This window comes from Triturus cristatus, chromosome 1_1 (genome assembly GCF_964204655.1).
Source record: "Triturus cristatus chromosome 1_1, aTriCri1.1, whole genome shotgun sequence".
Classification (NCBI taxonomy): domain Eukaryota; kingdom Metazoa; phylum Chordata; class Amphibia; order Caudata; family Salamandridae; genus Triturus; species Triturus cristatus.
In genome coordinates, this window is record NC_140579.1 from 1260274745 (window position 1) to 1261428177 (window position 1153433).

At 44.1% G+C, this 1153433-nt stretch overlaps 2 protein-coding genes and 1 long non-coding RNA gene across 8 annotated transcripts; all 3 read right to left on the minus strand.

The window, feature by feature from the left end:
- Nucleotides 1-48492: 48492 nt before the first annotated feature.
- Nucleotides 48493-76771, minus strand: LOC146871925 (uncharacterized). The gene is made up of 3 exons (XR_014981215.1): nucleotides 76570-76771; nucleotides 53133-53593; nucleotides 48493-49146 (listed from the first exon to the last, which is right to left on the minus strand). It is a non-coding gene; the product is annotated as an uncharacterized LOC146871925 (long non-coding RNA).
- A 198379-nt stretch (nucleotides 76772-275150) lies between these two features.
- Nucleotides 275151-794216, minus strand: LOC146871926 (uncharacterized). 6 transcript variants are annotated; one of them, XR_014981220.1, is made up of 7 exons: nucleotides 793975-794216; nucleotides 628199-628276; nucleotides 625458-625599; nucleotides 292967-293161; nucleotides 278587-278660; nucleotides 277602-277693; nucleotides 275151-275808 (listed from the first exon to the last, which is right to left on the minus strand). XR_014981220.1 is itself a non-coding variant. In XM_085652182.1 (5 exons), the coding sequence occupies exons 3-5, from the start codon at nucleotides 625596-625598 to the stop codon at nucleotides 466122-466124; spliced, it is 306 nt and encodes a 101-aa protein (XP_085508308.1). In that variant the 5' UTR covers nucleotide 625599; nucleotides 628199-628276; nucleotides 793975-794216; the 3' UTR covers nucleotides 465495-466121. The 6 variants fall into 6 exon arrangements, 2 of the variants coding, with proteins under 2 accessions (XP_085508308.1, XP_085508299.1); XR_014981219.1 differs by lacking the exons at nucleotides 275151-275808; nucleotides 277602-277693; nucleotides 278587-278660; nucleotides 292967-293161 and adding exons at nucleotides 477229-477876; nucleotides 618149-618203; nucleotides 620998-621382; XM_085652182.1 differs by lacking the exons at nucleotides 275151-275808; nucleotides 277602-277693; nucleotides 278587-278660; nucleotides 292967-293161 and adding exons at nucleotides 465495-466142; nucleotides 473172-473315.
- LOC146871927 (uncharacterized) lies at nucleotides 668521-671385 on the minus strand. The gene is made up of 2 exons (XM_085599794.1): nucleotides 671273-671385; nucleotides 668521-670462 (listed from the first exon to the last, which is right to left on the minus strand). The coding sequence occupies exon 2, from the start codon at nucleotides 670457-670459 to the stop codon at nucleotides 669047-669049; it is 1413 nt and encodes a 470-aa protein (XP_085455920.1). The 5' UTR covers nucleotides 670460-670462; nucleotides 671273-671385; the 3' UTR covers nucleotides 668521-669046.
- Nucleotides 794217-1153433: the final 359217 nt, after the last annotated feature.

Sequence of the window (1153433 nt, forward strand, 5' to 3'; positions counted from 1 at the left end):
GGGCTTCAATTGGAATTCCATAGAGCATATTATCAAGCCCATTATCGCCGTTTTAGCGGCAGTTTTTTGCCGCTAAAGCGGCGATAATTTTATCGCCTGCCTTGATAATATGCCCCTGTGTGTTAAAAACGAATGCATCCATTTACTTCTATGAACTAAACTTGCTTAATCTTATAAAAGTGATATTTTGACATGTGTATGTTGGATTTTTGTCTTTCTTTATTCGGATAAATATTGGCTATTTTTCGAAACTGGTATAGACTCCTTATGTAGTATTTTCACTGTGTTATTGTGCGTGTGTGTGTGTGTGTACAACTGCTTTACACATAGCTTGACTTCTCGTGCCAAGCTACCAAGGGGGTGAACAGGGGTTATCTTAGCTATGTGACTCCTTTATCTTGACTAGAATCCCTACTTGTACAGGGTGCAAATCGCTGCCAACTAGAGACCCAATTTCTAGTACAAACTAACCACAGAAGGTATGCAGCCCTTTGTGTCAAGACAGGGCACAGCCTATAAGCGTTGAAGTAGGGCCGTGCCCTGCTACGCCCTCCCATCCTGCAACTGATGGCCCATCCAGGCACACCTAAGCTCTCCATTGTGTGGCTGTCTAGGTGGAATACACAAAGCCCAACTGTCAGCTACACCCAATCATGTGACCCAGAGGCAGGCTACAGGCACCAAATGGCTAAGGCAGGAATATGACAACTTTCTAAAAGTAGAATTTTCAAAATTGTTATTTAAAATCAGCTTTTTCCATAATTAAGTATTTTTCATGACAATTCCAAAAACACCAAACATGAAGTGGGTACCTGCACCCATTTGGAAATTATCACGTATTAAATGTAATGAGGTAACTCCAATGTTATCATATAGGAGAGGTAGGCCTTGCATTAATCAATATCAGGGCATGTAAAACTGAAAAGGCACATGTCCTACCTTTTAAATACATTTCTCCCCACCCTCAGGGCTGTACAATGCCTATCTTAGGGGTGACTTATATGTGTAACAAAGGAAGGTTTTGGTGTGGAAAATGGTTCATTTTGCCAGGTTGAAATGGAAGTTTAAAACTGCACACACACAGGCTGCAATGGCAGGCCTGAGACATGCTACCGGGACTTCTTAAGTGGGTGGCATAACTCCGGTGCAGCACCTGCTTCATGGCTGTGAAATTGACGCAGCGCCTGCTTTGCGGCTGTGGAATCAATGCAGCGCCTGCTTCGCCTCGGTCACACGGACGCATTACATCTGGATTTGACTCATCCTCATGCACCGATTCTTCATCAACACCGCACCAAGGAACTGTGGCTGCGTGTCTGGAAACTGACGCATCATCTCCCATGCCACTAAGGAACCAATGATTCATCTCCCCTGCCAGCAAGGAACCAACACATCACATCCACTGCCTAGTAGTAAGAAACCAACACATCACGTTCCCTGCTTTTCCGGTGTCTCACCTCCCCTGCATCTACCACTGTCTTTGATTTTTTGGCACATCTAAGGTACTTTGGGGCATATTATCAAGCCAGGCGATAAAAATGATCACCGCTTTAGCGGCAGAAAACTGCCGCTAAAACGGCGATAATGGGCTTGATAATATGCTCTATGGAATTCCAATGGAAGCCCATGTTAAATGTGAAGGATGTCTAACATGGGCTTCAATTGGAATTCCATAGAGCATATTATCAAGCCCATTATCGCCGTTTTAGCGGCAGTTTTTTGCCGCTAAAGCGCCGATAATTTTATCGCCTGGCTTGATAATATGCCCCTTTGTGTTAAAAACGAATGCATCCATTTACTTCTATGAACTAAACTTGCTTAATCTTATAAAAGTGATATTTTGACATGTGTATGTTGGATTTTTGTCTTTCTTTATTCAGATAAATATTGGCTATTTTTCGAAACTGGTATAGACTCCTTATGTAATATTTTCACTGTGTTATTGTGCGTGTGTGTGTGTGTGTGTACAACTGCTTTACACATAGCTTGACTTCTCGTGCCAAGCTACCAAGGGGGTGAACAGGGGTTATCTTAGCTATGTGACTCCTTTATCTTGACTAGAATCCCTACTTGTACAGGGTGCAAACCGCTGCCAACTAGAGACCCAATTTCTAGTACAAACTAACCACAGAAGGTATGCAGCCCTTTGTGTCAAGACAGGGCACAGCCTATAAGCGTTGAAGTAGGGCCGTGCCCTGCTACGCCCTACCATCCTACCACTGATGGCCCATCCAGGCACACCTAAGCTCTCCATTGTGTGGCTGTCTAGGTGGAATACACAAAGCCCAACTGTCAGCTACACCCAATTATGTGACCCAGAGGCAGGCTACAGGCACCAAATGGCTAAGGCAGGAATATGACAACTTTCTAAAAGTAGAATTTTCAAAATTGTTATTTAAAATCAGCTTTTTCCATAATTAAGTATTTTTCATGACAATTCCAAAAACACCAAACATGAAGTGGGTACCTGCACCCATTTGGAAATTATCACGTATTAAATGTAATGAGGTAACTCCAATGTTATCCTATAGGAGAGGTAGGCCTTGCATTAATCAATATCAGGGCATGTAAAACTGAAAAGGCACATGTCCTACCTTTTAAATACATTTCTCCCCACCCTCAGGGCTGTACAAGGCATATCTTAGGGGTGACTTATATGTGTAACAAAGGAAGGTTTTGGTGTGGAAAAAGGTTCATTTTGCCAGGTTGAAATGGAAGTTTAAAACTGCACACACACAGGCCGCAATGGCAGGCCTGAAACATGCTACCAGGACTTCTTAAGTGGGTGGCATAACTCCGGTGCAGCACCTGCTTCATGGCTGTGAAATTGACGCAGCGCCTGCTTTGCGGCTGTGGAATCAATGCAGCGCCTGCTTCGCCTCGGTCACACGGACGCATTACATCTGGATTTGACTCATCCTCGTGCACCGATTCTTCATCAACACCGCACCAAGGAACTGTGACTGCATGTCTGGAAACTGACGCATCATCTCCCATGCCACTAAGGAACCAATGGTTCATCTCCCCTGCCAGCAAGGAACCAACACATCACATCGACTGCCTAGTAGTAAGAAACCAACACAACACGTTCCCTGCTTTTCCGGTGTCTCACCTCCCCTGCATCTACCAATGTCTTTGATTTTTTGCCACATCTAAGGTACTTTGGGGCATATTATCAAGCCCGGCGATAAAAATAATCACCGCTTTAGCGGCAGAAAACTGCCGCTAAAACGGCGATAATGGGCTTGATAATATGCTCTGTGGAATTCCAATGGAAGCCCATAGTAAATGTGAAGGATGTCTAACATGGGCTTCAATTGGAATTCCATAGAGCATATTATCAAGCCCATTATCGCCGTTTTAGCGGCAGTTTTTTGCCGCTAAAGCGGCGATAATTTTATCGCCTGGCTTGATAATATGCCCTTTTGTGTTAAAAACGAATGCATCCATTTACTTCTATGAACTAAACTTGCTTAATCTTATAAAAGTGATATTTTGACATGTGTATGTTGGATTTTTGTCTTTCTTTATTCGGATAAATATTGGCTATTTTTCGAAACTGGTATAGACTCCTTATGTCGTATTTTCACTGTGTTATTGTGCGTGTGTGTGTGTGTGTGTGTGTTCAACTGCTTTACACATAGCTTGACTTCTCGTGCCAAGCTACCAAGGGGGTGAACAGGGGTTATCTTAGCTATGTGACTCCTTTATCTTGACTAGAATCCCTACTTGTACAGGGTGCAAATCGCTGCCAACTAGAGACCCAATTTCTAGTACAAACTAACCACAGAAGGTATGCAGCCCTTTGTGTCAAGACAGGGCACAGCCTATAAGCGTTGAAGTAGGGCCATGCCCTGCTACACCCTCCCATCCTGCCACTGATGGCCCATCCAGGCACACCTAAGCTCTCCATTGTGTGGCTGTCTAAGTGGAATACACAAAGCCCAACTGTCAGCTACACCCGATCATGTGACCCAGAGGCAGGCTACAGGCACCAAATGGCTAAGGCAGGAATATGACAACTTTCTAAAAGTAGAATTCTCAAAATTGTTATTTAAAATCAGCTTTTTCCATAATTAAGTATTTTTCATGACAATTCCAAAAACACCAAACATGAAGTGGGTACCTGCAGCCATTTGGAAATTATCACGTATTAAATGTAATGAGGTAACTCCAATGTTATCCTATAGGAGAGGTAGGCCTTGCATTAATCAATATCAGGGCATGTAAAACTGAAAAGGCACATGTCCTACCTTTTAAATACATTTCTCCCCACCCTCAGGGCTGTACAAGGCATATCTTAGGGGTGACTTATATGTGTAACAAAGGAAGGTTTTGGTGTGGAAAAAGGTTCATTTTGCCAGGTTGAAATGGAAGTTTAAAACTGCACACACACAGGCTGCAATGGCAGGCCTGAAACATGCTACCAGGACTTCTTAAGTGGGTGGCATAACTCCGGTGCAGCACCTGCTTCATGGCTGTGAAATTGACGCAGCGCCTGCTTTGCGGCTGTGGAATCAATGCAGCGCCTGCTTCGCCTCGGTCACACGGACGCATTACATCTGGATTTGACTCATCCTCGTGCACCGATTCTTCATCAACACCGCACCAAGGAACTGTGGCTGCGTGTCTGGAAACTGACGCATCATCTCCCATGCCACTAAGGAACCAATGATTCATCTCCCCTGCCAGCAAGGAACCGACACATCACATCCACTGCCTAGTAGTAAGAAACCAACACATCACGTTCCCTGATTTTCCAGTGTCTCACCTCCCCTGCATCTACCAATGTCTTTGATTTTTTGCCACATCTAAGGTACTTTGGGGCATATTATCAAGCCAGGCGATAAAAATGATCACTGCTTTAGCGGCAGAAAACTGCCGCTAAAACGGCGATAATGGGCTTGATAATATGCTCTATGGAATTCCAATGGAAGCCCATGTTAAATGTGAAGGATGTCTAACATGGGCTTCAATTGGAATTCCATAGAGCATATTATCAAGCCCATTATCGCCGTTTTAGCGGCAGTTTTCTGCTGCTAAAGCGGCGATAATTTTATCGCCTGGCTTGATAATATGCCCCTTTGTGTTAAAAACGAATGCATCCATTTACTTCTATGAACTAAACTTGCTTAATCTTATAAAAGTGATATTTTGACATGTGTATGTTGGATTTTTGTCTTTCTTTATTCGGATAAATATTGGCTATTTTTCGAAACTGGTATAGACTCCTTATGTAGTATTTTCACTGTGTTATTGTGCGTGTGTGTGTGTGTGTGTGTGTGTACAACTGCTTTACACATAGCTTGACTTCTCGTGCCAAGCTACCAAGGGGGTGAACAGGGGTTATCTTAGCTATGTGACTCCTTTATCTTGACTAGAATCCCTACTTGTACAGGGTGCAAATCGCTGCCAACTAGAGACCCAATTTCTAGTACAAACTAACCACAGAAGGTATGCAGCCCTTTGTGTCAAGACAGGGCACAGCCTATAAGCGTTGAAGTAGGGCCGTGCCCTGCTACGCCCTCCCATCCTGCCACTGATGGCCCATCCAGGCACACCTAAGCTCTCCATTGCGTGGCTGTCTAGGTGGAATACACAAAGCCCAACTGTCAGCTACACCCAATCATGTGACCCAGAGGCAGGCTACAGGCACCAAATGGCTAAGGCAGGAATATGACAACTTTCTAAAAGTAGAATTTTCAAAATTGTTATTTAAAATCAGCTTTTTCCATAATTAAGTATTTTTCATGACAATTCCAAAAACACCAAACATGAAGTGGGTACCTGCACCCATTTGGAAATTATCACGTATTAAATGTAATGAGGTAACTCCAATGTTATCCTATAGGAGAGGTAGGCCTTGCATTAATCAATATCAGGGCATGTAAAACTGAAAAGGCACATGTCCTACCTTTTAAATACATTTCTCCCCACCCTCAGGGCTGTACAAGGCATATTTTAGGGGTGTTTTATATGTGTAACAAAGGAAGGTTTTGGTGTGGAAAAAGGTTCATTTCGCCAGGTTGAAATGGAAGTTTAAAACTGCACACACACAGGCTGCAATGGCAGGCCTGAGACATGCTACCAGGACTTCTTAAGTGGGTGGCATAACTCCGGTGCAGCACTTGCTTCATGGCTGTGAAATTGACGCAGCGCCTGCTTTGCGGCTGTGGAATCAATGCAGCGCCTGCTTCGCCTCGGTCACACGGACGCATTACATCTGGATTTGACTCATCCTTGTGCACCGATTCTTCATCAACACCGCACCAAGGAACTGTGGCTGCGTGTCTGGAAACTGACGCATCATCTCCCATGCCACTAAGGAACCAATGATTCATCTCCCCTGCCAGCAAGGAACCAACACATCACATCCACTGCCTAGTAGTAAGAAACCAACACATCACGTTCCCTGCTTTTCCGGTGTCTCACCTCCCCTGCATCTACCAATGTCTTTGATTTTTTGCCACATCTAAGGTACTTTGGGGCATATTATCAAGCCAGGCGATACAAATGATCACCGCTTTAGCGGCAGAAAACTGCCGCTAAAACGGCGATAATGGGCTTGATAATATGCTCTATGGAATTCCAATGGAAGCCCATGTTAAATGTGAAGGATGTCTAACATGGGCTTCAATTGGAATTCCATAGAGCATATTATCAAGCCCATTATCGCTGTTTTAGCGGCAGTTTTTTGCCGCTAAAGCGGCGATAATTTTATCGCCTGGCTTGATAATATGCCCCTTTGTGTTAAAAACGAATGCATCCATTTACTTCTATGAACTAAACTTGCTTAATCTTATAAAAGTGATATTTTGACATGTGTATGTTGGATTTTTGTCTTTCTTTATTCGGATAAATATTGGCTATTTTTCGAAACTGGTATAGACTCCTTATGTAGTATTTTCACTGTGTTATTGTGCGTGTGTGTGTGTGTGTGTGTACAACTGCTTTACACATAGCTTGACTTCTCGTGCCAAGCTACCAAGGGGGTGAACAGGGGTTATCTTAGCTATGTGACTCCTTTATCTTGACTAGAATCCCTACTTGTACAGGGTGCAAATCGCTGCCAACTAGAGACCCAATTTCTAGTACAAACTAACCACAGAAGGTATGCAGCCCTTTGTGTCAAGACAGGGCACAGCCTATAAGCGTTGAAGTAGGGCCGTGCCCTGCTACGCCCTCCCATCCTGCCACTGATGGCCCATCCAGGCACACCTAAGCTCTCCATTGTGTGGCTGTCTAGGTGGAATACACAAAGCCCAACTGTCAGCTGCACCCAATCATGTGACCCAGAGGCAGGCTACAGGCACCAAATGGCTAAGGCAGGAATATGACAACTTTCTAAAAGTAGAATTTTCAAAATTGTTATTTAAAATCAGCTTTTTCCATAATTAAGTATTTTTCATGACAATTCCAAAAACACCAAACATGAAGTGGGTACCTGCAGCCATTTGGAAATTATCACGTATTAAATGTAATGAGGTAACTCCAATGTTATCCTATAGGAGAGGTAGGCCTTGCATTAATCAATATCAGGGCATGTAAAACTGAAAAGGCACATGTCCTACCTTTTAAATACATTTCTCCCCACCCTCAGGGCTGTACAATGCCTATCTTAGGGGTGACTTATATGTGTAACAAAGGAAGGTTTTGGTGTGGAAAAGGGTTCATTGTGCCAGGTTGAAATGGAAGTTTGAAACTGCACACACACAGGCTGCAATGGCAGGCCTGAGACATGCTACCAGGACTTCTTAAGTGGGTGGCATATTCAGACTGCAGGCCCACTAGTAGCGTTTACTTTATAGGCCCTAGGTACATGTAGTATCACTCTACTAGGGACTTACAAGTAAATTAAATATGCCAATTGGGGACAAGCCAATGTTACCATGTTTTAAAGAGTGAGCACATGCACTATTTACATTTTCAATCCTTAGAACAATAAAAAAAGAATAACAAATCACAGTAGAGGTACATTCTATTTAAATCCAGCTAGCTATACAGAGAGTAGACCTATTGTACAAATTAGGCAAATAAGTAAACCACCCAAGCAGTTCAGGGCCGGAATGATAAATACTTAGTAAAATCCCAGAAAGCAGCAAGTAACAATAAAGTGCATTGTATATATGATGCCACATGCCCCAGCAAAACTTAAGTCAACCATAAGAAATCTCATAACAATGATAACGTGTAAGATAAAAAATTAATCAAGTCTGCCAAGGATCCATATTGAGCTTCTTCTGCAGCCTCAGAAATGAGGCCAGACAGTAAGGAACAAAATAAGTTGTATAAACATCCGGGAGTGACTGAAAGTACATGAGAGCACGCTTAATCTGGACAAAATTTAAAGAGTTTCGCAACGGTAATAAAATTGTTCTTTGAGGGGTATCAGAAAAAACACAGAAAAAAACAAAATGCACAAGATCCTGAACAGAACAGTTATCACTTGTGCAAGGGCTCAGCTTCACACTCCAGACACTAGGCTTAGGAAGGCCCAGCAGCAAATGAAGTTGATTAAACCTAAACCTAGTAAGGCAAAACAGATGATGACCGCTAAGCACATTATGCAAATAAGGTTCGATAGCTGGCCCTGTTTCAATCTGTGAATGTCCTCAGATCAAGGCCTTCTCTAATTCTATAACCTCTCTCTCTGCTTTCCTCCATATTAGAATGTTGTCCTGTGTCCAAAAGATATCTGCCTTCAAGATGTTAGATAGTGACTCAAATAGGGTGGGTCTGCTTAACTCAACAAAAATCTCCTGTATGTATGCCAACCTTTTAACTGACCTCCACCCTTGAAGCTGCTTACAATCCATAAATATCTCCCTATTTAAATCATTCTCAGGTCACACCCAGATAGTGAGGCACCTGACCAGGGGACACTGGGCAATAGGATCGAACAGGTAAGGCATTCCCACCTCCCCATTAACCATAAAAGCAGAAAAGCAGGGGTAGAAGCTGGAACAGCCAACAGACGACTACAAAAGCTGTTCTCCTGCACTTGAAGCTCCCTTGACTCGGCATATCCCCAAATGTAATTACCAAATGTGGCTACTGTGGCTGATTTGGCCTGGTAAATCCTAATTAATGCCCACAATGGCTTACTACCAATTCTAGAGGAGTAGGAAAACAGTGCCCCAATAGACAGGGCCAGGGATAGTCTCTTAGACCTTTTCAACTGGGCCCAGGTGGATCGATCATCAAAAACTACCTCTAGGTATGTATAAATCTGAATCCTAGACAGCCTATGGCCCTGGCCATGAAAAGTTATTGACTTGGTCCTCCTAGGACCCAAACCCATTGCCTGGGATTTGCAGTAGTTGGTAAAGAGGTCAAGAATGTCCATGTACGAAACAATGCCGTCAAGCAGTGTCTAGAGACCCATGGAAATAAAGCAATAAACAATGACCCCAGTTTCAACATCAAATGTTACATTACATTGGTGAGTGGCTAACGAAGAGGGCTCAGAGAAGAAACCACCATTCAGGGAATTATAGATGCCCTCAAAATGTTCAATCCACTTCTCAGGAAGTATTTGGGAAGAAATGGTATGGGCCCTATTATCATTCAATAAAAGCGTGATTGATAACCTCCCAGAATTTGCTACTATCAGCCCTTCAGTGAGGCCTCCATAAGATTATACTAAGCTTCCTCTTAAAGTGCTCTCTTCCTCAGATCAATTTCCTGCATGTAAGTATTGCATCTGATAGCTATTAGACGTCAGTCATTGGGCTGAGCTTTAATTGCAGACATTAACAATTTGGGTGCATTTGAAAATTCTTTATTAAATTCTTGGGGATTACTGTTTACCGCCAGTTTAGGGGAGAGTAATAGCAAAGATTTAACTTCACCCCCAAACTTTGAATAATCATTCAGAAATACATTATCCTAATATAAATCCCCCAGCCACAGATCAAATTCCCTACACTTGGCATCCACAAGACATTTCAGGAAGTCCTCAGGGACAACCTTTGACCACTTAGTATTCTTTCCTGATCGATGACCACACCATCCAAATGAGTTAAAGCACCCTGTAACCGGGCTTGTACAAAACGATCATTAATACGAAAAGAAATACTGTAGTGGTCTCGTAGCCAGAAACTCTGATGTCAAAATGGTCTAAGAAGTCCTACAGTGATACAGAAATGGAAATGAAATCTATTGTGCTGGGCAACCATCGTCCAAGTAAGATGGGGGCGAAGCTACCATCTGCACTTTCAGACGTTTCGGTCATAACCCATTCCAAATTAAATCCTGCAATGATATTATTGAGAAAAGCACCTGATTGGCTTTGTTCTAGGTGCAGAATATCATCATTGTATGCTTGGTCGTATGGGATTAATGAGTGATATGTTGAAATCTCCCACTAATGTAAATCCAGCTGTAGCAATACTCCGGATTTCAATATCCAACAATTGGGCCCTGAGGTTGGAAAGTGTATCACAAAAGGTAGAACCATTGTTTGCACTATAACAATTTAACAAAACAAAACCACTGACAACTGGCGAGGTAAACAAAATTACTTGCACATTAGGTGATATTATAGCCATATGCTCAATCCTGCAATTTAAAGAAAGAGAGACCACGATCAACAGGCCTTCCTTTGGGCATCCCTTTAATGAAGGCACAGCAGAGTTATTTTTTTTAAAATAATTCTGTTTATTAAACTTAACACAGTGGTCATGCGATACAGATATGTGTTTCGTACATTTCCATACAAGATTTTCTTTACAGGCATCGGCATATTACTTTCGTTATAGCGTTTGTATCTACAGTACATGCAGTGAGTTCTACACCGTACAGTGTTCGTCGAGGGATGGGATAGATGGGGGTTCGCACAGCCCCCCCCCCGATATACATTCCATTTAGTCCAAATTACTATCCATTTCTTAGGACATCCCCGCGCTACATAGACTGTTTTCTCTCTCACCATACACCAGTCCATGTCCTCTTTCCATTTCTTCATTGTCGGTGGCGCAGCGGCTCCCCATAACTGCGCTATATTGCGCTAGGCGATCATCTGCCCGAGTGTGGCCCAGATCCTCCCTTTCACATTTAAGTCTGTGGGCTCCCAAATGTTCAACAGGCATCTCTTGGCTTCCGGCCGCAAAGGCACCCCCCAAACCGTACTCATACATTTCAGGATTCTCTGCCAATATTCTTGAATTAGTGGGCACTCCCAGAGAACGTGCAGGAACGCACCCTCCATCCCACATCCCCTCCTGCACAACCCGTCCCCGCTTCTGCCCATGAGCACTAGTTGCTTCCCTGAAAGGTAAACCCTGTGTAGAATCTTCAGTTGTACCAGTTTCAGTTTTGCCGATATAGCAACGTCTTGTGGTGAGGAGAGTGCTTCCTGCCACTCCTCATCGTCAATTTCCAGACCATCCCTTACCCATTTCTCTCTAAGTGCAGTAAGGGGATCAGCGGTATGGTGGATGAGCTTTTTATATGTTAGGGATATGCATTTTTCTGGTAAGTGCCCATCCAGTAACCTGTCCTCAAGTGGGGATGCCTCAGGCAGCTCCGTACCAGTTGGGATGTTGGCCTGTAATGAGTGCTTAATCTGCGCGTATCGAAAGTGCTCTGATTCAGCCATATCATATGTCTGTTGTAGTGCAAGGAACGTCTCCACTCCATTCTGCCCCCAAAGGTCCCTTATGTGTGAGATACCTATGAGGTCCCATTTATCGAACCCTTTAGTTCGCCTCAAAGTTCCTAACTGTTCTGAATCCCATAGGGGGGTGGACATCGTGAGTTTATTGGCCCACCCCAGAGCTCTATTGGCCACGTGCCATACCTGTACCGCGTGTTTAGTGGGGCCTGTGAGCTTGAACCTCGCTTGTCTAGAGTAAAGTGCTCTTGTGAAGTCGCCACCAGGCAGTAGCCACCTATCCATTCCGTATGCTGGGTCATCCCCACTTCCGTATTGGCATTGATTAATTGCAGCCAGCTGCGCTGCCCAATAGTACTTTCTGATGTCTGGTAGGGCAATACCTCCATCATACCATCCGAGCGTGAGCCTACCGAGTGCTATGCGTGGTCTGCCATCCCACAGTAGATCTCTCTGCAAGGACTCAACCTCCTTAAAGAATGCATGAGGCACCATGTCTGGGTAGTTCTGGAGGGCATATAAGAATCTAGGCAATGCCATCATTTTAAACAGCGCTGCTCTCCCAAGAAGGGACAGGGGCAACTTCTTCCAGACATCCACATCCCTTCGAAGCCTCTGCAAGGGAGGAGCGAGATTTCGCTCATATCAAGTCCTGGCATCGGCGGTGATAAATATGGCAAGATATTTAAATCCTTCTGCCGCTACCTGTATCGTGCAGTTTCTAGGAATGGAGGGAGCGTTTCCGTGGAGAACATAGAGCGTCGACTTGCTCCAGTTAATTCGGAAACCCGAGTTTCGTCTGAAACTGGCGAAAATTTCCAGCACCACTCTCAATGAACACGCAGGGGATGAAAGATAAAGGAGGATATCGTCCGCGTACAGCGAAATCCTATCCTCCCAACCCTCGGTCCATCGAAGTCCCCGGATAGAGACATCACTTCGTATCCATGCCGCGAGTGGTTCGAGGGAGAGGGTGAACAATAGCGGCGACAGAGGGCAGCCCTGCCTGGTGCCTCTGCCCAATGTGAACACTTCCGACATTTTATTGTTGACGTCACTTGTGCAAGCAGTTCAGCATACAGAAGGCGTACCCACCCTATAAATTTGGGGCCAAAGCCCATCTTTTTTAGCACCGCAAAGAGGTATGCCCATTCAAGGGTGTCGAAGGCCATGGTCGCATCCAACAAGACCACTATTGCATCCTCCTGGATTCCGGGGCAACGCCCCAGCACTCCATGTAGCCGCCGCAGATTAAGGGCCGTATTTCGATGGGGTATGAATCCCGATTGGTCAGGGTGTACTAGTTTAGTTATGATAAACCGGAGTCTATTTGCTAACAATTTAGCCAGTATCTTAGGTTCTGCGTTGAGGAGGGATATTGGTCTGTACGATGTACATTCATCTCTCGGTTTCCCTGGCTTGGGAATGGTGACCAGTGTCGCTATGCGCTAATCTCTTGGCAGTTTACCTATGCTCTTACTGTCACAATACATGGCCTTCAAATGGGGCACTATCTTATCTGGCTTGAGCTTGTACAGCTCAAAAGGCACAGCAGAGTTGAAATATGACTTATAGCTGTAGGAGAGTAGGATCTGCCTCTTATGTTGCCCCCATTTTTCCTAATGTTTACACTGGTTTCTGGCTATAGTCTAGCTGGGACCCTGCTAATCAGGGCCCCAGCCTCTCTCTTCTCTCTAACAACTTGGAGTGCATATTAGGTGCACTAGTGATTGGATACTGTGGTACCTTATGAGCCCCTAGTATATGGTACCTTAAGTACCAAGGGCATAGGTACTTCACAGGCCTACCAGGGGCTGAAGCATGTATTATGTAACCACTGGGAAGCAGACTAAATCTGACACCACAGGCCTGCTACTGCAGCCTGGGTGAGGTAGTGTTAGCACTCCTCACTGAGATATAGGTTCACTATATCTCTCCCTGCACACACATTTAAACCTATCAGTCACCCCTAAGGCAGGCCCTATCAATCCTGAGTGCAGGGTGCTTGGTTTCCATGTGAGGGGGTGCCTCTGCCTGAGCAGGGCCCCTCTGCAGCTCTCAGAGTCTATTCTCTGGGGCTGTTTGTGAATGCGGTCAAACCATATACTCTTAAGTGCATTATAACCTTGCAGTAAATGCTAACTCTGGGATGGCTGCATCAAAACATGTCGTGTTTGGTGTCAAACGCTTTGGAATCATACCCCCACACCAGTAACTGGTGTGGGAGTATGATCCCACCCTTCTAGAGGGATAGACATGTACCTACTGTGGAAACACGGTAGAATCCTGAAGAGCCCTGGCATCACAAAATGGATGCCACCAGTCACAGACACTGGGCTGCCCTCCTGCTGATGACCGAAACTCGCAGTGGAGGAGGCCCAACAATAGGCATCCTGTCACAGGGAGGTGTGGCCACCTCCCAGACAGGATTTAGTGTATTGGGGCTGGGTGGGTGCACTGGGGGAGTAGTAGGCTCCTCTGTGCATACACCAGTTCAAACCGGCTCAGGGGCTACCTGCCTCTGCTCTGGCATGAAACTGGGCAAAGGTCACCCACTCCCCTGACCCTCCCATAGGTGGGGTCATAGAGCTAGTCCCCCCTTCCTTTCAGTATAAATTAGGGAACCCTTGACATTGCAAACTAGATACCCCTGGATGACGCTCTGAAGAAGAATCCTGGACCTTCGATGTTCCACTACCTCTAGAAGACTGAAGAGTCAAGGAGTGACTCCCCTGCTTGGCACGCACCCAATCTTGCAACCAACGGTCGCAAACTTTCCCTCTCCCGCCAGAGTTTGAAGTCCCTGCATCCCAGGAAGAGGATTTCCTAACTTCTCCAAGGCCATCTTGAGTCCCCAGCGACGCTGAGGCAAGTGGACCCCACGAGTGATGAGGAACCGCAATCCCTGGGTACCGTGCACTATTTTCGAGTGCAACCCCTTCACGTCATTCTACGAACTTGTGCTTTGGACCACATGTGGTCCAAGCCTCCAGTAGGATTTCCACTGAAGATCAGAGGCTTAAACCATCCTGAGTGACCGTGGGCCCCTGTTGAGTGAATCCTCCTGAGGCGTCTTCGCGATCCCTTGACGGTTGGCTTGTGGGTCCCCAGAAGACTTTTCTACTGTTCCAAAGGGCTCCCCTGGTTGCTCCAGGCCTGCCTTGACTTACCCTCACTGGGTGAGTCCCTCAGACCTTGCTGATCTGCACCGCTGACTTTTTACACTTTCCACAAGACTTGCTGTTGCCAAGGCTTGTTGGCTCCAATCTGGTCACCGACATGGCAGTAAGCTGCAGACTTCGTAGGATACACCAAATCCAGCTCCTGGTTGTCGTCAATGCCTCCTGGACCTTGTGGCTGAAGAGTCAAGACACCCGTGGATAACCTGAAATCACCCGACGACTGTGGGCATCCATCTTCCTTGCCCCGGGTCACTGCCAAGTGACTTTGAACACTGTCCCCTCTGCTTTCAGGTCTTCCTTCTTCTGAATCCAGCCTTGGATTCCACCGGACACTTCTCCTGTCTTCACAAGCAGCAAGTCTTCTTTGGCTCCCATTGAAAACGACGCCGCGACCCGACACCAAAAGACACCTATGCACCCGGCTTCCCTGGGTGAGGTAACTCCAGCACTACGGTGCTCCTGTGGGTGTTGGCTCTAGAACTACTTACCCTGTAAGTGACTTGCTTGTAGACTCTCCTGAAGTATCCTTAAACTCTAAATATCCAATCGAAACTTGCTCCCTTGAAGTCAATTGGGATCCACGGCTGTGTTCTCACACTGCATGCGTCTCCCGTGGGTCCTTTACTAACCTGCCTTAGGTGGATTAGTGAGGCCCCAGCACTTCTGAAGCCTGTAGGCTTGTCCCGTCGCAAGTCATTATCTTTAAGTCTCTTTTTTAGTATATGGTCTGGTGCGCTCCTAGGGCCCCAGCCATATTTGTGCTTAACTTATTGTGAAATGTTGATTTATGTATATGTTCCTGACTTCTAATCTCATAAAGAGATTAGCAGAGAGTTGTTAGTAATAAATACATATATATTTGATATATATACACCTGTGTGGTGTCCTTTCATTTAGTGATTCAAGAGATAATAATGTAAAACAAGCTGCTTTACATTCCTCTAAAGACTTAGCCTGAAGGCTGCTCTCCACAGCTACCACTAGGATAGCTTTCTTTAAAAGGTTGTCTTAAACCCACTACCATAAGAGTCGATTTGTACTGGTGCAAGGTGTCCACTTTAACTAGTGAACAGCATATACCAGGCCAACTTCTCACATTGGTGGGCAGCGGGTGGGATTACAGCTTGCCATTGTTTTACCAGAAAATCTCTATTTGAATTACTAACTGAAAACCACTATAGGGACTCAAGGTACATATAAAGTCAAGCTTAGTATCAATAAGTTCTACTGAACTTAGAGCTGTGTGTCAAGGGATAGCACACCCTTTCTACAGCTCAAACTAGGATCAGTAGGCCACAAACTAGTGTAGGTAGTGCAACACTGCACAACACTATAATGTCCTTAAGGGTTGGAACCAGTGGGTCCACCCAGCCTCAGTATAAGGACATGACTTTCTTTGACTTGAAAGCCATGTGTGCTGCAAGGCACCTGAGGATAGGACAGAGTCCCTCCACACTACACCTGATAGATCTGCTGACAGCAGATGATCTTAGATTAGCTCTAGGAACTAATGGGTCTGAATCAGGGGGTGAGTCAATTACAGTGTCTGGGTCAGATGATGAAAATCAGGATGACCAGGACTCTGTGGTTGAAGGGCCAGACCCACAAGGGTCTGAAAAGGACAGAGGAATTCTCCCTAAGTGAACTGACATAGTGGAGGAAAGGCCTAGGTCTCTTTCTAGGGAGTCTGACCACTCCTATCACTCTGGCAGAGAATCTGTCCAGCAGAGGAACTCCTACCTTCCTAGAAGGGAGACCTCCTCTGACAGAATGTACAAACTGCTGCAGTATGAGGAAGCAAGATTTGCCCTCACAACCAAGCAGTTGGAATTAGATAGAGAAGCCTTTGAGCTCCATAGAGCTTCTAGAAGAGAGGGGTTAGAACCCCCTGGTGGCAGCAACAGTGTCCCTAGAGGTAGAGAATATATTCCAGACCATAGGAACCTGAGCAAGGTTGTTCCTCCCTATCAGAGTGGGGATAATATCCATAAGTGGATAACTGCTATGGAAAGGGCCTGTAGAGTACATCAGGTCCCCCAAAAGCAGTGGGCAGCAATCTTGTGGGTCTCATTTTTAGATAAAGGCAGAGAAAAGCTCCTCACTGTTAGAGAAGAGGATGCTGATGACTATGAAGTCCTGAAGAGTGCACTGATAGATGGGTCTGGCTTAACCACTGAGCAGTACAGGTTGAAGTTCAGAGACACCCAGAAAGCACAGACTCAGGACTGGACTGACTTTGTAGATTGTGCAACCTAGGCTCGGGAGGGTTGGCTGGTTGGCAGTAGGGTTACTGATTTCAAGGGATTGTATAATCTAATGATGAGAGAACAGATCCTTAATAATTGCTAGAAACAGTTGTTGCATCAATACCTGGTGGACTCTGACCTGACCTCTCCCCAAGAATTGGGAAAGAAGGCAGGCAAATGGGTCAGAACCAGGGTGAGGCAGTAAACCCAGAACCAAGGGGGTGACACCAAGAAGCAGGATTCTAAGGACTCTGAGAAAGGTGGGGATAAGTCAAAAGACCAGAAGTCTTCACAAGGGCCCCAAAAATCTGCATCTGGGGGGGATTCATAATCCAACAAGGGAAAAGGCCAAAAGAAGCCCTGGTGCAAATTCTGTAAACAGAAAGGGCACTGGACTTCCGACTGTAACAAGTCCAAAGACCAAACCACTACCACTCCTGCCCCTAAGGCAACTGTTCCCCCTAGTACAGCTACTGGTGATGGTGGCACTCAGAATAAGGGTGTAGTAGGGTTGCCCCTGGGTTCTGAAGTGGACTCTGGCCTAGTCAGATTACCCACTCAGGCATTGCTGATTTGTGATGGAGACATTGATATGTCCTTCCTAGTGAGCCCCAGTAATCTGGTCAAATACAAACAGCAGCCTGTAATAAATGGCAAACAAGCTTTGACATTCAGGGACACAGGTGCTAGTGTCACCATGGTGGCAGAGGATTTGTGGACCCTGGGCAGATCATCCTGGGTGAAATGTACCAGGTAACCAATGCAAGCAATGTCAGGACCAACCATAGTCTGGCAGTTGTGAATGTCTCCTGGGGAGGGGTAACTGGCCTCAAGAAAGTAGAAGTCAGTGCAGACCTCCCTGTAGAATGTCTATTGGGCAATGATCTAGAGACATCAGCCTTGTCTGAAGTAGAGTTGTGGACTCATGCTGAGATGTTGGGCATCACTGCAGAGGTATTTGCTGTGACCATGTCACAGGTCAAAATGAATAACACTGAACAAGCTCTGAATCCTGAAACCATAGACCAGGTGCTTCCCAAGAAGAGGAGCAGTAGGGTTAAGACAGTGCCTTCCCCTCTGTCTCAGATCCCAGATTCACCTCTTGAGGGAGGAGAAGCAGATCCTGAAGAAGGAACTGCCCCAGAGGGACTTGAGCCTGATCAGGTTGAGTTCTTGGGGGCAGGGGGCCCTTCTAGGGAAGATCTGAGTAAGGAGCAACAGTGCTGCCCCTCTCTTGAACCCCTCAGACAGCAGGATGCTGCTGAGGCGGCTGGGAGTGCTAGTGAGTCCCATAAAGTTTATTGGGATGAGGGACTCCTATATTCTGAGGATAGAGATCCAACCCCTGGAGCCACCAGGAGGTTGGTAATACCTCAGATGTTTAGGGGGTTTCTCTTGACCCTAGCACATGACATCCCTTTGGCAGGTCACTTGGGCCAAAACAAGACCTGGGACAGGCTTGTTCCACATTTTCATTGGCCACATATGTCAGAAGACACCAAGGAGTTTTGTCGCTCCTGTGTCACTTGCCAAGCCAGTGGCAAGTCAGGTGGAACAACAAAGGCCCCCTGATACCACTACCTGTGGTGGAGGTACCCTTTGAAAGGGTAGGGATTGACATTGTTGGTCCCCTTGACGCTCCAACTGCATATGGGCACAGATTTATCCTGGTGGTAGTGGATCATGCCACCAGGTACCCAGAGGCAATTCCTCTGAGGACCACCACAACCGCTGTGGTGGCAAGAGCACTCATTGGAGTTTTCTCCAGAGTGGGTTGCCCAAAGGAGGTCATCTCTGACAGAGATACCAACTTCATGTCAGGATATCTGAAAGCAATGTGGAAGGAGTGTGGTGTAACTTACAAATTCTTTACTCCCTATCACCCGCAATGGGTTGGTTGAACGTTTCAACAAAACCCAAAAGGGAATGATTAAAGGACTCCCAGAAAAGCTTAGGCGAAAATGGGACCTTCTTCTTCCCTGCCTTTTGTTTGCATACAGAGAGGTTCCACAGAATGGGGTTGGCTACAGCCCATTTGAGCTTCTGTTTGGACACCCTGTAAGAGGTCCATTGTGTTTGGTAAAAGAGGGCTGGGAGTTACCTCTCAAACCCCCCAAACAGGATGTGATCGACTATGTACTTGGTCTCCGCTCCAGGATGGCCGAATACATGAAGAAGGCAACTAAAAACATGGAGGCCAGCCAATAATTACAAAAAACTTGGCATGACCAAAAGGCTGTGCTGACTGTGTATCAGCAAGGACAGAAAGTGTGGGTGTTGGAGCCTGTGGCCCCAGCAGCTCTCCAAGACAAATGGAGTGGCCCCCATACCATTGTTGAGCAAAAGGGAGAAGTCACCTATCTGGTGAATCTTGGAACTCCCAGGAGCCCCTTGAGGGTGCTCCATGTCAACAGATTGAAACCATATGTTGACAGGGCTGACATGGGCTTGCTCATGGCAACTGATGAGGAACAGGAGGAGGAGAGTGACCCTCTCCCTGACCTGCTCTCACAGAACCCAGATGATGGGTCAGTAGATGGTGTTGCTTTCGCAAGCAGCCTCACTGACCATCAGCAAACTGAATGCAGACAAGTTCTGCAACAGTACAGACATATGTTTAGCCTGGCCCTAGTCAGACTACCTGGTGCACCCATGAGGTGGACACTGGGTACAGTCTGCCTGTCAAGAGTAAAATCTACAGGCAACCTGACCATGTCAGGGACTGTATCAGGACTGAAGTTCAGTAAATGTTGGAATTAGGTGTGACTGAGCCTTCAGATAGACCTTGGGCTAGCCCAGTAGTCCTAGTATCCAAACCTCATACCCAGGGTGGTAAGAAAGAAATGAGGTTTTGTGTAGACTACAGAGGCCTCAATGCAGTTACCAGGACTGATGCCTGTCCATACCAAGGGCAGATGAACTGATTGATACTTTGGCCTCAGCCAAGTATCTGAGTACATTTGACTTAACAGCTGGCTACTGGCAGATCAGGTTAGCTGATGATGCAAAAGCCAAAACAGCATTTTCGACCCCTAGTGGGCACTACCACTTTGTGGTGATGCCCTTTGGATTGAAAAATGCACCTGCCACTTTTCAGAGGTTGGTGAGCAAAGTTCTGGCAGGGAAGGAAACATATTGCTCAGCTTATCTAGATGATATTGCTTTCTTTAGTTCCTCCTGGCAGGATCACCTGGTCCACCTCAGATATGTTTTGGAGGCCCTGCAGAAAGCAGACCCCACTATCAAGGCCACCAAGTGCCAGATAGGGCAGAGTCTTGTGTACCTGGGCCACCTTGTAGGTGGGGGCCAGGCTCAGCCTTTGCAGAGCAAAATCCAAACCATCATGGAATGGGTTGCTCCAACCACCCAGACACAGGTGAGAGCCTTTTTAGGCCTGACTGGGTATTATAGGAGGTTTGTAAAGGGATATGGATCTATAGTGACCCCCTTGAATGATCTTACCTCAAAGAAAATGCCCAAAAAATATTCAGTGGCCAGCTAGCTGTCAGACGTCATTTGAAGACCTAAAGCAGGCCATGTGGACTGCCCCCATCTTAGAGTCCAGACTACACCAAAAAGTTCATTGTCCAAACAGATGCTTCTGAGCTGGGTGTGGGAGCTGTACTGTCTCAACTGAATGATGAAGGTCAAGACCAGCCAGCAGCTTTTATTAGCAGAAGGCTGACCCCTAGAGAGAAACGTTGGTCAGCTATAGAGAGGGAGGCCTTTGCTGTGGTGTGGGCCCTGAAGAAGCTGAGGCCATACTTGTTTGGCACTCACTTCATAGTTCAGACTGACCACAAGCCCCTCCTATGGCTTAAACAGATGAAAGGTGAAAACCCAAAACTTTTAAGGTGGTCCATTTCCCTTCAGGGGATGGACTATACAGTGGAACATATACCTGGGACCCAACATGCCAATGCATATGGACTCTCAAGGTATTTCCACTTAGAACACGAAGACTCAACTGGTCAAGGTTAGTTTAGTGTCCCTGCGTTTGGGGGGGGCGTTGTTTAGGAGAGTAGGATCTGCCTCTTATGTTGCCCCCACTTTTTTTCTGATGTTTACTCTGGGTTCTGGCTATAGTCTGGCTGGGACCCTGCTAATTAGGGCCCCAGCCTCTCTGTTCTCTCTAAACAACTTGGAGTGCATAATAGGTGCACTAGTGATTGGATACTGTGGTACCTTAGAAGCCCCTAGTATATGGTACCTTAGGTACCAAGGGCATAGGTACTTCACAGGCCTACCAGGGGCTGAAGCATGTATTATACCACCCCTGGGAAGCAGACTAAATCTGACACCACAGGCCTGCTACTGCAGCCTGGGTAAGGCAGTGTTAGCACTCCTCACTGAGATATAGGTTCACTATATCTTTCCCTGCACACACATTTAAACCTATCAGTCACCCCTTAGGCAGGCCCTATCAATCCTGAGGGCAGAGTGCTTGGTTTCCATGTGAGGGGGTGCCTCTGCCTGAGCAGGGCCCCTCTGCAGCTCTCAGAGTCTTTTCTCTTGGGCTGTTTGTGAATGTGGTCAAACCATATACTTTTAGGTGCATTATAACCTTGTGGTAAATGCTAACTCTGGAATGGCTGCATCAAAACATGTCGTGTTTGTTGTCAAACGCTTTGGAATCATAACCCCACACCAGTAACTGGTGTGGGAGTATGATCCCACCCTTCTAGAGGGATAGACATGTACCTACTGTGGAAACACAGTAGAATCCTGAAGAGCCCTGGCATTACAAAATGGATGCCACCAGTCACAGACACTGGGATGCCCTCCTGCTGATGACCAAAACTCACAGTGGAGGAGGCCCAACAATAGGCATCCTGTCACAGGGAGGTGTGGCCACCTCCCAGACAGGGTTTAGTGTAATGGGGCTGGGTGGGTGCACTCCTAGAGTGCTGTGAAGTCCTGCACTGGGGGAGCAGTAGGCTCCTCTGTGCATACACCAGTTCAAACCGGCTCAGGGGCTACCTGCCCCTGCTCTGGCACGAAACTGGACAAAGGGAAGTGGGTGTAGCCACCCACTCCCCTGACCCTCCCATAGGTGGGGTCATAGAGCTAGTCCCTCCCTTCCTTTCAGTATAAGTTAGGGAACCCTTGCCATTGCAAACTAGATATCCCTGATTGATGCTCTGAAGAAGAATCCTGGACCTTCGACGTTCCACTATCTCTGGAAGACTGAAGAATCTCCCTTGGAGTCAAGGAGTGACTCCCCTGCTTGGCAGGCACCCAATCTTGCAATCAACGGTCGCAAACTTTCCCGCTCCCACCGGAGTTTGAGGCCCCTGCATCCCAGGAAGAGGATTTCCTGACTTCTCCAAGGCCATCGTGAGTCTCCAGCGACGCTGAGGCAAGTGGACCCCACGAGTGATGAGGAACCGCAATCCCTGGGTACCGTGCACTATTTTCAAGTGCAACCCCTTCACGACATGCTACAAACTTGTGCTTTGGACCACTTATGGTCCAAGCCTTCCGCAGGATTTCCACTGAAGATCAAAGGCCTACACCATCCAGAGTGACCGTGGGCCCCTGTTCAGTGAATCCTCCCGAGGCATCTTCGCGATCCCTTGCCAGTTGGCTTGTGGGTCCCCAGAAGACTTTTCTACAGTTCCAAAGGGCTCCCCTGGTTGCTCCAGGCCTGCCCTGACTTACCCTTGCTGGGCGAGTCCCTCAGACCTTGCTGAACTGCACCGCTGACTTTTTATACTTTCCACAAGACTTGCTGTTGCCAAAGCTTGTTGGCTCCAATCTGGTCACTGACACCGCAGTAAGCTGCAAACTTTGTAGGACACGCCAAATCCAGCTCCTGGTTGTCGTTGATGCCTCCTGGACCTTGTGGCTGAAGAGTCAAGACACCCGTGGATCACCTGAAATCACCCGACGACTGCGGGCATCCATCTTCCTTTCCCTGGGTCACTGCCAAGTGACTTTGAACACTGTCCCCTCTGCTTTCAGGTCTTCCTTCTTCTGAATCCAGCCTTGGATTCCACCGGACATTTCTCCTGTCTTCACAAGCAGCAAGTCTACCTATGCACCCGGCTTCCCTGGGTGAGGTAACTCCAGCACTATGGTGCTCCTGTGGGTGTTGGCTCTAGAACTACTTACCCTGTAAGTGACTTGCTTTTAGACTCTACCAAAGTATCCTTAAACTCTAAATTTCCAATCGCAACTTGCTCCATTGAAGTCAATTGTGCTCACACTGCATGCGTCTACCGTGGGTCCTTTACTTACCTGCCTTGGGTGGATTAGTGAGGCCCCAGCGCTTCTGAAGGCCCTAGGCCTTGTCCCCTCGCAAGTCGTTATCTCTAAGTCTCTTTTTGAGTATATGGTCTGGTACGCCCCTAGGGCCCCAGCCATATTTGTGCTTAACTTATTGTGAAATGTTGATTTGTTTATATGTTCCTGACTTCTAATCTCATAAAGAGATTAGCAGAGAGTTGTTAGTAATAAATACATATATATTTGATATATATACCTGTGTGGTGTCCTTTCATTTAGTGATTCAAGAGATTATAAGGTAAAACAAGCTGCTTTACATTCCTCTAAAGACTTAGCCTGAAGGCTGCTCTCCACAGCTACCACTAGGATAGATTTCTTTAAGAGGTTGTCTTAAACCTACTACTATAAGAGTCGAATTGTACTGGTGCAAGGTGTCCACTTTAAGTAGTGAACAGCATATACCAGGCCAACTTCTCACAATAGCCATTCACAAAAAAGAGCATTCTACATTCCATATTTCCTGTAGGTATATTATGGGGAGTGAGCTAAGAAACGCGAGACAGTCAGGATCATATCTTTAACTATTTACCCCAGCCACATTCTAGGAGGCCAACCTGAGGAGACTAATAGTGGTATCTCCATTAGTTATATAACTTCCTGGGATCCCATTAATACTGCAGACATCTTTCACATCTGTGGTGAGAATTCCACCCTTGGGTAACCCCCTATCAATGGTTGCCAACTCTAGGTAGTAGATTTTATTGTGTATAGTTAGTTAAAACCATTACAATTTTGCCTTAAATTCATCAATTTGATAAAACATTCCTGTTTACATTTTCAAAATCTGAAAAAGAGAAGGACATAAAAGATCTAAAATCCAAGAGAGATATAAGCTATTATACTAATTGATGCCAGGTAATAGTCCTCCACCATTTCATGTTTTGCAAATATACGTACTGCTGTAAACATGGGACTGTCTAAAGTCAGCTTCACACTAATGGAATTTTGACACTGAGACAATGCACTGCGAGCTTGTTAATACCAAATGCAAAGCTATACTTCTACGCTGAGCCCTTCATGGCAACCACCAGAATAAAGATTTGTGCAAAATTTACAGGTATTGTGGTGGCAAAATAATAATACACACTAAAATGAGCATTATATGATTGTTTTTTGTAATAGTGTGCTGACTAGTTGCAGACATTTAGCTGCCCTACATGAAAACTGCAAAGCCTGGCTGTTTAATAGTGCCATTACGGCTGGTCGGCATGATCTGACTTAAAGTGAACGGAAAGCATGGAGTAAAAAGTGCCGTCTCAAATTACTCACAGCTGGGCAAATGCAGAAAAGGTGTACGAGTGTCACTTTCGCCTGTTCGCACATGGCTATGGGGTACCTATCTCATATGAGGATAAAACCATCCAGCCGTGTTTTTTCTTTGTTAGTTCAGCTTTATCCATTAATGAGGCTTTTTGTTTTGCTGCCTCGTTAGCTATTTTTTTGAAAGCGGAGAAGCTGTAGTTTTTTTCCCCAGGCTTCATGCAGATTTAGCATGGTTAGGGCGTGTTCCAGTATTGTTGGCCAGTCTTTCTTGCCTTTTGGCTGGTTCTTCAGTTCTGTTCAGCAATGCCTGAGCAAAGACTATTCTTGGGCAGCTCTTAGTTTCCAGCACAGTTTTATTATCGCCGCTTGCCTTACTTGGACTTGGTTAGACAACCCAAATTCCAAGCGCACTTGTGCTTGAGATGTAAATTGCGGAATCCGAAAGACTGATTTAAAAAGGCTTGATTGTAGAAGATTCAGCTGCTTTGCATCTTGGCCTTTAAGTAACTCGGAGCCATAGGTAAGAGATGGAAGGAACTTGGCCGCGATTACTTTTAGTAAGTGGGAATTTGATGGACACTTTAGTTTCTGCTTTAAAGTATTAAGCCCGAAACTTAGTTTATTTGACTACGATCTCCTTTTGATTAGATGTTCTTTAAGTGTGAATCTTGAATCAACCACTACTCCCAGGTATTTGTAGGAGCCGCTTTGCTCTATGCTGTTCCCTTCTGCATACCAATTGTGTTTTTTTCTATTTTGCGCTGTGTTTGCTGAAAAACAGATGGTTTTGTTGTAATTTAGTAGCAGACCGTGCTCCTCTGTATATTCCAATAGCTTTGTGATCAGGCATTGTAGCCATACTGGGGTCTGGCTACATAGAACAATGTCATCTGCGTACTGCGTACGGTGTGCTTGCTTTGGTGGATCGCTTTGAACTTCTGTAAGCCTTTTGTCTAGGTCTACGGTGAATATATTGAAGAGGCTGGGTGCTAGCATGCATCCTTGTTTTAAACCGATGTACGTTGGTATCCTCGTTGTAGTTCTTTTGCCGTTTCATACCTTTATCTGGAGCCAAGTCCCTGAGTACAGGTTAACTATGGCCGTTAGCAGTTGTGGTGGGATGACCCATTTTGCCATCTTTTGCCACAGGAGATCTCTGGGTACGAGGTCAAACGCTGATTTCAAATCAACAAAACACGTGTATAGTTTGGTGGATTTCCGCTGCGCTTTTTCAACTAGGAGATTGAGGGCTAGGAGGTTGCACATAGTGCTTGAACCAGGTCTAAAACCTTTTTGGGAAATTGTCAGAGTCTCGTTAGAGGTGACCCAGTCTTCGAGCTCCATTAGAAGATTTAACACATATATTTTAGCTTCTACGTCAATGAGTGCGACTAGTCTATTGTTCGCCAGTTCTGATCTGGAGCCAGCTTTGAATTTCGGGTGGATAACGCTCCCTCTCCATGATGCAGGTATGATGTTTGACTGGAAAGCTTAGTTGAACAGTGGTGCAAAATATTCTGCCCAGACAGATTTGACTTGTTTAAAGAGCTCGTTTGGCAGGCCGTTTGGACCTGGTGCTCCGGTAGACCAAAGTTTTTTTAGGACAGTCTCAACTTGGTTATTTCGAATCCAGTTGCCCTCAGACGCAATTTCTGCATGGTCGTTTTCTGATTGAGGCAGGGCGTAGTTGGTTTCCTTTTGATGCAAGGCGAGCTGGTGTTTGTTCCTGTCTGCCTGTTTTATGGTGATCAGTTGTCGGGGTGAGCTTTGTAAGCTGGTAGATTTCCATATTTACATGCTTGTTATTTTGGCTTAAATAGGCTTTCCAATCTGCCTCTAAGATGTTTGCATTATGATGGCGCAAGGAGCCGTTTGCTATGTTATTTATTTCTGCCCAGAACTTCTTGTTGTTTTTCGAATTACTTGTCTGCAGCAGTTTTAGCCAAGTTTTAGTTTGTTGTGCTTTCTTTGCGGTCCATACTTCCTGTTTATATTTCTGCCTTAACTGACAGATTTGCTGATTTGCACCTTGTCTCTTGTTTGGGCATTTCCACGCACTTTTCTTATTTCCCGATTTAGTGCCCTTTTTTGCCTGCTAACGAGCTGACAAACTCTGGTATTGCTGTCCTGCATTTATTTTCATAGGGCTTATTCTGTGCTGGAAATTTCGAGATTAGCATCATTATCATATTTTCCCAGTTTGTCCATAACTGATTCGTATTTTGTGCTTGTGTGTTCATCATTAGGCTTTTGATGTAAGTCATTAATTCACAGGGATTTTTGCCTTTCCACACAAGCCTTTTTAGGTTATATGGGCTAGGGACTTCCAACAGGTCATTACTTCTGGCCGCCCTCCCAATGTAGATGCGCAGATCAATTGCCTGGAGGCTTTGATTGTTCTCCAGTCTGTGAATAATTTGGTAACTGGAGATCATTTGTAGTAATTCCATGTCCACTATTGTGTAGTCTAGGACAGAGTTTACATACTTGGATATTCTGGTGGGTGCGGCTGGTTGATCTTGTGGTAGTTGTCCATTTAAATTTAGCATCCCTATTTCGACTAGTGATGAGGCACAAATGTTACCGTAACGGTCTTTTTGGCGGTGATTTGCAATTAGCGAATAGGTATTTTTCCCTTTGAATTTGTTTTGTAATTTGGTTTGGACTGGGTCCTCTAATAGTAAAAACATGTTGAAGTCGTCGGACAGCACAATTCCTGCTTGCGGGAAGGTAGATTGCAGTGATTTAAGCAGGGCTAATAAAGTCTCAATGTTCTCAATTTTTACTTTTGTTCCCGGATGAATGTACACATTGCATATTAGTTGTGGTTTTTTTTCCTGAATATGCAAAAATTCATTGGAAGGGTATTGTAATACTGAGATTTTGATGCATTGGAGCCATGTTTGTCCTATATCAATCGATTCGAATGACCAACTCTATTTCTCCAGAAGTGTATATCACACACTACATGCCTCCCTACTAATGGTCTTTACAAACTGGCCACTACGACTGCTCCCATTAATGAGCCAGTCACCAATAATGTTAAGTACCAAAAAAGGGGGGCATTTCACCTCAGGATCACAATGCACCTTGGCCAACGGAGCCCCTTTTCTACTGTCTGAATTAGCATCCTGCTAACCCCAATCTCTGGCCTCTACGTGATTGTCTGCACCTCATAATTGGGCAATGCAGTTATTCAGCCCCCAAGACCTCAAATCTATTTATTTGAGGTATGTAAAACAAAGTCACTAGCCTCGGGTGGTCTCATGGCCTTATTATGGTTGTTTTTATTACTTTTATCAGACCATTGTAGAGTTTGGGCTGCCAACAAATGATAAAAATATACCAGAGGAGAAGCCTGGATGATAGAAGTATAGGTTGACTGCCTAGAAAGATTCAAAACCATTGAGACAGCACTAGGACAGTCAATCAATCAAATCAATCAAAACGAGCTTTATTCGATTTTAGACATTAAAATCATACAAGCAGGCATATAAAACATATCATCTCACATCTAGAAAATTACTTTAAAACACATTAGATAAGTACAAATTCATAAAAAATTCATTTAACAATAACTATTTCTTTTACATCTGGGAAATGAAATTTGTTATGCTGTGCTTAGTATATTCCATCTCGTATCTATGTTTCTCTCATATATTTTAAGTCAGGCATTCAAATATTTAGGGATTTTCTGGTTCCATGTACACTTTTTATTTTAAAAAACCACCATTGATCCAATACAGTAAAAATTTCCCAACATCTGTAAATGCAAAAAATCAGGGCGGTATTGTCTCCATCCCCCTGTTTTAATAGCGGTATTATCCATCTTCGGCTTTCAGTTTTGTAAAATTTGCAGAATAGAATTACATGAATTGTTGTCTGTGGTGAAATGTTATCACAAGGACATCGGCAAAGTTCCCTTGACCAATTGTTAATCTCTGAATGACTGATCAAACGGTGGAAGGTCCCAAATCTAAAACACGTTAACATGTACCTGTCGTATCCCCCCAATATACATGTCAAATAAGGTTGAATATTCTATGTTATGGTGATTAATTGATGTTCAACCACCGTGGGTTTATTCATTTCCACGGTTAACCTGTTTTCTTCCAGATGAATCATGCAAGTGTTTTTGAATTCCTTCCGACTAATAGAATTCATATTTTCAGGTAGGAAGAAATACTCTGGACGCCCGATATCCTGCATAGACTTTCTTACATACTTCAGCCATGGAATCTTAAAAAGGCATTTTCCACATGTTGGATTGATGTACAGTTATAAAAACCCCAAATACCTGCCCCAAAAACTGCTATTCTCGCACATTTAGCTTAATAGATTTTTAGGAGAATTTCTGGTGGCCTTTTCCCCAATTTTTTAGTAAAATTAATTAAGGCCGCGGTGGACTTCATAAACAGGAGGCTCCTAGTCTTAATCACATGGGCCCAAGACCCAGTGCGGTTAAAAAGAACACCCAAATAACAAAAGGAGTTAATAGATTCCACCCTATTTGCCCCGGCTTGAAAGCTTCTGTTCTTATTTTTCCCTCTCCCACAGGTCATAATGAAGCTTTTCTTTGCGTTCATTTTTAGTCCAAGGTTATCCATAAAACTTGTATAAAAAGTGAGAGCCCTCTGTAGGCCAATCTGGGTACGTGCCATTAGTACCGCATCGTCACCGTAGAGAAGGGAGACTATCGGACGTTTATTTATGTATGGCGGATCCCCAGCTTTTGACACCAACTCCTGTTCCAAGGCATTAGTATACAGAGTGAACAGCAGTGGTGCCAAAACGCAGCCTTGCCTCACTCCCTTCTCTACTTTAAACGCAACAGTACACTTTCCCTTAAGTCCGTAACAAACTTTTGCTGTAGCGCCAGAGTATAGCTGTCTTAAAAACTGGATTAAAATTGGGTCAACCTTTAAATCACTAAGAACGCCCCACAGCTTATCACGAATTACACAATCGAATGTAGCTGTGAGGTCAACAAATGCCGGATAAAATTTCCCCGTTTTTGCCTGCGTGTACTTTCCAATTAAAATACTAAGGTTAAGAATCTGCTCGTTAATGCCTAGACCAGGTCTAAAACAATATTGTACGTCACTTAGAATACTATTTTCTTCCACCCATGATTGCAACCGGTCTAAAACAATCCTGCCCACTACCTTCATAAGGGAGTCTAACAAAGATATTGGGCGGTAGCAGGCAGGATTTTCCAGATCTCCCTTTTTAAAAATGTGGACAATAATTGATTCAGACCAAGTACCTATAAAACCCTTTACGCAGCCCACATTTCCAAGTTCGACTTAAATAGGTCAATTGGTACCCGATCAGGGCCAGGGGCCTTGCCACTCTTGCTTGCCTTTATGGCCGAGGTAACGTCTTGTAGGGTAATATGGAAATCAATGGGCGTGAAATTCTGATGTTTCTCCCCTGTGTCTTGCCTACAGACTGCTTCACTCTCACTGGCCTTCTGTAGGGAATAGACACTTGAAAAGAAATCCACCCAGGTACTTTCCTCTATTGCTACCTCAATTGATGGTGCGTCAGGTCTATTGTTAAGGAATGGGGCATTCACAGCTAACAAAAATTTTGAACTGTCCCTACTTGATGCTGCATCAATTAGGTTCTTCCAAGCCTTCTCTTTTAGTTCATTTGTCCTATTTTTACTAGCTACAGTGTACAACTTTCTACAAATCCTAATCTCCTCTTTGTCTCTTACTGTTCTATGTAGAGCATTCTTTAAATTGGTATAGCTTTTTGTACAATTATTATCGAACCATCCCTTACTGGTATTATGGGTACCTTTACTTTCCATTTGCAACGTGCTTTTAACAATCTCAGAAATACAGGTAAAGGCTTTTAAAATGTTGTCATGCGTCGGACTGTCACTTAAACATGTTGAAATTGGCACATACGCATTTGTGACTATTTGTTTACATAGCTCTGCAGGGTCCCGGCTTGACCAGTGAATTGTGTAGCCATTTTTTCTTCCCAATTCTATATTTTGCACCCATGCTACTTTGTTGCAGTTTCTCCTTACTGTATTCGTTGGGGTTGCTATTTTTACACTTATCGCCAAGTGATCACTCGTTACGTTTTGGTGAATATTGTACCCGTTAACATAACTTGCATAGCGGTTTGGCATGGTAATAAAATCTATTGTTGAATCAGCTCCTCTGCCAATAAATGTATGACCAAACTCCACCTTAGGGGTACATAGGCAATTTGTAATTCCGAAATCATGCTTATACAAAATCTCATTAAACAACTCTCCTTTATCTGTATGGAAGAAGTGAATTGGTGGGTCATCATTCTCCAGTGTTAAACCACATTTTCCTATATTAGCCAAAGGACACAGGCCAACGTTAAAATCCCCACCCCAAATAGAAATGATTTCAATCTCATCATCTGATTTTAAGTTACCAATATCCTCACTAAGCTTCTTCAGTACGGTGCCCAGTTGCCCTTTTTCAACATTGTTGTAGAAGTTAATCACTGCTAAAATACAGTTGACAATCAAATGTATTAAGAAAATTTGATAGTAGATTTCAGAACTAATCATATTAATCTTTTGTGCCCAGAGCAGGTTTGAGACGTATTCACAATCTCCGCCTTTAGATCTTCCGCTCGATGATTGGATAGCTGGTGTGTGGAATGTCTTAAATCCATTAATAGTTATTTCGTCAATGGCCCGGGTCTCTTGCACACATAAGATGTCAAACTTATTAATAAAATCCAACCAAACGGTATCATTTACTTTGTTCTTTAGACCTGCTATGTTCCAGAAAAGGGCTCTACAGACTTTTGTTTTCTGGTCAACTGTTTCAGATGCAGTTACAGGCTGAATTATAAATTCACCCTGATTGCGGAACAGGGTCAGGATCTCCCATACTGCCCATCGATGTACAAGATCTATTCATATGAACTGTCTCAGTTAACTCTTTACATTTAAAATTACTTTCCCCCTCGTCTAATAACTTCATCTCAGTTAAAGTACACGGAACTGGTACACATGGAGTTTCGACACTGTGATTGATTTCATCCCCTAATGAGTTCAACCTAATTGATGGTCAGTCATTTTCATCTAAAGTTGTTAATAGATCAAATCTGTTTGATGTTACTAAATTGAAAAGTGGACGATCTATGGCCTGTCTACATGGAGCGCGATTTTTTGGTTTTGTAAAACACGGAGGTTGGTAAAAAAAGCCCAGTGGGAGAACTTGTATATTTGTGTAGGTAGGGCTAAGCTCTTGCGTTCTTAATAGGATTTCCCTTACCAATGTAGGTGATCCTAATGAGAGGGCGATACAGTCGCCTTCAAAGAGTTTGTTGTTATTTCCCACCCAATCGATTCTCCTCACCATCTTAAATTCCCTAAAACGGGCGCTAGTCAAACCTGTTCTGTTTCCCAACCAATGTATGGTTTTATTTCTTAGGGCAGGCCAAGTTTCCGTATCAGCTAAAGGCAAGGACCGAACATTTGCCAAAATAATAGCATAAGGTGTGGCTGCCGGCGGCAAATTGAATATTTGTGAGCTTTGCATTGCCGCTGGAGCGTAACTATCTATTGGGGTCATTCTTATGCTTTCCCCTCCCAACCGTCTTTCAGATATATTATAATCTGTCCTTCCAATTTTATTTAATCTGTGCGCCACTCCCTTCTGAGGAAAAGTATTTTTCGTATCTACAGGTGTATTAGGATTTAATCCTTGTCCCTTGCCCTGTTCTCTCACCCCGTGCACTTCCTCTATTGTCAGAGAGGTTGCTTTTTGGGCTGCCTTCTCAGAGTATGTACTCATACCCAATAATTACTGGGATTGTACACCTCTTTCTTGAATGGCCTTATTCTGAGCTGTTAAGATTTTCTCTATGCCTACTTCTATTTTTCCAATCTACCAGTAATAATATTAATGGCTTGTGTAACAGACTCAGTTAAATCTTTAATGGCCGAAGACAGACTTACAAATTCACATGAGGTTGCATCACCTTTATTGTTTGCCTGTGATGCATTAGTGGTGCCTTTTTCCCAATGCATTATTTTTGGGGCCCTGAGAATTTCCCTGTGAATTTTTTTTAATGGGTCCTAAGTGATCTAGGAGTAAGTTGTGTTGTATGCGATCCTTTAGATGTAATATCCAGTGTCCTTAAATTAGGCGATTTACAGGATTTTTGGGGGGGAGGTAAGTGATCATTATCTGATTCCCCAAAAGAGATATCCTCAGAAATTACCTGTATACAGCCATTTTTTCGTTGCTCAGGGGGAGTGTCCCCCGAGATGGCATGCTCAGTAGCCTCTACACTCTTTGGAATAATATTTTTATCCTTTAGTTTTATGGGTCGTGGTAATGGATCCACCGTGTCAATATTTAGTGTTTCTTCCACGGAGATTATCTGTCTTTCGATATCTCCGACTGCCCTAGTTAAATAGTTGAGCTGGGTCATATTGACTTTCCTATGCTTACTTGATGTTTTCGGTGTATGACTCACTGTCTGCTTTCTTTTCCCCATGGTACTGGTCAACTAATTGGCTACTACAACCAGGAGGTTACAGCTCAATATCCTCAATGTTCTCAACCCGTCCCCTAACTCTCCCACACAAAATATAAAGTGCAAAGTGCTTTTTCTATTATAGTATCAGACCCCAAAAGAGAAGTACAAGTATAGTTTGTTACCACAAAATTTCGATTGTCATCAGTTTAAGAAATGAAATAAAATAAAAGTTTCATATTGTGGTAAATATTTCATTACCGGTACTATTTTTTATGCGGTAAAGTCTAGTAAGAATAACTCAGTAAATATAAGAGGCAGAATCCGTGGTATTAGAGGTTCTAAAAGGCTTTATTCCTCTATAAAGGAATTACAGTTCGAACTGTAGGCTTCAAATTCCATCACCACGAAGGTTCAGGAAGGGAAGGCAATACATTATTGACAAGTAATGATATTTATATGAAAAGTATTACATTAAGACAGATGTAAGAGGCGTAACAGCTGATAATACAGACAATACTACACATACGTAATGAAAAAGGCGTACATATAGGCGTAACTAGAAACGTCATTAAACATGATGTCACAAGTGGGTGGATCCATAAGAGAATCCTGCAATGTCAGCAGAAATACTTGGCAGAGATGCGTGCGCAGCCGCATGACGTGTGATTGACGTGCAACTAGAGGGTGAAGGGGACTTGACATTTAGCTCTACAAGTGGAGACAGAAGTCTGAGGGGTCATGTCAACCTAATCCCAAATCATATCTGATATCTTATGTTTAAAGAACTGTATTATCCAAAAGGAAAGGTCTCTCGGACGGAATCTATTCTATACTGACTGTTAGTGCGTGTACAAGCGTCTAAGTGTCTACATGAGATGCGAGGGGGCAGGAATCTTCCATGGTAACAAGGGCTATGAATTACTTGCATGAGGACAGTGAGGCCTGGCCCTTTGCACGGTAGCTGGAAGAATGTTTACCTAAACTACTAGACAGGAATGCATCGGATGAGGGGCGGAGCAGATAATCTTGAAGGTGAAATACAGTTTTTGGCAGGCAACGGGCCGGATCAGGCACCGTTAGCCGCGCAGGGAGTAGGACAAAGTTCATGGATACAGATGCATGTTCGGACTGGAGCTTTCAGAGGCAGAAGGCAGGAAAAGGCTTGATGGCAGAATTCAGGGCCTACTCGCCTGAACTGTAAAATGTGGAAAGTGAACCACATAAAGTCGGTGGCCTTTCATACTTAGGAATGGAATATCTGACCCATTCATGGCGGATCTGAAAGAGGACATGTTGACGGTGGACGCACATGTATTTGCGTCTTCATAACTGGAACTGGAGGGAACATACATGTACTTGTAACATGCACATGGAGCCGTTGGGGTCTACGATAGGGGACATAACTGATCACAAAATTCATATTTCCTCATTCCCTCCTTGTCCCCTACGGACCCTCAGGAGATATCGATCTTCATCAATCCATCGATCTGGTCATATAGCATCATTTGTTCTTCTTTCTTCTTCCGGGATTTTGAACGAAAACTTGGATGCGGGATACACGATGTGGCACACAGACCACAAATCGCTGGCCCACATTGTAGACATAAGCAGCAACTGAATAGTATGAGAAAGCCAATACCTAGGAAGGATAGGATCCTCCATCCCCAGGCTGACAACACGCTCCAGAACCAACCGGACCAAGTCCAGGTGCCTGGACTCTGGTGTATCTGGCTTATAATCTTATGAAGGCGAGTTATGGCTTTATATACTGACGGCGAGTTTTCTGGTATGAAAACACAGCAACTTGATCCGATGACCCTACAAGCTCCGCCCCTATCGGCCAGGATGACGTCAAGGACAAGACGATTTTGAAGCACAACAATCCGCATCGCAGACTGCTCCTCTGTTAAGTTGCCTAGGGCGGAAGTAGTCTCATTCACTACTGCTTCAAGGGTTCTAGTTAATCTACGTATCAGTTTACTATTAGTGACTGTACCTATATAGGGAAAGAAACCTTTATTGAAATCTGTGTATTGCTCCCATGCCGTTTCAGTGTAATCGACAATCGGGAGATCTCTCTGCTGTCTATTGTGTACTAAATGGGTATTTCTGTGATAGTCAGGAGGGGCTAGGAAAACAGGTGGCAGAAGGAATGCTATGTAACAGGTACCATCCCAATCTAGAGGTAGACGTATATATGCGGTCTGGCCACATATGAAGTAGGAATGACGGGAAGCTCTAAATGTAGACTTGCCTTGATCACTGAATTTTATTACAGTGGTGCATTTACTATGGCCCATGTGTATGGAACCATTTTTTCTTACACATAATTCCCCTTTAACTGGGAATACTGACATAACGGATAAGATTGGCGTAGCTTCGGATTCAACATTCAGAATCAGGAGGTTAAGTGTAAAATTACCTAATCCATATACTTCATTTTCTAGATCAGTTCCTGTTCTTTTGGGAAGTCCCTCCTTGTTAGGGTAGCAGACTTTAAGCAAAACTAGGTTCAGGTTTCCCCATACCCAGTTGTCTTGATAAACTACGGGATTTGAATCTAGGGAATTAATCAAACTAAACCATGCTCCACAGGAGCCATTGTGTGTGAACGGATACGGAAAGAGGGGCAAAACTCCCTTATAGTTCTGATAGGGAGGGAGTCGGCCACATATCCAACAATTTGTAGCATTGCTGGTCTGATGGGAATGATGCAACATACTAATGAAAGTGTTGTTGCGCAGCGCAAATCTATAAGACAACTCATGCGGAGGTAATTCGCTAAAAGAATGTTCTGCGGTAACATTGTAAGCATGCTTAGAAATAGGGTAATACATATGTAACAATACACTAGAAATGATGATCAAAAGACTTAGAAAAAACAAAATTAATAATGTAACTGTGCAGTGACTACGAAGCGATTTACAGTACGCATGTTTTTTAAGCTTTATCTGTCTATTTCTCTCTCTATTTCGGTCTAGAGGATACATGTCAGAGACAAATTCAACCGATTCACCTTGGAGAGGACTTAAACAATCAAATTGTCTGACTTGCTAGACCTTAATTTCAGTTTATAGAGTTCATTTTTTGTCTGTTCAACCAAGGGGAGCTTTGAGTCTGTCTGTGAGGGAATGCAGGGCTGAGCGTTCACATCGGACGGTAGTCCATAAAATTTCTTGATATGGCTCGAGTGCAACCACCCTTTACGTCCCTCAATCTTCACGGCTGTCCTTGTAGTCAGCAGGACGAGTTTGGGCGATTTCCACCTGGGCTCCAATTGGGTCTTCCGGTCGAAGTTCCTTACAAGAACCAGATCACCTGGAACCACGTCATGGGGCTTCACCTCAGTGTTATCGGGAAAAGCTGCAGCTACCTGTGAACGACAAGATTGTAGTGCAGACATCAAGGAAGCCAGGTAGTCTGTCAGCATATTACAGTCAACATCAGTGATTTTGCGAGGTATAGGCGTCCCCCACATATTTGGTGGTCTACCGAAGATCACCTCGTACGGGGATAGCCCTGTTCGAGAATGTGCTACCATTCTCATATAAAAGAGCGCAACTGGTAAGGCTACTATCCAATCGACACCTTTTTCTCTACATATTTTGGACAATCTAATTTTCAGAGTTTGATTATGACGTTCCACAAGACCTGCTGCCTCGGGATGTCGAACACAGTGGAATTTCCATTGGTAACCTAACAGAAGTGAAACGTGTTTCATTAGTTCAGATGAGAATGGCTGGCTGTTATCTGAGTACACGACACGTGGTAAACCGAATCGTGGGAAGAATTCTCGAACTAGCTGTTTGGCAGTAGTCGGGGCAGTGTAATCTGAAACCGGGTAGGCTTCTGTCCAACGGGAAAGAGCACAGACAACTACGAGAACATATTTGAATCCTCGACATCGTTCCATCTGGATATAATCCATCTGGAGGACTTCAAAAGCATGATCGGGAGGTTGAAATCCACCCTGCTCTACGGGGATGCTTTTACCTGGATTAAACTGACAACATATCATACAGGTACGTACTTTCTGTTTGGCTGCTGCTCGCAAGTGTTTGTTGAACCAAATGTGTTGAATACTGTCTAGCATAGCTTTTTCTCCTAGGTGCGCTGGACTATGTATTGTGTTAATGATGACTTGAACCATGGAGTCGGGAAGAAACCATATAGATTTTTCCTTCGTCATCCATCCTTGATCCGTTTGGATCCCTCCTAATTCAGTCCATTTCTTTATTTCTTCTGGTGTAGCATGTGTCTGTATGTCAATTACATCAAGGGCGGTATCCTTAACTGTCATGCAATGTGTTGGTGTCGGAACTATTGTCTTTGTCGTGTCAGTTGTATGGGTCTGATTCTGAGCAGTCTGTTTAGCTGTTCTGTCAGCTAGGTCATTACCCTGAGAAATGATATCGGTAACTTTTGTATGGGCTTTGCATTTCATAATCGATATTGCAATAGGTAGATGAATCGCGTCTAATAGGGCTTGAATGAGGGGTCCGTGTTGGATGTGGGCACCGTGAGAAGTTAAATAACCTCTCTCTCGCCACAGTACGCCGAAGTCATGGACGACTCCGAATGCATAACGTGAATCTGTGTATATGTTGACTTTCTTATTTTTGGCTTGAATACAAGCTTGTGTCAGAGCGATGAGCTCTGCTGCTTGAGCTGACAAAGTGTTAATACAATTTGTTTCAATGACTTCAGTGTCTGTTGTGACTGCGTAAGCAGCCACTAACTCTCCTATATTTGTTCTCATACATGAACCATCTACATACAATGTCAGGTCTGGATCTGATGAAGGGATGTCTGTCAAGTCTTGTCTGGGTTTCGTCGTGATAGTAATGACTTCAATACAATCATGTGCTAATGGATCTGTTCCATTTACGGGCAAAAGTGTGGCAGGATTTAACGTATTACAACGTCTGATTTCTATATGTGGCTGAAACAATGTTAATTCATAACCGGTGAGTCTTGCTATAGTCAAGTGTTGTGTTTGTGTGCGGTTCAAGAGAACCTCTACTGCGTGTGGTACTTGTACTGTCAATTGATGTCCTAACACTATGGCATCGCTTTGTCTGATTGCTAAAGCTGTTGCTGCCACTGATTTCAGGCACACAGGAAGAGCCTGAGCTACTGGATCTAATGTACTAGAGAAATAAGCACATGGTTTGTGTGATCCTGCTTGTTCCTGAGTGAGTACTGACAAGGCAGTACCTTCGCGTTCTGTAACAAAGAGTGTAAAAGGCTTACTGTAACATGGTGTTGCTAAAACAGGTGCTTGGCATAAAGCTTTCTTTAAGCTTTCAAAAGCATGTGTATGTTCTTGAGTCCAAGGGAGGACAGTCCATGTGGCTGCCTCCTGTGTTGTCAACTGGATGAGTGGTTTTGCTAGAAATGCATATTGAGGGATCCACTGCCTACAGTATGAAGTGAGACCTATAAAAGCCCGCACCTCCTTTTGTGTCTTTGGTGGTGACATGTTAGCAATTAACTGGATGCGGTCGGGTGTAAGCTGTCTTCCCTCCTTGGACAGCGAGTGCCCAAGATAAACAACTTGCTGGACACAGAATTGCAGCTTAGAAGGGGACACCTTGTGCCCCTTGTCGGCCAGAAATCTTAAAACCGTCAGTGACGCTTTTTCACATTCAGGTTCGCTTCGGGCGGTGATCAGCAGATCATCGACATATTGAAGCAGGGCAGTGTTAACTGGCATGTGGATACTGTCAAGTTCTCGTTTCAGTGCTTGGCTATAGATGCTGGGGCTTTCTGTGAATCCTTGAGGTGCGCGTGTGAATTTAAAACTTCGTCCATTTAAACTGAATCCGAACAAATATTGACTTTCCGGATCTATTGGGACGCTAAAGAAGGCATTCTTGACATCAATTACAGTGAAGAACGTTGCTTCTGAGTCAATAGCTGTTAGTAATGAAGAGATATCTGGGACCACAGGGTATTGTGGTATAATACATTTATTTAATTCGCGCAGATCAATAACTAATCGATATACTGGTGGTGCTTTTGGATCCGTTCTTTTAAGAATCGGAATTATCGGTGAATTACATACATTGGAGTCTGTTTCTACAACCACTCCTTGTGCAATGAGCTCGTCAATGATTTGCAGCAAAGCCACAACAGCATCTGGCGGTAATTTGTATTGTCGCATTCGTGGTAGTACCACTCCTGTTTTGAGTGTGACTCGATATGGTGTAATGTGCATACAACCTACATCAGTGGGACCTTGTGCCCATAAATGTGCAGGTAAATTCTGCAGCCGGTGATCCATGTCTCTGGACACGTAGTGACCTTTAAAGTCACGCAAAAATAGTCGTACTCCTTCCGGAGAACAACATATTACAGCTCCTAGAGCCTTCAATGTTTTTATACCTAACAAGTTTTCTGGACATGATTTCGTAAGTAATAGATCTGTAGTCCGTGTTAATGGACCGACTGTAAATGCAAGTGGTTGCGATACTTCGTTAATAGTAGGCTTTCCTGAAAAACCAAGGGAAATATTTTGTGAGCCTGAGAGGGGTGCCCCTGGGACTTCGCTGTGACTGATAGTGGTTCTGCTTGCCCCTGTATCGAGTAGAAACTTTCTGTCTTTCCCTAATACTTGACTCTGTACGTAAGGACCCTCTTGATCTACGGGAACCTCGATAAGGGGTAAGCAAACTTCCCTCTCTAGGCTATTTCATGTGTATCGCTGATAATCGGGATAGTCATTTTGTGCATACTGGTACATCTGTTGCGTTGTTGCTTGTGTGGCAGCAATAGGCTGCGCTTGTGGTGGTGCTACGGTCTGTTGTAGAGCTGCCTGTTGCGGAGCTAGTTGTTGCGGAGCTGACCTAGGTTGTGCATGCTGAGGGATTTGTTGTTGGTTCTGATCCTGTCTAGGTGGACGTGGTCTTTCCTGTGTTCTACCCGTGGCGATATTATGTTTCAGAACTGGACAATCGTGTATATAATGACCTTGTTGCTTACAATAGTTGCACGTCCCTTTCGTCGGACCTGCGGAATCACCTTTTTTATGACCATCAGCTGGAACTGACTGAGCAACAAGCATTTTCATTTTCGTATCTTTCATACGTCTTTGTTCATGTTCTTGTTCTTCTCTAATTCTATTGTGGTGATATTGTAACATCTGTAACATCTGTGACGGGGTGTTACCTTGCCAGGTACTCTCAAATTTCAATACTCTATTCTTAACTTGCGGTAGGGAATTTTCAACTAATTTTGTCACAAACAGATGGGGATATGACTCGCTACTTGCTTTTATGCCACTATTTATACCAAAACATTTTTCAAATCGCGAATAGAAATCACTAGTGTCTTCATCTTGCTTTTGTTTACAGGCTGAGATTGCACCCCAGTCCTCCTTTTTCGTAGTTAATAAACGTGGCAGTACCTGTACTAGTAATCCTGGTATTGCTGTAGTCTTTTCCCCAAGCCCTGATCCTGCAGCTCGGGCCTTTTCTTCGTTTTCTAATGCTGTCCAATCTATCTTTTGGTCTCCCACCTCCCATTCCTTTTCTTTGAGTTTCTCGTAAACACCGGCAGGCATTAATACTTTTAATATTTTCATAATGTCGGGGTGGTAGGTATACTCTCCCATGAGTAACATGTCTTTTATCTCACGGTGGAAACCTGCTGGATCCTTGTCATGGCTGGGTACTACCTTCTTCATTTCTAATAATTCAATTTTAGTTATAGGCGTGTACACAAACACGCGTTTAAAGGTATTATCTTCACCTCTGATTGGGTGCACTTCGCGTAACGGATTCTGTCTATCTATGTGATACATTTTTCTTCCCATAGTGGGATTTGGAACGTGTTCTGGGTATGCGGAAACTATATACTGGTTTCGAAATTCTAGAATTTCTTTAATTAAATCAGTACCTGACCCTCTCCATTTATTCGTGAGTAATTCAGTCAATATGTCAGGTAAGGGTCCTGGATCGGAGTGTTGGCTTTTATATAATATAAGGAGGTGTTGAATCATGTATGTACTAGCTAGACGCTGTTCGTCTGGGGCAAGATTCAGAAACGTGTGTGCTAGTGCATCATCACTGTATTTGCTGGGACTGTCAGCCCATTGTACTGCTGACCTGGCTAATTCTTGTTCATCCATGGAATCGAGCATATGGTACCCCCTTCGATCTCGGAGTAATTTATCAGCGGCTTGGAATAGGTGTTCAGGGGACCTTGTATTTAACATAGGGGCTTGAAAATGTCTGTTACATTCTGGACGTATCGGACGTATCGGATCATTAAAGCATCTGGTATTATTAAAAGATCTTCCTTTACCTACATAAGCCATTGTATCTAATTGTTCTGATTCTTGCTCCTCCTCTCCCTCTGATTCAATTCTGTCTGCTTCTCGTCTTTCTTTATGTATTCGTTCTACTTCCTTGCGGATCTTTCGATACATGGCGATTATACACGCCTGTCTATCATGTTTCTCGTCTGATATGTTCTGACCCCATTTGGCAAGTTTTTCCATGGTATCATGATCTGCCTCAGGCCTGTCTTGGTTCCTGATCACGCAGTTTATAAAAAAACGTAGTAGTTGTCTTTGTACATCCACTTTCTGGTATTCCATAGCTTCGTTAATACTTTCTGGGCCTCGCCCTGTTTGGACAAAGTGATATATATTGTCTAGGTGTTCAACCATTCCTGGTATCGTCATTAAATATAATGTAGCTCGTCGTATACGTAGTGATGATAGTAGCAATCTGTCCTGTTTACCTGGCACTGGATCGTATCTACAATCCACAAGGTGTTCTTTAAACATGTCGGATGTCGCTAGTTGGGGTGTACGTTGGAGTGCTAAATCTCTAAGGGTCTGTTTATTTCGCGGCGGGGTGGCAAACATGTCTGTCGTACCTCTTGTAGCACCATCTGAGGTGCTGGGCAAGAAAGGATTTGTTGGATGTAGGATAGAAATTGTAGATGCGGGAAAAACGGTAGAAACGGACGGACCTGTGGGAATGGGCGTAGGAGTTTGTTGTTGCGGGGATACCGACGGATGATCTTGGCGTTGAGCACCATCAGTGGGCTGTGCGTGTGGCGGAGCATTAGCATATTCAGGAGCTACATCATCTAAATAGGAAGAAAGGAAAACGTCTTTTGCTGTTTTGGGATGTGCTTTTATCGGAAGTAATGGAGGCGTCAAGTTTTTCGGTATTTCCGGGGTGGCCTGAGGTAACCCTTCGGCCAAAAGAGGATACATACCATTCATAAGAGTGTTTCGTTGTCTGTCTATTTGTTCTGTTTTTACTCGGGTACCTTCCTCAATTAATACATTTTCTCGGGTTTTATTCGAGTTCTCCCTACCTTTCTCTTCTTGTCTGAGCGCTTTTTCTGTACGTCTATATGATTCTTTACGCCATAATTCAATGGCATCTTTCTGTGACTGTCTGGCTTTCTTTTTCCATAATTCTTCTTCTACTCTCATGATGCAATCTGCATCCCAGGTTCCCGCTGCGGGCCATCTCTGACTTTCTGGTAAATCTTTGGTGTAGTCCACCCATAAATCAAGAAATAATACGGCATCTAGGCCATGTTTATGATACATAAAGTACCCTGGAGTGTCCCTAGGTGGAATGGGAACAGCCTCTTCGAGTACCCCTTTTCTGGTTTTGATCTGTCTTAATTTTGAAAAGAGCGGCATTTTTTAGACCTTATTACTTAATCTTGAACATACTTAATACAATAAACACAATAATGAACAATCATTCCCACCACAATATGTAGAACGTATTAAAATATTTAACATTTAATGAACGATGATAATTAATAGAAAACTAGTTACTGACATAATACTGACACTAAATAATACTGAATTATATGCAAGACATACTAGATATACTGCTAAACAGTACAGATACACTGCTAAAACAGTGCAGACCGGATTTGTGTACCCAAACCCGTCTTGACCGGCACAACCTAATGTGCACGTCTAACTGCCTCCCCAGCAACGGTACTCACCGGGTAGCACGGAACGGAAGGCCTCGGAACTGAACTGAAACTGGACCGGACTGGACTCGACTCGACTCGGAACTTCGGAACCTGGTGGGCCTCTGTATACCTCGGATCTTGCTCTCTCAGCTAGGCTCTGGTCGGGATACTTCGCACTTCTCACCGCCTCGTCTGGGTGTTGATCGCAGCCTCAGTCACCCCCGCTTGGCCGGAGGGAGATACAGGAAATCCTGCGGGTACGCGTTGTTGTCCGTCCAGCTGTGGCAGGAGACCGGGCCTGCAACGCACCTCCGGCGCGTGAGATGAGAAAGTGTCACTGTTCGGGCGCCAATTTATGTGGTAAATATTTCATTACCGGTACTATTTTTTATGCGGTAAAGTCTAGTAAGACTAACTCAGTAAATATAAGAGGCAGAATCCGTGGTATTAGAGGTTCTAAAAGGCTTTATTCCTCTATAAAGGAATTACAGTTCGAACTGTAGGCTTCAAATTCCATCACCACGAAGGTTCAGGAAGGGAAGGCAATACATTATTGACAAGTAATGATATTTATATGAAAAGTATTACATTAAGACAGATGTAAGAGGCGTAACAGCTGATAATACAGACAATACTACACATACGTAATGAAAAAGGCGTACATATAGGCGTAACTAGAAACGTCATTAAACATGATGTCACAAGTGGGTGGATCCATAAGAGAATCCTGCAATGTCAGCAGAAATACTTGGCAGAGATGCGTGCGCAGCCGCATGACGTGTGATTGACGTGCAACTAGAGGGTGAAGGGGACTTGACATTTAGCTCTACAAGTGGAGACAGAAGTCTGAGGGGTCATGTCAACCTCATCCCAAATCATATCTGATATCTTATGTTTAAAGAACTGTATTATCCAAAAGGAAAGGTCTCTCGGACGGAATCTATTCTATACTGACTGTTAGTGCGTGTACAAGCGTCTAAGTGTCTACATGAGATGCGAGGGGGCAGGAATCTTCCATGGTAACAAGGGCTATGAATTACTTGCATGAGGACAGTGAGGCCTGGCCCTTTGCACGGTAGCTGGAAGAATGTTTACCTAAACTACTAGACAGGAATGCATCGGATGAGGGGCGGAGCAGATAATCTTGAAGGTGAAATACAGTTTTTGGCAGGCAACGGGCCGGATCAGGCACCGTTAGCCGCGCAGGGAGTAGGACAAAGTTCATGGATACAGATGCATGTTCGGACTGGAGCTTTCAGAGGCAGAAGGCAGGAAAAGGCTTGATGGCAGAATTCAGGGCCTACTCGCCTGAACTGTAAAATGTGGAAAGTGAACCACATAAAGTCGGTGGCCTTTCATACTTCGGAATGGAATAAATGACCCATTCATGGCGGATCTGAAAGAGGACATGTTGACGGTGGACGCACATGTATTTGCGTCTTCATAACTGGAACTGGAGGGAACATACATGTACTTGTAACATGCACATGGAGCCGTTGGGGTCTACGATAGGGGACATAACTGATCACAAAATTCATATTTCCTCATGACCGTGTCAATATTTAGTGTTTCTTCCACGGAGATTATCTGTCTTTCGATATCTCCGACTGCCCTAGTTAAATAGTTGAGCTGGGTCATATTGACTTTCCTATGCTTACTTGATGTTTTCGGTGTATGACTCACTGTCTGCTTTCTTTTCCCCATGGTACTGGTCAACTAATTGGCTACTACAACCAGGAGGTTACAGCTCAATATCCTCAATGTTCTCAACCCGTCCCCTAACTCTCCCACACAAAATATAAAGTGCAAAGTGCTTTTTCTATTATAGTATCAGACCCCAAAAGAGAAGTACAAGTATAGTTTGTTACCACAAAATTTCGATTGTCATCAGTTTAAGAAATGAAATAAAATGAAAGTTTCATATGACTATACAAATACTATTTAAAATGCTATTAAGAATACGGACAAAGTGCAATGTGCAAAAATATAAAGTTCGAAAAACAGTTCAAAAGCGAGAACTATAAAGTGCACATTTATTTAAAGTCATGGATAAATGTCAGGTAAGTGACTTTGGACCTTGCCTCATTCAACAACATAATAACTAAGCCAAATAACGACCATATTTAAGGGAAGGTTTAATGTTGCACAACCAGCTGAGCCACAAAGCCGCAAAGGGTGCACTTTCAAGTAATGTAAGTAGAGTGTATAACACGGCCAAGTACAATTAATGGAACACTCAAACTTCAATTGTCACAATACCTCTTGGTCAACTCCCTTTGGGGGTCAGGATCCAAGGCGATAGATCGATGGCCCTGCCCTGCCTCTTCCTGCCACTGACGGGCAAGGACGGGCCCGCCCTTGGTTCGGGCTTCGCCCATGCGCCGCCCGTGCGCATCCCGCTCTGTGGGAGGCGCTCGGTGCTATTGTGGCGTCTCCGGGCGTGAGTGCAGCGTCAGGAAGGTGTCAAAGCTGCTGTTGGCTGCTGGGGGATGTAGTTCTCTTAGCCATTCCCCTCACGGCGCTTGGAAGAGTATCAGCCGTTCCCCTCATGGCGTGTGTGTATATTGCATGGCGTTGAAGTGTCCCGTGCTGCAGGAGGCACTCGGTGCCTTTGCGGCGCCTCCGGGCGCCAGTGCATCATCAGGAAGGCGTCAAAGCTGCTGTTGGCTGCTGGGGGATGTAGTTTTCTTAGCCGTTCCCCTCACGGCACTTGGAAGAGAATATCAGCCGTTCCCCTCATGGCGTCTGTGTATATTGCACGGCGTTCAAGTGTCCCTAGGACAGTCAAAACTGGTAATGATACAGAAGGTCCTACCCTTATTGTCAGTCAAAAGGTCTTTATTTTGATTTACATCATAAAAGACATGTTATACATATAAAACACAATCCATAATAAATTGTCCTAGTTGTCCATAAAATCCATAAATAAATTACATGCTAAAAACAAGATTAAAAGTTATTAAATACAATACAAAGACTTACGACTGGTACAATCAGTAGCCACTAAAAAGATAAGAACAGATTTCATAGTATAATAAACAATATGCTAAACCACTAGCAACATTATGTGTACTACTGGATTAGGGACTCAAATTCCGGGTCCGAATTGACCAAGCCCAACTGACAAATTTAGATACCCCTATGACAATATACTTAGTCGTGTCAGGTTTTAGGATTCTACTGGCAACCTGAGCTGATCTTGTTCCCAGTGAACGGCATACAGGCTTTAGCCATACACATCTAGGTTGAGTGTACATTGGGCAGCAAAAAAGGAAGTGATCAGCAGTTTCTACCTCCTCCACACAAAAGGGACATTTATCATTGCCACATAGAGACCATGAACTCGTTACCCCACGAACAGGGAGAGAGCCAACTCTTAACTGATGATACAATTTACGATCAAACAGCTTTGTTATAATGTCCCAGTATTCATCGTAAGTGTGGACGTCCTTGATAACAAGGAATAGTGCTGTCATGGAGCCACCCAAAACAGCTGCTAATCTCTTTTCCTTAATCCTACTCCAATAGATTGCTTTAAAAAACTTCTTTGAGGGGAAAACAGCAGTAAGAGGATCAGCCCATAAGGACCCCAGCCCCATATCGATCAGGGAAGCTTTTATTGCTGATAACCAAGGAATCCCGGACGAACCCCGTAGCCCTTTTACTTCCAGGAGTGCCTTTGCATACATAGACAGTTCCGGTGTCGTCCAAAGGCGCTGTCAAAACACAAGTGGTCTATACCGTACCATGTCCTCCACCAGTTTACAGCCTAGGTCATACAATAGGGGAATACGAGGAGTTGATTGCGGTAACCCTATTGCTCACCTAAGACATTTGTTCTGTGCAACCTTAAGTTTGGACATATCACTAAAGCTCCACAACTCCGCCCCATAAATAATGGCTGGAAGAATTTTGGAACCATAGATTTTAATCAGTGGAGCCAATGGTTTTGTTAGCGAATTTCTATGTTCCTTCAGCAGAGCTCCGCCAAGTTGGGCATGCTTAAGGGTAAGGATGTCTATCTGGGGTTTCCAACTCAAATTTTCACTAAATGTGACTCCCAAATAAGTAAAAACAGCTGTCTGGTCAAGAATAACCCCACCCATTTTAACCCTTGATTTAACTGATCTTGGACCAGGGGGGACCATAAATTTGGTCTTCCCTACGTTAACTTCCAGCTCATGATCGCGGCAGAAAAGCTCAAAGCGAGACAGTGCAAGCTGTAACCCTTGTCTCGTCTTAGAAATTAAGAGCGTATCGTCCGCGAACATTAGCAGGGGGACTTTCTTGCCAGCAAGGGAAGGTGCATCAGTAGGGAAATTAGTAAAATAGTTCATAACCCCGTTAATGAACAGGGAAAACAAGGTGGGAGCCAAAACACACCCTTGTCTAACCCCTTTAGAAACCTCAAACCTATCCGTCACCTCCCCGGGTTTACCCCATCAAACTTTAGCATATGTATGTTCATGCAATTTAATAAGAAGAGCCACCAGCTCTTTAGGCATGCCCATCCCCCAAAAAACATCCCACAACTTAGTCCTTGGAACAAGATCAAATGCGGACCTTAGGTCCACAAAGGCAGCAAAAAGCATGCCACCCCCAAGGAAAACCTCTTTCCAATACAGGAGCATAACCCTAAATGCTTGGTCTAGGGTTCCAATATGCGACCGAAAACCCGCCTGGAGTGGTGTTAGTATGTCGAAATCATCCATCCAGCCCTGTATACGACCCAGAAGTAGGCGGGCAACAATGTTTTGTACCGCATCTATAAGGCTAATTGGACGATAATTGGCCGGGGCAGAGCGATCGCCCTTCTTATAGATTGGCAATATCTCTGCCCCTAACCAAGAATCGGGAACTGATGCTCCATTAGCAAGGGCATTGGCTAGCATGGTCAGATATGGGACCCATAGGTCTTGCTCATGTTTAAATAGGTCTGCAGGGATACAATCGGGCCCCGGTGCTTTGCCACACGGAATAGCCTTTAAAATGGACTTCACCTCACAAGGAACAAATACCAAGGGTTCCTCACACATAAGAGACAGAGTCACACCTGTGGTCCTACTCTTAAGTTTGAACTGGTTTTCAAAATACGAAACCCACTGCTGTGGCTCCACGTGGGTGGTAGATACCATATCATGTGGGTGGTTACCCTGGTGCAGATTGGGGTGTACAAATTCTCCCTACTTCCACGGATAGAGTAAATTCACAGATACACGCACATACACTCATCATACGCTTGGGCCCATTTCACTAACATACACTCAGATTACTCTATCAGCACTGAACCTGTGGAAAGAAAACCTTCTAAACACCCTGCATCTACACTACGGTCGATAAGACCTAATTGACACTGTCTTGAGTCATGATTTAACCAATAATAATCAACAATAATCAAAATAGAGTACTCAATAATTGACAAGAAATAACCACCAACACAGTATTTCAAATAATGGTAATTTATCTAAAATTAGTTCAAAGAAAATCAATTCAAAAGCAAAATCATTATTCTCATAATTACCTATTCTAGCTAAATGTCATAAACGAGTCAGGACAGGTCTCTCGATAGAAGTCTCTCAAGTCACCGTCCTCACAGCATCGATCCTCACCAACGCAAGTTCGGAAAGAAGTGGCCTCAGAATCCAAAATGCAATGACCACAGACCCTCTCTAGTCTAGTATATTTATAATAAATTTAACAAAAGAAGGCAACATAAAATGTTTTAGATATCCGCTGAACCGCTGAGCAGAGCGAGCAGGAAAGGATGTAGCATCGCTACATTAGGAAAAATCTCCGCTCAGAAAAATCACAAAAATAAAAAGACGGAAGACGGAACTAAAACTTGAAAATGTTTCTTTTTCTTGTTCATATTTCCTCGGAACTAGCATGGTGATCACAAAGTTCATTGTGGCTCCTTTGTCTTCCAAGGACACTTGGATGTCCGCCCAAAGCTGCTGTCCTCACGGAAAACTTTTAGCCAGGCGAAGACTGTGGTCAGATGACTCTCGACCATGTTCAGCAAGGCCTTCTCATCAAAATCTCAGCACTCGAATGTAGGCTTTAAACTGTAGCCATTTTTAAATAGGCCAAAACGTACCATCTTAATTAAAAGAGACAAAAACAACGTTACCACAGCATAGTGATTAAACAGTGTTAACCCCACTAATACCCTTATGTGTATGTAATTATCTAGCCTTTGCAACACAAGAAAAGCATTAGTACACGACATTTCAAAAGCGTTTTTGTGCTTTAAAATAAACAGCACTCAGCAACATTTTTTTAATTAAACATGCACATTATTAGTAAGTAACATGAATGCAACCCCACGTATAGTTTTCTCTTATTAGTTCCTATTGATTAATCAGAACATTTAGACAAAACAAATAATTAGTAGTTATAAATTAATAATTTTAATTTCTTTCGACAATAGACAAACCAGAGCTTAAAAAAAAACCAATAGATTTTCAACAGAAAACTCTGCTCCAGCAACCCCACTTAAGCAGATACCAAAATTCAGTCATGTTCCGCCCGTCGCACGCCTGTAGTAACCTCTTCCAGCGATCCTCGTCCCAATTCTTTTTAGCTGATAATTGGGCAAATTTGTAAATAGCCCTACAGCTACGAATAACATCTGGTAATCTAGATTTAATGGCTACAAGCAAGGCTCTTTGTGCCTGTCTACAACCATTATCGAACCAGGATCGGGATCTCAACTCTTTATTTTTAGAGTTATGGGGTAAACTCTTAACAAAGAAGGATTTAAGCTCTGATAATAACCCAATATGATTAATCACAACCTGGGACTCAAAACTATTGAGTTTGTTTAATGTATTAATAAGCATAATCCTAATCATGGACATAAAACCCTCATTAATAACTATTTTAGGCCAGCGTACCCTTCTTTCATCATTAGTTAAAATTACTTTTGCCTGAACAGTAGGGACGTCAACCATAACAGTATCAACAAAACTCTTATCAAACAAGGACAAAACTAGGGGGTTATGGTCGCTTTCTGGTCAACATACAACCACCATATCGTCAATCGACGACCACAACTCCACATTAACCAGTATATAATCAATACGGGACCCAGATCTACCATTGTCAAAGGTCGCTACCCCGGTTCTATCAGAATTCGATCTGCCATTAACAGCCCGCATACCCTTCTCAAGACACAAGCCCTTAATAAACAAAGCCGCTTGCGTCCATTTTTTAATGGGTATCAGCTCCAACTGAGGTATGTCCTCAACATCTGTAAGCTTCCCATCATCACTCCAAGAGGCTCAAAACAGGTGTTGATGTCCCCAACAACAACCCTATTTACCTTTTTAGATATGGTTCCTAAGAAATCCTCTAATATAAGGGCTGTTGGAGAACATCTCCCGCCTGGGAGCCCCCTTAAGTAGATATTAATAATAGTGATGTTAAGCCCCTTAGTGGAGCGGACCCTAATAGCCATAATGTCTGGGCTATCTATCGGAATCTCCACCACTGACACACCCTCACGTTGGCGTACCCAGATCGACAACCCGCCCACAGGTCTACCCCTGATACCCTTAGCTGCTGGTTTGAAAAAGTTCAAGTAACCTGAGCGAAAAAGTGGAGCTATTGCCCACGTTTCCTGAAAGGACCAAATATCAGTCTCGTCGATAAAAGTAGCCCAGTCTGGTAAATGTAATTTGGATTCCAGCCCCGCAATATTCCATGACGCTACCTTTGCAGAAGGAATAACGGGGCTGGAGGTAGTCACCTGACTATCCACCCTATTGCAAGAAACAGTACTCCCCATCACAACATTTTTGATAATAGGAGGAGAGGACTGGAGCGGGAGGGAATCATGAGGCGGTGGTACGGAACTACAACCATTTACCCCAGAGGTTTGGAACTGGCACCCATATAACGATAACCTATCCAGATCCTTTCCATCCCCATGTCAATCGTTTTCCTCTAAGGTGTTCAAAGGGGCAAATTGGTTATAGGTAGAAATAGGGTGATTGAATAAGGTATCAAAATGGTGGGCCCGAGGGTGGTGACTCTCTACCCTAAAAGCAAGATTAGAATGTCTATAGGGTGTTTCAAACCTATTCCATGTAAACAAAGGGGTACCTGAAGATGATCGAGGATAGAAATGACTTAGAGCAAGCGATTGGATCCCACCCCCTCCTCTAGAGACCCTTCCTTCACAGATAAACCTTACTGCTCTGGGATCTCTAAAATTTACAATAATACAATCCCCTGCCTTGTCCTTACATCTACTACCCAACCAGCTCACCCTCCTTACATGAAGTATTTCACCATTAATGTGGCCAGGGAGTGGTCTATTGTTACTAAGCCAAAAAATGACTTTATTTTTCAGCTCCCTGTGGTTTTCCAGTTTCTCCTCTTCGATCTCTGGTACCCCTGCCAAAATCACAGTGTATGGCACTGAATCAGGGGGGAGATCGATACAGGGATGAATCCTTTTCCTAACATCAGTTCCTACAACCTCCTTCTCCTTAGGGATAACCTCTACTGCCAATTTGGCTTGTTCAGGCTCCTTCCTTCCCTCCCACCCTGACACGTCGACTATCGTCCTATTATGGTGACTATTCCTAATTATCCCTGTAATGACCCTACGATCATGATGTCTTAGATGCATAGGGTTTGCATGGGTTTTTGGGGTGGGATATTATTGGAGCTGACAGCAAGAATACCATCCGACTCCAACGCTGGTCCTCCTTCTGATGCACAATTAGGGACTATAGTGCAACCCAATCCCTTTTCTAATACAATAGTATTCGCCATAACTATTTTTTCCAATTTCCCCAATTTTTCAAGGATTAGTTTAATTCTTTCGAATAGGGGGAGCATTAACGACTTCATCTATCTGTTCAAAGAAGCTATCAGTGTGCTGTGCTTCCAACGGCCAGCGCTTAAGCAGCTCTGTAGTCTGTTTCCCTAAGACTTCAGGATTGGGCAGAGTATTCTCAATTACCAAATGAGGCACTATAACTGAGGCCCCTCCAGATGTAGTGTTTTAATTATTTTGGAACATCTGCCCTTTTGAGCCCCACCCCCTCTCTTTCTTTTCCTGCATTTGGAAGGTAAAACAGTAGCTTTTATGGAGCTGTCCCCGGGTAATAAATTCGAGATCATAGGAGCTACTGTAGAACAAGCGTCAGATACATCAGTAGCCTCCAAACCTCGGCTAATAACCTGCCTGGTATCATCGTGGGGTGAATCGGTGACCAACTGCTCAGGGGTAACAGCGTCCCTAATAGTACCCAATGAGGAACGCTTGGAGAAGATGGGATCTAACGACAGTCTCTTCTCGGTTAACGCTATCTCTCTTTCCAACACGACCGCAGCCCTTGTAAAAAACTGGTCCATGGTCCTTGAAATAGACCCTTCAGTGCTACTAGCCGCGCTTTTTTTCTCTTTCCCTTTCCCCATAGAGTATGACATGCCAGTGAACCAGAAGATACAACAAAAATTTGCAGTAGGTCAGTACAATAACAACCGGAACAAATATAACTACAAATATAACTACAAATATATTTAACAAACCAATAAGTCCCGAAAATGACAGAGCCCACTGTTTTATAGGCCCGGCGCCTCCCGCGCGTGCCCCGTGATGCGGAGGAGGCAGAGTTTTGTGCGTCTCCGGGCGCGGAGGAGGGCATGGGTGGGCGGGGATGTCCGGCAGTGGCTTCTGGAGGCTGTAGCCCCCCTGCACAGTGTCCGCAAAATAGCACAGTAAGCGGCAGCGGGGGGGACCAGCCAACAGGAATCTCCTCGCGCTCCAAGAGCGAAAGGCAACAAAGCAACAGGGCAACAGGGCAGTGTATCCAAAAACTGTGGGCAAATTTTAAAAACGGCAGGAACAATATATAATTCAGCCAAAGATAGTACTTGCCCCGCAACTAATTTCCTCAGTTTATCAATCAGGCAATCAGTCAGCATTGCCGACCTCAGCAATTGCACTTCAGCCCGTTCTCCTCTCAATACCGGTTTGCTATTTTGCTATTTTGCTATTTGCTGCTTGCTCCCGCTCAATGCTCCCGCGGGTGTACTTTCACGCACTGTCTGATGGCGTTGGTCACTCACCGGCACCTCGACTCACAGACCTGGCTCCAACGGTCATACTCCCACAATGTCACCACTATGCTCCCCGCCTCTCCAGCAGCAAGGAGCACCTCCACTCCGGCAAACGCTCCGGCAGCAGCTCTGACTCCCGCCGCTGCAGCCAACCGTCTCCAGCTGCGGCCGCCGCTCCACCCTCTGCTTGCGCCTGTCCGACTCAGGTGAGCTGACTTTCTCCTTCCGGTTAGCAGGCGTTTCACCTTGCCGTTCCCAGGCGCTTTCCCCGGCTCTGCTCCTCCTGTCCGCAGAAAGCAGACCACTGTCAACTGGCCTCGTATCATGAAGAGGACGTTCGTCTGTGCACGTTTGTCAAGCCCATGACTGCAGGTCTTATTCCATTTTCCATTTTCCTTTATTCAAATCTCTTCATCACAGTAAAATACGACCATAGCCAACGTGTTTCGTCCCATCGGACTTCTTCAGGGCTACAAATAATATACATAGATACAAATGATATTTACAATGAGAAAAAATGGGTACTCAAACACAAGAAAAGGGGGTGGATTTAAAATATATCTACAATCTTCTTATCATTTCATTTAACTTTTTTTTTGGTTGTTCAATCAGAGTTTCTTTGTCTATATGTATATCTGCTGTCATACAGTTTGAAAAAGCTTCAGTAATCCATAATACATACAAATTTATAATCTCTTTAACACCTGCTCAAACCAAACAGCTAAAAGAGTAAAATGTTCGTTGTACATTACATCACAACCCTTGTTTGCTTATATTTTTCTAGTGGGATGGAACACTAGTGCTCTATGTGAGCCTCCCAACTTTCATAATTAGATCACTGTAAACTGTAAACATGAGTGCATCTTACCAAAGAACAGTATGTTGGCTTTCTATAAGCAATATTGTCTGTCATGCGTGATCATTTCTCCATAGATTTATTTGTCATATGAGATCCTTTTCATTAATTCAATGTCAATGTAGCCTGATCAGAAATAAAATGCAAACACAACCTTAAGTCATGGAGGGATACACGAAGTAAAAAACGTATTGTGTTGGATAAATGATCCAATAGGACATACCTTGTCTAGGCAGAATCACCTCAAACAAGGAATCTTTTGATATCCAGTTTACATACAAGTCATTTGCCAAATTGCGGCACTGGGTATTGTCCCATCGCAACCTGTAATCAAGTAAAAGACCCCTCAGGCTCAAGATATTTAAAAGAACTATACACACTATTCCCAACAACATAAGGGGGAAAACTCAGTACATTGTAAGTTCCTCCCCTCTTTTTGTGTTCATATTTGTATGGCTGCATTAAATATGTGTATAGGTGTTAAAAATAACTCTTACAATAGATTTAACACATGGTTTCAAAGGCAGACATTACAAATATTCGTTGTATACATTTGCCTATATATTGAACCAGAAAGAAACGGCTGAGACACCGGTAGATAGCACTTTGATTATGTAAAGGCATAGTGCCTAAGTATGGTTTTACCTCCCTCCGCGATAATTCATGCCTCTTTGGCCACATTGCACCTTCAAAAAAGATTTAACACTTAGATATAAAGTAATGAAAAAGGGGACTTCAAAAAGGCGTTCGCTGTGTGCAATCTATCTATTTGCCTATCTGTTAACTTTAAGGTAGGAAAAGCCGAGTCAAGCTGGACACCATTCCATACAACTGTGGATCATTCAGTGAGTTGTCACGTAGATTTTAAAACAAGCATTTGCAATGCAATAGGTCTCGCAGTTACACGAGTTAAAGCTATTGGCTTTGTAAATGACAATGCCTTTTATTTATGTTTTTAAAACGAAAACAAATATAAAAGGCATTGTTATTTGCAATGTCAATAGCTCAAACTCGCGTAAATGCCAGACCTATTGCATTGCAAATGCTTGTTTAACTCTGCAGCAGTACCACCCTTTGCTGCCTTTGATTTAACTTCAAAGAGACTCGTTATAGTTCTTTCAGTCTCATAATTTCAGAACTGACGCATTTTCAATATGTTGTATAATGAAGGGAAAGTTGTTGATTATTTAGCTTGTGAACCTAACAACTATTGGCAAAGCCAATAGTCCTGGCTTGCAGTAGGTGTATTGTTACTTGTTGTATTATTTATCTGGATGCAGTGACAGAAGCAGCAAATTTACCAGTCGGGTGGCACATTATGCTAAGCACAGATTTTTTAGTTAACGTGCTTTTAAGCCACGCCCTTAATTACACCGGCCACACCCCTTTGAGAGACCCCCTAGTTTTCTCATCCCACGTAAAGCCCTGTCTGCAACTGCTAAAAAAAAAAAAAAAAGGTCGCCAGTAGTAAATGTGTTTAGTATCAGTTTCGCAGACCTTTTTGATCAGAGCTGTGCATGCATGGGTTAGCTTACATGCCACACTGTATGGACTAACACATGCTGACAGGATGCCCAAATACCCCGACTGTGCCACAATTCTAGAAAATATTAAAACGAACCATCTTTATAATTTTAAGTTATGTAAAACATAGCGCTGATACGGAGGCATTTATGTGTGTTTTCATTGGAAATGTCTTTCATTGACATCAACACTTCTCACATTTTCCAGGTTAACGTTCCTGGTTTCCCTTCTTCAGTGACAGGAATTCCGTAAAATCAGGCTACACTTTTTTAAAAGCATAGGCTCGGCGCTGATTTCCAATTGCTGGCGAATCCCTTACATAGCACTTGATGTCGGCAGAGCACGCATGTTTCCCCCGCCGCGATGTGCTCTGCTGCCCTGTTTATTATTATTATTGATTAGAAATCTGCAGTTTGTCAAACCGTCTTCCCAATCATCTGAGATAAATGGCCCTTGACTTTAATGGTGCTGTAGATTTAAGCTCCCACTGGCCATCCTGAACTTACTCACACATTAATTTGCCAAATGTAATTTGGTTTCCCCTCTCCCTGTTTCCCAAATTGCTAAATTAATTACCTCCATCTTGCTTTTCGTTTTCTTGCACCAGCCGATACCGCTGCTGAAACAAACAAGCAACGCTTTGGTTCACTGTAAGAGCCTAGGGACAATTGTGAAATTAACAGGGATGAAAGGGGACAGGAGATGTGCATGCATACGGAGTGCACATTTCCTGTCCCCCCTTCAGAGGAGACGCCAGAGGAGAGACGCAATGCGCGTGCACATCGCTTGACCGTGCGCGCACATGGTTTGTCTCCCTTCCGAAACCAAACCGACAACAATAGTCTCACCAAGGCGAATTCAGCGCATGCGCTGCGTTCGCTAGGTGAGACCTAAAAAGACCAAAACCGGGTAATCTAAAAAGCAAAATATCCGGGCGTACTGATTTGGTGGAAACCAACTGCAACAATCCTGCACACCATCCACCTTCAGTCTTATTCCACGCCTTCATGCTTTCATGAGCTATCTTTCTTCCTTAAGTCTGGGAAAAAATAACAACCTATGGCAACATCAGGTGTACAACACAGATCCAAGCCATTTGGTTGACTAAGTGTTTGTCACTGAAACATTCACACTCAACATGAATCAAAGACACTTTGTGGGTCAAAGACGCCTCAAAATATAATAACCAACGAACCAGAGCAATAGAGAACCGTCCATCGGAAAAAATTGAAGCAAAGAGCAATGCCATTTGACACACACATCCATGCTGCTAGTGCTCCAGACGATCGGTAACAGGATCTAGCTTGCCATTATCCAATATAATCCATCTAAAAATACCCAAGAATGTTGTAACCTCGCCAGCATCCATCAAGTATGAGTCATTCTTAAATGATAGGCAACACAAAAGAATAAATTGTCAACAGACTTCTTTTTTCTTTTCAATATTACCCAAGAGCCGCAAAAGGTATCAGGTTCTGAAAGCACTGCGGGAATATACTGGGTATAGCAAAGTACTATACAAATGAACATAAAGTTTCTAGGCTGCTGTGGAGTGCTCCAGAAAAATCTATAAATCCTTCGATAAAGAACTCAGACTTATATAATTTTAAAGAAGGCCTTGGAATAAAGCAAATTCAGTGAACATTGGACCAAAAGCCTCAATCCATATTCTAGAAGTAGCCATAGTAGTCTAGTATGTTCTTCAGGCTTGGCTACGCCTGAACTGTCGTATCAGAGACGATAAGCGCAGAAGTACACCATGCTTACCAATGTGCACTAAGAGAACCCCTTGTTCACCTCTGTGATTTGTCTGTCCAAACATACTGTCCTGATGAAGGTGGTAGTAACTTAAACCCACCAAAACGTGCATCGACAGACAACAAGGGAATCCCACATATGACAACACACCAGTGGACATTTTGTTTTTTTAATTGATTCTCACCACTGTAGTTATGACTCAGTGCTTGTCATTCTAAACATTTGGAGTTCCCCGGATATATTTCTTCTTTTTTGTGTATGAGTGTGTGGTGTGTATGAGACATTTATGGCAGATAGTAAGAATGATGGATGTTTGTTCCTGCGGGGTTCATAATAATGAACGCTATTGTAATTTTGTTATTATTCGTTTGGTATTTTTGTAAATTTGTACTCGCTATAGTAATATGAATTATTTTGTATCATGGCTGTTCTACTGATTGTAAAATGAACTAATGTTTTTATATGTACTTAAAAATGAAAGTCGAATAGACAAACAAACATTCTTTTTTTGTTCTTTCTAAAATATGATATCTTGAATATGGGGGGGGGGGGACTAAAAATCAGATATAACTCTTTTTACATAAGTATCTAGAACGAGTGGTTTTTGTCATACCTGCTCTCCACATGAGCCTAATGGAAGCCGCTTAGCAAATATTGTAGGTCAGACAAGAGTTTTTTCATTGTTAATTTTTTCCCCCTTACTCTTGGACCTCATACGTACTCTAGGGGTTACCTTTCTCTTATATAAACTCCTAATAATGAGCCATATGGGACGCGCTTGCAGGGGGCTTCATTTGTGATACCTTCCCAGCGCCGTGAGGGCAACGGCATTCCCCTACTGCCATCCAGAAGGGCTCTGACATCACGGAACCAACACCGTTTTAAAGACCTTCAGGTCCGCCGTGAGGGCAATGGCTGTAGCGTGAACTTCAACTCCCAGGCTCCCCTGTCCGGCGCTTCCAGGTGACGTCAGTGGCAGGCGTCACCTGCCTACATCTACGCTGCACGCCTCCCGCAGTGCGGGACGTGCGCGGGCAGCGCCCGGGCAAAGCCCGGGCCAAGGGCGGGCCCGTCCCTGCCCGTCACAGCCCAGAATAGGCTGGGCTGGGCCACGTTATTTGGCCCCCTCTTGTTGACCAAGGACTCTGGTGTGGACATAGAAGGGCAAAGGTACTGTTTTGCATGATCACCATATAATACTCTTGATGCCTTTATTACTAGTGCCAACATGGTCTTAAACCAGGAAATACATGAGACAGAACGCAGATTATCCCTGGACTTTCAAAACTCAATTCCCAGGCTATCCCTAACACCTGAATTCCCCACCTTATTGCAACCCAGTGTCATAGAGGATTCCCATGTTAATACATTGGCATCTCAGCCCCCCCAAAGAGAAGGTTATCTCTCCTTCAAAGGAACCATTGATAGAGAACAATGGTATGAGGACCAGGGGGAAACAGGGTAAAGCTAAAACAGCAAAGGCCAACATCACTACATTGAAGGGACGACGGGAAAATAAGCAAGTGGGTGTACAGGGTAGCACGGATGGGACCATATGTAATGAGCAGAATTCAGAGATAATCGATCTTGAAACTATTCCCCGGGGAAGAAAAGCAACTAAGAGTGATAAGTCCATGGGCCAGCTCAAGGAATGTAGCCTGGAAAATCTAGAGATTATGTTAACAAAGTTATTGAACCCTATCGTGGAGAAACTTAATAATCTAGAAGATAGGTTAGCATCACTAGTAGGGAGCTGTGGATGTAAAAATACTGTCAGACAAGTCACTCAGCCTACCAATATAGCTGAAACATTATTAAGCGACACCCCCAGGGTCTTCATGAAGGATCAGACTGGGGTACAACATGTTGATGTAGGTAAACCTAGAGAGGCTTCTGTCTATCCAGTTTCTCTCCCCAAACCACCCACTGACATCACGCCCATTTCAGGGCCCCCGGAAGCTCTAAAATCTAATAGCATTCTGGATAAAGCAGGGAGAACTCAGGAAGGGGATGTGCATGCCCAACATCCCCAGGGAATTCAGAAAATGGATTTACCAATGGAGGCCATCCCATACACCTTAATTCTGGGAAATGTCCCTAAACTAAAGGAAGGGGCTATAGAAGATTACGATCAACTTAAAAACAAATTAAATCAATGGTTTACCAATAACATTTACATGGGTCACGATGTCATTAGATATATAATAATGGCTCGGAGAATAAGCTGGATTGGTAACAGGGAAAAATCGTTTCAAGGTGACTGTATAGTGGTACATTTTGACAACCCATGTTCCGCAGAGAAGATATTGCAGGAGACCCAAAAGTGTTATGTAGGACTTAGTACTAACATTGTTATCTTACCCTTGGGTTACTTTTACTCACCAGAACCTCGTAGGCATAGGTTTGATACTGGCCGTAGAGTGCATACAAATATAAGGGATTCAGTGGAACAGAATTCCCAACATCAAATCCCTCCTCGTTTCCATCCTTCAAGGGATACGGGTAGAGCATACTTTAGTCCAACTTTAGAATTAAGAAATAGATTCTTACCTCTATCTGATATAGAAGAGTGTGACTGACTAAATCCTCAGCCAAGAAGGGAAACAACTGTACACACTCCCCTACAGGACCCTATGAAAGAGGCAGGAATAGTCAGCTGACTAATCCCTAGAAATAACATATTATCATGGAACATCGCAGGACTGGCTAGTAAAAACACTGATCCACTATGGCTTGCCTTTGTCAGACAGTTTAAGATCATAAACCTACAGGAAACATGGGCCCTGGATAGCAACCATCATTTTTTGGAAGGATACAAGGTTTTTTCTGTTCCAGCCACCCCATCGGTGAGTGGCAGGCCTAAGGGAGGATTGGCTACCTACATATCACTTGATATTAAATGTGAGGCCCGTATGATATCACACCCACATACAGGAATTTTGGCAGTGACATTAAGGAGGGGGGGGGGTCTGAATGGGGCTTAATCAATTTTTATAATTCCCCGACTATCTCAGAGGAAGGTGGTAATATCAAGTCATTGGCTAACTTCATAAGTAAATACATGGCCAACAAACTACATAGCCTGATAATAGTGGGGGACTTTAACATCCACCTTTGCGGCAACCCTAATACCATTCATTTAGCAAACTTAGGTTGCCCGCGCTTGACAGGCCTACATTTTGAACATACGCTGAAAGGAGAGGAATTAAATAATCTGCTGAGTGAAAATGACATGGGGGTGGCTATGTCTTATATGAGCCCTACTACAACATTCCAGATTCCAACGTTTATAGGTAAGGGGAGGGGTACCTTTATTGATCATATTCTTATCTCGGCATCCTTAGCACCACTTTTAGGGGGATTTGACATAACAACAAACGAATATAGCGACCATAACCCACTGTCAGTTCACCTAGGGGGTATGTTGATCGATCTTAATAGAAATACCCCTGCAACAGGTTCTTTAAGTACCACAGATGGTAAGAGGAGGCTAAGGTGGTCTCACATATCACCAGATGACTTCAATAATAATGTAAAGGCCTACTGCGCTGGAGAAATAGTCACCTGCACAATGGAGGGAGCAACCACAAGTAGTGTTTTGGACGCATTCTATGACATGACTGGAAAAATAAGCGAGTTATTGACAGGAAAGCCTGGACATAGATCGAACTTGGGCCCCAAATGGTTTGACACCAATTGCACTAAAGCCGCTAAACGGTTAAGAGAAGCATTGGCCAAAAACCCAAGAAATCCGTTCTTAGTGCGTACCCTGAGAAGGGAGTATAAGAATGTTCTTGCAACTCGTAAAGCCCTGCTAAAGGATGAAGCCTGGGAGGAACTTATAGATAGCAGCACCCTGAAAGACAGTGCTAGATTCTGGAAAGTAGTTAATGGCCCCTTGTTCTTGCAGGAGGGAGGAGACGGCCTGGTGGCTCATATAGGAGAAGAGGACTGGGTTCACCATTTTAAATCAATGTTCGATAGTCCAGCCACTGAAAATTATGAAAATTATGTGTCACAAAGTCGCGGGGACATAGCAGCTATAACTTTTACTCAAATTGAGATTTATGACGGCATTGTGGGCTTGACTAGCAAGAAAGCACCTGGTCCTGACGGGATTCCACCAGATTTGTTTAAATCAGACCCTAGCTTCTGGGCATCTACCCTCCACCCTGTTTTTAATGCGGCATCGATAGAAGGCTGTCCGACGTCCTGGGCATTGTCAACAATAGTGCCCGTTTTTAAGAAGGGCAACAGAAATGATACCAGCTGTTACAGACCGATATCACTTATTGATTCGGTGGTCAAGGTAATGGGGCGAGCCATCTTAAACAGATTGAAGGCCTGGGCAGAAAACAACAAGTCATTATCAGACTGCCAGTATGGTTTCCATCAAGGGCGTTCGACTACCACCCAGTGTCTCAATCTGTATTTGCTGCTTAATAAATATACCGTGGTGTACCCCGGTTCAATTCACCTCGCCTTCATGGACCTGTCCTCAGCGTTTGATTGTGTCAACAGATCGAAACGTTGGCAGGTCATGGAGGCGAGAGGGGTAGATAAGGGTTTGATATATTTCTTACGGGATCTGCATTCCTCAACCAGAGCCAATGTTAGGTTTAGTAAGGATCTGGAAGTAACAAAGGATTTTCCAATTAAGAAAGGTGTAAGGCAGGGCTGCATCATGGCTCCTTTTTTGTTTAATTTTTATGTAAATGATTTGGAGAGCACCCTTGTAGAGACAGGCGCAGATTTCCCACGTATGGCTAAACGGGGTATTCCCGTTTTGCTATACGCGGATGATGCGGTACTTATAGCCAGAACAGAATTGGGGCTTCAAACTCTGTTAAACTCATTTCATGAGTTTATGAAAAATTTAGATTTAAAGATTAACAGTAGTAAGTCTTTTACTATGAGACTGGGTAAGTGCTCCAGAAAGGCGTTCCAGTTCAAAACAGGGGGCGATATAATTCCCAGCATCAGGGTTTTCTCATACTTAGGAGTTCTCTTCGATGATAAGTTAAAGTGGGAGGCTGTGATAAATAAAAAAAAGGGGGCGAAGGCCAGGGCAAATGCTGCAATATTTAATTTTGCTTCGAAACTGGGGAAGAAACCGACGGGGGCTATGCTCCAGGTTTATAGTGCCAAGAGTGTTGCCATAGCAACCTATGGTAGTGAGCTATGGGGTCGCGGTGTAACTAAACCTATTCAGGTCGAGGAAAACAAGTTTTTAAAAAGATTATTATGTGTTCCGCAAAGTACTCCGAACCTGGTGGTACATGAGGAGTTGGGAGTACCTTATATAGACGACCAACTATCATTGCGCCCCATGCTCTTTTGGCTACAGTGCTGGCTTAATCCGGACATTCCCTTGACCCGAGCTATACTCAAGGATTGCTTGGCATTAGAGAACATGGCACGAATCCCCTGGCTTAATTTTATTAAAAAGGGATTTAACCAACTGGATAGGAGTTCCCTATCTACTAACCCTGAAGAAATCATTAAGAAGGATATCCCATCATTTAAAATTGCCTTCCTGAACTATAAGAGGCAGGAAAGGGAGGGGATCGAGATCATGAAATCAAGTGTTCGGTCTTATATGCCGCTGGTCACGAATCGTCCGCTGAGCCCTACCTTTTGTCTACACTTACCACACACGAAAAGTTTTTGCTAATTAGGTTTAGATGCAACACATTTCATTTCTTATTGGCGAGACCAAAAGAGGGAACCAGAGGACAGCTGTTGCCAGCATGTGGATGTAATGCGTTATCGCCGCAAAATATTGAACATTTTATGTTTTTCTGTACTTTCTATTCAGTCCCAAGAAAAACTTTCCTGATTCCAATTCTAAAGAAAATGAATTTTACTCAAGTTAAACCCGCCTTAATGTTTTTACAATTATTGAATATGGACTGTATATATTTTATTGTCCGTTTTTTAAAATCTACTCTGAAATCTAGAATGGATATGGACTGTTAAACACTGTGATGGGACTTGATTGATTTTTTTTTTATATCTTTGATGTACAATTTATTCTGTGCCTTCTGTGACTTTTATGAATTTATACTCTAAAATCGAAATAAAGTATATTTTGATTTGATTTGAGCCATATGTTATTGAGTTTGTGAAAGATCATAGCAAAGAAAGCATTCAAAGCTACCATTCAGTGGCAAAATCATTGAAATAGCAACCTATGCTCAACACCACGATCACATCAGTGCTAAACATCTCCTGCAAGATAACCAGTCTGGCTTTACGTCATGCTGCAGCATGGAGACTGCTACCTTACACATCGAAAACAATGCCCTCTTTACCACATATGAAGAGGACCCCTGCCTCCTGATATTGTTGGACCGCTCAGCTGCCTTCGACACAGTCAACCATTTTACCCTCATAGGGGCCCTGGAGTCTTGAATCAGATTCACTGGTTCTTTTCTACCTTTCCATTGAACATCTGTTTGTCCACATTGGCAACTCCAGGTCACAAAAGATCACTTAGACCTGGGGAGTCTTCCAGGGTTCCATAGTGTCTCCTGTCATGTTCAATCTCTACATGGAGCCGCTTGGTGCTTTGTTCATGGGTAACAGCATCAAGATTCACCAATATGCAGATGATACACAACTCTACCTTACACTGCTTGCACATTATCCAGACCTGGGTGTACAGTGCCTACTTGAAGTTGAAATCCAACCAAAACAGAATTCCTGTTATTTGCCAAGAACAACAAACAAGGTGCAGTGCATACTTGGCTTAATGACATGAACGTTGACTGCTTCAACCCCCCATCTTTCACCAAATAACAAGTCACTTGGATTCAGCTGGGCACCAAACTCACCCAAAAAGAACACATTGCCGAACAAACCAAGACGGTCTGCTACCAGCTTTCTCTTCTAAAGAAAGTCAACATGTTTGTTCAAGAAAGTGACTTCAGAACTGCTGCTCGAGCCCTCATACTCTTGCATCTGGATGATGGTAATGCTCTTTTCCATGGCCTCCCAGACTCCACATTGGCAGCTCTTAGGGGCTTCCTACATGTACCAGTCCATCTCATTCAAGTCCTGAAGAAACAGGATCACATTACCCCCATCCTAACGGAACTCCTTTGTCTCCCTTTGCAGGTCTGCACTTTCTTCAAAACCAGCAGGCATCATTTACAAAGTCATAACACTGAGCACCCCACTCATCTTGCAGACATGCTCACCATCTCTGGTGGTTCTTGGCACACACGCAGCCAGGACACAATCCGACTGTAGACTAATAAATAAAAATAATAAAACAAGACATTAGACCTTTTCTAGCTATGCAACCAGGACACCTTTGGGTCCAGCTAGTGCTATAAAAAACTCTCAAATAAATAAACAAATAAATATGGAATAATGTCCCAATATCCCTCAGGACCGCCACCAACGCTACCCCAATTTAGGAAAGAGTTGAAGACTCACTTCTTTAAAGAACACTACATCATTAACCGTCCACACGCCAGCTTCCTTTCTCATTACTCATTGACTTTATGCGTCTTTGACCATGTACAGTGCTCAGCTGCCTTTTAGCTAGCTTAACCCTATAGAAATACCATATACATTCATCAAAGCAAAATAAAAAGAAAGTAGCCTGCTCTACCTCTTTGACTTAAGAAATTGTGTACATTATTCTTATTCTCTAATACATATCCTTGATTTAATCAGTTTACATAAAACATGAACATTAAGATATAATTATTCATTTCTGTACAGCATCCTATTTGCATCACAATAATTTCATTGTTGTGTCCCCAAATCCATTATAAAACAATGTACAAACACTCCACTCTCACACTTAACACAACCTACCACTAAAAACATATAGATAAATAATTCTGCCCAGGTCTATAAATAAATATATGATCCAATACGGTGATTTATAAGACCAGCTAATAAAATATAGCTCCAGCTCTCACTGAGTAATCTATCTGGTCACACACGTTTCGGTGCTAACGTTGTTATAAGGAGCACCCTTAGGTCCTTACCTGCTTATTTCACAGGTATAAGCCTTGTGGGGATGTTTCTTCCAGTTTGTTTCGGTGTTCTCTTTAATCCTTGCGCCACCCTGGTGTAGGATACCCAGTGCTTAATTTGAACCAGTGAGGACCAATGGCACTTATTTTCCCTCATCAGATATTGACAGTGAGCAAGAGAGGGAAAAACACGCAAATGGGGAAAAAAGGGAGAGGAAAAATCATGAAAAACCGACATAAAGAGAGAAAGTAAGGGCAGCAGCGTCTGGTATTGGAATAAAGAGGTTATAGGTGAATTGAAGACTATGCAGCCTTGGTGTGCCGATTTTTAATAGCACTGCCGCAGTAGAGCTTTAGGCACCGGAACTCATTCTTTTACAAATTAAGTACCGATGTATGCCGATAAAACAGATGCTCCTTCTGTACGCGGTCAACGTGGGGCAGAAGCTGGAATCATTTTGACCAAGACCAAGAGGTCCAATATAGTAATCCCATTGCAAGATGTCACCTTCTTAAGCTTCCCAGCTAGGATTTCATGGTATAAAAAGCATCATCAGATAGTAGGCCATGTGTGGAAATGTTTCTGTTTTTTCTTCATCACTGGGTGCATTGCCCAGCTCCTCTTCTCTATTGATCCCATTCGTTTTACACTTTTGTGGCTTCTTTATTGATGCAGTTGTTAAGTTGCCTTCTTGTATTTCCTGGTTTCTTTCATCTTCTCCTGGACTCTTCATTGTCTGTCTTACCCTGCATGTGCTCCTCAGTTCCACCCAATTTACCGCAATGGTTAGTTCTGTTTTAGTGCTTCAGTATTCCCCCATACTACTTCAATCCACAGCAACCAGTCATTTGGACCAAAGGGTTTTTATGCTCACTTGGCTACTTCCTTCTCACTTAGAAATTCCTTTTTGTAGATACTTGAAGGACTCAGGGCTTTGCATCAATGAGCCTGCAATATGGCTACTGAAAAGAGTCTCCCTTTACTTGGAACTTCAAGAAAGAGAAAAAGGACCAGCAGTTGTACCTAGTCCCTGACAAAGGCCTTCACTTTCTATCATTTCTCTCCCGCGCTATACTCTACCAGTCCATTGACACAAACAACATCAAGCTTCTATTTGTTGTATAAGCGAATGTAGTGCTAAAAAAATGCATTTATCGGTCTATAGCCAACCCTGTTAGTAAGAATCACTGAATAGTGCTTGGAAAACTGAGCAATATCATCCATGTGCAAATTCAGACACTTTTTCCATTATTCACTTCAACTCCAAAATCTATGCAAAGGCTTCGTCCACAATGGTAGACAAAGTGCTCTGTTGTCAAATTAATTAATAAATGAACATTAATTGAATTCGGACAGCTGCCCATAAGGGTGTCCTGGCACTGGAGGGAGCAACAGGTGCAATAGTTGACAGTAATCTGATGGAAAAGGTAGGTTTTAAGGTCTTTTCGAAACTTTATGTGGTCGATTCCAGATTGCCTAAAAAGGGTAGAGAATACCATAGCTTAGATTAGGAAAAGACTCTGCCTCTTAATCTTCTATGTGCAATTCGTGGCACATGATGAAGCAGAGCTGTGGAGGAACGGAGACCCCAAGAAGGCGCCTATGACATGATTTTTACTTAGTGTTCCAACATGGCACAGCCGTCATTTACACATAAATGAAGCCACTAGTTCTTATTTAGTAACCTACTCAAGGGTTCTCACAACCTTCTCGTTAGTTTGGACCATTTGACAGCAAGGCGGACCCTTTTATAGACCATTTTAGGTAATTTTAGAGGTTTTTGCTGCTAATGGTTAAACTTCTATATTTAGAAGGGAGATCCTACAAAGTGGGTTGCTCTTCTATTGTACTATTCATTTGATACCTTTTTATGTTGTATTTATTTATTGTACTTTTATGGTCGTTGACCGAAATAAAGTTTACATTGACAGTCACAAACATGATTTTTACTTTAATTAATCCCGGGCCTATTTTGTGGAAACCTCTATGGCAGGTACTAAAGGTCTTGAAATGAACACGCTCTTGCACTGGGAGCAAGTGCAAATTCCTCAAATGGAGGGACAATGGAGGAACAATGGGATAGATCCAACTGGCCTCTAGCGGCAAATTTCTGAATATGCTGAAGAAGAGATATGGCTTTTTTGGGCAGTCCCAGAAAGAGACAGTTGCAGTAATGAATGTGAGAAAGAATCAGAACCTAAATCACAAAATAACGAGAATCAGTAGGAAGTTAAAGAAGCGCATTACACAGCATACAAAAACAGATAAATACAGGTAGAGTTGAGAAATTGAGCTAATGCGTAAAAGAAACTGAGACATCAATGTATATAGATCAACTTATTTTATCAGACCACCTATAAACAACATGGGCTGTATGGAAGACGAGCACAATTCCACCCTGTGGAAGAGTATCTTAAAGCAAAAAGTCATTCGACAGAGATGAGTGTTCTTTCCTACTACATGCTCGGACGGACATGGCAATTGGAGAGCCAACCTTTTATAGACGAATGGTGCCCTTGTAAACTATCATTTAGACCTTTAGCAAACACGTATCACCCACCCCTTTTCATTATGCAGCGTTGCCAAGTTAGAGTTACCCGGGGAGCTCATAATCGTCATTGCTATCTCACCCTTACTATTTGCTTTGACAGTTGCCTAACTTTATGTTCCTCTTGCTCTATACTAGGATCAGGTCATTCAGGAATGTTGGTAGATCAAGAGAGAATAATATTTTCATTATATATGGTGAGGTTCAATCAATGCTATTTACATGCTGCTTTGAATTACACACCTATTCAATTGATCATAGAAGTAGTTAGATGCTTCCCACCCCGCTGTACGCCCCAGGAAGTTCTAACTAAAGCTATCTACGTCTATCAAAAGACCCCACTCCATAGCCAGTAGGGTCTTCTGATGCTTAATGGACAACTGTATCGTAGTGATTAAAGGCTGCAGGATTGGACCAAAAATGTAAGTCATGGGTGCAAAAAAGAAACAGGTTTAGGGGCAGGCTGCTGAAAACTGGAAATGTACAACTTGATAAGCACCCCAAGAAGCACTTAATGATAAGTCACGCACAAACTGGATACACAAAGCAGAACTATTGATCGGTTACAATCACTCTCAGGTACCTATTTGTCGATTACCAAAAACACTGTTTTTTCGGTTTTCTAGTGTGATCTACACACTGCTACTGCTTTTAATGAGTGCATGTTAAAAGATACCATTCCTTTTTAGACTTTTTCTATGGATCTGTTCATGTCTCATCAGTATACATTACCTTTCATCATCCTGTCAGGCTTAAAAAGGCATCTCATTGAGAAAACTGCAATTTATGTTGAAAGGTGGGTCTGGAACTAATTCCTTCTATAATTTTGTTTTCAGACAATGCGTGTTGCTCAGTCTTTTTCAGTATGTTTTGACTACCGCACTTGTTTTCCTATTGGACCCATCAATGAATACGCTTGGAAAATGTATATTTTCATTATAGCTAAGGTGTGTGCGATCTGTATTTTATTACTGAAACAGTGGAAATGTGTTGGAGCATACTATGGTCACATAAACAAAAAAGCCTTTGTATAACAGCAACATAATGTATTCTAAAAAAAGATCTGCTCCATAAAGTAATCGTCTAACTTTTGTTGCCTCAATACAAAGTGTCCTGTGGGATACACTCATTAAAAAAGTGTGTGAACGAAAAGATGAACTGTAGCACATTAACAGTCTCTCGGATTTACTATCACTTGTGTATATCACAAGAAACAACGTACAAATAGAGAAGGGCCTGCTGGTGTGTCCTGTACTTTCCTTCTAGCTTCCCCCTAGCTCTCTCTATGCCTTGACATTGACCAAGAATGGTGCCACCTTATGTCCTCCCTATGTTTTCCCCAAGTTAAGTGAGGCTCAACTCAGGGTCCTACAACACATTCAACTGCTAAAACCGTGCCTATTAATGATTGTAAAGACTTCATTTGATGTTGTTGGAAATTAACTTATTTTGAATAGTATTCCCTCAGATTTTTGCCTTGATTGTTTTTGTTGTCCATGGAACTCTACACACGTTACTGCTGATACGTGCTAACTAGTAGTAAAGTGCTTGTTCTCCCCTTTAAACTTAATGAGATTGTCAACCTTCTGCTTTGCATATTTAATTTACTCCTAAGTCCCTAGTTTATAGTACCAAGTATACCCAGGGCCTGTAAATTAAATGCAGGCAGTGGGCTGCAGCACTCAATTTGCCCCCCGCTGCAGTAGCCCTGTAAAACCTGCCTCAAGGTCTAACATTGTAGCCTGCCTATTCAGTTTTAAATCTGTATTTTCGACCTCTCAAGATAACGCTTTTTGACAGGCCTTAACCTACATTTTAAAAATGTATAAGTCACCCCTAAGTAAGCTTTATTACCCATAAGGCAAGGTGGTTGATATTTAAAATTATGACATGTAAAATGTTAATGTTAAACATGTCCTTTAAGTGAAAAGGCCCTACAGACTATTTTCATTGTAGCAGGGATAGCTGTTTCATAGGAAAGAAATGGAATACAATGCTAAGTTTAATAATTGTTATCTCCAGCTATGAAACAGCTCTAAATTTAACTTTTTTGACTTTTTAAAATATTTATTACAAGCCTAATTCACTAGTGAAGTTGAATTTGTAATACATATTTTGGAAAGGTGGCTTTTAGAAAGTTACCTTTGCTCTTCTTGAAGTCCCCGGGAGCTAAATCAGCAATTTGCTCTCCTACATCTGTAAGCCAGTAATTATCATTTGAATAGGCGTGAATGGGGTGTGAACTGGCTCCCAGGAGCAAAAAACAGGCCCGCCTGAAAGGGCAGAGATGACCCATCTGAGCCTGACAGAATATGCAGATTGGGACTGTGGGGATCATTTTGACATTAAAGTATCAAATCCTGCTTAAATGTGACATATTGCTTGGCAGTTCTGCTGAGGGTTTTCATATTGTATTGAATTGTATTGTAATTGCATTTATATAGCGCTTACTGCCCCTGACGAGGCGTCGAAGAGCTTTTTCGGCGAGTAGCACGCTACTACGGGACCCATAAAGGATTATGACTCTTGGGGTGTACTTCAAAGAGGACTCCCTTGTCACAGGCAAATGTTAGCTGATAATTGGGCAGGGTCCTTCTTTTGTCCCCCCAGCCTGACAGTCCCAATACCAGTGGGCCTCTGTTTGACATTACAGAGTCAAAGCTTGTTTGACAGGTCAGATGGATTTACATATAACACTGAGGGCGCACTTTAAAGGAAGGAGGCAGGATGCCAAAACAATTTGTTTGTATCCACTGTCTGGTTGCTGAAACCTCAGCTTTGTTCTACCAGATTTCTGTCTCTGAAGTTGTTGTTGGTACATGACCTACCTCAACTGGAGTTTAGTTATAGAAGTGGAAGGACACTAGGAATACCATAGTACATTGCCTACACACACACACATAACCCTCAGAGGCCAAGTTTGGTATGGCAGAAGACTTCGGCCATCTTGAAAATGCCTAAAGTGGGTAGGGTTAGCCCCGGGAACCTATACTCCCTTGGATAGAGCACTGGCATGGGTCCTTCCCTCTCGCAAGATCTTACCAAGCATAAATTTGTCATCTACAGGCACCCACTTCTGAACACTTTCGGGACCTTTGGAAGAACAGTAAAGTATACAAAAAGAAAAAACGGAGCAGAAGAAGACTGGACGTGCTCTGTGTGACCTGAGAAGAGCCCTGAAGACTGGGCCTGATCTCCCTCTTATACCAGGACTGGACGTGCCTGCTGGCCTATGCCTGTCACCCTCTAAGCCCCTCTTCTGAGCTCCTGTGGGGCTTTAGAAGTCTACTCCTGAGGTGGATTGGGGACCGAAGAACTAAAGTCAGAAGGTAAAATCTTTTACCAGGACAAGCCTGGTTGGAGTATCTGACCCGTGCCCAATCTTGGTCAGCATCAAAATGCTCCTAGGTCCTGGTCTACTGCAACAATTGACTGCCATTGGCACTTTGTGCTTCTTGGCGCTATTTAACTTAAAACTTTAAAAATTCTTATATCCGTCTCCCCTTGTTGGATTTTTGTCATTTCGGAGTCATTTTGTTCATTGGATTTTATTGGATTTTTGAAATTCATTTCAGAATTTGTATTGTTTTGCATTTCGACTTTATTACATTGCCTCTAAGTTAAGCCTGTCTGCTCTGTGCCGTAGGTACCAGGCGATTGAGCTCAGGTTTATTTAGTGACTCTAGTGGTTCACCATGACAAGGTCTGTGATGACTACTTCAGGTAGGTACTTACCACACAACTAATAAACCAATTTCTTACAGGTGTATTTTGGCACTCAATTAAAACCACAACGTTACTGGTGCTTGTTTTGATTATGCTGATATGTTTCATCAGACAACACCACACCCTCCCCCAACAAACAATGTGGTATTCCAGGTTGTGGGCAATCCATGCAATGAAAAAATTAACCGCAACTATATAAGACAAAATACATAAGTTCAAAAAAATATTGCCCCATTTTGGACATTCATAAAAAGTGTGGTTGTCGCCATGGAGGTTACCAGCGAAATATTAATAATGTTTTTCCATTTCATTTCTGATGTTGTACATATTCAGGAATAACATAACCATGCCCATTACCTTCTAACTTAGAATCTTAAATGTGCTGTCAGTTGCTGAATGTAATTTATGTTTTCACTTTTATTCAGCGCTAATTCGACCTAAATATATTGGAGCATTTTAAATGAGCACCAGTTACATTACTGAAGGACACATTAATTTTGTTCTTAGGCATTGGAGATTAAGGGATTTGGTCAAAATCACAAGATGTTGAGCAGACACTGAGACTGGAACTCGGTTTCCCACTTCCAGAGTCAGCAGCTCTGGCTGTTATGCCATATCCTCTCCTACAAGATCTATGGACCTCTCTCATAGCCATATGCCCCTTACCACCCAAAAATTGTAATGTTTTGAAAAAAAGAGTGAAGCTACGAGTCCCAGAATGCAAAATGCTGTTACCTTAAAAGCAAGTCAATTGATGCAGCAGGTGCAGTCGCACCGGGACCCAAATATATACTACAGTGGTGTAAGGAGATTTTGGCCTCTCTCCCCCTCTCCTCCTTCCTCTTCCCTCCTCATCCTCCTTCTCTCCCCCTCTCCCCTCACTCCTTCCCCTCTCATTTCCCCCCTCTCTCCCCTTCTCCCCACCCTCTCCCCCTATCCCCCCTCTCTTTCCCATCTCCCCTTCCCCCCTATCTTCCCCCTCTCTCCCTCTTCTGGCGTCAGTCAGGAGCTCACAGGCCAGGGTACTGTGCTGATGGGGCCCCCTGGGGCTCGGGGGCCTATGTTATGCCACTGTTTATGTGTAAAAAACAAAGAGTGTGCCTAATCGCTGTGTCGTTGGCGACAGAGTCTCGGGTAACCTTAGTTACAGGGGCGGACCAGGCAGGACTGTGAACACACCTGTATTCTCCTGTTTAATGCTGAGCCTGCGGTCTGCATTGCAATGGTTACAGGTGCGGGCCCGGCAGGACTTTACCTGTGTTCTGTTGTTTTGTCTAGCGATGACACTGTTGCAGCAGTGAAAGGGTTACAGGGCTGGACAGTGGGATCCAGTAAGCACCAGAGTCACAAACGCAGAAGTTGTGTAATCTGGCAAGCAAAGTGAACTTTTCGGAATGCTGAGGATCAGACTTTGGGCCCGTTGTATACATTTACAATGCCTATAATTTTCTCTGCAAGAGAACATATAGGCATACCCACCCTTCACACATTTCTCAGGCCTGTTGTCATTATGCACATGAAGGAAAGTGCCTCTTTTTGCATGATCACCCAATTTCTTAGACTGATACTGCTGTGTTTTTCATTCTGTGCACTGACACTCTGTGAACCAGACCCCAATGAATGTGCTTTGATCCCTAAATAGGTTGACATATTTAACTCACCTATAAGTCGCTAGTATACGGCACAAAATCTAACCAGGGCCTGTGAGTTAAATGTCACTAGTGGACTGTCGCACAGTGTGCTTGCTAGATTTACAGTACAAAATATTTTTTTGACAGGCATGAATCCTCCTTCTAAATATTAATAAATCACCCTAAGTGGGCCTTAAATGCCCATGAGGTAGTGTGCATGGTATTTAAAAAGTAGGACCTGTAAAAGTTTAATGCTAAACATGTACTTGCAGTGAAAAGCCATTAACAGCTATTTTCACAGTAACAGGGTTAGCTGTTTCATAGAAAAGCATTGGGAGATAATATTACAATTAGTGTTATCTCTGCTAAGGTACAAAGTTCCTTTTTAGACTTTTACAAAATATTTTATTACAAGCCCAATCCATTGTTAAAGTCGGTTTGACTCCACCTATGGGGTGGGCACAGGAGCTAAGCATAAGGGAAGAAGGTTTCTGCCATGTTAGATAAAGGTAGAATGGGTCAGTGTAGGATTGTTTGGACTTGGGCACATAGGAACTGCTGCAAAAATGGGTAGTGTTACCCCTGGGAACTTTTTCTCCATCCATTAGGTAAGAGCCAGGAGTCACCTTCATTTACAGGCTAGTGTCAGGCATAAACATGGCGCTTCTGGGAACCCTCTTCAGAATACTATTGGACTGGTGGAAGACAGAAGAAGGACATGACTGCTCTTGAGAGCTGTGAGGAAACCCGAAAGGCTGGACCTGCTCCCACTTGTATCCAGGACAGATAATTAGGCTCCAAGGGTCAGGTTGCTGACCTCCTGTTAAGATACAATGACACAACATGTTGCTAAAAGGCCTTTTCCAAAACAGACCAACTAACCGGTTCCAACTGGACCTACCCTGGACCCGGAAACACAACGAGATGATGGATGGAGCCCTTAAACTTTTCAGACACTCACCCCCAGTCACAGATCTGGGTTGAATCCATCATTGTTCTTTAGCTCACTTTGCCACCCCAGTTCAGACCCAGCCGTATGCAAATCCGTCTTGACCCTGTTCCTTATGGGAACAGTCCAGCCTGAGCTGCCAAGCCAGGTCTTCCCTGGTCCGGAAACAAGCATCCTGGGACCGGTTTCGGGGTAACACCCCTTATCAGCCAGGCTAGCTTGAATCCAGTGGCAAAGTGAGCAAGGAACTCAAGTCATACCCTGCCAACTTAGGGCAAACAAAGCAAACACAAGGAGATGATGGACGGAGTGCTGAAACTTTTCAGACACTCACCCCCAGTCAAAGATCTGGGTTGAATCCATAATCGTTCTTTAGCTCACTTTGCCACCCCTGTTCAGACCCAGCTGTATACAAATCAGTCTTGACTCTGTTCCGTATAGGAACAGTCCAGCCCGAGCCTCAAAGCCAGGTCTTCCCTGGACCAGAAACAAGCATCCTGGAGCTGGTTTCCGGATAACACCCCTCATCCGCAAGGCTAGCTTGATTCCAATGGCAAAGTGAGGGCTTCTGCTGGAGTGAGTCTTGACCGTCAGGTGTTGATTCTTTGGTTCTGGGACCTTTGGCTGTGTCAAAATGTACTCCTCCTAACATCCTGGGAAATATGGTACTTAGAAACATTTTTGGCTCCAAAGAGCACCCAAGGACCAGGATAAACTTGCCAAGTCAATCCAACAAAGGTGAGTGCCACTGAGCCATAGCTTCGGGTTGGAAGCAGCAAATCTGATTCATCAGGACCTTGCGTGAAATATATATGGTCTTGTGGAGCCCTGTTTGGCTACATTTTGCAGTCTTGCCCCGCTAAAGGAATCTGAGCTCCAAAAAAGTGACTAAGTCAAAATGCAGATTTCTTCACAGGTCGAAGGCATCAAAAGTATCTGGTTGCGGAGGAACCTTCGTTGGACACAAAGTTTTAATTTCTACCACTCAAAGCTTCCGTGACAAAAATCAACAGTTTCACTTGGACCTTGTCCGACAGCTATCCAGCCTCATTCAATGGCTATCTGGCCTCAAGGAGCTCTTCTCGGACACAGCTTGCTGCCTTGATCTGCTGAGCATTTTTGACTTCTACTTCAGAGTCTAAGGACCTAATTAAGTTGTCAATATGTTCAGACCCATGCATAAGCAAGTTGGTAGGTATTTAATGCATCCAATAGTTATCAAATGCGTTAAGTACCTAAACTGTCGCTAAATTCCAGCAGGTCAAACCCGTTGAAATTTAACAGGGGTATATCATACAGTAGTTACTGTACCATGTGGATTTTGGTGGGATAAACACCAAAATCTACATGCTATTTTCCACCAACTCCTCATAGGTGTTATTTATTGCACCCAATTAATAACGTACCCCATTGTATCGTTATTATCATCTGCGATAAATAACAGCTAAACTCATAATCAGGGCATAAATCAGAAGGTAAAACTTCAGATTGGGTTGAAACTGGTTTCTGTATCCAACCCATGCTCTATTGTGGTGAGCCTTAAGTTGCCCCTGAGTATCAGTCAAGTGAAACCAGATGACAACTGTTGGCATTTAATGCTTTTTGGCACTATTTTAATATTTTTTACAAATCCAAAAATTCATATCTGCAGTTCCCCTTATTGGATTTTAGTCATATTGTTTGTTAAACTATTCTTTATGTTTGTAAATTGGGGTGGGATTTATAATGTTCTGTGTTTTTTTAATTTTAACAGTTTTGCTACTTCTAACTGCTTTATGCAGTTTCTTATGTTAAGTCTGTCTGTTCTGTGTCATAACTACCAGGTGTAGACATGAGCTCAGGCTTAAATTACTGAAACCTTTACTGGACTTAACTAGACCAGTGACATTACTACTTGTGGTGGTCTGACATTCACCTCAAATAATAATCCACTTTCTCACTTTAGGGTGGGGTTCAGAACTTGTATTTATCAGTACCTCTCAGCTATTATCACATCTTTGCACCTCAAATGCTTGAACAATTACTAGAAGCAGGTCACATTCTATCATGACTTCAAGCTGGTTTCCGCCCGAAGATAAGTACCTCCGACCAGGTTTTTAGATTTGCTCTGCTCTAATTTAAATAAGTACTCTTGTTGAAACAAAAGCTATATGCAGTCTTTGTAGATCTTAGGGCTGCTTTTAATCTTGTTCCAAGAGAGAAATTTTAGCGATTTTTGATTGAATGGAATGCTCAGGGATGGATGGATAGGCGATGCAAGATGGCGGCTGCTTAGGAGGCCGGTAGCAGCATGGACCGAATGGCTGCTGGTTCTACAGGAACGACCTGTGACATATAGAACCTCGGATTATTGAACTTGATGCCCCCCAAGCTCCTCTCCCGATCCTGCAATTGTTGCACCTGGGCAGTTCCATTAAAGCTCGGGTTATTGGCAGTAAAGCTTGTAAGTCAGTACTTACAGCGAGCGGACTGCTGTTGTCGGACCCGAACCTTCACTTCGATGGTTCCCACGAATCCAGGAGCTATCCCCAAAGCAGGAGAAGCCGCGGGAACACGGCAGATACGAGGCTGCACCGTGGCGGAGGCAGAAAAGCTGGACTCCGTGAAGCCAACCTTAGTACATGGGCGTCGGACTCAGACGCTGCTGCAGCTCCAACAAGCAGAGGGGAACTCCGAGAGGCGAGGAAGAGGCGGGGCTGCGGGCAAACAGCGGTCTGCCGGCTCTACCATGATCGACATGCTCCAGAGGTCCCGAGAGATCCTGCCAAGTGGAGGAACCGGCAGTCTGTCATTGGGCAGGCAAGCACTCGAGGTGAACGGGAAGGTGAAAATCGGAACGGATCCCTTCCAGCAGCAGACTCCGGCAGAAGAGACTGTAGAGCAGAGCTTTCCAAAGTATGTGTCGCGACACGTTACTGTGTCGCCTGACCTTCGTGGGTGTGTCGCGCAACAGGAGCCTTGGCCCTCGCAGTGAGGGCTTAAAGGCAGGGGCGCAACGGAATTGAGCTCAAAGAGCTGTTTGTGTGTGCGCGCGCCCAGGCTGAGACAGCTTCCCACACACACAGACAGCTTTGAGATTATCGCAGCCCCACCCGGGTACTTCACAGGTCTTTACAAGACCATTAACGAGGCTTTGTTTTTTTTTTCACCCCTCCATCTCCACATGGCGAAAGGGACAAATCCTTTGTTTGTCACCGGTAACCTTTGCCGACTGTCCTGCTGCGTGGATATTTCCTTTTCTATGCAGTGCAGGAGAAAAGAAGTTTGTTTATTCCTGTCACCTTTCCCGACCCCTGCAGCAGTTTATCACACCAGGCTGTGACACACTTTGACTAATAAAGTAGGTAGGAGAATTTGTCACTATTTGTTTTTCGATTTAAAATGTGCACAGGACCAGCAGGACACATACTTTGTGCGTGCTTCATTTAAACAATTTTTTTATCATTATCATGACCGATGCAGGATAAAATAAGACAACACAACATGCCCAGATAACGCTGGTGATTAATGATCCTGCTGGAGGGCAATCGTTTGTCTGTCCGTAGTTTTTAAATGCAGATCAACTGTATTTTATGTGGAAGCTCAGTGGGTTACTGCCTTTGTCACAGAGATCCTTGTGCTACTTGCAGTTCAGAAGTTACAATCCTAACATAGGACAGTGACCAATGAACTGTCACCAAAGAGCTGCATACAAACATGAATGGTGTAGTTAGAACTTCGCTTATTTTTGTTTTGTGATATAGTTAGAACTTCCTCAGTCTTTCATTATTCTAATGTTGCTGAAATGAGTATGTTTGGGCAGATATACATTTTTATCAGTAAAGCTGACCCCCATGTAATACTCTTTAAATCCTAAAGTTGTTTCCCCACACCAAACCCTCTTAAAATATATTGCCCACCAGTATGTATGACGTGATTCATACACCTTGTCATCCTCATTGGCTTATGTGACATTCCCTGTAGACTGATTTACATACTTGTATGACTCATTGTCTCTGTATAATGTGTGCGTGGTGTAAAGTACTGACACACTTCACTGACATGAGTAGCGCTATACAACAAATGAAATGCATATGAGAGAGGGTCTACGTAAAGATGAGGGGCACTGTTGGAGGGTGGCAGCGAGGGAATCTGAGGAGGAGGTGGTGGTGGGAGGGGCTATGGAGCAATGAGGGGCACTGTTGGAGGGCGGCAGTGAGGGAATCCGAGGAAGAGGTCATGGGGTGGAGGGGGGGAGCTAGGGAGAGACGAGGAGCACTGGTGGAGGGTGGTAGAGAGGGAGTCTGAGGAGGAGGTCATGAGGGGGAGGGGCTACAGAGAGATGAGGGGCACTGGTGGAGGGTGACAGTGAGGGAATCCGAGGAGGAGGTCACGAGGGGGAGGGGCTATGGGGAGATCAGGGGCACTTGTGGAGTGTGGCAGTGAGGGAATCCGAGGAAGAGGTCAATGGGGGGGCCATGGAGGGATGAGGGGCACTGTTGGAAGGTGGTAGTAAAGGTATTTACGGAGAAAGAGGTTATTAGTGTGGCGCCAAAAAAGACTTTCGCATCAGCGCTAAACCCGGCCCTGTCATGGCCTTTCTGTTTTTGTTTAATTAGCAGTCTGGTCATACAGGCTACTGTGGAACATACTTTAAAGTGCGTGCTAATTATATTTACTGCTTTATTCAATGTTTTAAGTTTGAAGGTGATTTTACTATTGTTTTTACCGGGAAAAATGAAAGTGGAGCCCGATGGTGCCTGATATGGGGCTAGGGCCCAAGGTCAGCTGTGAGATAAGGTGCACTGGAGAGGAGTAGTGGATAATCAAGCCTGTAAGGGAGTGCGTTGCAGAGTCCGGGGTCAGGTGGAGGTAGTAATGAAGAGGGATTCTCCCTGAAGGCTCGCTCAGAGGGAGCCCGAGTAGTGTCAGTTGCCTGATACTACCACCTCAGGAACCTCCTTTTCCCATCAAAGGAACATTTCATAGAAAAAACACTTTTTGAGAGTGATAATATTTAGAAAGAGATTTGGAAAAGAGTGCGTTTTACTGGGCCTTGTAAGACTAAGAAGAGATAAAGGAGGGCACTGAAGCAGGCCTGCCTAGACATATATGCGACAAATCGATCCCGCAGTGGCCCCCCCAAATGCACCCTTGGCCCACCCAAATAAAAATTCCTGGAGCCGGGCCTGATCAGGATAATTAAATAAGAGGTCGCAGGCCATGGGGCCATTTTTACCAGCCCTTTTCTACCTTATTCCATGTCCCTCTCTCACTTACACACACCCAACACCCCAACCCTTTTGGTTAAGACATGTCATTAAACAATCCCTAACGCATGGCTAATGCAACATGTTCACTGCTCTTTAGCAGTTACTGCTTCAAGCTGTTTCAGGCAATACTCTCACCCCTGCACACTGCTGTTTACAAAAAGCTGAACTAAACAACAGGCTTTTCCCACTGAACGATGAGTTGAACAACTGTATTACTTTTACCAGGTAATAACCCGACAAAGCAAAATGACAACTATCAATTATTTAACAAATCCTCTCAATTATCTCACAGCTTTAATGACTGCCGCTGAAAACAAAAACTAAAAATCAATATTAGTCACTGCCAGTAGCACAAGAAACCAAACATGAAAGTTATATGTTTGTTTAGCAGGTCTATCGTAAGTACATTTGAGCTCATTACAATATTTAACAAATTAGATTTTGCTTCGGGGTTGTGCAAAAAAATTATGCAACCCGATGCAAAATCAGGGCCTTAACATGTATTTATTTTTTTAAATCCTGCCACAAAGAAACTGGCAACAAGGAGAAATGCGGCAGTAAATCTGTTCTACTCAACTGGTTGCAAAGTCTGTATTTTAAAATATCATGGGGTTAAGGCACCTGTGGCAGAGATCTTTGTGTGCTCAGTAAAGCTCGGGGAATAATAATAATGGTAAAATAACTATTTGCTGGAGAGGTTTGTGTTTTGTCTAGTCCCAGTTTTGGATCAAAGTAGCATTGAGGGTTAATAGGTCTCCTGGAAAGCACATTATGTAACGCGCAGATGACAGATTTTTATTGTATGTAAATGGGCAAGTGAGTTAGCGCTTTGAACACAGAGATCCTTTTGTTACTTGCAGTTCATACATTGTAATTCTTCTAATATAGCACAGTGAGCCAAGAAGGACATGTGGCTCCTACACCTTGTAACTCTCCCCATCTTATGTAACACTCCCTTGATTTACACACATCATTTATTGTCAATGTATAATGTGTATGTATAAAGCACTCTGACACTACAATGGGATTAGTAGCACTATAGCGCTGTAAAAGAAACAAAACAAAATAGTGGCATTTAAATTGTTTGTGTAAATACTGGGACAGACTAACAAATCTGACATTCCTACACACATGCATATCTCTTATATAAAAGGACTGAACAAAGTCAAAAGCATGCCTGCCTCTTGTGTGATGTGATGTGATAAGCTATGTGCCTTTGTTTCTCCTCCATTTCATTTAGATGTGAGGCTCCTGATAGCTCCCAGCCTGGATACTCCAAGAAAAGGAGACCTGATGGCCCCTTAACTTCGACCTTTGTTATAGGCCCAGCTGGAATCTGATAAGCCCCTTCCCCGTCTGTACATTGCTGCTTGGAACAAAAGCAAACAATGTGCAGGCACTGTTGAATGTGTCCCGGTGTCTAAAAATTGCACCAAGACAAGTTTACCATATTTCTGTGGGGCCCAATCTCATAGCAGGGTAGACTGCGATCACCCTGTGAAAAGAGTGGATAGACTCAGTCTACCCTCAACTTGTGCCCGGTCTACTACATAGTGCCAAGAGATGCATGTGCATCTCTTGACGCTATGTAGCAGCTATTGCTCATTTTAGTAATGATGAAGTTCACCTGTGTGCCCTAATACTGAAAAGCGAGGGCAAGAGATCTTTGCAGTGTAAGTTAGTAGATAGGTACATAGTACATTTCCTTTACAACGAACCATGAAGCGGTGTTTAGGAAATTATTAATATGCTAGTTAAAACAGGTGCATTTAGAAAACTGAGGCCCAAGCTCCTAACTAGCAGGAAGGCCATTTATTTTCTTGATCTGTGCGTAAGTGGATGAGCTCAAAGGGGTAAGTACACATCACTTATCATTTTGCTGGCTCGGTGAGTGAGGTGAATAATAAAGCCGATCTACAAAGAAAACGAATCAACAGGGTTGGGGCGGGCGGGAGGAGATGGAGTGAGTGAAAACACCAGCACTCGTGTGGAGTGCTCAAAGACAAAGAAAATAGTAGCTCCTATAACGGGAGTAGTGGAAGGACGCAAGCACTTGGTCCATGTTCAGGGGAAGGGTCAAACACAGGAAGAAGCATGACGCTTTTATGCTATGGACTAACGGGAACGACGGATATGAGAGCACGATGGAGCAAACAAGTGGTAAGGCAATGGGCAGGCTGAAGCCCACAGATTGAAAACATGCTGTTCGAGACAGCACATGCGCAGCCTAGACGGGACCTAAAAAAAAAAAAAGGACAGAATATGACAAACAAGGCCAACATGCTTAAAGTTGATTATTATATAATAGCTCACCAGCAACTTAATATTTGGCCCAATACAGGAAATAGGTTTTCTTTTGATAACGTGGCGAAACAAAACTCCACAACCCAACCGACAGTTGATCTAATGTACTGCCTTGTTTTTTTTAACTGGGAATTATTCTAATTTGATTCACATGTTTCTTTTTAGTATTTAAGAAGGAAGAAACGTTTGCCAAAACCAACACTCCATATGCTGTGGGGGTGCCCTTTTTGTGCTGTAAATCACTGGGGCATGTGTCGATGTGTGCATGATTATATTCTTGTTTCAGGCACAAACCTAACCTTACTCCCTGTTTTGCCAGTCACTGTCTTTGTTAAAAACAGATTCACAATTGCTTTATTAAACCTTCTTGCTTTCTCCAATTTGATTGAAAATGCACCATTTGCCCACTATTTTTTAAACCCCCCCGAACACCTCTGTGGTGATTCCGGCTCACTCGCTACGCTCGCTCGCATTACCGTGTCACTAAAGCAGGAATGTCAAAAAAGTGTGTCACCAGCATGAAAAGTTTGGAAACCTGTGCTGTAGAGGTTTCGGTGAGCGAGATCGCTGAAGGTAGGCTCACTGAGACAGATGCATCTTTTGTACAACTGAACACTCAAGTAGACCTTGTTCAAGTGTGGGAGGATGTGGCAGTGCCCTTAAACAGCGATGATCTATCACACAGTGGGGATCTGAATGTAATAGAAGGCGAGATCAAATGGCAGCTCAATCCATGTCAGTAAATGTAGAACCCACTCAGCCAGATATCATTACAGAAAAACAAGGAAGTAAAAATAAAGGCAAAATCAACCAACCAGCGGGATTACATTTACCCCATCAGAAGCATGGCAAAGAGGAGGGGGAAAGAATGAATAAAGGAGACCCTGATAAGGAGCCTAGCGATGGGTTTTTTTCAGTTTCTGAAGGAGCAGGATGGTCTGAGGATGCTCATGGCTCCTCTTCTGATCTTAGTAGCTTTGAAACAGATTTGGAAGACAGCGAAGGGCTCAAGACCACACAGCCAGGAAACAAAGACGGAAATCTAATACACAAAAGCTGGGAGGCAAAGATCTCAAATGGGACTATACTTTATCAACTCAATCGGCAGGCTCTTCTTTAGCAGAGAAGAACACAGTCAATCTAGTCCCCCCATCATTAGATACCATGTATCAGGCAATACTGATGCACAGAGAAGAGACACGGCAGAACAGCTGGAAAGCGCAGTCCGCTATGCGAAGGATGAAAGGGGTTGTCAGGAAGCTTGCCAAATCATGTAACATCATTGGGGATCGTATGTCTGAACTGGAGGACAGAGTGGTTACAGCAGAGTCAGACTTGACAGGCACTCAAGCAAAGACGGAAGAACATGACGCCCAATTGAAGGACATTCAATGGAAGCTGGAGGACTACGAGAACCAGCAGAGGAGGAATAATCTTCCCGTATTGGGGGTCTCGGAAGATAGTGAGGGGTCGGATGTCAGGGTCTATATAATCGAAATATTTAAATCTGCATTTCCGGAACTATCTGATTAGAACTGGTCCCAGGAGATTCAGCGAGCACATCGTACCCCCTTTAACCCCTTCGGTGCTCATGACGGAACGGTTCCGTCATGAGCCACGGTTGAGCTGTGCTCATGACGGAACCGTTCCGTCATGACCACGCCCGCGCAAGATTCCGTCAGCACAGCGGCGGAATCTGCGCAGCATGGAAGGGGTTAAGCCAAAGTATACACGGAAAGAAGATTTAAAGCCCTGTGCGATCCTTGTATATTTTGGTAACTTTCTGCTGCGCCAGGCGATAGCAGAAAAAGCTAGGCCTGAGTCAAAAAGATAAAGTGGAGGGGTGTCCTTTTTCGTGCGTCCTGACTTTTGTCATGCTACAGTGGAAAGGAGGTGGAGGTTGAGGCAAATGATAAAGCCCTTCCAGGATAAAAACATACAAGCATATTTAATTAATCCAGCACAACTGAAAATCTACTGGGACGGTTAGACGCGCTTTTTTCCTTCGGAAATCAAGGCAAAAGAGTTTCTGGAGTGTCTGGACAGATCAAAATGAACTGGATTATGATAAAGGATTTTTTTTTACCTCTTTAAGCTAGCTTAAACGGATGAAACGTTGAACTGTAACTGATTGAGATGTATGTAAAACAATCAGGGTGGGGGTACAACACTTTCAGATTAAGTTAGGTAACATAAGACACGGTAGAACAATTATCACAATTATCACAGGTTGCATTATACAATATAAGGATATGTTTTGCAGCTTCGGTTGGTCTTGCTGCTCTCATCTCAAGCACAGACTAAGGTCTGAGCGCTTCACCAGGTTGGTGGCGGGGGGGTGAAGGGGGAAAGGGGGGGAGGGGTTGGCCTCAAGCAGGGGGGGAGGAGGGGTCAGAGCGGAGGCTGGGGTGACAGGAAGGGGTGGGGTGAAAAACAAGATAAACACTATATACCCAGATTTGAATATAAGATACACAAAGTAAGAAAATGCTTTGAAAAGAGTAAGTTAAACAAGACTATGCAGGTAGATATGGATGGCGCAAGGGCCCCAGGAAAGTATGGGTAGAGTAAATATCTGTACGATAAACGTTGGGGGATTGAATGACTGGAATAAAAGAATAGTGTTGGCCAAGTTTGTTAGAACAAATAATATAGACATTTTATGCATACAAGAAACCCATGTTGCGTGGGAAAAAAGGAGTATGATGTATATGAGAGGTTATAGTATGGTGGCCTGCACTTCCCAGACCTCAAGGATTCGGGGGGTTGCGATTTTTGAAAAAAATATTATAGGGGGAGCGAAACGACAGGCTTCTGATGAATTGGGGCATTGGGCAGTGGCTGAGCTAGATGCGGGGGTCACTATCTGTGCAATTTATGGCTCAAACCAAGGCAACCCCGAGATTTTAGAGCACCTCGAGATAGAATTAATTATTTGTGGTGACCTTAATATTTCTATTAACCTAGATAGCACTACAAAATATGTGGGGTGGAAGCCCAGAGTGTATAGGGCTTTATCTTCCTTGGTTGACAGTCACGGCCTGTTGGAATAAAAGAGCTAAGGATCCAGGTTTCACCTATTATTCTTTTCCTCATAAAAAATACACGAGATTAGATTATTTCTTTCTACCTAAATCACTTATTAATAAGTCTGGAGTTAGAAAGATACCGAAAGTAATCTCGGTTCACAATCCGCTAATTCTCGACATCGAGGTAGAGACCCTCAACAAGAGATGTAACAAATGGACATTTGATAAGAAACTTCTGGTAAATAATCTCTATATAGAATATATTAGGATTTGATATAGTGCCCGCCGCAACATGGTATGGGACACTTTTAAAGCCGCATTAAGGGGGAAACTATTAGCTATGTTGCATGAAATATTAAGGGGAATCGCCTAGAAAATGATCGATTGCTAGCTGAGCTTGCAAGGATAGAGGAAGATCATACAGTCTTGTTGGCTCAGGGGCAAGAAGCTACAGGCACACAACTGCTGATGGTTTCCCTCAAAGTGGAAATTAACAGTCGGCTTACTCAAAAATAGGCAGAAATATATCCGTCACAACACGGTAAATTTTATGAGGCTGGTGAACAAGTTGGGAAATTGCTGGCGCTGCATACTAGGGAGGAGAATGTTAAAAACCACATAGCGGTTATAAGAAAGAAAGGAGGGCCAGAACAACACGGAGACTGAGGATATTCTCAGGCTATTTCAGAAATATTTTCAGTCGCTGTATAAAGAAGAGGGAGGGATTGCCCAAGAAGATATACCAAGTTTCATAGAATCTGAGTTAGGGCCTCAACTTGATAGTCAGACTAAAGAGGAGCTAGATAGGGACTTCACGTTAGAGGAGGTATTAACAGGGTTACAGGAGTTTCCATCAGGGAAGGCAGCTGGGCCCGACAGCATCCCTTTAGAGTTTTACCAGCAGACTCAGACGGTTATAGCCCCAATACTTTTAGATCCATTTCTAGGGATACAACATAGTGGACAGGTACCCGAATCTTGGAGGGAGACGGATATCATCGTCTTTCATGAAAAAAATAAACCACCTGATAATCCATCACCATACAGGCCCATATCTTTAATCAATTCAGATTACAAACGATATTCTAAGATATTGGCTAATAGGTTGGGGAGGATCATTGGCCGTCTGGTTTCGCCCTGGCAACACAAGATTTATACGACCGACCATATCAGACGAGTGTTAACATTATTTGATATCCAGGCCACTACGGGGGATCGGATGGCCATGATCCTTCTTGACGCAGAAAAGTCAATTGACCGCGTGGCATGGGGAGTTTTATAGAGGCTGCTAGAGCAGAAAGGTTTTGGGTCTAGAATAGTTAGGGCAATAAGGGCAATGTATGTTAATCCCCGGGCTCGCCTTCGTATGATGGGGGAGACATCAGATATTATTACTATTTCAAGGGGGACGAGACAAGGCTGTCCCTGCTCCCCTCTATTGTTTGCCTTATATATAAACCCCCTGATTGAAAAACTTATAAGTAGTCAGATTATTAAACCTGTAGCCTCCAGGGGATTTGAAACCAAGATTTTGGCATATGCAGATGATGTTGTCATACTAACAACGGACCCTGCTAATGCGCTTAAGGAGGCAACTGCCATCGCAAAGGAATTTAGGCAGGTATCAGGATATTCCCTAAATGTACATAAGACTCTTATTGTCTGTACGAACAACATAGATTTTAATGATTCAAGGTGTGTACAGGATGCAATATATCTGTGGGTAAGGATTAGCTCAGCAATTAATACAGTAAATAAAATTAATTTCGAACCATTGATCAAGTCTATCTCTGCGGATTTGAGAAGAATAGATAGACTGCATTTGTCAGTAGTTGGTAGGAGAAATGTTCTTAAAATGACGATGATGCCGAAAATTCTATATCTCTTTTGCTCTATCCCATTTATGATAGATTTAGAAATCCTAAAAACACTGGAAGGGATCTTTTCAAGGTTTATATGACAATATGGGAAAATTAGACGATCTTTAAAATACATGTCACTTCCACAGTCTCAGGGTGGGCTAGCAATTCCTAATATTTGATTATATCACTGTGCATGTCTGCTTCATCGGATGTCAATTCTATTCAGTTCCTCGTCGAGTCTGGTTATGGAGGAGGACAAGATCCCGACTATATTTGAACTTACAATTGGAAAGAGTGCTAAGGGGGTGCTCATGCGCCAGACCAAACCAAGTTATTATAAGAAGTTTTGTTCAAAGGTTATGTATAGTGCCTGGGAAGTATGGAAGAAGGTTCAGAAGGCTCTGACAATTTCAAAAATAAATTACTATACTTCACTGTGGCATGCACAAGATCTTCCACATTCTTTTAATGATGTGATGGGTAGGCATTGGGAACAACTAGGTTTAACAAGGGTAGGTGAACTGTTTGAAGCAGGTCAGCTACGCATGTTTAATGATCTATAGCAGGAGTATGGAATTCAGACCAGGCAGTATTTTAAATATGTTCAAATCCGCGAGTACTTTATTGGTCAAGGATCGATGGTACTCTAGGGGGGGAAACTTCCATTAGTAGAGTTAGTAGCTGGGAGCGGCAATAGGATTAGGAAGATTTATAGCCTCTTGCTTAAAAGTATTCAGGATGATCTTGAGGAAGCTGAATCAGGATGGGTAGGGAAATTACATGACCCGGGTGTAGATGTGTATATGTCCCTGTCAATAGCAGGTAAAATTCTCCGATCATTAAATCTCAAGGCTCAGCACTACAAGACGTTATTTAACCTCTATTTCACCCCAGCCAAACTGTTTAGTTGGGGTATGAGGGATGATGATAGTTTCCCAAGGTGTGGTCAAGGACCTGCAACCTTGGTTCACATGTTTTCCGACTGTGATAGATTGCTTCCTATAAAGAAGCAGATTACCAACTTTTGTGAGGAGCTGTCTGGAAAGAGCATTAATCTATCTTCTACACTAATGCTAACTGGTTATGATAGCTGTGCTGGCTTGAACACCGTGGAGAATTACTTTATATTCATGTGTACAGCAGTCTTAAGATTATTAATTGCCGCAAGATGGAATTATTCAGGGCCTCCTACTTATTCATTGTGGCTAGCCCGGCTCATGGGAGTCTACAATCAAGAGACTGCGCTTTACACCTGCAGGGGGAGGGGCGCAAGGAAACTTGGGCAGGCGATATGGTCACCCTTAGATAGGTGGAAGAAAAGTCTGAGTAGTCAAGATAAAAATAGCAGCAGCGGAACGGAGGTGTAAATTGAGGCGGGGCACGTTTAAAGATATTTATCTGGCATTTTCCTCACCAGAGGTTTGCAATCTAATATATATAAATTATCGTTCATGACCCCGAAATAGTTAAAATTATCACAATGCATGCCCCGATGTATTTCTTTATCCACATAGAATCTTTTTATTTAATAATCTTCAATTCGTTTATCACACAGCTTAACTATGTATGTATTAATTTAAAGTATCCAAGATTTCAAATATTACTATTGAGTGTTTCATCCAGTGGCGTAGATAAGGGGGGACGGTGGGGGCGCTCCGCCCCAGGCGGCACTATTTTGGGGGCGGACAAAGGCATTCAGATAAGGCTCGGCTTGCTTTCGTGGATGTTCGGGGACGGGCAGACAGAGAGGGAATAGGCCTCGGGCAATGTCCTCTTCTTTTTTCTGCTGGCAGCTGTCGCCCCTCTCTTCCTATTATTCCCTCTCTTTCTGTCTTGCTCCACACTTACTGAAAACCGTAACTTGAAGAAACGGTTCACAACCTCTTTCCTTCTTTCATTTAGTTGCTTCCCTGTGAAATGGATCCAAAAAAGAAAAACACTCTTGCGGGAAATGCCCTTTTTCTGACATTTTTCTATTCCAAAGTGCAGCGGGATGGAGAGAAATAGAAGGTTTTAAATATGTAAAATAAATACATAACTAAATAAAGCAAGGCAGAGGGGTTGCAAAGTGGCCAGATTGGTTTATTTCACATCCAAACACATCAGCCTCACTTTACAGACTTTGGAGTGAAGCGCTACTTTTGTTTTCTCGTCTTTCTTTGAACAGCATTGTTGTCCCCAGGTGGGAAAGTGCACCATTCCTGGAGGTACTGCAATACCTGGTTGATGGATGGATTGGAAAACAAAATGTGTACCATGGCCCTGTTTATGGATGTGGTCTTTTTAAACCATACTGCTTACGTTGATTAAGGATATAAGCAATGGACATTGAAACGGTTCCCTTCATGTCCTTAACTCTTCATGTAAAACCACTCGCTGATTTCTGAATAGTGAGTGATCGTTAAGGTAACCATGTTGTTTCTCCTTACATTTCACATGCTTTACTTAATCTTGCAGTCCCTATGAGTGTTTGCTTTTACTTTTTTTTTTTTAGGCAGCATATTACTCTTATCAAGTGCAGAATTTGAATTGAGCCACATCCAAGTGTTTATAGCAGGCACAATTAGGTTGTAGCTGAAGGCAGTGCGAGTTTCTCTCAGTGGGGCAGTATGGTGTTCAGTGGGGGAGAGGATGTGGCACTATGGCCAGAGCTGTCGAATTTGGAACTGGGGAACTGGGTTCAGCCTTCATGACCAGTCCAACAGACCACTTAACTGAGGGAGCATATTCCCATGCTAGACCTTACAAGGACCCACTAGACCTTAGAAGGCTTGATGTCTCAGCACAAGCAGGTGTACCCTAGTGGTGTCAATTGTGAGTTAACCTTGAAGGCCTGTCCACCACAATCCATACTGAAGTTCATCTCCAGTCTTGCGGGTAGGCCTACGAAGCAGCACACCCTAGAGCATGGGTACTCACAAACTTTCTCTCGGGGGCCAAATTTACAGTGTGGTTTGTGGCCGAGGGTCGCACTGGTGGGGGTGGGGTCAGAGGGTGTGGGGCGGGGCTAAAGCCAAAAAAATTGTGACCGTGAGGTTGAACACAGGTGCCTGCAGCAGACGCCTTTGTCCACTGAGCCACCAGACCCAGCATACACACATCTCTCTCTCCCTCTCCCCCTCCCTCCCCCTCTCCCTCCTCCCCCTCCCTCTCCCTCTCTCCCCCTCCCTCCCCCTCCCTCCCTCTCTCTCCCGTCTCTCTCTCCCTCTGTCTCCCTCCCTCTGTCTCCCTCCCTCTGTCTCCCTCCGTCTCCCTCCCTGTCTGTCTCCCTCCCTCCCTGTCTCCCTCCGTCTCCCTCCCTCTGTCTCCCTCTCTCCCTCTCCCTCCCTGTCTCCCTCCCTCCCTCCCTCTGTCTCCCTCTCTCCCTCTCCCTCCCTCTGTCTCCCTCCATCTCCCTCCCTCCGTCTCCCTCCCTCCGTCTCTCTACGTCTCCCTCCCTCCCTCTGTCTCCCTCCCTCTGTCTCCCTCCCTCCCTCTGTCTCCCACCATCTCCCTTCCTGTCTCCTTCCCTCCCTGTCTCCCTCTCCCTCCCTGTCACTCTGTCTCCCTCCCTGTCTCCCTCTGTCTCCCTCCCTCCGTCTCCCTCTCTCTCTCTCCCTCCCTGTCTCCCTCCCTCCCTCTGTCTCCCTCCCTCCGTCTCCCTCTCTCCCTCCCTCTGTCTCCCTCCATCTCCCTCCCTCCGTCTCGCTCCCTCCGTCTCTCTACGTCTCCCTCCCTCCCTCCGTCCCCCTCCCTCCCTCTGTCTCCCTCCCTCTGTCTCCCTCCCTCTGTCTCCCTCCCTCTGTCTCCCTCCCTCTGTCTCCCTCCCTCCGTCTCCCTCCCTCTGTCTCCCTCCCTCCGTCTCCCTACCTTCATCTCCCTCCCTCCGTCTCCCTTCCTCCGTCTCCCTCCCTCCATCTCCCTCCCTCCGTCTTCCTCCCTCCGTCTCCCTCCCTCTATCTCTCCCTGTCTCTCTCCCTCCCCCTCTGTCTCCCTCCCCCTCTGTCTCTCTCCCTCTGTCTCCCTCCCTCGGTCTCCCTCTCCCTCCCTGCCTCCCTCTCTGCCTCTGTCTCCCTTCCTCTCCCTCCTTCTGCCTCCCTCCCTCTCCCTCTGTCTTCCTCCCTCTGTCTCCCCCAGACTGTGCCTCTCTATCTCCCTCTCTCTGTCACCCTCTGTCAACCTCTGTCTCCCTCCCTCTCTCTCTGTCTCCCTCACCCTCCCTCCGTCACCCTCTGTCATCTCGCCCGTGTGTGTGTCAGCCCTCAGCCCGGGCTGAGACAGCTTCCCAGCGCGCACACACAGCCTCACCCGAGTACTTCACAGGTCTTTAAAAGACCATTTACATGTTAATAAAGCTTTGTTGTATTTCACCTCTTAGGCCCCTGCATCTCCACTTTGACAATCACTGGAATCCCCCGGCCCCCACAGAGCAGAGTCTCAGAGTCCGGGCTGCTGCAACCGGCAGTGTTTGCTAACACTATTTAATTTTTTTTTTAAAACACAGGTAGGATGTCTGCAAGGTCCGCGGGCCACCAAGGAAGGCTTGCCGGGCCGCTGGCGACCCGCGGGCTGTACTATGAGTACCCGTGCCATAGAGCAACAGTGATCCAGTCACTGTGACTCTGTCACTGAGGTCACATGAACCTTGAGCAGGTTAGGGCGGTGCAAACGGTTGACTGCACTGGGTACCTATTTCGGGTGGGTGCGTAGTGTTTGCAAGTATATTATGGTTTTAAAAAAACTTGCTGTCACCATCCTGGCCTCCAGCAATTTTCAGAAACAATAAAAATGTCATGATAACTTCGGTGACTAATGTTCTTCCTAGAGAGAGATCCGAGTTTTGTCTAGTGGAAGGGTTGACTCCTGGAAAGGTAGCACAGAGGGTTAATATGCCTGCTGCAAAGAACATATAAGGCTGCCCGGGGGGTGGGGGTTGCGCAGCAGTCCCCCCCCCTAAAAGGGCGGCCGCCTTAGTGCCACAGGAAGGCACAGGGGTGAGAGGTCTAGTCCCTGGGTCCGCCAGTGGAGACCCCAGCAGATGGCTACTTCCGGCGGGGGCGGGGAGGGGACAGGGGTATTTATACGCTCTCCGCCCATTCCTCGCCCTCTTGTCCCTCTCGTTCGCCTTGCGGTGTGTTCGTCGTCGGTCCGGCTTTGTTTGCGGAGAGTGCGGACCAGGAGGGGCCATTGCCGAGTTCTGTCTTCCTCCTTATTCTCCCCCTTTGGCCATGCCCGGCGTGGTTGTCCGGGTAGGGGCAGGTGGTGTTTCGGTGTTGGTCGTGGGGTTCGAGGCCGGGGCCTGACCTGCGTCGATTATTGTTGGGACCCATGATCGGGTCTCGTTGTCGGCTCGTCACGTGTTTCTGGGCATGTCCTGCCTCTGCCTTTGTGGGACGGGGGGGGGGCTGTGTGTTGGCGGCGTGGGTTGTGCCGCATTGCGAGGCGCGGAGCCTCTCCTTTGATTTTGTGGTCGCGCTGTCCCCGGGTTGTGACGGGTGTGGGTCGGCTCCAGGGCTGGATCGCGTTGTGCCGCTGGTCGAGTCCGAGTTCGGGCAGATTGCGTGAGGCGGCTTGTGCTGCGGGTGTGAATTGTTTCCGCGGCAATTACCAGGCCTCACATAAATGCCAAGATAACTCGTGTGATTCATTATCTTCATGGAGAGCGAGCGGGATTTTGTATAGTTGAGGCTTTGACTTCGGTGGAGTTCGTGCAGAGGGTTAATGTGCCTGCTGCAAAGAGCGTGTGCCGAGTAGATTACAGAATGCGTGTGATGTAAGTGGGTCAGCGGATTGCTGTTTTCAAAGAGGCATCCTTTTGTTACTTGCAAATTATAAGTTAAGGTCCTAATATGCAACAGTGAGCTACAAGCATTCACCTGGAAATGCGTACACACCGCAAAGCTTACATTATTAGAATGTTGATAAATGTTGCAGAAAGGGTTAATTTGGCTAGAGATCGACTCGGAGCTTCTGATTCTTCACACCAAGCAACCTTGAACTGTACTGCCTGCCAGTAGGGATGTAGTAGTCGGGGGTTAGCTCTGTTTTTCGCCCGCTCTCCTGTGTCGGGGGGAAGCGCGCCTTTACCGGGCCAAATGGTTTCTTCTGAGTGCTCGCTGAGCCGAGGTTTAACGGCGCCTCCTGTGCCAGAGTGTGCTTGGGACCACGGGACTGTGCAGCGTGTTCGTGGAAGCGCCTGTCTTCCTAGGAGAAGGTTGGGGTTTAGAGTCCCTTGTGTGGTCGGGCTGCTTTTCGACGGATTTCATTACCGGCATGAACGGTGGCACATATATTCTGCCTCCCTAAGTCCTTAGGACAGTATTGTGCACATGTATGTCGGTATTAAGTATTTATCCGGTGCTTAGCGCACTCACAGGTGGACGGAGGCCGGGGCCGATGGCGGAGCGCGTATGTAGTTGCTGGGCAGGGCACGCCAACACCGTGGCTACGGACGGCCGGAGCGGGTTCGGTGTCGCGTCCGTGCGGCCATCTGCAGGCCGCATTTACGCCTTTCAATAATATCGCGCCCCTTCCTGCCCAGCCACAAGCTCGAGCGTGCCCCAGGCGGTACGGCAGCAGGCCGGCTCGACCGCCCCTTCAGGTCCAGAGGTGAGAGGGCGGTTCCTGCCTGCTCCAGTGGGTCTGTGGTTATTTGCTGCCTTGCCAACACTGGTGCAGGCACCCCAGGCTCGGGCAGTGAGGTCCCGCTAGCTAGCGGCGACATTGCGTTTTTTTTTTTTTTTTAGAAGCCCCCTATCTCCCGGTGTATGCCTGTGTAGTGCCGCATCAGGGCCAGGCCAAGCGGGCATTGCTGGGGCCACCTGCACGATGCCCACTTTTCGGATGTATGTTGAATGACGCTGGCAATCCACGTGTTGGCCCCGACCCGACGGTGAGAGGATCGGTTGCCATGAGGCGTTCCTGTGCTTCCGGGTCACGCTCGCACCACATGTTGTGTGCATCCATGTGAGCGTCACATTCACTTTGCCCATGGTATCCTGGGCTGGAGCGCTCGATGGCGGGTGCCCTGCCAGGCGTGCCATTCGCTCGGGTCGCCGGCGCGGCGTGGTGGATCCACACTTTGCAGTGCTGCGGTCCGGGTTTCGAGCGTCGCCTGGTCTCTGGGCATGTCGCTTGTTTCCCAGGCCTCATTGTCATGGATGGCACGGCTCGCCTACCGCTTCGAGTCCTGCTTATGGTTGTGCGGTGCGCGGGAACTGGGCTCCGTCCTCCGGGCCATGGCGCGGCGGTCAGTGGGGACTGCATCTCGGCGACGTGGGCCGGGACGGATTTCCCCCCTTGTGCTGTGTGCAGGGAGGAGGGGCACAGTTGTGGATGGTTTGTGCATTGGAGGTCGACTGTGGGGCCTGCTGGCCTGATCTTCGCCGGTAGAATGAACTCTTGTGGCCCTGGTACAGAGTCACAGAAATATCAGTTAACGCTGTCTTCTCTATTAAAAGCAGGCAAAGTGTCCTGATAAAAAAGGGGGCCCAGAAGCGTGGGGAACATGCGTGAATAGGGGCTAACTTCTTTAAGGCTCGATTTCAGCACCCTGAAAGTATCACTACCTGTAGTATTTGTACTTCGTGTGTGTATAGACCAATGCTAAAATACTGCATCAGTTGGAATTAGGACTTCAGCCCGCCTGAAAGAGATTGTTTATTTGTTGTTACTATGCAGGATATGGTTTAACTTGGTTGAAGACTGTTTAGCTATCACCATCTGATTATGGAGAGGAGCATAGTTGAGGACTGCCATAAGCCTTTAGTTTTGACTAGGCCCTATTTAAGAACTCTGCTTCATGCGTGTGATATGATTTTCATCTGGCAAGGAAAAATATGGAGAGGGCTTTTAGGGGACAAGATAAGCTGAGTGGCACAAATTGGCAACACAAGCAAAGGTATATGCGACTTTTCAGCTCATTTAGGTGCGGGCGGGGTCCGCACGGGGCGCCTGTCCTTTTTCCAAACTGCAACACGGCTTCAATAAGGGCCCTTCAATTTCTGGTGTTTCGCAACAGGGGTACGATCTTTTGGGTTTGTTGCGCGAACTGGTGCATTTTCGGATATGTATGTCTCATTGGCTTTATTATGCTGGCGATAAGTGTCACTCACACTTGGGTAACTATCACTCTCCACACTGTTGGCGAAAACGTCACACATAGCAAAATTAACCTTTGGCAGTATTGTTCAATGTGTTTGACCCCACTCTGGTGCCATCCATATCCGAACTAGTTCATCTATGGGTATGTTAAAAAAAATAAAAATAAAATAATAAAACGTCAGGACATCATGCAGCGAGTCTGGTGATTTGGGTCTCGGCCACGTGCGTGCAGGCAGCCCTTAGGCCCTAATCTTTGCCTCTGGTCAGACAGCTGTGGATTGGTCCCCTGAGCAGCGGTCTGTTGGGAATGTCTGCGAATGTGTTAGACATGGTGATGGAGGCCATGTTCGGGAACTGAACCCTGGATATGGTTGAGCCTTATTGCATCAACGTTTTCTTATTTCCGGGTATATTCTACCTTGGGTACTGTTGCTACACGGGTCTCTGCGTTACAGCTCTTTCATTAAAGCACTATTAGTAGGTGGTGTGCAGTTGATAGGCGGGACACATTAGTGTGATTAGGAAGGTTGGTCGGTTGTTCCCTTCCCTTCATAAGAGCCTGGCTGTGTGTGTGACATATCGTCCAATTTCCGTGATGGTACAGGTAAATTCAATGAAGAGTAGAATTATAGAGCAGGGATGAGCATCCAAATGGAATTTTGCAATGTTATTGGGTTATTGGGTTACCTGCATGCTAGCGTCATTCAAATTACATCGGGCCCGTAGGTATCCCAGGTGCATTTTGATTCAATTAATATTTACACTGAAAGGGCTGGGGAGTGTAAACCTTTAGTAAGTTTGGCTAGTAGTGTTGGTGACCCGGCGTAACACAAGCCTGAACGGAGGCATTTTCAAAAGGCTATGCCTGTTAGCCACAATGATGCCTCATTTAACTTATGCAACAAAGAGGCATAGTCAAGCCAGTACTGATGAGGAGAGATGGGAGGTTGATTGATAGTATTCCTGCCGCAGCGGGGGACTGGGCCTGGTTTTGGGGGGGCTTGGTTGCAATGCTTTATTTCATTGGCAAATGAGACCGAGTGGACTTGGAACACCTAGTAAATGCGCGGTGTGTTGGTGGCCGGTCTGTAGGCCACAGCCAGTGCCTGAGCATGCTGGGTAGCCCTGCAGACCAGTTTTACTCTGGCAAACACTGGCAGCTGCGCAGGGCTTCCTCGTTTCTGTCGGGGTCTTTCATATTAGCCGGACACCCCCGGGACGCTTCACCACTATGGTCGGGAGCAGGGGGAGGTGTCACTCTGCATCCAGCACCTAGGCTAAGCAAAGAGTTACACCTAAGGTTGAGTGAGTGTTAATGTAACCTGGTCGTTTATTTGGGGCTCCTTAGGGTAGGATGACCTTGCGGCAAGGAACAGCCAGGGTGGTTTACGTGTGCTTCAGCGATCATGAAGAAAGTATGAATCGCGGGCCCTTGCTCACACGGAAGTGGGTAAAGATCACTCACACTACAGGTGCCGAGGCCTGCCCTGATGCCTGGCATTGGGGTCCCAGGTTACTTCTGAAATGGCTAGGCCTGCAGATGCTGAAAGGATGTCCGTTGTTATTTACTCGATTGTTAAATGCTTGGTTATTTCCTGGGTCATCCGCGGGTGTGGAGCGTTAGGCTCTTGTTGTCTTTCCATCGGGTCGGTTGATGCGGGATGGTGGTCTTTGGGCACAGCCACGTGGTGGGTCTTTCTGTGTCTGACTGGGGGTTAGCCTTCCATTTATCTCCCTGTCTGCCACACACGGTTGCAAAACGGGGGGGGGCAACTAGCCCTGTGCTGATTGAGTTGTTACTACTGTTATTAGTATTAAACACATCAGGGACTCGTGGTACTGTCATTTGCACCCAAACAATAAGTACTCTAGGACGCATGTCCTCCATTACACACATCTCCAGACAGGACTGCCCCTCCTCCCCCCCTCCAATTCTTGGAGCAATAGGGGTCCAAATACTTGTGGGGTTGGCAGGCTTGGACAGAGGTGGTGTCGAGCTCCCACATCATTCGGTAGGAGGATTTCGTAGAGTCTTGGGGCAGGTCACATGCCGCTTCCTCTCGCTGTGTTGTTCTTCTAGGTGTGGTCGGGTCAAGCGACGGAGGAGAGCAATCATCGCATGATATATCTGGGCATGAAGGAACGCCAGGCTTGATTGTAGCGTAGGCAGATAGTGGTACTTATCGGGGACTGGACGTTGGTCTCAATGGCATGCCGCCATGCAAGGGGACAATGTACCTAGGTCACGTACATCAGGCAGTGACAAGTGAACTGGGACCATGTGTACTAGAATATACAGGAGTGGTTCCCACCACGGTTGGTCAGATGGGAAGCTGTCATCTTTATTCTCACTGTATACCCTCTCCATCACTCCTATTGTAAGCTGAGGATGCCTGTTGACGCTGTTAGACCTGCTATTAGTTATTACACTCACTTGTGTGCCTTGGCATGGTTTGGCTCGCATCAGGGCCAGTTTGGGGTTACTGGCGAATTGTTTGCTCTAGGGCTGAAGCGAGCGCTTCTAGAACAGGGCAAGATTGATTAGGCCAGGCAGCATGACAAAGGTCTTTTCGGCACTGGCAGAATGGTGCAGGCTGAGAAGTAGTGCCATTGCAGAACATAGATTTGTCAACATTCTGCTAGGAAAAGATCAGCAGCAGGAAGGTATTGAACCATGGCGAGCAATTGGTTGTGGGTTCGTGCTCAACAGGAGCAAGGGAATTGCATTCTGTTCCATCAGGCTACGGGTACCGTCTATAGCACCAGAAACTGTGAAACTGCTATTTCCCGGGTCTGGGCTGCCAATGTCATCCAACTTTGCAGCCAGACGCTGAGTTGGCAAAGCCATACTTGCGATGGTGCAACGGGCACTCAGCAGTAGAGTTAGATGTGTGTCATCATACCCCGATATAACTTCAGTAATAAAACGCAGGTTGTGGCTACACACGACCAGGCACTCCAGGGCAGCTGGGGCGTGAGTGTGCCAGTGCCAAGAGGGTGCGGGTTGCCTGGGTAGGGCTGCTGGTTTGGAGGGAGCACTAATACGGATCGCCACAAGAGCGCATTTTGCATTCATAGAAGGCTGAATTGATACTTTTATGGCATGGTGCCAGTTGCTTTAGTTATGCGCATGTTTCTTGGCAGTGTCAGGAACATTCAGAATGCAATGCTGGTGGTTAGCCTGTTGTCAGGCTGTTCAGAGGTGTTTTAGCTCAGGCATGGCCAAGCTTGGGTTATAGGCCGGTGTCTGCCCTGGGATTCGTGTTAACAGGCAGGGGAAGCAGCAGAACTGGGAGGGGCTTGGGTTTGACCTTTGGATAAAAGGGCGGAGCCTGGTTGCTTACTTAGTAGCCCGTCCTTGAGTTCGACGAAACAGGTACCATTGCTGTGAGTACCTGTACCGGGTAACGTCTCCCGCCCTCCAGCACTGGCTGGCAGCTACGCAGGTGTGGAAGTGGCCTTCCAACGGGGGCGATTTCGTCCATATGATTGGGGGGAAACTCCTGGGAAACAGATCTGGGCTACAATGTAGCAGGAGAACTATTGGCTTTCCCAGTATTCAACATAGAGAGGTATTTATGCCTTGGTCTCCCCCCACCTGGGTCACGCTGTCCTGTCTGCTCCCTGGTATGCTGGCAGAGGTTTGGGAGGGCTAGGCTTCACATAGGGTGGTGACTGTCGGAAGGTGATGGTCATACTCCGACTAGTACGAGACTCAGATAACTGAGGAAAGAGGAAGTAGAGCGGGCTTGTCAACTCTTAACTCCACCCGTATTGGCACTTCCTGGCAGGAGTGGCCTGTCATAGGTATTGTTCTTCAGCCAGGCAAAGGCAACACTGGACCATCGCCTAATTTTTAGGTTTCAGGTCAATTCAGCCAAAAATCCACGGGGAATTTAGAAAGGACGGGGGCCCCTGTCCTGACGGGGCATGCTGGCCTCCGGCCCTGTAATGGTTAAGACCTGTTTTGGCTGGACCTGGGAGAAGCCCGGCAATCAGCAGGTTGTAAGTAAAAAGGCCTACCTTGGTGGGGGGCCCTGGTAGTGACGGTGGCCACTCCCTAGGCTGTGGAGGAGTTACAGGGCGATACAGGGTCTGCACATACCAAGGGGTACATCATGCAGCAGCACCGCGGGGTGCTAAGCCAGGATACCCAGGGATGTTTTAGCGTTGTCCCCTGGAAGAACGACGGCGCCCCGTTAGCCGACAGGCGGTTGTGGGTCTGAGCAACCGGGGGCTGCCATGTATGCTCCGCCCACCCCTCACGGGGGGGGGGGCGTGTGAAGCAAGTGGACTGGGGGTCCACGGATGGGAGGGGTGGCCCCTCCCAATATTTGGTATACACCATTTGGCGTTGCCATGGTGACTTTAGGCTTATCAGACGGGCAGGGGGCATAGGGGCTGGCCTGTCCTGGGATCGCCCGTAAGATAACCCACCATGTTTGCATATTGGTTATGCTAATAAAGCTGCAGCAATATTTCTCCACTTACAATACAGTGTCGTGTGGTTTATTTATGTACTTATGTGTTTGTGACAACTGTTGCCGATATTGGCACCATGTACCATGCAGATCACAAAGTGCACTGCTTTAATGGGGGGACCATGATGAATGGTCATTTAATGTCAGCTGTAGATGATGGATCCCTGAACAGTGTCATGTATGTGCATGTTTGCATTGTGCTGAGGGGATTACCAGGCAATTGTTCACGCAGCTCTCTGATGGATGTCACATGCGGTTTTTCTGAGTCCCCAGATAGATCATGCAGTCTGTGTGTTCTCTTTTGTACTGCCAGTCACCAATGTATTCAACTGTGTAGCCTTGGACCGTGTCATGTATGTGCATGTAACTTGCATGATCGAGGTAACTATTAGCGTCGATACTACGTGTCTCTCTGTCCTCTTTCAAGTGCTCGCCATCCTTTTTCCCCAGCAAACCCCCCCCCCCTGCGCGGAAATCTGAGGGATTGCCCCGGGCGCCTCAAGCTCTAGCTACGCCTCTGGTCACAGGGGCTGGGCAGGCAGGCATCACCCGTGCTCACCTGTTGAGCCTGTGCCTGGCAGTGAAGCAGTTACAGGGGAAGGGCGGCCAGGCGGGGACACACCCTCGCTCGGTGCAGGGACCACTGACGCGGTGTCACACGGCGTGTGCCCGTGTCTGCCTGCCACTGGCACGAACACACCCGCCCGGGCTGGACCCGCAGAGAGACCTTCGTGCGGGAGCTTGCTGACCCCGAGGCCGCGCTGGAGCTCCCCCGGGTCACGGAGGGTGAAGAGGCGGCACCAGGTGAGAGCTGGGTTTGTGGCAGTTAGGTGCCAAGCGCCCACGTGCACACCAGGTAAAGCGGGTCAGAAGGGCACTGGCCTGGGAGGGAACACTGGAGATTTCCTGACAAACCCGCGCCCCTAAAAAGCTGGTACGGCTGGGGCGGTCTCTGTTGCAGGTGATTGACTGCTTTTTCCTGCCAGTCTGGTCGCAATTCCTTCAGATTGGTTTCGACGCCGGTTCACGGAATATATTCCATGTTGGGTGACATAATAGCGTGATTTGGAAGCGAAGGTTGTAATGTTGGTAAATGAGCACTCGGAACAAGTGTTATCTTTCCGCTATGTTTATTGGCACAACAGTTGAGCAGTTACACCCAGGAGCGCCGGCCACCTCTATCCGTCCGCTCGCTGCCGCGCACACCTCTTCCCCCGCTGCCGCTTACTCCTTCGCGCGCCTCCTGGCGTCAACCTGCGTACCCGCGTCACGTGACGTGACGCGCTAACAACTAGACCGCTACATATCTCCCCCTTTTACCAACCCAACAATAAGTCACTTACAGTTCGCAGTCTAGTTCAAAGTCTTGGAACCTGGAAGGCCTTACTACTTGTCTTCCGCTCCTGGTCACCTTACCGCTTGACCCTCGAGCCCCTTGGCTCTGTGTTTCCTCACGTTCTGTCCCTTCGGCCATCGCTCCCCCACTGTTCCGATTACCTCCCGGCCTGTCCATCTCTGCCATTGGGGTCTCACCCCCTTGCTCTCCTCCTAGCTCCTCTCCTGCACCTGCTTCTTCCCTTTCGTCACTTCCGCTCGCCTTATTCTCTTCATCCACATCTCCCGTGCTTTCGCCTTCCGTCTCCCAATGTTCCCATCTCAATATCTTGTTGCACCGGGCCATGCGGTCCTGCGACCACACGTTCCCGTCACTGAGCAGAGCCGCTCTGTCATACACTTCCTTGACCTGCATGGGCTTGCTGTACTTGCTGTCTCCTTTCCTTTGTAGGGTAGCCAACTTTACTCTCACCCATTCTCCTCTCACTAACCGAGTGTCCTTCACACTCCTCCTCTTGTTGTAGTTCTTGGTGTAGATGGCTTGGGCCCTCTCCATGTTTGCTCTCACGACTGCCGGAGACCATTCACTGGTCACTACCTTCTCCTTCCAGATTCTGTTGTCGTGCGTGAAAGGTTCACGTCCTCTCAATATTTGGAACGGGCTGTACCCTGTGCTTGTGGGCGTTATCCTGTAGGCCCATACCATATTCTCCACCGCCTTTTTCCAGTCTTTGTTGCAGGTGATGGCTGCTTGAATGGCCCCCATCACCACCCTGTTAAATCGTTCCACCAGACCGTTACCTGCCGGATGGTATATGGCCGTGTGCTTTGCCTCGATGCCGTTCCTCCCCATGAAGTGTTTCCATTTTTCTGATGTGAACTGTGGCCCGTTGTCGCTTAAGATGGACTTGGGGATTCCCTCTCGGGTGAATGTTTCCGATAGGAACTCCAGGATGTTCTCCGTGTCCATCGTCTCGCTCACCTTTATCTCTGGCCACTTGGAATACCGGTCGATGAGGACACACACGTACTTTTGTACGCTCTGGTCATCCAGCACCGGCCCTAAAATGTCTATGGACAACTCTTCCCATGGGTTTGCGGGCGTGTCGAATTTCCCCAGAGCCGGGCGTAATGGCCTCAACGTTTTGTCAGCCCCTTGGCATTGGGGGCACTCCCTGACATGTCTCTCTGCTCTCATGTCCATGCCTGGCCACCAGTAATTCTGTTTTGATCTAGCTTTGAGTTTCCCAATACCCAGGTGGCCTTCATGCAAGAGGTCCAGTAGTTTGTTGATGAGATTCGTGGGGGGGATTACTCTGTCTCCCCGATATATGAATATGCCCTCATCTCCCACGGTCAGTTCTTCTCTCACTTCATAAAAAGGTTTGAGGTTGGGTTTCACCTTTTTCTTGTCCGGCCACCCTTGGGTGATGTGGGCTTTTGCCTCCTTCAGGTCCGCATCTTCGTCATACGCAGCTGTCCACTCCTGTCTGCTGATGATCTTCTCTTGATCCTCAATGAGAGCCACCATCTCTCCTCTGTCCGCCGGGTCTTCTTCTCCCGGCTCCATGGCCGCCGCTCGGCTCAGGTAGTCTGCCACTCGGTTCTTGTTTCCCGGGATGTACTCTACATCATATCTGTAGTCCAACAATTTTAGGGACATTTTCGATATCCTGGGTGTGGCGCTTGCGTGTCCACACGATGTCAGAACCTTCACTAACGGCTTGTGGTCCGTTTTGAGCAGGAATCGGGTACCCCATAGGAATTGCCGGAATCTCGTCATGGCCCACACTACCGCTAACATCTCCTTCTCAATGACGCTGTACTTGCCTTCTGTCTCCGTCAGTGCTCTGGAGGCGAAGCTTATTGTCTCCACTTCTCCACTTCCTCGGTCTTGCATGAGTACAGCGCCCAACCCCTTGTCGCTGGCGTCCGTGATGAGAATGGTGGCGCCTTGCGGGTCGTAACCCTTGAGAGGCATTGCTTCTAGGATCCCTTTTTTGATGACTTCAAATTCCGCTTGGGCCTCCGGTGTCCATTGGAACACCGTGCTTTCTCTGGTCAGCCTCCTCAAGTTATAGGTCTTGGATGCGAATTGTACCACGAATTTACTGTAGTACTCCGCCATCCCCAGGAAGGACCTGACCTCCTCCTTGCTCTTGGGGGCTGGAGCTTCCACAATGGCCTTCACGTTTTCCTTCTTGGGGGTGACCCCTTGTTGCCCTATTTCGTGGCCTAAATAGGTCACCGATTGCATTCCTAACCGGCATTTCGACCATTCCGCCGTGAGACCTTTAGCTTCCAGCGTCCGTAACACCTTTTCCAGTGTCCGGTCATGGTCCCTCCTATCTCTGCCCATCACCAGTATATCGTCCTGGAAGTACTGCACGTCCTTGCAGTCTCTGAACAGCTGGTGCATCATCTTCTGGAAAACGGCCGCCGCCGAGGCCAGCCCGAACGGCATGCGACAGAATCTGTAGCACCCAAACGGGGTAATGAACGACGTGAGACTTTTGCTGTCCGGGTGTAGGGCTACCTGGTGGTAAGCTGATGTAAGGTCGATGGTGGAGTACCACTGGACTCCTCTGGTTCGTGCCAGCATCTCCTCTATCTTGGGAAGGGGAAATTTCTCCACCACTATGTTCTTATTGAGTTCTCTCAAGTCTACGCAGAGCCTGACCTTCCCGTTGGGTTTCATCACGACCACCAAAGGCGCCAACCATTCGGCACAGGTTATGGGTTCTATGATGCCCTTCTTCTCCAGGTCTTGGAGTTCCGTCTGGACAGCTTCCCTTACTGCAATGGGCACATTCCTTACTTTGTGTGCTACTGGTGTGGCTCCTTCCTTCAGTACTATTTTGTGTTGAAATTTCTCCATTTTTCCTACTGCGCCCCCAAACACTCTCGGGTACTTTTCTTTCCATCTGTCTGTATCTAGCCATTCCACCTGGTCTGTGAGCAGGATCGCCCTGGTCCAACCATCCCAGGACGGAGGGTCCTTTCTCGGCCACGTACAGCTTGCACCACGCCGCACGGCCTCTGAATTCGAACAACAGACGTCGGAACCCTAGCATGGGGATGCGATCACCATTGTATGTTACCGGTCGTATGTCTAGTTTCTCCAGCCCAGGGCCCAACCTGGGTTGGAATTGTTCCACCCACACTGCACGCTGTACGATGGTGAATGGGGATCCGGTGTCTGCCACAACCGCGATGGTTATGCCGCCCATGGACATCTCCAGGACCGGTTTGGTTGATCTCTTGGCATCCACGCTCAGTACCTGATCATATATGCACAGTACGGTGACCACCTCCTCCTCCGTGGCGTCTTCCGGGTCTTCCGCGCTTTGGTCCATGTATTTCACCACTCCTTTCTGTTGTTTCTTCCGACACACCTTCTCGTAGTGGCCCATGATACCGCAGTGCATGCATTTGGCCCTGAAGGCCGGGCAACGTCTGTCGTGGGCCTCGTGGGACCAACTTCCACACCTGTAGCACGTTTTCTTGCTCTCACCGTCCGCTTGTTTCCCTTGCCATCTGCTGGTCCCTTTGGTTGTGGGAGGCTTGAGTTTCTGGTCCCTGCGGTGATCTCCCTCCTGTATCCTGTTCACCATGGTTGGGGTGCCTGTGTCTTTTCTGGTAGCATCGGCGCACCTCTTTGAAAGTTCCGCCCTCTTCACTATGACCATTACTTCCTTGAGTGTGGTGTCCCCACTCGCCCACAGCTTGTCTTGCACGTTTGTACTGGTGGTGTGCATGATCACCTGATCTTTTATAAATTCGTCTTCCCACAGTGCGTACCTGCACGGGGCTGCTAGCTTCCTCAGTGCTGCTACATACTCTTCGATGGATTCTCCCACCTTTTGTTTCCGTTGCTGGAAATTGTATCTGTCTACCGAAACGCAGACGGTGGGGCGGTACCGCTCATCCAGGTCCTCCACCGCGTGCGCATACACATCATCATCTGTGTCTTCTCTCTTCGTGGGCACTAGGCTCTTGTATATTCTCAGACCTTCAGGCCCTAGATTTAGTAGCAGGATGCGTTTTTTCCTCTGGGGCGTGAATTTCTCTTCGTTCTCGTCCTCCAAAACCCCTATGAAATTGTCTATGTATTCCTTCCAGTCCTCCCATTTCATCATTGGTTCACCCGGTTTCGTTAGGAATTGCACCGGTGCAATCGCATACCCTGCCGGGGTACTCATCTTTGCTTCCTTGGCGCTCGTTTCGTCGGTGGCTTTACTCGGGGGGCTGCCTGGGGTGTTGTCGTTGTTTCTTGTGTGCTTGATCCTCTGGGGGCTCTTGTCACTGGACCCCACTTCCTCCCCTTTGGTAGCCAGTGCAGCGTTTACTGTGCTTGATTACGTGCGAGGGCCGCTCGTGTGCTTTTGTAGGTTGTGGACGGCGTCGTCTCTGTGGCCTGTTTGTGGTTTGGTTATCGTACCGTGGCACTGCCACGCTCCTCGGGTGCTCTGTGCCTGGGGTCGATCTCTGCAGTCGGCCGGGGCGTGTCCCGTGGCTTCCCCCTTCCAGGCGGCCTGTGCGGTGTGTTGTTCGGGCTTGATGGCCTGGTAGCGTGTCTTCCTTCGACTCGTGGGGCCACGTGGAGTGTTGCCCTCTACTGCGCTTCCCCGTCGGTCCGGTCTCCGTCCCGACCTCGTCGCCACTGTAATGTTGGTAAATGAGCACTCGGAACAAGTGTTATCTTTCCGCTATGTTTATTGGCACAACAGTTGAGCGGTTACACCCAGGAGCGCCGGCCACCTCTATCCGTCCGCTCGCTGCCGCGCACACCTCTTCCCCCGCTGCCGCTTACTCCTTCGCGCGCCTCCTGGCGTCAACCTGCGTACCCGCGTCACGTGACGTGACGCGCTAACAACTAGACCGCTACAAAGGTGCGTTGTCTTTAGCCTTATTATAGAGGTCATAACTGGATTTTGCATATAGCTTGATTTATTTGTTTACATGTGCCTTTTTATGAAGTGCGGACATTACCCAGAGGTGCTGGAGCCTTTACTGTCGACGTGTGCCGTTACACGGATAATTCATTGCAGAGGGTTGAAAATAACCACATACTCCCAAAAATAGTTGCACAAGACAGGAGGCGCTCCTTGTAGGGCACCGAGGGTAGTTTAGCTTCTCGGCTCGCTTGTTGTTATTTGGAGCCCTCCCGCTTCATTTGATACAGCGCTGGGCTGTGGCCCGGCGAGCCAAGCACACCACGAACCCTTCGGAAATGTTACTTGACACGTAGCCGCTGGCCGCCCTCGCTCGTCTCATAGCTTTCATGTTTGCATTGGATACCATTGTTTCATAGTCCTTTCTCTCTGCAGAGGCCCCAAGCTGCAACTTGCAACCTACTGCACGTGTGACTTGTGTTTGGAACCACACTTTATCACTCCAGCCCAAACTGTACCATTTCAACTTTAAAACATACCACACCACAGGACATTCTACCAACGCACATCACACAAGAGCACACCATATAACGCAACACTGCACCACGAAACCGCTCAAACCATTATTCACGCAACAAACCATGCAGGGTCGGCTTTAGGGCAGTGTTACTGGGCGCTGACCTGGGGTGGGGGGGGGGGGGGGGGTAAGGGGGTCGCTGTGCTTGGCAATAACATATTATTGAAGAGATGAGGGACACTTGCCAGGTGACACCCTATATCACCACAACTCCTTGTATCACACATTGCACCATACCACAACACAATACACAATAACTCTCTAGATAACACGATATGACAACACACCACAATGTACAATACATCACCGAATCCATGATCAGACCTCACCATACCCCCTGACAGTGAAATGCCACACCACACTCCATCACACCGCACTCAATCGCACCACCTAAACCCACATTATACTATAATCAGTGCTTTAAATGAGCAGGTATTAATAGGTATCCAGTATTTGCATTTCTTTTAATTGAAAAGGAGAGTACCTGCACTGCTGCAATACTTTTTTCTTAGGTGAACACCTGCACTTCAATAAATCAATCAGAAATTTATATAGCACGGCTACTCACCCGTAAGGGTCTCAAGGTGCTGAGGGGAGGTGGGGGGGAGGGGGGCTGCCGATCCATCTGCGCGTGGAGGTTCAGTCAAAGCAAACAGGTTCTCTGGGATACAGCATACATGCACCTTTATATTTCCATTTCAAGCACTATAGTAGTTAGTACCCGTAGTAGAATGAGCTGGTAGACTGGTCTAATATCTTGTTTTACTACAGGAACCCAAGGATCATACCACAGCCGGAGGAGTGCCAGCACTCACTGTGGCCCTACAAATGGAATTGAGACTTCCCACTTTGATATGAGCACACATAGGCAGTCAGCTACATTAGCAACAACTGTTGTTCTGCTGATCTCTAAATTAGATAAACAGTGCCACCATGTGGCTGACTGTCATAAGAGTGTTGACGATAAAATTGTCAGTGCCAAGCACCAGAAATCACCGGCTCAAATTAAGCACTGGCTCCAAACATGTGGTGGCTGACTTGTGACAGCTTTTAAACCTGGAGGTGATGTGGAAGAGTGTGAGATATAGGATCTCTGCTGCATACACATACATTCCATCTTCTAGAATGTAGAGTTTTGTGTATAGTGAGTTGGGGAACAGTTACTTTCCAGTTTTCAGGAATTCTAGATAATAAGTAAGTAAGTAAAATTTTATTGTGTATGGTTAATTAAAACCTTTACAAAAGACAAATGCACAGGACGTGAATCAAGGTTTCTTCGGAGAGACCACAAAGCCTGCACAGCGCTGTTGGCCATATTTGCTGCCATGTCGGGATCTGATCTTTTGTGGTGTAGGTTCCCAGCCGTAATCGTAGTAGCATTTGTTGCGTTGATGGTGTTATGTAATTAACTAGATGCGGTTGCGGGACGCATCTCTCATACGTGGCCAGTACCATCCAGCCATGTTTTTTCTTTGCCAGTGCTGATTTATCGGCCATCCAGGATTTCTGTTTTGCAGCTCCATTGGCTATTTTTTTGAAGGCTGCAAAGGTATGTTTGGAGTTCCACGTCTCTTGCATGTCTAAACTTTTCAATGCTTCTTCCAGTGTTGTTTTCCAAGCCTTTTTTCCTTTTGTTTGATTGTTAATTTCAGACCAACATTGACCCATCAGTGTGTCTTCTTGAGCTGCTCTTAATTTCCAGCATGTTTTTATTATGGCAGCTTGTCTGGCTTGGTGCTGATTTAATAACCCGAATTCAAGGCGTACTTGCGCCTGAGATGCAAACTGCGGAATTTGGAAAAGGTGTTTAAACAACACTGACTGTTGGAGGTTCAGGAAATTAGCGTCTTTGCCTCTATATAGGTCAGAGCCATACGTGAGGGAAGGTAAAAATTTGGCAGCAATCACTTTCAGCAGATATTCATTGGATGGACATTTTAATTTATTTTGTAGTATGTTTAAGGCAAACCGCAGTTTGTTTGCCTGGGCTTTTCTATACAAGGTCTGTTCTCTTAATGACCATCTTGAGTCAACGAATACTCCCAAATACTTATAGGTGGAACTTTGCTCTATGTTATGTCCAGCAATGTACCATCTGAATGTTTGCTGCCCTGGGTGAGACGCAAAGCAGACCACTTTCGTTTTTTTATAGTTGAATTGCAGCCCATGCGTACAGATGTATTTGTGCAGCCTTGTTATAGCGCGTTGGAGATCCAACTGGGTCTGGCTGAAAAAGGACTATGTCATCAGCGTACTGCATACTCCTTATTTTGTGTTGGGCTAAATTTGGAGGGTCTGTTTGGATCTCTGAGATGCTCTTGTTAAGGTCCGCAGTAAAGATATTGAAAAGGGTAGGGGCCAATACACATCCCTGCTTGAGGCCAATGTAGGTGGGGATTTTTGGTGTTGTTCTGTCCCCATTGCCAAGTTTTATCTTAACCCAGGTGGATGTGTACAAATTTATAATGGCCCGTAGCAACTTCGGAGGTGTGCCCCAGCTGGCCATCTTTTCCCATAGCATTTCCCTTGGTACTGTTTCGAAAGCCGCTTTTAGATCGACAAAACAGGTGTACAGTTTCGTAGATTTGACCTTTGCTTTGACAACAAGAAGATTCAGCGCTGTCAGGTTACATGACTTGTTGGTTCCGGGCCTGAACCCTGTCTGGGTGATTGGGAGTATGTTGTTACTACTAACCCAATCTTCCAATGCTTTCAGGAGATTAGATGCATATGCCTTGGCCTCTACGTCTGTAAGCGCAATCAGCCTGTAATTCCCTGGATCTGAGCGCGCACCAGTTTTGAAAATTGGGTGCAAAATGCTCCCTCTCCATGAAGAGTCAATACTTCCTGATTGAAATGCGTGGTTGTACAATGGGGTAAGATATTCTGCCCAAAATGATTGGTCGTATTTAAAAAGCCCATTCGGCAAGCCGTTCGGACCCGGCGCGCCTTTTGACCTTAGTTTTTTCAAGACCATTTGGACTTGGCATTGTGTAATCCAATTTACAACAAAGATTTAATCTTCTTCATGCTTTTCATTCAGCAGGTGGTTGAAGGGAAATTGATTCCTTTCATACGCATAGGTCATTTGGGTTTGCTCCAGATGGTGGATCCAGTCTTCCTGTAGTGTATTTACGTTAAAATCGAGGCCTGCTCCATTGGCTACCTTGTTAATTTCTGCCCAAAATTTCCTGTTGTTATTGGATTTGCTGGCTTCTAATAATTGTAGCCAGATTTCTGTTTGGTGTTGTTTCTTTGCGGTCCATACTTCTTTTTTGTATGTTTGCCTCAGAGTATGTATCTGCCTCTTAACGTCATCACCCCTCTTTGTGTCTTTCCCTTTAAGTTTTCTAATTTCCTGATTGAAAATCCTTTTTTGCTCCCTATTGCTCCTAGGTGCACTTTGTGTATTTTAGAGGATTTTCTTTTATTGGTCTGATTTTGTTGGCCAAATTTATCCGTCAGAGTTGCAATCATTTTTTTCCAGTTATCCAGGTATGCTAATGGGGTTTTTTTTCGTCGTCTTCTGCCGACGTGATTTTCACGTGATCCATGATTTCACCTATATTCTTTCCGTTCCAAACTAACCGATTAAGATTGTAAAGGGTCAGGGTTACGGTCAGATCTTTAATTGCTGGGGCCCTTGAATGTTGTAATCCGATCTCTATTACTTGCGCACTGTGATCACTCTCCAGTTTATGGATTATTCTATAGCCGAGTACTATTTGTAGTACTTCAAAATCCACCAAGGTATAATCCAGAATGGATTGAGCCTTTTTGTCAATTCTGGTTGAGGATGCCGGCTGGTCCTGCGGAAATCTACCATTCAAAGTAATCAATCCAATTTCGGCTAACATCTGTGCGCACATCTTACTGTATTTGTCTTTTTTTACGATGGTCTGATATTGTTGGAGGGATTAATTTCTCATGCAGATTGTTTCGTTGGCTTCCATTGGCGGGATCTATTTGTAGTAAAAACATATTCAGGTCACCAGCAACCACCAAACCAGCCTGTGGATAAGTGGCTTGCAGGGATTTAAGAAGTGCTTTAAGAGTCAACATTTTCTCTAATTTGCTCTTTGATACCGGATGTATATAGATGTTATATATAATCAGTGACCGACACTCTTGCAAGTCCTGATGTCCTGAACTAGGATCAAGGGGGAGAGAGATTTTAATACATTGGATCCATGTTTGACCTGACTCAATTGACTGAAATGACCATGGGATATTGGTGTTCAAAAAAATCGATAGACCTCCCGCTGCCCTGCCCTTTCGACCTCTTTTGATGGCGTATTGTTGAATTTCTTTGAATCCATTTATGTGTTCCGGGGAGATGGTCCAAGTCTCTTGGAATAGTATAATGTCGAAATGTTTAAGGAAAGCTATTAGTTCAAGATCATTTGTTTTTCCTCCAAGACCATTTATATTCCAAGAGCATACCTTCAGGTTCGGTTTTCATGCTTCATCCCTCTTGTTATCCGCTGGGCTTACTGTTGGAGGTAAAACTTTCCGCGTCTGGCTGGTAACTCCTGACCAGCCTTGATGGATGATCCGTAAGTTGGACCATCCTCCCTTACTACTATCCGAGCCACCAACTGCTCCCCGGAGTATTCCACTGTCGGACTTTGAGTTTTCATTAGCCAGCGCGGATAACGGGTCCGGATATCTTTCGGTTTCAACCGGTCTTATCTCGATTCCCCATTTTGCGAACTCTTCCCTGTGTTGCCAAAAATCTTTAGCCTTCGAGGGATCCTTCCATGTTACCACTGTCATCTCTCTTCCATTTCCGTTTGGAATTATTTTAAATTCAATACTTTCGATATGTATGGTCTTCAGGTGTTTCAATGTTTCGATTGAGTTTGTGAGTTTTAAAATAGCACTCCTATTAGGATGTCATGACTCCCCCTGGAACTATAGTGCGGGATAAGTTCATGAGCAAGTACCTTGGCTAAGAATGGAGCCTCTGCCTCTTCTTTTGACCCCACCTGCCTGATTTGGGTGGTTTTTAAGTTATTCGCTAGGTGACCCTGGTATAGAATATTTATCTGAGTTACAGGCTCCTTCTCGGATGATAATTGTGAGAGACTTGTACACTCAAACTTTTCTTTTGACCCCATCTGCCTGATTTGGGTGGTTTTTGTATTATTCGCTCGATGACCTTGATATGGAATATTTGTCTGCGGTGCGAACTCTTTCTCGGATATTGGTTGAGAAAGACTAGAACACTCTAGTCCTTCTATAGGGAGACTTTGTTGCGACCCTTTGGCCAACGAGTTTACTTTTTGTGACGTTGCCAACTTTGTGAAGTAATGTGTGATGGTTTTTTGATCTATTTGAGACTTTTGTGGAGGAAGACCATCCACCGATATCATTTTTTCTTTTTCTTGCACCAGATGGAAAACTTTATCGGTGGTTTGGAATTCGTTTTGAGTTGCTGACTGTAGAAAGGTTAGTGGGGAAGGAAGCTGACAAAATTCCCCTTCATCTTCCTGTGCATTAATAATTGATTCTTTGACCTTTTTCCCATTCTCTATTAATTCTGTTATTTGATTTTGTTTTGAAAAATTGTCCACTGCAGTCTCTTGTTGCGGATGCATTTTGAACAGTGTTGTTCTTTTTTTTTCTTGTTGTTTGTTTTGTCTGGCTTTCCTCAAACGTTTGCGTTCACGTTTTGTTAACGAATTTGTTTGTTTTGATTGCTCATTATTTTGAATCCCTAAATCTTGGCTACCTTGGTTGTCTGAATCGTTAGTGCAGATTGGTTGAATATGAATGTTTTTGGAGGTTTTTGTCTCGATGTTTATGGTGGTAGATGGAATGCTTTCTCCCGTTGGATCCAGAATTATGTCCTCGCTGAATGAAGAGACCCCGCCATTATTAGTGATGGTATTTTGCGGGCTTCCTGCTGTTTGCTCCTCATTTATGTCCTTACTGGCTGAGTAGTCCCCGCTGGTAATACATGTCGGGGAGATAAGATCATTTCCTGCGCCTGGATCTTCAGCGGTTGTGTAGGACTTATTTGTGTTTTTTCTTACCTCTGACAAAATATCTGTTAGAATGTTTGGCAACTCGGCCAGATGGGTCATTATTTCAAGGCACTGACATTCATGGAACTTTATGAGCGGGTCTTTCTGCACCCGTTCGATGAGGGAGTTCAACTCAGTTATTTTTCTATCTATTCCTACAACATGAGAAGCCAGGATTTGCAAAAGGTCTATCTGCAGTTCTAATTTTACTGAATGTTGGAGTAGCGTTGTCAAGATAGTTTCCATGATGCCTATAAATGGAGCCCATAATGGAGCCTGTTCTGATAGAACAAACTCTTGGTGATTACCACTGGCTTGAGGACTGTGCCAAGCTATTTCCTCTGATATGTTATAAAAGAAATCTTGTGAGGAATTTCCCGGGCCTAATCCCGGAGATGACGGTTGATTGCGCTCTGAGTTCAGGGACTCTAGGACTTTAGTTGAATTTACTATATTTGGTGAAGTAACAGTAAGAAGGGGGTGAGCCTCTCCTGATAGATTGATTAATGCTCTATCTGAGACCTCACTGCTTGTTATTGAATTGATCTCGCCAGAGCAATCAGGTGTTAGTTGTGGTCCCATTCATCAGTGGCTCCTTAACAAGTTTTTGGCTTTCCTGTGCACTACAGCTTTCCGAGATTGTAGGTGCAATTCCAGTTAGCTGTTCTCCCTGTGACCTTTCTTTAAATTCTGTAACTATAGTGCCCCTGTTCCACATATCACTGATTCCGTTCCTGTGAATGTTAATCCTTTGTATGATGGTTGGGAGCCACCTAAATCAGGCCCCGCGGTGGAACCGAGAGAGCCCTGGTTTGTTGAGCCCGGGTTAACTGACCAGTTTGGTGACTTTTCCTCTGGTGGAACCGATGTTTGTATGTTCGTTTCCTTTTGAACATTAGAATTGATTGGCAACTCTCTTGAGTTTATTTGCGCTTTGACCGTTATTTTTTCAGCTATTATTTTATGAATTGGCCATAAGCTTTGATTAATATCGTTTGTAGAGTTGGTCTGTGACTGCGGGGCTATCGTTGTCATGTCAATTGACTGGGGCTTTCTTTTCTTACTGGTGGTGGCCTTAAGTGTCTGAGCTTGCAGCTGCGACGGTGTCTTGATCTTCAAAAGTGGGCTAGCTGTAGACAATGGGGAAGGAATAGAAGGGATTAAATAGTCTGATATCTTGGTGTTCTTGAGGCATGGGGTTATCTTTTGAGTCTTATTTGGGGGGGAACTAACACTCGTGTTAAACCCATCTGTTAGTTCTTCATCAAATGGATCGCTTGATCCTTCACTCATGTTTCTGCGTTGTTGTTGTCGTCTTTTGTGCTTGATTGGCTCTGTTCTAACTCTGCCCGATCTCATTGTGTGTAGTTATTTCAAACTAATATAAAATCGGTACTAATGCTGGTGGGTGGAGGATTGGAGTGCCTGCACCCCCTCTGACTTCACCTTTCCACCTTCCCTACAAGCTGCGAACTGCGTACTACGTGCTACCGGCTGCAGGTTCGGGCGTGTCAAAACTTACTTTTCGCAATGGTGAAGCATATAGAAATCAGTTGCAGTGAAAGGTAGTGAATTTTTCCTCTATAATAGTCACTAACCTGACTGCATACAATTGGCGGTTCAGTCCTTTCCTCTGTAATAGCACCACAACCTCAGGGAAGAACCTCAAGCTCAGGGGAGCTGCCTCGGCTCGCCACTTCCCCCTCTTACTCCACCTCTGCCGCCGCTTCGGTATCTCTCTGCGTCAATGTAGGCGTTGCTGCAAACATGCAACCCAGCCCAAGCCTGCGAGTCCCACTCTTTTCCACCGTGAGATAGACTTCAACTCCCTACACAGGCGCCTTAGTTGTTGTAGCGCCCGGCACCTCGATGCAGCTGGGATGGATCCCCCGCTCTGGGACCGCCACCCAATGCGGGCGCGTCCAAGGCAAAGTGGCAAGATGGCAAAAGAACCTTGAGGCTGAACAGGCTAAGCGAGGTGAGCTTCCCTCCTCTCCTTTCGGGCTCTTCTCGCGTCTTCCGCCTCCGCCTCAGCCTCAAACTCCTCACGATTCTACCACGCTGTGCTACTCCAGGAATGCACTTGGAATGCAAATCCCCCCCGCCTTGGGGCTTTGGGGCTTTACACTTTACTTCTTGCTCCTTTCTTACTTCTTTCTTTCTTTCCACCTATTTTTTTGCAGCTTTCGCTTTTCCGTTTTTTTTCACCTTTCTTCTCTGCCATCGTGCTACTCTCCTCCACGCTTTTTTCCCCTCCAGCCGTTGCTGCTATCGAAAACGCTGAAAACACGCCAGCCTGTGGGACGAAACCCGAGCCGGACATTGGGCATGTGACATATCTCCAGACAGCCAGCTCCGGCTCCAGGCCAGGGCGAGGGCTTGCTTCTCTGAGGTCAGAGAGGTCTGAAAAGACTTACTTATGACGTGCAGTGACTCCATGAGTGACATTAGGCCTGGAGCTGTGCTTAATGGCTTTGTCGACTAATAAAGTCTACTGCATGGACGGTGATTCACAAACTACGGGGGATAGCGAAAAAGGACAGTGACATATTAGCCGAAAAACGATGGATTGGAATGCGTCTCAAGTGTACGTCAGTGGCTGAGATTAATTAAATAATTCATCCATCACGGTGTTTGTATGTTTTTATTTGTATTTTAATTGTAGGTGCGACGGGAATGCCCAGACATGGCCCCTATGTTTCCAGTGCGACAGGACTTGAGCTATACCTCACTGGTGATGCTTAAGTAGGCCGAAACCAGTCAGGTAAAAGCCTATTGTTCCAGAAAATGAGAAATGTGGTACACAAGAGGATACTCTTCCTGTACTCTGCTAGTTCACTGCCCTCAAATTCAAGAGAACAGTTTGTGAGTGGTTGGTTGTTTCCAGTTACCTACTGTCCAGCCTGGCACTAAGTGTGACTAGCTCTACCAGTGCACGTTTTTTCTTTGATTTCTGGGATTTGTAGCCTTGTGTACACCATTAGAAAATCAGGACTACGAGTCCCAGAATGCAAAGACAATGCTTGGGCTGAAGCATCCAGTTATGCATGTGCTGGAGCAGGTAGTACAACATTTTGTATACTCTCCCCATTCTGCATGTTTATATAATTCTAATAATATATTAATTGTAATATTATTAATCCGTTTGAAGTGATAACTCACCAATTAGATTAACAAAAGAATTACACGTGGGAATTGCACCTTGCATGGCTATACTAATTGTAAACTAATTTGAGTACGCATATTAATAGTAGAAAATTAAAAGATTGCATGTTATATGTTGCTTTGGTGATGTATTTGTGATTTGTGCTTTATTTCGTAATTATAAACCGCTCTATGTGTTGCTTCTGCTAGATAAATATACACACATATGGGTATTAGCAAGGGGATAACATTTTATTAGCCATTTCTATGTTTTAATTAAGTTTTTGTGTTTCTTTTGCTTAAGCTGACCATTTCGGCCTAAACAAGATGGCTGAACGAGACGTTAAATGTGACTGCCCTGACAACACGAGGTTCTGGGTGAAGTGCGCAGGCATCACCGCCAGCAGCAGTGGCCTGGACCTGACCCCGGGAGAACATGTACTCTTCAAGGACGTTCCGGGAACCTAGCCAATATCAAAGACAATCTTGATTTAAAAACCGGAACCAGCAAGTACGATGAGCTCATAGTTTGACACCCTGAGAACTGCATCTCACGACCCCAAGTCGACCAATCAGGACTTCCTAAACCCCGATCTTGATACTTTTTGACATTATTTTCATTATAAAAGTAGGTAGGGAATTGGACAAATTGCTATCGTTCACGCTCTTCTTTGACGAACTCGATTTCCTGACGTTATGCTGACGGAGAGGACGGTGACACTGCTGGACAGCTGTTATCCTGAATCTTTGAGAGACTGAATTGCGGCCTAACTTTGCTGAATAAAATTCTTCTTGACTGACTGACTTAGAGGACGACTTTAGCCAGAATAGGTAAATATGATGCTCTGAAATGCTGATGATGATTTCTAACGTTTCTTGCAATATTTCTTAGATAAAGAATATTTGATTAATTGACAAATGTGTTGTGTCGATTATCTTAAGAAGAGAATTTAGTGGGATTTAAAGACTAGATAAATGATTGTGAAACTAAACCTACAAACAACTAAATGATCCATCTCCTTATGAGAGGGATATCTTAGGTTTGAAGTCAATGTGTTTAGGGTAAGGTAAAGGTATTCCTTTCATGTCAGCGTTTGGAAGCTTATTTCCCTAGGAAAACAGATCAACTGAGTGTAAGTACTGGTGTTATGGGCCCCACCACTGAATGTATATGAGTGAATTTGATGTTGGAGTGGTTGGTCTGTGACGAAGGGGGAATTTGATGTTCCACGCTGCAGCAGTTTTTCTGGTAGCAAGATGATGGTTTTTATTGTTTTGGTTTGGTGATTATTGCTTGTAAATAGCTTATTGATTATTGGTTATTGATATTGGTTTATGTTCTAACACTCTATGGTGAGTTGTGTTGAGTTTTATGTTGTTTGCACGGCTTCTGGGATGTAGGAAGTCGGAAGTTTGTAACGGTTCCGTAGTAGAGCAGAGGTATGCCCTGTTCTCGGGAAAGACGGAATTGTTGTTATCCTGTAGGTACACAGGAGAAACGTGTAACGATTGAAGTTGCACGACGCATTGTCTGGGTTCGATTGGGTAACATCGCCGTGTGTTGCCATTAGAGACATTTTCTGTGTGAGAAAAGTGTGTATGATAGTGAAGGTTACCTGTGAAATTCTGGTCTTAGGTACCAGGGATCCAACTGGCATTCCGATAACGCTTATCATTGGAAAGGTAATAGGTACTCTCTGAGCTTGTTAGAAGGACAAAGGAGAGGTAAGCGCTGCTTTGTTAACGTATGTCATAATTCTGTAGTAGAACAGACTGTTCGGTGTTCTCGGGAAAGACAGGATTCTGTGTGAATGTACTACTTTTTCTTCTGTGAAAGTGTGTGAATGAAAAGGCATTCAGGTTAATTGTGAAACTCTAGTTTTATTTCTCAGGAGCATTGGGTCTTCAACTATGTGTCTTAATTCTGGAGAAACGGTTAGCTAATGCTTGTTAGAAGGGTGAAGTAGAGGGATGTGCTACTTTATCAAAGGAAGTAACGATTCTGTAGTAGGGCAGAGGTAAGCGCTGCTCTCGGGAAAGACGGAATTCTCGTGAGAAAGGTCCATTACTATTCCTTGGTTAGCGAAGCGGACAATGGTGACGTTTTTATGTTGTTACTAACAGAATTGTAGAAATTGAAACAAAAACTTACCGAGCAGATTTGTAAAGGAGGGGTAGAAAGGAGCAGGAGCTGCCGCAGCGGCTGCTGACGTCAGAACAACCGCGCTGGGATTGGACAGACGGTCAGAAACTTAAAACGCTCTGGATTGGTGCGTTAGTGTGCGCCGCGTTAGGAGTGGAGAAATACAGGGTGACGTAAACGCTCCCTATTGGTGCGTTAGTGTGAGTCGCGCTGTGATTGGACAGAATAGCGGTACAATTGTAAAGGAGACTAGTGAGACACGAAAGAAAGGAAAATGTATTACGATCCACCAGAAAAAGAGAAAAAGTCTTGGTGTGGTAGAATTAAGAAGTGGTTTAAGGAGGACAAACTGATCATAACTAGGGAAGGACAGTTACTTCCTCCACCGAAAACCCCTGCATCCTTCGTGGCTGCGAAATATGGATATCACACCTGTATTTGGTTAGATAACTGGGTAAAATATACCGAAAAGGACGGAGTGTTGGCTTTTCCAGAGCATGGTTCATTTAATTAGGCGGTTTTGAGAAATTTGAGAGAGAAAATGATGAATTTAGAACCGAGACCTAGACCGACACAATTTGAGGCTTTGACGGAGTGGGAAGACAAAATGCATGACTGAGAAAGACAGAGAAATGGTAGAGGATATAGGTACCTGTTTGGCAGATCATACGGATATGAGACGCATGATGATCGAATGAAAAGGTGGCGGAATGCGAGTATGACTGAGGGTTTGTTTCCCATAAGAACTGCAGGAGAAAATGAAGGACGAAAGTGTGTAGAAAAGAGGCATAATGTAGAATCAAGAGGGTATGGAATGAATGAGTCAGAGGATGATGTTCTTGATGATATGTTTTACAAGAATCCACCACCATACCGACCAGAACCAGAAATATTAACCCCAAGCGCGCCAAGGAAAGAAACAGTACGAATCATAAAATCGGAACCAGAGTTCCAAGATTTGGGAAGAAACAATTCCATTAGAGAGGTAGAAAAGAAGTCTGGAGGAAAATTGGATGGAGAAATTTCAGCAGAATTAGCAAAAACATCCCTAGAATTAACTGAGAAAATAAGAGAATTGACTAAGAATTTGGAAGCGGTAACTGTACCAGTAGCGATATGTCCAGTAATGCCTATTTTTGACATGCAGAAAGACAGTGAACATTGTTTGACAGTCCCTTATAAAAGTAATAAACCGGTTGAACAACCAAGAATGAGTCAGAGTGAGAATCCATGGAGACAGACTATGAGTATGATTGAACCAAATTTTTCAAATAACCCGTTTGTAGGTCAAAACTGTGCAGAAAAACGAATGACCATGATAGAGACAACGTCAGAAACTCAAAAAGATTTTGGACAAGGAAATGTAGAGAAGACAGGAGGACCGTCTACAGAGGAGTTGAGTGAAGGGTTGAGAAGCTTGCAAAAGAAAGACAAGGAATCTCAGTCAATAGATGTGGCAAAATTACGAATGGTATTTGAAGAATTAATAGTAGGAACTATCCCGACAGAGAAGTTAAAAACGTACCAAGATGAGGAGTTGTTATTTTTGTGCAAAAGCGTAACATGGAGAGCGAAGTGTCTTCATGAACGATTAGAAGAAGTGGCAAATGAAATGGGTATTGATATGGAAAAGGTAAAAGCCCTACAGAAACCCTATTGAGTAGATTTCTCTGAAAAAGACATTGAAAACATGAATACCACAGGACGAATAGGTCAGATTGAAGAGATAATTATTTTGTTGAGAAAATGGGGAGATGTGGACAAATGGAAGAGCAGATGGTATCGTAAGCGAGACGGAGTTTCAGACAAAATGTTTTCAGCTTATCCTGTGAGAGAAAAAGAGAAGGTTGTGACAGAATGCCCTATGAGAGAGATTCCAGGAGGAGGCTATGTACATGTTCCATGGACTAGACAGGATATTTTGTCATTTACGAATGACTTCCCTCGACTGCGTGAAAAACCCGTCGAGTGGTATAGACAGGTGGACAGATTTGTGAAACTATCCAAAGTATTGTGGATTGATCTGAATATCTTGTTTGACATAATAGTACCAGCAGATCTATGGACAGAATGCAAAATAGTAATAGATTGGCCGACACAGGAATACCCAAGGGATCTAAAGACAGGAGCTCCAGACCCCGAGGTAATGAAGAAATACGAACAGGTTATGGAATTTTTGAAAAACAAAGTACCCCCTAAAGAGACAGATTGGGTGAAAATTGACAGAACACATCAGGAAAGCAAATAATCAGTACATGCCTATTATGAGAGGTTAATTTTAGCCTTTAAACAATTCAGTGGAGATGAAAATTTGAGTGACAAGGATTTGAGTCATTTCGTATACAGGTTTGTATATGGTCTTCGTCCAGAAATTAGTGAAATGATAAAACAGCATACGGTAGATTGGCAAAATAAGAAAATAGACGAAGTATTGAGGCATGCTAAATATTTCAGTGATGAAATTGAAGCAAAACAGCGAAAACTAAAAGAGAAGGCTATGTGGGCACAAGTAAAAGTAGCAGAGAGACAGGAAGCACAAATAGCAGAACAAGCTGGGTCAAAACAGAGATTTAATCCTGGGAAAAATAAAGGAAATATTGAGGAAGCTAAGAAGAAATTTCCGTGTCATAATTGCGGTAGGATAGGGCATTGGAAATCTGAGTGTAAGAATCCACCAAGTACTAACAATGAAAATTCATCCTTGAATCCACAGGTGCAGAATGAGGTGAGTGGTCAACAGCAACGACAACAGCAGGGTGTAACACAACAGAATCAGGTGCCAAAACCACCTTTTCCACAGAACAAAAATTGCCAGAAGTATAGTAAGGAGAATGGATGCTACAACGAAGAACAGGTAAATAAGCCGCACCGCGCTAGCGCTGCTTCGCAGTATTGGCTACAACGTGATGAAAGCGATCCAGAAGAGGGTTATTGATGGTGCCGAAGGGAGGAAGAAGAGTGCGTATTTGGCGCAACTCTAGAAGTAGACCAGACAGGCCCATTTGTAGATGGAAAAGTTAATAATGAAAATATTACTTTCCTAGTTGATACTGGTGCTACTCGATCAACAGTTAGCTGATGTCAAGAATCTTCCTCTCTCGGATGAAACGATCCAAGTAGTTGGTGTGTCCAACAGACAGATTAAAACTTATTTTACAGAATTTTGCACTCCAGATGGAATAGCCTTTGAAACACCAGATGATGATGTGTTGTATAAAATGACAATGGCAAACAGAGAGAAAGAGGTTACAGGAACCTATGCTGTATTTAACCCTGACGAATTACCAAAAGAATTAAAACAATCAGTAAAAGCAGAAGTTTGGGACTTTACAGGAGAAGACGTAGGATTGATGAGGAATGTAGATCCAGTAAAAATAACTGTAAAAGAAGGAGTATGTTACCCAAATGTCCCACAATATAAATTAACACCTGAAAATAATCAAAGGAGTTACTCCTGTGATTGAGAAAATGATAAAACAAGGAATTTTGAGAGAAATAATGAGTAGCCCATGTAATTCACCAATAATGGGACTGAAAAAGCCTGGTGGGAAGTTCAGGATAGTGGAAGATCTGAGAAAGATAAACAAAATTGTTGTACCATGTTGACCCATTGTACCGAATCCATCTGTGATTTTATATCAGATCCCTCATGACGCAGAATGGTAGACAGTGATTGATTTGTGCCATGCTTTCTTTTCCATCCCATTGCATCATGACAGTCAGCAAATTTTTGCATTTCGTTTCGGCGAGCGTATTTTGGCGTGGCGCCGAATTCCACAGATGTATACGGAAAGCCCCTCAATATTTAATCATCTATTGAAAAAGTCTTTGGAGAGTTTAGAAATGCCTGAAAATTCAGTATTAGTCCAGTATATCGATGAACTACTTGTGGCATCGAAAACTCGTGAAGCTTGTGAAGCAGACACAGTAGCTTTGCTGAATCATTTGGCAGATGGAGGATTAAAAGTGTCACCATCGAAATTACAATTTTGTAAGAAAGAAGTCCAATATTTAGGACACAGCATTGAGAAAGGACACAGGAAAATAACCATAGACAGAATCAGGATCATAAAAAGAATGAGTCCACCAATGACCCAAAGAGAAGTGAGAATGTTTCTGGGAATGGTTGGATATTGTCGTCAGTGGATAGGAAACTTTTCATTGATTGCAAAACCTTTGGTACGATTGACAAGAAGTGATGTGAGAGATCCAATTGATTTGAACAAAGAGGAGTTGGCAGCATTCAAGAAGTTGAGAGAAGGATTGTGTGAAGCGCCTGCATTAGTTATGCCTGACTATGATAAGGAGTTCGAGTTGTATTGCAATGAGAGAAATGGATGTGCGCTCTCTGTTCTAGTACAGAAGCATGGAAAACTGAGGAAACCAATTGCATATTTTTCATTCATGTTGGACTCAGTAGCTGTAGCCCTTCCTGGGTGTCTGAAAGCAGTAGCTGCTACATGTCGAAGTTTGGAACAGAGTGAAGGAATTGTGATGGGATATCCAGTGAAAGTGTTTGTGCCTCATGATGTGGCGATTCTTTTAACAAGGAGTCGTACTCAGTATATGACGCACAGCCGACTGACTAAGTATGAAACGGTCATTTTGGGTGCAACAAACGTGAGTCTTGTAAGATGTGTGAATGTCAATCCTTCAACATTGTTGCCTGATGTGGAACATGTGGAGGTAAGAGATGAAGCAGATCATGATTGTTTGGATGTGCTTGATTTTTGTACAAAACCAAGACATGACATAAAAGATGAACCTTTGCCAGAAAGTGATTATGTCATGTTTGTTGATGGATCTTGTTTGAGAACAGATGATGGAGTGCTGAGTGCAGCATATGCAGTATGTACAGTTGCAGCAGTGATGGAAGCATCCTATTTGAAAGGAGTAAGGTCGGCCCAAGTAGCTGAACTTGTTGCCCTGACCAGAGCATGTAAGATTGGGAAAAGTGTGAGAGTGACTGTGATAACTGATAGCCAGTATGGCTACAGGGTGGTCCATGATTTTGGCCAAATTTGGCTGCAAAGAGGTTTCCTAACCTCAAGTGGAACTCCCATTAAGAATGCTGAAGTGGTTGGAAAGTTGCTTGAGGCAATACAGCTGCCTAGGCAATTGGCTGTGGTAAAATGTGCTGCTCATAGTCGCAGTGGTGATTATATTGCCACTGGAAACAAATTTGCCAATGATATGGCGCAATATTGTGCACAAAATCAGAATTCAATCAATCGGGCAAAGGAAAAAGAGTTGATTTCTTGTTTCCCAATGTTCACTAACACAGTGGGAACATGGGATGAGGTAAGACAATTGCAAGAAGAAGCAGGAGAGGAAGAAGTAAAACAGTGGGTAAAAGCAGGATGTGCACCAAGAGAAAAAGATCATGTGTGGGTCTATCGAGATGGAAGACCAGTTATGCCTGATAGCATGATGTCTGCCATGGCACGGATGTATCATGGACAGGGACATATAGGGAGAGACGCCATGATTAGGTCTTTTAAACAAACTTGGTATAATCCTAAGTTCAGGCTTGTGGCGGAAAGTATTTGTCAAAGATGTCTAATTTGACAGCAATCCAATCCAGGGAGAAAGACAGTGGTGAGTCTAGGAACAATAGGTCGAGAGGGAGGGCCTTTCACCAGAATGCAAGTAGACTTCATTGAAATGCCTCCTTGTAACAGGTTGAGGTATGTTTTGGTGATGGTATGCCTATTCTCCAGGTGGGTAGAGGCGTTCCCAACAAGAAGAAATGATGGAATGACAGTGGAAAAATTATTGTTGAGGGAATTTATACCTAGGTTTGGGTTCCCAGTAACAATTGAATCAGACAGAGGAGGACATTTTCATAATGAAATTATAAAACTGATTTGTGAAGCATTGAATGTACGACAAAAACTGCATTGTGCCTACCGACCAGAGGCTTCTGGTGTAGTCGAACAAATGAATGGTACTATCAAAAACAGAATAGGGAAAATGTGTTTAGCCACAGGTATGAAATGGCCCGATGTCTTGCCTCTAGTACTAATGACTATTAGATCAATACCAGACAACTACTGGTTTGAGTCCACATGAGATCCTCATGGGACGCGCCATGAGACATGTATTTATATCAGTCAACAAGCTGATGACAATAACTGATGACATGGTATTGGAATACTGTAAAAGCCTGGCTGACACAGTTCATTCTGTGTTTCATCAGGTTGGAGCGGATGCCACCACTCTTGAAAAGAAGCCAGCTCATGATCTAAGCCCAGGGGACTGGGTAAGGATGAAAATACACAGAAGAAGAAACTGTTTGGTTCCCAGGTGGGGAAAACCAAGGCAAGTCATCTTGACTACAACAACAGCTGTGAAGTGTGCTGGATTGAAGAACTGGATCCATGCAAGTCATACTTTGAGAATTCCAAATCCAGTTGACTGTAAAGAAAAGGAGTACTTTGATGAATCAGAATGCAGTACTGAGTCAGACGACGGAGAGACAAAAGACAAAGAAAGAAAAAACCCTGAAAGGGGGAGACAGAGCCAAGGTTAACTTTGGTCCCCAGAAATAATTCCCTGAGGAAAAGGTTACAGATTTCTGATACCAGTTCAGACTCAGAGACAGAACAAAGAGCACACTCTTCCAAGAAAGAACAAGGAAAGAACAAAGAAAAGGACGGTGGAGAGACAATAAAGGAAATCCATGAGAAGGAAGTGCCAGATGAAAGATTAAGAGAAATTCCACCTGAAACAACACCTTTAGATGGACAGGTGCCAGATACAGAGAGAGAGGGAAAGATTATTGCGGAAGACCCCAGAGGAGGTGTAGGGAACTCCAACATCCAGTTAGAAGCAGGGACAAGTAGTCAGCAGGAAGATTGCGTGACGGAGATTCGAGGAGGGACAGAAGTAGGGAGAACAAAAGAAGAGGTGGAAAAATAACTTGTTGAAGGAAAAAAGCAAGTTGAAACAGAGTCTGAGGAAAGCGAAGATGAAGTACAAGAAGGCCGAGTTCTGAGAAAGAGAGCTTGGAGAACTGAAAAGAATGATAAAGGGAGTAAATTGAAAAGAGCGGCAAAAGACGAGGTGTGGCCAAACAAAATAAAGAGACTGAGATATCGACTGACTGACAAGAGCTGAACAGGTGAATGAAGTAACGAGTCAGGAAAAATCGAAAGAAGAAGAACAAACAGTAGTCAAAGAAAATAAACGAACAAGAAAATCTAACCAGAAGTATAAATCACCGGAATGGACATATGTGGCCCTGCCTGAAGTGAAAGAAGAGGCGGAGAGCCAAGGAAATCCAGAGGTGGTTGTACCGGAAGTGGTTGAGGAAGACGAAAAATCGGAAATCCTGAGAGTTATCTTGTCCGATATTGGAGAAGAAGCGGATGATCAGGACAACCTGTATGCTGAAAATGAAAGGAAAGTGAAAGATGATGAGATGCCAAACTGAAAGAGACAAGGAAGTTACTGATGGAAAAATAATAAAAATACTGAAAAAGACAAAAACTGGTAGAACCACGTAGGTGCTTAGAAGCCTTGGGTTAGAAACTAGTTGTGAAGTAGAAGAGGCTAAGTCAAAAGACACGGCTCATTTTAGAAAAGAGGGCAAACATAAAAAGTAGCAAAAGTAGATGTACCTTCCTTAGAAGATGGTGCAACATGTGTTGTTGTTGTACAGGATTATTAATGCTTCTTTGGAGTATTCTTGCTCTACTAATTTCATTTAAAGTTACTGTAGATACATTAGAAGGACATATTGATAACATAACTAATATAGGGAAAGTTCAAAAGGTAGTTCCAACTAGAATAGATAAAAACTATTTACATAAAGCTAGGTCAATAACAGATTTTTCTAATTATGTGTTTTCAAAATTGTTGTATGAATATGTAAAAACAATGGACGTAAGGGATTGCTAAGTATGTATGCAATTACCTGCATCTGTATCTGAAGGAGTGACTTATCATCACCTTCCTGTAACATATGGAATAACATGTAGTGAAATAGCTAGTTTATTTTATCAAACAGGTAAATTAGAGTATTATTTTTCAGATGTAGATACTATATTTTCACAAGTACCAGCAATTAACAAACTAAACAAGGTAAAACCTGCAAAGGTGAATTTTTCTTAGAGACTAAAGAACTAACCCTAGATTATATATTTAGAAATAACTTGACTTGCAGTTTAAAGAAAGAAGAGAAGACATTTTTGGATATGGTTGAAGAAAGGAGATTGAAAATGCAAAGAAAGGCTTCAGAAGGGAAAGTGGAGAAAACAGTTTGGGATGTAGAAACGGAGAAGCACTTGAGAGGGGAAACGAGTCCAACTATGGCTTTAGATTGGCCTCAGAAAGGGAAATTGTGTATAAGAAGGAATCAGACGGCGTATGACAATTATTTTCTAGGGAATAGTGAGTGCCATGATACATACCGAATCATGGGAGGATGGGGATTTAAAGGTGGAAGAGATCCAGTCTTTCCAGGACTGTATTTCATTTGTGAGAACAGGGCATATTATCGTTTACCAGACCATTGGTATGGCACATGTTATGGAGGCCTGGTTTTTCCAAAGATTTTCCACATGGCCAGAGGAGAAGATGGTGTACATAGTCTAGGTAGTTATTTAGCACGTAGCGCGAGAGAATCTTGGACTGAAATTGTGGGTGACATTTTTGTTGCACTGATACCCGCAGTGGGAATATCTCTGAATGCAAATAAAATTAGAAAACTTTCAACAGTAGTGGATCGCTTGTCAACAAGCACCGCTGGAGGATTCTTATTGATGAATACTGAAATGGTTGCCATGCGTGCTATGGTAATGCAAAATCGACTTGCCCTTGATATTTTATTGGCAAAAGAAGGTGGAGTCTGTGGAATGCTGAAAGTTCAACATTGTTGTACTTATATTCCTGACGAAAGTAGAGATTTGAAAATTTATATTAAGAATATTACAGAATTGCATGACGAAATTGTACCACTGGAGGTTGAAGGTGTCTGGGAGAAGAATGGTAAGAAAATATCAGCTATTAAGGACTTTGTAGTAAAATTAGGTAGTACATTTATAGGTAAGATATTAGTTCCATTAACATGTGTAATTACTTTAGTATTAATAATTAGACTAGGTTGTATTTGTTGTAGAAAGAATAAAAACCAGACAAGAATAAAAAGAGAATTTGAAGAAATAGAACTAGAAGAGTTAAAGGATAGCATGTATAAAACAGCAAAAAGAGAAGAAACAGGGGAAACTGAAATATGAACGAAACAAGAAATCAATTTAAATTTCAGTAAAAGGGATACAACATTTTTGATTAGTGTGGTGATATAATCACCAAGGGGGGGATTGCTGGAGCGGGTAGTACAAAATTTTGTATACCCCCCCCCCATTCTGCATGTTTATATTCATTTGAATAATCCATTAATTGTAATATTATTAATCTGTTTGAAGTGATAACTCACCAATTAGATTAACAAAAGAATTACACGTGGGAATTGCACCTTGCATGGCTATACTAATTGTAAACTAATTTGAGTACGCATATTAATAGTAGAAAATTAGAAGATTGCATGTCATATGTTGCTTTGGTGATGTATTTGTGATTTGTGCTTTATTTCGTAAGTATAAACCGCTCTAAGTGTTGCTTCTGCTAGATAAATATACACACATATGGGTATTAGCAAGGGAATAACATTTTATTAGCCATTTCTATGTTTTAATTATGTTTTTGTGTTTCTTTTGCTTAAGTTGACCATTTCGGCCTAAAACAAGATGGCTGAACGAGACGTTAAACGTGACTGCCCTGACAACACGAGGTTCTGAGTGAACTGCGCAGGCGTCACCGCCAGCAGCAGTGGCCTGGACCTGACCCCGGGAGAACATGTACCCTTCAAGGCCGTTCCAGGAACCTAGCCAATATCAAAGACAATGCTTGATTTAAAAACCGGAACCAGCAAGTACGATGAGTTCATCGTTTGACACCCTGAGAACTGCATCTCACGACCCCAAGTCGACCAATGAGGACTTCCTAAACCCCGATCTTGATACTTTTTGACCATATTTTCATTATAAAAGTAGGTAGGGAATTGGACAAATTGCTATCGTTCACGCTCTTCTTTGACGAACTCGATTTCCTGACGTTATGCTGACGGAGAGGAAGGTGACACTGCTGGACAGCTGTTATCCTGAATCTTTGAGAGACTGAAATGCGGCCTAACTTTGCTGAATAAAATTCTTCTTGACTGACTGACTTAGAGGACGACTTTAGCCAGAATAGGTAAATATGATGCTCCAAAACGCTGATGATGATTTCTAAAGTTTCTTGCAATATTTCTTAGATAAAGAATATTTGATTAAGTGACAAATGTGTTGTGTCGATTATCTTAAGAAGAGAATTTAGTGGGATTTAAAGACTAGATAAATGATTGTGAAACTAAACCTACAAACAACTAAATGATCCATCTCCTTATGAGAGGGATATCTTAGGTTTGAAGTCAATGTGTTTAGGGTAAGGTAAAGGTATTCCTTTCATGTCAGTGTTTGGAAGCTTATTTCCTTAGGAAAACAGATCAACTGAGTGTAAGTACTGGTGTTATGGGCCCCACCACTGAATGTATATGAGTGAATTTGATGTTGGAGTGGTTGGTCTGTGAAGAGGGGGGATTTGATGTTCCACGCTGCAGCACATGGACCTTGAAAGTTTGACTGCTTTGCACCTTAGAGTGGACTTAAGATAATTAAAACATGTGTGATTTCTGGGATTTGTAGCCTTGTGTATACCATTAGAAAAACAGGACTACAAGTCCCAGAATGCAAAGAAAATGCTTGGGCTGAAGCATCCAGTTATGCATGGACCTTGAAAATTTGACCGCTTTGCACCTTAGAGTGGACTTGAAGATAATTAAACATATGTATTTTGCCTCTTGTACACCTCTTGTTCCCAGCCCGTGTCCTCGGCAGCTCCATGTTGCAGTAAGTGTTTGGAAAACATTCCTGCATTTAAGAGCTTTTAAAATATGGCGCCACTGCAAGGGTGCGATTAGGGTAGCACTGAGCTGTTGTACCATGAAAGGTTCTGGGTTGGGGCTGCTTATCTTGACCCTGGGAAAGGGTCGCTCTGAATGATCTAGCGTTAAAACATAGGCCAGCTCCAACAATGATTAATTTGTACCGGTTGTTGCAAATGGTGGGTTCCAGCGCTTATTTTTTGGGACGGGGATTAATTTCCCTTCTTCGGCTTTGACTGGGAGCAACAAAAAAAAGCAGCAAAGAGAGAACAAAGATGGGAGGGCAAAACTGGAAAGCGGTGACAAAGAGAGAAAGTAGCGGTGAGAAAGAACCTGCAAGAGGGAGAGGAAGAGACAGGAAGTGGAGAGTGAAGAAAGAACACGCATTGGCATAGCCTATAGGTCTCGCCTTTGGGACCTTATAAGTGTTTAGCCATGCAACAGTTGCATAACTAAATACTTATAAGGTCCCAAAAGCGAGACCTATTGGCTATGCCAAGCGGCCGTGCGGCCGCGAAAGTCAAAGTGATCGCGATCAAACATCAAAGCGGCCGCGAAAGTGAAAGTAATCGTGGTCAAGCGTGGCGCGCACCCGCGCACATGCACTGTAGCTCTAGGCTGGCCTGGTAGCACTTTTTGGATTCCTCTCAATAAGTCTTGCCAGACCAGCGCATGCGCTGGGTCAGGCGAGACCGAAAAAGGAAGCAAAGCCTCAAAGCAAGCGCTATATCTATTTATCTATATTTTAACCTTAGAATAGAAGGGACTAAAAACAAAGATAAACATAACTCCGATCAGCTACAAAGCTTAAGGCTCACATCTAGTTTTAGTCTCCCTCCTTGCTAAAGTATCCTGAAACCCAACCGCACTTACTTGAAAGGATGAAGAAAAGCCGTTCGCACAGTATACCCGGATCGTAACATTGTGGCGTCATGGTGATTCCATTTAAATAGCCCACTACTTGCATCACCTGAATAGAGTTACTGCATACGTCCTCTTAACGTGACGTTCGCGTGTCCGCCAACTTGTAATGTGTTTGAGAGTCTTTTCGATAATAGAAATTTCATATAGTAGAGTTATTTCATTCGATACTTGATACGGGAGATTGCTAGCCTGGTCTTAACATATTTATATATATATATATTTGAGAATTCAGAACTACCCATTGTATAGGATAACACAAACTAAAAGCGACTTTCACAGTTTGAGTAGCGATTTTGTGGTCGCCATCTTTGTTTATACACGACTCAAACGTAGCGCATGTTGTGTTTACAGCCCAAATTGAAAAAGTCATCTATCACAATACAACAATTCGATGCTCTAATTATAATATATATATTCCTAATTTCATTTTTGTACAGATTGAGTGCAGAAAACAGAACTGTAGCTTTAGATTTCAAGAGGAAGGTTATGTAGCCGCCATCTTGGACTATCTTGATGTACGTCTAGTTCCTTACTAAAAGGATAATATAATGGAATTGACTCCAAAAGCAGGTCCATCAATTCGACCTAAACAAGGAAAATTAAAGGAAAACCAAGACTCTATTGCAATGGGGGTAAGATCGATGCAGCCGTTATCCATAGGTATCTGCGAAATAAAATTAATTTGCGATGTTTTATAGGATACCTATGTTTGAAATGTAGTGGAGTCTGTGGTTCATACACGCCTAACATGAATATAGACATACATGGATGTCAATAAAGTACTAGCTTCACCATAATCTTGGAATGTTAAGCCCGAAAACTTTCAGAGAATAACAGATTGCGATGGGACCCACAATTTGCATATTCATCACAACACATTTTCCATATTTATGGCTCCGTGATTGAAAAAATAATTGAGAGAATTGGCCCAAATATATAAAATCGACAGCAGAATTTCTTCTCTTTCATTTATTACATGCACACCTTGTCTTTACGCATGATTTACAGGAAGTGATATAGTTCATTGTTAACATTCAAACCCAGGGAAATTGTTCTAAGGCGGCAAGGAAATGGTATGTACATTTGCTTTAGGAATCGCTAATAGGGAATCCCTATTCACGATTCCTAAATCACAGTTGCAATTTGCGATTTCTACTGGGCAGATATCACAAATAGTGAAAGGACCTTTGTACATCTGAAAAGGACATTTAGCATTTCATAATGGGCCGAAATAGCAAATTGGCCCATTAAGAAAAGCTAAATGGCTTTATACATCTGGTCCTTTGTTCTTAAACTATAATATTCTTCTCTGATCTCTTGTTTAAGAGAGGAACCCCATTGAGTACAAAGACATAAGGGGCCGAAGCGGGAGGGAGATTTAGAACAACTTGAAGGAGTATTAGACCACCTTTACTCCTCATGGCACCCAGCTCCCTCTGAGATGCCTTAATAATAGCACGGATAGGCCTAAAATCTAATTGATGGCCAGTGACTTTAAGTGCCCAGGAGCACCAGGTGCAAAAAGAACAATTGATGGACAGAATGCAGAACATTTTCATACATTCACCCCAGTACAGACATCTGGGCCTAAATCCATTGTTTTTGTGCTCACCATGCCATTCCAGTTTCGACCCAGCCATATGCAAATCAGTCTTGATCCTGCATCTGGTCCCAGGATGCTTGTTTACGGTCCAGGGAGGACCTGGCTTGGCAGCTCGGGCTGGACTGTTCTCATGAGGAACAGGGTCAAGACTGATTTGCACATGGCTGGATCCAAACTAGGGTGGTGTGGTGAGCAAAAGAATGATGGATTAAACCCAGATCCTTGTGACTGGTGGTGAATGTTTGCATTGTCCAGCATTCCGTCCATCAATTGTTTCTTTTGCATATGTCGCCCTAAGTGGAAAGGGTATGCCCAGACGTGGGTCCTGTGCTCACAACACCACTGGATTCAAGCTAGCCTGGCTGATGAAGGGTGATGCCCTGAAACCGGTCCCAGGATGCTTGTTTCTGGTCCAGGGAGGACCTGGCTTGGCAGTTCGGGCTGGACTGTTCCCATAAGGAACAGGGTCAAGACTGATTTGCATATGGCTCGGTCCAAACTGGGGTGGTGTGGTGCGCAAAAGAATGATGGCTTAAACCCAGATCCTTGTGACTGGGGGTGAATGTTTGCATTGTCCAGTATTCGGTCCATCAATTGTTTCTTGTGCTAGAACACCAGGTGGCACAGGCTGAATTGACAAAGTTTCCTGACTAGAAGATGGCTGTGGAGGGGGGGGGGGCAACAAGATACTATCTTTAAGTAAACCATGTACACCAGTGGAAACCTGTGCCGGTTACCTCACAATCTTCATTCCTGTCTGCCCGGTTCCCCAAGATATGTGGCTCACAGAACCCAATATTGGTCATGACATTGACATATTAGCTTTACAAAATTATATGACATAATTTAGACTGCCCTCCGTGGATAACTTTTTTGTTTAGACATTTACCAACTGCGGCCTCAGTTACAGACTGAACTATAGGGACAAACTCACTGAGATTAGTATTTACGGTATGATCTCTAGATAGTTTCTAACCATCGTCTTTTGTAGATGACAAGTTAGCTAGCCTGCCCATAACTTTTGTCCCAATCTGCACCACAGCTGCATCAACCTTTCTGCCTTTTTTCCGTTTGGATGCCTGAGGACCAAAGTACACTGAAAGTCCCAAGTCACAGGCCCAGCCTCTAATTGGTGAACATCTGCAATAACAGTTGTATCAATAGCCCCCACTGATTGGAACACATCAGTCTTCACTGTGGTGATGTTCTCCGTGGGATCGGAGCCAGACAGAGGGGTAGCTACAAGGGTAACTACAATCACCATAGGGGCAGATCGAAAACCCGGCTTCTCCTCCACTGGGCTGTTTTCATCATTATTTGCCCAAACTGCTGCTGTTAAAAAAGAAAGAATTGAGAACCTAGAGAGTCCATTAGAGACAGGGTCCTTGGGGGCTACACCGGACTTTAGGCTTGCTATGTCTGTTGAGATGTTTTTACATTTGACCATCCTGATAGAGGAAAATGATAACAAAGGGCGGAGAAAAAGGAGGAAGCTGGCACAGGCCAACCACAGTCAAGCAGTAAAGCCCACGTGGCAGGGAACAGCCTACACTTTTTAAACTGATAACCACCACCTCCCCCAAAACACTGGGGGCCCGATTCACAGAACTAACTTAAGACAACATCCTAAACTTACTACCATTTTGGTATTCACAGAAGGCACTTACTCATTTTGGTATTCACAGAAGGCACTTACTCATTTTGTATTCACAGAAGACACTTACTCATCAATGAGTAAGTGCCTTCTGTGCATACCAAAATGAGTAAGTTACTCAAAATTTCAACCACAAAAGAGTATAAGTAAACAGAATGTCGACTAAAAGTCAACTGTATACCTAAGATGCCTATAATACATTTTAAAAAACAAAACAGTGGACCACCAACCGATCAGGGCACAAGCTAACACCGTACAGGACTCCCAGATCAAGTCCCAGATTTAGTATTAAGAATATATGAAATATATGAAAAGTCTCACATGTAGCTTCTGGTCTTCTGAAGGTTGGAGGGGTGGCCCAGCTTAGCCTTCTCCGGGTGATAGGACCCTGCGTGTCTCACACTGCGGGAGAACACGCCACACTATAAGCAATGTGGGGTGTGTTAGTGCCTCCTCCCTCTCTGGTTGCAGGCACTTCCTGGCACACAGCAGAGTGTCCTGGGACTTGGAGTCCCTACGATGATGTCCCATGCTGCAGTAGAACACGCCATACTATAAGCGCTGTGGTGGGGGTGTTGGTGCCTACTTCCCCTCTGATAGCAGACAGTGGTGGCTGCTTCGGAACAAGGGTGGTGGGTGCATTAAAAAAAAAAAAAAAACTTATATTCTCTGACACTCCGTCGTGCTGCCACACGCCTCTGCCGCTGCCACATGCCTCTCATCCATCTGCTGTGCTGGAAGCACCGGATGCACCTAGGCTTCCAGACTCTCCCAGGCAATCACGAAGCTGCAGGAGCAGTTTTGTGATTGGTCTGAGAGTTGTGTTTGAACGCTCAGGCAATGCCTGGGGAGGCTGGGCATGTACTCCATGGGGATGTGCAACACAGCCTAATGGAGAACATGCCAAGTGTGCATGGTGGTTTGGCCGGCCCTAGATGGCCATCAAACCATCATGTGCACTTACAGCAGTGCAAACCACTCCTCCGGCGTCACAAAGCCCAGCCCATCCCCGACTCCTGCATAGAAAAATAAAATGATAATAACGTCCTGTTACTATCATTTTCTTTTTCGCACTGCTGAAATAGCAGTGGGGTGACGCCCGTCCGCCTTAGCGGAGGAGCTGCCACAGGTTGTATGCGTCTCCTATTGCACAGCAGTGTCCTGGGACTTGGAGTCCCTACAATGATTATTGGGGCAATTCACAAAGGCATGTAAGAGTGCATAAAAGAGTACTACAGGAATATTCCAAAATGCCTCTATGAATAGGTCCCACAATGACATTTTGCAAACACTGGCGTTAGACGAGTGCTTTCTGCCAGCGAGCTTTACAAAATCCTTAGCACTCTAGTGCATTATATATGTTGCATAGGGTCTCAAGACCAATAAAAGCATCTTAAAATATCTGACCGTGAACCAAAATATTAAAAAAAGATGCGTTTGCATGTGTTGGAAGCAAAGTCACGTGCGGGTCTATTAACTGTGTTCCCTAAAGCATATGACAGACAATATTTACAAATGTGGGTGTGGTAAGCACTTTTCTAGATTTCACATTTAAGAATGGGTGCTCAAAACAACAGCTAGTTACCATAATCAAGTGCTTTGGCGTATTCATTTCCAACTAATAACATGGCATCAAACATTATTGAGTGGAAACCCTCGAAAGAAGGACAAAGATTATATATCTTCAAATTAACATTGTTTCAGGTGCTCGTGATATAAGCACTCCTGCTTTTCACTTCTTTCGGCTATCTTCTGTTTCCTTCTACTCAGGATCTTGAGTTTCTGAAAAAAATAAAACTGTTTTCTGTTGTGTTGTAGGCGTCACCTTGCCTTTTAATACCACTAATCAGCTGCCGTATTCAAGAGCTGCTTTGTGTTTTTCACACGCTTTCTAGTATCGCGGCAGAGGCGTAAAAAGAGCTTGAGGTGCCCGAGGCTACCCCTCAGATTGCCGCCCCCGGGGGGGGGGTTGCTGGGAAAAAAGGACGGCAAGCACTTGAAAGAGAACCTCGAGACACGTAGTATCGCCGCTAATTGCTACCTCGATCATGCAATTTACATGCACATACATGACACGGTCCAAGGCTACACAGTTGAATACATTGGTGACTTGCAGTACAAAAGAGAACACACAGACTGCATGATCTATCTGGGGACTCAGAAAAACCGCATGTGACATCCATCAGAGAGCTGCGTGAACAATTACCTGGTAATCCCCTCAGCACAATGCAAACATGCACATACATGACACTGTTCAGGGATCCATCATCTACAGCTGACATTAAATGACCATTCATCATGGTCCCCCCATTAAAGCAGTGCACTTTGTGATCTGCATGGTACATGTTCTTTGCAGCAGGCATATTAACCCTCTGTGCTACCTTTCCAGGAGTCAACCCTTTCACTAGACAAAACTCGGATCTCTCTCTAGGAAGAACATTAATCACCGAAGTTATCATGACATTTTTATTGTTTCTGAAAATTGCTGGATGCCAGGAAGGTGACTGCAAGTTTTTTTAAAACCATAATATACTTGCAAACACTACGCACCCACCCGAAATAGGTATCCAGTGCAGTCACACCGTTTGCACCACCCTAACCTGCTCAAGGTTCATGTGACCTCAGTGACAGAGTCACAGTGACTGGATCACTGTTGCTCTAGGGCACGGGTACTCATAGTACAGCACGCGGGCCGCCAGCGGCCCGGCAAGCCTTCCTTGGCAGCCCGCAGACCTTGCAGATATCCTACCTGTGTTTTAAAAAAAAAATGTTAGCAAACACTGCCGGTTGCAGCAGCCCGGACTCTGAGACTCTGCTCTGTGGGGGCCGGGGGATTCCAGTGATTGTCAAAGTAAGACGGAGGGAGGGAGACGGAGGGAGGGAGATGGAGGTAGGGAGACAGAGGGAGGGAGACGGAGGGAGGGAGATGGAGGGAGGGAGACAGAGGGAGGAAGACAGAGCGAGGGAGACAGAGGGAGGGAGACAGAGGGAGGGAGGGGGATGGAGGGAGGGACACGTAGAGAGACGGAGGAAGGGAGAAGGAGGGAGGGAGATGGAGGGAGACAGAGGGAGGGAGAGAGGGAGATGGAGGGAGGGAGACAGAGGGAGGGAGGGAGACAGGGAGGGAGAGAGGGAGACGGAGGGAGGGAGACGGAGGGAGACAGGGAGGGAGGGAGACAGGGAGGGAGAGGGAGACAGGGAGGGAAGGAGACAGGGAGGGAGACGGAGGGAGACAGAGGGAGGGGGGAGACGGAGGGAGGGAGACAGAGGGAGGGAGAGAGACGTAGAGAGACGGAGGGAAGGAGACGGAGGGAGGGAGATGGTGGGAGACAGAGGGAGGGAGAGGGAGAGAGGGAGACAGAGGGAGGGAGGGAGACAGGGAGGGAGAGGGAGAGAGGGAGACGGAGGGAGGGAGTCGGAGGGAGACAGGGAGGGAGGGAGACAGACAGGGAGGGAGACGGAGGGAGGGAGACGGAGGGAGGGAGACAGAGGGAGGGAGACAGAGGGAGGGAGACAGAGGGAGGGAGACAGAGGGAGGGAGACAGAGGGAGGGAGGGGGATGGAGGGAGGGGGATGGAGGGAGGGAGGGAGGGAGGGAGAGGGAGAGAGGGAGACAGAGGGAGGGAGACGAGGGAGACAGGGAGGGAGACAGGGAGGGAGACAGGGAGGGAGAGGGAGACAGGAAGGGAAGGAGACAGGGAGGGAGACGGAGGGAGACAGGGAGGGAGGGAGACAGAGGGAGGGAGGGAGACGTAGAGAGACGGAGGGAGGGAGACGGAGGGAGGGAGATGGGGAGACAGATGGAGGGAGAGGGAGAGAGGGAGACAGAGGGAGGGAGGGAGACAGGGAGGGAGAGGGAGAGGGAGAGAGGGAGATGGAGGGAGGGAGATGGAGGGAGACAGGGAGGGAGGGAGACAGACAGGGAGGGAGATGGAGGGAGACAGAGGGAGGGAGACAGAGGGAGAGAGAGACGGGGAGAGAGAGGGAGGGAGGGGAGGGAGGGGGAGAGAGGGAGAGGGGGGGAGGAGGGAGAGGAGAAGGGAGGGGGAGAGGGAGAGGGAGAGAGAGATGTGTGTATGCCGGGTCTGGTGGCTCAGTGGACGAAGGCGTCTGCTGCAGGCACCTGTGTTCAACCTCACGGTCACAATTTTTCTGCTTTAGCCCCGCCCCTCCCCCTCTGACCCCTCCCCCACCGGTGCGGCCCTCGGCCACAAACCACACTGTAAATTTGGCCCCTGAGAGAAAGTTTGTGAGTACCCATGCTCTAGGGTGTGCTGCTTCGTAGGCCTGCCCGCAAGACTGGAGATGAACTTCAGTATGGATTGTGGTGCACAGGCCTTCAAGGTTAACCCACAATTGACACCACTAGGGTACACCGGCTTGTGCTAAGACATCAAGCCTTCTAAGGTCTAGTGGGGCCTTGTAAGGTCTAGCATGGGAATATGCTCCCAGTTCCCCAGTTCCAAATTCGACAGCTCTGGCCAAAGTGCCACATCCTCTCCCCCACTGAACACCATACTGCCCCACTGAGAGAAACTCGCACTGCCTTCAGCTACAACCTAATTGTGCCCGCTATAAACACTTGGATGTGGCTCAATTCAAATTATGCACTTGATAAGAGTAATATGCTGCCTAAAAAAAAAAAGTAAAAGCAAACACTCATAGGGAATGCAAGACTAAGTAAAGCATGTGAAATGTAAGGAGAAACAATATGGTTACCTTAACGATCACTCACTATTCAGAAATCAGCGAGTGGTTTTACCTGAAAAGTTAAGGACATGACTACAGGGCCCTGAAGGGAACTGTTTCAATGTCCATTGCTTATATCCTTAATAAACGTAAGCAGTATGGTTTAAAAAGACCACATCCATAAACAGGGCCATGGCACACATTTTGTTTTCCAATCCATCCATCAACCAGGTATTGCAGTACCTCCAGGAATGGTGCACTTCCCCACCAGGGGACAACAATGCTGTTCAAAGAAAGACGAGAAAACAAAAGTAGCGCTTCACTGCAAAGTCTGTAAAGTGAGGCTGATGTGTTTGGATGTGAATAAAACCAATCTGGCCACTTTGCAACCCCTCTGTCTTGCTTTATTTAGTAATGTATTTATTTTACATATTTAAAACCTTCTATTTCTCGCCATCCCGCTGCACTTTGGAATAGAAAAATGTCAGAAAAAGGGCATTTCCCGCAAGAGTGTTTTTCTTTTTTGGATCCATTTCACAGGGAAGCAACTAAATGAAAGAAGGAAAGAGGTTGTGAACTGTTTCTTCAAGTTACGGTTTTCAGTAAGTGAGGAGCAAGACAGAAAGAGAGGGAATAATAGGAAGAAAGAGGGGGACAGCTGCCAGCACAAAAAAGAAGAGGACATTGCCCGAGTCCTATTCCCTCTCTGTCTGCCCATCCCCGAACGTCCACGAAAGCAAGCCGAGCCTTATCTGAATGCCTTTGTCCGCCCCCAAAATAGTACCGCCTGGGGTGGACCGCCCCCACCGCCCCCCCTTAGCTACGCCACTGGATGAAACACTCAATAGTAATATTTGAAATCTTGGATACTTTAAATTAATACATACATAGTTAAGCTGTGTGATGAACGAATTGAAGATTATTAAATAAAAAGATTCTCTGCGGATAAAGAAATACATCGGGGCATGCATTGTGATACTTTTAACTATTTCGAGGTCATGAACGATTATTTATATATATTAGATTGCAAACCTCTGGTGAGGAAAATGCCAGATAAATATGTTTAAACCTGCCCCCGTCTCAATTTACACCTCCGTTCCGCTGCTGCTATTTTTATCTTGACTATTCAGACTTTTCCTCCACCTATCTAAGGGTGACCATATCGCCTGCCCAAGTTTCCTTGCGCCCCTCCCCCTGCAGGTGTAAAGCGCAGTGTCTTGATTGTAGACTCCCATGAGCCGGGCTAGCCACAATGAATAAGTAGGAGGCCCTGAATAATTACATCTTGCGGCAATTAATAATCTTAAGACTGCTGTACACATGAATATAAAGTAATTCTCTGCGGTGTTCAAGCCAGCACAGCTATCATAACCAGTTAGCATTAGTGTAGAAGATAGATTAATGCTCTTTCCAGACAGCTCCTCACAAAAGTTGGTAATCTGCTTCTTTATAGGAAGCAATCTATGACAGTCGGAAAACATGTGAACCAAGGTTGCAGGTCCTTGACCACACCTTGGGCAACTATCATCATCCCTCATACCCCAACTAAACAGTTTGGCTGGGGTGAAATAGAGGTTAAATAACGTCTTGTAGTGCTGAGCCTTGAGATTTAATGATCGGAGAATTTTACCTGCTCTTGACAGGGACATATACACATCTACACCCGGGTCATGTAATTTCCCTACCCATCCTGATTCAGCTTCCTCAAGATCATCCTGAATACTTTTAAGCAAGAGGCTATAAATCTTCCTAATCCTATTGCCGCTCCCAGCTACTAACTCTACTAATGGAATTTTCCCCCCCTAGAGTACCATCGATCCTTGACCAATAAAGTACTCGCGGATTTGAACATATTTAAAATACTGCCTGGTCTGAATTCCATACTCCTGCTATAGAGCATTAAACATGCGTAGCTGACCTGCTTCAAACAGTTCACCTACCCTTGTTAAACCTAGTTGTTCCCAATGCCTACCCATCACATCATTAAAAGAATGTGGAAGATCTTGTGCATGCCACAGTGAAGTATAGTAATTTATTTTTGAAATTGTCAGAGCCTTCTGAACCTTCTTCCATACTTCCCAGGCACTATACATAACCTTTGAACGAAAATTCTTATAATAACTTGGTTTGGTCTGGCGCATGAGCACCCCCTTAGCACTCTTTCCAATTGTAAGTTCAAATATAGTCGGGATCTTGTCCTCCTCCATAACCAGATTCGGGGAGGAACTGAATAGAATTGACATCTGATGAAGCAGACATGCCCAGTGATATAATCGAATATTAGGAATTGCTAGCCCTCCCTGAGACTGTGGAAGTGACATGTATTTTAAAGATCGTCTAATTTTCCCATAGTGTTTTTAGGATTTCTAAATCTATCATAAATGGGATAGAGCGAAAGAGATATAGAATTTTCGGCATCATCGTCATTTTAAGAACATTTCCCCTACCAACTACTGACAAATGCAGTCTATCTATTCTTCTCAAATCTGCAGAGATAGACTTGATCAATGGTTCGAAATTAATTTTATTTACTGTATTAATTGCTGAGCTAATCCTTACCCCCAGATATATTGCATCCTGTACACACCTTGAATCATTAAAATCTATATTCTTCGTACAGACAATAAGAGTCTTATCTACATTTAGGGAATATCCTGATACCTGCCCAAATTCCTTTGCGATGGCAGTTGCCTCCTTAATCGCATTAGCAGGGTCCGTTGTTAGTATGGCAACATCATCTGCATATGCCAAAATCTTGGTTTCAAATCCCCTGGAGGCTACAGGTTTAATAATCTGACTACTTATAAGTTTTTCAATCAGGGGGTTTATATATAAGGCAAACAATAGAGGGGAGCAGGGTCAGCCCTGTCTCGTCCCCCTTGAAATAGTAATATTATCTGATGTCTCCCCCATCATACGAAGGCGAAGCCCGGGGATTAACATACATTGCCCTTATTGCCCTAACTATTCTAGACCCAAAACCTTTCTGCTCTAGCAGCCTCCATAAAAACCCCCATGCCACACGGTAAAACGCCTTTTCTGCGTCAAGAAGGATCATGGCAATCCGATCCCCCGTAGCGGCCTGGATATCAAATAATGTTAACACTCGTCTGATAAATGCCGGGGATAAATCCTGTGTTGCCAGGGCGAAACCAGACGGCCAATGATCCTCCCCAACCTATTAGCCAATATCTTAGAATATAGTTTGTAATCTGAATTGATTAAAGATATGGGCCTGTATGATGATGGATTATCAGGTGGTTCATTTTTTTTATGAAAGACGATGATATCCGTCTCCCTCCAAGATTCGGGTACCTGTCCACTATGTTGTATCCCTAGAAATAGATCTAAAAGTAATGGGGATATAACCGTCTGAGTCTGCTTGTAAAACTCTAAAGGGATGCTGTCGGGCCCAGCTGCCTTCCCTGATGGAAACTCCTGTAACCCTGTTAATACCTCCTCTAACGTGAAGTCCCTATCTAGCTCCTCTTTAGTCTGACTATCAAGTTGAGGCCCTAACTCAGATTCTATGAAACTTGGTATATCTTCTTGGGCAATCCCTCCCTCTTCTTTATACAGCGACTGAATATATTTCTGAAATAGCCTGAGAATATCCTCAGTCTCCGTGTAGTTCTGGCCCTCCTTTCTTATAACCGCTATGTGGTTTTTAACATTCTCCTGCCTAGTATGCAGCGCCAGCAATTTCCCTACTTGTTCACCAGCCTCATAAAAATTACCGTGTTGTGATGGATATATTTCTGCCTATTTGTGAGTAAGCCGACTGTTAATTTCCGCTTTGAGGGAAACCATCAGCAGTTGTGTGCCTGTAGCTTCTTGCCCCAGAGCCAACAAGACTGTATGATCTTCTTCTACCCTTGCAAGCTCAGCTAGCAATCAATCATTTTCTAGGCAATTCCCCTAATTATTTCATGCAACATAGCTAATAGTTTCCCCCCTTAATGCGGCTTTAAAAGTGTCCCATACCATGTTGCAGCGGGCACTATATCTATTGATATTGAAAAATTATTGAGCCCAAATCCTAATATATTCTATATAGAGATTGTTTACCAGAATTTTCTTATCAAATGTCCATTTGTTATATCTCCTGTTGAGGGTCTCTACCTCGATGTCGAGAATTAGCGGATTGTGAACCGAGATTACTTTCGGTATCTTTCTAACTCCAGACTTATTAATAAGTGATTTAGGTACAAAGAAATAATCTAATCTCGTGTATTTTTTATTAGGAAAAGAATAATAGGTGAAACCTGGATCCTTAGCTCTTTTATTCCCCCAGACGTCCAACAGGCCGTGACTGTCAACCAAGGAAGATAAAGCCCTATACACTCTGGGCTTCCGCCCCACATATTTTGTAGTGCTATCTAGGTTAATAGAAATATTAAGGTCACCACAAATAATTAATTCTATCTCGAGGTGCTCTAAAATCTCGGGGTCGCCTTGGTTTGAGCCATAAATTGCACAGATAGTGACCCCCGCATCTAGCTCAGCCACTGCCCAATGCCCCAATGCTTCAGAAGCCTGTCGTTTCGCTCCCCCTATAATATTTTTTGCAAAAATCGCAACCCCCCGAATACTTGAGGCCTGGGAAGTGCAGGCCACCATACTATAACCTCTCATATACATCATACTCTTTTTTTCCCACACATCATGGGTTTCTTGTATACATAAAATGTCTATATTATTTGTTCTAACAAACTCGGCCAACACTATTCTTTTATTCCAGTCATTCAATCCCCCAACGTTTATCGTACAGATATTTACTCTACCTATACTTTCCTGGGTAGTCTTGTTTAACTTACTCTTTTCAAAGCATTTTCTTACTTTGTGTATCTTATATTCAAATCTGGGTATATAGTGTTTATCTTGTTTTTCACCCCACCCCTTCCTGTCACCCCAGCCTCCGCTCTGACCCCTCCTCCGCCCCTACTTGCGGCCAACCCCTCCCCCACCCTTTCCCCCCGCCACCACCCTGGTGAAGCGCTCAGACCTTAGTCTGTGCTTGAGATGAGAGCAGCAAGACCAACCGAAGCTGCAAAACATATCCTTATATTGTATAATGCAACCTGTGATAATTGAGATAATTGTTCTAACGTGTCTTATGTTACCTAGCTTAATCTTAAAGTGTTGTACCCCCGCCCTGATTGTTTTACATACAACTCAATCAGTTACAGTTCAACATTTCATCCGTTTAAGGTAGCTTAAGGAGGGAAAAAAAATCCTTTATCATAATCCAGTTCATTTTGATCTGTCCAGACACTCCAGAAACTCTTTCGCCTTGATTTCCGAAGGAAAAAAGCGCGTCTGACCTTCCCAGTAGATTTTCAGTTGTGCTGGATTAATTAAATATGCTTGTATGTTTTTATCCTGGAAAGGCTTGATCATTTGCCTCAACCTCCACCTCCTTTCCACTGTAGCATGACAAAATTCAGGATACACGAAAAAGGACACCCCTCCACTTGATCTTTTTGACTCAGGCCTAGCTTTTTCTGCTATCGCCTGGCGCAGCAGAAAGTTACCAAAATATACAAGGATCGCACAGGGCTTTAAATCTTCTTTCCGTGTATACTTTGGCTTAAAGGAGGTACGATGTGCTCACTGAATCTCCTGGGACCAGTTCCAATCAGATAGTTCCGGAAATGCAGATTTAAATATTTCGATTATGTAGACCCTGACATCCGACCCCTCACTACCTTCCGGGACCCCCAATACGGGAAGATTATTCCTCCTCTGCCGGTTCTCGTAGTCCTCCAGCTTCCATTGAAAGTCCTTCAATTGGGCGTCATGTTCTTCCGTCTTTGCTTGAGTGCCTATCAAGTCTGACTCTGCTGTAACCACTCTGGCCTCCAGTTCAGACATACGATCCCCAATAATGTTACATGATTTGGCAAGCTTCCTGACAACCCCTTGCATCTTTCGCATGGCGGACTGCGCTTTCCAGCTGTTCTGCCGTGTCTCTTCTCTGTGCATCAGTATTGCCTGATATATGGTATCTAATGATGGGGGGACTTGATTGACTGTGTTCTTCTCTGCTAAAGAAGAGCCTGCCGATTGAGTTGATAAAGTATAGTCCCATTTGAGATCTTTGCCTCCCAGCTTTTGTGTATTAGATTTCGTCTTCGTTTCCTGGCTGTGTGAGCTTGAGCCCCTTCGCTGTCTTCCAAATCTGTTTCAAAGCTACTAAGATCAGAAGAGGAGCCATGAGCATCCTCAGACCATCCTGCTCCTTCAGAAACTGAAAAAATACCATCGCTAGGCTCCTTATCGGGGTCTCCTTTATTCATTCTTTCCCCCTCCTCTTTGCCATGCTTCTGATGGGGTAAATTTAATCCCGCTGGTTGGTTGATTTTGCCTTTATTTTTACTTCCTTGTTTTTCTGTAATGATATCTGGCTGAGTGGGTTCTACATTTACTGACACAGATTGAGCTGCCACTTGATCCCGCCTTCTATTACATTCAGATCCCCACTGTGTGATAGATCATCGCTGTTTAAGGGCACTGCCACATCCTCCCACACTTGAACAAGGTCTACTTGATTGTTCAGCTGTACAAAAGATGCATCTGTCTCAGTGAGCCTACCTTCAGCGATCTCGCTCACCGAAACCTCTACAGTCTCTTCTGCCGGAGTCTGCTGCTGGAAGGGATCCGTTCCGATTTTCACCTTCCCGTTCACCTCGAGTGCTTGCCTGCCCAATGACAGACTGCCGGTTCCTCCACTTGGCAGGATCTCTCGGGACCTCTGGAGCATGTCGATTATGGTAGGGCCAGCAGACCGCTGTTTGCCCGCAGCCCCGCCTCTTCCTCGCCTCTCGGAGTTCCCCTCTGCTTGTTGGAGCTGCAGCAGCGTCTGAGTCCGACGCCCATGTACTAAGGTTGGCTTCACGGAGTCCAGCTTCTCTGCCTCCGCCACGGTGCAGCCTCGTATCTGCCGTGTTCCCGCGGCTCCTCCTGCTTTGGGGATAGCTCCTGGATTCTTGGGACCCATCGAAGTGAAGGTTCGGGTCCGACAACAGCAGTCCGCTCGCTGTAAGTACTGACTTACAAGCTTTACTGCCAATAACCCGAGCTTTAATTGAACTGCGCAGGTGCAACAATTGCAGGATCGGGAGAAGAGCTTGGGGGGCATCAAGTTCAATAATCCGAGGTTCTATATGTCACAGGTCGTTCCTGTAGAACCAGCAGCCATTCGGTCCATGCTGCTACTGGCCTCCTAAGCAGCCGCCATCTTGCTTCGCCTATCCATCCATCCCTGAGCATTCCTTTCAATCAAAACTCGCTAAAATTTCCCTCTTGGAACAAGATTAAAAGCAGCCCTAAGATCTACAAAGACTGCCTATTGCTTTTGTTTCAACAAGAGTACTTATTTCCATTAGAGCAGAGCAAATCTGAAACCTGGTCGGAGGCACTTATCTTTGGGCGGAAACCAGCTTGAAGTCATGATAGAATGTGACCTGCTTCTAGTAATTGTTCAAGCATTTGAGGTGCAAAGATGTGATAATAGCTGAGAGGTACTGATAAATACAAGTTCTGAACCCCACCCTAAAGTGAGAAAGTGGATTATTATTTGAGGTGAATGTCAGACCACCACAAGTAGTAATGTCACTGGTCTAGTTAAGTCCAGTAAAGGTTTCAGTAATTTAAGCCTGAGCTCAAGTCTACACATGGTAGTTATGACACAGAATAGACAGACTTAACATAAGAAACTGCATAAAGCAGTTAGAGGTAGCAAAACTGTTAAAATTAAAAAACACAGAACAATAAAAATCCCACCCCACTTTGCGAACATAAAGAATAATTTAACAAACAATATGACTAAAATCCAATAAGGGGAACTGCAGATATGAATTTTTGGATTTGTAAAAAATATTAAAATAGTGCCAAAAAGCATTAAATGCCAACAGTTGTCATCTGGTTGCACTTGACTGATACTTAGGGGCAACTTAAGGCTCACCACAATAGAGCATAGTTTCAACCCAATCTGAAGTTTTACCTTCTGATTTAGGCCCTGATTATGAGTTTAGCTGGTATTTATCGCATATGATAACAATACAATGGGGTACGTTATTAATTGGGTGCAATAAATAACACCTATGAGGAGTTGGTGGAAAATAGCATGTAGATTTTGGTGTTTATCCCATCAAAATCCACATGGTACAGTAACTACCGTATGATATACCCCTGTTAAATTTCAACGGGTTTGACCTGCTGGAATTTAGCAACAGTTTAGGTACTTCACGCATCCGATAACTATTGGATGCATTAAATACCTACCAACTTGCTTATGCATGGGTCTGAACATATTGACAACTTAATTAGGTCCTTAGACTCTGAGGTAGAAGTCAAAAATGCTCAGCAGGTCAAGGCAGCAAGCTGTGTCCGAGAAGAGCTCTTGAGGCCAGATAGCCATTGAATGAGGCTGGATAGCTGTCGGACAAGGTCCAAGTGAAACTGTTGATTTTTGTCAAGGAAGCTTTGAGTGGTAGAAATTAAAACTTTGTGTCCAACGAAGGTTCCTCCGCAACCAGATACTTTTGATGCCTTCGACCTGTGAAGAAATCTGCATTTTGACTTAGTCACTTTTTTGGAGCTCAGATTCCTTCGGCGGGGCAAGACTGCAAAATGTAGCCAAACAGGGCTCCACAAGACCATATACATTTCACGCAAGGTCCTGCTGAATCAGATTTGCTGCTTCCATCCCGAATCTATGGCTCAGTGGCACTCACCTTTGTTGGATTGACATGGCAAGTTTATCCTGGTCCTTGGGTGCTCTTTGGAGCCAAAAATATTTCTAAGTACCATATTTCCCAGGATGTTAGGAGGAGTACATTTTGACACAGCCAAAGGTCCCAGAACCAACGAATCAACACCTGACGGTCAAGACTCACTCCAGCAGAAGCCCTCACTTTGCCATTGGAATCAAGCTAGCCTTGCGGATGAGGGGTGTTATCCTGAAACCAGCTCCAGGATGCTTGTTTCTGGTCCAGGGAAGACCTGGCTTGGAGGCTCGGGCTGGACTGTTCCTATATGGAACAGAGTCAAGACTGATTTGTATATGGCTGTGTCTGAACTGGGGTGGCAAAGTGAGCTAACGAACGATAATGGATTCAACCTAGATCTTTGACTGGGGGTGAGTGTCTGAAAAGTTTCAGCACTCCATCCATCATCTCCTTGTGTTTGCTTTGTTTGCCCTAAGTTGGCAGGGTATGACTTGAGTCATTTGCTCACTTTGCCACTGGATTCAAGCTAGCCTGGCTGATAAGGGGTGTTACCCCGAAACCGGTCCCAGGATGCTTGTTTCCGGTCCAGGGACGACCTGGCTTGGCAGCTCAGGCTCGACTGTTCCCATAAGGAACAGGGTCAAGACGGATTTGCATACGGCTGCGTCTGAACTGGAGTGGCAAAGTGAGCTAAAGAACAATGATGGATTCAACCCAGATATGTGACTGGGGGTGAGTGTCTGAAAAGTTTCAGTGCTCCATCCATCGTCTCGTTGTGTTTGCGGGTCCGGGGTAGGTCCAGTTGGAACTGGTTAGTTGGTCTGTTTGGGAAAAGGCCTTTTAGCAACATGTTGTGTCATTGTATCGTAACAGGAGGTCAGCAACCTGACCCTTGGAGCCTAATTATCTGTCCTGGATACAAGTGGGAGCAGGTCCAGCCTTTCGGGTTTCCTCACAGCTCTCAAGAGCAGTCATGTCCTTCTTCTGTCTTCCACCAGTCCAATAGTATTCTGAAGAGGGTTCCCAGAAGCGCCATGTTTATGCCTGACACTAGCCTGTAAATGAAGGTGACTCCTGGCTCTTACCTAATGGATGGAGAAAAAGTTCCCAGGGGTAACACTACCCATTTTTGCAGCAGTTCCTATGTGCCCAAGTCCAAACAATCCTACACTGACCCATTCTACCTTTATCTAACATGGCAGAAACCTTCTTCCCTTATGCTTAGCTCCTGTGCCCACCCCATAGGTGGAGTCAAACCGACTTTAACAATGAATTGGGCTTGTAATAAAATATTTTGTAAAAGTCTAAAAAGGAACTTTGTACCTTAGCAGAGATAACACTAATTGTAATATTATCTCCCAATGCTTTTCTATGAAACAGCTAACCCTGTTACTGTGAAAATAGCTGTTAATGGCTTTTCACTGCAAGTACATGTTTAGCATTAAACTTTTACAGGTCCTACTTTTTAAATACCATGCACACTACCTCATGGGCATTTAAGGCCCACTTAGGGTGATTTATTAATATTTAGAAGGAGGATTCATGCCTGTCAAAAAAATATTTTGTACTGTAAATCTAGCAAGCACACTGTGCGACAGTCCACTAGTGACATTTAACTCACAGGCCCTGGTTAGATTTTGTGCCGTATACTAGCGACTTATAGGTGAGTTAAATATGTCAACCTATTTAGGGATCAAAGCACATTCATTGGGGTCTGGTTCACAGAGTGTCAGTGCACAGAATGAAAAACACAGCAGTATCAGTCTAAGAAATTGGGTGATCATGCAAAAAGAGGCACTTTCCTTCATGTGCATAATGACAACAGGCCTGAGAAATGTGTGAAGGGTGGGTATGCCTATATGTTCTCTTGCACAGAAAATTATAGGCATTGTAAATGTATACAACGGGCCCAAAGTCTGAACCTCAGCATTCCAAAAAGATCACTTTGCTTGCCAGATTACACAACTTCTGTGTTTCTGTGACTCTGGTGCTTACTGGATCCCACTGTCCAGCCCTGTAACCCTTTCACTGCTGCAACAGTGTCATCGCTAGACAAAACAACAGAACACAGGTAAAGTCCTGCCGGGCCCGCACCTGTAACCATTGCAATGCAGACCGCAGGCTCAGCATTAAACAGGAGAATACAGGTGTGTTCACAGTCCTGCCTGGTCCGCCCCTGTAACTAAGGTTACCCGAGACTCTGTCGCCAACGACACAGCGATTAGGCACACTCTTTGTTTTTTACACATAAACAGTGGCATAACATAGGCCCCCGAGCCCCAGGGGGCCCCATCAGCACAGTACCCTGGCCTGTGAGCTCCTGACTGACGCCAGAAGAGGGAGAGAGGGGGAAGATAGGGGGGAAGGGGAGATGGGAAAGAGAGGGGGGATAGGGGGAGAGGGTGGGGAGAAGGGGAGAGAGGGGGGAAATGAGAGGGGAAGGAGTGAGGGGAGAGGGGGAGAGAAGGAGGATGAGGAGGGAAGAGGAAGGAGGAGAGGGGGAGAGAGGCCAAAATCTCCTTACACCACTGTAGTATATATTTGGGTCCCGGTGCGACTGCACCTGCTGCATCAATTGACTTGCTTTTAAGGTAACAGCATTTTGCATTCTGGGACTCGTAGCTTCACTCTTTTTTTCAAAACATTACAATTTTTGGGTGGTAAAGGGCATATGGCTATGAGAGAGGTCCATAGATCTTGTAGGAGAGGATATGGCATAACAGCCAGAGCTGCTGACTCTGGAAGTGGGAAACCGAGTTCCAGTCTCAGTGTCTGCTCAACATCTTGTGATTTTGACCAAATCCCTTAATCTCCAATGCCTAAGAACAAAATTAATGTGTCCTTCAGTAATGTAACTGGTGCTCATTTAAAATGCTCCAATATATTTAGGTCGAATTAGGGCTGAATAAAAGTGAAAACATAAATTACATTCAGCAACTGACAGCACATTTAAGATTCTAAGTTAGAAGGTAATGGGCATGGTTATGTTATTCCTAAATATGTACAACATCAGAAATGAAATGGAAAAACATTATTAATATTTCGCTGGTAACCTCCATGGCGACAACCACACTTTTTATGAATGTCCAAAATGGGGCAATATTTTTTTGAACTTATGTATTTTGTCTTATATAGTTGCGGTTAATTTTTTCATTGCATGGATTGCCCACAACCTGGAATACCACATTGTTTGTTGGGGGAGGGTGTGGTGTTGTCTGATGAAACATATCAGCATAATCAAAACAAGCACCAGTAACGTTGTGGTTTTAATTGAGTGCCAAAATACACCTGTAAGAAATTGGTTTATTAGTTGTGTGGTAAGTACCTACCTGAAGTAGTCATCACAGACCTTGTCATGGTGAACCACTAGAGTCACTAAATAAACCTGAGCTCAATCGCCTGGTACCTACGGCACAGAGCAGACAGGCTTAACTTAGAGGCAATGTAATAAAGTCGAAATGCAAAACAATACAAATTCTGAAATGAATTTCAAAAATCCAATAAAATCCAATGAACAAAGTGACTCCGAAATGACAAAAATCCAACAAGGGGAGACGGATATAAGAATTTTTAAAGTTTTAAGTTAAATAGCGCCAAGAAGCACAAAGTGCCAATGGCAGTCAATTGTTGCAGTAGACCAGGACCTAGGAGCATTTTGATGCTGACCAAGATTGAGCACGGGTCAGATACTCCAACCAGGCTTGTCCTGGTAAAAGATTTTACCTTCTGACTTTAGTTCTTCGGTCCCCAATCCACCTCAGGAGTAGACTTCTAAAGCCCCACAGGAGCTCAGAAGAGGGGCTTAGAGGGTGACAGGCATAGGCCAGCAGGCACGTCCAGTCCTGGTATAAGAGGGAGATCAGGCCCAGTCTTCAGGGCTCTTCTCAGGTCACGCAGAGCACGTCCAGTCTTCTTCTGCTCCGTTTTTTCTTTTTGTATACTTTACTGTTCTTCCAAAGGTCCCGAAAGTGTTCAGAAGTGGGTGCCTGTAGATGACAAATTTATGCTTGGTAAGATCTTGCGAGAGGGAAGGACCCATGCCAGTGCTCTATCCAAGGGAGTATAGGTTCCCGGGGCTAACCCTACCCACTTTAGGCATTTTCAAGATGGCCGAAGTCTTTTGCCATACCAAACTTGGCCTCTGAGGGTTATGTGTGTGTGTGTAGGCAATGTACTATGGTATTCCTAGTGTCCTTCCACTTCTATAACTAAACTCCAGTTGAGGTAGGTCATGTACCAACAACAACTTCAGAGACAGAAATCTGGTAGAACAAAGCTGAGGTTTCAGCAACCAGACAGTGGATACAAACAAATTGTTTTGGCATCCTGCCTCCTTCCTTTAAAGTGCGCCCTCAGTGTTATATGTAAATCCATCTGACCTGTCAAACAAGCTTTGACTCTGTAATGTCAAACAGAGGCCCACTGGTATTGGGACTGTCAGGCTGGGGGGACAAAAGAAGGACCCTGCCCAATTATCAGCTAACATTTGCCTGTGACAAGGGAGTCCTCTTTGAAGTACACCCCAAGAGTCATAATCCTTTATGGGTCCCGTAGTAGCGTGCTACTCGCCGAAAAAGCGCTTCGACGCCTCGTCAGGGGCAGTAAGCGCTATATAAATGCAATTACAATACAATTCAATACAATATGAAAACCCTCAGCAGAACTGCCAAGCAATATGTCACATTTAAGCAGGATTTGATACTTTAATGTCAAAATGATCCCCACAGTCCCAATCTGCATATTCTGTCAAGCTCAGATGGGTCATCTCTGCCCTTTCAGGCGGGCCTGTTTTTTGCTCCTGGGAGCCAGTTCACACCCCATTCACGCCTATTCAAATGATAATTACTGGCTTACAGATGTAGGAGAGCAAATTGCTGATTTAGCTCCCAGGGACTTCAAGAAGAGCAAAGGTAACTTTCTAAAAGCCACCTTTCCAAAATATGTATTACAAATTCAACTTCACTAGTGAATTAGGCTTGTAATAAATATTTTAAAAAGTCAAAAAAGTTAAATTTGGAGCTGTTTCATAGCTGGAGATAACAATTATTAAACTTCGCATTGTATTCCATTTCTTTCCTATGAAACAGCTATCCCTGCTACAATGAAAATAGTCTGTAGGGCCTTTTCACTTAAAGGACATGTTTAACATTAACATTTTACATGTCATAATTTTAAATATCAACCACCTTGCCTTATGGGTAATAAAGTTTACTTAGGGGTGACTTATACATTTTTAAAATGTAGGTTAAGGCCTGTCAAAAAGCGTTATCTTGACAGGTCGAAAATACAGATTTAAAACTGAATAGGCAGGCTACAATGTTAGACCTTGAGGCAGGTTTTACAGGGCTACTGCAGCGGGGGGCAAATTGAGTGCTGCAGCCCACTGCCTGCATTTAATTTACAGGCCCTGGGTATACTTGGTACTATAAACTAGGGACTTAGGAGTAAATTAAATATGCAAATCAGAAGGTTGACAATCTCATTAAGTTTAAAGGGGAGAACAAGCACTTTACTACTAGTTAGCACGTATCAGCAGTAACGTGTGTAGAGTTCCATGTACAACAAAAACAATCAAGGCAAAAATCTGAGGGAATACTATTCAAAATAAGTTAATTTCCAACAACATCAAATGAAGTCTTTACAATCATTAATAGGCACGGTTTTAGCAGTTGAATGTGTGGTAGGACCCTGAGTTGAGCCTCACTTAACTTGGGGAAAACATAGGGAGGACATAAGGTGGCACCATTCTTGGTCAATGTCAAGGCATAGAGAGAGCTAGGGGGAAGCTAGAAGGAAAGTACAGGACACACCAGCAGGCCCTTCTCTGTTTGTACGTTGTTTCTTGTGATATGCACAAGTGATAGTAAATCCGAGAGACTGTTATTGTGCTACAGTTCATCTTTTCTTTCACACACTTTTTTAATGAGTGTATCCCACAGGACACTTTGTATTGAGGCAACAAAAGTTAGACTATTACTTTATGGAGCAGATCTTTTTTTAGAATACATTATGTTGCTGTTATACAAAGGTTTTTTTGTTTATGTGACCATAGTATGCTCCAACACATTTCCACTGTTTCAGTAATAAAATACAGATCGCACACACCTTAGCTATAATGAAAATATACATTTTCCAAGCGTATTCATTGATGGGTCCAGTAGGAAAACAAGTGCGGTAGTCAAAACATACGGAAAAAGACTGAGCAACACGCATTGTCTGAAAACAAAATTATAGAAGGAATTAGTTCCAGACCCACCTTTCAACATAAATTGCAGTTTTCTCAATGAGATGCGTTTTTAAGCCTGACAGGATGATGAAAGGTAATGTATACTGATGAGACATGAACAGATCCAAAGAAAAAGTCTAAAAAGGAATGGTATCTTTTAACATGCACTCATTAAAAGCAGTAGCAGTGTGTAGATCACACTAGAAAACCGAAAAAACAGTGTTTTTGGTAATCGACAAATAGGTACCTGAGAGTGATTGTAACCGATCAATAGTTCTGCTTTGTGTATCCAGTTTGTGCGTGACTTATCATTAAGTGCTTCTTGGGGTGCTTATCAAGTTGTACATTTCCAGTTTTCAGCAGCCTGCCCCTAAACCTGTTTCTTTTTTGCACCCATGACTTACATTTTTGGTCCAATCCTGCAGCCTTTAATCACTACGATACAGTTGTCCATTAAGCATCAGAAGACCCTACTGGCTATGGAGTGGGGTCTTTTGATAGACGTAGATAGCTTTAGTTAGAACTTCCTGGGGCGTACAGCGGGGTGGGAAGCATCTAACTACTTCTATGATCAATTGAATAGGTGTGTAATTCAAAGCAGCATGTAAATAGCATTGATTGAACCTCACCATATATAATGAAAATATTATTCTCTCTTGATCTACCAACATTCCTGAATGACCTGATCCTAGTATAGAGCAAGTGGAACATAAAGTTAGGCAACTGTCAAAGCAAATAGTAAGGGTGAGATAGCAATGACGATTACGAGCTCCCCGGGTAACTCTAACTTGGCAACGCTGCATAATGAAAAGGGGTGGGTGATACGTGTTTGCTAAAGGTCTAAATGATAGTTTACAAGGGCACCATTCGTCTAGAAAAGGTTGGCTCTCCAATTGCCATGTCTGTCCGAGCATGTAGTAGGAAAGAACACTCATCTCTGTCGAATGACTTTTTGCTTTAAGATACTCTTCCACAGGGTGGAATTGTGCTCGTCTTCCATACAGCCCATGTTGTTTATAGGTGGTCTGATAAAATAAGTTGATCTATATACATTGATGTCTCAGTTTCTTTTACGTATTAGCTCAATTTCTCAACTCTACCTGTATTTATCTGTTTTTGTATGCTGTGTAATGCGCTTCTTTAACTTCCTACTGATTCTCGTTATTTTGTGATTTAGGTTCTGATTCTTTCTCACATTCATTACTGCAACTGTCTCTTTCTGGGACTGCCCAAAAAAGCCATATCTCTTCTTCAGCATATTCAGAAATTTGCCGCTAGAGGCCAGTTGGATCTATCCCATTGTTCCTCCATTGTCCCTCCATTTGAGGAATTTGCACTTGCTCCCAGTGCAAGAGCGTGTTCATTTCAAGACCTTTAGTACCTGCCATAGAGGTTTCCACAAAATAGGCCCGGGATTAATTAAAGTAAAAATCATGTTTGTGACTGTCAATGTAAACTTTATTTCGGTCAACGACCATAAAAGTACAATAAATAAATACAACATAAAAAGGTATCAAATGAATAGTACAATAGAAGAGCAACCCACTTTGTAGGATCTCCCTTCTAAATATAGAAGTTTAACCATTAGCAGCAAAAACCTCTAAAATTACCTAAGATGGTCTATAAAAGGGTCCGCCTTGCTGTCAAATGGTCCAAACTAACGAGAAGGTTGTGAGAACCCTTGAGTAGGTTACTAAATAAGAACTAGTGGCTTCATTTATGTGTAAATGACGGCTGTGCCATGTTGGAACACTAAGTAAAAATCATGTCATAGGCGCCTTCTTGGGGTCTCCGTTCCTCCACAGCTCTGCTTCATCATGTGCCACGAATTGCACATAGAAGATTAAGAGGCAGAGTCTTTTCCTAATCTAAGCTATGGTATTCTCTACCCTTTTTAGGCAATCTGGAATCGACCACATAAAGTTTCGAAAAGACCTTAAAACCTACCTTTTCCATCAGATTACTGTCAACTATTGCACCTGTTGCTCCCTCCAGTGCCAGGACACCCTTATGGGCAGCTGTCCGAATTTAATTAATGTTTATTTATTAATTAATTTGACAACAGAACACTTTGTCTACCATTGTGGACGAAGCCTTTGCATAGATTTTGGAGTTGAAGTGAATAATGGAAAAAGTGTCTGAATTTGCACATGGATGATATTGCTCAGTTTTCCAAGCACTATTCAGTGATTCTTACTAACAGGGTTGGCTATAGACCGATAAATGCATTTTTTTAGCACTACATTCGCTTATACAACAAATAGAAGCTTGATGTTGTTTGTGTCAATGGACTGGTAGAGTATAGCGCGGGAGAGAAATGATAGAAAGTGAAGGCCTTTGTCAGGGACTAGGTACAACTGCTGGTCCTTTTTCTCTTTCTTGAAGTTCCAAGTAAAGGGAGACTCTTTTCAGTAGCCATATTGCAGGCTCATTGATGCAAAGCCCTGAGTCCTTCAAGTATCTACAAAAAGGAATTTCTAAGTGAGAAGGAAGTAGCCAAGTGAGCATAAAAACCCTTTGGTCCAAATGACTGGTTGCTGTGGATTGAAGTAGTATGGGGGAATACTGAAGCACTAAAACAGAACTAACCATTGCGGTAAATTGGGTGGAACTGAGGAGCACATGCAGGGTAAGACAGACAATGAAGAGTCCAGGAGAAGATGAAAGAAACCAGGAAATACAAGAAGGCAACTTAACAACTGCATCAATAAAGAAGCCACAAAAGTGTAAAACGAATGGGATCAATAGAGAAGAGGAGCTGGGCAATGCACCCAGTGATGAAGAAAAAACAGAAACATTTCCACACATGGCCTACTATCTGATGATGCTTTTTATACCATGAAATCCTAGCTGGGAATCTTAAGAAGGTGACATCTTGCAATGGGATTACTATATTGGACCTCTTGGTCTTGGTCAAAATGATTCCAGCTTCTGCCCCACGTTGACCGCGTACAGAAGGAGCATCTGTTTTATCGGCATACATCGGTACTTAATTTGTAAAAGAATGAGTTCGGGTGCCTAAAGCTCTACTGCGGCAGTGCTATTAAAAATCGGCACACCAAGGCTGCATAGTCTTCAATTCACCTATAACCTCTTTATTCCAATACCAGACGCTGCTGCCCTTACTTTCTCTCTTTATGTCGGTTTTTCATGATTTTTCCTCTCCCTTTTTTTCCCATTTGCGTGTTTTTCCCTCTCTTGCTCACTGTCAATATCTGATGAGGGAAAATAAGTGCCATTGGTCCTCACTGGTTCAAATTAAGCACTGGGTATCCTACACCAGGGTGGCGCAAGGATTAAAGAGAACACCGAAACAAACTAACTGGAAGAAACATCCCCACAAAGCTTATGCCTGTGAAATAAGCAGGTAAAGACCTAAGGGTGCTCCTTATAACAATGTTAGCACCGAAACGTGTGCGACCTGATAGCTTACTCAGTGAGAGCTGTATTGGATCATATATTTATTTATAGACCTGGGCAGAATTATTTATCTATATGTTTTTAGTGGAGGGTTGTGTTAAGTGTGAGAGTGGAGTGTTTGTACATTGTTTTATAATGGATTTGGGGACACAATAATGAAATTATTGTGATGCAAATAGGATGCTGTACAGAAATGAATAATTATATCCTAATGTTCATGTTTTATGTAAACTAATTAAATCAAGGATATGTATTAGAGAATAAGAATAATGTACACAATTTCTTAAGTCAAAGAGGTAGAGCAGGCTACTTTCTTTTTATTTTACTTTGATGAATGTATATGGTATTTCTATATGGTTAAGCTAGCTAAAAGGCAGCTGAGCACTGTACATGGTCAAAGACGCATAAAGTCAATGAGTAATGAGAAAGGAAGCTGGCGTGTGGACGGTTAATGATGTAGTGTTCTTTAAAGAAGTGAGTCTTCAACTCTTTCCTAAATTGGGGTAGCGTTGGTGGCGGTCCTGAGGGATATTGGGACATTATTCCATATTTATTTGTTTATTTATTTGAGAGTTTTTTATAGCACTAGCTGGACCCAAAGGTGTCCTGGTTGCATAGCTAGAAAAGGTCTAATGTCTTGTTTTATTATTTTTATTTATTAGTCTACAGTCGGATTGTGTCCTGGCTGCGTGTGTGCCAAGAACCACCAGAGATGGTGAGCATGTCTGCAAGATGAGTGGGGTGCTCAGTGTTATGACTTTGTAAATGATGCCTGCTGGTTTTGAAGAAAGTGCAGACCTGCAAAGGGAGTCAAAGGAGTTCCGTTAGGATGGGGGTAATGTGATCCTGTTTCTTCAGGACTTGAATGAGATGGACTGGTACATGTAGGAAGCCCCTAAGAGCTGCCAATGTGGAGTCTGGGAGGCCATGGAAAAGAGCATTACCATCATTCAGATGCAAGAGTATGAGGGCTCGAGCAGCAGTTCTGAAGTCACTTTCTGGAACAAACATGTTGACTTTCTTTAGAAGAGAAAGCTGGTAGCAGACCGTCTTGGTTTGTTCGGCAATGTGTTCTTTTTGGGTGAGTTTGGTGCCCAGCTGAATCCAAGTGACTTGTTATTTGGTGAAAGATGGGGGGTTGAAGCAGTCAACGTTCATGTCATTAAGCCAAGTATGCACTGCACCTTGTTTGTTGTTCTTGGCAAATAACAGGAATTCTGTTTTGGTTGGATTTCAACTTCAAGTAGGCACTGCACACCCAGGTCGGGATAATGTGCAAGCAGTGTAAGGTAGAGTTGTGTATCATCTGCATATTGGTGAATCTTGATGCTGTTACCCATGAACAAAGCACCAAGCGGCTCCATGTAGAGATTGAACATGACAGGAGACACTATGGAACCCTGGAAGACTCCCCAGGTCTAAGTGATCTTTTGTGACCTGGAGTTGCCAATGTGGACAAACAGATGTTCAATGGAAAGGTAGAAAAGAACCAGTGAATCTGATTCAAGACTCCAGGGCCCCTATGAGGGTAAGATGGTTGACTGTGTCGAAGGCAGCTGAGCGGTCCAACAATATCAGGAGGCAGGGGTCCTCTTCATATGTGGTAAAGAGGGCATTGTTTTCGATGTGTAAGGTAGCAGTCTCCATGCTGCAGCATGACGTAAAGCCAGACTGGTTATCTTGCAGGAGATGTTTAGCACTGATGTGATCGTGGTGTTGAGCATAGGTTGCCATTTCAATGATTTTGCCACTGAATGGTAGCTTTGAATGCTTTCTTTGCTATGATCTTTCTCAAACTCAATAACATATGGCTCATTATTAGGAGTTTATATAAGAGAAAGGTAACCCCTAGAGTACGTATGAGGTCCAAGAGTAAGAGGGAAAAAAAGTAACAATGAGAAAACTCTTGTCTGACCTACAATAATTTGCTAAGCGGCCTCCAGTAGGCTCATGTGGAGAGCGGGTATGACAAAAAACACTCGTTCTAGATACTTATGCAAAAAGAGTTATATCTGATTTTTAGTCCCCCCCCCCCAATATTCAAGATATCATATTTTAGAAAGAACAAAAAAAAAAATTGTGTTTGTCTATTCGACTTTCATTTTTAATTACATATAAAAACATTAGTTCATTTTACAATCAGTAGAACAACCATGATACAAAATAATTCATATTACTATAGCGAGTACAAATTTACAAAAATACCAAATGAATAATAACAAAATTACAATAACGTTCATTATTATGAACCCCGCAGGAACAAACATCCATCATTCTTACCATCTGCCATAAATGTCTCATACATATCACACACTCATACACAAAAAAGAAGAAATATATCCAGGGAACTCCAAATGTTTAGAATGACAAGCACTGAGTCATAACTACAGTGGTGAGAATCAATTCAAAAAACAAAATGTCCACTGGTGTGTTGTCATATGTGGGATTCCCTTGTTGTCTGTCGATGCACGTTTTGGTGGGTTTAAGTTACTACCACCTTCATCAGGACAGTATGCTTGGACAGACAAATCACAGAGGTGAACAAGGGGTTCTCTTAGTGCACATTGGTAAGCATGGTGTACTTCTGCGCTTATCGTCTCTGATAGGACAGTTCAGGCGTAGCCAAGCCTGAAGAACATACTAGACTACTATGGCTACTTCTAGAATATGGATTGAGGCTTTTGGTCCAATGTTTACTGAATTTGCTTTATTCCAAGGCCTTCTTTAAAATTATATAAGTCTGAGCTCTTTATCGAAGGATTTATAGATTTTTCTGGAGCACTCCACAGCAGCCTAGAAACTTTATGTTCATTTGTATAGTACTTTGCTATACCCAGTATATTCCCGCAGTGCTTTCAGAACCTGATACCTTTTGCGGCTCTTGGGTAATATTGAAAAGAAAAAAGAAGTCTGCTGACAATTTATTCTTTTGTGTTGCCTATCATTTAAGAATGACTCATACTTGATGGATGCTGGCGAGGTTACAACATTCTTGGGTATTTTTAGATGGATTATATTGGATAATGGCAAGCTAGATCCTGTTACCGATCGTCTGGAGCACTAGCAGCATGGATGTGTGTGTCAAATGGCATTGCTCTTTGCTTCAATTTTTTCCGATGGACGGTTCTCTATTGCTCTGGTTCGTTGGTTATTATATTTTGAGGCGTCTTTGACCCACAAAGTGTCTTTGATTCATGTTGAGTGTGAATGTTTCAGTGACAAACACTTAGTCAACCAAATGGCTTGGATCTGTGTTGTACACCTGATGTTGCCATAGGTTGTTATTTTTTCCCAGACTTAAGGAAGAAAGATAGCTCATGAAAGCATGAAGGAGTGGAATAAGACTGAAGGTGGATGGCGTGCAGGATTGTTGCAGTTGGTTTCCACCAAATCAGTACGCCCGGATTTTTTGCTTTTTAGATTACCCGGTTTTGGTCTTTTTAGGTCTCGCCTAGCGAATGCAGCGCATGCGCTGCTTTCGCCTTGGTGAGACTATTGTTGTCGGTTTGGTTTCAGAAGGGAGACAAACCATGTGCGCGCACGGACAAGCAATGTGCACGCGCATTGCGTCTCCCCTCTGGCGTCTCCTCTGAAGGGGGACAGGAAATGTGCACTCCGTACGCATGCACATCTCCTGTCCCCTTTCATCCCTGTTAATTTCACAATTGTCCCTAGGCTCTTACAGTGAACCAAAGTGTTGCTTGTTTGTTTCAGCAACGGTATCGGCTGGTGCAAGAAAACAAAAAGCAAGACGGAGGTAATTAATTTAGCAATTCGGGAAACAGGGAGAGGGGAAACAAAATTACATTTGGCAAATTAATGTGTGAGTAAGTTCAGGACGGCCAGTGGGAGCTTAATTCTACAGCACCATTAAAGTCAAGGGCCATTTATCTCGGATGATTGGGAAAAGACGGTTTGACAAACTGCAGATTTCTAATCAATAATAATAATAAACAGGGCAGCAGAGCACATCGCGGCGGGGGAAACATGCGTGCTCTGCCGAAAGCAAGTGCTATGTAAGGGCTTCGCCAGCAATTGGAAATCAGCGCCGAGCCTATGCTTTTATAAAAGTGCAGCCTGATTTTACGGAATTCCTGTCACTGAAGAAGGGAAACAAGGAACGTTAACCTGGAAAATGTGAGAAGTGTTGATGTCAATAAAAGACATTTCCAATGAAAACACACATAAATGCCTCCTTATCAGCGCTATGTTTTACATAACTTAAAATTATAAAGATGGTTCGTTTTAATATTTTCTAGAATTTTGGAGCAGTCGGGGAATTTGGGCATCCTGTCAGCCTGTGTTAGTCCATACAGTGTGGCATGTAAGCTAACCCATGCATGCACAGCACTGACCAAAAAGGTCTGCGAAACTGATACTAAACACATTTGCTACTGGCTACCTTTTTTTTTTTTTTAGCAGTTGCAGACAGGGCTTTACGTGGGATGAGAAAACTAGGGGGTCTCTCAAAGGGGCGTGGTCGGTGTAATTAAGGGCGTGGCTTAAAAGCACGTTAACTAAAAAATCTGTGCTTAGCATAGTGTGCCACCCGACTGGTAAATTTGCTGCTTCTGTCACTGCATCCAGATAAATAATACAACAAGTAACAATACACCTACTGCAAGCCAGGACTATTGGCTTTGCCAATAGTTGTTAGGTGCACAAGCTAAATAATCAACAACTTTCGCTTCATTATACAACATATTGAAAATGCGTCAGTTCTGAAATTATGAGACTGAAAGAACTATAACGAGTCTCTTTGAAGTTAAATCAAAGGCAGCACAGGGTGGTACTTCTGCAGAGTTAAACAAGCATTTGCAATGCAATAGGTCTGGCATTTACGTGAGTTTGAGCTATTGACATTGCAAATAACAATGCCTTTTATATTTGTTTTCGTTTTAAAAACATAAATAAAAGGCATTGTCATTTACAATGCCAATAGCTTTAACTCGTGTAACTGCGAGACCTATTGCATTGCAAATGCTTGTTTTAAAATCTACGTGACAACTCACTGAATGATCCACAGTTGTATGGAATGGTGTCCAGCTTGACTCGGCTTTTCCTACCTTAAAGTTAACAGATAGGCAAATAGATAGATTGCACATAGCGAACGCCTTTTTGAAGTCTCCTTTTTCATTACTTTATATATAAGTGTTAAATCTTTTTTGAAGGTGCAATGTGGCCAAAGAGGCATGAATTATCGCGGAGGGAGGTAAAACCATACTTAGGCACTATGCCTTTACATAATCAGAATGCTATCTACCGGTGTCTCGGCCGTTTCTTTCTGGTTCAATATATAGGCAAATGTATACAACGAATATTTGTAATGTCTGCCTTTGAAACCATGTGTTAAATCTATTGTAAGAGTTATTTTTAACACCTATACACATATTTAATGCAGCCATACAAATATGAACACAAAAAGAGGGGAGGAACTTACAATGTACTGAGTTTTCCCCCTTATGTTGTTGGGAATAGTGTGTATAGTTCTTTTAAATATCTTGAGCCTGAGGGGTCTTTTACTTGATTACAGGTTGCGATGGGACAATACCCAGTGCCGCAATTTGGCAAATGACTTGTATGTAAACTGGATATCAAAAGATTCCTTGTTTGAGGTGATTCTGCCTAGACAAGGTATGTCCTATTGGATCATTTATCCAACACAATACGTTTTTTACTTCGTGTATCCCTCCATGACTTAAGGATGTGTTTGCATTTTATTTCTGATCAGGCTACATTGACATTGAATTAATGAAAAGGATCTCATATGACAAATAAATCTATGGAGAAATGATCACGCATGACAGACAATATTGCTTATAGAAAGCCAACATACTGTTCTTTGGTAAGATGCACTCATGTTTACAGTTTACAGTGATCTAATTATGAAAGTTGGGAGGCTCACATAGAGCACTAGTGTTCCATCCCACTAGAAAAATATAAGCAAACAAGGGTTGTGATGTAATGTACAAAGAACATTTTACCCTTTTAGCTGTTTGGTTTGAGCAGGTGTTAAAGAGATTATACATTTGTATGTATTATGGATTACTGAAGCTTTTTCAAACTTTATGACAGCATATATACATATAGACAAAGAAACTCTGATTGAACAACCAAAAAAAAAGTTAAATGAAATGATAAGAAGATTGTAGATATATTTTAAATCCACCCCCTTTTCTTGTGTTTGAGTACCCATTTTTTCTCATTGTAAATATCATTTGTATCATAGTATATTATTTGTAACCCTGAAGAAGTCCGATGGGACGAAACACGTTGGCTACGGTCGTATTTTACTGTGATGAAGAGTTTTGAATAAAGGAAAATGGAAAATGGAATATGACCTGCTGAATAAATCAAATTTTTTGTATACTCTATATTGAACTATTTGTCTTGTTATAATTTGGAGTGCTGGACCATATTGTAATGATACTGTTTGTGTGATTTCGTTATGCTAGGAGGCTTAGGGGTATTGGGCCTCAGGTCCTTTGCACCACAGAAATTTAAAATAACTTATGACCCTAACATATTGATAAGTGTGGTTATAATTGCCCCATACCCATTGCATTGTGTTTCTTATAGCATTTCCTCTGGAATTGGTTGTTAGAAAATGCAAAATACCATCTTCGTATATCTGGCCCTAAGTGAGTTACTGGCTGTCCCAACCGGGCAATGAAGGCCGTATTTTGGCTAATAGGCTTATCATGGCACGGAGGGTAGATTGGGTAGGACCTTCTGTGTCATTACCAGTTTTGACTGTCCTAGGGACACTTGAACGCCGTGCAATATACACAGACGCCATGAGGGGAACGGCTGATATTCTCTTCCAAGTGCCGTGAGGGGAACGGCTAAGAAAACTACATCCCCCAGCAGCCAACAGCAGCTTTGACGCCTTCCTGATGCTGCACTGGCGCCCGGAGGTGCCACAAAGGCACCGAGTGCCTCCTGCAGCACGGGACACTTCAACGCCATGCAATATACACAGACGCCATGAGGGGAACGGCTGATACTCTTCCAAGCGCCGTGAGGGGAATGGCTAAGAGAATTACATCCCCCAGCAGCCAACAGCAGCTTTGACACCTTCCTGACGCTGCACTCGCGCCCGGAGACGCCACAAAAGCACCGAGCTCCTCCCACAGCGCGGGATGCGCGCGGGCGGGCCCGTCCTTGCCCGTCAGTGGCAGGAAGAGGCAGGGCAGGGCCATCCCTCTAACGCCTAGGATCCTGACCCCCAAAGGGAGTTGACCAAGAGGTATTGTGACAATTGAAGCTTGAGTGTTCCATTAATTGTACTTGGCCGTGTTATACACTCTACTTACATTACTTGAAAGTGCACCCTTTGTGGCTTTGTGGCTCAGCTGGTTGCGCAAAATTAAACCTTCCCTAAAATATGGTCGTTTTTTGGCTTAGTTATTATGTTGTTAAATGAGGCAAGGTCTAAAGTCACTTACCTGACATTTATCCATGACTTTAAATAAATGTGCACTTTATAGTTTTCGCTTTGAACTGTTTTTCGAACTTTATATTTTTACACATTGCACTTTGTCCGTATTCTTAATAGCATTTTAAATAATACTTGTATAGTCATATGAAACTTTTATTTTATTTCATTTCTTAAACTGATGACAATCGAAATTTTGTGGTAACAAACTATACTTGCACTTCTCTTTTGGGGTCTGATACTATTATAGAAAATGCACTTTGCACTTTATATTTTGTGTGGGAGAGTTAGGGGACGGGTTGAGAACATTGAGGATATTGAGCTGTAACCTCCTGGTTGTAGTAGCCAATTAGTTGACCAGTACCATGGGGAAAAGAAAGCAGACAGTGAGTCATACACCGAAAACATCAAGTAAGCATAGGAAAGTCAATATGACCCAGCTCAACTATTTAACTGGGGCAGTCGGAGATATCGAAAGACAGATAATCTCCGTGGAAGAAACACTAAATATTGACACGGTGGATCCATTACCACCACCCATAAAACTAAAGGATAAAAATATTATTCCAAAGAGTGTAGAGGCTACTGAGCATGCCATCTCGGGTGACACTCCCCCTGAGCAACGAAAAAATGGCTGTATACAGGTAATTTCTGAGGATATCTCTTTTGGGGAATCAGATAATGATCACTTACCTCCCCCTAAAAAATCCTGTAAATCGCCTAATTTAAGGACACTGGATATTACATCTAAAGGATCGCATACAACACAACTTACTTCTAGATCACTTAGGACCCATTAAAAAAAATTCACAGGGAAAATCTCAGGGCCCCAAAAATAATGCATTGGGAAAAAGGCACCACTAATGCATCACAGGCAAACAATAAAGGTGATGCAACCTCATGTGAATTTGTAAGTCTGTCTTCGGCCATTAAAGATTTAACTGAGTCTGTTACACAAGCCATTAATATTATTACTGGTAGATTGGAAAACATAGAAGTAGGCATAGAGAAAATCTTAACAGCTCAGAATAAGGCCATTCAAGAAAGAGGTGTAGAATCCCAGTAATTATTGGGTATGAGTACATACTCTGAGAAGGGAGCCCAAAAAGCAACCTCTCTGACAGTAGAGGAAGTGCACGGGGTGAGAGAACAGGGCAAGGGACAAGGATTAAATCCTAATACACCTGTAGATACGAAAAATACTTTTTCTCAGAAGGGAGTGGCGCACAGATTAAATAAAATGGGAAGGACAGATTATAATATATCTGAAAGACGGTTGGGAGGGGAAAGCATAAGAATGACCCCAATAGATAGTTACGCTCCAGCTGCAATGCAAAGCTCACAAATATTCAATTTGCCGCCGGCAGCCACACCTTATACTATTATTTTGGCAAATGTTCGGTCCTTGCCTTTAGCTGATACGGAAACTTGGCCTGCCCTAAGAAATAAAACCATACATTGGTTGGGAAACAGAACAGGTTTGACTAGCGCCCTTTTTAGGGTATTTAAGATGGTGAGGAGAATCGATTGGGTGGGAAATAACAACAAACTCTTTGAAGGCGACTGTATCGCCCTCTCATTAGGATCACCTACATTGGTAAGGGAAATCCTATTAAGAACGCAAGAGCTTAGCCCTACCTACACAAATATACAAGTTCTCCCACTGGGCTTTTTTTACCAACCTCCGTGTTTTACAAAACCAAAAAATCGCGCTCCATGTAGACAGGACATAGATCGTCCACTTTTCAATTTCGTAACATCAAACAGATTTGATCTATTAACAACTTTAGATGAAAATGACTGACCATCAATTAGGTTGAACTCATTAGGGGATGAAATCAATCACAGTGTCGAAACTCCATGTGTACCAGTTCTGTGTACTTTAACTGAGATGAAGTTATTAGACGAGGCGGAAAGTAATTTTTAAGAGTTGACTGAGACAGTTCATATGAATAGATCGTGTTCATCGATGGGCAGTATGGGAGATCCTGACCCTGTTCCGCAATCAGGGTGAATTTATAATTCAGCCTGTAACTGCATCTGAAACAGTTGACCAGAAAACAAAAGTCTGTAGAGCCCTTTTCTGGAACATAGCAGGTATAAAGAACAAAGTAAATGATACAGTTTGGTTGGATTTTATTAATAAGTTTGACATCTTATATATGCAAGAGACCCGGGCCATTGATGAAATAACTATTAATGGATTTAAGACACTCCACACACCAGCTATCCAATCATCGAGTGGAAGATCTAAAGGCGGAGATTGTGTATACGTCTCAAATCTGCTCGGGGCACAAAAGATTAATATGATTAGTTTTGAAATCTACTATCAAATTGTCTTAATACATTTGGTTGTGAACTGTAATTTAGCAGTGATTAACTTCTACAACAATGTTGAAAAAGGGCAACTGGGCACCGTACTGAAGAAGCTTAGTGAGGATATTAGTAACTTAAAATCAGATGATGAGACTGAAATCATTTCTATTTGGGGTGGGGATTTTAACGTTGGCCTGTGTCCTTTGGCTGAAATAGGAAAATGTGGTTTAACACTGGAGAATGATGACCCACCAATTCACTTCTCCCATACAGATAAAGGAGAGTTGTTTAACGAGATTTTGTATAAGCATGATTTCGGAATTACAAATTGCCTATGTACCCCTAAGGTGGAGTTTGGTCATACATTTATTGGCAGAGGAGCTGATTCAACAATAGATTTTATTACCATGCCAAACCGCTATGCAAGTTATGTTAACGGGTACAATAGTCACCAAAACGTAATGAGTGATCACTTGGTGATAAGTGTAAAAATAGCAACCCCAACGAATACAGTAAAGAGAAACTGCATCAAAGTAGCATGGGTGCAAAATATAGAATTGGGAAGAAAAAATGGCTACACAATTCACTGGTCAAGCCGGGACCCTGCAGAGCTATGTAAACAAATAGTCACAAATGCGTATGTGCCAATTTCAACATGTTTAAGTGACAGTCCGACGCATGACAACATTTTAAAAGCCTTTATCCCTATTACTGAGCTTGTTAAAAGCACGTTGCAAATGGAAAGTAAAGGTACCCATAATACCAGTAAGGGATGGTTTGATAATAATTGTACAAAAAGCTATACCAATTTAAAGAATGCTCTACATAGAACAGTAAGAGACAAAGAGGAGATTAGGATTTGTAGAAAATTGTACACTGTTGCTAGGAAAAATAGGACAAATGAACTAAAAGAGAAGGCTTGGAAGAACCTAAGTGATGCAACATCAAGTAGGGACAGTTCAAAATTTTTGTTAGCCGTGAATGTCCCATTCCTTAACAATAGACCTGACGCACCATCAATTGAGGTAGCAATAGAGGAAAGTACCTGGGTGGATTTCTTTTCAAGTGTCTATTCCCTACAGAAGGCCAGTGAGAGGGAAGCAGTCTATAGGCAAGACACAGGGGAGAAACATCAGAATTTCATGCCCATTGATTTCCATATTACCCTACAAGACGTTACCTCGGCCATAAAGGCAAGCAAGAGTGGCAAGGCCCCTGGCCCTGATGGGGTACCAATTGACCTATTTAAGTCGAACTTGGAAATGTGGGGTCCAATTTTAACACCGGTTTTACAAGCATGCTGCGTAAAGGGTTTTATAGGTACTTGGTCTGAATCAATTATTGTCCCCATTTTTAAAAAGGGAGATCTGGAAAATCCTGCCTGCTACCGCCCGATATCTTTGTTAGACTCCCTTATGAAGGTAGTGGGCAGGATTGTTTTAGACCGGTTGCAATCATGGGTGGAAGAAAATAGTATTCTAAGTGACGTACAATATGATTTTAGACCTAGTCTAGGCATTAACGAGCAGATTCTTAAACTTAGTATTTTAATTGGAAAGTACACGCAGGCAAAAACGGGGAAATTTTATCTGGCATTCGTTGACCTCACAGCTGCATTCGATTGTGTAATTCGTGATAAGCTGTGGGGCGTTCTTAGTGATTTAAAGGTTGACCTAATTTTAATCCAGTTTTTAAGACAGCTATACTCTGGCGCTACAGCAAATGTTTGTTACGGACTTAAGGGAAAGTGTACTGTTGCGTTTAAAGTAGAGAAGGGAGTGAGGCAAGGCTGCGTTTTGGCACCACTGCTGTTCACTCTGTATACTAATGCCTTGGAACAGGAGTTGGTGTTAAACGCTGGGGATCCGCCATACATAAATAAACGTCCGATAGTCTCCCTTCTCTACGCTGACGATGCGGTACTAATGGCAAGTACCCTGATTGGCCTACAGAGGGCTCTCACTTTTTATACAAGTTTTATGGATAACCTTGGACTAAAAATAGACGCAAAGAAAAGCTTCATTATGACCTGTGGGAGAGGGAAACATAAGAACAGAAGCTTTCAAGCCGGGGCAAATAGGGTGGAATCTATTAACTCCTTTTGTTATTTGGGTGTTCTTTTTAACCGCACTGGGTCTTGGGCCCAAGCGATTAAGAGCAGAAGCCTCCTGTTTATGAAGTCCACCGCGGCCTTAATTATTTTACTAAAAAATTGGGGAAAAGGCCACCAGAAATTCTCCTAAAAATCTATCAAGCTAAATGTGCGAGAATAGCAGTTTTTGGGGCAGGTATTTGGGGGTTTTATAACTGTACATCAATCCAACATGTGGAAAATGCCTTTTTAAGATTCCATGGCTGAAGTATGTAAGAAAGTTTATGCAGGATATCGGGCGTCCAGAGTATTTCTTCCTACCTGAAAATATGAATTCTATTAGTCGGAAGGAATTAAAAAAAACTTGCATGATTCATCTGGAAGAAAACAGGTTAACCGTGGAAATGAATAAACCCACGGTGGTTGAACATCAATTAATCACCATAACATAGAATATTCAACCATATTTGACATGTATATTGGGGGGATACGACAGGTACATGTTAACGTGTTTTAGATTTGGGACCTTCCACCGTTTGATCAGTCATTCAGAGATTAACAATTGGTCAAGGGAACTTTGCCGATGTCCTTGTGATAACATTTCACCACAGACAACAATTCATGTAATTCTATTCTGCAAATTTTACAAAACTGAAAGGCGAAGATGGATAATACAGATATTAAAACAGGGGGATGGAGACAATACCGCCCTGCTTTTTTGCATTTACAGATGTTAGGAAATTTTTACTGTATTGGATCAATGGTGGTTTTTTAAAATAAAAAGTGTACATGGAACCAGAAAATCCCTAAATATTTGAATGCCTGACGTGAAATATATGAGAGAAACATAGATACAAGATGGTATATACTAAGCACAGCATAACAAATTTCATTTCCCAGATGTAAAAGAAATAGTTATTGTTAAATGAATTTTTCATGAATTTGTACTTATCTAATGTGTTTTAAAGTAATTTTCTAGATGTGAGATGATATGTTTTATATGCCTGCTTGTATGATTTTAATGTCTAAAATCGAATAAAGCTCGTTTTGATTTATTTGATTGATTGACTGTCCTAGTGCTGTCTCAATGGTTTTGAATCTTTCTAGGCAGTCAACCTATACTTCTATCATCCAGGCTTCTCCTCTGGTATATTTTTATCATTTGTTGGCAGCCCAAACTCTGCAATGGTCTGATAAAAGTAATAAAAACAACCATAATAAGGCCATGAGACCACCCGAGGCTAGTGCCTTTGTTTTACATACCTCAAATAAATAGATTTGAGGTCTTGGGGGGCTGGATAACTGCATTGCCCAATTATGAGGTGCAGACAATCACGTAGAGGCCAGAGATTGGGGTTAGCAGGATGCTAATTCAGGCAGTAGAAAAGGGGCTCCGTTGGCCAAGGTGCATTGTGATCCTGAGGTGAAATGCCCCCCTTTTTTGGTACATAACATTATTGGTGACTGACCCATTAATGGGAGCAGTCGTAGTGGCCAGTCTGTAAAGACCATTAGTAGGGAGGCATGTAGTGTGATATACACTTCTGGAGAAATAGAGTTGGTCATTCGAATCGATTGATATAGGACAAACATGGCTCCAATGCATCAAAATCTCAGTATTACAATACCCTTCCAATCAATTTTTGCATATTCAGGAAAAAAAATCACTACTAATATGCAATGTGTACATTCATCCGGGAACAAAAGCAAAAATTGAGACTTTATTAGCCCTGCTTAAATCACTTCAATCTACCTTCCCGCAAGCAGGAATTGTGCTGTCCGACGACTTCAACATGTTTTTATTATTAGAGGACCCAGTCCAAACCAAATTACAAAACAAATTCAAAGATAAAAATACCTATTCGCTAATTGCAAATCACCGCAAAAAAGACCGTTACGGTAACATTTGTGCCTCATCACTAGTCGAAATAGGGATTCTAAATTTAAATGGACAACTACCACAAGATCAAACAGCCGCACCCACCAGAATATCCAAGTATATAAACTCTGTCCTAGACTACACAATAGTGGACATGGAATTACTACAAATGATCTCCAGTTACCAAATTATTCACAGACTGGAGAACAATCAAAGCCTCCAGGCAATTGATCTGCGCATCTACATTGGGAGGGCGGCCAGAAGTAATGACCTGTTGGAAGTCCCTAGCCCATATAACCTAAAAAGGCTTGTGTGGAAAGGCAAAAATCCCTGTGAATTAATGACTTACATCAAAAGCCTAATGATGAACACACAAGCACAAAATACGAATCAGTTATGGACAAACTGGGAAAATATGATAATGATGCTAATCTCGAAATTTCCAGCACAGAATAAGCCCTATGAAAATAAATGCAGGACAGCAATACCAGAGTTTGTCAGCTCGTTAGCAGGCAAAAAAGGGCACTAAATCGGGAAATAAGAAAAGTGCGTGGAAATGCCCAAATCAGCAAATCTGTCAGTTAAGGCAGAAATATAAACAGGAAGTATGGACCGCAAAGAAAGCACAACAAACTAAAACTTGGCTAAAACTGCTGCCGACAAGAAATTCGAAAAACAACAAGAAGTTCTGGGCAGAAATAAATAACATAGCAAACGGCTCCTTGCGCCATCATAATGCAAACATCTTAGAGGCAGATTGGAAAGCCTATTTAAGCCAAAATAACAAGCATGGAAATATGGAAATCTACCAGTTTACAAATCTCACCCCGACAAATGATCACCATAAAACAGGCAGACAGGAACAAACACCAGCTCGCCTTGCATCAAAAGGAAACCAACTACGCCCTGCCTCAATCAGAAAACGACCATGCAGAAATTGCGTCTGAGGGCAACAGGATTCGAAATAACCAAGTTGAGACTGTCCTAAAAAAACTTTGATCTACCGGAGCACCAGGTCCAAACGGCCTGCCAAACGAGCTCTTTAAACAAGTCAAATCTTTCTGGCCAGAATATTTTGCACCACTGTTCAACTAAGCTTTCCAGTCAAACATCATACCTGCATCATGGAGAGGGATCGTTCTCCACCCGATATTCAAAGCTGGCTCCAGATCAGAACTGGCGAACTATAGACTAGTCGCACTTATTGACGTAGAAGCTAAAATATATGCGTTAAATCTTATAATGGAGCTCGAAGACTGGGTCACCTCTAACGAGACTCTGACAATTTCCCAAACGTGTTTTAGACCTGGTTCAAGCACTATGTGCAACCTCCTAGCCCTCAATCTCCTAGTTGAAAAAGCGCAGCGGAAATCCACCAAACTATACACGTGTTTTGTTGATTTGAAATCAGCGTTTGACATGGTACCTAGAGATCTCCTGTGGCAAAAGATGGCAAAATGGGGCATCCCACCACAACTGCTAACGGCCATAGTTAACCTGTACTCAGGGACTTGGGTCCAGATAAAGCTAGGAAATGGCAAAAGAACTACAACGAGGATACCAACGTACATCGGTTTAAAACAAGGATGCATGCTAGCACCCAGCCTCTTCAATATATTCACTGTAGACCTAGACAAAAGGCTTACAGAAGTTCAAAGCGATCCACCAAAGCTAGCACACCGTACGCAGTACGCAGATTACATTGTTCTATGTAGCCAGACCCCAGTATGGCTACAATGCCTGATCACAAAGCTATTGGAATATACAGAGGAGCACGGTCTGCTACTAAATTACAACAAAACCATCTGTTTTTCAGCAAACACAGCGCAAAATAGAAAAAAACACAATTGGTATGCAGAAGGGAACAGCATAGAGCAAAGCGGCTCCTACAAATACCTGGGAGTAGTGGTTGATTCAAGATTCACACTGTAGTATCTTGCATTCCTGCTTAGCCATTCTAGTTATCCTGTGGAATGTTATCATTCATGTGATGTCTTGGAATGTTGGGATACTGGACTCTATGAGTCAGTTGAGAGCTGGGCTGAGCAAGTAACATACTGCTCCTGGTGGGGTCTCTGCATAAGCTTCCATCTTCTACTTGGAATAAACTTCTAAATATACTACCTCGTCTGATTCCTGATTCATACACCATCACTACAATTTTGGCGACGAGGATGGGAATCCTGTGGAATGTTATCATTCATGTGATGTCTTGGAATGTTGGGATACTGGACTCTAGGAGTCAGTTGAGAGCTGGGCTGAGCAAGTAACATACTGCTCCTGGTGGGGTCTCTGCATAAGCTTCCATCTTCTACTTGGAATAAACTTCTAAATATACTACCTCGTCTGATTCCTGATTCATACACCATCACTACAATTTTGGCGACGATTTGACTGAACTTCCGCCTGCTACTTCAAGGATTTTTAAGATTAATGAAACTTCAAGGTAATGGACTTCCTTTTCTTCTAACCACTAATTCAAAAGCATACTGGCACCCTGCGAGCCCCACCAGTTACCTTTCCACCGGCCGTCCACATCCCTTAAGTGCCAGTCCCTGCTGTAATTTACCTACATGCTTCTCCTAAAATCCATGGAGAATTATTCTGCCTTGCTGTAACCTCCTGCCTGCTTGCCTTATTCCAAAGCTACTAATCGTTCCTGCCTACTTGCTGTTTGACATCCTTTCTGTCAACTACATGACTACAGCACTGCTTACTTCCTTTTGTGCTGCCCTGAAACGAGCGTTTTCTAACAGATGCCTGTTCCTTCAAAAGAATTTCCACAAGGTCTTCGTCGTGATGTTGCTCGGCAGAGTTTCGGCCCTAATGTGCAGAGTTACTTTTTCTTTCATTCATGATTTCAACCATGAGTCGTATGGGAGAAGAATTTTGTTAATGACATGTTATCGTGATGAATTCAACATCGAGGGAGAAATGATTGTCGTGTGCAAAAAGAACTTGAAGTGTTTTCTACTAAATCGGCAATTTATGCCCGGATTTCTTAAAGGTCTTAAAGGAAACCTGCCATTCAAGCGACTTCCATTTCTGCCTTGAATTTTAACCTTGTTTCCCAGACGTTTTGTAAAGGTTAAATCTCCAATGAACAGTCATGCATTATAAAGAGGCCCGTCCCCTGATTCGGGACATTGGTGGTGAGTTTGGACTTTTTGTTATTATTTTTCAATATGGCACAGTGCGCACCTCCCTACGGCAGTTTAACCGCCTCTACTGACATTATAGTTTTAAAAAAAACAAAACATCGCATGAGCCTTCGGCAGCACGCTCACACACAGCGCGAGCACTCTCACCTGTAGCTCTGGTGCAGTTCTGTCTTCATGACGTCTCTCAATTAAAAATTGCTTCTGATGATTATAGACGTTTGGAGTACGATGATGCCGGGAGCCACCCGGCGCAGCGTAAAATACGTGCCGCCATTTTATGCATAAGGCACAGTTTTCACGTTACATTGCCTTCTACTGCTTCTTGCCAACCATCCTGCCAACCACGTTTCCACTTGGCAATGTCAACTCCCTCTTCATGCAGCATGTACTGTATATTATGATTTACGATGCCTTCTCCTCACAATTCATTTTTAAGTTTTTGAGGCAAACTTTAAGAGCAAGGAACTTAACTTCAAGGTCAGGATTTGATGATTTACTTATTTCATGTTTCACTCGGTATTTTCTTCCACAACTTTGACTTACTACATGAGCTGAATTAATTTAACAGCGCCATTTACTGGTTTTTATTTGAATATTAAATTTGATATTAATCTTGGATTCACCATACTAGATCTTTATTTTCGCCAATGGACAACGGTGACTACCTTATTTATTTTATCTTATTATTTTGGGGACATTTACTGTGTGATACATGGTTAATTTAATTTTATTCAAGTTTCCACTCCACCTTAATTTTTATGTTTTGGCATAATTTCCTTCTACATTCCCACTTATCGGTTGAGAATTCGCTCACCTGTAAGTATTATGAAGCTGTTGTAATTTTCTAATGGATATTTAATTATTCTATTGTTGTATTCCAAATTTTGTTCTACAAGCTTTAATTGTTTTTACTCATTTCTGCTTATTTCTTACAATTGTTTATTCGCAATTCCAGCTTTGTAACTTTCAATTTTTTTGCAAATTTGTTATAATTGACATTGGTTGCTATCTGCATTGTCATCTGCATTTTTCGTGTTTCACATTTCATTTTCTCATGATCTGTGCAATTTCTTGTGTGTAGACGTACATCACTTGAAATTGATTTTTCACATTCTTCTGATTAATGATTATTAATGATACTCATTATTTTCTTCGCAGGTTAGACCCTTCAAATTATATTAGAATTTTTTCGCAAATTCTTCTTGATGTTTGTCACCTGCATTTTCATTATTCTGTATTTATTCTGTACTCATGAGTTTTCTTGGTTTTGTGCACGAAACCTCTTCCTGTGATTCTTCTTCAAAAGTTCTGTATGATTTTTCTTCAACAGTTCTGTATGATTCTTCTTCAAATGTTTTGCCAGTTTCTGTTTTACCTTGTGTAAGGGTTTCTTTCTAGAAATTTTACTGGCAATTGTGGTTTTTCCATTTTTTTAGATGGTTTGTACTCCTGTTAGGTGTAATTTTCTCACCTTTCTTCTTTCTTTCTTTCTGGGAGATTCTTGTTGTTTTCTCCTGTTAGGAGTACTTTTCTTGTTTTTTGTGTTTCCCTTCTTTGCCTTCCGTTCGTCGGTTCTCGCCTTCATACCAGTCTGGCCAATTGGTGTGTTTTGCTGTACCTTGAACGTATGGTTTAATTCTCTTTTGTCTTTGAAAGAGAAGATGTTGTGTCTTCTTTCTTTCATCCTTGTTTTATTTTTCTTACCTTTGCTATGTTTTTCGTATTGTGCGTCACATCTTATTCACATTTTGTAATTATTCACCTCATGTAATTAGTGTTCTCTTCCCTTCTTATTCTTGCTGTACTCGTTTATTGCTCTTCCTATTCATTTAATTATATTCTATGTATTTAGTGTTGTCTTCTCATTTTATTCTTCGTGTTCCTGCTTTGTAGTTTTTCTTAATGTTCTTTCCTCATCGTCCACTCTATGTTTCTATTCTTATGGTTATACTTTACATTTTTAATGTTTTTATAAAGGGGAAGATGTGTAGTATCTTGCATTCCTGCTTAGCCATTCTAGTTATCCTGTGGAATGTTATCATTCATGTGATGTCTTGGAATGTTGGGATACTGGACTCTAGGAGTCAGTTGAGAGCTGGGCTGAGCAAGTAACATACTGCTCCTGGTGGGGTCTCTGCATAAGCTTCCATCTTCTACTTGGAATAAACTTCTAAATATACTACCTCGTCTGATTCCTGATTCATACACCATCACTACACACACTTAAAGAACATCTAATCAAAAGGAGATCGTAGTCAAATAAACTAAGTTTCGGGCTAAATACTTTAAAGCAGAAACTAAAGTGTCCATCAAATTCCCACTTACTAAAAGTCCTTCCATCTCTTACCTATGGCTCCGAGTTACTTAAAGGCCAAGACGCAAAGCAGCTGAATCTTCTACAATCAAGCCTTTTTAAATCAGTCTTTCGGATTCCGCAATTTACATCTCAAGCACAAGTGCGCTTGGAATTTGGGTTGTCTAACCAAGCCCAAGTAAGGCAAGCGGCGATAATAAAACTGTGCTGGAAACTAAGAGCTGCCCAAGAATAGTCTTTGCTCAGGGATTGCTGGACAGAACTGAAGAACCAGCCAAAAGGCAAGAAAGACTGGCCAACAGTACTGGAACACGCCCTAACCATGCTAAATCTGGATGTATGACGTTACAACGCATGCTGTTACAACGCATGCTGTTACAACGAAAGTTTTACAACGCGAATGCATTGACAACGCAGGACATTACAACGCAAGTCTTTACATCGACTTGCACTAGATGGCGTGCTAACATTAAAAAAGTGTAATTTACTATTCCAACTCCAGTCCACGTAACAGTAGGGAAGGTGTTGGGATAGTAAACTACACTATTTTTAATGTTAGCACGCCATCTAGTGCAAGTCGATGTAAAGACTTGCGTTGTAATGTCCTGCGTTGTCAATGCACTCGCGTTGTAACAGTTTCGTTGTAATGGTAGTGCGTTGTAAAAGTTGCGTTGTAAAGGTTGTTCCCTGCTAAATCTGCATGAAGCCTGGGGAAAAAAACTACAGCTTCTCCGCTTTCAAAAAAATAGCTAACAAGGCAGCAAAACAAGAAGCCTGATTAATGGATAAAGCTGAACTAACAAAGAAAAAACACGGCTGGATGGTTTTATCCTCATATGAGATAGGTACCCCATAGCCATGTGCGAACAGGCGGAAGAGACACTTGTACACCTTTTCTGCATTTGCCCAGCTGTGAGTAATTTGAGACGGCACTTTTTACTCCATGCTTTCCGTTCACTTTAAGTCAGATCATGCCGACCAGCCGTAATGGCACTATTAAACAGCCAGGCTTTGCAGTTTTCATGTAGGGCAGCTAAATGTCTGCAACTAGTCAGCATACTATTACAAAAAACAATCATATAATGCTCATTTTAGTGTGTATTATTATTTGTCCACCACAATACCTGTAAATTTTGCACAAATCTTTATTCTGGTTGTTGCCATGAAGGGCTCAGCGTAGAAGTATAGCTTTGCTTTTGGTATTAACAAGCTCGCAGTGCATTTTCTCAGTGTCAAAATTCCATTAGTGTGAAGCTGACTTTAGACAGTCCCATGTTTACAGCAGTACGTATATTTGCAAAACATGAAATGGTGGAGGACTAGTACCTGGCATCAATTAGTATAATAGCTTATATCTCTCTTGGATATTAGATCTTTTATGTCCTTCTCTTTTTCAGATTTTGAAAATGTAAACAGGAATGTTTTATCAAATTGATGAATTTAAGGCAAAATTGTAATGGTTTTAACTACCCATACACAATAAAATCTACTACCTAGAGTTGGCAACCATTGATAGGGGGTTACCCAAGGGTGGAATTCTCACCACAGACGTGAAAGATGTCTGCAGTATTAATGGGATCCCAGGAAGTTATATAACTAATGGAGATACCACCATTAGTCTCCTCAGGTTGGCCTCCTGGAATGTGGCTGGGGTAAATAGTTAAAGATATGATCCTGACTGTCTCGCTCATTCCCCATAATATACCTACAGGAAACATGGAATGTAGAGGGCTCTTTTTTGTGAATGGCTATTGTGAGAAGTTGGCCTGGTATATGCTGTTCACTAGTTAAAGTGGACACCTTGCACCAGTACAATTCGACTCTTATGGTAGTAGGTTTAAGACAACCTTTTAAAGAAATCTATCCTAGTGGTAGCTGTGGAGAGCAGCCTTCAGGCTAAGTCTTTGCAGGAATGTAAAGCAGCTTGTTTTACCTTATAATCTCTTGAATCACTAAATGAAAGGACACCAGACTGGTATATATATCAAATATATATGTATATATTACTAACAACTCTCTGCTAATCTCTTTATGAGATTAGAAGTCAGGAACATAAAAACAAATCAACATTTCGCAATAAGTTAAGCACAAATATGGCTGGGGCCCTAGGGGCGTACCAGACCATATACTAAAAAAGAGACTTAGAGATAACGACTTGCAAGGGGACAAGGCCTAGGGCCTTCAGAAGCGCTGGGGCCTCACTAATCCACCCAAGGCAGGTAAGTAAAGGACCCACGGGAGACGCATGCAGTGTGAGCACAATTGACTTCAATGGAGCAAGTCGCGATTGGAAATTTAGAGTTTAAGGATACTTTGGTAGAGTCTAAAAGCAAGTCACTTACAGGGTAAGTAGTTCTAGAGCCAACACCCACAGGAGCACCATAGTGCTGGAGTTACCTCACCCAGGGAAGCCGGGTGCATAGGTGTCTTTTGGTGTCGGGTCGCGGCGTCGTTTTCAATGGGAGCCAAAGAAGACTTGCTGCTTGTGAAGACAGTAGAAATGTCCGGTGGAATCCAAGGCTGGATTCAGAAGAAGGAAGACCTGAAAGCAGAGGGGACAGTGTTCAAAGTCGCTTGGCAGTGACCCGGGGCAAGGAAGATGGATGCCCGCAGTTGTCGAGTGATTTCAGGTGATCCATGGGTGTCTTGACTCTTCAGCCACGAGGTCCAGGAGGCATCAACGACAACCAGGAGCTGGATTTGGCGTGTCCCACAAAGTTTGCAGTTTACTGCGGTGTCAGTGACCAGATTGGAGCCAACAAGCCTTGGGAACAGCAAGTCTTGTGGAAAGTATATAAAATCAGCGGTGCAGATCAGCAAGGTCTGAGGGACTCGCCCAGCAAGGGCAAGTCAGGGCAGGCCTGGAGCAACCAGGGGAGCCCTTTGGAACTGTAGAAAAGTCTTCTGGGGACCCACAAGCCAACCGGCAAGGGATCGCGAAGATGCCTCGGGAGGATTCACTGAACAGGGGCCCACGGTCACTCTGGATGGAGTAGGCCTTTGATCTTCAGTGGAAGTCCTGCTGGAGGCTTGGACCATACGTGGTCCAAAGCACAAGCTCGTTGAACGTCGTGAAGGGGTTGCACTCGAAAATAGTGCGTGGTACCCAGGGATTGCGGTTCCTCGTCACTCGTGGGGTCCACTTGCCTCAGCGTCGCTGGGGACTCACAATGGCCTTGGAGAAGTCAGGAAATCCTCTTCCTGGGATGCAGGGACCTCGAACTCCGGCAGGAGCAGGAACGTTTGCGACCGTTGATTGCAAGATTGGGTGCCTGCCAAGCAGGGGAGTCACTCCTTGACTCCAAGGGAGTTTCTTCAGTCTTCCAGATATAGTGGAACGTCGAAGGTCCAGGATTCTTCTTCAGAGCGTCATCCAGGGATATCTAGTTTGCAATGGCAAGGGTTCCCTAACTTATACTGAAAGGAAGGGAGGGACTAGCTCTATGACCCCACCTATGGGAGGGTCAGGGGAGTGGGTGGCTACACCCACTTCCCTTTATCCAGTTTTGTGCCAGAGCAGGGGCAGGTAGCCCCTGAGCCGGTTTGAACTGGTGTATGCACAGAGGAGCCTACTGCTCCCCCAGTGCAGGACTTCACAGCACTCTAGGAGGGCACCCACCCAGCCCCAATACACTAAACCCTGTCTGGGAGGTGGCCACACCTCCCTGTGACAGAATGCCTATTGTTGGGCCTCCTCCACTGTGAGTTTTGGTCATCAGCAGGAGGGCAGCCCAGTGCCTTTGACTGGTGGCATCCATTTTGTAATGCCAGGGCTCTTCAGGATTGTACTGTGTTTCCACAGTAGGTACATGTCTATCCCTCTAGAAGGGTGGGATCATACGCCCACACCAGTTACTGGTGTGGGGTTATGATTCCAAAGCGTTTGACAACAAACACAACATGTTTTGATGCAGCCATCCCAGAGTTAGCATTTACCGCGAGGTTATAATGCACTTAAAAGTAAATGGTTTGACCACATTCACAAACAGCCCAAGAAAAAAAGTCTCTGAGAGCTGCAGAGGGGCCCTGCTCAGGCAGAGGCACCCCCTCACATGGAAACCAAGCACCCTGCCCTCAGGATTGATAGGGCCTGCCTAAGGGGTGACTGATAGGTTTAAATGTGTGTGCAGGGAAAGATATAGTGAACCTATATCTCAGTGAGGAGTGCCAACACTACCTTACCCAGGCTGCAGTAGCAGGCCTGTGGTGTCAGATTTAGTCTGCTTCCCAGGGGTGGCATAATACATGCTTCAGCCCCTGGTAGGCCTGTGAAGTACCTATGCCCTTGGTACCTAAGGTACCATATACTAGGGGCTCATAAGGTACCACAGTATCCAATCACTAGTGCACCTAATATGCACTCCAAGTTGTTTAGAGAGAACAGAGAGGCTGGGGCCCTAATTAGCAGGGCCCCAGCCAGACTACAGCCAGAACTCAGAGTAAACATCAGAAAAAAAGTGGGGGCAACATAAGAGGCAGATCCTACTCTCCTACAATTCAATTCAATTCAATTATTGCGGTTGAATTTACCATAAAAGCACATACAAAAAAATGAACAAAACGACAAAACAGACAGTCCGTTTCATGAATGCAGTTACACAATATTACATGGTTGTTAGAACATTTGTTCCTTTAAAAATTTAAATAGTTCCATAAATTTAAAAATTGTCATAACAATATTATTCCTAAAAAGAATAAAATATTTCTACTCTCTTAAATTCATTTTGGATAGTCTTAAGTTAAAATAGCATTATTAATCAAATTCCTTCGTGCAATCCACATTGAATGTAAACATTTGGCTACTGTACAGACGATTAATGGGTTGGTGTCTGTTTTTGATATCCTAAAAAAGGCCAAATAATGTTTTATACCCAGGTTCTTGCACAACTGTATTATCCATATCTTCCTAGTATAGGCATAAGCTTGGCAAAATAGGATGACATGAACCGGGGTTTCATCCTCAGTAAGGCAGCCAGGGCAGGGGCGTACAGCTCCCCCCTTCCACCTATCAGAAATGTAAAGAAATGGCAATGTGCCATATCTAAACTGTAGATAAAGTTTCTTAGCTAGTGTAGGTTGTATTAAATCAATCGCAGACTCAAAGCTATAAAAGGATTTTACATCCAGAAAAATATCGGTTAAGCTTGAGGATTTTACTGAGCGAAAGAGATTCCTTAGGTTATTTTCCCTGACCGCACTAGTCACAATCTTCTTTGAAATAGCTGGGCAGGAGACTTCAGGATTAGACCAGAGTTCCTCAAAGCCATTCGATATAAGTGACTGTTTTACGAAGGCTAGCCAAGGAATCCTTCCAGAACCAATAGAAGCCATGACAACTTTGAGCTCCTCCTTATAGCTCACCAACTCCGGTATACTCCAGAGACGCTTCCAATAAAGTAACGGTAGAATGGCAATAGTGTCTGCAATTGGACAAACATTAAGATCAAGTCTTAATGGGAGTAAAGGAGTGCTTTTTGGGAGGTCCAATAGTTGTCTTAGAAAGTTATTTTCAGTTATAGATAGGTTGCTTGTTGATGTATGACCCCAAAGTTCTGCCCCATAGAGAGAAGAGGCCCTAGCTTTCATTTTAAAAATTTCACTTTGCACTGACAATTTTAAGGGTACAACTCTTCTGTACTTTAAGAATTCCCCCTGCTGCTTGCGTTAATCTTAAATTGGACTTGGCCACTTGAGGACCCCAACCCATTTTGTCATTTAAAGTCACACCCAAATATTCAAATGTTGAAACCCTTTCAAGGGGTCTGCCACCCATCATTGGATGGGGGCAGTTAACAGTTTTTGCATTAAAAGCCATGTACTTAGTCTTATTTATGTTGACCACCAGATTTCTTTTGGAACAAAAATTGGAGAATTGATCTAACACGCGCTGCATCCCCATTGGAGATTTTGAAAGCAGCAGCGTGTCATCCGCGAACATTAAGGCGGGGAATTTTCGGGCGCCCAATTTGGGGGAGTCTATATCTTTTTTGGCCATGAGATCTTCGATAAGCCCGTTGAGAAAAAGGGAAAATAGAGTTGGAGCAAGGACACAGCCCTGCCTAACACCTTTCTCAATCGGGAAGGCTCCAGTTAACTGGCCTTGTTTACCGAAGCATACTCTTGCAAAGGTGCCAGCATGTAAAATTTTAAGCTGGTGGCATAAATAGGGTGGAACCCCCATCGATAATAAAATGGACCATAATTGTTTTCTATCCACCATGTCGAAAGCAGATTTTAAATCGACAAAAGTAAGATAAAGACTACCCCCTTCCAGGGTCACATGCTTCCAATATAACACTTGTAACCGGAATAGTTGATCAATTGTTGAGATTTTCGCCCTGAATCCCGCCTGGAGCGGCGTCAAGATATTATTATCAGTAGACCAGCTCTCCAAGCGTTGTAACAAAACCCTGGCATAGATTTTTTGTGTAACATCAATAAGGCTAATCGGCCTATAATTAGAGGGTTGGAGCGGGGAACCCTTCTTATATATTGGGATAATCTCCGCCCCAAGCCAAGTGCTAGGCAAAGGTAGCCCCTGCAGAATTGCATTGAATAAAACCAGGAGATAAGGGGCCCAAACTGATAATTCTTCTCTGAATAAATCACCTGGGATGCGATCAAGCCCCGGAGCTTTATTGGGCTGGATCCTGAGTATTGCCATCTTTACTTCCTCCAGTGAAATTATTTGCGCTGGCCATATGGGGTTCAGAGCCAAAGGACTCTGCGGAGCCTCCCGAGTGCAGGAGGGAGAGAGAGAGTAGAGATCTTTAAAATAAAAGGACCAAGCTTCCTCTGAAATATTGGGGATGATTGCGGATCCTCCTTCTGGATTCCCAGTATGGACAAGGTTCCAAAAGGACCTCGCATCCTTTGCCGCGAGGGCAAGTGAGATGGCGGCCCAACGATCAGCCTCCCATTCTGATTTAGCATTTTTTAACAATTTCTTGTAAGCTTGTCTAGCCTGAATAATGCACTGTCTATTTCCTTGGCTTATAGCCAGTAGTAGTGCTGATTTGGCGTCCCTACATCCTCTATTAAACCAGGGATTATCACCAAGACATGGTTTGATTTTGATAGGACCTGCTTTGTAAAAGGTATCCTTTAATAAAGAAACCATCTCACTGTGGATATCAGTGATTGCAGTCATATCAATGGTAGTAGGGTCGCTAAAGGCGTGGCTGGTCTTTTCAAGAAGGGGGACTACGTTTCTATATAAGTTTGACATTATTTCCACAGAAGATTTCGCGGCTGCCCATCGAATTTTTCTCCCACCTTGTTCTAGCCTTAGATCACATCTGGGGGAACTGGTTGTAGCACTCTCCCCACAAGTTAGTTGGAAATCCAACTCAGTTATCAAAGGATTGTGGTCACTTTCGGGGCGCCGACAAACGGTAAAATCCAGGATTTTTGACCAGGATGTCAGGCTCACCAGAAAGTAGTCTATAACTGATGTATGCCCCAGGCCATTGTAAGTATAGTAAGCAGGGATGTCGCTATTAAAGCGACCATTACAAGCTCTGAGGGAAAATGTGAGGGAGAGGGAGGTCAGTTGTAGAACTAAGGCTGACCAATTTTTAGCAGGGTAGGCAATAGGGGGAGGAACTGACCAAATCTCATCCTCAGCCTTGGTCATTGTAGGAACCCCATGTAATGGTTCAAAATGACAATTGAAGTCGCCTCCAATCAACAACACTACATCACCCCCCAATTTATGCAGTAAGGCAGTTAACATATCCAGGGTGTCAGAGGTTCCACCAAGTTTTACTGGCCGCGAATAAATATTAATCAAGGCCAGCTTGGGTGTTCTCTTAGGAGACATCAGGATGCACTTGAGATCAGGGCTATTTGTCACTATTCTTTTCAGCGTGAATCCAAGGTGGATGCCTATCCAGGTGCACAACCCCCCTGACGGTCTACCTCTTGCACCTTTTACCGCAGGTTCTGCAAAAGTTACATACCCTGCTCTATGGGTGGGACCTGTCGCCCATGTTTCCTGAAATAAACAGATCCCATGGGAATCCACAAAAGTATACCAATCTGGGATATCTAGATTAGACACAAGGCCTGCTATGTTCCATGATAAAATTTTTAGGGACCCTTTTGTATTTGGCAGCTTAGTACCCACATCGCCCTCGTGACGGGGGCCAGCAGAGCCATGGGTCCCAAATCCAAGTAAGTTAAAATCCGCCTGTGCACTAGTATACTGAGATTGAGGCACCAACGAACAATTAGGATTCATAGAGGATGGTCGATCATCCCGAAACTCCCCATCTATTGTGAGTAGATTCTCTTTGGCCACCACACCAACCTCTGTAGGTGACCTAGAGTTGGATAAAACTTTTACCACCTCCGGATGCTTATTTCTAAAAGTTGCAAAAACTTCAACCTTTTTGTAAGCATCAATTTGGTAGGGCAGGGGACGACAAGACGACACAGGAAGTCAATCAACTTGATCGAGCAAGCTGTATCGATTGTATAACGAAATACCCATCATTTCCCCCCTAGGTAGACTACCCCTACTTCTAGGTGCAAGGTGCCAGGAGTCCTCTTGCTGTGGCCTCAAATCAAATCTCCCGTAATCGGGAGGGGAATAAATATGAGCTGTTGGATAAAAATAGTCTAACCTCCATGATTTAATCATTGTACTAGAGCTTGACTGTTGCCAACTGCATATATGATCAACTCCCCTAAAGTCCTCAAAATTAATAATTACACAATCTCCTCCCACATTTTTTAATCTGGAACCTACCCACCTCACTCTTCTAACATACAAAATTTTACTATAAATAGAACTAGGCAAAGATCTATGAGAGTTCAACCAGTGCATAGTCTTGTTCCTAAGTTCCTCATATGATTCTGATTTGTTACTCGGTAATTCCGGGACCTCCGTTAGAACAACAACATATGGAGCACAGTCCGGAGGTAAATTGATGCATGGTAGAGCTTGAGAGTTAGTATTTCCATCAACATGTACCTTCTCTGGAATAACAGAGTTTGGTAGGGATACCGATAACAGCGGTTGGGTGGGATGTACCTTGTCCACAGAATTAAGGCTATTGTTAGAGTCAGTAATAAGAGAGCCCAAAGTTGACCCCTGTGTGTTGGACATTGGAGGTTGATCTTTTGCAATAATGTCGGTTTGAGGGTGTGAGGCATTGGACGAAGGGACTAGGGCTTTAACTTGGGTTTGTATGGTAAGTAGATCTTTTTTAAGCCCCATATTTTCCAAAAGTAGAGCCTCCATTTTCCCAAGTCTGACATCTAAATATTGCAACTTTTACTCCACAGGCTGGATAAGAGAGGATAAAACCAGACTCAGTTTTCCCACTAATGAGTCTAAATCCAGGGAGCATGAATTTACAAATAGTGAACCATTCTCAACAGGGGTGTCTGTTAGGGTCCCAGGGGAGCAGGACTCCAAAGGTACCGTAGTCCGGGGAGGCGATTTGGTCGTGATTTTCGGATTTTTCGGTTTTTTTCCCCGTGACGAAGTAACAGCCTTCCTCTTCTTTGGAATAGCACCCTCCTTAGGTCTTGACTCCTTATCATTATTTAGGCTCAGCTCAGTTGGGGCCGTAGTTATATTAATGATCTGCCCACATGGTGGTTGCGTGAGGTCATCGACCCGGGCGTCTGTACTGGTCCCAATATTCAATGTGGTTGTTGGATAGTCCTCAATAGCTAAATTTAATTGAGTGGAAACAGGTGAACTAGCATGAGCAGTAATACCCAAAGAGGATCTTCTTAAGAAGACCGGATCTTGGGATAAGCGGCGCTGTGTCATTTCAATTTCGTGCTCCAATACCGATGCTCCCCTCGTTATAAATTGGTCAAGTGTCCCCGCTACCATACCAACAGGTGTGGCTTTCGCAGCCCTTCTAGCAGCCATTTATAAGCGGTGCTGACAGATATTGAAGAGAGTACGGCTACTTACTTAGAAGTGCAGTTGATAGAGGGGTGGCCCAGCCCAGCCTCTTCCGGCCTCGGACGGCCGTAGACGGCCCGCCCTCTGCCCGGGCTCCGCCCAGCGCTGCCCGCGCGCGTCCCGTGACGCGGAGGCAGCCGGGGTCTTTTAAGCGCCTCCTGGCGCGAACACGGCGTCAGTGGGTCCGCTGGCGCACAGGATGCTGGGTAGTGTAGTGCGACCCTGTCCCCGCACTGCGGCCGCTGGTGGAGATGGCGGCGGCGGGGGACTGCTGTACAACGAGGTAGGAACGAGGTAGGAAGCACTGATGTAGACAGCAGGTAGGTCCTTGGAGGAGTGAGCAGTTTGACAGAGGAACCCGCTCCGTCGAGGCAGCGGGGGTCTTTTAAGCGCCTCCTGGCGCGAACACGGCGTCAGCGGGTCCGCTGGCGCACAGGATGCTGGGTAGTGTAGTGCGACCCTGTCCCCGCACTGCGGCCGCTGGTGGAGATGGCAGCGGCGGGGGACTGCTGCACAACGAGGTAGGAACGAGGTAGGAAGCACTGATGTAGACAGCAGGTAGGTCCTTGGAGGAGCGAGCAGTTTGGCAGAGGAACCCGCTCCGTCGAGGCAGCGGGGGTCTTTTAAGCGCCTCCTGGCGCGAACACGGCGTCAGCGGGTCCGCTGGCGCACAGGATGCTGGGTAGTGTAGTGCGACCCTGTCCCCGCACTGCGGCCGCTGGTGGAGATGGCGGCGGCGGGGGACTGCTGCACAACAAGGTAGGAACGAGGTAGGAAGCACTGATGTAGACAGCAGGTAGGTCCTTGGAGGAGCGAGCAGTTTGACAGAGGAACCCTCCTACACAAGCCCCCCCCCAAACGCAGGGACACTAAACTAACCTTGACCAGTTGAGTCTTTGTGTTCTAAGTGGAAATACCTTGAGAGTCCATATGCATTGGCATGTTGTGTCCCAGGTCTATGTTCCACTGTAGGGAAATGGACCACCTTAAAAGTTTTGGGTTTTCTCCTTTCATCTGTTTAAGCCATAGGAGGGGCTTGTGGTCAGTCTGAACTATGAAGTGAGTGCCAAACAAGTATGGCCTCAGCTTCTTCAGGCCCCACACCACAGCAAAGGCCTCCCTCTCTATAGCTGACCAATGTTTCTCTCTAGGGGTCAGCCTTCTGCTAATAAAAGCTACTGGCTGGTCTTGACCTTCATCATTCAGTTGAGACAGTACAGCTCCCACACCCAGCTCAGAAGCATCTGTTTGGACAATGAACTTTTTGGTGTAGTCTGGACTCTAAGATGGGGGCAGTGCACATGGCCTGCTTTAGGTCTTGAAATGACTTCTGACAGCTAGTTGTCCACTGAATCTGTTTTTGGCATTTTCTGTGAGGTAAGATCATTCAAGGGGGTCACTATAGATCCATATCCCTTTACAAACCTCCTATAATACCCAGTCAGGCCTAAAAAGGCTCTCACCTGTGTCTGGGTGGTTGGAGCAAACCATTCCATGATGGTTTGGATTTTGCTCTGCAAAGGCTGAACCTGGCCCCCACCTACAAGGTGGCCCAGGTACACAGGACTCTGCCCTATCTGGCACTTAGTGGCCTTGATAGTGGGGTCTGCTTTCTGCAGGGCCTCCAAAACATTTCTGAGGTGGACCAGGTGAGGAGGAACTAAAGAAAGCAATAACATCTAGATAAGCTGAGCAATAAGTTTCCTTCTCTGCCAGAACTTTGCTCACCAACCTCTGAAAAGTGGCAGGTGCATTTTTCAATCCAAAGGGCATCACCACAAAGTGGTAGTGCCCACTAGGGGTCGAAAATGCTATTTTGGCTTTTGCATCATCAGCTAACCTGATCTGCCAGTAGCCAGCTATTAGGTCAAATGTACTCAGATACTTGGCTGAGGCCAAAGTATCAATCAGTTCATCTGCCCTTGGTATGGGATAGGCATCAGTCCTGGTGACTGCATTGAGGCCTCTGTAGTCTACACAAAACCTCATTTCTTTCTTACCACCCTGGGTATGAGGTTTGGGTACTAGGACTACTGGGCTAGCCCAAGGGCTATCTGAAGGCTCAGTCACACCTAATTCCAACATTTACCTGACTTCAGTCCTGATACAGTCCCTGACATGGTCAGGTTGCCTGTAGATTTTACTCTTGACAGGCAGACTGTCCCCAGTGTCCACCTCATGGGTGCACCAGGTAGTCTGACTAGGGTCAGGCTAAACATATGTCTGTACTGTTGCAGAACTTGTCTGCATTCAGTTTGCTGATGGTCAGTGAGGCTGCTTGCCAAAGCAACACCATCTACTGACACATCATCCGGGTTCTGTGAGAGCAGGTCAGGGAGAGGGTCACTCTCCTCCTCCTGTTCCTCATCAGTTGCCATGAGCAAGCCCATGTCAGCCCTGTCAACATATGGTTTCAATCTGTTGACATGGAGCACCCTCAAGGGGCTCCTGGGAGTTCCAAGATTCACCAGATATTTGTCTTGGAGAGCTGCTGGGGCCACAGGCTCCAACACCCACACTTTCTGTCCTGGCTGGTACACAGTCAGCACAGCCTTTTGGTCATGCCAAGTTTTTTGTAATTATTGGCTGGCCTACAGGTTTTTAATTGCCTTCTTCATGTATTCGGCCATCCTGGATCGGAGAGCAAGTACATAGTCCATCACATCCTGTTTGGGGGGTTTGAGAGGTAACTCCCAGCCCTCTTTTACCAAACACAATGGACCTCTTACAGGGTGTCCAAACAGAAGCTCAAATGGGCTGTAGCCAACCCCCTTCTGTGGAACCTCTCTGTATGCAAACAAAAGGCAGGGAAGAAGAAGGTCCCATTTTCGCCTAAGCTTTTCTGGGAGTCCTTTAATCATTCCCTTTAGGGTTTTGTTGAAACGTTCAACCAACCCATTGCGGGTGATATGGAGTAGTGAATTTGTAAGTTACACCATACTCCTTCCACATTGCTTTCAGATATCCTGATATGAAGTTGGTATCTCTCTCAGAGATGACCTCCTTTGGGAAACCCACTCTGGAGAAAACTCCAATGAGTGCTCTTGCCACCACAGGGGCTGTGGTGGTCCTCAGAGGAATTGCCTCTGGGTACCTGGTGGCATGATCCACTACCACCAGGATAAATCTGTGCCCATATGCAGTTGGAGCGTCAAGGGGACCAACAATGTCAATCCCTACCCTTTCAAAGGGTACCCCCACCACAGGTAGTGGTATCAGGGGGGCCTTTGTTGTGCCACCTGACTTGCCACTGGCTTGGCAAGTGACACAGGAGCGGCAAAACTCCTTGGTGTCTTCTGACTTATGTGGCCAATGAAAATGTGGAACAAGCCTGTCCCAGATCTTGTTTTGGCCCAAGTGACCTGCCAAAGGGATGTCATGTGCTAGGGTCAAGAGAAACCCCCTAAACGTCTGAGGTATTACCAACCTCCTGGTGGCTCCAGGGGTTGGATCTCTACCCTCAGAATATAGGAGTCCCTCATCCCAATAAACCTTATGGGACCCACTAGCACTCCCAGCAGCCTCAGCACCATCCTGCTGTCTGAGGGGTTCAAGAGAGGGGCAACACTGTTACTCCTTACTCAGATCTTCCCTAGAAGGGCCCCCTGCCCCCAAGAACTCAACCTGATCAGGCTCAAGTCCCTCTGGGACAGTTCCTTCTTCAGGATCTGCTTCTCCTCCCTCAAGAGGTGAATCTGTGATCTGAGACAGAGGGGAAGGCACTGCCTTAACCCTACTGCTCCTCTTCTTGGGAAACACCTGGTCTATGGTTTCAGGATTCAGAGCTTGTTCAGTGTTATTCATTTTGACCTGTGACATGGTCACAGCAAATACCTCTGCAGGGATGCCTAACATCTCAGCATGAGTCCACAACTCTACTTCAGACCAGGCTGATGTCTCTAGATCATTGCCCAATAGACATTCTACAGGGTGGTCTGCACTGACTACTGCTTTCTTGAGGCCAGTTACCCCTCCCCAGGAGAAATTCACAACTGCCAGACTATGGTTGGTCCTGACATTGCTTGCATTGGTTACCTGGTACATTTCACCCAGGATGATCTGCCCAGGGTCCACAAGATCCTCTGCCACCATGGTGACACTAGCACCTGTGTCCCTGAATGTCAAAGCCTGTTTGCCATTTATTACAGGCTGCTGTTTGTATTTGACCAGATTACTGGGGCTCACTAGGAAGGACATATCAATGTCTCCATCACAAATCAGCAATGCCTGAGTGGGTACTCTGACTAGGCCAGAGTCCACTTCATAACCCAGGGTCAACCCTACTACACCCTTATTCTGAGTGCCACCTCCACCAGTAGCTGTACTAGGGGGGAACAGTTGCCTTAGGGGCAGGAGTGGTAGTGGTTTGGTCTTTGGACTTGTTACAGTCAGAAGTCCAGTGCCTTTTCTGTTTACATAATTTGCACCAGGGCTTCTTTTGGCCTTTTCCCTTGTTGGATTATGAATCCCCCCCCAGATGCAGATTTTTGGGGCCCCTGTGAAGACTTCTGGTCTTTTGACTTATCCCCACCTTTCTCAGAGTCCTTAGAATCCTGCTTCTTGGTGTCACCCCCTTGGTTCTGGGTTTTCTGCCTCACCCTGGTTCTGACCCATTTGTCTGCCTTCTTTCCCAATTCTTGGGGAGAGGTCAGGTCAGAGTCCACCAGGTATTGATGCAACAACTGGTTCTGGCAATTATTAAGGATCTGTTCTCTCATCATTAGATTATACAATCCCTTGAAATCAGTAATCCTACTGCAAACCAGCCAACCCTCCCGAGCCTTGGTTGCACAATCTACAAAGTCAGTCCAGTCCTGAGTCTGTGCTTTCTGGGTGTCTCTGAACTTCAACCTGTACTGCTCAGTGGTTAAGCCAAACCCATCTATCAGTGCACTCTTCAGGACTTCATAGTCATCAGCATCCTCTTCTCTAACAGTGAGGAGCTTTTCTCTGCCTTTATCTGAAAATGAGAGCCACAAGATTGCTGCCCACTGCTTTTGGGGGACCTGATGTACTCTTCAGGCCCTTTCCATAGCAGTTATCCACTTATGGATATTATCCCCACTCTGGTAGGGAGGAACAACCTTGCTCAGGTTCCTATGATCTGGAATATACTCTCTACCTCTAGGGACACTGTTGCTGCCACCAGGGGGTTCTAACCCCTCTCTTCTAGAAGCTCTATGGAGCTCAAAGGCTTCTCTATCTAATGCCACCTGCTTGGTTGTGAGGGCAAATCTTGCTTCCTCATACTGCAGCAGTTTGTACATCCTGTCAGAGGAGGTCTCCCTTCTAGGAAGGTAGGAGTTCCTCTGCTGGACAGATTCTCTGCCAGAGTGATAGGAGTGGTCAGACTCCCTAGAAAGAGACCTAGGCCTCTTCTCCACTCTGTCAGTTCTCTTAGGGAGACTTCCTCTGTCCTTTTCAGACCCTTGTGGGTCTGGCCCTTCAACCACAGAGTCCTGGTCATCCTGATTTTCATCATCTGACCCAGACACTGTAATTGACTCACCCCCCTGATTCAGACCCATTAGCTCCTAGAGCTAATCTAAGATCATCTGCTGTCAGCAGATCTAGCACGTGTAGTGTGGAGGGACCCTGTCCTATCCTCAGGTGCCTTGCAGCACACATGGCTTTCAAGTCAAAGAAAGTCATGTCCTTATACTGAGGCTGGGTGGACCCACTGGTTCCAACCCTTAAGGACATTCTAGTGTTGTGCAGTGTTGCACTACCTACACTAGTTTGTGGCCTACTGATCCTAGCTTGAGCTGTAGAAAGGGTGTGCTATCCCTTGACACACAGCTCTAAGTTCAGTAGAACTTATTGATACTAAGCTTGACTTTATATGTACCTTGAGTACCTATAGTAGTTTTCAGTTAGTAATTCAAATAGAGATTTTCTGGTAAAACAATGGCAAACTGTAATCCCACCCGCTGCCCACCAATGTGAGAACTTGGCCTGGTATATGCTGTTCACTAGTTAAAGTGGACACCTTGCACCAGTACAATTAGACTCTTATGGTAGTGGGTTTAAGACAACCTTTTAAAGAAAGCTATCCTAGTGGTAGCTGTGGAGAGCAGCCTTCAGGCTAAGTCTTTAGAGGAATGTAAAGCAGCTTGCTTTACCTTATTATCTCTTGAATCACTAAATGAAAGGACACCACACAGGTGTATATATATCAAATATACATGTATTTATTACTAACAACTCTCTGCTAATCTCTTTATGAGATTAGAAGTCAGGAACATATACATAAATCAACATTTCACAATAAGTTAAGCACAAATATGGCTGGGGCCCTAGGGGCGTACCAGACCATATACTAAAAAAGAGACTTAGAGATAACGACTTGCGACGGGACAAGCCTACAGGCTTCAGAAGTGCTGGGGCCTCACTATTCCACCTAAGGCAGGTAAGTAAAGGACCCACGGGAGACGCATGCAGTGTGAAAACACAGCCGCGGATCCCAATTGACTTCAAGGGAGCAAGTCGCGATTGGAAATTTAGAGTTTAAGGATACTTCAGGAGAGTCTACAAGCAAGTCACCTACAGGGTAAGTAGTTCTAGAGCCAACACCCAGAGGAGCACCGTAGTGCTGGAGTTACCTCACCCAGGGAAGCCGGGTGCATAGGTGTCTTTTGGTGTCGGGTCGCGGCGTCGTTTTCAATGGGAGCCAAAGAAGACTTGCTGCTTGTGAAGACAGGAGAAGTGTCCAGTGGAATCCAAGGCTGGATTCAGAAGAAGGAAGACCTGAAAGCAGACGGGACAGTGTTCAAAGTCACTTGGCAGTGACCCGGGGCAAGGAAGATGGATGCCCACAGTCGTCGGGTGATTTCAGGTTATCCACAGGTGTCTTGACTCTTCAGCCACAAAGTCCAGGAGGCATTAATGACAACCAGAAGCTGGATTCAGTGTGTCCCACGAAGTCTGCAGCTTACTGCTGTGTCGGTGACCAGATTGGAGCCAACAAGCCTTGGCAACAGCAAGTCTTGTGGAAAGTGTAAAAAGTCAGCGGTGCAGACCAGCAAGGTCTGAGGGACTCACCCAGCGAAGGTAAGTCAAGGCAAGCCTGGAGCAACCAGGGGAGCCCTTTGGAACTGTAGAAAAGTCTTCTGGGAACCCACAAGCCAACCGTCAAGGGATCGCGAAGACGCCTCAGGAGGATTCACTCAACAGGGGCCTACGGTCACTCAGGATGGTTTATGCCTCTGATCGTCAGTGGAAATCCTGCTGGAGGCTTGAACCACATGTGGTCCAAAGCACAAGTTCGTAGATCGTCGTGAAGGGGTTGCACTCGAAAATAGTGCACGGAACCCAGGGATTGCGGTTCCTCATCACTCGTGGGGTCCACTTGCCTCGGCATCGCTGGGGACTCAAGATGGCCTTGGAAAAGTTAGGAAATCCTCTTCTTGGGATGCAGGGACTTCGAACTCTGGCGGGAGAGGGAAAGTTTGCGACCGTTGATTGCTAGATTGGGTGCGTGCCAAGCAGGGGAGTCACTACTTGACTCCAAGGGAGATTCTTCAGTCTTCCAGAGGTAGTGGAACGTCGAAGAACCAGGATTCTTCTTCAGAGCGTCATCCAGGGGTATCTAGTTTGCAATGTCAAGGGTTCCCTAATTTATACTGAAAGGAAGGGGGGGACTAGCTCTATGACCCCACCTATGGGAGGGTCAGGGGAGTGGGTGGCCTTTGTCCAGTTTCACGCCAGAGCAGAGGCAGGTAGCCCCTGAGCCGGTTTGAACTGGTGTATGCACAGAGGAGCCTACTGCTCCCCCAGTGCAGGACTTCAAAGCACTCTAGGAGTGCACCCACCCAGCCCCAATACACTAAATCCTGTCTGGGAGGTGGCCACACATCCCTGTGACAGGATGCCTATTGTTGGGCCTCCTCCACGGCGAGTTTCGGTCATCAGCAGGAGGGCAGCCCAGTGTCTGTGACTGGTGGCATCCATTTTGTGATGCCAGGGCTCTTCAGGATTCTACCGTGTTTCCACAGTAGGTACGTGTCTATCCCTCTAGAAGGGTGGGATCATACTCCCACACCAGTTACTGGTGTGGGGGTATGATTCCAAAGCGTTTGACACCAAACACGACATGTTTTGATGCAGCCATCCCAGAGTTAGCATTTACCGCAAGGTTATAATGCACTTAAGAGTACATTGTTTGACCGCATTCACAAACAGCCCCAGAAAATAGACCCTGAGAGCTGCAGAGGGGCCCTGCTCAGGCAGAGGCACCCCCTCACATGGAAACCAAGCACCCTGCACTCAGGATTGATAGGGCCTGCCTTAGGGGTGACTGATAGGTTTAAATGTGTGTGCAGGGAGAGATATAGTGAACCTATATCTCAGTAAGGAGTGCTAACACTACCTCACCCTGCAGTAGCAGGCCTGTGGTGTCAGATTTAGTCTGCTTCCCAGTGGTGGCATAATACATGCTTCAGCCCCTGGTAGGCCTGTGAAGTACCTATGCCCATGGTACCTAAGGTACCATATACTAGGGGCTCATAAGGTACCACAGTATCCAATCAGTAGTGCACCTAATATGCACCCCAAGTTGTTTATAGAGAACAGAGAGGCTGGGGCCCTGATTAGCAGGGCCCCAGCCAGACTATAGCCAGAAACCAGTGTAAGCATTAGGAAAAATGGGGGCAACATAAGAGGCAGATCCTACTCTCCTACAGCTATAAGTCATATTTCAACTCTGCTGTGCCTTCATTAAAGGGATGCCCAAAGGAAGGCCTGTTGATGGTGGTCTCTCTTTCTTTAAATTGCAGGATTGATCATATGGCTATAATATCACCTAATGTGCAAGTAATTTTGCTTACCTCGCCAGTTGTCAGTGGTTTTGTTTTGTTAAATTGTTATAGTGCAAACAATGGTTCTACCTTTTGTGATACACTTTCCAACCTCAGGGCCCAATTGTTAAATATTGAAATCCGGAGTTTTGCTACAGCTGGATTTACATTAGTGGGAGATTTCAACATCTCACTCATTCATCCCATACGACCAAGCATACAATGATGATATTCTGCACCTAGAACAAAGCCAATCAGGTGCTTTTCTCAATAATGTCATTGCAGGATTAAATTTGGAATGGGTTATGACCGAAACGTCTGAAAGTGCAGATGGTAGCTACGCCCCCATCTTTCTTGGACGATGGTTGCCCAGCACAATAGATTTCATTTCTATTTCTGTATCACTGTAGGACTTCTTAGACCATTTTGACATCGGAGTTTCTGGCTACGAGACCACTACAGTATTTCTTTTCGTATTAATGATCGGTTTGTACAAGCCCGGTTACAGGGTGCTTTAACTCATTTGGATGGTGTGGTCATCGATCAGGAAAGAATACTAAGGTGGTCAAAGGTTGTCCCTGAGGACTTCCTGAAATGACTTGTGGATGCTAAGTGTAGGGAATTTGATCTGTGGCTGGGGGATTTATATTAGGATAATGTATTTCTGAATGATTATTCAAAGTTTGGGGTTGAAGTTAAATCTTTGCTATTACTCTCCCCTAAACTGGCGGTAAACAGTAATCCCCAAGAATTTAATAAAGAATTTTCAAATGCACCCAAATTGTTAATGTCTGCAATTAAAGCTTAGCCCAATGACTGACGTCTAATAGCTATCAGATGCAATACTTACATGCAGGAAATTGATCTGAGGAAGAGAGCACTTTAAGAGGAAGCTTAGTATAATCTTATGGAGGCCTCACTAAAGGGCTGATAGTAGCAAATTCTGGGAGGTTATCAATCACGCTTTTATTGAATGATAATAGGGCCCATACCATTTCTTCCCAAATTCTTCCTGAGAAGTGGATTGAACATTTTGAGGGCATCTATAATTACCTGAATGGTGGTTTCTTCTCTGAGCCCTCTTCATTAGCCACTCACCAATGTAATGTAACATTTGATGTTGAAACTGGGGTCATTGTTAATTGCTTTATTGCCATGGGTCTCTAGACACTGCTTGATGGCATTGTTTCGTACATGGACATTCTTGACCTCTTTACCAACTACTGCAAATCCCAGGCAATGGGTTTGGGTCCTAAGGGGACCAAGTCAATAACTTTTCATGGCCAGGGCCATAGGCTGTCTAGGATTCAGATTTATACATACCTAGAGGTAGTTTTTGATAATCGATCCACCTGGGCCCAGTTGAAAAGGTCTAAGAGACTATCCCTGTCCCTGTCTATTGGGGCACTGTTTTCCTACTCCTCTAGAATTGGTAGTAAGCCATTGTGGGCATTAATTAGGATTTACCAGGCCAAATCAGCCACAGTAGCCACATTTGGTAATTACATTTGGGGATATGCCGAGTCAAGGGAGCTTCAAGTGCAGGAGAACAGCTTTTGTAGTAGTCTGTTGGCTGTTCCAGCTTCTACCCCTGCTTTTCTGCTTTTATGGTTAATGGGGAGGTGGGAATGCCTTACCTGTTCGATCTTATTGCCCAGTGTCCCCTGGTCAGGTGCCTCACTATCTGGGTGTGACCTGAGAATGATTTAAATAGGGAGCTATTTATGGATTGTAAGCAGCTTCAAGGGTGGAGGTCAGTTAAAAGGTTGGCATACATACAGGAGATTTTTGTTGAGCTAAGCAGACCCGCCCTATTTGAGTCACTGTCTAACATCTTGAAGGCAGATATCTTTTGGACACAGGACAACATTCTACTATGGAGGAAAGCAGAGAGAGAGGTTATAGAATTATAGAAGGCCTTGATCTGAGGACATTCACAGATTGAAACAGGGCCAGCTGTCGAACCTTATTTGCATAATGTGCTTAGCGGTCATCATCTGTTTCACCTTACTAGATTTAGGTTTAATCAATTTCATTTGCTGCTGGGCCTTCCTAAGCCTAGTGTCTGGAGTGTGAAGCTGAGCCCTTGCACAAGTGATAACTTTTCTGTTCAGGATCTTGTGCATTTTGTTTTTTTCTGTGTTTTTTCTGATACCCCTCAAAGAAACTCTTTAAATTTTGTCCAGGTTAAGCGTGCTCTCATGTACTTTCAGTCACTACCGGATGTTTATACAACTTATTTTGTTACTTACTGTCTGGCCTTATTACTGAGGCTGGAGAAGAAGCTCAATATGAATCCTTGGCAGACTTGATTAATTTTTTATCTTACACTTTATCGTTGTTATGAGATTTCTTATGGTTGTCTTAAGTTTTGCTGGGCCATGTGGCATCATATATACAATGCACTTTATTGTTACTTGCTGCTTTCTGGGATTTTACTAAGTATTTATTATTCCGGCCCTGAACTGCTTGGGTGGTTTACTTATTTGCCTAATTTTTACAATAGGTCTACTCTCTGTATAGCTAGCTGGATTTAAATAGAATGTACCTCTACTGTGATTTGTTGTTCTTTTCTTATTGTTCTAAGGATTGAAAATGTATGTAGTGCATGTGCTCACTCTTTAAAACATGGTAACATTGGCTTGTCCCCAATTGGCATATTTAATTTACTTGTAAGTCCCTAGTAGAGTGATACTACATGTACCTAGGGCCTATAAAGTAAACGCTACTAGTGGGCCTGCAGCACTGATTATGCCACCCACTTAATAAGTCCTGGTAGCATGTCTCAGGCCTGCCATTGCAGCCTGTGTGTGTGCAGTTTTAAACTTCCATTTCAACCTGGCAAAATGAACCTTTTTCCACACCAAAACCTACCTTTATTACACATATAAGTCACCCCTAAGATAGGCCTTGTACAGCCCTGAGGGTGGGGAGAAATGTATTTAAAAGGTAGGACATGTGCCTTTTCAGTTTTACATGTCCTGATATTGATTAATGCAAGGCCTACCTCTCCTATAGGATAACATTGGAGTTACCTCATTACATTTAATACCTGATAATTTCCAAATGGGTGCAGGTGCCCACTTCATGTTTGGTGTTTTTGGAATTGTCATGAAAAATACTTAATTATGGAAAAAGCTGATTTTAAATACCAATTTTAAAAATTCTACTTTTAGAAAGTTTTCATATTCCTGCCTTAGCCATTTGGTGCCTGTAGCCTGCATCTGGGTCACATGATTGTGTATAGCTGACAGTTGGGCTTTGTGTATTCCACCTAGACAGCCACACAATGGAGAGCTTAGGTGTGCCTGGATGGGCCATCAGTGGCAGGATGGGAGGGCGCAGCAGGGAACGGCCCTATTTCAACGCTTATAGGCTGTGCCCTGTCTTGACACAAAGGGCTGCATACCTTCTGTGGTTAGTTTGTACTAGAAATTGGGTCTCTAGTTGGCAGTGGTTTGAACCCTGTACAAGTAGGGATTCTAGTCAAGATAAAGGTGTCACATAGCTAAGATAACCCCTGATCACCCCCTTGGTAGCTTGGCACGAGAAGTCAAGCTATGTGTAAAGCAGTTGTACACACACACGCACAATAACACAGTGAAAATACTACAAAAGGAGTCTATACCAGTTTCGAAAAATAGCCAATATTTATCTGAATAAAGAAAGACAAAAATCCAACATACACATGTCACAATATCACTTTTATAAGATTAAGCAAGTTTAGTTCATAGAAGTAAATGGATGCATTCGTTTTTAACACAAAGGGGCATATTATCAAGCCAGGCGATAAAATTATCGCCGCTTTAGCGGCAGAAAACTGCCGCTAAAACGGCGATAATGGGCTTGATAATATGCTCTATGGAATTCCAATTGAAGCCCATGTTAGACATCCTTCACATTTAATATGGGCTTCCATTGGAATTCCATAGAGCATATTATCAAGCCCATTATCGCCGTTTTAGCGGCAGTTTTTCTGCCGCTAAAGCAGCGATCATTTTTATTGCCTGGCTTGATAATATGCCCCAAAGTACCTTAGATGTGGCAAAAAAGGGAACGTGATGTGTTGGTTTCTTACTACTAGGCAGTGGATGTGATGTGTTGGTTCCTTGCTGGCAGGGGAGATGAATCATTGGTTCCTTAGTGGCATGGGAGATGATGCATCAGTTTCCAGACACGCAGCCACAGTTCCTTGGTGCGGTGTTGATGAAGAATCGGTGCCCGAGGATGAGTCAAATCCAGATATAATGCGTCCGTGTGACCTAGGCGAAGCAGGTGCTGCATTGATTCCACAGCCGCAAAGCAGGCGCTGCGTCAATTTCACAGCCATGAAGCAGGTGCTGCACCGGAGTTGCAGTGGGTCCTACAGACATTGGTAACACAGTGCTCGAAACTCATGCTGCGGTGCTTTCCTGATGCACCGCAATCAATCAATCACTCAATCAATCAGGGAATTATAAGCGCGTTACACACCCGTGAGGGTCTCAAGGTGCTGAGGGGGGTCGGCAGATCTGTTTAGCCAGAGAGCTAGGTATTGAGGGTCTTCCTGAAAGTGATCAGGGAGGGGCCACGTCTGATGTCTGCCAGTGTCTTGTTCCAGGTCTTGGCTGCAATGTGAGAGAAGGATATTCTGCCTGCTCTGTGGATGTGCGGGGTTTTGGCCAGTGCAAGGTTGGATGATCGGAGGTTTCCTTTGGGTACGTGGAAGTTGATTCTGTTGTTGAGCTATTTGGGTCCATTGTTGTGTAGGCATTTGTAGGTGTGAGTGAGGATTTTGAAAGTGACTCTTTTCTCTACGGGGAGCCAGTGGAGACTTCATAGGTGTTGGCTGATGTGTTCGTGTCGGGAGATGCTGAGGACAAGTCTAGAGGTGGTGTTCTGTATTCTGGAGTTTGCGGAGTCTGGATATGTTGATACCAGCGTAGAGTGTGTTTCTATAGTCCAGTCTGCTTGTGAGGAGTGTGTGGGTGACTGTCTTCCTTGACTCAGGGGGATCCACCTGAAGGTGCGGAGGGTGTTGAAGCAGCTGGAGGTGACGGCGTTGACCTGTCGGTTCATGGTGAGTAATGAGTCGAGTACGATGCCGAGGTTCTTGCCGTGGTCTGAGGGGGTAGGTGGGCTCCCGAGGGCGGTCGGCCACCAGGTGCTGTCCCATGCAGATGGGGTGGTACTGAAGATGAGGACTTCTGTCTTCTCGGCATTGAGCTTCAGGCAGTTGTTGGTCATCCAGACTAGGACGTCTTGCATTCCTTTCTGGAAGCTGAGTTTGGCAGTGGTGGGGTGTTTGGTGAGGGAGAGGATGATCTGGGTGTTGCCAGCATAGGATACGATGTTAAGGCCGTGTTGTCAGACGAATGCTGCGAGGGGGGCCATGTAGATGTTGAAGAGGGTGGGGATCAGGGATGAACCCTGTGAGACTCCGCAGGTGATTTTCGTGGGGTCGGAGAGGAAGCGTGGGAGTCTGATCCTTTGGCTTCTTCCGGTGAGGAATGATCGGATCCAGTCCAGGGCTGTTCCTTGAATCAATCAATCAATCATAGGCATTTGTATAGCGCATTGCTCACCCGGAGGGTCTCAAGGCGCTGGGGGGGGGGGGGGAACGCTACTGCTCGAACAGCCAGGTCTTGAGTTGCTTCCTGAAGGCGAGATGGTCTTGCGTTGTCCGGAGGTGGATGGGGAGGGAGTTCCATGTCTTGGCTGCCAGGTAGGAGAAGGATCTTCCTCCGGCGGTGGCTCTGCGGATGCGGGGGACGGTGGCGAGAGCGAGACTGGCGGAGCGGAGCTGGCGGGTGGGCTTGTGGAAGGTCAGGCGGCTGTTGAGGAACTTGGGGCCCAGGTCGTGGAGGGCCTTGTGTGCGTGGGTGAGGAGTCGGAACGTGATTCTTTTGTTGACGGGGAGCCAGTGCAGGTCTCTCAGGTGTCCGGAGATGTGGCTGTGTCGGGGGATGTCCAGGATGAGTCGTGCTGAGGCGTTCTGGATCCGTTGGAGTTTCTTCTGGAGTTTGGCGGCGGTGCCGGCGTAGAGGGCGTTCCCGTAGTCCAGCCGACTGGTGACGAGGGCCTGGGTGACCGTCTTCCTGGTCTCGGTGGGGATCCACCGGAAGATCTTTCGAAGCATGCGCAGGGTGTTGAAGCATGAAGACAAGACGGCGTTGACTTGTCTGGTCATCGAGAGGGAGGAGTCCAGGATGAAGCCTAGGTTGCGTGCGTGGTCCGTTGGCTTGGGGGTGGCTCCCAGGGCGGGGGGCCACCAGGAGTCATCCCAGGCGGAGGGTGATGATCCCAGGATGAGGACCTCCGTCTTGTCTGAGTTCAGTTTCAGGCGGCTGTTCTTCATCCATTCGGTGACGTCTTTCATCCCTTCGTGTAGGCTGGCTCTGGCGGCGTCCGGGTCGCTGGTGAGGGAGAGGATCAGCTGGGTGTCGTCGGCGTAGGTGATGATCTTGAGGTTGTGTTGACGTGCGATGGTTGCGAGGGGGCTCATGTAGACGTTGAAGAGGGTGGGGCTGAGCGATGACCCTTGTGGAACGCCGCAGATGACTTCGGTGGCCGCTGACCGGAACGGGGGTAGGCGGACTCTCTGGGTTCTTCCGGCGAGGAATGAGGTGATCCACTCCAGGGCCTTCTCCTGGATGCCGGTGTTGTTCAGGCGCTGTACCAGGGCGCGGTGGCAGACAGTGTCGAACGCTGCGGAGAGGTCCAGGAGGATGAGGGCCGCAGTTTCCCCGTTGTCCATTAGGGATCTGATGTCGTCTGTGGCTGCGATGAGGGCGGTCTCCGTGCTGTGGTTGGCTCTGAAGCCGGATTGCGAGTGGTCGAGGGATCCGTTGGTCTCGAGGAAGGCGGCTAGCTGTCTGTTGACGGTCTTCTCGATGACTTTGGCAGGAAACGGGAGGAGCGAGATGGGGCGGTAGTTCTTGAGGTCAGAGGGGTCTGCAGTTGGTTTCTTCAGCAGGGCACTGATCTCGGCGTGTTTCCAGCACTCCGGGAAGGTGGCGGTGTTGAAGGAGGCGTTGATGATGTCGCGGAGATGGGGTGCGATGATGTGGTCGGCCGTGTTGAAGATGTGGTGTGGGCAGGGGTCCGTAGGGGATCCGGAGTGGATGGTGTTCATTGTGCGTGTTGTGTCTTCGGTGATGACTGGGGTCCAGGTGCGGAGGGTGGCGGTGGGGGGCATCGGTTCGGTGGTGGGTTCGTGGTTGGTGGGCCGAAGCTGTTGTGAATGTTGGCGATCTTGTCGTGGAAGAAGGCTGCGAGGGAGTCGCAGAGGTCTTGCGAGGGAGTGATGTCATTGTTTCCGGCGTCAGGGTTGGAGAGCTCTTTGACGATGCTGAAGAGTTCCTTGCTGTTGTGGGTGTTGTTGTCCAGTCGTTCCTTGAAGGCTGTCTTCTTTGTGGCGCGGATCAGTTGGTGGTGTTTGCGGGTGGCGTGTTTGAGGGCCGTCATGTTGTCTGTGGTCTGGTTGGTGCGCCAGGTGTTCTCCAGGGAGCGGCAGTTCTTCTTGGAGGTGATGAGCTCGTCGGTGAACCAGGAGGCTTTCTTGCTGCCGCGTCTGCTGGAGGGTTCTTCTTCAGTGGTGCGAGGGCGTCTGCGCAGTTGGTGATCCACTGTGTGAGGTTGGCGGCTTCGTTGGGGTCCATTGAGCTGGTGGGGGGGTTCTGGCTGAGGAAGGTGGTGAGCTTCGTCGTGTAGTCTGGCGACTAGTGTGCAGTGGGAGACGGTGTTGAAGGCCTCTGATAGGTCGAGTAGGATGAGTGTTGCGGAGTGGCCTTGGTTCAGGAGGGTGCAGATGTCGTCTGTGGTGGCAAGTAGGGCGGTCTCTGTGCTGTGGTTGCTTTGGAATCTGGATTGGGGCAGGTCGAGGATAGCGTTCTCTTCAATGAATCGTGTCAGTTTCCTGTTGACTGTTTTCTCTGCAACTTTAGCTGCGAAGGGGAGGAGCGAGATGGGCCGATAGTTCTTGAGGTCAGTGGGGTCAGCTGTGGGCTTCTTGAGCAGGGGTCTCACTTCTGCGCGCTTCCAGTCACCTGGGAAGGTGCTTGTTTTGAAGGTGGTGTTGATGGTGCGTTGTAGTTCGGGTGCGATGGTGCCTGTGGCGCTGTGGTAGATGTGAGGGGGCAGGGGTCGGTGGGGGCTCCCGAGTGGATGCTTTTCATGGTCGAGGTGGTGTCTTTGGCCGTGATCGGTGTCCAGTTGGAGATGGTGGGCTGGCTGGTGTTTCTGGTGGCGGGGGCCGTCTGTGGCACCTGATGGATGGTCGATGAAGTTGTTGTAGAGGTTTTTGATCTCAAGGTGGATATAGGTTCCAAGCTTGTCCCAGAGGTTTTGGGATGGGGTGATGTCTGTGGCTTCACTGCGCGGGTTGGTAAATTCTCGAATTACACTGAAAAGTTCCTTGGAGTTGGCCAGGATGTTGTTGTGGATGAAGTTCCTCTTGGTGGCTCTGATCTGGTTGTTGTAGTCCGTCATGGCATCCTTGCAGGTGGTGTGGTTTTTGGTTGTCTTGGTGTTTCTCCAGTTCTTCTCCAGGTATCTGCAGGTGCGTCTGGCTTCTTGGAGAGCGGTGGTGCACCAGGTGGCTTTCCTGAGGTATTGTCTGCCGAGGTTGTGTAGCGGGGCAAGCTCGTCTGAGCAGTTGGAGATCCAGGTGTGGAGTTCTCTGGCTGCGTCATTTGCATCGGGTGCCCAGGTGTGGTTGTCTCGGGTGAGGGTGGGGTTAATTTGTTCGTCGGTAACCTTGCTCCAGTTCATTCGTGGTGGGCGTGGGGCTGGTTTGGGTACTTTGGGTTTGTTGATGGCGAAGTGTACGCAGTGGTGGTCGGTCCATGGCGGCTGCAATGCCAAGCTGGAGCCTGAGTTGAATGTTGTGGTCGTCGAGTCGAGAGGGCACCACACTTCGGTGCAGATAGCGGTGATGCATCCATCTTTTGCAGCGATGCGTCGATAAAACAGGCTCAGGGAGTCAATGAGTGGATTTTCTCCTTAAGATCACCAGGTCACACTTCTTAGGGCCTAGGAACTAGATTTGGGACCGTTTGGCAAGTCAGAACTCTAAGCAAAAGAGCACAGACACTGGCGGGTGTAGTCTTTGATGGCCCTGAGACTTATTAACAGAAGGCAAGCTCATCTCAAGCCCTTGGATAACCTTGATAGAAGGATGCAGAAAGCCAAGTCCAGTCCTTTCGCTCTCAGGACAGAAGCAGCAAGCAGCAGGCGAGAGCAACAAAGCAACAGACAGAGTGGCAGTTCCTCCTACAGCATCCAGCTCTTCTTCCTGGCAGAATGTCCTCAGTCCAGAACTGTTCTGATTTTGGGGTGTTCGAGGTCCAATACTTATACCCCTTTCTGCCAAAAAATGCCAAGTCTAACAGTCTGGAGCCAGAGCAGAGAAGGCAGCAAGCTTGTGCACTTCAAAGAGAATTTTTGAAACTCCTCCCACCTTCCAGAGGGAGGCAATCATGTATAAATATTTGACTTCAGACAGCACATCTTCAGTAATCTTCTGGACCAGTGGATACTCTGCCAGGAAGAAGGACTGCTTTGTTGCTGAAAGGACTGCTACCCTGCTGTGCTGTTCTGCTCTGCCTTGTGGGAAGGATTGGACCTGCAACTCTGAACCCAGGACCCCAGAGTGACTGCAAGGGCTAGTTGACTGGCCTCCTGATCAGAAGTAGCGGGGACATAACAGGCTTCCAACAATCTTGAACTCAGCACGTAGACTCTGCCATCGGTGAGTCCTGCACTCGTAAATGGTGTCCCTCCAGTCCTAGACCCTTGGGCATGAAGATGCTCTGCAAGACCAGCTGTGGTCCCCATCGGAACAAACGGAAAGTGACACGAATCCTCGCTAAGCCTTGCCGCACAGCTGCCAGCCTCGTCAGAATCGGCATCAAGAGATGCAAAGCCTCACTGCACAGCTACCAGCTTCATTGTAACTGATTCAAAGTGAAACAAAGCCCCATGAAGCTACACCACACAGCTCAACGGAACCAATGTAAAGTGATGACAAGCCCTGCAAACCCTTGCTGCACAGCTTTCTTGGGGCCAACGCCGGATGCCACAAAGCCTTACATAGCAACTCTGCAGAGACTGCACACCAGAATTTAAGGTACTAACTTGGTCACTGTAGCCGGCCTGCACTCCATTGTGGTCGGCCTGAACTTGTGACCTTGTTGATAACCACAGTTGGCACTTTCTGCTTTTTGGGTCTATTTTCACTGAAATCTTTGAACCTACATTTCTCTGGTTCTACCGATTGGATTTTTATCCTTTTTGTCTTGTTTTATTTTTAAAAAATGCTCTATTATTCCAGTCTGGTGTGGGATCCTCTTGTAGTGTGTTTTCAATTTTACAATTTGATGTGCTACATAAATATTTTACACAGAGCCTCTAAGTTAAGCGTGACTGCTCTGTGCCAAGCTACCAGAGGATTGAGCACAGGTTAATTTGGGGTTTGCTTGTGTCTTACCCTGACAAGGGTTGTGGTTGCTGCTTGAGCAGGGCTTCACTAACTTCAACCAGTAACCCACTTTCTTAAATCCCAACTGAGACTAGAGTTCAACAGTGTGTGGTAAGAGTTACCAAAATACTTAGCACCTGATTTAGATATGGATAATGACAGTCAATCCTGCGATTTACTTAAAATGTGAAAAGTCCTGCTTTGGAAAATTTGCATTTAGTGAAGCGCATTTTCCCCACTGTGTGGCATCGCAGGTGATGTATTTGACTGCTTTCTCCACACACCAGGCGATTTATGTCACTGACATTTTGATGCAAGAAAATACCTTATGATGAAAGGTACTGGCAAACCTTTGTACACTAAATGACAGGAAGAGGTTAACAAAGATTGACAATGAATTGCTTTCACTGTGTTCCATAATTTGGACGTAGCGGTGGAGGATCCCCAACAACAACAAACGCCGCAGGATTAAACATTAGAGACTGGCATATGTCTTCTTCCTCAAAAATTTTAAAGCTTTTTAGGATCCATTTCAACTGATTCAACAGCACCTCCATAATGGCTGCACAGCATAAATATCACACAAGCTGTTAACTCTGAAACCCATGACTCACAAGTTAACAAAGGTGCCAAACATCTGTCCAACATCAGACATGGCATTATGCTGACACCATAGCAACATTTGTACTATAGCAACCAGAGTCCATGAAACTATTTGTTTGGTGTAATAAGTACAATCAGGGGAACTAAAAATAATCTAAAAGCGTACAATCTCATTTATAGTACAAGTTGCACAAGTTTTATAAGCTGGTCCTACATACTCAAAATAAAGAGAATGCTAATTTCAGCCTTTGGTAATATAATCTTATGGTGTGTTAAACCTTCATTCATAAAAGGGCAGAATATGACCCTATGGGGCATATTTACAAGCCCCTCTCGCCACTGGAATGTCCCATTTTGCTACGTTCCTGTGGCGATATTCCCTCGGACTTATTTACAAGGTGGCATTAAACTCTTAATGTGGCTTTAATCCTGCCTTGTAAATAAGGCCCCTTTTACGCTACACTTGGCGTGAAAGGGGTGAGCAATGGTTCCGCCGCAACAACCATTGATTTTGTCGCTGTCCCCTATTTACAAGTATGGCGTAAATAGGAGGCAGCGCCAAAATTAAGACCAGGGAAAACCTGGTCTTAACATGGCAAAATGAGGAGAAATGGTTAATTTCTCCACGTTTTTGCAGCTTCTATGTGTGCTGCAGTCTGCAGCAGACATAGAAACAGCAAATTGCTATGAATGATTGTGTATGTGCAGAAAGGTGTCTCTTCCTGCACATAAACAATCATTACAAAAATGACGATTTGCATCTAAAATGTGTACTGCACAATGCAGCACACATAGGAGTTTCAAATCGGCATTCTGGATTTGTTTATGCGCAGCAAGGGACACCTTCCTCCACATACACAATTATTCCCCCCAGCGCAGACACCCTTGTTAATCATATTGGGCAGCAATTTGAGACCTACTTTATTCATAATCATAGGGAAGATTGAATTGTAACCCGCAATGATTCAGTATTTTGAGAAGTAACCTATTAGTACATAGGTCGGTTAGCAAAATACCAATGTATTCCACAGAAGCTTGGTGCACAAATTATGACCAGCTTTACTGGATCCATTTTAGTACATTCCAATTAAGAAATCACAAATTCCTAATTGTTATTAGTCACAATTTATGATTTCTTATTTTTAATCTTTTTTGCATGAGGCCCAGGGTGCTCTTTTCAATGGTTCTCCAGTAGGTCTTGAAACCCCCTAGTTTTTGAAGGGGTTGCCCAACTATACAATTTGTTGTAATAGTTGTATGTTATTGAGTGATATGCTTGGATACACAGACAGACACACCCCAATCCCCTTAATGGGAGCAGCCTTCGCCCTTGCTGCCATCCTTGCCATGGATACAGCTGTGCCTGCCGGAAGTCACTGTGGTTACCCCCGCTATATTCGCTGCTTTGGTGATGGCTGTCACTACTTTGTGTTGGTACTTTTGAGGCAGCCATTGTGGTTCCTGTAGAATGTAAATGATGTTGCTGCTTTGTTTCTTGCTATAGCTACAGTTGTGTTTTCTGCTGTTAACCCTATAAAGCTTGCAACTGTTTGTGCTGTTGTTGTCCCTGTCATGTTAGCAGTTTCTGCTGGAGTGTCATCTCTAGTGACTGCTGTTGTGGAGGCTGTACTTCCTGCTATGATCTGTTTTGTCGTGTCAGAAGCAGTTACTGTTGTGATTACATCTGTGTTCACTGTTTTCAACTCTGCCTTACTGGAATCTAATCTTGATGTTATTTTCCCTGCAGTGTTGGCAGCTTTGGGTGTAGCTGTGGTCACTTATGTTGTGGCAGCCCTGGCAATCATTTTCATTACAGCTCTTCATGCTCCTGTTGTCCATTTTCTGGTTGCACATATGTTTGTTGTTGTGGCCCATGCTGTGGGTATGGTAGTGGTTTCGTGTTTCTCTGTATCGTTGTTGAGCTATGGTCACTCTTGTGATCTGAGCAGTGCTGTGGCATCTGCTTTTGCTGTACTAGCCCCTGCTTTTGTTGCAGCTGTGATTGTGGCTGTTATCACTGCTTCTGATATATCTTTGCTCACTGTTATAACTCCTGCTGTACTAGTACATGTTGCTACTGATGTCCCTGCTGTGGTTTAGACTTAATTAACTGCTGGTGTCCCTGTTTTATTGCTGGTGTAATAGCTGCTGCAGGCCTTATGTATGTCCCCTCCTTGCCTTCAATGGTGTGGTTGCAGCTATTGTGCCTATGGTATGGCTTCAAATGCTGAGTAAGGTGTTGCTGTAGTACAGATGTATGTCATTAAGGCTGTTGCTGCTGTGCAAGTAGCTCTATTGGATGATGTTGTTCCTGCTAAGCCTATAGCTGTGGCCACTGCTGTGTACCTTATTCTGTGTGTAAACGGGGTAATTTCTGTCAATACACCTGTGATTGCAACTTTTGTGCCTGCTGTAGTGGTAGCTGTTTTTATTACTCTTGTTGCTCTGTTGTAGTCACTCCAGTGCCTAAAGCTGTTTCCATGGCTGTGGTCCTTGCTCTTGCTATAACTCTGGTTGCTGCCTGTAGTCCATCCTATGCTGGCAGCTGTGGTTGCCGCAGTTCTGGCAACTGTTGTGGCATGCTGTGCCTGTTGTGTTGGCAACAGGTATTGCTTCTATGGCTCCTGCAGTAGTGGCAACCAATGTCATTGCTGTGATTCTTGCTTTTTTGGCAGCTGTTATTCTACCTATTGTCCTTACCATCAAGATGCAATAAACTTGAAATTCAGATACAATGAAAGTGTTGTGTGCTTCCACACTTCTCCAAAACCACTGTACTTTAACAACATGAAGCTTAGAAGTGAACACAAGGAAGGGGGAATGGGACAAGAGAGAAGAACAGAGACAATGGATGTCATCGTACTGCCTAGTTGCACATCTGGGCTTGATCTGCACCACAGGAGTGTTACTCTCTGAAGACAAGCACATTATCTTCTTGTTATGGCATGGCATCTAACATCTGAAACTGTACACAACACACCTGCTAACGAATTCCAACTCTCTTTGGTTAAATGAAACTTAAGATTTACTCACAGCTGTAGCATAATTAGAGTTGGTATAATAGTTGTGAAAAAAATCTCTAAGCTACTAGTTGTATTATTTTTTTGCTGAAGAGATCCAATTTCAAGATTATGTGATACCAATCTGAGGTTTTGATTAATTCCAATGTAGCTGGTTGATAGGTGTAATACGGAAGGTGCTATTATTATTATTATTATTATTATTCTAAAGTCTTCCTACCAACAAGCATATATAATTTTAAAGCAGTACCATAATACCATATGTGTTTTAAATATAATATAATATCTGTGCAAGATGATATTTCTATAACTCCCTTCAAATATCATTTAGAGTTTATGAATGGATGACGAATTTAGTAAACAAACAAATGCAAGATAGTGTTCATAATTCTAATGGAGGACTCCCTGTGAAAAAACAAACAGGCACATTAAGAGTTCCCCAATCCTTAAGAAATCCTGAAATAATGTTTAAGTATAAGATCTATTTCCTTTTACACAAGTGTTGTGTTAAAATACTTTTCTTCCTCTAGTTATGTCTTTGGTTCACTCCCAGGAGTAACAGATTGTAAGGATTCCAAACTTCTGAACACCAGGTCCTGGCTCCAACAACAATGTATCACGATTGCCTAAAAAGGATAGTGTGGACCTTGAGAAACATATACTGTAAGTATTCAAGATGGCACCACCATTTACAACTCTTGTGAGTCCTGTGGCTCCATGGGACATTTAGTGGTTATTCTCTTCAATCAGGTGTTTAGCGTCTTTCCAGGTTGCACCTACACTCTGTGCACCGAGTCCTCTTTTGCTGCTTCTACAAAGGCATATATTCAGGAGATTTGGAGTAGCGTGTGTCTGTGCCGGACATGTGAGCAGAGATAATTGTGTCCTGTGCATTTTGGCACTTGTTCTTGTTACAACTGTGGTTCCTACTGTTGTCCATGAGCAAGTGTGGTACCAGCAATTGGTTATAGTAGTTGTAGCGTCTGAGGTCCCTACTCTGCTGGTCGTTGTTGGTGCTGCGGGTGTTTATGCTGTTTTGTCAGCTGTTGCCAATGCTGTCTTGGCAAATGCCAGTCTTGTTTGGGTCACTGTTGTTGCTGCTGTGGTCCCAGCTGTGGTTAACAATATAATTACTGGTGTGGTCCATGCTGCTGTGACACTTGTTGTCACTACTGTTACCTGTTGTTTGGGTCACTTGCAGCATTAGTATCAGCTGTGTTTCCCATTTTGGTCACTGCTGTTTTCCCTGTTATGCTGAAAGCCATTTTTTGCTTCTGTGTTCCCATCTGTGGTGGCAGATGTGGTAACTTCTGTATTTACAGCCTTGATCGTTGCTTTTGGCGGTACTGTTTTTCTTGCTGTTGTCACGGCTGTGCTTGACACTGTGGTTGTTGCTGTGGTCCCTGTTCTGCCACGTGTTAATTCTACTATTATGCCTGCAAGGGTAGCATCAGCAATTGCTGTGTAGTTGGTGCTGTGGTTATATGTGTATTCCATGAAATGGTTGCACCTATTGTTGCTGCTGTAGTCCTTGTTGTAGTGTCAGCAGTCATTGGTGCTCTTGCTATACATACACATAAAATATCTTAGTGGTAAAGGTCAAGTTTGTCCCTAATTTTTCAGCCTTATTTATGTCAAAAGTGGATATCTCCATTCAATAGCATCTCCCTTGTCAAAAGAGATTCCCTTATAGGTTTCATCCAGTGTAGAACAAAATAGCTCTCTTTACCAAGTCCAGCATCTTTAACGATAGCCGTCAATAAGCACTCTATAATGTTGTTTTGTTTGATGATGTAATCTTGGGTTTTGAGATTTAATGTGAGTGGCAACTGTAAATGCTGAGAAATCTCCCCCAGTTTTGAGCCCCTGTTTGATATTTGGGGTACTCAGTGCTTAAGTCTTCATAACGCTTTCCAGTAGAGATATCCAGGCCAAATTTGTTTATATTTTCCCACATGGTGGGGGTCTCCTCAGGGTACGCTAGTTTATCAACTCAGGAAACCAAGAAAGTAGCCAAAATGTAGCAACATGTTGTTTATTTTCAAACATTTTTAAAAAGTGCGGTGCAAGGAAGTGTGTGGCTTTTTTTCTAACTAAAAAAAAGGCATCAACAAAAAGAGGGCTCAGTTAAAATTGGCCCCTTTCTAGCTTTCAGCAAGAGGCAGAGTTGTAAAAAGATTTTTCTATAACAACAGATTTTGCAATTTTCTAAGTGGTTGTCGATATTTCTACTTTTGAAGTACAAAAGCCATGGGCGAACCTTGAAAACTATAGATTTCTGAACATTAGCCAAAATTCTGAATTCAGCAAGGTGTTGGTTGTGTAGATTGCTCTTGAATTTCTCAAAGGAACAGATTGTTGAAATTATGATAGAAAGTAGTAACAAATAGAAGCAAGTGACCATTTTTTCATTTGGATATTTTTTTTTTAACAGAACGCATATCCACAAAAGCAATATACCATTTAATTCAAGTTGCACATACGTATAGTGTTTGATGATTATTTAAAAACAAGAAATCGTCAAGCCAGCAACTGATCTGCAGCTCATATTGATTTTCATTGTGTTTCGATCATCGTTCAACTCATAAGGTAAAATCTAATGTATAAAAAATGAGCATAAAGGAAAGTGATCCAGTACAAAGGACAAAATGTACATATTCTCCTTATGTCACAGATTCTTATTCACAATTTCATTCATACATTCATTGGTGGGGCCCATAACACCAACACACTCTTCATTCAAACAATCTCACTCGAATCTGTACATAGGAGAATGGGGCTGCTGGACATGTGTGTACCTTATTACCTATCAGGATTAATTTTCTTATTACATTATATACACATTTTTATATACAACTTTCAGAATCCTGACTTTAACATCAAGGCACTCCACTGCTTGGTCGATGGACCAACTAGTTGGACTGGTTGATGGTGAATTAGAACCAGCTAAAACACAAATAAAGTCTAGAAATCATTTAATCTCGTCATAAATTTAAAAAAAATCACAACACTCATTCTTATTATTTCAATTGTTGTTTATCTATTACTAATAAAATTTCTTACGTTTGCATTTATTAACTACAGCTCATAATCTCCGTTTTTAGTTTTATTAAAGAGAAATCAAACATTTAGAAATTAGACATGAATTTGAATATCTGCATTCTCAGGCAAAACTCCCTGGACAGGCTGTCTGACCCACACCGAGGGATCAAACCATCAGGCAAAAATATAGGATGCACCGCAAATCTCTTCTCCCAAACGCCAATCAAGCTCAATGCAAACCAACGAACCAACGCCAGTTCAATGCAACCCAACGCCACGAACGAGCGAACCAAAACAATATGTATATTTATATTATGGATGAGGGCCTTTTTTATACCCTTTTCCCCCTTACTTCATACAAAATATGGCAACTTTTGGGGCAGAGAGAATGTTCTGATTGGATAGTTCAGGTTTATCATCAGTTCATTTCATTTTTTCCCAGTGCAAACTGGTTCTTCATGGTGACTTGGCATAGGAAGGCACAAATTGTTAATGTTACTCAGATTCTCAGGCGAGAGCAGCGAATGTATCTTCTCAAGGTAGAAAGGTCGGATTTAACATATTCTCTTGTTGTCCTTTCCGCTGTTCCCACATAGACATCTATTGGCTTGCAGTCAAATTCCCAAAGCTTCTGTCCTTGGCAGAGAACACGATGTCAGGAGTTCATGTCACTTTGTGATCTCTAGAGCCATCAGGGCATGCGCAGAAATCATCGCGCTCATATGGTGGCATCTGCTTCAGGGAACACAATCTTGGGTACTGTGGCCTAGTAGGCCCGAATGCCAACTTAAGCAAAAATAGACATAACAGCAATTAAAATATAGAAATTAAGATTCTAATGTTTAAACCCACACTAATCCCAATGTATATTAGTATTTTCCTAGCTGTAGCAACATTTAAAGCGATAATACTTACCATTTTATAATTTGAAGCCACAATACAGTCACAAAGCAATACGAGCCATGCAATTTTACTATTTTATCACACTCTAAGGTTAGTTTGCGTACTATTGTTAAACAGTTAATTATTCTGCCGTGCAATTAGTAATTTAGTCCCACATGTATTTCGTGTTTATCAAGGTGCAAAGGTTGACTAGTAAAATTTCCACTCCAAACATATTATGCAAATTATTTGTAGAATGATTACGTAATTAATTACTTGCAAATTAGAGGAGGTATACAAAATGTTGTTTTACCTTCTCCATCAAAAGCTATGTATTCTTGAAATGTGCCCTTGCATTTTAGGTTAGAAGTAGGGATTAATAATAACACTGAATTTGGGGTTTCTCAAAATATTAGGTGAATCTCATGGAGTTTTACAAAACGTGATCTTTTGTGCACACTAACTTACACTTGGAAGTCACAAGTGTAGAGAAATTCAAAAGAAAATAATAATTATACTACTATTTTGCATTCCCATACTTCTCCTGATAAAAGGGTGACACACTTATTTGGGTGAACCTATCACTTTTAACAGAAATTAAAAAAAGAAGTAACATTGCTTTTGATGAACAAAACTCTACCCTAGAACCCAGTGACTTATTTATCTAGATACTAATTTAAGGCTGTGTCTTAAACCATGCTTATCACTCGCCATCCCACTGACCTTTTCTTTATTTGCAACGGTTATTGTCAGCATTTGTGTTTCCTGGTTGCTTTGTTTCTTTTTGCCTAACTACTTCTAAAGCGCTCTGATAACCTTCTAGGGGGCAAGTTTGTGCTATATAAAACTCTATAAATAAAAATAAAAAATAAATAAAAAAAAACAAAATGAACCATGGAAACACCAGGATTTTTTCTTTAACATTCAATCATTCTGGAGATGTGAATATCTCCAGTGCTTGGCCTGTGATTGGCTGGAACCTGGTAAAACCTACCAACACAAAATATTTCTGAAAACTTGACCCACCGGGCAAGTCTGGAATGATGTTAGTTACATAGCTCCTACTACTTTATCCTACTCAGAATTCACTTCAAAAATAAAACTTTGGCTAAAATCACACATTTTCCTCATTTTTTTGTGAGGAAAAGTACCAGAATATACACTCATCCAAAAAAGTCCAGTGACCCAGCATTCCCACACACAATAAAACCCACTTCTCTGGGTGGGCTTATTGCCTATGACAGGAATGCCCCCAAAATTCAACCTTGAAACATCAATATTTTGGTGTTCAAATTCAATCATTCTGTGGAATTGGGAAACTGCACAATTTAGGGCTGGAATCTGAAAACTAAACACCTGAGGGAATCCAGGGTGCTGTGGCTTGCATGCATCCTACTTGGTTTTCTTAACAAGAAAGCCTTTCAAACATCATGACTATGCCTAAAACACACAAATTCTTCTCACTGCGAGCTCCAGACCTGGGGCCAGCCAGCACCCAATGAACCCATTCAATCAATGACTTTTCTGAAAGCTAGACACCCAGAGGAATTCACAATGGTGTGGCTTGGGTGGATGTGAGTATACATGGTTGGGGGCTGAGCAGCATCCTTGGGCACTGAAGCAAGGTGAAAGACTCCTTCTACTTTGACTTTCAACAGTGAAGATGTGTGGTGTTGCTGACCTTTTATGGGACGTTTTATCATGTATTTTGCTCATAGCAGTGGACTCGTGTCTACAGCAAGCTCTGTATAAGGGGCCACAGTATGATCACTTGGGAATAGACACATTATTCTGTCAGAGGGGATGGATTACAAAATAGTCTAATGAAGGCATTCTTTATGTGCTTTAGTGCCCCTTATTAGCACAAGACTAAAAAGCAAGTGACATGATGGGAGCATTGGTATAGCCCCGAATTATGACAAACAAGAAGTGCTGACATGTTTCTGCACATCATAAAAATGGACATTTAAGGTCTGGGGCAGTTGTCAGGTCTAAACATGATCCATACTTCATAAAGACTACACCCTTTGTTGTCATAAGATAGGGAAAAAGACAAAAAAAGAGGGTCACATATAACCTGTGTGTTACTTCTGGGGTTGATCTTCCCTCCTTGGTATGTTTCCCAAAGGCTCCAAAGGTATATGCCCATTGAGTTGTGGGGAAAGTGAATATGATACATGTTGCATCAACCTTTTGATGTCATGTTAAGTTCACTAACAAGTTTAAAGACGAAACAGGCTTGATCTTTCTTGAGGCAGGTAGACCTTATCTGGGTCCCGGCTTGAGGTCAAACCGCATCAATCGCAAAATCTTATGAAGGAACGGGAATGCAATACTATTTGAAAGCTGCACTCAGCAAGAGAAGGAGAATCAAAATTCTCCCTGCAAGACTGATGGTCCTAAAAATCAATGAATTTTGCACCATTTGGGGATCGGATTATAGGATTGGCCCTTGTAGATTTTGCACCTACAAGAGAGAGACTATGTATGCTTCATCTACTTTGCTGCGGCCCTGAATATCTTCATGCACGATGCACTCTACAATGTTTTTAAAATCTGGGATTTCCACCTGTGAAGCCGTTTGGAACTTTTGTTTGACAACTGATAATCCAATCAACTTAGCCTGCTATTGCAAGTTTATTGATCTAATTTCCATGTCCATCATTTGGCATGCACAGGCCACAGGCACATCTTGATCAAGGTCTCGCCGCTCTAAGTATTATAGGCTTCTTTATGGTTTTACTTGCTTGTAAACAACTCTTGCTTGCACTATGTGAAATCCTGGGCATTCCATTATATGTTTTATTAAGGTATTAATTACCTCGTGTAACGAGATTGTTGGTGATTTTATAAATTTGTTAAGTATATTTATCCATTTTAACTAATTGACACATAAAAGATTGTCATATAGGATGTTTCATCGTTTATTCTGCTCCTAGTTGTGAACCCGTGTCTGCGGCAAACTCTTTATATGGGGCCACAGTATGATTACTTGGGTGTTCCAATATTGAGCTAGTTGTTAGGAATGGAAATATTATTCAATCAGAGGGGTGAGATTGCAAAATGGTCTAATGAAGGTATTCTTTATGTGTGTTTTTCAGCCTTATTAGCACAAGACCACAAACCAAGTGACCTAATGTGGGGATTGTTATGGCCCCTAATTATGTCAAAAAAGAAATACTGACATGTTTCAGCACATCATAAAAATAGTCTGGGGCATTTATCAGGTCTAAACTGGATCCATACATCATAAAAACTACATCCCCTGTTATCATAAGAAGGCGGAAAAGAGAAAATAGAGGGTCGCATATAACCTGTGTGTTAATACTTACTGGTTGGACTTCTCTCCTTGGTATGTTTTCTAAAGGCTCCTAAGGTATATGCCACTTGAATTACAGGGAAAGTGAATATGCACCATGTTGCATCAACTTGTGAATATCACGTCAAATTCACTAACAAGTTTAAAGACACTAGACTCTCATCCACAGAGTATGGCATGTTTGTTCATCGAGTCCACTTCTAGCTTTACCTAGAGAGCTTTCATATGACGATTTTTTGCGTGCTTTTGTTGTTAACGTTCTGACTCTGTACACTGGGATACTGCTGTCCAGTGCCCAGTAAATGTACTCTAAGCCCTACAAACATGTTTAATTGGTAGACACCTTAACTGGCCTATTCAGCTTACCTATATGTCCCTAATATATGGTACAAAATGTCTCCAGTGACCTGCAGCACTCATTGTGCCACCACTAAAGTGAAAACGTAAAACATGACTGCAGGCCTGCCACCAGTAATTTGACTGAGCAGGGTAAACTGCAAATTCGACCTGTCAAAATAACCACTTTTGACAGGCCTAAACCCACCTTTGAAATATTAATAGGTCACCCCTAAATAGGTCTTAAATGCCCTCAAGGCAGTGTGCATTATAGTTAAATGTAGTACATATAAAATGTTAATGTCAAACATGTCCTTACAGTGACAATGCCCTAAAATCTATTCTCACTGTAGCAGGATTAGCTGTTCTACAGGAAGGCAATGGAATACTTTATTAAAGTTAATGAAGTTATCTCTGCATAGGAACCACATAAAAAGTTAATTCTTGTAATTTTTTAAATAGGCATTACTAATCCAATTAATTGGCAGAGTTGGATTTGTAGCAAATATTTCACATAAGGAGTTTCTCAAAAGGTACATTTAGCCTACCTTATGTCTCAGGAAGCCTATGTGCTTGAGCTTCCAACTGTCACCCAGGAGCTTAATAGCTCTTTGATTAGGTGTGAATTGGCTCCCAGTGCTGAGACAAAGGGCTTGGGTGTGGAGAGATGTCCTATTTCTCTGACAGAATGACCATCTGGGCAGTGTCCAGGAACTTAATCTTCTTCAAAGGAGCCTTCACTGTCACAGGCAAATGTAGTTCACACCTGGGCCTGTCCACTCTATTGTCCTTCTAGACAGCCTGGCGCCAATCTCAGCAAGAGAACTGGTTTTGAGTGACCACAGTAGAGAGTGTGCTCATTTGCCTGGCTACACCTCTAGATTGGGCACAAGGGTTTTGCCTAGGGAAAGAAAAGTTCTGCTATCTTAATTTTAGCTAAAGAGGGGCACTGTGGGGTTGTTTGCAGGAAACCTTTTCCCAATAGGTATGTGACCAAGGGTCACCCCAATCCAAGGGTTAGTGCCAGGCATAACTATGGCACCAGTGGGCACCCTCTCCACAACACTACTGGACCTGTGGAAGTCAGAAGAAGGACTGCACAGACTGTTGTGACCCGTAAAGAGAACTACAAGGCTGGACCTGCTCCAACTGGTACCCAGGACTAAGAAGTGAGCTCAAGGGTCAATTGGTAAGCCTCCTGTTAAGCTACAGGGACAACAAAGCTGCAAGAAACCAGAATCCTGAAGGAGTCCAGCTGACTAGTTTCAACTGGACCTTCCCTGAACCCTGCTGATGGCTTCTGTTTGAGTGTTTCCTGACCCCCAAATGATGTTCCTGAGGTCCAGGAACCATTGGCTGATATTAACCTTTACTCCTCTTTGCCGAACCCTAAAACATTGGGCTTAAAAGCGTTTTCAAGACTTATTGCCTGGATAACCACCAGAAGACCAGTGTTGAGTCAATGCTAGGAATGTGCGTTGCTGCTGGGCCACAGATACAGTTTCTCCTACTTGGAGCTTTTCCACTGCAGCAAATATATTTCAGTTGGATTCCACAGACAAGCCCTGTTTGTCTACAGCTTGCAGCCTTGCCAGAGCTCCAAAAAGCAACCAGGTTGAACCTCCCGACTTAAATCATAAATTAGTGCCATGATTTGTACCTCATATTGATATGATCTTTCCCGCAGAAAAAAGAACTCTATACATTCAATTTAGACTTGGCACCCTGCAAATATTGTCCATCACAAAAAATTGGTTGAAGACAGTGGAGAACATTTCAAACACCTGTAATTGTGCCCTGGGAGGCCCTGAAATAGTTGCTCATTTTCTTCTTTTATGTACCAACACCTTGCTGCATGGAAGGCACTTTCTACATCCCTTGTTTTTAGAATATAACACAAGGCGCAGCAAGGAAGACCTTGAACTCTGCTACAGGATGGATACAAGGGAAATATACCTTGCAGTAGCAGCTTTCTGCATGAAGAGTAACAGGATATCACTTGAGATAAGCCAGGATTACCTGGCTGTTGCAGGGTATAAACTGCATTTTTCCTTTGTGGCTTCCGGGGTAAAACTATTTAACCCACAATGTTTTCATCTGTCATGATGCCCTACCACGAGTTTCGTTCTTCTAAGATTGCCTTACCTAATATTTTATGGATTGCACTTATATAATTGCCTTGAGCGAACCACTGAATGGAGTTTAAGCAACTACATTGTGACAGCTGTCCTTCCTGAAGCCAACAGCTTCGCTGGGACTCTGTCTGACTTCTATCCAGACTTCTAAAACTGATCTTGTCCACATCCTGTTGATTTGCCTCGCTGAGGGTTTTTGACTTTCATTTCTGAAACTAAGGGTCTGATCATGCATTTGGTGGTCCAATTGACTGCCAAACGTACGGCAGCAGTATGGCAACCGCAGCACCAGCAGTCCAACCGCCCTATTACAAGTTTGGCAGTCAGACCACCATTGGACTGTCGCAACCGCCAGAGAGCTGTGATCCCTTGGTGGTGGCACAGTGGTCTGTGGCTCGCAATATGCTGGTGGTGCCCTTGCTGCACCGCCAAGCATATTACGAGTTTCCTCACTGCCACAGTTTTCATGGTGGTGAGCCCACCATGAAAAGTGGGGGGGTGAGTAAACAAAGGGGTGTTGCTGTAAGGCCTGGGAATGCCTGCAGGGGGCACATGATGTGCATGCAGTAAAGATGGGCTTTGGCGCTCCCACGTCACTGCCTTGTTAAGGCTCATATATAAGCCTTGGCACAGATCTGTTGTGGTACCACCCGCCAGAGCAGGAGAAAACTCCTAATCTAGCGGGCGGTTGGCGGTCGAGTTTGGCAGTCTGGGAGCAGGGTGGCGGTGTGGCAGCCCGCTCAAACACCGCCAAACTCATAATCAGGTCCTAAGTCAGAAGGTAAAACCTCTGACCAGGACACACCTAGTCTCTGTATCCAACCCTAGTGCCATTGCTGTCTGCTTTAGCTCTTGCCTAGTACCAGTCAAGCACAACCATATGACTGTGGTTGGTGCTCCGTTATTTTTGAACCTATGATTATTTAAAACTGAAAATTCATATCTCCAGTTCCCTTTATGAGATCTTTGTTGTTTTGGTTTAAATTTGTTCATTACAATATTTTTTATTTTTATACATTGGAGGGTAATATTTATTGTGTTGTGTTTTTGTGCTATGTAACTGTATTTGCACTTTAAATGATTTACATATTTTCTTAAGTTAAGCCTTTGTGCTCTGTGCCATAACTGCCAGGTGTTGAGCTCAGCTGTAAATTACTGAAACCTTTACTGAACCTTACAACAGTAGTGCCATTATTACTTGTGGTGGACTACCATCCACCACAACTAATAATCCACGTTGTCACAGGGACCCAATTTGATTACCTGGGTTTTCCAATACTGAGCTAGTTGCCAGGAATGGGATTTTACTTCATTAGATGGGTCGAATCACAAAATTGTCTAATGGAAAGTGTTCTTTATGTGTTTTATTGGGCCTTCTTAGCAGAACATTAAAAACCAAGTAACATAACGTGGGGAATGTTCAAGGCCCTAAATATTTTAAAAGAAAAGTACCAACATATGTGGCTGCCAGAGTATGGCATGGTTCATTATCGTTTCCGCTCCTCACTGTACACTCATGTCCACAGTGATCTATGTACATAGGAACACAGAATGATTACTTGAGTCCTCCAATACTGATCTAATTGTGTGGAATGGAGAAATTACTCCATTAGATGGATCAGATAAAAAAATTGTGTAATGTAATGTGTTCTGTATGGGTTTTATTGAGTCTTCTTCGCACAAGATTAAAAAAACTAGTGACATGAAGTAGGAATTGTTAATCGCCCTAATAATTTCAATAGAAATGGCCCCACATTTGTGGCAGAGAAAAAATGGGATGTTTCATCATCTAGTCCAATCATAGTTGTGGACTCTTGTCCACAAAGATCTCGCTATGTGGGGGCATTGTTTAATTTCTTGTGTGTTCCAACTGAGAGTTAGTTGTCAGGAATAGTGATAATCTTCCTTTAGAGTGATTGGATTATAAAATGCTGTAATAGGAGATATTCTTATTGTTCTTTATTGGGCCTTTATAGCTCAAGATTAAAAACCAAGTGACATAATGTGGGGATCGTTAAAGACAAGTGCTGACTTGTTTCTGCCTGTCATAAAACTAGACGCTCAAGGTCAATCTTCAGGACTAAACAGGACACTAACGCCACGAAGACAGCATCCTCTTTTGTCAAAAGATGCTTACATGGGAGCAGAAAGGTATGTTTCACCTCTCAACCTTGAAGTTAGGGCAGTGAGAGGGACCTTTAACAAGCTAGATCAAATGGTGAATCATGAAAAGACTTAAGGGAAGGTGGTGTAAGAGTGGGACATCAGGGAGTAGATCTTATTGAAGGGTAGACTTTGTCATTTCTGTGCACCATGTTGATGAATACTGTCACAAAAATGTTTTGAATAATTCATTTATCTTCTCCCAACAGATTTTCCTAGCAAGATCACCTTAGGGTCTGTACAATATAGATTCAAATTTACACACAGGTTAAAACTATGGGGGACTGGAACCTTAGGCCAAGCTTAGACCCTTTGAAAACAGACCACAATAAATACCCACAAGCATTGTAAATGACAACAAACATCAAATCATCCTGACCATCAGTGTTCATGGTCCCTCACCCTCACAGACCTATGGAATGTTTGGGTCAAAATGAAAAGTATGTCTGTGATAATGTCATTAAAGAGGGTTGAGTCACAATCCATTTTTGAATTCATTCTGCTCAGAATGCTAGTGGTCCATTGAAGACTCCTGCTGTGAATTCATGAATTATATGATGATGATGAAGAATGCCACAATTTTTGGGTGACAGTCTAGCGTCCTTAACCTCTTCAGTGAAGGGGACATGAGGTCCACACCCTCCACATTACCTCTGATGTGCTGAAGCTGTGCTGGTCAGTGACGTTTTTTGCCAGGGCTGATGCCCTGGTAGAGTGGTCTATCCTCTATGAGGGCCAAATAGAGTTTTTCTATTTTACCTTCCCTGGGGTGGCACTCAGCCCTCCCCAGTTAGCCCACTAGGGAAGGGAAAATGTCAGTCACCATTTTCTTTATTTGTTGCTTGCACCCTGGGGCCATGATCAGCACCCGAGTGAATTTAAAGCTAAGAGGGACACAATTAAAAAGCTGAGTCCCTCCTGACATATGAGCCTTGACCCAGTTTACCATCTGCCATGTTTCTGCCACATATGGTGCATTTTAATGATAATTTGTAATGGAACCACCCATGATAGATTGTTCGAAATTCAGCTGTTGTAAAACAATTTTTTGTACAGTTTCCTGAAATGTATGCTCCAGGGCAGAATATAGCGGTCAATCAATCTATGCTCCTTTGCAAAGAATGGCTACTGTTCTGGCTGTGTATTCTAAGTAAGAGAAAGCCACTGGTCATGTATACAGTCTGAGAGTGCATACTGGAAAGGACTCCTGCATACATCATACTGGTTGCTCTGCTCTAAGTCATTAGGAATTATTGAAACTATTCAGTGGGCTCCTACTTAATAACTTTTTCATAAAGACTATAACCTTTCTGTGGACAATTTCTAAACACTAATACAGAGGTTCAGTGGGCTGTACCCATTGGCACTGAAGCTATGGGACAATCTGAAGTCACTTTAAATTATATTTTTAGGAGCCTGTTTGTAAAAACCTCCGCAAAGGTCAGTGCAATGAACTGCTAGCTGTGATGTTCTATGATAGATGAGAAAAACGTGCATACTAAAATTAATGATAGAAAAACCTTTCTGGTCACTTAAGTTAGAGACAATGTATAAAGTATTTATGCAGCACTCAAACAGTAATAAAGTGGAAACACAACATAGGAAACATACCAAATCAATTTGGAAACATATAGCAAATTGTAATAAATAAAATGACAACAAATGACAAACATCTAATAAGTAGAACCGGAGTTAAGATCTGCCCAACTCATAATACAGCGGACCACTCACCTTCAACGGACCACCACCGCCGTGACGGCAGTCTACTGATCGGCAAACTCGTAATAAGGCCTTAAATGTGATAAGGTAACCCTGTGTTAGTCTACGCGAGATTTAGACTTGCTACAGTGAAAAACAACTTTGGAGTGTGGGGGAATTCACTGCCTGGACATGTAAAGCTTAAGTGCATATGTCATACATTTTAAATACTATGTACCTTTCCCTATGAGCCATTAGGGTGCACCTTAGGACTGCCTTAATAGTATTAAAATGGCTGTCCTGGCAAAGGGGTTATTTTCCCAGGTCAGAATGGCAGTTTCAAACTGCATTACAGACTGCAGTGGCATGCCTAAGACGTGTTTTACTGTGTTACCTTAGTGGGTGGTACAATGGGTGTTGCAGCCTACCTGTAGCATTTGATTTACAGGCTGTGAGTACATATAGTACCACTTGCTAGGTAATTATAAGTAAATTAAATGTGCTAAATAGATGTATACCAATTTTAATATACTGGAAGGGAGAGCACAAACAATTTACCACTGGTTAGCAGGAGGACAATGCGTACTAAAGCAAAATAAAACAGGCTGCGCAAAAATAGAGTAGCGAATGCAAATATCTGGGGGAATACCATGCTAAAGATGGTTATTTCCAACAGGGCCCTTTACCGTTTGTGAATTTCTTACCACAGTTGACTCAGAGGATGGTAAATTTTCAATGTTTTGTGATGAGATTTAATTTGCAAAACCTTGATACATCACCTATGTAATCATTATTTGAAAGTTATGACTACAGCCATTTCTTATTTAGTCTCAAACCAGTTTTACAAGTGGGTAACAATTTAGAGACTCCCTAAATAGGGTTTTCACATATTAAAATCACTGTTTGCAACAGTAAAAATGTTTTTTACTTCAGGCCCAAGGTCTCCACTGGGTATTTATAGTTAGGTCAGGTTTTCTAATAACTTTGGCGCCGTTTGACAATTCTCCATAAAACCTTTGAAAAAAGGGCTACTTTTGCCCAGTGCTATGAATGTTTCGGGTTGATCCGTCAAGCAGTAGTCGAGAAAAAGTGGGGTCTCCAAATGCAAAATCCCCATGCATTTTCCATATTCTTTTTTTAAGAAGCACTACCACAAAAACTGCGAAATGGAATTACACCAAATTTGCCAGAAAGCTAGATCTTGGCCCAGAAAGCACTATTTTGTGATTTGGTGTAGATTTGTTAAGTAGTTTTTGAAATATTACATTTTGAAAGTATTTGTATGTCTGGATGGTTGGGTTTGAGGTACTCGTTTAGAGCACTCTGATTGACCCAGGGTTTTTTTTTTCCTTGGCCCATGAAGCATTCTGATTGGCTGCCAGCAACATAAAGAAATAATGTTATTGGCAGTCATTACAGGACTCTGGAACTTAGTCCAAACTCCTGCAATATATAAGGGGACAGGATTGGCATACTATGACTCTTAGCCCTTGTCGGGAGGGTCCCAGAGTGCCTCACACAGGCACAAACTACAAAAACGAATTGGGTGTTTTTGCTGCGATCCCACAGGGCTGCCACAGGATCGTGGTAAAAACAAAAAAAGGAAAATGGCAGCACGCCATTTTAAAAAAAAAGTATATGGGAAGGCGGTTTGATTTGGGCCCCCTCCCTGTGCAGATTTTGGCCCCGGGGACCTCATCCTACGGGGCCAACTTTAAAAAAAAGGCAAGAGATGCTCTGCTCCCTTCCCTGGGCTTTTATAGGCCCCTGGGACCCCATTCCTTAGGTTCAATTTGCATATTAGAGGGGAGGGTAGGGAAGCTGTGCAGCCCTGCTCCCTGAGCCTATATAGGCCCGCAGACCCCATCCTCTGGGGTCAAATGGCAAAAGACGGGAGAGGGGGGCACATGGCACCCTCCCTGAGCGTCAATAGCCAGACTGCCTGGCATAGTTAATGTAGTGTTACGTGTGAGCTAGCAATACTGTGCACGGAGGTGCGCAACTTATAGTAATTTGAAGATGGTGAGTGAATTATAAATTTCAGTTATAACTCTAACTGTAAATTTTTTTATGTTTGTGAAGTTTAAGTATGGTTTACATAGAAAGAGGAAATTAAAAATCTAAATTACAACTATAGCTTTAACATTTCTAATATGTGTGTCGTATAAGTTGGGTTTGTATCCATAGAAGAAATAAAGTTTCCTAACTGTATCTTATCCTTAACCTTTGTTCTTTCATTGAATTTCAATGGTTTTTATTTTTTAATAAAAATATGTTTCAGATTGCAGAGTGCAGTGGGGTAAAGTATTGTACAGTGCAGTAGAGTGGCGTAGAGTGGATCGGCGTAGCATAGAGTGGTGTATAGTGTCATCGAGTAGAGTGGACTGGCGTGCCTTATAGTATTCAGTGAAGTAGAGTGGAGTAGCATAAAGTTGAGTAAACTGTCATAAATTGGAGTGGCTTGTTACATAGAAGAGTGGATTGACGGGTCGTACAGTATTACAAAGTGTGGCACAGTAAAGTTCAGTGGAGTGGCATACAATAAAATAGATCGTTGTAGAGTGCAGTGGCATACAGTTCAGTATAGTGTGGTAGAGTGGAGTGGCATAGACTTTCATAGAGTCCAATGGCATAAAGTGACGTAAAGTTGAGTAGTGGAATACAGTGGAGTACAGTGTCATAGAGTAGAGTAGAACAAAGATGGGATGATTGGTATACAGAGAATTGCGTAGAATGTCATTGAATGGAGTGAAGTATCGTAGAATGGCACACAGTGGTGTAGAATGTTGTACAGTGGCATAGAGAGAGTGTTATACCATGTAGTGTAGGAGTATAGAGTAAGTGCAGAGTTGTAGAATAGATTGCAGTAGAGTCTTGTAGTTTGGAACTGTATAGAGTGGAATAGAGTGTCTAACAGAGGAGCGGATTGTCGTACATTGGCGTAGACTGGAGTACAGCTGTTTACAGTGGAGGAGAGTGGAGTGGAGTGGAGGGGTGAACAGTGTCATCGTGTACAGTGTACAGTGTCACAGTGTAAAGTGAAGAGGTATAGAGTGGAGTGGCACTGAGCTTATTGGAGTCCAATGTCATGGCGTACAGTGTAAGCATGCAACAAAGAGGCATAGAGTGGGGTGGCATAGATTAGAGTGGAGTTACGTGCAGTGGCATAGATTGAGTGGCGTAGAATGTCATAAAGGGGAGGGGCATAGGGCCAGATATACGACTTTTTAATTTAGCGCCTCGCAATTTGCGACACATTGCGAGTCGCAAATTGCGAGGCGCTAAATGAAATGTGCAACAGTGTGTTTACACTGTTTTGCGATTCCCAATGAGGAGTAGATGAGGAGTAGATTGGGGTGGCGTAGACTGTAGCAGTATGTCATAGAGTGCATTGTGTCAGAGTGGCATGTTGTTCAGCGTCTTAAAGCAGAGGGGTGTAAAGTGAAGGGCCGCGGAGTGGAGTGGAGTGGAGTGGTGTGTCGTGGAGTGAAGTGGCATAAGAGGGTTGCTTAGAATGTCGCAGAGTGGAGCAGAGTATCCTAGAGAGGCATAGAGTGTAGTTGTGTATCGTACAGTGGAATGGTGTGAAGCGTCATACAGTGGAGTGTACTGTTGTGGAGTGGAGTAGCATGTTGTACAGTGGAGTGGTATAGAGGGTAGTGGTGTGTTGTACAGTAAAGTGAGTGGCATTTCAAAGGGGCCGAAAAAAAGGGGTATAGAAAAATGCCTTTTCCCATAGGACCTTTGAATATATCTATAGCCCGAACCGCTGGATGGAATTACACCAAATTTGGGAGAAAGGTAGATTTGGTAATGCAGATTGTGCATTTTGTTATTTGATGTAAATCTGTTCAGTAGTCGTATGAGAAAAATAACAAGCGTGTGCAGGGAAATGGAGAGCTCTGATTGGCAGCAAACACTTCAGCCAGGCTGTGTTAGCAGCCATCTTAGGACTCGGCTTCGGGTGGGCCACATGCTGGGGGCCTACCAGAAAATAAGAGGAGGGCATATGGGGCCCCCCTCTTAGGGCTTATGAAAGCTCCGGGGACTGCCACTTCCTCGGGGCAAATGATTATAAAGTAATGTGGGTGGCCCAAGCGCACCGTGACCCCGGGGACCGCCACCTCCCGGGGGCACTTAAATATGTATGCAGGCAGGTCGGCTGGGTACACCAATGACCGAGGGACTGCCACCTCCCTGGGGCTAAACATTAATGTGAGGGCCTGTGGGACAACCCTGCAGCCCCGGAGACTGCCACCTCCCAAGGGCAATTCATTCAAATGAAGGGGGGCTGCCCATCCCCAGGACATAGATGTTTGCTGTGACTTGGTGGGAAGTTTAACAGCTCACACCAAGTCACAGCAAACACTCCGCTTTTAGCAAGCAAGAGCTGTGAAATTGCTTTCCCTTTCAAGCGAGCAGGAAAACAGACAAACTGCTTTCACACACATGGGGCTGCATGTTTATCAGCTCCCTGCGTGTGAAACCAATGCCGACTCCAACAGCAGCCGGGAGCTGGCTGGAAGCGCGGTCCCGGGGGAATAGTAGATAGAGGCAAACTAAAGGTCAGCAACAAGCAGAAATGGGCTAGACAAAGGTGAGAAATGAGCAGAAAGAGGAAGAATAAAGGTTAGAAACAAGAAGAAATAGGCAGAATAAAGGTCAGCAATGAGCAGAAAGAGGCAAGATAAAGGTCAGAAATGCGCAGAAAAGGCAGAATAAAGGTCAGAAATTAGCAGAAAGAGGCAACATTGAGGCCAGCAATAAGCAGAAGGAGGCAAAATAGAGGCCAGCAATGAGCAAAATGAGGCAAAATAGAGATCAGCAACGTGCAGAAAGAGGCAAGATAAAGGTCTGAAACAAGTGGCACGAGGAAAAATAGAGGTCAGCTACGAGCAGAAAGAGGCAAGCTAAAGGTCAGAGCAGAAAGAGGTAGACTAAGTGTCAGCAAGGAGCAGAAAGGGGGAAAATAAAGTTCAGCAACAAGCAGAAAGAGGCAAACTAGAAGCAAGCAACGAGCAGAAAGAGGCGAAATAGAAATCATCAGCGATCAGAAAGAGGCAAAATAGAGGGGAGAAACTAGCAGAACGAGGCAAAATAGAGATCAGCAACGAGCAGAAAGAGGCAAAATAAAGGTCAGAAACAAGCAGAAAGAGGCAAAATAAAGGCTAGCAACAAGCAGAAATAGGCAAAATCAAGCTTAGAAATGAGCAGAAAGAGGCAAAATAGAGATCACCAATGAGTAGAAGAAGGCAAAACAAAGGTCAGAAATAAGGAGAAAGAGACCAAATAAAGCTTAGCAACAAACAGAAAGAGGCAAAATACAGGGCAGAAAAGGGCAAAAAAAAAGTCAGCAATGACCAGAAAGATGTAAAATAAAGGCAAGGAATGAGCAGAATCAGGTAAACTTCAGGCCAACAACGAGCAGAAAAAGACAAAATAAACGTCAGAAACAAGCAGAAAGAGGCAAAATAGAGATCAGCAATGAGCAGAAACAGGCAAAGAAAAGGTCAGTAATGAGGAGAAAGAATCAAAATAATGGTCAGCAAAAAACATAAAGAGGCAAGATAAATGTCAGAAACAAGCACAAAGAGGCAAACTACAGGTCAGTAAAGAGCAGATAGAGGCAAAGAAAAGGCCAGCAATGAGCAGAAAGAGGTAAACTAGAGCTCAGCAATTAGCAGAAAGAGGCAAAATAGAGATCAGCAACAAACAGAAAGAGGCAAAATAAAGGTCGGAAATGAGCAGAAAGAGGCAAAATAGAGACCACCAACAAGCAGAAAGAGGCAAAACAAAGGTCAGAAATAAGCAGAAAGAGGCAAAATAAAGAGCAGCAGCAATGAGCAGGAAGAGGCAAAATATTGGTCAGCACCGAACAGAAAGACGCAAAATAAAGCCTAGCAACGAGCAGACAGCGGAAAAACAGAGTTCAGAAACGAGCAGAATGAGGGAAAATAGAGGTCAGAAATGAGGAGAAAGAGACAAAATGAAGGTCTACAATGAATAGAAGGATGCAAGATAAAGGTCAGAAACGAGCAGAAGAGGCAAAACAAAGGCCAGCAAACAGCAGAAAGAGGCTAAATAAATGTCATTAACAAGCAGAAAGAGGCTAAAAAAGGTCAGCAACGAGAGAAAGGGGCTAAATAATGGTCAGAAGTGAGCAGAAAAAAAGGCAGAGAACAAGCAGAACCCACTCAGGTGCTCATGCTCCCACTCACAGAACAACTCAGACACTCTCAAACCCCTTCACAGCCCCAGTCAGACACCCATGCATCCACTTACAGAATCACTCATACTCTATCACCCAATCACAGATCTACTCAGAGACTCATGTCCTGACTCAGAGACCCATTCAGAGACTCATGCACCACTCACAGATCCACTCAGACACGCATGCAGTTACTCACAGACTGACTGACACCCTCATGGAGGCACTTGCAAAACCACTTAGACACTCTCACACCCACTCACAGACCCAATTTTGACATTCATGCACTCTCTCACAGAATGACTCACACACACATAGAGGCATTCACAATCTCACTCAGACACTCTCACACCCACTCATAGATCCACTCAGACACTCATGCACCCACTCAGACACTTACGGACCCACTCACAGACCCACTGAGACACTCATGCACCCACTTACACACCCAGTGAGACAGTTATGAAGTTACTCACAGACTGACTGACACCCTCATGGAGGCACTTGCAAAACCACTCAGACACTCTTACACCCACTCACAGACCCATTTAGACACTCATGCACTCCCTCACAGGCTGACTCTCATACACATAGAGGCACTCTCAATCTTACTCAGACTCATGCACCTACTCGCATACCCACTCAGAGACTCATGCACCCACTCACAGACCCACTCAGACACTCAAGCAGTCACTCACTGACTAACTGACACCCTCATAGAGGCACTTGCAAAACCACTCAGACACTCTCATACCTACTCATAGACCCACTCAGATAAAATTAAAATGTAAATTTGATACTTGTATAGCACACTACTCACCCGCAAGGGTCTCAAGGCGCGTGTACGAATACCGCTGTGGAACCCATCCTGGCTTTCCCTGTGAGGCGTCCACTCCTGGGCACCCCCAAGGTGGAGGCCAGGCATCCTTAGCGTTGTGGGGACCGTTGTGGAGATTAAGCAAGCTATTGCCCTGAGTTGCAGAGTGGGACTCCCTGATTGGAATAGGCACCGAGGCAAGAATTATCAGGTCCGTGGAATTTTTGAGCCCAAGACCCACCGGGGCGGGGAATTGAACCCTGGTCCTGGGCTAGATCTCTGCATCAGGGTATGCCGCTCTAATCATTGAGCCACACTTCTCCACAACTCACACATCTAATCACAGACCCACTCAGATACTAATGCACCCACACACAAACCCAGTGAGACAGTAATGCAGCTACTCTCAGGCCCACTCAGACACTCAGCCACTCAGACACTCACTCTAAAAGGTTACAGGAAAAAGTTATAAAGTAAAATTAAACAAAAAGTAGGCATTCACTTAAAAAACATAGGTTACAGGGATGTTATATTAAGGAAATATAATTTTAAAAACCTTAGAAATTCACGTAAGAAAACCAAAGGTTGCAGGGATTTTAGAGCTAGGAAACAGAATTTCAAAAAACCTAAGAAGTTCACTGAAAAAAACAAAGGTTACAGGGACGTTAAAATTAGGCTCACATTTCACTGATACAAAACCACAGAAATGCAGCAGTTTTAGTTACCTATATTTATATTAGGCCTGGCTTAAAACTCTGCTCCATTCGTGGAGTTTGCGGAAATCAGGCACTCCACGGAGGAGCCCAGAGTTCCTAAATTCCATCCTTTTATTTCCGTTCACGCTTGAGATTTGTTTTGGCACTCACTCGTATGTGCCTCAATACTCTCAAGGTGATTGCGAGCACTCGTGAGACTTTGCGCACCCTGGCACGGCTAGCAAGTTCCCACGAGACTTTGCACTCAATCGCACAGCTTTCAGTCAAAGATGGTGCCAATGTAGTGCCACGCACAATCACACACAGAGAGCTCGAGCAACTTTTGTGCTTGAGATGCTGCTGGGAGGCTTTTCAAGGGGATTTTCTTCTCCAACTGGCCATTTGAGGTTTTTTTTGCGAGAGACTCCAACTTCCTGCTACTGTTGAACAAATTCCTTCCAGTGCTTTGTCCATTTTCATGGAGATTTGGAGTTGGAAGGAACACTCTCCTTGTCTGATGCATATATACCATAGGATATATAAGGGTGTTTGATTGGGGGCATGCACCAGGATTTATTTGTACTTTTATTCTATTTTTAACATTTATAGTGGTGGGTGGCCTGCAGTTTTAGTAGGGGCCTGGTTATTATTTTGCATCTAATTTGTCTTCCTATGAAAAATTAGGCATTGTCCAGGTGCGGCCTTGCTCCCTTGGACTCTCAGAGCATACTGAAGAGGCAGCACCTGGACATTGCCTAATTGTTTTTTATAGAGGCTGCGGGCCCCAAGCGATACTATAAAGTTTTAATTACTGACAAATCTGAATACACAGATGACCCCGAGTGCATGACACCGGAGATTCTTTGCCTTTTGTCCTACTTACCAGTGAAATCATATCGTAAAAAGTATAAACTCCTGCTAAAGGAGGAATCCATCTGTATAATATATATGTAGTTCGCCTTGCACTGTCGGCAAGGTTTACTCTTTTGGTATTTCTTCGGCACCACCACACAAGGCAATACGCAGATATTGTTTTTAGTCCTGAGGAAGACCCCATGACGATGTTTCTTTATCCACAGACAATCTAAAGGGGTTGAAACGTCGACGTGTATTTTATAAATCAAGAGTTGCAGCCCAACCTGACCATTACACACTAAAGGATAAATTCTAGGTCATGTTGAGGGTGTTTTCATCATGAATTTCACGCTGTGCCTAAATGTATTATTTATCATATGTATTATTAGTTATGTTTCAACTGTATTGTGAGGTATGTGTAAACACTCTTGTTTCACTTCCCTTGTGTCTCACCTATGCAAAAAGCAGAGCTTGATAAATTGTGTCTTTGTGTGTATATGTCCTGTGCTTAATTAAAAATATGATTTTTTTCTTATAAACTCTAATCACATTTCAATTGGTGCAAAATGGTTTGTTTAGTAAAAAACAGTGTTTAGACAGATCCTTCCAAAAACTTTGTGGTTTATCATTTATTGAAGTACTACCTTTTGAGGGGACAGAAGGAGAGTTTATTGTAGTTTGTTTTTGTGGCAGAACCTCTGCTCGTTTAATGTATCTATCCCTAGGTTCTACACATAATTGGGTTACCCCATTGTTTAATAATGACATTTTGTGTAGGCAGCCATAGGCCTGCATGTGTTCTTTGTTGTGGCCATGCCTCCTTGCTGGTTGTTTTTGTTGCTGTGAACATGTGGCTGGTGGCCATTTTGTGTGGGCAGCCAGTGTGTTTTTGCCATAGCCCTGCATCTTTTCTTCTTTGTTTCCCATGCTTTCTTGCTCAGTGTTGTTGTTAAACATGTGGCACTGGCTGGCAGCCATTTTGTTCGTCCACCAGTGTGCGATATTAATTTAATAATATGTTTGAGGTAAATTTAGCTTATTAGTATTTTTTTTATTTACATTTTTAAAATTACTTTTTTAATGTAATTTCTTTTTTTCTTTTTTTGCAATTTAAATATTTTTAATTTTTTCTTTTTTCATTCTCATTTTTTATGTGAATATTTTGGTATTTTTTTATTTTATACTTTTTTCATTTTTTTATTGCAAATGATTTCTTCCTGTTTTGCTTTGGTCGATTCATCACCCATCCATCCATCCACTATAGGCGCACAGCCGCACAACAGCATTCAGTTTTTTAGGTATATCATTCAATTTCCTCCTGGTGGACACCCTGGCTGCAGTGCACTTTAGACTCTAGCATCATTCATTTTTTTAAAGATTAGTAATCCATTTAGTTCCCTGAGTGCCACAGGTGTCTCCTTTAGAATATATTGAACATAAAGCAAAGAGCTCTATCATTCTGTATATTGTTTGATATATTTTGTTGGGGAATCATGATATGGTGGTGTGGTTTGACTTCAAACTGCTTAACTAAGTGAACAGAATAACCACACTAATATTGCCTTTGTCTGTGCTAATTCAAACTGCAAACAAGGCTATGTTTCACACTAGGGAGCCAATTAAGATGCGTTCAGAAAAGGCTCCGACCTTTGGTCAGAGCCTTTCCTACTGCATCGTAATATGCCGGTCGAGTAACATTTACCACCGCCTCATTATGATAGAGGCAGTCGGAAAGGAATCTGACCCGTCATTCTGGCTGGCTTCCAACAGGCTCGGATAGGCCATCAGCCAGTCAGAATGCGGGCAGTAATCCCAAGGGCGGCTCTTTCCACCCTAGGGATTACGATGTCAGGTTTCGCAGCTTTTCCATGCTGGCCTTTCCGACACAGAAAGGCTGTTGGAACCCTCATTTTAGGGCCCCTAGCAGGGTCCCCTTTGGTGAACAGTCTGTGTTTGGAGACCGAATGGTGCCCCCCTGTTCAACTGCACCTCCCATTTTACAATGGGAGCATGCATACTGGCCGGTTTATGGTCGAAATGCGAGCTCCCGTAGTAAAAGGTAGGAATGTGACCGAACAGTGTTCGATCGCATACTAATGGGCCGGTCGGGACCGCCAACCCGGTGTCGGTCAGAGGCATCTCCATTTAACATCATAATCAGCCCCTGAATATTTTTATTTGCTTGTTTGCTTTTAGGTGCACAAGAGAAGAGACATCACCCGCAGTACTGCCAAACAGAAGGCCTGTGCAGTCACACGTTAGCCCTCTAATCACGTCTGCTTGAGCAGCTTAGTGCAACTGCCAACTGAGGGCTTTAAGAAGATGGCCCAAAAGAAAGATGCTGCCAAGAAAATGGTGAGTGAGAAGAAGCAACTTTCCACTACTGTGCCGGCCAGAACCCTTTTTGGCAAACTTGTGCCTGCTGCACCGGCCTCTGAGGAACAAGCTGGAAGCAGCACTCCTGCATCAACAGCACCACCCCACCTAACCCAGGACCATGTCTGTCAGTGAGACAGCCACCACAATCATGTTGATACCGCCGAGTAGAGACGTTGAATTGGATTTGTCCCTTTCAAAAAGTAGTTCACAATCGTTTCAGGAAACAAAGTAAGTTGGACAGCAGGCGCAGCCAGAAAAAGTACATTTTCCTGATGTTGGAACAGAACAGGAGGTTGAGCTTCCGTCCGAGCGGGAACCTCCTCTTTTAGAACCATTGTCTTTGGATCCCCAGCAAGAAAAAGGAAGGGTACTACTACACCACCTTCTCCAAGCACAAATTCTGATGATGATGATAGGGACATGGACTGGATCCGACAAAGTCCAGGAGACAACATGAGAGGCAAGGGAAAAGAAAAGTTCCTGAAAGACTTAGACTTATGGAACGTTATGATGAGTCGGATGACAACAATGCACAAACAAGGTTGATATAAAGGAACAACTGAGACATTTATGCCAGTATAACAGCACACTATTCTCGTGCTGTGGACTAAGCACATAGCGATAATATGGAAAACAGGAGGAAGTCTCTGTCCCTCCTTTGATTACAGTGCGCTTTGGAAATTTTTATCTTGCTGACAATTTGGGTATTTCTATTTCCTTGCCATTATTGTCCTGATGAGGCCAAAATGCATATGGCCAAAACGCGTCAACTTCATGATACAGAGGAGTTCCGCCAGATGTTAATTCAATCAATCAATCAAATAATCTTTATTTTCGATCATTTAGATCATCAAAGATATAAATAGTTAACAATTATTAAAATTTAGAAGTGTCCAATATTCTAAGCATTTACATGTAAACAATGACTTTCAAAAATTTCATAAAACAGACGTTAATTAATATAACAAAATTGTGTATATGTTCCAGATAAGAGAGTGAAGGTTGAAAAATCCCCTCGAATGTGTACAGGACTTCCTCCATTATTTCACTTTTTCTAGTGACGGATGCAATTATGTTGCTGGTACATACGCACGCAAAAATAACGGCCAGGAAAGATAGTTTGGATACACGTACATATATGTATTTGTATGTTTGATTTATTTGTTATCTTTGTTTGTGATAAATTTGATAAATACAAATATTTTTACAACCACTCCTGGAGTAAGTATTGGTGGTGCATATAAATGAAAAATGGTAGAGATTGATTACTCATAGATAGGGACCAATTTAGTTGTTCCTTGATTAAATTGATCAGCAGATTTGTTCCTCTGCATCACAGTCTTGTTTTGAGGATGACAACAACGAGGCAGTGATTGTGGAAGGTGACACATAGGAGTCTGACATTGCTATTCAACCTGCTCCGAGGGATGTGGCACAGGTAGCACCACCACCAGATCTCATATTTGCAATGCTCCAGCTGAGATCTACACCAACCCCTACCTCAGGAGAAGCAGAGAGGCAATTGATGACATGCCCACCTACCTCCAGTTCTTCTTCTGGCATTGGCAGTGGCACAGGAAAAAAGTACTCCTCCCCAGTTTGGAACTTTTTTTATGGTTAGCAAAGAGGGGAAGCACATTGCAGTATTCAGCATTTACAACACAAATGTTAATTGAGGTAAGCCTGGTACACATTATTGGTACTGGAGGCCAAATTACCTATATTGAAAAACACCACACAATCACGCGGGAAGAGCACCTTAAAAAATTGCTGAACATGGTCGTAGTGTTGAGGAAAGCCAGGGAACATCAGCTACAAGTCTAATCATGATGGAAGGTGATGATAAGGAAGAAGAGGGTAACATCTTCATGCAAAGCAACCCTTTCCCCAGCAGTACAGCAGCAGATTCACCCACTTCAGCGAATTCAAAATGGAACAAGAATATGAGTTAGATGGAGACACCACGGTATATAGTGACTGCCCTACCACGTCGCACATTGAGTCTGCCACCACCATGTACTTCTTGAAAGACGCCTGTGTCAGTGGTCCCAGAAAAGAAGAAAATCCACACTCCTATTCCTTGCATGTTTAGGCAGGAGGGTCCCTACAAGCGAAACCACCCAACTGCACATTTGTACAATGGATAGCTGCCAAAAATGTTAGCACTGGACCTCCTTCCTTTTTTCTTTTGTGGACAGAGTGGGATTCTTAGAATTTGTATGGCAGCCATCTGCTGAAATAGAAGGTACCAAGTCGGACTAATTTTGCCAGAGTTGCTGTTCCAGCTCTGCAGCAGGTCGGGCAAGCTTTGCATCAAAGTGTTGATCACCCCATCCACCTGACAACAGACATGTGGACCAGTTGTCAGGTGACTGATTACATGTGCATCACTGCATTCTGGATCCCTTTTGCGGGGGTTAAGCAAATGATGTCTGCAAGTTCTGGCCCTGAAAAAAGTTTTAAGAGCGTTTGACGGCATGCAACAGTTGCCATGTTCGCCTTGGAGAAATCACATACAGCTGTAAACATCTTGGAGAAATTTAACAGCAAGATGTATGGCTGCGAGCCAGAGGTATCAGAATTAGATTTGTCAACACAGACAATGGCAGTAAAATAGTCAAGGCCATGTCAGATGGGGGATATTTCAGGGTCATGTGTTTGTCCCATTGCATTAACCTATTAGTGCAAGACTTCCTAACAAAAGAAGCCATAGTCAGCAACATACTGACCACCTGCAGAAGAATCTGCACTCATGTCAGCCATTTTTATTAAAGCCCAGAAACATTTGCGGATTATTCAGCATAATAATAGAGCACCAATTAAAGCCCTGATATGGGAGGTACCAACTAACCCTGAGCGAAGTACTACGCTAAGCTTGCGTAGTTTGCAAAGTTTGCTCTTCTTTGCACTACACGAATTGCACGTAGCACAGTGCAAACACGTGTAGCGGTCATTTTTTGCTTGCTCGTGGTCCTCAACGTCAAGTTGGCGACTGCGAGTGTGCAAAATGACATCCCGGCAAGACTTTTCCCTCGTTCGCGATCAGCAACATCAAGTTGCCGATCGCGAGAGTGGAAAATAAACCTCCTGGCGAGATTCTCAACGCAGGGAGGTCACATTTCTCATTGCCAGTGGTTGCATATGCTCGCGACCACTCGCAATGAGAAACTACCAGTCCGCGTTGAGAAAGCTGCCGCTCGAGTAGAAAACTACTCGAGCGGCAGAACACGACCGCTTGCACTGTGCAAGATGCAGTTTGCACTGATTGCACAGTGCAGAGAAGCAGCTGGCACTGAGCAATCAGTGCAAACAGCATTTTGCACAGTGCACTACGCAGTTTGCGTAGCTATGCGTAGCTATGCGTAGCTATGAGTAGCTCGTGAAGTGCACTTCGTGTAGCTACGCGTAGCACTACTACGCGAACTACGCCCAGGGTTAGTACCAACACGGAACTCAACTTATTACATGTTGCAATGTCTGTTTGAGCAGTGCAAACAGATCAATGACTGAGTCATTCAAAGAGGAGAGGATGCAGTTGGGAAATCTATGGCCATGGGGCCTAGTCAAATGCCTAACGCAGATGCTACTGCCTTTTGAGGTTTTCACACTGGAACTTAACAAGGAGGATGGTACAATGGGCCAAGCTATCCCGTTGTTGCATCTCCTACAGGACCAGGTAAAGAATGTGTCTGAAAGGTTCACCCTGCAGGTGTGAATAAATACACAGAAGCAATGCCTTGGTTTAGAGCTTGATCCTTCACTTGGCTTGTAATATAAGGCAGCAACCTGCTATCATCATGTCCAAAGAGTACATCTGTGCCACACTACTAAATCCATAGTACAAAATAATTCTGCCCACTTTCATTCCTGTTTATGAAGGTGATGTTTCAAGATACAAGAGGTGGATTGTAGAGCAAGCCAGAGGCCTGGAAGAAGAATGGCTGGAACTTAAAGTCCCACCCGCAGTTTCGAGTGCCATCTTCAACTTCCATAGAGGACAGTCTTGTCTCACAGTATCCAACAAACCATACAACCAGAACACTGGCAACAACAACAGAAGGACCGGACCCAACCTCTGCATTGTATTGTTTCAATCGGCAGGGCTTAAGTCTACAGGTTGAGCAAGTGGCAGCACCAATGACCATCCACAGGATGTTCCAGGAGTATCTGGATGATCCAAAAGAGGTCTATGGATCATAATCCATTGATGTATTGGTATGGGAAGATGAGACAATGGCCAGAGCTCAGCAGGCTGGCAACAAAGTATCTGGCTTGTCCTGTGGCCAGTGTGTCTACTAAGTGTGCGTTCAGTGCAGCTGGTGGGTTGTTACAATGAGAAGGGCCAGTTACTCGACTCAAAACATGGAGAGATTGACTATGATCAAAATGAATCAACATTTTACACCACACAACTACAACGTTCCTAGAACAGCACAGAAGGAGGAAGGGGATGATTGGTCAGAAATTTAATCAAGTGTGTTAGCTGATCAACTTCTGGGTTAGCCATCTGAATTTGAAGACAAACTCTAATTCCCGAACTAAGTATTCCAGTGCCCCTATAGAACATTTTAATTATTTCTTGTGGAACTTCTATCTTTGCAAAACAAAATATAGCTAGTGGAACACTATTATTTTTGCATCAGATTTATACTGCTGTGCCATTTTTTTAGTCACATATATTTCTGGATTGCAGTCAGACAAGTGTGCATTGAAGAAGCTTACAGAATTCCTTCATGACATTAGAGACAATGACTGCACCCCTTGCATGCCTATTGCCTATCCCTTTTTGCATCACTTAGCACTAGCAGGTCTGCCCCAGAAAATCATTGATTTGCAAGAGTGCCTGCCAATACCAAATTCCATTGTGTTGCCTGCATCAAAGATGAACACCTAATACCTAAACTACCCGTGCTTGGATTGCAAGAGGTAACTACAACTATTGCAATGGTAAGTGAATGATTGTACGAGTGATGATCATTGATGATGCATGCTGTGATGGCTGACAGTGAAGTAGGGTGTGTGTTGAACTGGAAGTGACTGGCCTTTACACATTTACTTTGCGAATATCAATTAACCTGTATGATCCACTCCTAAGATACCTCTGTCTTTTTCATCATCTAGGATGGCTGCCCCAGACAATCGTTTGATTTAGAAGACTGCCAAATTACAATCTGTTGCTTGCATCAAAGGGGATATTGTGTACCTACCATTGTGCTAGGTACTAACCATTGCACCAATGAGTGATCTGATTATCAAGTGATTGTGAGTGAAGATTGATGATTAATGTGGTGGCTGACAGTGATGGAGGGTGTGTTGAACTGTAATGCGGGAACTTTCATAAGATGATTGATTTGCAAAGTTTGGGCCTCAGTGATGGTTGATCATTTTTTTCCCTGGTGGTGATTGGCCCTTTCACACTTAGCCTGATATAAATGCAGGGTCCTCTCCTTTTTCTGGTTCTTCAGAGACCAGAAAAGTCGCTTTAGTTAACAAAACAAAATCTCTGCAAAATTCTATTTCCCTGCTTGTTTTTTAACACCGCAGCAGTGCACTACATGTCTACCTTGCTTGGGTCATGATGACTAGTCTGAGACAGAGTTACTCGTAGTCAGGAGGAGGAGAGAAGAACTCAGGGTGGGAGCTATGTGGCTACCTCATCAACAACTAGAAGCAAGAAGTTATCAACTTCAGTTCAAAGATAAACCAAGTCTGAGGCATAGTACTATGTGGAATGGAGAGACGTGCCTTTTGTGAAATGCTTCTTTGTGTGTGTGTTGGACTTGAAGGTAAAGCAAAACTCTGAATTCCCCTCCTGTCTTCTTTTGCTCTGCCTCCTATTGTTCTTGATATGCTCCTCATTAAGCTAACTGCCCTTCTCCTTGACTCTAAAATACAGTTTGTTTTACAATCCACAGGCCTTCATTCTAATACCACACTCCTGCACAAATGAAGCAAAAGATGAGCTCAACACTCCTGCTTATCTACAGATCCAGTCCAGACAGGCACCCAAGAGTGATGGACATTCCTGTGGAGAATACAGATGCACCACCTAATTTTGCAATACAGTATCATTTTTATCTTAACAATTATATTTGGAGAACTGGGTGGGCGGGTTCACTTCACTCCCAACCTAGAAGACAGACCATTTAGATATCTCATAAGTTTGGTCTTGGCAGAAGAACTATTTGAATTCATTTTTATTCATTTAAAGTACTCTGTCAAACTCATTCCTTTGTTTCGTTCCACAACAGATTGATGACGAATGATGTGCTGCTCATGGCCCAGATGAATTTGTCCTTGTGTAGTGTTTTTTTCTTTGTCAAACCTTTTCACAAATCTCCTTTCCCATCCATTCATCAAACCCCTAACCCTCTTTCCCTGGGCTGTGTGTATTATTGAGGTGTGGATAAATTTATACCATCAATGGATCACACACTTGGTAGGGCGGATGTGGTAAAAGCAACACCATTTTACTGCAGGATATTCTAAGCAATAGATCACATCTGCCCCATTTACCGACCTGTGCATGAAAAGTGATCCATATTTTAGATTTAGAAATGAAGAACATCAGCAGTCAGCATCATTCAGGCCTTGTGTTGTGTAACCGTAAACATATAAGCTTGTCCATTCCAGACTTTTAATCCATATTTTATGACTCGAGGATTTCTTAACTAAGTTACTTCTAGCTTCCCATTAGCCAAATTATTTTTTTATTATTTTATCAATTTCAGGAATTCATGTTGTGTCATCATGAGTAGTACTCTGGTGTCAATTTTTTGTAAAGATTTGATATAACCCACCAACTCAGTCTATTTATTTCTATTTAGTTGCCTATGATGGATAATCGTTCTGTTCATTAATCTTACAGTTGGAGTTCACCTTGTGTTGTAAATTGGCAGCGATTGGCTTAGCATTAGCGGAAGCCATCTAGTATTTAGAGGCTATCTTGTCCATTTTTTGGAATCCATTTTGTATTTCTGGCAGCCATTTTGTTTGCCATGTGCTGCCACGTGCTCACCATGTGCTCTGTCCTCCCTCAGTGTTGACTGCTCTTGTAATCTGCCTAGAAACAAACTATGTTTAGCATCTTCCACCTTCGCACATTCCCAGTGAGTTTTCAGCTGTCCTTGCAGCTGTTAGTAGTATGTAACTGTCAGGATGTGTTTACTAGCATTGGCAAACTGTTAACTCCTCCTACTTGTCGACTGTGAATTTCTATATGACCTTATATGTACATAAAACCTTCTCCTGTACTTATAACGCCCTCTTTTGAGCCCCTGTGTGGGTATAAAAGGACTATGCTCCTTCTGTTCGGTGTGCTACTTTCATGCATTACCGAAGGCTGCTGTGTGAATGTAGTTCCACCTCATGAGGTTTATTAAACTTTGTATTTTCTATTCCAGTTTCTGTGCCAACTTCTTCCTATTGGTCTGAGGACTCTGTGCAGAGAAGGGCGAACCCCTTGCACTGGTGGACCTAGCTGAGGTCCACTTCTACAAATTGGCGCCCAACGTGGGGCTCATCGGCGACTCGGATGCCCAAAGGATTGGTTGCGACGAAGGATTGGAAATTCGCTCTGGACGTGATCGCTGCCCGATGAGACCCGAGTCTTGGCAACCACGGCGTTTTTCCTTTCTTTCTGATCTGACCATCCAGGTGGTGCCTGTCCTCGACTGAGATCTCTTCTGTTGATTCGCTGTGCAGTGACCATTCGGTCGATTTTAGAACTTGGCAGTTGGAACCTGGACACCAAGTGATTGGTAAGAGTCGTTCTGCGGCGCTTGCTGTTGGTTTTTATGCCTGGGATTGGTAAGGTAGTTTAGTAACACTTACTGCAGCTTTTGTATTTTGGAACTTGTGTTGGCCAACTTGGATTTCTATGTGATTCATATATATATTGCAATTTATATAGGCAGGTAATGAGGAGAATTTTCTCTATCTGAATTGATTTGAACGGCACATCGTACTAAAGGTACCTTAAGTGCTACTTTGATTATAATACTGCATATTCTGCACTATTTTTGGCAGGCCTGTTTCTAGCACACTTCGTAGGATGTGTTGCTATTGTAGTGGTACCAGTTTGAGACTCGATGAAGCACAACCGCCCCCCCGGAGGGGACGCCTAATAGGGACATGTATATTAAGTATGGTCTTTCTTCTATAATGTACAGCACATTATGGAATAAATACACTCGTAAGGATCCTGAGTTGCGTTGGCCTATGCATGGGTCATTTGATTTACGAAAAAATTGAGTTTGTGGAACGATGTATGTTTAAGCGAAAGACTAGGCAAGATTTGTTTGACTGTGTACGAATGTGGGAGAAAGAAGTGCATGAACGAATGAAGCGTGAGCAAGCCTTGATTGAAAAAGAACAGCGAAAGATAATTTATGCGAAAGCATTAGAGTTGAAAAACAAAGAAATAAAAGAGTTAATAGAGAGAGAAGATAGGGAGTGCATTTTACAGGTAACTGGCCAATACGTTGTTCGGCGGCCCCTTTATCCTATACTTAACAAACCACAAGATGATTTCTTATTATTAGATCATCCTCCACCTCCGTATACTGTTCCTTCTGCCCCTCATGAGTCAGATGAGGACTCCAGTTCAGAGCACCAGAAGGCACGAGAAACTCGTTCTAAGTTGCCCGCTGAGCGTGCATCCCAGCTTAGATCTGCTGCTCGTAAAGCAGTTTGTAGCACTGCCCCCGCCTCTGAACTTCTAGATAGTATGAAAGGGTGGCAGGAAAGGGAGCAGCTGTATTTTACTGAGGTGTTTGCCGCAGAGGTCCTTGAGCTGTTTAGGAAATATTCTGAGGAGTTAGAGCCCGACGATGTAGCAGATAATTGTAAGCAAATGCGTGATGGTCTTTTTGTTTTCTCCCAGGTGACTGATACAATCAGGCGTTTGGTTAAACTGCGTGTTGATGCAGTCCGTTTGCGAGAGGAGAAAAAGGCTGCAGACGTAACTGCACAGACATCTCAGACCGGCATGGCACAAGCTTCTATCTTCGGAACAGATAAGACTATGATAGTTCATGCAAAACCTATGCGGGAGGCCGCGCCTTTGTATGTTCCTCCTAAAGGAATGGGTACAAGTGATGCAAAGGGTTATTTTATTTATAATTGGGTTTACACTCCTTGGAATAGGACGGATGTCATGGCACTTAAAATTGTATTGCCTGATCCGTGGAAAAATCCAGCCGCTTTTTATAAGGAAGTTGAGGGTGCTATTAGCTCTTGTGCTATGACTTTGCCTGATATTGATCTATTTTTCGGATTGATATTACCGTCTGATATGTGGAGAACTGTTCGTAAAATTGATGAACGTGCAGCTTTTGGGGCGAAAGACTTAGAACAAATGGATGTAGAAAGGGGACCCTCACAGAAGCCATGTCAGTTAACTTTAAATCTTTCCGCAGCTATATTAGTTAAGCTAAAAACGATTATTCCCCTTAAAAGATAGATTGGACTGTTTTAGCGTCTTGTAAGCAAAAGGCAGATGAATCGGTCTCTGATTTCTTTACACGCTTTGAAGAAGCATTCCACGATTTTAGTGGCCAGTCATTGACAGATGATACGGGCAGACATCTGTTTGTCGATAAATATATCGCAAACCTGTTGCTGAGGTTCTTTAATTTTGACTCCATTTTACATTCACCGCCATTTTGTGTTGCCTTTACACAGGCTGCTCGATTCACAAAGTGTCTCTGCCCCTTGGACTGCAACGTGTCAAAAAAAACCTCCGTCCTTGTCTTGAAACCCATCTCAGACACCAGCCGGCCTAAACTAATCCTTGTCTGGACTACCTAATCTCTATATCAACTATTTGTTAGCCTTTAGTATTCTTCTTGTGCCGTATCTTATCTTTTGGCCTCGCTATTCTCTCCCTGTGTTTTCCTATTCCACAACCTTTCCTTTGAAGCACACAAACATGTTCTGCCATTGCTGATTGACCTATGGGTGCTGTCATTGATTGACTTATGGGATTGGGCAAAACACGACTCAAGGGGGACGTTCTGGTTACATGATGCCTTGTTTTGAATGTTTTCCTTTTGGCTAATATTTGGCAGATTTTGTATATCCATATTGGCATTTTGCATGCTTGCATGAGCCAGGACTGCCCCTTTCTTTTATACTGAGTTTGTAACCCTCACATATATAAGACCCCAGTGTACTGTACTCTTGGACTGCCTCATTCAGTTGCTGCGGCTTCTGGGTGACGTAGTCACACTCATTTTGAGTTTAATAAAGATGTTCTTTTATATTTCAGTTTCTGTGCCAACTTCTTTTTTTGTTAGTTTAATCCTGAGAAGGAGTTTTGAGTTTCTTCAATTGGTGCCGAAACCCGGAATCATCAGGCTAACTGAGGGAGCGATCTTGTCAGGAGACTGAAATCTACTGAGGAGGACAGGACAGGACTCTACTAAGAAGGTACTCTGTGCACGGAGATTCTGGGGATTCTTTGTCTATGCAGCCCAGCATATTTCTGATCTTCCTGATTTTGATCCTCCACATGATATCACTCCTGACTGAGAACTTCTTTTTTGGCGTGAGTATTCTTAAAAAAAGACCGTTAGGTCATTCAGAACTTGGCAGTTAGAATTTGGACAACCTTTTGATTGGTAAGAGTAAGGTAGTTTAGTAACGCTTACTGTAGCTTTGGAATTTTGGACTTTGTGTTGGCCAACTTTGGATTTGTATTGGATTTGATATGCAAATTGCAATTTGTGTAGGCAGGTAATGAGGAGATTTTTCTCTATCTGATTTTGTTTAACGGTGCAACGTACGGAGAGTACCTTGAGCACTACTTTAATTATAAATACTTGCATATTCTGCAGTATTTTTTGGCATGCCTGTTTCAAGCTCACATCGAAGAATGTGTTGCTTTTTCTTTGGAGGTACCATAGTGTAATAAAGTAAATTAGCCGGCTCCCCTAGAGGGAATACCTAAATAGGTTTAGGTTTAAAAACATATTTCTTTCTTGCTGATTCTGTATCCCCAGGGAATTAAAATATGGACATAATACATACAAGGATCCTTTGTTCTGCGCAATCTAATGAATGGAGTGTATTTTGGCTTCTTGGACATATAGCAGTCTGTTGGGCTGTTTTTGTAGTCTTTTGGAACACTATTGAGAAACGTTTCTTGTAAATATGACTTACAACTAGTATTTACAAATGGTTTGGTTTAAGTACAGTCTGAGGGCTGTCCTTTGTTTCTGTCCTAAGTGTTGATTTGTGGGTTAAATGTGTGTTTCTGTGCTCAATGTGTGTTTGTGGTTTTTCTTGATGTTTTCAGTCTGTTAAGCAAAATGTCAGTTAATTAATATTAAGTAGAAATTAAATAAAAATCCAGAAATGAACAATGTGATATGCTAAATAGCTATATGTTGCTATATAATTTATAGAGTAAGCAACTATGCACATGTACAAACTGTTAAATGCTTAAAAAAAAAAAAGAAATTAAAATTCACATTCACTAGGAATACAATGGCCTCAAAAACGAAATTGTGTGTTTTGTAGAAAAATAAACTTATAGTATTTTTTACTTACATACATTGTATTAGATATTAACAGACAAACACTTCAGCTGAAGTAAATTTTAAACGCGACACGCATTGATATGCCCTTAGTTTGAAAAAGACTGACACCGTGCTCATGTTACAACACTGAGAGACAAGCTTTTATTGTCACTAAGCAAGCAGCTCTAATAGACAGGAATGTTTACTCAGCCAGGACTTCGCCCTCAGTTGAACACGGGTGAAACTTTGCATTTCAAAATGTTGTTTTTAAAAGGTTCCAAAACTAAGGTTCATTATTTTGTATTACAGGAAGACATTTCAATTAAGGGTTTTCCTCTCTTTAAGCATTTTTATAAGCATATTCTTGGTTCTGTTGCTAAATAATAATTGTCCTTTTAAAAAAAATATATATAAAAGTGGCGCAAAAATGTGTCATGTTTCAAGTTACGCTTCTGTGCTTAAACTTAGAAATGAATGCATCTAAAATGATAGGCAAGGGATGCAGCTTGCTTTTATATGTGAAATTATCAAAAATGATTGGATTTATCAAAAATAATTATTAATTATGAAAAATATTTATTAAAAATAAGTGCTTCTAAATTCGTTTTTTACTATTTATAAAGCTTAATACTCATACTGTGACCTCCTAGCATTATAATTTAATTTAAGTTGTGTTGTACTGCATAGTGAGGACATTTGTATATGGACTTTCACTTGGCGCAGGCTTAAAAAACTCATTTTTTTCCAAAGGATTTGCAAGAGATATGTCTAATATCCAATATCTGCAATCTGTAAAGAACATTCTGAGGATGATTAATATGTAGCACAATTATAGGATATTTATTTTTAAGTGCCCCAAATATCAAAGTCGAAAATTGGGTAAAATAGACTATTTAACAGCATTCTTGCCCTTTACAATAGCCTTAAAGTGCCTTAGGCTTCAGTAAATGCATACATTTAGGTATAATACAAATTTGCAAGTTGTTCCCATTTGGGGTTGCTTTTAATGGCTCAGTGAGCTAATGTGCCCGGTGCAGAGGTTTGAGTTTAATATCAGGGTTGAAGGTTCTAACTCTAGCTGGATCTACTGAGACGTTCATTCATTTAAGGTTGATGAACTGAGTACCGTTGCATAGGGTAGTAACAAACATTTGTTCTAAAGCTAGTATGTTATGTTATTATGTTCTATGAGTTATTCACCGTAAATGTTTTAATAATTTAAGAATAGAAACAAATTGTAGCCTCTAACAGAAATATTATATATAACATGTGTTTTTAAATAGGGTTAATTATTGCAGGTTAAAAAGAGTTAGGAAGGTTTTTTGTCTTTGACAGCTTCAGGGTGAGGAGAGAGAGACACGCGAGGCAGATTTTGACCTCGAGGTCAGTAAGGTAGGAGTTAGGAGTGAGTGTAAACAGATGGAGAAATCACTGCTTAGAAAGCTTCTCTGACCTGAAAATGTGTAACGCTTGCAGCAGGTGAGCTTTGGAAAGAGGTGGGGGCCAGGAGTGCTCACAGTGGTTGGCTAACAGCCCAGAAAGTTCCGTGCTGAGGTGCCATTTTTAGCTTTTCTGATAAGATAGGATGGCCGAGAATCGAAACTTACGGAGCCCTGTCTGTTCCCATATTGTTAAAAAAAAGTTTAAAAAAGGGTGCTGTGAAGAAAATGATACATTCATATTTCTGCTTTTGAAAAATAATGTCCACGTAGTTGCCTTCATTTAAAAAACAAATTACAAAAAAATGTGGCATTAGCCTTAGACAAAAAGTAAGATGAAGCTCTTTCTTAGAATTTTGTGGGCTACATGCCTAGGTAAAAACGATCAGCAAATTAAGATTCATTTTTCACAGGAGGAATTGTGGCACAAGGGAACACAGAGTATCTGTGAAACTATTTTCCTTTTAGACAGTTAAAGTTAAGGTGGCTTAACATGCTTACATGTTTTAGTCATTGCAAAATTGACAAGATGGTTACAGTTAAGTACCACTAGGTTTGTATTTTCTATTTTGTGTTTTATTAATGTGTGTTATGTTTTGTCTCCTGATTAAAAGTTACAGTTGATATTTTTGTGTGTTATGTGAAGTGTCTCTCTTTTGTGTGTTGTGTATCTTTTTTTTTTTTTCTTCTGCCCACAGATCATTCATGGATTGTTCTGGGTGGTTCTAGGGCTGACAAGACTACAGTTGGACACGTGAGTTGGTTTGACGAAGGTGTCATAGTTGTGAAGGGATAATGGTGAAATGAGCGACCTGAATGGCTATAGGCAGGAAATCAGGATGAGAGAAGACTAGAATGGATTGAGAATGTTACAGTAGGTGTGGAGGAGTAGTGAAAAAGCAGGGGTCAACAGCAAACGCAACAGCGATGGTCCATATCATGAGGTGGTGGAACGAGTGTTCCATTTGTACCTGTGGGACCTAATCAATGTGCAAATTGTAAGAAGGAGGGTGCTGTCAGCTGTGTGTTGAAACAGATGTGTTGTTGCATAACTTCTTTGTTTTTGTGCATTTTGTCTTTCTATGAATTGTTCCTGCTGGTCCTGTGTGTCAGAAGCAACACAGTAAGTTATATTTCACAGCCGGTCACCACTAACTGGTGACCAGGGTTAGGAAAGTAAAAAAAAAGTGTAATTTTCATTTTAAGCCCGACAAATTAAGCAGGCCTGAATATTGGGTTTTGGGCTGCAGGTTCATTGTGCATAAAGTGCATGACATAGTGTTGTGTGTCACCGCTCATTTACACATGATATTGAAATTTGTCTATGCTTTCTGTGCTTGGAATACAGCAAGTATACCTGATGGCTTGGCATGTGTGTTTTTATTTTATGCACGTTTTTTGTTTTTGCGTTGTTTTTACACTTTTGCTTTAGATACTATTACAAGCTCCCCTGTGTTGTGAGGGGATGGTCCTGACGATGCCCATCGCTACGCAACAGTTGGTTGGACTTGTTCTGGTTACTAAATTCCACAGATAATGATATTTCATGCTGTGAACATGAGAGACAACACTTCACCAGTGCATGTCTATTTGGCTATAATGGTATTGAAGGAAAATAAAAAGAGATATACAGGATCAAAGTGTGTCACCTGCAGTTAGTCATGTTACTGCCCCCTTCCCTTAAGGAACAGGCAGCCCTAGATTTATGTATCCTGATTGGACGTAAGGATAAATTATAGATCTCTGACTCTTGTACATGGTGACCTAATTTCTATATTACATTAGTCAGTTTTGTTCTGCTTCCTAAGTAGTGTATGGCTTTGTTCCTTAAAGGAAACCAGGTCTCATTTTTCCCTGAAGAAGGAACTGTACCATTAGCTGAGATTACCGTATATGGTGTAGGGGCCAGCGGTAGAGTTAAAATTTGTGTACTATTTTGACTTTTTCTCCCCTGATTGATGTTGCATTGTGCCTAGTTATTGGGGATTTTAGCTATGTCCTAGTCTCATTTCTCTTTTTCGAATTCCTTTCACCATTCAGCCCTTTTATTATTATTGGTGTATTGTTCAGGTTCACATATCCAGACTGTAGTATTGTACCCCCATATTATGTATAAATTCCCTTTTTGTATGACCAGACTGGTTTTTAAGAATTTTCTTTAGGCCTACTTCGATGTTTTCCAGTCTGACTGTCAGGGTAGTGATGGACTGGTTAACTGACTCAATACTATAGTAAGACAAGTTTTACACCTCAATAGGAGATACCTTACATTTTTTTTTTTTTTTAACATGATAGAATTCCCATGTAACTATCGACCCTTCGATGGCAGAGGATAATGAAGGGTACCCAAATTGAAGAGACTAGAAGTATTGCCTTTGAGAATGATAGTGTATTCTAGACCAGAGTTGTCCCATGGCGTATGGTCACTCCCACGCAGATTGCAGGCCACCTGCTTGCAGTCCCATTGTTAAATACAATGAACTGTTTTTGTTCTAAATGGAAGGAAACTAACAACTGTGTCACATTTCCTACGTCACTAGATTCTGCGGGTATCAAGTCATAATAACCTGTAGAACATTGATTTAAGCTTAATTCCCATCAGTGACAGCTACAGATGAAAGACGGACGTCTTGGCCCTACAGTCTCAGCACCCAGAAAGTAGCAAAGCTGGACAGCGATCGCCAGCGCGCCATCAATGGTATCGTACTTGCTCCATCAGACGGCGTTGGACATGACAAAACCAGAGTTTCAGTGTAAAAGAGCAAAAGAGAAGGATTCCTGTTGTTGATGGCAGAGCTGGTTTTAGGCTTCAGTTTTCTACCTGTCATGTGCTGGTAACCTCTGACAGTGTGCAGTCCCTTGAGCCCCTTGGCCTGAGTTTTGGCCACACACCCCCTTTTCTTTGCTCCAACGGAAGGGCAGTGCACCGGAGGATCTAAGGCACTACATGATGAAAGGAAAATTAAATGAAAGAGCAGCCCAAACATCCTCTGACACTGAATAGCGAGTGTTGGAGCCTGAAAGTGTTGCTGAGTGTGAAAGTCTGTTGCTCTTTCCCGATTAATAGTACTTGGGTCTGCATGAGATGATCTGTGCCTACGACCAATGAAGAGCACAATATCTGTAGTGTCTGCCGCAGAGGAGAGACACTGGTGCACTGCATTGAGACATTGAGGTGCCGATCACGATCCGGTAAAAACCGGGTACGAACCGTCGGACGGAGCATATTCTCCGTCCGACGCGTACCCGGTCGTCAAAATATACAAACATGGAATTACGATTCGCACGGAAACACCATTTCCGTACGAATCGTACAAAACCCCGACCGACGAAAATAAACGTACACATGCGATCCGGGAAAGCGCCGACGTGACGTCGGGACGCACGCAGCCTGCCATTCACGAACCAGGAATTACGATTCGCACCGACGTCATCCCGCACGGTGAATATTTTCCGGCTGCCAAAAACTGCCGGGAAATCAGGATGACGCGAACAAGGAGTACCGGTACGCGACGGACAGACAGGACGACGCGAACAAGGAGTACCCGTACGCGACGGACAGACATGGACCAGAACCTACGTGTCATCCCGGCCCTCATAGCAGTCGACCTCCTCTACAGGTTCCGATGCAGACGCCGCAGGTCAGAACAACAAAGGGAGGGGGGAAAGGGGGGGGCAGGACCAGGGGCAGGCCACAAAACCCCCACCAAAGTCACACAGCACACATGCCCTGGACATACCTGACCCTCAGGCCCTGGTCACTACGAGGGGGTGGGAGCGTGTCCAGCTAAGCCAGCGACCGCCACAACGGAAGTTCTTGACGACGCGAACCGGCAACACAACCAGACAGGTACGTCCCGTACCCATGCCTTAAGAGCGTGGGTACGAGTCGTACCACGCCCACACCTACGTCACCCCAACAATGGCGGGACGGCTCGTACCCACGTGGCAAAGGCCTGGGTACGGCCCGCACAAGCATTCCACAGTGTGGGTACGGATATGTACAGACCGTATCCCCACCCGCGTACGCATGGAGCGTACCCCCCACCCCAACAGTGTAAGTATGACACGTACCCCCACCCGCGTATGCATGGAGCGTACCCCCCACCCCAACAGTGTAAGTACGACACGTACCCCCACCCGCGTATGCAAGGAGTGTACCCCCATGCCAACAGTGTAAGCACGACACGTACCCCCACCGGCGTATGCAAGGAGCGTACCCCCCACCCCAACAGTGTAAGTACGACACGTACCCCCACCCGCGTATGCAAGGAGCGTACCCCCCATGCCAACAGTGTAAGTACGACACGTACCCCCACCTCATATGCATGGAGCGAACCCACACACGTGTATGTTCTAAGCATACATATTGTGAAACAGGAGGGGTGTGTGCAGAGTCCTCCCAGCTGTGGCCAGTCACAAGAGTGGTGGGTGCAGAGTCCTCCCAGCGTGCCCAGGGACAGGAGGGGTGGGTGCCTATCACTCCCAGCAGTGCCCAGACACAGGAGGGGTGTGTGCAGAGTCCTCCCAGCAGTGCCCAGACACAGGAGGGGTGTGTGCAGAGTCCTCCCAGCAGTGCCCAGAGACAGGAGGGGTGGGTGCCTATCACTCCCAGCAGTGCCCAGAGACAGGAGGGGTGGGTGCCTATCACTCCCAGCAGTGCCCAGTCACAAGAGTGGTGGGTGCAGAGTCCTCCCAGCAGTGCCCAGAGACAGGAGGGGTGGGTGCCTATCACTCCCAGCAGTGCCCAGTCACAAGAGTGGTGGGTGCAGAGTCCTCCCAGCAGTGCCCAGAGACAGGAGGGGTGGGTGCCTATCACTCCCAGCAGTGCCCAGACACAGGAGGGGTGTGTGCAGAGTCCTCCCAGCAGTGCCCAGACACAGGAGGGGTGTGTGCAGAGTCCTCCCAGCAGTGCCCAGAGACAGGAGGGGTGGGTGCCTATCACTCCCAGCAGTGCCCAGTCACAAGAGTGGTGGGTGCAGAGTCCTCCCAGCAGTGCCCAGAGACAGGAGGGGTGGGTGCCTATCACTCCCAGCAGTGCCCAGACACAGGAGGGGTGTGTGCAGAGTCCTCCCAGCAGTGCCCAGACACAGGAGGGGTGTGTGCAGAGTCCTCCCAGCAGTGCCCAGAGACAGGAGGGGTGGGTGCCTATCACTCCCAGCAGTGCCCAGACACAGGAGGGGTGTGTTCAGAGTCCTCCCAGCAGTGCCCAGACACAGGAGGGGTGGGTGCCTATCACTCCCAGCAGTGCCCAGTCACAAGAGTGGTGGGTGCAGAGTCCTCCCAGCAGTGCCCAGAGACAGGAGGGGTGGGTGCCTATCACTCCCAGCAGTGCCCAGACACAGGAAGGGTGTGTGGAGAGTCCTCTCAGCAGTGCCCAGACACAGGAGGGGTGTATTCAGAGTCCTCCCAGCAGTGCCCAGAGACAGGAGGGGTGGGTGCCTATCACTCCCAGCAGTGCCCAGACACAGGAGGGGTGTGTGCAGAGTCCTCCCAGCAGTGCCCAGACACAGGAGGGGTGTGTGCAGAGTCCTCCCAGCAGTGCCTAGAGACAGGAGGGGTGGGTGCCTATCACTCCCAGCAGTGCCCAGAGACAGGAGGGGTGGGTGCCTATCACTCCCAGCAGTGCCCAGTCACAAGAGTGGTGGGTGCAGAGTCCTCCCAGCAGTGCCCAGAGACAGGATGGGTGGGTGCCTATCACTCCCAGCAGTGCCCAGTCACAAGAGTGGTGGTTGCAGAGTCCTCCCAGCAGTGCCCAGAGACAGGAGGGGTGGGTGCCTATCACTCCCAGCAGTGCCCAGACACAGGAGGGGTGTGTGCAGAGTCCTCCCAGCAGTGCCCAGACACAGGAGGGGTGTGTGCAGAGTCCTCCCAGCAGTGCCTAGAGACAGGAGGGGTGGGTGCCTATCACTCCCAGCAGTGCCCAGAGACAGGAGGGGTGGGTGCCTATCACTCCCAGCAGTGCCCAGAGACAGGAGGGGTGGGTGCCTGTCACTCCCAGCAGTGCCCAGTCACAAGAGTGGTGGGTGCAGAGTCCTCCCAGCAGTGCCCAGAGACAGGAGGGGTGGGTGGCTATCACTCCCAGCAGTGCCCAGAGACAGGAGGGGTGGGTGCCTATCACTCCCAGCAGTGCCCAGTCACAAGAGTGGTGGGTGCAGAGTCCTCCTAGCAGTGCCCAGAGACAGGAGGGGTGGGTGCCTATCACTCCTAGCAGTGCCCAGTCACAAGAGTGGTGGGTGCAGAGTCCTCCCAGCAGTGCCCAGAGACAGGAGGGGTGGGTGCCTATCACTCCCAGCAGTGCCCAGACACAGGAGGGGTGGGTGCCTATCACTCCCAGCAGTGCCCAGTCACAAGAGTGGTGGGTGCAGAGTCCTCCCAGCAGTGCCCAGAGACAGGAGGGGTGTGTGCCTATCACTCCCAGCAGTGCCCAGACACAGGAGGGGTGTGTGCAGAGTCCTCCCAGAAGTGCCCAGACACAGGAGGGGTGTGTGCAGAGTCCTCCCAGCAGTGCCCAGAGACAGGAGGGGTGGGTGCCTATCACTCCCAGCAGTGCCCAGACACAGGAGGGGTGTGTGCAGAGTCCTCCCAGCAGTGCCCAGACACAGGAGGGGTGTGTGCAGAGTCCTCCCAGCAGTGCCCAGAGACAGGAGGGGTGGGTTCCTATCACTCCCAGCAGTGCCCAGACATAAGAGGGGTGTGTGCAGAGTCCTCCCAGCAGTGCCCATGGAACGCAAAGGGTGGAGTAGCCACAGATACCATGCCCACAAATGTCAGTCAGGTGCACGAAGACCCTGCAGTACATGTACCACATGTGTGCGAGGCTGGGAGTATACGCATGCATAGCGCCAAAAAGAAAACATGTCCACATGAAGTCATGTCAATAGTCCACATACACAAGTACAATGACTACCAAGGATGCCACGAATGATGCAGGTGGAGACATCGCTCAGCATGCATGTGCAAAGTTGAAGAAGTCCGTCACACACCCAGCTAATGTACACACAGCTCAGCGCTAAATATTGGGAACACCCTGCAGGGAAGATGGCAGGGTACACAGAGGCAGGAATACACCTTGGGACAATTTCACCATGCAGCAACTGCATACATGAACAGAGAAACATAGCTAACACCGTGTGATGGCACACAGATACCAGGGTCCCCCCTATGACCAGCACACTACTACATTTCCCACACACCCAACACATGAACACCACCCACAACCATGTAGCAGCCCCACCAACAGCAATACCAGCAAAGCAGTAGTGTTCCAAGGGAACAAAATAAATTGCTTTATTCAGCATGATCCAAAAAATCTTGTTTGTAGGAAGTTCAATATTTACAAAGCCCATAGGGCAGTCCAGAAGTCACAGCTGGATGGGGGACACAGTGGGATGCGTGTCCCCTAGCTTGCCTGCACAGTTACATTCCGTCGTCTTCCACAGGGCTGAGGGCATCATGTGGGGGGGAAGGAACAGGCACCGCAGGGACAGGATGGCGAAGGGTAGGCGTTGTGGGTGCAGGGATGGAGGACTCCACCACAGGGGGTGGGGCAGGGCCAAAGGTGGACTCTAGGAGCTCGCTGCACACCTTAGCAAGGTCCTCCAGGGAATCCCCTGCACCCGAAGGAACCACAGGCCCCAAGGAGGGGGAGGGGTCAGAGGGATGGGTCGCAGCGCCACTGGGGGAGGGTGTGGACGGGGGGGGAATCAACCACCCTGACCGGGGACTTCCTTGACCGCTTGCATGGTGGTGTCACTGTGGGGCTCAGGGACAGAGCGGCCATGAAGGAGTCTTTGGGGGAGATGTGGCCAGGAGAGCTGAGGGGAGGGGATTTGGAGGGAATTGATTTGGTGGAATGTGGACTCCCACTCTGGCTGCGTGTCACACGTTGGCCCCCCGACCCAGTGGGTGTGCCTACTTCACCCTGTGTGTGCGTGTCAGGAGGTGTGCGGTGGACCTTCCCTGCTGGTGTGGTGCCTGGGTGTGTTGTGGTGGGTGCATGCTGACGTCTGGGTGTACGTGGGACAGGCATGGGAGTGGGAAGTGTGAATGGGGCAGGGGTAGGGGGTGGGACGTAGCGCTGCAGGAGACCCACTGCTGCAGTCAGTGTCGAGTCTATCGACCTCAGCAAGCTGCGTTGCTCAGCCTGCGATGAGTGAATGCCCTCCAAGTATGCCTCCATGTTGTTGAGGACCTAGCTGTGGCCATGGAGGACATTAAGGATCGCAGCCTGACCAATCTGCAACTGCCGCTGGATGTCCACAGACTCGGCATTGGCGGCAGCAGTGGAGACAGGGGCAGGGGGTGCGGTGCCTGGCATGAAGGAGACATGCGGTGACTGGGCACGCTGGGAAGGGACACGAGCAAGTGGGAGGCGGCTGATGGCAACGGAGGGGGCGGGGCGAGATGTAGTGCTGCTGTCAGATGGTGGTGCAGCCTCCGCCCACTCGGAGAGATCATCCTCGGACCCGTCAGCTTCATACTCTGTTGTGCCAGTCGACAGGTCCCCGGCTTCACTCTCCTCCGCCTCAGTCCCACTCGATGTGCCAGCCACGATGTCACCGCTGGCACTGGTGCTCGGTCCCTCTGCTCCGTCTGTGCCCATGTCTCCCTCCGTGTCCCCCGACGATGCTGTGGGCAGGGTGAAGAGACAGAAATTAATCATACACCTGTATACATATGTCACATGAGTCCAATCTACATAGGTTACAGTGCATAGCCTGAAACAAAAGAAGTTACATCTACAAAACAAGGTACATATGTAGGGCATGCAAGACACAGTTGTTTGACCCACCATGCCACTGAAAAACTATGGAGAGCATGACACAATAGCAAATGAGATGAAATGGAATTTTGACTGAGGAGCAAGGCCCTGGGGACAATCCAGCACTGCATCTGCACCACACAGCGTGGCAGGAAATAGGGATGAGCAGGGACCATAGCCAGGAACTAGAGGCACATGCAGCATAGGTAATACTGAAAACATGCCCACCCTGACTGGCTCACTGCACCTTGAGTGTATGTCCAGACAAACATCACACACTGGCCAGTCCTAGCAAGGAGATTTCTGGTTTTGACATGTAGGCCATGGCCGCACCACCCACCCCCTACATGAGACAATTCTTTGGAGACACAGGAAGCACTTACATCTCTTAGTCTGGGTGAAATACACATGGGATGCAAAAATTCAATATTGCACACAAAATACCCAAGGTGCGCCTGTCCAAATAATCATGTACAAATGGGCATCATCAGATGATTGTAACAAGACACACAGGCAATGGCCACCGTGAGTATGAACAAGGAAAATCAGGTCAGGCTGTACAGTGGACACTTGTACTACATTTCACGTCAATATACATTGGGCCAGGGGACAATGGCACTGAGCACAACCTATGCTGTAGACACAGAGATTGTCAACATTTTCGGATTACACACATGATACCTAGGAAAATATGCCCCTGGGGACAGTAGTGGCCACACAACTCCATGCTCCTGAATGGGAATGACTGCAACACACGCTACTATCCCTGCACTATGCGTACCGCATACTCATGCACATCATGTCACAGTCCACCACATAGGACATGCGTGCTGTAAGGCCTCACACTTGAGAGACTAACTCCCATGTCTGGACTCAGCATTAGTGCCAACTGACATGGAACCCACAAGTCCAGAACTGGACAGGGCACAGGCAAGGTCCCAAAACCTGTTACACACCACCCCCACACATGATGCTGCAGGCATAGTACACGTGGAGAAGGTGCCAGGCTACATAACCTTGTGACGGAGTGACTACACACAGACCAGGGAACACATTGCAAGGTGGGGAAGGGAGGCAGGAGAGCACTGCAATACTGTGGGTAACAGGATCTGCACAGCACCATTAAACCCTGGCAGTGTATCCATGGAACAGTGCACTTACAAATGCTGGTGAAACACAACAAACACACATGTACCTACCCCCTTCCTGCTGCTACATCTCCTGTAAGCGCCTGTCCAAGTCTGGAAAGACCACCGCCAGCACACGCTTGTGGATGTGGGAGAGACGGTGGCGCCCGCGGTTCTTATGGCTCTCAGGTGAGTCCCCCAGCAGGACCCGTGCGATCCTCCGCGTCCAGCACCGGATATCCTGCCAGCGTTTCCTCACCTGGGACAGGCGCCGCTTCCGACCATCCGCACTCCTCACGGCGCTGACGGCGGTCAGCCATATCTGCTCCTTGGCAGAGGCGCCTACCTGTGAGGATGAACAAGTGACACTACATCAATACACCTGCAACATGTCACAGAGACAGATATGAGAAGAAATTAGCTGGTTACAACAAGGCATGTCATGCAGCCAACGCATTGCACCTTTGCCATAGGGACATTCTCCTCTAGGGAAGGGCAAAAGCAGTACGTGCCAGTGAAAGTACACAGGTGGAATGAGGGCAAAGACACAATCAATGATCAAGGCTCACACTGTGCATCACACCCACCCCTCCTGCATCTGGGCACTGCTGGGAGGACTCTGCACCCACCCCTCCTGTCCCTGGGCACTGCTGGGAGGACTCTGCACCCACCCCTCCTGTCTCTGGGCACTGCTGGGAGTGATAGGCACCCACCCCTCCTGTCTCTGGGCACTGCTGGGAGTGATAGGCACCCACCCCTCCTGTCTCTGGGCACTGCTTGGAGTGTTAGGCACCCACCCCTCCTGTCTCTGGGCACTGCTGGGAGGACTCTGCACCCACCACTCTTGTGACTGGGCACTGCTGGGAGGGATAGGCACCCACCCCTCCTGTCTCTGGGCACTGCTGGGAGGACTCTGCACCCACCACTCTTGTGACTGGGCACTGCTGGGAGTGATAGGCACCCACCCCTCCTGTGTCTGGGCACTGCTGGGAGGACTCTGCACACACCCCTCCTGCGTCTGGGCACTGCTGGGAGGACTCTGCACCCACCCCTCCTGTCTCTGGGCACTGCTGGGAGGACTCTGCACCCACCCCTCCTGTCTCTGGGCACTGCTGGGAGTGATAGGCACCCACCCCTCCTGTCTCTGGGCACTGCTTTGAGTGTTAGGCACCCACCCCTCCTGTCTCTGGGCACTGCTGGGAGGACTCTGCACCCACCCCTCCTGTCTCTGGGCACTGCTGGGAGTGATAGGCACCCAACCCTCCTGTCTCTGGGCACTGCTGGGAGGACTCTGCACCCACCCCTCCTGTCTCTGGGCACTGCTGGGAGTGATAGGCACCCAACCCTCCTGTCTCTGGGCACTGCTTGGAGTGTTAGGCACCCACCCCTCCTGTCTCTGGGCACTGCTGGGAGGACTCTGCACCCACCACTCTTGTGACTGGGCACTGCTGGGAGTGATAGGCACCCACCCCTCCTGTCTCTGGGCACTGCTGGGAGGACTCTGCACCCACCACTCTTGTGACTGGGCACTGCTGGGAGTGATAGGCACCCACCCCTCCTGTGTCTGGGCACTGCTGGGAGGACTCTGCACACACCCCTCCTGTGTCTGGGCACTGCTGGCAGGACTCTGCACACACCCCTCCTGTCTCTGGGCACTGCTGGGAGTGATAGGCACCCACCCCTCCTGTCTCTGGGCACTGCTGGGAGTGATAGGCACCCACCCCTCCTGTCTCTGGGCACTGCTGGGAGTGATAGGCACCCACCCCTCCTGTCTCTGGGCACTGCTGGGAGGACTCTGCACCCACCACTCTTGTGACTGGGCACTGCTGGGAGTGATAGGCACCCACCCCTCCTGTGTCTGGGCACTGCTGGGAGGACTCTGCACACACCCCTCCTGCGTCTGGGCACTGCTGGGAGGACTCTGCACCCACCCCTCCTGTCTCTGGGCACTGCTGGGAGTGATAGGCACCCACCCCTCCTGTCTCTGGGCACTGCTGGGAGTGATAGGCACCCACCCCTCCTGTGTCTGGGCACTGCTGGGAGGACTCTGCACCCACCCCTCCTGTCTCTGGGCACTGCTGGGAGACATCAGGCATTCCCCCCCTGGGACCCTACAGTACATAGCATGTGTGTCACACCTGGACACAATGGCAGAAGTCACAGTCACAAAAAAGGGACACAGTCTGTGCTAGTGGACTCTGCACTCACCTGATAACCTGCTCGCCCATACAGCATGGGGTACTGTGGGAGGATCACATCCAGCAAAGCCAGGTTCTCCTCCAGGGTGAATGGCTGTGACCTCTCCACAGCCCTTGACATGGTTGCAGGGAATCAGTAGCAGCAGCTGGGTCGTGGAATACAAAGATGTGCAGGCAAGTGCTCCCTCATGGGACCTGGCTGCCTTATATCTGCCTTGCTGGCCTGTTTCATGCACAGGAGTACAGAGTGATTGGTCACTCACATTTGCATCCTATGTTTCCTCCAATCCCTTCAAACCTAGCACAGTCAGTGTGTTCTTATTCTGTTTTTTTCTTCAGCATGATGTCAACCCCACAAACACATTGCAACAAAGTAGATTCATTCCAACTGACTTCTGCTGTGCACCTTCCAGAACAAATTCAAACTTTAAACTTGGTCTCCATGACATCCAGCATGCATGTAGGCCTTAATACTTGTCCCTCATGTGTCCCCTATGTAATTTGGAGCTTAACACACAGGTACGGTGCGTTCCGGGGCCCTAGGGCACCCCAAATGCATAGCAACGGCGCGTACACGCGTGCGTACGTTCACTATCACTATGGGTGTCCTCGCGTATGCGTACTCGTAGTGGTACGGCCCGTACACACGCCTGTACGCTCCCTATCACTATGGGTGTCCTCGCGTATGCGTACTCGTAGTGGTACGGCCCGTACACACGCCTGTACGCTCACTATCACTAGTAGTGATAGGGAGCGTACAGGCGTGTGTACGGGCCGTACCACTACGAGTACGCATACGCGAGGACACCCATAGTGATAGGGAGCGTACAGGCGTGTGTACGGGCCGTACCACTACGAGTACGCATACGCGAGGACACCCATAGTGATAGGGAGCGTACAGGCGTGTGTACGGGCCGTACCACTACGAGTACGCATACGCGAGGACACCCATAGTGATAGGGAGCGTACAGGCGTGTGTACGGGCCGTACCACTACGAGTACGCATATGCGAGGACACCCATAGTGATAGGGAGCGTACATGACATCCAGCATGCATGTAGGCCTTAATACTTGTCCCTCATGTGTCCCCTATGTAACTTGGAGCTTAACACACAGGTACGGTGCGTTCCGGGGCCCTAGGGCACCCCAAATGCAGAGCAACGGCGCGTACACGCGTGCGTACGTTCACTATCACTATGGGTGTCCTCGCGTATGCGTACTCGTAGTGGTACGGCCCGTACACACGCCTGTACGCTCCCTATCACTATGGGTGTCCTCGCGTATGCGTACTCGTAGTGGTACGGCCCGTACACACGCCTGTACGCTCACTATCACTACGAGTACGCATACGCGAGGACACGCATAGTGATAGGGAGCGTACAGGCGTGTGTATGGGCCGTACCACTACGAGTACGCATACGCGAGGACACCCATAGTGATAGGGAGCGTACAGGCGTGTGTACGGGCCGTACCACTACGAGTACGCATACACGAGGACACCCATAGTGATAGGGAGCGTACAGGCATGTGTACGGGCCGTACCACTACGAGTACGCATACGCGAGGACACCCATAGTGATAGGGAGCGTACAGGCGTGTGTACGGGCTGTACCACTACGAGTACGCATACGCGAGGACACCCATAGTGATAGGGAGCGTACAGGCGTGTGTATGGGCCGTACCACTACGAGTACGCATACGCGAGGACACCCATAGTGATAGGGAGCGTACAGGCATGTGTACGGGCCGTACCACTACGAGTACACATACGCGAGGACACCCATAGTGATAGGGAGCGTACAGGCGTGTGTACGGGCCGTACCACTACGAGTACGCATACGCAAGGACACCCATAGTGATAGTGAACGTACGCATGCGTGTATGGCCCGTACCACTATGGGTGTTCTTGCGTATGCGTACTCATAGTGGTACGGCCCGTACACACGCCTGTACGCTCCCTATCACTATGGGTGTTCTTGCATATGCGTACTCGTAGTGGTACGGACCGTACACATGCCTGTACGCTCACCATCACTATGGGTACACATACGGCAGCACTCCCATAGTGATACAGGAACGTACACAGGCCCTCTTAGCAGAAGTACGGTGGTTTTCACACATCACAATGGTGACAGGCAGCACACAGGAAGGAATAGGGCTGACATACTTGTCCATGGATGGACATCAAGGCATTGTCTGGGCAGTACTACATGTGTGGGGCACAGGTGTGAAAGACTGTGATGTGGCACATTACTCCTGAGTCGAGAAGGCACCAGATGTATGATGAGATGTGTACATATGTAATGTGTGACAGTGCAATGTGTGCCAGGCATGCCCTTGACTCTTTTGACATGTGTGCATGTCGTACTGCACACTTGGGATGAGCGTCACTGGCATGACACGGACACCAACACACGGAAGTGTCCCCTGAGGCCCGGTACAGGGGTTACCACACCTGACATGTCACTACACACGGTGCACGATGTCACTATGTCATGTATGTGTGGGTGGTTCCCATTAGGTTGATGTTGGAGCTCCCTCAAAAGCTGCAGCTGTTGCAGCAACCAACATGTGTCTGTGTGTAGATTGACATGGCACACTATTCTGCACACCATGCCACATGTGGTATTGGATGTGAGGTGCGTATGTATGCATGGGACACAGAGTAGCGTAACAAGAACATGTCTGCATCCTCTCTATGAATGTGTGGTGAGTCATGACATGTACACCTTCATGGCAAGGTGTGTGGGCTGTCCTAGTGTAATGTCATGTGACCTGTGGCTCTAGTGTTCCGCTACCAGTCTCTGCAATCGACATCCTACTTCTGCTGATGTGTGGATGTATGTCACTCCTGTCTTGCGTCTGGCTGTTCACTTGCACTGGGACACAGCTAATCCCATGCCATGGCATGTGGAGGTTCACAATCTCCGTGTGTAGCTGGGTCTTGGTAGGAGTGTCACCTGGCAGCCATACGTGTCCAGGGCATGTAGCACATACCTGACTCCGTATGTAGCATATGTGTATTGACAGATTAACATGTGCTCTGTACAAATAAATTGTTGTTGTGGTGCACTCACTCTTCCTTGTCACTTCCAAATTACTGCAGAGCGCCGCCTCTTCACCTACCAATTCCGGACTTGGCTGCCATGCGGGAGAATGACTGTATCCGGTGCTACCGCTTCCCCCAACGGTTGATTCTGGAGTTGACGGCGAGACTGGCACCACACCTGCAACCGCAGCACAGGTATCCTACGGCACTGACACCCAAGCTGAAGGTAATGGCAGCCCTACATTTTCTAGCCACGGGTACCTTTCAAAATACCATAGCTCATGTTGGTGGCATGTGTCAGAGCATGTTCTTCCATGTGCTGCATGATTTCTTAGAGGCCATGTTGATTCACCTGGATGACTTCATCCATTTTCCTACCCCAGAAATGTTGACTGGGGTCAAGCGTGGATTCTATGCCCTGGGAGGGATACCCCATGTCATTGGGTCCATAGATGGGACACGTGGCTTTGGTACCACCACACGCACAGGAGGTAGCGTACCGGAATCGCAAGCACTACCACTCCATCAATGCCCTTGTGGTGTGTCTGTCCAACATGGTGATTTCCCATGTCTGTGCTCGTTTTCCAGGATCAGCACACGATGCCTACATCATGAGGCGTAGCAGGATGCCTGAAATGATGACGCAGCTGCGCAACGAACGAGCATGTGTTGTTGGTGGGTACAGTCTGTCTGTCCTGTATTTTGCGTAGACTTCCAGCACGACCGCTTCTCCTGTCCTACTTATGTCCATGTGCTTTCCATGTAGGGGACGCTGGCTATCCCAACATGCCATGGCTGATCACACCTCTCCGCAACCCCATCACGCCGGCCCAGCTCCGCTACAACACCGCCCATGGCCGGACAAGGCGAGTGATAGAGAGGACGTTTGGCCTCCTGAAGAGCCGATTCAGATGCCTCCACAAGACCGGCGGCGCCCTCCCATATGCCCCGTCGAAGGTCTGCAAAATCTTCATGGTCAGCTGCATGCTGCACAACATGGCAGTTGAGAAAGCTGTGCCACTCATCCTGGATCAAGATGACCAGGACCATCCACCCATGGAGGACGAAGGGCTTGGCAATGGGGCTAGTGATGTGGAGGATGTGGAGCCGCAAGAGGACATCCGGACTTGGCTCATACGCGACTTCTTTGCTTAGTGGTGAGTACCAGTGTCTGAGTGTGCACGCATTGGTCCCCGTGTGGCATGTGTTGCGATGTGTGTCTCCACCGGCATGTATGGCACGTGAGTCAGAGGTGTGTGTGGGTGTGTCACTGGAGTGATGGTGCCAGTGATGGTTGTATTTCCCCAGTCATAATTGTGACCTAGCATGTTGTCATCCATACATGTGTCGAGTACATGCACATGCAAGTGGCTGTGCTTTTTGTGGCTGACTTCTTGTGTGTCTCTCTTCCCCAGGTACTTGCGCATGCCGTATGCTGGTTGCATTGTTGTGGCACTGCTATTCCTCATGGACACGTCATCGTGTGCTGACTCAGCGTTACAGGCACGGACACGTTTGGAAGTCACCTTAGGGTAAGGGATGCATCAGGGGTGTATTGGGTGTGGCAGTTGTTCACGATGTATGCACACTGCCCCTGTCGATGTTTGGTTCCTCTGCAGACATGTAGCATCACCATGGTACACATTACATGCAGCTGGGTACACCTGAATAGATGGTCAGACTTGTTGACAGTCATCAGTGATGGGATTGTGGAATGTGATGATGGCATCAATGTGTGTAACACTGCCCTCGGACACATACGGTTTGCATTGGCTTGACATGCTGTGAGACTTCCACATCAGCGGATCAATTGTGTATGGCAGGCTCTCCGTGAGCAGCTGGGGGTGTTTAGCTGTTAGCCGACACTTGTGTGCCAGTTCCATGGCTATCACGCATTTGTGCTGCAGAAGGGGGGTGCCAGTGTTGGACCCACATGTTACTCCACATGAACTGTTCATGTGTACTTCGAGTTGCCTCTGCAATCCCGAATACATGACTAATAAAGGTGTCCCTATGCCTCCAAGGTGCCTCTTCTCAGTCAATGCTGGTGTGTTGCCACGGTGCATCCGGCATGTCTGGCATGGTTTTCCGTGATAGTGGCTATGTGTCTATGTGTCGAGTAGCAAGATGCAAGCTGTTTGTGTGGGATTAGACTGTGTATTGTGCATGATGTCCATGACTGTGTGGGTATTGTGACATGTGCCATCCCCATGCATCCAACGTTGGCCAGGCCACCATTCTCTGCATCCACCGGACTCAAGCTTGCAGGACATGGTTCTGCTACCTGTCTACACATACCTGGGTGCCCCCCAGGACACTCGACATGATCCCTGACCTCTGCGCATGACTGTTGCTGTACTCAATATGTCTGTCGGCACGGTTGTGCGGCCACCCCCTCAGCTGGTTGGGCCCATCACGGGTGTGTATGGTGCTCCATGTCTGTCTTGCCTAATACACTGTGACCCATGTGTGTCCTGTGCCAGACTCAGGCCCCAGGGTGTGGATGGTTGAAGTCAAAAGAGAACTCAGGCATGGTTAGACTTTACAAGACACATGTAAGGTAATAATGCAACCAGCAGGCATCTTCTCTTCATGGTGTGACTTTTTATTTTAGTGGGGGGGGGGGGGGTTGACATGAGGGGCTTTCCGGGTGTGTGGAATCCAAAGTTCACTAGGGGAGTTGGTGTCCTTGCCATTTGAAATCCTCAGAGTCCATGCCACAGTCTTTGTCAACATTGGTCAGACAGTGACCAGCAAGGCCATGTGGCAGAGAATGTCTTTTGATGCTGTGATGCTGTTGCTCCAGTGGGCCAGGTGCCAGGCCAGGTGTCCTGGGAGATGGTGCTGTAGCGCCGACCCTCACGGTCTTTTCCGTGGACGACCCGCCCTCCTGCGGGAACCCTCAGAAGCAGGCCATGACGATGTTTGGGATGCTCCATCGGATGTTTCCTCCTCCTCCTCCTGATCCCTCCCTGTGGGTGGTGATGTTCTACGCCTTCTGGCACAGGGAGGGTTGCCCATGTTGTCGGCCATCCGACGGAGTGTAGTGTGAATTCCCGTGAACACCGTCACAAGCTCAGCCTGTCTGTCCTCCATCCTCCGTTGGTGTTGCAGTAGACAGGCATGTAGCTCCGCATGTTGCTGGGCCTGCTGGGTCTTGATCCCCTCGAGGACGGACACAACCTGGGCCATGCCCGTGGTGTCCTGCCGGTATGTGTCCAGGATGTTTCGGACATGGGCATATACCGGTTCCCCAGCCAACTGGTCAGGCTGGCGCCTCCGCCGTCCTCCACTCCCACCACCCCTGCCCACTTGCGCCTGGCATGCCGTTGTGGGCACATCGGGTCTCCGGGACCCCTGAGGGATGGCATTTGCGGTGTTGCCTGCCTCCTCCTGGGTGCCTGGAGAACCTTGTCCCTCCTGGACAGACTGGCTGCTTTGTGGTGGTGGGGCAGGGATCCTGGGTGTCTCCTGGGATGTGGCAGGAGTGGGGGTGGTGGTTGGCCCCGTTGTACCTGATGCAGGTGCTGCAGGTCGTTGGACACCAGAGGGGCCAGGTTGGTCGGGGTCGTCCACAGAGTGGTGAGAGTCGTCGCTGCCGGTGGGATCGGCCTCCCGCAGAGCCGGGTCCTGTGAGTCTTCCCCCCCAGTGTTGGGGGGTGAACCACGACGTTGACCTGTGTGTGAGAGAGACAATGTTAATTTTGTTCCATGCAACATCCATGTTTCATTAGTTTCAAAGTTGGAACATTTCCTCTGGGAATTTGGATCTGTCTAGCATTCCACTCACAGTGCACTTGTGCATGGGTATGTCCCTTGGGCACAGCTTTGGCGACTTTAACTATGTGTGGCACAGTCTTAGTTGCTGCGTCAAGTGTGACTGCAGTCAGCAGTGGAGTGGGCAGGTGTGGCGAGCCGTGCATTGGCGCCTTCCGTGTTGCACTGTACGTGGGCACATGAAGTTGTTCCACACACTTCAATGATGCAGGTAGCTGTCGTTGTGCTCGTGCACAGGTTGTGACATGGCCCTGTGTTTTGCCATGGAGGAGAGGGGGGGATCCAGGCACTGGCCACCCTTGTCTACATGCACGCACTCCACCTGCTGACGAGCAGACATTCCCATACACCACAAGGCTGATTTGCTCTCCCTGTGTCTCCCTCCCTCTCTGTCCCCCTCTCCCTCCATCTGTGTGTCGGACTCCTCCCTCTGTCCGTCTCCCTGTGTCTCCCTCCCTCTCTGTCCCCCTCTCCCTCCCTCTGTATGTCGGCCTCCTCCCTCTGTCCGTCTCCCTGTGTCTCCCTCCCTCTCTGTCCCCCTCTCCCTCCCTCTGTGTGTCGGCCTCCTCCCTCTGTCTGTCTCCCTGTGTCTCCCTCCCTCTCTGTCCCCCTCTCCCTCCCTCTGTGTGTCGGCCTCCTCACTCTGTCCGTCTCCCTGTGTCTCCCTCCCTCTCTGTCCCTCTCTCCCTCCCTCTGTGTGTCGGCCTCCTCCCTCTGTCCGTCTCCCTGTGTCTCCCTCCCTCTCTGTCCCCCTCTCCCTTCCTCTGTGTGTCGGCCTCCTCCCTCTGTCCGTCTCCCTGTGTCTCCCTCCCTCTCTGTCCCCCTCTCCCTCCCTCTATGTGTCACCCTCTGTCACCTCAGCCCAGCTTCCTGGGCACACACTGTTAGCAGTTCTTTGAATGGCCCTTGGATTGTTGCTGTGAGTTTGTTTCTGATCTCCAGGCACCCATTGGGTGTAGTGTCTGTGTCTGCGCTGCTGCTGTGGTGGTGTGTGCTGCCACTCTTTCACAGTGTTGGCTGTTCATTAGCTGCTGTCATGCGCAAAAACGTGCCTTCACCCCCATGTGTTAATGCAAGGCGTCCGCCATTTGCTGGCAAGTCTTTCCTGTGTGGAGACACACTGTTTGTCTGGCTGTGACCTAGGCCATATGGGCAGAGGGCATTGTTGTCTGCTTCTGAGTTGCACTATGTGATTTTTGGGGCCCACCCTCCCGCCATCCGGGTTACCGTGTCATGTGTTGGTGTCTTCTGTGGCCTGTGACTTGACATTGTCCAGCTGGGTGCATGGGGCATGGTGGCGCCAGTGGCATGTGCGTGTTCATGGAGTGTGGTTGAGTCATGCGATAGCTTGGGGTGGTTGCGTGCCTGTTTGTGAGTTTGGTTGTGGATGACGTTCCCCCATGTGAGGTGCGTTGTTTGTGTACTCACCCAGTTCTCGGAGTCCTCCTAATCCTTCGACTGCCTCCACCGGCAGTATGGCCATCACCCTCTCCTCCCAGGGATGGTAGTGTACGGGTCTGCGGGACGGCCCTCCTCCAGTGACGTTGGCCTGGTTGTGTTCATCCGTCATCTTGGCTCGGACCCTCCTCCGCAGATCGTACCACCTGGCTTGGCATTCCTGCTTGTTCCTTCTGGTGTCCGCAACAGCATTCACAGCATCGACGATGGTCTGCCACATGGCTGTTTTTGCTGATATGCTGGTCTGTCTGACCAATGTTCCAAAGAGCTGTGGCTCGACTCTGAGGATTTCATCGACAAGGACCTCCAACTCTCGGTTAGTGAACTTTGGATTCTTGTTAGTGGGCATGGTGAGGGGTGTGGGTGTGGATGGTGGGGGGGTGTGTGGATGGTTGTGGGTGTGTGGGTGTGGTTGTGCAGGTGTGTGTGTGAATGTGATGAGGGGGTGTTTGTGAAGGTGTGTGTGTGAAGGTGTGCAAGTGTAAGGTGTGGTATAGCTTCTAGTATGGTGCTGTAGGTTGTCTGTGGGGTCTGGCAGCAGTGAGTCTGTTGCAAAGGCTCATGGTTTGTGTGTGTTGGCCCTTTTTATTGGTCCATTCATGGGTGTGGCTGTGTTTGAACTTTGGGTGGGTGTGTTATAAGGAGTGGTGGTGTTTTGGGCCTCTGTTTGTTTTGGCAGTTGCAGGTCAGTGAATGTGTTGTTTTAGTGGTTGTTGGACATGTTTAGTGGCTTTGTGCCATTCGAATGGTGTATTCTTGTGTCGTTTTGGTTTGTCCTGGTTGTGTACGTGCGTTTTTTGCGTGTGTACGGTGTGTACATGGGCCATTTTGTTGTACAGTGCTGTCCTTGTGTGTGGCTTGGTACGACTCGTAGATGCGGTTGTGATGTTGGGGCCTGGGGTGCGCTCCGTACTTAGAATGTTGTGGTGGGGGTACGCTCCATGCATACGCGGGTGGGAGTACAACTACAGTACACGGGTGTAGATACACGGGGGTATGACACGTACGTAGAGGGGGGTAGGACACGTACAGGGGTGTACATACACGGGGGGTACGACACGTACATGGGTGTACATACACGGGGGGTACGACACGTACACGGGTGTACATACACGGGGGTACGACACGTACAGGGGTGTACATACAGGGGGGGTACGACACGTACAAGGGTGTACATACAGGGGGGGTACGACACGTACACGGGTGTACATACACGGGGGGTACGACACGTACACGGGTGTACATACACGGGGGGTATGACACGTACAGGGGTGTACATACAGGGGGGGGTACGACACGTACACGGGTGTACATACACGGGGGTACGACACGTACACGGGTGTACATACAGGGGAGGTACGACACGTACATGGGTGTACATACACAGGGGTACGACACGTACACGGGTGTACATACACGGGGGTACGACACGTACAGGGGTGTACATACAGGGGGGGACAACACGTACAGGGGTGTACATACGGGGGGGTACGACACGTACACGGGTGTACATACACGGGGGGTACGACACGTACAGGGGTGTACATACAGGGGGGGTACGACACGTACACGGGTGTACATACACAGGGGGTACGACACGTACAGGGGTGTACATACAGGGGGGTACGACACGTACACGGGTGTACATACACGGGGGTACGACACGTACAGGGGTGTACATACAGGGGGATACGACACGTACACGGGTGTACATACACGGGGGTACGACACGTACACGGGTGTACATACAGGGGGGGTACGACACGTACACGGGTGTACATACAGGGGGGGTATGACACGTACACGGGTGTACATACACGGGGGTACGACACGTACACGGGTGTACATACACGGGGGGTACGACACGTACAGGGGTGTACATACAGGGGGGGGTACGACACGTACACGGGTGTACATACACGGGGGTACAACACGTACAGGGGTGTACATACAGGGGGGGTACGACACATACACGGGTGTACATACACGGGGGGTACGACACGTACAGGGGTGTACATACAGGGGGGTACGACACGTACACAGGTGTACATACACGGGGGTACGACACGTACACAGGTGTACATACATGGGGGGTACGACACGTACAGGGGTGTACATACAGGGGGGGTACGACACGTACAGGGGTGTACATACAGCGGGGGGGTACGACATGTACACGGGTGTACATACACGGGGGTACGACACGTACAGGGGTGTACATACAGGGGGGGTATGACACGTACACGGGTGTACATACACGGGGGTACGACACGTACAGGGGTGTACATACAGGGGGGGGTACGACACGTACACGGGTGTACATACACGGGGGGTACGACACATTATGTTCATCCAAAATGGTCCTGAAGTAGTGTTCTGTCTGTACTCTGATAAAGGATATTCCCATTTCACCTAGTAATGAATTAGGATTTGCCTGCGTAATGGCAAAAGGAGGGTCTGAGGTTCTTAAATTTTGACTCCATTTCACATTCACCGCCATTTTGTGTTGCCTTTACACAGGCTGCTCGATTCACAAAGTGTCTCTGCCCCTTGGACTGCAACGTGTCAAAAAACCCCTCCGTCCTTGTCTTGAAACCCATCTCAGACACCAGCCGGCCTAAACTAATCCTTGTTTGGACTACCTAATCTCTATATCAACTATCTGTTAGCCTTTAGTATTCTTCTCGTGCCGTATCTTATCTTTTGGCCTTCGCTATTCTCTCCCTGTGTTTTCCTATTCCACAATCTTTCCTTTGAAGCACACAAACATGTTCTGCCATTGCTGATTGACCTATGGGTGCTGTCATTGATTGACTTATGGGATTGGGCAAAAACACGACTCAAGGGGGACGTTCTGGTTACATGATGCCTTGTTTTGAATGTTTTCCTTTTGGCTAATATTTGCTTGCATGAGCCAGGACTGCCCCTTTCTTTTATGCTGAGTTTGTAACCCTCACATATATAAGACCCCAGTGTACTGTACTCTTTGGACTGCCTCATTCAGTTGCTGCGGCTTCTGGGTGACGTAGTCACACTCATTTTAAGTTTAATAAAGATGTTCTTTTATATTTCAGTTTCTGTGCCAACTTCTTTTTCTGTTAGTTTAATCCTGAGAAGGAGTTTTGAGTTTCTTCATTGCCAGGAATAGCTAGTCGCCTAAAAGCTAGTGAGAGTTCATGGACTACCTCTTCTCCGGTTTCTCTCTTGACTATGGCTCAGTATTATGAACGCCAGGAATTAGAAGCAAAGGGTAATGAGGATAAGAAGACTAAAGAATTAAAAATGAAGGTTATGTTGGCTCAGGCTTATGGTCCACCTTTTAGAGGTAGTGATAGAGGTGGACGTGGATCTTATGGTTCGTCTTTCCCTTCTTATACTCGTTCGAATTTGTCTGCTGACCAGTGCGCGTACTGTAAGAAATTTGGGCATTGGGCATCCGATTGTCCAGCACTGCGTGCTCAGCAGTGTCCATGTGGTCGGGGACGAATGAGAAATCGTTCAGGATATTCAGGGCCTAGAGGAAGCACAGGTGATCGTGCTAGGTTTGATGCTAATATACGTGGGAAGGATGGGTTTAACACTTTTGATAGAAGGACCCAATATCAAATGTACGACTATGTGCCGTCTGATTTTTAAGATTCTGCTTATGCTTCGGATTGCCTAGGATGGGGTAAGGAATCAGTTGAAGGTCCAGTAGATCAGAGGGGTCCCTATGTTACAGCACATGTTTTGGGTTCTACTGATCAGTGTCTGGTTGATACAGGAGCTACTCGTAGCGCCTTGTCTAAACAATTGGTTCCAAGGGCTCCCCTGTCTGGCTTAACCATTACATCGATAGGTTTCGATGGAACCCCTTCCCTTAGCCCACTGTCACAACCACTTGCATTCCATGTGGATACATTTACTGCTCTATGTCCTTTTTTGCTTTCCCCAAATACACCAGACAATATTGTGGGTCTTCATATCCTCAAGTATTTCAGGGCTACGATACGATGTTCTCCAGAAGGTGTACGTGTTATCTTGAATGATAACCATCCTGTGACGGAGAGAGCTTGTCTTGTTAAAGAGGATATTGCATTAGCTTCACTCCCTAGTACTTTGTGGGCTCCTTCAGACACTGATGTAGGGCAAATGGTTATTCCACCAATACATATTAGTTTCAAGGAGGGCGCTGTGCTGCCACGTTTGCCTCAGTACAAAATTTCACAGGAAGGCGAAGAAGCACTCATACGTATTGTACATGATCTCATTGAAGTGGGGTTTGTTGAGGAAGTTCCTTACAATGTTTGTAACAGTCCGATTCTTCCTATTCTGAAAAAAGATACTGACACTAGGATTTACCGATTCATTATTGATTTGCGAGAAGTTAACAAGATTGTAGTACCACAATACCCTGTGGTTTCTGACATAACAACACTTCTTGCTTTGGTTCCGCCGACAGCAACTACATTCTCTTTCTCTGTGATAGACTTGAAGAATGCTTTCTTTTCGATCCCTATTCATCCTGATAGCCGATATTTGTTCGGTTTCACTTTGAATAATCGATCTTATAGATTTTGTAGAGTTCCTCAAGGCTATACTGAGAGTCCTAGTATTTAGAGTCAAGCATTAAAAAGACAACTTGATTCTTTCGTTTTACCTGAAGGTGTGGCTCTCATACAATATGTCGATGACATCTTGTTGGCAGCCGATACCCCTGAACAGCGTGAAAAATGTACTTTGTCCTTGCTTTCTTTTCTTGCTTCCCATCATCACAAAGTGTCACGAAAGAAATTGCAATATTGTAGACCGAAGGTAACCTACTTAGGTCACCTTCTGTCTAAGGAGGGACGTGCACCCACACCAGATCGCATTCAAGCCATTTTAGACACACTAGTGCCCCGTACTCAGAAAGATGTCTCTGCATTCATTGGTCTTACTTCTTTTTGTAGGCAATGGATATTAGGGTTTTCACACATTGTTATACCCTTGCTAGCACTTTTGACTAAAGATACTCCAATGCCCCTCCCATGGACAGATGAATGTGAGACTGCTTTCCGACAGTTACGACAAGCTCTTTGTTCAGCACCAGTGTTAGGTACTCCAGATTATACAAAGCCTTTTACACTCTATGTACATGAGAAAGATGGATGCGCATTGTCAGTTTTAGTGCAGACACACAGTGACAAACAGCGTCCCTGTGCATATTTTTCAGCAGTACTTGATCCTGTTGCTCGTGCGTTACCTGGATGCTTCCGTTCAGTTGCAGCAACAGCTGTGTCAATACGTCAGAGTGAAGGGATAGTTTTGTCACATAAGCTGTTGGTGCTAGTACCCCATGCGGTTGATGCCCTTTTAAATCAGACGAAGACGCAGCATTTAACTAGTGCTCATCTGACAGGATACGAATTGACATTGTTGGCCCCTCACGTTACACTGAAGAGATGTGCGACACTAAACCCAGCCACTTTGTTGCCATACCCGGTAACTCAGTCTCAGTCACAGGAGTCTCATGATTGTATATTCCTTACTGAGGAACAGACAAAGGGTTGTGTTGATTTGCAAGACACGCCCCTTTCAAGTGTTGATGGGGAACTATGGGTTGATGGGTCCTGTTTGAAGTTACCAGATGGTACAACGTCAGCTGCATTAGCAATTACAACACTTCAGACATCAGCTCAGGCAGCTGAGCTAATAGCTTTGACACGAGCGTGTGAACTTAGTACTGACTTATCTGTGAACATTTATACAGATAGCTGCTATGCTTTCAGAGTGGCTCATGATTTTGGGCTACTCTGGAAGGAAAGGGGCTTTCTTACATCCCATGGGATGCAAATAATGCATGGAGAATTAGTACATAATCTCTTGACTGCTTTAACATACCCAAAGAGAATAGCAATTGTTAAATGTAGCGCACATAAGAAAGTAGTTGATAAGATAGGACAAGGCAATGCTTTTGCAGACCAAACAGCCTGTGAAACTGCCATGCAGCGAAGCACCACGTCTATGTACATAGTGAAGTCACAGCTGAACGCTGGCATGATACCAGACAGTGCTAGATATGCAGAGATCTGCTTCTGCAGAAGAAATTGAGCAATGGTCTAAGGGGGGAAAAACATTGGACGATGAGGGCTGTTGGAGGACTAAAGAGATGAGCAAGTGGAGATTGCCTACAGCCTATTTACAACCTATGATTCATACGGCACATGGGCAGGCACATGTTGGAGCCTCCTCGATAACGAAATTGCTCATGCAAGTTTGGGAGCATCCAGAAATTGCCGGCACAGCTAAAAAGATGGTGCAGTCTTGTCTGATTTGTCTTCAGCATAATCTTGGTAAAGTGCCTTCAGTAATTGGATAGAGGCATACCCTACGAAGGACAATTGAGCTCTCACTACAGCAGATTTGGTGTTTGTAAACTTTTATGGAGTGATAACGGACCCCATTTTATCCCCTTCCATGCCCATGACGGAACGGTTCCGTCATGAGCATCGGTTGCGCTGTGCTCATGACGGAACCGTTCCGTCATGGCCCCGCCCGCGCTCGAACCCTTCAGCACCGCGGGGGAATTCCCGCCGCGCTGAAGGGGTTATTGGGCAAGTTGTCGAATATGTCCTGAAGGGATTAGGGATAAAGCAGAAATTTCATGCTGCTTTCCATCCACAATCAGCAGGGCTAGTGGAAAGGTATAACGCCACACTTAAATTGAAACTGGCGAAAATACTGGCTTCCACATCCTTGAATTGGCCAGACGCATAACCTTTGGCACTGTTGTCCATTAGATCAGTGCCACATTCACGATCTGGTCTTACACCATATGAGGTGGTGTTTGGAAGGCCTATGAACATTTGGGGAATTCCTAAACCACGTCCCATACATGATGTACCATGTGTGTTGATGAGTGACTTCCTAACACAATTGACTGACAGTTTGATTTCTATTCATCAACAGGTTCAAGAAGCTCTTCCTGATAGGTCTGCAGGTGAAAGCCATGGACTTCGACCTGGAGACCAGGTGATGATCCGATCATTCCAGAGGTCGAGCAGCTTGGAGCGAGGTGGCGCGGCCCGGAGCAGGTGCTCCTTTCAACGAGAACTGCGGTCCAAGTGACGAACAGGAGGAACTGGGTGCACTCCACCCACTGCAAGAAAGTGCCGTCTACCTTGGTGGATCCTGCTGCCTTAATCGACCATCGGGACATCCTGGATACAGAGAGAGGCCAAGCCATTTCACCTGACGAACCTGAGGAAGTCTTCCCGGACCACACGATTCCTGGAGTATCCCGATACCAACTGAGACAACGGAAAGAGCCTGCATCGTCGAAATAGACTGGTTGAGCAACCGCCCTGGGTTAGTGAAACGGAATGCCGATGTGGCAAGTGGGGGGGATCAGTCCTGTATAGTGTAGCGACACCCGTCTTGACCCTCGGTGAAGAAACCAACGGCTGCACAGGGATAAGAGCTCAAACGATTGTTTTCAATGACAAACTGATCATGTCCACAATGAGATCAACTGTTGCTAAGAGAAAGATCGTTTGTGCTATAGGGTTTGTTGTTGCTATAGTGGCTGTAGCAGTAATAACCTGGTTCGTTTAGAAAGTGGCTCCTGCTCGAGAGCTTTTGATCGCCACTACTCCAGTATCAGTTGAACACCACTACTTTACGCTTCCCTACCATGAGCAGAAGCATCGACAATTTTATTTAAATAATACCTTTATCCAGATGTTGCATCATACTCATAATGCCATAAATACTACCAACTGTTGGGTGTGTGGGATGATACGTGCACATCAAAATAAAGGAGGAACACCTTTTATTCCTCTTCCCTTTTCTCATAATGGTTCTTGTCAAGCTTGGTATGCGCTTTTGTTTGCATCTGGAAGACGTACAGTAGGCGGGCTTCTTTTTCACCTTAATAAAGTATGCTACCAAGATAAAGATGGTTATCCTCAAGCCAAAAGGAACCAAATGGGAATGGGAAGAATATCAACCGGACAATATTTCAACATCATATGTCTTCACAAATATGAGAACTTTTACCAGTAATGAAGTATTTGTGATTTCTGTTACTAGAGCTAAAGCAGATCTATGTGTAAGCAGTATTGGAAGGATTCCAGTGGGCGAAAGCGAATGTACTGTAATTCTGAGAATTGAAGGTGTAAATAACAGTAGTTTTATAGCCTCACATAATACCTACGTTATCTGTGGTAGCCACGGATATTATCAACTACCTGCTGGGTGGTCAGGTGTGTGCTATGTGTCATTTCTATTGCCCCCTGTGTTTCTGGCACCTGCATCCTGCCACCGGGACCTTAAATTATTAGACGATATCTCTAGAAATAGATATAAAAGGACAATAAGTGCTGACGAAGTAGACCAAACTGATACCACTCTGCAACAATATGTTGATTTTAATTTAGGTTTGTTGTTCTTTGTGGGTGCTGCATTAAACAGTAGGAAAATAGGACGATTGACTAGAGTTGTGGAAGCTGTTACCAATCAGACAGCTATGGCACTTGGGAACATTACGGAGGAGCTGCAAATTGCAAGGATTGTAGCTCTCCAGAACCGAATGGTTCTAGATGTGGTTCTGGCTGATCGAGGTGGTGCATGTCAAATCATCGGTAGCAGCTGTTGCGTATTCATACCGGATCACTCACCTTTAGTATATGACGCAATATCAAAACTGCATAAGATTGCTGCAGAAATTCATTCAGAGACTGGTACGTGGACTTTTGCTGGATGTTTTTGGACTCTTGTTTCTGCTTGGAGCTGGAAGCTACTGACTATCCTGCGTGTAATGATTACGATACTTTTTACATGCTGTGTATGTATCCAATGTGGTCCAATGATTTGCTCCATTTGCATCTCTGCCTGTATACCTGTCAAAAGGAATGTTGCAGAAACAAAGGCCCAACAAATGTTGAATAAAGATGTGGCCGAAATAATGCTAATAGATGTACGGGATGCATATTTAGATTACCCCAGAGGAACAAATGTCTTCAGCTAATGCTAAAAGGGTCGTTTGTTGTAAATTGGCAGCGATTGGCTTAGCATTAGCGGAAGCCATCTAGTATTTAGAGGCTATCTTGTCCATTTTGTGGAATCCATTTTGTATTTCTGGCAGCCATTTTGTTTGCCATGTGCTGCCACGTGCTCACCATGTGCTCTGTCCTCCCTCAGTGTTGACTGCTCTTGTAATCTGCCTAGAAACAAACTTTATTTAGCATCTTCCACCTTCGCACTTGCCCAGTGAGTTTTCAGCTGTCCTTGCAGCTGTTAGTAGTATGTAACTGTCAGGATGTGTTTACTAGCATTGGCAAACTGTTAACTCCTCCTACTTGTCGACTGTGCATTTCTATATGACCTTATATGTACATAAAACCTTCTCCTGTACTTGTACCACCCTCTTTTGAGCCCCTGTGTGGGTATTAAAGGACCATGCTCCTTCTGTTCGGTGTGCTACTTTCATGCATTACCGAAGGGTACTGTGTGAATGTAGTTCCACCTCATGAGGTTTATTAAACTTTGTATTTTCTATTCCATTTTCTGTGCCAACTTCTTCCTATTGGTCTGAGGACTCTGTGCAGAGAAGGGCGAACCCCTTGCACTGGTGGGCCTAGCTGAGGTCCACTTCTACACTTGGGGGAACTGGAAGTGGGACCTCGCTTGCAAAGTTGTGATCTCTTCGCTGTAATTGCTTCATCTATATTCAGGTAAGACTACTGTGGAGTGAAGTCAGCTAATTCACTTAATAAATAAGTAACTAACTTCTACTATCATTTATCTAGGTTGCTGTAGACAGTATTGGTCTGGTCAAGATAGTTTGAGAGGTATAACTTTATAACTACACAGTATACTCTCCCTTACAAACACATAAACAGGCTGTGTAAAAACTGAGGGCAGCAGTGAAAAGTAAAAGTAAAACAAATTACTTCAAGCATACATTTAGATAAACTATAATTCCCCTTTATTTTCTTTACAAAGATACTCACCCTTTCCACCCACACACCATTCTCAAACAACTCTACCGAAACATACTGAACTGACCCAAGCCCCAATGTCCCAAGTAAGTCAACCTGGTCCCAACGTACTTCCCACCCTCTCTACCCAACCACAATAAGTCCCTCCCACCCAGTTTTTTTTAAAAGGGCTAGAAGAGGCATTATGGATGTCAGACTGGAGCTGGTCCAGGCTCTGCTCCATCGTAGTGAGCCGGCCCTCAGTGGTGTCCAACCGCTGCGGGATGCGACACAGTAATGGCCTGTTGTCAGTGTTAGAGGGGAAGGCAGCAGTTGGCAGGTGATAGCACCAGCAGGCTGAGGAAGACTGATTGCACTGGGGCCCGGCTTAGAGGCATTTATTTCCTGCTCCTCCTCCTCCAGGACCACTAGCCGCCGACATACTTGCTGGATACGCTTCAGCCTCAGCAGACGGGCTGCTATCTCCTACCTGTTGGGTCCTACGGGTGGACCAGCAGGAGTCGCTATATTAAGAAAAACAAAAATAAAAAAGACAAATTGTATATAATGCTCTGTGCAAACAATTGTTTAAATTAGTGGGTGGCGCAGTAGCAGTATATTGCTGCTCCCATAGGGTCATTGGAATGTGATTATGATTAGAAGAGCAACAACGGCAATTTTGTTTTGCACACACATTCTTTTCTTAAAAAGCACTGACTGTGTGGCAGAAAAACATTAGGACAAAGTAACACTGGATTAAAAAAACAGTGATTTGATTTATTTTTTTTCAAAAGACTTTTCTGGTAACTATAAACCGACACTTTAAGTGGAAAAATAAATACCTCTCATTAGTGGATGCTAAAATAATGGTTCCATGCTCATTTCTAGCCAGCGTGTCAGGTACTTTGCTACTGTCTGCAGCTGAGGCAGCTGTGGTTGACCATTACCTATTTTTAATTCCAATGGCCCTGCTTTTCTCCAAATGCATTTCTCTTTCTACCCTAACTCCAAAGAGGCAGATGGATAATAAATAAGACACTACGTCACTACAGGGAAGGGAACAGGCTGAATGGATTGTATTTGGCACGTTCATCACAGTTAATCCCATACACCAAACTTGACATCAAATCATGCACTTACTTCCACTTTACTCACTAGCCTCACCCACCTCCAACAAATTAATTTGCTGGGCATTAAGTAAGGAAAGACAACTTGATTTACTCTACTGCAGGGTAGGGTAGAGCTTTTTATATCGAATAGAGGTGTCATTACATTGATTAGTCATCTTTGGCTTAGTCAGTCACTGTACTTGTCAATGTAATTCAAAAGGGAAAAATGTGAACAGGTGTAAAATGATTCTGTTAGAAGAAACCATGAAATATATTCTGGAATCACTTCACATGGTAAAATCAAATGTGGCACATGACAAGAATGGATTTTTAAATTTTTTGGTAGGCAGGGATGGAAGAACTAAAGGAGTTAAGTACTAAGAGGTGGCTGAGTGGGCAAAGGGAATCACTCCTTGTGTGTTCGGTTTGCAATGCATTGAAAACCTAGTAAATGCCGCATTAACTAAAGCAGATGCACATTGCACAGCCAACACTACTTCAGTCACATGACGTCACAAATTGAACCATACTGCACTTCAGTCATAGCTGGCAAAATGGCATGGGCGGGGATGGGGGTGATGAATGATGGATGAGATGCATCAGGCTCACTTAACAAATACAGCGAGTTAAGGGAGTAGAACAGAAAATTAAAAATGCCCCTCACTTTGAACCATAGCTTTGATAACCCTACATATAGATAGTAAGGAAAATAGTTGATCAGTATGCCCCTCTCCATGAGAAGAGCTGCATTGCTTATTCAACAATACAATCCAAATATTCATTCATCCATTTCTAATTCACTGATAGTCAATATGATTAAGCTTTGCTTTCTCTCATCCAGTCTTTCACCAAAATGTCCAAACCATTATCCATTTAAATCAATAGCCACCCTTTCCTCCAGCCATCCTGTCACCCATCTAACCCCTTTAAAAGATAATGTAAGGACAACAAGATTGAAACAAAAATTGAATCCCTTGTGCTTTGCAGCAGTAGGTTCATATCTAGTCCTCGTCGCCATGGAACAAAGACAGCAGGTAAGGGTATCAGGGACTTTAATTCTCACCAGCAACACCAGTTCCAGGCAGCAAACTCTCATCCTGGAACCCAGTACCAACATTCCAATATACCCCAAGATTCTACCCTAAGCTCATAGCAATCATAACAAACACCCAACATTACGGAAATAATAAATAAATATTAGGATTTACTGGGGTTAGTAGAGCCCTTCGCAGCGGCGCTGGTGCCTCCTGACCAGCTTCTCCCAGACCCTCGACAACGTCCCTCTTCTTTCTCTTGGGTGCTGATGTAAGAAATGAATAGGTAAAAAAAACAGATTAGTGGTTTAGTTAATCTCCACAAAATTATCAATCACATATTTGCACTTATTTAACACAGGTCACTTATAGTATTAGTTTCAAGTCGATCGACTATAATTGAGTTGCCCATACTAATCCTAAATCCCTATTCCAAATTTTCTTAACAAAACCTTTTTGGGGAAGTAATGCATTGCAGTGAATGATCTTTTATTCTATTCTCATTTCTCAATCTTAAATTCAACTCCCTTGATGTACAACGCAGTCTCCCCTTCTTGCCCTGCATAGATGCATGCTACACAGCACTGTTAGCTTGGGACTGTACAAGGTACATAAACAGAGTCACAGAGAGAATGCTAACTTACTGTTATCACTGATTCACTATGGTGATAGGAGGGCAGTCTGCAATGGCGTCTCAATTAATCCACAAAAGCGAGCGCCAATGATGAGTATGATTAGGTCGCACTGCTGAGCGCCTGCCTAACAGAACTGGAAACTGGATCACTGAATATTATTCCAACATAAACTAAACGTAACTTACCTCTGAGTGTGAGCAGCATGCTATTCCAATTTTTTTATTTTAGCATTGTAGAACATAATCACAACAAATAATAATTATTACTCAGGAGCCCCGGGATCACGATGCCAAGCAGGTCGTGCAGGTCCTGTTTGCAGTCCAGGACTTCCACCCAGTGGTGTGTCAGCTTCTGGACAATGCGCAAAACCTGGCTGGTGCAACGCACACACTGGTGCACCTCCTCCCAGCGCAGCCGATGCTCCTGCAGGGAGTATCCACTGCCAGGCGTCCAGCCTGCTACCAGCATGAAGGGGAGGTGGCGCTGTACAAAAAAAAGAAATAGTGCTGCTACCTACTACTCACCAAAGACCGCCTGGGGCTGCACACGTGAGTGGCGGCGCCACCCGCAACGTAGCCATTGTCCCTCTGCCATGGTGCTGGGTGGGTTAGAAAAAGAAAAGAAAAAGGAAGGGAAAGGGAAGAAGAAGGAAGTAAGGTGAAATATACAAAATGCAGAAAGTCATAAAAAACAAAAAACAAAGTTCCCAAAAGCGTAAAATACACAAGCACAAAGACACATACTAATATAAAAATTAAAGATGAGGGGTAGATAAACTTTAAAGGGGGAGGATTAAAGTGATTAAAGAGGAATTAAGATTAAGGACCATAACAGAAAGAAGAAAAACAAGATAGCTGCATCCATGTGGACCGTGTGGTGCCATTCATGTGTGATTTGGAATACGATGACGCACATGAGAACCGCAGGGTGCCGTTCACATGTGATTTGGAACGCAAGAACGCTCACCGCGTTCCCATCGCAATGCGAACGGGCAAGCCGGAAAAATCCGCCCGCAAGCAGAAGTCTGCAAACTCCACCTGGGCTTACTAGATATTCCCATACATACAGGGCATTTAAGTCAGCTCTGTTCTGCCATTGTTCTGTCTGAGTGTTGTTTAAACTCTATTTAGATCCATGATAGCAAACTGCATGAGTTAATGGTGCACTCCACACAGTCAAAGGCACTCTTATCCTGTGAATAACAAGTGTACATCTACCTGCAAATGAGTACACTTTTGGCCAATCCTTTAGTTTTGGATTTTCCCCTTTTATAGTTTTGCTTTCATTTTGTTGCTTCTCCTCATTTTATTTTAAAGTTTCTTAAAAGGTGCAGGTCTCCAGGCGTTGATAACAGGTTGCTTGCTTGCCACTGATTTCATCTGAGGAGAGCTGCATCCCACAAGGCCAATTCCTCTAAACTAGGAGTCAATTACGGAATGCAGTTGTCTATAGTGTATCATTGTTTCACAATTACAAGATGGCCAACACATTGGTTCTAAACGTGGCACCATGCTTGAACTTAAAAAGAATAGAATATTTACAATACATTTGCATGACAAATACTCACAGCTATGTTTAGTTTCATTATTACAAGCATATGCCCTTCAAATTTAGGCAGCATGTTTTCTTTTTTCTTTATTTCTATTTTCTTAATTTGTTACATATGTTGTTGAATTGGTGTGTGATTTATTGTGGCTATGTCACAGGGTAAATGCAAGGATGAGTTAATGGAAGGATGAACGGGTGCATGAGTGCAAAGGTGAGGGACAGACAGAGATGTTTTAAGGCATGGCAAAGTGGGCTCTTTTGCTGGGCCCCGAACGTTAAGGGTACCCTTGATAGAGCCAGCTCTGTTCTGCAGAGAGTCTTGCCCTGATAAACTTGAATATTATTAAACAGATTGTTTTAAACACTGTTTTCCTTTAATTTATTTTTAATATGGGTGATGGATGAGAGTCGATTACAGACATTTTGCTGAGAAATGTTGGATTTATGTTTCACGCATCATCCATAAAAAAGTACATTTTATTTAGTTTATTTTAGATCAAAACAGGATCTCACATATGAGAAATGGGAGGGTGTCAGAGATTATTTGCTGAAATATTAGTTAGCTGCTGCTGTGTTACTATAACGAAAACATGTGTCACTATCCCTGAATATTAGATGCAAACACATTTAGAATTTTGAAAAGTGTACCTGTGCACTGTCAGTGACCTGGCCAAACATGGCATGAAAGAGCTGAAACTGGATAATAAATTCAAAGCTGTTCTGAACAGGGGCCCCAAAATACGTTTGGCACAGGACCCCTAAAATCCTTAAGATGTCCTTGGAGACAGAGTGCATGTACGATGACGTATTGAGTCATGAATCCATCAATGATAAAAAAAAGGCATTTTCATGCATATGCCCAAACAATTGGCTTTGCCAACACTTGTTTATTGTTCGGTATATTACAATAAATCATTTGTTTTGAGGATTAGGTCCTTTGTCTGTCTGTTTGCCTGTCTGTCAATCTATGTATCATGCTAAATGGTTAGGACATGAATATTATATTAAACTCATATGCAGTTTCCTGCAATTTAAGAGTGTCTTCAAAGTAAATAAAAAATATTGAACATCACTTACCTGTCGGCTTCACCTTAATTCCAAGCAAGTTGAGACAGTCTTTTGCACGGTCAATAATTCCCCCTAATGGTGCACAACCTTTTGAGGGTCCACTTAATGTCAGTACAGTTACATATACTGTACCGCACTTGCCCCCCCCCCCCCCCAGCGGAGTATGTACTCCTGCATTGTATAGCACTTCCCAAGCTTGCTACCTGCTGTCAACATGAGGGGAAGGTGGCACAGTGCCAATACCTTCTCATTAAAAAGTTGCTGGTTTCATGCCTGCCAGGTGCTGATGGGTGTGTGACCGCTGCCATGACTGGGGCACCGTGGGCAAAATGAAGAAATTGGACAGACACAAAAAAAAGCACAGGGATAAGGAAACAGGACAGAAAGCGAGACTATGGTGAAAAAATAAATAGAGCAGGTTGGGAGGAAAAGGATCAAACTGTAGTGGGAAGGGCTGAGAAACAGGTAATCAGGAGCAGACTGGAGACACAAGTGTCAAACTGTTCACTCGGATACAGTGCGTCACGCCCGATGTTGCCTATATTCCATGCGAAAAGCATTCTTGAGTTAATTTGTGAATGCATGGTGACAGAAGTTCAGTTTGTGTAATAACTCATAATTTTGTGTACTTCGTAAAAGTTCTGCGAAGGAAATGACCAGAGTTTCATCTGGGTTTAATTAAGTCATAGACTAAAGTAAGTTGACCACTGATTCCAAATGTATATATATTGAATACTAAGTGGAGTGTTAGGTAGTTAGCAAAAACAGTATTAATGACTGGTTATTAAGAAATACTTTACACTGTTATTGTAGCAATTACTACTGACTAAATACAACAGAATGAGCTAGCCATTATTATCGTCCACATTTCTGTTTCTGTTTAGCAGAATAGTTTGTTCAACACAGAACCTCTAACCAATATACTCATACAAACCATGTGTTCTACTGTTTAAGGGGTTTGGCAATTGTGAACTTCTAACATACTCCTTTATGAAAAGGTATGCCCATTTTATTTAAGCTCACCTACTCTCTGGATATTTTCACATTCTTTCCCAATTATGTCTGACCTCTCCTACTATTTTGCAAGGATTGCGGGCACACTTGACAAGATTATTTATGATTGTTGTTTGAGCCAGAGGCTATTAGCCTCAAGATGGTGTTTTAGGAGCAGGACTATCTACAGGAATAGCAAAATATCTAGTGCATTATCAATCACCAAGAGACTGGCTAAGCCTATGTGAAATATCAATCTATGTTACCGTTTAAGTGACAGACATTATGAGCATGATGTGGATGTCTACTTAGCTAATTAAATCTACCCACATGTGCAGGCACGTGAGCACATGTGATTTTCAAGAGATGGAATACGCCAGCACCATGGGAACCTTAGCATCTCAAGATGTTTTGCTGTGAACTTTAAACAGAAAAGGGATCCTATATTAAACATAATAGGCATTTAAGTGTGGATTGTTACTACTTTGAATAAAGACTGCAGAGAGGTATTTTGTTACATTAAATCTCACAGGCTACTGTAGTAGGGTAGGGTTTTGGTGTAGATTACCTTCCTGATAAGCTGCAGGGATAGATTTACATTGTGGTAATCCTCCTTAGTCTTACTTAGGAAAGGAAGCTTTTTGTTTTGCAACTCAATTTTGAATATGTATCTAATTTTATGACAATATTCCTGTTTGTTGCCTTGTGGGAAAGCTTATGCTCAGCAGGGTTGCTGTGAGAAGTTAAAATGACAAGCCAATGAAAAGGCTACAGGCCTGATTGGTTCACTGAGAAAGTTATGTCCAATGTCTGATCTGTTTATTATATCATCGTCATCATCATCAGTCTTTATTCGATTAAAAAATCATGAAAGACACAAACATATAGCCAAACATAACATATAAAATCCAGTAAAATTATTTGAAATTCATCAATAAATACTTAAAAGAATAGTAAAAAACATTAAACAGTTCAAGATGACAACAGAATTAGAATAGCATAGTTAAAACACCCACATCAACTACAAAGTTAGAGAGAATCAATTAATTAGGTACACGCCATGTTGTGTCAGTTAGACAGGTTAGTAAGGATGCTTCAGATGTTTACCAGAGGCTTGAGCCCTTAGGGTCCATGCCCAACCAAAGAATTTGGCTATTGATATAGAGATAATGGGTAAGGTGCTAGTGCGTAAGATTCTTAAAGCAACAGCACATCTCCTAGTACCTAAAGTTCTACACATAGGAGACAGCCACACTCTCCTTGGGATAACTAATGCTAGGCAGACAAACAAGAAATGGGCAATGGATTCTGCTTGTAACCCACAAGCGGGGCACATTTCCTCACGGGAACTAGACCATCTACCTGTAAGAGACTTGAGTGGTAAGGAACCAGCTCTAAGCTGGAAGTAGAGCTTCCTGTCTCCGGGTTTTGTAATCAGGTCCCAGTACTGTTCTAGAGCAGGAGTAATCTTTACCTCTAGATAGCGACCAGTCATCCCAGTGGAATTTGCTCTGCTCCATACTTGATGGTCAACTCGTTCCCAATAAGTCATTTGGATAATTCTCTTTGAAGGAAACTGTGCAGCCGCTGGGTCACTCCACAGCCCCTCCATACCCAAGGCTATCAGGGTCTGACGGAGCTGCCTCAGCCATTCAATCTTATGAAAGACGTCTAGTTCTATAACATCCATAAGCCCTTTAGCATACAGGGAGAGCTCCGGAGTAGTCCAGAGCCTTCGCCAGTATAAAACCGGGCGAAGTCTAGCTATGTCCGCGATGGCCTTCCTACCTAACTCATATCTTAGGGGAACCATAGGGGTACTCTGAGGGAGACCTGTTATGCTACGGAGGAATGTATTTTCGGCTTTAGTTAAAGCAGCCAGCCAATCGAACCCCCATAATTCTACCCCGCACAAAACTGAACTTAGGGCCTTAGCCTCATAGACTTGGAGCACCGGTTTTATGGGCTTAGTAAAAGATTTTTTATGCTCCCTAGTTAATGCTCCTGATATTTGCCTGTGTTTCAGGGCAGCCATCTCTATGTGCATATCCCATTTATTGTTTCTGGTTATGTGTATGCCTAAATAAACGAAATTGGTAACCATTTCTATCGGTTGCCCATCCATAAAAAACTCTCTCCCTCTAAAACTTGGATGTGGGTTAAAAACCATTAGTTTCGTCTTGGCCACGTTTACCTCCAAGCCATGACCAAGACAAAAATCTTCAAAGACTAGTAAAGCTCGTTGCAAGCCACTCGGAGTTTTTGATACGATAAGCGTATCATCCGCAAACATCAATATCGGAGTAATAACTCCGGCGAGCTTTGGGGCATCTGTAGAGACGCTAAGCATGGATTTAACTATCCTGTTGATATATAGCGAAAAAAGCGTAGGGGCCATGGTGCAGCCTTGCCGCACACCACGTTCTACCGGGAACTCAGGGGTAACGTCACCTAAGCCTCCCCACTGGATTTTAGCAAAATTAGCCTCATTATCAAGGTCAAAATTTCTACGGGGAGCCCTAGTTTTTCTAGCACTGCCCACAACCGCAGACGAGGCACGAGATCAAAGGCAGCTCTTAAGTCCACAAAAGCTACATAGAGACTGCCTTTCACCAAAGTAACCACTTTCCAGTGAAGTTGCACGAAACGAAAGACTTGATCCACTGTGCTGGTCAGTTTACGGAAGCCAGCTTGGAAAGGGGACAGGATCATGTTATCTTCAATCCACACTAGTAACTGATTCAAGACCATCCTCCCTATAACCTTCTGGATTGTATCAATCGGGCTGATTGGTCTATAGTTACCAGGCAACGTCCTGTCACCCTTCTTAAACACTGGGATTATAACAGCCCCCCCCCAAGATTTTGGGACTGGGGCACCTTCAGCTACAGCATTTGCCAGTAAGGTGATGTACTTACTCCAGCAATTTTTATTATGAAGGAAAAGATCAGACGGGACCCCGTCTAGTCCCGGAGCTCGTCCACATGCTACGGAACCCAGAGCCATTAGGGTGTCTTCAATATTAAAAGGACCATGGCGATAGAAGACTTGGGTTATCTCACAGGAGGGGTTAGACTGAAGGTCACATGCATATTGGGGTTTAAAGTATTTTACCCATTCCTCTTGTGAGACATAGTTTGAGGGTCTGTCAGGTAACCCTCCTCTGTCCCACTTGATGATGTTCCAAAATAGCCTGGTGTCCCTGGCATGACTAGCACCCTTCAAGTCAGACCAGTAGAGCTCGTCCCATTTCTTTTTGGCCAGGCCTATACATTTTTTGTATAGTTGTCTAGCTTTACGTACGTGATCACTACAACCACTGGAAAGGGCTGCAGCAAGATCAGCTCTAGCTCTCCTGCAATCACTATCATACCATCATAGACGCTTTGGTGGGCCCTCCTATCTTTCCTAGCTGGTTTAAAAAAATGCCGGCGTATTCCCTTGAAGAAAGTTTTGTGGAGTCCAGTGGTTAGTGCATTGCCTGGGACAATAGCCATAAAACTCTCAAACTCCGATATTGTTTTGGTCAGCTGTTTATCAATACTATCAGTGACCTTGTCATTGGTCTTGACCACACTCCACTTGAGCCTGCGCATATCGTTGGAGGGGAATACTTCAGGTAGCATGAGTTTCGGCTCCTCTTCAATTGTGTTACCGTTCTTCCACCAGCAATGCGTTACACATAGAGGATTGGGGTCGCTTTCTGGTCTAGATTCAACCACCATATCTTTTACAAATTGCCATAACCTCAAGCTACAGAGAACGTAATCAATCCTGCTCCTATGGCGGCCATTGTCAAAAGTGTAGGCCCCTTCCTTATGCCCCGGCGTCCTTCCGTTCAATGCCCTCAGACCTCTCTCATAACAGAGGGCATTGACCTGCACTGCAGCCTCTGTCCATCTTTTAATTGGTTCTAATTCGAGTCCAGGAATACCCCATAGCTGTTCTTCCTCGGGGTCAAGTCCCCAACAAAGATCTGGGTTTAAGAGTGGTTCAAATGTTATGTTCAAATCCCCCATGGCAAGCACTTCCCTCTCACTCGAGTGCTGGTCAATGATGGAATCCAATATAACCAAAGCCCGAGTCCTTGTCCCTTTGGTCCCTCTAAGGTACAGATTATAAATATCCAAATCATCCAATGGGCCCAGGGATAATCTAACTAATTGAATGTCAGGAGACCCTGTCGGAAGCTCGCTAGCCGCCAAAAATAAATCTTGGCGTACCCAAGTTGTTAAGCCGCCCATGGGGCGCCCTTTGGATCCCTTGGAGGCGGGAACGTGGAAGTTCAGATAACCCAGCAAAAACTGGGGCTCACAGGACCAAGTCTCCTGGAAAAGGCAAACATCAAAGTTGCCAATGAATTGGACCCACTCTGGAGAGTCCATTTTTGCCTTCAGACCAGCAACATTCCACGAAATCATTGAACCCACCCCTGGTCCCAACTTTTTGACCTGGTAATTGGTTTTGGGGCTTACTTCGTGTTGGATCTGGTACTCTGGGTGCATTTGTAAAGATGGGGCCCTAATTGAGTTAAACTTCCCAGGAGGAGCAAGGTTCACTTCGTCAGCTCCAACCATGGGCACAACTCCGGCTAGAATGGAATCCCTTGAGGCCATAAATTCCGGTCAATCAAAGTAATCTGGGTTACAGGAACCATTGTAGTAATCAGAAGAGGGGATGGCGAACCCATGTGATAATCTCTTCCCTACCCAGTATTGCCTAGATCTTTCGGCTTGATAGGGGGCCGAATTATAAAAATGGCCTAGATCATACACCCCTATCCCAGACTGGTCCCCTAAAGGTGGGCAATCACAGATAAAACGCACTAAGCGCCTATCTTGGAAGTTCACATTAATAGAATCGCCCACAACATCTTTCGGTCTGGATCCAACCCAGCTGACCCTTCTGACAAATAAAATCTTCCCGTTCAAACTGGCGGGGATTGGCCTATTCTTATTTAGCCAGAATGTCACTTTATTTTAGAGTTCCTGGTAGGATTCAGACTTGCCACCTTTTAATTCAGGGACACCAGTTAATACTGCAATGTAGGGAAGGGAAGCTGGAGGAAGATGAATATGAGCATTAGGAGATTTTACAGGTTTGTCATGCGTCTCTCTACTTACACCTTCACTCATACTCTTGTTCTCCCTGTTAATGTTCTCACTATTGTTATTTCCCCCAGATTCATTGCTGGTTCGGCCAAGCCGTAAATTGAATTTATTGGCATTGGCCAGAACCTTGTATGCATCAATCCCTTTGCTATCCTTCGTGGTTGCAGCAGGATCAGCAATGGAAATAGGTGTGGGGGTCAACATGGGTGCGGCCAGAGCTACTGAATTAGAATTAAATTTTGCTCTCTCGTTTGTTACTAGTTTAATGACGTTTTTTAAAGAGCAAAAATTGTCGAGCATCGTCTGTTCAAGACGTTCAATTCTTACATTGACCAATTTAACCCTTTCTAGGAGGGGGAGTATTAGTGAACGAACCACCTGTTCTACTTGGACAATCACTTCTCCTGATTGCGGCTGGTCAGGGGGGCATTTATTACCTCCCCCAGTTACTTGGCAGTCCCCCACTGGTAGAACACCAGGTACATTGATAGGGTTTTCCAGTTTTTTAGAAATTTTCGGCTGCCTCCCTCCTTGGGTATCCCCACCTCTTTTCCTTTTTAGGTTAGAAGGTCTTATTGATTTCTTACTAGCCCGTGTCTGGGGACATACTACTTCAGATCTTATGGAACTTTCATTTACAAAAGCGACCTCCCCAGAGGCCTCGGTAATCTTCATGCTATCCTGTAAAATAATAGGGCTTGGCTCAAGATCCCCAAGCTGGGATGGACTACTCTCTTCAAGCCCTACTGGCCTAATAGGAGATTTTGCTAAGGCTAATATCCCAATAGATGATCGTCTGGCTTGCATTGACTCAGTAGAAAGTCGCCGCTCAGTTATGGCGATTTCATGCTCTAGGACCGAAACGGCCCTCGTTATGAACTGATCTAAAGTACCAGTAACTGTCCCGCCCCCCCCCCAGTGCGCTTTCCCTTCCCTACCATTACCCAGCCGTTTATTAGAATGGGGACCTAGGAACTTACTATGGGGTAACGAACTATGATGGGAAGCAAAAAATACAATTGGTACTCTTAGAAGTGCTATAGAGAACTTGTGTAACTTATGTAACCACAGTGTTAAGCGTCACAATACACCCACATATACAAGTATAAAGTCCGCGAGGTACACAGGGTAAAAGACACTGGGGTGGCGGTTGAGCAAACCACCAACCACCCTCTGCAAACCCAGTGAACAAACAATCACAGACCAAAAGTCTCGGCAATAGAGGAGAAACACCAAACAGACCACAGTACCTTGAAGGCGCAAGCAAAGGGCCGGAATTAAAAGGGGGGGCCCAGCCCTGCCTTTTCCTGGCGTTGACAGCCCGGGCGCGGGCCGCGCGCATCCCGCGCTGCGGGTTTGGTATCGGGCTTTAATCCCTCCCCGGCGCTGCCTGATGATGTAATTGGCAGGCGCCCGGGGCAGGGAGTTCTGGGAGATGGTGTTCCGGTGGCCATTTCCCTCACGGCAGTGCGAGGCAAGTGGCAGCCCTCCAAGCAGGATTTTCCTCATCAAACGCCGTTCCCCTCACGGCAGGACAAACAGCCTCAGGGATGTGGCAATAGGTGAGTTTTACGAGCGTCCCGCGCTGCGGGTTTGGTATCGGGCTTTAATCCCTCCCCGGCGCTGAGTGGGTCTGTGAGTTGGTGCATGAGTCTCTGAGTGGGTCTGTAAGTGGCTGCAGGAGTTTTTTGGTGGGTTTGTGAGTGAATGCAAAAGTGTCTCAGTGGGTCTGTGAGTGGGTACATAAGTGTCTGTTAGGGTCAGTCAGTGGGTGTATGAGTCTCTGAGTGGGTCCGTGAATGGGTGCATGAGTCTGAGTGGGTCTGTGAGTTGGTGCAAGAGTGTGTGATTTGATCTGTGAGTGGGTGTATGAGTCGCTGAGTGTGTCTGTAACTGATTGTATGAGTGTCTCAGTGAGTGCAGGAGTGGGTGCATGCATCTTTGAGTGGGTTTGTGAGTAGATGCGTGAGTCTTTCAGTGGGTCTGTGAGAGGATGCATGACTCTCTGAATGTGTCTGTGAGTGGGTGCACGAGTGCCCAGGTGTGTGTAAGAGTCTCTAAGTGCATATGTGACTGTGCACATCAATCAATGAGTGGGTCTCTAAGTGGGTGTGTGAGTCTCTGAGTGGGTTTGTACATGAGAGTATGACTCTCTGAGTGAGCCTGTAAGTGGGTGCATGAGTACCTGAATGGGTATGTGAGTGGGTGCATGAGTATCTGAGTGGGATATGACTGGATATATAAGTGTCTGGGTGGGTATGTGAATGGGTGTATAAGTGTCTGAGTGAGTTTGTGAGTGCATACATGAATATATATTTTTTAAATATGTACACCAATATTCACAATGTCCCTGTGACAGTACTTGGGGCAGAGTTGGGCTGAGTAGCCTCTCAGATATTTAGCTCTGGTTGTGATGAGTCCCACTGTTAGAACTGGGGGTCTCTAGTTGTCTGAGGCAGTTACCTTAGTCCAAATAGGGACCCTTGCTTCTAGTCAGGGAAAGGAGGGACACCCTCTTTGATAACCCCTGCTCATCCCCTGGTAGCTTGGCACGAGCAGCCAGACTTATCCTAAAGACAATGTGTAAAGTATTTGCAACCACGCTTCCAATGACACAGTGATAACACAACAAATGGACACCACACTGATGTATAAAAATAATGGTATCTTTATCAAGAAGAAAAATATGGTAAGACCAAACGATAAAAATCCAACATATGCGTATTCGTAATATTTCACTTTGCCGGTTATTAGGCCAACAAACACTTGTAGGTTCTGGCGGTATTAATGAGCAGTTCACGATGTTCAAATGCAGTCCTAATGCAATATTATGCAGTTCGTAATGCAGTTGGTATTATCAGACTAATGCAGTCTGTATGCAAGAATAATGCAATCCTCAATGAAAGTAATCAGGGAATTCGTAATGCAAGAATAATGCAATCCTCAATGCAAGTAATCAGGCATTTTGTAATGCAAGAATAATGCAATCCTCAATGCACGTATTCAGGCAGTTCATCATGCAAGTATAACACACTCCTTAATGCAAGTAATAAGGCAGTTCGTAATACGAGAATAATTCAATCCTCAATGCACGTAATCAGGCAGTTCATAATGCAGGAATAATACAATTCCTAATGCAAGTAATAAGGCAGTTTGTAATGCAGGAATAATACCAGGCCAATCGATATGATTAGCGTGGGCACCACTAGGCCCCAACCACAGATACAGTCCGGAACTTCCGAGGGTGGCCCCGGTCCAGCTGGGCAGGTCCGGGCCACTCGAGGACTCAGCGCGTCTAATGCGATGCAGCAGGAGAGAGACGGGAGCACTCCTGTACTCCTCCTGCATGCCTCCCCATGCCACACACGCTTGCGGTTCCCATCCGGAATCCTAGCCTTACCTGGGAGATGCGCTGCCTCTCTCTCTCTCTCTCCCCACTCGCAGACGTCCTGCTGGGCGCTTCGATGACAACGCAGCTCTGATGCAAGGCGACGCTGTAGCCCGACAGGTTACGGCGCTGCCTTCTCCCTTGCTGACGATCTTGGGCAGATTCCTCTTGCAAACAACGATCACGATTACCTCACAACTTCCTTAGCTTTACGAAATCCTTCAGCACGTTGCGGCTTGGGCCGGCGGCAGCGAACTTGATCCACAGCCAGTTACGATGACGGTTCGGGCCACAAACAGCTGCACAGCAGCGTAGACGATGATTTATGCTGCAGGGGCACTGCAGTCACGGGGCACTTTTTAACCAGCACCACGGACACCCACAGCAGTCTCAGGCTGCACACGCACAAAGCGTCGCTGAGACTCGGTTGGGTTTCGGGCCATACAGTCCCGGGGCAATGCTGACGAAGGTCTCAGGCTGCAAAAAGCACACGCACACAGTGCCGCTGAGACACACTTGAAAAGTTTGATGTTCCAGAGTTTCCACAACAGTGAGCCAGCTCTCCTCGGGGCCTTGGGGACAAGTTACTTTGGGACACAGCACACAGCAAAGTCCTTTCAAGCAGGGGGACACAGCACACAGCAAAATCCCTTAGCCTCTCCTTAGTTAAATCAGCAAACTGCAGGCCACCCCCAGAACCCACAGCAAGGGTCAGTCATTCTCTTCAGTCTCTTCAGCTGTTCTTCCTTGGCAGAGGTTCCTCTTGACGATGAAGTAGTTTCAATCCTTTTCAGCCCTCATAGTTATACCCCTCAATGTCTTTGAAGTCTTTGTGTTCAGAGGGTACTGACCCCTGTCTAAATCAGTTCTGGGAGTCTTCCTGCCATTGGCACCTTCTTCCTTTGATAGTGGGGGTCTGGTTCCTCAAACAGTAGGAGGTGGAGTCATTGTTTTATGGCAGCAGCACAGGCCTCTTCACCACCAGGGGGTACTCCAGATGCAGGTCAGCCTGTTGCTGCCTCACCTACCCCTCCCCTGGGTCAAGGCACTTCCCAGATCCTATCACATTCAAATCCAGACAGTCAATCCACAGCCAGGCAGAGACACACAGAATTGTGAGAACAAAAAAAACAGCCACTTCTAAAAGCGTGGTTTCTAAACACATAATTCAAAAACCACCTTCACAAAAAGATGTGTTATTAAATTGTGAGTTCAGGCACACTAAACTTCACCTCACCTCTCCATCTTAAGCCTATGGGAAGATAGGCTGGAACATATTACACAGCCTTCCCCATTCTGTCCTATGGGCAAGATGGCCTTGCAGCAGTGAAAAGTGAAATGGAAAGTATTTCACTGTCAGGACATGGTACACACCTTAGTACATGTCCTACCTTTCACAGACACTGTACCCTGCCTAGGGGGGTACCTTGGGCCTACTATAGGGGTGTCTGATGTGCATGGAAAGGGAAGGGTGAGGCCTGGCAAGTGGGTGCACTTGACAGGACAACATGGCAGTTAGCAAACTGCGCTCAGGCACTGCAGTGGCAGGCCTGAGATCTCTCTTTAGGGCTACTTGTGTGGGTGGCACAATTAGTGCAGCAGGCCCACTAGTAGCATTTGCATTACCAGCCCTGGCACACATAGTGCACTTTACTAGGGACTTTACTAGTAAGGCAAACATACCAATTATGGAAAACCAATTACCATAACACTTTATACATGGAGCACTTGCACTTTGACACTGATCAGCAGTGGCAAAGTACCCAAAGCTTCTAAGCCAGTAAAACCAAAAATCCATCACAGCATAAAAAATAGAGGAGGTAGAGGCAAAAAGTCAGGGGTAACAATGCCAAGAAATGCCAGGTCTAACACCCACCTTTTGCTTGCCAGGCTCATCTCCCTGCCCGTCTCCCATGTCCTCTCAGTCCACACAACACATACTCTCATGCTCATATGTCCTTATTGCCCCTTAAACTCATTCTCCTTCACATTTATACTCCATCATACTAATTCTTTCTTTCACTCACTACTGTCCACTCACTCAGTCACTATCATTCACACTAAGGGGCTGATTACTATGGCGGTCGGACCAGCCATCCTACCCCAGTGTCCGCAGGCCAATTCCCACCAGCGAAACGGCAAACTAATCTCCGCCCTATTATGATGCATTCAGTGTAAACCTCTGACTGCTGCAGTTGGAAAGCTCTCTGCATGGTTCGTGGCAGTGGGAAACTTGCCGATAGGGAATCCGACACCGGCAGACGAGCAGATTATGATGAAACTGCTGTAATTGCGGTTCAGATTCTGCAGTCAAACCACAGCGATCAACTGTTGCGCTACTGATCCCGCAATACACCACAAATGTGTCCATTGGAGTAGAAAAAAGGACACAGCTGAAGGGCATTGCCTAGATGGACAAACCTACATTTCAAAGTGTAAAAAACAACCCAACCCAGACCATAATCATCTAACGCTACACTGCAGTGCAGTGCCACGCAGGACTTTGTTGCAGAAAGAGAGAGAAGGCAGCCATTACTACACAACACCATCACACACACACACACACCTCACCCACGTTTGTTCACCCACTGTTCAGTGTCACTCCTACCTAATAAAAATTAATACCCATTTTGCATCACCTTCAGTAGCACACTTCACGTTTTTCTGACACCGAGTTGTCAGTGTTGGTGGGTGAAATCATTAGAGTAGAGCCACATTTGTTTGGAGCCCTGTGTTGCTACAAAGAATGAAATGTGGGACAGGGTCATCAACAAGGTCAATAATGTCGGTACCAACCTGTGTTAAAAGGAGAGCATCAGGAAGAGTTGGCATGACATGAAGATAAGGGTCAAGCGCCACATCAACAGGGTCCACCTGGCAGCTCAGAAGACTTGCGGTGGGCCTCCCGGGCCATCATTACAACTCACAGCCTGGGAGGAGAAGGTGCTAGTCATCCTGCACACCGAGGGCTTGACTGGAATTCCTGAGGGACTGGAGACTGGTAATTAACACCTCATCAATTGGCACAACATATTAATGTACTGTTTACACATCTCACCATTTGCTATCGTCCATCACTTCCATTTTTCCCATATGCAGTACCTAAAGTCTCAGAGATGTGTCATTGGCAGTTACAATCAGTAGTCCTGCACATGATTCCTAATGTATCAGCCTCCAGCACCTCACCAGTGAGAATGTTATATGCAAGTGTTTTCTCAAATTAACATCACAGCGCCCATATACTGTGCCAACAGTGCATGTCAACACAACATCAACTTGCCAACAGGTATGTTACACAATGCAGTTTTGCTAGTGTTGCCAAATTGTTACTGACAAGACTACAACTTTCATCAGGCCCTGATGCCTCATCACTTGATCAGATGAACATGTGCTATTTCCCCATAGCCACTTGGGAGCCATGCCACTACTCAGGTTAACTTCACAGGTAGACAGCTATTGCTCAAGTGTGAGCTAGGACTGGATGACAGGATGGCAACTCCCATCAAGTCCTGTTGCCTCAACAATCTCCTTTCCCCATAGCCACTTGGCAGCCATGTCAACACTGAACCCCATGTCTAATGGACTGCACACATTGCACACAAAGCTCTGCTCAGGCACATGTCCACCTACTCAGCCAGAAAGCCATCAGGTCTCCATAAATTAAAAGAAAGACAACACTACAGACACCCAATGAAGTGTGTAACAGAAATGTCAGTAATGCATGAAGGTAACACAACCTACACTAAATTGCTGGTGAGCCATTGGCATTGCACATACACACATGATAACCAGTGCACAATTTAAAATACAAATGTGTCTATAGGCCTATGTTGGAAACACCTAGGAGTTAGATGTTACCAATACCCATGTAACATCTACACTGGTCTTGCATCAAGTCACTGGGAGATGGCATGCCTAGCCCTATTATCAACAGGAAGTGGAGCAGTTCACCAAATGGTCATGCCAATGACCCTTCATCTAATGGATGTCTCACAAAATCTTGCTGAACTGTCAAACACAAGGGCTATAGTTCAGAATGTCTACCTCCACCCATTTTGCGCCTTCCATGCCTCTACTCATTGTGTACCAAAGGATGTGGAATGTACATACCATACCTACTACAATGACACTATACACTGTCTCAAGGAGTGGATCACGCACCACATCTGCCAACACACAAGATATTAACCAGTGTAAAGCTCACCTCAGGATCATTCCAACAGTGATGCAGGATCTCCTGCACATTCGGACGCGGAGGACCTAACAACTTTCTAGACAGCCTAGGAGGACAGAACCAGTGAGTCTCACTGTGCCCACGACCACCCATCCAAACCCAGCAGAAACACCTCTGCTGAGCGCTGCCCCAACATTTGAACCTAGCTCCAGCAGCAACATCACCTGCACCCTAGTACCAGCTCTGAAGGAGAGCACTGACACCATTCTCACTGAGGATGGAGGAGCCAGTGAGAGGGTGCAGCCTGGGCCAAGGCCACAGGTCCGTGGGGGCAGGGGCGGTGGGAGGATGTCTGTGGGCCAGTGAAGTGAAGCCACTGGTACAACTGAATCCCAGGTCAACATTTCCAGTGTAATTGGTGCATATGACGACAACCAAGGACAGATGGGTCAGGTACTAGAGGAACTTTTGGAAATGAAGCAGCTGCAACGGTCCATAGACCACAGTTTGGAGACACATAACAATAATATGGGCCAGCTCATTGGGGTGCTAAGGAACATCCACACCACCCTTTGCAGGGCTTTCCCCCTGGCATCTACTCATTTCTGTGGACAACCTACATCTGGCCCATCTACATAAGCGGCTGCCACAGGAATGGAGGCCCGGGCAGAGGAGGACTCCTCAGACACCTCAGAGCCTGCAGCAGCGGATACGTGAGCAGGGACATCCAAAGAAAAATGCAGGCAATTCGGGTGGCAACGCACCCACCCAACCCAAGAATAAGAGCTGCCTCTGATGTCATCCTTTGTGTACAGCACTTTGACTTTGTTGACCATCCCTTCACATATTTTATTTCTTTTTTTTCCATCCGTTTCAGCCCGAATTACAGTAAATGGGACCCCCTTCTTAACAAGGATCATCACCCCCCGTGAATAGGTAGAGAAAGAGGACGCAATTCTCACACCTGCACAGAGTGCACCCACTTTTTGTTCAGAGGCCTTAAAGAGGTGCGTCTCTTGAAAAAAGGCCACTTGCACATCCATCCTGTCCAAGTACGCCAGTACAGATCGAATTTTTTGGGGGGTGTTACGTCCCTGCACGTCCCAGATCAGGAACTTTACTCTACCACTCATTCAGTCCATACACTGGTAAGCTGATACAAATACAATAGAACCCACCATGTGTGTCCGAAATCGCATGTTGTAACTCAGATTCAGATTCACAATAGAAAAGGAATGCCGGCTCGCCTCCCCCAGTTGCACTCCCCCCACGCACCTCAGCATCCCCAACTCGCCAAAGCCATCCCATTGTACTAGAACCCTTCCCCAACAAAGTCTAAACTGAGAAAGTTGCATGTGGGGTGCACCCATTTGGGTGGCGTCAGAGCGCTACTAGCCTCCCAACAAGTAGGAGGTGGCTGAGCAGGTCTATTAACTGTGCCAACTTTTCTGCCCACAACCACTGCAGCGCACATAGTAACTGGGGCCCACTGTCATATGGGAGCGCATTAGGTCTAACCTACATGTGAGCCTATAAATGACTAACCATATTGAGTGCAGTATGCAATCATGAATAATAGGGAGAGGCTGCAATGCAGCAAAGAACCAACCCCACCCCCCCTACTGTTCCTCATGTTCTCGCGCAGTGCTGGACTCACCACGCCTTCATGTAAACTGTTTAGCATGCTCAAGGGCTGCCTTGGGATTAGATAAAATTCTATAGTCGCCGTCCGGAACTATATGCAAACGAGCGGGATACAACATTGCATACGGGTCCCCCTCAGCCTGCAAAAAAATCTCCCTTCTGGCTGACTGCCCAGCAACGGTAAAATACGGAAAGAAGGCCAGTGCGTTACCCTGGTGCTCAATATTACCCTTGTCCCTGGCCATCTGCAAAATAGTGTCTCGGTCCCTGTAGTTCAATAGTCTTTCTATTATTGGGCGGGGAGGGGGCCCTGGGACACGCCGCGCTGCGAGAGAGCGGTGGGCACACTCGACGATAAACATATTGGACAGCTGCTCAGTGCCAAAAATGTCTTTGAGATTTTCCATGAAGGTCTCCATCTTTCCCACATTGGTGGATTCTGGCAGCCCCATGAGTCTGATGTTATTGCACCGGACCGCGCTTCTAAATCCTCATTCTTGGCCTGAATGAGGCCAGAACCTTCTCCATGTTGAGCGCCTTTCCAGTGACTTTGCTCAGGCCATCTTCCGTCGCAGAGACTCGTTGTTCAACTTCCCCCATGCGGGTGTTGTGCTTCTCCAACTGCGCTGACATGTGATCCAGATGGTGGTTCACCGCCGCCATTGTGCCCTCAATGGATTGAAGGCTGCACTGCATTGCCAACAGGGTGGTCTCGAGTGTGGGAGGGGTGTCACTTTGGGCATCCGCCTCTGAGTCCGAGGCCGCTTTCTGTGTTGTGTTCGCAGGTTTTTGCACCTCAAACGTGAGGTGAGGTTGGGATTTATCTGTTCTCCCCATCTCGACCACAGTTGGGTGCACAACTATTGCAGTTGATGAAAAAGTACAAGGGGTGCACACTCTGCAATTCCGTATCAAATCTAAAGCTGATAAAACAAGGAATCCCAGCAAATCACTCTCCAGCTCACGGAATCCGGTGGGGGGGGGGGGGGTGGTCAGCGGACGAGCGCTGCCAGAGCTGGAAAGTTCAGCTCAGGCCAAAAACAGTCAGAGGCTCACAACACAGCAAGGCCCAAGCCCCAGGGGCCCCACAGCGCCCTCCATGCAGTGCACCACCAGGCAAGCAGCTTGCAGCAAGAATTTCATAAAAACTACAAAACATGTCCTATGGAGATTGACCATCGCAGCCACAGGACAACAAAGTTTGGCCCTTACTACAATCCCTAGGGTGAGCAACGAGGAGGTGAAAAAGATCAAACCGGAACCTCGTTAGCAGGAATCTGTCATACGACTTTATGAATCCCAGTAAGTAAGGCTCAGCCGATTTGGAGGTTTTTCACATGACAAAGCGACTTACACTAAGCTTCAGGAGCTCTCTCACTTCCCTTGCCATAGCCCGCTGCACAAAAACATCACCTTTATAAGGTTCAAGTCTCTCTTAGTTGTCCGCTCCAGATTGGTAAAAAGATCACCTATCCCTGTGCTTGTTAAGCTCACTTCAATGTACTTGAGCCACAATACACATGGGGCATAATCACGGGCCAAACAATCTTTTATGATGAGTTTATTTAATGCTGTCCCCTTACTGGCTCAAGTTTTTAAACATATGGATACAGGACGAAACGCTATCAAGTCAGCTATATATGACATACCAAGCTCCTCGTGTATTGTGAAAGTGGGGGTGCCTTGAGGAACGGATAGAAGCCGTCTCAGAAACGTATTTTCCACGATTTGAAGGTCCTCAGTCTTAGTGTACCCCCAAATTTCACTGACATATAATGCCTTGGAAATACACTTAGTAATGCTCTCACAGGTATTTTCCCCAATCTGGTTGTAAAATTAAATATGGCTGCAAACTCTCTGGATAGATCTTTTCTATTACGGGTAAGTTGAGGCCCCCATTTCATTTTATAATCCATCAAAACACCCATGTATGAAAAGACACTTGCCCTTGGGATGGGGATGGGCCCTACCTTGAAGGTATATGACCTGCTGGGGTGGGCCCATATTTGCATGATAAAGGACTTAGAATTGTTAACCTTGAGGTCCTGCTCCCCCATAAACTGGACGAAAGAGTTTAGTAACGTTTGTACCCCCTTTCATTCTAGCCATCAAAAGGGCATAGTCTGCATACAGCAGAACAGGAAGGCCACACGGGACATCTGCCTTGGTCTCTATAAGGGTCCTCTCCAGGTCGTTGATATATACATTAAATTGAAAAGGGGCCAAGATACAACCCTGTCGTACTCCTCTCCTGATAGGGAACAAGCGTGAGAACTTTATGTCACCCGAGTAGTGCACAGCCACCCTTATTTCTTGGTGGGGATCCTGTAGGAAAAGGACTATATCCCTGTCCACCCCCAGGGAGAGCAGGGTCTGCCGCAACCTCCATCTATTCACGCAATAAAATGTGGAAGAAAGGTCCATGAAGGCCAGAAAAATGGTGCCGGTGCGGGGAACAGTATACTTGTTCGCTATCAGGAATAGGTTCAGATGTTGCTCTATTGTTGAGCGGCCGGAAAGGAACCCATATTGGGCATCTGACAAAATGTTATTCACTGCAGCCCAATTGAATAACCTATCTAGCAAGATTCGTCCAACCACTTGAACCACAGAGTCCAGCAGGGAAATGGGCCTGTAACAGTGTGTACTCTCGCTATTCCCCTTTTTAAAAACGGGGACAATAGTGGAGGTGGCCCATGAGACCGGGCAACCAGACCTAACAGCCGCGTTAATTACAAGGGTAAGCACCAATGCCCCATCCTTGATGGACTGGAACCTGCGAACCCCCCCCACACCCCCAGCGCCTTGAGACCCTTACTGGTGAGTAGTCGCGCTTAACAAACACCTGATTTGATTTGATTTGAGTGCCCAAAACTCCATATTGGACAAATAAAGGTCGGGTGGAATTCCATCCGGTCAAGGCACCTTGTTTCGCGTCATGCCTGCTATTCCCCGCCTCACTTCTTCCACCGAAACTGTTAGTGCAGACTTTCCATTAACTCCCATATTGGGTATGCTCTGGTTCGTAATACCCCCGAACATACCCTCAAAGTGACTGACCCAGTCATCCTCCATGATATGCGCATTGAAGACCACTTGCTGCCTCTACTCCCAAGATTTGGCTATTAATAATACCCCAGACATGGTACTGCTCCTGATTGTACTGGGTTCCATAAGCTTCCCCCAAGCATCCTCCTTCAAGGCTTCCTTAAATTTTTTAAGGGCCGCTTTATACTGTGTTCTACAAGTTCTGACTAGACCTCTATCTATGGGGACAGCGTGCAGAGCTTCCTTAAGCGACCTTGCCGCGTGTGAGCATGTTGTGTCAAACCATCTTGGGGCCCTTTCTGTTGGTTATTGGAAGAGGGAATAGTCAGTAGGTCAGCAATGGAGCAGGAATGGATTCAAAGGCGTTAACAATTCACTCATCCGGGTGCCACTGAGCGACCAGACAAACCTGGATCTCTTCCTGGCAATTAGCTAACAAGGTCTCATGAAAAAGACCAGGAATAATCTGCGCTTATTTAAGCCTTCTACCCCCATCTGTGGGCTGTAGGGCACCTCCTCCCCCCTCCCCTTCTTAAAACCCAGTGCGAGCCCTCTGGTTTTAACACATAGTGGGTTATGGTCACTGTGAATACTTGCCTTAATAAAAAAGTCTGAAATTAAAGGGAAAAGACAGGTGGAGATGAGAATGAAATCAATAGTTTCAGAGTCACTGCCTTGCCCTTTAAAAGTGGGAGTTATATCGCTCCGTTCAAGGTCCATTGTGTCCATCGCGGATTGAAGATCACAATCGCATACTAGGGTATTTAGGGATTCCCCCTGCTCATGATGTTCAAAATGCATGCCCGAGTGGAGAGGACAGGAAGAAACCCCTAAACCCTGGATTCTTGGGTCCCAACAGAGATGAACATTAAAGTCAACTATCAAAACAATGTTGGGGGTATAACATGTGGAAGCACTAAAGCTATTCAAGAATTTACCAAAACTCACTATATTGCATACCTCAGGTAGGGATGAAACATCATAATAAAAATTCAGGAGCAGCAATGTACTGGACCCTCTGGAAAGGAGCAAGGCCTGCAAACAGTGATTATCTGTTTTCAATTCTACAATACCACTTTCCAGCCTGAGCAAAACACAGACCACAAGTCCCCCCTTGGCTCAACCAGTTCTCAATAGGCTTGCAGGCACAAAGAAGAATTTATACACTTCCAGCAGAAAGGAATTGTCCACAGCCCAGGTCTCCTGCAACCAAATGATGTCAAACATCAGAACAAAACTACACCATTCTGAAACTGGGAACTTGCTTGCCAAGCTGGCTATATTCCAGGAAATAAGAGAGAGATATGTTGTGCCTTGGTCCACCTGATACGTGCAGTCCAATCGTAGAGAAGAAGCTGTGGGAATCATAGACACAGGTCCTCCCAGTCAATCACAGTTTTCAAGGAGCCCCAGGGGATCAAATGCATTGAAGATTGGGACAGGTGATGAGGCCTGATGCTGCTCCTCAGAAACCATGAATTTTGTGTTAGTGCTGGGGACACGGGTCTATAAAAAAAATCAGTGGGCTGGCCGCAATAGAAGTGGCTGGGCCAATGGTGGTACGAGAGTTGGCCGCACGGAAAATTCTCTCTACTAGATGAGGCCAGTTAAAGTTGATTATCACACAGTCCCTGTTGCTACTCTTTTTAGACCCTCCAATCCAGGCCACCCTCCAGACCATGATGATGTTTCTCTCCACTCTATATCCCAGAGTTGTGTTGTTATTTAGCCAGTGCAGGACTTTATTTTTTTACTGGTAAAAGTCTTCGGTGGAACTCTGGTACATTATCCAGGACTATGATGTAAGGTGTTGCTTCTGGGGGTAAATGGATAGTATTTGGGCCTACACGCTGAATACCCGGCTCCCTGAATGCTAAGGTGGAAGCCTCACGCCCACCAGTTTCCCTCTGTATGGTCATGTTGCCACCTCAGCTTTTCTTTCTCCTTATCAGCTCCACCTGTGATCCTTCCTTTGCAGGAGGAAGCGGACGAGGCCAGGGGTTAGAGGGAAAAGGTTTAGTGACGCTCCTGCGCTAGGAATTACAGACTGCACCAACTGTACCATCCTTTCCCGGTACTGCTTTCAAAGTAGGTTGACCCTGAGTCATGTTACCACAGCTGGCTAGAGAGACCGTTTGGACGGTACTGGCTGTATTATTAGCCCTATTATTCTGTTGGAACCAGAAAGAGAGTTCCCTCTTGATACTAATGAGGCGTTGCTTGATAGGTTCCAGCGTAGAGTTCAGTCCATTCAGAAGGGTACCCACACAAGCTTTCAGCATAGCTGCCAGCTCATCTTTCGAGGGGGATCTTGCAGACTCTACTAAGAGATTCTGTAAAACTTATTCAGAAAGCCCCACTGGTGGTATGATTGCTCCAAAAATATTTCCAACTAGTTCTGTTCCATCATTATGCTATGTGTATGTTTGTCTGATGATGTCATTGTTAGAGCAGCAATTCTATATCCTTGGTACATCTTAAGAAACATTAAAGCTAAATAGCAAATACCCTCCCGGTCAGCTGGTAATTGAAAATAGGCTCTCTCTCCACAATCAAGATGAACTCCTGGAATGACTGTTTCTTCTCCTTGTAATATTTGCGATGTGCCCCCTAAAATATCCAAAAAAGTTCACAACTACTAAATACCCACATACTATTTTGAACTTGGTTTCTTCGTGTGTAAATGCATATTTTTCCCTTTTAGCTCCTGTCAAATCTTAATTTGGGGTAAATCATTTTCTTTTTGTATTCATCTTCTTCCTTCCAAATGTTTTTTTTTAATGTTTTCCCCTCTGTTTTTACTGAGTAAAATCTTTGTATACTTCCCTCTAATGTCATTCATAATGAATACTTTCTGTAGTGGTCTCATTAAGCAAATTAATTGGTATGCCTAAATAGAATCTATAGACATGGATGGTCTAAAATAATAACAAGCTGTGTCCATTTCTTTTTTCTGTGGGTGTAAATTCATGATCTTCTGTAATGGAACTCTTGAAAGAACCATGTCATAATTTGAGTAAATATTTGCAAAGTATTCACACCTATATACTAAGCTAAGCAAAATACTACATGTGATTGCGTATAACAAAGGTATGTGATGGTATGTAACTTCTTCTACAACTGATGAAGGTAAGTGTGTGCAGATGTAGCAATCTTTCGTGTTTGTGCCTGTTTGTATTCTTGAATTAACCTAGATTAAACATTAGTGGAAAATTATTCTTTTGAAAAATCTTGAAATTAAGTTTTTAATTTTGTTTCGTCTATAGTGTGTGCCAAAGTTGCAGTTTCAAGTTTAGACATAGACTTCTTTATTACTGATGTCAAGTAAAACCCTATTAATATTGTTATAATCACTAATACTGCTACTAAAAATGTAATACCCATAATGATCTTCCATCTAGCTCTGTTTAGGAAACACGTTTGTCTGTAGTCAGACTGTTAAGCAAAACATATAGCAACAATAATTCATCTGTTCGTTTTCAGCTTTTCTTCTTTTTTTTTCTTAAAACACTTTTTGTGATTTTCTCTTGCAGTTCTTTTAGCTTTATTTACAGCTATCTTCGTATAGACATCCCTATCCATACTCTGTCTTCTTCTAAACGTGTTTCTTTTCTACTGCAACCTTGGACCTGGGGAAATCTTCTTTCAATAATGTTTTTCTTTATTTCAGTCTTTTGCTCTCTCACTGTTAGACCTGGCATCCTTGGTGAGGTTTTCCCTGACTTTTTGCCTCTGCCTCCCGTGTTTTTGATGCTGTGCTGGATTTCGTTTTTGCTGGCTTAGATGCTTTGGGCACTTTGCCACTGCAGATCAGTGTCAAAGTGCAAGTGCTCCTTGTATAAATTGATATGGTGATTTGTTCTCCCTGATTGGCATATTTGTTTACCAGTAGGCTCCTAGTAAAGTGCACTACCTGTGCCAGGGCTGGTAAATAAAATGCTACTAGTGGGCCTGCAGCACTTGTTATGCCACCCACGAGTAGCCCTAAAAAGGTGTCTCAGCCCTGCCACCGCAGTGCCTGCGTGCAGTTTGCTAACTGCCATGTTGACTTGGCAAGTGCACCCACTTGCCAGGTCTTTCCCTTTCCTTACACATATGACACCCCTATGGAAGGCCCAAGGTACCCCCTGGGCAGGGTGCAGTATATGTGAAAGGTAGGGCATGTACTGGTGTGTGTACCATGTCCTGATAGTGAAATACTGTCAATTTCGTTTTTCACTATTGCAAGGCTATCATGCCCATAGGACAGAATGGGGAATTCTTTGTAAAATTTTACAAGCATATCTTCCCATAGGAGTGAGATAGAAGATTGAAGTCTGGTATCCCTGAACTCAGAATTTGGTAATGCATCTTTTAGTAAGGATGTGTTTTTAATTATGTGTTAACTTTTAGAAAGTGGTTGTTTTCTTGTTCAACCTTCCTGTTGGCCTCTGCCTGTTTGTGGATTGACTGTCTGGCTTTGGAGTGACAGGGGCTGGGGTAGCTCCAGGAGTCTGGGTGAGTCAGACCTGGGCTGAATAGGCCGATCTGCATTTGGAGTGCTGGGAGGAGTAGCACCTGTACCTGACTAGGGCTGTGCCTGCCTTCCATAAAAGACTGGCTCCACCTCCTGCAGTGTGTCTGAACACCCTGGCCCACACTAACAAAGGAAGAAGTTGTGCACTGGCAGAGTGCACCCAGAACTGGTTTGGACTGGGTTCAGGACCCCTTACACATAGAAAACAAAGACATTTGGGGTATAAATGTTAGAGCTGAAACCCCTAACCTTTAGATCATCTGAGAGACAGTCACTGCTGCTGGCCTGAGTCGTCAGCGAGTTCGTAATCATCCGAGGAAGGAGCCAGGCTGGAGCAAGATCAGCTATAAGGCGTCTCCAAGCAACCGGGACACCTTCGACGATCAGCCGCCCAGCAGGACGTCAACTTCACTGCAGGGTGAGCGGGGCGGCGCTCCCACCAGGAAGAAGCTACCCCCGTGCAACGTAGAGAGGATTGGCAAGCTCAGGAGTCCTGAGGAGCCTCGAGCCGGTGTTCATCTCATCTCCCAGGTAGCGCTCAGACCCACGCGCTCGAGCTGCCACATGGGGTGCTGCCGGGGACTGTTTTTTAACTCATTCTTGATTATGACCCATACCGGCACAACAGAGAGTTGTCTGTACCGGGGCCCCTTTCCCTCACACTGTTTTGGAGCTCATTCTTGATTAAGGCCCATACCGGCACAATGGAGAGTTGCGGTACCGGGGGCCCTTTCCCTGATACTGTTATTTGGAGCATCTGGGGGGCATATTCCTTTGATAACTGACCCCAGAGTCGGCACGAGCCATTCAATAAACAGAGTAGGCTCCACAACGTTGCAAGGAAGATCGGTGTCTTTGAGGTTACACATTGCATAAAGAAATACAGAGACCTCCAGTCTATTTTTTGGAACAACCGTTTTTTAAAACATTCTACTGAAAAACCTTTCTATTGTGTATGTTGGATTTTTGTCATTTTGGTCTTGTGAAGCTTAGATAAAAGTACTTTATTTTTCTAAACCTGTGTAGTGTCCATTTGTGGTGTTATCACTGCGTTACTTTGAGTGTTGGTAAACATTGCCGTGAGGATAAGGTACCTACCTCTGCCAACTAGAGACCCCCGTTTCTAACACTCACATTCAATAATGTCTCTAAGCTCTCGCTTCTTTTCAGAAATCTTTATCCAAACAGACTTGCTCCAGTTTGTTTCTAGTGTGATGTCATCAGGACACAAACATTTCTGATCTCAGATTACGCATGTCTTCCACTGACACATTTAACACCTGATTAGTATAGTATGTTTTTTTCAGGTGCAGAATACCTTCAACAAGCCATTCTTGCTCTTTTCAACTTTCCTAATGTCTACTGATATTTTTCTGTGTCACACTGCTTGATTCCGTTTTTTCAGCAGTGGTTGGCGGTATGAGATCAACTGACAGACTTGATCTCAATTTCCTTTGACTATAATTTTGTGGTCATTCAGCATTGTGGGTGATTCTTCTGGATCTAGTGCTCATTCCTACCCCCAGATCATCTGTTTGTTCTGATGTTGTCTTAATAGTTATCTCTGATTGAGATCTTGTTTCTTCCTCTTCTTCTCTTTCAGAGACTTCAATGCCACACAGGAATATGAATTGGTGTGACTGTCTGAAGTTCTTCACCCCTTTCTCCTTCTTGCTGTTGTGTCTCTTAGAGTATTGCTTCTTGCAATTCGTCAGCTTGCTGTGGTTCTCTCTCCAGTGCTCTTGGTTCTGGCTCAAAGAACACTATCTCCTCATCTGGACTTCTTACTCTCTGAGTGTGCAATGCATGCACCCAATTTGATACTCCGGCACATTTAACAGCAGTGTCCGTGATGAGAATTACCTGGAATTGGCCTTTCCATCTTGGTTCCAAGCAAGACTTGTTTACGTGCTCCTTGATCAACACCCAGTCACCGGGACCAAAGTCATGGCACTGTTTCTGATGTGGATTTAGGGTATCAGCCAAACGTTCGGAATAATCAAGTATCATGTCATCTGTGATGTTCAAACAGGCATTCACACGTAGAGGAGATAACCCCGTCTTCCTCTCAGGAATACTTCGGAGATTTGTCAACAACAAAGGCTAAGCATTTAGCCATTTCAGTGATGTGGCAACACACACTTTTGCCAACTGGGACTTTGTTTCCATTTAGCTGTTCAACAACTCTAGAGGCTTCTGGTGAATAACTACAGTGTAATCTCTGCTCGATGTGTGAAGCTGCACAAATCATTTTTAGGACCTCATTGTTGAAAGAAGTCCCACGATCAGGCATCAGAGAAACCGGTAATCCATACCTAGGTATTATGTCTGATGACAACAGCTTTGCTATAGTGAGACTGTCATTTCTCCATGGGTAGGCTTCCATCTAGTGAGAGAAAATGCACAGTATAACCAGAACTTATCTCAGCCCATTACAAACAGGCATCTTGATAAAATCCATCTGCATTCTGTTGAAGGGACTACCTGATCTTCCTGCGTGGCTTATTAAAACTGATATTCTTTTTCTTAAGTTCATCTGCTGACATGTCACACAGCGATGGCATACTTCTTCGGCAAGCATCCTAAACCTACAATTAAACCAATTCTGTCTGAACAATCTCACCATTGCTTCTCTCCCTAGGTGTGTAGTGCCATGGAAACGTCATGCCATGGGAAACAATAAATTGTCTGACAACAATGGTCTTCCATCTGCTGATATCCAAATGTAATTTGCTTTTTTCCCACATATTGCTCTGATCAAACCCTTTTTTTTGCTTCTGAGACATTTTCTTCCAATCTCTAGAGCTCTTCTCGTGTGTCAGCTACTGACAACATTAAGAAAACAGTGTCCTATGCAGATACATTTGTATAAGGCCCACTACATGTGATGCCACAAGTGTACAATACTGAGTAATTTTATCCACAAATCTGTTTCCAACTGTGACATGTCCATTGCCACTTCTGTGAGCTGCAAATTTACCAACTGTGAGTTCTGTAGGCATTTGCAATGCCTCAAGCAATTTTATTACATTTTACCCATTTCTAATTGGTGTGACAGATGAGATCATGAAACCTCTTTGTGACCACAACTGTCCAAAATCATGGGCTGCACCAAAGCCATTTTGACTATCTGTAAATATAGTCACTCTTGATCTGGCTGTTAGACTACAAGCTCTTGTCAGGGCAATACATTCTGGAACTGAGGTGACACTTTAAAGCCATGAAGGTTCTACAACATCTTGAATTGTACAGACAACAGTAACTGCTCTCAGGGTGCCTTCATTATTTCTCAGACATGAGCCATCAACAAAGATTACAAAGTTAGGCTAAAACATAAGGTATGTCTGACCTTGGCTTGGTGCATAAATCTATCACATCCTGACAATATGTTCAATTTAATCTGCACTGGAGATCTTATTTTTGGGTCACAAAGTTGACGGGTTCAAACTCTGCCATCTTTTTAGAATGATATTTTTGGCTGCAAGGATCTGCTGCTCATAGTACACAAGCCTGCTGTATGTTATGTACTTGGGGCCTTATGTAGGTAGCCTAACATTTACCACTTCATAAATACCGAATTCTACCGATTCGGTATTTATGAAGTGGTAAATGCTATGTAGGTAATCAGTCGGTAAAAATTACCGAATCGGAATTGGTCGGTAATTTAGAATCGGTATTTACCGATTCGGTAATGGTAACTGGCTTCCCATTGATTCCTATGGGCCAGGAGGCCCATAGGAATCAATGGGAAGCCAGTTACCATTACCGAATCGGTAAATACCGATTCGGTAATGGGGGGAGCACAATCAAGGGTGGCAGGGTGTCACAGTGACACCCTGTTGCACCCCTGATTCCTGCATGTGTGCACATGTGGCACACATACATGCCCTAAGGGCATGTATGTCTGCCACATTGCACACTTCTAAGTGCCAAAAAACTGCTTTTTCTAAGCCATTCGTCATTTACCACCAACTTTTGGTTGGTGGTAAATAACGAATCCACACAACACCCACACACTCCCCCTACATCTCATTTCAGGATTCGGTATTTACCGAATCGGTAAAATTACCGAATCGGTAATTTTACCGATTCGGTAAATTACCGAATCCTGAAATGTCCCCCCTACATACCAAAAGCCTGAATACCGGTCGGTAACGGGATTTTTACCGAAAATCGGCCGTTACCGACCGGTATTAGGCTACCTACATATGGCCCTTGGTCTTTGTTTGAGTGATTAATATTTCTACAAAGTGTGGGACTATAACAGTTAAAGGATGTCCCATCACTACGTTCGCACACCTCACAATATCCACACTGACCGCAGCTACTGTTTTAAAGCAGCTGGGCAGTCCTGCTGGGGTCAGAGATAGTCAAAAAATAGGCCACAGGTCTTAGGGCATCTCTATGCCTCTGATTAAGCACTGAGAGAGTTCAGCCCTCCCTCTCACTGCAAAACAATCGGAGCATCTTACTGTAATAAGGCATTCCTGGTGCTGGGTGCATGACAGAGACTTTCTCTCAGCTCTAGGAAAGAGTACAAGCACTCATTGTCCCATGGAAGCGGATAAGGTCCATCTTTGTGTTTCAGACTCTGTAATGGCTTAGCCACTTGAGCCTGTCCATTGTAGGGGCTTGTTCTTGATTTCATGGTCACAAGGTCAAATCCTGGCAGGTCTTTTCAGCCTTTCATCTTTCTGAGGTTGCTAAATTAAGTACCATTGAGTTAGGTAACAATAAACATCTGTTTTTCAGCAGCAAGATACCCTTGGGTGAATGTGCGCTTTGAAAATACATGTTATGTTACAAGAAAATATGTTTGGTATCCGCTGTCTACAGTAGCCTACCATTCCCAGGAACATTCTGACTTCTCTTTGTGTTCTGGGTGGGTTCATCTGGAGGATAGTTTCCACTCTCTCTTGTGACAACTTTCTTGTTCCTTTCTCAATTATGAGTCAAGTATTGGACTTCTTTCTGACAGTATTGCGGTTTACCTGGAGTCATTTTATGTCCATTCTCAGCCAGGTGATTTAACAATGTAATTGTATCCTGTCTGCAAGCTTCTCGTGTAGCTGATGCCACAAGCAGGTCATCAATGTATTGCACGAGAACTGATTTGTAAAGCATCTTCAGAGATTCAAGATTCTTTTTCAAAATTAGATGGATGGGCTTTCTGTATACCCCTGTGGAATTTGACACCATGCCAAAACTCTCTTGAGACACAAAAGAGAACATAAACTGGCTGTCATCAAGTAATGGAACAGAGAAAAATGTCTGACACAAGTCCACAACAGTTAACCAGTCTGCTGTGAATGGAATTTGAAAAAGGATTGTGTCTGGATTTGGTACCACAGGATAACATGGAAGAACAATGCTATTAATCTTTTGAAAATCTTGCACACATATTCACAAATCTGATAATTATGCTTATCCTCTCCTAAGCGCACTCCTCAGCCCAAGATGATATCCTCTCCCCCTATGTACTAAAGACAATTTTTTGATTCTGGCCATGTGATCAGAGGGTAACCAAGTTAGTCCAATAAATGCAAGGCTTTACATCCGACCGCTGATCCACCAATGTAGTAAGCTGACTCTGTATATGCTATACCAAAGTAAGGTATAGTGTGCACAGAGTCCAGATAGTACCCAGCGGTAAAGCAGAGGCTAAACTAGGTAAGTACTAACAGTTCTCTTTGATATAGTGTGGGAGAGCAGTTAGGCTTATCCAGAGGGTGTGTTAAGCATTTATTGTATTCACTCAATCAAAACTGAAGGCACACACTCAGAGACAGAAAACAGATCAATTGGGAAAGTATAACAAATATTATACTGGTATTTCATTTCTAGAACCAAGCAGGACTTAGTGCAGATAGGTAAAATGAATATACACTCAATTGTAGACCTTTACACAGAAATGCAATGGAGAATGGATTTGCAGTTTTTACAAGTTTGTATCAAATTTAAATTTACACAGTAATTACTTTCAGAATACTTTTTTGTTACTTTTGGATTACTTTAAGTACTGGGGTGGTATGTCTAGATACCACACCATGGGATCTCACTGTTATGTTTTGTAATGTACTCCAAAATACGCCTGGGTAGTCACCCAACCTTTCACCTACATTTCCCTGCCATTGTACTACATAACGGTTTTTGGTATTGACCTTTTACCTAGTTAGGTGGTGCATACATGTTGTGTGGTTTTCCCGAAAATCTAGCCTCATTTATTATGCATGAAGATTCTCAGAATGACAGCAGGATTACCATCTTCTGCATTATAAATATGTATAAGGGTCATTCCTTCCGTCATCCTTGGCCGACATGACACAACAAGGGAGAACCCCTGAGGGTACCTTTTGGGTATATATGCACCATATATTTGCTGGGGCAGGCAGAGGAGAAAGACTTCCATAGTGACGCGAGACGCTGAGGTTCCTGCACTCAGTGGTCTGCCATCCCTCGTGAGGTGTCCATCTCGAGACCAAGACGGGGTCCTTCATTCTCTCACACCAGGAAATGGGGTTGGCTCTATCCTAGGGGGATTCTTGGCTCTACACCTGCGTACGTGCATTTCAGCACACCTATTTTACATTAGAATGACACTGGTTCAATAAATGCTTGTTGAAAATGTCCCCACCATTTATTCTGTGTATTTCTCTGAGACAAAGTGAGCACAAGTGACTGAGTGAAAAGCACTGTGCTGTTTCCATGATCCCTGATGGGACAGTGTTGTCATGTACGATAGTTGCCAGGAACTATTCTCTCCTTGGTAAGAGGGGTTTACATTGGCACTGTAAGATAGCTAGGTATGCAGGCAAACATACCCGGTTGGGGTGTCTGGAATCAGGCTGGACACCAATCCCACAGTTTATGTTGTTTAAATGCGTAGATCCTATATAGATTTATAGGATCTACACGACATGGTGCCGCCGATGTTGGTTTGGTTCATATTTAACAGTCAAATCTGAGTAGTTCAGTCATGCTTTTCTCAGAGATCCCTACTCACATTTACCCAGAGACTTATATAGTAGGAAGTGATAAATCTGCCGCAGCTGAGTAGGCATATCCTATGCATTGGCTGTAGGTTTATTCAAGCTTGGAGGACAAATAGTTTCTATTGTGCATAAAACCTTATCTCAATTTCCTTGAAACTTTTTCAACAATGACTGAAGAAGAAAACACTGCCGCACTACATGCGAATGCAGTAGGGGAAGGAGAACAGGAAGGTGCTATTAACATTTCAGAACATTTCAGAACTGCCCTTACTTTACAATTTGCAGACTTTGGAGTCACAGCAAGAGGTGGGACAGTAACTTTGTGACAGAGGCACACGAGTCATACAGGACAGAGGTATGCTAGTCATGGGTCAAATGCAATACTGACCTTTTACCTAGTTACGGTACTTCTTAAATGACGTGAGGTTTTCTCTGAAAACTATCCTCATTCAATATGCATGAGGATTCTTGAAATGTATGTATGAGGGTAATTCCTTCCGTCATCCAAGTCCGACATGACACAGCAAGGTAAATCCCCTGAGGGTACCACTTTAGGTATATCAATATATTTTTGCTGAGGCAGGGAGAGGAGGAAAAGGACTTCCATGCTGACACACTGATGCAAGATGCTGAGGTTCCTACACACAGACAATCAAGCTCGGAGTGGTCTGACATTCCTCGCAGGGTGTCCATCTCGAGACCAAGATAGGATCCCACAGTCTATCACTTCAGGTAATGGGGTTGGCTGTACACTAGAGTAATTCTTGGCTCCATACCTACATACATGCTAGGTACACATAGGTACATCTAGTTAGGGTTGCATCGTAGGAGTACGCATTATTACTGTCATGTTTTCATATACCTGCCTGTATTCATTGTTTTAGCACTATGGTAGGGATCTACCATCCTTTTGCTCTATTGGTGCTTACAATAATTTATATCTGTTTCTGTCATATAGTTTTTTCAGCACACCTATTTTACATTAGAATGACGCTGGTTCAATAAATGCTCATTGAAAAACGTCCCCAAAGTTTATTCTGTGTATTCCTCCAAGACAAAGTGAGCACGAGTGACTGAGCGAAAAGCACTGTACTGTTTCCACGATCCCTGATGGGACAGAGTTGTCATGTTCGATAGTTGCCAAGAACTATTCTCTCCTTAGTAAGAGGAGTTTACAGTTGCACTGTGAGCTTGCTGGTATACAGGCAAACATTCCAGGTTGGGGTGTCTGGAATCAGTCTGGACATCAATCCCACAGTCTATGTTGTATAAACCCGCAGGTCCTATATTGGTTTATAGGAACTACACAACACCACCAGCAGATGCACGCACAAACACATTTCATTTTTACACTGAAGATGAAATACCAGATACATATACTGGTTTAAAGGCACCCTCCCACACACAACAGATAAAGTGAGACTTGGTCTGCCTGTCAGAGATGGAGCCACTAAGCAGCTTACACACTGCATCCAGACATTGACACACAGGTTGTAGCAGACTTACATCCACTACACAAAGAAATAATAAATATTTACAGAAATCTGACACAGTTCGTTATGAGAACACTCACAATTCAGCCAACAAGGGCTACACCAGCTGGACAAATTCAGGGGTCTGCAACTAAAATAACTCCACAAACACTTAACACAGTTATGGGTAAAATGGCCACTAAACACGAGTAAATGCCATTCTCAATAGCTCCGAAAAAAACACAGTTAGAGGCAGTGTTTCCACACAAAAGCCCTCAAGAAAAACATAGAATGCTCACAATCTGCTTGCCAATGGGGATAGCTCCCTAGATAGAGGAGTGTACCTCTTGGGGTACAGTTTTCACTGCCATCTATACCAGAACTCATGGTATCCCTTCAATAGCAGTAATATCAGATGTATTAAGATAGATACAGAATGAGTATGGAGCAGAACCTGCTATGAATTTAGGATGAAATTGTTAGGAGATTTTGTCCAGGTATCCACAATTATGTTAGCAAACATAAAAGGGGAGGCAGCAGCAGTGGTAATACACCAACGCCTGAGAGATTTCACTCCTATATAACAGGAGCGTGAATTACCTAAAATTATCAAAGATACATATACCGAATTAGGTAGAGATAATTTGGGAGCTAAAGCACCAAAACCTCAACTCATGGGTGGACCTGAAAAGGATAACACCAAGCAAGCACCTGATTCTTCCAAGAAGCAATGGGACAATAAAAAACAAAAGAATAGAGAGAAAAGATCACAATCAAGGGGTGGATCTCCTCAACAAGAGCCCCTGAAAGGAGGTACAACCTTAGGAATCGTGATTACATTAAAAAACCTGACAGGTATCAGGATACTGATACACCTTCCTCTCGTTCCTTTCAGGGTTCATCAAAAAACTCAGAGAGGGAAGGACGGTCAGAACACAGATAAGAAGAACAAACAAAGTCCAGAGATACACATAGTACTTCGGACTACCAAGAAATAAGATTTAAAAAAATTAAAACCTCAAATTAAAAAGAAGGTAGGTGGTCTTAAAATAAGAAATGCCCAGGATACTGAAAACTCAACTTCTGAAAGGGAAATGGAAATGGGCTCTGACAATGCTAGAAAGCTCAGCAGAAGTAACAATAACTCACCAGAACCTGATGGAATTTCTAGTGAGAGCGGTGTTGAATAAGCATATCACGGTGGAGACATCTGATACTAGGGTAAGTGTCCCGCACCCGTTATATGAAGTAACACTCCAAATGGAGGGGGGCAAACTCAGAAAAATCAAAGGTCTCTTTTGGGAGAACCTGACTTATGGCTATAACATCCTTTTGGCTGAAAAAGATTGGCCGCCTGAGATTGTTAGGGAGTGCCCGAAGGGAGAAAACTGTAATTTGACCAGCTTTTTCTGACCTCGGTCCAGTATCACTAAAACATTCATACGCGTAGGAGTGGGATGTAGCACTTGCTCTAGCATTATGTCACAACCGTGTAGGGTGGGATACTGAGTCACCTCACCATGTAATCCGACTTAAAACAACTCTAACTCCACAGAGGAAGTACCCAATAAAACAATAAGCTAAAAAACAAATCAGGGAGATCTTAGATCAACTTGAATACCATGGTGTAATAAAGAATTGATCCTCTTCAATGAATAATCCTCTGTTTCCCTTAACGAAACCTGATAATTCATATTGTCTAGTTTTAGACTACAGACATTTAAATACATACACTTAGACATTTTCAGTACAGAATGCACACAGTGCCACATTAATGAATAACATTGTGCAGAAAAAATACAAAACAACACTAGATATCTCAAATGGGTTCTTCTACCAAAACATAGCGCCTGAAAGCAGGTACTTGACAGCATTCTCAGCCCTAGGCTCTCAGGGTCCATTCTGTCGACTGCCCCAAGGGTATAACAATAGCCCCGGGTTGTTCTCAACTAGAGTAACAGAGTTACTTCAAACTTTTGATGAGGAGGCATTGGCCTATGTAGATGATATTTATCTGACGGATGATGGTTTATTGGACCATTGGACCACTTGACCAGGGTGAGCAACATAATTTTGGAATTCGCCTCTGAGGGCTACAAATTAAACTTTAAAAAATCGAAAATAGCCCACCTCAATGGCCTAACAGCTAACTTTTTAGAAAAGTGTGCGCTGCTCCACCCTCCAAAAACTCTGAAAAACTTACAATCCATTTTGGGAGTCCTAAACTGTGCCAGAACATACATTTTGTATTACGCAGAAAAAGTAAAAGATTTCTAGGATCTAATCAGACCTAATTTTTTATTTAGACATTGGACACAGGAACACACAGATATCCTTCGTTCCTTACAAGCTGATATGATAGCTTCCAAACACCAACAGACATGTGTAAATACCACAAATCTGGTGATCTGTGTAATCGCGGGGCAATCTGGGTACACTTACATGACCTTCAATGAAGGAGAAACAGTACCCATAGCATACAAATCACACTTATACACAAATGCTTAAATGCGCTTTGCTTCTTCAGAAACAATTCTGACAGCAGTACAGACTGCCGTAGTGAGACAAAGAGCACTGGCACTGGGGAAATGAATAACTGTTGTGACTCCAGTACCGGCCTTAAAGGTTGTTACAAAGTCAGGCATTCCAAATGCAAAAGCTTTAAATCTGCGATGGATACAATGGGCTAATTAACTCACTGCAACAGATGTAGACTACAAAACTGATTCCACATTAAAAACACAAGCATTTCTGCAGTACAAACAAGAATATCCTCTCTCGAATGAAATAATGCCTCTAGATCAGTATGAATACATTATTTACAATGATGGTTCTGCTCAGTCTGCCATAGGTAGTTAACAACATACAGCGCAGCTTTTGCAATTGTAAAAGGACAAATGCAGGAAGGCAAGTTCCATCCTACCAGTACCAAAATGCAGTCTCTGGGAGACTGCACGGCACAGCTGGCAGAATTAAAATCCCTATTACTGGTACTAATACAAGTGGATCGGGAATTCCCCACACTTATAGAATGTGATTCGTTTTACTGTGTCCAGTCTTACAATGAATATCTCCACTACTGGGCTCAGAATGGGTTTAAAGACTCAAAAGGTTGCACAATAAAGCACAAATTACTTTGGGAATAAGTGGCAGAGCTGAAAAAAGACTTGCCACGAGCTCATGTGATACACACGTTGAGTCATCAACGTGATGGCGTTCACGTTGAAGTGAATTCACTGGCTGATGAAGCCGCCAAGGCAACAGTACGAACTGCTGCTGTAGCTGCAATCACTCGTTCAAGCACGAGAATAGACGGAAGCACAATGATAGCTGTCAATACTTCACGCAAAAACAGCAAAGCCTTGCCAAAAGGCTTTCCACTCAAGTACTCCTACAAGTTAGAGGCAAAAAATATTTTGTATTCTCAAATTCCAGGAGTTGGGTGTAGAGTAATACCAAACATGGATCGCAGATTAGGTTAATTTTTACCTGCAGACGAGCGTCTGTGTTCTGCACACGCAGGGATTATCACAACAGTTTCTCTAGTGAAACAATGCTATTGGTGGCCGGGTTTAACAAAACAGACAAAAGCATTTGTCCTTAAGTGCGTCATCTGTTAGCAGATGAAGGGTTTTACTGTAGCACGTCTAGCCCAAACACTATTACTAATATCAGACAGACCTCTCGCTTGTGTCTTTTTGGACCACTGCAGCCCTGTACAATCTGATGGGGCTTACAAATACATCTTGGTGGCAGTGGATTCATGCTCTAGATTCCTGTGGCTTTGGCCTTAGTGCTCGGATGACGCTCGAACTGTTATAAAAGATTTGTGAGTCTTCATAGGGTCATACGCAGTTGTCATATTACAATCTGACCGTGGGCCCGCGTTTAGCTCTAGGGCTTACAAGGAAGCCATGGGAAGTTTGGGTTTTTCTTGCGGTACTCTTCTCCGTACCATTCTGAGGAAAATATGGTAGTGGAGAGGAAAAACCGGGACTTAAAGCAATCTTTAACAGCAAGGGTATTAGGTTTGGGTGGTCGTTGGGTCAATCACCTACATGGGGTCCAGAGGGCACTTAATAACATGCCAAGATGTTCCCTAGGAGGTATCACCCATTATGAACTCATTTTTGGGATGAGAATGTGGGTACCTGACCTCGATTGTGGCAGCACAGTGGCAGATGAAAAACCATTTGACATCAATAAATGTTTGGCTGTTTTACAGGAACTCAATGAATTCCAGGCACTACAAAGCAATGTCTAAGTTAAACACACTGCCACTGGGGAAGTAAAATCAGTCACGGCAACACCTGCCTGTATCCCAAAAGTCAGGGATCTGGTCAGAGAAAGGATTGTGGACAAGAAAGAATTTGGGCCATCATACAGAACGCCTGTACCTGTCCTGGCTGTCGAAGGAACATGAACTGTACTTCTTCCGCCTCTTGCCAACAAGAAAGAAAAGAGATTAGTCTCCATTGATCTGATAAAACCACACTATGTGGTCGACACTGAATAGCAGGCTGCGTGGGCACCTGGGTACCCGCCGATCTCCTCTCACTACCATACAGGAGGTTCCCGAAGAAAGACTGATAATATTTGAATAGTCTTTTATACGTAGTAAGGGAGTTACCAACAGTGAAATGGAACTCGTTCCTATTGAAATTGAACATCAAAACACAAATTAAACACAAATATCAATTTGGCCTCCCACCGACATCTACATCCCCACCCTTTGGACTCTCCTTAGTCTCCGATATGGCAAGCACGCTGTCTTTCTTTGGCCTATATTGCCACAGATGCTAACTGTCTGCACGCTTTAATTCTGCCATTTTATGTATTTCACGTTTTATGAGCTGCAATAACTCAGACAACAAGTGTGATTAAGTTGAAAGTATTGAAAGTCTCTTTTGCCGTCTCTTTTTCTTAACTCTATGCCCTGCCCCATGGTTTTGTTTCCTGTTCTATTGGATGCAGCAGAATTATTCCCATAACCCAATGGGCTATTTATCTTTGCTACCATACGTGGATGACAGTAATTCGCAAGATAATCATAGTATTACAATGCTGGACAAAATAACTCTTGTCAATAATTAACACATTTTATTTCCTATACAGTCGTCGATTGAGTGAGTCTATCTAGCTTAGAGACAATTTATACTGTTATTTAGTTCCAAGTAGTTGTGAGCAGCGAATGTGTGCTAAACTCTGCTTCTCTGGCGATTGGCAGAGTTTTTGCCAAGCTCCGTGCTCCAAGCAGAGCACAGAGTGGCAAAGCTCTGTGAACTTTGCTGGCAGAGTTTACCTCCCACTACTAGTTCCGTCTTGGAAGGGCTTTCCATTGTGCTGCTCCCAGGGGGAGGGCCTGGGTTGGGGTTCCATCACACATGTGCCAATTGGGTCCTCCCATGTGGGGTAGCTCGCCCAAGCGCCCTGGCGGCTGTGGACTGCCCCTACAACCAGGGCATTTGAGGGGAGGGCTGGGTGCTATGCCTATGCATTCCATCTGGAAGGGGGCCAAAAGTTTGGGCACGGCCCGCTGCACTATTGAGGATCCTTCTGCAGGTTCAATTACAGAAACCTTGTTATGACTTTTACTTCCTCTACATACTCAAGTTTGATTGTTTTCCTGGCACTCCGCCAGGGCCACTGCTGACCACATCGGGGCTGATACAAGGACCTTACTAAACAATCAAATCGATAGTAACAATGGAGGTGTGTAAAAAGGGGAAAAATGTAATCAATGCATGTTTATGATCCGCACTTCCTGAGAATTCCTCATTTGTGGTAAATATTTGCAATCCCTATCACAAATGGGGATCAGCAGTTTACCCGCAACTGTCTGTTGGCTGAGAATTTATTGAAAGTAATTTCTGTGGATGCAACTTCCTGGGAATGACACTGGGAGTGGCTAAAATCCCGTAGTAAAGTCATGACTAACATATTGCCATTTTGTTGCAGGAGGCATGTAGTTCACACTTTTTTGCGCAGATGGCAAAACAAGAATATATACTGTCACAAGTCTTTATCAGATAATGAAGGGTTTATATACACCTATGTTCCTCATGTAGAAAATCACTATCACCATATCCTTTCTAGAACAAGACAAATGCAATCCCAAATATATTAAACAGCCAATTGTGGTGCATAATTCCACATGTAGAACTCAGCTATGCCCCTTTTCTTTTATTCATTAATTAAATACAGTGCCAAGTCTATGTAACAACAATGTACCAGCCAACATACCCCACATAAAAATTAGTGATTCACATTTTCCCAACAGAATACTGTGGCAGATGTGTTTATCAGTCCTTTAAAGCCCATAACCCCCATGCTTAAAATAGCTTATACTATTTCCTTAAATTAATCATGCTAGTACAGTGGCAGAAAAAATGTACCAGCCATTTAATACCCATCACTCCCCACCCCATGAATAAAAAAAACATATCCGCATTTTTCTTGGAATATGTCTAATACAGTGCTAAATATATTCAACAGCCACTTCACACACATAACCCCTATATAGAACACAGATAAGCCATTAACCCTTCAGCAATTGCTAAAAATCAGTGGCTGGTATAATTATCATCCATTTAGCACGCAGCCATATCCCATGTAAAAAAAAAACTATTTCTATTTTACAAACAGGAACCATTACAATACAGTGGCCATTGTAATCAACAACCCTTTAATGCCCACAGCCGAGAGCAAATATAGCGATTGCTATTTCCTTAAATGAGCCATCACAATACAGTGGCTGGTATATGTACCAGGCATTTAAAACCCATCATACCCTATGTAGAAAACCACTATCACTTTAACATACCTAGAACAAGCCTAATACAGTACCTGGTATTTGTAACTGTCACTTAGCAGCCATAATCCCAGTGTAGAACAGAGCCATGTCCATTTTCCTTCAGCAATTACCAAATAATAGAACCAGGTATTTGTAACAGCCATTAAAACCCCATCATGCCACATTAAAAAAAAAAGGTATGCTCGTTGTCTCAAAGGAATGACTAAAATACGGTGGCAGGTATATGCAGAGCTATTGGATTACACGGTTACAGCCTTATCAGCAAAAATATAGATTTGCTGCATTTGCCGCATAATCCACCATCTGCTGAATAATCTGTAGTTTTTATAAAAAATAATGTGTTTCTTACTCAAAAGGATCAAAAGTTACTAAAAAGTTGAAGGCCGTTTGTAAAAGTTGGACAACTTTCTTTTGCTTATTGCTGTAGTTCAGTGTCATACTGGCTATGATGAGATGAATCCTTTGCCCAGACAGTGTTAACATCTAAAAATGACAAAATAATGAGGTAATCATATCACAAAATGTGGTTCATTAAGTTGCTTATTTGCCTCTCCTTGCTGCATGATTTAGTCAAAGCTATTACATAATGTAGTCCTCACCTACCACTTAATTCCAGTGGTTCTTGGTATTTGTAACAGCCTTTAAACATGTACCATCCTCCATGTAGAAAATAGCTATGCTGATTATCCCAGTAGAAATAAGTAAAATCCTATGTCCAGGATATGGAACGGCTCTTTGCCAGTAATCACTCGCCATGTGAAAATTAGTGATTCCCATGTTCCTAGCAGGAGCCATTAAAATACAGTGGCAAATGCATTCTTCAGACGTTAAGAATCCATAAATCCTATGTAGAAAATGTTTGTTACAATTTTCTTCCAGAAATAATGAAAACACAGTTGCAGGTATATGTAACAGTCATTCAACACCCATCATACCCCATGTAGAAAATCATTATCCCTATTTCCTACCAGTAATAACCTTAAAACAACCCCAATATATTCACTGGTAATTTAATGCCCATAATCCCCCATGTAAAAAATAGGTATTCCCATTTCCTCAAATACATTACTACACTACAGAGGCAGATATATGTTATAGACATTTAATACCCATCATCCCCCATGTAATAATATTTATGGCCATTCTTCTAATAGGGCTATGTAAAATACCATCCCCAGGGTATGTAGCAGCCTTTAACTCCCCTATAATCCACCATGTAAACATTATGTATTTCCATTTTTCTACAGGGAACATTGTGTTCAACAGCTGTTGAAAGTGCATAATCCCCTGCCAGTTAAGTAGCTGTTGCCATTTCCTAACAGTATTCATGAAAATACAGTGGCAGATATATGTAAAAGCCATTTAACGTCCGTCATCCCTGATGTAGAAAATCCCTATCCCTATTTCTTAACTTCAACAATCCTAATACATTTCAAACTATATTCATTGACCATGTAACACCCATAATCCCCCATGCAGAATTCAGCTATTCTCACTGACCTTTGACATGTCCTAAAGAACAGAACCAGGTATATCTACCAGTCATTTAACCCCCATCAACGTCATGTAAAAAATATGTATGCCCATTTTCTCAACACAGGTCACTACCCTGCAGTGGCAGTTATAGGTTATAGACATCTCACACCCATCAACCCCCATTAAGAAATCATTACGGCACTATCTCAAGAGGTCTATATAAAATACTATGCCCAGGATATGTAGTAGCCTTTTACAGCCCATATTACCACACGCAAACCTTTTCAATTCCCATTTTCCTAGAAGGACCATTATAATATAGGGAACATGTATTCAACAGCTGATTAACGCCCATAATTCCCTGTGAGTAAAATAGCTATTACCATTTCTTTACAGTATTCATGAAAATATAGTGGCAGGTATATGTAAAAGCCATTTAATGTCAATCATCCCTGATGTAGAAAATCTTTATAACTAATTCCCACCATAGCCCACTAAGGCCCACGGCCCTTGGCCCACTTCCCCCAGTAATGGAAACATGCCGATGTGAAGTCGTTGCTGAAGAAACCATACGCTGATCCAGGAGAACTCAAGAACTACTGACGCAACTCCCTGTTCCCCTTCTCAGTCAAGATCATCAGGAAAGCTATCCACATCTAGCTAAACAGACATCTGGAGAACCACAACCTTCTAGACCCCTCCCAAGACATCAGTATGCTGCTAGATCATCCTCCTCGATCTCTGCGAAGCCTTCAACACTGTATCCTACCACACACTGATCAACAGACTCCACCAGATCAGAATAGAAGGAGCAGCCCTCAAGTGGATCGCTTCCTCCCTCACAGGAAGGACGCATAAGATCATCATCCCTTCCTACTCCTCGCTCCCTAAGAACATCATGTGCGGTATACCTCAAGGATCATCCCAACCCTCTTCAACCTATACATGACACCATTGGCCAACATCGTCTGGAGCCATGGACTCAACGTCATCTCCCATGCCGATGGCACCCAACTCATCCTCTCCATGGAAAATTACCCAACAACCATCAAAGACAGGTTCAAAAGATGCATGAAGGATGTGGCAATCTACTTGAACAACTGTCTGAAACTCAACAGAGATAAGACAGAAGTTCTCATCTTCGGGAAAGGCAAGAACACCCTATGAAACAATGAATAGTGGCCACCTGAGCTGGACCCTACCCCCAAACCCACTAAACACATCTGCAACCTTGGCATCATCATCAACAGCCACTTATCCATGAAGAAGGAGGTCAGCGCTGTCTCCTCTTCATGCTTTCTCACCCTACAAATGCTCAGGAATGTCTTCAGATGGTTTCTGCCCAATGCCAGGTGAACTGTCACGCAAATTCTTGTCACTAGCAGACTCGACTACGGCAACTCTCTCTACATAAGAATCACCACCCAACTCTTGAGACAACTCCAGACCATCCAGAACTCAGCAGCTAGACTAATCTTTGACCTTCCCAGACAAATGCACATCACCTCTCATCTCGTGAAGCTCTAGTCACGAAGAGATGCCAGTTCAATTTGCTCACTCTTGCTTACAAGGCACTACACACTGAAGGACCGGTTTACCTCAACAAACAAGTGAATTTCCACCAACCTACCAATGAACTCCATTCCCGAACCCTCTCTTTAGCAGTTGCACAGTGCATCCATTGGGTGAACAGCAGAGGCCGCTCCTTCTCCCACCAGGTGACTAAGACCTGGAACACCCTCCCCCTACACTTCAGAGCAGCTCCATCGCTCCAACGGTTTAGGAAGGGACTCAAGACCTGGTTGTTCAACCAATAGGAACAGGCAGCAGAATTTTGCAGCAGGACCCCACAGCACGTTGACATCCTCACGGGTGAAGCAGCCACGCTATACAAATCTTGATTGATTGATTTGCTAACTTAAATGATCCTAATACATTTCAAAAGTTCTGGATAATAACTTCAACATTCAAGATCACATCAGCGCATCTACCAAAGAAGCGAACTTCCAATTGAACATCCTAAGGAAATTAAAACCCTTCTTTCCCCTGATGACTTTAAGTCCTCTGTGCAAGCGTTAGTCATCTCAAGGTCGGAACATGGCAGTGCAACCTTCTGCAGACTATCTTGGTACAGACTTCCCCCTCTTAGGGCTTCTTTGAATGCTGCTGCCAGGCTCATCACAGGCTCCAAGAAAAGCAACCACATCTCTCTGGATTTGAAATCTCTAAATTGGTTACCTTTCGAGGCAATGATACAACTAAAACTTGTCTGCATGACCCATAAAGCCCTTCATTTCAACACTCCCCTGTACCTTACAAAAAAGCTAGATCTTTCGGGCAGTGCTCTATCCTCAAGGAGCACCAGTACCCTGTTGTTTAAACCAAAAAAAAATGTTTAGATGAAAACTTATAATCGGTCCTTCTCGGGTATTGCCCCGAGAATCTGGAACTCCCTGCCTACGGAAACTAGAGTGAATCCTTCAACAGTGTCCTTCAAAAAGGAAGTGAAAGCTTTACTGATCCGTACTTTTCTGAATTAGAGGTTTAGCCACAGCCTAGTGTCGTGTCAGTCTAGCTCTGGCGGGGGTCCTCCTAGCCCAATGGACTGCTCCACCTCATTTTTTTTCACGATGACTCTTTTTCCCTTATTCGACATCCATGTGCTTCTGCCTATCTTGTCATGTTCTTCTGCGTAGTTATGATATCTTGTATTGTTACTATACTGATCCCCTCCACTAATATGGAGTTACGTGCCTGTATATATTTTTTCTACTTTGCTGGCTTACCTCAATTGTCTCTTCCTACGTGTGTTGCAATTCTATGTAAAGCGCTCTGATACCCTCTAGTGTCATGTTCGCGCTATACAAAACTTTTTAAATAAATAAATACAATATATTCCATGGCCATGTAACACCCATAATCCCCCATGCAGAATTCGGTGATGCCCATTGACCTTCAACGTTTCCTAAAGAACAGAACCAGATATATCTACCAGTTATTGAACCCTCATCATCATCATGTAAAAAATATGTATGCCCATTTTGTCAACACACGTCACTACACTACAGTGACAGGTATATGCTATAATGATTTAATCAATCAATCAATCACATTTGTAGAGCGCGCTACTCACCCGCGAGGGTCTCAAGGCGCTGGGGGGGGGAGGGGTGCCGCTACTGCTCGAAGAGCCAGGTCTTGAGGTGCTTCCTGAAGGAGAGGTGGTCCTGGATGAGTCGTAGGTGGGCCGGGAGGGAGTTCCACGTCTTGGCCGCCAAGTAGGAAAAGGATCTTCCTCCTGTGGTGGTTCTGCGAATCCGTGGGATGGTGGCGAGGGCGAGTGTGGCGGAGCGGAGCTGGCGGGTAGGTGTGTAGAACGTGAGGCGGTTGTTGAGGTATTCGGGGCCCATGTCGTGGAGAGCCTTGTGTGCGTGGGTGAGGAGTCTGAACGTGATCCTCTTGTTGATGGGGAGCCAGTGCAGGTCTCTCAGGTGGGGAGAGATGTGGCTGTGTCGGGGGATGTCCAGGATGAGTCATGCCGATGCGTTCTGTATGCGCTGGAGTCTTTTCTGTAGTTTGGCCGTGGTCCCAGCATAGAAGGCGTTCCCGTAGTCCAGTCCGCTGGTTACGAGGGCCTGGGTGACCGTCTTCCTGGTTCCAGTGGGGATCCATCGGAAGATCTTTCGGAGCATGCGGAGGGTGTTGAAACAGGTAGACGTAACGGCGTTGACTTGCGTGGTCATCATGAGGGAGGAGTCCTGGATGAAACCCAGGTTGCGTGCGTGGTCCGTGGGTATGGGGGCGGGGCCCAGAGCTGTGGGCCACCAGGAGTCGTCCCAGGCAGAGGGGGATGGTCCGATGATGAGGACTTCCATCTTGTCTGAGTTCAGCTTCAGACGGCTGAGCTTCATCCAATCTGCAACGTCTTTCATTCCTTCCTGGAAGCTGGATCTGGTGGTGGTGGGGTCGTTGGTAAGGGAGAGGATGAGTTGGGTGTCGTCTGCATAGGAGATGATGTTGAGGTTGTGTTTGCATGCGATGGCTGCGAGGGGGCTCATGTAGACATTGAAGAGGGTAGGGCTGAGTGAAGATCCTTGGGGTACGCCGCAGATGATCTTGGTGGCTGCTGCGCAGAAGGGCGGGAGACGGACTCTCTGAGTTCTGTCGGCGAGGAAGGAGATGATCCATTCCAGGGCCTTTCCTTGGATCCCAGCGTGGTGGAGGCGGGTTGTCAGGGTGCGGTAGGCAGACCGTGTCGAATGCGGCCGACAGGTTGAGGAGGACGAGGGCGGCAGTTTCACCGTTGTCAAGTAGGGTCCTGATGTCGTCGGTGGCTGCGATGAGGGCGGTCTCAGTGCTGTGGTTCGCTCGGAATCCGGACTGTGATGGGTCGAGGGCGCTGTTTGTCTCGAGGAAGGTGGTCAGCTGTTTGTTGACGGTTTTCTCAATGACTTTTGCGAGGAAGGAGAGGAGCGAGATGGGACGAAAGTTCTTGAGGTCAGTGGGGTCCGCGGTGGGTTTCTTCAGGAGGGCGCTGATTTCCGCATGCTTCCAGCTCTCTGGGAATGTGGCGGATGCAAAGGAGCTGTTGATGATATCTCGGAGTTGGGGTGAGATGATGGAGCCGGCTTTGTTGAAGATGTGGTGTGGGCAGGGGTCGGTTGGGGAGCTGGAGTGGATGGTGTTCATCGTGTGGGTGGTGTCTTCAGTGCTCACGGGGTTCCAGGCGTAAAGGGTGGTGGTGGGCCATACATCATCCCACATCATCGCCCATGTAGAAATAATTATGCCATTATCCCAAGATGGCTGCATGCCAAGGACATGTAGCAGCCTTTTCTCCTTCATAATTCTTCATGTAAACATTATCTATTTCCATTTTCCTGCCAGGACCACAGTAATATAGGGGAAATTGTGTTCAACAGCTGTTTAAAGCCCATGGCCACCTGTGAGTAAAGTAGCTAGTGCCATTTTCTTTGAGTAATCATGAAAACACAGTTGCAGGCAATGTTCCCTCTAATTTCTTTCCTCTGTGTGCGGCAGTGGAGGGTCTCTGTGCGCTGCAACCATGGCTATGTGCGCCAGGAACCAGACCGCGCATGTTCGCGGCGCCAAATGTCACTCAGAACGTTTACTTTAAAAAGTGAAAAGATGGTGCATTTTCACACATACAGTGCCACAATAAGGGTCTTAAGGGCAGTTTCCAAATTGGATAGGCATGCCATGACATGAATTGGTTACACAGGCAAGTACACTTCAAGTTTAGAAAAACGGTGGTACCATCATAAGATTTTAATAAATATTCTTAACTTGAGCACTGTTAACTGGGTGGGGAAATGTTGAGAGCCTATACAATATCACATATAAACAATAAGGGAGACATGTCAAGTGGCATCACTAGAGGGGTGACAGGGTTTCTTCTCACGGCGATCTTTGGCATTTTTCCAGTGGTGATAAACTCTATCTAGGTCATCTTTCCCGTTCAGGAGGTAGGCCTTTGTCCTCATCAGCATATCCAAATGCTTCTGCTCTAGTCTATTCCTCAATTTACTCTTGATAGTATTCATGAGGCTGAATCCTCGTTCACAATCTGCACTAGATGCTTGAAACGTTGCGCAGACATCAACAAGCTGAGACACCACACTATATTGAGCAGCATTGCGTACAGTGAAAGTCACCATGTCTAGAAAGGTGGTAAATAACCCACCCTTTAAATGTTCTGCCACCACATATTTATAGTCTCTGTATTGTCAAACTACATCTTCTGGTGTTTCGCAATCACCCAGGACCAAGACATTTTTATACTTTTCTACAAGTCTATGTATATTCTCAGTCCCAAAATCAAAATGTGATTGTGCTGCCATTGCCTGGATTTCAAAACTTGCCCATTCTTTCAGCTCATCTTCAGGGAACCTTTTTTGCATGTGCTCACAAAGAAGGGAAACAAAAGACAAAATAGGCCCACTGTCAAACTCTTGCCTTTCCTTGTACAACACCATCAGATCTCTTACATTACTGCTCCAAAAGACAGTGTCCCCCAAATACTGTTGCTTAACTTGGCCAATCTTTGCTCTTGCATACTGTACAGCTTCAACAGTAGTCAGAGAACTTTTTTGGAATAGTTTGCACAAAGATGCAAATTCACCCAGAATGTCATTAAGTACTGCAAGTGAAATATGGTAGTTGGAGTTTGATAGCTTTTTGTAACAATATTTAGCAACTGGATCATTCTCCTCAACTTTCTCATGCTCAAAATACTTAAGAACAGCCTCGTAATTACGAATTAGTGCACCAACAGCAAAATGCCTTGAAAGCCACCGGACTTCATTCAGTGGTCGAAAAGAGACCACTTCTCATTCAGTGACCGATGCAATTTCATCCAGCTTGGACTTCCTTGCAGGCGATCTGGAGAACACAGTGTAGACAGTCCTCAATAATGTCTCCATCTCTTTAACCATTGGAACCCTTTTCCAGGCATCATCAACTCCAAAATCTTCTCGATGGGCGACACAATGCTGCTCAACTAGGTGAGGTATGACTTGTTTAAGGCGAGTAGCAACACCATTATTCTTACCCATCATCACGGACGCACCATCAGATGTGAACATGACCATTTTCTTAAGGTCCAGTTCATTGGCAGTGTAGAATTCTTTCACAGCAGTAGTGATAGCCTCAGCATTACAACTAGTCAGCTTCACTATGCCCCCAAACTATGTTTTGTGCTCTGTTGATGTTACAGGTCGGAACTTGAAATACAGGATGAGCATTTTTGAAACAGAAATATCTGTGCTCTCATCAATTATCAATGTGTGATAAGCATGCCGAAGTTCTGCCATAGCTTCACAGTGTATCACGCTATTGATGGCCTCAAGGAACTAAAAGGCATAGTTCTTGCTTCCCCAGCTGTCTGGTATCTTGACATACAAAGCTAGGTGGTCATGGATGTCTTGTACAGATAACATTGTAGTATTCATCTTGACTGCCAGCAACACGTTGTTGATGAGAATCTTTATCTCATCAGGCATAGATCTTTGGCGTTCAACTACTTCCATTCTATTTGCTTTGTCAGTGGCAGTTTCTGTCAGCATTGCCCGCACTCCATAACCCAACCTGGCAGCAGCACTTCTGTTTCTCAATATCACCATGGCAGACTCGTGTACATTGCTAAGTAGATGGCATTTCATGTAATCCAGTTTCCAGCCATCACTCCATTTCTTCCCTGTGGAAAAGTCCCCAATAATCTTGGCTTCGGCACATGCTTTGCAAATCAAGCCCACATCTGGACTGTATTGAAAAAGTTCCCTGAGTTGCACGCAAACCTTGCTTCGTGATTTCTGCGTCTTAGCCTCCACAATTTCTTTCATCCACTCTTCCTTGAATACAAGGCAACATTTCTTCCTTTGTGGTGAAGCACTGCACTCTCCCAAAGTGACAGCTTTGCGCTTGAACATTTCCGTGCCCGCCGGTTTGAACCTGCTGTGCCACAAAGCCTGCAAGAGAAGGGAACATGGCTTACGTTGACGCCTAGCTCATGAATGCAATCCGTTATACTACAATGTACAAGATGCACTACAGTTTAACTCTACCAAACAATTACCTCTTCTGCTTGAACTCGCGTACGCCTGTTTAAATGTATGGGGTTCTGGCTGCGAAACCTGCAACAGAAGAAAACAATGGGTAAGTATATTATACTACAATGTTCAAGACGAACCACAGTTCAACTCTACCAAACAATTACCTCTTCTGCTTGAACTTGCGTACGCCTGTTTAAATGTATGGGGTTCTGGCTGCGAAACCTGCAACAGAAGAAAACATGGGTAAGTATATTATACTACAATGTTCAAGATGCACCACAGTCCAACTCTACCAAACATTTACCTCTTCTGTTTGAACTCGCGTATGCCTTTTTAAATGTATGGGGTTCTGGCTGCGAAACCTGCAACAGAAGAAAACATTGGGTAAGTATATTATACTACAATGTTCAAGACGCACCACAGTTCAACTCTATCAAACAATGACCTCTTCTGCTTGTACTCACGTACGCCCGTTTAAATGTATGGGGTTCTGGCTGCGAAACCTGCAACAGAAGAAAACATGGGTAAGTATATTATACTACAATGTTCAAGATGCACCACAGTTTAACTCTACCAAACAATTACCTCTTCTGCTTGTACTCACGTAAGTCAGTTTAAATATGTGGGGTTCTGGCAGCGAAACCTGCAACAGAAGATGCACTACTTTAACTCTAGCAAACAATTACCTGTTTGTTCTGCCTGTACTCCCGTCTGCCTGTGCAATTGTATTCGTAGTACGTTCTCACGAACCTGCAAAAGAAAAGGGGTGCAGATTGTGAATCTATTTACCCAGCAACCCCCAACCCAATGAGGAACGTAAACAGAATTACCTTGTCTTTGTGGGTACTCGCACCTGACCACTCATATCCAAATACCTTACAGACTGGAACCCTGCAATTGAAGACAAGATAGTCAGCAAACGCTTGAAGAATCACAAACTATGAATGGGACCGATCTAGAGACCCCGATAGGAAAAATGACCAAATAATTACCTGGGATTCCAGTCTAGGACAAACAGGCGTGTGCCCATGTGTTTCATTATTAGCATTCATTATAGTATTTATTTTCCCAATCTTATAGAGGTGAAAGGTTGTGTCGGCCTTCCACACATTGGAACCTTTGATCTGATGGTTCTACTGGGTGGTGGTGGCGGCATCACTCCAAGAAATATTGTGGACTTCCAAGATGATCTTTTATTTGAGAGGAGTTTGAGGGGTCTGTACTAAACTGCAGGTGCTTGGTCTAGATCAGTGGTTCCCAAACTTTTGACTCCTGAGGACCCCCACTGACTCACCACTGGAAGCCGGGGACCCCCAGAAATGTGTATGATTTAAATTTCAAACATTAAAAGAGTAATTCGAAAAAAATAAACACACATGGGCACACAAAAACAAATACTCTAATTACTAATGATTTTAGTATTTTATATTGGAAGAGTTTGCAAAAAATGGGAACATGTAATGGGAAGGTTGGTGCTGCATCTCGGTGATTAACTTTTAAATCGTTAGTTTTATTGCATAGTACAAGGCTCCTGCCAGGGCCAGAGTGGAAACCCAAAGCAGCCCAGGCAAGTGGTTTCAGACCAGTCCCCATACAGTGCACACTAAGTGCAGTGAGTGGCTTCTCCCCCCAAGAAAAGTTAGGAATCAATGGTGCATTCTACAACACATTTATCATTATATATTGAATTGTATTAGCTTTTAAGGAATAGTAAATGATGATCTTACTATGCACCAGCATACAACAATCTTTGTTGGGATTCTTCAATGATTCCCTTAATATCACCCTTCAACGGTGCCTCTCATTCCTGTCACGTGTTTTTCATTTGTTTTATAGCATCTCTCATACCATTGTAGGATGTCAGAGCACTTTACATCACACACACATAGAGACAATGAATCATGTGTGTAAATCAGTGTAGAGAAAATGTTACATACAAAGGGGACTACAAGGTGTAGGAGTCGCATGTCATTCATACTGGTAGGCATTTTTAAAGAGTGCTTGTCTGGAAAAGCACACATTCAGGATTCGGAACATAACACAGTGGTTAGCATTGACTTTAACAATAAAAATGTATTTCCACCCAAATAAACCCCTTTAGCAGCATCAGGATAATGAAAGACAGGGAAAAACCTAAGTTACTAATTTGAACCATGCAGTGTGTAAGCAGATCTTTGATGACAGTTTATAGGTCACTGTGCTAGATTATGATTGTCTCTTATGAGCTGCAGAGTAACAAAAAAATCTATGTGACAAAAGCAGTAACCAACTGACCTATGCACATAAAATACTGTTTTTTAAAATACATGGTATGCGTTCTTTGCAGCAGGCATATTAACCCTCTGTGCTACATTAGATAAGTGAAACCTGCCCTATACCTCCCCATTTGTCCATCTACCCCTCCGCCCCCACTTACTTTCTGTTACTGTCCCACTGTTTTTTTTTGCAACTTTTATGTAGCGCGAACTCGACCCAAAGGTATTGGAGCGCTTTACATGAGCACCGTATTTACATTACATATTCAGGCACAGGGAGATTAAGTGATTTGTCCACAATCACAGGATGTGGACGCGACCGCGAGGCTCGAACTCTGGCACCAAAGTTCATCAGAATGCTACAATAGTCCCGCACCGCGCTTTACTAACAAAAAGAGTAGAGCCAGTTTCAAAATACAGCGTGTTACTTTCTGAAAGTACACGCTGTGTTTTTAAACTGGCTCTACTCTTTTGTTAGTAAAGCGTGGTGTGGGACGATTGTGTCCTTTTGTTTAAGTATTGATGGTAATCAGAGCCCCTTCACGGACTGTGATTATTGTGAAAAAAGGAAATATTAACATGTGGTGTTTGACATACATTTTGTGTAACGAATTAGCACATTTTGTTTTTTTTTCATACATTTCTCACATGTTTTGGTATGTCCTGCAACTGGTGTAAATGACCTTCTCTGCACATATGAAAAGTTTGTGAAATGTTTTTGCATCATCATGTCTCACCCCGCCTCTAACCTTGCCCGCTGTCATGCCCCTAGCTCAATTGAATGAGTACCTGAACTTATCTTTTCCCATTTAAAGCACTTGTAATACCTATTGCTGAGATGTGTAGAAAACATCAAGAATTACAGTGAACCTTCCACACACGTACAATAAGTCAAGACCTACTACATTAAAATGTCCCATGTGTACGTAAAGGACAACTAGTTATTGGTATCCTATTCCTAAATGACACTTTAGTGCTTTCATGAACAAAATCATTTCTAGTTTGAATAATACCATTGTTTTTCTGTAGGTTATTAATCAAATATTAAGAGAGACAACAGATATCAAAAAGTGGAAATATTCTATTGTGTTAATATATCTGGGCGTGTGTGTGTACCAATGAGATTTCTAAAACTTTCCCTCAATTTCCTCTCTGCAGTGAACAGTCCCTGTATGATCATCCACCTATAACACGTCCCTAGTATCTAGAGAACCATAATGTCTCTGAATTCGATTATTCTCAAATACATCAGACATTTCTTACTGCAGCATAAATAGTGCAATACATTTGTAAAAAAAACGAAAAACATTTATAGTGTTTCAGAATCAACTTAACAAAACCATGCCTTTCTTTGTGAATGATCCCTGTTTTAATTAAGTCATTAATTTGTTCTTCAGAATCAAAAATTCTGGGCAAATCACTTAATCTCCCCGTGCCTGGCAAAAATGAATGTGTTCTTGTGTACCGGAACTGGTGCTCATGTAAAGCGCTCCCATACCTTCGGGTTAAGTTTGTCCCATATATAAGTATGGGAAAAAATTGATTATACATGAGCAGGTGTCCAAAATATGCCAGTTTGTGCATTTGACCAAATTTAAAGTAGCAGCCACAATACCACATCTCTGACCGATGATTATGCCCACTATTTCCAGCTCATTTGAAGTGTACTTCTACATAATGTGCACGTGCAGCAAAGACAACACGCTAGGCATCACAGAATATCACTTCTGCTTACTTTTGTGAATTAGGCTTGCTTTATTCATGCATGCATTATGATTTTTCAGAGTCTAGAAGTTTTCGTTGATTGCAGGGAAGCTAACCTTAAGGGATTGTATATCTAGTATTAATTAAGCATTATTTGAACTTCCAGGTAATCTTAAAATAAAATCTTGTGGTCAAACAACTGTACGCCTCCCCGCCAACCAAATTCCAACCATTGTACATATCTTTTGCATTCATTTAATTTTTTGACTTGATTCTGTATTTTTTCAACCATGAAAGTATACGACACATAGGTGGACATACATATAATGAATACATTTAAAAATCCAGTGAAAAAAAGACATCAAAACTTTAACTACCAACCCATCATACATTACAAGTTCAGCTCCATAGAACAAATATATGAAAATGTATACTAAAACAGCGAATCTCAAAGTTGAGCTATAAAAAAGGACATATCTACAGACATAATAGAGTCCGCACAGGGATATTAGGTGATTTGCCCACAATCACAGGATGTGGACGCTACCTTGAGACTCGAACTCCGGCACCAAAGTTCATCAGAATGCCACAATAGTCCCCGCACCGCGCTTTACTAACAAAAAGAGTAGAGCCAGTTTCAAAATACAGCGTGTACTTTCTGAAAGTACACGCTGTGTTTTTAAACTGTCTCTACTCTTTTGTTAGTAAAGCGCGGTGCGGGGACGTTTGTGGCCTTTTGTTTAAGTATTGATGGTAATCAGAGCCCCTTCACGGGCTGTGATTACCATCAATACTTAAACAAAAGGCCACAATCGTCCCCGGACCGCGCTTTACTAACAAAAGAGCAGATCCAGTTTAAAAAGACAGCGTGTACGTTGGTACACGCTGTGTTTTTAAACTGACTCTACTCTTTTGTTAGTAAAGCGCGGGACGATTGTGGCCTTTTGTTTAAGTATTGATGGTAATCAGAGCCCCTTCACGGGCTGTGATTACCATCAATACTTAAACAAAAGGCCACAATTGTCCCCGGACCGCGCTTTACTAAAAAAGAGTAGATCCAGTTTAAAAACACAGCGTGTACTTTGGTACACGCTGTGTTTTTAAACTGACTCTACTCTTTTGTTAGTAAAGCGCGGGACGATTGTGGCCTTTTGTTTAAGTATTGATGGTAATCAGAGCCCCTTCACGGGCTGTGATTACCATCAGTACGTAAACAAACGGCCACAATCTGCCCCGCGCTCTGCAGCCACACGCCCCCAAGCCGCCACAAGCCCCCAAGCCGCCACAAGCCCCCAAGCCCCCACAAGCCCCCAAGCCCCCACAAGCCCCCTTACCTGCACCCGTCACGACCCCTCCGGCACCACATCAAAAGTGCCTGCTTTTCGCACCGCTTGCTTCCTTAAAGCGGCGGCGCAACTCTCTTCTCTTGCGGGACGTCCTGGCTGCGTTGTGCGCGCTCCCCTGACGGCAGTGCGCGCTGACGTCAGGAGAGGTGTGCGTGCACACGCCCGCGCGCCTTAAAGGGAACGGTGGTTGCAGTTCTATATAAAAGGCATATAATACCTATCATCTCAAATGCAGAAAATACCTAACTATTTTCCTACCTTGAACAACCCTAATACATTTCCAAATATATTCAATGGCCATGTTACACCCATAATCCCCAATGCAGAATACAGCTAAGCACATTTACCTTCAAAATTTACCAAGTAACTATACCAGGTATGTGTACCAGCCATTTAACCCCCATCAACCACATGTAAAAAATATGAATGTTCATTTCCTCAACACGGGTCACCACCCTGGAGTGGCAGGCATATGTTATCACCATTTAACACCCATAATCTCCCATGTAGAAATCATGAAGGCAATTGTCCCAAGAAAGTTATGTAAAATACTTTACTGAGGATATGTAAGAGTCTTTTACCCTTCATAATCCACCATGCAAAATGTTGTATTCCCATTTTCCTAGCAGGACCATTATAATATAGGGGGAAATGTATCCAACAGCTGGTAAAATCCATAATCTCCTGTGACTAAAATAGCTATTACCATTTCTTTACAGTATTCATAAAAATACAGTGGCAGGTGTATGTAAAAGCATTTTAATGCCCATCATTCCCGATGTAGAAACTCTCTATAACTATTTCCTACTGATATATTCCCATTTTCCGAGCAAGAGGTGTGGCGCCGCGGCCAGGGCGACTGTCTCCGGAATCTGGGGATCACGGTTTGATCTCCGGCGCCGGTGGCAGATTAGCCCAGCACCATGTGACTCTGGGCAATAGCGTGCTTAATCTTTCCGAAGGCCCCCAGCGCCTAGAGACCCTTACGGGTGATTGTTCGCGCTTTACAAATGTGGATATTATTATATTATTATTATTCTAATATAGGTGGAAATGTATTCAACAGCTGTTTAAAATCCATAATCCCCTGTGAGTAAATTAGCTAATACCATTTCCTTACAATATTCCTGAAAATACAGTGGCAGGTATATGCAAAAGCCATTCAATGCCCATCAACCCCAATGTAAAAAATCTCTATAACTATTTCCTACTTTGAATAATCCTAATACATTTCCAAATATATTCAATGGCCATATAACACCCATCTTCCCCATGCAGAATACAGCCACAAAAAATTGCCTTCACCATTTACTAAAGAACATAAACAGGTGTGGCCTAACGTCTAGGGCGGTCGACCTCGACACTGGGGAACTGGGTTCGAATCTCGGCAGGGACGCCCCACATCCTGTGATTCTGGGCAAATCATGTAATCTCTGCCATCTAACAAACAAACAAAAATGTAAATTGATGTGTCCGTCTGTAACGCAATTGGTGTTCTTGTAAAGTGCTACGATACCTTTGGGTCTAGCTTGCGCTATATAAAACTACCCCCCCAAAATAAAATTTACCAGATATTTAACCCCCATCATCGTAATGTAAAAAATATGTATGCCCATTTCATTAACACATGTCGCTACTGTGCCAGGAATATGTTATAGCCCTTTAACACTCATCATCCCCCATCTAGAAATCATTATCGCCATTATCCAAAGAGGGCTTAGTAAAAATACTGTACCCTGGATATGTATTAGCCTTTTACTCCCTCTATAAACATTATTTATTCCAATTTTCCTAGCAGGACCATTATAATATAGGGGAACATTTATTTAACATCTGTTTAAAATCCCTAATCCCCGTGAGTAAAATAGCTATTACCATTTCCTTACTGTAATCATGAAAAAATTGTGGTAGGTATATGTAAAAGCCATTTAATGCCCATCATCCCCAATGCAAATACTCCCGATCCCTAATTCCTACCTTGAACAATCCTCATACATTTCCAAATATATTTAATGGCCATGTAACACCCATGCAGAACACAGCGATACCCACTTACCTTCAGCATTTACTAAATAACAGTACCAGTAAATATATATGTACTAAATAACAGTTTCAGCCAATTAACCCTCATCATTCCCATTTAAAAAATGTTTAAAGCTCATTTCCTCAACACACGACACTACACTACAGTGGCAGGTATATGTACCTGTACCCATCGTACCCCATGTAGAATTCATTATGGCCATTATCCCAACACGGTTACGTAAAATACCATGCCCAAGGCATGTAGCAGCCATTTACCCCAATAATCCCTTATTTATATATTATCTATTTCCATTTTCCTAAAAGGACCATTATAATATAGGGGACATGATAAGGAAGTTTTAAACTTTTGGCACATTCTCTTTAAAAGCACAGCATGTTGGCGACTGGTTAATCGATTAGACCTATGTAGCGCTTTAAAAAGCACAGCATGTTGGCGACTGGTTAATCGATTAGACCTATGTAGCGCTTTAGATCTCAAAGCGCTATGGTGGGTGCAGCAGTTACAACTCATGAAATATGGGGTGCAACTCACAAGGAGGTGGCAGGTTTGAGTGCACATTGGCTGCAATCGAACTCTTAAGATGATGGGCTGTGTGTATCCATTAACAGCACTCACTCTTCGCTAAGTGATCTTGTTTGTTTTGTTCTCTTTTCACAAACTCAATGTTTTGAGATGCTTTTAGAATTACTGTCACACACACAACCACAATCACACACACAACCACACACAAAACCACAACCACACACACAACCACACGCACAACCAAACACACACACAACCACACACACACAACCACACATACAACCACACACACAACCACACAACACACACAAACACAACCACACACACAACCACACACACACACAACCACACACACACCACCACACACACAACCACACACACAACCACACACAAAACCACACAGCCACACTCACACACACACAACCACAACCAACCACACAACCGCACCCACACACACACAACCACACACAACCACACCCACACAACCACACACACAACCGCACACAAGCACGCACACAACCACACACAACCACAACCACACATACAACCACACACACAACCACAAACAACCACACACAACCACACACACAAATACAACCACACACACAACCACAACCACACACACACAAAACCACACACACACAACCACACACACAAGCACAAACACACACAACCACAACCACACACACAACCACACATTCAACCACACACACAACCACACACACAACCACACACTCAACCACACACAACCACACACCCAACCACACACCCACACACACACAAGCACACACACACAACCACACACACACAACCACACACAACCACAACCACACACACAACCACACACACAACCACGCATACAACCACACACAAACACACATACAACCACACAGACACAACCACACACACACAACCACACACACACACACACAACCACACACAACCACACACACAACCACACACAAACACACATCCACACCCACACCCACACCCGCAACTGCCCCCACACACAACCACACACACACACAACCACACACAAGCACACACACAACCACACACACAACCACACACACACACACACAACCACAAACACACAACCACACACACACAACCACACACAAAACCACACACACACACACACAACCACACACACAACCACACACACAACCACACACACAACCACACACAATCACACCCACAACCACACACACACACAACCACACACAACCACACAACCACACCCACACACACACAACCACACAAAACCACACACAACCACACACAACCACACACACACACAACCACACACACAACCACAACCACATACACAACCACACACACACAACCACACACACACACAACACAACCACACACACAACCACAACCACACACACAACCACACACACAACCACTCACACATACAACCACACACACACACACAACCACAACCACACACACAACCACACATACATACACACTCACAACCACACACACACAGCCACACACTCAACCACACACAACCACACACACAACCACACAAACAACCACACACACAACCACACACACAACCACGCACACACACAATCACACACACACAACCACACACAACCACAACCACACACAACCACAAGCACACACACAACCACACACAACCACACATGCAACCACACATACAACCACACACACAACACACACAACCACACACACACAACCACACACACACAACCACACACAAAACCTCACCCAACCACACATCCACACACACACACCCACAACCATACCCGCAACCGCCCCACACACAACCACACACACAACCACATACACACACAACCACACACACACAACCACACACACAGACACAACCACACACACACACAACCACACACACAACCACACACAAACACACAACCACACACAACCACACACACAACCACACCAAGCATTGGCATAGACAATAGGTCTCGCCTTTGGGACCTTATAAGTGTTTAGCCACGAACAGTTGATGTGGTTGCACCAAGGATTTTGTGTTGCATAACTAAATACTTAGCAGGTCCCAAAAGTGAGACCTATTGGCTATGCCAATGCTTGTATAACTTGGTTGCTAACGAGCAGCTTAGGGAATTCTGGGAGGCTGCGTACGGTGCAGAGTAACATTGGTGTTATATTTGTACCGAACCTAAAACAGATCAGGTAGGCTCTATCACCGATCGGCCCTGCCCTGCGGATTAAGAAAGATAAACTCAATGCAGGTATTATTTCAACAAAACCTCCGATAAGGAATACTTCACTTAAAAGGGTTGCAGAGACAGTTCATGCAAAAGTAATTAATTTGTTTGGTTCTAGGAGGCTTGTTGAAGAGCGGCTTCACTTCATTTTTTCCTTGCAGTTTATTACGATTATTGGCAATTCTTAATTACCAAATAAGGAAGCGGAAGCTTTACAATCTGAAGACAGAGATCAGGAATACGAATCCGAGGGGTATAAAACCGCACTCGCGGTCCCCGTTGCACGGTTTCTGCTTGTCTCCAGGTTTCACACTCACTCAGGTACATCTCTTATGAGCTTTCTTGTCAAATGCCATGCTTTCATTCTATTGTTTTTTTAATTCCTAAATTAGATTTATTATCAACGAGTTGTTACGATTTATTACAACATACCCATCAGTTTAAGCAATTGTTCATGTTTCGACATGTCAGAAATGTACAAAAATATTGATATTCTCATTTGCATAACACTTTATTTTAGAAAGTATATCTTTTTGCAATAATCTTAACAATTGACTATCTCTGCCTGCATCAGTGTCTTTCCTGAGTCCCTACACGAGAAGCACCACTGTGAAAAGAGTCTGCTGCCTGCACAGCTCTAACAGTGTGAAGGAGAGGCAAGGGCCTACGGCACATGAATGACCCACATAAGTTTGCTGTAGGCTAAACATTCCATGTTTAGGGCCACCAGTATCACCATTTTTAGTATGCTTTATCTTTCTAGTTATGGACTAACAGAATGCTATACAGCACTGACCTTGACGTGCAGCCCCTGATCAACACAGCAGCACTAGGCTGAAGCCTACTCGACTAAGAACTGACATCAAAAAGATGTTAAATATACATGCAAGCATTTATTTAAAGGTTAAGTGACATTAAAGAAAGAAAGTAACTAGGGTGTCCTGCAACTCAACTTTACCAACACTTATTTTTAAACAGATCTTGCAGCAAGTGTGTAAATATATAAAGTCTCTTCCCAATTAAAAAAGTGTTGTTTTATTAACATGCAGAACCACTTATCCTTACTACATCAGATTATACCAAAAAAAGTGATAGTTTTCAAACGTGAATTTAAAAACATGAATTCTTCCCTCCACCCTGACAACAATGCCAATATTGAACTTATGTTCATCCTCTTGAGCGGCCTGGGTTCCTATTATACATGATCACTATAATTTATCAATCAAACACAGGGGAGGATTTTGTAAAGTGCATATCCTGAAGTAATATTGCGAGTTTCTCCTATATGTGATAATGAAGTAAAAGGAGGGAAAGTATAAACTGTTGTGTAGGATCACACAATTTGGTAAAGTGGGGAAGCCAGGATTAATCTCAGATTTTCTGATTTCTGGTCAACTGCACAATGTGAAACCAGAAAACCTGGGATTAATCCTGGCTTCCCACCTTTACCAAATTGTGTGATCCTAGGCAAACAAAAATGTTAGTGAGAACCCATGATATTCACTAATCTGCTTGTTAGGTACAAATCTAAACCCCACTTCTGGTGTAAATTGGAGAGTTGTATAAAGAACAACAACCGTAAAAACGGCAAATACTGAAGACCAAAACAGTGTATAGAACTCCAGTGGGCCATCAAAAATGAAAATACAACGTCTGTGATTTTTTTAAAGGCCTGCTAGCCCAGATACCAGTCGCTGCTGCCCAAACATTTTAATTGTACCAACTCCTGGCCTGAATAAACACCATAGAACCAGACCAAATACAAAGTATAATTGGGTTGGGGGGCGGGGGGTCACCCCATACAAACCCCCCTGAAGATTCGCCCTTGGAGAGAGGAGCCGGGCCAGCAGCGAGGACCGGAGTGAAACACAGCAGCAGAGGCAGAAACAGCAGGAAAGGAATTTATTAGATTCCTTTCGTTTTGTTCCTGCCTCTGCTGGAACGCAGGATTGGATGGGCCCCTTGGAAAGATGTAATGCAGGGCAGCGGGGTGAAGTGCAGCAACTGCCCCTGCATTACACAAGCACACTAATTTGTTTGAGGCACGGTAGTCTGAAACAAATTAGTGTGCTTGTGTAATGCAGGGATGGCTGATGCACTTCACCCGGGTGCCGTGCATTCCATCTCTCCAAGGTGCCCATCCAATCCTGTGTTCCAAAAGAGGCAGGAACAATACAAAAAGTGCGAAGATTTGATGAAGAGGGTTCCTCGGTGGGTCTGACTGGCGATGGCAAATTCCTCCACGAAAGTGCTCTTCTTCTGTGCTGGCAAGTGGTGATCCTGTGGCTCTGCTTTCCGTCCTGCGCTGGGAAACCAAAACGGGAAAACCAGCCTAAACTGCCCCTTTTAAAGGGCTTCCTATCCTTCCCACCGAACAACTTCCTGGCGGGTGACGTCAGACGTTGCTTGGCTGGGCCACGTCACTACCAGTGTGAAACCGGTGTGAAATGGCCATCATGTGAGCATGAGTCACAGTATAAAAATGTGACGCATGCTCACTAGTCCTGAAACGCCGACCTGCTTGAATGAGTACCGGTACTCTCCTTAGTAAGGAAAAAGAGCCGGTACTCTTGGAGGGAAAAAAGAGAAGTGCCGATACTCAGTACCAGTGAGTACCGGCCCATTTAAAGCACTGATTGTAATCCCTATTGGTGGTTTACATCTGAAGCAGCAATGCGTAACAGCTGTGTCAGCGGACCTGGCCATAAACCCATTTGGTCGAACGGGATCCCGGGGAAAACATTCAGGGTCCAAGTGACATAAAGTGAGTTTTGAGCTGACTAGTGTCCATAATAGTTAACGGACTGGAGCAGTGTTTTTTACCGCGACAAACAGGTTTTTTTGTACCTGGAAATTTAAAATAATGATATGCTTTTTGCTGGAAATGTAACAGTATTTGCTAACAGAGCACAATAGAACACAGCACAATAACATAACAGCAAAGCGAATACACAACTAAAACAACACAGGGCACAACAAAACATGAAAAACAAATGCCACATAACAAAAACAGCTCAACACAACAATACCACAATGCAATTATGCAAGACAAAAACATAAACGCAACATAACAAATTACCACCACAAAATACAAGAAATGAAATAAGCACAGATATTCCTGTCACATATTACCACCGCCACAAATTTGCTTTAATTTTACCGTGGTAAAAAAGTGTTTGCATCAAACACTGTTTTAGCATCTAGGACCTGCATTAGCAGCAATCCAAGATTTTTTGCAATCGACCCCTCCAGACAACAGAATACGCAAGCCTTTTGAATAGCTATTGAGTACCGTCCTTTGGCTGCCTGAGGACGGTACTCAATACCGATTCAATAAAGGACCATAATACAACCTTGCAACATTAAACTATTTGTGCTCCGATTTCTTACCAGTACTCTTCATTGCTCTGAGTTGCTTCTCCCTCATTACAGTACTTACTCACAAAGTCCCTCTGGATTGGAACTCAAAGACAGGTAGATTCTTATTTCTTTATTTCGTAATTGTTTTTCTGCCTCACGGTCGCCATCTTTAAGCTATCGTTTTACCTTTCTGGCCTACAAGATTAATGACACACAGTCTGCTGGGCTAGATGCCGATCCTGCCGACATTTATCTAGTGAAGCAACCACACATGCTAGATGGAGACTTGTAAGCACTGTAACGAGGGAGAGGAGACTGGGTGTAAAAAACATTACCTGCAAGTAATCTAGACAGTACCACCTCCAGCTAAGTTCTTATTTCCACCCGTAATCACGAGAACCTTTCCAAGTCAAAAAGGTTAATGCTGGCAATGTACATAGGCCCAGAGAAATCTGCAACAGCTGTAATTATCATTTAATTATCAAAACTGTGTGGCATTTCATCTCAGCATCTAGAGGACTTCAGAATGGTCGCACCCACTACCATAGTGTCTGAAACAGGAAGGTTTAGTGATAATGAGACTCAAACATGGAGAGAGAGGCCTAAGGCATTGCTGAAACTTGCTTAAGCATTGGATGACTCTGAACTATGATATTTGAGCACTTCCATTCAGTAAGTATTGGCAATGGATTTCCACAGTGCATCAAAACGAAGCTGCAGCTAGCTCGTAGTGCTTTCCAATCAAAACATTTCAAACAGTTCTCACATTTCTGAAATGGCCCAACTCTTGCTAAATTGATGAGAAAGGAGTTCTTTGCATCCAAAAGCTTCAACATTCTGTTTTGTCCTACCTGGATGGCTGCTGGAGCCACAGTTTGGTGGTCTCAACCTAGTGATGGACGTCTCTGCCACCAGAAACAGAACTGAACATCATCTGAAAGCTAATCTAGGGAAACCTCCAGCAGTAATCTTGGTAAGCTCTTTAAAGCCCTTAGCATTGCAACCAAACCCAAAGGTGGAACGATCACCTATTAGGGATGATTGGAGAACGTGCATCCCCTCAAGACTGAGCCTCAGACTCAGAGAGTCAATGCCAGACACTCCTAGCCCCCCTGCAGACACATCATTCCATGAAGGCATTGATTGCAGCTGAGTGGAGCCTGAGGGTTGTACTATAGGTAGGTCACAAATCAAAGGATAACAACTGCAACTGTTTCATTATTCTCCAAGTATGAACAGCGGTTCACTTATTGTAGGATGATTTTGTTAGCAGTCCTCTGCAACACAGCTAGGCCTGTACCAAAACCACCAATACCACCCGTTTGCAAATCCTTTCATTTAAAATAGCTAGCCTACTGCCGATGTAGAATTTGTGGCAGTGAAGTCAGCAAACACCAAGGTACTGAAAGCTATGGTTCATGGTCCCAAAACTAGAGTCTTTTCTTCTTGTAGATGAAGGTTTAGAAGGTAGGAGCATCCCATTTGACCACTTGAGCTTCCACCCCAACGTCAGGGGACCTGCAAAGCTGCAATGGAACTTTGGAACCATCATGTTCAAGACACATATCTTCTGTATAGACACAACATCAAGTCAGTTTCCCATGCTAGTCATGAGAAACCAGAATTTTAGAGTCCACAAAATCCTGTTGAAAAATGAGTGTAGTGTAGGTAGTAAACTACAGCAGCAGCTGAACTCCTGTTCCCACAGGAATAATTTCTCTGTGAACATAGGAAAAACATTCAGGAATGTCAAGGTGTTGGAATGTACAGAACAAACAAGTAACATCTTTCTTGCAAATGGTCTCATTGTATTAACTCAGGGGAAAGGTCAGCACCAAAGAAAAAAACATTTTGAAAAGAAAACCTTCTGCATAGTCCCTGAAACACTCCAATATGAAACCACACATTATTAGCAGAAGAGTAAAACCTATCTGTTTGCGAAATGGCTGACCTGCCTTCTCAAAGTTTCTGCATTAAAAACATTACACATGTTTCTCTGTTGAGGGTATACTCTGAGCTGTGACTGTAATTCTTATGAAAATTTGAAACTGGAACACTCATGCCAGTGTAGGTAGGCTTCTATCACCACATATTTCATAATGAGATGAGAAGTGCTGTATCTTGCAAGTATGTTGTAGTGGACAAAACATAACAGTTAGGTCGCACAAGGTACAGTGGTGCACACAAACACCCATCTCAATCCATGTATCCAATTACATAAAATATAATGGATGCTAAACAAAGAGAGAAACCTGCCACACTATTGGCCCTGCAGGATAGATCCCTGAAGGTTCCAAAACAAATAGTCACAATTTTTCCACAGCAGTGCACTGTGTAAACATTATGTTGCTATGGATGACATCTGGAAGAGGGTTGGAGATAGAGATGATTGCACCTTGTCAGTGACCTTTTCTTTACTCCAAGTACCACCTAGCAGACGGTGTATCTGAGATGTGACTTGTGAAAGTTGGCAGAACATAATCTGTTTCACAATGGCCTGAGATGAAGACCAGTTTCAGTTCTGGGGCAAATATCTTAAGTTTTGAGCATGGCATATGGAGATGTTCTGCCCTGTCTCTCATCTATATGTTGCACCAACCTGCTCCTGGTGGATACTATAATAAGCTGGCTGCTCTAATTGGATGCCTGCCATGTCAGAAGTCAATTCAACCATCATTTTCATTTCCACCAAGATGTCTGCTTCCTCCAGCAAAGCGATTTGAGGTCCTCGAAAACCTTAAGCAGTAAAATTGCTAGATCTGTAGAATAGATACTAATGAGAGGTTGAAAGAAACATAAGCCTTATACAGTGTGGCGTCTACCAATTTAGCTACCAAATCTCTTGTGGCTATGTATACTCAAGCCACTAACTTTCTGGTTCCAATCGCCGGGTTCAATTCACAAAGATACAGTATCTTTATTTCCGCATTCAGGGCAGAGATCCGGCGTGAATGCAGACGTAAAAATTGTACTCATAGTTGCCATTTGTGAATTCCCAAAGCTGTAAACGTAGACGTTTGGCCTAAGTTTAGACCAAATGTCTAAGTTTACCTTTGTGAATAAAAAACAAATACAATCTCTCATAGTGCCCTATCACACTTTCCTTTCATTCCCTTCTACTTGCATAGAAAAACAAGCATTGGTGAAGTCAATAGGTCTGGTTGGAGCAAGCCTGTGATTTTTTTAAATTCTTTTTTGCACTAGCAGTAAAAACCCTACAATATGTAGGTGGCATGATTTCTTTGCAAAAGAAATAAATACAAAATGCACATCACAAATAAATAAATAAATGATGGCAGAAATTAAAACAAAGCATGGTCTCCCAACCCAGGCAATGAAGTGAACCACTTTATTGTCGTAGAAGCATGAACAAGAGCAAAGTGCTGTTACTCAGGGTTAGGTGATCCAATGGCTGAAGTGGGTAGAAGAAAACGTGAATGAGACTTGAACAGACCAATGTATGAAGTGGAAACACTGAAAGCCTCCCCTGCAGTTTTTGCTCTATTCTTCTCTTCTCTTCTCTTCTCTTCTCTTCTCTTCTCTTCTCTTCTCTTCTCTTCTCTTCTCTTCTCTTCTCTTCTCTTCTCTTCTCTTCTCTTCTCTTCTCTTCTCTTCTCTTCTCTTCTCTTCTCTTCTCTTCCCTTCCCTTCCCTTCTCTTCTCTTCATACATACATATATATATATATATATATATATATATATATATATATATTATCTACTGGCAGTCGCCAGTAGATAGTTATAGTTAGGACCGTGTTTCCATAGGAAATCCGCAACATTCTATTTGGAATAACTTTGGCGCCGGTTGACGAATCCTCGCGAAATTTTCCCTTCCCTTCTCTTCTCTTCATACATACATATATATATATATATATATATATATATATATACATATATTATCTACTGGCAGTCGCCAGTAGATAGTTATAGTTAGGACCGTGTTTCCATAGGAAATCCGCAACATTCTATTTGGAATAACTTTGGCGCCGGTTGACGAATCCTCGCGAAATTTTCAAAATAGGTGGGGCGCTCCGCTCCGCTCCTACCCTGAGTCTCGGGGGGATTCGTCAAGCGGGGGCCGAGAAAAAAGGGGGGTCCCAAAACGCGTTTTCCCCATGCAATTTTCCATAGGGACCTTTAGTCCAAGGTACAGCCCGAACGGCTGAACAGAATTACTTGAAATTTGGCAGAGAGGTAGGCCTCAGCTCAGGGAAGTGCCTTTTGCAGGTTCGGTGTCAATCTGTTCAGTAGTTCCTGAGAAAATCAAAAGTAAAATCATATATATATGTGGGCGGAGCCTAACCACACATCTCATCCTGAGATCTGATTGGCTGTCAGCACTTCATCCAAGAAGTGTTGGCAGCCATCTTGGGACCAATATACATGATAGCACCTCATTAAAAAGCATTGCAGTTAATAGAAGGTTTTAAGACTTTAGTTACATTGTAAATCATTTGTTGATGGTACCATACTCATTTTAGGAATTGTGGTATGTTCTAAGGTGATTTCACCATGTGAAAAAGCCTTCTGCTGGGATATCATGAATCATGTTTGAGAGAAAACTATTTTCACATGCTTTTCCCACAGAGGTTTGGAAGGTGATCTATAAGCTAAACTGAGAGCTTATTTTCTGTAAATTCACATTATCTTTCTCAGTCATGTGAGAATGAAGTCTGACATTCTCAGTAAAACATGTACATCCAACAAGGGCAGAGACTGTCAGTTGATTCCTTTGTGTTCTACTGCAGCTTCCCAGAGTGTTCCAAAGAACAACTAGAGCGCTAACAGTCCTACTTATGATAAACGTATGGCACACCTGAAGCCATCTTGCTTGGATTAAAGTGGTAACTCTTAAAACATTTAATTTAAAAAGGAACAAAATGAGGGGGTTCATTTTTCCATAAAAAGTATGATTAGTGGTGCAGAAAGAAAAATTAGGGCACATTTTGAGTGACTTCTCAAATCCTCTTCTATTTCATTAAAAAATTCTGACATGCAGACTGAAACATGCACTTTCAATACCAGCAGCAGTTTTCCCTGGTGAGCAGTAGCTTTACTACAGTGATCTAATGAGCAAAAAGAGTGCTAACATTCTGAATTTATGGCAAATGTGTGACACATCTGAATGCCTTCTTGATGGAATCAAAGTAAAAAACTGAAAGTATTTCCTACTGAGGAGACTGCAGTAAATGAGGAAATTAGGAAACTTCAGAACAAATAAATCTCCCAAGATGGCCACCAGAGACAAAAGAGCCCAAATGTAGCCCAAATATCACCCAGATGTAGCCCAAGTATAGCCCAATGACAGAATGTCCCAGAGTGTTCTTAAGAACAACTAGAGCGCTTATGTCTTACTTATGACAAAAGTATGGCACACCTGAAGCCATCTTGATTGGAATAAACTGGTAACACTTAAAACATTTAATTTAAAAAGGAACACAATGAGGGGGTTCATTTTGCCATAGAAATTATTAGTGCTGAAAAACGAAAAATTAGGGCACATTTTGAGTGACTTCTCAAATCCTCTTCTATTTCATTAAAAAATTCTGATATGCAGACTGAAACATGCACTTCTAATACTAGCAGCAGACTTCCGTGGTGAGCAGTAGCTTTACTACAGTGATCTAATGAGCAACTAGAGTGCTAACATTCAGAATTTATGGCAAATGTGTGACATATCTGAATACCTTCTTGATGGAATCAAAGTAAAAAACTGAAAGCATTTCCTACTGAGGAGACTGCAGTAAATGAGGAAATTAGGATACTTCATAACAAATAAATCTCCTAAAATGGCCACCAGAGACAAAAGAGCCCAAATGTAGCCCAAATATCACCCAGATGTAGCCCAAATGTAGCCCAATGACAGAAGTGTGCAAAATACTTATTTTTTGTGTATTTGCAGTTTTATATAGTGCAGACTTGTCAGGTATTGGAGTGCTTTACATGAACATTGGTTACAGCACACAAGATCAAATTCATTTTGGTTGTAGACATGGGGAGATTAAGTGATTTGACCAGAATCACAGAATGTTGAGCTGAAGCAGAAACTCCAACCTGGTTCCCCAGTTGCAAAGTCTGCAGCTCTGGAAGTAACACCACACCCTCTCCCCTTGGATGCAACATTTAATCAAGTGGTCAACTGGATAAAAAAACTAAGATTACAAATAATTTAAAAGTTCTTTGTCGCTATTTGAAAACTCAGAAAATATGTCCTCATTTTAGTTTTTTAGAGCACTAACCATAATTTTGATGCAAATAAGACCCTCTCATATATGTAATTTCTAAAGGAAATGCTCTAGGCATTACAGTTTTGATTACATCAAGATGACGTCAGGTATTCCACACTTTTGTAATAAATATAGAATGTTAGCAATCTAGTTGTTCATTGGGATACTGTTGAGAGGCAGAGGCCAGGGGCACGGACTCTGAAAATTGAAGGCAGGTAGGAGAGTGCAGAGGCAACAATTTGACCACACTAGGCAGGCAGGAAGGGCAGTGGCAGCACAACAGACTATGGAGGGCAGTGGAAAGGGGGGCAACAAACCAACAATACACGACTGGCAAGAGAGGCTGTGGCAATATAATAGACCATTGTGGGCAGAAAGAAGAGGCAGTGGTCATACAACCATACATGCCAACAGACCCGTTTCAGCCAGGAAACGTCCAATGTTTTTAAGCTCAAATGGGCTTTACTTGATCTGTTTCCTGTCTACAATCTTCTCTTTTTCAATGTAACTCAAAGGGGAAAATCAATACCCCAGTTTTATTTCAAAATCTCCCTCTTACCAAGTTCAAAATGTTCGCAAGTATGGTACAATAGATCATGGTAGGCAGGAGGAATTGGGGTAGGGACATGGACTCGGTTAACAGAGGACAGGAGGGACATAGAGAGGTGCACCAAACTGACCCTACAGGGCAGGCATCAGGGTTTGCAGCAGCACAATACACCACACAGGGCATGCGGGACGGGAGTGCAGCACAACAATCCATAGAAAGCAATAGGGAGGGGACAGGACCATGCACATGGACAACAGACAACAGAGGGGAAAGAGGCAATGGTAGCTAGCTGACCATAATGGACAGACAGGAGAGAAAGCTGCAGCATAACAGACCATAAAGGGCAGGAGGGACGGATCAGGGGCATTACAATGGAACCGACAAGCCAGGAGGGAGGGAATAGGGGTCTGCACATGGAAACAGAGGGCTGGGGGCAAGGGGGCAGGGCAGGAGCAGCAAGATGACCATGGAGGTCAGTCAGGATGGGCACTAGAAACAAGACACACCATGGAGAGCAACAGTGAGACTATGATGGCGAACACACAGACCATGGAGGAAGGTGGGAGGGGGTCAGGAGCAGCTAGCTGACCACACAGGGAAGGTGGGAGGGGCCATGGCAGCACAGAAGACCATGCATGGCAAGCGGGAGGGTTAGTGGCAGCACAATGGCTATGATGGGCAAGAAGGAGGGTGCAGGGGCATGCACAAAGGACCATGGAGGATAGAAGGGAGGGTCAGGACCTGGGCACAGACAAGAGAGTTCAGGGGAAGGGGCCTCACAACAGACTGCGCGGGGCAGGCAGGAGGAGCAGTTGCAGCACAACAGACCAGGGAGGGCAGAAGGGTGTGGCAGTAAAATGGACCATGGAGGACAGGAGGAAGGGGATAGGGGCATGGCATGTGGACAGGCAGGGTGGAGGTGGCAGGGACAGGTTACAGTCATCTGACAATGCTAGGCAGGTGGTAGGGGAGTGGCAGCTCAACAGAACACTCAGAGTAGATAGGAGTGGCAGGTCCATGGAACATGGTGGTCAAAAAGGAGGGAGCAGGGGCATGCACAAAGACATCGGAGGGCAGGGGGAAGGAGAATAGGGGCAGCAAGCAAAGCACAGAGGCTAAGCAGGAGGTCAATGATGGGCCATAGAATTGAGCAATGGAGGGCAGGATGAGTGGACTGGTACATCATGCTAAATGCAGGGCAGTGGCAGCACATCAGACAATGCATGGCAGGAGGGAGGAGGCTAGTCCATGGATTCAGACAACAGAGGATAGGGAGGAGGTGGATGGGGCAGCAAGCTAACTGTTCATAGAAGGTGGGTATTAGGAACTTTATTGTTTTTAAAATGTGTGTCTGTGCGAACTACTTAAAATATGAACAAGTATGCAGCATAATCTCACTTTTATTCAGGAAGAAGAGGACGTTTGGGACTGTGACTCCGGGCTCACTTGGCAGAAACATCCCCTGACCCTCCACCCCCCATCGCAAAATGTAATGCCCGTGAAAAGGGTAGGTGGACGCAGTGTTATATAGAACATAGTCCTGAGAGCACGATTGAAAATGAAAACTAGATATAGTATATGGTATAAACTATGCACCAAAAAGTGTGATATAAGATGAACCGGGCGTGAAATATAAGATGCAATACATTGTGCGCAATGACAGATTCATTGGAGAGCGCGAGATAGCACAGGCACTAGCGCTTGCTATGTGATATGCGCTTTGGAGTGTAATATGCACAGGGCAGTGTTGTGTAACCTAAGTAGTCTCTAAAGTTGTAATAAAAAATATGTGCTGGGTAGTGTAACATTGCATATGCACTGTGACAAAGATATGGATCCCAGATTGTAATATGTATAACATAGCGCTGTGCTTTATAACATAGGCATCGAGGAAGGCACGTTAGATTGGGCAATATAACCCGTGCCAAGGCAAGTGTGGCATGACATATTCACGGGGTGGTGTTACAGTGCACATGGGCTAGAGAGTGTCATAGCATACGCACTAGCTGGTGGAATACAACACAGAGGTGTGTGGCACTCGGCGGGCACTGGTGGGTGTAACACAGCATTGGGCTCAGCCAGGAGCACGCTGTGACTCTCAAGTGAGGTTTGTCTCCTTCCAGAGAGTAAAATAAAAAGTATTACACATCCGGCGGTGGATGTGTGTTTTATTAACCGTGAGGGGGTTTCTTGCATAGTTTGGTCGAATCCCCTTTGAATGGCTTGGTGTGCATGTGTATTAAATGTGCCCGTCAATAGCTACCCATGCTTGTATAAATAAACGACAAGGGTGTCTACTTGGAGAGTACCCACCAGCGGGGGCGCCGGGATTAGGCACGGTAGGGTGTCAGATATGTCAGAGCTTCACTAGCGGTGTGAATACATTCTATGTGGATTCATTGTATGCATAGTCGCCTTTTAATGAATATCACGCAAATCATCATGGTGATAGGTACATACGGTTTGTCCAGCATGTCCTAGGTGTTTCTACAAATATATATATATTTTTTTAAATAAAAAACAAAGGCCGGCCCCGGGGGATGGGGTCCCCAGGGCCATAAGTGGCCTGAGGAGGGGGGCAACACAGCCCCCCTCCTAAAGAATAAAAAAATAAAAAAAGGCCATGACCTGGGGGTTGGGGTCCCCGGGGCCGATTAAGGCCTTGGGAGGGCCAAATTAATTTTTTTTCAACAAAAAAAATTAGGGTGCAGGCCCTGGGGGATGGGGTCCCCAGGGCTAATAAATTAGAAAAAGAAAGGGGGCCACACAGCCCTCCTTCTTAAAAATAAATAAATAAAAGACCGGCATTGCACCGGAGGCCACGCCCCCTCCTTTCAGCACTCTTCAAACGCGCCCCCTGGCCAGTTGTAAGTTGAGGAATTAATTCCCCTTCAATACTGAGGGTCCCTGAGGGCCAACTAGCCCAACAGGTATCTCCAGTATGCGCCAGGGAGCTGCGTTGCAGACAGGTGTTCTTAGGCTACGACCCTTTTTACACCTCCATGCAACGCAGCTCTGTGGCGCTTACTGGAGGTACCTAGTGGGCTAGTTTGACCCTAGGGACCCTTAGGATTCAAGGGGACTTAATCTCTCAACTCAGAACACCCACAGGCCCTGTGGCGCGTTTTTAAGTTGGGGAAATAATTCCCTTTCAATCCTGAGGGACCCTGGGGTCCAACTAGCCCACCAGGTGCTTCCAGTAAGCACCACTGCTCTGCGTTGCAGAGAGGTGGTGCAGGCCGTGCCACTTTTTACACCTCTCTGCACCTTACTGGCGGTACCTAGTGGTCTAGTTGGACCCTAGGGACCCTCAGGATTCAAGGGGACTTAATCTCCCAATTTAAAATGGCTACAGGGCGTGTTTACACAGTGGGGAAGGGAGGGGACGGGGCATGAGGTGACGTGTTCAAACGCGCCCTGTGGTGCGTTTTAAGAGGTAGTTTTAATCCCCTGCCCTATTATATACTAGGGGCTTACAGAGGAGGTCATGCTAATCACAGGGGGACCCCAACATATAGTGTGCCCTAGTGTATGTAGGTGTTTTCACTGTATTCTGAGTGTCTTTTAACATAGCACTGGCTCTAGGACTGGTTAGTCAGACTCAGTTACCACCAGTATCCGTCTGAAAAAGTTGAGGGTACAGGATGATTTTGCAACACAGCTTGTTTCTGCTCTTTTGTTTGTTCTTTCTGCACGTTATACTTCTTCCTGCACTTTTCTTCGTCTTTGAGGACTTCTGTTGCTTCTTTCTGCATTTCTTTTTTTTCTTTCTGTGCGTTTTTCCTTCTTTCTTCACATGTCCTATCTCTGTAGGCATAGCTAGAAATTAGCATTTAAAAAACCTTTGAAATTCACTGAAAAAAACATAGGTTTCAGGCACGTTATAGCTAGGAATTAGCATTTAAAAAACCTTAGAAAATCACTGAAAAAACCCTAGGTTTCAGGGGCGTTATAGTTAGCTGGACTTTTCACTCGTACTAAAGCATAGAAATTCCCCCGTTATAGTTAGTTCAGCTAACTATAACTCGCGCGCCCGCAATGCACTGCTGATGACATCACATATTACATCACTCATGACATGGTCAGTGACATCACTGATGACATCACTGATGACATCACTGATGACATCATCCTTGTGATAGGGTGGCAGACCTCCTCTCCCCCTAATATAACCTTTGATACACACATTCAAAAATAGAAATTAAAATTTTCAAAACAATGGACATACCAAGACCAGTTACAACAACCTATTCAGTAATTGTAAGATCCACATCCACATCCACTCATTCACCAACAGTCCTATACAGTCACTCATACATGTACTCACTCATCATATGTACTCATACACCTATACATCCTGTTACACAACGCCACTGATGTCATCAGTGATGTCATTTGAGATGTCATCAGTGATGTCATGAGTGATGTCACTGACCATGTCATGAGTGATGTAATATGTGACGTCATCAGCAGTGCATTGCGGGCGCGCGAGTTATAGTTAGCTGAACTAACTATAACGGGGGAATTTCAATGGTTTTGTACAAGTGAAAAGTCCAGCTAACTATAACACCCCTGAAACCTATGGTTTTTTCAGAAAAAAAAAAAATATATATATATATATATATATATATATATATATATATATATATATATATATATATATATATATATATATATATATATTACCTACTGGCGGTCGCCAGTAGGTAGTTATAGTTAGGACCACGTTTCCATAGGAAATCCTCAACATTCTATTTTGAATAACTTTGGCGCCGGTCGACGAATCCTCGCGAAGTTTTCAAAATAGGTGGGGCGCTACGCTCCGCTCCTACCCTAAAAGTCTCGGGGGGATTCGTCAAGCGGGGGCTGAGATAAAAGGAGGGTCCCAAAACGCGTTTTTCCCATGCATTTTTCCATAGGACCTTTAGACAGGGCTACAGCCCGGACGGCTGAACAGAATTACTAGAAATTTGGCAGAGAGGTAGTCCTCAGGTCAAGGAAGTGCCTTTTGTAGGTTTGGTGTAAATCTGTTCAGTAGATTCTGAGAAAATAGCCTTTAAATCAATATATATATCTGAGCCAGCTTACGGTGCGCTTACGGTACGCTTACCGTACGCGTACGGTGGCGTGCGCGAGCGCGATTCTGATTGGCTCTTAGATCTTAGTAAACATTCGAATCGGCCGAAACCAGGAAGCGGCGGCCGCCATTTTCTCTCTCGCACTGAGAGTTAGGTTGTAAAATAAAGCCAAAAAACATGTAAAGGGGCTGTTTAGACAGCTCCCACACACATAGCCGTGTTGAGGGAGTCCCCAAAGACCCCCCAAGGCCAAAAATGCAATTTTTATTTTTTCGCTAATTTCGCCGAATACGCTTACCGTACGCGTACGGTAAAAAATGATTAAAAAAAAAAAAACTATCCACACTCTCCCCACCCCGTGTGCAATTGGTAGCCGCAGGCCACCAATTGTGCATGGCTTATCAGAGGTGTGATAAACTAGAATATTTTAAACAAAAATAATAAAAGAAAAAATTATCCACACATCCCCCCCGTGTGCAAATGGTGCCCGAAGGGCACCATTTGTGCATGGCTTATAAAAATTACGAAAAATTAAAATATTACCTTTCAAAACGAAGTGCATCATATGTCCTCCATGTGCGCACGGTGCGCGAAGCGCATCGTGCGTACACGGCCCATCTAGCGTAACGTGGGCACGCGGTGCGCGTAGCGCACCGCGTGCCCACCGTGCGTGCACGGCACTAACTGCGTAAAGTGGGCGCGCGGTGCGCTTCCTGTGCGCGCACGGTGCGCGAAGCGCACCGTGCACGCACGGAACGAACTGCGTTAAGTGGGCGCGCACGCCACGAATGGCGTAAAGTAACTTAGCATTTAAAAAACCGTACAAATTCACTGAAAAAACCATAGGTTTCACACACGTTATAGTTAGGAATTAGCATTTAAAAAACCTTGCAAATTCACTGAAAAAACCATAGGTTTCACACATGTTATAGTTAGCGGAAATTTTACTGATAAAAAACCAGTGAAATTCCCCCGTTATAGTTAGTGCAGGCAACTATAACTCACGCGACCGCAATCTTCTGCTGATGACATATGTGTCTTTATGAAAAAAAAATATTTGTAATATATGTATAGCTAAAAATGTATGGAAGAAGACATGGGCAAATAAGTGTCTAAATACAGTATTAGCATCAGCAGAGGATTGCGGTCGCGTGAGTTATAGTTGCCTGCACTAACTATAACGGGGGAATTTCACTGGTTTTTTATCAGTAAAATTTCCGCTAACTATAACATGTGTGAAACCTGTGGTTTTTTCAGTGAATTTATATATATATATATATATATTCACTGAAAAAACCATAGGTTTCAGGGAAGTTATAGTTACAAATTAGCATTTAAAAAACCTTTGAAATTCACTGTCACTGACCATCAGCAGTGCATTGCGGGGGCGCGAGTTATAGTTAGTTCAACTAACTATAACGGCGGAATTTCTATGGTTTTGTAGGAGTGAAATGTCCAACTAACGATAACTTCCCTATATATGTAATGAGTGACTCACTGTGTGTATGTGTTGAAGACAGCATGTGTGCAGGACTGTATGGGTGGATGAGTGTGTGCATGGGTGTGTTAGTGAGTGAATGACTGTCTCAATAGTGTCTTTATGAGTAACTACATATGTTTTAAACTAGTATATGTGACTATTGGTGTATATAAGTGAGTATATGTGAGAGTGAGAGATTGAAAGAGTTCCTGTATGAATAAGTATGTGTTTCTATAAGTGATTGTTTAAAAGACTAAGTATGTGTAAGTTTCCGTAGAAGTAAGTGTGGTGGTGTGTGTATAACTGTATATGCAGGTAAATGTATGTTTGATTCTTTATTACCATGAGTGACTATGTGTGTGAGTAACTCTATGGATGAGTGGCATTGTGTAACAGGATGTATAGGTGTATGAGTACATATGATGAGTGAGTACATGTATGAGTGACTGTATAGGACTGTTGGTGAATGAGTGGATGTGTATGTGGATCTTAGAATTACTGAAGAGGTTGTTGTAACGGGTATTGGTATGTCCATTGTTTTGAAAATGTTAGTCTCTATTTTTGAATGTGTGTATCAAAGGTTATATTAGGGTGAGAGGAGGTCTGCCACTCTAGCACAAGGATGATGTCATCAGTGATGTCATCAGTGATGTCGTTTGAGATGTCATCAGTGATGTCATGAGTGATGTCACTGACCATGTCATGAGTGATGTAATATGTGACGTCATCAGCAGTGCATTGCGGGCGCGCGAGTTGTAGTTAGCTGAACCAACTATAACGGGGGAATGTCAATGGTTTTGTACAAGTGAAAAGTCCAGCTAACTATAACACCCCTGAAACCTATGGTTTTTTCAGTGAATTTCTGAGGTTTTTTAAATGCTAATTCCTAACTATAACGTGCCTGAAACCTATGGTTTTTTCTGTGAATTTCAAAGGTTTTTTAAATGCTAATTTCTAACTATGCCTACAGAGATAGGACATGTGAAGAAAGAAGAAAAAATGCACAGAAAGAAAAAAAAGAAGTGCAGAAAGAAGCAACAGAAGTCCTCAAAGACGAAGAAAAGTGCAGGAAGAAGTATAACGTGCAGAAAGAACAAAAAGAAGAGCAGAAAGAAGCCTTGTTGCAAAATCATCCTGTACCCTCAACTTTTTCAGACGGATACTGGTGGTAACTGAGTCTGACTAACCAGTCCTAGAGCCAGTGCTATGTTAAAAGACACTTAGAATACAGTGAAAACACCTACATACACTAGGGAACATTATGTGTTGGGGTCCCCCTGTGATTAGCATGACCTCCTCTGTAAGCCCCTAGTATATAATAGGGCAGGGGGATTAAAACTACCTCTTAAAACAGGCCACAGGGCGTTTTTGCACACGTTAACTCGGGCCCCATCCCCTCCCTTCACCACTGTGTAAACACGCCCTGTGTCCGTTTTTAGTTGGGAGATTACGTTCATTTGAATCCTGAGGGTCCCTAGGGTCCAACTAGCCCACTAGGTACCTCCAGTAAGTGCCACAGAGCTGCGTTGCAGAGAGGTGTAAAAAGTAGCACGGCCTGGACCACCTCTCTGCAATGCAGCTCAGTGGTGCTTACTGGAAGCACTTGGTGGGCTAGTTAGCCCCCAGGGGCCCTCAGTATTGAAGGGTAATTATATCCCCAATTTAAAATGTGCCATAGTGCGTGTTTGCACACGTCACCTCAGGCCCCATCCCCTCCCTTCACCACTGTGTAAACGCGCCCTGTGGCTGTTCTAAGTTGAGAGATTAAGTCCCCTTGAATCCTAAGGGTCCGTAGGGTCAAACTAGACCACTAGGTACCTCCAGTAAGCGCCACAGAGCTGCGTTGCAGAGATGTGTAAAAAGGGGCTTGGCCTCAGAACACCTGTCTGCAGCGCAGCTCCCTGGAGCATACTGGAGATGCCTGTTGGGCTAGTTGGCCCTCAGGGACCCTCAGTATTGAAGAGGAATTAATTCCCCAACTTACAACCTGTCAGGGGGCGCGTTTGCAGAGTGCTGCAAGGAGGGGGCATGGCCTCCGGCGCGATGCCAGTCTTTTATTTATTTTAATTTTTTAAGAAAGGGGGCTGTGTGGTTCCCCTTCTTATTCTAATTTATTGGCCCTGATGACCCCATCCCCCAGGGCCTGTCTCCTAATTATATTTTTTTGACCCCAATCCCCAGGGCCGGCCACTGTTTTTTATTATTTAAAAAAATATATATTTATAGACACACCTAGGACATGCTGGACAATCCGTACGTACCTATCACATGACGATTTGCGTGATATTCATTAAAAGCCGACTATGCATACAATGAATCCACGTGGAATGTATTTACACCACTAGTGAAGCTCTGACATGTCTGATGCCCTACCGTGCCTAATCCCGGTAGACACCCTTGTCGTTTATTTATACAAACATGGGTAGCTATTGACGGGCACATTTAATACACATGCACACCAAGCCATTCAAAGGGGATTCGACAAAAATTCGACCAAAACTATGCAAGAAACCCCCCTCACGGTTAATAAAACACACATCCACTGCCGGATGTGTAATACTTTTTATTTTACTCTCTGGAAAGGGGACGAACATCACTTGAGAGTCACAGCGCGCTCCTGGCAGAGCCCAATGCTGTGTTACACCCACCATTGCCTGCTGAGTGCCACACACCTCTGTGTTGTATTCCTCTAGCTAGTGCATATGCTATGACACTCTCTAGCCCATGTGCACTGTAACACCACCCCGTGAATATGTCATGCCACACTTGTCTTCGCACGGGTTATATTGCCCCATCTAAAGTGCCTTCCTCGATGCCTATGTTATAACGCACAGTGCTATGCCATACATATTACAATCTGGGATCCATATCTTTGTCACAGTGCATATGCAACGTTACACTCCCCAGCACAAATTTTATATTACAACTTTAGAGACTACTTAGGTTACACAACACTGCCCTGTGCATATTACACTCCAAGGCGCATATCGCATAGCACGCGCTAGTGCCTGTGCTATCTCGCGCTCTCCAATGAATCTCTCATTGCGCACAATGAATTGCATATTATATTTCACGCCCGGTTCATCTTATATCACACTTTTTGGTGCATAGTTTATACCATACACTATATCTAGTTTTCATTTTCAATCGTGCTCTCAGGACTATGTTCTATATAACACTGTGTTCACCTACCCTGTTCACGGGCATTACATTTTGCGATAGGGGGTGGAGGGTCAGGGGGTGTTTCTGCCAAGTGAGCCCGGAGTCACAGTCACAAACGTCCTCTTCTTCCTGAATAAAAGTGAGATTATGCTGCATACTTGTTCATATTTTAAGTAGTTCGCACAGACACACGTTTTAAAAACAATAAAGTTCCTAATACCCGCCTTCTCTGAACAGTTAGCTTGCTGCCCCATCCCCCTCCTCCCTATCCTCTGTTGTGTGAATCCATGGACTAGCCTCCTCCCTCCTGCCATGCATGGTCTGATGTGCTGCCACTGCCCTCAATTTAGTATGATGTACCAGTCCACTCCTCCTGCCCTCCATTGCCCAATTCTATGCCCCATCATTGACCTCCTGCTTAAACTCTGTGCTTAGCTTGCTGCTCATATTCTCCTTCCCCCTGCCCTCCGATGTCTTTGTTCATGTCCCTGCTCCATCCTTTTTGCCCACCATGTTCCATGGACCTGCCACTCCTATCTACTCTGAGTGTTCTGTTGAGCTGCCACTCCCCTCCCACCTGCCTAGCATTGTCAGATGACTGTAACCTGTCCCTGTCACCTCCACCCTGCCTGTCCACATGCCATGCCCCTATCCTCTTCCTCCTGTCCTACATGGTCCATTGTACTGCCACACCCTTCTGCCCTCCCTGGTCTGTTGTGCTGCAACTGCTCCTCCTGCCTGCCCCGTGCGGTCTGTTGTGAGGCCCCTTCCCCTGAACTTTCTTGTCTGTGCACAGGTCCTGACCCTCCCTTCTATCCTCCATCGTCCTTTGTGCATGCCCCTGCACCCTCCTTCTTGCCCATCATAGCCATTGTGCTGCCACTAACCCTCCCACTTGCCATGCATGGTCTTCTGTGCTGCCATGGCCCCTCCCACCTTCCCTGTGTGGTCAGTTAGCTGCCCTTGACCCCCTGCCACCTTCCCTCCATGGTCTGTGTGTATGCCATCACAGTCTCACTGTTGCTCTTCATAGTGTGTCTTGCTTCTAGTGCCCATCCTGCCTGACCTCCATGGCTATCTTGCTGGTCCTGCCCTGCCCCCTTGCCCCCAGCCCTCTGTTTACATGTGCAGACCCCTACTCCCTCCCTCCTGGCTTGTCTGTTTCATTGTAATGCCCCTGATCCGTCCCTCCTGCCCTTTATGGTCTGTTATGCTGCAGCTTTCTCTCCTGTCTGTCCATTATGGTCAGCTAGCTACCATTGCCTCTTGCCCCTCTGTTCTCTGTTGTCCATGTGCATGGTCCTGTCCCCTCCCTCTTGCTTTCTATGGATTGTTGTGCTGCACTCCCGTCCCGCATGCCCTGTGTGGTGTATTGTGCTGCTGCAAACCATGATGCCTGCCCTGCAGGGTCAGTTTGGTGCACCTCTCCATGTCCCTCCTGTCCTCTGTTATCCAAGTCCATGTCCCTACCCCATTTCCTTCCATGATCCAATGTACCATACTTGCGAACATTTTGAACTTGGTAAGAGGGAGATTTAAAAAAAAAACTGGGGTATTGATTTTCCCCTTCGAGTTACATTGAAAAACCCACGTTTCTTGAATATATGCGGATAGTTCATTTTATTTCCAATACTGCGGGCATCTTGAATACTCCGCACTTTAACATGGTAGAACTTTATGACCTTAAGCTCTCGGGACTTGGGAAATGGTATTCTGCATTGCGGAAGGATGAACACGCAAAGGGGATAGTTTCCCATATCGAAAAAATAGCAAAGGATACGGGCTCCAGATTTAGTCTCAGGGAATGGGAAAAAATATGCCTTCTAGGGCATAGGTCTCTACGTGCCGCTAATTTTAAAAGAATGTCCTTTCTATCAAGATGGCTCGCATATTGGACTCCATCAATGATTCAGAAACGATATCCCGATCATCCCAATAGGTGTTTTCGCTGTCACCAGGAGGAGGAAGGTGGATGGCTTCACATTTTTTTTTCTTGCCCGCAACTGATACAGTTCTGGGGGGGGATCTTCAATGATATGGGATCAGTTTTAGGTATGAGTGTCCTTCCCCAGGTTGAAACTGCATTATTCGGATACTCAAGGGACGAGGCCAATTTTTCTAGCTCCGATAGGGTTTTTATAGCCATATCTTGTATGGTGGCACGATCCTTGATACTTCAAAATTGGAAATCTAACGAGATTCCGAATCATTTGAATTGGTTTAATAAAATGAAAAGGATCTGGAAATTCGAAGAGGCATATGCCAAAAGAGTAGGGGGTATAAGGAAATTTAAGAAAAATTGGGATAAATTTGAAGAACTACTCCTACTCAAGGATAGGCCCTAGAGATGGCGTGGATTCTCTAATTGGTCAAGAGGAATACAGTTTCAATCACTAATAAACTATTGATCCCCAAATGGACCAGGGCAATGATTTCCTACTTGTATAAGTTTTACACTATTCAAAAAGTACAATTTTTTGGGGTCAATGTTGTTAATGTTGCTCCCCTCCTTAGGTGATTTTTAGTAGCTTTTAAATGGCTGTCATCTGAAATTGCACTTTACCCCGTTCGCTGATATCTTGTATTCCACAACAAAACTTGCTGCTAGCACAATTGCACTTTAAACTGTAATAATGTTAATAATATTGTATTTTAATAGGCAGATTTTTGTTGTTTTTGCATTTTCACTTTAACTTTAACTTAGAACCCAATTAGGTCCTTAGAGCTCTAGGATGTGTGGAGCTATATTCGATTCTGCAGCTTTATTTTGCATTTGCACTTTATGCGTCTATATTTTTATTTGATGCTAAGTGTACTGTATTTGTCAAGGTTAACTTCGGTCGCTATTGCACTGGGCATATCATCCTGGATTTTTAATCTTGTCCTGTGTGATTCAAGGCGAGTTTTTTTGTTGTGTTGTATGTTAACTTGTAGTCATATTCTGCATTTGCACTTTATTTGCCAACTTGTCTATGGACAATGGAACGATATTTGTCTGGCTACTAAATAGGAAAATGCATAGCATTTTGTAAGTAGCCTTTCAACAAACCAACATCAATGGTGGGTTTAATTTTGGTGTTTCAATTATTGCATTTGCACTTTATTCGTGATGCTAAGAGTACTGTATTTACCTAGGTCGACTCCGGCTGTTATTTGCACTGGGCACTTTAATCGGGAACTTAATCTCTGCCTCGAGTTAATATTGTTTCTGTCTTGTGTCTCAGCTGAGTTACAAGTCAACTTGTTGTTATATCTTTGCATCTGCACTTTTTTTTTTTTTTCTCTTTCATGCGACTGCCTAAAAAAATATGAATAACTTATTGCACTTTGCACTTTTGCACCTTGTTTAGTAAGTAGCCCACCAACAAATCAACATCTACGGTTGGTTTAATTATGGTGTTTTTGAATGTTGCTCTTGAAAATTATGTATGTACCTTTTTTGCTCTGCTCAATAAAAAATAATTTAAAAAAAAAAAAAAAAGAGTTACATTGAAAAAGAGGAGATTGTAGACAGGAGCCAGATCAAATAAAGCCCATTTGAGCTTAAAAACATTGGACGTTTCCTGGCTGAATCGAGTCTGTTGGCATGTATGGTTGTACTACCATTGCCTCTTCCTTCTGCCCACAATGGTCTATTACATTGCCACAGCCTCTCTTGCAAGTCCTGTATTATTGGTTTGTTGCCCCTGCCCCCCTTTCCACTGCCCTCCATAGTCTGTTGTGCTGCCACGGCCCTTCCTGCCTGCTCAGTGTGGTTAAATTGTTGCCTTTGCGCCCTCCTACCTGCCTTCAATTTTCAGAGTCCGTGCCCCTGGCCTCTGCCTCTCAACAGTATCCTAATGAACAACTAGATTGCTAACATTCTATATTTATTACAAAAGTGTGGAACGCCTGACGTCATCTTGATGTAATTAAAACTGTAACACCTAGAGCATTTCCTTTAGAAATTACATATATGAGAGGGTCTTATTGGCATCAAAATTATGGTTAGTGCTCTAAAAGACTAAAATAAGGACATATTTTCTGAGTTTATCGACAAAGCACTTTTAAATTATTTGTTATCTTTATGTTTTTTTATCCAGTTGACCACTTGATTAAATGTTGCACTTAGGGGAGAGGATGAGGTGTTACTTCCAGAACTGCAGACTTTGCAACTGGGGAACCAGGTTGGAGTTTCTGCTTCAGCTCGACATTCTGTGATTCTGGTCAAATCACTTAGTCTCCCCATGTCTACAACCAAAATGAATTTGTTCTTGTGTGATGTAACCAATGCTCATGTAAAGCACTCCAATACCTGACAAGTCTGCACACTTCTGTCATTGGGCTATATTTGGGCTACATCTGGGTGATTTTGGGCTAGATTTGGGCTCTTTTGTCTCCGGTGGCCATCTTGGGAGATTTATTTGTTATGAAGTTTCCTAATTTCCTCATGTACTGCAGTCTCCTCAGTAGGAAATGCTTTCAGTTTTTTACTTTGATTCCATCATGAAGGTATTCAGATATGTCACACATTTGCCATAAATTCTGAATGTTAGCACTCTAGTTGCTCATTAGATCACTGTAGTAAAACTTCTGTTCACCATGGAAGTCTGCTCCTGGTATTAAAAGTGCATGTTTCAGTCTACATGTCAGAATTTTTTAATGAAATAGAAGAGGATTTGAGAAGTCACTCAAAATGTGCCCTCATTTTCTTTCTTCAGCATTAATCATAATTTCTATGGCAAAATGAACCCCCTCATTGTGTTCCTTTTTAAATTAAATGTTTTAAGTGTTACCAGTTTATTCCAATCAAGATGGCTTCAGGTGTGCCATACTTTTGTCATAATGAAGACAGTTAGCGCTCTAGTTGTTTTTAAGAAAACTCTGGGACATTCTGTCATTGGGCTATACTTGGGCTACATCTGGGTGATATTTGGGCTACATTTGGGCTCTTTTGTCTCTGGTGGCCATCTTGGGAGACTTATTTGTTATGAAGTTTCCTAATTTCCTTATTTACTGCAGTCTCCTCAGTAGGAAATACTTTCAGTTTTTTACTTTGATTCCATCAAGAAGGCATTCAGATGTGTCACACATTTGCCATAAATTCAGAATGTTAGCACTCTTTTTGCTCATTAGATCACTGTAGTAAAGCTACTGCTCACCAGGGAAAACTGCTGCTGGTATTGAAAGTGCATGTTTCAGTCTGCATGTCAGAATTTTTTAATGAAATAGAAGAGGATTTGAGAAGTCACTCAAAATGTGCCCTAATTTTTCTTTCTGCAGCACTAATCATACTTTTTATGGAAAAATGAACCCCCTCATTTTGTTCCTTTTTAAATTAAATGTTTTAAGAGTTACCACTTTAATCCAAGCAAGATGGCTTCAGGTGTGCCATACGTTTATCATAAGTAGGACTGTTAGCGCTCTAGTTGTTCTTTGGAACACTTTGGGAAGCTGCAGTAGAACACAAAGGAATCAACTGACAGTCTCTGCCCTTGTTGGATGTACATGTTTTACTGAGAATGTCAGACTTCATTCTCACATGACTGAGAAAGATAATGTGAATTTACAGAAAATAAGCTCTCAGTTTAGCTTATAGATCACCTTCCAAACTTCTGTGGGAAAAGCATGAGAAAATATTTTTCTCTCAATCATGATATCCCAGCAGAAGGCTTTTTCACATGGTGAAATCACCTTAGAACATACCACAATTCCTAAAATGAGTATGGTACCATCAACACATGATTTATAATGTAACTAAAGTCTTAAAACCGTCTATTAACTGCAATGCTTTTTAATGAGGTGCTATCATGTATATTGGTCCCAAGATGGCTGCCAACACTTCTTGGATGAAGTGCTGACAGCCAATCAGATGATGAGATGGCGCCGGTTGACGAAAATCTTCGTGAAATTTTCAAAACTAATGGGGCGCTCCGCTCAGCTCCTACCCTGAAAGTCTCGGGGTGATTCGTCAAGCGGGGGCTGAGAAAAAAGGGGGGTCCCAAAACACGTTTTCCCCATGCATTTTCCCATAGGACCTTTAGTCGAAGGTACAGCCCGAACGGCTGAACAGAATTACTTGAAATTTGGCAAAGAGGTAGTCCTCAGGTCAGGGATGTGCCTTTTGCATATATGGTGTCAATCTGTTCAGTAGTTTCTGAGAAAATTGCAGTTAAAAGTACATAAATATCTATATGCGCGCACCGTGCGCGCACCGTGCCGTGCGCGAGCGTAATTCTGATTTGGTGGTTAGATGTCAGTCAACATTCGAATCGGTCGAAATCAGGAAGTGTCGGACGCCATTTTGTGTGTGGCAGTGAAAAACAAAGGTGGAGAACGTGAAAATGGGGCAGGGTAGAGAGTTCCTGACCCCCTAGCCTTTGTCAGGGGGTCCCTGAAGGACCGCGAAGGGTGAAAAAATTTTTTTTTTTTTTTCAAAAAATCGCGGTGCGCGCACAGAGGCAAAAAATTCATTAAAAAAATAGAATTAAAAATCAAGTTTAAGTGTTTAGATGTTGGTTGGCTCTAAAAAGAGCCGTTGTGTTCATTGAGTGTTTTTTGGTACCTATAAGTAAGTACCGATGCAGAGTCTTTAGTTCAAGAGGAAGACTCTGTTCCCTTCATCTGTGAAATGTACACCGTCTCCTCTATAAATGACTTGCCACTCCCCTCACTACTTCTTCTTATTTCCTGGGAAAAGGAGCTGAACAGGTATCAATTTTACTTGAAAATGGCAGAACAGCAGTCTACTTCAGGGAGTGAGGAGGAGATCTGGATGCACTCAGCAGCATTGGGTCATAGTAGTTTGTGTTCCAGAATCTTCAAACACCACACCCACTCCCCTCACTATTTCTTCTTATTTCCTGGGACAAGGAGCTGAACAGCTATTTGCTTGAAAATGGCAGAACAGCAGTCTACTTCAGGGAGTGAGGAAGAGACCTGGATGCACTGATTTCAGCAGAATGGCAATATGAAAAGAAAGATAGTTGTAAAATGGAGGCTTACGTGCTTTTTTTTTTAATAAAAAGAACTCATTGGCTGTCTCACATCATTCTACACTAAAGACTAGGCTGTATGTTTACATTTTTAAAAGCATGTTTTGTATTGGTTCAGAAAAATGGGTTCCCACAGAACATTACTTTGGATTTGCTGTTAGGTTTGAAAAGTCAAGCACTCTTGCTCTTTGGATTTGAAACATTGTGTGCTGAACTTCTGACCTCTCTGCTCACACCAGTGTTCCATGATCTGTTGCTATGGTAGCAGGCAGAAGTCATGTTGGGGGTAGGAATCATTTGGAAAGGGTTGAAATTTGCAGCCAATAGAAATGTGTGTTTCCATTTGCAAAAATGTGGGAAGCAATGTGATTTGAAGTTAACATGTATATGTGTGAAAAATGAGAGGGAAAGTTTGCCATTTACTGGTTCTGGTGAGAGGTGTACAGCCCAGAGATTCTGGCTCTGATAATCTGCTGTGTGAGTGCCACATTTCTTTCTCAACTAACTACTTTTAAAGGTGAGTTATGAATTTGAGAGGGGATGTATGTGGTGCATTTTGATATAAATAATAGAAATGTGTTTCTTCTTTTAAAGTTGTGTTTCACATTTTATGTTTTGGAAGATATTTAACTGCCTTGAACTTGTAAGATATTATGGAGTATGTCTACACCATAAGTTAAGGTGTACTGGTATCATTCAGGAATACTGTTTTGTGCCTAGAATCAAATCATGAGTCTTTGTGCACACAGGAATTGTTGTCAGAGATTTAATTTGTGTTGCTCTTGTTCTGTAAGACTTGCACTCGCAGGAAAGGGGCAGCTTGTTTTCTTGAACTGTGATGGTTAGCATTCAGCACAAATCAATATCTCACAAATGAGAGGCAAATGCTAACACATTTGAAATCAACATGGTAGATTTTCCTTCCACTCCTGCAATGGGTGAGGTAGTTCCTACATGTTCAAAACTCCAATTAACCCTTACCACACATGTACTCTTACATACATCTCTGCAGTCTTCATGCAGTTGTGCAAGCGTCTATGCAGATCTCTCTTGCACTTGACAATACACATTCTCCAGAACCACACTCTTAGCACACAGGTAGCTGATTTTCCTGCACTCCCATGCTTACTATTCAGCACTGTGTGGTATTTCAGATAGCAGTGTGTAATGCTAACACATTCAACGTCACCAAGGCTCATTTCCTTTGCTCTAGTCTAATCACTCACCCAGGTTCCACATGCTCATGGTCTCAAGTAGCTGTTAGGACATGTGCTCTTTTCTGCCTCTCTAAACTATAAGGAAAATGTGTCAGGCTGTTACAGTGATTATCACTTGCTCTACCACAGTAGTAAATGTGCTTTGAAATTGCCAATCAAATATCGTTTTCTGCCTAGAATCACACCATGAGTCTGTCTGTACAAAGGAATTGTTGTCAGAGATTTAATTCGTGTTGCTCTTAGTCTGTAAGACTTGCAATCGCAGGAAAGGGGCAGCTTGTTTTCTTGAACTGTGATGGTTAGCATTCAGCACAAATCACTATCTTACAAATGAGAGGCAAATGCTAACACATTTGAAATCAACATGGTAGATTTTCGTTTCAATCCTGCAATGGGTGAGGTAGATCCTACATGTTCAAATCTCCAATTAACCCTTACCACACATGTACTCTTACATACATCTCTGCAGTCTTCATGCAGTTGTGCAAGCGTCCATGCAGATCTCTCTTCCACCTGACAATACACAGTCTCCAGAAGCACACTCTTAGCACACAGGCAGCTGATTTTCCTGCACTCCCATGCTCACTATTCAGCACTGTGTGGTATTTCAGATAGCAGTGTGTAACGCTAACACATTCAACGTCACCAAGGCTCATTTCCTTTGCTCTAGTCTAATCACTCACCCAGGTTCCACATGCTCATGGTCTCAAGTAGCTGTTGGGACATGTGCTCTTTTCTGCCTCTCTAAACTATAAGGAAAATGTGTCAGGCTGTTACAGTAATTATCACTTGCTCTACCACAGTAGTAAATGTGCTTTGAAATTGCCAATCAAATATTGTTTTCTGCCTAGAATCACACCATGAGTCTGTCTGCACACAGGAATTGTTGTCAGAGATTTAATTTGTGTTGCTCTTAGTCTGTAAGACTTGCCCTCGCAGGAAAGGGGCAGCTTGTTTTCTTGAACTGTGAAGGTTAGCATTCAGCACAAATCACTATCTTACAAATGAGAGGCAAATGCTAACACATTTGAAATCAACATGGTAGATTTTCGTTCCACTCCTGCAATGGGTGAGGTAGATCCGACATGTTCAAAACTCCAATTAACCCTTACCACACATGTACTCTTACATACATCTCTGCAGTCTTCATGCAGTTGTGCAAGCGTCCATGCAGATCTCTCTTGCACCTGACAATACACAGTCTCCAGAAACACACTCTTAGCACACAGCCAACTGCTTGCTTCTTCTGCACTCCCATGCTTACTATTCAGCACTGTGTGGTATTTCAGATAGCAGTGTGTAACGCTAACACATTCAACATCACCAAGGCTCATTTCCTTTGCTCTAGTCTAATCACTCACCCAGGTTCCACATGCTCATGGTCTCAAGTAGCTGTTAGGACATGTGCTCTTTTCTACCTCTCTAAGTTATAAGGAAAATGTGTTAGGCTCTTACAGTAATTATCACTTGCTCTACCACAGTAGTAAATGTGCTTTGAAATTGCCAATCAAATAACGTTTTCTGCCTAGAATCACACCATGAGTCTGTATGCACACAGGAATTGTTGTCAGAGATTTAATTTGTGTTGCTCTTGTTCTGTAAGACTTGCACTCACATGAAAGGGGCAGCTTTTTTTCTTGAACTGTGATGGTTAGCATTCAGCACAAATCAATATCTCACAAATGAGAGGCAAATGCTAACACATTTGAAATCAACATAGTAGATTTTCGTTCCACTCCTGCAATGGGTGAGGTAGATCCTACATGTTTAAAACTCCAATTAACCCTTACCACACATGTACTCTTACATACATCTCTGCAGTCTTCATGCAGTTGTGCAAGCGTCCATGCAGATCTCTCTTCCACCTGACAATACACATTCTCCAGAAGCACACTCTTAGCACACAGGCAGCTGATTTTCCTGCACTCCCATGCTTACTATTCAGCACTGTGAGGTATTTCAGATAGCAGTGTGTAACGCCAACACATTCAACGTCACCAAGGCTCATTTCCTTTGCTCTACTCTAATCACTCACCCAGGTTCCATATGCTCATGGTCTCAAGTAGCTGTTGGGACATGTGCTCTTTTCTGCCTCTCTAAACTATAAGGAAAATGTGTCAGGCTGTTACAGCAATTATCACTTGCTCTACCACAGTAGTAAATGTGCTTTGAAATTGCCAATCAAATAACGTTTTCTGCCTAGAATCACACCATGAGTCTGTATGCACACAGGAATTGTTGTCAGAGATTTAATTTGTGTTGCTCTTGTTCTGTAAGACTTGCACTCGCATGAAAGGGGCAGCTTTTTTTCTTGAACTGTGATGGTTAGCATTCAGCAGAAATCACTATCTCAGAGATGCGAGGCAAATGCTAACACATTTGAAATCAACATGGTAGATTTTCCTTCCACTCCTGCAAAGGGTGAAGTAGTTCCTACATGTTCAAAACTCCAATTAACCCTTACCACACATGTACTCTTACATACATCTCTGCAGTCTTCATGCAGTTGTGCAAGCGTCCATGCAGATCTCTCTTCCACCTGACAATACACAGTCTCCAGAAGCACACTCTTAGCACACAGGCAGCTGATTTTCCTGCACTCCCATGCTTACTATTCAGCACTGTGTGGTATTTCAGATAGCAGTGTGTAACGCTAACACATTCAACGTCACCAAGGCTCATTTCCTTTGCTCTAGTCTAATCACTCACCCAGGTTCCACATACTCATGGTCTCAAGTAGCTGTTAGGACATGTGCTCTTTTCTGCCTCTCTAAACTATAAGGAAAATGTGTCAGGCTGTTACAGTAATTATCACTTGCTCTACCACAGTAGTAAATGTGCTTTGAAATTGCCAATCAAATATCGTTTTCTGCCTAGAATCACACCATGAGTCTGTCTGCACACAGGAATTGTTGTCAGAGATTTAATTTGTGTTGCTCTTGTTCTGTAAGACTTGCACTCGTAGGAAAGGGGCAGCTTGTTTTCTTGAACTGTGATGGTTAGCATTCAGCACAAATCACTATCTCACAAATGAGAGGCAAATGCTAACACATTTGAAATCAACATGGTTGATTTTCGTTCCACTCCTGCAATGGGTGAGGTAGTTCCTACATGTTCAAAACTCCAATTAACCCTTACCACACATGTACTCTTACATACATCTCTGCAGTCTTCATGCAGTTATGCAAGCGTCCATGCAGATCTCTCTTGCACCTGACAATACGCAGTCTCCAGAAACACACTCTTAGCACACAGGCAGCTGCTTGTCCTGCACTCCCATGCTTAATATTCAGCACTGTGTGGTATTTCAGATAGCAGTGTGTAACGCTAACACATTCAACGTCACCAAGGCTCATTTCCTTTGCTCTAGTCTAATCACTCACCCAGGTTCAACATGCTCATGGTCTCAAGTAGCTGTTAGGACATGTGCTCTTTTCTGCCTCTCTAAACTATAAGGAAAATGTGTCAGGCTGTTACAGTAAATATCACTTGCTCTACCACAGTAGTAAATGTGCTTTGAAATTGCCAATCAAATATCGTTTTCTGCCTAGAATCACACCATGAGTCTGTGTGCACACAGGAATTGTTGTCAGAGATTTAATTTGTGTTGCTCTTGTTCTGTAAGACTTGCACTCGTAGGAAAGGGGCAGGTCATATGATAGGATTTGAAAAGCTCAAAAAAAAAATAGTAATATATTTAAATTACATAAAGGTATTTTTTTTTTTAGTTTCTTTTAGGTATTGGTGAACAACACTGAAATAAATTAAACATGCCTATAAAATCAAGAAAGAGAAAAGAACAGCAAAAACATCTATATTTGAAGACAACTGGACAACACAAATTAGTTGAAGAACCTCATGTTGGAAAAAAGAAAAAGTCTTCTGGTAAGCAGACTAAGGATTTTTTTTAAAATATCTTCAAACATAGAAAAAATGTAAAAAATATATCCACTGCAAATAGTGTTTCAAGTAGAAAACAACAAGACAATAGAAATAAAATACTAAATGCTAATGTACAATCAGAAGCAAGAAAGAATGACTTAAAAAGAAAAACAGAATTTCAAAACATTCGTAGAAAAATGTTTCAGAGAAGAGTGATGTTCAATTTGCTAAAGGATGTGAAAAAATATAGGAAGAAAGCAAAATTTTATAAGAAAAAGAAACATATTGAATCAATTGTTGCAAAGGCTTTGGAATTAAAAAGAAAAATATTCATTTTAATTTTGAACAGGATCCGTACATTAGATAAAATAATCAATGTAATGAAGTCAAAAAGCAAAAGGAAAAGAGTAGTGAAAAAATATAACTTTTGTATAGTGTTCTTAGGAGAATGGAAGCATGGTTCAAGTACTGAACCATTTTTTAATGAAGAGAGTTATCTTCAAAGTAATAGTTTGCTGCATGCAGTTGACACCAGTAGTCGAGCTTATGAAGTTAAGGATGGTTGTGTAATGGAAAAGGAGAAAATGGTTCCAAAAAATGAGGAAGAAGTGTTAGCTGATGAGGTTATGGGGAAACGTCCTAAAACCCCAGTGTACACTTGGAATTGTAGTAGTATTTGTACTGTACGACAAGAATCTATTGATAAATTACGTGACTTTCTAAGAGAATATAGTAAAAAAAGTGTTAAACAGAAGATTAAGGTGCTTCAAAGACTAGATCCATGCAGAGTGAGAAAGAATACTGGTTTGCAAGGACATTCTCTGGCTTGTCTTTCTAGGAGAGTTTGTCAAAGTGTTTTTCACCATTTTAGGATGCTGGCAGTACATCATACTGAAATGAGAAAGTTTGTGAGAAGATTGTATTTTGCTAAAAGTCTAGCACTAAAGTTAAATGAGTTGAATAGTGCTCTGTTCCCTGGATCTGTATCAGATGTGAAGAAGGTTTGTGAGGATATTGAGTTTTGTTACTTTGGTCCAGAGCAAGAAAGTTCAGGAAATGACACAGTTATTGAAGAAAATGTGGAAGAGAATGTAGAAACCACTGTTAGTAAAAATGTTGAAGATCAAATGACAAAATGTACTATCATCTCTAATGAAAGACCAAATATTACTTGTATTTGTTGCCGGAGAAGCCATTATAAAACTCAAACAAGGAATGTTGATCTCTATAAAAAAAGTGAAAAAGAAAATAATTGTGAGTGGAAGGATTTTGCTACATATTTGTTTCTGGAAAATTGTTTTGATTTGGGTGAAGATCAGCGTATTTGTAAATACTGTTATAACAAGTTAGAAGAAAATAAAATGCCAGCTAGAGCTGTACATAATAATTTAGAATTAGTTGATATTCCTGCAGAACTTAGTGATTTAACTACTTATGAGTCTATACTCATTCAATGTATCCATCCGTTTCAGACTATAGTTCGTATGGAGCCCAAAACAGGTAAATTACCTCCTTCAGATTTACAAAGAGGTTTAAAAGGAAGAGTTGTCTATTTGCCATTAGATTTGAAAAAAAATATTGAAACAATTGATGCAGATAGTTTGGAAACTGAACCATTAGTTGTTCTGGTTAATGGTGTACCTACAAAGAATAAGAAAATTTGGCAGGAGCTAGAAGATGTACGAAAAGTACAAAGAGCAAATTTATATTTGAAAAGAAATAATAAGTACTATGAATCAATTTATATTGATGAAGATGAAGAAGTTTTACTAGCAGACACAGGAATACCAACTGGGCAAATTGAAAAAGTGGATAAGTTAAAAGAAGAAGAAATTTATGAACATTTCAGCATACATCCTCTTCATTCTAAAGAAGTTATGGGAAACACTATTGATCTGTTTCAGATGAAAAAAGCAAAAGGAACTCCCGTGAGTGTATGGGAGGAGAGCTTGGAAGCTCGTTGTTTTCCCCAGCTGTTTCCTACAGGAAAAGGTGGACGATATGATGAACGTCCAGTACAGATTCCTGCTTCTGAGTATCGGACTACAAGATTATATGCAGAAGATCCAAGATTTCGTCAAAGTATTCCTTATTTGTCCCATCTTTTATTTGAAAGTGACTTGTCTGCACTATCTTATGCAGTAAATCACATTTTAAAAACTGGAGTACATCTACATAATGTGTCTGCAAAGGATTTTATGAACAAAGTGCAACAGTGAGATGATCATTTGGAATCTCAATTGATTAATCTGATGGCTTGTCAGCGTGGAACTAATGAATATTGGTACCGACGCCATGGAGAATTGAAATGCATGTTACGGAATTTAGGAACTCCTACATGGTTCCTTACTCTAAGCTGTGCTGAGTACGCTTGGGATGATTTACTGGATTTTCTTCGAGAGGCAAATTCAGAAGTTGTGAATTTCTTTTGGAGAAAAGAGTACCAAGCAAGAGGTGCTCCTCATATTAATATGCTGTTGTGGATCAAGGAAGCCCCAAAATTTGGAACAGATTCTGATGATGCAGTTTTATCTTTCATTGAAGAATATGCAACATGTGCTATACCTAAAAGCACAGAAAAAAAAAACTTAAAAGAGCAAGTTTTACGTTTCCAAAGTCATCGGTGTGAAAAATACTGTTGACGAAAGTACAAGAGTAAAGATAAATTCTACACAAAATGTCGATTTGGATTTCCACGACCTGTTCTTTCAAAAGGAAGAGTAAACAGTTTTATGTCAGCTGTGCGACATACCATTACAAGAAAATCTCTGAAAAATACCTACAACCTAAGAAGAAAAGAAGAGTCAAAATATATAAATGACTACAACCCAGTCATTTTATCCATGTGGAATGCTAACATGGATATTCAGTATGTAGCTGACAATTCTATTGCTTTTGCTCGGTATGTCACATCTTACATCACTAAATCGGAGAAAATGGAATTGAAAGAAATGTGGGAAGAGATTTCTCACGAGAAGACTGTCAGTAAAAATCTATACAGTTTCAGTTTAAAGATGTTATCGCATCGAGAAATTGGCTCATACGAATGCTCAGATAGGTTATCATCTGCAAGTCTGTACTCCAAATCCAGAAGAATAATTTGGATAAGTTTAGGCCTTGCAGGAATGCGAAATCGGGTACTGAAATCTATTCGAGAAATTGAATGTTTAGCAGAGAACGAACCAGAAAGTACAGACATTTTGAAAACTAATATGTTGGACACATATTACCCAAACAGAAGTCATCATCTTGAGAACATGTGTCTCTATTAAGTGCTGCAGAACTACATTTATAAATGGAATGCCACAGAAGACATCAACAATGGAAAATATAAAGTCATTGGTGAGGAAGGATGTTTGGTGAAACAAACAAAAGGAAGTTTGATTAATCACAGGAAGCTGAGTTGCGACACTAATGACAAAAAGGAATTTTACTACTTAGCACTTTTACAGCTGTTTAAACCATGGTGTTCTGAGGATGAATTACTTGGAGATTTTCAGAGCTATGAAGATTCCTTTAATGCATGCAAAGATAACATAGAATGCAGTACTTTCTCAAATTATGTACAAATGTTAAATGAAGAAATTGAACGAGAAGCTACAATTGCAGCTGAAGTAGCTAGAGACAGTTCTCAAGACAGTCAAAGTTCTGGTACGCTCAGTCAAGATCCTCTAGGACAACCAATCGTAGAAAATGAAGCTGCAATAGCCATGACTGAAGTGGAAACAGCTATGAATCAAGCTCAGGAAGATTTAATAGACTTACCAAATTTGGAACAACAACTGAATGATGAACAACAACAAATTTATGAAGAAGTCACAAAACAAATTGATCATGGATTACTACATGAAAATAAAGAGTGCTCATGCACAGCATTTGAACCAATCAGAATGTATGTTAGTGGACAAGCTGGAACTGGAAAAAGTTTCTTAATTAAAGTAATTAGAAGCTACCTACAGAAAAAAACTGATTCAGCTTTGTCTTGTGTTGTTACTGCTCCAACTGGGTTAGCAGCATATATCATAAAAGGAATTACCTTACATCGTTTGCTAATGTTACCAGTAGAGCATGAGAACAAAATAGAATACCACAAGCTAACAGGAGAAGCATGTTTTGAAGTTTCAAGACTGTTGAAGAAAATGAAAGTTCTCATTATTGATGAGGTAAGCATGGTATCAAACTTAATGCTTGCCTTTGTGCATTTAAGAATGCAGCAAATTCTAAAGACAGACTATGACATGTTATTTGGAGGAAAACATGTTATAGTTTTTGGGGATCTACTGCAGCTCACTCCAGTTAAAGGACAACCAGTATTTAATACTGTTACACATGAAGACACGAAAAAGTAGTTAGGAAGTATAGGTAATGTGAATATTTGGTCATACTTTGAGTACAAAGAACTCATTACCAATATGCGGCAAGCAAATGATGATGATTATGCAAGTATTCTCAAAGATATCAGAATTGGACTACTCACAGAAAATGGCAGAAAAGCTTTACAGAGTCGATTGCTATGTAATTTCCAACTGAACAAATAGTTCCAGAGAAAATATACAAGAAAATTGCAGAAGAAAATACTGTAATCTGCTTAATGCCAATACTACATGAATGCTCTATATTCAATAAAGAACTTTTGAAATTGGAAAATGAAGAGATTATGAAAATGGAAGCCGTGGATAAAATACAGCATGAAAGAATAACTATTACATTGACAGGCAAATTGAAAACTAAATTGGATTCTCTAGAGAAAAACATATCGAAAACAGCTGGTTTAGAAAAGAATCTTTATGTATGTATGAACTGTCGAGTAATTTTAAGACGTAATTTGAATGTAGAAAAAGGTTTAGTGAATGAAGCTATGGGTAAAGCTGTGGGTTTTGTTAACTACCAGAAAAAAGATGGAATTTAATTTTTTAAAATAAAATTTGATCAGATTGAAGAGGTTAAAGACATTAGTCGTTGTTCAGTTCGTTTTTTGCTTGTGAAAGACTTATATGTACGTAGGAAGCAGTTTCCATTTTCTCTAGCTTATGCTGTAACTATTCACAAATCTCAAGGATTAACTGTAGATAGTGTTTTTGTAAACATTGGATCTAGTGTGTTTAAAGAAGATATGGCATATGTTGCTTTGTCACGAGTGAAAAAATTATCTGGTTTATTCATGATAGACTTTGATGACTCAAAAGTTAGTGCTGATGCAAATTGTGTAAAGGAGTATAATAGATTAAGAAGAAGCTATGCTCCTCATTTAGGTCAGTATTCTGTGTTTGAAAAACGTGTTGTTTGTCGGAAAAGGAGAATTGAGAATATCTGTAATGAGGATGTACAGAAGAGAAAACAAAAGGAGAGTGATGTGATTGCAAGCAAAAAGAAAAAGGACAATGTTGAAGAGGTTGTTGGTTGTCATCTTGAAAATAGCTCTGGTGTCAACTGCTACGCTAATGTAGTGCTGAATGTTGTATTTTATCTTGAAAGTTTGCAAGATCAGATAATACTAAATCATGAAAAAAGATTTTGTTCTCTGCTGAGTTTCCTTTATGAGAAGCTGAGTAATGAAAAAAACTAAAATAGAAAGTGCTTCTGATGTTAGAAATCTTTTAGATGTATGTTCTGGATGTACACAGTTTGCTGAAAATGTCCAGCAAGATGCACAGGAATTCTTAATGTATATGCTTATGGTACTGGAAGATGAAGGGGTAGAAATAGAAAATATGTTTGGTCTCTCTTATAAATGGGAACATTGTTGTGAAAACTGTATGAACACATGCATCACTAATGTTGATTCTGAAAGGTTCATACATTTAACATTACCAGAGAGTAAAGCAGTGATTTTTAGTAAATTAGTTAAAGATGCAAATCACAACATGGAATGTTCTCAATGTAAATCAGAAATGTTATCAACGTTATTTTTAAAGAAATATGGACAGTATATAATTTTAATGATGCAACGTGGTAGAGCTGATTTAACAAAATTGGACACTTTAATAAAGAAGTTTACAGGAAATCAATTATCAATATCAGGAAAGACTTTTGTTGCAGTTGCAATAATTTTCCATGATGGACCTTCTATAAATTCTGGTCATTACACAGTTTATCTAAAATGTGAAAAAGGCTGGACACTGTGTAATGATTCTCAATTGATTTTCAAGCAACGTTTGCCTGCAGAATTACCAAATTCCTAATTAATTTTTCTAAAACCTAAATTTTAGATACAAATTGCAGCATCTGAAGAAACCATTATTTCGATTTTATAAGATTACCATTGGATATTTCACCTAAAAAGGGTTTAAAAATTACCATTTGGCCTCATGGAAAGGTAAATATTTCTATTGTGGACTTCTTTGACCGATATTATTTTGGTGTATGTGCTTAAGCAACAAGATTTACAGACGTTATTTATTGCAAATAGTTATTCTTCTTAGAAGAGATTTTTAATATATATGTTACATTTCTATCAAGGTATGTTTTACTGAGGATAGATTCAGGGCTTTTTTAAACAATCTTTCAGATTGTTTATTTTTTTGCCCGGTGTAAAGTGATGAATGTAATTGATATCACTATTTTCAGTGAAATTCAATATATTCTGAAAACAGCAAAAAAAAGGGCAACAAATTACTTTGTTAAATATGAAAATATGTGTACTGTATTGTAAAATGTATTGTTAAATATTACTACTTTTTTTCTTTTTTTTCAGATCGAGAAAGAAAATTTAGGAAATTGAATCCTTTTTTCTTGCAATTAAAAAAACCCATTTATTTCTAATTAAGTTATTTTGTTATATTAGGAATATAGCTCTTCTTGGAGAAGTGAAGTGAGTTCTGAAAAGAACTGTTTTTTTGTCTTTTTTGTTTTGTATTTTATTTTAGTTTTTTAACAAATTTTTTTTTTTTTGTTTTTTTTAGAGCAGCAAAAAAAAACAGGGAATGAAAAAGTGTTCAACGGGAACAAAAAAAAAATGGAAAAAATTATACGGTGGATCATGTGTGCTGCTGGATTTTGTTCTCTATTAAGTTGATGCTGCTCTCACCATAACACAGAACAACATTGCACACATTGCACCATATATGGACCTTCTGGAACAGAGGGTGGATATCCAGAGGTCTTGATGCTGGTGATTCTGCGGCCGCAGATGATGTGCTCGGCTGAGCTACTGGAGGGTTGTCTCTTGTGGCTCTCGTGGATTCACGGGCATAAGCCACAGGATGCACTTTTTGAAAGTGCCTCAGCATAGTATAAATGCTGAAGGAGTATTTTTTGGGGGGATCTCCTCTAGAAAGGACAACTCCACAAACAGTGCAGGTGACTTTTGGAGCATTCACCTTCTTCTGCCCCTCTGGAAAAGTAAAGAACTTCCATATGAGGGAGTCCTTTTGTTTCCTCTGGCTTGGTGTCACAAAGGTCTCCTCTTCACTCTCTGTAGAAGATTGCTGTTCTGCCATTCCCACGTAGTGGAAAAGCTCTCCAGCTCCTTCTCCCAGGAGATAAGAAGAAATAATGAGGGGAGTGGGTGTGGTATTTGAAGATTCTGGAACTGAAACTACTATGAACCAATGAAAAGTGTTGTTTCGTAATCACGTGACTTGCCGTGCGCGCACCGTGCGCGCACCGTACGTGCACGGAGAACGCACGCATGCGCACACGGAGCACGCACGGAGCACGTACGCATGCGCACACGGAGCACGCACGGAGCGCGCATGCGCACATGGTTTTGTACGAGGGAAATGTCCAGCTAACTACAACACCCTTGAAAACCTATGGTTTTTGTCAGTGAATTTCTAAGGTTTCTTAAATGCCAATTCCTAACTATAACGCCCCTGAAACATATATATATATTCACTGAAAAAACCATAGGTTTCAGGGGTGTTATAGTTAGCTGGACATTTCCCTCGTACAAAACCATTGAAATTCCCCTATTATAGTTAGTTCAGCTAACTATAACTCGCGCCCCCGCAATGCACTGCTGATGACGTCACATATTACATCACTCATGACATGGTCAGTGACATCACTGATGACATCACTGATGACATCATCCAGTGACTGTGTGTTTCTGTAAATTTTAAATATGTTTTATATATTTATAGTGAAAGGCCTGTGGAAGAATGAGTGGCTGTACAAGTGCGTGAATGGATGATTTTCTAGGTGTGTAACTGACTCTATAAGTGAGTCATTAAATGTATCTTACTGCAGACTACTGACTAAATTGTGTAAATGTCTGTATGTGTCTGTATGTTGGTGTATAAGTGGCTGCATGATTTTGTGAACAGCTATATGAGTGTCTATATGAGTTATTGATTGCTTGTCTGTGTATCTGTATGGGTTCCTGACTGTTTGTGTGGGTAGGGTGTGTGACTCTATGCATAGATGTGTGAGTTGGTGATTCTATGGGTGCATGGTTTTAAGAGTGCATCTGTGATGGACTGTATGGTTGAGTGAGTGTATGTATGGGTGTATTAGGGATTGAATGTATATCTCAGTGGTACATTTGTGACTAACTACATATGTGAAAGACAGTATATATGCGTGTAAGAGTATATAAGTGGGTAGATGTGAGAGTGTGTGATTGTGAGAGTGACTGTATGGATGAGTGTGTGCTTGTATCAATGATTCTATAAGAGCGTAAGAATGTGGTACTATTTTTATGAGTAAGTGAACTTGAGTGTGTATAACTGCATAGGTGAGTAAATGGGAGTGTGATTATTTGCATGACTGACTAGGTGTGAGAGTACCTCAATGGATGATTGGTGGTGTGTGAGTCTCTATATAGGTGTATAAATGCATATGATAGTCTTGTATGGAGTGACTGTAAGTATGAGTGACTGTACAGGTGAATGAGTGAAGGTGTATGTAGACCTAAGAGTTAATAAGTGGGTATGTAGTTATTGGTATTGGAGTATGTATGGTTTTGAGAATGGAACTCTGAAATTTTGAGTCGGTGTATCCAAGGTAATATTAGGGTGTGAGAACATGTGGTAATTTATCACATGGATGACGTCATCAGTATTGTCATCAGTGATGTCATTTGAGATGTCATCAGTGATGTCATGAGTGATGTCACTGACCATGTCATGAGGGATGTAATATGTGACGTCATCAGCAGTGGATTGCGGGCGCGCGAGTTATAGTTAGCTGAACTAACTATAACGGTGGAATTTCAATGGTTTTGTACGAGTGAAATGTCCAGCTAACTATAACATGTGTGAAACCTATGATTTTTTCAGTGAATTTTCAAGGTTTTTTAAATGCTAATTCCTAACTATAGCGTGTGTGAAACCTATGTTTTTTTCAGTGAATATATATATATATATATATATATATATATATATATATCTATATATATCTATTTATATACATGCACACGCACACACACACACACACTACATATATTTTTAAAACATGAGATTGTTTAAACAGATCAAACTGTCTCTAGGCAAGGCCTACAAAAAACTTGGTATCTCTGCGCTAGCGAGCACTTCTACCCCCATTTTTATGTGATAACTATCCGACCCTCTATCCTGGCCTTGCTGTTGGTGTGGAGGATTTTGCATCTAAGGGGGGGGGGGTAATAAAAGATTATAGAATTGCTCAGAAGGAGGTACCTATAGTGGAGTATGTGATATGGTAAACCGAACAGGTGAGGGGGCCTGGATTTTGTCACTGGTATGATGTAGGTTGGAAAAGGCCAGTATATTTGTTATCTTACACTGCAAGGCTCATGGCACTGTTCGGAAGGCATAATGATGTTGGGGCTAAGGAGGGATGTCTTTTCAGATGAGATGTGGCTGTGATTATTGGAGTATTTACAGTACAGCGATCAGTTGAAATAAGAGTGTTCACAGACATTTCTGAACTATTTCCATGTTTATGGCGATTATGTTGTATTTTTGCTTTAAGGATGGTGCAGATGGTCACAATTATATAGTGATCATAAACAACATATAATTATTAATTATGATATTCTGTTTCATGTTTAAACCTACAATAACTGATAAAACCCCACCAAAAGGGAAACAGCCCTTGTCAGTATAAACATATAAACACTGATAAACACTTCGACAACCACAAACTAAAATGCCATTCAAAGAAATGAAAGTAAGAGTGATTTAGTCCTGTTTATTTCTTCCTGAAGTTGCTAACACAACGTAACTCCGTTATACTAGGTTGCAGCACAAAAGACTAATCTAAGATTCTTCTTCTTCATTTTTGTTGTTTAGGGATGTCACTAAAATATTGTTTCTTGTTCCTTTCGATTTCTTCCATTTTGTGTGCTTGTATAAAGGTGCAGGGGTTAGAAGCATATTTTAAGTCTCAACTAATTTTTTTGTACACTGTAGAGAATCATCTGGGAATATGAAAGTCATATTTGGTTTCTTGACAATATTGTATTCTTTCACTGATTGGTGAAATGGCTGGCTCATAAGAATCTAGGCCAGTATGTTCTATCATATTTACCCACAGACCAGGAATGGGTGTAACTCTTTGGTACATCAGATTTCTTTACTAACAAGTCAGTATTGATAGCAAGTTAACTGCCAAACGCTGCATGCTTTATACACTCATTACAAGATGTAGTGACAGGTAAGTGTGAAGAGTGCTGCCACCATACACATAGGATAGTGATGAAAATATAACACAAGACATTCCACTTACTAAGAAAATTCATAGCTGCAAGGTATCTTATTGTTATGTGTGATACCTGGAGCTAATCCTGGATTTTGACCTAACTACAATTTACTGCTTGTGTTTTTGAGCTTATAGTTACACTGTTAACAGTAAAATTTAAAGTCCCAGGAGAAAATATAATGCCTGTTAAAAGATCAGGACTGACTTAAAGTGAGGCATTTCTCATGTTGGCTCTTAGCAGCTATGAATGTCCACACAACGGCAAAACACCACCTTAATGTCGGCAGGCAAATAGTGCAGGAAAACAGTAGTGAGTATACTTAAAGCATCAGGTTTCAGGTCCCCTTTCTAGAACAGAGCTACAAAATGATCTGGTGTAAATCAAAATGTTAAAGGTTTCACAAGGTTCTATGCTGTTGGCAGGGTTGACCACCCCTATACTTATATAATATTCAGTAAGTAGTAGATGAATGACCCCCAGTTGTTTCCATGAATTTCTTTATTAAAAAATTTCAATGTAGCACTCCTAATTTTTAATCCATTAATAGTCCTGCAAACTAGCTAGAGTCCTGACAAAGTAAGTGTGAGGGGTAATGAGATTTAAGAAAGGGTAATGAGATACAAACATGATTGAGAGTGCAAAACACAGACTTTCTAGACTTTTGTCTAACTTTACCTTTGTGAATCGGGCCCTATGTTTAGATCTGAAATGTAACTTAGACCAACAGTCTAACTTTACTACTTTTCAGTTTTCACAAAGGTAAGTTACTACTAGTAACTTTACTACTAGTAACTTAAGTTTAGTAGTAACTTACCTTTGTGAATACCAAAAATGTGTAATGTTAGACTTTTGGTCTAAGTTAGACTTTAGGCCTAAATTTAGACTTCAGTTGTAAATTTAGACTTCCAATGTAAAGGTAGACCTCAGGTGTAAAGTTAGACTTTATGTCTAAACTTATGCTTCAGGACTGAAGTTAGACTTTTGGTCTAACTTTACCTTTGTGAATTGGTCACCAAATTATTAAACAATTGTTGTTGTGCTTATTTAAAAATTAGACAAACCGTGCCACAATGTAGTGAACTGTTATAAGTGACAGTGTTGACAATTAAGTGCCGGTGCTGAGAACCGGAAACCACCGGCTCAAATTAAGCACTGTGTCAGAGCCTTTTCCTTTTCCTCGCTCCTGCACATAATATATTACTCAGCTGTATCTCTACTCCTATGCTCAACGTTTTAGCCTGGAATTATCAATTTGGAGCCTAAATGTAAACGAATCATGGTCCTCCTGCAGGTTGTATTTGTTAACTTTACGTCTAGTTGGAATCACACCCATCAGTATTTTCTAATACTAAGATTGATAATCTTCTTGGGTGCAGCATTTTATAGTTAAATAATTTATAATTCATTATTGCCACTGTGATGTATATGACAGAGAGAGGTCCAGCATGGACTACATATCAGTGCTAGGTTTCTTGTATGACAATTTGTAAATGCCGCTATACCATTTACGTAAGCGCAGCTGCTCCACTATCATTTTAGCACATGTTTTAAAGAGTGGCAAAAAATGCATTTAGGTGTTTATTTGTATGCCGGATACCCACAGTAGAATCAGGCAATTACAGCAAAATAGTTGTCTTCCAAAGAGAGAGTCAACATATGCAACTTCTGCCAGTTCTGAAAAAGATTTGGGAGTGAACGTGTGCGGTCTACGTTGTCGTCGAAAATATATATTTTTTGGCAACAAAAAAACTGTTAATATTAGGGATATTTCCAGCCTCAAGGTAGACAAAAGAGCAGCAAAAAAGTGCCAGAAAATATGTTTATAACAGAAATAACGCTCACACTAATACGGAGGTTTGAGAAATATAATAAAGAACAGTTCAAGGGCATTTAGGCTGTGTGTGATTGGTATGCAAATACTGAAGAGGGTGCATATTCCCATTTGCACTTGACTTGCCTGCTGTATTTTCTCCAGGGGCTGCATCATGAATCATGATGTGCTTTAACGTCGCAGTGCAGGGCTGAACACTGTTTTATGTGCATACAGTTCATAAAGTGAATTCATTTAACCTGATATTTCTTCGAGTTAGTGTTTATAGTATAGATGGGAAACAGAAATGAAGGTTTGCTTCGTTCTGATGTGACACATGTTGTATTTTATGACATTGGAACCAAGCAGAGACTTTTTGTTTCACTAGCCGATAAGTCAGAGCAATAAATAAAGTTTTAAATTTAAGTTTTGTGTTTAATAGCTTCGCCGCTGCGCACAGTCCCCTGCTGTGTGGGCGAATTCCACACGTGCTTAAATCGGAGGGCCCCTGGCCATCCTACACACACGGCCACTGTCACATCGGACGGCCGGGGTCTGTCCGGCGCATGGAACTGGTTAACTTTTCACACTTGTGGTCATTCAAAAAAAGAGGTCCAATGTCAGGCTGCTTTATTCTTTTAAGAGGGGGACTGTTGTTAGTAGACAATTAGGTTACTGGTTGAGGGGAGTGAAACCCTACACAAGCAGCAACCACAATTCTTGTCAGTTTGAAACACAAGCAAACGCCAAATTAACATGTGCTCAACCCTCTGGTTCCTTGACACACAGCAGTCAGGCTTAACTTAGAGGCAATGTGTGAAGTATTTATGCAGCACTTCAAACAGTAATGAAGTGAAAACACAACACAAGAAAAATTCCACACCAAATTTGAAAAACAGAGTAAAACGTAGTAAATTATTTGTGACGAAAACAACAATCCAATTAGTAGAGCCTGAGTTATGCGATTTAAAGGTTTATTGAAAATCATGCGCTAAGAAGCAAAAAGTGAAAGGTGCGGTTATCTGATTGTGGGTCAAAGTCACAAGTTATGGCCGACCGCGATGGAGCGTGGGCTGGACACAGGACTGAGTTCAGTCTGCTGAGAAATTAACCTTATGGGCCTGGGCATTGAGATGCAAAGTCCTTGCATTGGGAAGTGATGGCAGGGGTCAAACAACGGTCAGCAAGGAGCTGCAGTGGAAGGGTTCTGCATAGTTTTTAAGAAAGCTGAAGGAGCTTGCGGAGACTTGCGCTGTGATGTGTGGTGCAGGGGATGAGATGTATCGCACAGGGCTGGAGTCGATGGCAGGCTGCATAGCGTGGCCTTGAGATGCATGAAGATGCGCCAATGTCAAAGTAGCCTGGTATGTCCCTGCGGCTTGGGACAGGGGGCCAGTCAACTGACCCTAAGAGGTTTCCTGGAGTTCTGGGTCCCCGCTGATAAGCTGGATTCAGCAGGGCAGCTCACAGCAGCAAAAGCGTCCTGGTGGAGCAACAGCACGCCTCGGCAGCAAAGCAGTCTTTGGTCAGTAAGCAGGTCAGCAGGACAAACTTCACAGCTGGGCGGTCTTTCTTGCTGGCATATTCCACAGGTCGAGAAGTGATCTGAAGAGTTGGGTATGATGGCCCACAATGCGAGAGGTGTCTACACCCAGACATGCTTGGAATTTCCTGCCAGCTTGTTTGGAGGCACAAAAGACTACTGTCAAACCCTTTGTGGGTAATCTCAGGCACCTACTGTGTGTTCTGCAAGTGTGGTAGGTGACAGCTTCACCCTCCATTAAGTCAGAGATGGCCCGTCCCCCCAACAACCATTTACACTTTGGTTCACTGTTTAGGAGCAATACACAAAGACCAACTGTCAGCTATACTGTTGTGTTCTGTCAGATCGGAGGTCACAGGCCAGTGTAAAATATTCATCAGGCTGGGCATTTTGTGTGGTTTCATTTGTCATGTGCTTGGTTCCTAAAACAGTTGAGGCACAAGTGTGGGGACTGTCGCGAGCACTGGAATGAGCTGAGCATGAGGCGAGCTCTTGTGCTTACATCCTTGTAGCATTGAGAGCGCTCATGGCAGTACGACTTCACATCACGTATGCGTGACTTTGTCGCGCTCAACATAAGGGGGCCATTTTGGAAAAGCGCCTTTCGCATTCAATCTGTGATGTTCGTGTTTTCACAGAGCGTGAAGTCTAGCGGCATCTGCAGGTGGCAATCAGCTGTTATTGGTACACAGTAACAGGCGCACTTTCATAGTAAGCAGTGTGCACTATGTGAGTGGGTCCACTGTGATACGCTCACCAGAGTCTTATTTTATCAGGAAATTTTTTTTTTTAAAGAAATGTATTCTATTTTAAGTAGTGCCTGCAATTCATAGGAAAGAAGCATTTGTCATTGCCCTTTTGGATTACTTTTCAAAATTGCTTGAGGTTAAAATGACTGAAAAAGTAACTTCAGAAGTTGTCATTGAGTTTTTGGGGGATGTTTTTTGAAGGGAAGGTTTACCAGAAGAGGTGGTTTCTGACAATGGACCCCAATTTGTCAATAAGGCTTTTGAAGATAATTTGTCAAGGTGTGGGGTGAAACATAAATACACTGCTATTATCCCTAGTCCAATGGTCGGACTGAGAGGTTTAACAATGTAGTTAGGGAAACCATTCAGTTAGGTTGTAAGGGGGATTGCCTTGGAGGATGGCCATACAGGCAAGGCAGGAAGCCGGGATTCAAGCTGGCTCCATGGTGGTTGAATGAATGCTGTGGAGAGTTGAAATTTACATTTACTATAAGAAAATCAGGGAGCGTCTTGAAACTTTTTAAGGGAAAATGAAGAAGATTATGAATAAAAACTGAGGAAAACAGTCTTGTGTTAGAATTTGGGTTGGTTACTAGGTTAGCATCAGGACGCCCGTGGCAAGATGGAAACAGTTATCCAAGTAGTCTGACCCTATTAAGGTGGTTCAAGTATGACAAAGCTGTGAAATTTCAAGGAAGGAAAGTTTGGATTATGAGTCAGGTTTCAGTTTTCAGAAGTCCTGTGTGTGCTCGGACAAAGAATATGGAGCAGTTTCCAAGAATGGAGGATGATAGTATCGTTTTCATGAATGTATAAGTCAGTGAAGAAGGTGTGCTGCCAAAGGAAATGGAAATTGGTCCCAAAAATGGATTGCATGCTAAGGGAATTGTGAACGTGTTAAGAAGAAGTTCAAGAACTAAACGTTGTCCTGCAAAGTTCTCAGAATATGTCAAATATTAATCACTTAGTACTACTGTGAGCAATGTTTTTATTAGCTATTTATTTTCATTTGGGTATTTACATTTTGTGTTCATTTATTTGTGTTCTAGGAATATATAGTGTTTATTTTGATGGCTATTTATATAGTGTTTATTTGTGTGTCTATACATTATTTGCTATAGGTCGAAGGTGATTGTGTTCTATATTTTGGCTAGGGTTCTGAGAGGACCTGCATATGAGTGGAATGTTGTGTGTGGAATGTTAGGACTAGAAGGTAGGGAGATTCTAGAGAAGGCAGTTGGGAGATTAAGGTGCTTCCTGTTGGGGTGTGTGTTATGGCTGCTTTTGTTAGTGAATAAATCTTACCTTTGGAAATCACATGAAGACCCGTCATTACATATATCTAGTCATGTGGCATAAGATATAGGCTGTATGCACCAAATGGTTAGGACAAGAAAATGCCAACTTTCTGAAAGTCAGTATGAAAAAAGCAGCTACGATGCACTCAAAGAATCTAATTTAAACATGAATATACACAACTTAGCTAATAGACCAACTAATCATCGTTTGGTGTGCACCAGGTTGAGGGGCTCTGCAGGCCTCTGAATACTGAAAGTGAACAAATATGCCCAGATAAATATCTGGGGATGCCCAGTGCACTACAAGAATACACAATCCAGTGTGAATCAAAACTTCATATAAATATACAATTTTACTCCACTCGTGGAAAAAACAATTAGGCAATGTTCAATGTGACGAGAGTTCACTGAATCAAAAAATCAAAAAAAGAGTCCAATCAATCTTTCTTGATGATCCAAAACGATTCTTCTTTATTACTGAAGAATATCGATGAGTGGAAATCAACAGCATACACAAATAATCATTCAGACAACCGTCTCAATTTTGAATTTCCCAATGCATTTTGGACTATGTAGAGAGAAAGCCCTTCGTCAGGGGATCTGTGGGAAATGAACAATAGTAAACTATATGCACTCCAAATCATCACATTATGAGGATGGACATTATGACTCATAAGCGGACTAGGACAAAACTAAACAGCGTTCTCAATCTGAAGAAAACTGAACAAGATGATCATGTTATAAGAAACAGAATGAAAACGGAATGAAAAGATCCCCAAGTGCAATATTAAATAATGAAAAACCAAACACACACACAGAAGTGCAAAAACTTTTGTGTGTGTGTTTGGTTTCTCACAAACACACGTACACATTCCATCCCCTCTTTAAATCTTCCTTTTGTTTGAAAACATAACATGGTTGTCCTTCTCGCACACTTAACTTTCTTCTCTTATAAATATAATTCACCACCTCTGCTCTTGTTTCTCACAGGCACTTTTGCTTTCTCCCTTGCATAGATGCAGACACTCAAAGATGACTGTGTGTTTATGTTCCTTATCACCAGTTTGAGTGTCGAATCATCAGGTTTGAAAATTACACTACTCAAAAGCTGTATTCCACAATTTGGCAATATTGACTTAGAGGCTCTGCTGATGAGGTTTGAAATGACGATCCATTAAGGATTGTGGACTTAAATTAACACTGGGATGATTTCAAGATAATGTATGATTTTTAATGTCGGTCGCACTCCTTATTAATCTTGGTAGTCAGATTAATATCTTTTGAAATTCTTCGGGTGCTATGGGATCCTATCCCCTGATCAAAGGGATGTGAGGTAAAAATGAAAAAGACGATCCTTCACCACTGGAAGGTATATCCCATTCAGCACTCCACTCCACCTTCGTATTTTTCAATGAAGCGTAATCAAATATGAATGTTCAATCATAGCTGTTTAATCTCACAGTATGTGAATTCGTGATTAATTTCAACGAAGCGAAATCTTCAATTTGCACAATTTGTAATTTTAACTGTTGATAACATTGTACTCGGGTCACAGGGTTAGTTCCCAATGCATTTCGGGGCGTGCCCTTCTTCAGGGGGTTCTCGCTGTAAACAGAAATGCGGCCTCTTAATAATATCAGAGCCAGAGTGTGGGGGCTTAAAAGTAAAGAAAATCCGTGGTGTATTAGTCATGCAGTAAATAAATTAGTCCATATTGTATGCGTGTTGTTATCGCATCTGATTTGCTTGCTATATGCAATTCATAAATGACTGAATGGGCGGCTGTAGACTCATAAAAGTGAACTTTTACGTGGTTATTTACGCTAAAATATGGTGAAATAGTGATTTGTGCCAACCAGTTCTAATGTTCAAGTAAGAACGCGTGAATACCAAGCTTAAAAATGTGCTCCCAAATAATTCAAACCTACAGTGCATATCTCAAGTGCAATTCAACTCAACTTTTGTCAATGCGACAAAAATGCGAAAAAAAATTGGTTTAGAAAGTGAGCCCGAGCGTAGTGAGCGTCGATCGTCACCGTGATCAAATTATGCCAGTGCGTCTGAACCAAACTATAACTTAAAGTAACATGAAGTGAGTAAACGTCGAACGTCACCGTGATCGAATTATGCCAGTGCATCTGAACCAAACTATAACTTAAAATAACTTGGAGTGATCATACCTGATTCAACCCGTCTAACGGCCATCTCTATCCCACGTACCATGTTCAGATAATCGGAAGTGATAGCGAGTTGCCCCGGAAGTGAATAAAATAGCGTGCGTGAGCCCAAGTAATAAACATGGAAAAAAGACTCTGAAAGTGAATGCTTGGTTACTGATTGTCGTGCAGCGAGGTCTACGTGAGACTATCATAAAAGGATGGCATTCTATATTACTGCATATCACTAATATACGTTAAGGATGTAAATAAAACCCATTAGTTACGTAAATTCCATGACTTTGTTATGAGCAAAAATAGTGAAAAATATAATAAACAAAACCAACATGTAAATATATCTTGGTATACATAACAGCACAGAGATACGAGATAATGTGACTTCAAATGACACTATTACAGGTAACAATTATATTCCAAACGGTCATTCAGACCTTTTGGATGTAGCAAATCCAATTTGTAAATCCAAAATAGTTCTCTTTGTAGAAGAAATTTCTTGTTGTCTCGTCCATCTTGAAGTTGAACTTGTTCCAAACTAAAAATTGAAGCTGACTGATGTTGTGTTTAAGTTTGTTGAAGTGTGTAGCAATAACTGATTTGGGATTGTTTGTTCTTATATTGCTTTTGTGTTCTGTCATGCGAGTTTTCATCTTGCGTTCTGTTTTTCCCACATAAGTGAGTCCACACGGGCATTTGAGAAGGTACACCACAAAACTAGAATCGCAAGTCACTGTAACACGTAACTTAATGGGAATACCCTGTGTTGGACGTGTCAATGTGTTGCCTTTTATGATATTGTTACAACTTCCGCAGTTCAAACATGGGATGGTACCCTTATATGTATCTTTCAAAGCTGCCTTTTTCCATTTCAACAATTGTTGCAGGTTCACTGTGCGTTGATATGCAAATATTGGACTTTGGTAAAAAATGCCGTTAAAATCTGTTTCAGCTTGTAACATTGGCCAATATTTTGTAATTATTTATTTGATTTTTTGACTTTTAGTTGAATATTTTGACACAAATACATTTCGTTCCTGTTGTACTCCCGGGTTTTTAACTGTTAGTAATTCATGTCTGCTCTTTGTGGTAGCTCTTTCACTAGCTTGATGTAAAACAGCATCTGGATATGCTCTTTGTCTGAATTTAGTCATCACCTTGTCTTTATTTTCCTGGTACAATTCTTCAGTTGACAATATTCTCTTCATTCTGAGTAGTTGTGAATATGGTAGATGTTGTTTTAAGCTCATTTGGTGGAAGCTTGAGAAGTGTAGAAGTTTATTCCTGTCTGTACTTTTGGTGTAAACTGAAGTGACCAGCTTTTGTTCCATGATCATAACTTCAACATCTAAAAAGGCAATCTTTTGTTTGTCCATTGCGTGTGTAAATTGAATGCGGTCATCAATGTTATTCAACACTTGCATTGCTTCCAGTTGTTCCTTTTCTAGACCTTTCCAGATAAGAAAAATGTCGTTGATGTATCGTAAGAATATGATGGTATTGTCCGTCCAATTTTTTTGAGAAAGGATGTGAGTTAATTCGAAATGGTGCATGAACAAATTTGCATACGCAGGAGCTGCGCAATTGCCCATTGAAGTGCCGTTCAATTGAGTGAATTGGTTATTCCATATAAAGTAGCTGTGATATAGAGTGAAATGCATTAATTCCATTAAAAAGATATTCAGATGGTTGTTTTTGTCACTTCTTAGAAGAAAATATTCCAATGCCTGAAGGCCCAAATTGTGTGTAATTGAAGTATATAATGACTGCACGTCTATTGTGCATAGAATATATTCAATGTTTTCTTCCAATTTGATTTTGTCTAACTTTATTAAAAAGTCGGTCGTGTCCTGTAAATATGTTGTCATTTGTCGCACAATTGGTTATAAGTGGCGATCGATGTATTTTCCTATTGGTTCATGAATAGAATTCCGAGTGCTCACGATTGGTCTAAATGGTGGGTACTGTACATTTTTGTGAATTTTAGGTATCATGTACAGGTAAGGTATACTGGGATTTTGCTTGATAAGAAATTTTTTGTCTCTCTCATTGATTGTTCCAGATTGTAGAGCTTTATCGATTATAGAAATTAGAACTTCTTTAAAAGCTGTAGTAGGATTAGAGAGTAATTACATATATACTTTTTCATCTGAGACATGTGAGTGGACGTTATCCAGATAAAATGACGTATCGAGAATTACAAGTGCTCCTCCTTTGTCAGCTTTACAGCATGTAATGGTCTTGTTATTAGCAAGATTAGAAATTGCTATGCGTTCTTTAGTTGTCAAGTTACTATTTTTCGATGACTTTAGTTTGAATATCTCATGTAGTTCTTTTTGTACGATTGTCTCAAATGTATCTAATATTTTGTGACTCACAGGTGCTTGAAACGTACTGTCTGGTTTAAGATCCATCAATGTTCCTTGATTGACTGGTTCTGTGAATGTGCTGACATTCCTAAAAAAATGTTTAAGGCGTAGATTCCTCATAAACCTGAACAAACAAACTTGTGTCTCTAATTCGTTACTCTGGTAGGTAGTTACGTATGACAAATCCTTTTGAAGTGTCTGAATTTGGAAGTTGGATAGATCTGTTTTAGAAATATTTATTACCAAGTTTTCTGACTCCTGGTTGATTTTGCGATCGGTATTGTGGGGTTGGTTGTATTTTGACCGACTGGATCGCCGGGTGGGCCTTGGCTTCTTCCTAAAAAAGAACCTGTAGTTGAGGATGTTGTGCTCCCATTTTTTTATGTTGTCGGTCGGTTGTCTTGGTCAGTATTCAAGTTTCTAGATGTTGAACCTTTAGATTGTAAATTAGGTTGTGGTCTTTGTTGAGAATCCTCTGACGATGATATTCTTACATTTTTCTTATCTGGAAAGGTCTAGAAAAGGAACTACTGGAAGCAATGCAAGTGTTGAATAACATCGATGACCGCATTCAATTTACACAAGCAATGGACAAACAAAAGATCGCCTTTTTAGATGTTGAAGTTATGATCATGGAACAAAAGCTGGTCACTTCAGTTTACACCAAAAGTACAGACAGGAATAATCTTCTACACTTCTCATGCTTCCACCAAATGAGCTTGAAACAACATCTACCATATTAACAACTACTCAGAATGAAGAGAATATCGTCAACTGAAGAATTGTACCAGGAAAATAAAGACAAGGTGATGACTAAATTCAGACAAAGAGCATATCCAGATGCTGTTTTACATCAAGCTAGTGAAAGAGCTACCACAAAGAGCAGACATGAATTACTAACAGTTAAAAACCCGGGAGTACAACAGGAACGAAATGTATTTGTGCCAAAATATTCAACTAAAAGTCAAAAAATCAAACAAATAATTACAAAATATTGGCCAATGTTACAAGCTGAAACAGATTTTAATGGCATTTTTGACCAAAGTCCAATATTTGCATATCAACGCACAGTGAACCTGCGACAATTGTTGAAACGGAAAAAGGCAGCTTTGAAAGATACATATAAGGGTTCCATCCCATATTTGAACTGCGGATGTTGTAACAATATCATAAAAGGCAACACATTGACACATCCGACACAGGGTATTCCCATTAAGTTACGTGTTACAGCGACTTGCGATTCTAGTTTTGTGGTGTACCTTCTCAAATGCCCGTGTGGACTCACTTATGTGGGAAAAACAGAACGCAAGATGAAAACTCGCATGACAGAACACAAAAGCAATATAAGAACAAACAATCCCAAATCAGTTATTGCTACACACTTCAACAAACTTAAACACAACATCAGTCAGCTTCGATTTTTAAATTTTGGAACAAGTTCAACTTCAAGATGGACGAGACATCAAGAAATTTCTTCTACAAAGAGAACTATTTTGGATTTACAAATTGGATTCGCTACATCCAAAAGGTCTGAATGACCATGTGGAATATAATTGTTACCTGTAATAGTGTCATTTGAAGTCACATTATCTCGTATGTCTGTGCTATTATGTATACCAAGATATATTTACATGTTGGTTTTGTTTATTATATTTTTCACTATTTTTGCTCATAACAAAGTCATGGAATTTACGTAACTAATGGGTTTTATTTACAGCCTTAACGTATATTAGTGATATGCAGTAATATAGAATGCCATCCTTTTATGATAGTCTCACGTAGACCTCGCTGCACGACAATCAGCAACCAAGCATTCACTTTCAGAGTCTTTTTTCCGTGTTTATTACTTGGGCTCATGCACGCTATTTTATTCACTTCTGGGGCAACTCGCTACCACTTCCGATTATCTGAACATGGTACGCGGGATAGAGATGGCCGTTAGGCGGGTTGAATCAGGTATGATCACTCCAAGTTATTTTAAGTTATAGTTTGGTTCAGATGCACTGGCATAATTCGATCACGGTGACGATCGACGTTTACTCATTTCATGTTATTTAAGTTATAGTTTGGTTCAGACGCACTGGCCTAATTTGATCACGGTGACGATCGACGCTCACTACGCTCGGGCTCACTTTCTAAACCAATTATTTTCGCATTTTTGTCGCATTGACGAAAGTTGAGTTGAATTGCACTTGAGATATGCAAGGTAGGTTTGAATTATTTGGGAGCACATTTTTAAGCTTGGTATTCACGCGTTCTTACTTGAACATTAGAACTGGTTGGCACAAATCCATATTTCACCATATTTTAGCTTAAATAACCACGTAAAAGTTCACTTTTATGAGACTACAGCCGCCCATTCAGTCATTTATGAATTGCATATAGCAAGCAAATCAGATGCGATAACAACAAGCATACAATATGGACTAATTTATTTACTGCATGACTAATACACCACGGATTTTCTTTACTTTTAAGCCCCCACACTCTGGCTCTGATATTATTAAGAGGCCGCATTTCTGTTTACAGCGAGAACCCCCTGAAGAAGGGCACGCCCCGAAATGCATTGGGAACTAACCCTGTGACCCGAGTACGATGTTATCAACAGTTAAAATTACAAATTGTGCAAATTGAAGATTTCGCTTCGTTGAAATTATTCACGAATTCACATACTGTGAGATTAAACAGCTATGATTGAACATGCATATTTGATTACGCTTCATTGAAAAATACGAAGGTGGAGTGGAGTGCTGAATGGGATATACCTTCCAGTGGTGAAGGATCGTCTTTTTCATGATTTCAAGATGAAACATGGATATTTAGTTGGTAAATTAGAGATAAATAAAAGTATGGTGCCATATACAAAGTACTGGAGGTTTTTTTTGTGTTGATTTTCCATGTATTGAGATGTTGCTTCTACCTATTAGATCATTGTTATTTGGAAAAGCCCAGCCACAGTCTGTTTAACTACTTAACTATGTTCTAGACAGGCATACAGGTGCCAATCTCATAAAAACTGGTTTTAGTGGACACACACTAGGCACTGTGCAATTCCAACCTCAAGAGTTACAGTGTGCAAAGTATGTGTCCATGTACAGCTTCGTAACCATATTGATTAATTCCAACTACTTGACCAATTTCAATCTGGTTTCCATCAAAGTCACAGGATTGAAACATCCCTTACCTACATTATTGATGATGCGTTAAAAATGCTGGATCTGAATGAGTCCTGCATTCTAATCCTCTTTGATTTCTCATCAGCTTTTGACATGGTAGAACAAGACATCCTCCTTGACTTGCTTGAACGCAGGATGGGTCTATCTGTTTCAGTGTTATACTGGTTTGCCTCATTTCTTCACAATCGAACACAAAGAATTAAAGTCAACTCAGGGTAACACAGGGATCTTTACTTTTTCCCACGCTCTTCAGCTTATTCATGAACCCTCTACCTGAAATTCTCAAAGCATCTAATATCCACTATCACATGCTTGCTGATGACACTCAATTGTACCTGACAATCTCCTCTCCTGATAATATTAGGTCACTCAACAGATCGCTACAGAAAACCAAAAACTGGCTGACCGCCAACCATCTCAAGCCAAACTTCCTCAAAACAGAATTCCCCCTAATCTCCCCTCACAAGCAATCTCCCACCATTCAAGAGTAAATGAAACAACTAACAGCTTCGAACTGTGTACCACACATCATAGATTACTCAGGATCTCTGGGACTTATACTAGATAGGAATTTGAATATTCAGGAGCACATCAGCTCTGCCACCAAAGCAGTGAACTTCCAGATGAGTATTTTACGGAAAATTAAACCCTTCCTCCCTGCTGATGACTTCAAGTCCGCTGTTCGAGCTTTAATCATCTCTAGGTTGGATTATGGTAGTGCAACTCTCTATGGTCTACTAAGCAACAGGCTGGCGCCGCTAAGGGCCTCTCCTAATTTGACTGAAAGACTTATCACAAGATCCAAAATAAAACTACTTAATTTCTCCTGATTTGTAGTCATTGAATTGGCTTCCATATGAGGCTAGGATTCATTTAAAAAATGCCTGCATGACCCACAAAGACCTGCACTTCAACAACCTGCTATACCTGGCGCAAAAACCCGAATTATATGGCAGTTACAGATGTTCCAGGAGTTCCAGCACCCTACTGCTGAAACCTAAAATATTCCATAAAAAGAAACCTATCTCCGCGGCATCTCAAGTATTGCCCCAAGAATCCGGAACTCCCTGCCTCTGGAAACCAGACGATATCCCTCAACCGTGTCCTTCAAAAAAGAATTGAAAGTACTACTAATGAATACCTTTCTGAACTAAATATTCACAAACTCTGCCACTGGTGTATCTTTTGATGCATCCTCTGCACACTTGTCCTCTTACTTCTTTCTGCACAACTATATATTGTATCATAGGCCTTACCTTGTTAGGACTACTTCCCCAGCTTGATGTTAGTACTTCCTGCATTGTTCTTGATTAAAATGTTTTTTCTCCAATCATGTTTGTATTATCTATTTTGTTTTATGTATAGACCTTCTGCTCTTCTCCAGATAGGTCCCCTTCCACCAGCTTTTCATTTTGGTTTCCTGTACCCTTCATGAACATATGTTATTGTGTTATAGTTTTTCCTGATCATTTTTAAAGCGCTCTGCCTCCCGCTTGGGTCATGTTTGTGCTATATAAAACGCTATATACATAAATAAATGTATGTAGCAGAATAATATTTAATTTGTAACTTTGATTTAGTTCTAAATCTGGTAGAACACGTGTCACATGAGCCACAACATAAACACAAATTGACAAAGCCAATAGGTATAGCTATTTTATGTGAAAGTATCTTTGCGCTGATGGTGAAATTGGTGTGGCTGGGTGGATGAGGCAGCTCATGGTTATATGTATGTATGGATGAGTGGGTGGATGAATGGTTGAATACGTGAGTGCTTTATTCAATCAGTGGATAGATGAGTGTAGGTTACACTAATTGTTCCCTAACAACAATAGTGATAATTTTATGACGTTAGTATTCAAATGCAAGAATTATTCCAGAGTTAGGTATCTTTATTCCCAAAACATTTGTAACAATTAAGGTTTGCAACCATTGTATTAGTTTACACAGTACACTGGAGATGGGCTACATGGTGCTAAAGTGCCAACTCTGTACATGTTGTCAAGGTGAGAAGATGTGGAGTTAAGAATATTAAATACCTATGTATACATACCTTGATGATACAGTGGTAGTCAATATTGTGAAGTTGATTTTGCCATGGGTTAATATTAAAACCTCAGTGTTCAAGAATTCACAACCTGTGTAGCTTAGCCTAGCCAAAGTATCTCTGGTAGACCAGACCCACCTTAACTCTAATTACCATTCTTGCTCATTAAAAGTATGAGCATTTTATAAAGGTTAATACCAGTCAAATAAAAGGGTAACCATGGAGTATTATGCATGAATACAATTGTTTTTCAAATCAGTCTTGTGTAATTTCCACACAATTAAATACTATGTAAATTATCCACTGCTGAAATCCTCCCTTGAACTCAAGCACTAATCATCATGCCCTTAAAGAAGTAAGCTGACTAGTAAATAATATCAGTCATAATCTTAACAATAGAGAGGAACATAGCTTACAGTCAATAAAAAATATTTTTACAGCACATCAAAGCACTGAAATGTAGTATCATTCTGCATATCTCTCAGGATTCAAGGCAATTTCCCAACACATTCTCCTCAGTCATATCAACTTTTAAAGAACAAGAACTGAATATGTATTTAATTTTGATTTTTCATAGATCACCTCTGCATTCATGATGGATATTAATGTACTTTACAGAATTACAACTGTATATAGAATCTATATTCCATTTACTATGCACCAAAAAGCATAATTTGAATGGGGAGAGATGGAGCGAATCAGGAAGGACACTCAGAATGTGACTGAATGATAAGGTGGGGAGAGGAGTTGAAGCTGAATAGCATTGAGAACATATGGATAGACATACATGTTTAGCAATATTGCAAATTGGTAGAAGTGTTAGATTCTTGGTTGGGTCATCGGGTAGTGGTTGAGTATGAGAGTTTTCAGTTTCCTCCAGAACAGAAACAGATGTCCTCTTATTCTGGAAGAAAGTCCCAAAGAGTTGGGGCAGCACTTGAAATGACTGTGAGATATCTGTGTAAATACAATGTCCTTGTTTCCAGTCTTAAGTTGTTTTTGCTTTGTAGTTGTTTCTTACCTTAATCTTCAGAGGTGAGGCAAGGTCAGATGGACATTTACAGTAAATATCCTTGAATACGATATAATGCAATTTAAACTTTAGTTTCTGCAGAGATTTATCAACACTGGGGTGATGACATCAAAGTTTTCTTCCCTTAAAGACGTTTTCCAGCTTAGTGCATCACAGATGTGAGGGGTATTGCTGTAATGTATTTGATCATGATCCATTTGCATAGTCAAGTCATATAATTACTATGGATTGGACAAAAGAGTGGAGATGTTTGAGTTTTAGGAATGGTTTTAACCTTTTTACAGTTTGGAGTAGGGCTCTGGTGCTTTTTTAAAAAATTGATCATTATGATTCATGATGAGATGTTGGTTAAACTTGAAGATTGATAATTTTACCACAGTTTGAATCCATTACCTTTGAGTTCAGTGCACTATTCTAACTTGAAATGTCATGTGGTGTGTCTGATAACTAGGATAACTAGGATAAATGCATTTTTCTCTGAGTTGAAGTTAAAAAGGTTGAATGCCATCCATTGATGGATCTTTTTACAAGCAGCATCTAGGACAGCGAATTTTGTTGAAACAGATGGTGTTTTAGCACATTTGAGTATTGTCTGCATCCTGGTAAAACAGAAGCTGGCTTTTTACATATGCTGTCTTTGTTTTTTATTTAGAATTTAGACCAAGATTGTAATCAAGATAAATAAGATTTTATATTTTGGAATACTTATATTTTATACAGAGAACAATGCTTTATTGGCAAAATATGGTTGAGTTGTCTTCATCAGTGTATATATTCTCCACATATTGATTTTTTTAACTAAATAACAAATATGTTTCTATATATTGTTACAACTGACACTGTTTTGTTAGCGTTTTGTTTTTCTTCCCTCATGAGGGATATCTTGATTATTGTTTGAGTTACACAGAGGAATACTCCGATTAAGCTTAAAACATTTTCCTGCAAGAGCATCTGTGTTGAAACATTCTGTTATTCTGTCTGCCTTACAACATAAAGTGTTTCATTACCTGTAGAATTGTTAAATTCACTTTTTGCCAACCCCATACTAAGAGATTTCTCTTCATCCTGTTTATTTAAAATCATTCCCACTGAGAAAAAAATCAATCCTCTAACAATTTGCATTTCGTTCAGAAAACACTTTCTGATAGTCACTCTTCTCCTTTAACAAACTATTGTACAAATCATCAAATCATCCCCTTATTTTACTATTGAAAAAGCATGACGCCTCAGCCTCAAAAGACTTCCAAGACAGGGAACTGCAAATCGTGATCCCTTGATGTACCACTAAAACTGATATCTGCCTATAATGCAATTTGTGCCTCGACTATATATGCCCTTGGGACTCTTTCTGTGCTACTCTATTGCATAATCCACGTCATCTACTCATATTTCTAGCTTTCTCTGCTACTTGCAACAATGGGGAGTATTTAATATTTGACTAGAAGAGGTTTCTGCCTTTCTAGCCAAATTTGTGCCATATAGAGATCTCTACCTCCCAATTTATATTGGGAACAGAAACAGGTTACTGCTACATTAGTCAATGATTCCCTCCATTCTACTTTGATTGAGAGCACTATAGTACATCAAACACACATAAACTGATGTTAGACCTGTCAGCCTTAAGGTGGTTTCCCCAAACCTTTGCCTTACTCCCCCATTATTTTTCCTGATATCTAAATAGTGCTAAAGAGTGTGTGCTCTCTTCTTTAAACATGGTGGGATTGGTTACACCAAATTTGCACATTTAATTTACTTAATGCGACCTTTGACCCTGCCTGCAGGTAGGTCGCCTCCCCAGCCGCCACACGGTCCTCCTGTGCCCTGCTGCTGCCTACCAGCTCTCGCCGCTGCCAGTGAGTCCCTGCGCCTGCTGGCACCCCGCTCGTTGTGCCCTGCTCTGTGCCCCCAGTGACCCGTTCTTCGTTCTGTACCCCTTTTCTTGTTTGCTTCCCCGCTCTGTTGTGCCCTGCTCTGTGCCCCCAGTGACCCTTTTTCTTCGTTCTTTACCCCGCCCCCTAGTCCCACGCTCCAGCCCGTGCCCCCCTCCCCCCGCTCCCTCTGGTCCACCTTCCCGCCGCTGCACCCTGCGGCCACGCCCCCCGCTGCCCCATTCGCCACCCCGGTCCCGCCTCCCAGCTGCTCCTCCCTCCCACTCCCACTTATATGGAGGCCACGCAGCGGCCGCACCACTGGCGCGCCGAAGGCGCGCCTAAGGCAAGCCCGTCCGCTCGTGGACCGCGCCCACTGCCAGGACCCCTGGCCCCCGACGCAGCCAGCCCACCCGATGTAGATACAGTGCCACCGCCCTCCACGCACTCAACACCGGCCGACATCCAGCCTGCTTCAGTGCCACCCCGAAACGCACCCATGGAGCCTTCACCTGCCACGCATGCAAGTTCACCTGCCCCCAGTCCTGCACCGCGCACGCCAGGACAGGCGCCAACAACAACCACCTCAAGTGCACCCTGCTCAACACTCGCTCCATCCACAAGCACGCTGTCAAACTCTGGGACCTCCTCGACACAACGGCTCCGGACGTCGCTTTCCTCACGGAAACCTGGATGAACGCCTCCTCTGCCCCCGACATCGCCATAGCCATCCCGGACGGCTATAAGATTACCCGGAAGGACCGCATCAACTGAGCCGGAGGCGGCATTGCCATTGTCTACAGAAACACCATCCGCATCACGACCAACACCGACGACACCCTCACTGACGCCAAACTCCTCCACTTCCAGATACACACTGACCACAAGACGACCCTCAGAGGTACCCTCATCTACAGACCCCCGGGCCCCCACACACAATTCAGCGAAGCCATCGCAGACTTCATCAGCCCGCTCGCCCTCGCCTCCTCCGGCTACATCCTCCTAGGGGACCTCAACTTCCACCTGGAGAACAACAAGGACAACAACACCACCACCCTGCTAGACAACCTCACCAACCTCGGCCTCAAGCAACTGGTCAACACCCCCACCCACTACGCCGGCCACACGCTGGACCCCATCTTCTCCTCCAGCAACCACATCTCCTTCAGCCACTCCACCGGACTTCACTGGACTGACCACAGCTGCGTCCACTTCAACTTCAGGAAAGCCACAACTCACCACCGCCGGCAACAAGCACCCCGTAGATGCTGGAGCAAGATCACCACCGATCAGCTCACCACCTCACTGAGCCAAAACCTACCCTCCTACACTACGGACCCCAACGAATCAGCCCTCAACCTCACACAGTGGATCACCAACTGCGCCGACGCCCTCGCACCACTGAAGAACCCCCCCAGCAACTCTGACAGCAAGAAAGCCTCATGGTTCACCAACGATCTCAAAGACTCCAAAAAATCCTGCCGTACCCTCGAGCAAACTTGGCGCAACGACCAGTCATCAGGAAACATGACAGCCCTCAAGACCGCCATCCGCAAACACCACCAGCTGATCCGCACCACCAAAAGGGCAGCTTTCAGAGACCGACTGGACAACAACTCCCACAACAGCAAGGAACTCTTCAGCATCGTCAAAGAGCTCTCCAACCCCAGCGCCATCAACAACGACATCACATCATCACAAGACCTCTGCGACTCACTCGCAACATTCTTCCACCGCAAGATCGCCAACATCCCCGACAGCTTCAGCCCCCACACCACGTACCCTCCCACCGAGTCTACGCCCCCCACCACCACCCTCTGCACCTGGAACCCCGTCAGCACAGAAGACACCACCCACACAATGAACTCCATCCACTCCGGCTCCCCAGCGGACCCCTGCCCACGCCACATCTTTAACAAAGCCGACTCCATCATCGCACCCCAACTCCGGGACATCATCAACAACTCCTTCACATCCGCCACCTTCCCGGAGAGCTGGAAGCATGCGGAGATCAGCGCCCTTCTGAAAAAACCCACCGCGGATCCCACAGACCTCAAGAACTTCCGCCCCATCTCGCTCCTCCCCTTCCCAGCCAAAGTCATCGAGAAGACCGTCAACAAACAGCTGACCACCTTCCTCGAGCGAACCACAGCACCGAGACCGCCCTCATCGTAGCCACCGACAACATCAGGGCCCTGCTGGACAACGGTGAAACGGTCGCTCTCATCCTCCTCGACCTGTCAGCCGCATTCGGCACCGTCTGCCACCGCACCCTGTCAACCCGTCTCCACCACGCCGGGGTCCAAGGGAAGGCCCTGGAATGGCTCACCTCCTTCCTCGCCGACAGAACCCAGAGAGTCCGTCTCCCGCCCTTCCTCGCAGCGCCCACCAAGATCATCTGCGGCATACCCGAAGGATCCTCACTCAGCCCAACCCTCTTCAATGTCTACATGAGCCCCCTCGCAGCCATCGCATGCAAACACAACATCAACATCATCTCCTACGCCGACGACACCCAACTGATCCTCTCCCTCACCAACGACCCCGCCACCGCCAAAGCCAGCTTCCTGGAAGGAATGAAAGGCATCGCGGAATGGATGAAGCTCAGCCGTCTGAAGCTGAACTCAGACAAAACGGAAGTCCTCCTCCTCGGTCCATCCCCTTCCGCCTGGGACGACTCTTGGTGGCCCCCCGCCCTGGGAACCGCCCCCAAGCCCACGGACCACGCACGCAACCTGGGATTTATCCTTGACTCCTCCCTCACAATGACCAAACAAGTCAACGCCGTTACATCTTCCTGCTTCAACACCCTCCGCATGCTCCGTAAGATCTTTCGCTGGATCCCCACCGGAACCAGGAAGACGGTAACCCAGGCCCTCGTCACCAGCCACCTGGACTACGGGAACGCCCTCTACGCCGGGACCACCGCCAAACTTCAGAAAAAACTCCAGCAAATACAGAACGCATCTGCTCAACTCATCCTGGACATCCCCCGACACAGCCAAATCTCGGCCCACCTGAGAGACCTGCACTGGCTCCCCGTCAACAAGAGGATCACCTTCAGACTCCTCACCCACGCACACAAGGATCTCCACGACATGGGCCCCGAATACCTCAAAACCTGCCTCACGTTCTACACACCTACCCGCCAGCACCGTTCCGCCAGCCTCGCCCTCGCCACGGTCCCACGGATTCGTAGAACCACCACCGGAGGAAGATCCTTCTCCTACCTGGCAACCAAGGCGTTGAACTCCCTCCCAACCCACCTACGAATGACCCAGGACCATCTCTCCTTCAGGAGGCACCTCAAGACCTGGCTTTTCGAGCAGTAGCGGCACCCCTCCCCCACCCCCCCAGCGCCTTGAGACCCTCGCGGGTGAGTAGCGCACTCTATAAATGTGATTGATTGATTGATTGATTGTAAAGTGGTACTACATGTACACATGGCCTGTAAATTAAATGCTACTGGTGGGCCTTCAGCACTGATTTTGACCCCCACTTAAGTAGCCCTTTAAACAAGTCTCAGGCCTGCCATTGCAGCCTGTGTGTGCAATTGTAAACTGATATTTTGACCTGGCAAAATAAGCCTTTTTCCAGGTCCAAACATTCCTTTTTAATACATATATGTCACCACTAGGATAAGCCTCACAGAGAGCATGGTGTAGTGTATTTAGAAAGTTTGACATATACTATTAACATTTACATGTGTTGGTAGTGGAACACTCTCAGATTTGTTTCTCACTAGAGAAAGGCGTACCTCTCCCATAATATAACATTGGGTTAACTTATTACATTTAATAAGTGATAACTTTCAATTGGGTGCATGTAGGAATGTTGAGTTTAATGTCTAAGGAATTGAAATTTAAATCAGTCTTTAAAAGTAAAGTCAGATTGTAAGTCACAATTCTGAAAATGCCACTTTTAGAGAGTTGGCATTTCCATGTCCCAACCATTTGGTGCCCGCAGCCTGTTCCCTGGGTCACTTGACTACCTGTAGCTGGAAGTTCATCTGTATATATTGCTCCCAGACAGTGAGACTAAGAACCGTAGATGTTGACAGGAGGGGCCATATCTGACTTGATAACGGGGAGGATCTGTCACATACCACACTTGAACATCACACAGGCTCTGTCTGAGCACACTCACAAAGGGGTTTGACACTAGTCTTTTATGATCCCAGACAAGTTGGGGCCAGGGCAGGGAAGAAGGAATTTTCAAAAACCTCTGGGGTGAAAACCCCCAGAACCATCTCCTACTTCAAAGTGGGAGCCAGGTATACACATTTGACCCTTGGACCCAACTCTTCAGTACACCTGTTGAAAACTTAGAACTACTGTGGCTGCCTGAGAAAAGGACTGGATCTGCATTTTGAACCCAGGACCACCAGGGTGACTCCAGGGCTGGTTGGCTGGCCTCCTGATCAGAGCCTTGGAGACAGAAAATAATCTAACCACCTTTAAACCCAGCACCTGGGCTCTTCTGTGAGTCCTACTCCCCAGATGGAGCCACCCTAGTCCTAGAAACTTGTAAGTGGGCCTGAAGGTGCTCTGTCAGCCCAGCTGTGGTCCTGTGATCAGACCTGATGCAGCACAACACATATCTTCCCAGCAGCATTGGAGCCCCCGCAGCGTGATGCATCGCCAATGCATCCACGATGCAGGCCTTCGCATCGCAAGCCCTTTGTCAATGACATCCTTGACAATGACACAGGACTCCGCATCAATGCCCCACAGCTTCTTCCTAACAACCAGTGGGCGATGTGTCTTCTGCGCAGGACTTCCCATCATAAGCCCCTCATCAACGGCATCCTCGACAACAGCACAGACTCCACACCGCAGCTTTACAGCTCCCTGGAACCGCTGAAGCACGATGCAATGTTGATGTGGGATCTTGCAAAACTCCCCAATCAGTTCTCAAATGATGCCATATCAGCACTATTTCACCGCCAGAACGTCACGTTTTGACGTTCCAGTGGCGCAATGTGCCACTGGCATATTTATAAGGCCACGTAAAGCCACGTTGCGTGGCTTTTCATGGCCTTATAAATATGTGCCCTTTTCACGCAGAAAACTGCGTGAAAGGGATGTTTCATAGGAGTTGTTGGGGGTATTCCCAGCAACATCCATGGCTTTTTGACACCGCCCCAGATTTACGAGAAATCGTAAGTCTGTGGTAGCGCCAAAAACAAACGTCTCCCCAGTGGAGGTGTAAGGGTGAAATATCTTTCTTCCTACACGTTTTACCTCTTTCTATGTGTGCTGCTTTCTGCAGCACACATAGAAAGAGTAAAAAGCCTCTTGTGATTATTTTTGTGCAGGAAGGGAAATCTTCCTGCACAAAAAAATTCATCCCCGCAACGCAGGCACCCTTGCACCTTGATGCAAAGGTGCCTGCGTTAGCACAAGGCAGCCCATTGTGCTCTGTCACAGGGGAGAAGCACAGCAATGCCCTGTATCTAATAGACAAGCCACATTCCTGCCCTTTTCTTTTGCCATTGGGCAGCGCAGCAGCAAGACCTTCAGCGCTGCCCTATGGCAAAAACCCCATAAATGAGGCCCACAGTATTTAAGATTCTTTGTTCAGCGGTCCTAACTTGGTCCCTGTAGCTGCCACACGCTCTACCGCGCCAGCCTGAACTTGTGACTTTGTCTCGGTCCGACACAACCAGATCCCACAGTTGGCCCTTTGCATTTCTAGGCACTATTTTTACTTAGAAATTTAAACTTAGAAATTGCATATATCCGGTTCCACTGCTTGGATTTTTATCTTTTTAATCTCAAATAATTTATCACATTTTACTCTACATGTAGGATTGTTCTTGTGTTGTGTTTACCCTTCATACTGTTTGAAGTGCTGCAAAATATTTTACACATTTCCTCTAAGTTAAGCCGGGCTACTTTTGTGCTAACGTAACAGAGGGTCAAGTGCAGTTTAATTTAGAGTTTGCTTGTGTTTCACCCTGACAGAGATTGTGGTTGCTGCTTGAGTAGGGTTGCAACCCCATCAACCAGTACCCAATTTCCAACAGGAGGATGCCTGCAATAAGTCTAACCCCTAGCAATCACTCAGGGTGGAATCCTAAACCCATTGTTCTTTTGTCCACCATGCTACCTCAGGTTAGACATAGCCATATAAAAATCAGGCTTACTCCTATTGCATTGTGAACAGACAAGCCCGAACTGCCAGGTGCTCTCTAAACCAGACCACAAGTGACACAAGACCAGTTTCTCCCTCACTGGGGCTCTTTAGTTCAGTGAGTTCAGTGAACTTGGTTTCAGTGGCCCAGTTAGCAATGTACTTACATCTGGGCATGCCCTTGGCCACTTAGATCATTACATCAAGCACACAAAACGTGATGGGAGGATGCTTGTGATAAGTCTTACCACTGGCAATCACTCGAGGTAACATTCCAACTTATTGTTCATTTGCTCACCATGCCACCTCAGATTAAATACAGCCATATGCAAATCACCAGTCTTGGACCTGCTCCACTGGGACCAGTTCGGCCCGAACAATGGTTTGGAATGCTGCCCGAGTAATTGCCAGTGGGTATACTTATTGCAAGCATTCTTTCCATCACCTTTTGTCTGTTTGATGGCAGTAAGGTACCCTTTGGGTCCTGAAACAAGTGCAACAACATTGGGGAACAGCATCACCCTGGGATCTGAAGAAGAGTGAAAGGCAACTGAATCAACCTTGAACCCAGAAGATATGGTATGTATTATACTTTCAAGTGATTCATCAGGGATCAGCCTGGTCCAAGAGCTTGCAGATGGGCTAGAGTAATCCCTAGTATTTATTTCCATCAAGGCCACTGGGTCCAAATCAAGAGAGCAGGCCAGAAAATTGAAGTACCCCCCAATTTGAATCATACTGTAATGAGTGTTTGGGCAAAGTGAGTTATACTTTTCCTTTCCATGGAGACTGGTGGGAATTGTTTCCCCTTTCATTCATTCCCCCATTATATTTTTCTTTTATTGCTAGTGGCTTGTATTTCATTTTTCTTTGATACTTTATATTATTATTTCTTTCATTCTTCCCTTTCTGTTTCCATTTTGCCTGTCCTTCTTTCCATCTTTCCATCTTTACTTCCTTCTACCCATTCTTCAATCATTTCACCTCACCTACATTATTTCATGTTCTATTGATTTTACCCTCTTACTTAATGCCTCCTATTCTTCTCATTCCTTTTTCCTTTTGTCTTAGCCTCTTGTCTTTTCTTCATCCCTTCTTTGATTCCTCAGTCTTTCCCTATTCCTTCCCTTTGATTCTTCCCATCTTTCTCTTTTTCTTTTCCTCCTTCCCCACCCTTCCTTCCATCCTATATGTCTCCCTTCATTCCTTCTGTATCCCATTCCTACTTTTCATATTTGTTTCCTGTTTACATTTCTTTCTATGTTTCAGTGTTCCATTCTTTTCATCCTTCTTTTTTACTTTTATTTTCTAATACTTAACTTCTTTTTTCCTACTACACCTTTTTTATTCATCCTTCTTTCCATGTGTCTTTCCTTTCTGTCTGTTTCTTCCCTTCTTTCCATCCTTTCCATTTTTATTTCCTTCTTTCCATTCTTCTTTTGTCCCCCTTATTGTTCTTTTGATTCTGCTTCCTTTTTACTCTACCATGTAGTGTTCTTTGTATATTTTATTTCTTTCCTTCTTTCGTGCTTTCTTCTTCCATCTGCCTTTTTCTACTTTTTTGCAATTTTTATATTTACCTTTTTCTCAGTTTTGGCTCCCTTGACACCCGCTGTAGTATTTATTAAATTCTGCTTCTGTCTTGTGACATATGGGTCGAAAAATCTAAGTTAGTAGGGGCCATAAAGAATAATGTATTCAGTCCCAGTGGCAACCCTGCCGAAGCTGGTATAGAGGGTGCTTCACTACACCATGTATCCACGATTACACCCTGAATGGTAATGTCTTGGATAATCCATGCAAATTGGGAGTGAGAAACACCTAGTATTACCCTTCACTTGGTCCTTGGTATGGTAGTACATGGAGAATTTACATGAACTATCTAGTCTCAACTGCACATGTTCCCCAATAAGATGCTCTGACAACCTAGGTACTGCTAGGGGGGGCTTCAATACCGCTTAGTGGAATCGGGCAGCAGAGTGATAGCAGCTCTACCATGCTACTGGCATGGTGCAGGAGGTTGAGGGTGTTCGGCACTAGCACTCATTTTAATGAACCAGGAATATTTTTAATCATCAGACTTTGACCCAAAGCAAGAGAGAGAAAGCCAACAAAAGGGACAAAGAAAATGGAAGAGAAACATAATAAAAGAGTGAAAAAGGGAGAAAGCAAGAGAAGAAAAAGAATTTCTCAGACTGAATAAAGAGACAGGAAGTATAGGATTGGAGAATAAAGAGACATATGTGGAATGAAGACTGGGTATCCTTTGTATTCAGCAACCTGCCATTCGGCAGATCTAGTAGGGGGTTATAGCAAAAACGGTGGGGCCCTGCACTTTTTTGTTTACAATCTACAGTGCACAGACATATCAGAGGACTTGGTTTGCCCTTCGAATTGCAAAATGAAGAGATACAATAAAATAGATCAAATGATTACCATTCCTTAATTACGCCTGCATTTCATCATATATCTTACAACCAAGAATGTGCATGTAACTGTAACGAGTAATTGTTGCATGATGTGTCAAATTCCAGGGAAACAAAATTCAAACTGCTTTAGAGATTTGCTCTCTTGAATGCATGTTTTTTTTTGGGGGGGGAGGGGCAATCCCAAATCTTCGCAATAGTACGCCTGGAAAGGTGAATCAGTCTCACCTTTCCAGGTGTACTGCGTGGCAGTGATCACATTTTGTTATCGATGAGCATTTCCCCAATAAAAAAGATATGCCCGGTACAAACTTCCCTTTACAAAAGGCAGTGTATATGTGCAACTAGCCATATTCCCCATGGAGAGACCTTTTCTCTTACGCCCTATGAGGTTTAGGGACCAGGGTGTTCTTTTCACCTTTCCATCCTGGAAAAATATTTACTCCAGCCCCTGCCTGCTGTAAATTTCAGCCCATTTCCAAGGTGGAGGTGGCCAGAATGGGTACAAATCGGGCCTACGAAAACCATACTTGAATAAGAGGGCAATAGATTTAAAAAAGAGAGGCTAAAAATCACTTTGGAAATTAGGTGGTTTGGGTTTAGGGAAATAACCAAATTTGTAAGTGCTACAAGAACTCTGGGTCTGAGTTGTAAATCTACACCCACAGTTCTATGATCTTGCATAGGTGCGTGCAAATTGATGACATTGAAGGATTTACAAACGTTCCTATAAGTGCACCTTGTTGCGGGGATTCTGCTCATGCACAGAACTATGCACAGGAAACCAGGACCTCAGTGAATTGTGGTGTCCCAAAAAGCTCACCTTAGTACCCAGAACCCCTATCCGACTAGCATCTGTGTCTCATTCGTTCTTCGTACTACAGCGCAGCTACCAATGATTAGACAACCCAGCACAAGCGACTAAGGGTACTCTCAAGAAAGGTGGGAATCAAGAACACTCTTTTGTTTCTATTCTCATATCAGTCCACAATGTGAGTAATCAGAGACACGGAAAAGTTTAAAATGTTTATTTTTAACTACGTGCTCTAAGATGCAGTATTTTGGCTAATATAAGGAGGCAAATGATTAGAACTAAAACAATCAACATTGTTAAAATTCCATAAAACACAAAGGGAGAAATCATGTTACAATGATAGTGGAAAGAGGTCTTATAGCACCTTGTGTACCACCCTCCCATGGCTACAAGCTAGTTTTATAATAATAGAAGGTCTCTAGGTTTGAATGGGGAACCCCATACCTCCAAGATCAGCTTAAGTGAATCACATCACAGGATCAGCAACGCTCTCTGTAGATGGAAAGGTTTTCTCCAACTGCCAGCATCATGCATGCAGTGCAATATTAAAGGCACTCGAGTTTCAGATATTTGCAGTTGTGTGCTTGTTGTGTCTAGAGCATGGGCCGATCAATCTGAATCAACAGCATACCTTGTTATTTGACTTTAAGGCCTTCTGGACACAGTGTACAGACTGAGGTCGCGGTGTAACTCTAGGGATGTGAAAAACAAACCGTTCTCATGTGAAGAAGAAGCAAGCAAGCAGTTTTACTTATAATAACAATTACCTGTAGTGTCGTGTGCAAAAGCAGCAAAGTGGCAAGATGGCATTTAAACTTCTAAAAATGCTTATGCCAATATAGCAATGTATGCGGGCAGAACCCTGTCTTCACTACACCCTCCCTTGATCGAACCACAAACAAAATAAGAAGGCAATTTAGGAACGCAGAGTTTAAGTTCGAGTGAGACAGAACCAAGTTCATATTTTGCCAATCCGGATAATTGGTAGTGATAAGTTCGAAGTTGTGCGTTAAAAACATAAAAAGATCAAGAAGAGGAAGTCATTGTTATCGTCAGTAAAGGATTCAGCCATCCAATTTAATAAAGTAAATGAACATACATGTTCTTCGATAGCCAGAGCCTCTAGCACCATCAGAGGGCAACTTGCGTGTTCTTCAAGATAACTTCGTGCCAGGTATGGGCCGCTGCACATATATTCCAATTCCCTAGGACTCCATGTGCAGCTGCGTAGGCCATAATCCCAATACCAGAACATTCCAACTCATGAGCCACTAAGGAACTCATTAGTTGATCATAATACGAGGCAGGAGACGCCGTGTTGGAGAGGCAAAAATCCAAAGCCCATTCAAAGGAACAATCCATGCAATCCATGCAATGAAAAACAGGTTGCACGCAAGTAAAATATAAGAACCGGATGGATAATTCATAGGCCAGAGGTAGTGTTCCATAGTATTCAAGCATTCGGTTGCGAAACTGGAACAGCCGGGGTAGGCTGTCTTGTGACACAGATTGTGCAGCCATTGCACAGCAAACAAATCAACAGCAGCACACCGGCAGCCAAGGCGAGAATTATTGGTAGCCCGCCGAAGATGCTGGAAAAAATAGAATGAAAAAAATGCCGGTGTGACACCAAATATTGTTTGGAACGAGGTCACAAGGCCGGAGCCCACACCTTTGAAAAAATGCGCCAAGCCAGTTGTTAACGAGGCATTGAATATAGTATGAATCAGAGCGCTGAAATTAAGGGGGAGATCAGTATTCAAAAGTGCATGCACCTTGGTGCGGGTGTTAGCTACGTGAAGGACAAATGTTTCAGGAGAGGAAGTTAGGACTTCTTTTTGGGACAATAGAGCCCTTATTCTGCTCATCTTGTTGAACTCGGCTTTCAAGGTTGGTATAGAAGGCCAGATGGATATGTCGAGTCTCCCATGTGGGGGCGGGAAAAGCACATTTTTACAGCAAACTACACGTTGGGAGACAGTTACAATGTACGGAATCCCTGCTAGCATCCCGCAACACGCCTCATTATTTAAAAGCAAATAACTACTGTTAGCTAGTAATGTGAAAGTGGGAGTAATAGCTGGCACAGGATTTCCCTTTAAAATGCAAGCTAAATTTGGAGCTTGGATGTTGCACGTGCCGTGCAATTGTATATTCTTGTACACTAGTAGTGATCAGGTGTGTATGTGCACTCCTCTCCTTTTAAATAAACTTCTGTGCCCTCTCTCAGGCACCTGTATGTGAATGGGAGTGACCAAACTTCGTGGAGAAAAGCGCTACCCAATGGTTCTCTACCTAATGCATAGTGTTTCATACATGAACTGAGCTTAAACAAAGGAAAAGGTAGTGTGATTAACCCATGAATAAGCCATACAGCCGAGTTTGATTTAGCCACAGAAAATGGTAAAGGTTCCAACTTTTCAATATGCAATAGCAAATATGTCGCATCCTTCATGGACATGAACTGTTGTTTATCAGTCAGATTAAATGGTAAAAACAAAGATGAGGTATTCATGTAGTCCCAGGGAACTTTCCAAAACTTCAATGTTAGTAAAGTCCATGCAAACTGCGTTATAGAACGCAATTGATTTTGACCATGGTATAAAGCAGACACGTCATCCTGTACAATATCCATAACAGATGAAACAATATTATTGTAAATTCTAGAAGAAAGAGTATTAATGCTATTATCAATGACAGCAAGCACTTTTTCCAAATTAGCGTGATCAATAGCCCTCACTCTAGAAGCAGCTTCAATTTGAGATAATTTCCAAACTTCGTTGTAAATAGCATATACCCATCTTTTGGACCTGCCTCCTACCGGGCCTTTAACAAAGTAATTCAAATCAACATCATCAGTAAATTGGGACAAATGAAGTTTAACTGACGCTAAGGTGGAATGTTTGAGCCAGTTTTGACACAATTTGCCTACAGAATAGGTAGTGACAGAATGGGAGTTTTCAAAACGGGGGTCCACCCTAACCAGTGTATAGCCCAGTGTCAGACCCAGAAAACGATGTTGGCTTGAATCTGAACTTTTTTGCCATAATAACCATCCTTAGGGTTCCAAGTTGGAAATGTGGGATAAGCACCGAGACCAGGAATGGTAGGGGCATTCTTTTTTTTAGAAGTGGCCAATCCAAAGCAAGTAGTTTGAAAAATAGTAGAATTCAAAAACAACATGTGGTTCGGGATGAGGCATGCATGATGTAAAGCCCCGGTACCCTGCACCTGCCAGCTTTTAGAACCCCAAACAGATTTAAGATCAATTGTATCTTTCCACAGCTCATAGCCCCTTATAGCTAATTCATCCATAAAGGACTTTGAATTCAATAATTTAGTATGTGTAAGTCTGATTTTGGAAGTCGATTTAGGAGACACTTTGAAATAAAAAGCGTCAGGATTGGATTGACTAAAATCTGTAAAATATGTACATTTTTTCAAAAGAGTTTTCGAACTACCTTCAATGGGAGCTGGGCAATGTTCCCATTGTGTATAATTAACACAATTTCTAAGTGTATTTGCTTTATGCAGGAAATGATTGCCATAGTGCTGGTAACAAAATAACTCTGCATAATTCGCTGAGTCCAAGTACAAATCCTCAGAATCAAAGGCAGCATAATATTTCAAATCAGAGAAAAGAGCCACAACGGCTTGGACATCCCAATCATCAGAGCGTATGTTTTGTTTCACAACATCCCCCATAGAAACACGAAGTACATTGGGGACATTAATCACCTCTGTAGGGCCATGAATTTGAAATTTTTCAGCATCCCATACAATCCCATCTAACACAGGCCAGGCAGTAATATTGACAAAAGTCTGGTCCCTCTTCATAATGTGTGATGAGAAGTGGGGTGCCAAAGTTCCATCAATTAATCTAATTGCAGATCTTTTGGTAAGATAATGTCCATTCACTAGATGAAAAAAGACAACCACAAATCCAATCGAAATGAAGAAAAAAATAGATATGAGCATCAGCCAAATGTAAGTCCAAGGGAGAATTAAGAAATGTCTTTTAAACCAAACAGCAAAAATAGAAATTTTCGATGGGGCACTCGAAGTTGTAGAGTTAGTGTCAAATGAAAAACGTGACTGGTCAACTGCACTTGTTTGCACACCAGGCAATGACACATCTGTGGGATAGGTATACTCAGTATCTTCATGGGGATCACCAGACGGTGGGCTCAATAAAGGATTAGTAACCGTATGCATCTCGATGGCAATGTCAGGCGTGTTCGTATTTGCTGGAGCCAAAACAGAATTTCTCAGCATTGCTGGACAAGAGACCGCTGGAGTCATACTAAGAAGAATCGGCCACTCGTTGTACTTTGACATTGTCAATGGAGATGTACCTGTTATCCTTGCGACCAGGAAGTGGAGGTAAAATGACTGTTCTTGTACCCTGCATGCCAAGCACTGGAACAGGTGCACGATAAGACGGGCCAAACTCCTTCTTGTTCTCCACCCTCTCACGGATCAGGTCACCGACTTGAGGTAGCCAGCCAACTACCAGAATCTGAAGTGCAGCAGCAGTTGTGGAGGGCAAGTGTTCCTTTGCAAGACTATCTCAATCCTCTTGTAGGTTCTGTAACACAGCAGAATGATTATCTATGTCAAAGGGTGCGGCCGATGCCACCATGTCTAGACCATCAAGGTCCGGGACAAACATTTTGATGCCAAAGACCATTTCGTAAGGGGTCCGCCCACCCAGAGACCTTCTAGGGAGATTATTAAGTGCACGTTGTACGCTATACAAATGGGCCAACCAGTTCCTGTCAGTACCTAAAACTCTAGCTGTCAAGGATTGCTTTAAGTCACGGTTCATTCGTTCCACAACAGAATTGCCCTCAGGCCGGTATGAAGACGAAAATTTGACTTGGACCCTCGAAGACCTCATGGCTCCTTTGTACGCTTTAGAGGCGAACGCCAGACCCTGGTCCGAATGGAGGGTACCACATGCAAAAATTCCCACAAAGACACGCAAATCCCTGATGACAGTTCGAGCATTAGCACTCCTTTGTGGCCAAACCCATAGAAAGCGTGTGCACGAATCCACTGCAACTAAGATGAACTTATACGCAGTATCAGAGGAGAAAGGACCGCAGTGATCAAAATAAACACACCCAAGTGGTTTATTAGATATGTACAACTGTGTTTGAGGTGGACGCACAGCAGTTGAAGGCTTAATCTGCTGGCAAATGTCACAAGTAAGGACATAATAATGAGTCTGTTTATATAAGCCGCGCCACCAGTAACGTTGCAAGATAGTGACAGTCGCTGAAACGCCTGCATGTGCCGAGGCCATACCTTCGTGAGCAGCTGTTGTCAAAGAAAGCCTGCGGTCCGCGTTGGGAATCAGTCTGTCACCAACGTCGTTAATTCTCACATAGGGAACTTTATCAGGACTTAAATGATAAGAGTATTTAGAAGGGAAACCTCTAGGGTAATTATCTCCTTTCTAAGTTGCAGCAATAGCTGCCTCGATGTCATCATCAATCTTACTTTTGGATCTTGTAACTGCTGCTACTAGATATGTCGCTCCTGCTGTTTTTGCTGCTTCGTCAGCTAAACTGTTACCAACAGCGTGTACTCCTACGCGCTGGTGACCAAGAGTATGAATTACATTCACGAGAGGCAGACGTTCTTTAAGTTCTGCGACTCTAACCCAGAGCATTTTATGTTTGATTGTGCTACCTTTAGAATCACGATATTCATTTTGAGACCAAAAGAATAAATTGTCGTTGAAAGACTGAACACAGTAGCAAGAGTCATTTACAATAAGAGTAGTCACACAGGGATCAGCAAACTCTATTGCAAGCACCAGAGCACGTAGCTCTGCCAACTGGGCGGTCAGTCCCCTAATGTCTGCGTGTGCACTACATCGGACTTGAATTCTCAATTCACAATGGTACCAGCCACTATTGCGCAGGCCGCTGAATAAGCATGCTTAGATTCCGTTGCCAGTTGCGCCAAACCTTCGGTGTATATGATAAAGTGGTAATCCTCAAGCGGGCGCATGGACAGAGGAGCTGGATGAACAAATTCATACTGCAAGTACTCCTGAGTTTGCATTGAGGAATCAAAGATAAACATGACATCCGGAGACGTCAAGGAAGTGGCCCATTGCATCCAACGTGGATGCAAAGCTTTAGAATTTGGTACACTGGCTCTCGTTACTGCCTTAAGGGCAGGATAGGGTGTGACAACCAACATGCGTTTCCCCTAAGACAGCGCTCTCTCTTTTAGAATCGCCATCTGTACAGCAGTCAATACTTTCTCGACAGTGGAAAAGCGCATTTCAGCCGAAGTGTACAAGTGTGACTTGTAAGCAATAGGGACTGTGTCTCCCTCATTAAATGTTAAGTACGTGAAACCCACTGCGCCAGGCACAATTCTTATTACGAGGTATGTGTGGTTATCACGTGTTAATAAGTATTTTGATGCAAGAAGATCAGCCTGCAAAGATTGCAGTATAGCTGAATGTTCCGGAAGCCAGCAAGATTTGGTAAAAGTAGGTTGTACCAAGGCATATAGCGGCTTGATACCCAGGGCATAATCGGGAATGTGAGTACGCCCAAAATTTAAAAAACCCAACAAGGATTGTAGTTTTCTCAGAGTTGTAGGAGCGCGCAAACATGCGCATTTCTCCAAGAAGTGAGGTGCTAAACCTCGTACTTCATTGTTGAGCTCATAGCCCAAAAATAACACTGTGTACTTTGCAATGTGTGATTTAGCAAAGTTAAATTTGTAACCGAAGTCTGCAAAAATGACAATGATGCGGTCAACGCGACACAGATGCAGCAATAATTTGTCGTCTGTGAGATAAATATCATCAACATACAAGTATGCATCAGGGTCAATGCTCTCTAGAAGAGAGACGACGCGTGCGGCAAAGACGCCTGGGCTGTTTTTACAGCCCATGGCTAATCTTTTAAACTGTTTTTGCTTGCCACCTGAAGTGAAGACTGTCCATTGACTACTAATAGAGGACAGGTTATGACTATAAAAGCCATTAGAAATGTCAAGTGTGGTCTTAAACCTTTTTCTCACGAGATTATCAACGAGGGCAGAACTGTGGGTATTCCGTACCGCGCACGTCTGACAATGAGAGTTCAAATACCGATAATCCAAAACTAGGCAGTACGACCCATCAGGTTTGGTTACAGTGAAAATAGGATTATTCATGGGTGACACAAACGTTTCAATTACACCTTGATATTCCGATTGTTCAAGGATTTGTGCGACAGGAGCTTTCGCTTCTTGGCGCATGGGATATTGGGGCTGTGGTTGTGGCATTGACCACAATGGAATCTCATGGCAGGGCGACAGTTTATTCCATCCGACCTGAGTACGGTACAATGCCGATGACAGCAACTGAGCCCACTCCTCAGCAAAGTTCTGCACCTGCTCCTTAGGCACAGTGTGTGCAAAAGAGGGGAGGATTACCTCCTCCCCTCTCGAAGCAGCCAAAACGAAAGGTGGGGGCCAGTCCGCCCCCGCTAACAAAATGCCATATGTAGAGGTCAGATTTTCCCCAAAAATCCCTTTTATTGTTTGTTGTATGTCACCTTCAATTAAAAGGACTATTTCATATACTCTGTCAGGGGGTGCCATTCTAGTGTCAGCAGTTTCTACGGTAATGAACGTGTCAGTTGCTGTCGCCTTCAGATACGGACGCAGTGCTTGCCGCACTATTGTAACCTCCGCTGCGCTGTCTAGCAGCGTTAGCGCCCATGTCAGGGTCCGAAGCTGTGTTCTCACTATCTGTGGCATACCTTGCGGTTAATGCAGCAACTTTCTTTTTCTGAAACTGATGCCATTGACGTGGAAAGTCGTCCTGCTTGCCTTTAGCATCAGCTGGGCGGGGCTGCTCACATCCTTGCGGGTCACCCCGACCTCTGCCACGTTCTCCTCCACCGGCTTGTGAGACCGATGTTTCCTGTGAAGAACAAGGAGCACGTTGATCAGGAACCTGAAATCTATCAGGAGACCTAATTCTCGCGCAATCGCACAATTCATATATGCATTCAGTAGACACTGGTATTGGTGATGCAGGATGTGACCATTGTTTCTGTTGCTGCTTCCCCTGTTTTTTTTATTTTTCCAATTTTGTGCTGTTATTTTATCAAAAGGCTTAACACCCAAACTATTGCGGCCAATGGTTTTATAAGCCTCCGCAATAATCTTCGGTAACTGCCAGGGTTTATAGACGTTGGCGACGAGGCATAACTCATTCGACACTTGAAAGTTAACCGCATCTCCCTTGACGTTAGCAAGGATGAGATCAGCAACTACGTCAAACACGCCGACAAGCCTCATTCCCAACTCAACCTCCGCCTCCGGACCGTGCTCATCCTGAACATGCTTAATCATGGAGGGCAGTACAGTCATAGACGGTGTGCCGAAGCACTTCGCGTAGACTGCTGCAAATACTTTACCCCAGTTCTCACAATCGTCACCTCAGGTACTGAGTCTTTCTGCAAACATTTTGTGAGAATCCTGTATTTTTCCACAGGAGTCATATTAGGAAATACTGCTTCCAGCTGGTCAAATTTCTCAGCAAACCAAAAAGGCATATTGTCCTTATTTTGGGCGTGCTTGCCCATTACCGAATTAACCATGACGGGACTAATAGAAATCCCGGCCGGTCCAACTGGTTGCGTCACAACTCCAGGTGCCCCCATCTGGAGGTTGCGTGAGACGTGTTGCAGTAAAGCCCTGTGCACCGCTATCAAGGCGGTATGTAGCTGACGTACGTCGTCCACTGGGGCTTGCAAATAACGTGGATGTGGTGTGAACCCGACCAAGACTGGCCAAGTGGCTCCAGTGATAGACAAAGGGCCTAACCGAACCTGAGTTATTGTGGGGGGGAGGGCGCCATTAAGCCAAATACGATGTTGCCATGCCGAAATCGGAATTTCCTGTGTCCTATATGGTGTGTAATTCGCAGGTACCGCAGTGGGAGTGTAAGAATGAAATGTTTTATCATCCACAACTACTGCAGGAAACGTAACCCAAGAGTAGAAAAGCTCATAGGGGAATGCTGCATCGGCACTCACCACAAAGATCACTGACATACCATCGTCGGGCACCCCAAACTGCGTCAGATGACGTCGGGGCGCCCCGCGACTATGCAGTGCTATATTAACATCACCCATAAGGACACAGAGATGGAAAACAATCTATATTAAATGTAGCACGAAAAGGGGCAGTCATTCAAAATGCAAACCTTTTTAATTGTCAAGCTTGAATGAACCTATAATTTATCCATATAGGCAGGTTAATCCGTCACTTCTGTCAACCGGAAACAGGAATGAGGGTGTTGTGGACAAATATAAGTACTATTACTAAAGCGTCTCGAATACAAGACCAAATGTTAGGTGCGCCATGTTGCGGGGATTCTGCTCATGCACAGAACTATGCACAGGAAACCAGGACCTCAGTGAATTGTGGTGTACCAAAAAACTCACCTCATTACCCAGAACCCCTATCCGACTAGCATCAGTGTCTCATTCATTCTTCATACTACAGCGAAGCTACCAATGATTAGACAACCCAGAACAATCGACTTAGGGTACTCTCAGGAATGGTGGGAATCAAGAACGCTCTTTCGTTCATATCAGTCCACAACGTGAGTAATAAGAGACACGGAAAAGTTTAAAATGTTTATTTTTAACTACGTGATCTAAGATGCAGTATTTTGGCTAATATAAGCAGGCAAATGATTAGAAATAAAACAATCAGCATTGTTACAATTCCATAAAACACAAAGGGAGAAATCATGTTGTAATGATAGTGGAAACAGGTCTTATATCGCCTTGTGTACCACCCTCCCCTGGCTAGAAGCTAGTTTTATAATAATAAAAGGTCTCTAGGTTTGAATGGGGAACCTCATACCTCCAAGATCAGCTTAGGTGAATCACATCACAGGATCAGCAACGCTCTCCGTAGATGGAAAAGTTTTCTCCAAGTGCCAGCATCATGCATGCAATGCAATATTAAAGGCACCCGAGTTTCAGATATTTGCAGCTGTGGGCTTGTTGTGTCTAGAGCGTGGGCCGATCAACCTGAATCAACAGCATACATTGTTATTTGACCTTGAAGCCTTCTGCACACAGTGTACAGACTGAGGTCGTGGTGTAAGTCTAGGCATGTGAAAAACAAACCGTTCTCATGTGAAGAAAAAGCAAGCAAGCAGTTTTACTTATAATAACAATTACCTGTAGTGTCGTGTGCAAAAGCGGCAAAGTGGCAAGATGGCGTTTAAACTTCTAAAAACGCTTATGCTAACATAGCAATGCATGCAGGCAGAACCCTGTCTTCACTACAAAACAAGTCACAGTCAGTACTTCCAACGAGTGAGTACTCCTGGAGAACTCTGTGAATGACACTTTTGCATCAGCACATATGCAAAGAAATCTGCCAAGCAACTGCAGATACTTTAGGTAATGATTTAGTTTCTCACATCGGAACATATTTTCCCTGCAGAGGAATACATTACCAAACACCATTTTATTGGTCGGAGTAAATTATAGTCTTTTTCCAGTCTCAGAAGGGCTCAGACTACCTACAAATGTGCACATTTGTGAGTATGAATGCTATTGCAATATATTTTACTTTAGAATCTGTAAAATGTTTCATACCTATGGTTGTGAGAAATAATTTTTAATCTAAAAAATATACACTTAACACAGGGACATCTCAAGGATTTCGGGGCCCTGAGCCAAATGTAATTGGGGGGCCCCTGTTCAGATCAGCTTTAAAATAGGATCTAATTTCAGCTCTTTGATACCCTCTTTGGCCATGTCACCGACAGTGCTCAGGCACAATTGTCCAAATTCTAAATGTGTTTACATCTAATATTGAAGGAAAGTGGCGTGTTTTAAAAATTACAATACAGAAGCAGTTAACTATTAGTATTGCAAATAATCTTTGTGACCCCTCCCCATTTCTCATATGTGAAGTCCTGTTTCGATCTAAAAGAAACTTTTTTTACTATGTTGCATCCTCTTGAAAAAAATTAACATTTCTCTACAAAATATCTGTCATAGACTCCCATACATCACCCACATAAAAATAAATTAAAGGAAAGATTATTCAAGGTCTTCAAAGCAAGAGTCTTCAGAACAGAGCTGGCAGTATCAGGGCCCCCTGAAAGGCTGGGACCCTAGGCCAGGGCCCACTTTGCCCAATATTTAAAACGTCTCTGAGATAGGTTTGGTTCAGTTAACATAATCGGGCAGCACTAGGCCACATTATGAAAAGTGCACGTTTAAAGTTTGTGCACGTGCATTGTTTTCATTTAGCTTTTCAGAAAATCATTGGGAATCAACCGCCGCTGTGGTCTGTCTCTATGTAAATGTGAAATTTTACTAGCTTCCTTGGCTGAAAGGTTGTGCTTTTGATACATTACAAGTGTTATATTCTAAATTTACAGTTGCTATGGTCAAAATGCTGAACAGTCAATTGTATTAAGTTGAATTTCTCATGTTTCTGTCCCATGCTCTTTTACAAAAAAGGGCTTACTAAATATCATTTGGGTGGGGAATTTTAACGCTCACCTCAGTAAGTACAAAGAGGCTACGGTGTGCAGGCTCGAAGACTATCAGGGCAACTTCTCCATTTCACCCATAATGATTATGGTGACAGCCTTAATAGACTCCTATATACAAGGAACATGAGGATAATAAATAACATAAATGCTGGAAAAATAGGGACAACATTTTTGCGGCTCAACTATGAGTCTACGATTGACTTCATCTAAGTCTCTTCTACAATAAGTGGGAATTTCACATAGACACTACTTTTACATGTTACGGTGAGCATGAAATTCTGCTTAACCACCCAAGCATCCCCTAAAAGTTGAACAAACAATAACAGGCAGTAGGAAACATCCTGCTAACCAGGAAAAATGGGTACCAACTAAGGTGGGTGCAGGTTGTGAAGCAGAATCTGGCACCTGTATTTATAGCACAAACAAGGGATGATATTTTACTCTGTCTGTCTGTCTGAGGAGTTCTTCCTAATGTTACTAATCTCCCAGTTCAGAGCTCTTATAGAGAAATAGAAATAGGCACTGACCCGTCCTAAGCGTTCAGACGGTACAATGGTTAGAGGATGGTTTGACTCACAATGCTCGACAGCTAGAAGAGCCCTTGTTAATGCAGTAAAAACCCTCCCAAGAGATCCAGTAGGGATAAGAACGTTACGCAGAGATTATAATACCACTAGAATTAAAAGGTAAAAGGTCATTAGGGAGAAAGCCTGGGACTACCTTCAGCAAGCAGCTAACTCAGGTAGTAGCAACGAGTTATGGAAAGTCATAAAAACACCCTATTTTAAAGACCCCAAAGATCCATCCTTAGATGTACATGTAAGCGAGGACGCATGGGTGGGATATTTTGAAGGCATCTTTGGTGCTAACATCCCTCTTGTCTCCCCACCCGCTGAAGTAAGTCACCACCTCAAGGTATGATAGAATTCTCACTTAGTGAAGTCTTAAGAGGTTTCGGGTCCTGCATCCCTGGTAAGGCACGAGGGCCTGATGGGGTGCCGATGGACCTCTTCCAGGACAACTATGATCTGTGGGCCCCCCTATTAACCAACGTCTTTAACATTATAGTGACAGAGGGCCCTCCACCGTCCTGGAAGCAAAGTATGGAACACAACATCCTGATGCAGGCACAATATGGCTTCCAGAGGGGGAAGGAGACTGTTGATCAATGTTTCAAACTCTTACTTTGCATTGACAAATACACTAAAGTTAAAGGCGGGAAGATCTACATGGCCTTCACGGACCTATCAGTGGCCTTCGACTGTGTGTACCACCACAAGCTGTGGCTCATGATGGAGGGGATGGGGATAGACCCACCGATAATTCACTTCATCCATCAGCTATACGCCAATGCCAATGCCTGTGTTCGGTGTGGCATCAACAGGGAATGCACACGTTCATTTAAGATCAAGAGAGGGATCAGACAGGGTTGCGTCCTCGCCCTCTTTCTTTCTTCCATTGTAGTGGAGACGGAGTTCCAGGTACATACATTGCTATGTTAGCATAAGCGTCTTAGATTTAAAATGCCATCTTGCCACTTTTGCTGCTTTTGCACACGACACTGCAGGTAGCTGTTATTATAAGAAAAATGCTTGCTTGCTTTTCCTTCACATGAGAACAGTCTGTTGTTCATATCCCTAGACGTGCACCGCGACCTTGCTCTGAACACTGTGTGCAGAAGCCATAAGGGCCAAATAACAATGTATGCTTTTGAATTCATGTTGATCGGTCCACACTCTAGCCATAACACGCACACAGCTGCGAATATCTGAAACTCAAGTGCCTTTAATATTGCAGTTTGCATGCATGATTCAGACACTTTGGAGAAGACCTTTTCCAGACACAGAGCAGAGCTGATCCTGTGATGTGATTCACCTCAGCTGATCTTTACGGTATGGGGTTCCCCATTCAAACCTAGAGACCTTCTAATAGTTTAATAATAATAGCTTTCTTATGAAGGGAGGGTGACTATAATACACTATCATTTATAACATGATTTCTCCCTTCATTTTATATGGTATTGTAACAATGCTGATGGTTTTATTTTTAATCATTTGGCTGCTTATGTTAGCCAACGTCTTATGGCACGTAGTTAAAAATAAACATTTAAAACTATATTGTGTCTCTGATTATTCTTGTTGTGGACTGATATGAGAATAATAATGAAAAGGTGTTTCTAATTCCCACCATTCCGGAGAGTACTCTAAGTCGCTTGTTCTGGGTTGTCTAATCATTGGTAGCTTCGAGATGATACGGAGAACGAATGGGACACTGATGCTAGTCGGATAGGGGTTCTGGGTAACGAGGTGAGTTTTTTGGTACACCACAATTCACTGAGGTCCTGGTTTCCTGCGCCTAGTTCTGTGCACGAGCAGAATCCCTGCAACACCATCTACACAAACAGGGTGAAGGCGGCACTGACTGGCTCACTGCGGGACGTGCCTATATTCAAAAACACTTCCCTCCCAATACTGGTGTATGCTAACGATGCAGTCTTAATTGCCAGGACAGGGGTAGCCCTGAAAAGCTTAATAACATCAAATGCTTCATTCATGGCCTCTTTAGATTTAAGGGTGAATGAATCAAAATCCTTCATCATTATAGCAGGAGCAGGCAAAGGCATGAAACCCCCTTATTTCCACCTGGGCTCAAAGGAACTTGAGGTAGTAGAATCCTTTCCATACCTGGGAGTCATATTCGATAAAAAAACACTCTTGGACAAACCTGGTGACTGCAAGAGTCCTAGGAATGGAGAGAAGTCTCCAAGCTATTAATGGCTTCACTAAGAAGTTAGATGCAAGTCCTCTGGACCCTATCAAAAATATATATCCTGCAAACAAAGGCCACGGCAACCTACGGGGTGGGAGTCTGGGGGATGGCTCAGATTGAGAAACTTCAAATAACAGAAGACAGCTTTTTTAAATCTAGGGTGTCGCTCCCCAAGTCCTTCTCCAACTGCATTTTACATAGTGAATTAGGGCTGCCCTATATGGCAGACTAAATTAGATTGGCGCCAATTTTGTCATGGATATCTATTTGGCGCAGGGCCACTGTTAACTTAACGCAGCACATAATTGGAGACGGCCTGAATTTGGAGCATTATAACAAGATTGGCTGGCTCAGATATGTAGAAGCAGGACTGAGCGGAATAGGACAGGGAAAAATATTTCGGGAACTGGCATCCTGTAAGAGGGTCTCCAAAAAGAAAATAATTGAGGCATTTATGCAGAGGGCAAATTTTGTCCGCAGAGAAAAGAACCAGCAACAAAAAGCGTCTCTTGCATATGACCTTATCCCCCAAAGAACAGGGAAAGGATTCTCATATCTATCTAGCATTATGATTACACAGCATAAATACTAGGGGTGGGCGGAATTTGCGAAATTAACTTTCGCAAATTATCGCAAAAATGCTAAAAATCTCCGCAAACACGCCGGAAATATCGCAAAGACGCGGAAGTTTTTTTCCCGCGTGTTCGCGGTATTTTTTGCGTGATCGCGGGTCGCCAACTTACCCATGCGGTTGCTCACGGGCGCGACCATCTGGGTTTCACTTGTCCCGCCCTCTCGCGATGCTTACTTCCTGTTCCGGTTCGCGCAATGCATGTTCGCGCCCGTTCGCGGTAGATATTTCCTGTTCACGACCGCTTTTACTTAATCGCGGAGCTTTTTGCTTGCTCGGGGAGAAAATATTGCGCGAAATTGCGTACGTGGTCGCAATGGGCGTGGCCATCTTGTTTTTCACTCTATTGCATGGTTCTGGGGCTGATTTTCAATCCTCTACAAATCTTTTCATTCCTTTGTTTCAACCCACTTTGTTTCAACCCACTTTTTTTTTATCTTTCTTATTTATTATTTCTCTTACTATTTTCCAGCTTCTATATTTTTGGTTTTTGTCTCCTTTTTTTTGTTTTTTAGCTACTTTTTCTCTTACTATTGCCTGCTACTATTTATTTCCTTTACTTCTTTAATTTTATTACTTTTTCTTACCCCAGAACCATGTCTAAGTGTAGGGCTGGTCGCCGTCGCAGCCAGAGCCGCGACCGCCTTCCTTGCGGAAGGCGGCGCCCACAAGGGGTGCAGGCACGGGCCTTATTTGGGGAGGTGGAGTTGGCTGCACTAATTTTCTTTGTGCAGCGCCAACTCCCCTCAACCCTGGCAGCAGGTGGCAGGCCTGGGTCTGGGTACGACCTCCGGGAGCGTCGGCAGCGGGGGGGAAGGTGCGACGGGCAGTGTTGCGCTTCTCTGGGGTCCGGCGCACCCAGGCGCAGCTGATGCACCGGTGGTCCGACCTCCTGGACTGTGAGCAGGACCTGCTGGACCTGCTAGGAGTGGAGGTCCCGGGGCTTGGTGAGTACCTATTTAAGTATTACTACTTTGTGTCTGTTCTTCTGCTCTGTGTTATATATTGCGAATATCTTTTTTTTCTTCCAACCAGCTAGAATGTTGCTGCTTACATTCCAGGTTAATTACGTTTAAAAGTCTGTGATTTTTTATGACACAGGTGCTCTTCTGCGCTACTACTAATCTTACTTGTTTGCAACTTTGGGTTTGCGCTCGCTTAGCCTGATTCTGTACGAGTTTATTTTAGAGAAATTAAGTTACGTAATGCTACAGTGACTCTACTCCACTCCTTACTTTGTCCTGTCACTAATAGATAGGGGCGGATTGATACTTAGGTTTAGGTACTTTGTAAGTATGAGTTTCTAATTTGTTAGTGGTATGCGTGATGCTCCCTCAGTTACGTGACGTGCTGCTAGTACGGCAGTCTTTATTAGAACCTTTTCTAGTTTGTTCAATGAGTGGTGGTAATTGGCTTAGCACTAGCAGAACATCAGCATCAATCAATCAACCCAAAATTTGGTGTATACAAAAAATGTAGTCATGTGTCCTCCATTTGACCATATGCATTGTTGAGGAATAAAAGAAGTGGAAATGCATACTTAATGTACAATTGGCATGCTTGGAATAGGTGGGCTAGGTTGGGTGGAACGTCGTACTTAGGCTTAGTTGTAACTTAGTATTCTGGAATCAGAATGTAAGACTGGATTACTGTTGATAAATAGTAACTTAAGTAGTCGATCCGCGAATCCCCCAATACTACTTGTTGACCAGATGAGATCGGTCAATTTAGTTATTGCAATTGTTGTTTACATAAGTGTTTTTTGACCGTTGTTGAAAAATATTGTATTTGTTTGACACCATCCATCAATGTTTGTCTCTTTCTTATATCTTTCCTGTTCATCAGCACCCAGGGGCAGACAGACAGTGAGTGGGGGTTCAGCGGGACAACAGTCCGAACAGCACCAGGAGGACACCAATGAGGGCTCCTCTGCTGGCCCCAGTAAGCCTTCTTGTTTTTAATAATATTTCTTATTCCATAACTTTTACTGCACCATATTTTTCCCGAACTATTGTTTCAGTTTCCAAAAGCTATTTTTTTTACCAACAATTATCCTTCGATCTGTACGGTTTCAAAAATGTTATCCCTGCCTCTGCTATGATGACTCTCAGTACTACTACTACTAATACTATCAGTCTGTCTGTACTGTAGTAGCTAGTCTTGCCCAGTTGGCCAGTGCCACTCTTTATGTGAAAGGTTGTAATATAAAACTCATATTCACCAGAAGCTCTAGCCATTGAGTCCAATCCTTTGGGTCGTCGTCTTGTACTACTTCTAGTCTTATTGATCTTGAGTCTTTGTTAATCTTGAGGCTTTGAAAATTCACAGCAACAAAAGCCCAACCAGATTTATTACTATTTTGATATGATAGCCTATAGGACATACTACTACTGTTGTAGGGATCTTGCACATACACAGACCTTTGCACAAGAAAATAGGATGTTGGTGATGGTAGGTTGGACCTTCCTCACACACCACAATCAGAAATTCAGCACCCACCACAATTCCACTGCTCGACTATAGTACTGTCTTGTCATAATAACTATTAGGTCTCCGAACCCTCCCCCCAAGATACCCAACAAGTAGACAACCCAGAACATAACACACCCAACCTCTCAGTCGTGGAAGCAATGCACATGCACACCCTTACTTTAATTTGCTCACTCGTGTAAGTTAGTCCACACCAAATACCACCAAGTCTATGTAAGTTCAAAATGTTTATTTTGAATTGAGAAGCTCTGTACATTGTTTTATTATAAAATGCAGCACCAACCGGAAAATCACTAACATTAAAACAATAAACATTGTTACACTTATACAGTTGGGAATTAAATCATGATAACTGAACAGTGGTGGAAGGCAGCACCACCATCCCCTAGGAATTTAGTTTATATACATTTATAAATGAAGATGTGAGTGAAGGGACCCCTCACCTTAGGAGAACCTAGTACTGGTAGTTGTTGCATCATTCAGAAGCTCTGCAAAGCTCTGGTTCGTAGAAGGGAATCTTCAGTCTGTAATGCGAAAAATGAAATGGTGTGTGTTAGTATATTGCAACTTGCAAGCATTTCTCAGCCGTGCCAAAAAGTGTAGCATTTATGGATAAGCAATATGGATTAGTAACTAACAGTAAACCAGTCCTTCCTAAAAAAGTGGCTTGTTAATGTTTTTGTTGACCGCTTGTACGCAGCTCGTAGACTAGACAGTAGCAGTGTGAGGCAGGTCATGTGGCCTCAAAGGTGTCTTATACAAGAAGCTGCAAGGTAACGTCACATGTGCAAAAATAAAAGACACAAAGGTAAAATCAAAATGGTAGCATGGCTCGAGCTAATTAAGCAAAGGCTACAATAATGACCATACATAACTATTAGTGTCTACTCTACTACTACCTGATTTGTACTAGTGATGTATGTTAGTATTAACTCATTTTTCAACCTTGCTACTGATCAATAGGGGGGAGGTGTATATGACGCCTAATCAATGTGTAATGTTTTCTAGGCGCACTACCGACCACCAGCGAAGGCGACGCGGAGGGCGAGGATGCGGCAGTTGCTGCAGATAGCATCGGAGCGGTAGGGGGAGTGGCAGCACCAGTGGCGGGCGGTGGTAAGCTAGATTCATAATCCTTAACTATTGTTGAACTTGACAGTACACTCACTGCAAGGGTGTACTGTATGTATATGTATATGTATACTGTACTGTTGAGAATTAGGGCCCCATTAGGATGGCGGGCGTATTGCCCCCACCGGGCCGGCGGTATTCACCGCCGACAGCACAGGGGCAAACCTACCGCCATCCCTGTGGAAAAGAGTCAGACCCCCCATATGTCGACCAGGCGGAAAAGTGTTCAAAGTGGCGGTGTTGTCTCTCTGAACACACCGCCAGCCATATAATCTGCATTTTGGAATGCCTTTGCGTGGCGGCATTGCCGTCCGCCACGGAAAGGCATGCAGACATTGCAGAGTATGCTTGGGGGCCCCCATGGAGGGTACCTACCTATACTATGGTACCCCCCTGCCTTTCAAAGCAAAACGTGACAGGCTCCGTGCGGGGCCCATCATGTTGTGCTTGGAAAAGCAGCACAACATGTATTTTTAGCATTGCTTTCAGCACCGCCAACCAGAATGTAAAAAAGACAGGATGCGCCCGCTACTGTGCCGGGCGCATCATCCTAATTAATTGTCCCCACGGGACCCCCACCCTTTTTAGCATGGTGGACGGACAAAGTCCGGCCGCCATCCGATGTCGTAAGTAAGTATGAGTTGTTGGGGACGTTTGAAGAGTGAACTAGAAGACTACAATCCCTTTAATTTGCATAGGAGCGGGAGTATTGAGTAACCAATGGCCTCATCTATCTGATTTCAACTCCGCTTTGAAAGATTTATGGAGAAGAGCACCTGGTGCACTGTTCAACTAAAAAGTGAAAGACGGGTGGAAGTAAGAAGGACGGGCGAGATTTAAAATGTTATGTACTACTGTGCTTTATAGTGCTACTCTACCATGCCACTATGTGTATGAATAATTAACTTGTCTTACTGTTTTTCTAAGAGTATATTTTACAATTGTCTTGTATTTTCTTTTTGATACACAACTACTCCTAAACTAAACCGCAAGGAGTTGGCCGCCAAGGCAGGGCACCGGAAGCTGGCGGCAATCCAGCGGGAATACCGGCAGCTGGTGGTCTTAGCCGAGGAGGAGGAGGAGACTGCGGCAGCAATTCAAGCCTCCTCCAGTGCCCCGGGCCCCAGCCACCGCCCTCCAGTGGTACAGCACCACCGTCTAGCGGCTGCCCGCCGCCACCATAGTGCCATCTCCGGTGCCCCCCCACTGTGGCTGCAACTGCCGCGCCCTAAGACGCCGCGTCGCCCGCCTAGAGCACCAAATGCGTGTCCTCCTTGAGTCCCGCCCCACACCTTAGTCCCTGTCATTAAGTTCTGCCCCTTTTTTAATTCTTGTTTGGGTGGGTGGGAACTTGTTTGGGCGTTGGGTTTGGGATTTTTTCTTTACGGACTTTCTCCTATGGACAATTGGACATTGGTTGGGGTTAGGGAGGGGGGTGGGTCAGCTTTTGTGGGTTTAGTTTATTTTTGTTAGGGAAAATTAAATATATTTTTCTATGTTACATGCAATGTTGTTAATGTTTTGTAGGTGGGGTAACTGTTTTACATCACACTGTTTCCTTGCTGGGGCATGGCCACCCATAGCCTGTGTTTGATTTAAATAAGTGGCTGACTGTGTAAGACACAAACAGATAGATGCGACACACCTTACTGATTGACTTGTCCTTCCAGTACTTTCAGTCTGTCCTCTAGTCTATGCATTCTTTATCTGGACTGGTGTGTGAAAATGAAATCATTGACAACATGTCCATTATTAATTCTGCCTCCCCCAAACTTCTCTCTTACCTGTGCTTGATGTTTATGTCCAACTGTGGCACAGCAATGGCTGCATGGTGAACATGGTTTCCTTTTTCTAACATGCCATGATTGGGGTGGTGGTGGTGGTAGTATAGTAGTAGTAGACACTGGCAGGGGGCCTGCATTTGCAAAAAAAGAAAATGAAACTGTCAATCGCCTTTGAGAGACTGTTAGAGGAGTAGTAGAATGAAGTACAGTACAGAACTTACCGAGCAACAATAATATGCTCAAATATTAGACAACAAAACATAATGGTGGTTGGGATAGCCTACTAGACAGAGTTACAAACTATAGTTGTGTCGAGTCACTTGACTAGGCCTACAGCCTAACCGTTAGTGATGTATATGAGGAATGACAACAAACAAATCCAATCAATGCCGGCAATTCATGCTGAGGTATATGTTCCTTTGTTAAATAAATTAACCTAAAATATCCTACTCATGGGTGGGCAAGCAGAAGAAGATCATCGCTCTGCCTTGAAATTGAAGTACTGTTGCTTTCGCCACATCCGCCCCAGCAAGTGTGTGATTAAGTATTGGTGTACATTTAATTTAGTCACACCTCGACAATAAGTCACACAGCCCGGGGGAAGAGGGTTAGGGTTTGTTGAATGGATGGGAAGGGGGTTTTTGGGAAAGGTTTGACATAGAAAAACAATATGCATGGACAGACAAACGACAATCATTGAAGACTACCATATCCATATGTTAAGGGAGAAAAAGAAAATGCATGCATGATGATGAGAGACCCGGATTACATACACTTCTAGTTCTTGTTCTGTTGTTCCGGCCTTAATACTTTTACAGATAGCAAATAGAAATTTTAAATATTTATAGGGAAGAATCGTAGAAAGAGAGCAAACCTAATGATGATAATAACAACTCCAAGAACACACTGTTATAAAGATTGTATACAAAATATTAATCAAATTATTTAAAAGAAGATAAAAGTGGATACTGTTACTGTGTTATCCTGGTAAAAAATGTGGACTGGATTTGCATCTCAGCATTCCTCTTGGTCCTCCTCTCGTCCATCAATCTTGGGTGTGTCGCCTCGCCACTCGCCACTGCCCGGCTGGAAACAAAAATGTTGATTTATTGGTAAGGTAAGTGTGCATTGTAATGTTTTCCAAAGTATAGGGCAAGGCCCGGCCTGTAATTGTAGATGGAAAACCAAAGGGGATATTGAGAAACAAAGTTGAAACAAATGCACAAGTTATGGTATAGTGCAACAAGAACACTTTCCGAGGTGGCATGTATGCATCATCTCTACTCTAATCTGTTTCCAGCATTGACCTTCAACAATAACAGGAGAGAGCAGGCCCACAGTGCTTAGCAGTAGCACATCCTACGTTAAGACTTTAGAGTACTTTTTTTTTAAAGAGTTGGACAAAGGCAAAGCACATTATCCATTCCAAACAAAGCATTTTACAGTTTAAGTTAGTAAATCAATTCACCGCAGTCATCCCACCGCTACACTCTATTCCACTTCTACAGACATTTGGGTCTGCTATGGTTGTTGTTGACGTGTTTACCTTTAGGCTTTTAAGTTTATGCCACTCATGAAACGTCCTCCTGACTTCATCATCATCTCCGATACTTTTACTGACTGACTGTGAAGATCGGCCTGCAGTAGAAGTAAAATTGTTTTTACACAACAAGTGTAGAAATCTTATTGACTTGAGTCAGTCTTTAGTGTGTATAGAAAGATAGATTACTAGTACACTTTGACTTCACTTTGTGCACAACAAACAAACATCAAAAACACAAAGACCAATCGCTCAGAGTCAGGTGTCCAATGCATTTCATTAATTGTCATTACCTGTTCCTTCTCATCTTAAGTTAACGGGCCATCTATTTCGCCATCATCATGATGGGCGGTGCTGTTGTGTCATCATACTCATTGCGCAGATATAGTGAGTCCCCTTCCTGTATTGAATTAAAAGCAATTTCTTATTTGCAAGAAGGGGAACATTGAATTCACCTTGAGTTAAGTTTAGTGTGTTCTGTAGAAATTTGATTAGTGGCAGTGCACAATTACATAAATTCATGCACAACAAACACAACAAAATCATTCAGTCTGCGACTCTGTGTCCAATGCATGGCATCAATCATTACCTGTTCCATCTTATTTTCAGTTAATGGCCAGTCTCTCTCGGCTCTTAAAAGGAGGATAGCTATAGTAGTCATCTGATTCATGCTCCACTTCTTTTGGCAGGACTAGAAAAGTTTGATTTTTTTCTTGTAGTATTTTACCATCATCCAATCATCATTCATGAGGGCAATGGATTTGGGTGGGAGATTCAGTATGATGGAGAGGAGGAGCTGGATTTGGAGGACTGTACTGTCAAATTGCAGACACCTGAAAATTGTATATTAAATAAGAAGAGTAGAAGACGGTGGTAATGGATTTGTTGTGATTCACAAGTTTGTAATCGGAACGACAGACACACAAACAACGGTGGGAAAAAAGGGAGGAAGACAGTAAGTGCAAGCCTAATTGTCAGGGAAGTATAGCTCGTCCTCAACCTCTGGGGGGTCAGCCAGTAGTAGGTAATCATCATGTGACACACTACTTCTGTCACCTGAGCCGCTGTCCTCATCTTCCTCCATTGCTTCATGTATTGTGTAATTCGGTGTTATGAAGTGCTGATTCATTTTGATCATTGTTAACCTCTCCACGTTTTTGGGCGAGAGACTGGTCCTTCTCAATGTTACAATGGAACCAGCAGCACTGAAAACACGTTCGGAAGAGACACTTGCGACAGGGCAAGCCAGATAGCTTATCGCCAGCCTGCTGAGCTGTGGCCATTCAGACCTTTTCCTATACCAATACTGCAATGGGTTTTGATCAATGTACACCTCTGTTGGGTCGTCCAGATAGGCCTGGACCATCCGCTCAATGTTCAGGGTTGCTGCTGTTAAGCTTTCGTGCTGTTTTTTCTGTGCATCAGCACTGGGCTTATTAATGCCTAACTTTACATACCAATCGTGTAATGATTGTACACGGCCTAATGATCCAGTTATTGTTTCTGTGGTCGATAGTGATGGTGAGTGTTGTGATCCAAACACACTGCCCTCAGCCGACGAAGTTGCACTTGATCCTGCATGGCCTGCTTCAGTACTTCTTGTGGGTTGATCTTGCGGGCTTTTAATTAGCGGTCATTCGTTTTCCAACTTACTGGCTGCTTCAGCCATACAACTTTTGTAGCGGGCAACATCAATCTCGGAAAAAGCAAAGAATGTCTTCAGTCCAAGTTTTGCACGTGGATCCAGAATTGTGGCACAAATGTTCTTGTGACAACATTTTATTTTGTATCCTTACATTTTCAGCTAAGCGCCGGGATAAGCTCTCCACCAAGTCATGGGCTTGTCTTTTGTCCTCTACACCTTTGTATGATTCAGACACATTATACAGCTGATGCTCTAGCATTTGCAATAATGGGATAGCTTGGCCCATTGTACAGTCCTCCTTGCTGACTTCACGTGTGAAGACCTCAAAAGGACACAGCATCTCAGTCAGGCATTTAATTAGTCTCCATTGATCCATCTCAAGGTTCATGCCTTTAACAGTAGCATCCCCGCTTCTGTTCCAGACATATTCATGGAGTGACCTGTACTGCTCATACAGACGATCAAGCATGTAATACGTTGAGTTCCAACGTGTTGCCACCTCCTGGATGAGTGCCTTGACTGGCATCCTATGTTCACGTTGGATGATCCTCAGCTGCTTCCGAGCTTTAAAAGAATGGCTGAAATGAGTGCATATTCTTCGGCAGGTGGCCAGTAAATTGCTGACTATGGGTTATTTTTCAGAAAGTCTTGAACTATAATGTTTTTGCAGTGCGCCAAACACGGAAGCCTGAAATAGGAACCAAGTTCCATGGCCTTAAGTACATTACTGCCATTGTCTGTGGCAACAAAACCAATACCAAGCCCTCTTGGCCGCAGCCATTCCAAAACCTTGCTGCGAAACTTGTGTAAAATGTTTTCAGCCGTATGAGATTTCTCCATGGCGAACATGGCTACAGTTGCATGTTTCCGAGTACCTTCAAAAATTGCAGCTGTGTCAACAGCACCTCGTGCAGATAGCTTATCTCTAACCCCCACAAAAGAGTTCCAGTGTGCAGTGATGCACATGTAATCTGTGGCTTGGCAACTGGTCCACATGTCTGTTGTCAGGTGGATATTGTGCACAGCACTCTGCTGCAAAGCTTGTCCAACCAATTCCAGCACATCATGATGTAGTGCCGGAACAGCAATTCTTGCGAAATAGGACTGGCTGGGAACCTTCCATTTAGGGCAGATGGCAGACACAAATTCAAGGAAACCCACCCCTTCCACAAATGAAAAAGGAAGAAGGTCCAGCGCTAACATTTTAGCCAGCTTCGCATTGTACAATCGTGCCGTTGGGTGGTTGCGTTGGAACTGCCCCTCCAACCTAAACATGCTCCCAATGGTAGGCTGGATTACTTTCCTTTGTGGTGCTGTTTTCATTAACCCACTAAGGCTCAACGACACAGATTGTCTCATTGCGGTACTCGGTCGCCTTGGTGTCTCACTCTCAGCCTGACTCAGAGTATGGCTCTTACTGCGGTGCCACGCTGATGTTACTGAGGAGGATGTGGGCGTTCCCACTGCACTACTGGGGACAGGGCTAGAAATGCCTCCCTCTTCTTCACCTGCCACCGCAATAATATCGCTCCCTGATTCTTCCTGACCAACTTCAATGGGTTGAGTTTTTCTACTTTCTTTTAACTTAAGTAGGTGATCCTCCCACACAATAGTGTGGTGTATTCTGAGATGACTTGCTTGTCCTCCGGTACCATAGTTTGTACCAAGCTTACCACGCCGAACACCTTGCAGACAAATTGAACATATAGCAATGTTCTCCTCCTTGGCGCTAACAGAAAAGAAGTCCCAAACTGGGGAGGAGAACTTTCTGGCACTGCTGGATGTGCCACTTTCAATACCAGATGAACTGGAGAGTGTGCTTGAAATGTGACCCTGTGCACCTAGACTGTGACTTTTACTACCACTACCTACTGAGATGGTTGAGCTGGATGTAGGTCCCTGCCGGGCCTTGGAAAATATGGCAGCTGGAGGTAGTGGTGGTGTAACCTGTGTTGGTGATATCCGTGCTACATCCCGCTCAGTAGCAGCCTTTCTGGATAGGGTGAGAATGTTGGTCTCCAATCCCTTTGGGGCGTGAGTAATGTGCGTGATGACTGGCTCGTCTTCATCAACATCATCATCACCCCCGTCTTCTACATCTACCTCCATAACTCTAAGTTTCTCTAGGACCTTCCTTTTCAGAAGCATTGTCTTGTGGCGTATATCACTCTCAGACTGAGCTGGTGGGAGCCAAGTGGCATCACGATCATCAGAAGCGGGACTTGAAGAAGAAGATGATGGACTAAGCCTCCTTTTCCTTGCTGGTGGTCTGGAAGACAATAGATCTTCTGAAACAGTGGTTTGCCTTTGCTCCACTTTGTCTGCAGGAAGCTCGATTTCCTGAGATGCCCCTACGTCAGGAGCAACAACTACTATGGTGGGCTGATGCGGCCGCTTCTTTTCTTGTTGCGGCTGCTGCTGTTCTTGTTGCAGCCGCTGCTGTTCTTGTTGCAGCCGCTGCTGTTCTTGTTGCGGCTGCTGCTGTTCTTGTTGCGGCTGCTGCTGTTCTTGTTGCGGCTTCTGCTGTTCTTGTTGCGGCTGCTGCTGTTCTTGTTGCGGCTGCTGCTGTTCTTGTTGCGGCTGCACACTGATCTGCTGAGTTTGCGCCTGCGTTGAACTTGATTGTGTACTACTTTGCGGTAATTACATTTCTTCAACATCGCTGCTTGTTAGTAGACTGGCTACCTCTGCGACACTAATGCCGCTGTGCTTCTCACTGCTTGGTTCCCGGACAATGCTGCTGCAGGCGTAACTTTTTTGGTGCCAAAAAAAACATTGGCCGGCACACCACCAGTCGTGGTTAATGGCACTTCCTTTTTCTGTTCCTTCTTCTCATCGGCAACTTTCTTGGTACTGGACCTGGTACCTTTCTTTGGGGCCATATACTTCAGATGTCAGGCAGGATGCAGATGCACAACAAGTTCTGGTCACACGTGGACGTGATGCGCAGCAGGACTTCTGTCTGGCTGTCAGTACAACGGGTAGCCGGGTGATGCTGATGACACCTCCTACTCTGTCTTTTGTGCACCTAAAAGCAAATAAGCCAGGAGAAGAACATCAGTGAAATGTTGCATTTGTTGTTGTGGTTCAGTTACTTAGTACTGTACTAGTGCAAACAAAAGATAGTCTAGCCATTTATGACTTTTTTTTTTAACTAGGGCTATGTTATACTACTGTGTACAGTCACACACTACACTCTCAGGAAGGATAGGAAAGTTAATAATAACCACCGAAATAAAAATGTAATGGAAGTGGGGTGGACCCTATTTGCCATTAAATTATTTGAGCATCTCAGCATCCATGGAGCTGCTGCTGGTAAAGGGGGTGGATGGATGGAAGCAGTAAGCCAAATAGCCAATAGGAAAACCATGTAGGCCTATGGCAAAAGCAGGACACTAATAACTCCCAGTCAAAACACAAAAAAAGGCCACCACCCACATGGACACTCACAAATCACAAACAAGCCGGGGGCCTGGGAAACACCAGGAGCTGACAAAAGGCCGATAAAAGCCACGTAAAGGATGCATGCTAAAGCACACTGCTCTGCCTTTTTAATGCAACAAAATGGAAATACGAACATTCACAGGCCCCAAAAAGGTCTGCAGGGTGCATGCATTGCACACCAACACACCAGACACATACAACAAAAGCATGTCTTTAAGACAACCAACATCAGAAAGCCCACCCCAAAAAAACACACTTCCCCAACTCAATCCAATGCCATCCATGCCCTAAATGATGTCTAAATTCAACATACCACACAGAAAACACTTGATTAATAAAGCTGTGGCTACCTGCTCTGATCCTAGTGGATGAAAGCAGGCCTGTTGGCAGACAAGGCCAGGCAAGCTTGCAGGCCTAGGCTTCATAATGGCCACCAGCCACACGGCCAGGCCCAACAACATCAGAAAGCCCACCCCAAAAAAACACACTTCCCCAACTCAATCCAATGCCATCCATGCCCTAAATGATGCCTAAATTCAACAGACCACACAGAAAACACTTGATTAATAAAGCTGTGGCTACCTGCTCTGATCCTAGTGGATGAAAGCAGGCCTGTTGGCAGACAAGGCCAGGCAAGCTTGCAGGCCTAGGCTTCAAAATGGCCACCAGCCTCATGGCCAGGCCCAACAACATCAGAAAGCCCACCCCAAAAAAACACACTTCCCCAACTCAATCCAATGCCACCCATGCCCTAAATGATGATGTCTAAATTCAACAGACCACACAGAAAACTCTTGATTAATAAAGCTGTGGCTACCTGCTCTGATCCTAGTGGATGAAAGCAGGCCTATTGGCAGACAAGGCCAGGCAAGCTTGCAGGCCTAGGCTTCAAAATGGCCACCAGCCACATGGCCAGGCCCAACAACATCAGAAAGCCCACCCCAAAAAAACACACTTCCCCAACTCAATCCAATGCCATCCATGCCCTAAATGATGATGTCTAAATTCAACAGACCACACAGAAAACACTTGATTAATAAAGCTGTGGCTACCTGCTCTGATCCTAGTGGATGAAAGCAGGCCTGTTGGCAGACAAGGCCAGGCAAGCTTGCAGGCCTAGGCTTCAAAATGGCCACCAGCCACATGGCCAGGCCCAACAACATCAGAAAGCCCACCGCAAAAAAACACACTTCCCCAACTCAATCCAATGCCATCCATGCCCTAAATGATGTCTAAATTCAACAGACCACACATAAAACACTTGATTAATAAAGCTGTGGCTACCTGCTCTGATCCTAGTGGATGAAAGCAGGCCTGTTGGCAGACAAGGCCAGGCAAGCTTGCAGGCCTAGGCTTCAAAATGGCCACCAGCCATATGGCCAGGCCCAACAACATCAGAAAGCCCACCCCAAAAAACACACACTTCCCCAACTCAATCCAATGCCATCCATGCCCTAAATGATGCTTGAAAATGAAATACATTCAAAAAACACCAAAGGAACAGTTACTTCATCATGCACACACCCATGAGGCCATGCCCATGACTAGCTCGGGCCTACTACTACTACCCACAACATTTTTAAAACAAGCATTTGCAATGCATTAGGTCTCGCATTTACTAGAGTTTGAGCCATTGGCATTGTAGATTACAATGCCTTTTATTAATGTGTTGGTTTTTTAAACAAATATATAAAAAGCATTGTCATTTACAATGCCAATAGCATAAATTCTCGCAAATGCGAGACCTATTGCATTGGAAATGTGACAACCTGCTTTCATCAGTCTGCTCAGATGCGCGCACACACAAACACATTGAAGTGCACTCGGATAACCCAATTAGACGCAAGAGTCAAATTAAAAGATAACATGCATTAAAACACCTCAATTTTGTCCCGAAGACGTTTTAACTGAAAGAGGCTGAGAGTATGCTTTTTGGGAGGTGAAGCGCGCACACACAAACACATTGAAGTGCACTCGGATAACCATACTAGACACAAGAGAAGAAGAAGATGTCAGGCACTAAAACCATCTCAATTTCATCCCGATGGCGTCTAAACTGAAAGAGCCTGAAAGGATGCTGTTCGGGAGGTAAAAGTACATATAGAAACTGAATTTGTTTTTACTGACTATTATAAAACAGACCAAGACTAACTTCCTGTGTGTGCTTTTTAAAATGAAAGTGGAAACGAATTACCTTGAAATGCACACTTTGTTGTGTGTTAGTTTTGGTATGCTGCAGCAGCGGCGCTGTCTATCAACTTCTTGGCACTGCATGTCTTTCTTGCCGCACCACTCAACATGCAGCAGGGACTAGTGGGAGGTGGTTTAGCGGCTCCCAATTATATAAAATGCTGTATGTGAAGTAGTGCAACCCTCTCCACCTACTTCAAAACGTGAGAGCGGAGGCACTGTAAAGACGGAGTGACTCTATGTCACTCCCGCGCCCGGATGCATCTGTTTCCGTTTGTAGGGACGCTGTCGATACCTCGCCTGGTCGAGCCACTGGGTCCCCAGACAGTATAAGTGCAAACACAGAATCAACTGATTGAGGGTTTCGAGCCCCTGCTGTGTGCTGTAGTCTGTCAGCAAATTCTCAAGGAGGGTTAATCCCCTGCTAATGGGGATGTTATTGTAACCCTGTGAATTGCGAGGAGGCGCAGGGCGGAAGCAGCTTTCTGACCGGGATGCCTGAGCACAAACAACACAAATAAAAGTCCTCAGTGGACTAATGCATCCACTGCTCTTAAAAACAAGACCGGAGGGGTGGGGGTGGATCGGTCAGCAACATGCAAAGTGGTGGGTGGGAGAGGAATGCAGCAACACGTGTAAAAAAAAATAGCACTTCAATTGAAGAGCACTTTAACGAAGGCACGAGCGAATGGAGACCAATTAAATGTAATGAATCTGTGCCTTGTCCCTGTGCCAGACAAAGGAATGGAAGTGACACATGGGCTCTGGTGGCTATTTAGCTTGCAGTAAAGCAGAATGACAGAGATTCCAACAAAGTGCCAAGCAATGGCTGGGTTGAAAGCCCAATACTGTATACAATAGAGGTGAGCCCTCATCTTCTGATAAGTAAGTAATTAATATACGCCACACTCCCAGAGCTGCCGACTTTTGGAACTGAGAATCAGGTTGATTCCTAGGATAAGCTGAATATACTGTGATGGTGGGAAAATCACTTAATCTCTTTGGGCTAACTCAGATTATTATCCTCTTTTTGGTGATAAAACCAGTACAGTTGAGAGTAGTAATAATAGCATGTGCTATTAAACGTGCAGAGTGTCGAAATAGCTTTTAGTGAGCCGCTATTTAAAAGGAGATAAAAGATCCCCGATCTTGAACCAGTATTTTGCTGTAAATGTGTGCTCTAAGCAAACACGTTTAAAGTTTACGCGTTACCTGCTAATCTACTTTTCCGTATATAAAAGTGAATGATTACCGTATTTTTTCGTCCACAGCCTAACGCCCAGGGCAGGTACATGAAACGGGGAAGTTGGCGTTCTGGTTTGATATGTTGCCTTGTGTAATGTAAAAAAACAAACTAATAGAGGTGGGGACTGACGCCGGTGTGAGGTTTGGAATGCAAAGTAAAAGCTGCACAAACTAAGCTGCCAAAAGTGTGAGAGTAGCTGGCGCACTGTGTGAATCTTGCAGATGAGTGCTGTTTTGGCCTAGTTGTGGTGCGCGGAGTGTTTAAAAAGATGGCAGACGACCTTGGCAAGCAGTGGTGGCAGAAGGAGCAGGAGCTAATGGCGAGGAAGCATAAGGTATTGGAAAAATGTTGTGGTGCGAGGCATGTGCATGCAGTCAAGCATTTTCTGTAAAAGTCAGACTTCTCCCTGAAGATATTAGTCATAAGATCGCGTTTACTCAACGAATGGCTAGTAAATAGATACTGCTTTCAAGAACGCAATGAACAGAAATAAAAGCATTATGTGAATTTGAAGATAGGCAGTATTTGCCTACTTTCATGTTGTACTTTGCTTACTGGATAAACCGTTTGCTTAACTATGAATTGTGTGGCAAGTTAGAATAAGGTACAATTTCCATTGTGCAATGAACTAGGCGAGAACTAAAAACAAGGGGGAGGAGGAAGCTTTTATAAAATCTACACGCGAGGAAGCCAAACGGGCCTAGTGAAAGCAGGGGAGCGAGCGCTGCATTTCATTAAAGTGATCGCAGACACGGCAATCAAGCAGGATGGCTCTGTCTCCCTTCACGCCCGGGGAGGAGGGAGATGCGAGCAAAGCATCAAAGGGCTGGGTGAGAAGGGAGGGGGGAATGCAAGGGTCAAAGCGGCGAAAGGGAAAGTAATCGAGCAGAGCATCAAAGGGCTGGGTGAGAAGGGAGGGGGGAATGCAATGAGCAGAGGAGCAGCTGTGCACGTGCACGTGATCTCGTGCACTCAAGGTTTAGGCCAGCCAAAAGACTGGGTAGCACTTTGAAAAACCCACATATAAAATGTCTCTTCGAGACTTTGGCTCGCGAGACCTAAAAAGGAATGATGATAGTTATCAAAAATAAATTGTAGTTACAACTGCAATGCCCACAACCAAACAGACACAACAACCACTTACTTGTAAATATCCTATTCAAAAAATCCTCAAATCCAATTGCAATGATGCAGCAGACAAAAAGAGTGATCTTTCCAGCTCCAAATCCAAAGGCAGAATGAGCAGGAGATGGACAAAGCACTGGGAGGAGCCTGCTGGACAGGAACAGGAAGTTGGAGATTCTGTGTCACTTCCTCCCTCTCCCCACCTTTTTAAAAAAGGACTCCTTGCACAAAAAATGACAGCCAAATGTAAATCTGAGGAGTTGTTTTCATCCAAAATCATCATTTGCAGAAGGTTTCATGCTGCTAGAGCTGATATTCTTCTCCAAATTGAAAATTTTACATGTTCGAGTTCTCGAGCTTCACATTACTTCCGCCGGATGTCGATGGCTTGTCGAAAATGACATGATCGCGTTCTCTCGCTCCCTGTCGCGTTGGATATGACGTGTTCGGGGTCTCTTTCTCCTTTTCGCGTTCGATTAGACGTGCCCGCGTCCTCACGCTCTCGCTCGCGGTGTAGAATGACGTGTTCGAGATCTCAATCTTCTCATACTCGCGCGGTGCATGATCGCGAGAAGAATGACGTGATCGCGCGACAAATGACGTGATCGCGCGACAATGCGAGGGCGAACTGTTGCGAAACAGCGCAAAATGGCTACCAACAATCCAATATCTCGTGGAGAACGCGACCGGGTCGGGAAAACTAGTCAGCGAACGCGGGGATTCAGGTAAGGCGATCGCGCGCACGCAAGAATGTATTCGTTTACAGCACGAGCAAGAAACACAGTATCGCTAAGCTGCGCAATGCGGAAATTTTGACATTTTCGCGCTTTCCGCGGAACGCGAAAATGCCAAATTATCGCAATTGCCGCGAACGGAATGGAATTTTGGCCCAGGCCTAATAAATACATCCTCCTGCGCTTTCAATTGAACTTTATTCTTCTGATGCTAGGGTTCCCAGAGGAGCAATTTAAACACTCTGCTTTGATCCCATGCCCATGTGATAATCAGTCGTCCCAGTCAGATCTTCACCTTGTACTGCTCTGTAAGTTTTATCACACAGAAAGAGAAGCTTTTTTTCTCCTAATTTTAAGGCGTCATATTTTTTCCCAATGCAGGGTGGCACTGTACTTTTTAAAGTCTCTTTCTGATACCTCTGTTTGTTTTTCTGTAGCCACCTTCCTCTGGGCTTGTTTGAGAAAGAGAAAGGCCCTAGAAGGCCTGAGAATTTAACTAATTACTGTAACCACGAAATTAATGAATATAAACGAAGCCTAATAATCAAAGTTTTAGTAAAGATTTTAAATGTTTTTATGTGATTCATAATATTGCCTGTACTGTATATTTAATGTGCTTGTGATGAAATTGTGCTTTTATGATGTCTGCTACAGAGATCGAATAAAGATTATGACCGACTGACTGCCGTAGACTCCCATACATCACCCACATAAAAAAAGAAATGAAAGGAAAACAGTATTTAAAACAATCTGTTTAAGAATTATTCAAGGTCATCAGAGCAAGATTTCAGAACAGAGCAGGCTCTATCAGGGGCTCCCTGAAAGGCTGGGACCCTAGGCCAGGGCCCACTTTACCCATGATTTAAAACGTCTCTGACTTAACATAGGTTTGGTTCAGTTAACATAATCGGGCAGCATTAGGCCACATTATGAAAAGTGCATGTTCAGAGTTTCTGCACGTGCATTGTGTTCATTTAGCTTTTCAGAAAATCATTGGGAATCAACTGCCGCTATGGTCTGCCTCTATATAAAGTAGAATTTTACTAGCTTCCTTGACTGAACGGTTGTGCTTTTGATACATTACAAGGGTGATATTCTAAATCTACAGTTGCTATGGTCAAAGTGCTGAACAGTCAATTGTATTAAGTTGAATTTCCCATGTTACTGTCCCATTCTCTTTCTGAGTCCATTGCTAAAAAGGATGATAGTTGTAGTTTGGCTTACATGGGAGCTATCAGGTGAAGTGCCGGAACTTTGGAAACATGCTCTTAACATGGTCTGGTGATGTTACTGTTTAGCATAAGGTGTTGTGGAGAGTGTAAGAACAGATGCACCATAAATCTAGTTACTATTTTGGGATGTATGTTTTACTGAAGTAGAAGCCACCTTTGATGAAATTAGTGGGCAAAAAGGACCAAAAAGGAAAGATACCACACAAAGAAGACCTTGAGTAAGTTAACTGGATGAGCACCTTGGGAGGAAATGTTGTGTCTTGTGAGTGAATTATTTTTCAGTGAAATGCCAACAGTTAAGAATTTGAAATGTGGTTTTGCACTCAGAAAAAAAGGGCATTGCACATTTAAAAGAAACTGGCACACAGAAATAGCTTCCTCAATCATGCCCTCTGCACGATTCAAGCTTCTCCAGACCATGGAGAAGTTACTGGCACATTTACATGATGCGTTCGTGTTATGACTGATTTGCCTTGCTGAAATTAAATCCCTCTCTTAAACAAGAACTTGTTTTGTACAAGACTGTCACAGGTAGGCTAATGAAATGAGGCCAGGAGCATCAGGTTGCCTCTTCCATTCTCTGCTCGCAGCTAGAATCTCACCAATTAACCATGTCGCTATCAGCACCGCCACGCCAATTTCACACTTTGGCATAATTGAAAATGTGCATAACAAACTCACTAGCCTTACGTTTAAATTACATACACTCTATAATTGCAGCATTGGAAGTCCCTTGGAATATATTTAATTACGCAGCTAAACCCACAGCCAACGTTGGATGTTAATAAGATGGAACTGTAGCTGTAAGAGGATTCAAAATGTAACGAGACCTCAATAGTTTATGTCATTTTCATTTGTATTTTGTGCTGATTTTAAAAACCACAGTGACCTTAAAACATCTAAAACAAGCATGGGGTTTCCTTACTAAGCCAAGTTCAAATGTCACTTTAGCTTTAGTATTCAATTTCAGATGAGGGGTCATGAACGTTGCATGCTCTTTATGTTAAAGCATATCTCCCAAAATATAGTATTTATATAACACTGTAAGTCAAGGGTCAATGGACCAGAAGGAAATGCTGGTGATGCATGATGTCTTTGGACAAGATAAGCTAGGTACCACTACAAGCTCAATGAATTCCTAGTACCTATTTGTTGGGCTTTGACTTTTCAGCTAGCAATGTCGAACAGTCAAGCTTTAACTTTGAAGGATGGTATTTAGATATTTATTTACATTCGTTTTCTAAAGCACTGCTTCAGCGACTGGTATTAGAGCACTGTAATGCAAAACATAGAACTGCATATGAGGCAATATGCTTACAGGAATCAAGAAAAAATGGGTATGAAAAGAACCAAAGGGATAAATAATCCTGCATTTTGCCAGGGAACGCAACCTATCCAGCATCAGGTGAAGAACATCTCACTGTATCCTGCTTTCACGCTGGCAGTAGAGGCTGCCATCGGGAATTTCTGCCTGTGAAACGAACCCTGTAAAAGACTGGTATCTCCTAGTCGTTTCTTTACCTGGCCAAGCTTCAAAACAATCATAATGGGTAATCCTATTCCTTCATGGACCCCAGAGCCACAACGAAGTTTGCTCATCACCTATATTCCTCAGCTGCGAAACACATGCCCTCCGCTTGGGGTTCAAGAAGTGGCCACCTCAGAAACAATGATTTGATTTTGGATTTTATAGCGCTCGAATGCCCACAGGCGTCTTGGTGTTGCAGACACGTGTAGTGCTATATAAAAGGTAAATGCTACTGGTTAATGACGTGTGAAAAGCCAGGTTTTAACTTGCTTCCAAAAACTCAGGAAGTCAGAGCATTTCCTAATTGACAGGGGTAGGGCGTTCCAGAGCGTGGTTGCCTTTAGTAGAAAGCTCCTACTACCCCAGATGGTAAGCTTTGCTCTGGGGGGGGCGGTAACATTGCGTCAGAGGATCTGAGCTTTCTGCCTGGGGAATACCAGGCTAACCTTTCATGAAAATAGCTTGGCCCAGAGTTATACAGTGCTTTGAAAGTTATACATAGTGTCTTAAACTCTAGACGCTTTGCTATGGGTGGCCAATGCAAATTGACCCGTGTTTGGAGTGCTGGTTTATGGTTGGGAATTCCGGCCAGAAGTTGGGCAGCCGCATTTTGTAGTGTTCTTTATTAGTTTTAGTGTATAAATACCGAAGAAGAGAGTGCTTTTACTTGATGATCAAAGTGGAGTTTATCATCAAAGATAACTCCCAGGTTCCTTCCTTTCTGGACAGGCGTCGTTAGGGGTCCCATATTCTGAGGCTACCAGATTGGCGACCAGAAGGATCTGTTATTTCTGAAAAGTAGCACCTTGGTTTTGCAGGAATTTAACTTTAGGCAATTTGATCTCATCTAATAATTGATTTGACCATACATGAGCTGAAACGATAACTGACATCTTCCGGATCTTTGCAAATTGATACCACAATTTGTGTGTCATCCACGTAAGACACTACTGAGAACCCTAAGGACTTTATCAATTTGACTAGGGGGGCAAATACAAATTGAAAAGAGTAGGGCTTCATGAAGAGCCCTGTGGCATGGTAGGCTGAATTGTTGCGATGTAAAGCTGCCCAAGGCAACATGGTTTCTTCTGTTTGTTAAGAAGTCTTTCAGCAGGGTTAGGGCAACGCCTCTTATGCCCAGCTCCATAAGTCAGTTAATCAGGATAAAGAGGTTAACTGTGTCAAATGCCACCAAAAGATCGAGTATTATAAAGAAGGCTTGACCACCTTTATCCATAGTCCATTTGATTTCTAAAACCATATTGGGAGGGGTCCAGCAAATTGTTGCTGACAATGCAGGCCATTAATTCATTATTTTCTGTTTTTTCAAGTAATTTGGCTGGGAAAGGGTGTCTGGAGATGGGCCTATAACTACTTGGTTCCTATGAGTCGATATTGCCTATTTTCAATATGGGCAAGATGGATGCCACCTTCCATTCAGTGGGAATTTGTACTGTACTTAGCACTTTATTAAGGATTTGTGTAAGTTGTGCTTCAAAAATCCTTGGGGCTAAGTGTATTATTTTTGGGGGGCAGGGGTCTAGTGGGGACCCCGATTTGCATGACAATATGAGTTACAGAACCTATTCACTGTCAAGAGGAGAGAACCTATCCAGAGTTGACGGGGAGTTGTTTTCGCGAGGTGTGGACTCTTCATTATGGTTTGATATGAAGGAGTCGAAGACCGCAGTGACTTTAATTTGAAAATAGCTGGCAAGGATATCGTAGAAGGTTTTATTTGATTTGCCATCCTTTTTAGTTACCATTTTTGATAATTTTGCTATTGTACTAAAAAGTTTTTGCTGAGTTTTCTGCCAAAAGAATTATTTTCTGTAAAGTATTTAGTTTTTTTCCCTGTGAATCAGAATTTTGTATTCGGCAATAGCTTTTTTGTAAGTCATTCTGTCTGGAGGGTCATATTTGGATCTTCAAATTCGTTCTAGTTTCCTACATGTTTTTCTGTGACCTAAGGTAGTCGGAGAACCAGGGTTCAGATGGGGTGCTGCACCGATGTTTCTGGACTTTTTCGGGTTCTAAAATGTCCATGGCATCTTTTACCCAGGTGGAGTATCTATATGCAGCTATCTCCACATTCTCATCAGTTGTGCTTATCAAGGGAGGTGTATCCAACAAGGTTTTTTCAAGCTTGTGCGTGTTTATTTTGCTCCAGGATCTGAAAATCAGAGTCCCTGGGGATGGTGCTCTGGCTGCTTTTTGTGAATGGGTTGGTCTAATTGAAAAAAAAACACATCCTTATGATCTGACCATAGCAGAGGGAGAATGCCTGTGAATTCTAGGTTAGTATTATTTGTAAAAATCCCGTCCAGTGTATGGCCCGCTGAGTGGGTGGGGCCTTTAATTCTGTGGTCATTATCCTCGTCATTTTCTAGGTGAAAATTGAAGTCACCTAATACTAAATAATCAAAACTAGTGACGCCGTACTCTATTGAAGTACTCAAATTGGAAAAAAAATGTTCTCTTGGCCCCGGGGGGTGATATAATAGTGTTCCATTCAATGAGTAATTTTTTACTCATTGACTCAATGACTAACTATTACCTGGCCACTGGGAGCCTGGGAAGAGGATACATCTTTACCCTTCCTTCTCCTTCTGTTGGGAGCTGCCAGGTCTATTTTTTCAGGATCCAGGGCTCCCTCTGTGCCTAGTCTCTTGGCCTGAGCCCTAGTGACTGCAAAGGCACTGGCTGAGATACCCATCATCTCTGCATGTGTCCTGAACTACACTATTACCTGAAACTATCATGCTACTTTCGCGAAGTGGCTGCCGGACCCGGGGGTGGTTGGCCTTGGGCCCTATTTGAACTAGAAGCGGTGGTACCAGCCGGCTGAAGCCTGAGTGCCTTTTGGGGCATAGTGCACTCTATGTGATCCCCGGCGATGCTGGAGCTGTACCCAAGTCCTACTATGATCTCCCCTCTCACCCCTCCCCAGCCAGCCAGCCATTTCGTAGCTGGGGAATATGCCTGGACCTCTTGGCGTCCCCCTGGGACCATTCCCTTTATATTTAAGGCTTGTTGGTATGTTTAGTTGTGTAGGGGAGGGACAGGGGGATACAACTCATTGGGAGAGTTGAAGTAGTAGGGGGGTGGGTGTTGAGTGGGTTGTTTATTGCTTGTTTGACAAAAGCTGTTCTACATCTTTTTAATCGCACAGTCATCAATTGCTATTGGTACATCTGTTCCGTGGGTGAAACATGTAGGCAATATACACCCTCCCTGACACTTGATGACAACTATTAAGTGTTTGACCCGGAATATACGGGTGGCCAAATGATCGGCTGAAAGCACAGCTTGTCATTCTAGCAGGGACACTACAGTTATCCTAACCTCGATCTATGGTCCAAATTTAGACGACCCTAAATTGTTTGCTGAGGTCTCTTGTCCGATGTCCACTATGGGCCCAGGTGCAGTAATTTGGGAAGGGGACTCCACTGTGATTCTTGATGAGCATGCAGATAGGTCCAGCTACACCTGTTGCCCACACATGGAAGCAGCTATACAATTACAAACAGTCATGTCAGATAATGATCTTACAGACATTTGTCGGCTTGAGCATGACACCAGCACAGAGGATACTTGTATCATTTTCACCCACAACACTTGGTCTAGAATAGACTACTGGTTACTCACCAAAGACGTAGTCACCTGAACTGCCAATGTCTCACACCTCCCCAAAATGCTATCAGATCATGGTTGTGTATTGTTGGAGATATCCCTCCCAGAACTTGGCATAAGGGTCTTTTGCTGGAGACTTCCCCCCAATATTCTCAGGGGCCAGTCTTTAAAATGGAGATTAGAAAAGCCATACTTGATTACTTTGTACATAATGGTCACTCAGTTCATTCTCCCTCCACACTATGGGAGGCATTCAAGGTGGTGAGCCATGGGGCACATATTGCAAAGCAGGTCGGTGTGCTCTGAGAATTGGGTAAGGACCTTGCACACCTGGAGATGAAGATACATGTGTTAGATCTTCAATTCTTGTCAATAAAGACAGGATTATACTAGCATCCCATAACAGTAAAGTATTAGAGTATAATGAGGCAGTGCTCAGGGACATGCATTATCTTGGAAGGGAGGCAATTTCTTGGTGCTACAGGGATGGGGACAGGGCGGGTAAGACACCCACTAGACTTCTTCATAAATGTTATGCCATGGAGCTTGTAGATAACCAGCAGATAGCCTAAACATGCCCCAACACTGTCGGTCACGTTATGGCCATATTCTACACTGACCTGTACACCTCCTCACTGCCACATGATCCTTCCATCGTGACCGCCTTCTTTGATAGCGTACAATTACTTTGGCTTGATGATGCACTCCTCCAGTTCCCAGATGTGCCTTTTCAAATTGAGGATATTGTGCAGGTCATCCAAAGCATGACCATAGTGTAGCCTTCGATAAAGAATATGCTCAAGTCCTCGCTCCCCACCTTCTGGCCATGTATAAGGAGTCCCTGGTGCATGCTATGTTGCCACCCTCCCTCCAGGAAGCACTAACTCCCTGACAAGTCCCCAGACCACAAGTCCCCGGACCACTGCAAATCTTATAGACCACTGTGCATGATTAATGTATATAATACATTCTTGGCCAAATTGATTGAATCCTGCCTTCTCCCCTTACTTGCAAACATTCTCCTCCCAGATCAACCTGGCTTTGATCCCGGCCCCTCGACAGAACATAATTTTCAAACTTAATTTGCACTTCTCCACTCAGTTGGCCCCCAACTTAGCATTGAAGCACTTCTACTTGATGCCACCAAGTCACTCAATTCTGTGGAATGGCCATATCTTTTCCATCTCCTGGCCTCACTTGGCTAAGTAGCAATTTCCTGCACCTAATTAAATTACTTTACAGGCAACCCATGGCCTGTCTGAAAGTAAATGATATTTTGTGGGGAAAACTTGCTGCTTGGAATCTACCACCATACCTTCTTGGGGCTCTTCAATCCTTGCACTCCGGCAATTGGGCTCAGGTAGAGCTAGACAAGTCGGGACGGTTGTCCCAAAGAATCTCTATCGATAACGGCCTACGCCAGGGGTACGTTTTAGCACCCTTACTTTTTAGTCTATTTTTGGCTGACCTCCCAACAGTTATTTCCCAATCAAAGTCTTTCTCGCCTAAAATTGGGGACCAGCATATCGCTTGTCTGCTCTAAGCAGATGATTTGGTATTATTGGACTATACTCCTATTGGTCAGCAGAGGAAACTTAATGCCCTGGCATCGGGGAACAGCCATTACAACGCGGTTTTTACCACGCGCAGCTTTTACATCGCATGCGTTACAACGCATGCGATGTTACAACGCAATGCCATTACAACGCAAGTCTTTAAATCGACTTGCGCTAGATGGCGTGCTAACATTACAAATAGTGTAGTTTACTATCCCAATACCTTCCCTACTGTTAAGTGGACTGGAGTTGGAATAGTAAATTACACTTTTCTAATGTTAGCACGCCATCTAGTGCAAGTCGATGTAAAGACTTGCGTTGTAATGGCATAGCATTGTAACATCGCATGCGTTGTAACGCATGCGATGTAACTGCACGCGTTGTAATGACACGCATTGTAATGTCATACATCCCCTGGCATCTTATAGTAAGCAGAACCAGCTCTGCATTAATCTGGAAAAGACTAAAATTATGATTTTCGGGCAAAAAGTGCAGAGTTTTTCCTGGTATTTAGATTCACAGGTGGTGGAACAAGTGGATCAATATAAATACCTGGGTTTAACTTTTAAGAGAAATCTGAATTGGGGTGCGCATTGGGATGCCATTAAACAGAAAGCCCTATTGCAGGCAAGCTGTCTATCGGGATTTAATGGTAGATTTGGGGGGCTATCCCATATATCATTACTAAAGGCCGATGAAGGGAAGATCCCACCGTTAGGCCTATATGAGGGAGAGGTATTTTCTCTTGATCCAACCTATGAATGGAAGGGGTAGTACTTAAAAGACTTCTATCACTCCCCCAAGGTACCATGGTCCAGGCTATAAGGAGAGAGTGCATTCTGGTTTTCTGGAACATGGCGACCGCTACTCGGGCTCCAAGATAGTGTAACACTCTGTTGGAGGATGATGAGGTGGTCAAAGTCTCCAAACTGTGTTGGGAAGAGATCCAAAGTAGTGTAAGGATGTGGGCAAAGGCCATTAAAACCAGAATGACTGCAATTAAGAACCTCCATATAAATAGTGTCACAACCACATCCTGGCTCACTTTTCCAGGCAAACGAGTACTGAGAGAATCTGCTGCTATGGCGTCAGAACAAATTGATTTATTATATTTAAAGAAGAAATCATCGATTAGTTTCTCATTTGCTTCATTCGGCCAGGATAGTGTCTTCCCTTATCTATCACAGTTACCAGACACAGGTTTGAGAATAGAAATTTTAAGGGCTCGGGTGGGATGCAGGCCTTGTTGAATATTTATAAGGCCAAGAGCATTGCTATAGTCAAGTATGGCTCTGAAATTTGGGGATAAAATAACTGCACAGAGCTCCAAATTGTTGAAAATAAGTTTCTAAGACGCCTGCTCTCCGTCCCCCAATCCACATCCTCATATATAATTCATCAAGAGGTGGGTCTCGGCTATGTTTCTGATCTGATTAGAATGTCTCCCATTCTCAAATGGATCCTGATTTGGTGTTAAATAAAGAGATCATACGAGATTGCATGGCTCTAGATAGGGCAAGTAGTCTAACATGGTTGAGACATTTGAAAAGCACGGTGGAGTGGTTAGGTCTACCAAACTTGTTTGGCAGCCCAGAATATATATGTAAAAAAGATCTTTTGTGGGCCAAGACCTCATTTCAGCGCATAGCATCATTAGAAAGAGAGGCCTTGGAATTATTGAAACACACTGTCCGTGCTCACCAGCTCCTAAAAACGTCCTATTTTATGGAGCCTTCCTTGGATACTGTTACCAAGTCCCGACATCGTTTTCTTTTGACGAGATTTAGGTTTAAATATTTACATTTTTTCTGGCTGATCCTTTAGGCTGGGCCAAGATAGAAGACCTGGGTCCTTGCTCATGCGATTGTTTTTCGAGGCAGGATACAATGTATTTTGTCTTATTCTGCGACTTTTATTTACCTATTCGCAGGCGTTATAGCCGTCCGGTTTTAAAAAATAAAGTTTTTTTGCAGGCGAGACCAGCTCTTTTATACCTGCAATTGCTGAGAAATCCATGGGAAACTTTCAGTATTGCTAGCTTTTTAGTAGCAGCAGTTAGAGCAAGGAAAAAAAGGAAGTAGCAACTGAAACAGGTTTATGTGTCCGGATTCTTTTATGTGTTTTTTGCCCTATTGCACATAAAATATTTTCATATTGTCTGTATTTTATAGTGATATTTGCATATTAGGAATTGCGGCGATGTTATATTTATGGATGATTTTATGTAATAATTATTTTTAATCTTGTAATGTCGATGAGTATTTTTAAAATACTTTTATGGTTTTTAATAATAACCGAATAAAGTAATTTTGACTTACTGCGATGTAATCCAATCTATTCATCCCACCCACATAGGACTGGGGTGCAGAATAATAGTGGTCTTTGTCCCTGCCCTTTGAAAGTCAAATGTTCTCTTATGCATATTCTTATGGATTGCGTTTTTTATCTTGCCAATCGGATCAAGTTTTTAAGACCTTTGTTTTCTAAATATGACGCTCTTCATAGGAACAAAGCGGTGGAGTTATTGTCTGAGATGAAGATATTTAGATGTGGAGGTTGGGATTGCTTGGTTTTTACGATCTGTTAAACAGAATTTTAAAAATGAAATGTAATGGGGGTGGGGTGGGACAGCGAGGAGGGGGCTCATTTAAAGGTTTTAATTGTTAGGTGTGCTTTTAGAATGTTTTATGGACAATCGTCTAAATAAACTTGTTTTTGAACCTTGAAAGTAAATGGTGCGATCACTCCTCCTTTTGCAATATCAAGGGTCGCCCATTCTATTTGCCATTGCAATGGAGCCCCTGACTGCCATATTGAGGCAACACCATTCTCATCGAGGGTTTGCATTCACCCTAAGAAGAATCCTAGTCTCCATGTACACGAACGATATCACCCTGTATGTCCGTGACCCCAAAACGTATACTGCTTCTATCATCTGGGAAATTATTCACTTTGGTGGACACTCCGGAATCACAATCATCTGGTCCTAATCCATCATATTCCTGCGCACCCTGGCCATGCAGCCCTTTGAATCTGGGCACCCACTGCAGTGGGTAAGGGCACCAATGTGATACCTTTGATTCTGGCTCCACAGGGACTTAGACCAACTATGAGGGGAAAACTATGCTAGACTGCTCACATGGTTGAAGGAACGTGTGCTGCTGCAGCTGTCCTTTGGTGGGCGAGTTGCCATTGCTGAAATGGTGGCGCTCCCAAAATATTTGTATTTATTCATTAATCTTTAGCTCCTGGGACACTTTCACAAATGCATCAGGCCCAACCTGCTCACTCGGACGTAGGCAGGTAAACAGTCCTGGGTGGCTGGGAAGTATTGACCCTCCCTTTTGAGCAGGGTGGACTATGTGCCCCAGATATGGACCATTACTTTTAATGTGCACAGGTGCATTTTGCCCACTACTAGCTGCATTCCACCCTGTTTCAACCTAACATGGCCCCTGAACATGGTCAAATAGCTCCCTGTCCCGTGAGTGCTGCCGGGAACCTCCCCCCTAAGCGCCCTCAGGCTGAGATCGACACTGTGACTTGCAAAATCTGGACGTGGGACAGACAGAATGTGCGCAGGGATAGAATGCATGTACATCTCCACCTTACCACTTCTGGGACACCCCTTGATTCCTGCCCTTGCAGGTACCGGGGCTTGCACACTCTTGAGTTGACTACATCCCCATACCTTTGGAGCTGTATACACAGAAGGTTGTTTCCTATGCCCACACCGTACACTTTATGATCCGGCCTATACTCCTCTAGATGTGCTCAAATATCATCAGCTGCATGCAGCCATCTGAGCTATGCACATCTCTTTCTCTATTGCTCCTCTGACATTCCACACTTTGGAACTCCTGCTCGCTAATCCTTCACCATATAAACTCATCACTCGACCCAATGCCACGATGCAAGAAAGGGCCCTGATTAGAGATCCCTCTGCCCCATCAGGTTGGTCCACAGACATAGAATCTCTCATCAGTGAAGAGCAGTGGTGTTATTTTTGCACCCAATACTATTGCATTGATTACAGATCATGTTACTCAGCGGTCACCACTGGTAGCTTTGCTAGGCTATGTGAAGGATATTCCTTCGCATACAGGGCCGGACTGGCCGCAGCGGGCTCCGGGCATTTCCCCGGTGGGCCACCAGGGTGAGGGCCAGTTTTAGACTCCTGGGGGGAGGGGGCGTTTGTTACCGGGGGCTGGTTTTATCTGCCCCCAGCAACAAAAGCGGCACAAAGTTTTACGCCTCAAGTACCCCCCCAACCCCTCACCCTACACCCCGGGGTGGCTGAGCTCTTTGCCAGGGCCGGTTTCGGTTACCAGTCCGGCCCTGTTTGGATATCTGTAAACTGATTGACATCTTGCTTCTGTTGGCCAAGCTTAGGGTCACTGTTCACCGGGTGTGTGCCCTATGCCTTGGCTTTATCACTGGCTGTGAGACTGATGCCTGAGTAAGCAAAGCAAAACCAAAGCACATTTGGGACCCGCTGGTTGCAGATCTGGTGGCACAGTGGGATGCCGCATCGCACCAAGAAACTGATGGCTCTCTGGGCGGTGATCCTTAACGACTCTGCCTATGCCCACTGAGGTCTGTGTCCGTGACTTAACTAAAGTGTCTTGCACCATCCTTTCACCCACTGAGAGCCGCCATGAGCTAAGAGAACTACATATTTTGGAGATATGCACTGGAAAAAGGTGATTGATCTGCTATGCTATGTGATGTTCTATGTTATGAGACTTCTGAGTGTTGTGTGACTTTGTCCTAACCCTTGTTGTACTGTAATTTGTGCAATGTTTTTTTAAATAATAAAATCAATTATAAACAATGCTCTTACTCGTCAGAGTACTGGTGAGTCTCTCCTCTACAGCTGTCACTTCTAGACAGTTTGCTCAACCAACATGTCAAGCCAGGGAAACCACACTTTGCGGCAGATCCGACTTTTACTTTTTGAATATCTCTTGGTGGGATCATTGTGCTAAGTGCACAGCTTGATGGGTGAGACTCTGATGTATTACCAGACGAGGACCCTGCCTGCATGAGGCACCCCTACTAGGTAACTCCTAACAGATGGAGCACATTGTACAACAATGCTAGTACTTTCCAGGCCTCCTCAGTCCATTGATTTTCATTTGCTTAAAGAGCCTTCCAGTCCCCTGATTGCCATGCCCTTGCGGCCAGTTGAAGACAATCATCTGCCTGCATGGCTTCAATAATGGCTGCAGGGGATATCGGGAGCATCCCGGAATGCTCCACCATACATTTCTGTCTCGAGAGCTGCAGCTTCTTCTTTGTGCGTGGCAGGTCAAGCATGCACGAAAGGTAATCGGCAGGAGTGAACACTAAGCGGGTGTGATGGGTTTGAAGCTGACCCTCGAAACAACAGCATAAGGGCCTGTTCAATGTGGGTGAGGGCATGGCTCACATACGCCACAAGAGCCCACTCCACAAACCCTTGTTTCTGTGACAAGACTGCATGTAGCCCTGTGGGGATATTGTCCATGGACAGTTCTGAGTCCTTGCTAGGGTTAAAGTAGGATAGGATTGTACTTTCCAATAAGGCACCCTTTCTGTCATGGAATGCTTTCTCCTTCACCCCACACCCAGGAAGAGGGTTCCTTAGTAAAGTCTTAGAGGGCCCCCATCAGGGTATTTATGAATTGCCCGAAATAATGGATCATCCCCAGAAAACTGCAGACACCAATCACAGGTATAGGGGCTGATCGAAAGTCCTGCACTTTGGCCAGATCATGGCATGCCCTGGTTGCTGAAAACCTCTATCAGAAGAAACTGATCTTATCTTTCAGAAACTCAAGCTTTTCCACATGTAGCATGAGCCACCTCTTTGTGAGACTCTGAAAACCACCCCCAGACATGGTAGATGCTTCTTTAGGGACAGGCCGTGCACCAGGATATTGTCACTGACCTTGAGGATTCTTGAAAGACCCACCAGCACTCTTTTTATGATGTCCTGGAAAACTTCAACTGGGCTAGATATGCCAAACTTCAAGCATTTATAGTGCCTTAGGCCTAGGTGCGTCAAGACAATGGTAACGTGGTGTAGTCTGGTACCAATAGAATTTTAGGATAACTGGAACTGAAGTCCATCTTGGAGAACCAGCAAGACCCCAACCAACACTTCAGTAGCAATGTCATTTACTGTTGAGTTCAAGTATTATTCTCTCTCAATGGTTAGGTTTGATAGGTGTATGTCCACACACAGGCCTACTTCGCCCGGTTGTTGTGGCTTTTGGGTTACCACAATTGGAAAAACCCACAGCGTGGGGCCCTGCAGTCTCTCAATCATGTCTGCAGCTTCAAGCTTGCTCAGCTTTTTCTCCACTTTCGGCAAAAGGTGAAACACCACCCGCTGGTGGCGGAGGGCCACGGGCTGAATAGACATGTCTATGTGCAGATGCACCATCTTCCCCTGAAGAGAGCTAATGCCCTAAAATAGCTGCAGCAGTTCTTGCCCATTTCCGGACACGTCCCTGTGTGCGGGTATGATCGACCGCAACACCTACATGTCTTGAAGGGCGGTTGCAGAAAGCCCTGGTCTGTTTTACTCCGGGGGCAATCCGGGTTACTTGGTTAACTGGGTCCATCTTGATCGGTCACTGCAGCGTTTCCTCCATATGGGATACCCGAGCTTTGGAAATTATTTTGAGTGCCTTGAAGCTAGGATGCCCGGCAAAGTCAGGTCTTGTAGAATTTGTTCCTGTAGCTTGGTGATGCACAGCCCTGGATAAATTATGCCCTGTTGTCATCTTTTTTGTTCTGGGATGGTGCACATACAGCCAGTTCAGAGAGGCATGAACAGGAGGTCTGTACTGATTCTTAGGGCTCTTGTCGGGCTTGGCGTAGAAGGAACCTCCTATGGTCAGGATTGGTCGACCGTTTGAAGTGGATGGTCATGACTGCTTTTTTCCGTGACCGTTTTGGATAGTTTAAAAATTCCCTCACCTGCCAGGTGGAGAAGCAGGGTGCACCTCCAATCTTTGTAAATTGCCAGCACAGGGAAGTACATCTCCAGCTGATCCACCAACAGTTTCCACTTGGCAGCTTACTCCAACGAGGGCCGAGACACAATGCAGGGTTCTATGACTGGGGTGTATACCGTGGTCAGGCTCATTGTGGTATGAACATGGAAATTATCCAGTGCATGATGGTAACATTTCCCTTAGCCCACCGTTCAGGAAGCACATTGCTAAGCTGGCCTGTATCCTGAAGAAGTCAAAATGTGGGCCCCTGGTTGCAGATCGTCTATGGAATATGGGAGGGCACGGCCACCCAGCAACTGCATCACATAGGGTTATGTTTCCTGGTCAGCGAGTAACATTTACTGTGAGGATATATAGTCTGCCCCCCCTACATGGCCAGGACCACTGTTTCCTCCTCTCTCTAGCCCTCATGCAGGGCATTGGCCCGAGTCCTAACCTGTTTGTGTGAATCTCCTCGCAACACCTTTTCTAGAATTTTTCACTTCACTTTTATTTTCCCGTGCTTGTTTCTAAGTAGAGGAGCCTCACGCATCGAACCAGAAATCTCACTTTAATCAATCTCACGAACACCTTGACATACGCCGAATCTCCCTTGTTTTAAAATTAATTCCAAATGTTCTTTCTTTTTTCTTCCTTTACATTTCTCCCATGGTTCTAGCAATTAAGTCATATGTAAACAGGCATGCTTATTAAAATGTCCTGAAGATGATCTCAGTATTTTCTTAAGGGATAGAAACGCAGTCGACACCTTGTACACCATATAAGCTTGTTTAGAATGTCCTAATTTTTGTTTAATGGTGTTTACTGTATATTCTGTTTGTTCTATGAGAAATGTGCTGAAAACAAACATTTTCCCTTGCCTGAACCCTTCACTTTATGTTGTACGCCTTTCTTGCTAAAGTTGGATGCAGGTTTGTGTCCCACTTAAAACTGTTTCTTATTTACTTTTTGTAAATATTGTATTGATTGCATATTAAATATCTGTCCGCCTGGACAGATTTCTACAATATAGTACTGATTGGGTCTATATTTATTGTCTTTCACCTATGCTTTGTCTGGGGACCACTGTCTTTAGAAAAAGTTTGTAAATGAACATGCACTACCACATCATGTTTTAGTAATAAATGTATTAAATGTGAATTTTTAAACAGGAACTGAGAAATATTTCTGCCCCGCCCTGCTAACAATGCTATTAGTGAACTGAGAGGCAAGTCAGAGGTCATATGTACCCTATATGTGGGCTCAAATATTATTATACATGGATCAAACGTTTAGTTTATTAAATGAAAAAAAGAGTTTTTTTAGTGCAGCATAAATGCTGAACTTGCATATTTGAAGGTGCTCTTATACCTGCTCATGAAGAAAAAGGTGTCTCCATCAAATAAAATATTTGCCTAGGATCACACATTTTGACACCAGTTTACGGGTCAAGAATGTTGAAGTTAGATCCAGTAGATCATTCAAGTTACTAGACCAGAAGGTCTAGTAACATTTATATTATTTTTCGAGGCCTGACTGTAACCCAGTGGTTCCCCTGCCTCCCCATTCTCAGTCAAGCCAAGGAAACTACTGGATTACCATTGGCTGAGCCTCCACTGGCTCCATCAGAAGTAACCCTTAACTAATGGAGTCCCAGAGGACTGCAGGGTCACAGTGACAGTTATCCCATCCTATTGAGAGTGGGACTATCGTCACTCAGTTTCCCTGCCCAAGTCTGCTTGGTGAACATGCACCTGGAAAATATTAAATTGCTCCATGCACAAGGAAAACTCTCCCTGAAAGTCGAATTAAATTACTTTTTGTTCACAAAACATGTTTGGCTCCCGCTCAGCCAACTTCTCTGCTGTGACAGCGCCTCACTTTACAGCAGAGAGAAGCCAACCAGACAGATAAGGCTCTCTGACTATGGCGCATGGCCATTCACCAGGGCAGTGGAAGTTATGACCAAAGGCCTCATGTCGGGATGGGGTGACCCATTAAAGCTGAAATAAATCCAAAGTCTTTCATAAAATATAATTTACCATTCCCACCTTTTAAAAGGTGACAGTTACAAAACGTCATGTTTGTTTGTAAATAAAGGATTGAAACCCATTTTCACATATTTTACATTCTATACTGTCACAGGTAATAGAAAATTATCACATCTGTCTGTAAACAGGAAAATATATATTTTTTAAAAGCAGGTACCTCTCAGTGGAAGGTATCTGCCTTCCAACTTTGATTGACATCCCCACCAAATAGTTTATGGTTGAAGGGCCATTACAGCAGGGAGGTTCGGGGGCGCGTGCAAAGCGGGGGCTCCCTGAAACAGTTGGAATCCCTATCTTGGAGGCCCTTAAGTGACGCAAGCATGATGGTCCCAGGGAGGCTTGACACCGGGGGTACTTGAAGTAGGAGCCCAAGAGTCACATGAGGCACTTGGCCCTGACCTGGGGCTGAGTGTGGCTGGAGCCTTGGAATCCGGAGCTGTGGCTGTTGCTGGAGAAGAGTTCTTTGGAGCAGTAGAGGCCCTCCTGTCCCGGGGCCTAGCCATGTCTCGTGTGGAGGCTGCTGCCCCAGCCAGCAGCCCCTGTTAGCCTCGCAGTAATGGGCACATACTGGGCCCCGCCCCCTGAAACATCAGTCCTGCTTGTGTCTCTAGTCATGCTTCTGCTAGTGCTGGGGTGAGGTGGGGCCCACGTGGAGTCATCAATTATATGCTGCCCCCTCACACAACTACAGACTGAAGTACAGCAGCAGCCTGGGAGTATTGCACTTGACCCACCATCCACCCTTCTGACCTGCATTGCAGATCCCCCTGGAGGACTCCCAGCAGCTGAGACTGTGGCTGCTCATGCCCCCTGGCCCCTGGAGAAGCGGAGCTTGGGCATGGCTGGACCAAGCATGCATCTCCCCCTCGAGCTTGCACAGTATGGGAAAGCTGGAGGCGTGTCAGTCTAAACTGGCATTCGAGGGAAAGGGACAGAAACGGCACACAGATCATGACAGAGGAGCGGAGACTTCACCGGAGCAGTCCCAAAATGGCCAAGCACAGGATCTAGACGTCAAAGAGAAACTGGTGGATGGAAAGAACAACCTTTGCACCATTGACACCAAAATTGGTCTCCTATTGACCGATTAAACAAGCATTGGCATAGCCAATAGGTCTCGCCTTTGGGACCTTATAAGTGTTTAGCCATGCAACAGTTGCATAACTAAACACTTATAAGGTCCCAAAAGCGAGACCTATTGGCTATGCAAAGCGGCCGTAAAAGTGATCGCGATCACGATCAAACATCAGAGCGGCCTTGCGGCCGCTAAAGTGAAAGTAATCGCGGTAAAGCGCAGCGCGCGCGCCCGCGCACATGCACTGTAGCTCCAGGCTGGCCTGGTAGCACTTTTTAGAGCCCTCTCAATAAGTCTCGCCAGACCAGCGCATGCGCTGGGTCAGGCGAGACCTAAAAAAGAGTGGATAAGCATTAGGACCGTCTGGAACACCTTGAGATCCGTGCCTCAGATGTAGAAGATACACAAACACCATCAGGGGAACATCTGCTTCGAATGGACAAATCCCAGGAAATCATCAATCTGAAGAATGAGGACTTGGAAGCGCATTCCTTGTACAGTAACCTTCTCATTATTGGAATATTGGAATCCACTGCCATCGACAAAATGGAAGTCTACATTTAGCAAATGCTCTGCGCGCTTTTTCAAGATTCCATGTCAATGGTTTTCATCATGGAGAGGGCCCTCCGCTCATTGGGGCAGTGCCCTCCAGCATGCGCTCCAGCAAGACCCATAATCACCAGACTCCTCAACTATGGACCTTGCCCTTGATTTGGATGAGCATCTCTGATTTACTATGCTCTGCTTGAGATTCTGATCTTATTGATGATGTGCCCACACCGAACCCAATTGGGATGAACCCACACCCCGTCGGTCATCTAGTTGGTTTCTGACTGGGCAGTTCCCCAGGCTCTCGCACCTCACAGGATGAATCCCACTGCATATTCCTGTTGTTTGGGTATGATTTGGGGAGGGAGGAGGGACAGGATCTCTCAAATGATTTGTGGGGGTTGAGGTGGGTGAGGGGTGGCTATGTTTGACTATTTGTGTTTCCATGTACTTTCCCTGCACCACCCACCCCTGGCAAGATACAGCATCAGGGTTCGGCCCTTGGGATGGGCGCAAGGCACTAGGCCCACTCCCAATATGACATGCAGCGCCATGACCACCACACGATGCCTGACCTGGAACGTTCGTGGGTGAACGGCCAACGGATGGCCATGACTGGTTCATGATGATTTCAACAGACACCGCATGGATATCTGCTTCCATTAGGAGCTACACTTAACTCAAGCAACTGCCTCCCACCTTCGGGCTGGCTGATGCACTGAGACCCATGCATCCTTGTGCTCCAACTAGGCTCGAGGGACTGCACTACATCTGCGAAAAGTGTCGCCTTGGCACACGCGACAGGCAATCTGTGATAGAGAAAAGCAATATAGACATGCTACTGCAGGCAGACTGAGGCCCTCTCACTTAACTATAGACTTCGGCATATTCATTTTAAATTCTTGCACAGGCTGTGCAGCAATCTGATGCAATTGCTTCAAACAGGATTAGCTGGAGAGGCACGCTGCCTCCCCATAGGCCACATTCATCCATCTTGCATCTAGCTAATGGACTGCAGTATACAGAGACCTGGTCCAGATAACTTTGCCATTCGCCACTGCAGTCTTGCAGGTCGGCATCCTGGAATACGTCAAAGATGTCCCCCCTGGAGTTCGGCGCCTCACTGCAATGCCAGTGCTATTGCTCCTAGCCACAAAACATGTAGTCATACATTGCGGCAGATAGTCTGCACCCAAAGCTACTACCTGGTTGCAAGATGCAGTTTATTGCCATCTACTGGGAGCTCATGCCACCGAGATCTCATCCTAAGAACATTTAGGAAACACTGATGACGTATATGAGACAAAGAGAGCTTACCCCTATATAGGGCGCAGAGGGAGACCTGCCAGATACAGGAGCAAACCCTTCTCTGCCAATGCAACCTGCACTCCTGAACATTGAGGGGCAGATTTACATGCCCCTTGCGTCATTTTTGCGCCGCATTTGCGTCACTTTTTGTGACGCAGCAGCAGCGTAAAAATGCGGCCCATTTACAACGTGATGCATCTAGGGAGATGCGTCACGTAGTAAAGCCCTGCGTCAGATTATACCTGCGTCAGGTATAATGTATGCAGGGTGGGCGTTCCAATGCAAAAAAGCCTCGTAGAAGTGACGCAGTGAAATCTACAAGATTTCACTGCGCCACTTCTAGGACGCCACTGCGTCAAATTCTTACGTCTGCTTGAAGCAGGCGTAAGGAGTGATGCAACACAATGAGGATAGGCATCCCCCTGCATTGCTGGAGTTGCGTTGTGCTTGCGATACGACTCCAGCAATGCGTGACTTTTGCGTCAACAGATGCGTCAGAATCTCTGACGCATCTGTCAATCCTTGCGCCATGGTGCGCCGTATTGTAAATACGGCGCATCCATAGTGGCGCAAGCGTTTCTTAAAGTGGCGCAGGAAAAGTGACGCATCTTCACAGATGCGTCACTTTCTTGTAAATTTGCCCCTTAGTACCTGTGCCTTTGCCGGCAAGATGCACGAGTTCTAGGGCGGATGTGGGTAATGTGCTATATTGATTTTGACATTGGTGTCTTTTGAGTGATCCTCTATACACTAAAATGTATCCACTGCTGTGTCTTGTTTGTACCCTGATTTTCTCCCATCCACCCTTACTCTTCCGGATGCTTTTGCCATGTTCTTGGTACTCTTACAAAATGGCAATAAAAACTTGTAAGAATAAAGAAAACTGCAGAAAAATGCATACCTGTAAAGCCTGTCTAAATTTGGCAACTTGTCCACCAGAACGACAATGCAGAGTGAAAGCTAGAGTCAGCAAAATGCTATCCCAAAAGTGTAAGGACCAATAAAGTGAGGGCCGAATTGGATGGAAAGACATAACACAGTCAAGGGATGATTAGATTATCCACCACTAAATGTGACATTAACATTGGTAAGGAAGGGCCCCATCACGGAGGAAATGAGGTGAATGGACTGATAATTTCATGAAAGAAATTACCAGGAATTATGAATTGCTCTTGTATTGTTTCATAGACTTATGTCTTGCAGTTTTTAGGTCCTACCTATCAGACAGCACTAGCTGTCTGTTTGTAAAAAGGCCTATCAGTTTACAGTAGACTTAGGGCCTGATTTAGATCTCGTCCTATGGGTAACTCCGTCACAACGGTGATGGATATCCGGTCCGCCGAAACATAAATCCCATAGGATATAAAGGGATTTATATTTGGGCAGACAGGATATCCCTTACTGTTGTGATGGAGTAACCTGTCGGGCGTGAACTAAATCAGGCCCTTAGAGAGTAAGACCTTCGACCCTCGGTCTAGGTCCACTCTCTCCCCGCAGCTCTGCTGTGCCGTCTCTTGCCTCCAGACCGCGACCTCCTCCTTGGGAAGTTCGAGGCTGCTGTCCGTTCCTGTGCCTGCTGCCCGCTCCAACTGGGACCAGACTGCCTGCAACCACCGTAACCTTTCTCAGGTTTTATTTTTCTTAATTTTTCCCAGTTGTGCCACTGTTATTGTGCCCATCTGTGTCTTGCTCTAATTCCACCACTGTTTTCATTTTCTCATGCCTTCCTATTCCTTTCGCCTTTCGCTGCTGCTGCCCCTTCCCCCGCAATTCCCCCCAGGAATTCCCCACAGAATTCCCCCCCGGAATTCCCCCGCTCCCGCCTCCCAGCCTCTCCTCCCTCCCACCTCCCCTACTTAATGGCGGCTGCTGCACGGTCGTGCAGCGGACACGCTGCTGGCATGCTTAAGGCTCACCAAAGGCAAGCCCGTCTGCGCCCGTCAGTGACCCGACCGCGTCCAGCACCAGGAACCCTGGACCTCCCACTACCCATCGCTACAACACCACCACCCTCCTCACACTCAACCCTGGAAGACTTAGAGAATGCCAACAGGCCTCGCCAAACACAACCCACGGCCAGTTCCCCTGCCTCCACTGCCACCAGACCCTCATCGCCACCACGGCCTCCAACACCGGCGACGCCAACACTGGCGACACCCTAAAATGCATCCTCCTCAATGTACGCTCCGTACATAAACACGCCATGGAAATCTGGAACCTACTCGACTCTCTCTCGCCCGACATCACCTTCTTCACAGAGACCTGGACCAACACATCCTCTGCCCCCGACATCAGCTCTGCCATCCCAGACAGATACAAGATCCAGAGGAAAGACCGCCCCAACCACCCAGGAGGGGGCCTCGCCATCGCCCACAAAAGCACCATCCACCTCACAACCTCCAGCGAAACCTTCCCCTCTGCCGAACACCTGCACTTCCAGATCCAGACCACCCCCAAAGCCACACCCCGAGGAACCCTCTTCTAGAGACCCCCCCGGCCCCCGAACACTATTCGCCACCACCATCACCGACTTCATCGCACCCCACGCCATCGGCTCAACAAACTACATACTCATTGGAGACCTGAACTTCCACCTCCCCAACTCCAGTGACCCCAACTCCACTATCCTTTGTGACAACCTCGCCAGGATCGACTTAAACAACTCGTCAACGCACTGACCCACAGAGCAGGACACACCCTCGACCCCATCTTCGCGGCAGGTAACAGCATCCAATTCAGCCACACAACGCAGCTGCCATGGACCGACCACCACTGCATACACTTTGCCATCAACAAACCCAAGGCACCCAAACCAGCCCTATGCCCACCACAAAGGAACTGGAGCAAGGTTACCGAATAGCAATTTAACTCCACTCTCACCCGAGACAACCACACCTGGGCACCCAATGCAAACGACGCAGCCAGAGAACTCCACACCTGGATCTCCGACTGCGCAGATGAGCTCGCCCCACTACGCAACCCCGACAGACAACACCCCAGGAAAGCCGCCTGGTTCACCACCGCTCTCCAAGAAGCCAGACACACCTGCAGACGCCTGGAGAAGAACTGGAGAAACACCAAGACAACCGAAAACCACACCACCTACAAGGACGCCATGATGGACTACCACAACCAGATCAGAGCCCCCAAGAGGAACTTCATCCAGAACAAAATCCTGGCCAACTCCACCAACTACAAGGAACTTTTCAGTGTCATTCAAGAATTCACCAACCCACGCAGCGAAGCCACAGACAACACCCCATCCCAAGACCTCTGTGACAAGCTTGGGACCTATTTCCACCTCAAGATCAAAAACCTCTACGACAACTTAATCGACCATCCACCAGGTGCCACAGAATGCCCCCTGCCCCCAGAAACACCAGCCTGAACACCAATTCCAACTGGACACCGATCACGGTCGAACCTCAACCATGAAAAGCATCCACTAGGGGGCCCCCACCGACCCCTGCCCCATTCACATCTACCACAGAGCCGCAGCTGCCATCGCAACCGAACTACAATGCACCATCAACACCACCTTCAAAACAGGCACCTTCCCAGACGACTGGAAGCGCGCAGAAGTCAGACCTCTGCTCAAGAAGCCCACAGCTGACCCCACCGACCTCAAGAACTATCGGCCCATCTCGCTCCTGCCCTTCGCAGCCAAAGTTGCAGAGAAAACAGTCAACAGAAAACTGACACGATTCATTTAAGAGAACCTCGACCTGTCCCAATCCGGATTCCGAAGCAACCACAGCACAGAGACCACCCTACTCGCCGCCACAGATGACATCCGCACCCTCCTGGACCAAGGCCACTTCACAGCCCTCCTCCTACTCAACCTATCAGTGGCCTTCGACACCGTCTCCCACCGCACACTAGTCACCAGACTACACGACGCAGGCATACAAGGAACAGCCCTGGACTGGATCCGATCATTCCTCACCGGAAGAAGTCAAAGGATCAGACTCCCACCCTTCCTCTCCGACCCCACGAAAATCACCTGCGGAGTCCCACAGGGTTCATCCCTGAGGTCCACCCTCTTCAACATCTACATGGCCCCCTTCACAGCCATCGTCCGACAACACGGTCTCAACATCATATCCTACGCCGACGACACCCAGCTCATCCTCACCCACACCAAAGATCGCACCGCTGACAAACTCATCTTCCAGAAAGGAATGTAAGACGTTGCAGTCTGGATGACCAACAGCTGCCTGAAACTCAACACGCCGAGAAGACAGAAGTCCTCGGTACCACCCCTTCTGCATGGGACAGCACATGTTGGCCGACTGCCCTCGGAAGCCCACCTACCCCTTCAGACCACGCCAAGAACCTCGGCATCGTACTCTACTCATCACTCACCATGAACCGACAGGTCAACGCCGTCACCTCCAGCTGCTTCAACACCCTCCGCATCCTCCGCAAGACCTTCAAGTGGATCCCCCCTGAGTCAAGGAAGACAGTCACCCACTCACTCATCACCAGCAGACGGGGCTATGGAAATGCACTCTACGCCGGCATCAACAAGTCCCTACTCCGCAAACTCCAGACAATACAGAACACTGCCGCCAGACTCGTCTTCGGCATCCCCCGACACGAACACATCATTCAACACCTACGAAGTCTCCATTGGCTCCCCGTGGAGAAAAGAGTCACTTTCAAAATCCTCACTCACGCCTACAAATGCCTACACAACAACGGACCCAAATACCTCATGTAGGAAGGTGGAATCTGACTATATGGTTGCCCCCAACTTTTTGCCTGGTATTTGAATGGTTTTTGACTAGTCTGGCTGGGATCCTGCTATCCAGGACCCCAGCCTATCCGCTTCCTCTCTAAACTGATGTGAGTACCCTAGGTGTATACCAATTTGATACTGAGGACACCCTGTCAGCCCCTTGTAGATGGTACCCTAGGTACCCAGGGCATGGGTCCCTCAGAGGCCTACCAGGGGCTGCAGAACGTATTGTGCCACCCCTGGGACAGCCATACAAACTGACACCACCAGACCACTACTGTAGTCTGGGTAAGGTGGTGCTTGTGCTGCAGATCAAAGCTTATAAATTCCCCCTACTTCCACGGACAGAGTAATTTCACAGTCATGCGCACATACACTCATAATACGCTGGTGGGGCCCATTACACCAACATTCATTCTATTACTCTATCCACACTGAATATAAGAGAGAACTCTTTAATCAATCTTCACCTAATTGGAGGTCAATGCAACCAAATTGAATTATCTTGAGTCTTGATATAAACAATTAAACACATCTGAGATCTCAATAATATGACAAAGAAATAACCACCCGACACTGTAATTCAAACAAGAATTATTTTATCTAAATTAATTCATATGAAAGCCATTTAATTGCAAAATCATTATTCTCATATTTACCTATTCTGGCTAAATGTCGTACTCTAAGTCAGGACAGGTCTCTCGGCAAAGAATTAAAGTCTCTCAAGCTGTCATGTAGAGTCACCGTCCTCTCAGTCAGCATCGATCCTCTTGAGCATAAGTTCAGGAAGAAGTGGCCTAAGACCCTCTCTAGTCTACTAATATTTATACTAAAATTTACATACTAAAAGTTACAAACAAACTCTAAAACGTCCGTTGAGCAGTAAAGGATGTCAGCTTGCAACATTAGAAAAATCTCCGCTCTTGGATATCTCGAAATTCAAAACAGGGAAATAGGAAGTCCAAAACTAATTTGTAACATCCATGGATGCCCTTCTCCGGAATTGTATCACTCGCAGTGAAGCCACCACAAGTTTATCAAAATGTTCATTTGTGACAAAAGTTCTCTACCAAGGATAACTGGCGGTCATCCCAGAGTTGTCGTATTTTTCATAACTTTTAGTTCAGGCAGAGGCCGAGGTCACAATCAACGAGGCCTCTCTTCATATTTCATCTACTCAAATGCAGGCTGTAGATGTCGGCCATTTTCTTAGCAGGCCATAATGGACAACTTAATTAAAAAGAAACACAAAACAACGTTACTACATTGTATTGATTATACAGTGTTAATTCCCACTAATACCCTTATGTGTATGTATTTATCTAGCCATTTGCGACATAAAAAAGCATCAAAGCATATTATTTTAAAGTGCAATCACATAACAAATATCACACAAGCCACACTTATTTAATTAATTTGCTCACCAACTTAGTTCACTTATTAATTTAGCCATGCAATTGCATTCCCACGTATAATTCTTTCATTAATAAGGTTGGTTAATAAAAAACTCAACAAAACTTAGTACTTAATAATTAATCATTAGTAATTTTAATTTTGACATACAAAAATATAAACTGAAGTTTGGGTTTAAGTAGAAAACCCTGCTCCAGCAATCCCCCCTTTGGTGATATATCATCACCACAAAAATCCAACCCAAAAAATTTCGTTCCCCTTTTTTAGGAGAAATTCAAATGTCTTTTTGTTTTTTCATTAAACTCCAGTTTCTCTTTCATCATCTCTTTTTGTATCTACGTACATGCTCTCCCTAAATTCTTCCAATTCTATTTCTTGTGGGTCTCTTTTTGACCTCTTTTGTCTCTTTTCAACATTTTCTTTTATTATTCTCTTTTTATTTCTCCTATATCTACAACATAGACACCATAATCTAAGGATCAATAAAGCAACAATCATACATGTCAATGGAAATAATATCTTACCAAAAATGGTACTACCTATCTTAGCTATAAAATTCTTAACAGCAATCATCTTATTAGCCATTTTAGTCCAGATACTTTCAGCTTACAGTGGTACTAATTCTTCATGCAAATCAGTAATATTTTTGATATAGACCTTTAGATCTTTGCTTTCATCAGGAATGTAAGTGCAACAATGTTGAACTTTCAGCATTCCACAGACTCCACCCTCTTTTGCCAATAGAATATCAAGGGCAAGTCGATTTTGCATAGACATAGCGCGTAAGGCAACCATCTCTGTATTTACCAATAGAAACCCTCCAGCGGTGCTTGTCGATAAGCGATCCACCACTGTTGACAGTTTCCGAATCCCATATGCATTTAATGAAATACCCACTGCTGGTATCAAAGCTCCGAAAATATCTCCTACAATTTCTGTCCAAGTTTCTCTTTTAAAACGCGTTAGTAAATTAATTTGTTCTGCATCTTCTATTCTATCCATATGAAAAATCTTTGGAAAGACCAGGCCAACATAACATGTGCCATACCAATGGTCAGGCAACCTATAATAAGCTTTATTCCCACAAATATAATACACTCTCGGGAAAACTGGATCCTCTCCTCCTTTGAATCCCCATCCTGTTGCAATAAAGTATGTATCATGGCACTCACTAGTCCCAACAAAATAATAATCATATTGGGATTTCCTTCTGGTAATGCATAGTTTACCCTTCTGTGGTGCATCTAAAGCCAAAGTTGGACTGGCCCCATTCTTCAACTCCTTTTATAACTCAATGTCCCACACCGTCTCACTCATTTTATATCCTCCTGCCTTTTCATGCATACCCATTCTCCTTTTCTCTACCATATTCAGGAAAGCTTCTTCTTCTTCCTTCAAACTACAAGTTAAATTGTTTCTAAAAATGTAATCTAATGTTAATTATTCTGTTTCAATAAAAATCTCACCTAAAATGTTAGCTTCTTTAGCAGGATTCAGTTTTTTATTCATAGGCAATTGCCCAAAAATGTTATCTTTATTAGACATATCATAATCTATTTTACCTAATAAATTAAAAATACTAATCAACACACTACATGAAATTCCATACGTAGCTGGGAGATGATGATAAGTAACTCCCTCTGAAACGGATACAGGTAACTGCATACAGACGTAGCAATCCCTTACCTCCATTGTCTTTACATATTCATACAATAATTTTGAAAAAATCATTAATTGACCTATCTTTGTGTATGTATATATTACTAATTCTAGTTGGTACTACTTTCTGCGAACTCTTCCCTATGTTAGTCATATTCTCAGTATGTATTCCCAAAGTATCTACTGTAACTCTAAAAGTAACTAATAAAGCAAGCACACTCCATAGTAGCATCAATAGTCCTGTACAGCAGCAGCACATTCTTCACCATCTTTTCAGGAAGGTACATCTACTTTGATTATTTTCTATGTTAGCCATCTTATTACTTTGACTGTGTCTTTTGACTTAGCCTCTACTACTCCACTACTGAATCTCTAGAACACTAGATCGTTACAATCTGTTAAATTTTTTAGATTTCTTCTTCTTCACTCTTCTTCAAGTGACTCCTTCAGTTCACTTAATTTGGATTTTCATCACTTTTCACTTCTTCTTCATCAACATCAAATTGTATCAGATCCTGAACATCTGTCTCTTCTCTAATGTCAGACAAGATAACTTTCAGGATTCCAACAGTTTCCTCCTCCTCAACCACTTTCAGTAAGGTCCCCTCTGGATTTCCTTGACCCTCTGCCTCTTCTTCTTCTTCAGACAGTGCCACATACGTCCATTCTGGTGACCTATACTTCTGGTTAGGCTTTCTGATTCTCTTGATCTCCTCTGGTTCCTTTGGTTCTTTTCGTTCTTCTTCTTTCGCTTGATTTTGGCTTGACACCTCGTTCACCTGTTCAGCTTTCGATGAGTTAACTCGTGTTAATCGATATCTCAGCCTCATTATCTTGTTAGGCCAAAGATCTCCTTTTACATTTCTTTTCTGTTTTACTTCTTTATTTTTCCTTTCTCCAATCCAAGTCCTCTTTCTCAGAACTCGACCTTCTGGTATCTCATTCTCACTCTCATCCGATTCTGTCTCATTTACCTCTTGTTCATCAACAATTCTCTCTTTTTCCACAATCTTCTTTTCCACCAATTGAGATTTCCCTACTACTGTCCCTCCTCCGGTCTCCGACACGCAATCTTCTTGCTGTCTACTTGTCCCTTCACCTAGCTTATCATGAATATTCCCTACACCTCCTCGGGGTTCTTCCGCAATCTGTCCCTCTCTATCTTCTTCTGACCCTACTTCTTCAAGAATTATCTCAGATGGATTTCTCTCAACTTCCTCATTTGACTCAGGTATAGTCTCTATGGAATCGCTATTTTCTTTTCTTTCTTTCTCTTTATCTTCTCCACTGCTAGTTAGAACTTCAGGCACTTTTCCAGAATCTGAACTCTCTTCTGAGGTTCGCAATGTTCTTCTTGAAACTTCTTCTGGTAAGAAAAAAGAATCTCCTGACTCTCTTTCTGACTCTCTTTCCCCCCTTTCAGGATTCTTTTTTCTTCTCACTGTTTCAGTGTCTGCATCATCACTGGAATCTGACTCTTCAAAATACTCTTTCCCAGTCCCATCCTTTGGATTTGGAACTCTCAGAGTATGACTTGCATGAATCCAGTTCTTCACTCCAGCACACTTTACAGCAGTTGTCGTAGTCAGAATGACTTGTCTTGGCCTTCCCCACCTTGGAACCAAGCAATTTCTTCTTCTGTGCACTTTTATTCTCACCCAGTCCCCTGGGATCAGATTATGGGCTGCCTTCTTTTCAAGTGTGGTGGCGTCTTCTCCAACCTGGTGAAACACAGAATGAACTGCGTCAGCCAGGCCTTTACAGTAATCCAAAATCATGTCATCAGTTATAGTCATCAGCTTGTTGACAGGCACGAATGCATGCCTCATTGCACGTCCCATTATTATTTCATGTGGACTCAACCCCGTAGTTCTGTCTGGAGTAGATCTAATAGTCATCAGTACTAGAGGCAAGACATCAGGCCATTTCATTCCAGTGGCTAAACACATTTTGCCAATTCTGTTTTTGATTGTACCGTTCATCTGCTCCATTACGCCAGAAGCCTCTGGTCTGTATGCACAATGTAGCTTCTGCTGTATACTCAATGCTTCACAAATTAAACTCATGAGTTCATTATAGAAGTGTCCTCCTCTATCTGACTCAATTGTCACTGGGAACCCGTACCTAGGAATCAACTCTCTTAACAGCAACTTGGCCACTGTTATTCCATAATTTCTCCTAGTTGGATATGCTTCCACCCACCTTGAGAACAAACAGACTACCACTAGAACATACCTCAATCTATTGACGTGTGGCAATTCAATGAAATCTATTTGCATTCTGGTAAAAGGACCTCCTTCTCTGCCTATTGTTCCTAGGCTCACCACTGTTTTCTTTCCAGTATTGAATTGCTGACAAATCAAACATCTTTGATAGATGCTCTCTGCTATCAGCCTGAACTTTGCATTGTACCAGGTCTGTTTAAAGGATCTAATCATAGCATCCCTCCCCAGGTGTCCCTGGCCATGATACATTCTCGCCATTGTTGACAACATAGCATTTGGCATGACTGGTCTTCCATCCCTATAGATCCATACATGATCCTTTTCTCTTGGTGCACAACCTGCCTTGATCCAATCTTTCATTTCCTCATCTCCTGCTTCATCCTGCAACTGCCTCACCTCTTCCCATGTTTCCATCACATTAGTAAACATCACAGAACAAAAAGACATTTCTTTCTCTTTTCCCCTGTTAATGGAATGATTGTTCCTTGCACAATACTGTGCTATGTCATTTGCAAACCTGTTTCCAAGAGTAACAAAATCATCACCCTGTCCATGAGCAGCATATTTTACAACTGCTAACTCCTTAGGCAGCTGTATCGCCTCAATCAATTTCCCAATCACTTCAGCATTCTTTATAGGAGTTCCACTTGAGGTCAGGAAACCTCCCTGTAGCCAAAGTTGGCCAAAATCATGAACAACTCAGAATCCGTACTGACTATCAGTCATTACAGTCACTTTCACATTTCTTCCAATCTTGCAAGCTTTTGTCAGTGCCACCAATTCCGCTACCTGAGCAGATTTAACTCCTTTCAAAGGTGAAGCTTCCATAACTTCTGAAACTTTACACACCGCATATGCAGCACTCAGCACACCTTCTTCTGTTCTCAGACATGATCCATCCACAAACAACACATGATCACTCTCAGGCAGTGGCAGATCTCTTATGTCTGGTCTAGGTTTTGTACAGTAATCAAGCACATCCAAGCAATCATGATCAACATCATCTCTCACACTCACATTTTCAGCATCTGGCAAAAGTGTTGCTGGATTCACATTCACACATCTCTCAAGAGTCACATTTGATGCTCCCAGAATGATTTTCTCATATTTAGTCAGCCGACTATGTGACATATATTGAGTTCTGCTTCTTGTCAAAAGAATTGCCACATCATGAGGTACGAACACCCGTACAGGATATCCCATTATTATACCCTCACTCTGTTCCAAGCTTCTGCATGTAGCAGCTACTGCTTTCAGGCAACCTGGTAAACCCACAGCTACTGGGTCAAGTGTTGATGAGAAGTACGCAATTGGCCTCCTCAGACGTCCATGTTTCTGGATTAACACTGAAAGTGCACATCCATTCCTCTCACTACAATACAGCTTAAAACTCCTTCTCATAGTCTGGCATTCCTAGAGCAGGAGCTTCACATAATCTGTTCTTTAATTCTTCAAATGCTACCAATTGTTCTGCATTCAATTCCAATGGGTCTTTTACTTCACTTTTGGTCAATTTAATCAGTGGTTTTGCTATCAGGGAAAAGTTACTTATCCACTGACGACAATAACCTACCATTACCAGAAACATTCTCACTTCTCTCTGGGTCATTGGTGCTCTCATTCCTCTGATAATTTTGATCCTGTCAATGGTCACTTTTCTTAGACCTTTTTCAATATTGTGTCCAAGATAATGTACTTCTTTCTTGCAAAATTGCAATTTGGCTGGAGATACCTTTAATCCTCCATCAGCCAGATGATTCAATAAAGCTATGGTATCTACTTCACAGGCTTCACGTGTCTTCGATGCCACAAGTAGGTCATCGATATATTGTACTAGTACTGAGCTTTCAGGCATAGTCAGACTTTCCAAAGATTTCTTCAGCAACTGATTGAATATTGAAGGACTCTCTGTATACCCCTGTGGGATTCGGCACCATGCCAAAATACGCTGTCCAAACCGAAATGCAAAAATCGGCTGGCTGTCATGATGCAATGGAATTGAAAAGAAAGCATGGCGCAAATCAATTACTGTGTACCATTCAGCATCATGAGGAATCTGATACAAAATCACTGATGGATTTGGCACAATGGGACAGCATGATACCACAATTTTGTTAACTTTTCTCAAATCTTGTACTATTCTGAACTTCCCATTAGGTTTCTTCAGTCCCATTATAGGTTAATTACATGGGCTACTGAGTAACTCTCTCAAGACTCCTTGCTGAATCATCTTGTCAATTATAGGTGTTATTCCTTCAATTATCTCTGGTGTCAGTCTGTATTGTGGGATATTAGGATAAGAGATTCCCTCTTTCACTGTAATCTTTACTGGATCTACATTATTCATCAATCCCACATCTTCTCCAGTAAAATCCCAAACTGCTGCTTTTACTGTGTGTCTCAACTCTTGAGGCAAGTCATCTGGATTAAATACAGCATATGTTCTAACAATCTCATCTTCTCTATTACCTAGAGTTACTCTGTATAAGACATCCTCATCCGGTGTCTCAAAGGCTATTCCATCCGGAGTACAAAAAATTGTGCAATTCATTTTACACAACAAATCCCTACCTAACAAGTTCACTGGACTAGTGTCACACACTACGAACCTGTGCATATCTGAAAATTTCCCTATCCTTACCCTTACTGGTTCAGTAAGACGAGTCTTGATCTGTGTATTAGATACACCAACCACTTGGATTGCTTCGTCTGAGAGAGGAAGATTTCTTATATCTGCTGACCTGACAGTTGATCTCGTCGCTCCTGTGTCTACTAAAAAAGTAACACTTTCTCCATTTATTTTCCCATCTACAAATGGTCCTGCCTGGTCTATTTCTAGAGTTGCTCCAAGTATGCACTCTTCCTCCTCTTTTTGGCACCGTCAGAAGTCCCCTTCAGACTCACTCCCCTCATTCTTTAGCCAGTATTGTTGTACTGGATTTGTACGTCTCGGTTTGTTTACCTGTTCCTCATTGTAGAATCCCGAATCTTGATTGTATTTCTGGGCTCCTCTGTTCTGTGGCAAAGGCGGTTTTGGCTCTTGATTCTGCTGCTTGACAACCTTCTGCTGTTGCTGCTGCGGATGATTACACCCCTCGTTCTGCACCTGTTGATTCAAGGATTGATTGTCATTATTCACTAATGGTGGATTCGTACACTCGGATCTCCAGTGCCCTAATCTTCCGCAGTTGTGGCACGGAAATTTTTTCTTCGCCTCCTCAATGTTCCCCTTTCCTTTTCCTGTACCATATCTGGGCCTATTTCCTGGATTATTTGCTTGTTCAACCAGCTGTGCTTCTTGTCTTTCTGCAACCTTCACCTGTGCCCACATCGCTTTTTCCTTCAGCTTTCTTTGTTTCGCCTCAATTTCATCACTGAAGTACTTCGCATTTCTCAAGATCTCATCAATCTTCTTACTCTGCCAATCAACTGTGTGTTCTCGTATCATTTCACTGATTTCGGGTCGCAAACCATATACAAATCTGTATACAAAATGACTCAAATCCTTATCACCCAGATGTTCATCTCCACTGAACTGTTTAAAAGCCAGTATTAACCTTTCATAAAAGGCATGAACTGATTCTTTTACTTCCTGATGTGTTCGATCTACCTTAACCCAATCTGTCTCTTTAGGAGGTACCTTATTCTTCAAGAACACTATGACCTGTTCGTATTTTTTCATAACCTCCGGGTCTGGAGCTCCTGTCTTTGGATCTCTTGTGTATTCTTTAGTGGGCCAATCTATGACTATTTTACACTCTGCCCACAAGTCTGCTGGAACAATTATATCAAACAGACTATTCAGGTCAATCCACAGCACTTTTGACAATTTCACAAACCTATCAACCTGCCTATACCACTCGACAGGCTTCTCTCTCAGTCGAGGGAAATCATTTGTAAATGACAAAATATCCTGCCTAGTCCATGGAACGTGTACATATCCTCCTCCAGGAATCTCTCTCATAGGATAAGCATCCACTGTTTTTTCCTTTTCTCTCATGGGAAATGCTGAGTAAGTTCTGTCCACTGTATCTTCTCTTTTCTTATACCATCTATCCTTCCACTTTTCCACATCACCCCATTTTCGCAATAATCCAATCATTTCCTTAATCTGCCCTGTTCGGCCAACGTCATTTAGATTCTCAATATCCTTATCCATAAAATCCACTCGGTAAGGCTTCTGTAAAGCTTTCACCTTATCCATGTCAATTCCCATTTCACTCGCTATTCCTTTTAACCTGTCATGTGTATTCCTAGCCCTCCATGTGATGCTCTTGCACGTGAATAACAACTCTCCATCATGATGATTTTTTAACGTTTCTGTAGGAATTGTTCCCACTATAAGCTCCTCCAATTCCATACGCAACCTAGCTACATCAATTGCCTGAGAATCTTTGTCCTTCCTTTGAAGAGCCTTCAACCAATCATTCAAATCCTCAGCCGTTATTCCTGTAGATTTTTCTGTACTCACTTGTTCTGCCATCCTCTGTGGTTCCAAAATTGATCCTCCCATCATAACATTTCTTTCCACACAACCAGTATTCAATCCTGAGTTAGGCTGTACATTTAACTCTCCACCACATATGGTATGTCTCAACTGATTCTCTCCTGTCCTCATTCCTGACTGTTCTGGAGAACTAACTAGTCCATTTCCTACATATGGAACTGTTAAACCACTTTCACCCATTCTTTGCTTATCAAAAATAGGCATAACTGGACCTATGGTTACAGGCACTGTAACAGCTTCTAGATTCTTAGTTAGTTCCCTGATTTTCTCTGTCAACTCAAATGTGGTTCTTGCTAATTCTCTTGTTTTTTCATCCTCGATTTCATTCTCTCTTTCTCTCTCTCGCTCTCTCTCTCTTTCCCTTTCCGCAAAAGAGCTACTACTTTTCAGATCAGGTGTCACAACTTCTGTTTTTATGATTTGCACAGTATCTCTCATTGGGGTAACAACTGATGTTCTCACTTCTGGTTCTTGTCTATATGGAGGTGGTCTTTTATAGATCATGTCATCCAAGACTTCATCCTCATATTCATTAGCCCCATACCTTCTCAATTCTGCATTATGTACCTTTTCCGTACCTTTCTTTCCTTCTGTCTCCTCAACAGTTCTCACAGGATATAGTCCCTCAGTCATACTAGCATCTCGCCACCTTCTCATTCGATCATGATGGGTTTCACGATCATATTTCCTACCAAACATATACCTATAGTTACCTCCACTCCTCTGCTTTTCTCGCTCATGTACTTCATCTTCCAATTCTACCAATGCCTCGAACTGTGTCAGCCTTGGTCTGGGCTCTAGACTCATCATTCTCTCCCGTAAATTTCTCAACACGGCCAGATTAAATGAACCATGTTCCGGGAATGCTAAAACACCATCTTCTCTAGTGTACTTAGCCCAATTGTCTAACCAAATACAGGTATGATACCCATATTTCGCAACCATGAAAGATGCAGGGGTTCTTGTCGGAGGTAGTAACTCACCTTCCCTAGTTATTATATCCTTATCCTTGTCAAACCACTTTTTAATTTTACTGAACAAGGATTTCTTTTTCTTTTCCTCTGTTTGGTAATACATTTTTGCGTTTACCACAACCCTCTAGTCCTCTCTACAACTGTACGATCTTTTGTCCAATAACAGCGCGACCTACACTAACGCACCAATCCCGGAGCGTCTACGTCACCCTGTACTTCTTCCAATCCCTGCGCGGCTCACACCAACGCACCAATCACAGTGAAAGCACTGTTCTAACCCACTGTCCAATCACAGCGCGGTCTTTTCTGACGTCCGCAGTCGCTGCAGTCGCTTCTACTCCTGTCTCCTGTCACTCGTCTACCCCTCCTTTACAAAACCTTCTCAGTAGACTTTGTTTCAGATTCTACAAATCTATTAGTTACAACATATAAACATCTCCATTGTCTGCTCCCCTAACCACAGAATAGTAAAGACCTTTCCCACGAGAATCCCGCTTTTCTCCAGAACAGCGCTTACCTCTGCTCTACTACGGAATTATTACTTTCGTTGACACAGTAGCACATCCCTCTACTCTGCCCTTCTAACATGCATTCATTAACTGTTTCCTCCCGGAATGTTCCTAAGAGTTTCACAACCAACTAAATGCCCATAAATTCACGCACTTTCGCACCAGAAAATGTAGCACATTCACACAGAATCCTGTCTTTCCCGAGAACAGCGAACAATCTGTCCTACTACAGAATTATAACATACGTTAACCAAGCAGCGCTTACCTCTGCTCTGTCCTTCAAACAAGCTCAGATAATACCTATTACTTTCCCAGTGATAAGCGTTAACGGCAATCCTAAAAAGGATCCCTGATACCTAAGACCAGAACTTCACAGATAACCTTCACAACCATACACACTTCTCTTATACAGAAAATATGTCTCTAGTAGTAACACACGACGATGTCACTGAATCGGACCCAGACAATGCGACGCGCAACTTCAATTGTCACACGCTTTTCCCTGCATTCGTACAGGGCCAACAATTCCGCCTTTCCCGAGAGCAGTACTCACTTCCCTCTGCCCTACTACGGAACTGTCACCGACTCCCTACGTCCCAGAAGCCGTACACACTACATATAACTCAATACAACTTCAACATTTAATGTTAGTACATGTATCAACATCAATCAATAAATCCAAAAGCCTATGTACAAGCAATCTATCAGATCAAGACAATAATCAAAACCATCATACTGCTACCAGGAAACTGCTGCAGATCAAAGCTTATAAATTCCCCCTACTTCCACGGACAGAGTAATTTCACAGTCATGCGCACATACACTCATCATACGCTGGTGGGGCCCATTACACCAACATTCATTCTATTACTCTATCCACACTGAATATAAGAGAGAACTCTTTAATCAATCTTCACCTAATTGGAGGTCAATGCAACCAAATTGAATTATCTTGAGTCTTGATATAAACAATTAAACACATCTGAGATCTCAATAATATGACAAAGAAATAACCACCCGACACTGTAATTCAAACAAGAATTATTTTATCTAAATTAATTCATATGAAAGCCATTTAATTGCAAAATCATTATTCTCATATTTACCTATTCTGGCTAAATGTCGTACTCTAAGTCAGGACAGGTCTCTCGGCAAAGAATTAAAGTCTCTCAAGCTGTCATGTAGAGTCACCGTCCTCTCAGTCAGCATCGATCCTCTTGAGCATAAGTTCAGGAAGAAGTGGCCTAAGACCCTCTCTAGTCTACTAATATTTATACTAAAATTTACATACTAAAAGTTACAAACAAACTCTAAAACGTCCGTTGAGCAGGAAAGGATGTCAGTTTGCAACATTAGAAAAATCTCCGCTCTTGGATATCTCGAAATTCAAAACAGGGAAATAGGAAGTCCAAAACTAATTTGTAACATCCATGGATGCCCTTCTCCGGAATTGTATCACTCGCAGTGAAGCCACCACAAGTTTATCAAAAGGTTCATTTGTGACAAAAGTTCTCTACCAAGGATAACTGGCGGTCATCCCAGAGTTGTCGTCTTTTTCATAACTTTTAGTTCAGGCAGAGGCCGAGGTCACAATCAACGAGGCCTCTCTTCATATTTCATCTACTCAAATGCAGGCTGTAGATGTCGGCCATTTTCTTGGCAGGCCATAATGGACAACTTAATTAAAAAGAAACACAAAACAACGTTACTACATTGTATTGATTATACAGTGTTAATTCCCACTGATACCCTTATGTGTATATATTTATCTAGCCATTTGCGACATAAAAAAGAATCAAAGCATATTATTTTAAAGCGCAATCACATAACAAATATCACACAAGCCACACTTATTTAATTAATTTGCTCACCAACTTAGTTCACTTATTAATTTAGCCTTGCAATTGCATTCCCACGTATAATTCTTTCATTAATAAGGTTGGTTAATAAAAAACTCAACAAAACTTAGTACTTAATAATTAATCATTAGTAATTTTAATTATGACATACAAAAATATAAACTGAAGTTTGGGTTTAAGTAGAAAACCCTGCTCCAGCACTTGCACCCCTTACAGGGATATAGGTATCCTGTATCACACTTAATACAACACATATATATCTCATAGGTCACCCCTAAAGCAGGCCTTGCTAATCCTACAAGGCAGGGTGCTGAGATATGTGTGAGGGGGAACCCCTACCTGAGTAGGGCCCCTCTGCAACCTTCATAAAACTATTGCTGGGTTGTTTGTAGTGCAGCCATACCATATACTCTTAACCGCATTATAAGTAATCGCGATAGCGTGATAACTTGAGAGTGGCTGCACAGAACCATGTCGTGTTTGGTGTCAAACATGTAGGAATCATACCCCCAATCCAGTCATGGGATTGAGGGCATGATTCCCCCCTGCTAGAGGGGCGATATGGTAAAAGCGGCAGATTTTAGACACCAATGTAAAAGTGCACACGTAGTACAAAATGGATGCTACCCGCCACCCACACGACTCTGGCTGCCTGTTGCTGGGCAGAACTCCAGCCACGGCAGCTGGACAATAGGGATCTTGTTGCAGGGAGGTGCTCCCACCTCCCCAGACAGACTATGTGGATTGGAACTGGGTGGGTGCACCATAGGATGTCTTTCAGACCTGCACGTAGGCTTCTCCAGTGCCTACTTCTGCATACACCACCTCAAACCGGTTCAGGGGCATCCTGTCCACCCTTTCCCGCCTGAACTCTCATTGGTGGGCTCTGATCTGGACACTCCCCTAATCTTTGGATAAAGGTGAATACAGGGTCCCCAGAGCCTCCGATGATTCTTGGACTTTACAGACTTGAACTTCAACTTGCTGCCGCACAGCTGAATGAAGAAATCTCCCTTGGGGTAAAGGAGTTACCCCCCTGCTTGGCAGGCACCTGATACACTGCAAGTGACCCGGTTGGAACCTCACTGCTCCTACGGACATCGATAACTCTTTCCTACCTTAAGGTGGGTTTCCAAGCATCCTAGAGGCCAGTGAGTGTGCACAGCAAAGCTCAGCACTGTGAACCCCGTGGGTGCCGAGATCCCCAATACCCCAGGACACCAACCACCTCTTGCACAGCACCCGACCCCGACAAGTGGAGAAGTTGTGCTTTGGCCCATTATTGAGCCAATCTCTCAGCATCATCTGCACCAAAGATTGATGCCCTAGCCTGCTCCGGTGACCCGTGGGCATATCTTTACGCACGCCAAATTGCTGCCTCCCGCGGTCCCTTGTCTCTCGACTGGTGGGCCCTGGCGGAGGTCAATCTTCACTTCCAAGAGTTCCCCTGGTTGCTCCAGGCCTGCTCTTCCATCTCCTTGCTGACGACCTTGCTCAGACCTTGTGGGTCTGCACCAGTAGCTGTTTTGTGATTCTTGCATGGGTTGCGGTTGCCAAGGCTTAGTGGATCCAATCCGAACACTAACACTGCAGCGACCTCCTTTGTGGGACAGTTGCCCTCCAGAAGCTGGCCTTCCTTATGCCTCCTGGACCCCGTGGCTGACGATCCAAGCTGCACCTCTTCCACCTGGAAGCACCCGAAATTGAAGGGCTCTTTCTCCTGAGCCCCCTGGTCACTGTGCCGGGACCCAGACTCTGTCCCCTCTGCTTTCAGGTCCTTTTCTTCAAGATCTACATCTTCAATCTTCACGACATCGACGACGCTTCTTGCTAGCAGCATTTCTTCACGTTTTGCCATTGAAAATCAGCCCGCGACCCGACATCGAAAACGACCTATGCACCCGGCTTCCCTGGGGCAGGTAACAGTGGTACCTCGGTACTCTCGTGGGTGTGGGCCCTTCAAAAGCTTAACTCTAAAGTCTTGCACTTGAACTCCTGCTAGAAGTGTTTTTAATCTTGTAAAATTCAACAGCGACATTCTCCATAGGCTTTAATAGAGATCCCGACAGTAGCTTCTGCCACTGCACGTGTCTCCCGTGGGTCCCCTTCCTCACTACCTTGGGTGGTTTCACAAGGGGCCAGCGACCCTAAATGCCCTAGGCATTGTCTGTAGAATTGTCGTGGTTCTTATACCACTTTTTTGATATATGGTTTGGTCCCCCCCTGGGGCCCTATGATTCCAGTGCTATTTATTGTAACTATCGATGCTTGTTTGAATTGTATCTTTACCTCCAGCCTCATAAAGAGACTAGTGGGATTATTCTTGGAATAAATACACATATTTTATATATATACCTGTGTGGACTACTCTTTCATTTGGTTATTCAAGAGGTTATCTATGGTAAAACAATAAGCTTAACACTCCTTCAAGACTTAGACTGAAGGCTGCTCGCCACAGCTACCACTAGGATAGCTTTCTTTAAAGGTTGTCTTTAACCTATCACCATAAGAGTCGAATTGGACTGGTGCAAGGTGTCCCCTATAACTAGTGGACAGCATATGCCAGGCCAACTTCTCACACCTCAACGACAGAATCAACTTCGAAGTACCCAAAAGAAACCTCCGATCTTCCAACCTTGCACTTACTGAAACCCCACGCATCCACAGAGCCAGAGCAGGCGAAAGATCCTTCTCTCACATTGCAGGCAAGACCTGGAACGAGCTACCAGCAGACATCAGACGCGTCCCCTTCCTGAACACCTTCAGAAATGACCCTCGAGACCTGGTTCTTCGGCTAAACAGATCAGCTGACCCCCCACCCCTCAGCGCCTTGAGACCCCCACGGGTGAGTAGCGCGCTTACAATTCCCTGATTGATTGATTGATTGATTGATTGATTGATTGATTAGAGCCCACCCAGAACTTATTGTTGTTTGGCTTTACTGTCACTCTCATTTTCTTGCTTTTTATTCATCAGCTAGTGTGGACTTTACTTCCACTTTTTGTGTTTAACTTTCACCTAGAGCCTGGAAGTATTAAATCCACTTTCCACACTGCCCATAAATTGTTTCTTTTCGGTTAAGCATTCCATGAATGTGAATGTGTTTTCCAGCTGTCTCCATCATGTACTGCTCTTCCCCCCACCTCTGCTGTCCATGCTGCTTTCTCTCGCACATATGCTTCTTCCCCATGTGGTGCTCCCCCTCATGTACTTCTCCCCCTGTGTTACCTTCTCACCCATGTGCTTTCATCTAGAAGCTCCACGCTCCTTTCTCCAGTCCTTCTGCTTCTCTTCCCCCTATATTTCTCACTCCTGTGTGGCTTCCCTCTCTGTCCACTATATTGCTTTGCCCCTGAAGTGCTTCCTTCTCCCTTTCACCCTCTGTGTTGTTTAGCTCCACCTGCAACCTCTGTGTCCTTCCCCCACCTGTGCCTAAAAAGAAAGAAAAAACATGTTTGCGCTACTTGTTTTTTTTAATTATAGATCCAACTCTATACTATAAATAATAATAAAAATGCACTTGAATGATTTTGTATGCCCACACTTGCGTGATGCACATGTCTAAAAAATTATGCTTGGGCGTATTATTGTACCTTTTTTTGCTTACTATTTAGCAGTGCTGTACAGCATCACTAAAACTCATTGGCAAAGCCAATAGGTCCAAAGGAGAGGCCTATTGGCATTGCCAAGGTTTGCTTCAGTTGTAAAGCAAATTAACACCACCCAAAGTAGCGCTATATAAATATAATCAATAAATAAATAAATTCATTATATGAAATGGAGGTGAGAGAAAGACAGAGGTGCATATTTACAAGGAAATGGCAGATCGCGGCGCTGTGGCAAATTTCGTAGCACCACGCTCTGCCATTTTCGAAACGCAGAGATGTGCCGTATTTACAACAATACAGCACACCTTTGTGTTTTCCATAATACTGGCGATAAAAATAGCTGCCTAGTGCCAGCACCGACACCCTTACGCTATAGTGCAAGGGTGCCTGCGTTGCAGGGAATGATTTTGTTTATGGGCAGGAAGGTGTCCCTTTCTGTACATATAAAATCAATAATGGCGATTTGTTAATTCTATGTGAGCTGCATTCTATGGGCCCGATGTAGGTAAAACCGAAATATCGAGTCCTTAATAGCGAATTTTACCAATTCGCTATTAAGCACTTGCAAAATTGAATGTAGGTAGGAATCGCTAAAATATTAGCAATTCCTTAACATTCCTTAATAACTAATCCCAAATTGAGATTAGCTAATAAGGAATACCTACCCATTCATTCCTATGGGCTAGGAGGCCCATAGGAATGAATGGGAAGATATTCACTATTAGCGATTCGGTATTAAAGAATGGCAAATAGTGGGCGCTATTTCAAGGGTGCCAGGGTGTCAAAAGGACACCCTGTTGCACCCCTGAAATGTGCGTGTGTGCACATGTGGCACACATACATGCCATAAGGGCATGAATGTGTGCCACATAACACTTTAAAAAAAGCAAAAAAGTGCTTTTTTAAAGGAAATCGCTAATTACCACCAAGTTGGTGGTAATTAGCGATTCCTTAAGGCTAAAGCACTTACTTTTGTGCTACTTACATTGCATTTAAGGAATTGCAATTACCGATTCCTTAAATGCAAGAGCAAAATAAGGAATCGCTATTTTGCGATTCCTTATTTTGCAAGTAGGTTTAAACTCACCTACATTGCTCGCAGCCAAATAGCGATTGGTAACGCTGGAATTCTGCTAATTTCAGCGTTACCGATCGCTATTTGGCCACCTACATCTGGCCCTTTGTGAGCTGCATTCTGCAGCTCACATAGAAGTAGCAAATCGTCATTATTTAATGAGTGTTTATGTGCAGGAAGGGGCACCTTCCTACACTTAAACAATCATTAATTAGGTTTTGCTCTTTCTAGGTGTGCTGTAGAATGCAGCACACATAGAAAAAGCAAAAAGGAGGAGAAATAAAAGTATTTCTCCTCGTTGCACCATTCTAATGCCTGCTAGTGCATGGTGTTAGGTTTTTGGCGCTGCCTCAGATTTACAAATCCTTGTAAATCTGGGACAGCGTAAAAAAGAAATGGGTGTTGCAAAGAGGCGTTAAGCCAGAAAATGTAGATTAAAGCCACTTTATAAATATGGTGCAAGGCATTGTGCCACCAGAACGTCTGTAAAAGTGGCGTTCCGGTGGTGCAATCACCTTTATGTTTATGTTTATGTTTTTGGCAATTTTTATAGCGCACAACTACCCGGGGGTGTCTCGGCGCTCTGTAAACAGAACGATAGCAATGGCAGATTTTAATGTGGGAAAAGCCAGGTTTTCAGTTTCTTCCTGAAGCTAATAAGCGTTGGGGCAGTTTTAATGGAGAGGGGGAGTGTGTTCCAAAGTTTGGCTGTGGAAATCACAAAGCATCTGTCTCCCCAGTTGGCCTTTTTTGTTCGTTGGACTTTAAGCAGATGAGCTGTGGAGGAACGAAGCGTTCTTGGATTTTCTAGTGGGCAGAGGGCGTTTTTGAGAAATTGTGGGCCTAAGTTATTGATGGCTTTATAAGCAATACACAATGCCTTAAAATTTTGTCCGGTTCCTCACGGGAAGCCAATGAAGCTGTTGAATATGCGGGGAGCTGGAGGTGAACTTAGGAATGCCCAGTAGGATTCTGGCTGAGGCATTCTGCACTAACTGAAGCCTGTTAAGAACTTTTTCCTGGGCGTTAAGAAGGAGGGCGTTGCAGTAGTCTGTTTTGGAGAAAACCAAAGTGCTGATTAGAGTTTTACCAGCTGAAATGGGAAGGTAGGGAAGAAGTTTTTTGATTTTTTTCAAGGTGAAGAAGGAAGCGGAAACTACGGAGTTGACATGATGGTGGAAGGTCAGTCTATTATCAAAAATAACTACAAGGTTACGAATCTTGGTGACAGGTTCAGGTGGAGGTCACATCTCAGTAGGCCACCATCGAGGGGACCAGGTAGGTTCCAATTTCCCGAATGTCATCACCTCTGTCTTGTCAGAGTTTAAATTGAGACAGTTTGATGACATCCAGGAACTAATTGCAAGCATTCCTTTTTGAAAGTTTGCAGCAACTGTCATTCCGTCATTATGTACGGATAGGACCAATTGGGTATCGTCGGCATAGGTCGTGAGGGCAATGCCGTAGGACTTAATCACCCTCGCTAAGTCCGAAACATATATATTAAATAGGGTCGGACTTAGCGAGGAGCCCTGTGGTACTCCGCAAGGAAGGGTGAAGGTATGGGAAGTAAAAGGCCCATTTTTACTGCCTGTGAGCGGTTGGCCAAGAAGGAGGCGAGGAGTTCTTTGGCCTTGTTCTGAATGCCTATTGCTGAGACATGGTCGATCAGGGTGGCATGATCGACCGTGTCGAAGGCAGCAAAATGATCTAGCAGTATTAATACTGCCGCTCCTCCTTTGTCCAGTGTAATTCTTATTTCATCTGCCGCTTTTATTAAAGCGGTTTCAGTTCCGTGTCCCTGCCTAAACCCAAATTGGGTTTCGTCCAGTAAGTTATTTTCATCTATGAATTTAGAAAGTTGTATATTCATAGCTTTTTCAAATATTTTTGCTGGGAAGGGGAGACATGCGATAGGTCTGTAACTGGATGGAAGAAAGGGATCAAGGGTAGGTTTTTTCAGAAGTGGCTTGATGATAGCCTCTTTCCACACTGAGGGATATGAGCCAGTAGTGAACATAGCGTTGCAAATGTTAGTCAAAGCGGGGGCAATGGCTTCTGGAATAAGGTTGAGAATAGCCGGAGGGCAAGGATCTAGGGGGGATCCTGATTTAGTGCTGGAAATTAAACGGAGGATTTGTTCCTCAGTGACTGCTTTAAAGACAGAGAAAGAAGGAGCGTTAGAAGGTGGTGGTTGATTCGTTGTGGTAGTGGAGGAAGATTTACTTATGGGTGAAGGCTGAAAAGATTAAGGTGACTTTGTCTTTAAAGAAATTAGCAAGGGAGTTGCAGAGGGATTGAGATAGATCAGAGCGGGGGGCAGGGGGGTTTGAGAGTTGATTAACCACTTGAAACAATTTTTTTGAGGAATTTTTTGCCTGATTAATTTGGGAAGTATAATATGTGTTTTTTTCGGAAGTGATGAGGTCTTTATATTTGGAGAGGGCGCTTTTGTATGAGATTTTGTCAATGGGATTGTAATAACGGCGCCAGTGTCTTTCCAAATTTCTGCAATGTTGTCTCTGAAGTGTAGGGATTCCGAAAACCAAGGGGCAGAAGGAGACTTTCTATTACGTTGGGAAGTTTTTAGAGGTGCTAATTGAGAACAAGCCATATGTAAGCTGTTGAGGTAGTAACTGGAGGCTAGTGACGGATTAGGTTCAGTGGGGATGATGCTCTCGATCAGCATAGAGGCAAGAAGGGAGGTATTGATGTTTTTCCAATCTCTAAAGGGGATAGGAGGAGATAATCTGATTGAAAGTAGAGGAGATTTGATTTTTATGGAGAAGCAGACTGCTGAGTGGTCAGTCCAGATAAGAGGGATCACATCTGAAATCAGAATGTAAGGGTTATTAGTGAATATCCCATCTAAGGTATGGCCTGTCTCGTGTGTGGGTTGATGAACAGTTTGCTGAAGACCGGCTGCTGATAGATCGTTGATTAGAGCGATGGTGTCAGTATCGCATGGGGATTCAAGGTGGAAATTGAAGTCTCCTAATATGGTGTATTGTGGAGCTCCAGCTGTGACCTCGATTAAATTGTTAAGGTTGTTGAGGAATTTAGATCTGGACCCAGGCGGGCGGTAGAGTAGCGTGCCTACAAATGACTGGTTGCCAGAGAGGCTGATGGAAAAGGAAAAGGCCTCACAGTCTTTGTATTTAAGATCGATAATTTTGACTGTGAAGCAATTCCTATAGATGATGGCTAGACCGCCGCCCTTTCTTATAGTTCTGTCTAGTCTGTGCACGCAATAGTCTTCGGGGGTGGCTGCCTTAAAATCCGGACCGGAGGAGTCTTCACCCCAAGTCTCAGTGATGAATAAGAGATCAAGATTATGTGACACAATGAACGCTAAGATTTCAATTTTATGTTTAGGGAGGGAACGGACATTGATGAGTGCTGCTAAGACCTGTGAAGGGGTGTTAGCAGGGTGGGTATGAAAGGTGCATGTTGGACATTTGTGAGGACCTACCATAGGATCCATATATAACAGATGTGGTACATGATGTGAAAGGTTCGCCAGAGGATTAATATTACGGAGTTGAGCTGAAGTGTATTTGATCAATGTGGGGATTGAAGGAGTGCGTGGTGGAGTAGGGCTAAGAGAGGTGGCCCTAGGCCCGGTCTCGGCGCGGACGAGCACAGACGAGCTTGGCTTTAGCGCGCCTTCGGCGCTCAAACGTCGCGCCCGCTGCGCTCGTCCGCTGCGCTTCCGGTAGGTATACATCTTTTATGGAAGTGGGGAGAGTGTTGGAAGGGGGCGTGGCCAACACAAGTGGGCATGTCCTTTGGGACCAGGAAATGGCGGCAAGCAAGAAAAACAAACACTCACCCGCGGCAGCGATAGATCCGCTGTACGGGGATGCCTGTAACTGACGAGTCGAGTGCCCAAAGGATCAGTGAGTTAAAAACACAATATTTCACACTAGATTAAAATAATTGTCAAGCTATCGTTGCTTCCGGCTTCCGCCTCAGGAGGTTGCTGTTAGAGTGCAGCGCTAGAACTCAGCGCGCGTTTAAATAGCCTGGTGATGGGGCGTGGCCAACACAAGTGGGCGTGTCCTTTGGGACCAGGAAATGGCGGCAAGCAAGAAAAACAAACACTCACCCGCGGCAGCGATAGATCCGCTGTACGGGGATGCCTGTAACTGACGAGTCGAGTGCCCAGAGGATCAGTGAGTTAAAAACACAATATTTCACACTAGATTAAAATAATTGTCAAGCTATCGTTGCTCCCGGCTTCCGCCTCAGGAGGTTGCTGTTAGAGTGCAGCGCTAGAACTCAGCGCGCGTTTAAATAGCCTGGTGATGGGGCGTGGCCAACACAAGTGGGAGTGTCCTTTGGGACCAGGAAATGGCGGCAAGCAAGAAAAACAAACACTCACCTGCGGCAGCGATAGATCCGCTGTACGGGGATGCCTGTAACTGACGAGTCGAGTGCCCAGAGGATCAGTGAGTTAAAACACAATATTTCACACTAGATTAAAATAATTGTCAAGCTATCGTTGCTCCCGGCTTCCGCCTCAGGAGGTTGCTGTTAGAGTGCAGTGCTAGAACTCAGCGCGCGTTTAAATAGCCTGGTGATAGGGCGTGGCCAACACAAGTGGGCGTGTCCTTTGGGACCAGGAAATGGCGGCAAGCAAGAAAAACAAACACTCACCCGCGGCAGCGATAGATCCGCTGTACGGGGATGCCTGTAACTGACGAGTCGAGTGCCCAGAGGATCAGTGAGTTAAAAACACAATATTTCACACTAGATTAGACTAGATTTTTAATATGCCCCAGAGCCTTTGGAAGGAGAAATCATAAATTGCTGCAGGGAAAATCATGAGGAATGATGGGGAGGAACTGTAAACAAGGAAGGTGTCTGTCTGTTAAATGAAAAGAATACAGAAGTTCACCCATGAACAAACAGGGAAAATAAATGGGAAAACAAAAAAAAAAGGAAAACAAATAAAAGCATTCATTGTTTTTTAATGGAAATAAATGCATTAATATGGTACTTTTTGTAAACCTGAGCTGGGCTTCACATTCATTGTTCTGGTAATTGTTCCACTTTTGAAATCCTTGATCCTTGCACTATCCAGCATCTCACAGATGAACAAGCAGTTGTATTCAAAACACAAAGCCTGTGCCGTGCACCTTGTCAACCTTTGCGAATTCAAAAACCCCATTCTCAATGCCCTAAAGAAACATTATGGGTAACAAATAGCCATGTGACTCACAATGTCGACATTCTGATTCCTTACAAATCAAAAGAATGGGTGTCATCAAAAGGGCATCCTCCTCCTTCTTGTGACGGACAAGGTAATGTATCAGTGATGACCAACTACAACAGTCTCAGTCATTGAACGGTTGAAGACTACCGAGAGCAATCAATAGCTATTCGCAAAGTGAAAGCTGTCCAGGACATACAGCAAGAGCTTGCACGGGGCAAATGCCACCTGTGGCACGGATGAGGTGTACCCACTGTCATCCTACTGTGCAGATATAGGATAGGCAAAAGAACGATGAGGTAGTGTGCATGTGATGGGTCAAAGAGGGGAAATGGGTTCAACACGGATCAAAAGAGAAGAAAGCAGCGGCAGGTGGATGACAATGGAATCTGGTGCATGTAAGATGAGAGATTTATTTGACGAGGCTAAGTGAGGTGGCAGAGGCAAAAGGAGGACGAGTTAGGGGAACAGTGCTCGCAAAAGATTAGAGAGAGGGAGGGGAGTTGTTGGAAATTGGTTTACTGGTTCAGAGGGGAAAACCCTAATCAAGCAGCAACCTCTACTTTTGTCAGGGTGAAACACACACAACCCCCAAATTAACCATGCTTAACTCTGGTAGCTTGGCACAAAAGCAGTCAAACTTAACTTACCAGCAATTTGTAAAGTATTTATGCAGCACTTAAAAAAATAATAAAATATAAGTACAACAGAAGACATATCCTTCACCAAGAGTAATATTCAATAAATTATTTGAGACGACAATCCAGTCAGAAGAACCAGAAATATGCAATTTAAAAGTTTAGCACAAAGCTCCAACTGTGGTTATCTGGTTGCCCTGGAGCTGGGCAAAGACACAAGTTTAGGCCAACCACGATGGAGTGTGGGCTAGATACAGGGACCAAGTTTGGCCAGCTGAACTAAGTACCTTAAATCTTGGTCTGCTGAGCGTTGTGAGATCCAGCATCGAGTTTGGATCAGCAGTTCTGAGGAACTGAAGGGCTGCAATGTAGTGTCATGCATTGTTGTTAAGGATGTTGTCGACTAGGGGCTAGCGTTGCAAAGTCCTGCTTTGAAGATGTGTCATGCTCCAGTGGCTCCGAAGAGCTGTGAGGTTGCGATGTGAAATCAAGTGTCAGAGATGTGTGGCACTGCAGAGGTTCTGATGCAGCTGCAAGTAGATGCATTGCGCTGCAACAGTTCTGCATGCAGGACCATAGATGGGCTGGCAGAGCACCAAAGGTCCAGGACTGGGGTTGCACCACTTGGGTGGGGGGGGGGGGTTCGGGGCTAGACTCAGAGCAAATAGAGTCCAGGTGCTGGGTTCAAGATCGTTGGAGCCTTTACTGTCTCTGAGGCTCCAATCAGGAGGCCAGCCAACTAGCCCTTGGAGTCACTTTGATGGCCTGGGGATCAAGAAGCAGGTCCAATCCTTTAATCAGGCAGCAAGCAGCAGGGCAACAGAGTAGCATTTCTTCTTGTAGAGCAGCACAGCAGTCCGGAGATGCACTGAAGATTTGGTTCTGAGCGTCCAATATTTATAGCTGAGGCCAGCTTTGAAGTAGGAGAAGGTTCTGGAGGTTCGCACCCCAGAGGTCTTTGGAATTTCCTGCCTCCGTGCACTAGCTCCAGCTTGTCTGGGTTCAAAATAGCCTGGTATCAAACTCTTTGTGAGGGTGCTCAGACAGAGCCTTTGTGATGTTCAAGTGTGATAGGTGACAGCTCTTTGCCCTCATCAAAGAGGGCCTGCCAACACCTATGTTCCTTTGTCTCACTGTCTCGGAGAAATACACAAAGACCAACTGCCAGCTACACCTAGTCATGTGACTCAGGAAACAGGCTGCAGGCAGCAAATGGTTAGGACAAGAAAATGCCAGTTTTCTAAAAGTGTAAAAGTTGCATTTTCAGAATTGTGACTTCAAATCCGACTTTCCCAATAAAGAGAGTTGTAAATTCCAATTCTTTAGACACCAACCTTGACATTCCTACCTGCTCCAAATTGAAAACTGGCACTTATTAAATGAATTTAGTTAACCCAATGTTATCCTATGGGAGTAGGGGTGGGCGGAATTTGCGAAATTCACTTTCGCAAATTATCGCGAAAATGTTAAAAATTATCGCAAACGCGGAAATATCGCGAAGATGCAGAAGTTTTTTTCCCGCATGTTCGTGAGATTTTCTGCATGGTTGCGGCTCGCCAACTTACCCATGTGGTTGCTCGCGGGCGCGGCCATCTTGTTTTCAGTTGTCTCGCGGTGCATGATCGCGAGAAGAAAGACGTGATCGCGCGACGCATGACGTCACTGCGGGCGCGAACTGTCGCGAAACAGCGCAAATGGCTAAACACAATACAACATCTCATGGAGAACGCGACCGGATCAAGAAAACTTGTCTGCGAATGCAGGGATTCAGGTAAGGCGATCGCGCGCGCGCGAGAATGTATTATTTTACAGCGCGAGCAAGAACCAAACTATCGCTAAGCTGCGGAATGCAGAAATTTTGACATTTTCGTGCTTTCCGGAATGTCAAATTATCGCAATTCCCGCGAATGGAACAAAATTTTCGCCCAGGCCTATATGGGAGTGCAGTAGTGCAGGAGTGAAAAACGAATGTAAGAGTTTTTCACTACCAGGACATGTAAAAGCTAAAAGTACATGTCCAATGCTTTAAATACACTGCACTGTGCCCTATGGGCTGTTTTGGGACTACCTAGGCGAGACTTATATGTATTAAAAACGAAGGTTTAGGCCTGGCAAAGAGGTTTTTTTTGCCAGGTTGAAATGGCAGTTTAACACTGCACACACAGGCTGTAATGGCGGCCTGAGACATGTTTAAGCGTGCTAATTAATGGGGTGGCACAATCTGTGATGCATGCCCACTAGGAGGCCCTGACTACATATAGTACCACTTTACGAGGGACTTACAAGTAAATTAAATGTGCCAATTGAGTGTAAGCCAATGTTACCAGGTTTAAAGGAGAGAGCACAGACAATGTTTAGCAGTGGTAAAGTGCAAAGAGTCCTAAGCCCAACAAAAACAAGATCAGCAAAAATGGAGGGGCAAGGCAAAATGTTTTGGGGGAAGACAACCTTAAGGTTGACAGGTCTTACAGGAGTGAACACAATGTTGGTCAGAGATGGCACTAATCACAATATATAATAGGGAGGATCAAGATATAATTATATACGAGAGAAAAAAGCTGGGCACTAGGCACATAAGAGTAGAAAGTAAGGAGAATGGCAGATGGCAACACAATGCATAAAATGATCGAGATTGGGAAGCAAAACAGACAGTGGTTAAGAGGGGAGCAACGCACATGACACATTGGACTGTTCCCATGGGGCAAAGGGTCAAGACTGAATTGCATATGGCTGGGTCCAAACTGGGGTGGCGTGGTGGGCGAAAGAACGATGGATTTAACCCAGATTTTTTGACTGGAGGAGAATGTTTGCATTGTCAGCATTCCGTCCATCATTTGTTTGCTGTAAAACTTTTCACCCTAAGTGGGATGGGTATGCCCAGACGTGGGTCCCTTGCTCACTGTGCCACTGGATTCAAGCTAGCCTGGCTGACGAAGGGTGACATACCCTGAAACTGGTCCCAGGATGCTTGTTTCCGGTTCAGGGAGGACCTGGCCTGGCAGTTCGGTCTGGACTGTTTCCATGGGACACAGGGTCAAGACTGATTTGCATATGGCTTGGTCCAAACTGGGGTGGCGTAGTGGGCAAAAGAACGATGGATTTAACCCAGATCTTTTGACTGGGGGAGAATGTTTGCATTGTCAGCATTCCGTCCATCATTTGTTTGCTGTAACAGATTAGAAAGGGCATCAAAGCACAAGATGGATGAGTAGAAACAAGAGACTGGGAGAGCAAATAGTGTGCACATGGTGATCGCCAACATGCAGTACGCTATTCATCTCATACACACAAAAAAAACAAAAAAGTACATGGGGGAATTACGAGCCTTCGTGTGTAACTGGCATGTGTAACTGGCATATGTTTGTTTCCATCAGATACATATGGCCATCAAGATCCATGCAACTACCAGATGCACAGACGTTGCTTGTGGTAAATCCTCAGAAGTGCACTGTGATTATATCTTATGGTCATCTAAATAGTCCTGCAGTCTCATGTAAGCTGCCATCAATTTATTTTCTCATCCTTTACTGTGCCCCTAGATTCCATTGTTTTCTTGAGAGACATATTTCAAAGTCTATGCCAATATATTGCACTCAGACCTCACCTACGACACAGCTTGTGAGTCCCTAACCACAGGCAAACATGCACACGGTGTATCTGTTGTAGCATGATTCTTTAAAGCTCTTTAAGACTGCACGATGTGTTGTGGGGTGGCGCTGAAAATTCTCACGGAAGCGCAGGCAATGGAGTCTGAGCAAGAGAACGACCACACTGTGAGATGGCTTTGAAAGGGCTTGCTGAAACCGAGTTCCCAGTTTTAAAGGCTATCCAAAGCCCAAGCCTAAAATGTCCTGTGCTGCCTCATGCGAAGACCATGTTCCATCACAGAAGCCACTTTATTGTTCGGCCTAATTTCCAGGAAGGGTGCTTACCTAGGTGGGTAGTAAGAGGTTCTGGAAATGGAACAGGGCTACAGAGAGGAGAACATTTTTAACTAAGAAGAAAAATATTAATTCGTCACTGTCATACATCTGCGTTTCAATGGGTAATGGACTTTTGCTTGATATGTTTGTGTTGCCTTATTGGTCGGTTTTCCATGCTCTTTAGACATACTAATAATTTGTATTGAAATCTTGGAGGAGCTCAAACAGGGCTACTCTGCATGTTTGCAACAAATTAACAAATGGCTCCAGGAAAAACAATTAAAATCAGAGCTCCACACTGCTAGTATGATAATGTAATTATTTGACCACACATACATACTTTACATGTTCTTGTTTCTTCCCCATATGTAGAATGATGACCATCCTCATTGCATCAATAATCTTTTGCCTGACTTTCAAACAAGGTATCTCGTTCTGTGTTCCTACTGAATATACCATGTATGTGGAAAACAAAGAGTGTACCTACTGCTTGGCCGTCAACATCACAGTTTGTGCTGGATTCTGTCACACCCGGGTAATGTATTTTAACCCTTATTTTCAAGGAAAAGGTATTACATTTTGTCTCATTTGATACTCCTGGCAATTCATGTCCACAAATTATATTAGTTTTTATCTATGTTATGGGACTTTTATGTGAGGAATCATCCTATGTCTTTTTTGTTCATCTTTATCTGGCCATATCTCCCTTCCCCAAGTCCAAACAGATACATCGATTTCATTTCGGCATCCTCCACTACCCAGAACGTTCTTGTCATAGAGAATTTGAGGACATAAACTCCCAGTTGACCCAAAGTAGGGAGGTGTTCAACAAAAACGTTGGTTCTAAAGTTGGAATAAGATTGCTGTTGCTGTAGCAGTGCTGAGCTTTTCTCCTGATGTCCTGAGAACAGAAGCCATAACGTCATACATTCCAGTTAATGTTAATGTTAATGTTAATTTAATTTATATAGCGCGGCTGCTACCCGGAGGTGTCCTGGCGTTTGTCAAGACAGAATCCGTGAGGGAACAACAATGGAGCGCTAGAGAGTAAAAAGCCAGGTTTTGAGGGCCTTCCGGAACATAAGATGATTATCAATCGATCTTAAACGAAGGGGTAAATCATTCCAAAGTTTGGGGGCCGCAAAGGTGAAGCGCTTGCTGCCCCAAGTAGCCTTACGAATGAAAGGGACCATAGCCAATTTGGCTTCAGAAGAGCGTAGAGATCTAGCAGGGGAATACCAAGTGATGTTTTGTTGAAGGTGTTGTGGGCCCAGTTTATATAGAGCTCTGTGGACTATGCACAGAGATTTAAATTGAATTCTGCGTCTGACCGGGAGCCAATGAAGATCTTTGATTTTATCCTTAATGGGCGCAAATTTGGGAGTCTGGGTCAGGAGTCTTGCTGCTGTATTCTGGACCCGCTGTAACTTCCCTAACAGGCCTTCTTGTAAGTTTAGATAAATGCTGTTACAATAATCCAATTTAGGCATAACAAGAGATGTAATGACCGTCTGTTGGCAGGATTTGGGGAGGTAGGGAAGCAATTTCCTGCAAGTCCTAAGCAGATGGGAGGTGGAAGAAACAATGGTATTGATTTGGTCCTTAAAAGACAATTTATCATCGAGATAAATGCCTACATTTTTTACTTTGGATGTAGGTTCTGGTAGTAAGCCCATGTTATCTGGCCACCAAGATGGATTCCAGAAAACCGGGTTGTTGCCAAAGACAACAACCTCAGTCTTATCAGTGTTCAACTTAAGACTGTTATCAGCCATCCAGGAGCCTACCACCGCGATGCACTCCTTGAAGCGAAGGGGGGCAGAAGCAACATTGTGGGGTGAGAGGGAAACCACGATCTGTGTATCGTCTGCATATGATGTAAGGGAGAAACCAAATGACTTGATCAGTGGGGCAAGTGAGGTCACATAAACGTTAAACAACGTGGGGCTGATGGAGGAGCCCTGTGGCACCCCACAAGGAAGCCTAAATGGCTTAGACGTAAATTTTCCCAGGGCAACTGAGCTTACTCTCCCCGCTAAAAAGGATGAGAGCAACTCCAATGCTGAGCCTCCGACACCGATCTCATGCAGTCTAGCAATAAGAGTGGCATGATTCACGGTGTCGAAGGCTGCATAGAGGGCAAGCATAATAAGTGCTGCGTGACCACCCTGGTCTAAGGAGGCTTTAATTTCTTCCGTTGATTTTAGCAGGGCCGTTTCTGTACTGTGAGCACTTCGAAAGCCATATTGAGTGGGGTCAAGGAGATTGTTCGTGCCCAAAAAGGTGCTCAATTGGCTGTTAATGGCCTTCTCCAGTATTTTTGCCGGTAGGGGAAGACGGGAAATTGGCCTAAAATTGTTGGAATTGCCTGGGTCAAGCGAGGGTTTCTTTAGAAGGGGAACTATGGATGCTATTTTCCATATTGATGGAAAGATACCAGTTTGTAAGCAGTTATTGAAAATAGCCGTGAGGGCTACGGCAGTTGGCTGAAGAGCCAATTTAACAAAGGCAACAGGACTGGGGTCCAGAGGGGAGCCAAACTTGGCATTAATGATAAGTTTCATAGTTTCTGTGGTGGTCATGGGGGCAAAGGACATAAGTGTAGGGCTGTTTGATTCAGCAGCTGCTGAAAAAGTAGAGCCAAGGGAGACTGGTACAGATATATCATTAATGAGGGGGGAAAAGGAATTGAAGATGTGGCTAACTTTATTAAAGAAAAACTCGGCTATGTCCTCACAGAGTTCTTGGCTTGCCACAACCGGGGAAGGAGGGGGCGTTGAAAGAGAAGATACAATCTGAAACAGTTCTTTAGATGAATTTTTAGATTTAGTGATCCTATCCGCAAAGTATTGTTGTTTAGAAGTGTGGAGTAGAAGTTTGTATTGAGAAATGGAGGCTCTATAGCTGCATTTGTCCTCCATGATGTAATGCCGACGCCATTGACGCTCCAATTTCTTACACTCAAGCTTCTTGTTTTTGAGAACAGCATTGTACCAGGGCGCCGTGGGAGAGCTTCTAGTACAACGGATTTTGGTAAGAGGTGCGAGTTTGTCTCCTGCTTGCTTGATCCAGGCGTGGTAAGACGCCGCAGCTGTATTGGGATCTGGTGAAAGGGAGGGGAAGGTAGCAATAAGGGTAGATATAGCGTCGTACTCATGGATTTTGTTCCATTTCCTAACAAAAGCGGTATGACGAGTGGGATTTGGATTTGTGGAATTGGGACAGGCAAGCTGGAAGAGTACAACCTGATGATCTGACCAGGTAAGTGGGAGACAACTGGAAAAGGTCAGATTAGAATTATTAGTAAAAATGCCATCCAGAGTGTGGCCTGCCTTGTGTGTAGGACCCTGCACTACCTGGGAGAGTTCGGCGTAGTCCATGAGGCTAAGAAGTTGGGCCGTATCCGGATCTGAGATGGCTTCCAGATGGAAATTGAAGTCACCAAGAATGGTGGTATTGGCATTATTAATATCGTGTTCCAGTGCCTTCCCTCAATAGAGAAGGAATTTAGACTTGGGGCCTGGAGGTCTATATAAAAGCGAGCCTTTAAACACGTGTTTATGTGAAAACTGAATTTGAAAGTCCAGAGCTTCGCATTCCGGGGATGAGGTGTCAGTCGTAGTGACCTTCAAGTGGGAGCGATAAATAATTGCTAAGCCTCCACCCCTTCTGAGTGGGCGATTAAGCGTTAGATGATTATAGCCTGGGGGCGAGGCGGCAATAAGGTCAGGCCCGGAAGCACTATCAGTCCAGGATTCGGTCAGAAAAGCAATGTCAGTGTCACTCTGGTCGATAAGCAGGGCACATTCGGTGCTGTGCTTAACTAACGATCTGGTGTTAAGCAGGAGACACTTCAGCGGTGGTGTAGTAGTCACTTCTGTGGTGGGAAGAGCACGAGGAGGCGAGACCAGTAGTTTATAAGGGATGAGCAGGGGAAGGGAAATGTGACAATCTTGACAACGCAGGTGTGCTTAGCAAGCAGTGTGATGTGGCATGATGCGACGAAATGCTGGGGTGTGCCCTGAGTTATTGAGCTTTCTCAGCATATAACTAGAGTAACAGATACGGGGCCGACTGCCCGGACTGTGAAACAGAGAGGGGTCATAAGTGCTAGGTGCGGCCAAGGCGCGGACGGGCGCAGACGGGCTTACCTTTGGCGCGCCTTCGGCGCGCAAGCGGCGCGCCTGCTGCGCGCGTCCGCTGCGCGGCCGGCACATAACTGGTTTATATAGTGTCAGGCTGTCACACCGCCTGGAGCACTAACCCTGCCCTTTGCCCTCCCTGGTGGTCACGTGATCCGGGACCCCGGGGGCATGAAGGCGTTCCCTGACTGTCCCTGCTCTGCTGCTGGGACTTGCTGTGAGTCCGTGAGCCTGCTAGCAAGGCGGTGCAGTCGGCGCATTATAAGTAAGTGAGCGCGTGCACAGAAGTTAAAAACAAGAGCAAATATCCGAGCATGAGTTTTTTTCTTACCATCACATACATGCACAAATGTGGGAAACTTTGTGAGAGCAACCCAAGTAAATCATCAAGGAACCCAGCACAAATCTAGAATTACAATATGCTTTGAGGTGTGGTGCCATGGCCAGGGCGACTGACTCCAGAATCTGGGGATCACGGTTCGATCCCTGGCGCTGGCGGCAGATTAGCCCAGCACCATGTGACTCTGGGCAATAGCTTGCTTAAGCTTCCCGATGGCTTCCAGCGCCCAGAGACCCTTACGGGTGACTGTTCGCGCTTTACAAATGTGGATATTATTTCAGTAATAAAGTGGTATCTACTGTTATGGATTGGTATTATGTTGTCATACTCATCATACATGTTTTACTTCCTCTGAAAATTCTTTTCAGCAAAGTCTAATTGTTTTTGTACTGACCAATGTTTTCCAACTGTACAAAATTCACCTTGGTTATGGGATTCCTTGTTCTCATAATGGCTTACGATGAAACACCACCACTGAATGTGTGTTGTGCCCAAATCATGTTTCCTGTCTTCCCAAATGTAATTACTTGTTAAATTAAAACCAATTGTATACTTTTCTTAATGACGCTGTTACATACCATACTAACGTTCCTATATGCTCAGTTCCCTGTTTCTTAAGGACTTTCCTCATGTCATCCGATGTAAATTGCACAACATTGTCGATTGTTACTCTTTTTGTATATTCTTCAAATTGCAATATTTCATGCAAGAATTGTATTACATTATGGATTCTATCACGAGAGGCCTGTAGCGCAGATACGGTAATACAATGTTTGGTTCTTCCCAGTTCTTTCCCAATATACTTTCTTTTCTTTTCCTTTCTAAATCGCTTCCTTTCAATCTACATCTTCCTTTCCTTCTTTATTTTGTTTTTTATGTAACATTTTGTTATCTATCTTATCTCCTGGCCTGTCTGGTTTACAGCACTCAGGGGCATATCATCAAGGGCAATATCGCTGCTTTAGCAGCACTTTTTGCGGCTAAAGCAGCGATATTTTTATCGCCTTATTAGCAAGCTGTCGCTAACAGCTGTTAGCGACAGTTTACTGGCAATAGCGCCCGTTTTTTTGCCCCTTTGCATGTCAGCGATATTTATCGCTAATGACATGGAAAGTAGGCGTTCCTCACTCAAAGTAGATGGAAACAGTCGTAAAGACAAGTTCTCCCTATTATCAATGCCCGCGTTGCGATAAAAAAAGTCACGCTAACCCCGATTATCGCCGTAAGCTAACGTCTGCAAAAATCCAGACTTAGCCATACATATAATGAGAGGTGGATTCTATGGCTGAATCCACATCTCCCTATCATCAAGGTTTTCCCTATCACTGCAGGAATATCGCTGGATTTTCAGCGATATTCCTGTATTTTGCCGCTATCGCTGGATTTTTTATCGCCGTGGAGATAAGCGTTGATAATGCAGCTCTATCTCGGCGATGAAATCCAGCGATAGACGGCGATAAAAAAAATGCCGCTAACCTAGGTTAGCGATAATTATCGCCTCTTCTTGCTAATATGCCCCATATTCTCCTCTACCCAAGGTGCCAACAAGAAGCCTTAGCATCAGATTGAAAGCATATTTAAAACAAGGATTGGTAATGCCAATTGATCTGTTTTACAGATGAAAGTGCCTTTTGTGTCATTGGCGGGTTTAGGCAACCAATAAGTCAATATGGGCCCTGTGACATTATTTGTGGTAATTCTGACAACAACAGTAATGGCTTCAATCATAATTCCACTGTAGATTCTCCTCCTGCTGCAGACAGTACTGTGGATACTGAACCAAAGTCCAGATGGAAGATTGGGACATGGAATGTGACTGGTTTGGGCTCCAAAAGGACCAATCTGCATTGGCTAGATACTATCCTAAGTTATAATAATATTGACCTACAATAGCCATGGTCAGTTAATCCCTGCCATTTACAAGGATGTGTTTCCTATTGTACACCAGCAATCCATGGGTACTTTGATAGGGCCAAGAGTGGTCTGTTAATACTTATATCAACTGTCTTTCCAGGACGAATCACCAGAGCGGATCTGAGTTACAATAATTTTCAATTTATATGGCTGGAATATTTTTCCAAGAAGCTCCTGATTATTAATCATTACAATAATTCCATCAATTTAAATAACTGTGCAATCATTAATACCCTGAGTAGAGAGTTGGTGGGTATTTCTACAAATTCTGGGGCCTGTCTTTCCAACGTTGTAATCCAGTTAGCACTGGGCTTGTGGTTTAAGTGATATACATGACAAACCATTAATACACTTCACTCATAACCCCTACGGGGAGGTTCTTAACAAACTTGCAGTTAAATATCAATTGCACTTTACCTTTGACTCAACAGGTGAGTGTCCTGTTTTGAAGCCAACCTATACAGGAAGAGACTGCTACAGTATTATTGATTTTATGTTGTTCAGTGGTGATTTCTTAGAACTCCTTACATTGTGCGATGTTGAGGATAACGTGTTCAGTGATTATAATTTACTTCCTGCGCACCTTTTAGGCTATACATGCCCTATGAACAATCACAAGGCACCTGTCCCTCTAGCTGTTACCAAGAACAAGGGTGCTTTACAGAAATGGGGCACAACTGACATGGTTCAGCTGTTTAATAATTTTGTGAAGAATAATAGGGAAGCATTGTTCTCATGTCTTAATATTAGTGAGGCACCTTTTCACATTGCAACATGCTTTGAGTTTCTCTGCGCCTCGGTTAAGGAGATGCTTATTACTCAGGTCATGAACCCCCCACAAAAACCAGTTAGGTTGTTCGATTCTAATTGTTCTAAAGATCATACAGCCCGATTAAAGCAATAAAAACGGTTGCACAAGATGCTGATCTTGTAAGGTCGTGTATCAGGTCCTATAAGTTTGCACTAGAATCAACATAGAACGACATTAGACTAGAGGCCAATGAGACCTTGATAGCTCCTAGTAACTTGAAGGAACAGGCAATTTTGGGGAGTGATAAATAATTATTTTTAAAAGACGCCTCTGAAGTAGAGACTGCCCTGGTTGTTGGACCTAATAGCTGGGTTGAGCACTTTATTGTTTAAATCTCTTTATTGAAATTTCAAACATATAGCATCATACAAAATGAAAGGAAGGGAAACAGGGAACCTTGGGTTGAGACACTATGCCATTGATATGGTTAAGTATATGTCCTGGAAGTGTCAGGTGAAATCCGCCGGCGGGTGCTTGACAGGGTAGGGAAACCTATCAAAGTTAAAAGGAAAATGATAACAATACAAAACAGAACAAACCCCCTTCAATCCATCCCACCCCCCACCCTTGTTCCCTGTCCACCATAGGAGTTATTGAGACGCAACTAGGCTCGGTCAACACTGCCCCGGTTGTGTGTCAGAAAGGCGTATTAAACAGAGGTAACTTCCCGAAACTCAGAGGCTAGTAGTGATAGAAAGGGCTGCCACAACGCACTGTATTTGGATCCCTCCCCTGCAATCGTTAATGTCAGTCTCTCCATGCCCAGCACATGCCAGAGGCGATATAACCACCCCGTGAATGTCGCAATGTGTGGAGTACGCCAATGAGTGAGCAGATTTTGTATCGCTGAGCCCAATACAATAGCTATGAGTCGGTCCCTCCGGGAGCGCAGTGGGTAAGTCAGAGGGTTCGGGAGGCCCAAAAGAACTTCTGCTGGAAAACGTGGAATTTCTGTCTCAAAGTGTTCGTCCACTTCATCTAACACTTGTTTCCAATAAGGCTGTATACGGTCACATTCCCATAATAAATGTACCAGAGTTCCCACTTGATCGCAGCCTCACCAGCACGTAGCCTCCCTAGTATGATCCATGAAGTGAAGGCGTTCTGTGGTGTAATACCAGTAAGTCACAACTTTTGTGAGGGTTTCAGTGAGCCCCATGTGGTACGCTGAGTGGCGGGCCCTATAATAGATCCCCTCCCATTCTTTATGACTGAGCATTTGACCTAAATATTTTTCCCAACGCGCTCGCCCTGAGCTGTAGGTGTGTGTGTGTTGGGCCTGTAGCATCCGGGATAGGTCTAATATAAGCTTTTTATAAGACTTGCGGGTAATAGGCCACCTCTCGTAAGGAAGATGTCTGTCAGCTGCGGAGCGGACTTGGTCATGGAGCGCCCAGTGGCGGACCTGCATATATCTAAGTCTCTCCACCTCAGGCAACCCGTAATCCTGCTTGAATTGGTGAAACGGAATTACTCCCTCCTTGGTGTACATTTGGTGGAGGACTCGGCACCCAGATGGGCGCCACCTAGCAAAGGCTACCCCATCCATACCCGGGGTAAAGTCGGGATTATCTATCAATGGGGTGAGCGGCGACGGGAAGGATATGAAGTCGTGTTTAATATTTGTTTGGTCCCATATCTCCAGGGGTACCCGCATTATGTAGGACGCGTATAAATTAGGGGGTCTGTGGCACTTGCGGTGGAAGGGGATTTCCTGCAGTGGTCTGGCAACTACCGCCTGGTCCTGGAACAACCAGTTTTTCTCAGACTCCCAGCGGCTCCATTCAACCAGATAGCGCAGCTGGGCCACCTGGAAGTAGAGCTGCAGATCAGGGAGCCCGAGCCCGCCACTCTCCGGAGGGAGTGTCGTCAACCTATGCTTCATTCATGGCTTTCGACCGTTCCAGATAAATTGAGCAAGATCTGATTGCATCTGTCTTATCCAACCCGGAGGCGGTCGTAGGGGGATGGTGCGAAATAAATAGAGAATTTGGGGGAGAATGGTCATTTTGACCGCCGCTATTTTACCTAGCCACGATAAGGTATAGTGCTTCCAACATCCCAACTCCCGTCGAATTTTCTGTTGCAAACGTGAATAATTAATGGCAACTGTTCCCGAAAGGGAGGCGGCCAGCTGAATTCCCAGGTACGGGACCGAGTCTATCGCCCATTGAAGTGGACACAGCTCTTGTAGGTAGGCACGCGTAGATCGAGACAGGGAGAGGTCCAAAGCGATCGATTTCTCCATATTCACCTTGAACCCTGCAACCCGTGTAAATAGGTCCAAATCGTGGTCATCATCAGCGAGTAACTGTAGGTCGAAGGGAGGCACCACCAGCCCAGCAGTCATGGTTGTGGAGATGCGCAATGGATGGAGGATTCTGCTGAGGTTGGCTTTTCTCGGAGAGGCCAAGGTCAAGCAGGTGGGGCAGGAGAGGCCCACAGTGCCACTTGAAGGAGGGTACTGGCTTTCGGGAACAGAGCTGTCAACAGCATGGGTCATTGGTCTGAGAGGATTCCTCTAGGCTGTGGAGGCCTTCCAGGTGGAGTGCTTTCTTCTGGCAGGGCAGAGTCACGTCGACACAAGTGTCTGTCCTCTACCGCTTTGGTCTTGAGGTTCTTTTTGTAGTAGTGAGTCATGTCAACAGAAGTGTCGGTCCTAAATTTACTGGGGTTCTTGTACCGGCGGACGCTGGGGACTAGATCATCTAGCCCAAAGGGAAGTTCTTGGAGATTGGGTGAAGGCTGGAAGGTCTCCAGGGTTTCTTAGAGGCCTGGCAGGGTTTTTGGAAGGACAGCAGGTTCATTTTCAAACCTGTTACAGGGCGGGCATTTTACTGTGTTCTGTCTGCAGCTGTTCAGTTTCTGGTCCAGCAGCGGTCTTCTTCTCTCTTCTTATTTGGTCAGTTGAATCTGAGAACAACGCTCAGGGGAGCCCTTAAATACTAAATTTAAGGGTGTTACTGACGTTGGGGGGGGGGGCAGTATCCAATGGCTACTGTCCCCAGGGGCGACTACACCCCTTGGGTGCCCCCTACCCCTTGTAAGATCTGACTTACAAGGGGCGACTGACTCCAGAATCTGGGGATCACGGTTCGATCCCTGGCGCTGGCGGCAAATTAGCCCAGCACCATGTGACTCTGGGCAATAGCTTGCTTAAGCTTCCCGATGGCTTCCAGCGCCCAGAGACCCTTACGGGTGACTGTTCGCGCTTTACAAATGTGGATATTATTTCAGTAATAAAGTGGTATCTACTGTTATGGATTGGTATTATGTTGTCATACTCATCATACATGTTTTACTTCCTCTGAAAATTCTTTTCAGCAAAGTCTAATTGTTTTTGTACTGACCAATGTTTTCCAACTGTACAAAATTCACCTTGGTTATGGGATTCCTTGTTCTCATAATGGCTTACGATGAAACACCACCACTGAATGTGTGTTGTGCCCAAATCATGTTTCCTGTCTTCCCAAATGTAATTACTTGTTAAATTAAAACCAATTGTATACTTTTCTTAATGACGCTGTTACATACCATACTAACGTTCCTATATGCTCAGTTCCCTGTTTCTTAAGGACTTTCCTCATGTCATCCGATGTAAATTGCACAACATTGTCGATTGTTACTCTTTTTGTATATTCTTCAAATTGCAATATTTCATGCAAGAATTGTATTACATTATGGATTCTATCACGAGAGGCCTGTAGCGCAGATACGGTAATACAATGTTTGGTTCTTCCCAGTTCTTTCCCAATATACTTTCTTTTCTTTTCCTTTCTAAATCGCTTCCTTTCAATCTACATCTTCCTTTCCTTCTTTATTTTGTTTTTTATGTAACATTTTGTTATCTATCTTATCTCCTGGCCTGTCTGGTTTACAGCACTCAGGGGCATATCATCAAGGGCAATATCGCTGCTTTAGCAGCACTTTTTGCCGCTAAAGCAGCGATATTTTTATCGCCCTATTAGCAAGCTGTCGCTAACAGCTGTTAGCGACAGTTTACTGGCAATAGCGCCCGTTTTTTTGCCCCTTTGCATGTCAGCGATATTTATCGCTAATGACATGGAAAGTAGGCGTTCCTCACTCAAAGTAGATGGAAACAGTCGTAAAGACAAGTTCTCCCTATTATCAATGCCCGCGTTGCGATAAAAAAAGTCACGCTAACCCCGATTATCGCCGTAAGCTAACGTCTGCAAAAATCCAGACTTAGCCATACATATAATGAGAGGTGGATTCTATGGCTGAATCCACATCTCCCTATCATCAAGGTTTTCCCTATCACTGCAGGAATATCGCTGGATTTTCAGCGATATTCCTGTATTTTGCCGCTATCGCTGGATTTTTTAACGCCGTGGAGATAAGCGTTGATAATGCAGCTCTATCTCGGCGATGAAATCCAGCGATAGACGGCGATAAAAAAAATGCCGCTAACCTAGGTTAGCGATAATTATCGCCTCTTCTTGCTAATATGCCCCATATTCTCCTCTACCCAAGGTGCCAACAAGAAGCCTTAGCATCAGATTGAAAGCATATTTAAAACAAGGATTGGTAATGCCAATTGATCTGTTTTACAGATGAAAGTGCCTTTTGTGTCATTGGCGGGTTTAGGCAACCAATAAGTCAATATGGGCCCTGTGACATTATTTGTGGTAATTCTGACAACAACAGTAATGGCTTCAATCATAATTCCACTGTAGATTCTCCTCCTGCTGCAGACAGTACTGTGGATACTGAACCAAAGTCCAGATGGAAGATTGGGACATGGAATGTGACTGGTTTGGGCTCCAAAAGGACCAATCTGCATTGGCTAGATACTATCCTAAGTTATAATAATATTGACCTACAATAGCCATGGTCAGTTAATCCCTGCCATTTACAAGGATGTGTTTCCTATTGTACACCAGCAATCCATGGGTACTTTGATAGGGCCAAGAGTGGTCTGTTAATACTTATATCAACTGTCTTTCCAGGACGAATCACCAGAGCGGATCTGAGTTACAATAATTTTCAATTTATATGGCTGGAATATTTTTCCAAGAAGCTCCTGATTATTAATCATTACAATAATTCCATCAATTTAAATAACTGTGCAATCATTAATACCCTGAGTAGAGAGTTGGTGGGTATTTCTACAAATTCTGGGGCCTGTCTTTCCAACGTTGTAATCCAGTTAGCACTGGGCTTGTGGTTTAAGTGATATACATGACAAACCATTAATACACTTCACTCATAACCCCTACGGGGAGGTTCTTAACAAACTTGCAGTTAAATATCAATTGCACTTTACCTTTGACTCAACAGGTGAGTGTCCTGTTTTGAAGCCAACCTATACAGGAAGAGACTGCTACAGTATTATTGATTTTATGTTGTTCAGTGGTGATTTCTTAGAACTCCTTACATTGTGCGATGTTGAGGATAACGTGTTCAGTGATTATAATTTACTTCCTGCGCACCTTTTAGGCTATACATGCCCTATGAACAATCACAAGGCACCTGTCCCTCTAGCTGTTACCAAGAACAAGGGTGCTTTACAGAAATGGGGCACAACTGACATGGTTCAGCTGTTTAATAATTTTGTGAAGAATAATAGGGAAGCATTGTTCTCATGTCTTAATATTAGTGAGGCACCTTTTCACATTGCAACATGCTTTGAGTTTCTCTGCGCCTCGGTTAAGGAGATGCTTATTACTCAGGTCATGAACCCCCCACAAAAACCAGTTAGGTTGTTCGATTCTAATTGTTCTAAAGATCATACAGCCCGATTAAAGCAATAAAAACGGTTGCACAAGATGCTGATCTTGTAAGGTCGTGTATCAGGTCCTATAAGTTTGCACTAGAATCAACATAGAACGACATTAGACTAGAGGCCAATGAGACCTTGATAGCTCCTAGTAACTTGAAGGACCAGGCAATTTTGGGGAGTGATAAATAATTATTTTTAAAAGACGCCTCTGAAGTAGAGACTGCCCTGGTTGTTGGACCTAATAGCTGGGTTGAGCACTTTATTGTTTAAATCTCTTTATTGAAATTTCAAACATATAGCATCATACAAAATGAAAGGAAGGGAAACAGGGAACCTTGGGTTGAGACACTATGCCATTGATATGGTTAAGTATATGTCCTGGAAGTGTCAGGTGAAATCCGCCGGCGGGTGCTTGACAGGGTAGGGAAACCTATCAAAGTTAAAAGGAAAATGATAACAATACAAAACAGAACAAACCCCCTTCAATCCATCCCACCCCCCACCCTTGTTCCCTGTCCACCATAGGAGTTATTGAGACGCAACTAGGCTCGGTCAACACTGCCCCGGTTGTGTGTCAGAAAGGCGTATTAAACAGAGGTAACTTCCCGAAACTCAGAGGCTAGTAGTGATAGAAAGGGCTGCCACAACGCACTGTATTTGGATCCCTCCCCTGCAATCGTTAATGTCAGTCTCTCCATGCCCAGCACATGCCAGAGGCGATATAACCACCCCGTGAATGTCGCAATGTGTGGAGTACGCCAATGAGTGAGCAGATTTTGTATCGCTGAGCCCAATACAATAGCTATGAGTCGGTCCCTCCGGGAGCGCAGTGGGTAAGTCAGAGGGTTCGGGAGGCCCAAAAGAACTTCTGCTGGAAAACGTGGAATTTCTGTCTCAAAGTGTTCGTCCACTTCATCTAACACTTGTTTCCAATAAGGCTGTATACGGTCACATTCCCATAATAAATGTACCAGAGTTCCCACTTGATCGCAGCCTCACCAGCACGTAGCCTCCCTAGTATGATCCATGAAGTGAAGGCGTTCTGTGGTGTAATACCAGTAAGTCACAACTTTTGTGAGGGTTTCAGTGAGCCCCATGTGGTACGCTGAGTGGCGGGCCCTATAATAGATCCCCTCCCATTCTTTATGACTGAGCATTTGACCTAAATATTTTTCCCAACGCGCTCGCCCTGAGCTGTAGGTGTGTGTGTGTTGGGCCTGTAGCATCCGGGATAGGTCTAATATAAGCTTTTTATAAGACTTGCGGGTAATAGGCCACCTCTCGTAAGGAAGATGTCTGTCAGCTGCGGAGCGGACTTGGTCATGGAGCGCCCAGTGGCGGACCTGCATATATCTAAGTCTCTCCACCTCAGGCAACCCGTAATCCTGCTTGAATTGGTGAAACGGAATTACTCCCTCCTTGGTGTACATTTGGTGGAGGACTCGGCACCCAGATGGGCGCCACCTAGCAAAGGCTACCCCATCCATACCCGGGGTAAAGTCGGGATTATCTATCAATGGGGTGAGCGGCGACGGGAAGGATATGAAGTCGTGTTTAATATTTGTTTGGTCCCATATCTCCAGGGGTACCCGCATTATGTAGGACGCGTATAAATTAGGGGGTCTGTGGCACTTGCGGTGGAAGGGGATTTCCTGCAGTGGTCTGGCAACTACCGCCTGGTCCTGGAACAACCAGTTTTTCTCAGACTCCCAGCGGCTCCATTCAACCAGATAGCGCAGCTGGGCCACCTGGAAGTAGAGCTGCAGATCAGGGAGCCCGAGCCCGCCACTCTCCGGAGGGAGTGTCGTCAACCTATGCTTCATTCATGGCTTTCGACCGTTCCAGATAAATTGAGCAAGATCTGATTGCATCTGTCTTATCCAACCCGGAGGCGGTCGTAGGGGGATGGTGCGAAATAAATAGAGAATTTGGGGGAGAATGGTCATTTTGACCGCCGCTATTTTACCTAGCCACGATAAGGTATAGTGCTTCCAACATCCCAACTCCCGTCGAATTTTCTGTTGCAAACGTGAATAATTAATGGCAACTGTTCCCGAAAGGGAGGCGGCCAGCTGAATTCCCAGGTACGGGACCGAGTCTATCGCCCATTGAAGTGGACACAGCTCTTGTAGGTAGGCACGCGTAGATCGAGACAGGGAGAGGTCCAAAGCGATCGATTTCTCCATATTCACCTTGAACCCTGCAACCCGTGTAAATAGGTCCAAATCGTGGTCATCATCAGCGAGTAACTGTAGGTCGAAGGGAGGCACCACCAGCCCAGCAGTCATGGTTGTGGAGATGCGCAATGGATGGAGGATTCTGCTGAGGTTGGCTTTTCTCGGAGAGGCCAAGGTCAAGCAGGTGGGGCAGGAGAGGCCCACAGTGCCACTTGAAGGAGGGTACTGGCTTTCGGGAACAGAGCTGTCAACAGCATGGGTCATTGGTCTGAGAGGATTCCTCTAGGCTGTGGAGGCCTTCCAGGTGGAGTGCTTTCTTCTGGCAGGGCAGAGTCACGTCGACACAAGTGTCTGTCCTCTACCGCTTTGGTCTTGAGGTTCTTTTTGTAGTAGTGAGTCATGTCAACAGAAGTGTCGGTCCTAAATTTACTGGGGTTCTTGTACCGGCGGACGCTGGGGACTAGATCATCTAGCCCAAAGGGAAGTTCTTGGAGATTGGGTGAAGGCTGGAAGGTCTCCAGGGTTTCTTAGAGGCCTGGCAGGGTTTTTGGAAGGACAGCAGGTTCATTTTCAAACCTGTTACAGGGCGGGCATTTTACTGTGTTCTGTCTGCAGCTGTTCAGTTTCTGGTCCAGCAGCGGTCTTCTTCTCTCTTCTTATTTGGTCAGTTGAATCTGAGAACAACGCTCAGGGGAGCCCTTAAATACTAAATTTAAGGGTGTTACTGACGTTGGGGGGGGGGCAGTATCCAATGGCTACTGTCCCCAGGGGCGACTACACCCCTTGGGTGCCCCCTACCCCTTGTAAGATCTGACTTACAAGGGGCGACTGACTCCAGAATCTGGGGATCACGGTTCGATCCCTGGCGCTGGCGGCAAATTAGCCCAGCACCATGTGACTCTGGGCAATAGCTTGCTTAAGCTTCCCGATGGCTTCCAGCGCCCAGAGACCCTTACGGGTGACTGTTCGCGCTTTACAAATGTGGATATTATTTCAGTAATAAAGTGGTATCTACTGTTATGGATTGGTATTATGTTGTCATACTCATCATACATGTTTTACTTCCTCTGAAAATTCTTTTCAGCAAAGTCTAATTGTTTTTGTACTGACCAATGTTTTCCAACTGTACAAAATTCACCTTGGTTATGGGATTCCTTGTTCTCATAATGGCTTACGATGAAACACCACCACTGAATGTGTGTTGTGCCCAAATCATGTTTCCTGTCTTCCCAAATGTAATTACTTGTTAAATTAAAACCAATTGTATACTTTTCTTAATGACGCTGTTACATACCATACTAACGTTCCTATATGCTCAGTTCCCTGTTTCTTAAGGACTTTCCTCATGTCATCCGATGTAAATTGCACAACATTGTCGATTGTTACTCTTTTTGTATATTCTTCAAATTGCAATATTTCATGCAAGAATTGTATTACATTATGGATTCTATCACGAGAGGCCTGTAGCGCAGATACGGTAATACAATGTTTGGTTCTTCCCAGTTCTTTCCCAATATACTTTCTTTTCTTTTCCTTTCTAAATCGCTTCCTTTCAATCTACATCTTCCTTTCCTTCTTTATTTTGTTTTTTATGTAACATTTTGTTATCTATCTTATCTCCTGGCCTGTCTGGTTTACAGCACTCAGGGGCATATCATCAAGGGCAATATCGCTGCTTTAGCAGCACTTATTGCCGCTAAAGCAGCGATATTTTTATCGCCCTATTAGCAAGCTGTCGCTAACAGCTGTTAGCGACAGTTTACTGGCAATAGCGCCCGTTTTTTTGCCCCTTTGCATGTCAGCGATATTTATCGCTAATGACATGGAAAGTAGGCGTTCCTCACTCAAAGTAGATGGAAACAGTCGTAAAGACAAGTTCTCCCTATTATCAATGCCCGCGTTGCGATAAAAAAAGTCACGCTAACCCCGATTATCGCCGTAAGCTAACGTCTGCAAAAATCCAGACTTAGCCATACATATAATGAGAGGTGGATTCTATGGCTGAATCCACATCTCCCTATCATCAAGGTTTTCCCTATCACTGCAGGAATATCGCTGGATTTTCAGCGATATTCCTGTATTTTGCCGCTATCGCTGGATTTTTTAACGCCGTGGAGATAAGCGTTGATAATGCAGCTCTATCTCGGCGATGAAATCCAGCGATAGACGGCGATAAAAAAAATGCCGCTAACCTAGGTTAGCGATAATTATCGCCTCTTCTTGCTAATATGCCCCATATTCTCCTCTACCCAAGGTGCCAACAAGAAGCCTTAGCATCAGATTGAAAGCATATTTAAAACAAGGATTGGTAATGCCAATTGATCTGTTTTACAGATGAAAGTGCCTTTTGTGTCATTGGCGGGTTTAGGCAACCAATAAGTCAATATGGGCCCTGTGACATTATTTGTGGTAATTCTGACAACAACAGTAATGGCTTCAATCATAATTCCACTGTAGATTCTCCTCCTGCTGCAGACAGTACTGTGGATACTGAACCAAAGTCCAGATGGAAGATTGGGACATGGAATGTGACTGGTTTGGGCTCCAAAAGGACCAATCTGCATTGGCTAGATACTATCCTAAGTTATAATAATATTGACCTACAATAGCCATGGTCAGTTAATCCCTGCCATTTACAAGGATGTGTTTCCTATTGTACACCAGCAATCCATGGGTACTTTGATAGGGCCAAGAGTGGTCTGTTAATACTTATATCAACTGTCTTTCCAGGACGAATCACCAGAGCGGATCTGAGTTACAATAATTTTCAATTTATATGGCTGGAATATTTTTCCAAGAAGCTCCTGATTATTAATCATTACAATAATTCCATCAATTTAAATAACTGTGCAATCATTAATACCCTGAGTAGAGAGTTGGTGGGTATTTCTACAAATTCTGGGGCCTGTCTTTCCAACGTTGTAATCCAGTTAGCACTGGGCTTGTGGTTTAAGTGATATACATGACAAACCATTAATACACTTCACTCATAACCCCTACGGGGAGGTTCTTAACAAACTTGCAGTTAAATATCAATTGCACTTTACCTTTGACTCAACAGGTGAGTGTCCTGTTTTGAAGCCAACCTATACAGGAAGAGACTGCTACAGTATTATTGATTTTATGTTGTTCAGTGGTGATTTCTTAGAACTCCTTACATTGTGCGATGTTGAGGATAACGTGTTCAGTGATTATAATTTACTTCCTGCGCACCTTTTAGGCTATACATGCCCTATGAACAATCACAAGGCACCTGTCCCTCTAGCTGTTACCAAGAACAAGGGTGCTTTACAGAAATGGGGCACAACTGACATGGTTCAGCTGTTTAATAATTTTGTGAAGAATAATAGGGAAGCATTGTTCTCATGTCTTAATATTAGTGAGGCACCTTTTCACATTGCAACATGCTTTGAGTTTCTCTGCGCCTCGGTTAAGGAGATGCTTATTACTCAGGTCATGAACCCCCCACAAAAACCAGTTAGGTTGTTCGATTCTAATTGTTCTAAAGATCATACAGCCCGATTAAAGCAATAAAAACGGTTGCACAAGATGCTGATCTTGTAAGGTCGTGTATCAGGTCCTATAAGTTTGCACTAGAATCAACATAGAACGACATTAGACTAGAGGCCAATGAGACCTTGATAGCTCCTAGTAACTTGAAGGAACAGGCAATTTTGGGGAGTGATAAATAATTATTTTTAAAAGACGCCTCTGAAGTAGAGACTGCCCTGGTTGTTGGACCTAATAGCTGGGTTGAGCACTTTATTGTTTAAATCTCTTTATTGAAATTTCAAACATATAGCATCATACAAAATGAAAGGAAGGGAAACAGGGAACCTTGGGTTGAGACACTATGCCATTGATATGGTTAAGTATATGTCCTGGAAGTGTCAGGTGAAATCCGCCGGCGGGTGCTTGACAGGGTAGGGAAACCTATCAAAGTTAAAAGGAAAATGATAACAATACAAAACAGAACAAACCCCCTTCAATCCATCCCACCCCCCACCCTTGTTCCCTGTCCACCATAGGAGTTATTGAGACGCAACTAGGCTCGGTCAACACTGCCCCGGTTGTGTGTCAGAAAGGCGTATTAAACAGAGGTAACTTCCCGAAACTCAGAGGCTAGTAGTGATAGAAAGGGCTGCCACAACGCACTGTATTTGGATCCCTCCCCTGCAATCGTTAATGTCAGTCTCTCCATGCCCAGCACATGCCAGAGGCGATATAACCACCCCGTGAATGTCGCAATGTGTGGAGTACGCCAATGAGTGAGCAGATTTTGTATCGCTGAGCCCAATACAATAGCTATGAGTCGGTCCCTCCGGGAGCGCAGTGGGTAAGTCAGAGGGTTCGGGAGGCCCAAAAGAACTTCTGCTGGAAAACGTGGAATTTCTGTCTCAAAGTGTTCGTCCACTTCATCTAACACTTGTTTCCAATAAGGCTGTATACGGTCACATTCCCATAATAAATGTACCAGAGTTCCCACTTGATCGCAGCCTCACCAGCACGTAGCCTCCCTAGTATGATCCATGAAGTGAAGGCGTTCTGTGGTGTAATACCAGTAAGTCACAACTTTTGTGAGGGTTTCAGTGAGCCCCATGTGGTACGCTGAGTGGCGGGCCCTATAATAGATCCCCTCCCATTCTTTATGACTGAGCATTTGACCTAAATATTTTTCCCAACGCGCTCGCCCTGAGCTGTAGGTGTGTGTGTGTTGGGCCTGTAGCATCCGGGATAGGTCTAATATAAGCTTTTTATAAGACTTGCGGGTAATAGGCCACCTCTCGTAAGGAAGATGTCTGTCAGCTGCGGAGCGGACTTGGTCATGGAGCGCCCAGTGGCGGACCTGCATATATCTAAGTCTCTCCACCTCAGGCAACCCGTAATCCTGCTTGAATTGGTGAAACGGAATTACTCCCTCCTTGGTGTACATTTGGTGGAGGACTCGGCACCCAGATGGGCGCCACCTAGCAAAGGCTACCCCATCCATACCCGGGGTAAAGTCGGGATTATCTATCAATGGGGTGAGCGGCGACGGGAAGGATATGAAGTCGTGTTTAATATTTGTTTGGTCCCATATCTCCAGGGGTACCCGCATTATGTAGGACGCGTATAAATTAGGGGGTCTGTGGCACTTGCGGTGGAAGGGGATTTCCTGCAGTGGTCTGGCAACTACCGCCTGGTCCTGGAACAACCAGTTTTTCTCAGACTCCCAGCGGCTCCATTCAACCAGATAGCGCAGCTGGGCCACCTGGAAGTAGAGCTGCAGATCAGGGAGCCCGAGCCCGCCACTCTCCGGAGGGAGTGTCGTCAACCTATGCTTCATTCATGGCTTTCGACCGTTCCAGATAAATTGAGCAAGATCTGATTGCATCTGTCTTATCCAACCCGGAGGCGGTCGTAGGGGGATGGTGCGAAATAAATAGAGAATTTGGGGGAGAATGGTCATTTTGACCGCCGCTATTTTACCTAGCCACGATAAGGTATAGTGCTTCCAACATCCCAACTCCCGTCGAATTTTCTGTTGCAAACGTGAATAATTAATGGCAACTGTTCCCGAAAGGGAGGCGGCCAGCTGAATTCCCAGGTACGGGACCGAGTCTATCGCCCATTGAAGTGGACACAGCTCTTGTAGGTAGGCACGCGTAGATCGAGACAGGGAGAGGTCCAAAGCGATCGATTTCTCCATATTCACCTTGAACCCTGCAACCCGTGTAAATAGGTCCAAATCGTGGTCATCATCAGCGAGTAACTGTAGGTCGAAGGGAGGCACCACCAGCCCAGCAGTCATGGTTGTGGAGATGCGCAATGGATGGAGGATTCTGCTGAGGTTGGCTTTTCTCGGAGAGGCCAAGGTCAAGCAGGTGGGGCAGGAGAGGCCCACAGTGCCACTTGAAGGAGGGTACTGGCTTTCGGGAACAGAGCTGTCAACAGCATGGGTCATTGGTCTGAGAGGATTCCTCTAGGCTGTGGAGGCCTTCCAGGTGGAGTGCTTTCTTCTGGCAGGGCAGAGTCACGTCGACACAAGTGTCTGTCCTCTACCGCTTTGGTCTTGAGGTTCTTTTTGTAGTAGTGAGTCATGTCAACAGAAGTGTCGGTCCTAAATTTACTGGGGTTCTTGTACCGGCGGACGCTGGGGACTAGATCATCTAGCCCAAAGGGAAGTTCTTGGAGATTGGGTGAAGGCTGGAAGGTCTCCAGGGTTTCTTAGAGGCCTGGCAGGGTTTTTGGAAGGACAGCAGGTTCATTTTCAAACCTGTTACAGGGCGGGCATTTTACTGTGTTCTGTCTGCAGCTGTTCAGTTTCTGGTCCAGCAGCGGTCTTCTTCTCTCTTCTTATTTGGTCAGTTGAATCTGAGAACAACGCTCAGGGGAGCCCTTAAATACTAAATTTAAGGGTGTTACTGACGTTGGGGGGGGGGGCAGTATCCAATGGCTACTGTCCCCAGGGGCGACTACACCCCTTGGGTGCCCCCTACCCCTTGTAAGATCTGACTTACAAGGGGCGACTGACTCCAGAATCTGGGGATCACGGTTCGATCCCTGGCGCTGGCGGCAAATTAGCCCAGCACCATGTGACTCTGGGCAATAGCTTGCTTAAGCTTCCCGATGGCTTCCAGCGCCCAGAGACCCTTACGGGTGACTGTTCGCGCTTTACAAATGTGGATATTATTTCAGTAATAAAGTGGTATCTACTGTTATGAATTAACACATCACAAGGTGAGAACCTTTGAGGCCCACTGCCAAGTGTTGCTGTTCCTGCCAGGGGGAGGTGTGAAGCACCTCCACAGAGAGCAGGCTTTAGTCTGACCTCCAAGGGCACAAAGGCTCTCACCCAATGAGGTCAGAAACCTATCTGCGAATGGCTAGCTGGCGGGGACCAGTCAACCAATACACTAGAAGTTGGTCGTTTTTAACAGGGCATCTCTAAGATGCCCTCTGAGCGCATTTTATAATAAATCCAACACAGGAATCAGTGTGAGTTTATTATGCTCCCAGTTTTCAGAAAAGCCATCATAGGGCTCTGGAGTTTGTAATGACAAACTCCCAGCCCATATACTTACTATGTCTTCACTCCACTTACAATGTCTGTGAATGTCACAGACACTGTAGGGGCATATTGCTTTTGCAGCTATGCCCTCACCTGTGGGATGGTGCACCCTGCCTTAGGGCTGTGAGGCCTGCTAAAGGGGAGACTTACCCATGTCATAGGCAGTGTTGGGGGGCATGGTACACAGTGATGTGTGCCATGTCAACTCTTCAGTTTGGTTTGCCCCAAAACACACAGCCTGCAGTGGCATTTTTTGGGGGTGAAGGTGAGAGGTCTCTGAGGAGGGCATAATACATGCTACCGCCTCAGAGGCCATTTGTGGTCACAGGGCCCACGGTACCATGGTTAAACTTTCACAAGGGACTTACATGTGACTCAGAGGTGTGCCAGTTGTGGAAACAATGGTACAGTTTAGTGAAAGGACACAGGTGCTGGGGTCTGGTTGGCTGGCTCTCAGCATGCACTCAATCAAAGTGCATGAGAAATCTGGCAAAAAGTGGGGTCTTACTGCAACAGAAAGCCACTTTCCTACAAGGTTGGCCCACTGAAATCCTGGTCTCACTCGGTTATAGTGCCAATATTTTAAAAAGAGCATAGAGGTAGCCCAAAGTGCTACCAGCCCATCTCCTTGATTGATTATGCTCAGAGTCATTTGGATCAGTTAGAGGCCTGGGCTCAGGATAATAAAATAGTGTTTGATTTACAATATGGTTTTAGGGCAGGACTAGGTACTGTAGAACAAGGCCTAAACCCACAGCTAATTATCAACAAATATTCTTTGACTAAGTCAGGGTCTCTACCTTGCCTTTATGGACTTTAAGTCCACCTTAGACCATGTAAACTATAACTTACAGTTCCAGGGTTGGGCGCATAACAGATTTTAAGGCCATCAGAGAGCCTGAAAAGGTTGCTGGGGGTTCCACATGACACAGCTACTCCACTAAGCCATGCAGAGCTTGTCCTTGAGTATGTCATTTATCTTATTAGAATTCAGCCACTTCTATTGTGGCTAGCAATCTGGACAAAGCCTGTGACCAACTTCAGCCAGAATGTGATTAGGGACTGCATGAAATTAGATAATGCCACTAGCATCCCTTTGTTAATGTATATTAAGAACATGAGCAACACTCTGGGTTCCTCTGATTTTATAACAGCCCTATGGCATTTTCTTTTGCCCGTTAGAGAGATTTTCAAAGACCATTTTTGGAGCTGGACTGGGAACAACAGAGTTTGCACTGAGATGGTCAAAAGTTCAGTGTGCCAGTATAGCCCCTTAATTTCTGGACTTGTTCTGGACCCATGTGTTATATGGATATGTAATAACTAGTAGCAGGGCCTGCTAGCCAAGCTAATATTAAGTACTTTGCATTTTATGGTGGCCATCCCTGAACCTGTTAGGAACCCAATGACCCAATAACTTGTGCCTATGTGATAATTTTTCTACACAGTCCACTCTGCACCTAATGCTAATCTGTAAATGTTACTGCAGTTTCAGGGACACTATTTTATTTTCACTTTTGAAGGATATTAATATTATACACCATAAAACAGCTATGTATTACGTACATTCCTTTCCATCTTTGAGTGTTTATTTGACTTTAGTGAGCTACATACAGCATGTAATTAGGAAATTTAGTCTGCAAATTAATGAACACGTTTTACAGTGATATTAAGTATCATTTTTATACCTTTTCATGTTTTAAATTTGTTCTTACCGTGAGTTCTTTTAAATAAAAACATATTTATTGTGTAATTGGGATTTCAATCCGACTACTACTGAATATAACTTGTTGACAACCTTTTCTCCACTATGCACTTTTCACTTTATGATACCTCTTATAGTTGGTGCCACTCTGGAATATTGTTTTTTCCTATTTGTATTGATTAATGGTTCTATTGTATTACACATTATGGATTTGTATTTCTTTGATGTGATTCACAATTGTTTTAATTTCTGTTTGTGTATTATTTTTCTTTTATGGCCTTTGGCCAATTAAAGTTTTCCGATGAAATAAAGTCATCATACATGCACTCTGTCAGCCATCTTTGCACTGATGCATCCATTCACCAATCCACTGACTCATTCTTGCATTCACCTTCTGATACAACAAAAATAAAACACACATACATTCAGCAAAAAATGTAAGACAAATTAAAAGAATACAAGTAGAAAAAATGAATGCATGCTTCCATCTAAACATGGAGGGTAAATGCTTGCAATACAAAAGTAAAAAAAACAGCAGGTGTCCGTCTTGCAAAGGTATTCTAAATAGTCTATCATTGTTTTAAAGTACAAGCGTTGCTGCCATATTTAGAAACAAAAATGTGGCCATCTTGGATCGGGAAAAAATGATACACTACGGAAAATATCTTTCCATAATGGCCTCCTTGTTTAGAAGAATTGACCATGTGGGATGCAATGCACTGCAGTTTAAATGAACGGCAAGCTATTGACCCATTCGTTTTATAGTGGGTAGCAGTTGTCATAAATTTGCTGTACTTCCAAAATCTGTAGTGCTGGGTTTACTATGTAGGGTAGTGCTACCACAATAGCCAAACCTCTGCTACCTAGGGGTCCCTTTAGAGTCAAATAGCCTTGGCTCTTCACAAATGAAAAATTATGCATCAGCGCACTCAATAACAGTTCGTTGCTAAAGTACACACGCGTTAGTCTGTCAAACATTTAATTGTGGTCAATGTATTCCCTAATGATTAGTTGCAAAGACCGTACATCACTAAGACCATACATCCCTACAGCCCACATGTGTTTCATCCCGATCCAGCTGACTTTTTCAAGGCCTCAATTAAATGTAAAAAAATGGTATTACTTAAAGATATGTTGATTTGCTAAGCAATACTTCAATTGCTAATTGATTACAATCACTCTGGCCACGATAAATCTAGAAAGGTGAATCAAATCTGAAAAGCTCCCAAATAGATAACTCAAAGTATAGAAAGAGTTACAAGTGTGAAGTAGACATCTAGTAATATTATGTGAGGTGAATACTTACTTTACATGGCTGAAGACCATACCACGACCCCAGGGCGTGGTATGGTATCTAAAAGAATATTATCGTCGTGGACAAAGTAGGTCCTTGTTCAGTCTTGAAAATCTCGGCGTAATGCCTGCTGTTCAGAAGAATTTGGAGAAGCCCTGATGAAGCCCCAGGCCAGATGGCCATGTAATGGGGCGAAACACATGTTAGCTGTCTGTTACATTCTTGCACACCCACTCAGTTTTCCTTTAATGAGTGACAACACCTATAAAAACCATTTTCAAAATGAATCCAGCTTATTGGAATTATTCCTGAAATACTACGATTACCTTTACTTGACCTGACAACCACCTTGGAACTCTCTAAAGTTTAGGGGGTTAGGGGTATCCCCCTGTCCAGGACAAGTAACACAAAAATAAATATTTGCTCAATATTCAACGGATGGTAAGGGATCGGGACCCATCACCCCTTTACTTACAGAACTATACCTCATATAGGTAATTTTTGAAGAATGTAGAGTGAAGTTGTAGTGGCTGCAAAGAAAAATATTTTAGAAAATGTGCTTAAAATGCTGGTAAGTTGCTCAAATGAAAACGAAATGTGTGAATTGGAGCATGTTCAGTGGTGGTGTCAAGATTACCTACTTACACGCTAGGGGCCTGATTCACAAATGGCCTCTGCACTCGTGGTGGAGGCCCTGCCGTCATGGGGGAGTCTCCACACCCATGGCAGAATCTCTGCAATAAAAAGTCTCCTTGTAGAGATTTCGCCTCAAGTGCGGAGACTCCCCATGACTGCGGGGCACCAGTTTAGTGACATATATGACATAAATAAGTATTTGTCATATAAATATTGTATAACTGAATGTTCAATTCTGGGAAAGGTCAACCCCAGAAAGACACAGGGCCATAAGCATGAACACATTTTCCCATAGACACAGAATGGGCAAAACCCTTTGATGCATCTGGCCCACAATGCATAATCACAATTTTCTGGGGTCTGGCCTCTGAACTGGCAGTTGATTGGGAACAATGATAAGGGGCCAAATACTACTACTGAAAAGGCAGCTACAAAACATTAGTAGTCTAAAGGCACACAAAATGAGTCTTCATTTTTGCATGGCATATGCTCATTGAGCTGAAGTTGACCAGAATCTCTTTTCCCACTCGTATGTGTGCTGTAAAGTGCAACACACTTGCAAAGTAGGAAAAGTAGGAAATATTAGAGACTAGTAAAACATGTTCCACTATTCTGCCTGCTTTGAGAAGGCATATTTTTGGGTGAAAATCCCTGTGTACTAATGTTAGTAGATAGGGTTTGTTTCATGAAATGTCCATGTACCACCTATGATACGCCCTCTTGTTGCAAAGTAGTGTAAAGTAGCGTATGGTACTACTTTGCATTACTTTAGGCAACTTTCCAAAATTTGCTTTGAAAAGTAAATCCCACCACAACATTTTGTGCTGGGTTTTCATCACTTTTATGATTCAAATCCAGCACATAGTATTGGTACATGAACATTCACAGGCAGTGCAGAAGTTAAGCCTCGAAAAGTACTTTAACAACAAGAAAGTAAGTGATGGTCAAGAGCGATAAATAATTTTAAAAATTCCTACATCACCAGTGCCAAACACCAACACAAACCAGAGTCTCCAGCACACAGAAGCTCCAAAAATGTTTCTTGAGAAGTTCCACAGCACATTGAGGAGGAGAATAATCAACACACTACCATATTTGCATTGTTCTGCATGCAATGTAAAACCAATGTATGGCATGGCAAACAATGCCTAAGAATCAGAAAAAAGATGTTGTTAAGGGAGACAAATTAAAGGTTGCCTGGGTGGAAGTGGTTTGAGCAGATTTGAGGTAAGACTGTAGTTAGTGTGGTTTCACTGATTGGTGATTTTGTTCAGCTTCTTGGTGAAGAACCGATTGATGGCGTTGTTCATTTCCAATGTTTGCATGAGTGGCTCATCTGGCATGAGAATGACAGGGTATTTGATTGACCTCAAGAGTGCTTAGTTTTCTAAGAGGCTTCGTTGGTTGTGTTACTAATGAAAGTGTCTTTGGCGTTGATGATGAGGATTTTACCTGCAGAGTGGAATGTTTTGAGCTGGGTGATATTGTCTGGGATTTTGTCTGCCTTCATTTTATTTCTGAGCTACAGATGAAGTGCTTTTTCTTGGCAACCTATGCAGACTATGTGGGGTTGCAAAATCGCGTTTTCTGTGGTGCATGTTTTTTGCAGTGCAGGTTAAATGCATTGAGGCAAATGCTGACGTCACTTGTTGTATGGTAGTGGTGAACTAAATGAGGTTTTCTTAGAGAGAATCCATGTGGAAGTCTTTGAAGGACTGGTGGCTGCATTTTTCTCAATAGGCTTCCCTTCGCACAGCCTAAGCAATTTCAATGACTTGAACCACAAAACAATACACGAAAATACAGACACAGTCATTCACTTAACAAACACATACATGAATAAATATTTTGCTTACTTCAAAAAACAAATAGTTAAAAAAATAATCATTTAATTTTAATGTGAAGTTTGAAGCTTCTCTAAATTCAGTTGAGGACACCCATTGTCCATATTATATTCAGTTTGATGCACTTGCAATGATCCCATGAATTACTCTAAGGATACTAACTTAATTATTTAGGCTCCAATTTCAAATTCCCTCACATTTTAAAATGTTAAGTTTTCCATCTTGCTTTTTTATCTATATAGACTTTATCTAGTAATATTATTTAGGGGCCGATTCCGATGGCTGGTCGGACAGCTGTCCGTAGCCTTACCCTGCGACCGACATATACCCGGAGCCGGTCCGTCCTGTATAGGAAGTACGATGCGCATAACTGTCAAAAACATGACCGACACGCAGGCTGTGAATCAAGACCCATTCTCCGTGCGAGCCGTAACTCCCACAGAGGAACCGTCTCGCCCGGAAGCAGTATTCATAGCAGTTTCCGGCATGACAAGTAAGATGCGTACTTCCTACGCGCCGGACGGGTCATCACGTACGGCACGTCACAGCATCCGGAAAACAAGCATATCAGCTACGATTCGCACCACAAATCAATACACGGCTACGAGACGGAACAGCTTGCAGTGGGTATGAGACGGTGCAACAAGCAGCGTGTACGACACGAACACATCATGAATCCCATTGCGCAGGTCATACCAGTACTCTACATTTATGACCGGATCAGGGACCGACGCCGCAGACGGTAAGTCAGACACCTACCACATAAACAAACGACACGTACACGCAAAATGGCACACACACACACACAGGGGATACATATCCTGGCCACTAACAACAGCCCACCATAAGGGTTGCATGGCCAGCACCACTAACACACCCACCCATAGTGGACCTGTTGCCCATCACCCCTGCCACCCCCACTCACAGGGGACCTGTTGCCCATCACCCCTGCCACCCCCACTCACAGGGCTTATGTTGCCCATCGCCCCTGCCACCCTCACTCACAGGGCTTATGTTGCCCATCACCCCTGCCACCCCCACTCATAGGGGACCTGTTGCCCATCACCCCTGCCAACCCCAGCCATAGGGGACCTGTTGCCCATCACCCCTGCCACCCCCACTCACAGGGCTTATGTTGCCCATCACCCCTGGCACCCCCACTCACAGGGGACCTGTTTCCCATCACCCCTGCCACCCCCACTCACAGGGCTTATGTTGCCCATCCCCTCTGCCACCCCCACTCATAGGGGACCTGTTGCCCATCACCCCTGCCACCCCCAGCCATAGGGGACCTGTTGCCCATCACCCCTGCCACCCCCACTCACAGGGCTTATGTTGCCCATCACCCCTGCCACCCCCACTCACAGGGCTTATGTTGCCCATCACCCCTGCCACCCCCTCTCACAGGGCTTATGTTGCCCATCACCCCTGCCACCCACACCCATAAGGGGCCTATTGCCCATCACCCCTGCCACCCCCATTCACAGGGGACCTGTTGGCCATTACCCCAGCTACCCCCAGCCATAGTATGGGTGATGCGCAACACATCCAGCATACGCAAACATCAGGTATGTCCGCAAAATACATCCCCCACGACATCATGACAACAGTGTGTAGTCTGTGATAAATGCCCACACAGTGAATATGGCTACGAGCATACAATGTAAGTAACAGCACATGTGTGACCAACACATGAGTGTGACATACACAAGGCAAGCATCACCATAGCACTGTGGCAATGTAAAAAGAACACCCCCTCACTGTGTAGAACAGAAGTCAAGTGGGGGCTCACAAAATGCAGCAGATGTGGAGCATTGTGGTGATGGGGACCAAACCCCCCTCAACACAGTGACCAAAAGGTAAGTGTAATCATGGTCAAAGCTGCAAATAACAAACAGCATGTATGATCCCTGCTCCCAACACATCAAACACTTCTGGGGGAAAATAGTGGTTGTGTCCCATACACACAGGGATGTGTTGAGGCAAACAGTGCTGTGAAAACATAACACTCTCGGCTATGTGCAGAGAAGCACCACACATGGGGGCTGACAATGCACACAGCGTACAATGACACAACAGCAGAAGTGACCATCTCCAAGCATGCACACATCTCGAAAATAGACATACCAACCAAAACAACATGTGTAGACTGTAGGTGTCAGCTCACTAACTCACATTCCATGCCAGCAATGGAACCCAACAACCAGGATGAATGTGCACAATGATGTGAAATGACTCACAGGGACAGCATGCAAAATCACCGAAACAGCATCCAGACAAAGGCCCACAACAGCAATGCCAATGCACTGGTGCAGATGCACAAACACAAACAGGCAAACTCACACTGCACATCGGACACAACATGTGTGTGTGTGTGTCACAGTATCCACAGGCAACTACACAACACATGAGAGGGGCTGAACCACAGTGACACAGATGTGGACACAGTGCCATACAAAAGTAAACCATCATTGGGACACCCTCAGTGGGCAATCAGGCGTTGGGAGATGAGAGGGAGCACAACAGACACATGTGACACTAGCTGGAATGAACACCAACTAACACAGCAAGAGACTGACACACAACAGCGCAATACCCAGGGACAAGACATTGGTGTGACACAAGCATGCATGACACCTCCACTGTGAGGACAAAGGCAGATGTCGTACAAACTGGGAAACCCAGACATGTGTCCTGTGCCACAAACGCACATCACACATAGACAAACACAAATCACTCAGCATGGCCCCTCATCCATGGACAAAAAGGAGCTAAGGGACCATCCATGCAAACATTCACATCAGTCCACCATCAACACCACACACCTGAACTGCAACAATGTGTATCTGTGAAGCCCACATGGACAGGTGACATTGCACATGCCCACATGACAAACACAGGAATGTTGGCAGGAACTAAGGTGCACACACATCACACAAGGACTGTTTACAACCCTGGGGAATGACAGACACACTGTACAGTATGCGGTACGTGGCCATGACCTCAAAGCTCATGTGACCTTCACAATCCCTGCCACTGTCCCGGGACTATGCAGATGCCAAGGAGGAACACAAGGCACCCATGCTGACACCTGCCAGCATCGCTGCCGTGAACCCGACAAGTGGGAGCAGTCACACACACATACAAATGTCTCAATCACTGAAAACTACCACCTAGGGACAACTACATGATATTGCGAACAAACAAGTGCCTTGAGGAACCCTCACTGTGTCCCATCTGTGTCTGACAACATCATCAACACTCAGAACTGACAAATCACAATGATGATACACCAATTATCAGGAGTGAGTCATGCACCCACACATCTGGTAGCCCATTGGAAAAGTAGTGGGATTAACCCAGTACCACTCAGCAAGTATCAACAACACGAACATATCAAGGGAACACTGTCTGTGTATGAACAGGGATGTGGACACACACACATGCACATACAATACACACCATGGGCCCAGGCCATGTCACTGGACAACACACTAACTTGAGGGGACACAACTCCTGTGGGAGCCCAGCTGTGCCAAACATATTCACCGCAAGTCCCACACATGTCTGCAGAACACTTGGTCAGTCAGCCATCAGTTACCGCACACTGAAGGTCTCTGGTCACAACAGCCTGGGTACGTGAGTCTCCCTTAAGTCATCTGCACATACTCAATACATATGTACAGCAAGTTGCACAGAGGACCCAGTTGCTCTTATACCAATGATGCCCACACCTGTAGGGCCAGTAGTGATGAGCACAAAGTATGTGGAAGTGACAATTTGGACAATGGGAAGCACATCATATGTGCAGGGGTGCAAGACACAGATGTGACCATGGCAATTAAATGCTCACAGAGAAATGTACACAAATGGTTGATCCAGACACATCTAGGTAGCTGCAAACGATGACATGGATACCCACCAGAATAGGATACATATCACATGGACCACAGGGAGTACCTCACATCAACACATCAGTATGCAACATTGTAAACCAAGCATTACAGGTGCAAGGGCATCTAAAACAACCTCAACATGATGTACAGCTAAATCAAGTTCACAGGGACAAAGTAAAAAGCTTTATTCAGCATATGAAAAGTGAAACGTCTGTTCCAACAAAAGGCCAATGGCCAGTCCATGTCCAAAGGACAAGGAGTGAACTAGAGTCACAAATTCAGTATATGAAATTCGAAACGTCTGTGCACCCAAAAGGCCAATGGCCAGTCCATGTCATATTGCCAAGGAGTGAACTAGAGTGACAACTGTCACACCTTGCTTGCCTGCACTGCTACGGACGGGGGTCATCCCCTCGGAGGGGCATACATGGGGGCAGGCCAGGCACCGCAGGGACAGGATCAGGGCGCAGCAGAAGGAGGCAGTGAAGAGGTGGGGGATGCAGGCGAGAGACATTGCAACTGCAGTGGAGATGACTGAAGTGGTGGGTGCTGTCACAACTGTGTGTCACAAGTCATATGGGGTGGGTGCCGGCACAACTCCAGTGGGCAGGTCAGATGGAGTGGATTGGCTCACCACTGCAGTGCCCAAGTCAGACGGGTTGGGCGTGGACTCCAAAGCAGTGCCTACATCCATGGGAGCGCAATGGGGGACAGGTGAGGTCTGTAGGGCAGGGGATGGTGACACGGTCCCCACATCAGTGGCAGCAACTGTCTGACCAGGTGTGGAGGAGCAAGTGCTAGGGGGGATGGCCTTAGCATTTTGGGGATGGTGTATCTGTGTGTGGCGTAACCCGGGGCAGGGAGTGGCAGGGGAACCTCTGGAGTGGTTGCCTGGGGGATGGAGGACGGAGACTTTGCCTTGGAGCTGCGTGCTGGTGGGGGGGGGTCTTGCTCTTGTTGCGCCGGGGGACTTGCGGGTGGGCGTCTCGGTCTGAGTGCGCCTGGGGGAGGGTGTCCGGGTGTGAGGGGCACTCTCTTCTGTGTGTGGGGACTTCCTCTTCCCCTTGAAATCAGGATCTGCTGGGTCAGTGGGGAAGAGGCCAAGGTCACAGAGGAAGATCTTCTGGGGGGATGGGGTTGCAGGTGAGGCAAGGGAAGGGGGCTGGGAGGGAGAGGTCTCGGAGGACTGTGGAGTGGTTGTGGATGACTCTGTGTGTGTCAGAAAACCAGCCCCTGTGAGTGTGGAATCAGTCCCCTGCACTTGCTTGTGTGCACGTCTAGCTCTTGGTTTGGGGGTTTCTGTGCTTTGGACAGGTAGTGTGCTAGGAATTGTGGGTGTTGCAGGGGTAGGAGGGGTGTGGGACTGTTGGAGGAGGGACACTGCTGCCGTCAGGGAGGAGGCCACGGACTGGTTGGTCCTCTATAGGCCAGACATGCCAGAGGAAATACCCTCCATGAATGACACCAGTTGTGTCAACAGACCTGTGTGTGCATGGAGGACCTTCAGCAGCGACGTCTGCCCCACATGCATCTGTCTAAGTAAGTCCACAGACTCCTCACTCAGAGCAGCAGGGGACAAAGGGGCAGGGGGTGCGGTGCCTGGCACAAAGGAGACATGCCCATGAACACGGAAGCCACAGGGACCTCTGGGATGGGAGCCGATGGGAGGGGGTGGTGGTGGTGGTGGCGGTGGCAGAGAGAGCCTCACTAGCTGGGGTTCGGTGGCTGCTGACACCCGTCTCCACAGGGGAGTCATCCTCAGAGCTGCTGTGGCCTTCAGCTGGGGGGATGGTGCTGACGACTCCTCTGTGTGGCTGAAATCGGCCTCCGTGCCACTGGGTCCACCTGACTCCTCTCCTTCTGTCCCTGTAAGGCTCTGTGGCTCCACCTGTTCTGTGGAGCTGTGTCCTCCTGTGGCCGTGGATGTATCTGGATAGGAATAGGAAGTAACAGAACAACATCAGTCACCTGCACCGACTGCACACACCACAGTGAGTACATCACATCACAGGGCAAGCCCTGGAATCATCAGCTGAACACAGCTCAAAGTGCCAACACTGTTTAGAATAAGACAATTGTCATTTCCAACATCAACCATGGCACACATATCCCTCCTTGATTTGCACACATATGTCTGTTGCATGTTCAATGCTAATACCCCAATGTGCCAACATGCACCACCCACACATTAGTTGTACATGCAAGTGAACATGTAGGAGTATGTCACTAGACCCACAGCACATCTCTTGCGACTGACTCAGCACAGGTGTCTGGATGAAGGGATGGGCAGAGACTCATTTCACATGCTTGGGATGCATGCCAGCAACACACACTATGATGTACTCATGTCCTGATGGGCAAGGCCACAATGGGGTGCATGGTGCACACTTGAACACAACGCAGGCTCACTCATAGCAAGTTCAATGCCATGACACTGTAAGTCAGTCAACACTGTCTCCTGGCACAGGGGCAGGGCATCCAGACAACAACAATATGCACTGACTCACAATCCTAGCTCAGGGGCAAAATCTGACTCTGCAGATGACCGCCGCACTTGCCCATCCGATGCAAACAACATATCCAGGACCCAGAAGACCCCACATCATGAAAATCAGACATATGAGTCTCAGCAAACACGAATCCATGTACATTAACACATCACAGTCTGCCATGCATATAACCCAGCTGCATGAGGGACAGAGTTGCATACACCATTGTGCGCTGTCAGATGCTCACACACCTATATATCACACAGGTCTTGTCTCCCACAGTCACATTGCAGATGTCATGCTGACACTCGGAATCATGGACACCCCAGTTGTACGTAGCAACAAGCCACACCCTAATGAAACAGAGGCACACACCTGAGGGCACATGTCACGAAGCACAACCTGCAATTTCACACACAGGAGTGGGATTACAGAGTGTTTCTGAATGCCCTTGAGGGGGCAGGACTAAGTGAAACAGTTTTTTGCCCCGGACAGTAGTCAGGTGGCTAAGCAATTGTGGCACACTTGCCATACCTACTCCTGGTACCCAAAAATTGAGTACCCTGCTGCATGGTTTTGTATTGAATACCCCAGAAACATGTTGCGAGTCAGACCAGCAATTGGTACACATCTCAATGGCACACACAGTTCACATGTCAGATCTCAGGCATTGTGTAAACAATTGACCCTCCCATGACACACACAACAGAGTCACGAGAACTGATGCTGACTGGTACCTGATACATAGCTGACTGCAGGGAGACAGTGCCCTAGTGACACAATCCAAAGACTGTAGGGGCCACACCTGTGGAATAGATGAGGAGGGTGCATCACACAGATGAGGGACCTGATTTGGGGACTACAAGACCTACATAATGTGGAAGTGTGACCCGGACAAAAGACTGCTATTTGCATGTCAGACATAGTACACAGATCAGGCATGGACTTCCAACCCTTCCTGCTGCTGTCTGGCCTTCAGCTGCCATCCAGGTCCGGGAAGACCACCGCCAGTATCCGAAGCATGTGGGGAGTCAGGGTCCGGTGTCCGCCCCTCCTGCGTGGAGGTGACAGCTTCAGCTGAACTCTAGCTATCCTCCGGGTCCGGCCCCGAAGGTCCTGCCACCTCTTCTGGCAGTTGCGGATCCGGCACTTGTAGACGCCCACAGAACGAACAGCCCGGGCGATGGTCAGCCAGATCTCCTGCTTCTGGTGGGCATCAACCTGTGAGGAGGACAAAGTGAAAAGTACATTAACACACATGCCCCAGATTTGTGCAGCAACACAATTAGATATACATGTCATCATTACAAAGGGAAAATAATTACACAGGTAGTGCAACCCTGGGGAATGAAAATTCACATGCATGTCTGACATGTTTACAATGCATGGATAGTTTAAGCTGGCAAAAATGCACTTTGGCAGCAGGAAAAATATTCAGTACATGTCCCTACACACTTTGGGGGATGAAAGTAGTCAGTGATAATGCTTGCCACTGCTGTACACACTGCTAGTACTGCTAGTCAGACAACATGCTTAATTAGGAAGGCAGTGGACAACACACTCATCTGCTCCCCTGGTGTCCCATAGAGCTTTCTCTACTCTGGAAGGAGCCTGTCTAGCAGGGCCTGGTTCTCCTCCTCAGTGAAGGCTAGGGCCCTCTCCAGTGGACGTGCCATAGCAGGAGCCAGAGGATGCAGAGACAGCAGCAGTGGTAGCAGGGATGTGGTCCAGTAGCATGTAGTGCAGGCAAGTGGGCTCCCTGGGGTCCAGCCAGTGTTATATCTGTGCTGCAGAGGCAGACTCTGTGCCATGTGTCCAAAGTGATAGGTCCAACACGGTTGCATTCTATGAATCTGGCCAATCCATTTAAAAGTACGACTCGTACACGCCTTCCGCATCGTTCAAATATTCACCTTCATGGAACACTTGAAATTGCAACATTGTTGTAGGCTTCCAACTGAATTTCCAGTGCACAACTCGTACAAGTTTTGAATCCGCATACGTCTCCATGACAGTCCTGAGCCAATGGCTGCGCCCGGCTCGTTCAACTGATTGTACAACGCGTATTTTGAATGTACACATGCACCCATCTCCATATGATTCAATGGCCAAGGCGTACGCACGGCTCGGACATGACCCGTGCAATGCATATGCATTGTCACCCGCGTCGGACCTCATTGCATTCAATGACAATGCGTACGCACGGCTCGGACATGACCCGTGCAATGCGTACGCATTGTCACCCGCGTCGGACCTCATTGCATTCAATGACAAGGCATACGCACGGCTCGGACATGACCCGTGCAATGCATACGCATTGTCACCCACGTCGGACCTCATTGCATTCAATGACAATGCGTACGCACGGCTCGGACATGACCCGTGCAATGCATACGCATTGTCACCCGCGTCGGACCTCATTGCATTCAATGACAAGGCGTACGCACGGCTCGGACATGACCCGTGCAATGCGTACGCATTGTCACCCGCGTCGGACCGCATTAGTGAGACTATTAGACGGATGCAACACACATATACTGGCCATGGACACCTGCACACACCTGCCACACTATAGCATTGGCCGCACAGTGTCCCATGGCATGTGAGGCTGCATTCCCTGGGTGTTTGAGGGGGCCACAGCAGTTTTTTGTCTGGCACTTTGTGCAGCCACTCTCAGGCTGTTATCTTGTACATGGGGTGAGAGTCCTTTGTGTGTTGTGCACATTAGCACTGTGATGTGCAATTGGACAGTAATTGGCATGAGTGAAGGCCACAGTGTCATGTTGGATATGTTTGGGGCATGTCACATACACCCTGAGTCCTGGGGGTGATGGCATGTACGTCACAGTGAGACCTGTAGCCCCAATACTGATGTGCACCCACAGTCTGTGTGCATGTTGTGTCTTAGATGTGTCTGATCACATGTTACTAATGGGTGACAGTCTCCACATCCATGTGGTATATGCATCAACCTTGATGGGGTGTGTGTCTAAGAGACGTACATGTAGGGCCGGCATGGACAACAGTGGGCACTACCTGTGGGACTTACGCTTGCCTTGTGGTGTGTACGTGCTACGCCATGTCCATTGCTGTGCTGATGTGGCAATACAGGGAGCCTGGGTTTCTGCATGGCAAAGATCTGTGATGCCTGGGAGACATGAGTCCTCATTAGTCACTGGGGTGGGTTTTTTGAACGTTGCAGCAGCACATAGGTTGGGTGACACAGCCAAATGATTAGCCCATTGCACTACATGGGACTCATGTGGTCATGTGGAATTGAGATGTGAGGTGGTGGTCTTGTAGGTGACATATGTGTCCATGACCAACAGCACACACCTCAGTACATTGTGTAATGTCATGAACTAGCATGTGAGAGTGATCGTGGTCATGGCCACATGGGGGGATGTACTGACAATCTTCCTTTGTGCATCTCTGTACTGCAGGGCACCAGCTGTGCATCGTCCGTTCCCAGACCTTGCAACCATACAGGAACACGACAGCATCAGACGGTACCGCTTCACCAAGCCACTGATTGAGGAGTTGGCGGAGCAGTTGGCGCCACATCTGCTACCTGGCCGGACATACCCTACAGCACTGACCCCAGAGGTGAAGGTGATGGCAGCCCTGCACTTCTTTGCTACTGGTACCTTCCAGTACACTGTGGCAACTGCTGGTGATATGTCGCAAACGATGTTTAGTCGGGTGCTACGCGATGTCTTGGAGGGGATGTTGCAATTCCTCGACCTGTATATCAAGTTCCCGAGCCAAGATGAACTCCCTGAAATTAAGGATGCCTTTTATACACTGGGGAGGATGCCAAACATCATTGGATCCATTGACGGGACACATGTTGCCCTGATACCACCACAGGCACATGAGCAGGCATACCGGCAACAGGAAGCACTACCATTCGATCAATGCTCTGGTGGTCTGTCTTGCTGACATGTTGATCACACATGTGTGTGCACAGTTCCCTGGTTCATAATGAGGAGTAGTCACATTGCAACGCTGAAGTCACAGATGCCAGCTCAGCGTGCCTGGCTTGTCAGTGTGTACTGACTGTTTCTCATTGTGTGTGTTTGTCATTGTTGTATTCCACACTTCTACCAAACTCATCTACTTGTTCATTTTTGTGTGTGTAGGTGACTCCGGATACCCCAACATGCCGTGGTTGCTGACACCCCTCAGGAACCCTGTGACACCAGCCGAGCTGCGCTACAATGAAGCACGTGGTCGAAGCAGGAGGGTGATTGAGCGGACATTCGGCCTCCTGAAAAGCCGCTTTCGCTGCCTGGACAAGACCGGAGGGGCCCTCCCATATGAGCCTGTAAAGGTGTTCAAAATAATACTGGTCTGCTGCATGCTACACAACATGGCGGTGCGGAAGGAGGTGCCTCTCATCCTGGATGAGGATGACGACGACCAACGTCCAGCACCTGTGGAGGATCCCGGCCTGGGCCAGGATGATGAAGATGATGGTGACGTCCGCTCCCAGCTCATCAACAACTTCTTCACCTGAAAGTGAGTTTCCAGGAATGTATTGAGCCAGCTCTGTTGCTGTCTGAGTGTGTCTGTGTGCCACTTGACTGGATGTGTGCTGTGATGTGTCCATTCAGGTGGTGTGTACTCCACAATAGGGTAGTACTGCTAACTAGTGTTTGTGTAGGTGTTTTGCAACATGTTTTGTGCATGTGTATTGCATTTCTCTCCTGTTCGTCTGTGCTTTTGACTGTATCTTGTCTGTCCTTCTCAGGGTCCTTTGCCTGTTGTTTGGTCAACACTGACCCCCAACACCTAGAAGCCAACACCAGTGTGGAAGTTGAGATTTCCCATCAGCTGATGTACCACACATCCCTGGACTTCCATTCTCCAAAACATTGTGAGCGTGTGTCCACTGCTACGTAGAATTACCGTGCAACTATTGTGGAATAAACATGTTGCTGGTGTGTAATGAACCTGTGCTACGCTTTGTTATGTGCGTTGTCTGTCTTCCCACATCTGAGTGATATTTGCTTACCTCACCTGTGGACTTGTTACCACTGATTGTGTTTGGTGTTGTGTCTGTGCATGCCAATGTGTTTCAGGTCAACATCATTGTGTGTGATGAGTCACATGGCCATGGTGAGTATGTTTTGTGTTGCCATAGTGGTGTGTCTCCCTCACATGTGTCACATCCCCATGACTGACCTTACGTTGGTCACATTGTTGCAGTATTTGGCATGCACTGTGTTGTGTAGCAGATCGACTTCGCCCTGCACATAACAAGTTTGAATCACAACAGAGGCAAGTATGGTGTACTGGTGAGTTTATTTACAAACATGTGTGAGTGAGGTGCACAGGATGTTGGGTGCTGTACAGTGGTTTGGGAATCCAAAGTTCACATTTGAGTTGGACGTGCTGGTAGATGATATGTCCAGAGTAAAGTCTACAGTCATCTGATACATTGGGCCAACATGAACCCTCCATGTCATGTGGGCGAGTTGTGTGCGATTGGACAAGGTGAACGGGTTGCGCACAAAGAACAGGTTTAGAGGCCCTGGGGGATGTGCTGGGACATCTGCCTCTCACATGTCCTTCTTCGGACGACCCCTCTTCTTCCGGGGGGGGGGGGATCCTCATGTGCAGGCCTCTGCGGTGCAGAGGACTCTCCGCCTGAGTTCTCCTCCCTCCCTGTGGCACTGGCAGATGGTGTTGCGACAGATGTTGTGGGCACACAGGGGGGTGGGGACAGGTTGGTGTTGATCTGGTGGAGGCATTGTAGTATGTCCCGATGCACCGCAGTAAGGGGATCCCACTTTGCCTCTATGCGGGCATGGTGGGCGACCTGCTCCTGTTGCATGTCCTTGAGGATCCCCACTACCTGGCCAAATCCTCCGGTGTTATCCTGGTACGCATCTATGATGCGTGCCAGTTGGGGGTCATCATGCAGTCCAGACCCCTCTGCAAGGCATGCCCTGTGCCTCCCACCCCTCCCAGCACCCCTCTCCACATGGGCAGGACCAGCGGCGGTATGCACAGGTGACCCTGGGACCCCTTGGGTAGTGTTGCTGATGGTGTTGGCTGTAGCTTCCGGGGGGTCCTGTGTTCCTGTGCTGTGGGTGTTGATTGACCTTGGTCTGTCCCTGTTGGCGGGGGTGCCCTGTCGGTGTCCAGATGGTGGAGGTGTGGGTACAGGGGGGGCAGATGTTGCTGCTGCTGGTGCTGCATGATGGCTCACACCGGAGGGGCCAGGTTGGTCATCATCATCCGAAGAGGACAGTGAGAGAGTCAGACCAGAGAGCTCAGTGTCCAACAGAGTCTGGGACTGGGTATCCTTGTCATTTGTCAGTGGGTGCCCAGCACGACCTGTGTTTGGAAGAGACACACAATGTGATTTATGGTTCAACATGCATCGTTGGTTCACAAACATGACATTTTCTACTTTTATAACAGATGCCTGCCTGTACACTGCTTTTTCCCAGCTTGTCACGGACAGAGTTTGATCTTGTTGTTGGCCATTTGCCAGCATGGCCTTGTGCTCCCCACAACAGAGCCCAGTGGCAGACATCTTGTCGGTCCCTTCCCACTCCCTGTGAGGCGAGTATGGTATAGGTTGATATTGCTGGGCCATGTGGATGGGTGTAGGTTGTCTGTGACTGCGAGTCCCATCATACTCTTGGCTACACCCCCCTTCCCAGCATGCCCATGCTTCCTCCCTCTTGACTTTGCTTCCCTGTGAGGGGGTGTGACAGCAATAGCAAGATGGCTGACTGTGAAATCCTGGTGTTTGTTTGGCTACATGTCCCAAGTGAGCCCCTGTGCTTCACACAGCAGCAGCCAGTACGGGGGATCTATTGCTGATATTTCAATGAGGTGTGTGTCAAAGCATTGTACCCGGTGAGTTGTGTGGAGTTTGTGTTGGGGGGTATCTCCCCATGCTGATTAGTATGGTCAGGGCTGTCAGTCCTCCTTCCTATCATGACATGTGCTTCCATTGTAGGGCGTGCAAGTTGTCTTTCAGGATGTCAGTCAGTGGTGTCCTGCTTCTGATTTGCGCACATGCCTTAGCAGGGCCTTGTGCTCCCCACAGCAGGACTCAGTGTCAGCCATCTTGTCAGTCATTTTCCACTCCCTGTGATGTGGGCATGTTTCAGAGAGGTCGTGATGGGCCAATCAGGAGGGGGAGCAATATCTGTGACTACAGGCCCCATCATGCTTTTGGCTACACTCACTTCACCTGCATCCCCACTATTCCTTCCTGACAGTCAGCTGCACTGTGAGGTGGTGTGTTTGTGGTGGCAAACTGTCTTGCTGGATGTATTTGGCTTAGTGCCAGTGGCTTGCTTACTTTTTTGTAGGTTGGTGCATGTCATGACACAGTCCCCAGTCACTATGAGATGGCAGGTATTGTGTTTGTGTGACTGGCATACACATCTTGGGTTAATTATCTATTGGTTAGTGTAGGTTTGCTTGGGGTGCATGGTTTCACTGTCCCCTTGCTACACAATCTTGGGTTTGTTGTTTGTGTACTCACCAGTCTCTGGGATGTCTGTTAGGCCATGGGCGCTCTCTGGTGGTAGGATGTCCCGCACCTTCTCCTCCCAGGTCCTGAAGTAGACTGGTTTGGCAGGACGGCCACCGCCGGTGCGCTGACTCAAGGCGTGATCTTTCTCGATGAGTTTCTTGACCCTTCTGCGCACGTCATACCACCTGTTCTGGATATCATCCTTTGTGCGCAACGTTGGTGCTTGTGTGTTCACCTTGTCCACAATCCTCGCCCACATCTTTTGTTTTCTGTGAGATGGGGGTCCTTTGAACCAATGTACCAAAGAAATGTGGCTCTACTCTGATGATCTTGTCTACCAGCACTTCTAACTCACTATCTGTGAACTTTGGATTCTTCTTTGGGGGCATGGTGATGGGTGGTGGTGGTGAGGGATGTGTGTGTGAGGGCGCAAGTGATGTTGGTTTGGTGTTGGTTTTGCAGTGTATGTGTGTGTGCTTTTGTATGAGGTGCTGATGGTGTGTGAGTTGTGTGATGGGTGAGTTGTGAGTGTGTCTGTGGTTGCTGTGTACTGGTGTTTGCTGCTGGCTGTGTCTCCTGTTTGCAAGGGATGATGATAGTGATTGTAGTCCTTTATATAGTTGTAGTTGTGGGTGTGTCTTTGTCCAATTAATTTGTGTTGGGTATTTATTGGCTTAGTCAATGCTTGTTTGGTCCTTTTTTGTGTTTTTTCCTTTGTGTTTTGTAGGCATGTAGGAGACGTTCATGTGACGGAAACGGACGCTGCTGTTGTCTTCTCCGCCTCGTTCACGCTGCCCGTCTTCTGTGTTTGGTAGGCGTCGTTCGAGGCGGTCTTTATTGCTTGTGTGCCGGGTTGTCTGTACGTGTCGGTCGTGCGGCTTGGTCTCCGTGCGAGTCGGTCTGGTTTTACTCGCATTGCATGGTACTGCGCTAATCGTACATCGCGGGTACGGGTCAGTCGGGTTGATTCCGGGTTCGTGTCGGTCGGTGAAAATCCCGTCGGATTTCCGGCCGGATCACTATTTTCCCTCTGTCTCGGTCGTACGGATTGTATTCAGTGCGTGTCGGTTGTAATTCACTCGCGTTGCATCGTACTGCACGGGTCGTACAGCGCTGGTCTGTGTCGGTCGGTAAGCAGTTACAGACCCCCTCAGTAGGCGTTGCTTAGCCCCAGATACCACCAAGAACCACTGTTGATAAGTAAATAAGAAGCCAGAAGCCATTGGCATGTTACAACTCCTAGCAAAAAGTTTTCACTTTCCATGAGGCTGTCTATTTTGTAAATACAACATGCATAGTCCAGGGTAATGGAAGAACATAACTCTTGAGACTGTAAAATTTAATATTTACTATTGAGAATAACCTCTGTATGAATTTGTTGGGATTATTTTAAATTGACAGGAATTAACATAATTTGACAGGAACAGAGATTTATAGATTTTGAAAGGATTACACAAAGGATCACCAAGTGAATGCAATCAAACTTTAAAGTACATTACAACCAAACAAAATTGTTAGAAAGGACAAATGCAAGCAACCCATGTGCCTGTATTAAACGGTGATAAGCCAGAATATCTAGTTGTAAATGTCGATTTACACAAATATAGAGTTGGAAATATCGTGATTCAGAAATATCAACAGCAACAATATCGTGGTCAAGAATATCAAATTTAAGGTAAGAAGTATCATTTTTAAAAATATAGAAGTCAAAAATATTGTTTGCACAAATATAGATGTTTAAAATATCGATTATTTAATTAGTGTTGTGCATTTAAGTTTATATTTTAAAATGTATGTCATGTATGTTTTTTGTATAAGTATTGTTGTTGTTTTTTAATATATGTGTTACATTTTTAGTAGTTATGAAATTAATTCAATTTTGCTTTTTTTAGTTCCATAGCGGGTTGTGGGTTTATAGGGGAATAGGTTGGGATGTAATTTAATTATAATAAATTAATGATTATTTTCTATTTATTTAATTTAGATTCTATAGCATTAATTGTGGGAAGTAATTTATTTGTAATTAATTATTAATTGGTTGTTAATTAATATTCATTAATTAATTGACCATTAATTATGGTAATTGGGTAATTTCTTTGGGGTGCAGGTTGTGGGGTTTAAACGGTGAGAAGTAGTTTATTTTTGAGTACTTAATAATTAGTTGTTAATTTATATTAATTAATTGATTGACAATTAATCATGGAAATTGTGTTATTAATTTTACGTGCAGGTTGTGGGGTGTATAGGGGTAAAGGGTGGGAGTAATTTATGTTTAATTAATTAATAATTAGCTGTTCATTAATATTAATTTATTAATAGAAAATTAATCACATAAATTGTGTAATTAATTATAGGTGCGTCGTGTGGGGTTTATAGGGGTAAAGGGTGGGCAGTAATTTATGTTTAATTAATTAATAATTAGTTATTAATTTATATTAACTTATTAAGTGACAACTAATTATGGTAATTGTGTAAATTGTTTAGGTGTGGGTTGTAGGGTTTATGGGGTAAAGGGTGGGAGTAAGTTATGTTTAACTAATTAATAATTAGTTGTTAATTAATTAATTAATTAATTGAACATTAAATATGAAAAATAATCACATAAATTGTGTAATTAATTTTAGGTGTGGGTTGTGGGGTTTACAGGGGTAAAGGGTGGGAAGTAATTTTTGTTTAATTTATTAAAAATTAGCTGAGCGTTAATATTAATTCATTAGTATTTAATTAGGGTGTTGTTTATATTTTTAGTGTGTGGATTTTATTGTTATAGGGGTACAGTATGGGGAGTAAATAAATGTTACTTACTTTATAATTAGTTGTTAAATGCTATTAGTTTTTTAACTGAAAATAAGTTTAAATTGTGTAATTAATTTTTTATAGTTTAATTTTGTGGGGATTAAAGGGGTAAAGTGTGGGAAGTTAAATATTATTTATGAGTTTTTTTATTCATAATATTTCTTTAATTGATAATTAATTATGTTAGTTGAGGAAGTACATTTTTTAAATTTAGATGTGTGTTGTGAATTGTGTGGTATTCTAGAGTAGGAAATAAAAAATGTAAATGTATGTATGTTTGGAATTTTTCTTTTTTCATATAATAATTGTAGGTATTTGTTATATGTATTTAACATTATAATATATATATACATGCTTCGTGCATTACTTGATGGTTACATGAACCTAGCCAGGATTTCCTTGCAGTCAACTCGTTACTTTAGGCATCTATCCGCCTGCATTTCACTATTAGTGCACTTGCCTATCATGGACCCTCTGGATACTGTTACACTATGTATTTCAGCCTTGAATGTATTGATTATTATGTCAGAGTTACCATTTGTTGTTTTATCTTGATTTCTCCTTTTGATATGCTGACATATAGTATGTTTCCATTCTGTTGGTATCACACCTGGTTGCATAAACATTCTTCGTTGGCCGCTGCAACACCATTGCATTTGATATCTGTTCATACCATATGCCAATCGTATCGTTATTTCACTTATCTTGATTTATTTTGACATGTTTACCCAAATGTTAAACAGATGTATATACACGTTCTTTTTCCATTATGGTTGACATTACCTTTGGTTACTAACCGTTCCAAGATGGCCGCAACACTTTCAGCCATGTAAACCTTGCTGTGAGTCCTTTGTTGATTGTGATCACCTTCAACTTCAACCGTGAATGCTTTATTTAATGGCTGCCTTTATATGCACTTTCACACGTGAACAAGGCTTCTGCCGAAACGCGTAGTGTGAATTAAAACTCTTGGAATTTGTTACCTGGCTGCCTGCCTGTTTCTTACTGAGAGCGCACGATACATTTTTGCTCGTTGTTTTGGATATTGTTGTCACCGGCGCGCTCCGCCGGCGTGTGCGCCACCTCTCTTGGGTTCCTGCAATTCCAGAAGGAGCAACTGACTTTGTGGATATATATATATATATATATATAGACTTAATATAAAATATTTTTGTATTTGCGTATAGAAATGGTACCTTATTTGATTAAAAATATAATCATAAAAGCAAAACATACATACCATATGTATACAAAACTAAGTGATTAAAATAACCAAAGAGTAATAGGACTACGTGTTTTAAAACCAGATAGCAGCATAATATCGTTAAAAACAATTAATAATATAAAAAACAGAATAAACGTTGCTGCTAAAATCTACAAATAAGACAAAGAATTGCAGCGACACCCATGAGATAAGAACAGTTCACTGAAGCAGCTGTCAGTTGTCGATAGTCAGTATCGAGTCGTCGGGATCGCATTCCATAGTATAGCAGGGCCACAGAACACCGGTTGTACTGAAATAAAGCTTCATAGATTTGCTATTGTTTTAGTCACCTGTGCGCATCCTCAAGATTGTTGGCGGGCCTGCAATTTGCTTGTTGAATTTGCGATATGGACGGTGAATAAAGATTGTGAGGCTTATGTTTAAAACTGTGTTCTCTGGGTTCAGTGCCGTGATAATTGCCTGCCTGCAGGAACGGACTCCCAATCTGTTCCACTCTAGCCTCAGTTTTAGTCTGCGCTTAACCAGCAATGCAGGGCAGAGGCATAAAACATGCTCCAAGGACTCCACCGGGTCCCCGCAGCCCCTGCACTGTAACTCATCTGATGTATGACGCCAAAGAGGTAAATGTTTCAGAAAGTACCATTCCCCCAATCTAAGTGCCATAAACCGCAATTTGAAATACAGAGGGTATGTGCAGGGCAGGTATGGTGGAATAGAAGCCAGCTGGTAAGAGTTGATTACTGCCCATGCATGCTTACATTTGGTGAAAAGAGTTTTGTCGGTATTATGAGACCACATACGGATGAGCTTCTTGATGCTTGTTTTGAAGACTATGGTGCCGATCACGATCCTGCAAAAACCGGGTACGAACCGTCGGACGGAGCACAATCTCCGCCCGACGCGTACCCGGTCGTCAATTTTCACAAACAAGGAATTACGATTCGCACGGGTACACCATTACCGTACGCGTACGAATCGTAAAAAAGCCCGACCGAACAAAAAAACACCTACCAATGCGATCCGGGAAAGCGCCGACCTGACGTCGGGACGCTCGCAGCCAGCCATTCACGACCCAGGAATCACGATTCGCACCGACGTCACCCCGCACGGTGAATATTTTGCGGCAGCCAAAAACTGCCGGGAAATCAGGACGACGCGAACAAGGACCACCAGTACGCGACGGACAGACGACGACGCGAACAAGGAGGACCAGTACGTGACGGACACACAGGACGACGCCACCAAGGAGGACCCGTACGCGACAGGACGACGCGATCAAGGAGGACCCGTACGCGACAGGACGACGCGAGCAAGGAGTACCAGTACGCGACGGACAGACATGGACCCGAACCTACGAGTCATCCCTGCCCTCATAGCAGTCCACCTCCTCTACAGGTTACGAAGCAGACGCCGCAGAAGGTCAGAATAACTAAGGGAGGGGGGAAAGTGGGGTGGGGTGGGGGTGGCAGGACCAGGGCAGGCCACAAAACAACCACATAAGTCACACACCACACATGGCCTGGACATACCTGACTCCCATGCCCTGGTCACCACGAGGGGGTGGGGGCGTGTCCTGATAAGCCAGCGACCGCCACAACGGAAGTCCGTCACCACGCGAACCGGCAACACAACCAGACAGGTACGTCCCGTACCCACGCCTGAAGAGCGTGGGTACGAGTCGGACCACGCCCACACACGTCACCCCAACAATGGCGGGACGGATCGCACCCACGTGGCAAAGGCCTGGGTACGGGCCGCACAAACATCACATAGCGTGGGGACGGATATGTACGGACCCTACCCCCACCCCGTATGCAAGGAGCGTACCCCCCAGCCCAACAGTGTAAGTACGACCCGTACCCCCACCCGCGTATGCAAGGAGCGTACCCCCCAGCCCAACAGTGTAAGTACGACCCGTACCCCCACCCGCGTATGCATGGAGCGTACCCCCCAGCCCAACAGTGTAAGTACGACCCGCACCCCCACCCGCGTATGCATGGAGCGTACCCCCCATGCCAACAGTGCAAGTACGACTCGAACCCTCACCCGCGTATGCAAGGAGCGTACCCCCCAGCCCAACAGTGTAAGTACGACCCGTACCCCCACCCGCGGACTCACGGACCGTACCCCCACCCCAACAGTGTAAGTACGACCCGTACCCCCACCCGCGAATGCAAGGAGCGTACCCCCCAGCCCAACAGTGTAAGTACGACCCGTACCCCCACCCGCGTATGCATGGAGCGTACCCCCCATGCCAACAGTGCAAGTACGACGCGAACCCTCACCCGCGTATGCAAGGAGCGTACCCCCCAGCCCAACAGTGTAAGTACGACACGTACCCCCACCCGCGGACTCACGGACCGTACCCCCACCCCAACAGTGTAAGTACGACCCGTACCCCCACCCGCGGACGTACGGAGCGTACCCCCACCCCAACAGTGTAAGTTCGACCCGTACCCTCACCCGCGTATGCATGGAGCGTACCCCCACCACACCAGTGTAAGTAGACTCGTACCCTCACCTCGAATGCATTGAGCGTACCCCCACCGTGTATGTGCCAAGCGTACATATCCTGAAATCGGAGGTGTGTGTGCAGAGTCCACCCAGCAGTGCCCTGAGACAGGAGGGGTGGGTGCCTATCACTCCCAGCAGTGCCCTGAGACAGGAGGGGTGTGTGCAGAGTCCTCCCAGCAGTGCCCTGAGACAGGAGGGGTGGGTGCCTATCACTCCCAGCAGTGCCCTGAGACAGGAGGGGTGGGTGTGGAGTCCTCCCAGCAGTGCCCTGAGACAGGAGGGGTGGGTGTGGAGTCCTCCCAGCAGTGCCCTGAGACAGGAGGGGTGGGTGCCTATCACTCCCAGCAGTGCCCTGAGACAGGAGGGGTGTGTGCAGAGTCCTCCCAGAAGTGCCCTGAGACAGGAGGGGTGGGTGCCTATCACTCCCAGCAGTGCCCTGAGACAGGAGGGGTGGGTGTGGAGTCCTCCCAGCAGTGCCCTGAGACAGGAGGGGTGGGTGTGGAGTCCTCCCAGCAGTGCCCTGAGACAGGAGGGGTGGGTGCCTATCACTCCCAGCAGTGCCCTGAGACAGGAGGGGTGTGTGCAGAGTCCTCCCAGCAGTGCCCTGAGACAGGAGGGGTGGGTGCCTATCACTCCCAGCAGTGCCCTGAGACAGGAGGGGTGTGTGCAGAGTCCTCCCAGCAGTGCCCTGAGACAGGAGGGGTGGGTGCCTATCACTCCCAGCAGTGCCCTGAGACAGGAGGGGTGGGTGTGGAGTCCTCCCAGCAGTGCCCTGAGACAGGAGGGGTGGGTGTGGAGTCCTCCCAGCAGTGCCCTGAGACAGGAGGGGTGGGTGTGGAGTCCTCCCAGCAGTGCCCTGAGACAGGAGGGGTGTGTGCAGAGTCCTCCCAGCAGTGCCCTGAGACAGGAGGGGTGGGTGCCTATCACTCCCAGCAGTGCCCTGAGACAGGAGGGGTGTGTGCAGAGTCCTCCCAGCAGTGCCCTGAGACAGGAGGGGTGGGTGCCTATCACTCCCAGCAGTGCCCTGAGACAGGAGGGGTGTGTGCAGAGTCCTCCCAGCAGTGCCCTGAGACAGGAGGGGTGGGTGTGGAGTCCTCCCACCAGTGCCCTGAGACAGGAGGGGTGTAACACATGTGTGTGAGGCCAGAATTATCCACATCCATACTGGCTACAAGGGAACATGTCCCCATGAACTCATGTCAACAGACTCCACACACAAGTACAGTGATCATCAAGGATGCCACGATTGTTGCAGGTGGAGACATGGCCCTTCATGCATGGCCAAAGTAGAAGGGCTCCGTCACACACACAGCTCATGTAGACACAGCTCTGCGCTAAACATTGGGAACACCCTGCAGGGAAGAAAGGTGGGTACACAGAGGAAGGAATACACCCTGGGACAAGTGCACCATGCAGTAACTGCTTACATGAACAAAGAAAGTTAGCCAACACCTTGTGATGGCACACAGATCCCAGGGTCCCACCAATGAGCAGTACACTACTACATATCCCACACACCCAAACCCTTACACACCACCAAAAACCATGTAGCAGCCCCACCAACACCAATACCAGCATAGCAGTAGTGTGATAATGAAAACAAAATTAAGCTTTATTCAGCATGAGCACAATGTCCGTGGATCGCAGGCAGTTCAATCTTCACAAAGCCCATAGGGCAGTCAATGATTCTCAGCTGGATGGGGGACACAGTGGGATGCGTGTCCCCTACCTTGCCTGCACAGTCAAATGGCATCGTCTTCCACACTGGTGAGGGCATCAGGGGGGGGGGGAAGCAACAGGCACCGCAGGGACATCAGGGCAAAGGGGCGGCGTTGTGGGTGCAGGGATGGAGGACTCCACCACAGGGGGTGGGTCAGTGCCAAAGGCGGAGGCCAGGATGGCACTACACACCTTTGCAAGGTCCTCCAGGGAGTCCCCTGCACCCGAAGGGACCTCAGGCCCCAAGGAGGGGGGGGGGTCAGAGGGATGGGTCGCAGCGCCACCGGGGGAGGGTGGAGACAGGGGGGGAGACTCAACCACCCTGACCGGGGACCTCCTTGACCGCTTGCGTGGTGGTGTAACTGTGGGGCTCAGGGACAGAGCGGCCATGAAGGAGTCCTTGGGGGAGATGTGGCCAGGAGAGCTGAGGGGAGGGGATTTGGAGGGAGTGGACTGGGTGGAATGCGGACTCCCACTATGGCTGTGTGTCACACGTTTGCCCCCTGACCCAGTGGGTGTGCCTACCTCACCCTGTGTGTGCGTGTCAGGAGGAGTGCGGTGGACCTTCCCTGCTGGTGTGGTGCCCGTGTCCGTTGATGTGGGTGCATGCCGACGTCTGGGTGTACGTGGGACAGGCATGGGAGTGGGAAGTGTGGATGGGGCAGGGGTAGGTGGGGGGAGGTCGCGCTGCAGGAGACCCACTGCTGCAGTCAGTGTGGAGTCGATGGACCTCAGCAAGTTGCGTTGGTCAGCCTGCGATGAATGAATGCCCTCCAAGAAAGCCTCGATGTTGGTGAGGGTTTTGCCGTGGGCATGGAGGACATTAAGGATCGCAGCCTGACCAACCTGCAGTTGCCGCTGGATGTCCACAGACTCTGCATTGGCGGCAGCAGTGGAGACAGGGGCAGGGGGTGCGGTGCCTGGCAGGAAGGAGACATGCTGTGACCGGGCACGCTGGGAAGGGACACGAGCAAGTGGGAGGCGGCTGGTGGGAACTGAGGGGGCGGTGCGAGGTGTTGTTCCGCTGTCAGCTGCTGGTGCAGCCACCGCCCACTCGGAGACATCCTCCTCGGACCTGTCAGCTTCGTATTCTGACGTGCCAGTCGACAGGTCCTCGGCCGCACTATCCTCCACCTCTGTCCCACTCGATGTGCCAGCCCCGATGTCACGGCTGGCACTGGTGCTCGGTCCCTCCGCCTTGCCTGTGTCCATGTCTCCCTGTGTCCCCCGACGATGCTGTGGGCAGGGTGGAGAGACAGAAATTAATCAGACAGCTGTACACATCAGTCACATGAGTACAATCGACATAGGTAACACTGCATAGCCTGAAAAGGAAGATCCCTAACATCTACTGAACAAGGTACCGATGTAGGGCATAAAACACACAGTTGGTTGAGCCACCATGCCACTGAAATACCATGGAGAGCATGAGACAATAGCTAAACACAGGAAACGGAGTCTGACATAGCACCCAGGCCCTGGGGACAATCCAGCACTGCATCTGCACCACACAGCGTTGGCGAAAATACCGATGACCAGGGACCATATCCATGAACTTGAGACACATGCTGCATAGGTAATGCTGAAAACATGCCCAACATGACTCGGTCACTGCACATTGCGTGTGTGTCCAGACACATCACACACTGCCCAGACCCAGCAAGTAGAAATCAGGATTTGACACATAGGCATTGCCCGCACCAACAAGACCCTACACGAGGCAAATTGTTGAGACACAGGTGGCACCAACATCTCATAGTCTGGCTGATACACACAGGGGCAGGCAAAAAGCAAGAGTGTACGCCAAACAGCCAAGGTGCACCTGTACAAATAATGAGGTACCAGTGCCCATCCTCAGATGAGTATAACAAGACACACAGGCACTGGCAACTGTGAGTATGAAGAAGGACAATCAGGTCAGGCTGCACAGTGGACACCTGTACAAAATAGCACGTCTATATACATGGTGACAGGGGACAATGGCACAGAGCACAACCTACGCTGTAGACACTGAGATTGTCCACGTTTATGATGACACATACACCACTGAGGAAAAGGTGCCCCAGGGGACAGTAGTGGGCACGCAACTACATGCTACTGAATGGTAATGACTGCAACACACGTCACCATCCCTGCACTATGTGTATCGCACACTCATGCACATCATGTCACAGGCCACTACATAGGACATGCGCGCTGTAAGGCATGACACATGAGAGACCAACTCCCATGTCTGGAGTCAGCATCAGTGCCAACTGACATGGAACCCACATGCAGTGAACTTGACAGTGCACAGGCAAGGTCCCACAACCTGTTACACACCACCCCCACACATGATGCTACAGTCATTGTTCTCGTGGACAAAGCGCCAGCCTACATCACCTTGTGAAGGAGTGACTACACACAGACCAGGGAACACATTGCAAGGAGGGGAAGGGTGGCAGGGGCACAGCGCTATACTGGGGCAAACAGGATCTGCACAGCACCTTTAAACCCTGCCAGTGAATTCATGCTACTGTGCCCTTACAAATGCCGGTGACACACAACAAACACACATGTACCTACCCCCTTCCGGCTGCTGCATCCCCTGTAAGCGCCTCTCCAGGTCTGGAAAGACCACCGGCAGCACACGCCTGTGGAGGTGGCTCAGACGGCGGCGGCCGTGGTTCTTGTGGCTCTCAGGTGAGTCCCCCAGCAGGAGCCGTGCAATCCTCCGCGTCCAGCACCGGATATCCTGCCAGCGTTTTCTCACCTGGGGCAGGCTCCGCCTCCGACCATCCACACCCCTCACGGCACTGACGGCGGTCAGCCAGATCTGCTCCTTGGCAGTGGCGCCTACCTGTGAGGAGGAACAAGTGACACCACATCAATACACCAGCCACATGTCACAGAGAGACATATGGCTACAAATTAGCTGGTTACAACAAGGCATGTCATGCAGCCAACGCATTGCACCTTTGTCATAGGGACATCATCCCCTGGTGAGGGAAAAAGCAGTATGTGCCACAGTGGGTACACAGGTGGAATGATGGCAATGTCACAATCAATGATCAAGGCTCACACTGTGCATCACACCCACCCCTCCTGTCTCAGGGCACTGCGGTGAGTGATAGGCCCCCACCCCTCCTGTCTCAGGGCACTGCTGTGAGTGATAGGCCCCCACCCCTCCTGTCTCAGGGCACTGCTGTGAGTGATAGTCCCCCACCCCTCCTGTCTCAGGGCACTGCTGGGAGGACTCTGCACACACCCCTCCTGTCTCAGGGCACTGCTGGGAGGACTCCACACCCACCCCTCCTGTCTCAGGGCACTGCTGGGAGGACTCTGCACACACCCCTCCTGTCTCAGGGCACTGCTGTGAGTGATAGGCCCCCACCCCTCCTGTCTCAGGGCACTGCTGTGAGTGATAGGCCCCCACCCCTCCTGTCTCAGGGCACTGCTGGGAGACATCTGGCACCCCCCCCGGGACCCCCCCGACAGTACATGGCATGTGTGTTACACCTGGACGCAATGGCAGAAGTCACAGTCACAACATAGGGACAGTCTGTGGCAGTGGCCTATGCACTCACCTGATACCCTGGTCGCCCATACAGCATGGAGTACTGTGGGAGGATCACATCCAGCAGAGCCATGTTCTCCTCCAGGGTGAATGGCTGTGTCCTCTCCACAGCCCTTGACATGGTTCCAGGGAATCAGTAGCAGCAGCTGGGTCGACGAATGCAAAGATGTGCAGGCAAGTGCTCCCTCATGGGACCTGGCTGCCTTATATGTGCCCTTCTGCCCAGTCTCATGCACAGGAGTACAGAGTGATTGGTCACTCACATTTGCATCCTATGTTTCCACCAATCCCTTCAAACCTAGCAGTCTGTGGGTTCTCTATCGGTTTCATTATCCTGCATGATGTCAGCCCCACAAACACATTGCAACAAAGTAGAAGAATTCCAACTGACTTCTGCTGTGCACCTTCCAGAACAATTTCTAAATTTGAACTTGGTCTCCATGACAACCAGCATGCATGTAGGCCTTAATACTTGCCCCCTATGTAATTTGGAGCATCACACACAGGTACGGTGCGTTTCGGGGCCCTAGGGCACCCCAAATGCATGGCAACGGCCCGTACATGCATGCCTACGTTCACTATCACTATGGGTCTGCACGCGTATGCGTACCCGTAGTGTTACGGACCGTACACACGCATGTACGCTCTCTATCACTATGGGTCTGCACGCGTATGCGTACCCGTAGTGTTACGGACCGTACACACGCATGTACGCTCCATATCACTATGGGTCTGCACGCGTATGCGTACTCGTAGTGATAGTGAGCGTACATGCGAGTGTACGGTCCGTACCACTACGGGTACGCATACGCGTGCAGACCCATAGTGATAGTGAGCGTAGATGCGAGTGTACGGTCCGTACCACTACGGGTACGCATACGCGTGCAGACCCATAGTGATAGTGAGCGTAGATGCGAGTGTACGGTCCGTACCACTACGGGTACGCATACGCGTGCAGACCCATAGTGATAGGGCCGTACACACGCATGTACGCTCACTATCACTATGGGTCTGCACGCGTATGCGTACCCGTAGTGGTACGGACCGTACACTCGCATCTACGCTCACTATCACTATGGGTCTGCACGCGTATGCGTACCCGTAGTGCTACGGACCGTACACTCGCATGTACGCTCACTATCACTATGGGTCTGCACGCGTATGCGTACCCGTAGTGCTACGGACCGTACAAATGCCTGTACGCTCGCCATCACGATGGGTACACATACGGCAGCACTACCACAGTGATTTGGGAACATGCACAGGCCCTCTCAGCAGCAGTACGGCGGTTTTTACACATCACTGTGGTGATAGGCGACACACATGTAGGAATAGGGCGGACATACTTGTCCATGGATGGACATACTTGTCCAGGAATCGACATCAAGGCATCGTCTGTGCATTACTACATGTGTGGGGCACAGGTGTCACAGGCTGTGATGTGGAACATGCCTCCTGAGTGGAGAAGGCACCAGATGTATGATGAGATGTGTACATGTGTACTGTGTGAGGGTGCAATGTGTGCCAGGCATGCCCTTGACTCCTTTGACATGTGTGCATGTGGGACTGCGCACTTGGGGTGAGCGTCACTGGCATGGCACGGACACCAACACACGGAAGTGTCCCATGATGCCCGGTACAGGGGTCATGACACATGACTTGTCACTACCCACAGTGCACAATGTGACTATGTCATATATGTGTCCGGGATTTACATCAGGTTGATGTTGTAGCACCCTCAAAAGCTGCAGCCGTTGCAGCAACCAACATGTGGCTGTGTGTAGATTGTCATTGCACACTGTTCCGCACACCATGCCACATGTGTTATCGGATGTGAGGTGCACATGTATGCATGGGACACGGAGTAGCGTGACAAGGCCATGTCAGCATCCTCACAAGGAATGTGTGGTGAGTCATGACATGTGCACCTTCATGGCAAGGTGTGTGGGCTGGACTAGTGTAATGTCATGTGACCTGTGGCTCCAGTGTTCCGCTACTAGTCTCTGCAATCGGCATCCCACTTCTGCTGATGTGTGGGTGTATGTCACTCCTGTCTTGCGTCGGGCTGTGCACTTGCACTGGGACACAGCTATTTCCATGGCGTGGCATGGGGAGGTTCTCAATCACCGTGTGTAGCTGGGTCTTGGAAGGAGTGTCACCTTGCATCCATACGTGTCCTGGGCATGTAGCACATGCCGGACTCCCTATGTGGCATGTGTGTATTGCCAGATTTACATGTGCTCAGTAGACATGAGTTGTTCTCGTAGTGCACTCACTCTTCCTTGTCACTTCCAAATTACTGCAGAGCGCCTCCTGTTGCCCGAAGAATTCCAGACTTGGCTACCATGCAGGAGAATGACAGGATCCGGCTCTACCGCTTCACCCAACCGTTGATTCTGGAGCTGACGGCGAGACTGGCACCACACCTGCAACCGCAGCACAGGTATCCTACGCCACTGACACCCCAGCTCAAGGTAATGGCTGCCCTACATTTTCTTGCCACGGGTACCTTCCAAAATACCATAGCTCATGTTGGTGGCATGTCCCAGAGCATGTTCAGCGGTGTGCTGCATGATTTCTTGGAGGCCATGTTGATTCACCTGGATGACTTCATCAAGTTCCCAACCCCTGAACAGATGACTGAGGTCAAGCGTGGATTCTATGCCCTGGGAGGGATGCCCCATGTCATTGGGTCCATAGATGGGACACATGTAGGTTTGGTACCACCACACGCACGGGAGGTGGCGTACCGCAATCGGAAGCACTACCACTCCATCAATGCCCTTGTGGTGTGTCTGTCCAATATGGTGATTTCACATGTCTGTGCACGTTTCCCAGGATCAGCACACGATGCCTACATCATGAGGCGTAGCGGGATGCCTGACATGATGATGCAGCTGCGCAACGAACGGGCATGTGTTGTTGGTGGGTACAGTCTGTCTGTCCTGTATTCTGTATAGCCGACCAGCACGACCGCTACACCAGTTCTAACGATGTCCATGTGCTTCCCATGTAGGGGACGCTCGCTATCCCAACATGCCTTGGCTGCTGACACCTCTCCGCAACCCCATCACGCCGGCCCAGCTCCGCTATAACACCGCCCATGGCCGGACAAGGCGAGTGATAGAGAGGACGTTTGGCATGCTGAAGAGCCGATTCCGGTGCCTCCACAAGACCGGCGGTGCACTCCCTTATGCCCCGGCGAAGGTCTGCAAGATCTTCATGGTCTGCTGCATGCTGCACAACATGGCAGTTGAAAGAGCTGTGCCACTCATCCTGAATCAACATGACGAGGACCATCCACCCGTGGAGGACGAAGGGCTTGGCAATGGGGCTAGTGATGTGGAGGATGTGGAGCCGCAAGAGGACATCCGGACTCGGCTCATACGCGACTTCTTTGCTTAGTGGTGAGTACCAGGGTCTGAGTGTGCACGCATTGGTCCCCGTGTGGCATGCGTTGTGATGTGTGTCTCCACCTGCATGTATGGCACGTGGGTCAGAGGTGTGTGTGGGTGTGTCACTGGAGTGATGGTGGCAGTGATGGTAGTATTTCCCCAGTCATAATTGTGACCTAGCATGTTGTCATCCATACATGTGTCGAGTAACTGCACATGCAAGTGGCTGTGCTTTTTGTGGCTGACTTCTTGTGTGTCTCTCTTCCCCAGGTACCTGCGCATGCCGTTTGCTGGTTGCATTGTTGTGGCACTGCTATTCCTCATGGACATGACATCGTGGGCTGACTCAGCGTTACAGGCACGGACACGTTTGGAAGTCTCCATGGGGTAAGGGATGCATCTGGGGTGTATTGGGTGTGGCAGTTGTTCACGATGTGTGCACACTGCCCCGGTCGGGGTTTGGTTCCTCTGCAGACATGTGGCATCCCCATGGGACACGACATGCAGCTGGGTACACCTGAATGGATGGGCTGCCTGGTTGTCAGTCATCAGTGATGGGATAGTGGATTGTGATGATGGCATCAATGTGTGTGACACTGCCCTCGGACACATACGGTTAACATTGTCTTGACATGGCGTGGGACTTCCACATCAGCGGATCTATGGTGTATGGCAGGCTCTCCGTGAGCAGCTGTGGGTGTTTAGCTGTTAGCCGACGCTTGTGTGCCAGTTCCATGGCTATCACGCATTTGTGCTGCAGAAGGGGGGTGCCAGTGTTGGAGCCACATGTTACTCCACATGATGTGTTCATGTGTACTTCAAGTTGCCTCTGCAATCCCAAAAACATGACTAATAAAGGTGTCCCTATGCCTCCAAGGTGCCTCTTCTCAGTCAATGCTGGTGTGTTGGCACGGTGCATCCTGCATGTCTGGCATGGTATTCCCTGATTGTGGCTATGTGTCAATGTGTCGAGTGGCAAGATGCAAGCTGTGTGTGTGTGCTGAGACTGTGTATTGGGCATGATGTCCATGACTGTGTGGGTATTGTGACATGTGCCATCCCCATGCATCCAACGTTGTCCATGACCCCATTCTCTGCATCCACCGGACTCAAGCTTGCAGGACATGGTTCTGCCACCTGTCTACACATACCTGGGTGCCCCCCAGGACACTGGCCAGGATCCCTGACCTCTGCGCATGACTGTTGCTGTACTCAATGTGTCTGTCAGCACGGTTGTTCGGCCACCCCCTCAGCTGGTTCTGACCATCACGGGTGTGTATGGTGCTCCATGTCTGTCTTGCCTAATAAACTGTGACCCATGTGTCCTGTGCCAGACTCAGGCCCCAGGGTGTGGATGGTTGAAGTGAACAGATGACTCAGACATGTTTAGACTGTACAAGACACATGTTAGGTAATAATGCTACCAGCAGGCATCTACTCTTAATAGTGTGATTTATTATTGGGTGGGGGGGGGGGACAAAGTGAGGGGCTTTCCGGGATTAGGGAATCCAAAGTTCAGTAGGGGAGTTGGTGTCCTTGCCATTGGAAATCCTCAGAGTCCATGCCACAGTCTTTGTCAACATTGGTCAGCCAGTGACCAGCAGGGCCATGTGGCAGAGAATGTCTCTTGATGCTGTGATGCTGTTGCTCCAGTGGGCCAGGTGCCAGGCCAGGTGTCCTGGGAGATGGTGATGTAGCAGCCACCCTCACGGTCCTTTCCGTGGACGACCCGGCTTCCTGCGGGGAACCTCAGCAGCAGGCCGTGACGACGTCTGGGATGCTCCGTCGGATGTTTCCTCCTCCTCCTCCTGATCCCTCCCTGTGGGTGGTGATGTTCTCCGCCTTCTGGCACAGGGAGGGTCGGCCATGGTGTCGGCCATCCGACGGAGTGTAGCGTGAATCCCCTGGGACGCCGTCACTTGCTCAGCCTGTCTGTCCTCCATCCTCCGTTGGTGTACCTGTAGACAGGCTATTAGCTCCGCATGTTGCTGGGCCTGCTGGACCTTGATCCCCTCGAGGACGGACACAACCTGGGCCATGCCCGTGGTGTCCTGCCGGTATGTGTCCAGGATGTTACGGACATGGGAAAATACCGGATCCCCAGCCAACTGGTCAGGCTCGCGCCTCCGCCGTCCTCCACTCCCACCACCCCTGCCCACTTGCGTCTGGCCTGCACTTGTGGGCACATCGGGTCTCCGGGACCCCTGAGGGGTGGCATTGGCGTTGTCGCCTGCCTCCTCTTGGGTGCCCGGGACACCGTGTCCCTCCTGGCGAGCCTGGCTGCATTGTGGTGTTGGGGCAGGGATCCTGGGTGTCTCCTGGGATGTGGCAGGAGTGGGGGTGGTGGTTGGCACGGTTGTACCTGACGCAGGTGCTGCAGGTGGTTGGACACCAGAGGGGCCAGGTCGGTCGGGGTCGTCCGCAGAGTGGTGAGAGTGGTCGCTGCCGGTGGGATCGGTCTCCTGCAGATCCGGGTCCTGTGAGTGTTCCCCCCCAGTGTTGGGGGGTGCAGCACGACGTTGACCTGTGTGTGAGAGAGAAAATGTTAATTTTGGTCCATGCAACATCCATGTTTCATCCGTTTCAAAGTTGGCACATTTCCTCTTGGAATTAGGATCTGTCTTGCATTCCACTCACAGTGCACTTGTGCATGGGTGTGTCCCTGGGCACCAATTTGGCCCCTTTAACTATGTGTGGCACAGTCTTACTTGCTGCGTCAAGTGTGACTGCAGTCAGCAGTGGAGTGTGCAGGTGTGGCGAGCCATGCATTTGCGCCTTCCTTGTAGCACTGTACATGTGCATATGGAGTGGATCCACACACTTATATGATGCAGGTGGCTGTCCTTGTGCTCGTGTACAGGTTGTGACATGGCCCTGCGTTTTGCCATGATGAAGAGGGGGGGTTCTGGCACTGGCCACCCTTGTCTACATGCACGCAGTCCACCTGCTGACGAGCAGACTTTCCCACACACCAAAGGACTGATTTGCTCTCCCTGTGTCTCCCTCCTTCTCTGTCCCCCTCTCCCTCCCTCTCTGTCCCCCTCTCCCTCCCTCTCTGTCCCCCTCTCCCTCCCTCTCTGTCCCCCTCTCCCTCCCTCTGTGTGTCAGCCTCCTCCCTCTGTCCGTCTTCCTGTGTCTCCCTCCTTCTCTGTCCCCCTCTCCCTCCCTCTCTGTCCCCCTCTCCCTCCCTCTCTGTCCCCCTCTCCCTCCCTCTCTGTCCCCCTCTCCCTCCCTCCGTGTGTCACCCTCTGTCACCTTGGCCCAGCTTCCTGGGCACACACTGTTGGCAGATCTTTGAGTGGCCCTTGGCCTGTTGATGTGAGTTTGTTTCTGATCTCCAGGCACCCATTTTGTCTGCTGTGTGTCTGTGCGCTGCTGCTGTGGTGGTGTGTGCTGCCACTCTTTCACAATGTTGGCTGTTCATTAGCTGCTGTCATGTGCAAAACAGTGCCTTCACCCCCATGTGTTGATGCAAGGCGTCCGCCATTTGCTGGCAAGTCATTCCTGTGTTGGGACACAGTGTTTGTCTGGCTGTGACCTAGGCCATATGGGCAGAGGGCATTGTTGTCTGCTTTGGAGTCGCACTATGTGATTTTTGGTGCCCAGCCTCCCGCCATCCGGGTTACCGTGTCATGTGTTGTTGTCTTCTGTGGCCTGTGACTTGACATTGTCCAGCTGGGTGCATGGGGCATGGTGGCAGCAGTGGCATGTGCCTGCTCATGGAGTGTGGTTGAGTCATGCGATGGCTTGTGGTGGTTGCGTGCCTGTTGGTAATTTTGGTTGTGGTTGCAGTTCCCCCCATGTGAGGTGCGTTGTTTGTGTACTCACCCGGGTCTCGGAGTCCTTCTACTCCTTCAACTGCCTCCACCGGCAGTATGGCCATCACCCTCTCCTCCCAGGGATGGTACTGTACGGCTCTGCGGGAGGGCCCTCCTCCGGTGGCGTTGGCCTGGTCGTGTTCCTCCTGCCTCTTGGCTCTGACCCTCCTCCGCAGATCATACCACCTGTTCTGGCAATCCTGCTTGGTCCTCCTGGTGTCCGCAACGGCATTCACAGCATCGACGATGGTCTGCCACATGGCTGTTTTGGCTGCCTGGCTGGTGCTTCTGACCAATGTTCCAAAGATCTGTGGCTCGACTCTGAGGATTTGATCAACAAGGACCTCCAACTCTCGGTGACTGAACTTTGGATTCTTGGTAGTGGGCATGGTGAGGGGTGTGGGTGGGGATGGTGTGGGTGTGGGGGGTGTGTGGATGTTGGGGGGGGTGTGGATGGTTGTGTGTGTGTGTGAATGTGATGAGAGGGTGTTTGTGAGGGTGGTCGTGTGAAGGTGTGCAAGTGTAAGGTGTGGTGTAGCTTGTAGTCTGGTTCTGTGGTGTCTGGCAGCAGTGAGTCTGTTGCAAAGGCTCATGGTTTGTGTGTGTGGGCCCTTTTCATTGGTCCATGGGTGGGTGTGGCAGTGTTTGAATTTTGGGTGGGTGTGTTATAAGGAGTGGTGGTGTATTGGGCCTCTGTTTGTTTTTGACAGTTGCAGGTCAGTGATTGTGTTATTTTAGTGGTTGTTGGCCATGTTTAGTGGCTGTGTGCCTTTCGAATGGTGTATTCTTGTGTTGTTTTGTTTTGTCCTTGTTGTGTACGTGCGTTTTGAGCGTGTGTACGGTGTGTACATGGGCCATTTGGTTGTACGATTATGTCCTTGTGTGTGGCTTTGTACGACTCGTACATGCGGTTGTGATGTTGGGGCATGGGGTGCGCTCCGTACTTAGGAGGTTGTGTTGGGGGTGCGCCAGGAACTACTGGGGTGTACATGGACGGTGGTACGACACGTACAGGGGTGGGGGGGTGTACATTGACGTTGGTACGACACGTACAGGGGTGGGGGGGTGTACATTGACGGTGGTACGACACGTACAGGGGTGGGGGGGTGTACATTGACGGTGGTACGACACGTACTGGGGTGGGGGTGGGGCTCGAACGTACTGGGGTGTAGGTTCACGGTGGTACGACACGTACTGGGGTGGGGGTACGACTGGAACGTACTGGGGTGTACATGGACGGTGGTACGACACGTACAGGGGTGGGGGGGTGTACATTGACGGTGGTACGACACATACAGGGGTGGGGGGGGTGTACATTGACGGTGATACGACACGTACTGGGGCGGGGGTACGACTGGAACGTACTGGGGTGTAGGTACACGGGGGGTATGACACGTACTGGGGTGGGGGTACGACTGGAACGTACTGGGGTGTAGGTTCACGGTGGTACGACACGTACTGGGGTGGGGGTACGACTGGAACGTACTGGGGTGTACATGGACGGTGGTACGACACGTACAGGGGTGGGGGGGTGTACATTGACGGTGGTACGACACGTACAGGGGTGGGGGGGTGTACATTGACGGTGGTACGACACGTACAGGGGTGGGGGGGTGTACATTGACGGTGGTACGACACGTACTGGGGTGGGGGTATGACTGGAACATACTGGGGTGTAGGTACACGGGGGGTATGACACGTACTGGGGTGGGGGTGGGGCTCGAACGTACTGGGGTGTAGGTTCACGGTGGTACGACACGTACTGGGGTGGGGGTGTGGCTCGAACGTACTGGGGTGTAGGTACACGGGGGTACGACACGTACTGGGGTGGGGGTACGACTGGAACGTACTGGGGTGTGGGTAGACGGGGCTATGACACGTACTGGGGTGGGGGTGTGGCTCGAACGTACTGGGGTGTAGGTTCACGGTGGTACGACACGTACTGGGGTGGGGGTACGACTGGAACGTACTGGGGTGTACATGGACGGTGGTACGACACGTACAGGGGTGGGGGGGTGTACATTGACGGTGGTACGACACGTACAGGGGTGGGGGGGTGTACATTGACGGTGGTACGACATAGACGGGTGGGGGTATACATATACGGGGGGTACGTGTCGGACGTACGGGGGCTGGGGGGAGTGTTGGGCGCGTATGCGGGCACATGTCTCCATGGTTGCTATAGGTGTTCGGTGCGGACGGTGTTTTTTCCATACGGTTGTACGCTCGGACGCACGGGATGGATCGTGATTCCTCGGTCGGACTTGGATTTTCACGTTTGTAGGGTAAATCGTCCGAGGACGTGTCGGACACATTTTCCGACCCGAGGACGTGTGGGGAATGATTCCCAGTGCGGTTCGTATAGACTTTTTACCATGCGAATCGTGATTGCCAGTTCGTACGGCACTTGTACGATTCGTACGGTAAAAAGACCCGATACGAGTCGCACGGGGGAATTTTTTACCGGATCGTGATCGCCACCTATGTTGCTAGGTTTAAGATTCCAGAGATCGCTTGCTGATAGTTGCTGTACACATTCATGGAATAACTGACTATAGGACCCACCTGGGTTATTAAGGCTGATGTCTGACCACAACAGTGACTCAAGAGACCCGGCTCCGGCCTGCCTTAACTTATGGCACAGATTTAAGTAAGCACCTGCGCTTGAGATTTCATAGTTTAAAAGGCCCAATTCTAATCGTATCTGTGCAGCTGAAGCGGATTTTGGCATATGAAGGACTCTTTTATAGATCTTAGTCACATGTTGATTTAATGCTGCACTTAATTTGCCCAGATAAATTTCAATGCCATATGACAACGTGGGGCCAATTTTGACTTTCATGACTTCCAACATTGGAATTAGGCTCGGGCCCAGTCAATTTTTTTGAAAATTTTGAAAAATTCACTTGGAGAGCCATGGATTTCATTGAGATGTCGCTGCGATGTTTGGCAAGGTTACCCTTGCAGTCGAAATTAACCCCCAGGTATTTGTAGGATTTTCCTACTACAAGTCCAGAGTTGTTATACGTCCAGCCACCACCTCCGTAGTGTTTTCTGCCAATTATGACTACTTGAGTTTTCTTTAGGTTAACCTCTAGGCTGTTTGTAATGGTATAACTATGTAGTTTATTTAATAGTCGTTGCAGGCCTACTCGAGTGAGACTGAAGAGGACAAGGTCGTCGGCGTACAGAAGGTTGCTTAACTGGATACCACCAATCTTAGGGGGATGGCTATTTATCGCATCTAGTTCCGGTGAAAGGTCGGCGATGAAAAAGTTAAAGAGCAATGGGGCTAGCACACATCCCTGTTTGACTCCTCTTGTCGTCGTGATTTTTCAGGACAGATGTGAGCCAGTGCCAAGCTTAACTTGGATCCAGGTGTTAGTATGGAGTTGGACAATGGCCTCCAAAAGTTTGACCGGGATTCTCCATTTCATTAACTTCGCCAAGGGTGCTGCCCTAGGGACCCGGTCAAAATCAGCTTTAAAATCAACAAAGCAACAAAAAACCACCTTGGATGAGATAAGTCCTTTGTCGATAAGTATTGATAATGCCATTAATTTGGACATACTGCCCGAGTTTGCGGTGAAGCCAGTTTGATTTTTTGGGATCAGACCTTTCTGTTCAGCCCAGGAGCTCAGTTCTTCGGGTAAGATACTCGCAAAGTACTTTGCCTCATTGTCCAGCAGGGCTATCAACCTGTAGTTATTTGGGGACGAGTGGGAGCCAGACTTATAAATTAGGTGGATTATTGCACCTCGCCAGGAATCAGGTATAGTTGAACTGCTCAGTGTGAAGTTGAAGAGGGTTGCTAGTTGTTGTGACCAGAAAGGGATATTTGTTTTAAACAAGGCCTGTGGCAGGCCGTTGGGACCTGGTGCTCCATCTGGTCTTGCTTTTGATAATATTTTAGCCAACCTTGCTTGAGTAATAGAGATTTCCTCGCATTGGGGTTGCATCAACTCGTGAGAACAGTCCTGACACTCCGTAGGGCCATCTTTGGTCAGTGTGGGGTTGTTCGTTGCTGTAGCATCTGCTCCTCCATTGACCCTAAAGTGATCAGTCAGGAATCTGACTCAATCTGCCTCTGCGATGTTTGCTCTCCCCAGACTAGTTGTTCCGTTCATTTGTCTATTCATTAACGCTCAAACTTTCCTTGGGTTGCGGTTTTTACTTTCCCAGAGAAGTTTACACCAGAATTGGTCAAGGTAAGATTGTTTATCATTTTGGTGTGCCTGTCTGAAGTTTTTTTGTGCAATGTTATAGTCATTCAGACGATCATTAGAATCTGGGTGCTTCCTAGTTGCCCATAGGGTGGTATTTATGATCTTTTTTAGTACCATAGTTAGGCTTGAAATGGGAAACTGGGTGTTGCGAGAAACCTTGTGAGAGGGCAGATGAGATGGGAAAAGACTTATCAAATGAGAACAGAAATTTGACCAATCAACGATGACAGAAGCTGTCGAAGGAGGGCCACCTAGTGTAAGGGACAAACATTCCTTCATGATGTTAATGCTGATATCATCATTCCATCTTAAACGTTTTAGTTTTCAGAGTGAACTCCCTTATGGGTTGATGGAGCAGAATTGTGATAAGCTGGGTTTACGTTGACAGTAACAACTTGTGGGCGGTGGTCACTTTCTGATCGAGCTATGATATTATAGTTTTCCAAGTATAGGAACAGGGCTGAGTTGCAGATGGTATAGTCTAAGTAAGACCATTTGTCCATGACCAATTTGGGGTAATATCCTGGGTGAACCTACCGTTCATTACGATGAAACCGGCGCTGTAGAGTTGCAACACACAGAGCTCCCCCAAGGCACAATGTGATTTATTTGGGGTTTAAACTGAGCCTTCAATGCCGGCGATTGCAGTGGTAGAAGACCTCCAAAATCCGACGGATTTCCCTGAAAAAGATTGGTGTTGAAGTCCCCGGTGAGCAGGCAGTCAGCATTAGGAAAGACCACAGCCAAATCACACAGAGTTTTAAGCAGACAATTTAAGTGAGCCCTTTTTGTTCGTGCACTTGGATTAATATAAACATTAAGAAGCAGAAGGGATCGCTGTTGTCTCCACGAGCTGATTTTAACTCCAAGCAGGCAATCCTCTTCGAAATTTAGTAACTCTGTTGGACCCTTTAGACTGCATGAGATGTAAGTGGACAATCCCCCCTTGGGTAGATTTTGATTCCCCATGACCGAAAAGTGTCTTTACAAGCTAGGAAGGCTCGAGCCCAAGTTGTGGATTTGAATGTCACCAAAGTTACTTCAGAGGGTTGCGACCCTCTTGGAGGAAGAAGTTCTATGTATTCGATGTCTTCAGACACCAGTGTATCAAGTCCCGGTACTCCTTTCAGTAGTTTGATGATATTTGCTCTGTTAAGGACGTCATGATGGCCTTTTGATTTGTATTCAGGAGCAAGAAGAATTTTGGAGTACTGGAGATCACTGGCGGCACTTTGTTGACGAGGATCTGAGTCGGGTAAGACATTTTTTCGGTTAAAATTCCAGGAACTATTCCTAATTTAGGATTTAGGATTATCTCGGGGCTCTTGCAGACTTATCAAACAGACCTCAGGTGGCTTTGGTGTGTACTTGAAGGTTACTTTTGAATGGTTATCTCCGGCTCTTGATGGAACAGTCTGAAGGCAAGGATGAAGAGAGGGTTGAGTTTGAGTACACGTTTCTGTTGGTGAGTTTATTTTCACTGCTTGTAATTGACCATTTGCTTTGTCCGTGTCGATTAAACAGGGGCGGCTGGTGCATAGGGGCGAATGGGGCGTTGCCCCACCAGCCTCCGGACGGACGAGGATCGGAGGACAAGACACTAAGACACTAGACAGACACCTTGAAACAGTGTTAGCACTGCAGTGCAGCCCAGCCTTGTTGTACAAACACACACACACCCTGCGCATGACGTGTGGTGGACGTTCGTTCGATTTCAATATCGCCCAAGTCACGCATGTGCAGAGTGTGTCTGTGAGGCAGTGGTCAGGGCAAGCAGGCGCTACCTGAAGCAGCTGGTTTTCCAGGACTTCGGTCGGATTTTCGGCTCGCCCTGATCTGACGTAGTCACGTTGTTCAGCTCAGAGAACATTCTTCTAGTTCTAAGATCCCGCCTCCTCCCCTGACTGGATGACGTTGATACAGGGTCATCCTATGACAAGAGGCGGGATTTCAAGTACAGAGTACTGCTTCCTGCGCTGAGTTCCATTTCCCTCCTTCCTTGAACCAGCTTCCTTCAACCCGGTCCGAGACTGAGAAACCCATGACCAAGCAGCTGAAAACAGTGAGTGAGTAGTACTACTTGATTCCCCTTATTGGAGCAGCAGTATCCAGGGTGGAGGGGGTGAGGAAGGAGTTTATTCCAGCGCCGGACCGGCTGTGAGGAACGTTTTTAAAAAATATATATTTCATTCCCCCGTCCGTGCGCGACCCCCGCAATTGGCTAGAACCCCCCCCCCTCCTGCCCCCAGAAACGAGAGAAAGAGCACGACCCCTGCCCCTGTATAGCTAAAAGCCGCACTTCTGTCTTGGCACGGGTGGCACTGGGAAAATGGGGCCTGTGTAGCTTGAGCCTTCGGTATAACGAGACCGCAGGTACAGAGATATGAGTTGTATAGTGTGTGATGTCATTGGGTACTATAGTCCTAACCGCACAGGGATGCATTAGTAAACTAACAAAGCTGCAAATGGTATAGCCTGAGGTGGTCGTGCCCGTGACTGATAGTTGCAGTTTTTCGAGCGTGTAGGTGACTGACACATTAATTCTTACCCGGCTTGTAAAGTTAAGTGGGAGCAGTTGCACGTCTGTGCTTTGAAGGAGGGTGGTGGCAGGTGTACTTCCTAGGCCTGTGCCCTGATATGCGCAGTTAGTTGGTGCGGCCGGCTGCAGACTGGCAGCAGTTGCACTTTCTGGGCCTGTGATTCACACGGGAGTCGGGCTGGAGGTGTCCCATGTACTGCGTGAGGCCCAGGGGCGGCTCTTGTCATTCGGGGCAGCACAGGGCCCCGAAGACCAGCTCTGCTGAGAGAGTCGAGCACTGAAGACTGGCAAAACCCAGCCACCACTGGAGGAGTTATGCTGCGTCGCACCTCATGGCGGAGAGATGGTAAGCTTTCAGACGGCAACGATGAGTTGTACGGGTCGCATTTGCAATATAATCTAGAGCAAGTTTTTTGCCAGTCTTGGAAATCTGTTTATTTTTGACTGAACTGTTGGAGCCCTGGTTAACTGGGCTCCAACATTTAGATGTAGGGGAAACGTGCAGGAAAGCGCCTTATAAATTCCGAGGGCAAAGAGCGACGTTGGCTTTGCATGCTGAATGTATTCTAGTACATGAACTTCTACATTTAGAGAAAGAACAGATGATGCCTGGGAGTCTAAAAGGTTAGAAGATGGGTATTGGGATAACACTAGAACCGTCACGAAGTACGGAGTACTTTATGTAGCGCTGCATCTGAAGTGATTGCACTCCCAAATGGAAGACATGTCTGTGCAAACTGCTGTTTTAAGCTTGGCGTGGAGTGTGTAAGGTTTGATTGATAAGTGTGAGTAGTGTTATGTTCTATTTGGCAATCAGTGCTCGCTAGAAAGAGGTTAAGCTCTGTTGTGTCAAGTTTCACAATTTCGAAAGCTGTTTTAAGCATTTTGTTGGGTTTCACATCAGCATTTGTAAGAGGAGCAAATGCCTAGACTCGCTCATGCTCTCCAGATTGTGTACCCTGGCCTCTTCACTCTCCCAAGCTCCCTCCCTCCGTGCTTCTAGGCAGGTTCTGCTGTTCTGAGGGCAGCTGTGTTTATCTTTACGTGTCATATGCTACGAGACAAATCATTTCTGACAATGTGATTGTTTGCGTGCTGGCAAACAGTAGCGTAGTCCATTAAATTCAGTTTCAGTCCTCTGCCTGCACGAGTTTATTCCAGCAGGAGCTGAGCTCTGCAGTCTGCACTCAACTCTAGAAGGGAGGAAGTGTCATCAGCTGCTCACCTTTGCACAGAAAGAAAGATGTGAGCCTTAAGGCAGTGCAGGTAAACTGGCCTCCCTCCCCTCAACTGGGTAGTAAAGGGCAGCCATAACTGGGATATAGTGCCGCCCCCCACCCATTACGATCCTGGGCCCTGATCCTATTGTATGTGCTACACTATTGATTACCAATGCACTGCTCCCACCCTAACCCCATGGGTGGGTTACACGGTTTGGTGCTTTGGTGAATTCTATGTGACATTCCTTCTTATTTTATGGTTTATTATTAATTCATGTCATTCTATTCTCTTTTCAAGTATTTCTATTTTATTTTATGAGTTCTCATATTATTAGCAATATTGTTACATTCCTGGACACCATGTTTGTTCATTAAGTTTGCTCGCTTCGCTTGCTACATAAGTCATGCCCAAATTTTACGCCCTACCACTTTCAATTGTCACCAGCCGCCACTGCGATTAAAGACTCTTTTGCTTTTTCAGCAACCGCAACTTCGTGAAGATGTAATAGGGGACTTCTTAAGCAAGAGGGAGGAGCATATTGAACCTGGTGGTGTACAGGGGTAGGCTGCGGCGCATTTGAAATTGGGAGAGCAGTAATGGTCTGTTGATCCTGGTTTAATGGTGTAAAACTTGAAACTTGTTAATTGTCCAAAGTTTTAAACAATGGGAACAATTTAAGGGGTTCAGCTATTGATTTTGTTGTTAGCTTGTTCCTTTGTTTACGTTGGCGTTTTCTCTCTCTCTTACTGAGAGGATGGAGTGGTTGTGGGTTTGTCTTTGAGTGAGATGGGGCCGGTGTGGGTGGCTTCTGGTCTAACTCTGCATAAGCACGATTGACTAAAGTTGTTGAGCCGCTCACAATTTGGAGGTTCAACGGCAGGGGTGGTATGGGCTTTGCTGGCGGTGTCAACCCATGATCCTTATGATGCAGATTTGATGCTACAGAAGGTTTTGACTCTATACTCTCTGGAGTCCCGTTGACCACTGTTGTCGGAGTGTTGTCATTTATTTTGACGGGACTTTGAATCTGTGCACTTTAAGTGGTCCTGGTCCTGGTGCTTGCTGACGCTACCTCCTGACAGTTGATTGACTTCATCTAAGACACAATTTAAAAAAGCTGGAAGTGCTGAGAGACTGTCAATGATGGGTGAACAACAGCAAACTGACTGGACCAAGTTTGAAGAAGATTGAGCCCTTATTATTAAGTTGTTTAGATTCTCTAACTTGTTGTCGATACCTGCTGTAAACAGAGCTAAGGTGTTCAAAAGGTCAACTTGCATGTCCAATTTGTCTGAATGGTAATTTAATGCCGTGACTGTAGTTTGAAAGGTGTGCAGCAGTTGTGGCCAAATGCGCGACATAAATGTGGGCGGGGTTGGCCCGTGAGTCGGGATCCGATTTCAGATTAGGTAGCTTGTCTGAGTCTTTGAGAAAGAAAGATAGATCCAGTAGTGATTGGTCATTTAGGTCAGTTCCTTGTTGGTGCTTTGTAAGCACTGTAGCTGTTGCTGTGACTGAGTTTGAATGCATTTGAGGCAAAATCGGTTTAATGTTCCCCTTCAGTGGTCTATCCCATTGAGCTGCAAGACGGATAAATACGTCAAAGCTTGGTGTTTGATTTTTTTGTGTAAGTAAAGGGCTTGTGGATGAATGACGTAGTGACGTGGTCATAAGGATGTCTGTTTGTTGTGGCAAAGTATTAAGTTTTGGCTCGATGGTTTCGGTCGAAGAATGATTTTTTAAGGTGTGTAGTATGTGAGTTTCCTGGGGGGGAGATGGATAACAGAATGGAGAGTGCTGAGTAGCCGAGAGGGCCCCCAAAGGGAATACTGGAGGCGTTTTCTGATCGTCCACAGTTGATATTACGCTGGGGATGACCAGCGGTGATATAGTTTGATTAGTTGGCGACATTTGGACAGTTGTCTCTGTTATTTGTTGGAAATTGCGGGCCTTGGGCACCTCCAAAACTTGAGAAAGAGGGGAAGGCTTAACCCCTCAGGGTACTTTTTTGAAGTAGTCCAAGATAGAGAGAGATTGCAAAGTCTTAAGGCTCGACAAAGGACGGCAATCCCTGTTGCTGTCAGGGTCAGGTCCATGGAGAGGAGCACTCAGTGAGTACGGTGGAGACATAAGCACCAGTTATTTGGTAATGTTCGCAGAGGCTCCTTCTACCACTGCTGCCAGCCATTTTAGTTTCTTTTGCTTCGGTGAAGGAAACGGCTTCCTTTTTCGCCCAGACCTCATCACTCTACTTTGTTAGGCTTTGTTAGGCTGCGTTGCTGGTAAGGAACTGCTTCTGATTCTGCATCTGCTAAGTCCTGGATTCACACTGGGTTCACACTGGTGTCTAGAAGCACTGCAGGCACTGCAACTTGGACACCCCCCGTTCTTTCCCCTCTCCCTCCCTGCCCACTACAACCAGCCTTATTACCCTTGTGACCCTGCCACCTCAACCAGGTCTAAAGTCCAGCTGGGGCAGACTGATGTGTGCTGCATGAGGTATATGCAAGGGCCTCAACAAGAGGTCAGAATGGTTAATGTAGAAGTGGGGGCAGGGATAACGGAGGGGTGGTGGCGCTAGGGGAAGCCAAACTGGGCCAGACAGGGCAAGGCATGTCAACGCTAGAGTAGAGCAGAACTAGGGTACCTAGAGCTGGAGCCAGCAAGCACGGCAGCTGCAATCTGCAATTCAATACAGGTTAGTGTAGACTAGTGCAGCCAAGACTAACTTCGGACCATTCAGTGTGAGCGACACGGTCAGGAGGAAGCAAGCACAACAGGCACAACATGCGCTATATCTCTATAGCACCACCGGATGAGGTGAGAGGAGGAAGGTGGTGGGTGGGGTTGTGCTAGGGACATGGGGTAGAAAACACCATGGACCAACTGGGGAACGACAAGACTATGCCTGCGGAAGGGAAGTTGCTGGAAGTTACTGGAGGATCCGAGGAGTCGGGACTCACCTCAACAGGCTTCAGCTTCACCGACTGCTGTCCCCCTCTGGGAGGAGTCCGCAGGAAACCACAGGCGCCTCCCACGACGTTCCCGCCGCGTCTCTACTCCGCTCTATTCCGCACTCTTCTGCACCCTTCCTTCACTTTCCTCCACACGCCTCATAGCGCCACAACCGCCACAACCGCCGCTGACTGTGATCACCGCCGGCCACTCCAAATGGCCGGACTGCTGCTGCTAGTGCTGCTCCACCCACTACGCAGCTTTCCCTGCTCACGCTTCATGCTCTGCTCGCTGCTCCCGGCTGTCTCGGGTCGCGTGTCAGGAAACCGACTGCGAGAAGTTTTTCACTAAGGTGAGGGGGCGCCCATGCGTATAGATTGCTGGTCGAGTGAGCTTTGGATTGCGTATTAAGAGTAACAAGAGTGCTTTTTGTATTTTAATTTGTAACATATTTATATATTATTTATTTATTTTATGTTTTAAATATTTTAATGTTAAAATTTAGTTTGTTTTTAATTTTTAACTGACTGGAGTGAGAATATTAATTGTTACTCCTCTGAAATCCAACACTTTCCCTACCATTGCGCTCACTGGAGTGGGAATAGTAATTTTTAGCCCTCCGCTATCCAACACTTTCCCTACTTTTACTTTTATTGGAGTGGGAATAGGAAATTTTATCCCACCACTATCCAACACTTTCCCTACTGTTGCACTCACTGGAGTCGGAATAGTAATTTTTACTCCTCTGCTAGCCAACACTTTCCCTACTTTTGCACTCACTGGAGTGGGAATAGTAATTTCTACCCCTCTGCTATCCAACACTTTCCCTACTTTTGCACTCACTGGAGTGGGAATAGTAATTTCTACCCCTCTGCTATTCAACACTTTCCCTACTATTGCACTCACTGGAGTGGGAATAGTAATTTTTACCCCTTCGCTATCCAACACTTTCCCTACTGTTACAATCACTGGAGTGGGAATAGTAATTTTTACCCTTCCGCTATCAAACACTTTCCCTACTGTTGCACTCACTGGAGTGGAAATTGTAATTTTTACCCCTCTGCTATCCAACACGTTCCCTACTGTTGCACTCACTGGAGTGGGAATAGTAATTTTTACCCCTCCGCTATTCAACACTTTCCCTACTATTGCACTCACTGGAGTGGGAATAGTAATTTTTACCCTTCCGCTATCCAACACTTTCCCTACAGTTGCACTCACTGGAGTGGAAATTGTAATTTTTACCCCTCTGCTATCCAACACGTTCCCTACTGTTGCACTCACTGGAGTGGGAATAGTAATTTTTACCCCTCCGCTATTCAACACTTTCCCTACTATTGCACTCACTGGAGTGGGAATAGTAATTTTTACCCTTCTGCTATCCAACACTTTCCCTACTGTTGCACTCACTGGAGTGGGAATAGTAATTTCTACTCCTACACTATTCAACACGTTTCCCACTGTTGCACTCACTGGAGTGGGAAAGTAATTTTTACCTCTACGCTATCAAACACTTTCCCTACTGTTGCACTCACTGGAGTTGGAATAGTAATTTTCACCTCTCTGCTATCCAACACTTTCCCTACTGTTACACTCACTGGAGTGGGAATAGTAATTTTTAACCCTCCTCTAGCCAACACTTTCCCTACTGTTGCACTCACTGGAGTGGGAATAGTAATTTCTACCACTTCGCTATCCAACCCTTTCCCTATTGTTGCACTCACTGGAGTTGGAATAGTAATTTTTACCCCTCCGCTATCCAACACTTTCCCTACTGTTGCAGTCACTGGAGTGGAAATTGTAATTTTCACCCCTCTGCTATCCAACACTTTCCATACTGTTGCACTCACCAGAGTCGGAAATTTAAGTTTTAAGATTTTTAAATAGTTTAATGTTTTAATTTATAATAGAATGCTTCTTTAATTAGATTTTATGTTATTGATACACACACACACACATATATATACATATATGTATATTTTTATATAATGTTAAAATTAGAAAATAAATACAATTTAATAGTTTATTAATTGTTTTAAAGGAAATATATATGAATTATTGTGTATGTGTGTTTAACTTTTTTTAAATGAAGTTTATTATATTTTTTTAAATATATATTAAATCTACTTTTATTTTTTATATTCATGTTATTATTTAACATATTTATTATTTTATTTTATATACATACATAAAATTCGATAGTTTGTTCAACTATATTTTTTACATCAATTTTTTTACTCGATATTTTTGTGCTCACCTGTTTAAGTATAGGGAGTCGATATTTTTGCATTCTATATTTTTACATCGATATTTTTTACTTCTATATTTTCAACTTAGATATTTTGTCAGTAATCTGTATTAAACAACATGGGGCCGTATTACACAAAGTGCCCCAATGGCCCAACCGGCCCTCTTTGCGCTCCCTGGGGAACTTTGGTAGTAGAAAAGGGGTTTAAGAAGCTTCTGCGGCCCCTTCTGTAATACTGAAAGCGCTAGTGCACATACAACGCACTCGCTTTCTCTAGAGGGCGCTCACTCATTTGCATGGTGCTTGTCCCCATGTAAATGAGGGAATCTCTTTACCTCTGTGCCCATGCCGTATTATAGACACGGGCGATGAGGCAAAAAAGCTGTCAGGGGGAGCACTGTCAGTGCACCCCTGATAACAGCCCTCTGGCAGGAGGAAGGGGGTCCTGTGGACCCCCCAGACATTTCCTTGCAGGCAGGTGCAGTCACTCACTGCATCCACCAACAAGGGGATCTATAATCCCCTTTACTGTCTGCACAGTAAAACTCGGAGCGGCTGCTTCAAAGCCGCTCAGTTTTTCACCTGAATGAGCTTCCGTTTGGGACAGCACAAGTTCATGGCTGCCCTGGGGGCAGCACATTCTATGTAATAGGGTACACTATCCCTGGTTGCACCCAGCGTACCTGTTCGAAGGTGCACTGGGTGAACACAAGGAAAGTGTGCCCTATACGTAATAGGGCCCCTGATGTCTCTGAAATGAAGAAAAAATATACGAGAGAGATGAACACTTGCTACTTGTCATTGAACTAACTATTCCCAGGAGCACCTATTACCTTCACATGTAATATAATGCAGATGATTCACCAGTACAGAGACCAGTTTATGATCCCAGGTATTCTGTTCTGCCAGATCACCCAATTCATTTAGAAGAATACCTTTATACCACGATTAAGGCAAAAATAAAACTGAAAAATATCCACTCTGGTCTGGATAAAAAGACATGAAACATTAATATCCACCCTTTCCCTTTCCCTGGCCAGGGACAACTAGCTGGCATTGAGCGAGAAACATGAAAGAGCCATTTAGTTAAGAACATTTTCTAGGTGTTATAGGTGGCTACTTACATCAACAGGTTTTGAACAACTCCTTCTTAAATTTAGGCTTGAGGAATTGTAGTATCACTGATGGACGAATTGCAGAATACTCTGACACCTTGAACAAATAATATTTGTTTTATAAGCAGTAGACACAAGTGGGTCCTACTTTGCAGAAGGAAACTGTTAAATCGCATGTTGTTCTGAGTTACTTAGACTCTGTGCAGGAGAAATAGGAGCCTCTTTTGCAAATGCACTTTTTTTCCTCCAGGGGGAGAAAATGTTTTCCTTTAGAGAAAACCCTTCGCTTACACCAAAGACATGGGGTGAGTCATTTCCTTGACAGAAGGATTGTAGTCATAGAGAAGTTAGTGAATTCCCCCAAATGTACATTTGTGGCTGTTTCCAAACTTCCCAAGGCAAACCATGTCTTGGAAACCTCCCCTCCCACAAATTGAGTGGGATTTGCTATTGCAGATTTCTCCAAACTCAAAGATAAATTTGATTGTAAACGTACAATTGTAAACTAATGTACCTTTGTGAACAGAGACCTGCGTAAGTATTGGAAAAGCCTTAAATGTGAATGTGGTAGTTAACATGCTGTAATGCACTCTAAGGGGCCGATTCCGATGTCGGACGGACTCAGGTCCGTCCGACATCGGTCAGGAGCCGTAACCGACCAACCTGCTGTCATCGGTTACGGCCCTGCAAGTATGATGCGACCGAACATGGTTCAGTCGCACTCGTATACTTCACAATGCAAGCATGCATTCCGAGCGGAATGCATGCTTACATTGTGAAAAGCAGGGGTGCAGTTCATGCCTGCACCCTGTGGCCGGCACCTTGGGGTGCAGGGATCCACAGAGGGGCACCATAGGTGCCTTCAGGCCGCCATTCGGAAGCCTCGCACCCATGTGAGCCCTACTGGGTGCCCCCAAAGACAGTTTCCGACTGCCTTTTCGTGCCAGAAAGACCGACACGAAAAGGCAGTGAAAAACTGCCATCGTACTCCCTCGGTCGTAAAGAGGCGGCTGGAGGAGTACTGAGGGACTTCCGGACGGTGGACGGGCTCTCAGAGCCTGTCGTCAGCCATCCGCAAATCCGAGTCGGATTCCTTTCCGACTGAGCCCATCGGAATAGCTCAGTCGGAAAGGAATCCGGCCGACACGTTCCAACTCGGTCGAAAGGGCTCCGACCATCGTTCGGAGCCTTTCCGACCGAAATCGGAATCGGCCCCTTAGAGCCTATCTCTTTGCAGTAGAAATGAACATGGATAGCCTAAATATACATGGCGGCCATTTTTTGTTATAAAAAAGTGTTATTTTGATGTGTTTTGACCCTCTCCTTAGGAATAAAGTGAACAATTGTAGTGTTTCAGTTTAATCTCCTATAACCAAAATATGGTCAATGCCAATGTTATGACCATCATAGTTCAGGTGTATCATGAGGAACGAGTTTCAAGCAAAGGGTTTCCAACACATATTATATATATATTTGACTGTATAGGCTGCAGTAAATTGAAGGGCAGTCACATGCAGTGTGATGTAAAGCACACCTTCAGCTTGCTGTTCTATTTTTTCTTTGTGGACTCTCTTCAACACTTTGAGAGAAACCAGACCAAAACACTCACTCCAACTTTCATGCCCTTACTCGTCCAAATCCTTATTCATCTCAGGCTCTCCTGGGAGATCTCGCGGGGACTAGGAGAACTCAAGTATCCAGATGCACCACAAGCTAACTCTCAGCTCTGTTCTCAATAATAGATGGCTCATTAAATTCTTCTATTTGCATCACTATCAACAATAACAAGAGCTACATAAATATCTTGGGAAGTATTTTTAGCATCCTCACTAAAACACTTTTGGCTGGTGTATCAGCCCCATTGGGTCATTCTCGGTGTCAACATATCGGACACAAAGCCCTCAATTAGCCAGATTATTACACATTCAGTTGAAGTCTATGGGGTCCATTAGGATGTAGGGTGGATCGCCACCGCCCGCATGGTGGTGGCGATCCGCCCTACATCCTTCCCTGCCTGCCACCCATTTCCCCCCCGCCATATTAGTATGGCGGGGGGACCCCGGCGGACGAAAAGACCGTCCACCGGTTTTGTGCCGGCAGGCAATCTGTCCGACTGCCTACCAGGCGGAAAAGCCAAGGAATATGGTGGCGGTGCCTTGCAGGCACCGCCATCCATATTTGGATGATGGTGGGGAATTGCCTTTTCATGGCGGAGGCAGTTTTGGCTTTGGGGGCCTGTTGCGGGCCCCCAGGGTGTTAGGGGGTAGGGGTGCACATAGAGGGTACCTATGGTACCCCCCTGCATTGTCATGGACATGGTGGCAGGCACCTCGCGGTGCCTGTCACCTTGTGCATGACAATACACGGAGTGCATTCCCAGCATTGTGTGAGCACCGCCTCTCCACAATGCTGGGAATGGAGGATGCCACTGCCACAGTGGCGGTGGCATCCTATTCGCCTGTGCAGGACTGCCGCACCACTGGCGGTCGGTCCCAGCACCGCTAGGGTGGCGGGCGGATGGAAATCCTCCCGCCATCCTAATGGGCCCCTATGTGTCAAAACCCTTTACAGGGAAACTGTTGTATCTTCCCATTTTCTCCCACCTGGTACCTTCCATCCACCCCCACCTTCCCTCTTACCTTGGTAGCTCCCGGAGCTCACCTTAGAATGTTGACATCCTTCCTGCCAGGGAGCGGATGGCTTGGAATAAAGTGACAGTTGTTCTCACATGCCTGGTGTCACTTATTGATTACTACAGAAACCAAATGCATTATCACTTTAAAGAGAAGGATTGGGATTTTTGAGGCTTTCTGAAGATGTTATGTGATTCTATCAAAATGATGGGCAAGACATATCTAAAGGTGGCTTAGCGGTGTCTCCTGTATCTGAATAACATTATTCGGTCCCTGTGGAAGTTCGTGCATAGCACATCAAACGTCTTCATTCTCTTCCCCCTTTATCCTGTCAGTAATGTGCTCAGGATCATGCCACCTGTTTTTTTACTTTAAGCTAGTAGAGTTGGTAAATGAACTAAAATATATATTGTTATATCTGTAATTAATATGATAAAACCAGTCACATTTGTGAATATTTAGAATTTAATTCCATTACTCTGAGGATAGGAACACAGAGATCTATATTATTCAATTGTTTACACAACTTTGCAATATGGGATTTTCTGATGTACTGGGCCACGATGTCTGATAACTTTACGTCTACAGATGTATACCAAAAAATAATATTTTTGAAAAGTTAGTCAAGTCAATAGTCTAAATTTTATGTTGGTAATTTCCTGCAATTTATTCTCTAAGTGAGGTTTAACTGTCCGATAGGTATGAAATACTATGGAAAAAAAGGTGTTACTTAGACAATACTGATTAATATTATAACACTTAGGGGCTGATTCCTATGTCGGACAGAAGGGCTCCGACCGTCGGTCGGAGCCCTTCCGTCCGACATCGGAATGTGCCTTTCGGATTCCTTTCCGACCGAGCCATTCCGATGGGCTCGGTCGGAAAGGAATCTGACTCAGATTTCCGGATGGCTTACGACGGGCTCAGAGAGCCCATTTGCCATCCGGAAACCCTTCAGTACTCCCCCGGCTGCCTCTTTCCGACCGAGAGAGTACAATAGCAGTTTCCCACTGCCTTTTCGTAACAGTCTTTCCAGCGCGAAAAGGCAGTCGGACACTGTCTTTGTGGGCCCCCAGCAGGGCCCCCATGAGTGCGAGGTTGCCGCATGGTGGCCCGGGGGGCACCTATGGTGCCCCCCTGTTGATCCCAGCACCCAGTGGTAGGCACCTTGGGGTCCCTGCCACAGGGTGCAGGGATGAACTGCACTTCTGCATTTCACAATGCGAGCCTGCATTCCGGTCAGAATGCATGCTCCCATTGTGAAGTATACGAGCATCGTACTTGCAGGTTTGTTACCAACAACAGTAGGTCGGTCAGTTACGGTTCCTGACCGATGTTGGACCGACTCCGTTCCGTCCAACAAATCAGAATCAGCCCCTTAATGCAATACTATAACCATTTTTCTACAATATTGAAATGTTATATTGCTTGCGCTGAGCAAATAGCATTGAACAACTTTCATTCTGAGTACTTAGGGGTATTAGTATGTCGGGCGGATCGCCACCGCCCGCATGGCGGTGGCGATCCGCCCAACATAATCCCCCGCCCACCTCACATTTCCCCCCACCATATCAGTATGGCGGGGAGTACCTCGGCAGACAGGAAGACCGTCCACCGCTTTTCCGCCCGGTCGACGAGTCGACCGGGCGGAAAAGAGTTTAATATGGTGGCGGTGTCTGCTAGACACCGCCATCCATATCAAGATGCAGGCGGGAGGCAGCCTTTCTGTGGCGGCAACGAAATGCATGCGGATTTTGAAGTTGGGGGCCTGTTGCTGGCCCCCAGGATGTTGGGGGGGTAGGGGGGCACATTGGAGGTACCTATGGTACCCCCTGCATTTGCATGCACAACATGGCAGGCATTGAGCGGCGCCTGCCACGTTGTGCATGCTGAAAGCACCGCCCGCCGCAATGTTAAAAATGCAGGATGCGCCCGCCAGTGTTGCGGGCGCATCCTAATCACCCCCACAGGACTGCAGTACTTATGGCGGGCGGTCCCTTTTTACCATCCTAATGATGCCCTAAAAGTTGTCCATCATCATTTTGAAATGACCAGCAGGTACATCCTTGATTACATACATTGATTTCACATCCCTGCCGTAGCAGATGGGAACCTGGGGTTCCCATCTATGAAGACATAGGAACATTTCTAAACTATGGTGGTCTTGTAGTCCTTATGGGTAAAAGGGGTAATTACTGGGGGTGGGAAATAAACATGCTCCTCTGACGGAGTACGCAGAGTTTTGCCCACTTGGAGCGCAGAGTTCTGGTAAAAATCTGCCAACCCCTGCGTGTTGGAGTTTTTTGGGCGCGCGGCTCGCCAACGTTACGTTTGTGAGCGAGAAAATTGAGTGCTAGACTTCTGAACTCTGACGGTCATGGCAGGTCATGGCAGGTCACTACCGTTCATGTTGAGAAAGTTGCTGCTTGAATAGAAAATCTACTCAAGTTGCAGAAAAAAGCAGCGTGCCGCATGGTGCCATTCCCGCTTTTACAGTGTGGGACAAGCTCACGGCGCTAAACATAAGTAAAAACAGCGCCACGGACTGAATTCTGCCACTCACGGAACTCCATGGAATCTCATGGAGATTTTAGGTAACTGGGGAATTCCACAGAGTGAAATTTCATGAGTTCGTCCCACCCCTGTAATTAACTCTGACATCCTAGTTGGACTTCCAGCCACCATATGTAGAGATCTCCACCTGCAATATGGAGATCTCTGTGTCTTCACAGGAGCTGCCACTATGGAAGCTCCTTTGAAGTGTACTGAAGGTTTGCTGTATGGCTGCTCAGCAAATATTTGTTTATGAAAAATCAACTCCCAACCCAGGAGTTTGTTATTGAAAAAAAACTAATGACCCTGATCTGCTACTTTTCAACTTTTTAAAAAATCTTTTCAGTTTGGAATTGAAAAAAAAGAACATCAGAATATATTCTCTAAATAAGGCAGATGGTCTAAGCCACCTACACTGATGGCCCAAACTACATAGAGCGGTCAATGTAGGGTCTCCTACAGCAGAGCCAGCGTGTTCACCATCATCAGAATCATTTGCTCTTTATGTATGAAAAAATTGACAGACCATCAGTAGGTGGACAGGGTACTCTTTCACATTTGTAATAGTGTATGCTGTAAACTCTAAACAAGGTCATTGTTAGGAAACATGGCTGCTTGGAGCATGGTGTCACTTTCCTTGCTGCCTGGCAGATTTTAAAAAAATTAAAAGGACTCCAGTTTGACCATTTTGAAAACTCACTTGTCTATGCAATCACCAATTCGTGTTGAACCAATTGTTATGTTCCAGAGTTAAGCCTGGTAGGAAGTAGTGTCAATTTACATGTACATGAATCTTTCCTAAAGTTGCCTTCACTTTGTCACATCAACTTTTGACACACATTTGCATTTGTGACACTTTGGTTAGTTTCTAAGAAACACCGACCTTGCTGACACAAATACCTTTGTGAGAACACTATTACACTGACTTGGAATTATGTGCAAGGCCCTCACTTGCTTGATACAAATGTGGTTTGTTGTTACGTCCATATGGTGACACAGCTATCTGTGGAATATAAACAATGGCAGCCTGATTACAATCTCAGCCCAAGGTAAGGATTCCCATTTCTATATAATATCCTTTTGTTTCCAAATACAATCAGAGCAGACGCTTATGCCGACTTTGAGGGGTCCCTGCATGCTTAAGCTTTTCCCTAGCAGCTGACAGACATCTCCATGAGGGGTGTCTAGTTCATAAACAAGAAGGGGTCCGACATTTTTACCCACTAGGTAAAGGGGCTAGATCATCCATAAGGGGGTTTCTTGGCAGGCCATACATTCACACCCTAGACACATAGGTTAGGGTTTGCATCGTAGGAGTATGCTAAATTCTTATAATTCTGTATATTTATGCATATAAAAGTTGCCTCTATAAGATGGTGGAAGTTGTATTTACTGTTTTGACTCTCATTATAACTTTGTCTGCTTCTGTCTATTAATCATTGCAGCACATATTTTCTATACAAGAATCACTATACTTCAATAAATATTGAAAAACGTCCTTTTGTGTAGTCTTTGTATATTTCTCTGAGCAAAAGAAAGCACTAGTGACTGAGCGAAAAGTTTTAGGTCTGTCCACATAGTTCCTGAAGGAATGGGGTTTTCATGTTAAGTAGTTGCCTGAACTGTTTGCTCCCTGTCTAAGTTTAGGTGGGCTAACGGTGGCACTGTGAGCTAACTGGTCCAAGGGACAAGGCATCCTGCAGGTGTGCATGGAATCAGTCTGGCACTATCATAAGTTTATGTCATCCGCAAACGCGCAGTTCCTACTGATTTGTGGAAATACACAACATTGCAAAACAGACTCCAATTTTTCATGTTCCCAGAGCAATTAATATTTTGTTTCCAGGGTCAATCACATCTTTGCTGTTTGAGCGATGTCTGACTGAGTCACCTTTGAAAGGTGTTAATAGTGTTCTGGACTCAATGTTTCTTTAAAGTGTCCAAGGTAAAGTCAGAAAAAATAACAGTGTCCTTTTTATTTTGGCCTTCTTTTCACCTCTCAACCTCTCATTTCAATTACCTACCAATTATTTCAAGCATGCTAAAAATAAAGATATATCACATCCAGTGAATCTTTGTCAGCTCATCTCCGCCCCCCCCCGATCCTGAAAGACTTTTCAGCGACCAGCAGTTCCTCCAAAGGGCACTGTGATAAAAATGTAATTGGGTCATCAGCCTTCACTCCATCAGGGAAGTTGAGCACACTAAGGAGCACCGTGGTCTTAACCTGTTACATCAAATTTCACCTGTGTGCCAGCAACACTCAACTCTACATGAAAGTCTGCTATGCTCTTAACATTCAGTGATTCCAGCAATGACTCCCTCCCTCCCTCCATTCAGACTTTGATGTCAAGAGTCTACATGAAATGCAATACCACCAAAATCAGCAAACAGCAATTAGGCCAATCCAGGTTCAATGGTGTGAACTTGGATACCTTCAAATTCTATCATTCACCAACACCATGTCGCTCGGACTCACCCTTGAAACAAACTTCTCCCTTAAGGAGCACATCATCAAAAAGATGAACACAGGATGAAACCAGGGTTCCCAATTGAAAAAAGTCAACCTTTCTTCCCATTAAGTCATTTCAGAACAGGTATCCAACCCCTTGTAATCTTGCATCTTGATGGAGGTAATGCCTTACCAGACAGCCGTTCTAACACCATACTGGCTCCATTAAAATTAACCCTACATGACATAACATGTCTGTTAGAACTGGGATTCCTGGTTGTCTAAGTGATACACCCAGAAAAGGCAAGATCCACCACTGTCGTTGATGGTAAGCTAGATACAAACTAAAAGATAACCTGTGCTCACCTTCTGGCAGCTTGGCACAGAGCAGTCAGGCTTATATAAAGAGGCAATGTGTAAAGTATTTGTTCAACACACACACAGTAACACAATGGATACAACAGAAAAGGCCCCGCATTTTATTTATTTATTTGTGTATTTTGTAAAGCGCAGCAGCTGCCCCAACGGGGCGTCCCGGCGCTGATAAATCATGGAACTTAGAGGCTAGGCACCAATGGGGCATTATATGGGGAAGAGATGTGTTTTCAGGGACCTTCGGAATGCTAATTCGGTTTGGCAGGCTCGTAATGCAACCGGGAGGTTATTCCAACACTGAGTGGCACAGACCTCGAATGTTTTCCCTCCGGCGCGAGTACGTTTAAATCTAGGGGTTTCCAGCAGAAGTAGGGAATTTGAGCGTAATGTCCTGGTGTTGACATACGGTCTCAGAGTACTTCTCAGATGGGCCGAGCCTTTGCCCTTGGAGGCCCGGAAAGCCAGGGTCATGGCCTTAAAAATACATCTCTTGGAAATAGGGAGCCAGTGGAGTTTACGGAGGTGTGGGGAGATGTGATGTCTGGCAGGTATTCTCTCCACCAGCCGAGCAGCAGCGTTCTGGACAGTCTGTAGCTTGTGGCATAGGCCTGCTGTGATGCCAAGGTATAGTGCGTTGGCGTAGTCCAGGTGAGATATTATCAGGGCTTGTACCACAGTCTTACGGCAATCCATCGGTAGGTAGTTGATGAGCCGTCTAATTGTCTTGATCTTAGCAAAACAGGATGCTGCTACTGTTTGAACCTGGGCGTTAAAACTGAGATGATTATCCCAGCGCACTCCCAGGTTTCTCACCGAGTCTTTAGGCGTGGGGGCATGGCTGAGATCATCCGGCCACCATAAATTAGAATCAAGAGGGGATGATGAGTTAAAAAACAGAATCTCTGTCTTTCCAGCGTTGAGTCGGAGGGAATTGGAGTCCATCCAGCTAGAGATGTCTCTTAGACAGTTTTTCAATGGGTCGAAGGCAGAGGCAGTGGGGGTATCAAAAGTGAAGAGTAACTGAATGTCATCAGCGTAGGAGGTGGATTTAATCCCAGTTTGCGCAATCAGTTTAGCCAAGGGGGAGAAGTAAACATTGAACAAGAGCGGGCTCAGGGAGGAGCCCTGTGGGACTCCCCATTTTAGTGGTCTAGCGGTGGAGGTGTAGGGAGGGGTGTATACCTGCTGAGTACGGTCACGTAGGTAGGAAGAGAGCCATCTCAACACTGTACCGCCGAAACCCAGGTCTCTCAGCCTTCTCAGCAGGATCTTATGAGAGACGGTGTCAAATGCTGCTGAGAGATCCAGCAGCACTAACACCGCCCTCGACCCTCGATCCAGCGTCCATCTCACAGAGTCAGCCATTTCGACAAGGGCCGACTCCGTGCTGTGGCCCGATCAAAAGCCGTGCTGAGAGTCATGCAGGAGCCCATGGGATTCGATGTAGTTGGCAAGCTGGGCGTGCACCAGTTTTTCCAGAATCTTAGCTGGGGCAGGCAGGAGAGAGATGGGCCTATAGTTACTAGGGTTATCTGGGTCAAGATCAGGCTTCTTAAGGATGGGGACTAGGGACGCATGCTTCCATTTTGCGGGAAAAATGCCCGTTCTCATGGATTTGTTCCAGATATGATTAAGGAATGGATTGAGCAGGGGTGCCAGTTTTTTATATTGTTTGGCTGGCAAAGGGTCCTTGGGGGAGCCAGATTTACAGTTGAGTAATTCTACCAGTGTGTCAGCCTCAGAGATATCTGCAAATTCTAGCAATGAGGGTAGATTCCTCAACCGACCCTTCACTACTGGTGATGGGAAAGGAGGAGTAAATAGCCTGGATTTTTTCCTCAAAGAATTGTGAAAGTTTATCACACAGAGACTGGGAGGCTGGTTGAGTTCGAGTCAGAGCGCTGGGGTCCGTGAAGGATCTGACTATCTGACCGCATAGGTTTAGAAAGCTAGGTTATTACATTCTGAACAAAACAAGACCAAAACTACAAAACACCAATGTATAGAAGTGGAGATATTGCATTTTAAAGGAATACATGTAGTAAAGCACTCAAAAGCAAATAGCACTAAAAAGTTTACGTTAGGTCCAGCTAGACTGAGACAAAGTCAAAGTTCAGGCCGACTTTATGGGAGTGCATGCTGGCTATATGGCCCACACAGGCTCGGTGAGCAAAATACCATTCCTAGTCGCAAACAACAAAATGCGTTGATCTTCTCCAAGCAGTGAAGGCAATGCGTTGGGTCCAATTGACGTAGTCTGGTCGATGCGTCGAAGTCGAGCATCATGGTCGGGACCTCCAATTGGTGCTGTGTCATTCTCGAACCTCATACTTATGTCCCGCGTTGTTGTCAAGCCATGCAGGGTTGTCACCGGATCGTCACTGTGTCAGCATCGAAGGGCACTGCATTGGTTCCGATAGGCGCAGTGGTGATGATGTGTTGATTTTGTAGCAAAACAGCTGTAGAACCCACTTCTGAGGTCCAGAACTGGAGAGGAAACCTCAGTCAAGGAAGTCCAGCGAAACTGCAAGAAGTCTTTTGTGTCCCTGAGGCCTCAGAAAACAAGAGGCAAGCTAGCAAGCCCTTGGAAATCACTTGAAGGGGAGGCAGGGTCCAGCACTCCTTCAGCAGAGTCAGAGAACAACAGGTAGCAGGGCAACAAACAGAAAATAAGGCCTTTCACATCAGCAGGCCAGTTGAGTTATTCAAGCAGTACAGCAGTTCTTCTAGCAGAGCTTCAGTTACAAGTCCAGTCGTTTCTAATTTGGGGTCAGAGACCCAGTTCTTATAACCAAACATGCCATAGAGGTGAGGGGAGGCTTCAAAACAACTATCTGAAGTGCAAAAGAATCTCCTTCAACCCAGTCGTGTCTGCCAGGCTATCTGTGAAGTAATTAGTCGTTTTTGTGGGGATAGGACACAGCCTATTCAAGTGAAGTGTTAGCCCCTCCCTTCCATCCTGCTCAGGCAAAGACATCAGAATGCAGATATATGTAGATAGGTACATAGACACACCTATTCTTCCTGTTTTGTGGCTGTTTAGAAGGCATGTACAAATTGTAGCTTTCACCCACCCCAGACATGTATTGAAGACAGGCTGTGAGGCACACAGAGCACTAAATGCAGAAAAATGTCCACTGAGTGGCATTTCAAAACAATAATATTAACTCCAACTCCACCAGTAAAGAGGATTTATCATTACCATTTCGAACATATAAACATGAAAAGGCTACTCCTCTCTGATCAGGAATTACAGCTTAAAGAGGTATTAAGGAATTTTCAATGCTAGTCTATGAGAGGAGTAGGCCTCACAGTAGTGAAAAACGAAATAGGCTGTTTGTCACTACGGGGACATGGAAAACATAAAAGAGCATCTCCTACCTTTTACTTACATTGCACCTTGCCCTTAGTGTTAGTTAGACCATACCTTGGAGCAATTTATATGTAACAAAAGGGAAGTTTAAGGTTTGGCTAGTAGTTTGAGATGCCAAGTCGGAGTGGCAGTAAACTGCAGCAACTGCCCACACAAGCACTGTAGTGGCAGGCCTGAAACAAGTTTAAAAGTCGACTTCTGTAGGTGTCACAAACAGTGTTGCAGCCCACTAGAAGCATTTCACATACATGTACGGTATACCATTTTACAAGGGACTTACTAGAACAACAAACATGCCAATCAGTTATACACCAATGCCATCATGCAATAAATCAACAAAACATCTAGGCAAAAAGTCTAGGGGAAGACAAGCCTAACGATGCCAGGTCTAATAATGTCTCAGCAAAGGCCAGAAAGAATTAATCAACTTTCCCTTATTCTGATAAATCTTCCTTGAATCACTTTGCACACAGGCAAAATCATCAGGACCAGCTGCATCATCAACAGGAACATCAAGAATGGCATACGTCCTTACCTGGCTTACAAAATAACAATGTACAGCCTATCTGACGCAACAACAATGATGTCAACGGACTATAGCGTAAGGCCTACTCTGACTAAAATTCTAGTATCAGGAGTACCATCCCAGTAATCATTAGAAATTCTCCAACACTCCTTGAATTGAAGAAAGAGCTAAAGATTAACCCCTTTAAACAAAACAAGATAGTGGGGTCTTAGAAAGTTCCTTTTACAGTACTAAGTGTTATGAAATGAATACCTAGCAACGTAGATTGGAGGAGAATTGAGCATTTATTGATAGACACAGGTAAGAGCTGTCCCCTCTCTTGGCCGGCTAAAGGTAACTCCCATTAGTGCCAACCTCCTCTCTCAATCGAATCCCCTGCATTCTGAAGCCTCTGTTGTGCTTGAGGCATACAGGGTGCATGTCCTACACACAAAGGGTGTGTAAGGCACGAGCTAAATATAACACATCCGGGGCATGGCTTGGACAGCCAAAATGGCAGACGCTGATTAACCGAGCTCTGCTCATCCGCGCTCAAAATCCTGCCTAATCCTGTCTAAATATCCTACCCAGCGCAACAACTCCAGTGAGTCACGGAGCAGAGTGACTGCAGCGGACCATGCATCATGCACCGGGGACTCCCGGCACCTGAGGTGGGCCGGGCCTGCCGCTTCCACCTTGCTCCCGGGCCCTGGATGGAGCAAAGCTGAAGGCCGTGGGGTCGGATCAGGCCCCAAAGGTGAGGAGCGATATCCGGCATCAGGGTTGCTGGACGCGGACTGCCAGAGGTGTTCCCCCACCGAGCCCCTGCGAACACATGGCATGGTGGCTGACACTGGGCCCGGTGGTGACCGCGAGTGTGGGTCGACTCCCGGCCAGGGGCGGCCACATGGTTCCTGGTTGCGGTCCCCGCTCGGGGTTGGGCGCTCCGGATAGTGTCGGACTCCTGCTGCGCCATCCGAAGAGCGTGTGGCGCTATACGCTGGCCCCGCAGGACCTCCCCCCTCTTCCATCTCTATGAGGGATTCCCCTCGCCTGGGGGATACAGCCATGCTGGATCCATGAACTGAGGGCAGAATAGTACAAACCTGGCCGGGCACAGCGGTGCACTCTTTCCACTGAATGTGGCGTCCCATGGGCCTTCACTACAAGGCCATTAATCTGGTTGTCGTCACAACACTTGATTTATCAATGAGGGGACAAATCAAGCAAAATGCTACATAGGCTCTGTCAGGCTGTGCAGTATCCGGCTGCTATTCCGATTATCCGTGGGTCCGATGGTGCTTTACACTCCTTTCCTGGGGCTGTAGCTGCAGAATTTGGGCACTACTTCTCCACCTTATATGCGCATCAAGATCAGCTCTTGGAGACTCTCATTGCAGAGTTCCTTTGGGATATCCCCCCTAGACTAACCAATCAGATGAGAGACCAACTCGATGCCCCCATCACATTGAATGAATTAAATGCAGCACTGGTAACAATGCATTTGAAGGGCACATACTGCTTCAGGATTGGCGGCAAGCAGAGATTTTCCTTTTCGGAAAGCTGGGCTACCCACCAGAAGACCCCTCCTCATATCGCCCCATCTCTCTGATTAATTTTGAACCCAAGCTTCTGGGCAATGTTTTGCAGATCGTATACAAGCCTTTATACAAGACCTGGTCCATTTAGATCAATCTGGCTTTATGCCATACCGGGCTACCCGCCACAACATTCGCCGGGCCCACAATGCTATGGCTTTTGCCCCAGAGCTGGGACGCCCCGCAGCCATAACACTTGCCGATATAGACAAGGCATTTGACTCCCTTAGTTGAGAGTACCTTTTTCAAATTCTTGAGGCAGTCAATCTCATCCTGCGTTTTCTAGCATATACCCGCTTACTATATACAGAACCAGTCATTTCAGTGCGCATTGCAGGGCTTTGTTCTGCCCCCTTTCCCGTCTGTCATGGCATGAGACAGAGCTGCCCTCTGTCTCCTCTTTTATTCACCCTAGAGATTGAACCCTTGGCGGTTTGGGTACATAGAGATCCTGTGCTCCGGGGATTCGAGTGGCCTCAGTCGCAACCTTATTGGATCGCACTATATGCTGATGACGTCATATTCTTTATGACGGACCCATGCATTTCGGGGCCACGGATCCTACAGATCCTCTGGGTATTCAGCCAAACCTCGGGCCTCCACACGAACCCCTCCAAATCCGTATTGTTCCCGGTTTGCTGTAACCAGGGGAGAAGTACATAGGTGGTCCAGTTGACGCACATGACAGAGGGCTTTGAATACCTGGAGATTTTCATCTCTCCATGCTCAAAGACCTCATGGACGCATAACATAAACTCACTTTTGGCTGGCCTCCGTGATCAGACAACTATATGGCCATCCTTTCCCCTCTCGCTATATGGGCGCTCAGCGATCTTTAAGATGGTCTCCCTTCCTAGAATATTATATTGGTTACAAAACGTTCCATACCATATATCGCGTTCATGGTTTGCACAAATCAATGCTATCTATAATAAGTTCCTATTGAACGGAGGGGCAGTTCGGGTGGTGTTACAAACTTGTGCACAATCTACGTATTGTGGCGGCATTGCAGCAGTGGACGTTTACACCTATTACGCAGCCTCTCACCTTATAATCATGAACGAATGGTGGTACAGTACACCATTGAATCAGGCGTTTGCTCTGGAACGAGCCGCGATGGAGGGGGTCCCCCTTCTTCAGTTATTTTACAGTAATCAGAATCATGCCTTCCTTCTACATGCCAGTAGAACAGTGATTCGGCTCTGGAGGTATACTGTTGGGCAGATGGAGTGGCAAGGGCGCTTGACTCAGGCGACCCTCCTATGGCACGGCACCCATCTGCGCCAGGTAGCAGCTTTAACGGGATTTCACAAATGGAACCTGATAGGTATTTCCACCCTTGTTGCTGCAATGAAGGGCACCACACTGAAGTCCTTCCAGCAGTTACAGGCGGAATTCCAATTAGATAAAACACAATTCTATAATTATCTTCAATTTTGCCACACTCTCACTCCCAAAAGTCTCACCCTGGACACCCTTCCAGAGTTTCACCCCCTGGAGGGCAACCTTCTCATAGGGGATCTAGAATCTCATAAAATCAGACAGATATACCAGACCATGATGACACATGTCAGAACGACCCTACATAAGACCAGAGGGGCGTGAGAGGCAGATATTCCGGACTTAACTGATGATGACTGGGCCGAGGCCGTGGCTAGTCCTCGAGGCGCTGCCATGTCCTCTCGATACCGCCTCATCTAATTTAAATACATACACCGAGTGTACTATACCCGACTCTGGAAGATGGGGGGTTATTCAATCCCCCCAATGTCAACGCTGCGGTAGGGATGAGGGAACGTGTATGTACACGGTCTGGGATTGTACTGCCATGCAGCCCTTGTGGCGCAAGGTCTTGGCCTGTCTGGGTAGGGTTCTATCTTGGGATCTCCCATACAACCCCGAACTATTACACAGCACTGATTGGATACGGGGAAATCAGTATAAACAACACCTGCTATTCCTGGTCCTCACTATTGCCAAGCGTGATATCGCTCAGTTATGGAAGGGAACTTCCCACCCGACGTTAGGGAAATGGGGAACAGAGTTAGATAGATGCATGGGAGCAGAGATTGCGGTCTTCCATGCGAGAGGTTGTCCCCTGAAGCACAGAAAAATATGGTCCCAATGGGCAACATAGCAGGATATAGATCTCCCCCTTTCCTCCCTAACCCCTGATGTATGAGTTTCCCCGTACGTCCCAGACCACTACACGCCTAGCTCAATACCATATCACCGGTGGCAATGAGTACTCAAACATACTCACTAAATTATACGGGTAATGGGATTGTCTGTGCAAAGTATGCTTTGTTATACATGTTACTGTTACTAATGATGTATACATCTGGTACTCTTGATACCCATTGTTTCAATATGGACATGCAGGGCTGCAGCTCAGATGGCACCATACAAAATCAATAAAATATGTTTAAAAAATATATATAATACATCCCCTTTCGTTCAGAAAAACAGGATTTGAAACTATACAAAGAAAAATGCCAGAACTGTGGGAGTAAGAATAGAGCTCCAGTAAAAATAATAGTGAAGGAAAGAAAAACAATGTGGCTGGATATACACTACAGATAAAAACTATTGAAAAGAAAGGCTAGAAACAGAATTTCATAGATCAACAAAAGCAAAGAACAGGTCAATAATGATGAACAACCCAACAGGAGGTTGATGCATCGTTTTAAGAAACAAAGTCTTTTAAATACACAGGTGGTCTGCAAACTCTAACATCTCTGGTGGTTACACCACTATTGAGTTCCCTGAGTGTGGCACTCTTCACTGCATTCTCCATGGGCAGGGCCATTTCCCTTGGCACTGCAGGAACTTGGCCACCTTTGTATGCCGTGGAGCTCGGATCACTTGAGCCAAACTCCACATCATCGATTAACATGTATCCACCACACCTCTTCTCCTCCTCTACAACACACTCCCCTCCCGTTTGGTACAAAACTACTCTGCATCTACTCCAACGTTCAACTATGCTTTGCACGTGTGGGTTTATATCCTATCCTAGTCACCAAAATTGTTATGAAATAAAGACCCAGCAACGTAGATTGGAGAAGAAACGAGGATTTATTGATAGGCACAGGTAGGAGCGGTCCCCTCTCTTGGCCGGCTAGAGGTAACTCCGGTTAGTGCCAGCTGCCTCAACTGAATCCCCCCCCCCTATTCCAAAGCCTTTATTGTGCTCGAGGTGTACAGGGCACATGTCCTACACACAAAGTGTGTGGAAGGCACAAGCTAAATATGACAGTAAGGTAGCCCCCTCTCCTCTACTATGTCTTTCAATCCAATACCTTATCTTCTGGGTCAGATACAACCCTGCACAGTTTGTCTAGTGTACTGTCCATCAGCCTGATATCTCATGTTCACTCAGCTTCTCAATGTTTGCACTCTTGAGTCCCTTTTAGAAACTTTGCTCAAGGTACTATTGTTATGCTTCTCGCCAGTGTCTCTTATGGGGTCCCAGTGCCCCTCTCCAGCTACTACTACAACACACCCTCAGATCCTCCTCAGTGCACTTTCACTCAGCACCATCTTAAATTATCACACTCAGAGTTTCCTGGCTTCCATTCTTCTCTTCTGATGCAACATTTAGCTCCCATTTTAATATAAAAACAAAGCTTTCCAAAGAATTACAATAACTTACTTTGCAAGATTAAGTTCCTGGTTCAGCATTCCTCAAAACAGCAAGGCAGCAACTTTTATATTAGACTCCTTTGACTATATACTCTGTATTTCTTGAGCCCATTTCATTGCCAGTATGATGAAGGAACATGCTGAGCAAATTTTTGCCAGTCACATACTTCTATTTGCAGGGCACTAAAGGTTAAACAGAATAAAATAGTACCAATGTATTTATATTATAAATGTATTTATGACAAGATGAAAAGACAAATGGATGACTAAGGGGTCCAATTACCCCCAGCTCCTAATTAATCAACATGTTTCTGCCAATTATTTAATCTCTTTGAGACAATGGCCTTCATCACGACTGCCAGATTGCTAACTAACCTATTTAGTCACCGTACCTAACAACCAGCATTTTCTGGTGTAGGGGACACGCAAATGCACGAACCGACTGGATACTACCATATGCCAGTGCTCCCAGGCAATTCCTGTAGAGAGATTTGTGTACAAGAGGGATTGTCAATTCAGTCAAAACATTTGTTAAACATTTGCATATAGAATGCTCTAGGAATTCAATAAAATCGTCATTGACACACTACAAACTATGGGGCCGATTAGGATGGAGGGCGGAGCGGTGCTGGGACTGGCCACCAGTGGTGCGGCAGTCCCACATCTTCAATTAGGATGCCACTGCCACGGTGGCGGTGGCATCCCACATACATTGCATTGTGGTGGCAGCACCCGCCACACTGCAATATATGCATGTTGCGCATTTGCATGCACACCGTGGCAGGCACCGTGCGGTGCCTGCCACCTTGTGCATGCAAATGCAGGTGGGTACCATAGGCACCCCCCACGCCACCCAACACCCTGTGGGCCCGCAACGGGCCCCCAAAGAATAAACCGCATGCCTTTCCATGGCGGAGTCTCCGCCATGGAAAGGCCCATCTCCGCCATTATTGTAATATGGATGGTGGTGCCTGCCAGGCACTGCCACCATATTGCTGTGCTTTTTCACCCGGTAGGCAATCGGGAGGATTGCCTACCCGCGGAAAACCGGCAGACGGTCTTCCCGTCCACCGGGGTCCCCCCCTCCATCGTAATGTGGCGGGGGTAAAAGTGATGCGGGCAGTGACTTTTGGCAGGCGAATCGCCACCGCCATACGGGCGGTGGCGATCCGCCCACTATACTAATCACCCCCTAGGTGTTGAAGCACTGCAATTCAGTGTAAAATTGTTCCTATTGGAACCTTATGGCTGAACATGGGTCAAGACTCAACTTGTGGATCGAGACAACCTGTCTCAAGAGAGGAATGAAAGAGGCATCTCCCTTTAATCAAACACTAAAACCCCAACATTACTCTTTTTTTAAAATCGAGTCAAAGTAGACTGTAAACTCATTAATACATTTAGGCAGTTACATTGCAAGCTAGATGACCTTACTTTCTCAAGGGACCGATGTCCAAGAAGCTCTAGTGAAAATGAAAATTCGACACCATAAAACAACACTCTTATAGCTGCCTGGATTTCTAGACGTTTCCACAACTCATACTTAAGGATGCATTTATTTTGCTTGCGATTATAAAGCTATTCATAGCTATTTGACAAGGGTATCTTATTGATTATTAGTGTAGATAAAAAATGTGTAAACACAAATTGATTTGCATTTTATAATTTTGAAACATTACAATTCGTTCTGAGCATGCTTAGAGTTACAGGCATGGGCATTATTTATTGATGCAGAGCAGTTGCGTGCTAGGGAGTGTTAGCAAAGTCAAATAAATTGCAACCACTTTGTTGGCAATGTGTAAAGAGTGTTTCCATGCTTCATCACAAGTGCCTGCAGGAGCAGGAGCCGGAAGGGAATAGTTATACTGTGCAGAAAGTTAACAGTTTAAATGTTGTACTAAAGGGGGAGGGAAGGGAAAATGGGGTGGGGTCCATGGAGAGCCGGTAATGTTCTCTGTGGCTGAGGTGAGAGCGATTCAGTAAGAGAAGCTTGCTTCTGCCACCCATCAGTCTCTCAGCTAAGAAGCATAGTGGAGGCTATGGGAAATAGGGGTTTGAAAAATCATAAAATATGTCTACGCCGGTGTTCCATAATATAAAAGACTTGGATAAACGGTTGTACCTACATGGTTGAGTATAGGCCAGAGCCTGCACAGGACATACTGAATGGTGTCGTGTAGCAGAACCTTTGCGAGGCTGAACTTGTCCATAAGTTCCTCGAAAGAGAGCAAGCATACTACTTCAAAAACATTGTCCACGGTTGTAAGGTTTGATTCCTGACAGTGTTGAAGACACCTCAATTATTGGCCCCAAAAGGAGTTGTTAGACCCAATAGAGGAATTGCCAGGGTTAATGGTGATAATGCAGTGTTCATGAGCAGAAGTGTATTCAGGTCCTCCACTCGTAAAGATAGTGTCTGTGTGGCAGTCTCCTCAAGGGAGAAACCCAAAAGATATCTGCTTAACCACTGTATTTGGGCAGCAAGATAGTATAATTAAAAAACAGGAGCCAACAACCCTCCCACATCAGAAGGGAGGAGACATTTGGCAAGGGACCCCCTATTTCTACCTGTATGCCAGATAAATTCACCTAATAGCGCATCTAAGTCCCAAAAGGATGTTGAGGGCAGAGCTATAGGCAAATTGAAAAAATAGTAAAGCAGACTGGGAAAGGCACTATTTTTAAAGGGTTTTATGCCCAAACGGGGCTAGGGGAGGGATTTCCAATTAATGTTTGAGAGGAGACAGCACTGCTCTAGCCAGGTTGCATCTTGGAGATCTTTATCTGAATGGTAGACCCTAATGCCAAGATAGTGGAATGTTGTGCTGTTCCAGCACAAAGAGCCTCCTCTGAGGAGTAGCCGGGTCCTTGGTACATTAGGAGTCAGTCAGAGGCGTAGCTAGAGCTTGAGGCGCCTCAGATTGCCGCCCCGGGGGGGGGGGGAGGGGGGTGGTTGCTGGGGAAAAAGGACGGCAAGCACTTGAAAGAGGACCGAGAGACGCGTAGTATCACCGCTAATAGTTACCTCGATCATGCAAGTTACATGCACATACATGACACGGTCCAAGGCTACACAGTTGAATACATTGGTGACTGGCAGTGACTGACAGTTCAAAAGAGAACACACAGACTGCATGATCTATCTGGGGACTCAGAAAAACCGCATGTGACATCCATCAGAGTGCTGCGTGAACAATTACCTGGTAATCCCCTCAGCACAATGCAAACATGCACATACATGACACTGTTCAGGGATCCATCATCTACAGCTGACATTAAATGACCATTCATCATGGTCCCCCCATTAAAGCAGTGCACTTTGTGATCTGCATGGTACATGTTCTTTGCAGCAGGCATATTAAGCCTCTGTGCTACCTTTCCAGGAGTCAACCCTTCCACTAGACAAAACTCGGATCTCTCTCTAGGAAGAACATTAATCACCGAACTTATCATGACATTTTTATTGTTTCTGAAAATTGCTGGAGGCCAGGAAGGTGACAGCAAGTTTTTTTAAAACCATAGTATACTTGCAAACACTACGCACCCACCCGAAATAGGTACCCAGTGCAGTCACACCGTTTGCACCGCCCTAACCTGCTCAAGGTTCATGTGACCTCAGTGACAGAGTCACAGTGACTGGATCACTGTTGCTCTAGGGCACGGGTACTCATAGTACAGCCCGCGGGCCGCCAGCAGCCCGGCAAACCTTCCTTGGCGGTCCGCGGACCTTGCAGACATCCTACCTGTGTTTTAAAAAAAAAAATTAAATAGTGTTAGCAAACACTGCCGGTTGCAGCAGCCCGGACTCTGAGACTCTGCTCTGTGGGGGCCGGGGGATTCCAGTGATTGTCAAAGTGGAGATGCAGGGGCCTAAGAGGTGAAATACAACAAAGCTTTATTAACATGTAAATGGTCTTTTAAAGACCTGTGAAGTACTCGGGTGAGGCTGTGTGTGCGCGCTGGGAAGCTGTCTCAGCCCGGGCTGAGGGCTGACACACACACGGGTGAGATGACAGAGGGTGAGGGAGACAGAGAGAGAGGGAGGGAGACAGAGGTTGACAGAGGGTGACAGAGAGAGGGAGACAGAGAGGCGCAGTCTGGGGGAGACAGAGGGAGGAAGACAGAGGGAGAGGGAGGCAGAAGGAGGGAGAGGAAGGGAGACAGAGGCAGAGAGGGAGGCAGAGAGGGAGGCAGGGAGGGAGAGGGAGAGGGAGACAGAGGGAGGGAGACAGAGGGAGAGAGACAGAGGGAGAGAGACAGAGGGGGAGGGAGACAGAGGGAGGGAGAGAGACAGGGAGAGATAGAGGGTGGGAGACAGAGAGAGAGACGGAGGGAGGGAGGAAGACAGAGGGATGGAGATGGAGGGAGGGAGACGGAGGGAGGGAGGGAGATGGAGGTAGGGAGACAGAGGGAGGGATACGGAGGGAGGGAGACGGAGGGAGGGGGACGGAGGGAGGAAGACGGAGGGAGGGAGACAGAGGGAGAGAGACAGAGGGAGGGAGGGGGACGGAGGGAGGGAGGGAGACATAGAGAGACGGAGGGAGGGAGACGGAGGGAGGAAGATGGAGGGAGACAGAGGGAGGGAGAGAGGGAGACGGAGGGAGGGAGAAAGAGGGAGGGAGGGATACAGGGAGGGAGAGGGAGACAGGGAGACGGAGGGAGGGAGACGGAGGGAGACAGGGAGGGAGGGAGACAGGGAGGGAGAGGGAGACAGGGAGGGAAGGAGACAGGGAGGGAGACAGAGGGAGGGAGACAGAGGGAGGGAGGGAGACGGAGGGAGGGAGACAGAGGGAGGGAGGGAGACGTAGAGAGACGGAGGGAGGGAGACGTAGGGAGGGAGATGAAGGGAGACAGAGGGAGGGAGAGGGAGAGAGGGAGACAGAGGGAGGGGGGGAGACAGGGAAGGAGAGGGAGAGAGGGAGACGGAGGGAGGGAGACAGAGGGAGACAGGGAGGGAGGGTGACAGAGGGAGATGGAGGGAGACAGAGGGAGGGAGACAGAGGGAGAGACGGGGAGAGAGAGGGAGGGAGGGGGAGAGAGGGGGAGAAAGGGAGAGGGAGGGGGAGGAGGGAGAGGGGGAGGGAGGGGGAGAGGGAGAGAGAGATGTGTGTATGCCGGGTCTGGTGGCTCAGTGGACGAAGGCGTCTGCTGCAGGCACCTGTGTTCAACCTCACGGTCACAATTTTTTTTGCTTTAGCCCCGCCCCTCCCCCTCTGACCCCACCGGTGCGGCCCTCGGCCACAAACCACACTGTAAATTTGGCCCCCGAGAGAAAGTTTGTGAGTACCCATGCTCTAGGGTGTGCTGCTTCGTAGGCCTGCCCGCAAGACTGGAGATGAACTTCAGTATGGATTGTGGTGCACAGGCCTTCAAGGTTAACTCACAATTGACACCACTAGGGTACACCGGCTTGTGCTAAGACATCAAGCCTTCTAAGGTCTAGTGGGGCCTTGTAAGGTCTAGCATGGGAATATGCTCCCAGTTCCCCAGTTCCAAATTCGACAGCTCTGGCCAAAGTGCCACATCCTCTCCCCCACTGAACACCATACTGTCCCACTGAGAGAAACTCGCACTGCCTTCAGCTACAACCTAATTGTGCCCGCTATAAACACTTGGATGTGGCTCAATTCCAATTATGCACTTGATAAGAGTAATATGCTGCCTAAAAAAAAAAAGTAAAAGCAAACACTCATAGGGAATGCAAGATTAAGTAAAGCATGTGAAATGTAAGGAGCAACAACATGGTTACCATAACGATCACTCACTATTCAGAAATCAGCGAGTGGTTTTACCTGAAAAGTTATGGACATGACTACAGGGCCCTGAAGGGAACCGTTTCAATGTCCATTGCTTATATCCTTAATAAACGTAAGCAGTATGGTTTAAAAAGACCACATCCATAAATAGGGCCATGGTACACATTTTGTTTTCCAATCCATCCATCAACCAGGTATTGCAGTACCTCCAGGAATGGTGCACTTCCCCACCTGGGGACAACAATGCTGTTCAAAGAAAGACGAGAAAACAAAAGTAGCGCTTCACTGCAAAGTCTGTAAAGTGAGGCTGATGTGTTTGGATGTGAATAAAACCAATCTGGCCACTTTGCAACCCCTCTGTCTTGCTTTATTTAGTTATGTATTTATTTTACATATTTAAAACCTTCTATTTCTCTCTATCCCGCTGCACTTTGGAATAGAAAAATGTCAGAAAAAGGGCATTTCCCGGAAGAGTGTTTTTCTTTTTTGGATCCATTTCACAGGGAAGCAACTGAATGAAAGAAGGAAAGAGGTTGTGAATCGTTTCTTCAAGTTACGGTTTTCAGTAAGTGAGAAGCAAGACAGAAAGAGAGGGAATAATAGGAAGAGAGGGGGGAGACAGCTGCCAGCACAAAAAAAGAGGACATTGCCCGAGTCCTATTCCCTCTCTGTCTGCCCGTCCCCGAACGTCCACGAAAGCAAGCCGAGCCTTATCTGAATGCCTATGTCCGCCCCCAAAATAGTGCCGCCTGGGGCAGACCGCCCCCACTGGCCCCTCTTAGCTTAGTGTTGCAGAGAGGTGGTCCAGGCCACGTCCCTTTTTACACCTCTCTGCAACGCAGACCTGTGGCGCTTACTGGAGGCACCTCGTGGGTCAGTTGGCCCCCAGGGACCCTCAGGATTCAAGGGGACTTAATTCCCCAACTTAAAACACGCCACAAGGCGTGTTTGCACACATGTCACCTCAGGCCCCGCCCCCTTCCTTCACCACTGTGCAAAAGTGCCACCTGGTGAGTTGTAAGTTGGGGAATTAATTCCCCTTGAATATTGAGGGTCCCTGGGGGCCAACTAGCCCACCAGGTACCTCCAGTATGCGCCAGCGAGCTGCGTTGCAGAGAGTTGTTCAGAGGCCATGCCCCTTTTTACACCTCTCTGCAATGCAGCTCTGTGGCGCTTACTGGAGGTACCTGGTGAGCTAGTTGGACCCCAGGGACCCTTAGGATTCAAGGGGACTTTATCCCCCAACTTAAAACGCACCACGGGGTGCGTTTGCACTGTGGTGAAGGGAGGGGGCGGGGCCTGAGGTGACATGTGTGCAAACACCCCCTGTGGCGCATTGGGGAATTAATTCCTCTTCAATTCTGTGGGTTCCTGGGGGCCAACTAGCCCGCCACTTAGCTCCAGTGAGCGCCATTGCACTGCGTTGCAGAGAGATAGTCCAGGCCATGCCCCTTTTTACACCACTCTGCAACGCAGCTCTGTGGCTCTTACTGGAGGTAAGTGGTGGGCTATTTGGCCCCCAGGGACCATCAGGACTCAAGGGGGCTTAATCCCCCAATTTACAACGCACCAGGGGGTGCATTTGCGCAGTGGTGCAGGGAGGGGGCGTTGCTTGATGGCACAAGTGTGGCATGTTTTAAGTTGGGGAATTAAGTCCCCTTGAATCCTGAGGGTCCCTGGGGGCCAACTAACCCACCAGGTACGTCCAGTAAGTGCCACAGAGTTGCATTGCAGAGAGGTGTAAAATGGGGCATGGCCTTGGACCACCTCTCTGCAACGCAGCTCTGTGGTGCCGACTGTGGGTACATGGTGGGCTAGTTAGACCCAGGGACTCTCAGGATTCAAGGGGACTTAATTCCCCAACTTAAAATGTGCCACAGGGCGCCTCTGCACAGTGGTAAAGGGAGGGAGCGGGGCCAGAGGTGACGTGTGCAAACACGCCCTGTGGCACGTTTTAAGTTGGGGAATTAAGTCCCCTTCAATCCTGAGGGCCCCTGGGGCCAACTAGGCCACCAGGTACCTCCAGTAAGCGCCACAGGCCTGCGTTGCAGAGAGGTGGTCCAGGCCATGCTCCTTTTTACACCTCTGTGCAACGCAGCTCTGTGGCGCCTACTGGAGGTACCTAGTGGGCTAGTCTCAAATGACTTATTTTTGCCTGCATTTTCAGTTTAATTTAAGAAAATGTTGCCCCGAGCATTTCCGTTTAAGCCCTGGCAGTTACCGTTACTGGATTGCGACATTTAAACACGGCTGGAGGCACCTCCTCACCTCGAGCCATAGTTGCGTGGTTTCCCTTTAACTGTGCCTTCCTGTTACCAAGGGTTTCCCATGTGTGACAATTTCTCCCTGCGTCAACACAGCTATTCGGCAATCTTCTGAGCTTGCTCTTGCCAAGAGCCATCCTGCTCTACGTCTATAAACGTGCTGCCATTTTAGGATCATCCCAACACACTGCTTACGACGTTGCTACTGCCAACCACGTTTCTTTTGCCAACCACGTTTTTGTTTGCCTCAGTAAGGTCATCGAAGCTGAAGAAGTTTCCATACGTTTTCTCTGTTGCGCCTTCGTATGCATCAGCATTCTTCTCCAGACATGTGTTGTGTTTTATTTCATGGACATCGGATCATTCCAGTGGACACTCGTGCTCCTATTCAGGTACTGTTTTCGTTTTCTTAAATCTCATCCTGCATTGGTCTTTGATGTAAGTCTTCTCTGCTAAACAACTTTGGCAACTTTTGGTTTCACGTTGATCTGCTGCTTCCATCTGGAAAGTTAAGCATTGTGTTGGGTGCGTTGTTTTTAATGGAACCTTGCATGTTAAAACTCCTGCCTTTTCAACTATACTACAATTAGTGCAGTCAAGTTACTGTACTTTCATTTCCCTACTCTGACTCCACATTCAGCTTACTTGTCTCGGGCGAGTCTTCGCTCTTCAGGCCGTGCCTTCTTGTACATCAATTTTGCCTGCTGCGCTACAAGGATTTACCCTGCTGCGCTACAAGGATTATTCAACCTGCTGTCAACCTGAAATTTGATTGGACATTTATTCTCCTTCATTGTTTATTTATTTATTTTGTTCTCTATTTATTTTTCTTGCAATGTCCTACGCAATCTACATTTACTTGTCTGCAAGTTTCTCTTACATGCTGTTGTTTTTTTCTGGGGAACCTTTCTTTAAGTATTATTGTTGCTCTGGTAGTTTCTACCCTCTGCTTTTGCTACTTATGGTATTGTACTGTGTGGTGCCTGCCCACACCTTTCCTGTGTTTGGAGTAGTTTTACAGTTCCTATTAGTACTGTGTGGTTATTTTCACACCTCCACTTGCAAAGTTTTGCTGTATGTTGTGCCGTGTGGCGTGCCCCACACCTAGTTTTACAGTTCCTGCATTTTACATTATTAGAAGTGGAATTTTACACCATACCTTGTGTTTTTACTGTATGGTATTTCACACCATACCTTGTGTTACTGTGATGTTTTACGTCACACTAGTTTTACATTTCTGTATGGCATTGTACTGTGTGGTTCTTCCCACATCTACTTCTGTTTTTTTCATTTACATATTGCAATGTGGCATTTTCTGCCATACCTAGGATTTGCTGTCTTTCTGGGTACTTTTCTCCATACTCTTGCTTGAGTTAAAGGCAACTATCCTTTTGCTTGTTCTATCTATAGCTGTCTTCCACCCTTTTACTATTCTTTTGCTTCTGTCTTTTGTTCTCTCCTTCACCTTTTTGCTTATGCCCTTGTATATCTTTTGTGTTTGCCTGGCCAGCTTTCATATCTTTGTACTTGGGTTTGTTTTGTTATTTATGTGAGGGAGGGTGTGGGTTTGTCATTCTGGAGGGTGTTGGTGCATTAGTCATTGTTTTCTTTTCATCTTTTCTTGTTTGCGTTTCCTACTTTTCCAACTTTCATTTCCATGGTTTCTTCCAGTGTATTTTCTTCTCTATTTTCTTGCTTAATTTCTGATGTATTTTAATACTTCCTTCTTTTCCATTGTAAAGGAGGGAGATATGTGGTATCCTGCTGCTCAGCCAGAAAGATTACATGAGAGAATGTTGGGATTTGGAATGCTGGAGTGCCTGCGTCAGTTGGTGTATAGGCTGAGCAGCAGGGAAGCTGCTCCTGGTGGGGCTCTTACTCTTCTTTTCCATGTAACTTGCTAATCAATAAATCTTCATGGAAATTTACTTGGACTCGACTTCTTTCAGTATACTACAGACTTTGATCAAGATCCGAAATGTTCACTGTGTCAACTGACCAGGCACCGCTTCCTAAAGAACACAGCTACAAACCATTGCAGGGGATGGGCGGAAAGCTGAGACTGTCGACAAATGCAGTCATGGCTCTAGCTCCCATTGAGCGCATTCTATCTTCTCTCTTGACTTATCAACGTGGCAGGAAGACATCACATAGTCGGTCGAAACATTGAGAGGCCACGCTTCATCTGCACATGCTCCAGCACGCAGGTCTGTTGCTAGGAGACGCTTGATGCTCCTTCCTGCTTCGTAATCGTCACGCTCACACATGCTCCAGCACACACATTATGTCCAATAAAGGTGATGACGGCTCTCACTACCCATAGCTTCATGGGATGCATGGCAGCCCTCGCAGGATCTCCATAGATAATCACTCAATTCTGTAGATGCATCCATAGTAAGGCTCCACCTTCCGCTCACGCCTGCACGCGGGCCTTTCAAATGGCGTGCTAATGTTAATGGTAACACACCACTCTTCGTTATAGAAATACGCTGAAGCTTACCAAAACAAAGGTCGAAAGATTTTGAATCTTATTGCAGGCTGACAAATGATCCCAATTAGAGAAAGTCCATAAGAGCTGTCCGATTGAAAATGTAAACAATCTGCATCAAAACTAGTTCCTGTTAAATAGCTGGCAGTTAATCATGCCCTGCCTTCAGGCAGTCTGATGAGACAGGACACTGGTGAAGTGCTAACAAACCTCGCTGCTATGATACATTTTCTTATAGCAATATAACAGTGTCTCAACTGGGGAACATTTAGCAAGGAAAGTTAGAAAATTAGCCTTCGCTAATTGGCATTCGAATTTTTTCAATAGAAGTTGCAAGTTACCACCACGGGTAGGGAGTGTTGGGTGGTCAATTAATTGACCACCGACACTCCCTACCTGTGGGGGTAACTTGCAACTTCTATTGAATAAATGCGAATGCCATTGGATTTCCCGTTGTGACACTGTCAACAACGGATTGAACACCCTGGATGAATGGAATACGGTCATTACTGGACCCTAATCTCTCTGACCGTTCTGATTGCCCATTCCCTTGATACATTCCATCCTCTGTACTTCATGTACAACCAGGATACCACTCCCTCTGAGATACACACTACCACCTTTTTGTATCCCTCAGTTACTCTTTAAAATAACCTTATTATCATTTCCTATATTTCACATGACTATGCCACACGGATATTGAGTGAAATGCTAACTTATAGACCATGCATTGTTTTAATTGTGTGCACAACATTGTTCCCTTCCTTTAATTTCGCTTTGTTGATCCGTTCCTGTATATTTGTTTCCTTGTGTACATCATGCTTTGTACGCATGTACCCCAGAGTAATCGAGTGATGCTCTTTATTGGTTATACTCAGCTGCTTATAATTGATTTATTCATGTCTTTAAGTAATTGACTTGCTTCTATGTTTTTCCGCTGTATTTATTGCACTTATCTTGAATGTCACTACTTCACGTCCACACTGCAGCCTTGAACACCTGTCGCCGCATTGCCTTACTCTTCTTTCACCCTGGACAGTTCCCCCGGGGTACCCATTCAGCTACTTTCCCATCTAGGCAGTCCCGCCGGGGTACTTGATTAAACTTCCCGCTCCCATTCTAGTGCTACGTTTCCTTCCTGGCGTCTTTCTACCGTTCCATCTGTTCTCTTATTAACGGCCCACCACGAGACAGAAGCTCAGGACGCTTCATTCGTCTAATGGTACCACTCATCGGATCTCTTCCACCTCATGCCGTAGTCAATCACCGGCCCCTGACCAAATCGTACGCGGACCGATTTGCTACCTTTCTGCTTGCGTGGCCTTGACAAGGTAAGACACAGCACCCCCGTGCTTCCCCTGTCCATTCCCTTCCCCCTTCGCACCCCTTGACTTCTGCTCCAGGCTTATTCCCATGCTTTACCTTTCTCCAGCAGATTGCCTATACGGCTCACGTTCAAGGATCCACCCGCCCCATCCCCTGCGCTCAGGTAATTCAACCTCCACTCAGATTGATACCTGTACTCCCCACTGTTAATTTCAAATATCATACCCCTACAGCTGCCCCGTGATTGATTCCTATGCTGACTCAGCCTCTGGACCCCTTGTTTTGACTGGAGCTCTGACCGCCCAGATTGTTTTCTCTCTTACAGCTATCCAGGTAACTCTACTGGATCCGTGCGCCCCTGTAACTCTTTCTCCTCGTTCGGGCCACTTTTGTCACTTATACGTTTCCCTTTCCTTTCCTTTTACAGCACTACACTTGTAATTACGTGACCATTTGTCTTGATGATGACCTGAAATGAATCAGGTTGAAACGCCGTCGACTACCCAGCACAGAACCTTGGCGCTGTAGTGGTCAATTTACTTTACCCAATTGACAAACAAATTTGTATATACCTGTCTTTTCATTGACCACTATCTGTTATTATTTCTCGCCATTCACGCTGTCTTTTGCACTTTGTGTCACTGCGCCGTCACTTGCCACTGGTACACCCAGTACCCACTTGTGTATTATGGTCACTATACACTTTAATTGTACAGTAGTGCTTCTATAACTACCTGCAATTACTAAATCTTAAATTACATCACCTCCTCGTGGTCTCCTTTTGTTCTCTACCCTGTTATATGATATAGGCTAATTTTCTAACTGTCCTTGCTAAATGTTCCCCAGTTGAGACACTGTTATATTACTATACCAATTACCCGGTCTCACCTGGGTTAACGGGTTCTACTCCTGTCATTTTTGCCATGATACATTATCTTGTCAGTCTTGCCAGCTACCTTCACACAAGCGCTGACGATCCTTAAAAACAGAACATAGCTGGTCATGCACAGTGCACTGGAGGTTGTCTCCACTCACATGGAAACAGACCATGTAAATAACAGAACCATGCCCTGGCTGGGGCCATCCAGTGTAGAGGACATCAGGGCATTCTTTTTCTGTAATAATTCATTTTTCTCTGGGAACTTGGTTACATCTGTATTTCTATTTTCAGTTTCCTTTAAATGTCTTCAGTAGTTACACACCTTGTTCTTTCTCCAGATCATCGCCAAAATGTAATAATGAGGTCCATTGGCTGAGGTGTACGTTATATAAGATGATTTATTGATATTAGTTGCAGGTTCTTAGCTTAGATCTTAGGATAGCTCCACAAGGAGCAGCCTCCCTGCTGATCAGCCCATACTCTAACAGCCACTCTCAACCTCACGGGCACTCAAGCATTCCATTGCATCACCCTGCACTCTACCGTTCCACCCAGCACATTCATACTGGCTGAGCAGAAAGGACCCGTGATAGCATCAGGGAACATGAAAAGTAAAACACAAGATATAACATAGGCTAAGCTAAGGTTAAGAATCGCCTTAAGACATACGCAGGGATTGTCCAACTTCCCCTCCCTCTTTGTTTAGACAGGCATTCAGACACTTCACAGAACCAGGGAATTTGCTGTTAGCAGTCTGCTACTGCTGGAGCAGAGTTTTCTATTGAAAATGTATTGAGATTTAAACTCCAGTTTATGTTTTATGTCATAATTAAAATTACTGATAATTAATTATTAATCATTAATTTTGTTAAAGTTTCTGACTAATCAACATTACTAATGAAAGAATTACACGCGGGAATGCATTTATGTTGCCTAATTAATATGTGAACTAAGTTGGTGAGCGAATTAATTAAATAAGTGTTGCTAAAAGTGTTATTTGTTTTGTGTTTGCGCTTTAAAATAACGTGTTTTAATGCTTCTTTATGTTGCAGATAGCTAGGTAATTGCATACACATAAGGGTATTAGTGGGTATTAACAATGTATTATCATTACGATGTAGTAACGTTGTTTTGTATTTCTTTTAATTAAGATGGTCCGTTTTGGTCTAATCCAAGATGGCCGATATTTACAGCCTGCATTCGAGTAGTTGAAATTTGATGAGAGGCCTCGCTGAACATGGTTGGAAACCACCTGACCTCGGCCTCTGACTGTATTAAAAGTTTCCGTGAGGACGGCAGCTCCAGGCTTGCTGCCAATTGCCCTTGGAGAAGGATAAAGCCACAATGAACTCTGATAAACTTGCGGTGGCTTCACTATGATTCCGAGGAAGAGCATTCATGGATGTATCATTTTTTAGTTTGAGCTTCCTTCTTCCGTGTTTTTATTTTTGTGATTTTTGTGAGCGAAGGTTTTCTAAATGTTGCGAATCAACATCCTTTCCTGCTCGCTCTGCTCAATGGCTCAACGGACATTTAGAGATTGTTTGTTACTTTCAATTTGTTAGTTTCCCTATAAATATTGTTAGACTAGAGAGGGTCTAAGGCCACTTTTTCCCGAACCTATGCTCGAGAGGATCGACGCTGATTGAGAGGACAGCGACTCGAGAGACTTCACTGAGAGACCTGTCCTGACCCAAATGACACTTAGCTAGAATAGGTAATTATGAGAATAACGATTTTGCTAATGATTCACTTTCTTTGAACTAATTAGATAAAAGATAACCTTTGTTCGAATTTCAGTGTCGGGTGGTTATTTCTTTGTCATTTATTGAGTTACAAATGTATTTCCAGTGTTTAAAATCATGACTCAAGACAAATCTTTTAGGTCGCATTGACCTCGCTTTAGACGCAGATGGTTTCGGATTTCTCTCATATATTCAGTGTGGATAGAGTAATAGAATGAATGTTAGTGTGATGGGCCCTAGCGTATGATGAGTGTATGTGCGTGTGACTGCGGAATTACTCTGTCCGTGGAAGTAGGGAGAATTTATAGGTTCCGATCTGCAGCAGTTTCCTGGTAGCAGTATGATGGTTTTAGATTATTGTCTTGATCTGATAGATTGCTTGTACATAGGCTTTTGGATTCATTGATTTATTGGTTGATGTTGATATATGTACTAATACTATATGTTGAAGTCGTTGTATTGAGTGATATGTAGTGTGTACGGCTTCTGGAAAGTGGGGAGCTGGTAGTAGGGCAGAGGGAAATAAGTGCTGCTCTCGGGAAAGACGGGATTGTTGGCCCTGTACGTATGCGGGGAAAAACGTGTGACAATTGAAGTTGCGCGTCACATTGTCTGGGTTCGGAATCAGTGACATCGTCGTGTGTTACTATTAGAGACATATTTTCAGTATAAAAGGAGTGCGTATGGTAGCGAAGGTTATCTGTGAAACTCTGGTCTTAAGTCCCAGGGATCTGTAAGGTTTGCCGTTAAAGCTTACTGCTGGAGAAGTAATAGGTATTCTCTGAGCTTGTTTGAAGGACTGGGCAGAGGTAAGCGCTGCTTGGTTAACGTGTGTTATAATTCTGTAGTGGGACAGACGGTTCGCTGTTCTCGGGAAAGGCAGTATTCTGTGTGGATGTACTACATTTTCTAGTGTGAAAGTGCGTGAATGTATGAGCATTTAGTTGATTGTGAGACTCTTTGGAGCATTCCTGGAGGAAACAGTTAATGGATGCATGTTAGAAGGGCAGAGTAGAGGGATGTGCTACTGTGTCAACAAAAGTAATAATTCCGTAGTGGAGCAGAGGTAAGCGCTGTTCTGGAGAGAAGCGGGATTTTTGTGAGAAAGACTTTACTTTACTATTCTGTGGTTAGCGAAGCAGACACTGGAGATGTTTATATGTTGTAACTAATGGATTTTGTAGAATCTGAAACGAAGTCTACTGAGAAGACTTTGTAAAGGAGGGGTAGACGAGTGACAGGAGACAGGAGCAGAAGCGTCTGCAGCGATTACTGACGTCAGAGAGTCAGAGACAGACCGCGCTGTGATTGGACAGTGGATCAAAACAGTGCTCGCGCTGTGATTAGTGCGTTGGTGTGAGCCGCGCAGGGATTGGAAGGAGTACAGGGTGACATAGACGCTCCAGGATTGGTGCGTTAGTGTGAGTCGCGCTGTTATTGGACAAGAGATCGTACAGTTGCGGAAGGGACTAGAGAATAGTGGTGAACGCTAAAATGTATTACCAAACGGAGGAAAAGAAAAAGAAATCCTTGTTCGGTAAAATTAAAAGGTGGTTCGACAAGGATAAAGACATAATAACTAGAGAAGGTGAATTGTTACCTCCGACAAGAACTCCTGCATCCTTCATGGTTGCGAAATATGGGTATCATACCTGTATATGGTTAGACAATTGGGCTAAGTACACTAAAGACGATGGTGTTTTAGCGTTCCCGGAACATGGTTCATTTAATCTGGCCGTGTTGAGAAATTTACGGGAAAAGATGATGTGTCTAGAGCCTAGACCAAGGCCGACACAGTTTGAGGCGTTGGTAGAATGGGAAGATGAGGTGCATGAGCGAGAAAAGCAGAGAAGTGGAGGCAATTATAGGTATATTTTCGGGAGGAAATATGATCGTGAAACTCATCATGATCGAATGAGGAGATGGCGAGATGCTAGTATGTCAGAGGGATTATATCCTATGAGGACAGTTGAAGAGAAGGAAGAGAGGAAGGGTACGGAAAAGGTGCCTGATGCAGAAGTGAGAAGGTATGGGGCTAATGATTATGAGGATGAAGTCTTGGATGACATGATTTACAAGAGACCACCACCATATAGACCAGAACCAGAAGAGAGAACACCAGTTGCTACTCCCATAAGAGATACTTTACGAATTGTTAAAACTGAGATTGTGACACCTGATTTGAAAAGTGGTAGCTCTTTCACGGAAAGGGAGAGAGAGAGAGAGCGAGAGAGAGAGAATCAAATTGGGGATGAGAAAACAAGAGAATTAGCCAGAACGACAACTGAGCTGACTGAGAAGATTAGAGAGCTGACGAAAAATCTAGAAGCTGTTACAGTGCCTGTAACAATAGGTCCGGTTATGCCTATTTTTGATAAACAAAGAATGGGTGAAAATGGTTTGACAGTTCCCTATGTAGGAAATGGTTTGGTTGGTTCTTGTTCTTTGGAGGAATCAGGAATGAGGACAGGAGAAAATAATATGAGACAGCTGAGACATGACACATGTAGTGGAGGATCAGATGTACAGCCTAATTCAGGATTGAATACTGGTTGTTTGGGAGGAACGATTTTGGAACCACAGAGGATGGCAGAACAAGTGGGTGCAGTGAAAAAGTCTACAGAAATAACAGCTGAGGATTTGAATGATTGGTTGAAAGTTCTTCAAAAGAAGGATAAAGATTCACAGGCAATTGATGTAGCCAGGTTGCGCATAGAATTGGAGGAGCTTATTGCAGGAACAATTCCTACAGAAATATTGAAAAATCATCATGATGGAGAGTTGTTATTCATGTACAAAAGTATCACCTGGAGGGCTAAGAGTACACATGACAGGTTAAAAGCAATAGCGAGTGAACTAGGAGTTGACATGGATAAGGTGAAAGCTTTGCAGAAGTCTTACAGGATGGATTTCTCGGATAAGGACATTGAAAATCTAAATGGTGTTGGCAGAACAGGGCAGATTAAGGAACTGATTGCCTTATTGCAAAAATGGGGTGATGTGGAAAAATGGAAGGCTAGGTGGTACAAGAAAAGGGAAGATTCAGTGGACAGGACTTATTCAGCATTTCCCATGAGAGAAAAAGAAAAAACAGTGGATGCTTATCCTATGAGAGAGATTCCTGGAGGAGGATATGTACATGTTCCATGGACTAGACAGGATATTTTGTCATTTACGAATGATTTCCCTCGACTGAGAGAAAAGCCCGTCGAGTGGTATAGGCAGGTAGACAGGTTTGTGAAATTGTCAAAAGTGCTGTGGATTGACCTGAATAGTCTGTTTGATATAATTGTTCCAGCAGACTTGTGGGCAGAGTGTAAAATAGTTGTAGATTGGCCTGCTAAGGAGTACCCAAGAGATCCGAAAACAGGAGCTCCAGACCCAGAGGTTATGAGGAAATATGAACAGGTTATAGTGTTCTTGAAAAATAAAGTACCCCCGAAAGAGACAGACTGGGTTAAGATAGATCGAACACATCAGGAAGCAAAAAAATCAGTTCATGCTTTTTATGAAAGGCTGATACTGGCTTTTAAACAGTTCAGTGGAGATGAACACCTGGGTGATAAGGATTTGAGTCATTTTGTATACAGGTTTGTATATGGCTTGAGACCTGAAAGAAGTGAAAGGATACGTGAACACACAGTTGACTGGCAGAGTAAAAAGATTGATGAAATCTTGAGACATGCAAAGTACTTCAGTGATGAAATTGAGGCAAAGCAGAGAAAGCTGAAAGAGAAAGCAATGTGGGCACAGGTGAAAGTTGCAGAAAGACAAGAAGCACAGAAGGTGGAACAAGCAAATAATCCAGGGAATAGGCCCAGATATGGCACAGGAAAGGGAAAGGGGAATCTAGAAGAAGCAAAGAAGAAGTTCCCATGTCATAACTGTGGACAATTGGGGCATTGGAGATCCGAGTGTACCAATCCACCATTAGTGAGTAATGAGAATAAATCATTGAATCAACAGGTGCAGAACGAGGGGTGTAATCATCAGCAACAACAGCAGAAGGTTGTCAGACAGCAGAGTCAAGAGCCAAAACCGCCCTTGCCGCAGAATAGAGGGTCCCAAAAGTATAACCAGGACTCGGGATTCTACAGTGATGAGCAGGTAAACAAACCGAGACGTTCAAACCCGGTACAGCAGTACTGGTTAAAGAATGAGGGGAGTGAGTCTGAAGGGGACTATTGACGGTGCCGAAGAGAGGAGGAAGAGTGCATACTTGGTGCAACTCTAGAAATAGACCAGGCAGGACCATTTGTAGATGGGAAAATAAATGGGGAGAGTGTTACTTTTTTGGTAGACACAGGAGCGACGAGATCAACTGTCAGGTCAGCAGATATAAGAAATCTTCCTCTCTCGGATGAAGCAATCCAAGTGGTTGTTGTAGCTAATACACAGATTAAGACTCGTCTTACTGAACCAGTAAGGGAAAGAATAGAGAAATTTTCAGACATGCACAGATTTGTAGTCTGTGACACTAGTCCAGTGAATTTGTTAGGTAGGGACCTATTGTGTAAGATGAATTGCACAATTTTCTGTACTCCGGATGGAATAGCTTTTGAGACACCAGATGAGGATGTTCTGTACAGGATGACTCTAGATAATAGAGAAAGTGAGATTGTTGGTACATATGCTGTGTTTAATCCAGATGATTTGCCTCAAGAGTTGAGACACACAGTAAAAACAGCAGTTTGGGATTTTACTGGAGAAGATGTGGGATTGATGAATAATGTAGATCCAGTGAAGATTTCAGTGAAAGAAGGAATTGTTTATCCTAATATCCCACAGTACAGTTTGACACCAGAAATAATTGAGGGAATAACCCCTATAATTGACAAGATGATTCAACAGGGTGTTTTGAGAGAGTTACTGAGTAGCCCGTGTAATTCACCGATAATGGGGCTAAAGAAACCTAATGGAAAATTCAGGATTTTACAAGATTTGAGAAAAGTTAACAAAATTGTGGTGGCATGTTGTCCCATTGTGCCAAATCCGTCAGTGATTTTGTATCAGATTCCTCATGATGCTAAATGGTACACGGTAATTGATTTGTGTCATGCTTTCTTTTCAATTCCATTGCATCATGACAGCCAGCCGATTTTTGCATTTCGGTTTGGACAGCTTATTTTGGCATGGTGTCGTATCCCACAGGGGTATACAGAGAGTCCTTCGATATTCAATCAATTGTTGAAAAAATCTTTGGAGAGTTTATTCATGCCTGAAAGCTCAGTACTAGTGCAGTACATCGATGACCTACTTGTGGCATCGAAGACACGTGAAGCTTGTGAAGTAGATACCATAGCTTTACTGAATCATCTGGCAGATGGAGGGTTAAAGGTATCTCCAGCCAAATTGCAATTTTGCAAGAAAGAAGTGCATTATCTTGGACACAATATTGAAAAAGGTCTGAGAAAGGTGACCGATGACAGGATCAAAATTATCAGAGGAATGAGAGCCCCAATGACCCAGAGAGAAGTGAGGATGGTTCTGGGAATGGTGGGTTATTGTCGTCAGTGGATAAGTAATTTCTCCCTGATAGCAAAGCCACTGATTAAGTTGACTAAAATTGAGGTGAGAGACCCATTGGAACTGAATGCAGAACAAATGGCAGCATTTGAAGAATTGAAGAGCAGAATGTGTGAAGCTCCTGCTTTGGGAATGCCAGACTATGAGAAGGAGTTTGAGTTGTACTGCAGTGAGAGAAATGGTTGTGCACTTTCAGTGTTAATTCAGAAACATGGACAACTGAGAAGGCCAATTGCATACTTCTCATCAACACTTGACCCCGTAGCTGTGGGTTTGCCAGGTTGCCTGAAAGCAGTAGCTGCTACATGCAGAAGTTTGGAACAGAGTGAGGGTATAATAATGGGATATCCTGTAAGGGTGTTCGTACCTCATGATGTTGCTATTCTTTTGACAAGAAGCAGGACTCAATATATGTCACCTAGTCGACTGACTAAATATGAGAAAATCATTCTGGGAGCATCAAATGTGACTCTTGAGAGATGTGTGAATGTGAATCCAGCAACACTTTTACCAGATGCTGAAAATGTGAATGTGGGAGATGATGTTGATCATGATTGTTTGGATGTGCTTGACTACTGCACAAAACCTAGACCAGACATAAGAGATTTGCCATTACCTGAGAGTGATCATGTGCTGTTTGTGGATGGATCATGTCTGAGAACTGATGATGGTGTGCTGAGTGCAGCATATGCAGTGTGCAAGGTTTCAGAAGTTATGGAAGCTTCGCCTTTGAAAGGAGTTAGATCTGCTCAAGTAGCTGAATTGGTGGCATTGACGAAAGCTTGCAAGATTGGGAAGAATCTGAGAGTGACTGTGATGACTGATAGTCAGTATGGATTTGGAGTGGTTCATGATTTTGGCCAACTTTGGCTGCAGAGAGGTTTCTTGACGTCGAGTGGGACTCCAATAAAGAATGCTGAAGTGATTGGGAAGTTGCTTGAGGCGATACAGCTGCCTAAAGAACTAGCAGTTGTAAAATGTGCTGCTCATGGACAAGGAGATGATTTTGTTACTCTTGGTAATCGTTTTGCCAATGACATAGCACAGTATTGTGCAAAGAACAATCATTCGATTAACCGGGGACGAGAAAGGGAAATGTCTTTTTGTTCTGTGATGTTTACTAATGTCCTAGAAACGTGGGATGAAGTGAAACAGTTGCAGGATGAAGCAGGAGATGAGGAAATGAGAGATTGGATTAAGGCAGGTTGTGCCCCAAGAGAGACAGATCATGTTTGGATCTATAGAGATGGAAGACCAGTCATGCCTAACTCGATGTTATCAACAATGGCAAGAATGTATCATGGCCAGGGACATCTGGGGAGGGACGCAATGATTAGGTCCTTCAAACAAACCTGGTATAATGCAAAGTTCAGGCTGATTGCAGAGAGCATCTGTCAAAGATGTTTGATTTGTCAGCAGTTCAATACTGGAAAGAAGACAGTGGTGAGCCTAGGAACAATAGGCATAGAAGGAGGTCCTTTTACCAGAATGCAAATAGATTTCATTGAAATGCCCCAAGTGAATAGATTGAGGTATGTTCTAGTGGTAGTCTGTTTGTTCTCAAGATGGGTAGAAGCCTATCCGACTAGGAGAAATGATGGAATAACAGTGGCAAAGTTACTGTTAAGAGAGTTGATTCCTAGGTACGGGTTCCCAGTGACAATTGAGTCAGACAGAGGTGGACACTTCTACAATGAGCTCATGGGTTTAATTTGTGAAGCATTGAGCATACAGCAGAAGCTACATTGTGCATACAGACCAGAGGCTTCTGGTGTTGTTGAACAGATGAATGGCACAATCAAAAACAGAATTGGTAAGATGTGTTTAGCCACTGGAATGAAATGGCCTGATGTCTTGCCTCTAGTGCTAATGACTATTAGGTCTACTCCAGATAGAACCACAGGGTTGAGTCCACATGAAATATTGATGGGACGTGCGATGAGACATGCTTTCGTGCCTGTCAACAAGTTGATGACAATAACTGATGACATGATTTTGGATTACTGTAAAGGCCTGGCTGACGCAGTTCATTCTGTGTTTCACCAGGTTGGAGAAGACGCCACCACACTTGAAAAGAAGCAAGCCCATGATCTGAGTCCAGGGGACTGGGTGAGGATAAAAGTGCACAGAAGAAGAAATTGCTTGGTTCCAAGGTGGGGAAGGCCAAGACAAGTTATTTTGACTACGACAACTGCAGTAAAGTGTGCTGGTGTGAAAAACTGGGTTCATGCAAGTCATACTCTAAGAGTTCCGAATCCGAAGGATGGGACTGGTAAAGAGTATTTTGAAGAGTCAGATTCTAGTGATGATGCAGAGACTGAACCAGTGAGAAGAAAAAAGAATCCTGAAAGGGGAGAAGGAGAAGGAGAGTCAGGTGATTCTTTTTTCTTTCCGAGAGAGACTTCAAGAGAAACATTGAGGGTCTCAGAGGAGAGATCGGATTCTGTAAGAGTGCCTGAAGTTCCAACAAGCAGTGGAGAAGAAAGAGGAGAAAAGAACAAATCCACAGAGACTACACCTGAATCGGATGAGGAGGTTGAAGATCCACCTGAGATTACTCCTGAAGAAGTAGGGTCAGAAGAAGATAGAGAGGGACAGATTGCGGAAGACCCCCGAGGAGGTGTAGGGAACATTCCTGATAAGCTAGGTGAAGGGACAAGTAGACAGCAAGAAGATTGCGTGTCGGAGACCCGAGGAGGGACAGAAATAGGGAAATCTCAATCGGTGGTGGGAAAAACTGTGGAGCAAAAGAAAATTGTTCATGGACCAGAGGCAAATGAAACAGAATCAGATGAAAGTGAGAATGAGAAATCAGAGGGTCGAGTTCTGAGAAAGAGAACTTGGATCGGAGAAAGAAATTGTAAAGAAGTGAGACCAAAAAGGGTTGTAAGAGGAGATCTTTGGCCTAACAGGATAAAGAGGCTAAGGTACAGACTGACACGAGCAAATTCATCGAAAGCTGAACAGGTGAATGAGGTGTCTAGTCAGAATCAAGCAAAGAGTGATAAACAAAAGGTCTCAAAAGAACCAGAGGAGATCAAGAGAATCAGAAAACCTAACCAGAAGTATAGGTCACCGGAATGGACGTATGTGGCACTGTCTGAAGGAGAAGAGGCAGAAGGTCAAGGAAATCCAGAGGGGACCGTACGAGAAGTGGTTGAGGAGGAGAAAACTGTTGGAATCCTGAAAGTTATCTTGACTGACATTGGAGAAGAGTCGGATGCTCAGGATGTTGAAGATCTGATACAATTTGATGTTGCTGAAGAAGAAGTGAAAAGTGATGAAAATCCAAATTGAGTGAACTAAAGGAGTCACTTGGAGAGGAGTGAAAAAAAAAACAATCTAAAATTAGCTGCTTGAAATAATCTAGAGTTCTAGAAAGTCAGTAGTGAAGTAGTAGAGGCTAAGTCAAAAGACACTGCCAGAGTAAAAACATGGCTAACACAGAAAATAATCAAAGTAGATGTGCCTTCTTGAAAAGATGGTGTAGAATGTGCTGCTGTTGTACAGGACTATTAATGCTACTATGGGGTGTACTTGCTTTACTAGTTACTTTTAGAGTTACAATAGACACTTTTGGAATACATACTGAAAATGTGACTAACATAGAGAAGAGTTCACAGAAAGTAGTTCCAACTAGAATTAGTAACATTTACATACATAAAGATAGGTCGATTAATGATTTTTCTACCAATGTTTTTTCAAAGTTGTTGTATGAATACGTAAAGACAATGAAAGTTAGGGATTGCTACGTTTGTATGCAATTGCCTGCATCCGTTTCAGAGGGTGTTACTTATCATCATTTACCAGCTACGTATGGAATTTCATGCAGTGTGTTAAGTAGTGTTTTTTATTTGTTAGGGAAAATAGATTATGAGATGTCTAACAAAGATAACATTTTTGGGCAATTACCTATGAATAGAAAGCTGAATCCAGCTAAAGAAGCTAACATTTTTGGTGAGATTTTTATTGAGACAGAAGAGTTAACATTAGATTACATTTTTAGAAACAATTTAACTTGCAGTTTGAAAGAAGAAGAAAAGGCTTTCCTAGACATGGTGGAGAAAAGGAGAGTGAGCATGCATGAAAAGGCAGGGAAATATAAAATGAGTGAGACAATATGGGATATTGAGATGGGAAAGGAGTTGAGGAATGGGGCCAGTCAAACTTTGGCTTTAGATGCACCACAGAAGGGTAAACTATGCATTACCAGAAGGAAATCCCAATATGATAACTATTTTGTTGGGACTAGTGAGTGCCATGATACATACTTTATTGCAACAGGATGGGGTTTCAAGGGAGGAGAAGATCCAGTTTTCCCGGGAGTGTATTATATTTGTGGGAATAAGGCTTGTTATAGGTTGCCTGACCATTGGTATGGCACGTGTTATGTTGGCCTGGTCTTTCCAAAGATTTTTCATATAGATAAGAGAGAAGATGTAGAACACATTAATCTACTAACACGTTTTAAGAGAGAAACTTGGTCAGAAATTGTAGGTGATATTTTTGGAGCTTTAATTCCAGCAGTGGGAATTTCTTTAAATGCATATGGAATTCGGAAACTGTCAACAGTGGTGGATCGCTTATCGTACCGCTGGAGGGTTTCTTTTGGTAAATACGGAAATGATTGCCGTACGCGCCATGTCTATGCAAAATCGACTTGCCCTTGATATTCTTTTGGCCAAAGAGGGTGGAGTTTGTGGAATGCTGAAAGTTCAACATTGTTGCACTTACATTCCTGACGAAAGCAGAGATCTAAAGGTCTATATTAAAAATATTACTGATTTGCATGAAGAATTAGTACCACTGGAAGCTGAAAGTATCTGGACTAAAATAGCTAATAAGATAGTTGCTGTTAAGAGTTTTATTGCTAAGATAGGTAGTACCATTATTGGTAAGATATTATTTCCTTTGACATGTGTGATTGTTGCCTTATTGATATTAAGATTGGGGTGTTTGTGTTGTAAAAACAGGGGAGGGAAAAAGAGAATAATTAGAGGAAATGCTGAAAAGAAACAAAAGAGGTCAAAGAGAGACCCACAAGAAATAGAATTAGAAGAATTGAGGGAGAGTGTTTACTTGGAGTCGAAGAGGGATGATGAAAGAGAGTCTGGTGTGTAGTGTCATAAAAGACATTTCAATTTTTCCTAAAAATGGGGACTACATTTTTTTTTGGGTTGGTTTTTGTGGTGATATATATCACCAAAGGGGGGATTGCTGGAGCAGAGTTTTCTATTGAAAATTTATTGAGATTTAAACTCCAGTTTATGTTTTATGTCATAATTAAAATTACTGATAATTATTTATTAATCATTAATTTTGTTAAAGTTTCTGACTAATCAACATTACTAATGAAAGTATTACACGCGGGAATGCATTTATGTTGCCTAATTAATATGTGAACTAAGTTGGTGAGCGAATTAATTAAATAAGTGTTGCTAAAAGTGTTATTTGTTTTGTGTTTGCGCTTTAAAATAACGCGTTTTAATGCTTCTTTATGTAGCAGATGGCTAGGTAATTGCATACACATAAGGGTATTAGTGGGTATTAACACTGTATTATCATTACGATGTAGTAACGTTGTTTTGTATTTCTTTTAATTAAGATGGTCCATTTTGGCATAATCCAAGATGGCCGATATTTACAGCCTGCATTCGAGTAGTTGAAATTTGATGAGAGGCCTCGCTGAACATGGTTGGAAACCACCTGACCTCGGCCTCTGACTGTATTAAAAGTTTCCGTGAGGACGGCAGCTCCAGGCTTGCTGCCAATTGCCCTTGGAGAAGGATAAAGCCACAATGAACTCTGATAAACTTGCGGTGGCTTCACTATGATTCCGAGGAAGAGCATTCATGGATGTATCATTTTTTAGTTTGAGCTTCCTTCTTCCGTGTTTTTATTTTTGTGATTTTTGTGAGCGAAGGTTTTCTAAATGTTGCGAATCAACATCCTTTCCTGCTCGCTCTGCTCAATGGCTCAACGGACATTTAGAGATTGTTACTTTCAATTTGTTAGTTTCCCTATAAATATTGTTAGACTAGAGAGGGTCTAAGGCCACTTTTTCCCGAACCTATGCTCGAGAGGATCGATGCTGATTGAGAGGACAGCGACTCGAGAGACTTCACTGAGAGACCTGTCCTGACCCAAATGACACTTAGCTAGAATAGGTAATTATGAGAATAACGATTTTGCTAATGATTGACTTTCTTTGAACTAATTAGATAAAAGATAACCTTTGTTCGAATTTCAGTGTCGGGTGGTTATTTCTTTGTCATTTATTGAGTTACAAATGTATTTCCAGTGTTTAAAATCATGACTCAAGACAAATCTTTTAGGTCGCATTGACCTCGCTTTAGACGCAGATTGTTTCGGATTTCTCTCATATATTCAGTGTGGATAGAGTAATAGAATGAATGTTAGTGTGATGGGCCCTAGCGTATGATGAGTGTATGTGCGTGTGACTGCGGAATTACTCTGTCCGTGGAAGTAGGGAGAATTTATAGGTTCCGATCTGCAGCACTACCTCCCCTGTGAGATCTCTGATATGCAGGGAGGTATATTAGGTTCGAAGTACCTGTAAGTAACCAGCCCATGTCCTGACAGCATTTGAGGAGGAGTCTAGTCCGGGCTCAGATTTCTAGCCCTGGCTTCCATGGTCCAAGTAGAAAGCACCAAGGAATCAGTCAAAATTGAGTCTTCCATCAGGCCCTACTCCCAATACTTAATTTGAACAGGTGGATGTCACTGTCACTTATTTCTGGAGATTTGCATTCATTTTTCTGCATCAGACATTTACTGAGAGCAAGAGAAGGAAAATCAAACAAAGTGCAAAGACAAAGGAAGAGAAAGATGGAAAAAAAATAATAACAGGAGAAAGCAGCAACCTGCAAGAGTGAGTTAAAGGGGCAGGGAGTGACTGTTAGTGGATTAAAGAGGAATGTGGTGGATTCATAAACTAGAAGCCTTGCTATTGGGCACGCCAACATTTAATGCACCTGGATGTGGGCTTCTGAGTATAGCTTTGGGCACCGACCCTCATTCTTTCACAAATCAAGCAGTGTCTGCTCCAGCCATTAGAATCGATGAGACTGACTCAAAGAGGCTCAAATCTACAAAGCTAATGCCAACAGACGGGAAGTAAACAACGTTGCAAATGTTCCAACTGCAGAAACGGTGGGCCCTTCTTGCCGCACCTCACATCAGTTCTCAAAAAGATATATATGGTAATAATTATCATGCAATCAACCCCATACGCCAGCCGCTGAATGGCGCTACTGTGCTCCAGATCAATAAAACATAAACAAAATGAAAGTGGGGGTGCACGAATGAGATAGTCCAAGAAGCCAAACGTTGTAACTTAATGTCCTCTTTATTTCAAAATAATTTTGGGTTGTAAAAAGATGGTCAGCCAACGCGTTTCATTCCCTCAAGGGGAACTTCATCAGGGCTTAGATCAATGATTATGTTCTTAAAAGTAGAGCAAGTCTTGAACGCTTGGCGAAGTATCGTGTAATTCACATATACTTCGGATTTCGGCAGTCGCCTACGCAGGGTTCCTAGTAAAGCGGCGCGAATGGATGAATGAAATAAATAAGACATGCTGTGTTGGGATTCATTTTATATGGTAAACGAGTTGGGTTATATATTCTTAAAGCATATATTGAATATTGTATTTTTGAATAATAAACATATCCAATTTTGCATCTATTGACATGCCCCTTTGGTTATTGTATCATGTGCCCTCATGTATGTAAAGATATATCATAGATGTTTTGGATCATGAGTTGCCTAAGATTTTTTTGACACATTACTAAAGCGGAGATCAACTCCTTCAGGCAAGTTTTTAATCTTCTGCAGTGCTCTTGCCGCTGATTCTAGTAATATTCCGTTGATAATTTGCCTTCCTATCCAAGACTATCACCTCTGTTAGTAGCCCCCTATCTAAACTCAGTTACTTCACTCTCACTACGCTGCAGGAAGTCCTTAATATCATCAAATCCACCAAATCTGGATCACCCTACGACCCATGTCCCCCCTCCATTCTTAAACAGATCCCCGACCCCACTGTCTCATACCTGATGGACATCTTTAGTGGGATGTTTACTAAAGGGATCTTTCCTAACATGTGGAAAAAGGCCTCTATTCTTCCACTTCATAAAAAACCTAAACTGGACCCAGAAAACCCGGCAAATTACTGTCCTCTCTCTAGACTGCCTTTCCTTGCCAAAATTATAGAAAAAACGTATAAATACTCAATTGAAGCAATTCATCCAATCATTTATTGGACCCACTAACTTTGGCTTCAGGGCCGAACACAGCACAGAGACTGCATTAATAACAAGCAGTGGCATAGCCAATAGGTCTCGCTTTTGGGACCTTATAAGTATTTAGTTATGCAGCACAATATCCTTGGTGCAACAACATCAACTGTTGCATGGCTAAACACTTATAAGGTCCCAAAGGCGAGACCTATTGGCTATGCCAATGCTTGTTAGCTAATTCAATGAGCGGGGCCTGCAAGCGCCTGGATACCCAATCGGGTAATTAGCCGTGCTTTATAAAAACTGATTGATTAATTGAGATACTTGCATTGTTCTAAAGTAACAGATGCAAGTAGAAGATCACCCAACATACTGAATTAACATAGATTTTTTGGGACAGACCAAATGCACAGATCTCATTTCAGGGCTTGGGAGAAAGTAGAAGGGGCATTGGTCAAGTACGCCAAGTTTGACGGCAATGAGGTAGTGGCTTTTTCTACTTATATGGATAGATAATGAAGAGGAGCATATAACCACCACAGTGAATGACTGGGACAAAAGAAATAATGGTTGCAAGTTTGGGCACTACAGGAAAGTAGGGGATAACCACACTGCTATCGCACATAGGTCCTGCACAAAATGGTACATGGTAGTCTTTCCTGCCCTTTTGATGGGGAGAACTGGTTTGCAACAAATACTGTCAGTATGCACTAAACCCTTTTTTCTATTAAAACAGAAGTAGCTGGTTTAATCAGTAGCTTCAGTGTGTAATGGATATTGTGAGATAGAAGGTAATTTTTTAATTGGCTTCACTTTATCTTTAACAAAGTCAATGGATGCAATATGGCTGACATCATTGGAATGGGTACAATTAAATCTTCAGACCCATGAGAATCAAACAATATATTTTGATGCTTTGACTTGCAAAGCACTGTTAATCTCTCATTCCCGCTAACTTGTGAAACATTGAAGAATACTCGTTCACCTGTGCAGATGACTATGCAGTTGAGTTTACAGAGAAAGTCTCTTTCTAACAAATTTTCAGATGAAGTGGGACTCAACAAAAAGGCCCATTTATCAGTAATAGAATCGAAAGTAATGGAAACAGTATCAGTAATGTTATAGGTAGGCCTGTGCGAAATGTAATTTATGCCCGTGTAATTCGTGTACTATCTGGAACTTTGTGTTAAGCTTGTTATGTGAGATTCCTGAAATTATGCCATTATGCCACTTAGCGACATCATGTGCCATTTTCACTAAATATCTCACAATCTGCAGTAATTTGCAGTGACAAATTACAGCGAATGCACAGGAACAAAACAAAACACAAGTGGCTGGTGTTTGCGGTACTCCTGTTTAAATGCACCCTCATGCTAAAAATGTACGCATGACTGCAGTTTACTCTAAAATATAGTGCAAACTGATAGATTTGCATTTCAGGTAATAATGCATAATTTCACTAAATATTACAGAATTTCGCATAATTACATGAAAGTAAACTACACGAATTTCAAACACCCCTACTTACAGGGACTTATTTGGGTTAAAATGCTCACTGCGTGGGTGGGCAAGCCCGAGAGAGGTAGTGGGAGGAATTTAGATGTTTGGAGGGCAGATCAGCTGGCACCGGTATCAATTAGGCATGTAGTGGGTTTACTATTCATAAAACACTTGATATAGGGACCGGGTTAATCTAATTGAATGAGAGTGTTAACAGCATACTTAGCGCCTCTTGGACTGTCCTAATGATCAATTTATTGATTTTGAAACATCTGCGTAATGTCAAGATGGGTTGGGTTGCAAGGGGATCCCTGAAGTTACTTTTGGGCAATCTCTTTTCCAAGGTCCGAAGTGACCACAATTAAATCACGACCCTCCAGAAGAATTCTGTTACTTTTTTCCCCTTTCATATGACCTGTCTGCACTCCACTCTGACCCCTTCTGGGTGCACCTCTCCCTTCTTTTATATCATCTGTGGAATCTGTTGCATTGCAAAATTTTGATTAATTTCATTCTTTCCTTTTTGAATGACCGCACAGTGGTTGCCCAATTTAACCATTTCAGCTAAACCCATAGTTTGCCATCCAATGCAAAGAGTGCGCCATTTATTCTGAACATTTGGCATAATCCTTGTAAAGAATCCTATCCCAAAGCCTTCTGAGGAGAGTCCGTAGGGTGGCCTATGCATAAATATTGTTCAAACGCATCTTTATGCCTGTCCAAATAATCTCCTGGTGATCCTCCCATATTTTTCTTGGAATTGGAGATCTTTGTCCACTCGATCTTGACAGACAGACTTCTAAGAAAAGTCTCCAATCAATCCTTTGTTGCTGCTATGTCAGTCTCATCCACCGGACTCTGTCATAGCCAATCACTTTTATGCACCAACCAGTCAGTCTGTCACCTCACACAGCTCCACCAATCTCAACAACTGATTTGCATCCACCCAGTTTGAATTATACACCTTAAACCCCATTTATATCTCCTAACAGAGCTGTATGGGATTATCATACACATTTCCTGATGTTGGGTAAGTCAGCTGGTGACCTGAGAAATGGATAGTGATTCTTCTTGTGGGATGAAATTACGATGCAATGTACGCAAAATCAGACTGCGGCGTACGGATGTCACAAAAGACCGTCTACCATGGTTGGAAACGCTGCAAATCTGACCACAGCAGATGGGGAAAGCTGTTCAACGGCTTGAAACGCCGCTCCTGCCGTGGCATGACTGCACGGCTAATTACGATGAGAATGCAGAGCTGGAGGACTGAGCACTGCGTCCGACCAGCACGCACGCACATAGGCCAAATGAATGGCGGACGGAACCACCTTCACAACAATGCCCGAAGTGTGCCTGTAGAACCACATTTGTTTGGGCACCTGGTCCAACACACCCCACAAGCGCGCAGGAACCAGATGTGGGCAAGGATCCACAGCAAAGTCAATGCCGTACGGACTACCCTATGCACTGTGTGTGACATCAGGAAGCGGTGGCTCGACCTCAAGGGCCGGGTCAAGCATCGAGCCCAGAGGAACCATGTGGCGGCCCAGAGAACTGGTGGCAGCCCTCCCATTCCACCACTAACCTTCACCGAATGGGAGGAGAAGGTGCTTGCCACAATGCATTCAGAGAGCCTCACAGGAATTGAGGGGGGAGTGGAGGTTGGTAAGTACTAACAAATGTCTCCCATCACACTGCAATGTACTGTTGTGCACAAGTGAGCCTCAATCGCCAGCCCACATCAAACTCATGTGGAATGCATGCTTTCAATATGAATGGATCACAAGGCTAGAATTTCCTTACTCAGCTTCAACTCACAGGTAGGTAGTCAGCTCATGCACCCTGGTCTCCCTCCCAAACAGCATGGCCCACCCTCCTCACCCCACAGCCATTTGTCAGCTAACTCAGTTGACAGTGCCTCCTAACAGGTAGGTAGCCATCTTAGTGGGGAGGGAGTTGTTTAGCCCTGACAGCAAGATCACAACTCCCACAAGGCCCTCTGTCTTCCCTCCCAAACAGCATGACCCACCCTCCCCACCCCACAGCCATGTGTCAGCTAACCCCATCGACAGCGCCTCCTAACAGGTAGGTACCCATCTCACTGGGGAGGGTTTGTTGAGCCCTGACAGCAATACCACAACACCCACAAGGCCCTCTGTCTTCCCTCACAGACAGCATGAAGCCAAATGATCCCCACAGCCCACACTTGGTCGCCAACTCTGGGAACCCCCATAAGTTGTAGGCAGTGCACATTCAGCTAATACCTTCGAGAGGCCACATGATTCACAGTGTCAGTGATGAAGTCACATGTAACTGCAAAGCAAAATATAAGAATGCAATCCCAAAAAGCTAATGTGCAAGTCCCATTGCCTCAAAGCAGAAAGACTTGGATCAACACAACACATGCATGAAAACTCTGTCAAACCTCACAAACCACGGGAGGTAAATACAAAAAGCATAACACAAATCATGAAGTTGCGGCATAGTAGTCAGATACTCATAGAAAAGACACAAATGTCCAAGCATGAGCTGAATTGGATGAGCAACAAGTTGGTACCAGAGGACATGTCCTTGGAAATACAAATCTGTATATATAAATTTGTTTCTTCAGCCATGTCACATTGCTAATGAGCAATGTATGTACCTCCACATCACGTCTGACTGCTGACAAACTGTTATAAATGCAGAGTAATGCCAAGGCAAAATGTAAGGCCATCTCAAATGAAATGGGTTACACATGAACATCAAAGTTGTGCTGTGTACTGAACATGCTGACAATATAACCTCTCTTCAACAGGTGACTCGCTAGCAACAGCAGGCGACTGTGACATGGGCTAGCCCAGCCAGTCTCCCCCCAGGAAGGTGAACCCTCGGTTGCGGACTCCCTGGTCCTTCCGGATGAGGAAGACGGACCTGGCCCCTCTGGCGTGCCCAGGGCAGCTCAGTCTCTGGCCCTCACTGTCCCTACCACCACCCCCATGACACCCACTACAGCTGCACCGCCAACGCAGACCCCTGCAGCAACGACCTGTGGGGCAGCCACCTCCACCATCACCACCGCTGCCTCCAACACTGTACCTTTTCCAGCAGTTGCAAATACCACCAGGCAGACCGAGGATTCTGGGGACGGTGTGCAGCGGCAGCGCCTGGCACCGCCACAGGTCAGTGGCAGCAGAGCAGGTGGGAGGCCAACCTGGGTACAGCCACAGGAGGACAATGAGACTGAGTCCCTGGACACCGTGCTAACTGTCCTTGGTGTATACCAGCAGAACGAGGGACAGATAGACTAGGTCCTTGAAGAACTGTGGGAACTCTGCCGGCTACAGAGCTCCATGGACACTTGCTTGGGACAACATGTGGAGTACATGGGCCAGCTTGTGGGTGTTCTGAGGGACATGCATGTGGCTCAAATCGCTGCTATCCCCCACCCCCGTGGCCAGGCGGATGATAGTCTCACCACCTCAGCAGCGGCCACAGGGAGGGGTGAGTCACACCACGGCGAATCCTCAGACACCTCTGAGAATGCAGCAGGTTCCCCCCCAGCCAAACGGAAGAGGGGGCATCCAAAAAAGACCCTGGGAGGATCACGTGGCACAGCACCGTGCCATACCAGTTCTCAGAGCAACCGCTGATGTCACCAATGTAACCACAAGCATTGGCTTTGTTGTAAATACAAAACCACATTGCCACAAAGGTGGGAGTGTTTGGTTGGACTTTGGAACTCTACCATTGTGTGTTCTACCCTAACTATCTGTGTACCATCACTTTTCAACATCACCCCTCACCTCTCACTCACTGCAAAATAAACACAACTCACAACAGTATGCCATTGTGTCAAGAGCATTTTCAGTACAGTAAGTAGCATGTTAACTCACATTGCAATGTATCTGAATATGAAAAAGCGAAAATCCATTGAAAGAGTTGAGGAACCTGGAAAGACACAAGGAAATAACAGTGTGTTGACATTTCATAGAATAAAGCACACCACTAGGCAACACTGTACAATATGCATTACAGATAACACCTACCAAGATCATCAACATGGACAACAGGGGGACTGGAGCACACGACTGCACCTCCCAACACAGTTTAGCCCTTAGCAACCTGGTAAATGCAGTTCAGTTGAAAAGCTTACTTCTGTTACCGATGTCGTGTGTCACCAAGGTTGGTGCAGGTCATTGCTGTGAATCTCGTTATCCTCCTACATCAGTAGGGGTAAGATACATTTTGATCGGTGTCAGCTGAGGAAGCTGCCACATTCTACTCGGGTCTCTGTACCTCTCCCTGCCCAACTCAGGTGAAACACCTCAGTCACATGACAAGTAAGCATCATGACTGAACTGCATTTACCAGAATGCTAGGGGGTGAAGTATGCTGGGAGGTGAATCAGAGTGCTCCCATCCCACAAATAACATCATCATGAACATGACGGAAGTTGTCACAGATCACACAGCGCAGAACAATGAAATTCTTAGCAGTGTGCCCACAAGAGCCAGCATCACAACACATCCTGTCATGTGGACGATGGTGACATTGGCGGATTCACACACTCAAGCACTGTTGCCCAGGGATGTTCATGAGACATGTGCGATCTATGCATGTTTACCCACATGAACACCAGCCCCTGACAACATACCCATGCTAAATCTGTTTTACAACCAAAGTTATCTTCTCCTGAATTAGCACAACTGCTGCAGTTACAGGGCAGGCATCACGTATATAGGATCTGTTGCACGCCGTGTTCCTTGCTGTAGCAATGTTCTCCTTACTCCCCCATATGTGATTGTGAATATTCATTTGTGGCCTCACATTCCCACAGCGAAAGCATACTTGAATAAGTGAGCAGGCACAATGGGCTTCTGTTTCAACAAGTAGTCGCTTACACATCAGCCATGAGACCTTCGAATTCCAGGTGCCTGGACCGTCCCGCGCAATTCAGTCACTGCTGAACATGGCACTCCCACTTTTTTCTGGGGAACTGACACAAAAATTATCGAAAGCCTCTGATACTGCACGCGGTTGCACACTTTTTTCAAACTTGTGGGCTCTGGCCTTGTCCCTTTGTTTCATGCTATTTTTAGAGTACTACCGGGTGTCCTTCCTCCAATTTTCAGACTGCATTTAGTGGCTGTACAGCTGAGCACTCGTTCTAAGAGTGCTCTCACGCCATGTTTGCCCGACCTGTGATCCAGGCGAACCCCGGTCAGTTGCAACTGTACCGTGACCGCATGTAGCTTCTCTTTGGATGTGTCCCATTAGCTGTGCTACGCATCAGTTATAGGCTATCCTTAGGCTATGCCTGTTTCACCTGCGTGCAACCTGTGTTCTACTGTCGCCAATGCCCCTTTCACTGGGCCATGGATGTCTGCCTTTAGAACACATCCCCTGCTGCCCTGAATCATGAGCTGTGGGGGAGTCCTTTGTTGGTTCATGACTGCTTCCGTGATACATGTTTGTGGGATGCCTTTCAATGTGTCAGACAGGCTGCCCGCTGCGCCTGTGCGTTTGCGCAATGGCTCCTGTGCCATGCCTACATTGAACCTCTCCCAGGTTGCCATGGGATGCTCCTTTCATCCTCTTGGTGCGAAGATCACATATGTCCCTTCATACTGCTGGATTGGATGACGGTCCTTTTTGCTGAAGTTAATTTGGATCGTCGTTTGGAACTGATTGCCTTCGAAGCTGCCTGTGCCTTCTTGGATTCGTAACTACTTAACAGCAACAGGAACTGTTGGTGACTAATTCAATATCCATTTACCATTTTTCACTCCTACTGGCAGGACTTGTCATTCCGCTCTCTGACTTATGCCCTGTCTACATTAGCTTTGACTCTGCTGACCTCTGCGGTCTGTTTCACTTGGTACCACAGACCTGAACAACGGGAGGCTGTCAGCTGACCGTCATGGACATTGTCGACTGGCTTCCTTCATTCAGCTGTAGCGCATGGAATTTACATGGCGTAGTTGTTTTGCAAGTACCTTAGTATATGTCTGTCACATGAGAAGTGTTCGCAGAGCTTGTTCTGTGCGTGGTCCAGGAGTACTGCCTGAACATTCTGTCCGTGGTCGGAAAACATTGTCCGTTGTCATTCTGTTCTGGTCAGGCCCTAGCACCCCGACTCAACAAAGTGTCACAGCTAATAGAGGACACAGGTGCCTTTTAGATGTCATGGGAAGGTGGGCTAGTTGCCCCACACTTGGAGAGTGATCCATCCAGTGATGAGAGCGACACAGCACATGCGATGTACATTTTACCATGTATTGGCTAAGGAATGGGGTCTGCTGACAAAGCCCATAGACCTGGGACATCTCATACAACTCCTGCCAGCAAGGGGTGGGGAGATATTGATATGACATCTTGCTTCATGTGATATGGCTGTGTCACTATGGTAACTGTTTTTCTACTCATGCATTCTCAACTTGTTGCGGCACGCATGTTGCATGTTTTGACACTGTTCTTAACAATGCACATTTCAAAGCGTTTCTTATCTTCAACTTATCTACTTGTGTACAGGCGCTTGAATACCTCTGATTGAGTAGGAGAGCTAGTGAGGCACTATAGCAATTGGATCCTGTGCTTCTGGGTGCTCAGTCCCTGCCTTCCCACGTTCTCTAATCCTGCACATAGTCCTGAATGTGAACAGAATCCCAGCAACAATTCTCAAAGTTTGTGAGACAACAGCAAGGCACACAGACACAGTCATAGTCACTCATTGTTAACTTACACTCAACCGAAAAAATTGACGATGAGCTGTTGACGCTGGTCAGGGCCTTCTTCCTCACCACTGTAATCCTCACTGGGCATGGGTGGGTTGGGAGCAGGGGGCTGGTGCTGTTCATCGTCGTCCAGAATCAGGGGGATCCTTTTGGGCAGGGCCGGGTTGTGTAGCATTCAGCAGGCGACTACCATCTGGAATTCCTTCTGTGGTGAGTACATAAGTGCACCACCAGTCTTGTCCAGGCACCTAAATCTTGACTTCAGCAGTCCAAAAGTGCACTCCACCACACAACATGTCCTTCCATGTGCATTATTGTATTGGACTTCACCTGGCGTTGTTGGATTCCGCAGTTGGGTCAGCAACCATGGACGATTGGGATCCCCAGAGTCACCTAGTTGTGAGACAAACAGGCAAACAGTGTAATCTGAATATGTGAGGAGAGCAGCATGTTACACATACATCATAGTCATTGACACAGCCCACTCACCAACAAGCCAGGCCCGCTCAGGTGCAGATTGGCCATCAATTGGGGCATGGTGCTGTTCTGCAAGATGTAGGAGTCATGTGCCAACCCAGGATACTTTGCACACACATGTGAGATGATCTGATCCGCCTGGCATACCACTTGCATGTTGATGGAGTAGTGGTGTTTGCAGTTCCTATAGATGTGTTCACTTGCCTGTGGTGTAATGAGGGCAATGTTGGTACCATCAATGGCTCCCACTACATTTGGAATGCCTCCCAGGTCAAAGAACTCCCCCTTTACAGCTACCAATTCCTCCCTCCTCGGGAAGTGGACATGTCTGTCCTTGTAAAGCATCAATGCTGACAGACCATCACGCAACAACATGCTGAACATGGGCTGTGACATCCCACCGGAGCTGGCCACGGTGTACTGGAAAGACCCAGTAGCGAAGAAATGCAGTGCAGCCATAAACTTCACTGTAGCAGACAATGCAGCTGGATATATTCTTTTGGCCTTCAAACGGGGCTCCAACTATGCACAACCACAACATTGACAGGACTCATGGTCACGTGAAATTCACAAGTGACCTGCATTCAGATGTTTTTTTTCTTCACTCACTCAACATACTGACACTACGACATCCAAAGAAGTCGATTTGTATGGCATATAGTACACTGCTACATCTAGGATGAGCTGCCCTGTGGTCAGATGGCACAGCACTTGTGTTTCCCAGCATCAGTGCTGAGTTGCATGTAACTGCTGTCAATGCACGACCGCAAGCTTTAGTCCCACAATACACAACAACATTACAGAATGAGCGCAGTGAGTGTCATCTGGACAACGCAACATGGATATACAGCACGGTGGACAAACATGTGGACATTATGGGGTCAGTCCTGCGTGAGTGTGTGAGGAATTTGCGTAACAGACATTGCAATGTTCACCTGAATGAGGCACAAATGCACATGGATTGTGTATACATGCCCACATGGCTGACAATGACCGATGATGTCGGTCAGAGCTATGTTTGTTTGTTCCACATGTGCACTCCTATGACATGTGTGAGAACATTTACACGCAATGGCAGCTAGGCACACTGCACGCCACACCAGTACATGTGTTGGGACGGCTAGGAATTACAAATATGTCTAATTTGTAGACAATGGACAACTCTAATTGTCTGCCTACTTCACTGGCCCTTCACAAGACAAAGCCCTGGCCAAGAGACGCCAGTCAGATGTCAAGGGATATACAAGCCATGTTCCCAGGTTGGATGTTTCATTACACAACATTGGCACAGTGCAAGAGACCTTTGTCCTTTTTGACCTCTTCCCTTATTTCAGTCCATGCTGGCCACGAGTCATGACAATGTATGTAATTTCACTCTCCTTTTCTTGGACATACCATGTGTTTGAAGACTTAACTCAAAGGGCACACTCTCTCATGCAAGCTGGTCACTGTTCTAGTTGTTCTGATGTACCAGCCACTCCCAGAGGGCTGACTTACCCCCCACCCCACAGCCACCCAGCACAGGCATCACTGGACATCTGACCCTGCCAACAAACAGGGCCGGACGCACGTGCCCTGGGCCAGTTCTCCTATACATGTACAGTGTCTGTGTGGTTACTTTATATGCATGGGGGCCTCATGCCCCACAACATTACACATGAGGTGCACCAATCACTTTAGGCAAATGAGTTGTGATGTGTGATGTAATTTGCATGGCGCCAATGCAAATGCAGTATGTGTTTGCATGTGCGGTAGCTGGCATCCACAGCAATGACACGCATTGCTCGAATTGAATGATGCAGGGTTGCGGTCGCAGCTTCCAGGCCGCCGCGGTGTGGCACCCACTATGCGAATAAGCCATCAGCCAATGGGAGCCTTAGGCATACAGTTTTTGATATTGCGGTGTGCGCCCTCTGCAACTGCGGGGCTCGTCATTGGCCCTAATCACCTTCTGGGACACCAAGAGTCACTCATGGGGATTGGGTGGGCCGCACACTTTGCATTTGGCAGGTTGCCACATTCATCGTGGTGCCGCCATGCTTGCTGGGTGTTGTAGTTGTTCAGGGGTTGCATGCGTAGAGATGTTTGGTATGTACCTCTGCTGCTGAGCACGGCAGCGTCTTATCTGCCAGAGGTGCAGCAGGTAGAGCAGCGGGAAGGCCTGTGGCGCAGGATCTATGGTGGCTCCGGTGGTTTACATGGGTTCTGTATCGGCTCTTCCTTTCTGTTGTTGTTTTTCCGCCATCTGCAATGTGGTGGTTTTTACGCGGGGGTGGAAACGGCTGTTTTCAACATCGTAATCTGGTTAGTAGACGGAACGTGTTTCCGCTCGCCGGTCTTGCTCAGTTGGCTCCATCCACCACCCTTGCGTATGCAAAAAACATGCGGAGCCTGAAAGACCGCTCCGGATGGAAAATGGCCTCTGTTGGACGATTATAATTCGGTGGCCGCAATGACCGCATCCGGAGCAGGGGAAATGAACGGTTTCAGCCACCGCAACCAGTTGGGATGGGCTTCCGCCCGTCATCGTAATGAGCCCCTAAGACTCTTTTGAGTAATAGTTTGACTTTTGTCCTGGTCTGCCTGGCACCTCTCTATGGATTAACTAAAACAGGGTTGTGAATGGGAATGATAAATGGTGGAATCAACCTCTTGCCCTTTGCACAGCCCTGTGTCTGCACGCGACACCTGCTCGCGCATTGTTTACTTGTGTTTCCACTGCCAGCAGGACTGCCGGCACGGTTTCCAGGTGCACCCACAGCGTCTCCCACTGGCACGGGGAATCTCAAGACATCTGGAATGCCCTCTGTTTCTCTGTAACTTTCTCTGGTGGTTCCGTAATTTGAAGCTTCTCATGAGTCTGATTTATCCCGCAGACTTTCGTCTCATGCTAGTACTGCTCGCTTTCTCATACCTTTCGAGAAAAACTGGTCACTGCTCTGCAACTGCCTTATTTTTAGGATCCTTTAGCCATTCCCTCAAATGAATTAGTTGCTCTAAATCTAGGACTCATCTTTCTGGAAAGTTCTTCTTCCCGTCTTTATTAGTGAGTCCTAGCCACTGCTTTCAATAGTACACTTTTTTCATACTGGTGATGCATAGCATGGCCAGAAGCCGCTTTCACTGTGGGCTCTTCCTTAACCTTAGACTTCTTGGCCCCAATTGTTATTCTACATCAAACGCACAGGAATACAAGAAAGTGTGTGCCAACCTTGGGCCAAAACTCATCCTGTTGAGGAAGGGAGGGAAATAGGCAAAGAGGGAGCTGTCAATTAATGTATCTAACTGATCTTGTTGAAGAAGAGTAGGAAAGTATCTTTCTCTCACATCCACAAACCCCCTAGCGCTTGACCGGTAGTACATTGGCCCGTCAGGGGAAACAGAGGAACAGAGCCAGCTTAATCAGTGAGTTTCCTTTGCATACACATTCTTCCTTACATGGCCTGTCATAGATTCCTGGTGCTCCTGCCAGTCTTCCCTTTTATGCACCCCTCTGTCTAGACTCTAGAGCTTGCTTAATGCTGTGGGATGCCCTCACACTGATAGTTTGGCATGGTAAGGTATGCAGTGGTGCTTCTTTTGCAGAAACCTAGCTAGAAGGCAGCAGAGCACTGTTCAGGGTGAAAGACAAACATAAAGTCAACCAGTAATTGGAGTAGTAGCTGGGCTGTGGATGATTAATACATTCAAATATAGTGTTCTTTAAAGAGGTGCATCTTCAGCTCTTTTCTAAATTAGAGGTGCATTGGGGTGGTCCTGATGAATACAGGATCATGTTCCTGCTCCTGGTTGCATAGATGGAAAAGACTGATGTCCTGTTTTTTCTTCATTACACTTCTCAGTCTGCAGGCTGATAATGTCCTGAATTTTCTATCTGGGACTTCTCTCACCTCTCTACCCAACCAGTCTAATCCTGTCATCTCTTACCCCGGTGACTGATGGGCATATTTTGTAGTCAACAAACAAAGAAATAAGCAAGTTTTGACTTAACCTTGAATTCAGCTATGCTCACAGTGTCCAGATCTATTAGCAGCTGGAATTCTGGGCCATGCTCAAACCCCGGTGTAATCCGGTCCAGTTCTCTTCTCTTCTCAGGCAAAGCAAGGCAATTCGTGGCCCAGGCTGGCACCATCCTTTGGAAGACAAATCAAAGTCTTCATTTCCTGAGGTCTAAACACATTTATTAAGATAAAATATAACACTCACACTCTCAGTGACACAACACTTCGCCAATTGAGATAAAGAGAAATACAACGCTAACTCCTCCCAAAATGTACTCGGTTCTATATACATGCAGCCCATTTGCAACAAGAGACCAGGGCTACAGACAGAAGTAGCAATTGTGTAAGGTTTAAATAGATATTTGGAAGTGTAATCATTTTGTCCCCAAGAGGCGGCTTATAAGTTTATGAAGATTTCTACATCTTTATTATTGACAGTGCACTGATACTTGAAACACAATGTTTTAGAGAATTTGTAAATTATTTTTTCCCCATTGGTTTTATGGAACTTTGTGGGTTGACTTGAAGCACTGCAAGAGAGAAGTCATTAACAATATATTTGTGGCTTGTGAAGCTAATATGAGTCGTCAATAAGGACCAGTAATCACCAAATATGATTACATGGATTGTATTTAGGATGCTCATCAATCCAGTATATAAGCAGAACAAAAATAAGTTCAAGAGATACAACTATGCAGCAGGTAAGTTAAAAAAATCTCAGTAGATTGAGCTGTAATAAAATGAGAAACAGAATAGTGACAGCCACAACAATTACTAAACAAATCAAAGTAAACAGGTGTTCCATAAAGACACTTACCTTGTTCTAAACAAAGTTCAATTACAGGACCATCTATCCAGTATTTCTATTTAGGGAGCATAGAAGGTGTCAGCATAATATAGACTTCTGTAGGAAGTCTTGGGAAAAGGGAATACGTGTTTAGCCTAAAGCTTCACACTTGCCTGAAGAAAGTAAGCAGAGGTCTGTTTCTCTCCAAGTCTAAAAGGAGTCTGACTTTCTAACTGTGGGAACACCAATTAAAATAACAGGAGTTTCAGAAACATCCTTATCTCCTTTCACACCACTAGGAACCAACCACATTGTTACTTGAGAGAAGCATTCACAACCTCCTTTAAGTTTCCCACCCCATTGAAACTTGCAATGTAAATCAGAACCTTGAATGTCTTGCCGTCCTGGTACTTGTTGAACAGAAGGTCTCTTTTGACCATTAATTCTCCATGCTGAGTGTAGATTGCTTGTTTTCACTGCCACTCAGATCAGAATCCTCAGTATTCTCTGGGATAGTATGCAGTACTTGTTCTGCCGGCAGACTTAGTTTCTCCCCCTCTTGCCTTCTCAGCCAGCTGTCTCCAGCTTTCACTTGGCTTGACATATCACTAGCCCTTTGCCAGGGTTTGAATCTGGCTCAATCAGCACCACAGGCCAAGACTCTTTTCCTGTCTCGACTCCAGACAAGATACATAAAGATCCCCCTCATGCTGGGGATGTGCTGTTGCAGGTTCTTGGACTGCCACCAATTTCTGAGATTCTCGCCAATTTTCTGTAGCTTATTGAAACTCTGACCATTGCCCTTCAGTTGCTGTTTTTACTTCTGGGAGAGGTACTGTCACATCATAAAGGGGACACTCCACTCTACTGTGTATCCAGTTGGGGAAACCACCCATTTAATGGCAGTATTTGTCACAAGGATCACCTGGAAGGGACCCCTCCATCGAGGTTTCAGACACATCTACCGAACAGCTTTCTTCACCAAGACCCAGCAAATCAATCAACAGCTTGCAATGCATGACTTGCAAAGATCTAAGAGGCGGGGGGACAGATGCTGGTCCACTGTGGAGCTGTGGTTGTCATGATTTGCGACGCACGGTTTTCCCTAAACAAGTGCAGGCAATTCAGTACCAAAAAACCCACCCCTTTCCCATGCATCCAGCACTACCTTAACCCCTTCGCCGCGGCAGGAATTCCGCCGCGGCGCTGGGGGGGTTTGGGGGCAGTTGCGGTGGAGCTGTGCTCGTGACGGAACCACTCCGTCACGAGCCACGGGTGAGCTGTGCTCATGACGGAGTGGTTCCGTCACGTCTTCGCCCACTGCGCTAATCGCCCGCACAGGCGGGGAATTAGCGCCGCGTGGGCGGAGCGGCCGCCAATGGCCGCAGCATGACGGAACCACTCCGTCATGAGCACACGGCACCCGTGGCTCATGACAGAGTGGTTCCGTCATGAGCACGGAAAGGGTTAATGTAGAAAGCCTTATTGTTTATGAATGCTAATATATGTTTGTGAGAGTCATGTGCTTTAATACATATTTGTGACCTTGCTTGTAAACTATGTATGATAACGTTCGTTGTTGTGACACTTAGGAAATCATTATGGTTCAGTGGGATAACCTGTTTGTGAAAAGCATGCTGTTGCCAAGTCGGAAATGCCTCGGGAACATTTGAAAACAAAGCGCATTTGCAACAGCGCTCAGGGACGTTTAAAACGGCAAGCGCGTTGGATGGAAACAAGGTTTGTGGGACAAAATGCTTCTTGGCAAGGACCGGTAATGAAAACCGGCATGCCGCTAGCAACGTCAAGACATTCACGCTGCACGTAAACAACGTGGCAGCCATCTTGGGTGTGGTCTGACTATTTAAGACCACACCCAACTTCCAGAAGGTGCTTAGACTTCTGTCTTCCTTCGCGAGGACACCTGCTTCAAGATCTGCTTACCTGGTACACCGGCGTAGTTCCTATTTTCGGTATTCTGCCATGCTGAAATCTTCCAGAAGCCCTCATCAACAACGGAACCTGAAAGGAAAGGAAACGGAAGAAGAAAGTTAAGTACTTTGTTCTTTCATTTGGCACCCATCGCAAGACAGAACTAGTTTCTTTATGAAAAGACAGACAATTTTTGGACACACTTTTCTAAAGCATAGGAAGGTTAAACAAGCAAAAGAGCCTGTTAGAATTTTGTTGAACTTTTGTTGGACATTTGAACATTTGGCGCATAGTTACAGACATCCTCTGTTGGGCATTTGGACATTTTTGCGCATAAAACAAAGTATATGGTATTGTTATTGGGAAAGTGTTCTCTACAATTTTGTTTTAGTGCACAGGTTTGATTGGAGAAGCAGATGAAGAAAGTAAGCTGAGCTCTTCATTTGCTAAAAAAGATAATTTGTTTGCGCATTTTACCTAATACTCAAATATCTTCAACATCTATATGTTTCCTTTCTAAAGATGATGAGCCTCTTGAAGTAACTTCTACGAGACACATTCATCCATCTTTTCAAAGTTCAGCGGCACAACACAGACCTCCTTAAGAAATCCACAAGACATACTAGGACGTTCCCCCATCAGCTTCAGATCGCAGGTAGGACATTTAGATATTTAATAAAGGAGTATATACGCAGAATACCCAGTGCCTTAAATTACAGGAAGTCCTTATACAGTGTTTGTCTTGTTGCCTCGCAGGTCGACAACAAGAGCTCACCAAACGTCCAGTATCCGGCCCTCCTCTCTGATCCCTATTTTTAACCTAAGTGGGTCTAAATCACAGGTTACTGCATGTCTCTGCGAACCTAACTACGCACAAGACAAGGTAAGAGTGGATAGTTGTCTGACAGTGGTTCAGTCGAAGAGCAAGGTCTTAAGGTCCTTCCTGAATTGAGGTAGTGACAATGATTGCCTGAGGCAGAGAGGCAGTGTGTTCCAGGTGTTTGCTGCAAGGTAACAGAAGGATCTTTCTCCAGCTGTGGTCTTGCGGATATGTGGGATGGTAGCCAGGGCCAGTTGGGTGGAGCAGAGGTCAGTGGTGGGTACTTGGAATGCAAATTGGTGGTGTACCTGATGGAGCAGGGTTTTTACTTTCAACCCAAATACCTGTTTCATTTTCGTATGTTATAATTAAAAGTACTACTGATTAATTATTAATTATTAAAGGTTTGTCGAGTCTTGTCTAATCAACCTTATTAACAGAAGAATTACACGTGGGAATGCTATTGCATGGCTAAAAAGTGAACTAAGTTGGTGAGCAATCTGACCGAATAGATGTTGCTTATGTGATGTTATGTTGTTTTGCGCTTATAATTAATACGCATTAATGGCTTTTGATGTCGCAAATGGCTAGATAAATACATACACATAAGGGTATTAGCAGGAGAATAACACTGTATAATGACAAATCCGGGAGAGATGCCAAATGCCCCTGAATGTTAAGATTTGTTACTAATCCAAATGCCGACATGATGAACTTATAATGGTCCCACGAATGAGATACATTTTATCCTAAAGAGACATCCGTAGAAGTAACAAATTAGTTATGGACTCCTAATTTCTGTTCATTATTTGAGACTATCAATGCGTGTGAAAAACTATCACTGTATCCCAATGTACCAAGACAACATAATTTCCGCCATTTGACTGTTTTGTAAGATATGATTGCAACATGTGGAATGTAAATTTGGTATAAATATTAGTAGACTAGAGAGGTCTAGCGCCACTTCTTCTCGAACTGATGATCAGAGGTCCCGATGCTGACGGAGAGGACGGTGACTCTACATGACGGCTAGAAACTCTAACTATTTTGCTGAGGACCGGTTCTGACTTAGGATCTGACTTTTAGCCAGAATAGGTAAATATGAGAGAAATGAACTTGCATTTAATTGGCTTTTCTTACAATTTTAGATAAACAATATTCTGTTTGAATTACTGTGTCGGGTGGTTATTTTATTGTCATGTTTATTGAATATTGAGTGTAATATGATTTTTCACCAGATCTATAGCAACTAGTTGATGCTATTGACCTCAAGGTATCTGCAGATTGGTTAGGTACAGAAAAGTGTTTCCCCTTATACATGGCACGGATAGAGTGGTAGGATGAATGTTGGTGTTATGGGCCCCACCAGCGTGTGATGTGTGTGTGCGTGTGTGACTGTGAGATCACCCTGTCCGTGGAAGTAGAGGGGATTCGGAAGCTCCGATCTGCACCAGTTTCTTGGTAGCAGAATGATGGTTAACTATTGTCTTGATCTGGTGAATATGCGTGTATATAAGCTTATTGATTATTGATTGATATTGATGTTTGTACTAACACTGTATGTTGAAGTCGTATTGAGTTTTATGTAGTGTGTACGGCTTCTGGGACGTAGGAAGTCGGTGACAGTTCCGTAGTAGGGTAGAGGGAGTGCTGCTCTCGGAAAAAGGTGGGATTGTTAGCCCTGTATGTAGACAGGGGAAAACGTGTGACAATTGAAGCTGCGCGTCGCATTGTCTGGGTTCGATGAGGTAGCATCGCTGTGTGTTACCATTAGAAACGTATTTTCTGTGTGAGAGAAGTGTATATGATAGCGAAGGTTATCTGTGAAGTTCTGGTCTTAGGTATCAGGGATCCTTATGGCATTCCGATAACGCTTATCACTAGAAAGGTAATAGGTATTCTCTGAGCTTGTTAGAAGGACAGAGCAGAGGTAAGCGCTGTTTTGTTAACGTGTGATATAATTCTGTAGTAGGACACACTGTTCGCTGTTCTCGGGAAAGACAGAATTCTGTGTGAATGTACTACATTTTCTGATGTGAAAGTGCGTGAATGAGAAGGCATTCTGGTTAATTGTGAAACTCTTAGGAGCATTCCGGAGAAAACAGTTAATTGGTGCTTGTTAGAAGGGTAGAGTAGAGGGATGTGCTACTTTATCAACGGAAGTAACGATTCTGTAGTAGGGCAGAGGTAAGCACTGCTCTCGGGAAAGGCGGAATTCTCGTGGGAAAGGTCTTTTGCTGGTCTGTGGCTAGCGAAGCAGACAATGGAGATGTTTGTATGTTGTAACTAACAGACTCGTAGAAGTTGAAACAAAGTCTACCGAGTAGTTTTGTAAAGGAGGGGTAGACGAGAGAGACAGGAGACAGGAGCAGAAGCTGCTGCAGCGACTGCTGACGTCAGGAAGACCGCGCTGTGATTGGACAGTGGGTTAGAACGGTGGAAGCACGGTGATTGGTGTGCTAGTGTACGCCGCGCAAGGATTGGGAGACATACAGGGTGATGTAGACGCTCCAGGATTGGTGCGTTGGTGTGGGTCGCGCTGGGATTCGTGGACTGAGTCAGTGACGTAGACGCTCCAGGATTGGTGCGTTAGTGTGAGTCGAGCTGCAATTGGACAGGAGATCGTACAGTTGTAGAAAGACAAAAGGGTTGGGGAAAATAAGAAAATGTATTACCACGCTGAGGAAAAGAAAAATAAATCCTTGTTTAGTAAAGTTAAGAACTGGTTTGACAAGGATAAGGATATTGTGACTAGGGAAGGACAGTTACTTCCTCCGATAAGAACCCCTGCATCCTTCATGGTTGCGAAATATGGGTATCATACCTGTATTTGGTTAGACAACTGGGTAAAGTATACTAAAGAAGATGGAGTTTTAGCGTTCCCAGAGCATGGTTCATTTAATCTGGCCATAATGAGGAACTTACGGGAGAGGATGATGGGCCTAGAGCCTCGGCCTAGGCCAACGCAGTTCGAGGCATTGACTGAATGGGAAGATGAAGTGCCTGAGCGAGAAAAGCAGAGGAGTGGAGGAAATTACAGGTATATGTTTGGGCGAAAGTATGATCGCGAAACTCATCATGATCGGATGAGAAGATGGCGAGATGCCAGCATGACTGAGGGATTATATCCTGTAAGAACTGCAGAGGAGACAGAAGGGAGAAAGTGTACAGAGAAAGAACATAATGTAGAAACAAGGAGGTATGGGGCGAATGAGTCTGATGACGATGTCTTAGATGACATGTTCTACAAAAGACCACCCCTGTATAGACGAGAACCAGAGGTAGGAACAGCAGTTACCCCAATGAGAGACACCCTGCGGATTATAAAGACAGAAGTTATGACCCCTGAGTTGAAAAGCAGTAGTTCTCTGGCGGAAAGAGAGAGAGAGAGAGAAAGGGAAAGGGAAAGAGAGAGAGAAAGAGAAAGGGAGAATGAAATCGAAGATGAAAAGACCAGAGAACTAGCAAGTACCACATTGGAATTGACAGAGAAAATCAGGGAACTGACAAAAAATCTTGAGGCCGTTACGGTGCCTGTGACAATAGGTCCGGTTATGCCGATTTTTGACAAGCAGAGGACTGGCGAAAGTGGTGTGACAGTTCCATATGTAGCCAACAAATTGATTGTTCCTCCAGAGCAGACAGAAATGAGAACGGGAGAAAATCAGTGGAGACCAGGAGAAAATCAGTGGAGACATACCATATGTGGAGGAGAGTTGAATGTGCAGACTAACTCAGGTTTGAATTCTGGTTGTGTGGAAGGAAACAGAATGATTGGAGGATCGATCTTAGAACCACAAAGAGTGACAGAACCAGGGGGTGCAGAAAAATCCGCAGGGATAAGAAGACGCCACCACACTTGAAAAGAAACCAGCCCATGATCTGAGCCCAGGGGACTGGGTAAGAATAAAAGTCCACAGAAGAAGGAATTGCCTGGTTCCAAGGTGGGGAAGGCCAAGACAATTTTTTAACCAAGGAGGGACAAGGAGCCAAGTTAATAAGGTCCTGCTCGTAGGCACCAAGGAAGTACTGTATGAGGAAATGAGCAGTTCCTAGGGATAGTTGACTAAGAAGGGGGGACGGGGAAGAACAGGTCTTTCTTCAAAATGCCCTCTCACACCCCAAAGGATGTCATGCTTCATCATTTGGGCATTTGCCCCTCGTCAGGCCGGCGCTGCAATGCCTGACGGGCTCCCGAAACCGGGGCTCTTTATCGGGGATCTTTTGAAGAAGCCGTAAGGGTGCGTGTGGGTGTGAGGGCTGGGTAGTGCACAAGGTGTGAGGTAAGTAAAAAAAGGTATAGAGCCATCCTACTTAATTCAAGTTTTAATTATTGAGGTAGCTCCAGCCTAATTAAAAATATGTGGAAGCCCTGTGTAGGAGTAATGTTCCATAAGGGCTAATCAAGCGTGGATGTGGTCAACATGTTTCGTGCCCCTGCTGCCCCAGAAGGGGTCAATGGCACTTCGTCAGGACCAATTTGAAAGTGTAAGGTGAGTGCACTACCGTTTAGCACTAGTTGCTACAAACGGTAGGGGGTATTAATTAGGAACTGGTACTGGGGTATAGAGAGACCTGTGGGAGAAGGGAGAGAAAGGGAATAAAAAACAACAAGGAATGGGGGAAGAGAAACACAACCAACGGTTAGACCAGCCTAGAGGCATACAATACATACCAAAATGTTTTCACACTATGTGGAACATAATCACACCCCAAATGACCTAGAATGGTCCATTCTAGAGGCCTTCCCTACCATCACAAAAGAAGCCCTGTTAAGGAAGGAACAATGCTGGGTTTTCAAGTTGGGGTCACACTCAAGGGGTTTGAATGATGATATACCTTGGGCTGAAATGAATCATTAAATCTAGCCCACCCATGCCATTTCAGAATGATGTTAACCGTAACTCCTTAGAGTCTCCCTTTTACATTTCCCCTCGACAGCTGACATAGGCTGCCTTCTGGTTAATGATTATTTTTGGTTTGTCCCCATGTGGTTTTTTACTACCCACATCGTGAAACTTCACGATCTATAAAATTTCTTAAAAAATCACTTAATAAACCACTTAATAACATAAACATCATCTTTGGCCAGCTGTCTTCACCCCACACGTAATAAAGATGACATTTTTCTCCCTGTCAAATATGATAAACATCGATACTCCTCAGTCCAAATCTTTTCCTCTCCCCGTTACAAACAACATGGCTGCCATGATCAAACTCTGGTCGCAACCTCTTTCCGAATGTCATCTGAGAGAAGCGCCAAGGAAGCCCTATCCAAAATGGCCGCTAAGTTTAAGGACGTTTCTAACAGCGTTACTTAAGGATATCCCCCGGAAGCATTCCCTACGGGGCCCAGAGCGAGGGTAGGACATCGGCAAGTTGCTCGTCTACTTCTGTGAGTACTCATCGTCTGTCTGGATCTAGACGGTAAGCTTTGTCGCCGCTCAGGAATTGCGACCGTGTGGGTGTATTTTGACCTTTTTACCTATTTTGTCTTCGTAGATACCGGAGCAACTAATGTGCTCTGGCCTTATCCCCGTCAGCCGGGACTAGGTCACAAGGGGTGAGTCTTTGCTGTGTGCCCCTCGCAGTATACCTTTGACACTAGCGCGTTCAATTGCATGCCTTGATGTTGGTTAAAAAATTCACCATTAGTCCTTTTTCCTTTAGGCTGGCTGTTTCTCAGCCCCTCTATACCAATAGTCAGTCAATTTCTGGTTCTACCACGATCCGTTTTATTTAATTTTTTGTCAATACATATGTGCATAGTGACGGTCGTTTATAGAGAATCTTGGACCAACTATTACGATTGTTAAGATGAATATAATTGGTTCTTCTATTTAGCCACATGAGAGCTCATTACCGCCTATATTCCGGCGTATTCACGATCACGCTGCACTGGGTCCGCTGCCAAACAACCACCCCTGGCACCTTGTCGCTGATATAGTCAAGACGTATCGACCCCCGTTTACCTTCACCCACTGGCCGGACCTTTGAGACAATACAGTGAACTCACTTTTAAACATCACCTGGGTGTTTTTTGACCCTATCACCCTCCTGTGCATGTATTGTATGCCTCTAGGCTGGTCTAACCGTTGGTTGTGTTTCTCTTCCCCCATTCCTTGTTGTTTTTTATTCCCTTTATCTCCCTTCTCCCACAGGTCTCTCTATACCCCAGTACCAGTTCCTAATTAATACCCCCTACCGTTTGTAGCAACTAGTGCTAAACGGTAGTGCACTCACCTTACACTTTCAAATTGGTCCTGACGAAGTGCCATTGACCCCTTCTGGGGCAGCAGGGGCACGAAACATGTTGACCACATCCACGCTTGATTAGCCCTTATGGAACATTACTCCTACACAGGGCTTCCACATATTTTTAATTAGGCTGGAGCTACCTCAATAATTAAAACTTGAATTAAGTAGGATGGCTCTATACCTTTTTTTACTTACCTCACACCTTGTGCACTACCCAGCCCTCACACCCACACGCACCCTTACGGCTTCTTCAAAAGATCCCCGATAAAGAGCCCCGGTTTCGGGAGCCCGTCAGGCATTGCAGCGCCGGCCTGACGAGGGGCAAATGCCCCAATGATGAAGCATGACATCCTTTGGGGTGTGTGAGGGCATTTTGAAGAAAGACCTGTTCTTTCCCGTCCCCCCTTCTTAGTCAACTATCCCTAGGAACTGCTCATTTCCTCATACAGAAGGCCAAGACAAGTCATTCTGATCACAACGACTGCTGTGAAGTGTGCTGGAGTGAAAAATTGGATACATGCAAGTCACACAGTGAGAGTTCCAAATCCAAGAGACTGCACTGGAAAAGAATACTTTGAAGAATCAGATTCCAGTGATGATGCAGACAGTGAGGCAGTAAAAAGGAAAAAGAATCCTGAAAGTGGGGAAAGTGAGTCAAGAGAAATTTTCATCCCACCAGAGGAAGTTCTAAAAAGAACATTGCAAACTCCTGAGACTAGTCCAGATTCTGAAGAAGTGCCTGAAGTTCCAACTGACAGTGACAAACACAAAAAGAAAGAAAGAAAAGAAAAGAACATTCCAACAGAAGTGACACCTGAATCAAATGAGATAATTGGACAGGTTCCACCTGAGATAATTCTTGAAGAAGAAGGGACAGAAAAAGAAAGCGAGGGACAGATTGCGGAAAAACCCCGAGGAGGTGTAGGGAACATCAACAACAAGCTAGGTGAAGGGACAAGTAGACAGAAAGAAGATTGCGTGTCGGAGACCCGAGGAGGGACAGAAGTAGGGAAATCTCAAGTGGTGGAAAAAGAGACTGTTGGAGAAAAGGAAGCTGTTGGAGAAAAGAAAACTGTTGATGAACAAGAGGCAACTGAGACAGAATCTGATGAAAGTGAAAATGAGATACATGGAGGACGAGTTCTGAGAAAGAGAACTTGGATTGGAGAAAGAAACAATAAAGAAGGAAGACAAAAGAGAAATGCTAAAGGAGATCTTTGGCCCAACAAGATAAAGAGACTGAGGTATCGACTGACACGAGTTAACTTTTCGAAAGCTGAACAAGTGAACGAAGTGTCAAGTCAAAACCCAACAAAAGAAGAGGAAACAAAGATATCTGAAGGAACTAAAAGAATCAGAAAACCAAACCAGAAGTATAAGTCACCAGAATGGACGTATGTGGCACTGCCTGAACAAGGAGAAGAGGCAGACAGTCAAGGAAGTCCAGAGGAGGCTTTACTGAAAGTGGTTGATGAAGAAGAAGCAGTGGGAATCCTGAGAGTTATCTTGTCCGACATTGGAGAAGAGATGGATGTTCAGGACCTAATACAGTTTGATGATGATGAAGAAACAGTGAAAAGTGATGAAAATCCAAATTGAATAAATCCAAAAGAAATATTTTGGAGAAGAAAGGAAAAGAAGTAAAATTAAAACAAGTAGATTGTAATAATCTGTTGGGTACTTGCTGCCCTAAAGTTCGGTAGTGGAGTAGAAGAGGCTAAGTCAAAAGACACTGTCAAATTAACAAGATGGCTAACACTGAGAATAATCAAAGTAGATGTACCTTCTTGAAAAGATGGTGCTAGATGTGCTGCTGCTGTACAGGATTATTAATGCTGCTTTGGAGCGTGCTTGCTCTACTGATTTCTTTTAGAGTATCAATAGACACTTTAGAAGGACATACTGAGAACAAGACTAATATAGGGAAAAGTTCACAGAAGATAGTTCCAACTAGAACTAGCAATGTATATATACATAAGGATAGGTCAATTAATGATTTTTCCAGCAATGTGTTTTCAAAACTGCTGTATGAATACGTAAAGACAATGGATGTAAGGGATTGCTACGTCTGTATGCAATTACCTGCTTCTGTTTCAGAAGGAGTGACTTATCATCATCTTCCGGCTAGGTATAGAATTTCATGTAGTGTGTTGATTAGTATATTTTATCAATTAGGGAAATTAGATTATAATATGTCTAACATAGATAATAACTGCCTATGAATAAAGAACTGAATCCTGCAAAAGAAGCTAACACTTTAGGTGAGATTTTTATAGAAACTAGAGAATTAACATTAGAATATGTTTTTAGAAATAATTTAACCTGCAGTTTGAAAGAAGAAGAGAAAACTTTCCTAGATATGGTTGAGAGAAGAAGGTTAAACATGCACAAGAAAGCAGAAGGGCATAAAATGAGTGAAACAATGTGGGATATTGAGAAAGAAAAAGAGTTGAAAAATGGAGCCAGTCCAACTATGGCTATAGATGCACCACAGAAAGGCAAATTATGCATTACCAGGAAGAGATCCCAGTATGATTATTATTTCATAGGGACTAGTGAGTTCCATGATACATGCTTTATTGCAACCGGATGGGGATTTAGAGGAGGAGAAGATCCAGTTTTTCCGGGAGTGTATTATATTTGTGGGAATATGGCTTATTACCGTTTGCCTGACCATTGATTTGGCACATGTTATGTTGGCCTGGTCTTTCCAAAGATTTTTCACATGGATAGAGTAGACAATGCTGAACATACTAATCCCTTAACCCGCTATAGAAGAGAAACATGGACAGAAATTGTAGGAATATTTTTGGAGCTTTAATTCCAGCAGTGGGAATTTCATTGAATGCATTTGGCATTCGGAAGCTGTCAACAGTGGTAGATCGCTTGTCAACAAGCACCGCTGGAGGCTTTCTTTTGGTAAATACTGAAATGGTTGCTTTACGCACTATGGCGATGCAAAATCGACTTGCCCTCGACATTCTTTTGGCAAAAGAGGGTGGAGTGTGTGGAATGCTGAAAGTTCAACATTAGTGCACTTACATTCCTGACGAAAGCAAAGATCTAAAGGTCTATATCAAAAATATTACTGATTTGCATGAAGAATTAGTACCACTAGAAGCTGAAAGTATCTGGACTAAAATGGCTAATAAGATGATTGCTATTAAGAATTTTGTAGCTAAAATAGGTAGTACCATTTTTGGTAAGATATTATTTCCATTAACGTGTGTAATTGTTGCTTTATTGATTCTTAGATTGGGGTGTATGTTTTGTAGATATAGAAGAAATAAAAAGAAAATAACAAGAGAAAATGTTAAAAAGAGACAAAAGAAACCAGAAAGAGATCCACAAGAAATAGAATTAGAAGAATTGAGGGAAAGCATGTATATAGAAACTAAGAGAGAAGATGATATGGAAACAAGGGTTTAAAATTAAACAAGAAGACATTTTGAATTTCTTCAAAAGGGGAAATTAAATTGATTTTTGGGGTTTTTTGATTTTTGTGGTGATAAGATATCACCAAAGGGGGGATTGATGGAGCAGGGTTTTTACTTTAAACCCAAATACCTGTTTCATTTTCGTATGTTTTAATTAAAAGTACTACTGATTAATTATTAATTATTAAAGGTTTGTCGAGTCTTGTCTAATCAACCTTATTAACAGAAGAATTACACGTGGGAATGCTATTGCATGGCTAAAATAATAAGTGAACTAAGTTGGTGAGCAATCTGACCGAATAGATGTTGCTTATGTGATGTTATGTTGTTTTGCGCTTATAATTAATACGCATTAATGGCTTTTGATGTCGCAAATGGCTAGATAAATACATACACATAAGGGTATTAGCAGGGGAATAACACTGTATAATCATTTCCATGTAGTAATTGTGTTTTGTGTTTCTTTTTACTTAAGTTGACCATTGTGGCCTGTTAGAAAATGGCTACCACCCGCAGCCTGCATATGAGTAGATGAATAATTGAATGGAGGCTTCGCGCTGACTGCAACCTTGCCCTCCTGCTGAACTGAAAAGCCAATCATCATGACGACAAATCCGGGAGAGATGCCAAATGCCCCTGAATGTGAAGATTTGTTACTAATCCAAATGCCGACATGATGAACTTATAATGGTCCCACGAATGAGATACATTTTATCCTAAAGAGACATCCGTAGAAGTAACAAATTAGTTATGGACTCCTAATTTCTGTTCATTATTTGAGACTATCAATGCGTGTGAAAAACTATCACTGTATCCCAATGTACCAAGACGACATAATTTCCGCCATTTGACTGTTTTGTAAGATATGATTGCAACATGTGGAATGTAAATTTGGTATAAATATTAGTAGACTAGAGAGGTCTAGCGCCACTTCTTCTCGAACTGATGATCAGAGGTCCCGATGCTGACGGAGAGGACGGTGACTCTACATGACGGCTAGAAACTCTAACTATTTTGCTGAGGACCGGTTCTGACTTAGGATCTGACTTTTAGCCAGAATAGGTAAATATGAGAGAAATGAACTTGCATTTAATTGGCTTTTCTTACAATTTTAGATAAACAATATTCTGTTTGAATTACTGTGTCGGGTGGTTATTTTATTGTCATGTTTATTGAATATTGAGTGTAATATGATTTTTCACCAGATCTATAGCAACTAGTTGATGCTATTGACCTCAAGGTATCTGCAGATTGGTTAGGTACAGAAAAGTGTTTCACCTTATACATGGCACGGATAGAGTGGTAGGATGAATGTTGGTGTTATGGGCCCCACCAGCGTGTGATGTGTGTGTGCGTGTGTGACTGTGAGATCACCCTGTCCGTGGAAGTAGAGGGGATTCGGAAGCTCCGATCTGCACCATACCCAGGTCCCACGTCGTGTAGGGCTTTGTAGGCGTGTGTAAGGAGTTTGAAGGTGATAATTTTGTTGACTGGGAGCCAGTGGAGGTCTCTTAGGTGGCTGGTGATGTCGCTGCAGCAGGGGATGTTGAGGACGAGTTTGGCAAAGGCCTTCTGGAGGTTCAGCAGTTTCTTGAGGAGTTTCTGAGTGATGCCTTCATACAGTGCATTGCTGTAGTCAATTCTGCTGCTGATGAGTGCTTGGGTGACCGTCTTTCTGGACTTTGTAGGGGATCCATTTGAAGATCTTTCCGGCCAGGCGTAGCGTGTGGAAGAAGCATGATGAGACGGCATTGATATGGTGACTCATGGTGAGCGAGGAGTCCAGGATGATGCTGAGATTCTGCGCGTGGTCTGTGGGGGAGGTTTCAAGTGCGGCAGGCCACCAGGAGCAGAGGAGGTGGAGCCCATGATGAGGACTTTGGTCTTCTCTGAGTTGAGCTTGAGGCAGCTGTTCTTCATCCAGACGGAGTTTATCCTGTCATGAAAGTTGATCTTGGTGACTGTGGGTTCATTGGTGAGGGAGAGAATCAGCTGGGTGTCGTTAGCGTATGAGACAATGTTGAGTCTCTGGTTCCTGACGATGGCTGTGAGCGGGGCTATGTAAGTGTTGAAAAGCGTGGGTCTCAGGGAGGAGCCTTGAGGCACTCCGTAACTGATCTCTGCAGGTTCCGAGAGGAATGGAGGTAGACTAACTCTCTGTGTTTGGCTGGTGAGGAAGGAGCGGATCCACTCCAGGGCTTTGTCGCGAAAGCCAGTATCGTGAAGTCTTATGCATTGGGTGAGGTTAATGATGGTATCGAAGGTGACTGAGATGTCTCGGAGGATGAGAGCTGCAGTTTCACCTCAGTAGAGGAGGGCGCAGACGTTGTCTGTGATGGCAAGGAGGGCGATCTCATTGCTGTGGTTGCTTCGGAAGCTGGATTGGGAGAAGCCTAGGATGTGGTTCACTCTGATGAACTCAGAAAGTTGGGCATTGTTGGCCTTCTCATTGACGTAGGCTCGTAAGGTGAGAAGAGAGATGGGTCTGAAGTTCTTGAGGTCCGTCGGGTCGGCAGAGGGTTTCTTCAGCATGGGGTTAATCTCTGCGTGTTTCCAGTCTTCTGGGAAGGTGGCAAGGTCGATTGAGCAGTTGATGGTGTGCCAAGTTTGGGGGTGATGGTGGTGCTTGCCCTGTTGAAGATGTGATGTGGGTAGGGTTCCGAAGGTGCTCCTGAGTTGATGCTGTTCATGATCTTGAGGGTGTCGTCTTCTGTGAGGGGGGTCCTGCTGAGTAGGGTCTGTCGGGGTCCGACGTCATAGAGTGCAGTTGTAGCGGGCGGGGTGGAGTGGGGTGGGGTGTTTGGGTTTGAGGTTTTGAAGCTGACAAAGCTTTCTCCTTGATCTTGCGGTGGAAGTAGATGCTGCGGTTGTTGCAGAGGTCTTGGGAGGGGAACTGTCTGCTTGCTGCTTCTGTGCTGGGTCTGGTGAATTCTTTGACCAGGATAAAAAGGTCTATGCTGTTGAGTGTGTTAGCATTGATCCTTTCTTGTAGGGCAACATTCTTCGTTGTTCTGATAAGGTGGTGGTGTGCGGAGACAGTGGTCTTGAAGGATAAGTCATTTTCCGGGGCCTTGCTGCTCCTCCATCTCTTCTCAAGCCGTCTGCTGGTGTGTCTGGACTCATGAAGGGAGGGAGAGAACCAGCTAGCTTTCTTAGAGTGTTGCTTGCTTGGGGCTTTCTTTAGGGGAGCCAAAGTGTCAGCACAGTCGGAGATCCATTGGTGGTGGTTGGGTGCTGCGGTGTTGGTGCCCGTGGATGTCGGTGGAGGGGTTTCTCTGAGTGCGAGGGTGAGCTGTTCTTCGGTGACCTTGTTCCAGCTTCTAAGAGGGTTACTTTGGGCATGGTGGTATATGGTGGGTTTGGAGAAGGCAAAGTGTGCGCAGATGCGGTCAGTCCATTGGAGCTTGGTGGTGTGGCTGAAGGTGATGTTGTTGCGGGGTAGATATGGGGTCGAGCGTGTGTCCTGCTGAGTGGGTTGGGATTGTGACCTGTTGTTTGAGTCTGATGGTGGCAAGGTTCTCCAGCAGGGATGAGGTGTTTATGGTGTTGGGGTTTTCCAGGATGTAGTCTGTGGGGGTGAGAGCGTGGGGTGCGAGGAAGTCAATGTTGGAATCGCTAAAGGGTGGGCGGGGATCGAGGGTTTGTAGACGAAGGTGCCACAGAGGGTGGTGTTCGGGTTGGTCTGGACCTGGAAGTGGAGGTGCTCTATGTTGGCTGAGAGGTCGTCTGCATGGGGGTGAGGTGGAGGGTTCTTTTGTGTATGTTGGCGATGCCTCCCCCTGGTTTTTGATGCAGTCCTTCTGGATGATCTTTTAGCCATCTGGGATGACAGTGGCAATGTCTGGGGTGGAGTTAGAGTTTATGTGGGTTTCCGTGAGGAAGGCGATGTCAGGGGCTATGGAGTCGAGCAGGTCCCAGATCTCCACGGCGTGTTTGTGGGGGGAGCATGTGTTGAGTAGGATGCAGTTGAAGCAGCCGGGTCCAGTTTTTGTTGGTCATGTGGTGGGTGAAGCTTTTGTGCGGTGGCAGGTGAAGGTGCGGCTTCAATTCTGGTAGGAAAAAGGGCCTTGGGTGTCCAACAGCGATGCCCTGTGGAAGCCGGACTGGCGTTCGATGTCGAGAGCATGAAGGGTGTTACGTTGGAGTGGTGGATGGTCCAAGAACCAGGGTCCGTGGCACTGGGTGCGGTCTAGGCGTGGACGGGCGCAGACAGGCTTGCCTTTGGCACACCTTTGGCATACCAGTGGTGTGGTCGCGCAGTTGCCGCCATAAGTAGTGTGAGGGGGTGGGCTGAACAGCTGGGAGGCAGGAAAGCAGGAATCAGTGCTGGAGGGGGCGGCCACGGGGGAAAACAGCAGCAGGGACATGGAAGGAAAAAAAGGTGCAAAAGTGGAAAAGAGACAAGAAAGAGTGAAAAGTGAAAAAGCACAGAAAAGCACAGAAAAAAGAAGGGAAAAGAGATCAGAAGGAAAAGAGATTAGGAGGCAGAGAGACAGAGTGCAGAGCAGTGGAAGAGTAGAGAAGCTCCCCACTGAACACCAGGGATGAGGCGCAGGCGAATGCCTGTGGGAGTAGGAGGGCTTTGAACCACTGACCAGAGGGTCAGCAGCAGCTATGGTGTCTTCAGCTACCAGGCAGAGCTGTGCAGGGAAGGGAGCAGTCCACTGGTGGAAGGTGGATTGCACCTTCACCGGGTAGCAGCCGCCATAAGTAGTGTGAGGAAGAGGGCTGGACAGTTAGAAGATGGGAAAGGGGGAAGCAGGAATCAGCACTGGAGGGGTATGGAGACAAGCAGCGGTAGGGACACAGAAGGAAAAAAGGCACAAAAGTGGAAAAGAGGCAAGAAAGAGTGAAAAGTGAAAAAACTGTGCAAAAAGCACAGAAAAGCACAGCAAAATGAAGGCAAAAGAGATCAGAAGGAAAAGAGATCAGAAGACAGAGAGGCAATGGGCAGAGCAGTGGTATAGCAGAGAAGCTGCCCATTGGACCACAGGCAAGTGGGTGTCTACGGGTGGAGGAGGGCTTTGAACCACTGACCAGAGAGTCAGCAGCAGCAACTACGAGGTAGCAGCTACCAGGTGGAGCTATGCAGGAAACTCAGACCATGGTTCCCTATGGAACAATGAAAAAATCGAAATAGATAGCACCTTTCATTCCTGGACCCCTTGGTCTTCTAATAATATCTTATTCTTCAAAGACCTTTTTGAGTTTTCTGAAAACATTTGAAGAATTACAGAATGTGCATAACCTGGGAAATATAACATTTTTAGAACTTCCTCAAACTAAAGGTCGCAATGAAAAATTATCTTTCACCACACAACTCAGACTTAATCCCCCTACTTCTTAAGTTATCTAAAACGCCACATGCTGCATCCTCAATTTATAAATCATTGAACTCCACCAATTCAAATAAAAGAATCACATCGAAGATTCAAGCTAAATGGACTGAGTCAGCCTCTACCTCCTCTATTTCCACCTTAAAGGATCCATCGTGGAGGAAGATCTAGGCATACTCTCTTAAAAATAAAATCTCCCCCACTCTATTACAATGTAAATGCTGCATATTACATAAAACCTACTGGACTCCTGAAAAACTCACCAAAGTAGGGATTCTTGAATCAGATAATCAGATATGTTCTGGAACTGCCAAAATTCCCCAGGGACTCTTACTCATATGCTATTTAACTGTGATAAGCTCCATCATTTCTGGAACCAAATTCAGAAAACTGTAATTGCAATCTTCAACATGGACATCACCCTAAATCTCCATAAAGTGACCCTATGCCTCTGCGCACACTCTACCACAGAAATTAAATCAATCAGACATGTGTCTTATGGACCTCCTTTTAACGATAGGAGTTAAAAACATTCCCTGCAAATGGAAAGTTTTCCAAAGCCTCTTATTTCACACATGGTGGGCATGGGTCTGCTTCATGAGACTATACTAGTCAGAGTTCTCTGAAACTATGGAATAGATTAGACCTATACATGCATCAAATAAAACCTCCTTCAACCACATTTTCCTTGTCAATCAACATCAGGACTAATCCAATCCCCCCACACTTGTTGACAGGCGCTGAGCAACAACACTTACCATCACATCACCATTAGTATTTCATCTCTATCCTCTCTCTCTATCTTTCTCTTTCTCTCTCTCTCTCTCTCTCTTTCTCTCTCTCCCTCTCTCTCTCTCTCCCCCTCTCACTTTCTGGGGGTCCCTTATATCATCCCTCTCGCCCTCGAGATTTACTTCAATTAATAACCCTGCAATTACAAATGTGTTTGGATCCATACTGTCCGATTGTATTTGGTTTTATTCTAAATTTGACCTGTTTTCTACAAGTATCTCTCATAACGTATTAAAACCCATCCCTTCTTCCCTCCCCTTATCTTTGTATCCCCTAATAGCAAAAAAATACTTTGAAATAAAAAAAGAACCCTACATGTGCGAGACCATGAAAATGTCTAGCCACTGGGGACAGCAAGCTATCCGTTAACAGGCCTACCATTTGCTGAAACTCAGATGTTATCCTCTATTTTAACACAGCCTGCTCTGATCTAACCCTGCTGTTCTGCCTCTGGTACTTCCTCCTGCAACCTTTTTATTTCTTACTAAGTATCAGCTGTTGCTAACAAAAGGTTGTAATTGTTCTCATCTTCAGATTCATTTACATATTTCCCAATGAATGTAGGTGACCATGAGCACAATAACTTACAACCTTATCAGCATAACAGTTGCTGACCATCACATAATCGCCTCCGCTCCTGTGTGCTGAACATTTTACAACTGCCATGTTGGCAGGCAACTGCAAAGCCTCCAACAATCTCATGACATGTTCCCCATTAAGGATGGGGGATCCTGATAACATCATGAATCTCTCCCCTGTGACTATAACTATCCAAAGTCATGAACCATACCAAAGCTATGCTGGCTGTCAGTAGAAATAGTCAGTCTCAGCTGTTCATAAACACAGCAAGCTCTAGTAAAAGCGATCAGTTCAGCCACTCGTGAGAAAACATCCCTCAGAGCCAAGAGGCTTCCACTACCCCTGTGACTGTAACAACTACGTATGCAGCTCTTAGGGTTCCCCTATCGTCTATTAGGCAAGATGCATCCACAAACAATATGTAATAGTACTCTGCCAGTGGCTCATCTTGTATGTCTGGTTTTGGCTTGGATCATGACTACGTGACATTGAGACAGTCACGCTCTACTTCCCCATCATCATTTTCATTGTCAGGCAAGGGTAACAAGGTAGCAGGGTTCAAGGAAGCACACCACTTCAGTGTTATGTTTTCTGTCGCAAGTATAATGTGCTCATATTTAGTCAACGGGCTGTTGGTCAAGTGCCAAGTGCGTGTACAAGTCAGCAATATTTCCACTGAATGGGGAACCAAAACAGTAAGAGGGGGTCCCATGACGATACTCTCACATCTTTCAATGCTGACACCCACTGCCGCTACAGCGTTAAGGCATCTTGGCTGACCTGCAGCTACGGGATCATGGGTAGCAGAAAAATAAACCACAGGTCTCCCTGCATACCCATGCATCTGTGTAAGCACTGAGAGAGCACAGCACTCCTTCTCACTGCAGAAAAGTGTAAAAGCTTTATTATGCTACTATTTATCATGCTCCGGGGCATGACAGAGACTTTCTCCCAGCTCTAGGAAGGCAATCAAACAATCGCTATCCCATGGTACCAGATCCAACACATCCTTGTGTGTCAGTTTCTGTAAGGGCTAGGCCATACGGGAAAAGTTGGGTATCCACTGTCAACAGTAGCCCACCATTCCCCAAAACATCCTGACTTCTCTTTGGTTGCTTGATGAATTCATTTTTAGAATCAGTGAGATTATTTCTTATTGCACCTTCCTCGCTCCCTTCTCAATTTTGAGGTATGAGATATAGAACTTCTCTTTGGCAATACTGTAACTTACTTGGAAGACTTTATGTCCAGTCTCAACCAAGTTTAACAATGCAATGGTGTCTTGTTTACAAGCTTCCTGAGTTTCTGATGCTTCTAACAGGTTGTCAATGCACTGAACGAAGAAAGAGTTGCAGGGCATTACCATGGACTCAAGGTTCTTTTTAAGGATTTGATTAAAGATCAAAGGACTCTCTGTATACTATTGTGGTACCCAGCACCATGCCAAAACACACTTCTGGAACAGGAAGGTTGAAAGGTATTGACTGTCCTCATACAGGGGTATAGAGAGGAAAGCTTGGCATAAATAAATAACAGTAAACCACCCAGCCCCCATGGAATCTGAAATAAAATCACAGCTGGATTAGACACCATAGGACAACATGGAACAACAATGTTATTTATCTTTCTCAGATCTTGCATGATGTGGTACTTACCACTAGGTTTCTGCAGCCCATGATGGGTGAGTTACATGGTCTCCCCATTATCTCCTTCAAAATGCCTTGTTGTATCATTGACTCATTCACTGGGGTAATTCCACCTATCATGTTGGGAGCCAAATTGTACTGAGGAGTTCTTGGATATTCAGCATTAGGTTTAAAATGTATATGGACAGGCTCAACTCCCTTTATGAGACCTATGTCCTTTGCTAAAAAGTTCCAGACTTCAGGCTTCACCGTATCTTTGAGATCCGGTGGCAAATCATTAGTCATCATCAAAGGGTACAGTCCAATGTCTGGCCCTTGAATCACCTATTTGAAATCAACATCCTCGTCATGGGTCTGGAAATCCACACCTTTCGGCATGCAATAAATGGTACTAATTAGCTTGCACTGCAAATTGCATTCTAAAAGATTCACAGGACTAGAATCAAACACCACAAACTGGTAGCTTTCTTCAAAGGACCTGTTAGACCTGGTACCATTGGCGTGGGTCTCCCTTCCATTTTTTACTGTTGCCTCCTGTATTTTTACTATATTTTTGCTGGTCTGGATGCTTTGGGCACTTTGCCGCTGCTTTTCAGTGCCAAAGTGCAAGTGCTCCCTATTGTAAATTGTTGTAATGAATTAGTTTTCAGGGAAACAACCTTTACAACGCAACTTTTACAACGTAATGCTATTACAACGCATTTTTTACAACGCAAAAACTTTTACAACGCATGCATTTACAACGCATGCTGTTATATGGTAAGTACTTTTACAACGCATATACCATTACAACGCATTTTTTATAAAAAAATTTATTTATGATGTTTGCAAAATAATGAATTAATATTTTATTATTTATATTAAATACTATAATAGATAAATATGAAAGAGTAATTATTGAGTATTAATTATTTAATATTTAAGAAACATTTAAAAATATGAGTAGTACTTTAAAAGATTAATACTGGAGTACTTTTAAAATATGAAAGAGTATTTTAAAAAAGAAATTAAAAATGAGTAGTATTATGAGAGTTTAATACTTGAGTATTTTTATCTTTCTTAATAAAAATGAAAATTATATAATAAAAAATAAAAAGAAAAAAAAATTACCTTTGGAGTATGTTAAAAATAATTAATTAATATTTTATAAATAATATTAAATACCATATTCTAAAAATAATTATTGTGTATAATTTATTTAATTTCTTTTGAAAAAATAAAATATATGATTAGTATTAAAAAAGATTAATTCTTGAGTAATTCTAAAATCAGAAAGAGATTTTAAAACTTAAAAAAAAACATAAACAAATAAAAAATGAGTAGTATTATGAATAATTAATACTTGAGTATTTTTAAACAAAAAATATTTATATTAAATTAATGAAAAAAAGTATTTAAAAAAAGAAAAAGTACTTATGGAGTATAAAAAAATGAAATATAAAAAATGATTAAAAAAAATTATATTATATCTAAAATAATCATAGAGTTATTAAAAATGAATTTAACATAATATTAATACAAAAAAAATAGAAATAATAATATAGAACTTACTTTAAAAAAATTCCCACGCTTTTGCATTGAAGTCTATGTGCTAAATTGTCTTTCATTTATTTTGAAAAGAAGGAGCGAAAAGAGTAGAAAAAGCAAGTTTGAAAGGAAAAAGAAAATAGAGTCGAGGTAAGGAACACATTTAGGTGCCGATTACGATCCTGTAAAAACCGGGTACGAACCGTCGGACGGAGCATATTCTCCGTCCGACGCGTACCCGGTCGTACAAAAATACAAACATGGAATTACGATTCGCACGGGAACACCATTTCCGTACGAATCGTAAAAAACCCCGACCGAACAAAATAAACATACAAATGCGATCCGGGAAAGCGCCGACCTGACGTCGGGACGCACGCAGCCTGCCATTCACGAACCAGGAATTACGATTCGCACCGACGTCATCCCGCACGGTGAATATTTTCCGGCAGCCAAAAACTGCCGGGAAATCAGGACGACGCGAACAAGGACTACCAGTACGCGACGGACAGACAGGACGACGCGAACAAGGCGGACCAGTACGCGACGGACAGACAGGACAACGCGAACAAGGAGGACCAGTACGCGACAGGACGACGCGAACAAGGAGTACCAGTACGCGACGGACAGACAGGACGACGCGAACAAGGAGGACCAGTATGCGACAGGACGACTCGAACAAGGAGTACCAGTACGCGACGGACAGACAGGACGACGCGAACAAGGAGGACCAGTACGCGACAGGACGACGCGAACAAGGAGGACCAGTACGCGACGGACAGACATGGACCTGAACCTACGAGTCATCCCGGCCCTCATAGCAGTCGAACTCCTCTACAGGTTCCGACGCAGACGCCGCAGAAGGTCAGAACAACTAAGGGAGGGGGGGAAGTGGGGTGGGGTGGGGGTGGCAGGACCAGGGCAGGCCACAAACCCCCCACCAAAGTCACACAGCACACATGCCCTGGACATACCTGACTCCCATGCCCTGGTCACTATGAGGGGGTGGGGGCGTGTCCAGATAAGCCAGCGACCGCCACAACGGAAGTCCGTCACGACGCGAACAGGCAACACAACCAGATAGGTACGTCCCGTACCCACGCCTGAAGAGCGTGGGTACGAGTCGAACCACGCCCACACCCACGTCACTCCAACAATGGCGGGATGGCTCGTACCCATGTGGCAAAGGCCTGGGTACGGCCCGCACAAGCATCAAAAAGCGTGGGGACGGATATGTACGGACCCTACCCCCACCCGTATGCATGGAGCGTACCCCCACCCCAACAGTGTAAGTATGACCCGTACCCACCCGCGTACGTATGGAGCGTACCCCCACCCCAACAGCGTAAGTACGACCCGTACCCACACCCGCGTACGTATGGAGCGTACCCCCACCCCAACAGCGTAAGTACGACCCGTACCCACACCCGCGTACGTATGGAGCGTACCCCCACCCCAACAGCGTAAGTACGACCCGTACCCACACCCGCGTACGTATGGAGCGTACCCCCACCCCAACAGCGTAAGTACGACCCGTACCCAAACCCGCGTACGTATGGAGCGTACCCCCACCCCAACAGCGTAAGTACGACCCGTACCCACCCGCGTACGTATGGAGCGTACCCCCACCCCAACAGCGTAAGTACGACCCGTACCCACACCCGCGTACGTATGGAGCGTACCCCCACCCCAACAGCGTAAGTACGACCCGTACCCACACCCGCGTACGTATGGAGCGTACCCCCACCCCAACAGTGTAAGTACGACCCGTACCCACCCACGTATGTATGGAGCGTACCCCCACCCCAACAGTGTAAGTACGACCCGTACCCACCCGCGTACGTATGGAGCGTACCCCCACCCCAACAGTGTAAGTACGACACGTACCCCCACCTCGAATGCATGGAGCGTAGCCCCACCCCAACAGTGTAAGTAAGACACGTACCCTCACCTCGAATGCATGGAGCGTACCCACATCCGTGTATGTCATGAGCGTACATATTGTGAAATTGGAGAGGTGGGTGCAGAGTCCTCCCAGCAGTGCCCTGAGACAGGAGGGGTGTGTGCAGAGTCCTCCCAGCAGTGCCCTGAGACAGGAGGGGTGTGTGCAGAGTCCTCCCAGCAGTGCCCAGACACAGGAGGGGTGGGTGCAGAGTCCTCCCAGCAGTGCCCTGAGACAGGAGAGGTGGGTGCCTATCACTCCCAGCAGTGCCCTGAGACAGGAGGGGTGGGTGCAGAGTCCTCCCAGCAGTGCCCTGAGACAGGAGGGGTGGGTGCCTATCACTCCCAGCAGTGCCCTGAGACAGGAGGGGTGTGTGCAGAGTCCTCCCAGCAGTGCCCAGACACAGGAGGGGTGGGTGCAGAGTCCTCCCAGCAGTGCCCTGAGACAGGAGGGGTGGGTGCCTATCACTCCCAGCAGTGCCCTGAGACAGGAGGGGTGGGTGCAAAGTCCTCCCAGCAGTGCCCTGAGACAGGAGGGGTGTGTGCAGAGTCCTCCCAGCAGTGCCCAGACACAGGAGGGGTGGGTGCAGAGTCCTCCCAGCAGTGCCCTGAGACAGGAGGGGTGGGTGCCTATCACTCACAGCAGTGCCCTGAGACAGGAGGGGTGTGTGCAGAGTCCTCCCAGCAGTGCCCTGAGACAGGAGGGGTATGTGCAGAGTCCTCCCAGCAGTGCCCTGAGACAGGAGGGGTGTGTGCAGAGTCCTCCCAGCAGTGCCCTGAGACAGGAGGGGTGTGTGCGGAGTCCTCCCAGCAGTGCCCTGAGACAGGAGGGGTGTGTGCAGAGTCCTCCCAGCAGTGCCCAGACACAGGAGGGGTGGGTGCAGAGTCCTCCCAGCAGTGCCCTGAGACAGGAGGAGTGGGTGCCTATCACTCCCAGCAGTGCCCTGAGACAGGAGGGGTGGGTGCAAAGTCCTCCCAGCAGTGCCCTAAGACAGGAGGGGTGTGTGCAGAGTCCTCCCAGCAGTGCCCAGACACAGGAGGGGTGGGTGCAGAGTCCTCCCAGCAGTGCCCTGAGACAGGAGGGGTGGGTGCCTATCACTCCCAGCAGTGCCCATGGAACGCAAAGGGTGGAGTAGTCACAGATACCATGCCCACAAATGTCAGTCAGGTGCACAAAGACCCTGCAGTACATGTACCACATGTGTTCGAGGCTGGGAGTATACGCATGCATAGCGCAGAAAAGAAAACATGTACACATGAAGTCATGTCAATAGGCCACATACACAAGTACAATGACTACCAAGGATGCCACGAATGACGCAGGTGGAGACATCGCTCAGCATGCATGTGCAAAGGTGAAGGACTACGTCACACACCCAGCTAATGGACACACAGCTCTGTGCCAAAGTCAGGGGACACTCTGCAGGGAAGAAGTCAGGGTACACTGAGGAAGGAATACACCTTGGGACAATTGCAACATGCAGCAACTGCACACATGAATGGAGATAGGTAGCTAACACCGTGTGATGGCACACAGATCCCAGGGTCCCCCCTATGAGCAGCACACTACTACATTTCCCACACACCCAACACATGACCAACACCCACAACCATGTAGCAGCCCCACCAACAGCAAGGCCAGCAATGCAGGAGTGTTCCAAGGGCAAAAATAAATAGCTTTATTCAGCATGAGAAAAAAACTAGTATGACATGAGTCCAATTTCAACAAAGGCCATAGGGCAGTCCAGGAGTCCCAACTGGATGGGGGACACAGTGGGATGCGTGTCCCCTAGCTTGCCTGCACAGTTACAATCCGTCGTCTTCCACAGGGGTCAGGGCATCATGTGGGTGGGGAAGAAACAGGCACCGCAGGGACAGGAGGGTGAAGGGTAGGTGTCGTGGGTGCAGGGATGGAGGACTCCACCACAGGGGGTGGGGCAGGGCCAAAGGCGGAGGCCAGGATCTCGCTGCACACCTTAGCAAGGTCCTCCAGGGACTCCCCTGCACCCGAAGGAACCACATGCCCCAAGGAGGGGGGGGGTCAGAGGGATGGGTCGCAGCGCCACTGTGGGAGGGTGTGGACAGGGGGGGGAATCAAGCACCATGACCGGGGACCTCCTTGACCGCTTGCGGGGTGGTGTCACTGTGGGGCTCAGGGACAGAGCGGCCATGAAGGAGTCTTTGGGGGAGATGTGGCCAGGAGAGCTGAGGGGAGGGGATTTGGAGGGAGTGGATTGGGTGGAATGCGGACTCCCACTCTGGCTGCGTGTCACACGTTTGCCCCCCGAACTAGTGGGTGTGCCTACTGCACCCTGTGTGTGCGTGTCAGGAGGTGTGCGGCGGACCTTCCCTGCTGGTGTGGTGCCTGTGTCTGTTGTGGTGGTTGCATGCTTACGTCTGGGTGTATGTTGGACAGGCATGGGAGTGGGAAGTGTGGAAGGAGCAGGGGTAGGGGGTGGGACGTAGCGCTGCAGGAGACCCACTGCTGCAGTCAGTGTGGAGTCTATGGACCTCAGCAAGTTGCGTTGGTCAGCCTGCGATGAATGAATGCCCTCCAAGTATGCCTCCATGTTGTTGAGGACCTGGCTGTGGGCATGGAGGACATTAAGGATCGCAGTCTGACCAATCTGCAACTGCCGCTGGATGTCCACAGACTCAGCATTGGCGGCAGCAGTGGAGACAGGGGCAGGGGGTGCGGTGCCTGGCAGGAAGGAGACATGTGGTGACCGGGCACGTTGGGAAGGGACACGAGCACGTGGGAGGCGGCTGATGCCAATGGAGGGGGCGGTGCCAGATGTAGGGCTGCTGTCAGATGGTGGTGCAGCCACCGCCCACTCGGAGTGATCATCCTCGGACCCGTCCGCTTCATAGTCTGTTGTGCCAGTCGACAGGTCCCCGGGGTCACTCTCCACCGCCTCTGTCCCACTCGAAGTGCCAGCCCCGATATCACCGCTGGCACTGGTGCTTGGTCCCTCCGCGCCGTCTGTGTCCATGTCTCCCACCGTGTCCCCCGACGATGCTGTGGGCAGGGTGAAGAGACAGAAAGTAATCATACACCTGTATACATATGTCACATGAGTACAATCTACGTAGGTTACAGTGCATAGCCTGAAACAAAGGATGAGTTACAACTACAAAACAAGGTACATACGTAGGCCCTGCAAGACACAGTTGTGTGACCCACCATGGCATGGAAAAACTATGGAGAGCATGACACAATAGCAAATGAGATGACATGGCATTCTGACTGAGGAGCAAGGCCCTGGGGACAATACAGCACTGCATCTGCACCACACAGCGTGGCAGGAAATTGGGATGAGCAGGGACCAAATCCAGGAACTAGAGGCACATGCAGCATAGGTAATACTGAGAACATGCCCACCCTGACTGGCACGCTGCACCTTGAGTGTATGTCCAGACAAACATCACACACTGGCCAGTCCGAGCAAGGAGATGACAGGTCTTGACATGTAGGCCATGGCCGCCCCACCCACCCCCTACATGAGACACATCTGTGGAGACACAGGAAGCACTTACATCTCTTAGTCTGGGTGAAATACACATGGGATGCAATAATTCAAGATTGCAAACCAAATACCCAAGGTGCGGCTGTCCAAAGAATCATGTACAAATGGCCATCATCAGATGATTGCTACAAGACACACAGGCAATGGCCACCGTGAGTATGAACTTGGAAAATCATGTCAGGCTGGACAGTGGACACTTGTAATACATCTCACGTCAATAAACATGGTGCCAGGGGACAATGGCACAGAGCACAAGCGAAGCTGTAGACACAGAGATTGTCGACATTCTCGGATTACACACATGATACCTAGGAAAAGATGCCCCTGGGGACAGTAGTGGCCACACAACTCCATGCTCCTGAATGGAAATGACTGCAACACACGCTAACATCCCTGCACTATGCGTAACGCACTCTCATGCACATCATGTCACAGGCCACCACATGGGACATGCCTGCTGGAAGGCCTCGCACTCAAGAGATCAACTCCCATGTCTGAAATCAGCATTAGTGCCAACTGACATGGAACCCACAAGTCCAGAACTGGACAGGGCACAGGCAAGGTCACTAAACCTCTTACACACCACCCCCACACATGACGCTGCAGGCATTGTACACTTGGAGAAGGTGTCAGGCTACATTACTTTGTGATGGAGTGACTACACAGAGACCAGGGAACACATTGCAAGGTTGGGAAGGGAGGCAGGTGAGGCCTGCAACACTGTGGGTAACAGGATCTGCACAGCACCATAAACCCTGGAAGTGTATCCATGGAACAGTGCACTTACAAATGCTGGTGAAACACAACAAACACACACATGTACCTACCCCCTTCCGGCTGCTGCATGGCCTGTAGACGCCTGTCCAAGTCAGGAAAGACCACCACCAGCACACGTTTCTGGATGTGGGAGAGACGGCGGCGCCCGCGGTTCTTGTGGCTCTCAGGTGAGTCCCCCAGCAGGAGCCGTGCGATCCTCCGCGTCCAGCACCGGATATCCTGCCAGCGTTTCCTCACCTGGGACAGGTGCCGCCTCCGACCATCCGCACTCCTCACGGCGCTGACGGCGTCCAGCCATATCTGCTCCTTGGCAGAGGCGTCTACCTGTGAGGATGAACAAGTGACACTACATCAATACACCTTGCACATGTCACGGGGACACAGATTAGAACACATTTGCAGTTTACAACAAGGCATAGTATGCATCCAACGCATTGCAACTTTGTCATAGGGACATGATCCTGTGGGGGAAGGCCAAAAGCAGTACTTGCCATTGGAAGGACACAGGTGGAATGAGGGCAACTACACAATCAATGATCCTGGCTCACACTGTGCATCACACCCACCCCTCCTGTCTCAGGGCACTGCTGGGAGGACTCTGCACACACCCCTCCTGTCTCAGGGCACTGCTGGGAGTGATAGGCACCCACCCCTCCTGTCTCAGGGCACTGCTGGGAGGACTCTGCACCCACCCCTCCTGTGTCTGGGCACTGCTGGGAGGACTCTGCACACACCCCTCCTGTCTCAGGGCACTGCTGGGAGGACTCTGCACACACCCCTCCTGTCTCAGGGCACTGCTGGGAGGACTCTGCACACACCCCTCCTGTCTCAGGGCACTGCTGGGAGTGATAGGCCCCCACCCCTCCTGTCTCAGGGCACTGCTGGGAGTGATAGGCCCCCACCCCTCCTGTCTCAGGGCACTGCTGGGAGTGATAGGCACCCACCCCTCCTGTCTGAGGGCACTGCTGGGAGTGATAGGCCCCCACCCCTCCTGTCTCAGGGCACTGCTGGGAGACATCAGGCATTCCCCCCCCTGGGACCCCCCCTGCAGTACAAAGCATGTGTGTCACACCTGGACACAATGGCAGAAGTCACAGTCACTAAAAAGGGACACAGTCTGTGCCAGTGGACACTGAACTCACCTGATAACCTGGTCGCCCATACAGCATGGGGTACCGTGGGAGGATCACATCCACCAAAGCCATCCCTTGACATGGTTCCAGGGAATCAGTAGCAGCAGCTGGGTCGTGGAATACAGAGATGTGCAGGCAAGTGCTCCCTCATGGGACCTGGCTGCCTTATATCTGCCTTGCTGGCCCATCTCATGCACAGGAGTACAGAGTGATTGGTCACTCACATTTGCCTCCTATGTTTCCTCCAATCCCTTCAAACCTAGCAGTCTGTGGGTTCTCTATCGGTTTCATTCTCCTGCATGATGTCAGCCCCACAAACACATTGCAACAAAGTAGAAGAATTCCAACTGACTACTGCTGTGCACCTTCCAGAACACATTCAAATTTTGAACTTGGTCTCCATGACAACCAGCATGCATGTAGGCCTTAATACTTGTCCCTCATGTGTCCCCTATGTAATTTGGAGCTCCACACACAGGTACGGTGCGTTCCGGGGCCCTAGGGCACCCCAAATGCATTGCAATGGACCGTACACGCATGCCTACGTTCACTATCGCTATGGGTGTCCTCGCGTATGCGTAGTCGTAGTGGTACGGGCCGTACACACGCCTGTACGCTCCCTATCACTACGAGTACGCATACGCGAGGCCACCCATAGTGATAGGGAGCGTACAGGCGTGTGTACGGCCCGTACCACTATGGGTGTTCTTGCGTATGCGTACACGTAGTGGTACGGGCCGTACACACGCCTGTACGCTCCCTATCACTATGGGTGTTCTTGCGTATGCGTACTCGTAGTGATAGGGAGCGTACAGGCGTGTGTACGGCCCGTACCACTACGACTACGCATACGCGAGGACACCCATAGTGATAGGGAGCGTACAGGCGTGTGTACGGCCCGTACCACAACGTGTACGCATACGCAAGAACACCCATAGTGGTACGGGCCGTACACACGCCTGTACGCTCCCTATCACTATAGGTGGCCTCGCGTATGCGTACTCGTAGTGATAGGGAGCGTACAGGTGTGTGTACGGCCCGTACCACTACGACTACGCATACGCGAGGACACCCATAGTGATAGGGAGCGTACAGGCGTGTGTACGGCCCGTACCACAACGTGTACGCATACGCAAGAACACCCATAGTGGTACGGGCCGTACACACGCCTGTACGCTCCCTATCACTATGGGTGTTCTTGCGTATACGTACACGTAGTGGTACGGGCCGTACACACGCCTGTACGCTCGCCATCACGATGGGTACACATACGGCAGCACTCCCATAGTGATATGGGAACGTACACAGGCCCTCTTCGCAGCAGTACAGCGGTTTTCACACATCACAGTGGTGACAGGCGGCACACAGGTAGGGATAGGGCGGACATACTTGTCCATGGATGGACATACTTGTCCATGAATGGACATACTTGTCCATTAATTGACATCAAGGCATCGTCTGTGCATTACTACATGTGTGGGGCACAGGTGTGACGGCCTGTGATGTGGAACATTACTCCTGAGTCGAGAAGGCACCAGATGTATGATGAGATGTGTACAGATGTACTGTGTGATGGTGCAATGTGTGCCAGGCATGCCCTTGACTCCTTTGACATGTGTGCATGTCGTACTGCACACTTGGGGTGAGCGTCACTGGCATGGCACGGACACCAACACACGGAAGTGTCCCCTGATGCCCGGTACAGGGGTTATCACACCTGACTTGTCACTACCCACGGTGCACAATGTGACTATGTCATGTATGTGTGGGGGCTTCCCATCAGGTTGATGTTGGAGCACCCTCAAAAGCTGCAGCCGTTGCAGCAACCAACATGTGTCTGTGTGTAGATTGTCATTGCACACTGTTCTGCACACCATGCCACATGTGGTATCGGATGTGAGCCGCACATGTATGCATGGGACACGGAGTAGCGTGACAAGGACATGTCAGCATCCTCACAAGGAATGTGTGGTGAGTCATGACATGTGCACCTTCATGGCAAGGTGTGTGGGCTGTCCTAGTGTAATGTCATGTGACCTGTGGCTCCAGTGTTCCGCTACCAGTCTCTGCAATCGGCATCCTACTGCTGCTGATGTGTGGGCGTATGTCACTCCTGTCTTGCGTCTGGCTGTTCACTTGCACTGGGACACAGCTATTCCCATGGCGTGGCATGGGGAGGTTCTCAATCTCCGTGTGTAGCTGGGTCTTGGTAGGAGTGTCACCTTGCATCCATACGTGTCCTGGGCATGTAGCACATACCTGACTCCCTATGTAGCATATGTGTATTGACAGATTAACATGTGCTCAGTACACATGATTTGTTGTCGTAGTGCACTCACTCTTCCTTGTCACTTCCAAATTACTGCAGAGCGCCGCCTCTTGCCCGACCAATTCCGGACTTGGCTGCCATGCAGGAGAATGACAGCATCCGGCTCTACCGCTTCACCCAACCGTTGATTCTGGAGTTGACGGCGAGACTGGCACCACACCTGCAACTGCAGCACAGGTATCCTACGGCACTGACACCCCAGCTGAAGGTAATGGCTGCCCTACATTTTCTTGCCACGGGTACCTTTCAATATACCATAGCTCATGTTGGTGGCATGTCCCAGAGCATGTTCTGCCGTGTGCTGCATGATTTCTTAGAGGCCATGTTGATTCACCTGGATGACTTCATCAAGTTCCCAATCCCTGAACAGATGACTACGGTCAAGCGTGGATTCTATGCCCTGGGAGGGATGCCCCATGTCATTGGGTCCATAGATGGGACACATGTAGCTTTGGTACCACCACACACACGGGAGGTGGCGTACCGCAATCGAAAGCACTACCACTCCATCAATGCCCTTGTGGTGTGTCAGTCCAACATGGTGATTTCACATGTCTGTGCTCGTTTTCCAGGATCAGCACACGATGCCTACATCATGAGGCGTAGCGGGATGCCTGAAATGATGATGCAGCTGCGCAACGAACGGGCATGTGTTGTTGGTGGGTACAGTCTGTCTGTCCTGTATTTTGCATAGCCTACCAGCACGACCGCTTCACCACTTCTAACGATGTCCATGTGATTCCCATGTAGGGGACGCTGGCTATCCCAACATGCCTTGGCTGCTCACACCTCTCCGCAACCCCATCACGCCGGCCCAGCTCCGCTACAACACCGCCCATGGCCGGACAAGGCGAGTGATAGAGAGGACGTTTGGCCTGCTGAAGAGCCGATTCAGGTGCCTACACAAGACCGGCGGCGCACTCCCATATGCCCCGGCGAAGGTCTGCAAGATCTTCATGGTCTGCTGCATGCTGCACAACATGGCAGTTGAAAGAGCTGTGCCACTCATCCTGGATCAACATGACGAGGACCATCCACCCGTGGAGGACGAAGGGCTTGGCAATGGGGCTAGTGATGTGGAGGATGTGGAGCCGCAAGAGGACATCCGGACTCGGCTCATATGCGACTTCTTTGCTTAGTGGTGAGTACCAGTGTCTGAGTGTGCACGCATTGGTCCCCGTGTGGCATGTGTTGTGATGTGTGTCTCCACCTGCATGTATGGCACGTGAGTCAGAGGTGTGTGTGGGTGTGTCACTGGAATGATGGTGGCAGTGATGGTTGTATTTCCCCAGTCATAATTGTGACCTAGCATGTTGTCATCCATACATGTGTTGAGTAAATGCACATGCAAGTGGCTGTGCTTTTTGTGGCTGACTTCTTGTGTGTCTCTCTTCCCCAGGTACTTGCGCATGCCGTCTGCTGCTTGCATTGTTGTGGCACTGCTATTCCTCATGGACACGTCATCGTGGGCTGACTCAGCGTTACAGGCACGGACAAGTTTGGAAGTCTCCATAGGGTAAGGGATGCATCAGGGGTGTATTGGGTGTGGCAGTTGTTCACGATGTATGCACACTGCCCCTGTCGATGTTTGGTTCCTCTGCAGCCATGTAGCATCACCATGGGACACGACATGCAGCTGTGTACACCTGAATAGATGGTCTGCCTGGTTGACAGTCATCAGTGATGGGATAGGGGATTGTGATGATGGCATCAATGTGTGTGACACTGCCCTCGGACACATACGGTTAGCATTGGCTTGACATGGTGTGGGACTTCCACATCAGCAGATCTATGGTGTATGGCAGGCTCTCCGTGAGCAGCTGTGGGTGTTTAGCTGTTAGCCGACGCTTGTGTGCCAGTTCCATGGCGAACACGCATTTGTGCTGCAGAAGGGGGGTGCCAGTGTTGGACCCACATGTTACTCCACATGATGTGTTCATGTGTACTTCAAGTTGCCTCTGCAATCCCGAAAACATGACTAATAAAGGTGTCCCTATGCATCCAAGGTGCCTCTTCTCAGTCAATGCTGGTGTGTTGCCACGGTGCATCCAGCATGTCTGGCATGGTATTCCCTGATTGTGGCTATGTGTCAATGTGTCGAGTAGCAAGATGCAAGCTGTGTGTGTGGGCTGAGACTGTGTATTGGGCATGATGTCCATGACTGTGTGGGTATTGTGACATGTGCCATCCCCATGCATGCAACGTTGTCCAGGACCCCATTCTCTGCATCCACCGGACTCAAGCTTGCAGGACATGGTTCTGCCACCTGTCTACACATACCTGGGTGCCCCCCAGGACACTGGACTGGATCCCTGACCTCTGCGCATGACTGTTGCTGTACTCAATGTGTCTGTCAGCACGGTTGTTCGGCCACCCCCTCAGCTGGTTGGGCCCATCACGGGTGTGTATGGTGCTCCATGTCTGTCTTGCCTAATACACTGTGACCCATGTGTCCTGTGCCAGACTCAGGCCCCAGGGTGTGGATGGTTGAAGACAAAAGATGACTCAGGCATGTTTAGACTTTACAAGACACATGTTAGGTAATAATGCAACCAGCAGGCATCTACTCTTCATAGTGTGATTTATTATGGGGGGGGGGGACAAAGTGAGGGGCTTTCCGGGATTTTGGAATCCAAAGTTCAGTAGGGGAGTTGGTGTCCTTGCCATTTGAAATCCTCAGAGTCCATGCCACAGTCTTTGTCAACATTGGTCAGCCAGTGACCAGCAGGGCCATGTGGCAGAGAATGTCTCTTGATGCTGTGATGCTGTTGCTCCAGTGGGCCAGGTGCCAGGCCAGGTGTCCTGGGAGATGGTGATGTAGCGCCGACCCTCACGGTCCTTTCCGTGGATGACCCGGCCTCCTGCGGGGACCCTCAGCAGCAGGCCGTGACGACGTCTGGGATGCTCCATCGGATGTTTCCTCCTCCTCCTCCTGATCCCTCCCTGTGGGTGGTGATGTTCTCCGCCTTCTGGCACAGGGAGGGTCGGCCATGTTGTCGGCCATCCGACGGAGTGTATCGTGAATCCCCTGGAACGCCGTCACTTGCTCAACCTGTCTGTCCTCCATCCTCCGTTGGTGTCGCAGTAGACAGGCATGTTGCTCCGCATGTTGCTGGGCCTGCTGGGTCTTTATCTCATCGAGGGTCCCCTTGATCTCATTGAGGGTGGACACAACCTGGGCCATGCCCGTGGTGTCCTGCCGGTATGTGTCCATGATGTTTCGAACATGGGCAAATACCGGTTCCCCAGCCAACTGGTCAGGCTCGCGCCTCCGCCGTTCTCCACTCCCACCACCCCTGCCCACTTGCACCTGGCCTGCCCTTGTGGGTACATCGGGTCTCCGGGACCCCTGAGGGGTGGCATTGGCGTTGTCGCCTGCCTCCTCCTGGGTGCCCGGGACACCGTATCCCTCCTGGGCAGCCTGGCTGCATTGTGGTGTTGGGGCAGGGATCCTGGGTGTCTCCTGGGATGTGGCAGGAGTGGGGGTGGTGGTTGGCACAGTTGTACCTGACGCAGGTGCTGCAGGTGGTTGGACACCAGAGGGGCCAGGTCGGTCGGGGTCGTCCACAGAGTGGTGAGAGTGGTCGCTGCCGGTGGGATCGGGCTCCCGCAGATCCGGGTCCTGTGAGTCTTCCCCCCCAGTGTTGGGGGGTGAACCACGACGTTGACCTGTGTGTGAGAGAGACAATGTTAATTTTGGTCCATGCAACATCCATGTTTCATCTGTTTCAAAGTTGGGACATTTCCTCTTGGAATTGGGATCTGTCTTGCATTCCACTCACAGTGCACTTGTGCATGGGTGTGTCCCTTGGGCACCACTTTGGCCCCTTTAACTATGTGTGGCACGGTCTTACTTGCTGCGTCAAGTGTGACTGCAGTCAGCAGTGGAGTGGGCAGGTGTGGCGAGCCATGCATTGGCGCCTTCCGTGTAGCACTGTACATGTGCACATGGAGTGGATCCACACACTTATATGATCCAGGTAGCTGTCGTTGTGCTCGTGAACAGGTTGTGACATGGCCCTGTGTTTTGCCATGGGGAAGAGGGGGGGTTCTGGGACTGGCCACCCTTGTCTACATGCACGCAGTCTACCTGCTGACGAGCAGACATTCGCACATGCCACACGGCTGATTTGCTCTCCCTGTGTCTCGCTCCCTCTCTGTCCCCCTCTCCCTCCCTCCGTGTGTCAGCCTCCTCCCTCTGTCCGTCTCCCTGTGTCTCCCTCCCTCTGTGTCCCCCTCTCCCTCCATCTGTGTGTCAGCCTCCTCCCTCTGTCCGTCTCCCTCCCTCTCTGTCCCCCTTTCCCTCCCTCCGTGTGTCAGCCTCCTCCCTCTGTCCGTGTCCCTGTGTCTCCCTCCCTCTGTGTCCCCCTCTCCCTCCATCTGTGTGTCAGCCTCCTCCCTCTGTCCGTCTCCCTCCCTCTCTGTCCCCCTTTCCCTCCCTCCGTGTGTCAGCCTCCTCCCTCTGTCCGTCTCCCTGTGTCTCCCTCCCTCTGTGTCCCCCTCTCCCTCCATCTGTGTGTCAGCCTCCTCCCTCTGTCCGTCTCCCTCCCTCTCTGTCCCCCTCTCACTCCCTCTGTGTCCCCCTCTCCCTCCCTCCGTGTGTCAGCCTCCTCCCTCTGTCCGTCTCCCTGTGTCTCCCTCCCTCTGTGTCCCCCTCTCCCTCCATCTGTGTGTCAGCCTCCTCCCTCTGTCCGTGTCCCTGTGTCTCCCTCCCTCTCTGTCCCCCTCTCCCTCCCTCTCTGTCCCCCTCTCCCTCCCTCCGTGTGTCAGCCTCCTCCCTCTGTCCGTCTCCCTCCCTCTCTGTCCCCCTCTCCCTCCCTCTGTGTCCCCCTCTCCCTCCCTCCGTGTGTCAGCCTCCTCCCTCTGTCCGTCTCCCTGTGTCTCCCTCCCTCTGTGTCCCCCTCTCCCTCCATCTGTGTGTCAGCCTCCTCCCTCTGTCCGTGTCCCTGTGTCTCCCTCCCTCTCTGTCCCCCTCTCCCTCCCTCTCTGTCCCCCTCTCCCTCCCTCCGTGTGTCAGCCTCCTCCCTCTGTCCGTCTCCCTCCCTCTCTGTCCCCCTCTCCCTCCCTCTGTGTGTCACCCTCTGTCACCTCAGCCCAGCTTCCTGGGCACACACTGTTAGCAGATCTTTGAGAGGCCCTTGGCTTGTTGATGTGAGTTTGTTTCTGATCTCCAGGCACCCATTGGGTGTGATGTGTGTCTGTGCGCTGCTGCTGTGGTGGTGTGTGCTGCCACTCTTTCACAATGTTGGCTGTTCATTAGCTGCTGTCATGTGCAAAACAGTGCCTTCACCCCCATGTGTTGATGCAAGGCGTCCGCCATTTGCTGGCAAGTCATTCCTGTGTTGGGACACACTGTTTGTCTGGCTGTGACCTAGGCCATATGGGCAGAGGGCATTGTTGTCTGCTTCTGAGTTGCACTATGTGATTTTTGGGGCCCAGCCTCCCGCCATCCGGGTTACCGTGTCATGTGTTGGTGTCTTCTGTGGCCTGTGACTTGACATTGTCCAGCTGGGTGCATGGGGCATGGTGGCAGCAGTGGCATGTGCGTGCTCATGGAGTGTGGTTGAGTCATGCGATGGCTTGGGGTGGTTGCGTGCCTGTTAGTGATTTTGATTGTGGATGCCGTTCCCCCCATGTGAGGTGCGTTGTTTGTGTACTCACCCGGGTCTCGGAGTCCTTCTAATCCTTCGACTGCCTCCACCGGCAGTATGGCCATCACCCTCTCCTCCCAGGGCTGGTAGTGTACGGGTCTGCGGGAGGGCCCTCCTCCTGTGGCGTTGGCCTGGTTGTGTTCCTCCTGCCTCTTGGCTCGGACCCTCCTCCGCAGATCGTACCACCTGTTCTGGCATTCCTGCCTGGTCCTTCTGGTGTCCGCAACAGCATTCACAGCATCGACGATGGTCTGCCACATGGCTGTTTTTGCTGCAATGCTGGTCTGTCTGACCAATGTTCCAAAGAGCTGTGGCTCGACTCTGAGGATTTCATCGACAAGAACCTCCAACTCTCGGTTACTGAACTTTGGATTCTTGGTAGTGGGCATGGTGAGGGGTGTGGGTGTGGATGGAGGGGGTGTGGATGGTGGAGGGGGGGTGTGGATGGTTGTGGGTGTGTGGGTGTGGTTGTGCAGGTGTGTGTGTGAATGTGATGAGGGTGTGTTTGTGAAGGTGGTTGTGTGGAGATGTGCAAGTGTAAGGTGTGGTGAAGCTTGTAGTAAGGTGCTGTAAGTTGTCTGTGGTGTCTGGCAGCAGTGAGTCTGTTGCAAAGGCTCATGGTTTGTGTGTGTGGGCCCTTTTTATTGGTCCATTGGTGGGTGTGGCTGTGTTTGAACTTTGGGTGGGTGTGTTATAAGGAGTGGTGGTGTTTAGGGCCTCTGTTTGTTTTTGGCAGTTGCAGGTCAGTGAATGTGTGTTTTTTGAGTGTTTGTTGGCCATGTTTAGTGGCTTTGTGCCATTCGAATAGTGTATTCTTGTGTTGTTTTGTTTTGTCCTGGTTGTGTACGTGCGTTTTGAGCGTGTGTACGGTGTGTAGATGGGCCATTTGGTTGTACGGTGCTGTCCTTGTGTGTGGCTTGGCACGACTCGTACATGCGGTTGTGATGTTGGGGCATGGGGTGCGCTCCGTACTTAGGAGGTTGTGGTGGGGGTGCGACTGGAACGTACTGGGGTGTAGGTACACGGGGGTACAACACGTACAGGGGTGGGGGTACGACTCGAACGTACTGGGGTGTGGGTACACGGTGGTACGACACGTACAGGGGTGGGGGTGCGACTCGAACGTACTGGGGTGTACTTAGACGGTGGTACGACAAGTACAGGAGTGGGGGTACGACTCGAACGTACTGGGGTGTAGGTACACGGGGGTGTGACACGTACAGGGGTGGGGGTACGACTCGAACGTACTGGGGTGTGGGTACACGGTGGTACGACACGTACAGGGGTGGGGGTGCGAATCGAACGTACTGGGGTGTACTTAGACGGTGGTACGACACGTACAGAGGTGGGGGTACGACTCGAACATACTGGGGTGTACTTAGACGGTGGTACGACACGTACAGAGGTGGGGGTATGACTCGAACGTACTGGGGTGTAGGTACACGGGGGTATGACACGTACAGGGGTGGGGGTACGACTCGAATGTACTGGGGTGTAGGTACACGGGGGTATGACACGTACAGGGGTGGGGGTACGACTCGAACGTACTGGGGTGTGGGTACACGGTGGTACGACACGTACAGGGGTGGGGGTACGACTCGAACGTACTGGGGTGTGGGTACACGGTGGTACGACACGTACAGGGGTGGGGGTACGACTCGAACGTACTGGGGTGTAGGTACACGGGGGTATGACACGTACAGGGGTGGGGGTACGACTCGAATGTACTGGGGTGTACTTAGACGGTGGTACGACACGTACAGGGGTGGGGATACGACTCGAACGTACTGGGGTGTACTTAGACGGTGGTACGACACGTACAGAGGTGGGGGTACGACTCGAACGTACTGGGGTGTACTTAGACGGTGGTACGACACGTACAGGGGTGGGGGTACAACTCGAACGTACTGGGGTGTAGGTACACGGGGGTGTGACACGTACAGGGGTGGGGGTATGACTCGAACGTACTGGGGTGTGGGTACACGGTGCTACGACACGTACAGGGGTGGGGGTGCGACTCGAACGTACTGGGATGTACTTAGACGGTGGTACGACACGTACAGAGGTGGGGGTACGACTCGAACGTACTGGGGTGTACTTAGACGGTGGTACGACACGTACAGAGGTGGGGGTACGACTCGAACGTACTGGGGTGTAGGTACACGGGGGTATGACACGTACAGGGGTGGGGGTACGACTCGAACGTACTGGGGTGTGGGTACACGGTGGTACGACACGTACAGGGGTGGGGGTACGACTCGAACGTACTGGGGTGTGGGTACACGGTGGTACGACACGTACAGGGGTGGGGGTGCGACTTGAACGTACTGGGGTGTAGGTACACGGGGGTATGACACGTACAGGGGTGGGGGTACGACTCGAACGTACTGGGGTGTACTTAGACGGTGGTACGACACGTACAGGGGTGGGGGTACGACTCGAACGTACTGGGGTGTACTTAGATGGTGGTACGACACGTACAGGGGTGGGGGTACGACTCGAACGTACTGGGGTGTACTTAGATGGTGGTACGACACGTACAGGGGTGGGGGTACGACTCGAACGTACTGGGGTGTAGGTACACGGGGGTGTGACACGTACAGGGGTGGGGGTACGACTCGAACGTACTGGGGTGTACTTAGACGGTGGTACGGCACGTACAGGGGTGGGGGTACGACTCGAACGTACTGGGGTGTACTTAGACGGTGGTATGACACGTACAGAGGTGGGGGTACGACTCGAACGTACTGGGGTGTACTTAGACGGTGGTACGACACGTACAGGGGTGGGGGTACGACTGGAACGTACTGGGGTGTAGGTACACGGGGGTGTGACACGTACAGGGGTGGCGGTACGACTCGAACGTACTGGGGTGTGGGTACACGGTGGTACGACACGTACAGAGGTGGGGGTACGACTCGAACGTACTGGGGTGTACTTAGACGGTAGTACGACACGTACAGAGGTGGGGGTACGACTCGTACGTACTGGGGTGTAGGGACACGGGGGTATGACACGTACAGGGGTGGGGGTACGACTCGAACGTACTGGGGTGTAGGTACACGGGTGTATGACACGTACAGGGGTGGGGGTACGACTCGAACGTACTGGGGTGTGGGTACACGGTGGTACGACACGTACAGGGGTGGGGGTACGACTCGAACGTACTGGGGTGTGGGTACACGGTGGTACGACACGTACAGGGGTGGGGGTACGACTCGAACGTACTGGGGTGTAGGTACACGGGGGTATGACACGTACGGGGTGGGGGTACGACTCGAACATACTGGGGTGTACTTAGACAGTGGTACGACACGTACAGGGGTGGGGGTACGACTCGAACGTACTGGGGTGTACTTAGACGGTGGTACGACACGTACAGAGGTGGGGGTACGACTCGAACGTACTGGGGTGTACTTAGACGGTGGTACGACACGTACAGGGGTGGGGGTACGACTCGAACGTACTGGGGTGTACTTAGACGGTGGTACGACACGTACAGGGGTGGGGGTACGACTCGAACGTACTGGGGTGTAGGTACACGGGGGTATGACACGTACAGGGGTGGGGGTACGACTCGAACGTACTGGGTTGTAGGTACACGGGGGTATGACACGTACAGGGGTGGGGGTACGACTCGAACGTACTGGGGTGTACATACACGGGTGGGGGTTCGACACGTACACGGGTGTACATACAGGGGGGGTGTACATTAACGGGGAGTACGACTCGAACGTATGGGTGCTGGGGGAGTGTTTGGCGCGTATGCGGGCACATATCTCCATGGTTGCAATGGGAGTTCGGTGCGGACGGTGTTTTTACCATACGGTTGTGAGTTCGGACGCACGGGTGGGATCGTGATTCCTCGGTCGGACTTGACTTTTCACGTTTGTACGGTAAATCGTCCGAGGACGTGTCGGACACATTTTCCGACCCGAGGACATGTGGGGAATGATTCCAAATGCGGTTCGTATGGACTTTTTCCCATGCGAATCGTGATTGCCAGTTCGTACGGAACTTGTACGATTCGTACGGTAAAAAGACCGGATACGAGTCGCACGGGGATTTTTTCTACCGGATCGTAATCGGCACCTTAGTAAATTTACAAATTCTAATTAACATTTTACATGTTTAAATAACAATTTTATAAATAAATAACAGTAAACAAATAAGGTTTATTAAATATTTCTTTATTAGAAAAAACATAGAAAAAACTTTTATGTTTTATTGTTTTTTATAACATAATGTACATTTATTACAAAACATATACATAATTTATTTATATTTATAAACATTTATTTAGAGAAAAAGTAAATAAAATAGTCCTTTTTTAACATTGATGCACGCGATGACGTCATGACGTGAACGTAGACGTAAGGCGCCATTTTGAAGAGCATCGGAGGAGGAAGCAGCAGGAAGCTGATCTGCGTCCAGGTAGGAAACTTTTTCACTTTTATTTATAGATAAAACCTTTTAAAAAGATACATAAATAGTAAAAAAAGAATAAGGAGAGGTTGCGGAATAACTAATTGATGTTTAAAATGTTTTAAAACATGTCCACATTTATGTCATTAATGTATGCCTATGTCGGGTCGCGAAAATGTATTGGTTCATTAAAAAATGTAAGTAACTGTAAAAGTAATTTAAGTTACTGTTAACAATGTTGATTTCATAACTTCGGAACCAATACTAATGATTTATATCTTCATTTAAAAAAAAAAAAAATTGCGTATTCTTAATTTTTGATAAAAAAGATTGTTATTAATTTGGTGTTTATGCAGCAATGTGCATTTTGGAAAATGGATTGACTTATGAAATTTTGAATAGTTGGATTTTTTGTGGATTTTAAGGGTGGTAGTTACTTATGAAGTTTTCTAATAATTATTTACTGGCCTTTGGTTTTGGAAAAGTTGGTCGAATATTATGGAAAAGTTGATTTGGTAACATTGGTTGTTTAGAAAAAAATGAAGATTGGAAAAAAAAATACAATAATTAGGAGACCCGACTTTTACATTTGAAAAAATGTTTGAAAAATAATTGTATGCCAATTGAAAGTAAAGGATATTTAAATTTGAAGCAAAGCAAGAAAGTAAGTACAAAACTAGTTTTAGAAAGAAAGAATGTTAGAAAGATTTTCCAGGTAGTCTAGAGCCACACACAACGTAAACTGTTGTAATATAGCCAATAGTCTCTCTGACATTTCCTTAGTTTTGACAGTTACTCGTGGGTTTAGACTACCTGCAAGTGTTTGGGCTAGTCTCATTTCTTGAAAACTTTGCTCCTTCTTCAAAGTTTCCAAAAAAGAGTAGAAATTTGGATGAGGTTTGCCAATTGTATGGTTGAAGGAGTTATGCCATCCCTCAATGGCATTGTTTGTTTTTGCTTCTCCCTCTAAACAGCTCGTGTAGCAGTTCCACCACTCCACATGGAATCGTGGCTTCCTCCTGCGACCCGATCTGCTTAGGTGCCCAATCCATGTGTCCTCGAAATAATTTAGGATGGGTGCCAATTTCTCTTCATTACTTGTATAATAAACAGATTCTATAATAGCAGTGTAGTACTCGTCCACACTATCGGGAGGAACAAAACAAAGTGCTGTTAATTTTTTAAGTTCAAACTGTAGTTTGCTATCACGAGAATATTCTGCAACTAGGGATGTTTTTTGTAATTTACGCCAAAAAGCCTGGGAAAAATCGAAAAAACATCCCTGAATTTGGGTATCCGTGTACGTTTTATTGATCACATTGATCATGCTCAATTCAAAATCAATTATTATTTTCCTAGGACTTTGAGATGTTTTACTTTTAATAACTGATAAAAGTTCAGAGTATGTTGCAGAAGCCTTATCAGGTAGCAAACTATATACTAAGGGAATTACATTATTGTTAATTTTGGCATGTATAGTGTAAATTTGAGTGAAAGGATGGGGTGTACTTTTAAACGTCCCATCCATCATCCAAATTTCACTATTTTCTAACTTTGCAAGGTTACGTGGGGTACTAAAAATTAGAATTCGTTTCTGAGGGTTTTGGTTGTCATGCAAAAGGAAAGGTTCATCAGAAAAAGAAATAGAAAGATCATGTGGAATTCTAATATCTGAAAAAGTATGTGGTGTAGATAATTGGATGTTACTTGCCTGCTTTTGTCTTTGAATAATTCGTCTCAAATTAGGAATTATAGGCATGTTACTAGCAACATGACTGGGGACATGCTGTGCAACCTCTCTTAAAATGGATCCTGTAGAATCATTGGAGGTGCTTGTAATAGCTTTCATTTCATTAACAGTTTCTCTTATTTCTACCTCCATTGCAGAGGCAGAGTGGTTATGTTCTGTTGTTTTCACAACTAAATTATCAAGTGTAACCGCTCTGCCACTGCAATGGGTAGTGTAGTATTGCACACACCTCCAATGATTTCTAGGAAAACGTATTCTTTCCTTACTATATATGTATCCTCCATGGTTTAATAAATTTTTTCCTTTCCTCGATTTAATGTATTTTGCTGCTTCAAGACTAGACATTATCTGAAAAGAGAAGAGAAGAAAAACAAATTAGGATGTAAAAGTAAATACAATACCTCTAATGTTACCCCTACACCATCTAACACTTTCCCTACTGCTGCACCTTCCTGGAGTAAGAATAGTAAATTGTACCCCTACACCATCCAACACTTTCCCTACTGCTGCACCTTCCTGGAGTTAGAATAGTAAATTGTACCCCTACACCATCCAACACTTTCCATACTGCTGCACCACCCTGGAGTGAGAATAGTAAATTGTACCCCTACACCATCCAACACTTTCCCTACTGCTGCACCTTCCTGGAGTTACAATAGTAAATTGTACCCCTACACCATCCAACACTTTCCCTACTGCTGCACCTTCCTGGAGTTACAATAGTAAATTGTACACCTACACCATCCAACACTTTCCCTACTGCTGCACCTTCCTGGAGTTACAATAGTAAATTGTACCCCTACACCATCCAACACTTTCCCTACTGCTGCACCTTCCTGGAGTTAGAATAGTAAATTGTACCCCTACACCATCCAACACTTTCCCTACTGCTGCACCTTCCTGGAGTTAGAATAGTAAATTATACCCCTACACCATCCAACACTTTCCCTACTGCTGCACCTTCCTGGAGTTAGAATAGTAAATTGTACCCCTACACTATCCAACACTTTCCCTACTGCTGCACCTTCCTGGAGTTAGAAAAATAAGTTATTCCAACTACAACCCTTATTATATGCATTTTGGGATCTTATTAAAATTAATAAGTAAATGGTTTGACTAACATATTGATGGTTTTATAACAGTGTTGTTTAAAAATACCTTGTTTTTTATGGATTTCTTTCCTTGGTGAGGCTTCTGCTGTGGTATTGGCCTGCTGGCTGGAGTTTTGAGTTATGTCTTGAACAGATTTGTTCCACAAAGTTGCAAACAATGGTCTGGAAATATGAACAAAAAAAATTTAAAAAAACTAAACACTTTCACAACGTTGGTGACAAATGCAAATTTTGATTACATTTTTAAAATTATGACATTGTATTTAACTATTACTACATAACAATTTTACCAATGCTGCACCATCTTGGAGTTAGAAAAGTAAATTATACCCCTACACCATCCAACACTTTCCCTACTGCTGCACCTTCCTGGAGTTAGAAAAGTAAATTATACCCCTACACCATCCAACACTTTCCCTACTGCTGCACCTTCCTGGAGTAAGAATAGTAAATTGTACCCCTACACCATCCAACACTTTCCCTACTGCTGCACCTTCCTGGAGTTAGAATAGTAAATTGTACCCCTACACCATCCAACACTTTCCCTACTGCTGCACCTTCCTGGAGTTAGAATAGTAAATTGTACCCCTATACCATCCAACACTTTCCCTACTGCTGCACCTTCCTGGAGTTAGAATAGTAAATTGTACCCCTACACCATCCAACACTTTCCCTACTGCTGCACCATCCTGGAGTGAGAATAGTAAATTGTACCCCTACACCATCCAACACTTTCCCTACTGCTGCACCTTCCTGGAGTTACAATAGTAAATTGTAACCCTACACCATCCAATACTTTCCCTACTGCTGCACCTTCCTGGAGTTAGAATAGTAAATTGTACCCCTACACCATCCAACACTTTCCCTACTGCTGCACCTTCCTGGAGTTAGAATAGTAAATTATACCCCTACACCATCCAACACTTTCCCTACTGCTGCACCTTCCTGGAGTTAGAATAGTAAACTATACCCCTACACCATCCAACACTTTCCCTACTGCTGCACCTTCCTGGAGTTAGAATAGTAAATTGTACCCCTACACCATCCAACACTTTCCCTACTGCTGCACCTTCCTGGAGTTAGAAAAATAAGTTATTCCAACTACAACCCTTATTATATGCATTTTGGGATCTTATTAAAATTAATAAGTAAATGGTTTGACTAACATATTGATGGTTTTATAACAGTGTTGTTTAAAAATACCTTGTTTTTTATGGATTTCTTTCCTTGGTGAGGCTTCTGCTGTGGTATTGGCCTGCTGGCTGGAGTTTTCAGTTATGTGTTGAACAGATTTTTACAACAAAGTTGCAAACAATTGTCTGGAAAAATGAAAAAAAAAATGAAAAAACTAAACACTTTCACAACGTTGGTGACCAATGCAAATTTTGATTACATTTTTGAAATTATGAGATTGTATTTAAGTATTACTACATAACAATTTTCATACTGGTGCACCATCCTGGAGTTAGAATAGTAAATTGTACCCCTACACCATCCAACACTTTCCCTACTGCTGCACCTTCCTGGAGTTAGAATAGTAAATTGTACCCCTACACCATCCAACACTTTCCCTACTGCTGCACCTTCCTGGAGTTAGAATAGTAAATTGCACCCCTACACCATCCAACACTTTCCCTACTGCTGCACCTTCCTGGAGTTATATTAGTAATTGTTACCCCTGCACCATCGCACAATTTCGTTTATGATGCAGTGTGAATGTTCAAAAAAAATAATATTAACCCCTATACCATACAACACTTTTGCTAATGCTAAAAATATATTTTTAAATTAAAAGAATGAAAAAAAAAAATTAAATCATTTACCTTCACAATAGCAAAGGTGAGTCGATTACGTTGAGGTGATGGAAAATTAGGGAAACGATATCTCGCTTTTGATAGAAAAACAACTTTCTGTTTTAGGAAAAACAAGTAGATGTTTTAAGTTGGTATATATTAAAGTTTCTTTTGTGAAAAAAAAATTGAAACAGTACATTTTATAAATTAATAAAAATATTTTAAAAGCATATTTTGTAAGGAAATAAAACATGATTTAGGACAAAACAAGGTGTTAAAATATATTAGTGACTTACTAGTAGTTGCAAAGTAACAATGCTTCTCCAAAGGATTGCAGTGTTCTCTCAGTCGAGGTCACAGTCTAGGTGTCAGAGGGTCAGGTTTTTACGTCTGGTCTCTCTGGTAGTTGATAATCAACTGATTGCAAAATGGTGTCTTCCTGGTATTTATAATTTTTAGTCAGTGTCACTATAAATTTTTTTAAAAACAGCGTTCGTTGTGTTTTTTAGTATATTTTATTTTGCTGTGGAAAATGATAATTTAAAAAATCATTAACAGATGTATAGTTTTCATTTGTTTGCTCCGTTTTGGCATCCATTTTGGAACATGTCTTTTGCTATTGTTTTCATAGAAAGTGTTGTAGGACAAGTTTTAGAAGTGAGATGGATAAAATGGCGACTATGTGTATGTGTCTTCTGTTTTCATCCGTTTTTTTCTGATATAATCATGATTTAAATGTATATGAACTGTTGTTAAATTTTTCGTTATTTGTGTAAAACTTTGAAATGTGTGAAAACGGATTTTTGGGGGAAATAGGAGTATTAATTTTAATACTCGAGTATTCATTTTAATACTCGAGCATACATTTTGTAATGCATTTCAGTAGATTTACGTTCAGTTTTGCTCCACATTTTAATACACTTCCCCACCCTAAAACCCCTAATTTCCCTGCATCCCGTGCCAGATTTTATTGAACTTTTTATTAAAAAATATATTTATTTTGCGTTGTAATGGTATACGTTGTAATGGTTTTCGTTGTAAAAGCACTTTTAAGTATTTTAATAAGTTTGGCGTTGTAAAAGTATTCGTTGTAAAGTATTGCGTTGTAGTAGTGTTTGCGTTGTAAAAAATGCGTTGTAAAGGTAGGCGTTGTAATAGCATGCGTTGTAACGTCATACATCCGTGACTCCATGATTGGCTTATTTGATTTACTTGTCAGACCCTAGTACAGTGCACTATGTGTGCCCAGGGCCTGTAAATAAAATGCTGCTGGTGGGCTTGCAGTACTGGTTGTGCCACCCACAGAAGCAGCTTGTAAAATGTGGCTCAGGCCTGCCATTGCAGAGCCTGTGTACAATCTGTGAGTGCCATGTCGACTTGGCAAATGCACCCACTTGTTCGTCCCTAAACATTCCCTTTTCTATATATTAGTCACCCCTAAGGTAGGCCCAAGGGCAGGGTGCATTGTTTGTAAAACGTAGGACATGCCCTGATGTGTGTGGCATGTCCTGATAGTGAATTACAGCCAATTTTGTTTTTCACTATTGCAAGGCTACCTGCTCCCATAGGCCAGAATAGGCAGTTTGATTATAACATCTTATAATCCTAACTGACCCAGGGAACAAGGTAGAAATTCGAGTTTAGTATGCCTGAAGTCAGAATGTTCAAATATATCTTTTAGTGCGGGGGATTTTTACATTCTGTGTTTTAAAATACCACTTTTAGAAAGCAGGTGTTTTCTTGCCTAACGATTAAGCATGTCTCTGCTAGGTTTGTGTATTCCATGTCTGGTTTGTGAGTGACAGGGGGCTGGAGAGGGCCTTGGCTCCAGCAGTCTGATGGCCCAGGGCTGGGATGAATTGAATAGATAGTAGGGGGCGGAGATTTCTATTCACTGACCTGAGCCCTCATGGAATGGAGAGTAGGGGGAGGAGATTTCCTTTTAGCTACCTGGGCCAGGTCTGCTCTCAAACAATGCTGTCTCCACCTCCTACCAGGAAGCTGCATCAGGGAGGACAGAACTGGTTTTGGCTGGGCACAGACACCCTCTGCCTTCAGAGGACAAAGGATTTTGCAGTATAAATATTGGTGCCCAGACCCCATAACTTGTTATCACTTCTGGGAATCAAGATGAACCTTTGCCAAGGAGAGGAACCAAGGAAGCTGAAGGAGGTGACTGCCCCTGTGCTGTTTGCTGTTTGGGGTTGGCCTGCAGTGGTTACTTTATTACAAAGGAAAGGAGAAAAGGAACTTTGTGTGTACTTTTACTATCTTGAGGAAGATCTCCAAGGGCTCGAAGCTGAGCTTGCCTCCTGTTATGAAGTCTCAGGGACACAAAGGCTTCACCACCAGCTCCCCCTGAATTCCCTACCTGCAGTGAGGTACCTGCTGTTGTTTTGGACCCTCTGAAGACTGCGTGTCGCTGGGAGATGGAAGCTTGATGCATAGAGGAAGAAGCGTATCGCCGCCGCAGCTTTTCACCGTCGCATCACCGACGAAGCATGTCACATCACCGGAGAAGCGTGTCGCCGCCACAGAGGTCGCCGTCACATCACCGGAGAAGCGTGTCGCAGGGCTTGTCATGGCTCAAGAGTTCACCAAGTCGCCGTCGGGCGTGCACACATCGCATCCACGTTGTCGTATTGCATCAAAGACGCCATTTTGTCGCATTGCACCGGATCGTCGCATCGCGGCGCCATCTTGTTCCATCGTAACCGGAACGCAGTAAGAAACCAACGCATCACCTCCTCTTCGCTAAGGAACCAACGCATCACCTCCCCTGCGCTGCAGTAAGGAACCAACGCATCACCTCCCCCGAAGCAAGGAACCGATGCATCACCTTTCCTGCGACTCTTTTGTTTGTTTTGTGTAACGCGTCCACGGTAGTTTGAGAGTAAAGTGTTGCTTTTACCATCTATATTGAACTAAGCTATTTCTACCATTTTAAAGACTTATTTGGATTACAGTATTGTGGAATTTTGTCGTTTGGTCTTGTGTTAAGTCTAGTAAAGATTACTTATTTTTCTAAACTAGTGTGGTGTCCATTTGTAGTGTTTTCACTGTATCACTGTATGTGTTCACAAATGCTTTACACACTGCTTCTGAGATAAGCCTGTGTGCTCATGCCAAGCTACCAAGGGGGTGAGCAGGGGTTATCCAGGAGAGTACCCCCCTGACTAGAAGCAAGGGCCCCTACCTGGTCAAAGGTACCTACCTCTGCCAACTGGAGACCCCACTTTCTAACAGGTCCCTATTCTAACAGGCACTTCTTGTGTTACGGGGTTGTCACTTTTTTATTTGCAACTCCTACAACTCGGATTCTTTTTCCAGAGAGTGGTAGGCTTAGAACTTCGAGTGTTCTAACAGTGGAATAGGTAGCCTCAGTGTCAATCAAAAATGACACGGGTGTCCATTCACTTCGCCTTCCACAAATGGACCACTCTGGTATACCTCTAACACTGCACCAAGTACACAAGCTTACTCCCCCCTCAGGCATTACCATTGTGACAGATCAGAATTGCAGCCCTCAAGGGAGTCAAACACAGGAAGTTGCTGAAATAGATTTTGGTTCTGAAAGGAACTCTGATTAAAACTTGGGACCTGGTTGGGTTTAAATCAGCCATTTAAGTTTTACTGAGACACAGGGGCTTTAAGGAATCTGCATCACTAGACCGTGTCAGGACACATTTGGTGGCTTACGGGGTTGCTAACTTGGGTCTGCACAAGCCCTGATTTTTCAAGCTGATTATCGCTCATTCCCCTGTTGGGATAAAGACGACACTTCCAAAAGCCCAATTTGTTACAATAATTATATGGATTGGATTTCTTCAATGTTCCCACATCGATCCCATTACTGGAGTCAATAGGGACACCACAACTTCTACCCTATTGGTAACCATTTCCACCTGCATCACAGGGACTCCCTGTTGATGTACACCACCTTGTACAAGACCAACGTTTCCTACTTACAGTTGATTCTATCTTCCCCTCTGTGCTGCTTTTATCTGAACTTTTCCTTCAACTGCTTCTGTTTCATAACCAATTTATCACTACAATATTTGGCATACCTAAAGATCTCATCAATTGACTTTTTTTGCCAACAAATTAAATGCTGTTGAATCATCACACTAATCTCAGGTCTCAACCCTGTCACAAACCAAGACACAAAGCTTTCCATGTCTTTAGCTTCAGGATTTTCCACCCCACTATGATGTTCAAACAATTACAACAATCTTTTATAAAAAGCACGCACAGTCTCTTTAGGCTCTTGAGTCATTCTGTCAAGCTTAATCCAATCAATATCCTTCGCCAGCTCTTTCCCTTTCAAAAAGGTAATCACCTGTTGATACTTTTTCATGACAAAAGGCCATGGGGCATGAGATATCGGATTTCTCTGAGGCTCCTTCTCTGGCCACTGTCTAGTCAATTTCACTCTGCCCATAAGTCAGTCAATATCACAATGTTCAAAAGGGTATTCAAATTCACCCACAATACCTGGGAAATCTTTACAAATCGATCAACCTGGGTATTCCAAAACACTTGCTTCCCATTCCAAAGATATGAAACATAAAAAGCTACTCCTCTGTGATCAGGAATTACAGTTTAATAGTGTATTAAGGAATTCCCAATGCTTACCTATTAGAGGAGTAGGCCTCACAGTAGTGAAAAATGAAATAGGCAGTTTTTTACTACCAGGACACGCAAAACTTTAAGGTACATGTCCTATCTTTTACTTATATAGCACCCTGTCCTCAAGGTTGACTATAAGGGGAGTTTAAGGCTTTGCAAGTAGTTTTAAATGCCAAATTGAAGTAGCAGTGAACTGCACACACAGGCACTGCAGTGGCAGGCATGGGACAGGTTTGAAAGGCTACTGTTGTGGGTGGCCCAATCAGTGCTGCAGCCCACTAGTAGCATTTGAAGTACTGGCCCTGGGAATATGGCATACCACTTTACAAGGGACGTACCAGTACAATAAATATGCCGATAAGGTATACACCAATGTGATCATGCTTAGGGAAGAAGCACATGCATTTTAGCACTGATTAGCAGTGGTAGAGTGCTCAGAGTCCTAAGGCCAACAAAAATATTCAGCAAAAATGAGAGGCAAAAGGCAAAAGTCTGGGGAAAGACCATCCTAAAGATAACATGTCTAACACTCCCTAATTTGAATTTTCATCCCTGACGTCCTCATACTAGTCATGTCACTTCCGTCAAAACATATGAGATAACTTTTCTATAAGTATTTAGTCCTACTCAAATCTACATCATGCACACGAGCTAAATCAGACAGCTTATCATGAGCTTGTCCAGCACGCTTAGTAACATGCATGCACATGTATATAAGTTAATTTTCTTGATAGGTATCTAAGAAGGAAGGATCAAGATTTACTAGTATCATCTCATTCAATTCTAATTTTAATTTTAACCACATCCACTGCAGCCTTCCTCCTCGGTGTACCCTGCTCAATCTCAAACCCTCACATTCTGTGGAGGACCCATTCATAAGCCTAATCAAATCATCTCACTCCTGTTATTTAACACCATTTTGGACTCCAGAGGTACTGGCCGTTATCCCTTCCCAGGAACTACTGATTGGAATATATTGAGGTCAATTCCAAATAGAAAGATGAGAATTTTGTGACCTCTGAGTGGGTTCCTCTACATGGGTGAGCCCTGTCTTATTCTTTGACCATGATACATTATCGACATATGGTGGAGTCACCATATTCAAGACCAAAGGAGTTCTTCATGTCCCCCCCATCCAGAGGCAACAGGAACAGTAGTTCATGTGTTTACTCCAGTAGGAACCATCAAAGCATGCGTAGTGATCCATGATGACTCAGGTTTATATAAGGGAACTGCAGGACCAATAGTAACTGGAACAGTTTTTGTGTCTGGGGCATTAGAAGCATTAACAGGGGCACGGTTCCCTGAATTTTCTCCAATACAGTTCTGACTTGTATTCATTGGGGCGGTGGCTCTCTCAGAGTCTCCACCAATAACAGCACCACTCATCCCTTCAAATTGGGTCATGTTCTAAGGCGATGGATGGGTTGGCAGTAACACATCCATAAAGTCGTCACTAGAATCACTATCACTATCTTTGCCTGAGCACTCTGTATTTTCATTTTTATCAAATTGTTTTCTTCTTTTTCTTCTCCATCTGAGTTTCCTCACTCATCTATGCAGGGTATACTCTAATTCCTTCAATTATTTCAGCTCAGTATCATTGTTGCTCTGCAACCCACCTGGCTTTCTGACTTTAGCTTGATAGCTCTCTTTTTCGTTAATATGAGTTGCACGTTCCCAGACACTGAGTGCTTAATACTGCGCGTCATCTTGTACAATACCCTTCTCAGATTTTCAATAATTCTTAAATTAAATGCGCCATAACGATGGAACCTCAAACACCTTCATTTTCAGTAATCTTATGACAAAATGCACTGTGGAGCCCACATTTCTGGCCATATAATGACCTGCCGTGCCTTCTGGCGGCGCCTCTTCTCCCTCTCGAACAGGAACACTCACATCTCCCCTAATCAAATCTCAGAGAGCCCTGAAACACTTTTTTTTCAACAAGAATATCAACAATCACAAATAGAATTTTCATTTCAGAACACTAAATAATCTCTTTAACCACAGTTCATGTTCAGATCATAGAGGTGTCAGCATAATATAGACTTCTGTCTAAGTCTTGGAAAAAGGGAAAAAATGTTTAGCTTAAAGCTTCACACTTGCAGGGATAAGGTAAGCAGAGAGGTCTGTCCATCTCCAAGTCTAAAAGCAGTCTGACTGTCTAACTGTGGGAACACCAATTAAAATAACAGGGATTTCAAATACATCCTTATATCCTTTCACACCACCAGGAACCAAGCAAGTTGTTACTCGAGAGAAGCATCTACAACCTCCCTAGGTTCCCACTGCATTGAAACTTGGACTGTAATCAGGACCTTGAACATCTTGACATCTTGGCACATGATGAACAGAAGGTCTCTTTTGACCATTCATTCTCCATGGTCACTGCCAAGTTCTTCCCTTCAGGCCTCACTATTAACAGTCTAATACAAACAATACACCTTTTTCTAACTAACAAGAAGCGTGGTAATGTACTTGCAAGAGAAACAAAGAATACTCTGGCAAGGCTAAATGTTTTTCAACTGAGGCCTGCAGTCAGGCTAAGATAACTCAGCTGGTAATATGAACTTCCAATACATGATTTCACATACACAAATCTAACTTGAAAGTGTAAAACGTCAATAAAGGAACACAAGATTACATGTTTCAACTAAACATCATAACACTTGTATGTAAATCTCTTATCCCCACGATGATTACCTTTCATTAGTACATTTAAACATTTCACACACATTGAGGAACACAGTGAATATAATGTCAGATATGCGTTCATAATTGTAAAATTGTGAGAAATAAAGATGGAGCCTAAATTACACTGTTTCATTATCAAAAATGAGCTTTTCATTTTAGAAGAAACATAGCTATTCCTCAAACAACCATTTCTTATTTTCATTATAAACATTCAGATCATTTTTATTAGCAGTTGGTGCTCAAATATTAATTTTTCTTTTATGTCAAGTACTAACCACTACTACACCGGGATTGATTCTGCCTTACATATCCAGGTATCACCATCTCAGTTCATAGATGCCCAAAATATAACAAAAAATCATTTATTTTAGATTTGGCATTGTAGAAAGATGGGCATCATTATCCCATGAGTGGTCACAAAAGACTAGGACTCTCTTTGTATGCAAACAAAAAAGCAACGGATGGTGTTATTTGTGGTGTGTGTTGTGTGTCTTGCTAACAATAACTGTAAATTTCAGTAGTTTTACGAGTCTGAGCTAGCGCATAACTCAGTTGTGAACTGTTTTTTTGTGGCTATGCAGGCTATTTGACATTAATGTAAACATTATGGTGCCGATTCCGATCCTGTAAAACCCGGGTACGAACCGTTGGACGGAGCGTTTTCTCCGTCCGACTCGTACCCGGGAAAAACACCTTACAAACCCGCAAGTACGATTCGTACGGAAACACCATTTCCGTACGAATCGTAAAAAACATCGACCGGCTAAAAGATAACCACAAATCGGTTCCGGGACACCGCGTACGCGACATTCGCACGGAGTCAGGCAGCGTTTTACGGATCAGCAAGTACGATTCGTACCCACAGCACTTCGTACGGCAAAAGTTTTACGGGACCCAAAAAGTGCCGGAAAAGCTAAGTACGCCGCGATGCACGACGAAAAGAGGGCCCGGTATGCACCGTACCCCCATTCCTACACGTCCGCACCGTACCCCCACCCTTCCCCCGTAGGTACGGAGCGTACCCCCACCCCCGTAGGTACGGTGCGGACCCCCAGCGCGTAGGTACGGAGCGTACCCCCACCCCCATAGGTACAGAGCGTACCCCCACCCCCGTAGGTACGGAGTGTACCCCCACCCCCGGAGCGTACCCCCACCCCTGTAGGTACAGTGCGGACCCCCACCCCCGTAGGTACGGAGCGTACCCCCACCCCGTAGGTACGGAGCGTACCCCCACCCCCGTAGGTACGGAGCGTACCCCCACACCCGTAGGTAAGGTGCGTGGTCCGCACCATACCTACGGGGGACATGTTTGGACGTCTCCATGGTTGCCATGGGAGTTCGCTCCGTACAGTGTTTTTTCCATACGGTTGTGCATTCGGACGGACGGGACGGATCGTACTTGCGCGCTCGGACTTCAGTTTACCGATTCGTACGTAAAACTGTCCGGGGACGTGGCGGACACTTTTTCCGACCCGAGGACGTGTCGGGGAATTTTCCCAATGCGATTCGTATGGATTTTTTAACATACGAATCATACTTGCCAGTTTGTACGGGACTTGTACGATTCGTACATAAAAAAATCCGGATACGATTCGTACGGGGAATTTTTTTAACGGATCGGAATCGGCACCTATGTGTCTCAGTGGCATGTGTAATGCTTTGCTCTAAGTTTTTGTAAAGAATTGCAAGCCCTATGCATGTTTATTTTTATTTTATCTTTTACTAGACTTTAGAATTGTTTTCAAGTATGAGTATACTAAAAAAAGGGTTGAATAGTCACTTATACAGGTCTCTGTTAAGGAAAGATCAAGGATAAAATTAGTTATAATATCAGCCATTTCTATGCCTCTTTATTGTGAGGAGCGACAATGGGCCAATTCACAAAGGCATTTTGAACTACTAAAGAAGAACATATATAGTACTCTTTTATGTAATCGTGCATGCCTTTGTAAATTGACCTCAAAAGATGTAAAATAGGAATACAATGGGAATATTCTGAGAATATTCCTATGAAATTAGTACTCATATAAAGGACTTTGCTCATTTTGCACTTTTATAAATAGAGAGTTGAACATTTTAGTGATGATTCACAAAGCTATGTAAAGGAGTACTCATATAGTAGTAAATTCCATACTCGTACTACTTTTGAGAATCAACTCCCATGTATTTGAGTGAAATAGGATCCCTGTCACCTAGAGGCATTCTGTGATGTGAATCTCTCTGTAGTCATGTGTCTTCTTGTGGAACTTACATGTAGTACTGTAGTACTGGTACATTTGAGATTGCTTGCCTGGTGTGTCCTGTTTGTTGATAGGGAGTGTGGCCAACTGTGACTCATTCTGTGGCTTGTAAAATGTCTGTTGTTTGTTTTATTTAATGGTGTAAATTGTATTTGACAATCACTGCATAAAGGACATTATAAATAAGAAGATATCAGGGCCTGGTCTGTAACCTTTTAAATTAAAGAAATTATTTGAATCACATGGAACAGAGTGCCGTCCTTCTTCTTAGGGAGAGGAGAGTTGGTGTTTGATGTTTGGCCGTGCTTGAACGCTGACTGGCAGTGGGCTCATAAGCGGTATTCAGCATTCTCAGGTGTAAAGATGATGTATATATGTTGCCACTGTGCAGGTATAGTGAGGTTGGAAGAACAGGAAGGACATTTTTTGTTTTGCTAATAACTTTGGAGCCGTTGAGAAATCTGTATAAAACGTTCCATAAAAAAGAAAGTTTAGCCACTTCAGCAAGGGTGGTCCGTAAAGCAGAATATATGTTTAACTTATAACTATTGCACTCTTCGGTTATTACAAATATTCTGTCATACTAATTTTCTTAATGGAAAGAATAATCAGTAATATTTTATTTTAAGAGATTTGAAGTAGCCTACAGAGGATTTCCAGTGAACACTCTCCATGCTTGTTAAGTATACATTTTTTATTTTCTCAATGCATTTTTGATCGTGCGATTTCTATGTTGATCTTTCAAACGTGTCTGTCTGCATATTTCTTTTATCCAATCATCATACTGTGGGACATGTAGAGTTCTCAATTTATTAATCATACTCATTTTTGCTACAGTCAGAAAGGAGACAATCCATCCTACATCAATTCATCATTCCAACTATGTTTCCAGAAAACATTAAAATGTACGCAGGTCTACAAAATACCACCAGTATTACAGTCTGTTTGATCATATCTGCAACATTTAGAATCTAGTTGAAGCTCATTCAGTGCTTTGGACAGATTTTATTACACTGGTAAAACTCATATCATTTCCAAACTTTAGCTTAAGTGAAATTCCCAAAATTAATTGAAATTTCACTTTTTCTACTTCTGTGTGATTTCAGAAAACCTCTCACCAGGAGACATTTTTTGCTAAAACCAGTCTCCTGCTGATATCTCACAAGTCTTAAGGGCACACAGGAACTGCTGCAAACGTGGGTAGGGATTCCCCTTGGAACCTTTTACATATAGGTTAGGGAAGGGTCAGGAGTCAGACCCACCCACAGGCTAGTGCATGGCATAAATGTGGCACCCCTGGACTGACCTCTTCAGAACAATTCTGGACCTGTGGAGCACAGAAGAAGTACTGCTCCTGCTGGTCAGATCTCTGAAGAGACCTGAAAGGATGGACCTGCTCCCACTTGAACCTAGAACAAAGAAGTGGACTCCAAGGGTCAGTTGGCTGACTTCCTGTTAATCTACTGGGAACAACAAGCTACTAGAAGCTGTGACAAAGTGGAATATTAATAGGGATGGAAGGTAGTCTACCAAAAGTCATAATGGCACTATTCTTGTTTGGTCCAGTAAGGGTTTTGTTAATTTAACCCTGAGCTCAGCCCCAATAGCTATGGCATAGGGCAGACAGGCTTAACTTATGTGCAAAACTTTTAGAAGTACCAAAACAGTTAAAAAGTGTTTTCACTCCAATTTATAGAAATAGATAATATTTTAATGACAGTGTTGATGCCTTTTGATTAGAATGCTGACTTGTGATGTAGGCTGGTGAGAGAATGCTGAGTTTTTGATGGAACTGCATGTGGTCAAATTTTTAGGCCCCGGTAGGAACAACACCATTTTACACACTCACGTTTTTAAACTGCTTCATTTTCTTAAAAACAGACTGACATTTGACACACATTTGCTTGCGTGCCTATTCAGGGTAATATTCTCTGAAATGGCTTTGCTTAAATTTCCACTTTGTAGGCGTATTATCAACTACCTTGAACATTCTGTACAAGAGCTAAGTTCGCTGTGCAAAATGTTATTATTTGTTACTGTCCACCCAGCGACATTTCCATTGAGGTCTGTTCATCGGCAAAGCATCATGTGATTCTCGGCATATCACTTAATTTCCACATGCTGCTAAACAATGCAAATGACCAGATGAAATTCAGCTGGTGCTCAGGTAAAGGGCTCCAAGACCTTCAGGTCGAGTTCCATTGTTCTGTGTCCTTGCTCCGGGGAGGGGGGAAATGTTTCCTATGTTGAAATAATACGTATCGCCCCCTCCTCCTCCCCTCAAAAATATGAACACTCAACTTGCGTTTTAGCAATTTATAAACAGAGATTTATCATAGTGTATGATGGAAAATAATGATATTCTCCGTTTAAAAAAATATAAGGAAGAAGTTGTTCTGCAATGAAAAAACAGAATGCTTTGCTCCCTCGAAGACACAGCTTGACATTTGACCTCTGTCTTTAAGTGCACAGAAAATGTGACTAGATAAGAAAAGGATTTCAAAGCCTGTTTACAAAAAGGGAGTTATATCCTCCCCTCTGGTGCCTGGGGTGTACAGCCCCACAGTAAAGATTTTTTAATGCAAGTTACTCAAGTTCTGTTTAGGCCAACGTTCACATAAAATTATTTTGGCAAAGTTTTCAGATGAATGTATTGTTTTTACCTAATTTGGCATATTTATAAATATATCTAAACCTATAACACCTGAGTGCAAGTGTGCAGTGTGCATTTAAATAAATGTGAAAAAAACTAGCTGCAGCGTTGTCTTTTGCTTGCAACAAAAATAAATGTGTATAAATACAGATAAAATTACCAAAAAATAAATATGGATAAATACAGACGGAAACGTTAAATAAATAAACACCATAAAACCGGGAGCCCTAGATATAATACAGTAATTATGTACAAGCCTATATTCTCTGTTACAGCACAATTGTTGAAATGTTTATCTTCTTCACCATTCTCGTAATGTTTCATTCTACTGATTATTGCACCACACGTTTTTTATACAAGAATCACAATGCATCAAAAATATTGAAACACCTTGCTGAGTATTTCTTGTGTATCTTTTCAGGTATGGATAAGTAACCAAACAAAAGGGTTCTAGATCTGTTACCACAATTTCCTTTGGAAGTCAGGGTTGTCATATTCTGAGAATGCACCATTAGTATAAGTTGTACTACATGGCACCACCAACGTTCTAGCTTGGGTTCTTCTTTGATAGATCACCTGAGTGGGTTTTTCTGTGTCCCCAAAGACCCCTACTCACCTCTTAACCGGAGACGTTCTTCGAGTTAGGGAAAAATCCTCCTCAGCTGAGTACGCAACTCCTATGAATTGGCTGTAGGGGGTTAAAGCTTGAACCTTTCAAATGATCACCCTGTAGAGGTACCCTCTTTGATCCACATATTCAAATGGCCGCCGAAGAACTAATTAACATAACGGTAAACTGCAGACCTGCAGTTACTAAAATGTTACAGCAACATGGACTACCCATTGCGGGCCGAGACATTACCTTTGTGGTTGAGGCCCACAAAGCATATGGGACAGAGATATTCTATTCATGGGATACAGTCCCAGGAATAAATGTAAACACAAGACTTTTTCATGCTTACACTGTAGCTGCAACACCTAACAATTACACAGCTTATGAAGCACTAGAAATACCCCTAACATATCAAGAACACCAAAACTGGTTTGTAGGCATGCTATCTCACACAACAAATGAAGTTAGACGAGGTCCCCTCAGCAGTGCGGGAGCAACATGGCCAGTCTTAGCTGGTTATGTACCATACCCAGACATTACAAATCTGACAGCAGCACAACTATGTACCTGCTACACAGGTCTAGTCATAATATACATATGTTTGACACAATTTGTCATGCGAACAATGATGATAAATCCCGTATGGGCTGCTCAAGCTATACATCCACAACTGGCTACACCTGGAATTAGTCCAGTAACCATCAATGCAGTCATGGGTAAAATTCCCATCAGATGGGAGGAGATTCCATTCTGGAATCAACAAAAAACAAATCAGCTTGAAGTGTTTCCTCATATGCGATACCAAGAAAAACATAGAATTCTCACAATATGCTTGTCAACAGGGATGGCTCACCCAGTGGAAGACTGCACCGCTTGGGGTGCAGTATTTGCTGTGGTATATAATAGAACACATGGTACACCCTCATTAAGTGTTTTGTCAGAGGTGCTTAAACAGATCCAAATGGAGAACGGAGCAACCCCTCACAGTATCCGCCATAATGTTAGGTAACATTAAAGGGGAAACAGCAATGTTGGCTATACACCAGCGACTCACACAGGTTGCCTTGGACACCAGGAGAGCAAATCACCTAAACATTTTGAGGAAACCTATGCAACTGTAGGTAGAGATACTTTGGGAGCCAGACCTAGTAGACCACAAATTAAGAGTAATTCTGAAAAGGATAACTTGAAGCAGACATCATATCTTCTACTAAAAATAAATGGGACGATTAGAAAAACAAAGAAAAGACTAAAACACGGGGTGGATCTCCTCAACAGGAGTCCACTGAAAAACCTTATTACAAGTTGCGTAACTGTGATAATATTAAAGCTCCTGATAGATATCAGGATACTGATACACATTCCTTTCAGGATTCATCTGAAAAACGCTCTCAGGGAGTGGAACGATAAAAGTGCAGATCATAGGAGTAGGTAAAACTGAAGATGGACTCACAACGCTCTTCTGACTTTATAATAAACAGGAATACAAACCTAAATAATAGAAACCTCAATTCAAAAAGAAGAAGGTAGCTGGTCTTAAAGTCAAGCATGCCACGGATATTGAGGACACTGCTTCTGAGCAGGAAGTGGGCTCTGACCGTGCTGGACAGCGTGGCAGAAGTCACAATAGTTCACTGGAATCTTATGGAGTGTCTTGCGTTAGTAGCTGCGAGTGTCTATGTCCAGGTGGAAACACCGGATAGGAGACGGAGTGTCCCTAGCCAATTATATGAATTGCACCTCCAAATGGAGGTACAATTATATACAACATAACATAAATGTTCTCTTTTGGGAGAACTTTTCATTCTGCTATTACGGCTTAAAAGGAGTGGCCACCAGAGTTTGTTATGGATTGCCCCAGAGAAGAAATGGTCATTTTACCTGCCTTTTCTGACCTCGGCCTAGGTGCAGTAAAACATTCATATGCCAAGGAATGGGCCTTAGCGCAAGCTCTTGCGTTATAACGCAACCATGTGGGGTGAGATGATAACGCAACCATGTGGGGTGGGATGATGGTTCCCCTTATCACATAATAGCTATGATGTCAGCACCATAACCACAAAGGCAATATCCCATGAAAAATAAGGGTAAAAAACAAGTTAGAGAGATCCTCACACAACTTGAATACCAACATGTAATAGAACGTGAATAATCCTTTTTTTCCAGTAGTAAAACCAGACCAATCATATTATTTGGCCTTAGATTATATACTTTTGAACACTGCTACACGCACACTCGCTTTATAGAACACGCACAGCACTAATAAACAATACAGGTGCCGATCACGATCCGGCAAAAACCGGGTACGAACCGTCGGACGGAGCACAATCTCCGCCCGACGCGTACCCGGCCGTCAATTTTTACAAACAAGGAATTACGATTCGCACGGGTACACCATTACCGTACGAATCGTAAAAAAGGCCGACCGAACAAAAAAACACCTACCAATGCGATCCGGGAAAGCGCCGACCTGACGTCGGGACGCTCGCAGCCAGCCATTCACGACCCAGGAATCACGATTCGCACCGACGTCACCCCGCACGGTGAATATTTTGCGGCAGCCAAAAACTGCCGGGAAATCAGGACGACGCGAACAAGGACCACCAGTACGCGACGGACAGACGACGACGCGAACAAGGAGGACCAGTACGTGACGGACACACAGGACGACGCCACCAAGGAGGACCCGTACGCGACAGGACGACGCGATCAAGGAGGACCCGTACGCGACAGGACGACGCGATCAAGGAGTACCAGTACGCGACGGACAGACATGGACCCGAACCTACGAGTCATCCCTGCCCTCATAGCAGTCCACCTCCTCTACAGGTTACGACGCAGACGCCGCAGAAGGTCAGAATAACTAAGGGAGGGGGGAAAGTGGGGTGGGGTGGGGGTGGCAGGACCAGGGCAGGCCACAAAACAACCACATAAGTCACACACCACACATGGCCTGGACATACCTGACTCCCATGCCCTGGTCACCACGAGGGGGTGGGGGCGTGTCCTGATAAGCCTGCGACCGCCACAACGGAAGTCCGTCACCACGCGAACCGGCAACACAACCAGACAGGTACGTCCCGTACCCACGCCCGAAGAGTGTGGGTACGAGTCGGACCACGCCCACACACGTCACCCCAACAATGGCGGGACGGATCGCACCCACGTGGCAAAGGCCTGGGTACGGGTCGCACAAACATCACATAGCGTGGGGACGGATATGTACGGACCCTACCCCCACCCCGTATGCAAGGAGCGCACCCCCCACCCCAACAGTGAAAGTACGACCCGTACCCCCACCCGCGTATGCATGGAGCGTACCCCCACCCCAACAGTGTAAGTACGACCCGTACCCTCACCCGCGTATGCATGGAGCGTACCCCCCACCCCAACAGTGTAAGTACGACCCGTACCCTCACCCGCATATGCAAGGAGCGTACCCCCACCCCAACAGTGTAAGTACGACCCGTACCCCCACCCGCGTATGCATGGAGCGTACCCTCCATGCCAACAGTGTAAGTACGACTCGAACCCTCACCCGCAGACGTACGGACCGTACCCCCACCCCCACCAGTGTAAGTACGACTCCTACCCCCACCCGCGGACTCACGGACCGTACCCCCACCCCAACAGTGTAAGTACGACCCGTACCCCCACCCGCGTATGCATGGAGCGTACCCCCCAGCCCAACAGTGTAAGTACGACCCATACCCTCACCCGCGTATGCAAGGAGCGTACCCCCCACCCCAACAGTGTAAGTACGACCCGTACCCCCACCCGCGTATGCATGGAGCGTACCCCCCAGCCCAACAGTGTAAGTACGACCCGTACCCTCACCCGCGTATGCAAGGAGCGTACCCCCCACGCCAACAGTGTAAGTACGACCCGTACCCCCACCCGCGTATGCATGGAGCGTACCCCCAGCCCAACAGTGTAAGTACGACCCGTACCCTCACCCGCGTATGCAAGGAGCGTACCCCCCAGCCCAACAGTGTAAGTACGACCCGTACCCCCACCCGCGTATGCATGGAGCGTACCCCCCAGCCCAACAGTGTAAGTACGACCCGTACCCCCACCCGCGTATGCATGGAGCGTACCCCCCAGCCCAACAGTGTAAGTACGACCCGTACCCCCACCCGCGTATGCATGGAGCGTACCCCCCATGCCAACAGTGTAAGTACGACTCGAACCCTCACCCGCGTATGCATCGAGCGTACCCTCCATGCCAACAGTGTAAGTACGACTCGAACCCTCACCCGCGGACGTACGGACCGTACCCCCACCCCCACCAGTGTAAGTACGACTCCTACCCCCACCCGCGGACTCACGGACCGTACCCCCACCCCAACAGTGTAAGTACGACCCATACCCCCACCCGCGTATGCATGGAGCGTACCCCCCAGCCCAACAGTGTAAGTACGACCCGTACCCTCACCCGCGTATGCAAGGAGCGTACCCCCCACCCCAACAGTGTAAGTACGACCCGTACCCCCACCCGTGTATGCATGGAGCGTACCCCCCAGCCCAACAGTGTAAGTACGACCCGTACCCTCACCCGCGTATGCAAGGAGCGTACCCCCCACCCCAACAGTGTAAGTACGACCCGTACCCCCACCCGCGTATGCATGGAGCGTACCCCCCAGCCCAACAGTGTAAGTACGACCCGTACCCTCACCCGCGTATGCAAGGAGCGTACCCCCCAGCCCAACAGTGTAAGTACGACCCGTACCCCCACCCGCGTATGCATGGAGCGTACCCCCCAGCCCAACAGTGTAAGTACGACCCGTACCCCCACCCGCGTATGCATGGAGCGTACCCCCCAGCCCAACAGTGTAAGTACGACCCGTACCCCCACCCGCGTATGCATGGAGCGTACCCCCCATGCCAACAGTGTAAGTACGACTCGAACCCTCACCCGCGTATGCATGGAGCGTACCCTCCATGCCAACAGTGTAAGTACGACTCGAACCCTCACCCGCGGACGTACGGACCGTACCCCCACCCCCACCAGTGTAAGTACGACTCCTACCCCCACCCGCGGACTCACGGACCGTACCCCCACCCCAACAGTGTAAGTACGACCCGTACCCCCACCCGCGTATGCATGGAGCGTACCCCCCAGCCCAACAGTGTAAGTACGACCCGTACCCTCACCCGCATATGCAAGGAGCGTACCCCCCACCCCAACAGTGTAAGTACGACCCGTACCCCCACCCGCGTATGCATGGAGCGTACCCCCCAGCCCAACAGTGTAAGTACGACCCGTACCCCCACCCGCGTATGCATGGAGCGTACCCCCAGCCCAACAGTGTAAGTACGACCCGTACCCTCACCCGCGTATGCAAGGAGCGTACCCCCCAGCCCAACAGTGTAAGTACGACCCGTACCCCCACCCGCGTATGCATGGAGCGTACCCCCCAGCCCAACAGTGTAAGTACGACCCGTACCCCCACCAGCGTATGCATGGAACGTACCCCCCAGCCCAACAGTGTAAGTACGACCCGTACCCCCACCCGCGTATGCATGGAGCGTACCCCCCATGCCAACAGTGTAAGTACGACTCGAACCCTCACCCGCGTATGCATGGAGCGTACCCTCCATGCCAACAGTGTAAGTACGACTCGAACCCTCACCCGCGGACGTACGGACCGTACCCCCACCCCCACCAGTGTAAGTACGACTCCTACCCCCACCCGCGGACTCACGGACCGTACCCCCACCCCAACAGTGTAAGTACGACCCGTACCCCCACCCGCGTATGCAAGGAGCGTACCCCCCAGCCCAACAGTGTAAGTACGACCCGTACCCTCACCCGCGTATGCATGGAGCGTACCCCCACCACACCAGTGTAAGTAGACTCGTACCCTCACCTCGAATGCATTGAGCGTACCCCCACCGTGTATGTTCCAAGCGTACATATCCTGAAATCGGAGGTGTGTGTGCAGAGTCCACCCAGCAGTGCCCTGAGACAGGAGGGGTGGGTGTGGAGTCCTCCCAGCAGTGCCCTGAGACAGGAGGGGTGTGTGCAGAGTCCTCCCAGCAGTGCCCTGAGACATGAGGGGTGGGTGCCTATCACTCCCAGCAGTGCCCTGAGACAGGAGGGGTGGGTGTGGAGTCCTCCCAGCAGTGCCCTGAGACAGGAGGGGTGTGTGCAGAGTCCTCCCAGCAGTGCCCTGAGACAGGAGGGGTGGGTGCCTATCACTAACAGCAGTGCCCTGAGACAGGAGGGGTGGGTGCCTATCACTCCCAGCAGTGCCCTGAGCCAGGAGGGGTGGGTGTGGAGTCCTCCCAGCAGTGCCCTGAGACAGGAGGGGTGGGTGTGGAGTCCTCCCAGCAGTGCCCTGAGACAGGAGGGGTGTGTGCAGAGTCCACCCAGCAGTGCCCTGAGACAGGAGGGGTGGGTGCCTATCACTCCCAGCAGTGCCCTGAGACAGGAGGGGTGGGTGTGGAGTCCTCCCAGCAGTGCCCTGAGACAGGAGGGGTGTGTGCAGAGTCCTCCCAGCAGTGCCCTGAGACAGGAGGGGTGGGTGCCTATCACTCCCAGCAGTGCCCTGAGACAGGAGGGGTGGGTGTGGAGTCCTCCCAGCAGTGCCCTGAGACAGGAGGGGTGTGTGCAGAGTCCTCCCAGCAGTGCCCTGAGACAGGAGGGGTGGGTGCCTATCACTAACAGCAGTGCCCTGAGACAGGAGGGGTGGGTGCCTATCACTCCCAGCAGTGCCCTGAGCCAGGAGGGGTGGGTGTGGAGTCCTCCCAGCAGTGCCCTGAGACAGGAGGGGTGGGTGCCTATCACTCCCAGCAGTGCCCTGAGACAGGAGGGGTGTAACACATGTGTGTGAGGCCAGAATTATCCACATGCATACTGGCTACAAGGGAACATGTCCCCATGAACTCATGTCAACAGACTCCACACACAAGTACAGTGATCACCAAGGATGCCACGATTGTTGCAGGTGGAGACATGGCCCTGCATGCATGGCCAAAGTAGAAGGGCTCCGTCACACACACAGCTCATGTAGACACAGCTCTGCGCTAAACATTGGGAACACCCTGCAGGGAAGAAAGCTGGGTACACAGAGGAAGGAATACACCCTGGGACAAGTGCACCATGCAGTAACTGCTTACATGAACAAAGAAAGTTAGCCAACACCTTGTGATGGCACACAGATCCCAGGGTCCCACCAATGAGCAGTACACTACTACATATCCCACACACCCAAACCCTTACACACCACCCAAAACCATGTAGCAGCCCCACCAACACCAATACCAGCATAGCAGTAGTGTGATAATGAAAACAAAATTAAGCTTTATTCAGCATGAGCACAATGTCCGTGGATCGCAGGCAGTTCAATATTCACAAAGCCCATAGGGCAGTCAATGATTCTCAGCTGGATGGGGGACACAGTGGGATGCGTGTCCCCTACCTTGCCTGCACAGTCAAATGGCATCGTCTTCCACACTGGTGAGGGCATCAGGGGGGGGGGAAGCAACAGGCACCGCAGGGACATCAGGGCAAAGGGGCGGCGTTGTGGGTGCAGGGATGGAGGACTCCACCACAGGGGGTGGGTCAGTGCCAAAGGCGGAGGCCAGGATGGCACTACACACCTTTGCAAGGTCCTCCAGGGAGTCCCCTGCACCCGAAGGGACCTCAGGCCCCAAGGAGGGGGGGGGTCAGAGGGATGGGTCGCAGCGCCACCGGGGGAGGGTGGAGACAGGGGGGGAGACTCAACCACCCTGACCGGGGACCTCCTTGACCGCTTGCGTGGTGGTGTAACTGTGGGGCTCAGGGACAGAGCGGCCATGAAGGAGTCCTTGGGGGAGATGTGGCCAGGAGAGCTGAGGGGAGGGGATTTGGAGGGAGTGGACTGGGTGGAATGCGGACTCCCACTATGGCTGCGTGTCACACATTTGCCCCCCGACCCAGTGGGTGTGCCTACCTCACCCTGTGTGTGCGTGTCAGGAGGAGTGCGGTGGACCTTCCCTGCTGGTGTGGTGCCCGTGTCCGTTGATGTGGGTGCATGCCGACGTCTGGGTGTACGTGGGACAGGCATGGGAGTGGGAAGTGTGGATGGGGCAGGGGTAGGTGGGGGGAGGTCGCGCTGCAGGAGACCCACTGCTGCAGTCAGTGTGGAGTCTATGGACCTCAGCAAGTTGCGTTGGTCAGCCTGCGATGAATGAATGCCCTCCAAGAAAGCCTCGATGTTGGTGAGGGTTTTGCCGTGGGCATGGAGGACATTAAGGATCGCAGCCTGACCAACCTGCAGTTGCCGCTGGATGTCCACAGACTCTGCATTGGCGGCAGCAGTGGAGACAGGGGCAGGGGGTGCGGTGCCTGGCAGGAAGGAGACATGCTGTGACCGGGCATGCTGGGAAGGGACACGAGCAAGTGGGAGGCGGCTGGTGGGAACTGAGGGGGCGGTGCGAGGTGTTGTTCCGCTGTCAGCTGCTGGTGCAGCCACCGCCCACTCGGAGACATCCTCCTCGGACCTGTCAGCTTCGTATTCTGACGTGCCAGTCGACAGGTCCTCGGCCGCACTATCCTCCACCTCTGTCCCACTCGATGTGCCAGCCCCGATGTCACGGCTGGCACTGGTGCTCGGTCCCTCCGCCTTGCCTGTGTCCATGTCTCCCTCTGTGTCCCCCGACGATGCTGTGGGCAGGGTGGAGAGACAGAAATTAATCAGACAGCTGTACACATCAGTCACATGAGTCCAATTGACATAGGTAACACTGCATAGCCTGAAAAGGAAGATCCCTAACATCTACTAAACAAGGTACCGATGTAGGGCATGAAACACACAGTTGGTTGAGCCACCATGCCACTGAAATACCATGGAGAGCATGAGACAATAGCTAAACACAGGAAACGGAGTCTGACATAGCACCCAGGCCCTGGGGACAATCCAGCACTGCATCTGCACCACACAGCGTTGGCGAAAATACCGATGACCAGGGACCATATCCATGAACTTGAGACACATGCTGCATAGGTAATGCTGAAAACATGCCCAACATGACTCGGTCACTGCACATTGCGTGTGTGTCCAGACACATCACACACTGCCCAGACCCAGCAAGTAGAAATCAGGATTTGACACATAGGCATTGCCCGCCCCAACAAGACCCTACACGAGGCAAATTGTTGAGACACAGGTGGCACCAACATCTCATAGTCTGGGTGATACACACAGGGGCAGGCAAAAAGCAAGATTGGACGCCAAACAGCCAAGGTGCGCCTGTACAAATAATGAGGTACCAGTGCCCATCCTCAGATGAGTATAACAAGACACACAGGCACTGGCAACTGTGAGTATGAAGAAGGACAATCAGGTCAGGCTGCACAGTGGACACCTGTACAAAATAGCACGTCTATATACATGGTGACAGGGGACAATGGAACAGAGCACAACCTACGCTGTAGACACTGAGATTGTCCACGTTTATGATGACACATACACCACTGAGGAAAAGGTGCCCCAGGGGACAGTAGTGGGCACGCAACTACATGCTACTGAATGTTAATGACTGCAACACACGTCACCATCCCTGCACTATGTGTATCGCACACTCATGCACATCATGTCACAGGCCACTACATAGGACATGCGCGCTGTAAGGCATGACACATGAGAGACCAACTCCCATGTCTGGAGTCAGCATCAGTGCCAACTGACATGGAACCCACATGCAGTGAACTTGACAGTGCACAGGCAAGGTCCCACAACCTGTTACACACCACCCCCACACATGATGCTACAGTCATTGTTCTCGTGGACAAAGCGCCAGCCTACATTACCTTGTGAAGGAGTGACTACACACAGACCAGGGAACACATTGCAAGGAGGGGAAGGGTGGCAGGGGCGCAGCGCTATACTGGGGCAAACAGGATCTGCACAGCACCTTTAAACCCTGCCAGTGAATTCATGCTACTGTGCCCTTACAAATGCCGGTGACACACAACAAACACACATGTACCTACCCCCTTCCGGCTGCTGCATCGCCTGTAAGCGCCTCTCCAGGTCTGGAAAGACCACCGGCAGCACACGCCTGTGGAGGTGGCTCAGACGGCGGCGGCCGCGGTTCTTGTGGCTCTCAGGTGAGTCCCCCAGCAGGAGCCGTGCAATCCTCCGCGTCCAGCACCGGATATCCTGCCAGCGTTTCCTCACCTGGGGCAGGCTCCGCCTCCGACCATCCACACCCCTCACGGCACTGACGGCGGTCAGCCAGATCTGCTCCTTGGCAGTGGCGCCTACCTGTGAGGAGGAACAAGTGACACCACATCAATACACCAGCCACATGTCACAGAGAGACATATGGGTACAAATTAGCTGGTTACAACAAGGCATGTCATGCAGCCAACGCATTGCACCTTTGTCATAGGGACATCATCCCCTGGTGAGGGAAAAAGCAGTACGTGCCACAGTGGGTACACAGGTGGAATGATGGCAATGTCACAATCAATGATCAAGGCTCACACTGTGCATCACACCCACCCCTCCTGTCTCAGGGCACTGCTGTGAGTGATAGGCCCCCACCCCTCCTGTCTCAGGGCACTGCTGTTAGTGATAGGCCCCCACCCCTCCTGTCTCAGGGCACTGCTGTTAGTGATAGGCCCCCACCCCTCCTGTCTCAGGGCACTGCTGGGAGGACTCTGCACACACCCCTCCTGGCTCAGGGCACTGCTGTGAGTGATAGGCCCCCACCCCTCCTGTCTCAGGGCACTGCTGGGAGGACTCTGCACACACCCCTCCTGTCTCAGGGCACTGCTGTGAGTGATAGGCCCCCACCCCTCCTGTCTCAGGGCACTGCTATGAGTGATAGGCCCCCACCCCTCCTGTCTCAGGGCACTGCTGGGAGGACTCTGCACACACCCCTCCTGGCTCAGGGCACTGCTGTGAGTGATAGGCCCCCACCCCTCCTGTCTCAGGGCACTGCTGGGAGGACTCTGCACACACCCCTCCTGGCTCAGGGCACTGCTGTGAGTGATAGGCCCCCACCCCTCCTGTCTCAGGGCACTGCTGGGAGGACTCTGCACACACCCCTCCTGTCTCAGGGCACTGCTGTGAGTGATAGGCCCCCACCCCTCCTGTCTCAGGGCACTGCTATGAGTGATAGGCCCCCACCCCTCCTGTCTCAGGGCACTGCTGGGAGGACTCTGCACACACCCCTCCTGGCTCAGGGCACTGCTGTGAGTGATAGGCCCCCACCCCTCCTGTCTCAGGGCACTGCTGGGAGGACTCTGCACACACCCCTCCTGGCTCAGGGCACTGCTGTGAGTGATAGGCCCCCACCCCTCCTGTCTCAGGGCACTGCTGGGAGGACTCCACACCCACCCCTCCTGTCTCAGGGCACTGCTGGGAGACATCAGGCACCCCCCCCCTGGGACCCCCCCGACAGTACATGGCATGTGTGTTACACCTGGACACAATGGCAGAAGTCACAGTCACAACATAGGGACAGTCTGTGGCAGTGGCCTATGCACTCACCTGATACCCTGGTCGCCCATACAGCATGGAGTACTGTGGGAGGATCACATCCAGCAGAGCCATGTTCTCCTCCAGGGTGAATGGCTGTGTCCTCTCCACAGCCCTTGACATGGTTCCAGGGAATCAGTAGCAGCAGCTGGGTCGACGAATGCAAAGATGTGCAGGCAAGTACTCCCTCATGGGACCTGGCTGCCTTATATGTGCCCTTCTGCCCAGTCTCATGCACAGGAGTACAGAGTGATTGGTCACTCACATTTGCATCCTATGTTTCCACCAATCCCTTCAAACCTAGCAGTCTGTGGGTTCTCTATCGGTTTCATTCTCCTGCATGATGTCAGCCCCACAAACACATTGCAACAAAGTAGAATAATTCCAACTGACTTCTGCTGTGCACCTTCCAGAACAATTTCGAAATTTGAACTTGGTCTCCATGACAACCAGCATGCATGTAGGCCTTAATACTTGTCCCCTATGTAATTTGGAGCATCACACACAGGTACGGTGCGTTTCGGGGCCCTAGGGCACCCCAAATGCATGGCAACGGCCCGTACATGCATGCCTACGTTCACTATCACTATGGGTCTGCACGCGTATGCGTACTCTTAGTGGTACGGGCCGTACACTCGCATGTACGCTCACTATCACTACGAGTACGCATACGCGTGCAGACCCATAGTGATAGTGAGCGTAGATGCGTGTGTACGGTCCGTACCACTACGGGTACGCATACGCGTGCAGACCCATAGTGATAGTGAGCGTAGATGCGTGTGTACGGTCCGTACCACTACGGGTACGCATACGCGTGCAGACCCATAGTGATAGTTAGCGTAGATGCGTGTGTACGGTCCGTACCACTACGGGTACGTATACGCGTGCAGACCCATAGTGATAGGGCCGTACACACACATCTACGCTCACTATCACTATGGGTCTGCACGCGTATGCGTACTCGTAGTGGTACGGACCGTACACACGCATCTACGCTCACTATCACTATGGGTCTGCACGCGTATGCGTACTCGTAGTGGTACGGACCGTACACACGCATCTACGCTCACTATCACTATGGGTCTGCACGCGTATGCGTACTCGTAGTGGTACGGACCGTACACATGCATCTACGCTCACTATCACTATGGGTCTGCACGCGTATGCGTACTCGTAGTGGTACGGACCGTACACACGCATCTACGCTCACTATCACTATGGGTCTGCACGCGTATGCGTACTCGTAGTGGTACGGACCGTACACACGCATCTACGCTCACTATCACTATGGGTCTGCACGCGTATGCGTACCCGTAGTGGTACGGACCGTACAAATGCCTGTACGCTCGCCATCACGATGGGTACACATACGGCAGCACTCCCACAGTGATTTGGGAACATACACAGGCCCTCTTAGCAGCAGTACGGGGGTTTTTACACATCACAGTGGTGATAGGCGACACACAGGTAGGAATAGGGCGGACATACTTGTGCATGGATGGACATACTTGTCCAGGGATGGACATACTTGTCCATGGATGGACATACTTGTCCATGGATGGACATACTTGTCCAGGAATGGACATCAAGGCATCGTCTGTGCATTACTACATGTGTGGGGCACAGGTGTGACAGGCTGTGATGTGGAACATGCCTCCTGAGTGGAGAAGGCACCAGATGTATGATGAGATGTGCATAGGTGTACTGTGTGACGGTGCAATGTGTGCCAGGCATGCCCTTGACTCCTTTGACATGTGTGCATGTCGTACTGCGCACTTGGGGTGAGCGTCACTGGCATGGCACGGACACCAACACACGGAAGTGTCCCATGATGCCCGGTACAGGGGTCATGACACATGACTTGTCACTACCCACAGTGCACAATGTGACTATGTAATTTATGTGTCCGGGATTTTCATCAGGTTGATGTTGTAGCACCCTCAAAAGCTGCAGCCGTTGCAGCAACCAACATGTGTCTGTGTGTAGATTGTCATTGCACACTGTTCCGCACACCATGCCACATGTGGTATCGGATGTGAGGTGCACATGTATGCATGGGACACGGAGTAGCGTGACAAGGCCATGTCAGCATCCTCACAAGGAATGTGTGGTGAGTCATGACATGTGCACCTTCATGGCAAGGTGTGTGGGCAGGCCTAGTGTAATGTCATGTGACCTGTGGCTCCGGTGTTCCGCAACCAGTCTCTGCAATCGGCATCCCACTTCTGCTGATGTGTGGGTGTATGTCACTCCTGTCTTGCGTCGGGCTGTTCACTTGCACTGGGACACAGCTATTCCCATGGCGTGGCATGGGGAGGTTCTCAATCTCCGTGTGTAGCTGGGTCTTGGAAGGAGTGTCACCTTGCATCCATACGTGTCCTGGACATGTAGCACATACCTGACTCCCTATGTACCATGTGTGTATTGCCAGATTTACATGTGCTCAGTAGACATGAGTTGTTGTCGTAGTGCACTCACTCTTCCTTGTCACTTCCAAATTACTGCAGAGCGCCGCCTCTTGCTCGAAGAATTCCAGACTTGGCTGCCATGCAGGAGAATGACAGGATCCGGCTCTACCGCTTCACCCAACCGTTGATCCTGGAGCTGACGGTGAGACTGGCACCACACCTGCAACCGCAGCACAGGTATCCTACGGCACTGACACCCCAGCTGAAGGTAATGGCTGCCCTACATTTTCTTGCCACGGGTACCTTCCAAAATACCATAGCTCATGTTGGTGGCATGTCCCAGAGCATGTTCAGCGGTGTGCTGCATGATTTCTTGGAGGCCATGTTGATTCACCTGGATGACTTCATCAAGTTCCCAACCCCTGAACAGATGACTGAGGTCAAGCGTGGATTCTATGCCCTGGGAGGGATGCCCCATGTCATTGGGTCCATAGATGGGACACATGTAGGTTTGGTACCACCACACGCACGGGAGGTGGCGTACCGCAATCGGAAGCACTACCACTCCATCAATGCCCTTGTGGTGTGTCTGTCCAATATGGTGATTTCACATGTCTGTGCTCGTTTCCCAGGATCAGCACACGATGCCTACATCATGAGGCGTAGCGGGATGCCTGATATGATGATGCAGCTGCGCAACGAACGGGCATGTGTTGTTGGTGGGTACAGTCTGTCTGTCCTGTATTCTGTATAGCCGACCAGCACGACCGCTTCACCAGTTCTAACGATGTCCATGTGCTTCCCATGTAGGGGACGCTGGCTATCCCAACATGCCTTGGCTGCTGACACCTCTCCGCAACCCCATCACGCCGGCCCAGCTCCGCTATAACACCGCCCATGGCCGGACAAGGCGAGTGATAGAGAGGACGTTTGGCATGCTGAAGAGCCGATTCCGGTGCCTCCACAAGACCGGCGGTGCACTCCCTTATGCCCCGGCGAAGGTCTGCAAGATCTTCATGGTCTGCTGCATGCTGCACAACATGGCAGTTGAAAGAGCTGTGCCACTCATCCTGAATCAACATGACGAGGACCATCCACCCGTGGAGGACGAAGGGCTTGGCAATGGGGCTAGTGATGTGGAGGATGTGGAGCCGCAAGAGGACATCCGGACTCGGCTCATACGCGACTTCTTTGCTTAGTGGTGAGTACCAGTGTCTGAGTGTGCACGCATTGGTCCCCGTGTGGCATGCGTTGTGATGTGTGTCTCCACCTGCATGTATGGCACGTGGGTCAGAGGTGTGTGTGGGTGTGTCACTGGAGTGATGGTGGCAGTGATGGTAGTATTTCCCCAGTCATAATTGTGACCTAGCATGTTGTCATCCATACATGTGTCGAGTAAATGCACATGCAAGTGGCTGTGCTTTTTGTGGCTGACTTCTTGTGTGTCTCTCTTCCCCAGGTACCTGCGCATGCCGTTTGCTGGTTGCATTGTTGTGGCACTGCTATTCCTCATGGACATGACATCGTGGGCTGACTCAGCGTTACAGGCACGGACACGTTTGGAAATCTCCATGGGGTAAGGGATGCATCTGGGGTGTATTGGGTGTGGCAGTTGTTCACGATGTGTGCACACTGCCCCTGTCGGGGTTTGGTTCCTCTGCAGCCATGTCGCATCCCCATGGGACACGACATGCAGCTGTGTACACCTGAATAGATGGTCTGCCTGGTTGACAGTCATCAGTGATGGGATAGTGGATTGTGATGATGGCATCAATGTGTGTGACACTGCCCTCGGACACATACGGTTAGCATTATGGCGTGGGACTTCCACATCAGCGGATCTATGGTGTATGGCAGGCTCTCCGTGTGCAGCTGTGGGTATTTAGCTGTTAGCCGACGCTTGTGTGCCAGTACCATGGCTATCACGCATTTGTGCTGCAGAAGGGGGGTGCCAGTGTTGGACCCACATGTCAGTCCACATGATGTGTTCATGTGTACTTCAAGTTGCCTCTGCAATCCCAAAAACATGACTAATAAAGGTGTCCCTATGCCTCCAAGGTGCCTCTTCTCAGTCAATGCTGGTGTGTTGGCACGGTGCATCCTGCATGTCTGGCATGGTATTCCCTGATTGTGGCTATGTGTCAATGTGTCGAGTGGCAAGATGCAAGCTGTGTGTGTGTGCTGAGACTGTGTATTGGGCATGATGTCCATGACTGTGTGGGTATTGTGACATGTGCCATCCCCATGCATCCAACGTTGTCCATGACCCCATTCTCTGCATCCACCGGACTCAAGCTTGCAGGACATGGTTCTGCCACCTGTCTACACATACCTGGGTGCCCCCCAGGACACTGGCCAGGATCCCTGACCTCTGCGCATGACTGTTGCTGTACTCAATGTGTCTGTCAGCACGGTTGTTCGGCCACCCCCTCAGCTGGTTGTGCCCATCACGGGTGTGTATGGTGCTCCATGTCTGTCTTGCCTAATAAACTGTGACCCATGTGTCCTGTGCCAGACTCAGGCCCCAGGGTGTGGATGGTTGAAGAGAACAGATGACTCAGGCATGTTTAGACTGTACAAGACACATGTTAGGTAATAATGCTACCAGCAGGCATCTACTCTTAATAGTGTGATTTATTATTGGGGGGGGGGGGGGACAAAGTGAGGGGCTTTCCGGGATTAGGGAATCCAAAGTTCAGTAGGGGAGTTGGTGTCCTTGCCATTGGAAATCCTCAGAGTCCATGCCACAGTCTTTGTCAACATTGGTCAGCCAGTGACCAGCAGGGCCATGTGGCAGAGAATGTCTCTTGATGCTGTGATGCTGTTGCTCCAGTGGGCCAGGTGCCAGGCCAGGTGTCCTGGGAGATGGTGATGTAGCAGCCACCCTCACGGTCCTTTCCGTGGACGACCCGGCTTCCTGCGGGGAACCTCAGCAGCAGGCCGTGACGACGTCTGGGATGCTCCGTCGGATGTTTCCTCCTCCTCCTCCTGATCCCTCCCTGTGGGTGGTGATGTTCTCCGCCTTCTGGCACAGGGAGGGTCGGCCATGGTGTCGGCCATCCGACGGAGTGTAGCGTGAATCCCCTGGAACGCCGTCACTTGCTCAGCCTGTCTGTCCTCCATCCTCCGTTGGTGTACCAGTAGACAGGCTATTAGCTCCGCATGTTGCTGGGCCTGCTGGACCTTGATCCCCTCGAGGACGGACACAACCTGGGCCATGCCCGTGGTGTCCTGCTGGTATGAGTCCAGGATGTTACGGACATGGGAAAATACCGGATCCCCAGCCAACTGGTCAGGCTCGCGCCTCCGCCGTCCTCCACTCCCACCACCCCTGCCCACTTGCGCCTGGCCTGCACTTGTGGGCACATCGGGTCTCCGGGACCCCTGAGGGGTGGCATTGGCGTTGTCGCCTGCCTCCTCCTGGGTGCCCGGGACACCGTGTCCCTCCTGGCGAGCCTGGCTGCATTGTGGTGTTGGGGCAGGGATCCTGGGTGTCTCCTGGGATGTGACAGGAGTGGGGGTGGTGGTTGGCACGGTTGTACCTGACGCAGGTGCTGCAGGTGGTTGGACACCAGAGGGGCCAGGTCGGTCGGGGTCGTCCGCAGAGTGGTGAGAGTGGTCGCTGCCGGTGGGATCGGTCTCCTGCAGATCCGGGTCCTGTGAGTGTTCCCCCCCAGTGTTGGGGGGTGCAGCACGACGTTGACCTGTGTGTGAGAGAGACAATGTTAATTTTGGTCCATGCAACATCCATGTTTCATCCGTTTCAAAGTTGGCACATTTCCTCTTGGAATTAGGATCTGTCTTGCATTCCACTCACAGTGCACTTGTGCATGGGTGTGTCCCTTGGGCACCAATTTGGCCCCTTTAACTATGTGTGGCACAGTCTTACTTGCTGCGTCAAGTGTGACTGCAGTCAGCAGTGGAGTGTGCAGGTGTGGCGAGCCATGCATTTGCGCCTTCCTTGTAGCACTGTACATGTGCACATGGAGTGGATCCACACACTTATATGATGCAGGTAGCTGTCCTTGTGCTCGTGTACAGGTTGTGACATGGCCCAGCATTTTGCCATGATGAAGAGGGGGGGTTCTGGCACTGGCCACCCTTGTCTACATGCACGCAGTCCACCTGCTGACGAGCAGACATTCCCACACACCAAAGGACTGATTTGCTCTCCCTGTGTCTCCCTCCTTCTCTGTCCCCCTCTCCCTCCCTCTCTGTCCCCTTCTCCCTCCCTCTCTGTCCCCCTCTCCCTCCCTCTGTGTGTCAGCCTCCTCCCTCTGTCCGTCTTCCTGTGTCTCCCTCCCTCTCTGTCCCCCTCTCCCTCCCTCTCTGTCCCCCTCTCCCTCCCTCTGTGTGTCAGCCTCCTCCCTCTGTCCGTCTTCCTGTGTCTCCCTCCCTCTCTGTCCCCCTCTCCCTCCCTCTCTGTCCCCCTCTCCCTCCCTCTGTGTGTCAGCCTCCTCCCTCTGTCCGTCTTCCTGTGTCTCCCTCCCTCTCTGTCCCCCTCTCCCTCCCTCTCTGTCCCCCTCTCCCTCCCTCTGTGTCCCCCTCTCCCTCCCTCTGTGTGTCAGCCTCCTCCCTCTGTCCGTCTCCCTCCCTCTCAGTCCCCCTCTCCCTCCCTCTGTGTCCCCCTCTCCCTCCCTCCGTGTGTCACCCTCTGTCACCTTGGCCCAGCTTCCTGGGCACACACTGTTAGCAGATCTTTGAGTGGCCCTTGGCCTGTTGATGTGAGTTGGTTTCTGATCTCCAGGCACCCATTTGGTGTGATGTGTGTCTGTGCGCTGCTGCTGTGGTGGTGTGTGCTGCCACTCTTTCACAATGTTGGCTGTTCATTAGCTGCTGTCATGTGCAAAACAGTGCCTTCACCCCCATGTGTTGATGCAAGGCGTCCGCCATTTGCTGGCAAGTCATTCCTGTGTTGGGACACAGTGTTTGTCTGGCTGTGACCTAGGCCATATGGGCAGAGGGCATTGTTGTCTGCTTTGGAGTCGCACTATGTGATTTTTGGTGCCCAGCCTCCCGCCATCCGGGTTACCGTGTCATGTGTTGTTGTCTTCTGTGGCCTGTGACTTGACATTGTCCAGCTGGGTGCATGGGGCATGGTGGCAGCAGTGGCATGTGCCTGCTCATGGAGTGTGGTTGAGTCATGCGATGGCTTGTGGTGGTTGCGTGCCTGTTAGCAATTTTGGTTGTGGTTGCAGTTCCCCCCATGTGAGGTGCGTTGTTTGTGTACTCACCCGGGTCTCGGAGTCCTTCTAATCCTTCAACTGCCTCCACCGGCAGTATGGCCATCACCCTCTCCTCCCAGGGATGGTACTGTACGGCTCTGCGGGAGGGCCCTCCTCCGGTGGCGTTGGCCTGGTCGTGTTCCTCCTGCCTCTTGGCTCTGACCCTCCTCCGCAGATCGTACCACCTGTTCTGGCAATCCTGCTTGGTCCTCCTGGTGTCCGCAACGGCATTCACAGCATCGACGATGGTCTGCCACATGGCTGTTTTGGCTGCCTGGCTGGTGCTTCTGACCAATGTTCCAAAGATCTGTGGCTCGACTCTGAGGATTTGATCAACAAGGACCTTCAACTCTCGGTGACTGAACTTTGGATTCTTGGTAGTGGGCATGGTGAGGGGTGTGGGTGGGGATGGTGTGGGTGTGGGGGGTGTGTGGATGTTGGGGGGGGTGTGGATGGTTGTGTGTGTGTGTGAATGTGATGAGAGGGTGTTTGTGAGGGTGGTCGTGTGAAGGTGTGCAAGTGTAAGGTGTGGTGTAGCTTGTAGTCTGGTTCTGTGGTGTCTGGCAGCAGTGAGTCTGTTGCAAAGGCTCATGGTTTGTGTGTGTGGGCCCTTTTTATTGGTCCATGGGTGGGTGTGGCAGTGTTTGAAGTTTGGGTGGGTGTGTTATAAGGAGTGGTGGTGTATTGGGCCTCTGTTTGTTTTTGGCAGTTGCAGGTCAGTGATTGTGTTATTTTAGTGGTTGTTGGCCATGTTTAGTGGCTTTGTGCCTTTCGAATGGTGTATTCTTGTGTTGTTTTGTTTTGTCCTGGTTGTGTACGTGCGTTTTGAGCGTGTGTACGGTGTGTACATGGGCCATTTGGTTGTACGATTATGTCCTTGTGTGTGGCTTTGTACGACTCGTACATGCGGTTGTGATGTTGGGGCATGGGGTGCGCTCCGTACTTAGGAGGTTGTGTTGGGGGTGCGCCAGGAACTACTGGGGTGTACATAGACGGTGGTACGACACGTCCAGGGGTGGGGGTACGACTGGAACGTACTGGGGTGTACATAGACGGTGGTACGACACGTCCAGGGGTGGGGGTAGGACTCGAACGTACTGGGGTGTAGGTACACGGGGGGTATGACACGTACTGGGGTGGGGGTACGACTGGAACGTACTGGGGTGTAGGTACACGGGGGGTATGACACGTACTGGGGTGGGGGTACGACTGGAACGTACTGGGGTGTACATAGACGGTGGTACGACACGTCCAGGGGTGGGGGTAGGACTCGAACGCACTGGGGTATAGGTTCACGGTGGTACGACACGTACAGGGGTGGGGGTAGGACTCGAACGTACTGGGGTGTAGGTACACGGGGGGTATGACACGTACTGGGGTGGGGGTACGACTGGAACGTACTGGGGTGTAGGTACACGGGGGGTATGACACGTACTGGGGTGGGGGTACGACTGGAACGTACTGGGGTGTACATAGACGGTGGTACGACACGTACAGGGGTGGGGGGGTGTACATTGACGGTGGTACGACACGTACTGGGGTGGGGGTACGACTGGAACGTACTGGGGTGTAGGTACACGGGGGGTATGACACGTACTGGGGTGGGGGTACGACTGGAACGTACTGGGGTGTAGGTACACGGGGGGTATGACACGTACTGGGGTGGGGGTACGACTGGAACGTACTGGGGTGTAGGTAGACGGGGCTATGACACGTACTGGGGTGGGGGTGGGGCTCGAACGTACTGGGGTGTAGGTACACGGGGGGTACGACACGTACTGGGGTGGGGGTACGACTGGAACGTACTGGGGTGTAGGTACATGGGGGGTACGACACGTACTGGGGTGGGGGTACGACTGGAACGTACTGGGGTGTAGGTAGACGGGGCTATGACACGTACTGGGGTGGGGGTATGACTGGAACGTACTGGGGTGTAGGTACACGGGGCTATGACACGTACTGGGGTGGGGGTACGACTGGAATGTACTGGGGTGTACATAGACGGTGGTACGACACGTACAGGGGTGGGGGGGTGTACATTGACGGTGGTACGACACGTACTGGGGTGGGGGTACGACTGGAACGTACTGGGGTGTACCTAGACGGGTGGGGGTATACATATACGGGGGGTACGTGTCGGACGTACGGGGGCTGGGGGGAGTGTTGGGCGCGTATGCGGGCACATGTCTCCATGGTTGCTATAGGTGTTCGGTGCGGACAGTGTTTTTTCCATACGGTTGTACGCTCGGACGCACGGGATGGATCGTGATTCCTCGGTCGGACTTGGCTTTTCACGTTTGTAAGGTAAATCGTCCGAGGACGTGTCGGACACATTTTCTGACCCGAGGACGTGTGGGGAATGATTCCCAGTGCGGTTCGTATGGACTTTTTACCATGCGAATCGTGATTGCCAGTTCGTACGGCACTTGTACGATTCGTACGGTAATAAGACCCGATACGAGTCGCACGGGGGAATTTTTTGCCGGATCGTGATCGGCACCACAGTGTGTAAAAAATACAAAACCACATTAGATATCTCAAATGGATTTTTCTGCCAAAATATAGCACTTGAAATCAGGTATTTGACCACATTTAGTAGTCTAGGTTCTCAAAAGCAGTTCTGTTGATTGCCTCAGTGGTATAAGAATAGTCCAGGGCTGTTTTCAGGCTGGGTTACAGAACTTTTACAAGATTTTGATGATCAGGAATTGTCCTATGTCGATGATCTAATGAATGATGACCTCTCAACACACTTGGCAGTAGTAGTTTGCATAGTTTGGGGATTTGTTCACATGGGTTACAAATTTAATTTCAAGAAATCAAAAATTGCCTATCTTAGTGTCCTGTTTTGGGGATATGAGCTGTCAAGTGGAGGCAGAAGCCTTGCAACATATTTCTTAGAGAAGTGTGTGCTTCTACAACCACCTAACACATTGAAAAAACTCAAATCAATTTTGGGTTTCCTAAATTTTGGAAGAACATACATTCCAGATTATGCAGAACAGATTCTTCGTTCAGTCTAAGCTAACATATTAGCTTCAAAGCAATTACACACACATGTAAACACCACAAACTTGAGGATCTGTATAATTGCTGGCGCATCACGATACACCTATGCCACATTCAATGAAAGAGACACTGTAAATATTGCAAATAAATCTCATTTATTACAAATTTAAAATGCGTTTCGCACCAACAGAAAAGAATCTGATGGCAGTACAGACTGCTGTGATGAGAGAGAGATCATTAGCTCAGGGGGAAAAAAATGTCATGACTCCAGTTCCAGTTTAGAGGCTGTTCAAGATGGATACAATGGGCCAACTCACTTACAGCAAGAGATGTTGACTACATATTTGACTCTACACTACAAAAAAGGCATATCTGCAATATAAGCACAAATATCCTCTGCCTCACGAAGTCATGCCTCGAGATCAGTACAATTATATCATTTACACTGATGGTTCTGCCAAGACTGCCAAAGGGACTAAGCACCAATACTCTGCCGCGTGAACAGCAGTTAAAGGTCAGATGCAGGATGGAGAATTCCACTCGCAAAAAACCTACACGCAGTCCCTTGGTGATTGCACGTCGCAGCTGGATGAACTGAAAGCTCTACTTCTGGAACTTGAGAATATTGATCCAGGATTCTCCACACTCATAGTGTGTGATTCGTTGTATTGTGTCAGTCTTATAATGAATACTTACACTACTGGAGCCAGAATGGATTCAAAGATTCCAAAGGGTACACAATAAAGCACAACATGCTTTGGGGACATGTAGCCAAACTAAAAGCATGCTAGCCACAGACTCATGTGATTCACACTCTGAGTCACCAACATGTAGAAATACACGCTGTATGGAATTCCATGGCTGATTAGACTGCAAAAGCAACAGTGCAAACTGCTGCAGTTGCTGCAATTACTTGTTCAAGCATGAGGATAGATGGAGACATTATGATGGCTGTCAACGCTGATAAGATGGCACCGACTTACCAAAAGGTTTTCCAACTAAATACTCTTACCTGTTAAGTGCACAAAACATTCCGTTTGTTTATAATCCCGGAGTGGGGGATAGAGTAATACCAAATTCGGATCGCAGGTTAGATTTAATCCTAGCAGCACATGAGGGTCTAGCACCTGCCTGCGCAGGGGTGGCGGTTGCAAGTTCACTATTGCAGGAACGCTATTGGTGGCCAGGTTTATACAAACAGACCCAAGACTTTGTCCTTAAATATGACATTTGCCAACAAATTAAGGTATCTACCATAGCTCATCCACCACAGACACCCCTATTGATCTCAGTCAAGCCTCTCACTTGTGTTTATATAGACCATTGAGGCCTTCTACATTCAAATGAGTCTTACAAATACATAATTGTGACAGTGGATTCCTGCTCTCGATTTCTATGGGTTTGGCCACAGCGATCGGCTGATGCCCAAACTGTTATAAAAGACATGCAATTCTTTATCAGGACATATGCGGAAGCCACATCACATTCAGACCAGGATCCGGCGTCCGTCTCTAAGGCTTACAGGGACACCATGGGAAAATTTGGTGTGACTGTCCAGTATTCCTCACCCTATCATTCCAAGGGAAACATGGTAGTGGAGAGGAAACACCATGACTTAAAGCAGTCTTTAACAGCTAGGGTATTAGGTACAGGTTGCAGTTGGGTTCACCACCTGTATGGGTTCCAGCGAGCCCTCAATAATCTGCATACTAAAACCCTGAGTGGTCGGACTCCTGATGAGATCATGTTTGGAGTTAAGATGTGGGTTCCAGACCTCGAGAGTCCCAGCACAGTGACTTTGGAAACACCTTGTGATATTAGTGAATGTTTGGATGTTTTACAGGAAATTAACAATTTATGAGCAATGACCAGCAGAAATGTTCCAGCACTGGTGAAGTGAAGGAAGCACCAGCAACTCCTGATTGGATTCCAAAGATCGGTGATTTAGTCCGGGAGAAGATTGTGGACAAGATGGAATTCGGGCCATCCTACAAACCGCCTGTGCCTGCCCTGGCTGTTGAAAGTACCTGAACTGTACTTTTACCGCACCTTTCTGGTAGCAAACACAAGAGATGTGTGTCAATAGATCTAATAAAACCACATTATGTGGCCAGTTCTGCACAGCAGGCCAAAAGGACTTCTGGGTAGTTACCTGTCTCCTCTCACTACCCTACAGGAGGTCCTGTTGGAAATTTTGATCAGCAATGAAGCTTCTTCTCCCCAGTTGGGGACAGATAACACTGAAGTATCACTTCTTCCTGTTATATTAACAAACACCATAAAATTAACATGCACGTAAAAACAGATTTCAATTCTGAAACCAGACACTGATGGTGTCTACCTCATCATATCACCATTCAAGGGATGTATGGCGTTACAACGCATGCTATTACAACGCCTACCTTTACAACGCATTTTTTACAACGCAAACACTATTACAACGCAATATTTTACAACGAATACTGTTACAACGCAAAACTAAGTAAAATACTTAAAAGTGCTTTTACAACGCATACAATTACAACGCATACCATTACAACGCCAAAATATATATATTTTTTTTAAAAAGTACAATAAAATCTGGCACGGGATGCAGGGAAATTAGGGGTTTTAGGGTGGGGAAGTGTATTAAAATGTGGAGCAAAACTGAACGTAAATCAACTGAAATGCATTACAAAATAAATGCGTGAGTATTAAAATTAATACTCGAGTATTAAAATTACTACTCCTATTTCCCAAAAAAATCAGTTTTGACACATTTAAAAGTTTTACACAAATAACGATTAATTAAACAACAGTTCATATACATTTAAATCATGATTATATCAGAAAATAGGTAAACGGATTAAAACAGAAAACACATACACATAGTCGCCATTTTATCCATCTCACTTCTATAACTTGTCCTACAACACTTTCAATGAAAACAATAGCAAAATACATGTTCCAAAATGGATGCCAAAACGGAGTAAATAAATGAAAACCACACATCTTTTAATGCTTTTTTAAATTATCATTTTCCACAGCAAAATAAAATATACTAAAAAACACAACGAACGCTGACACTGACTAAAACTTATAAATACCAGCAAGACACCATTTTGCAATCAGTTGATTATCAACTACCAGAGAGACCAGACGCAGAAACCTGACCCTCTGACACCTAGACTGTGACCTCGACTGAGAGAACACTGCAATCCTTTGGAGAAGCATTATTTCTTTCCTACTACTAGTAAGTCTCTATTATATTTTAACACCATGTTTTGTCCTAAATCATGTTTTATTTCCATCCAAACAGTGCATTAAAAATAATTTTAATATTTTATAAAATGTACTCTAACCAATTTTTTTCTCTGAAGTAACTTTAATATATACCAACTTAAAACATCTTATTTTTGTTTCTAAAACAGAAATTTGATTTTCTATCAAAAGCAACATATCGTTTGCCAAATTTTTCTTCATCTCAACCTACTCGACTCACCTTTCTTAATGTGAAGGTAAATTATTTAATACTTCGTAGAACTTTATTTTTTTTAAATTAAAACATTTACTTTACCATTAGCAAAAGTGTTTGATGGTGTAAAGGTAAAAAATAATTTATTAACTCATTGAAGTTGCATCATAAAAGAAAGTGTGTGATGGTGCTGAGGTAACATTTAGTAATGTTACTTCAGTTAGGTGCAGCAGTAGGAAAAGTGTGGGATGGTGTAGGAGTAACAAATACTTTTCTAACTCCAGTTGTTCTAATGTTTTTTTTCTTACATTTTCACAGACAATCATTTACAACTTTGTCGAAAAAACCTGAAAAACAAAGAACCAAAAACTGCAGCCAGCAGGCCAAACCATAGCAGAAGCCAAACCAAGAAAGAAACACCAACAACAAAAGGTATTTTAAATGAACACTGTTATAAATCAAACAATATAATAGTTAAACCTTTATTTAATAATTAATATAAAATCCCACAATTCAGAAAATATGAGTTGTATTTGGAATAAATATTACTATTGTAACTCAAGGAAGGTGCAGCAGTAGGGAAAGTGTGGGATGGTGTAGGGGTAAAATTTACTATTCTAACTCCAGGAAGGTGCAGCAGTAGGGAAAGTGTTGGCTGGTGTAGGGGTATAAATTTACTATTCTAACTCCAGGAAGGTGCAGCAGTAGGGAAAGTGTTGGATGGTGTAGTGGTATAATTTACTATTCTAACTCCAGGAAGGTGCAGCAGTAGGGAAAGTGTTGGATGGTGTAGGGGTAAAATTTACTATTCTAACTCCAGGAAGGTGCAGCAGTAGGGAAAGTGTTGGATGGTGTAGGTGTATAAATTTACTATTCTAACTCCAGGAAGGTGCAGCAGTAGGGAAAGTGTTGGATGGTGTAGGGGTATAAATTTACTATTCTAACTCCAGGAAGGTGCAGCAGTAGGGAAAGTGTTGGATGGTGTAGGGGTATCCATTACTACTTTAATTTCTTTATGGTGCAGCATTATTGAAAGTGTATTATGTTTAGGGGTACAAATGATGTATTTAACTCAAGTGTGGTGCAGCACCAGGGAAAGTATGATATGTTATGTTGTTATACTTTTATAAAATGTCATCATTACAATCAATTTTTCAAAATTTGCATTTGTCACCAACGTTGTCAAAGTTTTTCATTTATTATTTTTCGATAATATCATTTTCACAGACAATTGTTTGCAACTTTGTGGGAAAAAACTGAAAAACAAATAACTCAAAACTCCAGCCAGCAGGCCAAAACCACAGCAGAAGCCACACCAAGAAAGAAACACCAAAAACAAAAGGTATTTTAAATCAACACTGTTATAAATCCAACAATATAATAGTCACATTTTTGTTGTTTTTTTTTTAAATAAAACCCCACAATGCTTAAAATATGAGTTGTAGTTGGAATAACTATTATAACTCAAGGATTTTGCAGCAGTAGGGAAAGTGTTGGATGGTGTAGTGGTATAATTTACTATTCTAACTCCAGGAAGGTGCAGCAGTAGGGAAAGTGTTGGATGGTGTAGGGGTATAATTTACTATTCTAACTCCAGGAAGTTGCAGCAGTAGGGAAAGTGTTGGATGGTGTTGGGGTATAAATTTACTATTCTAACTCCAGGAAGGTGCAACAGTATGGAAAGTGTTGGATGGTGTAGGGGTATAATTTACTATTCTAACTCCAGGAAGGTGCAGCAGTAGGGAGAGTGTTGGATGGTGTAGGGGTATACATTACTATTCTAACTCCAGGAAGGTGCAGCAGTAGGGAAAGTGTTGGATGGTGTAGGGGTATAATTTACTATTCTAACTCAAGGAAGGTGCAGCAGTAGGGAAAGTGTGGGATGGTGTAGGGGTATAAATTTACTATTCTAACTCCAGGAAGGTGCAGCAGTAGGGAAAGTGTTGGATGGTGTAGTGGTATAATTTACTATTCTAGCTCCAGGAAGGTGCAGCAGTAGGGAAAGTGTTGGATGGTGTAGGGGTATAATTTACTATTCTAACTCCAGTAAGGTGCAGCAGTAGGGAAAGTGTTGGATGGTGTAGGGGTATAATTTACTATTCTAACTCCAGTAAGGTGCAGCAGTAGGGAAAGTGTTGGATGGTGTAGGGCTAAAATTTACTATTCTAACTCCAGGAAGGTGCAACAGTAGGGAAAGTGTTAGATGGTGTAGGGGTAACATTAGAGCTAGTGTATTTACTGTTACATCCTAATTTTTTTTTCTTCTCTTCTCTTCACAGATAATGTCTACTCTTGAAGCAGCTAAATATATAAAATCAAGGAAAGGGAAAAATGTATTAAACCATGCAGGATACATATGTAGTAAGGAAAGAATACGTTTTCCTAGAAATCATTGGAGGTGTGTGCAATACTACACTACCCATTGCAGTGGCAGATCGGTTACACTTGATAATTTAGTTGTAAAAACAACAGAACATAACCACTCTGCCTCTGCAATGGAGGTAGAAATAAGAGAAACTGTTAATGAAATGAAAGCTATTGCAAGCACCTCCAATGATTCTACAGCATCCATTTTAAGAGAGGTTGCACAGCATGTCCCCAGTCATGTTGCTAGTAACATGCCTATAATTCCTAATTTGAGAAGAATTATTCAAAGACAAAAGCAGGCAAGTAACATACAATTATCTACCCCACATACTTTTTCTGATATTAGAATTCCTCATGATCTTTCTATTTCTTTTTCTGATGAACCTTTCCTTCTGCATGATAACCAAAACCCTCAAAAACGAATTCTTATTTTTAGTACCCCACGTAACCTAGCAAAGTTAGAAAATAGTAAAATTTGGATGATGGATGGGACGTTTAAAAGTACACCCCATCCTTTCACTCAAATTTACACTATACATGCAAAAATTAACAATAATGTAATCCCCTTAGTATATAGTTTGCTACCTGATAAGACTTCTGCAACATACTCTGAACTTTTATCAGTTATTAAAAGTAAAACTTCTCAAAGTCCTAGGAAAATAATAATAGATTTTGAATTGAGCATGATCAATGTGATCACTAAAACGTACACGGATACCCAAATTCAGGGATGTTTTTTCCATTTTTCCCAGGCATTTTGGCGTAAATTACAAAAAACATCCCTAGTTGCAGAATACTGTCGAGATAGCAAACTACAGTTTGAATTAAAAAAATTAACAGCACTTTGTTTTGTTCCTCCCGATAGTGTGGACGAGTACTACACTGCAATTACAGAATCTGTTTTTTTTACAAGTAATGAAGAGAAATTGGCACCCATACTAAATTATTTCGAGGACACATGGATTGGGCACCTAAGCAGATCGGGTCGCAGGAGGAAGCCACGATTCCATGTGGAGTGGTGGAACTGTTACACAAGCTGTTTAGAGGGAGAAGCAAAAACAAATAATGCCATAGAGCAGTGGTTCCCAAACTTTTTTGACCCACGGCTCCCTTGACCGTGGCCATTGCACGTGGCTCCCCACTTTTACTTATTTTTGGAGGATTGGGGCATGTAAGCGGGGCATCGGGAGTACTTGCATTTTTCTCTCTGAAAATAATTGGGATGGAGCCGATGAAGGTACTATAATATACGCAGGTTGTTTCGTATCACTAAGGCGGCGCCCCTCATAAAATATTCCTAGTTACACTTCTTTGCCCATGTCTTTTTAAGAGTGCCCTCTCAAACATTGCTTACAGTGCTAGATAGCACCCCTATGCATGTTGGCCCCATTGCCAAAGTGTTTCTGCGCATGAAGAATATTTTCGTGCACTTCCATTTCTACCCATGTATACGTGCCAACACACCTATCTCAGCAGGTTAACTCACAACACCACATACAGCTTTATTTTTGCTGTCTCCTCCCTACAATTTCCTCCAAATCAATGCAAGCTGAATAAATTCCTCAGAGTTTTAAAAAATAAATGTTTTAAACGTCCCTCTTTCTTGCTTCCAAATGTTGGCATTATGCTGTATATGATGTTTTACTTCCCAGTGCTCAATGAGGGAGCAGGCCTATCGGGCAATGTGCGTGTACTGAAAAAAATATGTACTGGATGTACCTATGGTTCAAGTACAAGTGTCAATACTTAATAATACTTAATATGTTTAATAGACAGGACAACTGTGCTTTCCTGATAACTTGCATTGGTGTAAAATGCATTTGGAAAAAACAAAACTATTACCGAGCCTAATAAAATAAATCCGGCATCTTCTGCTTACTTTAGGAGTGTTGAAACATGGTGATCCAGTAAAATATGGAGGTCATCTCCCTCGACATGCCATCAATTAAGTACAACATTTGCAGCCTTAGGCATGTCACTTACAAATCATCGACATCCTGTGTTTAAGTATAATTAGTTTAACTGAAGCCAACAGACCCTTCAACATTAAATGCATTAAAGTGCTTGGTGCGTGGCTCCCCTGGCTAGGTTTGGCGGCTCCCCAGGGAGCCACGGTGCACAGTTTGGGAACCACTGCCATAGAGGGATGGCATAACTCCTTCAACCATACAATTGGCAAACCTCATCCTAATTTCTACTCTTTCTTGGAAACTTTGAAGAAGGAGCAAAGTTTTCAAGAAATGAGACTTGCCCAAACACTTGCAGGTAGTCTAAACCCACGAGTTACTGTCAAAACAAAGGAAATGTCTGAGAGACTATTGGCTATATTACAACAATTTTCGTTGTGTGTGGCTCTAGACTACCTGGAAAATCTTGCTAACATTCTTTCTTTTTAAAAATAGTTATCTACTTACTTTCCTGCTTTGTTTCAAATTTAAATACCCTTTAATTACAATTGGCATAGGTTTTTTTTTCAAACATTTTTTCAAAATTACGAGTCGAGTCTCCTAATATTTTTTTTTTTCTTCAAATCTTCATTTTTTTCCAAACAACCAATGTCTCCAAAACAACTTTACCATAATATTTGTTCAACTTTCCAAAGATCAATGTAATGATAATAATTATTCGAAAACTTCCAAACTAACTACCACCGAAAAGATGCAAAAAAACTCTACCTATTCAAATTTTCCAAAGTCAATCCTTTTTCAGAAATGCACATTGCTGCATAAACACCAAATAAATAACAAGCATTTTTTCCAAAAATTATTATTATGCAAAAAAAATTTTTTTTAAAATGAAGATATAAATCATTGGTATTCTTACCGAAGTTTTGAAATTAACATTTTTAATTGTAACTTTAATTACTGTTACAGTTAATGACTTTTTTTTTTCAACATATAAATTTTCGTGACCCTACATAGACATACACTAATGACATGAACGTGGACATGCTATTTTACATTCTAAACATCAATTAGTTATTCTGCAACCTCTCCTTATTCTTTCTTTACTATATATGTATATTATTTTAACTTTATAACAATAAATAAATGTGAAAAAGTTTCCTACCTGGACGCAGATCAGCTTCCTGCTGCTTCCTCCTCCGATGCTCTCCAAAATGGCGCCTTACGTTTACGTTCACGTCATTACGTCATCGCGTGCATCAATGTTAAAAAAGGACTATTTTATTTAGTATTTCAATTAATATATGTTTATAATTATTAATAAATAATGTATATTTTTGTAAAATATGTACATTATGTTATAAAAATGAATAAAACAAAAATGTTTTTTCTATGTTTTTTCAAATAAAGAAATATTTAATACACCTTAATTGTTTACTGTTATTTTTTATTAATTTGTTATTTAGACATGTTAAATATATATTTTAATATGTAAATTTACTAAATGTGTTCCTTACCTCGAGTCTAATTTCTTTTCCCTTTCAAACTTGCTTTTTCTTCTCTTTTCACTCCTTCCTTTCTTGTTCCGCGGGTTGTATCTTCTTAAGCTGCCAAAATAAATGAAGGACAATTTATCACATAGACTTCAATACAAAAGCGTGGGAATTTTTTTTTAAAGTAAGTTCTATTTTCTTTTTCCTTTTTTTTTTGTTATAATGTAAAGTTAAATTATTTTTAAATAACTCTATTAATTTTTTAAATATTTTTTTAATTATTAAAATATTTTTTTATACATTTTTTTAAAATTATTTTTTAATATATTTATATTATTTTATAATCTTTTATGTATGAATGTCTTGTCTCAATAGAACTTTTTTTTAAATAGTTATTTATTCTTTAATATTTAACATTTTCTTTTATACAATTTAAATACTCCAAAAGTACTCATTCTTTTTTTCATTTAATTAATATTATTATTTACATTTAAAATAAGAAAGTTAAAAATACTCAAGTATTAATCTTTTATAATACTACACATTTTTTATTATTATTATTATTTTTTTTATACTCATAAACTACTCTTTTATATTTTTAAAATACTTATGTATTAATCTTTTACAATACCACTCATAAATTATTATTTTTTTTATTTATTTATTTATACTGAAAAATTACTCTTTCATATTTTTAAAATACTCAAGTATTAATCTTTTATAATACTACTCATTTATTATTTTTTTGTTTATTTATTTATATATACTCATAATATTCTTTAAATACTTAAGTATTAATCTTATTTATTTATACTGAAAAATTACTCTTTCATATTTTTAAAATACTCAAGTATTAATCTTTTATAATACTACTCATTTATTATTATTTATTTATTTATACTCATAATATTCTTTAAATACTTAAGTATTAATCTTTTATAATACTACTCATATATTATATTATTTTTTATTTATTTATTTATACTGAAAAATTACTCTTTCATATTTGAACAATACTTTAGTATTAATGTTTTAAAATAATATTCATATATTATTATTTTTCTTATTTATTTATTTATTTGTACTCTAAAATTACTCTTTCTATTTTTTATAATATAGTATTTATGATAAATACTAACATATTAAATAATTAAAAAAATTAATAAAAATGCGTTGTAATGGTATATGCGTTGTAACAGTACTTACCATATAATAGCATGCGTTGTAAATGCATGCGTTGTAAAAGCTTTTGCGTTGTAAAAAATGTGTTGTAATAGCATTGCGTTGTAAAAGTTGCGTTGTAAAGGTTATTTCCCCCATTCAAGTCAACTCCCAGTTCCACACAGCCTCAAGAACTACCTAAAATAGATTCAACTGCTTCCTGCTACTTCATCAACTTTCATGATTTCTCTTCGGATTCATCTAACCCACCTCCACCCCCCAGGGTGGATTATGCAAATTCTACATTTGGCTCAAAAATACATATCTTAGTCTCCATGGATATACCTTTGGATTACAATTGCATCACTTTTACTTGTCCTTTGTATTGCTTTTGTGACTGTCTTTTTTCTGCTTCCGAATTGACACCATCTTCCAGCACACTCTTCTGTTGAACTGGTAAACAAGGTTTTAACACCCTATTCTTCATCACACAAAGTGCGAAGAGACCTTTCCCTGGTGAACATTTCTGCTGTTCCAATTACTGATAGAATTGTTTGGGATAAGGTGTCATACAATATATTTGGACCAACTAAAACTCTCCAGATTCCATATGTGCTTAGAATTTCTTTACATGATGTTATCACTCCCAGTACTATCTCTGATGATTGGGACATTGATACAGTGCATAAAATGCTTGATGATCTAGAGCATTCTACTGTTTTTAATACTGAAGAAATGTATGATGGCATGGCTAAGTATGATGAAATATTCTGTTTTCAACATTATGGTCACTATTTTTTGCATAAAGCAAGTACTCAACGTGCAGTATTTAATTACATACAATGGGAACACAGCCCAACACCACCACAGGGTAGCTCAAAAACATTTGCACAGAAATTTGCGTATTATCTGGTCACAATCCAGCTGACCAAGAGTCCTATTATTATAAAGGTACAACTTCAAATACAAAGAAAAATATGCTCACTGACACAAAGTAGATTTATTCTACATCTTTCATTTCCCAGTTGTCGATATAAGGGTTCAACTTTTCGATAGACGATGTCAATTTCAAATCTATATGGGGAACTAGAAATTGGCAGCTTCAGGGGAACAAGGTTTTATTTAGTGCATGCCTTATACAACACCAATTGATTTTCCTGAACAAAACTGTACAGCAAATATCCTGTCTTGGTCTGTCCAAGATAAAAGATTTAAACGCACCAAATATTCCAACATTTCCACGATTTGCGAATTGGCAACAGTTCCCAAATTACTTGGAGGAGACATTAGATCATATACGTTTCTTTGCATACCAATCAGGAGGGATGGTTAGTGTGGTTGTTAGACACTTAAAGATGTCTGTCACGTTTTCTTGGCAACATTATTAGGATCAATAGGCCCGACCTGTGTTACGTGCAGACACAACACTCAGGTGTGGTGACAACATACAGCGTTGGGAAGTTGTGCCTTGATTTGCTTAAACATCCCACATTATTAAGCCTGGGCGGAGTTCCCGGAGTTCTGCGTAGCGGAACTCCGTGAAGTGATAAAAAACTCCGCCAAGCTACTCAAAGTTCCGCATGCGGCAGAGTGCATTACCTCACATCATTCCCACAGAATTTTGGTACTGGGTGTTTGCACGAACGGGATCACACACAGCACAAGAGGGCGCTGCTTCTTTCTGCCAATCAAGTAGAAGTAGAAGCTTGAGCAGCAGCTTACTCAATGCAAACTGAAGCTTTCTCAACACGAGCGGTAGCGACCATATGCAACTGCCTGCGTTGAGAAATCTTGCTGTGAAGTAGTCTAGTGTTGGATTTTCCCCGCTCGCGGGAAAAACCTTCGCTCCATTTCAGAACTCTGTGAGCTTCGCAGAGCACGGAGTGTGAAAAACTCTGCAAACTACTCAAATGGAGCGGAGTTTACCGCCCAGGCCTACACATTATCACAGGTGAAACAACACTTGTCCCATCTTTCTGATGACATGGGACTACAGGACTTTTTTCTAGGCCCTCGAAAATCACATAAAAAATGCTTTCCATGTGCTGTATACAATGAAGGGTGAAAGGTTTCACAGCAAGAAGTTACTGAAAGACTGCGTGAAATTGACAGAACAAATTTAGAAAGGTCCCTAGCAGTAGTTGATAATGGTATGACTACTTTGCCCTCTAGGATATACTCTTTAGCTAACATTGTGTCATCTGCAATAGACATCATACAGAGTAACATGTCTTCTTCACAACATGGGCAGTCGCAGCTAAATTCTATCATATTACTGAGTTGGACTCCACAGACACTACATGCTGGTTGCAGTCTATGGAAACACCTTGAAACCACTAGCTTGTGTTTAACTTACAAAACAACAAACAATCATGGCAAAGAAGGACACGACATACACTATGTTACACATAGAAAAGTTAGAAAAACTACAATTCACCTGTTGCAGGATTACCTTCCACAGGATTGGATAATCCACAGCTTTATGTCTCTGCCAATTTTGACTTTTCACTTCCAAGACTGCTTACAACACCATCAAAAGGGCAGACATAAAGTGCTAGGAGAGGAGTATATACACGAGTTATGGATCTCACCTTTCACATACAATTGTAGGAATGGGGAAACTGAGGTTTTTCTTAGCGGCATGGGCTACAAGAGTACTTTAGGCTATTCTTTAGTTTGCAGGAAGATAACTCTCCATGACACATGTAATGCATACATGGCAAACTTGTTGTGTAATCTGAAAGGTTCCCCATCTGATGTGATCCATCCAGCATTCAGATTGCTAATGGGAGTTTGATGCTGAATGATCAAGGCTGCAGTGGAATGAGACTGGGAATACCATATCTGGTGAAGGTTTCTGGGGTGGTGACCTGTTGTGCACAAGTAGTGTTTCCATCTACTTGTACAGTTAGAAATGTGACAATTTGGCCTTCGATACAGATTTCAAATGTGAACCTTGTTGTTTTAAGCTGACTGAAAGCCTTATTGTTTCAGAAGCAAGTGGCTGTAACATCTGCACAAGAGATGGATGGTCCTCTAGTTGCAAGTTCTTCCTCTGAGATACAGTCGCTACTTCGGACCAATCTCCCACCCCATTTTGGGGAGTTAGTGAACCTCACTTTTACAATTTCCAATAGTGTGGGAATGGAGCACTTTTTTCACATCTGAAACCAGGGGTCACAGGGGCAATGGGCAGCACCGCGGAGACTTAAAAAGGGTCTCTTTCCATTCACACGAGCACCTCATAAGGCTACAGAGCTCCTTTATGCCTCATAGATTACTGCCCACTGCGGCCGTTGCTACCCCTTCCTTACACACTGTTACAGTGACACTTTACCAGGAAAAGTACGAATGCGCAGCTTCCGTGCTGGGAACTTTGCAACTGCTGTGGAGAAACAGGGCACAGGCAGGAACCAGCAAGCCGAGACACTCTGCTGCAGGAGAAGAATAGTTTGCCTGCTGGGATATCAGAGGACCTTTGGAACAGTTTTTTTTCGAGCAAGCACACAACTTCTGCTCCAATAAATCGTATACTCCTAATTCCCAACATGCGGGCGGAGACAAAGCCGCTTTCTCCTGGTGATGCTTACTCACATCGTTATCTGGCGACAGTTGCATTGTCAAGCCAGACCATTAAAAAGACATTCTTTCAATAGATTGGTGCTTAAGTCATTGAAGAGGTTAAGGGGTTCGATAAACACGGGGTGAGAGTGATGAATGGAGCACAAATGCTTTACACACTGCCTCTGAGATAAGCCTGTCTGCTTGTGCCAAGCTACCAAGGGGGTGAGCAGGGGTTATTTACTTATTTTAGGAGTGCACCCCCCTTACCCTGACTAGAAGCAAGGGTCCCTATTTGGTCAAAGGTACCTACCTTTGCCAACTAGAGACCCCCAGTTCTAACATTGGTGGTCAGCGGTGAGGATTCTGGACTTGCATTTGTGACTCATATACAGTGATTGGTCAACACTACTAGTGAGTGCAGACCAAAACGCAACCACATACTTTTGGTAGATTGTTTTTCCTGGGATTTTCTATTTTTGCAAAGAACTGCCAAGTTTAACCACCATGGAGAAAGCAGCATCCATAGCATCTGTTGATTATGAGTGGGAAGAGGAGAAACTGGAATGCTACAATGTAAACCAGCTAAAGCACTTCTGCAGGAAATTTAAAGTTGCTATGACCGGTCTCACCAAGAAGGATGAGTTCCAAAAGGCGCTGAGGGCATGGATCGAAGCAAGGAATACCCCTGAGGATGAGGAAGGGGATGAGAATGCAGATGGGCAGCTGGAAGGGCCATTGTGTCCAGGGGGAAGGAGAGCAATTTCCTCAGTGGGTAGCAGTGTTCCTGCCAAAGGCCTGTCCCCAGAGGAGCTGGAGGACAGGGAGAGGAATAGGATGCATGAGTTGGAGCTAGCCAAAATGAATGGGCAGTTAGAAATTAAAAAATTGGCCCTAGAGGAAAAGAAGATGCAACTGGATCATGAGTGACGTTTGAGGTAGTTGGAGTTGAAAGCAAGGAGCTTGGAGATTACACCCTCTGGTGGCAGCACACCATCCATGCCTGTGGAAGCTAGGGTGTATATTCCTAAGGATGTGGTTAGAGAGTTTAATAAGAATGATGACATTGGGCAGTGGTTCAAGGCCTATGAGGTAGCCATGTCCTCCGAAGGGGCGCTGAGAAGGATTGGGGAGTGGGGTTGTGGGGGCGGTTCCTTAGTGAGGGGCGGGAAACACTGTTAGACTTGCCCTCTGAAGTCCATAATTCTTATAGCCACATGAAAGATGCATTGATGTCCAGGTATGGGTTGACTCCTGAATTGTATAGACAGAGGTTTAGAAATTGCAAGAAGGTGGAGTCAAGCACATGGGTAGAACATGTAACTTTCTTTTGCAGAGCATTGGATGGTTGGATAAAGGGTAGCAAAGCTAATGATTTTGAGGCGCTCTTTGATTTAATTGCATGGGAGCACTTGTCAAGTAATTGTTTTCTGGAGCTACGCCAGCACCTGATTGATAGCAGGCTGACTAACCCTAGGAAGCTTGCTGAGGAAGCGGACCTCTGGGTGAGCACCCGGGTCCACAAGGGTCACGTGGGAGACTCAGCAAAGAGTGGGCAGGGTCCCCAGCAGAAGAGCCGGGGGGACAAGGGTAAACAGAGGGAGTTCCAGAGAGGGCCCCAAAGTAATTCTCAAGGGAACCAAGGGAAAGGTTTCCAGCCTCCCCCTGAGAAAAAACACGGGGCCCCAACAGGTAATCCTGTTCCTAGAGGACCCCTCAGGTGCTACAAGTGTGGGGACGTGGGCCATAAGTCTAATGATCCCCGGTGCCCCCAGTTTGGAAAGACAGCACCCACTGGTGCACCACCCCGGCAGATGGCGAGTGTAGCCGTGGGGAAGGAAAGGGGTGCCCAAGGTGGGTGGGGTCCCGCAGAGATGTCCCATGTCTCTTTTGGAGACTGTGAGGTGGTCCCCAGGACCCAACTGCCTGATAACACTAAGAAGTACAGGCAGTGGATGACCATCAATGGCCATAGAGTGGAGGCTCTTAGAGACACATGAGCCAGTGTGACAGCTGTCAAGTGTCACCTGGTGTCTCAAGAGCAGGTTGTCCCCAATGCATTTCACCCAGTTGTTGCTGCTGACAACACAGAGAGCCATTGCAAGGTGGCTCAGGTTCCCTTTGAGTGGGGCGGGTCTCTGGTACTCTTCAAGTAGCTGTGAGGCCAGCCATGCCTGTTGACTGTTTGTTGGGGAACGATTCGGAGAGCTCCCCTTGGGCGAAGGTGGAGCAAAGTGCTCATTTGGAGATGTTGGGTCTGCCAGACTGGGTGTGTGTGACCACACAGTCCATGGCAGCCAGTAAGGGTGCTTAAGAGGACCCGGAGCCTGAGAGGGAGGCCCAGGTGCCTGCCTTCAAGAGAAGAGGCAGGGGGCATGGGAAACCGGCCCCCAAAGTTCCCACGGTCCAGGAGGAGGCAGACCCTGAGGGGGATGCCCTGGAGCCTACAGGGGAACAGGGAGCTGAACTGGGGGACCAGCCTGAGCTGACCCATTGGCAGCAAGAAAGAGGACCCTCCAGGGAAGAATTCTGCAAGGAGCAGAAGGAATGCCCTTCTCAAGGGGGTTCGCGGCAGCAGGCTGCAAGCCAGGCAGCAGGTGATCAGTCTGGATCACATTGGATCAACCGGGAGAATGGTCTCCTTTACAATGAGCCTAAGGTTGCTGAGCCTGGATCAGCCTGTGTGCTGGTGGTACCCCAGCGCTTCAGAGCCTTCCTACTGGGGTTGGCTCATGATGTGCCGTTAGCAGGACATTAGGGGCAGGACAAGACCTTTGAGAGGCTTGTCACCCACTTTCATTGGCCCCAAATGCGCAAGAGGTCAGACACTCATTTTAGGACCTGTCAGACTTACCAGGCAAGTGGAAAGAGTGGGAGGAAGCAGAAGGCTCCTCTCCAGCCATTCCCTGTAGTCAGCACCCCCTTTAAATATGTGGGTATTGACATTGTGGGGCCACTGGACCCCAAGATAGCCATGGGAAACAGGTTCTTCCTGGTCTTGGTGGACCATGCCACCCGGTACCCGGCAGCCTCTGAGGACAGTGACGGCCCCTGTGGTGGGACGGGCACTGATGGGAATTTTCTGCCGAGTGGGATTCCCTCGAGAGTTAGTGTCTGACCGAGATACAAATGTTCATTTCCAAGTATATGAAGTCCCTGTGGCAGGAGTGTAGGGTAACCTATAAGTTTATCACTCCTTACCACCCCCAAGGAAATGGGTTGGTTGAGAGATTCAACCAGACCCTAAAAGGCATGATTATGGGTCTTGAGGAACCTATGAGGTGTACCATGCCTGCTGTTTGCATACCTTGAGGTGCCACAGAAATCTCTAGGGTTCAGCCCCTTTGAGCTTCTCTATGGTCACCCAGTGAGAGGACCTCTGAGTTTGGCTAAGGAAGGCTGGGAGCAATCTCCCACGAAACCTCCCCAGGATGTATACAGCTACATGCTGACCTTCAGGAACCAAACTAGGCGTTTCAGGCAACTCGCTGAGGCGAATCTGGAAGCTAGCCAGGAGGAGATGAAACGGTGGTACGACCAGAATGCCACTCTGGTAGTACTTCAGCCTGGTCAGAAAGTGTGGGTCATGGCCCCAGTGGAGCCCTGTGCACTCCAGGATAAGTGGACCAGACCATTTGAGGTGGTGGAGTGCAAAAGTCCTGTTACCTAATTGGTGGACTTGCGGTCTCCCAGGAACCCCTTGCTGGTCCTGCATGTCAACCACCTGAAGCCCCACTTGGAGAGGTCCGAAGTGGGCATGCTCTTAGCGACAGATGCTGGAATGGAGGAGGAAACTGAGCCTCTTCCTGACCTCCTGTCGGCGAAAGAGCAAGATGGGTCAGTGGATGGTATAAAACTCTCTTCCACCCTGACCCCTGAGCAACGGAATGACTGTCACCAGTTGCTGGGACAGTTTTCTGATCTGTTCTCCCTGATTCCCAGTGTCACTGATTGATGCATCCATGATGTGGACACTGGAGATAGTCCTCCTGTGAAGCACGAAACTTACAGGGTAACTGACAGGGTTAGGGCTTGCATCAAGGAGGAGGTCTCCAAGATGCTTGCGTTAGGGGTGATTGAGTCCTCTAACAGTCCTTGGGCCAGCCCAGTGGTCTTGGTCCCAAAAGCTGCCGCACCGGGTGCCACGCCAGAACTCCGGGTCTGTGTGGACTACCGAGGGCTCGATTCAGTCACGAGGACTGACGCTCACCCCATCCCCAGAGATGATGAGCTCATCGATCGGTTAGGGGCTGCCCGGTACCTCAGCACGTTTGACCTAACGTCTGGGTACTGGCAGATAGCCTTGACTGATGGGGCAAGAGAGAGGTCAGCATTCTCCACACCAGATGAGCACTACCAGTTCCGGGTTATGCCCTTTGGGATGAAGAATGCCCCTGCCACCTTTCAGAGGTTGGTCAACCAGGTGTTGGTTTGACTGGAAGAGTTCAGTGCCGCCTACCTGGATGACATTGCAGTGTTCAGCGCCAGCTGGGAAAAACATCTGCGCCTCCTCTGGGAAGTCTTGATGGCACTGCAGAGGGCAGGCCTCACGATCAAGGCGAGTAAGTGCCAGATCGGGCAGGGTTCTGTGGTGTACTTGGGATACCAGGTTGGGAGCGGCCAGGTAGCGCCCCTGCAGCCCAAGATTGAAACCATCCTGGCTTGGGAGCCCCCCAAGACCCAGATGGAGGTGAGAGCCTTTTTAGAACTCACCGGGTATTACAGGAGGTTTGTCAAGGGTTATGGCAACATCGTTGCACCCTTGACTGAGCTGACTTCCAGGAAGCAGCCCAAGAAAGTGATTTGGACTAACACCTGTCAGAAAGCTTTTGAGGCCCTGAAAACCGCCATGTGCACGGCGCCCGTGCTCCTGGCACCCAACTTCTCCAGAGAATTTATCGTTCAGACAGACGCTTCAGAGCATGGTGTGGGGGCTGTTTTGTGACAGATAAATGAGGAGGGCCTAGATCAACCCGTAGCCTTCATCAGTAGCAGGTTACTTCCACGGGAACCGAGGTGGAGTGCTATTGAATGTGAGGCATTTGCTGTGGTCTGGGCACTGAAGAAGCTGAGACCATACCTGTTTGGGGCTCACTTCCGGGTCCAGACAGACCACAGGCCCCTCAGATGTTTGATGCAGATGAGGGGTGAGAATCCAAAGCTGTTGATGTGGTCCATTTCCCTACAGGGGATGGATTTCACGGTGGAACACCACCGTGGTATAGAACACGCCAATGCTGATGCTCTGATTTTTCTGCTTTAGTGATGAGAACTCCCAGGAGGTAGGGTAGTTCTCCCCACATTTCAGCTGGAGGGGACACGTGTTAGACCTGGCACCTTGGTGTGGGTCTCCCTTCCATTTTTTGCTGTAGCCTCATGTGTTTTTCCTGGTTATAGATGCGTTGGGCACTGTGCCACTGCTGTCCAGTGCCACAGTGCAAGTGCTCCCTATGGTAAATTGATGTATGGATTAGTGATTCCATGATTGGTTGGTTTGGGCAGGGTATGCTCAGACGTGAGTCCCTTGCTCACTTTCCCACTGGATTCAAGCAAGCCTGGCTGAAGACGGCTGAAATGCCAGAAACCGGTCCTAGAAAGCTTGTTTCCGGTCCAGGGAAGGCATGGCTTGGCAGTTCGGGCTGGACTGTTCCCATAAGGCACAGGGTCAGACTGATTTGCGAATGGCCATGTCTGAACTGGGGTGGCAGAGTGGGCTAAAGAACGGTGATGGATCAAACCCAGATCGGTTTACTGGGTGTGAGTGCTTGATTGGTTCTGATGCTCCGTCCATCACCACCCCCTTTTGTACCGCTTTGGTTTGATTTACTTGTCAGACCCTAGTACAGTGCACTGAGTGTGCCCAGGGCTTGTAAACCAAATGCTGCTGGTAGGCTTGCAGCACAGGTTGTGCCACCCACAGAAGCAGCCTGTAAAAGTGTGTTTCAGGTCTGCCATTGCAGAGCCTGTGTGCAGTCTAGTACTGCCATGTTGACTGGCCAAGTGCACCCACTTGCCAGTCCCTAAACCTTCCCTTTTCTGCATATTAATCGCCCCTATGGTAGGCCCAAGGGCAGGGTGCATTGTAGGTAAAAGGTAGGACAAGTCCTGATGTGTGTGGCATGTCCTAATAGTGAATTACAACCATTTTCGTTTTTCACTATTGCAAGGCTACCTGTTCCCCCTAGGCTAGAATGGGCAGTTTGATTATTACATCTTATAATCCTAACTGACCCAGGGAACTAGGTAGAAATTTGAGTTCAGTAGTAGCGAAGTTGGTTTTAACATTCTGTGTTTTAAAAAGTAGGTATTTTCTGGTCTAACTATCCAAGCCTGCCTCTGCTAGTTTGTGTATTCCTTGTCTGGAGTTTGAGTGACAGGGGCTGGGGGATTCCAGGAGACAGGGTGAGTCAGCACAGGGCTGAATAGAGAGATCTACATGTAGATGGGTGGGAGGAGTTGCACCTGGGTCCTGAATAGGGCTGTGCCTTGCCTCCACAAGGCTGGCTCCACCTCCGTAGGGCGTGCATGCATCATGTCGCATCAAGAAGAAGACGCCATCTTTGTCGCATTGCACCTGATCTTCATCGCATCACGGCGTTGCGGGTCGCATCGCCACGAAAGGACAGTAAGAAACCGACGCATCACCTTCCCTCGCAGAGAAGAACCGACGCATCCCCTACGCATCAGTAGGGACCCGACGCATCACCGCTCTTGCATGTAAGGAACCGACGCATCACCTTCCCTGCAACACTTTCATTTTATAGCGTTAGGTATCCTAAGGTACATTGAACTCAAAGAGTCGCAATTACCATATTAAGAGAACTTATCTATTTCTACCATTTTTAAAGTACAGTATTGTGGATTTTTGTTGTTTGTGGTCTTGTGTTAAGTCTATATAAAAATACTTACTTTTATACTACAACTTGTGTGGTATCCATCTGTAGTGTTGTCACTGGGTTACTGTATGTGTTCACAAATGCTTTACACACTGCCTCTGAGATAAGCCTGTCTGCTCGTGCCAAGCTACCAAGGAGGTGAGCAGGGGTTATTTTAGGAGTGTACCCCCTTACCCTGACTAGAAGCAAGGGTCCCTATTTGGTCAAAGGTACCTACCTCTGCAAACTAGAGACCCCCAGTTCTAACAGGGACATTGAGCCATAAAAAGCATATCGTCCAGATATATGATCATTCTGATCCCTTGTGACCTCAACCTCTCCACCACGGGGTGCAGGATCTTGGTGAAGCACCACAGCACGGATGACAGGCCAAAAGTAAGAGAGGTGAACTTGAAAGTTTGGTCCTGCCACTGGAACTGGAGGAAGCGATGGTGAGGTGAAAAAATAGGTACCATCAGATAGGCATCTTTGAGGTCTAAGCGGACCATCCAGTCCTTGGGGTGCAGAAGGTCGCGGAGTAGGTGGATGCCCTCCATCTTGAAATGGTGATACACCAACCACTCGTTGAACAACCTGAGATCTATTACAGGCCGCTGACCTCCATCCTGTTTCTGAACAAGGAACAGATTGCTCAGGAAACACCTTGGATGAGGGGAAGAGCGGCGGATCGCTCATTTGTCCAGGAGTTCCTGGATTTCCTGCTGAACCAAGGCAGCCTCCCTGCCGGAGAACCCAATCGGGAACGGGGGAGAGACCTGGACTGGGGAACATAGAATTCCACATGGAAACCTTGCACTGACTGCAACACCCAGGCGTCCGTCGTAAGGGAACGCCATTTGTCTAGAAACATCACTAGTCATCCCCACAGAGCTCGACAAGAGATAAGACCAGAACTTACTGTGAGCAAGGGGAGCTCTGCCACCCCGGGCTCCATTGCGCTGGCCTATGTGCCGGACCGGCCCCTGGTGGGGTAGAAACCTCCGAAGTGATAGGAGTCTTGCCACCGTCCTCTCTGCGACTGCTGTCCGCTGCTTGAGGCAGTCTGGGATGAGTGTCCAGCCGAGCGCCCCCTACCACGGTCTGCCCTGCCGAAAACCCGAGCATTGAAAATATGCTTGACCGTGGACTGGGCCTTGTCTAGCAAGTTGAAGGGTCTCTAAAGAGAACCACTTGTGCGACCTGACCAACTTCAGAAGTGGCTAATTCACCCAGTTTTGGGTCCAATTTGATAAGCAGCTATCTGCGCATCTCGGTGGAGAAGGCGCAGTTCGCGTTACCAAGAAAAATAATGGCTCGCTGAGCCCAACTGGACAAGACCTCCGGGGGAATAAGGGCTCCTGACGTCTTGGCGTCCTCTGCCATGTCAAAACTTTTTACCAATGGACCCGTGACGTCCAGAAGCTTGTCCTGGCATGCTTGCCAGGGCCTGTCAATGCCCTGTTTGGGGTCCTTGATATATTTGGTAAGGAACGTCGCCATCCTAGCATCTATTTCGGGAGTAGGGCTACTTTACCTTCAAGGAAAGGTTGAGGGCACTCCGCCCTGAGGCGGGAGCGGACTTCCTGGTCCACAGGCTCCTGCAGCCGACTCGCCACGTATTTGGCTACTTTTTCACAAGGGGCCCACTCTGATGATCTAGGATGGAGGAGTCCCTCCGGGTCCAAGAGATCTGATTGAGGATCTGCGACAGTCTTGGAGGCCTGCTGGGGAACCTGCACTAGTGACGGGGAAGGGCTCCAAGACCTGCTGTGGTCGGACTCTCTGGCCGAACCACCCTGAGAGTCATCTGAGGGTTGAGGCGATGCCTCTGCAACCCGTCCCCCTGGGGGAGGGACCTCCTGTGAGGCCGAGGCCAAAGGCGTGGACGGCGCCTTGGTGTCTAAGAACGCTTGGTTTAATCTGGCAAACGCATCCATATCCACCCCTTCTTGTTGTGGGCGCTTGCACGGTTTCTCAGAGGGGAGAGCCATGGCCTGCTCTGGGGGTCGAGGGTCCGTGGGCCCTGGACGCTCTTCCTTCCCGTGGAGGGGTTGAAGGCACTTCTGCACCAGATCCATTAATCTCCTCTCCAGAGGGGCTACCGCCTCTGAGACCGCCCTGACTATGGAGGTGTCAACCGCATCACAAAAATCATCCATGACCGGGAAATACTGTGCCTCCTCACCCTACTCAAAGAAGTCATCAAATTCCTCCATGACCCATGCGGTCCTCGAGAAATGGAGGACCAGAGATGAGTATCAGGTAAGTAAAGGTAAGTGAGGTGGCCACCCACCAGGTCAGAGGGCTTATTTATAATGGGTGAGAGCACCCGGGTTAATGGTCCCTGACTAGAAAGTGTTCAATGTCAGTAGGGGAGAAATGGGCTGAGAACATGCACTGAGACACAGCCAGCACTGAGGACAATAATGGAGCTGGGAACAACTCACTAAGCAACAGTACCAATTGCCCACTAGGACTGACAGGAGACTAGCTCCTCACAGACAAACGCCCTTCAAGTCACACGGGCAACAGAAAACCAATGCCTGAGTTAGTCTGCACTAGCAGGATGTGCAACCTGCTGCTCTTACCCCCACAAGGGGTGTTCAAACTTCAGGCGGGCCGAGAGGCTCAACGGACACGGATGGAGGCGTTCGGTGAAACCAGCAACTGACGTGACCTCCGTTCGCGCCCGTCAAACTAAGAGTGTCTAAAAAACGCAAAGGGGCACGCGCCCTTTGGCAGCCGGCGGACCGCTGCGCGCTCTTACACCGGCATGAAACTGACAAAGGCGGCCATGTAGGAGCGGACAAACAGTTCCCGCAACCGCGGAAGAAGCCAACGCTTCTAAACAACACAAGGCATATAATAGCCAATAATAGACAAGGAAATCACAATAGATGACACAAAGGTGACAAATACAAGCGTCCCCAAACCCTGAGGAAGTGAGGCCCTTAACTGACACCGAGGCTGCAGCAGCGAAGAAAGAGGAAGTACTGCAGGACTCTTTGTCAGGTATGGAGCCAGGAGACGCCTGATTTGCTAGAGACACTATGTTCTGGAATGTGTTGCTTTCCTGAAGACTCATAGGATATATAGTCTTCGGTGTTGTTATGTTTATGCTTAAAATGGCTGCTGTGAAAATAAACGAGGAAAGAAAAACCTATAACACCAGCAGAAGGCAACACTCCCCACCCCCCACAATAGCATGCATGTTCTACGCATAAATAAAACATACCACACAATTTTTGTTTGGGTAAGAACTGCTGCAGGTTTATTACATACACTGTTATGTAATATGGTGGGATATCTTACGGGCGATCCAAGGGCAGGCAAACATCTGGGCCGCCTGCCCGCCTGATGAGCCAAGCAGCACTGGGGCGAACCCCATCTGTGCTGCCCCTTCAGTGATCCTCTTCTCGGATCACGGTTCCTTATTACTCACGCCCCTTTCAGGGCGGAGCGTAGCAAGGCACGCCCCCGGTTGTTCAGGCCCACAACTGCCCGAAGGACTAACGGGGCGCCGACGCGGTTTTTCAGAAACCTCCCATGAGGCTCCTGGGCTCTGGCACCCACTATGGTGCCGCGCAGAGGTACCCTTTGGTACCCATTTGCTTCCAGATCGCCCTGTAACTCCGCCTACAACGAAAAAGAACAACATTACAACATTCTATGCCTCCCCCACTGCACGCCGGGTAAGCGGTAGGGTGGGAGACGGCATGTCCAGGGCGCCAAAGAGGAAGGCCAGTGGGTGGGGGAGGCCTATATACCCCCCGTTCCTAGCGCCCTGTGCTCCGCAGCCCCTGGCTGCCAGAGTAGGGGGACTCCTCCCCGAGGGGTCCCTACACTTGCAAGAAGGGGGGTGGGCTGGTGCCTTGCTTGCACTAGAGGCCCGCCCTCCAAGGGCACCCTGCGGGTGCCAGGGCAGCCGCATAGCACCAGCAGAAGGCAACTCTCCCCACCCCCCCCACAATAGCATGCATGTTCTACGCATAAATAAAACACACCACACAATTTTTGTTTGGGTAAGAACTGCTGCAGGTTTATTACATACACCATTATGTAATATGGTGGGTTATCTTATGGCCGATCCAAGGGCAGGCAACCATCTGGGCCGCCTGTCAGCCTGATGAGCCAAGCAGCACTGGGGCGAACCCCATCTGTGCTGCTTCTTCGGTGATCCTCTTCCCGGATCACGGTCCCTTATTACTCACGCCCCTTTCAGGGCGGAGCGTAGCAAGGCAAGCCCCCAATTGTTCATGCCCACAAACGCCCGAACGTCTAACGGGGCGCCGGCACGGTTTTCCAGGAACCTCCCATGAGGCTCCTGGGCTCTGGCACCCCCTATGGTGCACGCAGAGATACCCTTCGGTACCCATTTGCTTCCAGATCGCCCTGTAACTCCGCCACAGCTCTGGAGGTGGCCACCATCGCCGCCTGAGCCCCCCAACAAAACAGCTATAGTCTTGCCCGCTAACTCTCCTGTCTAGAGCCTCCTGAAAATCTAGATGAAAGAGAACGTCCCTACTGGTTATCGATGCCCCATTTATATCCCAATAGCCCTGGATGTTAGCTTGGATCAGCTAGTGTCTGATGAAACAAAACACCCTTTATGCCTGTGAAGTTGTGCCAAGCACTATTTACCTCACGCGGCAAAGTTCCACTGCGTCACCTGACTCAGCCCCATCCCACTCTGGGCGGGACAGTTTCAGACACCCTGGCACATGATGCCCCACCTATTTGCTGATCACACTGGCAGCAGCCCCTCTAGCACCGTGTGTGACTGGACACATGTGTCTTCCATCCCTGGGGCAGCAGCTCACATGTTAGAAGACCGTTCCAACCCCCTCTTGCCAACTAGGCTATACAGGCGAGGGGGATATGCTTAACCCTGTCTGGAATCCAATGCCTAACACTTGATGTGTGAGGTGCCACACACTGCCTAGGTCATGGGAACCTAAAGGAGCACCCCATATTCCCCCAGGCGTACCTCTAGATGGGACTGGCTCAACCCAGCTGGGGCGCCAGAGACACCCCTCTTTACTGGTTTATTGCCACTCGGCACCCTTGTGGTTGCAGCTCAGTGTAGTTGTAACGTGCGCATGCCCCCGGGGCACGGAGCCGCTGACTATCCAGTGTATGTCACCCACTGGCTGATTATGATCTATCACTAACTGCCCTTACATGGATTGAATGGTTGCTGGATGCTACCCAAGGACTGCAGACTAATGCTCCAACCCAGTTTGACTCCAGAACTGGGGGGCAACCCACGTAGTGACCATGCCTTTCATGGTACATCTACCCCAGCGCTTGACTATCCATGTGATCGGGACCCCAGTCCCAAAAGATGCCCCTTCTATTGTCTGGTTCTAGCCCGCAGAAGGATAACCCAGGGGGGCAGACAAGTCGGTGGAACCAGGGGGAAAGTTATGTGCAAATAACTGCCCTTTCCTTAATTTGGGACGCCAAAAGGTCGATAATACCCAGTCGCCGTTTGGCACTAACGCAGTGTTACCAAACATAACTGTGCCGCAGCACACTGTTAGCTGACAACTACCCGCCTGGTGCCCTGGTAGAAGCACGGGTGAATATGTCTTACCAGAAGCTACCCAATATCGACCCTCGGCTGCAGGGGGACGCCCGCACAGTGTACATGGTACCTACTTCTGTATGGTGCCCGCAGGTGTTCCCCCAGAGGGCCCTCGTCGTCAATAGCACAATGCCGTCGCAGTACTTAACAGTGCCTCTTTTTGCGTTGAAGTTTCCTGAGTACGTATAACATTAGACTTTCCCACCCTTGGGCTGGTAACCGGTGGGAAAGGCAGACTGTTATTTAGCGGCTTCTGACATTGCCTCCGGATATACTACAAAACCACAGTACCTACAACACGCCGGTACCCTTGGCTTTACCAATGCTGGTCGGTTGTATAAGCTAACTGAAGCCACAATACTGGCTTCCTTGAAAATGCTTCCATCCTGAACTGGTGGGACTGTCACCCTAACGTGTTGAACATTCCTTAAATGTCTCCCTTCGTTGGATAGCAAGCTCTACCGCAACTGGGACCATTGCACTAATCAACTTCCGCAACAGCCTGACAGGTCACCTGCACGTGACCCAGGTGCCAACAGCGGAAAGCGAGGGCCCTTTGGAAGCAGAATACGGCGCACAATCCCCGCGTTGGAAACAAAATTGACCTTGCTGAACTGCGAACGAAGCCCATGCGGAGACAAAGTAACTTTGCAAAACAGAGCCTGTTCGTAACTTTTGTACATATTGGGACACTGGATGAACTATGAGTGACATTTAAAGGACTATAACTGATACTTTCTTGCGAGCAAAATCATCAATGAAGATGAGGGAGACATATTGATATCAGTACTAAACCCCATTAGACCAACGAGAAACTTTGAGACCACCAAGGTATAAGGCGCCTTAGTGTGCCTTACCGGGATGAGGGGTGCCTTGAGCGTACACATGTTACATAACCCTTGGTGGCACAGCGACCTTGTCGGCCGAGCGGTGAAGTCTTCACTCAATGCAATAAAACCAAACCGATTGCTCTAGCGCATGGCCCCCACAGCGCCCCTCAGACGGCAAGGGCAAGCCGAAGTTTGTACCGAGATCTGGGGGCTTAAATCTCAGCACTTAATCCACCACGCGCGTGAGAAATGACACTAGTTAGCACAGTGCAAACTTGCAATCTTGCAAAATAAATACGTAATATGTAACGGGTAGTGTGCTATGTGCTCCCCAACAGTGCAGTAAGATAACTTGAGTCACAATTCCGCCTTCGCTGTGTAGCGTATTGAACATGCCTCCATTCAGAACTGGTGGGACTGTCACCTTAACGTGTTGAACATGCATGGATTGTCTCCCTACGCTGAGTAGTAAGCTTAACCGCAATTGGGACCATTACACTAATCAACTTCAGCAACCCAGACAGGTCACCTGCACGTAAGCCAGGTATCGAAAGCGGGAGCCCTTTGGAAATGGAATAGCGACGCACAATCCCCGCGTTGGAGACAAAAATGACCTTGTTGTACTGCAAAAGAGGCACATGCAGAGACAAACTAACTATCCTTAGCAAAACAGAGCCTGTCCGTAACCTTTGCCTATGTAGGGGCAAAAGATGAACCATGCTATTATCACTGTCATATTTCTCATAATCCGCCATATATGGATGACACCGCACTCTCATCCTGTGCTTTGTGTGATCTTGGCCAACTTTGGTGTGAGCAGAGCCCCGTGAAGTATACTTGGGTTCTAGGACGATAATGCGCAAGTATTAGGTGAGAAAGATGAAACCATGCATGCCGAGCCCCGGCCAGAACCGACAACCATTTTACCCTTTGTCACCAATAGCACATTCATCAACAAGACATTGCGAAGAGCCACATGCATAACTCCTGGTGGCCAAAGAACCTTGCTGGCCAAGCGGCGAAATCTTCGCTCAATGCAGTAATAATTAATAATAATAATACACGGTGCACGCCACCCAGGCGCCAAGCAGGACACCGAGGTTTACACTGAACATCCCAACTCCAAAGAAAAGGCACCACAAACCCGAATCCCCTGCGCGAGTCACTCACCGAGGCACCGCGGCACCCCCTGTAGAACAGGTAATATGTGTGTAAAACCAGCCAAAGCCAGACGAAACCATTAGAAGCAGTTTCTGGGGCATTGTAGAGAAGTATCAGATACTAGACAACCTGTCCCTTCTATCTGAAACTCGATAATCATTAACAGAATGCCAAGTGACTGAAAAGAGGCATATCAACAGTAACAGCTCCAAGTGGTGCAAAGGCTCTTGCTCTAAGAGGGAATCTCAAATAAGGTGCTTTCTTTACTTGCCCTCGCATAATCTGCAGTCACGTGACCTTGGCTTGGCTCGATATCATTGACAGAATGCCAAGTGACTTGGAATAGAGGTCTCAAGCCTTAGTGGCAATTACTTTCACTGTCAGTAACCTTCCTCACAGTGGGCATGTAAGAACTGCACTGTCTCACTAAAAGCCTCTCCAGGCAGGTGCCCCCAATAATTAGGCCCAGGGCAGCTGGTATTACTACAGCATATGCTGCTGAATATTAGTAGATCCACTCCTGACCTCAAACCTTCAAGGTGCTGTGTTCCTAAAGCGTCATAGCCCCCCACACGTGCAGGGGAAGGCTGTGCCTTGCCCGGTATTTAGCCGCTATATCATTGCATCCCTATCTTTACTACCAAGGAGCACTGCACCTGCAGCAGCCCCATCTGTTGGCTTAGTCAATGCTTATTAGTCGCATACGATAAATAATCCCCAATTATAGCTTTGCGGCATAGCCAACCCAGCACTAGCGGCCCCTACCCATAGCTGCCAAGGTTTCAGATTGCTATGTGTGACATTTTCATCATCCGAGTGCAACTATGAGTGACATTTAAAAGAATATGGAATGACCTTTATTGCTAGCAAAATCAAACTCTGGAGGTGATGGAGACATACCGATATCCGTAATTACACCGCACAATGCTCCATCCGAGCCGCAAAACCCAGTAACATCCCCCACTAACCCTGACACTTGGGCAATAGTGTCAATTCAGTTTATTCCAGGCCCCCAAGGCTATAGGAATGGCTTGGGCAGCGCAACAGAATATAGTGTATATTCAAAAATCACGGCCTGCTGTTGTGGTCATCTCTAAATCGACAAACAACGCTGACTGGTGGCATGCTGTCACAAGCGCCGGTGTTGACAATTAAGTGAAAGTGCCATGCACCAGGGACCACCCTGTCCAATCTAGCACAGGTAAACTGTCACTTAGTCAAGCGTGCAGGCCACAGTAGAGTGCCCCAGTCGTAAGTTTCAATACGAGACAGGCAGTAAAACCGGGGGTACATAGGCCTACGCGAAGGGGGAAGGTAACTATATCGCCTACAACCCTTCCAGAGGATACCCATTAAACAATGCTTGCATCTGTCTCAACAAAAGTAGCATATCGCATGTCAAGAGCCCTGCAGGCTACAGTAACTCGATGCCACCGGTGCCCGTTTTCCGCTCGGATAGAAGGACATACCACCAATCCGACCGGTGCCACCACCCCGCGGGCACAGAGGCAGGCCCATGGCCCCTTCCGATGGCGCCGAAATGACACTAGCACGAAAGGAGAAATAACACAAACTGCGGGACAGTGCCACCCGGTGGCGAAAACACCTCATTGCGCACTGAAATATGCATAGATACATGGACTAACAATAGGTGTATTCCGTACGTAAGCCTCCCGTGTTGTCGTGATCGTTCACAGGCTCCGGCACTCTGTTAGCAGCTGCAGTCCCTGGTCACATCTTCCTGCCCCTCATATGCACAGCCGCCAGCCATGCCAGCCATACAAAAAAAACACAATGCAAAATCAACCGGGCACAATCAAGGGCAAGGAACACTGCCCCCTCTCGCTCAGACCAAGCTTTGCCAACATCAGCTGCTGTATGTATCCCGCCAGAGGCACGTGGGCTCACCAAGGGGTGCACTGGAAGAGATCTTGCCACCCCGCAAGACGTGTGCGTCCTGCATTTGGGCCAAGCCCACTGTCCATGTGCTAAGTCACTGTGCTTTCCCAACCACCCGCGCAGCCACGACGAGCAGACAGATTGACCCAGGCACATCCGAACTTAGGGATACAAAACCCATCAGTATGGGCTGATATCCACTCTGCCGCGTGACACTTCGAGATTGCCTCCCCTCCTAGAAAATACATTGTACGTCAAATCCCGTAAGTCTGTCCAGTGTCAGCTACTCTGGAACCGCCAAGCTCCGACAGGTGAAACATAATCTTGCCTGGGTTTCTCTCCAACAAACGGTGAATCCCTCCGTGTCCAGAACACAGCAGCAAGGGCTTGTCCATAACCCCCCTCACATATGGGGGCAGCCACCTCGCCGCGCGGCTACGATACCCCCAATACTATTGCCCATCCAAGGTGGCCAGCTCAATAGTCGCCGCCCCCCACCACAGCGAGTGCAAACCTCCACTTGACCAGCATGCACGCCATCAATGTGTGCGTGCTAATAAACCCATGCCACACCCATCGTGTCCATCACCCTCAACCAGAAAAACGCTATCAAACGTTGTGCCACATCCAACAATGCCACCTGCTCGACCATGCATGCCTCAACGGCAATGCGGCCCCACGGCCCCGAGTGCAGCTCAAACGAGACAAGGGGAAGTCCCACAACCCACGGCCAACCAGGCAGGCCGCGGTCCCAAAACCCGGACATCGCGCATCCACGACACCAGTGGGGGCCCACGCCCAAGACCGGGCCGACTCGGGGGGCCAAGCATGACCAGGCTGCGTATCCACAAAACACGACCCAGCCCAGCCGGGACACATCTACTGATCGGATGGCGATGCAAGGGGCGCGTCCCTAGTAATCTGGGGAAGTCCTAGTACAAACCATCACAGACTTAGGGGTGAGTGTCACTATGCTTTCCTGGCCACATGGTGCCATCCATTGTCCCCCTTTGGTGGCTGGCTGCTTAACCGCTACCAAGCGGTGCCGCGGGGATAGCCAACAATGCAGACACTTCGCAGGGGGAACCGGCCTACCAACTCTGGTGCAGGCAGGCTTCTAGGCCCGTCGGGACACAGGCACCCCCATGCACTCCTGCTGTGCTCTTATGCCCCCCACCAGCACACGCTCGCCACATCAAGCTACCAGCTACACATGATCCTGAGCCTAAAACAACAAGTGAGCTTGGATGTTTCTCCTACCCAGCGGAGGAGAAGCCTAGCGGCCTGCTACCCTCCCCCCACCACACAACTTCCGGCCCACGTGAGCCGAGGCCCCGGTCTGCCACACAGCCACGGAGAGGGAGCATCGCAAAGCTCGCCGCCCCCTCCCCCAAAGCACTGCAACAAGTCCTCGAGGCCGGCCGATGGTCAGGAATGAGCTCGCCAGTAGCAGGTAGGAAATGCACTGCACTCGGTAGGAACGCTCGCCTCTCAACTCCTGCCCATCAAATCCGCAACCTTGGTGCATGCAACACCCAACCCCCACCGATCCAGTAAACCAAGCCTGTGCTACACCAGTGACAGCATTGGGACCGAGCTGCAGCCCCCAACCTGCTGCCACCTAACGACCCGACTCGCAGATCGTGTGCGGGTCTTATCAGGGGGGGAACAACCTTTACAATGCAACTTTTACAACGCACTACCATTACACCGAAACTGTTACAACGCGAGTGCATTGACAACGCAGGACATTACAACGCAAGTCTTTACATCGACTTGCACTAGATGGCGTGCTAACATTAAAAATAGTGTAGTTTACTATCCCAACACCTTCCCTACTGTTACGTGGACTGGAGTTGGAATAGTAAATTACACTTTTTTAATGTTAGCATGCCATCTAGTGCAAGTCGATGTAAAGACTTGCGTTGTAATGTCCTGCGTTGTCAATGCACTCGCGTTGTAAAACTTTTGTTGTAACAGCATGCGTTGTAACAGCATGCGTTGTAACGTCATACATCCTCATCAGGGATCAGGGGGAACCGGAGGGAACTTTACTTAACAGGAGCCTGGAACTGAACGCGCCCGTATAACCTGCCCAGAGCTACCATGCCGCTTCACGGCGCGTCCCAAAAGCTGCACATCTCTGGCAGGGGACAATCTACTGCCCCACACGGGCACAAAGCGGAGGAAGGAGTGGATAGGGCGACTCACGCTCCCAGATTCTCCCGCCATGACTCCCACGAGGGTCGGGGGAAGGCTGCGACCAAAACCGACACCAAAGCAGGGTCCGCAGGAGAAGAGCTCCCGAGCCCAATATGGCGTTACATCCCTGACAACAAAGGCCAAAGGTCTTCCCTGCCCCCAAACTCACCGCCCACGATGACGACCCCCTGCTCCTGGGTACATGAAGGTCCAGGCACGCTGCAGATACAGGGTGTCCAGTGGGGGAGGGAAGAAGCCACAACAACGCCGACCTACACGAGACAACCAGTCGAGATGGCATGTCCAGGGCGCCAAAGAGGAATCCAGTGGGTGGGGAGGCCTATTTACCCCCGTTCCTCACGCCCCGGAAATGACGCGCCCTGCACGCCGCAACCCCTGGTTGCCAGAGTAGGGGGACTCCTCCCCGAGGGGTCCCTACACTTGGAAGAAGGGGGGTGGGCTGGTGCCTTGCTGGCACTAGAGGCCCGCCCTCCAAGGGCACCCTGTGAGCGCCAGGGCAGGCACAATCTTCACCTCCGTGTCCTGCCATAGAATTCTATTTTGCACTTGCTTTGTCATAGTAAGAAGAAGTCTGCTATTTCCTGTTTTTAGATATTTACAGGTCCGCCGTATTAGTGATTCATTGTCAGTAATATTTAAGTGGAATGATATAAGATTGTGTTTCGCCTTAGGGACATTTTTGTCTGTAGTCGCTGAATGGCTTGCTGAGTCGAGTAGTTCACAGTATTGGATGCACTCTTATGGAATAGGTACATTCGATCCGAATATCTACGAATTGTGAGTTTTTACCTATTAGTATTATAGTATGACATCTAATGATATAAAATATGAACTGGACAGAATCCTATTGAATTATTCTTTGCAGTTTTAGCTGGATATTGCTTCTTAAAATCGAGAAGTTGAGGTTGACTTTTCGCTGCTATATTTGTATTTTGCACAAAAATAATAATATTTTGCACACACAATAATGATATTGCTATACTATATATACATCCCTGTTTGTGGTCTTTAGAATACTTTGTGCTTCTGATCTTTGCAATGTCTCTTACTGTACCTACCATTTATATAACTAGTAGAGGTCCAGCTATAATTGTATTTGGCACCTAAACAGTTGTATTTTGGACAAATAATAAGGATATTGTCATACTATGGGTAAAGTACGTTTTTTTAGAATATTTTGTACTTATGATTGGTGTACTTTGCACCTTAAAAATTGCTTTTTCACAAATAATCAGCCTATTGTCTTATTATAGGTAAATTCCTGTTTGTGACTTTTAGAATATTCTGTACTAATGATCACCGTTTTAAAAATGTTTAAGTTAATGTTTATGGGTGAGATGATATTCATTTATGGAGGTTTTGAGAAGGATGTTGCTCTTTTAATTTTAATATATATTAATATATTGTTAGTACTGCCTTATTGGCAAGGTATCAAACTGTTAAATAAACAAACTAATAGATCGGATAAGTAGCAATTTAATGGAGCTTGACAGAGTCAGTGTCTTTGTTGTAAAATGGAAAGAAGAAACAAGTGGCTAGGAGAGAATCACATTGCCCTACCCAGTGACGTTTTAAGGATTTTTGGGGCCCAGGGCCGAAAGTATTTTGGGTTTCCTGTTCAGAACAGCTTTCAATTTATGATCCGATTTCAGCTCTTTCATGCCATCTTTGACAAGTTCATTGACAGTGCACAGGCACACTCGTCTGAATTCTAAAGCTGTTACATCATATATTCAGGAATAGTGAGGTGTGCTTTCAATATTGTAATACAATAGCAGCTTACTAATATTACTACAAATAAACTCTGTGACACCCTTATTTCTCACATATGAGTTTCTGTTTTTATCTAATAGAAACATTATTTATGGATGTTGCATGAAACATAACCATAAAATGTCTCCTCATAATGTCTGTAAGAGACTTTCACACATCACTAACATTAAAAATAATTTTAAGGGAAACAGTATTTATAAACAATCTGTTGAAGAATTATTCAAGGTGATAAGGGCAAGACACTCTGCAGAACAGAGGGGGATCTGGATCTATCAGGGGATCCCTTGAAAGGCTGGGGCCCAGGGCCAGAGCTCACTTTGCCCATGCCTTAAAACGTCTCTGCCTCCCAGGCTAGGAGGGAAAGCTGTGTGAATTCTGCAGTATACAGATGACACAGTACTCCAAATGGTTTAGCTTATTACTGCAGTGAGAATTCTATGGTCCAGATGTACGAAGTGAAAATGCTTTTATTGTGTACAAACTCCAATTCTACAGAATCGCAATTTGAGTTTGCGATTAGGCATTTGGAAGGGGAGTGTATAGGGAGTCCCTTCCAAATACCGAATCATAGAGGTAGTCTAATGTTTTGCGACCTCCATGCCTCATTTTAAGAAACAATTACTTGGGGAGGAGAGAAAGAGCCGTCAGCTGAGATCTAAATCATTAATATGGTTACCAATGTGAAATATATTTGGTTTATCTCAAACATTACCAATGCAAAGTGTAGTCAAAGTCTGCAGAGTGTTAATACAAAAAGATGACTTTTTAAAACATGTAGAATTGTGAATGGTGCATATAAAAGTTAGTCTAATTGTGTGTTTGAGTGAGTGGGTTGTTAAGTGAGCACTGAACTGCAAATTTCTATAATGCTTATAGAGTGGTTTGTTGTCATCATCGCCCATGCAAACTTGGTTGTGAGTATGCTTGTGTCGGTGCTTGTGGTGATGCTTAGGTTGGTAGTGGTAGTTGAACCGTAGATGATTGAGCTGCTAGGTTTGTGAGTGTTTCAAGAGAATTGATATCAGGGTTTGCCATGGTGTGGGTCTCATAAGCCATGGTCTCAATCCTGAATTGTGTGCTTTGCTTGGTCCTGTAGCCTGACATTGCCACTTTATAATTACTGCCCTATCATCTTCCAGATCAAGGCATGCTGACTTTACTCTCTTCGCTCAAATTATGAAGATGTTCACTGTGCATCTTTGTCATGTCCTGGAACATTTCACAACATTATCCAAGTCTGGGGTGTGCTTGTTATTCATATGAGAGAGTCAAGTAAGGTGATCTCCAATCTCTCAAATTTCCACCCTGCACAATTGACAGTTGTTGGAAAAATTGATCCTCGCAGACGAAAGGATTGGTCATGCCAGTCCCCCCCTTTTCAGGGTGCTTGGCCACCTGACATGGTCAGCAGATTGTCCTTCTTGCAGAGGGTTGCCATCTGGGAGGCAGTAGAGCTGAGTGATGAAGGGGGATAGCTGTTCCTCAAAGAGCTATCCTCTCTTTCAAATGAATGAGAGAAGAGAAGAGATTTGCATGCAGTGGGGAAGTATGTAACAAAGTCATCAGAGGTATCTGTAGGTTTAGGAATGATTGAAGGTTAGTCTTGCATTGCTAGTACAAGCATCCATGGCTGAAAGCTGGTGGCTGGGAACGAGCAACTCTAAGGATAGCCCTTGGAGGAAGACTACAGGCCGGTTGTGTGGAGGTCTTGTCTGATCATCTCTATGAGTGGCTAGCAATGTCCTTCTCTACCTCCTCTTCGTCTTCATCCTTCCCTCCTTCTTCAATATGTTTTGCTCCTCCTCTGCCTATTCCTATTCAGCAGTGTTGACTGCTGACACAGCACCTTGAAGGAGGATTGGATTTGTATGTGTCATTGTCTGCTGTCCTCTATTTGTGGATGGTACAGCATCATTAATCAGCTAAGTGTCGCCTGTACCAACAAGATACCCCCTTTTCTCATTACTGATGCGAGGGAGACACTGGTGACTCATTTAACCTCATCCGTATTAATATTTATATTCAATCAAGAACTACAAGATTGCCAAGGAGTTTGTCGGCTATTATGGCTTTTTGCTCCAAACTGGGACCCTCTTTCGGGGACAATTGACACCTATCATATGTATGGTTAACTGCAGGGTGCCACCTTAGAAGCTGTGAGGAGCTGCCCATTACTTCAGCACTCAGAAGGAAAATTGACAGATCTTCACAGCATCCAATCCTTGACAGTCCTTCTATATGGTTTATAGCAGTTATTTGGTCAGTTTTTGTAATTTGACATTCTTCATGGCTTTAGAAGTGACAGGATTGTTTGTTAGAATGACAACACTTCACAACTAATTGGAATGTTTATTATAGTTACTGGGGGAAAGGCAGCCAGTGGAACTGGTTTCATTCTAGTTGGCTTTCAGGCAGCCCATAGTGTACTTTTTAAAATTTACCTTTCACCTATGGACATAAAAAATCTACTTTCATCGTTTAATTTGGTTTTCGATAACAAGTGAAAAACTTTCAAGCAAGTTTCTATAATTGGGCTGAATTATGAAACAAGATGTTTCACAAGTATTCACCATTATTCATCCTCATAGGAATATGTAAATTTACCTACACAGTGACAAACAGCTTTGGGCAACTGTGCACTGTGGGGACATTCCACACTGTGATACTTAACATGCACAACTTTTACACATCAAGCTCCAAATCCTCTGGCCTTACAGAATGCACTTAGCGCCTCAATATGTGTGTCCTAGGAATCCTGATGGGGCAGGAAGCAGGCATTATCGGCCCCATTAGGATTAAAAATTGAAGCCTAATATATTAAGTTTTCCAATGCTGCAAACTGAAATTCTGTAGAAACACATGTAGGGCAATACTCCACATGGTGACCTCATTTGTCATGTTATTCTCGAAAAACATGTAATCTTCCTTATTTCCCAATACACAGAATTGTTGGAAGTCCTGGTAATGATTAATTCAGGGGAGGGGGTTACAGGAATTTTTCAAAGACACTAGTAGTGTGGCCCGTTGAGGCACTTATTCCAGCGCATAAAGATAGGTGTTCTACTTGACAGAGAACTTTTCTCTGACATGTGTCATGGCAGTAGTTTTGGAACTGGAGCCAGCAATTACCTGATGATTTTTCTGGAGATCTATATTTTATGTGGGTACTGTAAATGCACCCTGCAGGCCACATATGAGATATAAATCAAACAACAAAAGAGTGTATACAGAAGAAAAAAGAAAAATAAGAGTCCCAAGCGGAGCTAGGGAAACCTATAATGTGATAATGTGCCCTGAACAAATCAATCTGATATGTATAAAGAACCCTCACTCACCAACCTGGTTTCTGACATGCTTCATCATAGGGTTCCACCAGAGGTGCCTAATGCACCTCTGGTGTGCTTTAACGTTTTGATTACAACGGAGCAAAGATATCAGACCAGTGGAGACAATTCAAATATGGTGAGTGTGCAAAAAAAGGGAGAGGTGTGAATTAAAAAGTACACAGGAATTCGTTCAAAAATAATTTTAATGACGACGAACCTGGCACTAGTTAAAAGCAAGTGTATAAGGGACAATTGCAACTGATATCAATTAATCAGATATATCCTATTTGCGTGTTAGTTTAGTCGACATGTTTCAGCTTCTATACGTCACTGCACGAAGCTTTCTTCAGGACCTATCAAGTGAACAAATCACCTTGGCGGTATAAGCTCGCTAAGGCTTACCCTGACCTCAGGTGAAGAAACAAGACCGAATTAACTCACGGTTTGGTAGTGGCCTTCGAGAATTTCCCAAATAGCCTTGAAATGTCTGTGAAAAAACAACATTAATATGTAGTACATGTATGTTTTATACATATCAGTTCATCTCAAACCATCCAAGAGACGTAAAACCGGCACAAAAACAAATTCTAGCAAGATTGTCAAGAATCAATCGAAAGTGGCATAGATACATGTCTCATTAACTTTAAATGAAATCAATACTCGGGAAACATAAATTGCGTGCTCTCCTTAATTAATCCATGCATAGATGCAAATGCGTCAGTCATTTCTATCATTAATACAAACAGGTGATACAGCGTGTCTATTTCAAGATCAAAGGCTAGTCAATGAATTGTGTCGAGAAAGCGCCACAGACATAATGGTGCAGACTTCAACACAGAGCAAGCAACAAAAACAGAAAAACAAACAGGGCTTACGTGTATTTACGAAAGTGTATGCTCCTTAGGCGAATGAGTGGGTGGGGGGACTACAGAACAACTGCAATAGAAAAAATACGGGAGGATTAATCCAATTTTGTCCACCTGCTATTTTAAAAGAAATACCAAACCGCTGAAGACAACGCAGCTTTTCAAGCAGTACTCACTTCGTCCAAGTCCCCTGCCAAGTAGATCCACCTATATCATCCCAACGTGCCTGGAGTCATTTGACGGACCGACACTTCTGTGTTTAAATAAAGAGAGGGTCGACTGATTGGGAATATCAACCAATCCCAGTTAGCAGCTACCAGCGTCAAAATACCCAGGAAGTCATCCCGAACATAAAAAATGGAGAAGGGACTGTCCTGCCCGTCTCTGGACTCACGCTAGAATGCTAACTCTAAGATTCATTCGTTTCCTCTCAAACTTTATTTAAAATCTCGCACGAACATTTACCAGTTTAAAAAGGAGATATCAGAACAAGCGTAACCGCATTAGAAACCCACATGGGATTGACAAAATAAACCGTAAACAGGAGTAAGCCTGTATTCAGTATTATATGTCTCGTAGTAACATCATTGAAAAACGATAACCCTCGATTATAATAACAGTTAGAAACATCTATAGAAACAAATGAGGGCAAGCTGAATAAGTACAAGTGCTGCAGCACTAAAAGGTCATCTGTTGGTACATACAGGGTCCTCATTCCTGATTCCAAAAACTCCAACATCAGTATATTGGTACAGGGATATATAGTGTATGTGGAAACACTAATTACTGCGCCTCATCACTGTACCCCATGGGATATTATCATTCAACCCCACTAAATGTGTTGACATGCGATATATCCATCGTTTTTCTTTTTCCAAGAGCAAATTGGGTGAATTAAGCCCCGGTTTAATTTGCTCAATGATCGTCCAATGTAGATCATCCACAGTATAATTCAAACGCAAGAAATGTTCAGTTTCGTTGCAGATCTTTTGCAGCGAATGTTACTGTGATGTTCCCCTATACGTTGTTTAATCTTCCTGGTGGTCATCCCTACATACTGTAATTGACACGGACAAGTGATCAAGTACACTATGTCGGAGGTGTTACAATTAGTGTGACCACGTTGTGTCCAGATCTAGTCACTTTCCAGAAGCAATGTCTTGGTGGGTGTAGTCAGATGGCAAACACTACACGACCCACATGGGAAGTGTCCCGAAACTGGTGGAAGACCCCAAGCACTAAGGACAGAAGGATTACCCTCACTCTGAGTATTCCTGGGTCTGGTATGGACCAGTGAATCCTTAATGCTCTTAGCCTTTTTGTATGAAAAAAGAGGTTTTTCCCACTTCAGATTGTTGCTGGTGAGAATCCTGCAATGTTTTTTGATGGATTTAGAAATGGTATTCGATGCAATATTGTAGGTAGTGACACATGTCAAAGGTATATCCGTACTTTCCTTAACAGCGGTCTGTAAAAGGATATCCCTAGGTTGATTCCTGGCCCTTTTACGACTAGCTGTCAAAATCTTTTTAGGATAGCCCCTCTGTCTCAGTTTGAGGGTCAAATCCTTAGATTGTGTCCTGAAATCCTCTACTTTACTACAATTGCGTTGAATGCGTAAAAACTGCCCGTACGGTAGATTTTCTCCCAATGGACGCGGGTGAAAACTGGAGAACGTCAATAAGTTGTTCTTAGAAGTGGGTTTGTAATGGGTTTTAGTCAGTAACAACCCTTCCCTCTTAGTGAAAACTACATCCAAAAATACCATCTCTTCCTTATCATAGCTGTGGGTAAATGTCAGATTGGCGTCACAGGTATTAATCCAACTGAAAAACTCAAGAAGAATATCCTCAGGCCCTTCCCAGATGATAAAAATATCATCTATATACCTCTTCCAAAAAGAAAGGTATATAGAAAAGGGATTGGAAGAGCTCAGAATGTGTTTACGTTCAAAATCATAAACATAGAGCCCCGCCACACTCGGCGCAAAAGTGCTGCCCATCGAAGTGCCTGTGGACTGAAGGTACAGTGAACCCTGATATTCAAAAAAATTCTTCTTAAGTGCCAGAGTCGCACACTCAACAACAAATTGTTTAGGTGTTTCGAAAACCCATCGTTCTGAGTCCAAGGCTTCCCCAATGACTTTGATGGTGTCGTCCTGGGGGATGTTAGTGTACAGACTCTCAATGTCCATTGATACAAGGAAGGTAGTGTGATTATCAACCATCAAATCTTGTAATGATGCCAAGAAACTCTTGGTGTCTTTAAGAATGGTAGTGGTGTTTTGGATCAGTGGTTTTAAGAAGTAGTCACAATAGGTGGAAAGGGGCTCTAACAGAGACCCTATACCAGAAACTATTGGGCGGCCTGGAGGCGGTAACTTATTTTTATGTGTTTTAGGCAAGGTATAAAAATAAGGAATTACACCCACTCCTTTAGTCAGGTAATCAGCCTCGTGTTTGTTGATATATCCACTAGACTCAGCATGTTCTACAAGGTTACATATAGTTGCCTTTAGGTGAGGGGAGGGATCGGCAGACAGAGGGATGTAGTTTTTAGGATTGTTCAAGAGACGCCTGCACTCCAGGTCATAGTCAACAGCATTCTGTATCACAATCCCTCCCCCCTTATCTGCTGGTTTGATTACAATCGAATAATTTTGATGTAATGACTGTAAAGCCTGGAATTCTGCCGAGCTCATATTCTTGTAAACACCTTTGTCCTGAAAGGATTCCACATCGTTGAAAACAGCCTGCTCAAACGCAGTTATTTCAGCTGGAATCAAGTGTAGAGGGTGTGTAAATGTCGATTTCAGGCGTAAACCAGTGTCACTGGGATGATCTACAGGGACATCAGATTTATTTTTTTCGAAAAAGAATTTCAATTTCAATTTCCTGAAAAAATCAGAGAGTTCACAGTGCAAGCGAAAGCGATCTAATCTTGCAGTCGGAACAAAACCCAGTCCCTTCTCAAGTACCTCTTTTTCAGTCTGGGTTAGGATGACTGAGGATAAATTAGTAACTAGACTCTCTGGTTGCTGGTCCCCGCCTTGCTGCGTGTATGGTTCCCTTCTCCTTCCTCCTGTTCCCAATGCACTTGGTTGTTTCCTCTCCTCCTCCCTCTTCCCCGCCGGCCTCTGTCTAAAAATGGTGGGCGAAAAGAGTTTTGTGGAAAGGGAGGTGGTGGCATAAAGCCTTGATTCCAACCCATCATCGGGAATTGTGGATGTTGAAGATGGTTGTAATAACCTAGGCCACCTAAATTCGGAGGTGGTTGCCAATTAGGTTGATAGTGGTAAGATCTATTTCGGCCCCTGCCTCGTTGCTTAGATTTCACACTCTCACTGCTTGAACCGCTAGAGAAGGAATCATTTTCATGTGAGATACCTGCTTGTTCATCATTTTTCGCAGGGGGAATGTAATCAGGGTGGGCATATGGGTAGACTTTAGTAAAGGCCAAACGCTTTCGGTCTTACTGAAACTTTTGTGCTTTAGATTGAGTAAGTGTGTCCTTATATTCATTTATGTCTTTATTTAGTTCCTCAAGTTTCTTTTTATAGCCAATCAAAGTCGTTCTAAAATGCGTTTCAGTCAATTGTATTTCCACCATCAATGCCTCAGACAGTCTCAAGGCTGTTTTAATAATAAGAACAAGCCAGTCGCGGGTACAATGCCACGCGATCTGAGCCCATTCTTTTCTAAAGACTGGATCTTCAAGAAAAATGCGAGGTGCATTGGTAACCAAAAGACCTTTTGGGGCCATATTATTACGCAAATATTCAGTTAGTATCGTCCCATGTAAAATTGTACGAATGCGGTTACGCTTTTGCTCAGTTAGTTTATCCCATTCGGTGGTCTGGGAAATAGTCTGTGCTATAGAAGGGTCAGAAAATAATGAGAAATCAGCAAACAATGCATCTACCTCAGCATCGGTATACGAAAGGCCTGTGTTCTCCATTGTGTTGCAAAATGATCAAGAAATAAACATAAATCAACCCGTATTAGAGACAAACACTCACAGCTGCACGCTGCCTAGATAAACAATATAAACAACAAGAGAGAGAGGGTGGGAACACACTCTTAATCCCCCTATATCATAAATCAAACAACAAAAGAGTGTATACAGAAGAAAAAAGAAAACTAAGAGTCCCAAGCGGAGCTAGGGAAACCTATAATGTGATAATGTGCCCTGAACAAATCAATCTGATATGTATAAAGAACCCTCACTCACCAACCTGGTTGCTGACATGCTTCATCATAGGGTTACACCAGAGGTGCCTAATGCAGCTTTCTTTTTGGAAGAGGTATATAGATGATATTTTTATTATCTGGGAAGGGCCTGAGGATATTCTTCTTGAGTTTTTCAGTTGGATTAATACCTGTGACGCCAATCTGACATTTACCCACAGCTATGATAAGGAAGAGATGGTATTTTTGGATGTAGTGGTCACTAAGAGGGAAGGGTTGTTACTGACCAAAACCCATTACAAACCCACTTCTAAGTACAACTTATTGACGTTCTCCAGTTTTCACCCGCGTCCATTGCGAGAAAATCTACCGTACAGGCAGTTTTTACGCATTCGACGCAATTGTAGTAAAGTAGAGGATTTCAGGACACAATCTCAGGATTTGACCCTCAAACTGAGACAGAGGGGCTATCCCGAAAAGATTTTGACAGCTAGTCGTAAAAGGGCCAGGAATCAACCTAGGGATATCCTTTTACAGACCGCTGTTAAGGAAAGTACGGATATACCTTTGACATGTGTCACTACCTACAATATTGCATTGAATACCATTTCTAAATCCATCAAAAAACATTGGAGGATTCTCACCAGCAACAATCTGAAGTGGGAAAAACCTCTTTTTTCATACAAAAAGGCTAAGAGCATTAAGGATTCACTGGTCCATACCAGACCCAGGAATACTCAGAGTGAGGGTAATCCTTCTGTCCTTAGTGCTTGGGGTCTTCCACCAGTTTCGGGACACTTCCCATGTGGGTCGTGTAGTGTTTGCCATCTGACTACACCCACCAAGACATTGCTTCTGGAAAGTGACAAGATCTGGACACAACGTGGTCACACTAATTGTAACACCTCCGACGTAGTGTACTTGATCACTTGTCCGTGTCAATTACAGTATGTAGGGATGACCACCAGGAAGATTAAACAACGTATAGGGGAACATCGCAGTAACATTCGCTGCAAAAGATCTACAACGAAACTGACTGAACATTTCTTGTGTTTGAATCATACTGTGGATGATCTACATTGGACGATCATTGAGCAAATTAAACCAAGGCTTAATTCACCCAATTTGCTCTTTGAAAAAGAACAACAATGGATATATAGCATGTCAACACATTTAGTGGGGTTGAATGATAATATCCCATGGGGTACAGTGATGAGGCGCAGTAATTAGTGTTTCCAAATACACTATATATCCCTGTACCAATATACTGATGTTGGAGTTTTTGGAATCAGGAATGAGGACCCTGTATGTACCAACAGATGACCTTTTAGTGCTGCAGCACTTGTACTTATTCAGCTTGCCCTCGTTTGTTTCTATAGATGTTTCTAACTGTTATTATAATCGAGGGTTATCGTTCTTCAATGATGTTACTACGAGACATATAATACTGAATATAGGCTTACTCCTGTTTACGGTTTATTTTGTCAATCCCATGTGGGTTTCTAATGCGGTTACGCTTGTTCTGATATCTCCTTTTTAAACTGGTAAATGTACGTGCGAGATTTTAAATAAAGTTTGAGAGGAAACAAATGAATCTTAGAGTTAGCGTTCTAGCGTGAGTCCAGAGACGGGCAGGACAGTCCCTTCTCCATTTTTGATGTTCGGGATGACTTCCTGGTCACGTGACGCTGGTAGCTGCTAACTGGGATTGGTTGATATTCCCAATCAGTCGACCCTCTCTTTATTTAAACACGGAAGTGTCGGTCCGTCAAATGACTCCAGGCACGGTGGGACGATATAGGTGGATCTACTTGGCAGGGGACTTGGACGAAGAGAGTACTGCTTGAAAAGCTGCGTTGTCTTCAGCGGTTTGGTATTTCTTTTAAAATAGCGGGTGGACGAACTTGGATTGATCCTCCCGTATTTTTTCTATTGCAGTTGTTCTGTAGTCCCCCCACCCACTCGTTTGCCTAAGGAGAATACACTTTCGTAAATACACGTAAGCCCTGTTTGTTTTTCTGTTTTTGTTGCTTGCTCTGTGCTGAAGTCTGCACCATTATGTCTGTGGCGCTTTCTCGATACAATTCATTGACTAGCCTTTGATCTTGAAATAGACACGCTGTATCACCTGTTTGTATTAATGATAGAAATGACTGACGCATTTGCATCTATGCATGGATTAATTAAGGAGAGCACGCAATTTATGTTTCCCGAGTATTGATTTCATTTAAAGTTAATGAGACATGTATCTATGCCACTTTCGATTGATTCTTGACAATCTTGCTAGAATTTGTTTTTGTGCCGGTTTTACGTCTCTTGGATGGTTTGAGATGAACTGATATGTATAAAACATACATGTACTACATATTAATGTTGTTTTTTCACAGACATTTCAAGGCTATTTGGGAAATTCTCGAAGGCCACTACCAAACCGTGAGTTAATTCGGTCTTGTTTCTTCACCTGAGGTCTGGGTAAGCCTTAGCGAGCTTATACCGCCAAGGTGATTTGTTCACTTGATAGGTCCTGAAGAAAGCTTCGTGCAGTGACGTATAGAAGCTGAAACATGTCGACCAAACTAACACGCAAATAGGATATATCTGATTAATTGATATCAGTTGCAATTGTCCTTTATACACTTGCTTTTAACTAGTGCCAGGTTCGTCGTCATTAAAATTATTTTTGGACGAATTCCTGTGTACTTTTTAATTCACACCTCTCCCTTTTTTTGCACACTCACCATATTTGAATTGTCTCCACTGGTCTGATATCTTTGCTCCGTTGTAAACGTTGAAGCACACCAGAGGTGCATTAGGCACCTCTGGTGGAACCCTATGATGAAGCATGTCAGCAACCAGGTTGGTGAGTGAGGGTTCTTTATACATATCAGATTGATTTGTTCAGGGCACATTATCACATTATAGGTTTCCCTAGCTCCGCTTGGGACTCTTATTTTTCTTTTTTCTTCTGTATACACTCTTTTGTTGTTTGATATATGATATAGGGGGATTAAGAGTGTGTTCCAACCCTCTCTCTCTTGTTGTTTATATAGTTTATCTAGGCAGCATGCAGCTGTGAGAGTTTGTCTCTAATACGGGTTGATTTATGTTTATTTCTTGATCATTTTGCAACACAATGGAGAACACAGGCCTTTCGTATACCGATGCTGAGGTAGATGCATTGTTGGCTGATTCCTCATTATTTTCTGACCCTTCTATAGCACAGACTATTTCCCAGACCACCGAATGGGATAAACTAACTGAGCAAAAGCGTAACCGCATTCGTACAATTTTACATGGGACGATACTAACCGAATATTTGCGTAATAATATGGTCCCGAAAGGTCTTTTGGTTACCAATGCACCTCGCATTTTTCTTGAAGATCCAGTCTTTAGAATAGAATGGGCTCAGATCGCGTGGCACTCTACCCGCGACTGGCTTGTTCTTATTATTAAAACAGCCTTGAGACTGTCTGAGGCATTGATGGTGGAAATACAATTGACTGAAACGCATTTTAGAACGACTTTGATTGGCTATAAAAAGAAACTTGAGGAACTAAATAAAGAAATAAATGAATATAAGGACACACTTACTCAATCTAAAGCACAACAGTTTCAGAAAGACCTAAAGCGTTTCGCGTTTACTAAAGTCTACCCATATGCCCACCCTGATTACATTCCACCTGCGAAAAAATGATGAACAAGCAGGTATCTCAGATGATAATGATTCCTTCTCTAGCGGTTCAAGCAGTGAGAGTGTGAAATCTAAGCAACGAGGCAGGGGCCGAAATAGATCTTACCACTATCAACCTAATTGTCAACCACCTCCGAATTTAGGTGGCCTAGGTTATTACAACCATCTTCAACATCCACAATTCCCGATGATGGGTTGGAATCAAGGCTTTATGCCACCACCTCCCTTTCCACAAAACTCTTTTCGCCCACCTTTTTTAGACAGAGGCCGGCGGGGAAGAGGGAGGAGGAGAGGAAACAACCAAGTGCATTGGGAACAGGAGGAAGGAGTAGGGAACCATACACGCAGCAAGGCGGGGACCAGCAACCAGAGAGTCTAGTTACTAATTTATCCTCAGTCGTCCTAACCCAGACTGAAAAAGAGGTACTTGAGAAGGGACTGGGTTTTGTTCCGACTTCAAGATTAGATCGCTTTCGCTTGCACTTAGAACTCTCTGATTTTTTTCAGGAAATTGAAATTGAAATTCTTTTTCGAAAAAAATGAATCTGATGTCCCTGTAGATCATCCCAGTGACACTGGTTTACGCCTGAAATCGACATTTACACCCCCTCCACACTTTATTCTAGCTGAAATAACTGCGTTTGAGCAGGCTGTTTTCAACGATGTGGAATCCTTTCAGGACAAAGGTGTTTACAAGAATATGAGCTCGGCAGAATTCCAGGCTTTACAGTCATTACATCAAAATTCTTCGATTGCAATCAAACCAGCAGATAAGGGGGGAGGAATTGTGATACAGAATGCTGTTGACTATGACCTGGAGTGCAGGCGTCTCTTGAACAATCCTAAAAACTACATCCCTCTGTCTGCCGATCCCTCCCCTCACCTAAAGGCAACTATATGTAACCTTGTAGAACATGCTGAGTCTAGTGGATATATCACCAAACACGAGGCTGATTACCTGACTAAAGGAGTGGGTGTAATTCCTTATTTTTATACCTTGCCTAAAACACATAAAAATAAGTTACCACCTCCAGGCCGCCCAATAGTTTCTGGTATAGGGTCCCTGTTAGAGCCCCTTTCCACCTATTGTGACTACTTCTTAAAACCACTGATCCAAAGCACCTCTACTTATCTTAAAGACACCAAGAGTTTCTTGGCATCATTACAAGATTTGATGGTTGATAATCACACTACCTTCCTTGTATCATTGGACATTGAGAGTCTGTACACTAACATCCCCCAGGACGACACCATCAAAGTCATTGGGGAAGCCTTGGACTCAGAACCATGGGTTTACGAAACACCTAAACAATTTGTTGTTGAGTGTGCGACTCTGGCACTTAAGAAGAATTTTTTTGAATATCAGGGTTCACTGTACCTTCAGTCCACAGGCACTTCGATGGGCAGCACTTTTGCGCCAAGTGTGGCGGGGCTCTATGTTTATGATTTTGAACGTAAACACATTCTGAGCTCTTCCAATCCCTTTTCTATATACCTTTCTTTTGGAAGAGGTATATAGATGATATTTTTATCATCTGGGAAGGGCCTGAGGATATTCTTCTTGAGTTTTTCAGTTGGATTAATACCTGTGACGCCAATCTGACATTTACCCACAGCTATGATAAGGAAGAGATGGTATTTTTGGATGTAGTTGTCACTAAGAGGGAAGGGTTGTTACTGACTAAAACCCATTACAAACCCACTTCTAAGAACAACTTATTGACGTTCTCCAGTTTTCACCGGCGTCCATTGCGAGAAAATCTACCGTATGGGCAGTTTTTACGCATTCGACGCAATTGTAGTAAAGTAGACGATTTCAGGACACAATCTAAGGATTTGACCCTCAAACTGAGACAGAGGGGCTATCCCGAAAAGATTTTGACAGCTAGTCGTAAAAGGGCCAGGAATCAACCTAGGGGTATTCTTTTACAGACCGCTGTTAAGGAAAGTACGGATATACCTTTGACATGTGTCACTACCTACAATATTGCATCGAATACCATTTCTAAATCCATCAAAAAACATTGTAGGATTCTCACCAGCAACAATCTGAAGTGGGAAAAACCTCTTTTTTCATACAAAAAGGCTAAGAGCATTAAGGATTCACTGGTCCATACCAGACCCAGGAATACTCAGAGTGAGGGTAATCCTTCTGTCCTTAGTGCTTGGGGTCTTCCACCAGTTTCGGGACACTTCCCATGTGGGTCGTGTAGTGTTTGCCATCTGACTACACCCACCAAGACATTGCTTCTGGAAAGTGACAAGATCTGGACACAACGTGGTCACACTAATTGTAACACCTCCGACGTAGTGTACTTGATCACTTGTCAGTGTCAATTACAGTATGTAGGGATGACCACCAGGAAGATTAAACAACGTATAGGGGAACATCGCAGTAACATTAGCTGCAAAAGGTCTACAACGAAACTGACTGAACATTTCTTGCGTTTGAATCATACTGTGGATGATCTACATTGGACGATCATTGAGCAAATTAAACCAGGGCTTAATTCACCCAATTTGCTCTTTGAAAAAGAACAACGATGGATATATCGCATGTCAACCCATTTAGTGGGGTTGAATGATAATATCCCATGGGGTACAGTGATGAGGCGCAGTAATTAGTGTTTCCACATACACTATATATCGCTGCACCAATATACAGATGTTGGAGTTTTTGGAATCAGGAATGAGGACCCTGTATGTACCAACAGATGACCTTTTAGTGCTGCAGCACTTGTACTTATTCAGCTTGCCCTCGTTTGTTTCTATAGATGTTTCTAACTGTTATTATAATCGAGGGTTATCGTTCTTCAATGAAGTTACTACGAGACATATAATACTGAATACAGGCTAACTCCTGTTTACGGTTTATTTTGTCAATCCCATGTGGGTTTCTAATGCGGTTACGCTTGTTCTGATATCTCCTTTTTAAACTGGTAAATGTACGTGCGAGATTTTAAATAAAGTTTGAGAGGAAACAAATGAATCTTAGAGTTAGCGTTCTAGCGTGAGTCCAGAGACGGGCAGGACAGTCCCTTCTCCATTTTTGATGTTCGGGATGACTTCCTGGTCACGTGACGCAGGTAGCTGCTAACTGGGATTGCTTGATATTCCCAATCAGTCGACCCTCTCTTTATTTAAACACGGAAGTGTCGGTCCGTCAAATGACTCCAGGCACGGCGGGACCATATAGGTGGATCTACTTGGCAAGGGACTTGGAAGAAGTGAGTACTGCTTGAAAAGCTGCGTTGTCTTCAGCGGTTTGGGATATCTCTTAAAATAGCGGGTGGACGAACTTGGATTAATCCTCCCGTATTTTTTCTATTGCAGTTGTTCTGTAGTCCCCCCACCCACTCGTTTGCCTAAGGAGCATACACTTTCGTAAATACACGTAAGCCCTGTTTGTTTTTCTGTTTTTGTTGCTTGCTCTGTGTTGAAGTCTGCACCATTATGTCTGTGGCGCTTTCTCGACACAATTCATTGACGAGCCTTTGATCTTGAAATAGACACGCTGTATCACCTGTTTGTATTAATGATAGAAATGCCTGTCGCATTTGCATCTATGCATGGATTAATTAAGGAGAGCACACAATTTATGTTTCCCGAGTATTGATTTCATTTAAAGTTAATGAGACATGTATCTATGCCACTGTCGATTGATTCTTGACAATCTTGCTAGAATTTGTTTTTGTGCCGGTTTTACGTCTCTTGGATGGTTTGAGATGAACTGATATGTATAAAACATACATGTACTACATATTAATGTTGTTTTTTCACAGACATTTCAAGGCTTTTTGGGAAATTCTCGAAGGCCACTACCAAACCGTGAGTTAATTCGGTCTTGTTTCCTCACCTGAGGTCAGGGTAAGCCTTAGCGAGCTTATACCGCCAAGGTGATTTGTTCACTTGATAGGTCCCGAAGAAAGCTTCGTGCAGGGACGTATAGAAGCTGAAACATGTTGACCAAACTAACACGCAAATAGTATATATCTGATTAATTGATATCAGTTGCAATTGTCCTTTATACACTTGCTTTTAACTAGTGCCAGGTTCGTCGTCATTAAAATTATTTTTGGACGAATTCCTGTGTACATTTTAATTCACACCTCTCCCTTTTTTTGCACACTCACCATATTTGAATTGTCTCCACTGGTCTGATATCTTGGCTCTGTTGTAATCAAAACGTTGAAGCACACCAGATGTGCATTAGGCACCTCTGGTGGAACCCTATGATGAAGCATGTCAGCAACCAGGTTGGTGAGTGAGGGTTCTTTATACATATCAGATTGATTTGTTCAGGGCACATTATCACATTATAGGTTTCCCTAGCTCCGCTTGGGACTCTTATTTTTCTTTTTTCTTCTGTATACACTCTTTTGTTGTTTGATATATGATATAGGGGGATTAAGAGTGTGTTCCAACCCTCTCTCTCTTGTTGTTTATATTGTTCACATATGAGATATAACTGGCGCCTTTCTTGTACCATTTTATCTTACTTTTACTAGAAAGTCAGAAAGATCAATTTGATGTAGACAATTTTACATCATGTTTTAGGGACCTATTGTAGAACTGAATGACAAGATCACAGTGCTCTAAGAGTTCTAATTTCAGCAGCCTAATGAAAAAATGGGAGAACCACTGCAAAGAAGAGTCAGTCTGTACACTTCACATTGTAAATATGTATATCTTTGATAAAGTTGTCACTGCATTTTCAAGTGCCATACCTATCGATCATTCATCCGGTTTTAAATACAATACATAAATGTCTTCTCCAAGAACCATTGAAAAACTATGTTGATAGGGGCGTAGCTTCTGGGAGGGTGTTTTGGGTGTGACGCCCCCCCAAATAAATGCGTTCTTGGATTGAGTTTGCTGCTTTTTCTCTTCAACCTTATTTCACTAAAAGGTTTAAACTTGTTCATTTTTATTATCAGGAACTTAGACAGAGGTACATCTAATACAAATCAATATTGAACCTGTTCCACGTGTTAACAGTACATCCTAAACCTTGGTCATCTCATCCCTTCACCCTTCTGCATACTCTTTTTTAATTGGAAAACTTGTGATTCACATCTCACTGACTAAGCTACACACCCTGTAAGTAGAGTTTATCATTGTGCTTTTGTACAGCCTTTCTATAAAAAATGCCCTTGTTCCTGACAATAGATAATTAAAAATGAATTGCTATATACATGCAGTTATAATATAAATCAATATATATAATACATTACATTTATCTGTGATTGGCGTGCTGCATTGTATTGCTGATGATGATGAAAACTGCAATGGGTAACCCAATAAACCCTTGATGGCTTGGGTGCTATAAAGTAAACAGGTACGTGTGCCAACAAGGGATTTGTTTGTAAGATTAATTTTCGTTATTGATGTTGTTTCATTTCAGGCAAACTTTCATAATATGTTTGCAAAGGAATTACTTATAGTTTTATTTGTCAATAGACCAACTCTTATAGTTTTGGGTTTCTTATACATATGAAAACATCAGCTTTTGTCAAATATATAAAATAAATGTATCAAATGATAATAAAATTTCTAAACACGGGTGTATAGTAGAAAAATAAATGTTATCGTATTGAAAAACCAAGGGGTACTGAAATTTATCAAGCACACAATGTAACAGGAAGTTATATGTTAAAACAATTATTCATTATGCTTCTCAGTAACAATTGTATACACTTTTTTCTGAGATAAAGATAAGGCAAAACAGGAGAATAAAACAAACAAGTATTGCCTATACAAATATGGTACAGAAAATAAGTGTAGCTGTAGACGTTTCGGTCGATTGGGCTGTCATCTATTTGACCATCTTCAGGATTGTAGAAATTGCTATTATAGTCCCTTAAAAGATCCTGTTGGGAATATTATGGCAATCGACAAGTGAGTGTTTATGTTCGCTTTCTTGTGAAAGGCAATCAATACTGATCTGAATCAATTTGCGACAATGTGTGCCAAATTTTCAATTGGGCTGCATGGTCGTGTTACCCAAGTCTACAATTGATCCTTGCACTTAGTATATGAAATGGGTAACTGAATGATGTAGGCTAGCAATGTTCTGCTATATCGACAAAATACACGTTAGCTCCTCTCAATCGGCTATACAAACAAATCCCTTGTTGGCACATATACCTGTTTCCATTGTATTGCTGGCCATCTAAGTCAGGTGACAACGTAAGTGATATTTGAAGTGCCAGAGGTGACATTCTGGGGCTAGAGGAAAAGCAGAGACCAAACCCGATTTACAACACAGGTGCTTCTAATAGAGACTTGCATTTCTGGGGAAGGGAAGCTGCCGGGAAAGGAGCTTCACAGTCTTCTGTGTGTGGCACAACCAGTGCTACAGCCCACAAGTAGCATTTAACTTACAGGCCCTGGTTATATGGCATACCACTTACAAGGGACTTACAGGTAAACTACATATGTCAATCAGGTATATACCAATGCCAACATGTTTTAAGGGAGAAGCACATGCACTTTAGCACTGGTTCGCAGTGGCATAAGTGCTCAGAGTCCAATGGCCAACAATCAGGGTTCAGCAAAAAGAGGAGGAGGAAGGCAAAAAGTATGGGGTAACCCTGCAAAAAGGGCTATTTCCAACACCCCAGCTAAATGCCTGGGTAGCCTAATCAATACCTTGATGGACTTCCCTGCTTTGGGCGATAAAACATGGACAATGACCCACTACTTCAGGGGTACTTGCCAGTTCTATGTCTTTCTGAACCCAGTTGGATCCCTCTGTCTGTGCTCTCAGAAGCCACTGTGCTAACCCATGGGAATCCTTCTCCTTACCGTGGACCTCATATGTGCAGCACTGAACATTAACTTGCTCACAGAGGCAGATTGTACCACCTTGGCCAACAAAGTGATGTTGCCCATTCTACCCCTTGCGTCTGAATTCTGTCCCCAGCGCAAGGAAAACTCTGTCGACAAGGACAGCAACCAACAGAAGCCCCTGACAGCTCTCAGTGTCAAGAGCCAGGCCCCAGTCCATTCACGGGTTTCTGTCCTCTGTGGTTTCTCAGAGTGGGTGCAGTAGCCCCAGGTGCGTGGCATTCTTTCTCCACTCTACCTCCCACCAGTTCATGAGTGATAGCCTGCAACTGGTTCTGCAGCCCAGGGTCTGTACCCTTAGGCTGAACATGTGCCTGGCAAAACAGGACTTCCAGGGGAGCACACTTACCCCCCCCCCCAACCTCCAAGGGAAACACACTCTGCATGTATTGTGCAAGAGTCTGCATGGCGCAGGTCTCCTGACACTTGTCCATGTGACAGAGCATGGAGCCCCCCCCGGCCAGAAGTGGCCTCACCAGGGCCAGTCTTGGGGTGCTCTCATCCCAGACCTACAACCCCTGACCCACTAGTCATCCCACTGTGGACTGTCTCCTCCTCTTAACCCTCCATCTGGGCTTCTGCACACTCCTCTGTGGAGTGGTACTGCCAGAAACCAGACCTGGATGGATGCTTGTGACAGTTTGCCCCCCACCCCCAAGTTCTCATAGCACTGTGGTGCTCCCCTTAGTGGATGGTCTCTTGGTACAGATTAGGTTCCCCTCTGGGAACTAGACAAGCTCTTGGACTGGGAATAGGACACCATGGGTTTCTGCCCACCCCCACCTCTCCTTATACTCTGAGGTGCGGTCATGGGACCCTTCATGGGACCCCTTACCCCCCGGGACGATATAGGTGGATCTACTTGGCAAGGGACTTGGAAGAAGTGAGTACTGCTTGAAAAGCTGCGTTGTCTTCAGCGGTTTGGTATATCTTTTAAAATAGCGGGTGGACGAACTTGGATTAATCCTCCCGTATTTTTTCTATTGCAGTTGTTCTGTAGTCCCCCCACCCACTCGTTTGCCTAAGGAGCATACACTTTCGTAAATACACGTAAGCCCTGTTTGTTTTTCTGTTTTTGTTGCTTGCTCTGTGTTGAAGTCTGCACCATTATGTCTGTGGCGCATTCTCGACACAATTCATTGACGAGCCTTTGATCTTGAAATAGACACGCTGTATCACCTGTTTGTATTAATGATAGAAATGACTGTCGCATTTGCATCTATGCATGGATTAATTAAGGAGAGCACGCAATTTATGTTTCCCGAGTATTGATTTCATTTAAAGTTAATGAGACATGTATCTATGCCACTGTCGATTGATTCTTGACAATCTTGCTAGAATTTGTTTTTGTGCCGGTTTTACGTCTCTTGGATGGTTTGAGATGAACTGATATGTATAAAACATACATGTACTACATATTAATGTTGTTTTTTCACAGACATTTCAAGGCTTTTTGGGAAATTCTCGAAGGCCACTACCAAACCGTGAGTTAATTCGGTCTTGTTTCCTCACCTGAGGTCAGGGTAAGCCTTAGCGAGCTTATACCGCCAAGGTGATTTGTTCACTTGATAGGTCCTGAAGAAAGCTTCGTGCAGTGACGTATAGAAGCTGAAACATGTTGACCAAACTAACACGCAAATAGGATATATCTGATTAATTGATATCAGTTGCAATTGTCCTTTATACACTTGCTTTTAACTAGTGCCAGGTTCGTCGTCATTAAAATTATTTTTGGACGAATTCCTGTGTACTTTTTAATTCACACCTCTCCCTTTTTTTGCACACTCACCATATTTGAATTGTCTCCACTGGTCTGATATCTTTGCTCCGTTGTAATCAAAACGTTGAAGCACACCAGATGTGCATTAGGCACCTCTGGTGGAACCCTATGATGAAGCATGTCAGCAACCAGGTTGGTGAGTGAGGGTTCTTTATACATATCAGATTGATTTGTTCAGGGCACATTATCACATTATAGGTTTCCCTAGCTCCGCTTGGGACTCTTATTTTTCTTTTTTCTTCTGTATACACTCTTTTGTTGTTTGATATATGATATAGGGGGATTAAGAGTGTGTTCCAACCCTCTCTCTCTTGTTGTTTATATTGTTCACATATGAGATATAACTGGTGCCTTTCTTGTACCATTTTATCTTACTTTTACTAGAAAGTCAGAAAGATCAATTTGATGTAGACAATTTTACATCATGTTTTAGGGACCTATTGTAGAACTGAATGACAAGATCACAGTGCTCTAAGAGTTCTAATGTCAGCAGCCTAATGAAAAAATGGGAGAACCACTGCAAAGAAGAGTCAGTCTGTACACTTCACATTGTAAATATGTATATCTTTGATAAAGGTGTCACTGCATTTTCAAGTGCCATACCTATCGATCATTCATCCGGTTTTAAATACAATACATAAAGGTCTTCTCCAAGAACCATTAAAAAACTATGTTGATAGGGGCGTAGCTTCTGGGAGGGTGTTTTGGGTGTGACGCCCCCCCAAATAAATGCGTTCTTGGATTGAGTTTGCTGCTTTTTCTCTTCAACCTTATTTCACTAAAAGGTTTAAACTTGTTCATTTTTATTATCAGGAACTTAGACAGAGGTACATCTAATACAAATCAATATTGAACCTGTTCCACGTGTTAACAGTACATCCTAAACCTTGGTCATCTCATCCCTTCACCCTTCTGCATACTCTTTTTTAATTGGAAAACTTGTGATTCACATCTCACTGACTAAGCTACACACCCTGTAAGTAGAGTTTATCATTGTGCTTTTGTACAGCCTTTCTATAAAAAATGCCCTTGTTCCTGACAATAGATAATTAAAAATGAATTGCTATATACATGCAGTTATAATATAAATCAATATATATAATACATTACATTTATTTGTGATTGGCATGCTGCATTGTATTGCTGATGATGATGAAAACTGCAATGGGTAACCCAATAAACCCTTGATGGCTTGGGTGCTATAAAGTAAACAGGTACGTGTGCCAACAAGGGATTTGTTTGTAAGATTAATTTTCGTTATTGATGTTGTTTCATTTCAGGCAAACTTTCATAATATGTTTGCAAAGGAATTACTTATAGTTTTATTTGTCAATAGACCAACTCTTATAGTTTTGGGTTTCCTATACATATGAAACCATCAGCTTTTGTCAAATATATACAATAAATGTATCAAATGATAATAATATTTCTAAACACGGGTGTATAGTAGAAAAATAAATGTTATCGTATTGAAAAACCAAGGGGTACTGAAATTTATCAAGCACACAATGTAACAGGAAGTTATATGTTAAAACAATTATTCATTATGCTTCTCAGTAACAATTGTATACACTTTTTTCTGAGATAAAGATAAGGCAAAACAGGAGAATAAAACAAACAAGTATTGCCTATACAAATATGGTACAGAAAATAAGTGTAGCTGTAGACGTTTCGGTCGATTGGGCTGTCATCTATTTGACCATCTTCAGGATTGTAGAAATTGCTATTATAGTCCCTTAAAAGATCCTGTTGGGAATATTATGGCAATCGACAAGTGAGTGTTTATGTTCGCTTTCTTGTGAAAGGCAATCAATCCTGATCTGAATCAATTTGCGACAATGTGTGCCAAATTTTCAATTGGGCTGCATGGTCGTGTTACCCAAGTCTACAATTGATCCTTGCACTTAGTATATGAAATGGGTAACTGAATGATGTAGGCTAGCAATGTTCTGCTATATCGACAAAATACACGTTAGCTCCTCTCAATCGGCTATACAAACAAATCCCTTGTTGGCACATATACCTGTTTCCATTGTATTGCTGGCCATCTAAGTCAGGTGACAACGTAAGTGATATTTGAAGTGCCAGAGGTGACATTCTGGGGCTAGAGGAAAAGCAGAGACCAAACCCGATTTACAACACAGGTGCTTCTAATAGAGACTTGCATTTCTGGGGAAGGGAAGCTGCCGGGAAAGGAGCTTCACAGTCTTCTGTGTGTGGCACAACCAGTGCTACAGCCCACAAGTAGCATTTAACTTACAGGCCCTGGTTATATGGCATACCACTTACAAGGGACTTACAGGTAAACTACATATGTCAATCAGGTATATACCAATGCCAACATGTTTTAAGGGAGAAGCACATGCACTTTAGCACTGGTTCGCAGTGGCATAAGTGCTCAGAGTCCAATGGCCAACAATCAGGGTTCAGCAAAAAGAGGAGGAGGAAGGCAAAAAGTATGGGGTAACCCTGCAAAAAGGGCTATTTCCAACACCCCAGCTAAATGCCTGGGTAGCCTAATCAATACCTTGATGGACTTCCCTGCTTTGGGCGATAGAACATGGACAATGACCCACTACTTCAGGGGTACTTGCCAGTTCTATGTCTTTCTGAACCCAGTTGGATCCCTCTGTCTGTGCTCTCAGAAGCCACTGTGCTAACCCATGGGAATCCTTCTCCTTACCGTGGACCCCATATGTGCAGCACTGAACATTAACTTGCTCACAGAGGCAGATTGTACCACCATGGCCAACAAAGTGATGTTGCCCATTCTACCCCTTGCGTCTGAATTCTGTCCCCAGCGCAAGGAAAACTCTGTCGACAAGGACAGCAACCAACAGAAGCCCCTGACAGCTCTCAGTGTCAAGAGCCAGGCCCCAGTCCATTCACGGGTTTCTGTCCTCTGTGGTTTCTCAGAGTGGGGGCAGTAGCTCCAGGTGCGTGGCATTCTTTCTCCACTCTACCTCCCACCAGTTCATGAGTGATAGCCTGCAACTGGTTCTGCAGCCCAGGGTCTGTACCCTTAGGCTGAACATGTGCCTGGCAAAACAGGACTTCCAGGGGAGCACACTTACCCCCCCCCCAACCTCCAAGGGAAACACACTCTGCATGTATTGTGCAAGAGTCTGCATGGCGCAGGTCTCCTGACACTTGTCCATGTGACAGAGCATGGAGCCCCCCCCGGCCAGAAGTGGCCTCACCAGGGCCAGTCTTGGGGTGCTCTCATCCCAGACCTACAACCCCTGACCCACTAGTCATCCCACTGTGGACTGTCTCCTCCTCTTAACCCTCCATCTGGGCTTCTGCACACTCCTCTGTGGAGTGGTACTGCCAGAAACCAGACCTGGATGGATGCTTGTGACAGTTTGCCCCCCACCCCCAAGTTCTCATAGCACTGTGGTGCTCCCCTTAGTGGATGGTCTCTTGGTACAGATTAGGTTCCCCTCTGGGAACTAGACAAGCTCTTGGACTGGGAATAGGACACCATGGGTTTCTGCCCACCCCCACCTCTCCTTATACTCTGAGGTGGGGTCATGGGACCCTTTACCCCACTAAACTGGGACCTGTCTGGGCTACTGTGACCCCCCCTACCCTCAGTTGGGGGCAATTTGAGGCACCCTCCTTAGGATCACTGCCAAATGCCTTTTCAGACACTCTGGTACTCACTTAGAGGTCTGCCACCTTTGCAAGTTTCCTGGGGTCAGAGAACTTACATTCTACCAGATATTATCATAGCTCTGGAAAACAATAACGTAACATTTGCTCTCTGGTAATCAAATTGTACAGCCCTTCAAAAGTGTTTATCTTGCTACCCTTTACCCAGCCATCCAGTGCTTTGCAACAATACTCCACAAAATCCTCTTACTGCTCCTGAATTGAATCTCAACCTACACTTTTCTGGGGTGAATCCATACTTCCTTACCTAGGCCTCCTTTATGGGGGGTATACCTCAACATGTCCCCCTCTTCTAGGGACATTAGGGCGTCCCTCCCACCACCAGGAATATGACTCCATATGCCAGCCCACCAATTCTACTCAGGGACCCTGTGCACCTTTAGAGCTACCTAATATGCCTGAAACCACAGGTGTATGTCATCCCCCTCTTTAAAGTTTCTGGGTATGTGAGCTGTGTTTTCAGCACCGGAGACAGTAGTTTGGCTGCCACCAATATTTTTGTTGCTGGACCCTATCTGCAGGGCTCTGATTTCCAGCTCCTTGAGACTCAATTCATAAGCCCACACAAACCTTTTTCTCCTTCAAGGCTCTCTCAACCTCAGCTTTTCTCTCCTCTGCAGCCAACAGGGTCAGCTGCAGCCTCAGGTCCCTCTCAGCCTGTCTGACCTTGAGCTCCTCAGGGGACAGGGTTTCAGATAAGACACTGCTCCCAGCATAGGATCCAGTAGAGACTCCCTCTCTGTGGGTTCCCCTCTTCCAGCAGCGGTCCGTGGAGGGAGTTCCGTGGGGCAGAAAGGCGGGGCGGGGGAGGGGCAGGGTGGGGCGTACTAAACACCGGAATATGGATAATTGGAGGTAAGTAAACAATTAAATAAATAAAATGAATTTCGTAGCGAGCGCTGCACCGCATTTTGTGATGCAGGGCGAGCTACGAAATTTGTTTTATTTATTTAATTGTTTACTTACCTCCAATTATCCATGTTCCGGTGTTTAGTACCCCCCACCCTGCCCCTCCCCGCCCCGCCTTTCCGCCCCACGGAACTCCCTCCACGGACCGCTGCTGCCCTCTTTCCTCTGGAGCCTTTGCCCAGTCATTTTTATGTTTTTCTCCTCCTTCTCAGGGCCACTGCCTTCTTGGGCTCTGAATCTGAGGTTCTGCCTTGTCTAGAGTGCTGAAGTAGTCTTCTTCAGACTCTTCTGGTGGTGCAGATTGCATTCTATGGAAGTCTTCCCAGGCTCTAAGGGCAAACTGGTACTCTAACTTTGGTTCACCCTTTGGGATTCTCATTTTCCTCTCTCTGCACAACCTTGTCAGCTGAGACTTGCTGTATCTCTCAATGTTGCTGATATCCAACACCATATATGTCAGGCCCCTGATATATGCACTGCACCCTCCCCTCAGCTGAGGGTCCTCATCCTCTGTTGTTGCTTGCAGGCAGCCTCCTGACTTCCTCATATTCTCTGAGGGCTATTTACAGATATGCTGTGGAAGCTTTCCTGCCCACATTCAGCCCCCTCTCCTTGAAGATCTGTCTCAGCTCACTCCCAGTGTAGTATGCTAGACAGTTGAGATCCATGGACATCCAAATTGATGAAGGTGAAGTGGAAGTCAAATTTAGAAAAATGACCAATTGAGAGAAAAAGGACATAAATCAAATACTCAATGTTCTTTGTAGAGCTGTAGAGAATAATGAATTACTATGGTATTGCACAAACACAAGTCCTATCCTCCCCGCTGATCACCAATGTTAGAAATGGAATTCCTGGTTTGCTGAGGTAAGTAAGTCAGGGTAAGTAAGATACACACTAAAGGTTTACCTGTGCTTACCCTCTGGTAGTTTGGCACAGAGCAGTCAGGGTAAAATAAAGAGGCAATGTGTAAAGTATTTTTGCAACACACACACACAGTAACACAATGAATTCACCACAAAAAGACTCCACCCAGGTTTATAAAAACACGCAAGTAATACTTTTCAAGTTATTACTTTTTAGAGTTTGCATGTAAAACAGTGCTCAACACGTTCTTCATACTTCAATGATTATAGGCGGTCCCGCTGGACCAGTAAGAAGTGACAAAATCCAATTTGGGGTCCTCCAAAGAGGTTGCCATCCGGTATCCCGATCAAATAATAAGCACCAGTTACTAGGGAGGAGGCAGTGGGTCTCGGGGGCCACTCAGCCTGAAACAGTGAAATGGCTGGAACTGCCTGTGAAGGAGTGCTGGCCAGCTGCACATCTTTCACAGGCCCCCTAATTCACAGTACCATGTGGGAAGAGATCACTGAAGTCGGCAAGCCTTGGACGATGTTCATGGAGGTGCTGAGCTGAAGGGAGGCCGGCATAGTACACGCTGCGTTGATCCTGGGGCAAAGACGGGCTGACAAGCCTCACTGACCCATGTCTCGGGTATGCCCCTGGTCTCCTAGGCAACACGATGCTGGAGAGCCGCACTGGGAGGCACTGCTGGGGGGGGGGGGGGGGAGTATAAAAAAGGCAGTGATCGGCCCAAACAGCCTTAGAAGGTTGCAACGTGAGCTTAAGGTGAGGCGCTGATCCTGAATCAAGCAAACACACTTGATCCACAACCAGGCAAGGCACTTCCTGTTTCACAAGGCTGGCAATCAGGCCAACTCTGCTCTTTGTCAAAGTTCAGCTGCCCGACTGTGGAAATATGGATTTTTCTGGTCAGTTATGTCCCCTATCTTGGACCCCAACGGTTCTATGTACATGTTACAAGTACATGTATGTTCCCTCCAGTTCCAGTTATGAAGACGCAAATACATGTGCGTCCACCGTCAACATGTCCTCTGTCAGATCCACCATGAATAGGCCGGATATTCCATTCCTAAGTACAAAAGGCCACCGGCTTTATATGGTTCACTTATGCCATTTTACAGTCCAAGCAAGTAGGCCCTGATTCTGTCATCAAAACTCTTCTTGCCTTCTGCCTCTGAAAGCTCCAGTCTGAGCCTGCATCTGTGACCATGAACTTTGTCTCATTCTCTGCGCGGCTCATGAAGCCTGACATCAGCCTATTCTCTGCCAAGAACTGTATTTCACCTTCGAATTATCTGCTTCCCCCTCAGCCGATGCATTCCTGCCTAGTAGTTTAAGTAAACATTCTTCCAGCTACCAAGCAAAGGGCCCGGCTTCTCTGTCTTAATACAAGTAATTCATAGTCCTATCACCATGGAATATTTCTACCCCCTCGCATTTAGTGTAGACACTTAGACGCTTGTACACGCACGCACAGTCAGTATAGAATAGATTCTGTCCGAGAGTCCTTCCTTTGTGGATAACATAGTTCTTTAAACATAGGATGTTAGATATGATTTGGGATTAGGTTGACTTGACCCCCCAGACTTTTTGTCTCCACATGTAGAGCTAAATGTCAAGTCCCCTTCACCCCCTAGTTACACGTCAATCACACGTCATAATGCTGCGCGCGCATCTATGCCAAGTATTATCTTATAGATCCACCTATACATGACATCACAACCAATTATGTTCCTTTTTACTCCTTATTACACCCATATTTTGGTTACGTAGATATATCGTCATTTTCCTTATCAATTGTTACGCCTACTGTATTCGCTTCATTGTAATGTATGTACTATAAAAGCCATTTCATGTCAATAATGTATGTACTTCACTTCCTGAACCTTCGTGGTGACGGAACTTGGAGCATCCGATTATAATCGAGTATTGGAATAAAGCCCATTCCGAACCTCTAATACCACGGATTCTGCCTCTCATTTTACTGAGCTATTTTATTATGTTTCTGTATCAAATTCAGTCCCGGTAAAGGAAAATTATTTACCACATGAATGGCGCCCGAACAGGGACACTTTCTCATCTCACGCGCCGGCGGTGAGTTGCAGGCCCGGTCTCCTGCCACAGCTGGACGGACAATAACGCGTACCAGCAGGATTTCCTGTATCTCCCTCCGGTCAAGCGGGGGCGACTGAGGCTGCGATCGACACCCAGACGAGGCGGTGAGAAGTGCGAAGTATCCCGACCAGAGCCTAGCTGAGAGAGCAAGATCCGAGGTATACAGAGGCCCACCAGTGTCTGAAGTCCCAAGTCGAGTCCAGTGTCCGACGAGTCGAGTCCAGTCCGATTCAAGTTCAAGTTACCGAGGCCTTCCGTTTCCGAAGCTACCCGGTGAGTACCATTGCTGGGGAGGCATTTCTGACGTGCACATAGGTTGTGCCGGTCAAGACGGGTTTGGGTACACAAATCCGGTCTGCACTGTTTTAGCAGTGTATCTGTACTGTTTAGCAGTATATCAAGTATTCCGAAGTATCTAGTTATTGTCAAGAATTAAGCTTGGTGATTAGTTATGCAGACGATCATCATTGTTGTTTCAGTTAAAGGTTTAATGTCTAAATGTTAAATGTGTTTAAATACGTTCTGTATATTGTGGTATGAATGACTGTTCATTATCGTGTTTATTGTATCAAGTCTGTTCAAAATCAAGTATAAGGTCAGTTCTCAAATATGCCGTTCTTTTCGAAACTAAGACAGATCACTACAAGAAAAGGGGTACTCGAAGAGGCCGTTCCTATTCCTCCTAGGGACACCCCAGGGTACTTCATGTATCATAAACATGGCTTAGATGCCATATTATTTCTTGATTTATGGGTAGACTATACCAAGGAATTACCAGAAAGTCAGAGGTGGCCCACAGCGGGAACCTGGGATGCGGAATGCATCATAAAAGTAGAAGAAGAGTTATGGAAAAGAAAAGTCAGACAGTCACAGAAAGATGCCATTGAATTATGGCGTAAAGAATCACATAGACGAACAGAAAAAGCACGTAGACTGGAAGAGAAGAGTAAAGAGAATTCCAATAAAGTTCAAGAAAATTTATTAATTGAGGAAGGTATCCGAGTGAAATCAGAACAAGTAGACAGACAAAGAAATGCCCTTATGAATGGTATGTACCCCCTTCTGGCCGAAGGATTACCTAAGGCTACTCCAGAGATACCGAAAGACTTGCCAACCCCATTATTTCCAATAAAGGTACATCCAAGGGGGCATCCTAGAACCGCAGAAGATGTTTTTCTGTCCTCATATTTAGATGACGCAGCTCCCGAGTATGCTAATTCCGCCCCGCATAGACCGCATACCAGGGAGGTTCAACGCCAAGATCCAGTACCCGTATCGTTACAGCAACAAATTCTGACACAAGTTCCGGCAAGCACATCTGTTTCTGCATCCGCTCCTACAGCTACTTCTATAGCTGTGTCCACACCTGTAGTTGCTGTGTCACGTTCGACGAATCCTTTCACACCCGACACCCCAGATGGGGCCACGGGAGGTGCTACCAATATCTTTTCTACGCCGCCTAGAATAAATAAACTTACTTTTCAAGAGTCAGCACATTCACGTACACCCAAACTCATAAGTGCCCGTGCGCTGAAGGAACTTCTTATAGATTGCAGATATGACCCCGTGCCCGGTAAAGAGGACGAAATGACCCTAGCATCATTACGTATCAGACGAGCCGCAGTGTATTTAGGGAAGTTACCAGGAATGACTGCGCATCTAGATAATATATACCATTTTGTCCAAACAGGGCGAGATCCAGAATGTATTCACAGAGCTATGGAATACCAGAAAGTAGAGATACAGGGGGAACTGTTACGTTTCCTCATAAACTGTGTGATCAGAAATCAAGACCGACCGGGGGTAGACCCGGAAGCAATGCAAATTCTTACAAGATGGAGCCAGAATATATCAGAAGGGAGACATGATAAACAAAATTGTATAATAGCCATGTGCCGAAAGATCCGTAAAGAAATAGAACGCCTACACGAAGAGAGATTAGAGGTAGACGAGTTCGAACAAAGCGAGGAAGAAGGGTCAGGACCGCCCACAGGACAGTCAGAAACTATAGCCTATGTAGGTAAAAGAAGATCTTATAATAGTACGAGATGTCTTATTGACCCGATACGCCCGATATGTCCAGACAATAACAGGGGTTTCCCAACACCCATAGTCCATATAAGGTCTAACGAGCATTCGTTCCAAACAGCTGACAAACTACTCCGAGAACGAAGGGGTTATCATTTTCTCGATTCTATGGATGAACAAGATTTAGCCAGGGCAGCTGTCCATTGGGTGGACAGTCCCGGAAAATATAGTGATGATACAGTAGTACGCACATTTTTGAATCTCACCCCAGATGAACAGAGGTTAGCTGGGATTTATATGATTCAACAACTCATTATACTATATCGGAGTCAACATTCAGATCCTGGTCCCTTACCCGACATATTGACTGAATTACTCACGAATAGATGGAGAGGTTCAGGTACTAAATTAATTAAAGAAATTCTAGAATCAAGAAAGCAATATATTCTTTTTGTATGTTCAGAACATGTTTCATTGCCCGTCAAGGAAAGAACCACGTATCACATGGATAGACAGAATCCCTTACGAGAAGTGCACCCAATAAAGGGCGAGGACAACGAGTTCAAGCGCGTATTTGTATACACGCCCATATCGAAAATAGAATTGTTACAAATGAAGAAAGTGGTACCCAGTCATGACAAAGACCCAGCGGGTTTTCACCGAGAAATTAAAGACATGTTACTCATGGGGGAGTATACCTATCCCGACATTATGACAATACTGAAGGTATTGATGCCTGCTGGTATTTACGAAAAACTCAAGGAAAAAGAGTGGGAGGTAGGAGACCAAAAGATAGAATGGTCAGCATTAGAAGCAGAAGAAAAGGCCCGAACTGCAGGAGCAGGGCTTGGGGACAAAACTAAGGCATTACCAGGTTTACTAGTACAGGTACTGCCACGTTTATTAACTACGAAAAAGGAAGATTGGGGTACAATTTCAGCCTGTAAACAGAAGCAAGATGAAGACACTAGTGATTACTATGCCCGATTTGAAAAATGTTTTGGTATAAATAGTGGCATAAAAGCAAGCAGCGAATCATACCCACATCTGTTTGTAACAAAATTAGTCGAGAATGCCCTGCCCCAAGTAAAGAATAGAGTATTAAAATTCGAGAGTACCTGGCAAGGTAACACTCCATCACAAATGTTACAAATGTTACAGTATCATCACAATAGAATTAGAGAGGAACAAGAACATGAACACAGACGCATGAAAGACACAAAAATGAAAATGCTAGTTTCTCAGACAGTTCCAGCTGAAGGACATAAAAAGGGTATGACACATTCTGATTCAGCAGGACCTGTAAAAGGGACATGCAATTATTGCAAAAAGCCAGGTCATTATGTACACGATTGTCCAGTTTTAAAACATAATATCGCCATAGGTAAAACGCAAGAAAGATCACGGCCACTTAGACAAGATCAGAATGAACAAGGAGCTCTGCAGCATGCCCAGGCCATGCCAGCCGCACAACAGCCAATACAGTTCGTGCCAGCTGCACCAGCGTTGCCTGTTGCTGCCACACAGACAACAACACGACAAATGTATCAGACCGCACAGTATGAATATCCTGAGTACCAGCGTTACGCATGAACTAGCCTAGAGAGGGAAGTTGACTTACCCCTTATCGAGATACCAGTAGACCAAGAAGGACCTTATATACATAGTGAATTGTTAGGCCAAGACAGAAAATTTTTACTCGATACCGGGGCAAGTCGAACAACCATAAAACGTAGTGAAGTTCCAGGGGCACCCCTCTCAGGCTCACAAAATATTTCCCTTGGTTTTTCAGGAAAACCTATTGTTAATGAAGTGTCACAACCTCTGCCACTTACGATAGGACCTCTGACCCGAACTACAGATTTATTGCTTACTAAATCATGTCCAGAAAATCTATTAGGAATAAAAACGTTAAAAGCTCTAGAAGCCATAATATGTTGTTCTCCGGAAGGAGTAAGATTGTTTTTACGTGATTTTAAAGGTCACTATGTATCTAGAGACATGGATCCCCGACTGCAGACTTTACCGACACATCTATGGGCACAAGGCCCTACTGATGTTGGTTGCATGAATATTACACCATATCGAGTCACATTAAAGGCAGGAGTGGTGCTACCACGAATGCGACAATACAAGTTACCGCCAGATGCTGTAGTGGCTTTACTACAAATCATTGACGAGCTCATTACCCAAGGAGTAGTTGTAGAAACAGACTCCAATGTATGTAATTCCCCGATAATTCCGATTCTTAAACGAACAGATCCTAAGGCCCCGCCAGTATATCGACTGGTTATTGATCTGCGCGAGTTAAACAAATGCATTGTGCCACAATTCCCTGTGGTCCCAGATATCTCGTCATTACTGACAGCCATTGATTCCGAAGCAACATTCTTTACTGTAATCGATCTCAAGAATGCCTTTTTCAGCGTCCCAATAGATCCGGAAAGCCAATATTTATTCGGATTTAGTTTAAATGGACGTAGCTTCAAATTCTCACGCGCACCTCAAGGATTTACAGAAAGCCCCAGCATCTATAGCCAAGCACTGAAACGAGAACTTGACAGTATCCACATGCCAGTTAACACTGCTCTGCTTCAATACGTCGATGATCTGCTGATCACCGCCCGAAGCGAACCTGAATGTGAAAAAGCATCACTGACAGTTTTACAATTTCTAGCCGAAAAGGGGCACAAGGTGTCCCCTTCTAAGCTGCAATTCTGTGTCCAGCAAGTTATTTATCTTGGACACTCGCTGTCCAAGGAGGGAAGGCAGCTTACACCAGACCGCATTCAGTTAATAGCTAACATGCCAATACCCAAGACACAAAAGGAGGTGCGGGCTTTCATAGGCCTCACTTCATACTGTAGACAGTGGATCCCGCAATATGCATTTCTAGCAAAACCACTCATTCAGTTGACAACCCAGGAGGCAGCCACATCGACTGTTCTCCCTTGGACCCAGGAACATACGCAAGCTTTTGAAAGCCTAAAGAAAGCTTTATGTCAAGCACCTGTTTTAGCAACGCCATGTTACAGAAAACAGTTTACACTCTTTGTTACAGAACGCGAAGGTACTGCTTTGTCAGTACTCACACAGGAACAAGCAGGATCACACAAACCATGTGCTTATTTTTCTAGCACATTAGATCCCGTAGCTCAGGCTTTGCCTGCATGCCTGAAATCAGTAGCAGCGACAGCTTTAGCAATCAGACAAAGCGATGCCATAGTGTTAGGACATCCATTGACAGTTCAATTACCACACACAGTAGAAGTCCTCGTGAATAGAACGCAAACACAACACTTGACTATAGCACGACTCACAGGGTACGAACTTACACTGTTTCAGCCACACATAGAAATCAGACGCTGTAACACATTGAATCCTGCCACACTTTTGCCAGTAACCGGAACAGACCCACTAGCCCATGACTGTATTGAAGTTATTACTATAACGACGAAACCTAGACAAGACTTGACAGATGTTCCATTGTCAGATCCAGACCTGACATTGTATGTAGATGGTTCATGTATGAGAACAAGTACAGGAGAGTTGGTGGCTGCTTACTCAGTCACAACAGATACTGAAGTCATTGAAACAAATCGTATAAATACTTTGTCAGCTCAAGCCGCAGAGCTTATTGCTCTGACACAAGCCTGTATTCAAGCCACAAGTAAAAGGGTCAACATATACACTGATTCACGATATGCATTCGGAGTTGTACATGACTTCGGCGTGCTGTGGCGAGAGAGAGGTTATTTAACTTCCCACGGTGCCCACATTCAGCACGGACCCCTCATTCATGCCTTATTAGATGCAATACATCTACCTACTGCAATATCAATTATGAAATGTAAGGCTCATACGAAGGTTACTGATATCATTTCTCAAGGCAATGATTTAGCGGACAGAACAGCTAAACAGACTGCTCAAACACAAACATCCGACATGACAAAGACAATAGTCCCGATGCCGACACATTGTATGACAGTTAAAGATCCTACTCTTGACGTAATTGACATACAGACACATGCTACACCAGACGAAATAAAGAAATGGACTGAATTAGGAGGGATCCAAACGGACCAAGGATGGATGACGAAGGAAAAGTCTGTATGGTTCCTTCCTGATTCAATGGTCCAAGTCATTATTAACACTATCCATAGTCCAGCGCATCTAGGAGAGAAAGCTATGCTAGACAGCATTCAACACATTTGGTTCAATAAACATTTACGAGCAGCAGCCAAACAAAAAGTCCGTACCTGTATGATCTGTTGCCAGTTCAACCCAGGAAAAAGCGTTCCCGTAGAACAGGGTGGATTTCATCCTCCTGATCACCCTTTTGAAGTCCTCCAGATGGATTATATCCAGATGGAACGATGTCGAGGATTCAAATATGTTCTCGTAGTTGTCTGCGCTCTGTCTCGTTGGACGGAGGCATACCCGGTTTCAGATTACACTGCCCCGACTACTGCCAAACAGTTAGTTCGAGAATTCTTCCCACGCTACGGTTTACCACGTGTTGTCTACTCAGATAACGGCCAGCCGTTCTCATCCGAATTAATGAAACATGTTTCACTTCTGCTAGGATATCAGTGGAAATTCCACTGTGTCCGACACCCCGAAGCAGCAGGTCTCGTAGAAAGACATAATCAGATACTGAAAATCAAACTGTCCAAAATATGCAGAGAGAAAGGTGTCGACTGGATAGTAGCATTACCAGTTGCACTCTTTTACATGAGAATGGTAGCACACTCTCGAACAGGACTATCCCCGTATGAGGTGATCTTCGGCAGACCACCAAATATGTGGGGGACGCCTGTACCACGCAAAATAACTGATATTGACTGTAATATGCTGACAGATTACTTGGCTTCCTTGATGTCTGCACTACAATCTTGTCGTTCACAGGTTGCTGCAGCATTTCCCGACAACACTGAGGTGAAACCCCATGACGTAGTTCCGGGTGATATTGTATTTGTGAGAAATTTCGACCGAAAGACTCAGCTGGAGCCCAGGTGGAAGACACCCAAGTTGGTTCTGCTGACCACAAGAACAGCCGTGAAGATTGAGGGCCGCAAGGGCTGGATTCATTCAAGTCATATCAAGAAATTTCATGGACTATCCTCGGATATAGACATTGTGCCCTGCACTCCCTCACAGACTGATTCAAAACTTCCTTTGGTGGAAAAAACTGAAAGCGAACTCTACAAAGTTAAGTTGAGGCCTAGAACGTCAGACGGTTTGATTGTTTAAGTCCTCTCCTAGGTGAAGCGGTTGAATCTGTCTCTGACATGTATCCTCTAGACCTGAATCATGGACAGTCGCGAAAAATGATGAAACGACAGGCGTATTGTAAATCACTGCGTAGCCATTGTATAGTGACATTATTAATTTTGTTTTCCTTAAGTCTTTTAATAATTATTACAAGTATGCTGTTGCACATATATTACCCTATTGCCAGAAATGTTCACAATGTTATTGCAGAACATTCTTTTAGTGACTTACCCCCGCATGAATTGTCCTATAGACTTGCGCTGCGCAATAACACTTTCATTAGTATGTTACATCATTCCCATCAGACTAGTAATGCAACTAATTGTTGGGTGTGTGGCCGACTCCCTCCCTATCAGAATTATGAAGGAGTCTTGCCTTTCTTTCCCCATCCATTTACACATAATGGCTCCTGTGGAGCATGGTTTAGTTTAATCAATTCCATAGACTCAGACACAGCAGTTTACCAAGATCAGTGGGTATGGGGAAACCTGAACCTAGTTTTACTCAAGGTCTGCTATCCTGACAAGGAGGGTCGCCCCAAAGGAACAGGAACTGATCTAGAAAATGAAGTATATGGATTAGGTAATTTTACACCTAATCTCATGATTCTAAATGTCGTAACCGAAGTTGAACTAGTCTTACCCACCATGTCAGTATTCCCAGCAAAAGGTGAATTGTGTGTAAGAAAGGTTGGTTCCATACATATGGGCCATAGTCAATGCACTACTACAGTAGAATTCAGTGATCAAGGCAAATCTTCATTCAGAGCTTATCGCCACTCCTACTTTATATATGGTCAGATTGCATATATGCGTCTACCTCTAGATTGGGATGGTACCTGCTACATTGCATTCCTTTTGCCACCTGTCTTCCTAGCTCCTCCTGATTATTATAGAAAAATTCATTTAGTACACAAGAGAGAGCGGAGAGATCTCCCAATTGTCGATTATACTGAGACGGCATGGGACAAGTATGTAGATTTCAATAAAGGCATCTTTCCCTATATAGGTACAGTTACCAATAGTAAGCTGATACGTAGATTAACTAGAACCCTTGAAGCAGTAGTGAATGAAACTATTTCCGCCTTAGGCAATTTAACAGAAGAGCAGTCTGCTATGCGGATTGTTGTGCTTCAAAATCGTCTTGTCCTCGACGTCATCCTGGCTGATAGGGGCGGAGCTTGTAGGGTCATCGGATCAAGCTGCTGCGTATTCATACCAGAGAATTCGCCATCTGTATATAAAGCTATAACTCGCCTTCACAAGATTGTAAGCCAGATACACCAGAATCCAGGCACCTGGACTTGGTCCAGTTGGTTTTGGAGTGTGATATCAGCCTGGGGATGGAGAGTTCTATCCTTCCTAGGCATTGGCCTTCTCATACTATTCAGTTGCTGTCTATGTCTACAATGTGGACCAGCGATTTGTGGTCTGTGTGCCACATCGTGTATTCCACCACCAAGATTTCATTCAAGACCCCGGAAGAAGAAAGAAGAACAAATGATGCTATATGAACAGATCAATGGATTAATGAAGACTGATATCTCTTAACGGGCAAGTAGGGGACAAGGAGGGAATGTGGAAATATGGATTTTTCTGGTCAGTTATGTCCCCTATCTTGGACCCCAACGGTTCTATGTACATGTTACAAGTACATGTATGTTCCCTCCAGTTCCAGTTATGAAGACGCAAATACATGTGCGTCCACCGTCAACATGTCCTCTGTCAGATCCACCATGAATAGGCCGGATATTCCATTCCTAAGTACAAAAGGCCACCGGCTTTATATGGTTCACTTATGCCATTTTACAGTCCAAGCAAGTAGGCCCTGATTCTGTCATCAAAACTCTTCTTGCCTTCTGCCTCTGAAAGCTCCAGTCTGAGCCTGCATCTGTGACCATGAACTTTGTCTCATTCTCTGCGCGGCTCATGAAGCCTGACATCAGCCTATTCTCTGCCAAGAACTGTATTTCACCTTCGAATTATCTGCTTCCCCCTCAGCCGATGCATTCCTGCCTAGTAGTTTAAGTAAACATTCTTCCAGCTACCAAGCAAAGGGCCCGGCTTCTCTGTCTTAATACAAGTAATTCATAGTCCTATCACCATGGAATATTTCTACCCCCTCGCATTTAGTGTAGACACTTAGACGCTTGTACACGCACGCACAGTCAGTATAGAATAGATTCTGTCCGAGAGTCCTTCCTTTGTGGATAACATAGTTCTTTAAACATAGGATGTTAGATATGATTTGGGATTAGGTTGACTTGACCCCCCAGACTTTTTGTCTCCACATGTAGAGCTAAATGTCAAGTCCCCTTCACCCCCTAGTTACACGTCAATCACACGTCATAATGCTGCGCGCGCATCTATGCCAAGTATTATCTTATAGATCCACCTATACATGACATCACAACCAATTATGTTCCTTTTTACTCCTTATTACACCCATATTTTGGTTACGTAGATATATCGTCATTTTCCTTATCAATTGTTACGCCTACTGTATTCGCTTCATTGTAATGTATGTACTATAAAAGCCATTTCATGTCAATAATGTATGTACTTCACTTCCTGAACCTTCGTGGTGACGGAACTTGGAGCATCCGATTATAATCGAGTATTGGAATAAAGCCCATTCCGAACCTCTAATACCACGGATTCTGCCTCTCATTTTACTGAGCTATTTTATTATGTTTCTGTATCAAATTCAGTCCCGGTAAAGGAAAATTATTTACCACACGACTTATGGGGTACAGAGTCTCATGGCAGCAGTACGATGATTAAGTCTTTGATGGTCCTTCAATCAATCAATCAGGGAATTGTAAGCACACTACTCACCCGTGAGGGTCTCAAGGTGCTGAGTGGGGGTCCGCAGATCTGTTATGCTGAAGAGCCAGGTCTTGAGGGTCTTCTTGAAGGTGTTCAGGGAGGGGGCACGTCTGATGTCTGCCGGTAGCTCGTTCCAGGTCTTGGCTGCAATGTGAGAGAAGGATCTTCCGCCTGCTCTGGCTCTGTGGATGCACAGGGTTTCAGCCAGTGCGAGGGTGGAAGATCAGAGATTTATTTTGGGTATGTGGAAGTTGATTCTGTCGTTGAGGTATTTGAGTCTGTTGTTGTGTACGCATTTGTAGGCGCGAATGAGGATTTTGAAAGTGACTCTTTTCTCCACGGGGAGCCAGTGGAGACTTCGTAGGTGTTGGCTGATGTGTTCGTCTCGGAGGATGCCGAGGACGAGTCTGGCGGTGGTGTTCTGTATTGTCTGGAGTTTGCGGAGTAGGCACTTGTTGATGCCGGCATAGAGTGCGTTTCCATAGTCCAGTCTGCTGGTGATTAGTGCGTGGGTGACTGTCTTCCTTGACTCAGGGGGGATCCACATGAAGGTCTTGCGGAGGATGCGGAGGGTGTTGAAGCAGCTGGAGGTGAAGGTGTTGACCTGTTGGTTCATGGTGAGTGATGAGTCGAGTACGATGCCGAGGTTCTTGGCGTGGTGTGAGGGGGTAGGTGGGCTTCTGAGGGCGGTCGACCACCAGGTGCTGTCCCATGCAGAAGGGGTGATACCGAGGACTTCTGTCTTCTCAGCGTTCAGCTTCAGGCAGCTGTTGGTCATCCCGACTGCGACATCTTGCATTCCTTTCTGGAAGTTGGGTTTGGCAGTGGTGGGGTCTTTGGTGCGGGAGAGGATGAGCTGGGTGTCGTCGACATAGGATACGATGTTGAGGCTGTGTTGTCGGACGAAGGCTGCGAGGGGGGCCATGTAGATGTTGAAGAGGGTGGGGCTCAGTGATGAACCCTGTGGGACTCCGCAGGTGATATCCGAGGGGTCGGAGAGGAAGGGTGGGCATCTGATCCTTTGGCTTCTCCCAGTGAGGAATGATCGGATCCAGTCCAGGGCTGTCCCTTGTATGCCTGCATCATGTAGTCTGGTGACTAGTGTGTGGTGGGAGACAGTGTCGAAGGCCGGTGAGAGGTTGAGTAGGATGAGGGTTGCGGAGTGGCCTTGGTCCAGGTAGGTGCGGATGTTGCCTGTGGCAGCAAGTAGGGAGGTCTCTGTGCTGTGGTTGCTTCGGAATCCGGATTGGGACGGGTCGAGGACGGCGTTCTCTTCAATGAATCGCGTCAGTTTCCTGTTGACTGTTTTCTCTGCAACTTTGACTGCAAGGGGAGGAGTGAGATGGGCCAATAGTTCTTGAAGATGGGCCGATAGTTCTTGCCCTGAGATTTCAGAAACAGGGGGCAAGCCCCTCAGAGATCACTTTGGCAGAAGGCAGAGTCCAGCTCTGCTTCAACAGAGTCAGGGAGCTGTAGGCAAAAGGGCAACAAGCAGAAAAGCAATACTTCCAGAAAACCGGTCCAGCTGAGTCCTTTAGGCAGCACAGCAGTTGCTCTGCAAGAGCTTAGTTGCAAGACCAGTAGTGTCTGATTTTAGGGGGTCAGAGACCAAGTACATATATCTTGAAGTACGCAGGTCCCCTTTCAGCCCAGTCCTCTCTGCCAGCCTACTTGTAAGGAGTTGCTCTGGGCTTTGTGTGAGGACATGACACTGCCTATGAAGTGTAGGTGTCAGCTCTTTCCTTCCCTCTTGCCCAGGAAGACCCATCAGTATGGAGATCAAGCATATGCTCCTAACTATCTTGTGTTTGTGGCTGTCTAGAGGGATTACACAAAGTGTAGCTATCACCCTACGCCAGACGTGTACTGGAGACAGGCTGTAAGGCACATAGAGCAGTAAGTGCAGAGAAATGTCCACTTTCAAAAAGTAAAAGGAACACATGATGGACAGAATGCTGAACAATGCAAACATTTACCCCCAGTCACAAGTTTCTGGGTTTAATCCATCGTTCTTTTGCTCACCACTCCACCCCAGTTTTGACACAGGCATATGCAAATCAGTCTTGACCCTTCCCCTCATGGGAACAGTCCAGCCTGAACTGCCAAGTCAGATCCTCCCTGGATCAGAAACGCTTTCAGGGCTTCACCATTCCTCAGCAAGGGTAGATTGAATCCAGTGGCGCAGTGAGCACAGGACCCACATCTGGGCATACCCATCCCACTTAGGGCGACAAAAGCAAAAGGAACAAATGATGAACGGAATGCTGAACAATGCAAACAATCACCCCCAGTCACAAGGATCTGGGTCCAATCCATCGTTCTTTTGCTCACCATGCCACCCCAGTTTTGACCCAGCCATATGCAAATCAGTCTTGATCCTGCCCCTCATGGAAATAGTCCAGCCCAAACTGCCTCTGATCTCTGTACTGGGGTGAATGTTTGACATTGTGCAGCATTCTGTCTATTAAGTGTTCTTTTTGCATTTGTCACCTGAGTGGGACTAGTATGCCCAGACATGGGTCCCGTGCTCTCCATATCACTTGAGTCAAGCTAGCCTGGCTGATGACGGTGATGCCTCAAAACTGGTCCCAGGATGCTTGTTTCCAGTCCAGGGTGAACCTGGCCTGGCAGTTCGGGCTGGACTGTTTACATAGGGAACAGGATCAAGACTGATTTGCATTTGGCTAGGCCTGAGCTGGAAAGACACGAGGAGCAAAAAAACGACAGATTTAGGCCTAGATCTCCATACTGGGGTGAATGTTTGACATTGTGCAGCATTCTGTACATCAATTGTTTTCTTTGCATTTGCTACCCCGAGTGGGACGGGTATGCCCAGACATGGGTTCCTTGCTCTCCATGCCACTGGAGTCAAGCTGGCCTGGCTGATGCTTGTTTCCAGTTCAGGGAGGAGCTGACATGGCAGTTTGGGCTGGACTGTTCCCATAGGGGACAGGGTCAAGACTGATTTGCATATCTGAATATAGGGTCTGAACTGGAAAGGCATGGGGAGCAAAAATATATATATATATATATATATATATATATATATATATATATATATATATGGATTTAGGTCCAGATTTCTGTACTGGGGTGAATGTTGGACATTGTGCAGCATTCTGTCCATCAATTGTTCTTTTTGCACTTTCTAAAAGTGACACTACTAAGCTAGTAATGTCAAATTCAACTTTACCACTAAAGAGGATTTGTCATTACCAATCCAAAAATATAAAACATAATGAAGCTACTCCTCTGCAGCCAGGAATTACAGCCTAAATGTGTTTTAAGGAATCCCCAATGTTAACCCATGGGAGGAGTAGGCCTCACATTAGTGAAAAACGAATTTGGATGTTTGTCACTACTTGGACATGTACAATAACCAGGTACATGTCCTACCATTTAGTTACATAGCATCCTGCTCTTAGGGGTGATTTATATGTAATAAAATGGGAGTTTAAGGCTTGGTAAGTAGTTGTAAATGCCAAGTCAAAGTGGCAGTGAAACTTCACACACAGGCTCTGTAGTGGCAGGCCCGAGACATGCTTGAAAGGGTACCTCTGTGGGTAGCACAATCAGTGCTGCAGCTCATTAGTAGCATTTAACGTACAGGCCCTGGCTATATCACATACCACTTTACAACGGACTTACAGGTAAACAAAAAATAGTTTCAGTTTCTTTTGAAGCGGACAACCGCTTACATGTGGGGGAGATACGTATCCCATAATTTCACATTGGAGGAGCCATGAACAGTGAGTCTTGGTGATGCTTAGTTTCCTCTCTATGTCCAGACACATGACTTTGAATGGGAGATAAATTGTCCACTTACTTTTTCTCTGATTGGAATTCGCACATAGGATATGTATATTATTGAATATAACAGACTTTTTAAGCCCTGAAGAAGTCCCATGAGGGACGAAATGCGTTGGCAGTCTTGTCGACTTTGCGTCTGTATTTTAAAGGACATGTTTATGGATTAAAAGAATAAAGACATTGTTATATCATTGTTATATGTATACTGTATATCACAACGCATTATATACTCCATTTGTAACACATGCACAGACAGACATTTAAAAGAATAAAGAAATACGATCCTTCTCGTTTTTGAGTTTGGGAAGTTATCCAAATACAGTTTGAGCTGCTTTAGACTATGGACAATATTTCCTTTCATACATTGGTTATTTGTGTTTTTTGGGTGCAAGGCCATTTGGGTCAAACAAAAAATATGTCAATCTGGTATATATCAACGTCACCATGTTTTTGGGGAGAAGCACATGCACTTTAGCACTGGTTAGCAGTGGTAAAGTGTTCAGTGTCCTAAGGAAAACAAAAAGAGTTCAGCAAAAAGAGGAGGAAGGCAAAAGGTTTGGGGTAACCTGGCACAAAGGGCAGTTTCCAACACAGTCTGTGTGGTGACCATGTGCCCTCATGAGAGGAGGCAGCCTTTTTAAACCACCTCTTATTTTCTCCACTCCACAGTGGCCCTATAGCTTTTAATGATTGTAGTCCCTTCATGAAATGCATGTGTCCTTTAGAACTGTGAGTCACATTAAAGTATTCTAGGTGTCTTTGAATGCTTCAGCATTGCACACTTACCTTCACTCAGACAGCAGCTCTTAGACAACAGTTTCTACAACCCAAAGGTTTCTGAACAATTGGTAAATTGATCCGCTGTAAATTACTGCAAGAGGTATATTGCCAAGTGGCCTAATTTTATAAACCAGACAAGTTCCTCCTTTCTTTCACTTCAATCCAAATATCATACCTAAGTGCACCACCATATGTAACAGTAAGCTAACATCCATTAGAGGTTGGCAGATGCAGGGCATTGGCAAAAAAAAAGCAGTCCATGCCGTGTCCACCAACCTCACAGTTTGACATAGGGGAACCACAGGGTTTTCCAAAGTTGTGCTTCAGTTGACTTTGAAAGCAGAAACCCTTCCCCTGGCAGTCCACTTACCACAAGACTACTAGTCACAATGGTGGCAGTGAGTGTAGAGCATGGAAGCTCATGGTCAATACCAATTTGCACAAGGCGGTTCTCTGTCTAAAGCAGTACAGTTGGCAGATAATGTGTGGGAAGGCTACCCAAAGCGATTAACAGTTGTTTAAACTATTTACAAAACGTTCTCCCACTAACTTTTGTTTCTTTGCTGCAGGCCAACCACATTCAGGGTTAGATTTCCTAGCCTAGGTCATGCTTCAGTCCCAGACAGGGAGAGATCAGTGGCCCTGACTTGCAAAAGTCACTTTAAATAGGTAGCTCCCATGATCTCTCAGCACAGAAGATAGTTTTTAACAAGGAGAGCAGAGTTCACCATACCTGATAGTGTCTATATGACCCCCAGAGCTGATTATAGATCCAAAAGCCCTGTGTGTGTTTTATTGTATGCATTTAGTGCTTTAAACACTTCCAAGCCCCAAACAGTTACTTCATTAGTGCTAGATAAGGTAAGGGGTATCATTGCATGAAGAATACCTTCCTCATCTGTAGTTTGAAAATTACTCTCCACCTCATAAATGGATACATAAATGTAGACCTATGGTAAGCAAATAATCACAAAATGTGCTTCCTTAGCTATTGGTTTCTTTGCTTGGATCAGATCTTTAAATTTATATCAAAAGATTCAAGAATCTCCATCCAAGGTTTTAGATGCATGAATTTAAAGAAAAGAAAGAAAACTTACATTGGATCCTTTTTGGACATCAGGTTTGGAGCAGGCTGAGCATCTAACCAAAACTTTCCTACTATGCTAATTAGATTTTGCTGCCATAGCTGCCATATGCAGTGTAGATCTACACAAATGTTTAAACACTATGAGTGATCTAACTATGCTAACATCTGCCAATTCACATGTTCATACTCAAATGGCACTAAAGTTATAGGTAAATAAAAACTAATTCAACAGCTAAGATATATTTATCTTTCTAGGTTTTATTGACAGGTCTGCTTAATTTGAGACCTAGATAAACCACTTTTCTAATCTAAATTTCTTGAAAACTACTGAACAGATTAGCACTCCTTTAAGTAAAGTTCTATTTTCAGGCTAAGTTTGAGGTAAAATCAGTTCAGCAAAATTATGCAAAAAGATTATCTAGAGCCAAGTATAGGCACTGGTGATATCTCTTGTGTAGAGTATGGGAACTCTATATTAACCACACTTACTAAAACCTGCCTAACCCCTCTAAAGACCTTCCTCCACTCTGCAGCCAGCCGTTTTTAAAATTCCTAAAGTAATTAACACTAGATCTTAGCTTGATCTATTAAACAGCTTATAATGCATGCAAAGCAATATGCCTTAATTCCCCTGGCATCCACCTCACACAAAGAAATTTACCTGGCTTATAAAAGCATCAACCAACAAAGCAAATCTCAACTACTTCTGACAACAACTAGGCCCTCATTATGAGTTATTTTATTATCTGGTGTGGTAAATCCTCATCCAGTAATAATAATATTATGCCAATAAAGTCCCACCTGTATTGGAGTTTGCACCCGGTAAACCACAAGTGATTTTACTGCATTCCAAATTACCAGGTGCTGTAAAATCACAAGTGGAATTACTGCTCGTGTGCATAGTATTCCAAGCCTGCAAAATATCATTCCCATGAAATACATCATTTTTGTGTGGGCCTAACACAGGAAACTGTGTTATAGGTTATGAGTGATTGGTTATTTAGACTGTACAGTGACTTTAGATTATGTGGTTGCATAATTTGTCTAATTTGACAGAGGTTGTTGGTACATAGGAGCCAGGTACAGTCCAGAAAATGTCCATGTATATTATATGTATAAAATTAACCTATAACTTAACTAGCCCCCCATTGAATCCCAGGTATGATTTTGTTTATTAGTCTTTATTTCGACCGCACTGATCATAAAAGACAATAAATATTTACATCACCAAAGAGTACATGTGTAAAATCCACTTCTCAACAAGGACTATACGTAGAAATATGATAAAACATGTTAAAAAGAGAAGCAATTTATATATCTATTAAAAAAGCTTATACAGGCTTTTTTTACAGTAAAAAAAGTAAAATCGGTGCAGGCTAATAACGATTCATATAATATTTTATACCAGCGGGTCCCAATACTGATTAAGAAGGTGAACAACCTTTACAACGCAACTATTACAACGCACTATACTTACAACGAAATTTTTGCAACGCAACATCCACTACAACGCATTCCATTACATAGCATGACACTACAACGCATGTTTAAAAACTACCTTTACAACGCATTCCATTACATCGCATACTACCTTTACAACGCATACCATTACAACGCAATCCAACACTTACCCTACTGTTGCACCCCCTGGAGTTAGAATAGTAATTTTTAGCCCTATACTATCCAATACTTACCTTAAATGCAATTTAATATTATGCGATGTAATGGAATGCGTTGTAAAGGTAGTTTTTAAACATGCGTTGTAGTGTCATGCTATGTAATGGAATGCGTTGTAGTGCATGCGTTGTAAAAGTGTGCATTGTAACGACATACATCCGATTAAGAAGTATAATAAATAACCGGGCTGGAGAGCTAAGCAGAAGCTAGTGTCTAACTAAGCACTGTCGCAGTCTGCTTGCTTTTAATCTTGTGTCTAATTCTCCACACCCAACCTAAAAACATCGCTATAGCGTTCACGATTGCCTCTTGTGTGCTGGTCTTCAATATTCGCAGAGCAGTAGCACTCGACCTAGTAACCAAATTCAGACAAATTGGTTTGAGCTCCGTGGAGAACTGTATGCTGGGCATACAAATAATATGTGAGGGATTTTGTGTCATCCATACTCTGACAGAGTGGGCATTTACTATCTTGAGAATGGTGCCAGGTTTTGGTGAAGGCTTTGGTCGGTAACGTTCCTCTCCTGAAATAGAAATAACGTTTTCTGTCAGTAAGCTTGGTTATAAAGTCCCAAAAGTCTTCATACAGGGGTTCAGGCATGTGGGCCAGTAAGGTACTGGTCAAAGATGATGAGTTAGAATGACACAGATTACCAGTTCTAATCATAGCCCAGTAAGCTTCTTTAAATGCTTCTTTGGGAGGAAATATATTATGCACCTGGTCCCATAGAAGCCTCATGCCCATATTCACCAGGGAGCTTTTCACCTGTTGTAACCATCTGATCTTGGGAGAGGTATCGGCATCTCTGATGTCTTTGAGAGCTAGGGCATAGTGGGCTAATTCCGGGGTAGACCAAAGTCTTCTCCAGTAGGCCAATGGTCTGAACCTAGCAACCTCTACCAGGGAATTAGACCCCAAATCAGAATATAAAGGTATAAGAGGTGTACTTTGGGGGAGGCCTACCAAACCTCTCAGAAATCTTTTTTGGGCCTGGGATAGTGAGGTCAGGTTTTCAAAACCCCAAAGTTCCGCCCCATACAGAATAGAAGCAATAACGTTGGTATTATATATCTTAAGTGCAGGACCAACCGGCTTATATAATGTAAAGGGAATCATGACATTTGTCTTTACTGTATATGGGCTAATCCTAAAATGCTAAATATGAATAAACAAGTCGAACATGCATTTGTATGTTTGGTGACGAGTGCAATGTTCATAGTTTCAGAGTGTTTCCTTCACTAATTCTAAAACTATGATTACATTGTTTTTAAAAAAAATGTTTTTTGCTGATTTACTTATACATAAATGTGTGGGATTTAATTGTTTAACTAATGTTTGTATAAATATAAAATACATGGGTGACAAGCATTGATAAAGCTAATAGGTCTAGCATATACAAAAGTAATTGGCTTTGGCAATGTATTTTTGCCATGTTGTACACCAGTATGGCTGCTGTTTAGCATGGCTAAAAGTTAGTGACGAGGAGTGTTCCAGAATGAAGTGTGGGGAGTGGAGTGTCTTAGACTGGATTTGTTGGAGTAAAGTGTAGTAGAGTGGAGTAGGGGGAGTAGAGTGTCGTAAAGTTGAGTAGATGGGAGTAGAGTTCAGTGTTTCAGTGGCAGAGAGTGCCTTAGAGTGCAGTGCCATAGAGTGCAGTGTCATAGAGTGCAGTGACCTAGAGTGGAGTGGCGCAGAGTGGAGTGGCGCAGAGTGGAGTGGCATAACGTGGAGTGGTTTGGGGTGGGTTGAGGTAGTAGTTTGGATTAGATTGGAGTAGATTGGGTGGACTGGGGTAGATTGGGTTGGATTTAGTTGAGTGGGGTGGATTGGAGTGGGTGGACTGGATGGGGTGGATTAAAACGGGGTGAGATGGACTGAGGTGAATTGGAGTGGGTGGATTAGATTGGCTTGGGGTGGATTGGATTGGATTGTGGTGGGTGGACTGGATTAGAGTATGGTGGTTTGGAGTGGGGTGAATTACAGTGGAGTGGAGTAGAGTGGAGTGGAGGGGTGGATTGGATTGGATTGGAGTGGATTGGTGGGGTGGATTGGATTGGAGTGGGCTGGATTGGAGTTGAGTGGGGTCGTCTTGAATTGGAGTGAGGTGGATTGGAGTGTGGTGGGCTGAATGGATTGGACTTAGTGGGGCAGACTGAAATGAGGAGAGGCGGATTAGATTGGGGTAGAGTTGGGTAGACTGGAGTAGAGTGTGGTGGATTGGAGTAGAGTGGGGTAGATTGGACTGCAGTGGAGTGTGGTGGATTGGAGTGGGGTGGACTGGATGGGGTGGGTTAGATTGGAGTGGGATGTATTGCAATGGGGTGGGTGAGGCGCATTGGATTGGGGTGGGGTGGGCTGGAGTGGGGTGGGTTGGACTGAAGTGGGGTGGAATGGAATGGGATGAATTGGAGTGGGGTTGATTAGATTTGTGTGGGAGTGGGGTTGGATTGGAGTGAGGTAAATTTGGCTGGATTGGGGTGGACTGGGCTGGTACGGGTGGATTGGATTGGGGTGGGTGGATTGAGGTGAGGTGGATTGGATGGCAGTGGGGTGGATAGGAGTGGGGCAGAATGTTTTGGATTGGAGTGGGGAAGATTGTTTTGGATTAGAGTAGGGCAAATTGTTTTGGAATGGAGTGGGGCAGATGGTTTGGGGTTGGAGTGGGGCAGGTTGTTTTAGACTGAGTGGGGCAGATTGTTTTGAATTGGAGAGGGCAGATTAGAGAGTGGCAGATTGAAGTGAGGCAGATTGAAGTGGGGCAGATTGGAGTGGGATGGATTGGTGTCGGGATGATTGATCTGAATTGGAGTGGTGAAGACTGGAGTGCGATGGATTGGAGTTAGGCCGATTGTTTTGGATTGGAGTGGGGCAGATTGGATTGGGGGAAAACTGGAGTGGGGTGGACTGGAGTATAGCAGATTGGAGTGGGATGTATTGGAGTGTGCTAGATTGTTTTGGATTAGAGTGGGGCAGATTGGAGTTGGCGGATTAAGTGGGACCGATTGAAGTGGCGCCGATTATTTTGGATTGGAGTGAGACAGATTGAAGTGGGGAAGATTGTAGTAGGCAGATTGTTTTGGATTGGCGTGGAGCAGATTGTAGTGGGGCAGATTGTTTTGGATTGAAGTGAGCAGATTGGAGCGGGGTAGATTATTTTTGGAGTGAGTGGGGCGGATTGTTTTGGATTGGAGTGGGGTAGATTGGAGTGGGGCAGATTATTTTGGATTGTAATGGTGCAGACTGTTTTGGATTGGAGTGGGCAGATTGTTTTAGATTGGAGTGGTTCAAATTGAAGTGGGGCAGATTATTTTGGATTGGAGTGGGGCAGAATGTTTTGAATTGGAGTGGGGCCGATTGTTTTGGATTGGCCTGATTGTTTAGGATTGGAGTGGAGGAAATTGAAGTGCAGAAGATTGCAGTAGGGCAGATTGTTTTGGATTGGAGAGAGCAGATTGGAGTGGGATGGGTTGGGAGGTTTGGAGTGTGGTGGATTGGAATGGACTGGATTGGGGTGAGTGGTTTGGATTGGAGTGGGGTGGATTGGTCTGGGGTGGATTGAATTGAGTGGGGCGGGTCGGAGTGGGATGGATTGAAGAGGGACAGATTGGAGTGGGATGGATTGGTGTGTACTACACAATTATGTGTTAAAGCATCCTTTTAGAAAGTGCACATAAGAAAGAAACAATGTCACTTTGCAATAAAATAATCCTCATCTTTTGAGAACAGGGCCCATGAGCAAAAACAAAAGAAAACATGAGGGCAAAGTCAGAAAAGAAGACTTGGCAAAATAAAAATACGTTAACTATAGAAAATAAATCTTTGTAATTTTGTTTGTCCTACTGGGCAGGTTTATGCCAGTTAGGCACCTTCTGTTTGCAGGGCACTATAAGTTTAAAAAAACAAAATAGTACCTCAATCATGCGGAGAGCAACAGACAGGCATTGATTAAGTTGAATCAATCAGCGCTTGGTCCCTGCTCCACAGAGAGGAACGGAAATGATGTTAAGCCTGCCTTGAGGAATTACGAGGCTGTAAAGAAGAGTGCCATGCAAGCAAACAAACGGTAAACAAAGGGCGGGCTCCAAGTTCTGTTGTTAGTAACAACAGTGTCTCACAAGCCGGACGAACGCGCTAGCGCATGCTCCTGCAGACTCAATTATAAAAACATCTCTGTCTTTGCCTATAGTATGTGATTGCATACTATTTTTATTGAGTTTTTAGTTTATCGTATTGGAAACAATCATGACAAAGATTTTGTGCTTGGAGATTTTAAAAGTTTAAACATTGTAACATTGTAATTTCAGGGGAAATTGCAGAGGAGGATGAGAAATACCTGGTACACCTTCAACTAACCAAGCTAGATTTACCAAACCTCATAGAAATAAGACTTCACATGAAGCCGCAATCACCACCAGTGTGACTATCCCTGTAACAACTACTGTCACTACAACTCCTACCTCAAGAACTGGAGATATAGAAGTTTTACCTACTCTGCTAACTGTTCTTTCATCTGTTCAAACAGTTTCTCCTTTATATACAGAGTACAAATCACAACTTGAAATGTATGCCTATATGGAGTGTTGGAAACGGGTAGTGTGGTGCAGAGCGGGTGGGCCAAACTCCGGAGGAAATGTGCAAAGCATCCACGTAGTACACACAGGCGACACACAAGGCACACTCCAAAATGAGACGCTACACAAGATTGTGTAAGAATAACTTTTGTATTGTAGGAACACAAGGTATTTTCAGTAATCTCTATACTGCGCCAACCGGCGCCAAGGCAATATTTACAGGGGGGAATTATATACATGGCAGGGCCAATCGGGCCGCTGCCAGAACCATTGCGACATACAAAGAATAAAGGTAAATCCATCAGCCTCAATCCTGCAATAAAAACATCACAGCATCGCCGTATATAGTACCACGTGAGAATAAAGGTTTCGTCTCATGAGCCTGAGGCAGAAATCAGAGTAGGCAGGACACCAACAGTAAACGTGTAACCGCCAGCCGTCGCTGGCGAGGCCATGCACTTAGCATAAATTGACATTAACAGTGAGCATAACCCTAAAACATCCTGGGAATACCGTTGGGCAACATCACATCAGGCACCATTAGGGGCATCAGACACGTGGTGCACGGCATTAGGCATTAGGCATTATCACAGGTATAAGTCCCCTCATGTAGTACATTGGGCCTAATCATATTAGGATAGGGTACATTCACCTGCAATGTAAGCATTAGGGCCTTACAATAGGCGCTAGAACACCTCAGTACATCTGGGCATCTACTTCAGGCATATCTCCAGTTAGCTTTAGGCAACCTTAGATTAGGTATCCTTGTGGGTATAAACAACATTCGCAGTACACTTTAGGTAAATACACCTGGGCATGGAGGCATCAGTAGGTACGAACCTCATGGGCATAAATGCCTGAGTATGGGGCAGCCAAACAACACTTTATGCGTCACATTAGGGCGTAAATAGCCTCTCCTGCATTAGGCATGTAAACAATACCTCCTATCAGGCATCCACCTTATAAATGTCCCCACCAGGGTAGCAGTACAGGACTGCCCTTCCCAGAACAGTAGCAGTGCCCCTTTTTTTACAAATTCACCTGGCCTGACACTGTCCGGTGGGGAGCCCCTCTTCTGGGACTCTAAAAACGAAAATGCCCCTTCAGTGCAGCAACCTGCCACTGCGGCGTCGCAGTATAGCCCCCGGGACACTTTGGCCCTATCCTTGGTGGAGCCCCCCCTCCGGGGGCTTCAAAACAATTATGGTGGCCCGTTGCAGCTGCCCGCTGTCAAGTGGGGCAGCTGAGGAACACCCAAGCTCGGGCGGTCCCATTGGAGACCCCCTCCGGGACTTGGGAATGCAGAGACTGCCCCCACGTGGCTCCGGGGGGAGGCGAGCACCGGCAATGTGCCCCGATGCCTCCCCAGCAAGCGATGACCGAGCCCCCACTCACCGGCACTCTTCTGGCAGGGGACAGGCACCGGTATGTGCTCTTCCCGGACCTCTCCTGCCGGCTTCCCCCTTCCCGGCAGCAGGCACGGGGGACTCGCGGGGCTCTCCCTTGCACTACAGGAGCCCCACCTTCGGCAGCACACCTCCGGACTTCACCCGGGCCCCCTCCTGGGACCCGGGCCGTTGACGGGGAGCCCGCGAGGCTCCGAGCGGCTTCTTCCCCTCGGCTGGCTTCCTGGTTCCGGCCCCACCCCGATGACGGTCTCCTGACGCCAACGGGGCGGCCGGACAGTGCTCCCAGCGGCTCCCAGCAGCGGCAGTGAGCTTCCTCGATTCGAAGCGCGGGGTGGGCTCCCGCCTTCACTTCAAATCCACCCACTCTCCTGGGCAGCTCACATGCAGGGTAGGCTCCCGCGATATGGGTGCACAGCGCGGGGTGGGCACCCGCTAAATTCGGCGAAGTGCGGGATAGGCACCCTCTCAGTTGGAAATAACGCCAATGCGGCGATCCTGCGCTCGGGCTGCGGCAGCGGTGATCACCACTCTTTGCGGCAATATGCGAGGTGGGCACCTGCTCAATTCAAAGCACAAAGCGGGGTAGGCACCCGCTTCTTCAGCAGATAGTGGGGTGGGCTCCCACTCCGTTTTAAATAATTCCAAAGGTGCCAGAACCACGGGGTGGGCTCCTGCTGGTTTTTAAACATTCAGAGGTGGCACTCACGCGGCGCTTTCAGATGAACCAGTTCTTCTCTCCACACAGCGCTACTGGGCCATTAAGTATAGCGCTTCACAGGCGCTAGGCAGCCCCATCAGCTCCAGGGGCATAAGGCAGCGCTCCTCTTCTCCTGGGCACTCTGCACATAGCGCCACCCACACCAAGCGCTAGGTAGCAGGCAGGATACAGTCACTCCAAGCGCAGCGCCCACAAAATATGGCGCTCACCTTACACAGGGCACGCAGTCAGGGTCCCCTGAAGCGCTAGGGTGCAGGCAGGGAGTGCAGGCCAGTCCAGTATAGCGCTCTTCTTTTCCAGGCGCTAGGTAGCAGAGCAGCAGGCACTACTGGGCAAGATCAGCCGTCAGTGGGTACTCATCAGAAAAAGGGCTGTATGTCCTAGGAACCATCATCCTCTGCAACGTGGCACTCCTCCTCATACAGCAGCCTCCACTCCAGCAGCGGGGCTCTCACTAGCCCTGTGGACAGCAGAGGGATGCAGATAAGCTCAGGGCCCAGCACACAGGCCCATGTGGCGGTACCCCCTGGCAGCAGGTCCTCTCTCTCTCAGGTCAACGCTCTGACTAAGCACATGGTAGCCCAGCTCCGCCTACCAGACAGTGCCAGAAGCTTCTAGAATCGTCTGGGGAAACTGGTTCTAAATGGCTCAGGGGGAGGTGTAGAGCACCCTGGGTGCCAGGCTTCCCTCCAAAAGCTGGGGTTGCTGGGAAATAACAACTAGACTGGTAACCCAGCTCAGTCAGGCGGCACAACCACACAGCCATGGCATCCATTTTAAAAGTGAATTGTGAAAGTCAGTCTGCGCACGCCATTGCACAGCACGTCTTATGGCATCTCACACCACACATGGCCTATATCTTTCTCTACCATGGGGGAGATACATGTGCGTACACCATTGCACAGCATTTCACATAACAGGTTGTTTCCCATAAAAGCGAAAAAATTCAGGGAAAAGGGCCAAGTCCAACATGGAGCCAAGGCAATTGCTATCCGATTGTCAATATGTTTCTCTATTTTTGAAAGATAGTCAGAGCTAGAGGAATGAGGCATAGAAGATGAGACATAGAGCAACAACCAACACCATCTGAACCTCTAAGACTTGAGCCACAAAGGATTGTAGCCCAGCCTACTGACCAATCTGTTGCGCTCACACAAACCTTGGCAAACATTAGTAGCATTTTGGGAGCAATGGAAGCTGCAAATACTGACCATATGGATCCACGGAAGTGTATTACACTTTAAATGAGATTAGAGACACATTGAGGGAGCAGGTCACTTTATATCAGCAGGAGGCATGTTCGGCAATGTTGCATCGCATTCACCAGAGTGGTAAATGGCATTCATCTCAGTGTGCCATAGCTGTGTCCTTAAGATCTGAGAGAATTAGTAGAAGGATCTATGGGAGATGGAAGATTTGGAAATACCAAGCAAAACTATGTAAATCAACTTGCATTAATATATACTATACTATATAATTATAGAATATCCAGAAATGCATAGAATCCCTGCTTTGCTGACCAATGTCTCCTCAGTGGCCAGTAGCTCAACTGCTCATTCCCCTTACCCATCCAAATCCTCCCCTTCACAAACCTCCCAGCAGCTTTCACCAGTGAGGCCAGGAACTGCACTGGAACGTGCGACCCTTTGTCACACCCTCCCAAAAAAAGGCTCCTTAAGACTTTATTATAAGCACCTACAAATAAAGTATGTTTGCTATTTGATCAATGCTTATTTTCTACATGCAAAGGTATGTATGTATTTGTATATAGAAAAATAAACAATCATTTTGATTTATTTTATTTTGTAGTGCGATGCTTATGTACATAAAGATATATATATGTATATCAAAATGTATACCTTATAAATATCAAAAGTATTTTTCAATGAGTTCGCCTCTTATGGCCGCAGCATGTTGGTCCTGTTGTTGTATGGCCTGTACACCATCTGTGCTATTCTCTTGGTCACTTGAACTATCATCTGGCTTGTCTGGATCTTCTAGCATGGCCACGTGTCAATGCAAAACAACACTGTGCAGTACTCCCTCTCGCTGGTGTAAATGCTAATATCCCACCACTACAGTGGAGGGGTCTAACACAATTTTTAAGAAGTCCAAATGCAAACTCAATTACATTTCTTGTCCTAGAGTGCATTTCATTATCTCCGTTTTGAGATTGAATGATGGGGTCACGAACGGGTGTCATAAGTATTCACGTATAGGATAACCTATCACCTAAGTCAAAATTAAGCAGACAAGTAGATGTTAAAATATTATAGATATCATGTAGGAATAGCCTGTCCCTTTAAAAATAAAAAAATAAAGTTAGATTTATACTCTCCTAACAGCCGTATTCTTTGTATTTTTTATGAGTGATATCTTGTCATGGTATATGGCATCTGAATATTTCTTAAAATCATATAAACCTTTATTGATCCGGAGAAACAGGCACAGCAATGAGCAACAATGTACTGCGGTGCAGGTTAGAATAGGGCACGCATCATGTGCTTCAAAACTTTTGATAAGGTAGGCTGTAACATGGCATGAAGTCTTCCCAGCAGGGCTTGAACCGCACCTGTCGCCAAACAATTTAGCACTGCCAGCAATTTTAAAAGTGGTGGAAAGGCAGAGTTCGTTCTAATATTGGACTGTAAAGCAGTCCCCATGGCATCCAATAAACTGAGGATGGTGTCCACGTCAAGGCGATAGTTGTTAAGGAGATACTCCCTGGACACATTTAAAGGATTGATACACCTCCTGATCATTCTTGGCCTTCTTCTACGCCTATTGGGTGTGTGTTGTCTTGGTTGTTGGGCCTGTTAGTGTACTTGTGCAGTTACAGCTGTAGAACTAATAAATTGAGCCCCTGGAGATGGAAGTGCCAGTGCTTCAGCCATGCGACTGCCTTGCAGGATGAAAGAGTGATGGTATTGTCTGCACTTATATGTGCATGAGATTGATAAACTGGATTATTTGAGGCTGGCGTGTTTGACTTTCTCGATAAATGTGTTTGTGGTACAGAGGTAATGTTTTATATAATAATACACTTTTGTAACACATATACAGTTTAAAAATTAATTTGTGGTGTCCTCAAGCACAAAAAACACTGTGTTTTTATTTTTAATAAAGCTACAAAAAATACAACATACATTCAACCCACCTTACTATTGTGCTGCTGTCCTCTACATATGTAAACACTGCCAATTAAATATATATGTATGTACATATCCAACAAAGAGTAGTCCTCAGTTCGAAAGAAGCCACAAGCAGAAATTCGTTCGTCTTTTTAATGAAGGCACCATGCAAGCAAGCAGCTACAGGAAAAGCATCAATCTGTGCAGCCAAACGCGTTTCAGGAATTACATCCTTTCATCAGTGGCAAAGTCTGCTGAATGAGAGAAGTGTTCTGCCTCGCACTCTTCATTACTAAGATCCTGCCCCAGTGGGCGTGGCTACTTGCGAATATATAAAAAGTATATATGTATATCTTTCAGATTCTCTAAGGTAATAGTGATGCCGCCCACAAATATATATAGCTCTCGCTTGTCTAACTAATATATTTACTATGCGCTTTCTCTTCCACTTACAGATGTTGTGCAAGTTCTTATTCTATACGCATTTACGGGGATAAGAAAGCAAGTCATATGTGGCCTTCGCCCTGCCCTGGTGGACTTGGAAAGCCATGAACCAAGATTGAATTTAAGCTTCATTTGAACGGACTTTGAGGCCCATAGGACTGGTGGCTAAGACCAGGAAGTGAATTTATTATTTCCTCCCCGATTCTTTACATGTAATGAGCACAGAATTACACGGGCGCTAGCACAACCGGAGTAAACAAAATAGTTATCGAACGCTGGACAGGTCAACGTGCAGTAAGAGTCAGGGCCAGCATATTTCACACCCTATGTGTATGGAAAGAGACACTTCATCTCCTTTCAGCTGTGCGCCTGTTGTTTTATAGGGATATAAAGCCTCGCGCGAAAAGCTCTGTTTCGGCGTAAAGTCGAGAAACATGAATCCCAGTTTAAGAAATATGAACACTGGCCAACTACTGTGCTGTGTGTGAGAGCGTTCATTCCCTATCCCTTTCATTACCCTACACACAGGTGTAACGACCCAGACCTATTCTTGGTATCCTCTGACTTAATTGGCAAACTCCATTGAAACTTCTGTCGTTTCCATAGAGATATCTCCATGGCTCGCCCAGCCCTCCAGGGAGGGTAATGCTGCGCCTTTGAATACACAGGAACCTGTTGTCGCCGATTATATGCCCTCGAAGTTGTTTGGCAACAAGGCGTCAGGGCTCAACATACGCGGAAGTGTTCGGTGTCGCCTGTGGCAGCCCAGTTCATGGACAGAGCGCTTTTCTAGAAGGTCTGCAGCGGTGAGAATTCTGCAAAAAAAAGGTACATAGTTAAACGTATTCTTTTCTTTGGAGACTTTACCTTTTATTGACTCAATGCAAGTATTTTGTCTGCGTTGCGGACACATACATACAATTTTATAACTTAGGAGGGCGCTCTTTCAGAAACAAAAATACGCATTTTAATGCGCTCTGTTTTAACAAAGAGGTTGTCGTCTGTCGCCGTGCTAGTCCAGGAAAATAAATTCCAGGACTAGGACAATAAGTTTTAGTTTACATTCTTTTCCCCAGAAAACGATTTGTGCCAGGGAGCGTTGAGTCTAATAGGGCTGCATGTTCTTTGTTCAACAAGAAAAATTCAATTTACGGAACATTTAAATGGACATTCCTAATTAACACTCTGAAATGTAACGTTAAACTTGCTTATTTCATTTGGTGTGATTATTTCAGCTATTGTTTGCAATAAAACTACTTAAAAGTTGTGTGACTGTATAATACACAAACAGCCTTTAGTTAGCGCTTTTTTCTACATGATTCATGCCAACTCCGTGTCAAGTACCTTCCCCACTATTGGGTTACTTTGCGTTTGGTTGCGCTGAATGTGACTGGCCTGTGGTTGCCTAGCACAATTACCTTATGGGTTAAGTATGAGTGGTTCATTGTGCTGGCGCTTTGTCTGGGATGCGCAGGTATCTGAAATGAATCCAGCAGATAATGGGAAGGCAGCTGAAGTTAGTGCAAAGAGGGTGTAATGTGAGTCTGGAGGCTAAAGGCTGTTGCAAGCCTTGTGGTTGCATCTTGGACTCCATGATTGCAGGCCAGGCAGCCGTTCTATATTCTGAAGAATAGTTTATCTCATAATTAAAGTCACTGGTGGACAAAGTTATGGAGAGTTCTTTTAAAGTGGCTGGGAGAGAAAGGGTGAATGGACTCCGATCATAATGTTTTTTTCTTTTTCATGGTCTGGCGCTGTCACCAGACAATTATGTGAGCATCTCTAGATAGGGGTTTTGGCTCCACCCACACGTTGGGAGGCAAGAGTACATGTTTTGATTGGGCAGCAGTTGGGTGGTTCCACAAAATTCCTTTTCTCAGTAGTGGCTGGTGTCAGGGAAATGTGGTGATGTGGTGTAGCAGCGTGGGGGGGGGGGGGCTGTAACTAAATAAACAATAAAAAAACATATCTGCCGGTTTTCTGCTCGCCGCTCTTCTGCTCCTCTGGGCACAGGCTGAAGCTCGCATACTCCCCTACGGCCAATCCAGACGCAGCTGGGGTGGAGAGATGTCAATGTGCATGACGGTTTGGTCATCCTAAAAAGGCCAGCCAAACTGTCATGGGCACGGTCAGCAGTGTCCACCACTCCTCCTCCCCCGCTGCAATGCTATGGCCCCAACCCTCCAAGACTCGGCTACAGGATGAAAAATAAAATAAAAATCAGATTGGCCGCACTCTGCTAGTCCTACCAGCGTGTTACCCCAAAGAATTGTGGTCCATGAAGTAGCGTCGGCGGGTACGCCTATGCCAAAAGTTTAAAATGAAAATAAGTGTCGCGTTAGCCATCCCTGGACACGTGTTTCGAGGTAGTTGCCTCTCGTCAGCAGGGAGTAGGTATGTGTGTAGGGTTGCTACGTAGGCTGCCAAAAAATATTCTCAGGTAAAGTACCACTCAAGGCGCGCAGGTGCGTAGCCATGGGCTCGACAGCCCCACCGGCTCAAGGGAGCCTGAATGTAAACAAAAATCAGATTGGCCGCATTCTGCTAGTCCTACCAGCGTGTTACCCCAAAGAATTGTGGTCCATGAAGTAGCGTCGGCGGGTACGCCTATGCCAAAAGTTTAAAATGAAAATAAGTGTCGCGTTAGCCATCCCTGGACACGTGTTTCGAGGTAGTTGCCTCTCGTCAGCAGGGAGTAGGTATGTGTGTAGGGTTGCTGTGTAGGCTGCCAAAAAATATTCTCAGGTAAAGTACCACTCAAGGCGCGCAGGTGCGTAGCCATGGGCTCGTGAGCCCCACCGGCTCAAGGGAGCCTGAATGTAAACAAAAATCAGATTGGCCGCTCTCTGCTAGTCCTACCAGCGTGTTACCCCAAAGAATTGTGGTCCATGAAGTAGCGTCGGCGGGTACGCCTATGCCAAAAGTTTAAAATGAAAATAAGTGTCACGTTAGCCATCCCTGGACACGTGTTTCGAGGTAGTTGCCTCTCCTCAGCAGGGAGTAGGTATGTGTGTAGGGTTGCTGCGTAGGCTGCCAAAAAATATTCTCAGGTAAAGTACCACTCAAGGCGCGCAGGTGCGTTGCCATGGGCTCGTCAGCCCCACCGGCTCAAGGGAGCCTGAATGTAAACAAAAATCAGATTGACCGCACTCTGCTAGTCCTACCAGCGTGTTACCCCAAAGAATTGTGGTCCATGAAGTAGCGTCGGCGGGTATGCCTATGCCAAAAGTTTAAAATGAAAATAAGTGTCGCGTTAGCCATCCCTGGACACGTGTTTCGAGGTAGTTGCCTCTCGTCAGCAGGGAGTAGGTATGTGTGTAGGGTTGCTGCGTAGGCTGCCAAAAAATATTCTCAGGTAAAGTACCACTCAAGGCGCGAAGGTGCGTAGTCATGGGCTCGTCAGCCCCACCGGCTCAAGGGAGCCTGAATGTAAACAAAAATCAGATTGGCCGCACTCAGCTAGTCCTACCAGCGTGTTACCCCAAAGAATTGTGGTCCATGAAGTAGCGTCGGCGGGTATTTTAAACTTTTGGCATAGGCGTACCCGCCGACGCTACTTCATGGACCACAATTCTTTGGGGTAACACGCTGGTAGGACTAGCAGAGTGCGGCCAATCGGATTTTTGTTTACATTCAGGCTCCCTTGAGCCGGTGGGGCTGACGAGCCCATGGCTACGCACCTGCGCGCCTTGAGTGGTACTTTACCTGGGAATATTTTTTGGCAGCCTACGCAGTAACCCTACACACATACCTACTCCCTGCTGACGAGAGGCAACTACCTCGAAACACGTGTCCAGGGATGGCTAACGCGACACTTATTTTCATTTTAAACTTTTGGCATAAGCGTACCCGCCGACGCTACTTCATGGACCACAATTCTTTGGGGTATCACGCTGGTAGGACTAGCAGAGTGCGGCCAATTGGATTTTTGTTTACATTCAGGCTCCCTTGAGCCGGTGGGGCTGACGAGCCCATGGCTACGCACCTGCGCGCCTTGAGTGGTACTTTACCTGAGGTTTTTTTTTGGCAGCCTACGCAGTAACCCTACACACATACCTACTCCCTGCTGACGAGAGGCAACTACCTCGAAACACGTGTCCAGGGATGGCTAACGCGACATTTATTTTCATTTTAAACTTTTGGCATAGGCGTACCCGCCGACGCTACTTCATGGACCACAATTCTTTGGGGTAACACGCTGGTAGGACTAGCAGAGTGCGGCCAATCGGATTTTTGTTTACATTCAGGCTCCCTTGAGCTGGTGGGGCTGACGAGCCCATGGCTACGCACCTGCGCGCCTTGAGTGGTACTTTACCTGAGAATATTTTTTGGCAGCCTACGCAGTAACCCTACACACATACCTACTCCCTGCTGACGAGAGGCAACTACCTCGAAACACGTGTCCAGGGATGGCTAATGCGACACTTATTTTCATTTTAAACTTTTGGCATAGGCGTACCCGCCGACGCTACTTCATGGACCACAATTCTTTGGGGTAACACGCTGGTAGGACTAGCAGAGTGCGGCCAATCGGATTTTTGTTTACATTCAGGCTCCCTTGAGCCGGTGGGGCTGACGAGCCCATGGCTACGCACCTGCGCGCCTTGAGTGGTACTTTACCTGAGAATATTTTTTGGCAGCCTACGCAGTAACCCTACACACATACCTACTCCCTGCTGACGAGAGGCAACTACCTCGAAACACGTGTCCAGGGAGGGCTAACGCGACACTTATTTTCATTTTAAACTTTTGGCATAGGCGTACCCGCCGACGCTACTTCATGGACCACAATTCTTTGGGGTAACACACTGGTAGGACTAGCAGAGTGCGGCCAATCGGGTTTTTGTTTACATTCAGGCTCCCTTGAGCCGGTGGGGTTGACGAGCCCATGGCTACGCACCTGCGCGCCTTTAGTGGTACTTTACCTGAGAATATTTTTTGGCAGCCTACGCAGTAACCCTACACACATACCTACTCCCTGCTGACGAGAGGCAACTACCTCGAAACACGTGTCCAGGAATGGCTAACAAGACACTTATTTTCATTTTAAACTTTTGGCATAGGCGTACCCGCCGACGCTACTTCATGGACCACAATTCTTTGGGGTAACACGCTGGTAGGACTAGCAGAGTGCGGCCAATCGGATTTTTGTTTACATTCAGGCTCCCTTGAGCCGGTGGGGCTGACGAGCCCATGGCTACGCACCTGCGCTCCTTGAGTGGTACTTTACCTGAGAATATTTTTTGGCAGCCTACGCAGTAACCTTACACACATACCTACTCCCTGCTGACGAGAGGCAACTACCTCGAAACACGTGTCCAGGGATGGCTAACGCAACACTTATTTTCATTTTAAACTTTTGGCATAGGCGTACCCGCCGACGCTACTTCATGGACCACAATTCTTTGGGGTAACACGCTGGTAGGACTAGCAGATTGCGGCCAATTGGATTTTTGTTTACATTCAGGCTCCCTTGAGCCGGTGGGGCTGACGAGCCCATGGCTACGCACCTGCGCACCTTGAGTGGTACTTTACCTGAGAATATTTTTTGGCAGCCTACGCAGTAACCCTACACACATACCTACTCCCTGCTGACGAGAGGCAACTACCTCGAAACACGTGTCCAGGGATGGCTAACTCAACACTTATTTTCATTTTAAACTTTTGGCATAGGCGTACCCGCCGACGCTACTTCATGGACCACAATTCTTTGGGGTAACACGCTGGTAGGACTAGCAGAGTGCGGCCAATCGGATTTTTGTTTACATTCAGGCTCCCTTGAGCCGGTGGGGCTGACGAGCCCATGGCTACGCACCTGCGCGCCTTGAGTGGTACTTTACCTGAGAATATTTTTTGGCAGCCTACGCAGTAACCCTACACACATACCTACTCCCTGCTGACGAGAGGCAACTACCTCGAAACACGTGTCCAGGGATGGCTAACGCGACACTTATTTTCATTTTAAACTTTTGGCATAGGCGTACCCGCCGACGCTACTTCATGGACCACAATTCTTTGGGGTAACACGCTGGTAGGACTAGCAGAGTGCGGCCAATCGGATTTTTGGTTACATTCAGGCTCCCTTGAGCCGGTGGGGCTGACGAGCCCATGGCTACGCACCTGCGCGCCTTGAGTGGTACTTTACCTGAGAATATTTTTTGGCAGCCTACCCAGTAACCCTACACACATACCTACTCCCTGCTGACGAGAGGCAACTACCTCGAAACACGTGTCCAGGGATGGCTAACGCGACACTTATTTTCATTTTAAACTTTTGGCATAGGCGTACCCGCCGACGCTACTTCATGGACCACAATTCTTTGGGGTAACACGCTGGTAGGACTAGCAGAGTGCGGCCAATCGGATTTTTATGAAAAATAAAATGATCATCACTTTATTTTTCATTTGCCTCTGCGGGCGGGAGGGTGCCACACTCCTCCGCCGTAGCAGATGAGCCGCTGCTGCTTTTTCTCGAGGTCGAGGCAGCTGTGATCATTTTATTTATTTATCTAGCTGCCCAAGCTTGAACTCTCAGAGGCACATGCATGACAATGGAATGCTATTAAAATGTCTTAGATTAGTAGATAATTTATGTTGTTTTCGTCTGGCAGCAGCACCAATGGGAGAAGGGCTGTTATTAACCTTCATTGATGTTTAGGTCTGGCTTGACAGTGTAACTGCCGTTTGACCTTTAAACCTGCACCAATATTATTCTACAGCTCTTTGCTACCACAGAAATACATATCTATTCCCATGCTATTTACATGTAATGCTTCACATTACCATACAACATTAATTCAAACCAGACCTATTGGCACTGCCAATGTTTGTTTGAACTTATTTCTGACCTCTGCTAATCTACATTGAAGGCGGGTATGAGTTTTTTTGAGTTATACTAAATAGCACTTGCCCTGCACCTGTGCAAATAAAAGTGGTTTGTATGAGAAAGCAGTTTCAATTCCACATTGTTTACTTGTGCACACAATGAAGATAAAGTCTCTTGCGGGGAATTATGTGGCAAGCAGCAAACATTTCCAGAGAGTAAGTTAGATGCCCTGGTGAGCTGGCTCTTCTCCGACTGACTCCTTTCGGAATTTACAGCCTTGCAGGATGAGGGAGGCTCGCACACACATGCATCTGCTTGTGCTGCTCAGAACGGCAGGCAGAGTCCTAAGCAGTGAACAAAAGCACTAATTGACTCCTGTAAGCAGAGGGTATTATGAGTGGTCACTGCTCCTCTAAGTCCAGTCCCCACATTCTTCCATACCAGAATCAAGTGCAGTCTTGCCTAACAGCACCCATGTAGTCCCTTGGTCAAACACATGACCCACTCTCCAGTGCCCTGCTCCTTTCAGTATCCTGCCTTCCTCCAACTCCCTTTCTCGCACGTCTGATGGGATCACATGGTGGAAGGTTTCCGAAGATTAGCTCATCCGAGAAAGGCGGATCTGCCACCGTGTAATTTAAGCTCAAATCCCAGAGGAAGCTTTAATATAGCACAGTACATCGAATCTGCAGACTGCCACACAATTATTTATTCACTGTGGAGCTTGGATTCGAGACTGTTCTTCTGCAGAAGGCGTGGAGATATCTCCTGCACTGTTCTGAGTGAGGAGGCCATTGGTGGAAAGGTGACCCAACTAGTGTAATTACATAGAATGTTGTAGTTAGTCACATAGCTTTGGATAGAGGGTCCTTTACTTTTGAGTATGTACTTATCAACACACTCTTGATTTCCACCAAAGAATAATAATTTTCGAAGACCTGACCTCATAAAACACTGGATTGTCAATATGGAGCCCTTGTCAGTTAACATACATGTAGAAAAAGGATTCCACCAACTTTTGTCTGCTTAAAAATATATGTGTGGTAAAAACATTATTCCAGTCGCTCTAGAAAAGCCAGATTTTTGGTATAAACATTTTATTAATCCAATTAAATAGCACATTTTCCCATGCTTACTTTGTTTCAAATGGCAGGACAATACCAGATTGTTTTTGTGTCACGGTGTTAGTTGCAGGTCTACTGTTTACAATAGATAACATATATGCCTATCTCTGATCCCCTCTCTTGATTAAGTGGCTTCCCTCCCTAGTGCTTTGATTGTCCCCTCCAGGGGCCTTTCGGTCTCACAGAGTCCGGACTGATTGACTTATATCTTTCTATGCCTGACTTGAGGAGATTTTGTCTTATTTTCCCTTTCAGTGCCTCCCTGTTTACTACCATTCCCCCTCCTCTGATACACCTTGATGATACCTGCTCCACTCCTCGTGTTCGTTTTCCCCCCCAAATTTATATGATGTCTGACAGCTGCAAAGTCCTCCGGTTTTTTAGAGCTGTTGCACATTTTTTTTACTTTGTATTTATTGTTCTAAAATGGCCATCGGCTGTATGGAAACATTAAAAGAAAAATGCCAACATGGCTGTGCGTGCAACATAATGCGTTCACATGCACCTGCAGCCCCCTTCTAATGGCTTCACATGCATGTCTAACTGTGCATCATTTTGGAATGGCTTTTCTCTAATACAGACCTGAAAGAAGATGGATTCCTGTGCATCTGCATGTATTCCCGTGGGTCATGAGCATGTGTGTGCAGGCCTCTAATGCACTAGCAGCCATTTTGGCATTTCCTAATGCAAATGCAAAACAAGGATTGGTAAAACCAACAGCTCCGCCTTTTACAGATGAGAGCTATTGATTTTGCCAGCACTTGTTTAAGTTTGATTGAAATCAGAATTTCTGAGATAGTTTTAGTCCCTTTTATTAATGCTAGTTCTTGTCTGCAGACTTTGTATTCTTTAGTGGAAGATGCCCGTTTTAGGTGATAGTTTGCAGATGATCTATCAAAGCCCTGCCTTTTTCGAACTAGGAGGACAAGCCTGTTGTCTGACTGGACATCAGGAAAAGCATGTCCCACTTCTGTAGTGACATTGAAGCAGGCTGACTGATTGAACCACTGGAAACCCTCGCACCAGCAATGAATGCCAGAAAACCATAGCTTGATAGTCTCCCAGCCCATCCAGACTAAGGGAGTGAAGATCTGACTGTGCGAGTTGTACATCTTGGTGGTAAAATTATAGCATAGCTCCTCAAACCCGTATTAAGTTGTTTAGGGCATTAACTAGGAGAAGAGCCAATGTTACAAGTTGGAGTGAACTGCTGTTACATTCGTCTCAACAAGAACACATTTTGCCAAAGCCAATAGGTATGGCTTTAGTGTGTCCATGCATGCAAACTGCACTTGTGCACGTCTATTCGTGCGTTTGGTAGCATGTTAAAGCCAGACCGGTATGTCCTATTCATGAGATTAGTCCAGGGTTAAGAATGTAGATTACAAAGGCGTTGATGTGTGGCCAATAACTGTCCTGATCAACTAGAAGAGCAAATCTAAATTGCATGTGTTGAACTGGATTTACTGAGTATTTAAATGAGTTACAATATTGTAAAGTTGAAACATCTGTAGGTATTATTCTTTACTCTTGTCCTTACCATTTCCTCCCTTAATCCTCCCTATTCTCTCACAAGTAAACTATTTAATGCAGACATATTGTTGCAGTGGATCTTTGAATATGTCCTCATAAATGCTAAGCCGATCCATATACAATAATGTTTGTAACATGTACAATGCACCTCCATCAGAATGCACATGTTCTCTGTGCTGAGAGTCACTCTAGGTACTTAGAGAAGCAGATACCTATTGCCAGAGTGTACTTGTTTTTACCATAGACGTGTAAACTTGTCACACTTCGTCAGTGAGGCACACACACAGCTCGTCGTTTTGTTTTTCATTTTAGTTTTAGCACACGTTTAAAAAAAATTTATGCAACTAGGAGTTTTAGCCTGGTGACCCGCAATTAAATCTGCACCTCCATTCGTACTGAAAAAGGAAAGCAAAATGCTATTTCGTTTAGTGCAAAGGCCCTTCTATTTAATGCCTCGCTAAAAGTATGGAATCATTACATAAATTACCATATAATGCATAGGATTCTTGTGTTTATTTAGTCAGATGTGACCGCGACGGTTATGAATGAATTAATGAAGGTTTACAAAGTGGTACAGAGCAAGGGTGTCCTGGCACTGAAAGGAGGTGAGGTAAGGAAGAGACCGAGTTAAATAAAATCGAACTAGCCAAGTTTTCGGATACTTTCTGAAAAGCGATCCCGGGGACATTTTCTTTGGGTCCAGTGGAAGATTATTCCAGATTGTTGCTGCTACAAGAGCAACAGAGCGTCCTTCAGGCTTTATTCGAAGGTAACGTGGGGCTTGGACAAGAAATGCCTTTTCACATCTACGAAAGTGTGGAGTTCTTATGATTGCATTAATTTTTGAAGGTAAATTGGGCGTTTCTTGTTAAGGGGAGGGAAGGTAGGAGTGGGCTGCGGAAGGGAGGCCTGTGGTACAACACTGCTTCTCTCCTGTCTGAGATAGTATTACGCGTTGTGGGCGACACAAGAGAAACATTGCAAGGGCAGGCTGCAGTGCCGTAACGAAACTTGAGAGGACCCACCCCTGCAAAGTACATGGAGCCCCCCCCCCCTTCGTGGCCCACCACCTAGCACTTTTGCTGAGGGCCCCCCTGGAGTTCGCCCCACCCTCGGCCGCGGGGGCTTATGTTACGCCAGCGGCAGTCTGTGGGTAGATACTCAACAAAATGAGGTGAATATGGTGGTAAAAGTGGTGTCAGCGGAAGCTTACAGCAAACAAAAAAGACAAAATGAGAGTGTGCGGGTGCCACCGTCAGACATCTGCATTTGCAATGCTGTGAGGGTGCACTAGTGAGAGAATTCCAATAAAAAGGAGATTTGAATATGGACATAGTGGTCAGATGGCTACGGTGCATGTCATTGCCTAAATGGAGTGGTTAAACTCTAATCTTGACTTCACCACTGTGATTTAATTGTGTAATCTTGTGTAAACCTCCTCCACCCTGATCGATAACCTCGGACTGAAACAGTTCATCACGACGCCGACCCACATCGCCGGCCACACACTAGATGCCATCTTCTCCTCTAGCCCCCACGTCACCTTCAACCACGCCTCCGAACTCACCTGGACAGACCACCACTGCATCCACTTCTCCTTCCGGAAACCCCTCACACACCACCGCTCCCTACAGACCCCCCGCCGCTGCTGGAGCAAAGTCTCCCAAGAACAACTACAGACAAACCTCGCGCTCAACGCTCCGACGAACTCCAACAACCCCGATGAAGGTGCACTCACCCTCGAACGCTGGATGAACGACTGCGCCAACACCGTCGCCCCGCTGAAAAACCCCACCAGCAGAGACACCAGCAGAAGAGTCAGCTGGTTCACCCCGGAACTCCTCAACTCAAAACGCACCTGCCGGAAACTGGAAAACATATGGCACAGCGACAAGACGCCAGACAGCCGCGCCGCCCACAAAGACGCCATCCACAACCACCACCACCTCATCAGGACCGCCAAAAGGACCTCCTACTCAGACCGCCTTGACAACAACGCACACAACAGCAAGGAGCTCTTCACCATCATGAAGGAACTCTCTAACCCCAGCTCCAACGCCAACGACATCCCACCCTCGCAAGCCCTGTGCGACTTCCTCGCCGCCTTTTTCCACCGGAAAATCACCGACATCCATGACAGCTTCAGACCCCGGACGGCCCCTGACGACCACACCGCACCCCACCGCCCACGATACCCTGACAACCTGGGCCAACTTGAGCATCGAGGACACAATCAAGACCATGGGAACAATCCACTCTGGATCCCCGTCCGACCCTCTCCCAAACCACATCTTCAACAAAGCCAGCAATTCCATCGCACCCCACCTGCACAAAATCATCAACCTCTCCTTCGAGACCGCCACCTTCCCTGAGAACTGGAAGCACGCAGAGATCAACGCCCTTCTGAAGAAACCCAAGGCGGATCCGAGCGACCTCAAGAACTTCCGGCCCATCTCCCTGCTTCCGTTCCCAGCAAAGGTCATCGAGAAGATAGTAAACACCCAGCTCACCCGTCACCTCGAAGACAACAACATCCTGGTCCCGTCCCAATCAGGATTCCGCAGCAACCACAGCACCGAGACCACCCTCATCGCCACCACAGACGACATCAGGATCCTGCTGGACAACGGCGATACGGCGACCCTCATCCTCCTGGACCTCTCCGCCGCCTTCGACGCCATCTGCCACCGCACACTACGCTCGCGCCTCCACGACACAGGGATCCGAGACAAGGCCCTGGACTGGACCGCCTCCTTCCTCTCCGGCAGTACTCAGAGAGTCTGCCTCCCCCCGTACCGATCGGATGCCTCCAAGATCATCTGCGGCTTCCCTCAGGGATCTTCCCTCAGCCCGACGCTGTTCAACGTCTACATGGCTCCACTGGCACGCATCGCCCGACAACACGACCTCAACATAATCTCCTATGCCGACAACACTCAGCTGATCCTCTCCCTCACCAAGGACCCCCTCACCGCCAAATCCAACCTCCACCTGGGAATGAAGGCCGTCGCAGAGTGGATGGAGGACAGCTGCCTCAAACTGAACACAGGCAAGACGGAAATCCTCATCCTCGGGTCCAACCCCTCCGCCTGGGACGACTCCTGGTGGCCCACGTCACTGGGGTCCCCCCCGACACCCACCGACTACGCACGCAACCTGGGAGTTATCCTCGACTCGAAACTCTCCATGGCCAAACAAGTCAACGCAGTCTCCTCCACCTGCTTCAAAACCCTCCGCATGCTTCGCAAGATCTACAGATGGATCCCGAAAAACACGAGGAAGACTGTCACCCAGGCCCTAGTCAGCAGCAGACTCGACTACGGAAACGCCCTCTATGCCGGAGCCTCGGCCAAGCTCATCAACAGACTACAGAGAATCCAGAACGCCTCTGCACGCCTGATCCTCGACATCCCGCGCCGTGACCACATCACCCCCCACCTGAGGAACCTGCACTGGCTCCCAGTCGACAAAATAATCTCCTTCAAGCTCCTGGTCCATGCACACAAAGCTCTCCACAAAACCGGCCCAGCCTATCTCAACAGTCGGCTCTCCTTCTACGTACCCAACAGGAAAACTCTGCTCCGCTGACCACGCCCTGGCCATGGTACCACGCATCCGGAGAGCCACTTCCGGAGGCAGATCCTTCTCTCATCGAGCCGCTAGAACCTGGAACACCCTTCCCCTCTACCTGCAACAAACCGAAGACTTGCTGACCTTCAGGAGACAACTCAAGACCTGGCTCTTCGACCAATAACAGCAGCATCCCCCCCCCCCCCAGCGCCTTGAAACCCTCACGGGTATGTAGTGCGCTTTACAAATTACTGATTGATTGATTGATTGATTAACATCATACCTCTGCCCCCTGATTCTCCTTTACTCGATCCTCATTCCCATAGACATCTTCAGTTGGTAGGAATCTTGAGCCACTATGGGGAAAGCTTTTCTTCATTGGATCATTTAACTAGTACTTAGATTAAGATAACTGTGAACGTAGTACACACTATAAACATACCGTCTTTAGCCCCTAGAACAGTGGGTGATATTAATACCCTAATCAGTTGTGCTCCTTTCATTGATTTAGGGAGGATGAAATGCTAAGTCAGTCCTACTAGGTTTGAACGTGTGCCCAGAAGTTCTGTAAACTGGCGCTCAGCCCACTGAACAATCTGCACTTTATGATGTTCATGACTGGGACTGGACCAGCAGAAGACTAAGCAGGAGGGGTTTTTAGGCTCTTTCAGCGTGACAAAGAGGGAAGCTTGGCCCAAGGTGCACGTAGACCCTCACATGGCTTTCTCCGCACCACGCAGGGGCAGCCTGCATAGTGGATTCCTTAACTAGACTACTTAGCCAACCAGATGTCGACCTCGAAGCAGGGGAACCGGCTTCGAGTCGTGGCAGGGACGCTCAACATCCTGTGAATCTGGGCCAATCACTTAATCTCCCTCTGCCTAACAACAATTAATGTGTCCATCTGTAACGTAACTGGTGTGCATGTAAAGCGCGCTGATACCTTCGGGTCGACTTTGCCCTATATAAAACTGAAACAAAACATAAAAACAACTGAAAAGTGCCTTTATGTTTTTTCATTATGTGAAAGATCAGTTTTGTGTTGTGTGTAGTATTAACTTGAGCTCTGGTAGACAGCTCCACGGTCAAGACAGATCTAACAAGAATACAACAGAGAACAGCATAACCTTGGTAAATGGGCCCTACACCAGAAACGTTTCAGAAGCCCTTCGCTGTAGGAGCTCAGTGAGCAGTGGTTTCCTGCTAGAACTGCCAAATGTTAAGGTAACCGTACACAGTGACCTAATCCCTGCCTACTGCAAACTATATCCATCCCCTCTTGGCCTAGAACATGTTAAATATTTACTGTAACACCCTATGCCTAAATCCCTATGTGCATTTAAAGTTGTCTGCCTTGTTTTTGAAACCCTGCATGGTGTCAGCCCAAAATTTATATCCAGACTTGTTCAGAAACATTTACCTGGCCGTAGCTTACGCTCCGCCCACAAGAATCCTCTAACCATTCCGTCCTACAAACGGAAACGAATAGGTGGCTGCAGGTTTGCAGTATTGGCACCCAGCTTCTGGAACACTCTTTCCTTAGACATAAGAACCTGCACTGAACTTTCTAGATTCTGTAGGCTTCTTAAGACTTGGCTCTTTATCCAAGCTTATAACTAGATTTTGCAGACAACTAAAATATACGGGGGTTCAGCAATACCTTAAGTTCAGCGCAAGAAACCAATCGGTGTATTATAAGAAATTTTAACATAACATAACATAACATACAGTTAAACTTTAGGCTCTGTGGGGGTATTGTTATTTGCACCATAAATATTTAATGCTAGTAAAATCTTATTATTTTCGGAATATCTTTCGGTCATTACTATTTTTATCTCATAATTGTTTTGCATTTGATGCCCAATTTCCCTACTCCCTTCCACCTGTACAGGATTCTGCTCTTCACTCAACCACACTATGAGCACGCAAGGCATGCAGAAGACTAGTGTAAAAACCTGTTTTGTGTTTTGTGAGTAAAGTGCTTTGTTGCCTTCTCTACCTGTGAGAAACCAGCACTTTTTGCAGTGCCCCCTCACACTTTCTGCACCCATTTTGACTACCACATGCTGGTTTTCTGTCTCTGATTGTTCCTTGTGCCCTGCTAATCATGCCCAGGGCCAGTGCTCTGATTAAAAGGTGTATGGTAATTAGGTGCAATTACAATTAGTACTGACAACATACCTGCAACTAGATTTAGAGGCTCAGCAGATTTAACACACTTAAGTGTGCACTGCTGTGTTACCAGCTGTCATTTTAAAAATCAGCCCTGCTTTGCAGGCTGCTTTTAAAATTATATGCAAATTCAACTTTGGAATTCAAGGTACTTCCAAAGGCTTAAATGACCTTAATTGTACATATAAGTCACCCCTTAGATCTCCCCAAGGTGCCCCATGGTGCCCCAAGGGTTTGGTGCTGTGTAACTATAACCAAGGACATTAAACAAATATTTTATATGCCCTGCTGAGGGAAAAACTGTTTCATTTTTTGTCATTGTAGTACATTATCTCCATAGGCTAACATGGGAGGGCTTTATTTAACTTTAATAAAGTATAACTATTGACAGGAGTGAGCTAAAATAATACTTCAAACTATGAACATGCTAGTTGCAATACATCTAGCAACTTGCCAAGGCTGGATTTATTATAACTATTACAGAAGAAAGTTGCTTGCTTTTCTGATGTGCCTGAATTCAGCCTTGTAGCAGCCTCTCCTGATTGGCCAGCCTTCGACAGACTGAGCCAAGTCTTGATTAGGTGTGAAGTGGCTGTGCTGAGACAAAGGAGACATCTGGTGGTAGGAGATCTGCAGCTGCGGAGCAAAATGCAAGAATGGGGCTGGTTAGCCAAACTTGTCTTTAAAGGCAGAAAGACAACGAGGACAGTAACCAGGATCACACCCACTCAATGCACCCCTAGCCAGATGGAAACCCCTGTAATTGACTTAGCAGAGAGGTTAGAAGGTAAGTGTTATGGAAAGATAGCCACACCTGTAGGTTGGGTTGGCCAGACCTTGAGCTTTAGGAGATATTTTCTCCATTTTGGATTTTCAAAAGGCCCAATGCTTTCTGGAACAAGAATTTGCCATCCTTCAGGGGAAGTGGTCATCATTGAGGGTGGCACCTTGCACCTCATTGGTTAGTGACGCACCCTCTGGTTGCCAGCACAGAAGCCTGGATAAATATGGGAGAGTTACTCAGCAACTCAGATCCCTGCCTGGAAATATCAAGAGAAGAGGGACTGCCCTGCTAAATCCCTGGTCTACACCGCAAGAGGACTGCACTCATAAGGACTGCATCTGCTGCACACTTTGGACTTCACAAAAAAGGATTAAGGAGTGGACTCACTGAAACCAACAGGTACAAAAGAGCTTCAAGAAGTCACCTGCATCAATTTCATCAAGACAAGCCCAGATGAGCAGCTTCACTTGGACTTTAAAGGACTTGACAAAGTGCATTGTGGGACTTGTAGTCCCAAACCTTCGATAGGCAAACCAGAGCTTTTGGACCCTTGGCTGGTGATTTGGATCCCAAAGACCTTAAAGAAACATGAGAAGAAGGACTGCCCTACCAGACTCTTGGATTGCACAAGAGAGGACTGCATTCATAAGGACTGAACCTGCTGCACTCACAAGGCTTCACAACAAAAGGTCTATGCCTGTCTTAAGGATGAGGAATGGACTCTCTGATCAGCAATAGGTAGAAAAGTGCTCCTTCCCTGAGGAAGCATAGGATTTTGACGCATTCCCAGTTCTACCACTAATGGTACATCTGGGAATGCGCCAAATTACATGGGTGGATGTGCGAGGAACACCCACGTTCCACCCATGTAATGCCTCCCTCTGGCAGAGTAAAGCAAGGCAGCGATTTGCGCTGCCTTGAGTTACTCCACATTTACCAAGCCACGCAAGGCGGCCTCCCGTGGCTTCATCCACTTGTGTGGCGCAAGGTTGATGCAAACCCATGACAACTATGGGCCTATTTTAAATACCGAATCGTAAACTGGGAATCGATATATGTTGCCAATCGTAACAGCTGCACTAGCAGCAAGAGATGACCTCACCCCATTTCAGCAAGCACATTTACTTTCAGCTGCAGAGCAGAAACAAAACTTTTATCCCCACAGAGGACTAACTCATAGCAGCATGACCAGCCAGTAGTCATTGGAGGAGTTGGGGAGGAAAATAAGTGCAAATTCAGTGAAACTGAGCTGGATATATTTGTGGAGAAGTGTGTATCGGAACATGACAAACTCTTTGGCAAAATATCAATGTCAGTTCCTGAGACATCTAAGAAATACACTTGGACAAGGATCCAACAGTGCATAAATGCAGTGAGTATTACAAAGAGGTCAGTTTAAGAAACCAGGAAGCACTGGTATGTCCTGTGTTCCCACACCAAGGAGAAAGTAACTACCAGAAGAAAGGTGTCTGCAGCTACAGGTGGAGGAGCAAGCACAGAACCACCATTCTGTGGAAGAATGAACAGAGATGACACTCCAGCCTGAAACCATCACTGGAGTCTCAGATTTTGACACTTCAGCCCCTGTATCTGTTCCATGTTAGTTGTTTGCAATTTACATAAATATTTCTGGATTAAAAACTAATTTTAGAGCTTTACAAAAACAGCAGAAGTTTCGCTAAAATAGTTTTTATTTTCAGAATAGTGGAAGTAGAATTTCTTCAAAAAGAAGCAATAAACATCAAGAACATATTACATTTATGGTTTTCATTATTTTCAAAGTAATGTTTTGTGGGTAATGTAGACAATATAATAATAAATCTTCTTTATTCGGTTTTTGAAGAAGAAAAAAACATAAAAGAATTTCAACAATAACATACAATTTGATCAAAATAATCCATAAAATAGATTTGATTAAAATGTTCAAGAAAAGAATTATTATTAATACAATTTAAAAGTATATTATACCATATAACCTCAAATAACCGGCTATACATCCTCAAAGATTTTTCCTATGATAAAAGATGCATTTAAGAAAAGTAATAACACTTTTGGAGACAAATTCAGAGTCCAGGAATTGCAACCGTAACATAGCTGGCCGGCACCTTCTAAAACCTAACCGTCTCAACACAGGAACTAACCAGAGTTTGCGGTGTGAAGTATAATATTTGCAGAACAAAATAGTGTGCATTGTAGATTGCTCTGCTATTTCGTCACATGGGCACACCGGCAAATGTTCCTCCCAAGTGTTTTTAGAAGGGAAGGCAACTATCCTGTGGAAGATGTTTAACCTAAATCTGGTCAATAAAAAACGCTCAAACTGTGACTGGACATACGTCAGATATGGTTCGATATCCAGAGTTGTCATCACTACCATGGAATGGCGAACCGATGGTTTCCGTACCTCTGCGCACATACGTAATTGTTCGACATGAGACAATACCCTTATTTTTAGTTCCTTCTTGGGTATTTCAGAAATAAGTTCTGGTGTCAGATAGTATTTACCCAGTCCTAGGTCAGATAAAAAATGTTTTATGTACATCAGCCACTCGATCTTCCCCACGTGGTCCAATGACATACAATCTGCCAGTAGCTTCTTTGTGAAGGTATTTTTGGTCGAAGTCCAGAAGCGGCGCCACAGTAGGAGTGGTTCAATTTTTGCGAGGTCCTCAATATGGGGAGTCCCCAATTCAGTATGGCATGCGAAGGTGGAGACTCGTTTTGGGACCGCCAGGAGAAATCTCAAGAAGTTGTTTTCTGCCACCTGGAGGGAGTTAATATTTTTGTATCCCCAAAGGCCTGCTCCGTAGAGTACTGTCGAAAGGCATTTCGCTTTGTAGATACGGAGAAGCTCTACAGGTGGCCTCTTACCCAGTTTTTGTGAAAATTTTATTAGGGCGGCATTTGCCCTCAGAAGGTGATGTTTGCGGGCTTCTATGGCTGGCTTCCAATTTAGCTTCGCATCTATCATTACACCAAGATATGGGTATTGGTCCGTTGGTTCTAGCCTTTCCTTGTCTAGATAGATACTCTTCCCCCTTTTTCTGCCCTGCCCCACCACCATAACAAACGTTTTTTTAATATTTATGCGAAGGTCTAATTTGCCCATGAAACTTGCGTACCGTTCCGTTGCCTTTTGTAATTCTCGTGGGGTACGTGCAAGTATCACGGCATCATCCCCTTATAAGAGCGCTGGTATCAATATGCATAAAGCCAGTACTTACACATAACACTTTTATCTTTTTATTTCTAGCTTCATAGCCTATATAAAATATCTTAATTATGAAACATATATGTTTTAAATAAACCTGAAATGTAAAATAAAAGAATGAGGTTGGTGTAGAATTACTACAAGTAAATGTTTAAACAGGCTGATCATTTACATTAAATGAATACTTTCATTGTTGTTTGACCTACAATAACTCAACCTAATCATACAAAACTACCCAAAACAGGAATTTAGAGAAATGTCCTGCCCCATAGAGGCTGAAAGTGTTAAAAATATGATTCCCATTCCTACAGAGACTGAAAGTGCACCAAAAAGCCAAAACACCACTCCTATTTTAGGACAACAAGCTACAACTCTTGGTTCCTATGCAGAAACTGAAAAACCATTTCTGAAGCCTTTAAATCAGGCTTTAAAGAGTTAACCATGGCTATGGAGGATCTGGCCACACTAATCGCTCAATACTTTGCATATTACAGGCATCAACAGAGGCACATGAAAAGTCACCCTCAAACATGAGAGTGTTCTGCTGAAAGATTGGCTACAGCCATCGCAGCTATGAGTCAGACAGCTGCTAACGTGCAGGTGGAGTTAGTCCACCACAGTGGGTTTATAGCAAGGAGCTTCCCCAAATAACAAATACCTTATAAGAAATGCAAAGTGCTAATTCAGGAATTAGGGCACCAAGATCAATAGAAGACATTGAGGAGGGCTCAAGTGTGAGAAGTATTTACGATGGAGTGCCAGCTACATCAAGGAGCACTAGAAGCTAGAGTGGAGAAGGACAAGGAAGGGCCACACAGCGTTCATCACAAAGACCAGCTCCTGGATTTGAACAGCGTAAATAGCAAAACATACAAAGACACTGTTTTCAAGACAAGAAAGCAAATACTGTTTATTTTTTAAACTTAAATAACATCTCTATTTCGGTGTACTATGTTAATAATGTGCATGTTAGCCTCCCCAAAATAATCAGAATAAACAGAAAACGTTTTGTTCAGCACTCAATACACATAGTTTGGTGTTTACTTCAAAATATGTCTGTGACAGTAGTTGTTAATGACATCATCCCTGTATGTATGTTACTCTGCAGCTCTTACAGCATCAGGTCCCTGAGGTGGTAAGTGAGGGGAAAGTCCTAGATCATCTTCATCTGAGTCTACACTTTTGTTGGGTCAATGGCAACCCTCTTACAGACTGATAAATTATCCAGCATAGCACAGGTGGCTATTACTGCTTTCCTGCCAAAACCGTCTTTAAAAGAAGAAGCCAAGCAAGAGGACTTTATTGCCCATCCTCCATCTGCAACCCACCCACTGCTCCCTGTGCTACTGCCCCACCAAAGACCAACTTAATGGCAGGTGCAGCATGGAAGCATAGCGTACGCCCCGCTGCTGCTAAAAAGGCAGGCCTGACTGCATCCATCCGCATCCAGTGCCAGGAACATTTGTCCTCCCCCTACCCACCACTACTCTGCAGCACTCCTCCATGCTTGCAACGCAGACTGCTGCTCGCTGCAATGCTGCCACACCGTACCACTGAGCATGGAGAAAGTGTTCACATGTTTGCCTCCTACAAGTTCTCATGCAATCACCCACACCTTACACCCTCCACTCCCGCACCAACAGCACCCAAAACACTACTCACTCTCACAAACCAGCCACCTGCTCATGCTCACACAAACCAACCACCACTCATGCAACAGGCCACAGTTGCATGCTTGCAGCTCAGTACCATGTTCTGGTTCTGCTTTTCCTCACAGACACATGAGTAAAACCAGTCTCTGCACCTGGCATCTCTACAGCCTTATCAAAAAAATAGGGGGAAGTAGAGGTTCAAGGCTAGGTTCACCCTCCAATAGTATATATATCATAAACAACCTGAATTTATCAGGTAAAAGAACCTAACCTAAGAGCGAGAGAGGTGTCAGAAATCTATTGGATTCTGAAGTCCACCAAAAAGAGAGAAAGAAAAAGATTTTTTCTTTCTTGAGTCCCCTCACTCACCAGGGTTTCCCCACGGTGACATGCTTCATCATTGGGGCCCTCTCAGTCCTCTACGGGCTGAGGCGTGCTGCGACTTGCGGATTACGTAGGAGCACTAAAAAGTACAAATTATGTGTAGTGCAAGTGAAAGTGTAGTGGAGTGGGATAAAGTGAATTAAAATAATTAGCCAGTGGGCCAAATCCATGTTATTCTTGCTCCTAGCTAATAGGATTAAAAACGGGGTGATATGCTAAAGGCCCTAACTATAATGGATAGGTGTACCTAGAATATAGTCAACTAGTTTCAAGCTTCCCCCAGCTCTTCCTCAGGACTACACCGGGACCAGCCCAGTGTAAAAACCACTCCTAGTCGACCTGATTAAGGTGCAAAAGTGAGACGCTGCAACTAATAGGCATGCGTTATAAGTAATACATACGTAAATAAACGTCAGGCAATATCTGTAGGGTACATAAAACACATATATTAAAGGTACAAAAGATCACTGGCATAGTTGTCAATTCAATTGTGATCACACTACACACTAGTGTTGGTACAGTCTTCACTCTTTTGTGCCGCTATGTGGTTCAAAAAAAGACGTTAAATAAAGAACATTCTCCATGCAGGTGCTGTGCTGAGAAGTGAATTAAAATGCAAAAAAAAAAAAAAAAAAAAAGCTGAACTAACTATAACGGGGGAATTTCAATGGTTTTGTACGAGTGAAAAGTCCAGCTAACTATAACGCCCCTGAAACTTATGGTTTTTTCAGTGAATTTCTAAGGTTTTTTAAATGGTAATTCCTAACTATAACGTGCCTGAAAACTATGTTTTTTTCAGTGAATTTCAAAGGTTTTTTAAATGCTAATTTCTAACTATGCCTACAGAGATAGGACATGTGAAGAAAGAAGAAAAAACGCACAGAAAGAAAAAAAAGAAATGCAGAAAGAAGCAACAGAAGTCCTCAAAGACGAAGAAAAGTGCAGGAAGAAGGATAACGTGCAGAAAGAACAAACAGAAGAGCAGAAAGAAGCCTTGTTGCAAAATCATCCTGTACCCTCAACTTTTTCAGACGAATACTGGTGTTAACTGAGTCTGACTAACCAGTCCTAGAGCCAGTGCTATGTTAAAAGACACTCAGAATACAGTGAAAACACCTACATACACTAGGGAACACTATGCGTTGGGGTCCCCCTGTGATCAGCATGACCTCCTCTGTAAGCCCCTAGTATATAATAGGGCAGGGGATTAAAACGACCTCTTAAAACGCGCCACAGGGCGTGTTTGCACACGTCACCTCAGGCCCCGTCCCCTCACTTCCCCACTGTGTAAACACGCCCTGTGTCCGTTTTAAGTTGGGAGATTAAGTCCCCTTGAATCCTGAGGGTCCCTAGGGTCCAACTAGACCACTAGGTACCTCCAGTAAGCACCACTCCGCTGCGTTGCAGAGAGATGTAAAAAGGGGCACGGCCTAGACCACCTCTCTGCAACGCAGCGGAGTGGTGCTTACTGGAAGCACCTGGTGGGCTAGTTGGCCCCCAGGGTCCCTCAGGATTGAAGGGGAATTATTTCCCAACTTAAAACGCGCCACAGGGCTTGTTTGCACACGTTAACTCAGGCCCCGTCCCCTCCTTTCACCACTGTGTAAACACGCCCTGTGGACGGTTTTAGTTGGAAGATTAAGTTCATTTGAATCCTGAGGGTCCCTAGGGTCCAACTAGCCCACTAGGTACCTCCAGTATGCGCCACAGAGCTACGTTGCAGAGAGGTGTAAAAAGTGGCACGGCCTGGACCACCTCTCTGCAACGCAGCTCAGTGGCGCTTACTGGAAGCACCTGGTGGGCTAGTTAGCCCCCAGGGGCCCTCAGGATTGAAGGGGAATTATTTCCCCAACTTAAAACGCGCCACAGGGCTTGTTTGCACACGTTAACTCAGGCCCCGTCCCCTCCCTTCACCACTGTGTAAACACGCCCTGTGGACGTTTTTAGTTGGGAGATTAAGTTAATTTGAATCCTGAGGGTACCTAGGGTCCAACTAGCCCACTAGGTACCTCCAGTATGCGCCACAGAGCTGCGTTGCAGAGAGGTGTAAAAAGTGGCACGGCCTGGACCACCTCTCTGCAACGCAGCTCAGTGGCGCTTACTGGAAGCACCTGGTGGGCTACTTAGCCCCCAGGGGCCCTCAGGATTGAAGGGGAATTATTTCCCCAACTTAAAACGCGCCATAGGGCGTGTTTGCACACGTCACCTCAGAACACATTCCCTTCCTTCCCCACTGTGTAAACATGCCCTGTGGCCGTTTTTTAAGTTGGGAGATTAAGTCCCCTTGAATCCTGAGGATCCCTAGGGGCAAAATAGCCCACTAGGTACGTTCAGTAAGAGCCATTGCAGAGAGGTGTAAAAAGGGGCACGGCCTGCACCACCTCTCTGCAACTCAGAGCAGTGGCACTTACTGGAATCACCTGGTGGGCTAGTTGGCCCCCAGGGTCCCTCAGGATTGAAAGGGAATTATTTCCCCAACTTAAAACGCGCCAGAGGGCGTGTTTGCACACGTCACCTCAGGCCCCGTCCCCTCCCTTCACCACTGTGTAAACGTGCCCTGTGGCCGTTCTAAGTTGAGAGATTAAGTCCCCTTGAATCCTAAGGGTCCCTAGGGTCAAACTAGCCCACTAGGTACCTCCAGGAAGCGCCACAGAGCTGCGTTGCATAGAGGTGTAAAAATGGGCATGGCCTCAGAACACCTGTCTGCAACGCAGCTCCCTGGCGCGCACTGGAGATACCTGTTGGGCTAGTTGGCCCTCAGGGACCCTCAGTATTGAAGGGGAATTAATTCCCCAACTTACAACTGACCAGGGGGCGCGTTTGCAGAGTGCTGCAAGGAGGGGGCGTGGCCTCCAGTGCGATGCCGGTCTTTTATTTATTTTATTTTTTTAAGAAGGAGGGCTGTGTGGCCCCCCTTCTTTTTCTAATTTACTGGCCCTGGGGACCCCATCCCCCAGGGCCTGCACCCTAATTTATTTTGTTGAAAAAAATAAATTTGGCCCTCCCAAGGCGTTAATCGGCCCCGGGGACCCCAACCCCCGGGTGATGGCCTTTTTTAAATTTAAATTCTTTAGGAGGGGGCTGCGTTGCCACCCTCCTCAGGCCACTTATGGCTCCGGGGCCGGCCTTTGTTTTTTGGTATTTTAAAAATATATATATTTATAGAAACACCAAGGACATGCTGGACAAACCGTATGTACCTATCACCATGACGATTTGCGTGATATTCATTAAAAGGCGACTATGCATAGAATGAATCCACATGGAATGTATTTACACCGCTAGTGAAGCTCTGACATGTCTGACGCCTTACCGTGCCTAATCCCAGCACCCCCGCCGGGGGGTACTCTCCAAGTAGACACCCTTGTCGTTTATTTATACAAACATGGGTAGCTATTGAAGGGCACATTTAATATACACGCACACCAAACCATTCAAAGGGGATTCGACAAAAATTCGACAGAACTATGCAAGAAACCCCCCTCATGGTTAATAAAAAACACATCCACCGCCGGATGTGTAATACTTTTTATTTTACTCTCTGGAAAGGAGACAAACCTCACTTGAGAGTCACAGCGTGCTCCTGGCTGAACCCAATGCTGTGTTACACCCACCAGTGCCCGCCGATTGCCTCACACCTCTGTGTTGTATTCCACCAGCTAGTGCGTATGCTATGACACTCTCTAGCCCATGTGCACTGTAACACCACCCAGTGAATATGTCATGCCACACTTGCCTTCGCACGGGTAATATTGCCCCATCTAACGTGCCTTCCTCGATGTGTATGTTATAACGCACAGCGCTATGCCATACATATTACAATCTGGGATCCATATCTTTGTCACAGTGCATATGCAACGTTACACTCCCCAGCACATATTTTATATTACAACTTTAGAGACTAGTTATGTTACACAACACTGCCCTGTGCATATAACACTCCAAGGTGCATATCGCATAGCACGCGCTAGTGCCTGTGCTATCTCGCGCTCTCCAATGAATCTGTCATTGCGCACAATGTATTGCATATTATATTTCACGCCCCGGTTCATCTTATATCACACTTTTTGGTGCATAGTTTATACCATAGACTAAATCTAGTTTTCATTTTCAATCGTGCTCTCAGGACTATGTTCTATATAACACTGCGTCCACCTACCCTTTTCACGGGCATTACATTTTGCGATGGGGGTGGAGGGTCAGGGGGTGTTTCCGCCAAGTGAGCGCGGAGTCACAGTCACAAACGTCCTCTTCTTCCTGAATAAAAGTGAGATTATGCTGCATACTTGTTCATATTTTAAGTAGTTCGCACAGACACACATTTTAAAAACAATAAAGTTCCTAATACCCACCTTCTCTGAACAGTTAGCTTGCTGCCCCATCCACCTCCTCCCTATCCTCTGTTGTCTGAATCCATGGACTAGCCTCCTCCCTCCTGCCATGCATGTTCTGATGTGCTGCCACTGCCCTCCATTTAGCATGATGTACCAGTCCACTCCTCCTGCCCTCCATTGCCCAATTCTATGGCCCATCATTGACCTCCTGCTTAGCCTCTGTGCTTAGCTTGCTGCCCCTATTCTCCTTCCCCTGCCCTCCGATGTCTTTGTGCATGCCCCTGCTCCATCCTTTTTGCCCACTATGTTCCAAGGACCTGCCACTCCTATCTACTCTGAGTGTTCTGTTGAGCTGCCACTCCCCTCCCACATGCCTAGCATTGTCAGATGACTGTAACCTGTCCCTGCCACCTCCACCCTGCCTGTCCACATGCCATGCCCCTATCCCCTTCCTCCTGTCCTCCATGGTCCATTTAACTGCCACACCCTTCTGCCCTCCCTGATCTGTTGTGCTGCAACTGCTCCTCCTGCCTGCCCCGCGAGTTCTGTTGTGAGGCCCCTTCCCCTGAACTCTCTTGTCTGTGACCAGGTCCTGACCCTCCCTTCTATCCTCCATGGTCCTTTGTGCATGCCCCTGCACCCTCCTTCTTGCCCATCATAGCCATTGTGCTGCCACTAACCCTCCCGCTTGCCATGCATGGTCTTCTGTGCTGCCATGGCCCCTCCCACCTTCCCTGTGTGGTCAGCTAGCTGCCCCTGACCCCCTCCCACCTTCCCTCCATGGTCTGTGTGTATGCCACCATAGTCTCATTGTTGTGCTCCATGGTGTGTCTTGTTTCTAGTGCCCATCCTGCCTGACCTCCATGGTCATCTTGCTGCTCCTGCCCTGCCACCTTGCCCCCAGCCCTCTGTTTCCATGTGCAGACCCCCTATTCCCTCCCTCCTGGCTTGTCTGTTCCATTGTAATGCCCCTGATCCGTCCCTCCTGCCCTTTATGGTCTGTTATGCTGCAGCTTTCTCTCCTGTCTGTCCATTATTGTCAGCTAGCTACCATTGCCTCTTTCCCATCTGTTCTCTGTTGTCCATGTGCATGGTCCTGTCCCCTCCCTATTGCTTTCTATGGATTGTTGTGCTGCACTCCCATCCCGCATGCGCTGTGTGGTGTATTGTGCTGCTGCAAACCCTGATGCCTGCCCTGTAGGGTCAGTTTGGTGCACCTCTCCATGTCCCTCCTGTCCTCTGTTATCCGAGTCCATGTCCCTACCCCAATTCTTCCTGCCTACCATCATTCAATGTACCATACTTGCGAACATTTTGAACTTGGTAAGAGGGAGATTTTGAAAAAAAACTGGGGTATTGATTTTCCCCTTTGAGTTACATTGAAGAAGAGGAGATTGTAGACAGGAGACAGATCAAATAAAGCCCATTTGAGCTTAAAAACATTGGACATTTCCTGGCTGAAATGGGTCTGTTGGCATGTATGGTTGTACTACCACTGCCTCTTCCTTCTGCCCACAATGGTCTATTATATTGCTACAGCCTCTCTTGCCAGTCCTGTATTGTTGGTTTGTTGCCCCTGCCCCCCTTTCCACTGCCCTCCATAGTCTGTTGTGCTGCCACTGCCCTTCCTGCCTGCCCAGTGTGGTCAAAGTTTTGCCTCTGCACTCTCCTACCTGACTTCAATTTTCAGAGTCCGTGCCCCTGGTCTCTGCCTCTCAACAGTATTCCAATGAACAACTAGATTGCTAACATTCTATATTTATTACAAAAGTGTGGAATGCCTGACGTCATCTTGATGTAATCAAAACTGTAATACCTAGAGTATTTCCTTAAGAAATTACATATATGAGAGGGTCTTATTTGCATCAAAATTATGGTTAGTGCTCTAAAAAACTAAAATGAGGACATATTTTCTGAGTTTTCAAATAGCGACAAAGAACTTTTAAATTATTTGTAATCTTTATGTTGCACCTTGGCGAGAGGATGTGGTGTTACTTCCAGAGCTGCAGACTTTGCAACTGGGGAACCAGGTTCGAGTTTCTGCTTCAGCTCAACATTCTGTGATTGTGATCAAATCACGTAATCTCACCATATCTACAACCAAAATGAATTTGATCTTGTGTGATGTAACCAATGCTCATGTAAAGCATTCAAATACCTGACAAGTCTGCACCATATAAAACTGCAAATACACAAAAAATAAGTGTTTTGCACACTTCTGTCATTGGGCTACATGAGGGCTACATCTGGGTGATATTTGTGCTGCATTTAGGCTCTTTTGTGTCTGGTGGCCATCTTGGGAGATTTATTTGTTATGAAGTTTCCTAATTTCCTCATTTACTGCAGTCTCCTCAGTAGGAAATGCTTTCAGTTTTTTACTTTGATTCCATCAAGAAGGTATTCAGATATGTCACACATTTGCCATAAATTCTGAATGTTAGCACTCTAGTTGCTCATTAGATCACTGTAGTAAAGCTACTGCTCACCACGGAAGTCTGCTGCTGGTATTAAAAGTGCATGTTTCAGTCTGCATATCAGAATTTTTTAATGAAATAGAAGAGGATTTGAGAAGTCACTCAAAATGTGCCCTCATTTTTCTTTCTGCAGACCTAATCATAATTTCTGTGGCAAAATGAACCCCCTCATTTTGTTCCTTTGTAAATTAAATGTTTTAAGTGTTACCACTTTATTCCAATCAAGATGGCTTCAGGTGTGCCATACTTTTGTCATAAGTAAGACTGTTAGCGCTCTAGTTGTTCGTTAGAACACTCTGGGACATTCTGTCATTGGGCTATACTTGGGCTACATCTGGGTGATATTTGGGCTACATTTGGGCTCTTTTGTCTCTGGTGGCCATTTTGGGAGATTTATTTGTTATGAAGTTTCCTAATTTCCTCATTTACTGCAGTCTCCTCAGTAGGAAATACTTTAAGTTTTTTACTTGGTTCCATCAAGAAGGCATTCAGATGTGTCACAAATTTGCCATGAATTCAGAATGTTAGCACTCTAGTTGCTTATTAGATCACTGTAGTGAAGCTACTGCTCACCAGGGAAGTCTGCTGCTGGTATTGAAAGTGCATGTTTCAGTCTGCATGTCAGAATTTTTTAATGAAATAGAAGAGGATTTGACAAGTCACTCAAAATGAGCCCTAATTTGTCTTACTGCAGCACTAATCATACTTTCTATGGCAAAATGAACCCCCTCATTTTGTTGCTTTTTAAATTAAATGTTTTAAGAATTACCACTTTATTCCAACCAAGATGGCTTCAGGTGTGCCATACGTTTGTCATAAGTAGGACTGTTAGCGCTCTAGTTGTTCTTTAGAACACTCTGGGAAGCTGCAGTAGAACACAAAGGAATCAACTGACAGTCTCTGCCCTTGTTGGATGTACATGTTTTACTGAGAATGTCAGACTTCATTCTCACATGACTGAGAAAGATAATGTAAATTTACAGAAAATATGCTCTCAGTTAGCTTATAGATCACCTTCCAAACCTCTGTGGGAAAAGCATGAGAAAATAGTTTTCTCTCAAACATGATTCATGATATCACAACAGAAGGCTTTTTCACATGGTAAAATCACCTTAGAACACACCACAATTCCTAAAATGAGTATGGTACCATCAACAAATGATTTATAATGTAACTAAAGTGTTAAAACCTTCGATTAACTGCAATGCTTTTTAATGAGGTGCTATCATGTATATTGGTCCCAAGATGGCTACCAACACTTCTTGGATGAAGTGCTGACAGCCAATCAGATCTCACGATGAGATGTGTGGTTAGGCTCCGCCCAGATATATATTTGATTTTACTTTTGATTTTCTCAGGAACTACTGAACGGATTTACACCATTTAAGCAAAAGGCACATGCCTGACCTGAGGACTACCTCTTTGCCAAATTTCAAGTAATTCTGTTCAGCCGTTTGGGCTGTACCTTCGACTAAAGGTCCTATGGGAAAATGCATGGGGAAAATGTGTTTTGGGACCACCCTTTTTTCTCAGCCCCCGCTTGACGAATCACCCCGAGACTTTCAGGGTAGGAGCTGAGCGGAGCGCCCCATTAGTTTTGAAAATTTCACGAAGATAAGTCAACCGGCGCCAAAGTTATTCAAAATAGAACTTTCAGATTTCCTATGGGAACTCGGTCCTAACTATAACTATCTACTGGCCACCGCCAGTAGATAATATATATATATATCTATATTATCTACTGGCGGTCGCCAGTAGTAGATAGTTATAGTTAGGACCGTGTTTCCATAGGAAATCTGAAAATTCTATTTTGAATAACTTTGGCGCTGGTTGACGAATCCTCGTGAATTTTTCAAAATAGGTGGGGCGCTCCGCTCCGCTCCTACCCTGAAAGTCTCGGGGTGATTAGTCAAGCGGGGGCCGAGAAAAAAGGGGGTGTCCCAAAACGCGTTTTCCCCATGCATTTTTCCATAGGGACCTTTAGTCCAAGGTACAGCCCGAACGGCTGAACAGAATTACTTGAAATTTGGCAGAGAGGTAGTCCTCAGGTCAGGGATGTGCCTTTTGAATATCTGGAGTCAATCTGTTCAGTAGTTCCTGAGAAAATTTCAGTTAAACGTACATATATATCTATAAGCGCGCACCGTGCGCGCACCGTGCGCGCACGGTGACGTGCGCGAGCGCAATTCTGATTGGTTGTTAGATGTCAGTAAACATTCGAATCGGTCGAAATCAGGAAGTGTCGTCCGCCATTTTGTCTCTCGCAGTCTGAGGCAGTGAAAAACAAAGGTGGAGAACGTGAAAAGGGGGCAGGGTGGACAGTTCCTGACCCCCTAGCCTTTGTCAGGGGGTCACTGAAGGACCCCCAAGGGTGAAAAAAACTTTTTTTTCACGAAAAAGCGCGGGGTGCGCGCACCGTGCGCGCACGGCTCGCACAATGCATCGTGCCCACAGCGCGCGCACGTTACGCGAAGCGCGCACGGTGAAAAACCTGAAAAAAACCAAATATTAATAAATACATAACTTAGCCTTTAAAAAAACGTACAAATTCACTTAAAAAACCATAGGTTTCACACCCGTTCAAGTTAGGAATTAGCATTTAAAAAACCTTGCAAATTCACTTAAGAAACCATAGGTTTCACACATGTTATAGTTTGCTGGACATTTCCCTCGTAAAAAACCAATGAAATTCCCCCGTTATAGTTAGTGCAGGCAACTATAACTCACGCGACCGTAATCCTCTGCTGATGACATATGTATATATATATATATGTATAATATATATGTATATTATCTACTGGCGGTCGCCAGTAGATAGTGATAGTTACAACCTAGTTTCCATAGGAAATCTCAAAATTCTATTTTGAATAACTTTGGCGCCGGTTGACGAATCCTCGAGAAATTTTCAAAACTAATGGGGCGATCCGTTCAGCTCCTACCCTGAAAGTCTCGGGGTGATTCGTCAAGCGGGGGCCGAGAAAAAAGGGGGGTCCCAAAACGCGTTTTCCCCATGCATTTTTCCATAGGACCTTTAGACACAGCTACAGCCAGAACGGCTGAACAGAATTACTTCAAATTTGGCAAAGAGGTAGTCCTCAGGTCAGGCATGTGCCTTTTGCATATATGGTGTAAATCCGTTCAGTAGTTCCTGAGAAAATCAAAAGTAAAATCATATACATATCTGGGCGGAGCCTAACCACACATCTCATTGTGAGATCTGATTGGCTGTCAGCACTTCATCCAAGAAGTGTTGGCAGCCATCTTGGGATCAATATACATGATAGCACCTCATTAAAAAGCATTGCAGTTAATGGAAGGTTTTAAGACCTTAGTTACATTATAAATCATTTGTTGATGGTACCATACTCATTTTAGGAATTGTAGTATGTTCTAAGGTGATTTTACCATGTGAAAAAGCCTTCTGCTGCGATATCATGAATCATGTTTGAGAGAAAACTATTTTCACATGCTTTTCCCACAGAGGTTTGGAAGGTGATCTATAAGCTAAACTGAGAGCATATTTTCTGTAAATTCACATTATCTTTCTCAGTCATGTGAGAATGAAGTCTGACATTCTCAGTAAAACATGTACATCCAACAAGGGCAGAGACTGTCAGTTGATTCCTTTATGTTCTACTGCAGCTTCCCAGAGTGTTCCAAAGAACAACTAGAGCGCTAACAGTCTTACTTATGACAAAGGTATGGCACACCTGAAGCCATCTTGATTGGAATAAAGTGGTAACATTTAAAACATTTAATTTAAAAAGGAACAAAATGAGAGGGTTCATTTTGCCATAGAATGTATGATTAGTGCTGCAGAAAGAAAAATTAGGGCACATTTTGAGTGACTTCTCAAATCCTCTTCTATTTCATTAAAGAATTCTGACATGCAGACTGAAACATGCACTTTCAATACCAGCAGCAGACTTCCCTGGTGAGCAGTAGCTTTACTACAGTGATCTAATGAACAACTAGAGTGCTAACATTCTGAATTTATGGCAAATGTGTGACACATCTGAATGCCTTCTTCATTGAATCAAAGTAAAAAACTGACAGTATGCCTACTGAGGAGACTGCAGTAAATGAGGAAATTAGGAAACTTCATAACAAGTCTCCCAAGATGGCCACCAGAGACAAAAGAGCCCAAATGTAGCACAAATATCACCGAGATGTAGCCCAAGTATAGCCCAATGACAGAAATCCCAGAGTGTTTTAAAGAACAACTAGAGCGCTAACAGTCTTACTTATGACAAAAGTATGGCACACCTGCAGCCATCTTGATTGGAATAAAGTCGTAACATTTAAAACATTTAATTTGCAAAGGAACAAAATGAGGGGGTTCATTTTGCCATAGAAATTATGACAAGTGCTGCAGAAAGAAAACTTAGGGCACATTTTGACTTCTCAAATCCTCTTCTATTTCATTAAAAAGTTCTGACATGCAGACTGAAACATGCACTTTGAATACCAGCAGCAGACTTCCCTGGTGAGCAGTAGCTTTACTACAGTGATCTAATGAGGAACTAGAGTGCTACCAATCAGAATTTATGGCAAATGTGTCACATCTGAATGCCTTCTTGATGGAACCAAAGTAAACAAGCATTGAAAATGCAATAGGTCTCGCCCTCGTTTAAGTTAAAGCAATTCTGTTTGTAATTAGGTGGCTTTTTAGCTTTGCTTTTATTAGTGTTTTTCAAAATTTCATGTAAATAAGATTCATATCTGTATATGTATGCATGCATTTATATTTGTATTTATATAGATATGCAGATTATATATATGTGTATATATGTATGTATATACATATATATACACATACATATATATAAATGCATATATGTGCATATGTGTGCGTGTAGAGAGAGGTAGAGAGAGGTAGAGAGGTAGAGATGTAGAGGTAGAGACGTAGAGGTAGAGAGGTAGAGGTAGAGGTAGAGAGGTAGAGAGTAGTAGAGAGAGAGGTAGAGAAAGGTAGAGAGGTAGAGAGTAGAGGATGAGTAATAGAGAGTAGCGAGAGAGTAGTAGAGAGAGTAGTAGAGAGTAGTAGAGAGAGTAGCAGAGAGTGAGTAGGAGAGAGTAGTAGTGAGTAGTAGAGAGTGAGTAGTAGAGAGTAGTAGCGAGTGAGAAGTAGAGAGTAGTAGAGAGTAGTAGAGAGTGAGTAGTAGAGGGAGTAGTAGAGAGTAGTAGAGAGTGAGTAGTAGAGGGAGTAGTAGAGCGTGAGTAGTAGAGAATAGTAGAGAGAGAGTAGTAGAGAGTGAGTAGTAGAGAGTGAGTAGTAGAGAGTGAGTAGTAGAGAGAGTGAGTAGTAGAGAGAGTGAGTAGTAGAGAGTAGTACAGAGTGAGTAGTAGAGAGTGATTAGTAGAGAGTAGTGGAGAAGTAGAGAGTGAGTAGTAGAGAGTAGTAGAGAGTGAGTAGTAGAGTGAGTAGTAGGGAGTAGTAGGGAGTAGTAGAGAGTGAGTAGTAGAGTGAGTAGTAGAGTGTGTAGTAGAGAGCAAGTAGTAGAGAGTGTGTAGTAGAGAGAGAGGAGTAGAGAGTAGTAGAGGGTGAGTAGTAGAGAGTGAGTAGTAGAGAGAGTAGTAGAGAGTAGTAGAGTAGTCGAGAGTGAGTAGTAGAGAGTGAGTAGTAGAGAGTGAATAGTAGAGAGTAGTAGAAAGTGAGTAGCAGAGAGAGTAGTAGAGAGTAGTAGAGTGAGTAGTAGAGAGTGAGCAGTAGAGAGAGAGAGTAGTAGAGAGTGAGTGGTAGAGAGTAGTTGAGTGAGTAGTAGAGTGAGTAGTAGAGAGAGTAGTAGAGTGAGTAGTTGAGAGTGAGTAGTAGAGAGTAGTAGAGAGTAGTAGAGAGTGAGTAGTAGAGAGTGAGTAGTAGAGAGAGTAGTAGAGAGGGAGTAGTAGAGAGAGAGAGTAGTAGAGAGAGAGTAGTAGAGAGTAGTAGAGAGTGAGTAGTAGAGTAGTAGAGAGTGAGTGGTAGAGAGTAGTAGAGAGTAGTAGAGAGTGAGTAGTAGAGAGTGAGTAGTAGAGAGTAGTAGAGTAGTAGAGAGTAGTAGAAAGTGAGTAGTAGAGAGTGAGTAGTAGAAAGTAGTAGCGAGTGAGTAGTAGAGAGTGAGTAGTTTAATTTAAAAGGAACACAATGAGGAGGTTCATTTTGCCATAGAAATTATGATTAGTGAGGAAAAAAGAAAAATTAGGGCACATTTTGAGTGACTTATCAAATCCTCTTTCATTTCATTAAAAAAGTCTGACATGCAGACTGAAACATGCACTTTCAATACCAGCAGCAGACTTCCCTGGTGAGCAGTAGCTTTACTACAGTGATCTAATGAGCAACTAGAGTGCTACCATTCAGAATTTATGGAAAATGTGGGACACATCTGAATGCCTTCTTGATGGAATCAAAGTAAACAAGCATTGAAAATGCAATAGGTCTCGCCCTCGTTTAAGTTAAAGCAATTCTGTTTGTAATTAGGTGGCTTTTTAGCTTTGCTTGTATTAGAGTTTTTCAAACTTTCATGTACATACCATGCATATGTATGCATATATGTATATGTTTACATGAATTTATATTTATATAGATATGCAGATTATATTTATATGTTTATATATTCACTGAAAAAAACATAGGTTTCACACACGTTATAGTTACGAATTAGCATTTAAAAAACCTTGCAAATTCACTTAAAAAACCATAGGTTTCACACATGTTATAGTTAGCTGGACATTTCACTCGTAAAAAACCAATGAAATTCCCCTGTTATAGTTAGTGCAGGCAACTATAACTCACGCGACCGCAATCCTCTGCTGATGACGTCAGATATTACATCACTGTATTTAGACACTTATTTACCCATGTCTTCTTCTATTAATCTTTAGCTATACATATATTACAAATATTTATTTTTCATAAAGACACATATGTCATCAGTGATGTAATATCTGACGTCATCAGCAGAGGATTGCGGTCGCGTGAGTTATAGTTGCCTGCACTAAATATAACGGGGGAATTTCATTGGTTTTTTACGAGTGAAATGTCCAGCTAACTATAACATGTGTGAAACCTATGGTTTTTTAAGTGAATTTATATATATATATACATATATATATATATATATATATAGATCTTATTTTGTATACATATTTACAAATACTTTAAATACAGCAATTAGGTTCTGGGCGTTTTTTCAGCCTCTTGGATGTTCCTGGCTTCCCCTTCGAAAAAGGTCTGTGTCAGACCGAAATGCATTAGGGACTAAAGACTTGCCAGTGCCTTTAATAAGAAAATAAATCTGCCGAATTATCGTGTTGTGTGCGGCTCATTCCTTCTCGCTGAGAGGGGCTTGTTTCATATATATGCCGTCATATCGTCATGTGATCAAGGCCCTTCTGGGCTGAAACGCGTCATGGCTGTAAAGGTCGAGGGAACTATCGAATAAATCTTTGCTGGTTTATCTTGTGGTCTGTGCTTCGTTGCTGTCAAACCCTGCTCAAAGCCTACGGAGTTCAAGAATATATATATTGATTCTGGAACTGTGACGATGGACGTCACAGTTCCAGAATCACGAGCGGACACTGACCTTCGTTAAAGTGCGTATTTATTTCATTAGGTTTGCAGTCATAATGTTTCGGCTCAGCAGAGCCTTGATCACATGACAACGCAAGCTCTAAACAAGATCCAATAAATAGCAAGCACATAGAGTTCAAAGTGCATAATTGTAAACATGTGACCTTTGGTGTCATTAACATAGAAAAAACACTACTCCACTCACATAATAAAGTGCAGAATGCAATATGACTTAATCCTAAAATTTGTAAGGATTAAACCGTTAAATTGTGCAAATTTCGCTGTTTTTCGAAATTAAGACAATAAATAGATAAATAAGTCAATAAAAACAAACCATCCATTTATACTGTACATTTCCCCCTTATTTGGTTTAAAAAGGTATCATGGCATAAATGCCAGGTAAACAATTTCTACAGCCCTAGGACAAAATGCTAGATGCTGTGCAGACATATATGTATAGTGCAAACAATAGTGGCTTAAATGCCTATAGCACCCTCCATCCATAAAATAGATGAATTATACTTATTAGGGTAAACAACAGGGGATTTGAATAAATGTAATCTATGTCTAAAAAATATGTGAATGTTATCGGTCTTAGATAAAAAATGTTCTAATGCAAATCTCATGGTATGTGACTAAGCTAGAAATGGATCAACAAATAAGTGCAAAAAATAGTGCAAAATTCTGGAAGGAAAAAGTAAAAGACATATCATATCCAATTCTAGCGTGTAACGAGACATGAGTGGACAACCACAGTCTGAAAATCAGAAATACACGAGTAAATTAATCACTGGATCAGGGAAGAGTATCACAATTGGACTTAGATTGATGGAGAAATATGCAACAAGTATACAGGTAAACATCATGGGGAGGTTAAACTGCTCAAGTGCGTAACATTATTAATGCATACCATATTACAGAATACAGATGCATATATCATCCCTTGCATAAAAGTAAAAAACTGTGGATAAAAATACATCTTTAAAAATCAGTAGAAGTTAAGCATCATCACAAAGTATAGAAAAATTATTGAAAAATTATTATTCACATTGTTTATCCCATACTCTATTAGATTGTCATTTAAGGTAAGCAGGTGTACATGTCCTCAGTTATATTGAGCCCTTTCGGGTGTTTGGTGTCTAATCGCAATATATATTGAGTTTCCAACTTACGGAGCTTCGCCTCTCTATTGCCTCCTCGTCTACTCGCATTGACAGCATCAATGACATAGAACTTAAGCAGACGACTATCACTATGATGGAACTCCCTGAAATGTCTGGCCACTGAGTATGTATTGTCTTGATTAGAAATCGCTCTAAGATGTTGAAGAATTCGCTTGTGCACTGCCAATTTGGTGCTGCCCACATATCTCAGTAGACATGGACAAATTAAAATGTAAACTGCAAATTCCGTTTTACAGGTAAGTAACTTATTGATCTGGTGTTCATCGCTTTCTCGATGATCTCAGGATTAGTATCCACGAGGGAGTCCCTCATTGAAGGAGCTCTACTATAGGTAAGCGAGGCACGTGTTGGTAATGAAGTGCCTATAACTGGATCATTGAGTACAATGGGCCAATTGCGATTGATGATTTTATAAATGTCCTTATGCTGCTTACTATATCCTGTGATGATTCTAAAAGTATTGACCGTTACAGAGGGGGTGAGAGCTGAACTATCATTCATAACAGTCTGGCTGTGGGTATAGGTGCTCAGAAGTTCCTCTCTAGTGTGTTGCATAGATTTACTGATAGCACTCTCTATGGTTTTTTGGGAGTAACCTCTTTCCAAAAATCTAATACTGCTGGAGAGTTGTGCAGAGGCCAAGTCAGTGATATTACTGCATACTCTTCTAATGCGCAGCATTTCCCCATAGGGGATGCTTGCTATCAGATGAGCCGGGTGCGAACTTCTGGCGTGTAAGAGTGTGTTGCCAGCTGTCTTTTTTCGGTATAGTCTTGTTTCCAATGTTTCATTAAGGACATATACCTCAGTATCTAAAAACGTTACTGATGTCTGGCTCATAGTTGCAGTAAAAGTTAGGTTATAGACATTGTTGTTAATGTCCCTGATAAAACCTTGAGCTTGGTTCTCATCACCTCGCCAAACAATGAACAAATCATCGATAAATCGATACCATGCTACCACAAAATTTTCCATCTCTTCTTTGAATTGAATTCTGAGGACCAGCTCTTCCCAAGCGCCCATAACTAAACAGGCATAGCTTGGTGAAAAACTGGCCCCCATAGCAACTCCCTGAAGTTGACAGTACAGCAAATTATTAAACATGAACACATTGTTGGTCAGACAATTATTGTAACATTTGCAGTAACATAATGTTATGTTCTTTATCATGGTCTTCCCTTTGATTCCAATAATGGGAAACTGCATTAAGACCAATATCATGTTTAATGCTGGTATACAGGGCTGTGACGTCCAGGGCAAGCATCCAGTATCCTTCAATCCACTTGATTTGTTGTAACTTGCATAAAAAGTCTCCTGTCTCCTGTATCCTGGATGTAAGAAGGTAGCTTCTTGACAAAAGGCTGGAGAAAGAAGTCTATATACACTGAGGTTCTCTCCAAAAGCCCCCCTCTGGCTGAAATTATGGGTCTGCCCGGGGGTTTATTTATATCCTTGTGTACCTTTGGGATGAAATAGATGACTGGAGTTAACGGATTATCAACTCTAAGAAACTTAAACTCTGCTTCAGTTACAAGTCTTTTGTTCTTCCACTTTGTGAGTTTCAAATGATAATCTTGTACCATGATTTTAAGGTCGCTTGCATTAGACCTTATGTAGCCCTCTCTATCATTAAGTTGGGTATAAGCTTCTTTCTCATATAGTGATCGCTCCATAAGTACCACATTACTGCCTTTGTCACCCTGTCGGATCACTGTATTCTTATTGTCACCAATTTTTTTCATCAGTTTGTCATATTCAAAAGATTGCCTGTCATATTTTTTTCTCTGAGTTGCTGTTTTTTTATAAAGTTTTGTTATTTGACAGACCGTATTCTCATGAAAGATGTCTATGGCATCTCGTGGCATGATGGGATTGAATACAGATGGAGGCTTGAAATGTGTTTTTGCTTGCTTGCTTTCTGTTTTGCTGTACTCATAGCCAGTTCCATCCGTTTCCCATAATTCTAAGAGCTCAGCTGTTTGCGATATGTCACAAGAGTCGATGTTACCAAGAGGCTGACTACTGGACTTTGAGCTGTCAATAGTTTTGTTGAGAGCAAAATACTTGCGAAGTTTTAATTTTCTTACCGCCTTGTAGATATCACACCTAGTCTTGGTATAGTTCATGTTGCTTTGGGGGACAAAGGAGAGACCCGGTTTAAGAATATCTTCTTCCGCTTTGGTTAAAGTGCACGAACTGAGATTGATGATGGTCTTGTCATTCGTGTTCATGTTTATTCCTTGGGCATCCATTGACCCCTGCCCCTCCTTCTGTTTGAAAAGGCAGCGCTTCTTCCTCGCCCTCTGCCTGCACCTGCATTTGTAGTTGGCGTATTTTCTTGTTTTTGGGTCCGAGGTCTGAGCGTCTGGAGTCTCTCCCGGTTTAAAAAACCAATTTCTCTTCCAGGGGACGGTTTATTGCTCTGCCTTAATTGTGCCTCGTCGCGCATTTCAGTTTCCGACTCAGTGCCAGTCCCTGAGCTCAATTCTGGCACTGATGATTCTGCTTCGTTAGTTTTCCTGGTATTCCTCATTTTCACTTGGCCTGAATTGTCGGGATTCCTCAGTGTATCAAATTTTTTTGAGAAGGTAAAAATTTGGCCTAGATCGTAATCGTTTCTATCCCGTTGAAATTTATAGGCCTTCCTTTCCATGATCCTGGCCTCCTCCTTCTTTAAACGTGCATTCATTTCACTGGTTAATTTATCCTTCTCTTCCTTAGTGCCCAAAGTTTCAAGTTGCTCATGTAGGGAAGCTATTTCCGTAAGTAGCTTGGCTTTGTCAATTTCAGCATATTTAATGAGGATGAGCACTAGTCGGCGAGAGGCGTCTAAATTGCTTTCAGCCCATTCCCTCATTAGGTCCGGATTCGGGTCCTCATAGCTAGGTGCTATCATTATTCGTAGACCCCTTGGTATGCAATTCACTTCAATATAGCCTTGTAAAGATTTAGCTTCCCACCATTTTGCTTGCTCACTTTTAAATTTCTTTTCCAAGATTTTAAAAATATCTTTGAGTGATTTATTGGTGGTATTCGTCTCGTCATTAGTCCTTCCACGTATGTTATGGGGGATTGGGAGGCTGTCTGAGAACATCGAAGACGCCGCTGTTTCCCGGTCCCTCACGTTGTCAATCGACATCCCTTAATACGAATAAATTAGATAAGGCGGCTTAAAGTCAGTTAACTCCTTCTGTTGCTGAAATGCGCCTATGCACTGATATCTTTCTTCCCCCACACGAACCCGCTTACTTCGGTGTCACGGTTCCTGGAAACCTCCTCCGTTGCTCCGCGTCCTCCGACTCGGTTCTTCGTTGGCTGTTTTCAGCTTCCGTATGACTACCGTTTGACAGGTGCTGGGGGGGTCAAACGCCTTACTCCTTCCGGAGTGAATATTCAACCAAGAGAACTTGGATACGGCTTCAGTTGACGGCGTTGACCAGATAAATATATATCTATATTATCTACTGGCGGTCGCCAGTAGATGGTTATAGTTTGGACCGTGTTTCCATAGGAAATCTGAAAATTCTATTTTGAATAACTTTGGCGCCGGTTGACGAATCCTCGCGAATTTTTCAAAATAGGTGGGGCGCTCCGCTCCGCTCCTACCCTGAAAGTCTCGGGGTGATTAGTCATGCGGGGGCTGAGAAAAAAGGGGGGTCCCAAAATGCATTTTCCCCATGCATTTTTCCATAGGGACATTTAGTCCAAGGTACAGCCCGAACGGCTGAACAGAATTACTTGAAATTTGGCAGAGAGGTAGTCCTCAGGTCAGGGATGTGTCTTTTGAATATCTGGAGTCAATCTGTTCAGTAGTTCCTGAGAAAATTTCAGTTAAAAGTACATATATATCTATAAGCGCGCACCGTGCGCGCACCGTGCGTGCACGGTGACGTGCGCGAGCGCAAATCTGATTGGTTGTTAGATGACAGTAAACATTCGAATCGGTCGAAATCAGGAAGTGTCGTCCGCCATTTTGTCTCTCGCAGTCTGAGGCAGTGAAAAACAAAGGTGGAGAACGTGAAAAGGGGGCAGGGTGGACAGTTCCTGACCCCCTAGCCTTTGTCAGGGGGTCACTGAAGGACCGCCAAGGGTGAAAAAAACTTTTTTTTTTACGAAAAAGCGCGGGGTGCGCGCACCGTGTGCGCACGGCTCGCACAATTCATCGTGCCCACAGCGCGCGCACGTTACGCGAAGCGCACCGTGCGCGCACGGGGCGCGCATGGTGAAAAACCTGAAAGAAAAAAATATTAATAAATACATAACTTAGCATTTAAAAAACCGTACAAATTCACTTAAAAAACCATAGGTTTCACACACGTTATAGTTAGAAATTAGCATTTAAAAAACCTTGCAAATTCACTTAAAAAACCATAGGTTTCACACATGTTATAGTTAGCTGGACATTTCCCTCGTAAAAAAACAATGAAATTCCCCCGTTATAGTTAGTGCAGGCAACTATAACACACGCGACCGCAATCCTCTGCTGATGACGTCAGATATTACATCACTGTATTTAGACACCTATTTACCCATGTCTTCTTCCATTAATCTTTAGCTATACATATATTACAAATATTTATTTTTCAGAAAGACACATATGTAATCAGTGATGTAATATCTGACGTCATCAGCAGAGGATTGCGGTCGCGTGAGTTATAGTTGCCTGCACTAACTATAACGGGGGAATGTCATTGGTTTTTTACGAGGGAAATGTCCAGCTAACTATAACATGTGTGAAACCTATGGTTTTTTAAGTGAATATATATATATATATATCACTGAAAAAACCATAGGTTTCACACACGTTATAGTTAGGAATTAGCATTTAAAAAACCTTGCAAATTCACTGAAAAAACCAGAGGTTTCACACACGTTATAGTTAGCTGGACATTTTACTCGTAAAAAACCAATGAAATTCCCCCGTTATAGTTAGTTCAGCTAACTATAACTCGCGCGCCCGCAATCCACTGCTGATGACGTCACATATTACATTACTCATGACATGGTCAGTGACATCACTGATGACATCTCAAATGACATCACTGATGACATCACTGATGACATCATCCAGTGAGTATGTGTTTTTGAAATATTTCAATATGTTTAATATATATAGGGAAAGGCCTGTTTAAGAATGAGTGGGTGTACAAGTGTGTAAATGGATGATTTTCTGTGGTGCATAACATGATTCTTTAAGTTAGTCATTAAATGTATCTTACTGCAGACTAGTGACTAAACTGTGTAAATGTGTGTATGTGTCTGTATGTTGGTGTATAAGTGGCTGCATGGTTTTGAGAACAGCTATATGAGTCTCTATATGGGTAATTGATTGGTTGTCTAAATATCTGTATGGGTTCATGAGTGTTTGTGTGGGTAGGGTGTGTGTCACTCTATGCATAGATGTGTGAGTGGGTGATTCTATGGGTGCATGGTTTTAAGACTGCATCTGTGATGGACTGTATGGTTGAGTGAGTGAATGTATGGGTGTGTTAGGGAATGAATGTATATGTCAGTGGTACATTTGTGACTAACTACATATGTGAAAGGCAGTATATATGCGTGTAAGAGTATATAAGTGGGTAGATGTGAGAGTGTGTGATTGTGAGAGTGACTGTATGGATGAGTGTGTGCTTGTATCAATGATTCTATAAGAGCGTAAGAATGTGATACTATTTTTATGAGTAAGTGAACTTGAGTGTGTTTCACTGCCTAGGTGAGTAAATTGGAGTGTGATTATTTCCATGACTGACTAGGTGTGAGAGTACCTCTATGGATGATTGGTGGTGTGTGAGTGTCTATATAGGTGGATAAATGCATATGATAGTTTTGTATGGAGTGACTGTAAGTATGAGTGACTGTACAGGTGAATGAGTGGAGGTGTATGTAGACCTAAGAGTTAATAATTGGGTATGTAGTTATTGGTATTGGAGTATGTATGGTTTTGAGAATGGAACTCTTAAATTTTTAGTCAGTGTATCAAAGGTTATATTAGAGTGTGAGAAGATGTGCTACTCTATCACAAGGATGATGTCATCAGTGATGTCATTTGAGATGTCATCAGTGATGTCATCAGTGATGTCACTGACCATGTCATGAGTGATGTAATATGTGACGTCATCAGCAGTGGATTGCGGGCGCGCGAACTAACTATAACGGGGGAATTTCATTGGTTTTTTACGAGTAAAATGTCCAGCTAACTATAACGTGTGTGAAACCTCTGTTTTTTTCAGTGAATTTGCAAGGTTTTTTAAATGCTAATTCCTAACTATAACGTGTGTGAAACCTATGGTTTTTTCAGTGAATTTGCAAGGTTTTTTAAATGCTAATTCCTAACTATAACGTGTGTGAAACCTATGGTTTTTGCATTGAATTTCAAAGGTTTTTTAAATGCTAATTTTTGTATTTTTTAATTATATTTATTAAATATTTCTTTTTCAAAAATTTCCCTATGTATACATTTATATATTATCTGTATCCTTTAATTTGGTGTGGCTCATTTTTTTTTAAAGTTTTAATTAAGATAAAGTTGAACAGCATAGTTAATATCTTCAATTAAGTTATGGCCACTTTTTTTTTTTTTTTTTATATATAAATTCTTAGGGTGCGCGCTCAGAGCGCGCACCTAGTACGTTTGCGTACATTTTTTATGAATTCCGGCGTACGTTATTTACGTACGCATACATACGTTTTACTGCGCGCTCAGAGCGCGCACCTAGTACGCATGCGTACGTACGCAGGCTTACGTGCGTCGTACGTACTCCACGCGGTACACTTCCGTATACGCGTAGAGTACGCGCGCTGACGTTCACGCATACGCGTGTGCTGCGTATGCGCGTTACGTACGCGCATAGTACGAAAGCGCATGCGCGCATACGCGTTTGCGCATGCGTAATTGCACCGTGCGCGCAGGGAGCTTGCTCAGTGCGCGCACCTCGGGTTATGTGAATAATAAAACAACACTTTTAATTGGTTTTCATTACTTTCAGTTTCAGATTGTTTCAACACCACACCCAATCCCCTCATGGCAAGTCATGTGATCCAGAAACATCACTTTTCATTGGTTCAAAGTACTTTTAGTTCCAGATTCTTCCAAAATCACACCCACCCCCCTCATTGTTAGTTCTGATTCCCTAGGAGAAGGAGCTAATCTGTGTGTTGAGATACAATGGCAGAGCAGCAGCCATCTTCTAAGAGTGAACAGGACACTCTTGAGAGACAGAGGCAGAGGAAGCAGAAAGACTCCTTTATATGGCAGTTTTTTCACTTTTCCAGAGGGACAAAAGAAGGTGAATGCACCAAAGGTCACCTGCAAACTGTGTCAGCGCGTCTTGTCACGTGGGAATCCTAACAAGAAGTACTCTTTTAGTATTCATACTATGACGAGGCACGTTGAGGCAATGCATCCAGTGACTTTTCGTCGAGCTTCTGGAGCAAACCCTCCACCTGCTCAGCCGACGACATCTGCAGCACCTCAGCCGAGCACATCTTCGTCAGCTCAGGCAAGCACTTCTTCTGCAGTGGTGCCTTCACCTTCTTCCACACCTTTGGATATTCGTCCTTGTTTTGGGAGGATGAGTACACACTGCATGGATTGTGGTCTTCTTATTTCTTTGGGTGAGAGCAGTATTGATCTCATTCAAAGAAAATTTGAGGAGCATCCTTGCGAAAGGCCATAATTTTCTTATTTTTTTTTTTTCGTTTTTCTCTTCCTCTGTCCCTACATTAACTCAAGGGCTCTTTTTAGAGCCACCTAAAATCAAAACACAAAAACGTGTTTTTTAGAATCTATTTCTTTTTTTTTTTTTAGAGTGCGCGCATCCAGCGCGCACCCAATGGGTTTAAAAAAAAAAAAAAAAAATCTTTTTTTTCACCTTTAGTAAACCTTCAGGGACTCCCTGAGAAAGAGAGGGGAGTGGCAAAGTAATTAAAAAAGAGATGGTTTACATTTCACAGATGAAGGGAAGAGAGTCTTCCTATTAAACTTTAAACTCTGCATCAGTATTTATGTATAGGTACCCAAAAAAGATAATAGCTCATTTTAGTGCTGCATTAGAATTGCCTGTATTTACAAGGGGAGGAAAAGACACACAAAGAGGCTTATCCTCTCCTTGTAAATATGGAAAAGAAGCCTGCGCAACTAGTTCATCAAGAAAATTGACGTACTGGTGGCGCAGGTGGCTTGTAAATGTGCCCCAGAGATGTTAAGGAAATTAAGGGTAAAATAGACAAACCAAGAGTGACAGATACAGACACAGAGAGCAAACAGCTGAGAAGGAGTAAGGCAGTTAAAAAGACTAAGTCATATGGATACAGAAAAAGAAACATGGATGAAAAATTAGTGATGGAGGTAGTAAAGGTAGGGGAGTAGTATAGAAGGAGTGAGGAAGTTACAAAAGAGTAGTAAAGCAGGAAGAGAGAGTGAGAAGAGAAATGAGAAAAGTAGAGTAAGGAGAGGTGAAGAAAAGGAAGCATGAAACGAAACCAGTGACACATACAGATATGTTAAACTTACCTGACCATCAAAATAAATAATTTAGAATTAAATGTTTTTATTTAATTGCAAAGATAACTGAATAACATCTTCTAAATTTTCTTTCTAGTTCTGAAAAAAAGAAAAAAAGTATTAATATTCAACAATACACTTTATTAAACAGTACATGTTTTTTCATATTTAGCAAAGCAATTTTTTGCCCTTTTTTGCTGTTTTCAGAATGTTTTGATTTTCACTGAAAATAGTGAAATCAATTGTATTCATCATTTAACAGCGGGCAAAAAAAAAAACAATCTGAAAGATTGTTTAAAAAAGCCCCAAATGTATCCTCACTAAAACATACCTTAATAGAAATGTTAAAAATACCTTTTAAGAAGAATAACAATTTCCAAAAAATAACGTCTGTAAACCTTGTTACAAAAGAACATTTTCCAAAATAATATCTGTCAAAGAAGTACACAATTGTTTGTTTTACCTTTCCTTACGGCCAAATGGTAAGTTTAAAATCTCTTTTCAGCGAAATATGCAATTTAAATCCTTTTAAATTTTAATAATGCTTTCTTCCAATGATGATGTTAGTATTTAAAATTTGGGTTTCAGAAAAATTAGGTAACAATCATTACACAATGTCCATCCTTTTTCACATTTAAGATAAACTGTGTAATGACCAGAAGCTATAGAAGGTCCATCATGAAAAATTATTGCAACTGCAACAAAAGTTTTTCCAGATATTGATAATTGTTGTCCTGTAAACTTCTTTATTAAAGTGTCCAATTTTGAACCATCAGCTCTACAACGTTGCATCATTAAAATTACATACTGTCCATATTTCTTTAAAAATAACGTTGACAACATGTCTGATTTACATTGAGAACATTCCATGTTGTGATTAGTATCTTTAACTAATTTACTAAAAGTCACTGTTTTACTCTCTGGTAATGGTAAATATATGAACCTTTCAGAATCAACATTACTACTGCTTGTGTTCATACAGTTATCACAACAATGTTCCCATTTATAAGAGACACCAAATAAATGTTCTACTTCTACCCCTTCATCTTCCAGTACCATCAGGATATACATCAAGAATTCCTGTGCATCTTGCTGGACATTTTGTGTAAACTGTGTACGTCCAGAACATACATCTAAAAGATTTCTAACATCAGAAGCACTTTCTATTTTAGTTTTATCATTACTCAGCTTCTCATAGAGGAGACTCAGCAAAGACCAGAATCTTTTATCATGATTTAGTGTTATCTGCTCTTGCAAAAAATCAAGATAAAATACAACATTCAGCACTACATTTGCGTAGCAGTTGACACCAGAGCTATTTTCAAAATGACAACCAACAACCTCTTCCACACTGTCCTTTTTCTTTTTGCTTGCAGTCACATGACTATCTTTTTGTTTTCTCTTCTGTACACCCTCATTACAGATATTCTCAAATCTCCTTTTCCGACAAACAACACGTTTTTCAAACACAGGATACTGACCTAAATGAGGAGCATAGCTTCTTCTTAATCTATTATACTCCTTTACACAGTTTGCATCAGCACTTACTTTTGACTCATCAAAGTCTATCATGAATAAACCAGATAATTTTTTCACACGTGACAAAGCAACATATGTCATACCTTCTTTAAACACAGTAGATCCAATGTTTACAAAAGCACTATCAACAGTTAATCCTTGAGATTTGTGAATAGTTACAGCATATGCTAGAGAAAACGGAAACTGCTTCCTACGCACATATAAGTCTTTCACAAGCAAGAAACGAACTGAACAACGACAAATGTCTTTAACCTCATGTATCTGATCAAATTTTATTTTTAAACATTCAATTACAACTTTTTTCTGGTAATTAATAAAACCCACAACTCTTCCCATAGCTCCATTCACTAAACCTTTCTCTACATCCAAATTCCGTCTTAAAATTACTCTACAGTTCATACACACATAAAGATTCTTTTCCAAACCTGCTGATTTTGAAATGTTTTTCTCCAGAGAATCCAATTTAGTACCCAATTTGCCTGTCAATATAACAGTTATTCGTTTATGTTCTATTTTATCCACAGCTTCCAGTTTTATGATCTCTTCATTTTCCAATTTCAAAAGTTCTTGATTGAATACAGAACATTCATGTAGTGTTGGCATTAAGCAGATTACAGTATTTTTTTCTGCAATTTCCTTGTATATTTTCTATGGAACTATTTCTTCTGTTGGAAACAAATTACTCAGCAATAGACTCTGTAATGCTTTTCTGCCATGTTCTGTGAGTAGTCCAATTCTTATATCTTTCAGAATACTTGCATAGTCCTCATCATTGGCTTGCCTCATATTGGTAATGAGTTCCTTATACTCAAAATATGTCCAAATATTTACATTGCCTATACTTCCTAATGACTTTTTTGTGTCTTCATGTGTAAGTGTATGGAATACCGGTTGTCCTTTAACTGGAGTAAGTTGCAAAAGATCTCCAAAAACTATGACGTGTTTTCCTCCAAATAGGACGTCAAAGTCTGTCTTCAGAATGTGCTGCATTCTTAAATGCACAAAGGCAAGCATTAAGTTTGATACCATGCTAACCTCATCAATAATGAGTACTTTCATTTTCTTCAATACTCTTGAAACTTCCAAGCATGCTTCTCCTGCTAGTTTGTGGTACTGTATTTTGTTCTCATGCTCTACTGGTAACATTAGCAAACGATGTAAGGTAACTCCTTTGATGTTATACGCTGCTAACCCAGTTGGAGCAGTAACAACACAAGACAAAATGGAATCCATTTTCTTCTGTAGGTAGCTTCTAATTACATTAATTAAGAAACTTTTTCCAGTTCCTGCTTGTCCACTTACATACATTCTCATTGGTTCAAAAGATGTGCATGAGCACTCTTTATTTTCATGTAGTAATCCGTGATCAATTTTTTGTCTGACTTCTTCATAAATTTGTTTTTGTTCTTTATTCAGTTGCTCCTCCAAATATGTTAAGTCTACTAAATCTTCCTGAGCTTGATTCATAGCTGTTTCCACTTCGTTCATAGCTATTGCTGCTTCATTTTCGATGATCGGTTGTCCTAGAGGATCTTGACTGAATGTCCCAGAACTTTGACTGTCTTGAGAACTGTCTCTAGCTACTTCAGCTGCAATTGTTGCTTCTTGTTCAATTTCTTCATTTAACATTTGAACATAAGTTGTGAAAGTACTGCATTCGACGCTGTCTTTGCTAGCATTGAAGGAATCTTCATAGCTCTGAAATTCTCCAAGTAGTTCGTCCTCTGAACGCCATGGTTTAAACAGCTGCAAAAGTGCCAAGTAGTAAAATTCCTTTTTATCAGGAGCGTCGCAACTCAGCTTCCGGTGATTTATCAAACTTCCTTTTGTTTGCTTCACCAAACATCCTTCCTCACCAATGACTTTATATTTTCCATTGTTGATATCTTCTGTGACATTCCGTTTAAAAATAAAGTTCTGCAGCACTTCATGTTCTCAAGGTGATGACTTCTTTGTGGGTAATATGTGTCCAACATGTTTGTTCTTAAAATGTCTGTACTTTCTGGTTCAAACTCTGCTAAATCCTCAATTTCTCGAATAGATTTCAGTACCCGATTTCGCATTCCTGCAAGACCTAAACTTGCCCAAATTATTCTTCTGGATTTTGAGTACAGACTTGCAGATGATAACCTATCTGAGCATTCGTAGGATCCAATTTCTCGATGCGATAACATCTTTAAACTGAAACTGTATAGCTTCTTACTGACAGTCTTCTCGTGAGAAATCTCTTCCCACATTTCCTTCAATTCCGTTTTCTCAGATTTAGTGATGTAAGAAGTGACATAGCGAGCAACAGCAATAGAATTGTCAGCCACATACTGTATATCCATGTTAGCATTCCACATGGATAAAATGACTGGGTTGTAGTCATTTATATATTTTGACTCTTCTTTTCTTCTTAGATTGTAGGTATTTTTAGATGATTTTCTTGTAATAGTATGTCGCACAGCTGACATAAAACTGTTTACTCTTCCTTTTGAAAGAACAGGTCGTGGAAATCCAAATCGACATTTTGTGTAGAATTTATCTTTACTCTTGTACTTTCGTCGACAGTATTTTCCACACCGATGACTTTGGAAACGTAAAACTTGCTCTTTTAAATTTTTCTCTTCTGTGCTTTTAGGTATAGCACATGTTGCATATCCTTCGATGAAACTTCAAACTGCATCATCAGAATCTGTTCCAAATTTTGGAGCATCCTTGATCCATAACAGCATATTAATATGAGGAGCACCTCTGGCTTGGTACTCTTTTCTCCAAAAGAAATCCACAACTTCTCCAAGAGGTGGATTTTTTTTATTGCAGATGAAGGACATCATAGCCTCAAATGATTGAAATATCTGCAAACATTAACCGGATCCAATGAGCACAATTCTCCTGCTGTCTTGTATTGGATGTTTTCAATATTTGAATTTGCTTCTCGAAGAAAATCCAGAAGATCATCCCAAGCGTACTCAGCACAGCTTAGGGTAAGGAACCATGTAGGAGTTCCTAAATTCCGTAACATACATTTCAATTCTCCATGGCGTCGGTACCAATATTCATTCGTCCCACGCTGACAAGCCATCAAATTGATCAATTGAGATTCCAAATGATCATCTCGCTGTTGCACTTTGTTCATAAAATCCTTTGCAGTCACATTACGTAGATGTACTCCAGTTTTCAAAATGTGATTTACTGCATAAGATAGTGCTGACAAGTCACTTTCAAATAAAAGATGGAACAAATTAGGAAGTCCGATACTCAGAAGCAGGAATCTGTACTTGACGTTCATCATATCGTCCTCCTTCTCCTGTAGGAAACAGCTGGGGAAAACAACGAGCTTCCAAGCTCTCCTCCCATATACTCACGGGAGTTCCTTGTGCTTTCTTCATCTGAAACAGATCAATAGCGTTTCCCATAACTTCTTTAGAATGTAGAGGATGTATGCTGAAATGTTCATAAATTTCTTCTTCTTTTGACTTATCCACTTTTTCAAGTTGCCCAGTTGGTATTCCTGTGTCTTCTAGTATTAATTCTTCATCTTCATCCATATAAATGGCTTCATACCATTTTTTTTTTTCAAAGACAAATTTGCTCTTTGTACTTTTCGTACATCCACCAGCTCCTGCCAAATTTTCTTATTCTTTGTAGGTACACCATTAACCAGAATAACTAATGGTTCAGTTTCCAAAGTATCTGCATCAATTGTTTCCATATTTTTTTTCAAATCCAATGGCAAATAGACAACTCTTCCTTTTAAACCTCTTTGTAAATCCGAAGGAGGTAATTTACCAGTTTTTGGCTCCATACGCACTATGGTCTGAAACGGATGGACACATTGAATGAGTATAGACTCATACGTATTTAAATCAGAAAGTTCTGGAGGAATATCAACCAATTCTAAATTATTATGTACAGCTCTAGCTGGCATTCTATTTTCTTCTAACTTGTTATAACAGTATTTACAAATACGCTGATCTTCACCCAAATCAAAACAATTTTCCAGAAATATATATGTTGCAAAATCTTTCCACTTATAATTATCTTCATTTTCACTTTTTTTATACAGATCAACATTCCTTGTTTGAATTTTGTAATGGCTTCTCCGGCAACAAATACAAGTAATATTTGGTCTTTCATTAGAGATGATAGTAAATTTTGTCATTTCATCCTCAAAATTTTTACTAACAGTGAGTTCTACATTCTCTTCCACATTTTCATCAATCACTGTGTCATTTTCTACACTTTCTTGCTCTGGACCAAAGTAACAAAACTGAATCTCATCAGTAACCTTCACTACATCTGATACAGATCCACGGAACAGAGCATTATTCAACTCATTTAACTTTAGTGCTGGACTTTTAGCAAAATACAATGTTCTCACAAAATTTCTCATTTTAGTATGATGAACAGCCAGCATCCTAAAATGGTGAAAAACACTTTGACACACTTTCCTAGAGAGACAAGCCAGAGAATGTCCTTGCAAACCAGTATTCTCTCTCACTCTACATGGATCTAGTCTTTGAAGCACCTTAATTTTCTGTTTAACACTCTTTTTACTATATTCTCTTAGAAAGTCACGTAATTTATCAATAGATTCCTGACGCACAGTACAAATACTACTACAATTCCAAGTGTACACTGGGGCTTTAGGACGTCTTCCCATAACCTCATCAGCCATCACTTGTTCCTCATTTCTTGGAACCATTTTCTCCTTTTCCATTACACAACCATCCTTAACTTCATAAGCTCTACCATTGGTGTCAACTGCATGCAACAAACTATTACTTTGAAGATAACTCTCTTCATTAAAAAATGGTTCAGTACTTGAACTATGCTTCCATTCTCCTAAGAACACTTTACAAAAGTTTTTTTTTTTGACTTCTCTTTTCCTTTTGCTTTGTGACTTCATTGCATTCACTAATTTATCTAATCTACGCATCCTGTTCAAAATTAAAATGAATAGTTTTTTTTTATTTCTAATGCCTTGGTAGCAATACTTTCAATTAATTTCTTTTTCTTATAAAATTTCGTTTTTTCATATCCTTCAGCAAATTTAACATCACTCTTCTCTGAAACATTTTTCGACGAATGTTTTTAAAATCTATTTTCCGTGTAAAGTCACTCTTCCTAACTGAGTCTATATTAGCATTTTGTTTTTGCTGCCGACTCTGTTGTTGTTTTGTACTTGAAACACTGTTTGAATGTATCTTTCGATCTTTTTTTTTTTGGAAGATATTTTTAAAAAATTCTTTAGTTTGCTTACCAGAAGACTTTTTCTGTTTTCCAACACATGCTTCGCCTCCTATTTTTTTTTTATCAGTCGTCTTCAAATATAGTTGTTGTTTCTTTTCTTTTCTTTTTCTTGACTTTATAGGCATCTTTATATCTTTTCACTGTTGCTCAGCAATACCTGCAAAAAACAAAAAAAAATACCTTTATGTAATTTAAATTCATTACAATTTTTTTTTTAAACTTTTCAAATCCTATCACATGAGCTGATCCTTTCCTACGAGTCAAACTCTTACAAAATAGAAGAAACATGAATTAAATCTCTGACAACAATTCCTGTGTGCACACAGACTCATGATGTGATTCTAGGCAGAAAAAGATATTTAGTTGGCAATTTGAATGCACATTTACTTCTGTTGAGGAGCAAGTGATAATTACTGTAACAGCCTGACACATGTTCCTTCTAGTTTAGACAGGCAGAAAGGAGCACATGTCCTAACAGCTCCTTGAGACCATGATCATGTGTTAGAGGGTGAGTGATTGGACTAGAGCAAAGGAAATGAGCCTTGGTGACGTTGAATCTGTTTGCGTAACACACTGCTATCTGAAACACCACACAGAGCTGACTATTACGCATGGGAGTGTAGGAGAAGCTGCTGCGTGTGTGCAAAGAGTGTGTTTCTGGAGACTGTGTATTGTCAGCTGCAAGAGAGATCTGCATGGAGACTCCCACAACTGCATGAAGAGTACAGACATGTGTGTAAGAGTACATGTGTGGTAAGGGTTAATTGGAGTTTTCAACATGTAGGAACCACCTCAGCCATTGCAAGAATTGATGAAAAATCTGCCATGCTATTTTCAAATGTGTTTGTATTTGCCTCACATTTTTGAGATACTGATTTCTGCTGAGTGATAACCAACACATTGGAAGAAAACAAGATGGGCCTTTCCTGAATGTGCAAGTTTTACAGAACAACAGCAACACAAATTAAAACGCTGACAACAATTCCTGTGTGCACACAGACTCATGGTCTGATTCTAGGCAGAAAGCGATATTTCCTTTGGCAATTTGAAAGCACATTTACTACTGGGGTAGAGCAAGTGATCCTTACTGTAACAGCCTGACACATGTTCCTTCTAGTTTAGACAGGCAGAAAGGAGCACATGTCCTAACAGCTCCTTGAGACCATGACCATGACCATGTGTTAGAGGGTGAGTGATTAGACTAGAGCAAAGGAAATGAGCCTTGGTGACGTTGAATCTGTTTGCGTTACACACTGCTATCTGAAACATCACACAGAGCTGACTATTACGCATGGGAGTGTAGGAGAAGCTGCTGCGTGTGTGCAAAGAGTGTGTTTCTGGAGACTGTGTATTGTCAGCTGCAAGAGAGATCTGCATGGAGACTCCCACAACTGCATGAAGAGTACAGACATGTGTGTAAGAGTACATGTGTGGTAAGGGTTAATTGGAGTTTTCAACATGTAGGAACCACCTCAGCCATTGCAAGAATTGATGAAAAATCTACCATGCTATTTTCAAATGTGTTTGTATTTGCCTCACATTTTTGAGATACTGATTTCTGCTGAGTGATAACCAACACATTGGAAGAAAACAAGATGGGCCTTTCCTGAATGTGCAAGTTTTACAGAACAACAGCAACACAAATTAAAACGCTGACAACAATTCCTGTGTGCACACAGACTCATGGTCTGATTCTAGGCAGAAAGCGATATTTCCTTTGGCAATTTGAAAGCACATTTACTACTGGGGTAGAGCAAGTGATCCTTACTGTAACAGCCTGACACATGTTCCTTCTAGTTTAGACAGGCAGAAAGGAGCACATGTCCTAACAGCTCCTTGAGACCATGACCATGACCATGTGTTAGAGGGTGAGTGATTAGACTAGAGCAAAGGAAATGAGCCTTGGTGACGTTGAATCTGTTTGCGTTACACACTGCTATCTGAAACATCACACAGAGCTGACTATTACGCATGGGAGTGTAGGAGAAGCTGCTGCGTGTGTGCAAAGAGTGTGTTTCTGGAGACTGTGTATTGTCAGCTGCAAGAGAGATCTGCATGGAGACTCCCACAACTGCATGAAGAGTACAGACATGTGTGTAAGAGTACATGTGTGGTAAGGGTTAATTGGAGTTTTCAACATGTAGGAGCCACCTCAGCCATTGCAAGAATTGATGAAAAATCTACCATGCTATTTTCAAATATGTTTGCATTTGCCTCACATTTTTGAGATACTGATTTCTGCTGAGTGCTAACCAACACATTTGAAGAAAACAAGATAGGCCTTTCCTGAATGTGCAAGTTTTACAGAACAACAGCAACACAAATTAAAACGCTGACAATTCCTGTGTGCACACAGACTCATGGTCTGATTCTAGGCAGAAAGCGATATTTCCTTTGGCAATTTGAAAGCACATTTACTACTGTGGTAGAGCAAGTGATAATTACTGTAACAGCCTGACACATGTTCCTTCTAGTTTACACAGGCAGAAAGGAGCACATGTCCTAACAGCTCCTTGAGACCATGACCATGTGTTAGAGGGTGACTGATTAGACTAGAGCAAAGGAAATGAGCCTTGGTGACGTTGAATCTGTTTGCGTTACACACTACTATCTGAAACACCACACTGAGCTGACTATTACGCATGGGAGTGTAGGAGAAGCTGCTGCGTGTGTGCAAAGAGTGTGTTTCTGGAGACTGTGTATTGTCAGCTGCAAGAGAGATCTGCATGGAGTCTCCCACAACTGCATGAAGAGTACAGACATGTGTGTAAGAGTACATGTGTGGTAAGGGTTAATTGGAGTTTTCAACATGTAGAAACCACCTCAGCCATTGCAAGAATTGATGAATAATCTACCATGCTATTTTCAAATGTGTTTGCATTTGCCTCACATTTTTGAGATACTGATTTCTGCTGAGTGCTAACCAACACATTGGAAGAAAACAAGCTGGGCCTTTCCTGAATGTGCAAGTTTTACAGAACAACAGCAACACAAATTAAAACGCTGACAACAATTCCTGTGTGCACACGGACTCATGGTCTGATTCTAGGCAAAAAGCGATATTTCCTTTGGCAATTTGAAAGCACATTTACTACTGGGGTAGAGCAAGTGATAATTACTGTAACAGCCTGACACATGTTCCTTCTAGTTTAGACAGGCAGAAAGGAGCACATGTCCTAACAGCTCCTTGAGGCCATCACCATGTGTTACAATAAACAAGCTGCCCCTTTCCTGCGAGTGCAAGAGTAATAGAGCAAGACCAACCCGAATCAAATCTCTGTTTACATTTCCTGTGTGCTCACTGTCTCATGGTATGATTCTAGGTAGAAAATAGTATTCCTGGGTGATACCAGTACACATTAACTTATAATGAAGACATACTCCATAATATATAACATGTTCAAGCCACTTAAATATCTTCCTTAACATAAAATGTAAAACACAACTTTTAAAGTGGTAGGAAAATGTACCATACTATTTTCAAATGTGTTTGCATTTGCCTCTCATTGGTCAGTAAATGATTTCTGCTGAATGCTAACCATCCCACTTTAAGATAACAAACTACCCCTTTTCTGCAAGTGCAAGGCTAACAGAACAAAAGCAACACAAATTAAATCTCTGTCAACAAATCCTGAGTGCAGACAGACTCATGATGTGATTCTAGGCACAAAACAATATTCCTCACTGATACCACTACACCTTAACTTACAGTGAAGACATACTCCATAATATCTTACAAGTTCAAGATAGTTAAATATCTTCTAAACCACAAAATGTAAAACACAACTTTAAAACAAGAATGACAATTCTATTATTTATATCAAAATACACCACATACTTCCCCTCTCAAACTCATAACTCACCTTTAAAATTAATTAGTTGAGAAAGAAATGTGGCACTCAAACAGCAGATTATCAGAGCCAGAATCTCAGAGCTGTACACCTCTCTCCTCTCTCCACAACCAGTAAATGGCAATTTTTCCCTCTCTTTTTTCCCTCATATACATGTTAATGTAAAATCACAGTCCTTCCCACATTTTTTCAAATGGAATCACACATTTCTATTGGTTGCAACTTTCAACCCCTTTGCAAATCATCCCTTCCCCCAACATGACTTCTGCCTGCTACCATAGCAACAGCTCATGGAACACAGGTGTGAGCAGAGAGGTCAGAAGTTCAACAGACAATGTTTCAAATCCAAAGAGCAAGAGTGCTTGACTTTTCAAACCTAACAGCAAATCCAAAGTACTGTTCAGTGGGAACACATTTTTCTGAACCAATCCAAAACATGCTTTTAAAAATGTAAACATACAGCCTAGTTTTTAGTGTAGAATGGTTTGAAACAGCCAATGAGTTCTTTGTATTAAAAAAAAGTATGTATGCCTCCATTTTTCAACTGTCTTTCTTTTCATATTGCCATTCTACTGAAAGACACCTCCTGAGTGCATCCTGTTCTCTTTGAAAGATGTTCACAGTGTGGATTGTAGGTCATAGCTATGTCTTCTGGAGTGAAACATTTGCAGAAAAAAGAGGTATGGTGAGAGACCTTGCTTTGCCAAATGTAGACATTAAGGTGCCAATTACGATCCGGTAAAAAATGTCCCCGTACGACTCGTATCCGGTCTTTTTACCGTACGAATCGTACAAGTGCCGTACGAACTGGCAATCACGATTCGCATGGTAAAAAGTCCATACGAACCGCACTGGGAATCATTCCCCACACGTCCTCGGGTCGGAAAATGTGTCCGACACGTCCTCAGACGATTTACCTTACAAACGTGAAAAGCCAAGTCCGACCGAGGAATCACGATCCATCCCGTGCGTCCGAGCTTACAACCGTATGGAAAAAACACCGTCCGCACCGAACTCCTATAGCAACCATGGAGACATGTGCCCGCATACGCGCCCAACACTCCCCCCAGCCCCCGTACGTCCGACACGTACCCCCCGTGTATGTATACCCCCACCCGTCTAGGTACACCCCAGTACGTTCCAGTCGTACCCCCACCCCTGTACGTGTCATACCCCCGTGTACCTACACCCCAGTACGTCCCAGTCGTACCCCCACCCCAGTACGTGTCGTAGCACCGTCTATGTACACCCCAGTACGTTCGAGTCCTACCCCCACCCCTGTACGTGTCGCACCACCGTGCACCCAGTACGTTCCAGTCGTACCCCCACCCCTGTACGTGTCATACCCCCGTGTACCTGCACCCCAGTACGTTCCAGTCGTACCCCCACCCCAGTACGTGTCGTACCACCGTCTATGTACACCCCAGTACGTTCGAGTCCTACCCCCACCCCTGTACGTGTCGCACCACCGTGTACCCAGTACGTTCCAGTCGTACCCCCACCCCTGTACGTGTCATACCCCCGTGTACCTACACCCCAGTACGTCCCAGTCGTACCCCCACCCCAGTATGTGTCGTACCACCGTCTATGTACACCCCAGTACGTTCGAGTCCTACCCCCACCCCTGTACGTGTCGCACCACCGTGCACCCAGTACGTTCCAGTCGTACCCCCACCCCTGTACGTGTCATACCCCCGTGTACCTGCACCCCAGTACGTTCCAGTCGTACCCCCACCCCAGTACGTGTCGTACCACCATCTATGTACACCCCAGTACGTTCGAGTCCTACCCCCACCCCTGTACGTGTCGCACCACCGTGTACCCAGTACGTTCCAGTCGTACCCCCACCCCTGTACATGTCATACCCCCGTGTACCTACACCCCAGTACGTCCCAGTCGTACCCCCACCCCAGTACGTGTCGTACCACCGTCTATGTACACCCCAGTACGTTCGAGTCCTACCCCCACCCCTGTACGTGTCGCACCACCGTGCACCCAGTACGTTCCAGTCGTGCCCCCACCCCTGTACGTGTCATACCCCCGTGTACCTGCACCCTAGTACGTTCCAGTCGTACCCCCACCCCAGTACGTGTCGTACCACCGTCTATGTACACCCCAGTACGTTCGAGTCCTACCCCCACCCCTGTACGTGTCGCACCACCGTGTACCCAGTACGTTCCAGTCGTACCCCCACCCCTGTACGTGTCATACCCCTGTGTACCTACACCCCAGTACGTCCCAGTCGTACCCCCACCCCAGTACGTGTCGTACCACCGTCTATGTACACCCCAGTACGTTCGAGTCCTACCCCCACCCCTGTACGTGTCGCACCACCGTGCACCCAGTACGTTCCAGTCATACCCCCACCCCTGTACGTGTCAGACCCCCGTGTACCTGCACCCCAGTACGTTCCAGTCGTACCCCCACCCCAGTACGTGTCGTACCACCGTCTATGTACACCCCAGTACGTTCCAGTCGTACCCCCACCCCAGTACGTGTCATACCCCCGTGTACCTGCACCCCAGTACGTTCCAGTCGTACCCCCACCCCAGTACGTGTCGTACCACCGTCTATGTACACCCCAGTACGTTCCGGTCCTACCCCCAACACAACCTCCTAAGTACGGAGCGCACCCCAGGCCCCAACATCACAACCGCATGTACGAGTCGTACCAACCCACACACAAGGACAGCACCGTACAACCAAATGGCCCATCTACACACCGTACACACGCTCAAAACGCACGTACACAACCAGGACAAAACAAAACAACACAAGAAGACACTATTCGAATGGCACAAAGCCACTAAACATGGCCAACAAACACTACAAATACACCTTCACTGACCTGCAACTGCCAAAGACAAACAGAGGGCCAAAACACCACCACTACTTATAACACACCCACCCAAAATTCAAACACTGCCACACCCACCCATGGACCAATAAAAAGGGCCCACACACACAAACCATGAGCCTTTGCAACAGACTCACTGCTGCCAGACACCACAGAACCATACAACAAGCTACACCACACCTTACACTTGCACACCTTCACACAACCACCCTCACAAACACCCCCTCATCACATTCACACACACACACACAACCATCCACACACCCCCCCCCAACATCCACACACCCCCCCCACCATCCCCACCCACACCCCTCACCATGCCCACTACCAAGAATCCAAAGTTCAGTAACCGAGAGTTGATGGTCCTTGTTGATCAAATCCTCAGAGTCGAGCCACAGATCTTTGGAACATTGGTCAGAAACACCAGCCTGGCAGCAAAAACAGCCATGTGGCAGACCATCGTCGATGCTGTGAATGCTGTTGCGAACACCAGAAGGACCAGGCAGGAATGCCAGAAAAGGTGGTACGATCTGCGGAGGAGGGTCAGAGCCAAGAGGCAGGAGGAACACGACCAGGCCAACGCCACCGGAGGAGGGCCCTCCCGCAGACCCGTACAGTACCATCCCTGGGAGGAGAGGGTGATGGCCATACTGCCGGTGGAGGCAGTCGAAGGATTAGAAGGACTCCGAGACCCGGGTGAGTACACAAACAGCGCACCTCACATGGGGGGAACGGCATCCACAACCAAAATCACTAACAGGCACGCAACCACCACAAGCCATCGCATTACTCAACCACACTCCATGAGCACGCACATGCCACTGCTGCCACCATGCCCCATGCACCCAGCTGGACAATGTCAAGTCACAGGCCACAGAAGACAACAACACATGACACGGTAACCCGGATGGCGGGAGGCTGGGCCCCAAAAATCACATAGTGCGACTCCGAAGCAGACAACAATGCACTCTGCCCATATGGCCTAGGTCACAGCCAGACAAACAGTGTGTCCCAACACAGGAATGACTTGCCAGCAAATGGCGGACGCATTGCATCAACACATGGGGGTGAAGGCACTGTTTTGCACATGACAGCAGCTAATGAACAGCCAACATTGTGAAAGAGTGGCAGCACACACCACCACAGCAGCAGCGCACAGACACACATCACACCCAATGGGTGCCTGGAGATCAGAAACAAACTCACATCAACAAGCCAAGGGCCACTCAAAGATCTGCTAACAGTGTGTGCCCAGGAAGCTGAGCTGAGGTGACAGAGGGTGACACACAGAGGGAGGGAGAGGGGGACAGAGAGGGAGGGAGAGGGGGACAGAGAGGGAGGGAGAGGGGGACAGAGAGGGAGGGAGACACAGGGAGACGGACAGAGGGAGGAGGCTGACACACAGAGGGAGGGAGAGGGTGACAGAGAGGGAGGGAGAGGGGGACAGAGAGGGAGGGAGAGGGGGACAGAGAGGGAGGGAGACACAGGGAGACGGACAGAGGGAGGAGGCTGACACACAGAGGGAGGGAGAGGGTGACAGAGAGGGAGGGAGACGGGGACAGAGAGGGAGGGAGAGGGGGACAGACAGGGAGGGAGACACAGGGAGAGCAAATCAGCCGTGTGGTGTGTGGGAATGTCTGCTCGTCAGCAGGTAGACTGCGTGCATGTAGCCAAGGGTGGCCCGTGCCAGAACCCCCCCTCTTCTCCATGGCAAAACACAGGGCCATGTCACAACCTGTGCACGAGCACAATGACAGCTACCTGCATCACATAAGTGTGTGGAACAACTCCATGTGCACATGTACAGTGCTACACGGAAGGCGCCAATGCATGGCTCGCAACACCTGCCCACTCCACTGCTGACTGCAGTCACACTTGACGCAGCAAGTAAGACTGTGCCATACATAGTTAAAGGGGCCAAAGTGGTGCCCAAGGGACAAGTGCACTGTGAGTGGAATGCAAGACAGATCCTAATTCCAAGAGGAAATGTGCCAACTTTGGAAATGATGAAACATGGATGTTGCATTGACCAAAATTAACATTGTCTCTCTCACACACAGGTCAACGTCGTGGTGCACCCCCCAACACTGGGGGGGAACACTCACAGGACCCGGATCTGCAGGAGCCCGATCCCACAGGCAGCGACCACTCTCACCACCCTGTGGACGACCCCGACCGACCTGGCCCCTCTGGTGTCCAACCGCCTGCAGCACCTGCGTCAGGTACAACTGTGCCAACCACCACCCCCACTCCTGCCACATCCCAGGAGACACCCAGGATCCCTGCCCCAACACCACAATGCAGCCAGGCTGGCCAGGAGGGACACGGTGTGCCGGGCACCCAGGAGGAGGCAGGCGACAATGCCAATGCCACCCCTCAGGGGTCCCGGAGACCCGATGTGCCCACAAGGGCAGGCCAGGCGCAAGTGGGCAGGGGTGGTGGGAGTGGAGGACGGCGGAGGCACGAGCCTGACCAGTTGGCTGGGGATCCGGTATTTTCCCATGTCCGTAACATCCTGGACTCATACCGGCAGGACACCACGGGCATGGCCCAGGTTGTGTCCACCCTCAATGAGATCAAGGGGAGCCTCGATGAGATAAAGACCCAGCAGGCCCAGCAACATGCGGAGCTACATGCCTGTCTACTGGTACACCAACGGAGGATGGAGGACAGACAGGCTGAGCAAGTGACGGCATTCCAGGGGATTCACGCTACACTCCGTCGGATGGCCGACAACATGGCCGACCCTCCCTGTGCCAGAAGGCGGAGAACATTACCACCCACAGGGAGGGATCAGGAGGAGGAGGAGGAGGAAACATCCGACGGAGCATCCCAGATGTCGTCACGGCCTGCTGCTGAGGTTCCCCGCAGGAGGCCGGGTCGTCCACGGAAAGGACCGTGAGGGTCGACGCTACATCACCATCTCCCAGGACACCTGGCCTGGCACCTGGCCCACTGGAGCAACAGCATCACAGCATCAAGAGACATTCTCTGCCACATGGCCCTGCTGGTCACTGGCTGACCAATGTTGACAAAGACTGTGGCATGGACTCTGAGGACATCCAATGGCAAGGACACCAACTCCCCTACTGATTCCAAATTCCCGGAAAGACACTCACTTTGTTGTCCCCCCCCCCCCCCCAATAATAAATCACACTATGAAGAGTAGAGGCCTGCTGGTAGCATTATTATCTAACATGTGTCTTGTAAAGTCAAAACATGCCTGAGTCATCTTTTGTCTTCAACCACCCACACCCTGGGGCCTGAGTCTGGCACAGGACACATGGGTCACAGTGTATTAGGCAAGACAGACATGGAGCACCATACACACCCGTGATGGGCCCAACCAGCTGAGGGGGTTACCGAACAACCGTGCTGACACACACATTGAGTACAGCAACAGTCATGCGCAGAGGTCAGGGATCCAGTCCAGTGTCCTGGGGGGCACCCAGGTATGTGTAGACAGGTGGCAGAAACATGTCCTGCAAGCTTGAGTCCGGTGGATGCAGAGAATGGGGGCCTGGCCAACGTTGGATGCATGGGGATGGCACATGTCACAATACCCACACAGTCATGGACATCATGCCCAATACACAGTCTCAGCCCACACACACAGCTTGCATCTTGCCACTCGACACATTGACACATAGCCACAATCAGGGAATACCATGCCAGACAAGCAGGATGCACCGTGGCAACACACCAGCATTGACTGAGAAGAGGCACCTTGGAGGCATAGGGACACCTTTATTAGTCATGTATTCGGGATTGCAGAGGCAACTCGAAGTACACATGAACACATCATGTGGAGTAACATGTGGGTCCAACACTGGCACCCCCCTTCAGCAGCACACATGCGTGTTCGCCATGGAACTGGCACACAAGCGTCGGCTAACAGCTAAATACCCACAGCTGCACACGGAGAGCCTGCCATACACCATAGATCCGCGGATGTCGAAGTCCCACACCATGTCAAGCCAATCGTAACCAAATGTGTCCGAGGGCAGTGTCACACACATTGATGCCATCATCACAATCCCCTATCCCATCACTGATGACTGTCAACCAGGCAGACCATCTATTCAGGTGTACACAGCTGCATGTCGTGTCCCATGGGGATGCGACATGGCTGCAGAGGAACCAAACACCGACAGGGGCAGTGTGCACACATCGTGAACAACTGCCACACCCAATACACCCCAGATGCATCCCTTACCCCATGGAGACTTCCAAACGTGTCCGTGCCTGTAACGCTGAGTCAGCCCACGATGTCATGTCCATGAGGAATAGCAGTGCCACAACAATGCAACCAGCAGACGGCATGCGCAGGTACCTGGGGAAGAGAGACACACAAGAGGCCACCCATACTGATAGGGAGCGTACAGGCGTGTGTACGCTCCCTATCAGTATGGGTGGCCTCGCGTATGCGTACTCGTAGTGGTACGGGCCGTACACACGCCTGTACGCTCCCTATCAGTATGGGTGGCCTCGCGTATGCGTACTCGTAGTGGTACGGGCCGTACACACGCCTGTACGCTCCCTATCAGTATGGGTGGCCTCGCGTATGCGTACTCGTAGTTGTACGGGCCGTACACACGCCTGTACGCTCCCTATCAGTATGGGTGGCCTCGCGTATGCGTACTCGTAGTGGTACGGGCCGTACACATGCCTGTACGCTCCCTATCAGTATGGGTGGGCTCGCGTATGCGTACTCGTAGTGATAGGGAGCGTACAGGCGTGTGTACGGCCCGTACCACTACGAGTACGCATACGCGAGGCCACCCATACTGATAGTGAACGTAGTCACGCGTGTACGGGCCGTTGCAATGCATTTGGGGTGCCCTAGGGCCCCGGAACGCACCGTACCTGTGTGTGGAGCTCAAAATTACATAGGGGACACATGAGGGACAAGTATTAAGGCCTACATGCATGCTGGTTGTCATGGAGACCAAGTTCAAAATTCGAATTTCTTCTGGAAGGTGAACAGCAGAAGTCAGTTGGAATAAAAATACTTTGTTGCAATGTGTTTGTGGAGCTGACATCATGCAGGAGAATGAAACCGATAGAGTACACACAGACTGCTAGGTTTGAAGGGATTGGTGGAAACATAGGATGCAAATGTGAGTGACCAATCACTCTGTACTCCTGTGCATGAGACAGGGCAGAAAGGCACATATAAGGCAGCCAGGTCCCATGAGGGAGTACTTGCCTGCACATCTTTGAATTCGTCGACCCAGCTGCTGCTACTGATTCCCTGGAACCATGTCAAGGGCTGTGGAGAGGTCACAGCCATTCACCCTGGAGGAGAACATGGCATTGCTGGATGTGATCCTCCCACAGTACCCCATGCTGTATGGGCGACCAGGGTATCAGGTGAGTGCATAGGCCACTGGCACAGACTGTCCCTATGTTGTGACTGTGACTTCTGGCATTGTGTCCTGGTGTGACACACATGCCATGTACTGTTGGGGGGGTCCCGGGGGGGGGGATGCCTGATGTCTCCCAGCAGTGCCCTGAGACAGGAGGGGTGTGTGCCTATCACTAACAGCAGTGCCCTGAGACAGGAGGGGTGGGTACAGAGTGCTCCCAGCAGTGCCCTGAGACAGGAGGGGTGTGTGCCTATCACTAACAGCAGTGCCCTGAGACAGGAGGGGTGGGTACAGAGTGCTCCCAGCAGTGCCCTGAGACAGGAGGGGTGTGTGCCTATCACTAACAGCAGTGCCCTGAGACAGGAGGGGTGGGTACAGAGTGCTCCCAGCAGTGCCCTGAGACAGGAGGGGTGTGTGCCTATCACTAACAGCAGTGCCCTGAGACAGGAGGGGTGGTACAGAGTGCTCCCAGCAGTGCCCTGAGACAGGAGGGGTGGGTACAGTGTGCTCCCAGCAGTGCCCTGAGACAGGAGGGGTGGGTGTGATGCACAGTGTGAGCCTTGATCATTGATTGTGACATTGCCATCATTCCACCTGTGTACCCACTATGGCACGTACTGCTTTTTCCCTCACCAGAGGATCATGTCCCTATGACAAAGGTGCAATGCGTTGGCTGCATGACATGCCTTGTTGTTCCCAGCTAATTTGTTATCAAATGTCTCTCTGTGACATGTGGCTGGTGTATTGATGTGGTGTCACTTGTTCTTCCTCACAGGTAGGCGCCACTGCCAAGGAGCAGATCTGGCTGACCGCCGTCAGTGCCGTGAGGGGTGTGGATGGTCGGAGGCGGAGCCTGTCCCAGGTGAGGAAACGCTGGCAGGATATCCGGTGCTGGACGTGGAGGATTGCACGGGTCCTGCTGGGGGACTCACCTGAGAGCCACAAGAACCGCGGCCGCCGCCGTCTGAGCCACCTCCACAGGCGTGTGCTGCCGGTGGTCTTTCCAGACTTGGATAGGCGCTTACAGGCGAAGCAGCAGCCGGAAGGGGGTAGGTACATGTGTGTTTGTTGTGTGTCACCGGCATTTGTAAGGGCACAGAAGCATGAATTCACTGCCAGGGTTTAAAGGTGCTGTGCAGATCCATTTTGCCCCAGTATAGCGCTGCGCCCCTGCCACCCTTCCCCTCCTTGCAATGTGTTCCCTGGTCTGTGTGTAGTCACTCCTTCACAAGGTAATGTAGGCTGGCGCTTTGTCCACGAGAACTATGCCTGTAGCATCATGTGTGGGGGTGGTGTGTAACAGGTTTTGGGACCTTGGCTGTGCCCTGTCAAGTTCACTGCATGTGGGTTCCATGTCAGTTGGCACTGATGCTGACTCCAGACATGGGAGTTGGTCTCTCATGTGTCATGCCTTACAGCGCGCATGTCCTATGTAGTGGCCTGTGACATGATGTGCATGAGTGTGCGATACGCATAGTGCAGGGATGGTGGCGTGTGTTGCAGTCATTACCATTCAGGAGCATGGAGTTGCGTGGCCACTACTGTCCCCTGGGGCACCTTTTCATCGGTGTTGTATGTGTCATCATAAACGTGGACACTCTCAGTGTCTACAGCGTAGGTTGTGCTCTGTGCCATTGTCCCCTGGCACCATGTATATAGACGTGCTATTTTGTACAGGTGTCCACTGTGCAGCCTGACCTGAATGTCCTTCTTCATACTCACAGTTGCTAGTGCCTGTGTGTCTTGTTATACTCATCTGAGGATGGGCACTGGTACCTCATTATTTGTACAGGCGCACCTTGGCTGTTTGGCGTCCAATCTTGCATTTTGCCTGCCCCTGTGTTTATCACCCAGACTATGAGATGTTGGTGCCACCTGTGTCTCAACTATTTGCCTCGTGTAGGGGGTGGTTGGGGCGGGCAAAGCCTATATGTCAAATCCAGATTTTTACTTGCTGGGTCTGGGCAGTGTGTGATGTTTGTCTGGACACGCACGCAAGGTGCAGTGACCGAGTCATGTTGTGCATGTTTTCAGCATTACCTATGCAGCATGTGTCTCAAGTTCATGGATATGGTCCCTGGTCATCGGTATTTTCGCCAACGCTGTGTGGTGCAGATGCAGTGCTGGATTGTCCCCAGGGCCTGGGTGCTATGTCAGACTCCGTTTCCTGTCTTTAGCTATTGTCTCATGCTCTCCATGGTATTTCAGTGGCATGGTGGCTCAACCAACTGTGTGTTTCATGCCCTACATCGGTACCTTGTTTAGTAGATGTTAGGGATCTTCCTTTTCAGGCTATGCAATGTTACCTATGTAGATTGGACTCATGTGACAGATGTGTACAGGTGTCTGATTAATTTCTGTCTCTCCACCCTGCCCACAGCATCGTCGGGGGACACAGAGGGAGACATGGACACAGACCAGGCGGAGGGACCGAGCACCAGTGCCAGCCGTGACATCGGGGCTGGCACATCAAGTGGGACAGAGGCGGAGGATAGTGCGGCCGAGGACCTGTCGACTGGCACATCAGAATACGAAGCTGACAGGTCCGAGGAGGATGTCTCCGAGTGGGCGGAGGCTGCACCAGCAGCTGACAGCGGAACAACACCTCGCACCGCCCCCTCAGTTCCCATCAGCCGCCTCCCACTTGCTCGTGTCCCTTCCCAGCGTGCCCGGTCACCGCATGTCTCCTTCATGCCAGGCACCGCACCCCCTGCCCCTGTCTCCACTGCTGCCGCCAATGCTGAGTCTGTGGACATCCAGCGGCAACTGCAGGTTGGTCAGGCTGCGATCCTTAATGTCCTCCATGCCCACGGGCAAACCCTCAACAACATCGAGGCATACTTGGAGGGGATTCATTCATCGCAGGCTGACCAACGCAACTTGCTGAGGTCCATAGACTCCACACTGACTGCAGCAGTGGGTCTCATGCAGCGCGACCTCCCCCACCTACCCCTGCCCCATCCACACTTCCCACTCCCGTGCCTGTCCCACGTACACCCAGACGTCGGCATGCACCCACATCAACAGACACAGGCACCACACCAGCAGGGAAGGTCCACCGCACTCCTCCTGACACGCACACACAGGGTGAGGTAGGCACACCCACTGGGTCGGGGGGCAAACGTGTGACACGCAGCCATAGTGGGAGTCCACATTCCACCCAGTCCACTCCCTCCAAATCCCCTCCCCTCAGCTCTCCTGGCCACATCTCCCCCAAGGACTCCTTCATGGCCGCTCTGTCCCTGAGCCCCACAGTGACACCACCCCGCAAGCGGTCAAGGAAGTCCTCGGTCAGGGTGGTTGATTCTCCCCCCCTGTCTCCACCCTCCCCCGGTGGCGCTGCGACCCATCCCTCTGACCCCCCCCCTCCTTGGGGCCTGTGGATCCTTCGGGTGCAGGGGAATCCCTGGAGGACCTTGCAAAGGTGTGTAGTGCCATCCTGGCCTCCGCCTTTGGCCCTGCCCCACCCCCTGTGGTGGAGTCCTCCATCCCTGCACCCACAACGCCTCCCCTTTGCCCTGATGTCCCTGCGGTGCCTGTTGCTTCCCCCCCCATGATGCCCTCACCCCTGTGGAAGACGATGGCATGTAACTGTGCAGGCAAGGTAGGGGACACGCATCCCACTGTGTCCCCCATCCAGCTGAGACTCATTGACTGCCCTATGGGCTTTGTGAATATTGAACTGCCTGCGATCCACGGACATTGTGCTCATGCTGAATAAAGCTTAATTTTCTTTTCATTATAACACTACTGCTATGCTGGTATTGGTGTTGGTGGGGCTGCTACATGGTTTTGGGTGGTGTTTATGTGTTGGGTGTGTGGGATATGTAGTAGTGTGCTGCTCATTGGGGGGACCCTGGGATCTGTGTGCCATCACAAGGTGTTAGCTAACTTTCTTTGTTCATGTAAGCAGTTACTGCATGGTGCAATTGTCCCAGGGTGTATTCCTTCCTCTGTGTACCCTGATATCTTCCCTGCAGGGTGTTCCCAATGTTTAGCGCAGAGCTGTGTCTACATGAGCTGTGTGTGTGACGGAGCCCTTCTACTTTGGCCATGCATGCAGGGCCATGTCTCCACCTGCAACATTCGTGGCATCCTTGGTGATCACTGTACTTGTGTGTGGAGTCTGTTGACATGAGTTCATGGGGACATGTTCCCTTGTAGGCAGTATGCATGTGGGTACTTCCAGCCTCACACACATGTGTTGCACACCTCCTGTCTCTGGGCACTGCTGGGAGTGATAGGCGCCCACCCCTCCTGTCTCTGGGCACTGCTGGGAGGACTCTGCACACACCCCTCCTGCGTCTGGGCACTGCTGGGAGGACTCTGCACACACACCTCCTGTCTCAGGGCACTGCTGGGAGTGATAGGCACACACCCCTTCTGTCTCAGGGCACTGCTGGGAGGACTCCACACCCACCCCTCCTGTCTCAGGGCACTGCTGGGAGGACTCCACACCCACCCCTCCTGTCTCAGGGCACTGCTGGGAGGACTCTGAACACATACCTCCTATTTCTGGATATGTACGCTTGGAACATACACGGTGGGGGTACGCTCCATGCATTCGAGGTGAGGGTACGGGTCGTACTTACACTGTTGGGGTGGGGGTACGCTCCATGCATACGAGAGTGAGGGTACGGGTCGTACTTACACTGTTGGGGTGGGGGTACGCTCCATGCATACGCGGGTGAGGGTACGGGTCGTACTTACACTGTTGGGGTGGGGGTATGCTCCATGCATTCGAGGTGAGGGTACGGGTCGTACTTACACTGTTGGGGTGGGGGTACGGTACGTACATACGCGGTTGGGGTGGGGGTACGCTCCATGCATACGCGGGTGAGGGTACGGGTCGTACTTACACTGTTGGGGTGGGGGTACGCTCCATGCATACGAGGGTGAGGGTACGGGTCGTACTTACACTGTTGGGGTGGGGGTACGCTCCATGCATACGCGGGTGAGGGTATGGGTCATACTTACACTGTTGGGGTGGGGGTACGCTCCATGCATACGAGGGTGAGGGTACGGGTCGTACTTACACTGTTGGGGTGGGGGTACGCTCCATGCATACGCGGGTGAGGGTACGGGTCGTACTTACACTGTTGGGGTGGGGGTACGCTCCATGCATTCGAGGTGAGGGTACGGGTCGTACTTACACTGTTGGGGTGGGGGTACGGTACGTACATACGCGGTTGGGGTGGGGGTACGCTCCATGCATACGCGGGTGAGGGTACGGGTCGTACTTACACTGTTGGGGTGGGGGTACGCTCCATGCATACGAGGGTGAGGGTACGGGTCGTACTTACACTGTTGGGGTGGGGGTACGCTCCATGCATACGCGGGTGAGGGTACGGGTCGTACTTACACTGTTGGGGTGGGGGTACGCTCCATGCATTCGAGGTGAGGGTACGGGTCGTACTTACACTGTTGGGGTGGGGGTACGGTACGTACATACGCGGTTGGGGTGGGGGTACGCTCCATGCATACGCGGGTGAGGGTACGGGTCGTACTTACACTGTTGGGGTGGGGGTACGCTCCATGCATACGAGGGTGAGGGTACGGGTTGTACTTACACTGTTGGGGTGGGGGTACGCTCCATGCATACGCGGGTGAGGGTACGGGTCGTACTTACACTGTTGGGGTGGGGGTACGCTCCATGCATACGAGGGTGAGGGTACGGGTCGTACTTACACTGTTGGGGTGGGGGTACGCTCCATGCATATGAGGGTGAGGGTACGGGTTGTACTTACACTGTTGGGGTGGGGGTACGGTACGTACATACGCGGTTGGGGTGGGGGTACGCTCCATGCATACGCGGGTGAGGGTACGGGTCGTACTTAAACTGTTGGGGTGGGGGTACGCTCCATGCATACGAGGGTGAGGGTACGGGTCGTACTTACACTGTTGGGGTGGGGGTACACTCCATGCATACGAGGGTGAGGGTACGGGTCGTACTTACACTGTTGGGGTGGGGGTACGCTCCATGCATACGAGGGTGAGGGTACGGGTCGTACTTACACTGTTGGGGTGGGGGTACGCTCCATGCATACGAGGGTGAGGGTACGAGTCGTACTTACACTGGTGGGGTGGGTGTACGTTCCATGCATAGGGGGGGTGGGGGTGGGTCCGTACATCTCCGTCCCCACGCTATGTGATGCTTGTGCGGGCTGTACCCAGGCCTTTGCCACGTGGGTACGATCCGTCCCGCCATTGTTGGGGTGACGTGGGTGTGGGCGTGGTACGTCTCGTACCCACGCTCTTGAGGCGTGGGTACGGGACGTACCGGTCTGGTTGTGTTGCCGGTTCGCGTGGTGACGGACTTCCGTTGTGGCGGTCGCTGGCTTAGCTGGACACGCCCCCACCCCCTCGTAGTGACCAGGGCATGGGTGTCAGGTATGTCCTGGGCATGTGTGGTGTGTGACTTTTGTGGGGGTTTTGTGGCCTGCCCTGGTCCTGCCACCCCCACCCCCCCCCACTTTCCCCCCTCCCTTAGTTGTTCTGACCTTCTGCGGCGTCTGCGGCGGAACCTGTAGAGGAGGTGGACTGCTATGAGGGCCGGGATGACACGTAGGTTCGGGTCCATGTCTGTCCGTCGCTTACGGGTCCTCCGTGTTTGCGTCGTCCTGTGTGTCCGTCGCGTACTGGTCCTCCTTGATCGCGGAGTCCTGTCTGTCCGTCGCGTACTGGTGGTCCTTGTTCGCATCGTCCTGATTTCCCGGCAGTTTTTGGCAGCCGGAAAATATTCACCGTGCGGGATGACGTCGGTGCGAATCGTGATTCCTGGTTCGTGAATGGCAGGCTGCGAGCGTCCCGACGTCAGGTCGGCCCTTTCCCGGATCGCATTGGTAGGTTTATTTTGTTCGGTCGGGCTTTTTTACGAATCGTACGGAAATGGTGTTCCGTGCGAATCGTAATTCCTTGTTTGTAAATTTTGACGACCGGGTACGCGTCGGACGGAGAATTTGCTCCGTCCGACGGTTCGTACCCGGTTTTTACAGGATCGTGATCGGCACCTAAATGGATTGGTCAGAGAGGGTTAAAGTGGCACCAATTAATGCCTTTGGTGAAAACCTTTCTACATCTCCCACAGCCTAACCTTATTATTGTGCACTGTGGTGGAAATGACCTAGGCACTTTAACTGGGGTAGGTCTGGAAAGGCTTATTAAGGACACCTTTGTGCGATTGATGTCACTTTTTCCACAAACTGCCTTTGTATATTCTAATATATGCCAAAGGCAAAAGTGGAACTGGTCCAACCAATTTTGTCCGCAGATTGACAAAGCAAGAAAGCACGTCAATAAGTCTGTTTCTGCTTTCCTCAGAGACTATGGTATGGGTTCTATATACCACAACAACTTGCGTTACAACATGCAAGACATTTATAGAGGAGACGGTGTACATTTCAATGATGAAGGGAACAGAGTCTTCCTCTTGAACTTTAGACTCTGCATCGGTACTTACATGTAGGTACCAAAAAACACTCAATGAACACAAGGGCTCTTTTTAGAGCCACCTAATATCTAAACATTTAAAAGTGATTTTTATTTCTATTTTTTTTTAAGGCTTTTTTTTGGGTGCGCGCTTAGTGCGCGCACCTCGTGATGTTTTTAAGGTTTTTTCGGGTACGCGTAGAGAGCGCGCACCTCGCAATGTTTTTAAAAAAATTAAAATCTTTTTTTTTGCCCTTCGTGGTCCTACTGTGCCTCCCTGACAATGGCGAGGGGGTCTAGAACTCCCTACCCTGCCCCCTGTTCACGGTCTCCACCTTTCCTTTTTAGTGCGACAGACAAAATGGCGGCCGACACTTCCTGATTTCGACCGATTCGAATGTTTACTGACATGTAACAACCAATCACAATTACGCTCGCGCACGGCAGGGTGCGCGCACAGGGCTTGCTCAGTGCGCGCACGCTGCGCGCGTATAGATATTGATATGCTTTCAAATGCTATTTTCTCAGGAAATACTGAACAGATTTACACCAGACCTGCAAAAGGCACTTCCTTGACCTTATGGCTACCTCTCTGCCAAATTTCAAGTAATTCTGTTCAGCCGTTCGGGCTGTAGCTGTGTCTAAAGGTCCTATGGAAAAATGCATGGGGAAAACGCGTTTTGGGACCCCCCTTTTTTCCCGGCCCCCGCTTGACGAATCACCCCGAGACTTTCAGGGTAGGAGCTGAATGGAGCGCCCCATTAGTTTTGAAAATTTCGCGAGGATTCGTCAACCGGCGCCAAAGTTATTCAAAATAGAATTTTCAGATTTCCTATGGAAACTCGGTCCTAACTATAACTATCTACTGGCGACCGCCAGTAGATAATATATATATATATATATATATATATATATAATATTCACTGAAAAAACCAAAGGTTTCACACACGTTATAGTTAGGAATTAGCATTTAAAAAACCTTGCAAATTCACTGAAAAAACCATAGGTTTCACACATGTTATAGTTAGCTGGACATTTCACTCGTGAAAAACCAATGAAATTCCCCCGTTATAGTTATTTCAGCTAACTATAACTCGCGCCCCCGCAATGCACTGCTGATGACGTCACATATTACATCACTCATGACATGGTCAGTGACATCACTCATGACATCACTGATGACATCTCAAATGACATCACTGATGACATCATCCAGTGAATGTGTGTTTTTCTGAAAATTAAATATGTTTTATATATGTATATCTCAAGGTCGATGGAAGAATAAATGGGTATATAAGTGTCTAAATGGATGATTTGTTTTTGAACAATTGATTGTGTAACTGACTGATTAAGTGTATCATAGTAAATACATGGCTTAGTGAGTAATGTTTAAATATGTAAGTATCTGTATCAGTCTCTCACTTTGTATATAAGTGGCTGCATGGGTTGGTGAGTAGCTACATGGGTGTCTATATAGGTTATTAGTTGGTTTTTTGAGTATCAGTCTGAGTGTCTGCATGGTTCGGTGGGGGTATTACGTAGTGCATAGGTGCATGAATGAGTAACTCTCTCTTTGTATGTGTTTAAGACAGCATGTGTGCAGGACTGTATGGGTGGATGAGTGTGTGTATGGGTGTGTTAGTGAGTGAATCACTGTCTCAATAGTGTCTTTATCAGTAACTACATATGTTTTAAACTAGTATATGTGACTGTTGGTGTATATAAGTGAGTATATGTGAGAGTGAGAGATTGAAAGAGTTCCTGTATGAATAAGTATGTGTTTCTATAAGTGATTTTTTAAAAGACTAAGTATGTGTAAGTTCCCGTAGAAGTAAGTGTGGTGGTGTGTGTATAAATGTATATGCAAGTAAATGTATGTTTCTTCCTTTATTAGCATGAGTGATTATGTGTGTGAGTAACTCTGTGGATGAGTGGCATTGTGTAACAGGATGTATAGGTGTATGAGTACATATGATGAGTGAGTACATGTATGAGTGACTGTATAGGACTGTTGGTGAATGAGTGGATGTGTATGTGGATCTTAGAATTACTCAAGAGGTTGTTGTAACTGGTATTGGTATGTCCATTTTTTTAAAAATGTTAGTCTCTATTTTTGAATGTGTGTATCAAAGGTTATATGAGGGTGAGAGGAGGTCTGCCACTCTGTCACAATGATGATGTCATCAGTGATGTCATTTGAGATGTCATCAGTGATGTCATGAGTGATGTCACTGACCATGTCATGAGTGATGTAATATGTGACGTCATCAGCAGTGCATTGTGGGGGCGCGAGTTATAGTTAGCTGAACTAACTATAACGGGGGAATTTCATTGGTTTTTCACGAGTGAAATGTCCAGCTAACTATAACATGTGTGAAACCTATGGTTTTTTCAGTGAATTTGCAAGGTTTTTTAAATGCTAATTCCTAACTATAACGTGTGTGAAACCTTTGGTTTTTTCAGTGAATTTGTACGGTTTTTTAAATGCTAATTTTTGTATTATTTAATTAAAAAATATTTTTTTTATTAAAAATAAAATTCCTATGTATTCATTTATATATTATCTGTATCTTTTTATTTGTTTTTGCTTTTTTTTTTTAAATTCAATTAGGATAAAGTTGAATAGTTTTTTTAATTTTTGCAATTCATTTTTCTCCACTTTTTTTTTTTAATATAAATTCTTGGGGTGCGCGCTCTGAGCGCGCTCCTAGTACAATTTTGTAAGTTTTTTATGAATACCGTCGTACGTTATTTACGTACGCAAATATACGTCATAGTGCGCGCTGGGAGCGCGCACCCAGTACGTATGCGTACGTACGTACGCATGCGTGCGTGCGTCCTACGCGCTCCACGCGGTTTACTTCCGCATAGGCTAAAATTACGCACAATAACGGTCGCGTATACGCGTGTTCAACGTATGCGCGCTAGGTACGCGCATATGACGTATGCACATGCGCTCCTACGCGTTCGTGCATACGTAATCACGAGGTGATTTCTCCTTAAAATCACTCGACAATTGATGCAAACATATAGATTTTTTTCTAATCCAGCTGTTTTGGAAATATTCTTCTCTAGTGAATCCAATTTATTTTTCAGTTTGCCTGTTAATGTAAAAGTAATTCTTTCATGCTGAATTTTGTCCTCTGCTTCCATTTTCTTAATCTCTTCCTTTTCCAATTTCAAAAGTTCCTCATTGAATATTGAGCACTCACGTAGTGTTGGCATTAAGCAGATTACAGTATTTTTTTCTGCAATGTTCTGGTATATTTTCTCTGCAACTATTTCTTCATTTGGAAATAAGTTATGTAGCAACCGACTCTGTAATGCTTTTTTGCCAACTTCTGTGAGTAGTCCAATTCTGATATCTTTCAGAATACTTGCATAATCTTCGTCGTTTGCTTGTCTCATATTTCTTTGTACTCAAAGAACGACCAAATATTCGCATTACCAATGCTTCCTAATGACTTATTTGTGTCTTCATGTGTCACAGTATTCAACACTGGTTGTCCTTTAACTGGAGTGAGCTGCAGAAGATCCCCAAAAATTATGACGTGTTTACCTCCAAATAACACGTCATAGTCTCTCTTAAGAATTTGTTGCATTCTTAAATGCACAAAGGCAAGCATTAAATTTGAATCCATGCTCACCTCATCAATAATGAGAACTTGCATCTTCTTCAACACTCTTGAAACTTCGAGGCATGCTTCTCCAGTTAGCTTGTGGTATTCTATTTTGTTCTCATGCTCCACTGGTAACATTAGCAAGTGATGTAAGGTAATTCCTTTTATGTTATAGGCTGCTAACCCAGTTGGAGCAGTTACCACACAAGACAAATTTGAAGCTGTTTTTTGCTGTAGGTAGCTTCTGATGACTTTTATTAAGAAACTTTTACCAGCTCCAGCTTGTCCACTCACATACATCCTGATTGGTTCAAATGATGTGCATGAGCACTCTTTCTTTTCATGTAGTAATCCATGATCAATTTTTTTGATGACTTCTTCATGAATTTCTTTTTGTTCTTCATTCAGTTGTTGTTCCAGATTTAGTAAGTCGATTGAATCTTCCTGTGCTTGATTCATAGCCGTTTCTACTTCAGTCATGGCTACTGCAGCTTCATTTTCTATGATCGGTTGTCCTAAGGGATCTTGACTAAGTGTTACTGAACTTTGGCTGTCTTGAGAACTGTCTCTAGCTACTTCAGCTGCAATTTTTGCTTCCTGTTCATTTTCTTCATTTAACATTTGGACATAAGTTGAGAAAGTACTGCATTCTATACTGTCTTTGCTAGCATTAAAAGAATCTTCATAGCTTTGAAATTCTCCCAGTAGTTCGTCCTCTGAACGCCATGGTTTAAACAGCTGTAAAAGAGCCAAGTAGTAAAATTCCTTTTTGTCAGTAGTTTCGCAACTGAGCTTCCTGTAATTTATCAAACTTCCTTTTGTTTGCTTCACCAAACATCCTTCCTCACCAATGACTTTATATTTTCCATTGTTGATGTCTTCTGTGGCTTTCCGTGAATAAATGTAGTTCTGCAGCACTTCATAGAGACACATGTTCTCAAGATGATGACTTCTCTTTGGGTAATATGTGTCCAACATGTTTTATTTCAAAATATCTGTACTTTCTGGGTCATTCTCGGCCAAATATTCAATTTCTCCAACAGATTTCAGTACCCGATTTCTCATTCCTGCAGGGCCTAAGCTTACCCAAATTATTCTTCTGGATTTCGAGTAAAGACTTGCAGATGATAACCTATCTGAGCATTCGTAGGATCCAATTTCTCGATGCGATAATATCTTTAAACTGAAACTGTACAGCTTCTTACTGACAGTCTTCTCGTGAGAAATCTCTTCCCACATTTCCTTCAATTCTGTTTTCTCAGATTTAGTGATGTAAGATGTGACATACCGAGCAACAGCAATAGAATTGTCTGCCACATACTGAATATCCATGTTAGCATTCCACATGGATAAAATGACTGGGTTGAAGTCATTTATAAATTTTGACTCTTCATTTCTTTTTAGGTTGTAAGTATTTTTGGGAGATTTTCTGGTTATAGTATGTCGCACAGCTGACATAAAACTGTTGACTCTTCCTTTTGAAAGAACAGGTCTAGGAAATCCAAATCGACACTTTGTGTAGAATTTATCTTTCGTCTTGTACTTCCATCGACAGTATTTTCCACACCGATGACTTTGGAAACGTAAAACTTGCTCTTTTAACTTTGTCTCTTCTGTGCTTTTAGGTATAGCACATGTTGCATATTCTTCAATGAAAGATAACACTGCTTTATCAGTATCTGTTCCAAACTTTGGGGCATCCTTGATCCACAACAGCATATGAATATGAGGAGCACCTCTTGCCTGGTACTCTTTTCTCCAAAAGAAATCCACTACTTCTCCAAGAGGTGGATTTTTTTTATTGCAGATAAAGGACATCATAGCCTCAAATCTATGATTGAAATATCTGCAAACATTAACTGGATCCAAAGAGCACAGTTCTCCAGCTGTCTTGTATTCAATGTTTTTAATGTTTGAATTTGCCTCTCTTAGAAAATCCAGTAAATCATCACAAGCGTACTCGGCACAGCTTAGGGTAAGGAACCATGTTGGAGTTCCTAAATTCTGTAACATGCATTTTAATTCACCATGGCGTCGGTACCAATATTCATTTGTCCCACGCTGACAAGCCATCAAATTGACCAGTTGTGTTTCCAAATGATCATCTCGGTGCTGCACTTTCTCCATAAAATCCTTAGCAGACACATTTTGTAAATGTACTCCACTTTTTAAAATGTGATTTACTGCATAAGATAATGCAGACAAGTCGCTTTCAAATAAAAGATGGAACAAATAAGGAATACTTTGACGAAATCTTGGATCTTCTGCATATAGTCTTGTAGTCCGATACTCAGAAGCTGGAATCTGTTCTGGACGTTCATCGTATCGTCCTCCTTTTCCTGTAGGAAACAGCTGGGGAAAACATCGAGCTTCCAAGCTCTCCTCCCATACACTCACGGGAGTTCCTTTTGCTTTCTTCATCTGAAACAGATCAACAGTGTCTCCCATAACTTCTTTTGAATGAAGAGGATGTATGCTAAAATGTTCATAAATTTCTTCTTCCTTTGACTTGTCCACTTTTTCAATTTGACCAGTTGGTGTTTCTGTGTCTTCTTGTAAATCTTCTTCTTCTTCTTCTATATAAATTGATTCATACCATTTATTATTTTTTTTCAAATACAAATTTGCTCTTTGTACTTTTTGTACATCCACCAGCTCTTGCCAAATCTTCTTATTCTTTGTAGGTACACCATTAACCAGAATTACTAATGGTTCAGTTTCCAAAGTATCTGCATCAATAGTTTCCATATTTTTTTTCAAATCCAAGGGCAAATACACCACTCTTCCTTTTAAACCTCTCAGTAAATCAGAAGGAGGTAATTTACCAGTTTTGGGCTCCATACGTACTATGGTCTGGAACGGATGAACACATTGAATGAGTATGGACTCATATGTATTTAATTCAGAAAGTTCGGCAGGAATAGCATCCAATTCTAAATTATTATGTACAGCTCTAGTCGGCATTCTATTTTCTTCTAACTTATTATAACAGTATTTACAAATATGCTCATCTTCACCCAATTCAAAACAATTTTCAAGAAATATATATGTTGCAAAATCCTTCCACTTATAATTATCTTCATTTTCACTTTTTTTATACAGATCAACACTCTTTGTTTGAATTTTATAATGACTTCTGCGGCAACAAATACAAGTAATATTTGGTCTTTCATTAGAGGTGATAGTAAATTTTGTCATTTCATCCTCAAAATTTTTAGTAATAATGAGTTCTACATTCTGTTCCTCATTTTCCTCATTTACTTTGTCCTTTTCTGCACTTTCTTGTTCTGGACCAAAGTAACAAAACTGAATCTCATCAGTAACCTTCACTACATCTGATACAGATCCACGGAACAGAGCATTATTCAACTCATTCAACTTTACTGCTGGACTTTTAGCAAAATACAATGTTCTCACAAACTTTCTCATTTCAGTATGATGAACAGCCAGCATCCTAAAATGATGAAAAACACTTTTACACACTTTTCTAGATAGACAAGCCAGAGAATGTCCCTGCAAACCAGTATTTTCTCTCACTTTGCATGGATCTAGTGTTTGAAGCACCTTCATCTTCTGTTTTACACTCTTTTTACTATATTCTCTTAGAAAGTCACGTAATTTATCAATAGATTCCTGACGCACAGTACAAATACTACTACAGTTCCAAGTGTACACTGGGGCTTTTGGACGTCTCCCCATAGCCTCAGCAGCCATTACTTCTTCCTCATTTCTTGGGACCATTTTCTCTTTTTGCATCACACAACCATCCTTAACTTCATATGCTCTACCATTGGTGTCAACTGCATGCAACAAACTATTACTTTGAAGATAACTCTCTCCATTAAAAAATGGTTCAGTACTTGAACTGTGTTTCCATTCTCCCAAGAACACTTTACAAAAGTTACTTTTTTTCACTTCTCTTTTCCTTTTGCTTTGTGACTTCATTGCATTCACTAATTTTTCTAATCTACGCATCCTATTCAAAATTAGAATAAAAAGTTTTCTTTTTATTTCCAAAGCCTTACTTACAATATTTTCTATACATTTTTTTTTCTTAATAAATTTTGTTTTTTTCTTATATTTTTTCACATCCTTTAGCAAATTTAACATCACTCTTCTCTGAAACATTTTTCGACGAATGTTTTTAAAATCTAATTTTCGTGTTAAATCTGTTTGACATACTTCTGATTGTACATTAGCTTTTTTTTTGCTGTTGACTGTGTTGTTGCTTTGTACATAAAACTCTCTTTGTTTTACAGTTATTTTTGCCATTTTTTTGTTTTTTGAAAATCTTTTTTAAGAAATCTCTGCTCTGCTTACCAGTAGACTTTTTCTTTTTGCCATCACCAGCTTCTCCTGCTATTTTTTTTCCCAGTTTTGTCCAGATATACTTGTTGTTGCTTTTCTTTCCCTTTTCTAGTCCTTAAAGGCATTTTTTTTTTCATTGTTGCTCAGCAATACCTTCAAGGAACTAAAAATAAATCCTTTTTGTAATTATAATTCATTAAAATATTTTTTTTTACTTTTCATTTATTTCAAATGTTTTTCCATTTGTCTCTCATTTGTGATTTACTAATTTGTGCACAGTACTAACCACCACAGTTGAAAAAAACAAGCTACCCCTTTCCTGCAAGTGCATTTTTTAACAGAACAACTGCAACACAAATTATATCTGTGGCCACAATTCCTGTGCACACACAGCCTCATGGTGTGCTTCTAAGCAGAAAACAGAATTTGATTTGCAAATTCAAAGCACATTTACTACTCTGGTAGATCAAGTGATAATTGCTGTTACAGCCTTACACATTTTACCTGGAAAATCACAGAAAAGAGCACATTTCCTAACAGCTACTTCATACCATAAGTATCTGCAACCTGAGTGAGTGTTTAGAGTAGAGCAAAGAAAATGAGGCCTTGGTGACGTTGAATGTGTTTGCATTACACACAGACCTGAGTAGTACGCATGGGAGTGTTGGAGAAGCTGCTGCGTGTGTCCCAAGAGTGTGTTTCTGCAGACTATGTATTGTCAGCTGCAAGAGACATGAGCAAGGACATTTCCAGAACTGCATGAAGACTACAGGGATGTACGTAACAGTGCATGTGTGCTAAGGGATAATTTGTGTAAACACAACAGGCTGCCCCTTTCCTGGGACTACAATTCTTACTGAACAACATCTTCATAAATTAAATCTCTGCCCACAATTCCTGTGTGCACACAGACTCATGCCATCTTTTTACGCACATAACACAGGCTGCCCCTTTCCTGGGACTGCATTTCTTACTGAACAACATCTTCACACATTAAATCTCTGCCCACAATTCCTGTGCGCACACAGCCTCATGCTATGTTTTTTGGAACAAAACAGTGTCCCTGAATAGTACCAAATTACTGTTACAGCCTGATACAGTTCCCTTATCATTTACAGAAGCAGAAAACAGCACATGTCCTAACAGCTCCTTAAGACAATGACCATGTGTTACAGGGTGAGTGATTAGACTAGATCAATTTAAATGAGGCCTTGCTGACGTTGAATGTGTTTGCATTACACAGTGCTATCTGAAACAGCACACAGAGCTGAGTACTACACATGAGAGTTTTGGAGAAGCTGCTGCATGTGTGCCAAGAGTGTGTTTCTGAACACTGTGTATTGTCTGGTGCAAAACAGATGAGCAAAGAGACTTCCAAAACTGCATGAAGACTGCAGGGATGTATGTAACAGTGCATGTGTGCTAAGGGATAATTTGTGTAAACACAACAGGCTGCCCCTTTCCTGGGACTGCATTTCTTACTGAACAACATCTTCACAAATTAAATCTCTGCCCACAATTCCTGTGTGCACACAGACTCATGCCATCTTTTTACGCACATAACACAGGCTGCCCCTTTCCTGGGACTGCATTTCTTACTGAACAACATCTTCACAACTTCACAAATTAAATCTCTGCCCACAATTCCTGTGCGCACACAGACTCATGCTATGTTTTTTGGAACAAAACAGTGTCCCTGAATAGTACCAAATTACTGTTACAGCCTGATAGAGTTCCCTTTTCATTTACAGAAGCAGAAAACAGCACATGTCCTAACAGCTCCTTAAGACAATGACCATGTGTTACAGGGTGAGTGATTAGACTAGATCAATTTAAATGAGGCCTTGCTGACGTTGAATGTGTTTGCATTACACAGTGCTATCTGAAACAGCACACAGAGCTGAGTACTACACATGAGAGTGTTGGAGAAGCTGCTGCGTGTGTGCCAAGAGTGTGTTTCTGAACACTGTGTATTGTCTGGTGCAAGACAGATGAGCAAAGAGACTTCCAGAACTGCATGAAGACTGCAGGGATGTATGTAACAGGGCATGGGTGCTAAGGGATAATTTGTGTAAACACAACAGGCTGCCCCTTTCCTGGGACTGCATTTCTTACTGAACAACAAATTCATAAATTAAATCTCTGCCCACAATTCCTGTGTGCACACAGACTCATGTCATCTTTTTACGCACATAACACAGGCTGCCCCTTTCCTGGGACTGCATTTCTTACTGAACAACATCTTCACAAATTAAATCTCTGCCCACAATTCCTGTGCGCACACAGACTCATGCTATGTTTTTTGGAACAAAACAGTGTCCCTGAATAGTACCAAATTACTGTTACAGCCTGATACAGTTCCCTTATCATTTACAGAAGCAGAAAACAGCACATGTCCTAACAGCTCCTTAAGACAATGACCATGTGTTACAGGGTGAGTGATTAGACTAGATCAATTTAAATGAGGCCTTGCTGACGTTGAATGTGTTTGCATTACACAGTGCTATCTGAAACAGCACACAGAGCTGAGTACTACACATGAGAGTGTTGGAGAAGCTGCTGCGTGTGTGCCAAGAGTGTGTTTCTGAACACTGTGTATTGTCTGGTGCAAGACAGATGAGCAAAGAGACTTCCAGAACTGCATGAAGACTGCAGGGATGTATGTAACAGTGCATGTGTGCTAAGGGATAATTTGTGTAAACACAACAGGCTGCCCCTTTCCTGGGACTGCATTTCTTACTGAACAACATCTTCACAAATTAAATCTCTGCCCACAATTCCTGTGTGCACACAGACTCATGCCATCTTTTTACGCACAGAACACAGGCTGCCCCTTTCCTGGGACTGCATTTCTTACTGAACAACATCTTCACAAATTAAATCTCTGCCCACAATTCCTGTGCGCACACAGACTCATGCTATGTTTTTTGGAACAAAACAGTGTCCCTGAATAGTACCAAATTACTGTTACAGCCTGATACATTTCCCTTATCATTTACAGAAGCAGAAAACAGCACATGTCCTAACAGCTCCTTAAGACAATGACCATGTGTTACAGGGTGAGTGATTAGACTAGATCAATTTAAATGAGGCCTTGCTGACATTGAATGTGTTTGCATAACACAGTGCTATCTGAAACAGCACACAGAGCTGAGTACTACACATGAGAGTGTTGGAGAAGCTGCTGCGTGTGTGCGAAGAGTGTGTTTCTGAACACTGTGTATTGTCTGGTGCAAGACAGATGAGCAAAGAGACTTCCAGAACTGCATGAAGACTGCAGGGATGTATGTAACAGTGCATGTGTGCTAAGGGTTAATTTGTGTAATCACAACAGGCTACCCCGTTCCTGGGACTGCATTTCTTACTTAACAACATCTTCACAAATTAAATCTCTGCCCACAATTCCTGTGCGCACACACTCATGCTATCATTTTACGCACATAACACAGGCTGCCCCTTTCCTGGGACTGCATTTCTTACTGAACAACAACTTCATAAATTAAATCTCTGCCCACATTTCCTGTGTGCACACAGAGTCATGCCATCATTTTAGGCACATAACACAGGCTGCCCCTTTCCTGGAACTGCATTTCTTACTGAACAAAATCTTCACAAATTAAATCTCAGACAACAATTCCTATATACACACAGACTCATGCTGTGTTGGTAGGCACAAAACACAGGCTGCCCCTTTCCTGAGTTATAAATTCTTACAGAACTAATGCTTTTTTCAAATGTGCTGCCATTTTCCTCTCTTTTCTTTCAAAGTGATTTCTGCTAAATGCTAACCATCACAATTAAAAACAAGCTGTCCTTTTCTTTCAACTGCAAGTCTTACTTTTCAACAGCAACACAAATTACATCTCTGTCAACAATTCTTCTCTGCACACAGACTCATAGTTTGATGGTAGGCACAAAACAGTATTCCTCATTGTTACCAGTACACATTAACTTATGGTGAAAACATACTCCATAATATTTTACATATTCAAAACAGTTAAATAGCTTGCAAAACAGAAAATGTAAATCACAACTTTAAACAAATAATCACAATTCTTTTTTTTTATATCTAAATTAACCACAAACACCCCCTCTCAAACTCATAACTCACCTTTAAAATTAGTTAGTTGTGAAAGAAATGTGGCAGTCACACAGCAGTTTATCAGACCAGAATCTCTGAGCTGAACACCTCTCTCCTCTCAGCAGAACCAGTTAATGGCACAGTTTCCCTCTCTTTTTTCACACATATACATGTTAATTTCAAATCTCAGTGCTTCCCACATTTTTTCAAATGAAATCACACATTTCTATTGGTTGAAAACTTCAACTCCTTTCCAAATGTACCCTTCCCCCAACTTGACTTCTGCCTGCTACCATAGCAACAGGTCATGGAACACAGGTGTGAGCAGAGAGGTCAGAAGCTCAGCAGACAATGTTTAATTTCCAAAGAGCAAGAGTGCTTGACTTTTCAAACCTAACAGCAAATCCAAACTAATGTTCTTTGTTCACACATTTTTCTGAACCAATACAATACATGCTTTTAAAAATGTAAACATACAGCCTAGTTTTTAGTGTAGAATGGTTCGAAACAGCCAATGAGTTCTTTTTATTAAAAAAAACTATGTGTGCCTCCATTTTTCAACTGTCTTTCATTTCATATTGCCTTTCTACTGAAAGACACCTCCTGAGTGCATCCAGATCTCCTTGGAAGATGTTCACAGTGTGGATTGTAGGTCACAGCTATGTCTTCTGGAGTGAAAAATTTGCAGTAAAAAGAGGTATGGTGGGAGACCTTGCTTTGCCAAATGTAGACATTAAATGGATTGGTCAGAGAGGGTTAAAGTGGCACCAATTAATGCCTTTGGTGAAAACCTTTCTACATCTCCCACAGCCTAACCTTATTATTGTGCACTGTGGTGGAAATGACCTAGGCACTTTAACTGGGGTAGGTCTGGAAATGCTTATTAAGGACACCTTTGTGCAATTGATGTCATTTTTTCCACAAACTGCCTTCGTATATTCTAACATATGCCAAAGGCAAAAGTGGAACTGGTCCAACCAATTTTGTCCGCAAATTGACAAAGCAAGGAAGCACGTCAACAAATCTATTTCTGCTTTCCTCAGAGACTATGGTATGGGTTCTATATACCACAACAACTTGCGTTACAACATGCAAAACATTTATAAAGGAGATGGTGTACACTTCACTGATGAAGGCAACAGAGTCTTCCTCTTGAACTTTAGACTCTGCATCGGTACTTACTTGTAGGTACCAAAAAACAAACAATAAACACAAGGGCTCTTTTTAGAGCCACCTTATATCTAAACACTTAAATGCGATTTTTTATAATTTTTTTTTTAAAGTTTTTTTTCGGGTGCGCGCTGGGTGCGCGCACTCGGCGATATTTTTTTTCAAAATATAAATCTTTTTTTTTGCCCTACAAGGTCCTACTGTGACCCCCTTACAATGCCTAGTGGGTCAATATCTCCCCACTCTGCCCCCTTTTCAAGTTCTCCCCCTTTGTTTATCACCCCCTCTTTGTGCGAGAGACAAAATGGCGGCCGCCGCTTCCTGATTTCCACCGATTCGAATGTTTACTGACATCTAACAACCAATCGGCAATGCTCAGTGCGCGCACGCTGCGCGCTTACAGATATATATATTGATTTAAATGCTAATTTCTCAGGAAATACTGAACAGATTTACACCAAACCTGCAAAAGGCACTTCATGGACCTTATGGCTACCTCTCTGCCAAATTTCACATAATTCTGTTCAGCCGTTCGGGCTGTAGCTGCGTCTAAAGTCCCTATAGAAAAATGCATGGGGAAAACGCGTTTTGGGACCCCCCCTTTTTCTCGGTCCCCGCTTGACGAATCCCCCCGAGACTTTCAGGGTAGGAGCTGAGCAGAGCGCCCCATTAGTTTTGAAAATTTCGCGAGGATTCGTCAACCGGCGCCAAAGTTATTCAAAATAGAATTTTGAGATTTCCTATGGAAATACGGTCCTAACTATAACTACCTACTGGCGACCGCCAGTAGGTAATACATACACACACACACACACATATATATATATATATATATATATATTACCTACTGGTGGTCGCCAGTAGGTAGTTATAGTTAGGACCCCTTTTCCATAGGAAATCCGCAACATTCTATTTTGAATAACTTTGGCGCCGTTCGACGAATCCTCGCGAATTTCTCAAAATAGGTGGGGCGCTATGCTCCGCTCCTACCCTGAATGTCTCGGGGGGATTCGTCAAGCGGGGGCTGAGATAAAAGGGGGGTCCCAAAACGCGTTTTTCCCATGCATTTTTCCATAGGACCTTTAGAACGAGCTACAGCCCGAACGGCTGAACAGAATTACTAGAAATTTGGCAGAGAGGTAGCCATAAGGTCAAGGAAGTGCCTTTTGCAGGTCTGGTGTAAATCTGTTCAGTATTTCCTGAGTAAATAGCATTTAAAAGCATATATATATGTGGGCGGAGCCTAACCACACATCTCATCCTGAGATCTGATTGGCTGTCAGCACTTCATCCAAGAAGTGTTGGCAGCCATCTTGGGACAAATATACATGATAGCACCTCATTAAAAAGCATTGCAGTTAATAAAAGGTTTTAAGACTTTAGTTACATTATAAATCATTTGTTGATGGTACCATACTCATTTTAGGAATTGTGGTATGTTCTAAGGTGATTTCACCATGTGAAAAAGCCTTCTGCTGGGATATCATGATTGAGAGAAAAATATTTTCTCATGCTTTTACCACAGAGGTTTGGAAGGTGATCTATAGGCTAAACTGAGAGCTTATTTTCTGTAAATTCACATTATCTTTCTCAGTCATGTGAGAATGAAGTCTGATATTCTCAGTAAAACATGTACATCCAACAAGGGCAGAGACTGTCAGTTGATTCCTTTGTGTTCTACTGCAGCTTCCCAGAGTGTTCCAAAGAACTACTAGAGCGCTAACAGTCCTACTTATGATAAACGTATGGCACACCTGAAGCCATCTTGCTTGGATTAAAGTGGTAACTCTTAAAACATTTAATTTAAAAAGGAACAAAATGAGGGGGTTCATTTTTCCATAAAAAGTATGATTAGTGCTGCAGAAAGAAAAATTAGGGCACATTTTGAGTGACTTCTCAAATCCTCTTCTATTTCATTAAAAAATTCTGACATGCAGACTGAAACATGCCCTTTCAATACCAGCATCAGTTTTCCCTGGTGAGCAGTAGCTTTACTACAGTGATCTAATGAGCAAAAAGAGTGCTATCATTCTGAATTTATGGCAAATGTGTGACACATCTGAATGCCTTCTTGATGGAATCAAAGTAAAAAACTGAAAGTATTTCCTACTGAGGAGACTGCAGTAAATGAGGAAATTAGGAAACTTCATAACAAATAAGTCTCCCAAGATGGCCACCAGAGACAAAAGAGCCCAAATGTAGCCCAAATATCACCCAGATGTAGCCCAAGTATAGCCCAATGACAGAATGTCCCAGAATGTTCTTAAAAACAACTAGAGCGCTTACTGTCTTCATTATGACAAAAGTATGGCACACCTGAAGCCATCTTGATTGGAATAAACTGGTAACACTTAAAACATTTAATTTAAAAAGGAACACAATGAGGAGGTTCATTTTGCCATAGAAATTATGATTAATACTGAAGAAAGAAAATGAGGGCACATTTTGAGTGACTTCTCAAATCCTCTTCTATTTCATTAAAAAATTCTGACATGCAGACTGAAACATGCACTTTTAATACCAGGAGCAGACTTCCATGGTGGAGTAGTTTTACTACAGTGATCTAATGAGCAACTAGAGTGCTAACATTCAGAATTTATGGCAAATGTGTGACATATCTGAATACCTTCATGATGGAATCAAAGTAAAAAACGGAAAGCATTTCCTACTGAGGAGACTGCAGTACATGAGGAAATTAGGAAACTTCATAACAAATAAATCTCCCAAGATGGCCACCGGAGACAAAAGAGCCCAAATGTAGCCCAAAATCAACCAGATGTAGCCCAAATATAGCCCAATGACAGAAGTGTGCAAAACACGTATTATTTTGTGTTTTTGCAGTGTTATATAGTGCAGACTTGTCAGGTATTGGAGTGCTTTACATGAGCATTGGTTACATCACACAAGAACAAATTCATTTTGGTTGTAGACATGGGGAGACTAAGTGATTTGACCAGAATCACAGAATGTCGAGCTGAAGCAGAAACTTCAACCTGGTTCCCCAGTTGCAAAGTCTGCAGTTCTGGAAGTAACACCACATCCTCTCCCCTAAGTGCAACATTTAATCAAGTGGTCAACTGGATAAAAAAACATAAAGATAACAAATAATTTAAAAGTGCTTTGTCGCTATTTGAAAACTCAGAAAATATGTCCTTATTTTAGTCTTTTAGAGCACTAACCATAATTTTGATGCCAATAAGACCCTCTCATATATGTAATTTCTAAAGGAAATGCTCTAGGTATTACAGTTTTGATTACATCAAGATGATGTCAGGCGTTCCACACTTTTGTAATAAATATAGAATGTTAGCAATCTAGTTGTTCATTAGGATACTGTTGAGAGGCAGAGGCCAGGGGCACGGACTCTGAAAATTGAAGGCAGGTAGGAGGGTGCAAAGGCAACAATTTAACCACACTGAGCAGGCAGGAAGGGCCGTGGAAGCACAACAGACTATGGAGGGCAGTGGAAAGGGGGGCAGGGGCAACAAACCAACAATACAGGACTTGCAAGAGAGGCTGTTGGAGGGAAGATCTATTACGGGTCAAGGAAGCTAGGGGCGGTCCCCAGATCCCCGGGAGCCACCACAGAACTGAGAAGGAGAGTGAGTCAGGGACAAAAGGGGCACCTTAATTTGAGCCGGGGTGCCTAGGAACGCTTGCTCCAAAAATGAAGAAAACAGACATATGAGACATGGAATTGGAGGCAGAATACAATGGCAGTTTAATGAGAAAATGCAACTTCAAAGAAACCGCAGAATAGAGACATAAAGTACAAAAAACAGAATCCAGATAATCATACAGCTGTCATAATATTCTCTGTATCTCAATTAATGTACTGACAGAGAGAGAGAGAAAACACATCTATAAATGCATCATGAGAAACAAGTTACACCAAGGAAAATGTTACCTAGGAACACTCACGTTTACTCTTAGAGCAAGCATTCCTGCAATTACAATACAAAATCTTTTAAATGCAAAAGTAAAGAGAACAATGGTTAAACATAACATGACATTTCATATAGGTAAAATAGAATAAGATACTTCAAGCAAAGCAGAGCAAGACATTTTAAGCAAAGGAAGACAAGAGCTCCCAGCTCTTGGGGAAAACCTGCACTGCCTGTTAACCTACATACAGACGGCGAGGTAGTCCGTCGATATCTGTGGGTGCTCCCTTTTTATATCATTTTGTGGGCTCCTTTGCACGCTACATCTACCTACGTATGCTACCCAAAAGCTTCAACTGCAGATTTTACCAGACATTTCGTCATTTACCCACTTAATGCTGACAATGGACTGGGTGAAAAGGTCAGTCTCTCAGGCCAATCGCTTATCGTAAGTTCCATAGAGCAAGCAGAAAATAATGGGTATTGTACGGGAATTCAATATATTCATGTATAAAATCTCCTCAGTTCTCCTAACTTGACGCTCTGCGGTTGCCACTTCCTTAAAAGCGGGAAACCTGCCCAGGAAGCAAGTACCAGTCCAGGATGCAGCCTACTGTATGTCGACAGCTTCAGGGGGATGTTGAACTTTGATACCGAGCACGGAGCACTCGGGTAGGGTGGGGGCTACTAGTTTGGATCAGAAGGCCTTGCAGACCTGCCTTCAGACTGCTATACACTAAAATTGCAGAGCTATGGTCAATTTAACAAAGAGGCCTACATATTGAACAGAAGGGCCTACACAGGGGTTTTATGCTGGCTGAGTGGTAAGGATGTCTCAGGATAATTATATAGCAATACAGGACCCGCTGGTCAATTTAATACGGCCTACAAATGCAGCTGGCAGGGCAAGGACAAGGGTCTCATACTTCAGGTGTGGACAGAACGGGCCAGGGGCCCCCTGTGATACAAAATCTACCCTCCTTCAAGGCTGTGGCAATGTAATAGACCATTGTGGGCAGAAGGAAGAGGCAATGGTAGTACAACCATACATGCCAACAGACCCGATTCAGCCAGGAAACGTCCAATGTTTTTAAGCTCAAATGGGCTTTATTTGATCTGTCTCCTGTCTACAATATCCTCTTTTTCAATGTAACTCAAAGGGGAAAATCAATACCCCAGTTTTTTTTCAAAATCTCCCTCTTACCAAGTTCAAAATGTTCGCAAGTATGGTACATTGGATCATGGAAGGAAATGGGATAGGGACATGGACTTGGATAACAGAGGACAGGAGGGACATGGAGAGGTGCACCAAACTGACCCTGCAGGGCAGGCATCAGGGTTTGCAGCAGCACAATACACCACACAGGGCATGCAGGACGGGAGTGCAGCACAACAATCCATAGAAAGCAAGAGGGAGGGGACAGGACCATGCACATGGACAACAGAGAACAGAGGGGCAAGAGGCAATGGTAGCTAGCTGACCATAATGGACAGACAGGAGAGAAAGCTGCAGCATAACAGACCATAAAGGGCAGGAGGGACGGATCAGGGGCATTACAATGGAACAGACAAGCCAGGAGGGAGGGAGTAGGGCTGGGGGCAAGGGGGCAGGGCAGGAGCAGCAAGATAGCCATGGAGGTCAGGCAGGATGGGCACTAGAAGCAAGACACACCATGAAGAGCAACAGTGAGACTGTGATGGCATACACACAGACCATGGAGGGAAGGTGGGAGGGGGTCAGGGGCAGCTAACTGACCACACAGGGAAGGTGGGAGGGGCCATGGCAGCACAGAAGACCATGCATGGCAAGTGGGAGGGTTAGTGGCAGCACAATGGCTATGATGGGCAAGAAGGAGGGTGGAGGGGCATGCACAAAGGACAATGGAGGATAGAAGGGAGGGTCAGGACCTGTGCACAGACAAGAAAGTTCAGGGGAAGGGACCTCACAACAGACCACACGGGGCAGGCAGGAGGAGCAGTTGCAGCACAACAGACCAGGGAGGGCAGAAGGGTGTGGCAGTACAATGGACCATGTAGGACAGGAGGAAGAGGATAGGGGCATGGCATGTGGACAGGCAGGGTGGAGGTGGCAGGGACAGGTTACAGTCATCTGACAATGCTAGGCAGGTGGGAGGGGAGTGGCAGCTCAACAGAACACTCAGAGTAGATAGGAGTGGCAGGTCCATGGGACATGGTGGGCAAAAAGGATGGAGCAGGGGCATGCACAAAGACATCGGAGGGCAGGGGGAAGGAGAATAGGGGCAGCAAGCTAAGCACAGAGTTTAAGCAGGAGGTCAATGATGGGGCATAGAATTGGGCAATGGAGGGCAGGAGGACTGGACTGGTACATCATACTAAATTGAGGGCAGTGGCAGCACATCAGACCATGCATGGCAGGAGGGAGGAGGCTAGTCCATGGATTCACACAACAGAGGATAGGGAGGAAGGGGATGGGGCAGCAAGCTAACTGTTCAGAGAAGGCGGGTATTAGGAACTTTATTGTTTTTAAAACATTGTGTCTGTGCGAACTACTTAAAATATGAACAAGTATGCAGCATAATCTCACTTTTATTCAGGAAGAAGAGGACGTTTGTGACTGTGACTCCGGGCTCACTTGGCAGAAACACCCCCTGACCCTCCACCCCCTATCGCAAAATGTAATGCCTGTGAAAAGGGTAGGTGAACACAGTGTTATATAGAACATAGTCCTGAGAGCACGATTGAAAATGAAAACTAGATATAGTGAAATATAATTTGCAATACATTGTGCGCAATGACAGATTCATTGGAGAGCGCGAGATAGCACAGGCACTAGCGCGTGCTATGCGATATGCGCCTTGGAGTGTAATATGCACAGGGCAGTGTTGTGTAACCTAACTAGTCTCTAAAGTTGTAATATAAAATATGTGCTGGGGAGTGTAACGTTGCATATGCACTGTGACAAATATATGGATCCCAGATTGTAATATGTATGGCATAGCACTGTGCGTTATAACATAGGCATCGAGAAAGGCACGTTAGATGGGGCAATATAACCCGTGCGAAGACAAGTGTGGCATGACATATTCACGGGGTGGTGTTACAGTGCACATGGGCTAGAGAGTGTCATAGCATATGCACTAGCTAGTGGAATACAACACAGAGGTGTGTGGCACTCGGCAGGCAATGGTGGGTGTAACACAGCATTGGGCTCTGTCAGGAGCACGCTGTGACTCTCAAGTGATGTTCGTCCCCTTTCCAGAGAGTAAAATAAAAAGTATTACACATCCGGCAGTGGATGTGTGTTTTATTAACTGTGAGGGGGGTTTCTTGCATAGTTTTGGTCGAATTTTTGTCGAATCCCCTTTGAATGGCTCGGTGTGCATGTGTATTAAATGTGCCCGTCAATAGCTACCCATGTTTGTATAAATAAACGACAAGGGTGTCTACCAGGATTAGGCACGGTAGGGCATCAGACATGTCAGAGCTTCACTAGTGGTGTAAATACATTCCACGTGGATTCATTGCATGCATAGTCGCCTTTTAATGAATATCACGCAAATCGTCATGGTGATAGGTACGTACGGTTTGTCCAGCATGTCCTAGGTGTGTCTATAAATATATATTTTTTAAAAATAATAAAAAACAGTGGCCGGCCCTGGGGATTGGGGTCAAAAAAATATAATTAGGAGACTGGCCCTGGGGGATGGGGTCATCAGGGCCAATAAATTAGAATAAGAAGGGGAACCAAACAGCCCCCCTTCTTAAAAAACTAAAATAAATAAAAGACTGGCATCGTGCCGGAGGCCATGCCCCCTCCGTGCAGCACTCTGCAAACGCGCCCCCAACAGGCATCTCCAGTATGCGCCAGGGAGCTGCGCTGCAGCCAGGTGTTCTGAGGCCAAGCCCCTTTTTACACCTCTCTGCAACGCAGCTCTGTGGCGCTTACTGGAGGTACCTAGTGGTCTAGTTTGACCCTAGGGACCCTTAGGATTCAGGGGGACTCTCAACTTAGAACAGCCACAGGCCGCGTTTACACAGTGGTGAAGGGAGGGGACGGGGCCTGAGGTGACGTGTGCAAACACGCACTATGGCATGTTTTAAATTGGGGATATAATTTCCCTTCAATACTGAGGGCCCCTGGGGGCTAACTAGCCCACCAAGTGCTTCCAGTAAGCGCCACTGAGCTGCATTGCAGAGAGGTGGTCCAGGCCGTGCCACTTTTTACACCTCTCTGCAACGCAGCTCTGTGGCACTTACTGGAGGTACCTAGTGGGCTAGTTGGACCCTAGGGACCCTCAGGATTCAAATGAACTTAATCTCCCAACTAAAAATGGACACAGGGCGTGTTTACACAGTGGTGAAGGGAGGGGACGGGGCCTGAGTTAATGTGTGCAAAAACGCTCTGTGGCCTGTTTTAAGAGGTAGTTTTAATCCCCATGCCCTATTATACACTAGGGGTTTACAGAGGAGGTCATGCTAATCACAGGGGGACCCCAACGCATAATGTTCCCTAGTGTATGTAGGTGTTTTCACTGTATTCTAAGTGTCTTTTAACATAGCACTGGCTCTAGGACTGGTTAGTCAGACTCAGTTACCACCAGTATCCGTCTGAAAAAGTTGAGGGTACAGGATGATTTTGCAACAAGGCTTCTTTCTGCTCTTCTTTTTGTTCTTTCTGCACGTTATCCTTCTTCCTGCACTTATCTTCGTATTTGAGGACTTCTGTTGCTTCTTTCTGCACTTCTTTTGTTTCTTTCTGTGCATTTTTTCTTCTTTCTTCACATGTCCTATCTCTGTAGGCATAGTTAGAAATTAGCATTTAAAAAACCTTTGAAATTCACTGAAAAAACCATGGGTTTCACACACGTTATAGTTAGGAATTAGCATTTAAAAAACCTTAGAAATTCAATGAAAAAACCAAAGGTTTCACACATGTTATAGTTAGCTGGACATTTCACTCGTAAAAAACCATTGAAATTCCCCCGTTATAGTTAGTTCAGCTAACTATAACTCGCGCGCCCGCAATGCACTACTGATGACGTCACATATTACATCACTCATGACATGGTCACTGACATCACTCATGACATCACTGATGACATCTCAAATGACATCACTGATGACATCACTGATGACATCATCCAGTGATTGTGTGTTTTTATGAAAATTATATATTTTTTATATTTATGTATATCTCAAGGTCAAAGGAAGAATAAATGGGTATATAAGTGTCTAAATGGATACTTTTTTTTGGAATTTTTTTTGTGTAACTGACTGTTTAAGTGTATCATAGTGAATACATGGCTTACTGAGTAATCTATAAATATTTAAATATCTGTATCAGTTTCTTACTTTGTGTATAAGTGGCTGCATGGGTTGGTGAGTAGCTACATGAGTGTCTATATAGGTTATTAGTTGGTTTTTTATCACTATGAGTGTCTGAGTTTCTGTATGGTTCGGTGGGGGGTATTACTTAGTGCATAGGTGCATGAATGAGTGACTCACTGTTTGTATGTGTTGAATACAGCATGTGTGCAGGACTGTATGGGTGGATGAGTGTGTGCATGGGTGTGTTAGTGAGTGAATGACTGTCTCAATAGTGTCTTTATGAGTAACTACATATGTTTTAAACTAGTATATGTGACTATTGGTGTATATAAGTGAGTATATGTGAGAGTGAGAGATTGGAAGAGTTCCTGTATGAATAAGTATGTGTTTCTATAAGTGATTGTTTAAAAGAGTAAGTATATGTAAGTTTCTGTAGAAGTAAGTGTGGTGGTGTGTGTATAACTGTATATGCAAGTAAATGGATGATTGATTCTTTATTAGCATGAGTGACTATGTGTGTGAGTTACTCTATGGATGAGTGGCATTGTGTAACGGGATGTACAGGTGTATGAGTACATATGATGAGTGAGTACATGTATGAGTGACTGTAGAGGACTGTTGGTGAATTACTGTATGTGTATGTGGTTCTTAGAATTACTGAATAGGTTGTTGTAACTGATATTGATATGTTCATTATTTTGAACATTTTAGTTTCTATTTTTGAATGTGTGTTTCAATGGTTATATTAGGGGGAGAGGAGGTCTGCCACTCTATCACAAGGATGATGTCATCAGTGATGTCATCAGTGATGTCATTTGAGATGTCATCAGTGATGTCATGAGTGATGTCAGTGACCATGTCATGAGTGATGTAATATGTGACGTCATCAGTAGTGCATTGCGGGCGCGCGAGTTATAGTTAGCTGAACTAACTATAACGGGGGAATTTCAATGGTTTTTTACGAGTGAAATGTCCAGCTAACTATAACATGTGTGAAACCTTTGGTTTTTTCATTGAATATATATATATATATATATATATATATATATATATATATATATATATATATATATATTCATCACAGTTATCCCACCAATGAGGGCGACCTTGTTCTTTCAAGGTCGCCCTCATTGGTGGGATAACTGTGATGAATAGTAACCGGCCAGTCCCGGTCGGGAGGACGAACTACCACGGAAAGGAGTGGGCTGCAGCAATACAGACTGGCTGTTTGCGGTGCAGGTCAGAACAGTAACAATGAAATTAACCCGGAGTCCAGTGTTTTTAGCTCACTGGAGAGCGTGAATGAGTGCAATAATTTGGTGTTTAAATTGGTGACAATCCATTTGAGGATATTAATTAATGTGGAAAAACTACGAGTCCCAGAAACGCTGTTTGTATATTAAGCCCACCAGGGGGCGAGGAAGTAAAAGGAGAGACCCGTTTTTCCATGTTGTGCTGCCTGTCAACACCGCCGAGAACCCGTGAGCAAGGAGCAGGAGCTTCGAAACGCGTTGGGCCATGTATTTTAAAGAGCGCTGTGATGTCCGGTTGACTGATTAAAGAACGCTGCTTCAAGGTGCAGGGTTCGCCTGTTCTTTCAAGGTCACCCTCATTGGTGGGATAACTGTGATGAATAGTAACCGGCCAGTCCCGTTCGGGAGGACGAACTACCACGGAAAGGAGTGGGCTGCAGCAATACAGACTGGCTGTTTGCGGTGCAGGTCAGAACAGTAACAATGAAATTAACCCGGAGTCCAGTGTTTTTAGCTCACTGGAGAGCGTGAATGAGTGCAATAATTTGGTGTTGAAATTGGTGACAATCCATTTGAGGATATTAATTAATGTGGAAAAACTACGAGTCCCAGAATTGCTGTTTGTATATTAAGCCCACCAGGGGGCGAGGAAGTAAAAGGAGAGACCCGTTTTTCCATGTTATGCTGTCTGTAAACACCGCCGAGAGCCCGTGAGCAAGGAGCAGGAGCTTCGAAACGCGTTGGGCCATGTATTTTGAAGAGCGCTGTGATGTCCGGTTGACTGATTAAAGAACGCTGCTTCAAGGTGCAGGGTTCGCCTGTTCTTTCAAGGTCGCCCTCATTGGTGGGATAACTGTGATGAATAGTAACCGGCCAGTCCCGGTCGGGAGGGCGAACTACCACGGAAAGGAGTGGGCTGCAGCAATACAGACTGGCTGTTTGCGGTGCAGGTCAGAACAGTAACAGTGAAATTAACCCGGAGTCCAGTGTTTTTAGCTCACTGGAGAGCGTGAATGAGTGCAATAATTTGGTGTTTAAATTGGTGACAATCCATTTGAGGATATTAATTAATGTGGAAAAACTAAGAGTCCCAGAAACGCTGTTTGTATATTAAGCCCACCAGGGGGCGAGGAAGTAAAAGGAGAGACCCGTTTTTCCATGTTGTGCTGCCTGACAACACCACTGAGAGCCCGTGAGCAAGGAGCAGGAGCTTCGAAACGCGTTGGGCCATGTATTTTAAAGAGCGTTGTGATGTCCGGTTGACTGATTAAAGAACGCTGCTTCAAGGTGCAGGGTTCGCCTGTTCTTTCAAGGTCGCCCTCATTGGTGGGATAACTGTGATGAATATATATATATATATATTCACTGAAAAAACCATAGGTTTCACACATGTTATAGTTAGCTGGACATTTCACTCGTACAAAACCAATGAAATTCCCCCGTTATAGTTAGTTCAGCTAACTATAACTCGCGCGCCCGCAATCCACTGCTGATGACGTCACATATTACATCACTCATGACATGATCAGTGACATCACTCATGACATCACTAATGACATCTCAAATAACATCACTGATGACATCATTGATGACTTCTTCAATTGACTATGTGTTTCTGAATAATTTTAATATGTTTAATATATATAGGGAAAGCTCTGTTGAACAATAAGTGGTTGTAAAAGTGAGTGAATGGATATATTACATTGTGCTTAATTGACTCTATAAGTGAGTCATTAAATGTATCTTAATGCATACTAGTTACTAAACTGTGTGAATGTTTGTATGTGTCTGTGTGTTGGTGTGTAAGTGGTAGCATGGTTTTGTGAATAGCTATATGAGTGTCTATATGGGTTATTGATTGGTTGTCTGAGTATCTGTATGGGTGTCTGAGTGTTTGTGTGGGTAGGGTGTGTGTGACTCTGTGACTATATATGTGAGTAGGTGATTCTGTGGGTTCATGGTTTTAAGAGTGGATCTGTGGTGGACTGTATGGTTGACTGAGTGTATGTATGGGTGTGTTAGTTTTTGAATGTATATTTCACTGGTACATTTGTGACTAACTACATATGTGAAAGGCAGTATATATGTGTGTAAGAGTATATAAGTGGGTAGATGCGAGAGTCTGTGATTGTGAGAGTGACTGTATGGATGAGTGTGTGCTTGTATCTATGATTCTATTAGAGCGTAAGAATGTGGTACTATTTTTATGAGTAAGTTAACTTGAGTGTGTATAACCGCATAGGTAAGTAAATGGGAGTGTGATTATTTGCATGACTGACTAGGTGTGAAAGTACCTCTATGGATGATTGATAGTGTGTGACTGAGTATATAGATGTATAAAAGCATGTGCTAGTCTTGTATGGAGTGACTGTAAGTATGAGTGACTGTACAGGTGAATGAATGGAGGTGTATGTAGACCTTAGAGTTAATAAGTAGATATTGGAATGGTATTGACAATGGAACTCTAAATTTTGTTTTGTTGTATCAAAGGTTATATTAGGGTGTGAGAAGATGTGGTAATTTTTCTTATGGATGACGTCATCACTGATGTTATTTGAGATGTCATCAGTGATGTCATGAGTGATGTCACTGACCATGTCATGAGTGATGTAATATGTGACGTCATCAGCAGTGGATTGCGGGCGCGCGGGTTATAGTTAGCTGAACTAACTATAACGGGGGAATTTCATTGGTTTTGTACGAGTGAAATGTCCAGCTAACTATAACATGTGTGAAACCTATGGTTTTTTCAGTGAATTTGCAAGGTTTTTTAAATGCTAATTCCTAACTATAACGTGTGTGAAACCTATGGTTTTTTCAGTGAATTTGCAAGGTTTTTTAAATGCTAAGTTATGTATTTTTTATTTATATTTTTTTAAAAAAAAATTCCTATGTATTCATTTATATATTATCTTTATCCTTTATTTTTTTTTGGCTCATTTTTTAAAAAAATTTCAATTAGGATAAAGTTGAACAGCATAATTAATATTTTCTATTAAGTTATGTCCATTTTTTTTTTTTTAATATTAATTCTTAGGGTGCGCGCTCAGAGCGCGCACCTAGTACGTTTGCGTAAGTTTTTTATGAATTCCGTTTTACGTTATTTACGTACGCACACATACGTTTTATTTCGCGCTCGGAGCGTGCACCCAGTACGCATGCGTACGTACGCATGCGTACGTACGCATGCGTGCGTGCGTCGTACGTGCTCCACGCGGTACACTTCCGTATACGCGTAGAGTACGCGCGCTGTCGTTCGCGTATACGCGTGTGCTATGTATGCGCGTTACGTACGCGCATACCACGTATGCGCATGCGCGCGCTCCGAGCTTGCTCCGTGCGCGCACCTCGGGTTATGTTCATAATAAAACAACACTTCTAATTGGTTTTCATTACTTTCAGTTTCTGATTGTTTCAACACCACACCCAATCCCCTCATGGCAAGTCATGTGATCAACAATAATCACTTTTGATTGGTTTGAAGTACTTTCAGTTGCAGATTCTTTTAACACCACTCCCACTTTCTTCATTATTAGTTCTTATTCCCTTGGAGAAGGAGCTATTCTGTTGTTGAGAGACAATGGCTGAGCAGCAACCATCTTCAGAGAGTGAACAGGACACTCTTGAGAGACAGAGGAACAGGAAGCAGAAAGACAGCTTCATATGGCAGTTTTTTACTTTCCCTGAGGGACAAAAAAAAGTGAATGCACCGAAAGTTACTTGTGTATTGTGTCAAAAAGTCTTATCACGTGGGAATGCTAACAAGAAGTATTCTTTTAGCATACACACAATGACGAGGCATGTTGAGGCAATGCATCCAGTGACTTTTCGTCGAGCTTCTGGAGCAAACCCTCCACCTGCTCAGCCGACGACATCTGCAGCAGCTCAGCTGAGCACGTCTTCGGCAGCTCAGGCAAGCACTTCTACTGCGATGGTGCCTTCACCTTTTTCTACACCTCTTGTTGGTCCACCTTGTTTGGCGAGGTTGTCTACACGGTGCACTGATTGCGGTAGTCTTATTTCTGTGGGGGAGACCAGTCTTGATCTCCTTCAGCGAAAATTTGATGCGCATCAGTGCACTAGGCCATAGATGTTTTTTCTTTTTTTCGTTTTTCTCTTCCTGTTTCCCTACATTAACTCAAGGGCTCTTTTCAGAGCCACCTAAAAACTAAACCCAAAAATATTTTTTAGGGTTTTTTTTTGTATTTTTTTTTTGGGGTGCGCGCACGCTGCGCACACCCGAGGAGGTTTTTTAAAAATTATTATTTTTTTTTTAATTTTAATGAACAAAGAGAGGTGAAGAAAAGGAATCATGAAAAGGAAGGATTAAGAAATACAAATATTTTTAACTTATCTTATTTTTAAAATACCTTATTTTGATAAAAAACATTTTTACTAATTTGCAAGGAAACAGAATTTCATTTTTTAATTTTTCTTTCAAGTTCTGAAAAAAAAGAAAAAAAGTATTAATATTCAATCATACATTTTATAAAGCAGTACATGTTTTTACATATTTTACAAAGCAATTTTTTGCCCTTTTTTTGCTGTTTTCAGAATTTTTTAATTTTCACTTAAAATAGTGAAAACAATTGTATTCATCATTTAACAGCGGGCAAAAAAAAAACAATCTGAAAGATTGTTTAAAAAAGCCCCAAAACTATCCACACTAAAATATACTTTGATAGAAATATTACATATATATTACAAATACCTTTCTAGATGAATAAACATTTTGTAGATATTCCATCTTTAAACATTGTTGCAAAAGCACATATGCCAAAATAATATCTGTCAAAGAAGTCCACATTTCTTTTTATTACTTTTCCTTTAGGCCAAATAGTAATTTCAAAATCCCTTTTAAGTGAAATCTTCAATTCTAATCCTTTAAAATTTCAAAAAATGCTTTCTTCAGATGCAGTTTTTAGTTTTTAAAATTTAGGTTTCAGAAAAATTAAGTAAGAATTGGGTAAATCATAAGGCAAACGTTGCTTGAAAATCAATTGGGAATCATTACACAGTGTCCAGCCTTTTTCACATTTAAGATAAACTGTGTAATGTCCAGAAGTTACAGTAGGTCCTTCATGAAAAATTATTGCAACTGTAACAAAAGTTTTTCCAGAAATTGATAATTGTTGTCCTATAAACTTCTTTATTAAAGTATCCAATTTTGAACCATGAGCTCTACAACGTTGTATCATTAAAATTACATACTGACCGTATTTCTGTAAAAATAACGTGGAAAACATGTCAGATTTGCATTCAGAACATTCCATGTTGTGATTGGCATCTTTAACTAATTTACTAAAAGTCACTGATTTACTTTGTGGTAATGGTAAATATATGAACGTTTCAGAATCAACATTACTACTGCATGTGTTCATACAGTTTTCACAGCAATGTTCCCATTTATAAGAGACACCAAATAAGTTTTCTACGTGTACTCCTTCATCTTCAAGTACCGTCAGCATATATATTAAGAATTCCTGTGCATCTTGCTGAACATTTTCTTTAAACTGCGTAGATCCTGAACATACATCTAAAAGATTTCTAACATCAGAAGCACTTTCTATTTTAGTTTTATCATTACTGAGCTTCTCATAAAGGAGACTCAGCAGAGAACAGAATCTTTTTCCATGATTTACTTTTATCTGCTCTTGCAAATTTTCAAGATAAAATATAACATTCAGCACTACATTTGCATAGCAGTGGACACCAGAGCTATTTTCAAAATGACAACCAACAACCTCTTGAACACTGTCCTTTTTCTTTTTGCTTACAATCACTTCACTCTCCTTTTGTTTTCTCTTCTGTCCATCCTCATTACAGATATTCTCAATTCTCCTTTTCTGAGAAACAACATGTTTTTCAATCACAGGATACTGACCTAAATGAGGAGCATAGGTTCTTCTTAATCTATTATACTCCTTTACACAGTTTGCATCAGCACTAACTTTTGTGTCATCAAAGTCTATCATAAATAAACCAGATAATGTTTTCACTCGTGAGAAAGCAACATATGCCATACCTTATTTGAATACAGTAGAACCAATGTTTACAAAAGCACTATCTACAGTTAATCCTTGAGACTTGTGAATAGTTACAGCATATGCTAGAGAAAATGGAAACTGCTTCCTACGTACATACAAGTCTTTCACTAGCAAAAAACGAACTGAACAACGACTAATGTCTTTAACCTCTTCAATCTGGTCAAATTTTATTTTTAAAAATTCAATTCCATCTTTTTTCTGGTACTTCTCATAACCCACAACTTTACCCATAGTTCCATTTACTAAACCTTTTTCTACATCCAAATTTCTCCTTAAAATCACTCGACAATTCATGCAAACATATAGATTTTTTTCTAATCCAGCTGTTTTTGAAATGTTCTTCTCTAGTGAATCCAATTTATTTTTCAGTTTGCCTGTTAATATAATAGTAATTCCTTCATGCTGAATTTTGTCCACTGCTTCCATTTTCTTAATCTCTTCTTTTTCCAATTTCAAAAGTTTCTCATTGAATATTGAGCATTCGCGTAGTGTTGGCATTAAGCAGATTACAGTATTTTTTTCAGCAATGTTCTTGAATATTTTCTCTGCAACTATTGTTTCCTTTGGAAATAAATAATGTAGCATCCTACTCTGTAATGCTTTTTTGCCTTCTTCTGTGAGAAGTCCAATTCTAATATCTTTCAGAATACTTGCATAATCTTCATCGTTTGCTTGCCTCATATTGGTTGTGAGTTCTTTGTACTCAAAGAACGACCAAATATTCGCATTACAAATGCTTCCTAATGACTTCTTCGTGTCTTCATGTGTCACAGTATTAAACACGGGTTGTCCTTTTACTGGAGTGAGCTGTAAAAGATCCCCAAAAACTATGACGTGTTTTCCTCCAAATAACACGTCATAGTCTCTTTTTAGAATTTGTTGCATTCTTAAATGCACAAAGGCAAGCATTAAGTTTGATACCATGCTCACCTCATCGATAATGAGAACTTGCATCTTCTTCAACACTCTTGAAACTTCGAAGCATGCTTCTCCTGTTAGCTTGTGATATTCTATTTGGTTCTCATGCTCCACTGGTAACATTAGCAAGCGATGCAAGGTAATTCCTTTTATGTTATAGGCTGCTAACCCAGTTGGAGCAGTTACAACACAAGACAAAGTGGAAGCTGTTTTTTGCTGTAGGTAGCTTCTGATGACTTTTATTAAGAAACTTTTTCCAGTTCCAGCTTTTCCACTCACATACATTCTGATTGGTTCAAATGATGTGCATGAGCACTCTTTATTTTCATGTAGTAATCCATGATCAATTTTTTTGGTGACTTCTTCATCAATTTGTTTTTGTTCTTCATTCAGTTGTTGTTCCAGATTTAGTAAGTCTATTGAATCTTCCTGTGCTTGATTCATAGCTGTTTCTACTTCAGTCATGGCTATTGCAGCTTCATTTTCTACAATAGGTTGTCCTAGGGGATCTTGACTGAGTGTTCCAGAACTTTGGCTGTCTTGAGAACTGTCTCTAGCTACTTCAGCTGCAATTGTACATTCCTGTTCTATTTCTTCATTTAACATTTGCACGTAATTCGTGAAAGTACTGCATTGAATTGTTTCTTTATACGCATTAAATGAATCTTCATAGCTGTGAAATTCTCCCAGTAGCTCGTCCTCTGAACGCCATAGTTTAAACAGCTGTAAAAGTGCCAAGTAGTAAAATTCCTTTTTCTCAGTTGTATCACAACTGAGCTTCCTGTGATTAATCAAACTTCCTTTTGTTTGCTTCACCAAACATCCTTCTTCACCAATGACTTTATATTTTCCATTATTGATGTCTTCTGTGGCTTTCCGTGAAAAAATGTAGTTCTGCAGCACTTCATAGAGACACATGTTCTCAAGATGACGACTTCTTTTTGGGTAATACGTGTCCAACATGTTTGATTTCAAAATATCTGTACTTTCCGGGTTATACTCGGCCAAATATTCAATTTCTGCAACAGATTTCAGTACCCGATTTCTCATTCCTGCAAGGCCTAAACTTACCCAAATTATTCTTCTGGATTTTGAGTAAAGACTTGCAGATGATAACCTATCTGAGCATTCGTAGGATCCAATTTCTCGATGCGATAACATCTTTAAACTGAAACTGTATAGCTTCTTACTGACAATCTTCTCATGAGAAATCTCTTCCCACATTTCCTTCAATTCTGTTTTCTCAGATTTAGTGATGTATGATGTGACATACCGAGCAACAGCAATAGAATTGTCTGCCACATACTAAATATCCATGTTAGCATTCCACATGGATAAAATGACTGGGTTGTAGTCATTTATGTATTTTGACTCTTCTTTTCTTCGTAGGTTGTAGGTATTCTTAGGTGATTTTCTTGTAATAGTATGTCGCACAGCTGACATAAAACTGTTCACTCTTCCTTTTGAAAGAACAGGTCGTGGAAATCCAAATCGACATTTTGTGTAGAATTTATCTTTGCTCTTGTACTTTCGCCGACAGTATTTTCCACACCGATGATTTTGAAAACGTAGAACTTGCTCTTTTAACTTTTTCTCTTGTGTGCTTTTAGGTATAGCACATGTTGCATATTCTTCAATGAAACTTAAAACTGCTTCATCTGCATCTGTTCCAAATTTTGGGGCATCCTTGATCCACAACAGCATATGAATATGAGGAGCACCTCTTGCTTGGTACTCTTTTCTCCAAAAGAAATCCACAACTTCTCCAAGAGGTGGATTTTTTTTATTGCAGATGAAGGACATCATAGCCTCAAATCTATGATTAAAATATCTGCAAACATTAACCGGATCCAATGAGCACAATTATCCTGCTGTCTTGTATTAGATGTTTTTAATGTTAGAATTTGCCTCTCGAAGAAAATCCATTAAATCATCCCAAGCGTACTCGGCACAGCTTAGGGTAAGGAACCATGTTGGAGTTCCTAAATTCCGTAACATGCATTTTAATTCTCCATGGCGTCGGTACCAATATTCATTTGTCCCACGCTGACAAGCCATCAGATTGATCAATTGTGTTTCCAAATGATCATCTTGGTGCTGCACTTTGTCCATAAAATCCTTAGCAGACACATTATGTAGATGTACTCGACTTTTTAAAATGTGATTTACTGCATAAGATAGTGCAGACAAGTCGCTTTCAAATAAAAGATGAGACAAATAAGGAATACTTTGACGAAATCTTGGATCTTCTGCATATAATCTTGTAGTCTGATACTCAGAAGCTGGAATCTGTTCTGGGCGTTCATCGTATCGTCCACCTTTTCCTGTAGGAAACAGCTGGGGAAAACATCGAGCTTCCAAGCTCTTCTCCCATACACTCACGGGAGTTCCTTTTGCTTTCTTCATCTGAAACAGATCAATAGTGTCTCCCATAACTTCTTTTGAATGAAGAGGATGTATTCTAAAATGTTCATAAATTTCTTCTTCTTTTGACTTGTCCACTTTTTCAATTTGCCCAGTTGATGTTTCTGTGTCTTCTTGTAAATCTTCTTCATCTTCATCTATATAAATTGATTCATACCATTTATTATTCCTTTTCAAATATAAATTTGCTCTTTGTACTTTCCGTACATCTACCAGCTCCTGCCAAATCTTCTTATTCTTTGTAGGTACACCATTAACCAGAATAACTAATGGTTCAGTTTCCAAAGTATCTGCATCAATAGTTTCCATATTTTTTTTCAAATCCAATGGCAAATACACCACTCTTCCTTTTCAACCTCTCAGTAAATCTGAAGGAGGTAATTTACCAGTTTTGGGCTCCATACGTACTATGGTCTGGAACGGATGAACACATTGAATGAGTATAGACTCATATGTATTTAAATCAGAAAGTTCGGCAGGAATAGCATCCAATTCTAAATTATTATGTACAGCTCTGGTCGGCATTCTATTTTCTTCTAACTTATTATAACAGTATTTACAAATACGCTGATCTTCACCCAATTCAAAACAATTTTCCAGAAATATATATGTTGCAAAATCCTTCCACTTATAATTATCTTCATTTTCACTTTTTTTATACAGATCAACATTCCTTGTTTGAATTTTATAATGGCTTCTGCGGCAACAAATACAAGTAATATTTGGTCTTTCAGTAGAGATGATAGTAAATTTTGTCATTTCATCCTCAAAATTTTTAGTAATAATGAGTTCTACATTCTGTTCCTCATTTTCCTCATTAACTGTGTCCTTTTCTGCACTTTCTTGTTCTGGACCAAAGTAACAAAACTGAATCTCATCGGTAACCTTCACTACATCTGATACAGATCCACGGAACAGAGCATTATTTAACTCATTTAACTTTACTGCTGGACTTTTAGCAAAATACAATGTTCTCACAAACTTTCTCATTTCAGTATGATGAACAGCCAGCATCCTAAAATGGTGAAAAACACTTTGACACACTTTCCTAGATAGACAAGCCAGAGAATGTCCTTGCAAACCAGTATTCTCTCTCACTCTGCATGGATCTAGTCTTTGAAACACCTTAATCTTCTGTTTTACACTCTTTTTACTATATTCTCTTTGAAAGTCACGTAATTTATCAATAGATTCCTGACGCACAGTACAAATACTACTACAATTCCAAGTGTAAACTGGGGCTTTTGGACGTCTCCCCATAGCCTCAGCAGCCATCACTTCTTCCTCATTTCTTGGAACCATTTTCTCTTTTTCCATCACACAACCATCTCTAACTTCATATGCTCTACCATTGGTGTCAACTGCATGCAACAAACTATTACTTTGAAGATAACTCTCTTCATTAAAAAATGGTTCAGTACTTGAACTGTACTTCCATTCTCCCAAGAACACTTTACAAAAGTTACTTTTTTTCACTTCTCTTTTCCTTTTGCTTTGTGACTTCATTGCATTGACTAATTTGTCTAATCTACGCATCCTATTCAAAATTAAAATAAAAAGTTTTCTTTTTATTTCCAAAGCCTTACTTACAATATTTTCTATAAATTTCTTTTTCTTAATACATTTTGTTTTTTCTTATATTTTTTCACATCCTTTAGCAAATTTAACATCACTCTTCTCTGAAACATTTTTCGACGAATGTTTTTAAAATCTAATTTTCGTGTTAAATCACTTTTACTTACTTCTGATTGTACATTAGCTTTTGTTTTTTGCTGTTGACTCTGTTGTTGCTTTGTACCTAAAACACTGTTTGTTTTCCATGTATTTTATCCATTTTTTTTTTTTGAAGATCTTTTTTAAGAAATCTCTACTTTGCTTACCAGTAGACTTTTTCTTTTTGCCATCACAAGCTTTTGCTCCTATTTTTTTTTTTTTCCAGTTTTGTCCAGATATAGTTGTTGTTGCTTTTCTTTCCTCTTTCTTGTCCTTAAAGGCATTTTTTTATTTTTTCACTGTTGCTCGGCAATACCTGCAAGAAACTTTAAAAAAAATACCTTTTTGTAATTATAATTCATTAAAAATTTTTTTTAGCTTTTCAATAATTTAAAATGTTTTAGCATTTGACTCTTATTTGTGATTTATTGATTTCTGCTGAGTGCTAACCACCTCATTTGAAGAAAACAAGCTGTCCCTTTCCTGCAAGTGCATGTTTTACAGAACAACTGCAACACAAATTACATCTCTGGCCACAATTCCTGTGCACACACAGCCTCATGGTGTGATTCTAAGCAGAAAACAGAATTCGATTGGCAATTTCAAAGCACATTTACTACTGTGGTAGAGCAAGTGATAATTACTGTTACAGCCTGACACATTTTCCTTGTAGATTACAGAGGCAGAAAAGAGCACATGTCCTAACAGCTACTTCATACCATGTGCAACCTGGGTGAGTGACTACACTAGAGCAAAGGAAATGAGCCTTGGTGACGTTGAATGTGTTTGCGTTACACAGTGCTATCTGAAACACCACACAGAACTCAGTACTACGCATGGGAGTGTTGGAGAAGCTGCTGCGTGTGTGCAAAGAGTGTGTTTCTGGAGACTGTGTATTGTCTGGTGCAAGACAGATGAGCAAAGAGACTTTCAAAACTGCATGAAGACTGCAGGGATGTATGTAACAGTGCATGTGTGCTAAGGGTTATTTTGAGTTATGAACATATGGCAACTACCTGTGCCTTTGCTATTTTGAAAGGAAAATCTACCCTGTTGGTTTCAAATGTTTTAGCTTTTGCCTCTCATTTGCGATTTAGTGATTTCTGCTGAGTGCTAACCACCACATTTGAAGAAAACTAGCTGTCCCTTTCCTGCAAGTGCATGTTTTACAGAACAACTGCAACCCAAATTACAACTCTGGCCACAATTCCTGTGCACACACAGCCTCATGGTGTGATTCTAAGCAGAAAACAGAATTGGATTGGCAATTTCAAAGCACATTTACTACTGTGGTAGAGCAAGTGATAATTACTGTTACAGCCTGACACATTTTCCTTGTAGATTACAGAGGCAGAAAAGAGCACATGTCCTAACAGCTACTTCATACCATTAGCATGTGCAACCTGGGTGAGTGACTACACTAGAGCAAAGGAAATGAGCCTTGGTGACGTTGAATGTCTTTGCGCTACACAGTGCTATCTGAAACACCAAACAGAGCTGAGTACTACGCATGGGAGTGTTGGAGAAGCTGCTGCGTGTGTGCCAAGAGTGTGTTTCTGGAGACTGTGTATTGTCTGGTGCAAGAGAAATGAGCAAAGAGACTTCCAAAACTGCATGAAGACTGCTGGGATGTATGTAACAGTGCATGTGTGGTAAGGGTTAATTTGAGTTTTGAACATATGGCAACTACCTGTGCCTTTGCTATTTTGAAAGGAAAATCTACCCTGTTGGTTTCAAATGTTTTAGCATTTGCCTCTCATTTGCGATTTAGTGTTTTCTGCTGAGTGCTAACCACCACATTTTAAGAAAACAAGCTGTCCCTTTCCTGCAAGTGCATGTTTTACCGAACAACTGCAACACAAATTACATCTCTGGCCACAATTCCTGTGCGCACACAGCCTCATGGTGTGATTCTAAGCAGAAAACAGAATTGGATTGGCAATTTCAAAGCACATTTTCTATTGTGGTAGAGCAAGTGATAATTACTGTTACAGCCTGACACATTTTCCTTGTAGATTACAGAGGCAGAAAAGAGCACATGTCCTAACAGCTACTTCATACCATGTGCAACCTGGGTGAGTGACTACACTAGAGCAAAGGAAATGAGCCTTGGTGACGTTGAATGTGTTTGCGTTACACAGTGCTATCTGAAACACCACACAGAACTCAGTACTACGCATGGGAGTGTTGGAGAAGCTGCTGCGTGTGTGCAAAGAGTGTGTTTCTGGAGACTGTGTATTGTCTGGTGCAAGACAGATGAGCAAAGAGACTTTCAAAACTGCATGAAGACTGCAGGGATGTATGTAACAGTGCATGTGTGCTAAGGGTTATTTTGAGTTATGAACATATGGCAACTACCTGTGCCTTTGCTATTTTGAAAGGAAAATCTACCCTGTTGGTTTCAAATGTTTTAGCTTTTGCCTCTCATTTGCGATTTAGTGATTTCTGCTGAGTGCTAACCACCACATTTGAAGAAAACTAGCTGTCCCTTTCCTGCAAGTGCATGTTTTACAGAACAACTGCAACCCAAATTACAACTCTGGCCACAATTCCTGTGCACACACAGCCTCATGGTGTGATTCTAAGCAGAAAACAGAATTGGATTGGCAATTTCAAAGCACATTTACTACTGTGGTAGAGCAAGTGATAATTACTGTTACAGCCTGACACATTTTCCTTGTAGATTACAGAGGCAGAAAAGAGCACATGTCCTAACAGCTACTTCATACCATTAGCATGTGCAACCTGGGTGAGTGACTACACTAGAGCAAAGGAAATGAGCCTTGGTGACGTTGAATGTCTTTGCGCTACACAGTGCTATCTGAAACACCAAACAGAGCTGAGTACTACGCATGGGAGTGTTGGAGAAGCTGCTGCGTGTGTGCCAAGAGTGTGTTTCTGGAGACTGTGTATTGTCTGGTGCAAGAGAAATGAGCAAAGAGACTTCCAAAACTGCATGAAGACTGCTGGGATGTATGTAACAGTGCATGTGTGGTAAGGGTTAATTTGAGTTTTGAACATATGGCAACTACCTGTGCCTTTGCTATTTTGAAAGGAAAATCTACCCTGTTGGTTTCAAATGTTTTAGCATTTGCCTCTCATTTGCGATTTAGTGTTTTCTGCTGAGTGCTAACCACCACATTTTAAGAAAACAAGCTGTCCCTTTCCTGCAAGTGCATGTTTTACCGAACAACTGCAACACAAATTACATCTCTGGCCACAATTCCTGTGCGCACACAGCCTCATGGTGTGATTCTAAGCAGAAAACAGAATTGGATTGGCAATTTCAAAGCACATTTTCTATTGTGGTAGAGCAAGTGATAATTACTGTTACAGCCTGACACATTTTCCTTGTAGATTACAGAGGCAGAAAAGAGCACATGTCCGAACAGCTACTTCATACCATGAGCATGTGCAACCTGGGTGAGTGACTACACTAGAGCAAAGGAAATGAGCCTTGGTGACATTGAATGTCTTTGCGTTACACAGTGCTATCTGAAACACCACACAGAGCTGAGTACTACGCATGGGAGTGTTGGAGAAGCTGCTGCGTGTGTGCCAAGAGTGTGTTTCTGGAGACTGTGTATTGTCTGGTGCAAGAGAAATGAGCAAAGAGACTTCCAAAACTGCATGAAGACTGCTGGGATGTATGTAACAGTGCATGTGTGGTAAGGGTTAATTTGAGTTTTGAACATATGGCAACTACCTGTGCCTTTGCTATTTTGAAAGGAAAATCTACCCTGTTGGTTTCAAATGTTTTAGCTTTTGCCTCTCATTTGCGATTTAGTGATTTCTGCTGAGTGCTAACCACCACATTTGAAGAAAACTAGCTGTCCCTTTCCTGCAAGTGCATGTTTTACAGAACAACTGCAACCCAAATTACAACTCTGGCCACAATTCCTGTGCACACACAGCCTCATGGTGTGATTCTAAGCAGAAAACAGAATTGGATTGGCAATTTCAAAGCACATTTACTACTGTGGTAGAGCAAGTGATAATTACTGTTACAGCCTGACACATTTTCCTTGTAGATTACAGAGGCAGAAAAGAGCACATGTCCTAACAGCTACTTCATACCATTAGCATGTGCAACCTGGGTGAGTGACTACACTAGAGCAAAGGAAATGAGCCTTGGTGACGTTGAATGTCTTTGCGCTACACAGTGCTATCTGAAACACCAAACAGAGCTGAGTACTACGCATGGGAGTGTTGGAGAAGCTGCTGCGTGTGTGCCAAGAGTGTGTTTCTGGAGACTGTGTATTGTCTGGTGCAAGAGAAATGAGCAAAGAGACTTCCAAAACTGCATGAAGACTGCTGGGATGTATGTAACAGTGCATGTGTGGTAAGGGTTAATTTGAGTTTTGAACATATGGCAACTACCTGTGCCTTTGCTATTTTGAAAGGAAAATCTACCCTGTTGGTTTCAAATGTTTTAGCATTTGCCTCTCATTTGCGATTTAGTGTTTTCTGCTGAGTGCTAACCACCACATTTTAAGAAAACAAGCTGTCCCTTTCCTGCAAGTGCATGTTTTACCGAACAACTGCAACACAAATTACATCTCTGGCCACAATTCCTGTGCGCACACAGCCTCATGGTGTGATTCTAAGCAGAAAACAGAATTGGATTGGCAATTTCAAAGCACATTTTCTATTGTGGTAGAGCAAGTGATAATTACTGTTACAGCCTGACACATTTTCCTTGTAGATTACAGAGGCAGAAAAGAGCACATGTCCGAACAGCTACTTCATACCATGAGCATGTGCAACCTGGGTGAGTGACTACACTAGAGCAAAGGAAATGAGCCTTGGTGACATTGAATGTCTTTGCGTTACACAGTGCTATCTGAAACACCACACAGAGCTGAGTACTACGCATGGGAGTGTTGGAGAAGCTGCTGCGTGTGTGCCAAGAGTGTGTTTCTGGAGACTGTGTATTGTCTGGTGCAAGAGAAATGAGCAAAGAGACTTCCAAAACTGCATGAAGACTGCTGGGATGTATGTAACAGTGCATGTGTGGTAAGGGTTAATTTGAGTTTTGAACATATGGCAACTACCTGTGCCTTTGCTATTTTGAAAGGAACATCTACCCTGTTGGTTTCAAATGTTTTAGCATTTGCCTCTCATTTGTGATTTAGTGTTTTCTGCTGAGTGCTAACCACCACATTTGAAGAAAACAAGCTGTCCCTTTCCTGCAAGTGCATGTTTTACAGAACAACTGCAACACAAATTACATCTCTGGCCACAATTCCTGTACGCACACAGCCTCATGGTGTGATTCTAAGCAGAAAACAGAATTGGATTGGCAATTTCAAAGCACATTTTCTACTGTGGTAGAGCAAGTGATAATTACTGTTACAGCCTGACACATTTTCCTTGTACATTACAGAGGCAGAAAAGAGCACATGTCCTAACAGCTACTTCATACCATGAGCATGTGCAACCTTGGTGAGTGACTACACTAGAGCAAAGGAAATGAGCCTTGGTGACGTTGAATGTCTTTGCGTTACACAGTGCTATCTGAAACACCACACAGAGCTGAGTACTATGCATGGGAGTGTTGGAGAAGCTGCTGCGTGTGTGCCAAGAGTGTGTTTCTGGAGACTGTGTATTGTCTGGTGCAAGAGAAATGAGCAAAGAGACTTCCAAAACTGCATGAAGACTGCTGGGATGTATGTAACAGTGCATGTGTGGTAAGGGTTACTTTGAGTTTTGAACATATGGCAACTACCTGTGCCTTTGCTATTTTGAAAGGAAAATCTACCCTGTTGGTTTCAAATGTTTTAGCATTTGCCTCTCATTTGCGATTTAGTGTTTTCTGCTGAGTGCTAACCACCACATTTGAAGAAAACAAGCTGTCCCTTTCCTGCAAGTGCATGTTTTACAGAACAACTGCAACACAAATTACATCTCTGGACACAATTCCTGTGCGCACACAGCCTCATGGTGTGATTCTAAGCAGAAAACAGAATTGGATTGGCAATTTCAAAGCACATTTACTACTGTGGTAGAGCAAGTGATAATTACTGTTACAGCCTGACACATTTTCCTTGTAGATTACAGAGGCAGAAAAGAGCACATGTCCTAACAGCTACTTCATACCATGTGCAACCTGGGTGAGTGACTACACTAGAGCAAAGGAAATGAGCCTTGGTGACGTTGAATGTGTTTGCGTTACACAGTGCTATCTGAAACACCACACAGAGCTGAGTACTACGCATGGGAGTGTTGGAGAAGCTGCTGCGTGTGTGCAAAGAGTGTGTTTCTGGAGACTGTGTATTGTCTGGTGCAAGAGAGATGAGCAAAGAGACTTCCAAAACTGCATGAAGACTGCTGGGATGTATGTAACAGTGCATGTGTGGTAAGGGTTAATTTGAGTATTGAACATATGGCAACTACCTGTGCCTTTGCTATTTTGAAAGGAAAATCTACCCTGTTGGTTTCAAATGTTTTAGCATTTGCCTCTCATTTGCGATTTAGTGATTTCTGCTGAGTGCTAACTACCACATTTGAAGAAAACAAGCTGTCCCTTTCCTGCAAGTGCATGTTTTACAGAACTGCAACACAAATTACATCTCTGGCCACAATTCCTGTGCGCACACAGCCTCATGGTGTAATTCTAAGCAGAAAACAGAATTTGATTGGCAATTTCAAAGCACATTTACTACTGTGGTAGAGCAAGTGATAATTACTGTTACAGCCTGACACATTTTCCTTGTAGATTACAGAGGCAGAAAAGAGCACATGTCCTAACAGCTACTTCATACCATGAGCATGTGCAACCTGGGTGAGTGACTACACTAGAGCAAAGGAAATGAGCCTTGGTGACGTTGAATGTGTTTGCGTTACACAGTGCTATCTGAAACACCACACAGAGCTGAGTACTACGCATGGGAGTGTTGGAGAAGCTGCTGCGTGTGTGCCAAGAATGTGTTTCTGGAGACTGTGTATTGTCTGGTGCAAGAGAAATGAGCAAAGAGACTTCCAAAACTGCATGAAGACTGCTGGGATGTATGTAACAGTGCATGTGTGGTAAGGGTTAATTTGAGTTTTGAACATATGGCAACTACCTGTGCCTTTGCTATTTTTAAAGGAAAATCTACCCTGTTGGTTTCAAATGTTTTAGCATTTGCCTCTCATTTGCGATTTAGTGTTTTCTGCTGAGTGCTAACCACCACATTTGAAGAAAACAAGCTGTCCCTTTCCTGCAAGTGCATGTTTTACAGAACAACTGCAACACAAATTACATCTCTGGCCACAATTCGTGTGCACACACAGCCTCATGGTATGATTCTAAGCAGAAAACAGAATTTGATTGGCAATTTCAAAGCACATTTACTACTGTGGTAGAGCAAGTGATAATTACTGTTACAGCCTGACACATTTTCCTTGTAGATTACAGAGGCAGAAAAAAGCACATGTCCTAACAGCTACTTCATACCATGGGCATGTGCAGCCTGGGTGAGTGACTACACTAGAGCAAAGGAAATGAGCCTTGGTGACGTTGAATGTGTTTGCGTTACACAGTGCTATCTGAAACACCACACAGAGCTGAGTACTACGCATGGGAGTGTTGGAGAAGCTGCTGCGTGTGTGCAAAGAGTGTGTTTCTGGAGACTGTGTATTCTCTGGTGCAAGAGAAATGAGCAAAGAGACTTCCTAAACTGCATGAAGACTGCATGTATGTAACAGTGCATGTGTGGTAAGGGTTAATTTGAGTTATGAAAACAGACTGCCCCTTTCCTGGGTCTGCAATTCTTACAGAACAACAACTTCACAAATTAAATCTCAGACAACAATTCCTATATGCACACAGACTCATGCTGTGATTTTAGGCACAAAACACAGGCTGCCCCTTTCTTGGGACTGCAATTCTTACAGAACTAATGCTAATTTCAAATGTGTTGCCATTTTCCTCTCATTTCTTTCAAAGTGATTCCTGCTAAATCCTAACCATCACAGTTAAAAAGAAGCTGTCCTTTTCTTTCAACTGCAAGTCTTACTATTCAACAGCAACACAAATTAAATCTCTGTCAACAATTCTTCTCTGCACACAGACTCATGGTTTGATGGTAGGCACAAAACAGTATTCCTCATTGTTACCAGTACACATCAACTTATGGTGAAAACATACTCCATAATATTTAACTAGTTAAAGACAGTTAAATATCTCCCAAACCTCAAAATGTAAAACATACATTTTAAAGAAGATTCACAATTCTAATATTTATATCAAAAACCACCACATACATTCCCTCTCAAACTCATAACTCACCTTTAAAATTAGTTAGTTGTGAAAGAAATGTGCCACTCAAACAGCAGACTATCAGAGTCAGAATATCAGAGCTCTACACCTCTCTCCTCTCTCCAGAACCAGTAAATGGCAATGTTTCCCTCTCTTTTTTCACACAGATAGATGTTAATTTCAAATCTCAGTGCTTCCCACTTTTTTTCAAATGAAATCACACATTTCTATTGGTTGAAAACTTCAACCCCTTTCCAAATGTACCCTTCCCCCAACTTGACTTCTGCCTGCTACCATAGCAACAGCTCATGGAACACTGCTGTAAGCAGAGAGGTCAGAAGTTCAGCACACAATGTTTCAAATCCAAAGAGCAACAGTGGTTCACCTGTGCAACCTAACAGCAAATCCAATCTAATCTTCTGTGGGAACACAATTTTCTGAACCAATACAAAACATGCTTCTAAACATATACACATACAGCCTACTTTTTACTGTAAAAAGATTTGAATCAGCCAATGTGTTCTTTTTATGTTAAAAAAATATGTATGCCTCCATTTTACAACTGTCTTTCATTTCATATTGACTTTCTACTGAAAGACACCTCCTGAGTGCATCCAGATCTCCTTGGAAGATGTTCACAGTGTGGATTGTAGGTCACAGCTATGTCTTCTGGAGTGAAAAGTATGCAGAAAAAAAAGGTATGGTGAGAGACCTTGCTTTGCCAAATGTAGACATTAAATGGATTGGTCAGAGAGGGTTAAAGTGGCACCAATTAATGCCTTTGGTGAAAACCTTTCTACATCTCCCACAGCCTAACCTTATTATTGTGCACTGTGGAGGTAATGACCTAGGCACTTTAACTGGGGTAGGTCTGGAAATGCTTATTAAGGACACCTTTGTGCAATTGATGGCGCTTTTTCCACAAACTGCCTTTGTATATTCTAATATATGCCAAAGGCAAAAGTGGAACTGGTCCAACCAATTTTGTCCACAGATTGACAAAGCAAGGAAGCACATCAACAAATCTATTTCTGATTTCCTCAGAGACTATGGTATGGGTTCTATATACCACAACAACTTGCGTTACAACATGCAAGACATTTATAGAGGAGATGGTGTACACTTCACTGATGAAGGCAACAGAGTCTTCCTCTTGAACTTAAGACTCTGCATCGGTACTTACTTGTAGGTACCAAAAAACACACAATGAACACAAGGGCTCTTTTTAGAGCCACCTTATATCTAAACACTTAAATGCGATTTTTTATTCTTTTTTTTTAAAAGTTTTTTTCGGGTGCGCGCTGGGTGCGCGAACTCGGCGATATTTTAAAAAAATATATAAATCTTTTTTTTACCCTACAAGGTCCTACTGTGACCCCCTGACAATGCCTAGTGGGTCAATATCTCCCCACTCTGCCCCCTTTACACGTTCTCCCCCTTTGTTTCTCACCCCCTCTAAATGTGAGAGACAAAATGGCAGCCGCCTCTTCCTGATTTCGACTGATTCGAATGTTTACTTACTTCTAACAACCAATCAGAAGTGCGCTCGCGCACTGCCGAGTGCACGCACCCAGCGCGTACGCTGCGCGCGTACAGAGATATATATTGATTTAAATGCTTTTTTCTCTGGAAATACTGAACAGATTTACACCAAACCTGCAAAAGGCTCTTCATAGACCTTTTAGCTACCTCTCTGCCAAATTTCACATAATTATGTTAAGCCGTTCAGGCTGTAGCTGCGACTAAAGTCCCTATGGAAAAATCCATGGGGAAAACGTGTTTTGGGACCCCCCGTTTTCTCAGCCCCCGCTTGACGAATCACCCCGAAACTTCCAGGCTAGGAGCTGAGCAGAGCGCCCCATTAGTTTTGAAAATTTCGCGAGGATTTGCCAACCAGCGCCAAAGTTATTCAAAATAGAATTTTGAGATTTCCTATGGAAACTCGGTCCTAACTATAACTATCTACTGGCGACCGCCAGTAGATAATATATATATATATATTCACTGAAAAAACCATGGGTTTCACACACGTTATAGTTAGGAATTAGCATTTAAAAAACCTTAGAAATTCAGTGAAAAAACCATAGGTTTCACACATGTTATAGTTAGCTGGACATTTTACTCGTAAAAAACCAATGAAATTGCCCCGTTATAGTTAGTTCAGCTAACTATAACTCGCGCGCCCGCAATGCACTGCTGATGACGTCACATATTACATCACTCATGACATGGTCAGTGACATCACTCATGACATCACTGATGACATCTCAAATGACATCACTGATGACCTCACTGATGACATCATCCAGTGAATGTGTGTTTTTCTGAAAATTAAATATGTTTTATATATGTATATCTCAAGGTCAATGGAAGAATAAATGGGTATATAAGTGTCTAAATGGATGCTTTGTTTTTGAAAAATGTATTGTGTAACTGACTGATTAAGTGTATCATAGTGAATACATGGCTTACTGTGTAATGTTTAAATATGAAAATATCTGTATCAGTCTCTCACTTTGTGTATAAGTGGTTGCATGGGTTGGTGAGTAGCTACATGGGTGTCTATATAGGTTATTAGTTGTTTTTTGAGTATCAGTCTGAGTGTCTGTATGGTTCGGTGGGGGGTATTATGTAGTGCATAGGTGCATGAATGAATGATTCACTCTTTGTGTGTGTTGAACACAGCATGTGTGCAGGACTGTATGGGTGGATGAGTGTGTGTATGGGTGTGTTAGTGAGTGAATGACTGTCTCAATAGTGTCTTTATGAGTAACTACATATGTTTAAAACTAGTATATGTGACTATTGGTGTATATATGTGAGTATATGTGAGAGATTGAAAGAGTTCCTGTATGAATAAGTATGTGTTTCTATAAGTGATTGTTTAAAAGACTAAGTATGTGTAAGTTTCTGTAGAAGTAAGTGTGGTGGTGTGTGTATAACTGTATATGCTAGTAAATGTATGTTTGATTCTTTATTAGCATGAGTGACTATGTGTGTGAGTAACTCTGTGGATGAGTGGCATTGTGTAACAGGATGTATAGGTGTATGAGTACATGTGTTGAGTGAGTACATGTATGAGTGACTGTATTGGACTGTTGGTGAATGAGTGGATGTTTATGTGGATCTTAGAATTACTGAATAGGTTGTTGTAACTGGTATTGGTATGTCCATTGTTTTGAAAATTTTAGTCTCTATTTTTGAATGTGTGTATCAAAGGTTATATTAGGGTGAGAGGAGGTCTGCCACTCTATCACAAGGATGATGTCATCAGTGAGGTCATCAGTGATGTCATTTGAGATGTCATCAGTGATGTCATGAGTGATGTCACTGACCATGTCATGAGTGATGTAATATAAGACGTCATCAGCAGTGCATTGCGGGCGCGCGAGTTATAGTTAGCTGAACTAACTATAACAGGGCAATTTCATTGGTTTTTTACGAGTAAAATGTCCAGCTAACTATAACATGTGTGAAACCTATGGTTTTTTCACTGAATTTCTAAGGTTTTTTAAATGCTAATTCCTAACTATAACGTGTGTGAAACCCATGGTTTTTTCAGTGAATTTGTACGGTTTTTTAAATGCTAATTCCTAACTATAACGTGTTTGAAACCCATGGTTTTTTCAGTGAATTTGCAAGGTTTTTTAAATGCTAATTTTTTTTTTATTCTTCAATTTTTTCTAACATATTTTTAATTTAATTTTCTTACCTTTTATAAAGACTATGCTTAAATTTTTAAAATTCTTTAATATGTTTTTTTTATATATTTTTTAAAATAAACATGTAAAATTTATTTCCAGTTTTTTTTTATTTTTTTTATTTTTTTTTAGTACGCGTACCGTAAGCTCACGGTAAGCGTACGGTTTACGCAACGTCCGTAATCTTTCTACGCTGCTTGCGTATAGTTACGCACTTTGCGTAGCCGCGCGTACTGCGCGTGGGACGCGTGCGCGCTTACGCCACGCGCGCACGTTACGCGGAAGTGTCGGGGAGTGACTGTTATGCGCATGCGCGCAAGCGCGTGTCTTTTTTACGCGCATGCGCACTTTTGCCGTAATTTCTTTGCCAATTTGAAAGCACACTTACTGCTCTTTTTTTTTTCGGGGCAAGTGAAAATCACTTTTTACAATTGGAAATCACTTTTACAGACTGACACATTATGAAACCTTTTTTTTTTATTTATTTCAATGCACATGTCCAAGGTGTTTTTTCAGACCACCACCATGTGTATTCTCGGTGACTGCCTACACTCCAGCAAGGGCAACCAGCCTTAGTGATGCTGAATGTATTTGCATTACAGACTGAAACCTGAAAACCCCACTCGCTTGTAAATACTGTGCATGACTATACATGGCAAGCACATGGGTGTGTGCTAAGACTCTGCTTCTTCCCCCAAAAATTCGCTCCCCCTTTCCATCTAATGCAACTGTGAAATCACCAGAGCAAGACGCAATAAATCTCTGCCTATAATTCCTCTATGCACACAGAGTCATGTTTTCACATTAGTCCCAAAACGAAATTTCTTTGCCAATTTGAAAGCACACTTACTGCTCTTATTTTTTTCGGGGCAAGTGTAAATCACTTTTACAGACTGACACATTATGAAACCACCATGTGTAACTACAACAAAAACAATTCCCATTTCTATTATTCATTTCTTAAGTTACCACATACATCCCCTCTCAAACTGTAAACTCACCTTTAAAATTAGTTAGTTGTGAAAGAAATGTGACACTCAAACAGCAGATTATCAGAGCCAGGATCTCTGTTGTGTTCACCTCTCTCCTCTCAGCAGAACCAGATAATGGCAAACTTTCCCTCTTTTTTTCCACACATATACTTGTAAGTTTCAAATCTCAGTGCTTCCCCCTTTTTTTCAAATGTAATCACACATTTCTATTGGTTGAAAACCAACCCTTTTCCAAAAGTACCCTTCCCCCAACTTGACTTCTGCCTAGTACCCTTCCCCCAACTTGACTTCTGCCTGCTACCATAGCAACAGCTCATGGAACACTGCTGTGTGGAGTTAGGTCAGAAGTTCGCCACACAATGTTTCAATTCCACAGAGCAAGAGTGCTTGACTTTTCAAACCTTACAGCAAATCCATAGTACTGTTCTTTGGTTACACATTTTTTTGTACCAATACAAAACATGCTTCTATTAATTTACACATACAGCCTAGTTTTTTTTCTAGAATGGTATGAAACAGCCAATCAGTTCTTTTTGTTTTGTTAAAAATATGTATACCTCCATTTCCAAACTGTCTTTCTTTTCATATTGCCATTCTACTGAAAGACACCTCCTGAGTGCATCCAGTTCTCCTTTGAAGATGTTCACAGTGTGGATTGTAGGGCACAGCTATGTCTTCTGGAGTGAAAAGTTTGCAGAGAAAACAGGTATGGTGAGAGACCTTGCTTTGCCAAATGTAGACATTAAATGGATTGGTCAGAGAGGGTTAAAGTGGCACCAATTGATGCCATTGGTGAAATCCTTCATTCAAATCCAACACCCTGACCTCATAATAGTGCACTGTGGTGGCAATGACCTAGGCACTTTGACTGGGGTAGGTCTGGAAATGCTTATGAAGGACACCTTTGCACAACTGTTTACACTTTTCCCTAAAACTGCCTTTGTGTTTTCCAACATATGCCAAAGGCAAAAATGGAACTGGTCCAATCATTTCTGTCCGCAGATTGACAAAGCAAGAAAGCACGTCAACAAATCTGTTTCTGCTTTCCTCCGTGACTATGGTATGGGTGCCATTTACCACAACAACTTGCGTTATGACATGCAAGACATTTATAGAGGAGATGGTGTGCACTTCAATGATGAAGGGAACAGAGTCTTCCTCTTGAACCTTAGACTCTGCATCGGTACTTACTTGTAGGTACCACTAAAAAAATGACTTCATAAACACAACAGCTCTTTTTAGAGCTCCCTAATTTCTAAACTCTTAATTCGTCATTTCATTTATTCATTTTTATTTTTTTTAACCGTACGCTTACCGTAAGCTTACCGTACGCGTACCCCGTGATTTTTAAAAAAATCAATAAATGTTTTTTTTGTACTTTTCTGTCCTTCTTTGACCCCCTTACAAATGTTAGGGGGTCTGTAACTCTCCTCCTTGCCCCCTTTTCTTGTTTTCTCTCTTTTTTTTTCAGAGTAAAAACACAGAAAATGGCGGCCGCCGCTTCCTGGTTTCGGCCGATTCGAATGTTTACTAAGATCTAAGAGCCAATCAGAATCGCGCTCGCGCACGCCACCGTACGCTTACGGTAAGCGTACGGTAAGCGTACCGTAAGCGGGCTCAGATATATATATTGATTTAAAGGCTATTTTCTCAGAATCTACTGAACAGATTTACACCAAACCTACAAAAGGCACTTCCTTGACCTAGGGACTACCTCTCTGCCAAATTTTGAGTAATTCTGTTCAGCCGTTCGGGCTGTAGCTCGTTCTAAAGGTCCTATGGAAAAATGCATGGGAAAAACGCGTTTTGGGACCCCCCTTTTATCTCAGCCCCCGCTTGACGGATCCCCCCGAGACTTTCAGGGTAGGAGCGGAGCGTAGCGCCCCACCTATTTTGAGAAATTCGCGAGGATTCGTCGACCGGCGCCAAAGTTATTCAAAATAGAATGTTGAGGTTTTCCTATGGAAACGTGGTCCTAACTATAACTACCTACTGGCGACCGCCAGTAGGTAATATATATATATATATATATATATATATATATATATATATATATATATATTATCTACTATCTACTATCTATTATCTACTATCTACTATTATCTGGATTATATATATATATATATATATATATATATATATATATATATATATATATATATATTATCTACTATCTACTGTCTATTATCTACTATCTACTATTATCTGGATAATATATATATATATATATATATATATATATATATATATATCCACACAGATTCTTCTGATAGAAGGACTCGCACTCGGAAGGATACACAAGAAGTTTTAATTAACACTCGTAACGCGTTTCGTCAGTGAAACTGACTTGATCACACGAAGTGCAACAAGAAACAGGAAGTATTTATCTGGCTGTTGAAACAGACGACAGGCACAAGAAAATTGGCAAGTAATGACAGTAACCATGGCGGCCATTATTAAATGTCTAAATACAGTGTAAAGATATAAGACCTGCCATGGTTCATAGTTGTACTTAGTCCAGAGTTGTTTGGTAGACATATAAATCCTACAGAAATGAAACACAAATAGTGCGCTTTCTTTAACGACCAAAATAATGGTCATGGTACTTGTAATGTGTCATTGATTAATATTCATGAAGTCTAGTGCTCCTGTCAAAAGACACGTGAAGTGTCTGCATTAAGCAACCTAATAAAGAATATACACAAACTGCCAAATGTAGGTGTCAAATTTTTTGCTATTAAATGCAAATAGTGTATAAAACAAATAAATCATCATGGTCAATAATTACCAATTACATAATTGCCGCAGGACACGATATAAGCCCATAATTAAATTCCGTAAGGTATATATGTGTACTCTTGTACTATCAATAGACGTCGGCATAGTGCCTATAAGAGCCACAATTCTGGTGAACCAAAATATCAACATAGATCAACACAGTAATTGCTGGAGTATTGAGTCAGAAGCCATTTGCGAATCATTAAGAAACAACAGCCTATTGGAACTTCCATTTCATTCAAAATAGTGCCCAAAACAATATCAAAATATATAAAAAGTACAGAATTCTTATCTGTATTCGAGGAACCGGGAAGAAAAGGGTAGGGTAACCGGTGCGGATGAAAATGGTCCGGTATGATGGCGACCCTTCCTTTCCTCCTGTGCACAGAAAAAGAAAAGGAAATAGGATAACATAGTCAATGTTATAAACCACATAATTAAAATACACATGATTCTACTATTCCATCATAGTATTCACAATAGATAAAAATCATTCTTCACTTTAACAACCAGCAAAAAGAACATATAGAGCTGTAGTTAGTGGCCTAATAGATGCAGGTATGCAGATTTGCAGATTTGAAATCAGAAAGAACACAAGATTAGTCATCATGTAAATGTACACTAAGTTCCTCATCGAGATTGTGACCTTTAGGGAACTTAGTCTCTAGTACAAGTATCCATTTGGACTCGCGTTTGCGGAGTAGTAAGGTTCTATTTCCGCCTCTTGGTCCAAGATGGACTTGTTCTAGGATAAAATAGCTCAACATAGAGCTGTTAGACAGATGGAAGAGGTCAAAATGTCTTGCAATGGGATAAGTACTGTCCTTCTTATTGATGGCCCGCATATGTTCCAATACTCTTTTCTTTGCCATACACGTGGTACTCCCAACATACCATAACTTGCATGGACATGTCAATACATACACACAAAAGGAGGTACTGCAGGTAAGGAATTGCTTGATCGTTTTAGGTGTTGTTTGCCCTGGTATATTCACAGTTTTAGTCATGTGACTATTACGGCAGGCTTTGCAATGACCGCAAGGATAGAAACCTGCAAGATTATGTGTGTTTGTTTTTGTAGATGTAATGTCGTTATGTACCAGCAAGTCCCTAAGACTGCGACCTTTTCTGTATGTTATTCTTGGTCTACTCTCAACTGTGTGACCAATAATGGGGTCACTTTTCAATATGTTCCAGTTGTCAGTCAGTATTTTTTGTATTTGTCCAGAGTTACCACTGAAAGTAAGTATAACTCTGCTGCTGCCTTCTGAGGTGTTGTCAGTGGTATCAGCATCAGTATGTAGGGTTTGAGCATGGTCAATGGAGTTTACCTTGGAGATGGCTTTCTGAAGGACCCATTTAGGATAGCCCCTGTCAGTGAATCTTTTGATCATGATTTCCTTTTCTATTTGAAAAGCACTGGCGGTACTGCAGTTTCTTCTTGCTCTCAGCAGCTCACCATATGGAATGCTCCATTTAAGGGGATCTGGGTGGCTGCTGAGAGCATGAAGGAGAGTGTTTCCTGCTGTAGTTTTGCGAAACAGGCTAGTTTCTAGTTTGTCTCCTTGGGGTGTAATTAGTAGGTCTAAGAATTCGATTGAGTGTTGGCTCATGTTACTGGTGAGAGTAATGTTGCGATCATTGATGTTCAGTTTTTCTATGAAAGCGATAGCCATTCGTTCAGTATCAGTCCAGATTACAAAAAGGTCGTCTATATAACGTAACCAAATTTTTACTTTGCTGAAAAAAGGAAGGAGTATATGTTCTTTTCTAATGTCCTCCTCCCATTTCCCCATGAAAAGGTTAGCAAAACTTGGGGCAAAACAAGTCCCCATCGCCGTACCCAGTGTCTGCTTGTAAATGACGCCATCAAACATGAAGATATTGTTAGTAAGGCATAAATGCATCATATCTAACACCATATTCGTATGTTCAAGAAATTCTATCGGTCTCTTATTGAGATAATGTCTGCATGCCTGTATGCCTTGTGTGTGGTCGATGATAGTATACAAGGAATTGACGTCAAGAGTCATCATGAGATCTGTAGGTTCCCACTTGATGTTACTAAGTTTGATCAAAAAATCTTTACTGTCTTTGACATGTGAGGGGAGTTGGGTAACGTATTCGCGCAAGAAGTGATCTACATATTTGGAAACATTTTCCAAAGTACTCCCAATAGAGGATACAATTGGTCTTCCTGGTGGTACTAGTGTATTTTTATGGACTTTGGGTAGGAGGTATAAAATAGGTAACTTGGGGTAATCACGCTTCAGGTAACAATACTCCTCCCATGTAATATAACGTTGCTCTTCCCAATATTTGAGTTTTGCCCATGTGTCAAAGATACTGGCGTTATACATGTTGGTGTTAGTCTGCATGTAGAATTTGGTATCACCCAGTTGTCTATGGGCTTCATCCATATACATGTGTTTAGCCCACAGAACGATATTGCCCCCTTTGTCAGCGGGGCGTACTACAACGTTAGGGTCATCAGCAAGTGACTGTAGAAATTTCTTTTGCTCAATGGATAAATTGAAACGTATGTCTTTTGTTCTATTTGACTGATGTTTAAGTTTCAGTAGAGATTGTGTCACCATCTCATGAAATGTGTCAATATTATCATGAGGAAGATTCGGGTAAAAAATGGATCGGGGTTTAAATTTGGTAGTTCCAGCCGAATCCGTGGGAATTCCTAAATCTCCTACTTCTTCAGGCATGATGTTCTGTGTCTCATTCTCCATTGCTAGGGCATACACATCTTGTAAGATATCTGCATCGGCTATATTCAAGTTTTGAAAAGGACGATTGTCCATAGTCATTACTGGAGGTTGGTTATCAAAGTCCCGTTTATACAGATAATGCCACTTTTTTAACTTGACCTTTCGAATGAATCTGTATAGATCAATGCGTGTGTCTGCGTAATTAAAAATTTCAGTGGGACAAAAAGTCAGGCCTAGACATAGAGTTTTTTTCTCAGAGAATGTCAATTGTTTCTCAGTTAAGTTGATAATCGTTTTATTTACCGTTTCCGGATCCATCATTTCCTGCTTTTTGAGCCACGTTTCTTGTTTCCCATGGGCTCCTTTGTGTTTACTTGATTCCCTTTGTTTTCGTCTTTTGCGTCGTTGTTTGCTCCTCCCCTCCCTCTTCCTCTTCCACGGCCTCTGCCTCGTGGTGTTCTTCCTCTCCTCGGTGGTGACTGTGTGCTTGCTCTCGGTGTTTCTCGGCCTCTCCGTAAGACCCGGAACTCGTCTAAAAAAGTAGCTGTTCTTGATGTAGTTGGTCTTTCTACCGAGGAACCGGCACTGGAGACTGAAATATCTGCATCTGATCCGCTAACTTCTGAACTTGGACAGTTAGATTCTTTTTCTTTATCCAATGATTGGGTTACTTCCTGAGTTGGTGATACGTCATTATACAAATGATCATATTTGTGACTGTATGTAAGTATCCGGCCGGATTCATAGTCCATACAGTCTCTATGAAGTTTCCTTTGTTTCCGGTTCTTTATGTCATCTTCATGTTGCAGCAATTTGGGTTTTAAATCAGCCATGAATTTCTGAACAGTATCTTGTTCATTCCCTTTTAGGAGATCTGCTTCGATGGACTTGATTTCTGATATGATTAGTTCTCGGTCTTCCCATGCATACTTGATAAGTATATTCAACATATTGCGAGAACTGTTTGCTGAGTTCTCTTGCCAGTCCTGTAGCATGCGTGGGTTCTGGGATTCATATGAGGGCATGATGTAAATTCTCAAGCCCCTAGGGACCATTTGTTTGTCCACATAATCTTGTAGGGAGATTGCTTCCCACCACTTAGCTATTTCCGATTTTTTAAGTTTTTCCAAACGTTTTAGTTTCACGTTTAGCGAGGTATCTATAGCTTGTGTTAAAGTTTGAGAACTACTTCTCACACCAGGTGTACGTGCTAATAGCGTTGCTGCTGCTGCCCGGCGTTCTGATTCTATGTCCATGCTGGTTGAACAGATTAGTGAGACACTTACACACTTGTGATAAATAGACAAGCGTGAGTGGTTACATGTAAAGGCACTCGCTTTAGTTAATGTAAATGTCAGTGTATCCTTCCCCTCCACCAGTTGGAGGTTCCTGCTGCCGCAAAGTATTCACGATAAGATATCAACGTGGCTAAGAAGAGGAGCTCCGTTTGTACATACGCCCAAGATCAACATAATTGTAAATGTTCTAATTCAGGTGCTTCGTATTGTTCATACTGAATATAACTGCCGATACAATATCGGTACTTGGCATCCGAAATGAACCAGTGGGCGCAGTGTTGCCGAGATGAATCGCGGGGAAAAAGGGTCTCCTAAAGCTATGCGTAAGGTAGGGGCAGGGTACGCTTGCTCCCAAACGGTCTCTACCACCCACCCTACACACGCTCCCCGTGAGGGAAAAAGAGACGCTTACCTCCCGGAAGGGCTGTAGGGAAACACCCGATCCTCAGACACCAGGCATCGTTGGCTTCAAAATCGAGGCGGCCGGCCGTGGATTTCTCCGTAATTTTGCACACAAATGACCCAGATTCCCGAAATCCGTGTCCAGTAGGCAGGTGGCGAGTAAATACCGAGCAGGTCTCCCGGCAGTCAATATCCACACAGATTCTTCTGATAGAAGGACTCGCACTCGGAAGGATACACAAGAAGTTTTAATTAACACTCGTAACGCGTTTCGTCAGTGAAACTGACTTGATCACACGAAGTGCAACAAGAAACAGGAAGTATTTATCTGGCTGTTGAAACAGACGACAGGCACAAGAAAATTGGCAAGTAATGACAGTAACCATGGCGGCCATTATTAAATGTCTAAATACAGTGTAAAGATATAAGACCTGCCATGGTTCATAGTTGTACTTAGTCCAGAGTTGTTTGGTAGACATATAAATCCTACAGAAATGAAACATGAATATATATATATATTCACTGAAAAAACCATAGGTTACACACATGTTATAGTTAGCTGTACATTTTACTGATAAAAAAACCAATGAAATTCCCCCGTTATAGTTACTGTAGGCAACTATAACTCACGCGACCGTAATCCTCTGCTGATGCTAATACTGTATTTAGACACTTATTTGCCCATGTCTTCTTCCATTAAATTTTAGCTATACATATATTACAAATATTTTTTTTTCATAAAGACACATATGTCATCAGCAGAGCATTACGGTCGCGTGAGTTATAGTTGCCTACAGTAACTATAACGGGGGAATTTCATTGTTTTTTTATCAGTAAAATGTACAGCTAACTATAACATGTGTGAATCCTATGGTTTTTTCAGTGAATTTGCAAGGTTTTTTAAATGCTAATTCCTAACTATAACGTGTGTGAAACCTATGGTTTTTTCAGTGAATTTGTACGGTTTTTTAAATGCTAACTTACTTTACGCCATTCGTGGCGTGCGCGCCCAGTTAACGCAGTTCGTTCCGTGCGCGCACGGTGCGCTTCGCGCACCGTGCACGCACAGTGAGCACGCGGTGCGCTTCGCGCACCGCGTGCCCACTTTACGCAGTTAGTGCCATGCACGCACGGTGGTCACGCGGTGCGCGCAGCGCACCGCGTGCCCACATTATGCGGGATGGGCCATGTACGCACGATGCACTTCGCGCACCGTGCGAACATGGGGGACATATTATGCGCATCGTTGTGAAATGTTTTGTTTATTATTTTCGTTTAGTTGTTAAGCCATGCACAAATGGTGCCATTCGGGCACCATTTGAACATGGGGTGGGGAGAGTGTGGATAATTTATTTTTTTTTTAAACAAATTTTTACCGTACGCGTACGGTAAGCGTAATCGGCGATTTTTCGAAAAAAAATAAATATATTTTTTTGGCCTTGGGGGTTGTTTGGGGGCCCGTATATCACTGCTGGGTGATTATTATCTCGATATACTGCCCCTTTACACATTTTTGGGCTTCATTTATGCTGCCCCACTCAGAGTGCGAGAGAGAAAATGGCGGCCGCCGCTTCCTGGTTTCGAATGTTTACTAAGATCTAAGAGCCAATCAGAATCGTGCTCGCGCACGTCACCGTAGGCGTACGGTAAGCGCACCGTAAGCGCACCGTAAGCTGGCTCAGATATATATATTGATTTAAAGGCTAGTTTCTCAGAATCTACTGAACAGATTTACACCAAACCTACAAAAGGCACTTCCTTGACCTGAGGACTACCTCTCTGCCAAATTTCAAGTAATTCTGTTCAGCCGTTCGGGCTGTAGCTGTGTCTAAAGGTCCTATGGAAAAATGCATGGGAAAAACGCGTTTTGGGACCCCCCTTTTATCTCAGCCCCCGCTTGACGAATCCCCCCGAGACTTTCAGGGTAGGAGCGGAGCGTAGCGCCCCACCTATTTTGAAAAATTTGCGATATATATATATTATCTACTATCTACTGTCTATTATCTACTATCTACTATTATCTGGATAATATATATATATATATATTACCTACTGGCGGTCGCCAGTAGGTAGTTATAGTTAGGACCACGTTTCCATAGGAAAACCTCAACATTCTATTTTGAATAACTTTGGCGCCGGTCGACGAATCCTCGCGAATTTCTCAAAATAGGTGGGGCGCTATGCTCCGCTCCTACCCTGAAAGTCTCGGGGGGATTCATCAAGCGGGGGCTGAGATAAAAGGGGGGTCCCAAAACACGTTTTTCCCATGCATTTTTCCATAGGACCTTTAGAACGAGCTACAGCCCGAATGGCTGAACAGAATTACTCAAAATTTGGCAGAGAGGTAGTCCCTAGGTCAAGGAAGTGCCTTTTGTAGGTTTGGTGTAAATCTGTTCAGTAGATTCTGAGAAAATAGCCTTTAAATCAATATATATATCTGAGCCCGCTTACGGTACGCTTACCGTACGCTTACGGTAAGCGTACGGTGGCGTGCGCGAGCGCGATTCTGATTGGCTCTTAGATCTTAGTAAACATTCGAATCGGCCGAAACCAGGAAGCGGCGGCCGCCATTTTGTGTATTTCACTCTGAAAAAAAAGAGTGAAAACAAGGAAAGGGGGCAATGAGGAGAGTTACAGACCCCCTAACATTTGTAAGGGGGTCAAAGAAGGACAGAAAAGTACAATAAAAACATTTATTGATTTTAAAAAAAATCACGGGGTACGCGTACGGTAAGCTTACGGTAAGCGTACGGTAAAAAAAATAAAAATAAATAAATGAAAAGCAGATTTAAGAGTTTAGAAATTAGGGAGCTCTAAAAAGAGCTGTTGTGTTTATGAAGTCATTTTTTTAGTGGTACCTACAAGTAAGTACCGATGCAGAGTCTAAGGTTCAAGAGGAAGACTCTGTTCCCTTCATCATTGAAGTGCACACCATCTCCTCTATAAATGTCTTGCATGTCATAACGCAAGTTGTTGTGGTAAATGGCACCCATACCATAGTCACGGAGGAAAGCAGAAACAGATTTGTTGACGTGCTTTCTTGCTTTGTCAATCTGCGGACAGAAATGATTGGACCAGTTCCATTTTTGCCTTTGGCATATGTTGGAAAACACAAAGGCAGTTTTAGGGAAAAGTGTAAACAGTTGTGCAAAGGTGTCCTTCATAAGCATTTCCAGACCTACCCCAGTCAAAGTGCCTAGGTCATTGCCACCACAGTGCACTATTATGAGGTCAGGGTGTTGGATTTGAATGAAGGATTTCACCAATGGCATCAATTGGTGCCACTTTAACCCTCTCTGACCAATCCATTTAATGTCTACATTTGGCAAAGCAAGGTCTCTCACCATATCTGTTTTCTCTGCAAACTTTTCACTCCAGAAGACATAGCTGTGCCCTACAATCCACACTGTGAACATCTTCAAAGGAGAACTGGATGCACTCAGGAGGTGTCTTTCAGTAGAATGGCAATATGAAAAGAAAGACAGTTTGGAAATGGAGGCATACATATTTTTTACAAAACAAAAAGAACTGATTGGCTGTTTCATACCATTCTAGAAAAAAAACTAGGCTGTATGTGAAAATTAATACAAGCATGTTTTGTATTGGTACAAAAAAATGTGTAACCAAAGAACAGTACTATGGATTTGCTGTTAGGTTTGAAAAGTCAAGCACTCTTGCTCTGTGGAATTGAAACATTGTGTGTCGAACTTCTGACCTAACTGAACACAGCAGTGTTCCATGAGCTGTTGCTATGGTAGCAGGCAGAAGTCAAGTTGGGGGAAGGGTACTAGGCAGAAGTCAAGTTGGGGGCAGGGTACTTTTGGAAAAGGGTTGGTTTTCAACCAATAGAAATGTGTGATTACATTTAAAAAAAAGGGGGAAGCACTGAGATTTGAAACTTACATGTATATGTGTGGAAAAATAGAGGGAAAGTTTGCCATTATCTGGTTCTGCTGAGGGGAGACAGGTGAACACAACAGAGATCCTGGCTCTGATAATCTGCTGTTTGAGTGTCACATTTCTTTCAGAACTAACTAATTTTAAAGGTGAGTTTACAGTTTGAGAGGGTATGTATGTGGTAACTTAAGAAATGAATAATAGAAATGGGAATTGTTTTTGTTGTAGTTACACATGGTGGTTTCATAATGTGTCAGTGTGTAAAAGTGATTTACATTTGCCCCTGAAAAAATAAAAGAGCAGTAAGTGTGCTTTGAAATTGGCAAAGAAATTTCGTTTTGGCACTAATGTGAAAACATGACTCTGTGTGCATAGAAGAATTATAGACAGAGATTTATTGCGTCTTGCTCTGGTGATTTCACAGTTGCATTAGATGGAAAGGGGGAGCGAATTTTTGGGGGAAGAAGCAGAGGCTTAGCACACACCCATGTCCTTGCCGTGTATAGTCATGCACAGTATGTACAAGCCAGTGGGGTTTTCAGGTTTAAGTCTGTAATGCAAATACATTCAGCATCACTAAGGCTGGTTGCCCTTGGTGGAGTGTAGGCAGTCACAGAGAATGCACATGGTGGTGGTCTGAAAAAAAACCAGCTTGGACACGTGCAATTAAATAAAGCAAAAATAGTGGTTTCATAATGTGTCAGTCTGTAAAAGTGATTTCAAATTGTAAAAAGAGATTTTCACTTGCCCCTGAAAAAATAAAAGAGCAGTAAGTGTGCTTTGAAATTGGCAAAGAAATTTCGTTTTGGCACTAATGTGAAAACATGACTCTGTGTGCATAGAAGAATTATAGACAGAGATTTATTGCGTCTTGCTCTGGTGATTTCACAGTTGCATTAGATGGAAAGGGGGAGCGAATTTTTGGGGGAAGAAGCAGAGGCTTAGCACACACCCATGTCCTTGCCGTGTATAGTCATGCACAGTATGTACAAGCCAGTGGGGTTTTCAGGTTTAAGTCTGTAATGCAAATACATTCAGCATCACTAAGGCTGGTTGCCCTTGGTGGAGTGTAGGCAGTCACAGAGAATGCACATGGTGGTGGTCTGAAAAAAAAACAGCTTGGACACGTGCAATTAAATAAAGCAAAAATAGTGGTTTCATAATGTGTCAGTCTGTAAAAGTGATTTCAAATTGTAAAAAGAGATTTTCACTTGCCCCTGAAAAAATAAAAGAGCAGTAAGTGTGCTTTGAAATTGGCAAAGAAATTTCGTTTTGGCACTAATGTGAAAACATGACTCTGTGTGCATAGAAGAATTATAGACAGAGATTTATTGCGTCTTGCTCTGGTGATTTCACAGTTGCATTAGATGGAAAGGGGGAGCGAATTTTTGGGGGAAGAAGCAGAGGCTTAGCACACACCCATGTCCTTGCCGTGTATAGTCATGCACAGTATGTACAAGCCAGTGGGATTTTCAGGTTTAAGTCTGTAATGCAAATACATTCAGCATCACTAAGGCTGGTTGCCCTTGGTGGAGTGTAGGCAGTCACAGAGAATGCACATGGTGGTGGTCTGAAAAAAAAACAGCTTGGACACGTGCAATTAAATAAAGCAAAAATAGTGGATTCATAATGTGTCAGTCTGTAAAAGTGATTTCAAATTGTAAAAAGAGATTTTCACTTGCCCCTGAAAAAATAAAAGAGCAGTAAGTGTGCTTTGAAATTGGCAAAGAAATTTCGTTTTGGCACTAATGTGAAAACATGACTCTGTGTGCATAGAAGAATTATAGACAGAGATTTATTGCGTCTTGCTCTGGTGATTTCACAGTTGCATTAGATGGAAAGGGGGAGCGAATTTTTGGGGGAAGAAGCAGAGGCTTAGCACACACCCATGTCCTTGCCGTGTATAGTCATGCACAGTATGTACAAGCCAGTGGGGTTTTCAGGTTTAAGTCTGTAATGCAAATACATTCAGCATCACTAAGGCTGGTTGCCCTTGGTGGAGTGTAGGCAGTCACAGAGAATGCACATGGTGGTGGTCTGAAAAAAAAACAGCTTGGACACGTGCAATTAAATAAAGCAAAAATAGTGGTTTCATAATGTGTCAGTCTGTAAAAGTGATTTCAAATTGTAAAAAGAGATTTTCACTTGCCCCTGAAAAAATAAAAGAGCAGTAAGTGTGCTTTGAAATTGGCAAAGAAATTTCGTTTTGGCACTAATGTGAAAACATGACTCTGTGTGCATAGAAGAATTATAGACAGAGATTTATTGCGTCTTGCTCTGGTGATTTCACAGTTGCATTAGATGGAAAGGGGGAGCGAATTTTTGGGGGAAGAAGCAGAGGCTTAGCACACACCCATGTCCTTGCCGTGTATAGTCATGCACAGTATGTACAAGCCAGTGGGGTTTTCAGGTTTAAGTCTGTAATGCAAATACATTCAGCATCACTAAGGCTGGTTGCCCTTGGTGGAGTGTAGGCAGTCACAGAGAATGCACATGGTGGTGGTCTGAAAAAAAAAACAGCTTGGACACGTGCAATTAAATAAAGCAAAAATAGTGGATTCATAATGTGTCAGTCTGTAAAAGTGATTTCAAATTGTAAAAAGAGATTTTCACTTGCCCCTGAAAAAATAAAAGAGCAGTAAGTGTGCTTTGAAATTGGCAAAGAAATTTCGTTTTGGCACTAATGTGAAAACATGACTCTGTGTGCATAGAAGAATTATAGACAGAGATTTATTGCGTCTTGCTCTGGTGATTTCACAGTTGCATTAGATGGAAAGGGGGAGCGAATTTTTGGGGGAAGAAGCAGCGGCTTAGCACACACCCATGTCCTTGCCGTGTATAGTCATGCACAGTATGTACAAGCCAGTGGGGTTTTCAGGTTTAAGTCTGTAATGCAAATACATTCAGCATCACTAAGGCTGGTTGCCCTTGGTGGAGTGTAGGCAGTCACAGAGAATGCACATGGTGGTGGTCTGAAAAAAAAACAGCTTGGACACGTGCAATTAAATAAAGCAAAAATAGTGGATTCATAATGTGTCAGTCTGTAAAAGTGATTTCAAATTGTAAAAAGAGATTTTCACTTGCCCCTGAAAAAATAAAAGAGCAGTAAGTGTGCTTTGAAATTGGCAAAGAAATTTCGTTTTGGCACTAATGTGAAAACATGACTCTGTGTGCATAGAAGAATTATAGACAGAGATTTATTGCGTCTTGCTCTGGTGATTTCACAGTTGCATTAGATGGAAAGGGGGAGCGAATTTTTTGGGGAAGAAGCAGAGGCTTAGCACACACCCATGTCCTTGCCGTGTATAGTCATGCACAGTATGTACAAGCCAGTGGGGTTTTCAGGTTTAAGTCTGTAATGCAAATACATTCAGCATCACTAAGGCTGGTTGCCCTTGGTGGAGTGTAGGCAGTCACAGAGAATGCACATGGTGGTGGTCTGAAAAAAAAACAGCTTGGACACGTGCAATTAAATAAAGCAAAAATAGTGGATTCATAATGTGTCAGTCTGTAAAAGTGATTTCAAATTGTAAAAAGAGATTTTCACTTGCCCCTGAAAAAATAAAAGAGCAGTAAGTGTGCTTTGAAATTGGCAAAGAAATTTCGTTTTGGCACTAATGTGAAAACATGACTCTGTGTGCATAGAAGAATTATAGACAGAGATTTATTGCGTCTTGCTCTGGTGATTTCACAGTTGCATTAGATGGAAAGGGGGAGCGAATTTTTTGGGGAAGAAGCAGAGGCTTAGCACACACCCATGTCCTTGCCGTGTATAGTCATGCACAGTATGTACAAGCCAGTGGGGTTTTCAGGTTTAAGTCTGTAATGCAAATACATTCAGCATCACTAAGGCTGGTTGCCCTTGGTGGAGTGTAGGCAGTCACAGAGAATGCACATGGTGGTGGTCTGAAAAAAAAACAGCTTGGACACGTGCAATTAAATAAAGCAAAAATAGTGGATTCATAATGTGTCAGTCTGTAAAAGTGATTTCAAATTGTAAAAAGAGATTTTCACTTGCCCCTGAAAAAATAAAAGAGCAGTAAGTGTGCTTTGAAATTGGCAAAGAAATTTCGTTTTGGCACTAATGTGAAAACATGACTCTGTGTGCATAGAAGAATTATAGACAGAGATTTATTGCGTCTTGCTCTGGTGATTTCACAGTTGCATTAGATGGAAAGGGGGAGCGAATTTTTGGGGGAAGAAGCAGAGGCTTAGCACACACCCATGTCCTTGCCGTGTATAGTCATGCACAGTATGTACAAGCCAGTGGGGTTTTCAGGTTTAAGTCTGTAATGCAAATACATTCAGCATCACTAAGGCTGGTTGCCCTTGGTGGAGTGTAGGCAGTCACAGAGAATGCACATGGTGGTGGTCTGAAAAAAAAACAGCTTGGACACGTGCAATTAAATAAAGCAAAAATAGTGGATTCATAATGTGTCAGTCTGTAAAAGTGATTTCAAATTGTAAAAAGAGATTTTCACTTGCCCCTGAAAAAATAAAAGAGCAGTAAGTGTGCTTTGAAATTGGCAAAGAAATTTCGTTTTGGCACTAATGTGAAAACATGACTCTGTGTGCATAGAAGAATTATAGACAGAGATTTATTGCGTCTTGCTCTGGTGATTTCACAGTTGCATTAGATGGAAAGGGGGAGCGAATTTTTGGGGGAAGAAGCAGAGGCTTAGCACACACCCATGTCCTTGCCGTGTATAGTCATGCACAGTATGTACAAGCCAGTGGGGTTTTCAGGTTTAAGTCTGTAATGCAAATACATTCAGCATCACTAAGGCTGGTTGCCCTTGGTGGAGTGTAGGCAGTCACAGAGAATGCACATGGTGGTGGTCTGAAAAAAAAACAGCTTGGACACGTGCAATTAAATAAAGCAAAAATAGTGGATTCATAATGTGTCAGTCTGTAAAAGTGATTTCAAATTGTAAAAAGAGATTTTCACTTGCCCCTGAAAAAATAAAAGAGCAGTAAGTGTGCTTTGAAATTGGCAAAGAAATTTCGTTTTGGCACTAATGTGAAAACATGACTCTGTGTGCATAGAAGAATTATAGACAGAGATTTATTGCGTCTTGCTCTGGTGATTTCACAGTTGCATTAGATGGAAAGGGGGAGCGAATTTTTTGGGGAAGAAGCAGAGGCTTAGCACACACCCATGTCCTTGCCGTGTATAGTCATGCACAGTATGTACAAGCCAGTGGGGTTTTCAGGTTTAAGTCTGTAATGCAAATACATTCAGCATCACTAAGGCTGGTTGCCCTTGGTGGAGTGTAGCACTGTGGACATGGGCTTTTTAAAAAATCTGAAAAGTGGTTTCATAATGTGACAGTTTGTAAAAGAGATTTTCACTTGCCCAAAAAAAAGAGCAGTTTGTGTGAATTCAAATTGGCAAAGAAATTTCGTTTTGTGACTATTGTGAAAAGAAATTTAGTAATATATTTAAATACAATAACGGATTTTTTTTTAGTTTTTTTCAGGTATTGCTGAAGAACAGTGAACAAAATTTAAGATGCCTACAAAATCTCGAGTTCAAAAAACGCTAAAAAAAAAACTATATTTGAAGACAACTGGAGGACCAAAGTTAGTAGAAGATGCTGATGTTGGGAAAAAGAAAAAATCTTCTGGTAAGCAAAAAAAACAATTTCTAAACAAAATATTCAAAACAAAGAAAAATGTACAAAATGTCTGTTCTCGGAAAAATGTAACAAAAAATAGAGAACAGCAAAAAATTGAGAATTTAGTTAATGCAAATATACCTTCTGCAATTGAAAAGTTTAACATAAACAGAAAAACAGCATTTAAAGAGATACGTAGAAAAATGTTTCAGAGAAGAGTTATGTCCAATTTGATAAAGGATATAAAGAAATATAAGCAAAAGGCAAAATATTACAAGAGAAAAAAAGAAATTGAAGCCATTGCAGCAAAGGCATTAGAATTAAAAAGGAAACTATTCATTTTAATTTTGAATAGGATGCGTACATTAGATAAAATGGTTAATGTACTGAAATCACAAAGCAAAAGCAAAAGAGTAGTGAACAGAACAAACTTTTGTAAAGTTTTTTTAGGAAAGTGGATGCATAGTTCAAGTAGTGAACCTTTTTTTAATGAAGAGAGCTATTTTCAAAGTAATAGTTTGCTGCATGCAGTTGACACCAGAGGTCGTTCACACGAAGTAAAAAATGGTTGCATAATGGAGAAGGAGATAATGGTTCCAAGAGATGAGGTACAAGTGATGGCAGATGAGGCAATGGGGAGACGTCCTAAAGCCCCAGTGTACACTTGGAATTGTAGTAGTATTTGCACTGTGCGTCAGGAATCTATTGACAGATTTCGAGAGTTTCTAAGAGAATATAGTAAAAAAAGTGTAAAACAAAAGATTAAGGTGCTTCAAAGTCTGGATCCATGCAGAGTGAGAGAGAATACTGGTTTGCAGGGTCATTCTCTTGCTTGTCTATCTAGAAAAGTGTGCAATTGTGTTTTCCATCATTTTAGGATGCTGGCTGTTCATCATACTGAAATGAGAAAGTTTGTGAGACGGTTGTATTTTGCCAAAAGTCCAGCAATAAAGTTAAATGAATTGAATAGGGCTCTGTTCCGAGGAACGGTATCAGATGTAGAGAAGGTTGTTGATGAAATTCAGTTTTGTTACTTTGGTCCTGAACAAAACAGTGCAGAGAAGGACACAGTAAATGAGGCAGAAGTGGAAGAGAATGTAGAACCTTGTGTAAGTAAGACATTTAATGATCACATAACAAAATTTGCAATAATCTCTAATGAAAGACCAAATGTTACTTGTATTTGTTGCCGCAGAACTCATTATAGAAAACAAACTAGGAATGTTGATCTCTACAGAAAGAGTGAAAATGAAGATAATTATAAGTGGATGGATTTTGCCACATATATATTTCTTGAAAATTGTTTTGAATTGGGTGAAGATCAGCGTATTTGTAAATACTGCTACAACAAGTTAGAGGAAAATAGAATGCCGACCAGAGCTGTACATAATAATTTAGAATTGGATGCTATTCCTGCTGAACTTTCTGAATTAAATGCATATGAGTCTATACTCATTCAATGTGTTCATCCGTTCCAGACCATAGTACGTATGGAGCCCAAAACTGGTAAATTACCTCCTTCAGATTTACTGAGAGGTTTAAAAGGTAGAGTGGTGTATTTGCCCTTGGATTTGAAAAAAAATATGGAAACTATTGATGCGGATACTTTGGAAACTGAACCATTAATTATTCTGGTTAATGGTGTACCTACAAAGAATAAGAAGATTTGGCAGGAGCTGGTAGATGTGCGGAAAGTACAAAGAGCAAATTTGTATTTGAAAAAAAATAACAAATGGTATGAATCAATTTATATAGAAGAAGAAGAAGAAGAAGAAGAAGATTTACAAGGAGACACAGAAACACCAACTGGACAAATTGAAAAAGTGGACAAGTCAAAGGAAGAAGAAATTTATGAACATTTTAGCATACATCCTCTCCATTCGAAAGAAGTTATGGGAGACAATATTGATCTCTTTCAGATGAAGAAAGCAAAAGGAAATCCCGTGAGTGTATGGGAGGAGAGCTTGGAAGCTCGATGTTTTCCCCAGCTGTTTCCTAAAGGAAAAGGAGGACGATACGATGAACGTCCAGAACAGATTCCAGCTTCAGAGTATCGAACTACAAGACTATATGCTGAAGATCCCAGATTTCGACAAAGTATTCCTTATTTGTTCCATCTTTTATTTGAAAGCGACTTGTCTGCACTGTCTTATGCAGTAAATCACATTTTAAAAAGTGGAGTACATTTACAAAATGTGTCTGCTAAGGATTTTATGGAGAAAGTGCAGCACCGAGATGATCATTTGGAAACACAACTGATCAATCTGATGGCTTGTCAGCGTGGGACAAATGAATATTGGTACCGACGCCATGGTGAACTAAAATGCATGTTACGCAATTTAGGAACACCAACATGGTTCCTTACCCTAAGCTGTGCCGAGTACGCTTGGGATGATTTACTGGATTTTCTACGAGAGGCCAATTCAAACATTAAAAACATCGAATACAAGACAGCAGGAGAACTGTGCTCATTGGATCCGGTTAATGTTTGCAGATATTTCAATCATAGATTTGAGGCTATGATGTCCTTCATCTGCAATAAAAAAAATCCACCCCTTGGAGAAGTAGTGGATTTCTTTTGGAGAAAAGAGTACCAGGCAAGAGGTGCTCCTCATATTCATATGCTGCTGTGGATCAAGGATGCCCCAAAGTTTGGAACAGATACTGATGAAGCAGTGTTATCTTACATTGAAGAATATGCAACATGTGCTATACCTAAAAGCACAGAAGAGAACAAGTTAAAGGAGCAAGTTCTACGTTTCCAAAGTCATCGGTGTGGAAAATACTGTCGACGGAAATACAAGAGCAAAGAAAAATACTACACTAAATGTCGATTTGGATTTCCTAGACCTGTTCTTACAAATGGAAGAGTCAACAGTTTTATGTCAGCTGTGAGACATACTATCACAAGAAAATCACCTAAGAATACCTACAACCTTAAAAGAAAAGAAGAATCAAAAAATATAAATGACTACAACCCAGTCATTTTATCCATGTGGAACGCTAACATGGATATACAGTATGTTGCTGACAATTCCATTGCTGTTGCTCGATATGTAACGTCTTACATTACGAAATCAGAAAAAACAGAATTGAAGGAAATGTGGGAAGAGATTTCTCACGAGAAGACTGTCAGTAAGAAGCTGTACAGTTTCAGTTTGAAGATGTTATCGCATCGAGAAATTGGATCCTACGAATGTTCAGATAGGTTATCTTCTGCAAGTCTCTACTCGAAGTCAAGAAGAATAATTTGGGCAAGTTTAGGCCTTGCAGCAATGAGAAATCGGGTACTGAAATCTGTTGGAGAAATTGAATATTTGGCTGAGAATGACCCAGAAAGTACAGACATATTGAAAACAAACATGTTGGACACATATTATCCCAAGAGAAGTCATCATCTGGAGAACATGTGTCTCTATGAAGTGTTGCAGAACTACATTTATTCACGGAAAGCTGCAGAAGACATCAACAGTGGAAAATATAAAGTTGTTGGTGAAGAAGGATGTTTGGTGAAGCAAACCAAAGGAAGTTTGATAAATCACCGGAAGCTGAGTTGCGACACTACCGACAAGAAAGAATTTTACTACTTGGCTCTTTTACAGTTGTTTAAACCATGGCGTACAGAGGATGAACTACTGGGAGAATTCCAGAGCTATGAAGATTCTTTTAATGCTTGCAAAGACAGCATACAATGCAGTACATTCTCAACTTATCTGCAAATGTTAAATGAAGAAATTGAACAGGAAACTACAATTGCAGCAGAAATAGCTAGAGACAGTTCTCAGGACAGCCAAAGTTCAGGAACACACAGTCAAGATCCCCTAGGACAACCAATCGTTGACAATGAAGCATCAATAGCCATGAATGAAGTGGAAACGGCTATGAATCAAGCTCAAGAAGAATTTATAGACTTAGAAAATTTGGAAAGACAACTGAATCAAGAGCAGCAACAAATTTATGAAGAGATCAAAAACAAAATTGATCACGGATTTCTACATATCAAAAAAGAGTGCTCATGCACATCATTTCATCCAATCAGGATGTATGTAAGCGGACAAGCTGGCACTGGAAAAAGTTTCCTAATTAAAGTCATCAGAAGCTACCTAAAGCAAAAAACGGATTCTACTTTGTCTTGTGTGGTTACTGCTCCAACTGGGTTAGCAGCATATAACATAAAAGGAATCACCTTACATCGTTTGCTAATGTTACCAGTGGAGCATGAGAACAAAATACAATTCAACAAGCTAACTGGAGAAGCATCCTTGGAAGTTTCACGAGTATTGAAGAAGATGCAAGTTCTCATTATTGATGAGGTGAGCATGGTATCAAACTTAATGCTTGCCTTTGTGCATTTAAGAATGCAGCAAATTTTGAAGACAGACTATGACGTGTTATTTGGTGGAAAACACGTCATAGTTTTTGGGGATCTTTTGCAACTTACTCCAGTTAAAGGACAACCAGTGTTTAATACTGTGACACATGAAGACACAAAGAAGTCATTGGGAAGCATTGGAAATACAAATATTTGGTCCTTCTTTGAGTACAAGGAACTTACAACTAATATGAGGCAAGCAAACGATGAAGAATATGGAAGTATTCTGAAAGATATCAGGATTGGACTACTCACAGATGTTGGGAAAAAAGCATTACAGAGTCGGCTGCTACATAATTTATTTCCAAAGGAAGAAATAGTTGCAGAGAAAATATACAAGAATATTGCAGAAAACAAAAGTGTCATCTGCTTAATGCCAACTCTACGTGAATGCTCAATATTTAATGAGGAGCTTTTGAAATTGGAAAAGGAAGACATCAGGAAATTGGAAGCAGTGGACAAAATTGAGGATGGAAGAATTACAGTCACAGTAACAGGCAAACTGAAAAATAAATTGGACTCACTAGAGAAGAACATCTCCAAAACAGCAGGATTAGAAAAAAATCTTTATGTTTGCATGAACTGTAGAGTGTTTTTAAGGAGAAATTTGGATGTTGAGAAAGGCTTAGTGAATGGAGCGATGGGAAGAGTTGTGGGTTTTATTAATTATCAGAAAAAAGAAGGAATTGAATGTTTACAGATAAAATTTGATCAGATAGAGGAAGTTAAAGACATTTGTCGTTGTTCAGTTCGTTTCATGCTTGTGAAAGACTTATATGTACGTAGGAAGCAGTTTCCGTTTTCACTAGCATATGCTGTAACTATCCACAAGTCTCAAGGATTGACTGTAGATTGTGCATTTGTGAACATTGGTTCAACTGTGTTCAAAGAAGGTATGGCATATGTAGCTTTGTCACGAGTCAAAACATTATCAGGTTTATTCATGATAGACTTTGATGACTCAAAAGTTAGTGCTGATACAAACTGTGTAAAGGAGTATAATAGATTAAGAAGAAGCTATGCTCCTCATTTAGGTCAGTATCCTGTGTTGGAGAAACGTGTAGTTTCTCGTAAAAGGAGAAATGAGAATATCTGTAATGAGGATGTAGAGAAGAGGAAAAAAAAGAGGAGTGATGTAATTGCAAGCAAAAAGAATAAGGAAAATGAAGAACAGGTTGTAGGATGTCATTTTGAAAATAGCTCTGGTGTCAACTGCTACGCTAATGTAGTGCTGAATGTTGCATTTTATCTGGAAAGTTTGCAAGAGCAGATAATAGTAAATCAGGGAAAAAGATTCTGTTCAGAGCTCAGTCTCCTTTTTCAAAAGCTGAGTAAAGATAAAACTCAAATAGAAAGTGCTACTGATATTAGAAAACTTTTAGATGTATGTTCAGGACGAACACAGTTTTCTCAAAATGAACAGCAAGATGCACACGAATTTTTGATGTATTTTCTTCAGGTAGTGGAAGAAGAAGGAGTTCCCATTGACATTTTTTTTGGTCTCTCTTATAAATGGGAACATAGTTGTGATAATTGTTATAATATATGTGGCTCTATTGTTGATAATGAAAGGTTTATTTATTTGACATTGCCAGAGAGTAAAACAGTCACTTTTGCAAAATTAGTTAAAGATGCTAATCATAGCATGAAATGTGGTGAGTGTAATTCTGACATGTTATCAACATTAATTTTAAGGGAATACGGACAGTATGTAATTTTAATGATGCAACGATGTAGAGCTGATGGATCAAAATTGGATACTTTAATAAAGAAGTTTACAGGACAGCAATTATCAATTTCAGGAAAAACTTTTGTAACTGTTGCAATAATTTTCCATGATGGACCTACTGTTACTTCTGGACATTACACAGTTTATCTAAAATGTGAAAAAGGCTGGACACTGTGTAATGATTCCCAATTGATTTTCAAACAACGTTTGCCTTTTGATTTAGCAAATTCCTATCTAATCTTCCTGAAACCTAAATTTTAGAGAGATTTGGCAAGATCTGGACAAAATAATTTTACCATTTTACTGGATTACCATTGCAATTTTGTAGAAAAAAGATTTTTAAAATTATCATTTGGCCTAAAGGAAAGATAACCAATTGTAATGTGGACTTTTTTAATTTTTAATGCAATTTTGAAAAACCAATAATTTAGAGATAATCGGTAACTTCTGCACATTTTAAATTTTGGAATGCTATTGGACTGCCATTGGAAATTTTTTCAAAAATGATTTAAAAAATTACTATTTGGCCATGTGGAAAAGTAAGCAATTCTATTGTGGACTAAATAAATAATTCAAAAAATTTTCGTGAACCAAAATGTTACAGAGAATTGGTGAGATCTGGACAGATTAAACTTTAGAATTTTAATGGTTTTCCCTTGGAAATTTATTCCAGGAAAAAAAAAAAATACTATTTGGCCTAAAGGAAATAAAATCAGATGTATTTTGGAGTTATTTGAGATATAATATTGTGATTATACTTCTGAAACAAACATATCAGACGGTATTTTAAAGAAAAAAGTATTGTTTTTAGATGATATTTTTTTAGAATAATATGCATTTCTGTAATGATAAGTTTAAGTGAGAAGACATTCTGGGCTTTTTTAATACAATCTTTGTGATTGTTAATTTTTTTTGCCCGCTGTAAAATGATGAATGCAATTGCTTTCACAATTAATAGTGAAATGCAATATATTCTGAAAACAGCAAAAATAAGGCAAAAATATTTTTTTGTAAAAAATGTAAATATGTGTATTGTATTATAAAATGGATAAAAAATATTAATACTTTTTTCTTTATTTTCAGATCGATATAGAAAATTTTCGGAAACTACAACCATTTTAAAAACTATTTTTTAAAAAAACAAATGAATAAATATTTTTTTGAGTGAGTATGGTAAGTTAAAAATAAAAATTGTAGTCTCTCAAGGACTTTGTAATGAGATAAATGATTTTTAGTGTTTTTTTTTAAAAAATAAAAAAAAGGTACGCTTACCGTACGCGTACGGTAAAAAAAAAAAAAAAAGTTTTTTAAAAAAAAGAAAAAAAAAGATGAAAGATAAGGTTGGCTCTTAAAAGAACCGTTGTGTTCATGCAGGGACAGAGGAAAGAAAGATAGGGAATATTAGACGGTACGACAAGTGTGCTGATCTATTTTACTGTTCACCAGGGAAACACTGGTCTCCCTATAAGTAATTAGATCGTGACAAGTGGCGCACCGTACTTCAACCCTCGCAAACCGAGGGTTAATTTCCAGAGGGCCAGCAAAAGGAGATTCTCCCCCCACAGATGAAGGGCTCACCTGACCTGCAGAAGAAGGAGTCTGCCCTGCAGATGATGGTCCAGGCTGAGCTGCTGTGGATGTACTGGCTCGTCTTTCTGAAGAGTTACCTCCAAAAAGATGACCATGTGTCCTTCTGTGTACTTCCTGGAGGTGTCTCTTCATGGTGTGATTCCCAAAGGAATACTTCCTGTTAGGATTACCTCTAGAAAGTACACGCTTACACAGCTTGCAAGTAACTAAGGGTGCATTCACCTTTTGCTGGCCTTCTGGAAAAGTAAAATACTCCCAAACGTAAGAAGGCTTTACTTTCCTCGCTCTCTGCCTCAAGACAGTGCTGCTGGTGCTAGCCTCACTCTCAGAAGAGCTCTGCTGTTCTGCCATCGTATCCCAAAGACAAACCAGCTCCTTCTCCCAAGGGATCACAAGCAGAAATGAGGGGAATGGGTGTGGTGTAGGAGAGTTCTAGAACTGAAAGTAGTTTCAACCAATCAAAAGTTGTGTTTCAAGATCACATGACCTACCGTACGCTTACGGTACGCTTACGGTACGCTTACGGCAAAAAGTACGCGTGCGCGTAAAAAAGACACGCGCTTGCGCGCATGCGCATAACAGTCATTTCCCGGCACTTCCGCGTAACGTGCGCGTGTTGCGTAAGCGCGCACGCGTCCCACGCGCAGTACGCGCGGCTACGCAAAGTACGTAACTATGCGCAAGCAGCGTAGATAGATTACGGACGTTGCGTAAACCGTACGCTTACCGTGAGCTTACGGTACGCGTACTATAAAAAAAAAAAAAAAAAAAAAAAAAAAAAAAAAAAAAAATCTGGAAATACATTTTACATGTTTATTTTAAAAAATATATATAAAAAAAATATTTAAGGATTTTAAAAATTTAAGCATAGTCTTTATAAAAGATAAGAAAATTAAATTAAAAATATGTTTGAAAAAAATGAAGAATAAAAGAAAAAAATAGCATTTAAAAAACCTTGCAAATTCACTGAAAAAACCATGGGTTTCACACACGTTATAGTTAGGAATTAGCATTTAAAAAACCTTGCAAATTCACTGAAAAAACCATGGGTTTCACACACGTTATAGTTAGGAATTAGCATTTAAAAAACCTTAGAAATTCACTGAAAAAACCATAGGTTTCACACACGTTATAGTTAGGAATTAGCATTTAAAAAACCTTAGAAATTCAGTGAAAAAACCATAGGTTTCACACATGTTATAGTTAGCTGGACATTTTACTCGTAAAAAACCAATGAAATTGCCCCGTTATAGTTAGTTCAGCTAACTATAACTCGCGCGCCCGCAATGCACTGCTGATGACGTCACATATTACATCACTCATGACATGGTCAGTGACATCACTCATGACATCACTGATGACATCTCAAATGACATCACTGATGACATCACTGATGACATCATCCTTGTGATAGAGTGGCAGACCTCCTCTCACCTTAATATAAGCTTTGATACACACATTCAAAAATAGAGACTAAAAATTTCAAAACAATGGACATACCAATACCAGTTACAACAACCTCTTCAGTAATTCTAAGCTCCACATACACATCCACTCATTCACCAACAGTCCAATACAGTCACTCATACATGTACTCACTCATCATATGTACTCATACACCTATACATCCTGTTACACAATGCCACTCATCCATAGAGTTACTCACACACATAGTCACTCGTACTAATAAAGAATCAAACATACATTTACTTGCATATACAGTTATACACACACCACCATACTTACTTCTACGGAAACTTACACATACTTAGTCTTTTAAACAATCACTTATATAAACACATACTTATTCATACAGGAACTCTTCCAATCTCTCACCCTTGCATATACTCACATATATACACCAATAGTCACATATACTAGTTTTAAACATATGTAGTTACTCATAAAGACACTATTGAGACAGTCATTCACTCACTAACACACCCATACACACACTCATCCACCCATGCAGTCCTGCACACATGGTCTGTTCAACACAAACAAACAGTGAGTCACTCATTCATGCACCTATGCACTACGTAATACCCCCCACCGAACCATGCAGACACTCAGACTGATACTCAAAAAACCAACTAATAACCTATATAGACACCCATGTAGCTACTCACCAACCCATGCAGCCACTTATACACAAAGTGAGAGACTGATACAGATATATACATATTTAAACATTACTCACTAAAACATGTATTCACTATGATACACTTAATCAGTCAGTTACACAATCAATTTTTCAAAAACAAATCATCCATTTAGACACTTATATACCCATTTATTCTTCCATCGACCTTGAGATATACATATATAAAACATATGTAATTTTCAGAAAAACACACATTCACTGGATGATGTCCTCAGTGATGTCATTTGAGATGTCATCAGTGATGTCATGAGTGATGTCACTGACCATGTCATGAGTGATGTAATATGTGACGTCATCAGCAGTGCATTGCGGGCGCGCGAGTTATAGTTAGCTGAACTAACTATAACGGGGCAATTTCATTGGTTTTTTACGAGTAAAATGTCCAGCTAACTATAACATGTGTGAAACCTATGGTTTTTTCACTGAATTTCTAAGGTTTTTTAAATGCTAATTCCTAACTATAACGTGTGTGAAACCTATGGTTTTTTCAGTGAATATATATATATATATATATATTCACTGAAAAAACCATAGGTTACACACATGTTATAGTTAGCTGTACATTTTACTGATAAAAAACCAATGAAATTCCCCCGTTATAGTTACTGTAGGCAACTATAACTCACGCGACCGTAATCCTCTGCTGATGCTAATACTGTATTTAGACACTTATTTGCCCATGTCTTCTTCCATTAAATTTTAGCTATACATATATTACAAATATTTTTTTTTCATAAAGACACATATGTCATCAGCAGAGCATTACGGTCGCGTGAGTTATAGTTGCCTACAGTAACTATAACGGGGGAATTTCATTGTTTTTTTATCAGTAAAATGTACAGCTAACTATAACATGTGTGAATCCTATGGTTTTTTCAGTGAATTTGCAAGGTTTTTTAAATGCTAATTCCTAACTATAACGTGTGTGAAACCTATGGTTTTTTCAGTGAATTTGTACGGTTTTTTAAATGCTAACTTACTTTACGCCATTCGTGGCGTGCGCGCCCAGTTAACGCAGTTCGTTCCGTGCGCACACGGTGCGCTTCGTGCACCGTGCGCGCACAGTGAGCACGCGGTGCGCTTCGCGCACCGCGCGCCCACTTTACGCAGTTAGTGCCATGCACGCACGGTGGTCACGCGGTGCGCGCAGCGCACCGCGTGCCCACATTATGCGGGATGGGCCGTGTACGCACGATGCGCTTCGCGCACCGTGCGCACATGGGGGACATATTATGCGCATCGTTGTGAAATGTTTTGTTTATTATTTTCGTTTAGTTGTTAAGCCATGCACAAATGGTGCCATTCGGGCACCATTTGAACATGGGGTGGGGAGAGTGTGGATAATTTATTTTTTTTTTAAACAAATTTTTACCGTACGCGTACGGTAAGCGTAATCGGCGATTTTTCGAAAAAAAAATGAAATATTTTTTTGGCCTTGGGGGTTGTTTGGGGGCCCGTATATCACTGCTGGGTGATTATTATCTCGATATACTGCCCCTTTACACATTTTTGGGCTTCATTTATGCTGCCCCACTCAGAGTGCGAGAGAGAAAATGGCGGCCGCCGCTTCCTGGTTTCGGCCGATTCGAATGTTTACTAAGATCTAAGAGCCAATCAGAATCGTGCTCGCGCACGTCACCGTAGGCGTACGGTAAGCGCACCGTAAGCGCACCGTAAGCTGGCTCAGATATATATATTGATTTAAAGGCTATTTTCTCAGAATCTACTGAACAGATTTACACCAAACCTACAAAAGGCACTTCCTTGACCTGAGGACTACCTCTCTGCCAAATTTCAAGTAATTCTGTTCAGCCGTTCGGGCTGTAGCTGTGTCTAAAGGTCCTATGGAAAAATGCATGGGAAAAACGCGTTTTGGGACCCCCCTTTTATCTCAGCCCCCGCTTGACGAATCCCCCCGAGACTTTCAGGGTAGGAGCGGAGCGTAGCGCCCCACCTATTTTGAAAAATTTGCGATATATATATATTATCTACTATCTACTGTCTATTATCTACTATCTACTATTATCTGGATAATATATATATATATATATATATATATATATATATATATATATATATATATATATATATATTCACTGAAAAAACCATAGGTTACACACATGTTATAGTTAGCTGTACATTTTACTGATAAAAAACCAATGAAATTCCCCCGTTATAGTTACTGTAGGCAACTATAACTCACGCGACCGTAATCCTCTGCTGATGCTAATACTGTATTTAGACACTTATTTGCCCATGTCTTCTTCCATTAAATTTTAGCTATACATATATTACAAATATTTTTTTTTCATAAAGACACATATGTCATCAGCAGAGCATTACGGTCGCGTGAGTTATAGTTGCCTACAGTAACTATAACGGGGGAATTTCATTGTTTTTTTATCAGTAAAATGTACAGCTAACTATAACATGTGTGAATCCTATGGTTTTTTCAGTGAATTTGCAAGGTTTTTTAAATGCTAATTCCTAACTATAACGTGTGTGAAACCTATGGTTTTTTCAGTGAATTTGTACGGTTTTTTAAATGCTAACTTACTTTACGCCATTCGTGGCGTGCGCGCCCAGTTAACGCAGTTCGTTCCGTGCGCACACGGTGCGCTTCGTGCACCGTGCGCGCACAGTGAGCACGCGGTGCGCTTCGCGCACCGCGCGCCCACTTTACGCAGTTAGTGCCATGCACGCACGGTGGTCACGCGGTGCGCGCAGCGCACCGCGTGCCCACATTATGCGGGATGGGCCGTGTACGCACGATGCGCTTCGCGCACCGTGCGCACATGGGGGACATATTATGCGCATCGTTGTGAAATGTTTTGTTTATTATTTTCGTTTAGTTGTTAAGCCATGCACAAATGGTGCCATTCGGGCACCATTTGAACATGGGGTGGGGAGAGTGTGGATAATTAATTTTTTTTTTAAACAAATTTTTACCGTACGCGTACGGTAAGCGTAATCGGCGATTTTTCGAAAAAAAAATAAAATATTTTTTTGGCCTTGGGGGTTGTTTGGGGGCCCGTATATCACTGCTGGGTGATTATTATCTCGATATACTGCCCCTTTACACATTTTTGGGCTTCATTTATGCTGCCCCACTCAGAGTGCGAGAGAGAAAATGGCGGCCGCCGCTTCCTGGTTTCGGCCGATTCGAATGTTTACTAAGATCTAAGAGCCAATCAGAATCGTGCTCGCGCACGTCACCGTAGGCGTACGGTAAGCGCACCGTAAGCGCACCGTAAGCTGGCTCAGATATATATATTGATTTAAAGGCTATTTTCTCAGAATCTACTGAACAGATTTACACCAAACCTACAAAAGGCACTTCCTTGACCTGAGGACTACCTCTCTGCCAAATTTCAAGTAATTCTGTTCAGCCGTTCGGGCTGTAGCTGTGTCTAAAGGTCCTATGGAAAAATGCATGGGAAAAACGCGTTTTGGGACCCCCCTTTTATCTCAGCCCCCGCTTGACGAATCCCCCCGAGACTTTCAGGGTAGGAGCGGAGCGTAGCGCCCCACCTATTTTGAAAAATTTGCGAGGATTCGTCGACCGGCGCAAAAGTTATTCAAAATAGAATGTTGCGGATTTCCTATGGAAACGTGGTCCTAACTATAACTACCTACTGGCGACCGCCAGTAGGTAATATATATATATATATATATATATATATATATATATTATCTATTGGTGTTTGCCAGTAGATAGTTATAGTTAGGACCCTGTTTCCATAGGAAATCCACAACATTCTATTTGGATTAACTTTGGCGCCGGTTGACGAATCCTCGGGAAATTTTCAAAATAGGTGGGGCGCTCCGCTCCTACCCTGAAAGTCTCGGGGGGATTCGTCAAGCGGGGGCTGAGAAAAAAGGGGGGTCTCAAAACGCATTTTCCCCATGCAATTTTCCATAGGGACCTTTAGTCCAAGGTACAGCCCGAACGGCTCAACAGAATTACTTGAAATTTGGCAGAGAGGTAGTCCTCAGGTCAGGGAAGTGCATTTTGCAGGTCTGGTGTCAATCTGTTCAGTAGTTCCTGAGAAAATCAAAAGTAAAATCATATATATATATGTGGGCGGAGCCTAACCACACATCTCATCCTGAGATCTGATTGGCTGTCAGCACTTCATCCAAGAAGTGTTGGCAGCCATCTTGGGACCAATATACATGATAGCACCTCATTAAAAAGCATTGCAGTTAATAGAAGGTTGTAAGACTTTAGTTACATTATAAATCATTTGTTGATGGTACCATACTCATTTTAGGAATTGTGGTATGTTCTAAGGTGATTTCACCATGTGAAAAAGCCTTCTGCTGGGATATCATGATTGAGAGAAAATTATTTTCTCATGCTTTTCCCACAGAGGTTTGGAAGGTGATCTATAAGCTAAACTGAGAGCTTATTTTCTGTAAATTCACATTATCTTTCTCAGTCATGTGAGAATGAAGTCTGACATTCTCAGTAAAACATGTACATCCAACAAGGGCAGAGACTGTCAGTTGATTCCTCTGTGTTCTACTGCAGCTTCCCAGAGTGTTCCAAAGAACAACTAGAGCGCTAATAGTCCTACTTATGATAAACGTATGGCACACCTGAAGCCATCTTGCTTGGATTAAAGTGGTAACTCTTAAAACATTTAATTTAAAAAGGAACAACATGAGGGGGTTCATTTTTCCATAAAAAGTATGATTAGTGCTGCAGAAAGAAAAATTAGGGCACATTTTGAGTGACTTCTCAAATCCTCTTCTATTTCATTAAAAAATTCTGACATGAAGACTGAAACATGCACTTTCAATACCAGCAGTAGTTTTCCCTGGTGAGCAGTAGCTTTACTACAGTGATTTAATGAGCAAAAAGAGTGCTAACATTCTGAATTTATGGCAAATGTGTGACACATCTGAATGCCTTTTTGATGGAATCAAAGTAAAAAACTGAAAGTATTTCGTACTGAGGAGACTGCAGTAAATGAGGAAATTAGGAAACTTCATAACAAATAAGTCTCCCAAGATGGCCACCAGAGACAAAAGAGCCCAAATGTAGCCCAAATATCACCCAGATGTAGCCCAAGTATAGCCCAATGACAGAATGTCCCAGAGTGTTCTTAAAAACAACTAGAGCGCTTACTGTCTTCATTATGACAAAAGTATGGCACACCTGAAGCCATCTTGATTGGAATAAACTGGTAACACTTAAAACATTTACTTTAAAAAGGAACACAATGAGGGGGTTCATTTTGCCATAGAAATTATGATTAATGCTGAAGAAAGAAAATAAGGGCACATTTTGAGTGACTTCTCAAATCCTCTTCTATTTCATTAAAAAATTCTGACATGCAGACTGAAACATGCACTTTTAATACCAGGAGCAGACTTCCATGGTGAACAGTAGTTTTACTACAGTGATCTAATGAGCAACTAGAGTGCTAACTTTCAGAATTTATGGCAAATGTGTGACATATCTGAATACCTTCATGATGGAATCAAAGTAAAAAACTGAAAGCATTTCCTACTGAGGAGACTGCAGTACATGAGGAAATTAGGAAACTTCATAACAAATAAATCTCCCAAGATGGCCACCGGAGACAAAAGAGCCCAAATGTAGCCCAAAATCACCCAGATGTAGCCCAAATATAGCCCAATGACAGAAGTGTGCAAAACACTTATTATTTTGTGTTTTTCCAGTGTTATATAGTGCAGACTTGTCAGGTATTGGAGTGCTTTACATGAGCATTGGTTACATCACACAAGAACAAATTCATTTTGGTTGTAGACATAGGGAGAGTAAGTGATTTGACCAGAATCACAGAATGTCGAGCTGAAGCAGAAACTCCAACCTGGTTCCCCAGTTGCAAAGTCTGCAGTTCTGGAAGTAACACCACATCCTCTCCCCTAAGTGCAACATTTAATCAAGTGGTCAACTGGATGAAAAAACATAAAGATAACAAATAACTTAAAAGTACTTTGTCGCTATTTGAAAACTCAGAAAATATGTCCTTATTTTAGTCTTTTAGAGCACTAACCATAATTTTGATGCCAATAAGACCCTCTCATATATGTAATTTCTAAAGGAAATGCTCTAGGTATTACAGTTTTGATTACATCAAGATGATGTCAGGCGTTCCACACTTTTGTAATAAATATAGAATGTTAGCAATCTAGTTGTTCATTAGGATTCTGTTGAGAGGCAGAGGCCAGGGGCACGGACATTGAAAATTGAAGGCAGGTAGGAGGGTGCAAAGGCAACAATTTAACCACACTGAGCAGGCAGGAAGGGCCGTGGTAGCACAACAGACTATGGAGGGCAGTGGAAAGGGGGGCAGGGGCAACAAACCAACAATACAGGACTTGCAAGAGAGGCTGTGGCAATGTAATAGACCATTGTGGGCAGAAGGAAGAGGCAATGGTAGTACAACCATACATGCCAACAGACCCAATTCAGCCAGGAAACGTCCAATGTTTTTAAGCTCAAATGGGCTTTATTTGATCTGTCTCCTGTCTACAATCTCCTCTTTTTCAATGTAACTCAAAGGGGAAAATCAATACCCCAGTTTTTTTTCAAAATCTCCCTCTTACCAAGTTCAAAATGTTCACAAGTATGGTACATTGGATCATGGAAGGAAATGGGTTAGGGACATGGACTTGGATAACAGAGGACAGGAGGGACATGGAGAGGTGCACCAAACTGACCCTGCAGGGCAGGCATCAGGGTTTGCAGCAGCACAATACACCACACAGGGCATGCGGGACGGGAGTGCAGCACAACAATCCATAGAAAGCAAGAGGGAAGGGACAGGACCATGCACATGGACAACAGAGAACAGAGGGGCAAGAGGCAATGGTAGCTAGCTGACCATAATGGACAGACAGGAGAGAAAGCTGCAGCATAACAGACCATAAAGGGCAGGAGGGACGGATCAGGGGCATTACAATGGAACAGACAAGCCAGGAGGGAGGGAGTAGGGGTCTGCAATGTAAACAGAGGGCTGGGGGCAAGGGGGAAGGGCAGGAGCAGCAAGATAGTCATGGAGGTCAGGCAGGATGGGCACTAGAAGCAAGACACACCGTGAAGAGCAACAGTGAGACTGTGATGGCATACATACAGACCATGGAGGAAAGGTGGGAGGGGGACAGGGGCAGCTAACTGACTACACAGGGAAGGTGGGAGGGGCCATGGCAGCACAGAAGACCATGCATGGCAAGTGGGAGGGCTAGTGGCAGCACAATGGCCATGATGGGCAAGAAGGAGGGTGCAGGGGCATGCACAAAGGACGATGGAGGATAGAAGGGAGGGTCAGGACCTGTGCACAGAAAAGAAAGTTCAGGGGAAGGGGCCTCACAACAGACCGCACGGGGCAGGCAGGAGGAGCAGTTGCAGCACAACAGACCAGGGAGGGCAGAAGGGTGTGGCAATACAATGGACCATGTAGGACAGGAGGAAGAGGATAGGGGCATGGCATGTGGACAGGCAGGGTGGAGGTGGCAGGGACAGGTTACAGTCATCTGACAATGCTAGGCAGGTGGGAGGGGAGTGGCAGCTCAACAGAACACTCAGAGTAGATAGGAGTGGCAGGTCCATGGAACATGGTGGGCAAAAAGGATGGAGCAGGGGCATGCACAAAGACATCAGAGGGTAGGGGGAAGGAGAATAGGGGCAGCAAGCTAAGCACAGAGTTTAAGCAGGAGGTCAATGATGGGGCATAGAATTGGGCAATGGGGGGCAGGAGGGGTGGACTGGTACATCATACTAAATTGAGGGCAGTGGCAGCACATCAGACCATGCATGGCAGGAGGGAGGAGGCTAGTCCATGGATTCAGACAACAGAGGATAGGGAGGAGGTGGATGGGGCAGCAAGCTAACTGTTCAGAGAAGGTGGGTATTAGGAACTTTATTGTTTTTAAAATGTGTGTCTGTGCGAACTACTTAAAATATGAACAAGTATGCAGCATAATCTCACTTTTATTTAGGAAGAAGAGGAAGTTTGTGACTGTGACTCCGGGCTCACTTGGCAGAAACACCCCCTGACCCTCCACCCCCTATCGCAAAATGTAATGCCCGTGAAAAGGATAGGTGAACACAGTGTTATATAGAACATAGTTCTGAGAGCACGATTGAAAATGAAAACTAGATATAGTGTATGGTATAAACTATGCACCAAAAAGTGTGATATAAGATGAACCGGGCGTGAAATATAATATGCAATACATTGTGCGCAATGACAGATTCATTGGAGAGCGCGAGATAGTGCTGCAGATCGGAGCATATAAATTCTCCCTACTTCCACGGATAAAGTAATTCCACAGTCACACGCACATATACTCATCATACGCTAGGGCCCATCACACTAACATTCATTCTATTACTCTATCCACTCTGACTATACAAGAAAATCCTAAACAATCTGCATCTAAACTGAGGTCAATGCGACCTAATTGATCAGTCTTGAATCATGATTTAAACCATAAGAACACATTTGGAAACCCAATAAATGACAAAGAAATAATCACCCGACACTGTGATTCAAACAAAAGGTTATTTTATCTAAATTAATTCAAATGAAAGTCAATCAATAGCAAAATCATTATTCTCATAGTTAACTATTCTAGCTAAATGTCGTGATTTGGGTCAGGACAGGTCTCTCAGTAAAGTCTCCTGAGTTGCCGTCCTCTCAATCAGCATCGATCCTCTCGAGCATAAGTTCGGGAAGAAGTGGCCTTAGACCCTTTCTAGGAAAACTAACACATTAAAAGTTACAAACAAGCTCCAAGCGTACGTTGAGCAGAGCGAGCAGGAAAGGATGTTGACTCGCAACATTTAGAAAAAAACCTCCGCTCTCGAATATCTCAAAAATAAAAACACTGAAGAAGGAAGCACAGACTAAAAAATGTAACATCCATGAATGCTCTTCCTCGGAATCATGAAGCCACCGCAAGTTTATCAAAGTTCATTGTGGCTTTTATTCTCTCCCAAGGATAACTGGTGACAACTGGCGTCAAGCCCGGAGCTGCTGTCCTCACGGAAACTTTTAATACAGACAGAGGCTGTGGTCAGGTGGTTTCAACCATATTCAGCGAGGCCTCTCTTCGTATTTCATCTACTCAAATGCAGGCTGTAAATATCGGCCATCTTTGACTAGGCCAGAATGGACAATCTTAATCAAAAGAAACACAAAACAACGTTAATACATCGTAATGATTGTACAGTGTTAATTCCCACTAATACCCTTATGTGTATGTAATTACCTAGCCAACTGCAACATAAAGAAGCATTTAAAGCATAATATTTCAAAGCGCAAACATATAACAAATAGCACTTTAGCCACACATATTCAATTAATTTGCTCACCAACTTAGTTCACTTATTAATAAAGCAACACAAATGCATCCCCACGTGTAATTCTTCATTAGTAAAGTTGATTAGTCAGAAACTTCAACATAATTAATATCTAGTAATTTATTATTAGTAATTTTAATTATGACATACAAAAATATAAGCTGTTGTTCGGGTTTTGACAGAAAACCCTGCTCCAGCAATCCCCCCTTTGGTGATATATTATCACCACAAAAACCAACCCAAAAAAAAAATTTAGCCCCATTTCTTAGGAGAAATTCAAATGTCTTTTTTTTTTTTTTAAACAACATTACACACCAGTCTCTCTTTCATCATCTCTTTTCGACTCCAGGTAAATTCTCTCCCTAAATTCTTCTAATTCTGTTTCTTGTGGGTCTCTCTTTGACCTCTTTTGTTTTTTTTTAGTATTTTCTCTTATCATTTTCTTTTTCCCTCCCCTGTTTTTACAACACAAACACCCTAATCTAAGTATCAATAAAGCAACAATCACGCATGTCAAAGGAAACAATATTTTACCAATTATGGTACTACCTATTTTAGCTATAAAGTTCTTAACGGCAATCATCTTATTAGCCATTTTAGTCCAGATACTTTCAGCTTCCAGTGGTACTAATTCTTCATGCAAATCAGTAATATTTTTGATATAGACCTTTAGATCTCTGCTTTCGTCAGGAATGTAAGTGCAACAATGTTGAACTTTCAGCATTCCACAGACTCCACCCTCTTTGGCCAATAGAATATCAAGGGCAGGTCGATTTTGCATAGACATGGTGCGTAAGGCAACCATCTCCGTATTTACCAAAAGAAACCCTCCAGCGGTACTTGTCGATAAGCGATCCACCACTGTTGACAGTTTCCGAATTCCATATGCGTTCAATGAAATTCCCACTGCTGGAATTAAAGCTCCAAAAATATCTCCTACAATTTCTGACCAAGTTTCTCTCTTAAAGCGTGTTAGTAGATTAATCTGTTCTGCATCTTTTATCTTATCTATATGGAAAATCTTTGGAAAGACCAGGCCAACATAACATGTGCCATACCAATGGTCAGGCAACCTGTAATAAGCCTTATTCCCACAAATATAATACACTCCCGGGAAAACCGGATCTTCTCGTCCCTTGAATCCCCATCCTGTTGCAATAAAGTATGTATCATGGCACTCACTAGTCCCAACGAAATAATTATCATATTGGGATTTCCTCCTGGTAATGCATAGTTTACCCTTCTGTGGTGCATCTAAAGCCAAAGTTGGACTGGCCCCTCTCTTCAATTCCTTTCCCATCTCAATGTCCCACACTGTCTCACTCATTTTATATTCCCCTGCCTTTTCATGCATGCTCACTCTCCTTTTCTCTACCATGTCTAGAAAAGCCTTTTCTTCTTCAAACAAACTGCAAGTTAAATTGTTTCTAAAAATATAATCTAATGTTAATTCTTCTGTCTCAATAAAAATCTCACCAAAAATGTTAGCTTCTTTAGCTGGATTCAGTTTTTTATTCATAGGCAATTGCCCAAAAATGTTATCTTTATTAGACATCTCATAATCTATTTTCCCTAACAGATAAAAAAACACTACTTAACACACTACATGAAATCCCATACGTAGCTGGAAGATGGTGATAAGTAACTCCCTCTGAAACGGATGCAGGCAATTGCATACAGACGTAGCAATCCCTTACTTCCATTGTCTTTACGTATTCGTACAACAATTTTGAAAAAACATTACTAGAAAAATCATTAATTGACATATCTTTATGTATGTAAATGTTACTAATTCTAGTCGGAACTACTTTCTGTGAACTCCTCTCTATGTTAGTCACATTCTCAGTATGTATTCCAAAAGTGTCTATTGTAACTCTAAAAGTAACCAATAAAGCAAGTACACTCCATAGTAGCATTAATAATCCTGTACAGCAGCAGCACATTCTACACCATCTTTTCAAGGTACATCTACTTTGAATATTTTCTGTGTTAGCCATCTTATTACTCTGGCAGTGTCTTTTGACTTAGCCTCTACTACTCCACTACTGAATTTCTAGAACTCTAGATTATTTCAAACAGTTAATTTTAGATTTTCTTCTTCTCACTCTTCTCCGAGTGACTCCTCCAGTTCACTCAATTTGGATTTTCATCACTTTTCACTTCCTCTTCAGCAACATCAAACTGTATCAGATCTTCAATATCCTGACCATCTGACTCTTCTCCAATGTCAGTCAAGATAACTTTCAGGATTCCAACAGTTTTCTCCTCCTCAACCACTTCTCGTAAGGTCCCCTCTGGATTTCCTTGACTTTCTGCCTCTTCTTCTTCAGACAGTGCCACGTACGTCCATTCCGGTGACCTATACTTCTGGTTAGGCTTTCTGATTCTCTTGATTTCCTCCGGCTCTTTTGATTCCTTTTGTTTTTCACCCTTTGCTTGATTCTGACTAGACACCTCGTTCACCTGTTCAGCTTTCGATGAATTCGCTCGTGTCAGTCTATACCTCAACCTCTTTATCTTGTTAGGCCAAAGATCTCCTTTTACACTCCTTTTCTGTTTCACTTCTCTGTTGTTTCTTTCTCTAATCCAAGTTCTCTTTCTCAGAACTCAACCCTCTGGTTTCCCATTATCACTCTCATCTGATTCTGTCTCATTTGTCTCTGGTTCATCAACAATTTTCTCTTGCTCCACAGACTTCTTCTTCACCAATTGAGATTTCCCTACTACTGTCCCTCCTCGGGTCTCCGACACGCAATCTTCTTGCTGTCTACTTGTCCCTTCTCCTAGCTTATCAGAAATGTTCCCTACACCTCCTCGGGGGTCTTCCGCAATCTGTCCCTCTCTATCTTCTTCTGACCCTACTTCTTCAGGAGTAATCTCAAGTGGATTCTCAATCTCTTCATCTGACTCAGAAGTAGTCTCTATGGAATTATTTTTTTCTCCTCTTCCTTTCTCACTGCTTGTTGAAACTTCAGGCACTTTTCCAGAATCTGAACTCTCCTCTGAGACTTTCAATGTTTCTCTTGAAGCCTCTCTCGGGAAGAAAAAAGAATCACCTGGAATTAATATGCTTCCACCCACCTTGAAAACAAACAGACTACCACTAGAATATACCTCAATCTATTCACTTGAGGCATTTCAATGAAATCAATTTGCATTCTGGTAAAAGGACCTCCTTCTCTGCCTATCGTTCCTAGGCTCACCACTGTTTTCTTTCCAGTATTAAATTGCTGACAAATCAAACATCTTTGACAGATGCTCTCTACAATTAGCCTGAACTTTGCATTATACCAGGTCTGTTTAAAGGACCTAATTATAGCGTCCCTCCCCAGGTGTCCCTGGCCATGATACATTCTTGCCATTGTTGACAACATTGAGTTAGGCATAACTGGTCTTCCATCTCTATAGATCCAAACATGATCTTTCTCTCTTGGGGCACAACCTGCCTTGATCCAATCTCTCATTTCCTCATCTCCTGCTTCATCCTGCAACTGCTTCACCTCATCCCATGTTTCCAGGACATTAGTAAACATCACAGAACAAAAAGACATTTCCCTTTCTCTTCCCCTGTTAATCGAATGATTGTTCTTTGCACAATACTGTGCTATGTCATTTGCAAAGCGATTACCAAGGGTAACAAAATCATCTCCTTGTCCATGAGCAGCACATTTACAACTGCTAGTTCTTTAGGCAGCTGTATCGCCTCAAGCAATTTTCCAATCACTTCAGCATTCTTTATAGGAGTCCCACTCGATGTCAAGAAACCTCTCTGCAGCTAAAGTTGGCCAAAATCATGAACCACTATAAATCCATACTGACTATCAGTCATCACAGTCACTCTCAGATTCTTCCCAATCTTGCAAGCTTTTGTCAATGCCACCAATTCAGCTACTTGTGCAGATCTAACTCCTTTCAAAGGCGAAGCTTCCATAACTTCTGAAACCTTGCACACCGCATATGCTGCACTCAGCACACCATCATCAGTTCTCAGACAGGATCCATCCACAAACAGCACATGATCACTCTCAGGCAGTGGCAGATCTCTTCTGTCTGGTCTTGGTTTTGTGCAGTAATCAAGCACATCCAAACAATCATGATCAACATCATCCCCCACATTCACATTTTCAGCATCTGGCAACAGAGTTGCTGGATTCACATTCACACATCTCTCAAGAGTCATATTTGATGCTCCCAGAATGATTTTCTCATATTTAGTCAGCCGACTATGTGACATATATTGAGTCCTGCTTCTTGTCAAAAGAATTGCCACATCATGAGGTACGAACACCCTTACAGGATATCCCAGTATTAACGTTGTTTTGTGTTTCTTTTGATTAAGATTGTCCATTCTGGCCTAGTCAAAGATGGTCGATATTTACAGCCTGCATTTGAGTAGATGAAATACGAAGAGAGGCAGTAAAGTCTCCCGAGTCGCCGTCCTCTCAATCAGCGTCGATCCTCTCGAGCATAAGTTCGGGAAGAAAGGATGGGACTGGTAAAGAGTACTTTGAAGAGTCAGATTCCAGTGATGATGCAGACATTGAACCAGTGAGAAGAAAAAAGAATCCTGAAAGGGGGGAAGGAGAAAGAGAGTCAGGTGATTCTTTTTTCTTCCCGAGAGAGGCTTCAAGAGAAACATTGAAAGTCTCAGAGGAGAGTTCAGATTCTGGAAAAGTGCCTGAAGTTTCAACAAGCGGTGAGAAAGGAAGAGGAGAAAAAAATAATTCCACAGAGACTACTTCTGAGTCAGATGAAGAGATTGAGAATCCACTTGAGGTTACTCCTGAAGAAGTAGGGTCAGAAGAAGATAGAGAGGGACAGATTGCGGAAGACCCCCGAGGAGGTGTAGGGAACATTTCTGATAAGCTAGGTGAAGGGACAAGTAGACAGCAAGAAGATTGCGTGTCCGAGACCCGAGGAGGGACAGTAGTAGGGAAATCTCAATTGGTGGAGAAGAAGTCTGTGGAGCAAGAGAAAATTGTTGATGAACCAGAGGCAAAGGAGACAGAATCAGATGAGAGTGAGAATGGGAAACCAGAGGGTCGAGTTCTGAGAAAGAGAACTTGGATTGGAGAAAGAAACAACAGAGAAGTGAGACAGAAAAGGAGCGTAAAAGGAGATCTTTGGCCTAACAAGATAAAGAGGCTGAGGTACCGACTGACACGAGCGAATTCATCAAAAGCTGAACAGGTGAACGAGGTGTCCAGTCAGAATCAAGCAAAAGGTGAAAAACAAAGGGAATCAAAAGAACCAGAGGAGATCAAGAGAATCAGAAAGCCCAACCAGAAGTATAGGTCACCGGAATGGACGTACGTGGCACTGTCTGAAGAAGAAGAGGCAGAAAGTCAAGGAAATCCAGAAGGGACCTTACGAGAAGTGGTTGAGGAGGAGGAAACTGTTGGAATCCTGAAAGTTATCTTGACTGACATTGGAGAAGAGTCAGATGCTCAGGATATTGAAGATCTGATACAGTTTGATGTTGCTGAAGAAGAAGTGAAAAGTGATGAAAATCCAAATTGAGTGAACTGAAGGAGTCACTTGGAGAAGAGTGAAAAGAAGAAGATCTAAAATTAACTGTTTGAAATAATCTAGAGTTCTAGAAATTCAGTAGTGGAGTAGTAGAGGCTAAGTCAAAAGACACTGCCAGAGTAATAAGATGGCTAACACAGAAAATAATCAAAGTAGATGTATCTTCTTGAAAAGATGGTGTAGGATGTGCTGCTGCTGTACAGGATTATTAATGCTACTATGGAGTGTACTTGCTTTATTGGTTACTTTTAGAGTTACAATAGACACTTTTGGAATACATACTGAGAATGTGACTAACATAGAGAGGAGTTCACAGAAAGTAGTTCCGACTAGAATTAGTAACATATACATACATAAGGATAGGTCAATTAATGATTTTTCTAGTAATGTTTTTTCAAAGTTGTTGTACGAATACGTAAAGACAATGGAAGTAAGGGATTGCTACGTCTGTATGCAATTGCCTGCATCCGTTTCAGAGGGAGTTACTTATCACCATCTTCCAGCTACGTATGGGATTTCATGTAGTGTGTTAAGTAGTGTTTTTTATTTGTTAGGGAAAATAGATTATGAGATGTCTAATAAGGATAACATTTTTGGGCAATTGCCTATGAATAAAAAACTGAATCCAGCTAAAGAAGCTAACATTTTTGGTGAGATTTTGATTGAGACAGAAGAATTAACATTAGATTATATTTTTAGAAACAATTTAACTTGCAGTTTGTTTGAAGAAGAAAAGGCTTTTCTAGACATGGTAGAGAAAAGGAGAGTGAGCATGCATGAAAAGGCAGGGGAATATAAAATGAGTGAGACAGTGTGGGACATTGAGATGGGAAAGGAATTGAAGAGAGGGGCCAGTCCAACTTTGGCTTTAGATGCACCACAGAAGGGTAAACTATGCATTACCAGGAGGAAATCCCAATATGATAATTATTTCGTTGGGACTAGTGAGTGCCATGATACATACTTTATTGCAACAGGATGGGGATTCAAGGGACGAGAAGATCCGGTTTTCCCGGGAGTGTATTATATTTGTGGGAATAAGGCTTATTACAGGTTGCCTGACCATTGGTATGGCACATGTTATGTTGGCCTGGTCTTTCCAAAGATTTTCCATATAGATAAGATAAAAGATGCAGAACAGATTAATCTAATAACACGCTTTAAGAGAGAAACTTGGTCAGAAATTGTAGGAGATATTTTTGGAGCTTTAATTCCAGCAGTGGGAATTTCATTGAACGCATATGGAATTCGGAAACTGTCAACAGTGGTGGATCGCTTATCGACAAGCACCGCTGGAGGGTTTCTTTTAGTACATACGGAGATGGTTGCCTTACGCGCCATGTCTATGCAAAATCGACTTGCCCTTGATATTCTATTGGCCAAAGAGGGTGGAGTCTGTGGAATGCTGAAGGTTCAACATTGTTGCACTTACATTGCGGACGAAAGCAGAGATCTAAAGGTCTATATCAAAAATATTACTGATTTGCATGAGGAATTAGTACCACTGGAAGCTGAAAGTATCTGGACTAAAATGGCTAATAAGATGATTGCTGTTAAGAACTTTATAGCTAAAATAGGTAGTACCATAATTGGTAGGATATTGTTTCCTTTGACATGCGTGATTGTTGCTTTATTGATACTTAGATTAGGGTGTTTGTGTTGTAAAAACAGGGGAGGGAAAAAGAAAATGATAAGAGAAAATACTAAAAAGAAACAAAAGAGGTCAAAGAGAGACCCACAAGAAATAGAATTAGAAGAATTTAGGGAGAGTATTTACCTAGAGTCGAAAAAAGATGATGAAAGAGAGACTGGTGTGTAATGTCGTTCAAAGAAAAAGACATTTGAATTTCTCCTAAAAATGGGACTACATTTTTTTTTGGGTTGGTTTTTGTGGTGATAATATATCACCAAAGGGGGGATTGCTGGAGCAGGGTTTTCTGTCAAAACCCGAACAACAGCTTATATTTTTGTATGTTATAATTAAAATTACTAATAATAAATTACTAGATATTAATTATGTTGAAGTTTCTGACTAATCAACTTTACTAATGAAGAAATACACGTGGGGATGCATTTGTGTTGCTTTATTAATAAGTGAACTAAGTTGGTGAGCAAATTAATTGAATATGTGTGGCTAAAGTGCTATTTGTTATGTGTTTGCGCTTTGAAATAATACGCTTTAAATGCTTCTTTATGTTGCAGTTGGCTAGGTAATTACATACACATAAGGGTATTAGTGGGAATTAACACTGTACAATCATTACGATGTATTAACGTTGTTTTGTGTTTCTTTTGATTAAGATTGTCCATTCTGGCCTAGTCAAAGATGGTCGATATTTAATCGAAACCATCCTCTGCTACCAGGAAACTGCTGCAGATCGGAGCATATAAATTCTCCCTACTTCCACGGATAGAGTAATTCCACAGTCACACGCACATATACTCATCATACGCTAGGGCCCATCACACTAACATTCATTCTATTACTCTATCCACACTGAATATACGAGAGAAATCCTAAACAATCTGCATCTAAACTGAGGGCAATGCGACCTAATTGATCAGTCTTGAGTCATGATTTAAACCATAAGAACACATTTGGAAACCCAATAAATGACAAAGAAATAATCACCCGACACTGTGATTCAAACAAAAGGTTATTTTATCTAAATTAATTCAAATGAAAGTCAATCAATAGCAAAATCATTATTCTCATAGTTACCTATTCTAGCTAAATGTCGTGATTTGGGTCAGGACAGGTCTCTCAGTAAAGTCTCCCGAGTCGCCGTCCTCTCAATCAGCATCGATACTCTCGAGCATAAGTTCGGGAAGAAGTGGCCTTAGACCCTTTCTAGTCTAACAATATTTATAGGAAAACTAACACATTAAAAGTTAGAAACAAGCTCCAAGCGTCCGTTGAGCAGAGCGAGCAGGAAAGGATGTTGACTCGCAACATTTAGAAAAAACCTCCGCTCTGGAATATCTCAAAAATAAAAACACGGAAGAAGGAAGCACAGACTAAAAAATGTAACATCCATGAATTCTCTTCCTCGGAATCATGAAGCCACCGCAAGTTTATCAAAGTTCATTGTGGCTTTTATTCTCTCCCAAGGATAACTGGTGACAGCTGGCGTCAAGCCCGGAGCTGCTGTCCTCACGGAAACTTTTAATACAGACAGAGGCTGTGGTCAGGTGGTTTCAACCATATTCAGCGAGGCCTCTCTTCGTATTTCATCTACTCAAATGCAGGCTGTAAATATCGGCCATCTTTGACTAGGCCAGAATGGACAATCTTAATCAAAAGAAACACAAAACAACGTTAATACATCGTAATGATTGTACAGTGTTAATTCCCACTAATACCCTTATGTGTATGTAATTACCTAGCCAACTGCAACATAAAGAAGCATTTAAAGCATATTATTTCAAAGCGCAAACACATAACAAATAGCACTTCAGCCACACATATTCAATTAATTTGCTCACCAACTTAGTTCACTTATTAATAAAGCAACACAAATGCATCCCCACGTGTAATTCTTCATTAGTAAAGTTCATTAGTCAGAAACTTCAACATAATTAATATCTAGTAATTTATTATTAGTAATTTTAATTATGACATACAAAAATATAAGCTGTTGTTCGGGTTTTGACAGAAAACCCTGCTCCAGCAATAGCACAGGCACTAGCGCGTGCTATGCGATATGCGCCTTGGAGTGTAATATGCACAGGGCAGTGTTGTGTAACCTAACTAGTCTCTAAAGTTGTAATATAAAATATGTGCTGGGGAGTGTAACGTTGCATATGCACTGTGACAAAGATATGGATCCCAGATTATAATATGTATGGCATAGCACTGTGCGTTATAACATAGGCATTGAGGAAGGCACGTTAGATGGGGCAATATAACCCGTGCGAAGACAAGTGCGGCATGACATATTCACGGGGTGGTGTTACAGTGCACATGGGCTAGAGAGTGTCATAGCATATGCACTAGCTGGTGGAATACAACACAGAGGTGTGTGGCACTCGGCAGGCAATGGTGGGTGTAACACAGCATTGGGCTCTGCCAGGAGCGCGCTGTGACTCTCAAGTAATGTTCGTCCCCTTTCCAGAGAGTAAAATAAAAAGTATTACACATCCAGCAGTGGATGTGTGTTTTATTAACCGTGAGGGGGGTTTCTTGCATAGTTTTGGTCGAATTTTTGTCGAATCCCCTTTGAAGGGCTTGGTGTGCATGTGTATTAAATGTGCCCGTCAATAGCTACCCATGTTTGTATAAATAAACGACAAGGGTGTCTGCCGGGATTAGGCACGGTAGGGCATCAGACATGTCAGAGCTTCACTAGTGGTGTAAATACATTCCACGTGGATTCATTGTATGCATAGTCGCCTTTTAATGAATATCACGCAAATCGTCATGGTGATAGGTACGTACGGTTTGTCCAGCATGTCCTAGGTGTGTCTATAAATATATATTTTTTAAAAATAATAAAAAAACAGTGGCCGGCCCTGGGGATTGGGGTCAAAAAAATATAATTATGAGACAGGCCCTGGGGGATGGGGTCATCAGGGCCTATAAATTTGAATAAGAAGGGGAACCACACAGCCCCCCTTCTTAAAAAATTAAAATAAATAAAAGACTGGCATCGTGCCGGAGGCCACGCCCCCTCCTTGCAGCACTCTGCAAACGTGCCCCCTGGCGAGTTGTAAGTTGGGGAATTAATTTGTCTTCAATACTGAGGGTCCCTGAGGGCCAAATAGCCCAACAGGCATCTCCAGTATGCGCCAGGGAGCTGCGCTGCAGACAGGTGTTTTGAGGCCAAGCCCCTTTTTACACCTCTCTGCAACGCAGCTCTGTGGCGCTTACTGGAGGTACCTAGTGGTCTAGATTGACCCTAGGGACCCTTAGGATTCAAGGGGACTTAATCTCTCAACTTAGAACAGCCACAGGGCGCGTTTACACAGTGGTGATGGGAGGGGACGGGGCCTGAGGTGACGTGTGCAAACACGCACTATGGCATGTTTTAAATTGGGGATATAATTTCCCTTCAATACTGAGGGCCCCTGGGGGCTAACTAGCCCACCAAGTGCTTCCAGTAAGCGCCACTGAGCTGCATTGCAGAGAGGTGGTCCAGGCCGTGCCACTTTTTACACCTCTCTGCAATGCAGCTCTGTGGCACTTACTGGAGGTACCTAGTGGGCTAGTTGGACCCTAGGGACCCTCAGGATTCAAATGAACTTAATCTCCCAACTAAAAACGGACACAGGGCATGTTTACACAGTGGTGAAGGGAGGGGACGGGGCCTGAGTTAACGTGTGCAAAAACGCCCTGTGGCCTGTTTTAAGAGGTAGTTTTAATCCCCCTGTCCTATTATATACTAGGGGCTTACAGAGGAGGTCATGCTAATCACAGGGGGACCCCAACGCATAATGTTCCCTAGTGTATGTAGGTGTTTTCACTGTATTCTAAGTGTCTTTTAACATAGCACTGGCTCTAGGACTGGTTAGTCAGACTCAGTTACCACCAGTATCCGTCTGAAAAAGTTGAGGGTACAGGATGATTTTGCAACAAGGATTCTTTCTGCTCTTCTTTTTGATCTTTCTGCACGTTATCCTTCTTCCTGCACTTTTCTTCGTCTTTGAGGACTTCTGTTGCTTCTTTCTGCACTTCTGTTTTTTTCTTTCTGTGCATTTTTTCTTCTTTCTTCACATGTCCTATCTCTGTAGGCATAGTTAGAAATTAGCATTTAAAAAACCTTTGAAATTCACAGAAAAAACCATAGGTTTCAGGCATGTTATAGTTAGGAATTAGCATTTAAAACTATTTATACAATTTAGGCATGGCTCTCTCCCTCTCTTCTCAAGAACGAACAACTGGGCTGGTTTCAGCAGACAGCCCTGCCCTGGGTGTGGTATCCTCGAAGAATCGGAGGTTCATGTAATTTTCTTTTGTGCAGCCTATAAAATCCCCCGTAGAAAATGGATAATCCAGCTTGCAAAAAACATGGGGGCTAGGAACTATAGAGACCTGTTTAGGTTATTGAAGTACGATCCTTCTCCTTTATTTGTCACGGTGATTGCCAAATTTTTATTTTCAATGTGGCTAATCAGAAGACAATTATTATTGTATTAAGGTAAATCCTGCGGCACTACTCATCTTAAATATTGTGCTCTTTTTTATGTGCTTGCTCATATGTTTCAAATTTTATTCCTTTTTGTATTTTTGTAACATTTCCTTACATTTTTTGTTTTTGTTTTATTGTGTTTTATTGTGTATTATGAACTTTTATGGCTGACAGCCGAAATAAAGTTTTCTGACTGACTGACTGGCATTTAAAAAACCTCAGAAATTCACTGAAAAAACCATAGGTTTCAGGGGTGTTATAGTTAGCTGGACTTTTCACTTGTACAAAACCATTGAAATTCGCCGTTATAGTTAGTTCAGCTAACTATAACTCGCGCGCCCGCAATGCACTGCTGATGACGTCACATATTACATCACTCATGACATGGTCAGTGACATCACTCATGACATCACTGATGACATCTCAAATGACATCAGTGATTACATCACTGATGACATCATCCTTGTGATAGAGTGGCAGACCTCCTCTCACCCTAATATAACCTTTGATACACACATTCAAAAATAGAGACTAAAATTTTCAAAACAATGGACATACCAATACCAGTTACAACAACCTCTTCAGTAATTCTAAGGTCCACATACACATCCACACATTCACCAACAGTCCTATACAGTCACTCATACATGTACTCACTCATCATATGTACTCATACTCCTATACATCCTGTTACACAATGCCACTCATCCATAGAGTTACTCACACACATAGTCACTCATGCTAATAAAGAATCAAACATACATTTACTTGCATATACAGTTATACACACACCACCACACTTACTTCTAGGGAAACTTACACATACTTAGTCTTTTAAACAATCACTTATAGAAACACATACTTATTCATACAGGAACTCTTTCAATCTCTCACTCTCACATATACTCACTTATATACACCAATAGTCACATATACTAGTTTAAAACATATGTAGTTACTCATAAAGACACTATTGAGACAGTCATTCACTCACTAACACACCCATACACACACTCATCCACCCATACAGTCCTGCACACATGCTGTCTTCAACACATACAAACAGTGAGTCACTCATTCATGCACCTATGCACTACATAATACCCCCCACCGAACCATGCAGACACTCAGACTGATACTCAAAAAACCAACTAATAACCTATATAGACACCCATGTAGCTACTCACCAACCCATGCAGCCACTTATACACAAAGTGAGAGACTGATACAGATATTTACATATTTAAACATTACTCACTAAGCCATGTATTCACTATGATACACTTAATCAGTCAGTTACACAATCAATTTTTCAAAAACAAATCATCCATTTAGACACTTATATACCCATTTATTCTTCCATCGACCTTGAGATATACATATATAAAACATATTTAATTTTCAGAAAAACACACATTCACTGGATGATGTCATCAGTGATGTCATCAGTGATGTCATTTGAGATGTCATCAGTGATGTCATGAGTGATGTCACTGACCATGTTATGAGTGATGTAATATGTGACGTCATCAGCAGTGCATTGCGGGCGCGCGAGTTATAGTTAGCTGAACTAACTATAACGGGGAAATTTCAATGGTTTTGTACGAGTGAAAAGTCCAGCTAACTATAACACCCCTGAAACCTATGTTTTTTTCAGTGAATATATATATATATATATATTTTTCCCCATGTAAGCGCTGTAAAGCTTGCAAATTCAGCAGTAAAATCTATACCTACCAGAGCAGACCAGGGGATCCTAGGCCTGTCCGTAAGATACAGATATTTCTGAATTGTAATTTGGAATATACTGTGTATTGCTTGACATGCCCATGCCAAAAACGCTATATTGGTAGCACCATGAATGCAACAAAGAAGCGCATCTTAGAGCACATGCGTTCAATTACAAATAAAGATGTGACTTACCCTGTTGCACGCCATTTTGAGAAATTCCATCAAAGCAACAGGAACCTCTTACAATTCTACTGCATAGATCAGATAGACAAACAAGAAAGAGGAGGAGACAGGGTGCGCCAACTTCGGGCCTTGGAATCTAAATATATTATAGATCTACAGACCAAGGCACTGACAGGCTTGAACAATGACGAGGAGCTGTGGGTACATCTAGAGTGAAATAAGAATACAGAAATATACAGTTAGCATTTGTCATCTCAGGGTCTGCTCTAGAGGAAGCCATATATCTCCCATCCTTAACAGACTTGACATGTAATGTAAGCCCATTCAGGGCTCAATAGTGGCAGTAAAACAAAGACACAGATACATGTAAGTGTATTTATTAGTTTACTTAATTGGTTTTCTTTGGGATATCTTTCTTAAATCATGAAACACATCTAAGTTTTTCAGGAATTGATAAGAACTTATCCTATTATTGGTATAGTTAACTATGACTTTAAAAATATTTATTATATTGCCAATTTTGCACATGGATTTAACCATAAATAAGAGGGGGTTTGATATGGATTTATTAATGTTTAACCCAGATCCTTAAGTGTAAATAGTAAACTGTGTGTCTATTTTGCTACAAAAAAGTTTTTAAGTATAGCACTGAGCACTTTAATTTAAAGCACTTTATGGATATAATCTGTTTTAAGATGGCTGCCATGAATTTTAAAAGAATGGAGTGTAAGTCCTGTTTTTACTTTTATGAAACAACCACGTGATGTATGACGATTTTAAATACATGCACGAGAATGGAAGAAACTGACAATGAGAAAGCCGATAGGTGAAACGCGTTTGTCAGAGGAGGGGGGGGGGAGTCTGCACAATAAACACCAGTGAGGAAATTATCCAAGTGTGCTCTTACAGTTGCAGAAAGGCTACTGAGTTGTAGAATATATATATATATATATATATTATCTACTGGCGGTCGCCAGTAGATAGTTATAGTTAGGACCGTGTTTCCATAGGAAATCCGCAACATTCTATTTGGAATAAATTTGGCGCCGGTTGACGAAGCCTCGCGAAATTTTCAAAATAGGTGGGGTGCTCCGCTCCGCTCCTACCCTGAAAGTCTCGGGGGGATTCGTTAAGCGGGGGCTGAGAAAAAAGGGGGGTCCCAAGACGCATTTTCCCCATGCAATTTTCCATAGGGACCTTTAGTCCAAGGTACAGCCCGAACGGCTGAACAGAATTACTTGTAATTTGGCAGAGAGGTAGTCCTCAGGTCAGGGAAGTGCCTTTTGCAGGTCTGGTGTCAATCTGTTCAGTAGTTCCTGAGAAAATCAAAAGTAAAATCATATATATATGTCGGCGGAGCCTAACCACACATCTCATCCTGAGATCTGATTGGCTGTCAGCACTTCATCCAAGAAGTGTTGGCAGCCATCTTGGGACCAATACACATGATAGCACCTCATTAAAAAGCATTGCAGTTCATAGAAGGTTTTAAGACTTTAGTTACATTATAAATCATTTGTTGATGGTACCATACTCATTTTAGGAATTGTGGTATGTTCTAAGGTGATTTCACCATGTGAAAAAGCCTTCTCCTGGGATGTCATGATTGAGAGAAAAATATTTTCTCATGCTTTTCCCAGAGAGGTTTGGAAGGTGATCTATAAGCTAAACTGAGAGCTTATTTTCTGTAAATTCACATTATCTTTCTCAGTCATGTGAGAATGAAGTCTGACATTCTCAGTAAAACATGTACATCCAACAAGGGCAGAGACTGTCAGTTGATTCCTTTGTGTTCTACTGCAGCTTCCCAGAGTGTTCCAAAGAACAACTAGAGTGCTAACAGTCCTACTTATGATAAACATATGGCACACCTGAAGCCATCTTGCTTGGATTAAAGTGGTAACTCTTAAAACATTTAATTTAAAAAGGAACAAAATGAGGGGGTTCATTTTTCCATAAAAAGTATGATTAGTGCTGCAGAAAGAAAAATTAGGGCACATTTTGAGTGACTTCTCAAATCCTCTTCTATTTCATTAAAAAAGTTATGACATACAGACTGAAACATGCACTTTCAATACCAGCAGCAGTTTTCCCTGGTGAGCATTAGCTTTACTAGAGTGATCTGATGAGCAAAAATAGTGCTAACATTCTGAATTCATGGCAAATTTGTGACACATCTGAATGCCTTCTTGATGGAATCAAAGTAAAAAACTGAAAGTATTTCCTACTGAGGAGACTGCAGTAAATGAGGAAATTAGGAAACTTCATAACAAATAAGTCTCCCAAGATGGCCACCAGAGACAAAAGAGACCAAATGTAGCTCAAATATCACCCAGATGTAGCCCAAGTATAGCCCAATGACAATGTCCCAGAGTGTTCTTAAAATCAACTAGAGCGCTTACTGTCTTCATTATGACAAAAGTATGGCACACCTGAAGCCATCTTGATTGGAATAAACTGGTAACACTTAAAACATTTAATTTAAAAAGGAACACAATGAGGGGGTTCATTTTGCCATAGAAATGATGATTAATGCTGAAGAAAGAAAATGAGGGCACATTTTGAGTGACTTCTCAAATCCTCTTCTATTTCATTAAAAAATTCTGACATGCAGACTGAAACATGCACTTTTAATACCAGGAGCAGACTTCCATGGTGAACAGTAGTTTTACTACAGTGATCTAATGAGCAACTAGAGTGCTAACATTCAGAATTTATGGCAAATGTGTGACATATCTGAATACCTTCATGATGGAATCAAAGTAAAAAACTGAAAGCATTTCCTACAGAAGAGACTGCAGTACATGAGGAAATTAGGAAACTTCAAAACAAATAAATCTCCCAAGATTGCCACCGGAGACAAAAGAGCCCAAATGTAGCCCAACATCACCCAGATGTAGCCCAAATATAGCCCAATGACAGAAGTGTGCAAAACACTTATTATTTTGTGTTTTTGCAGTGTTATATAGTGCAGACTTGTCAGGTATTGGAGTGTTTTACATGAGCATTGGTTACATCACACAAGAACAAATTCATTTTGGTTGTAGACATGAGGAGACTAGGGGGAATGTCAACAAGGGCTTTATCTCTGCTTTTTTGGCTTTAAAAGCCAAAAAAGCAGAGATAAAACTAGCTCCCTATCAACAACAGGGTGCTAACATGAAAATTCGCATGTTAGCACCCTTTTACTCCCCCATGCTTCCCCTTGCATCTCTAATGAGATGCAAAGGGGGCGTTCCAGAGTAAAATAATAGGAGATATGTCGCTAAGCGACTGTTCTGCTTGGGTTTTCGGATCAGATAGAACCCACTCATCAGGGCCTCACTAACCCAGCCAGAACGTTACCCCCTCCCTAGAACCTATTTACAATCCTACAACCACATATATCCATCACCTAAGGACAGGGGATTCCTACTATGTATACCAAGATCTCACAATCGGCGGCCTCGCGATCCCCTACGAATCCAGACCTCTCTGCCCATACGACAGTATCACAAATGGCGGCCTCGCGGTCCCATACAAACCCAGACCTCTCTGCCCAGACGACAGTATCAGCAAAATCGGCGGCCTCGCGGTCCCATACGAACCCAGACCTCTCTGCCCAGACGACAGTATCAGCACAATCGGCGGCCTCGCGATCCCCTACAAATCCAGACCTCTCTGCCCATACGACAGTATCACAAGTGGCGGCCTCGCGGTCCCATACGAACCCAGACCTCTCTGCCCAGACGACAGTATCAGCACAATCGGCGGCCTCGCGATCCCCTACGAATCCAGACCTCTCTGCCCATACGACAGTATCACAAGTGGCGGCCTCGCGGTCCCATACGAACCCAGACCTCTCTGCCCAGACGACAGTATCAGCAAAATCGGCGGCCTCGCGGTCCCATACGAACCCAGACCGCTCTGCCCAGACGACAGTATCAGTACAATCGGCGGCCTCGCGATCCCCTACGAATCCAGACCTCTCTGCCCATACAACAGTATCAGCACAATCGGCGGCCTCGCGATCCCCTACGAATCCAGACCTCTCTGCCCATACGACAGTATCACAAGTGGCGGCCTCGCGGTCCCATACGAACCCAGACCTCTCTGCCCAGACGACAGTATCAGCACAATGGGCGGCCTCGCGATCCCCTACGAATCCAGACCTCTCTGCCCATACGACAGTATCACAAGTGGCGGCCTCCCGGTCCCATACGAACCCAGACCTCTCTGCCCAGACGACAGTATCAGCACAATCGGCGGCCTCGCGATCCCCTACGAATCCAGACCTCTCTGCCCATACGACAGTATCACAAGTGGCGGCCTCGCGGTCCCATACGAACCCAGACCTCTCTGCCCAGACGACAGTATCAGCACAATCGGCAGCCTCACGATCCCCTACGAATCCAGACCTCTCTGCCCATACGACAGTATCACAAGTGGCGGCCTCGCGGTCCCATACGAACCCAGACCTCTCTGCCCATACGACAGTATCACAAGTGGCGGCCTCGCGGTCCCATACGAACCCAGACCTCTCTGCCCAGACGACAGTATCAGCACAATCGGCGGCCTCGCGATCCCCTACGAATCCAGACCTCTCTGCCCATACGACAGTATCACAAGTGGCGGCCTCGCGGTCCCATACGAACCCAGACCTCTCTACCCAGATGGCAGTCTCATACGACAGTTCATCCTATGGTCACCATAACATACAAAAAGGGCTCACTATTCATCAGATCACACAAGGATTGCCAGTTTGAGTACAGCCTGTTCTCAGGTTCGAGGGGCTCCTCTTTCCCTTATTCAGTTACCACTTACCTGATCAGGGTTAACATCTGTTCATGTAGCCGCAGCTGACTAGAAGAATAGGCTACCCTCTTATACAAGAACTCGCAGCACATGTTGGTTCACTACAAACTGGATACTTTATTACTCATTACATACACAATCACATAACATTACGATATAACACATAACCTGCAAAGAAAAGTGAAAGATTAAGTTGTACACTCTAATAAGAAAGGGTCGACATCACCTTAGTAGTATGTAGCCTGCACTCAGTGGTCATCTAGGTTCCCTTCTCGTCTGTATCTCGGCTCGCCTGGAATCACCCTTCTTCGAGTCACTGGGACCTCTTCCTTATCGGCTACTCTCTCCTCTCTGGCTATTCTGCTAGGAAAGCATCTGTCTCTCGGTTCTTCTCCGCCTTCAAGATGGCGTCTGTCTTCCCTGGAATAAGTAGTAGCTTTACTGCTAACGGCCAGATGCCGCCTACGGACTGAACATGTAACTGCCTCAGACTTTCACTAATATAGAGGTGCATTTCCTCATGGAAAATTCCGGCCCGTAACCTGCCGCCCACCAAATTCTTGTACCTCCCCGTACCAAGGACACGTTCCCAGCCGGCCGGCCTGATGTAGTGTCTTCGGCATGAAGAAAAATACAATCCTTCGATAAGGGCCGGCCTGAACCGGTTCTCTCCAAGCGAATAACACCTCATAACTAAAACATAACTCTTGGCCTAGAAGCATCCCAAGCTGCCGAAGCAGAAAGAAAGATGGAGTCTCTCCCGTTTGAGGCCTACCAGGCCTGAATTCAGCACAGCTCCATGAAATACCCTCACTACAGGACAGGTTATCCCTAATACTAACAAATCTATCCCCTAGGCTATGTGTGCAAGCCCTGATCTATGGGGAAGAGCACAGAATCATGTCAAAGTGCCTAGTAAATAGGCTCCATTCACTACTCTAACCCTTAGGCTTGAATGGTAAGAGACTGAAGTCACATTCAATCACTTGTTAACACAAGAAGGCCAGGAAAATCGAGCAGAACATTTCACCCTTGACTTCAGTCTATTATACATTCATTAAATGGAACTAACATCTGTGGAAGAATAATATGAAACAAAACTAACTGATCTATGTCTAGTACCAGGTGTGCAGAATTGAAGTAGTGAAGGAATACACTGAATAAAGCAACAGATGGAAATCAAAATGGCGATAGTAATCAGAATACCTCCTAATATTAGACGTAACAAATGCAAATCAGGTAACCAATTAAAGAGCCAGTCAAACCAGCCCTGATCAATGTGTTTTCTAACTTCTTCTGTCAAGTCATGTAGCTTGTTAATGTGAGCTCGAATGGATTGTGTATGATCAGACAAGTTAAAACAACAAAGACCCTCAAAATCAGAACAATCGTGTCCATGTTTAAGCAAAATGTAATCAATGGCCGCTCGATTTTGCAAGATAGCCCTTCGTTCACCCTGGGCGTCTAATAGCATGTCCGACAGGACTGTGGAAGTATTATTAATGGATTTCACCATCCAGCAGGCCATTTTCTCAATAGATTTGGCATTATAAACTGCCAAAGCAGGAACACCAATAATTGAAATAGCCAGGCTAAGATATTCGGACTTAGAATATAAATGCAAAGATGAGTCACAATCCTCCTGTAATCTCACTGTATCTCGAATCACACGAGAGTTGGCATTCGGATGTGAGGAAAACATTAACAAACTCAACCTAGTAATGGCACAAGGGCCTCCAGAAATATTTGCGGGGACATATGGCCAGGAAGTATTACCACATGAGAAAAGCCATCCGGCAGGTAGTAACATCGTGCGATAATGACTGGGGGCAACTACCATACTCTTGCAAGTCATGTTATTCTGAACAGAAGTACATATTTTCGGCGTCCTTTGAAGGCACAAAGTTCGTTCATGAGCGGTAAATGAGGTGGCCCCTTTCAATTTTAAACGCATACATTCCGAAATTGCACTAGGATTACACGTAAGGAAAAAACACAAATCACCTTGTGTGATATTATAGGTAACTATTTGGGACTGGATGGGGGGTATCGGGTCAGACAGTTCAGTACACAAGGGGCAATACTGATGGGTAGCGAAATCGCCCAGAAGAACATTGGGGCGAGCGGTTGATATATTGAAAATATGAGTCAAAGTTTCCAACGAGGCAGGAACAGCAACCAAACAAGTTGACAAAATGTCATTCACTGATCTCATCGGTGTCAGGCAGAAATGAGGGGCGCTAGTCACCCGTTTCGCTAGTGAAATCCAAAAGTTCGATGACGAATCCCACGCAGCGAAGGAACGCGACACTCGGGTTCTCAACTCATCCCGGGTTGATGGGGTCCCTCCTCTCTCGTCGCACCAGCCCAAAAACAGTCCGATGCCGACACATCCCGCAGCAACAGTCCAAAGAATGATCTGAAAGAGAATCAAATACAGGCATTATTCATTCTCGTAAGTAACATTTGTCAGCCGGGACTGCTTCCCAGCTATCTTTCCCTGGTCTCATAACTAAAATGGTATTATCTTGACCGGTTGCAATGACCTCTGCTTGTTCAGGGGGATTCTTAGGCGACTGCACCCAAACTCTGGCCCCAGGATTGTCTGTAGAGCCAAAACCTTTCTGACCTCGTACAGTTAGCAACGTTGGGGCAGTGCCTTTTACCATCTCACCACTGAAGACAGGCATTATTAGAAATTGAGCCACTCGGTCAGTTTTATGTATCAGTAAGTCAACCTCACTGCCATTCAGCAGGAGCACCTTAATCTCTCCCTGATAATCACTATCAATTATTCCTCCAAGCACCTGAATGCCTTTTACAGCCAGCCCCGATCTAGGGGCAATTAATCCGAAATTTCCAGGTGGTATCTGAACACCAACACCTGTCTCAATGATGACTCGATCTTTACTTTTTATAATGGTGTCATCCATGGCATGCAAGTCTAAACCTGCCGACCCTGGGGTCGCTCTGCATGGAGCCAAAGCTCCGGGAGTAATCTCCCAGTACATCACAGTCTCTCTGATCTCATTGGGTTTAGCAACAACATTCGGAGGAAACAGACGCATAAGTGGGGATTCAGCATTTAGAAAAGGACGGTTATTCAAAATCAATAGCGCTTGAGGCAAAAAATCTCGCCAATTCTTATACTTGTCATCTGTTAATTTGCGCAGTTGGTCTTTTAGCAGGCCATTCAACCTCTCCACAAGACCCGAGGCCTGTGGATAATAGGGTATATGAAACACCCATTCAATATTGTTTTCCACACAGAATTCCTGTACCAATCTTCCACGAAAATGGGATGCATTGTCAGATTGAATTTGGAATGGCACACCATAATACATCATAATCAATTCCAATGTTTTAATAGTATTCAGTTGGGTAGCTTGCTTACAGGGAAGGGCCACCAACAGGCCACTGTATGTATCAACAATGGTGCAAACATATTGACAATTCCTACTCATAGGGAGTGGACCAATGTAATCAATCTGCCAAATTTGAGCGGGCACTTTCCCGCGATGTAAATGACCTTTAACAATTTGGGGCACTTTGCGCTGCCTGATATGCTGACAAATGGGACAATGTAGAATAACATTTTTAATTAAATCTAGGGGAATATAATTCCTCGATCAGCAGCCCACCTGCTAGTGGCTTTCTCTCCAAAGTGTCCTGCTTTCTGGTGTGCCCATTTCGCTAATCCCGCAATATCAGAATCTTGCGTGTCCACCACTGCCTCAGCAATTTTAGATTTCTCATCTGCAATATTATGAAAGAATTTGTCAAGAGAGTCTATCGGGGTATGAGCATCCACATCGAAGATTGTAACAGTACTCTGTGGGAGCATTTCCCAAATCTCCTGCCATAATTCTTTTCCCCACAATTCCTTGGAATGGATTTTCCAACTATGGGAATGCCAAGTCGGTAACCAAACTGCCAGTCCATTGGCAGTAGACCAGGAATCGGTAAAAATATGACATATGCCAGGTAACTCTTGTTTCAGAACTTGATAAACAGCATAGAGTTCAGCAAATTGACTGCTCTTACCCTCACCAGTTGTACTCAGCAATTTTTGTGTGATCGGATTATAGGACACTGCCTTCCAATGCCGTTTCGTCCCTATGAACCTTGCTGAACCATCCGTAAACCAGACATGGTTTCTGTCCTCTGCGGACAAATCATCAAAAGGTTTACCCCACTTAACAGGAGATTCCTGTACTAAAGGTACGAAACATTCACTCTCAGTTTCAGTTGATGGCACCCGTGCCACCTGCTCATGCAAAGATGCAACTCCTTTTTGTCCCACACGTGCCCTATCTTGTATATACCATTTCCATTTAATCACACTCGCCTCTTGAGCATGTCCAATTCGGTGAGTTTTCGGCGAACTCATAACCCACTGCATGATAGGAATTTCAGGTCGCAAAACTATATCATGTCCCAAAGTCAACTGCTCGGTATCCACCAGAGCCCAATAACATGCAAGTAGCTGTTTCTCAAAAGGTGTATAACGCTCACCAGCATCAGGTAACTTTTTGGTCCAGAAACCTAACGGTACTCTACTCTTGCCTTGTTTCTGCCACAAACTCCAATTCGCATAAAGGCCTTGTACAGACACATTCAAATCCACATCACCATCACATACAGGCCATAAATCCAGAGCATGCTGAATTGCTTCTTTTGCCAAACTGAACGCATCTTGCTGTGGTTTATCCCATTCAAATGCATTCTTTTTACGAGTGACACGGTACAAAGGGGCCAATATTTGACTCAAATGAGGAATATGCTGGCGCCAAAATCCAAACAAACCAATGAAGCTTTGGGCTTCTTTCCTATTTCTCGGAACTGCGAAATCAAGAATTTTCTGTTTAACCTGAGGGATCACTTCTCGGTGCCCTTCATGCCAATTAATACCCAAAAATTTTACAGCTTGGGACGGACCTTGTAATTTATCCGGGTTGATTTCCCAACCTTTCTCACGCAGGCACTCAATGACTCTATCCAATTGGGTCTGAACTTCCTCTTGTGATTCGCCTTGGATCAAAATATCATCAATATAGTGACATATCTGAATTTGTGGATGAACCGGTACCTCAGCCAGATGCTCTGCCACCAGCCGGTGACATATCGTAGGACTATGCACATAGCCCTGAGGAAGACTTCTAAACGTCATCTGACGCCCGTTCCACGTAAAACTGAATTGTTCCTGACACTCAGGGGCAATCGGAATCGAAAAGAAAGCATTAGCAATATCAATGGACGCATACCATGTACCTGGATGTTTTTGGATTCTTTCAATTAGGGTAATAACATCCGGTACTGCAACAGTCAAAGAGGGTGTGTGTCTATTCAATTCTCGATAATCAACAGTCATGCGCCAAGAATTATCACTCTTACGTACAGGCCAAACAGGATTATTCCAAGCAGAAGTAACTGGGGTGATAACACCTGCATCCACCAACTCCTGAATAGTGGTACTAATCTCTTCATGACCACCCGGAATACGATACTGCTTCTGACGAACCACTTTTGTCGCCTGGGGAACTTTTATGGGGGGCATTCTTAAACGACCAACCCGTACAGGCCTGGACGATATATAATGTTTAGTTCCAAATTAATAACATCCATCATCTAAGTGCAAAGTCATTCCTTTCAAAATATCAATTCCAATTATGAATTCTAAGAGTGGCACCACTAATACAGAGTATTCTTTTCTAGGAATTCTACCTATTCTCATTTCAAGTAAGGTTTGAACTGCGGGAGTTTCCTTTCCGCCTAATCCGGTAATTGTAAAAGGCTGACCTTTAAACTTCTTTGATTTTCCATGAATAAGAGTGGCCTCCGCTCCTGTATCTACCAATGCTCGGGCCCTTTGGACATTACGATGTCTCCAATAAATATCAATATCTACATAGGGTCTATTATCTCTGTGAGCCCATCTGTGTACTGGAGCTTAACCTATTTCCTAGTCATCTTTACTGCGTTCTGTGTACCAGGATAAATCAGGATAAAGACTCTCACGTTTCCTAGGTATCGATACCTCCTGTTCATATCCATCTCCATTACGAAATGGATTACTGTTCCATGCATTGTACTGCGGGTTTCGATCGGCCAATATGTGTCGATCCTCTCTCCTTCTCAACTCAGGGGATTGATCCCTATCATCTCTACGTCTGCTGTTAACATAATCATCTCTCCCCCTCTCTCTTTCCCCCTCTCTCTCCCTGTCTCTCTCACAACGGGGGGACAAGTCACGCACATAACGTCGATCCTCACGACGAGCAGAGCGCCCACGGCGGTCGTCATCACCGCTACCGTCAGAAAAACCACGATCACACTCAGTCGTCCGAACACGCCGGGCACCCTCCTTTCGATCCAAGCCACGTTTGCAAAACATTTCCCACAAACGAGAAGTGGTCTCACCATCAATGTCCTCCTTCCGCACACCATCAGCCATAAGACCAAAAAACATATCACGTCTAGTAAGTTTATTGTCACCAGGAGTACGAGTGTCAGGCCGGGATTGCCGTTCATGTTTAAACCACTCACCCAACTCACCGAGTTGGCGTACCGATTCCAGCACCACAGATAACATGTTACCAGTCTGATTAATCAATAAAGTCATCATAACCTGCTTATAAGCAACAGGAGAAGAACGAATAATACGATTCCGCACAGAAGATGTCAAGAAACCATCAAGCAACCTGTCAGCAGTATTCAGAAAAATTGCCGTTTTCATCACCTCCTCTTTGAGACGTTGCGTAGCATCGCGCAAAGTATACCACGGTTTGTCATTCACAGGCCAATCAGATTCAGTAGGATATTTTTGATTACAACCCTCAGTCGCCAATTGAAGCAAAGAAATTTGACCACCAACATTAAAGTTACGAAAATGATCCTGTACAGTAGAATCCGAACTCAAGGAACAAAACTTCAAACAATCGCCAGCATCCAACATAATGCCAGCAGCGCCCAGTTCATAAAGGCGCACCATCCATGTGAGTAAGGACTCACCAGCTCGCTGCCGAAATCTTTGTAAAATATCACTAATTTCTTGTTGAGTAAAATCCTCCAAAGAGTCTAAAGCAATACCATTCGGAGCACCGGGAGCCTGCTGCAACTTCCGCCGAAAAACCGGATGCACCGAGACCGCGGGACGAGCAGCACAAGGAGCTCGACCAGTACACGTAGAGGAACAATCAGTGTAAGAAGCATCGACCCCACTCGAAGGACGAACGCAATCATGGAGTGCACCATCAGAGGAGCAAGAAGCAGACTTACAATCACGGCCGGAGCGAGAGGACTCGCGCTTGGCAGACTCCTCACCCGAGGAAGGAGAATCACTCGAGTTCCAGATATTACCATCCCATTCATCAGGATTCCAATCCAGACCGGCTTTCGCCACGACCAGACGCACCTTTCGCTTCGAAACCCGACCACGCCGATTTTTGTATTTATAACGAGCAATTCGCACAGCCGCCCTCTCGGCAATAGTTTGGTACGTCTCAAGTTTGTCAGCAAGCAACTTATTTTGACACCGCAACAAAGTATGAGCATTCTGAATCTCAACAAAATTCGCTTCCACATCCTTATGCACATTCTGTAACTTCAACAACCTCTCATGGAGAATCCTGTACGCAGACAGAACAATCCAACCTCTGCGTCCCAAAACGGGAAGCTCATCACCCTTAGATACCGGCGCCTTCTGTAAACAAGTAATCACATTAGCCGGCTCCGCCAGCTCCAAAAAAGAATTCCAATTCTCACTCAAACCAGTAGAATCAGCCCACTCACGGGCTAAGGCTTCATAAGGCGTTGAATCCCAGCCGGGAATATCAACGGGCAACTGAAAAGTAGATTTCGACTTTCTAGAAAACATATTTGAAAAGAAAGAAAAAGAGAAAAAGAAAAAGAAGAAAGAGAAAAGAAAACCACACGCAGGTAGATACAAATAATATACAAACAAAACCACGCACGCGCCGAAGGCGAACACAATACAACCACAACGCACACAGGTTTCGTAAACGGTTCGTGACGCCAAATGTTCTGCTTGGGTTTTCGGATCAGATAGAACCCACTCATCAGGGCCTCACTAACCCAGCCAGAACGTTACCCCCTCCCTAGAACCTATTTACAATCCTACAACCACATATATCCATCACCTAAGGACAGGGGATTCCTACTATGTATACCAAGATCTCACAATCGGCGGCCTCGCGATCCCCTACGAATCCAGACCTCTCTGCCCATACGACAGTATCACAAATGGCGGCCTCGCGGTCCCATACAAACCCAGACCTCTCTGCCCAGACGACAGTATCAGCAAAATCGGCGGCCTCGCGGTCCCATACGAACCCAGACCTCTCTGCCCAGACGACAGTATCAGCACAATCGGCGGCCTCGCGATCCCCTACAAATCCAGACCTCTCTGCCCATACGACAGTATCACAAGTGGCGGCCTCGCGGTCCCATACGAACCCAGACCTCTCTGCCCAGACGACAGTATCAGCACAATCGGCGGCCTCGCGATCCCCTACGAATCCAGACCTCTCTGCCCATACGACAGTATCACAAGTGGCGGCCTCGCGGTCCCATACGAACCCAGACCTCTCTGCCCAGACGACAGTATCAGCAAAATCGGCGGCCTCGCGGTCCCATACGAACCCAGACCACTCTGCCCAGACGACAGTATCAGTACAATCGGCGGCCTCGCGATCCCCTACGAATCCAGACCTCTCTGCCCATACGACAGTATCAGCACAATCGGCGGCCTCGCGATCCCCTACGAATCCAGACCTCTCTGCCCATACGACAGTATCACAAGTGGCGGCCTCGCGGTCCCATACGAACCCAGACCTCTCTGCCCAGACGACAGTATCAGCACAATGGGCGGCCTCGCGATCCCCTACGAATCCAGACCTCTCTGCCCATACGACAGTATCACAAGTGGCGGCCTCGCGGTCCCATACGAACCCAGACCTCTCTGCCCATACGACAGTATCACAAGTGGCGGCCTCGCGGTCCCATACGAACCCAGACCTCTCTGCCCAGACGACAGTATCAGCACAATCGGCGGCCTCGCGATCCCCTACGAATCCAGACCTCTCTGCCCATACGACAGTATCACAAGTGGCGGCCTCGCGGTCCCATACGAACCCAGACCTCTCTACCCAGATGGCAGTCTCATACGACAGTTCATCCTATGGTCACCATAACATACAAAAAGGGCTCACTATTCATCAGATCACACAAGGATTGCAAGTTTGAGTACAGCCTGTTCTCAGGTTCGAGGGGCTCCTCTTTCCCTTATTCAGTTACCACTTACCTGATCAGGGTTAACATCTGTTCATGTAGCCGCAGCTGACTAGAAGAATAGGCTACCCTCTTATACAAGAACTCGCAGCACATGTTGGTTCACTACAAACTGGATACTTTATTACTCATTACATACACAATCACATAACATTACGATATAACACATAACCTGCAAAGAAAAGTGAAAGATTAAGTTGTACACTCTAATAAGAAAGGGTCGACATCACCTTAGTAGTATGTAGCCTGCACTCAGTGGTCATCTAGGTTCCCTTCTCGTCTGTATCTCGGCTCGCCTGGAATCACCCTTCTTCGAGTCACTGGGACCTCTTCCTTATCGGCTACTCTCTCCTCTCTGGCTATTCTGCTAGGAAAGCATCTGTCTCTCGGTTCTTCTCCGCCTTCAAGATGGCGTCTGTCTTCCCTGGAATAAGTAGTAGCTTTACTGCTAACGGCCAGATGCCGCCTACGGACTGAACATGTAACTGCCTCAGACTTTCACTAATATAGAGGTGCATTTCCTCATGGAAAATTCCGGCCCGTAACCTGCCGCCCACCAAATTCTTGTACCTCCCCGTACCAAGGACACGTTCCCAGCCGGCCGGCCTGATGTAGTGTCTTCGGCATGAAGAAAAATACAATCCTTCGATAAGGGCCGGCCTGAACCGGTTCTCTCCAAGCGAATAACACCTCATAACTAAAACATAACTTTTGGCCTAGAAGCATCCCAAGCTGCCGAAGCAGAAAGAAAGATGGAGTCTCTCCCGTTTGAGGCTCACCAGGCCTGAATTCAGCACAGCTCCATGAAATACCCTCACTACAGGACAGGTTATCCCTAATACTAACGAATCTATCCCCTAGGCTATGTGTGCAAGCCCTGATCTATGGGGAAGAGCACAGAATCATGTCAAAGTGCCTAGTAAATAGGCTCCATTCACTACTCTAACCCTTAGGCTTGAATGGTAAGAGACTGAAGTCACATTCAATCACTTGTTAACACAAGAAGGCCAGGAAAATCGAGCAGAACAGCGACATTTCTCCTATTATCAAGAATGTCGCTAACCCTGTTAGAGACAAAAAAAGCTGCGCTAACCGCGGTTAACGCTGCTTTTTTACGTCTGGTATTTTTCTGACTTAGCCATGATATCCTATGGAAGGAGGATATCATGGCTAAGTTTGTCTGTCCCTATCAACAAGCTAACGTGAGATTATCGCTGGGTTTCCAGCGATAATCTCACGTTAGCCACTTGGCGTGAGGATTTTTATCGCTATTGAGATTAGCGTTGCTAATAGCACGCTATCTCAGCGATACAAATCAACGCTAGCCGGCGATAATTATCCTAGCGCTAACTGCGCTTAGCGATAATTATTGCCGGTTGTTGTTGATATGCCCCTAAGTGATTTGACCAGAATCACAGAATGTCGAGCTGAAGCAGAAACTCCAACCTGGTTCCCCAGTTGCAAAGTCTGCAGTTCTGGAAGTAACACCACATCCTCTCCCCTAAGTGCAACATTTAATCAAGTGGTCAACTGGATAAAAAAACATAAAGATAACAAATAATTTAAAAGTGCTTTGTCGCTATTTGAAAACTCAGAAAATATGTCCTTATTTTAGTCTTTTAGAGCACTAACCATAATTTTGATGCCAATAAGACCCTCTCATATATGTAATTTCTAAAGGAAATGCTCTAGGTATTACAGTTTTGATTACATCAAGATGACGTCAGGCGTTCCACACTTTTGTAATAAATATAGAATGTTAGCAATCTAGTTGTTCATTAGGATACTGGTGAGAGGCAGAGGCCAGGGGCACGGACTCTGAAAATTGAAGGCAGGTAGGAGGGTGCAAAGGCAACAATTTAACCACACTGAGCAGGCAGGAAGGGCCGTGGCAGCACAACAGACTATGGAGGGCAGTGGAAAGGGGGGCAGGGGCAACAAACCAACAATACAGGACTTGCAAGAGAGGCTGTGGCAATGTAATAGACCATTGTGGGCAGAAGGAAGAGGCAATGGTAGAACCAACCATACATGCCAACAGACCCGATTCAGCCAGGAAACGTCCAATGTTTTTAAGCTCAAATGGGCTTTATTTGATCTGTCTCCTGTCTACAATCTCCTCTTTTTCAATGTAACTCAAAGGGGAAAATCAATACCCCAGTTTTTTTTCAAAATCTCCCTCTTACCAAGTTCAAAATGTTCGCAAGTATGGTACATTGGATCATGGAAGGAAATGGGGTAGGGACATGGACTTGATTAACAGAGGACAGGAGGGACATGGATAGGTGCACCAAACTGACCCTGCAGGGCAGGCATCAGGGTTTGCAGCAGCACAATACACCACACAGGGCATGCGGGACGGGAGTGCAGCACAACAATCCATAGAAAGCAAGAGGGAGGGGACAGGACCATGCACATGGACAACAGAGAACAGAGGGACAAGAGGCAATGGTAGCTAGCTGACCATAATGGACAGACAGGAGAGAAAGCTGCAGCATAACAGATGATAAAGAGCTGGAGGGACGGATCAGGGGCATTTCAATGGAACCGACAAGCCAGGAGGGAGGGAGTAGGGGTCTGCACATGTAAACAGAGGGCTGGGGGCAAGGGGGCAGGGCAGGAGCAGCAAGATAGCCATGGAGGTCAGGCAGGATGGGCACTAGAAGCAAGACACACCATGAAGAGCAACACTGAGACTGTGATGGCATACACACAGACCATAGAGGGAAGGTGGGAGGGGGTCAGGGGCAGCTAACTGACCACACAGGGAAGGTGGGAGGGGCCATGGCAGCACAGAAGACAATGCATGGCAAGTGGGAGGGTTAGTGGCAGCACAATGTCTATGATGGGCAAGAAGGAGGGTGCAGGGGCATGCACAAAGGACGATGGAGGATAGAAGGGAGGGTCAGGACCTGTGCACAGACAAGAAAGTTCAGGGGAAGGGGCCTCACAACAGACCGCACGGGGCAGGCAGGAGGAGCAGTTGCAGCACAACAGACCAGGGAGGGCAGAAGGGTGTGGCAGTACAATGGACCATGTAGGACAGGAGGAAGAGGATAGGGGCATGGCATGTGGACAGGCAGGATGGAGGTGGCAGGGACAGGTTACAGTCATCTGACAATGCTAGGCAGGTGGGAGGGGAGTGGCAGCTCAACAGAACACTCAGAGTAGATAGGAGTGGCAGGTCCATGGAACATGGTGGGCAAAAAGGATGGAGCAGGGGCATGCACAAAGACATCGGAGGGCAGGGGGAAGGAGAATAGGGGCAGCAAGCTAAGCACAGAGTTTAAGCAGGAGGTCAATGATGGGACATAGAATTGGGCAATGGAGGGCAGGAGGAGTGGACTAGTACATCATACTAAATTGAGGGCAGTGGCAGCACATCAGACCATGCATGGCAGGAGGGAGGAGGCTAGTCCATGGATTCACACAACAGAGGATAGGGAGGAGGGGGATGGGGCAGCAAGCTAACTGTTCAGAGAAGGTGGGTATTAGGAACTTTATTGTTTTTAAAATGTGTGTCTGTGCAAACTATTTAAAATATGAACAAGTATGCAGCATAATCTCACTTTTATTCAGGAAGAAGAGGACGTTTGGGACTGTGACTCCAGGCTCACTTGGCAGAAACACCCCCTGACCCTCCACCCCCTATCGCAAAATGTAATGCCCGTGAAAAGGGTAGGTGAACACAGTGTTATATAGAACATAGTCCTGAGAGCACGATTGAAAATGAAAACTAGATATAGTGTATGGTATAAACTATGCACCAAAAAGTGTGATATAAGATGAACCGGCGTGAAATATAATATGCAATACATTGTGCGCAATTACAAATTCATTGGAGAGCGCGAGATAGCACAGGCACTAGCGTGTGCTATGCGATATGCGCCTTGGAGTGTAATATGCACAGGGCAGTGTTGTGTAACCTAACTAGTCTCTAAAGTTGTAATATAAAATATGTGCTGGGGAGTGTAACGTTGCATATGCACTGTGACAAAGATATGGATCCCAGATTGTAATATGTATGGCATAGCACTGTGCGTTATAACATAGGCATCGGGGAAGGCACGTTAGATGGGGCAATATAACCCTTGCGAAGACAAGTGTGGCATGACATATTCACGGGGTGGTGTTACAGTGCACATGGGCTAGAGAGTGTCATAGCATATGCACTAGCTAGTGGAATACAACACAGAGGTGTGTGGCACTCAGCAGGCAATGGTGGGTGTAACACAGCATTGGGCTCTGCCAGGAGCGTGCTGTGACTCTCAAGTGATGTTCGTCCCCTTTCCAGAGAGTAAAATAAAAAGTATTACACATCCGGCAGTGGATGTGTGTTTTATTAACCGTGAGGGGGGTTTCTTGTATAGTTTTGGTCGAATTTTTGTCGAATCCCCTTTAAATGGCTTGGTGTGCATGTGTATTAAATGTGCCCGTCAATAGCTACCCATGTTTGTATAAATAAACGACAAGGGTGTCTACCGGGATTAGGCATGGTGGGGCATCAGACATGTCAGAGCTTCACTAGTGGTGTAAAAACATTCCACGTGGATTCATTGTATGCATAGTCGCCTTTTAATGAATATCACGCAAATCGTCATGGTGATAGGTACGTACGGTTTGTCCAGCATGTCCTAGGTGTGTCTATAAATATATATTTTTTAAAAATAATAAAAAACAGTGGCCGGCCCTGGGGATTGGGGTCAAAAAAATATAATTAGGAGACAGGCCCTGGGGGATGGGGTCATCAGGGCCAATAAATTAGAATAAGAAGGGGAACCACACAGCCCCCCTTCTTAAAAAATTAAAATAAATAAAAGACTGGCATCGTGCCGGAGGCCACGCCCCCTCATTTCAGCACTCTGCAAATGCGCCCCCTGGCGAATTGTAAGTTGGGGAATTAATTCCTCTTCAATACTGAGGATCCCTGAGGGCCAACTAGCCCAACAGGCATCTCCAGTATGCACAAGGGAGCTGCGCTGCAGACAGGTGTTTTGAGGCCAAGCCCCTTTTTACACCTCTCTGCAACGCAGCTCTGTGGCGCTTACTGGAGGTACCTAGTGGTCTAGTTTGACCCTAGGGACCCTTCGGATTCAAGGGGACTTAATCTCTCAACTTAGAACAGCCACAGGGCGCGTTTACACAGTGGTGAAGGGAGGGGACGGGGCCTTAGGTGACGTGTGCAAACACGCACTATGGCATGTTTTAAATTGGGGATATAATTTCCCTTCAATACTGAGGGCCCCTGGGGGCTAACTAGCCCACCAAGTGCTTCCAGTAAGCGCCACTGAGCTGCATTGCAGAGAGGTGGTCCAGGCCGTGCCACTTTTTACACCTCTCTGCAACGCAGCTCTGTGGCACTTACTGGAGGTACCTAGTGGGCTAGTTGGACCCTAGGGACCCTCAGGATTCAAATGAACTTAATCTCCCAACTAAAAACGGACACAGGGCGTGTTTACACAGTGGTGAAGGGAGGGGACGGGGCCTGAGTTAACGTGTGCAAAAACGCCCTTTGGCCTGTTTTAAGAGGTAGTTTTAATCCCCCTGCCCTATTATATACTAGGGGCTTACAGAGGAGGTCATGCTAATCACAGGGGGACCCCAACGCATAATGTTCCCTAGTGTATGTAGGTGTTTTCACTGTATTCTAAGTGTCTTTTAACATAGCACTGGCTCTAGGACTGGTTAGTCAGACTCAGTTACCACCAGTATCCGTCTGAAAAAGTTGAGGGTACAGGATGATTTTGCAACAAGGCTTGTTTCTGCTCTTCTTTTTGTTCTTTCTGCACGTTATCCTTCTTCCTGCACTTTTCTTCGTCTTTAAGGATTTCTGTTGCTTCTTTCTGCACTTCTTTTTTTTCTTTCTGTGCATTTTTTCTTCTTTCTTCACATGTCCTATCTCTGTAGGCATAGTTAGAAATTAGCATTTAAAAAACCTTTGAAATTCACAGAAAAAACCATAGGTTTCAGGCACATTATAGTTAGGAATTAGCATTTAAAAAACCTCAGAAATTCACTTAAAAAACCATAGGTTTCAGGGGTGTTATAGTTAGCTGGACTTTTCACTTGTACAAAACCATTGAAATTCCCCCGTTATAGTTAGTTCAGCTAACTATAACTCGCGCGCCCGCAATGCACTGCTGATGACGTCACATATTACATTACTCATGACATGGTCGGTGACATCACTCATGACATCACTGATGACATCTCAAATGACATCACTGATGACATCACTGATGACATCATCCTTGTGATAGAGTGGCAGACCTCCTCTCACCCTAATATAACCTTTGATACACACATTCAAAAATAGAGACTAAAATTTTCAAAACAATGGACATACCAATACCAGTTACAACAACCTCTTCAGTAATTCTAAGATCCACATACACATCCACTCATTCACCAACAGTCCTATACAGTCACTCATACATGTACTCACTCATCATATGTACTCATACACCTATACATCCTGTTACACAATGCCACTCATCCATAGAGTTACTCACACACATAGTCACTCATGCTAATAAAGAATCAAACATACATTTACTTGCATATACAGTTATACACACACCACCACACTTACTTCTACGGAAACTTACACATACTTAGTCTTTTAAACAATCACTTATAGAAACACATACTTATTCATGCAGGAACTCTTTCAATCTCTCACTCTCACTTATACTCACTTATATACACCAATAGTCACATATACTAGTTTAAAACATATGTAGTTACTCATAAAGACACTATTGAGACGGTCATTCACTCACTAACACACCCATACACACATTCATCCACCCATACAGTCCTGCACACATGCTGTCTTCAACACATACAAAGAGTGAGTCACTCATTCATGCACCTATGCACTACGTAATACCCCCCACCGAACCAAGCAGACACTCAGACTGATACTCAAAAAACCAACTAATAACCTATATAGACACCCATGTAGCTACTCACCAACCCATGCAGCCACTTATACACAAAGTGAGAGACTGATACAGATATTTACATATTTAAACATTACTCACTAAGCCATGTATTCACTATGATACACTTAATCAGTCAGTTACACAATCAATTTTTCAAAAACAAATCATCCATTTAGACACTTATATACCCATTTATTCTTCCATCGACCTTGAGATATACATATATAAAACATATTTAATTTTCAGAAAAACACACATTCACTGGATGATGTCATCAGTGATATCATCAGTGATGTCAATCAATCAATCAGCTTTATTCGGCAATTAAGACATAAAAGCACATTTACAAACATTAATTACAATTATATAAATTACCTAAAAAGAAAGTAAAATTCCAATTAAATTTTTCAATGTCCGTCAAGCTAATTCATACTTTAAAAAGAATAAAAGAAACCACAATCATAGGGTTCGAACCAGCTCATATCAGCTTAAATTGCACAGGGAATAACATAATATAACATTGTGGGCACCTTGATTACCTACTCATAATAACGGCAGCGGGTAATATTAACAAGATGTTGAGTTGCTTATGGGCAAGGGGTTAACATTAAGTTTCAGAGCTTTTAACCTTATGCCCCAGGCCCATCCTATAAACTTAGCTACTGCTACACAGATCGGGGGTGCAGGATCAGTGCATAGAATGCGAAGGGCGATAGCATATCTTTTAATGCCCATGGACTTGCAAATTGGTTTTATCCATTTTTCCCTCGGAATTGCATACATTGGACAAAAGAATAATACGTGACCTATATTTTCACATTCATCTACGCATCTAAAGCACCTATCCTTGTTAATGCCTGCTCCCCCCATCTAGAGGTGAAATCTGCAACGGGTAGTGTACCCACCCGCAGTTGAAAGTATAGCTTACGATCAGTGGTTTTTTCAATGATGTCCCAGAACTTCTCTTTGAGGGGTTGGAATTTAAACTCTAGGAAGCGGGACGTTAGTTGAGAGGAAAGGCCTTGGGCAATTTCTAGTTTATGAACCCATTCCCAGTACATCATTTTCAGCTTTACTTTGGAAGGGAAAACTGCACGTGTAGGGTTTTTCCAGAGTTCAATCAGGCCTAAACTGCCTAGTAGGGATTTGATCTCTAGCAACCAAGTTATTTTTTGGGACCTATCGGATTCAATTATATCCACAAAACCACTCCTATAGTGCATGAGTTCATCTGTGCACCAGAGTCTACGCCAATATAATATTGGACGTAACCTCGCCAGATGTTCTAGGGGTTTTTTGCCAAGATCCAATAGTAAGGGACGCAATGGCGTGCTGGGTGGAAGATTTGTGATTTTGCGGAGAAAAGCATTTTCTAGGACCTTCAGCCTATTCAAATTGGCAAAGCCCCAGAGCTCGGCCCCATAAAGGCATGAGCCCAGGACCGACGTTCCATAAATTTCCTGAGCTGGAGAGATTGGCTTAGTTAGTGAGTTTTTAAACCTAGATAGGAGAGCCCCTGACTTTTGTTTGTGTTGCAAGACGGCGCGGTCAAGTTGGCAATCCCAGCGCATGTCTTTTTGTAAAGTAATCCCCAGGTAAGTAAATGAGGTAACCTCCTCCAAGGGTAACTTGTTCATGAATATTTTCCCCTTGAAGGATTTTGATCCATTGAATGACATAAATTTGGTTTTTCCCGTGTTGACTTCCAGACCCCTTGCAGTGCAAAATTCTTCAAAGCACCGGAGGGCCTTCGATAGGCCACTGGGGGTCTTTGAGATAATCAACGTGTCATCTGCGAACATGAGGATGGGAATGCGTACGCCGGCCAGAGCAGGTGCATCGGTCGGGGTCAAAGAGAGCCGACCGGCCACCCCGTCGACAAACAGTGAGAACAGGGTCGGTGCCAGGACGCACCCCTGCCGCACACCCCTGCCGACCGGGAAGTCCTCGGTCACCTCCCCCATGCCCCCCCACCGCACTCGGGCAACGTTTCCCTCATGTAAACGGATAATCACGGAGAGGAGCTCAGGAGCAATACCCATTTCCCCCAAAACCTGCCATAGCCTGCTCCTTGGGACCAGGTCAAAGGCGGCCCTTAGGTCCACGAATACTGCATAAAGGGCACCCCTCCCCAAGACCACGGTCTTCCAGTATATGTTGACAAAACGGAAGACTTGGTCAATGGTACTTATCCGGGAACGGAACCCTGCCTGCATTGGGCTCAAAATATCATGGTCGTCGATCCTGAGTTGGATTTTGTGGAGGAACAAGCGGCCTATAATCTTTTGGATCGAGTCAATTAGACTGATTGGCCTGTAATTACTTGCCTTTGTTTTATCCCCCTTTTTATATACTGGGACGATTTCAGCGCCCTTCCATGAACACGGGATGTCGGCTCCCTGAGCAATTGCATTTGCAAGTTGCAAAATGTAGCTAGACCAAAGACTTCTATTGTTAAGAAACATGTCTGCAGGGATTCCGTCCATGCCAGGGGCTTTTCCTCTGACCACTTTATCCAAAGCTCTATTTACGTCTTTTATTAGAAATAGGGCCTCTGAGTAAAATACAGATGGAGAGGTCTCAAAAGGACTGGTTTCACACGGTGCGGCATACTGGGGTTTGAAGTAATCAACCCAAGCATTTTGTGCCACGTTGTTTTGCGGCCGCTCTGCAATTCCACCCCTGTCCCATTTGTATGTATCCCAGAAAGCTTTACTATTCTTATCCCTGGAAGCATCCAGTAGGTCCTTCCACATTTCGGTGTCCCATGTTGCCTTTGCCTCTTTCAATGTCTTCCCATATCGAGCCCTGGCAGTCCTTACAAGCGATGTGTCTTTCAACTTGAGTGCACTGCCAAGCTCTATCCGGGCTTTCCGACACTCATTATTATACCAGCCCTTTTTTTTATGTGGTTTGGGATTTCTTCCGGTGGTAGGTTTAAGAAAATATTTCCGCAGGCCCGCAAAAAGCCTGGTATGGATTTCTGCCACTAGATAAGATGGATTTGGGCCCTCAGCCTGTACACCCAATACTTCTAGAGCAGAGAATTCTTCTCCATTTATTGCCTGTACAGTCTTTGGGTCCTCTGCAATCCGGTCCCATTTTAGGTAACGTGTATTATTAGACAGGAGGTGCTCAGACTCATACGTAGCTTGCACTGGTGGTGAACAACCAAGCAAGGACGCATTAAATGACGAGACTAGTGGATGATGATCGCTCTCTTGCCGACTAATTACCTCCATGTCTTTAAAGTGGATCCAGAGTTGCATATGGATCAGTAAGTAATCAATCCTACTAGCCCTACGTCCGTTATCAAAAGTATTTGCACCTAGTTTGTCGGACGCACTTCTACCGTTCGCTGCTCTCATGTGATTGCCTAAACAGAGGCCATTTAATTGAATTGCGGCCTCCGTCCACCTTTTTGCTGGTACAATCTCGAGGGATGGAATTCCCCATTTAGCATCTTCTTCCTCAGTAAGCTGTGAAATGTCATCTAAGTGCAATGGTTCAAACGATGTGTTAAAATCACCTGCTATAATAGGCAGGATGTTAGGGGGTAGGGAGTCGATTGTTTCTTCCAGTAAATGAACAACTGGAGACCGTTTTCCCCCGGGAAGACCTCGCGCATAAACATTAAAAATTTCTAGGTTAATCCCAGACTTCGGGACAATCTTTACAGATAAGATATCATCACTCGTGCGGGGACTTTGGGTTACTCGGCATCCTAAGTTTTGCTTTAGCCATATAGTTAGCCCGCCAGACGGCCGGCCTCTTTTGCTTTTTATGGCTGGGATATGAAAGTTAAGGAATCCATTGCATACAAGGGGGGCTAGTAACCATGTCTCTTGAAAGAGGCATATGTCAAATTTGGATATAAAACCTAGCCATTCAGGATCAGCTATTTTTGGGCCTAGGCCGGCTATATTCCAAGATATTATGGTCAATTGGCCACTCTCAGTGCAACCTCTATTATCTAGTCCTATGCTCAATCGTGATGAACTTGGGCTTTCTCTCTCCAAGTAGAGCAAGTCATTACTACCAATAGTACTCACGTTGGGTGTATCACCAGAGACGGCTTCCCCATCAAAACCAACCAAGGCTAAAGTGCAACTAGGCAATACCATCACCCCAGTCCCACTTGTTAATTGGGGTTTTGCCCCCTTCTGGTGCTGGTCCAATGGTATTTCCGTGGGAGGGTTATTACTGAACTCACCTTTCTCTGTTAATGTAGAACTTACTACCCGTTTTTCCCCAGGGGTTATAGCAGGTTTACATGTACTATTCTTTTTATGGTGTGAATTTAGTCGTCAATCACAGTCTTCCAATCCGGAAGACCCGATTGTCTTATGCTGCATATTAGGTTCACTGGGATTACTAGGCCGCCAGTTATGATCTCTCTGGCCACAACCCACTAAATTGCGTTGTTGGTAGTCGCAATGGAAGAAGGACAAAGGCAGTGAGAGGATTGGACTGCAGGAACTTGGATTTCGCCATTGGCAGATATGCTCCACTGCCTTTGTATCTCTAAAGTTAATTATGATACAATCGCCTTCTATCGTTTTCTTAGATAAACCAACCCAATTTACCCGGCGCACACAAAGGATTTCTGTTGAGACATTTGGGGGCAGGGGGCGATTGCAATTTAACCAATAAACACATTTGTTCCTCAGTTCCCCGTAATCCTCCCTAGTGTCTGTACCCAAGGGCTTAACTCCTGCCAGTATTATCACATAAGGTCTAGACTCTAAAGGGAGGTGTATGTTTGGGAGTTTTCTTGTCACCGAGTTACTGTATGCTTCCCTACCCGGATGTTTTAATACTGGGCCACTGTCTACTCCTGCAGGTCCATTCCCCCCACTCGCTATACTGCCTAGTGTAGTGGTCTTAGTAGTATCCCGGATAACCAGACCCGGCACTTGTGGGTTGGTATTTGTTTTAGATATAGAGGTGGTGGGTATAGCATTAGTAATAGTGGCACTCTTATTAGGGGGCATACCTGATGGTGATTTATCACATGCCTGGCTTTTACTAATTTTATTCTGCCGTGACTGTGCTGCCGAATACTGCAGCTCCAAACAAGACAATCTATTTTCAATCCCATCCAGTCTATCATAGATTGGTTGGCACGTTTTATAGAATATTGCCTCTATTTTTCCCCAGAAATCATCGCCCACATTGTGCTGTTCCTTAGGGGGGGCTGATACATGAAACATTTGGACACTCTCTTTCCCATTCTCCGAGGCTACTTCTAGGCATGTGGTTGATTTTTCAACAATGTCCGCTGGGGTAATTCTCCTTGACTTAGCGGTTAGGCCAATATTTGGAGGTTCTCTGCGTTTCCTTTTAGGTCTCTCAGTTTTCATACTTTCCTTGCTCTTTGGGGAGGATTTCTTATGTTTAGGGTTCATAGTAGAGCGAGTCTTTGCACTCTCAGTTACACCAGTTTCTCGTGGCGACTTTAATTGACCCCTTTTTTGTCTGGTATTGAGATTGGCTCCTTCAGAGACTGGAATACAATGGGGTACATTTCTCTGTGGGGAAGGATCATCATCATCATTACCCGGTGCTACCAGCATTATGCTCACATCATTATCTGGGATCTGGTCTGTATTATGCAGCGGGGAATGGGCATGGATGAGGTGCCCCAATGAGGAGCGTTTGTCTGTAAGAAGACCCAGCGACAAACGTTTTTCGGTATAGTCAATCTCTTTATCCAGAATGGATGATACCCTTACAAGGAATTGGTCAAGTGTGCCAACCAGGGACTTCCGTCTCGTGTCGGGAACAGCAGACATATTTTACAGGACACTTCGGCTATGTATTACACTGTAAAAGATTGCGTTTGCGTGACTGACCTTGATGAGGTTCTCCTGGATTCTTCGCAGTGATGTCATTTGAGATGTCATCAGTGATTTCATGAGTGATGTCACTGACCATGTCATGAGTGATGTAATATGTGACGTCATCAGCAGTGCATTGCGGGCGCGCGAGTTTTAGTTAGCTGAACTAACTATAACGGGGGAATTTCAATGGTTTTGTACAAGTGAAAAGTCCAGCTAACTATAACACCCCTGACACCTATGGTTTATATATTCACTGAAAAAACCATAGGTTTCACACATGTTATAGTTAGCTGGATATTTCACTCGTGAAAAACCAATGAAATTCCCACGTTATAGTTAGTTCAGCTAACTATAACTCGCGCCCCCGCAATGCACTGCTGATGACGTCACATATTACATCACTCATGACATGGTCAGTGACATCACTCATGACATCACTGATGACATCTCAAATGACATCACTAATGACATCACTGAATGACAAGTGAATGTGTGTTTTTCTGAAAATTAAATATGTTTTATATATGTATATCTCACGGACGATGGAAGAATAAATGGGTATATAAGTGTCTAAATGGATGATTTCTTTTTGAAAAATTGATTGTATAACTGACTGATTAAGTGTATCTTAGTGAATATATGGTTTACATAGTAATGTTTAAATATGTAAATATCTTTATCAGTCTCTCACTTTGTGTATAAGTGGCTGCATGGGTTGGTGAGTAGCTACATGGGTGTTTATATATGTTATTAGTTGTTTTTTTAGTATTATTGTGAGTGTGTGTATGGTTCGGTGGGGGGTATTACGTACTGCATAGGTACATGAATGAGTGACTCACTGTTTGTATGTGTTGAAGACAGCATGTCTGCAGGACTGTATGGGTGGATGAGTGTGTGCATGGGTGTGTTAGTGAGTGAATGACTGTCTCAATAGTGTCTCTATGAGTAACTACATATGTTTTAAACTAGTATATGTGACTTTTGGTGTATATAACTGAGTATATGTGAGAGTGAGAGATTGAAAGAGTTCCTGTATGAATAAGTATGTGTTTCTATAAGTGATTGTTTAAAAGACTAAGTATGTGTAAGTTCCCGTAGAAGTAAGTGTGGTGGTGTGTGTATAAATGTATATGCAAGTGAATGTATGTTTCTTTCTTTATTTTCATGAGTGACTATGTGTGTCAGTAACTCTGTGGATGAGTGGCATTGTGTAACAGGATGTATAGGTGTATGAGTACATATGATGATTGAGTACATGTATGAGTGACTGTATAGGACTGTTGGCGAATGAGTGGATGTGTATGTGGATCTTAGAATTACTGAAGAGGTTGTTGTAACTGGTATTGGTATGTCCATTTTTTTGAAAATTTTAGGCTCTATTTTTGAATGTGTGTATCAAAGGTTATATCAGGGGGAGAGGAGGTCTGCCACTCTGTCACAAGGATGATGTCATCAGTGATGTCATTTGAGATGTCATCAGTGATGTCATGAGTGATGTCACTGACCATGTCACTCCTTTTCACATCCGGAATGACATACACTCAGCTAGTGATTGTTGCTATAGACGTGACATCATCACACGTGACCAGCCCCTAGCCAATCATTGATTGAATAAAATACACTTAGCTAGTGATTGTTGCTATGGACGTGACATCATCACACGTGACCAGCTCCTAGCCAATCATTGATTGAATAAAATACAGCGTCACCGACCCATTTCTCAGCTTCCGGGTTCGGCGACGCGGGCAGGTTTACTTACCTCCAGGGGAATCTTGCCATGTAAGTACACCCTGGGTTTCCTCGATGAATGATTCTGACGTGTGGTTTCAAACATTAGACACTCGTTGGGGCTCTCTAGATACCTTAAGGAGAAACCGCACTTTTTCATCAGGTCTCTGTCTAGCCCCGGGACACTCTTGAATTGCTGCAATGCGATGCCATTGAGATGTTTGATCTCATGGGACTCTGTACTGATCAATAACACGATCATCACGGGTCTATGAGTTTGATCTTTCCACATCTTGGGCGCAATTCTTCTAACACGCGCATTTGCACTGTGACTTCATGCTAAGGATTGCAATGACTAATCCGGGCACACACTTAGTTAGAGATTGCTTCTTGTATTCACACTTACTTTTGTGTTCTATAATTTATCAAAGGCTTTTTTTGATGATCCAATCGTGACATACATATCTTTGTCTCGCCTTCGGTTAGCTGCACCTGGTTGACCACGTAAAAACCATATTATTATAGCACACGAGAGGTGTCACTCGCTTGAGCAATATGTTTATGAGACACTAAGGATGGAGATCTCTCCCTTGTGACCTTGTTAACCTCAAATTTGCCTGTGCCTCTACTTCTTCTCTTTATAATATCATTATACCATAGGGAACGAATGTGTTTCTCCCCCTGTTGACGCGCCATGCACCTGATGATGAGGTTTTTATAAAAAGAATTGGTGAGTCTACACTTAACCATGATTTGTTCTCTACAACTGTAATAATGGTTGTGCTTTTTAACCAGAGCCTCGCTATGCTTCCTATGTTAACCGTTTTTCCTTTTCTTGATAAATCATAATTGGTTGATTGGTCAATATCCAGTTAGTAGTCCAGTATAATTACAGTCTGGATTATATCAAATGGATCACTGGTTTACTGAACTGGTGGTGATTAACTAATTTTTTTAATGTTTTACAGATGCCAAGGGTGGCTCTTGATATATATATTTTTCCAATTTTTTCCTTTTCCTTAGGTGACCCCTTTTATAAACAATACATAAGGTAGGGGCACCTATTAAGGGTTGACTAACAAACTATTTTTCACCCTTGTTTTCACACCACACTGTAGATAGTTTTTAGCACACTTCACTTTAGCATTATAGGTCCTGACGAAGCGCCATGAGATCCCTCTGACCGACTGGGCGCGAAACATGTTGACCAGAAGAGTAGAGCGTAGCTAGCCACTCCTCCTTTGTGAGCAAATATAGCTTTGACGCCACTCACCCCTTTTTAACAAGGTGGTTGACTGAGCCAATAAAGTTACATTTCAGATTAACCAACCTTTTTAATTCACTTACATCTACACTTCCGGGCCCTCACACGCATGCACCATACGGCAGGGAACAAAAGATCTCCGATAAAGAGCCCCTGTATGGGTGCCCGTCGGGTATTGCACCGCCGACCCGACGAGGAGCAAAACCCAGATGATGAAGCATGACACCTAGCTTGCTGGGTGTGTGAGGGTTTCAGTTCCACCCTTAAGGGATCCCCTTCCCTTGTGCACTTACATTCACTAGGTGAAAGTCTGGTATCGGAAAACTTTATTCCCCTTCGACTTTTCACCCTGTAGGAACTACACACCTCTCGTTGATACCGCTACTTAGGGCTTATGTGTAGGACCTCTATAAAAATAGCCCACCTTTTACTCTCCTTCTCTTTGTTGAACATATCTAGCGCGGGAGCCCCCCGCAGGAGATAATTTTCAGGGTTACCTATAGTGCTATTTGGCTCTAGGAGGTCCTTTGTCCCTCCAATAATTATGGAAGGGGAACTAGGTATCAGCTACGGTGAAGACGCTGTGTCTGATATTTTAAGAGCACCGTCGCTCTTGGTTACCGACGGTTGCATAGCTTCAGGTTCCCAGTCGGATGACTGGACGAATTTAACAACTTTGAAGAAAGAGTGGTTGAAAATAACCATACATGGGGCTATGATGACTGAGTACCTTAGGGCTAACATCGCCCCCAATGGTCTCATCGTCAATCTAATACCCCGTCTGTTCCTGGATGATCCTTTGTTCAAGAAAGAATGGTCCTTGGTGTCATGGAAATGCACCAGGGACTTATTGGTACTTATCATATGGACAGCCAAGAGATTGGCTGACTCCATTCTTGCACGTATTCAAGACCTTGAAAGCACTATGAAACCCGTCACTCAATCTGCTATTTTTAAAACCAAATTAGCAGAGATTAATCAGGAGATTTCTGAAAGCAGGGAGTTTTTGTTAAAACAAAAAATAACGAAGCTACAGAAAGATATCGCCAGATTTGACAAAGAGAGAGTCTTTCCTTATCTGAAAGCAGACTATGTTTCCAACAAGACAGGCTATTCAAGTGATGAGGACTCTAATCACAGCAGAAGAGGTTCATCTAGTGACTCCAGTACAGGGAGTTGGAACAACAGGAATCAGAGAAAGACCAACACACGGGTATACCACAACCAAGGTAGACCCATGTTTCCTGTCCCCCCTCAACCTCCATTTTGGCAATACCCCATGTTTCCTCAATACCCGCCACAATTCTATCCTGGTAACAACCCGAAACCTTTTTTAGGCAGAGGTTGGGGCAGAGGAAGAGGGCGAAGGCGAGGACAACAGCAAACTACACCACATGTCCAGTGGCAAGATCAACCTCAACCTCAGCCACAAATGGAAACCCGGAGCAAAAGGAGGGGTCAGAGGGATTAGTCATTAACCTCTCCCACAGATCCCTTAGTAACACAGAGGAGGATGTCATAAAGAAAGGTCTGGGCTTCGTACCTACTCCTAGAGTAGATAAATTCGAGTTGATCTGCGAGGTCCAGAATTTCTTCCGAAAAATACGCCTCAAAGCATTTTTCCATGACAAACCTGCTACTGAATCCAGTGATACTGGCCTACATAAGGCTTCCACCTTTACCCCTTCAAATAGCATGATTCCCTCGGAGGTCCTTACCTTCGAGAAGGCTGTACTAAAAGACCTGGACAAAGTACAGAATAAAAAGGTTTTGTACAACAACTTTACTCGCAAAGAAAGGGAAGCGGCCAGAACGCTAGCAGCTGACACCACTATCACCATCAAACAGGCTGACAAGGGAGGGGCAACAGTAATCCAGTCCACCAGTGATTATGAAATAGAATGCTTACGACAACTTGGGGATAGAAAATACTATACACCCATCGACACTGATCCCACACCGAGATTACATTTAACAATAGCTAGTAAGGTTTTGGAGGCCGAAGCCAATGGCTGGATCACGAAAAAAGAAGCAGACTTTCTTATCACTCCCAAGCCTGTCGTACCTTATTTCTATACACTACCTAAGGTACATAAAGGCGTCATTCCTATCCCTGGCAGACCTATTGTCTCTGGTATTGGCTCCCTCCTGGAACCTTTATCTAAATTCTGTGACTACTTCTTACAACCCCTAGTGAAAGAGACACCATCCTATGTCAGGGATACAACTGACATTTTGAACATGATTGAGGGGATACAGAATACCGAGAATGTTGACCTACTAGTGACCCTCGATGTAGAGGCTCTCTACACCAATATTCCGCAACAGGCTACCCTGACGGTGATAGAGGCAGCCCTACAGAAAAGGGAATGGACATCCCCTACTCCCATAACATTCATCATGGATCTGGCAACATTAGCTCTCACGGAGAACTATTTTGCATTTAAAGACAACCTTTACCATCAGTCCCAAGGTACTTCGATGGGGAGTACCTTTGCTCCCAGTGTGGCCTGCCTGTATATGGCGGCTTTTGAAGAGGCAGTGATAATGAACGTGGATAACCCCTTCGGGCCAAACTTAACCCTGTGGAAAAGATACATCGACGATGTCATGATCTTATGGAAAGGGGATTTAACAACCTGCAACGAATTCTGTGAATGGATTAACACTAAGAATCAGTTTTTGAAATTCACAAGTCATATCTCTGACTCTGACATCCCTTTCCTAGATTTAAACATCAGACTGACACCCACAGGGTTGAGTACAAGTCTCTACAGAAAACCGACTGACAGGTACAGTTTACTTCTCTACAGCAGTCACCACCCTAAGGCCCTACGCGATAACTTGCCTTTTGGCCAATTCCTTCGACTCAGGAGAAACTGTAGCTCTATCACTGACTACAAAATTGAGGCCAACATCCTCTCAGGGAATTTGACACAAAGAGGCTATCCTCCCCGAGTAATTCACAACTCAATGAAGAGGGCCAGAAATAACAATCGCGAGGCCCTTTTGGAAGTGAGAACAAAAGACAACATAGAAACCATTACTTGTGTAACATCTTTTACACCAGAGTCCAACAACCTTAAAAAAGTGATAAAGAAACATTGGGGAATACTATTCGCAGGTACACTCATGATTCCCCCGCCACGTTTCGCTTTCAAAAGGACTAACAATCTGAAAGACACTTTGATACACACGAGACCAAAGAAACAAATAATTTCAGCACATAACACCCTCTGGAATCTTCCCCCTGTACAGGGTCACTATACCTGCGGAGGGTGCTCTTGCTGTGGACAAACTGTTGTGGCAAAATCTATTCGCCTCACTGCCACTTTCGAATGGGTCCTAAAAAGACATACAAATTGTAATTCTACTAACTGTATTTATCTATTAATTTGCCCATGTGATCTCTATTATATAGGAATGACGACACGAGCAGTGAAAACACGTATCACTGAACATAAAAGCAACATTAGATGCGGCAAATCTAACACGAAACTTTACAGTCATTACATTGTATGTAAACATAGCCCTACAGATTTACATTGGATTGTCCTTGAAAGCCAGCCTGGAATGTCTCAACATTCCTTGTTTAGGCTAGAACAACGCTGGGTACATCGCCTTTCATTGGATAGACTTGGCCTCAATGATGACATACCCTGGTCAACAATATCTAATCGATAGGACTCCTTACCAGCGATAGTGTTGAGGTGGTAGGACAGTACTAGTACCACCTTATGTTCTTACTGACACTTAGTCCTTTATGCTGATCAACATTTGCACCATTACACCATGAGCCCGTGATTTAGCCACCACAGCATAGACGGATGTTAGCATCACTGATTATGCACTGCTCCATATACTAATAGAGCCAAATTCCCTTCTACCAGCCTACCTTGCTCCTAGACCCACACCACTCCATCATGGCTCCCGGTTTGGGTTACCTAACTAACCAGATCTGTTAGGAACCGCCGACAATAGGCATAACATATGGTGCGCATACCTGGGTGAACCTAAACGCTATAGAATACTTCCATGGCTAGCCTTTCTCGATACTATTTCGCTCCGTGGGGTACTAACTTATGCCTCCCTTCGAAGTATTTATAATACATTTTGACGACTGCAACATGGCGCCCAAAATAAACTCCTTTTCACATCCGGAATGACATACACTCAGCTAGTGATTGTTGCTATAGACGTGACATCATCACACGTGACCAGCCCCTAGCCAATCATTGATTGAATAAAATACACTTAGCTAGTGATTGTTGCTATGGACGTGACATCATCACACGTGACCAGCTCCTAGCCAATCATTGATTGAATAAAATACAGCGTCACCGACCCATTTCTCAGCTTCCGGGTTCGGCGACGCGGGCAGGTTTACTTACCTCCAGGGGAATCTTGCCATGTAAGTACACCCTGGGTTTCCTCGATGAATGATTCTGACGTGTGGTTTCAAACATTAGACACTCGTTGGGGCTCTCTAGATACCTTAAGGAGAAACCGCACTTTTTCATCAGGTCTCTGTCTAGCCCCGGGACACTCTTGAATTGCTGCAATGCGATGCCATTGAGATGTTTGATCTCATGGGACTCTGTACTGATCAATAACACGATCATCACGGGTCTATGAGTTTGATCTTTCCACATCTTGGGCGCAATTCTTCTAACACGCGCATTTGCACTGTGACTTCACGCTAAGGATTGCAATGACTAATCCGGGCACACACTTAGTTAGAGATTGCTTCTTGTATTCACACTTACTTTTGTGTTCTATAATTTATCAAAGGCTTTTTTTGATGATCCAATCGTGACATACATATCTTTGTCTCGCCTTCGGTTAGCTGCACCTGGTTGACCACGTTAAAAACCATATTATTATAGCACACAAGAGGTGTCACTCGCTTGAGCAATATGTTTATGAGACACTAAGGATGGAGATCTCTCCCTTGTGACCTTGTTAACCTCAAATTTGCCTGTGCCTCTACTTCTTCTCTTTATAATATCATTATACCATAGGGAACGAATGTGTTTCTCCCCCTGTTGACGCGCCATGCACCTGATGATGAGGTTTTTATAAAAAGAATTGGTGAGTCTACACTTAACCATGATTTGTTCTCTACAACTGTAATAATGGTTGTGCTTTTTAACCAGAGCCTCGCTATGCTTCCTATGTTAACCGTTTTTCCTTTTCTTGATAAATCATAATTGGTTGATTGGTCAATATCCAGTTAGTAGTCCAGTATAATTACAGTCTGGATTATATCAAATGGATCACTGGTTTACTGAACTGGTGGTGATTAACTAATTTTTTAAATGTTTTACAGATGCCAAGGGTGGCTCTTGATATATATATTTTTCCATTTTTTTCCTTTTCCTTAGGTGACCCCTTTTATAAACAATACATAAGGTAGGGGCACCTATTAAGGGTTGACTAACAAACTATTTTTCACCCTTGTTTTCACACCACACTGTAGATAGTTTTTAGCACACTTCACTTTAGCATTATAGGTCCTGACGAAGCGCCATGAGATCCCTCTGACCGACTGGGCGCGAAACATGTTGACCAGAAGAGTAGAGCGTAGCTAGCCACTCCTCCTTTGTGAGCAAATATAGCTTTGACGCCACTCACCCCTTTTTAACAAGGTGGTTGACTGAGCCAATAAAGTTACATTTCAGATTAACCAACCTTTTTAATTCACTTACATCTACACTTCCGGGCCCTCACACGCATGCACCATACGGCAGGGAACAAAAGATCTCCGATAAAGAGCCCCTGTATGGGTGCCCGTCGGGTATTGCACCGCCGACCCGACGAGGAGCAAAACCCAGATGATGAAGCATGACACCTAGCTTGCTGGGTGTGTGAGGGTTTCAGTTCCACCCTTAAGGGATCCCCTTCCCTTGTGCACTTACATTCACTAGGTGAAAGTCTGGTATCGGAAAACTTTATTCCCCTTCGACTTTTCACCCTGTAGGAACTACACACCTCTCGTTGATACCGCTACTTAGGGCTTATGTGTAGGACCTCTATAAAAATAGCCCACCTTTTACTCTCCTTCTCTTTGTTGAACATGTAATATGCGATGTCATCAGCAGTGCATTGCGGGGGCGCGAGTTATAGTTAGCTGAACTAACTATAACGGGGGAATTTCATTGGTTTTTCACGAGTGAAATGTCCAGCTAACTATAACATGTGTGAAACCTATGGTTTTTTCAGTGAATTTGCAAGGTTTTTAAAATGCTAATTCCTAACTATAACGTGTGTGAAACTTTTGGTTTTTTCAGTGAATTTGTACGGTTTTTTAAATGCTAATTTTTGTATTATTTAATTAAAAAAAAAAATTTATATTAAAAATAAAATTCCTATGTATTCATTTATATATTATCTGTATCTTTTTATTTGTTTTTGCTTTTTTAAAAAAAATTCAATTAGGATAAAGTTGAACAGTTTTTTTAATTTTTGCAATTATTTTTCTCCACTTTTTTTTTTTTTATAAATTCTTGGAGTGCGCGCTCTGAGCGCGCTCCTAGTACAATTTCGTAAGTTTTTTATGAATACCGCTGTACGTTATTTACGTACGCAAATATACGTTATAGTGCGCGCTGGGAGCGCGCACCCAGTACGTATGCGTACGTACGTACGCATGCGTGCGTGCGTCCTACGCGCTCCACGCGGTTTACTTCCGCATACGCTAAAATTACGCGCAATAACGGTCGCGTATACGCGTGTTGAACGTATGCGCGTTACGTGCGCGCATATGACGTATGTACATGCGCTCATACGCGTTCGCGCATGCGTAATCACAAGGTGCGCGCTCTGAGCGTGCTCAGTGCGCGCACCTCGGGTATATGCATAATAAAACAGCACTTCTTATTGGTTATCATTACTTTCAGTTTCTGATTGTTTCAACACCACACCCAATCCCCTCATGGCAAGTCATGTGATCAAGAATCATCACTTTTGATTGGTTTGAAGTACTTTCAGTTCCAGATTCTTCCCAAACCACACCTACTCCCCTCATTATTAGTTCTGATTCCTTTGGAGAAGGAGCTATTCTGTTGTTGAGAGACAATGGCTGAACAGCAACCATCTTCAGACAGTGACCAGGACACTCTTGAGAGGCAGAGGAACAGGAAGCAGAAAGACAGCTTTATATGGCAGTTTTTCACTTTTCCAGAGGGACAAAAAAAGGTAAATGCACCTAAAGTTACATGTGTACTTTGTCAAAAAGTCTTGTCACGTGGGAATCCTAACAAGAAATATTCTTTTAGCATTCACACTATGTTGAGGCATGTTGACAAAATGCATCCAGTGACTTTTCGTCGAGCTTCTGGAGCAAACCCTCCACCTGCTCTACCGACGACATCTGCAGCAGCTCAGCCGAGCACATCTTCGGCAGCTCAGCCGAGCACTTCTTCTGCAGTGGTGCCTTTGCCTTCTTCCACACCTCTTTTTGGACCACCTTGTTTTGCAAGTTTGTCCACACGCTGCACTGTTTGCGGTCGACTTATTTCTGTGGGTGAGACCAGTCTTGATCTCATTCAGAGAAAATTTGATGCCCATGAGTGCAAGTAGGCCATAGATGTTTTTTCTTTTTTTTCGTTTTTCTCTTCCTGTTTCCCTCCATTAACTCAAGGGCTCTTTTAAGAGCGACTTATAAACTAAACCCCCCCAAAAATTTTTTGAGGGATTTTTGATTTTATTTTTTGGGGAGGTGAGCGCACCCTGCGCGCACCCAAGGGTTTTTTTTAAATTTTTTTTTTTTTTTTTTTTAAATATAATGTTCATAAAGAGGTGAAGAAATGGAAGCATGAAAAGGGAGGATTGAGTAATTGAGTAATACTAATATTTTTCACTTATTTTTTAAAAAAAATAAATTTTTTCTAAAAAAAAATTTTTACAAGTATTTTGCAAGGGAACAGAATTTTTTTTAAATTTTTTCTTTCCAGTTCTGCAAAAAAGAAAAAAAGTATTAATATTCAATCATACATTACAAAAAGCATTACATGTTTTTACATATTTTACTAAGCAATTTTTTGCCCTTTTTTTGCTGTTTTCAGAATTTTTTATTTTTCACTTAAAATAGTGAAAACAATTGTATTCATCATTTAACAGCGGGCAAAAAAAAAAACAATCTGAGAGATTGCTTAGAAAAAGCCCTAAAACTTTCCTCACTAAAATATACCTTGTTAGAAATATTACATATATATTACAAGTACTTCTCTAGATGAATAAAAATTTTCTAGACAAACCGTCTTTAAACCTTGTCGCAAAAGCACACATGCCAAAATAATTTCTGTCAAAGGAGTCCACAATTGTTTTTATTACTTTTCCTTTAGGCCAAATAGTAATTTTAAAATCCTTTTTAAGTGATATCTTCAATTATAATCCTTTAAAAATACAAAAAATGCTTTCTTCAGATGCAGTTTTTAGTTTTCAAAATTATGGTTTCAGAAAAATTAAGTAAGAATTGGGTAAATCATAAGGCAAACGTTGCTTGAAAATCAATTGGGAATCATTACAGTGTCGAGCCTTTTTCACATTTAAGATAAACTGTGTAATGTCCAGAAGTTACAGTAGGTCCTTCATGAAAAATTATTGCAACTGTAACAAAAGTTTTTCCAGAAATTGATAATTGCTGTCCTGTAAACTTCTTTATTAAAGTGTCCAATTTTGAACCATCAGCTCTACAACGTTGCATCATTAAAATTACATACTGACCATATTTCTGTAAAAATAATGTAGAAAACATGTCTGATTTACATTCAGAACATTCCATGTTGTGATTGGCATCTTTAACTAATTTACTAAAAGTCACTGATTTACTTTGTGGTAATGGTAAAATTATGAACCTTTCTGAATCAACATTACTACTACATGTGTTCATACAGTTTTCACAGCAATGTTCCCATTTGTAAGAGACACCAAATAAGTTTTCTACTTCTACTCCTTCATCTTCTAGTACGCTCAAAATATATATTAAGAATTCCTGAGCATCTTGCTGGACATTTTCTTTAAACTGTGTAGAACCACAACATACATCTAAAAGATTTCTAACATCAGTAGCACTTTCTATTTCAGTTTTATCATTACTCAGCTTCTCATAAAGGAGACTCAGCAGAGAACACAATCTTTTTCCATGATTTACTATTATCTGTTCTAGCAACTTTTCAAGATAAAATACAACATTCAGCACTACATTTGCATAGCACTTGACACCAGAGCTATTTTCAAAATGGCAACCAACAACCTCTTCAACACTGTCCTTTTTCTTTTTCCTTGCTATCACATCACTGTCCTTTTTTTTTTTGTTCTGTTCATCCACATTACAGATATTCTCAAATCTCCTTTTCTGACAAACAACATGTTTTTCAATCACAGGATACTGACCTAAATGAGGAGCATAGGTTCTTCATAATCTGTTATACTCCTTTACACAGTTTGTATCAGCACTAACTTTTGAGTCATCAAAGTCTATCATAAATAAACCAGATAATGTTTTCACTCGTGACAAAGCAACATATGCCATACCTTCTTTGAACACAGTAGAACCAATGTTTACAAAAGCACTATCTACAGTTAATCCTTGAGACTTGTGAATAGTTACAGCATATGCTAGAGAAAACGGAAACTGCTTCCTACGTACATATAAGTCTTTCACAAGCATGAAACGAACTGAACAACGACAAATGTCTTTAACTTCTTCTATCTGATCAAATTTTATTTTTAAACATTCAATTCCATCTTTTTTCTGGTAATTAATAAAACCCACAACTCTTCCCATAGCTCCATTCACTAAACCTTTTTCTACATCCAAATTTCTCCTTAAAATCACTCGACAATTCATGCAAACATATAGATTTTTTTCTAATCCAGCTGTTTTGGAAATATTCTTCTCTAGTGAATCCAATTTATTTTTCAGTTTGCCTGTTAATGTAAAAGTAATTCTTTCATGCTGAATTTTGTCCTCTGCTTCCATTTTCTTAATCTCTTCCTTTTCCAATTTCAAAAGTTCCTCATTGAATATTGAGCACTCACGTAGTGTTGGCATTAAGCAGATTACAGTATTTTTTTCTGCAATGTTCTGGTATATTTTCTCTGCAACTATTTCTTCATTTGGAAATAAGTTATGTAGCAACCGACTCTGTAATGCTTTTTTGCCAACTTCTGTGAGTAGTCCAATTCTGATATCTTTCAGAATACTTGCATAATCTTCGTCGTTTGCTTGTCTCATATTGGTAGTGAGTTCTTTGTACTCAAAGAACGACCAAATATTCGCATTACCAATGCTTCCTAATGACTTCTTTGTGTCTTCATGTGTCACAGTATTAAACACTGGTTGTCCTTTAACTGGAGTAAGCTGCAGAAGATCCCCAAAAACTATGACATGTTTTCCTCCAAATAACACGTCATAGTCTCTCTTAAGAATTTGTTGCATTCTTAAATGCACAAAGGCAAGCATTAAATTTGAAACCATGCTCACCTCATCAATAATGAGAACTTGCATCTTCTTCAACACTCTTGAAACTTCGAGGCATGCTTCTCCAGTTAGCTTGTGGTATTCTATTTTGTTCTCATGCTCCACTGGTAACATTAGCAAGCGATGTAAGGTAATTCCTTTTATGTTATAGGCTGCTAACCCAGTTGGAGCAGTTACCACACAAGACAAATTTTAAGCTGTTTTTTGCTGTAGGTAGCTTCTGATGACTTTTATTAAGAAACTTTTACCAGTTCCAGCTTGTCCACTCACATACATCCTGATTGGTTCAAATGATGTGCATGAGCACTCTTTCTTTTCATGTAGTAATCCATGATCAATTTTTTTGATGACTTCTTCATAAATTTCTCTTTGTTCTTCATTCAGTTGTTGTTCCAGATTTAGTAAGTCGATTGAATCTTCCTGTGCTTGATTCATAGCCGTTTCTATTTCAGTCATGGCTACTGCAGCTTCATTTTCTATGATTGGTTGTCCTAGGGAATCTTGACTAAGTGTTACTGAACTTTGGCTGTCTTGAGAACTGTCTCTAGCTACTTCAGCTGCAATTTTTGCTTCCTGTTCATTTTCTTCATTTAACATTTGGACATAAGTTGTGAAAGTACTGCATTCTATACTGTCTTTGCTAGCATTAAAAGAATCTTCATAGCTTTGAAATTCTCCCAGTAGTTCGTCCTCTGAACGCCATGGTTTAAACAGCTGTAAAAGAGCCAAGTAGTAAAATTCCTTTTTGTCAGTAGTTTCGCAACTGAGCTTCCTGTGATTTATCAAACTTCCTTTTGTTTGCTTCACCAAACATCCTTCCTTACCAATGACTTTATATTTTCCATTGTTGATGTCTTCTGTGGCTTTCCGTGAATAAATGTAGTTCTGCAGCACTTCATAGAGACACATGTTCTCAAGATGATGACTTCTCTTTGGGTAATATGTGTCCAACATGTTTGATTTCAAAATGTCTGTGCTTTCTGGGTCATTCTCGGCCAAATATTCAATTTCTCGGGTACAGATTTCAGTACCCGATTTCTCATTCCTGCAAGGCCTAAGCTTACCCAAATTATTCTTCTGGATTTCGAGTAAAGACTTGCAGATGATAACCTATCTGAGCATTCGTAGGATCCAATTTCTCGATGCGATAACATCTTTAAACTGAAACTGTACAGCTTCTTACTGACAGTCTTCTCGTGAGAAATCTCTTCCCACATTTCCTTCAATTCTGTTTTCTCAGATTTAGTGATGTAAGATGTCACATACCGAGCAACAGCAATAGAATTGTCTGCCACATACTGAATATCCATGTTAGCATTCCACATGGATAAAATGACTGGGTTGAAGTCATTTATAAATTTTGACTCTTCATTTCTTTTTAGGTTGTAGGTATTTTTGGGAGATTTTCTGATTATAGTATGTCGCACAGCTGACATAAAACTGTTGACTCTTCCTTTTGAAAGTACAGGTCTAGGAAATCCAAATCGACACTTTGTGTAGAATTTATCTTTCGTCTTGTACTTCCGTCGACAGTATTTTCCACACCGATTACTTTGGAAACTTAAAACTTGCTCTTTTAACTTTTTCTCTTCTGTGCTTTTAGGTATAGCACATGTTGCATATTCTTCAATGAAAGATAACACTGCTTCATCAGTATCTGTTCCAAACTTTGGGGCATCCTTGATCCACAACAGCATATGAATATGAGGAGCACCTCTTGCCTGGTACTCTTTTCTCCAAAAGAAATCCACTACTTCTCCAAGAGGTGGATTTTTTTTATTGCAGATGAAGGACATCATAGCCTCAAATCTATGATTGAAATATCTGCAAACATTAACTGGATCCAATGAGCACAGTTCTCCAGCTGTCTTGTATTCAATGTTTTTAATGTTTGAATTTGCCTCTCTTAGAAAATCCAGTAAATCATCCCAAGCGTACTCGGCACAGCTTAGGGTTAGAAACCATGTAGGAGTTCCTAAATTCCGTAACATGCATTTTAATTCACCATGGCGTCGGTACCAATATTAATTTGTCCCACGCTGACAAGCCATCAGATTGATCAGTTGTGTTTCCAAATGATCATCTCGGTGCTGCACTTTCTCCATAAAATCCTTAGCAGACACATTTTGTAAATGTACTCCACTTTTTAAAATGTGATTTACTGCATAAGATAATGCAGACAAGTCGCTTTCAAATAAAAGATGGAACAAATAAGGAATACTTTGACGAAATCTTGGATCTTCTGCATATAGTCTTGTAGTCCGATACTCAGAAGCTGGAATCTGTTCTGGACGTTCATCGTATCATCCTCCTTTTCCTGTAGGAAACAGCTGGGGAAAACATCGAGCTTCCAAGCTCTCCTCCCATACACTCACGGGAGTTCCTTTTGCTTTCTTCATTTGAAACAGATCAATAGTGTCTCCCATAACTTCTTTTGAATGAAGAGGATGTATGCTAAAATGTTCATAAATTTCTTCTTCCTTTGACTTGTCCACTTTTTCAATTTGACCAGTTGGTGTTTCTGTGTCTTCTTGTAAATCTTCTTCTTCTTCTTCTATATAAATTGATTCATACCATTTATTATTTTTTTTCAAATACAAATTTGCTCTTTGTACTTTTCGTACATCCACCAGCTCTTGCCAAATCTTCTTATTCTTTGTAGGTACACCATTAACCAGAATTACTAATGGTTCAGTTTCCAAAGTATCTGCATCAATAGTTTCCAAATTTTTTTTCAAATCCAAGGGCAAATACACCACTCTTCCTTTTAGACCTCTCAGTAAATCAGAAGGAGGTAATTTACCAGTTTTGGGCTCCATACGTACTATGGTCTGGAACGGATGAACACATTGAATGAGTATAGACTCATATGTATTTAATTCAGAAAGTTCGGCAGGAATAGCATCCAATTCTAAATTATTATGTACAGCTCTGGTCGGCATTCTATTTTCTTCTAACTTATTATAACAGTATTTACAAATACGCTGATCTTCACCCAATTCAAAACAATTTTCAAGAAATATATATGTTGCAAAATCCTTCCACTTATAATTATCTTCATTTTCACTTTTTTTATACAGATCAACACTCCTTGTTTGAATTTTATAATGACTTCTGCGGCAACAAATACAAGTAATGTTTGGTCTTTCATTAGAGGTGATAGTAAATTTTGTCATTTCATCCTCAAAATTTTTAGTAATAATGAGTTCTACATTCTGTTCCTCATTTTCCTCATTTACTGTGTCCTTTTCTGCATTTTCTTGTTCTGGACCAAAGTAACAAAACTGAATCTCATCAGTAACCTTCACTACATCTGATACAGATCCACGGAACAGAGCATTATTCAACTCATTCAACTTTACTGCTGGACTTTTAGCAAAATACAATGTTCTCACAAACTTTCTCATTTCAGTATGATGAACAGCCAGCATCCTAAAATGATGAAAAACACTTGTACACACTTTTCTAGATAGACAAGCCAGAGAATGTCCCTGCAAACCAGTATTTTCTCTCACTCTGCATGGATCTAGTGTTTGAAGCACCTTCATCTTCTGTTTTACACTCTTTTTACTATATTCTCTTAGAAAGTCACGTAATTTATCAATAGATTCCTGACGCACAGTACAAATACTACTACAGTTCCAAGTGTACACTGGGGCTTTTGGACGTCTCCCCATAGCCTCAGCAGCCATTACTTCTTCCTCATTTCTTGGGACCATTTTCTCTTTTTGCATCACACAAACATCCTTAACTTCATATGCTCTACCATTGGTGTCAACTGCATGCAACAAACTATTACTTTGAAGATAACTCTCTTCATTAAAAAATGGTTCAGTACTTGAACTGTGTTTCCATTCTCCCAAGAACACTTTTTGTTCACTTCTCTTTTCCTTTTGCTTTGTGACTTCATTGCATTCACTAATTTTTCTAATCTACGCATCCTATTCAAAATTAGAATAAAAAGTTTTCTTTTTATTTCTTAAGCCTTACTTACAATATTTTCTATAAAAAAAAAATTCTTAATAAATTTAGTTTTTTTCTTATATTTTTTCACATCCTTTAGCAAATTTAACATCACTCTTCTATGAAACATTTTTTGACGAATGTTTTTAAAATCTAATTTTTGTGTTAAATCAGTTTGACATACTTCTGATTGTACATTCGTTTTTTTTTTGCTGTTGACTGTGTTGTTGCTTTGTACATAAAACTCTCTTTGTTTTACAGTTATTTTAGCCATTTTTTTGTTTTTTGAAAATCTTTTTTAAGAAATCTCTGCTCTGCTTACCAGTAGACTTTTTCTTTTTGCCATCACTAGCTTCTCCTGCTATTTTTTTTCCCAGTTTTGTCCAGATATACTTGTTGTTGCTTTTCTTTCCTTTTTCTTGTCCTTAAAGGCATTTTTTTTTCACTGTTGCTCAGCAATACCTGCAAGGAACTAAAAAAAAATCATTTTTGTAATTATAATTCATTAAAATATTTTTTTTTACTTTTCATTTATTTCAAATGTTTTTCCATTTGTCTCTCATTTCAGATTTACTAATTTGTGCACAGTACTAACCACCACAGTTGAAAAAAAACAAGCTGCCCCTTTCCTGCAAGTGCATTTTTTAACAGAACAACTGCAACACAAATTATATCTGTGGCCACAATTCCTGTGCGCACACAGCCTCATGGTGTGCTTCTAAGCAGAAAACAGAATTTGATTTGCAAATTCAAAGCACATTTACTACTCTGGTAGATCAAGTGATAATTGCTGTTACAGCCTTACACATTTTACCTGGAAAATCACAGAGGCAGAAAAGAGCACATTTCCTAACAGCTACTTCATACCATAAGTATCTGCAACCTGGGTGAGTGTTTAGAGTAGAGCAAAGAAAATGAGGCCTTGGTGACGTTGAATGTGTTTGCATTACACACAGACCTGAGTAGTACGCATGGGAGTGTTGGAGAAGCTGCTGCGTGTGTCCCAAGAGTGTGTTTCTGCAGTCTATGTATTGTCAGCTGCAAGAGACATGAGCAAGGAGATTTCCAGAACTGCATTAAGACTACAGGGATGTACGTAACAGTGCATGTGTGCTAAGAGATAATTTGTGTAAACACAACAGGCTGCCCCTTTCCTGGGACTGCAATTCTTACTGAACAACAACTTCACAAACTAAATCTCTGCCCACAATTCCTGTGCGCACACAGACTCATGCTATGTTTTTTGGAACAAAACAGTGTCCCTGAATAGTACCAAATTACTGTTACAGCCTGACACATTTCCCTTATCATTTACAGAAGCAAAAAACAGCACATGTCCTAACAGCTCCTTAAGACCATGACCATGTGTTACAGGGTGAGTGATTAGACTAGATCAATTTAAATGAGGCCTTGGTGACGTTGAATGTGTTTGCATTACACAGTGCTATCTGAAACAGCACACAGAGCTGAGTACTACACATGAGAGTGTTGGAGAAGCTGCTGCGTGTGTGCCAAGAGTGTGTTTCTGAAGACTGTGTATTGTCTGGTGCAAGACAGATGAGCAAAGAGACTTCCAGAACTGCATGAAGACTGCAGGGATGTATGTAACAGTGCATGTGTGCTAAGGGATAATTTGTGTAAACACAACAGGCTGCCCCTTTCCTGGGACTGCAATTCTTACTGAACAACAACTTCACAAATTAAATCTCTGCCCACAATTCCTGTGCACACACAGACTCATGCCATCATTTTAGGCACATAACACAGGCTGACCCTTTCCTGGGACTGCAATTCTTACTGAACAACATCTTCACAAATTAAATCTCTGCCCACAATTCCTGTGCGCACACAGACTCATGCTATGTTTTTTGGAACAAAACAGTGTCCCTGAATAGTACCAAATTACTGTTACTGCCTGACACATTTCCCATATCATTTACAGAAGCAGAAAACAGCACATGTCCTAACAGCTCCTTAAGACCATGACCATGTGTTACAGGGTGAGTGATTAGACTAGATCAATTTAAATGAGGCCTTGGTGACGTTGAATGTGTTTGCATTACACAGTGCTATCTGAAACAGCACACAGAGCTGAGTACTACACATGAGAGTGTTGGAGAAGCTGCTGCGTGTGTGCCAAGAGTGTGTTTCTGAAGACTGTGTATTGTCTGGTGCAAGACAGATGAGCAAAGAGACTTCTAGAACTGCATGAAGACTGCAGGGATGTATGTAACAGTGCATGTGTGCTAAGGGATAATTTGTGTAAACACAACAGGCTGCCCCTTTCCTGGGACTGCAATTCTTACTGAACAACAACTTCACAAATTAAATCTCTGCCCACAATTCCTGTGCACACACAGACTCATGCCATCATTTTAGGCACATAACACAGGCTGCCCCTTTCCTGGGACTGCAATTCTTACTGAACAACATCTTCACAAATTAAATCTCTGCCCACAATTCCTGTGCGCACACAGACTCATGCTATGTTTTTTGGAACAAAACAGTGTCCCTGAATAGTACCAAATTACTGTTACTGCCGGACACATTTCCCATATCATTTACAGAAGCAGAAAACAGCACATGTCCTAACAGCTCCTTAAGACCATGACCATGTGTTACAGGGTGAGTGATTAGACTAGATCAATTTAAATGAGGCCTTGGTGACGTTGAATGTGTTTGCATTACACAGTGCTATCTGAAACAGCACACAGAGCTGAGTACTACACATGAGAGTGTTGGAGAAGCTGCTGCGTGTGTGCCAAGAGTGTGTTTCTGAAGACTGTGTATTGTCTGGTGCAAGACAGATGAGCAAAGAGACTTCTAGAACTGCATGAAGACTGCAGGGATGTATGTAACAGTGCATGTGTGCTAAGGGATAATTTGTGTAAACACAACAGGCTGCCCCTTTCCTGGGACTGCAATTCTTACTGAACAACAACTTCACAAATTAAATCTCTGCCCACAATTCCTGTGCACACACAGACTCATGCCATAATTTTAGGCACATAACACAGGCTGCCCCTTTCCTGGGACTGCAATTCTTACTGAACAACGACTTCATATATTAAATCTCTGCCCACATTTCCTGTGTGCACACAGAGTCATGCCATCATTTTAGGCACTTAACACAGGTTGCCCCTTTCCTGGGACTGCATTTCTTACTGAACAACAACTTCATAAATTAAACCTCTGCCCACATTTCCTGTGTGCAAACAGAGTCATGCTGTGTTGGTAGGCACAAAACACAGGCTGCCCCTTTCCTGGGTTATCAATTCTGACAGAACTAATGCTTTTTTCAAATGTGCTGCCATTTTCCTCTCTTTTCTTTCAAAGTGATTTCTGCTAAATGCTAACCATCACAATTAAAAAGAAGCTGTCCTTTTCTTTCAACTGCAAGTCTTACTTTTCAACAGCAACACAAATTAAATCTCTGTCAACAATTCTTCTCTGCACACAGACTCATGGTTTGATGGTAGGCACAAAACAGTATTCCTCATTGTTACCAGTACACATTAACTTATGGTGAAAACATACTCCATAATATTTTACATATTCAAGACAGTTAAATATCTCCCAAAACAGAAAATGTAAATCACAACTTTAAACAAATAATCACAATTCTTTTTTTATATCTAAATAAACCACAAACACCCCCTCTCAAACTCATAACTCACCTTTAAAATTAGTTAGTTGTGAAAGAAATGTGGCAGTCACACAGCAGTTTATCAGACCAGAATCTCTGAGCTGAACACCTCTCTCCTCTCAGCAGAACCAGTTAATGGCACAGTTTCCCTCTCTTTTTTCACACATATACATGTTAATTTCAAATCTCAGTGCTTCCCACATTTTTTCAAATGAAATCACACATTTCTATTGGTTGAAAACTTCAACCCCTTTCCAAATGTACCCTTCCCCCAACTTGACTTCTGCCTGCTACCATAGCAACAGGTCATGGAACACAGGTGTGAGCAGAGAGGTCAGAAGTTCAGCAGACAATGTTTCATTTCCAAAGAGCAAGAATGCTTGACTTTTCAAACCTAACAGCAAATCCAAACTAATGTTCTTTGTTCACACATTTTTCTGAACCAATACAAAACATGCTTTTTAAAATTTAAACATACAGCCTAGTTTTTAGTGTAGAATGGTTTGAAACAGCCAATGAGTTCTTTTTATAAAAAAAAGTATGTGTGCCCCCATTTTTCAACTGTCTTTCATTTCTTTTTGCCTTTCTACTGAAAGACACCTTCTGAGTGCATCCAGATCTCCTTTGAAGATGTTCACAGTGTGGATTGTAGGTCACAGCTATGTCTTCTGGAGTGAAAAATTTGCAGAAAAAAGAGGTATGGTGACAGACCTTGCTTTGCCAAATGTAGACATTAAATGGATTGGTCAGAGAGGGTTAAAGTGGCACCAATTAATGCCTTTGGTGAAAACCTTTCTACATCTCCCACAGCCTAACCTTATTATTGTGCACTGTGGTGGAAATGACCTAGGCACTTTAACTGGAGTAGGTCTGGAAATGCTTATTAAGGACACCTTTGTGCAATTGATGTCGCTTTTTCCACAAACTGCCTTTGTATATTCTAGCATATGCCAAAGGCAAAAGTGGAACTGGTCCAACCAATTTTGTCCGCAGATTGACAAAGCAAGGAAGCACGTCGACAAATCTATTTCTGCTTTCCTCAGAAACTATGGTATGGGTTCTATATACCACAACAACTTGCGTTACAACATGCAAGACATTTATAGAGGAGATGGTGTACACTTCAATGATGAAGGGAACAGAGTCTTCCTCTTGAACTTTAGACTCTGCATCGGTACTTACTTGTAGGTACCAAAAAACACACAATAAACACAAGGGCTCTTTTTAGAGCCACCTTATATCTTTTTACTTAATTGCGAATTTTTTGTAATTTTTTTGTTTTAAAAATGTTTTCGGGTGCGCGCTGGGTGCGCGCACTCGGCGATATTTTTTTACAAAATATAAATCTTTTTTTTTGCCCTACAAGGTCCTACTGTGACCCCCTTACAATGCCTAGTGGGTCAATATCTCCCCACTCTGCCCCCTTTTCAAGTTCTCCCCCTTTGTTTTTCACCCCCTCTTTATGCGAGAGACAAAATGGCGGCCTCCGCTTCCTGATTTCCACCGATTCGAATGTTTACTGACATCTAACAACCAATCAGAAGTGCGCTCGCGATCGGCAAGGTGAGCGCACAGGACTTGCTCAGTGCGCGCACGCTGCGCGCTTACAGATATATATATTGATTTAAATGCTAATTTCTCAGGAAATACTGAACAGATTTACACCAAACCTGCAAAAGGCACTTCGTGGACCTTATGGCTACCTCTCTGCCAAATTTCACATAATTCTGTTCAGCCGTTCGGGCTGTAGCTGCGACTAAAGTCCCTATGGAAAAATGCATGGGGAAAACGCGTTTTGGGACCCCCCTTTTTTCTCGGCCCCCGCTTTACGAATCACCCCGAGACTTTCAGGGTAGGAGCTGAACGGAGCGCCCCATTAGTTTTGAAAATTTCGCGAGGATTCGTCAACCGGCGCCAAAGTTATTCAAAATAGAATTTTGAGATTTCCTATGGATACACGGTCCTAACTATAACTACCTACTGGCGACCGCCAGTAGGTAATATATATTATCTACTGGCGATCGCCAGTAGATAGGGGGGCAGGGTAGAGAGTCCCTGACCCCCTAGGCCTTGTCAGGGGGATCATGAAAGACGTCTTAGGTCTAAAAAAAAAAACAATAAAAAATTATTATCGCGGGGTGTGCGCACGGTGGCAAAAAAAACATTAAAAAAATACATTAAAAAAACAAGCATAAGTGTTTAGATGTTGGTTGGCTCTAAAAAGAGCCGTTGTGTTAATTGAGTGTTTTTTGTACCTACAAGTAAGTACCGATGCAGAGTCTAAAGTTCAAGAGGAAGACTCTTCATCTGTGAAATGAACACCGTCTCCTCTATAAATGTCTTGCATGTTGTAACGCAAGTTGTTGTGGTATATAGCACCCATACCATAGTCTCTGAGGAAAGCAGAAACAGACTTATTGACGTGCTTCCTTGCTTTGTCAATCTGTGGACAATATTGGTTGGACCAGTTCCACTTTTGCCTTTGGCATGTATTAGAATATACAAAGGTAGTTTGTGGAAAAAGTGACATCAATTGCACAAAGGTGTCCTTAACAAGCACATCCAGACCTACCCCAGTTAAAGTGCCTAGGTCATTTCCACCACAGTGCACAATTATAAGGTCAGGCTGTGGGAGATGTAGAAAGGTTTTCACCAAAGGCATTAATTGGTGCCACTTTAACCCTCTCTGACCAATCCATTTAGGGGCAGATTTATGATAACTGGCGCATCCCTGCATATCAGCAGGGATGCGCCAGTTATTATGCGCCACAGCTGCGCCACCATGGATGCGCCGCATTTATAATGCGGCGCACCATGGGGCAAAAACGGCACAGATGTGTGACGCATCTGTGCCGTAAAAGTGGCGCATTGCTGGAGTTGCGTCGCAAGCACGACGCAGCTCCAGCAATGCTCTGGGGGGCCCTATCTATACAATGCTGCATCAATCCTTACGCCTGCTTCAAGCAGGCGCAGGGTTTTGACGCAGCATGGGCCTAAAAGTGACTGAGTGAAATCTTGTAGATTTCACTCAGCCACTTTTAGGAGGCGTTCCTGCGCCGGAACGCCCCCACCTGCCCTGGAACGCCTACATGTGGCGCAGGGCTTTACAACGTGACGCATCTCCCAGATGCGTCACGTTGTAAATACCCCGCACCATGGCGCAGGATTTGCGCCGCTGCTGCGTCACAAAAGTGACGCAACGGCGGCGCAAAAGTGGCGCAAGTGCAACATAAATCTGCCCCTTAATGTCTACAATTGGCAAAGCAAGGTCTTTGAAAATACCTCTTTTTTCTGCATACTTTTCACTCCAGAAGACATAGCTATGACCTACAATCCACACTGTGAACATCTTTCAAGGAGATCTGGATGCACTCAGAAGGTGTCTTTCAGTAGAATGGCAATATACAAAGAAAGATAGTTGTAAAATGGAGGCTTACAAACTTATTTTTAATAAAAATAGCTCATTGGCTGTTTCAGATCATTCTACACAAAAAACTAGGCTGTAAGTTTAAATTTTTAAAAGCATGTTTTGTATTGGTTCAGAAAAGTGTGTACCCACAGAACATTACTTTGGATTTGCTGTTAGGTTTGAAAAGTCAAGCACTCTTGCACTTTGGATTAGAAACATTGTGTGCTGAACTTCTGACCTCTCTGCTCACACCAGTGTTCCATGACCTGTTGCTATGGTAGGAGGCAGAAGTCATGTGGGGGGTAGGGATCATTTGGAAAGGGTTGGAATTTGCAACCAATAGAAATGTGTGTTTCCATTTGAAAAAATGTGGGAAGCACTGTGATTTGAAGTTAACATGTATATGTGTGAAAAAAGAGAGGGAAACATTGCCATTTACTGGTTCTGCTGAGAGGTGTACAGTTCAGAGATTCTGGCTCTGATAATCTGCTGTGTGAGTGCCACATTTCTTTCTCAACTAACTACTTTTAAAGGTGAGTTATGAATTTGAGAGGGGATGTATGTGGTGCATTTTGATAAAAAAAATGTAAATGAGATTCTTGTTTTAAAGTTGTGTTTTACATTTTATGTTTTGGAAGATATTTAACTGCCTTGAACTTGTCAGATATTATGGAGTATGTCTTCAAAATAAGTAAAGGTGTACTGGTATCAACCAGGAATATTGTTTTCTGCCTAGAGTCACACCATGAATCTGTGTGCACACAGGAATTTGTTGTCAGAGCTTTAATTTGTGTTGGTCTGGTTCTGTAAAACTTGCATTCGTAGGAAAGGGGCACCTTGTTTTCTTGAACTGTGATGGTTTGCATTCAGCAGAAAACACTATCTCACAAATGAGAGGCAAATGCTAACACATTTGAAAACAACAGGGTAGATTTTCCTTCCACACCTGCCATGGGTGAGGTAGATCCTACATGTTCAAAACTGCAATTAACCCTTACCCCACATGTACTCTTACATACATCTGTGCAGTCTTTATGCAGTTCTGCAAGCGTCCATGCAGATCTCTCTTGCACCTGACAATACACAGTCTCCAGAAGCACGCTCTTAGTACACAGGCAGTTGCTTCTCCTGCACTCCCATGCTAAGTATTCAGCACTGTGTGGTATTTCAGATAGTAGTGTGTAACGCTAACACATTCAACATCACCAATGCTCATTTCCTTTGCTCTAGTCTAATCACTCACCCAGGTTCCACATGTTCATGCTCTCAAGTAGCTGTTAGGACATGTGCTCTTTTCTGCCTCTCTAAACTATAAGGAAAATGTGTCAGACTCTTACAGTAAATATCACTTGCAAAACCACAGCAGAAAATGTGCTTTGAAATTGCCAATGAAAAATAATTTTCTGCCTAGAATCACACCATGAGTCTGTGTGCACACAGGAATTTGTTGTCAGAGATTTAATTTGTGTTGCTCTTGTACTGTAAGACATGCATTCGTAGGAAAGGGGCAGCTTGTTTTCTTGAACTGTGATGGTTTGCATTCAGCAGAAATCACTATCTCACACATGAGAGGCAAATGCGAACACATTTGAAAACACCAGGGTAGATTTTCCTTCCACACCTGCCATGGGTGAGGTAGATCCTACATGTTCAAAACTGTAATTAACCCTTACCCCACATGTACTCTTACACACATCTGTGCAGTCTTCATGCAGTTCTGCAAGCGTCCATGCAGATCTCTCTTGCACCTGACAATACACAGTCTCCAGAAGCACGCTCTTAGCACACAGGCAGTTGCTTCTCCTGCACTCTCATGCTAAGTATTCAGCACTGTGTGGTATTTTAGATAGTAGTGTGTTACGCTACCATATTCAACATCACCAATCCTCATTTCCTTTGCTCTAGTCTAATCACTCACCCAGGTTCCACATGTTCATGCTCTCAAGTAGCTGTTAGGACATGTGCTCTTTTCTGCCTCTCTAAACTATAAGGAAAATGTGTCAGACTCTTACAGTAATTATCACTTGCAAAACCACAGCAGTAAATATGCTTTGAAATTGCCAATGAAAAATCGTTTTCTGCGTAGAATCACACCATGAGTCTGTGTGCACACAGGAATTTGTTGTCAGAGATTTAATTCGTGTTGGTCTGGTTCTGTAAGACTTGCATTCGTAGGAAAGGGGCAGTTTGTTTTCTTGAACTGTGATGGTTTGCAATGTGTGGTATTTCAGATAGCAGTGTGTAACGCTAACACATTCAATGTCACCAAGGCTCATTTCCTTTGCTCTAGTGTAATCACTCACCCAGGTTCCACATGCTCATGCTCTCAAGTAGCTGTTAGGACATGTGCTCTTTTCTGCCTCTCTAAACTATAAGGAAAATGTGTCAGGCTCTTACAGTAATTATCACTTGCAAAAACATAGCGGTAAATGTGCTTTTAAATTGCCAATGAAAAATCGTTTTCTGCCTAGAATCACACCATGAGTCTGTGCGCACACAGGAATTTGTTGTTAGAGATTTAATTCGTGTTGCACTTGTTCTGTAAGACTTACACTTGCAGGAAAGGGGCAGCTTGTTTTCTTGAACTGTGATGGTTAGCATTCAGCACAAATCACTATCTCACAAATGAGAGGCAAATGCTAACACATTTGAAAACAGCAGGGTAGATTTTCCTTCCACACCTGCCATGGGTGAGGTAGATCCTACATGTTCAAAACTGCAATTAACCCTTACCCCACATGTACTCTTACATACATCTGTGCAGTCTTCATGCAGTTCTGCAAGCGTCCATGCAGATCTCTCTTGCACCTGACAATACACAGTCTCCAGAAGCACGCTCTTAGTACACAGGCAGTTGCTTCTCCTGCACTCCCATGCTAAGTATTCAGCACTGTGTGGTATTTCAGATAGTAGTGTGTAACGCTAACACATTCAACATCACCAAGGCTCATTTCCTTTGCTCTAGTCTAATCACTCACCCAGGTTCCACATGTTCATGCTCTCAAGTAGCTGTTAGGACATGTGCTCTTTTCTGCCTCTCTAAACTATAAGGAAAATGTGTCAGACTCTTACAGTAATTATCACTTGCAAAACCACAGCAGTAAATGTGCTTTGAAATTGCAAATGAAAAATCGTTTACTGCCTAGAATCACACCATGAGTCTGTGTGCACACAGGAATTTGTTGTCAGAGATTTAATTTGTGTTGGTCTGGTTCTGTAAGACTTGCATTCGTAGGAAAGGGGCAGCCTTTTTTCTTGAACTGTGATGGTTTGCATTCAGCAGAAATCACTATCTCACAAATGAGAGGCAAATGCTAACATATTTGAAAACAACAGGGTAGATTTTCCTTCCACACCTGCCATGGGTGAGGTAGATCCTACATGTTCAAAACTGTAATTAACCCTTACCCCACATGTACTCTTACATACATCTGTGCAGTCTTCATGCAGTTCCGCAAGCGTCTATGCAGATCTCTCTTGCACCTGACAATACACAGTCTCCAGAAGCACGCTCTTAGCACACAGGCAGTTGCTTCTCCTGCACTCCCATGCTAAGTATTCAGCACTGTGTGGTATTTTAGATAGTAGTGTGTTGCCCTACCACATTCAACATCACTAAGGCTCATTTCCTTTGCTCTAGTCTAATCACTCACCCAGGTTCCACATGCTCATGCTCTCAAGTAGCTGTTAGGACATGTGCTCTTTTCTGCCTCTCTAAACTATAAGGAAAATGTGTCAGACTCTTACAGTAATTATCACTTGCAAAACCACATTAGTAAATGTGCTTTGAAATTGCCAATCAAAAATCGTTTTCTGCCTAGAATCACACCATGAGTCTGTGTGCACACAGGAATTTGTTGACATAGATTTAATTTGTGTTGGTCTGGTTCTGTAAGACTTGCATTCGTAGGAAAGGGGCAGCTTGTTTTCTTGAACTGTGATGGTTTGCAATGTGTGGTATTTCAGATAGCAGTGTGTAACGCTAACACATTCAATGTCACCAAGGCTCATTTCCTTTGCTCTAGTGTAATCACTCACCCAGGTTCCACATGCTCATGCTCTCAAGTAGCTGTTAGGACATGTGCTCTTTTCTGCCTCTCTAAACTATAAGGAAAATGTGTCAGGCTCTTACAGTAATTATCACTTGCAAAAACATAGCGGTAAATGTGCTTTTAAATTGCCAATGAAAAATCGTTTTCTGCCTAGAATCACACCATGAGTCTGTGCGCACACAGGAATTTGTTGTTAGAGATTTAATTCGTGTTGCACTTGTTCTGTAAGACTTACACTTGCAGGAAAGGGGCAGCTTGTTTTCTTGAACTGTGATGGTTAGCATTCAGCACAAATCACTATCTCACAAATGAGAGGCAAATGCTAACACATTTGAAAACAGCAGGGTAGATTTTCCTTCCACACCTGCCATGGGTGAGGTAGATCCTACATGTTCAAAACTGCAATTAACCCTTACCCCACATGTACTCTTACATACATCTGTGCAGTCTTCATGCAGTTCTGCAAGCGTCCATGCAGATCTCTCTTGCACCTGACAATACACAGTCTCCAGAAGCACGCTCTTAGTACACAGGCAGTTGCTTCTCCTGCACTCCCATGCTAAGTATTCAGCACTGTGTGGTATTTCAGATAGTAGTGTGTAACGCTAACACATTCAACATCACCAAGGCTCATTTCCTTTGCTCTAGTCTAATCACTCACCCAGGTTCCACATGTTCATGCTCTCAAGTAGCTGTTAGGACATGTGCTCTTTTCTGCCTCTCTAAACTATAAGGAAAATGTGTCAGACTCTTACAGTAATTATCACTTGCAAAACCACAGCAGTAAATGTGCTTTGAAATTGCAGTTCTGCAAGCGTCCATGCAGATCTCTCTTGCACCTGACAATACACAGTCTCCAAAAGCACGCTCTTAGCACAAAGGCAGTGGCTTCTCCTGCACTCCCTTGCTAAGTATTCAGCATTGTGTGGTATTTCAGATTGTAGTGTGTTACACTACCACATTCAAAATGTGTCAGCCTCTTACAGTAATTATCACTTGCTCAACCACAGTAGTAAATGTGTTTTGAAATTGCAAATCAAATATTGGTTTCTGCCTAGAATCACACCATGAGTCTGTGTGCATACAGGAATTGTTGTCAGAGATTTAATTTGTGACGCTTTTATTGTGTAAGACTTGCAGTCGTAGGAAAGGGATAGCTTATATGATATGTTTTGAAAAGCTCTTAAAATATAGTAATATATATAAATTACATAAAGGTATTTTTTTTTAGTTTCTTTCAGGTATTGCTGAACAACAAATCAAGAAAGAGAAAAGAACAGCAACAACATCTATATTTGAAGACAACTGGACAAAAAAAAGTAGTTGAAGAACCTCATGTTGGAAAAAAGAAAAAGCCTTCTGGTAAGCAGACTAAGGATTTTTTTTTAAATATCTTCAAGCAAAGAAAAAATGTGAGAACTATATCCACTGGAAATAGTGTTTCAAGTCGAAAACAACCAGACAATCGACAGAATATACTAAATGCTAATGTACAAACAGAAGTAAGAAAGAATGACTTAAAAAGAAAAATAGATTTTAAAAACATTTGTAGAAAAATGTTTGAGAGAAGAGTGATGTTCAATTTGCTGAAGGATGTGAAAAAATATAGGAAGAAAGCCAAATTTTATAAGAAAAAAAAACATATTGAAACAATTGTTGCCAAGGCTTTGGAGTTAAAAAGGAAACTATTCATTTTAATTTTGAACAGGATCCGTACATTAGATAAATTAGTGAATGTAATGAAGTCAAAAAGCAAAAGAAAAAGAGAAGTGAAAAAAAAAACTTTTGTAAAGTGTTCTTAGGAGAATGGAAGCATAGTTCAGGTACTGAACCATTTTTTAATGAAGAGAGCTATCTTCAAAGTAATAGTTTGCTGTATGCAGTTGACACCAGTGGTCGAGCATATGAAGTTAAGGATGGTTGTGTAATGGAAAAGGAGAAAATGTTTCCAAGAAATGAGGAAGAAGTGTTAGCAGATGAGGTTATGGGGAGACGTCCTAAAGCCCCAGTGTACACTTGGAATTGTAGTAGTATTTGTACTGTACGACAGGAATCTATTGATAAATTTCGTGACTTTCTAAGAGAATATAGTAAAAAAAGTGTTAAACAGAAGATTAAGGTGCTTCAAAGACTAGATCCATGCAGAGTGAGAGAGAATACTGGTTTGCAAGGACATTCTCTGGCTTGTCTTTCTAGGAAAGTTTGTCATAGTGTTTTTCACCATTTTAGGATGCTGGCAGTTCATCATACTGAAATGAGAAAGTTTGTGAGAAGACTGTATTTTGCTAAAAGTCCAGCACTAAAGTTACATGAGTTGAATAGTGCTCTGTTACGTGGATCTGTAACAGATGTGAAAAAGGTTTGCGAGGATATTGAGTTTTGTTACTTTGGTCCAGAGCAAGAAAGTGCAGGAAATGACAGAGTTATTGAAGAAAATGTTAAAGAGAATGTAGAACCCACTGTTAGTAAAACATTTGAAGATCAAATGACAAAATTTACTATCATCGCTTATGAAAGACCAAATATTACTTGTATTTGTTGCCGGAGAAGCCATTACAAAAATCAAACAAGGAAGGTTGATCTCTATAAAAAAAAGAGAAAAAGAAAATAATTATGAGTGGAAGGATTTTGCTACATATTTATTTCTGGAAAATTGTTTTGATTTGGGTGAAGATCAGCGTATTTGTAAATATTGTTATAACAAGTTAGAAGAAAATAAAATGCCTGCTGGAGCTGTACATAATAATTTAGAATTGGTTGATATTCCTGCAGAACTTAGTGATTTAAATACGTATGAGTCTATACTCATTCTATGTGTCCATCCATTTCAGACTATAGTTCGTATGGAGCCCAAAACAGGCAAATTACCTCCTTCAGATTTACAAAGAGGTTTAAAAGGAACAGTTGTCTATTTGCCATTGGATTTGAAAAAAAATATTGAAACAATTGATGCAGATAGTTTGGAAACTGAACCATTAGTTATTCTGGTTAATGGTGTACCTACAAAGAATAAGAACATTTGGCAGGAGCTGGTGGATGTACGAAAAGTACAAAGAGCAAATTTATATTTGAAAAGAAATAATAAATGGTATGAATCAATTTATATGGATGAAGATTAAGAAGATTTACTAGCAGACACAGGAATACCAACTGGGCATATTGAAAAAGTGGATAAGTCAAAAGAAGAAGACATTTATGAACATTTCAGCATACATCCTCTTCATTCTAAAGAAGTTATGGGAAACACTATTGATCTCTTTCAGATGAAAAAAGCAAAAGGAACTCCCGTGAGTGTATGGGAGGAGAGCTTGGAAGCTCGTTGTTTTCCCCAGCTGTTTCCTACAGGAAAAGGTGGACGATATGATGAATGTCCAGTACAGATTCCTGCTTCTGAGTATCGGACTACAAGGTTATATGCAGAAGATCCAAGATTTCGTCAAAGTATTCCTTATTTGTTCCATCTTTTATTTGAAAGTGACTTATCAGCACTATCCTATGCAGTAAATCACATTTTGAAAACTGGAGTACATCTACATAATGTGTCTGTAAAGGATTTTCTGAACAAAGTGCAACAGCGAGATGATCATTTGGAATCACAATTAAATAATCTGATGGCTTGTCAGCGTGGGACTAATGAATATTGGTACCGACGCCATGGAGAATTGAAATGTATGTTACGGAATTTAGGAACTCCTACATGGTTCCTTACCCTAGGCTGTGCAGAGTACGCTTGGGATGATTTACTGGATTTTCTTCGAGAGGCAAATTCAAATATTGAAAACATCCAATACAAGACAGCAGGAGAATTGTGCTCATTGGATCCGGTTAATGTTTGCAGATATTTCAATCATAGATTTGAGGCTATGATGTCCTTCATCTGCAATAAAAAAAAATCCACCTCTTGGAGAAGTTGTGGATTTCTTTTGGAGAAAAGAGTACCAAGCAAGAGGTGCTCCTCATATTCATGTGCTGTTGTGGATCAAGGATGCCCCAAAATTTGGAACAGATTCTGATGATGCAGTTTTATCTTTCATTAAAGGATATGCAACATGTGCTATACCTAAAAGCACAGAAGAAAAAAACTTAAAAGAGCAAGTTTTACGTTTCCAAAGTCATCTGTGTGGAAAATACTGTCGACGAAAGTACAAGAGTAAAGATAAATTCTACACAAAATGTCGATTTGGATTTCCACGACCTGTTCTTTCAAAAGGAAGAGTAAACAGTTTTATGTCAGCAGTTCAACATACTATTACAAGAAAATCGCCTAAAAATACCTACAACCTAAGAAGAAAAGAAGAGTCAAAATATATAAATGACTACAACCCAGTCATTTTATCCATATGGAATGCTAACATGGATATACAGTATGTAGCTGACAATTCTATTGCTGTTGCTCGGTATGTCACATCTTACATCACTAAATCTGAGAAAACGGAATTGAAAGAAATGTGGGAAGAGATTTCTCACGAGAAGACTGTCAGTAAAAAGCTATACAGTTTCAGTTTAAAGATGTTATCGCATCTAGAAATTGGATCCTACGAATGCTCAGATAGGTTATAATCTGCAAGTCTGTACTCCAAATCCAGAAGAATAATTTGGGTAAGTTTAGGCCTTGCAGGAATGAGAAATCGGGTACTGAAATCTATTCGAGAAATTGAATATTTAGCAGAGTTTGAACCTGAAAGTACAGACATTTTAAGAACAAACATGTTGGACATATATTACCCAAAGAGAAGTCATCATCTTGAGAACATGTGTCTCTATGAAGTGCTGCAGAACTACATTTATAAACGGAATGCAACAGAAGACATCAAAAATGGAAAATATAAAGTCATTGGTGAGGAAGGATGTTTGGTAAAACAAACAAAAGGAAGTTTGATTAATCACAGAAAACTGAGTTGCAACACTACTGACAAGAAGGAATTTTACCACTTAGCACTTTTACAGTTGTTTAAACCATGACGCTCAGAGGATGAATTACTTGGACATTTTCAAAGCTATGAAGAATCCTTTAATGCATGCAAAGATACCATCGAATGCAGTACTTTCACAACTTATGTAGAAATGTTAAATGAAGAAATTGAACAAGAAGCAACAATTGCAGCTGAGGTAGCTAGAGACAGCTCTCAAGACAGTCAAAGTTCTGGGACGCTCAGTCAAGATCCCCTAGGACAACCAATCGTAGAAAATGAAGCTGCAATAGCCATGACTGAAGTGGAAACAGCTATAAATCAAGCTCAGGAAGATTTAATAAACTTACCAAGTTTGGAACAGCAGCTGAATGATGAACAACAACAAATTTATGAGGAAGTCACAAAACAAATTGATCATGGATTACTACATGAAAATAAAGAGTGCTCATGCACATCATTTGAACCAATCAGAATGTATGTGAGTGGACAAGCCGGAACTGGAAAAAGTTTCTTGATTAAAGTAATTAGAAGCTACCTACAGAAAAAAACAGATTCAACTTTGTCTTGTGTTGGTACTGCTCCAACTGGGTTAGCAGCATATAACATAAAAGGAATTACCCTCCATCGTTTCCTAATGTTACCAGTAGAGCATGAGAACAAAATACAATACCACAAGCTAACAGGAGAAGCATGTTTTGAAGTTGCAAGAGTATTGAAAAAAATGAAAGTTCTCATCATTGATGAGGTAAGCATGGTATCAAACTTAATGCTTTCCTTTGTGCATTTAAGAATGCAGCAAATTCTAAAGACAAACTATGACGTGCTATTTGGAGGAAAACATGTTATAGTTTTTGGGGATCTTCTGCAGCTCACTCCAGTTAAAGGACAACCAGTATTTCAAACTCTTACACATGAAGACACGAAAAAGTCGTTAGGAAGTATAGGTAATGTGAATATTTGGACATACTTTCAGTATAAAGAACTCATTACCAATATGCGGCAGGCAAATGATGATGATTATGCAAGTATTCTCAAAGATATTAGAATTGGACTACTCACAGAACATGGCAGAAAAGCTTTACAGAGTCGATTGCTATGTAATTTGTTCCCAACAGAACAAATTGTTCCAGAGAAAATATACAAGAAAATTGCTGAAAAAAATACTGTAATCTGCTTAATGCCAACACTACATGAATGCTCTATATTCAATCAAGAACTTTTGAAATTGGAAAATGAAGAGATTGTCAAACTGGAAGCTGTGGATAAAATACAACATGAAGGAATAACTATTATATTGACAAGCACATTGACAACTAAATTGGATTCTCTAGAGAAAAACATTTTGAAAACAGCTGGTTTAGAAAAAAATCTTTATGTATGTATGAACTGTCGAGTAATTTTAAGACGTAATTTGGATGTAGAAAAAGGTTTAGTTAATGGAGCTATGGGTAAAGTTGTGGGTTTTGTTAATTACCAGAAAAAAGATGGAATTGAATTTTTAAAAATAAAATTTGATCAGATTGAAGAGGTTAAAGACATTTGTCGTTGTTCAGTTCGTTTCTCGCTTGTGAAAGACTTATATGTACGTAGGAAGCAGTTTCCATTTTCTCTAGCATATGCTGTAACTATTCACAAATCTCAAGGATTAACTGTAGATAGTGCTTTTGTAAACATTGGATCTATTGTGTTTAAAGAAGGTATGGCATATGTTGCTTTGTCAAACGTGAAAAAAATATCTGGTTTATTCATGATAGACTTTGATGAGTCAAAAGTTAGTGCTGATGCAAACTGTGTAAAGGAATATAATAGATTAAGAAGAAGCTATGCTCCTCATTTAGGTCAGTATCCTGTGTTTGAAAAACGTGTTGTTTGTCGGAAAAGGAGAATTGAGAATATCTGTAATGAGGATGTACAGAAGAGAAAACAAAAGGAGAGTGATGTGATTCCAAGCAAAAAGAAAAAGGACAATGTTGAAGAGGTTGTTGGTTGTTATTTTAAAAATAGCTCTGGTGTCAACTGCTACGCTAATGTAGTGCTGAATGTTGTATTTTATCTTGAAAGTTTGCAAGAGCAGATAATACTAAATCATGAAAAAAGATTCTGTTCTCTGCTGAGTTTTCTTTTTGAGAAGCTGAGTAATGATAAAACTAAAAGAGAAAGTGCTTCTGATGTTAGAATACTTTTAGATGTATGTTCAGGATGTACACAGTTTACTCAAAATGTCCAGCAAGATGCACAGGAATTCTTGATGTATATGCTTATGGTACTGGAAGATGAAGGGGTAGAAATAGAAAATATGTTTGGTCTCTCTTATAAATGGGAACATAGTTGTGAAAACTGTTTGAACACATGCAGCTCTAATGTTGATTCTGAAAGGTTCATATATTTAACATTACCAGAGAGTAAATCAGTGACTTTTAGTAAATTAGTTAAAGATGCCAATCACAACATGGAATGTTCTCAATGTAAATCAGACATGTTATCAACGTTATTTTTAAATAAATATGGACAGTATGTAATTTTAATGATGCAATGTTGTAGAGCTGATGGTACAAAATTGGACACTTTAATAAAGAAGTTTACAGGACATCAATTATCAATATCTGGAAAAACTTTTGTTGCAGTTGCAATATTTTTCCATGATGGACCTTCTATAACTTCTGGTCATTACACAGTTTATCTAAAATGTGAAAAAGGCTGGGCACTGTGTAATGATTCTCAATTGATTTTCAAGCAACGTTTGCCTGCAGAATTACCAAATTCCTACTTAATTTTTCTAAAACCAAAATTTTAGATACAAATTGCAGCATCTGAATAAACCATTATTTCGATTTTATTGGATTACCATTGGTTATTTCTCCAAAAAAGAATTTAAAAATTACCATTTGGCCTCTTGGAAAGGTAAAAATTTCTCTTGTGGACTTCTTTGACAGATATTATTTTGGTGTATGTGCTAAAGCAACAAGATTTACAGACGTTATTTATTGCAAATAGTTATTGTTCTTAGAAGATATTTTTATTATATATGTTACATTTCTATCAAGGTATGTTTTACTGAGAAGAGATTCAGGGCTTTTTTTAAACAATCTTTCAGATTGTTAATTTTTTTGCCCGCTGTTAAGTGATGAATGCAATTGGTTTCACAATTTGCAGTGAAATTCAATATATTCTGAAAACAGCAAAAAAAGGGCAAAAAATTACTTTGTTAAATATGAAAATATGTGTACTGTATTCTTAAATGTATTGTTAAATATTAATACTTTTTTTCTTTTTTTTCAGATCGAGAAAGAAAATTTAGGAAAATTAATCCTTTTTTCTAGCAATTAAGAAAAACATTTATTTATAATTAAGTTATTTTGTTGGTCAGGTAAGTTTGAAATATCTGTATTTCTCACCCCTTCACTTTCATGCTCTCTGTTTTCCACTTCTCCTCACTCTGCTTTTCTCATTCCCCTTCTCTCTGTCTTCTTCCTTTACTGCTGTTTCGTAACTCCCTCACTCCTTCTCTACTACTCCCCTAGGTTTACTGCCTCCATCACTACTTTTTCAAACATGTATCTCTCCCTGTCTCCATGTGTCTCAGTCATTCTAACTGCCTTACTCCTTCTCAGTTCCTTGCTCTCTGTGTCTGATTCTGTCTCTCTCCCTTTGTCTGTCTTACCCTTAATTTCCATTACATCTCTGGGGCAGATTAACAAGGCCTCTGTGCCACCACTACATCACTTTTCATAATGTACTGGTGGCGCAGGGAGCTCCTTCATATTTGCAAGGAGAGGAAAAGCCACCCTACGTGACTTTTCCTCTCCTCGTAAATACAGCCACTTCACATGCAGCAGTGTGCGTTGAAGGGGCGTTCCATGGGTGTTGTTTTGGGTGTTCCCACGCAACACACAAAGAACTAGACACATCTCCAGGTTTACGAGAAATCATAACTTTAGAGATGTGTGTGAATGCTAAGTAACCCTAGAGGTGGTGTTGCGAGGCACGAGGAGAAATGTTTTTATTTCTCCTCGTTTTTTCCTCTTTTAGTGCGTCCTCCATTCTACAGCACGCATTGAAAGAGGAAAAAGCCTCTTGTGATTGTTTTTGTACAGGAAGGTGTCCCTTCCTGCACAAGAACAATCTCCCCACCATGCAGGCATCCTTGTACCATGGTGCAAGGGAACCTGCGCTGGCGCATGGCTGCAATTTGTAGGCCTGCGCAGGGGAAGCATAGAGATGCGACAAAAAAATCGTATAAAAAATAGAATTTAAAAAAAAGATTAAGTGTTTGGGTGTTGGTTGGTTCTAAAAAGAGCCATTGCGTTAATTGATATTTTTTTGGTACCTATAAGTAAGTATCGATCCAGTGTCTAAAGATCAAGAGGAAGACTCTGTTCCCTTCATCTGTGAAATGTACTCTTGCTCTTTTAGATTAGAAACATTATGTGCTGAACTTCTGACGTCTCTGCACACACAACTGTTACATGATCTAATGCTATGCTAGCAGGCAGAAGTCATGTTGGGGGTAGAAATCATTTAGAAAGGGTTAAAATATGCAACAAAAAAAAGTGTGTTTCACTTTAAAAAAAAAGGTGGAGAACGTGAAAAAGGTTCAGGGTACAGAGTTCCTGACCCCCTACCTTTTGACAGGAGGTCCCTGAAGGACCATGAAGGGTGAAAAAAACATTTTATTTTATTTAAAAACACAAGGGGTGCGCACACCGTGCGCGCACGGCGGGGAATTTTTTTAAAAAAAAATGATTAAAAAAATATATATATTTTTTAGATGTTAGGTGGCTCTAAAAAGAGCCGTTGTGTTAATTGAGGGACAGAGGAAGGAAAGAATGGCAAAAATTATACGGTGCCGCACGTGTGCAGCCGTATCTTGTTCTCTATTAGGGGAATACTGGTCTCCCCCAAAGCAAGAAGAGCATAACACGTATTGCAACTTATATGCACCCTCTCAAACAGAGGGTGAATGTCCAGAGGAGCAGAAGAAGATGAAGCTGCCACCGCAGAGGAAGTGCTCGGCTGAGCTGCCGATGATGTACTCGGCTGTGCTGCTGCGGATGTACTCGGCTGAGCTGCAGGAGGGTTTTCTCTAGTAGCTCGAGCATCAGTCACAGGATGTACATCCCTAATGTGCCTGATCATAGTGTAGATACTAAAAGAGTACTTCTTCTTAGGATCTCCTCTAGATAAGACACGTTTGCAAAGAATGCAGGTGACTTTGGGAGCATTCACTTTCTTCTGCCCCTGTGGAAATGTAAAAAATTGCCAGACAAAAGAATCTTTCTGTTTCCTCTGTCTCTGTCTGACAAGGCTCTCCTGCTCACTCCCAGAAGATGACTGTTGCTCTGCCATTGTATCACAAAAACAGTTCAGCTCCTTCTCCCAGGGAATCAGAAGTAATAATGAGGGGAATGGGTGTGGTGTTGGAAGTTTCTGGAAACGAAAGTACTTTAAACCAGTGAAAAGTGTTGTTTCTTGATCATATGACTTACCGTGCACGCACCGTACACTTACGGTGCGTGCACGGTACAAGCAAGCATGCGCGTACGTAAGACACGCGCATGCGCGTATGGAGCATGCACGTACGACGCACGCGCACATGCGCATCCGTAGCACGCGCGCATGCGCATACGGCGGACCCGCGTGCGGAGCACGTGCGCATGCGCAAAAAGAACACGTGCGCGTACGGAGCACGCATGTATGCATCGCAGACAAAGTACGCATGCGTACGTAAATCACGTACGCATGCGCAGACGGAGCACGTACACATGCAAACTATGTACGCGCACCGTACTTGTACCGTACCGGTGTGCGCACGGTAAAAAAAACCTTTAAAAAAAAATATATATGTTTGCAGGTTTTTAGAAGATATTAACTATGCTGTTCAACTATATCTAAACATTTTTCAAAAAAGGTGAGCCATTCCATATTGCAGGATACAGTAAATCTATAATTATATACATAGGTAGCATATTGTTAAAAAAAAAAATAAATAATATAATAAAACATTCATAAATTAGCATTTAAAAAACCTTTGAAATTCACAGAAAAAACCATAGGTTTCACACACGTTATAGTTAGGAATTAGCATTTAAAAAACCGTACAAATTCACTGAAAAAACCATAGGTTTCACACACGTTATAGTTAGGAATTAGCATTTAAAACACCTTGCAAATTCACTGAAAAAAACATAGGTTTCACATATGTTATAGTTAGCTGGACATTTCACTTGTACAAAACCATTGAAATTCCCCCGTTATAGTTAGTTCAGCTAACTATAACTCGCGCGCCCGCAATCCACTGCTGATGACGTCACATATTACATCACTCATGACATGGTCAGTGACATCACTCATGACATCACTGATGACATCTCAAATGACATCACTGATGACATCACTGATGACGTCATCCATGTGAAAAATTACCACATCTTCTCACACCCTAACATAACCTTTCAAACACCGACTGAAAATTTCAGAGTTACATTCTCAAAACCACACGTACTCCAATACCAATAACTACATACTCACTTATTAACTCTTAGGTCTACATCCAACTCCACTCATTCACCTTTTCAGTCACTCATACTTACAGTCACTCCATACAAGACTATCATATGCATTTACACACCTATATAGACACTCACACTTTGCCAATCATCCATTGAGGTACTGACACACCTAGTCAGTCGTGCAAGTAATTAAACACAGTCCTATTTACTCACCTATACAGTTAAACACACTCAAGGTCACTTACTCATAAAAATAGTACCACATTCTTACGCTCTTATACAATCATTGATACAAGCACACACGCATCCATACAGCCACTCTCACAATCACACCCTCTCACATATACCCACTTATATACTCTTACACACATATATACTGCCTTTCACATATGTAGTTAGTCACACATGTACCACTGAGATATACATTCAATCCCTAACACACCCATACATACACTCATCCAACCATACAGTCCCTCACAGATGCACTCTTAAAACCATGCATCCATAGAATCACCCACTCACACATCTATGCACAGAGTAACACACACCCTACCCACACAAACACACAGGCACCCATACAGATACTCAGACAACCAATCAATAACCCATATAGACACTCATATAGCTATTCACAAAACCATGGAGCCACTTAGACATCAACACACAGACACATACAGACATTTACACAGTTAAGTCACTAGTCTGCAGTAAGATACATATAATGACACACTTATAGAGTCAGTTACGCACCACAGAAAATCATCCATTTACACACTTGTACACCCACTCATTCTTCAACAGGCCTTTCCCTATATTTATTAAACATATTAAAACTGTTCAGAAACACATACTCAATGGATGATGTCATCAGTGATGTCATCAGTGATGTCATTTAAGATGTCATCAGTGATGTCATGAGTGATGTCACTGACCATGTCATGAGTGATGTAATATGTGACGTCATCAGCAGTGGATTGCGGGCGCGTGAGTTATAGTTAGCTGAACTAACTATAACGGGGGAATTTCAATGGTTTTGTATGAGTGAAATGTCCAGCTAACTATAACATGTGTGAAACCTATGGTTTTTTCAGTGAATTTGCAAGGTTTTTTAAATGCTAATTCCTAACTATAACGTGTGTGAAACCTATGGTTTTTTCAGTGAATATATATATATATATATTACCTACTGGCGGTCGCCAGTAGGTAGTTATAGTTAGGACCTATTTTCCATAGGAAATCCGCAACATTCTATTCCCAATAAGTCTGGCGTCGGTTGACGAATCTGCGCAAAATTTTCCAAACTTTTGGCCAGCTCCGGTCCGCTCCTATCCTGAAAGATTTGTGGTGATTTGTCAAGCGGGGGCTGAGAAGAAAGTGGGGTCCCAAAACGCTTTTTCCCCATGCAATTTCCCATAGGACGTGTTGACGCAGCTACAGCCTGAACTGCTGAACGGAATTACACCACATTTGGCAGAAAGGTAGACCTTGGTTCAGAGTCGTGCCTTTTGCTTAAATGGTGTAAATCCGTTCAGTAGTTCGTGAGAAAATCAAAAGTAAAATTACATATATATCTGGGCGGAGCCTAACCACACATCTCATCGTTAGATCTGATTTGCTGTCAGCACTTCAACCAAGAAGTGTTGACAGCCATCTTGGGACCAATATACATGATAGCACCTCATTAAAAAGCATTGCAGTTAGTAGAAGGTTTTAAGACTTTAGTTACATTATAAATCATTTGTTGATGGTACCATACTCATTTTAGGAATTGTGGTATGTTCTAAGGTGATTTTACCATGTGAAAAAGCCTTCTGTTGGGATATCATGAATCATGTTTTGAGAGAAAAATATTTTCACATGCTTTTCCCACAGAGGTTTGGAAGGTGATCTATAAGCTAAACTGAGAGCATATTTTCTGTAAATTCACATTATCTTTCTCAGTCATGTGAGAATGAAGTCTGACATTCTCAGTAAAACATGTACATCCAACAAGGGCAGAGACTGTCAGTTGATTCCTTTGTGTTCTACTGCAGCTTCCCAGAGTGTTCCAAAGAACAACTAGAGCGCTAACACTCCTTCTTATGATAAACGTATGGCACACCTGAAGCCATCTTGAGTGGAATAAAGTGGTAACTCTTAAAACATTTAATTTAAAAAGGAACAAAATGAGGGGGTTCATTTTGCCATAGAATGTATGATTAGTGCTGCAGAAAGAAAATACAGGGCACATTTTGAGAGACTTCTCAAATCCTCTTCTATTTCATTAAAGAATTCTGACATGCAGACTGAAACATGCACTTTCAATACCAGCAGCAGACTTCCCTGGTGAGCAGTAGCTTTACTACAGTGATGTAATGAGCAACTAGAGTGCTAAAATTCTGAATTTATGGCAAATGTGTGACACATCTGAATGCCTTCTTCATTGAATCAAAGTACAAAAACTGACAGTATGCCTACTGAGGAGACTGTAGTAAATGAGGAAATTAGGAAACTTCATAACAAGTCTCCCAAGATGGCCACCAGAGACAAAAGAGCCCAAATGTAGCACAAATATCACCGAGATGTAGCCCAATTATAGCCCAATGACAGAATGTCCCAGAGTGTTCTAACGAACAACTAGAGTGCTAACAGTCTTACTTATGACAAAAGTATGGCACGCCTGAAGCCATCTTGATTGGAATAAAGTGGTAACACCTAAAACATTTCATTTGCAAAGGAACAAAAAGAGGAGGTTCATTTTGCCATAGAAATTATGACTAGTGCTGCAGAAAGAAAAATTAGGGCACATTTTGACTTCTCAAATCCTCTTCTATTTCATTAAAAAGTTCTGACATGCAGACTGAAACATGCACTTTGAATGCCAGCAGCAGACTTCCCTGGTGAGCAGTAGCTTTACTACAGTGATCTAATGAGGAACTAGAGTGCTACCATTCAGAATTTATGGCAAATGTGTCACATCTGCATGCCTTCTTGATGGAACCAAAGTAAACAAGCATTGAAAATGCAATAGATCTCGCCGTCATTTAAGTTAAAGCAATTCTGTTTGTAGTTAGGTGGCTTTTTAGCTTTGCTTTTATTAGTGTTTTTCAAAATTTCATGTACATAACATGCATATATGTATATGTATGCATGCATTTATATTTGTATTCATACAGATATGCAGAGTATATATATGTTTAGATATGTATGTATATATATATACTCATACATATATATAAATTCATATGCATATATGTGCATATGTGTGCATGTGGAGAGAGGTAGAGAGAAGTAGAGAGGTAGAGGTGTAGCGGTAGAGCCATAGAGGTAGAGAGGTAGAGGTAGAGAGGTAGAGAGTAGTAGAGAGAGAGGTAGAGAGAGGTAGAGAGGTAGAGAGTAGAGGATGAGTAATAGAGAGTAGAGAGTAGAGAGAGAGTAGTAGAGAGAGTAGCAGAGAGTGAGTAGGAGAGAGTAGTAGAGTGAGTAGTAGAGAGTGAGTAGTAGAGAGTAGTAGAGAGTGAGAAGTAGAGAGTAGTAGAGAGTAGTAAAGAGTGAGTAGTGGAGTGAGTAGTAGAGATTAGTAGAGAGTGAGTAATAGAGAGTAGTAGAGAGTATTAGAGAGTGAGTAGTAGAGAGTAGTAGAGAGTGAGTAGTGGAGACTGAGAAGCAGAGAGAGAGTAGTAGAGAATGAGTAGTAGAGTGAGTAGTAGAGAGTAGTAGAGAGAGAGTAGTAGAGAGTGAGTAGTAGAGAGTAGTAGATAGTGAGTAGTAGAGAGTGAGCAGTAGAGAGAGAGTAGTAGAGAGTGAGTAGTAGAGAGTAGTAGAGAGTGAGTAGTAGAGAGTAGTACAGAGTGAGTAGTAGAGAGTGATTAGTAGAGAGTGAGTAGTAGAGAGTAGTAGAGAGTAATTAGTAGAGTGAGTAGTAGGGAGTAGGAGAGAGTGAGTAGTAGAGTGAGTAGAAGAGTGAGTAGTAGAGAGCAAGTAGTAGAGTGTGTAGTAGAGAGAGAGTAGTAGAGAGTAGTAGAGAGTGAGTAGTAGAGAGTGAGTACTAGAGAGAGTAGTAGAGAGTAGTAGAGTAGTAGAGAGTGAGTAGTAGAGAGTGAGTAGTAGAGAGTAGTAGAGAGTGAGTAGCAGAGAGAGTAGTAGAGAGTGAGTAGTAGAGTGAGTAGTAGAGAGTAGTAGAGAGCGAGTAGTAGAGAGTGAGTAGTGGAGAGTGAGTAGTAGAGTAGTAGAGAGTGAGTAGTAGAGAGTGAGTAGTAGAGAGAGAGTAGTAGAGAGTAGTAGAGAGTGAGTAGTAGAGTAGTAGAGAGTGAGTGGTAGAGAGTAGTAGAGAGTAGTAGAGTGAGTAGTAGAGAGTGAGTAGTGGAGAGTGAGTAGTAGAGAGTAGTAGAGTGAGTAGTAGAGAGTGAGTAGTAGAGAGAGAGTAGTAGAGAGTAGTAGAGAGTGAGTAGTAGAGTAGTAGAGAGTGAGTGGTAGAGAGTAGTAGAAAGTAGTAGAGCGAGTAGTAGAGAGTAGTAGAGAGTGAGTAGTAGAGAGAGTAGTTGAGAGTGAGTAGTTGAGAGTGAGTAGTAGAGAGTGAGCAGTAGAGAGAAGTAGAGTAGTAGAGTAGTAGAGAGTGAGTAGTAGAGAGTGAGTAGTAGAGAGTAGTAGAGTGAGTAGTAGAGAGGGAGTAGTAGAGAGAAAGTAGTAGAGAGTAGTAGAGAGAGAGTAGTAGAGAGAGAGTAGTAGAGAGTAGTAGAGAGTAGTAGAGAGTGAGTGGTAGAGAGTAGTAGAGAGCAGTAGAGTGAGTAGTAGAGAGTAGTAGAGAGTGAGTAGTAGAGAGTGAGTAGTAGAGAGTGAGTAGTAGAGAGTAGTAGAGAGTAGTAGAGAGAGAGTAGTAGAAAGTAGTAGCGAGTGAGTAGTAGAGAGTGAGTAGTTTAATTTAAAAGGAACACAATGAGGAGGTTTATTTTGCCATAGAAATTATGATTAGTGCGGAAAAAAGAAAATTAGGGCACATTTTGAGTGACTTCTCAAATCCTCTTCTATTTCATTAAACAATTCTGACATGCAGACTGAAACATGCACTTTCAATACCAGCAGCAGACTTCCCTGGTGAGCAGTAGCTTTACTACAGTGATCTAATAAGCAACTAGAGTGCTAACATTCCGAATTTATGGCAAATGTGTGACACATCTGAATGCCTTCTTGATGGAATGAAAGTAAAAAACCTGAAAGTATTTCCTACTGAGGAGACTATTGTAAATGAGGAAATTAGGAAACTTCAAAAAAATAAGTCTCCCAAGATGGCCACCAGAGACAAAAGAGCCCAAATGTAGCACAAATATCACCGAGATGTAGCCCAATTATAGCCCAATGACAGAATGTCCCAGAGTGTTTTAAAGAACAACTAGAGCGCTAACAGTCTTACTTATGACAAAAGTATGGCACACCTGATGCCATCTTGATTGGAATAAAGTGGTAACACTTAAAACATTTAATTTGCAAAGGAACAAAATGAGGGGGCTCATTTTGCCATAGAAATTATGATTAGTGCTGCAGAAAGAAAGATTAGGGCACATTTTGACTTCTCAAATCCTCTTTCATTTCATTAAAAAATCTGACATGCAGACTGAAACATGCACTTTGAATACCAGCAGCAGACTTCCCTGGTGAGCAGTAGCTTTACTAAAGTGATCTAATGAGCAACTAGAGTGCTACCATTCAGAATTTACGGAAAATGTGTGACACATCTGAATGCCTTCTTGATGGAATCAAAGTAAACAAGCATTGAAAATGCAATAAGTCTCGCCCTCGTTTAAGTTAAAGCAATTCTGTTTGTAATTAGGTGGCTTTTTAGCTTTGCTTGTATTAGAGTTTTTCAAACTTTCATGTACATACCATGCATATGTATGCATATATGTATATGTATATGTTTGTATGCATTTATATTTATATAGATATGCAGATTATATTTATATGTTTATATATTTATATATACACATACATATATATAAATGCATATGCATATATATGCATATATATATGTGCATATGTGTGCATGTACGGAGAGGTAGAGGTGTATAGGTAGAGGTGTAGAGGTAGAGAGGTAGAGGTAGAGAGGTGTAGAGTAGTAGAGAGAGAGGTAGAGAGAGGTAGAGAGGTGGAGAGTAGAGAGCGAGTAATAGAGAGTAGAGAGTGAGTAGTAGAGAGTAGTAGAGAAAGTATCAGATAGTGAGTAGTAGAGAGTAGTAGAGTGAGTAGTAGAGAGTGAGTAGTAGAGAGTGAGTATTAGAGAGTGAGTAGTAGAGAGTAGTAGAGAGTGAGTAGTAGAGTGAGTAGTAGAGAGTAGTAGAGAGTAGTAGAGAGTGAGTAGTAGAGATTGAGTAGTAGAGAGTGAGTAGTAGAGAGTGAGTAGTAGAGAGTAGTAGAGAGTGAGTAGCAGAGAGAGAGTATTTGAGAGTAGTAGAGAGTGAGTAGCAGAGTGAGTAGTAGAGAGAGAGTAGTAGAGAGTGAGTAGTAGAGAGTAGTGGAGAGTGAGTAGTAGAGAGTGAGTAGTAGAGAGTGAGTAGCAGAGTGAGTAGTAGAGAGAGAGTAATAGAGAGTGAGTAGTAGAGAGTAGTTGAGAGTGAGTAGTAGAGAGTGAGTAGTAGAGAGTAGTAGAGAGTGAGTAGTAGAGAGAGCGTAGTAGAGAGTAGTAGAGTAGTAGAGAGTGAGTAGTATAGAGTAGTGGAATAGTAAAGAGTGAGTAGTAGAGAGTAGTAGAGAGTGAGTAGTAGAGTATGTACTAGAAAATAGTAGAGAGCGAGTAGCAGAGAGCAAGTAGTAGAGAGTGAGTAGTAGAAAGTAGTAGAGAGTGAGTAGTAGAGAGAGTAGTAGAGAGTGAGAAGTAGAGAGAGAGTAGTACAGAGTGAGTAGTAGAGAGTGAGTAGTAGAGTGTAGTAGAGTGAGAAGTAGAGAGTGAGTAGTAGAGAGAGTAACAGAGAGTGAGTAGTAGAGAATAGTAGAGAGTGAGTAGTAGAGCGAGTAGTAGAGAGTAGTAGAGTAGTAGAGAGTGAGTAGTAGAGAGTGAGTAGCAGAGAGAGTAGTAGAGAGTAGTAGAGAGTGAGTAGTAGAGAGTGAGTAGTAGAGAGTGAGTAGTAGAGAGAGAGTAGTAGAGCGTAGTAGAGTAGTAGAGAGCGAGTAGTATAGAGTAGTGGAATAGTAGAGAGCGATTAGTAGAGAGTAGTAGAGAGTGAGTAGTAGAGTATGTACTAGAAAGTAGTAGAGAGCGAGTAGCAGAGAGCAAGTAGTAGAGAGTGGGTAGAAGAGAGTGAGTAGTAGAGAGTAGTAGAGAGTGAGTAGTAGAGAGAGTAGTAGAGAGTGAGAAGTAGAGAGAGTAGTAGAGTAGCAGAGAGTGAGTAGTAGAGTGAGTAGTAGAGAGTAGTTGAGAGCGAGTAGTAGAGAATGAGTAGTGGAGAGGGAGCAGTAGAGAGTAGTAGAGAGTGAGTAGTACAGAGTGAGTAGTACAGAGTGAGTAGTAGGGAGTAGTAGAGAGTGAGTAGTAGAGAGTAGTAGAGTGAGTAGTAGAGAGTGAGTAGTAGAGAGAGTAACAGAGAGTGAGTAGTAGAGTAGTAGAGAGTGAGTGGTAGAGACTAGGTGAGAGTTGTAGAGTGAGTAGTAGAGAGTGAGTAGTAGAGCGAGTAGTAGAGAGTAGTAGAGTAGTAGAGAGTGAGTAGTAGAGAGTGAGTAGCAGAGAGAGTAGTAGAGATTAGTAGAGAGTGAGTAGTAGAGAGTGAGTAGTAGAGAGTAGTAGAGAGCGAGTAGTAGAGAGTGAGTAGTGGAGAGTGAGTAGTAGAGAGCGAGTAGTAGAGAGCGAGTAGTAGAGAGTGAGTAGTACAGAGAGAGTAGTAGAGAGTGAGTAGTAGAGAGTAGTAGAGTGAGTAGTAGAGAGTGAGTAGTAGAGAGCAGTAGAGAGAGAGTAGTAGAGAGTGAGTAGTAGAGAGAGAGTAGTAGAGTAGTAGAGAGTGAGTGGTAGAGAGCAGCAGAGAGTAGTAGAGTGAGTAGTAGAGAGTAGTAGAGTGAGTAGTACAGAGTGAGTAGTAGAGAGCAGTAGAGAGAGAGTAGTAGAGAGTGAGTAGTAGAGCGAGAGTAGTAGAGTAGTAGAGAGTGAGTGGTAGAGAGCAGCAGAGAGTAGTAGAGTGAGTAGTAGAGAGTAGTAGAGCGAGAGTAGTAGAGAGAGAGAGTAGTAGAGAGTGTAGTAGAGAGTGAGCAGTAGAGAGTAGTAGCAAGTGAGTAGTAGAGAGTAGTAGAGAGTGATTAGTAGAGTAGTAGAGAGTGAGTGGTAGAGAGTAGTAGAAAGTAGTAGAGTGAGTAGTAGAGAGTGAGTAGTAGAGAGTGAATAGTAGAGAGTAGTAGAGAGTGAGTACTATAGAGAGTAGTAGTAGAGAGTGAGTAGTAGAGAGTAGTAGAACGTGAGTAGTAGAGAGTGATTAGTAGAGAGTGAGTAGTAGAGTAGTAGAGAGTGAGTAGTAGAGAGTGAGTAGTTGAGAGTGAGTAGTAGAGAGTGAGTAGTAGAGAGTAGTAGAGTAGTAGAGAGTTAGTAGAGAGTGAGTAGTAGAGAGTAGTAGAGTAGTAGAGAGTGAGTAGTAGAGAGTAGTAGAGAGTGAGTAGTAGAGAGAGAGTAGTAGAGAGTAGTAGAGAGTCAGTAGTAGAGTAGTAGAGAGTAGTCAGTCAGTGTCAGTCAGTTTCAGTCAGTCAGTGTCAGTCAGTGTCAGTCAATCAGTGTCAGTCAGTGTCAGTCAATCAGTGTCAGTCAGTCAGTGTCAGTCAATCAGCGTCAGTCTGTGTCAATCCGCGTCAGTCAGTGTCAGTCAGTGTCAGTCAGCCAGTCAGTGTCAGTCAGTCAGTGTCAGACAATCAGTGTCAGTCAGTGTCAGTGTCAGTCAATCTGTGTCAGTCAGTGTCAGTCAGTCAGTGTCAGTCAGTCAGTGTCAGCTAGAGCAGCTCTGTTGACCTGGTTCTCTGGCTCTAAAGCAGCTCTGCTGACCTGGTTCTCTCTCTCTAAAGCAGCTCTGCTGACCTGGTTTCTCTGGCTCTACAGCAGGTCTGCTGACCTGGTTCTCTGGCTCTAGAGCAGCTCTGCTGACCTGGTTCTTATGCTACAGAGCAGCTCTGCTGATCTAGTTCTCTGGCTCTACAACAGCTCTGCTGACCTGGTTCTCTGGCTCTAATGCAGCTCCGCTGACCCAGTTCTATGGCTCTGAAGCAGTTCTGCTGACATGGTTCTCTGGCTCTAGAGCAGCTCTGCTGACCTGGTTCTCTCCCTTTAAAGCAGCTCTACTGACCTGGTTTCTCTGGCTCTGCAGCAGCTCTACTGACCTGGTTCTCTGGCTCTAAAGCAGCTCTGCTGACCTGGTTCTATGGCTCTAAAGCAGCTCTGCTGATTTGGTTCTCTGGCTCTAGAGTAGCTCTGCTGACCTGGTTCTCTGGCTCTAAAGCAGCTCTGCTAACCTGGTTCTCTGGCTCTAAAGCAGCTCTGCTGGCCTGGTTCTCTGGCTCTAAAGCAGCTCTGCTGACCTGGTTCTCTCCCTCTAAAGCAGCTCTGCTGACCTGGTTTCTCTGGCTCTACAGCAGCTCTGCTGACCTGGTTCTCTGGCTCTAGTGGTTAGGCTCTAGAGCAGCTCTGCTGACCTGGTTCTCTGGCTCTACAGCAGCTCTGCTGACCTGGTTTTCTGCACTCACGATGCACGCACCCAACTTCGCGAAAATATATTTAAAAATAATAACAAAGTTTATTATAAGTACAAATATATTATTTTGATGAATATCTTACATAATCTCTTGCCTTAATATGTATATTAAAGACACATACATATCATTTTGGAACATCATTTTTTGTTTGCGGGAGTCGCGCCCCAGCACGTATATGATGTCATGCGGGACCCACAACCGCGCAAACATCTCGTACCGTAATGCGCATGTGTCGCAAATGCGCGGGAGCAGGAGTCGCAGACTGGTCGCATACCAATCGTGCATATCACGTGATATTAAATGTATATGATGTAACTGAAAAACACGCAGCCGTCGCACACCATACGCGGATCCTTCATGACTTTTCTAAAATGCTAGAAAGCGCGCACCCCCACCCGTGGTGCGTACACTTTGAGTGCGCGACTCCGAAAAAAATTGGATTTTTTTTTTAAAGAAAATAATATAAATATATGAAATTGAAAAATGAAAACAAGAAAATGAATCAATATTTCAGTTTTAATTAAAACAATTTTTTTTGTGCAATTTTCAGAAAAATATATAATGTTATTTAATGAATAAAATATTTATAAATAAACAGTTAAAAAACTGTAGAAAATCAGTTCAAAAAAATAGATATAACTAACACTTAAAAGTTAGCATTTAAAAAACCTTTGAAATTCACAGAAAAAACCATAGGTTTCAGGGGTGTTATAGTTAGCTGCCCATTTCACTCATACAAAACCATAGAAGTTCTGCTAACTATAACTCACGCGTCCGCAATGCACTGCTGATGATGTCACATATTGCATCATTCATGACATGGTCAGTGACATCACTGATGACATCACTGATGACATCTCAAATGACATCACTGATTACATCATCCACTTGACAATCTGATACACCTCATCATACACTAGTATAACCTTTCATCACTCACTGTAAAATAAAGAGTACCATATTTGAAACCATTGACACACCAATACCAGTGATTACATACCCACTCACTAATTCTTAAGTCTACACACACAACTACCCATTCAACAACAGAATCATCTATACATGCAGTCATTAATTAATAGAACACTATCAAATGCACGTATACACATATATAGACATTGACACATCAGCAGTCATCTTAGTCGGTTATGCAGTCATCCTACTCACTCATGAAAAAAATGTATTGCACTTACATTTACTCACTTACACAATTCTCCAACAACACCTCATTTATTCAAACACATAGTAACTCATCGTTAATATGTTAAAAAAGCACCATTACAATTATACACTCATTCATATAGTTACTCTCACAACCACTGACTCTTACACATACTTATTTATATACACCAACTCTCACATACAATGCCTTTTATTTTTTTACTTTGTTGAAGATGTACAACTAAAACATATATTCGCTCACCAACACACAAATAAATACACTCAGTCACCCAAACAACTGTTTCCACATGCACTCTTAAACCCATACACCTAGTCAATCAACCATTCACACATCTCTGCATAGAGTTACACACACCCCATCCAACCACACACAAACTCAGTGTCCCATACAAATACTCACCCAACTAATCAATAACTAATATACACACTCATGTAGTTAGTGACCAACTGATGCAGCATGTTATACAACAACAGAGACAGTGCTGCACACATTCAAATAGTTTAGTTACTAATCCATGTATTAAGTGAGACACTTTTAATTACTCACTTAAAAAGACAGTCAGACAGCTACTAAATCCTCCATCCAGACAGTTATATATCCACTCAATCTTCAATACAGATTGGTATATATATAATACATATTTAAATTTCAAACTAAACCACATTCAGTGGATGATTTCATCAGTGATGTCATCAGTGATGTCATTTGAGATGTCATCAGTGATGTCATCAGTGATGTCACTGACCATGTCATGAATGATGCAATATGTGACATCATCAGCAGTGCATTGCGGGCGTGTGAGTTATAGTTAGCAGAACTAACTATAACGGAGGAATTTCTATGGTTTTGTATGAGTGAAATGGGCAGCTAACTATAACACCCCTGAAACCTATGTTTTTACTGTGAATATATATATATATATATATATATATATCAAAAACAACTCTCTCCATGAGAAGAGATTTAGCCGCACTCCACAACGCTGGTGATTTGTAATTTAATAACGCACAGCATCGGCAATCCTGACATGTTTCGGTCACACTCGACCTTTCTCAAAGGGGCGCCTTGACATCGTTAAGGCTGAGCAGGAGCCTGACAAGTCGATTGCAAGTTATTTATAGTGTTCGCCCCCTAGTGGGTGCCCAGATGGGTCACTTGTATTGCATGGTGGTACTTGCGGTTCACTGCCCCTTGCTTTTTAATCCCTCCAGTGGGTGATGTCGTAAGGTGTTTGGAATTGCTGTTGCGATTTCGTCGTTGCGCCTCAGTACTCCTATTTTCGAGGACACCGAGGACCATACCAAAGTTCGTCTTTGGTGGCTGCCAATTGCCCATTATCGCCTTCACGAGCACAACAAACATGGTTCCTCTCGGGCAACAGTGGCGCTCTCGCTGGTGGTGCGTTGCATTGCGGTAGAACCAAGCCGCTAGACATCAAGAACAACTCTCTCCATGAGAAGAGATTTAGCCACACTCCACAACCCTGGTGATTTGTAATTTAATAACGCACAGCATCGGCAATCCTGACATGTTTCGGTCACACTCGACCTTTCTCAAAGTGGCGCCTTGACATCATTGAAGCTGAGCAGGAGCCTGACAAGTCGATTGCAAGTTATTTATAGTGTTCGCCCCCTAGTGGGCGCCCAGATGGGTCACTTGTATTGCATGCTGGTACTTGCGGTTCACTGCCCCTTGCTTTTTAATCCCTCCAGTGGGTGATGTCGTAAGGTGTTTGGAATTGCTGTTGCGATTTCGTCGTTGCGCCTCAGTACTCCTATTTTCGAGGACACCGAGGACCATACCAAAGTTCGTCTTTGGTGGCTGCCAATTGCCCATTATCACCTTCACGAGCACAACAAACATGGTTCCTCTCGGGCAACTAAACATAGTTTAGTTACTAATCCATGTATTAAGTGAGACACTTTTAATTACTCACTTAAAAAGACAGTCAGACAGCTACTAAATCCTCCATCCAGACAGTTATATATCCACTCAATCTTCAAAACAGATTGGTATATATATAATACATATTTAAATTTCAAACTAAACCACATTCAGTGGATGATGTCATCAGTGATGTCATCAGGGATGTCATTTGAGATGTCATCAGTGATGTCCCTGACCATGTCATGAATGATGCAATATGTGACATCATCAGCAGTGCATTGCGGGCGTGTGAGTTATAGTTCGCAGAACTAACTATAACAGCGGAATTTCTATGGTTTTGTGTGAGTGAAATGGGCAGCTAACTATAACACCCCTGAAACCTATGCTTTTTTCTGTGAATATATATATATATAGATATATATATATATATTCACTGAAAAAACCATAGGTTTCACACATGTTATAGTTAGCGGAAATTTTACTGATAAAAAACCAATGAAATTCCCCCGTTATAGTTAGTGCAGGCAACTATAACTCACGCGACCGCAATCCTCTGCTGATGCTAATACTGTATTTAGACACTTATTTGCCCATGTCTTCTTCCATACATTTTTAGCTATACATATATTACAAATATTTTTTTTTCATAAAGACACATATGTCATCAGCAGAAGATTGCGGTCGCGTGAGTTATAGTTGCCTGCACTAACTATAACGGGGGAATTTCATTGGTTTTTTATCAGTAAAATTTCCGCTAACTATAACATGTGTGAAACCTATGGTTTTTTCAGTGAATTTGCAAGGTTTTTTAAATGCTAATTCCTAACTATAACGTGTGTGAAACCTATTGTTTTTTCAGTGAATTTGTACGGTTTTTTAAATGCTAAGTTACTTTACGCCATTCGTGGCGTGCGCGCCCACTTTACGCAGTTAGTGCCGTGCACGCACGGTGGGCACGCGGTGCGCTACGCGCACCGCGTGCCCACGTTACGCTAGATGGGCCATGCACAAATGGTGCCCTTCGGGCACCATTTGCACACGGGGTGGGGAGAGTGTGGATCATTTTTTTTTTTAATATTTTTTTTTTTTATATTTCAGTTTTTCGTAACTCTTATAAGCCATGCACAAATGTTGTCCTTCGGACACCATTTGCACACGGGGTGGGGAGAGTGTGGATAATTTTTTTTTTAATGTATTTTTTTACCGTACGAGTACGGTAAGCGTAATCGGCGAAATTAGCGAAAAAATAAAAATTCCATTTTTGGACTTGGGGGATCTTTGGGGACTCCCTCATCATTGCTATGTGTGTGGGCGCTGTCTAAACAGCCCCTTTACATGTTTTTGTGCTTTGTATTTTCATCATCACTCTCAGTGCGAGAGAGAAAATGGCGGCCGCAGCTTCCTGGTTTCGGCCGATTCGAATGTTTACTAAGATCTAAGAGCCAATCAGAATCGCGCTCGCGCACGCCACCGTACGCGTACGGTAAGCGTACCGTAAGCGCACCGTAAGCTGGCTCAGATATATATATTGATTTAAAGGCTATTTTCTCAGAATCTACTGAACAGATTTACACCAAACCTACAAAAGGCACTTCCTTGACCTGAGGACTACCTCTCTGCCAAATTTCTAGTAATTCTGTTCAGCCGTTCGGGCTGTAGCCCTGTCTAAAGGTCCTATGGAAAAATGCATGGGAAAAACGCGTTTTGGGACCCCCCTTTTATCTCAGCCCCCGCTTGACGAATCCCCCCGAGACTTTCAGGGTAGGAGCGGAGCGTAGCGCCCCACCTATTTTGAAAAATTCGCGAGGATTCGTCGACCGGCGCCAAAGTTATTCAAAATAGAATGTTGCGGATTTCCTATGGAAACGTGGTCCTAACTATAACTACCTACTGGCGACCGCCAGTAGGTAATATCTATATATATATATATACATATATATATATATGTATATATATATATAGGTTTCACACATGTTATAGTTAGTGGACATTTTACTCATAAAAAACCATTGAAATTCCCCCGTTATAGTTAGTTAAGCTAACTATAACTCGCGCACCCGCAATCCACTGCTGATGACGTAACATATTACATCACTCATGACATGGTCAGTGACATCACTCATGACATCACTGATGACATCTCAGGCCAATCATATCTGCAATTGGCAGCCTTTTCGAAAATACCAGCAGATTTGTGGACTTTTTTCTGCAACCTTTCGTCAAAGAACTTCCAGCGTACATCAGAGACACTGGCGATTTCCTGACCAAAATTTATGATTTATCTTGGCATGATGATTTTGTTTTTCTGACCCTTGATGTACAAAGCCTGTACACCAGTATCAGGCACAAAGATGGCCTTAATGCACTCGAACATTATTTAGGCACCAGACCCATACAGTTACATCACCACACAGTCATGTTACTACATATGACCGAGTGGTGTCTGGACAATAACATCTTCATCTTTGACAGGCTACTATACAAGCAGACACAAGGGACTGCTATGGGTACCTGCTTCGCCCCCAGCTATGCTAATTTGCATATGGGCTGGTGGGAGGAGCAGGTACTCATGAAAAAATACGCAAGTCACTTCACCAACAATGTCGTTCTATATAAAAGATATATAGACGACATTTTTATCCTATGGCAGGGCACTGAACAGAGTGCAATTGATTTTGTGTCTGACATTTACGAGAACTCTCTTAACCTCAAGTTCACATGTACTACAAGCAAAAAATCTATTGTCTTTTTAGATCTTGAATTGTATATAGAGAACCAGAAAATACAATCTAGGACGTTTAGGAAACCAACGTCAGGGAATGCCATCCTTCATGCTGACAGTTTCCATCCTCGCAAACTCGTAGAGAGTATTCCATATGCAGAATGCCTGAGGATGAAACGAAACTGCAGCACCCCAGCCAGTCTTCAGACATCTACAGATAGTCTTTTCACACGGCTGAAGAATAGAGGTTATGATACCAAAACACTCAGATTAGCACAACAAAAAAGTGAGAAATTTAAACGGGAAGATCTTATTTTCAAGGATAGCACACAACAATCACAGAAGACAATAGACTACACACCCAGAATTATCACAGGTTACAACACTTATCACCAGAATCTAAGAAAGATCCTTTACAGACACTGGCACCTAGTACAAAATGACCCTACCATAGGACCAATCTGTACTAAATTCCCCCAGTTAGTGTTCAGAAAAGCAAAAAGCATGCACCAGGAATTGGTCAACAATGCGCCTATACACACCAAGGGGGGCACTTGGCTCAGACCCCAGAGGGGCTTTCAGAAGTGTTCCAAATTCCCCTTAGAAAAACCCCATTTGAGATCCGAGGGAGTTTTTCTTGCAAAACGGATTTTGCAGTATATGTCCTTCGCTGTCCCTGCAACAAATTGTATGTGGGGAGTACGATACATCCAGTACATATCCGGATATTACAACACCTCAGGGCCATCACTAATGATGACCCGACATATCCGGTAGCCAGACACATCAACCTGCACCACGAGGGCAAAATAGAAGAAATATCCTATTTTGTCATTGACAGTATTGCAAAAAACATCAGGGGAGGTAACAGACAATTATGTCTGAGACGACTGGAATCTAAATACATTATTCTTCTGGATAGCAAGATCCCCAATGGGATGAATGCTGACGAAGCACTTAATGTACATCTTTAGTAATTAGGGAATGCCAACTGTGCACGCATCCCGCTCCTGAACTCTGATCCTTAACGCATGGTTCCTTTTTTCTTTTTGATTTTTCCTAATCCCTTAATTTTTCTTGGCACATACACCATTATAATACACGTTCTATTTTTAACATTTGTGCTTGTCTGCCCACTTGGGCTTCACTTTGAGAGCAAAAGTAAAAGTAAGAGCAAATACTGTGTTTGACTAATTGTATTTCACAAATCATTGAAATATTATGACTTATGCTTTTTAATTATACGTCAAACTAAACCACAGTGTTCCTTTTACAACAATGCATTTAATGTTTCACAAGTCACAAATACGATGTGTATTTCAATTCAGCATTGAATATTTTGTTTTATGGTTGAGACATACCTGTTATTTCTTTTATGTCTATGTATACAGTTGCTGTGGCAACCATGGTGGAATGTGCCTCGTTTTGGAGATATAAACTAAAACTGTAGAGGGACCAGATGTAGTGAAGAAGACGGTTTTCCCATCGAAACGCGTCTTGGCATCCTTGTGAAATAAAGTATTTCTTTGATTTATCATCCCACGGAGTCAGCGCCTGGATTTGTATGCGTACTGATTTCAGGATTGGTTTAATATATATATATATATATATATATATATATATATATATATATATATATATATAAATTCAGTGAAAAAACCATAGGTTTCACACATGTTATAGTTAGTGGAAATTTTACTCATAAAAAACCATTGAAATTCCCCCGTTATAGTTAGTTAAGCTAACTATAACTCGCGCACCCGCAATCCACTGCTGATGACGTAACATATTACATCACTCATGACATGGTCAGTGACATCACTCATGACATCACTGATGACATCTCAAATGACATCACTGATGACATCATCCTTGTGACAGAGTGGTAGACCTCCTCTCACCCTAATATAACCTTTGATACACACATTCAGAAATAGAGACTACAATTTTCAAAACAATGGACATACCAATACCAGTTACAATAACCTATTCAGTAATTCTTAGATCCACATACACATCCACTCATTCACCAACAGTCCTGTACAGTCACTCATACATGTACTCACTCATCATATGTACTCATACACCTATACATCCTGTTACACATTGCCACTCATCCATAGAGTTACTCACACACATAGTCACTCATGCTAATAAAGAGTCAAACATCCATTTACTTGCATATTCAGTTATACACACACCTCAACACGTACTTCTACAGAAACGTACACATACTTACTCTTTTAAATAATCACTAATAAAAACACATACTTATTCTTACAGGAACTATTTCAATCTCTCACTCTCACACATACTCACTTATATACACCAATAGTCAAATATACTTCTTTAAAACATATTTAGTAACTCATAAAGACACTATTGAGACAGTCATTCCCTCACTAACACACCCATACACACACTCATCCAACCATACAGTCATGCACACATGCTGTCTTCAAAACATACAACCAGAGAGACAATCATTCATGCACCTATGCACTACGTTAAACCCCCCTGCTTACCATGCAGACACTCAGACTGATACTCAAAAAACAACCTAAAATCCAATATAAACACCCATGTAGCTACTCACCAACCCATGCAGACACTTATACACAAAGTGAGAGACTGATATACATAATTACATATTTAAACATTACTCAGTAAGCCATGTATTCACTAAGATACACTTAATCATTCAGTTATACATTCAATTTTTCAAAAACAAATCATCCATTTAGACACTTATATACCCATTTATTCTTCCATCGACCTTGAGATATACATATTTAAAACATATTTAATTTTCAGAAAAACACACATTCACTGGATGATGTCATCAGTGATGTCATTTGAGATGTCATCAGTGATGTCATGAGTGATGTCACTGACCATGTCATGAGTGATGTAATATGTTACGTCATCAGCAGTGGATTGCGGTTCCGCGAGTTATAGTTAGCTTAACTAACTATTACGGGGGAATTTCAATGGTTTTTTATGAGTAAAATGTCCGCTAACTATAACGTGTGTGAAACCTATGGTTTTTTCACTGAATTTGCAAGGTTTTTTAAATGCTAAATCCTAACTATAACGTGTGTGAAACCTATGGTTTTTTCAGTGAATTTGCAAGGTTTTTTAAATGCTAATTCCTAACTATAACGTGTGTGAAATCCATGGTTTTTTCAGTGAATTTGTATGGTTTTTTAAATGCCAATTCTTACCTATAACATGTGTGATTTCCATGGTTTTTTCATTGATTTTGTATGATTTTTTTATTAGAAATTCTTATATTAAATGTGTTTTTTTTGTAAAAAGCAAGTTTTTTTTTTTTTTTTTTTAACCTTTATATTCTCTTTAAACACTATGTTTATTTTTTAAAAATTCTGCAATATATTAATTTTTCTCTTTTTTTTTAACCAAACAGGAAAGATATATTAGTATAACATACAAATTTTTTTTTTCTTTTTTTTTTTTTTTTTACTTTATATTCTCTTAAAACACTATGCTTAATTTTTTTAAATTCTGTAATATATTAATATTTCTCATTTTTTTTTTACTAAACAGGTAAGATATATTAGTATAACATAGAATTTCTTTTTTTCCTTTTTTTTATTTCTACTCTTTTTGCGTATGGTTACGCAATTTACGTAACCGTGCGTACTGCGCATGGGGCGCGTAAGCGTGTACGCTACACGCGTATGTTACGCGGAAGTGTTGGGGAGTGACTGTTATGCGCATGCGCGCGAGCGCGTGTCTTTTTTACGCGCATGCGTACTTTTACCGTAAGCGCTCCGTAAGCGTAACATAAGCGTAACGTACGCGCACGGTGGGTCATGTGATCATGAAACAAAACTTTTGATTGGTTTAAAGTTGTTTCAGTTCTAGAACTCTCCTACACCACACCCATTCCCCTCATTTCTGCTTGTGATCCCTTAGAAGGAGCTGACTTGTCTTTGGGATACGATGGCAGACCAGCACTCTTCTACTGAGAGTGAGGCTAGCAGCACCACCATCAGGCAGAGAAGGAGGAAACAGAAGAGCTCTTTTATATGGGAGTATTTTAGTTTTCCTGAGGGTGAGAAAAAAGTCAATGCTGCTTTGGTGACTTGCAAGCTGTGCCAGCGTGTACTTTCGAGAGGTAATCCCAACAAGAAGTATTCCTTCGGGAATCACACTATGTTGAGACACCTTCACGATGTACACCCTAGGACACATGCTCGACATACTGGAGGAAACCCTTCAGTAAGTCAACCAAGCACATCCACAGCAGCTCAGCCGAGTCCTTCTTCGGAAGCTCAGCAGAGCCCTTCATCTGTGGGGGCAGATTCACCTTTTTCTGATCCTGTGGAAACGAACCACCGGTTTGCGAGGGTTACTATGCGGTGTTCATTTTGCCATGGTCTAATTGTTCATAGGGAGACCAGTCTTCCCCTCATTAACAACAAAATAGACCAGCACATTTGTCCTACCAGCTAATGTTCCCATTCTTCCTTTCCTACGGTAAGCGTATTTTTTTTTTTTTTTAAAAACACTAAAAATCAATTACCACATCTCAAGATCCTTGAGGAATTAATAACTAAATACTAAAAATCTGTTTGATGAGAAGTGGAAGAAAGGGACCATCTAATTTCTGACTTACCTGACCCACCCAACAATTTAATTTTTTTATTAAAATGGTATTGAAATTACTTGTAAAAATGGTTGGTTTTTTTCGAAAATTTTCTTACACAATCTGGAAAAAAAGAAAAAAGTATTAATATTTAATAATTCATTATATAACACAGTACACGTATTTACATATTTTCAAAAAACATTTTTTTGCTGTTTTCAGAATATATTGCATTTCACTATAAATCGTGAAAGCAATTGCATTCATCACTTAACAGCGGGCAAAAAAAAAATAACAATCTCAAAGATTGTTTTAAAAAAGCCCAAAATCTCTTTTTACTTAAACATAACATTATAGAAATGCATAAGATTCTAAAAAAATATCATCTAATAACAATAACTATTTTTTTAAAATACCGTCTGACAATTTTGTTACAGAAGCATAATCTCAAAAATAATATATCTCAAATAACTCCACAATACATCTGGTTACATTTCAATTTAGACCAAATAGTAATTTTAAAATTCTTTTTTGATTACATTTCCAATGGTAATCTAATAAAATTCCAAAATTTAAATTGTGCAGATGTTACCGATTCTCTCTAACATTTTGTTTTCCGAAAGATTAATTAATAATTAAATAAGTCCACAATACAATTGTTTACCTTTCCTTATGGCCAAATAGTAATTTTAAAAATCTTTTTTGAATAAATTTCCAATGGTAATCCAATAAAATTCCAAAATTTAAATTGTACAGATGTTACCGATTTTCTCTAAATTTTTGGTTTCCGAAAGATTCATTAGGAATTAAATAAGTCCACATTACAATTGGTTACCTGTCCTTTAGGCCAAATGGTAATTTGAAAAATCTTTTTTTTTGAAAATTCCAATGCTAATCCAATAAAATGGTAAAATTGTTTTGTACAGATCTTGCCAAGTCTCTCTAAAATTTAGGTTTCAGGAAGATTAGATAGGAATTTGCTAAATCAAAAGGCAAACGTTGCTTGAAAATCAATTGGGAATCATTACACAGTGTCCAGCCTTTTTCACATTTAAGATAAACTGTGTAATGTCCAGAAGTAACAGTAGGTCCTTCATGGAAAATTATTGCAACTGTTAGAAAAGTTTTTCCTGAAATTGATAATTGCTGTCCTGTAAACTTCTTTATTAAAGTATCCAATTTTGAACCATCAGCTTTACATCGTTGCATCATTAAAATTACATACTGTCCGTATTTCTTTAAAATTAACGTTGAAAACATGTCAGATTTACACTCACCACATTCCATGCTATAATTTAGCAAAAGTGACTGTTTTACTGTCTGGCAATGTTAAATAAATAAACCTTTCAGAATCAACATTAGAGCCACATGTATTGTAACAGTTTTCACAACTATGTTCCCATTTATAAGAGACACCAAACATATTTTCAATTGGCACCCCTTCTTCTTCCAGTACCTGAAAAAAATACATCAAGAATTCCTGTGCGTCTTGCTGAACATTTTGAGAACACTGTGTTCGTCCTGAACATACATCTAAAAGTTTTCTAATTTCAGTAGCACTTTCTATTTGAGTTTTATCATTACTCAGCTTTTGAAAAAGGACACTCAACTCAGAACAGAATCTTTTTCTCTGATTTACTATTATCTGCTCTTGCAAACTTTCCAGATAAAATGCAACATTCAGCACTACATTAGCATAGCAGTTGACACCAGAGCTATTTTCAAAATGACATCCTACAACCTCTTCAACATTTTCCTTTTTCTTTTTGCTTGCAATTACATCACTCCTCTTTTTTTTCCTCCTCTCTACATCCTCATTACAGATATTCTCAATTCTCCTTTTTTGAGAAACTACACGTTTCTCTAACACAGGATACTGACCTAAATGAGGAGCATAAGTTTGTCTTAATCTATTATACTCCTTTACACAATGTGTATCAGCACTAACTTTTGAATCATCAAAGTCTATCATAAATAGACCAGATAATGTTTTCACTCGTGACAAAGCTACATAAGCCATACCTTCTTTGAACACAGTAGAACCAATGTTTACAAAAGCACTATCTACAGTTAATCCTTGAGACTTGTGAATAGTTACAGCATATGCTAGAGAAAACGGAAACTGCTTCCTACGTACATATAAGTCTTTCACAAGCATGAAACGAACTGTACAACGACAAATGTCTATAACTTCTTCTATCTGATCAAATTTTATTTTTAAACATTCAATTCCATCTTTTTTCTGATAATTAATAAAACCCACAACTCTTCCCATAGCTCTATTAACTAAACCTTTTTCAACATCCAAATTTCTCCTTAAAAATACTCTACAGTTCATGCAAACATATAGATTTTTTTCTAATCCAGCAGTTTTGGAAATGTTCTTCTCTAGTGAATCCAATTTATTTTTTAGTTTGCCTGTTAATGTGATAGTAATTCTTCCATCCTGAATTTTGTCCACTGCTTCCAATTTCCTGATATCTTCCTTTTCCAATTTCAAAAGCTCCTCATTGAATATTGAGCATTCACGTAGAGTTGGCATTAAGCAGATGACACTTTTCTTTTCTGCAATGTTCTTGTATATCTTCTCTGCAACTATTTCTTCCTTTGGAAATAAATTATGTAGCAACCGACTCTGTAATGCTTTTGTGCCAGCTTCAGTGAGTAGTCCAATTCTGATATCTTTCAGAATACTTCTATATTCTTCATCGTTTGCTTGCCTCATATTAGTAGTAAGTTCCTTGTACTCAAAGAAGGACCAAATATTTGCATTACCAATGCTTCCCAATGACTTCTTTGTGTCTTCATGTGTCACAGTATTAAACACTGGTTGTCCTTTAACTGGAGTAAGCTGTAGAAGATCCCCAAAAACTATGACATGTTTTCCACCAAATAACACGTCATAGTCTGTCCTTAGAATTTGCTGCATTCTTAAATGCACAAAGGCAAGCATTAAGTTTGATACCATGCTCACCTCATCAATAATGAGAACTTGCATCTTCTTCAATACTCTTGAAACTTCCAAGCATGCTTCTCCAGTTAGCTTGTGGTATTGTATTTTGTTCTCATGCTCCACTGGTAACATTAGCAAACGATGTAAGGTGATTCCTTTTATGTTATATGCTGCTAACCCAGTTGGAGCAGTAACCACACAAGACAAAGTTGAATCCGTTTTTTGCTGTAGGTAGCTTCTGATGACTTTTATTAAGAAACTTTTCCCAGTTCCAGCTTGTCCGCTTACATACATCCTGATTGGATGAAATGATGTGCATGAGCACTCTTTTTTTTCATGTAGTAATCCGTGATCAATTTTGTTTCTGATCTCTTCATAAATTTGTTGCTGCTCTTCATTCAGTTGTCTTTCCAAATTTGGTAAGTCTATAAATTCTTCTTGAGCTTGATTCATAGCCGTTTCCACTTCATTCATGGCTATTGCAGCTTCATTTTCAACGATTAGTTGTCCTAGGGGATCTTGACTGAGTGTTCCTGAACTTTGGCTGTCTTGAGAACTGTCTCTAGCTACTTCAGCTGCAATTGTAGTTTCCTGTTCAATTTCTTCATTTAACATTTGCACATAATTTGTGAATGTACTACATTCTGGGCTGTCTTTGCAAGCATTAAATGAATCTTCATAGCTTTGAAATTCTCCCAGTAGTTCATCCTCTGTACGCCATGGTTTAAACAGCTGTAAAAGTGCCAAGTAGTAAAATTCCTTTTTGTCAGTAGTGTCGCAACGTAGCTTCCTGTGATTTATCAAACTTCCTTTTGTTTGCTTCACCAAACAACCTTCCTCACCAATGACTTTATATTTTCCATTGTTGATGTCTTCTGTGGCTTTCCGTGAATAAATGTAGTTCTGCAGCACTTCATAGAGACACATGTTCTCTAGATGAAGACTTCTCTTAGGATAATATGTGTCCAACATGTTTGATTTCAAAATATCTGTACTTTCTGGGTCATTCTCGGCCAAATATTCAATTTCTCCAACAGATTTCAGTACCCGATTTCTCATTGCTGCAAGGACTAAACTTGCCCAAATTATTCTTCTTGATTTCGAGTAGAGACTTGCAGAAGATAACCTATCTGAACATTCGTAGGATCCAATTTCTCGATGCGATAACATCTTTAAACTGAAACTGTACAGCTTCTTACTGACAGTCTTCTCATGAGAAATCTCTTCCCACATTTCTTTCAATTCAGTTTTTTCTGATTTAGTAATGTAAGACGTTACATATCGAGCAACAGCAATGGAATTGTCAGCTACATACTGTATATCCATGTTAGCATTCCACATGGATAAAATGACTGGGTTGTAGTCAATTATATTTTTTGATTCTTCTTTTCTTTTAAGGTTGTAGGTATTCTTAGGTGATTTTCTTGTAATAGTATGTCTTACAGATGACATAAAACTGTTTACTCTTCCATTTGAAAGAACAGGTCTAGGAAATCCAAATCGACATTTAGTGTAGTATTTATCTTTGCTCTTGTATTTCCGACGACAGTATTTTCCACACCGATGACTTTGGAAACGTAAAACTTGCTCCTTTAACTTTTTCTCTTCTGTGCTTTTTAGTATAGCACATGTTGCATATTCTTCAATGAAAGATAACACTGCTTCATCAGTATCTGTTCCAAACTTTGGGGCATCCTTGATCCACAACAGCATATGAATATGAGGAGCACCTCTTGCCTGGTACTCTTTTCTCCAAAAGAAATCCACTACTTCTTCAAGAGGTGGATTTTTTTTATTGCAGATGAAGGACATCATAGCCTCAAATCTATGATTGAAATATCTGCAAACATTAACCGGATCCAATGAGCACAGTTCTCCTGCTGTCTTGTATTCGATTTTTTTAATGTTTGAATTTGCCTCTCGTAGAAAATCCAGAAGATCATCCCAAGCGTACTCAGCACAGCTTAGGGTAAGGAACCATGTTGGTGTTCCTAAATTCCGTAACATGCATTTTAATTCACCATGGCGTCGGTACCAATATTCATTTGTCCCACGCTGACAAGCCATCAGATTGATCAGTTGTGTTTCCAAATGATCATCTCGGTGCTCCACTTTCTCCATAAAATCCTTAGCAGACACATTTTGTAAATGTACTCCACTTTTTAAAATGTGATTTACTGCATATGATAATGCAGACAAGTCGCTTTCAAATAAAAGATGGAACAAATAAGGAATACTTTGTCGAAATCTGGGATCTTCTGCATATAGTCTTGTAGTTCGATACTCAGAAGCTGGAATCTGTTCTGGACGTTCGTCGTATCGTCCTCCTTTTCCTGTAGGAAACAGCTGGGAAAACATCGAGCTTCCAAGCTCTCCTCCCATACGCTCACGGGAGTTCCTTTTGCTTTCTTCATCTGAAACAGATCAATATTGTCTCCCATAACTTCTTTTGAATGAAGAGGATGTATGCTAAAATGTTCATAAATTTCTTCTTCCTTTGACTTGTCCACTTTTTCAATTTGTCCAGTTGGTGTTTCTGTGTCTTCTTGTAAATCTTCTTCTTCTTCTTCTATATAAATTGATTCATACCATTTGTTATTCCTTTTCAAATACAAATTTGCTCTTTGTACTTTCCGTACATCTACCAGCTCCTGCCAAATCTTCTTATTCTTTGTAGGTACACCATTAACCAGAATAACTAATGGTTCAGTTTCCAAAGTATCTGCATCAATAGTTTCCATATTTTTTTTCAAATCCAAAGGCAAATACACCACTCTACCTTTTAAACCCCTCAGTAAATCTGAAGGAGGTAATTGACCAGTTTTGGGCTCCATACGTACTATGGTCTGGAACGGATGAACACATTGAATAAGTATAGACTCATATGTATTTAATTCAGAAAGTTCAGCAGGAATAGCATCCAATTCTAAATTATTATGTACAGCTCTGGTCGGCATTCTATTTTCCTCTAACTTGTTGTAACAGTATTTACAAATACGCTGATCTTCACCCAATTCAAAACAATTTTCAAGAAATATATATGTGGCAAAATCCTTCCACTTATAATTATCTTCATTTTCACTTTTTCTGTAGAGATCAACATTCCTGGTTTGTTTTCTATAATGAGTTCTGCGGCAACAAATACAAGTAATATTTGGTCTTTCATTAGAGATTATTGCAAATTTTGTTATGTGATCATTAAATGTCTTACTTACAGAGGGTTCTACATTCTCTTCCACTTCTTCCTCATTTACTGTGTCCTTTTCTGCACTGTCTTGTTCAGGACCAAAGTAACAAAACTGAATTTCATCAGTAACCTTCTGTACATCTGATACCGATCCACGGAACAGAGCCCTATTCAATTCATCTAACTTTATTGCTGGACTTTTAGCAAAATACAACCGTCTCACAAACTTTCTCATTTCAGTATGATGAACAGCCAGCATCCTAAAATGATGAAAAACACTTTTACACACTTTTCTAGATAGACAAGCCAGAGAATGTCCCTGCAAACCAGTATTCTCTCTCACTCTGCATGGATCTAGACTTTGAAGCACCTTAATCTTCTGTTTAACACTTTTTTAACTATATTCTCTTAGAAACTCACGAAATTTATCAATAGATTCCTGACGCACCGTGCAAATACTACTACAATTCCAAGTGTACACTGGGGCTTTAGGACGTCTCCCCATAGCCTCATCCGCCATCACTTGTACCTCATCTCTTGGAACCATTTTCTCCTTCTCCATTATACAACCATTTTTCACTTCATAAGCACGACCTCTGGTGTCAACTGCATGCAGCAAACTATTAGTTTGAAAATAACTCTCTTCATTAAAAAAAGGTTCACTACTTGAACTATGCATCCATTCACCTAAAAATTTTTTACAAAAGTTTGTTCTTTTCACTAGTCTTTTCCTTTTGCTTTGTGATTTCAGTACATTGACCATTTTATCTAATGTACGCATCCTGTTCAAAATTAAAATGAATAGTTTCCTTTTTAATTCTAATGCCTTTGCTACAATGGCTTCAATTTCTTTTTTTCTCTTATAAAATTTAGCCTTATTCTTATATTTCTTCACATCCTTTATCAAATTGGACATAACTCTTCTCTGAAACATTTTTCTACGAATCTCTTTAAACGCTGTTTTTCTTTTTAAGTTAATCTTTATTGTTTCTGAAGGTGTATTTGCATTAACTAAATGCTCAATTTTTTCCTGTTGTTTTCTATTTAAAACATTCTTTCCAGTTCAGACATTTTGTACATTTTTCCTTTTTTTGAAGATATTGCTTAAAAAATCTTTTGTCTGCTTACCAGAAGACTTTCTCTTTTTCCCAACATGAGCATCTCCAACTAACTTAGGTCCTCCAGTTGTCTTCAAATATAGTTTTTTTTGTGGTTTTTCCTTAGTATGGATTTTGTAGGCATCTTAAATTTTGTTCACTGCTCTTCAGCAATACCTGAAAAAAACTAAAAAAAAAATCCTTTAGTTTATTTAAATATATTACTACATTTTTTATGATCTTTTCAAATCTTAAAATACTATGTACCCCTTTCCTACAAGTAAAAATCACAATAACACCATCACAAATTAAATATCTAAAAACAATTCCTGTGTGCACACTGAGTCATGGTTTGAAATTAGTCAGAAAACGAAATTTCTTAGCCAATTTGAGAGCACACTTCCTACTGTTTTTTTGGCAAGTGATAAGTACTTTTACAGTCTGACACATTTTTAATCCACTTTTCAGATTCTTAAAAAAGCACATGTCCAAACAGCTTTTTGAGACCAGAAACATGTGTAACCTGGGTGACTGACTACACTCCAGCAAGGGCAACCAGCCTTAGTGATGCTGAATGTATTTGCTTTACTGACTGCAACCTCAAACCCCACTCGGTTGTGAATACTGTGCATGATTCCACAGGATAAGCAGCTGGGTGTGTGCTAAGAGTCTGCTTCTGCAGAAAAAATAGCTCCCCCTTTCCTACTAATGCAACTGTAAAATTACCAGAGTAATACGCAATAAATCTCTGTCTATAATTCCTCTTTGCACACAGAGTCATGGTTTCATATTAGTCAGAAAACGAAATTTCTTTGCCAATTTGAAAGCACACTTGCTACTCTTTTTTTTTTTGCAAGGGATAAGTACTTTTACAGTCTGACACATTTTTAATCCACTTTTCAGATTCTTAAAAAAGCACATGTCCAAACAGCTTTTTGAGACCAGAAACATGTGTAACCTGGGTGAATGACTACACTCCAGCAAGGGTAACCAGCCTTATTGATGCTGAATGTATTTGCATTACTGACTGCAACCTCAAACCCCACTCGGTTGTGAATACTATGCATGATTCCACAAGATAAGCAGCTGGGTGTGTGCTAAGAGTCTGCTTCTGCAGAAAAAATAGCTCCCCCTTTCCTACTAATGCAACTGTAAAATTACCAGAGTAATACGCAATAAATCTCTGTCTATAATTCCTCTTTGCACACCGAGTCATGGTTTCATATAAGTCAGAAAACGAAATTTCTTTGCCAATTTAAAAGCACACTTACTACTCTTTTTTTTTGCAAGTGATAAGTACTTTTACAGTCTGACACATTTTTAATCCACTTTTCAGATTCTTAAAAAAGCACATGTCCAAACAGCTTTTTCAGACCAGAAACATGTGTAACCTGGGTGACTGACTACACTCCAGCAAGGGCAACCTGCCTTAGTGATGCTGAATGTATTTGCATTACTGACTGCAACCTCAAACCCCACTCGGTTGTGAATACTATGCATGATTCCACAAGATAAGCAGCTGGGTGTGTGCTAAGAGTCTGCTTCTGCAGAAAAAATAGCTCCCCCTTTCCTACTAATGCAACTGTAAAATTACCAGAGTAATACGCAATAAATCTCTGTCTATAATTCCTCTTTGCACACAGAGTCATGGTTTCATATTTGTCAGAAAACGAAATTTCTTTGCCAATTTAAAAGCACACTTACTACTCTTTTTTTTTTGCAAGTGATAAGTACTTTTACAGTCTGACACATTTTTAATCCACTTTTCAGATTCTTAAAAAAGCACATGTCCAAACAGCTTTTTGAGACCAGAAACATGTGTAACCTGGGTGACTGACTACACTCCAGCAAGGGCAACCAGCCTTAGTGATGCTGAATGTATTTGCATTACTGACTGCAACCTCAAACCCCACTTGGTTGTGAATACTATGCATGATTCCACAAGATAAGCAGCTGGGTGTGTGCTAAGAGTCTGCTTCTGCAGAAAAAATAGCTCCCCCTTTCCTACTAATGCAACTGTAAAATTACCAGAGTAATACGCAATAAATCTCTGTCTATAATTCCTCTTTGCACACAGAGTCATGGTTTCATATTAGTCAGAAAACGAAATTTCTTTGCCAATTTGAAAGCACACTTACTACTCTTTTTTTTTTGCAAGTGATAAGTACTTTTACAGTCTGACACATTTTTAATCCACTTTTCAGATTCTTAAAAAAGCACATGTCCAAACAGCTTTTTCAGACCAGAAACATGTGTAACCTGGGTGACTGACTACACTTCAGCAAGGGCAACCAGCCTTAGTGATGCTGAATGTATTTGCATTACTGACTGCAACCTCAAACCCCACTCGGTTGTGAATACTATACATGATTCCACCAGATAAGCAGCTGGGTGTGTGCTAAGAGTCTGCTTCTGCAGAAAAAATAGCTCCCCCTTTCCTACCAATGCAACTGTAAAATTACCAGAGTAATACGCAATAAATCTCTGTCTATAATTCCTCTTTGCACACAGAGTCATGGTTTCATATTAGTCAGAAAACGAAATTTCTTTGCCAATTTGAAAGCACACTTACTACTCTTTTTTTTTGCAAGTGATAAGTACCTTTACAGTCTGACACATTTTTAATCCACTTTTCAGATTCTTAAAAAAGCACATGTCCAAACAGCTTTTTCAGACCAGAAACATGTGTAACCTGGGTGACTGACTACACTCCAGCAAGGGCAACCAGCCTTAGTGATGCTGAATGTATTTGCATTACTGACTGCAACCTCAAACCCTGAAAGTATTCCTCATTTATAACAATACACCTTATTTTATGGTGAAAACATAGTCCATATTATTTTACATGTTCCTCACATTTAAATTTCTCCCAAAACACAAAACGATAAACACAACTTCAACAAAAGGAATTCCAATTCTAATATTCATTTCTTATTTTACCATATACATCCCCTCTCAAACTCATAACTCACCTTTAGTTGTGAAAGAAATGTGGCACTCAAACAGCAGATTATCAGAGCCAGGATCTCTGTTCTGTACACCTCTCTCCTCTCAGCAGAACCAGAGAATGGCAATGTTTCCCTCTCTTTTTCCACACATATACATGTTAATTTCAAATCTCAGTGCTTCCCCCTTTTTTTCAAATGTAATCACACATTTCTATTGGTTGAAAACCAACGCTTTTCCAAAAGTGCCCTTCCCCCAACTTGACTTCAGCCTAGTACCCTTCCCCCAACTTGACTTCTGCCTGCTACCATAGCAACAGCTCTTGAAACACTGCTGTGTAGAGTTAGGTCAGAAGTTCACCACACAATGTTTCATTTCCAAAGAGCAGGAGTGCTTGACTTTTCAAACCTAACAGCAAATCCATAGTACTGTTCTTTGGTAACACATTTTTCTGTACCAATACAAAACATGCTTCTATAAATTGACACATACAGCCTAGATTTTAGTGTAGAATGGTATGAAACAGCCAATCAGTTCTTTTTATTTTAAAAAAATATGTATGCCTCCATTTCCAATCTGTCTTTCATTTCTTTTTCCCATTCTACTGAAATACACCTCCTGAGTGCATCCAGTTCTCCTTTGAAGATGTTCACAGTGTGGATTGTAGGGCACAGCTATGTCTTCTGGAGTGAAAAGTATGCAGAGAAAACAGGTATGGTGAGAGACCTTGCTTTGCCAAATGTAGACATTAAATGGATTGGTCAGAGAGGGTTAAAGTGGCACCAATTGATGCCATTGGTGAAATCCTTCATGCAAATCCAACACCCTGACCTCATAATAGTGCACTGTGGTGGCAATGACCTAGGCACTTTGACTGGGGTAGGTCTGGAAATGCTTATGAAGGAAACCTTTGCACAACTGTTTTCACTTTTCCCTAAAACTGCCTTTGTGTATTCTAACATATGCCAAAGGCAAAAATGGAACTGGTCCAATCATTTTTGTCCGCAGATTGACAAAGCAAGAAAGCACGTCAACAAATCTGTTTCTGCTTTCCTCCGAGACTATGGTATGGGTTCCATTTACCACAACAACTTGCGTTACGACATGCAAGACATTTATAGAGGAGATGGTGTACACTTCACTGATGAAGGGAACAGAGTCTTCCTCTTGAACCTTAGACTCTGCATCGGTACTTACTTGTAGGTACCACTAAAAAATCAAATCACTTCATAAACACAATGGCTCTTTTTAGAGCCCCCTAATATCTAAACACTTAAATCTGAATTTTATTTCTTTTTTTATTTATTTTTTCTACCGTACGCGTACGGTAAGCTTACCGTACGCTTACCGTACGCGTACCCCGCGATTTTTTTTTAAAATTAATAATTTTTTTTTTGTACTTTTGTGTCCTTCTTTGACCCCCTTTCAAATGTTAGGGGGTCTGTAACTCTCTTCCTTGCCCCCTTTTCAAGTTATCACCCTTTTTTTTCTGTGTGAAACACACAAAATGGCGGCCGCCGCTTCCTGGTTTCGACCGATTCGAATGTTTACTAAGATCTAACAGCCAATCAGAATCGCGCTCGCGCACGTCACCGTACGCGTACGGTAAGCTCACCGTAAGCGCACGGTAAGCGCACCGTAAGCTGGCTCAGATATATATATTGATTTAAATGCTATTTTCTCAGGAACTACTGAACAGATTTACACCAGACCTACAAAAGGCACTTGACCTGAGGACTACCTCTCTGCCAAATTTCAAGTAACTCTGTTCAGCCGTTCTGGCTGTAGCTGTGTCTAAAGGTCCTCTGGAAAAATGCATGGGAAAAACGCGTTTTGGGACCCCCCTTTTTTCTCAGCCCCCGCTTGACGAATCCCCCCGAGACTTTCAGGGTAGGAGCGGAGCGCCCCATTAGTTTTGGAAATTTCGCGAGGATTCGTCGACCGGCGCCAAAGTTAGTCCAAATAGAATGTAGCGGTTTTCCTGTGGAAAAGGGGTCCTAACTATAACTACCTACTGGCGACCGCCAGTAGGTAATATATATATATATATATATATATATATATATATATATATATATTCACTGAAAAAACCATAGGTTTCACACATGTTATAGTTAGCGGAAATTTTACTGATAAAAAACCAATGAAATTCCCCCGTTATAGTTAGTGCAGGCAACTATAACTCACGCGACCGCAATCCTCTGCTGATGCTAATACTGTATTTAGACACTTATTTGCCCATGTCTTCTTCCATACATTTTTAGCTATACATATATTACAAATATTTTTTTTTCATAAAGACACATATGTCATCAGCAGAAGATTGCGGTCGCGTGAGTTATAGTTGCCTGCACTAACTATAACGGGGGAATTTCATTGGTTTTTTATCAGTAAAATTTCCGCTAACTATAACATGTGTGAAACCTATGGTTTTTTCAGTGAATTTGCAAGGTTTTTTAAATGCTAATTCCTAACTATAACGTGTGTGAAACCTATGGTTTTTTCAGTGAATTTGTACGGTTTTTTAAATGCTAAGTTACTTTACGCCATTCGTGGCGTGCGCGCCCACTTAACGCAGTTCGTTCCGTGCGCGCACGGTGCGCTTCGCGCACCGTGCGCGCACAGTGAGCACGCGGTGCGCTTCGCGCACCGCGCGCCCACTTTACGCAGTTAGTGCCGTGCACGCACGGTGGGCACGCGGTGCGATGACAAAGCAAGAAAGCACGTCAACAAATCTGTTTCTGCTTTCCTCCGTGACTATGGTATGGGTGCCATTTACCACAACAACTTGCGTTATGACGTGCAAGACATTTATAGAGGAGATGGTGTGCACTTCAATGATGAAGGGAACAGAGTCTTCCTCTTGAACCTTAGACTCTGCATCGGTACTTACTTGTAGGTACCACTAAAAAATCATTTCATAAACACAACGGCTCTTTTTAGAGCCCCCTAATATCTAAACACTTAAATCTGATTTTCATTTTTTTTTTTTTTTTTTTTCTACCGTACGCTTACCGTAAGCTTACCGTACGCATACCCCGTGATTTTTTTTAAAATCAATAAATGTTTTTTTTGTACTTTTCTGTCCGTCTTTGACCCCCTTACAAATGTTAGGGGGTCTGTAACTCTCCTCATTGCCCCCTTTCCTTGTTTTCACTCTTTTTTTTCAGAGTGAAATACACAAAATGGCGGCCGCCGCTTCCTGGTTTCGGCCGATTCGAATGTTTACTAAGATCTAAGAGCCAATCAGAATCGCGCTCGCGCACGCCACCGTACGCTTACCGTAAGCGTACGGTAAGCGTACCGTAAGCGGGCTCAGATATATATATTGATTTAAAGGCTATTTTCTCAGAATCTACTGAACAGATTTACACCAAACCTACAAAAGGCACTTCCTTGACCTAGGGACTACCTCTCTGCCAAATTTTGAGTAATTCTGTTCAGCCGTTCGGGCTGTAGCTCGTTCTAAAGGTCCTATGGAAAAATGCATGGGAAAAACGCGTTTTGGGACCCCCCTTTTATCTCAGCCCCCGCTTGACGGATCCCCCCGAGACTTTCAGGGTAGGAGCGGAGCGTAGCGCCCCACCTATTTTGAGAAATTCGCGAGGATTCGTCGACCGGCGCCAAAGTTATTCAAAATAGAATGTTGAGGTTTTCCTATGGAAACGTGGTCCTAACTATAACTACCTACTGGCGACCGCCAGTAGGTAATATATATATATATATATATATATATATATATATATATATATATATATATATATATATATATATATATATTCAACAACAAGGTAGCCCCATGAGCTGCACTCGAACCAGAGAGAAGGTTACCAGCCTTTAATCATGGTATGGACAAGAAGGTTCGCCAGTGTGATAAACAGCGCTTCCTTCGCCTGACGCGTTTCGAGTCAATCTCATCATCAGAGGCATTTAGGAAAGGTACGCGCTTGGCGGGCTGATTCCAGCGCACCGTGACTAAGGTTGGAAATAATTGTGGCACTACGATTCCCATAAGACACTTGAAACACGAATAAGGGGCGTGACATTATAAAAGGAAGTAGCTGCCCGCCAAGCGCGTACCTTTCCTAAATGCCTCTGATGAAGAGATTGATTCGAAACGCGTCAGGCAAAGGAAGGGCTGTTTATCACACTGGCGAACCTTCTTGTCCATACCATGATTAAAGGCTGGTAACCTTCTCTCTGGTTCGAGTGCAGCTCATTGGGCTACCTTGTTGTTGAATTTTGAGGCGGACGCCCATCCGCCGAGTCTGCACCACCCCATGATTCCCAGGGGGCCACGGGAGTGGATTCACCACTTTCAAAGTGGAACAGAGAGCCTGGATTGAGGACTGGCAGGCAAGCTGGGGCTCACGTTTGGGCTGTATTTGTGACAGGAATCAGCGCACCGTGACTAAGGTTGGAAATAATTGTGGCACTACGATTCCCATAAGACACTTGAAACACGAATAAGGGGCGTGACATTATAAAAGGAAGTAGCTGCCCGCCAAGCGCGTACCTTTCCTAAATGCCTCTGATGAAGAGATTGACTCGAAACGCGTCAGGCGAAGGAAGGGCTGTTTATCACACTGGCGAACCTTCTTGTCCATACCATGATTAAAGGCTGGTAACCTTCTCTCTGGTTCGAGTGCAGCTCATGGGGCTACCTTGTTGTTGAATTTTGAGGCGGACGCCCATCCGCCGAGTCTGCACCACCCCATGATTCCCAGGGGGCCACGGGAGTGGATTCACCACTCTCAAAGTGGAACAGAGAGCCTGGATTGAGGACTGGCAGGCAAGCTGGGGCTCACGTTTGGGCTGTATTTGTGACAGGAATCAGCGCACCGTGACTAAGGTTGGAAATAATTGTGGCACTACGATTCCCATAAGACACTTGAAACACGAATAAGGGGCGTGACATTATAAAAGGAAGTAGCTGCCCGCCAAGCGCGTACCTTTCCTAAATGCCTCTGATGAAGAGATTGACTCGAAACGCGTCAGGCGAAGGAAGGGCTGTTTATCACACTGGCGAACCTTCTTGTCCATACCATGATTAAAGGCTGGTAACCTTCTCTCTGGTTCGAGTGCAGCTCATGGGGCTACCTTGTTGTTGAATTTTGAGGCGGACGCCCATCCGCCGAGTCTGCACCACCCCATGATTCCCAGGGGGCCACGGGAGTGGATTCACCACTCTCAAAGTGGAACAGAGAGCCTGGATTGAGGACTGGCAGGCAAGCTGGGGCTCACGTTTGGGCTGTATTTGTGACAGGAATCAGCGCACCGTGACTAAGGTTGGAAATAATTGTGGCACTACGATTCCCATAAGACACTTGAAACACGAATAAGGGGCGTGACATTATAAAAGGAAGTAGCTGCCCGCCAAGCGCGTACCTTTCCTAAATGCCTCTGATGAAGAGATTGACTCGAAACGCGTCAGGCGAAGGAAGGGCTGTTTATCACACTGGCGAACCTTCTTGTCCATACCATGATTAAAGGCTGGTAACCTTCTCTCTGGTTCGAGTGCAGCTCATGGGGCTACCTTGTTGTTGAATTTTGAGGCGGACGCCCATCCACCGAGTCTGCACCACCCCATAATTCCCAGGGGGCTACGGGAGTGGATTCACCACTCTCAAAGTGGAACAGAGAGCCTGGATTGAGGACTGGCAGGCAAGCTGGGGCTCACGTTTGGGCTGTATTTGTGACAGGAATCAGCGCACCGTGACTAAGGTTGGAAATAATTGTGGCACTACGATTCCCATAAGACACTTGAAACACGAATAAGGGGCGTGACATTATAAAAGGAAGTAGCTGCCCGCCAAGCGCGTACCTTTCCTAAATGCCTCTGATGAAGAGATTGACTCGAAACGCGTCAGGCGAAGGAAGGGCTGTTTATCACACTGGCGAACCTTCTTGTCCATACCATAATTAAAGGCTGGTAACCTTCTCTCTGGTTCGAGTGCAGCTCATGGGGCTACCTTGTTGTTGAATATATATATATATATATATATATAAAATGATGTGACAAAACCCCGTAATTAAAGTCCTGGACTCCCTTTAGTCCCCAATGTTCCGCCCCAACATGTAGAGTCGAGCCGGGCCGTGAAGCGGTGATTCAATGATCCCTCTTCTCCGTGGAGTCACGGACTGCAAATCACAGCGGCCACTTGCCTGGCCTGAACTTGAGGCGGTCCTGCATTGTCCGATAACTCAGAAGAAACTTGCCACGTTGCCAGAATAATGCAGGACACTTGAGAACGGTCCTCTTAATGCGCACTGGCAAGCGCATAAAATATCCCCAAACAGCCCCTCATTAAAAGAATCTAGAGGACACAGCGGGGAGCTTAACGGGAGTTCCTTTAATACAGCTTATGTGGCATGATGCATTTCAGCTTAAATTAGCCTTCCTCAGATGCCGCCGTATGACGAGGTAGCTCCAACCTCCTCCCTTGAATTTCTCTGGCCCTCTCAATGATGGTAGGTCAGTTGGCTCCACCTTGAGTGATTACAACTGCAGTCTGGTGTCATAGACTGTAGTTCCCAGAATGCCATGTTCCGGTAAATGTGGTTTGTGGAGCCTAAGTAATGTCCTTCAATGAACGCTGTAATACCAGGTAAGGTATATATATATATACACATATATATTCACTGAAAAAAAACATAGGTTTCAGGGACGTTATAATTAGTTGGACATTTGACTCATATAAAACCAGAGAAATGTCATCAGTGATGTCACTGACCATGTCATGAGTGATGTAATATGTGATGTCATCACCAGTGCATTGCGGGCGTGCGAGTTATAGTTAGCTCAACTAACTATAACGGGCGAATTTCTCTGGTTTTATATGAGTCAAATGTCCAACTAACTATAACGTTTCTGAAACCTATGGTTTTTTCAGTGAATTTCTAAGGTTTTTTAAATGCTAATTCCTAACTATAACGTCTGTAAAACCTATGGTTTTTTCAGTGAATTTCAAAGGTTTTTTAAATGTTCATTTCATATTTTAATATTTATAAAACCTATATTTTTTCTATTTTTTTCATAATATTTTGGAACTCTATTATCCTTTTTTTATTTGAAAAATATGTAATGTTTTATATCTTCAAAAAAAAGTATGTATATTTTTTTTTTTAGAAAACTGAAGTCCCGTACCAAGCTCCATCAGCACGCGAATCCTATCCGTCATATTGCTAAACTCGCAATGGATGCGCATTTTGTATCCGACGGGTTCGTGGCACCGTGTCCCGTGTAACATCATATACGTATGTGGTTGCACCAGCTGCTACTTTGGTGTGCGACGGGTACGCAGTAACAAGCCGCGCCTTACGTCATGTACGTATGGGGTCATGCCCGCTGCGCATTGCGTATGCAACGAGTGCACGCTGACAGGCCCTGTGATACGTAGACGTATGGTGTTGCGCAGGGAACGCCATTCCCTCATTTCTTTTTCATCTCAAAACTATATCTAAATAAGTTTAAAGTGTATATGAGAACAAGCGATAATCTAAAATATTTTAAACATTTATATATTTCTAACTGTAATAAGCTTATATTTAGGCCTGGGCGAAGCACTACGCTACGCTCGCGTAGTTTGCGAAGTTCGCGCTACTTCGCACTACGCGAACTGCACGTAGCACAGTGCGAACACGCGTAGCGTAGTGTTGCGTAGTGCTGCGGTCATTTTTTGCTTGCTCGCGGTCCTCAACGTCAAGTTGGCGACCGCGAGCAAGCAAAATGACATCCTGGCGAGACTTTTTCCTTGTTCGCGATCGCGAGCATGGAAAATAAACCTCCTGGCGAGATTCCCAACGCGAGGAGGTCAGGTTTCTCATTGCGAGGGGTCGCGTATGCTCGCGACCGCTCGCGATGAGAAACTACCAGTTCGCGTTGAGAAAGCTGCCGCTCGAGTAAAAATCTACTCGAGCAGCAGAAAACTACAGCTCGCACTGTGCAAGATGCCATTTTCAATGATTGCACAGTGCCGGTTGCTTGTCCGCACTGTGCAATCATTGAAAACAACATCTTGCACAGTGCGAACATGTTACTACGCAGTTCGCGAAGTGCTACGCGTAGCTCGCGTAGTGCGAACTTCACTTTGCGTAGCTTCGCGAAGTGCTACTTCGCGAACTACGCCCACCCTTACTTATATTATGTTAAATATAATTTCTCAAAATCACGTCGGGCCTCCTTGTATTTGATTGGTTCATAACATTTCCCATTTTAACAGTTGGAGGACCACACCCATTTTAGTCATTCTCTCTACAGCGTTTGATGAGAGACTCCTCTTCTGCTTACAGAGCTTTTTTGAAAACATTTTGCTATGTACACATATCTGACACTACACACAACATGCAACCATCATCTTCATCAATATTCATGCTCTGTAAAGAAGCCTTCCACCTGTGATAGCCATGCATCTAAAAGCTACATAACTGAATTTATCCCCACTGCCAGAGGTAACATGTCTGCATACGCTGTCCACAGCACAATGTAATGTGGTACGGCCCAGGGGCAGTATCATGCATAGATAATGAACACACGGACACAGATAGATAGTGGAAGTGGGTACGGGCATGTGCGCTTGACTCCTTTTTATTCACATATACAGTGACGTCTGTGCTGAAAGCGTGTGGGGTGAGTGTAAACCAGCCCTCAGGGAATGGTTGCTGCTAGCATCAACTACAACAGTAATCATTGGATCACACAGAGAGATTCAAAAATAAAAGGGTCAATAGTTTGTGCTGCAGTAAGGTAGGGACACTAGATGTGAAATAATACAAAAAAGATTCTATTGTAAAAGAACCATAACTTGTGGTATACTGAGATACAGGCAGTAGATCTGAAATAATACACAAAAAGATTGTATCATAAAGGGTCCATCAGGTCTAGTGCACTCAGATAGCCACATCAAAAGCATTCAGCATGTACACAGCCAGCGATGATGCGTGCTGCAGGCGGGCCGTACTAGGAGCAATGTCTGTTGCCTACAACACTACATTATCTGCAATAGCGACTCGATCTGAATTGTAAACACTGCTGTCTGCAGTGTAGGCCAGAGAGCAGTCAGCAACGGCCCACAGCCACGTGGCATTGACTTGAGCTGTCCTGTTTGCCGTACGCGAAGCAACAAAACCGTGTGCGGACCCTGTGATGATGCGTATGCGTGGTGCGGACATAGCGCACTGGAGCAGTGTCTTTTGCCTACAGGACTGCGTCATCTACAATAGCGACTCGATCTGAATTGTGAACACTGCTTTCTGCAGTGTAAATCGAAGGCAGTAGTGAGCACAGTCTTCCATGAATACTTTTCCTCACTTCCTCTTCACAAAATACAACAACATAAATAACACAAAACTCTGCAATTAATAAATCAAAACTATTCGAATTGCGATCTTTGCTGTCCACTGTATACACTGTTATTCAGTGTTCTTTACCACTACCAAGAAGAATGTGGTCATTGTACTAGACCTATAAGTCATCTTAAAAAACTTCTTCAAGCAAGTATACTAAAAGGCTATTGTGTATATTTCAATAGACGTTGTAGTTAGTTGCCTACTGGATTCTGTAATTAAACAATCACCACTCAATCTGAATTGTGAGCCCTGCTGACCGCAGTGTAGACCAAAGGCAGTGGTCAGTAATGCCTCACAGCCACGTGCCGTTGGATTCGGAAGCACGGAGTTGGTTACCACCTGATCGGTGGGGGTACACACAAATCATCACAAACTTTAACTTCTGACATCCTCAATCACAGAATCAAGACCCCGTTCCACTGTTCAGACCTGTTGTACCACAGTGTACTTCAGCGACTGCAGTCAGCCAAGCCCAATGATCATGTGCAGCAATTAGCTACGGAAGCACAGAGTCTGATGCACCTCAACGGAGGGAGTTCTGTGAAAACCAAGCAGCAGGTAATATCGGACATTGTCCATTCTGGGTTCAAGACACAGTTCCACTGTTGGGACCTAGAGTTGCTTGCACCTGGTCGAAGGGAGTACCTTCATCTCCACTCTCAGATGTAGTTCTAATATCGTCCATTGTGGGATCAAGACACCGTTCCACTGTTGGGAACTAGAGTTCGCTACAGCTGGTCGAAAGGAGTACCTTCATCTGCACTCTCAGATGCAGTTCTAACATTGTCCATTGTGGGATCAAGACACCGTTCCACTGTTGGTGTTGGACTACTGTGTTTGTAGTACACAGAGCACTCCACGGTGCTGGGCCTCAGGCTGGGCGCTGTCTGCCTGTGTCGCGGTAGCCAGCGTTGATCTCAGGAGCCTTCCCAGCTCGCAGACCTCGGCCTAGGAGCTTCCGCCGACATGTGGTGGGCCCTCTTTCACATACGGTGGTGTTGAAAGGTGAACGGTGGGGCATATGTGTGTCACAGTGGCCATGACGGTTTCTGGGTACCAGCAGGCTGAGAGCATTATTCCCGCAGCCACCTTCGCTCACGGCGTCAGCCTCATGGCGGTGTACGCTGCGCAGACCTGACGGACATGTTCGCTATTCCGGAAGAGAACCACACCCAGAGAAACGTGCCTTTTATTCATAACCCTACGCTAGCCTTGCGTACGCTGAGTCAGCCCACTACGCTAAAGATTTGGAGGGGAGGGGGCACGTACAAGCTATGTTTTCGTAATCTTCCCTACTGACTGTACTATCATGGTTGTGCCCACTGTCCACTTCACTCAATAGACCATCAGTGTATGTTGACATGTACATGTCTGTGCTCTGCATACTCAAGTCTGTCCAGCACATCCCCTCAACACTTTGCATTGTATACTTTTATAATCGAGAATCACTTGCCACCTTCGCGCATACTTTGCTCCCATATCTCCCTGCATTCTGCATTGTGTGGAAGAGGTGCTATGTTTGGTTTGTGTACATGGCTAGCCACAGTTCCCACAGTACGTAGTGTCATTGTGTCTGCTAGGTGTACATGTTGTTTGTCATGTTGTATGTGATTATATAAGGTAGCGCGTTTATTTACGAGCAGTGGTTTCTCCCATTTACATATCGCTGTATTAAAGAGGATTCCGAAGTTTTCTCACAGGTGAAAAGTGGGACCACAATGGCAGTCATTCATTACTATGCAAGAATGTCCAACTGCACGACGCTTCTAAGCTTACAGCCCCCAATCTTGCGTGCTTTCTTAAGAGCACGCCAACTCCCACAATCAGACCAACATTCACACAGCTTTCTAACGGCAGTTATCTGCTTCTTAATAACCTGGACTGCTACGCAATGTGAGCTGGCATACCGTATGTCCTTACTGTTTCAAACCGGATAACTTCCTCTGGCAATCTCTATTCCCACCCACACAAAGTAACTCCCAAAGTTCAACTTGGCCTTCAATACCTACTTTGAAAACAGATCGGAGCAAACTGAAAGCGCTTTTGTTTCAAACAGAAGTGTCCCTCACTTCTCCAAAAGTAATTTATCGACTGCAGATAGCACGAACTTCAAGTAAAATACACTCCCTTTTAAATACAAACCTCCCATTACACTTTGTGAATTGTTACACAATTTTCAACACAGCTGACATTTAAGGTCTGGCACGCTTTTTTAACACTGTCTCCTCCGGCCTTCTCACAGGCTTTCAAACTGTTTTTAGTCTAATACCAGACTTCATTCATTCAATCATCTCTGGAATAACAGCAACAGTGCCCATAATACTCGCTCTGTTTGCGGCCATCCTTCTACTACATTAGCTTGTTAAAAATGACTGCGCTCCCTGTGGTAACAAGCATGTCTGACAGAATACGCCTCTACACGAAGCTACATCAATACCGTGAAAAAATGGAACAACTTTTCGGATGCCTGCCTCTATCTATTATCGGAGCCAGCTACAACATGACATTTATTTACACATATACAATCTGCGTGCAACCATCTTTTTATTGCAAAACTTGCCCAATCGGCTGGCGAATGGATCTATGCCATGCCAACATCCCAGCAAATGCTCCCGATATCCAGCAGGTAATGGAGTATCTTGAAAACCATGAACTTGATTGTTCGGGCAGTGGAGCAATGGCGGATGCAACGCAAAAATGTATCCTGGCGGAATGGGATTTTTGCGCAGCCGCGAAAGATCTCCTTTAACGTGCGACCTTTGACAACATCTCAGATTGCCTGCCAATTCAAAATGCCGCTCCAACAGTCAAGGAACATTACTGTCCCTTCGAGGATATGAATTGGATCGCTTCGCTTTTCTCACACGATGGCAACAATCGCCTCTTGGAACATTACGCATCTCAAGCCGCTGAAGAACTTCCGGACTGCAATCTCCAAGACTTGTAAGAAATTCACTTTATTCTTGGATCGATTTTTTCCAACTTTTTTGACTTTTTCATATTAATTTTTTAATACACTTCAATTAAACTATTTTCATATAATAACTTTCTAAGTATGCTTAGGCATTTGAACTCTGTTTTCATTATTGGCCCTTACATCTCCACACTAACCAGGGATGGATGATGCATGGCGTATGCAAATACGCTATTTACTTGCTAAATTAGCCTAAACCCGACATCCATTTTGAAACCATATCTATTCTTTGTACACACGTCTCTCTGCCTGCCTGTTATTCACAAAGCCCTTTCACACAAATTAGCTCATCCTCAGCCTCTGCTCACGAGCTGGCGATCAAGATCAAAAAGCACGGCATTGTTTAGGAACTGCTTGGCACAGTGTGGTAATTACATCTAGGGCTCCCAGTTTTAATGTATTTATTTTTTAACATTTCCATCTGTATTTATCCATATTTATTTTTGGGGCATTTTATCTGTATTTATCCATATTTATTTTATGTTTTGCGTATAAATGTAGTTGTAAAACTGTACATTTCCATATTTATTTAAATGATAGACGCGCACTCATACTTTGATGTCTGTCGTGTTTTAGCTATTTAAGTTACTAAATATTACATAGCAGTACATCCTCTGGCTAATATTAGCATCATACCACAAATGTATGTTGATAGATGCAGTTATTTAAATAAATTTCATCCTGTTTTTTAATTTCCCATGCTGTTCATCTGCTCAGCTGTTGGGCTATAATTCATGAAAGACAGCACAAAGAGTCACTTAAAGGAAGTAAACTTTCTGTATTTATCCACTTTTAAGAAGAAATAAATCCAGACAGAAAACACATTGTTTTCTGTCTGTATTTATCTGTAAAAATCCGTAAAAACGGAAAACAGGGAGCCTTAATTATATCCTACCTTTATTTTCATTCTATAATTTCCAGTCATTCATGTCTAATAGGTATTGTTTATGTGACATGGAACTGTAACATGTAATGTGGAATTGACTGATGCAGGAGCTTAGGTTTGAATACAGCAGAAGCGGTTGGAGTTTGCCTCAGCTGGATGCCTTAGATCTTGTACCAGTGGTTCCATTTAAGGCACTTAAATAAAGACACTTTTTATATAACTTGCAGACTCCATCGCTTTATCCCACACAGCCACTTTCTTTAACACACCTGATTTCACCATTTATCTTCTGTGGCATTGCAACATTCTGCATTATATTCTTCACAATTATTTCTTTATTCCTGCTTGCTAAAACACTCCATTCGAGTCTTCAGACTGGTAGGGGTGAGTACTTTGCTTCCCACTCCCGCTATAGTCTAAACCCATACTAACACCACTTGCACAGCTATGCTACAGCGCCCAGTATGCTACAGTGCCCAGAGCACATCAGTTTACAGCAATGAGCTCACGGTTTCATCCCTGAGTGTACCGGCACCTCACCTCAGCACTATCTCACTCTGGGCAAAACAGCACTTTCACACCGCTAGGGGTGAATACTTCACTTCACACTCCCTGTATAGCACACCCTACCCTCTCCACAGAGCTCACAGCGCTATAGTCTAAACCCATACTAACACCACTTGCACAGCTATGCTACAGCGGCCAGTATGCTACAGTGCCCAGAGCACATCAGTTTACAGCAATCAGCTCACAGTTTCATCCCCGAGTGTACTGGCACCTCACCTCAGCACCATCTCACTCTGGGCAAAACAGCACTTTCACACTGGTAGGGGTGAATACATCGCTTCACACTCCCTGTATAGCTCACCCTAACCACCCCACAGACTTCGCAGCGCTCCTACCCTTCTCTTTCCTACTCTTTTCGCCCTTTTTTCCCCGTACTTGCTTCAACGGAATCACAAAATGGCTGCCAACCCTTCCAAGTTGCAACCGCTCGCACCAGTCACAGCCAATAAGCAGCAAGCTTGTGCTCATAATGCCTCAGCCAATCAGAAGGCAGAATTCCCAAATATCGATATCTGTAAATTTCGATATTTCTCCAAAACTACTGAACGGATATACACCAAATAAACAAAAGCGTTCTTTTTAGACCAAGACCCTTCTCCCTGCCAAATTTGGGGTAATTCCATTCACCCGTTCGACCTGTAGCCTTGTCTAAAGTTTCCTATGGAAACTGCATGAAGAAAACACGTTTTGGGACCCCCCTTTTTTCTCAGTCCCCCCTTGACGAATCACCCCCACACTTTCAGCATAGTAGCTGATATGAACAAAGAATTAGTTTGGAAAATTTCATGAAGATTCATTAAACGACGCCAAAGTTATTAGCAAAACAAAAAATGCTCTTCCTATGAAAACTTGATCCTAACTATAACTACCTTCTGGCGACCGCCAGTAGGTAATATATATGTATATAAATATGTATACAAAATAAGATCTATATATATATATATATATATATATATATATGTATATATATATATATATTCACTGAAAAAACCATAGGTTTCACACATGTTATAGTTAGCGGAAATTTTACTGATAAAAAACCAATGAAATTCCCCCGTTATAGTTAGTGCAGGCAACTATAACTCACGCGACCGCAATCCTCTGCTGATGCTAATACTGTATTTAGACACTTATTTGCCCATGTCTTCTTCCATACATTTTTAGCTATACATATATTACAAATATTTTTTTTTCATAAAGACACATATGTCATCAGCAGAAGATTGCGGTCGCGTGAGTTATAGTTGCCTGCACTAACTATAACGGGGGAATTTCATTGGTTTTTTATCAGTAAAATTTGCGCTAACTATAACATGTGTGAAACCTATGGTTTTTTCAGTGAATTTGCAAGGTTTTTTAAATGCTAATTCCTAACTATAACGTGTGTGAAACCTATGGTTTTTTCAGTGAATTTGTACGGTTTTTTAAATGCTAAGTTACTTTACGCCATTCGTGGCGTGCACGCCCACTTAACGCAGTTCGTTCCGTGCGCGCGCCCACTTTACGCAGTTAGTGCCGTACACGCAAGGTGGGCACGCGGTGCGCGTAGCGCACCGTGCGCACATGGAGGACATATTATGCGCTTCCTTGTGATAGGTAATCTGTTAAATTTAATTTGTAAGTGATGACAATAATACGCCATGCACAGAGAGTGTTTTTTTTTTTTATTAAAATTTTTAGCGTAAGCGCACCGTACGCGTACGGTAAGCGTAATCGGCGAAATTTTCAAAAAATAAAAATTTACCGTTTTTGGCCTTAGGGGATCTTTGAGGACTCAACTAACATGGCTATGTGCATGGGCGCTGTCTAAACAGCCCCTTTATATGTTTTTTGCCTTTGTTTACAGCCCCCCCTCAGAGTGCGAGAGAGAAAATGGCGCCCGCCGCTTCCTGGTTTCGACCGATTCGAATGTTTACTTAGATGTAGCAGCCAATCAGAATCGCGCTCGCGCACGCCACCGTACGCGTACGGTAAGCTTACGGTAAGCGTACCGTAAGCTGGCTCAGATATATATATTGATTTAAAGGCTATTTTCTCAGAATCTACTGAACAGATTTACACCAAACCTGTAAAAGGCACTTCCTTGACCTAGGGACTACCTCTCTGCCAAATTTCTAGTAATTCTGTTCAGCCATTTGGGCTGTAGCCCTGTCTAAAGGTCCTATAGAAAAATGCATGGGAAAAATGCGTTTTGGGACCCCCCTTTTATCTCAGCCCCCGCTTGACGAATCCCCCCGAGACTTTCAGGGTAGGAGCGGAGCGTAGCGCCCCACCTATTTTGAGAAATTCACGAGGATTCGTCAACCGGCGCCAAAGTTATTCAAAATAGAATGTTGCGGATTTCCTATGGAAAAGGGGTCCTAACTATAACTACCTACTGGCGACCGCCAGTAGGTAATATACATATATATATATATACATATTACCTACTGGCGGTCGCCAGTAGGTAGTTATAGTTAGGACCGTGTTTCCATAGGAAATCTCAAAATTCTATTTTGAATAACTTTGGCGCCGGTTGACGAATCCTCGCAAAATTTTCAAAACTAATGGGGCGCTCCGCTCAGCTCCTACCCTGAAAGTCTCGGGGGGATTCGTCAAGCGGGGACCGAGAAAAAGGGGGGGTCCCAAAACGCGTTTTCCCCATGCATTTTTTCATAGGGACTTTAGTCGCAGCTACAGCCCGAACGGCTGAACAGAATTATGTGAAATTTGGCAGAGAGGTAGCCATAAGGTCCATGAAGTGCCTTTTGCAGGTTTGGTGTAAATCTGTTCAGTATTTCCTGAGAAATTAGCATTTAAATCAATATATATATCTGTAAGCGCGCAGCGTGCGCGCACTGAGCAAGTACTGTGCGCGCACCTTGCTGTGCGCGAGCGCACTTCTGATTGGTTGTTAGATGTCAGTAAACATTCGAATCGGTGGAAATCAGGAAGCGGCAGCCGCCATTTTGTCTCTCGCATAAAGAGGGGGTGATAAACAAAGGGGGAGAACTTGAAGAGGGGGCAGAGTGGGGAGATATTGACCCACTAGGCATTGTAAGGGGGTCACAGTAGGACCTTGTAGGGCAAAAAAAAAGATTTCTATTTTGAAAAAAAATATCGCCGAGTGCGCGCACCCAGCGCGCACCCGAAAAAAAATCGCATTTAAGTGTTTAGATATAAGGTGGCTCTAAAAAGAGCCCTTGTGTTTATTGTTTGTTTTTTTGGTACCTACAAGTAAGTACCGATGCAGAGTCTAAAGTTCAAGAGGAAGACTCTGTTGCCTTCATCAGTGAAGTGTACACCATCTCCTCTATAAATGTCTTGCATGTTGTAACGCAAGTTGTTGTGGTATATAGAACCCATACCATAGTCTCTGAGGAAAGCAGAAATAGATTTGTTGACGTGCTTCCTTGCTTTGTCAATCTGCGGACAAAATTGGTTGGACCAGTTCCACTTTTGCCTTTGGCATATGTTAGAATATACGAAGGCAGTTTGTGGAAAAAGTGACATCAATTGCACAAAGGTGTCCTTAATAAGCATTTCCAGACCTACCCCAGTTAAAGTGCCTAGGTCATTTCCACCACAGTGCACAATAATAAGGTTAGGCTGTGGAAGATGTAGAAAGGTTTTCACCAAAGGCATTAATTGGTGCCACTTTAACCCTCTCTGACCAATCCATTTAATGTCTACATTTGGCAAAGCAAGGTCTCTCACCATACCTCTTTTTACCGCAAATGTTTCACTCCAGAAGACATAGCTGTGACCTACAATCCACACTGTGAACATCTTCCAAGGAGATCTGGATGCACTCAGGAGGTGTCTTTCAGTAGAAAGGCAATATGAAATGAAAGACAGTTGAAAAATGGAGGCACACATAGTTTTTTTTAATAAAAAGAACTCATTGGCTGTTTCAAACCATTCTACACTAAAAACCAGGCTGTATGTTTACATTTTTAAAAGCATGTATTGTATTGGTTCAGAAAAATTTGTGAACAAAGAACATTAGTTTGGATTTGCTGTTAGGTTTGAAAAGTCAAGCACTCTTGCTCTTTGGAAATGAAACATTGTCTGCTGAACTTCTGACCTCTCTGCTCACACCTGTGTTCCATGACCTGTTGCTATGGTAGCAGGCAGAAGTCAAGTTGGGGGAAGGGTACATTTGGAAAGGAGTTGAAGTTTTCAACCAATAGAAATGTGTGATTTCATTTGAAAAAATGTGGGAAGCACTGAGATTTGAAATTAACATGTATATGTGTGAAAAAAGAGAGGGAAACTGTGCCATTAACTGGTTCTGCTGAGAGGAGAGAGGTGTTCAGCTCAGAGATTCTGGTCTGATAAACTGCTGTGTGACTGCCACATTTCTTTCACAACTAACTAATTTTAAAGGTGAATTAATAAGTTTGAGAGGGGGTGTGTGTGGTTAATTTAGATATAAAAAAAAGAATTGTGATTATTTGTTTAAAGTTGTGATTTACATTTTCTGTTTTGCAAGATATTTAACTGTTTTGAATATGTAAAATATTATGGAGTATGTTTTCACCATAAGTTAATGTGTACTGGTAACAATGAGGAATACTGTTTTGTGCCTACCATCAAACTATGAGTCTGTGTGCAGAGAAGAATTGTTGACAGAGATGTAATTTGTGTTGCTGTTGAAAAGTAAGACTTGCAGTTGAAAGAAAAGGACAGCTTGTTTTTAATTGTGATGGTTAGCATTTAGCAGAAATCACTTTGAAAGAAAAGAGAGGAAAATGGCAGCACATTTGAAAAAAGCATTAGTTCTGTAAGAATTTATAACTCAGGAAAGGGGCAGCCTGTGTTTTGTGCCTACCAACACAGCATGAGTCTGTGTGTATATAGGAATTGTTGTCTGAGATTTAATTTGTGAAGATGTTGTTCAGTAAGAAATGCAGTTCCAGGAAAGGGGCAGCCTGTGTTATGTGCCTAAAATGATGGCATGACTCTGTGTGCACACAGGAAATGTGGGCAGAGATTTAATTTATGAAGTTGTTGTTCAGTAAGAAATGCAGTCCCAGGAAAGGGGCAGCCTGTGTTATGTGCGTAAAATGATAGCATGAGTGTGTGCGCACAGGAATTGTGGGCAGAGATTTAATTTGTGAAGATGTTGTTAAGTAAGAAATGCAGTCCCAGGAAAGGGGCAGCCTGTTGTGATTACACAAATTAACCCTTAGCACACATGCACTGTTACATACATCCCTGCAGTCTTCATGCAGTTCTGGAAGTCTCTTTGCTCATCTGTCTTGCACCAGACAATACACAGTGTTCAGAAACACGCTCTTGGCACACACGCAGCAGCTTCTCCAACACTCTCATGTGTAGTACTCAGCTCTCTGTGCTGTTTCAGATAGCACTGTGTAATGCAAACAAATTCAACGTCAGCAAGGCCTCATTTAAATTGATCTAGTCTAATCACTCACCCTGTAACACATGGTCATTGTCTTAAGGAGCTGTTAGGACATGTGCTGTTTTCTGCTTCTGTAAATGATAAGGGAAATGTATCCGGCTGTAACAGTAATTTGGTACTATTCAGGGACACTGTTTTGTTCCAAAAAACATAGCATGAGTCTGTGTGCGCACAGGAATTGTGGGCAGAGATTTAATTTGTGAAGATGTTGTTCAGTAAGAAATGCAGTCCCAGGAAAGGGGCAGCCTGTGTTATGTGCGTAAAAAGATGGCATGAGTCTGTGTGCACATAGGAATTGTGGGCAGAGATTTAATTTGTGAAGATGTTGTTCAGTAAGAAATGCAGTCCCAGGAAAGGGGCAGCCTGTTGTGTTTACACAAATTATCCCTTAGCACACATGCACTGTTACATACATCCCTGCAGTCTTCATGCAGTTCTGGAAGTCTCTTTGCTCATCTGTCTTGCACCAGACAATACACAGTGTTCAGAAACACACTCTTGGCACACACGCAGCAGCTTCTCCAACACTCTCATGTGTAGTACTCAGCTCTGTGTGCTGTTTCAGATAGCACTGTGTAATGCAAACACATTCAACGTCAGCAAGGCCTCATTTAAATTGATCTAGTCTAATCACTCACCCTGTAACACATGGTCATTGTCTTAAGGAGCTGTTAGGACATGTGCTGTTTTCTGCTTCTGTAAATGATAAGGGAACTGTATCAGGCTGTAACAGTAATTTGGTACTATTCAGGGACACTGTTTTGTTCCAAAAAACATAGCATGAGTCTGTGTGCGCACAGGAATTGTGGGCAGAGATTTAATTTGTGAAGATGTTGTTCAGTAAGAAATGCAGTCCCAGGAAAGGGGCAGCCTGTGTTATGTGCGTAAAAATATGGCATGAGTCTGTGTGCACACAGGAATTGTGGGTAGAGATTTAATTTATGAATTTTTTGTTCAGTAAGAAATGCAGTCCCAGGAAAGGGGCAGCCTGTTGTGTTTACACAAATTATCCCTTAGCACACATGCACTGTTACATACATCCCTGCAGTCTTCATGCAGTTCTGGAAGTCTCTTTGCTCATCTGTCTTGCAGCAGACAATACACAGTCTTCAGAAACACACTCTTGGCACACACACAGCAGCTTCTCCAACACTCTCATGTGTAGTACTCAGCTCTGTGTGCTGTTTCAGATAGCACTGTGTAATGCAAACACATTCAACGTCAGCAAGGCCTCATTTAAATTGATCTAGTCTAATCACTCACCCTGTAACACATGGTCATTGTCTTAAGGAGCTGTTAGGACATGTGCTGTTTTCTGCTTCTGTAAATGATAAGGGAACTCTATCAGGCTGTAACAGTAATTTGGTACTATTCAGGGACACTGTTTTGTTCCAAAAAACATAGCATGAGTCTGTGTGCGCACAGGAATTGTGGGCAGAGATTTAATTTGTGAAGATGTTGTTCATTAAGAAATGCAGTCCCAGGAAAGGGGCAGCCTGTGTTATGTGCGTAAAAAGATGGCATGAGTCTGTGTGCACACAGGAATTGTGGGCAGAGATTTAATTTGTGAAGATTTTGTTCAGTAAGAAATGCAGTCCCAGGAAAGGGGCAGCCTGTTGTGTTTACACAAATTATCCCTTAGCACACATGCACTGTTACATACATCCCTGCAGTCTTCATGCAGTTTTGGAAGTCTCTTTGCTCATCTGTTTTGCACCAGACAATACACAGTGTTCAGAAACACACTCTTGGCACACACGCAGCAGCTTCTCCAACACTCTCATGTGTAGTACTCAGCTCTGTGTGCTGTTTCAGATAGCACTGTGTAATGCAAACACATTCAACGTCAGCAAGGCCTCATTTAAATTGATCTAGTCTAATCACTCACCCTGTAACACATGGTCATTGTCTTAAGGAGCTGTTAGGACATGTGCTGTTTTCTGCTTCTGTAAATGATAAGGGAACTGTATCAGGCTGTAACTGTAATTTGGTACTATTCGGGAACACTGTTTTGTTCCAAAAAACATAGCATGAGTCTGTGTGCGCACAGGAATTGTGGGCAGAGATTTAATTTGTGAAGATGTTGTTCAGTAAGAAATGCAGTCCCAGGAAAGGGGCAGCCTGTTGTGTTTACACAAATTATCCCTTAGCACACATGCACTGTTACGTACATCCCTGTAGTCTTCATGCAGTTCTGGAAATGTCCTTGCTCATGTCTCTTGCAGCTGACAATACATAGTCTGCAGAAACACACTCTTGGGACACACGCAGCAGCTTCTCCAACACTCCCATGCGTACTACTCAGGTCTGTGTGTAATGCAAACACATTCAACGTCACCAAGGCCTCATTTTCTTTGCTCTACTCTAAACACTCACTCAGGTTGCAGATACTTATGGTATGAAGTAGCTGTTAGGAAATGTGCTCTTTTCTGCCTCTGTGATTTTCCAGGTAAAATGTGTAAGGCTGTAACAACAATTATCACTTGATCTACCAGAGTAGTAAATGTGCTTTGAATTTGCAAATCAAATTCTGTTTTCTGCTTAGAAGCACACCATGAGGCTGTGTGTGCACAGGAATTGTGGCCACAGATATAATTTGTGTTGCAGTTGTTCTGTTAAAAAATGCACTTGCAGGAAAGGGGTAGCTTGTTTTTTTTCAACTGTGGTGGTTAGTACTGTACACAAATTAGTAAATCACAAATGAGAGACAAATGGAAAAACATTTGAAATAAATGAAAAGTAAAAAAAAATATTTTAATGAATTATAATTACAAAAAGGATTTTTTTTTAGTTCCTTGCAGGTATTGCTGAGCAACAGTGAAAAAAAATGCCTTTAAGGACAAGAAAAAGGAAAGAAAAGCAACAACAAGTATATCTGGACAAAACTGGGAAAAAAAAAATAGCAGGAGAAGCTGGTGATGGCAAAAAGAAAAAGTCTACTGGTAAGCAGAGCAGAGATTTCTTAAAAAAGATTTTCAAAAAACAAAAAAATGGCAAAAATAACTGTAAAACAAAGAGAGTTTTATGTACAAAGCAACAACACAGTCAACAGCAAAAAAAAAAAAGCTAATGTACAATCAGAAGTATGTCAAACAGATTTAACACGAAAATAAGATTTTAAAAACATTCGTCGAAAAATGTTTCAGAGAAGAGTGATGTTAAATTTGCTAAAGGATGTGAAAAAATATAAGAAAAAATCAAAATTTATTAAGAAAAAATAATTTATAGAAAATATTGTAAGTAAGGCTTTGGAAATAAAAAGAAAACTTTTTATTCTAATTTTGAATAGGATGCGTAGATTAGAAAAATTAGTGAATGCAATGAAGTCACAAAGCAAAAGGAAAAGAGAAGTGAAAAAAAGTAACTTTTGTAAAGTGTTCTTGGGAGAATGGAAACACAGTTCAAGTACTGAACCATTTTTTAATGAAGAGAGTTATCTTCAAAGTAATAGTTTGTTGCATGCAGTTGACACCAATGGTAGAGCATATGAAGTTAAGGATGGTTGTGTGATGCAAAAAGAGAAAATTGTCCCAAGAAATGAGGAAGAAGTAATGGCTGCTGAGGCTATGGGGAGACGTCCAAAAGCCCCAGTGTACACTAGGAACTGTAGTAGTATTTGTACTGTGCGTCAGGAATCTATTGATAAATTACGTGACTTTCTAAGAGAATATAGTAAAAAGAGTGTAAAACAGAAGATGAAGGTGCTTCAAACACTAGATCCATGCAGAGTGAGAGAAAATACTGGTTTGCAGGGACATTCTCTGGCTTGTCTATCTAGAAAAGTGTGTAAAAGTGTTTTTCATCATTTTAGGATGCTGGCTGTTCATCATACTGAAATGAGAAAGTTTGTGAGAACATTGTATTTTGCTAAAAGTCCAGCAGTAAAGTTGAATGAGTTGAATAATGCTCTGTTCCGTGGATCTGTATCAGATGTAGTGAAGGTTACTGATGAGATTCAGTTTTGTTACTTTGGTCCAGAACAAGAAAGTGCAGAAAAGGACACAGTAAATGAGGAAAATGAGGAACAGAATGTAGAACTCATTATTACTAAAAATTTGGAGGATGAAATGACAAAATTTACTATCACCTCTAATGAAAGACCAAATATTACTTGTATTTGTTGCCGCAGAAGTCATTATAAAATTCAAACAAGGAGTGTTGATCTGTATAAAAAAAGTGAAAATGAAGATAATTATAAGTGGAAGGATTTTGCAACATATATATTTCTTGAAAATTGTTTTGAATTGGGTGAAGATCAGCGTATTTGTAAATACTGTTATAATAAGTTAGAAGAAAATAGAATGCCGACTAGAGCTGTACATAATAATTTAGAATTGGATGCTATTCCTGCCGAACTTTCTGAATTAAATACATATGAGTCTATACTCATTCAATGTGTTCATCCGTTCCAGACCATAGTACGTATGGAGCCCAAAACTGGTAAATTACCTCCTTCTGATTTACTGAGAGGTTTAAAAGGAAGAGTGGTGTATTTGCCCTTGGATTTGAAAAAAAATATGGAAACTATTGATGCAGATACTTTGGAAACTGAACCATTAGTAATTCTGGTTAATGGTGTACCTACAAAGAATAAGAAGATTTGGCAAGAGCTGGTGGATGTACGAAAAGTACAAAGAGCAAATTTGTATTTGAAAAAAAATAATAAATGGTATGAATCAATTTATATACAAGAAGAAGAAGAAGATTTACAAGAAGACCTAGAAACACCAACTGGTCAAATTGAAAAAGTGGACAAGTCAAAGGAAGAAGAAATTTATGAACATTTTAGCATACATCCTCTTCATTCAAAAGAAGTTATGGGAGACACTATTGATCTGTTTCAGATGAAGAAAGCAAAAGGAACTCCCGTGAGTGTATGGGAGGAGAGCTTGGAAGCTCGATGTTTTCCCCAGCTGTTTCCTACAGGAAAAGGAGGACGATACGATGAACGTCCAGAACAGATTCCAGCTTCTGAGTATCGGACTACAAGACTATATGCAGAAGATCCAAGATTTCGTCAAAGTATTCCTTATTTGTTCCATCTTTTATTTGAAAGCGACTTGTCTGCATTATCTTATGCAGTAAATCACATTTTAAAAAGTGGAGTACATTTACAAAATGTGTCTGCTAAGGATTTTATGGAGAAAGTGCAGCACCGAGATGATCATTTGGAAACACAACTGATCAATTTGATGGCTTGTCAGCGTGGGACAAATGAATATTGGTACCGACGCCATGGTGAATTCAAATGCATGTTACGGAATTTAGGAACTCCAACATGGTTCCTTACCCTAAACTGTGCCGAGTATGCTTGGGATGATTTACTGGATTTTCTAAGAGAGGCAAATTCAAACATTAAAAACATTGAATACAAGACAGCTGGAGAACTGTGCTCTTTGGATCCAGTTAATGTTGGCAGATATTTCAATCATAGATTTGAGGCTATGATGTCCTTTATCTGCAATAAAAAAAATCTACCTCTTGGAGAAGTAGTGGATTTCTTTTGGAGAAAAGAGTACCAGGCAAGAGGTGCTCCTCATATTCATATGCTGTTGTGGATCAAGGATGCCCCAAAGTTTGGAACAGATACTGATGAAGCAGTGTTATCTTTCATTGAAGAATATGCAACATGTGCTATACCTAAAAGCACAGAAGAGACAAAGTTAAAAGAGCAAGTTTTACGTTTCCAAAGTCATCGGTGTGGAAAATACTGTCGACGGAAGTACAAGACGAAAGATAAATTCTACACAAATTGTCGATTTGGATTTCCTAGACCTGTTCTTTCAAAAGGAAGAGTCAACAGTTTTATGTCAGCTGTGCGACATACTATAACCAGAAAATCTCCCAAAAATACCTACAACCTAAAAAGAAATGAAGAGTCAAAATGTATAAATGACTTCAACCCAGTCATTTTATCCATGTGGAATGCTAACATGGATATTCAGTATGTGGCAGACAATTCTATTGCTGTTGCTCGGTATGTCACATCTTACATCACTAAATCTGAGAAAACAGAATTGAAGTAAATGTGGGAAGAGATTTCTCACGAGAAGACTGTCAGTAAGAAGCTGTACAGTTTCAGTTTAAAGATGTTATCGCATCGAGAAATTGGATCCTACGAATGCTCAGATAGGTTATCATCTGCAAGTCTTTACTCGAAATCCAGAAGAATAATTTGGGTAAGCTTAGGCCTTGCAGGAATGAGAAATCGGGTACTGAAATCTGTTGGAGAAATTGAATATTTGGCCGAGAATGACCCAGAAAGTACAGATATTTTGAAATCAAACATGTTGGACACATATTACCCAAAGAGAAGTCATCATCTTGAGAACATGTGTCTCTATGAAGTGCTGCAGAACTACATTTATTCACGGAAAGCCACAGAATACATCAACAATGGAAAATATAAAGTCATTGGTGAGGAAGGATGTTTGGTGAAGCAAACAAAAGGAAGTTTGATAAATCACAGGAAGCTCAGTTGCGAAACTACTGACAAAAAGGAATTTTACTACTTGGCTCTTTTACAGCTGTTTAAACCATGGCGTTCAGAGGACGAACTACTGGGAGAATTTCAAAGCTATGAAGATTCTTTTAATGCTAGCAAAGACAGTATAGAATGCAGTACTTTCTCAACTTATGTCCAAATGTTAAATGAAGAAAATGAACAGGAAGCAAAAATTGCAGCTGAAGTAGCTAGAGACAGTTCTCAAGACAGCCAAAGTTCAGTAACACTTAGTCAAGATCCCCTAGGACAACCGATCATAGAAAATGAAGCTGCAGTAGCCATGACTGAAGTAGAAACGGCTATGAATCAAGCACAGGAAGATTCAATCGACTTACTAAATCTGGAACAACAACTGAATGAAGAACAAAAAGAAATTTATGAAGAAGTCATCAAAAAAATTGATCATGGATTACTACATGAAAAGAAAGAGTGCTCATGCACATCATTTGAACCAATCAGGATGTATGTGAGTGGACAAGCTGGAACTGGTAAAAGTTTCTTAATAAAAGTCATCAGAAGCTACCTACAGCAAAAAACAGCTTCAAATTTGTCTTGTGTGGTAACTGCTCCCACTGGGTTAGCAGCCTATAACATAAAAGGAATTACCTTACATCGCTTGCTAATGTTACCAGTGGAGCATGAGAACAAAATAGAATACCACAAGCTAACTGGAGAAGCATGCCTCGAAGTTTCAAGAGTGTTGAAGAAGATGCAAGTTCTCATTATTGATGAGGTGAGCATGGTTTCAAATTTAATGCTTGCCTTTGTGCATTTAAGAATGCAACAAATTCTTAAGAGAGACTATGACGTGTTATTTGGAGGGAAACACGTCATAGTTTTTGGGGATCTTCTGCAGCTCACTCCAGTTAAAGGACAACCAGTGTTTAATACTGTGACACATGAAGACACGAAGAAGTCATTAGGAAGCATTGGTAATGCGAATATTTGGTCGTTCTTTGAGTACAAAGAACTCACTACCAATATGAGACAAGCAAACGACGAAGATTATGCAAGTATTCTGAAAGATATCAGAATTGGACTACTCACAGAAGTTGGCAAAAAAGCATTACAGAGTCGTTTGCTACATAACTTATTTCCAAATGAAGAAATAGTTGCAGAGAAAATATACCAGAACATTGCAGAAAAAAATACTGTAATCTGCTTAATGCCAACACTACGTGAGTGCTCAATATTCAATGAGAAACTTTTGAAATTGGAAAAGGAAGAGATTAAGAAAATGGAAGCAGAGGACAAAATTCAGCATGAAAGAATTACTTTTACATTAACAGGCAAACTGAAAAATAAATTGGATTCACTAGAGAAGAATATTTCCAAAACAGCTGGATTAGAAAAAAATCTATATGTTTGCATGAATTGTCGAGTGATTTTAAGGAGAAATTTGGATGTAGAAAAAGGTTTAGTGAATGGAGCTATGGGAAGAGTTGTGGGTTTTATTAATTACCAGAAAAAAGATGGAATTGAATGTTTAAAAATAAAATTTGATCAGATAGAAGAAGTTAAAGACATTTGTCGTTGTTCAGTTCGTTTCATGCTTGTGAAAGACTTATATGTACGTAGGAAGCAGTTTCCGTTTTCTCTAGCATATGCTGTAACTATTCACAAGTCTCAAGGATTGACTGTAGATAGTGCTTTTGTAAACATTGGTTCTACTGTGTTCAAAGAAGGTATGGCATATGTTGCTTTGTCACGAGTGAAAACATTATCTGGTTTATTTATGATAGACTTTGATGACTCAAAAGTTAGTGCTGATACAAACTGTGTAAATGAGTATAACAGATTAAGAAGAACCTATGCTCCTCATTTAGGTCAGTATCCTGTGATTGAAAAACATGTTGTTTGTCGGAAAAGGAGATTTGAGAATATCTGTAATGTGGATGAACAGAACAAAAAAAAAAGGACAGTGATGTGATAGCAAGGAAAAAGAAAAAGGACAGTGTTGAAGAGGTTGTTGGTTGCCATTTTGAAAATAGCTCTGGTGTCAACTGCTATGCAAATGTAGTGCTGAATGTTGTATTTTATCTTGAAAAGTTGCTAGAACAGATAATAGTAAATCATGGAAAAAGATTGTGTTCTCTGCTGAGTCTCCTTTTTGAGAAGCTGAGTACTGATAAAACTGAAATAGAAAGTGCTACTGATGTTAGAAATCTTTTAGATGTATGTTGTGGTTCTACACAGTTTAAAGAAAATGTCCAGCAAGATGCTCAGGAATTCTTAATATATATTTTGAGTGTACTAGAAGATGAAGGAGTAGAAGTATAAAACTTATTTGGTGTCTCTTACAAATGGGAACATTGCTGTGAAAACTGTATGAACACATGCAGTAGTAATGTTGATTCAGAAAGGTTCATATTTTTACCATTACCACAAAGTAAATCAGTGACTTTTAGTAAATTAGTTAAAGATGCCAATCACAACATGGAATGTTCTGAATGTAAATCAGACATGTTTTCTACATTATTTTTACAGAAATATGGTCAGTATGTAATTTTAATGATGCAACGTTGTAGAGCTGATGGTTCAAAATTGGATACTTTAATAAAGAAGTTTATAGGACAACAATTATCAATTTCTGGAAAAACTTTTGTTACAGTTGCAATAATTTTTCATGAAGGACCTACTGTAACTTCTGGACATTACACAGTTTATCTTAAATGTGAAAAAGGCTGGACACTGTGTAATGATTCCCAATTGATTTTCAAGCAACGTTTGCCTTATGATTTACCCAATTCTTACTTAATTTTTCTGAAACCAAAATTTTGAAAACTAAAATCTGCATCTGAAGAAAGCATTTTTTGTAATTTTAAAGGATTATAAATGAAGATATCACTTAAAAAGGATTTTGAAATTACTATTTGGCCTAAAGGAAAAGTAATAAAAACAATTGTGGACTCCTTTGACAGAAATTATTTTGGCATGTGTGCTTTTGCGACAAGGTTTAAAAACGGTTTGTCTAGAAAATTTTTAAACATCTAGTGAAGTACTTGTAATATATTTGTAATATTTCTAACAAGGTATATTTTAGTGAGGAAAGTTTTAGGGCTTTTTTTAAGCAATCTTTCAGATTGTTTTTTTTTTGCCCGCTGTTAAATGATGAATACAATTGTTTTCACTATTTTAAGTGAAAAATAAAAAATTCTGAAAACAGCAAAAAAAGGGCAAAAAATTGCTTTGTATAATATGTAAAAACATGTAATGCTTTTTGTAATGTATGATTGAATATTAATACTTATTTTCTTTTTTTGCAGAACTGGAATGAAAAAATAAAAAAAACATTCTGTTCCTTTGCAAAATATTTTTTTAAATGTTTTTTTCTAATTTTTTTTTTTTTTTTTAAATAAGTGAAAAATATTAGTATTACTCAATCCTCCCTTTTCATGCTTCCATTTCTTCACCTCTTTTTGTACATTAAATTTAAAAAAAAAAAAAAAAACAATTTAAAAAACCTTGGGTGCGCGCAGGGTGCGCGCACCTCAAAAAAATTTTTTAAAAAAATCCCTCAAAATAAATTTTTGGGGTTAAGTTTATAAGTGGCTCTTAAAAGAGCCCTTGAGTTAATGGAGGGAAACAGGAAGAGAAAAACGAAAAAAAAGAAAAAACATCTATGGCCTACTGCACTCATGGGCATCAAATTTTCTCTGAATGAGATCAAGACTGGTCTCACACACAGAAATAAGTTTACCACAATCAGTGCAGCGTGTGGACAACCTAGCAAAACAAGGTGGTCCAAAACGAGGTGTGGAAGAAGGCAAAGGCACCACTGCAGAAGAAGTGCTCGGCTGAGCTGCCGAAGATGTGCTCGGCTGAGCTGCTGCAGATGTCGTCGGTAGAGCAGGTGGAGGGTTTGCTCCAGAAGCTCGACGAAAAGTCACTGGATGCATTTTGTCAACATGCCTCAACATAGTGTGAATGCTAAAAGAATATTTCTTGTTAGGATTCCCACATGACAAGACTTTTTGACAAAGTACACATGTAACTTTAGGTGTATTTACCTTTTTTTGTCCCTCTGGAAAAGTGAAAAACTGCCATATAAAGCTGTCTTTCTGCTTCCTGCTCCTCTGCCTCTCAAGAGTGTCCTGGTCACTGTCTGAAGATGGTTGCTGTTCAGCCATTGTCTCTCAACAACAGAATAGCTCCTTCTCCAAAGGAATCAGAACTAATAATGAGGGGAGTAGGTGTGGTTTGGGAAGAATCTGGAACTGAAAGTACTTCAAACCAATCAAAAGTGATGATTCTTGATCACATAACTTGCCATGAGGGGATTGGGTGTGGTGTTGAAACAATCAGAAACTGAAAGTAATGATAACCAATAAGAAGTGCTGTTTTATTATGCATAAACCCGAGGTGCGCGCACTGCGCAAGCTCCGAGCGCGCACCTGGTGATTACGTATGCGCGAACGCGTAGGAGCGCATGTGCATACGTCATATGCGCGTACCTAGCGTATGCGGAAGTAAACCGCGTGGAGCGCGTAGGACGCACGCACGCATGCGTACGTACGTACGCATACGAACTGGGTGCGCGCTCCCAGCGCGCACTATGACGTATATTTGCGTACATAAATAACGTACGACGGTATTCATAAAAAACTTACGAAATTGTACTAGGAGCGCACTCAAAGCGCGCACCCCAAGAATTTATATAAAAAAAAAAGTGGAGAAAAATTAATTGCAAAAATTAAAAAAACTATTCAACTTTATCCTAATTGAATTTTAAAAAAAAAAGCAAAAACAAATAAAAAGATACAGATAATATATAAATGAATACATAGGAATTTTATTTTTAATAAAAAAAAATATTTTTTAATTTAATAATACAAAAATTAGCATTTAAAAAACCGTACAAATTCACTGAAAAAACCAAAGGTTTCACACACGTTATAGTTAGGAATTAGCATTTAAAAAACCTTGCAAATTCACTGAAAAAACCATAGGTTTCACACATGTTATAGTTAGCTGGACATTTCACTCGTGAAAAACCAATGAAATTCCCCCGTTATAGTTAGTTCAGCTAACTATAACTCGCGCCCCCGCAATGCACTGCTGATGATGTCTCATATTACATCACGCATGACATGGTCAGTGACATCACTGATGACATCACTGATGACATCTCAAATGACATCACTGATGACATCATCATTGTGACAGAGTGGCAGACCTCCTCTCACCCTAATATAACCTTTGATACACACATTCAAAAATAGAGACTAACATTTTTAAAAAAATGGACATACCAATACCAGTTACAACAACCTCTTGAGTAATTCTAAGATCCACATACACATCCACTCATTCACCAACAGTCCTATACAGTCACTCATACATGTACTCACTCATCATATGTACTCATACACCTATACATCCTGTTAAACAATGCCACTCATCCACAGAGTTACTCACACACATAATCACTCATGCTAATAAAGGAAGAAACATACATTTACTTGCATATACATTTATACACACACCACCACACTTACTTCTACGGGAACTTACACATACTTAGTCTTTTAAACAATCACTTATAGAAACACATACTTATTCATACAGGAACTCTTTCAATCTCTCACTCTCACATATACTCACTTATATACACAAACAGTCACATATACTAGTTTAAAACATATGTAGTTACTGATAAAGACACTATTGAGACAGTCATTCACTCACTAACACACCCATACACACACTCATCCACCCATACAGTCCTGCACACATGCTGTCTTCAACACATACAAAGAGAGAGTCACTCATTCATGCACCTATGCACTACGTAATACCCCCCACCGAACCATGCAGACACTCAGACTGATACTCAAAAAACCAACTAATAACCTATATAGCCACCCATGTAGCTACTCACCAACCCATGCAGCCACTTATATACAAAGTGAGAGACTGATACAGATACTTACATATTTAAACATTACTCACTAAGCCATGTATTTACTATGATACACTTAATCAGTCAGTTACACAATCAATTGTTCAAAAACAAATCATCCATTTAGACACTTATATACCCATTTATTCTTCCATCGACCTTGAGATATACATATATAAAACATATTTAATTTTCAGAAAAACACACATTCACTGGATGATGTCATCAGTGATCTCATTTGAGATGTCATCAGTGATGTCATGAGTGGTGTCACTGACCATGTCATGAGTGATGTAATATGTGACGTCATCAGCAGTGCATTGCGGGGGCGCGAGTTATAGTTAGCTGAACTAACTATAACGGGGGAATTTCATTGGTTTTTCACGAGTGAAATGTCCAGCTAACTATAACATGTGTGAAACCTATGGTTTTTTCAGTGAATATATATATATATATATATATATATATATATATATATATATATATATAAATATATATATCCACCAAATGCTCGCAAAACTTCCTCGCAAGCATGAGCCACATCAATCCAATTTGGTAATTTTGTAGTTAATTACAGGGCAAACAAGACGCGTTTCGAGCTATCCAGCTCTTGGTCACATAACCATAGGTTGAAAAAAGTTCCGCATTTTTAAAGACATTTCATAGCAATAAACAAAAGACTTAGGATACAATGTCATCCCCCAATAACGCAAATAATGTATTATGCATTTCTTTGAGTTCGCGCATATAAATAAAACTGAATAATTCTAGTGATGTGGCGCATTGTGTATGGAACAATCTATTAAAGAATATGTATTCATATCAATTACACATTAATCAGTATATGCAGTTAGAAAGATGTCACTTGTTTACATCCCTTATTCTACTTTTATCAAGACCTAAATAAGGGCGACAGTGATCACTTTATTCAAATTGGTCCAAACTAATAAAGAGTAACGTACTCATTGTATATAGTCTCAGTCATCTGTTGTTTCAATGAGGAACAAATCGTTAGAGGTAGAGTACCTAACTGTTTACAGATTTCAATAATCTCAATCACTTGTAGCAAAGCATCAAAATGCAAGTACGGAATGAAAATAAATGTCCATCCCTATATATCTCCCCATAGATAGATCGAAAAAATATAGTCATAAATGTATTGAAAAAGGAATATTACCCAGGACCAAAAATACAGAAAAGGACAACGTGATTATAATAAACACCTAAGACTCCGTGCTCGTATCTCTTAACGGTAGCGGTGGTGATCGTGGGCTCCACATGTTCAGTCTATGGGGAAAAAAAAGAATAGGGACAAAGATTTATTAAAAGTGATGGTACATAACTCATAATCTTACGTCAATATTGAATTTCTAAGGTTGTAAGCCCGAAAAACAAATCCACAACAGTCTCTGGATTCAAGGTCATCGAAGATTAAGTTGGAATAAGGTGTACATCTCTCTATTTAAAATTTTATATCTATCACAACAATATAAACACACATATATATATATATATATTACCTACTGGCAGTCGCCAGTAGGGAGTTATAGTTAGGACCTATTTTCCATAGGAAATCCCCAACATTCTATTTGGAATAACGTTGGCGCCGATTGACGAATCTTCGCAAAATTTTCCAAACTTTTGGCCAGCTCGGGTCCGCTCCTATCCTGGTGATTTGTCAAGCGGGGGCCGAGAAAAAAGGGGGGTCCCATAACGCATTTTCCCCATGCATTTTCCCATAGGACCTGTTGACGCAGCTACAGCCCAAACTGCTGAATGGAATTACACCAAATTTGGCAAAGAGGTAGTCCTCAGTTCAGACTCGTGCCTTTTACTTAAATGGTGTAAATCCGTTCAGTAGTTCCTGAGAAAATTAGAGTTAAAAAGATAGATATATCTGGGCGGAGCCTAACCACACATCTCATCGTGAGATCTGATTGGCTGTCAGTACTTCATCCAAGAAGTGTTGGCAGCCATCTTGGGACCAATATACATGATAGCACCTCATTAAAAAGCATTGCAGTTAAAAGAAGGTTTTAAGACTTTAGTTACATTATAAATCATTTGTTGATGGTACCATACTCATTTTAGGAATTGTGGTGTGTTCTAAGGTGATTTTACCATGTGAAAAAGCCTTCTGCTGTGATATCATGAATCATGTTTGAGAGAAAACTATTTTCTCATGCTTTTCCCACAGAGGTTTGGAAGGTGATCTATAAGCTAAACTGAGAGCATATTTTCTGTAAATTCACATTATCTTTCTCAGTCATGTGAGAATGAAGTCTGACATTCTCAGTAAAACATGTACATCCAACAAGGGCAGAGACTGTCAGTTGATTCCTTTGGGCCTCATGTAGGTAACATACCATTTACCGATTCATAAATACCGAATTTTACCGAATCGGTATTTATGAATCGGTAAATAGTATGTAGGTAAACATTCGGTATAAATTACCGAATCGGTAAAATTCGGTAAATGAATACCGAATCCACAATACCGGCCGGTATCATGAAGCGGTATTTACCGAATCGGTAAATACCGAAGTGGTATTTACCGATTCGGAGTTTACCGAATCGGAAATTCAAATTTACTTCACTTGATGAATCAGCCAATCCCGTGCAAGGCCAACCCCACCCAACCAGGAAGTGGCCACACCCAGGCAGGTGCACACAATCATCAGACTCTGGAGAGGCTGGTAGTGCAGAGCAGAGCAACAGAGCCAGTGCCTGATTGTGAACAACAAACTGACACAATGTCCAGCACGGAGAGAGATGGAGGTGAAAGGAGGAGAAAACAAAAATTCAGCCCAAAGGAACTGCAGGTACTAGTGGAGGAGGTAGTCAAGCAGCACCAGAAGCTGTTTGGAAAGCAGTCCCTGCAAGTGCCTGAGTCGGAGAAGAGGAAAATCTGGCTGGGAATCCAGGCGCAGGTGAATGCAATAGGAGTGACCCCCCGGGACATAGACGTGCTGAAGAAGCGGTGGTACGACCTACGTATCATCACGAAGAAGAAGATGGGGGAACTGCAGAAAGAGGCCAGCCGGACAGGAGGGGGAAGGAACAGGGCACCTGCCCTTACAGAACTTGAAGTGCTGGTGGAGTCAACAATAGAGCCTGAGAGTGTCGTGGGGATTGGGGATGCAGACAGCTCTGCCAGAGCCGCCACCAAACAAGGTAAGAGGCATGCACAGCAATGTGGCCCCCCCTACCCCTATCCCAATTCCCCAATTGGGCAATGAGTATCCCACTCCAGTACAGGTGTTAGTGCATACTAGCAATGCATTATGGGAGATGTAGTCTCGGAAACCCCAGACATGAGAAGAATAGCACAGAACAACAAGGCATGTTACACACATTAGCGAAAAGCAGACAGAGGACAATGAGAGAGTGTTTCAGAAATGTATTGTGATGCCAGCAATGCAGGGCTTCAGGTACACTAAGCTGATGTTGCATTTCTGTCCACAGACGATACATTGCGCAGGACTGCACATGAGACGGGAGAGAGGGCACACCGGAAGGACAGCTCAGGGAAGGCCACCACAAGTTCTGGGCAGAGATCAGCACCACACTCAGCCTCACCACCACAGCCAGCCTCACCACCACAGCCAGCATCGCCACCACAGCCAGCATCGCCACTCCTGCTGGAGTCACCGGCATCATCACCGCCTGCATTGCTCAGGTCGAGGAGGCGTGCTGCTTCCAGGTTGCATGTATCGGAGTCCTCATCTGAAGACTGCAGGGGGCCGGAGCCATCCACTGTGCCCCTGGATGGTAGCCATGCCAGTGTGCCCTCCGCATCTGAGGGAGCACACACAGGTGCCAGACGTCGCCTCAGGGCTCGGGTGCAAAGTCCACCACCACAGGGTGAGAGCCATGGAGTGTTCTCAGGGCTGGAGGCCACCATGGTAAAGATACAGCGCCTACAAGCAAAGGCAATGATGTCAGTGCAGCGCCAAATGCGGGGCCTCAAAGATACATTTGGAAATATTGACAGGGGCATCAGCGCTATGGCTTAGGGAATGAGTGAGATGGCTGCGGGCATGCGGGACATGTCCCAGTCCGTCACGCTGCTGTGCACAAAGTTTGATGAGGACAGAGCAGCACGGCGCCGGGAACGGCAGAGAAAAGACCATCACACAAGGGCAGTCAACCGGCTGGCAACTGCCACTTCGCTGCTCTGCAGGCGCTCTGTGGCAATGCAGGAGGGCCTTACGCACTGCAGCAATGATGTCTCAAGGGGGATGGTGAGGGTCACCAGTGCACTGGAAGTGCTACTAACACGCCAGTCTGCCACAACTGGTGCTGTGGATGCTAGGGACAGCGAAGAAACCACCAGCAGGAGCAGCATTACCCCCCCTGTCCAAGATACACGGAGGAGCAGCAGGCGGCATGGGGCTGCCACTAGTGAGGACGCACAATCAATGGCATCCCGCACTGTAGTGCGTGGGCGCAGACACTAATGCTGCACAGTATAGCATGAGACAATTGGGCGAAGTAACCCTTGACTTGCAACTAGTGATTGCACAATATTGAGAGGACAGGTTTTCCTTTGTGTTGTGGCGTAGTGCCGCATGATTAAACTACGTCATGGCATCCAACTACTGCAGCAGATGATGGGTGTGTACTGGCGTGCGCCTCCGCTTTTGTGGAGGCAGCGGAACCTGCTTTTCAATAGTCCAAACGTGCGCTCCACCACGTTGCGTGTTGATTTGTGTGCCACATTATATCGTCTCTCACTCAGGGTTGATGGGTGTAGGTAGGAGTGAGGATGAATGACCGCACGGCATATGCACTGTCGCCTAGGTGAGTAAGAGAGAACCATCAGTCACATGCCTCAATACACAATAATTTGCGATAAGTATTAGGGAGCGTCAAAGTGATTTACCTAGCAGGTATCCTTCTCCAAATTCTCCGGCAAGCAGTCGTGTGTAGATCCCACTGTTCTGGAAGATGAAGGAGTCGTGGGTGCTCCCAGGAAACTTATCTACGATATCAGTGATAATGTTCCCTGCATCGCAGATTACCTGCACATTGATGGAGTGGGTGGAATTTCTGTTCCTGTAGATGTGCTCAGTGGCTGCTGGTGGGCAGATTGGAATGTGTGTGCCATCAATACAGCCTATGACATGCGGGAACTGTGCCATCTGGTAAAAGTCTGTCTTGGTTTTCTGCAGTTCAGCCTGTGTGTTTGGGAAGCTGATGTAGTGGTGCATTCTCAGCATCATGGCATCCAGGAACTTCCTGAAGAAACGGGACAGGCAACTCTGGGATACACCGCCTACCGCAGCTATCACCACCTGGTAACTGCCAGATGCAAGTAGATGTAGGCTACAGAGAACCTGCACATGTGGTGGTATGGCATGCGCCCTTGTTGTTGGCTGGTCCAGGAGTGGGTGCAGGTCCCTTATCAGGTCCATGATGGTTTGAGGGTGTAGCCTGTACCTTTCATGTATCTCAGCCTCAGTCTGTTGAAAGAGTGTGATGCGCTGTCTGTAAATGCATTCCTTCCGTCTCCAAATCCTCAGCCCTGCTGCCTGTAGACGTAGGCGCCTTGCAATCACATAGAGAGCCGCCATGGTGTCCACGCTGTTGCATTTTGGGATTGCTTATATGCACTGTTGCTGATTACCACCTGCTTTCAATCTGTGTTAATTTCCGATTCTTAAAAACCGAATTTCAGGGATTTCTTAAATACCGAATTTACCTACATCTCTTTTCTCGTTTTACCACTTCATGTTTACTGATTCGGAAAATAAGTATTCGGTAAATTTGAATCGGTAATTTAGGATTCGGTAAATATGAATCGGTATTTACCGATTCATATTTACCGAATCCTTCTTTTTGGCCTCCTACATCTCAATTGGCTAAATACCGGTCGGTGACGGGATATTTACCGAATTTCGTCCGTTACCGACCGGTATTTAGCTACCTACATGAGGCCCTTTGTGTTCTACTGCAGCTTCCCAGAGTGTTCTAAAGAACAACTAGAGCGCAAACAGTCCTACTTATGACAAAAGTATTGCACACCTGAAGCCATCTTGATTGGAATAAAGTGGTAACTCTTAAAACATTTAATTTAAAAAGGAACAAAATGAGGGAGTTCATTTTGCCATAGAAAGTATGATTAGTGCAGCATGAAAGAAAAATTAGGGCACATTTTGAGTGACTTCTCAAATCCTCTTATATTTCATTAAAAAATTCTGACATGCAGTCTGAAACATGCACTTTCAATACCAGCAGCAGACTTCCCGGGTGAGCAGTAGCTTTACTACAGTGATCTAATAAGCAACTAGAGTGCTAACATTCTGAATTTATGGCAAATGTGTGACACATATGAATGCCTTCTTGATGGAATCAAAGTAAAAAACTGAAAGTATTTCCTACTGAGGAGACTGTAGTAAATGAGGAAATTAGGAAACTTCATAACAAATAAGTCTCCCAAAATGGCCATCAGAGACAAAAGAGCCCAAATGTAGCCCAAATATCACCCAGATGTAGCCCAAGTATAGCCCAATGATAGAATGTCCCAGAGTGTTCTAACGAACAACTAGAGCGCTAACAGTCTTACTTATGACAAAAGTATGGCACACCTGAAGCCATCTTGATTGGAATAAAGTGGTAACACTTAAAACATTTAATTTACAAAGGAACAAAATGAGGGGGTTCATTTTCCCATCGAAATTATGATTAGTGCTGCAGAAAGAAAAATTAGGGCACATTTTGACTTCTCAATTCCTCTTCTATTTCATAAACAAATTCTGACATGCAGACTGAAACATGCACTTTGAATACCAGCAGAATACTTCCCTGGTGAGCAGTAGCTTTACTACAGTGATCTAATGAGCAACTAGAGTGCTAACATTCAGAATTGATGGCAAATGTGTGACACATCTGAAAGCCTTCTTGATGGAACCAAAGTAAAAAACTGAAAGCATTTCCTACTGAGGAGACTGCAGTAAATAAGGAAATTAGGAAACTTCATAACAAATAAATCTCCCAAGATGGCCACCAGAGACAAAAGAGCCCAAATGTAGCCCAAATATCACCCAGATGTAGCCCAAGTATAGCCCAATGACAGAATGGCCCAGAGTGTTCTTAAGAACAACTAGAGCGCTTACTGTCTTACTTATGACAAAAGTATGGCACACCTGAAGCCATCTTGATTGGAATAAACTGGTAACACTTAAAACATTTAATTTAAAAAGGAACACAATGAGGGGGTTCATTTTGGCATAGAAATTATGATTAGTGCTGAAGAAAGAAAAATTAGGGCACATTTTGAGTAACTTCTCAAATCCTCTTCTATTTCACTAAAAAATTCTGATGTGCAGACTGAAACATGCACTTTTAATACCAGCAGCAGACTTCCGTGGTGAGCAGTAGCTTTACCTCAGTGATCTAATGAGCAACTAGAGTGCTAACATTCAGAATTTATGGCAAATGTGTGACATATCTGAATACCTTCTTGATGGAATCAAAGTAAAAAACTGAAAGCATTTCCTACTGAGGAGACTGCAGTAAATGAGGAAATTAGGAAACTTCATAACAAATAAATCTCCCAAGATGGCCACCAGAGACAAAAGAGCCCAAATATCACCCAGATATAGCCCACATGTAGCCCAATGACAGAAGTGTGCAAAACACTTATTTTTTGTGTATTTGCAGTTTTATATAGTGCAGACTTGTCAGGTATTCAAGTGCTTTACACGAGCATTGGTTACATCACACAAGATCAAATTCATTTTGGTTGTAGGCATGTGGAGATTAAGTGATTTGATCAGAATCACAGAATGCTGAGCTCAAGCAGAAACACCAACCTGGTTCCCCAGTTGCAAAGTCTGCAGCTCTGGAAGTAACACCACATCCTCTCCCCTAGGTGCAACATTTAATAAAGTGGTCAGCAGGATATTAAAACATAGAGATTACAAATAATTTAAAAGTTCTTTGTCGCTATTTGAAAGCTCAGAAAATATGTCCTCATTTCAGTTTTTTAGAGCACTAACCATAATTTTGATGCAAATAAGACCCTCTCATATATGTAATTTCTAAAGGAAATGCTCTAGGTATTACAGTTTTGATTACATCAAGATGACGTCAGGCGTTCCACACTTTTGTAATAAGTATAGAATGTTAGCAATCTAGTTGTTCATTGGGATACTGTTGAGAGGCAGAGGCCAGGGGCACGGACTCTGAAAATTGAAGGCAGGTAGGAGAGTACAGAGGCAACAATTTGACCATACTGGGCAGGCAGGAAGGGCAGTGGCAGCACAACAGACTATGGAGGGCAGTGGAAAGGGGGAAGGGGCAACAAACCAACAATACAGGACTGGCAAGAGAGGCTGTGGCAATATAATAGACCATTGTGGGCAGAAGGAAGAGGCAGTGGTAGTACAACCATATATGCCAACAGACCCGTTTCAGCCAGGAAACGTCCAATGTTTTTAAGCTCAAATGGGCTTTATTTGATCAATCTCATGTCTACAATCTCCTCTTTTTCAATGTAACTCAAAGGGGAAAACCAATACCCCAGTTTTTTTTCAAAATCTCCCTCTTACCAAGTTCAAAATGTTCGCAAGTGTGGTACACTGGATCATGGTAGGTAGGAGGAATTGGGGTAGGGACATGGACTCGGATAACAGAGGACAGGAGGGACATGGAGAGGTGCACCAAACTGACCCTACAGGGCAGGCTTCAGGATTTGCAGCAGCACAATACACCACACAGGGCATGCGGGACGGGAGTGCAGCACAACAATCCATAGAAAGCAATAGGGAGGGGATAGGACCATGCACACGGACAACAGAGAACAGAGGGGAAAGAGGCAATGGTAGCTAGCTGACCATAATGGACAGACAGGAGAGAAATCTGCAGCATAACAGACCATAAAGGACTGAAGGGACGGATCAGGGGCATTACAATGGAACAGACAAGCCAGGAGGGAGGGAATAGGGGTCTGCCCATGACTACAGAGGGCTGGGGGCAAGGGGGCAGGGCAGGAGCAGCAAGATGACCATGGAGGTCAGGCAGGATGGGCACTAGAAACAAGACACACCATGGAGAGCAACAATGAGACTATGATGGCATACACACAGACCATGGAGGGAAGGCGGGAGGGGGTCAGGGGCAGCTAGCTGACCACACAGGGAATGTGAGAGGGGCCTTGGCAGCACAGAAGACCATGCATGGCAAGTGGGAGGGTTAGAGGCAGCAAAATGTCTATGATGGGCAAGGAGGGTGCAGGGGCATGCACAAAGGACCATGGAGGATAGAAGGGAGGGTCAGGACCTGGGCACAGACAAGTGAGTTCAGGGGAAGGGGCCTCACAACAGACCGCACGGGGCAGGCAGGAGGAGCAGTTGCAGCACAACAGACCAGGGAGGGCAGAAGGGTGTGGCAGTAAAATGGACCATGGAGGACAGGAGGAAGGGGATAGGGGCATGGCATGTGGACAGGCAGGGTGGAGGTGGCAGGGACAGGTTACAGTCATCTGACAATGCTAGGCAGGTGGGAGGGGAGTGGCAGCTCAACAGAACACTCAGAGTTGATAGGAGTGGCAGGTCCATGGAACATGGTGGGCAAAAAGGATGGAGCAGGGGCATGCACAAAGACATCGGAGGGCAGGGGGAAGGAGAATAGGGGCAGCAAGCTAAGCACAGAGGCTAAGCAGGAGGTCAATGATGGGCCATAGAATAGGGCAATGGAGGGCAGGAGGAGTGGACTGGTACATCATGCTAAATGGAGGGCAGTGGCAGCACATCAGACCATGCATGGCAGGAGGGAGGAGGCTAGTCCATGGATTCAGACAACAGAGGATAGGGAGGAGGTAGATGGGGCAGCAAGCTAACTGTTCAGAGATGGTGGTTATTAGGAACTTTATTGTTTTTAAAATGTCTGTCTGTGCGAACTACTTAAAATATGAACAAGTATGCAGCATAATCTCACTTTAATTCAGGAAGAAGAGGACGTTTGTGACTGTGACTCCGGGCTCACTTGGCAGGAACACCCCCTGACCCTCCACCCCCATCTCAAAATGTAATGCCCGTGAAAAGGATAGGTGGACGCAGTGTTATATAGAACATAGTCCTGAAAGCACGATTGAAAATGAAAACTAGATATAGTATATGGCATAAACTATGCACCAAAAAGTGTGATATAAGATGAACCGGGCGCGAAATATAATATGCAATACATTGTGCGCAATGACAGATTCATTGGAGAGCGCGAGATAGCACAGGCACTAGCGCGTGCTATGCGATATGCGCCTTGGAGTGTAATATGTACAGGGCAGTGTTGTGTAACCTAACTAGTCTCTAAAGTTGTAATATAAAATATGTGCTGGGGAGTGTAACGTTGCATATGCACTGTGACAAAGATATGGATCCCAGATTGTAATATGTATGGCATAGCGTTGTGCGTTATAACATAGGCATCGAGGAAGGCACGTTAGATGGGGCAATATAACCCGTGCGAAGGCAAGTGTGACATGACATATTCACGGGGTGGTGTTACAGTGCACATGGGCTAGAGAGTGTCATAGCATACGCACTAACTGGTGGAATACAACACAGAGGTGTGTGGCACTCGGCGGGCACTGGTGGGTGTAACACATTATTGGGCTCAGCCAGGAGCACGCTGTGACTCTCAAGTGAGGTTTGTCTCCTTTCCAGAGAGTAAAATAAAAAGTATTACACATCCGGCGGTGGATGTGTGTTTTATTAACCGTGAGGGGGGTTTCTTGCAAAGTTTCGTAGTATTTTTGTCGAAACCCCTTTGAATGGCTTGGTGTGCCTGTGTATTAAATGTGCCCGTCAATAGCTACCTATGTTTGTTATAAATAAACAACAAGGGTGTCTACTTGGAGAGTACCCACCGGCGGGGGCACCGGAATTAGGCACGGTAGGGCGTCAGACACGTCAGAGCTTCACTAGCGGTGTAAATACATTCCACGGTGATTCATTGTATGCATAGTCGCCTTTTAATGACTATCACGCAAATCGTCAGGGTGATAGGCACATACGGTTTGTCCAGCATGTCCTAGGTGTTTCTATAAATATATTTTTTTTTTAAATAATAAAAAACAAAGGCCGGCCCCGGAGGATGAGGAGGGGGGCAACGCAGCCCCCCTCCTAAAGAATTTTTTTTTAAAAAAGGCCATGAGGGAGGGCCAAATTAATTTTTTTCAACAAAAAAAATGAGGGTGCAGGCCCTGGGGGATGGGGTCCCCAGGGCCAATAACTTAGAAAAAGAAGGGGGGCCACACAGCCCTCCTTCTTAAAAAAATAAAATAAATAAAAGACCGGCATCGCGCCGAAGGCCACGCCCCCTCCTTGCAGCACTCTGCAAAAGCGCCCCCTGGCCAGTTGTAAGTTGGGGAATTAATTCCCCTTCAATACTGAGGGTCCCTGAGGGCCAACTAGTCCAACAGGTATCTCCAGTATGCGCCAGGGAGCTGTGATTCAGACAGGTGTTCTGAGGCCACGCCCCTTTTTACACCTCTATGCAATTCAGCTCTGTGGCGCTTACTGGAGATACCTAGTGGGTTAGTTTGACCCTAGGGACCCTTAGGATTCAAGGGGACTTAATCTCTCAACTTAGACCGGCCACAGGGCGCGTTTACACAGTGGTGAAGGAAGGGGACGGGGCCTGAGGTGACGTGTGCAAACACGCCCTGTGGCGCGTTTTAAGGTGGGGGAAATAATTCCCTTTCAATCCTGAGGGACCCTGGGGGCCAACTAGCCCACCAGGTGCTTCCAGTAAGCGCCACTGCTCTGCGTTGCAGAGAGGTGGTGCAGGCCGTGCCCCTTTTTACACCTCTCTGCAATGGCACTTACTGGACGTACCTAGCTGGCTATTTTGCCCCTAGGGACCCTCAGGATTCAAGGGGACTTAATCTCTCAACTTAAAAAACGGCCACAGGGTGTGTTTACACAGTGGGGAAGGGAGGGGACGGGGCCTGAGGTGACGTGTGCAAACACACCCTATGGCGCGTTTTAAGTTGGGGAAATAATTCCCCTTCAATCCTGAGGGCCCCTGAGGGCTAACAAGCCCACCAGGTGCTTCCAGTAAGCGCCACTGAGCTGTGTTGCAGAGAGGTGGTCCAAGCCGTGCCACTTTTTACACCTCTCTGCAGCACAGCTCTGTGGCGCTTACTGGAGGTACCTAGTGGGCTAGTTGGACCCTAGGGACCCTCAGGATTCAAATGAACTTAATCTCCCAACTAAAAACGGCCACAGGGCGTGTTTACACAGTGGTGAAGGGAGGGGGCAGGGACTGAGTTAACGTGTGCAAACAAGCCCTTTGGCGCGTTTTAAGTTGGGGAAACAATTCCTCTTCAATCCTGAAGGACCCTGGGGGCCAACTAGCCCACCAGGTGCTTCCAGTATGCGCCACTGAGCTGCGTTGTAGAGAGGTGGTCTAGGCCGTGCCCCTTTTTACATCTCTCTGCAACGCACCTCTGTGGTGCTTACTGGAGGTACCTAGTGGTCTAGTTGGACCCTAGGGACCCTCAGGATTCAAGGGGACTTAATCTCCCACCTTAAAACAGCCACTGCCCTATTATATACTAGGGGCTTACAGAGGAGGTCATGGTAATCACAGGGGGACCCCAACACATAGTGTTCCCTAGTGTATGTAGGTGTTTTCACTGTATTCTGAGTGTCTTTTAACATAGCACTGGCTCTAGGACTGGTTACTCAGACTCAGTTACCACCAGTATCCGTCTGAAAAAGTTGAGGGTACAGGATGATTTTGCAACAAGGCTTCTTTCTGCTCTTCTGTTTGTTCTTTCTGCACGTTATCCTTATTCCTGCACTTTTCTACGTCTTTGAGGACTTCTGTTGCTTCTTTCTGCATTTCTTTTTTTTCTTTCTGTGCGTTTTTTCTTCTTTCTTCACATGTCCTATCTCTGTAGGGATAGTTAGAAATTAGCATTTAAAAAAACCTTTGAAATTCACTGAAAAATCCATAGGTTTCAGGCACGTTATAGTTAGGAATTAGCATTTAAAAAACCTTAGAAATTCACTGAAAAAACCATAGGTTTCAGGGGCGTTATAGTTAGCTGGACTTTTCACTTGTACAAAACCATTGAAATTCCCCCGTTATAGTTAGTTCAGCTAACTATAACTCGCGCGCCCGCAATGCACTGCTGATGACGTCACATATTACATCACTCATGACATGGTCAGTGACATCACTGATGACATCACTAATGACATCTCAAACGACTTCACTGATGACATCACTGATGACATCATCCAGTGACTGTGTGTTTCTGTAAAGTTTAAATATGTTTAATATATATAGGGAAAAGCATATTGAAGAATGAGTGGGTGTATAAGTGTCTGAATGGATGATTTAGTAGGTGTGTGACTGACTCTATAAGTGAGTGATTAAACGTATCTTACTGAATGCAAGTGTTAGTGACTAAACTGTGTGAATGTCTGTATCCATCTGTCTTTTGGTGTGTAAGCGGCTGCATGGGTTTGTGAATAACTACATGAGTGTCTATATGAGTTATTGATTGGTTGTCTGAGTATCTGTATGGGTGCCTGAGTGTTTGTGTGGGTTGGGTGTGTGTGACTCTGTGCATAGATGTGTGAGTGGGTGATTTACTGGGTGCATGGTTTCAAGAGTGCATCTGTGATGGACTGTATGGGTGGGTGAGTGTGTGTATGGGTGTGTTAGTGAGTGAATGTATATCTCACTGGTACATGTGTGAGTATCTACATATATGAAAGGCAGTATATATGTCTGTTAAAGTATATAAATGGCTATAAGTGAGAGTGCTTGATTGTAAGAGTGGCTGTATGGATGAGTGTGTGCTTGTATCAGTGATTGTACAGGAGCGTAAGAATGTGCTAGTATTTGTATGAGTAAGTTAGCTGGTGTGTGTATAACTGTATAGGTGAGTAAATGGGAGCGTGATTAATTATGTGCACGACTGACTAGGTGTGTGAGTACCTCTATGGATGAGTGGGGGTGTGTGAGTGTCTGTATAGGTGTATGAGTGCATATGATAGTCCTGTACTGAGTGACCATAAGTATGAGTGACTGTATGGGTGAGTGACTGGATGTGTATGTAGACCTAAGAATCAGTGAGTGGGTATGTAGTTATTGGAGTTGGAGTGTCTATGGTTTTGAGAATGGCAGTCTGTAATTTAGAGTGGGTGTATCTAAAGTTATGTTAGGGTGTGAGAAGATGCATGAAATTATCACATGGATGATGTCATCAGTGATGTCATCAGTGATGTAATTTGAGATGTCATCAGTGATGTCATCAGCGATGTCACTGACCATTTCATGAGTGATGTAATATGTGACATCATCAGCAGTGCATTGCGGGGGTGCGAGTTATAACAGGGGGAATTTCACTGGTTTTGTACGAGTGAAATGTTCAACTAACTATAATGCCCCTGAAACCTATGGTTTTCTCAGTGAATATATATATATATATATATATTTCCTACTGGCGGTTGCCGGTAGGTAGTTATATTAAAGACCTAGTTTTTTCATAGGAATATAGTTTTTTGACTTGCCTATATCTTTGGTGCTGTTTGATGAATCTTCCGCACAATTTGCCCTAAAAAGTGCCAAAGTAAGTTCTGTTGTGCGAGGGAAGTTTCAGGTTGATCCGTTAAGTGGGGGCTGAGAAAAAGGGAGTTCCAATAAAGTGCATTTTCCCATTTTGCTGTAATGCTAAGAGGTCTATGTAGCCCGAACCCCTTACTCTACCACTCTGCAAGCATGCCTCCTGGCTCACTACTAGTTGGGAGATGAAGTCCCACACAACGGGACTGCTAAGAGGTCTTCGGAGGCCATGCCCACTTTCTCCACCACTCTGCAAATGGTCTCCTGGTGCACTACAGGTTGGGGAATGAAGTCCCCTTGGATGCTGAGGGACCTTGGGGCTAAAAAGCTCTCCTTGTACTTTCTGTAATTCCTACACAACGTGATGTCTGAGAGCTGGTCTCTACCACGCTACATTACTACTTAAAAAACCATAGGCATTTACTGAAAAAAACCAAAGGTTACAGGAACGGTATATTTAGGAATTAGCATTTTAAAAAATCTTAGAAATTCACTGATAAAACCAAAGGTTACAGGGACCTTATAGTTAAGCTCAGGTTTCACTCATAGAAAAGCAGTGAAATTCAGCAGTTATAGTTAGTTGAGCTAACTATAAGTTGCGCCCCCACAGTGCACTGCTTATGACCTAACATATTACATCACTGATGACATAGTCAGTGACATCACCGATGACATCACTGATAACATCTAAAATGACATCACTGATGACATCACTGACATCATCCACAGAATGACTGACGCACCCACTCACATCCACATATAACCTACCATACACGCCTGTACACCTACACCAGCACTGCCTGTGTCTGGGGATTGGGTCTTCTGATAAATGTCAGTGATAACTTAAAAACTCAGCACCAATGCCAGCCAACTCGGTAATCTATGATGAAGCACATCCTGGCCCTGCAGCTGGGATGTTGGGTTGGTGCCCCTGCAGCAAGGAGAATGGAGCTGGGAGCTGTGATCGTGCAGCATGAGTCAACAAGCTGAGGAGAGTGTTGCAAGACAACATTTCCTGCTACCCTAGGGCCTCCCTACATGTTCGTTTGACAATGCAGAATGTGCCGAGTGAGGGATTTATCTCTCGGGTTCAGTACAACATACTGACCTTCTGTGTTCAGCGGTTGTGTGTCCCTCTTCTGACTCTTTGCACAGAAGTTAGCCCCCCTGACTTTTTCAGGGGGCTTTAAAACAACCTTTGCTATGCATTTGTGTGTAGATCGGCCATGTAACCCATGAGTGAACCCATAAGACGGTCATCAGAGTGGAAGAACACTCTGTCTTGTGAGGGTGCTTGTGGGCACCTGAATGGGTATTTCTCAGGTGCACTTTACAGTAACATACATCATGTCAGTGTCCCTGAATAGGTACCCACGTGTGACTTAGAAATGGAGGCAAAGGCTACCTTGTGTGAGGGATTAAAGTCTTTGCAAAACATTATTGGGATGAGGGATATGACCAGACAATCCCTGGAGCACTCCTTAGGCCCACCCAGAGAGCTCTCACTTAAAGCGTCCTACTGTGATGTAAAATTCTGCACTTATATTTATGGGAAATTATGTTAACCCTGTCTCAGGAATAAAATTCTTCCTTGACGTTGAGAAATTCTATCACTGTGCACTACTGCACATCAGGACTGTAGTTAATAATCTGAAAATAAGTCAACACAAAGTCACCTTTAACATTTCTTGTCCTGCCTGCAAATCACCTCCATGAGCTCAAGGAATGTAGCAAGTGGAGAACGAAATCCATGTCAGACTGGATGGACAGGATTCCACAAATGTGTCATTAACTTCAAAATATGAAGACGGGACTGCCACAAAGTGCTATTTCAGGAAATGGCAAAGGGGACATTAAAACATGTTAAATCAAACTAAAACCAAACATTTTGCTGTGGTTCGAATCAAGACAGCACATCTGATGAAGGAAATAAAGCACATAGGCATTTAAGTCAGATTTATAGTGCAGGCATAGGTTATGTAGTGCTTATGGCACCAAAGTAGACAAACAAATAACATTAACTTGCAGGCTCGTCATTTGTTGGGCCACTTCTGCTTTGCATGTCTCATTGTGCTGATGTAAATAATTTGTCTAGTGCAATATAATACAGTGATCGCAAGGTGCTTTGTTTCAAGGGGGCAATGTGTTATCCTAATTAAGCGGTATTTCCCGTGGGAATAACGTCCCCAACCTTGCACTCATAAAGTAAATTTCAATCAAGATTCTGCGTGATGCTTTTCAATATATTCTTTTCTTTATTCGAACTGTTTTCAGAACGATAATTTCATTCTCAATATTTCCGTTGTTTACATGATTTCATACTATTAATATCATAGTATCGGTGTGAGCCCAATGCATTTCGGGCATTGCCCTTCTTCAGGGGTATTTTTCTGAAAGTACAAGGATAAAAAATGTCTAAACACCTTTAACATATGGTCAACATGTCGAATATTAGCCATAAAACATGACATACCAATGCGAGAACAGAGATCTCCCTGTGCTACCAACATCAGTGATGTCTATATCTATGCGCATACACCATGATAATGACTGTTTGTACGTTACTAGTTGTTAATAAAGTTGATTCTAAGGCGTTTAATTATAAAAAGTACTGTGTTTAAAGAAATGTGCTCAAAACAAACTTATAAGCAGTCTAAAAAAGTGGTATTACACTCTTGAGAAAAATGTGATGTTCCCGATGTTGAGAAAATAATCACATGCTATTTCTCTAACATATTGACTAATACTCGCGTGCTATTTTTTCTAACATTTCCTACGGTAATCAGTTGGTGTACTCAATGAGACATTGACACATTGAACAATACTCGCGTGCTATTTTTTGGCGTTTCAAATGGTAATCGGCCGGGGCACTCGGTGAAACATTGACCTGTGTTTTTGACATACACCCATATTGAGAAAAAGGTAGAATTCCTGATTAACCCCTTCGATGCTCATGACGGAACGGTTCCGTCATGAGCATCGGTTGGGCTGTGCTCATGACGGAACCGTTCCGTCATGAGGACAGCCCCTGGGGGAAGCGCTGGCGCTCCCCCCCTTGCGCATCGATCTTGCCCCCCTTTACGGGGGTGGCAGCGGAAGAGCTTCCGCTGCCACCCCCGAGCCCCCCCACGCTTTCTGATGACGTCAGCGCGCACAGCGCGCGCCGGCGTCATCAGGAAGCGTTGGACGCGCTGGAATCCATTTCTTCCAGCGCGTCCAAGGCAGCAACAGGTAGGTTCCCTTGTCCGGTGGGGGCCGCGGGGGTGATTTCTTTTGTATTGAGGCATCGGGGGAGAGGAAAGAGTATTTCCTCTCCCCCGATGTCTCAATACAGGGCATTCCTGCTCCACGATCGCGCACAGCGTCGCGATCGTGGAGTAGGGATGCCCCACTAGACACCAGGGATTTGTTTTTTTGAATTTGGGAAGCGACCCCTTAGGCAAGGGTCGCTTCCTTGGGGGCAAAATTTTTCAAAGTCTTTTCTGCCCCCCCTGGGGGCAGATCGGTCCGCTTTCTGCGCGTTTCTGCCCCCAGGGGGGGCAGAAAAGCCCACTAGACACCAGGGATGTTGCTTATGTTATGTAGGAAGCGACCCCTTAGGCAAGGGTCGCTTCCTTGGGGGGCCAAATAATACGAAGACTTTTCTGCCCCCCCTGGGGGCAGATCGGTCTTCTTTCTGCCCGTTTCTGCCCCCAGGGGGGGCAGAAAAGCCCACTAGACACCAGGGATGTCTATTTCGTTATGTAGGAAGCGACCCCTTGGGCAAGGGTCGCTTCCTTGGGGGGCAAAATAATTCGAAGACTTTTCTGCCCCCCCTGGGGGCATATCGGTCTTCTTTCTGCCCGTTTATGCCCCCAGGGGGGGCAGAAAAGCCCACTAGACACCAGGGATGTCTTTTATGTTATGTAGGAAGTGACCCCTTGGGCAAGGGTCACTTCCTAGGGTGGCAAAATAATTAGAAGACTTTTCTGCCCCCCCTGGGGGCAGATTGGTCGTCTTTCTGTCCGTTTCTGCTCCTAGGGGGGGGGGCAGAAAAGCCCACTAGACACCAGGGATATAAATATTATTGTAGGAAGCGACCCCTTGGGCAAGGGTCGCTTCCTTGGGCCCCTAAATTTTTTGAAGACTTTTCTCCCCCCTCTGGGGGCAGATCGGTTTTATTTTTTTGCCGTTTCTGCTCCCATTGGGGGCAGAAAAGCCCACTAGACACCAGGGAATTAGTTCAATTAGAAATTGAAGTGACCCCTCGCTTCCAGGGTGCAATTTGTTATATGTATTTGGCTCACCCGCCCCGGGACTGAGTAGCCTTTTTTTTCCTGCTGTTTTCTGCCCCACCTGGCACACAACCCGATTGACCATTTGGGTAGTGACATGGCATGTTATAATGTTTATTGTTATATTTTTTGTGATTTCCAATTGTAATGTTTTTTTTTGTTTACTTTTTTGTTCTAGGTGAAGGCTTTTCTTCTTTTCACGTTGACGTTTTGGTACTGGTGGTTCTGCTGTTTGTGTAGCTTGGTAAGAGACTGTTTTTTTGTACAATGTAAATGTGTTTGATTTCTCTGCCTGTTTTTTTTTTGCAAATGGTGTAATAATAGCAGTATGTTTGGTTTTTGAGTGTCAAAAACTTTTTGCATTGGTGCTCGATGTGTATTTTGTTGTCTTGTGAGTAATTTGTTTTTTTTTCTTCTTTCTAGTTTGATATCGTTGGTCTTTGCTGTGTCACTGCAGAGTTTGTTTCTGGTGAGTGCAGCTGTCTCTTGTAATTGGATTGTATAGTTTTTGAGTACATTGATCTTTGTGATAAAAGGTACACATTTCTTTACTTACTTGGTTTGCACATTGTTGGTTGTTGTTGACTTGTTTGTGCAGTCTTCTATCTTAGTAAGTATAATGGCTAGCCGCAGGATGACTGCTCAGCAGGTTGTTGGTTTGCTGTTTGAGTCTTCCTCTGATATTGGGTCAGAGACTGACTCTGCTTCTGAGGGAGAGGAGGCAGGGGACGATTCTGGCAGTGAGTTTTCTCTCCGTATGGGGTCATCGGATGATGAAGATACCCTTAGTGCGGATGAAGTGCCTGTGTTAGAGGAGGAGACTGATGTGCCGGCAAGAGGCATCTGGGCTGCAGCCTGCGGCTGCAAGGCTTCCCGTTGGTGTAGTGCGGCAAGAGGCATCTGGGCTGCAGGCTGGGGCTGCAAGCCTTCCCGTTGGTGTAGTGCGGCAAGAGGCATCTGGGCTGCAGGCTGGGGCTGCAAGGCTTCCCGTTGGTGTAGTGCGGCAAGAGGCATCTGGGCTGCAGGCTGGGGCTGCAAGCCTTCCCGTTGGTGTAGTGCGGCAAGAGGCATCTGGGCTGCAGGCTGGGGCTGCAAGTCTTCCCGTTGAAAGTGATGACCTCTGGGTTGCCCCTGGCATGGTGCAGCCGGAATTTCCAGAGTTTACTGGTGTTCCAGGGTCTAGAGTGAATACTGAGAACTTTTTGCCTGTAAATTTTTTTCAGTTGTTTATGGACGATGTATTTTTGGCAGAGATTGTTGAGCAGACTAATTTGTATGCCGAACAGTTTTTGAGGGACAACAGTGCCAGTCTTAAGCCACACTCTAGAGCTACCCGGTGGACTCCCACAAATGTTGAAGAGATGAAGAAGTTCTTGGGTTTAACTTTTTTGATGGGCTTGCTAAAGAAGCCATCATTGGCTTCATATTGGTCTAGCAGTCCCTTGATGGCAACGTCTATTTTTCCGGCAGTCATGAGTCGTGACAGGTATTTGCTTCTGCTTCGGATGATGCACTTTGTTGATAATGGTTTAGCGTTGCCACGAGATCACCCTGATTGTGACCGTCTTTTTAAGATTAGGCCTGTCCTTGATCACTTTGTTGATCGATTTTCTGAGATTTATGCCCCTGGTAGAGAAATTGCAGTGGATGAGTCTTTGGTGTTGTTCAAGGGCCGCTTGGTTTTTAGGCAATACATTCCTAGTAAGAGGGCACGCTATGGAATAAAGCTGTATATGCTGTGTGACAGTAGGACTGGATATGTCTCTAATTTCAGGGTGTACACCGGAAAGGAATCTAGGTTTAACCTCCCTGGTTGTCCGTCCACTTTTGGAGTGACTGAGAAAATTGTTTGGGAACTTGGTAGAGGATTTTTTAACAAAGGCCACCATTTATATGTAGATAACTTCTACACTGGTGTGCGGTTGTTCAGGGAATTGGCCAAAGTGGACACTTTTGCTTGTGGCACAATCCGCTGTAACCGTAAAGGTTTTCCGAAAGAACTTGTTTGTCAAAAGCTTGTGCGGGGACAGTGCAGTGCGTTGCGTTGCCAGGAGCTTCTTGCTGTGAAGTTTACAGACAGGAGAGATGTCTACATGCTGACTTCCATCCATGATGAAAGCACTGCACCTGTGACTGTTTGGGGTCAGGTCGCTGAAGTGCGCAAACCTGTGTGCATTTTAGACTATAATAGGCACATGGGTGGTGTTGACAGAGTAGATCAGAGGTTGGAACCTTACGCTGCTCTTCGTAAGGCTTACATTTGGTACAAGAAGTTGGCTATCCATCTTTTCCACTTGGCAATGTTTAATGCTTTTGTTGTGTTCCAGGATTCTTGCCCTGAGTCAAAGATGACTTTTGCTAAGTTTCAGGAGTCTGTAATAGGCAGCCTTGTTGTAGTGGAACAGGCAAGTGTTCCTAGAGTTGGACTGGTGGAGGATGTTGCTAGATTGAAAGAACGCCACTTTCCAGATCACATTCCTCCCACACCCGCAAAAGATTTTCCCAGTAGGAGATGTAGAGTCTGTTGGCGAAGAGGTTTGCGGAAGGAGAGTCGTATGTACTGCCCCGATTGTCCCTCTCATCCTTCACTGTGTCTCCCTGCTTGTTTCAGAGCGTACCACACGCGTAAAAATTTCTGGGAACATTCATGAGTGGTAAAGTGAACTGCCTGGTCTGTATTCTTTGGAAAATATGATTCTGTTTCAAGGTTGGTGTTAGTGCAATGTATTTAGTTGCTGATTTTCTGTTAGAAGATTTGTATCTATTTGCAATTTGTTTGTGTTTTTTTTTTTTTCTAAAAAAATCCAAAATGTGATGGCGGTGTGTGTAGGCTTGCGCTTGGCTGTTGGTGTGTGTGGACTGGCACTTGGTTGGTGGTGTGCGTGGAATGGTGCTTGGCTGACGGTGTGCGTGGACTGGCGGTGTGCATGGACTGGCGGTGTGCGTGGACTGGTGCGTGGCTGGTGGTGTGCGTGGAATGGTGCTTGGCTGACGGTGTGCGTGGAATGGTGCTTGGCTGGCGGTGTGCGTGGAATGGTGCTTGGCTGGCGGTGTGCGTGGATTGGTACTTGGCTGGCGGTGTGTGTGGACTGGTGGTGTGTGCGGACTGGTGTTTGGCTGGTGGTGTCCGTGGACTGGAGCTTGGCTGGTGGTGTCCGTGGACTGGAGCTTGTCTGGTGGTGTGCGTGGACTGGAGCTTGGCTGGCGGGGTGCATGGAATGGTGCTTGGCTGGCGGTGTGCGCGGACTGGTACTTGGCTGGCGGTGTGCGTGGACTGGTGGTGTGTGCGGACTGGTGCTTGGCTGGTGGTGTCCGTGGACTGGAGCTTGGCTGGCGGTGTAGGTGGATTGGCAATTGGCTGCCGATGTGCCTGGACTGGCGATTGGATGGTGGTGTGCCTGGACTGGCGCTTGGCTAGCGGTGTGCGTGGACTGGCGTTTGGCTAGCGGTGTGTGTCGACTGGTGCTTGGCTGGCTGTGTGTGAGTAGTGACTTTCTGCTGGTCACTACACATAATGCTAGCTGAGTGCCACTCCACGCAATCCTTCAGCCTGTGTAGTTGATGTGTCTGGATTGTGGGCGTGTGAAAGTGATGGGCCCTTGAATGGCGCTGTGTGCTGGTGTGAGTTTTGTTATGTGATGTGCCTGCGGCTGGCGGTGTGAATGGTTTTGTATGTCTCACACGTATGAAAGGTGTATGAATGGCCTGTAAAGAGGTTGGTGCCTTGTCGTGGCTTTACAGCTCACGAGCTGTGAGTCAATGGTTCAGTTTCTCGCCCTTTCAATTATTACCAGTGCATTTCATGTTTTGTGAAATCACTTGCTAATACAATTTTATCTACTGAACCATCACTCACCCTCGTGCCAAATCCAACCAGTATGTGTGTGTGCTTGCGGGTTAGATGGCTGTGCAGTAATATTTGTCTTTCTGAAGCAGGGTGTACCTTGTCCCTTTTTGGTGATTTTTGTACTGTGTTGCTTTTGTACCTGGTGGTGCGAATGGTCTTGTTTGTATCACGTATGAAAGGTGTGTGAATGGCCTGTAAAGTGGTTGGTGCCTTGACGTGGCTTTACAGCTCACGAGCTGCGAGTCATTGGTTTGGTTTTTTGTGAATTTAATTATTGACAGTGCATTTCATTTTTGTGAAATCTCTTGTTAATAAAATGTAATACACTGAACCATGATTCGCCCTCGTGCCAAATCCAACCAGTATGTGTGTGTGTTTGAGGAATAGATGGTTGTGCAGGAATCTTTGTCTTTAGTTTCTCTGCCAAGGTACACTTTCCATGTAAGAATAACCCACCAACTGTAGATATTGTCGAAAACCCTTGGGAGTTCATGGTGATGTCTCTCTAGTGAATTGAAAAATATTTTTTATCCCCATTGTCCTGTAAACCTCAAACTGTCTGCCACATTTTCTTTGCAGTATTATTCCTAAATTCTCACGCTGTAGTAACAATAGTTAATCTGGTTTTGCAAGGGGGGTTACTTTGGTTTTTTGCCCAGGGCTCGGCGGCCATCTAGGGAAACCTTCCAAACCCACGCATTTCTGAAAAGTAGACACCCGGCGGCTTCCAGGGAGGTATGGCTTGCGTGGATCCCCCAACGTTTCCTTACCCAGAATCCCCTGCAAACCTCAATTTTTGGCCAAAAAATCACTTTTTTCACACATTTTGGGGTGGGAAAGTAGTGGCATCACCGGGCTCACACAAATTTACCACCACCCAGCGTTCCCCCAGGTCTCCCGGTAAAAATGGTGCCTCACTTGTGTGGGAGGCCCAAGTACCCGCGGCAGGCAAGGACAACAAACGTAGTGAGGCGACATCAAAATGGCCTATCGGCAAACCACCTGGTTTTGCAAGGGGGGTCACTTTGGTTTTTGGCCCGGTGCGCGGCGGCCATCTAGGGAAACCTACCAAACCCACGCATTTCTGAAAACTAGACACCCGGCGGCTTCCAGGGAGGTATGGCTTGCGTGGATCCCCCAACGTTTCCTTACCCAGAATCCCCTGCAAACCTCAATGTTTGCTCAAAAAATCACTTTTTTCTCACATTTTGGGGTGGGAAAGTAGTGGCATCACCGGGCTCACACAAATTTTCCACCACCCAGCGTTCCCCCAGGTCGCCCGGTAAAAATGGTGCCTCACTTGTGTGGGAGGCCCAAGTACCCGCGGCAGGCAAGGACAACAAACGTAGTGAGGCGACATCAAAATGGCCTATCGCCAAACCACCTGGTTTTGCAAGGGGGGTCACTTTGGTTTTCGGCCCGGTGCGCGGCGGCCATCTAGGAAAACCTAGCAAACCCATGCATTTCTGAAAACTAGACACCCGGCGGCTTCCAGGGAGGTATGGCTTGCGTGGATCCCCCAACGTTTCCTTACCCAGAATCCCCTGCAAACCTCAATTTTTGCCCCAAAAATCACTTTTTTCACACATTTTGGGGTGGGAAAGTAGTGGCATCACCGGGCTTACACAAATTTACCACCACCCAGCGTTCCCCCAGGTCTCCCGGTAAAAATGGTGCCTCACTTGTGTGGGAGGCCCAAGTAACCGCGGCAGGCAAGGACAACAAACGTAGTGAGGCGACATCAAAATGGCCTATCGCCAAACCACCTGGTTTTGCAAGGGGGGTCACTTTGGTTTTTGGCCCGGTGCGCGGCGGCCATCTAGGGAAACCTACCAAACCCACGCATTTCTGAGAACTAGACACCCGGCGGCTTCCAGGGAGGTATGGCTTGCGTGGATCCCCCAATGTTTCCTTACCCAGAATCCCCTGCAAACCTCAATGTTTGCTCAAAAAATCACTTTTTTCACACATTTTGGGGTGGGAAAGTAGTGGCATCACCGGGCTCACACAAATTTTCCACCACCCAGCGTTCCCCCAGGTCTCCCGGTAAAAATGGTGCCTCACTTGTGTGGGAGGCCCAAGTACCCGCGGCAGGCAAGGACAGCAAACGTAGTGAGGCGACATCAAAATGGCCTATCGCCAAACCACCTGGTTTTGCAAGGGGGGTCACTTTGGTTTTTGGCCCGGTGCGCGGCGGCCATCTAGGGAAACCTAGCAAACCCATGCATTTCTGAAAACTAGACACCCGGCGGCTTCCAGGGAGGTATGGCTTGCGTGGATCCCCCAACGTTTCCTTACCCAGAATCCCCTGCAAACCTCAATTTTTGCTCAAAAAATCACTTTTTTCACACATTTTGGGGTGGGAAAGTAGTGGCATCACCGGGCTCACACAAATTTACCACCACCCAGCGTTCCCCCAGGTCTCCCGGTAAAAATGGTGCCTCACTTGTGTGGGAGGCCCAAGTACCCGCGGCAGGCAAGGGCCCAAAACGTAGTGAGGCGACATCAAAATGGCCTATCGCCAAACCACCTGGTTTTGCAAGGGGGGTCACTTTGGTTTTTGGCCCGGTGCGCGGCGGCCATCTAGGGAAACCTACCAAACCCACGCATTTCTGAAAACTAGACACCCGGCGGCTTCCAGGGAGGTATGGCTTGCGTGGATCCCCCAACGTTTCCTTACCCAGAATCCCCTGCAAACCTCAATTTTTGCTCAAAAAATCACTTTTTTCACACATTTTGGGGTGGGAAAGTAGTGGCATCACCCGCGGTAGGCAAGGACAACAAACGTAGTGAGGCGACATCAACATTGCCTATCCCAAATGTCGCCTCACTACGTTTGTTGTCCTTGCCTGCCGCGGGTACTTGGGCCTCCCACACAAGTGAGGCACCATTTTTACCGGGAGACCTGGGGGAACGCTGGGTGGTGGTAAATTTGTGTGAGCCCGGTGATGCCACTACTTTCCCACCCCAAAATGTGTGAAAAAAGTGATTTTTTGAGCAAAAATTGAGGTTTGCAGGGGATTCTGGGTAAGGAAACGTTGGGGGATCCACGCAAGCCATACCTCCCTGGAAGCCGCCGGGTGTCTAGTTTTCAGAAATGCGTGGGTTTGGTAGGTTTCCCTAGATGGCCGCCACGCACCGGGCCAAAAACCAAAGTGACCCCCCTTGCAAAACCAGGTGGTTTGGCGATAGGCCATTTTGATGTCGCCTCACTACGTTTGTTGTCCTTGCCTGCCGCGGGTACTTGGGCCTCCCACACAAGTGAGGCACCATTTTTACCGGGAGACCTGGGGGAACGCTGGGTGGTGGTAAATTTGTGTGAGCCCGGTAATGCCACTACTTTCCCACCCCAAAATGTGTGAAAAAAGTGATTTTTTGAGCAAAAATTGAGGTTTGCAGGGGATTCTGGGTAAGGAAACGTTGGGGGATCCACGCAAGCCATACCTCCCTGGAAGCCGCCGGGTGTCTAGTTTTCAGAAATGCGTGGGTTTGGTAGGTTTCCCTAGATGGCCGCCGCGCACCGGGCCAAAAACCAAAGTGACCCCCCTTGCAAAACCAGGTGGTTTGCCGATAGGCCATTTTGATGTCGCCTCACTACGTTTGTTGTCCTTGCCTGCCGCGGGTACTTGGGCCTCCCACACAAGTGAGGCACCATTTTTACCGGGAGACCTGGGGGAATGCTGGGTGGTGGTAAATTTGTGTGAGCCCGGTGATGCCACTACTTTCCCACCCCAAAATGTGTAAAAAAGTGATTTTTTGAGCAAAAATTGAGGTTTGCAGGGGATTCTGGGTAAGGAAACGTTGGGGGATCCACGCAAGCCATACCTCCCTGGAAGCCGCCGGGTGTCTAGTTTTCAGAAATGCGTGGGTTTGCTAGGTTTCCCTAGATGGCCGCCGCGCACCGGGCCAAAAACCAAAGTGACCCCCCTTGCAAAACCAGGTGGTTTGGCGATAGGCCATTTTGATGTCGCCTCACTACGTTTGTTGTCCTTGCCTGCCGCGGGTACTTGGGCCTCCCACACAAGTGAGGCACCATTTTTACCGGGAGACCTGGGGGAACGCTGGGTGGTGGAAAATTTGTGTGAGCCCGGTGATGCCACTACTTTCCCACCCCAAAATGTGTGAAAAAAGTGATTTTTTGAGCAAACATTGAGGTTTGCAGGGGATTCTGGGTAAGGAAACGTTGGGGGATCCACGCAAGCCATACCTCCCTGGAAGCCGCCGGGTGTCTAGTTTTCAGAAATGCGTGGGTTTGGTAGGTTTCTCTAGATGGCCGTCGTGCACCGGGCCAAAAACCAAAGTGACCCCCCTTGCAAAACCAGGTGGTTTGCCGATAGGCCATTTTGATGTCGCCTCACTACGTTTTGGGCCCTTGTCTGCCGCGGGTACTTGGGCCTCCCACACAAGTGAGGCACCATTTTTACCGGGACACCTGGGGGAACGCTGGGTGGTGGTAAATTTGTGTGAGCCCGGTGATGCCACTACTTTCCCACCCCAAAATGTGTGAAAAAAGTGATTTTTTGAGCAAAAACTGAGGTTTGCAGGGGATTTTGGGTAAGGAAACGTTGGGGGATCCACGCAAGCCATACCTCCCTGGAAGCCGCCGGGTGTCTAGTTTTCAGAAATGCGTGGGTTTGGTAGGTTTCCCTAGATGACCGCCGCGCACCGGGCCAAAATCCAAAGTGACCCCCCTTGCAAAACCAGGTGGTTTGGCGATAGGCCATTTTGATGTCGCCTCACTACGTTTTGGGCCCTTGCCTGCCGCGGGTACTTGGGCCTCCCACACAAGTGAGGCACCATTTTTACCGGGAGACCTGGGGGAACGCTGGGTGGTGGTAAATTTGTGTGAGCCCGGTGATGCCACTACTTTCCCACCCCAAAATGTGTGAAAAAAGTGATTTTTTGAGCAAAAAATGAGGTTTGCAGGGGATTCTGGGTAAGGAAACGTTGGGGGATCCACGGAAGCCATACCTCCCTGGAAGCCGCCGGGTGTCTAGTTTTCAGAAATGCGTGGGTTTGGTAGGTTTCCCTAGATGGCCGCCGCGCACCGGGCCAAAAACCAAAGTGACCCCCCTTGCAAAACCAGGTGGTTTGGCGATAGGCCATTTTGATGTCGCCTCACTACGTTTTGGGCCCTTGCCTGCCGCGGGTACTTGGGCCTCCCACACAAGTGAGGCACCATTTTTACCGGGAGACCTGGGGGAACGCTGGGTGGTGGTAAATTTGTGTGAGCCCGGTGATGCCACTACTTTCCCACCCCAAAATGTGTGAAAAAAGTGATTTTTTGAGCTAAAACTGAGGTTTGCAGGGGATTCTGGGTAAGGAAACGTTGGGGGATCCACGCAAGCCATACCTCCCTGGAAGCCGCCGGTTGTCTAGTTTTCAGAAATGCGTGTGTTTGGTAGGTTTCCCTAGATGGCCGCCGAGCACCGGGCCAAAAACCAAAGTGACCCCCCTTGCAAAACCAGGTGGTTTTGCGATAGGCCATTTTGATGTCACCTCACTACGTTTTGGGCCTTTGCCTGCCGCGGGTACTTGGGCCTCCCACACAAGTGAGGCACCATTTTTACCGGGAGACCTGGGGGAAGGCTGGGTGGTGGTACATTTGTGTGAGCCCGGTGATGCCACTACTTTCCCACCCCAAAATGTGTGAAAAAAGTGATTTTTTGAGCAAAAACTGAGGTTTGCAGGGGATTCTGGGTAAGGAAACGTTGGGGGATCCACGCAAGCCATACCTCCCTGGAAGCCGCCGGGTGTCTAGTTTTCAGAAATGCGTGGGTTTGCTAGGTTTCCCTAGGTGCCGGCAGGGCTAGGGTTCAAAATCTACAACTAGTCACTTTGCCAAAAAAAGGGTCATTTTTCACTGCAAAACCACGTTGCGTTTTGCGCTGTTTCCTGTCGCGGGCACTATGCCGACCCGCACAAGTGAGGTACCATTTTTCTCGTAGGACTTTGGGGAACGTGGGGTGGGTGGAGATTTGTGGATCCACGCAGATTCCAGAACTTTCCATCACAGAAATGTGGGGAAAATGTGTTTTTTTTGTCAATTTTTTACGTTTGCAAGGGATTCTGGGTAACAGACCATGGTGGGAGGCAGTCAAGTCACCCCATCCTAGATTCCCCTGGGTGTCTAGTTTTCAAAAATGTATAGGTTTGCTAGGTTTCCCTAGGTGCCGGCAGGGCTAGGGTACAAAATCTACAGCTAGTCACTTTGCCAAAAAAAGGGTCATTTTTCACTGCAAAACCACGTTGCGTTTTGCGCCGTTTCCTGTCGCGGGCACTATGCCGACCCGCACAAGTGAGGTACCATTTTTCTCGTAGGACTTTGGGGAACGCGGGGTGGGTGGAAATTTGTGGATCCACGCAGATTCCAGAACTTTCCATCACAGAAATGTGGGGAAAATGTGTTTTTTTTGTCAATTTTTTACGTTTGCAAGGGATTCTGGGTAACAGACCATGGTGGGAGGCAGTCAAGTCACCCCATCCTGGATTCCCCTGGGTGTCTAGCTTTTAAAAATGTATAGGTTTGCTAGGTTTCCCTAGGTGCCGGCAGGGCTAGGGTTCAAAATCTACAGCTAGTCACTTTGCCAAAAAAAGGGTCATTTTTCACTGCAAAACCACATTGCGTTTTGCGCCGTTTCCTGTCGCGGGCACTAGGCCGACCCGCACAAGTGAGGTACCATTTTTCTCATAGGACTTTGGGGAACGCGGGGTGGGTGGAAATTTGTGGATCCACGCAGATTCCAGAACTTTCCATCACAGAAATGTGGGGAAAATGTGTTTTTTTTGTCAATTTTTTACGTTTGCAAGGGATTCTGGGTAACAGACCATGGTGGGAGGCAGTCAAGTCACCCCATCCTGGATTCCCCTGGGTGTCTAGTTTACAAAAATGTATAGGTTTGCTAGGTTTCCCTAGGTGCCGGCAGGGCTAGGGTACAAAATCTACAGCTAGTCACTTTGCCAAAAAAAGGGTCATTTTTCACTGCAAAACCACGTTGTGTTTTGCGCCGTTTCCTGTCGCGGGCACTATGCCGACCCGCACAAGTGAGGTACCATTTTTCTCGTAGGACTTTGGGGAACGCGGGGTGGGTGGAAATTTGTGGATCCACGCAGATTCCAGAACTTTCCATCACAGAAATGTGGGGAAACTGTGTTTTTTTTGTCAATTTTTTATGTTTGCAAGGGATTCTGGGTAACAGACCATGGTGGGAGGCAGTCAAGTCACCCCATCCTGGATTCCCCTGGGTGTCTAGTTTTCAAAAATGTATAGGTTTGCTAGGTTTCCCTAGGTGCCGGCAGGGCTAGGGTTCAAAATCTACAGCTAGTCACTTTGCCAAAAAAAGGGTCATTTTTCACTGCAAAACCACGTTGCGTTTTGCGCCGTTTCTTGTCGCGGGCACTAGGCCGACCCGCACAAGTGAGGTACCATTTTTCTCGTAGGACTTTGGGGAACGCGGGGTGGGTGGAAATTTGTGGATCCACGCAGATTCCAGAACTTTCCATCACAGAAATGTGGGGAAAATGTGTTTTTTTTGTCAATTTTTTACGTTTGCAAGGGATTCTGGGTAACAGACCATGGTGGGAGGCAGTCAAGTCACCCCATCCTGGATTCCCCTGGGTGTCTAGTTTTCAAAAATGTATAGGTTTGCTAGGTTTCCCTAGGTGCCGGCAGGGCTAGGGTACAAAATCTACAGCTAGTCACTTTGCCAAAAAAAGGGTCATTTTTCACTGCAAAACCACGTTGCGTTTTGCGCCGTTTCCTGTCGCGGGCACTAGGCCGACCCGCACAAGTGAGGTACCATTTTTCTCGTAGGAGTTTGGGGAACGCGGGGTGGCTGGAAATTTGTGGATCCACGCAGATTCCAGAACTTTCCATCACAGAAATGTGGGGAAAATGTGTTTTTTTTGTCAATTTTTTACGTTTGCAAGGGATTCTGGGTAACAGACCATGGTGGGAGGCAGTCAAGTCACCCCATCCTGGATTCCCCTGGGTGTGTAGTTTTCAAAAATGTATAGGTTTGCTAGGTTTCCCTAGGTGCCGGCAGGGCTAGGGTTCAAAATCTACAGCTAGTCACTTTGCCAAAAAAAGGGTCATTTTTCGCTGCAAAACCACGTTGCGTTTTGCGCCGTTTCCTGTCACGGGCACTAGGCCGACCCGCACAAGTGAGGTACCATTTTTCTCGTAGGACTTTGGGGAACGCGGGGTGGGTGGAAATTTGTGGATCCACGCAGATTCCAGAACTTTCCATCACAGAAATGTGGGGAAAATGTGTTTTTTTTGTCAATTTTTTACGTTTGCAAGGGATTCTGGGTAACAGACCATGGTGGGAGGCAGTCAAGTCACCCCATCCTAGATTCCCCTGGGTGTCTAGTTTTCAAAAATGTATAGGTTTGCTAGGTTTCCCTAGGTGCCGGCAGGGCTAGGGTTCAAAATCTACAGCTAGTCACTTTGCCAAAAAAAGGGTCATTTTTCACTGCAAAACCACGTTGCGTTTTGCGCCGTTTCCTGTCGCGGGCACTAGGCCGACCCGCACAAGTGAGGTACAATTTTTCTCGTAGGACTTTGGGGAACGCGGGGTGGGTGGAAATTTGTGGATCCACGCAGATTCCAGAACTTTCCATCACAGAAATGTGGGGAAAATGTGTTTTTTTTGTCAATTTTTTACGTTTGCAAGGGATTCTGGGTAACAGACCATGGTGGGAGGCAGTCAAGTCACCCCATCCTGGATTCCCCTGGGTGTCTAGTTTTCAAAAATGTATAGGTTTGCTAGGTTTCCCTAGGTGCCGGCAGGGCTAGGGTTCAAAATCTACAGCTAGTCACTTTGCCAAAAAAAGGGTCATTTTTCGCTGCAAAACCATGTTGCGTTTTGCGCCGTTTCCTGTCGCGGGCACTAGGCCGACCCGCACAAGTGAGGTACCATTTTTCTCGTAGGACTTTGGGGAACGCGGGGTGGGTGGAAATTTGTGGATCCACGCAGATTCCAGAACTTTCCATCACAGAAATGTGGGGAAAATGTGTTTTTTTTGTCAATTTTTTACGTTTGCAAGGGATTCTGGGTAACAGACCATGGTGGGAGGCAGTCAAGTCACCCCATCCTGGATTCCCCTGGGTGTCTAGTTTTCAAAAATGTATAGGTTTGCTAGGTTTCCCTAGGTGCCGGCAGGGCTAGGGTTCAAAATCTACAGCTAGTCACTTTGCCAAAAAAAGGGTCATTTTTCGCTGCAAAACCACGTTGCGTTTTGCGCCGTTTCCTGTCGCGGGCACTAGGCCGACCCGCACAAGTGAGGTACCATTTTTCTCGTAGGACTTTGGGGAACGCGGGGTGGGTGGAAATTTGTGGATCCACGCAGATTCCAGAACTTTCCATCACAGAAATGTGGGGAAAATGTGTTTTTTTTGTCAATTTTTTACGTTTGCAAGGGATTCTGGGTAACAGACCATGGTGGGAGGCAGTCAAGTCACCCCATCCTGGATTCCCCTGGGTGTCTAGTTTTCAAAAATGTATAGGTTTGCTAGGTTTCCCTAGGTGCTGGCAGGGCTAGGGTACAAAATCTACAGCTAGTCACTTTGCCAAAAAAAGGGTCATTTTTCACTGCAAAACCATGTTGCGTTTTGCGCCGTTTCCTGTTGCGGGCACTAGGCCGACCCGCACAAGTGAGGTACCATTTTTCTCGTAGGACTTTGGGGAACGCGGGGTGGGTGGAAATTTGTGGATCCACGCAGATTCCAGAACTTTCCATCACAGAAATGTGGGGAAAATGTGTTTTTTTTTGTCAATTTTTTACGTTTGCAAGGGATTCTGGGTAACAGACCATGGTGGGAGGCAGTCAAGTCACCCCATCCTGGATTCCCCTGGGTGTCTAGTTTTCAAAAATGTATAGGTTTGCTAGGTTTCCCTAGGTGCCGGCAGGGCTAGGGTTCAAAATCTACAGCTAGTCACTTTGCCAAAAAAAGGGTCATTTTTCGCTGCAAAACCACGTTGCGTTTTGCGCCGTTTCCTGTCGCGGGCACTAGGTCGACCCGCACAAGTGAGGTACCATTTTTCTCGTAGGACTTTGGGGAACGCGGGGTGGGTGGAAATTTGTGGATCCGCGCAGATTCCAGAACTTTCCATCACAGAAATGTGGGGAAAATGTGTTTTTTTTGTCAATTGTTTACGTTTGCAAGGGATTCTGGGTAACAGACCATGGTGGGAGGTAGTCAAGTCACCCCATCCTGGATTCCCCTGGGTGTCTAGTTTTCAAAAATGTATAGGTTTGCTAGGTTTCCCTAGGTGCCGGCAGGGCTAGGGTACAAAATCTACAGCTAGTCACTTTGCCAAAAAAAGGGTCATTTTTCACTGCAAAACCACGTTGCGTTTTGCGCCGTTTCCTGTCGCGGGCACTAGGCCGACCCGCACAAGTGAGGTACCATTTTTCTCGTAGGAGTTTGGGGAACGCGGGGTGGCTGGAAATTTGTGGATCCACGCAGATTCCAGAACTTTCCATCACAGAAATGTGGGGAAAATGTGTTTTTTTTGTCAATTTTTTACGTTTGCAAGGGATTCTGGGTAACAGACCATGGTGGGAGGCAGTCAAGTCACCCCATCCTGGATTCCCCTGGGTGTCTAGTTTTCAAAAATGTATAGGTTTGCTAGGTTTCCCTAGGTGCCGGCAGGGCTAGGGTTCAAAATCTACAGCTAGTCACTTTGCCAAAAAAAGGGTCATTTTTCGCTGCAAAACCACGTTGCGTTTTGCGCCGTTTCCTGTCACGGGCACTAGGCCGACCCGCACAAGTGAGGTACCATTTTTCTCGTAGGACTTTGGGGAACGCGGGGTGGGTGGAAATTTGTGGATCCACGCAGATTCCAGAACTTTCCATCACAGAAATGTGGGGAAAATGTGTTTTTTTTGTCAATTTTTTACGTTTGCAAGGGATTCTGGGTAACAGACCATGGTGGGAGGCAGTCAAGTCACCCCATCCTAGATTCCCCTGGGTGTCTAGTTTTCAAAAATGTATAGGTTTGCTAGGTTTCCCTAGGTGCCGGCAGGGCTAGGGTTCAAAATCTACAGCTAGTCACTTTGCCAAAAAAAGGGTCATTTTTCACTGCAAAACCACGTTGCGTTTTGCGCCGTTTCCTGTCGCGGGCACTAGGCCGACCCGCACAAGTGAGGTACCATTTTTCTCGTAGGACTTTGGGGAACGCGGGGTGGGTGGAAATTTGTGGATCCACGCAGATTCCAGAACTTTCCATCACAGAAATGTGGGGAAAATGTGTTTTTTTTGTCAATTTTTTACGTTTGCAAGGGATTCTGGGTAACAGACCATGGTGGGAGGCAGTCAAGTCACCCCATCCTGGATTCCCCTGGGTGTCTAGTTTTCAAAAATGTATAGGTTTGCTAGGTTTCCCTAGGTGCCGGCAGGGCTAGGGTTCAAAATCTACAGCTAGTCACTTTGCCAAAAAAAGGGTCATTTTTCGCTGCAAAACCATGTTGCGTTTTGCGCCGTTTCCTGTCGCGGGCACTAGGCCGACCCGCACAAGTGAGGTACCATTTTTCTCGTAGGACTTTGGGGAACGCGGGGTGGGTGGAAATTTGTGGATCCACGCAGATTCCAGAACTTTCCATCACAGAAATGTGGGGAAAATGTGTTTTTTTTGTCAATTTTTTACGTTTGCAAGGGATTCTGGGTAACAGACCATGGTGGGAGGCAGTCAAGTCACCCCATCCTGGATTCCCCTGGGTGTCTAGTTTTCAAAAATGTATAGGTTTGCTAGGTTTCCCTAGGTGCCGGCAGGGCTAGGGTTCAAAATCTACAGCTAGTCACTTTGCCAAAAAAAGGGTCATTTTTCGCTGCAAAACCACGTTGCGTTTTGCGCCGTTTCCTGTCGCCGGCACTAGGCCGACCCGCACAAGTGAGGTACCATTTTTCTCGTAGGACTTTGGGGAACGCGGGGTGGGTGGAAATTGTGGATCCACGCAGATTCCAGAACTTTCCATCACAGAAATGTGGAGAAAATGTGTTTTTTTTGTCAATTTTTTACGTTTGCAAGGGATTCTGGGTAACAGACCATGGTGGGAGGCAGTCAAGTCACCCCATCCTGGATTCCCCTGGGTGTCTAGTTTTCAAAAATGTATAGGTTTGCTAGGTTTCCCTAGGTGCTGGCAGGGCTAGGGTACAAAATCTACAGCTAGTCACTTTGCCAAAAAAAGGGTCATTTTTCACTGCAAAACCATGTTGCGTTTTGCGCCGTTTCCTGTTGCGGGCACTAGGCCGACCCGCACAAGTGAGGTACCATTTTTCTCGTAGGACTTTGGGGAACGCGGGGTGGGTGGAAATTTGTGGATCCACGCAGATTCCAGAACTTTCCATCACAGAAATGTGGGGAAAATGTGTTTTTTTTTGTCAATTTTTTACGTTTGCAAGGGATTCTGGGTAACAGACCATGGTGGGAGGCAGTCAAGTCACCCCATCCTGGATTCCCCTGGGTGTCTAGTTTTCAAAAATGTATAGGTTTGCTAGGTTTCCCTAGGTGCCGGCAGGGCTAGGGTTCAAAATCTACAGCTAGTCACTTTGCCAAAAAAAGGGTCATTTTTCGCTGCAAAACCACGTTGCGTTTTGCGCCGTTTCCTGTCGCGGGCACTAGGTCGACCCGCACAAGTGAGGTACCATTTTTCTCGTAGGACTTTGGGGAACGCGGGGTGGGTGGAAATTTGTGGATCCACGCAGATTCCAGAACTTTCCATCACAGAAATGTGGGGAAAATGTGTTTTGTTTGTCAATTTTTTACGTTTGCAAGGGATTCTGGGTAACAGACCATGGTGGGAGGCAGTCAAGTCACCCCATCCTGGATTCCCCTGGGTGTCTAGTTTTCAAAAATGTATAGGTTTGCTAGGTTTCCCTAGGTGCCGGCAGGGCTAGGGTACAAAATCTACAGCTAGTCACTTTGCCAAAAAAAGGGTCATTTTTAACTGCAAAACCACGTTGCGTTTTGCGCCGTTTCCTGTCGCGGGCACTAGGCCGACCCGCACAAGTGAGGTACCATTTTTCTCGTAGGAGTTTGGGGAACGCGGGGTGGCTGGAAATTTGTGGATCCACGCAGATTCCAGAACTTTCCATCACAGAAATGTGGGGAAAATGTGTTTTTTTTGTCAATTTTTTACGTTTGCAAGGGATTCTGGGTAACAGACCATGGTGGGAGGCAGTCAAGTCACCCCATCCTGGATTCCCCTGGGTGTCTAGTTTTCAAAAATGTATAGGTTTGCTAGGTTTCCCTAGGTGCCGGCAGGGCTAGGGTTCAAAATCTACAGCTAGTCACTTTGCCAAAAAAAGGGTCATTTTTCGCTGCAAAACCACGTTGCGTTTTGCGCCGTTTCCTGTCACGGGCACTAGGCCGACCCGCACAAGTGAGGTACCATTTTTCTCGTAGGACTTTGGGGAACGCGGGGTGGGTGGAAATTTGTGGATCCACGCAGATTCCAGAACTTTCCATCACAGAAATGTGTTTTTTTTGTCAATTTTTTACGTTTGCAAGGGATTCTGGGTAACAGACCATGGTGGGAGGCAGTCAAGTCACCCCATCCTAGATTCCCCTGGGTGTCTAGTTTTCAAAAATGTATAGGTTTGCTAGGTTTCCCTAGGTGCCGGCAGGGCTAGGGTTCAAAATCTACAGCTAGTCACTTTGCCAAAAAAAGGGTCATTTTTCACTGCAAAACCACGTTGCGTTTTGCGCCGTTTCCTGTCGCGGGCACTAGGCCGACCCGCACAAGTGAGGTACCATTTTTCTCGTAGGACTTTGGGGAACGCGGGGTGGGTGGAAATTTGTGGATCCACGCAGATTCCAGAACTTTCCATCACAGAAATGTGGGGAAAATGTGTTTTTTTTGTCAATTTTTTACGTTTGCAAGGGATTCTGGGTAACAGACCATGGTGGGAGGCAGTCAAGTCACCCCATCCTGGATTCCCCTGGGTGTCTAGTTTTCAAAAATGTATAGGTTTGCTAGGTTTCCCTAGGTGCCGGCAGGGCTAGGGTTCAAAATCTACAGCTAGTCACTTTGCCAAAAAAAGGGTCATTTTTCGCTGCAAAACCATGTTGCGTTTTGCGCCGTTTCCTGTCGCGGGCACTAGGCCGACCCGCACAAGTGAGGTACCATTTTTCTCGTAGGACTTTGGGGAACGCGGGGTGGGTGGAAATTTGTGGATCCACGCAGATTCCAGAACTTTCCATCACAGAAATGTGGGGAAAATGTGTTTTTTTTGTCAATTTTTTACGTTTGCAAGGGATTCTGGGTAACAGACCATGGTGGGAGGCAGTCAAGTCACCCCATCCTGGATTCCCCTGGGTGTCTAGTTTTCAAAAATGTATAGGTTTGCTAGGTTTCCCTAGGTGCCGGCAGGGCTAGGGTTCAAAATCTACAGCTAGTCACTTTGCCAAAAAAAGGGTCATTTTTCGCTGCAAAACCACGTTGCGTTTTGCGCCGTTTCCTGTCGCGGGCACTAGGCCGACCCGCACAAGTGAGGTACCATTTTTCTCGTAGGACTTTGGGGAACGCGGGGTGGGTGGAAATTTGTGGAGCCACGCAGATTCCAGAACTTTCCATCACAGAAATGTGGGGAAAATGTGTTTTTTTTGTCAATTTTTTACGTTTGCAAGGGATTCTGGGTAACAGACCATGGTGGGAGGCAGTCAAGTCACCCCATCCTGGATTCCCCTGGGTGTCTAGTTTTCAAAAATGTATAGGTTTGCTAGGTTTCCCTAGGTGCTGGCAGGGCTAGGGTACAAAATCTACAGCTAGTCACTTTGCCAAAAAAAGGGTCATTTTTCACTGGAAAACCATGTTGCGTTTTGCGCCGTTTCCTGTTGCGGGCACTAGGCCGACCCGCGCAAGTGAGGTACCATTTTTCTCGTAGGACTTTGGGGAACGCGGGGTGGGTAGAAATTTGTGGATCCACGCAGATTCCAGAACTTTCCATCACAGAAATGTGGGGAAAATGTGTTTTTTTTTGTCAATTTTTTACGTTTGCAAGGGATTCTGGGTAACAGACCATGGTGGGAGGCAGTCAAGTCACCCCATCCTGGATTCCCCTGGGTGTCTAGTTTTCAAAAATGTATAGGTTTGCTAGGTTTCCCTAGGTGCCGGCAGGGCTAGGGTTCAAAATCTACAGCTAGTCACTTTGCCAAAAAAAGGGTCATTTTTCGCTGCAAAACCACGTTGCGTTTTGCGCCGTTTCCTGTCGCGGGCACTAGGTCGACCCGCACAAGTGAGGTACCATTTTTCTCGTAGGACTTTGGGGAACGCGGGGTGGGTGGAAATTTGTGGATCCACGCAGATTCCAGAACTTTCCATCACAGAAATGTGGGGAAAATGTGTTTTTTTTGCCAATTTTTTACGTTTGCAAGGGATTCTGGGTAACAGACCATGGTGGGAGGCAGTCAAGTCACCCCATCCTGGATTCCCCTGGGTGTCTAGTTTTCAAAAATGTATAGGTTTGCTAGGTTTCCCTAGGTGCCGGCAGGGCTAGGGTTCAAAATCTACAGCTAGTCACTTTGCCAAAAAAAGGGTCATTTTTCACTGCAAAACCACGTTGCGTTTTGCGCCGTTTCCTGTCGCGGGCACTAGGCCGACCCGCACAAGAGAGGTACCATTTTTCTCGTAGGACTTTGCGGAACGCGGGGTGGGTGGAAATTTGTGGATCCACGCAGATTCCAGAACTTTCCATCACAGAAATGAGGGGAAAATGTGTTTTTTTTGTCAATTTTTTACGTTTGCAAGGGATTCTGGGTAACAGACCATGGTGGGAGGCAGTCAAGTCACCCCATCCTAGATTCCCCTGGGTGTCTAGTTTTCAAAAATGTATAGCTTTGCTAGGTTTCCCTAGGTGCCGGCAGGGCTAGGGTTCAAAATCTACAGCTAGTCACTTTGCCAAAAAAAGGGTCATTTTTCACTGCAAAACCACGTTGCGTTTTGCGCCGTTTCCTGTCGCGGGCACTAGGCCGACCCGCACAAGTGAGGTACCATTTTTCTCGTAGGACTTTGGGGAACGCGGGGTGGGTGGAAATTTGTGGATCCACGCAGATTCCAGAACTTTCCATCACAGAAATGTGGGGAAAATGTGTTTTTTTTGTCAATTTTTTACGTTTGCAAGGGATTCTGGGTAACAGACCATGGTGGGAGGCAGTCAAGTCACCCCATCCTGGATTCCCCTGGGTGTCTAGTTTTAAAAAATGTATAGGTTTGCTAGGTTTCCCTAGGTGCCGGCAGGGCTAGGGTTCAAAAACTACAGCTAGACTCTTCGCAAATAAAGTGTAAATTTTCAGTGTGAAAATGTGGTGCGTTCACCTTAGGTTTTGAGCCACTTCCTGTCGTGGGCACTATGCCTACACACACAAGTGAGGTACCATTTTTATCGGGAGACTTAGGGTAGTTCAAATTTGTAAAGCAACTGTTATTACCTATTGATTTTTGATGCATTTCTCCCTTCCAAATGAAAGACATTGTGTAAAAAAAAAGTCATTTTGAAAAATGACCAATAATTGTCATGCAAATATGAGTATTCCCAATTTCGAAAATGTGCAAATATGCACTGTTTCTAAACTCTGTAATTTGTTCCCATTTCAAAAATACATAGGTGACTTTCATACCGATTTTTCCATGTATACATTTTCCCACAATAATTGCTATATACCCGGACCAAAAAAAAAAAACATTACAAAATGCTGCTCAGTTTTCTACTCTGGGTTCGTTGGGCTCTTGGTGAACCTACAAGTCCTATATGTCCCCACAACCAGGAAGGTCTACCGGATGTAACGGTACATTGCTTTCAAAGAGATGTCATAATTCGAAGAAGTTACAGGTGAAAACGTTGACTCAAAAGGCTGCTTTTTTCAACAAATTTTTAATTTTTCCTATATTTACCTGTAAATTTCTATAAAGAAACCTTGATGGATCTACACAAATGACCCCTTGCTGAATTCAGAATTTTGTCTACTTTTCAAAAATGTATAGCTTTCCAGGATCCATTATTGTTTTTGTACCCATTTCTACCGTTAACTGGAAGGAGGTTGAAAGCACAAAAAATACCAAAAATAGGGTATGTCCCAGAAAAATGCCAAAACTGTGTAAAAAATGTTGGTTTTCTAACAAAATTCTGTCATTCCCTAAAAGCTGGAGAAATGGTGATTTCAGCCCCACAAACCCTTTTTTGATACCATTTGCAGAGAAAAACCCAGAAGCTTTCATTTGCAGCCCGTTTATCCCATTTTTCACCAAAAAAAAAAAAAATTGCTGTATTTTGACTAATTTCTGGGAACCCTCTAGGAGAATCCACAAACCCTGGGTACCTTTAGAATCCCCAAGATGTTGGAAGAAAAGGACGCAAATTTGGCGTGGATACCTAATGTGGTCAAAAAGTTACAGAGGCCTAAGCGCGCACTACCCCAAATAGCCCAAAAAAGGCTTAGCACAGGAGGGGAAAAGGCCTAGCAGCGAAGGGGTTAATAGTTGTCCTCCTGATGTTTCGATAGCATTCGCGTTTTGCCAAAAGAGGTGCTCGCAGTAATGCTTTGATTTGTTTTTCCTACAAACAAACCGTAATATGGGTTAAACTGGCGCGTTATAACCACGCTGTGTTTCGTTGCCGGCTATTAAAAGCTGGAGTCGCTTACCTTGAGTTATCTCACGTTGTACGTGTGTCTGGAGTAAACGCCGAGTGTGTGTACGCGGGTATTCATGGAATCATTTATGAGCACTGATGTGTGAGTCAGGTGGTCATAGACAGTGAAGAAATACTGATGTGGAAAAAGGTGTTGAGGAAAAAAATACTGGCTAATCGTGGTATTACCCACCCGTATATGTGACTGTAATTGTACCGAAAAATGATAATAAATGGTGCTGCTAAATGTTATGAGTTGTGAAAACGAAAAATTGCATTAATATGAGATTGAAACGGTGCCTTTGTGTTTGCGAATATAACGTAAATACTGCCTCTGGAAATTATGCGTTGGTTTGTGCGAAGAGGTAACAAGGAGTGTGGGAGCAAGACATCCATTGCATCCTGTGAGCTTAATACATGATTAACAGACAGTAAATAAACAATCAAAACTTTTTTGGCCTATAGAATCTAAAACGCTAATGATTTTTTGTTGTAACGTAAATGGTTGGTTGCTGATCCGTTCTATGCCAGATCATAAGAAGCATCCAAATTCCAAACGTTCATTCATTCCTTTTGGCTGAAGTGTTGATAAATGATTTATCCAAAATGTTTCTCTCCGTAGTAAGTGTTGTTGGTTGTCTTTGCCTGGTAAAATCGGTACTTTTTCAAGGATGCAAAAACGTAACTGACTCGGATTATGATGGAACTGATTAAAATGTACCGCCACTGTTGATTTGGTGTTGTTAAGTCGGATATTGCTTTTATGTTCAAATATTCTTGTTTTCAATTTCCTTTGAGTTTGTCCCACATACGTAACGCCACACGGGCATTTTAACATGTAGATTAAGTTGCTGCTGTCGCAGGTCCATGTTACTTTGAGTTTGATAGTGGTGCCTTTTGTAGGATGTAATATCTCATTACCTTTAATTATTGCGTTACAATTTCCGCAGTTGTGGCAAGGCAATGTCCCACTATACGTTTTTTTTAAAGTAGGCGGGTCTTCTTTTTCCTTTAGTAATTCTTTGATATTTTTAGTGCGTTGATAAGCAAATCTGGGGTTTGATGAAAAGATTCCCTTAAAGTCGTCTTCCAATGTTAATAATGACCAATGTTTGAGAATGGACTTTTTGATTTTGTGACTTCTGCTGGAATATTTGGACACACAGACAGATCTCTGTTCGTCACTTGTAGGTTTGGATGTTAGTAGTTCTTTTCTCCCCAAATTCTGGACTCTTTTCGTGGCATCCATTAGTGTGGATTCTGGATATCTTCTGGATTTAAATTTGCAGAGGGTGAGTGCTTTTTGTTGATCGTAGATTTCATCTGTAGACGCTATTCTTTTAATTCGAAGTAGTTGTGAAAATGGTAAATGCCTTTTCAGAGATGGTTGGTGGAAGCTGTGAAAATGTAAGAGATTGTTTCTGTCTGTTGGTTTACTGTAAATACTGGTTTGTAATGTGCCTTTGTCATTGGTTACAAGAACGTCCAAAAAAGATATTTCTTGTTTGCTGATGTTGGATGTAAATGAGATTCTGTTGTTGACTTGATTCAACTTTTGAATAGCAGTGTTTAGTGCGCTTTCTGATCCTTTCCATAGGATAAAAATATTGTCTATGTATCGTTTGTATAATATCAGATTTTGCTGCCATTCCGGTTCTTGTAATATGTGATCAAGTTCGAATATGTGCATGAAGAGATTGGCATAGCTAGGCGCGGCACAATTTCCCATTGATGTACCTGATGATTGTACGAAAAACTGGTTATTCCATTGAAAATAACTATGAAATAAGGTGAAGTGTAATAACTCCATCAGGAACACTTTTAGGTCGTCATCTTTGTTGCTGTGTACCAGAAAGCTTTCTACAGCCATCATTCCCAGATCATGTGGAATGGAGGTGTATAATGATTTGACATCAATTGTACACATGGTCATATCTTCAAAGAATTGAGTTTTGTGGTTTTCCAAAGTATTTATGAAATGTGTCGTGTCTTTTATGTACGTGGTCATATTGCTGACAATAGACTGTAGATGCTTATCAATGAACTTGCCAATAGGTTCATGTATTGAATTGATTGTTGATACTATTTGTCGAAATGGTGGTAAAGTGGCATGCTTATGAATTTTGGGAATCATATAAATGTAAGGAATTGCTGGATTTGTTTTGATTAAATATTCTTTTTCTTTGTTACCGATTATTCCATTGTCAACTGCTGTGTTAACGATTCGTGTCAAAATGTTCACAAATTCCTTGGTAGGATCTGAGTTCAATTGCATGTATGTTTCTGTATCGTTGACATGTTAATTTACATTCGATGTATAGAAGTCCGTGTCCATGATTATGAGAGCTCCACCTTTATCGGCTTGTCGTATGGTAATAAGTTTGTTGGAAGCGAGTTGATTTAATGCTTGTTTCTCTTTTTGTGTCATGTTAGTATTCTTGGGTCTGGGTTGTTTGAATATGTGATCCATGTCTTTGAGTACTACTTTTTCAAAAGCGTCCAGAACTTTGTGGCTCACTGGTGGTATGTATTTACTTTTGTTTCTCAATCCCATTAGAATGTCTTGTTTGGTTTCTTCTTTTGTTTCTATGACGTTGGAAAAAAAGTGTTGAAGACGCTTCTACGTCTGGAAACTCTCAATCACAAATACCAATCCCCACCACTTCATCTTTTTTAGAACCAAGCCTAAGACAACCAGACGATCCAGGAGGACTGGGAACAAAAAGAAAGACAACCATAGACCAGGTTGCCAAGAACACAAGAAGCCAGAAACCCTAGTTATTAGTATTTCTAAACAACATATAACGGAGTTTCAAAAAAACACATTACAAAAAGGCACTTCGTTCGTCCCTACCTACCACTCTAACATTTTGGAAACTCAAATATGTGTATTCAAATTCCTACGAACTTTGCGACTTCGACACTTTTTTTCCAACGTCATAGAAACAAAAGAAGAAACCAAACAAGACATTCTAATGGGATTGAGAAACAAAAGTAAATACATACCACCAGTGAGCCACAAAGTTCTGGACGCTTTTGAAAAAGTAGTACTCAAAGACATGGATCACATATTCAAACAACCCAGACCCAAGAATACTAACATGACACAAAAAGAGAAACAAGCATTAAATCAACTCGCTTCCAACAAACTTATTACCATACGACAAGCCGATAAAGGTGGAGCTCTCATAATCATGGACACGGACTTCTATACATCGAATGTAAATGAACATGTCAACGATACAGAAACATACATGCAATTGAACTCGGATCCTACCAAGGAATTTGTGAAAATTTTGACACGAATCGTTAACACGGCAGTTGACAATGGAATAATCGGTAACAAAGAAAAAGAATATTTAATCAAAACAAATCCAGCAATTCCTTACATTTATATGCTTCCCAAAATTCATAAGCATGCCACTTTACCACCATTTCGACCAATAGTATCAACAATCAATTCAATACATGAACCTATTGGCAAGTTCATTGATAAGCATCTACAGTCTATTGTCAGCAATATGACCACGTACATAAAAGACACGACACATTTCATAAATACTTTGGAAAACCACAAAACTCAATTCTTTGAAGATATGACCATGTGTACAATTGATGTCAAATCATTATACACCTCCATTCCACATGATTTGGGAATGATGGCTGTAGAAAGCTTTCTGGTACACAGCAACAAAGATGACGACCTAAAAGTGTTCCTGATGGAGTTATTACACTTCACATTATTTCATAGTTATTTTCAATGGAATAACCAGTTTTTCGTACAATCATCAGGTACATCAATGGGAAATTGTGCCGCGCCTAGCTATGCCAATCTCTTCATGCACAGATTCGAACTTGATCACATATTACAAGAACCGGAATGGCAGCAAAATCTGATATTATACAAACGATACATAGACGATATTTTTATCCTATGGAAAGGATCAGAAAGCGCACTAAACACTGCTATTCAAAAGTTGAATCAAGTCAACAACAGAATCACATTAACATCCAACATCAGCAAACAAGAAATATTTTTTGGGACATTCTTGTAACCAATGACAAAGGCACATTACAAACCAGTATTTACAGTAAACCAACAGACAGAAACAATCTCTTACATTTTCACAGCTTCCACCAACCATCTCTGAAAAGGCATTTACCATTTTCACAACTACTTCGAATTAAAAGAATAGCGTCTACAGATAAAATCTACGATCAACAAAAAGCACTCACCCTCTGCGAATTTAAATCCAGAGGATATCCAGAATCCACACTAATGGATGCCACGAAAAGAGTCTAGAAATTGGGGAGAAAAGAACTACTAACATCCAAACCTACAAGTGACGAACAGAGATCTGTCTTTGTGTCCAAATATTCCAGCAGAAGTCACAAAATCAAAAAGTCCATTCTCAAACATTGGTCATTATTAACATTGGAAGACGACTTTAAGGGAATCTTTTCATCAAACCCCAGATTTGCGTATCAACGCACTAAAAATATCAAAGAATTACTAAAGGAAAAAGAAGACCCGTCTACTTTTAAAAAAACGTATAGTGGGACATTGCCATGCCACAACTGCGGAAATTGTAACGCAATAATTAAAGGTAATGAGATATTACATCCTACAAAAGGCACCACTATCAAACTCAAAGTAACAGGGACCTGCGACAGCAGCAACTTAATCTACATGTTAAAATGCCTGTGTGGCATTGAGTATGTGGGACAAACTCAAAGGAAATTGAAAACAAGAATATTTGAACATAAAAGCAATATCCGACTTAACAACACCAAATCAACAGTGGCGGTACATTTTAATCCGTTCCATCATAATCCGAGTCAGTTACGTTTTTGCATCCTTGAAAAAGTACCGATTTTACCATGCAAAGACAACCAACAACACTTACTACGGAGAGAAACATTTTGGATAAATCATTTATCAACACTTCAGCCAAAAGGAATGAATGAACGTTTGGAATTTGGATGCTTCTTATGATCTGGCATAGAACGGATCAGCAACCAACCATTTACGTTACAACAAAAAATCATTTGCGTTTTAGATTCTATAGGCCAAAAAAGTTCTGATTGTTTATTTACTGTCTGTTAATCATGTATTAAGCTCACAGGATGCAATGGATGTCTTACTCCCACACTCCTTGTTACCTCATCGCACAAACCAACACATAATTTCCAGAGGCAGTATTTACGTTATATTCGCAAATACAAAGGCACCGTTTCAATCTCATATTAATGCAATTTTTCGTTTTCACAACTCAGAACATTTAGCAGCACCATTTATTATCATTTTTCGGTACAATTTCAGTCACATATACGGGTGGGTAATACCACGATTAGCCAGTATTTTTTCCTCAACACCTTTTTCCACATCAGTATTTCTTCACTATCTATGACCACCTGACTCACACGTCAGTGCTCATAAACGATTCCATGAATACCCGCGTACACACACTCGGCGTTTACTCCAGACACACGTACAACGTGAGATAACTCAAGGTAAGCGACTCCAGCTTTTAATAGCCGGCAACGAAACACAGCGTAGTTATAACGCGCCAGTTTAACCCATATTACGGTTTGTTTGTAGGAAAAACAAATCAAAGCATTACTGCGAGCACCTCTTTTGGCAAAACGCGAATGCTATCGAAACATCGGGAGGACACCTATTAATCAGGTATTCTACCTTTTTCTCAATATGGGTGTATGTCAAAAACACAGGTCAATGTTTCACCGAGTACACCGGCCGATTACCATTTGAAACGCCAAAAAATAGCACGCGAGTATTGTTCAATATGTCAATGTCTCATTAAGTACACCAACTGATTACCATAGGAAATGTTAGAAAAAGTAGCACGCGAGTATTAGTCAATATGTTAGAGAAATAGCATGTGATTATTTTCTCAACATCGGAACATCACATTTTTCTCAAGAGTGTAATACCACTTTTTTAGACTGCTTATAAGTTTGTTTTGAGCACATTTCTTGAAACACAGTACTTTTTATAATTAAACGCCTTAGAATCAACTTTATTAACAACTAGTAACGTACAAACAGTCATTATCATGGTGTATGCGCATAGATATAGACATCTCTGATGTTGGTAGCACAGGGAGATCTCTGTTCTCGCATTGTTATGTCATGTTTTATGGCTAATATTCGACATGTTGACCATATGTTAAAGGTGTTTAGACATTTTTTATCCTTGTACTTTCAGAAAAAGACCCCTGAAGAAGGGCAATGCCCGAAGTGCATTGGGCTCACACCGATACTATGATATTAATAGTATGAAATCATGTAAACAACGGAAATATTGAGAATGAAATTATCGTTTTGAAAACAGTTCGAATAAAGAAAAGAATATATTGAAAAGCATCACGCAGAATCTTGATTGAAATTGACTTTATGAGTGCAAGGTTGGGGACGTTATTCCCACGGGAAATACCGCTTCTTTAATCAATACTCACCCTTGAGATCAGAAGGGTTACCAACCCTGCACCACTCATCACGTTAAACTATGATTAAAATCAGTTATTGGGTATAATCTAGGAGTGCTCTATTCCACATTCCAATTGGGCTATTTTATCCTAATTAAGCCCACCCACTTTGCCCAAAAATTCGTCTAATTGGTCTGACACTGAAATCTTCCTAAAGCTCTTAATTTCTTCTAGATGTAGTAAAATAATGTCAGCTTCTGTCCATTTATGGGGGGGCCCTGTTTTTTTTTAATGCGTTGCAATCATACATTTCACAAGTAAGTGAGCGAGGTCTAGAAACCCAGAGGTGCCCCTGCCAGCTGCCAATTGAGGAATCTCTCCCAGTAAGCAGCATTCAGGATTATATATATTTGTATGCCCTATGATTAGCGTCAGTGGATGTGCTGTTTGCAAAAAATATTGGACTGTGGCCGGGCATTACTAAAATATAGGCCATTAGCCAGTCCCGTTTTATGAGCATCTTTAGGCCCCCCATATGGAATTGGGGTCTCTTATGCTGCGTGTCAGGAGCTATTGAACTAAATAGTTACTTAAAATGGGCGCCTCTAGATATATTGTGGGTATATGTCACCACACTCCTTGTCGTTGACACATCTGCCCAGAGTCTTGTTCCATTTGTCTCTTATTTGGGACATGTAATCTTCAGTAGGGCTCGATGTAACCAAGTGTGATTAATGAGTCCAAGCTCGAGCGGTTCAGTATCTATAGTATTACAATTTTGTCCTGAGGGCTTTAGTAAGGCTGTTGCATGTTAGGAACTGACCACTGTGAAACCCCAAATTATTCGCTATTAAGTCAAATGAAAGAAGAAGACCATTCTCAAAAAGGTAAAACATTGTATATGTACCTGCTTCATCTCAATGCTCTACGGCTTTAATTTTGAAATAATCACTTCCTGAGGGAGGACTCTTAGTGGTATAGCAGGTGCATATTGAATGTCTTTCTGTGACTTTCATCTAACCACATTCTAGCAGTGCAACACATGCCTCAGCAATTTGGGGAGGAGCCAGCATGTTTTCGTTTATCATACTACATTTTAAATAGTTTACCATCTTGTATGAGTGTGTTAATGCCTAGCTAGCCAACATGCTAACTACTGAAGCTGGGGTGCAATGTATAATTGCATAAATGGGGTCTGTGGGGTTGGGGGGAGGGTAGTTTTGAGATTGCAGCTCGTCTCAATTCCTCTCATACTAGGTCTCCATATGCGTTACTCAAACAAGATTGAGTGGGTTCCATCTCTCAATGGGATACCCCAATCTGTGCCAGGTTTTCTTAAAGCCTCAGAAAGTGTCTCAGTCCCACTGCCAGCACAAATGAAATGGAGGATAGTGGGCATCTCTGCTGTGCCCCCGTTTAAATATATTGTTACAAGATGGAACCACCTATTTTAACGCTGGTGGAGTGTATTGTAGATGTATCCATTGGAGCACATGGTTGCTGATGCCAAATTACCATAATGGTAAAAGAAAAGGATCTCAATCTTAAAGCATTAAAGGCCTTCTCTATATCCAAAGCTAGTATGGCATGAAATAGATACCTAGGGGCACATCTCCTTTGTTAATAGTGACGCAAAAGTGGCACAAGGAGCTTGTAAATCTGCCCCCTAATATTTATTACTGTGCTACGCTCAGGTATAAAACCAGTTTCGTCCATGTGAACCAACCTGGGCATACATGATAGCAATCTAGTGGCAAAGACCCTTTAAAGCATTTTATAACCTGATTAAAAACTAGAAAGAGGAAGAGGCAATGCCATATCCAGTGTGCTGCGTCTGGTTTTGGGAAAGGCAGCGACCAAGGTGTCACTGATAGTAGCTGGGAGGCAACCCACCTCCAGGGAGGCACTATATAGGTTTGTCAGCTTGAATGTCAGTAAAGTGGAGAAGGCATAATACAATTCAGATGTCAGGCCATCCATTTCTGGTATTTTATTTCTGGCCGTAACATTTATGGCACACCTTATTTCCTGATCATTTATGGGGGACAGCTCACCCTTATCATCTGGCTCAAGTATGGGAAGGATTATTATTTTTAAAAACATGGCAATCTCATTATGAGTAACCTGGCCTTTTTTTTGTACGGTTTGGAATAATATGTGGTAAATGCCATGGTAATGGCCATCTGCGACTGTTGTGTTTTCCCCAGGGAATTTCTTATGGCTGCAACTGAAGGGTGTCCTGTCTCATCTGTCAGGAGTCTGGCCAGTAATCTCCTTGCTTTGTCAGCATGGGTGTGAGTTTGTGTGACGCTTGCCCTATAATCAATACAACATCGCCTGCCCAAGAGCACACCCTACTATTTCTTGGCTTGTAGCAGTGGGATGACGAGGTATTCGCTATGGTTTCACGTTCCTATATTCATTGTCTGTCTTCTGCTGCTAATATTTATTTGAGTATTGTCTTGAAGCAATTTACAAACTTTGTATGGATATTTCACGAATAACTATCTTTAGGGACGCTAACCTGTTGGATGCTGCACCGTTTATGGCTATGTACGCACCCAGACCCTCCTGTAGAGTGGCTTTGTAAACTCCATTGTCCAAATGTGTTATTTGTAGTTCCCAGGAGGAAATGGGAGTGAGTTGTCTGCTCTATTGTAACCCAACCAAGACTGGGTTGTGGTCCGATGATGTTTTACTAAAAATATTCTGATCTTCTCATCACTCTATAGACATCTTATGTACAGAGGGGCATATTTACAATAACTGGCGCATCCCTGCATATCAGCAGGGATGCGCCAGTTATTGTGCGCCACAGCTCCGCCACCATGGATGCGCCGCACATTTACAATGCGGCGCACCATGGGGCAAAAACGGCACAGATGCGTGACGCATCTGTGCCGTAAAAGTGGCGCATTGCTGGAGTTGCGTCGCAAGCGCGACGCAGCTCCAGCAATGCTCTGGGGGGCCCTATCTTGTTAATGCTGCGTCAATCCTTACGCCTGCTTCAGGCAGGCGCAGGGTTTTGACGCAGCATGGGCCTAAAAGTGACTGAGTGAAATCTTGTAGATTTCACTCAGCCACTTTTAGGAGGCGTTCCTGCGTCGGAACGCCCCCCCCGTGCAGGAACGCCTACATGTTGCGCAGGGCTTTACAACGTGACGCATCTCCCAGATGCATCACGTTGTAAATAACCCGCACCATGGCGCAGGATTTGCGCCGCCGCTGCGTCACAAAAGTGACGCAACGGCGGCGTAAGTGAGGCGCAAGGGCTTGTAAATCTACACCAGAGTATATAGCCAAGTCTGGAATGAAGGTTATGCACCTAAGAATAATAAAAAAATATTCCTTTGTTCCTGGTTGAGAGTTTACCTAGGCCTCCAGTAGTGACAATTATTGCAACCACCTCTGAAAATCTTTAGCTGCATTTGTTACTGGGGAGTATGTGAAGGGGGGAGGACCAAAGGCCCAGTCGAACATCATAAAACCCATTAAATCATCACCCAATTTCCATGGTTTGTTGGGCCATTTAGTTAATACTTGGGTAAGGGATGTGTAATATTTTGACAGGTCTATATTCAGGGCATATAGCCCCTCTTAGTTTAGGTGTACCATCTAGATTACACATAATGAATACATATCTGCCCTGAAAATCTTCTCCACTTCAGTCACCTCAAAGGATACCCCACGGCTAAACCATATCATGTCAACCCCTGTATAGAAAGAATACAAGGTAAAGACTATTTGGCCTCTCCGTCTCCTCTGCAGAATATCCGCCTCAGCTTGCATCAGTTGTGTTTCCTGTAGGATAGCAATTTGCATCGTTCTGTGCTGCGTATATGAATGTATTTTAGCCCTTTGCTTGCATTGTTCATACCCTTTATATTCCAAGTCAATACCAGGTGTTTTCTAATACTAGCCATACAATTAATGTTTTCCACAAGTTACATGTAATTATTTAAGAGATTATCTCAATGATCTTACTTTCTGCTACATATTCAGTCTCAGGATCAATCAGACAACAACATTAAATGTGAACCACAAATACCAAGCCACCCCCTGCATCCTCTCCCACATGGACTGAAGCGTACAAACAAACTTGGCATACCTTCTGTGAGCTTATTGCTTCTAGGAAATATAGTACACCCCTTTAGTGTGGTGTGTGTTGGTGGTCAGGAAGCAAAAAGGAATCAAACGCCTCAGACTCCCTGCATCCGGCATCCTCCAAAGTATCTTTATTTGTTAGCCTATCACCAGATGTTATGGAGTGGCAACTGCTAGTACTGCTTTCTTTTTAGCTTTGGACTGCCTTCTTGATGATGACTGTGGAAGAACTGAACGTTTAATGCTTCATTTGGTCCGTCATCTATTACGCCATTGTTATAAGCACTCGTCATCCTCTTTATGCGACTGAGGACCTTGCAGATTTTGATATTGTTCTATCCAATCCCAAATGGACTCAAGGTTTGCAAAGAAATTTCATTTTTCGTCAGCGATAACTTTAAGTTTAGCTGGGAAATTTAGCACATAATATAGACCAAAATTTCAGAGTTTCTTCTTGACAGACAGGGACGAGGCTCGCTGCTGTTGCCCCACAAAGGTGAAGTCCAGCGAGATCAATACTTTCTGGAATTTCACTATGAAATACCTGTTTTCTATGCTTCTTGTTAGATAATGACCCTGTTTTTAGACTGGAGAGGTTTCACAAAATCAGGGCTAGAGCCAGGTAGTGGGCAGCTAGACGCGATTCTGTGTGATCTTTCAAAGGAGAACAAATGTGTACTGCCTGGTATAGCTAGTGTTTGGGATATCCATGTTTAGGCCTCAGCTAGACAACACTTACGCTGGCTCTTTGAGGCATGTTGTATATACTTTGTGGGCTTCAGCCCACCCATAGGCTTCCCATTTGCTGGCTCCATTGTTGCTCTCCTATTCTTTCTCCCCACTTGTCCATGGCATTTATTTGTTATGCCTCTTTCTCTGTTTAGCTCTCTGTTAGAGCAGGGACCAAGTGCTATATCAATCCAATAGTCACCATTTTACTATGTGTTTCCAAATGACTTTTTTCTTTCTTGAAAAGCAATTGACACTATTGGTCCTCTTTACAATCACTCTGCTCCGTTTTTGTAAACAGGCCTGTAAATCTTGTGTTCCTATCTTGTCACATTTGATGAGCATTGAAAGACTGAGATCAAATGTCAGACGCTCTTTTTAGAGGGCACCTGTTCCGTGCTCTCATCCCTACCTCATCGTTGCTTGTTTAATATAACCACAGGAACAATTACTTTTGTCCCCGCACTCTGAAGGTATCGGAGCGCTGTACACTAGTCACCTGCATTACACATGGACACATGCATTTTTAGGCACGAGGAGAAGAGATTACGGGACTGCAGTCACAGACTTGCCTTCCTTCTGACAAGAGCCATAACTCACCTGCTGAGCACCTATGACAAAAGTTGGCAGAGAATGATGGCCTAAAATACACCAGTGCTACAAAAGTAGGCACAAAACACGCAAAACTGAAGGATCTTGAAAATGTGGAGACACAAGGAAGATGCACAGGAGAAAAGGCCTGTAAACCATGCCTTTTATTTTGCTTGCGGCTTTATATAGTGCAAACTTGACCCAAAGTGATTGGAGCACTTTACATGAGCACCGATTACATTACATAAGGATACATTATTTTTGTTAAGCCAAAGGGTGAATAAGTGATTTGCCCGAACCACAGGATGTTGAGTCACCCGCTGGGGTTTGTCCCAGCTCCTAGCTTCAAAGTTGGCCGCTCTACCCATTACGCTATATCCTCCCGCATCCTCTTCATTGCCCCGTTCTGCTCCTTCCATCCTACCTCCCTCCTCCCTTGTACCAACTGGAACTATTTTTGAGATAATTTTGGCAGCAACACAGTGCTTTAAAATATAAATTGGTGTGTGCTTGATACATGCGTATGTTTACCACTCTTCTTCAGTGCAGTGCGATTTTCTTGATTGCTGTATGGTGATGTAATTGGCAGTTCATTTATTGCTGCAGCCATATGGTTAAAATCTCCTTGGGCATAAAGATGTCGCACTGATTGGTTAGTGCATTAGTCTGCTCACTTGCAGTTTAAATTAAAGCCTGTAGAAATGAATGCATTTCCTCAGTTGTGCTTACCAACTGCACCACCTAGAGGCTTTTCAGATGTTTTCATTCTTATACGATGACAGCTACATCTGTGCTAACCGTCTCATGCTTGTTTCCCACAAGGACCCCAACACAAGTGTTTAAGAGTGCACTTGACGCAGAGAAGGCTTTTGATAGGGTATTGTGGCATTTCCTAGAACAGTGCATGCGGGCCTTCAACCTGGGTAGCGCCTTCACAAGGAAAGTTATAGCACTATACGATAATCCTACGGCTCGCATAGTGGTCAACGGGGCTGTCTCTGAGCCCTTCAGGCTTCATAGAGGAACAAGACAAGGTTGCCCCCTGTCCCCCTCACTATTCTTATTTGCACTAGAGCCTCTGATTAAAGACATCGAGTCCAATGAAGAGATGAAAGGGTTCGTCATAAATGAGGTCACAATCAAACTAGCAGCATATGCGGATGACATCCTCGTTGTCACTGAAAGCCCTAAAGCCTCCATCATGGCCCTCATGAATTCCATAAACAAATATTCGGACCATTCCGGCTATAAACTTAACAAAGATAAGTCGGAATGCAAACCTCTCAATTTACACACCACTAGAGACATATTGGGGGATTCGGGTCTCGCTTGGCAAACCAGTTTCATTAAATACCTGGGCATCTACTTTGGCAACGATCTTAAAAACACACTGGAATACAATGAAAAAATGTTATTGGACAAGATAAAGAACCTGCTTGAGGGATGGTCGCCGAAATGTATTACGTGGTGGGGGATGTAAAGATCGTCAGTTATGTTCCACAGGAGCGTCAGGAACCTGGAGAAAATCCTCAGTCGTCCCCTACGGTCTTCCGACTCTATCAGACTCTAGAGTAGCGGAAGACACGATAGGGGAAAACAGGGAAACAAAACAAGGAAAGGCGGGGAAAGAAGGCTGGCTGTGCAAGTAGACCACTTCAGGTTAAGGGCAGGAAATCTCGGCTGTAAAACAAATTATATATTAAAGGTCTCACAGTCAAGTGACATTAGGGTATAAACAATATGTTATGAAAGCCTACCAAAGTTATTGTCACCACTCGATATATGTGGACTCCCAACTGGTTGTAGTTATTTCAAAACGCTAGAAATCCCTATGACAGGAAACTGTGTTAACAACTCGTAATAGACTTTGAAATGATGCTTATTAATCAAACGGTTAGGCTCACCCCTTGGCTCTCCAAAGAAATGAGGGAGATATCAAATAAACGTTCTTCTTCAAATACTCCACTAAGGTTAGAGATCTACTAAGGGGCCGATAGGGAATGACAATGGATTAGTGACGCATGGAGGACTTTCATATGTAACCCCACCTAGATAAATAATAAGCGCATTTACCAGGACTCTTTATCTGCTGCCTCTTAACTGTAGCGCAATGGTCCATGCTAGTCAACCCCACCTTAAACGTCAGTGAGAAATAAAACGCTGGAACATGAACACCTCACTCCTTTCAATAGGAGAGATTCTGTCTACGGAGCGAGTATTTTACAAGGGTCTCAGGGCGTGCTGACACACCGGCATATGAACAACACAGGAATGCTTTAAACATCAGCTGGAACTAAAGAACCTAAATGCCGGTCTCAAAACAAGGAAATAGCTCGCATAGAGAAGAACGCCCACAACTCTATCGAGCTCGATCACGAATTCGAAGCCTTACTTGGTAACAGGCGCTCTCACGGGCAAAGTAACACCAACCACCTGGAGTGCGCTTTCAAGATTACCGCTACACCGAAAACCGGCAGCTTCACGCCAAACAATACAGCAGGATTCCGACGGCTCTCGAACTACGAAACGCCGTCAGGACCGGAAACAGGAAGTACAAAGGAACGGAAGTCAGGCAAATCACTGAGGGGACGGAAAAGAGCTAAGTGCTAGAACGCTAAGCAGCGTCTACTCGCGTCTAAGCTCCTTATATACTACTCGTCACTCTGGGTCAGGACTGCGGGGCATGACAGGGGAGGATTGAAACAATCAAAATGATGATAACCCCAATGATCAACTACCTGACTAATATGCTCCCTCTAACTCTCACTGATAACTTCCATCGAAAAATAGATAAGATGTTAAATAACTTCATCTGGCGAGACAAAAAAGCAAGGATTAGCCTTAAAAAATTAAGACTGGCGAAAATTCTGGGCGGATTAAACCTGGCAGATTTTAAGACCTTCCAAACGGCCTTTTTGGCAAAACAGGGTAGCTACTGGATTCTACCAGACCAGGAGTACACTCCTGCTTGGCTGAAAGTAGAAAGAGCTATACTAAATAACCTTGATCCATTAGCACTTCTAACAGCCAGTAAACATAAAACGTTAGTAAACCCTATACTCACAAACACCAGAATCGCCCTACTGAAGGTAGACCAGAAGTTGGAACATAGAATAATAAATTAGAGATGGGAATCATTATGGGCAAACAATAAGATAAAATACAAAGGCAAACCGCTCTCTATGAATACGTGGAGGAAAACAGGGATTTCCCTTCCCATTCAGCTCGAAGAGGGAGGGAGTCCCACCACTTTCAGCTCGCTTAAAACCAAACACAACTTGCAAGATATTGAGCTTTATAATTTCCTAAAAATTAAAACTGCACTGTCCAAAGCGAGACTGTCTAATACCAAGCCTTCAATCATCCAGTATATGTCCAACCTCAATAAAATAGGTCACCAGGTGTCACACATTTATAGACTTCTACGACCAAACACATCGAATCTTAACGAGAAGACATATAATTACTGGGAATCGCAGCTCGGAGGTACACTAAGCGAGAAAGAAACCCAATTACTATGGTCCTCCCCTACACAAAGGAAGATAACCCTGGGACTAGCTCAGACAAAATTCTGGACACTACACAAACTACACTGGACCCCGGTGCGCCTGGCGAACCTAGGCTTGAACACAAATGACCAATGCTGGAATTGTAATAGCGGAAGGGGGGATCTGGCTCATCTTATATATCACTGTCCTAAAGTCAAAGCTTACTGGGAGAAGATTTTTGCCTTTCTAAAAGACATGTTAGGGTGTTCCCTTAAAACTGAGTTTGCCACCCTGGTAACAGCCCCTATTAGGACAGAACCAATCACACAACAGGATAGCGACTTACTTGATCTCCTACTAACAGCAGGTGTAAAAATGGTTCTAAATAAGTGGAAAGACACATCCAAGGCATCGTTTAAGGGTTGGCTCAACTGGGTGACCTACCTTAGAGGTGCAGATGCAATGGCCCTACGAGACTCACCGTGGAGACAGCCCGACAGGGGAATGTGGCGGTACAAAAGGGGGTGGTGATGGACGGAGCATCAGAACCAATCAAACACTCACACCCAGTCAACAGATCTGGGTCTGATCCATCACCGTTCTTTAGCCCACTCTGCCACCCCAGTTCAGACATGGCCATATGCAAATCAGTCTGACCCTGTGCCTCATGGGAACAGTCCAGCCCGAACTGCCAAGCCATGCCTTCCCTGGACCGGAAACAAGCTTCCTAGGACCGGTTTCTGGCATTTCAGCCGTCTTCAGCCAGGCTTGCTTGAATCCAGTGGCAAAGTGAGCAAGGGACTCACGTCTGAGCATACCCTGCCAACTTATGGCGAACAAAGCGGTACAAAAGGGGGTGGTGATGGAAGGAGCATCAGAACACTCACACCCAGTCAGACAGGGGAATGTGGGCATCCCTGGACAAGTGCTTAGACCCCTATGAACCTCCATGAAGAAGTCTAGTATAGCGACTTGACTCCAACCTCTCTAGACAATCGCAAGCACATTTTTCTCTTCTCTCTCCGCTCTGGTCTCTTCTCTCTGCTCTGGTCCCTTCTTCCCTGTTCCCTACCTGTGACCCTTTACTAGAACAGAGGGTGAAGGGCAGCCTGTAAGGAAACAGAAATAAACAAATTGTATCTCAAACGGTACAACCAACAGGCGCTGCCCTGTAACATCACGCGAGACAAGGTGCATGTTGTATGTTTTATGTCTACTTGTTTAGTTTTTTTGATTTTTTGTTTGTTTTGTTTTTGGCTTTTGTATATGACAAAATCTCAATAAAATCTTATTGAATTTTTTTTTTAAAAGAGTGCGCAGCAGTTACTAGTGCCTCGGGTCATACTTTTTGCTGTACGGTTTATTGTTGGGAACATTCGCAGCACAATTGTGTTATGCCACTGCTATAAAGCTTGTGTTCTTTGTCATTCTTTGTTTCAGATTTATGGCCCCTCCAGGATCCAAGTACTTATGCCAAATATCACTCAGGAATTGCAACAAGTTGAAAGTGCTTACCATGTGAATGTGCAACTTCTTCCGAGGGCAGCCCTGAGCGCCCAAAGGGTGATTCAGAGATTCCCATCATTTCTTTACTTAGGTCCATTGTCCTGTTGGGTTTCGGTTTGGGCTGCGTGCATATCAAAAGCACCAGCGGATGCCACTCGGCCATCTGTTTTCCTTGTCTTGATCGCCTAAGCCGCACCCTGCCTTTCCACCTGCTGTCCCCTAATGACAGGCATTGTCATGTTAATGGCCTATAAAAGGCTTGACTGCAGCAGCTGAATTCACTGGACTCCCAGTTCCAAGTCTTAGGGTGTGCAATTTCAGACATGTACAGACACACACCATGGGCCTCACTGGGGGTCTGTAAAGGTGTACTTTATCCTTGTAATTTCTCAAGGCCGGGTAGGAGCCATGGAGTAAGAGAACAACCCACTTCTTAGCACTAACATTTCAGCTCATGTCATTCTGAATCCATCTATATCCTGCCCACTTC

Coding starts and splice junctions, on each gene's coding strand:
- LOC146871926 (XM_085652173.1), bottom strand. CDS start 625,598: ATGGTGCCAGCCTGGGCCACGAATTGCCTTGCTTTGCCTGAGAAGAGA. Junction 527,781..625,457: donor TGAGCATAGCTGAATTCAAG/GTTAAGTCAAAA, acceptor TCCTCCTCACAG/GTTGATGCCCACCAGAAGCA.
- LOC146871927 (XM_085599794.1), bottom strand. CDS start 670,459: ATGTCTAGTCTTGAAGCAGCAAAATACATTAAATCGAGGAAAGGAAAA.